The sequence below is a fragment of the Nomascus leucogenys genome, chromosome 2 (genome assembly GCF_006542625.1).
Source record: "Nomascus leucogenys isolate Asia chromosome 2, Asia_NLE_v1, whole genome shotgun sequence".
Lineage (NCBI taxonomy): Eukaryota > Metazoa > Chordata > Mammalia > Primates > Hylobatidae > Nomascus > Nomascus leucogenys.
The window spans coordinates 98,910,867-100,064,299 of NC_044382.1; the positions used below are offsets into that span (position 1 = coordinate 98,910,867).

General features: G+C 37.9%; 6 protein-coding genes, 3 long non-coding RNA genes, 1 other non-coding gene and 2 pseudogenes across 16 annotated transcripts; 5 read left to right on the forward strand and 7 right to left on the reverse strand.

Moving 5' to 3' along the window:
* Positions 1-48,732: 48,732 nt before the first annotated feature.
* On the reverse strand, positions 48,733-68,148 carry LOC115836318. The gene is made up of 2 exons (XR_004031273.1): positions 68,029-68,148; positions 48,733-49,313 (listed from the first exon to the last, which is right to left on the reverse strand). It is a non-coding gene; the product is annotated as an uncharacterized LOC115836318 (long non-coding RNA).
* A 20,912-nt stretch (positions 68,149-89,060) lies between these two features.
* On the reverse strand, positions 89,061-104,776 carry CETN3 (centrin 3). The gene is made up of 5 exons (XM_003261592.4): positions 104,635-104,776; positions 102,704-102,836; positions 100,690-100,804; positions 94,710-94,901; positions 89,061-89,462 (listed from the first exon to the last, which is right to left on the reverse strand). The coding sequence occupies exons 1-5, from the start codon at positions 104,649-104,651 to the stop codon at positions 89,419-89,421; spliced, it is 501 nt and encodes a 166-aa protein (XP_003261640.1). The 5' UTR covers positions 104,652-104,776; the 3' UTR covers positions 89,061-89,418.
* Positions 104,777-156,844: 52,068 nt separating this feature from the next.
* On the reverse strand, positions 156,845-180,583 carry MBLAC2 (metallo-beta-lactamase domain containing 2). The gene is made up of 2 exons (XM_003261595.4): positions 179,650-180,583; positions 156,845-160,197 (listed from the first exon to the last, which is right to left on the reverse strand). The coding sequence occupies exons 1-2, from the start codon at positions 180,101-180,103 to the stop codon at positions 159,812-159,814; spliced, it is 840 nt and encodes a 279-aa protein (XP_003261643.1). The 5' UTR covers positions 180,104-180,583; the 3' UTR covers positions 156,845-159,811.
* Positions 180,584-191,292: 10,709 nt separating this feature from the next.
* On the forward strand, positions 191,293-238,145 carry POLR3G (RNA polymerase III subunit G). 2 transcript variants are annotated; one of them, XR_004031277.1, is made up of 8 exons: positions 191,293-192,059; positions 194,387-194,516; positions 202,051-202,107; positions 203,978-204,028; positions 208,215-208,297; positions 212,831-212,977; positions 218,865-219,025; positions 238,133-238,145. XR_004031277.1 is itself a non-coding variant. In XM_030816777.1 (7 exons), the coding sequence occupies exons 1-7, from the start codon at positions 191,943-191,945 to the stop codon at positions 218,949-218,951; spliced, it is 669 nt and encodes a 222-aa protein (XP_030672637.1). In that variant the 5' UTR covers positions 191,293-191,942; the 3' UTR covers positions 218,952-221,389. The 2 variants fall into 2 exon arrangements, 1 of the variants encoding a protein (XP_030672637.1); XM_030816777.1 differs by lacking the exon at positions 238,133-238,145 and having other exon boundaries at positions 208,218-208,297; positions 218,865-221,389.
* Positions 222,457-237,121, reverse strand: LYSMD3 (LysM domain containing 3). Of its 4 annotated transcripts, none has more exons than XM_003261603.3 (3): positions 236,974-237,121; positions 232,557-232,822; positions 222,457-226,295 (listed from the first exon to the last, which is right to left on the reverse strand). In XM_003261603.3, the coding sequence occupies exons 2-3, from the start codon at positions 232,809-232,811 to the stop codon at positions 225,630-225,632; spliced, it is 921 nt and encodes a 306-aa protein (XP_003261651.1). In that variant the 5' UTR covers positions 232,812-232,822; positions 236,974-237,121; the 3' UTR covers positions 222,457-225,629. The 4 variants fall into 4 exon arrangements, with proteins under 4 accessions (XP_003261651.1, XP_003261652.1, XP_030672610.1 ...); XM_003261604.3 differs by having other exon boundaries at positions 222,457-226,236; positions 236,974-237,098; XM_030816750.1 differs by lacking the exon at positions 236,974-237,121 and having other exon boundaries at positions 232,557-232,899.
* A 28,100-nt stretch (positions 238,146-266,245) lies between the features above and the next one.
* On the forward strand, positions 266,246-868,604 carry ADGRV1 (adhesion G protein-coupled receptor V1). The gene is made up of 90 exons (XM_003261601.2): positions 266,246-266,355; positions 320,767-320,951; positions 323,695-323,844; positions 324,975-325,070; positions 328,467-328,571; positions 330,995-331,108; positions 333,064-333,629; positions 334,406-334,676; positions 335,051-335,380; positions 340,927-341,103; positions 343,531-343,754; positions 348,408-348,534; positions 348,629-348,814; positions 349,581-349,761; positions 350,483-350,646; positions 351,749-351,872; positions 353,249-353,512; positions 357,345-357,471; positions 358,081-358,298; positions 358,930-359,673; positions 363,640-364,013; positions 372,942-373,118; positions 374,450-374,630; positions 375,721-375,923; positions 376,576-376,705; positions 380,047-380,127; positions 381,826-381,965; positions 384,080-384,689; positions 386,269-386,484; positions 388,197-388,412; positions 389,125-389,369; positions 390,925-391,106; positions 392,224-393,035; positions 395,278-395,487; positions 402,064-402,194; positions 402,788-402,887; positions 403,796-403,975; positions 406,326-406,489; positions 414,920-415,013; positions 417,081-417,159; positions 417,283-417,421; positions 418,390-418,531; positions 422,839-423,101; positions 426,426-426,601; positions 427,312-427,436; positions 431,154-431,311; positions 431,408-431,554; positions 431,867-431,974; positions 434,987-435,251; positions 435,960-436,082; positions 451,400-451,619; positions 451,942-452,146; positions 456,921-457,067; positions 459,938-460,193; positions 461,342-461,544; positions 462,813-462,989; positions 463,361-463,543; positions 465,790-465,969; positions 469,720-469,884; positions 480,604-480,721; positions 482,860-482,983; positions 484,309-484,447; positions 484,828-485,010; positions 485,265-485,497; positions 487,768-487,916; positions 489,461-489,662; positions 490,175-490,394; positions 494,397-494,636; positions 496,025-496,174; positions 497,190-497,663; positions 508,838-508,981; positions 511,358-511,532; positions 513,682-513,817; positions 516,304-517,409; positions 527,853-527,970; positions 528,843-529,014; positions 534,380-534,622; positions 545,913-546,320; positions 552,276-552,460; positions 557,225-557,474; positions 558,005-558,144; positions 559,688-559,848; positions 567,868-567,968; positions 666,344-666,460; positions 686,239-686,417; positions 773,777-773,934; positions 805,841-805,962; positions 853,476-853,667; positions 856,649-856,826; positions 868,162-868,604. The coding sequence occupies exons 1-90, from the start codon at positions 266,334-266,336 to the stop codon at positions 868,278-868,280; spliced, it is 18,918 nt and encodes a 6,305-aa protein (XP_003261649.2). The 5' UTR covers positions 266,246-266,333; the 3' UTR covers positions 868,281-868,604.
* On the reverse strand, positions 730,602-731,109 carry LOC115837001 (annotated as a pseudogene).
* A 95,247-nt stretch (positions 868,605-963,851) lies between the features above and the next one.
* LOC115832073 lies at positions 963,852-963,992 on the forward strand. Its single transcript, XR_004027541.1, has one exon. It is a non-coding gene; the product is annotated as a U4 spliceosomal RNA (small nuclear RNA).
* A 30,345-nt stretch (positions 963,993-994,337) lies between these two features.
* LOC100590841 lies at positions 994,338-1,005,949 on the reverse strand. The gene is made up of 5 exons (XR_121423.4): positions 1,005,627-1,005,949; positions 1,005,192-1,005,329; positions 1,004,632-1,004,783; positions 995,212-995,310; positions 994,338-994,513 (listed from the first exon to the last, which is right to left on the reverse strand). It is a non-coding gene; the product is annotated as an uncharacterized LOC100590841 (long non-coding RNA).
* A 39,098-nt stretch (positions 1,005,950-1,045,047) lies between these two features.
* LOC115837201 lies at positions 1,045,048-1,046,183 on the forward strand (annotated as a pseudogene).
* A 13,723-nt stretch (positions 1,046,184-1,059,906) lies between these two features.
* Positions 1,059,907-1,074,517, reverse strand: ARRDC3 (arrestin domain containing 3). Of its 3 annotated transcripts, none has more exons than XR_004031281.1 (8): positions 1,073,977-1,074,517; positions 1,069,906-1,069,987; positions 1,067,838-1,067,985; positions 1,066,724-1,066,826; positions 1,066,134-1,066,390; positions 1,065,312-1,065,474; positions 1,064,882-1,065,074; positions 1,059,907-1,062,650 (listed from the first exon to the last, which is right to left on the reverse strand). XR_004031281.1 is itself a non-coding variant. In XM_003261606.3 (8 exons), exons 1-8 carry the CDS (start codon positions 1,074,254-1,074,256, stop codon positions 1,062,594-1,062,596), a joined length of 1,245 nt encoding a protein of 414 aa, XP_003261654.1. In that variant the 5' UTR covers positions 1,074,257-1,074,517; the 3' UTR covers positions 1,059,907-1,062,593. The 3 variants fall into 3 exon arrangements, 2 of the variants coding, with proteins under 2 accessions (XP_003261654.1, XP_030672664.1); XM_003261606.3 differs by having other exon boundaries at positions 1,064,882-1,065,036; XM_030816804.1 differs by lacking the exon at positions 1,067,838-1,067,985 and having other exon boundaries at positions 1,064,882-1,065,036; positions 1,073,977-1,074,481.
* On the forward strand, positions 1,071,471-1,112,047 carry LOC105739473. Its single transcript, XR_001115397.2, has 3 exons — positions 1,071,471-1,072,094; positions 1,110,039-1,110,101; positions 1,110,185-1,112,047. It is a non-coding gene; the product is annotated as an uncharacterized LOC105739473 (long non-coding RNA).
* The last annotated feature ends 41,386 nt before the right edge of the window (positions 1,112,048-1,153,433 follow it).

Genomic DNA, 1,153,433 nt, shown 5'->3' on the forward strand with positions numbered 1-1,153,433 from the left:
CTGTTCCGGATCTAGCTACCTTCCCAACCTTCCCTCTCTTGTCATTTTTAGAATGTAAACATTCTGAATGTAGGGAGGAACTGGGTTCTGTGGTATGTTCTGAACAGTTTCCAGCACTTTGAGCACTTAGAACATTTTTAAGGAATAACAACATTTTGCATTGGACTGAAGGGAATAGAACTTCCCCTTCATTTGCTAAAATGAGAATATCTTTTATTCACCAAAAGCTGTTCTTTGGCTGACCAATTTAGCAAAAGAATAAAGAACTCCTTTTCTCATGCTTAGAAGCGACCTGTTCTTAAACAATGAAATGGTAATTCAAGGAGACATGTAGCAGCAGAGAGCCAGTTTGTAAAAGTACTTTTCTGGACAAGAAAGATAGTTTCAAAATGTAGAAACTCAATTGGACCCAGCTCGACTTTGCTTTGGGAGGCCCACAGTGCCTAATGCAGACACAGAAAAAAAAGAAAAAAAAAAAGGTGTCAGATTAGGGCAGGCATTTAGAAAAAGAACAAAAAACTTTTTGATTCCACATGCCTAAGTTTAAAAAGGGGAAAAGGGAATGGTGTCTATCTTTTAGACTCTTAAAGAAGTAATAGTAGCCTGATTTTTTAAAAGAAAATCAAAGCTTTTAAAATTCTAAATTTTTTTTTAAATTTTGATTTTTTTAAAAAAATCAAAGCTTTTAAAATCCTAAAAATTCCTATGGAATTTTTTCTCTAGATATCATCATTCAAGTGTGGAACAAATGTAAAAATAAAGTGACTTATTGTGCGCTGAATTAATGAAAAACTGGAAACAATACAAATTTCATCAACAGAAGACCAGTTGTCATAAGCACATCAAAACATGAAATATTATGTAGCTATAAAAAAGGATGAAGAGTTTCTCTACATAATCATGAAAATATTTGAGTAGCATATTGTTAAGTTTTAAAAAAATACAAGAGTATATATAATGACAGTTTTACAGTAAAGAAAAATATCTATATAGCAAATATATGCATGAAAAAAGTCTGTAAGGGCATATTTTAAAATCTCATGGTGGCTACCTTGTGGGATTGGGAACTGAACAGGTACAAGATAAGAACTGAAGGACTGATTTTTATGGTGTAGTTTTTCATAGTTTCATTTTGAATCATGTGACTATTAAAAAATGTTTTTAATTCAGTCCTTTTTAAGCCTTTCTCAAAATTTAAGATGAATTAAACAGGCCAAGTTTCATCTTTTAGATGATATTTTTTAATGCCTACTGCCATTTATTGCAAAAGGAAAGCAATCCTGCCTGCATTTATGGACTCAAATAAAAAAATAGATTAGGTAAAAAGGAGGTAAGTGTATAATACACTATTTTTCCCTAGACAGCTGAAAACCTGAATATATAAATATTTGAAATGGTGTGTTGCTAATGTAAAATGAGAGATGTAACCTCAGGGGTAGAACTGAATTCACAAGGGAATGACTACAATTTAGAGGAAGAAAAATACATACAGTCAGACTAATGCTAAAACCCCAGTTGTGTCCACAGAGACTGTAAACAAGAGGTCTGGGTGAGTGACAAACATCATAAGATCTTCAACAATGAATGATAGTTTGTATGCTCCACTCCATTTATGTCAATAATAGTTATATTTATGGAATGTGTAGATAGCCTCACCCAAAGGCCCTATTATCATAGAGAATAAAAGTGTGGCATAAAGGGCAACTCTGCCCATTGCCCCTGGTTAAAATAAATTGTTGAGAATACAATCCAGTCCAAGAATGAATGCCTAAAGGCCTCTGTTTAAAGTTTTAACCTAATCCCTAAAACCTTTTGTTGTATCTTTATTTTTCTATCATTTCTCAATTGTTTTGAAAATAAGCACCTATAGTAGTTAGGGATATAAAAGCTATATTAGGTTCTCTGTCAAGACAATATAGATCCTTCTTTCTCAATGATAACACAAAACAACCCAAAATAAAAAAATTCAAGTACTATTGTTGCCTTCACTTTATCCCTCTTGCTAAAAAAGAATAAATTAAATAAAATGGCCACTGCTTTTTAATGTTGACTAAATGAAAAATAAGCCAATATTACACACAGAAAACAATGAACATAAATGATAAGCTCCCATTATTATATTTGCTATTTAATTTGTAGATGTTAATTATAAAAGTAAATCAATGTAATGTAGACATATTGTCTTATAGTGATAAATAATTCCACAGTGTGATTCACATAAAAATCCTTCATTTGAAAATGAAGTCACTTTTTCAAATTAGGGAAAATACACTTGGGAAGATTGGAGTCTCTCCAAATAACTGGCAGAAGCATAAACATGACTTAATAATCTGAGTGTCATTTCAACTAAGTGTTTGTGAGGTATCAGATGCATGAAAAACTCTGGTGAAAAACAAGCCAGAAGCATGCTGCAACAAATTATTATTATAATATGATTCATTTCTGTACATGATTTTTAGTATTAAGTCAGTGATCCTTCCTAAAATCCAGACTACAGGGTATCATAGATATTATTTCATTTGTCTAACACATTTAGTTTCATAACCAGATGGCTATCAGTAGTTGCAACTTTAAAACATTATGAAAGAGACTGTTTAACAATTTGAGTGTGCCAAACAGTGACTTCCTCTGCAAAAAAAAAAAAAAAATCAAATGCAAAAGTAAAAGTGCAATCACTCATCTTGATTATTTTGCCTGTCACTAAATATCTGAAAGTAGATATAGAAACTTAAGAAATAGAGGGCTCTAGGAGGCTTTTAGTAATAAAGAGAATTTCTCCTACAACACTTGACAGATGATCATTCAATCTGGATTATCGCTGAGTGCCCTTAGTCAGTGATAAGGAGTTACAGTAATAGTCATTTCTTGTTGAATGGATCTAATTGTTATCAGAATTTTTCCTTGTTTCAACAGTTAGCAGCCCCCATGCTGTCTACCAAATATTCCGAAGCCAAAAAAAGAAAAGTCTATTTTTCCCCCAACATGGTAGGTTTTCAAATATTCAAACACTCCTTCCACATACCCAGGTTTTTGGTTTCAAACCAAACATTTTTCAATTGTTTTCTTATAACATACTTTCCAGACGCTATACCTTCCCAGTTTCTCTTTGACACTCTCATATGATAATGTCCCTATTAGAGTGTATAAGCGTGGCTAACACCATGCTTCAACTAACACAGCCTAAAATTGCACACCTTAGCAGTTACAACACATTTTTTCAGATCTCAGAGTGGATTTAGGATTAACCATAATGCTAAGGTCTTTTCAGTATTACATTTTTTTGACATTTTATATTACTTTAATAATCATAGGACTTTACGTTACTATCTGAAAATTTTAACTAATTGTTTTTAGTACCTCTTTCCAAAGAGTTTTAATTTTCAATCAGAATTGAGGCATACTCATTATACCTAAAGTTAATATTATTGTTAATTTTTATAACCTTGGAGCCTATTTCCAAAACAATAAAAAAGAGTGTTTGAGTAACTAGAGTTAGAAAATTTCATTAGAGAAAGTCTCAAAAACTAACATTGGTGCATTAATCAACCAATTTTCTTTGCATTTTGTTGTACAGTCATATGCATTTCCAGTTATTTGTGTTATCACCAATTTCACATTTTATTACCCGTTCAAAAAGTACATGAAGAGGGTTGTCAAGTAACCAAGCCACTCTACACCATGGAATAATGCTGACCCACCAATTTAGCAATTCATAAAGAAATGGAAATGACATTAGTTAGTAAGGACTTTTTGCTGGTGAATACATGCTGCCACCCAGAGATTACATTCCATATTTCAGTGCACTTTGTCCCAGTTTATTTCTTCACCCAAGGAAAAGGAAAACAATTAATTCTCTATAGGTATGACCTTGGAATTTGGATTTTAACTGTTATGATGTGTAAAATTTTTAAAAGCTTAAACATTAATGAAATTTCTAAGAATAGTCAAAGCAAGAAACAGAAATCTAGTATGGTTACTCAGTCCCAGTGGAATCTGGGTGTCTTCTTAGTGACATGAGGTTTATCTCTGAGGTAGTAAACCATAAGATATTCTGAAGACGACAAGCTTCTTTTAAACACGTACCTTATTAATGTTATCCAAAGTTGCATGTGTATTTGTTTTTAAATGCTTTCTCTTTCTGTCAATATTTGCTAACTTTCTGGCAAATACGAATAGGCTAGTAGCAAAGTATTCTTCCTTAGTTATGATACTATGTATGGTGAACAAATAAATGAACAAATGAATAAGTAAAAGATGAGAGAAGGGAAGGAGAGGGAGGGAGGAGGGAGAAAATTGTCTATTGAATAAATTGGTCTTGTACTTTCTCTGTTGGACATAAATGCTTTTCTTACTGGCTTCCAGTAGGAAAGGAAATTAACTAAAGGGAAGAGCACAAAGGTATTAGGAAAGAGGTCATCAATGATGTGAGACATCACTACCCAAGTTTTTACACAAGTTCTGGGATAGACTTGACTAACTTTTTCCAAGTAGATCTTTAATTTTCAAATGAGAGAGATAAACTCTTTGAAGTCTAGCCCGTGGACTAACACAGAAACATAACAAGCCAGTTAAGAGACACTGGTCGGCCGGGCATGGTGGCTCACGCCTGTAATCCCCGCATTTTGGGAGGTCAAGGCAGGAGAATCACTTGAGTCCAAGAGTTCAAGACCAGCCTGGGCAACATGGTGAAACTCTGTCCCTACAAAAAATACCAAAATTAGCCAGCTGTGGTGGCACACACCTGTTATCCCAGCTACTTGGGAGGCTGAGGTGGGAGGATCACTTCAGCCCAGGAGGCAGAGGTCACAGTGAGCTGAGACCATGCCACTGAACTCTAGCCTGGGCAATAGACCAAGACCCCGCCTCAAAAGAAGAGACAGTGGCCGGTGGCCTACTTGTAACATTTTAGAAAGCTCAATTTAAATTATAAAAAATTATTTAAAGTATTCAATTGTTTTAAAAATAGTATCTTAATAAAAAATGATTCTAACATAAAAGACTTAAAATATAGATAACATTTTAAAAAAACAAAAAAAATTGAGATTAATCAATTTCTAAATAAAAACAAATTGAGCTAATATAGCCATATAATAAATCAATGATGGTGTAAGTAGACTATGTAGAGATTAACTGGTCTATAATGCTTACCATGACATTGTGGAGGTGAATATAACAAAGCAAGTCTTTTTGTCATTAACGTTTCTTCAAATTCAGGTTATAGGATAATCCAAAAGGCTTTTTAAATATTCTCAATTTTTCAGAAGTAGTTTATTTTGTAAGATTTCTCATCACGTTTATTCCTTTTTTTAATCTTTGCCCTGAACATTAAGAAAGTCATTTGATTGTTTTTAATTTGCAGTGTTCTGCCAGCGGCAAATGTGAATGACAATATTACTTGCTTTTCCTTCCTCCTATTAAAGATTGCAAGCATTAAAAAATTTGATTCCTATTTTTGTTTTGAGTCACTTTTGCCAAAGTTGGGAAGATGTTGACTGTGTAATGGGGAAGAGTTTTCTTCATCTTGGCTTAACTCTACCCCTGTTATTGCACCATGACATTTTCTTGGTCCTGAGATGGCTAGGAGGAGAAAAGGTATATGGGTACTTTGAGCTACACGGACTCTTAAGTTCTTTGGATATTTGTAACAGGAAAATCTGTAAATTTGTCATTGCAAAACTGTAAGCAACTTTATGCCTTTCGAGATGTGAAAATCACACACCACTTCTTCCTTTGTCTTTGGAAAAATAGCAAAATGAGTCATTTTGTTATAAAAATATTAAGTAGTAATGTTTGAGAACCTATGGCTTCAAAGAGCTAAAATGCTCGCTGAAATCATGTAGAAGGCTGAGTTCAACCTCTGCAGACTTTCTCCTTTTGAGAAATATCCTTTTCCAGCTTTGCATTTTCATGGTAACATACTTGCTGACTGTTGCTTTCCTTACAGATGAGGATGTGTGATAAGTCTAATTATTATTGCTCATGTAATACTAGGAACTAAGACTTAGAACTACAGAAAAGATATCTGATATTATACTGGTTTCAAGGATATAAAAGCAAACTGGAGTCAGACTCTCCGGGAATGGAGGCTTACATCTATATTTTTAGAAAGCTCCACGCGTGCTTCTGAAGCAGAGCCAGGTTTGAAAAGCCTTTTACTACAGCGTATTGTAGGAAACTCCCTCATGGTATAATTTAAGATTCAATAAACCAGACTTTGAAAATAATCTGATGTTGGGCTATTATGTTCTGATGTGATTATTTGGGGCAAGGACACACCAGGAATGTTCTAAGACTGGAGTTTCCCTAGAAAGAAGTGGAAGTGGGAAGCCACAGGGACGAGAGAGGCAGGTTGAGACAGCACATATGACTGGAATGGTGAAAATTTCTCTGCACACACTGGGCCTTGTCCTTCAAGCAAAGCACCTTGGAGCATCAAGACATACTGAAAGGAGCTTCTGGCTGTGGGAAAAGCTAAACTACATTTATGGCAGCAGGCCAGGGGCCATTATTCTTTGTGCACAAGAATGATGAGTGCTAAGGGAAAGTGGATAGGGCACTGACAGCTTCACCCACACTTGGGAAGTAGGTTAAATGTGCACAAAGCTATCAGGTTATCCTTCTATTTCTCGTGTGTGTGTGTGTGTGTGTGTGTGTGTGTGTGTGTGTGTTAGAGTTCATTAAATTTAATTCTGAACTGCAGTGCAAAGAACATTCCATTTAAGATACTACAAGATGCACCTGTTCAAAGTTTAATTTTCCCTCAGCAAAAACAAATGAAGCAGGAAGGGTATATCTGGCACCTCTTGGCATTCAACACTTTCTCCATTAGCAGCTCAAGATGAAACCTAAATGTTTGCATGCTCTAGGCCCTAGTGGAGGCAAAGATGTTGAAACAACAATGGCTACTGCTGTTTTCAGATTCACCTGGACAATGGAGATGCCTTTGCAGGTTGCCTTACATTCAATGATAAGGCTACGCTTCAGAAGTGAACAAGTATAGCATCATAATATCTATATGCAGGCACTGAAAACTACACATTGCAAAATAACTTGTACAGGAGTCATGAAACTTAATTTGTGTGCCATATAATGACAAATCTCATGACTGAATATGCTGACACAGTGAACTTTCTCTCACAGCTACAAAAAGATTCTAATGATTTGTACAGATTTATCTATAAGATTCGAATTGTTGGGTAAGAATGAAAACTTGCCTGTTATTTTATTACATATTGCATATTTCCTCCATAAAATTGTACCATTTTACACTCCCACAGCAGTGTAAAACATTCTTGTAGACTTATCAACATTATGTATTATCAAATTTGGGGTTTTTACAAACCTGATAGATGAAAAATGACACCTTGGTGTGATTTTAACTTGCCTTTCCCTTGCTGTGAGTGTGGTTGAGCATCTTCTCATGTGTATTTGAGATCACATGTATTTCTGTTTCTGGGTTGTGTCTGTCATGCCCTTTGCTTATTTTTTGGGAGGAAACCACTTGACTTCTCAATTTTCACAATTTGTACGCACCTTCTATTAAGGTTCTCCAGAGCAACCAAATCCCCGTTATATATGTGTGTGTGTATATACATAATGTATGGAATATCTATATCATATATAGGGAATATCTATATCTTTACTTATCTATCTATCCTACATATATAAATTCCCTATATATGTAAATTCCTATATATATAAATTCTGCATATATATGTAGGCTGGATAGATAGATGATAGACAGATAGATAGATAGATAGATAGATAGATAGATAGATAGATAGATGATAGATAGATAGATAATTTATACATGTAGAATATATAGATAGATAAAGATATAGATATAATAAAATTATTATGAGAATTGGCTCATGAGATTATGGAGGCCAAGAAGGCCCACAATCTGCTGTATGCAAGCTAGATAACAAGGAGAAGGCCAGTGATGTAATTCAATTCAAGTCTAAAGGCCTGAGAACTGGGGAAGCTGTGGAAGTCCCAGTGGAAGGCTGAAGGCCTGAGAACTGGGATAGTCGCTTGTATAAGTCCTGGAATCTGAAGTCTAGAAAACCAGGAGCTTTGATATTCCAGGGCAGAAGATGGATATCCCTGCCCAAGAGGAGAGCACACACCCTCCTTCTGCCTTTTTGTTCTATTCAGGCCCTCAGTGGATTGGATGATGTCCATCCACACTGGTGAGGGCAGATCTTCTGTGATCAGTCTACGAATTCAAATGCTAATCTCTTTTGGTAACATCATAACAGACACACCCAGAAATAATGTTTTATCAGCTATCTGGGCATCCCTTAGCCCAGTCAAGTTGACACATAAAATTAACAATCACAGGCCAGATACAATGGTTTGCACCTCTAATCTCAGCAACTTTGGAGGCTAAGGAAAGAGGATCGCTTGAGCCCAGGAGTTGAAGGCTGCAGTGAGTGATGATTATGCCGCTTCACTCCTGCCTGGGCAACAGAGCAAGATTCTGTCTCTGAAAAAACAAACAGGCCGGGCTCAGTGGCTCACGCCTGTAATCCCAGCACTTTGGGAGGCCGAGGCAGGCAGATCACGAGGTCAGGAGATCGTTAGACCATACTGGCTAACACGTGAAACCCCGTCTCTATTAAAAATACAAAAAATTAGCCAGGGGTAGTGGCAGGCACCTGTAGTCCCAGCTACTCGGGAGGCTGAGGCAGGAGAATGGTGTGAACCTGGGAGGCAAAGCTTGCAGTGAGCCACTGCACTCCAGCCTGGGTGACAGAGTGAGACTCCATCTCAAAAAAAAAAAAAAAAAACAACCAAAAAACTTCATTATTATACTGCCCCTAAATTGGTTTATAAATTTCATGCAATTTGAATAAAAATGCCAACAGGGTTTTTTTTTTATTTTTTTTCTGAAACAAGACAAAAAGTGCTGGGGTTTTGGACACTTCTTGCTTGTTTATTTTTCTTTAGTAAAAAGAAACAACTTGAATTTAGTTTAAATATACAGAAAAGCTCATAAGCTTTTCCTATTTCTTAAGTTTCACCTAGGTACTGTATTTAATCTTTTATTTCTATTGTGAAATGGGTCTTGTCTTCAATTATATCTTCCAACTTATTGATTTGTGTCTATTAGGTATTTATTTCTGTATGTTAATTTCAAATCCTGTGAACTTTCTGAGCTTTGTAATAGTTTTTAATAGATTCTCTTGGGATTTTTTAGTTATTTATTCATAGGTTGCCTTTTCACTTTCTATTTTTATAATTTTAATATTTTTCTCTTATCTAATTGTGCTATCTAACATTGCCAGTATAATTTTAAATAGTAATGCTGAAAATGAGTGTTACTATCTTATTCCTGACTTGATTGAGAATTCCTTCAGTGCTTATTTATTTTATAGTATGCTGTTTTGGAGATAATGAGACACAAATATGCACATATCTATGTACATGCATAAGTATTTGTATATATGCTATATATATGTTTCGACACACACACATATATAATCTATCAGTTTTCATTTATAATTTTAATAAATCAAAACTGGAGATTGAATTATGTCAAATGTCTTTTCAGCATCCATAGACATAATTATATAATTTTATTCTTAAATCTATTAATTTACTCACATAAAACAATTCTTCCTTTGCTGGAATAAACCCCCATTTGGTTATGATGTGTTATTTTTTTAATGTACTGTAGAATATGGTTTGCTTATATTTTATTTAATTGCATAAATACTTAGAAGTGAGATCAATCTGTAGTTTTTGTCTCATGGAGCTTTAATAGCTCTGGCATTAGGCCAGGAACGGTGGCTCAGCCTGTAATCCTAGCATTGGGAGGCCGAAGCTGGCGGATCACCTGAGATCAGGAGTTCGAGACAAGCCTGGCCAACATGGCGAAATCCCATGTCTACTAAATAAGTACAAAAATTAGCCAGGCATAGTGGCAGGTGTCTGTAATCCCAGCTACTCAGAAGGCTGAGGCAGGAGAATCACTTGAACCCAAGAGGCGGAGGTTGCAGTGAGCCGAGATCGCGCGGCTGCATTCCAGCCTGGGCAACAAGAGTGAAACTCGTCTCAAAACAAACAACAACAAAATTTGTTTTGGTATCAGTGTTATACTCACTTCATAAAATAAATCTGGACCTTGTCCTGTGTTTTCTTTGACTGGAACAGCTTAAAAAGCACTGAGAATACCTGCCTATTAATGATTTTATAGAAATATTATTTAGAAAACATCCGGCCATGGTGATATTTTAAAGGATGGCACTTTGATCCATTTTTCTATTTATTCTAACCTCTCCTTCCCTTCCTACACCTCATGTTCTCCATTATCCAATTTTAATCAATAATTATTTTCACAATGTTTATTTTTGGAATCTTACATATGCTTACACTTATGCTACTTGATTTGTTACCTATTTTACTTCCACTTATTACTTATGAGACAACTATTAAGTTCAGTCTACTTTTTTCTTTTTTTTTTTTTAGATGGAGTTGCTATGTTGCTCAGGCTGGAGTGCAATGGCAATGGTGCGATCTCAGCTCACTGATTGCAACCTCCGCCTCCTGGGTTCAAGCAATTCTCCTGCCTCAGCCTCCCGAGTAGTTTGGATTACAGACGCCCACCACCACCTCTGGCTAATTTTTGTATTTTTAGTAGAGACAGGGTTTCACCATGTGGTCAGGCTGGTCTTGATCTCCTGACCTCCTGTGATCCACCCACCTCATCCTCCCAGAGTGCTGGGATTACAGGCGTGAGCCACCGCGCCCAGTCAAGTTCATTCTACTTTCTACCATCTCTTCTTCTCCTTTCATTTTTTTTCTCAGGTCCTCAGTTTTTACACTGTCAAGGCATATAAACATTATACACAATTACTTCACTTTTATCCTTTTATACATTTATTACTGATAATATATTTAAGTCTATCTATTGCTTATTATTGGTTCTTTTGCCATTTCTTTCCTTAATCGTGTTTTGGTTGGAAAAAGTGCAACTTCAAGATCTTCCATGTTGTACATAGATTATCCAAAACCTGTTCACATAAAAGAATGTCTGGCTGGGTATCTAACGCTTGGCTCAGACTTCTCTTCTTGAGTACAGGGCTCTACAATGTTCCGTAGGCATTAAATACTGCTTTCAAAAAGTATGATGCAGCTTAGTTTTTGTTCCTCATAACTTGGAGTTCTTGTGGAATTATCCAGAGAATTTTTTTTATTCTTTAAAGTCCAATACTTTTATTTGTTTGTATCTTAATATTTATTCTGGATTGGTTTTCTTAGGTATATGATATGCCTTTTCAAGAGATTCAAGTCTAATGTGATTTTAGGGACGTTCCTTTGAATTATAATTTAAAATATTTGTTCTGTTACTTTATTTTGTTTTTCTTCCTCAAGAACTTAAATTATATGTTTCTGGATCTCCTTTGTTTGTCCATTTTTCTGTCTAGTCTTTTATTTTTTTATTTTTTACTTTTTTCCCATTTTCTTTCTCATGTCATTGTTGTGTTTTTATATCTGGTGTCACTTGTGCTTTTTGTAATTTAATCTGCATTTCTGAAACAATTTTATCTTTTCGTTTCATTTCTTTCCTGAATTCTGTCAATTCTCAGTTTCACGTTCCTACTCTCTGGCCATCTCTTCTTTGAGTTCCTTTATTTCTATTCCATGATTTTTATAACTGTGCATATATATATATATATATATAGCTTTTCTTTATAATATAAAAATGTTTGTGATTTTCTTCTAATCTTAGCAGTGTTTTTCTGGGGAGTTTTCTCCTGTTGCTGAGCTCTGATTTTTCTTGTGTTTTTACAACATCTTCATTTGAATTCAGCATTTTTACTTTTTCGTTCATGGCTGAATGAGTTTTTCCTGGCTCACCTATTATCAAAAGAACCTGGTAAATGGGAGAAAAGAGGTAAGTGTTGTGTTTTAGTTCACTTGTGCTGCTATTATAGAATACTTGAAACTTGGAAATTTATAAAGAATAGAAATTTGTTTCTCACAGTTTTGACACTTGCAAGTCCACAATCAAGGTGCTAAAAGGTTTAGTTGTCTGGAGAGGGCTACTTCCTGCTTCCAGAATAGTGCCTCAATGCTGCATCCTCCAAAGAGAAGGAAGGATGTGTTTTCACGTGGCAGAAAACAGAAGGTTAAAAGGGGGCAAACTCTCTCCATCAAGCCCTTTTAAAAGGGCACCTAATCCCATTCATGAGGATGAAATCCTCATGATTCAATCACCTCGCAAAGGCCACACTTCCCAATACTGTTGCATTGGGGATTAAGTTTCACACAAATTTTCAAGAGGACAAAAATATTCAAACCATAACAGGTTGCTTTCTCAGTTTCTTAGCTCAAGAAATCTGCCTTAGATAGCTGAGCTGTTTTTACTCAAACATTTCTGACACCATATGTGTGGGGAATTTTTCTCACACCAAACAATTCTCTCACTCTCTGGACACCAACTAGATGTCCTATAATTCAATTCAATTGTGACACTACCACGAGTTAGCACAGACCACGCAGGTGAAGGGCTCAGTCCCATAAGACTACCCCCACTTCAGATGCCAGTCACAAGTTCTGGGTTGCCACCTGTACATATGACCAAATGACTATAAATTCAGGGTATCCATGACCCTATCCATGACCCCTCCCTCAGGTTCAATAACTTGCTAGAATGGCTCACAGAACTCAGAAAAACACTTTACAAGTTTATTATAAAGGATAAGGCTCAGAAACAGCCAATTGAAAGGGATGCATAGGACAAGGTATGCATGGGTTGGGGAGTCCATAGAGTTTCCTTGCCCTCTCTGGATTAGCCATTATCCCAGCACTTCAGCGTGTTCGCTAACCCAGAAGCTCTCCAAACCCTGTCACTGGGGAAGGGGGTGGTTATGGTGATTTCATTATGTAGCCATAGTGATCAAATCATTGGCCATTGATACTTAGCTCAACCTCCATCTTCTCTCTCCTCCCCAGAGGTCAGGAGTTGAGGCTGAAAGTTGTGACCCTCTAATCATGCCTTGGTCTTTCTGGTTACTACCCTCCATAATGATATCTAGGGGTCCCCAGCCACCAATCATCTCATTAGCAAACAAAGACACTCTTATCACTTTTGGGATTACAGAGGTTTTAGGAGCTAGGTGCTAGGAACTAGGACAAAGACGAAATATATGTCTCCTACTGTATTGCTCTGTAACCAGTATTTTCTTTAATATCATCTCTCAATACCACCCTATTCTCTACACTGTCTATAATCGTTCACATTGCTTCTCTGAGCACTAATGCTCTCCCCTCCTTGCTCTTGGTTCTACCCACGGCAGTTCTCACAGAGGGCCCCTTCCTTTGGTGGGGTGAAAATTTGCTGGCATTGTTTGTGTTCTGCCTCTGCTAGAAAATCTCACTCCCAGGTCTTTCCTACAACACCTGCCATCATCCATCATCCAACACTGTTTGTCAACCCCTTGCTTTCTTCTTGTTTCAAATGTTCTTCCCCTAACTTATATTTTATTCAGTTTGTGGATTTTTCTTGGTCTTCTAGTTTTTTTGAAGGCTGTGGAAAGTTGTATTGTTGTTGCTGTTGTCTCTATTGTAATCCAGAATTCCTCTAGTTCTAATTTCAAGTTATTATTTCTATTTTCTTATCTTGTATTATCCAGGAGACTTCGGAATAGTTTCATAAAACTAAGAGCTAGATCTCTGGTAGATAGTAGAAAACTAAGGGAAGCATCTATGCCCATGCATGGGATCAAATAGAAGGTATGGAAGAACCCTTAGCAGGCTGAGGGAGGTCAGCCATCTGAGACCAGAGAAAGCATTATGAGTGGAAGGAGACTAGACTCAGAAAGTTTATCTGCAGTGTGGAAACCGACAGCTGAAAACAATACAAGATGTGTTATTTATAAAACTAGTAGGCACAATCAGGCACTCACATGAATTCTGGTGGAAGAGAATAGTAACAGCAACGACAGCTAACACAGAGCACCTCTATGTGCCAGGCACTGGTGTAAGTGCTTTACGTACATCCATTCATTTGTCTGTCACAACAACACTATATGATAGTTACAGTTCTTATCCCTATTTTACAGATAAGGAAACTGAGGCATAGAGCATGTGAGTAATTTGCTAAAGGTGAATAGCAAGTGAACAACAGAGCTGGAATTCAAATCCAAACAATCTGCTTCAGATTCCATGCTCTTAACTAGTAAGTTATTTGTATTCACCAAAATTTTTGAAAGAGGTAAGTCATCTTTAGAAAAGCTGACTTTTAAGGTGTTCTCAGTATAAGACTCTATGTTCTTTAGTCTCTTTGAATGCATGCTCAAAGCCACCATAATTTGAGCAACAGTGTTAATCTGACCTCATGTGTGCCATAAGCCAATAGGTCAGGGAAATTCTGCTTTGCACATATATATTAAGAATAAGTACTGCTTTGGTACTTTAGAAATCAGTGGGTGAAAAATTCTAATCTGGAATATAGTCATTTAAGTAAGAAAATATATGGTTTACTTCAAGATGGAAGCGATTTCATGTGATCCACATTTTAAATAGAAAACCTAATATTTTAATTTTAAAATCAAATTAATATAAAAAATAAAGTGTCTACAAACTAAAAGTCATACCTGTCCTGCTTATAAAAATGGCAACTTTTATTTGTGTTCTACGTGAGGTATAAAATCTTGCTTCCTTGAAAATGGCCGCATATTGAAAAATGAGATTTTTTTTTTTTTTGAGACGGAGTCTCACTCTGTTGCCCAGGCTGGAGTGCAGTGGTGCGATCTCAGCTCACTGCAACCTCCACCTCCCAGGATCAAGCGATTCTTCTGCTTCAGCCTCCCAAGTAGCTGGGACTACAGGCGTGCACCACCACACCCGGCTAATTTTTATAATTTTAGTAGAGATGGGGTTTCACCATATTGGCCAGGATGGTCTCAAACTCCTGACCTTGTGATCCACCCACCTCGGCCTCCCAAAGTGCTGGGATTACAGGTGTGAGCCACCGCGCCCGGCCAAAAAAATGAGAATTTTTAAAACAACCACAGTATGTAACAACTACCATTGAATAATCAGTGTCACAATCACTGGAGATACAGACATTGCACAGAGAACTTATGTTCCTTTTTCTTAACTTTTTAAAAACTTTTATTTTAGGTTCAGGGATACAAGCGTAGGTTTGTTATATAGGTAAATTGCATGTCATGGGGGTTTGCTGTATAGATTATTTCATTACCCAGATAATAAGCATAGTACCTGATAGGTAGTTTTTTTATCCTTTGCCTCCTTCCACCCTCTGCCCTCAAAGGAGCCCAGTGTTTGTTGTTCCCTTCTTTGTGTCCTCGTGTACTCAATGTTTAGCTCCTACCTATATGTGAGAATATGCAGTATTTGGTTTTCTGTTCCTGCATTAGTTTACTTAGGAAAATGGCCTCCAGCTCCATCCATGTTGCTATAAAGGACATGAACTTATTATTTTTTATGGCTGCATAGTATTCCATGGTGTGTTTGTACTACATTTTCCTTATTCAATCTACCATTGACAGGTATTTAGGTTGATTCTATGTCTTTGCTATTGTGAATAGCACTGCAATGAACATACATATGCATAAGTCCTTACAGTAGAATTTTATATATCACTGGAGATACAGACATTGCACAGAGAACTTATGTTCCTTTTTCTTAACTTTTTAAAAACTTTTATTTTAGGTTCAGGGATACAAGCGTAGGTTTGTTATATAGGTAAATTGCGTGTCATGGGGGTTTGCTGTATAGATTATTTCATTACCCAGATAATAAGCATAGTACCTGATAGGTAGTTTTTTATCCTTTGCCTCCTTCCACCCTCTGCCCTCAAAGGAGCCCAGTGTTTGTTGTTCCCTTCTTTGTGTCCTCGTGTACTCAATGTTTAGCTCCTACCTATATGTGAGAATATGCAGTATTTGGTTTTCTGTTCCTGCATTAGTTTACTTAGGAAAATGGCCTCCAGCTCCATCCATGTTGCTATAAAGGACATGAACTTATTATTTTTTATGGCTGCATAGTATTCCATGGTGTGTTTGTACTACATTTTCCTTATTCAGTCTACCATTGACAGGTATTTAGGTTGATTCTATGTCTTTGCTATTGTGAATAGCACTGCAATGAACATACATATGCATAAGTCCTTACAGTAGAATTTTATATATCACTGGAGATACAGACATTGCACAGAGAACTTATGTTCCTTTTTCTTAACTTTTTAAAAACTTTTATTTTAGGTTCAGGGATACAAGCGTAGGTTTGTTATATAGGTAAATTGCGTGTCATGGGGGTTTGCTGTATAGATTATTTCATTACCCAGATAATAAGCATAGTACCTGATAGGTAGTTTTTTTATCCTTTGCCTCCTTCCACCCTCTGCCCTCAAAGGAGCATATAACAAATATATATATATATATTTGTTATATACCCAATAATGAGATTGCTGGGTTGAATGGTACGTCCATTTTAAATTCTTTGAAGAATCACAACACTGCTTTCCACAATGGCTGAACTAGTTTACACCCCCACCAGCAGTGCATAAATATTTCCTTTTCTACCCAACCTCACTAGCATCTATTACTTTGACATTTTAGTAACAGCCATTCTGACTGGTATGAGATGGTGTCTCATTGTGGTTTTGATTTGCATTTCTCTAATGATCAGTGGTGTTGAGCTTTTTTCCATATGTCTTCTTTTGAGAAGTGTCTGTTCATGTTCTTTGCCCAGTTTTTAATGGGGTTGTTTGTATTTCGCTTGTTAATTTGTTTAAGTTCCTTATAGAGTCTAGATATTAGACCTTTGTCAGATGCATTGTTTGCAATAATTTTCTCCAATTCTGTAGGTTGTCTGTTTACTTTGTTGATAGTTTCTATTGCTGTGCAGAAGCTCTTTAGTTTAATTAGGTCATACTTGTCAATTTTTGTTTTTGTTCCTATTACTTTTGGCATCTTAATCATGAAATATTCGCCAGGGCCTCTGTCCAGAATGGCATTCCCTAAGTTATCTTCCAGGGCTTTTACAGTTTTAGGTTTTACATTTAAGTCTTTAATCCATCTTGAGTTTATTTTTGTATGTGATGTGAGGAAGGGTCCTGCTTCAATCTTCTAAATATAGCTAGCCAGTTATCTCATTGACATTTATTGAATGGTAAGTCTTTTGCCTTTGGCTTGTTTTTGTTGACTTTAAGATCAGATGGTTGTAGATGTGCAGCTATATTCACTCTGTTCTATTCCATTGATCTATATGTCTGTTTTTGCAGTACCATGCTGCTTTGGTTACTGTAGCCTTGTCGTATAGTTTGAAGTCAGGTAATGTGATACTTCCAGCTTTGTTTCTTGCTTTGTCTTGTTTTTGTTTGTGTTGTTGTTGTTGTTTTTGCTTAGGCTTGCCTTGTCTGTTAGAGCTCTTGTTTTTCATTCCATAAGAATTTTAAAATAATTTGTTTAATTCTGCAAAAAATACCATTGGTAGTTTTGTAGGAATAGCATTCAATCTGTAAATTTCTTTGGGCAGTATAGCCATTTTAACACTATTGATTCTTCCTATCCCTGCTCATGGAATGTTGTTCCATTTGTTTGTGTTATCTCTGATTTCTTTGAGCAGTGTTTTGTAATTCTTATTGTAGAGAACTTTCACTTCCCTGGTTAGCTGTGTGCCTAGGTTTTTATTCTTTTTCTGGCTATTGTGAATGGGATTGCATTCTTAATTTGGATCTCAGCTTGGGCATTGTTGGTGTATAGACATGCTAGTGATTTTCATACATTGATTTTGTATCCTTTAACTTTGTTGAAGTTGTTTATCAGATCTGGGAGCTTTTGGGCAGAGACTACAGGATTTTCTAGGTATGGAACCATATTGTCTGCAAATGGAAATAGTTTCACATCTTCACTTCCTATTTGAATGATTTTTATTTCTTTCACTAGCCTGATTGATCTGGCTAGGACTTCTAGTACTGTGTTTAATCAAAGTGGTGAGAGTGGGCATCATTGTCTTATCCTGGTTTTCAAGGGGAATGCTTCCAGCTTTTGCCCACTCAGTATGATGTTGGCTATGGGTTTCTCACGGACAACTCATTATTTTGAGGTATGTTCGTTCAGTGCTTAGTTTGTTAAGGGTTTTTAACATGAAGGGATGTTGAATTTTATCAAAGTATTTTTTGCATTTATTGAGATGATCATGTGGTTTCTGATTTCAGTTCTGTTTATGTGGAGAATCACATTTTTTGATTTGCATATGTTGAACCAACCTTGCATCCCAGGGATCACGCCTACTTGATTGTAGTGAATTAGCTTTTTGATGTGCTGCTGGATTTGGTTTGCTAGTATTTTGTTGATAATTTTTGCATCTATGTTCATCGAGGATATTTTTACATCTATGCTCATTAAGGATATTGGTTTGAAGTTTTCTTTCTTTGTTGTGTCTCTGCCAGATTTTGGTATCAGAATGATCCTGGCCTCATAGAGTGAGTTAGGGGGGAGTCTCTCCTTCTCAATTTTTTGGAATAGTTTCAGCAGGAATTGTACCAGCTGTTCTTTGTACATCTGGCAGAATTCAGCTGTGAATCCATCTGGTCCTTGGCTTTTTTTGATTGGTAGGCTATTTATTACTGATTCAATTTCAGACCTCATTATTAGTCTGTTCAAGGATTTGATTTTTTTTTTCTACTCAATATTGAGAGGTCATATGTTTCCAGAAATTTATTCACTTTTTCTAGATTTTCTAGCTTGTGTGCATAGAGGTATTCATAGTAGTCTCTGAGGGTTTTTTGTATTTCTGTGTGATCTCTGGTAATGTCCTTTTTGTCATTTCTGATTGTGTTTATTTGGATCTTCTTTTTTCAAAATTAGTCTAACTAGTGGTCTATTTCATTTATTCTTTCAAAGAATCTACTCCTGGATTTGATGATCTTTTGCATGGTTTTTGGTTTCTCAGTTCCCTTCAGTTCAGCTTTGATTGTGATTACTTCTTGTCTTCTGCTAGCCTTGGAGTTGGTTTGCTCTTGTTTCTTTAGTTCTTCTACAAGTAATATTACGTTGTTAATTTGAGATATGTCTGACTTTTTGATGTGGGCATTTGGCACTATAAACTTCCCTCTTAACAGTGCTTTAGCTGTATCCCAGAGTTTCTTGTATGTTGTATCTTTGTTCTCATTAGTTTTGAAGAATTTCTTGATTTCTGCCTAATTTCATTGATAACTCAAAGTAAACTCATTGTTTACTCATGTAAGAGCAGGTTGTTTAATTTTCATGTAATTGTATAGTTTTGAGTGATTTAATTAATATTGATTTCTATTTGTATTGCCCTGTGGTCAGGGAGTATGGTTGATATGATTTCAGTTTTGTTGTTTTTTTTAATTTGCTGAGGATTGTTTTGTGTCCAATTTTGCAGTTGATTTTAGAATATGTGCCATATGGTGATGAGAAGAATGTATATTCTGTTGTTTGGGGAATGGAAAGTAATGTAGATGTCTATTAGTACAAGTGTTGAGTTCAGGTCTTGAATATCTTCTGCCTCAATTTTCTGCCTCGATCTGTCTAATACTGTAAGTGGCATGTTTAAGTCTCCCACTATGATGTGGAAATTTAAGTCTCTTCATAGGTCCTAAGAATTTGCTTTATAAATCTGGGTGTTCCTATGTAGGGTGCATATATATTTAGGATATTTCGTTTTTTTGTTGAATTACACCTTTTACCATTATGGAATGCCCTTCTTGTCTTTTTTTAATCTTTGTTGATTTAAAGTCTGTTTTATTTGAAATTAGAATAGCAACCCCTGCTTTTTTCTGTTTCCCCTTTGCTTTCTAGTTTTTTTCCTCCATCCCTTTACTTTGGGCTTTTAAGGGTCATTGTATGTGAGATGGGTCTTGTAGAGACAGCATACCATTGGATCTTGCTTTTTATCCGGCTTGCCACTCTGTGCCTTTTAATGGGAGCATTTAGCCCAATTGCATTCAAAGTAGATATTGATATGTGTGGATTTGATCCTGTCATTGTGTTGTTAGCTAGTTATCACGCAGACTTGTTTATGTGGTTGCTTTACAGTATCAATGGTCTGTTTACTTAAGGTGTTGTTTTTTTGTTTGTTTTTTTTAGGGGCTGGTAACAGTCTTTCCTTTCCATATTTACCACTCCTTTCAGGACTTCTTGTAAGCAAGGTATGATGTAATGAATTCCCTCAGCATTTGTTTGTCTGAAAAGGACCTTATATTTCCTTCACTTATGACTCTTAGTTTGGCTGCACATGAAATTCTTGGTTGAATATTCCTTTTGTTAGGAATGCTGAATATAGGCCCCCATTATCTTCTGGCTTGTTGGGTTTCTGCTGAAAGATCTGCCGTTAGCCTGATGGGGTTCCCTTTGTATGGGGTTCCCTTTGTAGGTTACCTGTTCCTTCTATCTAGCTGACTTTAACAATTTTTTCTTTCATTTGACTTTGGGGAATCTGATAATTATGTGTCTTGGGGATGGCATTTTGTGTAGTATCTTGCAGGGGTTCTCTGCATTTCCTGAATTTGAATGTTGGCCTCTCTAGTGAGGCTGGGAAAGTTTTCATGATAATATCCTGGAATATGTTTTCCAGGTGGCTTGCTCTCTACCCACCTCTTCCAGGGATAACAATGATTTGTAGATTTGGTCTCCTTTCAAAATTGCATAATTCTCAGAGGTTTTGTTCATTCTTTTTTATTCTTTTTTCTTTCTTTTTCTCTGGCTGAGTTAGTTCAGAGAACCAGTCTCCAAGCTCCAAGATTCTTTCCTTACCTTGGTCTATTCTGCTGTTAATAGTTGCAATTCCATTATAAAATTCTTGTAGTATCCTTGTCAACTCTGTCAGATCAATTTGGTCCTTTCTTATAATGGCCATTTCATCTATCAGCTCCTGATTCATTTTATTGTAATCCTTGGATTCCTTGAATTGGGTTTCAACTTTCTCGTGAATCTCAATAATCTTCGTTCCTATCCATATTCTGAATTCTGTTTCTGTCATTTCTGCCATTTCAGCCTGGTTAAGAACCCTTGCTGAGGAACTAGTACAGTCATTTGGAGGAAAGAAAACACTCTGTCTTTTTGAGTTGCCACAGTTCTTGTGCTGGTTCTTTCTCATCTGTGTAAGCTGATGTTCATTCACTGTAGTATAATTTGAGTACAGTCAGCTGACTTCTTTTCTGGATGTTTTCAGAGGGCTGAGGCTTTGTGCAAGATCTTTATGTGTAGCTGAGTTCTTGTCCTTGGTGTCACAGGGGATGTATATTAGCAAAGTATTTTTGGTGTTGACGTTTGGGCCGTGATCCAGCAGATGGTGCTTAAGCATAATGGCCAGTACATAGACTCTTGCTCAGCCACGTGACTCCTCTGTATTTCTTCTCAGTTGCAACCATGCTCCCTCTTAGTGCTCTGAAAGTGTGGGCTCCTCTCCCACTGGAGTGCTGGCTGTGGATCTCAGGTTGGCACTCCCGGGCTGCATACCACAGCTGTGGTGCAAACTCAGGCTTTATGTCCCCTCCCCATCTTGGAGCAGCAAGGGATATGACCTTGACAGTCACTGTGACTGAGGGCCTTTCACTTGTCTCTTGAGATTCACCCCAGAGAAATGCAGAGCTCCTGTCAGTCAGTGCATTTGGCCCAGGGTGGGGCAGCTATGTTGTGGGCCCCAGTCAGGTGGCCCTGCCTGGCAAGGAGCAAGGATGGCAAGGGGCTTATCAGGGAGACACACTGGCCTCTTATCCTTAGGGTGGCCGTGGCTTGCCGAAAGTGTGGCTAAAGTACTAGGGTCTTTGCCCCTTTCCCAGTCCAAGGGTAGTACCACTGCAGTGGCAATGGCAGAGGGGCTTTCAGTTGCTTCTGGGAGCTCCACCTCAGAGAAACACAGAGCTGCTGCTACTGAGGATGTTCAGCCAGAGGATAGGTTTGCTGCCCTGCTGGCTCAAGCTGTGGGTCCCTCTTGGTGAAGAGTGGGAAGGTAAGGACTCACAGAGAGGAGAGACAGGGCTCCTCTATGTATGGTAACTGTGCTGTGCTGGCAATGAGAGTAAAGCCCTCAAGCTCTTTGTTTCTTCTCCAATCCTTAGGCAACAGGGGCAGAACCACTGCCATGGCAGTGGAAGAGGAGTTCTTGGTTGCCTCGAAGAGCCCCTCCCCAGGGAAACACAGAACTACTAACAGTGGGAATGCTCAGCCAGAGTTGGGATGGCTACCCGGCAGTCCTAAGCTGGGGGTCCTGTTCGGTGAAGAGTCAGGGATGGAGGCTTACAGGGAAGAGACACTGGGCTCCTCTCCATGTAATGGATGTGGTGTGCTGGAGTTTCCAGCATAGTGACAAGGCTCTCTGTTCTTTCCCCAGCCCCAGGGCAGTAATAAAAGTACTACTGCAGCTACAATTGCAAAGGGGTTGTGGGATGCCTCTGTGATTTCCTTCTCAGAGAAATCAGAGCAGTCATTGACTGAAGTGTTCAGCAGGGAGTAGGGTGATTGTGTTGAGGTCCCAGGTGGAGAGGGACTGCCCAGTGAAGAGTAGCAGAGGTGGGGACCCATATGGAAAACAGTCTGGCCACTTTTTCATAAAGCACCTGCACTGTGATGGGGGTTCGCATTGGTCTGCAACTGCTATGCTACCTTCCAAGCATAGAGGAGCAACGGCTGTGGGCAGCAAAAATAGCAGCCTCCCTGCTTCCTCTGGGAGCTCCATCCCAGGGAAGTGCAGAGCTTAAGAGCTCAGGCAGGGGGTGGGTGGAGTCCTTCCTCTATCGGGTCCCCTTATCCAGAGAGCAGTAGCAGAAGTGATGACCCACGTGAAAAACAGTCTGGCCACTTTTCTGAAAGGCAGCTGCACCATGCTTGGGGTCCGAGATAGTTCCTAGTCACTGAGCATCCTCCTGAGCCTGCGAGCAACTGGAGGGACGACTGCAGAGCAGTAGAAATGACAGCCTGCCTCTCCCTCTGGGAGCTCCACCCCAGGGAACTGCAGAGCTGCAGTGCCCAAGAATGAAGGCAGAGCTGCAGTGGCCTCGCTAGCATCCCAGGCCAGTAGGCCTTTCCCCGTAATTCTTCTTTTAGAGATCTTTCACCTCCTTGGTTAAATATAGTTTATTTTTTGTGTGTGGCTATTGTAAATGAGATTGCTTCTTGACTTGGTTCTCAGCTAGATTGTTATTCGTGAACAGAAACATTACTGATTTCTGTATGATAATTTGTTTTCTGGAACTTTCCTAAATTCATTTTTAAAATCTAAGAGTTGTTAGTGAAGTCTTCAGGGTTTTTGAGATATAAGATCATATAATCAGCAAATAGGGATAATTTGACTTCTTTTCCAATTTGGATGCCTTTTTTTTTCTTTTGCCTGATTGCTCTGGTAAGGACTTTCAGTACTATAAGAGTGGTAAAACTGGGCATCCTTGTCATGTTCCAGTTCTTAGATGGAATGCTTTCAACTTTTCCCCATTAAGTATGATGTTGGCCATGGGATTTTCATAGATGGCCTTTATTATGTTGAGGTAGGTTCTTTCTATGCCTAGTTTGTTGAGGAGTTTTATCATGAAAGTTGCTGAATTTTACGGAAGGTTCTTTCTACATCTAATGACATGATCATAGGATTTTTGTACTTAATTCTGTCTATGTAATAGTAATATATCACATTTATTGACTTGCATATATTGAACCATCCTTGCATCCCTGGGATAAATCCCAACTGGTCATGGTTTATTATCTTTTTGCTGTGTTGTTGGATTTGATTTGCTAGTATTATGTTGAGGATTTTTGCATCTGTGTTCATCAGGATATTGGTCTGTAGTGCTCTTTTTTTGTCGTGTCTTTGTCTGGTTTTGGTATCATAATGATACGAGCCTCATGGAATGAGTTAAGAATTCTCACCTCTTTGATGTTTGGAATAGTTTCAGGAAGATTGGTATTAGTTCTTTATATCTTTCTTCTTTGTATCCACAATTCAGCTGTGAATCCATCTGGTCATGGGCTTTTTCTTCTTGGAAGTTTCTTTTATTACTGATTTAAAACTATTACTCATTATTGTCCCACTCTGGAGTTCTATTTCTTCCTAATTCAGTCTCAAGAAATTGTGTGTTCCCAGAAATTTATTCACTTCTTCTAAGTTTTCTAGTTTGTGAAAGTATAGTTTTTCAAAACAGACTCTGATGATCTTTTGTATTTCTGTGTTATCATTTATAATGTCTCCTTTTTCATCTCTGATTATGTTTATGTTTCATCTCTGATTATGTCCTCCACAGGAAGAAGGAACACCATCAGTACTGCTAGCTTTGGCTGGGAAGAAACTTACTCTGGATTCTGGCTGTTCCCAGTTCTCACTTCTGGTACTTCTGGAGAAGCCAAGGGGCAAAAGGGAGCAAGAATAATAGTTGAGGAAGAAAAGGGAAAGAAATGAGCCCAGCCACAAGGAAAGGCTCTTCCCACAAATCCATCTCTCTTTGGAAAGTCTTAGGTTAAATCCTTGAAAGTGCCTGCATATTTATCCCATCTCTCCATTTTTTCTTCTCTGATCTTGCTCAACTGGGCTCCTTCTGTTTGTTGACAACTCAGGATTTTAAAGTTAGTACTACCACCAGGCATTCCTGCTAATGGAAGAAGTCCAAATTCTATTTGGCCACGAATACAATTACACCCACAGAAGTGTATTTTTGCTCCCAGCTTCAGTCTTCTTTTTGCCAGGTAGATAATTTATACAGAGCTAGAAAAAGATTGTTTGGGGGCAAATGACACAATACATTTGCCACAGATAGACACAGCCTCCTATGTGAAACCAAGACAATGAGCAGTTCACTTAACTTTTCAACTCCCATTTCAGCATCCTTTTTAATTTAAATGGAGTTGATATTTCTTTACCACCTACTAGCACCAGAAGGGTGTCATAAGGACACTTTTAAAATGCTTTCAGCTACTCAGATGAAAGATACTTTATGAATATTATGTGATGCTGTCACTGAATCTTCATTCTCACTAGCCTATTTATGTGTCTTTCTTTTTTATTTTCCACAAACACAATCATGCAGTATACCCATTGTCTGCATATTTGGCAAATTTGCTAGCTAGGCATTCGTGTTCTCCTTCAGGTGTTTCATCCATATTTATTGATATTCATCAAATAAGCAGGGATAGTAATGTAGCCTGTTTGCTTTTTTTTAATTTTCTGCTACTTTAGTTGAAGACAAATTAAATTGTCTCTCAGATGTTATCAGCAGCTGTCAAAAAGCATCCGTTACTCAAAGATCTATTTTGTATTCAGAAAGCACAAAATCATATAACGCAGTCACTCCAGCAGCACCCTCAGTAGCTATCTAGAGCTGTTTATTGAGGGCCAACTATGTGTCAATCATCAAATCTTTTATTGTATCTAGGGGACTTCCAGAAATGTGTAACCACCATGTGACATATATGACTTCAAAGACTCCCAGCAATAGCCCCTTCCCCTTAATGTACTTTCCAAAACAGATTCCCTCTAATAATGTGAGAGGGCACATCATTGGTGCCCGAGGCTTTGAGTAGAGGCTTTGCAAGTAACATGAGCCCTAAACTCTGCCATGTGAGGAGTGACTTAGGTTGGGGGGGGCGGTAAGAGTATGAAATAATAAAGCATAAGAAATGCATTTGATGGAGATTACACAGACTGTTACTAGGTATGTAAGACTTCTGCCTGATAGGAAATAAAGTGCAAAAAAGCAAATACTGTATTTTAAAAAATATTTCAAGTCATTCAATTTTTTTTTTTTTTTTTTGAAATGGAGTCTCGCTCTGTCGCCCAGACTGGTATGCAGTGGCACAATCTCGGCTCACCGCAAGCTCTGCCTCCCAGGTTCAAGCGATTCTCCTGCCTCAGCCTCCTGAGTAACTGGGATTATAGGCATGCGCCACCATGCCAGGGTAATTTTTATATTTTTAGTAGAGATGGGGTTTCACCATGTTGGCCAGGCTGGTCTCTAACTCCTGACCTCAAGTGATCTACCCTCCTCGGTCTCCCTGAGTGCTGGGATTACAGGTGTGAGCCACTGTGCCCAGCCAAGTCATTCAATTTCTACAAATTTACAATTACTACCTTGGGAGAGCACCTAATCCGGCAAACATCTATTCTTTAGAAATTGATCACTGTGTGTGTTTAACATGGCAGGGTTTTTGTTGTTATTGTTCAATTCTCTTTTTCTTTTTTTTTTGTTTTTCATATTTATTGTTCTTTTTTAAAAAAAAAATGAAGTAAAATATTTTACTAGAAAACAAACACACACACACATACACACACACACACGGAAACAAACCAAAAGTTTGAGTTCCTAAGCCTGGTTGTTCTACTTGAGATTCATATATCCTCTATACATTTTAATTTCCTAATCTGTGAAATGCTTGTAATATTACCAGCCCTTCCTCGTCACAGGGTTACTCCATTATATGAAATAATGTATACAAAAACACTTAGAAAAATATGTCGCTATGCAAATATTTGGTAGAAATTATTATTTTCTAGTATTTAAGCTACTAATTTTATTTCCTGTTCTGGCCATCAAAGGTTGCCCTGAAGAAACTTAGAAAAAAAAAACCTTTTGCATTTGCTTATGCAGTTGCACTCTGCCACTTCCATAGGGGAATGTGTTTATCTTTGTCCAGCCTCTGGCAAGCACATCACTCCACCCTGTGTAGCCAGAGGGAAAGAATAGTGCTGAATAAAAAATAAGGGTCAATCATCCAATTGACATTCACTTCTTCTGGTTCAGTCATCTATTTGTCATGATGAGAAGCCACAAAACTATACTTGCATATGAAGTACAAGAAGAAAATATAGACAAATAAATTAAAAAGAAAAACATGAGCAATCATCACCTATTTTTCCTTTGAGGGAATATTCCTCAGTCCATGTTTCAAGAATAAGGTATTTTTATTAAGAATGTTTTTCGTCATTGCCCCAATATGTAACCTTTTAATGACGTAACCTGCATCTCTATAAATTATATAGCATGTGTCAGAATCAAATGCTCTTAAAATATTATCAAAAGTTGCTAAATATATTTTGCACATTCCTTCCTAACTCTATGTTACATGATAATTGATACACAGCCCACAAAACATCTAAAAATACTTTTACAGTGAAATAAATGCCTGTAATTTCTTTCTACTCTATGGTAAATGTGGACCACAGAAACCAATGTAGAAATTCATAAGTATAATTCAGGAAGTAAAGGGAAGGAAAAATAAGACAGCAGTCTCCACAACTCAACGTTTACTTCATCTCTCTTAATTTAGTAATTCACACATAGTTCAAAGAATTAGAACCCATTAGAATTATGCCCTTTTTTCCCCAATGATATGAAAGGGTTTTTTGGTTTCTTTATTTTCTGAGTCAGGAGATGGCTTTCCATTTGAATTTAACAAATATGAAGAAACGGCAAACAACTTGGCTTCACACTGTTACTTACCACCCCCCTTCCAAAACCATTTTTCCTTTCTCCTTCCCAACAGAGTGATGATTTCCTTAGGTATCTATGCCTTTTCCCCACAATTCAGGGGAGGATATTCCGACCTCTTGCCCTCTCTAAGTGTTATCTCTCCATTGAGCAAACAAAACGTTGTGTAAGTCTTCAAACTGTTTTTGGGCCAGGGTAGGAAGTGACCTAAGTCATGCCAATCTGACTGAAAGGAACAATCTAATTTCATACTTGAGGTATGGGATCTCACTCTCTCCTGTTGGATGAGAATATGATCACACTTAGACATGGAAAATAAAAAAATCAAACTCATAGAAGTTGAGAGTAGAATGAATGATAGGCATCAGTGGCTGGGGGATGTGGGTGGATGGGGAAAGGGAAGATATTAATCAAAGGGTACAACGTTTTAGCTATACAGGAGGAATAAGCCTTAGCAATCTATTGCATGGAATGTAACATACTTAATAATAATGAACTATATACTTCAAAATTGCCTAAGCATTATATTTTAAATGTCCTCACCAGAAAAGTTTGATAAATATGTGAGGTGATGGATATGTTATTAGCTTAATTTAATCATTCTAGAATGTAAGCATATATCAAAACATCATCTTATACATCATAAATGTATGTAATTATTATTTGTCAATCAAAAAGAAAATACAATTTTTCCAAAAAGAAAGAAAAATATAAGAAATAAAAAGAAATCATATAATCCCAATGGCCCTAATGATAACTCAAGGGGAAGCAGGCATAGGATGAAGCTGATGCTGAATACGGCAGAGCATAGAGGCAGAAAGAACCTCGGGCTTTAAAGACTTAGCCCCAGCTATTGTATGACAAGAAGACTTCCTTACTCCTGGCAATTATGTGAAGTGACTTTCATAATTGTTTCATCAATTTAGATTGTGTTGTCATTGTTACTTGCAGCCAATACCATCCTGACTTATCAATCATGTTCCTTACAATTTTTCTTTTATTTTCTACAGTTTAATAATGAATAGGCCTGTTCAGTAGATACAAGTAAGCTCATAGATGTAGGTCTGCTTTATTGTATTGTATACAAATGATTAGTCCATCAATGTGTCCAAGTTGCTGTTACTAAGGGGACGTCAGCAATGAGAAAGCTTCATGCATCTCAGGGTATCAGTTTTAGTACTTCTTTCATGAAGAAGAAAAAACCTGGACAGTTTGAGTGTGCATGCTGTTTCATCTTCCTGGAAGAACCTTTGCACTCTTCTTCTTTACCTGATCTGGCTGACTCCTATTCACCCTTCATGGTTAAATTTCACTGTCCCTTCTCCTGAGAAGCTCTTTTTGATCTATGAAGATGACGAAACTAGATGCCCTTCCTGTGTGTTCCCACAGCACTTTCATTTTATCTCAATCCGAGCTCGTTAGCATATGGTAATTACTTTTCTGTTTGTATTCCCCACTAGCCTGTAAGTTCCCTTGGGGCTGGGATGGTTTCTATTTTGCTGTTATATCTATAGTCTTTAGCATAATACCTGTTCCTCATAAGTTCTCAATAAATATTTACAGAATGAACACAGGCGCAAAATGCTTTGAATAGAGTAAGACAGAATTGCAGCAAAAAATAGCCATTACTTTTAGAAAATTTAATAGAAAATATTTTGGAAAAACCAAAATTTCCAAAAAAAAAGACTATTTGGCATAAACTTACACACTTCAAATATTTTAATAAAGATCCTATGCAAGAAAAAGATATGCTAGAAAAGATGCTGCAAGATTTTTTAAATCCAGTAAACTATGAAAGAAAAAATAATTCATGCTTATAGCAGAGAAATTACCCTTTGTCACATTCTGAGTATTATCACCAGTTTATAATGAGAAATAACTGAAGATCGAGACCAGAACTCATTCTGTGTCCTTTATAGTTGTTCTAAAATACGCTTCAGTCATTCTCAACACTTTTGTGGTGTTCATGAATCCCCAGATTTTGGAATCCTTTAGAGTTGTTTCATATGGGACAATCCTGCTTGACGACTTTACAGTCAAGATTCTGTTACCTGGAAATGACTATTTATATTATGTATGTGATTTTAATAATTATCTTTTTACATTTCCATCACAAGTAGCATTATTCTGGATGCATACCAATATAGAAGCCAATTACTACTTAAATTGAAAGCAGAGACTACCAAAATTATTTTATTACACCATAATTTTTGGTATCAGATAATAAGTACAAAAACTCAAGCATCACTAGAACTTGGAAATCTCCTCAAAGCATGTTTCTAATATAAGACTTTATTAAAAATAGAACTTGCTTTATGCCATTAGAAAATGTCAAAATTTTAATAATATAAATTGTAACAGAAGGCTTTCACTTTGCCTAATTGGAGCAAAGAAAGTTTTGTTTTGTTTTCAAAGTAATATTTTTATTCATGAACACCAACACCCCAAAGAGGCCATAAAGGTTGTGAAGAGCAGATTTTAAGAGAATAAAGCAGAGTCATACTACATCTCCAGAGTATTTGCATTTTGTTTTTATTTGATGCCTATTTTCATGTATTTCTAGTTTTCTGGTGATAACAAGATTTTTCCAATTTTATTTCTGTTGAAAGATAATGATTTCAGTTGTATACCTCAAGATGACACCCACAGAAGTTTTTAAAGCCCAGTAAAGGTACTCCTAGAAAGGAGTCCCCATGTATAATTTATTAAAAGCAAACAAGCAACCCAACCAAGTTAATTGAATTTCTTTTGCAACTTTACATTCCTATCTATAAAGTTTTATTGGAAATCTCTTGTGATTATGACTCTGCTCCTTAGGTAAAGGGTTGAGGAAGTGACAGTTAAAGATTTTCATCTTGCATCCTAGCATCTAGGGCCTTAGCTTATGCCAATAGAAAGAAAGAGCAAGAGAGATCTAAAAAGGAGAGATGACAGAGTTAATGAACAGGGGTAGCCTAGTAAAGTCCTAAACCTCTGATCCTCTCGTAACTATCATGAAAAGTCTTGGTTCACCTTTATTGGCCATGTACCCACTGAAATCTGAGCTCCCTTAATTGTCATAATCTATTCTGTTATTGTGTGGTTGGTTGACTGACTAACTGGTTGATTTTGATTGATGGTAACGGAGTAGTTCCCTTATTTTTTATGCCATTATATGGGCTACCATGCTGCCAGTTTGTTGCTTTACCAGTATTTACTCTGAAATAGTATTTTTCTATGCCACCTTAATGCTTCCTCCCATATAGATTATATTTGCCTTGCAGTCTCTTGCTCTAGCTTTCTGTCTCTCCTTTATTCTCCATAAGTAAGTCACATTGGAAGAAAATTGCTAAGCATATTAAACATGAAATGATATACACTACAGTTATATGTAACCTATTTTAGAAGAGAGGTATGGATAGGAAAGAAATCCAAAGGCAGCCACTAGATTGTACCTACATAACAGAATAAAAAGAAGAGACTTGGGAGGCTGAGGCAGGAGAATGGCATGAATTCGGGAGGCGGAGCTTGCAGTGAGCCAAGATTGCGCCACTGCACTCCATCCTGAGCGACAGAGTGAGACTCCATCTCAGAAAAAAAAAAAAAAAAAAACTTAAGATTATCAAGTCTTATCCAGTCTTGAGACCGGATTATCAACTCTTATCTAGTCTTGAGAAAAAGACTAGATAAGTTTCCACGAATGATGGCATTTGGGGCCTAAATGTCCATGAAACTATATTTCATGGTGCACCACACAGATCAAAAAGTTCATGTAAGGGGAAAAAAATGGAAAGATTAAAAACCTGACCTCTGAAACAGAGAAAGGTAAAAGCTGGTTACAATCCAGATATTAAATGGGAGGAAAGTAGCATTAAGAAGCATGAAATGGAAGTAGATGGTAATTGGGACCAAAAGAGAAGAATTTATCTTAGAAAAGAACAATGTTGTCATCAAATGTGGAAAGAACAATAAAGGAAAAAATTAAGTGGATTGGAAGTGCAAATTATAAGAATAATTGAATGGAATTTTGAATATTTAGATACACACACATATATGAAGTGTCTGTTTAACAAACTGAACACAGAACAATGGAGAAGAAGTTCACTTCAGAGCCCCTTTACCGAGTGGAAGTGAGTCTTAGGTTCACACCTCCATGTGCTTGCTAAGACATTAATGTCAAAACCTAATATTGATATTAAATAAGTCACTAAATCTTTGCTAAATTCTGTAACATGTAACTAGAAATAATGATCTAAAGATGTGTGGGTAATGTGAATACTCATAATAGTATGCTGTGAGTACTACCATAAGCACTTTTTCCTTTTACAATATTTCAATATCCAGCAGTGTATAATTACATAATGTCAACCTGTTATGTTTGAAAATAATACCCCCCACACGGGTTGGCTTATATCACAAGATCTTTGAATATGAATATGGTTATAAGAATTCCCCTTTTGATTATACCTATGTTGAAATAGTTTGTTGCTATAGGTTGTGGTAGTAATACTTCAAATTTTATAGCCCTTTCATCCAAGGATTTGGGGAGATGTTGCTAAAAATAGGAGAGCTAAAATTCAGTAACTAGAAATCCTAATGTTGTTCTTTCTCTACTTACTGTGAAACGTTTTAAAGGTAAGGATTTGAGGGGTTTTTCATTATTTCTCAAATTCTTCTTCGCCATCACAGAGAAAAATTATGCTAATATAAATGTAGAGGCAATTACAAGATGCATACAATTGCATAATGAACCAGGTTATATATAGTTGAAGAAAAATTTATATCTAGAGCAAAGAAAAGACAGCAAAGATTGCTCTGAACTCTAATGAAAACATGTTATATTTAAAAACATGACATGAATGAGCTTTTTGAATTGCCTTCTCAGAATATAACTGGACTCATGTTTGCAAAACAGCAGGCTATGTATGGAGTACTAGGGTAACTCACATCTTAGAAGTGAATCTACAACTAATTCACAAACATAACCCACTAAGCTCATCTATGACGCACAAGGGCAGCCTATCTGCAATACAAAGGGTAGACCAAGGAGGAGGAAGCCTTTAAAACCAGCAGAGGAAGAATATTATCTAATCCGTGAAGTAGGAAAACTATTGTACAAATGTTGGTCAATATATTGATTTGTAATGAAAATTATAACTCTAGAGTAGTACAGGTCTTATTTTAAGAAAGAAAATATTTATCATATTTCATGTCAACTTCTGTGCATCTCAGTTTGGAATTGATAATATGTTTTCGTCTCTCCTCAGTTGTCAACCTAAAACATCTCATGTAATTCCATATGTTGATGGCTTTCTTTTAGTTGTGTTTTGTTTTGGTTTAATAATACGTTTGAGTGGTAGAAAACTCAGAGAACCTCAGAATTCAAAACCTCAATTTTGAATTTATGTTTCCAATTCCATTACTTAGCTCTCTAAGTAGCTCTCAAAATAGCTCTCTAAATACTCCGTAAGTATTTAGAGAGACCCAAATGTGGCCCAAGCATTGGAGTAAGGGTTGGGGCAAGAGCCGTGAGTTGGACAGGTGCAGTCCTGGCCTTCATGGACCTGACAGTGGGGAGATGAAGAGAGACTCCAAGAAAACAAGTGCTGTGAGTTTCATGAAAAGAAGTGCTGGAGCCATGAAAGCATTGCATAGGGTAGCTGGGGAAAGGGCAATGTAAAATAAACCCTGAGGGATGAGTAGGAGGTAAGGATCAGCTAGGCAAAGAGGGGAGACTGAGAGAGGGACTAGCATACTTAAGGGTCCTGAACCAAGAAATAACATGTAGATTCAAGCTGGGCCAGGAGTGCTTCTACTAAGGGAGGAGACCATCCCTCATATTGTCTTATGCCCAATTTCTGCTTCCGAAGAAAGAAGAAGTAAAAACTAAAAGCAGAAATGAAATCCACCAGCAGACAGCCTGGCACCATACCCTGGGCCTGGTATTTAAAGATCGACCCCTGACCTAATCAGTTATGTTATCTATAGATTACAGACATTGTATAGAAAAGCACTGTGAAAATCCCTGCCCTGTTCTGTTCTGTTCTAATTACTGGTGCATGCAGCCCCCAGTCACTTAGCCCCTGCTTGCTCAATCGATCACAACCCTCTCACACAGAACCCCTTAGAGTTGTGAGCCCTTAAAAGGGACAGGAATTGCTCACTCAGGGAGCTTGGTTGTTGGAGACGTGAGTCTTGCCGAAGCTCCCGGGCGAATAAAGCCCTTCCTTCTCTAACTCGGTGTCTGAGGGGTTTTGTCTGCAGCTTGTCCTGCTACACTACTACCCGGTCAGCACCGATGGCAGTAGCTGTGCCAATTGCTTGGGTTCATTGACACATCATCATAGTGCCTAGCACGCAGTTGTGACCCAATAAATATTTGTTGGATGAATGTGGCTGAAGGATAGATAACTAGAAGAGTAGAACAAAATGATTCTACAGAGGTAAGCAAGGAACCAAACATGCAAAGCCTAGTAGGCATGTTAAGATGTTGAAGTTTATCTTAAAAACAATGGGAAATTATGGAAGGTTCTATGTAGGGCATTAGCATATACAGAAAGACTGTTTTTTCTATTATTGCATTTCATCAAATCTAAGATGCCATTGATTATAAAATGTACCATTATTTTATATGTGATTAATTTAAAGCAAACACTGTTAATTAAACCAGGATACAAAATAAATTGTAAGACATATTCCAATTTTAGAAAAGTTAAAGTGGAAAATTAAAAAATGCGTGTTAAAGTTGTTAAAATGTAATGTATGTGGAAAGAAAATGAATTAAAAGTGAGAAAACATGGGTACAAAGTGACTAGTTAGGAGGGTATTGTTATGGCTGCCTCAGTTGCTCAATCTGTTGCAGAAGTTCAATACTGGACCAAAGCAGAGACAGCTGGCATGGAGAAAAATGGACAGAAATGAGAGATATTCAGCCAGAATCTGTAACTGGTGTGTATTATAGTGAAAAAGTCAGAGGTATTGGGTGGATGCTGGTGCTGTTTATTGAGTTGGAAACATTAGTGTGGAAGCTCTGAAGAGAAGTCTGACTAGAGATATAAATTTGTGATTTCTCAGCATACAGATGGTGAATGAGGTCATGAAAGCAAAAGAGATTTATTTCTCCCCTAGGGCAGCAGTTTTTTAACTGGGGCAATGACTCCAGCTGCATTGCAGAAGTCGCATTGGAGATGGCAATGATGGGAGACAATTAAACAAATCAAAAGGTTCTTGAAGTAGTACAAGAGAGGAAAATGAGTGCCTGACAAAGGCATCAGAAGCAGGAATAGAAAGAGGGTTCAGACTCCAGAGATATTATAGAGGTGAAAGTTCAGGACTTAGTGACTAAGTTGGCTGTGGAGGCTGTGGGACCAAAATAATTTACAGGTTCCTGGGTAGATCATGCTGCCATTAACCATAATAGAGGTGAAAAAAAAGAAACAGCAGCAAAAATAAAAGATTTGCAGGCAGGACAGTGAGCTCAGTTTTAGGCTCTTTAATCGCTATCACCTATGGTGCATGCAGATGAAGATGTCCACTGGGCAGGCAGAGCACTGACAGAAAAAAACAAACAAACTCTATAATATGCTACAGCAGAAGCTTGTTCATTCTATAGGCAGCAGGAGAGAAGTTCTGCCCTTATTCGCCTTGTTCAAGGAGAAGAGGTAGCATCTTATTGCCTGATAGCTCAGGCTCTACATTTAGAAGGACTCGAATTTTAGTCTTGATTCTACTGGTTACTGGCTGGAAAACTGTGGGGTAGACACTTAACATCTTTGAGCTTTGGTTTCTTTATCAGTAAATTGAGAAAAAAATATTTAGCTACTGAAGTTAATTTACAAATTAAAGAAGATATAAAAATTCCCAGAACAGTGCTGGGCATGTGAAAATGACTTGATAAAGGATAGCTATTTTTATTATCTGTTTTGGTGTGCCCATCAACTCTGGGACAACTCCTTCCAGCATTTATAATTGTATTCATTTGTTTAATTCTTTCATCAACTATTTATTGAATCCTGCTGTATGGGAGGGACTGGTGACCATTTGCTTGCACCATACCTCTCCATGTCTTATTCAATCATCTGAGTGGACTAGCTGCTATTTTAGTGTTTGATGTCTCACCCAGCAGGCTAGGCTAAAATATCAAGTCCTCACACACACCAGCAGAGGGTCTTATGAGATTTTTTCCTCACAGACCAAATGAAAGGCCATGAGGAAGACACACAAGCAAGGGAAAACAAACCCAGGCTTGAACCAAGAACATATATTTCTGCAGATCTTATGGATTTAAAAGAGAAAAGTAATTTCTACATCAGAAAGAGACAATTCCTCCAAATGATTTAAATCTCTTTTTCTGCAACCCTTAGGGAAAAATTACATCATTAATTTGTGATTCTGTTTTTCTAACATTTGTAATTTTAATCATATTTGTAGCTTCTTCCTTCGGAGATTTATTCCTGTTTGCTCCTCTTTTTTTATCATTAAAAGGCTTTGAAGCAGAGTCATTTTGAACCTAATCTTGCTTACGCTCTTATTTTTCTCTACTTGGCTTTAACACCAGTTTTTAAATTCTTACCCAGAGTTACCTGTTGGAAAGTGCCCTTATTGTAGAAGAGGTCACCATGATTTATAATACATCTATATATGTATTCTTTTGTGGTTTCTAGATTTCCCTTTGTTAACTTTCTTAGAAAATTCCTCAATATGCCTCTTTCTGCTAATTGATCACTTAATTACCTAGGATTTCACTACTCTACTTTGAAATGGCTTCTTTTTATTTAGTTAGTTTTTACCTTCTTCTGGTCTGTGTATACCAATAAGATATCAGAGAGAATGTCCTAAATGTCACTCTTCTATTTTACAAGACTCCCGACAGACAGCCACCTGTTACCTCTTCACTCATGGCTGACCATGAGCAGACATGGGGATCTTTCATCAGTTCCTTCACTAAAGAACACACACTATAAAATTAAAACAAAAACATACATTTTCTATATCTAAGGGAATAATTTTTTTATATTTAAATTCTAAGATACATGTGCAGAACGTGCAGGTTTGTTACATAGGTATTCATGTGCCATGGTGGTTCAGTGCACCCATCAACCTGTCATCTAGGTTTTAAGCCCTGCATGCATTAGGTATTTATCCTAATGCTCTCCTTCCCCTAGCCCTCCACCCCCCAACAGACCCCAGTGTGTGAATGTCCGCTCCCTGTGTCCATGTGTTCTCATTGTTCAACTCTCAATTATGAGTGAGAACATGTGGTGTTTGGTTTTCTGGAGAACAATATTTTTTAAGAATATTTTTATGTGATGTCAGCTTGGCATTTTTTATTAACTTTAAGAACTTGTAACCTAGCTGGGGATACAGAACTTCATGGAACATTCAGGGATCACCACAAAAAAAAAATGAAGTGCAAGCTTATAGGAAAACTAGATAGAGCAAACTGAATACACAAATCACTCAGTAAGGATTCAGAACAAGGGAGTGTTTCTGATCTGATAGGGTGAGAGTTTCTAGGGAGCAGAAATTTGAAAAATAAGTGAAAAATTCTGCTAGACATTTAACAAAAGAAAATTATTTTTATTCCTTTAAAACAGACAATAATGCACAGGTTTCAGAGTACCAAGAAACCTAAAAGACCAATGAAATAATTTGACTGAGGCCTAAGTTATTCTCAATCCAAACAATATTACACATCTGATGCTTCTACATTGGTTTCAGCTCTCTGATTATCTGGATACTTGTCCTATAAATGTTTAGCAGATATAAACCACCGTACCTCTTGAAAGTAGACAAGAGGTGGGGGAGGTCAAAGAAAGGTTTTGCCTGAAGTTAATGACACTTTCAAAGGGGGAACAGATGTTTCTTTAAAACTCTCATGGGGCAAAGATGTTTGGAAGTGAAGACAGCCTATCATAACTCCATTTCCTCATGTGAAACTTTCCCATAAGCAAAGACTTCTGCACTCTTTAATAGAAATATGAAAGCATATAGCCAGGCACAGTGGTGTGTGCCTGTAATCCCAGCTACTAAGAAGGCTGAAGCAAGAAGACTGTTTGAGTCCAGGAGTTCAAGATCAGCCTGGGCAACATAATGAGACTCTCATCTCAAAAAAAAAGAAGAAATATGAAAGTACAAGCCAACACAATTTTTATTTGGATATTTCTTACAGAAATTTTCCAAACATTATATGTTCCATTTGTTGAAAAATGTATAAATTATCTTTTGAAAAAGCTCTTACTATTGTCACACAAATCTAAATTGTTTCTCATAAGAAAGAGTAAATTATTAATTCATGGTGAGTATCTGGGGGAAATTTTATCATGGATCTCCAGAAATAGGGTCAAAGATATGCTGAGAGGAAGCAAAAGGGAATTCCGGAACAGCCCAAAAGAAACAGGATAAGAAACTTTCTGTAAATTTTCGAACTTTAGCAAAGAATATGTCAAACCTCAAGCAAGGAACTTTATTCTCTGTAAAGTAAAGGAGAGGTAATCTACTGGGAAACGTAATTATGACATAGAGAAAGGCCTCAACTAGGGAATAATTTCTCCAGAGTTTGGTTTTAGTAATTTCAAGTACAAGACAAAAAGCTACAATGAAAAACATATGAGTAAAATTACAATAGGTTTTCAAAAATGTATAATTCATTATACTGTGATAAGTATATAAGAATTTATACCACTAAATCAAGAAAGTAACGGCATGATGTAAAAACACCTAAATTCATAAATCACTTGGTTTTGAAAATATTGAATTTTTTCATACTTGGAAATTGCAGTTTAAAAAAAGTCATTCCAAAATGAGGGTTTTAATGCCAGACAGTCTGATTTTTAATTCTAACTCTGTCATTTACTATGTTACTTCAGCATTTTCCTTATCTGTAATACCTGCTGTGGAAATTTTTTGTGATGTACATAAAGCACCTAAAACTTCCTGTTAAGTATGGTGAATTGAACACACCTGTTCTCTGCTTCTTCCCCTAAAATTCTAGATTTTTTTAAAAAGAAAAGGAAAAAAAATTAAATGTAAATCCACAAGGACATCAAAAATGGGAGAGAATATAGAATACAAAAGATGACAATGATTTTAAAATCTGAAAAACAAATGGATAAAGGGTAATCGATATAACATATCAGAGAAAGCAGAAACCTAAGTCTACAATCTAGTTGTGCCACAGAACCTGGAAAGTCTCAAAAACTGACAACAGAAGTATTCCTGAAGAATGGGGTTAGAGTGGGACTGAAAACAAAATTTTAGACAGATCTCCCTCCTTCATCTGTGCTGAAGACTGAGGTTTACTCTCTGCAGAGAATGAACCAGGAGACCTCTGCATTCAGGAACAGAAGATACAACTGAATGTATGGGCAAGGTACCCAGTTGAACACAGGGGCACAAAGTGGAAGTCTACATTCTGAATAGCCTTTCTCCCAACTCCATCCACTACTTATCTCTCAAAACAATGGTAGCCAAACTTAAGCCTCTAAGGCATAAGATTGAAAGATTCTTCTCTTAATAAACTGAATAAACTGGCTAAAGGGAAAAGACATAGAAATTGAAATTGAAATGAGGGAAAAAAACTGTTAACAAATTAAGGGATCCATGCAGGAGGTGCTGTGTCAAAATGTCAGGAATTGCAGAAAAATAAAACAAAAAATAAAAATAAAAAATTGAGAGACACAATCATTAAAAAACTAATACAAGAAAAATTTTCAAATCCCAAAAGTCACAGGTCTCTAAACTGGAAAGATCTGTTGAATTTCTCATATAATAAGTGAGAAAGGGCCTACACCAAAATACACTACCGTGAAAAGTTAGTATGCTGTCTATAAATATAAAGAAAAAATATTAAAACTTTCCAGAGAAAGGAGAAACAAAAACATCATATATGAAGTAACAATTAAGGTCCACTTCCATTATGTATCTTTCCACCTAAACCTGCCACCTAAAACAATTATAAAAGCTGGGTGAAAACAGCTATTTTAAGGCATTGGAAATAACTAAGGCAGCCAGGACTTGGAGAGCCAGGATCACAGAGAAAAGGAAAATACATTGAAAATACATTGAGGAGAGCCTCATGTTCACCAGTGCTTTTCTCCTCACGGCATTTGCTGATTTTCACATCTTCTAACTGCCTACCAGAGGAAAAAAACCCTTTCTGAAAAAGATAAAATCATCTAGAGCTTCTATAATTTTTAACTTACAAAGTCCAGCATTAAGTCAAAAATTATCAGACATGCCAGGGTGACAAAAAATAACTAAAAACAAAAAAATAAAAAATATAATCCCACCCCCCATGGATAGATAGTCCAGATATTAGAGGTATCAATACACATTTTAAATAGCTATAATAATATATTCAAGGGAAAAAATGACAAGATGAAGAATTTTATCAGAACTGAAATCTATATTTAAAAGACATCAAATGAAAATTCCAGAACTGAAAAATAAAATAACTGAGGTTAAAAAATCAATAGGTGGGTGTAACAATAGATTAGACTAGCAAGAGAGAAAGGATAATGAATTGGAAAACAGCTCTTTAGAAACAAATAATTCAAACTGAAACATAAGCAGAATAAAAGAACATAAAAGCCAGAAAAAGCATGAGCATGAAATGGAGCATATTAGAAAGGTCCAACAGGAATTAAGTGGAAATCTCAGCATGACAGCTGTGTGGCAAGCATAAAGAGCAACCAATCTGGATTAGAGCAGGAGACAGAGGGCTCTAGAAGGGATTTCTACACTGTCAGAATTCCAGTTCTATTCAAGAATTGGGATGGATTAATGATACCTATGTAGAAAAGTAAAAAGCAAAAGAAGAGGAATTTTTTAATTTTAGAGAAAGCATACTATAACCAGAAATGAAATACAGTGTATGGTTCATTATTTATACATAATAGTTATATAGTCATAACAATGTAAATAAATATTGATTTAAATAAAAATAATTATATAATTTTTGGAAGCATGAGTAAGGGGCTAAATATCTATATGTTAAAGAGATAAGGATATAAGAGAACTAAACCATATCTTCTATAGCAGGACGTACAAGAAACAATATTTAAGACTGTCAAATGAAGAAATAGCAATATAAGCTTCTATTTAGGTGTATAAAAGCAAACATTAAAATAAGCAGCTACAAATAATTTTAAATAGTAGCCATTGGAGAAAATAAGAGAGAAATAAAACAAGAGCTAGCTTTTTATGAGTCTTGAAGCATTATTTGATTTGTTAAGCATGTGTAAGTATAAATTTTGTAAGAAAAATTTACCTTAAGAATAAAAAGTAGACTCTTGAGCCAAGATGGCCGAATAGGAACAGCTCCGGTCTCCAGCTCCCAGCCCGAGCGACACAGAAGACTGGTGATTTCTGCATTTCTGCTTGAGGTACCGGTTTCATCTCACTAGGGAGTGCCTAACAGTGGGTGCAGGACAGTCGGTGAAGTGCTCCGTGCGCGAGCCGAAGCAGGGCGAGGCACTGCCTCACTCGGGAAGCGCAAGGGGTCAGGGAGTTCCCTTTCCTAGTCAAAGAAAGGGGTAACAGACGGCACCTGGAATATCGGGTCAGTCCCACCCTCATACTGCGCTTTCCCAACGGGCCTGGAAAACGGCACACTAGGAGATTATGTCCCGCACCTGGCTCGGAGGGTCCTATGCCCACGGAGTCTCGCTGATTGCTAGCACAGCAGTCTGAGATCAAGCTGCAAGGCCGCAGCGAGGCTGGGGGAGGGGCGCCCGCCATTGCCCAGGCTTGCTTAGGTAAACAAAGCAGCCAGGAAGCTCGAACTGGGTGGAGCCCACCACAGCTCAAGGAGGCCTGCCTGACTCTGTAGGCTTCACCTCTGGGGGCAGGGCACAGACAAACAAAAAGTCAGCAGGAAATTCCAGAGACTTAAATGTCCCTGTCGGACTGACAGCTTTGAAGAGAGTAGTGGTTCTCCCAGCACGCAGCTGGAGATCTGAGAACGGACAGACTGCCTCCTAAAGTGGGTCCCTCACCCCTGAGCAGCCTAACTGGGAGGCACCCCCCCAGTAGGGACAGACTGACACCTCACTCAGCCGGGTAATCCTCTGAGACAAAACTTCCAGAGGAACTATCAGACAGCTGAATTTGTGGTCTCACGAAAATCCACTGTTCTGCAGCCACCACTGCTGACACCCAGCCAAACAGGGTCTGGAGTGGACCTCTAGTAAACTCCAACAGACCTGCAGCTGAGGGTCCTGTCTGGTAGAAGGAAAACTAACAAACAGAAAGGACATCCACACCAAAAACCCATCTGTACATCACCATCATCAAAGACCAAAAGTAGATAAAACCGCAAAGATGGGGAAAAAACAGAGCAGAAAAGCTGGAAACTCTAAAAAGCAGAGCACCTCTCCTCCTCCAAAGGAACGCAGTTCCTCACCAGCAACGGAACAAAGCTGGATGGAGGATGACTTTGACGAGCTGAGAGAAGAAGGCGTCAGACGATCAAACTACTCTGAGCTACGGGAGGAAATTCAAAATAATAGCAAAGAAGTTAAAAACTTTGAAAAAAAATTAGAAGAATGGATAACTAGAATAGCCAATGGAGAGAAGGGCTTAAAGGAGCTGATGGAGGTGAAAGCCAAGTTTCGAGAACTACGTGAAGATTGCAGAAGCCTCAGTAGCAGATGCGATCAACTGGAAGAAAGGGTATCGCTGATGGAAGATGAAATGAATGAAATGAAGCAAGAAAGGAAGTCTAGAGAAAAAAGAATAAAAAGAAATGAACAAAGCCTCCAAGAAATTTGGGACTACGTGAAACGACCAAACCTACGTCTGATTGGTGTACCTGAAAATGACGGGGAGAATGGAACCAAGTTGGAAAACACTCTGCAAGATATTATCCAGGAGAACTTCCCCAATCTAGCAAGGCAGGCCAACATTCAGATTCAGGAAACACAGAGAACACCACAAAGATAGTCCTCGAGAAGAGCAACTCCAAGACACATAATTGTCAGATTCACCAAAGTTGAAATGAAGAAAAAAATGTTAAGGGCAGCCAGAGAGAAAGGTCGGGTTACCCACAAAGGGAAGCCCATCAGACTAACAGCTGATCTCTTGGCAGAAACTCTACAAGCCAGAAGAGAGTGGGGGCCGATATTCAACATTCTTAAAGAAAAGAATTTTCAACCCAGAATTTCCTATCCAGCCAAACTAAGCTTCATAAATGAAGGAGAAATAAAATACTTTACAGACAAGCAAATGCTGAGTGATTTTGTCACCACCAGGCCTGCCCTAAAAGAGCTCCTGAAGGAAGCACTAAACATGGAAAGGAACAACCGGTACCAGCCACTGCAAAAACATGCCAAATTGTAAAGACCATTGAGGCCAGGAGGAAACTGCATCAACTAATGAGCAAAATAACCAACTAACATCATAATGACAGGATCAGATTCACACATAACAATATTAACGTTAAATGTAAATGGGCTAACTGCTCCAATTAAAAGACACAGACTGGCAAACTGGATAAGGAGTCAGGACCCATCAGTGTGCTGTATTCAGGAAACCCATCTCACGTGCAGAGACACACATAGACTCAAAATAAAGGGATGGAGGAAGATCTATCAAGCAAATGGAAAATAAAAAAAGGCAGGGGTTGCAATCCTAGTCTCTGATAAAACAGACTTTAAACCAACAAAGATCAAAAGAGACAAAGAAGGCCATTACATAATGGTAAAGGGATCAATTCAACAAGAAGAGCTAACTATCCTAAATATATATGCACCCAACACAGGAGCACCCAGATTCATAAAGCAAGTCCTGAGTGACCTACAAAGGGACTTAAACTCCCACACAATAATAATGGGAGATTTTAACACCCCACTGTCAACATTAGACAGATCATTGAGACAGAAAGCTAACAAGGATATCCAGGAATTGAACTCAGCTCTAAACAAAGTGAACCTAATAGACATCTACAGAACTCTCCACCCCAAATCAACAGAATATACATTTTTTTCAGCACCACACCACACCTATTCCAAAAGTCACCACATAGTTGGAAGTAAAGCTCTCCTCAGCAAATGTAAAAGAACAGAAATTATAACAAACTGTCTCTCAGACCACAGTGCAATCAAACTAGAACTCAGGATTAAAAAACTCACTCAAAACCGCTCAACTACATGGAAACTGAACAACCTGCTCCTGAATGACTATTGGGTACATAATGAAATGAAGGCAGAAATAAAGATGTTCTTTGAAACCAATGAGAACAAAGACACAACATACCAGAATCTCTGGGACACCTTCAAAGCAGTGTGTAGAGGGAAATTTATAGCACTAAATGCCCACAAGAGAAAGCAGGAAAGATCCAAAATTGACACCCTAACATCACCATTAAAAGAACTAGAAAAGCAAGAGCAAACACATTCAAAACCTAGCAGAAGGCTAGAAATAACTAAAATCAGAGCAGAACTGAAGGAAATAGAGACACAAAAAACCCTTCCAAAAATTAATGAATCCAGGAGCTGGTTTTTTGAGAAGATCAACAAAATTGATAGACCGCTAGCAAGACTAATAAAGAAGAAAAGAGAGAAGAATCAAATAGATGCAATAAAAAATGAAAAAGGGGATATCACCACCAATCCCACAGAAATACAATCTACCATCAGAGAATACTGCAAACACCTCTATGCAAATAAACTAGAAAATCTAGAAGAGATGGATAAATTCCTCGACAAATACACCCTCCCAAGACTAAATCAGGAAGAAGCCGAATCTCTGAATAGACCAATAACAGGTTCTGAAATTGTGGCAATAATCAATAGCTTACCAACCTAAAAGAGTCCAGGACCTGATGGATTCACAGCTGAATTCTACCAGAGGTACAAGGAGGAACTGGTACCATTCCTTCTGAAACTATTCCAATCGATAGAAAAAGAGGGAATCCTCCCTAACACATTTTATGAAGCCAGCATCATCCTCATACCAAAGCCAGGCAGAGACACAACCAAAAAAGAGAATTTTAGACCAATATCCTTGATGAACATTGATGCAAAAATCCTCAATAAAATACTGGCAAACCGAATCCAGCAGCACATCAAAAAGCTTATACACCATGATCAAGTGGGCTTCATCCCTGGGATGCAAGGCTGGTTCAACATACGCAAATCAATAAATGTAATCCAGCATATAAACAGAACCAAAGACAAAAACCACATGATTATCTCAATAGATGCAGAAAAGGCCTTTGATAAAATTCAACAACCCTTCATGCTAAAAGCTCTCAATAAATTAGGTATTGATGGGACGTATCTCAAAATAATAAGAGCTATATATGACAAACCCACAGCCAATATCATACTGAATGGGCAAAAACTGGAAGCATTCCCTCTGAAAACTGGCACAAGACAGGGATGCCCTCTCTCACCGCTCCTATTCAACATAGTGCTGGAAGTTCTGGCCAGAGCAATCAGGCAGGAGAAGGAAATAAAGGGTATTCAATTAGGAAAAGAGGAAGTCAAACTGTCCCTGTTTGCAGATGACATGATTGTATATCTAGAAAATCCCATTGTCTCAGCCCAAAATCTCCTTAAGCTGATTAGCAACTTCAGCAAAGTCTCAGGATATAAAATCAATGTACAAAAATCACAAGCATTCTTGTACACCAATCACAGACAAACAGAGAGCCAAATCATGAGTGAACTCCCATTCACAATTGCTTCAAAGAGAATAAAATACCTAGGAATCCAACTTACAAGGGATGTGAAGGACCTCTTCAAGGAGAACTACAAACCACTGCTCAATGAAATAAAAGAGGATACAAACAAATGGAAGAACATTCCATGCTCATGGGTTGGAAGAATCAATATCGTGAAAATGGCCATACTGCCCAAAGTAATTTATAGATTCAATGCCATCCCCATCAAGCTACCAATGACTTTCTTCACAGAATTGGAAAAAACTACTTTAAAGTTCATATGGAACCAAAAAAGAGCCCGCATCGCCAAGTCAATCCTAAGCCAAAAGAACAAAGCTGGCGGCATCACGCTACCTGACTTCAAACTATACTACAAGGCTACAGTAACCAAAACAGCATGGTACTGGTACCACAACAGAGATATAGATCAATGGAACAGAACAGAGCCCTCAGAAATGATGCCGCATATCTACAACTATCTGATCTTTGACAAACCTGACAAAAACAAGAAATGGGGAAAGGATTCCCTATTTAATAAATGGTGCTGGGAAAACTGGCTAGCCATATGTAGAAAGCTGAAACTGGATCCCTTCCTTACACCTTATACAAAAATTAATTCAAGATGGATTAAAGACTTAAATGTTAGACCTAAAACCATTAAAATCCTACAAGAAAACCTAGGCAATAGGGACATAGGCGTGGGCAAGGACTTCATGTCTAAAACACCAAAAGCAATGGCAACAAAAGCCAAAATTGACAAATGGGATCTAATTAAACTAAAGAGCTTCGGCACAGCAAAAGAAACTACCATCAGAGTGAACAGGCAACCTACAGAATGGGAGAAAATTTTTGCAACCTACTCATCTGACAAAGGGCTAATATCCAGAATCTACAATGAACTCAAACAAATTTACAAGATAAAAACAAACAACCCCATCAAAAGGTGGGCAAAGGACATGAACAGACACTTCTCAAAACAAGACATTTATGCAGCCAAAAAACACATGAAGAAATGCTCATCATCACTGGCCATCAGAGAAATGCAAATCAAAACCACAATGAGATACCATCTCACACCAGTTAGAATGGCCATCATTAAAGAAACAGGAAACAACAGGTGCTGGAGAGGATGTGGAGAAATAGGAACACTTTTACACTGTTGGTGGGACTGTAAACTAGTTCAACCATTGTGGAAGTCAGTGTGGTGATTCCTCAGGGATCTAGAACTAGAAATACCATTTGACCCAGCCATCCCATTACTGGGTATATACCCAAAGGACTATAAATCATGCTGCTATAAAGACACATGCACACGTATGTTTATTGTGGCACTATTCACAATAGCAAAGAGTTGGAACCAACCCAAATGTCCAACAACGATAGACTGGATTAAGAAAATGTGGCACATATACACCATGGAATACTATGCAGCCTTAAAAAATGATGAGTTCATGTCCTTTGTAGGGACATGGATGAAACTGGAAAACATCATTCTCAGTAAACTATCTCAAGGACAAAAAACCAAACACCGCATGTTCTCACTCATAGGTGGGAATTGAACAATGAGAACTCATGGACACAGGAAGGGGAACATCACATTCCAGGGACTGTTGTGGGGTGGGGGGAGGGGGGAGGGACAGCATTAGGAGATATACCTAATGCTAAATGACGAGTTAATGGGTGCAGGAAATCAAAATGGCACATGGATACATATGTAACAAACCTGCACATTGTGCACATGTACCCTAAAACCTAAAGTATAATAAAAAATATATATATATGTGAAAAAAAAAAAGAATAAAAAGTAAAGAAAGTCTCTAAGAGAATGACTGATACACAGTAGGTTTTCTACAAATGTATCTTATATAAATTATATGATTTCAAGGAATGTGGTGAAAGGTAGGTGATTGATATTTGTTGGCCCAGGATCTTTCTGAAGGAAGAAAGCATTGCCTTGTGCATTCCCTGAGTGTGTCTTCCGCCTCCATTTGCTGGAGTCTCTCTGACAATTATTCAGCAGAGCAGTGCCTCCATAGTACAGAGTGGGCAGCTGCATACATAAGGCTTGTGATGACTAATATTGAGTGTCAACTTGATTGGATTGAAGGATGCAAAGTATTGTTCCTGGGTGTGTCTGTAAGGGTGTTGCCAAAGGAGATTAACATTTGAGTCAGTGGACTGGGACAGACAGACCCACCCTCAACCTAGGGGGGCACTGTCTAATCAGCTGCCAGGGCAGTTAGAATAAAGCAGGCAGAAGAAAATGGAAGAGAAGACTTGCTGAGTCTCCCAGCCTTCATCTTTCTCCTGTGCTGAATGCTTCTTGCCTTCGAACATCAGACTCCAAGTTCTTCAGCTTTTGGACCCTTGGACTTAACACCAGTGGTTTGCCAGGGGCTATTGGGCTATTGGCCACAGACCAAAGGCTGCACTGTCGGCTTCCCTACTTTTGAGGTTTGGGATTTGGACTGATCCACCACTGGCTTCCTTGCTCCTCAACTTGCAGACAGCCTATCATAGGACTTTACCTTATGATCATGTGAATCAATTCTCTTTAATAAACTCCCTTTCATATATACATATATCCTATTAGTTCTGTCCCTCTAGAAAACCCTAACTGATACAAGACTGTTTGACAACTCTAAAATATTACTTGCCTATAAGTAATATCCCCCCGATGACCTGCCATAGGCCTTATGAGCTTCTTCCAAGCTCATACTCTGGCTACTGGTCAAATAATGAGGTCTGTTGGCTTTATTTAGCTGATAACTAAATCCTAGAGAAATCTCAATCCTTGGCTGATTATGCTGAGTGATCCAGGATTATGGGGGCAGGCAAGAAACCCTCCGTAGCAAAAAGCTGAAATCATTTATCAAAAAAAAAAAAAAAATCCTAGCTGAGCACAGTGGCTCACACCTATAATCCCAACATTTTGGGAGACCAAGGCAGAAGGATTACTTAAGCCCAGGGGTTTGAGACCAGCCTGGGCAGCATGGTGAAATCCCATCCCTACAAAAAATAAACAAATTAGCCAGGCATGGTAGCATGCACCTGTAGTCCCAGCTACTCAGCGGACTGTGGTGGGAGAATCACTTGAGCTCAAGAGGTCAAGGCTGCAGTGAGCCATGTTCATACCACTGCACTCCAGCTTGGGCAACAGAGTAAGACTCTGTCTCAAGAAAAAAAATCCCATAACAGTCATATTTCACCTCCAAGTAACAATTAAGTTTCCCTAGGTGATCATATATCTTAGTAATGACATTTTTAGTGTGATTATTTCTAGTTTTAAATAGCATGGCAAATCGAATATGTACCTGAAGAAACAAAGCTAGTATATAATAGTGGTTGGGTGTTTGTTCTTAGGATGGATGGATAGATGGGTGAATTTATATTAGAATGAATAATGATTCAGGTGACAAAATATAACATACTATAGCAGATAACAACTTAATCATAAATATATAGGGTCTGAAAACATGATAGTGAGGTAATATTTCATGTACTTCTTCCTCCACAATTTTGGGTTTTGTTAGGTCCAAATAGATATTACCGTTGGAAGGGATATTAGGAAATCATTCAGTTCTCTTTATTTTAACAGATGAGGAAAGAAAACTGTTACTGAACCAAACTTGGATCCACTCATCTGGCACAATAAAGCCAAATACCAACACCAAGGTTTGCAGGAAGAGAAAAAAGGACATTTATTGCAGGGCACCAAGTAAGAAGAACAGGTAGCTAACACTTAAGAACCAACTTCCCCAATGGCTTACAAGCAAGTGTTTTTAAAGACAGGGGTACATTTCAGGAAAACAAGTAACAGGCAAATTCATAAATCAATATGTGGAGGTTATACATTGACTTGTTCTGCAAAGGGAGGATATCTTGAAGCAGGGGCTAACAGGTCCGAGGTGGATTTAGAGATTCTCTGATTTGCAACTGGCTGAGGGAACAAGCCTTTGTCTAAAACCTTGGGGTCAGCAGAAAGGTATGTTAAGGCTTGGTGTTAACATATATTTGTTAAGATAAGGAAACCTATTAATCATCAAGTGATGCTATGCCAGAGTCAAGTCATGAGAGCAAGTCACAACAGACGGGGTCAGTGTGACCAGTCTAGCAAGATTGGTCGCCTGCAGGTGTGACTCTCTCCAGGCCCCTTGGGAAGAAATTTAAAACAGCCTGAGTTCAGTCTTCAGTTTCTTTTTGCCTGAGGTCTACCTGACAGTGGTCAGCATTCTCCATCAATGGGGATCCTGGTTTCTGAAAAACAAATCAAGAAAGTATGTTAATATGTTATCTTTTAGTTTCTATAGGGAACCAAACACCTTATGACCCTGACTTGCTTGGACGACTATTGTTTAAGTTATTATTATCTTCTTACTTGTCAGATTATTCATTTACTCCCCAGGGCTAGCTAGATGCCTGGAATTTCCCTTGAAGGGACTCAGAATTTTTCCTTTATTTCTATGCTTGGGTGGTTGCAGCAGGCCCCTAAGATTGGTCCCTTTTCCATCTCCAAAGCTTTAAGAAGTCAAGGTAGGGGCAAATTCTGGGAAGACAATGGTGGCAGTTGGGTAGTATTGAATTTTCCCGAAGTTCAACATACAAACAAAAGACAATTATGATAGTAAAGCAAAAACACCCACAGATCGATGTCTAAAACAAGATAGGCAAAAGAGGCATCCCATTGAGCCCCCAGATCCAGATGCAGAGAAAATGTCAACAGTTACAAGGCATGTGTGGGGTCAGCATTTGTGTGAAAAGAGGTGGAGGAGTGCCTGACAGACCTGAGGACAGCAAAACCTTCAAAGCATCAGAAAGTGTCACCAGCTAAAACAAGGCTTCTTCCTAATAAAAATAAAAATGCTGTTTTAGAGGTATATGTTGACTTAATTGACATCACAAAAGATTGATGAGATATTCTTATGCCTAATCTGAAGATTAGGCCACAGAAAATTTAAATATCATTAAGTAACCAGGTAATAACTGTCTATTAGTTGTCAGTATTTTAAAATGTGATGAGAAAATAAATAGCAACCCAAAAGACATTGCTTGTGTGTATGTAACATTATCTGTATCAATTTATCAATATTTTAACATAATCTTTCTTTTAAACAATTAGTTTCATACTTTTTCTTGGCAGTAAAGCAAATGATTCTAGAAAATCACTATATTTTAACTTTGAAATTGTTTGGAACTGTAAAACTGACCTTTCAAAATACTAATCTTTCGGCTAAGTGCTAAAGTATCCTTTTAACATCAGGAACACTTTCTGTCATCTTGGGGATATTGAAACTGCTGTTTTCCCCTCAAAATGTATGAGAAGACCCTCTAGTATACATTGATATGGTGCCCCAAGGATATCTCTATTTATAATGTGAAGTATCTCAGGAACAAATCTGTTTTCAGGCTGTAGTGCTCCAAGGCAGAACAGTGTGGTCTGTCCCAGGTGAGTTTCTTAGGTGGCCCCCTAAAATGCAAATTGAGCTGCCCTCAAGGCACTCTATAAATTTATTATAAAAATCTAAAATAAAAAAACACAAAATAACAAAAAAAGTTTGCCTTACTAAAATTAAAACTATTCCCCTCACTCAATGTAACTTTAAAATAGAGTAGAGCAACAGTTACCATAAGAAACAATGGAAAGCACTCCAGCACTCCACAAAACATCTTCTTATATACAACTGACTAAATTCAACGTTCTGATTCAAGGAGATGACATGGTTACAGTGCCTTATGTGCTTTACAATTATTACATTGCTTTGTGCTTGGACAATATGCATTAAAAATTTTTATAGTTAATTGTGTCCAAAGTTGTTTTAATAACCTTCTTATCAATTACTTTCCTGTCTCCAGACACATTGCTTGGCAATAATGCTGAGTAAATAGTTAAATAAAAACCTTAAACTACCTTTTAAATTCTAGTTATTTAACACATCAGTTCTGATTATGACAGAGTAACAGGGAGACATCCTCCTTAAACAATGAGAAATTTTATAAAAATATTGGAAAGAATCATTTGCCCTAGCTTACTACCTGAAGATAGTTTCCCGTCCTCAGCAAAAGGAACATAATTCACAAAGCATTAGGAAGGGTCTTCAAGGGCTTGCTGCTTAGTAGTGAGGCCAAATTAGCCCTAGACTAAACCCTGCTCTGGATCTACCTAGCAACGTTTTAAAGCAAGCTTTGAAAGAATCTAACTGATTCCTAAGAACTTAACTGCATTCCAGGACAATATTCAACAGTATTTAAAGGAATACCAAGACTTCCGGCACCCAAAACCAAAAACACAACGTCCAGTATCCAATTATTAATTAGCAGACACAAGAAGCTGCATGCACAACAGAGATGATGGAATTAGTGACCATGAATGTAAAGAGGGGACAAATGGAAGAAATTTTTTTAAATGAAACTTTTTTGACATGAAAAATTTAGTAGCTGAGATTTAAAATATGCCTGATATGTCTTAGCAGCAGATTGAGAACCGCAGAGGAAAAAAAGAAAAATCAATGAATTTGAAGAAACAATAAAAACTATCCAAAGCAAGCACAGAGGCAAAAATAGAGACAGAAAAAAAGTATCAGTGACCTCTGGGACACTGTCAAGTTGTCTAATACATGAAGGAAAACTGAGAGAAGGGAGGAGAGAAAAAATGTTTGAAGAATTGATGGCTAAAAATTTTCCAAATTCAATAAATTCTTGTTACTTTTTAACTTTATAGTATCTCGGAGGACAGTCCACTTTCCAATGATTGAGGAGCCTAAGACTTGGTTTGGGCAGGGAAAAAACCAAAAATTCAAAGCTGTTACTGAGAAATTCCATGTGACATCCTAACTATTTTACTAAAAAAAGAGAAAGAAAAAGAAAAGAAATAACAGCCCTAAGAAGTGAATTAAGGCTGAAATGTCATGTGGTATTTTAACCTTAATTCTGAATTTCCTTGTTCTAATCAATCCAAATCAGGCCCTAATGATATTTAAATGTAGCTACTTACAAATCCCATAATAGGCAAACAAAAGGGAGGTTAAAATAATTCTATTATTTCACAATGATGAAACAGACTGAATATTTCAATTATTCTACTTATTATAGTACACATAGAACAATGTTCTGTAATCTGCTTCGATATATATAGGCTCTTTAACCACACCACAGTGGGACTAATACAGTCACTTTGGTTGAGCTGCACTCGCTGATTCAATGTTGAAATAAAGTACTTCACAGATTAGCTTAGTCTGCAGCACTTAAAGGTCAGGATTTATTGTAATGTAAATCACAAAGCAATTTTATCTTGACAGAGATTACATACTGTTACAATATTTCTCGCTGAATCTAGTGATGCGTTTGCTTTTTCTTTGCAACTGCTGTGCAAATTGGACCGTAGCCCAGAAAAGAAAAAGAGATGGCAGGCTGCTTTGGCTTTTTAGAAACAACTTAATTCTCTTCATTTTTCAAAGTTCCATAAGAAAAAATAACTCTGAAAATACACATAAAATCATACATAAATACTTGTAAACCTTTATAAACTCTGAGCTCCAGTGCACACGGATATCTGTAAATGACCATCCCTCAAATATTTTGATGTGTTTTAGGAAAGGATATAATTGCTAATGACTCACTTCTGATCATTCATACCAAGTAGCTTGATACATTATTTAAATTACCTCCCCTTTTAAGCAAACAAAAACAATAAGAAGTGCTCATGTTTTTATTGACAGATACCACAAACAAAAATAAAATTGAGTGTAAACAAAGCAAGGTGATGATTAGAATGTCCACTGCTGTCATTGTCTCTATAACCAAATATGGAGAGGTGGAATAGCAAAACCTTCCCGATTTTTCTGTTTCTTCAGAGATTGCACTTAAAGTAGAAGGGATTAGGGTCAGAAATTGAGAAGAACTTTTTGATTACCACAGAATTAAATGAACTACTCAAAGAGTTTGAGAAGTCTTTATTTCTGAAATTCTCAAGACAAGGCCAGCTCGTTCTCTGTTCTGGTCATGTCTCTCAAAGAATCATGCATGCATAAAATGTCCCCACAAAGAATCAACTGGCATATGTACACAATTCTGCCCATTTTTGTCAATTCTTCATATATAGTTTACATTAATAATATACAAAAATGATGGTGAGTCCCAGGACCTACCAGGATATGTATCCGAGGCTAATCTCAAACTGCAATTATTTCATTTCTATTTCTCTAATTTGGTCCAACCCTGGCAAAGTACTTTTCCTTGAATGAAAGTCATAGGTTATTGTGTGGTTTATTCAAATATTAAGTACCATGTTCTTTCATTCTGGCTGTGTCTTATAAAGCAGGGCTTCCCACATAACAGTCATTCCAGGTCAACCTTTACACAGCTATAATCCATTTATAGTGTGATTTGCTCAATGTTTTTTTTTTGGTTTTTTGTTTTGTTTTGTTTTTGCTTTTAAAGAGACAAGGTTACCCAGAAAGGAGTGTATTGGCAGAATTATAGCTGACTGCAGCCTCTGATTCCTGGGTTCAGGTAGTCCTCCTGCCTTAGCCTCCCAAGTAAGTGGGACTATAGGTGTGCACCACCACACCTGGGTTTTGTTGTTGTTTTGCTTTTTTGTTTTTATTTATTTTTTTTTTTTTGGGAAGGCAGGGCCTTGCTGTGTTGCCTAGGCTAGTCTCAAACTCCTGGGCTAAAGCGATCATCCCGCCTCGGCCTCCAGGATTACAGGGGTGAGTCACTGTGCCTGGCCTGCTTAATTGTTTGCTTTAAATCAATTCAAAATTTTACCTAGGTGAATTTATTTTAAAACAAAAATTTTCGCTTTCAAAATTATAGACTTGACATGATAGATTAAAAAAATTAATGTTTGCTGTCTACCACTTTAAGTGGTTTCATGTACCACCAGTTGTCCACATTATCACATTTTGGGAAATGCAAGCTATATACCGTTTTGAAAATAGGAAGTATGTATTACAGATTCCAGTGGTATGTGGAAAATAAATGATATTCATAGAATGCAAGCTTCTTAATAAATTGCATTTACTCTTACAATACAAACATCCCTATCCACAATACCATGTACAATTAGGCACATGCACTTCCCATCCAAAGGTTTCCTGTATATGTCGGATGCGCATACATCCTGGTTTACCTAGGAATTGGTATTTATGGGAGGTTTGATGACAGTGTTCCTACAGCTATTACAGGACACAGCTAGGACTCACATTCAGGTCTCTGCTCCACATCAAGTGATCTTTTCTAGGGAATTGGGAGAAGTAAGGGTATTGGAAGGAAAAAGATGGGTTTGGGAGGGAGAATTATTCTGAGAATGAGCCCATTCCCTTTCACTATGTAGATCTGGAGAGATTAAGGCAGGCAACGGCGTGTTTGCAATGTTCCACATTCCCATTTTATAAGAACCCCTTTTCCATTAAAACTATGTTATAAATACTGATTAGATTGCTGGGATTACAATCAACAGACCTTGTGTTTTAAATGGACTCTTTCATTCTGTCCTAAAAATCTAACCAGACTCTTAATTACTAATTAAGTTTTGTAACTCAGTTTTCACTATTGATGCTGAAAAGAAAAGAATGAGGTGGAGGAATACGAGGCACCCCCATTTGGCCTTGGAGACATGAAGAGAAGGGGAGGACACATAACAAAATAGTCAGCCTGCCTTTTCTGCACTACCCTCCTTTCCTTTTGCGCCACTGTGAGTGTTATGCCAAGCACGTCTATCCTCCCAGCTCTCATGGGGGAGGGCCAAAAGCTTTACATTACACCACTGGTTTACACCCTGAGAAACGTCTCGTGAGCTGCAAAATACACTTTGAAGCAACTTTCTAAAAGGCACATCTATATTTACCAATGTGTTCCACATGATTAAACTGTGAAATTTGTCTCCAGTTTGGCAATACCTTAGAGAGATGTTGTGAGGTTTCGAAAGAAAATGCCTGTGAAGTGCTGTAAGTTCCATAGGAGGAAAGCACTCTACATCAAAGGTGCTGTTACACTCCTTGATGCTATATTGGTGCAACAGCAAGTAAAATAGCGTAAGCCATGATGTCACAATGTTGTCATGCAACATCATCCACAGTGAGAGCAAGAAAAACCTGTTTTTAAAATGCCTCTTTCCCCCCTCCTCTTCAGCTTGTTAAAGCATATGGTATCCAAAACTAGTTCACAGTGAACTTCATTTCTGCCACTGCTGTAAATGAAGTTTCTTCTCAGGCAGATGTCAGTGCTAAAAGTTTGGTGCTCATAAATACCAAATTTACATAAAATCTATATAGCTTTTTTCAAAAGTCTTTCTTGGTTGATGTAGGCTGATTGGCTGGGATACACAGTTCACTTACTTATTCCTGTAACCATAATACATTTCTAGATTCACTACTTGGAAAAACAATGATTTCGACTGAACCACAGAAATGACATTCCTCTAGGCCTCTCTGGTTGTAAATGCCATGTCTCAGATTGAAAGAAAGAGACAAATTTAGAAAGTTAACTGAGATATTCTTGGACTTAATTTAGGCCTATGGTTTCAAACTATAGGTTATCATTTATGCAAAATGCATCGTTTGTTGGTGGAATAAGGAATGAATCTTATAGGTATTTTACTCCCTGCAAACACCATCAAACTAATCTGTTGATAAAGCAGATCTGAGTCACTGTGCTTGCCACAGTAACAGAGGCCACCACCTTGACAAGAACCTTTATGGTATCTCAGAAGAGGAAAGAGCAAAGATAGGGTATTTATGAGATTTGGGGCATCTGGTTTAAGGTGGGTCTCTTGCTATGGGATGTGGTGGCTTGATTATGATGGGTTAAGTTTGTGATGTTTTAGTATTAGTAGACATAGAGAGAGGAGGGTTTTGAAAAAAGGGTTTTAATGCAGCCCTTGATTAGTAAACAGCTGTTTAATGCTGCTTTAATTTTAGTAGTTTAATATATGTTTAAATAGACTTCAAGGAACTTTTTGAAATGAATGATAAAGTTATCAGCAACTTTATCTCCCTGGGCAAAACTTTTCTGAAATAATAAAATCAAGCTTATAAAGATAGTGAAATAATAATACCACATTAATGAAGCAACATAATAGTAAAGTCAAGTTAATGTAAATTTTAAGCTGTGTAAGTATAGACAGCTTTGGATCTCAACACATATACTACCAGTGTTCTTCAAATTCAACTGAAAAATCTCAGCTACCGAAAGCAGCTCCTTTTCGCTGAAAAAGATTCATTTTCGGCCACTGAAGCAGACAGTCTACCTCTAAGATATCCCGCCTTCTTTTTTTATTGTGATTGCTGACTACCTTTCTTAAGATCACTGTGAATTATTGGCCTAAGCATCATTCCACTTTTCTACTTGATTTAGCATATTTCTGTGTATACAATGTAGTTTAATGCTTTGAGGACAAACCTTGAGTTCCTTGGAAACACTGAATTGTCAGTCTCACAATAACAATTTTAATCATAGCACTACTCAGCTTAAAACCTTTTAGTAAGCCTTTTTGACTTCTGAATGAAGTTTAAGTTTCTATATATGCTTCTTGGGTCATATTTCCTTCTGCTTCTCTCTCACTTCACCACATCTATGAGTGCATACATGAATGTTATACACCAATTACACTAAACTCTTACTAAACTCTTGACAGTTCCAGAATGTATTTGTCTCTCTCTTCCTTCACTTGAGGGTCTTGTACATGCAGAGTTGTGTGTATCTGGAAAGCTCACCAATTACTCCTTTCTTCTTTTTTCCACTGGTTAATTCCATTAAAAATCCTCTCAGAAAAAAAAAAAATTGCTTCCCCCAGGACGCCCCTTGCAAATAGGAGGAAACACTTCCCTTTTGTGCTTCCTTAATACTTTGTACTTATTTCCATCAGCCCACTCCCTCTCAAATAATAAGGTACTTTTTACATTGTGTTATAATTCTCCAGTTATTTGCTTCCTTATTCTATCTGTTAGTAAGCTTCTTGAAGGCAAGCATATTGTATGGGAAATAGCCCTCAAATATATATTTTGAATAGTCAGTGAGTAAATTAATAGATAAAACCTTAAGATTGTGATAAAAAATAATAAAACTTGACAGAATCTCAAAGAAATTATCTGACGGATCCTAAAAAGTAAAGAATTCTCAAAGTATTTGCCTAACAACAATAAAATTTAGAAGAATTAAACTTAAAATCTGCACAAATAATATTAGTAACATTTTAAAAGTGTGAGAATGCATTCTGCTGGTGAAGCTGTGGGGAGGTAGGCACTTTCAGACACTACTGGTACAACCCTTTTGGAGAAATATTTGACAATACCTAACAAAACTAGATATGCACTTACCTACATGCACTTACCTTTTAACCCAACAATTCAACTTTTAGGAAGTTACCCTGAAGATACACTTGCCACAAAAGAGAAACATATATGCAAAAGATTATTCATTGCAAAATTATTTATGATTTCAAAATACTGAAGGCACAGTAACCAAATCAGCGTGGTACTGGTAAAGAAACAGACACATAGACTGATGGAACAGATTCGAGAACCTAGAATTAAAGCCACACACCTACAACCATCTGATCTTCAACAAAGTCAACAATAACAAGCAATGGGGAAAGGATTCCCTATTCAATAAAATAATGATGGGATAACTGGCTAGCCATATGCAAAAGATTGAAACTGGAACCCTTCCTTTTACCATATACAAAAATCAACTCAAGATGGATTCAAGACTTAAATGTAAGACCTAAAACTATAAAAACTCTAGAAGAAAACCTAGAAAATACCATTCTGGTCATTGGCTGTGGCAAATAATTTATGACTAAGCCCCAAAACCAATTGCAACAAAACCAAAAATTGACAAAAGGGTCCTAATTAAACTAAAGAGTTTCTGCACAGCAAAAGAAGCTAGCAACAGAGTAAACAGACAACGTAAAGAATGGGAAAAAATATTTGCAAACTGTACATCCAACAAACGTCCAATATCCAAAATCTATAAGGAATTTAAACAATTCAACAAGCAAAGAACAAACAACCCCATTAAAAAATGGGCAAAGGACCAGAACAGATACATCTCAAAGAAGACATACTGAGACCCCAAAAGCAAACGCAACAAAAACAAAAATAAATAAATGGAACCTAATTAAACAGAAAAGCTTCTTCACAGCAAAAAAATCAGCAGAGTGAGCAGCCAACCCACAGAATGGAAGGAAATATTTGCAAACTATGTATTCAAAAATGGACTCATATCCAGGACCTGCAAGGAACTCAAACACATCAGCAAGAAAAAAAAATCCCATCAAAAAGTAGGAAAATGACATGAATATACGTTTCTCAAAATAAGATATACAAGTGGCCAAGAAGCATGAAAAGATGCTCAACATCACCATCAGGGAAACACAAATTAAAACCACAATGAGATACTACCTTATTCCTTCAAGAGTAGCCATAATTAAAAAGTCAAAAAACAATAGATGTTGGCATGGATGTGGTGAAAAGGAAACATTTTTACACTGCTGGTGGGAATGTAAACCAGTACAACCTCTATGGAAAACAGTATGGAGATTTCTTAAAGAACTAAAAGTAGATTTATCATTTGATCCAACAATCTCACTACTGGGTATCTACTCAAAGGAAAAGAAGTCATTATATGAAAAAGACACATGCATATGTATGTTTATAGCAGCACAATTCACAATTGCAAATATATAGAACCAGACTAAGTGCCCATCGACCAATGATAGATAAAGAAAATGTGGTGGGCATATATATATGGAGTATGACTCAGCCACAAAAAGGAGCAAAATAATGTCTTTTGCAGAAACTTGGATGGAGCGGGAGGCCATTCTAAGTGAACTAACTCAAGAATTGAAAACCAAAAACCATATGTTCTCACTTACAAGTGGGAGCTAAGCTATGAGAATGCAAAGACATACAGAGTGATATAATGGACTTTGAAGACTCAGGGAGGAGTGAGTGGGAAGGGTGAGGGATAAAGACTACATATGGGGTACAGTGTATACTGCTCAGGTGATGGGTGAACTGGAATCTCAGAATTCACCACTATAGAATTTATCCATGTAACCAAAAACCATCTGTACTCCAAAAACTAATTATTAAAATTCTTTTAAAAGACATAAATGTGGCCAACAAATATATGAAAAAATGCTCAACATCACAATTCATTAGAGAAATGCAAATCAAAACCACAATGAGATACCATCTCACGCCAGTCAGAATGGTTATTACTAAAAAGTCAGCCAGGTGCAGTGGCTCATGTCTGTAATTCCAGCACTTTTGGAGACAGAGGCAGGTGGGTCGCTTGAGCAAAGGAGCTAGAGAACAACCTGTGCAACGTGGGAAGACTCTGACTCTACAGAAAAATACAAAAATTAGCTCGGCATGGTGGGTCAGGCCTGTAGTTCCAGCTACTCAGGAGACTGAGATGAGAGGATCATTTGAGCCTATGAGGTGAAGGCTGCAGTGGGTCATGATCACACCACTGCTCTCCAGCCTGGACAAAAGAGTGAGATCCTGTCTAAAAAATAAAAGAAAAAAAAGTAAAAAAACAAAAACAAAGCAAAATAAAAAAAAGTGTTGGCAAGGTTCTGGAGAAAAGGGAACACATACACTGCTGTTGGGAATGTAAATTAATTCAGCTACTGTGAAAAGCAGTTTGGAGATTTCTCAAAGAACTTAAAACAGAACTACCATTCAACCAAGCATTCCCACTACTGGGTATATACCCACAGAAAAATAAATCATTGTACCAAAAAGACACATACACTTTCATGTTCATCACAGCTGTATTCATAATAGCAAAGACATGGAATCAACCTAGATGCTCATCAGCAGTGTACTGGATAAAGAAAACATGGTACATATATACCATGAAATACTATGCAGCCTTAAAAAAGAACAAAATCATGTCCTTTGCAGCAACATGGATGCAGCTGACAGCCATTATTCTAAGTGAACATGTCCTTCTTCTCATGGTGGCAGGAGGGAGAAGAATGAGAGTTGAACAAAGAGTCCTTATAAAACCGTCAGATCTCATGAGAACTTACTCACTATCACAAGAATAGCATGGGGTAAACTGCCCCCATGATTCAATTACAACCCACTGGGTCTCTCCCATGACAGGTTAGGACTATGGAAACTACAATTCAAGATGAGATTTGGGTGGGGACACAGCCAAACCATATCAGTAGGATTCAGAATTAGATCCTGGACTAGAAAAAGAATATTAATGGGATAATCTGAGAGATTTTAATAAGGCCTGTAAATTAATTACTAGTATTTTGTTAATGTTAATTTTCTGATTTTGATTATTATACTATGATTATGTAAGATTTCAGGAGTTTAGGAAGTGAGTATGAGTGAAAGTGATTTGTGTGTACTCCTCAAACTTTTTATTAAAATTTAAAATTTAAATATGTACAAACCAGTTTGATATCCTAGTAAAAAAAATGTATTTTAATGAGACTACTCAATATATCTGGAATATTCTATAAACCTTAGCCTTTCATGATTTGTTTTTCAATTGCTAAGGCAAAATTTCTAAATCCCAAGGAAAATAGTTTTCCTTTCTATGGTTTTCTAATATAATACCAACAATAATTACACTCTACATTTTGTAGTGCTTTAAAATTTCTAAATAATAATTACTTGTATATGAGATTATTGTGTTGCTTCCATAGATAATGTTTGGACTACCTAAGATATTGTATATGATATTTTATGTTAACCAAAATATCTTCTACACATTAAGTGCTTAATTAATTACTATTATTAATATTAATATCCTCTTCACCTTTTGTTCTAAATCACAACTTTATAAGGTTTGTAGTACACCTATTATTTTATCCTTGGAGATTAGAAAAAAGAGTCAGGTAGGTGATAACAGGGGATCCAGGTTTGAAGCCAGATATTCTGATTTAGACTGGATGTCTGATCTCCCCATGACATCTGCAAGGCAGTGACCAAGCCTTATATTTCACTCCTATAAATCTTCCTCAGAGTCTAACATATAGCCAAGGCTCAACCAAGACTGCCTTTTGAAGAGACACAATTTAAATGTGGATTAACTTCTTAGAAAGAAAAACATATTAAACCAAGAATAGAACAGAGTTTCCCTGATTTCAATGGTTACACACCCCTTATATGTGTGACCAGCATCAGAGTAATTTAAAAGAAAAATGTTGTTATAAAATATTATTACTAGGTTATAAAGGAGTGGGATATATTAATCAATTAACCAAGAAGGTTTATTTTCTCTAAGTAGTAGCTTGTGACATAGGGTGGGAATAGCAAGTTTGAGTGAGAAAGCATAGCAAGGGTGTATGAATCAAAATGTCTTGGAGATAATTTTCAGATCATTTTCTTTTTTTTTTTTTTTGAGAAGGAATCTCACTCTGTCGCCCAGGCTGGAGTGCAGTGGCGCAATCTCAGCTCACTGCAAGAGCCGCCTCCCGGGTTCACAGCATTCTCCCGCCTTAGCCTCCCAAGTAGCTGGGACCACAGGTGCCCGCCACCATGCCCGGCAAATTTTTTTGTTTGTTCGTTTGTTTTTTTTTTGTATTTTTAGTAGAGACGGTGTTTCACTATTCACAGGATGGTCTCGATCTCCTGACCTTGTGATCTGCCTGCCTCGGCCTCCCAAAGTGCTGGGATTACAGGCTGAGTCACCGTGCCTGGCCAATTTTCAGATCATTTTCAAATGCATTCTCCTAGGACCTGCCACAATCTGTAAGGGGCTGGACTCTACCTTGTAAGGATGTCTACTTTAAAAAATCTCCAGTTTATTCTATGAGATTATTTTCTTTCATTTGTTTTTGTATTCCCTTTTCTTTCACTGTTTCTTTTATTTAATTTAAAATAATTATACAAAATCTGCGTCTATTTTAACATGTCAAACAAGAAAGTACCTTTTTTTAAGTTGATAATCCCCTTTCTCTCTCATCCTCCTACAAATCCCAACCCCTTGCTTGAATTAATGTTAATATTTTAGACTTCCCTCATATTTCTTTGATCTTATATAGGTAATGTTGATATATAGTTCGTACAAGCACACATATACAAATCTCACAAAACCTAAGTGAAGAAAACAAGATGAGAAATATGTAAAATAAAATAAATTACTAGTGGCAAGTTAGAACACAAAAAATTAACAGGCATATTCAAATTAAGTGACTAAAAAATTAATTAATTTAACTTTTACTTGACTTTTGATTTTACTTTGCCTGGGTAAGCATATTCAGCTTCCTCACCCTTTTCTGAAGGGTGTTTAGTATCAACACATACACATTATTTTATATCATGTGCTCTAATACCATAAGTGGAAAAAAAGGAATTATTTCATCTGCTTCATTATTTAAGTCCTTTTTCTCTTTACCTAGTATGACCATTACAAATAAAGATTAAATACTGCATACTTCAATGTTATTCTCAGGAATAATTTCCAACATTAAGAAGGAAGGTACAGTTTTCTGTTTTATGACCTTGTAATAGAGATTGGTAAATAACTAGAGACAGCATTCCTTTGCCCTCCACGGGTTGCCCTGGAAACAGGAGGGAGGAATATGTAATTCTGGGCTCCAGTATCAGCTTCAGATGAATTCCTTTATTTCACACAAAGGTTGACCATTCTTTAGAGAGTCGCATTAGCAGATATTCCTGCTAATGGTGGTGTGACAATTACTCAGGTGCTACCTGGAGCAGCTCTTCTAAAGTTGCTTTGCATATTATTTAAATCTCCTGTTTTTATTTAACTTTCCATTTGTTTATCATCTCCCCAGCCAGTGAATCAAAGTTATCTGAGGAAAAAGATCATATCTTATAACTCTCTTCTTTGCACCTTTGGAAGCCTGTGCCACAGCTCTTGCTTACAGAAGGAGATATGGTTTGACTAAGAAGTACTCTTTACCTTGCAAATTTAATACATGTTCCCTTACAAAGGAAGATAAATCAATATTACATGCTACAAATAGAAAGGACAACCAATTAATCAGTAAAACACCTCTTTGATTCAAACTGCCTATTAAAAAAATGTAAACGCAAATGGGAATTTGAAAATGAGAAATACCTTTAGTCAAATTAATCTACACAAACTGAAATTAGTTGAAAATGTTATAAGAAAAAAAGTAAACAGGACTGTAAGCATTTATTTGTTTCATCCTTACAATTACCGTATAATATAGGCATTATTATCCCCATTTAAGAGATGAGAAAATGGTGAGGTTCAGAGAACTTACTAAATTGGCTGAGACATTTAGCTAATAAGTGGCAGAAATGGAATTCACATTCGGGTTGATCTCAAAGCTAGTGATCTTTCTACTATACCACAAAAAGAAACACCCTTAATAAAATCTGAAAATAATAAAATCAAAATATTTGAATGAAGTTTTAATTATATTAGAACTAAAACCCACATGAAGGCACACTTGCATAAAAAAAAACCATAGATAGGCAAAACCAACACGAATTGCACTGTACTAAAATTAAGGATGCCTGAGTTCTAGACTATATTGTTCACTCTATACTGTTTCACTCTTAGCATAATGCCTGGCTCATAAAAAAACAGTCATTAAATATTCATTCTCACTCACTGTATGACTAAAATGTACAAATAGAATCTTTAAAATAGAATCAATCAACCAAACATATTACAATAAAGCTTTAATTAATCAAAACAATTAGAAGATTATTTGTTTTAATATAATTTTTGGTTAACTAGTCATGAATGAGTAAGTCCTTTTTGTAGATTCAAGGTTGCCACTGGAAATCTTTCAAACTCTGTTTTACTATATAGAGCAAACTTTATTGTATAGAGAAATCAATTAATGCACTTGCTACAAGACAAACTCTTAGACTCCACTTCAAGAAATTTCACTCAAATCTAGTATGTATGCCTAGGGTGGAACTCTGGAGCGATTCCAATTCAGGAGAGCCAAAGATGAAGACAAAGCTTTGAGAAGCATTAAGTAAAGAACTTACTATACTGTATTCCAACTATCTGAAGCATATACATTCTACTGTGTCAGCCTCCTTCTCTTAGAATGAATATTCCATCTCATTCAGAGATGGGTCATATCAGCCATATGTTGTTCAGTGACATGGTCACATGAGCCACTATTAATTGGATCAGGTAATTGTGCCCAAGCTTCTCTTTTCAGGAAATCAGATTCTCCTTTCAGGAAAGTGTTTTTAGAATTAAGTAATTCTAGTTTCTCTCTTATAGTGGTAAAAACTGAGAACATGAATGCAAATGCTTATAGATGTGACTATGGGATACTGTGGATGTTCTCTTCAACTTTTTCAGTAAAGTAGGACGAAAAGTCTTTAGCTGAGAAAAAAATGGAAAGTATTAGAAGTATGATATGAGAAGTGTGAAATAATCATTCATTTGTTCTCCCACTTCCTGGACTAAGGATATATAGCATGGTTACTAGGCAGCATTAGGGTTGCACTTGAGGTTTGTGATCATGAGTTAAAATGAAACCCATTAGTAAGACTGTGTGTTTTTTACTAACCACATTCAGCTTCATGCGTGCAGGCATGGAACAAGTGGAAGGCTGGATTTAACTAGGAATGTGGCTTTGGCTTAGCAAGGACAATGAATCAAGAAAGCCAAAATGGTATCAAGGGTATGTGCAAGGGAGAATTATAATTGATTTAAGCTAAGTAAGGAAGGGAGAGAGGATATGAAGATGTTGAGAAGTGAAATGGTGAAAGATCAATGGATTAAAGTTCCTAATGGGGTTAAAGAATTATAATTATTGGAGTCCAGGTACCAGAGGGAGAAAGATGGAAATATAGCATGTGGTGATCAGAGAGTGGGATGCATGAAATTGAAATTATGAGGCAGTTATAGTAATTAGTCAGGATCTAAGTTACGACTATAGGAATCAATGATTAAGGTAAGTTGGAAGGCAAAATCACTGAAGGAGACAAATTCAAAGAACTGAAATATCAAAATGTTGGAAAAGTATGTGATTGACATTACCAAGAATTAAGATCAGAAATAGCATTGATGAACGGGGAAAGGTGATGTGAATTATATGTAATAAAGAACTTGGCTGGATTTTGTCCCGTTTCTAGAAGGTAGTCCTTTAAATTTCCCAAGTGATGAGTGTCTTTGTTATTCACGATGGGCTCTGATAGTTTATGCTAATGAGGTGACTTTGGTGGGCTTCTAGATAGTTTGTGCCAGTGAAATGACTCAGGATACAGCTGGCTACTCCAGAAAGATGAACCATGTGATTAGAGGGTTGGGGATTTGAGCCACGTGATATCACCTTGATGAGGGAGAGGATGAGCCCTGGAGACTGAGTTCAATGTTGGCCAGTGATTCAATCAGTCATGCCTACATAATATAACCTCAATAAACACTCTGAACAATGAAGCTTTGGCAAGCTTCCCTGGATGATAACAGTCTGTGTATTGCTACACATCAATAGCAGGAGGGTGCCAGGAGGGTGATGTATTCTGACTCCATGAGGAGAAGACACCAGAAGATTTATGTCTGGGAGCCTCTTAGACCTATACATTGCTTCTTTTGGCTAATTCTGATTTGTATCCTTTTGCTACAATAAAACTATAAACATAAGGAAAAAAACAAAACTGAGGCCATATAAATTCTGGAACTTTGTAATAACTATTAATATATTGTACTAATCCATTTTCACACTGCTAATAAAGACATACCCGAGACTGGGCAATTTACAAAAGAAAGAGGTTTACTGGACTTATAGTTCCATGTGGCTGGAGAGGCCTCACAATCTTGGAAGAAGGTAAAAGGCACATCTTACATGGCATCAGGGGAGAGAGAGGGCTTGTGCAGGGAAACTCCCATTTTTAAACCCATCAGAGCTTGTGAGACTCATTCACTCTCATAAGAGCACAGGAAAGACCAACCCCCATAATTTAATTACCTCCTATTGGGTTCCTCCCATGACACATGGGAATTGTGGAAGTTACAATTCAGGATGAGATTTGGGTGAGGACACAGCCAAACCATATTATTTTGTCCCTGGCCCCTCCTAAATCTCATGTTCTCACATTTCAAAACCAACCATGCCTTCCCAACAGTCCCCCAGAGTCTTAACTCATTTTAGCATTAACTCGAAAGTCCACAGTTCAATGTCTCATCTGAGACACGCAATTCCCTTCTGTCTATCAGCCTGTAAAATCAAAAGCAAGTTAGTTACTTCCTAGATACAATGTGGGTACAGGCATTGGGTAAATATAACTATTTTTAATGGGAGACATTAGCCAAAATAAAGGGGCTACAGGCTTCATGCAAGTCCAAAATTCAGTGAGGCAGTTAAATCTTAAAGCTCCAAAATAATCTCCTTTGACTCCATGTTTCACATTCAGGTCACACTGATGCAAGAAGTCAGTTCCCATGGCCTTAGGCACCTCCACCCCTGTGGCTTTGTATATTATAGCCTGTCCTGGTTGCTTTCATGGGCTGACATTGAGTGTCTGCAGCTTTTCCAGGTGCACAGTGCAAGCTGTCGGTGGATCTACCATTCTGGGGTCTGGAGGACATGGCCTTCTTCTCACAGCTCCACCAGTTGATGCTCCAGTAGGGACTCTGTGGGACCTCCAACCCCACATATCCCTTCAGCACTGCCTGAGCAGAGGTTATCCATGAGTGCCCTGCCCCTGCAGCAAACTTCTGCCTGTACATCCAAGTGTTTCCATAAATCCTCTGAAATCTAGGCAAGTTTCCCAAACCTCAATTCTTGTCTTCTGGCAACCCACAGGACCAACACCACATGCAAGCCACCAAGGCTTGGAGCTTGCAACCCCTGAAGCAATGGCCTGAGCTGTACCTTTGCCCCTTGTAGTCGTGGCTGGAGCAACTGGGATGCAGGGACCAAGTCTCTAGACTCTACACAGCAGAGGGGCCCTGGGTCCAGCCCATGAAACCATTTTTTCCTCCTAAACCTCCAGTCCTATGATGAAAGGGGCTGCTGCAAAGGTCTGTAACATGGCCTGGAGACATTTTCCCATTGTCTTGGGGATTAACATTTGGCTCCTCGTTACTTATGCAAATTTCTGCAGCCAGTTTGAATTTCTCTACAGAAAATGGGATTTTCTTTTGTATCACATTGTTGGGCTGCAAATTTTCCAAACTTTTATGCTTTCCTTCCCTTATAAAATGGAATGCCTTTAACAGCACGCAAGTCACCTCTTGAATGCTTTGCTGCTTAGAAATTTCTTCCACCAGATACCCTAAAACATTTATCTCAACTTCAAAGTTCCACATATGTCTATGGCAGGGGCAAAATGCCACCAGTCTCTTTGCTAAAACATAACAAGAGTCACCTTTGCTCCAGTTCTCAATAAGTTCCTCATTTTCATCTGAGACCACCTCAGCCTGGACTTTATTGTTCATATTGCTATCAGCATTTTGGGCAAAGCCATTCAACAAGTCTATAGGAAGTTCCAAACTTTCCCACATTTTCCTGTCTTCTTCTGAACCCCCCAAACTGTTCCAATCTCTGCCTGTTACCCAGTTCCAAAGTCACTTCCACATTTTCAGGTATTTTTTTAGCAACACACAATTCGTGTTACCAATTTAATGTATTAGTCCATTTTCATGCTGCCGATAAAGACATACCTGAGACTGGGCAATTTACAAAAGAAAGAGGTTTGATGGATTTACAGTTCCATGTGGCTGGAGGGGCCTCACAATCATGGGAGAAGGTGAAAGGCATATCTTACATGGCAGCAGAGAAGAGAGAGAGCTTGTGCAGGGAAACCCCCATTTTTAAAACCATCAGAGCTTATGAGATTCACTCACTCTCATGAAGAGCACAGGAAAGACCCACCCCATAATTCAATCACCTCCCACTAGGTTTCTCCCAAGACACATGGGAATTGTGGGAGTTACAATTCAAGATGAGATTTGGGAGGGGACACAGTCAAATCATATTATACATGGGAAAAAAATCAATCTGCAGAGAAAAAAAGTAAATCAGACATACCAAGGAAAGTGTGTCCAGTCTTAGAAAGTTGCTTCATAATTGTCCTTTTTATAAGAGCATGACATTCCTTAGTGATAGATGCTTTACAAACTAATAAAGAATAGTCTTTGCAGTTTGTGACAATTTACCTGAAATACAATAGGATAGTAGGTAAAACATGAGTCACAGAATCATACTTGGAAACTTCTAATTTAACATAAATGAATTAATTAGTTCAATAAAAATAAGTAAAGAAGTAATACACTAAGCATTCTCCATTCTCCAAGGTCAATGTTTCAAAGATCCTCAATGACCCTGTTTGTAGATGGCTTTTGTGACTGTGGCACCAAAGCATTCAGACTGTTCTCCACATCTCTATTGGTAGCTCTGAGTATAGAAGTTGCTGAAACAACTTCTATTGTCTTGTGAACTGCATATGACAATAAGGCCCACAGAGAATGCTAATGTTAAAACTTAGACACTTGCTGCTGTAGAAGGAGTGGATATTGAAAGTATAAACCATTTGATGTCTGAGATTTTAAAGATTAGCATCTCTTCCTAACTCACCACTGTATGATAACCATTTACATTAAAAAATAAATCAAACTATTCACCTGAAAGACCAACTATTCAGTGAACGATTTGTGAATGCAAGTCTGCAGTTATGATATCTAAAAATCATAATTTTTGCTTTTTTAACTTTTTGCTTTTTAATTTTTTGCTTTTTTTGATCCAACAAAATTAGACTACAATGTGATGATAAACAACCTCTAAAACATAGCACTTTAACACAACCAATTTAATTATCTCCATGCTAAATATTAAAGGTGAATCACAGGAGATTTCAATCCTAAGTCACTAAGAAATTAAGGCTATGAAAGCTCCATTTTAACACATAGATTCATGATGATCACAGCAAGGGAACTTAATAGACTACACACAGACTCTTCACACTCACTCCCACCTTTGGTTGACACACAGCACTTCTGCTCACATTTTATTAGCCAAAACATGTGACATAGTCCACCTAACTTCAGAGGAGGTGGGAGTTAAACCCTTCCGCATTCCTGGAAGAAGAATGGCATACTTGTGAATACATAATGACATGTTTTGCATTTGCGCACCTGACAATCACATTTCTCAGTGAGAAGTAGGAAAATGCTCCTACTTTCTCTCTCTCTAGTCTTTCTCACCTAAGACTCAATTCTAGCCCAAACATATCCTGCACCTAAAACACTCTGAGCTAGATTCTTATGATATGGAAGAATCCAGTAAAGTATTCTGGCATAGGAACTCGCAACCTGTCAGAAATCAGGGGAAGACAATTTGTGTAGGCAAGGGAAATAGTGAGCCCTTGCTTTTCACAAATATCTTCTACTGCCAAAGTCTACCCATTTTACATTTTTAGACTAAAAGCACCATAAAAACATTTTTAATTTAAAAAAGCATTGTGTTCTCAGAAATTTCAGAAAAGGCAGAAAAGCAACAAGACAAAAATATTTCAGATTTCACTACCTAGAGATATCCATTTCTTATTACAGAGAGTTTCCAAATACAGTTGACCCTTGAACGGTGCAGGGGGTTTGGAGTACCTATCTCCCATGCAGTTGGAAAATTCATGTATAACTTTTGACTCCCTGTATTAGGCCCTTCTTGCATTGCTATAAAGAAATAGTTGAGACTAGGTAATTTATAAAGAAAAGAAGTTTAATTGGCTCACAGATCTGCAGGCTTTGCCAGAAGCATGATGCTGGCATCTGATCAGCTTCTGGTGAAGTCTCAGGGAGCCTTCAATTCATGGCAGAAGGTGAAGCTGGAGCAGGTATTTCACATGATAAAAGCAGGAGCAAGGGGCGGGGAGAGGTCACTTTTAAATGCCCAGATCTAGCAAGAACTCACTATCACGAAGACAGCACCAAGCCATGAGAGATCGATCCTCCCCCATGATCTAAACACCTCCCACTAGGTGCCACCTCCAGCAGTGGGGAATTAAAATTCAACATGAGATTTTTGCAGGGAAAAATATCCAAACTATATCACTCCCCAAAATCTTAACTACTGATAGCCTAATGTTGACTGGAAGCCTTCCCAATAACTTACACTCAATTGACACATGTTTTATACGTTATATGTATCATATACTGTATTCTTATGATAAAGTAAGCTAGATAAAGGAAAAAGTTATAAAGAAAATCATAAGGAAGAGAAAAATATTTACTATTCATTAAATGGAAGTGGATTGTCATCTTCACATAGAGTTCACTGAGGAGGAGGAGGAGAAAGAGAAAGGTTGGTCTTACAGTCTCAGGGGTGGTAGAGGCAGAAGAGGTGGAGAAGGTGGAAGAAGAAGCAGGATAGGCAGGCACATTTGGTATAAATGTATAGAAACACATTATAATTTCTGTCTGATGTTTTTGCTTTTTCATTTCTCTAAAAATGTTTTTATATAGTACCAATCCTTCTTCCACCATTTGCTTTAGTTTCAATGTCTATATCATTGAAGAATTCATGTCACTAAAGAAGTTAAAAGCAGTCTTGAATCATTAGTGCCCTTCTGCCAAAACAAGTATCAATTTGTTTTCTGGCACTGCTTCTTCCACGTCTTCTGTCTCATCATCCGGCACTGGTTTGGAAGCATTTATCTTCATCAAATCATCTCCTGTTAATTACTCTGATGTGGTGTCTATTAGCTCTTGAGTTTCTCTGAGATCCCTATCTTAAAACCCTTCATTCTTCACCTATTTTGCCATATCCACGATCTCTTTCATGATTTCCTTGATGGACTCTGTCATAAGTCTTGTGAAGTCATGCACAACATCTGCACACATTTTTCTCCAGCAGGAACTCATTGTTTCAGGCTTGATGGTTTTCACAGCTTTTTCTATAGCAACAATGGCATCTTCTGTGGTGTAATCCTTCCAGACTTTCATAATGTCCTCTTTATCAGTGTTCTTTCCCAAAGCCTTGAAAATGGTTTCCACAGAATATTGCATATAATGAGGCTTACAGGTCCTTACGGCCCCCAATTTAGAGCCTGAATTAGAGACATTGTGTTTGGAGGAAAGTAGACCACTTTAGCACAGTTGATGTTGAACTCATGGGGTTCTGGGTGGCCAGGGGCATTGTCCAATATCAAAAGAACTTTAAAAGGCAGTCCCTTACTGTCAATGTACTTCATGACTTTAGGAGCAAAGCATTGATAGAATCAGTCCTAAAAATGGAGTTCTTGTTGTTCAGGACTTCTTGTTCTACAACCAAAAGACTTGCAGCTGTTTCTTAACTTTCTCTTCAAGGCTTGGAAGTTAGCAGCATTATAACTAAGGGCAGTCCTCATCTTAAACCCAACTGCATTTACACAAGAGTAGAGTTAGTCTATCTCTTCCTGCCTTACATTTCGGTACTTGTTTCTCTTCCTTACTAATAGAGGTTGTTTATGTATTTTTCCCCTAAAATAAGGCACTTTTATCTGTATTAAAAACTTATTCAGGCAGATAAACTTTCTCCTCAATGATTTTCTTAATGCACCTGGGAATTTGTATGCTGCCTCTTGGTCAGCAGAAGCTACGTCTCCTCTCATCTTGACATTTTTTAAGCCAAACCTCTTTCTAAATTATCAAACCATCCATTGCTGGCTTTAAATTCTGCAGTTATAGATTCTTCACTTGCCTTTTGCTTTCTGTTGTCATATAATGACCTTGCTTTCTCTCAAATCATATTAGAGTCTATAGATGTGCCTTTCTTATAGCAATCCTGTAACCGTATAAAAGTTGCATTTTCAATACTATATAAAAAGGTATTTCACAATAAGTGAAAGGTTTTCGAATTTGCTAGCCTAGCTGTAATAACAGCTTCATGAATTTCCTTTTCTTTTATGATAGTGGTGCTTATGCTGGACTCATTTATCTTGAGATGGTACACAACTGCAGCTGCAGACCTCTGTCTATGGTACATTTTAAGCAATTCAGCTTTCTCTTGTAATATCATGACTTTTCTTGGCTTCTTGGGAGCACTTGCAGCATCACTAGTGGTATTTCATATGGGTCCTGTGATGTTATCCAAGGTTTACAATATTGCAGAAAACATGATGGAAAATACACAAGGATCACAAGAGATCACTTTTTACTTCAATAAGCAACTTACTGGAGAGAGGTACTGCTCACGTGGAGATTATTGGTGTCACATAGCATTTTAAGCAGACACTTGCAACACTTCAGCTCACCACAACACCAAAGGATGGGGGTTAAAATATTATTAATAGTAGTACAGTATTATTACAGTTCATGTATGCAGTTATGATTTAATATTGCATCTTTATGTTTGTTTACATTTCTTTCAACTGTGAATGGCACCACATACACTCTGTGTGCATAAGTTCTGATACATTTTAACTTTCTGTAATAGACTTGTGTGTATTGTCGCAAATCTCCAAAACATTTTCCAGTATATTTACTTTAAAATTCTTCATATAAGTGGACCTACAAAGTTCAAATCTACATTTTTCAAAAGTAAACTGTGCATGGAAAAATGTCTAGACATTTGATACATGCCATTCTATTGTGCATTTAAGATTACAGTTTTTCTGGCAGAGCATGGTGGCTCATGCCTGTAATACCTGCACTTTGGGAGGCCAAGGCGAGGGGATCACCAGAGGTCTGGAGTTTGAGACCAACCTGGCCAATATGATAAAACCCCGTCTCTACTAAAACTACAAAAAATTAGCCGGGTGTGGTGGTGGGCAACCGTAATCCCAGCTACTCAGGAGGCCTGAGGCAGGAGAATCACTTGAACCCAGGAGGTGGAGGTTGCAGTGAACTGAGATCACACGACTGCACTCCAGCCTGGGCAAGAGGAGCAAAACTCCATCTCAAGAAAAAAAAAAAAAGAGATATAGTTCTTCTTCATTATGCAAAAAAACCATAATGATACAATGGGAATTTGTGTATATCAATCTTTCATGTATTTCTAAGATTAAATTAATAAAAAATAATAAGTAAAAAAGTATGGATTTTTTTCTTTTTTTGAGACAGTCTTCCTGTGTTGCCCAGGCTGGAGTGCAGTGGCATGATCTTGGCTCACTGCGACCTCTGCCTCCCAGTTTCAAGTGATTCTCATGTCTCAGCCTCCCAAATAGCTGGGATTACAAGCATATGCCACCACTCCCAACTAATTTTTTTTTTTTCTTGTAGCAATGAGCTTTTGCTATGTTGGCCAGACTGGTCTCAAACTCCTGGCCTCAAGTGATCAGCCCACCTCAGCCTCCCAAAGTGCTGGATTACAGGTGTAAGCTACCACGCCCAGCCAAGTATGGACATTTTTAAAGTTCTTAATGGATATTGCTCACTTGCAAAATCTATGAGTTTAGGAACTTTATCTTATTTGCCTCTGGGTCAGTAAAACCAGCAAAGTGATGAACATATCGTAGACACTCACTGAGAATGTATTAAATTAATGAATTAATACATCGCCCAACGACTTTCCAAAATAAATAGCACTTTCAAATACAATCATTCCCACAGGAAGTTAAGTCTATCGCGTGTCGCCATCTTGGTCTGATTCATTATTTAGCTAATTTATTTCTTCCTAATACTCACTAAAGGAATTGCTATATTTAATAGGAAACATTTGCTGGGAGGTAGCTGATGGGAGGACACAAACTTTCTTTTCCCCGCAATTCCCCAAAAGCTTTTCTTGGGACTTTAAGATTCAACAATTTATTTGATAATCTTGCAGTAAGAAAAAGAAATACATTGAATAGGCTAGAAATAATTGTAGTTTCCTAAAGCCTGGGTAGGGAATAGATGCTTATAGATAAGCATCTATAAGCATCTATTATCTTTTATTTTAAGTAGTATAAGTAACTGTGTGTGTGCCCATGCATAGGGGTGTGTGCATGCCTGCTAGTGGCTACAATAACATCAACTACATTTTGTTGCAGATTAAATACTGCTCATATTCCTCAAATTAATCCACAACCGAAGTGCATATGTAGCTTCCCATTTCTACACAGGACCATAATCCCAGAACAACCTTTGACAAATCCTTCAGGTTTCCTGGCTCACTTTTCTCTAATAATATGACAAAGTATACATGTAGTAGTTTGATATAGAGCTTCTGTATCTCAGTTCCTAAATTAAGGCCTTTCACAGAGCTTTTAATAATACAGCCCCACGCTCCTGGAATTATAGGCAAAGTTAAAAATCGTTCCTCCTTTGCCTTTCAACAAATTTCAGTTCTCTCCTCTATGTGCATGTAAATTCTATTAATGCTAATGGAGGTGATGTGCATGCATACAGAGTGGAGTATATTTCTAAATCACACTTTATCTTTAGCTACATAACTCTGGCACCTGTTCAAATGATACATGTGCCTCAAATACACACTGTATGTCTGTTGTTTCCTGTCTGGGTATTAAAATTTATTCATGTATTTTTAGTAGCTATTACAACACTTTGACCAACAAATTTTGTTATTATTGTTATACACGTGTTGAGTTTTAACTGGGTGCTAGATGCGACCATAAACATTCCTTATTTATTATAATGCAATTAGAATGTGAATTTGATTCCTGACCGGGTTATATTTATTTTTTAAAATGGAAATTTTCTGTTGTTTTCCACCTGGTTAAACATATGTAGTAAAAAGAAAACATAATGCTAACAAAATAAATATAAGTAACCTGGTAGCTTGTTTCCGTACTGAATCATGGTTATCTTTACATAATTAAAAAAACATTTTAATGTATGCATTTTTAAAAACCCAGTTGAATGAGGTCATATTTGGTTTATTTATACTAAAAAATATTTTATTAACTGTATTAATTTTCAGAGAAAAAGTGGTTAGCTAAACAATTTTACATTATTTTTACATATTTGATGTTCTCTGGACACATGTAAATCTAGCATTAGCCACTTCTCAAGAGGGCCTCCTGCACCTCCACCTTCACATTCTTTCTTTCCTTTCCCACCTTCCCACAATGTTCCCCCAAAAGTTGAAAAAGGTAGATAATACTGACATATGTACACTATAGCAAGGCCAGAAGTTGTATACTTTGAGATGAAAAAAATGGTGATATTTTTTCTAACTGATCTCTTATTCTGGAGCCCCATACCAATAGATACAGAAACTTGCCAATTAAATGCATTCAGTCTCTTTGCACTTAAAACTGTAAATATTCAGTCAATGCAAAGTTCAAAGTCCCTCCCAGGACTATTTTCACTTTCCTTTCCCCTTTCCCATTCCTGAGAGAGTGGGGCAGGGTGTAAGCTTTGAATCCTCAGGCAGTGGCAGTAGAGTCGCTCCCATGTGGTGCAGCAGATTTTGTGAATTCGTTTGAATGTAACCCAGAGAGCCCCTGGCCTCTGCCACAGCCTCCAGGCATAAAATCCATCTTCTGCAGAAACTTTGAATTATACAGAACCTGAACCCTAGGCCAGACCCATTCACCTATCCCCATCCTTCAGCCATCTTATCCCTTACACAGTGGCATGATTGGATGTAGTTTCATTCCAATTTCTGGACTTCTCTGAAAGACTTGCAACTGCCCAGGCTATGTCTCAAGAAGCTAGGACTAAGGATCCCATCACTAGAAATTCAGTTGTTTCTATCCCCCTCAATCCCTCCCTACAATGCTCCTCCCCAGGCTTAAACCTTAAGTAGGGAGCCAGGCAGCACACTCATCTCTGACCCCTCCACTTCTCTCTCTTCTCCCAGTAAAATAAGTTTCTACTTTCCCTTCCTATCTCACCAGAACTGTCTCTAAAAACTTCTATTTATTCTTCCCTATTCCATGGCATTTGCCCTTCTCCTCCACATTCTCTACTGACATAGTCCTGACTTTGTTCAAGTATGGATCAGAGGTGTGTTTAGGGGAGCCTGAGCCCCTCCTCAATTTCAGAGAGAAAAATATAATTTGGATTAAGCCAAGCATGGCAATTTAAATTCTCTGGCTAGTTGGTTTAGGAATGGGATGTGATATAATTATGGCCACTGAGATAGGAGGAGAAACGTGCTGGGGGCTTCTAGCAAAGTGTTCCTTTTGTTCCAGGAAGGGGTCCTGATTCAGACACCAAGAGAGGGTTCTTGGATCTCGAGCAAGAAGGAAATTTGAGGCAAGTCCATTGAGTAAAGCTAACGCAAATTTATTAAGAAAGTAAAGGAATAAAAGAATGGCTACTCCATAGGCAGAGCAGCCCCGAGGGCTGCTGGTTGCCCCAATTTTTTTTTTTTTTTTTGTGAGACAGAGTCTCGCCCTATAGCCCAGGCTGAAGTGCCGTGGAGTGATCTTAGCTCTTCCTGTGCCTCAGCCTCCTGAGTAGCTGGGATTACAGGCACACACCACCATGCCTAGCTAACTTTTGTATTTTTGGTAGAGACAGGGTTTCACCATGTTGGCCAGGCTGGTCTTGAACTCCTGACCTCAGGTGATTCTCCTGCCTCGGTCTCCCAAACTTCTGTGGTTACAGGATTGCCCATTTTTATTATTATTTTTGATTATATGCTAAACAAGTTGTGTATTATTCATGCCTCCCCTTTTTAGACCATATAAGGTAACTTCTTGATGTTGCCATGGCATTTGTAAACTCTCAAGGGGCTGGTGGGAGTGTAGCAGTGAGGACAACCAGAGGTCACTTTCATTGCCATCTTGGTTTTGGCTGCCTTCTTTACTGCAACCTGTTTTATCAGCAAGATCTTTATGACCTGAATCTTGTGCCGACCTCCTATCTCATCCCATGACTTAGAATGTCTAACCTACTGGGAATGCAGCCCAGCAGTCCCTGTTCTAGATGGATTCACTCTGGTTCAAATGCATCTGACACTTTCTTAAAGAGAGACATGAAGACAAATGACCTCTTCTCCCACGCGGCCTTTGGATATTGTTTATGAGGACCATGGCCTGCAACTGCTGCAGTCATCTTGCAGCTATGAGGAGAGTAGCCAGCACCCTAAGGATGGCAGCCGAGACTTCAGAAAAACATCTGGTCCTTAATAATGTCATTGAGTCACTGAGCTAGACATCCTACCTAGAACCACCCACCTCAAGGTTTCTTTTCACGTGAGATAATATTTACTTAAGGGTAAACACTTCTAGTTGGCTTTCTGTGGCTTGCAGCCAAAAGTACACTAACTTCCCTGAGGTAAAAATGTTGAAAGGGCCACAGGGAGATAAAACGGAGGTCAGATAAAGGAAAATATATTGAAATATAATATAAAAATACTACTTCCATAGCAAATGTAAAATATTTCTTGTCAAATGATGTGAGAGAGGTATGGAATTACATCACAGTTTTTTTCAGAGGTGGCTTGGCTACAAGAGTTACTGGTGAATCCAGCTTCCTGTCCATGAACAACGAGTCCCAAGGAGCTACCAGGATATTAATAAGCTAGACTAAATGTAGCCTGCATTTATAGAAAGTGCCTAATGTGCCATTAGTCCCTATTGATGGCATCCTCTATAGAGCCCCCAAATGTCCACGGTGCTTGAGAGTCTCACCTGAAACCTCACTATCCAGATGAAAGAGACAAGAAATAATTCTCATTTATCAGACACTACCTTTTTGGTTTGTTTGTGTTTTTATGAACATTATAAATATACATAGTTTAGGCCAGGCACAGTAGCTCATGCCTGTAATCCCAGCACTTTGGGAGGCAGATGCGTGCGGATCACTTGAGCCCAAGAGTTTAAAACCAGCCTGGGCAACAAAGTAAGACCCTGTTTCTACAAATAATCGAAAAATTAGCAGGGCATAGTGGGGCGCACCTGTGGTCCCAGCTACTCAGGAGGCTGAGGCGGGAGAATCATTTGAGCCCAGGAATTCAAGGTTGCAGTGAGCTGTCTTTGTGCTACTGCATTTTGGCCTGAGTGACAGAATGAGACTCTGTCTCAAAATAAATAAGTAAACAAACAAACATAGTTTAAGGAGTCAACAAGTTTGATTAACTTTTATTTAAACAACAACAACAACAATCTCTTTCCCCGCCCTTATATTCTGTTGCCCAGAAGCAACTTGTGTTTCAGTTTTTAAAATTTAATCTTTTGGTATTCATTTCCAAATCTTTCCAGAATTTAATAATCTTTCCAGAATTCAAGAGCTGCCATAACAAAATAACGTAGACTGGGTGGCTTAAACAATAGAAGTTTATTTTCTCACAGTTCTGGAAGCTGGAAGTCCAAGATCAACATGTTCGCAGGTTTGGTTTCTCCTGCAGCCTCTCCCATTGGCTTGGAGATGGTTCCCTCACTGTGTCCTCATATGGTCTTTTCTTTGTGGTCAGGCATCTGTGGTGCCTCCCTCTGTACTCATTGCAATTCAGGACTAATCTCCTTTTCTTACAAGGATAACAGTCAGATTGGATTAAGGCCCATCTTAACAGACCAGCCTTTGAATATGGGCTGTTTCTGGAGAAAGGATGTAACCTCAGGCAAGGTAGCACCTTTTAGTCACTCAGCTGTGATTCCTCCACTACAGTCTTTAACTTTTATTTTAAAAGTTTTCTTCATGGCCAGGCACGGTTGCTCATGCCTCTAATCCTAATACTTTGGAAGGCCAAGGCAGGGGGATCATTTCAGCCCAGGAGTTTGAGACCAGCCTGGCCAACATGGTGAAACCTCGTCTCTATTAAAAATACAAATATTAGCCAGCCATGGTGGTGCATGCCTGTAATCCCAGCTACTGGGGAGGCTGAGGCACAAGAATTGCTTGAACCCAGGAGGTGGAGGTTGCAGTGAGCTAAGATCACTCCACTGCACTCCAGCCTGGGCAGCAAAGCAAGACTCCATCTCAAAAAGAAAAATTTAAAATAAAGCTTTCCTCACTTACTTGGTGAGTTTTAACTTTTTGTGAAGTACTGAAAAGTTATCTGAAAGCTCTGAGTGCAACCTGGAGCCTGTCAACTGTGATCTATACTATAGGGGTTCTGGCTGGTCATTTCATTGGTTCTTCAGTTGTCTTTTCTCTGGACTGCTCAGATTTCCCAAAGAAGCATCTTTTTCCTAGACTGTATTGTGGACACTCTGAGAGCTAAGTGGAGAAAGAAAGATTAGAGAGAGGGGTCTGAATATTCAATATGCAAAAGTTCAATTAATCCCTTTTTTCAGCAAGTGTTGCTCCCCCGACCTCCCCAATACCCCACCCTACCACCACTACTCTTCTTGATACATGTCAATCCAGAGAGGTTTTGTTTTATATGCTTTGGAGACTAACCCCATCAAATTGGGTAAAGGAAGTTGCCCACCTGTACAATTGGGGATTTATTTAATGGCCTCTAAAGGAAACTTTCAACCAATCTTCCTATTTTTAGCCCCATTTTCAATCTCATTTTCAGAGGTACCTGGAAATGCCAATTCCTGAACCTTCTGGATATTCTGCAGTGTAAAAGTTCTCAGCTTTTCCCACGTCAGCAACAAAGAATCTGGCTTTCTAAGTTTGCTGAGTCAATATTATTCATTCATCTGCCTTCTAGCTTCCAAAATTTTTGCTATTTCTTTCTCCTCCCTTCTTTTCGTCCTTGTGGGTATGTACCTTTTTAAAAATATCCCTTTACTGTCATCTTAGGGAGTAAAAGTATATGTGTCTACTTAAACTCGACTTACACATTTTCTTTTTCCCTCTCTCTCATTCTCTCTCACACACACTTTTTAAAATATAGGTAGAATATTCTATCAAAAGAAAATAAGTGTCTTTCCCACCCCTGTCTGTCAGCCACCAGTTGCCTCTTTGCCTCCAATCCCAAGCAGGTAATCACTTTTATTAGTTCTCTATGTGTTCTTCATGAGTTTCTTTATGTATATAAAATGAAATATAAATATATACTCTTATTCCTCCCTTTTTACACAAATAGATTACTATAAGACTGTTCTGCATTTTGCCATTTTCATCTAATATTGCTCGAAGCTCTTTGCATATCAGTATAGACCTCTTGCTCATTCTTTTTAACAGCTGTATAGTATTCCAATTATTCAGCCTCCCATCAAGGGACATTTGATTTGTTTCCAATTTTTGCTATAAAATCCTGTAATGAATAGTCTTAAACATAAACAATTTTGCATGTGTACAAGTATATCCATAGGCTAAATTCCAAGAGATCTGTTAGATCATGTGGTGTAGGTATTCGTAATGTTACCAATTGCCCTCTGTGGGAGTTGTACAAATTTGTAATGCCAGCAGTGGAAGCATTCTGGTTTATTTCCCCTCCTCCTTGCATTTAACAGAGTATATTACAAAAATAATTGAACAAGTAAAAGTGGTACCTCAGTGTACTTTAATTTTGCATTTCATTAATATGAGTGATTTCATATGTCTAATATAAATTTTTATTTCATTACGATTGAACTTTATTCAGTTCTTCATAATGTAGAGTTAATAATTTTATTTGGAGAAAAAAAGTAGTGTGTGTGTTTATGTATGTGTGTATGTGTGTGTACATGTAACCAAAAGTTCAAAGGCATCATTACAACCTTGCTTGGCCAAATGTATAATTGCAGTATATATATTTAAAAATCTCTTGCTACATCTAAAGTATTGTATTATGTATGTTGGTGTTTATTCAGGACAAGGAAAATTATCCAAATAAGTTATCTAGAACAAGGAATTTATCATGCAGAAGAACATGTCTGGGATAGAAGGCCCATTAACACTCAAATTATGAGTTCACTAGTCTGGTCTAGGTTGAGGAAGTATGTCAAGAACAATAGCTTGCTCATATCTGAGATGTGTTAAAATTAACTCTGTGTTTAATAATATTGGGCTTAGAATCATATGGTAGAAAACATTACATTAACCGAGTAATGTAATCATTGTCAGCGTCAATTTTATGATCTGAAAAATGGACATGGTAATATCTGTCCCACAGTGTTGGTAAACTTTCTTCACCACTGACACCCATTAATATAAATCACTTCTAATCAATGAACTCAGAAAGGAGGTAGTCATATGAGTCAGATAAAAACATCTAGAATTTAGAAAATTATACAGCTCTCAGAAAGAGAATACTTGAACCATAAAAAATAAGGAGTATTAAGATATATATGACTATAAATAAGTAAAATAGCAATTGATGCTAAGAAAGCATGCATAATCTCAAAGCACAAAATAGAACGTCTCACAACTAGAAGTGAGGCAAAAGGATAGATTTACTAACTTGGTGATTATAGAACTTACCTTTTTTGTAATTATAAATAGTATAGCATGAAAATGTTTCATAAAAACTGTAAGCCTTTAAATCCCAGACAAAAGCCAGTGGACTAGGGAATAAGACATACTGAATTAGCAAAATTTAGAAAGATATGTTTTCATGAAAAAGAGTTTTCTCTGCTTTCTGTAGGTAATCTTGTAGATATATTAAACAGAAATTCTTCTCAAATAAAGACTGAATTTATATTTTCACTTAATAGTTTATTCTGCTATTAAAAAGCTTAACTAACAAATCAAGGAAACCTCATATTTTTATATTTTAATTACTAGATATAATGTAAAAATAAAATTATACCATGAGAAATACCATTATGTGGAATATAAAAAGCACTTTTTTTCAAACAGGTGTATACACTTAAAAAAATAAAACTATAATATCATGTAACTGTTGTGTAAAACAAATGTTCTTCCTCAGATTCATTTTTTTTGTTGCAGCAATAGGTCCCCCTGGTGGAGATTGAAAATATATTTTGTCCTATTTTTCTCTTTCCAAGTCACTATCTTAATTTGAGTAATTAAGTGCCATTCTTCCTTGAAGAAATGAATAAAGAAGGAGTTTAGAAGGCCTGTGGATTGACTGTCATCCCTTCTGCAGGTGAATTTGTACCTAGTAACATTCATAATTGCAGGAATCAAACCCTTCTGCCCAAAAAGAACATTCCCCAAAACACAAAGTCTTAGTTGATAGAGACTAACAAAATTAAATATGCAAAGTAATGAAGCTTTTAAAAATCACATTCATAGATTATAAGAATCTAGTTAATGATTCCTCTTATTGGTCTATATATATATTCATGTATACAAGGCAAATGGCTCCTTAGCTGGGAAAGAACAATCGTTGTTCATTGAAGACTCACAAGACAATTACCATATGGAAATACCAAGAGATACACCCTTCGTTGTTGGGTTACATGAGATGATACCTTAACAAGTGATATATAATGGAAGGAAAAAGTGTGTCAACTTCTATGCATGAATAAAACAGGAGTTCTTGAAGTGAAACCAGAACCACGTGTTCCCATTCGGTTCCACCAGTGGATGCCTACTCAGAAGCATAATCAACTTGGAACAATATGGAACCCAAATTTCATTCCATACTCTCTTGAAAATGAAAGTTCCAGCAGTGTCAGCCTGGGGCAAAAACTGAAATTTAGATTATACTATCTTTTTGTAACTCTTTCCCACACTGTAGAGGTCCCGGAGATCCCAGAACATCCAAGATCCGATTATAGAGCTGCAAATCACTTGAACCTATAGGTCAATAACCACTCCATAAGTCCTTTCTCTGGCCTCAGTGTCCCCACTGTCGCTCACCACAGGGATGTGACTCCCATACGTTTCCCCTACATTAGCCCTAAATCTCTGGCTTCCCTGAGGCTTAAGAACAACTAAGCAGTTATTGATATGGATGGTGTATTCCTCAACACTGAATTCATCAGAATCCTGAGCAATGTTCTTAGATGGTCAAACACTACAGCAATCTTAATCTCTTTAATTTCATGTTTCTTGATTTTTTTTCAGTAAGTAAGTAGTATATGGAGTATGTCATTGAACCAATAAAGAGTATGTGAACTAATTTACACTTCAGAAAACCGCTACATCCATACTGTAAGCTGTATTCTAAATCAAGCTCTCCTTTACCTGTAGGCCCTCATGCACCTTTTATTTCATCCTGGGTTCCTAGAACAAATTTCTTGATTATATAGGAGCAATTTGACTGGTCTGTAGACTAACAATATTAAAGTATAGCAGATGTCTAGCGTTTTCCCTGCCCTATAGTGCTGGGACGGGCTCCTTTGGGTTCTCATCCCTACTTTAACCAAACATGCTTCTCGTTAACTCAGCACTTCTCTAATCTCGTGGGAGACAAGGGGGAGAAGGTGAGAGCAAAAGTGGTAAATGGCAGCAATTACTTGATTGGGAGATGAGCCTTGTCCAGGTCTCTGCTATGTTTAATATGGTTAATCTCAACACTCCTCCATCTGACCCCAAATAACTGAAGTTGGCTGCGTTTGTCTCTTCTTATTTTTATATAGTTTGTGTTCTATTATTTCTAATTTAATAATCTTACTGAATTTGTGTTGGAGAAGTGTGCTACAATCCTTTTTTGGAAAAAAAAAAGATGTTATATAAAGTATAAATAAAATAGAAACTAAGAACTCTTTTAAAAAGATTTGCCTTTTCTAACTTTTTCACAAGAATTAACACTTTAGACCCTAATAGCTGCTAGCAATCAAGTTTAGCTTTTTGAAAATAATTTTTAAAAACCTTTGACTTTAATATAACTTAGGTAGAAATATAAACCATGATTTTTGAGCTGATTTCAACCGAATGTTAATAGCGTATATTTTATCCATGCTCCCTAAGAATATATTTCCTCCAAATGGACTGAACACTGCCTTGCTCACCTGTTTATGAATACGCCAAAGAAACTAATCTGAGTTTAGAATTTACCCCCAAGCAGTATCCTAGCTACCTAGGTTTGGGTACAACCAACAGCTCCTTAGAGGCCCTCAAGACCCCAGAACTTCCAGGATCAGATTGTAGAACTATAGGCACTTGGGCCCATAGGCCAATAATTCAAACTACCGAAGAAGCATAACTATAACAACTAATTTTAACATAACTTTGCAATTCACAAAACATTTTCACAAACATAATGTCATTTAGTTTTTCCCCAAACAACATGAAATAAAGTAGACTGTTAATTTTCTAGTTTTTAAAAATCTTTCCCAGTTTTGTTTTTTTTTTCTTGTATCTTTGCTACAGTAGTGAAATCAACCAATTAGATATAAACAAAGTTTTCTTTCACAAGGAAAATTCTTAGAATCCAAATCTTGCTTCTCCCTCTTTGAAGGAGTTATTTTGTTTTTATTGCCAGTGTTGAAAAACATCCCACTATCCCTTGGACTTAGATTAGCAACAATTATCTCCCAGCAAGACTGGTATAGAAAGTCTCCTGGAAAGCTCAGTTTTGGCTAGCTACTCAGATTTAATGGAACATTTTAGATCTTAATAGAAAAAGGAAAATGTAATCTTGCTTAAAGCATGGTTATATCTACCTGTTTGGTAGGAACCTTAAATGTATAAACTTTCAAAACAATCAAAATGTATATATTTTTTTAAAATAATAAGCCAACCCCAAACCTTTAACCTGCTGTTAAATTTAAGGAGGTCCTAAATGGTGGGAAATATAATTTGAAAATATTTTTGTCACTTAACATTTAGTTTATGTATATTGAGTGGTCTTTAAAAAGCTATGTATCAGAAATAGGCTTTCATCAATAAGTCTCTAGAATTTATGCTCTACAACAGTACATGTTTCCGTGCTGTCAAACGTACATGGACTTTTGGAAGACCCTGGGGATAGGCAGTCTAAGTAACACCATACAGTGAAAATGATTGCCCTTTTCAGAGAGCACAGTGGTGTGTTAGGCAAATGTTACAAGCATATTAAAATCAGAAATGTTGGACTCCAGGGATTCTATTAAGTATCTCTTATTTATTTTATTATAGAATAAAGAAAACCTATTTTAAAATATCCTTAATTAAGTATAAAATGGAGGTAACCCTGCTGATGTTTGATTCTATAAAATGTCAGTAATATTCCTAAAATCATCATATAATGAAAATATATTTTACATAGTCTCAGACTAGCACAAGACATATGGGTTTCCAAAGTTCTCATGAAAGAGATAATTTGGATTTCTGTAGACAATTAGATAAAATTATTAGTAAAAATACCTAGTATTTAGAGTTTACCTCACAAAGGTAACTTTTAATATACAATCATAAAGCTCAGATAAACCAGAACCTGGTTTTATTTTAGATTTTATTTGGCAATTTTTCATAGCATCTAGGATGAAGTTTTCAATGAATGGTTTAACTACATTATATTCTGAATTCAGAATCAGGAAAGGTAAACAAATTACCTATTCCAACTGAAAATCTATTCCAAGATCTCCAAGATGCAACTAAGCTCTCATCCAGTTGGCTGCCATATTTCATTCTGAGATTTCCTGCTTACAACCCAAATTCTGCACAATTCTAATATTAAAGTGACCTTACTGACCACCCCTCCCCTCCAACCAATGCACCTCAACTGAGACCTACAAGAACTTTGCTTTAAGACTACCAGCTTGAGGTCCATAAACCTTGCTCCCTCCTCCTCTTTGGCTTAACGCCTAAGACCACCCACACAACCTTCTATCAACCACACTTCTAAATCTAAAGTTCCTTTCATTTTAAACAGTCCCCAAAATAAAATCTTCTCCACAAAAATTAAGTGGAAAAATGTTTCCCTAAATTCTACCCTCAAAATGAAAACCTTTTACAAGTCTTCACTACTCAATAATGTGTACTTTCTCAATAAGTATTTGCTTAACACTATTTTTAATGTATTTCTTTTCCAAACTGATCTACTCTTTCAATGTGTTCTCCATGACTATATAGTTATCTAAGATTATAAGCTTCCAGAGGTCTGACACAAAACACTAACTTACATGGAATAGCACATAATATATTGCCATGCTAACTTAAACGTTTCATGAATGTTTTTCAGCTGAGCTTCTGAAGCTCAAATTCTCTTTCATGTTTTGTGGTTTTAAAGGTCCGACGTATTACATCTTGAGGGAGTACATAAAAGTCATTGTTAAGAAGATAGCATCAGTTATGAGTGGGCTCTAGAGCAAAACAGCTTGAGATCATATTCCAATTCAGTTACAACCTGTTACCTTCAACATGTTATTTAAACCCTCCACATGTTTGTAAAAGACAATCCTACAGTATCTACCCCAAAAGGTTATTAAGATTAAAGTATGTAACTGCTCTAAAATAACAGTGGTTACCATTCCCAGAGATCAATCTTATGATTTGCCTAGGACAGTTCTGATTTACATCTGTTATCCTAGTGTAAATAATAGCTCCCCCCCTACCCTCTAGCTCCTTCCTTCTCAAAAGTAACCTGGTTCAGATAATAAAATACATAATCAGCTGTGCTAGTTATTGAACTACTTTTTTTCCCCACAACTCCAAACCACTATTCTACACTCAAACTGTGTAATACTAGGGCTGGGACTGTGAAAACTACATTTCTTCTTTGCCACCTGAATTTTTGTTAGGCTCCACTAATAGCAGGACTAGAAGATAAAGACATAAAGGCAAGAGAGGGAAATAATCTTGCTGTTTCCTGTTTGCTTGTTATTCCTGCCAGCATTCCCAGAGCAACAGCTCTTCATTCCAGTAGCGACACTTGGTTTGTCTCCAGCTTTTTCTCAGTATTCCCCATACCAGCCTCATCATTCCCTATCTATACTACCACCATTTACCAGTGGCCCCTCCCCAAATGTCTGAGTCCCTGCTCTGCTGAAGCTCTCCCCAAAGTGTCTAGTAACCACAACCTCTAGCTCGGTCCCCCAGGCCTAGGGGTGGTAGCTGCCACCTGAAGTTATGTGTCCTTTCTGCTTTTGTTTTGGTTCTCCATTGTAACCTATTCCTTATATTACACTGTTAAAATTGTAATATGTTACATATTGTGGTTTTTTAAATTATTTTTTCTTTTTCACATTGGTCATCATAACATTGTAAACGATCTTTAAAAAACACATCACTATTAAATCCCTAAGAGATTTTACTTCCAGTGACTAGCATCAAACCTCACCAGGAAACCAGAGTAACAATGCACTAAGCAAGTTTAGTAGGTAACATAACTTTCTCATATCATGAAATGCCACTGCATAGTAAGTAGGATTATAAGGATAAATATGATGAATATCTTACCTCCCTCTTTTTACAAAAAAAATCACTCTTTCCTTCATATAGCCACCTCCACTAACCAGTATTTTTTCCTTTCCACTCTACAGTTACTGATTATGAATACTAGAAGAAACAACAATAATTCATATCCTATTGTAAGGCAAGTCTTCCACAAACATGAAGAGCCCAGATGAGCACTCTTCTCTAACCCACAGTAAGAGAAGAAACAAAGGTGTTAGTATCCCAGGAAGAAACTATGCATATTAAGAAAAAAGACGGCCAGGCAGGGTGGCTCACACCTGTAATCCCAGCACTTTGGGAGGCCGAGGCGGGCAGATCACCTGAGGTCAAGAGTTCAAGACCAGCCTGGCCCACATGGTGAAACCCCACCTCTACTAAAAATACAAAAATTAGCTGGGCATGGTGGCAGGCGCCTGTAATCCCAGCTACCCGGGAGGCTGAGGCAGGAGAATCGCTTGAACCCAGGAGGCAGAGGTTGCAATAAGCCGAGATCATGCCACGGCACTCCAACCTGGGTGACAGGACAAGACTCTGACCCCAAAGAAAGAAAAAAGACAATATATCTGTAAAGTGGCAAAAAAAATAGCTTCACTGTTCCAGTAAAGTCATAGAAGACTCACAAAACTAGATTTACTTTTACTGTTTTATTTTTCACTTTCCTGGAAATCAATATATTTCATGATCAAGACAGAGGCAACTCATCAGTAAGTGTGATAAAAATTTTTTAATTTCAAGGTCTGTTGCCCTGAATATTATGACTGTGACCATTGAATGTGTATTCAAAATTAAGTTTTACTCTAGTTAATTTGCTGATATAGTTTGTATATCTGTCCCCACCCAAATATCATGTTGTAATCCCCAGTACTGGAGGTGAGGTCTGGTGGGAGGTGATTAGATGTTCTCACAATAGTGAGTTCTCATGAGATCTGGTGGTATAAAAGTACTTGGCATTTCTCTCACTTGCTCACTCTGGTTTTCACCATGTGATGTGACTGCTCCTCCTTTGCCTTCTACCATGACTGTAAGCTTCCTGAGGCCTCCCCAGAAGCAGATGCTAGCACCATTCTTCCTGTAAAGCCTGCAGAACCGTAAGCCAATTAAACTTCTTTTCTTTATAAAATATGCAGTCTTGGGTATTTCTTCATAGCAATACAAGAATGACCTAATATATACTTGCTTCCTAGATAACTGTTTGAAATGTCACTACTGCTATAGTATTCCCTGCTGATTTTGTGTTAAATTTCTAGTGGACAACCCTTAATGTAATACTCTTAAAAGGCTCACAACATTTAAAGTGCCTCATATGACACTATATTTTAAACTTAAAAATATAAAACAAGAATTCTAAAGAAAGATTGCTGAAATAGACAACTCAATTCCGTTCCTGGGAGAGCCCATAACACCAAGTACTAGATTGTGAGTGAAGGATCCATATAGGTACTATTTTTTTCTATGATCCATCTCCATAACCACTTGTTTCCCCCTAACATACACTTCTACAAGGCAGAAGAGCCCATCAATACTTGGAAACTCTGTCTCTACTATTTCCTGGTGAATCACAGACTGTTCCTTCATATAGGTAAAACATAGACTTAAATTATTTCTGTGGCTTACAGTTTTCTATTTTCATCACTGTTACATGTAATTGAGTGATAATTATCTTAACAAATCAAAATCCCAAAATTTAAATCTCTCAGTCAAGAAGTTAGAAAATTCAAATTGTATTCATTCAATTTGTTTAAGAAGGAAATATTCAGAAGAAAATTAACTTTCATACTTACATTGATACCAAAAGAGTTAAGAAACATAATACGCAAGGATAAATGGGTCTATCTGTACAATACTTATTCCCTCTAAACTCAAAGACAGGACTCTTAAAAAAGGAATTAGGCTTATATTGAGTCAGCTTGTATTAAAACATAGAATGTCAAAATTGATGAAATGTTAGGTAATGGAAAAATGTGCCACTCTATTGCTATTTGTATTTCAATTTTTGTTTCAGAAACTAGTAAAATTATAAAGGGAAGATTTAAGAAATCCACTCTTGAGGGTTAACAGATACTAGGAATAAAAACAAATTTACCAAACTTTAAAATTCTAATAAAATAAGTATTTTATTAACGAAAGTCTGGAAAACGTGTGCACCAAAATAAAAGCGATTATTAATGTTAAATTAAAAAACCTTCAAAGAACACATATCACATATTCAATTTTTAAAAACTTTATATAAAAGCTCTATTATAAATACAAAGCTAAACTATCTGAGTACTAACAACACAGTTCATACAAAGAAACTTAACAGTAGTAAAATACAAATACACAAGATGCTTATTTTTGGTCCTTTAGGATAAAAGAACTAAGCTGGTTTTTTTCACATGGCTCCAGGCACAAAAATAGAATATAAGATGGTAACTGCAACATTCTTAGTGTTTATCCTTGTAATTCTTTAAATGTCACCAGTCATAATAGCAATGAACTCCTCTTGGTTTACTGTGGTAAGAAAGAAAATGAAATAGTCAGAAATATAAACATTTTATTTTTTCAGAGTCCACGACTACCATTTTACACTAAGTATTTAAATAATTTTACATTATGCAAAATTATTACATTAACACATGGCTTTTTGCTTTTACTTCTTTGTTACAAAGTGGAACATGTTTATTAAATGTAACTTCTTGAAGGCAAAAATACATATAATGTGATAAACATTATAAATTAGTATTCTATAATATTAACTGGGGAAAAGATAATGTTACCAAAAAAGTCAATCACAGTCATATTTGTACATACTTGCTAAAACATTTTAAATGCTTGACATTTCAAAGTTCTTTAAACAACCCTCTTTATCATCTTTATTCTACTAGTTCATTTAGCAAATCCTCCCTTTACAAGTAAGCTTGAACATATCATGCATGTAAATTAGATTTCTAAAGAATGAAAATATAATAAAATTATAAAAAGAAGTTAAATTATTATTTTTTGAACTTTTATATACTTAAAAGCCTATATTAAAGAATAATTAAAACCAGGTCACCATACCTCAAAAGTATCAATAAAAATGGCAATTTGAAAAGATTACAGATGTAATCTTAATCACCAAGGTAATCCAGTAACTATATAGATGTAAATACAGAAAATAATCATGGCTAAGGACTAATTTTTAGTTTGCCAAAATTATAAATATAGTAAGAATCTCCAATTTATAAAACATAATGTTTAAGACAGCAATCTAGAAATAATAAATCAGATAATCTTATAGAATATAATTTTGAAAACCCAATATATGCGCACATATCAATTAAGAAAAATGTTCAGAAGATACTTCCGGTAAGTATTTAGCATTTAGCCCTAGGACTTAATACATACCTAAACAATGCACAAGTTATGAATAACTTTGATAATGCCAAAAGAAAACTATACTGAGACTTAAGACCTGGTCTCTAGTCATAGCTCTGCACAGAACAGCTCTGCATCTCATTTCCTTCATCTGAAAACACTGAACTATGAGATGTTTTAGATTGTTTAACTCTTATTTACCATAGAAGGTATTATATGAAAATACTCCATTGAATCAAACATTTTTAAGTGGCTAGTGAATGCCAACACCACAATAAGTGTTGTGTAATATATCAAAACAGACACAAGGCTTCCTATTCTGGAATACATTAAAACTGAAATGAGAAAGATATTATATGATATAAAATTATTGTTAACTTTCTTAAGTGTAACATTGGTATCATAGCTTTATGAAAGACATATCCTTTTTCTTAGTAGATGGATATGCTAAAATATTAAAGGATCAAGTTTTTTATTATTATTATTAAAATTTAATTAATTAATTAATTAATTTAGAGACCGGGTTATGAGACTGGCTTATTTTTGTATTTTTGGTAGAGATTAGGTTTCACCATGTTGCCAAGGCTGGTCTTGAACTCCTGGGCTCAAGCAATCCACCTGCCTCAGCCTCCCAAAGTGCTGGGATTACAGGCATGGGCCATGGTGCCTGGCCTAAAGGACTGAGTTCTTGATATATGAAATTTATTTTCAAATGATTGAGGAAAAAATATACACACCACAGGTAAAGCAAATGCAGTAAAATACTAATTACTGAATCTAGGCAGAAGTTACAATGGTGTTCATTGTACTAGTCTGACAATTTTTCTCTATGTTTGAGAATATTCATAATGAATAGTTAGAAAAAATTAACCAATTAAAAAATGTTGAGGAGATAAAACATGGTCATAGGGAATGAAAAGAATATATACTGCACTGGTTCTAGAAACCACATAGAAAACCGGTTTTGATAACTATGTTAGTCAGTTTTTATACTTGAAACAGAACAAATGTTTTATAACACAAAATACTATTTATTATTAAAATAAAGACCAAATCAGTGTTGAAAAAAAATCCTTCACAATGGTAAAAATTATTACTAATAAGAAAAATTTAGGTAAAGGTAAATCATTACTTGGGCTCTAAAACAAAAATACAGAATTTGGAAAGGAAGTGGAAAGAGAGCTGGGGTGGGAGAATACCATCAGAAATACAGTCAAAGAAAGAATAGTGTATGCCTCACAGAAATAAGCTACGAGTTAGGAAAAATGCATCCTCCAGAAGCTGACAGGGAACTATGAGTCCATGCAATCAGTATTTAACATCTACAAAATACTATGACAGACACGGTAAGAACGTAATACAAAATCTATAATACTCCAAACTACTTTCAAGAATCTTACAAATTGATGTAGTGATCTTTAACATTTGCAGTTAAAAAGCCATGTCTGAATATCTTAGGAAAGCTATGATCCCTCTCTCTTTCCAATAAATACAGCTCAAATATATAAAATTATTAATCAGTTTAGCCACTGTGCATCTGCACTGAAGAACTCCCGATTTAGACTGAGGGATCTAGACCAAATAGGAAGCAAGAGTATGTTCTTAAGAACTGTATTAAGAGAAAAAACATAAAACAGACTTAGAATGATTTGATTACAAATCATTTTAACAGTGTAATACAGCCATGATTAAAATATTCAAAATCCAAAAAGTACTTGTTACTTAAAGATCCAGAACTTTTTCTTGATCTGTAAAATTTCAATACTCAAACTGCAAATTTTGAGTTTCATATAGAAGTTTGAAAACCACAAAATGCTTAATTTTTATATTGTTTATATATAAAAACTTTAAACTATAATAGCATTTCAAAAGTATTTAAAATACAGTAAGCCTTCTGTAACCACAGGTTCCTCACATCTGCAGATTCAACCAACTGCAGATGAAAAATATTTGGGAAAATAATACAATAAAAAATAATACAAATAAAGTATAACAACAATTTACATAGCATTTACATTGTATTAGGTATTATAAGTAATCTAGAGATGATTTAAGGTATACAGGAGGATATGTGAAAATTATATGAAAATACATGCCATTTTATACAAGGGACTTGAGCACCATAGATTTTGGCATCCTTAAGCAACTTGGAACCAATCCCCTGTGCTTATCAAGGGACAACTGAATTCCATGATTCATACCTAAAAACACACTACTTAAACCCAAGAAAGTAAAAACTAGAAAGTGGCTCAGGAAATTAAACTAGCTACTTTACTTTAATTGTCTTGTAGGCAATTAAAAGACAATCTTCTGTACCTCTGTACATTTGATTTTATAACCTTCTCTATTAACAGTATCTTATATCAAGTTCCTATATCTAATAAATCTACCACAATGCCTAGCTTAAAATAAGCTTTGGTAAAACATTTATTGAATCAAGAAAATATGACACTTTGTTTCCTTTTATATTGCCTTCTTTAACAAAATTTTTCATACATCAACCATTTCATAGAGCAAATCTTATTACAAGTTGCTAACAATAAGAATTTTAGAGAACTAAGTAGACTAAGTACCTTAGAGACCATCTGGCTTTGAAGGGGAAAAGCAAATCTTAGAACTGGAAGTTCCAACTGAGTATGTTGCTAATACACTGCTTCCTATAATAGCATGTAATTTTTAAAACTCCATAAACATAGAAGTCTAGTTAATATTTTACTTGATAGCCCAAGAGGCAATACAATATTGTTTAAAAGCACATTCTTTGCCATTATGGAGATTTGATTTTGAGTTCTGGCTCTACCATGTACAGTATTAGCTTTGTGATAACCTGGGGCAGATTATTAATCTCTCAAAGCTTTAGCTTCCTCATCTCTATAGATACATCTATTATACACATGTATAGGTATAATATTATATCTACTTTACAAGTTATTATGGAAATTAAGTGACATAATTCATGCTAATATCCAATATAGTAACTGCTAAATAAATGTTAACAACCATCATCATTATTTAAAAGATTATCTATTCTGGCTTTTCAAAACATTCCTTTCATTTTTTCCAAAAGATGTGCTGTGTTTTATTTTACATATGCTGTTGAGGGGGCAGGGGGAAGTGACTCTTTCTGTATCATTACCACAGCTTTATGTCTATCTTGTAGTACATCTTATTTACCTTTAACTTCACATTCGCCATGTTTATTATTCTATATATCCAATATTTTTAAAATTTCATTGCTCTTAGATACTGAAAAGCATGAAAAAGTCACAAAGAGAGAAGAACACTAAAGTCCACAAAAAAGACAGCAAGGTCTAATCTTTAGCAGTTTAACATACAAATAAAGTAGTTTTTATCTCAACAAAACTTAGTTTCCAGCCAAAAGTTTCCATATTAAGTGTATGAAAGTATCAAAACAATTTGTTTCTCTAAATGCTATAGGCCTTCAATGGAAGTCTCATGATTCATACAGAGAGCATTATGGGAAGCTTTTGGGAAAAAGATGGTGTTTAATATTTACCTGAGAGAATGAACCACATTTTAGCAGCAGAAATTAACAACTAGAGCATTCTAAGATTAAGAAACAGCATGATGAAACAAATAGCATAAAAATGTGTTTTCAGGATAGAATATGTTGACAAAATGTGTACATACAGGAGGTGAGGGTTAAAGAAGAAAAGTGAAAGGATACACTGGGAAGTAAAATTAGTTACGCAAGGTGGAACAGATCATAGAAGGCTTTGAACTTTACTCTGTAGGCACTGAAGAATTGTTTCAAGTATCTAAACATGTAAATGGCATTATCAAATGTATATTTTAGGAAAAGAATGAGACCAAGAGACTGAAGAAGAGATTAGAGACTTTTATATGCCTAAAGGGCAATTAGGAAACTACAAGAGACTGCAAAGTGAAAGCAGGAACCACATCTGCCTTTTTCACTGTGTAGCACCAGTCAACACACAGGACACTGCACCCAGGAGGCAGCCAAGTTAAGAATAAATGTGGCCATTATAACATTCCTAACTAGAAATTAGGGCCTGAACTAGGACAGCCACAATGGACAAAGATAAAAACAGATTCAAAACATTTGAAGGGGAAAATCAATAGAACTTAGAACTTAGCATGTAGGTTGAGGGAGAAGCCATTAAAGACTGAAATTCTATTGAAAGGCTGAAGTTTTGGTGGTTTCACCTTCAGAAAAAAGCAAAGGACCTTCTTGAGGTATAATTGGTTTTAGAGATCTGCTTCATTCTAAATTGAATATGTGAATTATTTAGACAGAAGGCCCATTACAAGAAGCGGTTAAGTTTACAAAAAAGTCCTGCAAGTCATTTGGTTTTAGAAAAATGTATTCCATGTGTAGCATCAGGAAAACTTGGAAAATATGTTTCACTTAAAACTTACTTTCTCCATCACCATCTTTGTCAAATTCTTCTATCATAGCTCGAAGTTCTTCATCACTCATGTTTTCACCCAATTCTCTAGCAACACGTCGCAAATTCCTCAAGCTTATTTTACCTGAATCATCATCATCAAATAGTTTAAATGCCTTGAGTATTTCTTCATGGGGATCTCTTTCCAATATCCAGTCTGTCACTACAGTTTAAAAACATACATATTTTAATAAACCTGCATAATCACAAAGGCATTCATTTGTGAAATCAACTAAATATTAGATGAGAATTAAAGCTGGGACTGTCAACTTTTAGTTTGACAATAAAATGTCAAATGAGATCCCCAAACCCCGAGATAAACCTGAAATTAGAAAAATCAAATCCATATTTTAAATGTTAACCTTTTTTATTATGAGCAACTTGTCTTATTATAAAAGTAAGCAAAACGATATCACAAAGAGGCAAAATAAAAAGGACTACATTTATACCATATTTATTTAAGATCGACTAATATCAAGAATTGTACTAGGCTCCACTGACATCAAGCACACAATGAGTGTGTCATCTACTTGTGGAGAGACATACCAACAAAATAATTGGAGCTAACTAAATAAAAGCTGCTTGCTGACTAAACGTCATACTAACACTGATTCTTCCTCAAATTTAATCCAACTTCAAAACAAGAAAAACTGCGAAAGACAAAAAGTACTGCCATCGCAGACACAGGCACAATCTCAGACAGCAGATGAAAATTCCACTAATACCTTCGTGATTAGAAGAAACTCTTGGTTTTCCAAAATTTAAAAAGTAGTAAATAGGATCAAATCTGACTATAGCAGGAAAGCCCACCCAAAAAAAACCTCTAGAAAGAAGGTCTCCTTAAAGCTTACCCATTTTGTTTGGATAAATCACTCTCAGACAACTAACTAAAAATAAATATAGTTTCAAACCTCAATGGTAATTGTGTATTTTAATACACTAAATATAATCATATGTGGTAACACAGTAATAAGCTTAAGTATTTTCAATTTTACCAGTCTTTAATCAACAGCCACAATAAAAATTAAAATAAAAATCTATGGCATAAAAATTGTTGTTACTAAATAAAATTCTAACAATATCTAAATAAATATCTCTGAAGTAATTATATACAGTATCCGCCACTACAAGAAAAGGTATTTATGGCCTTTACTATGCTATTAAAAATAACTCGGTCCTGTTGAAGGTTACAGAATCATTAAAAAAAAAAAAAAAAAGCAACTGCTTATAGATGGAAAATACTGGAATGTTTAAGGACCCCAGAATGAAAAAAATACAATCGACGTCTCCAACAAGTTGTTGTTTTGCTGCTGCTTCACCCGTATTTGGTTCAATAATCACCTATTCAAATGACTATTGTATCATCTACACATATTTCCAATAGTTTCCTTTTATCCATTAATTTTATCCAAAAAGGCTTCCAAGTAACTAATTGAAGTATATTACTGTAAGTATGCAAATCATCAAAGCTCATAAATATTCAGTCAAAAAGGAGCTGGCATATCTACAGCCATAACACCAAAATAAAATACCACACTTAACTCTATGGCACATACTCAACTTATTTTGAATTTAGTCCCAACAAAAAAGCAGGACAAGGAAAAAAAGTGTTAAGAAATTTTCTTCACCAATTAAATAATTTACATGACAGGTGAACCAAAAAAGCAGCTTGCTGAAAGTATTAATGTACTTAAAGAAGCAACAGGGTGATTGGGGAACAGATGGGGCTCCAAGATGTATAAATTCTTATCCCACTGGTACTTTAATTGTGTTAGTTATTTCAGAGCTATGTGTCTATATATTCTTTTATCAATATTCTTCCTTAAAATGCAGCTTTTCTTGGGAATTATAAATGCTCATCATTTTGGACAGCAAAAACATTACCTAATATATAACTTTATAATGACTCTCCTCCATGCCTTCAGGTTCTATTCTTGTTCCACAAAGTAGAATTTAATTATAAGAAATATATTTTCAATGAAAATATTAGTAAACTGATATAGAGGCAGTTAAGTTGGGTTTCATTTATTTCACAAAACTCCAAATTTCTGTCCATGTAACTGTATTTTCAAATGATTTAATTACACATACTATCAGAAATGTACTCCATCAAAATACTTTCTTAGACCTTTAATGTGTAAAAATCACTTAAGAATACGGCAAATCCAAAAACATCACATCAAAAGTAAATTAAAAATTATTATAGGTAATGCTAGAAATATAGCTTTAACTGTATTTCTCAATGTCTTTTGGAAATTTCTATCCAAACATACCAGTTTGACATGTTGGACTCCAAACTCATTCCACTACACCATGGTAACTGCAGCTGCCTCCCCTACCCCCACCAAAAGATAACAGCAACATTTACAGCTAGATTCCATATTTGAAAAGCATAAATCATTCTCAGTCCCACAAACTTAATCAGGTGCTATAGTATTGAGAATACTGCTTTTTTTCTGATTTATTTATTGTTTTGAAACAAGGTCTCGCTCTGTTGCCCAGGCTGGAGTGCAATGGCGTGATCCCAGCTTACTGCAGCCTCAACTCCTGGGCTCAAGTAATCTTCCCACCTCAACCTCCAAAGCAGCTGGGACTACAGGCATGTGCCATCACGTCTGGCTAATTTTTTTTTAATTTTTTGTAGAGACAGGATCTCACTTTGTTGCCCCAGCTGGTCTCAAATTCCTGTGAGCGAGCAATCCTCCCGCCTTGACCTCCCAAAGTGCTGGGATTACAGGCATGAGCCACCAAGCCCAGCCTCATTTTTATTCTTAAATGTATTTTCTTTTCACCCTCGCCATCCTCAGCAAAAAAAATAGTATTTTCTGTCCGCAGTCTCTCTTCCTTCCAACTCATCATCAATAATACTCTCAACAGTTTTCCTTCTCAAACATATCATATCCCCTTCCTTTAAAAATTGTGAATGATCACTGCTGACTAGAATTCAAAATCTTTATGTTTTGCAAGACTTTACCAATCTGGCCCAATCCTACATTTCCAGTCATTTCCCTATCGTCTAGCCCAGAACACTACCTAGTTTCCCAAACATGCTATACTTCTAGTACCATTCTTTGTTGTTGCTGCTTTCTAAGCCTAGAATGCTTTTTCTCTACTCTTCCTGGCAATCTTGGAATGAAATCCTACTCACATTTCCAAAGGCCTAAATTTAAAATCTCCTCTGCAAAGTCTTCAATTCCTCTAGATCAGGGATTAACAAATCTTTCCTGTAAAAGGCCAATAGTAAATATTTTATGCTTTGTAGAGGGCCATAAAGTCTCTAACTACTCACTCTGCCATAGTAGCACACAAGCTGCATAAAAGAAGGGGTGTGGTGGTGTACAAGCAGCAGCTGAATTTGGTCCAAAGGCTATAGTTGCTGACTTCTGTCCTAGACAAAATTACAATTTACCACATAGTACTATAGCCTGTTGTCACCTATATTTACATTGTAAATTCCTTGAAAGAAGAACCTCTTAGTAACTTTTAATTAAGTCTTCTTCCCGACCCCAGTACAGTACCTAATACCAAAAAATTCAGTGTTAAATAAGCAAAATGAAGACAATAATACAGTATTATAATCTCAATCAACAATAATAAGTAGTACATGTCAAAAATAGTGTACAAATGTTTGACTTATGTTGGTCTTAAAGACAGTAATTCCTAAAACATCTATGTTACTCACTAGCCTCAGGCTGTCTTGACTCTAAACTTACGTTAAATATATTTTAAAGCTTTTTTCCAGTACTAGGAAGAGTCTATAATAGTTAACTGCCAAACTTCATCCAGATATATCTGTGGAACAGTGTCCTTGGGTAGTTCATAAAACTAGGACTCAAATGTTATGATTTAGAATCACTTGTCCCAAAGTATAAAACATATTAATCTGTGGTCAGTGATTAGTTAAAAATAATCAACAAAAGGGGAATACATAGTTCTTGACTGATTCCCAAACAGTAATATATTTTTATTTGCCACCTGGTACTCTCCATAGGTAGCCTTAAGATAGCTAAGATACATGTTGACCCTGTCAAAAGGTTAATCTTTGAGTGTCAAAGCTGAAGTTTAGCCACATCTATTTATTCTAGAAGGAACCCAGTATTTCTGCTCTGTTAATAACATAGAACAGATGGGGTATCAGGAAAAAGTGGAGGTGGCATGGGATTCTGGTCCCAACTGCCAATAAAAATCACAATTTTTAAATTGTGTTCATTTAAGATGAAATAACGTATTTTGTAAAATTATTAGTGATGATATAGTGCTTACAATAGCCTTTATGAAAAAAGTCAATAAAAAATATACACAAAGTCATTTTATGTCCCAGTGATGCATATATGATTATTTCGAGCCCCTGAAACAAAGACAATTTTTTAAAGCAATAATAATAGCAAATGCTTAGTAGCACTTACAACATGCCAGGCCCTTTTCTAGGTACTTTACATATCATTAACTTAATCCTTGGAAGAATCTCATGAGAGAGTACAATGATCCCCACTTTATAGTTGAAAATGAGGCACAGGGTATTAAAAAGACCAAGCTCCAGAGCTGTAAAGTGGCAAAACCAAGGTATGAACCAACGGAATCTGGTTCCAAGTGCTAAACCACTATACTGTACTAAACATACCTGGATTATAGCTCCTTCCTAATAGTATCTTTTCCACTATACACTAACACCTTGTTTCTACAAATAAGCAATCTAAGGTAAAACTAGGAATACTACGATCATAAACTTCAGGAGAGTGTCCATTCTGGGAGAACAAAAGTGGCTCTCTCCCTTTCCTCAAATAATTAATTCTACAAATTAGAGGAAAAAAGGAAAATGTCCCCAACGGACAAGTTGCCTCTCTAAACAGTCATATATTAGTTCATAAGTTGAGGATCTTCTGTGCTGTGTTTTTTTTTCTCTTAGGTTTATCATTTATTTTCCATCTCAACTGCTTTTGACTTGAGCTTTTGGATTTAAAAAACTGACTAATGACATGAATCTAAATTTTCTCTGCGTCTACTAATTGCCATTTCTTTTTGCTTCCCCTATTGCTTCTTGATGAATATTTAAAATAAGGGGTTTGTGTTTACAACAGAATTTGTTTCCAAATTTTTAAAATACTTACATGATGTGCTTATATTGTGACCCATTGGTTTAGAGAAAAAAAAACAGAAATAAACCTGAATATTTACATATTTTGTAGATAATATTCTAGACAATACATTTAAGTTATAATAGCAACGTCCTTGCCTTCCAGACTCTTCTATTTTGAAAAAGCCTGGTCTATATATGCTATAAATAATTCACTAAAATCAACTATACAAAAATTTAGCCATATTAATCCTATGACACATTATCTTCAGTTGGTGGTACAAGGATGTTTTCTCCTGCTTCCAGTATGCCCACTGCCTCCTTTACTACTACCCTCTAAACAGATGACTTTATCCACTGAGATCAAGGTCATCCAGAGGATGTAGCCTCTCATAAATTTTGTCAGCCTGAAGTCATGCATTTCATCTACAGCCAAAGATACCAACTACTACCAGTTCCCTCTTCTCCCACTTAGCCAACAAAAATCACATACCAGAAAGGTCTTGGGAAACATTTTCCAAACAGCAGGATATCAAATTTTCTGTTTTATTAAGCAAAAATAATTTTTTGATCACCCTTCAAGTTTTATCACATAATATAAATACAAGTAACTTGGAAAAGCATCTTTCTATAAAAAGCTACACAATAGTTCCCTGGTTAGAATCTTCACAACAAAACAAAAAACAAAACTATAAATCTCAGAGCAAAGCCATATTTTTTCTTTGGAAAAAAAAAAAAAAAACTGAGTAAGAGTCACATTATACACCAGTGTTCTATAAGAAAATTCCATAACCTAGAGAATTTAAAATTTAAAAAGTGATATTAATCAGACAATTTCCTAACAGCTGCTGATTACAAAGACTATTAAAATACACACCAACTTCATTAAAATCTTCAAAGGTGATTTTCCCTGTGGCTTCTCTGTCATAATCTTTAAGAATCTTCAGTACATCAGCTTTTTTTACATCAAACCCCAAGGCTCTCATTGCCACCTTTTGGATTAAAAAGGAAAAGCAAATTATAAAGCACTCTTTACAAAAGAATTTCTAATTATTAAGTTTTTACATCCTAAGAGATGACAACACTTTAATAAAATATAATTTTTTTGCATGTTTTACCTCTGTAAAATAGCAGTGATAGTGTAATTGTTCTTCACTACTGAAATTAAGTATGTATGTTTTTTCATTTATAAATTGCATTTTTTATATGACAAAGTAACCAACAAGTGTTTACAGATTTTACTATATAAAATGCACTAACTTATTGCACAGATAATTTGATTGTTATTTGTTCTGAAGGGATTAACAATCAAAATGAGAAAAAGGTACGGCATAAATATTAAACAGTTATATGATAGAAGAGATAAAACATTAAAATAAGAATTATCATCAGTCTCTCCATGATTAGTTATCAGGTAAATGATAGGGCTAAGGACCCTGAGTTTAGAGAAAAAAGAGATTTTGTTACTAGTAATAAGGAAGGAGACATATTACTAACTAGAGAAGTCTTATTTGGAAAGATTCAAACTGTTCCTTGAAGGATAGATGAAGAGGAGCAGTAGGGCATTTGGGAAGGATGACTGGTATTAAAAAAAACACTGAAACAAACAATAGGTTCGAGGGACAATGAACAGAGCGGTTTACCTCACCTGAACTTTTCTAATTCAGGTGAGGTAAACTGCTCACCTGAATTAGGAGGTGAATTCCACCTGAATTAGAAGAGTTCAGGAGGAAGAAAGCAGTTAGCAAATGAAAAAAGTAGTTGGTGGCAAAAGTGTAGAGAACATTCAGTAGAAAGCAAAGGAATCTGAACTTTAAGTAGTATACAATGAGGAGTTATGGTTTATGAGCAATGAACAATTTATGAGCAATGGTGAAAGAATTTTTAAACTATCTAAATTCAGTGGTAGTGTACAAGGTGAACTAGTAATCATTTAGGAAGCTCCAGGTATGAAATAAGGTCCCAAACCAAGAGAGTCAATGGTTACAAATGGAACAGACATTGTAAAGGAAGAATTGATCAAATCTGGGTAACCAAAAAAAAAAAAAAAAAAACAGTGGCAAAAGAGAGCTAAAGAGGACTGCAAGATTGAGAAAGCTAGACTTACAGGCCTATTAACTGCTTTTATACATTCTATCCTGTCACTGCATAGTTCCTATCCCTACTTGGAATCCTAATGCTTAAAAATCCCTTACAAAATTACAAAAATTAAAACTACCAAATAAACACTTACATTCACCTATCCATTAAAGCTATTAAAAATCTCAAAATACTATCTTTCCCACTGTGCTGAAAGTAAGTCCCATTCTACCCTAAACCCAAATCTCTCCTTATACCCTGACAAATAATAATTTACACAACTCTCCCTACACTTTGACACTCTAGGTCTTAAAGTTGACATTTTTACCTATTAGCATGTGTCAACATCAAACAGCACTGAAGTTGTTTGCACCAGAGAAAGTGGATTGAGACTATGTTACTAACAAATCCAAATTATAAGATTAAAAGACAACATTCCCACAGTCTGAAAACAGTATGGGTCACCAAGAAACAAAAACAAAAACAAAAACAAAAAAACAGTGAAAAGAATATGGTAAGAATAAATTCCAGTTTGAAATCCTTTAATTATGTCAGCGAAAAATAAGCACCTTCCCTAGGAATGTATTTTTACATTTAAAATACTATTCGTTTTCTCATGTGAAAAAGATTTTCTAAAAACTATGTTAGTTCTGTTCAGTTTTATTATAGCACCTAACTATGAATGCTTAAAATGCCTTCATAGTTCCAAAACCAGTTTAGTTAAAATAATTATTTAGAAATGTAATGTAAAGCAACTGTTAAAATGCAAATCATTTTAACACAGAAACAAATATTTTAAAGTATACCATTACCTTTAATTCATGATAATCTATTGCTTCATCTTTGTCTGTATCAAATAGTTCAAAAGCATCTTTAATTTCTTGTTTCTGTTCCTCAGACAGTTCTCTTCTTTTTTTCCTCTTTTTGTCCACTACAAGCTCACTTCTATGAAATGGAAAGAAAAAGCCCTTAGTCCACTTTAATTCTCTTTACTAACAGAAATTAGCCAATAATTATTTTCTAAATTTCAAAAAAGAAAGCACTTTGGAGAAAGATAGGGAAACTTTCCCTTTACGAGTCAATGCCCTGTTTATTCCATAGTCTAAATTGCTATAAATCTGAAATTCGCAAAACTAAAGAGTGTTACAGATTATTAAAAGAAATGAGGACCAAACTTTTCCTTTTCCCAGCTTTTTATTTATTCCCATTAATGTTACTGTGGAAGAAACAAGAACTGTGAATAAGCAACACTTACTTTTATGTCTGAAACTCCAACCAACTCCAACCAAAAAAAACAAAAACACGTTATCCTACAAGAACGTTAAATAAAAATCTCCAAATGAAACCAAAATTCATAACTGACAATCACTATATATCGGTTTACTTTTGATAGTTCTGATAATTATGTTCATAAAATTACAAAAAAAACAAGTGAATTAACTTATACAGTATTTTAGCACTGTTGGTTCAAAATGTTTTTAGATTACACGTTTTTAACAGTTTGGCAATTTATGTGTCATTTCCTCCACTGATATTAAATAATCGAAAATATTAATGAGTCTAAACATATGACAAATATTAGATGCCAATATACAATGTTTGTGCTTCATTCTATATAAAAATGTGATGAGTCTTGTCTCACTTAACATGTAAACCGGAGGTTAAACTTCTCATAAACTCTGGAAACGCTTAAAGAAAAAAAGCAAAAATTATTTTAAAGCCAGAAATGTTTTCCTTAAGAGCTGCCCATCTAAATGTGCTCCAAATTTTCAAATGGAGCCGCAATACTGGAATAAGTTTTGAAACACAATCCGATAACACATTAACATGTCAAAACCAGTTGACTGTATTTAAAACACCTATCTAGTTGCATTTGAAAGTCGTTTTGGTCTCTGAAAGCTACAAAAAAAAGCTAGGAAGTGACCAGTAGGTGCAGTATGGCAAAGCTGAGGAAGATCTTCCTTTCATGAGACCTGACTTGACACAAACTTGGGTATTCCTGGGGTCAGTCTTTTCCTTCCTGAGACTCTCAGAGGCCAAGTCCAGAACCGACCCACCCCTGACCCCATCCAAGGGTACCATGATTATCCCTTAGCAGAACATGGAATATTTTTGGAGTGTCTTAAGTGTATGGATAGTTTTACGGTACAACGTCTACACAGGGGGAGAGGGCAACACAGGGTTAGAGGTTAGAACTGAAAGGTAAACAAATGCAAGAAATTTAGGAAATCCAAGAGACAGACTGCCAATTAAAGTCACTAAAATGGGTCTCCAATTACACCGTAAAGCAGGGCCCTGGGAGAAGAGGAAAGAGTTTTTTCGTTATTTCCAAAATTTATAGGTGGGTGATTGCATTAGCAGCGGAGCAGCCGAGGTGGGGCCCTGGATAGGCACACGAATTGACTGAAGGATGTCCGCAGCCTGATCTCTCAGAGAAACAAGATAGAAGCCTCGCGATATTTCATTCCCTCCTCGCTCGCAACTAAGCCCATCCTTTTGGCAGTCCAAAGCCCTACGCGCTGACAGAAATAACCTCCTTAGCAGAAATGCACTGGTCTCGTTCCCTGCAGGGCATCAGAGCCCAAAGGGTGAATGATCCGGGCAGGCTGCCCTAGGCTCCTTTCCCGCGTCCCAAACTGCATCCCCTACCTCGCCTCGGCCCCAAACGTCCTCCCTTCCACACACACCCTCCCTGGGTCCCGCTCCGGGGTGTGGAGAGCACTGCCGCCTCCTTATTACCGACCTCAGAGCTAAACTCATTATCTCTTCGCACAGAGACGTTCCTCTCAAGAACGATTTTAACCCCCTACCCAAGGCAGCAAGACTCCCACAGCCGTTCAACAGACACGAACGACCTCAGCGGCCTCAGGGACCTCCCACAACATAGACACTTTTGAGCTGGATTGGTTGAAATGTCGCTATGGTTCTGCCTATTAGGGCGGAAGCTTTACCAATTCTATTTTCATTGGGTAGGTTTTACGTCAATCAAGGAAAAAAAATTTTTTTTCTGTGTCCCCCGTCCCTACGCCCCTCCCCCAATCTAGGGCCGCTCTCGCCCTTCTGATTGGCCCGATGCTTTTTTCCCCGAATCCTTTGCGGGTCCGGCCTCCTATCCCTGTATGGCTGTTGGCTGGTGGGTGCTCTGTTTCTCTCTGGTAAAGCCGTGCGGTCTGTGGGCCGCCATTCGGAAACTGGATGGACAGCTTCGGCGGTGGGAAGGGAAGGGACACGCTGCAGGCCACCCTCCGGCTAGAAGGAGGGAGTACCTGAGGAACAAGGTCTGCGAAACTTGCCTCTGCTCTGTTCTAAAACTTTGAATGGCCTCAGTACCTGGGGAATGTGTTTAAAATGCAGACTTAAATGTCTCTTTCTCCATTCAAATTTCAGTAGATATGAATCTGCGTTTTTACTCCTCACAAGCCTTCCAAGTGATTCTGAGGCAGGTGCTCTGACTATACTTGGATTATCACAGGGTTAGTTAGATTATCAGGCTATTTATGGTTTAGCTGTATCTAAACCGCCTTTCCCTCTTTTTCCTCCTTAGAACTGTTTGAAACGGATTTGTTCGCTTCTGTCTCTTATTTTACAGTGCTGTAAGCTGTTAATACACGAGACTGTCTTCACTACCAAACCAAGTCTCCTAAAGCTCACTTGAATGTCTACTTACTCGTCTCTCTTGCTAAGTTCAATTTCTTGAAGGCCATGATTATATCTATTTAACGCTTTTCCTTGTACCTAATAAAATGTCTGGTGCATAGGTGCTCGGTAAATTGAGTGGAATCTTTTGAAAATCCACAGAATACTGAGCTAAACAGCAAATCTCATAAACGTGAATAAAATAGCCTGAGGATGGGAGTTGAAGGCGGAGAATATATAAACATTATATGTTTAAGGGATGTGTATAAAATTTTAGAGAAGGGAGAGAACACAAGATAGCCTTCTTAAAGGAGGTGGCATAAACGTTAGACCTAGAAGGATGGGCTAAATTTGCACAAGGAAAGATAGTATGATAGAACAAGCTAAAAATTAGCTAAGGGATAGCACCCGTAAAAAACAAAAGTGAAACTTCTATTTTGTTCGTATTTTAAATTTTAAAGTACCTTAATTTATAAAGGTAATTTATAACCTTTGAGTCTAAAAGGAAAGAGAAATTGTAATTACTAGAACATAATGATATTGAAAAAAACTATATGTTAAAATTTTAAGATACAGACCAAGCTATGGGAGAACATTATTTTAAATAAGAAAGAATAAAAATAGGCCAAGCATTTATTTGAAGATGTTAGAAACGAAGAACAAATTGTATAATTGAAATTAGGAAGAGGAAATTAGTAAAGATAAAGTTTGAAAACAATGTTTTAAAAGGAAATTGGTCAAATTGATGAAGTACTCATAATCTAGTATAAAGCTGTTTTTTGGCAATACCAGTGAAATTCAAAGACTTACAGGAAGTGTAACAAGAAAAGGAATAGTGCCACTAGTATGGTTGGTAATTTAATAAAAGAGAGGTTTAAAAATTATTAAGATATTTTATACAATTTTATACCGCCAATAAATATTAATAGAAAATGAAATAGTCACTTTTCAAGGAAAACATAACTCAAAAAAGGTGGAAAACTGAATTAAGTCAATAACCACAGACAGGACTGGAAAAAAGATGCCAAAGTTCTGTACTCGCAAATAAAAAGCCTCCAGCCCACTCAGATTTATGGTTAAAAATCATAAGCGCTAAATCTTGTGCTTTAAACTCGTCATAGAAAATGATGGAGAGCTTCTTAGCTTAATTTTTGAAGCTGCCATAATCTTTCACATCCTAAAAGAACATTTAAAGTCACTCGATGTAAGCTCAGTGATGATGAAGGCTATGCATGTTTCTCACCATTGTATCCCCAGTGCCTGACTCATGTTTGATGTTCATTTGTGAACTTGAGTGCAAAATTCCTAGATGTTAGCAAAATCAGTTTAATACTGTCTTAAAGGAATATTTCTCTATAACTAAATTGAGTTTTTTTTGTTAAGTGCAAAGATAATTCAAAATATAAATCTGTGTTAAATAATTATAGTGTTAGGTTAAGGAAATCATCTCAGTGTCAAAAAGGCACTGAATAATAGGCAACACCTTTTCTACTAAGATATAAAGTGGGTTTAGAAAATAATTTTTTAAATATGATCGGCAGAATACTTAAACACCAGTGTTTCTCAAACCTCATTCCTGAAACACTAGGATTTTGTGAGTTGCTTTTGGTCTCAGAGTGAGTTTTATAAGCAAATAATTTGGGCAAACAGATTTTAAAAGGTTTTCAATAGGGTATCCTTTTAAGAGAGTGACAGGGAATTTACACGCATCACTTTTATTATATTTAATTAGTGAGAACTAGTGACAACCACTTCTTGCTTCATGGGAGATTGAGACAAGAAATCTCTAGATGGAAAACTGCTCTGCTGAAACTTGGAGTCTAATCATCTATTACTGAAGATAAGACAGGTGATTACACTAATTGTATTTTAAACCTAAATTTGATGCAGTCAGAATTCTCATATTTTTCGTGAATTGAACAAAAGTATTCCAAAGACCAGCTCAACAACAATTGCATAAAAATAATTTACTAAACTGTGAAAAAGAATAATAACACAAAAATTGCTGTATGGGACACTAAAATGTATTTGGTACAATGGTAATCAGACCAGAAATTCCAGAGACAGCCAAATGTAAATAAAAATGTCTGCTTTGAAAAGGTGGTGACATGAATATTTGTTTAGTATGCCTCCTAAAGGCTTAATAAATCAAGAGTTCCTCTATAACCCAGCTGGAATACAGTGGCATAGCTCACTGTAACCTCAAACTCCTGGGCTCAAAGGATCCTCCTGCCTCAGCCTCCTGAAAAGTTAGGACTACAGAAGCATGCCACCATGCTCAGCTAATTTTTTAAAAATTTTACACTGTGTTGCTGTGTTGCCCAGGCTGGTCTAGAACTCCTGGTCTCAAGTGACCCTCCAGCCTCAGGCTCCCAGAGTGTTGAGATTACAGGAATTAGCTCCCATGCCTAGCCAAAAAATTAATTTCTAAAGCTGAAGTGACCTGGAGAGGGACCATCAGCAGACTAGGTATTTCAAAAATTATTGGAAAGATCAAAAGAAATATGGAAACTTGTTGACAAATGAAACAGATCACTGAAGTGGCATCCTATAATTTTCCGGAGGTGACTAATGTTTCACAGAGAGTTGATCTGCCTAGCAAAGTCCCAGAGAGACTCCAGGAATAGAGTTCCCTTGTACAGTAGAAGGTGGAAATGAGAAGGGGGCTAAAAACAAAATGTCAATTTAAAACCTCTTTAGGAAACCACTGTACTTCAGTTCCTCCAGATTCCTCTCCACAGTGTTTTGTCTCTTTACATCTATCTAGAACTCCACTCTTTTTTTTTTTTTCCTTTTTTTAGAGACGGGGGTTCTTTCTGTTGCCCCGGCTGGAGTGCAATGACATGGCCATAGATCATAGCTCACTGCAACCTCACTCAACTTCCTGGGCTCAAGCAACCTCCCACCTTGCGCCTTGGCCTCCTGAAGTGCTGGGATTACAAACGTGAGCTACAGCACGTGGCCTGAGTCTTTAAAATGAATGAAGAATGAAAAACCATCAAAGGTAGGAAAATCAACAGCATGCAAGATAAAACTAAAAACTATTTCAGGAAGACTGAGTCAGCTAAGGAACCAAAATAAAATAATAAGAAATTAATAAGCTTCCTAAGAAGTACTCAAGAAAATATTAGAGAACAGAATACTCTGAAAAAGGAGCATTGGAGAATAAGAAAAGACTGTTGAAAATAAACATATGAATGTAAAAATTAAAATGGCAAGATGATTTAATGAAAAAATATCACAGAACCTGCAGTATTCAAACAAAAACATGGAGAATTTTGAAAAAAAATATGGAGGACTAATTCATTATTTGACTAATAAGAATTTCTGAAAGAGAGAACAAGAGGAGGAGGAGGAGAAAAATATCAGACACTGAAAAGATATTTCAAGGAACTGAAGATAAATACAGGTCTCCAAATTGATAGAACACATTTAGTACTGAGCAAAATAATAGTAAAAAAACCACACCTAGACACACAAAGAAGACATTTCAGAGCATCAAAAATAAAAAGGCCTGAAAGCTTCCACACACAAGAATCTGACCTTTTATAAAGGAATAAAAATTGAGCTAGTATCAAATTTCTCATCAGAAACTTTAGATACCAAAAGATAATACCTTCAAAATTGTAAGTGAAAATTATTTTGAACTTAGAATTCTATTTCCTGTCAGAACAAAAATCAAGTGTGAGTACATAATAAAGATTTCAGAAAGTTCAATTATCATATACCCTTTCTGAAATATGTACTCCAGAAAAGTAAGAATGAAATCCAAAAATAAGATAGATGTAAAATACAAGAGTGTGGCAGATAGAATGACCCATCAAAGATGTCCATGTCCTAATTCTTGAAATTTGTTAATGTTACATTGCATGGAAAAAGGAACTTTGTAAGTGTAATTAAGGTTATTAACCTTAAAATAGGGAGTTTATCCTGGATTATCCAGTGGGCTCAGTCTAATCATGTGAGTCCTAAAAATTGGAGAACTTCTTCCACTTAGAGGCAGAAAACATGAAGCAGGAGAGGTTAGAGAGATTTAAAGTATAAGAACTCTGGCTGAGCATGGTAACTCATGCCTGTAATCCCATCACCTGGAGAGGCTGAGGCAGGTGGATCACCTGAGGTTAGGAGTTTGAAACCAGCCTGGCCAACACGAAACCCTGTCTCTACTAAAAATCCAAAACTTAGCCAGGCATGGTGGCACATGCCTGTAGTCCCACCTACTCAGGAGGCTGAGGCAGGAGAATTGCTTGAACCTGGGAGACGGAGGTTGCAGTGAGCCAAGATCACGCCATTGCACTCCAGCATGGGCAACAGAGTGAGACTCTGGCTCCAATAAATAAGTAGGTAAATAAATAAACAAAGTATAAGAACTCAATCCACAATTATAGGCTTTGAAATGAAATGAGATCATGAGTCAAAAGAATGAAGGCTGCTTCTAAAAGTTGAGATGACCCCCAGCCAACAGCCAGCAAGAAATTGAGGACCTCAATTCTACAAAAGTATGGGACTGAATTCTGTCAACAACCTGAATAAGCTGGAAGTAGATTCACCCCCCCAAAGCCTCCTGAAGGAAGCTCAGCCCTGTTGACACCTTGGTAGACCCTAAGCGGAAGACTAAGTTGAGCCACACTGTACCTAGACTTCTGACTTACAGAACTGCAACATAATGAGTGGGTGTTGATTTTAGCCACTAAATGTGTAGTAATTTGTTATGATAGCAATAAAAAATGTATACACCTCATAAGAGGTGAAAGAGAAAAGAGGGAGATACAAGAGGCTTAGAAAGCAACTGGTCTAAAATAAATTGATAGACAACTAGGGGAATGTTTTCAAGAAAAAATTGAATGAGTTCCAAGCAGTAGATAGAAATGGATAAAGAGAACATGAACATACTCAGTGACATGATGAAGAAAGTATTTATTATTTAAAGGAAAAAAAGGTAATTAGAAAGTCTTTGAAAAAAAACTAAAATTTAATTGGAAAATTATGGCTTAAAAATGATGTAAACTAAAATAATCCATTATCAAGCTGCAGTGAATGTTATGAAGTACCACCTAGCATTCTCTTTTCAGAACCAAGGAAATTATATCCCCAGTTTCCATGAGTTTTGACTGCTAAAAACTCACAATTTAGTTCCCCCCAGGAAATTGCCCTCCACCAAAGGTATGTGCCTTGCAAAAGATTACACAGCTTCCCTGGGGACAGAACACATCCAAAGACTGGTTAATGTGGAGGAAAAAAGGTTGGGCTCCTTGCCTCTATTCAAGGGAACTCTGAAGGTCTTCTCCAACTTCACAGTTCCCCATCTAGTTGGTTGAGGCTTCTGTTGTGACTGCACCATGGTTTAACTTCTCCCTATGCCCAATTCTGCTTCAGTCAGCTCCTTGTTTCTGAGAGGCTGGAAATCTCTATCTCCTAATCTGTTTCCTAGAGAACTCACCTTAAGACACACTGTAAGAACAAGACAAATATATTAGATCACCACAAATACAGTTAGACAGCTTAGCCTTAGAAACACAAATTTTAAAAGTGAAGTAAAAAACGTATGTTTAAAGAAAATGAACTTATTAGAAAAGAAAGATGAAATATTTGAAAGACCACAGATGTTTAAAGCAGCTTTATCATGGCCCAAACCGGGAAGCAACCAAGATGTCTTCAGTGGATTACAGGATAAACTGTGGTATATCCAGGCAATAGACTATTATTCACCTCTAGAAAGAAAAAAAAATGAGCCGGGCATGGTGGCTCACACCTGTAATCTCAGCGTTTTGGAAAGCCTAGGCAAGAGGATCACTTGAGGCCCGGAGTTCTAGACCAGCCTGAGCAACATAGCGAAACCCATCCCACCGCCCCCCTCCATATCTACCAAAGAAATAAAATTGTTTTGGCTTTTTTTGAGATGGAGTCTCACTCTGTCACCCATGTTGGAGTGCAATAGTGAGATCTTGGCTCACTGCAACCTCTGCCTCCCAGGCTCAAATGACTCTGGTGCCTCAGCCTCTCATGTAGCTGAGAGTACAGACATATGCCACCATACCCGGCTAGTTTTTGTATTTTTAGGAGAGATGGGGTTTCACCACGTTGCCCAGGCTGGTCTGGAACTCCTGACCTCAAGTGATCCGCCCGTCTCTGCCTGTCAAAGTCCTGGGATTACAGGTATGAGCCACCATACCCAGCCCCCAAAAATGTTTTAAATAGTTAGGCACGATGGCACACACCTGTGGTCCTAGCTGCTTGAGAAGCTAAGGCAGGAGTATTGCTTGAGCCCAGGAGGTCAGGGTTACAGTGAAGTACTGTGCCACTGCACTCTAGCCTGGGTGACAGAGTGAGACTGTCTCAAAAAAATAAAAAGAACTTGGTAAAAAGAAAAAACCTATCAAGCCATGAAAAGACATGAAGGAAACTTACATGCCTATTACTAAGTAAAAGAAGGCAAATCTGAAAGGCTACATGCTGTATGATTCCAACGATGTGACATTTTGGAAAAGGCAAAAACTACGGAGGCAGCAAAAAGATCAGTGGCTGTCAGGGATCAGGTAGAGGAGGCATGAACAGGCAGAGCACAGACGATGTTTAGGGCAGTGAACACTATTCTATATGATCCTATAATAATGGACAGATTTAATGATATATTTGTTAATACCCATGGAGTGTACAACACCAAAAGTGAATCTTAATGTGAGCTCTTTACTTCAGATGATAATAATGCATCAATGTGTTACCAGCAGGTCTTTGTTCTTAGAGTTCCCAAGATGGTGGTGGGCCACTCCCAAGATAGTGGCAAGCCTTTTGCTCTCTGACCTAAAGTTCTTGGCCTCACAGATTCCAAGGAATGGAACCTTGGATCGTGCAGTGAGTGTAATAGCTCTATTAGAAGCTGTGGGTCATGGAAGAGAACTGTGGAACCCAGCGACTAGTGTTCAGCTCGATTAGGAGGAACCCAGGCACTTAGCCGCACAGGAACAATGGTGAGCCTTTAGCCCGATCGGGAGTGGCAATGGGCACCTCACTGGATCAGAAGCACAGTGGACACCCTGCTGGATCTGGAGGGTGGAAGTCAGCAGCAGTGTCTGCAATGACAGTGATCAGCAGTGGTGGACGGCGAGCGAAAGCTCAGCTCAAGCCAGAAAAAACATAGACCAGAAGAGTGTGCAGTTGCAAGATTTAATAGAGCGAAAACAGCTCCCATACAACAGGAGGGCACCCAAAGGGGGTTGCCACTGCCGGCTGGAACGCCTGGGTTTTTATCCTGATCATTGTCCCTCCCCCTGTGCTCTCAGGTGACAGACGATCGACTATTCTTTACCTCCTGCTTTTAGCCTAATTGGTATTTTAGTGAGCTGAGTTACCAGCCCTGTGTTTAAAGGTGGATGTGGTTACCTTCCCCAGCTAGGCTTAGGAATTCTTAGTCAGCCTAGGAAATCCAGCTAGTCCTGTCTCTCAGTACCCCCTCCCAACAGGAAAACCCAGGTGCTGTTGGGGAGGTAGGCCGACCACCGCTGTAACTGCTTCCTGCTGAATTGGGGCATAGTAATGATCATGCAGTTGAGATTTCTTCAGAAGGGTTGCCTAGGGTTGCCTTTGATGTCATCAACATTGGAGTATGGGCTAGCAGGCCGGTCCAGGGGTCCATGGTAGATCTTAGTCATGGACTGTATCTGGAGCTCCATTTGAAGAACCATTTGTAGTTTTACAGCTTCGATTCTAGAAGAGACAAACTTAACAAGGAGGTTAAAGATGTAGGGATTGAAATGTATGTCTTGAAGTGCAGGGGGAGGCACATCTAACAGTTAATAGGGTTTTGGGCCAAGGCTTCATGGATCCCAGTGAGGGTGGTATTAAATAGGCTTACCAGGCAAGTATGGGTACAGAGGATCTTCGAAGGCAAACAAGAATTGAGAGTCAGGATGTACAGGGATGCAGAAAAAGGCATCCCTTAAGGTCCAGGACTGTAAATCACTCTGCTTCCTCTGTTATTTGGGAAAGCAGAGTATAAGGGTTAGGTACAGCTGGGTGTAGAGGGACAACAGCCTCACTGGTAATCCTGAGATCTTATACTAACTAACCTCCACTGTCCGTTGGGTTTCTGTACTCCTAAAATTGGAGTATTGCAGGGGCTATTGCATGGTTTTACTAGGCCTTGTGCTTTTAGGTTCTTAATCTTTTGGAGTCCTTGTTGGGACTCAGGTCTAAGGGGGTACTGCCTTTGGTAGGGAAAGGAGGTGGAATACTTTAGTTTAACTTGAACAGGACAGGCATTCTTCACTCGTCTATATTGTCCTTCTGTTGCCTAGACTTCTTAATTCCTTCCTCAAGTGGGGGACAACAAACGTGTATTCCTTCTCTTATATTCAGGTGTGTAATGGCCCCTGCTTTTGCTAGGATGTCTCTCCCTAACAAAGGAGTGTGGCTTTCAGGCATAATTAGGAAGGCATGTGAAAAGAGTAAAGTTCCCCAGTCACAACTTAGTGGCTGCGAGAAGTATCTAATGATTGCCTGTCCTAGGACCCCTTGGATAGTGACAGATCTGGAGGACAGTTGTCCAGGACAGGAGAGTAAGACTGAGAGGGCTGCGCCAGTGTCCAGGAGACAGTTAACCTCCTGGCCCTCAGTGGTAAAGCATACCCGGGGCTCTGTGAGGGTGATGACATGGGCTGGCGCTTGCCCAAGCACCCTCAGTCCTGCTGCTGGATCATCTGGTTAGTGGCTTCTGACTCAGAGGGCCTTCAACCCCTCGGGTAGTGGGCCTTCCAGTGATTCCTTCAACATAAGGGGCATGGACACGGGGATGGCTTATTTCTATTCGGACAATCTTTTTTAAAGTGTCCTTGTAGACTGCACTGGAAGCAAGACCTATTAGGCATTCGATTTGCCCAGCCTTTCCCTTTTCCAGAGCCTCCAAGGTCTGCTTGCCTGAGGGCCATAACTAAAGCGTGGCCTTTTTTTTATCCCGTTTGTCCCATTCTGCTGGCTCCTCCTGATCTCTATTATAAAAAACCGAGGTTGCCAACTTCAATAGGGTTTCTAAGTTTGCTTCATGCCTAAGGCAAACTTTTGAAGTTTTTTCTAATGTCTGCAGCTGACTGAGTGATAAACTTATCCTTTAAGATTAGTTGGCCTTCAATAGAGTCAGGTGCCAAAGAGGTATGCTTCCTCAATGCCTCCCTTAGTCTCTCCAGAAAGGCAGTAGGATTTTCTTCCTATCCCTGTGTTATAGTGGACATCATTGAATAATTTATAGGCTTCTTCCTAGTTTTCCTTAGTCCTTCTAGCATGCAAGTTAGCAAATGTCTGCCACACCAATCTCCATGTTCTGATTCTGTGTCCCAGTGAGTGTCTACACTGGAAACTGCCTGCTGGCCTGTGGGGAATTGTTCTCTTTCCTCTGTTGTCATCCTATCATTGACCTGACTGAGATACCAGAGATCCCAAATTCTCGGGCTGCAGTTATGGCGGCACTTATCTCATTTGGGTTTAGTTTCTGATCTAGCAGTAATGTAATAGCTCTCCATGTCAGATCAAACGATTGTCCTAACCCTTGTAAAACATCAATATAGCCATCAGGGTTACCTGAGAATTTACCTAGGTCTATTTTAATTTGCTTCAAGTCTGAGAGGGAAAAAGCTACATGCACTCTGAGTGGGCCGAATTCCACAGAATACATCTTAGGGGAGTTTTTGCCTTGGGGGGAACGTTTCCCATCTGAAAAAAGAATGTAAGGATGCCAGCACCCCTAGTCATTTTCCAATGAGCATTAGTCCTAGGGCGTCCTCTATGGTCCTAATGCTTATTCCTTTCCAGGGTGCGTCACCACCCATGGACCTCTGCTTATCAGATTAGTTACGCTCACTGATATAGCAGTCCTGCACCTGTTTTCCCACCTTTCTTGACCACAAAGAAAGGGGTCCGGGCTGCTGGATTCTAGTGGTCCTTTACCAGCGTGCCCAACATTGCCTTTGAGCTCAGGGGTGAGTTCTAGAGCTGGGCTGGGTTCCTGAGTATTTTATAACGACCCAGTTGCCCCATCAAGATGCATTCCCATAAACAACAGTTCTTATGCAAATTCGTTTCAGAGAGGGTGTAGGTAACATTTTGAGTCAGGATTGAGATAGAGTTTTTTTTTTTTGAAGGTGATAACCGTTTTTTCCAAAGTGAACTTCCTTTATGTCTGTAGACACAATCTTGTGTCTAAGGCCACAAGATTAGAAGTTAGGATAATACAGGTTACACTGTTAACTTTTAGCAAACTTTACTTTTGTTGAAAACCTTGTAAGTTTGGGATTTCAATTGTCCTTTGCTATTAATAAAACCTTGCTTAGTCTAAATTAACTTAGAATTGGTATAGATGGGTTTTTTGATTCTGCAAGTACTTTAAGGCTTAGCTGAGTGCAAACAGCTTGCACGTTTGAACAGACCAATTATTAGGCAATTTTCCTAACTCTGCTTTGACAAGAGTTACCCTGTCAATTACTGAATACCCATTGTGTTTTTTCCCTCAATCACCCAGGAAGAACCATCTATTGTCCTGTCCTGAAGGGTGTTCCTTCTTGGTCTGGTTGGACCTGTGTATGCTAATTAAGATTTAAATCCCCTGTTAGGAAATCTGCTGGGTTAAGGGAATTTTCAGTGGTTAATGTTAAATCATATTTTTCTAACAGAATAGCCCTATACTTTAAGTACTTTAAGATTTTTTAGCTAGTAAGCTACCTTTTTGCCTTTTTTTTTTTTTTTTTTTGACTTAGGATACTTCTGAACTGGTGAGGTGTGCTCACAATGAGGTTTCCTCTAAAAGTTATTTTTCTACTTTCTTCTGCTAGCAAAGCAGTTGCCGCTACAGATTGGATGCATTTGGGCCATCCACAGGTTACTGGGTTAAGGATTTTTGATAGGAAGGCTACGGGTTGTGAGTAGCCTCAGTGCTTTCAGGCTGTGCCCTTGTTTGCACTAACAAGAAGGTGGTATTGAAGTGTTATAGGGTCACGGAGAAGACCTTCGATTATCAATTATAGGTTTTAAATTTACCTTGGCTTTTAAAGGAACAGGATGCACTTTTTTCTTTACTACTTCTATCTCTCTCTTTCTCTCTCTCTCTCTCTGCCTTCTCTCTCTCTCTTTCCCCTCTTTTCTCTCTCTCTCTCTCTGCCTTCTCTCTTGGTAGATAGATTTTGGGAACACAGTGGAAAGATGTTCACTTGTTGCCCCCATTTGCCACTGTAGGAATATGCGTGCCTCCCTGGCCAGGCGCAGTGGCTGACGCCTATAATCCCAGCACTTTGGGAGGCCGAGGCGGGTGGATCACAAAATCAGGAGATTGAGATCATCCTGGCTGACACAGTGAAACCCCGTCTCTACTAAAAAAAATACAAAAAATTAGCTGGATGTGGTGGCAGTTGCCTGTAGTCCCAGCTACTCAGGAGGATGAGGCAGGAGAATGGCATGAACCCAGGAGGCGGAGCTTGTAGTGAGCCAAGATCACTCCACTGCACTGGGTGACAGAGCGAGACTCCATCTCAAAAAAAAAAAAAAGAATTAAAAAAAGGAATATGCACCTCCCTTTAATTTACCCAATTTGCTTTCATCCTGTTTATTATGTTGTTGTAGACCCAGTTCCAGTTGTTAAAGTACTGGGTCATCAGTTCTAAGGCCCTGGCCAAAGAGCCAAGGCTTGGAGATTGTATTGCAGTGGGGGTAAGCTGGGTAGAAACTGGGGGCAGAGAGCATCTTACACAATGGGAGAGCAATCCACTTAGCCATTTACAAACTTGGGGCCTTGGCAAGGGTGGTGGGAAATGGGTCCCACATAACTGCCCATATCAAGAGCTGTATACCTAAATTGGGAGGGACACTAGGGGCAAGACTCCCTGGGTTCATAGCCTAGGTGCCTAAGGACGCAGCATAGAGCTTCCTTAGATCCCTTTGGAGATACAACTTGCTCTAATACTTGGGAGAGGAAGTGAAAGTCTGAAGCATTAGTACCTAGGAGGCAGGGATCGGAGGAAGTAGATTCAGAGGTAAGGAGAATTTTGGGGCTACACTTTCAAGAAAGTGGTGGTTGGGACCCAGGAGGTATGGGTCAGAAGGAGAAGTAGGGGCACACACATGGGCAACTGTGGAGTAGAGACTTCTGGCTGCACCATGATCTCGACTGGCCAATGCTGGGAGTTCGGGACGACAGCTTTCTGCCTCCAGTTGGCTCTCAGCTTCCCCAGGAAAACTGTGAAAGCGGAAGCTGGTTCCAGGCAGACCAATGCTGCCAACCCAGAAGGGTTGGGGGTAGTTAGAAACCCTTCTCCCAGAAAGCCTCACACTTGAGTCTTAAGTGCGGTGGCCACGCTAATTGTTTTTAACCAGCCAATGCATGCCTGGTATTTTCCTCCAATTCTAAGGAAGGATAGGACAGAATAGCAAGTGAAAGTGATCCAATATTACCACTTTGGAGAATCCCTGTGTGGACCACCAAATGTTACCAGTGGGTCTTTGTTCTTAGAACCCCCAAGATGGTGGCGGGCCGCTCCTAAGATGGCAGTAAGCCTTTTGCTCTGTGACCTGGGGTTCTTGGCCTCACGGATTCCAAGGAATGGAACCTTGGGCCATGCAGTGAGTGTTACAGCTCTATTAGAAGCCGTGAGTCACAGAAGAGAACCATGGAACCCAGTGACTAGTGTTCGGCTCAGTTAGGATGAACCCGGGCACTTAGCCCTACAGGAACAATGGCTAGTCTTTAGCCCAATCGGGAGTGGCAATAGGTGCCTCGCTGGATCAGAAGCTCAGTGGACACCGTGCCAGATCCGGAGGGGTGGAAATCAGTGGCGGATCTGTAATGATGGCGATCAGCAGTGGTGGACGATGAGCAAAAGCAAAGCTCAAGCCAGAACAAACACGGACCAGAAGAGTGTGCAGTTGCAAGATTTAATAGAGTGAAAACAGAGCTCCCATACAACGGGAGGGCACCCAAAGGGGGTTGCCACTGCTGGCTTGAACACCTGGGTTTTTATCCTGATCATTATCCCTCCCCCTGTGCTCTCAGGTGATAGATGATTGATTATTTTTTTACCTCCTGCTTTTAGCCTAATTGGCATTTTAGTGAGCTGAGTTACAAGCCCTGTGTTTAAAGGTAGGTGCAGTCACTTCCCCAGCTAGGCTTAGGAATTCTTAGTCAGCCTAGGAAATCCAGCTAGTCCTGTCTCTCAAATGTAGGTTCATCAGTTGTCATAAGTATACCTCTCTCATGCAAGATGTTAATAGTAGGGGAGAGGTTGCACAAGTATAGAGGCAGAGGATACATGTGAGCTCTGAAATTTCTGCTCAATTTTGCTGTGAACCTAAAACTGCTCTAAAAAATAGTCTATTTTCTTAAAAAGATGAGACTGTTGGAGTACTTAAAATGGATTACCTCTGGGAAATGGGAAATGAGACAGTGATTACCTATTCCAACTGAGACCAATTGCCCAATTGCTTTTTAGATCTGTAAAACAACAGTTGGATTCCTTGGTTAAACTCACCATTTCTCATATTTCACATCTTCATCCTGTTATTATGTTTCACTCTTACTTTGCTGGAGTGTATCTTCAGGAACTCAGAAATGGTATATGACAGGCAAATTTTCTAAATTCTTTATTTTGTCCCCACAACTGCTTTCACAGTTGAAATAGAAAATGGAAAAGAATGGGACGGGTGACTTTTACCCTTATGAAATATATTTATAAACCACCTCCATGAAGTACTTTGATAAAAATGCAGAATAGAAGGAAAAATTCATCTAGACAAAATGTATTCTACAGTCCATTGGGAAAATAAAGTTAGATCCACATTTCAGATTTTGTATCAAAATACAGTCAAGACAAGTTGAAAGTTTAACTATAAAAAAAGTTAAAAGAACATATACTTAGTTTAATAATCTTAGAATTCAGAAAGACTTCCTCAGCATAATTACCAACATTAGAACCCATAAAATAATGATAGATCTGAGTACACAAATGTACTTTTTTTTTTTTTGAGACAGAATCTTGCCTTGTCACCCAGGCTGGAGTCCAGCGGTGCAATTTCAGTTCACTGCAACCTCTGCCTCCCGGGTCCAAGCGATTCTCCTGCCTCAGCCTTCCAAGTAGCTGGGAGTACAAGCCCGTGCCACCAATCCTGGCTAATTTTTGTATTTTTAGTAGAGATGGGGTTTCACCGTGTTGGTCAGGCTGGTCTCGAACTCCGGCCTCAGGTGATCCACCTGCCTTGGCCTCCCAAAGTTCTGGGACTATAGGCATGAGCCACCATACCTGGCCCAAGTGCACATTTTTTTATAAATAAAATATTTTTTTATAAATAAAATACACACCAAGCTATTTAACCAGTGGTTAACTCTGAGAGAACAATGGCAGCTGGAGAAAGGGATCAGGAAAGATCTTCAGTGGAAAGCACCAAAACAACAAAACAGAAAATAATAAATTGGGCTTCACCAACAAACCAGAAAATAAATAAATTGGGCCTCACCAAAGCTAAAAACTTTTGGGCGTCAGAAGATGCTATGAAGACAGTGAAAAAGAAATTCACGTGGGAGAATGGGAGAAAATATTTGCAAATTATATATCTGAAAAAGGACTGATATTCAGAATGTATAAAAACTCCTATAACTGAACAACAGAAAAACAAATTCAAAAATAGGCAAAGGACTCAAATAGACATTTTTCCAAGAAGACATAGGAATGAATAATATGAACATAAGATATTCAACATCACTAATCACTAGGGAAATGTAAATAAAAATCATGATGAGATACCACTTCATATCCAATATCTGAAAATAGTAGATATTGGCAAGGATGTGAAGAAATTGGAATCCTATGCATTGCAGGTGGGAATGTAAAATGGTAGAGGTGCTGTGGAAAACAGTATGGCAGCTCCTCAAAAAATACGTGTGATTCATGTGATTCAACAATTCCACTTCTGGGTACATACCCAAAAGAAATGAAAATAGAGACTAGAACAGATAGCTGTTTACCCGTATTTGTAGCAGCATTATTCACAATAGCCAAAAGATAGAAACAACCCAAATGTCCATTGGATAAATCAAATACAGTCTGTAAATATAGTGGAATATTATTCAGCCTTAAAAAGTAATGAAATCCTAATACATACTACAACATGTGTGAACTCTGAAAACATCGTTAAATGAAATAAGCCAGATACAAAAGGACAAATATGATTCTGCTTAATTGAGGTACCCAGAATAGGGAAATTCATAGAGATAGAAAGTAGAATGGTGATTTTCAGGGATTGGAAGAAGGGGAGAATGGAGAGTTATTGTTTAATGGGCATAGAGTCTCAGTTTGAGATTATGAAAATATAGGAGACAGAGGGACCATTTAAAAAAGATTTTTTTTAAGGTGCACTGTGAGGAAACAATCAGATGAATCCAGAAAGTAAAACATTCCTTAGGAACTGGCCATTCTCTTCAATAAGCCAGTGCAAGAAAAAAGGCAGCAAATTAGATTGAAAGGATATTACAACCAGATAAAATGTCTTGTCCCAGATTAGATACTGCTCTGGACAAAGCTGCTGTAAAAGGCATCCTGGAGACAATTGAGGAAATTTGAATATGAATTAGGAATTTGGGGATATAAAGAAAATATTATTAATTTTTTTAAGGCATTATAAGAATACTTTGCCCATGTATGAAAAATGTTCTCTTTTTTTTAGAAACACAAACTGTGTTTGGAGGTGAAATGTTCAAAATCTCTATAATTTACTTTAAAATAATCTACAAAAATACTTTAAAATTGGGATACAATGATAAATAATGTTATGTCATCTAATTCCTAATTCATATTCAAATTTCCTCAATTGTCTCCATCATACCTTTTACAGTAGTTTTTGTCCAAACCAATATCTAATCTGGGACAAGACATTTTATCTAGCTGTAATATCCTTTAAGTCTCTTTTTGAGTTGGTGCAAAAGTAATTGTGGTTTTTGCCATTATAAAGAAACTAAGGAGAATTAGATAGGAGGTGACCAGGGATTGAGTACTATAGATTTGCAATCTCTGAGAAAGTGACATTTGAGCTGAGATATTAAGTGATTGCCAGCTATGTCAGTTCAGGTCCTCCAAGGTCTAGATGACAAGACAGGATTAGTTTTAAAATAGATCAGAAAACACCTGTGAAGGATAAAAGTGAGGCAAGCAAGAGAAGGCAGGAGAGTCTTCAAACCACAATGCAGTTCTGGCACCTGGGAAAGGAGAGCAGGAAAGAAAGAGGATTGGATAGGAAGAGTTGCAGAGTGCAGCACAGTTGTGAGAAAATCTCAGGCCAATGGGAGCCCCAAAGTAGCAACTGCCTATCAGAGGAGTCCTGCCTTGGGCAAGAATGGCCCAGCTCTGGTGTCCCCACTGACCATCCCACTGATACTGCGCAGTTGTTGGCTGGATGCAGTTAGCCTCAGTATGAATGCTGATGTGGATCACAAGTCTCGGCCACTAGAGGGTGCTAAGTCTGCTCCTCACAGCAGGTTCTCTTGAAGGGAAATCTGAGTGGCACACCTTCATAGCTGTCCTTCCAGCCTTGCAAAGATCTGGAGGGAGAGTCTATCAAGAGGAGGAAATGGCAAAGGCAAAGTCCCTAAAATATAGGAAAATTGTTGGTATATTTGAGGAAAAGAGAAAACAGTAAGTTTGCAGCATAATGAGAGTGGCAAACTGGCACAAGAAGTCAGATTGATAAGCAGAGACCTCATCATATGGAGCCGAAAAGACTATGATGAGGGGGTAAATTTTATTCCAAGTGTAATGGAAATCCATCAACCAGTTATTTTAAGCAGTGACTTATTATGATCTGATCTAGGTTTTAGATTCAAACTTCCTAAAACATTAATCTGTATTTATAGCATCCATTTCTTCATATTTCATTTTCTCCCAACCCACAGCAAGTTTGATTTTCATCCTCACCTCTCTATTGAAAATGCTTTTACTAGGTTACCAAAAGCTTGTTAATTGCTAAGTTCAATTGCTTCTTTCTAATTCCCATCCTAGTTGTCTCCTGGGTCACATCTACACATTAGCCACTCACTCCTTAAAATTTCTCTCATGGCTGCTTTTCACTACTCCTTTCTAATTTTCTTCTATGGCTTTTTGAAATCCATTCCCTAAATTTTTTTATTCACAATTATATCTTTAATACTTTCATGTTATCCCAAGGCACCCTCACCTGCCAAATTTCACCTGCATGCTGATGACTCCAAAATTTCTAACTTTTTTTTTTTTTTTTTTTACCTCTAGCCCTCTATTCGCACTCTTCAAACCTAGATTTTCATATGTGAGTCATTCATTTCCACCTCAGGGCATAATATACCAAAACAAAAATCATTACCTTCCTTAAAAATGCTTCTTATGGCCTGGTGCGGTGGCGCACATCTATAATCACAGAATTTTGGGAGGCTAAGGTGGGTGGATTGCTTGAACTCAGGAGTTTGAGACCAGCCTGGGCAACAGGGCAAACAAAACCTTGGCTCTACAAAAAAATACAAAAATAAACCGGGCATGGTGGCACAGGCCTGTAGTCCCAGCTACTCGGGAGGCTGAGGTGGGTGAATCACTTGAGCCTGGGAGGTGGAGCTTGCAATGAGCTATGATCATGCCACTGCCCTCCAGCCTAGATGACAGAGTGAGAATTTGTATCAAAAAGAAAGAAAATTCTTCTTATATGTTCCCTTTCTTGGATAATGACATCACCAGTCACGCAGTTCACATAACTTCTTGGAATAACATTTACCTCCTCACTTATGGTCAAAGTATAATTTTCAAAATTTAAAGATATGACTGTCATATAATTATAGAATGAATAGGTCTCAAATGTCTGTCTCTTTAATGAGAAAACAAGCATGATGGTAAAGCTGGCTTATAGAAAAATTAGGGAAACTGAGTATACATAGCAAGTCACAAAAGATATGTTTAAAGTTATAAGCTGAAATAAGTTTGCTAAATTACAATACCATATAAGTTAATGTTCTGTAGGTCAAAATAAACTATAGCCTTTGGAGTTATGTTCTCTGCTAGATAAAAATGATTTGCATCTCTATAGGACAAAAATCTACAAGTTAACTTTTTACACAGTATTAGTTCTAATAAATGGCATATAAATCAAACAAAGGTATATCTCCTGGAGAATAAAATAATCATTGGGTAGATCTATTAAGCAATGCTCCAGTATGACACGCAGTCATTCTTTGGCCTTATTTCCAAGTTCTGGATGTTTTTTTCTCATACTTTCTGTTCATCTTAAATCGCCATTATGTGGTGATGGAGCTATATTTTAAAGACAAATCTGCCTGACTTCAATGCCTATGTCTTTCCCCACAAAGAATGTGAGTTGCTGGCTAATTCAAATCCATGCATAAGATGAGATGTAAGGACTGAGAAGAGGCCTCTGCTTTTCAAAATCGTAGGACACAGTGATTAAAAGAGTATGGCATTAGACAAAGAAAAATACATCAATAGGTAGACCTGCTTATACAGTCCATATGATCTACTACAAAGGCACCAATACAATTCAGTGGGAAAAAAGAAGACCTTTACAATAAATGGTGCTGCAGCAACCAGATATAACACACACAAAAAGACATGAACCTTGATTCCTGCCTTGTACCATACACAGAAATTTACTTGAGATTAATCATATACCTATATGTAAAAGAAAAAGCTATAAAGATTCTGAAAGAAAGTATAGGGGAATATCTTTATGACTTTGGGACAGGCAAAATTTCTTAAACAGAACTTAAATAGCCCCAATCATGAAATTAAAACTTGAAAAATTAGACATTACCAAAACTAAACATTTCTGCTCATCAAAGACACCAGTAGAAAAAATGAAAAGGCAAGTCACAGACTGGGAGGAAAAATTTGCAATACACATACCTGACACAGCATTGCAAATCAATTATAAAAAGACTAAACATCCAATAAGAATAATGGATAAAAGATTTCAACGGCACTTCACAAATGTGGCTATCTCAATAAACACATGAAAAAGTATTTAACATAATTAGTTAAATACAAGTTAAAACCACAATAAATGATGTCATGCAGGCACCAAAAGGCTAAAATCAAATTTAAAAAATTTTAGGTCAGGAGCAGGTTGCTCATGCCTGTAATTCCAGCACTTCAGGAGGCCAAGGCAGGTGGATCATTTGAGGTCAAGAGTTCAAAACCAGCCTGGGCAACATGGTGAAACCCCAACTCTACTAAAAATAAAATTTGCCAGGCGTGGTGGTGGGTGCCTGTAATCCCATCTACTCGGGAGGCTGAGGCAGGAGAATTGCTTGAACCGGGGAGGCAAAGGTTGCAGTGAGTTGAGATATCGCCACTGCACTCCAGCCTGGGTGACAGAGCGAGACTCCGTCTCAAAAAAAAAAAAAAATTTAAAGACTAACGATATCAAATGGTGGCAAGAATGTGGATCAGCTCTCAAAATTGCTAGTATGAGTACAAAATGATACAACCACTTTGTAAAATTGTCTGTCTTTCTGTACTAATGTTAAACATTCACTTACCTTATGACACAGCAATTTCAGTTGTAGGTATTTACCCAAGAGAAGTGCATGTCCCCGCAAAAACTTTCACAAGACTGATCATTGCAGCTTTATTCACAATAACCCCAAACCGAAACAATTCAAATGTCCACTAACAGGCAAAAGAACAAACAAGTTGTGATATATTCCTACAATAGAATAGTATCAGTGATAAAGGAAAAAAATAAAAAAAGAATACTTCTAGTGTAGTCTACAACAAGGTTGCCCCTCATGCATATTGTTTTGAGTGAAGTAAGTCAGATATAAAAGATATATAAAAGACTACACACAATGAATATGCAGTATAGGATTCCATTTATACAAAGTTCAACAACAAGCAAAAGTAAACAATGTTTATAGAAATCAGAGTAGGGGTTACCTCTGGACAGGCAGGGATGGAGGTAGTAGTGATAATATGTTCTGAAAAGAAACAGTGGAGTTTTATGGGGTGTTGGAAATGTTTTGTGTCTTGATCTGCATGGTGGTTACCTGGGTGTATACATGTAAAAATAATCTAACTGTTCATTTAAGATGAGTGCACTTCAGCAAAGGAAAATGTCAACAGAGTGAACAGACAACCTACAGAATGGGAGAAAAATTTTGCAACTATGCATTTGACAAAAGTCTAATATCAAGCATCTATAAGGAACTTAAATTTACAAGAAAAACCCCATTGAAAGTGGGGAAAGGACATAAACAGACACTTTTCAAAAGATGACATACATGCAGCCAACAAGCATATGGAAAAAAAGCTCAACATCACTAATCATTAGAGAAATGCAAATCAAAACAACAATGAGACACCATATCTCACCAGTCAGAATGGCTACTATTAAAAAGTCAAAAACCAGCAGATGCTGGTGAGGTTGCAGAGAAAAAGGAACGCTTATACACTGTTAGTAGGAGTGTAAATTAGTTCAACCATTGTGGAAAGCAGTGTGGCAATTCCTCAAAGACCTAAAAACAAATAATATATGACCCAGCAATCCCAAGGCATATAAATCGTAATATTATGAAGACACATGCACACATATGTCCACTGCAGCACTATTCACAATACCAAAGACATAGAATCAACCCAAATGCCCATCAATGGTAGACCAGATAAAGAAAATGTGGTACACATACCCCATGAAATACTATACTATATACCCCATGAAATACTATATACCTCATGAAATACTATGCAGCTAAGAAAGAATGAGATCATGTCCTTTGCAGGGACATGAATGGAGCTGGAGGCCATTATCCTTTGCGAACTGACAGGAACTGAAAACCAAATACCACATGTACTCACTTATAAGTAGGAGCTACATGATGAAACACATGGACACATAGAGGGGAACAACACTGAGGCCTGTCAGAGGGTGGAGGTTAGAGGGGGGAGACGATTGGAAAAAATGGCTAATGGTACTAGGCTTAATACCTGGGTGATGAAATAAGCTATACAACAAACTTCCATTACATAAGTTTACCTGTATAATAAACCTGCACATATACCCCTTAACTTAAATGTTAGATAAAAATAAATAAATAAGGTTTAGCACACTTTATGCATTTTACTAGATATGTTATCCATCAGAAAGTCTTAGTTTTTCATGGGGCCTTGCATTGCAAGTTTTGTAGAACCAGGGAAAATAGTCTAGATTATAAAGGATCAATGAATAATGATGTAATGAAAATTAACTTCAGTTTCAAGAAATTTGACTTGAAGAGAAGGAGAAAATTAAGGAAGTAATAAAAGACATCAACAAGTCAAATAAAAATGTTTTTAAGATTCCTTTAGAATTGGGAATGACTATGAGGGAGAAGAAGCCAGTGGAGAAGTATAAGTTGAAGATGGGAGCAGAGAGAAGAGAAAGTTAATATCTTTGAGTCAGAAATGGAAGAGTTACCTAAAAAATGAGAAGGAAGCTATCTACCTCATCAACTAGAGCAAAGGAAGAGAGTAGGTGAAGAAACATAGAGACTATGCATCTGACAAAGGTCTAATATCCAGCATCTATAAGGAACTTAAATTTGCAAGAAAAAGACAACCCCATTAAAAAGTGGGCAAAGGACATGAGCAGAAGCTTTTCAAAAAAAGACACCGTTCAAAAGAAGACATAATTTAGGGACTTTTACTGTACCTGGCCTCAACCTTCTTACTAAAATTGGAAGTAAGAACATCTACTAAAATTCAGGAGGCATAAGGAAAAGAGGACTGGAGGTAGAGAGCTTGGTGAAGTCAGGTAGCTATGTCATTATCTGTGAAATCCCAGGCAAGTTACTTTGCTTTTTGAGTTTCCTGACTCATATGATGGAAATTACATTCAACTCACAGAGTTGCTATGAAGATATAATGAGCTAATGTCTACAAAGTGTCCATATAAGGCAAACAGTGAATATTAGTTCCCCTTTTAAAGGAGCAGAAATGATGAAAATTACCCTTCCTGAACAGTTTGGTGAAAACAACGAATAACCTGGAGTCAGCCTAAAAAAAGACCCAACAGAGAAGGATACAGAATCTAGTGCAAAGCACTTCCCTAACATTTGTGAGGGACAGTGCAAATGAAGGCCAAAATACCTTATGTTTAAATACTTAAAACTTATAAATCAAGCTAGCAAAGTATTCAATAAAAGATGGTCTGTCCTCCTCCTTTCATAAATATAGCTTAGAAATGACTTGAAGTCCAGTTTTGAAGTTAGAATCTCCAGATTCCTTGGGGTTTCACACTGAGTCTTGGTGATGTGAGAAGAGCCAGAACAACTCTGCCTTCTTCTGCCTCTGTCCCACACTGAAAGGGGTCTCCAGTGTATGTGTGAGGGTACTCCAGCCTGCGAATCCCAGCTCTGTTCTCACCATTGGCACCCTTGGATCATTCTTGGGCTTAGGGTTATACACTCCTATGGCATGGTCTTTGCCTTTCAAAAGCCCTAGCAGCAAGCTCAGAGCCATTTGGGCAGAAAATTCTGAGGGTCCGAGTACTTGGAGCTTTCTCTGGAAGGGAGCACTGTGGGCTTTGCGTGGGCATATCTCATTAGGTCCTGGAGGCGCCTCACCTCATAGTGGAGGGTTGCAGCTGAAGAAGGGCCAGAGTGGTTCCAAAGCATGGGCCCCTGAGCAGGGGCTTCTCATGCCCAGAGCGAAGGGCTATGTAGCTAGTCATGTTTAAGTCTAAGATTACTCATACTTCACGTCCCAACAGTAAATGCAGGGAAACTCCAGTACTACTGACTAGAAAGAGCAAAAGACTCAAGACCAGAATATGCTAAAAACTAGAATGAATATGAAGTACAACCTATAAATCTTTATTAAGAAGCTCTTTTCTACTTAAAAAGTAAGCAATGTAGCCTTCTGAGTTATTTTGACGAATTGAAAACTTCCCTATAAAGCATTGTGTAAAACTGAAAATGGTATCTTAATCTCAGATATACTCTGCAAATCAGGATACTTTATAGCTAGCAGTGACCCGAAAATGCTTTGTGAGCCTTGGCTGGAGATAAAGAAATTTTCTACCTCCTATTCTTTGTCTGCCTTTACATTTCTTAAAATCAAGCAAGTTGTATTTATATATGCATATTTGTAGATTCATAGGATGTCTGTGAACTCAAATGGTGTTCTTATTACAACAATCAGAAACAAAGAATTTTGCATTTTTTGACAAATTCCCATTAGTAAAGAGGCACTAAACATGCTAGTGAATACAACATAGAGGAGAATATTAATCAGGTTATTTTTAGCTGCCACCTACATACACCATCAAGGCAACATCAAGAGCAGGAGGGAAATAATGATTCTTTTAGTTTAATAAACCATGATGTTTCTGAAAATTTCCTCTTTCCTTTCCAAATCAGGGCATCTAATTATATAAATTATTACTGTGGCAACAGATTAAATACAAGGAGAAAGAGAAAGAGTTGGGGGAAGAATGAAGGAAGGAAGGGAGGGTGAAGGAGAGAAAGAGAAAGTGGGAGGGAGGGAAAACTAGGCTATGAAACAAACAAGAAATAATCATTAAAAGAAGAAAAAAAGTATTTTTACTAAGAGTAGAATGTGGGAACTGGTAACCAGAAGAAAATGGAAACACTGAAAAAATGTATTTAGGGTTCAAACCAGTCAATATCAGAATAAAGTAAAGGTAAACTTTGTGAATGTTGATAAAAGATGCCACAAATCACAGTAGTAGCTTGCAAAAGATAGGATGAGGAAATACATACATATATTTTGAAAGTACGTAATAAACCCTGCAGGTAAGATTCAATAGAATATAAGATACTGTGTAAATAAGAAGATACAAAGATTACATATTTTTTATAATATATACATTATATATTGTTACACATAATATGTGTTTATATTACAACTGTTTGAAAAGACAGCTCACATAAAAAGATCTACAAATCCTTTTTGAACAACATCTCTAAAAATAAGATGAAACAAACTACTATGAGATAAAAATGTTTACCCAATGAATTTGCAAAGACCTAGGTTTGGTAATACAAGTTTACTATGGAAAGTGTAGCAGGACAAAACTTTCTTAAATATTGTAGATGGTTAAATCATTTGGGGCAACTTTTTTAGAAAGCCTTGGAAACAGTATGTATCAAAATGTAAAATGCACATACTCTTTGAACTAGCATTTATACTTCTCAGAAATTATCCTTTAGATATACCTGTACTTGTACAGAGAGTATGTAAAAAGCTATTCATGTAGATTATAAGAGGAAAAGATTGGAAAAAGACTTTAATGTTCATTAATATAAGGCAGGTTAAATATATTCATTTACATTCATATTGTACAATTATTATGCACCTGGTAAAAGGAATAAGGTAAATCTGTAGGCACTAATATGCAATATGTTTGAAATATATCATTAAGTCAAATTAAAAAAGTGAAGTGTATATAACATACTATCATTTGAGTTAGAAAACAGTAATAAAAAGGGGTTGGGGCCACTTCATATTGTCCATGCTTTTCAGCCAAAGATCCCCAGAAGTACTTACAGTTAAACAAGTTGGGTTTAATATTTTGTGCCGTAAGGGAGAAAGCAGGGAATTTGTGTGACATTTCAGCGAAAATGTGTAAAAAGAACTTAATGAGGATTTGGCTTTGGTTTGGGTTTATGGAAGTAAGGGCAATTTCGTGATTGAATATCTTAAATTTTATCTACAGGGAGGAAAGACTATAGGAGGACAAAGCTATAATTGGGTAAAGTTCAAATCTCCCCACTTGGCCTTCACTGGTATGAGTGAGGTTGGGGCCATAGTTTTGGTGCTTGGCAGCAGTAAGTTTGTTATTCTTCTACAAAGTTTTCTGTCTTGCTAGACTGCCTTTATCCTGGTCCTTTGACTCGAGGGAGCAGACTTTTGCTGGGACATTTTTTTGTCTGTGCCCATTGGCATTTCCAGGTTGCCAGCTTTGCAGTTACCATCTGTGACATGTAAAGGGAAAACAAAGAGTAAGGAACTCACTGTCATGTCATTCTTCAGATCCTGAAGTTCTCACCTCTTTTGCCTTCTCTTTACTAATCAGAATCTTCATATGTTTGTTTTATATGTTATGCCCAGGGTTTTTTGTTGTACCGGGAAAAGTATATCTATTGCATCTTCCTGGAAATGGAAGTCCTCCTGAATATACTTTTGTTTGGTTTGAATTTTTTGTCATAAGCATGAATGCCATAGATTATTACATGCTTTTCTAGGACTGATAATTGTTCAATCTTAATGAAGAGAATAATGGGATAAAGTTGGGTAAGTAAAGCTGCTTAGTTCAGGTGATCAGGAAAGGCCCCTCTACAATACTTGAGCTGAGATCAGAATCTAGGCTTGTGAAGAACTGAAGAGCAGAGGAAGGGTAAAAGCAAAAGTCCTGAAGTAAGAACAAGCAAAGCATAATCCAGGACAGAGTGCTAGTGTCAGTGAAATGCTGGAGCTAACTTGTGTCAGCTCAGAAGAGCCAATTGTTAAAACTTCAGGAATTTTGTGAAAAGGTACACAATTATTATTAAAAATTAAATTCTATAAACTTATAATTAAATATTTGAAACTCAAAAGCAATAAATAATCAAAAATTTACCGTTTTTGAATTATTTTACATTTTCCTATTATCTATGTTTTTGAAATTATTTATACCTAATACACACACACATTGTGGAAATACTATATAATACTATAATACCACACTGCTCTGCATCTTCAGTGACCTTATATTGATGTATTTAAGTTAGTGAGAGTATTTACACCTCAGATACTGGCAAATGCTACAAATCAGGGCTTAATTTGTGGTTTTTCCAACTGTCTAGATTTAAGAACATGATGAAGAAAATGTTAATAATACAGATTAAACTTAAAAGTATGTCAAGTTAGTAACCATTACATTATGCATAGCATGAATAAATAAGGAAATAGCCTTCCAGTATTTAAAAACTATCATTTGATTCAGCCAAGAAGTCACTCAGATCATCGATAAAGGCGTTAAGTTTCAACATATGTCTTCATTGTTTTACTTTTATCTTACTTATGGAGGAAGGAGAAAGAGGGGAGCAGGAAAGAATAAAGCAAAAATTTATAGACATTATCACTGCTTGCCTTATTTATTGTATCTGTGTCAGATGGCCACCTGTAACTGTAAGGGAGTCTGTGAAACATGCATTTTAAACATTGCTGCCTCTAAATAATGATTCTGTTAATAAGGAAGGAGAAGAAAGTAGTTGGCTAGAAAAGTAGACAAGGCAGATGGGACAAGAATGGAAGCACAGAAACCAGTAGAGGCTATTGTAGTGGCCCAGAATACAGAAGATGTAGGCCTATACTAAGGTGGGGGTCATGGGAAGGGAGAAGACTGGACAGATTCGAAGTAGTATTTGGAGACTGAATGAATAAAACAAGATTGGAGGAGGCTGGGGAAGGAAGAATGAATAACTTTCTTAGGTTTGGGGTTAGAGCAACTAGGTGGATGGTGGTGCCATTTACAGAGATGAGAAAGACTGGAAGGAAAGTATGGGTGCAGAAATGAGGAATGAATTTGAACTTAGAGACAGCAACTTTCAGATGCCTTTTAAAAATCTATATGGGGCTGGACACCGTGGCTCACGCCTGTAATCCTAGCACTTTGGGAGGCCAAGGTGGGTGAATCACCTGAGGTCAGGAGTTTGAGAGCACCTGGCCAATATGGCAAAACCCCATCTCTCCTAAAAATACAAAAATTAGCAGGCATGGTGGCGGGTGCCTATAATCCCAGCTACTCAGGAGGCTGAAGCAGGAGAATCACTTGAACCCTGGGGGAGGAGGCTGCACTGAGCCGAGATAGCGCCACTTCACTCCAGCCTGGGCGAAAGTGTGAAACTCCGTCTCAAAAATAAGTAAATAAATATGTGGAACTGTTAAGTAGGAAGTTATTTATAAGAACCTAGATCTTCAGAGAAAAGTGAAATCTAGGAATACATCTGAATCATCAACATTTAAATGATATTTAAAGTAATGTAACTAGATAAAATCAACTAGAAAAAGTGTGTGTGTGATATATATGTGTATATATGTGTGTATATATATATATATATATATAGTGTATATATGTGTGTATATATATATATATATATATATAGTTCAAAACCAAAGCTAGCATATTGTAAGAGGTATGACCAATGTAGTGGAAAGAAAACCAGGAGAAAAAAAGAAAATAGATATATGATGTATATACACACACACATACAGAGAGAGAAAGAGAGAGAGAGAGAGAGTTCAAGACCAAAGCTAGCATTTTGTTAAGTGGTATGATCAATGTAGTAGAAAAAAAAAAAAAAAAAAAAAACAGGAGAAAACCAGTCATGCTGAAAACCATATAGGAGAAACTGGTCAACTCAGCTGGGCTTGGCAAAATTGGTAACCTCAACAAAAGCACATTTTGTGAAATGTTGGTATTGGCAGCCAGAATGAATTAATTAAAAATAGTCACAGCATTTCTATTATCAACCAAGACTTATGCAAAATGTATTCTAAAATTTTTTTTCTAATTATGAGAACTCTAAGGTGGAAACCATTTTAAACTCACAAGTTTACTCTGGCAATTGGAGACCGAATTCCTTCCTTTAAACTGACTCTATTATGAGTCTATCCCTTGCTGATTGCCCCTTTCCCCATTTATTATTTGTAGCAAAGGTTGCATACTTATGGCCTGATGGCCAGATTGTGCCCACATATTTTGTTCAAGCTGTATAGTATTGGCTTATGCAGAATTTTTAAATTTTTAAATCTTGGAAAGAAAAGAACCCTCATCTTTGTAGGACACATATTACCAGTCGATCTCTCCTGCTTGCCCTCTACTTCCCCATCATCATTAATAATCTTTCCACAGCATAATTTTCTTTCTCACACATTCCTTAAAAAGCTGTGTAACTATTGAAGTATTTACAAGTGAGATGATGTGATGTCTTTAACAGGCTTCAAAATAATCCAGTGTCAGGGGGAATTGGTTAGTGAGGGTGTAGATGAAACCAAATCAGCCATGCATTGAAAATTGTCGAGGGGCCAGGCATGGTGGCTCACGCCTGTAATCCCAGCACTTTGGGAGGCCGAGGCGGGTGGATCACCTGAGGTCAGGAGTTCAAGAACAGCCTGACTGACATGGTGAAACCCCGTCTCTACTAAAAATACAAAAATTAGCTGGGTGTGGTGGCAGACATTTGTAGTCCCACCTACTGCGGAAGCCGAAGCAGGAGAATTGCTTGAACCCTGGAGGTGGAGGTTGCAGTGAGCCAAGATCAAGCCATTGCACTCCAGCCTGGGCAACAAGAGTGAAACTCTGTCTCAAAAAGAAAAGAAAATTGTTGAGGATGGGTCAGTATGCAAGGGTTGATTATACTATTCTCTTTACATTGTATGTGATTGAAAATTTCCAGCATAAAACCATTTTTTAAATGGGGGAGGGGAAGAACTTGAGTAGTCTTTACTATCAAGAAATTTATACTCAACTTGAGAAGGCACATTACTCAAGAAGTTAAAACTTGGAGGCTGAGGGGAGAAGAGTGTGCGCTGGCAGAAGGAGAGATGGCACAAAGGTGTTTAAAGGTATGCCATGTTGATACAGAAAGCCAGATCGCAGTATGGTTGCAGCAGAGCAGGAACAAACATTCGTGGAGTACTTTGTGTTAACTTCTATGTACTGTGTTTTACAGGATTTTTCTCATTTACTGTTTACATACATCCTATGAGGTTGATATCATAGGCAAGAAAGCTCTGATACTCAAACAAATTAAATTATCTGCCTTGAGTCACAAAGCTCGTGTAGGATACCTTTTGGGAAAGCAATCTCACTGGAAAAGCCAGACTGCAATTTGCTGAGGAAAACTTTTGGACCAGAGACCAGGGGTCACCTACAAGCTAAATAAAATGTATGGAAAGTATGCTTAAAATATTTCATTTTGTTGCTAACATTTAAAGATCAGGAACAAAGACTTTAGATTTCCAACTTTTCTTCAAGAACTGAGAATCTATCCACATGGGTGCTGTACCCCCTCACAGCCAAGGCACTGCTGCCCCCTTTAGGTGGGACTTATGCTCTCCTTTCTGTGGGAGTTCCTCCACTCATTATTGCAAATGTACTGCTTCACTTTATGCATTATGGCCTACATAGGTATTTGAATTCATTTATATACTAATTATATTCATCCTGGAGTGTTATGACATGCTGGCATGGGTCTGATCAGTGAGAGAGAAAGGAGTACAGTCTTAGAAACTCAATGTGATTTGACCACCACATGTTGAGAACTACACTCCAAACCACTTCTCTGTCAATTAATCGTGTACTCTGTGCCTACTATAATGTCTCTTGCAGAGTTTTCTTATGCTATAAATGCTAAGTGCCATATAAGTGGTGTGATAATAAATGCTTAGGGTTTCAGAGAGGGCACAATTATTTCTGCAATCATTAAGACAAAAAATTATAAAAGTTGAATTGAAATTTTATAAAAGACAAACCATTACATATGGAAGGAAAATCAAAGGAAAAAGCATAAACTTTGGAAGGTGCAAATATGTGCAGAGTGTGGAAAGTGGACCACTGTACTTGAAGCTGAGGTTCCTTCATCCAGGCAACTGTAACTCAGGACTTGATAGAACCACAGAAATGTTTAAACTAGAAAAGAACTTACAGACCATCCATGCTTGAAATTATTCTTTCAGATGACAACCAAGATCTTTTCTTACAATTTTTTATAAAGGCGGGGTCTTTCTATGTTGCCCAGGCTAGTCTTGAACCCCTGGCCTTAAGAGATCCTCCTGCCTCGGCCTCTCTAAGTGTTCATATTATAGGCATAAACCACTCTGCCCAGGCACGATCTTTAGAAGTTAGGTGATTTGCTAAATGTCACATCGCTAGTTCATGAAGGAATTGAGATTAGATCTTCCGCTTTCCATTGTTCTCCTCTGTACTTCCCTTCAACATGAATTATTTACATTATAGACAAGGAAAGAAAAGTCTGAGCTGCTGCTGGGTTCTGGACACATTATTTTTCTTGACCTCAAGTAGCAGTTGCCCTTTTCCTTTCGTTATTCAATTTCACTTCAAATTCTTAACCAGGAGCTGAACCAAGAAAGTGCTGCAGGCAAATCTGACAAGTAGAAAAAAGAATTAAGAATGGTTGATGCATCATACCACTTTTTTCCATTATGTGACTACATTTGACCTTCAAAAATGACCTGGCCAGCTTCTAAATTCTATATTACTACCAGGCTCAGAAAAGGGGAGGAAACTACACAGTGAATTTTTAACCAACTAAAGTGGGCATGAGGAAAGGGAAGATGTGCTGGCAGGCAAGTCTCAGGCTCAGCATTTATAATAAGAAGAATTGAAATCTGAAAAGAGTAGTCAGTTTCAGTGCTGCCTAAAAGGCACTGAAACAGGCTTCCTCTGGCTTTCACTCCACAGCTAGTGATGCCTAGTTTTCATCTTGGAATTCAGAACTGGCCATATAGCCTAGTGTTAAGATCACAGCCTTTGGATTTGAATCCAGGTTTTAGCATTTATCAGCTAATGATAGGGATAATTGATTTAACCTCTCCAAGCATAAGTTTACACACATATAAAATGGTGACAGGAATAGTTCTTACCATCCTCATTGGGTTGTAATGAGGATCGAGTACCTTAATTTAGGTTTCCCCCAAAGCACAATCTGAGATGAAAATTTCAGTGCAAGTAGTTTATTTGGGAGGTGAGAATCTGATGATGTGAGACAAGGAGAAAAGCCAATAATGGCTGAGTTAACAAGCACATACCCACTGTGTGAAGAAGAGGCCAAATCCTACCAGGGATTCTTCATCACAGGGCTAGGAAGCTGGGAAGGGTGGTTATCCTTAACTTCCCTTTCCTCGCTCATTGAGAATTTCTCCTGGCCAAGTGTCCCAGACACTTCCGGCCTCCCCTGAACACAGGTCAGGTATAGTCCAGAACACAGAGAAAGCCCTCTCACAGAAAATCCTTGGCTGGAAGTAGAAAGCTTTGTTTTTACAGGAACTGTCCACTAAGGCTGCAGGTGACTCCTAGATGGGGCCAAGGGGATATGGATAGGGCATTGACAGCACCTTCTACATAATGTATTTATCATAGTAATGCCTGGAACATAGTAAGCACTCAACAAATGATACAGCTACTTAAAGTACAAAGTGCTTGGCACAAAGATGGCAAAGGGAATGTCTTCCCAATTAAAAAGAGGAAACACTATCACTACGGAGATGAGTAGAATCTGCACTGTACTTTACCCTCAACTTCCACACCCAGACGTAAGATTTAGTGCCTGATGTATGGTACATTTTCTCATCATTCACTGCCATTGCCTGATTCCCACCTTTTTTCATCTAGAAAGCTCCTAGTTTTCATTAAGGAATTCAAATTGGTATCATCTTCTACAAAAAACTATCCCTGATATTTCCCCTTCCCTCTTGATCTGGATAGGTGATCAAATGGCCATCTTTGTATATCTTTTTTTTTTTTTTGAGACAGTGTCTCACTGTGTCACTCGGGCTAGAGTTTAGTGACACCATCATGGCTCACTGCAACCTCTACCTCCTAGGCTCAAGTGATCCCTCTGCCTCAGCTACCAGAATAGCAGGGACTACAGGCATGCAACACCACACTCAGCTAATTTTTGTATTTTTTTGTAGAGATGGAGTTTCATCATGTTGACCACGCTGATCTCGAACTCCTGGGCTCAAGTGATCCTCCCATCTCTGCCTTGCAAAGTGCTGGGATTACAGGTGTGAGCCACCATGCCCAGCCTGTATATCTCAAAACCTACCACTTGTATTATCAGTATTGGCTTACTTTGTGTCTTACTAATTAGACTATCATTCTTCATAATTAGATACCAAGAGTCTGCATTCATAAAAAGTATGCAAAGTGATTTTTATCCACACTGAAGTCTAAAAACAGTTTTTTACGATAAGTGCTTCCTAAAGGGAAAGACCTTTTCTCCTTGTAATTCCAGTACCTAACATAGCTGCTAGCATGTACCTGATGCTCAATAAATAACACTTGAATTAATAAATGAAATTGCTTGTCTGGAATATTTCCACTCTTTCACAGAGATTTTATCAGGTTGCCACATGTGGTAATAAGAATTATTAAAGAATGCTTCCCTGCACAGATGGTATTGTAATTTGGGCATCTCATTGTTGATCTGCCAGTCTTCCAGCTAAGTGGTTATTAAATAAGACCTGTTGTTCTACTTTTTCACCTTGATTGCCGTAAAATCTTTTTTAAGTATTTAATCTTATTGGTTTTGGTAATGAAGTCTAGAAGAGTGGTTCTTAAACTCAGACACATCAGAATGACCTGGAGAGCTTGCTAAAAATAGAGATGTTTGAACCCCAATCCCAAAGATTCAAATTCATTATTTGAGTGGGAAGGAGCGACGCTCTGTATTTTTAATGAGATTTTGAAGAAGAAAGTATCCCCTATAATAAACAGAACTACAGATTGTATAATTTAGAGAAAAGGATGGCATTTTTACAAACAGATACGCCCTTATGACTTATTTCCTCTAGACAAATACCATGACCTGTTTCAAGAGAGGTTATCAGCACACTTTACAAATAGTTCTTGAAGTTTGGCAGTGTTACAGTATTTTGCCTTGATTGGCTTGCCTGGTAACTTAATGTACCTAAAGAAAAATCCACTGTCTTTTCTTTTTCTTTCCTCTTGTGAATATAAAGGTAGATTGCATATTTAACCAAGAAATTGGGAGTGTGGTCATCCAACTTTGACTTGTGTGAGCTCACATGTTGCATGTTGCCTTCTTACTACATGACAAAATCAAATCTTACTCCAGACCTCGAGTCTGTTCTTACTTTCCACAACAGGCTCTGTAGTTACCTGAACCCTGACAACAATGGAGGGGGCTGCAGGGTGAGGACAAGTATACACCTTCCTCGCTCTACCATGAACTATCCAGGGTGTCATGGCAGTCTCTGGCCCAGACTGTTTTCAGAATAAAGGGTTTTATTATTTTACACAGGAATCATAAAGTGAGCCTCTTTGTTCCTCTGTTTAGTTCATCTCCCCTTTAAACTTGTATATCTACTCTAGAAGACTACTAGAAAATCTAGATTACTCTAGAAAAGACTTGGCATCTTGTTTGTCTTATGCTGGATATATTCCACCATGGTACTCTCTAGACCAAGGATGAGAATTAAGCTCTATTCTGTTTAATTCAATTTAAGGTATTATAGTCTCTAAAGTGAAAAAAATTGCTTTAAAAGTGGTATCAGAATACTCAGGAATTGAAAAAAAAATAGTTTCCTTTTGACAATACTTGAGCTAATGGTGATCTGAAATGTCCAAGGAGAACCTGGGAAAATCTTTTTCGTGGTCAGATGGAGTCCAAACATCTATGGGAGCTCTTGTCTCTCATGCCGTTATTAGAAATAAAATCGTTCTATAGAATAGAGAGATTCCGTTTTACTTAGGACTACAAAAACTTATACCCATGCAGAAAGTAAATGATACTTATGAATTTTCTGAGTTTACCTGTAAATAAAATGTTTCTGGACTTCCAGATGTAATTTTTATAAGTATAAATGTCAAAGGTTTTTGGATTGGATAGTGTTATAGAAATACATTTTAAATTTTATAATAAAAGTCAAGGATAAATTAATATTTAATAAAATATACTTTTATAGCCAATTTTGCTATAATAGTGTATTTAACAAAAGCAAGGGACTGTATGTAGTTTTACACTATAGAAAACATTGCTATATAACTGTATATGACATATGCCTATTTATTTTATAAAGTTCCTTTTAAAATTTTGTTAGAACTATTAATTTCACCATTAATTTAATTTTATTATTTGGCTTTGGCTGTCTAATATCTGGCAATTTCTTCAGTGTAACATCATCTTTCATTAATATTTTCTTCAATTATGAGGTTTTTGTGTGTTTTGATTCAAATCCTACTTAATAGAGAATATAACTTGAAAAGAAAGAGATAAGTGGCCAAGTCTGAATCCTTAATTTGAAAAAGTGTATTAAGAATTGCTTTCTACAAACAAATGTTTTTATATTCAGGGCCACACGAAAATATTCATGTGAAACTTCATGGGAAAAACTTGCTTTACTGAATTTCTTGAATTAAACCACTAGATGGCAATAGCTTTGTTTCTTTGTGAATGAACTAGACAAATGGCTCTTAAAGAAAACATTTGTTTTGTTAAAAGCGCTTAGCTACCAAATTGCAATTCCTCAATTCTTAAAAAAGAAAAGGAGAATGGCGTGAACCTGGGACGCGGAGGTTGCAGTGAGCCAAGATCGCAGCCACTGCACTCCAGCCTGGGTGACGGAGCAAGACGCCGTCTCAAAAAAAAAAAAAAAAAAGAAAGTCACTGGGTCACTGAGGTGGAAAAAAGAATGGCTTCACTTTGGAGCCCGCAAACTTCCAAGATTTTAGGCCTGTAAAGATACTTCATACAGGAAAACACAGGTGAACCAGGGCTCATGAATCTGTCTTCATTTCTTTCCACTAATTTTTTTCCTTTCTCATCTAATTTCACCTTCTCTAAAACTTATTTTTGCTCTTTGTGGATGAAAAAACACAGCCAAGGGTAGAAGGAAGGTTTTCAGAGCAGATAACACTTCTGATGGATTTCCTCTACCACAGAAGATTTTACACACTGCATGGAAAAACTATAGTCACTGTACCCAAAATGCATTTTCTACCTCAGAATTACTACCAAGTTTTTATGGTTCCCATACCATGTGATATATTATATCCAGCTAGATTTACTCATTTTACTTATCTGCTTTCATCTGCAAAGCATTTGAGTTTGCAAACTTTGACCTTTTTACAGTTCGCAAGATGTACTTTGTTCTCTTATTTCCAAATCTAGTCTCTGGAGAAAGTGGGACACATTTCTGGATTTGAGAATATTGAGTGGCACCACGTGCCATTTAGAATAGTGAGCCAAGTCAGAGATAATTTATTCAACCTCCCAAACAGGCAACTATGTGTCTTCCCTTGCCCTCACAAAAATCTGCCTAAGGAAGTTCTCTAGAAGTCCTCTTCCATTTAAAGTCAGTTGAAGGGGAAAGTTCTGAGAAGTAAGAGTGTAATTGGAGAAGTGGCAAGAATTGAGCAGCAGTAACGGGCAGGCAAACGGTAAGAATATATAGGCTATAGATAGAATTTAGCTATGAGCCAATTGGGAACCACCACAAATGGAGGGTCCTTTGGGAGTTGGGAATTCTCATGACTTAGGAAAAACTTGAGTATTAAAGAGTATCAATTATCAATTTTATCATTTGTTTACTGACACTCAAAAAAATTGAGTATCAGTTTCATCATTTGTTATTCTCATCCTCCACTCCAATGCTGTCAGTGCTGAGCTCACTTAAGGGAACCAATAAATATTTGCTAATTGGGTTCTCATTCTTATAGTAGGTCAAGGATTAATATAACAACTTTAATTTTCTGTCAACTGTTTTATAACTCAGACATTGTACATGTGTGTGTATGTGTGTGTGTGTCTTAATTTCTTAAAATCAGTGGAGAAGTAAAGGTGTGATTGAATTATTAATGGTAAAATTCCAGAATGGAACTGGGAATATGTTATCACCACAGTCTGCTTTACTCCTTTACTCCCTAAGAATTTCACAAAACTTTGGATAATAGAAAGTATATTTCAACTGGTCACAGTTTCTGTAAAGATGTTTACTAAAGTCTTTCCCACTGTCACTGTCTATTAGGCCACTTGGAGAACCCTGACCTAAACTGAACCAATCAGATTCTTTTTCTTGAGATGCTGAACATGGTTATTGAGCCAACGAGTCAGACAATGCTAAGTACTTGAACTGAAAGTTCAGAGCAAGACCTGACAAAGGACAGCAAATCAAAGCCAAGTACAAGATAATTTGTGGGGGCAAAGAGATGCCCAGAAGTACAGAGAGAATCAGGGCCATGCCACTCGGAGAGAGATGAAAGGAAGTATTGGGGTTTTAACACTTTTTTTTCATTTTCCGGGTGGACCAACTACATTTTATTTCTTCAGATGCTTTTGAAGTGACCAGTTTTGTCCTCTTGATAAACTTGTCCTTTATTGGTGCTGATTTGTGTATATTTGCTACTTACAATCATACAATGGATAATCCCTGTCTACTAGCTGCAGCACGGCCAGATGCAGGAAACTCTTCTTTGGCAGAATGGAGAGACCTCATTTTTGTGACCTGAGTACATGCTGTGGTCTCTATGGTGATTTTTACAGCTGCTTCTCAGTGCTTTTCACCATCATGATGCTGAAGGTTAAATTAAAATGTTGCTAAAAAAAAAAGATGAAGTGGAACCTTAGGGTCAAGTTGAGTCTTCCTTGGCATTTCTGATGTAATTCTCTCCACATCATATATTTTCATTAAAAATATCAAAGTTGTGGTGGCTCCTAGGCCTACATTTAAAGGTTACAGGCTGGGCACGGTGGCTCAGGCCTGCAATCCCAGCACTTTGGGAGGCCGAGACAGGCGGATCACCTGAGGTCAGAAGTTTGAGACCAGCCTGGCCAACATGTTGAAACCCTATCTCTACTAAAAATACAAAAATTAGCTGGGCATGGTGGCAGGTGCCTGTAATCCCAGCTACTCGGGAGGCTGAGGCAGGAGAATTGCTTGAACCCGGGAGGTGGAGGTTGCAGTGAGCTGAGATCATGTCATTGCACTCTAACCTAGGCAGCAAGACCAAAACTTTGTCTCAAAAAAAAAAAAAAAGTTGTAAGCTTTGCATTTTTAGCTATAAGAAATAGTATCATTTTAATATTTAAAAACTATCTCATTTTATTGTCTATTTAATGGTCAGATTTTTTTAAAGCTTCAAATAAGATAACTAGCTCAATGGAAACAATTTACCTCAATATAAATGTGTTTTTCTTTGATTCTTTTGATTCAGTTACCTTTTTTTCTTTTCACCATTTTGTATTTATTATAAATAAATAAGAATTTAAATTAATTATAGAAGATGCATATATAAGTATAAAATATAGTTTTTATTTTTAAAAAATCATCTTTTTTCCCATAATCTTCTACTGGCAAGTAGCTTTATAATCATATCTAATTATATCAACTACATGAACAATTATGTTACAGATCATTAAATTTCATTATATTTTGCTATGAACTTAGAGTACAACAATAAGAACAAATAGACTCCTCAACTTCTCTACCTCTAATAACAAGTTTCCTTTCACATTAGTTTTTATCATCAGTAAATAAATATATAAATGTTAAAGTATACTGAGCTGAGGAATATCTGTTAAAACTGGTATTTGAGGGAAATTATTCAAATTGTAGTGTTCAGGATTAGAGAGATAGAGAGGATTCAGAGAGAGAGAGAGAAAGGATATGAAGCATAGTAGGAGGCTTCTATAGTAATCCATGTGTGAGATGATAGAATCCTGAAATAGACTGAAGGTAGAGTGATGCAAAGTAACAGACAAGCTTGACAGACGTCGGAAAGATGATGACATTTTTAATAGGAAAGAGACAGGATAACTGAGCATTCGGCTCTGGATACCTATGAGAAAAGTGGGGAAATCAAGAAAGCTATACTATAGACTGAATGTCTGAGTCCCCTCCAAAATTCTTATGTTGAAATCTAACCTCCAGTGTGATGGTATTTGAAGATGAGGCCTTTGCATAGTGATTAGGTAATGAGGGTGGAGCCCTCATGGGTGGGATTAGTGATTTTCTACAAGGGACACCAGAGAGCTCTTTTTCTCTCTTCATCATGTGAGGTTACAGTGAGAAGATGGCAGTCTATAAACTAGGAAATAAGCTTTCATCAGACACCAAATCTGTTGGCACCTTGACTGAATTTTCCTACCACATGATTTCATTGTTGGTTCGCCCTCCTCTCCCCTCCTCTCCCCTCCCCTTCCTTCTTCTTTCTTCAAATGCTCTTGAAATGACCAGGTTTTTTTTTTCTTTCTCACTCTGTTGCCCAGGCTGGAGTGCAGTGGTGCCATCTTGGCTCACTGCAACCTCCGCCTCCTGGCTCAAGCGATCCTCCCATGTCAGCCTCCCAAGTAGTTGGGAGTACAGGCTTGCACCACCACACCTGGCTAATTTATTTTTTTTTTTTGTAGAGACGAGTTTTCACCATGTTGCCCAGGCTAGTCTCAAACTCCTGAGCTCAGGTGATCTGCCGGTTTCAGCCTCCCAAAATGCTGGGATTACAGGTGTGACCCACCATGCCCAGCCTCATTGCTGATTTCTACCAAACATTTAAAGAAGAATTAATACCAGTCCTTCTCAAATTCTTCCAAAAAGTTGAAAAGGAAGAAACTGGAAGAGGAGGGACCAAAATTTTCAGCCAGAGCAATTAGGCAAGAAAAAGAAGGCATCCAAATAGGAAAGGAAAAAGTAAAATTGTCTCTCTTTGCAGATGACACAATCTTATATATAGAAAACTCAAAAGACTCCACTGAAAAACTGAACTAATAAACAAATTCCGTAAAGTTGCAGGATACAAAATCAACGTACAAAAATTAGTTGCATTGCTATACACTAACAATGAACTATCAAAAAAAAGACATTAAGAAAACAATCCCATGTACAATAGCATTAAAAATAAAATACTTAGGATTAAATTTAACCAAGGAGATGAAAAATCTGTAAATTGAAAACTATAAAATATTAATGAAAGAAATTGAAGAAGACATCAATAAATAAAAAGATATTCAGCCTTCATAGACTGGAAAAATCAACATTGTAAAAATGTCCATACTACCCAAAGTAATATACAGATTCAGTGCAATCTCTATAAAAATTCCAATGGTACTTTTCACAGAAATAGAAAAAATAATCCCAAAATTCATATGGAACCACAAAAAAACCCTGAGTTGCTAAAGCAATCCTGAGCAAGAACACAACTTCCTGATTTCAGATTATATTAGAAAGCTCTAGCAAACAAAACAGTATCACACTGGCATTAAAACAGATTCACAGACCACTGGCACAAAATAAACCCATGCATATATGGTAACTAATATTTGAACAGGCTTCAAAAATACATTATGGGAAAAAAGGTAATCTCTTCAGCAAATGGTCTTGAGAAAACTGGGTATCTACATGCAGAAAATTAAATTAGATTCTAATTTTTTTTTCTTTTTTGAGATGGAGTCTCGCTCTGTCACCCAGGCTGGAGTGCAGTGGCGTGATCTTGGCTCACTGCAACCTCCACCTCACAGGTCCAAGCAATTCTACTGTCTCTGGCTCCCAAGAAGCTGGGATTACAGGCACCCACCACCATATACGGCTAATTTTTTGCATTTGTAGTAGAGATCGGGTTTCACCATATTGGTCAGGCTGGTAGAGACGGGGGTTTCACTGTGTTAGCCAGGATGGTCTCCATCTCCTGAGCTCGTGATCCGCCCACCTCAGCCTCCCAAAGTTGTGGGATTACAGGCGTGAGCCACTGCGCCTGGCCACTATCTTTTTTATATGCTCAATTTTCTATGCATTTATCACTATTTCATCATCCAAATATTCTCCAGGTATGTAAATCTCTTTTTAATATGGTTAAATAAATATATTAAGTAGTATTCTAATAGTTTCATCATCTTGAAGAAGTTTCTCCTAGAGCCATTTGATCTGCTCCAGTACAACTGGGTTGGTTTCTAGATTCCTGTGGTTTGAGAAGCTCTTTCAACATTATATTGGCAATGCCTTTGTCTTGCTTTTGTGTTGAAACCATGTGCCTTAAATCATATTTCTTCACATTTTAAAGTTTACTCTGTTGTTTCAGTAGAAGGCATTCCAGTATATAAAAAAGTTTTTGTTCTACCCTCACATTTGACTAATGGTTTGGCTGGATATATAATTCAAAGTTGAAAAGCATTTGCCTCAAAACTTTTTTTTTTTTTTTTTTGAGAGGGAGTCTCACTCTGTTGCCCAGGCTGGAGTGCAGTGGTGCAATCTCGGCTCACTGCAAGCTCCACCTCCCGGGTTCATACAATTCTCCTGCCTCAGCCTCCCGAGTAGCTGGGACTACAGGCGCCTGCCACCATGCCTGGCTAATTTTTTGTATTTTTTTTTTAGTAGAGACCGGGTTTCACCGTGTTAGCCAGGATGGTCTAGATCTCCTGACCTCACGATCCACCCATCTTGGCCTCCCAGAGTGCTGGGATTACAGGCGTGAGCCATCACACCTGGCCTCAAATTTTTAATAAATAATTCCTCCATTGTCTTCTAGCATCCAGGGTAACTTTTGAGGACTCTAAAGTCATTCTAATTCTTTATCTTTTAAATAAAGTCTAACTCTACCCCCATTCCTGCCCCCCCCCCCAAAAAACTGGAAGCTTATTGAGTCTTTTGTCTGTATCTAGTATTCTTAAATTTCATGGCTTGTATCTTGGTGTGTATCCATCTTCATTTTGTAGGCAGTCCTTTCAGTCTAGAAATTCATATTTTGTACTCTCATAAATGCTTCTGAATCATTTCATTGATAATGTTTTCCCCTTTGTTTTCTCTTTTCTTGCTTTTTAGGAAACTTACTATTTGAATTTTGGGCCTCCTGGACTGATACTCTGATTTATTTATCATCTCCATCCTGTTTTCCATTCCTTGGTTTACTTTCTAGAAAGTTTTTTCAACCATATTGTCCAAAATATCTATAAAGTTTCTACTATCATCTTTTTTTAAGAGTTATTTTTTCTTCTTGTTGCTTATTTTTACACCATTCTGTTCTTTTATGGATGCCAAGTTTTGTCTTACCTTTGAGGAGATTAATAATATATTTATTAAAGTATTCCTTTCTTTAAAAATTTAAATCTATACAAAAGTAGAATAGTATAATGAGCCCACATGGATCTATCATTCAGCTTCAACAATTATCAACTCACAATTTTGTTTTTTCTATACTCCCAATGCTTTCCCAACTCCCCTCCCACTTTGAATAGTTCTGAAGTAAAATCACAGACCAGACATTACATTATTGTTTTTGGTATGGTTGTCTAAAAAATGCATACTGTATATTTTTATATAACCACAATATCTTTATCTTGTCTTAAAAATTAACAAGAATTCCTTTTAATCTTCACTAAAATAATACTCTATTAAAACATCAAATACTAATAACAATGGCAAAAATCAAAAACCAGCAATTCTTTGCCTTATTCCTGCCTACCCATAAATCTTACTTTCCAGAGGAAACTAGTTTAGAGTCCTTAAGACATTTCTTCACATTTTAAGATATTTACTTATCTTGCAATTTATGGTTTATGTTTTTAAAGGTTATGTGTTGATATCCTGTTGTAATAGATGGAAATTTAGCACTAATGTGACAACGCTGCCTACTATCTTCCCCAGAGTTACATAAAAATTTCTGGCTATATCAGTGTTTGATATACGCTTTTTTGCTATTTACATTTTTCAAAACTTATTATTATTGAAAATTTCAATTATATGTAAGAGAATGTAATGTAGTAAATCCCATGTGTCTATCATCCAGTTTAATATTTACAACTGCATAGCTAGTTTTTTTCATCTTTGTTACATCTTTTTTTTTTTTTTTTTTTCCTGAAACAAGGACTCACTCTGGAGTGAGTGCTGGATTGCAGTGGCACAATCACAGCTCACTGCAGCCTCGACCTCTAGCCTACTAAGTAGCTAGGACCACAGGTATGTGTCATTATGCCCAGCTAATTTTTTTTTTTTCTGTAGAAATGAGGTCTTGCTATGTTGCCCAGGCTGGTGTTGAACTCCTGGGCTCAAATTATCCTCCAGCCTTGGCCTCCCAAATTGCTGGGATTACAGGCATGAGCCACGGAGCCAGCCTGTTATACCCATATTTTGTAGCAAATCTCAGAAAGATATCCTTCCATTTGTAAACAATTTAATATGTATCTCCAAAATGACTTTTTTTCAAAACTGTAATGGTTTAACCATGACTAAAAAAAACACACAAAAAAATACATTTGTAATAGTCTCTAATGATCAAGTCAGCATTTGCATTTCTCCACGTTTTATTTTTTCTTTTTCCTCTGCCTCCTCCTCTTCTTCTTTTGTTGTTACACTGGTTTGTTTGAATCAGGATCTAAATACTATCCAAACCTGCAAATTTTGCATTCCATTAAATGTTTTTTAAGCCTTTAAAACTACATAGGTTCCTTTTTCCTCTGTCCTTTTTGTCCTCTAGTTTATTTGTTGAAGAAACCATTATGTTTATCTTATAGTTTTCCACATTATGAACTTTGCTGATTACATTTTGATGATGCCATTTAACATGTTACCCTATGCTTTATGTTTTCTATAAACTGGCATTTAAGTGTCTAGACAATCTAGGTATTAACCTTTTGTGGCATAAGCTGAAAATAATCTTTTCCAGTTTGTTACTTATATTTTTGCTTTGTTTATGGTCTTTTTGTCATGCAAAATTAAAAAATATATTTTTAATGTATGCAAGTGTATCAATTTCTTATTTTATTGCTAGTATTTGGAATAAGATCAGAAAAATTTTTCATATCCACAAGTTATACAGGAATTTCTTTCTGTTTTTTTCTGAAACATATATGGTTTTATTATTTTACATTTAAATCTCTTGAGAAGAATGACTCTGATTTTATCTTTTTCCATTTCACTGCTATCCCAAGAGCACATACTGAAAAATTTATGTTTTTCTTTGCTAATTTAAAGTACTACCTTTATTGTACACTAATCGATATAATAATTGTATCTATTTATAAATTTTTACATTTTGTTTGATCAGTTCTGTTCATGCGACAATACCATAATGTTTTAATTTTACAGAATTTGTAATATGATAAGACAGGACCCCTTATATTTATTCTTCCTTAGCATGGTTTTTCTGGCTATTTTGTTTGTTTGGTGTTTGTTTGTTTTTTTGAGACAGAGTTTCGCTCTAGTTGCCCAGGCTGGAGTGCAATGGCGCAATCTCAGCTCACCGCAACCTCCGCCTCACGGGTTCAAGTGATGCTCCTGTCACAGCCTCCTGAGTAGCTGGGACTACAGGCGCACGCCGCCACGCCCAGCTAATTTTTGTATTTTTAGTAGGGACAGGGTTTCGTCATGTTGCTCAGGCTGGTCTCGAACTCCCGACCTCAGGTGCTCCACCTGCCTTGGCCTCCAAAAGTGCTGGGATTACAAGTGTGAGCCACCATGCCCGGCCTGTTTTTGTTTTGTTTTATCGAGACAGAGTCTCACTCTGTCGTCCAGGCTGGAGTGCAGTGGCGCCATTTTGGCTCACTGCAAACCTCCGCCTCCTGGTGTCAAGTGATTCTTTTGTCTTAGCCTCTCAAGTAGTTGGCATTACAGGCGCATGCCCCCACGCCCCGCTAATTTTTGTATTTTTGGTAGAGACTGGGTTTCATCATGTTGGCCAGGCTGGTCTCGAACTCCTGATCTCAAGTGATCCACTGGCCTTGGCCTCCCAAAGTGCTGGGATTACAGGCGTGAGCCACTGCACCCGGCCATTTTTCTGGCTATTTTTGCTTGTTTGTTTTTCCTAATGATCTTTATCATTAACTTGTTAAGTTCTAGAAAAAAAAAAGGAATTTATGGTATCATATTAAATTTATAAAGTGACTTGAAAGATTGATATCTTTATAATACAGAATCATCCTTGTCTAAAACTATGAAGAGGACAAAATTTTGCTCTACTTACAAGCTAACTAGTAAGCCTACCATAGTTTATGGATGCTAGTAGAAAACATGAAATGTCTGGGTCGGAGACAAAGGATTTCATTACAGCAGTTAGTAGCTAGGGTATTAGAATGTTCTTGCACTGGTTTCCTGAATTCCAGTTGCCACAAGGTGATGTGAAGAGGGCAAGGTGACACTGGCACATGTAGGGAGTTGCTAAAAAGGAAAATCTATATATATAAGCTTAGGAAACCCAGTGTTTTTATACTGGATATTAAGAAAGTACACCCTTTGCTCTTGAGGGAGACACCATCTCTATTTTTGAAAACTATTTACTATACAGCCATCTTTGAAAATATGAATTTTTTTCCATTCTTATTTTAGAGACAGGGTCTCACTATGTTGCCCGGACTAGCCTTGAATTCCTGGGCTAAAGGGATCCTCCTCCCCTCTACCACCTAAGTAGCTGGGACTTCAAGTGCTTTACCACCATGCCTAGCTAAAAAAGTGATTAAAACATTTTTTTTAGGCTGGGCACAGTGGTTTATGCCTATAATCCCAGCACTTTGGGAGGCCAAGGCAGGCAGGGGTTTGGGAGGCCAAGCCTGAGCTCAGGGGTTTGAGACCACCCTGGGCAACATGGTGAAATCCCGTCTCTACTAAAATACAAAAAATTAGCCGAGTGTGGTGGCATGTACCTGTAGTCCCAGCTACTTGGGAGGCTGAGGCACGAGAATTGCTTGAGCCCCGGAGGTGGAGGTTGCAGTGAGCCAAGATCACACCACTGTACTCCAGCTTGGGAGAAAGAGTGAGACTCCATCTAAAAAAAAATTTTTTTTTGAGATAGGGTCTCATTCTGTCACCCAAGTTGGAGTGCAGTGGTGTAATCACAGCTCACTGAAGCCTCAACCTCCCCCACCCTAGATGATTCTCCCACCTCAGCCTCCCAAGTAGCTGGCACTGCAGGCATGTGCCACCACACCCAGCTAATTTTTTTGTAGAGATGGGGTTTCGCCATGTGCCCCAGGTTGGTCTCAAACTTCTGAGCTCAAGCAATCCACCCACCTTGGCCTCCCAAAGTGCTAGGATTACAGGCGTGAGCCACAATGCCCAGCCATAAAAAAACTGATTTTTGATTAGGGTATAAAGACAATAATGAGAAAGAACACTTTCAAACAAATGGAGATTGGACAACTGGATATCCTCTTGCAAAAGAAGGAAGTCAAACCCCCTACCTCATATCATATACAAAAACTAACCCAAAATGGATCAAAAAACTAAATGTAATGGCTGGAACCATAAAACTTGCAAAAGAAAACATAGGCATGAATCTTCATGACTTTGGATTAGACAACACTTTTAGCTATGTTATCAAAAGCACAAGTAGCCCCCCAAAATCTAGATAAATTTGACTTTATCCAAATTAAAAACTTCTTTTTTTTTTTTTTTTTTGAGACGGAGTCTCGTTCTATCGCCCAGGCTGGAGTGCAGTGGCGCAATCTCGGCTCACTGCAAGCTCCGCCTCCCGGGTTCACGCCATTCTCCCGCCTCAGCCTCTCCGAGTAGCTGGGACTACAGGCGTCCGCCACCACGCCCGGCTAATTTTTTTTTTTTTGTATTTTTAGTAGAGACGGGGTTTCACCGTGGTCTCGATCTCCTGACCTCGTGATCTGCCCGCCTCGGCCTCCCAAAGTGCTGGGATTACAAGCATGAGCCACCGTGCCCGGCCCAAATTAAAAACTTCTGTGTTTCAAAGGACACTACCAAGAAAGTGAAAAGATAATCTGTACAATGAGAGAAAATATTTTAAATCCATATATTTGTAAAGGTCTAATATGCAGAATATGCAAGAATCTCTTAAATGCAACCAAAGACAATCCTCTAAAAATTAAAATGGGCAAAAGATTTGACTAGTTGTTCCTTCAAAGGGAATATACAAATGGCCAATGAGCATATAAAAATGTTGGACATTTTTAGCCAATAGGAAAAGGCAAATCAAAACTACAATCAAAATCTCATGCTCAGTAAGATGGTGTCTGAATATATTTTTGTTGTTGTAACATAGTACCTAAGACTAGGTGATTTATAATGCACAGAAAGTTATTCACTAACAGTTCTGGAGGCTAAGAGTCCAAGGTCAAGGGGCTAGCATTTGACAAGGGTCTTCTTGCTGCATCACCTCATGGTGGAAGGTGGAAGGGCAAGACAGAGCAGAGAGGGGTGAACCCTCCCTTTTATATAGGCACCAATCCTCCCCATAAGAGTTAAGCTCTCATTGCCTAATCACTTCCTAAAGGTCCCACCTGTTTTGTTTGTTTGTTTGTTTGAGACTTCTTATTCTCCTGTTGCCCAAGTTGGAGTGCAATGGCACCATCCGGTTCAAGCAATTCTCTTGCCTCAGCCTCCCAAGTAGCTGGGACTACAGGGGCACGCCACAACGCCCAGCTAATTTTTGTATTTTTAGTAGAGACAGGGTTTCACCATGTTGCCCAGGCTGGTCTCAAACTCCTGATCTCAAGTGATCTGCCTACCTCAGCCTCCCTAAGTGCTGGGATTACAGGTGCGAGACACCTCGCCTGGACAAGTCCTACCTCTTAATACTGTTACCATGGCAATTAAATTTCAACATGAGTTTTAGAGTGGACAAAGATTCAAATGATAGCAGATAGTATAATAAAAAAGATGCAAAATAATGAGTGCTGGTGAGGATATGGAGAAATTGTAACCATCATACATTGCTGGTGGGGAATATAAAATGGGACAGCCACTTTGCAAGAGTTCGGCAATTCTTCAAAAAATGAAGTTAGAACTACCATATGACTCAACAGCTCCACTTCCAGGTATAGAACTAAGAGAACTGAAAATATATCAGTACAAAAAAATTATTCTTGAATGTTCATAACAACATTATTCATAAGAGTCAAAAAGTAGAAACAACTGAAATGTCCATTAATTGATGAATGGATATTCAAAATGTGGTATATTACACAAGGAAATATTCATCAACAAAAAGAACTACTGATACATGCTGCAACATGGATGAATCTTGAAAACATTATGCTAAGTAAAAGAATCTAAACTCAAAAGACCATATGTTATATAATTCCATTTATCTGGAATTCCCAGCATAGGCAAATCCCTAGAGACAAAAAGCAGGCGTGGTTTCCAGGAACTGAGCATAAAGGAGAATTGGTAGCGATTACTAATAGGTACAGGGTTTCTTTGGGGGCAATAAAAATGTTCTGGAATTAGGTAATGGTGTTGGTTGCACACATCTGTGAATATACTTAAAACCACTAAATTGTACACTTTAATGGACGAATTTAATGGTGTGAGAATTATGCTTTTATAATTTTTAAAAATTTAACATATGGAACAAAAGTAGTCAGTGCCTATGTTTGCAAGATGCACAGGCATGTGAGAGACCCCACAGAGAATTCTCAATATTCCTATCCAAATATTAATACATAGTATTTGCTGTTTTTCTTAACATAGTTTTCTGTAAATAATGTTGAACATTTTTTATTTGTGCCTAGGTAGTTGAAAAATTATTATAAGTATATACTGTATTATATATTATAAATAATATTTTTGGGCCAGGCACGATGGCTCACACCTGTAACCCCAGCATTTTGGGAGGCCGAGGCAGGCAGATCGCGAGGTCAAGAGATCGAGACCATCCTGGCCATCATGGTGAAACCCTGTCTCTACTAAAAATACAAAAATTAGCCAGCCCTGGTGGCACACGCCTGTAGTCCCACCTACTCAGGAGGCTGAGAATCACTTAAACCCGGGAGGCGGAGGTTGCAGTGAGCCGAGATGGCACCACTGCACTCCAGCCTGGCGACAGAGCGAGATTCCATCTCAAAAACAAAAAATACAAACATAAATAAATAATATTTCTGAACTCATTGTATGTATAAATGAACTCTCAATTTTTAATGTTAATTTGATATCCTGTTACTTTGTTCTCATAATGCTTTTAGTATTTGTTTTCCACTTATTTACATTTTTTTTCCATAGGATATTTGCTTTTGGCATAGATACTTAAACTTATCAGGAGAAGACTTTAGAGTTGCTGTGGTAGGAGTGGGCAAGAAAGGGAGTCTCAACTGTGAGCTGCCTTACAGGGTTATCTCACTGGGCCCTTTCCTTGGGGACTCCAGATTCAATATCATGAAGTTCTTTCCCTTGAGTCAAATTTCTGCAAAAAGACTCTTTCAACCTTCTGCTGGGAGGGTGTGATCCTACCTACATGCATTCTTTGAACTATGTCAGAAGAGTCTGGGAATGGTGGGTCTTTGCTTTTGTATACAGACTTTTTTTTTGTTTTTTTAGATAGAATTTTGCTCTGTCGCCTAGGCTGGAATACAGTGGCATGATCTCAGCTCACTGCAATCTCCATCTCCCAGGTTCAAGGGATTCTCATGCCTCAGCCACTCCAGTAGCTGGGATTACAGGCGCCCGCCACCACACCTGGCTAATTTTTGTATTTTTGGTAGAGACAGGGTTTCATCACATTGGCCAAGCTGGTCTCAAACTCCTGACCTCTGGTGATCCACCCACCTCAGCCTCCCAAAGTGCTGGGACTACAGGTGTGAACCATCATGCCTGGCTTTTTGTTGTATATTAACCTTTGCCAAATTTCTCTTTTTTCAATATAGGGCCCGAGTCTTAATATTAAGTTTAGTCTCCTCAAAATAAGAATCCACTGTTTTACCCTTCTAACTAAAAATCCTCTAGCCTGGAGCAGATCTCAGTTTTGTGGGCTCTGAAGCGTATGGAATTTGAGGGCTTTGAGAGAATGAATACAAAAATAACTTACTTTTGCAAATTAAAAAAAAAAAAAAGACTTACCAGGCATAGTGGCTCACGTCTATAATCCCAGCAATTTGGGAGGCCAAGGCAGACAGATGGCTTTAGCTCAGGATTTCAAGACCAGCCTGGGCAATATAGTGAAACCCCATCTCTACTAAAAATACAACAACTAGCTGGGTGTGGTGGTGCATGCCTGTAGTCCCAGCTACTTGGGAGGCTGCAGTGGGAGTATCACCTAAGTCCCGGAGGCTAAGGCTGCAGTGAGCTGTGATCGATCCACTGCACTACAGCCTGGGTGACAGACAGATTGAGACCGTTTAAAAAAAAAAAGACCATTTTAGCACTTATCTCAGGCTCCCCCTGGGTTCTTGGAAGGGGCTCATCCAAGTGCAGTGGCCTGAAACTATAGCACACTTTACTTCATGGCAAATCTATATTCAGGGACTAATCAATAGTCCCTGAAGTTGGGGAAGAAAATTGCTTAATGGTGTAAAGGAGGAATTTGGTGGTCTAAATCACAAAGTTTGTTTGTTTTTGTTTGTTTGTTTGTTTGTTTGAGACGGAGTCTTTCTCTGTCCCCAAGGCTGGAGTACAGTGGCGTGATCTCGGCGCACCGCAACCTCCACCTCCTGGGTTCACGCCATTCTCCTGCCTCAGCCTCCCGAGTAGCTGAGACTACAGGCACCCGCCAACACGCCCGGCTAATTTTTTGTATTTTTAGTAGAGAGGGGGTTTCACCATGTTAGCCAGGATGGTCTCGATCTCGTGACCTCGTGATCCACCCGCCTCGGCCTCCCAAAGTGCTGGGATTACAGGCTTGAGCCACCGCGCCCAGCCACAAACAAAATTTGAATCAAGACCTTTAACTTCCCTCTCAGAGTCACCTAGTAATATCAATTTCTAAGCTTTTTATGGGGTTTTGTGCTATAATAAGATCAATTCTTGGCTTTCCTCATCCCTGGCCTAGTTTTCAGCTTTCTTGGGTTTGTCAAGTCAGTTTTCATTCATCCATCTGCTTTTTGGTGTCCAGAAATGTTGTTGCTGTTGTCTCCTTTGCCATTCTTGTTGTTCTTGTGAGTTTATGCCATTTAAAAAAAATCTCTTTCCTGTCATTTTATTAAGAGTTTTAGAAAAGAGCAGAGGGCAGTGTGTATATTCAAACTGCCCTTCTTAAGGCAAAGTCTGATGGTGCCAAATTGTACTTCAAAATTGCCCCCCAAATGGTGCAGCACTTTATACTTCTGGCAGCACAGCATGAAACAGCCACTTCCTCTTACCAGTACTCCGTATTTTAAAATTTACCAATCTGGTTAAACTATCTCATTATTTTAATTTGCATTTCCCTGATTACTAGTGAGGTTCAGTGTTACATGTTTATTGGCCCTTTGTTTTTCCTCTTCTATGAGTAACCTATTCATACAATTTACCTCCCACCCTTTTTTTTTTTCGAGACGGAATCTCACTCTATTGCTCAGGCTGGAAGTACAGTGGCGTGATCTCGGTTCACTGCAACCTCTGCCTCCCGGGTTCAAGCGGTTCTCCTGCCTCAGCCTCCTAAGAAGCTGGAACTACTGGCATGCACCACCAGACCTGGCTAACTTTTGTATTTTTAGTAGAAATGGGGTTTCACCATGTTGGTCAGGCTGGTCTTGAACTCCTGACCTCATGATCCGCCTGCCTCGGCCTCCCAAAGTGCTGGGATTATAGGCATGAGCCACCGTGCCCGGCCCAATTTACCCATTTTTTATAGTATGTAGTGAAGGGGATCAGAAAATGCTACCCCAAAATATGCCATTTTGGTATACTGAATTTTTGAACTGAAGGTAACAGAGAAAATGCAGATGGCCCCTTACTACCCAAAAGCAGGGCATAACATTTCCCATGAGAGAGGTACCCTTCTCCACCATACCATAAACAGAACATTCTTCTCACTGGAGATGAAGAGTTATGCCAAAATAAATCTGCATAAACAAACCTCCTAAAGTAATCCTTATCTTCCATTGGTTTCTCCCATATGTTTTCTGTTCACTTTCCCACAATTTACCACCCTTAGCCAAAACTCCCCTTTCCTTTGTCTTGTCACACCTCCGCAATTTGTCATTTTTTGTTAAAATGGTATATTAAGTGGTCAGGCCTATCTGCTTCTATGGGTCTTCATGAAGGCCTGTGTGTATACATAAAAATATTAACATTAAATAAAATTTGTATGCATATGCTTTTCTCCTGTTAATCTGTTCTTTTGTCAGTTTAATTCACAGCCCCAGCTATAGAACTTAAGAGGGTAGAAGAAATGTCTTTCCTCCGTTACAGTAGTTATCTTTTTCTTACTGATTTGTAGGCACTTTATATTTGCTAAATTGTTTTGTTATACAAATTGTGATTTTTTAATCTCTTTTTAACTTTACTTCATCTAAATTCTAAGACATTTAAAATTTTGATGTAATTTTGCTTTTTGTGTCTATATAAGGCAGATCTTCCCCATTCCAAGGTGTTAAATATGATTTTCTTTTAATACATGTGTGGTTCTGATTTTCACATTTAGGTCTTTAACCCATTTGGAATTTACTTTTATAATGGCAGGGGCCATTTTTCCCACATCAACAATTGTAACATTTATTGAATAGTCTTATCTTTTACCCATTGATTTGAATTGTCATATTTCTTAATTACAAAAGGCTTATATGAGTATTTTTCTGTTTCTGGGTTCTCTACTCTTTCTCACAAATTTTGTATCTTATTGACCATGAGCTTCTCAAAACTGCACTTTATACAGGAAATATCCTTGCAAGAAATTAAATAGAAACTTGCTAGTGTTATAAAAATGTCAATTATAGATTGAAATAAAATGACTACTTTAATATTTATTACACAAATGCTTAGTTACACTTATCTGAAAATTATAATAGGACAATTGGTGCATGTCACATTTATATTACTATCCATATACGAACAAATACATTTAGTCAACTATATCAGGATAACACACAAGGTTTTTGTTTGTTTTAGGCTTCTCAGTTGAAAGAAAACATCAAGTAAGGAAAATGAATTTCCAATGATTAAGTATTAACAATATAAATAATAAAAATTACTTCTAAATGTCTTACATTTTGACAACTTTGAATTACACTTACACACTAATATTTCCAAAAATCATAAGTTACAAGGGTCACTGTCAGGGTGAAAATATATTTTGAGAAGCTTTTTAAAGATATGTTATTGTTATGCTTTAACATCATTTGATTTATTCTTGGCACACATGGCATCTTGGAAAGTAAAAATACATCTTGCCAATTTTCTGCTATTGTGCAGATACAAGAGAAAGAGAAGTGTGGGGCAGACAGACCTGTGTTCAGTTACCAGCTTTGTCCAAAATTGTGTTGAGGCTGGTCAATTATCTTTTGGTGCTGGGAGTAAGATTAAATTAAATAATGCATATTTTAAATGTACAGCATGGGCACTCAATAAATGATATACTTTACCCAATTTATTCACATTGAAGTAATAGCAAAATATCACAGTTCTATGTTGTGGTACAATTTAAAAAACTGAAAAAATTGGGAAATTAAAAAATAATAATGTGTTTTGAAAAATTGCACTTTTTATAAATAAATCCTTCAGCAGGTTTAAATATTTCCTAATAAAACTTAGTGCCTACTATACCCTGATTTTTTAAAAAAAGGCCTAAAATATGATAAAAATGGTCAGTGGTTAAGGACTTTTGGTTTTCCTTTGTGCTACTGATATAAAAATAATGGCTTTATTTAAGGCTTAGTAAGTGATTATTTGTAGTTGCCCTGAACCAAATCATTATTCTCAATGTTGCACTCAGTTGAAAGAGACCTACTGCCTTGAATGACCATCATAGAGAAATGCCCATGATATTCTATTAATATAATTGAACCAATCATACCCTCCTTTTTGACTGAAGTAAAGGTTCATTTGGTGGCATGTGGCAGTTCAGCTTGTCTCCCATTAAGAATGTCTCATATACACAATCACAAATCAATTTTTCTCATGCTAAATATGTGGTGTTTGGAATATACTGGGTTCCTGAAAATTAAATTTATATTTTCACAAGGAATAGACTATTCTAGACTAGCAATGCTTATATCCCTATTCTTGGATTGTTTTGTTTCCAACTCTGACCATCTAACAAGTTCATCCTTCCAAATTTGACTCAAAAACCCCTCCTCCAGTAAACTTTGCCTCACCAAAGTTCACACCCCTCCATTTATGTCCCTTACATGCATGTATAATGTACATTAACTTGCATACACTATTATTTATATTTTGTGTGCTTTCAACTTTTAGTTATAATGTTGTCTTTGACTTTTTTTAGCCTCCACAGTGTTTAGCGCTGTGCTACACATGTATATATGTGACTGTGTGTGTTTACATGTGGGGTTGTGTTTGTATATGTATATGTTTATGTGTGTGTGAGTTGAATGAATAAAAAACTAAAGAACCTGGGCATCTGTAGGGTAGAAAAGTTTCGTAATTTTTCAGAAACCAAAATTGCTGGATCTTCCTAACATTAAAAAATCTGATTTCCAAAGCGATTTCAGTTTGGTTTTAGATATGTCAATAATAAAAAGGCAGTCGGAAAAAACTGTTTAAAACCCTGTATGAAATATTCTAAAAGGCCTTTTAACAAATTATTATTAACAGCACCAAACTAAAACTTTTTACTAAATAGTGGTATAATCTTTTATATGACTTTACGAACATAGACTTCTCTATTCAAGACAAAGAATACTGAACAGGAATAGGTGTTGTGAATCAGGATACAAAAGGCAATTCACTCTAAGTCAATAGCTAATGCACATTTTGCAATTAATTTAAAAATCCCTCTGTAGTACATATGCATGTTAAGTAAAAGAATAGCTGCAGATCTTCATAGTTGTTTTAATACTGTAAAACATAACACAATACTGAAGTCGCTATTTAACAGGAAAAATTTTGTTTATAATAGCTGTTAATATTAAAATAGGATATAATAATAAAAAATTATTCTCAATGTGTATATTTTCAAATTTGCCTGACAGTGTCCTTTTAAGAAATCTGACAATTTGTAGTTAGATAACAGACATTTGCATTTCACTTTCATAATTGAAAATATTACTTACACAATAACAATATATAGTAGCTTTTTACTGAAGCACTCTGAAATTTATATTTAAAGCTTTGCAATAAAGAAAAATTCACTGTACTTTTCATAAGTTATATTACATAACATGTCATGTATGCTATAATTATACAAAGAATAAATACATGAAATGAAGCATAAAAAAATCAGGACCATAACAATGGAATGTTTTAGTTGTCATTCTCAATGTTACTTTATATGTCTGCATTAAGTTCTAATGTATTTTAAACCCAAGAACCTTTATCTTTAAATAATACACTAAAAATATCAAGTTTAAAGTATAAACATAATACTCTACATGCCTTTTTTCCTAGGTCATCAAGGAAATAAAACAAGACAAACAGAGGCAAGGGCAGTTCTTTCTCTTGCCATAAAATCTCTCTTTGCTTCCCCATAAACCTTTATGTCACTTCTAGAGCATATATTACAAGATGACAGCTTTGGCAAAGTATAAGCTTATTTAAGTGGCTTCTTTCTTGGAAGAAAGAAAACAATTTAAACTAACAATTTTCTTTTTGGCTTATTCATTCTCAATCTTTCTCTGATATGTAATAGTGGTATAAAAGCACTTCATGAAATGCTCACTATTAATCAGTTAAATAGCAAAGAATGAATTAATGTATATAATTAATCAAAATATATTATCGGTATAGATACTAGGGTGAGGTCCTAGAATTTGTTACACGTAGAGCTAAACTTGCAAGAGATCGCATGGCAAAAGTAGAAACTTTGTGACATATCCCGGCTTTTGAAATATAGTTAGAAGCCAGTCGAAAAAGCCTTTCAGCACCAAAGGTATTGAAGTGCCCAGGAAGCACCTTCTCTACCAGACCTCTGTCCACTAATTCTATTAAACGTTCACAGGTTCCAACATAGTCACTTATCCTGCTGTATGGGAGCCAGTCAATCAGTGATCCATCATACACGACGTCTCCACTGAAGAGAATTTTTCGGTCTTTGTCATGTAAGCAAATACTGCCCCTGGAGTGACCTGGCATGTGCATAACAGTGAGCTGTCTGTCACCAAGGTTGATCACATCCCCTACAAATGGAAACAGAGTTTACAGATAAACATGTTGTATACTTGACTTAGCATTTAAAGCATAGAAGAGCATTATATGCTTCCAAAGAAATTGGGAAGGATAACACTTTATTTCATAAATACTGTATTTCTTAATGATGATTTAAAAATAAGCTGCCTATAGTTCATTCCTATTGTTTGCTAGACCACTGTTTGTCAAAGCAAGTAATGTGGAACACTACTTCTACAGGCTATCATGATACATAAATGAAAAGGAGGCAGTTCTGTGGTCAAATAATTTGAGGAACTCTCACTTTAAAGAAAATTAAGCAGCTTTCTTTTCAGAAAGACTTCTTTGACCTTTTATTATATGAATGTATACTGTGGACATACACAAAGTAGATGTAGTTGTACAATTTCTCAAACTTATTTGATCATGAAACTTCTACTTTTCAGAACATCTATGGTACCAGTATCCTGTTGACACAATTAATGAATGTTGCTCTAGGGAATTTTATTGTATTTTGCCTCTTGTTGTATCACCCTGTCAGAATTAGGGCTTGAGAAATTGATATAAATGATGATGCTCTAATATGTGAGTAATGATCTCCTTAATCTCTGACCCAGGAACCTCAAGTCTTCTGTCAGAATACATTAAACTCTGGCAGGCTACCTTGCAAATAGGGTAAAATTTCAGACTTCAGTTACCGACAGCAGAGAGGAAATGGAGCTACATGAGTGGAAAATTGCTCTGTTTCACTGGAATTAAATTAGTATAAACTTGAAGTAAATCATGGTAAATTAAAAGACTCATAATGTAATCTCTAGTGCAAGCACATACACAGGAAAACATTTAAAAATATATAGCTAAAAAATCAATAAAGGAATCAAAATGGTGTAATAATCAGGATTTGGTAAACATAAAAAGGCAGAGATCATCAAACTGGATTAAAAATCAAGATATATGCAGCCTACAAGAAAGAAACTATAAGGCCAAAGACACAAATAGGTTGAAAAGCTTAACCATATTAAATATTACTGTTAAGAGAACTAGGGCAGCTAATATTAATATATTATTAATATAAGACAAAATTGATTTTTACATGAAGAATATTACTAAAAAGAAGTAATTTTATGAGAATGTACATTAAATCAATACATTGATAACAATTATAAATGTACATGCACCTAAAACATCACCAAAAACACATGAAGCAAAAACAAACAGAAATAAACAATAAACAATTCAACAATTATACTTGGAGAGTTCAATATTCTTCGCTGTGTAATTCATAAAATAAGTAAATAGAAAATCAATAAGGATATTGAAGACCTGAATAACTCTATCAACCAACTGGACCTGACAAAAATAAAACACTTTACTCCAAAATAGCAAAGAACACATTCTTTTCAACTGTAGTTGAAATATTCAACAGGCTATAAAGCTAGGCCATAAAGCAAGAATCGATAAATGTAAAAGGAATAAAATCATACAAAGTATGTTCTCTGACTACAACATAATTAAATTAGAAATAACAAAATGAACAGAAAATTGATTATATGTAGTCTTTTTGTTTGTTTTTTCTGAGACAGAGTTTTGCTCTCTCGCCCCGGCTGGAGTGCAGTGGCGCAATCTTGGCTTGCTGCAACCTCTGCCTTCCAGGTTCAAACAATTCTTGTGCCTCAGCCAGCTGAGTAGCTGGAATTACACCCGCCTGGCTAATTTTTATATTTTTAGTAGAGACGGGGTTTCACCATGTTGGCCAGGATGGTTGCCATGTTGCCAAGGCTGGCCTCAAGCGATCCTCCCTCCCTGGCTTCTCAAAGTGCGGGATTACAGGCATGAGCTACTGTGCCCAACCTTATTATGTGTTTTTAATAGACAAAAAATAACAAATTAGGAAGAACAAAAATAAATATGGGCAATATTCAAATATATGTAAAGCAAACAGCAAACTTCTACAATGTTTATGGATCAAAGAAGAAATCAAAGGGAAATATAAATAAATAAAATATTTTGAATGAATTAAAACAAAATCAAAACATATCAAAATGTATAGAATACAGCTGAAGCAGTACTTAGAAGAAAATTTATTGCTTTAAATGCTTATTTTATAAAGGATTAAATGTTTAAAATCAATAATCAAATTACTATCCTAAGAAGTTAGGAAAAGAAGAACAAATCAAACACAAAGTAAGTGTTAATAGAAATAATAAAGGGCAGAGCAAAAATAAATGAATACAAATACCAACAGAAAAAAACAGATGAAACCAAGAGTTGTTTATTTGAAAACTACAACAAAATTGATACACCTTTAGCTAGACAAATCAAGAAAAAATTAGAGAAGATACAACTTGCTAAAATAGGAATGAAAGAAGGAATACCACTACAGACCCTGAAGAAATTAAAAGGAGAATAAAGGAATATTATGAACAATTTTAAGCCAACAAATTTGATAACTTATTTGAAATGAACATATTCTTAAAAGGAGACAAATTATCAAAAGTGATCCAAGAAGAAATGAAGTCTCAATAAATGTATATCAAGCAAAGAAATTGATTAACAACTTAAAGTCTCCCCACAGAGAAAAGTCTGGGCTCAAAGAAGGCTTCATTGATCCATTCTGTCAATCATTTTAAAACGGGACAATTTCAACCCTATATATAATTTCAAGCCATATAGAGACTTTCAGAATATAGATAAGAAATCTAACTCAGTTATTACCCTCATAAAAGCCAGACAAAGACAATATATTAAAATAACAACCACATCAGGCCTGGTGCAGTGGCTCACTCTTGTAATCCCAGCACTTTGGCAACATGTGGGGCAATTGCTTGAGGCCAGGAGTTCGAGACCAGCCTCAGCAAAATAGTGAGACCTCCGTTTCTATAAAAATTAAAAATAAATAATAATAAAAAAAGTCAGGCAGGGTGTTTTGTGCCTGTAGTCCCAGTTACTCAGGAAGCTGAGGTGGAAGGATTGCTTGAGCCCAGAAATTTGAGGCTGCAGAGATCTATGATGGCGCCATTGCACTCCTGCCTGAACAACAAAGGGAGACTCTTTCAAACAAAACAAAAAAAAAGCCTACACACAAATATACCTAATGAATGCAATCTTAAAATTATTGACAAAATATTGGCAAATCAAATCCAGCAACTTATAAATAGGAAAACGACCAAGTGGAGTTTATCCCAGAAATATTGTTTGGTTTAACTTTAAATTAATGTAATATACTGTATTAATAAAGGAGAAGGCCATATGATTATCTCAATAGATACATTAAAAGCATATGACAAAATCCAATTCTCATTCATGATAAAAACTTCCAGCAAACTAGGAATAGTTGGGGAAGGTCCTGAACTTGATAAAAGTCACTTATGAACATCTATAGGTAATACCTCTTTGAATAGAAAGTCTCCTAAGATAACAAGGCAAGGATGTCTGCTCTTACCATTTCTATTAAACATTATACTGAAGATCCTAGACAGTGTAATAAGCCAAGAAAAAGAGAGTGAGGTCACACAGATTAGAAAAGAAAATCTGTCTTTATTTAGACATAATCTTACATACAGAAAATCCTAAGTAGGAAAAAGCTAGAGAACTAAAAAACAAGTTTAGCAATGTCACAGGATACAAGATCAACATACAAAGATAAACTATATATCTATATGCTTCAAATAACTATCAAAAATGAATTTTAAAACATTTGACTCAAAATAGCATCAAAAAGAATAAAATACTTGGGAAAAAATTTGACGAAAGATGTTTTGTAATATATGAACACTATATAATGAAAACTACAAAAACACTGGTCAAAAGAAATAAAAGAAGACCTAAATAAAAGGAGAGATAGGCTATGCTTACTGACTGTCTCAATATCACTAAGGCTCAATATTGCTATGATAGTAATGTAACCCAATTTTTCCAATAGCTACACTGCCTAATAAAACTTTCTGCAATGATTGAAATGTTAGTTCTCAATACTGTTCAATATGGTGTGGCTACTGGTGCTTGAAATAAAGCTATACAATTAAGTAATTAAAATTTTAATTCTAACCAATCTTAATTATTTTTTTAAAGAGATGGAATCTCTGTCACTCAGGCTGAAGTGCAGTGGCCTGCTTATAGCTCACTGTAACCCCTGAACTCCTGGGCTCAAGGGATCCTTCCAAGTAGCTGGGACTACAGGTATATGACACCAGCCCTGCTAACTTAAAAACTTTTTTTAGAGACAGGATCTTGCTTTGTTGCCTAGGCCTTAAATGATCCTCCAGCCTCAACCTCCTAAGTAGTTGGGATTACAGGTGAGCCACCATATCTGGTAATCTTAATTTAAATTTGATAGCCATACATGGCTAGTGGCTACTGCAATTGTCAGTAAAAATTCAACATAATCTCAATCAAAATCTTGACCTTTTTTCGAAGAAACTGAAAATCTGACTCTAAATTTCACGTGGAAATGCAAATGACCTAGAATAGCCAATACAGTTATGAAAAAGAGGAACACAGTAAGAAGATGTATACTATTTCAAGAGTTAAAATAAAACATCGCTTCTCAGTCTTTTGGCTAAGATCAAGTATACAATAAAGCTACAGTAATCAAGATATTGTGTTATTGACTAAATAGACATCATCGATATAAGAGAACAGAGAGTCTGAAAGTAGACACAATATTGTCAATAGATATTTGACAGAGGTCAAACAAGACAATTCAATGATAAAATGACAGTCTTTTTGACAAATTGGACTGGGATACTTTGTATATCCATTTGCAGACAAATAAGAATCAAGAATCTCTCAATCCTTACTTCACAATATTCACAGAAATTAACTGAAAATAAATCATAAACCTAAATATGGGAGCTTCTAGAGAAAGATTAGGGGAACATTTTTGTGACCTTAGGCTAGACATAGCGCTCTTAAATATGACACAACAATCATAAAACATGAGACAAAAATTGTTAACTGGACTTCAAGTTATAAACTTTCTTGCTTAAAAAGACACCTTAAGAAAATGAAAAGGCAGGCCACACACTGGGAGAAGGTATTTGCAAAATGTATATCTGATAAAATCTTGTATTCAGAATATATAGACAGCTTGCATAACTCAATAATAAAAAAGCTGAATTTTTAAAAAAGAGAAAAGATTTTAATATACTATTTAATAAAGCGGATATCTGATTAGCAAATAAGTACCAAAAAGATGCTCAACATCATTAGTTTTTAGTGAATGCAAATTAAATCACAATCAAGTACCACTACACACCCACTAGAATGGCTAAATTGAAAAGGATTGACAAAACCAAGTGTTGAAAAAGATGTGAGCTGGGCGCACTGGCTCATGCCTGTAATCCCAGTAGTTTGGAAGGCTGAAGCGGGCGGATCACTTGAGGTCAGGAGTTCGAGATCACCCTGGCCAAGATGGTGAGACCCCACCTCTACCAAAAACACAAAATTCGCAGGGGGTGGTGGTGCATGCCTGTAATTCCAGCTATTCAGGAGGCTGAGGCAGGAGAATTGCTTGAACTTGGGAGGCAGAGGTTGCAGTGAGATTGCACCACTGCACTTCAGCCTGGGCAACAGAGTGAGACTCCATCTCAAAAAATAAAAAATAAAAAAATGTAGTTGTTGGGTAGAATGTTCTGTAAATATCTATTAAGTCCATTTGTTCTAGGGTATAGTTTAAGTCCATTGTTTCTTTGTTGACTTTCCATCTTGATGACCTGTCTAGTGCTGTCAGTGGAGTATTAAAGGCCCCCAGTATTATTGTGTTACCATCTATCTCATTTCTTATGTCTAGTAGAAATTGTTTTATACATTTGGGAGCTCCAGTGTTAGGTGCATATATATTTAGAATTGTGATATTTTCCTGTTGGACTAGTCCTTTTATCATTATATAATGTTCCTGTTTGTCTTCTTTAACTGCTGTTGCTTTACAGTTTGTTTTGTGTGATATAAGCCTGTTTACCTTTGGTGTCCATATGCATGGAAAATCTTTCTCTACCCTTTTACCTTAAGTTCATGTGAGTCTTTATGTGTTAGGTGAGTTTCCTGAAGACAGCAGAAACTTGGTTGGTGAATTCTTATCCATTCTGCCATTCTGTATCTTTTAAGTGAGCATTTAGGCTATTTACATTCAATGTTAGTATTGAGATGTGACGTACTATTCTATTCATCACACTATTTGTTGCCTGAATACCTTGTTTTTTTGGGGGGTTTTTGTTTGTTTGTTTTTTACATTGTTATTGTTATATGTTATATAGGTACTGTGAGGTTTATGCTTTAAGGAAGATTCTATTTTGTTGTATTTCAAAGTTTTGTTTCATGATTTAGAGCTCCTTTTATCAGTTCTTGCAGTGCTGGCTCGGTAGCAGTGAATTCTCTCAGCATTTGTTTGTCTAGAAAAGACTGTATCTTTCTTTCATTTATGAAGTGTAGTTTCACTGGATACAAAATTATTGGCTAACACTTGTTTTGCTTAAGAAGGCTAAAAATAGGACCCCAATCCCTTCTAGCTTGTAGAGTTTCTGCTGTTTGATAGGTTTTCCTTTATAGGTTACATGATGCTTTTTTCTCACAGCTCTTAAGATTCTTTCCTTTCATCTTGACTTTAGATAACATAATGACTACGTGCCTAGGTGATGATCTTTTTGTGATTAATTTCTCAGTTGTTCTTTGAGCTTCTTGTATGTGGATGTCTAGATCTCTGGCAAGGCTGGTAAGTTTTCCTCGATTATTCCTTCAAATAAGTTTTCCAAACTTTTAGATTTCTCTTCTTCCTTGGGAACACCAATTGTTCTTAGACTTGAACATTTAACATAGCCCCGGACTTCTTGGAGGCCTTATTCATTTTTTTTTAATTCCTTTTTCTTTGTCTTTGATGGATTGGGTTAATTCAAAAGCCGCGTCTTTGAGCTCTGAGGTTCTTTCTTCTGCTTGTTTGATTCTATTGCTGAGACTTTCCAGTGCATTTTGAATTTCTCTAAATGTGTCCTTGATTTCCAGATGTTGTGACTGTTTTTTATTTATGCTATCTATTTCACTGAAGAATATACCTTTCATATCTTGTATCATGTTTTTGATTTCTTACATTCTATTCATCAGCACATGGAACATTCTCCAAGATAGACCATATGATAGGCCACAAAACAAGACTCAGTAAATTTAAGAAAATTGAAATTATATCAAGTATTCTCTCAGACCACAGTGGAATAAAATTGGAAATCAACTCCAAAAGAAACCCTCAAAACCATGCAAGTACATAGAAATTAAATAACCTGCTCTTGAATGATCATTGGATCAACAATGAAATCAAGATGGAAATTTAAAAATTCTTTGAACTGAACACTAATAGTGACACACAACCTATCAAAACCTCTGGGATACAGCAAGAGCAGTGCTAAGAGGAAAGTTCATAGCATTAAATGCCTACATCAAAAAGTCTAAAAGAGCACAAATAGGCAATCTAAGGTCACACCTCATGGAACTGGAGAATATAAGAACAATCCAAACACAAACCCAGGAGAAAAAAAGAAATAACTAAGATCAGAGCAGAACTAAATGAAATTGAAATTAAAAAAATACAAAAGATAAATGAAACAGAAAGCTGGTTCTTTGAAAAGAGAAATAAAATTGACAGACCATTAGTGAGATTCACCAAGAAAATAAGAATATCCAAATAAGCTCGATTAGAAATGAAACAGGAGATATTACAACTGATACCACAGAGACACAAAAAATTATTCAAGGTTAATATGAACACTTTTACATGTATAAACTAGAAAACCTAGAGGAGATGGATAAATTCCTGGAAATATACAACCCTCCTAGATTAAACCAGGAAGATACGGAATCTCTGAACAGACCAGTAACAAGCAGCAAGATTGAAATGGTAATTTAAAAAAAAACTGCCAACAAAAAAAGTCCAGTACCAAATAGATTCACAGTTGAATTCTATTAGACATTCAAAGAAGAACTGGTACCAATCCTGTTCCAAAAGAAAGAGAAAAAGGGAATCCTCCCTAAATCATTCTACAAAGCCACCATCACCCTAATGCCAAAACCAGGGAAGGACATAACAAAAAAAGAAAACTACAGACCAACATCCCTGATGAACATGGATGCAAAAATCCTCAACAAAATACTAGCAAACTGAATCCCAACAGCATATCAAAAAGATAAACCACCATGATCAAGTGGGCTTCATACCAGGGATGCAGGGATGGTTTAGATATGCAAGTCAGTAAATGTGATACATCACCTAAATAGGACTAAAAACAAAAATCACATGATGATCTCAATAGATGCAGAAAAAAGTATTTGACAAAATCCAGCATCCCTTTATGATTAAAACCCTCAGCAAAATCGGCATAGAAGGGACATACCTTAAGGTAATAAAAGCTACCTATGACAAACCCACAGTCAACATTATACTGAACGGGGAAAAGTTGAAAGCATTTCCCTGGAGAACTGGAACAAGACAAGGATCTCCACTTTCCCACTTCTATTCAACATAGTACTGGAAGTCCTAGCCAGAAGCATCAGACAAGAGAAAGAAATAAAGGGCATCAAATCGGTAAAGAGGAAGTCAAACTGTAACTGTTTGCTGATGATATGATCACACACCTAGGAAGCTCTAAAGTCTCATTCAAAAAGCTCATAGAACTGGTAAATGAATTCAGCAGTTTCAGGATACAAAATTAATGTATACAAATCAGTAGCTCTGCTATACACCAACAGTGACCAAGCTGAGAATCAAATCAAGAACTCAACCTCTTTCACAATAGTTGTAAAAAACAAAAAGACAATACTTAGGAGTATACCTAACCAAAGACATGAAAGACCTCTACAAGGAAAACTACACAACACTGCTGAAAGAAATCATAGATGACACAAACAAATGTAAACACATTCTATGCTCATGGATGGGTAGAATTAATGTTGTGAAAATGACCATACTGCCAAAAGCAATCTACAAATTCAATGTAATTCCACCAAAATACCACCATCAGAGAGCTAGAAAAAACAATCCTAAAATTCATATAAAACCAAAAAAGAGCCTGCCTAGCCAAAGCAAGACTAAGCAAAAGGAACAAATCTGGAGACATCACATTACCTGACTTCAAATTATACTATAAGGCCATAGTCACCAAAACAGCATGGTACCGGTATAAAAATAGGCACATAGACTAACGGAACAGAATAGAGAACCCAAAAATAAAGCCAAATACTTACAGCCAACTGACCTTTGACAAAGCAAACAAAAACATAAAGTGAGAAAAGGGCACCCTATTCAACAAATTGTGCTGGGATAATTGGTAAGCCACATGTAGAAGAATAAAACTGGATCCTCATCTCTCATCCTATGCAAAAATCATCTCAAGATGGATCAAAGACTTAAATCTAAGACCTGAAACCATAAAGATTCTAGATGACAACATCGGAAAAACTCTTCTAGACATTGTCTCCCATCTTCCATTTGGCTTCTTTTGGATATTCATCCATATTGTTGCATCTATTAATAATTCATTCCTTTCTATTTCTGATAAATGTTCCATTGTATGAATATAGCATTTTATTTATCTCTTCACCTGTTAAAGGAAATTTAAATCTTTCCAGTTTGGAACTGCTATGAGTAATACTGCCATGAACATTTGCATACAAGTCTTTGTGTGGATGCATGTTTTCATTTCCCTTAGTAGACACCTAGGAACAGAATTCCTGGGTCATATGGTAAATGTATGTTAATTTTCTAAGAAAGTGCCAAACTGGTTATATATATATATATATATATATATATATGTCGATTGTATTTATAGAAAATTTTCAGAAAATCAAAACTATAGCGACACAAAACAGATCAGTGAGGCCAGGGGTGGCAGCAGGTGACTGAAAAAAAAAAGCAGGAAGAAACTTTCAGGGGTAACAGAAGTATTCTTGAACTAAATTGTGGTTATAGTTGCATGCACGAAAACATTTCCTAAAATTCATCAAACCACTTAAAATGGGTATATTCATGGTGTGTAAATATACCTTAATAAAGCTGTTAAAAAAGATGTAATAAGTGGAAACAATCCAAATGTACATCAGTGGATAAATGGGTATTAAAATATGGTACATATTCATAAAATGAAATATTATTTGGTAATAAAAATAAATGAAGTACTGATTCACACTTCAACATGGATAAACCTTGAAATCATAATGCTAAGTGAAGGCAGTTGTGAAGGTCCACACATTGTAATTTTTCCATTTAAATGAAATGTCCAGAATAGATAAATCTGGGGTGAGGATAGGGGGCTGGGGATGTTGAGGGGGATGATGGCTAAAAGATATGGGGGCTATTTGTTTCGGAGGCAAGAAAAATATTCTCAAATTGACCGTAATGGATGTACAACCGAATATATCAAAAGCCACTGAATTATAATGTTAAATGGGTGAATTTTATGGTATATGAATTGTATCTAATTCATAAAAAGCTATTAAAAGGGATAGAATATAACTGAATGCAAAAAAATCAATAATTTTAAAGATAAGCATAATGCTTCAAATACATTTTCTGAATATGCTGGTACTTCTGGCTTTTGCTTTATAAGCCCAGGGATTCATATTATTTCTTTTCTGAATTTAGGAGTAAATAAATTCCTTGTTATTTGAGTATCATTAGTACTTAAAAAAATAAGATGATTTAAAACTGGGACTAAATTTTTTGCGGGGGGGTAGAAAGGACTAAAATTTTATAGTACATAGTGGGAAATGGAAAACAGTTTAGAATTTCACTTTAAAAAATTACTAAATTTAATCTCATCAGTAGAGTCTTTTTGGTAGTTTGCTAACCTACCTTGGCCACAGTTCCCAGTGAGATTAAATGTAAAAATATTATGCCCTATAGAGTGTTATTTTCTTCTCATACAGAAGGTCTTTTGGGCAAAAGTCAACAGCCTTAACAATTTTCCTAAAGGCCTCTCTTAATACTTTGAATTCCCACTTATTTGCTTTTGAAGTGCCATTTGTGTCATTATCTGTATCATTTCTCCCTTCTTCCGTTGTGAACTGATCTGTCTCTACAATTCTACTGTTCAAAGCATGATCTGAGGACCAGTAGCAGCAGTAGCAGCTTTCCAGGTGTTTTTCATGCATGCAATAGTTTGAAAAACAAATCTAATCCAGACTTCTAGAATTTGCCTGTGATAATGGTATACTGGGTAGCTAGTCAGGCATTAGCAGGGCAGGAGAGGGCTCTCCGCAACCCCACACAGACATCAGGAATGTCAGGTGATGGTCAGGTGCTTGCTGAAACTATCTCTCTAAAATAAGAATCGGCTGCAGCTCATGCCAGGGTAAAGCAGTCTCCCAACAGACAGAAACACCTGAAACTGGTGATCAGCAGCTTCCCAGTAAGATTTTAGGAGGTGGGTGAGTGGGCTCAAGCATATGCATTAAGAGGCAAAATGGTGGCGTTTAACTGGTATGTGACCTTCCAGGGACATTCAACTGGTAAGCGAAGAACACCTCAAGTGAATATGCATAAAACTCCAGTAAACACATTGCGCACGCTCACCTCCCAAGCACTGGCAGGCCGCTGCGCATGCAGAAAGCTGACCCCAAGGGAAGAATTAGGGGAGAAGGGATGCAAGACCCCAGAAGTATGAGAACATATAAAACCCCAAAGCAAAAGGTCAGACTGCGCACTCGATCTCTCAAGTGCCCGCCTGGCCTTCTTTCAAGTGTACTTTACTTCCTTTCATTACTGCTCTAAAGCTTTTTAATAAACCTTTGCTCCTGCTCTAAAACTTGCCTCGGTCTCTCCTTCTGCCTTCTGCCCCTCAGTCGAATTCTTTCTTCTGAGGAGGCAAGAAGTGAGATTGCTGCAGACCCGTATGGATTCACTGCTGTTAACAATAAGAATCACCTGTAACACATGTTAAACACACAAGTTTCTAGACCCACTCCAAAGTTTCTTAATTAATCTTTTGGGGAAGAGTCTGAAATCTGTATGCTCAACAACCAACCAAGGTGATTTTGGGAAAGCAACTTTGGGAAGCAGGGAACTATACTAGTAGTTTTCAAACTTTAGTGTGCATCAGAATTCCCTGTAGTGCTTGTTAAAACACAGACTGCTGGGCCCCACCCCCAATTACTGCACTGATGGATCTGCACTGATAGACTAGTGCCCAAGAATCTACATTTCTAACAAGTTCCCAGGCAATACTAAGGCTGTTAGTGCAGGACCATGCTTTGAGAACTACTGCTCAGGCAGCACTGCCTCTTCAGTTACGACAACATGTGAAGCAGGATGAAGTAAAATACTGCATAGCCATAATTGCACTATATGATGCTATGCAATGTAATTCTATAAAATAATATCATCTCTCTCAAATTATGGTATGCAGAACCTCTGCATCAGAATTACCTGGGGACTGTTAAAAATAAGGATTCCTTTGCCACACACAAGTCCTACAGCATCCAAACTTAGGTGTTAAAGCCCAGAACTTGCTATTTTTAACAAGCTCCTGCATACCAAACATCTAGAACCACTGTCATTATGCCTAAATGACGTTTCTTTTTTTTTTTTTTTTTTGAGACGGAGTCTCACTCTGTCTCCCAGGCTTGCAGTGCAGTGGCGCAATCTCCGCTCACTTCAAGCTCTGCCTCCCGGGTTCACGCCATTCTCCTGCCTCAGCCTCCCGAGTAGCTGGGACTACAGGCACCTGCCACCACGCCCGGCTAATTTATTGTATTTTTAGTTGAGACGGGGTTTCACCGTGTTAGCCAGGATGGTCTCGATCTCCTGACCTCGTGATCCGCCCACCTCGGCCTCCCAAAGTGCTGGGATTACAGGCGTGTGCCACTGCGCCCGGCTGCCTAAATGACTTCTCTAATGGATGATGCCAAGCACTGTATAACCATAGGGCTAAATTCTCTGAAAGAATTTTTGTCCTGATGGTACTCCCAGCACACAAAAACAAGAAGCCAGCTGCATCTGTCCTGGGTAGCTGACATCTATGTCAGGGCAGAGACTCGTTTGCTGCTTCATCTGCCCATTTTGTCTTATCTGAATCCCAGTAGTGACATTAAGATGGTTTCGGACACTCCCAGAGTTCTTCACATTCCAGTCATAAGGGACCAGAATTCCTTTATAGGATAATTAGTCCAGATTTAAGGTGCCTCTAGTAATTACAAACCACTGCCACTTCCTGTATGATTGGCAGGTAAGGCAAAGAAATTATTGCTAAGTTGATTTACTAATAGAGCTACTGGAGACCAACTGTTTAATAAACATAGAGAAAGGTTAAATGTAAGAGAAAATTGAACCTAAAAGGAAGCCACAGAGAATTACCAATTCAGGGACAGAATCTTATTGATCTTTGGTTATATCAAGGTGATACTAAAATATTTAGCAATAGATAAAATGTAAGTACCCACCCATCAAAATGGATACCAACTGTAAGCAACTAATAAGGCCGTGGTTGCTGAATATCATTAGTTCTGCCATTATCCTGTGGCTTTAAACATGCTTTCAATATGCTGATAATGCTCACATATAGTTTCATGAGCACCTCTCTTACAAGAACCAGAAATGCCTATGAAGTGTATCATAAACACACAAGCACACACATACACAAAATCCAACTTCATCCTGATTTAATTGTCCAGATTCCAGTCATTCTAGACTTCTCTTACGCTCTTTTCCAACTTGGCATCCTCTATCTTTTAAAATTTCAGTTTATACACAAAAATACATATGTGCATATTTCAAATAAAATATTTCAGAGAGGCTTAAAATGTAAGAAAAAATTTCTTTGCCCCATTTTTGCTCTATCTCCAATCTTGCTTCCATGATGCAACCACTTTTAACAATCTCAGCTATTTCTTCTGGTAGTTACCTTTACCAGATATAGTTATCTCTAAATAACGGTTATATTCCATTTCCATATTTACCAATTGGGTATACTCTGGTATCATGCATGTATTATCTCTTGGTTTTAACATTTTATGTTAGCCATTGACTTCCACTGTGAAATAGGATTTTTAGTTCTCTTTACTCCCCACTCTCCACATACCATCACATCCCCCTGAAAAAGAATTATGATTCAACTGCTCCAATCTGGACCCTCTAAGCCTGGGGTACTATCATTATTAGAGTGTCATCTGTTGCATCTTCCTGATGCTTTCTGTTGAATTAGATTTCCTGTTTACTATATTACTTCTTTCTTGGTTCACTTCCTTATTTTGAAGGGGCATATCCTAGTAGCTTTCTAAGTAACAGTATGTGGGAAATAATTTGAGAACTTAATAGTGGGATATCAAATTCTAGATTGGAAATCATTTTCATTTTCATTCAAATTGGAAGGCAAGATTTCTTCCTTGTTAGCTCCAAAACCATTCTATTCTGAGTACACAACTCTTTTGTTTACATTTCTTAAAGCTTGTAAAATCTTCTTTGATCTCAGTGTTCTGAAATTTTACAGTAACATGCTTTAGTTTGGATGTGTTTTCATCTATTGTCCTGTGAATTCTGTGGGCCCTTTCAATCTGGAAAATTTATATCCTTTAATTGCGTGATTTATTACTGGATTACCTCTACCTCTACTATTTCTTTTTCTTTTCTTTTTTTTTTTTTTTGAGACAGAGTCTAGCTCTGTTGCCCAGGCTGGAGTGCAATGGCATGACCTTGGCTCACTGCAAACTCTGCCTCCCGGGTTCAAGCGATTCTCCTGTCTCAGCCTCCCAAGTAGCTGGGATTACAGGCATGCACCACCACACCCAGCTAATTTTTGTATTTTTAGTAGAGACGGGGTTTCACTATGTTGGCCAGGCTAGTCTTGAACTCCTGACCTCAGGTGATCCGCCCTCCTCAGCCTTTCAAATTGTTAGGATTACAGACATGAGCCACTGTGCCCAGCCACCCTGCTATTTCTTTCCTTTCACCTTCTCTGTCCTATCTCTGCATCCATTATTCTAAGGCTGGATTTTCCAAACTGGTCCTCCTACTTATTTTAGTCTTTTTCTCTCCTAGTTTCCATTTTCCCTTACTGCTCTTTAGTAAGTTTTTCAACTTTATCTTCCAGACCTACTGCAATGTAATTTCTGATGTTTTAAATTCCAAGAGCTCTTTTTTTTTTTGGTGAATATTGTTCTGCTATTTATTTTTAAAGCATCCTTATTGACTCTTGGATATCTTGAATGCAATAGCTTGTCTTATCCCCCTGATGATATTGATAGTTCCCCACTCTCAAATTGCTTTATGCTGTTTGTTTTAATAGTTGATCTCATGTTAGAGAATTTTCTCAGATGTTTTTATAATGCTTGGTTGCCTATTTAAGAGTTGGGGGGCATGAGTAAAAAATGGCTATTGTCAAAAAGACAGAAAATAACAGACGCTGACAAGGATGTGGAGAAAGGGGAATGCTTGTACCGTTAGTGGGGATGTAAATTAGTACAGCAACTATGGAAAACAGTATGGAGGTTCCTCAACAAACTGAAAATAGAACTACCATATGACCCAGCAATCCCACTGCTGGGTATATACATCCAAAAGAAAGGAAATCAGAATACTAAAGAGATAACTGCATTCCCATGTTTATTGCAGCAATATTCACAACAGCCAAGATGTGGAATCACCCTAAGTGTCCATCAACAGATGAATGGATAAAGACAATGTGGGACAATATACACAGTGTAATTATTCACTCATAAAGAATAATGAAATCCTGTCATTTGCAGCAACATGGATGGAACGGGAGGGCATTATGTTAAGTGAAATAAGCCAGGCACAAAATAACAAATATCTCATGTTTATACTCATACATGGGAGGTAGTACTAGTATGGTGGTTACCAGAGGCTGGAAAGGGTGGGTGGGGGAAGGGAATGAAGAGATTGGTTAACAGGTACAAAAATACAGTTAGATAAAAGAAATAAGTTCCAGTGTTTGATAGACTAGAGTTAACAAGGATTTATTGTATGTTTCAAAATAGCTAGAAGATTTGGAATGTTTCTAACACAAAGAAATGATAAATGTTTGAGGTAATGGATATTCTAAATAACCTGATTTGATCATTACATTGTATGCATTTATCAAAATATCACACGTACCCCATAAGTAATTACAACTATTAGGTATCAGTTAAAAAAAAGAAGAGGGGACAAGAAGGCTGCTTGCAGCACATGCATGGGGCCTGGTGACCAAGGCTTCACAGCAGAGAAAGAGGCCACCGTTTCTTAGGTATTCCTCTACATTGGTATCTTAGCCTTTCCTCTAGGAGGCAGATTCCCTAGATAACATTTTTCTAATTTCCTACCTGGATGGGGAAAGGCCTGGCTCTCATCCTTCTAGAAAACTAGTAGGACACACACACACACACACACACACACACACACACACACACACACACACTTTCTCCTGTTTTCCATACTGAGCCCTTAAGCTCAATAGTAATTTGGCATCCTTCAATCAAGAAACTCCTTTGTTTTACTATCCCCAGAGAATAAACTAATTGGATGGGAGAGGGAGGGGCATTCACTAGAGTTTTAAGAGCTTTTAAAAGGTTTTCAAGAAATTCTACTTACTCTTCCCTTTGCCACCAAGGTTCTGCCTATTGCTAATTCCTGTTTTTTTAAGGCTTCGGCGGTGCAAACTGAATTGGCTCTTAATTTCCCTTTGCTGGCATAGTATAAAACTGTTAACTTAGTCACCACATCTACTTTCTAGCAACTGAAACAGTTCCCCCGCCAATGGGGATTTAAATTTAAATCACGGTTTTTTCACAGTACATTAATGGTGCTTCGGAAGAGAGCCAAATTAGATGTGTCTGTTCAATCCACCACCTTCCTACAACCTGTTTTAGCCTCTGCAAATGACTTAAGTCTGCCTGAAGCCACTCCTCTGAGATAATATTTTGGTGACACTGGGCATATGGCTGAAACAGGCATGTAATAGGGATCACAATGCCAGAACTTTGTATCACTTGACTATAGTGAAAAATGGGCAAAATGATGTATGCCCACTCAAGAGGTATGTACTATGTCAATTTAAGGTCTACTGATACCTTAGAGGAAGATAATCATTTCACTATTAGTAGGGCAAGTTGCTTTTTCATCCAGAGTAATGCACTGGATGATATAGCTATTCTCTCCTTGTCTCTCATTTACAAGTTAGCTTTTGGGTTAGAGATACAGTGCACAGATTTATGGTTCTCCATGACAAGTGATCATCAATTCATTAAAGGAAATGTAATGATTTCAGCTCCTTGCATTCTACCAAAGCAATGAAGACTTTATGCTGTTCATGTGTGTAACTGTACACAAATTTTTAAAACAAATATTTTATGTATCCTCCCAGGCATCTGGATTATGCTAACAGCAAGTCAGCAGGCCACATCATTCAGAAGATACGGGAAATTAATATTCTTGAGAAGAGAGGAAATTAGACACTACTTGAGAGGGTGGGGCATCCAGCTCCTAATGAAAAACTTTTGATGACACGGATAACACAGTACTATCACCTTCAAAGTGTTTGGTAAACATTAAGCTTTCTTTTCACCCTTTTAAAGGCTTAAAGCACCACACAAGTAGTTTGCAGGCCTCTTTCAGCTCCAAAAATGTTGAGATTCTACCATCAACTGGAAACCTGGGTTCTAGTCCCAGCTCTTTCCGCGATGGGCTATGTGACCTCACACATGATACTCAGGCCTGCATGGGTTCTTTCTTCATCTATAAAACAACCCCTATCATTCTTTCACCTTTGATTTCCCATTGCTGACATAGAATCAAAAGTAAATTTCAAAAGTAATTTATTCTTTTCAACAATTTAAGTATATTTTAATACTAATGTAAACATTTTTGGTCCGGGTGTCAGAATTTAGTCTGAATACCTACCAACTGCATGGAAATCTTACCTCTAAAAGTACCCATTTTTATCAAGAAATACAGTAATTAGGTGTAACTTTAATGTAAATTAAAATTTAGGTGTGACTTTAATGTAAATTAAAATTTAATGTACATGTACTTTCATCTCATATTGTCAGATAATGTAAGACTCCTATCTAAATCAGTTTTTTAAAAAAATTCACATTTAAAACTTTAATGAAGACTTTTGTTGGGTGGGGGTGAGGTACAGAATCTTGCAAATTTTTTTTAGCACCGATAAGCTGTACAATATTGCAATTTTTAAAATATCTCAAATGAGGAAGATGTCATCTGTGAGATAAACTGATTTTTGTAAAATATTTCATTATTTGCCATATTGTTTGGTCATAAAGTGAGCTTCATTATACTGCAGCAACTGAATTTTTCTACCATATAGAGGCACGTTTTAATAAACCAAATTGGTAATTAAAATGGTCTCACGCTAAAGGAAAGAAGAGGCCTTTCATATTCTACTCAAAATTGTCATCATATATTTATGAGGCAGGATTTATGTATGTTCTGCATGCCTTGATCTATTGTGCCTAGATTCATATCCTAGCTTTTATCATCATCTGGCTCAGGCAAGCCATTTAACTGGGGGGTCAGTGGCCTCACTTTAAATGTGTTGTCAAGATAAAATGAAATCAAAAGTATTTTAAAAAGAAAATAAAAAACTAATATACCAAATATTGCTGATGTGGCGAATTAGCTCAATTATTTAAGTCCCTGCGTAGGGAGAATGGGCTGAGGCCCTAATCTATTTATTTTCATTCCATGAATTTCTCTCTGAATTCCATACTTGTCTTTCACAGAGCCAAAGAGGACCATGGCTACCTATGCATTAGTCCACATAATTTACCTCTACCGAAAATTACTTCCTTATTGATCTTTCTCAGGCTTTGCTTTCAACCGGACCAAATATCTGTTATAAAGTAAGACTCAGACATATTCTACGTTTATGATTACTATTAAGCTTTTGCAATCGTGAGACAACATCAAGAACAGAAACCAATCTGAAAGGTTTCCAATCGCATTAGCGGATTGGAATCACTGGTATGATGACTCTCTAAGGCTACAGGTGGGAACTGCCCATACCCGATGGTGACCAAGCTGATGAAGTCTGCAATTCTCAAAAGCACAGATCATGACATGCACTCTCCGTGAGGCGTCATTCCTTAAAAGTCTGCTCACTACGAAAGCTCCTGGAAATGTCGGGCAGGTGCTTAGGGAGAGAATGAGAAATCCCTAGTCAGTCACAAGTCTCTGTAGTGTTACTACTACAGCCGACGCAGGAAACTGGCTAGGGAGGGGGTGGTGTCGGCTCTCAAAGGAGTACTCAGAATCTCTACACGGTGCCAGAGCTGGTCTCTGGCAGGGAAGGATGTGATGGCCTTGGCTCTGGTCAAGTGGGTTTTTACTCAGGGAAGGGTGAAACAGAAGTGGTTCTGCGAGGTACCAAAATAATCCCCTTTATGGCCACGCAAGTCTGCAACATGCCGCACTCGGACAGTCTCTTCCCAATACCCTCCCTTAACGAGAGCGCGCGCCCGCGGGGGCCCATTACCATCCTGCAGGATGAGGGTGGGCTGCACCGCCTGTACCCGGAACTGTCTGGCCCTCCAGCCGGGGCTGGGCGCCCGCACCACCTCGCTATCGGAGAGCCAGGTCACGGTCTCAAAGTTGTCCCCGCGAGCCAGCGCCTCGGCCTCGGCGTGGTGCACGGCCACCCGGTCGAACTGGTAGAGGCCGCCGGAGTGGTCGAAGTGCACGTGGGTGGCCACGGCAAGCAGCGGCCGGCGCGCCGCGTCCTCTTTGGCCCCTCGGTCCTGCAAGAGGCCGGAGGAGTACAGGTACTCCGGAAGGCTGCGCAGCCCCAGGCCTGTATCGATCACCACGTCCTGCTCGGAGCCGCGCACCAGCCAGATGTTGGCACGGTTGCCCGACTCGTAGAAACGTTCTTGAATCCAGAAGATACCATCGCCTAGAGACTTGTGGGCGTACCACTCGAGCGCCGACATGCTGGGCAGGGGTGCAGCCAGGCGGGGTGAGTGTGGGCGTACGAATCTCTCACAGGCTGTCCAGACACCGGGCGCTGCGGCTGTGTGAAACGGTCTGCCTGCAGCCAGGGAGGAGGCGCAGAGCGAGGCGGGGGCGGGGGATGCGGGGGTCGGAATAGGAGGAGGAAGGACGCAGACCGACGCTGCCTGTAGCGTGCGCTCCCGCACCCTTCCGCCAGGTCGGCAGCAAGCAAAGGCTGCGCCACCAACACGGGGGCGCAGGAGCTACCGCAGCCTCGGCAGCCGCACTACGAGAGAGCTTTAACGCAGGGGCCACTGCAGCAGAATGGAGACTCAGGTGGCGACCCTTTCGCCACCCCGGGAGTGTGACAGCAGAGGCCGGGAGTGAGGTTGGGAAGCGCTAGGACCGCCCATCCACTGGCTCTCCAGGGCGCGCACTCCCAGTTAGCGCGGAAAGTGTGGGGCCTAGCGGGTTGTGCGGCGACTACGGCGCCTGCCAAGGGCAAAAAAACCTCTTTGCCGAGGGGGTGGGGCCTGCCTAGGGAGTGGGCGGGGCTAGTTGGTAGGGCTCACGCCGCGGTCCTGGGGCCGCGTGGAGGGCGGTGCCGCGCTTCTCCCGAGGTGGAACGGGCGGCAGTCAAGCGCCGGCGTTCTCTGCCATCACCCATTCCTTGCCGGCCGGCACTTCGGCTGCAGAGTTTTGGCCACGCTTCGAGACTTAGGGAGCAGGTAACCGAGGAAGCAATCGAAGATTTGGGAGGGGTGGTGAGGGTGGAGGGGAGTTTAAGGGGCACGTGGAAAAGGTGAGGGGAAGTCAGGGGTAGAGAGTCATTAAAGCGCCTCTGGGTTGAGGGGCGTTTGGAGATAGCTTGGTACCTCCCCTCCTTGTCCTGCTCCCTTCAGAATTTTTTAAGTCGAATTTCCAGATCTTACCTAGTCTCCACTCCTAGGACTGTTTGCAGTGAGTTAGAAGGGTATTTATGCTCTTACTGATAGTAGGTTATTTTCAAAATCCAGTGACTATGATTTTTTAGGCACTAGTCATTGCCGCAGATTGCACAGCTGAGGACCGACTGACTATTCAGTATCTGTTTTCGTAACTGTTGGCACTTTATATCGTAGGGAAGGGAGTTGTTAATATGGTTTGTCTTTTCTTATAAAAAATAAAATTCTACATCCCCTTTCTATTTATTTATTTATTTATTTTGGTTTGTCTGCCCTTGGAAGAGAGTAAATTGAGTTGGTAGAAAGGCTCAAATAAAGAAAAGGAGCACCTGGTGAGGACGGGAAAAGTGAATAATGACTGGGTGTGGCCCCGCCAGCCACGTAAATCATCCGCTCTGTTAACATCAGGTCACTGTCTCCACTCCCCACTTCCCAGCTATTGAAGCATCTATTTAGGTTTTTTGTTTGTTTGTTTGTTTTTTGAGACAGAGTCTCTGTTGCCCAGGCTGGAGTGCAGTGGCACGGTCTCGTCTCACTGCATCCTCCGCCTCCTAGGTTCAAGCGATTCTCCTGCCTCAGCCTCCGGAGGAGCTGAGGTTACAGGCGCCCGCCACTGCACCTGGCTAATTTTGTATTTTTAGTAGAAACGGGGTTTCACCATGTTGGCCAGGCTGGTCTTGAACTCCTGACCTCAAGTGATCCACCTGCCTCGGCCTCCCAAAGTGCTGGGATCACAGGCGTGAGCCACTACACCCGGCCGGAAGCATCTATTTAGGCTTCCGAAATTCCCTTGAGAACTAACTAACCTCCTAACTTAGCCAGGAAAAATGATAAAGAGACTCATTATCATTACAGCATTACAAAAGAATTATGAAAACCTTTACTGTGACAACTACTAATAAGCCTTCATGGAAGGAGAGGCATACGCTCCTTTCCTACCCTCCTAAAGTCTTTGGTGGGCATGCAGCTTTTCTAAATACTTTGCTAATCTTCATAGAGATTATTCGGTTACTCAGCTGGGGGCTATCCTTATGCACAAGTCGCTGAGCTAGGTAATTCATGAACAGAGTTGTGTAAAAAGGTCATAATCTGGATTCTCAGGAGTTTGAGGGAAGATAATGTCTGTGCACAATTACTTGCAAGATAAAGCGTTACAGGGTACGTACCACAGAGGAAGTAAAAACCAGATTCAGTAAGAATACAGATGGAAGGGATTCGTGAGGAGTGGCTTTTGAGCTGGCCTTAAAAGACTACTTTTAGGGCATTCTCAGCAGAGTAATATAGGGCCCTCTGTAGTCTGGGTACTTTTTCTCTAGGCAGAAGCAAGCCACTAGTGGTGAAATGGAGTGATATCTCTACCAGGCCATGAGCTCAACAATAATTTACCCATAATCACTGGCCTTTTGCCAGGCTTTGGTTAGTAATGGGGACATAAAAAGGAGAATAAGTTTCCAAGGAGACCTTCACACTCCCAGGTTCCTCTGCCTGCATCCCACATCTCACTGGATATCCTTTTTTAATTCTCTGCATGGCTCTTTGCCTTACTTTTGTCAGGCTTATGCTCAGATATCACCGAATAAGAGAGGACTTCTTCAGCCACCCTTTCCACAATAGCATCCATGTTTCCTGTCTTTATTTGTCTTCCTACCACCTCCTGATATTTCCTATAAAATATATTTTGTCAGTTTCTTACCCTCGACTGTGAGCTTCATGAGAGGAGAAATTTTGTTTTGCTCACTACTGTATTCCCAATTCATAGAAGACGGCCTGATGATGAGGGTGCTTAATAAATACTTGATTGGATTGAAGAGCCTCTCTGGGAGACAGATAAGAGCTGACAGTTACAACATGATTGTAAAAAGGCCTTAAAAGCAGAGTAGTACTTGGGAAACACAGAGAAGGGAGAGGCCTACCTCCATGTAGGGTGGAAGAAATTATCATGGAGAAAGTGTCATTTGCATGGCATCTGAAAAGAACCTGGGGCTTAGGTGGATGTGGCAGGAAGGGCACTCCAGGCATTCAATGGTTGACTTGGCCACAGCGTGGGGTGCATGTGGTGAGAGGCAGAAAGACTCCAAAGCTCTGTTAAGGAGAGTCACGTGTCAAGATTTGTATTCCAGAAAGATACCCTAGACTGCAGAGTGGATTGAAAGGGAGAGTCCGGCCACAGGAAGTTTATTTGTTCTGTTTTAGAGGTCCAGGTGAGACATTAGAGGGTCTGAAATGAAGCAGAGGTGGAAGAAATGGAACATGGGAGAGAGAACAGAGCTGGTAAACCTCTATTAGATGAAGGGTTGGAAGTAGACAGGTCAGTTATCAGATACAATCAGCTATCCTGATTTAGGGGTCATTCATCAGGAATAGTACTGTGACTTGACTTTCACTGCCTCCTGTAGCTTCTATGTCTGCTTCTATCTGTTTGTGCATTTATTCATGGAGCTGACGTTGTTACTGGTGGAGGGTGTCCAGGTTCTTGGCGTCTTGAACAAAGAATTGGACAAAACACACAAAACAAAGAAAGAATGAAGCAACAAAAGCAGATACTTATTGAAAATGAAAGTACACTCCAGTGAGGGAGTGGGTGGAGCATATGGGCTCAAGGGTCCCCTTACAGAATTTGTGGGGGTTTAAATACCCTCTAGGGGTTTCCATTTAGTTACTTGGTGTACACCCTATGTAAATGAAGAGGATGAAGTAAAGTTACAAAGTCATTTACTTGGCATATGCCCTATGGAGAGGATATTTCCTGTCATAGCCGAAGTGTGAATCGGCCTTTTGTTCCCTGCCTCCAGACCCTATTTTCCTGCCTCAGTGTGGACAAGGAACTGTGTAAGACGTGGAGGACAAGACATTTCAGTTACATCATAACTCATAAAATGTTAGAACTAGGAGGAATTTCAGAGATTAGCTCAACATCTGCTAGGAGGTTGTTTTTGTAGTTGATTAAAATTGACTTTTTTATTTCAGCTCTTGGATGCTTAAACTACACCCATTTTCAAACCTCTCAGAACAATTCTGAATAGGAATTTTCAGGAGACATCCTGAAATGGAAGGGGCAATGCTACTCATTTTACATTTTTAATTGAGTCTGTTTTGCAGTTATTCACTTCATTGAATAAAGACCTCCCAGGGATTAAAAAAGTCTTCTAACCAGCCTAGACTTATGCTTCCTGAAGTGTAATGCAAATGAAAGAACAGTGGAAAGGTTTTCTGAGGCCTTAAAGCAGTCCTGCTTTTGTTAGGAATTAGCTTTACATCTTTAGGTAATCAAGTAACCATTTAGGGTGTCACTTTCTTCTTCTGTAAAATGGGAGGTTTAATCTGCAGTGGTTCTTTTTTTTTTTTTTTTTTTTTTTTTTTTTTTTTTTTTTTTTTTTTTTTGAGAGGGAGCCTCGCTCTGTCGCCCAGGCTGGAGTGCAGCGGCGCAAGCAACGTCCACCTCCCGGGTTCAAGTGATTCTCCTGCCTCAGCCTTCCGAGTAGCTGGGACCACAGGCGCGTGCCACCATGTCCAGCTAAGCCTGTAGTCCCAGGACTTTGGGAGGCCAAGGAGGGCAGATCACGAGATCAAGAGATCAAGACCATCTTGGCCAACATGGTGAAACCCCGTCTCTACTAAAAATGCAGTGGTTCTTAATTTGGGTTGCACACTGTAATCTCCTGGGATGCTTTAAAAAGTCCTGATGCTTAAATGGTACCTCCAGAGCTTCTGATTTTATTGTTCTGGGGTGAATCCTGGGTTTTCTTTTCTTTAAAACCTCTCCCAGTGATTCCAATGTGCAGCCAGGTCCCACTCAAAGAAAGGGGGAAAAAGCCTTAATAATGGACTAACTGAATTGTCCTTCTGTGGGTAGATTTGCTCATCAAATCACAGTGCACAAATAGGGTAAGCTTGACATTAATTGTGGAGCTGTTGCTATATAGGAAGCACTATGCTAGACAGTAGGGAGGATAAAATCTCTACTTAACACAGACAGAACCAACAAACAGCCAGGCGCGGTGGCTCATGCCTGTAATCCCAGCACTTTGGGAGGCTGAGGCAGGCACATCACCTAAGGTCAGGAGTTCAAGACCAGCCTTGCCAACATGGTGAAACCCCATCTTCACTAAAAATACAAAAATTAGCCGGGCTTGGTGGCAGGCACCAGTAATCCCAACTACTCTGGAGGCTGAGGCAGGAGAATTGCTTGAACCTGGGAGGCGGAGGTTGCAGTGAGCCGAGGTCGCACCAATGCACTCCAGCCTGGGCGACAAGACTCCATCTCGGTAAAAAACAAACAAACAACAAACGAAAAACATAGGTGAAACTCCTCCCCTTTGGAAAAGATCAATTTCCCAAAAGTGGTATTCTGTCTATTTCTTTGGAAATTGACAAGTTTGGCAACATATATCACCTGAAATTTTTTTTTAAATCTATGTGTTTTAACAGGAGGATCTTTCCAAGAGCAATGTGGGATGAAGTGACTGTTGTGGTTGCTGAGGGACTTAAACTGGCTTTTTTGGTGAAAAGGGATGTAGCAAGTCAGGGAGGCAGAGGGAGTAAGTTGCAGTGGAAAGACTGGTATTCAAGACATGACTATAGACTAGTGAGTCAGGAGAATAGGGTGCAACCATCTTAAAAGGGCTCTGAGTAAATAGGGAGTTTGGATTTAATTCAGTTAGCCAAGAGGGAAGATGAGGAGAGTAGCAGAATCAAAATTGTGCTTTAGGATGAGTAATGTGGATCCATAAATTAAACAGGAAGAACAATGGATACCACAAAGTTTGCAGTTAATCAGAAGTGTGGTGAAAAAGGACTGAGCTGGGTTATGGTAGAGAAATTGCAAAGAAAGTGACATTTAGAAGTAAGATGATTGATCAGTGCTCTCTAGCTCCTAGCACAGTGCCTGGAAGGCTCAATACTGGTTGAATGGATGACTCAGTGAAATTGGGCCATATGAAGTAGAGAAAGATTTGGAGCATGAGGAAATATAGAAAGCACTAAAACTCCTTTATTCTAGAGTTTGGTGTATTGAAAAAGGAATGAGGCAGTGGTTAACTCAACCACAGTCTCACTCGTAGGCTGTTTCTTTCATGATATGTTTACCAGGATCCAGGGACTCTCTCTGAGCTCTGCAGGAGAAGAAAACGAATTTATCAGCTCCTCTGTGTACAGGGGAATGGATTCATGAAAACTAACTTAAAGAGATGGGTTTGTAGGCTGGAATGCCACATAATTATTAAATGTATCAAAAGCTAGGAAGTTTTTCTGGCAAGGGTGGTACATTCGCTAATGATAGCAATTCATACACCCAAAGATTGCTTGATAAAAATGGAAATTTAGAGTCAATAGAGTTTGTTATTTTTCAAGAGCTATTCCATGAAGCAGTGCTAGCTGGTATCCTCTTTTTTTAGGGTGAGTTTTCCAAACTTTTCCAGGGCCCACCTCCAAAGATTCTGGTCTAGTAGGTTTGAGGGCTTAAAGAAAGCCTAGGACTCTGTGTTTAGCAGGTCCTCCAGTTAATTCTCATGATGAGGAAAGTCTGGTAAACTTTACCTGGAATTGTTTTTAATCTTTAAGTAGTGGCAAATCCTGGACTGGAGTGCAGCCCAGTGGTTTTGAGTAGGCCTAGTGGGCTCTTGCAATTGTTTCTTAGAGTGAAAGGTGTGACCCCTTCTGTTCAGCAGTTTTGATACTTGGGAGATAAGCTTTCTCTAGGCTCAGCATATGTCTTAGTGACTCAGCAATTGAAACAAGTCCATTTGGATATTTTCCTGCTTTTTTAATGTAGAGAGATGTAATAAGCTTGGCTATTAAAATAAATATAGTTCCTGTATGAACTTTATTTCAAGGTAACTAAAGAATACATAAGAGAAATTTATCCCTGGTGGAATTCCAATTAATGGAACAGAAAGAATGATAAAATTTGTATACCACCATTTTGCAACTGATAATGGAAAAATTGATCTAGATTGTGATCAGTCAGTGACTGCTAAAATCATTAGGTGAAAACTGATGGACACTTTATACTTAATGAAATAGACCAACACCTGAACCCATGACCAGCTGATCAATACCATGAGGGATTTGTTCATCTTGATGTAATACAGAAGGAAAGAGAGAACATCCCTTTTCAGTATTCTTGAGAAAAAAAAAAAATCAAACCCAAATCTAAGCCTCTAGTTTACCTGTTTATTGGAAATACACCCAGGGAATAGAGGAATATGTTAAATCACATCTCAGGTATAAATCAGTCAAATCCAGAGTATGGGAAATTGTATAGCTTTGCTACTTTCAAAGTATGGTTTACAAACCAGTTGATGTCTCCTGAGACCTTGATAAAAATGCAGATTCCCAGTTTCTGTCTGCAGCCAATTGATTCAAAATCTGCATTTTAACAAGATTCCTAGGTAATTCTCTTGTACCTAAAGTTTAAGAAGCATTGTATAGGGCACTGACCTAGTTTCTTAGACAAATAGAAAAAAAAAAAAAATGGGAAAACCATTGCAGTTTAAAAGAAAGTTAGGCCGGGTGCGGTGGCTCACGCTTGTAATCCCAGCACTTTGGGAGGCCGAGGCGGGCAGATCACGAGGTCAGGAGATCGAGACCACGGTGAAACCCCGTCTCTACTAAAAATACAAAAAAAATTAGCCGGGCGTGGTGGCGGGCTCCTGTAGTCCCAGCTACTCGGAGAGGCTGAGGCAGGAGAATGGCATGAACCCGGGAGGCGGAGCTTGCAGTGAGCCAAGATTGCGCCACTGCACTCCAGCCTGGGTGACAGAGCGAGACTCCATCTCAAAAAAAAAAAAAAAAAAAAGAAAGTTAAATGTCATGTATTTTTTATGTCTTGATTTGAACAAATTAACTGTAAAAACATTTATGTGATAACTGAGAAATATGAATGTTCTATATAAGATGATGGTATAGAGTTATTGTTAAAATTGTAGATGCAATGTTATTGTGATTTTTTTTAAAAGCCCTTAACTCTCAGAGAAGATACATACTGAAGAGTTTAAAATAATCTGAAGCAGTGGAAGTAGAAAAGTATAGTTAAAGTACAATAGTCATATACTGATAATTTTGAAGCTGAGTAGTGGGTATATGGGGATTTAATATACTGACTTTTGTGTATGTAAGTATAGTAAATGTAAGTATTAGTAAACAAGAAAAGGCATAGAGTTGTAGTTTAAAATGACAACATTAAAGATGAAAAATCAACTTTTAGTATTCAAGCAGTTATGAGGGAAAACTCAAATATGGAGGCCTGCAAGGATAAATTTACGAAATGAGTAATGTAAAACTATGAAACCCAAAGGGAGGGATTGAAACCAACTTTGCAAAAGTCATAACTGAGAAAATTATGACAGTGGAAGGTATCAGACCTAATTGATCCCATCTTGCTTCTAACCTCTGAACTATCCTTGTTCATTTTTGGGCGTGAAACCACCTTTGCAAAATTATGACTGAGACAGTGAAAGAGATCTAACCTAACTATGACTCCATCTTGCTTCTAACCTTTAAGCTGCCCTTGTTCATTCCTGGGCATAGACTGAACTAACTTTGGGAGGAACTTAGTTTATGATTTAAAACAAAGACATAACAGACTTTCCCAAAACAAACCTCCTCCTCGCCTGGGGACTAGACTGCCATTGTCGGACTAAGAATTATTCACAAGATTAGAAATTATAGTTAAGGAGTCATGCAGCTGGAGGCTACAAGATTCTGACCCTCTCTAAACCGCTCCAAAGATCAGTGCTTGAGATATTTTGCAGACCCTGCACGTGATGGATCAGGGGGCACTAGCCAGATCAATTAACTGACTCTTCTATCTTGTGGCCCCCACCCAGGAACTGACTCAGCAGAAGAGAACAGCTTTGACTTCCTATGATTTCATCCCCGAGCCAACCAATCTGCACTTCCAATTCACTAGCCCCCTACCCACCAAATTAACCTTAAAATCTCTGATCTCTGGCTGGGCGCAGTGGCTCACAACTATAATCCCAGGACTTTGGGAGGCCAAGGAGGGTGAATCACCTGAAGTCGGGAGTTCAAGACCAGCCTGACCAACATGGAGAAACCCCGTCTCTACTAAAAATACAAAATTAGGCATGGTGGCACACGCTTGTAATCTCAACTACTCGGGAGGCTGAGGCAGGAGAATTGCTTGAACCCGGGAGGCGGAGGTTGCAGTGAGCGGAGACCATGCCATTGCACTCCAGCCTAGGCAACAAAAGCAAAACTCCGTCTCAAAAAAAAAAAAAAAAATCTCTGATTTCCAAGTTTTCAGGGAAACTGATTTAAGGAATAATAAAACTCCGGTGTCCTGCACAGCCAGCTCTGTGTGAATTACTCTTTCTATATTGCAGTTCCCCTGTCTTGATAAATCAGCTCTGTCCAGACAGCAGGCAGGGTGAACCCCTTGGACAGTTACAAAATCGTATCTGAAAATGTTCTCAGTATCATAGCCATTATGTCAAATCAAATGCCATGCATTCTGCTTGAGTAATTCACAGAAAACAGGAAACGATGTTTCATTACAGAAAGATGTTGAATATATGGTTTGCTTCCGGGGCCTTAAATATAGAAGGACATTAAAATTGGCCATCATTGGCAGAGTGTCATTGGCCGGGCACGGTGGCTCATGCCTATAATCCTAGCACTTTGGAAGGCCGAGGCGGGCAGATCACTTGAGGTCAGGAGTTTGAGACCAACCTGGCCAACATGGTGAAACCCCATCTCTACTAAAAAAATAAGCCGGGCATGGTGATGCATGCCTATAATCCCAGCTACTTAGGAGGCTGAGACAGGAGAATCGCTTAAGGGAGGGAGGGAGGTTGTAGTGAAAAAAATAAATAAATAAAATATTTAAAAAATTAAATTGGCTGTCTAAAAGTGCAATGCCTTGTTACTGCTATTCCTTGCAAATGAATTAAAACTTTTATTTGCCACATCCTGTGTTACTTAGATTTACAGCAGTTACAGTTATCTCAACTTTAAGGCAAATATTTTTCAGTTGCTAAGGCTAATTTGTATAATTTTAAACCTCAAAGATGAGATCTATGAAGTCCTTGATTCTACATGTGTATTTTAACTTAACTACTCCTTAGTAGCTAAGACTTCCACCAACACAGTTCTACCAATACTCTTAACATTTGCTGTGTATTAGAACCACCTGGGAAGCTTCTAAAACTGACTCTTGCCCAATCCTCACCCCAAGAGATCTGGATTGATTGGTTCAGTTCAGTGATTCACAGAACTTAGTATACATAAGAATTATCTGGAAGGCTTCTTAAAACACCAATGCTGGGCCCACCCACAGTTTTTTTTCTTTAGTTCTGTGGTGGAACTCACAGTTTGCATTTCTACCAAGTTCTGAGTGATGCTGCTGCAGACAGCACTCTTTGAGAACCATTGCTCCATATGTATCCATGTGCCATGTTGATTTCCTGCACCCATTAACTCGTCATTTAGCATTAGGTGTATCTCCTAATGCTGTCCCTCCCCCTCCCCCCACCCCACAACAGTCCCCGGAGTGTGATGTTAACAAACCTGCACATTGTGCACATGTACCCTAAAACCCTAAAGTATAATAAAAAAAAAAAAAAAAAAAAAAAAAAATGAATATAAAAAAAAAAAAAAAAAAAAAGAGAACCATTGCTCTAGTTTCTTAAGCTACCCAAGTCATTCTAATGGCAGCCAGGGTTGAGAACTGAGAGCCGCTTGCTTTGTAATGTTGGCCCTGTGATAAAGTGAGCTGGGAGTTTTCAGCCTTTTGGTCCAAAGTACTGCGTATATTCAAATTGTAGACAGTAAAATTGATATAAAGAGGTAGCACCTTGTTGGTTTTAGGTAATGTTGCTTCACCATTAATGTGGCAGACTAAGAAGGGTAACATTAATGACCAGGCAAGAAACCCTGGTGAAGAGTAGAGCAGCTGTGTGAAGTACGGTGGCTTGCATAATTTTGCAAGGAGGGCAAGTGAGTAGATTCAGAAATGAGACTGAGCTGATGGGGCCAAAACCAATGCCACTCCTCTGACTTCCTCCAAGTGGTCTAGAGGACATATCATTTCTCTCTTGGGTTCACAGGGTTAAATGAGGCTCAGTATTATCAGCAGGGAAAGAGATGTAAAGAATGTGCATTATAGTCATCACTACAGTTGAATGCAGACTTCTATTGAAAGAACTCTAGCGTAGGGATCCCTGTTTATACATTGCCAGCTCAGTTCTCCTAGTATAATCAGAGGATTCAAAAGTTCAATACAACTTGCATATGTGATATCACTCCTGTCTCCAAAATTGAAGAGTATGGGTTTATCATAACTTTAATGATTTTAGCTGTTTTCCTCTGAATTTTTTTTTCTTGGACAGGCCTCTTTTGAGTCTCATTGATCCCATTCCCATTTCTAGAAGGAAGACATTAGACTAGATCTCAGGGATTCTTCCAAACACTCACATGCTAAGATAAATCATTTAAAGTCTTAAAGTATGTATGACTAATGATAGTTTTTATGTTGACATGAAAAAGAAAGATTTCTTCTCCTCGTCAGCCTGGTCTTGTCTTGTGTCCACTTTTTATGTACATTATATCTGAGATCCTACTGCCAAACCACAGAAGGGTGGGTGAATTGCGTGGACTGGATGTGGGGCAGTAGTGGGTGAGGGAGTTGAAGCTATCACTATCTTACCTGCCAAAGGTGTGTGAGTGTGAGAAATTCAGCAGTCAGTTGTCACATGTTTATTTCTCTACATGTTTTGCTTTCCAAAAGTATTTTAAATCAACTATGCTACTTAAGGGGTGCAGTTTTATATTTTGCTTTAAAGTGTTGATTTCTTTTTTATATGTGATCCAGTAAATCTTAATCATTAATAGTGCCTTTCAGAATTTGCCCACTCATCTGGTATAACTGGTTCTGATGGCTGGGAATAAAGGAAGAGGACGTGCTGCTTATACCTTTAATATTGAGGCTGTTGGATTTAGCAAAGGTGAAAAGTTACCTGATGTAGTGTTGAAACCACCCCCACTATTTCCTGTAAGTATATGAACAGTTGAGTTCTCATAGTGTGTTTTTTCATTTTTCAGAGAATATTAAAATTCTATATGGGACTTGATATATGATTATAGTATCTTCAAGTATAAGAAAGTAGAGTGTCTTTCACTTACCTTTAAATATTTTCATGATCTGCTTTCTTAAAATATAGAAAACAAAACTGTATACATCTTTCCATGGATATATTTAGTACTATGTGAACCAGTAAAGAATTAGTTTTCAATTCTTACAACTTGTATTGGTGTTATTGATGAATTCGAATATGAAAATAATAGTTTTAAAAGTCATTAGGTTTTATAGTGGTTCTCAGTTCGCACCCTATCACACCTTCACTTAATGATTTTCTTATCTTGTATCTATAGAATTTAAATTTGCTCCTTAGTATACCACTTGACTTTTTCCCCCACTGAACTTTTTTTGCTTATTTTAGGGTTGTTTTAAAATTTAGTGAGTATGCTGCAAGCTTAATTTCCATAATATATAATGTTTTCGCTTTATGTTTAGTTTAGAATGTATCCAGGGATCTAGATGTCTCACACAAGGAGTCTCTGCTTTTTACTCTTGGTATTTTACCTTTTTGATATTCATTGCAGCATAAAAACAAAGACAAATGTCTCAGGTATTGGCATAATGTCACTTTACAGTGATTTTCAAAGCAAGCTCTTTTCCATGTGTGGGGAGATTACTTCTAAACACTGGGGATGTTAGTACATAGTATTTCTTTATACTTCGAATAAAATTAAAATTCCTTACTACTGGGTAAAAGGCTCTGCCCGATCTCTCCATTCTGATGTCTCTCTGACCCTTTTTCTACCACTGTCCTTCTCATTCCTCAGCTACGCAGGCCTCCTTGTGTCCTCAGGCCTTTGGTCCTGCTGGTTCCCTGCTGGAACCATCTTTGCATAGATGGCTCCCTGATTTTATCCCAATCTCTACTCAAATGTGACCTCCCCAAGAGGCCAAGGGTGCTCACCCTGTGTAGATTCCACCTCCACCCTCCATGCACTGTCAATCATTTTTCATTTACCCATCTTCATTTATATGTCATTTGTCACTATGTGAAATTGCATGTCACCTCATTTGTTTACTAATTTGTTGTGTGTTTTTCTCCTAGAATGTAAGTTCTCTGTGGGCAGGGACTTTGACTTGTTTATCATGGTATCATCTATAGTCTAGCCATGTTGAGTACTCAATAAGTAGTTGCAGCATGAATGTATACATTCCTAATCAAATTTTGAAAATGTACCTTATCTTTATCCTCTGAAACCAGAAATGTCTTTACTAGAGATCCACTTGTTAATGAATATATTTGTGTAAATATATACACACATAGAAACACATATTTTTGTATATCTATGTGTGTGTGTATAATTTTTAAAACTTGAAATGCAACTTCAAACTCCATCTTGCCATTTATTCATTATACGGGCTTACAAATTGTTCACTTCTCAATTTCTTCACTGTGAAAGGAGAAATATTGGTAGTCCTTTCAATGAGATAATGGATGTTGGATATTGAGTATATCATAGTCATAGTAACCACTTACTAAATGATAGCTGCTGCTTTTTTTTTAATTTATTTTTTTCCAATAACACCACCACTAGTTGAGGTTAATAAGAACCTAAAGCAGCTGCTCTCATTTGGGTACCTTAGTTTTTCTTTATATTTGTCTTTTTTTTGGTAATTTTTTTTTTTTTTTTTTTTTTTTTTTTTTTTTTGTGAGACGAACTCTCGCTCTGTCACCCAGGCTGGAGTACAGTGGTGCGATCTTGGCTCACTGCAAGCTCCGCCTCCCAGGTTCATGCCATTCCCCTTCCTCAGCCTCCCGAGTAGCTGGGAATACAGGTGCCCACCACCACGCCCAGCTAATTTTTTGTATTTTTAGTGGAGACAGGGTTTCACTGTGTTAGCCAGGATGGTCTCGATCTCCTGACCTCGTGATCCACCTGCCTCAGCCTCCCAAAGTGCTGGGATTACAGGCATGAGCCACCACGCATGGCCTGGTACCTTAATTTTTAAAGTAGATAATCACATAGGTCAACAGAGTGTATGGCAAAATGATTATTGGTGTAGTTTTCAGGGCCAAAAGGAAAATTATGCATCTTTATTACCTCTAATATAAGAGCAAAGTAGGAAATGGGTTAACAGGTTAAATAGACTACAGAAGTTCATCTTTTAAGTTGATTGTAAAACTTAGTGCCTGTAAAACATAGTATTTCAATAAAACTGCTGTTTTCTATAATACAGATAAAAGGGATATTAAAATACATAATTAATTTGAAAAAACCTTTCTCTCTTAATTTAAACAGGATACAGATTATAAACCAGTGCCACTGAAAACAGGAGAAGGTGAAGAATATATGCTGGCTTTGAAACAGGAGTTGAGAGAAACAATGAAAAGAATGCCTTATTTTATTGAAACACCTGAAGAAAGACAAGGTACTGTACTGGAGTCTTTGATTATGTGGCTTAATGTATACAGATGAAACAGTGTTTAAGCACAAGATATATAATCATTTAATGTTGATTGATTCAATTCAATCAAAAATTACCAACTACTTTGAAAAAGCATATTTATGTTGCTTTAACAGAAAAAAATACTTTAAACTTTTTGATATTTTATTTTTAGAAATATCTTTCATAATAATTTTATATGTTCAGTGAAAATTATGAAAAACAGGAAAATTTTAAAAAGTAAAAATTACCCATGCTTATGTCTAGAGAACCACTGTTAATATTTTAGTATATATTCCAGATTTTTTCTTATGCATGTATATTCTCTTTGCAAAATTAGATTCACATTACTTTGTATCTTCCTTCTTTCACTCAGTAGCATATTAGCATTTTCACATATCCTTATTATTCTTGGAAAACATGACTTTTAATGACTGGTAGTCTACTCTGTGGATTTAATATTATTAACTATAACTAATTTCCTGCTTTTGAAAGATTATTTCCAGTTTTTTGCTTGTATATATAATGCCATGATTATTATCATTATACATAAACCTTTGTCTCTGATTATTTAATATTTAGGTTAAAAAATTTTTAAGACTTAATTTTGTTTGGTTTATCATTTAGGTATTTGATACGATGTAAAATATGTATTCACTGGTGCTGCTTAGGGAAGAAAGGAAACATTATAGTTGGAGAGGGCTCAACAGCCTCAGACTAGAAGTGGGAAGTGGTTTTATAGGAAAGGAAACCATTCCTGAGTAGCTATTTAGCACAGCAGTACTATATTGATTTTTTGCTTTCTGCCCTTGATTGTTGAGATTAGAGAGACTGATATCATCTTTGAGTTCTCAAAACAACATCAATAAAATATGAGAATTTCATAGTGTCATCTCATTCCATTAGTATTAAAAATACATTCCATTTTTCCTCTCTCTCTAGAATAGTTTGAATTGGCTGAGTCAAAAAAGGAAGCCTTATGTAATGATCTTAGCATGTGCTTATAATTATAGGAAGCATTTTAGACAAATTCATTTAATTCTCAAAACATAGCTGCTTTAAGTTATGTAATGGTTTGATAAGAGATATTTTATCTCAAAAATACTTAATTTTTTTTTTTTTTTGAAATGGAATGGAGTCTCACTCTTGTCACCCAGGCTGGAGTATAGTGGTGCAATCTTGGCTCACTGCAACCTCCGCTTCCTGGGTTCAAGTGATTCTCACATCTCAGCCTCCTGAGTAGCTGGAATTACAGACGCACAGCACCATGCCCAGCTAATTTTTGTATTTTTAGTAGAGATGTTTCACCATGTTGGCTAGGCTGGTCTTGAACTCCTGACCTCAAGTGGTCTGCCCACCTCAGCCACCCGAAGTGCTGGGATTACAGACAGACGTGAGCCACAATGCCTGGCCAAATACTGAAATTTTTAACTTTCATGATTGTGTTGCATGCTTTCATCTGTTTGAGTTCTAAAATAAAACTTTTCATTTTAAAGATTTTAAAAAGTAAGACCAAATGAACTAATCAGTATTCATTCTTATTAAAAAAAATAGTAATGCAGGGTATACTTCAGCGCTTTTAAAATTGATCTCTTCTCTATGGCACAGATGCACTTAGGTGAATGTGGTTGTTATTAAAGCACATGTCTAATTTAAAAGTACATCAAATCAGACTGGGCACGGTGGCTTACTCTTGTAATCCTAGCACATTGGGAGGCTGAGACAGGCATATCACCTGAGGTCAGGAGTTCGAAATCAGCCTGGCCAACATGGGGAAACCCTGTCTCTATTAAAAATACAAAAATTAGCCAGGCATGGTGGCGCGTTCCTGTAATCCCAGCTACTCAGGAAGCTGAAGCAGGAGAACTGCTTGAACCCGAGAGGTGGAGGTTGCAGTGAGCTGAGATTATGTCACTGCACTGCAGCCTGGGCGACAGAGTGAGACTCTGTCTCAAAAAAAAGAAAGTATATCAAATAATTAAAGCATTTATGTGAGTGTTTTAGTCAGGGATATTAAAAACATAATTTTGTCGTTGGTCTATGGGAGTGGTTGGCTAGTACTTGGATTAAAGGGCACTTTATCTTTGATAACTATGCAATAAAGTATTTAAAAAATAAGGGTTTTTTTATTTGCTTTTATTTCTTTCAGGGGAAAACTCTAGTATAGAAATTTCCTAATTGATACAAGTACATTCTCCCTGAGATCTTCATGTTTACTTCTGTCTTTTTTTTTTTTTATTGTTTTATATTTTATTTTAGAGGTGAGGTCTCGCTCTGTAACCCAGGCTGGAGTGCAGTGGCACGATCATAGCTCACTGCAGCTTCCAAACTCCTGGGCTCAAGTGATCCTCCCACCTCAGCCTCTTGAGTAGCTGGGACTACAGGCACATACCACCATGCCCGGCTAATTTTTTATTTTTACTTTTTTTGTAGAGACGTGAGTCTTGCTTTTTTGCTCACACTGGTCTCAAATTCCTGGCTTCAAGTGATCCTCCCATCTCGGCCTTCCAAAGTGCTGGAATTACAGGCATGAGCCACCGCACCCAGCTTACCTCTGTTTCCTGATATAGTGTGTTTAAAAAACACACTCGTGTTAAAAATAAAGGTTTTTCTATAAAATATATACATTTATATGTGCCTATATAGGTTTATATGTGTATATATGTGCATACATAAATTTATGTAATATCCATGCTATGAGTGAAAAAGAATTGGCCAGACTGAAGAGAACGACCCTACTGTCAGAGAGAATCATATTCCGGATAGAGATGTTACATGACTGTACCTTCGCCAGGTGCATCACTTACCACCTGTGTGCTTTAGGAAAGAGAGACTTAAGGGCTACTGTAAGGAACTAAATCACTAGACACTAGGACAGACAAATAGGGTGGGAGATCTCAAGACTTCCTGATAGTCAAGTGGCTGGTGGCTCAGGGCATTGAGATCAGTCCTCAAGAACTGATGGCATGGAATGAACATATTTCATGTTGCGATGTCTTCAAAGTTTGTTTTTAATGTTTTCAGGTAGGATTATAGAAACAATTAGTATTTTCTTTGCATTGAAATTTGTTATTTACTTAATAAAGGAAAAACACCAATGAATATTATCTTAGTGAATTTTAGCTCTAAGAGACCGTCTAGTCTAGTGGTTCCCAGCTTAGGTTTCTGAACCACAGGGTCCTCTGAAGTAGAAACATGATTCTGGCAGTGGTGATAGTGTCATAAGTCATTTTCAGAACCTCAAAGCTTAATGGAAATTATACATTTACTTAAATACGTCCACAGGTCTGTTACTGAATAAATGGAATTTGGCTTACTAATTCTTGCTATACCATCAGTGTCCATGAGACCCAATATAAATTTTTGACTTTTTTTTTTTTTTGGAGCAGTTCTTATTGTTTGTATGATTGATATTCATAACTTTTATTCTTGCATAGAGGTTTTCTAAAGAAGAAACAGACATTTACTTAAAAAGGAAAACTCGTTTTATCTTAGAATACCATATCAGCCTATTGGACCCTTTTATATATCTAAAATAATTATGGAATCTGAGTGATCTTATTTTTTCTCTATCTTGAAATACCTTGCTACTTCATCATCATAGATATTATCTCATCACTATTCATCAGACATTCCCCACTATGCTGAAAAAAAGAATAAATATAAAAAATGGGAGAATGATGAAATGGACTGTGCAATTCAAATAAATTATCACTATTATGTCATCATATAGTTTTCCTGTGGCGTTGTCCAAAGCATTACCTCTGTTTTTTAAGAAGATATAAAGTCTTCAGAGACCCTTATATTTTTAGTTGCTCTGTTTTAATTTTCATTTAATACGATTGAAAATTTCAAAAATTTTTAATTTTTTGCTCATAATGTCTAAAATTGACAGAAAAACATGTTCCACAATTCTTAGACAAATCAGAAGACAAATGCAAAGAGATAGATAGCTCTCTGGATGCTCATGATGATGATGAAATTGATTGTATAAGCAAAATCTCAGACTGTGAGTCTTCAGATGACAGTGTCTTCAATTAATTTTCTCAAATTCAAGAGTCAATGAGTAAACACTGTATCTCCAAGAATTAAAAGGGAATTATGGTGGCCTTCTACAGTCAATCTTTGAAAAAGAACTCATCATGTAATACTTTGTAACAAAAACCTGGAGCATCCTGTTTGCTAAAATGAGACGATCATTTTTGTTTTGTTTTATGACATTTGTGCACCAAGATTAATTTGATGTGTTTTGTAACTGACAAATGCTGAACATAAAGGCAAAGACAATAATGATCGAAAGGAAATTGATTATATAGACATGAAATTGTTTTCTGGATTGTGTTAACTGGTGATTATAAATTTAATAATGAAAATATTTTGCAAGTATAGAGCAAAGAAGATGGCTGGGCCATCCTCTCTTCAATAGAAGTATGAGACATCAGCTGGGCACGGTGGCTCACCCCTGTAATCCCAGCACTTTGGGAGTCTGAGGCGGGTGGATCACGAGGTCAGGAGATCGAGACCATCCTGGCTAACATGGTGAAACCCCGTCTCTACTAAAAATACAAAAACTTAGCTGGGCGTGGTGGAGGGCCCCTGTAGTCCCAGCTACTCGGGAGGCTAAGGCAGGAGAATGGAGTCAACCTGGGAGTGAGCGGAGATTGTGCCACTGCACTCCAGCCTGGGCAATAGAGCGAGACTCCATCTCAAAAAAAAAAAAAAAAAAAGAAGAAGTATGAGACATCAAAATTTTTTAAAGTATTGCATTTTGGATATGTAAGTACAAGAAGAAGAATTGGAAGTAGTGATAAGCTAGATTCTACTAGAAATGCATTTATAATCTGAAATTATTTAGATGATACACATATGAGAAAAAGAACCAGAGGAAATTATAAGTTAGAACCTATTAAAGATGTCTTTGGAATCTGGGATCAGGACGTATAGAAGGCATGTATTCTAGGTTTGTTTGTGGCAGCTGATGCACAGAAAACTGCATTCAAATGACTGCCCATTTTGGTTAAATTTACCTTCAAAATCAGTAAAACATGTAATATAAATTTGGATTTGCTATACTTAATTGCTTAGTAAAATCTCCAGGAGCTTTATTTATTTATTTTATTTGAGACAGGATCTTGTTCTGTCACCCAGGCTGGAATGCAGTGGCGTAATCTCAGCTCATTGCAGCCTCCACCTCCCAGGCTCACGTGATCCTCCCACCGTAGCCTCCCAAGTAGCTGGAACCACTGGCATGAGCTACCATGCCTGGCTAATTTTTGTATTTTTTGTAGAGATGGGATTTCACCACGTTGCTCAGGCTGGTCTCAAACTCCTGGCCTCAAGGGATCCAGCTGCCTTGGCCTCCCAAAGTGCTGGGATTACATCCCGAGCCACTGTGTTGGGCCTAGTTTTATTGAGTTTTAAGTAACAGCTTTACTGAGACATAATCCACTATGTAAAATTTACTTTTTAAAGTGTACAATTCAGTGACTTTTCATATAGCCACAGAGTTGTGCAACCAACACCACTATTTAATGTTTTTGTTTTGTTTCGTTTTGTTTTGTTTGTTTTGTTTTGTTTCTTTGAGACAGAGTCTTGCTCTGTTACCCAGGCTGGAATGCAGTAGCATGATCTCGGTTCACTGCAACCTCCACCTCCTGGATTCAAGTGATTCTCTTGCCTCAGCCTCCCGAGTAGCTGGGATTACAGGCACGTACTACCACACGTGGCTAATTTTTGTGTGTTTTTAGTATAGATGGGGTTTCACCATGTTGGCCCGGCTGGTCTTGAACTCCTGACCTATTAGTAATCTACCCACCCCAGCCTCTCAAAGTGCTGGGATTACAGGTGTGTGCCACTGTGCCCAGCCACTGTCTAATTTTTTAGATGCTTTTCATCATCCAGAAAAGAAATTCTGTACCCTTTAGTAGTCATTCCCTACTCTCCCTCCTTCCAACCCATGGCACCAGAAATCTGCTTTCTGTCTCTAGAGATTCCATGTCATATAAATGGAATGATGTAATATGTGTCTTTGGCTTCTTTCACTTGCCATAATGTTTTCAATGGCTTAGTACATATGAGTGCTTCATTCCTTTTTATGGCTGAATAATATTCCACTGTATGGATATATGCCACATTTTGTTTATCCACTCATTACTTGACGGGCATTTGGGTCAGTTCACTTTTGGGATTACATGAGTTATCTTGTCATGAACATTCATGTACATGTTTTGTGTGAAGATATGTTTTCATTTATATTGGGTATATACATAGGATCATATGGTAACTCTATATTTCACATTTTGAGGAACTGCCAAACAGTTTTCTAAAGTGGCTGCACCATTTTACATTCCCATCAATAATGTATGAGAGTTCCAATTTTTCCATATCCTTGCCAACATTTCTTACTGTTTTTTGATTCTAGCCATCCTAGTGGTTGTAACACAGTATCTCATTGTGGTTTTGATTTGAATTTCCATAATGATTAGTGATGTTGGACATCTTTTCATGCTTTTTGTCCATTTTTGTATCTTCTTTAGAGAAATGTCTATTCAAATCCTTTACCCCTTTTTAATTGGGTTCTAATAATTGGTTTTCAATATCTATTCTTTTATCTGTTATCTTTTTTATTCTCTGTATTTCATTATTTGAAATTAACTTAAAAATATTTTAAAATATAAAAAATGGTCTACTGTACCCAGAGGAAAAAGGGTAAAAACTGTTTTTTTCTGGTATACTGAGGGTTAAAATTATTTAAAATATGGAAACTGTTTTGGAGAAAATTCTTAAAAAGAAGTCATTGTGTTACAAATTCTAGGAATCTCTCATTTGTGCTGACTTCGTTTTATAGATGAAAAACTTGGCAAGATTAGTTAAAACATTTTACCTGAAGTCAAACAGCTAAAATACCTAGAAAAACCGGATCTCTTGGTCTCTGATCTACTGCTTATTTTAGTTATCTTTCTCTAATACGTGGTTGTATTATTTGGAAGCATATCCTTGACATAGAAGAAAAATCAGTACATATTTCATCCTTGATTTTTATCCATTCATCTTTAGTATTACCTTCCCTTTTTCATGCCTAACTCCTGAACTAGTTTTTATGATGAACATGGCTTCAAGCTTTTGTGTGACAGTGTTGCTTTCCAACTTGTGCTGCTGGAAAAGAGTTTGTGCCCTCCTTAAGGGTGTTTCTTGTGATAAGGTGGACTAGTCTGAATCAAGAGCCGCAGTTGTGGCTTTACTGGTTTTGGCAAGCTCAGAGGGTTCCTGCAGAGTTTTCAGCAGTTGGCATGTAGGGCTTGCAGCTTGCTCATTTATGCCTCAGATCAGTAACCCCTCACCAAGTCCAACCTTGCCTACCCCTGCCCTTTTTCCCATTCTCTTATGTACAAAGGTAGGAAACTCCCTGTATGTGAAATTAAAAATGTTGTCTGTTGTTTTCAATAATCTTAAAGGAATGGCTTAAGTTCAGGGTTACTGTTGATTTTCCTAATGAGTTCTTTATTCTTTTTTCCCCTAGATATTGAAAGGTATAGTAAAAGATACATGAAGGTATACAAGGAAGAGTGGATACCAGGTAACTACAAAACACACAATATGAAAACAGTTTTTAAAGGCTGTCTCTCTCACCTCATTTTTTTTTTTTAGGATAAGTTTTCTATTTTTACCATAGGAAAACTGAGTCTTGTTCTTTTATTGTGATTAATTGGCAATATAAATCTGTTAGAAACTAAGGTGAAAAGATTTTTATGCTAAAACAAGGAAGAGTTGAAGTGCTTTTGTGGAAGTTCTTAAAAAATATATATATGTATATTTTATTTTATTTATTTTTTTGAGACGGAGTCTCGCTCCACCTCCAGAGTTCATGCCATTCTCCTGCCTCAGTCTCCCGAGTAGCTGGGACTACAGGTGCCCACCACCATGCCCAGCTAATTTTTTGTATTTTTAGTAGAGACAGAGTTTCACCGTGTTTGCCAGGATGGTCTTGATCTCCTTACCTCGTGATCTGCCCGCCTCGGCCTCCCAAAGTGCTGGGATTACAGGCGTGAGCCAACCCCCCCAACCCCCGCCCTTAAAATATTTTTTTTATAAAAATAGGACAGACCAAACAAACCCTTTGAATTTTCCAATTTAATTAGCCACAATCACAATTTTAATTTGTAGTACCAGAAAGCACAAGTACTCTGCTCCTGAGCAGTTTTAGAGCATTTGAAGAGAAAGCAAAAATCTCGTTTTAAAGATATTTTAAGCCAAGCTCATGGATCTTCCTTTCTTTTAAGCAGACATAGACTAGTTTTAGTTGTTAGGTTTCTTCAGAAGAACTATATCTAAAAAGAAGCTTTACCTTGGATATGGACAAGTTAGAAGGGGCCATAAAGGAGATCTCATCCCACTCATTCATTTTGCAAATAAAAACAGTTGTCATAGAAATAAAGTGACCTGTCAGGCCATGTAGCCAATACTGTTAGAACCCAGGTCTTCTCATTTTAATTCACATTCTTTTTATGTCTCTGTCCTTGGTCTTTTATGGAAACTCCCCTTATATAAAAACATAGATGGCATTAACAGCATTATCACTTTCACAGATTATATACTATGTTTTCAGTGTTGGTAAGGTTGGGGCACCCTGGAAACAACTTAGATCTCTCATTTCTTCCATTTCATTAGTATTCATCTCTCAAATGATTCTCTACATATACTGTCATGATCTAAAATGAATAGTTTATAAAAACTAAAATATATTCAAAGCAAAATTTATTTTTCAGGTAAAATGACTTGAGATTTAAATGCTTTGTAAAAATGCTCCAAAATTTCTTTAAAAGCAGGCAATATTTTTAAATCAACTTTTATGTTGCTTCCATTTTCTGTTTAACTCTATGCTTAAAAATTAAAAGAAAGTGACACATTAGAGGAATTATTTAGCTAATACAAGTAAAATTATTTATTGGAGGAAATTTATTTTTGACAGCTATTTATATTTTTAATTTTAAAGTTTTCAGATATTACAATTGTTTATTTCATTTTGCATGTGTTAGGATTGTGGTAACACACTTTTGAAAAAAAAATTTTGTTGCATAAGAAATATATCAACTACAGAAAGCTTATGAAATATAAAGTAGTCAAATAAATAAATATAAATAATATTTAAGAAAACCTGTCATAATTCCAACACCCACAAATAATTACCATGAGATTTCCTTCCCCAAAAATTTTATAGCACTATTTCAGAGCTATTGTAATAAACTTTTCTTTATAGGAGAAAATATATCATTGTCTGTAATATTTGGATTTGGTTTTTATATGTTTCAAGCTAAATTTGTAAAGTCAGATACTAAGGCACTTTATTGTCACTTTCTGGACAACTGTTGTGTCCTTCAGATAATTATGTTCAATGCCACTAATTCCTAGAGGAAACTGCAATTTTTTTTTTTTAATTTTATGTACAGATTGGAGAAGACTTCCAAGAGAGATGATGCCAAGAAATAAATGTAAAAAAGGTACATTGACTAATATAATAGTAATTCAGGTAGGAAAAGGTTATTTCTTACATTCTGTTAATATGGACTTGTCAACCCAAAGTGATACTCACTGTTCTTAATGCTTTTCTTATTTTGAGCCAGACAAGGGGGCTCATGCCTGTAATCTCAACATTTTGGGAGGCTGAGGTGGGAGGATCACTTGAGCCCAGGAGTTTGAGACCAGCCTGGGCAACATAGTGAGAACTTGTCTCTACAAAAAGTTAAAACAAGTATTAGCCAAGTGTGGTGGTGTGCACCTGTAGTCCCAGCTACTTGGGAGTCTAAGGTGGGAGGATCACTTGAGCTGAAGAGGCAGAGGCTGCAGTTAGCCTAAACTGCACCACTGCACTTAAGCCTGGAAGACAGAGCAAGACCCTGACACCCTGTCTAAGACCCTGACTCTCTCTCTCCCTCTCTCTGTCCCCCCATGTATGTGTGTGTGTATATATATATGCATTATAACTATTTTGCTAAAGCATGTTTTTTGTTGTTTGTCTTTTGGGTGTTTTTTTTCTCAATTGTTGCCTTTTCTTTGTGTATGTCTTATTTTTTAATTTTTAAATTTTTTATCTTTTTTTAAATTTCAGTGTTTATTTTAGATACAGGGGTACATGTGCAGGTTTGTTACGTTAGTATATTGCACTCAGGTAGTGAGTGTACTACCTAATAGGTAGTTTGTTAACCCACTCCACCCTGTCCTCCCCTCTCGACTTTAGTAGTTCACTGTGTCTGTTGTTCCCATGTTTATGTCCATGTGTGCTCAGTATTTAGCGCCCACTTATAAGTGAGAACATGCAGTATTTGGTTTTCTGTTCCTGCATTTATTCACTTAGGATTTTCCTTTAGTTATGGAATTGTGGAGATGCTAAGAAAGACTTTTCAATTATTGTAGACCTTTTCATTTGCATAACTGCAGATTTTTTATTATACTGGCTACATTATAAATTATTAACTAAAACATTTTAAAATCGGGAAACCAATAAAATAGAGCTTTATGTTGTATAGAAGAATGCCAAAGTGAATGTTTACAGTTTGTTTTTCTTTAGTAATTTCATTCAGTAAATAGTTATCTATTATTGCCAGACATTGTGCTGACAGGAATAAAACTGAGCAAAGTGGTAATAATCCTTGTCCTCACGAAGCCTGTAGTCAAATGGGGTAAAATCACTAAAGAAAAACACACTGTCCTCATTGGGAAGGGTTCTTTGAGGACATGGAATTGGAGTTGAGATTGAAGGATGAGTAGGAGTTTACTGAGACATAGTTGTGGGAGAGGAAGTAAGGAAATACCAGGTTTGTGAGAGAAAATCAGAAGTTCAGTTCAAAGGTGTTACTTATGCTTCCTTTGAAATATGCAAATATAAATGTTAAATATATTGTTGGAGACAGGGGAATGAACCTCAAAATGGAGATAGTAGTCATTATCAGAGATATGATCATTGAGACCAAGAGAAAGGGTGAGATGGTCTAGGGCAGAATTAGATAATTAGAATAAAGGAGAGCCTAACCCTGAGCTTACAGGAATGCCAACATTTAATGGGCTGGTAGAGGAGATTGAATGGCAAAGAAGGGAACTGGAAAGAGAGAGGGAGGAGGAGAACCAGGAGAGCAGAGTTACACCAGGTAGTCTGGTATTTCGGAAGGTGGTCAACAATGTTAAAAGATGTTAGACATTGCTGCTAAGAGGTCAAATAGGATGAAGACTGGAAAATGTTCACTCATTTTTGATATGTTGGTTATTGGTGAACTCAGTGAGAGCTTTTTGAAAGATTCGCAGAGGTAGAATCCAGATTGGAATGGCTTAACCGGTAAATGGAGCTTAGGAAATGGAGACAGCTAGCACAGATGAGTCTTAGAATTTTGCTATGAAGAATGAAGAGTGAAAAAGGAAGGTAGCCAGAGAGGTTAAGAACAGTGGGGTTGTCAACTAAGAGAAGAGAAGAGAAGGAATTCCCATTCCCCTTTTTAAACACCTTGATTGAGATATAATTGACATACAATACAATGCAATATTTGAAGTACATGCACAATTTACATTTTTTGCACATGTGTATTTACGGCAGAGTATATTTTATTTTAAAGATACAGTATATAATCATATTTAGCTTGCATAAAGAATATTTTGAAATATGACAATTTATCTTCTGTCTTTTATACCGTTGGTTTTTATTGGGCAAATATATTATTTTCATAATAAAATACATGTGCATGAATGATACTGGTCATGTCCTAGAGGATCACACATCTGTAGTTGACTTTAAAGCTGAGAAGAATGTGTTCATTTTGGAAGAGTTAATGTTTTCAAATATGTCATCCCTGGGATTTTATACCCACATTAATCAATAAAAGCTCCCAATGTATCAGGATTTCCATTTGTTAATAAATGAAGAAACAATGAAACTTTGCTTCTCATTTTGCTCTAGTATTTTTTATTACACATTGTGTAATTTTTTTGTCTTGTTTCTGATAAGCTTGTACTCCCCTTTTTGGATGTCCTCCATTGATTTACATCCAAGTAAACAGTAACAGTAGAGTCAAAGGCTGAAAACAGTTGTTTCTTGAAGAACCAGCTACTGCCATGTGTTAAAAGAAACTATTCAAATATATGCAGATACTTGGCCAAAGATGGGAAAAAAAATAAGTTTACTTACCTGGCCATATTCTCTAGTATCCCTTTAACATAGGTTTATGTTATGAAATTAAATAATTTGATAAAAAGTTCTTAGAAAAATACTTCATGATGTAAGTAGAATACATTCTTAGCTAATGTTTTTTGGCATTAATATTATAATATTTATAGAGATCTTGTTCATATGTGATGCCATATTTTATGTGTTACAGTTCATATTAAACAGTCTTTGCCCTCAAGGGGGTTAGAGAAAGTTACCCATCATTAAATCTAACTATTACTTTTGTTTGAGAAACCTCACTAATACATATGTTTGGGAGCTCTGAGCTCAGTAATTCCCCTAGGGGCAATTCAGTATAACACAGTAAGTTGTAATTCCATCAGTTATGGGTCATCTGCCACAATCTAAAAATTTTCTTTTGTAGGTTAAATGTTAATCTTTAACAGAATTACATCTTTCTGAGCCACATTTTCCTCTTACAAAGTAATTTCTAAGTGTTTAGGTTTATTTTGGAAAAGAGCTGTAATACTCTCTGACCACAATGGGACAATTTTGTAGCTTATCATATTGCTTTGGTACTGACTGGCAGAATTTATATGTGAAATACTTCTCTAGACCCTGCACTTTCAGAATAGCCTCAAAACGCAATATTTTTGATAGGAGTAAAAAAAATTATGTAGCCCAAAGCCATTACAACATTTTATTTCACTTACATGCTTTTTGAGTTTTCAGATTCATATGATGAGTGTATTCAGTTTAATTATTTTAATCTTTATTCCAAAGATACTTCTGTGTTGCACTGTCATCTCTTTCACCATTGGTAAATGAAGTACATACACAATTTACATTTTTTGCACATATATATTTAAGGCAGAAGTATTTTTATTTTATTTTAAAGATACAGTATATAATCATATTTAGCTTGAATGCAGAATTTTGAGATATGGCAGTTTATCTTCTGTCTTTTATACCATTGGTTTTTATTGGTCAAATATGTTATTTTGGTAATAAAATACATGTGCATGAACGATACAGGTCATGTCCTAGATGATCACAAATCTGTAGTTGACTTTAAAGCTGAAAGGAATATTTATCCTGCACTTCCTTTTTATTTTACACACCTGGTAAGATTCCTCTGGTTAAAATGAAGTACACTTACCTGTGAAGGAGAAGCCAGTGCAGGTGGATTTGTGGGAGCCTTTCACTATACTTTTGGTACTTCTCTATCTGAGGCAACATTTTAGCAGTTTTGGCCCTAATGATATTAATTGCCAATACCAGTGTTCAGAACTAGTAAAAAATATAGTTAACTTCAGTCTTAAAAAAAAATCCTAAGTGATTATCATTTATTTCTCATCATTGGAAAATTGGTGAGGTATGATTTGTTTATTCTTTGAGAAAATTAATTTACTCTGAAAACTATGTGACTGCCTAGGATGCAGTAGCACAATGCTGGACAGCATACACAAAGACAAGGAAATATAATACACAGTTGCAGTTGCAGAAAAATGTGTTAACTGGTAGTTTTACTTCAGCAGGCCCAAAACCCAAAAAGGCAAAAGACGCAGGCAAAGGCACATCACTCACTCGTACTGCAGATGTGTTGAAAAAAATTGAGGTAAGGTTTTCTTCTTATTATACAAGTGAACTGAAAAAATGTAAAAGATCCTACCTTGTTTTGCTCTGTTTCAACCTTTCAGCATTCTCTTACTTTTTAATAATGTAAATTTGGCAGAAGCGAGCCCAGCGTATAAGGTAACTGGGAAGGTTTGAACTTTGCAGGCTGAGAGATATGGAGGGACTGTCCTGTCTTTCGTTACCACTCACCTGGCCACTTACCTCACCTTCTGTCACCTCTTTCTTTTTCACTGTATCCCCCTTTCTGCTTATATTTGAATCATGCAGGCGGAGAGAAACATGAACAAGTTTTAAAAAGAGTTACATACGTAATTCTTTTAAAAACTTCTCATTTTTCCTCCTATTGGTTAATATGTACAGTTTTAATGCTTTTTTTTTTGGTCTTATGTTAAGTATTGAAGACTCTATTGAAGGAAAAATGTATTTTATAGAACTTATTTTTATAGCTTTATCTAAATATTTCAAAAATTAAAAAAGTAAGATTCAGAAGGTTAAAGCACTGAAAATTTAAAAAATTTAAATATTTCAAAAATAAAAAATGTAAGATTCAGAAGGTTAAAACACTGAAAATTTTCCCTCCTATTCCTGTCCCTAGTCATCCAGTTCCCTTCCTATAGACAACCAATGTTACTAGTTTCTTATATGTCTTTTTCCAGAAGTATTTCATACATAGCAAATACGAGTTTTTTTTTTTCTTTTTAAAGACAGAGGTAACATATTACATTCTGCATTTTCATTTTATCACTTAACAAAATACCTTGGATGTGGTTCCATATCAATCTGTAGAGTTACCTCATCCTTTTTTTTTTTGTGGGGCGGGGGGCTGCACTATAAAAATGAACTGTAATTTATTTAATTAATGTCCTACATAATTGGACATACGGACATTATGTTTCATCTAGTGTTTTGCTGTTATTAACAATGCTGCAATGAATTCATGTTAAGTATGTCATTTCACATGTGTAGGGTAGATTTCTAGAAGTATTTGTTTGGTCAGTACTTACGTGCATTGTATGAAATGGATAGCTATTGTTAAATTGCTCTTTATGGAGGTTATACCAATTTACTACCATTATCAGTGCATGCATTGTCTTGCCTTGATGATGACGACAGTAACAGCTAACACATTATTGAAACTTATTCTGTGCCTTCTTCCTTGATGAGCTCTTTACATATGTTATGTCCATAAGAGTTAATAACAACAAGAAGAGGCGGGTATTATTCCTTCTTTACAGATGTGGAAGTCAAGGCTTTAAAATTTTTACTTCCCTGGCCAAGTTGGCACAGCTACTTGGTAGTGGAAACTCATATTTTTATTTTATTATTTGACCAGTACTTGAGTTAGAGACAACATGTCTGAAAAATAAAGCCAGAGTACTGATGAAGGAGCAGTGATAACAGTCAGGTTTAACTATGGTGGAATGATGGGAATGCAGTTCCAGCCAGTTTGTATTGATTGAACTCAGGTTCCGGCTATTCTAAAAGCTTCCTGGAGAAAACTTGCTAAGATGACATGTGCTGTAAGGAAGATTGATCTGGACCTCTGGGTGTGGTTTCTCCTGGTAACAAATTGTATTTCCATTCTGTCTACATTTAAACACCTTTTTCAGGACACACTCTGGAAAAACTGGAAATTTAAATCTAGAAATACCAATGAGTTTAGTAGAGCAAAAGTTGTTCCCAGATCACTCTCTTATTGCTGATTTTTTCAGCAAAAGCAGTTCCAAGTTTTTTTATAATAGAACATTCGTGGATGGAGAGGGAGTGACATACATTCAAATCTCATGATTAATGTGTGAATAATTAGTGGTAAACTAATATCTGAGGTTTCTTATTTCTGCATAACAGGAGGCTCTGTATGGTGGCTGTAAGGCTGTATAATATTTAAATCAGAAGAACTGCTCTCTGTCCATAATTGAACGGTTTTCAGTGTCTTTATATTATTCATTTTATTCTTAAATCTGTAAAGTAGTAAGGTTAGATGGTTAAATCTCAACAGGAGAGAAAATGGAGACTAGTAAGTAGAAGAGCTGAAACTAGTAGCTTAAATGCAAAAGGAATGAAGCAATGAGACTATGTGGCTTTGAGATCAGTTTTTATTAAAAAGTTGCATAAATCTGCTATTTTTAACCTATTTTATGAGTCTGATTTAGATCTATGTGGTGGAAATAAAGATGAGGATTTTTTTTGAAGATATTTCAGGTAGCAATAATAGAAATATAGACTTCCTAGTTCTTATGTGGCACTGAATGAATACTGTATTTAAAAACTACTTTTGGCCAGGCGCCGTGGCTCACGCCTGTAATCCCAGCACTTTGGGAGGCCAAGGCAGGTGGATCACGAGGTCAGGAGATCGAGACCATCCAGGCTAACACGGTGAAACCCCATCTCTACTAAAAATTCAAACAAAATTAGCCAGGCGTGGTAGCGGGCACCTGTAGTCCCAGCTACTCAGGAGGCTGAGGCAGGAGAATGATGTGAACCCGGGAGGTGGAGCTTGCAGTGAGCTGAGATCGTGCCACTGTCCTCGATCCTGGGTGACAGAGCAAGACTCCATCTCAAAAAAAAAAAAAAACTACTTTTACATAATTGGTTTAAATAACTGTGTTCTTAATTATAAAATAATAGCATGTTTTTTTAGATATAGTGTGTACCCTGCACAGAGCTAAATAAATATGGCACTACATAAATATGGCACTACAATTTCCTATTAACTACACAAACTTATTGGTTGCAGGTCTTTTTACTGTGATCTGATTAAAATATTTAAAAAATTATAATATTAACAGCATCATATATGTGTGTGTATATCTTATTATAGATGCTACAAAATATCCGTAAGCACGCTTTTCTTTACTTGCACTTTTCCAAAGGGATTGCCAGTTGGAAAAATTGCACACATTATATTGTAGTAATAACTCATATAAGACAACACATGAGTCACTATCAAGATAAATCATCTTATGTCTATTACCTTGGTCTTATTGGTTCTGCCTGAGTGGGTTAAGCAGACAAGAAAGGTGGAGTTTGAATTTTGATTAGAAATTGAGCCTATCTAATGTAGTCTCTCTATTGTCTTTGATTTCCTTAAATTCAAATTTGAATTTGATTAGAAGGATTTTTAAAGATAAGCATTTAAGAACCAGTAAAGGAATAGCTAAGTTGTAGTTACTCCAGATATAAAATCTGTTTTCTCTCTATATGTAATCTACAAAGCAAATACCTTATAATAGAGATGGAGTGTTTGCAGATTCATGAATTAGTATTCCAATTTCTGTTTAAGAATAATCACATTTTAGCTGAGATGACTTATGCCTTAATTATGAGTATTAATATGTGAAATTATTGTCTCCTGGAAAACTTGTGAAATTCTATCATGTGCAAATTGAGCATAGTACAATTTATTGAACAGATAGTGACAGTAATGAAAATAGGTCACTTTTTATTAAATGAAAAAAATGTTGGTAGTCATAATAGAAATACAAAGATGTAATTTTAAAGTTAATTTTGTGTACTATTCCCTGATGGTTCCACTTGTGGATAAGTGGGACTCTCATGGAGTCAAAGCTTTCCTAACTCTGCATCTCTCTTTTGTCTTCTCTTTTAGAATTTCTAATAATTGCTAGTATTGACTGTGATTTGAGTTTTAATTTCTGTCTTCTCAATCTGCCAGATATATTAAGAAACAAGAATTCCTGGCAACAGGAAGTAAATAATGAGAGAGAAAAAAGATAAAGACACAGATAAAATGCAACTAGGATAATCTAACCCAGGATGACTTGCTGTTATAATAATAGTATTAAATGGTCTCATGTATAAAGTGATACATACACATTTTGAGAGAATACTATTACCTTATTTTTTCTCCTTTTATGTTAGAAGGAAAACGAAATAACATTCTAAAAGTTCTCCATAAACTAAGTCACCTCAAATATTTTAGAAGGAGGTAGGATAGACCACCAGGTACTGTGGCTCACGCCTGTAATCCCAGCACTTTGGGAGACTAAGGTGGGCAGATCTCTTGAGACCAGGAGTTCGAGACCAGCATGGCCAACATGGAGAAACCCTGTCTCTAATAAAAAATTAGCTGGGCGTGGTGGTGTGCACCTGTAGTCCCAGCTACTCAGGAAGCTGAGGCAGGAGAATCACTTGAACCCAGGAGGAGGAGGTTGCTGTGAGCCGAGATCATGCCACTGCACTCCAGCCTGGGTGACAGAATGAGACTTTCTCTCAAAAAAAAGAGAAGGTAGGAGAGAAATTATAAAAAGAAAGCATTGTGCATTAGAGCTGAAACCCAATTATTAGTAACAAAATCAAAGAAAATGCTGGTTTAACGGTGAGACAGTAAATTCCTTCTTTCTTGAGTTGACTCATAGTTTCCTAGGTGGTGGCCAGGAGGTGGTGGTAAGATGGGAGTAGAATAAGGTGATAGATAACTGTTCCCTTAAGGCTAAGCAGGGAAGTCAGCAGTCTAGTGGTTTCCATACAAATTAATGAAACTCACTTATACCAGGAATTGGAAAAAAGAGGTGATGGTGAAAAATCAGATGAGGAAAATGAAGAGAAAGAAGGAAGCAAAGAGAAAAGTAAAGAAGGTGATGATGACGATGACGATGATGCTGCAGAACAGGAGGAATATGATGAAGAAGAGCAAGAAGAGGTAATGATTCATTTGGGGATGCTAGCAAAATTAATAAGGTTTATCTAATAAGGAATCAGATATATAGTATGTATTAAAATCAATAAACAGAAACCAAGATGATGGGAACCGGAAGCGTATTGTTATCAATGGCATCGATTCCTTGCTGTCGAGAGAACTATTATAGCATTGAAATTATAATGATGTCAAATTGAATATAGGAGATAAAAATGATTGGCAACTTTGTAAGTATAAATCTGCAAGTTAAGGAGATTGATCAGATTAGTGCAGTTAAGATTTAACAACATAAAAATTTAAGTCAGCAATTCAGGTAACGGAGGGCTTAACCACATAGGTCTAGAGGAGAATCCCTGCAGTGTGTTTCAAATTCCAAAATGCATGTGGACACTGTCAGAGAAGATTGATCATTTAACCTCAGGTATCTGGCTGAGTCAGGACTCTGTGTTTTCGATTTGGGATGTCTAACTTTTAGAATGAAATGTACATAGTACATTTCAGAATTAGCTGGAGTCAATCAGGTGTTTTTAGCAGGGTAACTTTGCAGACCACAGCCTCTTCGGGACTTTGTAGACACCTGAGACAGTAGCCCTAGGAGGAGAGTTTCTTCTCCATTCTGGTGACCTTTGTCTTCATTCCATTTCAGCCTCTTATACCACATTCCTAAATTTTGCTTCTCCGGAAACTATTCCAACTATGAAATCTATACTATATTTATTTTGCATTAAATTTGGTATTCTTTTGAAATTTATATTGATATAAACAGAGAAGTTTGGATACATTTTTAATCTGTTTCTAAGTGGCTAGCCAGCTGCTAACCTCATTTCTTAAATAATTTGCTTTCCTCATTGATTTTGAAATTCTTCCTGTGTCAGCTATTAGATTCCCATTTCTACTTCTGTTCTCTGTTCCATTGATCTATTTTGAACCAACACTAAGCTGTTCCAAGTAGTAGAAGCTTTGGATCATTTGTTAATGTTCGTAGGGTATGTCTTCCTTGCTACTCTTTTTTTTTTTTTTTTTTCAGTTTTCCTGAATATTCTGTCTATTCTTTCAGATAAATTTTAAGTCTAAACATTTAAAAATTAAATATGTCACATTTGTGGTAGATCACATTTGTCTCCAGCCTTCTTTTCAGATCATTCATGTTTTTATTTCCATTGCTCTCTGACATGATTGAGACTGTCAGTACTTCTGATCATCTCTTTCCCCTTTATTTGTTCTCTGTTTTAATTTTCTAGAAACTTAGACCCTTGCTCACCCTTCATCTTCTTTTTTGCCATTATTCTTGTCTCTTGTCCTCCTAGCGCACACTCTAGACCAAAGCCAACTTTGATCATTTCCATTCTCTACTTCTTTCCCTTTCAAATCTGACCTATTGAGCATTTCTTGGGAATCACAGAAATTGATGCCCCTCAAAAAACACGAGCCCCATTTTGCTGGCTAACATGTTTTCTGTTTCTAAGTCAGTTCTCTACAGCAATTGTTTTAGATCAACTTCTTTCTTCTTATTTCCCTTTGTTTACTACCTTTTCTTTCACTCTCATCAGGTGATAGTACCTCCATGCAGGAAATGAAGTCATCAAGAGGAAACTCTATTAATTTCATGTCCTCTGCATTCAAACTCAGTGTCTTCCTTCCTCCTCCTCTTTTTTTCTTTGATCAAGGGAGGAAATCCTCTTTATCCCTTTATTTGGGGCTAACAGTCCTATCCTTTTTTGGAACCATAGTCCTCCGGTCATTTCCCTTTCCATATTTTTAACCTCTTTTTCTGCCTGTCTCTTCCATTCATGAATTAAAACATGTTCATTTCCCATTGTAAAATATGTTGTCCACATTCTCCCTCATGCCATCTCTTGAAAAGCTTCTTTAGCTGTCATCACCCCTCCCCCTCCCCCACCATTAGCTCTTTTCAATCTTAGTTTCACCTCTATCCTATTCAAATTACTGCTTTTGACAAATAGAAGTAGCTTAAAGAAAGAAATTATTGCTACCACGCTCACCATAGACAAATTTTAGCCTTTATGTCACTTAACTTTTCTGCAGCATTTAACACTTCCGACAGCTCTATTATTAAAATATTATTTCCTGGCCAAGCGCAGTGGCTTACTCTGTAATCCCAGCACTTTGGGAGGCCAAGGTGGGTGGATCACAAGGTCAGGAGTTCGAGACCAGCCTGGCCAACATGATGAAACCCTGTCTCTACTAGAAATAGAAAAATTAGCCAGTCGTGGTGGCAGGTGCCTGTAATCCCAACTACTTGGGAGGCTGAGGCAGGAGAATCACTTGAACCCGGAAGGCAGAGGTTGCAGTGAGCCAAGATCGTGCCACTGCACTCCAGCCTGGGCAACAGATATATATTTATATTTATATATACATATATATTTTATATATATAAATAAAAATGTTTATTTATATATTTATATTTATATTATATATATATATATATAGATATATAAACATTTTTATTTGTATATATTTATAATTTCCTTTATTTAAATTCAACAATTTACAGCACTTATTGCCAAGTCATAGACAAACATGGTTGCTTCCCTTAATTTTCGTTACATAATGCTTCTCGTTTTTCTCCTATTTCTGGTACATTTTTGGGGTCTCTTGAGTTCTTTCTAGTCTTTAAATGTCAGTATTCTTCAGGGTTCTTCCCTCGGGCTTCTTTTTCTTGCCATAATCTCTCTGATTGCATCCCTCCCCATAGTTACCCTGTATAAATGTGTAACTCTTCAGTTCTTTTTCATTCAACCTATAGTAAGTGTACACTAAGTATATCCTTGGAATTGTACTAGGCAATGGGAATATGAAGATAAGATACAGTTCTTCTCTCAGGGAAATTACTAGAGAGACAAAAAAGGTAACAGTTAATATATAGTGAATAATGCTGTGATATGGTAGTACCAGATGCTATAGCAGCACATAAGAGATGCTATGGGCACACCAAAGTCTATTTTAGGTATATCAAAGATGATATTTTAAAGAAGACAATTTAGGTGATCTGAAGAGCTAATCAGATCAAGATAGGAACATGGAATGGAGCGGACACTTGCAGGGAGAAAAAAGAGCATGGAGAGAGGCTTGCAGGTGATGAGAGTGTAGCATCTTAATTTAACTGACCAGATAAATCGGTATGGCTGGACTAGAGGGTGTTAAGTGCGCTTATGTTGAGAGATGAAGCTGGAGAGATGAGCGGGTGATTAAGGACTCTGAATGTCAAGCTGAGAAATTTGACTTTATCCTGAGTACGTGGGGAGCATTGAGGGGTTTTAAACAGTGGAATGGTATAATCATGTTTATATTTTAGAAAGCTCAGTTGCTTTGAATGGAAGAGCCAAGTTTGGGTTATATTTGAAAGCTTGTTGCTGTAAACCAGTGGTTTTCAATACTCTTGAGGGATATTTGGTAGTGTCTGGAGATATATTTGATTGTCACACTGCCATGGCGGTAGTAGGGTGGTGGTGCTATAGGTTCTAGTTTGTATGGTCAGAACTCTAGACAAGACTGGCATTTGCAATGCTCTGTTGACAATGTCTGCTTGCATAAATGTGTGTTCTGCATGTATGGCTGAGTGAGGGATGGAAAGGAGATCTTCATTAATACCTTTCTACATTTAAAATTATTATTCTCTGCTCTTTTTTAGCAATTATTAATTAAAATTTGTGGTAAATGTATCCAACGTATTGAGGATTTGATGCGCATTTTCTTTTGAAGAATGAAATGAGGCAAATTATCTATGTAACACCTATTAGTAAAATCAAGAAAATAAAGACTTTTCTTCTTCAATCTTTTGAATGTTATAATTGAAGAAAAACACAAGGGCTCAAATGAGAGCCTAGAACCATTTAAGCCACCAGTAGTTTCACTACTGAAACTACTTTATAGGTTTCACTACTTCATACCTGTATCAAGATTACTAACATCGGGGCTGGGCGTGGTGGCTCACGCCTGTAATCCCAGCACTTTGGGAGGCCGAGCCTGGCGGATCACGAGGTCAGGAGATCAAGACCATCCTGGCTAACACGGTGAAACCCCGTCTCTACTAAAAATACAAAAAATTAGCCGGGCGTGGTGGCAGACGCCTGTAGTCCCAGCTACTCGCGAGGCTGAGGCAGGAGAATGGCGTGAACCGGGGAGGCAGAGCTTGCAGTGAGCCAAGATTGCACCACTGCACTCCAACCTCGGTGACAGAGTGAGACTGCATCTCAAAGAAAAAAAAAAAAGATTACTAACGTCACACAATTACCAAATTTGAATCACTTAAACAGAACTTGGAGGAGGTACTCATGTCTAAAACACAAGTGACATATGCTTGATTTGGAATACTAGAGTATCCCTTCCTTATTCATCTCCACTTTATGTACAAATCGGCTTACTTTTATTTCTACACAAGTGTTCTTGCCAAAGATCTCCTTTACAATGAGACCTCATTTGAACTCTCAACCATGCCACCCTCTCCTGGTACACAGGCCCCAAGCTTCACTCAGGTGTCTAAATATTGCCAAATTTTTTTGGCACCAGAAAAGCCAGGCCAACTTTCCAGAGATGGGAATGGTCTTAGCTGAACGCAGAAACTTACAGTATCTAGGGAAGAAAGTATCTAGGGAAGAAAAAGTAATGAGATAACTGTCTAAAGAATGCCTGTACAGTGAATAATGCATGTTACCTTTCTTGCATTATGTGAATATATTAAAAATCCCACTATCCAGATTTAAAAAAAAAAACCTTTGGAAAAAAATTAGTAAAATTTGAGAATAGTCTGTATTTCTTACTATAGATAGTAGAGATGTGGACGTTAATTTCTTATTATAGCAGATCTCAATCATGTGCAAAAATGTAGTGACTAGTAAAAGAAACACCCATGGTCTTATCACTCAGCTTTAACAATGGTCAATTCATAGCTAATCTTTCAACCACTCATTCATCTACCCAATCCCTCCCTGTCCATCCATCCCATTCCCCGTGCCCCATGTGCCTTGGATTCCAAAGAAAATCCTAGGCATCGTATCATTTCATCCACAAATATTTCAGTATGGATTCAAAAATAAGTGCTCTTTAACAACATCACTGTATCATTATAACATCCCATACAATGAAATATAATTCCTTAATTTCATCAACTATCTGGCCAGTATTGAATTTTCTTGGTTGTGTCAAAAAGTTTTTTTGTTTGTTTCAAACAGAATCCAAATACAATCCATACATTGCAACTGATTAATAACTCTTAGATTTAATTTATATCCAAAGCGGATTTTTGATTGCAAGATACTGGAGGCCCGGAAAAATAAATAAGAAAGTAAGATTTTGAATTTTTGATAGAAAGCACAGATATTTTCTGAGTTATTTGCGTGGATGATTCAGTCACAAGAAAAAAGAAACTAAGAAGCCCTAGATAGAATATAATATAGGCAGCTTTTGGATTTGGTTTGGTATCATGAGGCCTTTTTTTTTTTTTAATATGAAGTAAAAGTCTCTCTGGCTTATGCTCAGTTATGTTTTATGACTAAAACTCTCAGTACTGATGTAGTCTAATGGATGTTAATGTAAACTGGCTTTTTTTCTTGAGTGTCTGTGCATTTTTTGGGTAAGTGTTTAGTGGTTTAGCTAACTAAACTATGTGTCATCCCAGTAAGCTGTAATGTGTTAGTAGCTATATTATCCTATTGAGATGGTATGGGCAACCCTTCATGTTCTCTTAGCTAGTTGGTGCCTGACAAGAGTGGAAGGTGGTGGTCTTAAGGAAGAAAGCGGCACAGGTAAACACAAGTGAAAACTGTTGTGTTTTTGAAGCAGATAAAAAAGCAGAGACTTTTAAGCCTGGAATATTTTCTTACTACTCATTCATTTTAACGTTTACAAAGGAATATATCATTTCACTTAGGAAAATGACTACATTAATTCATACTTTGAAGATGGAGATGATTTTGGCGCAGACAGTGATGACAACATGGATGAAGCAACCTATTAGGCATGAAATTTTTCAAAAAATATTTTTATGATGCAGCTTCTGAACATTTGGACAGACTTGATTTGTATTTTCTGGTAAGGAATAAGTATTTATTTTTGTTTCTGTTTTTTGTTTGTTTGTTTTGGACAAATATTTGTTACCAAAATATTCAAAACCACTTTGAGTTTACATACCAGTTACCTTACAGATTATTCCCTGACACTCTGACATTCCTTCTAAACACCTCTGCCATCTCTCTTATGTACTCTCATGGGTTTTTTTTTTTTGTATGATTTGAAAATGAATGTGCCTAAAGAATTTTCGCTCTCTTAATCTATGTATACATACTTGAACAAATCATTCTTGCTTAACTGCTGATCTTTGTGTAAAACTATTGCTAGTCATAATGGATTTCTATAACCTGAAAGTTGATATAATACAGCACATGGAGCACTTTAAAAACAAAGAAACTTGAAAATAATTTTATTTTTTACCTTTACATGGTGTGTTCTAGACTACTGCATTATGACTACATAAACCTACCTGAGCTCTTACAAGTACAGAACTGTGAGACAGAGGTTTTGTGATGGAAAACATACACATAGGGAAAAATACCAACCTGAGCAATATAAATTTCACAGCTCACATCTTAGCCAGTACAAAGAAACTTTCACATGGGGTGAATATTATAAATACTTGAATTTGAGACTAACTTAATACTGTGTGATATATGAATTAATCATCCCACTGTAATAACTGACATCTTCAAATAGTTGGGCGTATGAAAAATTTGACTAAGACATTTTATTTTATACTTTATGTGAATGTGAAATAAGTTCTGGTCATATAAATATGTAGAATGCATGTGTGTGAACTCTATGAAGTGTGGTGGCCTTTTATGTTTCAGAGTACTCAAGCTGTACAATTGATTTATATAAAAATGCAAAATGAACTCAGGTCATTTTGAAATTAAGATTAATTTTTTTGTTGTTTAACTTTAAAGCTAGCTCCCCTAACTTTATATATTTTTTGGGAAAAAATACCTAAAAACCTCAGCCTACAAAGACTCTCACAAATGCCAAAGATTTTCAAGGAAATTCATATATATTTCAAAAATGATTTATAAATGTTATCTACCAAAAGAAATAATTTTATTTTTCCCCTTTGGGAAGATATTATCCTCTAATGTGAGAATCAGATCCCTAGATTCTATTTCTACCTGTACTATTAAACTCAACCTTGAACCTGAGCTTGGTTGTTTCTGTGCCTTAGTTTCTCCACTAATAAACAATTTCCTATGAAAATTGTTTAAACAACAACCAAAATTTGCCATATGTACTCATTGTCTTGCCTTAAAGATCACTTAATTTACATTTGGCTCTCACCCTCTAAAAATTTGTAATTTGGAGAATAACTGAAAGCACAATTTTAAGAAACATGTTTTCCTCACAAAATATAATCTGATTTTCCTTTCTTGTATTCATGCAGAAAATTGGAGAAAATGTGTATTGTCTTGTGCCATTTTGCAATATGAATTTCTCAGGAAAAAGATCACTTTCAATGGCAATACTTTCTTAAATAATTCAAGATGGGTGTGAGGACCTATCTTAATAGTTTAGTGCTGTGTTAACCATTTGTGAATTACTTCTTGTTTAAAGGAAGTTGTCAAAAAATTTTAAGATTCTAAATGGAATACATGAATAAAGTAAGCCTTAGAATAGAAACCTCACAAAAAGTCATTTGCAGTTGATAATTAACATAGGTGTTTTATTCCCTCAACTCCCTAGTACCAGAGCCAAATACCATTTAGTTTTCAGAAATCTTATCAATATTGTTGTTTACCTACTTATTATAAATCTGCAGATAGCCACTTGAACCAGGCAGATACACTGAAGATAAAGGTTCTTTCTTTTTTTAGCTTTGAATTTGTCATAACCATTTTAGTCTTGCAGATAGCAGGGCAGCCCCTTGGGGCAAGGATTTACTCTGGGAGGTACCGTTAAGAGCCTTCTTTCCCCCTTTGAAAGATCCTTTTACAATGTTAAAGTATACTAGTTGTGAGAACAAGCAGGATTTGCAGGTTGCTTTACCAGCATGAATCTCATTTTTCTGGCTTAAAATCTGAGACTGTAAAATTATTCCATAGGAAAGTGAATGTTATTTTGCAGAATTAGCCTCTTACATAAAAGTATTTGTTGAAGTGTCTTTAAAATTGCTATCATGAGCAAAACTGTTTTGTTGCTGTAATGCTTATTTTTCTGTATTTATTTACACATTAAATTCTTACAAAACAAAATGTGTTCCTTTGCCTTATAGTAAGATGTTTTATTTTGAACTTATTTAAATGTTTATTTGGTAGAGAAAACTAATTTAATACAGATCTTACCTAGTAACTGTCTATTAAGCAGGGATGCTTGTTCCAAATATTCTTGAAAAAACAATCACCACAAACAACAAAACTCTGGTTAATGATTATTCAAAAAAGTTGTGAGATGGGCATGCTGGTCTGTGCCTATAGTCCCAGCTACTCGGGAGGCTGAGGTGGGAGGATTGTTTGAGCTCAGGAGGTCAAGACTTCAGTGGGCCAAGAGGAGGCTGAGGTGGGAGGATTGTTTGAGCTCAGGAGGTCGAGGCTTCAGTGAGCCAAGATGGCAACACACACATACATACATACACACACACACACACACACACACACACACACACACACAGTTATAACAAACTTGAGATTTGGCAGACAATATAATTTAGTGTGATCATTCATGCTTGGGCTGACTTAATAGTGGATACCAGAGAATGTTAAGACATTCAGAAGATTCTTGTTAAACTTTTCACTTCACTACCTTCAAATGTACAGTGTTGACGGTTCTGCCTTTACATGGTTAAAATCTCAAGCCCATGTGGTGGCATGTGCCTGTAGTCCCAGCTACTCGGGAGGCTCACATGGGAGTTCGAGGCTGCAGTGAACCATCATGCCATTGCACTCCAGCCTGGGCAACAGAGCAAGAGCCTGTCTCCAAAAAATTTTTTAAAAAACCTCTGTAGTAAACATTTCCATTTTATTTAACACAATTTTAAGATCAAGATGCATTTGAAAATGGAAAAACAGGGTTTATACACATTCCTCCATTAAATAAATAAAAGCTCCAAAGAACTTTCTCAATTTTTCTGCTAATAATCTTTTAAACAGTATTCTTGAGGTTGTTTTATAATGAATTAAAATTAAGTATAAATAGAGCAGGTTATAATCTATAGATAATGAATCATCTACAACTTCATAGCAATTCCTGGACCATGCCTTATCAGATCTTACCCTGAGGAAAATCCCCCAAAGAACGTTCATCTAAAATGTTTTATCTATGTCTTACAAATAATCCAGGGTATTCTTCCTCACTGTAGCAAATAAGAAATCTGAATTGTTAAACCTTTGGCAATTTGCTCTATCTTACACAATATCTCTATATTAGATAGTTTGAAAGTAGAGAAGAAAAACTTTGCTTTATTCAATTAAATTCACTGGCTTCCATTTTAGATTGAATAATAGAAACTTTATTACATGTTGCAGATCTTTCAAAATATGAAAAATAAGGGGCAAAAAATTTTAAAAACTGGTTTACAGATGTACATGCTAACATAATGTTCTACAGTTACATTTGTATAAAATACATTATACAAAAGATTTATAGATTTTGCATACATAAAAATTAAAGCATTCAGATATTTCTATGATCTAACAGTGCAATATGCACATACGTGGAAGAAAATACTGATTACCTGAGCAACATTTTTGTAATGCAAATTAAAAATGAATCCCATCAGTGCACCATTTAAATACAGACTTTAAAAAACCTCCACCTTTACCCTGTATCACTGACTAGATCCTTGCTTCATGATACTTCTAAAACTAAGCATATCCTTCATATTTCCAACTAGGTAATTTTAGAAGTAGATACTTTAAAAAAGAACTAATTACTACGTAGTGGTTCATTTAAATAACTCTTCAGGACACTGAACCAAGCAGGTAGAGTCCAGAAAAAGAAAAGCTGTAAATAACAAGTCCTTTGGAGAAGAAAATTTAACGTGAGTCTTCTAATTTTTAATGTGGCCAGCAGTGTGTAACCATTTTTAACATATCTTTTGAAAATAGGAACCCCATAACTTCCTAGGAGTGGTGGGATAGCAAAGAAATTTTATTTTAATCCAGACTTCATAAAATTATCAGCTTTTTCTTTACTTGCTAACTCCAAAATTTTGAGTGAACCAAATGCAATGATTCTGCTGTTACTTTTACATTGCATACAAGTGCATGCGTGCATGCATGCAGACACACACACAGACACACATGTAAAGCAGCAAATTCAAATAAGGGTGTCAACACAAAATCCACAATGTTAATAACTGTGCTTGTTCATTAGTTATACAAGGTAATTTGCATTTGATATAAACTTATATTAGTACTTTTTAGAAACTAAAATTATTCCAAATGTATTAAATGCTTAGAAAATTCATTTCTTTCCTAAACAGATTAGAACCGTAATTCAATATGTAACCTTTATATAGAATTATATGTAACTCAAATTGTATTCAATTAATTCAAATATATAATTTAAATATAGAAAAAAGAAAACTACCTGATGTGTTATAAGGATGTATATTTCCTTCAAAAAAGGATACTCTGCAAGACAAATGATTTTTAATCAACAAATACACCGCACACCTTATTCCTTTAAAAATAAGTTACATATTTTGGAAATCGAACCCATAACAATTTCAAAGTACAACTAGCAAAAAACGTAAGGAACCACTGACTGTGATTTCATCAATCTGATGTAAACAAAGTTCTTCAAAGGACACCTGGCCTGTTTACCCTAAAATAATCTGCATTTTCTTCCTTAAAACCTCATTTTTCAGCAGGCTTAATGAATACAATGTAAACTGACCAGTTAACACTGAGCATAAATTATATCACACTCTTCAAGAATGTCCAAGGCACATTAAAACTATATTTTAAACGTTTAATTTACTAAGAGAATCAATTTGCAACTTCCCTATTAAACACTTTTTGGTAATTGTCTAAGGTCCTCTAATATTTGCAAGGGCTTTAATGTTTGACTTCTTTGTCCTGTCTTTTCCTGATGGTCTTCTCCTGAAAGTACATAAAACTGCATTTGCCATAAATATTTACTTATTCTGAGTGAAATTTGAAATATATAAAATGACTTATCAAAAGCCTGAAACATCAACAATTAGGAAATAATGCCCAGAAAATGAGGTGGTATTATATATCTTAAGTATATATTCTATACAAAACAGGCAATCCAGACTCCACCAAATCTCATTTCTATTGAAGAATCATTCTGGTTACATTTTTAAAACACATACTTTTAAAGATTAAATGATGGAATCAGTATGCAAATGCTTCTTACTTAGCCAGACTGTAGCCGACTCAACAGATCTTAAAAAGAGGCACTATCACCCCATTTCAAGCAATGTATACACCTTTGGCCTTTGTTTCCCAATTTGATGCTATATATATAGTTCAGGAAAAAAGTCTAAATTGGGTATTTTCTCTTTGAAAAACAGGTTAAGGGATTACTAAATAATTTGTCTGTTACTGCTAATATAAAAGACCTCTACTCCTTTTTGCTTAATGAACCATTTTCTTCAACAGACCTCAGAGGCAGTTTTGACCCAATTATTTGTGCTTGATGGTGAAAATGGAGACAAATTTATATAGCCTATGTAACGAATCTGATTGGACCATCTGAAATAATGCTTAATTTTAATTCTGAAACTGGGATTTACTTACATAAAGCAGTAAGGCATTAAACATAATTAAGGCATGTTACTATATGTAACAGCAATGATTTATCAGAGTATGTAAGGAATTCTTTCCTAAATAATGGTAATATGCACATGTTTAACATATTTTTCATCATCAAAACTACGAAAGTGCTTTCAAATATCAGAGGCAAATATAATCATTTCAAAAACAGATGCACAGAGGTGAGGTTAAAGGGTCTGTCCTAAAGAAAGCACTCGACAAAAATTACTGTCAGGTCTTCACCTATTCCAGTGTTCTACTGACTTCCCAACCATAATACATTATTTTGGGGTCTTGAAAATATTTTAATCTATTTATTGGCTTCTGTTGTAGGAATTATAAATCACTTTCCCCTTTCTCTTTGTACGTATGCTTTCATAGCACATGTGCTAAATGTATTTTTTAAAAGTTTCGAAGGGGTGTGTTACGTATGCTACCATGAATAATTTTAGAATCAAACTTTCTTGCAACTGAATATTTTGGGGGTTCATAGTAGTAAATTTTTTTCAGCTGCAGACATCTGATGCTATCATTCTGCATCATAAATTTAACATTAAACTTTTTAAAAATTACTTAAATAAAATTTAAACATACATCTTAAGAAAAATGATACATCTTCCAAGTTAAGCACTTCCTAAACACACATTTAAATTAATTTCTGCTTGAAACATTCACACACCAGATTTATGGATCAACTGCTCTCAACATCAACAACTAGTTGCTCGAAAAATTTTCAAAGTGTGAAACCCTTTTGTTAAAAACAAAAGCATCCTCAATCTCTCTAAATTCTGCCTTTGAAGCTATTATTGGATATAACTGATTCACCACATTCCAGATGCACATGTGACCACTAACATTTGATTATGAGCTAATTGCTATGTTTCATGTTGAGCAGCAGGTGACTGAGAATCTTGACTATACAGTTTATGATCATCTTGTTGGCTGAAATGTATTCCTTTAGTTGGCACAATTCCATTTTCCATTTCTCTCTGCTGTGATGGTGGTGTGATTTTTGAATGTAAATGTGAAGAGTCCACTGTTGAATGATGACTAACATCCACCTTAGCTAAAATTTCATAATACAACAAATAAAACACTGGTGTTATTATACCTACTATCAACATTATCACTACAGCTGTCCACCATCCTATTCCCCAGTCTGCTCCATAATAGGGATCTTTACGTTGAGTGTTTTTGTTATCAGGTTCAAAACGTATTTGTTGTGCTGTTAAGGCCGATACTACCTCATTGAGGTTCTCTCTCTTATTGTCTGTACACTTTACTATTTGTTCTATGTCTCGGTCTACTTCTTTTAAAAAGCTACCAGCTGAGTCACTGTAAGCAAGGGAATCATTAGCTGGCAAAATTTCCTGTTGTTCGGAAGAGTATTGAACAGATGAGTGACGTGAAGTCTGTCTTCCTTTTGGAGGACAAAGTGTTTCGGTCAAGGAACTGAACTTTTTTACTGGAATTTTGATAGACCTAAGGGCAAAAAAGTCTTGATCACTGATGAGATTGTTAACTCTCTTGATATCTGCTACCTGTAAAAAAAAAAAAAAAAAAAAAAAAAAAGAAAGCAACATACAACTGAATTCCAAATCAGAATAAAAGTAGCAATAGTCATTCATCCTAGTTACTTTTGGAGGAAAAAAAAAAGTTGAACTTAATTATTAGTAGTATTAAGTTGCACCCAGAGAAATTTTAATTTTATTTGTAGATGAGAATTCTACACCACTTTAGATCTACCAATCTCAGGAAATCACCAACTACTTTTTACTATCACCCATATAATGTTAGTAACAATAATTAATGCTATTGAAGTAGATTCTAGAATCCTTTGCTGTTTCCCTTTGTGCATCATGCATAAATACCACAGTCTTTCTGCTTGTAAACAATTTGTGAAGGACGGATTATGGGTAGTTACGTTCTTTATTCCAATTTGGAAACTGGAATATAGACAAATGCTACCCAACTAAAACTACCATATTTTATCAAAACTAAGATGCCATAACTCTAAGATGCAGCATTATTTTATGTATATCTAGGGGAAAAAATAAAACTTCACCAAAAATTGAAGATGCCACCATTCCAAAAAATGATGCTAAAATGTGCGGAAAAGTATATATTCCTTAAAATTTAAAAAATTAGTAATTTATCCCCCTTACTTCTGAAGCCATTTCCCTCCCAAACTTCTCAGTGTAAATGTATTATTCAACTACTTTCAAGATTAATCACTTTTATAAGCTTTTTCTCTATATATTATATATTCCTCAACCTGTTTGTATTATCCCATCCACTGTGAGATAACCTGTCTGTATATCCTATTCCACTGTGTTGGGGGAAGAGGGGAGTGTCTGGCAGATTACCAATTGGTATGCCAGGCTCTCCCACCATCTATTAGTCCCATTCATTTCCATCAATACTTTAAAACCTAATCATGTATCACCTGATTGATGTCAGAGAGATACAGTGGATCTAGTATGAAGCTTAGATTTCTGGTTTGGTCAACTTGATGGATGATGGCATTCACTGAGAAATGGAACACTGTGGAGGGTAAGAAGAGGATGAATGCAGATTTTAGACATGCTAACTTGGAGCTGCTTGAGATACACAAGTGGAAGATGTTCAGGACAGAGTTGTAGATATATGTCTGAAACTAAAGAATGATCTTGGCTAGAGACACAGATTTGTGGACTATCAGCAAAAATATAATTGAAGTCGGCCAGGCGTGGTGGCTCATGGCTGTAATCCTAGCACTTTGGGAGGCCGAGGCAGGTAGATCACCTGAGGTCAGGAGTTCGAGACCAGCCTGGCCAACATGGTGAAACCCCATCTCTACTAAAAATACAAAAATTAGCCAGGCATGGTGGTGCATGCCTGTAGTCCCAGCTACTCGGGAGGCTATGGCAGCAGAATTACTGGAACGCAGGAGGTGGTGGTTGCAGTGAGCAGAGATTGTGCCACTGCACTCCAGCCTGGGCAACAGAGCGAGACTCCATCTCGAAAAAAAAAAAAAAAAAAAGTAATTGAAGCCAAAGAGGTCAAAGAGTAGATAGATTCACTAGAAAAAGCCTGAGAGAAAAAAGCAACAAGAAGATCCCTGAAGAACTCCAACATTTAATGGGTATGCTGAGTAACAGAAATCCACAAGGGAAATTAAGAATAGCCAGGAAGGGAATATACGATAGTGGTTAAAAGCATGGATAACTGGGTTTGAAGCATGGCTTTGACACTTTCTAGCCGTATGACCTGGGGCAAGTTGTTTAACCTCTTTGCCATTAAGGTTCCACACCTGCAATATGGCAGTAATAATACTACCTACATTATAGGGTTGAGGTGAACATTAATGATTTAAATGTTGTAGGACACTCAGAACAGTGATATACAATATGTCATATAAAAGTTAGCTATTATTAAATGTGAACAGTAGGAAAACCAGAAACCTGAAAAGTCAAGGTGGTCAAGCAGAGAGGGGCTTTAGGAGGGAGTAGTGAACAGAATCAACTGTAGATTCGTGATCAAGTACAATGAAGACTAAAAGAGGTCAAGCTGGAAAAATTATCTTGCAGTGTATGTGTGGGGGGATTAGAAGGAATGGGTTGAACAATAACTAAAAGATGAAACAGTAAAGATAAAGGGTGTTGGCCAGGCGCGGTGGCTCACGCTTGTAATCCCAGCACTTTGGGAGGCCGAGGTGGGCGGATCACGAGGTCAGGAGATCGAGACCACGGTGAAACCCCATCTCTACTAAAAATACAAAAAAAAATTAGCCGGGCGTGGTGGCGGGCGCCTGTAGTCCCAGCTACTCGGAGGCTGAGACAGGAGAATGGTGTGAACCCGGGAGGCGGAGCTTGCAGTGAGCCGAGATTGCGCCACTGCACTCCAGCCTGGGCGACAGAGCGAGACTCCGTCTCAAAAAAATAAATAAAAATAAATAAAAAAAAAAGATAAAGGGTGCTTTATCATCTTACTACCTTCACACTGTTTTGTCTTATAGCAAATGAAGATTCACTGAAAAATCCCAAAGTCTAACCCCATTCTCTTTAAATGCTCTTTTGCTTGGTATTGTGTACTCTTACCAACAACTACTTAATACTCTTTTTGAATTAGGGTTCCAAAGTTTAGTATCTACCTAAGTTATCTCCCTGAATATCCCTATAATGATTTCTATGCTATGCCAGATTCCTTAGTTGCATTCAAGATTCCAGCCTTGGACTTTTTATTCTTCTCATCACAGTTGTATAACTGACAGATTTTTAATAATTCTTAAGATTATTTCTAAGTGGAATATACTACTACTTACTGTATTTTTTAAATGATAAATCCTTTTATAATGATAAATCTTTTTATAATTTTTTTGTTGCTTATGCGCTCATCAAAAAGGAGCCCTGCTTATCTTAACTAATTCCGTTCATCACCTTTCCCACTATAGTGGCTGATACGTCCCCACCCAAATCTCATGTCATCTTGTAATCTCCAGTGTTGGAGGTGGGGCCTGGGGGAGGTGATTGGATCATGGAGGTAGATTTCCCCCTTGATACTGTCCTGAGTTCTTGTGAGATCTGATTGTTTAAAAGTGTGTGGAACCTCCTCCCTCACTCGCTCTTCCTCCTGCTTGAGCCATGTGAAAATGCCTGCTCTGGCTTTGCCTTCCGCCGTGAGTAAAAGCTCTCTGAGGCCTCCCCAGAAGCAGATGCTGCCTGCTTTATGTACAACCTGCAGAACCATGAGCCAATTACACCTCTTTTCTTATAAACTACGCAGTCTCAGGTATTTCTTTATAGCAATGTGAACACAGACTAATACAGTGGCCAATGCCATCTCTCCATTTAAGTACTTTTCATCATTCTCATTTCACATAAGCATTCAGCTGATATATCCTGTGATTTCCCCCAATACATTAACACTTCTCTATCCTTATCACAAATATTTTAGTCTAAGTCCTGATCATCTTTATTATTCCAGTAATCTCTTTATTGGATCCCCTTCAATTCATCAGCAGGCCCCTCTGCTATTCTGTATCACTCCCGTTAAAACCCTACAATAATTGTATTCTCTTACTATACGGATCAAACTTTTCCACTCTGTATCACTCCTGTTAAAACCTTACAATATGTGTTCTCTTACTGTATGGATCAAACTTTTCCACAGTGTCTCAAAGCATTTCATCCCAAATAGTTTGTGCCACTCATTTCTGAAATACTTATGAAAATTCCCTTTGTTGTTTACCACATTTCCTCCTTGAAACCTTCTTCACATCACTGTTGAATGCCTGAAACATCTTTGCACCTCATTGGAAATATGACCTATTTTTAATTATTCAGATGGTATGTTAAATTTCCCTAAGAGAATTTTCTAGGTTCATTAAAAGAAAGCTAATATCTTATAAAACTACTGAATCACAAACTCTCCTCTCGGATCTGTACCTTGATGTTTTTAGCCTTGTCTCTCATTTTTTTTTTTTTTTTTTTTTTTTTTTTTTTTGAGACGGAGTCTCGCTCTGTCGCCCAGGCTGGAGTGCAGTGGCGCAATCTCGGCTCACTGCAAGCTCTGCCTCCCAGGTTCACGCCATTCTCCTGCCTCAGCCTCTCCGAGTAGCTGGGACTACAGGCGCCCGCCACCACACCCGGCTAATTTTTTGTATTTTTAGTAGAGACGGGGTTTCACCGTGGTCTCGATCTCCTGACCTTGTGATCCGCCCGCCTCGGCCTCCCAAAGTGCTGGGATTACAAGCGTGAGCCACCGCGCCCAGCCTTTGTCTCTCATTTTGAAGTCTATTCCACCATCTACCTTCTATGACATATTCTGTAATTTATTTATCAATGGTCTTATTTATCTACAAAACATTTACTCACGTGTTTATTTGTATTTAGAAATAAACTTAGATATTTTCTGATTTAATAATGGCAAGAATTGATGTTGTCATACATGAGCAAGGTAGGAGGAAAAAACTACCCAGCTCTTATACCACATCAAAAAATTAATTTTAATAAAATATTTTATTAAATTTTAAAATCAAAATTTGAAATATGTTTTGATGAATTGTGAATTGTAATAAGAAATGGGAATTATTGCAATAGTTGCAAATGTAGAAGAAAACAACCTCATGACCATAATTTTTTTAGAATATAAATATATATAAATACATTTATATAATATAAGCTTATAGACGTGTGTTCTTATTGCAGAGAAGTATTACAGGTAGCCAATAAAAGGTTTTTCAAGTATAAAAATACTTTACATCATGAAAAATTTGGGGGTAAGATGAAAATATTAATGAGAAAAAAGAATGATAAAATCTCATGCTATTAAAAAAAGAGCTCTCATATACACACTTTCCACTTTTTTAAAAATACAAATTTCAGGTAGCAAATCCTGGTGGAACTTAGAATTCTGTGGATGCATTTAAAGAGCACTCTAATTTTTAAATGTTTTATTTTTAAATGTTAATACAACATTCTGAAAATTATACCCTTTGTAACTATGTTAACTCATGTAACTCATGAGTTACTCGAGTTACATGTAACTATGTTAACTCATGAGGAAGAATTTAGGAAATTCACTTCAAAATGTGCAAGGAGGTACATAATACATGTATTTCAAAATTCTATTGGGAGTATGAGAACGAAAAGTTTGAAAACAAATGTTCTAACCAGTTTCCATATCAATGTGGATATAAAAATATCCTGCTAAGGCCTCAAGATGGACATAATGACACAGACAGAAAATGGGTCCAAATAGAGTATAGTATCTATTAAAATTAAAAATACACCTTTCCTCTTATCTGGCAATCCCACTTTTGGGATCTATCCCACAGAAATAAAGTCACCGCCATTTAAAGATACAGTTGTGATGATATTCGCCACACAAGGTAAAACACCAAGAAAATCCTGAGTATCAATTAATAGGGCAATGGCTTAAAAATACTGGAACATTAATACTACAGACATTATACAACCATTTAAAGTAATCAGTTAGATCTATAAGGCTTTGAGGGATGGTCATGAGAGTGTCCATGATACACTAAAGAATGAAAAGTGCAAGTTGCAGAGGAAAATGCATAATCAAAGATTGCTAACTCCCCAAATACGTATATATAAATAAATACTTATGAGCACAAAAAAAGGCATAGCATTCCTATATGCCAAAGTGTTAACACTGGTTATCTCAAGAAATTTGGGGCAGGGAATTTCCTTACACATTTCCGCATTTTCTTACCATTTGAATAAGAAGATAACATAGTTGAGTGTTTTTCAAGACTGAAATTCGTGGATTTGGAAATATACAGAAATTCAAGTATTGTTAAAATTTTAAAAAGTAAACATCTACAAATGTGACACAGATTTCTTCTTTTCCTTTTTTTTTTTTTTTTTGGAGATGGAGTCTCGCTCCATCCCCCAGGCTGGAGTGCAGTGGCGCGATCTCAGCTCCTGCAAGTTCCACCTCCTGGGTTCACGCCATTCTCCTGTCTCAGCCTCCCGAGTAGCTGGGACTACAGGCACCCGCCAACATGCCTGGCTAATTATTTTGTATTTTTAGTAGAGACGGGGTTTCACAGTGTTAGCCAGGATGGTCTCCATCTCCTGACCTTGTGATCCACCCGCCTCGGCCTCCCAAAGTGCTGGGATTACAGGCGTGAGCCACCACGCCCAGCCCATGTGACACAGATTTCTATGCAAAAAAGAATTAAGAGCAAAAAATGGAGAAAAGAATAAACAAGGTAAAAAAGGACATGGAATTTATTTCAGTGTGGGTAAACAAATAATTTATTCTGGATTGCATTATGTAATATTAAAACTTACCGTACAACAGTACTGAAGGGCTATTGCATTTAATGTATCTCCTTCTTGTATATCTTTTGTTAATACTATAATGTCGTCAAGTCTATCTCTTGATGTACTTCTTCGGACTTTCTCTTTTCCTCTGGATCGAAGCTCATACACTTCAGCATCCTCCTCCAGCATATCACTGTCTGAACAATTTGCAAATGCATATACTTGACCACTTGACTGAACTCCTGGAAGAGGAAAACTACGATTCTGATGCCTCCCTGCCATAATGTTAAAATCTAGAGGAAAAAAAAAAGCAGAGAAAATTTTGGAATGTAGCTGATCCAACTGACTGATTTGCATGCATCGTACATTCAGGACACGATCTTTTTGTTTTAATGGTTTTAGTTATTTAAACATTTAGGTTTAAGTTCGTTTTTTTGTTTTGTTTTGTTTTTTTTGAGATGGAGTCTCACTCTGTCACCCAGGCTGGAGTGCAGTAGTGGGATCTCAGCTCACTGCAACCTTTGCCTCCCAGGTTTAAGTGATTCTCCTGTTTCAGTCTCCTGAGTAGCTGGGATTACAGGCGCCCACCACCACACCCAGCTAATGTTTGTATTTTTAGTAGAGACAGGGTTTCACTGTGTTGGCCAGGCTGGTCTCGAACTCTTGACCTCAGGTGATCCGCCCACCTCAGCCTCCCAAAGTGCTAGGATTACAGGTGTGAGCCACCACACCTGGCCTAGGTTCAGGTTTTACAACTGTTAAAGCACAACAAACATATTTGTCAGTGGAGATAAAGGTATGGGGAGAAGAGGTAATCTCTATTAGATCATATATCACTAAACACGTGGAGTAATTACACATTAACAAAGGCAAATTGCTATAATTTTTTTGGTAAAAATATAACAAAATTAAATACTATAAAATATTACATTAAATATAAAATCATAAATTCCCCTTATTCTGAGTATGTGAAGAAAATCAGAGAAATAATTGTGTTATGTCTTAAAAACTTGTGACTAATTTATAGCTCTGGTGGAATCAAAGCATGTTTTATATACACATAATACTTTTATGAATTCAAAACTTTGCAGCTTGTTCTGCATTTTAAGTTCATTCAGGATTGGAGTATCTTTCGTATTACTTCCTCCTGGACTTTGGTATTTATATTTAGTGCAGATATGCCTGCTATATAGGGTATGATTTTGCTTCCCCGGAAGCAGGAATTTTTCTTCCCTGGAAGCTTTTAAGCCAACTTAGAGTCCTCATTAAATTCAATTTATGGTCCATAAAGACTGTGAACAGATTTTAGGTCACTGTGTTCATTTATACTTTAGAAAAAGCATTGTAAGACTGACTGGGAGCTGACCTAAGTTAAAAACATGCATCAGTGAATACTTTTTGTTTACTTGCATACTCACTCTCAACTCACCATCATCAAGTTGATCTACTCGCATTAATTAGGAACACAAGAACCTAAAAAACTAATTCCACATTCACAGTTTTGGCTTCGTGTTAATTATTCACATAAGAACGGGCAGACTGCTTTCCGTTCTTGTTGGGAAAGATGGAGGGAAGCAGTAAGAAGCATTCTGGAGATAAAATACTTTGCACTTAAGGTGGTTCAGACATGAAAAGCGGGAGTAAATTAAGCATCACACCAAGATTTCTGATTTGCATAACAAATTGTGGTGCCATTCTCTGAGACATGGAAGAGGAGCTGGGGGAGTAGGTGCATGGCTATGATTATGAATTCCTCTAAGATAGTAAAAAGGAATGGCAAATAGACAAATGGGCTATATAGTCAAATTCAGAGGAAAGGTCTAGGTTAGAAATGAAATGTCATGACTAATCTGCACATAGATGAAAATGAATCTGTGTGTACATATATTACCTAGAGAGTATAGAAAAAGAAAAGAGGGCCCAAGACTGAGTCTTGAAGAAGTCCAACATTCAGTATCTTGGTGAAAGGAAATCAGCCTGAAAATATGGATAAGGAGTGTCCAGAAGAGGGAAAAACCATGGAAGTGTTATGCCATGGAAGCCAAAGCAAAATAACATCTCAAAGACTCACTATTTTTTGAATACTATGGATGAGTACCAAGTGAAACAGAAAAAACAAACAAACAAACAAACAAAAAAACAGAAAAGACCAACTCCAAAAATCTGAGTATATAAAACGGATGACAATAAATTACAAAGGTTGAGGATCCCTAACCCAAAAATCCAAATCTTAAATACTCTGAAATTTGAAATATTTTGAGTGCTGACATGAAGCCACAAATGGAAAATCCACACCTGACACCTGACATTTCAGATTTCAGATTAGGAATGCTAAACCTGTACAGGTATTCTGGTGATGTGCTTAGGTACCCTGAACACATTATTTTTTCACTGTATTTATGGTATGTCTCTTTTTTTTTTTTTTACTGTTAAGCGCTTATGTGTGAATAAGTGTAAGAAAATGATTGCTTATTAGTAGCATATAAATTCAGAGTTAGGAATGACGGTGATGCCAAACAACCACAAATTTTCCATAAGGGTGGCTGAGATAGTGACACTTTTGCCTGCTGATGGTTCCAGGTACAAGAACTTTTGTGCACAAATTATATAAAATTACCTTCTGGCTATGTGTATAAGTTGAATATGAAACACAAATTTCATGTTCAGACGGGTCCCATCCCCAATGTATCTTATTATGTATATGCAAACATTCCAAAATCCAAAGAAATCTGAAACACTTCCGGTCTCAAGCATTTCAGGTAAGGACTACCCAACCTGTACTTTCTAGGCGTATACTTATCATAAAATGCTTTAAAACTATTTAATATAGTTGAATCCCACCCTTGAAAACCACTTTCTGACCTTGCTCTAATGGCAATATTATAATGCTTTAAAAGCTCAAGAGTTCCTATTCAGATAACACAGACAACTAATAGCTATATGTTAAGTAGATTATTTCAACTGTTCTCTGAAGTGCTACATTATTACCAACAACTAGGATTCCAAACTTGACAGCTATGAAACTAAAGAAAACTATCACATTTTATATCTCAAAAGCAGTTTTGAAGTCATGACCACATCTTTTCCTCCAAGGATAATAGTTTTATTTACACTCATTTAACCAAGTCTTTTTTTAATCTTGTGTCTTTAATCTAGGAAATGTCTTTGAATCCTGTAGATTCCAGGCAAATTTTATACATATGTATATTTTTCGGGGAATAATTTTTATTGCTTCATATTCTCAAAAGGCATCCATGATCAAAAAAGTTAAGATTTAATATACAGCAATTTACACGTGGCTATACCGACCTACTTATGCTGTCCCGTTAGACACTTTCACCCTAATAATTTGTTCTTAGAACTTCAAAATTGGCTGAGTAGTACAGTTAACTGAAAATCACTAAGCAATGCCCCAGCCATTTTAGATATTTGTTTCTATCAATCTCTCTCCACGATATATTTCTAAATATAATTTAAAGTTCAGAACTTCACCTGTCTCACTCTCTCTCCACTCCCCTTTATAATGAAATGCAGGCAGCTGACTATCGTGTTACCAAACTGGGTATTCTGAATGATCAAGAACTGGCTGTGTCTCCAACCGAAGTGAATAGACTGACCCAGGCAATCACGCCAGTCTACTACTCAGAGATTGGAAAGTACATAGTATTTAAGTCATCTGGCTCAATTCTATTCACCTCTCTTAATTCTCTTAGTGCAGGAAAAAGGCACGAATTCCCTTTCAGAAACCTGGAACAAGCCTGCGTGCTACATAGATTACGAGGGGCCACAAAACAGTGTTAAAGCATTCATCAGCTCAGTCTGTAACTGAAAATGGTTTCCCAAACACCTTCGTACCGTAGAACGGCTGCTGCTGGGTGTTTCGCCTTGACCTTCTTTAACTAAGCAAGGAGCAGTAAGAGGGTCACAGGGCACAAGTTAAAGCTGCAAAGGGACAGAATCAAAGGCACCTTATCCGCTGCCAGGGCCAATTTTGTTTTTTAAAACTTAATTACCTCCCCTCTGTATTCCACACGTCAAGTTTTTCTTTCCCTGCTATCGTCAGCGAGGATTACGTCTCAGATTCTTCTGTCACAGCATGACATTTGAACGATGTGACACAATGCCGTCAGCTAATATTTCACGCCAACATAAAGTTGTGGGAGAAATGCTGTGTTTGGGTGGGAAATTAGCTGCCCCGGTAATCCAGCAGGTAGGCGTCCTTCCTCTGAGCCTCAGTGTCCCCGACAGTGTGACAAGAGGGCCTGGCAGGGCTGGTCTGGAAGTTCTTCCCTGTCTCGGGGGTGTCCGCCACACGGTCCGAGCCCGGCCTGCAGCCCCCACCACACCTGTGGCCGAGGGCTCAGCACCTCCCGTGAGGACGCTGCTGGGGCTCAACCCCGCCCTCCTGGACCGGGCCACCCTCACCTCCTGCCACCATCTTTACCTGTCCCCGTTAGCAGGGAGCACTCTGCGAGGAGATGGCCAAAAGCTCCGCCGCCGCCGCTGTCCCGGGTAAGTTCATGGCCGAGCCTCTGCTTTGGGATGACCCAGTCCGCCTCTGCCGCCAACGTCTCCGCCTTCCGGGCCGTACGCCGCCGCCACGTCCGCAAACCTGAGGTGCGTCATCGCGTCAAGTGGGCGGAGGTGGGAAGGGGCAGGGGAGGACGCGGAGGGCAGCCCAGAACGGGGGAGTCCAACCACCGGTCCACGCCCGGTACGCAGGCGCAGGGATTCCGCCGAGTCCCGGGGGCGGGTCCAATCCCCAGCCCCGCCCTTGACTCCTCTCCTTCCCGCCGTCTCACTCCCCGCGGAAAGGATGTGGTGGCCAAGTTAGCGGACCGAACCCGCGACCCCCAGGGACCTACTGGCTGCGTCTTTGTCCAGCGTCCACACTGCGCTGGCAGAGACTGTCGGGGGCACCCTGAGGACGAGGCGTGGCTCAGGATGTGTCGGGGAGCTGTCTTGCATTTTTTTCTTGCTGTGCATCTCGAATTTTCTTTAGGGTGGGGAAGGACACCTCAAAAGCACTGTTGACATCACGGTTTCAGAAAATTGCACCATGCTTGTTACGCTTTTCATGCTGAAGACTCCAGACTGCTTCAGAAGAGGCAAAATTCTGGAGAGAAACCCTTGGGGGACCCAGGACGAGGGTTGGAGGGGGTTGCACCCTTTGTGTTTTTAGGTGAGGAAAGTGAGCCACCTAGAGTCAGGCACCAGGAAATGTTTTCCCTGGCTCGAGGAGTCAAGGGAGTCAACAAATTGTAATCTAACTTATTTTGGTTGGAAAATTAACTGAGTCATTGGTAGTCACCATTGGACTCTATGAAATATTAGCTTGTTAAATAACAAACTCATGACTTCATACATGATTTTTATCACAAATGTATTAAATGAGTATGATAATGTGTTTGAATTTATGTATTACGTTGGCAAAAAACCCGCAATTACTTTTGCACCAACCTAATAAATGAATGTAAAGGATTTTAATGAATCTGATGTCTCTCAGTGTTGACATTAGAGACGTTGCACTCAGACGACCATGCTAACTGTTAGGACAATATCCATTTTAGGCACAAATAGCTGGGGTGCAGGGTGCAGAGCAGTGCTTTTCAGAATGTCTGAATATTTATACATTACAAAGCCTTTGAAGCTTGGTTTTAAATTGTTTTTCAAAGGGCATGTTTTTGGTTTTCTGGTAAGTGCCTCTGCAAAGGTTAGGAGTTTTGCATTGCAATAGTTTTCTTTTATTAGCAGGGATAGGCACTGTGCTCCCCAGCGCCACAAAAAGAACTGCAGAAGAAGACGACTTTTTAAAAAAGTTTCTCTGAGTTGTTCTGTGTGTTGTTGCCCTCATGACACCCCTGTCTGTAACCATTTATCACTGAGACATTTTCTCATCAGCAGACAAAGGATATATTCCCTACTTGATATGTAGGACTTCGGCTGCTTAGCCCTCATGAATGTTAATGGGAATACAACTTTCTTTCTGTCTATAGGTTACTTTTCTTATTTTAATGTCAATAGACAGCGGAATTAATGTGAGAGCCAAAGTGATAGATTTCAAGCACTTCTATAGGACCGATACCTGTATCCTTCATATAAATAACTTTCTCAAAGATATCTGCATGCTCTTGAATAGTTATTTGTATTTAACAAGGATGCAAATATTAAACTTTTTATAAAATGCAAGGATAGGATTATATTTTATTATTAGATTATACAAAAGAAGCGGTTAGAGTGAATTTTGGCCAAGTTCCAAAAAGTCGGCCAGTAGGAACAAGCATTTTGTCTTTGAGAGAAAGGATGTCCCCAGTGCTCAGCAGAGCCAAAAGGATTTTTAGTGTTTCAAGATCTCATCTGACACAGTTTCTGTTAAAACGCTATAGATGAAAGAATATGTCATTTCTAGGAATATGTGTTTTAGTCACTAACGTTTAGTTTTTGTGAGTTGCCCTAGAGTAGAAGTTGCACTGAAGTGAGAGTGTAAATTGATGCAACCTGTTAGGCAATATCTATCAAAATTAGAAATGCGATTGACTGAACTATTACATTGCTAAGTAATTACCTTAGATTTACTTACAGATACATATGTGCAAGATTTAACAGATATGTTCAGGAATGTTTGCACAGTAATAGCCAAAATCTGAAAACATTTTAAATGTTTATCAGTAGTTGACTGATACTTCTGTTACATTAAAACAATATAATGTTATACTTGGGTTCAAAAGAGTGAAGTTATTCTGGCATTTGCTGATTTATTCATTCATTTACCTAAGAAGTTTTTGTTGAAGAAAAAACAGTGCTTAAAAAGACAAATTCCCCTTACTTAGGGAGCTTGAATGACTGAAGCATATAGAAAGATCTTTAAAATGTATTTTAGTCTATTTTAGGAAGAAAAAAATAGGAGGTGTGATATTATTTCTATGGAATAAAATTTTAAATAAGCATCCCTCATCCTACCCCCTGTACCCCACCGACACACATATACACATACACATACACATTCACACACATATATATGCAGAGAGATGCACTTAATTTTTCTATCTGGAAAGTCACTCAAGGAATTTTAACAGTGGCTGAAAAGGACTAGACATGGCAGGGGAGTAGGCAGGAAATTTTGCCTTTTCCTCTTAGAACTTTCTATATAGACTGAATTTTTATTACTACATGCTTTTATTATTATATTAAGAATTAACATATTTTATTTTTAAGTAACTGGACTTGTTTATGCTGGAGCTAACCTATAGTTAACCATCCATCTCTTAGTCACTCCTGAGTCTGTTTGTACTTTGTATTCAAGTGGCAAATGTCTGGGGAAAAGAACCAGAACAATTCTCTTACAAATCAAAAAATGAAAGGGTAACAAAACATTAAATTCTTTTTACATGCGATATATAACCAAATCTGTAGTATGATCTTAAGGACAGGGTAGTAAAAGGAAAGTTAATCAAGTTTCAACCATATAAATTGATTATTCTACAAAATAACAGATTAGATTGTAAACTGAAAAATACTCCAAAGAAAAATAAGTACTTTTCAAAATAACGAATCAAAGAAATGAGCTTCTGTATGTTTCTTACTAACAGATTGCTCATTGATCAGTATATATCATTGCCAAACACACTATTCTGCATGGAAAGGAAGGAAGCCTCCATGACCCTTGCTATATACCCCATCAAGTAAGTCAAGGAGAAGAAGTCAGATGGAGCCAAATGGGATAGGACTCTGTCGGCCATTGCAAGGACTTGGGCTTTCATCCCGAGCAAGATGGGAAACCATTGGAGGGTTCTGAGCAGAGAAGGTCATCATCTACCTTTTAAAAGGATCCCATAGGAAAGTGAGGGCAGCAGCAAGGAGATCAGTTAGGAGGAAATTGTGGTAATTCAGGCAAGAGGGAAGATGTCTCAAATTAGGGAAAAACATCAAATGTCATATTGATGTGGATTAAAAATACTTGATTTAAGAATATTTTTCAAAGCCCCCGAATCTATGAGGATGCTCAATTTTAGCTTTAAAGATATTTTTCACTAGTTCCTTCTTGCGTACTTTGATTAGTGACTCTGTACTAGGGCCTCTTTTCCACATTAATTATAAATAAGCCAGATTTACTACTGTAGCAGTTGTTGGATCTAAGTAAAGTTTCCATTCTGCCCTGTCACCATGTTTTCTTTTATTTACAGTTAAGATTGAGCTGAATTTTTTCCCCTTCTTCCAAGCCTTAATCCTCTCTGGCTTCTAAATCCCTTCAGAATTATTTGAAGCAAAGAATGCCTGCTGATTTCAAAGAACATTTTACACTTGGACTTACTTGATAGGGTATATAGCAAGGGTCGTGGAGGCTTCCTTCCTTTCCATGCAGAATAATGTGTTTGGGAATGATATATACTGATCAATGAGCAATCTGTTAGTAAGAAACATACAGAAGCTCATTTCTTTGATTCGTTATTTTGAAAAGTACTTATTTTTCTTTGGAATATTTTTCAGTTTACAATCTAATCTGTTATTTTGTAGAATAATCAATTTATATGAGTTGAAACTTGATTAACTTTCCTTTTACTACCCTGTCCCTAAGATCATACTACAGATTTGGTTATATATCGCATAACAATGTTTTATAAAGATTTCTAATTCGATTGTTTCAATCATTTCATTGAAAGATAAATATTACTACACCAATCTTCTAAGGAAAATTTCTTGTGTGTTATTCCTGGCTTTGTATAAGATAATGTTTATAGGCATTGTATTTAATGCTGATGCAACAGAAGGCATTATATTTAAAAAGAATGGCCTTACTGTATACAAATATTAGGATTGCTTGTAAGGCAAAGCCATAAAAGCATTTCATAATCTATTCTAGCAAAACAGATATGCTAGCCCTTTGACTTTATTTGGTTTTAGCAACTGAACAGGATAGAGTTTTGAAATGAATGTGGCGAAAATAGGCAAAAGGATTTATAGTAAATTTTTTCCTCCTGCTCTGTGTTACCTCCCATGAGCCTTGTTCACCTTTTTCTCAATATCTGCCATTACTCATTAAAATTCTGCTTTCATAAAAACTACAAGTAGAGACTGCTGTTGCTGATTGTATGTGTGTAATGAGAGCATTCAAATGCATTGCTAAAGGACTGGAAAACACCAAAAAGGATTATGATAAGAATGGTAACAACAACCACTTTCAACATGTATAAAGTTAAGGCAGTCTGTGCAAAACTGACATTTTGATAACTATACAAGCTGTTCTCAAAGTATGATCTCAGAACCCCTGCCAATCCCCAAGACTCCTTAGTAGGGCCCTCGAGTATTTTCACAATAATTCTTAGAAGTTATTTGCCTTGTTCACTGGGTTATCACTTGCACTCAAGTTATTCCTGCACAGCCACAGGAGATGAGCCCACAGGGAGCCAAATGGGATAGGACTTTGTTAGCCATTGCAGGGACTTGAGCTTTCACTGTGAGCAAGACAGCAAACAACTGGAGGGTTCTGAGCAGAGCCGGTGATCATGTACCTTTTAAAAGGATTTCATAGGAAGGTTAGGGCAGCAGCAGATCAGTTAAGAGGCAATTGCAGGCAGGGCGCAGTGGCTCACGCCTGTAATCACAGCACTTTGGGATGCCGAGGCGGGCGGATCACGAGGTCAGGAGATTTAGACCATCCTGGCTAACACGGTGAAACTCCGTCTCTACTAAAAAAAAAATGCAAAAAACAAAATTAGTTGGGCGTGGTGGCGGGTGCCTGTAGTCCCAGCTACTCAGGAGGCTGAGGCAAGAGAATGGCGTGAACCCCGGAGGCCGAGCTTGCAGTGAGCCAAGATCGTGCTACTGCACTCCAGCCTGGGCGACAGAGCGAGACTCTGTCTCAAAAAAAAAAAAAAAAAAAGGCAATTGCAGTAACTCAGGCAAAAGGGAGGTTGACTTAAATACCACTTTAAAAATGTTCCTTGATTAAGCAATAAATATATATTTATTGTATTAAATCTCAGTCCTGGAGGCAGGATGCAGTGGCTCACACCTGTAATCTCAGCACTTTGGGAAGCTGGGGTGGGTGGATCACCTGAGGTCAGGAGCTCGAGACCAGCCTGGCTAACCTGGCAAAACCCTGTCTTTTCTAAAAATACAAAAATTAGCTGGGCTTGGTGACATACGCCTGTGGTCCCAGCTACTTGGGTGGCTGAGGCAGAAGAATCACTCGAACCCAGGAGGCGGAATTTGCAGTGAGCCAAGATCATGTCACTCCACTTCAGCCTCAGCGACAGAGTGAGAGTCTCTCTCAAAATAAATAAATCTCAGTCCTTGAATATATGGCTTTTATTATTCTTTCTGATGAAATGGGAAATGCACATGAAGTTCCGCTGTATGTCAAAGTAATACGGTTGTCTAAGAAAAAAAATCTGGTGGCCTTGTTTGAGTTGGGAGCTGAGCAAACAGTTTTTATCAAAGGACACTATTTTTAATAGAAAGAATGACTGACAGAAAAACTATGGTTGGCTGGCACAGTGGCTCATGCCTGTAATTTCAGCACTTTAGGAGGCTGAGGTGAGAGGATCAATTGAGCCCAGGAATTTGAGACCAGCCTGAGCAACACAGGAGACTCTCATCTCTACAAAAATAAAAAATTTAAAAAATTAGCTGGTCGTGGTGGCGCATGCCTGTGGTCCCAGCTACTCGGTAGGCTAAGGCAGGAGGATTGCTTGAAGCTGGGAAGTTGATGCTGCAGTGAGCTGTGATCATGCCACTGGATCCCGGCCTGGGTGCCAGACCCTGTCTCAAAAACAACAACAAACCAAATATGATCAATAAGACTTGGATATTTGATGGACATTTTCTTGAAAATGAGCAAAGTAAGCCAGTTACTTCCAGAAAAAAAAAAAAGACAGTAGTTGCTACCATTGATAAAACTCAAGTTCTCAAGCAGAAATTAGAATTTTAGAAAACGTTTATTGCCTCTATGACGGTTGGCAGCTTCCGAAAACTAAAAGGATTTTGTGACAAGATTAGCGGTGATATTAATAATGTAATTTTTCAAATATCGTATATATTGAAATTTGTCAAGACTTGGAACATCTGCATGACTCAAGGAACAATATTTTCCAAATAAGTAATGTAAGATGCTAAAAAATCATGTGCAGATAAAAGATCCATTTAAAGTGTAAGGCCAAAGATTTTAATGTGACTGATTTGAAGAAAAAAAAACTTGCTGCTATGGTTTTATAAACCAAAAATTGACAGAGGCAAATCTAATTGAATAGAGGTTTATTTTGCCAAAATTGAGGATGTGCCTAGGAAAAAGAAACACAAGTTACGGTAAGATCTGTCACTTGTGCTTTTTCCAAAGAGGGTTTTGGAAACATCAATATTTAAAGTGAAAGTAACAAGCAGAAGGGAAAGCAAAAAAAGGAGGATGGATAGGCAGCAAGGGAAGTGGTTGCATTGTTGTAACCACTCTGATTAACACTCGGTGAATCTATGTTTTACATACAAAAAGAAGGTGGTAGATGAAAAGTCAATTATGTATTCTTCTTCTGCTCTGTAAGTTTACATTTTACACAAGATAAAGTAAGCATGTGAAATGACAGCTCTCTGTTTGGACAAAAAAGGAAGGCAAGTTTTATGTCACTCAGTTCCCAAGCTTAACTTTGCCTTGGTCATAGTGAGTTTGGGTCCTGAAATTCATTTTTTCCTTCACAACTTCAAATGCTACATTGCAATTTACCTTTAAGAAGCTATCACTGAGTCTTGGTATAGTATCGAAGAAAAATATTCACAATTTTCTGAAAAACTATTAAAATACTTTTCCCTATTCTAACTATGTATCTGTATGAGGCCAGATTTTTTTCATCTACTTCAGCCAGAACCACATATAGCAACAGACTGAATTCAGAGCAAATACAAGAATTTACTGGTCATTATAGCTAATAAATGACTTCAGTAAAGTTGCAAGATATAAGATACACACACCCACACAAAATCACTAGTATTTCTGTACACTAACAATGAACAATCTGAAAAAGAATCTAAGATTGTAATAGCATCAAAAAATACTTAAGAGTACACTCTTATCAAGAGATGTAAGATTTGTACACTGAAAACTACAAAATAATGCTGTGGGAAAATAAAGAATGTCTAAAGAAATGGAAAAATCTGATGTGTTGATGGATTGGAAGAATTAATATCAGTAAGATGACCATGCTTCCTACAAATATCTACAAATTCAATGTAATTCCTATCAAAATCCTACTGGCCATTTTTGTAGAATTGAAAAACTGATCCTAAAACTCATATCAAATGGCAAAGATCCTGAATAGTCAAAATACTCTTGAAAAAGAAGTACAAATTTGGAGGATACACAATTTTAAATTTCAAAACCTACTACAAAACTACAATAATCAACAGTGTGATTCTGGCATAAGGATGTTCCATGGTGGCAGGTCTATGCAAGACTACCCTTAAAAGTCTGAGGAAGCTGAAAGGCCAAAGAAAGAAAAAAAGGTATCCAGTTTTTCAGAAATAAACATTTATTAAGGATTTATGAAGAGAATCATGTCTGTGTCTCAGGTGGTGGTGAGACAAGGTGGTGGATACCAGCACCTTTACTCCTCAGGGATAATATACCATAGGGAAGGAATGTATAGGACAACTACAGAGAAAGGCAAGAATACCATAGTAATCTCTTGAAGCACAGGATTTATGGTCAAGGTTGTTTTGACCTAAGGACAGGATTTATGGTAAGTACATGCTGTTACACAGGAGCAGTAGATAAGATGAAAATACTAGAGGCATTCCTGGAACTGGGGTCAATCAGAAGTCAACATGGCAGATTAGCATCCAAGATGAAGTTGCTTTAGCCTTTACAGATATACATATAGATTAATATTGTAGAACTGAAAGTTCAAAAATAAAACCATGCATCTATGGTCAACTGCTCTTTGACAAAGATGCCAAGACCATTCTATAGAGAAAGAATAATCTCTTCAACAAATGATGATGGGACGCCTGGATATCCACACACAAAAGAACCATGTTGGACCCCTACCTCATAACATATACAAAAATTAACTCAACCTGGAAAAAGACCTAAAAATTAGAGCTAAAACTATAAAATTTTTAGAGGAAGACATAGACACAAACAGTCATAATCTTCGATTTGGCAATAGCTTTTTAAGTATGACACAAAAGAATAAACAACAAAAAGAAAAATAGATGAATTGGACTCCATCAATACTAAAAACTTTTGGGCATCAAAAACACTACCAAGAGAGTGAAAAGACACCCTATGAAATGGGAGAAAATATTTGTAAATATGTATCTTGTCTGGTATTCAGAAATATAAAGAACTCTTACAACTCAACAACAAGACAAATGACTCAATTAAAAAATGGGCCAGGCTAGGTGCGGTGGCTCACGCCTGTAATCCCAGCATTTGGGAGGCCAAGGAGGGTCGATCATGAGGTCAGGAGATCAAGATCATCCTGGCTAACACAGTGAAACCCCGTCTCTACTGAACATACAAAAAAATTAGCCAGGCATGGTGGCACACGCCTGTAGTCCCAGCTACTCAGGAGGCTGAGGCAGGAGAATTGCTTGAACCCAGGAGGCGGAGGTTGCAGTGAGCCAAGACCACACTACTGCAATCCAGCCTGGGTGACAGAGCAAGACTTGGTCTCAAAAACAAAAAAACAACAAAAAAAAGAAAAATGGGCCTAGAATTGAACAGGTATTTTTACAAAGAAGATATACAAATGACCAAAAAGCATTTGAAAAGATGCTTATTGTTTAGTCATTAGGAAAATGCAAATCAAATGAGAAGCCACTTTGTATTCACTAGGCTGGCCACAAATGGAAAATGAATATTTGTAAGAATGTAGAGATTGGAACTCTCATATATTATTGGTGGGAATATAAAATGGTGCAGTTGCTGTGGAAAACAGTTTGGCAATTCTTCAAAAAGTGAAAAATAAAATTACCACATAGCAATTCTACTCCTAGGTATATGCTCAAGAGAATTGAAAACAGGTGTTCAAACAAAAACTTGTACATAAAGTTCATTACAGCACTGTTCATAATAGCCAAAAGGTAGAAACAAATCAAATGTTCATCAACAGATGAATGGGTAACAAAATGTGGTAAACACATACAATTTGAATATTATTCAGCCATAAAACAGAATGAAGTACTGCTATATGATACAACATGGATGAACCTTGAAAATATTATGCTAAGTGAAAGAAGTGAGACATAAAAGGTCACACACATTGCATGATTCCATTTATACTGTAAAATCTAGAATAGGCAGATCCATAGAGACAGAAAGCAGATTAGTTGTTGCCAGGGTATAAGGAGGGGGGAATAGGAAGTGACTGCTTAATGGTTACAGGTTTTCCTATTGAGATGCTACAAATGTTCTGGAACTAGATAGTGATCTTAGTTGCACAATATTGTGAATGTACTAAATGCCACCAGATTTTACACTTTAAAATGATACATTTTATGTTATGTGTATTTTACCAAAATTTTTTTAAAAAGAATCCAGCTATCTTCTATTAAGTCAGACATTAAAGAGATTTTTAAATGATAAATAATGCCACTGATCTCACTAAATATTTTTGTTTTCGAAAATATATTTTTCATAAAATATGTTATTTCAATTAACATGAAATCAGTTTATTTTTAATTGAATTAATGAATAGATACATAGAAGTTGTGACTAAAAAGTTTGAGACCCACTAAATTGTTGTTTAAGGTGTAGCCTCAAAGGTATCTAAGCCAAGTTACTGCATGGGTTTTAATGTTCAAAAGATTTTCTAATATAAGTCAATTGTGAATCAAAATGTTACAGATTAAAGCACAACTAGAAAAGATATTCTCTGATCATATTAGCTACCAAAGTGTAAGCTAGAAGGTTAGAAACTGTATTTGTTGGAGGCATGCTCTGAAGAAAAGAGTGGGGAAGTTGAGGAAGGGCAAAGTTGGAGATGGAAAGCAGCAGAGTAGGTTCCATCTCTACAGCTGGAATGAAGGTGGCCAGGATGATATGGTTTGGCTTTGTGTCCCCACCCGAATCTCACCTTGAATTGTAATCCCCAGGTAATGAGGAAGGGACCTGGTGTGAGGTGATTGGATCATGCAGGCAGTTTCCCCCGTCTTTTCTCATGATAGTGAGTGAGTTCTCACGAGATCTGATGGTTTTATAAGGGGCTCTTCTCCCTTTGCTCTGTCTTCTTCTCTCATCTGCTGCCATGTAAAATGTGCCTGCTTCCCCTTCCGCCATGATTGTAAGTTTTCTGAGGCTTCTCCAGCCATGTGGAACTGTGAGTCAAGTAAGCTTTTTTTCTTTATAAATTACTCAGTCTCCAATATGTCTTTATAGCAGTGTGAAAGTATACCAATAGACAGGGACAGAATAGTTACAGGGACCCATCAGGATGAAGGAAAAAAAGTTATAGGAGCACAGGCTGTGTCAGCCACTGAAGTCATGGAATTGGGGTGGACACTGGGAATGGCAAGTGGTGGGTAAAGAGGGTGTTGCCCTAGGAAATTCATGATTCATTGCATTAATTCAATTTGACGTTCACGTAATAGGTTTAAATGTATTCTTTCTCTGTTTTCTAGCTGTCTGTGCTAATAACACAGAGCTTACGCTTACTGATTATTGTGTCAGGTATTGTTCTAAGATTTATTATGTGGATGGCACTATTCTTTTTATTTTTAATACAATTTTTGAGGAAATATTTGAGAATAAGCTGCAGATATCATGACACTTCACCCTTAAATACTACAGCATATGTCTCCTAAGAACAAGGACATTCTTCTACATAATCACAACACAATTGTAACTGAAAAAACATAAAATTGATACGATATTATTCTCTTATATTCAGTTCATATTTAAATATCCAAGATTACCCTGATTGTGTCCTTTATCTGGTTTTCCTTTTTTTTTTTTTGAGACAGAGTCTCACTGTGTCACCCAGGCTGGAGTGCAGTGGTGCCATCTCCGCTCACTGCAAGCTCCGCGTCCAGGGTTCACGCCATTCTCCTGCCTCAGCCTCCTGAGTAGCTGGGACCACAGGCGCCCGCCACCACGCCTGGCTAATTTTTTGTATTTTTAGTAGAGACGGGGTTTCACAGTGTTAGCCAGGATGGTCTCAATCTCCTGACCTCGTGATCTGCCCAGCTTGGCCTCCCAAAGTGCTAGGATTATAGGCGTGAGCCACCACGCCCAGCCCTTTATCTGGTTTTCTTTTTGTGTTTATTTGTTTTGTAAACCAGAGGTATCTGATAGAAGTCTCAATCAATTTAGAAGTTTATTTTGCCAAGGTTAAGGACATGCCCATGACACAGCCTCAGGAGGTCCTGAGAACATGTGCCCAGGATGGTTGGGTTACAGTTTGATTTTATACATTTTAGAGGGACAGAAGTTACAAGCAGACATCAATCAACACATGTAAGCTGTACATTGGTTTGGTCTGGAAAGATGGGACAACTTGAAGTGGGGCAGGGGCTTCCAGGTCATAGGTGGATTCAAAGATTTTCTGATTGGCAATTTGTTGAGTTATTGTCTAAAGACCTAGAATCAATAAAAAGAAATATCTGGGTTACAATAAGGGGACATGGAGATCACGGTTTTTGTTATTCAAATGAGGCCTCCAGGTAGCAGGCTTAAGAGGGAATAGATGGTAAATGTTTTTTACCAGACCTTCAAAGATGCCAGACTCAGTAAATCTCTCTTACATCAGGAAAGTACCTGGAAAGGGAATGGGATTCTCTACAGAATGTAAATTTACCCCACAAGTGACAGCTTTTCAAGGCCATTTAAAAGTATGTCAAAGAAATATATTTGGGGGTAAAATACTTTGATTTCTTTCAGGGCCTGGGATCTGTCATTTTGCAATGTATCTTATTGCTGCAAAGAGTGAGTTTGATCAGTCTGAAGATCTCTGTTTTAATGTTAATGCTGGTCAGAAGTGTCTGAATTCCAAAGGGAGGAGGGTATAATGAGGCATGTCCAATCCTCCCTTCCCATAATGACCTGAACTAGTTTTTTAGGTTTACTTTGGAATGCCCTTCACCAAGGGAAGGGGTGGTCCATTCCATCAGTTGAGGGGGCTTAGATTTTTATTTTTGGCTTATAGTTAATTTTAAAATGAGGTCCATGATTTAATCGAGGATTACGCAGTGCATTTAGTTGTCATGCTCCTTTAGTTTCTTTTAATCCAGAAGTGTTTTCCAGCTTCTCTTCCCCCATCTCAATTTTTTGGTCTGACATGATGATGATATTTTAAAAAAATCTAAGCTGTAGTTGTTTTGTAGACTACACCTCAATTTAGATTTGTTTCATTGTTTCCTCATGATTAAATTCAGATCAAATGGTTTTTCGGGAGAACCCTACATTGGTGATGTTGGATACTTCTCAGTGCATCATATCACAAGGCACATAATGTCAGTTTGCCTCATGATTGGAGACTGAGCACTGTTCTATGTACTTTATACATTTAATTTTTAAAACAAATTTATGTCGTAGCTATTGCTTTTATTTATTATAGATTTCAGTACTTTATACATAAGGACACTGAGAAATTAAGTATCTTATCTGAGGTCCCAGAACAGTGTTCTGAACTCAGATAGTTGTTCCAGATTCTGCAAGATTAGCTAATAATTACAATGTGAAGAAAGAGACAACTGATTCTGTGATTCTTAGCTCATCACCTACCTCCAGGGTATATAAGTGGAGGCCAGAATATTGATCTTTAAGCCTTTAGTAAGAATCCTCTTAGAGAGAGTTGTCATTGTGCTGTGCAATCCACCTTTGCCACCCCTAGGTAAAAATGGTAGACAATCAGAGGATCACTTGGAGAACTTGATGTGGAGTTTGAGGGACAGGGTGACTGTTACTTGACTCATCTTGAGAAAGTCCAACAGTGAGTTTGACCCTGCCCTACAGGCAGAATAATTGTAGGAGATAGGTGTGGTGTTCTGAGGGCCAGCTGTGGGTAGGACAAATGTGTCTAAATTTCTTAAGGCACCTCATTCACAAGACCCATCAGAAGGAATGAACGAACCCCTGTGGAAAGCATCAGTGATGGACTGCCGGCAGTTAGAGACTGGGGGGTTAATTGTAAATGGCTTGCCCAGGAAGACCTAGCCCATGTTGGGGTCCCCACAGATGAGAGCTCCAAAGAACTCATTAAGAAAGTACATTTTTTTACATCCCTTATGCCTTTCCCTGCTTTCCAACCCTGGAAGAGCCATAAAAGAACATAGCAAAAGGGGTTAAGTAGTACAGTTCGGAGGAATTGAAAAAAAGGATAAACATGCTCTCTTTTCCCACTGTAGCCTTTATAACCTAGGTCAGGCAACAGTCTAACTCTAAAAACTTACTGAGAGGTTCAGCTTTGCTTTGTGCTATCTGAGAAATAAGGCTACTTGTTAATTGAAAATGAATGTGACACATGGGATCTACTCAAGGTTTCATCTTGGAACAGAAAGGAACGAATAACAATGCAAGGTGAGAAAGTGGTCAGAAGGAACATAATTTAGTTAATACAATAAATTGGCTACTGAAATATTGAACCGCTTTCTAGCATTTCTACATTGGGTTAGTCTTATACTGAACTCCGGGAAAGAACTGTTCTCTTGGTAACTGCCAGACTGTCTCTGACCTTTGACTCTAATTTAGGAAGAGTTATTAAAGTTCTTCTCTTGAGAAATTGTCCAGAGTTTTGTGCTGTGTTGCTTTTATGTGAACTGCAAATAGAACACTTCCAATTGTTGGGTGTAGTAGATTATCACTGGGAACGTGAATTTTTTTCAGTAATGCCACCGAAATTCTGCCCCTATAGTGGGAGCCAACTGCAGTTGTCCTGAGCATAGCTAAACATTTGTTTGCATATTGATTCTGCTCTAGCTGCTAAGCTCTGGAGTATGGATGACGCCTGTCTGCTCTCCATCTCCCATCCCTAGTGCTATATTTTTAAACTCACTTGTACAGGCAGCACCCAGTGGCCAAGTTCTTTTTCTTTTTCAACTCAGTCCCATTCTGTTCCTCTTCTTCACCCTTTCTTCTTCTTTCCTTTCAACGCTGTTCCTAAAATAAGCCAACTTCTAATCTTTGAACTTTACCTTCATTTCCAGCACTAGATTTTCTCTCTAAACACCTATAGGTGTTTCTGATCAGAGCTGGGATGATCATCCACAGATAGGCTTTGCTCTTGCCCTCTAGTTCCATTAGTATAAAGCTTCAATCAACCCCACTCCCACAGCTCCTAGTCCTCCCTCTCAGATCTTCCAATCCCCTCAATAAGCCAAAAATGCCTACTTCTGGGCCCCTCAAGGTACCAAAGGGAGAAAGGCTGTCACTTTGCTTACGTCAGCATTTTGTAGAAGGTTATAAAAGCAGAGTTGATCCACTTCTTCAAATGGGGAAGAGCATCCTCCTTTTACCATCATCACAAATAGAGAAACGTTTCTCTTAAAGTGCCCCATGACAGCTGAGAATAGACTCAGACTGAGTAATGAGGCATTTTTGTATATGCAACTTAGAAAAAATTCTTAAAGGTAGAAAAAAGAAACATTAATTGATTCATGTGTTTATGGAATTCCATATAAGGTGGCTAAAAAAGCTAAATAACTTAAATAAATAAAATAAAATTAAGTAAATGTATTTTGTTCCATTGAGTGATGATGACAAAGAACAAAACAGGCTACTGTTTTAAAATAGGAAGAAAATTATATATTAGGTTGAACCACGTGAAATTGCTCTTATTCAATAATTTTGGTAATATTGACCATTTTAACATAAGAAAATATCAATTTCATGTGGTCCAGCCTAATATTGATGTTTTAAAGACATTTCTGATAGTATTTCTTTGCTGTAAATACTTTTCTACTTAAATGATATATGTTAGTCAATTTTTCTTTTGTATTATTTTTAATTACTTCATACTGCCAGTAGAGAGCGTTGGCTGCGTGGTGATATCAATTAAAATTTAAGAATAAAAAAAAGGCATATATGCATCTGGTTATGATTTGCCTTTCTTGCTCTCCAGTTGCATAATTCAACTTGATGCTGCATAATTCTCTTTCCTTTTATTCGATTCCATGTGGTGGCAGAACTACTACCAAAAGATGAATACTTTCAGTACCTTTCATATCAAAGCTGCAGCTTTCACATTCTGTCCTATTGATACTGCATTTTGGCAGTGGATAAAGGGACACAGTTAAAGTCTCTGCTCATAATTGGTTTTATCTGGGAAAGATTTTCTTTGAACTAGTGGCCACTCGTGCTTTTATAATTATCAGAAATTAACTAGCTCAGCATTTCTTGTAAGAAATATTCACAATTCACTTCCTTGCTTTTGGAAGAAAAGAAAAGAAAGAAAAGGAAAGAACTAAGGAGTATTAGAGAACTCCATTTTGTTTGGGAATATTCCATGTGAGATTGCTCTAATGCAATGCTAAAACTGTGTTTTTCTTCATGGTACTCTTTGAAACACAATCTTAACCTTTTTTCAGAACCCTACAAAAAAAAAAAGAAAACTTAAAAAGAATTTTTATTTTCTGAAAAGTGAGACAATTTCAGTGTAAGTTTTCTGATATGACCTGACATTTACAAGTCACAAAGTATTAAAGCTTTGTAGAGTATGTATATGCATTTCAATATGATTTGAAAGGTAGAGCACCCCTAACTTCAAGTCTAAAACTGTTGGCAGAGATGTCTGTGTCAAGTGGAGCACGCACCCACACATAAGATGTAAACTTTGCAAGGCCTTGCACAATCCCCAGACACACTATAACCCTCTTTTCCTACTGGGCTTGATTTTCCCACCCATGAGGGAATAGACAGTGGCAGCTTTGTTTGCTGTGTCTTTGTTTGCTTGCAGCCACTGGTAAAATAAACATTACTTCAGACTGAAGAAGTCCTTGGTTGAGCTTGGGGGCTCTGGGAGAACTTTTCCTATATCCCAACATGGATGACTTCATCAGGTTATCTGGTGTAGACTCGCCCCACTCAGGATAACTGGATTGCAGCATCCTGTGCATATCCATGTAGGACTGGATGTTTAGTGAGAGACTCCCCACCCACGGGAAGGGATCTGAAAGAGGACTATTGAAGAGAAACTTGCCTTCTTTCACTTTAGCCTGACTCTATCTGTCAATGAAGCTTCAAAGGCACTTCAGGGTCTTGTCAGGCAGCATTATAGTCTTAAAAATTTCTCATAATTTCATCTTTGGACAGTACTGATGAGCTCTGCACTGGACATAACCCACCGATAGCTGAAAATGTACACAGTGAATGCCTGAATTGAGAAATCAGTCTCATTTTGTGACCCAATCTACTAGAAACTTATGTGATTATAAAAAAGTATTTGAAGGAATCTCAGTATTTTGCAATAGAAAGGGTCGGTTTTATAATTTTAAATTTGTTGAATGGTGAAGGCATTAATGCATGGAAGTGATTATTAATAAATAGAAAGATTTAGTAGATAACATGCTTCTTGTTACTTCTGTTTCAAGATACGTTATATACAGAAGTGGAATTTAATATGTTTTATATAAAAGATTTAAAGATTTTGTATCAAAAGATTTATACTCTCCCCTCATCTCCATCCCCCCTCTCACATACCTCCCAGGAAATTAACTGAACTCGTCGTTGGATAGTTTACTATGGCCCACAGAATATTTCTGGAAAATGTTAAATTCTTTTTTACTGTAGTCTCTGGAGTGTAAATGCAAGCTTATTATAAGATAATTATGCAAGGAGTGGAAATCTTATATTCTATCCTTATAAGTAAAGTGTAGACAGAAATAATAATCTTGGCTCAACTGGAACTCAAAGTTAGGAATGAAGGATTTGTTTGCTTTGTCTCCTCCCAAACCTCAAGTAATAAATCTCAAAACCTTCAATATTGATTCAACAAAATGAATGGCTGAGTCATTTCAGAAGGACTCTGACAAGTGGACAAACGCTGCCATGGCGACATTTTGATATGCAGCGTGCTTACTGAGCCTGGCTGGCTTCCTCCCCCTGCCATTAAAGCAAAACGACAAACCACGGGAAGTGCCACACACAGCGTGCCTAAACCAGAGGCAACTGGGGGTGGCTCTTCTCAAAAAGTTAAAAACTTGATATATATTTATGTTTGATTTATGGAGGAATACCTTTTAAAATATGAGAAAAACTGCTCTGAGACATGCTTCTTGCTAAGAAATAGAAACTATTACTGATTTTAAAAAGTCTCAGACAGCATTCTCTGTAAATGTTTTGTAAACATAGTTTTGAGGATAAAATATTTTTAGCTTGGAAAGATGGATTTAAAATATTTCCCATAGGACATAAATTCTACTCAATTCATCTTTTACTAAATAATGTAATAAAGTATTACATATGGCTAGTAAAAAAATAAAATACAATATGTGTCATCACATACTATTACTGCTGCATATAGTTAGGTTTGTAAGGAAATAAATATCAGAAAGTAATATGTATACTTGGATATTACTTTATCTTAATATTCATTTGATGGAGCTACTTAGGAATTACATATGTGTTATTTTCTTTATTAGTATAAATTTATCAAGATATATTAAAAGCAGGTGCAATTCACATCAATGAAACGATGTTATTTTAAAACTTTTAGTGGGAAATTGCTGTTACATATGTGATTATGAATTTGTTAACTTTATGTATAATTAACACTGTAGTTTTTTCAATACTGAATTGGTTAACTGAGAAGAAAAACTGTCTCAATTGCATCTAAAATACAACTAGAGTAGGCAATAACTGTTTTGTTTTATTTTGCTGTTTTTCTGTTTGTCAGTTATTAAAATCTCACTATGTAGCAGACTTCATTATCTCATTCAATCCACACACAAGCCTGAGCAGTGAGTCCTAGGAGACTCTCTCTTTTGCAGATAAGGAAACTAAAATGTGAAAGGTTAATAAATATCTAAGTTCACTCCACCTGTCTACACTATATGATCTCTTGACATCAATCTGGACCTAATCATATTAAATGTCTTTATTTTTGCTATTCTATGGCTTTAGAAATAGAAATCATACTAGTGACTGATATCACAAAGTCTCAGACATCATGTTCTATAAGTAGACTTCTTGAAAAAACCATTTTTAACTTAGGAAGGTAAAGATTTAAAATATTTGCAGTAAAACATGAAGATCATACTTAATTTATCATTTGTATTTTACTTATTAATTTTAGAACATTTCACGAGAGTATAAAAATTTAGAAAAGAGAGAGATAAACAAGTACAAAGAAAAGCGAAGTATTAATTTCACATGAAGAAGCAAAGAGAAAAGGCTTTTTTGTTGGGTTCGTTTGTTATCACGTTTGTGGTTTAAAATTCTAAAATGCCACCTCAACTTCTGTTGTCTGTGAGGATCTGGGTTGACTGCTGGCTTATCAAACATCTCAGTCTTAAAGAGAAACTACTTTTTGTGTACTTCATCTATATAGGGAAGAAATCATTTACAGAGAAGTTTGTGTCACATCACATTAAAGATTTCAAAATAGTCACAATAAATTACGATAAATTTGTCACCACTAGATAACCCACACATAGTCTAGATAAGATCCAAAGGCCTTGGCAAGACAGGAAAATGTGGAGACCAGACTCCTGGACACACTTCAGATTCTTCCCCCTGGGTCACTCCGTGAAGCTTTCTGAGAAGCAGCTTTCAGTGGGCCTACCTTGTCCAAATAGAACCAACCAAGGCTTGAGATGCTGCTCACATCTTAACTACTTTCTGGGAAAGTGTGGCATCATGTCTCGCTGGAGCTATTTTTGAGCTCTTGAACTCTTTCTGCTGTTCTGCTTTATACCTTCCAGAAGGACTTACTCCTCTCAATTTTCCAAAATCTTCCCCAGCTTTTCTTTTCTTTCTTTTTTTTTGGTGGTGGTTGAGGGGTGGGGAGGAGATGGGATCTTGCTCTGTTGCCCAGGCTGGAGGGCAATGGTGCTGTCATGACTCACTTCAACCTTTGCCTCCTGAGCTCAAGTGATCCTCCTATCTCAGCCACCCAAGCAGCTGGCACTACAGGCCAGCACCACCACACTCTGCTAATTTTTTTTTTTTTTTTGAGATGGAGTCTCGCTCTGTTGCCCACGCTGGAGTGCAGTGGTGCAATCTCGGCTCACTGCAAGCTCCACCTCCCGGGTTCACGCCATTCTCCTGCCTCAGCCTCCCGAGTAGCTGGGACTACAGGCGCCCGCCACTATGCCCAGCTAATTTTTTGTATTTTTAGTAGAGATGGGGTTTCACTGTGTTAGCCAGAATGGTCTCAATCTCCTGACCTCATGATCTGCCTGCCTAGGCCTCCCAAAGTGCTGGGATTACAGGCGTGAGCCACCGCGCCCAGCCGCTAATTTAATTTTTTTTAGAAATAAGGTCTCACTGTATTGCCCAGGCTGGTCTCAAACTACGGGGCTCAAGTGATCCTCCTGCCTCAGCTTTGCAGTGTGTTGGGATTACAGGCATGAGCTACCATGCCCGGACTTTCACCAGCTTTTCAATCTCTTCATAAAGTACATGTTTTCTTATGCAGTCCTCATTGGAGAGACAACTCCAGGAGCACCAGTCACATAGATTTCCATGTAAATGGTAATTACGTGAACAAGAGTTGCACAACTCCTGCACCCATGAAGGGACTGACATGGACAGGCATGGCCCTAAGCCATAAGGATGTCAAACCCCAAGGAAACTCAGTCCCTTTCCATTAGCTGCCAAACTGGAATTCATATGACTTTGATGTTAGACCCACAGTAAGGCTTTAATACCTCTTTAAAACAGCACTTCCAAAGTGTATTTTGAATGTTAATTGGAATAAGATTGAAAAAAAGGTTTATATCTTGCTATTTGATAAATAAATTTATGAAATAGCAAGTTAAACAAATTTAAACTGATTTTATGACAGTACTCATCTTTTAATATTTTATGAAATTATTATTTTAATGATTTTCTAAGAATGTTTCCCACATTTGTGGTTTGAGGCTTTTGCCCTTTGCAAAACTGGGGAACAGAAATTTATAGTAACCTTTTTTTTTTGAAGTGGAGTCTCGCTCTGTTGCCCAGGACGGAGTGCAGTGGCAAAATCTCAACTCACTGCAACCTGTGCCTCCAAGGTTCCAGCAATTCTCCTGCCTCAGCCTCCCGAATAGCTGGGACTACAGGGGTGTGCTACCACGCCTGCCTAATTTTTGTCTTTTTAATAGAGACAACGTTTTGCCATGTTGGCCAAACTGTTCTCGAACTCTTGACTTCAGGTGATCTGCCTGCCTCCGCCTCCCAAAGTGCTGGGATTACAGGCATGAGCCACGGCATCCCACCCCATAGTAACATTTTTAGAAATAGTGAAACAACTGGTTTACTGAGGAATTTTAATTCAGTGGGGTTCAAACATTAATCAGCATTGTGATTTCCAGTATCTTCTGTAGGTGTCCTACGTCAAATCATTCTTTCTCACTGGGTAGCAGATCCCTTGGGCAGATTTCATAACTGCAATGTAATTTAAAGCACCAATCTCAAGCCATATTTAAAGCTTTCTCCTCCAAGAGACCAATTTGAAGAGAGAGAGAGAGAAAGAGAGAGACTGTGTATGGTGATTCTGGTTTTAGGAAGCTCCTTTTCTACCTGTTCCTTTTCAAAGCCTAACTCTTCTGGATACTGAGGGAAAATAGGAAAAGGACAAACATCCTTTTATTTAACCTGCTTATATAAACAGTGCCTTTCTTTAGGGTTGTGGTTGCTTCTCTTGATAACAGACTAGCTCCTGTCTGTGTGACCAGCACACTAAATTTCCCACAAGCACACAGGTAAGTTCAGTTGGCTTCTGCGAGCCTAACCCATAATATGGTTGCTTGAAGTGTGTTCTTCCTTAACTACCTCCTTCAGCTATTGCCCAGAAGTACACAGTCTCTTATTCCTGGGATCTTCCCACTGCATAGGCTGTTCTCTTGTCAGGTGTTGGCAAGATTTTGCTCATGAGCAGCTTACATAGTATCACAATTCATGGGAGATCTATACATCTTTGTACAAAGGTATGAGTGAGGCTTCTCCCTTGCCATCCTTCTCTGGGTCCTACCATCCTTCTTTCTTAAATTCTCTTGCCTCTTAGTGGTAGGCTTAGGGCAGACATCCAATGAGAGAATGAGTTGCTGTTTCTCACTCTCTAATACAGTCTCCAATCTCTACCACAAATTTTCCGGACAAGAGAGAAAAGCCAGAACCTCCCCACTAGGCTAACTACTTAGGACTGCCTCTTTCCTTTTTCCCTTCTCCTTGGGGTGACAATGGAGGTGAGAAGTGACAGCGTGCTGGCAGCCCTCACAGCCCTTGCTCACTCTGGGCACCTCCTCGGCCTTGGCGCCCACTCTGGCCACGCTTGAGGAGCCCTTCAGCCCACCACTGCACCGTGGGAGCCCCTTTCTGGGCTGGCCAAGGCCAGAGCCGGCTCCCTCAGCTTACAGGGAGGTTTGGAGGGAGAAGCGTGGGTGGGTACCGAGGCTGCTCGAAGCGCTTGCGGACCAGTGCAAGTTCCGGGTGGGCGTGGGCTCCGTGGGCCCGCACTCGGAGCAGCTGGCCGGCCCGCAAGCCCTGGGCAGTGAGGGGCTTAGCACCTGGGCCATCGGCGCTGCGCTCGATTTCTCACCAGGCCTTAGCTGCCTCCCCGGGAGGCAGAGCTCGGGACCTGCAACCTGCCATGCCTCAGTCTACCCCCACCGCCGTGGGCTCCTGTGCAGCCTGAGCCTCCCAGAGGAGCGCCGCCTCCTGCTCCACGGTGCCTGGTCCCATTGACCGCCCAAGGGCTGAGGAGTGCGAGTGCACGGCGTGGGACTGGCGGGCAGCTCCACCTGTGGCCCTGGTGGGAGATCCACGGGGTGAGGCCAGCTGGGCTCCTGAGTCTAGTGGGGACTTGGAGAACCTTTGTGTCTAGCTAAGGGATTGTGAGTGCACCAATCAGCACTCTGTGTCTAACTCAAGCTTTGTGAACACAGCAATCAGCACCCTGTGTCTAGCTCCAGGTTTGTGGATGCACCAGTCGGCACTCTGTATCTAGCTAATCTGGCGGGGACTTGGAGAATCTTTATGTCTAGCTAAGGGATTGTGAATACACCAGTCAGCACTCTATATGTAGCTCAAGGTTTGTAAACACACCAATCAGCACCTATGTCTAGCTTGGGGCAGGGGGTGGGGAGGGTGGGGGTGGGGGGGTGGGGGGTGGGTGAGGGGGGTTGTGGATGCACCAGTTGGCACTCTGTATCCAGCTAATCTGGTGGGGACTTGTCTAGCTAACAGATTGTGAATGCACCAATCGGCACTCTGTATCTAGCTCAGGGTTTGTAAATACACCAATGGACACTCTGTATCTAGCTAATCTAGTGGGGAGGTAGAGAACTTTTGTGTCTAGCTCAGGGATTGTAAATGCACCAATCAGCACCCTGTCAACATGGACCAATCAGCTCTCTGTAAAATGGACCAATCAGCAGGATGTGGGTGGGGCCAGATAAGAGAATAAAAGCAGGCTGTGAAGCCAGGAGTGGCAACCCGTGTGGGTCCCCTTCCACACGGTGGAAGCTCTGTTCTTTTGCTCTTTGCAATAAATCTTGTTGCTGCTCGCTCTTTGGGTCCACACTGCCTTTATGAGCTGTAACACTCACTGCGAAGTTCTGAAGTTTCACTCCCGAAGCCAGTGAGACCACGAACCCACCAGGAGGAACGGAACAACTCCAGACGCGCCACCTTAAGAGCTGTAATACTCACTGCCAAGGCCTGCAGCTTCACTCCTGAGCCAGCGAGACCACCAACCCACCAGAAGGAAGAAACTCTGAACACATCCAAACATCAGAGGGAACAAACTCCGGACACGCCACCTTCAAGAACTGCCCCGTCTCTACTAAAAATACAAAAAAAAAAATTAGCCGGGCGTTGTGGCGGGCGCCTGTAGTCCCAGCTACTCGGAGAGGCTGAGGCAGGAGAATGGCGTGAACCCGGGAGGCGGAGCTTGCAGTGAGCCGAGATTGCGCCACTGCACTCCAGCCTGGGCGAAGGAGCGAGACTCCCTCTCAAAAAAAAAAAAAAAAAAAGAACCGTAACACTCACCACGAGGGTCCGCGGCTTCATTCTTGAAGTCAGTGAGACCAAGAACCCACCAATTCCGGACACAGAGGCAGGTAATTGTCCTATATTCAATCCTTTCACCTCTAAGAAAGCTCTGGAAGCAGATTCTGTTCCCAATGGTTGGCAGATTTCTTTAGAAGTCATGTACTTGTTTCTTTGGTCCCAGCTTGTACCTAATCAGTTCCAGGGGAGCAGAAGATGGCTCATTTAATGCATTGGTTTATAATATCATACAATGTTCATAGCAGTTGGACACGAAGTATCAGTGGGTGCAGATGCTGAGCATACTTGTTGGAATTTTTTTAGAGGTTGAGAATGAGAAATTTGGCAAGAGTCAGAATTTTAGATCACATCAAGCAAGAAGTTAACCAGAATCTGGACGTATAGCAGGTTTGAGAGTCAGAATCTTGACGTATAGCAGGTTATTGATCAGAAACTAGGCAGAGAAAGAAGAAACAGAAGATTACAAAAATGAGGACCTAGAACAGAACAGTGCAGATTTTTTTTTTTTTTTTTTTTTTTGCAAAGAATCAGAGATAGAATATATTTAACATGTAACACACAGAGGAACCTTGTGGGACAAGCCAGCAAATTCTGCTACAGAAAGCTTCTTGTGGCCTGGGACCATGTCCTTATTCACCTTTACATCTCTGAGGCATTATGCAATATTGGCACTTAGTAAATGTTTGTCGAATGAGTTAGTCAATTTAGGACAGACACCAGTATCAAAAAAGGATTTGATAATTAAGTAATTTTTGCTTCTGCATAGAGTAGGCATTGGTACACTATGACCCTTATGCCCTTTCTGACTACCACTTTTGTAGATGTTTTATTAGCACACAGCCAGGCTCATATGTTTACCTATTGTTTTTGGATCCATTCACACTACAATGAATGACAAGGCTGAGTAGTTGCCACAGAGACTATGTGGCCTATGAAACTGAACTGAAATACTTATTATCTGGCTCTTTATATTAAAGGTTTCCTGATGGCTAAGCATAGAGGTTTAAAACTGTTTTTACTTGTTTCCTGCTGGCTCAGTTATAGCATGGCTAACCCAGGTCCTACAGGTAGAGGTGACTGGGAGCACCTGGCTGTTCTGTCAGAAGGATAACAGTAAGTCCGGGAGCTGAAACAGAGTGGGTGTGAGAGTTCTCTCTGAGCCAAGAGGGAAGTCATCTTGATTCAAACAAGTAATCTCTTCCCTCCTTTCTTTGAACCATCTTTCCTTGTCTATCTCTGATAGAACTGTTCACGTTGTACTTTGAATTTGTGTCTTCTTTCTTCTACTTGAAGTGGACTAGATGAAGGCAGATATCATATTTTGCTCATGTTCATATTCTGAGTGTCTAATGATGCTTCTGAATAAATAGGTACTCATTTAAAATATGCATTGCAGCTAGCTGGATTATGATACTATTGGAAGAAGAGGAAAAGCAAGGTCTGGCAGCTTAGAGGCAGTAGGTTATTAAGTATTATTAAGCAAGAGATCAATTAAATGACAATCAGTTTGGAGCAGAGTGTCTGAGTAAGTGGCAGTACCAACACATAGCTCTGTGTGAAAGACTGTTTAGGAACTTCCTCAGACTTTCGGAGTTTTTTTATTTCCAAAAGGCCCAAGAATATTCATCTTTTTCTGACACTGGAGCAGATTCTCAGGCTGAAAGTAGTCTTAGTTGTTAAATGGATTCTCTGATCCCTTTGGGACAGGAAATTCTTTCCTTTGACTCACAAATTCTGAATCAGGTTCTGACAGTGGGGCCTGCTTCTTGCTTATTTGCCCAGTCATATTACTCATTCAAAGAATGTTAAGAGCCTATTTATGTGCCTGACTCTTTGAGATAACTTGGATTTAAGTTCTGTTTGTTTTTTCATTATTGCTATAGTTTGGACATTTGACCCCTCCAAACCTCATGTTGAAGTCCAATCCCCAGTGTTGGAGGTGGGGCCTAATGGGAGGTATTTGGATCCACCAGGAGGTGGATCCTTCATGAATAGCTTGGTGCTGTCCATGAGTGAATTCTTGCTCTATTAGTTGCCGAGATAACTGGTTGTTAAAAAGAACCTGGTACTTCCCGGTTCTCTCTCTGGCTTCCTCTCTTGTTATATGAGTTCTGCACTTGCCAACTCTGCTTTACCTTCCACCATGAGTGGAAGCACCTGAAGCCCTCACCAGAAGCAGATTCTGGTACGATGCTTCTTGTACAGCCTGCAGAACTGTGAGCCAAATAAACCTCTTTTCTTTATTAATTATCCAGCCTCAGGTATTCCTTTAAAGCAATGCAAAAATGGATGAAGACAATTATAGAGCTCTAAAATGATAAACACTAAAATCTATGGAGAATGTTACTATATATTAGTGTGCAAATACAGTGGGGGTGGGGGACTGTTGAGGTGACTGGGTGCCTTATTTTATCTTTAGATTCTAGGTGGGTCTGAACTTAAGAGTGGGGAGAGAAAGAGGAGTTCAAGTCCGTGGCTCCTGACAATCCCTACTTTTTCTTTTCCTATCTGGGACCTAGGGCCCAAACAGAAAAAGCCTTTGAGAGGCAGATTTGGGTACTCTCAAAGTATTACCCTACTTTTACTTTTGGGGGGTAAGAGGGAGTAGATATTGCCTAAGCTCGATTTTGCTGCTTTGGTGAAATTCCTTTACGCATGCCTAAACTTAGATATGTGAAACCTAGGATATGAAAAATACCATTTTCAAGGGAATAAAAAGATCTTTTCAGAAGATTTATAAGGTTTACTTAGTATGCAAGACTAATTAAATTGGAATAGGAAGGAAAATTGTATGACATCAGTACTTATTGGGTTTAAGAAAACCAGTTTCTCTTTACTGTGTGAAATTTGGAGCTATTGGGTTGATTTTGATGAAGATTACTGTAGGAGAAAAGCTTACATTCTACCAATGTTGCTTTTAGGCAGAATTGGGAATTGGGCTTTGTCTTTAGAACCTTCAGCGTTCCTTTCAACACCCTTATCTCTCAGTGGCACCTGACACCTCCCACCTCCAGGTGCCTAGTAATGCTTTTCCTTTCTTTCTTTTTTTCTTTCTTTCTTTTTAAATCAAAGCCTTTGAAGAACAAAGGATCTCTAAGTTGTAATGATGGATGAGGTTTAAAGTATCTCTGATTCAGGCATATTTGTATTTTACATGGGATCAAGTCATATGTTTTGTAAGGTTGGATTGTGAAATATAAAGAAATGAAAAATGAGCTCTGGGAAACTTTTTAATATGACAGGCTTTCAGGTCCTTCCCTTCCTTCCTTCCTTCCTTCCTTCCTTCCTTCCTTCCTTCCTTCCTTCCCTTTCCTTCTTTCCATCCCTCCCTCCTTCCTTACCTTTTCCCTCCCTCCCTTCCTTCTTTCCTTCCTTCCTTCATGTACTGAGTTTCTACTATATCCCAGAGACTATTCTAGCTACTGAGTATAGAGCAGCAAATGAGGGAGATACGCAAGCTACCCCCATAGAGCTTTCATTTTTATGTGGAGACAAAAACACCTAAATATCTTAATAAGTAAATGGGATATTTATTAGGGATAAATTATAGAAATTAAATAGAAGAGGGTAGTGGCTGAGAGTGGTGGTGAAAGTTATCAGGGCAGGTGCTTCCAAGGAAGAGATAGTTGAGCTACCCCTCAAATGAGGTCTATGATAGAAAGAGCCAGCCATATGAAGCTTTGCAGAAGCAGTGTGCCTGGCAGAGGAAAAAGCTTGTGCAAAGCCTTGGAGGCAGGAATGATTTTGCTGTGTTTGAGACAAAGAAAGAAGCGTCAGTGTGATAGGAATACAGTGAAATGGAGGGAAAGTGGTACTAGATGGGTGAGGGTGTAAATTTTCATTTACTCATCACAGTGCCTAGGGTAATGCCATACACAAAGTAAATATGCAAGCTGAGTAAGTCCAGTTGTGGGGAATGTGTTTAATCATGGGACTTGGTGAAACAAAAATTAAGATGGAATATTTGGTTCGTAGACCTTGACTTTGCCAGGGTCTTAATCAATATTTAGCCACAAATAAAGCCTTTACAAATGCTAATAAAACAACACTGTGGGTTGAATATACATTTTAGTAAGACGTTTTAAATAATGAGGAAGAAAACATTTTTCTGTTACTGTTTTCTGTTTTACATGTGACTACATGGATAATTGATTCACAGTTTTCACTTTAAGTTGCTTTGAAGTTACCGTTCATATATGGCAGGATTTAGTAAGCCTGTCTGTCTGTGTCTACTCTGTTAATATGCTCGTGGATTTAAAGCTTCCAGAACCAGGTCCGACCTTTGTTGTTGAGCCTCACAGGAAAGCTGTTCAATCTCCTGGATCACCTAGGTTGCTATTCTCCCCACCATTTGCAGCGCCTTGATATGTCATTTGCATTCCCACACGGTTTCTGTATAAGAATCATTTAGTCTGAACAAACTTGCCGTTTGATACCCAGCTGTTTGTTGAGTATTGCAGCTTTCAGAGGAGGTGCCTCAGCAACAGCTCATAATAACGCTAAATTAGTGCCCCTGGACGGCAGTATGTAACACAAAGTATCTAGTTATTCCTATTCCAATTAGGAAGGGTACTTGTGTGAGCTGCATTTAAAATGAGGAGGCTGAGAACTCATTTTTTTTTTTTTTATAAAAAGCGGTGAGTTGCTGTGGGAGTGCTAATCTTTCTCTTTGCTCCGTTTGAAACTTCCGTGATTCTAATAATGCTGCATTTGCTTTAAAAATCTCTGGTGCAGGCGCGGATGTGCACATTGCTGATGGTATGGTCTGACACTGGGCCTTTACTTTCGTGTACTGGGAAAGATAAGCAACATTTGCCGAGGGTTTACCACGTGCCAGGTGTACTGTAAAGAGTTGCACTTCACACACAGTCTCATTCATCTACTCCTAACAGCCTTATGAGTTAGTAATTAATAATCCTATTTTATAAATGAGGAGACAGACAATTTATCCCAGATGTTGACCTCAATCCCTGCCTTGTAAGTTCAGTTAAGGGTAGATCCTTCCTTTCTAATATTTCATCAATTTATGATCAAATTCTTATGGGGTAAACTTAGGGAGTGCTTCGGTCAACATGAAAAGAAACATTCTGTTAGGAACGGAAAAAGACCCAGTAAATGGGTTTTCTTCCCTGAAAGAAAACTAGGAATTGCTTACAGTGGAGTACCCAGGGCGGTGTGCACCGCTGTCCATGGTGAGTTCCTTGTGCCCAAGGGGGCGACTAGAAAGTTTAGCCAAAGGAGACGATTAGAAAGCGCTGACCGCGCACTTAGACTGGGACGCGCAGGCAGAGGCAAGACTCGCGCGCTCCTAAGCCCAGGCAGGTCAGCTTAGGCGCCTCGCTGCTGGAAGAGTCCATTAGGGATGGCCAAGGCAGGGTGTTCCCGACGCCGGAGCGCGGACCTGGCTGCCCGCTGCGCAGAGCAGTGTGCGCTGCCGGGGGCGGCCACCCCCGCTCCGCTGGTCAGGTGAGCGCTGCCCCGGGAGCCATGGGTCCTATTGGAGCAGAGGGAGGAGGCAAGGGAGGGGGAGAAAGGGGAGGAGGATGGAGCCCTCCTCCTGATCGGGTAGTGGGACTAAGAATCAGCAGCCTGGGCAAGGAGTACGGACGGGAGTCAGAGGCAGAGCGAGGGTGTGTGGAGGGCCGGCGGTGACCGCCGGGAGCGCGCGGATGTCGGTGTTCCTGGGGCCAGGTAGGCTATGGCTGAGGGGTGGTGCTGCGAGCATCGCTGTGCCCCAGGGGAGCGCCTCAGCATCAGCACCTGTTGCTGCAGGTGGGCGGCGAGGGCGGCGCGGAGGGCGGGCCACAGCCGGGCGCAGGGAGGCTGGGCGCGCACCCGGCGCCGCGGCCTCGGGTAATGGGGCATAGCTGCCCGCGTCGGTTCTGTCCAAGGCTGCGGCTTTGCAGGGAGCGTTAGGTTCCTGCACCCCCTACCGCCCCTTCCAAAGATGTCTGATCTCAAAGAAGGTGAGAAGTGAATGAGCAGAGTGAAGAGTTTCCTTTCTTCTTTTTCTGCCTGTTTGAAACCGGAACCCTAGCTTTGATTTTAAAAAAGTCTAGCTGAAAAATAACCGACCAAGAACAGCGCGCCATAGGTAATAACTGATAATGGGAAGGGTGAGATAAACTGAAGGAGACTTGTTTGTGTTCCAAAATAACCACTGCGTCGAAGAATTTCAGTGAAATATATTGATTTTAGGGAGCTCGGGATTAACGTGGAGCTGTATAATAATATGTATATGTATATATATTTAAAAACTTATAAATTTTTAATTTTAAAAACTATCTCAAAATTGATTTTTTCTTAAAACCAAGAAATTATAGCAGTGTTCATCAGGGGAAAATTGATTTTAAGGTGTGTTAACTTATCCAATGTAACTTGTTTTAAACCAACTTTTCCCACTTCATAAAATCCACAGCCTTTAAAATGTGTGTAATGTATTTATTAGTATGCCGCACACTCTTTTAGAAACTGATATCAAATTTTAAAGATGCATAATTACTGAGAATTAGGATGAAAGTCAAAAATATACCTTAACTAATACAGCATGATTAGAAATTCTTACTGAAGTTATGATTACTTTAAATTACTGAAGTGTTTTTTCTCCCTTTGTGTGTCATTTATCAAAATAATTAGATCAAACAACAACAACAACAACAAAAAAACCCCAAAAGATCATAAGGAAGAGAAAAAATGATATCTTAGACGGGATACAAATGAGCACCAATAATTTATTCTGGGTTAATTTCATAGAGTAAGTGGCAAACTATTCCGCCTATATAATTTGAGAAAAATGTAGCTTACAGGGAGATGTCAAATATACTCTGAACTGTGTTAAAATATATTAAATATATGTGATTAGGTATAATTTTCTGGCTCTGCCATTAACACACAATGACTTTGGACTTTCACTCATCCTTCCGGGCATTAGTTTCTTCATTTATAAAATAAAGTGATTGGACTAGGTGATTGCAAAGGTTTATTTCAGCTAAAAATATTATATCTCTCAAATTATTACTTTTAGAAGAAGTAACCAAGATACACACACTTTAAAAATGTACAACTGAAGTACGACTGAATCCTATCTCCATTTTCTCATTTCCATGATGAATAAATATAGCAGTCACTCCTTAATGAATGCCTGCTATGTAGTGAATTCTTAGAAACCCTTTACATAGGTTATCTTATTTAACACAATACCACCATAAACTGAATGGTAGTATATCCCAAATTATAGATAATGATACTGAAGAATGAAAAGTTTAAGCTCCTTGCCCAGAGTTCCAGTTTATAAGAGCTGGGTCAAATATTTTTTCCAAATGCTCTTAGGACCTATACTATACTGAATGTGATGATTGAAAGCTAAAATTGCCTATAAACTGAAGTAATCTGGGACTACTGTAAGAGTCCATAATGGGGCAAAGGTAAATTATGTAACACTGAGTCTTGATTCCATTAAATATATAAGTGCTGTATCAGTCTCCATTTATTGTATCTTAATAAGTTACATATTTATGCTGTATATTTATTAATTGAATGCCAGTTGTATTCTCAGAAAGTGATAATGTGAGATATATTTGTAACACAAATGGTTTTAGGGTAATAAATATAACTGCTAGAAAAAATGTGAGAGGGTAGAAGCTAGTATTAAGCAAATGCTAGTATTAAGTATGTCAGATCTCTTTCTACTTGAAGGTACTCATGCTTGAGACAAAAATGCTTACACCCAAGGGGAAAGGGTGTTCAGAGCAGAATTAGCTGTGACTAAACTCTTTTGTTCATATCCCATGATGAATCATAATAGTATGTCACATTTATTGAATATACATTGTATGCCGGGAATTCTCTTAAGCCCTTTATTAGTGTAATTTTATATTGGAACATGAATTAAATTGTATTATCCTGATTTGCACATGAAGAAACTGAGACAGAGAGATCTATGCCCTGGGAGGACCCACAAAAAAAATACTTTTTATCTTAGATTAAATGTGTGATCGTTCATTGTTCTGAAATTCTTAGGCTGTGAACATAACATGAAATCTTGAAGCACTGGAAAGAGACTTGGAGCCAAACTAAACCAACCTCTTTATTTTATATTTGAGGTAACAGACCTAGAACAGTTAAGAGACGCACTTAAGGCCACATATTTTCGTCACCTATACATTCTCGTAAACTATTAGGTAAGAAGTATCCTAATGGGTAAACTTGGTCGTTAATTGTTTGATTTATTGTCACTCAAACAAATGCCACCTCATGCCATTTCTTATATTGCTGCCCTACTTTTATTTAAAATTTCAAGGTTGCCCCAATTAGGATGCAAAATCCTTGAAAACAGTGACTGTATTATATATTTCTCTTATATAGTATCTATAGGGTTTAGCATAATGGTTAATATATTGAATAAGTTGCTTTGTTGCCTATTTGCCTTTGAGAAGTCATTGTTTTATACACCAGGTCTAAAATCTATACAGTGGAAGCACAATGCCATCACCATTTTCACTTCATGTAGAGGGCAGCTAGACAATTTACGATGCTTACAAAGTGTAATGAGCTTCTTAGATAATTGTTTAATTTGGTTATAAAATGCAGTGTGTTACCATGGAGAGATTTGGATGTGTATTTCCCTGATTTTGGGGGGACAAATCACATAGCTAAGTATCACACACAGTTCAATTTACCTCCCCACCACTCTGTTCTTTTGATTTGGAAATCACTTTTTTTCTGAATGCAAAGTCATGCAGGAAATTCAGACAGTAAAGAAATAATGAAAAAATCACCAGAACCTCCCCAGTCTAAAGGTTTTGGTGAACATCCAGCCGGAGAGGTCTTTCTTCTCTTAACTGCTGTCGAATCAGGGTGAGAGCTGAATTATTTATTGAAACCATTTACGGTAAATTTCTATTTAGTCTTAGTATTCCATTACTCCTGGGCAGTTCAGACTTTATGTAAATAAAGATATTTGTTGAGCTATGAAGATAAATATACTACTAATAAACTAGAGTCTACTCCATGTAGAATGGAGTGGTACAGAAAGTTGATTTCCTCACGTTGTATGCCTGATTTTTTCCTTTCACAAGGTAGGTTTGGGAGCACAGGGAGCATCTTTGGCATGCATGGAGGGTTCTCCAATATGCCATGATCTTAGGCCACACATGAAGCCACAGCACCCCAGCTCTGTTGCCCTGAGTGAGGTGTGGCAGAGGAGGAGAAGGGTGGAGCTGAGACACAAGCGGCTGTGGTAATACAAAGGCTATGTTTTCCGATTCTACTGTGACACACTATACACTTAAAAATGTACCAGACCAAGTCCCTCCCCCAGCTGCTGGGCAGGTGGTCATGGGGCCCTTTTCTGGTGCAGTCAGGCGTAAGTCTGGCTTTACCTCAAAGCGAGGGCAAGATGCTGATAGGGCATTTCTCATTCATTTATTCAGGATTCTGAAAACCTAGAATGGACCCTCTTTTATATTAAAGGGAAACATTGGCTGCTGGAATCATTGTCCATAAATGAGTCTTGAAGTAATACTCACAAAATTATGAAGCATAAAGAAAAGTTGCGGCATCTCTTTGAGAGAGACGAAAGCTCTTTCTGTATGCATTCGGATGTAATTACATTGAAAATATTTGTTTTGAAGATTATGTTTTCTGGTTATTTTAATTTCATAAATCTATTTGTTATTCAAAACTTCTTTCCCTAGGCATATTTTCTTGGTTTATACTATACATTTGAGCATAGAGATTTTTCATGCTTCACTTTATTAGGGGCTTAACGTGGCCTTAATCCAACCATCTGTTGGCATCTTGGCACATCAGCACGTCTGAGGTGCTGGTAGGGGCCAAATAAATTTCCCACATTTTAAAGGTTAGGGAAAGAGCTACCTTTATGAATAGATTTCAAATGATTCTCAGCAAGACAATGGTATAGAAGTGGAGTAAAAATGCATTTCATTCTCAGAAGCACAAGGTCCCCTGTCTGTCTTCAGTTTTGCTGAAAGGCAATTAGCATTTCAACTAGCCAATTTGGTTACATGCAACGAAGTACTTGGGTTTATAATTTGCTGCTCTGTCTGAGGCTGAGTGCTAGGTCTTATGTAATCCTTTCCAAGTAGCCTTCTCTCCAGCATAGTTATTGTTGCTGGTCTTAAATAACTAATCAACAGAGAGTTTTCCTTGCCTTCAACTGTAGGGTGCCATAGGGCAAGGAAAATGAAATACCAAGCAAATAAGGGGATGACTGTAATTATAAATAGTCATTATTGAAATGTGGCACAGGTTGAAAGACATAGAATAGCTTCAAATAAAATGCAACTCCAAAAAGTCATTGTGTGCACCGTTAATGGTTTCTCATGCAGTATGCACAATAACCATAGGGCATACATACTGGGATTAATTCAGTTAACATGACTCAAAATTAACAAAGAAGGTGCAATTCCTTTATGCCAGAAAGAATTTTGTCAGGAGTAAGTTTAAAAGAGAAAAGATTCTTAAGTGTTACAACAAATGAATAAGTGCTCTGAGGCATATTGTGGAAATAAAGGTTTTGTACTGTGTGCTAATTGAAAATAAGATTTTTGTCAGCTTCTATAGTCGTGAATTTTGACAATTAGGTAGTATTAGTATACTTCATGTATACGCTCATATTCCTCTGAAGGAGCCACTGTATGGTATGGTAATCCTTTTGTTAGGATAAGTAGGATGATATTGTCCTGTAATCCATGTCATGGACCAGCAGTTCGGTGTAGCTCATCTTTAATGCAACACTGTTTTTGCATAGCTGTACTTGTGTAATTATTTGGAAGTAAAATAATACATTTTTCATTCTTCAAGTAATGTTTAACTGAAAGAAGGCATAATAGAAAGAAGTGTTTTAGATATAAGTCTTACAAGTGATCAGTATAATTTTGAGAACATATGTGAAAGAATTTTCATCTATATTTCCAATCTGCAATTATAAAGCTTTTGTTACAGTTATAGTTAGAATCATTAGTTTTATTTAAGAAAATTCAACAGTGTTGATGAGCAGGAATGAAACGAAGAGAGCTTATTGCTTCTCTGGCAGACTAGTAAGCTGAGGTTGGAGAGTGTTCTGGAAAAAGTGGGACTTGATTGGGACTTTGAAAAATGGTGGAGGAGAGGGAGTGGAAAAAGGTAGAGAGGACTGGGACTAGCTTAGATTAAAGGTGCAGAAGCATGAATAATACAAGTGTCTTGTCCCAGACACATACTAGATTAACCTGACTGGAAATGTTAAAGAGAAAGAGATAGCTGGAAGTGCAGAGAAGGTTTGATTGTTTTTTAAATTGACAGATAATTCACATATGAAAAAAAATCACCTTTCAAAGTATACATTTCCGTGGCATTTAATATATTTAAAAAGTTGTGGCTGGGCATGGTGGCTCACTTCTGTAATCCCAACACTTTGAAAGGCCAAGGTGGGCAGGTCGCCTGAGGTCAGGAGTTTGAGACCAGCCTGGCCAACATGGTGAAACCCTGTCTATACTAAAAATACAAAAAAATTAGCTGGGCGTGGTGGCAGGCGCCTGTAGTGCCAACTACTTGGGAGGCTGAGTCAAGAGAATCGTTTGAACGCGGGAGACAGAGGTTGCAGTGAGCTGAGATTGCGCCACTGCACTCCAGCCTGGGCAACAAGAGCAAAACTCCATCTCAAAAAAAAAGTTGTGCAACCATCACCACTGTCTATTCCAGAACATTTTCATCACCTCCAAAAGAAGCTCTGTACCCATTAGATTTTGCTCTCTATCCCACCTTTCTCCACCACCTTCCAATTCCTGGAAACCAGTAATCTATTTTCTGTCTCTATAGATGTGCCTATTCTGGGCATTTTGTATAAATGGAATCATACAATATGTGGCCTTTTGTGTCTATTTTCACTTAGCATGATGTTTTAAAGATTCATCCATGTTGTACCATGTAGCAATACTTCAATCCTTTTATAAATGCCAAATAATATTCCAGAGTATGGATATGCCACCTTTCATTTACGCATTTATAAACAGATGGGTGTTTGCACTGGTTTTACTTTTTGACTATTATAAATAATGCTGCTTTAAGCATTTGTATACAAGTTTTTTTGTGCTGACATAAGTTTTTTGTTCTCGTGGTTGCACATTTAGGATTGGAATTGCTAGGTCATATTGTCACCTTGTGCTTCATTTTTTGAAGAATTTCCAACTGTTTTCTAAAGTGTGTTTACCATTTTATATGCCCACCAGCAATGTATGAGAGTTTCAATTTCTCTCTGTCTTTTTTATGTTAAACATCCTATTAGGTGTGAAATGGTATCTCATTCGGGTTTTGATTTGTATTTTCTTGATGACTAATGATGTTGAGAACCTTTTCATATGCTTGTTGGTCATTTGTGTATCTTCTTTGGAGAAATTTCTATTCAGGTTTTTTGTCCATTTTTAAAATAGGATTTTTTTTTGTTTTTGTTTTTTATTGAGTTACGAGTTCTTCGCATGCTCTAGATACTAATCCCTTATCAGATATATCATTTGCAATTTTTTTTTCATTGTGTGGGTTGTCTTTTTACTTTCTTGATGGTGTCCTGTGAAGCAAAATGTCTTTAATTTTGTTGAATTAATTTATTTAACTTTTCTTTAGTTGCTTATACTTTTGGTGTCACAGCTAAACAACTGTTGCCTGATACAAGGTCACAAAGATTTATACCCATGTTTTCATCTAAGAGTTTTATAGTTTAAGCTTTTACATTTAGGTTTTTATTCCATTTTGTGTTAATTTTTAATATGATATAAGCTTCCTTCATTTGCACATAGATATCCAATTATCCAGGTTCCATTTGCTGAATAAATCATTCTTTCTTCATTGAATTGGCTTGGCTCCACTGTCAAAAATTAATTGACTAAAAGTGTATGGTTTTATTTCCGTACTCAACTCTATTTCATTGATCTAGTTGTCTTTCTGCCAGTACCTCACAGTCTTGATTATTTTACATATTTTGTTAAATTTCTTCCTAAGCATTTTATTTTTATTAATTATGTTGTAAATGCAATTATTTTCTTAGTTTTATTTTTGAATTCTTCATTACTAATGTAGAGAAATAGCAATTGATTCTTGTATATTGATTTTGTATCCTGTAATCTTGCTGAACTCTTCTATTTTTTTATGTGTGGAGTTTTTAGGATTTCTATATCCAATATCATGTCATCTGTAGATAGAGATAGTTTAATTTGTCTTTTCCAAGGATACATTTTATTATTTTTTTCTTGCCTAATTGTCCTGCCTAGAACTTCCAGTAAAGTGCTGAATAGAAATGATAAGAGCTGAGATCCTTGTCTTGTCCTGTGATCTTAGAGAGAAAACTTTTGGTCTTTCAGCATTAAGTATGATGTGGATACCCATTATAGATACCCTTTGTCAGATTGGAGAATTATCCCTTTATTCCTAATTAGTATAATAAAAAGATGTTGATTTTTTCAAGTGCTTTTTTTGTGTCTTTTGAGATGATCATGTGATTCCCTCTGCTTTTTTTCTATTAATTTGGTACATTGCATTAATTGGTTCTTGATGGTGAACCAATGTAGCATTCCTGGATAGATCTAATTTGGTTATATAGTGTATAATTTGTTTTACATGTTACTGGATTTGGTTTGCTAGTATTTTATTAAGAGTTTTTGTGTCAATATTTATAAGGGATATTTGTCTTAGTTTTTTTCTTAGTTCCTTTTTTCTATAATGTCTTTGTCTGGTTTTAGTGTCTGGGTAATATTGGCCTCATAAAATGGTTTGGGAAGTCTTGTTCTTTATATATATATATTTAAGTTTGTGAAGGGTTGATGTTAATTATTCCTTAAACATTTGATAGAATTCACCAGTGAAACCATCTGGTCCTGGACTTTTCTTCATGGTAAGTTTTGCAATTACTAATTCAATCTATTTAATTGTTGTGGGCATATTCAGATTTTTAATTTCTTTTTAAGTCAATTTTGGATGTTTGTATCTTCCTAGGGATTTGTTTACTTCTAGGTTATCTAGTTTGTTGGCATATAATTGTTCATGGTCATGCTTTATATACTCAGTTTTATTTCTGTAAAGTTGGTAGCAATGACCCCTTTTGAATTTCTCATTTTAGTAATTCAAATCTTCTTCCCTTTTTTCTTAGTCTAGCCAGAGTTTTGTCAGTTTTGTTACCTTCTTTTTTTTTTTTTTTGACAGAATCTTGCTCTGTTACCCAGGCGGGAGTGCAGTGGTGCGATCTTGTCTCACTACAACCTCTGCCTCCTGGGTTCAAGCGATTCTCCTGCCTCAGCCTCTTGAGTAGCTGGGATTACAGGCACCTGCCACCATGCCCAGCTAATTTTTGTAATTTTAGTAGAGACAGAGTTTCACCATGTTGGCCAGCTGGTCTCAAACTCCTGACCTCAAGTAATCCACCCACCTCAGCCTCCCAAAGTATTGGTATTACAGGCGTGAGCCACCATGCCCAGTCCCTTTTATTATCTTTTCAAAGAACCAACTTTTACTTTTGTTGATTTTCTCTGTTGTATTTCTATTCTATATTTTATTTATTCCCACTCAAATATTTTTTCTTTGTTTCCTTCTGCTTCATTTGGGTTTAGTTTGTCTGTTTTTTTTCTACTTTCTTAAGGTGGCAGTTTAGGTTCTTTATTTGAGATCTTTCCTTTTTTTAAATATATGCATTTATGCCTGTAAATTCTCTTCCAAGCATTGCTTTAGGCGCATCCCATAAGTTTTGGTATGTTCTGATTTTATTTTCATTAATCTCAAATTGTTTTCTAATTTACATTGTGCTTTCTTTTTTGATCCTTTGGTCATTTAGGAGTGTGCTGTTTAATTTCAACATGTTTGTACATTTTGCACTTTTTTCTATTATTAATTTCTAATCTCATTCTCTTATGGTTGGAGAATATACTTTGTATGATTAAAGTTCTTTAAATTTATTGAGACTTGGTTTAGGACCTTACATATTATCTGTTCTGGAGACTGCTTCATGTGTACTTGATAAGATATGTATTCTGCTGTTGTGGGGTGAAGTGTTCTATAGATGTGTATTAGGTCTGGTTAGTTTACAGTATTTTTTTTTTTTTTTTTTTTGAGACGGAGTCTTGCTCTGTTGCCCAGGCTGGAGTGCAGTGGCGCAATCTCGGCTCGCTGCAAGCTCTGCCTCCCGGGATCACGCCATTCTCCTGCCTCAGCCTCTCCGAGTAGCTGGGACTACAGGCGCCCGCCACCACGCCCGGCTAATTTTTTTTGTATTTTTAGTAGAGACGGGGTTTCACCGTGGTCTCGATCTCCTGACCTCGTGATCCACCCGCCTTGGCCTCCCAAAGTGCTGGGATTACAAGCGTGAGCCACCGTGCCCGGCCAGTTTACAGTATTTTTTAACTCTTCTCTTTTCTTGTTAATCTTTTATTTAGTCGTTATATTCAGTATTGAACGTGGGGTACTAAAGTCACTAACTATAATTGTTAAATTGTCTGTTTTTCCCCTCAATTTTGTCAGTTTTTAATTCATGTGTTTTGGGATTGGCTTTTTATGTGCCTGTAGGTTTACAATTGTTACATCTTTCTGATAAGTTGAGCCCTTTATCATTATAAAATATCCTTCTTTGTCTGTAGCAACATTTTCTGTCCTAATGTCTATTTTTTCCAATATTTGTGTCTTAGTCCATTTTCTGAATACCAGAGATTGGGTAACTTATAAACGATAGAAGTTTATTTGACTCACAGTTTTGGAGGCTGGAAAGTCCAAGAACTTGGCTCTGGTATCTGGCAAGGGCATTTGTGCTATGTTATTCCAGGATGGAAAGTTAGAGGGCAAACAAGCATGTGAGACAGAGAGGGGAAATTAGACCAAACTTATCCTTTTATCAGGAGGCCACACCTGTGATGACTAACCCACCCCCCTAATAGCAGTATTGTTCCATTCATGAGGGCAAAGCCTTCATAATGTAATCACCTCTTAAAGGTCCTACCTCTCAACACCTGTTAGTTACAACGGCAATTAAATTTCAATATGAGTTTTGGAGAGGTCATTCAAACCATAGTAATGAATATAGTCCTTCAGCTTTCTTTTGGCTTCTGTTTGCATGATATATATATATATATATATATATATATATATATATATATATATATTCATTCTTAGTTTCAACCTAATTGTGGCTTTGAGTTTAAAGTGCATCACTTATAAAGAGCATATAGCTGGGTCATTTTTTCCAATTCATTCTAATGACTTCTGCCTTTTAATTGGAATATTTAATCCAGTAAAATTTAATGTAATTACTGATAAGGTAGGATTGATGTCTACCATTTTGCTATTTGTGCTTTGCGTTTGTGTCCCTTTTCATCCCCTGTTCCTTTTTTACTGCCTTCTTTTATTTTACATAGATATTTTCTAGTGTATCATTTTAATTTTGTGGTTGTTTCTTTTATTATATTCTTTTTATTAATTTTATTATTGGTTACCCTGGGGATTACATTTAATATCCTAACCTATAATAATCTAGCTCAGATTAATAACAACTTAATTTCAATAGCATGCAATAATTTTGCTCCTATATAGTTTCATTTCTGCCCCTGCTTTGTGCTGTTATTGTGGTACAAATTACATTTTTATACAGTATATACTCTTCAGCACAGATCTATTATTATTGCTTTATGTAGTTGTCTTTTCAATCAGAGAGGCTAAAAGTAGTTATAATAAAAGTACATTTATGCCATCTTTTATATTTATCTGTCATGTGACCTTTTCTGGCGCTTTACATTTTTTTTTTTTTGTGGATTCAAGTTACTCTCTAGTGTTCTTTCATTTCACCCTGAAAGACTCCTTTTAGTATTTCTGGAAACGAAAGTTGCTAACCACATAGTCTCTCACTTTTTGTTTATCCAGGAAAGTCTTAATTTCTTCTTAATTTTGGAATGACAATTTTGTTGTATATAGTGTTCTTGGTTTATTGTCTTTCAGCACTTTGAATACATCACTGCCTTCTAGCCTCCTAGGCTAGAGGAGAAATCAGATATTAATCAGGATATCACTTTTATGTGATAATTTTCTTCTTCCTTCCTCTTTCATGATTCTCTCTTTGTCTTTTGCTTTGGCAGTTTTGTATATGTCTACATGTGGATCTCTTTGTGTTTATTTTACTTAGAGTTTACTGAGCTTCTTAGATATGTAGATTAATGTTTTTAAATCAAATTTTGGAAGCCTTCAGCCATTATTTCTTCAGCCATATTTCTTTAACTACTTTCTGTTGTTAGTCTTTTTCTTCTGGGACTTCCACTAGGCCTATGTTGGCATATTTGGTGGAGTCCTATAGGGCTCTGAGGCTCTGTTCATCTTTCTTTCTTATTTTGTCTTTTTGTTCCTCAGCCTGGGTAATTTCAGTTATCTTCGTGTTCACTGATTCACTCTTCTGGCTGCTTAAATCAGCTGTTGAGCCCCTCTATGAATTTCTCAATGTAGTTATTTTACTGCTCAACTCCAGATTTCTGTTTTTTTTTTAACTAGCTTTTTGATATAATTCATTTGATGAGAAATCATTTTTGTACTTTTTATTGTTTATACAGACATGATTTCCCTTAGTTCTTTTTTTTTTTTTTGAGATGGAGTCTCGCTCTGTCGCCCAGGCTGGAGTGCAGTGGTGCAATCTCGGCTCACTGCAAGCTCCGCCTCCCAGGTTCACGCCATTCTCCTGCCTCAGCCTCTCCGAGTAGCTGGAACTACAGGCACCCGCCACTACGCCCAGCTAATTTTTTTGTATTTTTAATAGAGACGGGGTTTCACCGTGGTCTCGATCTCCTGACCTCGTGATCCGCCCGCCTCGGCCTCCCAAAGTGCTAGGATTACAAGTGTGAGCCACCGCGCCCGGCCTAGTTCTTTGAATATATTTAAAACAGTTGATACAAAGTCTTTGTCTAGTAAGTTTAACATCTGGTATGTTCTCCAGGCACAGTATTTATCAATTACTTTTTTCCTGTGTATTGCTCATATTTTCTTATTTCTTTCCGTGCTTGGTATTTTTCTTTTTTAAGAAACTTTGGCTTTGAAGTTCAGATTCTCCCTCTTCCTAGGGTTTGTTGTGTCACTGCTTTTATTGTTGTTTGTTTAGTGAATTTTCTGAAGTCTTTTTAAAGTATGTACTCTTTGTTATGTGTGGCCATTGCAGTCTCTGCTTGGTTAGCTTAGTGGTCAGCTAATGAACGGACAGAGATTTTCTTAAATCCTGGGAAACGGTAAGTCTCCCAGTTTTTGCTTGGGAGCTCCATGTGCATGTTGAAGAATACCTTTAGCATTCAGCCAGAAAATTTTCAACTCTGCCTAACCTTCACTTCCTCTTTGCACACAGCCTCAAAGCCAGCCACAGGTGAGAATGTAGGGCTTTTACAGGTTTTTCATGAACATGTGCACAGCCTTATATTTGTGTGTCATCTTCTAGGTTCTAGGAATATGTCAGAAAATTTTAAATTTGCAATAAACATCTCATTGCCCAGTCTTTCCTTTTAAGCTTTTAGTTAGCTTATTGTTTTTCCCAGCTGTTATCTATTACCCCTGGCAGCTATTATGTTACTTAATTGTCTATAAACATTTTTGACAAGTGCCTCTAAGGAAAAGCCTTTCAAATACTGGGCAAACTTTGAGTCAGGTCAAATAAAGATACTGTGGTGAGCGAAGTCTTCAAGAAACCACTAGATAGATCAAACAATGACAACTCTGTGAATTGGGCTTTGATGGCTTTCCTATCCCATTCTTTTCCCTTCAGTGGCTGCCAGGATGCTGGTTTTAACTGTGATTGCAGGCTGTTAGTTTTTAAGGTGACTTTGAAGGCTGGGAGAGTTGTGTGGAAATAGGTCAAGTTTAAGTGTAATAAAGTTCACTGATTTCCTGGAGATACAGCTGTGTTTCTTTAGTAAATGCTCCTTGGAATCCAGCAAACCCTTGGTTAATTTCCAAAGTTCTGCAAGCATTGATTCTGACAATTTTTGCTAGTGTTCTCATTATTTTTATGGAGCAGAGGATTTTAGGAGGTCCTTACCCTGATATTTGCACTGGTTTGGATTTTCAGAACAAGCATTAGGGCTTCCTCCTACCTCTTGTTAGACATTATGGAATCACTGTCAGTTTTTGAACTACAGACTGATAAAAATAGTCTTTTGAAGACTATTCTCTTGGTAATGTAGAGAAGGCTGATTGGAATGGGTAGAAGAGAGCAAATTCATAAAGGCAATAACAATGGATGTATGTTAATAAGCTCTTGTTTTGGGTAGCAGCAAAACAATGTTAAATGAAGGATAAAGGAGGCATTTAAAGAGGGTATCAGAAGTACCTGGTGACCTTTTGCATGACTTCTGTATTTAAGCAGGTTTGATGTCAATGAAATAAAGTAAAATAAAATAAAATAAAAAAGTTCTTCTGAACAATATGTCATCCATCCAGTCATCCATTCATTCACCAAATACATGTGAATGAACTGGTACAAAAGCAGAAACAAAGACCAATGGAACAAAATAGAAGACAGAATAGAAATAAAACTGCATACCTACAACCATCTGATCTTTGACAAGGCCAATATAAACAAGCAATGGGGAAAAGACTGTCTATTCAATAAATGCTGTTGGTATAAACGTGCACACATGCTCACACGCACACATGCACACACATACTTGAATTAACAATATCTAACAAATTATGCTTTGATGGATGTAGAGAAAAAAGAGTGAATAATTTTCAAAGGAAAAAAGTTGAGACCATAGGATATGTGTTTTGGGACTAGCCTTGGAAAAGGGAAGGATCTCCTGTACTGTGAGAGAGGAGAAAATAAAGTAATTGGGGGAAATTGGAATTAGAATGGACTGGATAGGAGGAAGGATACGTCAGAGAATGTATTCATGCCCTTCCTCACCTACCAGGAAGGGTGGATAAAACAGACAGGTGGCATTTAAAAGGAATTTGTTCCCATTCTTCTATATATTTTGTTAAACTCAGGATCAAGTTATGGGGCAAATGCATCACAGATGGCTTGAAGGTTTCCCTTAGATCTCTCCGTGTGTGGATCTACTAATTAAGTAAGGAATTTAAGGCCACCAGATTGTGAGGAAACACAATAAAGTAATGCTTTCCAATTCACAGTTTTTCCCCTCAGCACTGGGATGTAGGTTTTCCTAAGAAAGGAAGTATGGTATTGGCCGGCATAATGATTGAGCTCTCCAGGATATTGCTAAAATCAGAAATGTGATTGAATATTCCCTGATTCCCACTGAATCCATTCCCTGATGGCTTCTGTCTTTTTGGTGGAGACTTATCTAAATTACAGTCATGCATTGCTTAATGATGAGGATATCTTCTGAGAAATGTGTTGTTAGGTGATTTTGTCATCATGCAAACATCATAGAGTGTACTTACACAAACCTAGATGGTATAACCAACCACACAGCTAGGCTATATGTATATCCTATGGCTCCTAGGCTAAAAACCTGTACAGCATGCTACTGTATTGAATACTGTAGGTAATTATAACACCAAGGTAAGAATTTGTGTATCTACACATACCTAAACCTAGAAAAGGTGTAGTAAAAATACAATATTATAACCTTATGGACTACCATCATATACCTGGTCCATCACTGACTGAAACATCATTATGCAGTCTATGACTGTATGTTGGACAAACTGCCAAAATGAGAAATAAATTATTGTTTTCTTCTGAGACAAATTATTGAAGTTTTAAAATGTTGTTTTTTTTTAATGAGGGAAATTTAATAAATCACTTGATTGAGAACTGGGCATTAAGTAAAAATTAAGTCCCATTTACCAAAGCATAATTTGTCAGATATTGTTAATTCATGTGTGTGTGCACGTGTGCATGTGAGCATGTGTGCATGTTTATACCAACACCGTTTATTGAATAGAGAGTCTTTTCCCCATTGCTTGTTTTTGTTGGCCTTGTCAAAGATCAAATGGTTGTAGGTATGCAGCTTTATTTCTATTCTGTTTTCTATTTTGTTCCATTGGTCTTTGTTTCTGCTTTTGTACCAGTAACGAGCTGTTTTGGTTACTGTGGCTTTGTAATATAGTTTGACATCTGGTAGTGTGATGCCTCCAGCATTGCTCTTTATGCTTGGGATTGCTTTGGCTATTCAGGCTTTTTTTTTGTTTCCATGTTAATTTCAGAATAGGTTTTTTTTTTTTTAATTCTGTGAAGAATGATATTGGTAGTTTGATAGGAATAGCATTGAATCCGTAAATTGCTTTGGTCAGTATGGACATTTTTATGGTATTGTTTCTTTCAATCCATGAGCATGGAATATTTTTTCATTTGTGTCATCTGATTTCTTTCAGTAATGTTTTGTAGTTCCCCTTATAGAGATCTTTTTTTTTTTTTTTTTGAGACAGAATCTCGCTCTTTTGCCCAGGCCGGAGTGCAGTGGCGCTATCTCAGCTCACTGCAAGCTCCCCTCCCAGGTTCACGCCATTTTCCTGCCTCAGCCTCCCGAGTAGCTGGGACTACAGGCGCCCACCACCACACCCGGCTAATTTTTTGTATTTTTTTTAGTAGAGACGGGGTTTCACCATGTTAGCCAGGATGGTCTCTATCTCCTGACCTTGTGATCCGCCCGCCTCGGCCTCCCAAAGTGCTGGGGTTACAGGTGTGAGCCACCGTGCCCGGCCTCCTTATAGAGATCTTTCACATCCTTGGTTAGCTGTATTCTTAGGTATTTCATTTTCTTTGTGGCTATTATAGGTGGGATTCTGTTCTTGATTTAACTTGCAGCCCGAAGTTTGTGTATAGAAATGCTGCTGATTTTTGTACATTGATTTTATATCCTGAAAGTTTACTAGAATTGTTTATCAGTTCTAGGAGCCTTTTCATGGAGTCTTTAGGATTTTCTAGGTATAGAATCATATCAGGTTGATGCCAGCTTCATAGAGTGAGTTAGGGAGAAGCCCATTCTCCTAGATTTTTGGGAATAGTTTCAGCAGGATTGGTATCAGTTCCTTGTACGTCTGGTAGAGTTCAGCTGTGAATCCATCTGGTCCAGGGTATGTTTTGGTTGGTAGGTTCCTTATCACTAATTTAATTTCAGAAGTTAATATTGGTCTGTTCAGGGTTTCAAGCGCTTCCTGATTCGATCTTGGGAGATTTTGTGCTTGCAGGTATGTATCCTTTTCCTCTAGGTTTTCTAATTTGAGTGCATAGAGTTGTTCATAGTAGGCTCTGAGGATTTTTTATATTTCTCTGGGATCAGTTGTAATATAACATGTCGTTTCAGATTGTGCTCATTTGGATCTTCTCTTTCTGTTTCTTTGTTAATCTAGCCAGGGGTTTATCAATTTTATTTACTTTTTTTCAAAGATCCAGTTTTTGGTTTCATTAATCTTTTGTATGAATTTTGCATCTCGATTTTGTTAAGTTCTTTAATTTTAGTTATCTCTTTTCTATGGGTAGCTTTGGGATTGGTTTGTTCTTTTTCCTAGTTTTTTTAGGTGCAAAGTTATATTGTTGATTTGAGACCTTTCTAACTTTTTCTTTACTTTTAAAAAAGACATTTTGTTTTATTTTATTTTGTTTGATTTTATTTTATTTTAATTTTATTTTATCTTATTTTATTTTATTTTGTGTTATGTTATTTTATTCTTTGAGAGAGAGTCTCACTCTGTCACCCAGTCTGGAGTGCAGTGGCATGATCGCAGCTCACTGCAACCTTTGCCTCCCGGGTTCAAGCAATTCTCGTGACTCAGCCTCCTGAGTAGCTGGGATTACAGGTGTGTGCACCACACTCAGCGAATTTTTGTATTTTTAGTAAAGATAGGGTTTCACTATGTTGGCCAGGCTGGTAAAAAGGGACATTTTAATACAAAGGAAGTAGTCAAAGAATTCTGATCTCAGATTGCAGGATGGCCCTTTTCAAACAGAGGCAGCTCACCATTTACCTTGCCTTCATTTTCCAGGGGTTTCTCCTCCCATGAATGGACAGTGAAAGCTTCATCCTAGACCAATCCCGTCTCCACGATGGCTTTGGGGACCTGCCTTGCACCAGGGTTTTGTCTACGGGCCTAGCAACTTTGACCATGAAAGGCAGACTCCCTCTAACTGGAGGCTGACAAGTGGAAACTGTTCGGATTATTCCCACAGGCCTTACATAGGGGCGGGTCATCTTGGTGAATTCTCAGGCATGATCCAAATCTGCCTCCTAGGCACAGAACACCATTCTCCAGGGTCCCAGTGCTGCCTGGACTCCAGGAAGCCAGTCTCTGCTGCTCCTGGTGTGCCCCTAGGGGTGGCCGAGGTTAGTAAGGCCTCCCCTCACTGGAGCAGAAGACAAAGTGATTCATCTTGATCCCTGTGAAATGGTTGCACAACCCCAAGAGCCTGAGACTCATCAAAGAATGTCCCTCTTTATTTTCTGTTCATTACATTGTCATGCATGATTCAGACAAGACATCCCAGCACTGCTTCCAGTCCTCTGCTTAAGGGTGGGATTCTATTATTATTATTATTATTATTATACTTTAAGTTCTAGGGTACATGTGCACAATGTGCAGGTTTGTTGCATAGGTATACATGTGCCATGTTGGTTTGCTACACCCATCAACCCATCATTTACATTAGGTGTTTCTCCTAATGCTATCCCTCCTCCAGCCCCCCACCCCACAACAAGCCCTGGTGTGTGATGTTCCCTGCCGTCTGTCCAGGTGTTCTCATTTTTCAGTTCCCACCTATAAGTGAAAACATGTGGTGTTTGGTTTTCTGTCCTTGTGATAGTTTGCTGAGAATGATGGTTTCCAGCTTCATCCACGTCCCTGCAAAGGACATGAACTCATCCTTTTTTATGGCTGCATACTATTCCATGGTGTATATATGCCACATTTTCTTAATCCAAGAAACATTTGGGTTGGTTCCAAGTTTTTGCTATTGTGAATAGTGCCACAATAAAAATACGTGTGCATGTGTCTTTATAGTAGCATGATTTATAATCCTTTGGGTATATACCCAGTAATGGGATCACTGGGTCAAATGGTATTTCTAGTTCTAGATGCTTGAGAAATCGCCACACTATCTTCCACAATGGTTGAATTAATTTACACTCCCATCGACCAACAGTCTGAAAGCATTCCTATTTCTCCACATCCTCTCCAGCATCTGTTGTTTCCTGACTTTTTAATGATTGCCATTCTGACTGGCATGAGATGGTATCTCATTGTGGTTTTGATTTGCATTTCTCTGATGACCAGTGATGATGAGCATTTTTTATGTGTCTGTTGGCTGCATCACTGTCTTCTTTTGAAAAGTGTCTATTCATATCCTTTTGCCCACTTTTTGATGGGGTTGTTTGTTTTTTTCTTGTGAATTTGTTTAAGTTCTTTGTAGATTCTGGATATTAGCCATTTGTCAGATGGATAGATTGCAAAAATTTTCTCTCATTCTGTAGGTTGCCTATTCATGCTGATGGTAGTTTCTTTTGCTGTACAGAAGCTCTTTAGTTTAATTAGATCCCATTTGTCAATTTTGGCTTCTATTGCCATTGCTTTTGGTGTTTTAGTCATGAAGCCCTTGCCCATGCCTATGTCCTGAATGGTATTGCCTAAGTTTTCTTCTAGGGTTTTTATGGTTTTAGGTCTAACATTTAAGTCTTTAATCCATCTTGAGTAATTTTTATATAAGGTGCAAGGAAGGGATCCATTTTTCAGCTTTCTAAATATGGCTAGCCAGTTTTCCCAGCACCATTTATTAGATAAAGAATCCTTTCCCCATTTCTTGTTTTTGTCAAGTTTGTCAAAGATCAGATGGTTGTAGATGTGTGGTGTTATTTCTGAGGCCTCTGTTCTGTTCCATTGATCTATATATCTGTTTTGGTACCAGTACCATGCTGTTTTGGTTATTGTAGCCTTGTAGTATAGTTTGAAGTCAGGTAGCATGTTGCCTCCAGCTTTGTTGCTTTTGCTTAGGATTGTCTTGGCAATGTGGGCTTTTTTGGTTCCATATGAACTTCAAAGTAGTTTTTTCCAATTCTGTGAAGGAAGTCAGTGGTAGCTTGATGGGGATAGCATTGAATCTATAAATTACTTCGGGCAGTATGGCCATTTTCATGTTATTGATTCTTCCTATCCATGAGCATGGAATGTTCTTCCATTAGTTTGTGTCCTCTTTTATTTTGTTGAGCAGTCGTTTGTAGTTCTCCTTGAAGAGATCCTTCATATCCTTTGTAAGTTGGATTCCTAGGTATTTTATTCTCTTTGTAGTAATTGTGAATGGGAATTCACTCATGATTTGGCTGTCTATTATTGGTGTATAGGAATGCTTGTGATTTTTGCACATTGATTTTGTATCCTGAGACTTTGCTGAAGTTGCTTATAAGTTTAAGGAAATTTTGGGCTGAGATGATGGGGTTTTCTAAATATACAATCATGTCATCTGCAAAGAGAGACAATTTGACTTCCTCTTTTCCTAATTGAATACCTTTTATTTCTTTATCTTGCCTGATTGCCCTGGCCAGAACTTCCAACACTGTTGAATAGGAGTGGTGAGAGGGGCATCCTTGTCTTGTGCTGGTTTTCAAAGGGAATGCTTCCAGTTTTTGCCCATTCAGTATGATATTGGCTGTGGGTTTGTCATAAATAGCTCTTATTATTTTGAGATACATTCCATCAATACCTAGTTTATTGAGAGTTTTTAGCATGAAGTGCTGTTGAATTTTGTTGAAGGCCTTTTCTGCATCTGTTGAGATAATCATGTGGTTTTTGTCTTGGTTCTGTTTATGTGATGGATTACGTTTATTGATTTGTGTATATTGAACCAGCCTTGCATCCCAGGGAAGAAGCCGACTTGATCGTGGTGGATAAAATTTTTCATGTGCTGCTGGATTCCGTTTGCCAGTATTTTATTGAGGATTTTTGCATCGATGTTCATCAGGGATATTGGTCTAAAATTTTCTTTTTTTGTTGTGTCTCTGCCAGGCTTTGGTATCAGGATGATGCTGGCCTCATTAAATGAGTTAGGGAGAATTCCCTCTTTTTCTGTTGATTGGAATAGTTGCAGAAGGAATGGTACCAGTTCCTCTTTGTACTTCTGGTAGAATTTGGCTGTGAATCCATCTGGTCCTGGACTTCTTTTGGTTGGTAGGCTATTAATTATTGCCTCAGTTTCAGAGCCTGTTATTGGCCTATTCAGAGATTCAACTTCTTCCTGGTGTAGTCTTGGGAGAGTGTATGTGTCCAGGAATTTATCCATTTCTTCTAGATTTTCTAGTTTATTTGCGTAGAGGTTTTTATAGTATTCTCTGATGGTAGTTTGCATTTCTGTGGGCTTGGTAGTGATATCCCCTTTATCATTTTTTATTGTGTCTATTTGATTCTTCTCTCTTTTCTTCTTTATTGGTCTTGCTAGTGGTCTACCTATTCTGTTGATCTTTTCAAAAAACCAGCTCCTGGATTCATTTTTTTGAAGGGTGTTTTGTGTCTCTGTCTCCTTCAGTTCGGCTCTGATCTTAGTTATTTCTTGCCTTCTGCTAGCTTTTGAATGTGTTTGCTCTTGCTTCCCTAGTACTTTTGTGATGTTACGGTGTCGATTTTAGATCTTTCTTGCTTTCTCTTGTGGGCATTTAGTGCTATAAATTTCCCTCTACACACTGCTTTACATATGTCCCAGAGATTCTGGTACGTTGTGTCTTTGTTCTCATTGGTTTAAAAGAACATCTTTATTTCTGCCTTCATTTCGTTATTTACCCAGTAGTCATTCAGGAGCAGGTTGTTCAGTTTCCTTGTAGTTGTGTGGTTTTGAGTGAGTTTCTTAATCCTGAGTTCTAATTTGATTGCACTGTGGTCTGAGAGACAGTTTGTTGTGATTTCTGTTCTTTTACATTTGCTGAGGAGTGCTTTGTTTCCAATTATGTGGTCAATTTTAGAATAAGTGTGATGTGGTGCCGAGAAGAATGTATATTCTGTTGATTTGGGGTGGAGAGTTCTGTAGATGTCTATTAGGTCCACTTGGTGCAGAGCTGAGTGCATGTCCTGGATATCCTTGTTAATCTTCTGTCTGGTTGATCTGTCTAATGTTGACAGTGGAGTGTTAAAGTCTTCCGTTACTATTGTGTGGGAGTCTAAGTCTCTTTGTAGGTCTCTAAGGACTTGCTTTATGAATCCGGGTGCTCCTGTATTGGGTGCAGATATATTTAGTATAGTTAGCTCTTCTTGTTGAATTGATCCCATTACCGTTATGTAATGGCCTTCTTTGTCTCTTTTGATCTTTCTTTGTTGGTTTAAAGTCTGTTTTATCAGAGACTAGGATTGCAACCCCTGCTTTTTTTTTTTTTTGCTTTCCATTTGCTTGGTAGATCTTCCTCCATCCCTTTATTTTGAGCCTATGTGCATCTTTGCACGTGAGATGGGTCTCCTGAAAAGAGCACACCGATGAGTATTGACTCTATTCAATTTACTAGTCTGTGTCTTTTAATTGGGGCATTTAACCCATTTACATTTGAGGTTAATATTGTTATGTGTGAATTTGATCCTGTCATTATGATGTTAGCTAGTTATTTTGCCCATTAATTGATGCAGTTTCTTCACAGCATTGATGGCCTTTACAATTTGGCATGTTTTTGCAGTGGCTGGTGCCTATTGTTCCTTTCCGTATTTAGTGGTTCCTTCAGGAGCTCTTGTAAGGCAGGCCTGGTGGTGACAAAATCTCTCAGCATTTGCTTGTCTGTAAAGGATTTTATTTCTCCTTCACATATGAAGCTTAGTTTGGCTGGATATGAGATTCTGGGTTGAAAATTCATTTCTTTAAGAATGTTGAATATTGGCTCCCACTCTCTTCTGGCTTGTAGGGTTTCTGCCGAGAGATCTGCTATTAGTCTGATGGACTTCCCTTTGTGGATAACCCAACCTTTCTCTCTGGCTGCCCTTAACATTTTTTCCTTCATTTCATCCTTGGTGAATCTGACAGTTATGTGTCTTGGGGTTGCTCTTCTGGAGGAGTATCTTTGTGGTGTTCTCTGTGTTTCCTGTTGGGGAAGTTCTCCTGGATAATATCCTGAAGAGTGTTTTCCAACTTGGTTCCATTCTCCTTGTCACTTTCAGGCACACCAGTCAAACATAAATTTGGTCTTTTCACATAGTCCCTTATTTTTTGGAGGCTTTGTTTGTTTTATTTTACTCTTTTTTCTCTAACTTTGTCTTCTTGCTTTATTTCATTAATTTGATCTTCAATCACTGATATCCTTTCTTCCTGTTGATCGAATTGGCTATTGAAGCTTGTGCATGCGTCACGAAGTTCTTGTGCCATGTTTTTCAGCTCCATCAGGTCATTTAGGGTCTCCTCTACACTGTTTATTCTAGTTAGCCATTCGTCTAACCTTTTTTCAAGGTTTTTTAGCTTCCTTGCGGTGGGTTAGAACATGCTCCTTTAGCTCAGAGAAGTTTGTTATTACTGAGCTTCTGAAGCCTACTTCTGTCACCTCGTCAAAGTCATTCTCCATCCAGCTTTGTTCCGTTGCTGGTGAGGAGCTGTGATCCTTTGGAGGAGAAGAGGTGCTCTGGTTTTTAGAATTTTCAGCTTTTCTGCTCTGGTTTCTCCCCATCTTTGTGGTTTTATCTACCTTTGGTCTTTGATGTTGGTGACCTACAGATGGGGTTTTGGTGTGGATGTCCTTTTTGTTGATGTAGATGCTATTCCTTTCTGTTTGTGAGTTTTCCTTCTAACAGTCAGGTCCCTCATTTGCAGGTCAGTTGGAGTTTGCAGGAGGTCCACTCCAGACCCTGTTTGCCTGGGCATCACCAATGAAACATTGCTGTCTGAGCCTTCCTCTGGAAGCTTCGTCCCAGAGGGGCACCTGCCTGTATGAGGTGTCTGTCGGCCCCTACTGGGAGGTGTCTCCCAGTTAGGCCACACGGGGCTCTGGCACCCACTTAAGGAGGTAGTTTGTCCATTCTCAGAGCTCAAATGCTGTGCTGGGTGAACCACTGCTCTCTTCAGAGCTGTCAGACAGGGCTCTAATTTCTTGATAAAGGTGTTTTAAGGCTATTAACTTTCTTCTTAACACTGCTTTGGCTGTATCCCAGAGATTTTGGTAAGTTGTGTCTCTACTCTCATTAGTTTCAAATAATTTTTACATTTCTACTTTAATTTCAATGTTCACCCAGGAGTTATTTAGGAGTAAGTTGTTTAATTTCCATGTATTGTGTAATTTGGAGCGATTTTGTTGGTATTGCTTTTCATTTTTATTGCACTGTGGTCTAAGAGTGTACTTGGTATATGATTTCAGTTGTTTTTTATTTATTGAGGCTTGCTTTATGACCAAGCATGTGTTTTTTGTTGTTGTTTTGTTTTTTTTGGAATGTGTTCTGTGTGCAGATAAGAAGAATGTATATTCTGTGGTTGTTGGGTGGAGTGTTCTGTAGATGTATATTAGGTCTAATTGCTCGAGTGTTAAGCTTAATTCCAGTTTCTTTGTTAATTTTTTGCCTCATTGATCTAACACTGTCAGTGGAATGTTGAAATCTCCCACTATTTTTGTATGGTTGTCTAAAGTCTTTTCTTAGGCCAAGAAGAGATTGTTTTATAAATCTGGGTGCTCCAGAGTTGGGTGTGTATATATTTAGGATAGCCAAAGCTTCTTGTCAGATTGTACCCTTTGTCATTATGTAATGCCTTTCATTGTCCTTCTTAACTTCCGTTGGTTTAAAGTCTGTTTTATTTGATAGCAGAATAGTGACTCCTGGTCTTTTTAATTTTCTGTTATCGATAAATCTTACTCCACTCTTTTACTTTGAGAATTTTTTTTTAGAGATGGGATCTCACTCTGTCACCCAGGCTGGAGTATAGTGGTATCATCATCGCTCACTGCAGCCTTGAGCTCCTGGATTCAAGAGATTCTCCTGCCTCATTCTCCCAAGTAGCTGGGACTATCGATGTGCACCACCATGCCCAGCTAATTAAAAAAACATTATTTTAAGATATAGGATCTTTCTGTGTTGCCCAGGCTTGTCTCAAACTTGTCTTCAAGTGATCCTCCTGCTTCAGCTTCCCAAGTGGCTGAGATCACAGGCTCAACCCTCCATGCCTGGCTTAGTTTAAAATGAATTCACTTTGTATCTTAAATTTTCTAATATAAATAAATGTACAATCATAAATACATCTGTAATAGATATTTTCATTGGGTAGTGTTACATTGAAAACATCACTATAATAAATATATTTCTAAAACTTATCCATGATTTTTAATTTTTCTACCAAAAGTATAAATAATTGGAGACAATCTTTGAGTGTTATTGTAAAGCAATTTGATCATTGTGTGGCAGTTTTATATAGTATTTAAGTAGTAAAGTCAGGAAACTTTGGAAATTGTTCATGCTTTCAGGTGACTAGAATGCCCTAGCTTTTATAAGTCAGTAGCATACCTAGTAGTTGAGACCTTAGTATAATATATGATTAATAGACTTTCCTGAAGCTTTTTAGCTTCCAAGAGACTTTACTTCATCTCATTTTTTATTTCTCAGTAATATTCATCAGTGATATATATTAGGAATTGGTCATTAATTCATTCATTTTTTACTGAAGCACTCTAACATGAGTTTGAAAAAAACATTGAGCTGGCGATTTCTGCTTTCACATTTTATTACAGCCTCAAAACTTGTTTTATAACGATTTTTAGTGATATTTTAACATCCTTATGATTTCATGGCGCCATACATTTGGAAATTCCATTCCTACTCTTCTAGCTACCAAAAACCTTTCCCTCCCTCCCCTGGCACACTTCTTTCAGCACAGGAGATGAATGTAACCATAGAATTAGGGCCCCATACTTGCATTTTTTCATTACTTTTGTTCTATTGAGGTATCATGATAGCCACAAAAAACATCTAGGCTTACAACTAATTACCTTGCAAATGGTAAATCACTGTGGGTTTGAAATTGTATATAGTATGACCATTCTTATTACATAGTTAATCACTAGGTGTAAGGGCTTTTCTATTCATTAATGTTGGAAATAACAGACTGTGCTGCCCATAAGAGACTGAGTTTGATTATAGAGAGAAGAGAGTAAAATGTGCTCTTTTCATTTGATGGTATTTTTAATACGATAGGTGCTATAGATATAGTGACTTTGAAAATGATCTTTCCTATGTGACTATTAGTAAGATTTCTTTTTTTTTTTGAGACGGAGTCTCGCTCTGTCACCCAGGCTGGAGTGCAGTGGCACGATCTCGGCTCACTGCAAGCTCCGCCTCCTGGGTTTGCGCCATTCTCCTGCCTCAGCCTCCCAAGTAGCTGCGACTACAGGCGCCCACCACCACGCCCGGCTAATTTTTTGTATTTTTAGTAGAGACGGGGTTTCACCATGTCAGCCAGGATCGTCTCGATCTCCTGACCTCATGATCCGCCCACCTCGGCCTCCCAAAGTGCCCAAGCGTGAGCCACTGCGCCCGGCCGACTATTAGTAAGATTTATTTGTTAATAGGAAATGTAGAATTTTGTTAAGAGTGTAAGATCTGGACTTTGATGGCTTGGGTTTATATCCTGGCCATTTCCAAAGTATATTTTGGCAAATATATTTAATCCCTCTGTAAGTCAGGTTCCTCATTTCACAATGGGCATAATAATAGTACCTATATTATACAGTATTTTAGCTGGTTATCAGGAGGATTAACTGAGTTTCATGTAAAGCAGTTAAAACGGCATGTAGCACTTGGTAAAGTTAGCTGCTATTAGCTAATACTGTGACACATACAATTCAAATTATTAATGATTTGGGTGCCTAAATGAAACTTTTTTTTCCTTAGCTCCTTTTTCTTCTTCTAGAATCCCGAAAAATGTTTAAATTTACCTCGAAGCTGCTAGAGCTCAAGCTTCAGCCCCTAAGCATTTTGTTTTTAATTTTTACTTTTCTGCTTGAAGCAGAGTCCCAAATTATATGTATGTGCTTTAGACGTAACCAACTTCTCTAAAAATTAATGACTTAAAATAACCACTTATTTTGCTCATGAATCTGTAATTTGGGTAGAGCTTGGTGGGGACCGCTTGTCTCTGCTATATACAGGGTTCCTGGGGCAGCCCACCTGGGCCTGGAGTATCCTTTTCCAAGATGTCTCACTCAAGTTGGCTGGCAAATTGATGCTGGCCCTTAGTTCTCCATGTGAGCCACTCTGTGGGGTGACTTTAGCTTCCTCACAGCATCATGACTAGGTGTCCTGAGCAGTCATTGAGCAAGCGGTGCAAGAGACCAGAAGTGGATGCTTCCAGTTTTTAAAGACTTGGGTCTGAAAGCCAGCCTGTCTTTGCTAGAAGTAAATACAGTATTAAGTTCTACTATATTTTATTGTTCAAGTGGCCATAGAACCTACATTTAAGAAGAGGGGATAAACACCCACCTTTTAATGGAGAAGTGTCAAAAAATTTTGGTTCCATATTATAAAACCACCACACTGCATTTGCTATTAATTAAAATAATAACAAGCAAGGTAGCTATTGTGGACTACTTTGTTGAAGTGTACCCATTTGACAGAGGATGTGGTTTCTGGATTACTTTAAAAAAGGAAAAAGCTACTTTGAACTCCTGATGATGATATATTCATACTTTTTTTTACACTGGAATTTCAACTGAAGCACCAACAAATATATCAGATGTCAAAATGAGTTGTGAGAAATTATCCAAACACAAAATTTCAAAGAATATAACAAAACCAATTATATAACTTTTGAATTCTCTCACTTACATTGAGTATATAAAAAATTCAAGGGTAAAATCTGAGAGAGAATTTTCTGAGGAGAATTTATATTGGGAGAACTGTGGGGGTGCTGTGAGCATCCCCTGTCCCTCTGCCTCTCATGTGTATCTGTGCATCATCCTAAGTGTGGTGAGAAGGGCTTCAACAAAACCCCTTGGAGAATATGATTTTTTGCTTCAAGACAACGACAAAAGTCCTGATCAATTTCTGAGGGAGCTAAGGAGGCCTGGGGTTGTAGGACGGAGGGCGGAGTCTGGATAAACTGTATCACCTCCCACAGCAGGGCAAATGGGAGTGAGCCCCAGGGCTGGCTGTGAAACCTGTGGTAAAGATGTTAGCCTGAGGTCATTTTAAAGGGACCCTGCCCAGAGGGCAGCCTGTCAGGGGAAGGGGAGCCCAGGAGTACATTGCTGTGGGCATATTGTCAGAAGCTGAAGTTGAAGGAGATCTAGGTTAGTCAGCTGCAAGAGAAGCAATCCCTGCATATTAGGATTGAAGTTGATGGGCCCTGCAGTGAGACCTCTGCAGAGACTTAAAATTCCACTAGAATGATTCAGCCAAGGACATAGAGAATGAAGCCATCTTATGGCAGTCCAGTCAAGTAAGAACCTTTCTAACCTCTTCTCAGTTCTGACCTTATTCAACCCTCACCTTGCTCTGTCCTTAGTGGGGATGGGAAACCAACTGGCCAGCCAAGGGAGGAAGAAAACTATCGAGAGGTAAAAAGAAAAGATGGACAATAACTCTTTCTCCAGCTGTAAGCCACCAGCTTGCAGCAGTCCCTAGTTGGGGCAGAAGAGTTAATGTTAAATTTAAGTTAGAGCTTTGATTATTATGTGGAGTGTGCCATTAAATATTTTTATTATAAAAGCTTTCCAACATGCACAAAAGTAGAATAGTAAAATGAGCCCATTTTTACCCCCGACTCAGAATTAGCAATTATCAAGATTTTGCCATACTTGTTTCTTGTATGTCTACATAATATAGAGTGCAGCTATAAAATGTATGGATATTTTCCTACATAACTACAGTGCTTTTATCCTACCTAACAAAACTAACAATAATTCCATAGTATTGTTCAGTAATAAGTCCACCTTCAAATTTCCTTGATTGTCTTGAAAATGTCTTTTTATAGTTAATTTCTTCTAATTAGAATATAATTAAGTTGTAGATAGTCTATCTGACAGTAGTCTTCTTGGCATCTCCTACCCACCAACCAATAGTGATTTGTAGAAGAAATGTGGCAATTTGTCCCATAGAGTGTCCAAGTTCTGAATTTGTTCTCTTTTTTGGATTACTTCACGTATTTCTTTAGTCCCCATTTTTCCTGTAAACTGGAAGTTAGCTCTAAAGCCCCAGTTAGATTTAGGTTCTGCTTTTTGGGCAAGAATGCTACATTGGTATGGTGCTGTGAATTTCATATTACATCACATCAGGAGGCACACCGTGTCTGGCTCTATCACTTTAGTGACATTGGGATTCAGCAGTGGGTTCAGGTGGTGACAGCTCAATCCTTTCATTGTTAAGTTTCCCATTATATTTTTATCTAATTGTTTCATCCACGCATGCTGGCTTCCTTGATTAATTATTTTACTAGGAGTTACAAATAGGTGCTTTTCTAACTCTGTCATTCTTACCTCATTAGCTGGAATTTTTCTGTAAGGAAAAACTTTTTCCTTAACAACTTGGCTATTTGGTTACCTGGAAAAGGAGTTTACCTAGGATAGACAGGATAAATGTTTAATTCTTTCCCTTTAAATGTTAATTTCAGAGTAAGTAGTTTGTGCCCTAGTTACCTTCAGTGGTGGCCATTGAACTGACTTTCTTTCCATCTTTCTTTTCATCCCTATGGACATATGGATTTATATATTCCACATGTTTCAAACAATCACATTCATTGTCCCTTTAGATACTCACAAATTTTAATCTTTAGCCAATGGGAACACTTTCATGTTTCTCTTGTGACGTGACCTCATTACTCTTACATAGTTTCCTTGCTCAAGATGTTCAGGTTTATTTTGCATATTTCTTTCCCCAGATACCAGTCATTCCTCTAAAAAGTGCTGCTTCCTTGTAGTGGGGAATGATGGTTAGAGGCAAAAGTCTGGGCCCTTATGATCCTTATTGTTATTGAGTTGTCATTACTTGGAAGTCTTTTTAGTGGACAGAGCCAGGAAATATGTATTTTTTACAAAGAAAAAAAGTCATGATGTGATACTGATATTTCCAGTTTAAGTTTAACCTTACAGAAACTTTACATGATTTCCTTGATTTTATTGTCGTTTCTCTTTTTTCTCTCTCTCTTTTTTTTTTTTTTTAATGGAGTCTTGCCCTGTCATCCAGGCTGGAGTGCAGTGGTGCAATCTTCGCTCACTGCAACCTTTGCCTCCCAGGTTCAAGCTATTCCTCCTGCCTCAGCTTCCTGAGAAGCTGGCACTACAGACGCGTGCCACCATGCCTAGCTAATTTTTTGTATTTTTAGTAGAGATGAGGTTTCACCATGTTGGCCAGGCTGGACTTAAAACTCCTGACCTCAAGTGATCTTCCTGCCTCAGCCTTCCAAAGTGCTGGGATTACAGGCATGAGCCACTGTGCCCAGCGTGTTTTCTTTTAAGTAATTATTATTTGCTCTATCCTACAAAATGTATAGTTTCAAAATATATATCTACAGTATATAAAATATTGTTTCAAAATGTGTATTCTACAGCATAAAAATTTAATTTCACATAATTATACTGATATTACCACTGAGAATATTTAATGAAATATAAGCTTTCTTTACAGCTGTATTTGTCCTTAGAATTTATTCTACTAGGTATAGACAGTGAAAATACTGTATTCTATAGCCACTAGAAAAATTTATGTCTGTGCTATTATCACTACTTTATATTCAGTTGCTTTACTTCAGTTATTTGCCAGTATATATGCATTTACTTATAAAAGAAACGTTGGTGACTTAAAACCTAGTAGAAATGATTATCTATAGAGGGAGGAAAAGAATGGGTAAATGGAAGTGAGCATTCTTTGAATATACTTTCTTATATAGGTTTAACTTTGGATTCATATAAATGTGTTGTATATTTAGAAAATAAAAATGAGATTAAAAAATCTTCACCTGGAGATGCCAAATAGTCTGATGGAGATAATGAGTTTGGGATTTAGGGGAGAAGTTAGGCTGGAGATGTAAATTTGGGAGACAGTGTTTTAAGTTACAGGTGAGTGAATGAGACCAGAGTGAGTCTGAATGTGGATGAAGCAGTCTGAGCCTGAGAAGTGATACGTCCCATCACGTAGAGGTCAGAAAGAAGGCAAGGGTTCAGCAAAGGAGGCAGAGGGGCTTCTAGTGAGGTGAGAAGGAAAACCAGAGGAGTGTGATGTCAGGAAGCCACATGAAAACGTGACTCAAGAAGGAAGAACTGACCATGTGCCCTTCCAGTCACTTTTTGTATTGCTATCCTTTCATATGTTCTAAACCACAAATGAATATCTAAAGAGTCATAAGAGGTAGCTGAAGTTAGGGAAGCGGGGGATATTTAGAGTGGGAGGGGACAACTCTGATAATGGGAAAGTGAGTCCAAGTGAGAAGTTGAAGTAAACCAATTCATTGAAAACTTTAACTTGGAGCCTAACTACCTCCTTATAACCTCAGAATTCTCAACTGATTTTGCAACTGAGATGGAAATCAGGAATTAAAAGAGCATCAAGCTAAAATTTTAAGTCAGAATAATAAGAAGCTAAAAAACATTGGCTTTCAAGAAACACAAAGAGAAAAATAAAGATATCTTCCATTTTTTTAAAGCTAATTGATTAGCCTAAATTTTATGACTGAAGGAAAAGACAATTATCATGATAGAAAGTGAGGGCGGAGTGGTTGGTATAACTTCAAAATGTTCTGCATGCTGGACACATTGATCAAAGGCAAAATAATAAAAGAAGGAAGTCTGAGGAGTCATTACATTATTACAAAAAGACTCTCCGTATTTCAATTTATGACACCAGAGTTCCTAAGGCGAAGTCAAGAGATGAAAGATACCATAGTTGATGCACTCAATGAATTCTGTTAATGGCTTCCTTTTCACTTGTGAATTTTCTTCAAAGGTAAGTTTTAGGTACAAAGGATTTCACAGAAGGATGTGAAATACATGTATGTGGAGGCAAACTGACTTCTCTCCTCAAGCAATGTATTATGGCTGAGAAAGAAAGTGGGGAATGGAAGAAAAGTAGGGAATGGTAAAAATACAATAGATGATCTGTTATTTGTTTCAGTGTCTATATGCTTGTGTTGATTAAGTGATATTTTTGCCTTTTTTATTTTATAAAAACATTTGACGTGTATGAAACATGTTAAGAAGTTCCCTGTTTGCTTATGGGTGGAGAACACATTCATCTAATTCTAACTATAAGGTCGTAATTAAGCCCTGGGTGTTTATACCCACAATTCAAGTGCTAGATTGTGGGTGTTAAATGATCTTAGTTTTAAGGTTTCAGTTCAGAGTTCTAATTTCTGGAATTTTGCTTTTCAAAAACAGCATCAGAAATGACCAAAAGTAAAATATGTTAAATGTAGAGACTATGGAAAACATAGAAAAGCACAAAGAAACACCAAAATTACTGAAAAACTCTGTACCTAAAGGTTGACCACTGTTCTTCCAGTGCTTTTCTATGGATATACTCACTTATATACATAAATATATTTATACATTTCTTCTATTTTAATGTAAAATATTCCATTTTAGATTAACATGCTGCATCATAAAACTCATTTAAAATATACCTTGATATTTTATGATATGACTTCCCTTATTATTTTAAATAATTATAAGAATTAAAATGTCACATTTTGTTGTATTTCATTTGAGGAATTAATGTGTATTCAAACAGCAGGATCAGAAACAGAGATGTTTTGTTATCTATTGCTATGTAAGAAGCCATGTCCAAACTTAGTGGCTTAAATTAATTTATGATGATTTCTCACAGGTCTAGGGTTTGAAGGACTTAGCTGGGCTCTTCTTCCTTGGGGTGCATCATAGAGTTGCAGCCCGATAATGGCTGAGGCTGATGTCATCTAACTGCTTAATCATTCATGTATCTGATGTCTGAGTTGTGATGTCATATCTGGACATGAGATGTGTGGATGGCTGGAGGCTAACTAGATATGTCTCTTTCCATATAGCCACAGTCTTAGGTAGTCAGATCCCTTATACTGTGGTGCCTTCGTCTGGGGCAGGCATTCCAAGAGGACTGGGCAGAAACTTCAAAACAACTTAATGACGTAGCTTCAGAAGACCAAGAATGTCACATTTCTACTGCATTCTTTTGGTTAAGCAAGTCACCAAAGCCCAGATTCAAGGGGAGAGGACTTAGACTCCATTCTCGAAGTGAGGAGTACTAAAGAATTTGCAGCTACCTGTAATCTATTAAAAGTGGCCCCATCCAATTTGAAAGTATAATAATGCACTGTTATTTTAATGTTCTGTAACAACAGACGTATCAGTCATGTCATATATTCATTTAGTTACTATTACTGGAAAAATGGCACTTGTGTGTTTTTTTAAATAAAAATGCTGTAATAGTATTTTTGTATTGTATTTATCCTACTTGTGACCCTTGATCACTTCCCCATGTCTGTAGTTTTCATAATTTTTTTAATTTTTAATTTTTGTGGTTACATAGTAGATGTATAATTTATGGGTTACATGAGATTTTTTGATTCAGACTTGTAATGCATAATAATCACATCAGGGTAAATGGGGTATCATCACCTCAAGCATTTATCCTTTGTCATAAAATATTTTTAATGAGGCTGAGCATGATGGCTCATGCCTGTAATCCCAGCATTTTGGGAGGCCAAGGTGGGTGGATCACTTGAAGCCAGGAGTTTGAGACTAGCCTGAGCAACATGGCGAAATCTCGTCCTTAATAAAAATACAAAAAATTAGCCAGGCCTGGTTACAAGCCATACTTGTAATCCCAGCTACTTGGGAGGCTGAGGCATGAGAATTGCTTGAATCCGGGAGGCGGAGGTTGCAGTGAGCTGAGATCACACCACTGCACTCCAGCCTGGGCAACACAGCAAGACTCTGTCTCAAAAAATATACATATATTCATATTTTTCTGATATATCACTTTGGAAATTATGTAAATATTATCTACTGGCTAGATAAAATAGTTACTATAATAATGACAAAATAATTGTTTACTTTAAATTGTAGGGGGTTAAGCAAACCAGTATACAGTATAAGCAGCTAAAATAACTAGAGATTTGCTAAAGGAAAGGCATAATTGCTAATGGCTCAATGCTTAACTGACCACTAGGGAATTGTAAATGATTGAAAAAGTCAACTAATCTGGAACACTTAAAGTGAATTACTGTGTTAGTAGCTAAAAATACTTTGAACCTGAAGTCCCACTTGTTGAAACATTCTTTTAGTAGCTATCGTTTTGTTCATGTAAATTGGGTGAATTAATAAGAATTAATAAGAATAACACAAGTTATTGAATGGTTAACATAACTTAGGCATTGTGCTAAGTATATTACATACATTACTTCAGTGAATCCTCACAACTGCTTTTGAGGTGGATGATTTAATTTCACATTTTCAGATGAGAAAACAGGTTTAGAGACACAACTGAGATTTAGAGATGCTAAGCCACTTGCCAAACTAACACAGATAATAAAGAGTGATTCAGGATGTAACTTAGGTGATGTGAACTCAAAACAAATGTTTGGACTATGGAAAACAGTGTGGAGATACCTTAAAAGTAGATCTGCCATTTGATCCAGCAGTCCCACTCCTGGGTATCAATCCAGAGGAAAAGAAGTTATTATACGAAAAAGATACTTGCACATGCGTGTTTATAGCGGCACAATTCGCAATTGCAAAAATATGGAACTAACCCAAATGCCCATCAATCAACGAGTGGGTAAAGAAAATGTGGTATATATGTTCCATGGAGGACTACTCAGCCATAAAAAGGAATGACATAATGGCATTTGCAGCAACCTGGATGGAATTGGAGACCGTTATACTAAGAGAAGTAACTCAGGAATGGAAAACCAAACATTGTATGTTCTCATTCATAAGTGGGAGCTAAGCTATGAGCACGAAAAGGCGTAAGAATGATATAATGGATTTTGGGGACTCAGGGGAAAGGGTGGTAGGAGAGCGAGGGATAAAAGATTACACGTTGGTTTTAATTAGATCCCATTTGTCTATTTTGGTTTTTGTTGCTATTTGTTGCTTTTGGTGTTTTAGTCATGAAGTCTTTGCCCATGCCTGTGTCCTGAATAGTATTGTCTAGGTTTTCTTCTAGGAAAGAGCTTCTGCACAGGAAAAGAAACTACCATCAGCATGAATAGGCAACCTACAGAATGAGAGAACATTTTTGCAATCTACCCATCTGACAAATGGCTAATATCCAGAATCTACAAAGAATTTAAACAAATTCACAGGAAAAAACCCCATCAAAAAGTGGTCAAAAGGATATGAACAGACACTTTTCAAAAGAAGACACTGATGCAGCCAACAGACACATGAAAAAATGCTCATCATCACTGGTCATCAGAGAAATGCAAATCAAAACCACAATGAGATACCATCTCACGCCAGTTAGAATGGCGATCATTAAAAAGTCAGGAAACAACAGATGCTGCAGAGGATGTGGAGAAATAGGAACGGTTTTACAAGTTTGGTGGGAGTGTAAATTAGTTCAACCATTGTGGAAGACCATGTGGTGATTCCTCAAGGATCTAGAACTAGAAATACCATTTGACCCAGCAATCCTATTACTTGGTATGTACCCAAAGGATTAGAAAAGATCATGCTACTATAAAGACACATGCACACGTATGTTTATTGCGGCACTATTCATAATAGCAAAAACTTGGAACCAACCCAAATGTCCATCAATGATAGACTGGATTAAGAAATTGTGGCTGGGCGCAGTGGCTCACGCTTGTAATCCCAGCACTTTGGGAGGCCGAGGTGGGCGGATCACGAGGTCAGGAGATTGAGACCACGGTGAAACCCCGTCTCTACTAAAAATACAAAAAAATTAGCCGGGCATGGTGGCAGGTGCCTGTAGTCCCAGCTACTCGGAGAGGCTGAGGCAGGAGAATGGCGCAAACCCGGGAGGTGGAGCTTGCAGTGAGCCGAGATTGCGCCACTGCACTCCAGCCTGGGCGACAGAGTGAGACTCCATCTCAAAAAAAAAAAAAAAAAGAAAAGAAATTGTGGCACATATATGCCACGGAATACTATGCAGCCATAAAAAAGGATGAGTTCATGTCCTTTGCAGGGACATGGATGAAACTGGAAACCATCATTCTCAGCAAACTATCACAAGGACAGAAAACCAAACACTGCATGTTCTCACTCATAGGTGGGAACAATGAGAACACATGGACACAGGGCGGGGAACATCACACACCAGGGCCTGTCGTGGGGTGGGGGCTGGAGAAGGGATAGCACTGGGAGAAATACCTAATGTAAACGATGAGTTGATGGGTGCAGCAGACCAACATGGCACATGTATACCTATGTAACAAACCTGCGCATTATGCACATGTACCCTAGAACTTAAAGTATAATAATAATTTTTAAAAAAGAGTACACATTGGGTACAGTGTACACTGCTTGGGTGAGGGGTGTATCAAAATCTTAGAAATCCCACCAAAGAACTTACTCGTGTAACCAAATACCACCTGTTCTCCCGAAACCCGTTGAAATAAAAAAAAATGTAGTATTCAAAGAAAAAAATATTTTATTATTAACTATGATCTTGGTAGGAGTTTTTTTTGGTATAATCTTTTTATCAAATTAGCAAATTCTCTTGTATTCCAAGCATGCTAAGAATTTTGTGTTTTTTACATAACTTTATTGATATGTAATTAAAATAAACTTCATATGTTTAAATTGTACAATTTGATCCACTACTACAGATGTATACATCTGCGAAAACATTACTACAATAAAAATAATGAACATTTTTATAATCCACCACTCAAACAAACACAAGTGTTTGTGAGTCTGTGTAATATGATTTCTTCTTGAAATAAAAAAGTATAGATTGGTAATTTGGAATATGATTAGGTTTAGGGTAGAAGAGGATGCAAAGGTAAATAAAATATGACACACTTTGATATGGTGTGGCTGTGTCCCCACCCAAATCTCATCTTGAATTGTAGATCTCATAATCCCCACATGTCATGGGAAGGACCAGGTGGGAGGTAATTGAATCATGGGAGCAGTTACCTCCATGCTGTTCTCATGATAGTGAGTGAGTTCTTGTGAGTTCTGATAGTTTTATAAGGGGCTCTTCCCCCTTTGCTCAGCACTTCTCTCTCCTGGGACGTGTTTGGTTCTTCTTCTGCCATAATTGTAAGTTTCCTGAGGCCTCCCCAGCCATTCAGAACTGTGTTGTCAATTAAACATCTTTCCTTTATAAATTACTCAGTCTCTGGCAGTTCTTTATAGCAGTGTAAGAACAGACTAAACACACTTCTTAAAACAAAAACAAAGAGTAATGGGTGGTCTATGTAGTTATAAGACAAAGAATAATATTACAGGTGATTTGTAAGAGAGATATGATCAACTCGTCTTCACTATGCGGACACAGGACAGAGGCAGAGGGTAGTTGGGAGGTGTTAACACTTAGTTTTGGTTTGATACATGTTTGAGGGACTGGTAGGACATTTGTTTGGAGATATGTAGAAGTCAGTTGAAAGTGTGAGCAAGATTGGGGATTTATTTCTTTAACAAGAATTATTGCCACTATAATCAAAATAGTTTGCCAGAAACTTCGGGGTAGCTCAGTGGAAATGTCTTGATAGCTGACAATATGAGTGTTGTTCTGCAGGATGTAAATATCAATGGGGAAAGTTGTTCTGTGGCCATTATAGATTTTGGAAATATTGAATAAAAGTTGCATTCTTTTAGGCCTACTTAGAGTTTGTTATAGACTTTAGTAAGTATTTTGAATATTTAAGGTTATGTAGTATCTGCACAAATGTATTTCCTAAATGTATTTCTAACAGAATTCTTTCATCTGATCAAAATGTGGGCATAGCATTGCATAGACCACACTGGGGAATATTGGTTGGAACTTAAATGAAAGGATAAGAGTTGTACTGGGAGACTTTTACAGGGAACAGGCAAAGCTGAGATTGCTCAGAGGACGGGGTTAAATCTGATATTGAAGGGAAGGAGGGAGTTGAAGTGGAAGCTTGAAGAGGAAACCAGGCTGAGAATGGGAAGTCATTTGTAGGTAAGAAGAGTGCATTCGTGGGATGAGGAGCAAAGGAGAGAGAGAAGGAGGGAGAGAGAAGAGAAGAAAGGAAGAAGACAAGAGGAAGATAAATTAATAGAGGTAAAATCTTAAACATGAAAGAATGAGGTCAGAAGCATAGATGGTGGATTGTTCTTAGAGAAGAGTATGCGTGTTCCATTTTTGGAGACAATCTATAGAGATAGAGATGGATAATTTTCAGGGAAGGGAAATAAAATCTTTTAAATGTTTGAACTATTACAAAAGTTTAAGGGTGGACAGTAAATATTGATGGGGAATCTGATGCAATAATGAAAGCAAGTAAGAATAAACATTCTTATTTTAAATGTATGAAGATATACTATTCATTTTTCAGTAACTATTCACACGGTAGTGTGGAGGGCATAGTTGGGAGGCAAGAATAGATTTTAAAAGGATTTACTTTTTCTTAGGAAAAAACTCACTCAAGATGGAATCCTATTTAAATGCCTTGATTTTTGTCATGTTTACTGCGGTATACCCATGCCTTCAATTATGCCTGGCAGATAGTAGAGACTCAGTGAGTACTTTTTGAATGCCATTGAAAGATGAATGAATGTTAGACACAGCCACAGCACATCAATAGTGCCCACATGCCACACATGGCTTTCCTTTAAGCGCTTTCAAACTTGTGTCCATGAACAAAAAGACTAAGCTCTTGAAAAGACTTGGCAGTAAGCCCTGTAGCCAGAGAGAGCTGCTTAGGGACCCTGTGGGCTAAAGATAGCACTAAAGAAGTGGCATAGGCAGTGGAGCGTTTCTCCTCTGAAGAATTGTGCTGACCCGTGCCAGGAGTTGGGGTTAGTGAGGCACAAGGGACACAGCCTGAAGTAGCAGGCTTGGACAGGTGGAGGAAGACTTTCTTAAGACAGGGCATCAGGTACCGGAGCTCAGTGGCAGCTGAAGTACTGTAGCCTGGGAGACACCAGACCTCCTTTAGGAATGCATTAGCCACTGGAATTCTTAGAGCATACAAGTAGGGGAGCTCCAAGAGGTAAAAATGGATTTCCTGCCAGCGTGGTGCATGGCGTCTTGAGTAGGATTTAATTTAATTTGGAAAATAATGGAGTGCTAACACATTTGCACCATGGGTGCTGTGGACTAGTTCATACTTGTTACATGCTAGGGATACCAAGGAATTAATAATCTTTGTTACATCACAGTTATAAGACAATTTTAATCAAATCTATCAATCTAACCCTATTATCCCTCCAATCCCAGCAGAGTACTGAAACACAGTTTGGGCTGCATTTAAAACAAAAAACCCCACCAGATCCTTTAAGAGCGAGAAAAGAAGAGAAACATTTAATTTTGGAATATGTGTAGGTAGTAGCGCATGGCCATAAAAACCCCCCAAAGAGTAGAGGCTTAAGGTAAGAAAAGAAATGAGATGGTTAGAGTAAATGCATTGAGAAAAACACAAGTGTACTTACAAAGTATGTTCATGAAAGCCAGAAAAAGTAAAGCCAATATAGTATTAGGCATTCACTTCTCTACAAAGATGAATTTAAATCAAAACTAATGAATACCTTATTTAAAATTTTAAATAAAAAGTTTTACAAAATGTTTTATACAGCTCTGACCCATCTAAATGATCAGTCATTGATAAACTCTTAGGCATTCCCTAAACTGGAAAATTTTCATCCCTTGACATGGAATTTTTAAATGTTCTGATAGATGTTATTAACATTTTTATCACTAGATACATCAGTCTGAAATGAGTTTACCCTGGAGTTAGTGTCACTTCTAGAGGGTACTTAACAATCTTCAATGGATTTAGCAAAGAGTATTTTCACATTTAGTTTTTACCTGATTGATAAATGCTTTTGTAATCTTATCAAGCATTATAGAAAGTCATTAAAAATTGATCTTAGGCTTTATCATCTTTTTTTTATTTATAAACTTCTGTGTAACTGAGAAGCCAGAGAAGCCCAATCTCAGAGATTTTTCCTTAGAGATATAAACATAACGACAAAACATCGTAGCATACCGAGATGACATGAAATCTCACAAGTTCAATGTGTATGAGACAGATGGAGAAATAATGCTGTAAAGTCATTGGCTTCAAACTTCCTGGGATGGAAATGTTTGTAATCCAGGCTTAGGTTTTACAAGTTTCAAATTGGTGGAGGATTGTAGAAGTTGGGGGAATAATAGAGCATGTTCAGGTACTTTGGTTGCAAATTAAGGCTCTTATTTTAATATAATTTTGTACAGTCCTCGAGGCCCTGTGGAAAATTGTTAATTGAAGGGATTGAATGTCTAAAAAATATTAAATATCTTGTTTTAGTTTGGTAAATGGCTCCTGGTAGTGACAGTAGATAATATGACATGCAAATACCTTGCAAATGGGAAAGAGGTAGTACTTAGCTGGACCATAAGTGATCTTCCAGAGCTCTGCCTAATTCATTTGAGCATCACATATATATTTTTTATTATTATACTTTAAGTTCTAGGGTGCATGTGCACAACATGTAGGTTTGTTACATAGGTAAACATATGCCATGTTGGTTTGCTGCACCCATTAACTCGTCATTTACATTAGGTATTTCTCCTAATGCTATCCCTACCCCTTCCCCCCACCTCACAACAGGCCTTGGGGTGTGATATTCCCCATCCTGTGTCCAGTTGTTCTCATTGTTCACTTCCTACCTATGAGTGAGAACATGCAGTGTTTGGTTTTCTGTCATTGTGATAGTTTGCTGAGAATGATGGTTTCTAGCTTCATCCATGTCCCTGCAAAGGACATGAACTCATCATTTTTTATGGCTGCATACTATTCCATGGTGTATATATGCCACATTTTCTTAATCCAGTCTATCATTGATGGACCTATGGGTTGGTTCCAAGTTTTTGCTATTGTGAATAGTGCCGCAATAAACATACATGTGCGTGTGTCTTTATAGTGGCACGATTTATAATCCTTTGGGTATATACCCAGTAGTGGGATGGCTGGGTCAAATGGTATTTCTAGTTCTAGATCCTTGAGGAATTGCCACATATTTAGCCAGAATAATGAAATGTTTATTTTTCTTCATATCATTGGTAAATTCACACAATTCCATTTTGTGTCAAAAGTAATAAATGAAAGTGAGAACCAGAAAACAGCACATTGTGAACAAAATTAAAGACCTACTTCTTTTTAAAAACAAAAATTAAAAAAAAAAAGATGCATTAAAAAAACAGACAAAGTATCCTTTCACTTAGAAGCAAGGGAAAACCCGGCCAAGCGCGGTGGCTCACGTCTATAATTCTAGCACTTTGGGAGGCCGAGGAGGGTGGATCACCCAAGGTCGGGAGTTCAAGACCAGCCTGACCAACATGGAGTAATTTAGTCTCTACTAAAAAATACAAAAATTAGCCGGGCGTGGTGGCGCATGCCTGTAATCCCAGCTACTCAGGAATCTGAGGCAGGAGAATCACTTGAACCTGGCGGTAGAGGTTGCAGTGAGCCAAGATCATGGCGTTGCACTCCAGCCTGGGCAACAAGAGTGAAGCTTCATCTCAAAAAAAAAAAGCAAGGGAAAACCAGTTCTTCTAAATAAGCCTTGTGTTAAACAGGAACTCATATCTGTGGCAATAGGCTTTTTAGAATTTCATAATATAACAGACTTTTTAGAATATCATTACACTAGGAACTCCACTTACCAAACCTGAGATGCAGCCAAAACTATAAATGAAGCAAAACCATATCTTTTAAATAATAAAAAGTAACTTGGTTTTCAATTTATGAATCTTAAAAAAATACCATATTAAACCAATCAGGATAGAGAATTGATAAAGATTAAAAATGAAATTGATGAATTAGAAAACAGAAAAACATTGGACTTAATCCCAGATCAAAATAACCAAATAAAGTCAGTAGTCTTATAACTTCATTTTACAGAAGAGGAAGTAGACTCAGATGTTAACAATAGACTCAAACAATAACAGCCTGCTCATAGTTGCCCTGCTCGTAAGTATCAGTACTAAGGGCATAGATGCTAGGCCCTGCTGCATTTTTTTCAGTGTGAAGATTGGAATTATCCAACTGGCCAATTAGTCTAAATTCTGGGTAACAGTTTATAGCTTTAATGGCTAGAAAGTGGTTTGCACGTGATACTGCTAGAGACTATAATTGCTTGAGGAAGCCAAGGAAATATAGTAAAAACCAGCAGTCAGTTGGGGATTGCTGGAGGCTTGGACAATAAGAGTGTACAAGCATCACTACAGCCTGGAACAGAATGATCAAGAGCCTTATTAACAGAAGAAATAATGAACGTAGACACATGATTTCAGATAATATTTGAAGAGGAAAATCTGAAATTGTCAATTAGCCTTTTGGCAACACATCTCCATAAATGTATGCTGTAATGATCCTGTATTCCATTAATTCTTTTAGACTCCCATGTGTGTATCCTATTCATCTTCCAATTAGATTCCATTCCCAAGTTCTGCAGATTTACAATACAGCATCCTGACAATGTTTTGATGCCTGGTACAGTTTTTAATAAGTGGGTAGATAGATGGAAGGAAGTAAGTTTGTTTGATTTAACGGAAAACAGTAAGACATTTTCAAAAGGGGAGAGGGGTGCTATACATAATGACTTCCTTCCAAAGTAGTTGGTATGGAAAAGAGGGAAAGAGTAACTTTGCAGTGGAGCACCCTGACAAATACTACCTCAGCCAGGTAACCAAGCTTGACACCAATAGTGATAAGTCATGTTGATAGTATGTACCTTTTGTATAAGTGATGAGAAAGTCTTTTTGCCTTTTTGATCTTCCCCAAAACCCATAACCCCCAGTCTAATCATGAGAAAGTTATCAGACAAATCCCAACGGAGGGATATGCTACAGAATACCTGACCACATTCCTCAAAAGCGCCAACATCATCAAAAATAAGAAAACTCTGAGGAAATGTCACAGCCAAAAGGAAACTAAGGAAACATGGCAACCCAGTGTAATGTGGTGTCCTGGATGTGATCCTGGAACAGAAAAAGAACATTAGCTAAAAACGAAGAAAACTGGAATAAAGTGTTGACTTTAATTAGTCAAATTGTATTATGCTTTGTATTTCTGTTGTGTTATAGAAATGATTAATAGACATTAAAAAAATCAAGATATAAAGTCATAGTGGTGGCTCAGCAGAAGCTGGGTGGTTAAAAGATTTGTGGTGTTTAAGCCTGAAGAAAGACTGGGCACATGCAAAGTGGTGTGGCAGTGGTTTCCATTTCAAAACACTGTCAGGGCCTCTTGATCTAACTTTTGGTTTCTATCATTTCTTTTTCCTTTTTTTTGTTTTTTAAACCTGGAGGAACCACAAATTATTACAGATGAAATACAAACTTTTTTTTCTAACCATGAAAAGTACTGTTCTCCTTCTCTGAGATCATACATGTAGCTGGGAGGGGAGGCATCTGCAAAGTTCCCAGACCTCTACCTTTGCTTCCCATGCCAGTTGCAGTGTGCAGAGGTGGCAGATACTGTGGTTCAAATTTTAGGGGTCATCCAGAACATCAGAAGCCCCAACATTTTGTTCTTTCACATACAGTGTTGTAATTCATTTATCTTCTGACCTTGAAGTCCATGATGAGTTTTCATTGTTCTTTTAAACTTTCCTAAGTTCTCAATGTTTCCGTCTACTTCAAACATTCCTTCACTCTAATGTTGCTACTGTGGAGGATAGGCAGGAGCTTGTGGATGTATGGGTGGTGCTCATATAAGACAGTCCAGGATGCCCAATGCTGTTTCCTTTGGTCTCTTGACAATGTGGAGACTGAAGGTCTAGAGCCTAGAAACTGGCACTTCATGGTGCACAGAGATGGATTCCCTCCTCTGGGCCTCATGACTGCCTCAGTGCTGTAGCTGTTCATTTTGCTTCCCTTTAACAATTGAGGAAACTCAAGGCCATGTGAAGGGAAGTGACTTGTCTAAACTTCCACAGCTGGGAAGATGGCAGAGACTAGATTGGAGCCCAAAGCTGAGTGGAATCAATGCTTGCCTCCTGCTTTGGAGGTGACTCGGGGTCCAACACCCCAGGAGGCACTTGCAGTGTCAAGCTAAAGGCTTTATGGCATCTGTGGTAGGATGCCCATGGAGGCACTGCCAGGAATTCTTCCCATTGTCCTATAAAATCAAAGTCCTGGGTCACTGCGTGGAGGCATTCCACAAGGTGGTGAGCGTGCATGTGTGTGTAGGCACATACACACACATGCACGCTCACCACCTTGTGAACTGGTTTTCCACCTCTGAATGACATGGAGATAAGAAATTTCTTACTTTCCTCTTTGACCCTAGTCTGAGGAGACATTAGGAGGGTATAGGAGAGCAAATTCTCTGTCTGACTGGCAGCTACTGCTTAGCTCCAGGCAAGGGATGCCGTGGAGAAATGTGGACCCAGATTTGCCAATTCTGGTAATTTTTCAAAATAATCTAGAAATCCATTTTTTAAATGTGAAATTTACAAATTTTAAATCTTGGCAAAAATGATCTTTTAGTATTGTTTTGTAAACACAGTTTGGACTAAAAAACACATATCTCTAGGCATCTGGGTTTATAACATTAAATTCCCTCTTTTCTTTCTTACTGGCAGTGAGTGCAAATAATTCATTTAGAAAGCATAAAAGCACCTAGATTCTTCAATAAAAGCAGACTGTCTTCAACGAAGAGAAAGAAACTCACAGAAAGTATCTAAAGAAACAATTTTTAAAAATTAGATAATACTACTAAATTTCAGGAGAAAAAAATATTTTTGTTTGACTAGAGCTAATTAAAGCTGTTTTCAGTGAGATCTTAATTTCAAGAAAACTGCTTTTCATGACTTTTTAAGATCTATGTAGGATTACAAAATTATGTTTGTTTGAGAAGAGTTACAGGGGGCAAAAATCTATCCTTAGATCCTGAAGACTTCTTCATAATTTGAGAAATTGTTGCTGTTGATTATTTTTGTAGATGGAGGGGTGCCATCTAATGGTGGTTTAAGAAATCTTAGTTAAACATGTGATCCTTATTTTTTAAAGGACCTAAAAGACAAGAGGTATCTTACTATTTGACAGAGATACTGTCACATACTCAGATTTATAACCTATATGAGCAAACTTTGACTTATTTTATTGCTTCTAAATTGGCCTCAAAGGATTTAGATTAGTGAGATTTTCATTTTGTGCTTTGCAAATGTGGGAGAGAGAAAGCACAATTGAAACCCATAATCTTCTAGACCTCCACAGAGCTCTGGAATTAAAGCTTCTCTACACTGTTCTTCCTGTTTCCATGGTGGGCATATGTAGTCCAAATATAAACAGCTCGAGTGGCTTTTGTGATCTGTTTCTTGATGACTCATGCAAACGGGAGTACATGAGCTCATGGAAAATGTCAAGGTTAAATATTCTAGAAAGAAGATAGAAATCAGAAGTTCAGTTACATGAGTTAAAAGACTTTATGTAACCCCAGCACTCTGGGAGGTCGAGGCGGGCAGATCATGAGGTCAAGAGATCGAGACCATCCTGGCCAACATGGTGAATCCTCTCTACTAAAAATAGAAAAATTAGCTGGGCGTGGTGGCATGTGCCTGTAGTCCCAGCTACTCAGGAGGCTGAGGCAGGAAAATTGCTTGAACCTGGGAGGCGGAGGTTGCAGTGAGCCAAGATCGCGCCACTGCACTCCACCCTGGTGATAGAGAGAGACTATGTCTCAAAAATAAATAAATAAATAAATAAATAAATAAATAAATAACAACTTTATGTATTAGAGCAAATATTTACTTGCCGTGTTTCTGTTATGTAAAATGTTACTTTTCCTGGAAGTATTTATCTGTACTGCATTACTGTTCATGGAAATGGCCATTGTAGAATCAGTCTTATGTATGTACCATGGCAATTTGGGATATCATGGTTACTTTTCTGGAAATAATTATTGTGTTTAGGTAAATTTTTTGAAAGTTTACAAGCGTAACTCTCACACAAATATAAAATGAACGTGTCAAGATTTTATTCAACCCATTAGTGAGGAAACTAATAAAGTGTTAATACTGGTGCAAAAAGCATTTTTGGAACAAAGTATTTACAAGAAAATTAATAAAGAAATGTTAAGGTAAGGTTTCTGGGTGAGATGTAAAACTGGTTAACATCCTACCAGGAAATAAAGCTGTAACCTATGGATTATATGTTTCACTGTACAAAAATTACTTGCACTTTTCAGCCAAGTAAAAGGATGATGAAAAAATAAAGAAAAGAAAAGAACTTGCACTTTTATAGGACAAATTTTTCCAAATTTACGTGTGGATTCACTAAGTCTGAGATCTTTTATCAATGGTAAACAATTGTTGATTTAACTAAGTGTGTTTTATTCAGTGGGTCTGTGCCTTGTATGATCATTAACAGCATAGTCCACACACTACTTTTTGGCTTGTATTCAAGTTTGGGATACCTTTTAAAAAAAAAAATCAGACGTGAGCCTCATGTCTGTGTCTATGCCATTGTCAGAGTAAAATAACTGTGTTTGAATCTGACAAAACTAAATAAGACAAGGGAGGATGAAGAGAGCCTCTTGCTTTCTTTTTCTATGCCATGCTTTTCCTACCTTCTCATTACTCTGAGAAGGTGGGTTAATCTATTTCTTTACTTGTTTTTTCATTAAATAAGCATGTCTTGAGGGTCATTGTATACCAGTGACTGTACTAGGTGGTGGACAGGTAAAGCTGTTCAAGATGGGCAAGGTCATTGTCCTGCAGGTGTTTTTATTCTAAGGAGAGAAACACAATAAATGCAAATTGCGACAACTGCAAAGAAGGAAACAAAAGGGCATTGTTTAAAAGAGGAATATTAGGCTTCCAGGTAGACATTCGTGTTGGGAATTTATTTATTGTCTAGGCTACACACCATAATTATTATAGAACTCATCAATAAAATGGCAGTTTCCATTGACTTTCACTACACCTATCCATTCATTCTCCAGGGAAGAGTAGACACAATTACGGTAACTTGCACTTTCCTAGACCACATGTTGTCAAACGTACATCAATCAAAAGTGGTTGCCCTCTACACCTGGGGGGCAGCAGACATGCTGGTATCCCCCTTTATATCATCCTAGATTTCCTTTGATGCTTTGGTGTGTTTGACTCTTGATTGCTGATCCTATATTTTCTTCTTTCTTAGTTTACTTGGTTTATTCCCTTGTTTAGATGGAGAACGCCCTACAGTAACATCTTGAGAAAGGGTATCTAGAGACAAAAGTTTTAGGTCTTGTATATTAGGAATTATCATGATTATCCTTCCACTTAACTAATAGTTTCATTGGGTATAGAATTTTAACTATTAACTTCAGATAGTTACCTTTAATATAGTGCTTTACAGAAAAGGGTTTTCAAACAATTAGATAAACCTGCAAGGACAAAAGGAAGGCGAGAGGAAACAATTGCAACTCAGTTTTGGAGCCAGAAGGCAGATGGATGGGTAGTGATTCTCTTAGCAGACCCAAGAAAGCTTAGCAGTAAGGTAGGAGGCTGAGAAATAGCCAAATTTATACAGAATAGCCACTAAAGGCACAGGAAATAATAGTATCAGGTACCTTTACAACTTTGGTGGTGAGTGAGCAACTAGATGAGGAGAAAACTGCTCCAGGAGATCCATAAAATCATCATCCCTTCCATCCTGTGCTGCTGCTGACCCCCCACTTACCCCTTCAAATCTGGTGTTTATTCTCCAGGAAAGGTAAAACAGGATCTCTTGAATGATGATGTGAGCCGTGTTTGTGGGTTAGGATTCCTAAATAAAACAGGGGATTAAGTGACCATATGATGACCGAATTCAGAGACTCCAGTTTTTTACCCCCTTCTACTGGGTCACAGATGTCTTGGTAATTATATCTGTACCCTTTAGATGGGAGAATGGAAGATTCTTCTTTGGGGAAACTGATCAGTGTAAGAGTAAAGTTTTTTTCTGTAGATACTAAAATTGGAACTTTCTAATACGTGGTTCACTCGTTCACCTAAAGTTGACAAGCCACATCCTTCTACACGTGCTCAGAACTTTCAAGTATTATTTTGGTCTCTTATCCTTGATCATATGAAGATATGAAGATCCATATATTCAGAGCATCCAGTCATCAGTTTAGTCTCATAATTTTAAGTATATACAGATGATGAAGAATTACCAGATATAGAAGGTAGATTCCAGGATAAATAACAAATTATTTTTGTTAATTTAGAAGTAATAAAGAATACAAAGAGGGAAGATTTTTTTAAATCAGCATTTTCTAAGATATTTTACAAAATCATTGGATTAAGAAAAATAACAGGATACTGTTAAATTCTTAGAAATTGAAAAAGATAGCAGAAATTTAAAAATAGTAGGGTAATTGAAATTTAATGGTGAATTAAATTCTTGGAAAGCAGAGCAAAAATCAAAGAATTGGTAAATAAGATATAAGGAATAAGTTATAAGGAAATGAGAAAACTATCCTCAGAATATCAGTGTGAAATAATAGGAGTTCTAGGAGAGAGATCAGTGAAAATGGAGTGGGGGCAGAAATCACTGTGAAATAATAAAGGAAACTTTGTCCGTCTGAAGGATATGAGTGGCACATTGAAGGGAATTTACGGAGTGTTCAGCCAAATGGACGAGAATAAACTAATTCCAAGATATATCATTGTGAAGTTCCAGAACGTTTTGCAATGAGAAGAACCTTCCAAAGGGAGGACAACACAAACAATCAGAATGGGTCACAAACACTTCAGAATCAAAACAATTTTAGATTTTTTAGTAGCAACGCTAGTAGTTTGAAAACAATGGACTGAGGCTTTCAAAATTCTGAAAGAAAATTATTTTTACCTACAATTCTATACTCAGTTAAACCTTTAGTTAACTGGAAGGATAATATTGTGATAATTCCTAACATACAAGACCTAAAACATTTATCTTTACATATGCTTTCTCAGGATGTGACTGGAGGGTGTTCTCCATCAAAACAAGGAAATAAACCAAATAAACTAAGGAAGAAGAAAACATGGGATTAACAAACAGAGGATGAAACACAGGAAAGGATTCAAAGAGATTCCAGGATGATAGAAACAAGGCTCCCAGGATGACTGTTGCCCATCATGTGTAGAGGGCAACCACTTTTGATTGATGTAGGTTTGACAATATGTGGTCTAGGAAAGTGCAAGTTACCATAATTGTGTCAACTATTCCCCAAGAGTGAATTGATGGGTGTAGTGAAAGTCAATGGAAACTGGCATTTTATTGATGAGATATGCAATGATGATGGTATGTATCTGAGACAATAAACATATTCCCAATACAAATGTCTACATGGAAGCCTGGTGTTCCTTTGTTAACTGACATCTTGGAAAGGTGTGCTGATTTCTATAGTCTGCCTTCTGTAGGAATACTTATGTGTCTGTATATATATATATACACATATAAACAATCTCTTGAGAGATATAAATGAAGTTGATAACTGGGATTGACTGTGGGTAGGAGCAGCATATGGCTGGTGGAGGGTACTGTGAGGGAGGCTTATTTTTTACTGTTTATCTTTTTGTTCCTTTTAAATATTATGCCACGTGCACATATAAGTTATTTAAAGATGACTAAAATAAAATATATTTCTTATAATTAAAAATAAATAAAAATAAATAAAGACAACTACAGTCTGAGTAAGAGACTATTCGTTTTATTTATTACTTTAAAAATGTTTAGCAGTTACTCTATTTGTAACATTAGAGTACTTTGCTTTTGAAAGTTGTAAATTTAAATTCTGTTTTGGTTTGGGAGAGGGCAAAGATCATTTTTTTTTGGTGGTACTTGCCAAATACAAATAAGACAGATTAAGAATTCTTAGAAGCTGAATAATTGATGATAGGAATGATGAAGCTTCTCTTGTTCCACAGGAGTAATTCTATAGTTTTAGAATGCCCCTTAGTAGATGTAATAGAATTCAAGTAATTCTAAACTTGAAAACCTTGTTCCTTTAGGATCATATTTTCAGTATTAATTACCTGGTGGTCACACGGTGGGAAGATGCTTGCTATGGCATTGACAAGGCAAAAGATGAAGCTAATAAGGTCAATGCGTTCATTCAATTCTGCACTAGTAATGTTTGTCTTTTCAGGCCCTTGTCCCATCACTCATAGATACTGTACTGTTGTTTATTCTGAAATATAAAGAGATAGAGTTAACTTTCAAATTGAGGGAAGGTTTTTTTTAATCGAAGTTGATTAATGCAAAATTAATTGAATTATGATTTTCTTTCATTGTCTTCTATTGGGTCCTAATTCTCATTTATTTATTTTACTCTCTTCCTTATTCTACTCCGTTTCTACATAGTTATTGAGACATAGAAAAAAAGACTCTCTGACTCTTTCCTTTTCATCAGAATATGCTATGCCTATTACATTTCCTAAGGTGCCCATCATTTATTTGAGACAAGATGGGAAGAAGGTACTGTCCTAGATAAACAGGATTTAGAATTTATTGCTTATAATGACACGCTGATGAATTTTATAATATTTGGTGCTCTTACGGGCTAAGTAATCCAGGTAAAAAATAAAGTAGGGAAAATAGGAGTAGGTTTTTAAACAGGAACAGTGAAGCATCCTGGGAAACAGCAATAGGAATAAATTAATGTCAGACTAATGTAAAGAAGCAAGATATTGGGGTTCCTTGGTGACAATCAGAAGGGGCTTAGCTTTTTCAGGACACTGAGTCAATATGGTACACTCTTGTCCTGCTGTGTTCTATTCTGAAGACATCCTTAGTTTGTCTAAGTGTCTTATTAGTCATTACCAGTTTTGAGGTGGAGGGGAAAATATTAGACTGTGAGTACAGATGGCGGTAATAATTGCATGGGAACAGAAGATAGCTAGCGTGGTGTCCTTTCATGAATCCTTAGAGAAGAATAATACTGTTGAATGTTAGAGCGGGACAGAGGGGACTTTCCACTTTGTTTATCCTAATATGAGTTTGCAGTATCACAAACTGGAGATTGGCGGATAAATATTGATGTTGAAAGTGACGGAAAACCCAACCCAAGCCAGCTAGAGCACAAAATGTAATTCATTGTCTCAGTAACTGAAAACTCTAGGATAAAGCTGGATTCAAGAGATGAAGCTTGATTATCAAAATGTGGCTCCTTTCACCCCCTTGGCTCTGTGGCTGTGTTTGTTTCATTTCCAGACTGTGGGAGAACTTGCCCCAATTATCACAATCCCAAATACAGTGGTAGAGGGAATTTCCATTCTTATGCTTAAGTGAAAGTCTCCTAATTGTGTGTTTGGTCTTCTTGGCTTTGATTGACCTGATCTGAATGGCCAACCCTATGACTCTGTTTAAGCCAAGGAACATATTTTAAGTATCTTTGTGTCCTCGATGATTGATGAGCACAGGGTGTTGCATGATGTACAGGTACACAATATACAAATGTTATGTTAAACTGTAAGCTGCTTTTCTGAAAAAAACCATTTTACATTTTAAGAGCTGGTCTAATATAGTCCAGATTTTAATTCTGAAATTTTTTTGGAGCAAAATTAGGTGACTTGTTGGTGAGACTGAATATGATTACTAGAATTCAAGAATTTGAGACTTTCTGCCTGTGTGCTGTCAGGACTCTATCAGAACCTCACAGTAAAATTCAGGAATTAAGAAGCAAGAAATTAAATTACGTATCATCTTAGCATGCTAAGAGATCTATTAAGAGATAAGGAATATGTTGGAAGAAAGAGTTTTAATTTCTTTTGAATCATACAAAACAAAAGTGAGAGGTGGGAGGAGAACATGGATGATAGCTGGAAATGAGAGGATTTGAATATTTGAATATCATCCCATTAGAGAAGAGGAATGATGTCAGTGATGCTAAAATTATTCTTTCACAATTGCAACAGAATACAAATTATGCACATCATGATCTTAAAACATATGTTTGAAATTCATTTTATAGAGAAGTTTAAAAATAAGTGGTCTGATGGGGCATGAAAAAATTTTGTTAAATCTAGTAAGAGAAAAAAATGACCTAAAATAGACTTAAGACTTATGTGCTGCGTCAATTACTAATGCCTTGTCTTCTGAGTTTAATTTAAAAAAAGGGAATTCCAAAGACTAGATTTTTAGTGTGATAGAGGAAAGTGTACCTAGCTACTCTAAAAAATAAACTATTCAGCATTTGTGTAATTATGCCTGTCTTCTAATGGGAACTTCATTTTCAAAGCTTTTTTTAATCTTTAAATTCTATTGAATGCCAACTTTGCCCGAACAACTTTTCATACAGTGTGAAAAGATGAAAGCAAAGGAGACGCAATTATCAATGATGTCACAGAATTTGAGGCATTTCCAATCATGCCTGTGTGCTCATTTTGCATAATCTCAAAACTCACTGATGTGGACCAATTTAAAATGAATTTACTGACTTAAACACAGGATCTTGGAGCTCTAATTGCCTGGGAAACTGTAAGAATGCAGCATTCGAGCTCATTGGTCCTGACATAAAAAGATGCTGTTAAATATTTAAAGTAGTCAAGAGAGCTGTAGTGTCATTTAAATAAATGTAATGTTTATTAGAATAATAAAGTGAAACTTTCAGGAGATTCATAATTATGCAGTCTTATGGGAGTTTTGGTTATTGTGCATGAGCTTGAAATATCTGAATGCTTGGAAACGTAGCATAAATGATCTATCATATTATTCAAGGTGGTGATGTGTGATTTGTTGAAATAAAATGTAAATGGCAGTATAGTGTTGTTATTGGGTAGAGAGTTTAGAGTTAGCCTCCAAAGCCTACACAGCCACTTAACTGAATAATATTGCATATGTTGACTAACCCATCTCTGCTTTAGTTTTCTCAGCTATAAAATGGACTAATGCTATGCTCACCTTCTTCATAGAGATATTGTAAGGATTAAATGTGTTGATGTATATAAAGTACCTTAAAACAGTGCTATATAAGCATTTGCTGTTATGATCACCCTGTAAAAGTCATTACAGTTTTTCTTCAGAATGCACAAAATCTTAAAATGCAATATCAGAATATGAAAAAACATATGAGGAAGTTCGCACATATAGCATTGAAAAGTTCAGTAGTTAACTCGTAACTACAAATGTGGCCTTTTGTATCTTCACTCCAAGACACACTTCTAACACGATTCCTCACACTCTAGGACAGTAATTCTCGAAGTGAATTATACCAAGGATCAGTTGCATCAGAATTAATAGGGCTACTTGTTAAATGCATATTCCTGGCCTCACTCTAGACTTACTGGATGAGAATTTTTGAGAGTGAGAATTAGCATTTTAACAAATGCCTGAGGTGATCCTTATGCAGGACAGATTTTGAGAACTGTTCTTACTTGTTGATGATTCCCTCTACTCATGCTGTAATGTCACTTTCACTCTGTCTCACATTGCACTTCAGATGTCTTATTTCTCTCAGTTCATGGTTCTACCACATCTCCTGTTCAAGGACTTCAGATTTTTCTTTCAAAATCACAGTAGACTATAGTTGATCTTTTTCTTTCACATCCAAAGCCTAGGTTACTACCTTCTCCCTCTTCCATTTTGTGCTCTCTTCATTGTACCTTGTTCATTTCCTTCCCACTATTTGTCCTAAGTGGGGTGTGAAGTCATTTTGGCTTTAGAATTCCATAAAAGACCTTCAGTTGGCTTTGATTTAGCTCAGAACTGCTCGCCCTTTCCTGTCTCACACATGCTTTGCTTTTGCCCTTCCGTTTCTCTCATCTTTTTCGTTTCCTTGCTTTCCATGAACATTCCTAGGTTAGAAGACAGGGAAGAGTTTGCAGCTGGTCAAGGAAAACTCTTCTTCAGATTTCATTGGTCTTCTGGCAGGTTTGCCTGGAGAGAAGGGACAGTTACAAAAGAAGACCCAATCCTTCAGCATGTCTGTCCCTGTTAGCTTATATCCCTTTCCTGGACTCCATTTGAACTCGGCATCCCTGTCTGGATTTTGCAGTCAGAAATGTGTGAGACATCATTGAGCAGTCTCAGACTGCGTTGTCTGTGTATACTTAACGGAGAACGTTGCATTTAAATCCTAAAATATATCAGGAACTCATGTATTTGGTGTGTCTAAGTATAAAGCCATGTGTAGCCAAGTGGAAACACCACATACAAGAAAATTGTATTACTTCTTGGCCAAGGTAAAGATTAATAGGAAGCATTTTGGCTCATAGAGTATGTAATGCAGCTCTCCTTTAAAACACGTGAACTTTTTATGTTCGTGTGACTGATCACATAGATCTATTGGAATCTTAATGATCCCTGAGGGAAATTGTTCATGTTTTTAGAGGTACATCTACATTACAAAACAGCAGCACTTTCAGGAGACCACTGCACTGTTGTGCTTTTGAAAGCACTTGAATCCCAGAGTGCTGAAAGTAGGAACAATATTGATGACTCATAAACACGTATTGTAGTAAAAAAAAGAAAGTAGATGTCATGGAAAAAAAGGAAATATACACTTTGGCAAATTTGCTTATTTTAAAGCAACATGGACATTTTCTTAGATGTGGTCTTAGTATTTTAGCTAGTAAAATGAAAGAAATTTAAGTCCTGGAAATTTATCCTTTCTTTGAAAGGATTAGAATTTCTTTGCAATAACTAAGAATTTAAAAAATTCTCAAAGAAGACAAGTTTAAGGAAAAAGTAGACACTAACCAAGAAATCAACTTATTGCTAAAAATTTGGCTTCAACTGTTTCAGTTTTGGCTGGTATTTCATAGTTTTGTTTGTGTAAGTATGGGCTTTAATTAAATTTCCATGTTGCTGCTTAGGTTTTTCTTAAAGTGTGGATGTCAATAAATTTTTTACATGAACTAAATTTAATAAGTAAGTTTAACTTACAACTATTATCTTGGTATAGAAGCTAAAAAGCAAAAAGTGTTTCTGAATAGTAGAAAGAGAACCATAAGAATAGAATCGTGTTTTTTTAACTTCTGTCATCACATATTTGAGTTTGATGGCTTAATAGTTGATGTATTTATGTCTTAGTTGTTTGCTAACTGTTCATACTGTGTTTATATCTATAGACAATACAATCTAATGAAAATAGATTAGATATATTTTGTGAATAATACTTTTTTCTTTTTCTTTTAGGGATGCCCTCTGCATCTTTATTAATAAATCTTCTTTCAGCTTTACTCATCCTATTTGTGTTTGGAGAAACAGAAATAAGATTTACTGGACAAACTGAATTTGTTGTTAATGAAACAAGTACAACAGTTATTCGTCTTATCATTGAAAGGATAGGAGAGCCAGCAAATGTTACTGCAATTGTATCGGTAAGAAATTATTATAGCTCTATTTTTACTGAAATGCATATGACATTTCTTAGTTTTAATGGCAAGGATTTTTTTTTCTGTTTGAGATTTTGAGCAGTTTCATTATGATAAGTGATAGATGATTTGCAGATAACGCTATTCCATTTTTATCTCTTACAGGTTTATAGAGTGCTCCAACATAACCATGTACATTTAACAGTACTATTTTTAAAGATATAGACTCATCATTTTATAGTGCTCATATATTTATTTTAGAACAAGAACTTTTCATTTTGGGTAATTTGGATTGTAGCTATGTCTGCTCAGATATACTATCTATTGTAAGGTGGTGTAGAGAAAACGTATGGAATATTTAAAAGTAGAAAAACGACAATAGTAAAAAAAAAAACTTTAGTTATGTCCAAGAGCTCTTTTAGTGGGAAAAATTAAGTATATTAATTTAAGTAAATGTTGGGTAGAATTTGTTAAACTATTGATCTATCTTGCACACAGTTTAGTTACTGGGTGGATTGTGTGTGCATGAGTACGTGTCTATTTTCAACCAGAAAGTTATGTCATGTGACCACTAAGAGTATTGCTGTATTTGAGTCTCAAAGTACTTAGACTTTTTGTTTGCAAAAATAAAATCTTAAGAAATAGGCTTAATTATCACATTATGAAATATTATAAAAAGAGATGAAGAAAAACGACCTATGAACAAATCCAATGCTATAATTTTAGTTATTTGTGACATATATCTATATATAGAAGTTATTTTTAGAGTACACATTATATTAGATAATCTTTTTCATAAAATTTTGATTGAATCCTAACAATTTTTCAGGTTCCTTTATCATTTTCACAACTTTTCTTGATGGTGTTGTAATTACTTCCTGATCATTCTTCCTTTCATTGTGGTTGCTTCTAATTTTTACTGTTACGAATGTTATTCTGGTGAAACTGTTTACATATATTTTGATTTTTACCTATTTTGAATTGTTAAGTGATTTTCATAGGCTGAATTACTGTGCTTTTCTGTTTGTTTCGGTGGCTCTTGATAATTGTTTCTTAACGCTTGTGTCATTTTCTATAGTAAGGTATATTTTCCAACACCCTTCACAACTTACTTGGATTTCTCAAGTATTTAAAACTTAATTTATTGTTATGTATGAGAACTAGAAATCACTAAAATTTCCCTATACATGATTTTTATTGGTACTAAATCAAATATTTTTTCTAGTAGCTTAATTACTCATTTTTAGCTCTTTCGTGAAAGAGATCTCATTTTGATCTGCACAAGCTCATGCAGAATCTTACTAATAATACTGAGAATCTTACTAGTAATGCTGATTTCACAGAATAAGATCCTGAAAAGTTAAGGAAAAGTTTATGATGACTAAAACATTTGAAATGCTAAAATAATTAGATCTTTATTGGAGATGTGGGAGAATATAAGTACAACTTTAGGTTGAGTTTGGGAAAGAGCAGTTTCTTTGAAGCTGATAGGGAAATAATTGATTTTCCTGACACATTTTTTGGCAGACCACATACATCTCTTTCTTTTCCTTCTCTCTTTTTTGTTGATATATAATAGTTTTACATATTTTGGGGGTATATGTGATATTTTAATATTTGTATACAATGTGTAATGATCAAATTAGGGGAATTGGGACATCCCTTACTTCAAACATTAATCTTTTCTTTGTGTTGGAAGCATTATAATTCCTGTCTTCTAGCTATTTTGATATATGCAATAAATTAATGTTAACTATAATTTTCCTACTGTACTATTGAATACTAGAACCCATTCCTTCTGTTTTTGTACTCCTTAACCAGCTTCTCTTCATTAACCTCTTCCCTTCTCAGCCTCTGGTAACCACCATTCTACTCTCTACCTCCATCAGGTCCACATTTTTTAGCTGGGTAAGAACATGTGGATGAGAACATGAGATATCTCTTTCAGCACCTGGCTTATTTCACTTAACATAATGACCTCCTGTTACATCCATGTTTCTGCAGTTAAAAGGATTTCATTCTTTTTGATGGCTGAATAATATTCTGTTGTGTAGCTGTGCATATATGCAACATTTTTTCAGAATTTTAGCTATAATTTGTCTTGTTAGGTTTGCTGTTGTCTACTCCAGATCAATCAAGAGCAGAGAAAAAAATTACATCATTGCTTTCCTATATAATTCTTTTTCTGTGTAATATTTGTTTTCGTTTCACAGCATGAACTAATGATTTTGTTTAGAATCATTTCTTTTTTCTTTTTCTTTCTTTTTTTTTTTTTTTGTGGCAGAGTCTTGCACTGTCGTCCAGGCTGGAGTGCAGTGGTGCGATCTTGGCTCACCGCAACCTCCACCTCCCCAGTTCGAGCGATTCTTCTGCCTCAGCCTCCCGAGTAGCTGGGACTACAGACACACACCACCATGCCCAGCTAATTTTTGTATTTTTATTAGAGACAAGGTTTCACCATATTGGCCAGGCTGGTTTCGAACTCCTGACCTCGTGATCCGCCTGCCCCGGCCTCCCAAAGTGCTGGGATTACAGTAGTGAGCCACTGTGCCTGGCCTGGAATCATTTGTTGATTTCTGAAGATAAGTTTTTTCAGTTGTTAAATATTTATGATTTTTGTTTTTGTACACCCTATCTATAAACATGTCACTTGATTTATGCTTTTTCTCTTGATTACTGTAATTAACATCAGTTTTACTTGTCCTAATACTGTGTTAAATAAGAATGATCTATATTTTGCTTTTGATAGCTGTATGGAGAGGACGCTGGTGACTTTTTTGACACATATGCTGCAGCTTTTATACCTGCTGGAGAAACAAACAGAACTGTGTACATAGCAGTATGTGATGATGACTTACCAGAGCCTGATGAAACTTTTATTTTTCACCTAACATTACAGGTAAGTCCATGTTTCGTCCTTATAAAAATTATAAGGAGGACTTATAAAACTTATAAAAATCTTTTAGTGCTTAACAATCTATCTATCTAGAGATGAGCCAATTCAGATAACTGGTGGTGGTATTCATAGAATCCAGAACTGACAACCTCTTCAGTGCTTCCACAATCTGGTTGTTCCTTGATCTTGTTCAGAAACTCTGCAGCTAGTTTTTGGATCCATTCAGCTTACTCGGGAATTGCCATGACAGTTACTCCAGAAAACTCTGCCTTCCCTTTGGCCCTTTTTTCTTTTATTCCTCCCCTGCTACCAAATGTGCAAAGAATGACTGTGACTTCTGAGTTCAAAGGACAAGGATACAAAAAGCGGGCATGGAAGTGGGAGGTCCCTGTGACTTAAATTCAGAGCACTGCTGGGGAAAAAACCTGAATAGCCTTAGGTTTAATTGAACTTTATGGCTTGGTTTATTAGGTTGAGGCAATGACTCGCTAACACCATTCTGGTTGTTTTTTCTAAAGAGCATTAAGAATTTTTTTTTGAATAATTGTGTCACTACCATTAAAATGTTTGTGAAAATGACACTTGAAGCAGTTACGTTTTGCTCTTTTAAATCATTCTTTAAAAAATACACTTTTTGCTGCTGTTGAATATCAGTACAAATGTTACAGAAAACTCTTCATTTTATAAACATAGTTTTAATGTTTTATCTTCAGTTTGGTTCTGTGATTCATAGAATAACTAATTCTAAAGTTCCAGTACCTTCAATAGCATAGGAAAAATTACATTGAATAGAATTTTGTACTGTGTACTTAATTCTGTTATATTAGTGATAACATAGTAATTATAACTAATTTATAATATAGTATTACTAGCCAGTGATTATTTATAATTATACTATCATATATTATTAAGAGTCAGTGACTACTGGTTTTCAAAACTTTTTTGAAAATTTTTCATTTGGAACTTCTTAACCATATTGATGTAATTGGAATGTTTACTTAATCTGTGCATTAAGATTACATATGTATTTTTATTATATTCTGAATAACTACTTGACAAATTCTACAAAAGTAAATATTTAACTTATTATTTTATTTTTAATTCATTATTTTATTTTTGGGATTTTATTTTAGAAACCTTCAGCAAATGTGAAGCTCGGATGGCCAAGGACTGTTACTTTGACAATATTATCAAATGACAACGCATTTGGAATTATTTCATTTAATATGGTATGGACATAATTTGATGATACTTGTGGTTGCTAGATAATAGTTTATTAAATTTTAAAAATTAGTATTCATTATGTTAGCTAGTATCATGCTGTGTTTTGATATTTAAATAGAATTTGCTGTAACTTTGTCCCTGTTTCACATTCTGTAGACCATTCATTTGTTCTACCTAAGATGTTTGTGAATTGAGGAAGCTTGTATGATCGTGGTCATCTTTTGTCCTAATCTCTTTCTGCTGATTGTTCCACCTGACTCCTTTGTTACCTCTTCTGTCTTTAACTCAGATATACCACCCATTGCTTTTTCCTGATTTCTCCAAATGTCACCTAAAGAAAGTTGTTTGTTTGTCAGACTCTTCTGAAAGTTTGGAGTTAATGGGAGATGAGAAAGCATATTGAAAGAATACTTTTTTAAAAATTATTATTATTATACTTTAAGTTTTAGGGTACATGTGCACAATGTGCAGGTTTGTTACATATGTATACATGTGCCATGTTGGTGTGCTGCACCCATTAACTCGTCATTTAGCATTAGGTATACCTCCTAATGCTATCCCTCCCCCCTCCCCCCACCCCACAACAGACCCTGGTGTGTGATGTTCCCCTTCCTGTGTCCATGTGTTCTCACTGTTCAATTCCCACCTATGAGTGAGAACATGCGTGTTTGGTTTTTTGTCCTTGTGATAGTTTGCTGAGAGTGATGGTTTCCAGCTTCATTCGTGTCCATACAAAGGACATGAGCTCATCATTTTTTATGGCTGCATAGTATTCCATGGTGTATATGTGCCACATTTTCTTAATCCAGTCTATCACTGTGGGACATTTGGGTTGGTTCCAAGGCTTTGCTATTGTGAATAGTGCCACAATAAACATACATGTGCATGTGTCTTTACAGCAGCATGATTTATAATCCTTTGGGTATATACCCAGTAATGGGATGGCTGGGTCAAATGGTATTTCTAGTTCTAGATCCCTGAGGAATCGCCACACTGACTTCCACAATGGTTGAACTAGTTTACAGTCCCACCAACAGTGTAAAAGTGTTCCTATTTCTCCACATCTTCTCCAGCACCTGTTGTTTCCTGACTTGTTAATGATGGCCATTCTAACTGGTGTGAGATGGTATCTCATTGTGGTTTTGATTTGCATTTCTCTGATGGCCAGTGATGATGAGCATTTTTTCATGTGTTTTTTGGCTGCATAAATGTCTTCTTTTGAGAAGTGTCTGTTCATATCCTTCGCCCACTTTTTGATGGGGTTGTTTGTTTTTTTCTTGTAAATTTGTTGGAGTTCGTTGTAGATTCTGGATATTAGCCCTTTGTCAGATGAGTAGGTTGCAAAAATTTTCTCCCATTCTGTAGGGTGCCTGTTCACTCTGATGGTAGTTTCTTTTGCTGTGCAGAAGCTCTTTAGTTTAATTAGATCCCATTTGTCAATTTTGGCTTTTGTTGCCATTGCTTTTGGTGTTTTAGACATGAAGTCCTTGCCCGTGCCTATGTCCTGAATAGTATTGCCTAGGTTTTCTTCTAGGGTTTTTATGGTTTTAAGTCTAACATGTAAGTCTTTAATCCATCTTGAATTAATTTTTGTATAAGGTGTAAGGAAGGGATCCAGTTTCAGCTTTCTACATATGGCTAGCCAGTTACTTTAAAAAAACTTACTATGAACTTAAATTGAATAGCAGGTATTACATCTCTTCAAAATTCTGTAGTCATCCCAACTCTTAGGTTTTCCCATTAATTAATATTTTCTGAAGATTGAAACTTCATTTCATTTCACTCACCTTTGCTCAATGGTGTATTTTCTGTTCCTTAACTGAATTCCTGTGGCTCTGGCCAATCCTATGATCAGAGAGTTTTATCTTTAGAAACAAATACACAAAATAGGGCCCTTCTTGAGATAAATTGTTTCCAGCTCTTAAAACCAAGTTTATCTCCAATACAACTGAATCTGGTCACTAAATTTTAGACTCCAGTAACATTCCTGACTTGGTGTCTCTTTGAATCACATTACTAATTATAATTAATAAAACACATTGCAATACTTCCCAGCTTTTCATTTATTTTTAGATTGCTACTACAATTGGTTGTATTGTATGTCATTTTCTTGGTACCTTAACTTATCTTTGAAAGAAGTGGGCTATAGGTAAATATGATCTTCATAGTGCAGTATCTTTGTTAAAACGGGTATTTGGCCAACCTCAGTTTAGTAGAAATTCGGTAACCTCTATTATACTGTCATTTACAGACATTAAGTTAATTAATCAACCATCTCTTTTATTTGAATGATAAAGAATTGTTAATGATGAAGCAGGCTCCCTTAATTGCTTAATTTCTCTCCATATGGCTTTCCTGCTACACTTACTCCCTGTGTATCACCTCTGACCTCATACTGATTTCTTTAAAGGTTTCTGTTGTCGTTGTTGTTATTGACATTATACGTCTTAGCCTCTGGGAATGAATCCTAGTTTCTGGCATGGGTCCCAGGTCCCTGACTGGTGGGGGTCTCAGTGCTGCCAGGCAGCCTCTGACATCCTTAAAATTAAACTAAATAACCATTGAGCTCACGGTGGTGCTCAATAGGCTGGCTTTGGTTTCCAGCCCTGAGGATGATTATGTTGGTAGTGAAGATGACATTGATGATGATGACAATAATAGCAACATTTACTGAGCCCTCAGTATATGTCAGGTACTAGGATAAACAATTGATGTGAACTATCGTGTTGAAACCTCATCACAACCCTTCAAGACGGACATTCCTCACCCCAGTTAGGATGGGGCTACTGAGTTTTGCTGTCACCCTGAGAGCTGGCAACTGCTTCTGTAGCCTGTGTGTACTTGGCTATGTCCGTGTTCCTCCTCTCCTACCCTGAGTTTCCACCAGCCGAACCAGCATATTTCTTCTGAAGTCCTTGCTTTCACCTCCTGCAGAGATCCTGTCCTGAAAGTTATTAGCAGTGTCTGCTTTTCACTGACAAACTGGCTGATGTGGAGAGAGTGGTTGTGGACAAGGCCAAGTGGTGGTCCCAGTGACCTGCTGCCTTGGTATGGAGGCTTAATTCATGTTTGTGACTGGGCCCCTGTGAGCATTTGAGTTTGTCACCTTTCATCTAAAAACCCTTTAAATTCCTCAGCAGAACAGCTAGCTGATGGTAGAACCAGGACAAGAAACCACATCTTTTGCCTGACTAGTTTTTATGTTCCCTTTACACTATTCTTTTTAACTTTTTCAGCATTTTAAAGCTATAGTTCATTGATGCTAGGAAATATCACATTCTTATCATACAGTGTGGATTGATTTGTCTGTGGAAATTGAGCGTTTCTGAGGTAATAGTTTTTACCACCTCATACCTCTGATTGCTCAGCTCCTGATCATCTGTGCTTGCTCTCCTCAATAGCTTCCCTCAATCACAGTGAGTGAGCCCAAGGGCAGAAATGAGTCTGTGCCTCTTACTCTCATCAGGGAAAAGGGAACCTATGGAATGGTCATGGTGACTTTTGAGGTAAGTTTACTCTGAAGTCATTTTTATTTTATTTATTTTTATTTATTTATTTATTTTTTTGAGACAGAGTCTTGCTCTGTTGCCCAAGCTGGAGTGCAGTGGTGCGATCTCAGCTCAGTGCAACCTCTGCCTCCCAGGTTCCAGTGATTCTCCTGCCTCAGAGTCCCGAGTAGCTGGGATTACAAGCACATGCCACCATGCTTGGCTAATTTTTGTATTTTTAGTAGAGACAGATTGTCACCATGTTGGCCAGGCTGGTCTTGAACTCCTGGCCTCAGGTGATCCGCCCGCCTTGGCCTCCCAAAGTGCTGGGGTTACAGGCGTGAGCCACCGCACCAGGCCCTGAAATCACTTTAAATGAGAACACTGGAGTTCATACCAGATGGTTGCAATTTTGAAAATCAAAGTTCCTTGTATAATAAACATGACACAATACAATTAAAATAAAGATGAATACTTTTCTGATCTGATACATTTCATGATTAATATAAAAATGTTTTCCTTGCTGCTTGTGTATACAATGCTTACATGAAATACAAGTAACATTTTAGATATGTGGGAAAAATAAATCATAGGATAGAATAATGTTAATTCTATAAAATTCATAGAACTTCTATGATAAATGTTTTCAACAGTAGGAAATTTTAAAATACCCATGGATTACTTAGGTTTACATAAAATTATTTAATATGTTGTCTTTCTCTATTTTGTTTTATTTTATTTTTTTTTGAGACAGGATCTTACTCTGATGCCCAGGCTGGAGTACATTGGCACAATCATGGCTCACTGCAGCCTCAGCCTCCTGGGCTCATGCAGTCCTCCTGCATCAGCCTTCTGAATAGCTGGGAGTACAGGTGCATCACCACGCCAGTTTTAATGTTTTTTGTAGAGATGAAGTCGCATTATGTTGCCCAGGCTGGTTTTGAACTCCTGAGCACAAATGATCCTCCCTCTTCAGCCTCCCAAAGAGCTGGGATTATAGTCATTAGCCACCATGCCTTCCCCCTGCCCCCCATTTTTTTTCAATACACCAGATGGATGGTGTTTGTAGCCATTGCACTCCACCATGGGAATCCATAAATGTTACAGGATGTGGCATGAATATGATAAGCTGTAGGTGAGGTGTATTTTTCAGGGGCTAGCTCTAATCATTTTATTTGATTGCTTACTGACCATGTGCCAATCATTGTGTCACCACATTGCTGTTCTATGAGATACACATTTAAATCTTCAACTAACTTTTGTGTTTTTTAGGATCCATAACATGATCATATACTATTTTCAAACATTAAGAGTGTTAGCAATTTCAGATACCAGTTTCTTTCCTAATTATTAATTGTAATATCAATAAAATAGAAACCTGTAATTATTTAACACAATTCTATGGAAGCACAGAAGAGTTCTGTTCATGCTTGTGGGTGTCCACACCATATGGTAGTTATGTTAACTACACAGAACATAGAACAGCAGAAGACAATAATGCATGAAAAACATAGTAAACGCTAACTAAATATGCAGTAGTCTTGCAAGTTCTACACTGGAAGTGTTACACAATTTTTCAGGTACTTAGGAATATGCATTTAGACAATAAATTTTTGAAAATTTTTCTGATAAATATTGGAAAAATTAGAAAATAATTGGCTGTAGAAAGGATAAATCATCCAGATTAGAGTGTTTTCAACTTATCTATGGATGTCTAAAGTTATTTTATCAGGTTTGTAGCCTGTTTTTTGTTTAAATAATTATAAGTAACACTTTTGGAGTGCTTAATATTGCCATATACTGTTGTAAGTGCTTTATATTGATTATTACTGCATACATATAGCACCCCTCCCTGGCACTTGATCTCTCTCATGCTATTCTTAATTTTTTCTCTATGATACTTAGTATCATCTAACGCATACCCATTCATTTATTTATCATTTATTCCCTTCCTTTAAATGTCAGGTCTATATGGAGGGGAATTTGCTGTGTTCACTGCTAAATCTTTAGTACCTAAAAAAGATGCGGCATGGAGTACTCAACAAATGCTTTTTTAAATGAATGATTTTATTTATTCTTCACATCTTCACATCCAGCTTGTGAAGTGGAAAATACTGGTATTACTTGAGGGAATTTACTAATCTTGAATACCCTTTCTTCCAAGAAGAAATATTTATAGAGTTTTTTTTCCCCTCAGGTTTAACATAATGGTTGAGAAAAAACAGCTCGTAGAAACCACGTAGTTTAATGCAATTATAGTCATTATCTATAATTACGTTATAGGACCTATTAATTTGAAGGGCAGAATGATGTATGGGTTAGTGTAATTCTTGCAGAACATCTTTAAACTTCAGATTTTTGTCAGCTGAAATCACAATGATGCTTTCTCAATCTTGTGAAGTATTTTGCATTTATTGATGGCATTTTGTGTTTCTTTGCAGGTAGAGGGTGGCCCAAATCCCCCTGATGAAGATTTGAGTCCAGTTAAAGGAAATATCACCTTTCTCCCTGGCAGAGCAACAGTAATTTATAACTTGACAGTACTCGATGATGAGGTTGGCTAATGTTACATACCCAAATGGGACAAGGATTCTGTGTTGCAGGACACAGTCCTGTATAAACTTAGTGTATTGTGGCCAGTCATACCTCAGCTATAAATAGCTGACTGTTTTGGAATACATCTTATTATTATTTATCTTACTTAATTCACATTAAATTGCACATCTAAAAGCTGATGAATCTGAATATAACTGGCAACCATACATCATACAAATATTTAAGCATTTTGTATACCTTGGTAGTCAATTTTTGTTAGTGCTTTCAATTTTGAGCGAGAACAGTACTAACCTAGAATAAATATTTTACCATAAAAGCAAAGAAAAAATCTACTGCAGTTGGTATTCTTTTGTTTGGATTTTTTTTTTTTTTTTTTTTTTTTTTTTGAGACGGAGTCTCGCTTTTTCACCCAGACTGGAGTGCAGTGGCTCAATCTCAGCTCACTGCAAGCTCCGCCTGCCGGGTTCACGCCATTCTCCTGCCTCAGCCTCTCCGAGTAGCTGGGACTACAGGTGCCCGCCACCACGCCCGGCTAATTTTTTTGTATTTTTAGTAGAGATGGGGTTTCACCGTGGTCTCGATCTCCTGACCTCGTGATCCGCCTGCCTCGGCCTCCCAAAGTGCTGGGATTACAGGCGTGAGCCACCGCGCCTAGCTTGTTTGGATATTTTCAATATTCACATTTATGGGAAGCTTTTTATTATTTTTATATTTCACATTGAAACTAGCAAGGATAGCAATACATGATACAGCTAGCTTAATTGCTAAGAAAAGTATGAATCAACAATAATGTGCAAGGATGTCCCCCACATGAGCTAAACAAGAGAAAACATGGCTTTTTATAAAAGAAACTAAGTTTTGCCAGAAAAGAAAACAAAAAGAGAACAGCTGGGAATTTGTAACCCTCCCTCTACCCTCCTAGAAAAATTCTGAAACTAAATCACAAGAAAACTCAAGAGAAGGGAAAAAATGTATTAGAGTATTAGAAGACATTATTAGAAAAGAATTTTTCTCTTGAAAAAAATGAAATATTTGGAAACATTGATATCTCCAGTTCCTCTGGTTCTGGAAGCAAGCAAAAAAAGCTTTTTGTTTTAAGATCTCAGAGCATTGAACGGGCTATAATTTGGGGAGATGATTAATTATACTTTTTGATTGTAAATTTGAAAGATCAATCGAATCATAACATTTTATTTTTAAGATAAATAGCTTTGCTATTTATATTGCTGGTGATGGAGGTAAAAGCATGCATTTTTTTCACTTTTATTTCTAAAATAGAGTTTATGGTGAATGAAAAGCTCACACAGCACAGTGGAGATTAACCCCAAGATTTCTCTGCAGCAGCATAAATAAAAAGGAGAAAGAAAAAAATGAAAAGCAAAAATTGCACTTTAACAGTGTCAACATTTTTCCTAGTAGTGACTCTTACAGATTTTTCTCCAGGGAGGCATGATATCTTGAAAAGCATATATTGGTGTCACATGTTTAACTCCTGAATTAACAACGATTTGGAGAAAAGCAAGAATAATTCACAAGGGAAACTAACAATTTTTATGTAATGTTTAACGTACTTTCCAGATTCTTAGGTATTATTAGACTTTCAGTACTACTTCTAAGCATATCAAACTGATAAAACTGATAGAAATATATGATAGTTTTTTACCGTTTAATCTTTGGAGTTATCTAAGGACCAATTAAGGTTGAAAGACATTATACCTGGACTTCATTACTTGTGCTATTGCTTCCTTACGTTTTATTTTCCTGTCTAAAATACATTATTTACCTGTGGAAAATATTTTATTAATTGGAGACTAAACAAGCCTATTTGCTCCCTCAGTTAAAGAATTTTTATTTCTATGTAATTGTATTGAAACATGATGACTTGTTACACTTTAGTTTCTTTGCAGGTGTTTTGGCTGTTGATGTTTTGCCTCTGTTTGTATTCCTTTAACAGGTACCAGAAAATGATGAAATATTTTTAATTCAACTGAAAAGTGTAGAAGGAGGAGCTGAGATTAACACCTCTAAGAATTCCATTGAGATCATCATTAAGAAAAATGATAGTCCTGTGAGATTCCTTCAGAGTATTTATTTGGTTCCTGAGGAAGACCACATACTCATAATTCCAGTAGTTCGTGGAAAGGATAACCATGGAAATCTGATTGGATCTGATGAATATGAGGTTTCAATCAGTTATGCTGTCACAACTGGGAATTCCACAGCACATGCCCAGCAAAATCTGGACTTCATTGATCTTCAGCCAAACACAACTGTTGCTTTTCCACCTTTTATTCATGAATCTCACTTGAAATTTCAAATAGTTGATGACACCATACCAGAGATTGCTGAATCGTTCTACGTTATGTTGCTAAAAGATACCTTACAGGGAGATGCTGTGCTAATAAGCCCTTCTGTTGTACAAGTCACCATTAAGCCAAATGATAAACCTTACGGAGTCCTTTCATTCAGCAGTGTTTTGTTTGAAAGGACAGTTATAATTGATGAAGATAGAATATCAAGGTATGATTTATTTTAAATATATTGCTACCATTATTTTATTATATTATTCCAGATTTAAGTTTTGTGGTGTTGGACACAACAATGAACTGTTAGAATATGTGTCATTTTTTCCCACAAAGTTTCATGACAAACTCAAAAAAGACACACACACACACACACACACACAAAAGAATATGTGTCATTTTTTCTACCATGGCTACACTGTTTTCTTTTTTATTTGGAGTGTGATTTAATTATGCAAATGATTCATAGTATAGTAGTTCCCTAGGACACATTCACAGATCTACACCTTCATATTAAAAATACTTTTTTCCACCAGGCATGGTGACTCACACCTGTAATCCCAGCACTTTGGCGGGCTTAGGGGGAGGATTGTCTGAGGCCAGGTGTTCGAGACCAGCCTGGACAACAAAGTGAGACCCCCGTCCACAAAATAAAATAAAATAAAATAAAATAAAATAAAATAAAATAAAATAAAAAGATTAGCTGAGTGTGGTGGTGTCCACCTAAAGTCCCAGATACTTGGGAGGCTGATGCAGGAGGATTGCCTGAGTCCGTGAAGTTGAAGTTGTAGTGAGCTCTGATCACGCCACTGCACTTCGGCTTGGGCAATGGAGTGTGACCCAGTCTCAAACAAAAATAACAAATCAGTTTTTTTTTGTTATATAAATTCTGTTTTTATCAGTGTCTAATGGACAACTTGACATTGGGAAAGCTTATCTAAGGGAAATAAAGTGTACTATGTGACAATATGTATTTATTTTAAAACATTTAAGATTTGAAGAAATCACAGTGGTTAGAAATGGAGGAACCCATGGGAATGTCTCTGTGAATTGGGTGTTGACACGGAACAGCAGTGATCCCTCACCAGTAACAGCAGATATCAGACCAAGCTCTGGAGTTCTCCATTTTGCACAAGGGCAGATGTTGGCAACAATTCCTCTTACTGTGGTTGATGATGATCTTCCAGAAGAGGCAGAAGCTTATCTACTTCAAATTCTGCCTCATACAATACGAGGAGGTGCAGAAGTGAGCGAGCCAGCGGAGGTATAACCCTTGTTATGCTTTATGCCTGTTAATATTTCTGTGCTGTAGAAGAACCAAAGAATTTGATCATACACATCAACTTTATGTTTCGTTTGAAGGGACAGGAAAAACACTGGCTTTGGAAATGATAGTTTTCTTACTCAGTATTCCTTCTGAAAATATTTTACCCTCTAAAAAATTCCACGAACTGTGACTTAGGAACATTTCCAAATCTGTTTTTGGTTCATTTTTTGCTCTATTATGTACAAGAAGTCATCATTTTTAGACATAAAATAGTAATAAATATTAAAATTAGAATAACATGGAAAATACAGAGTTTGATAATCTCAGATGTGAGAATTCTGTACTTTAATATTTTATTCCTTTATCTGCAGCTTTTGTTCTACATTCAGGATAGTGATGATGTCTATGGCCTGATAACATTTTTTCCTATGGAAAACCAGAAGATTGAAAGCAGCCCAGGTGAACGATACTTATCCTTGAGTTTTACAAGACTAGGAGGGACTGAAGGAGATGTGAGGCTGCTGTATTCTGTACTTTACATTCCTGCTGGAGCTGTGGATCCCTTGCAAGCAAAAGAAGGCATCTTAAATATATCGAGGAGAAATGACCTCATTTTTCCAGAGCAAAAAACTCAAGTCACTACAAAATTACCAATAAGAAATGATGCATTCCTTCAAAATGGAGCTCACTTTCTAGTACAGGTACTTTTATGATTAAAATAATCGTAATTTTGGTTAACCTTCAAGTGTACTAATGTGTGTGAAAGAATTAACTAAACATTATTTTGACCTTGTTATTTCACTGTCATTTATATTTTGTTACTAAAAGTTATTTAGGTAGTCGGAAGAGAGATTATGCCTGCTCCTAAGGTATATAAGTATAAATAAGACAAGAATTTTTACCAAAGTTAATATTTTAATTAGGTGACATTAAAAGTACACCAGACGTGAAATGCCAGTCATGTAAGTCAGACTGTCATGGATAACATAGTAGAGTAACTTACAAACTATTACAGGGGAGGGCGAGAGAAAGAGAGGCTAACCATGCTTTGAACTGATTTGGGAAAATATGACATAGGAATAGGATTTGTAGGATAAGTATGTTTTCATAATGAATGTTGCAAGGAAAATATTTCAGAAACACAGCAATATGAGAATTTTTTTTTCTTTTTTTTTTGAGACAGGGTCTCACTCTGTCACCCAGGCTGGAGTGCAGTGGCTCAATCTCAGTTCACTGCATCCTCCACGTCCCAGGTTCAAGTGATTCTCCTGCATCAGCCTCCTGAGTAGCTGGGAGCCTGCCACCATGCCTGGCTAATTTTTGTATTTTTAGTAGAGCAGGGGTTTTGCCATTTTGGCCAGGCTGGTCTTAAACTCCTGACCTCAGATGATCCATGCGCCTGGGCCTCCTAAAGTGCTGTGATTACAGCTGTAAGCCACCACGCCTGGCCCAAGAAAAATTTTATAAATACTTTTAAATAATATACTCAAAAATCAATTTCTTTGTCTAGGTAGACTCTCTGGACCTTCAGCTGTTTAGTAAAGTCCCCATAACGTATCCTTCCATTTTATACATTTCATTTCTTCTGTTAACCAAAATATTATTTTTATGGCCAAAGTGTAAAATATCTGCACTCATTTATGATACTGTTGTTTTCCATGTGTTGATTGCTTGATACTTAAAATTCAAAATCAATAAAGGGTGCTTATTAAATTATGTAAGTCAATTAAATACAGAATCAGGTAGTGTGGATGGACTGACAAGGAAAGAGCGAAAATCTTAGGTTGCCATACATTTTGCCAACTGAAGTATATAGCAAATGAAATATTCTATTTCACTAATTTCTTTGAATCATGCTACATTTAAATATGTTTCATATTTTGCCTTGATTTTGTTTTATAATGTATTTATTATTCCTTTCTCTGGAGTTTCTGATTGTCCCTTTTCTATATGTTATCTTCACTACATTATTGAGATCTTGCTGCTGTCTTCCTGTGCGTGTTGAAGGTTGAGTTTAGCTAAACTAACTGCTTTCTATGCTTGTTTCACATCTGTTGTCTGGGATTTTTTTACTGAACTGAATTTTTTTGATCTGTTGCCTTTCTCTTTTGGGATTATGCTATAGTTTTGTTGTAGTATATCTACCCTCAAACACATGTGCTGAAAGTATATATGTAAGGTAAACTTTTTGAGTCTTTGAGCACCTGAAATGTGAAATTTTATACTCATATTGATAGTTTGGCTTGGTAGAAATTTCTAGATTAAAATAATTCCTTCTTCAGAACTTGAAAGGTATTGTTGTTAAGCTTCCAGAGTTGCAGATGAGAAATTTGAAGGGAAGGAAATGATTTATCTTTTAGATAACTCAATCTTTGTCTCTGAAAGCTTTTTACAACTGTTCCTTGGTGTTCTGAATTTTGTAAGACTGTGTCAGCACTTGGTAGGGTGACCGTTTTCATTCTGAAGACTCCCACCTTTTTTTAAGCTGAGCCTCCAGGCATACTTGTGCTGTTAGTGTATTTTTCGAGAACTCTTGTCCAAGGGGCTTAGTGGGTGATCTGTTACGGGGATGTAGGATTTGTCAGTATGTAGGCGACACCTTTTTGTAATATACCTACACAGAGGGAGGCATTTGCTGTCTTGCCCAGAGCCCTACTCTAATGGCAGTAGATCCTGATCTTCATCTTTATTATTATTAATTTGTGTTTTCTTGCATCTCCTCCAAGTGGGAAAATTTTCATGTGTTGCGTGCTTCTGCCTGTGAGGATAACTCACTCTCTGGAGGACCCTTGGATTTTTCTTGGAGTGGAAAGATAGGGAACATGGCTCTATTCACAATTGTGTCTGGTTTGTCCTGTGGCTTGTGGATGCCAGGGAGTCTGGATCTGTGAAGTGAAATACTGCAAATGGCCATGCACATGACTTGGGTGCTTGTGAGCATTAATTTAAAACAACTAGAATGCTGCCACCAGAACACATTTAGAGCTATATTTAGAAATTAAAAACAAAAACAAAACCTCTGACTTTATACAAAAACATGACATAATTTGTTTGCTTTTAAAAATTGATTTTATTAATATGGAAATGCATATTGATTTTACCAGTTCACACTTAGAGTAGCATTTCTCAAGTTTCAAGACTGTGTGGGATACAATTTGTTGAGTTTCAGAATTTAATGGAATTTTTTTTGACATTAGCACTTGTTTGTCTTCTCTGCTGTCAGTGTCCTCAGGTTTCAGGGTTTCAGAACATTCTCATAAGTATATGTTTAAGGGCTTTTTTTGGGATTTTTTGGTCTTACTCCAAAAAATCTGTTTGTCTCCAGTCTTGCATAATCTACAACTCATGCAAGAACCAGATTATTAAAACAAGTGGAATGAGGCAGAGATTTTACACAGTTGCTTTTGCTTTCATGGAAGCCTGGGCATTCTGGCTTATGTGAAGTAGTCGCAGTGATGTGACAGAAGTTTGAGAATTGACGATGCAGAAATGTTGTTTTGGAGTTACAGAGAATGTTTTTGTTATCATTTTAGCTTTCTAATTTCTTTTCTCATAATGCCTCAAAACTAATTTTTACTGTGGGTAAAGACAGTAAAAACTATGCTAATACATAAAAAAATCTGTACCAATATCAGTATCCTCTATGTTAAACTTTTAATCTTTTGAAAAGGTCCAATATTTCTATCCAAGTAGCTGCAGAGAATTCTTGTATAAATACATCCTTATTAGGAACTTTGTACAAGTCAGATATTATCCTAACTACTCTGCTTCAGCATTCTATATAAACATGACAGAATTAATTTTTGATGACACTTGAAAACTAAGAAAAAAGTTGAAGAAGGATGTAATTAATATCTGATTTTTGGTGATCCTGGGTTAGAAAGTTGCACCACTAATTTCAGACTCAATTCTTTATGTATCTATTTAGTTAAAAAACAAAGGTCTTACAGTGCAGTTAATTTAACACTTGCTTAGGGTGAACAAGGCATTATTAGTCACTGACACAAGTCATTGAGGTTCAAAACAGCTGTAGGTTCTGGAAGGCTGGTTGGAATAAGAGGGTTGTGTAGTTTGCGTAGTACAAAATGGATGAGCAACTCAAGAATAGGAAGCCTCAGCCTCTGCATGCAAAGTTGAATGAAACTAAAGAAAGGAGAATTCTTTAGTCGCTCCTCATTCTTTAGTAACCCTCTCAGCTAAATACATTAGTCTGAGATGCAGCTTTTGGCAAGCATGGGGTTACTAATGTGCTGTCCCAGTGGCAAACTATCTGAAAGTAAAGAACGATTCTTTATGAATGAATAGAGCAGTTTGATTTAGCAGATGGAACCCAGACAAAAAAAGGCTTATAGGCTAGGAAATAAGCCCTGTACAATTAACATTTTCTTTTCCATCAGTTCATTTCATAACTGTCTACATTTTCTTTCTATTTGTCAAAAATACTATATCTAGTATTAATTCTATAACTTTTTTGATAAGTGTAAGGAAATATGACTTACATATTTCTTTCTTTTTAGAAAGTTTTGAGTAAAAATATATTGTTTTTTTCTTGATGCTTAACACAGTATTATCAGTTTAGCTCTTTTTGAATATACAGCAATGACAATGTTCATTCACGAACATGTGCTTGGTCATACATGACCAGTGTATTTTAGAAATATCTTTGCCTTATAACAATGCACACTATATTTATATACCATTCAAATATACGTATTTTATTTAACTTTGTGCTATTTTGTAAGATAAATAAATATATATGTGTATATATATATATATTCCTTTTCTCTAGAAAGAATGACAGTTACGTGACTTTAATTATTTATCTTTACATTTTATCTACATTGTAAAGTAAATGCAGTATACTAAAGATCACGTTTTATTTTATGTGGCTTCAGCTATATGCCAATACTTGACAAAATTGATCAATCTAATTTTTTTCTTTTTTCAAATGAATATTTACCAAAACCAAAATTATTCATGTCTTTCTCCTGTATATGATTTTTTAAAGCAAAATGTGTGACATTTAAAAAAGACATTTACTTTTACTCATTAAAATGTACTATCCATCGCAAAGTAGGAGAGAAATCAGTACCAGTCCTGTCCACGTGTGGAAAATCAATTTAAATCACAGGTCTACTGGTGGTTAATTAGTGTCATCATTTCAATATTATAAAGCCTAACAGAGGGCTTTAAAGAGTGGGAGAGACATGTTTTATTAAGTTAAAAGTTGCATTTTATTTTAATATTTAAAATTCCTATGGTTTTTGCAGTCCTGTAATGATTACCTATTCCTGCACTCCTGAAGTGAGCACTGTGTGCAGTGAGAAGTTAGGTTTTGAAAAGTTAGAATATTTAAGACGTTGAATGTTTGTGATTTATCAGAATTCTTATAGAGCTCAGATTGTGTAGAAGGGAGGAATTAACAAATATTTATTGTGAAGCTGCTGCAATTTCAAGTCTATGTCAAGCCTACATCATGTATTGGGAAAATGCTGAAAAGGACACAGACCCACAAGAGCTCTACAGACCTGTTGGGAAGTAAAAATCTGGAATGCATCAAATGATGATAAACCAGCAATTTGTAAAATGTGTAACTACAGAGACACTGTATTTATACATTGCAGTTCTTTAAATGTAAAGATGCGTGAAGTTATAAATGGAGTTCTGAGTGGTCTTCTGATACTGGATTTTGTCTGGAGGAGAAGGGAAATGGGGGATGATTGGAGGTGTGGGTCAGTGGAAGACAGGAAGGAGATGTGGATGACTCTCTGATATTTGGCTTTAAGGTCAAGGTAGTTGGATGTAGGTGGCAAGGAGGAAAAGCAGGTGGTGGCACTGGTGATGATACTAGTGAAGGGGCATGCAACAGGGACGGTGGTTTCTGTTTTGGATATTGTATATGTAAGGTGTTTGTGTGACATTTATATGATGTCTGGTGGCAGTTGGTTATAATGATTTGGAATTAGAGGGAGAGATGCAGAGATTATTAAGGAGCGGGCATAAAATTATAAGATAAAGGGTTTAGGCAGACCCCTGGGGAATAATAACAATTGAGGGGCAGAAAGAGCTCCAGAGGCCAGGGAAGGAGATTGAAAAGGGATGGTGAATGAGGGAGGAGGAGAATAACATTGCCAAGTTATTGGTGACATCTACCTATGCTTGCTTTGTTGCCCCATGCTGTTAAGCTTTTTTAAAAAATTTATATCCTATCAATTCTTACTACTTTTTGTGTATTTGTTTATTATAGTTGGAAACTGTGGAGTTGTTGAACATAATTCCTCCAATCCCACCCATAAGCCCTAGATTTGGGGAAATCTGCAATATTTCTTTACTGGTTACTCCAGCCATTGCAAATGGAGAAATTGGCTTTCTTAGCAATCTTCCAATTATTTTGCATGAACCAGAAGATTTTGCTGCTGAAGTGGTAAGTAGGCTCTTTCTTACTGATGGGGGCTAATGAGTATGAAGTAATGTACAGACACTGTTTTTAAAATAGGATTAGCATATAGGGTTAACAGATCTTAAAAAGCTTCACCATGTACAAGAAGCCTTCAGTATGTCACATGAAATAGGTAACTGATGAGTATGTGATTTTTCCATCATTGTTTACAGTATTAGATAGAATGAAATTGTAATTAATTGCTCACAGTGAGTGTAGGATATTTGATGTGACAGCTTTCAGATAGTTCTATGACATTAGATACTACAGTGGTGCCAAACATAAACTTTTTTTTTTTTTTGAGAGAGGATTATTTTACTCTGTCGCCCAGGCTGGAGTGCAGTGGTGTGACCTCAGCTCAGTGCAACCTCTGCCCCGGGCTCAATAGATCCTCCCACCTCAGCCTCATGAGTAGCTGGGGCTACAGGTGTGTGCCACCACTCCTGGCTATTTTTTCTTTGTATTTTTAGTAAAGATGGGGTTTTGTCATGTTGCCCAGTTTGGTCCCCAACTCCTGAGCTCAAGTAGTCCACCTCCCTCGGCCTCCCAAAGTGATGGGATTACAGGCATGAGGCATTGTGCCTGGCCTATAAACCTTTTTTTTTTTTTTTTCCTTAATGGCCAAGACATGGTACCACAGGTGTGCTTGACCTACTTCATTTCTGAGCATTCCATATGCTTGGGTTGGAGTGAGGTGGCCAGCTTGGGCCTTATGCTTGATGATGGAGATGATAGTGGTAAAGTTGTGGAATGTTAAATCTTAAGAATTTTTTACTTTCTATATACAATATATGTAAATTTTTGCATATAGACATACAAAAAATTCACATGCACAGTACCCCATCCCTACCCTTGCCCCCACCCCCACATGCCCTGGTTGAATTTTTCTCTTAGGGATGGCTCTTCCTTCAGCCTTACCATTTCCTGAGTCATAGTTTGTCCCTGAGACCTTCTCCAAGTCCCCCACACTTAAATTTGATTTAAACCGAGTTGAGGTTTAGATCAGAAAGAAGGAGAGTTGTTTTTGTTATCAAAGCCTTACGTTAAAATATGGTGACCTCAATTTTCATTGTATATTAGCTTCTATAAATGGACAGAGAAGTTTCATTTTTCAAGATGGTTTTGATTTTTCATATTTTTCTGAATACACTCTTTTCTTCTAAAAACGGAAAAGCATTTCGTTTGCTCTTAAAGAGTGGATTGCTTTTGTCTTAGATAGCTGTAAATTTACCATTTCATATTTTTCCCTTAAGAAAAATTAGCTTTTAGGAAGTTTTGGGCTCCTTAGACCTGCATTCTTCCCTCCTTGGGAAACAGCAGAAAAACTAGGAGTTTTCCTTTGTTTGTTCCAGATACAGCCTGGATGATGCCCACTCCCTCAAGGTGATTCAGGGCCCCAGCCCTCTGTTATAAGAATCTTTGCTCACTAGTCTCAGGTTATGACCATTGTTAGCTGAAGTAGCAGAATGATTAATGGAGAAAATGTCTTGTTTTTTTTCCAAGATGAGATTAAAGGGCAAAGAAAAAATAAAACAGGATACTCCTCTTTTAGGAGCATAAAAAGGGTAGCGTAATCTAGCATTAAATATTCCTTTATATTCTTCCTTTGAAAAAACTTCATCATGATATGCAGTGATCCTTTTATTATATATTTTTTAAAGTATACTGCCCTTGAGTGAAACCTCCAAATATAATTTGTTTCAGAATTATTATAATAGCTTCCATTTATTTAGCTTATACTGTAGAGAGGCACTGTCCTAGATACTTTACTTAAACAGTTCCTCATCCTCACCACAAACTTGCCAAATAGGAAATCATTAGCTTTATTTCACATGAGAAAACTAGGATCAGAGAGGTTAAGTAACTTGCTTAAGGTAACCCAGAGTCATGATAAAAATATCTGATTTTATTTCTATGGTATTTATCATATTGGTTAGACTTTTTTTTTTAATTTTACCCCCATCACTTAGGATGTATTTTATATGACATAATTTTCCAGTTTTAATCACTAGAGTTTATTTTTCAGTTTATATTGTGATAGTAAGTTCATTTTCAGAGAACCTCTAATGGAAATTTATTATTTAGCAAGATTGCTGTATGTTTTTCACAATTCTTTGGGCTTTAAAATATTTGTCTTTTATTAAGACAAACCCAGATTAGACACATTTTTGGATGAGGGTAGTTTTGTATGTCAATTTGATTAGCAAAAATTAATAAAAATACATCTGAAGTTATTTCCATGGTTAAAGGATTGTTTGGTTGTGTTTTAATGCATTTAATAGTTCATTTCTCTATACAGAATACATATGTTCACACAGTAATATATGTACAAACTAATAACAATACCAAAGCTTATATAATTTCTGAACACATGTTTTAGAAGAAATTGTTCTGTTCTTTTCTTTTTATAAGGTATACATTCCCTTACATCGGGATGGAACTGATGGCCAGGCTACTGTCTACTGGAGTTTGAAGCCCTCTGGCTTTAATTCAAAAGCAGTGACCCCGGATGATATAGGTCCCTTTAATGGCTCTGTTTTGTTTTTATCTGGGCAAAGTGACACAACAATCAACATTACTATCAAAGGTGATGACATACCGGAAATGAATGAAACTGTAACACTTTCTCTAGACAGGTAATAACCCATTTAGGTAATGTTTAGTATCATTTATGTTTGAGTTCTCTTCAATAACTTTGATTTTTTTTTACTCTTTTTTTCTATATAAAGTAAAAAAAAAGAATCAAGTAAATAGTGTTATACTGGCCTTCAGACTTTTCTGTTATTTGTTGATGGCTTCTGATTAGACTGTGAGTGTAATTACATCTTTCAGTGAATTTTTACCGTGCTTTTCATCGTGAAGAAGCACTACAGAGAGAATTTATGGAGGGTATCAGATAAATATGAAACATAGCTAATATGTTGTTATATTAAAAAAAAATAGGCACCAGCAAATCTAAAATGTTAGGTTAAGCAAACAGTTCTGCTGGCTTTATGTTCAACAGAAGAGAGGACTAGAGCTTGTGAGTAAAAAGAAGACATTAATCTTCATGTAATAAAATTCTCTTTTTTACAGGGAACTTAAACATTAATTGTGTGATTATTTTCTAAAGAATCAAAAACTGCACAAAATTAGGAGATACCTTTTCAGTAATAAATAAGAATCGACTTAGTGTTTCTCAGTGGGTAATTTAGATTAAGAAAATTTCACAATCTCTCAGAAGAGTTTTTTTTTCAGTAGTTCAGCAAATCCTTTCTAAATATATAAAATACTGTGTTTAATGATTTAATAATTCTAAAAAATCAGAATCAGTCTTATCCCTAACACAAGTCTCTTTAAATGAAAGTTGATTCATATTAGAGAAGGTTACTGTGACTTGAGGGCTTTGTGCAATTCATATTTAGAAACAGTGAAATTCAGAGATAAATTCAAGGGACATTTTGTGTTACATTATTCAGGACTAAAGTAGTAAAAGTTATTTTATATAGTCCCTGGATCTCTCTGTAACAGTGTCTTATAGATTTTTCTTTGTAAGTGTTTTGTCTAAACACATTTTAAAAAATCTGATGAGTAACTGATTTTTATTTTTATGTGAAAGAATGTAGGCAACAAATTATTGAATGTCCACTGTTCCTTTTGCTTTCTTTCAAAACCACATTGTCTTTACTTCCTTTCTTACATAAAGAGTAAAACAAAACAACCAAAATATCAAGCAAACAAAAAAACCAAAAAGCAAAAACCAATTTACAACACACACACACACACGTGCGTGCGCGCACACACACACACGGAGTCTAGATGACTTATGGTTTTAATATATGTTTCAGACTCAATCTTAAGAAAAGGTATTTCATACAATGAAAAAATCAGTAAAATGTAATGAAATGTAAATTGGAAATTATTTTTTTCATTTTTGTTTTTTTCCTTAAGTAAGGTGTAAGCATTCAGTGGACAATCTTGAAAACACCTAAAGAAACAGAAACAGTGATGATAAACCAATGCTGTGGGAATCCATAGAAACTTTGTTAGCTTAGCTGACAGTTTCTACTCTCAACTAAATGTTTGAAGAGTGATTTAGACTATCCATCTGCAAATTGATAGTGACTATTCTTTATATTCTTTCAAACTATTCATTTTTAAATCTTATGTAAACATTTGAAATTAAGTATAATTTTTAAGGGTTTATTTTGTTCTTCTCTTTCCATCTCCTATGGGTAAAAATAGTACATAAGGAAGTACAAATCATGAGGTAGAAAATTTCAGAAATTATTGGTTCTTTTCAAATAGAGGAAATTAGTTCAAATATATATTAAAATATTTTAATTTGATTAGTAATTGGTGCATACTTGTATTATCTCATTTGTGTGTGAACAAGAATGAGCAAATTACATTTGAGTGTTCAGAGACATTTAGTTAAATAAAATCTAGATATCATATTATCAAAAACTCCCTCTTAATTTTGCAAATTTTTAACAAAACTTGAGTGAAAGAATAAATGAATGATAGCAAGCATGATTACAATAAATCACAGCACAATATTGCAATAAAAATAGTTAACAGTTTATTGTGATAACAGTTTATAATTTCCTCTCAATGTCAAATCCAAGTTCAAATTCTCTATATTTCAACTCAATATAGACAAAAGTTGCTGTGGTACTAAAAAACTTGTGGTGCTTTCAAATACCATGCTGGTTAAAAACATTCTATTTAGTTTTCCTCAAATCACAAACAATGTCATTGTGCCAGTTTATTTCAGAAAAATTTTGGTGTATGTGGTGTATAACCCTATATTTATAAATGGTGCATTTGACTTTAAAAATGAAGCTCTAGGGCTCTACATTTGACATGTGCTTTCAAGGCTGTTTGAAATTGAAATACACTGCGGATTTGGAAAAGTGTTTTGGTTTCCTGATACAAAGTTGTATTTAAGTAATATTTGGCAGATTTAAAAGGTACAATGATATGGCTTCTTCAGTATATTCCTGTGCAAATGATATAGGTATAGATTTCTCTAGTTACACAGTTTTGTTTTTTCTAACTCAAAGAACAACTGGCTTTAGATCTGAGACTAGAGGTTTTTATTTTTTTTAAAATCTAATTAAAGCTACTAAGTAATTATAAGCAGGGCTGAATGAAATTTGTTCAGCTGCTGTGGTTTGTGAGCCTGTACAGTGCTTGGCAGGCACAAGCGCCTTGGAGGAGGCCTGGAAAGGAATGTCTTGAATGGGTCTTGACAAGCTTGCTGGCCATGGGGTCATCTTCCATAAGTGGGAAATGCCGAACCTCTTGCTAGCATTTGTCAATGGCAAAGAATCCAGGGTGCAGAGTTCCCATAAAACGAACATTACTAGCTCTTGGGAAAAAAGGAAGCCTTTCTTTTGCTTTATTTTTCCCCTGCCATTCTAAGTTTCTCGCAGTATTAGTGAGATTTTAGCAAATGGTGCCCTGCCTCCTTTTTCCCCTTCCCACGCTTCTTTCTGTGTTGACAGGGTAGAAACTGAAAGGTTTGTCGTGTATTTTGGGTAAGTATACAAAATAATACCTTGTTTTTGGTGATTCAGTATTTTGTTTTGCAAGTGATTATTTTTAGACAAGGCTGCTGTTCTGCATGATTACAGGTCTTGGGAAATTTTGCTTGTCCACCTGGCCGTGCATGCTTTGTGTGCAGTTTCATTTTCTAATGATAAGGGGAGCTTACACAAAGTTGTTTTTATTTATTTTTGGTCCTGAGAGTTTTGCACTGTGAATGCATTTAAAATATTTTGAAATTTGAGAATTAGTGTAATGACATTTAGAAGAACTTAAAATTTTTAACTTTCCTCGTAGGTCCACATAACCTCAAGAACAATTACTGTGCTGTACTTCTGAAATTTTTAACCAACATCTTTTATGAATCTTGTAGCTTGTTTAACAGAGAATTAGCAATCAATTTTCTGAACAGTTCCATTGGTTTTCTGAGTGCATCTAAGCAATTTCTTGCTTATATCTAAGAGCCGTATACAGAACTTTTCAGAATTTGCATTTCACATAAGGGTAGCATATTTTAAGAAAGTTTAAAAATAAATTTGTTTAATGTTCAGAGTGAATTTTTATATTTTGCATTCTGATCCAGTTTTTTCTTTCCTAGCTTATGTGGATATAAGAAATTTTAATTAATGAGGATATTGATATAAATGATGGACAAATTTGCTATGAAAATTATAAGACTGTTTTAACAATATAAAATAACTCTCCTATTATTTAGACTCTTCTGTGGCGACTAGCATGCTAGGTATTATCAGACTTCTAAAAACTAGGGAAGGATGTCAATTCAGATTCTCTGTTAAATAGGAAGTGAGCTTTTTTCCTACATGTTTCTACATATGAATTGTGGTTTCATTGTGATTTGAAGTCTGAGCATGAGTGTATTTTTGGTTCAATAGGACGTGACATTTGGCAAGGTTTAGAGCAGCTTGCGGGATTGATAATCCTTAAGAGCCTGCTGGCTTTTAAACTCTCAGATCATTGCAGTCCAAGTCCCTTTGATCGTTCTAATTATGCTCTGAACGTTAAAACCAGAAATTTAAAAAACATATTGTTTTACTATGTTTTTTTGGAGATACATAGGAACTGGTATAACATGTCACGCATCTCAGATCTATTCTATTCTTTTTTTTCTTATATTCCCTACATTTTCTTTTATACTAAAAGAAAAAGAAGCGCAGGTTTAAAATTAAGGAGAATAGAAGGCATTTGAAACCACAACATATTCCTAAAATGTAATCACAATTGTGTTTATTTTTTATCAGCGTGGCTTGCTTTAGTCCATTTAGGTATCCAGCTATTATGTGCTCTATTCAGTTAGCATAATCTTATGTAATGAGTTTTAAAAATAAATTCAAGTGTATGTAAAATTGACAATTTTGTTTTAAGCTATCTGCTAACTACATGTTACAAATTAAATTTTTCTAAAACTGGAATCAAATCTGCAAATTTTGATGCTTTATATAAATAAAATATATTGATGACATTTGGTTACAGTATTCTTGGTGTACATGTGTAGTGTTTGGTTTTTGTCAAATAAAAAAAGATGCAATGAATTCAGAAATAGAAGTTCTTTCATAACTGTTATGAGTAAAACTGTTTTGATCTTAAATGATTTCAACACACGTGAATTCACTTAAGGTCTAATTCCTCATAGCCTTCCTTTTCATTGTCTGGAAGAGCTGTAAATATTGCCTTAAAAGCCTGCAAAATTCAGAAGTAAAACTGGAAGTAGCGGGTGCCATTTTCCCCTCTGACTTCTCTAGGGTTAACGTGGAAAACCAAGTGCTGAAATCTGGATATACTAGCTGTGACCTAATTATTTTGGAAAATGATGACCCTGGGGGAGTTTTTGAATTTTCTCCTGCTTCCAGAGGACCCTATGTTATAAAAGTAAGTATGAAAAAAAACTTCCATTTATTCTGTGCTCACAACTTTAGAAGAATGATCTCAAAGGGTTTCAACTTTTGTGGATTTGTTTTTAAAGGAAGGAGAATCTGTAGAGCTCCACATCATCCGATCGAGGGGGTCCCTTGTTAAGCAGTTTCTACACTACCGAGTAGAGCCAAGAGACAGCAATGAATTCTATGGAAACACAGGAGTACTAGAATTTAAACCTGGAGAAAGGGAGATACTGATCACCTTGCTAGCAAGATTGGATGGGATACCAGAGGTATGGGATTTTATATTTTCTTTGTGTTTCTTTGTAAGATTGATAGTATTTGGTATATTATGAATATAAATATTTTGAATATTGGCAAAGAGACAGGAAAGAGGTGGGCAAGAAAAGATTGAGAAGTGCATAGATTTGGAAAATTTTTAACAAAAGGTTAAAAAATGAGGACTCATTCATATTAGAATGGTATATTTTTGCCCCACATAACGGAATAACAAACAATCTCAGACTTTCAGTGTGTGATCAGTTTTCATCTCCTTTTAGCTTTATTCATGTTAGGGCTTCCTTTAGGTAATATGTATTGACTGAACTTTTAATGATGTGGTTTTAAACTGAAGAAATTTTGCTACAGAATTACTTTGTTCAAAAAAAGAAATTTGAGTTTTATATTAATGGAACCAGGTATAGTTCTATTATGCTGACTCACCAATACATGTGTAACTCTTTAATTTTATTTTATTCACTTTTGTAAGTTTAAATGACTAGGTCATCAGAGATAACATCCACTTTTCTTACCATTTTAGAGTAGTATCATTGTTTCTCTTTTTCTCTTTTTGGACAATGTATATGTATTTCTGGTGTCTCTCTTAATTGATAGGAGAATGTTAATTTTTAAAGAAATAATACCACCTCTTTTGTCCTTTCAGTGAGTTATATGCTTCTGAAACTTTGAGTATATTAATATTCTTGAACATTTATGTTTTTTAATTTGTTGTGAAAATGTCAACTTTATAATTTCCATACTTTGACACATTCATTTTAGTTGGATGAACACTACTGGGTGGTCCTCAGCAGCCACGGAGAACGGGAAAGCAAGTTGGGAAGTGCCACCATTGTCAATATAACGATTCTGAAAAATGATGATCCTCATGGCATTATAGAGTTTGTTTCTGATGGTCTAATTGTGATGATAAATGAAAGCAAAGGAGATGCTATCTATAGTGGTAATTTATTCTGTGTCTTATATTGTATTTCTGTTTACTGAAGAAGAAATATAATTTTTTTAGTTATTTCTTTAGTAACTAGTTATTTCTAGTTGCTCACCCTGCCTTAGAAATTACACGTAGTGCAGAAGTTTTTTTAGAATCATATTTAGGACCATGATTTTTATTTCTTACATAGTATTGTGATGATACTGATGACTTCAGTTATATTTTGATACCATTTAAACATATGCAGTGCAACTCAAACACTCAAGAATGAGTCCATCCAAATAGCGAGAACCTTAAAACTAAGAACTACTGCTACGGAACTATTGAGGTGACAGGAAATGATAAATAGTTTATTTTTAGAGCAGTGTCTGTCTGGGTAAGGAAATCACACTTGAGCATGCAGCTTCCTGTAACTGCTTTTAGCAGATATCCTTACAGGACTTTATGATAGGTGTGCCTAATTCATCATCATTCTGTGTCCCATGCTGACTGACTTCTAAAATCCCAAACTAGAAAAGATTGAGTCCATTTATTTTATTAATTATATACCTACAGAGGGAGGAGCAGGCTAATATATTTTTATATGTACCTTAAAAGCTGTGCTAAGCAAATAGTTGGCAGTTATTAAAAAGAGGTGTTGTTTTTATTTTTGTTTATTTAACCAATTTCTTTAGTCATCATTTTAAAAGTTTTGTTTGTTTTCATATATATTATGTATGTTTCCATTTCACAGCTGTTTATGATGTAGTAAGAAATCGAGGCAACTTTGGTGATGTTAGTGTATCATGGGTGGTTAGTCCAGACTTTACACAAGATGTATTTCCTGTACAAGGGACTGTTGTCTTTGGAGATCAGGAATTTTCAAAAAATATCACTATTTACTCCCTTCCAGATGAGGTAAATATTGCATATAACTTTCTGTCTTACTTGTTGTCGTTGATCAATAATTATTTTTTATTAAATAATTAAACGTCTGGTAATATATTTTGTGATAAAGGTTTGTGATAAAGAACTCAGGTGTGATAGTGTCTGACTGTAAACCAAAAGAGCAGTGTTATGTTTTGGTTCCCCTGAAGACATGTTGAACTCTAGAACTGAGAGTGGTCAGTGACACTGCTCATGTATCCAGTATCAGGGATTCCTAGTTGGAGAGGTGAAGCCCTCGGCTTGTATTTAGTCCCTTTGAAGGCAAGGTCATCTGTCAAGTGTCCTGTGGTGCAGTCTCAGCACCAGGACATGGGGTCGCATGAGTCATGGACCAAACGTGGCATTTCTTCTTACAGATAGTAAAGAGAAAGATCTTAGTAACAACAGGAAGTGAACCTTTCCTAGGAGAGTGACACTTAGAACAGCTATGGAGGCCATTCCCCTTTCCCTCAGACCCATTCCTCAAGAGACAAAATTTGAACACCTTTCTGTTTTAGGGGGAGGGGAGCACCAGTTCACAGGGATGCTGTGAAAAAGAAATTGTCCACCTGGGGATCCATTTAGGCTAAGAAATGTGGGGAATCAAATCTTGTTAGGACATGGAGTGAGGCCTTTATGACCCATGCAGGTGAAACTTCAGTAAGATTTGTAAGAGGCCTTTGTGAGCTGGCTGAGCTTTAGTTACTATGACAAACTCTGCTCTAAATGTTCAAAAAGTTATTTTTATGATTCATCTTAAAAAATCAACATGTTTCCCATTTTCCTGCAGAAATAATATGACCTCTGTGTTATATCTGTTTTTAGCTTATATAGGGCAAAATATCTATATTTCCATTAAATTTCATAGTTAGTCTAAATGAAGTGGCTGTTTGTATGAATGCACATGAAACTAATTTTTTGGGGGATCTGAGTCTTACCTGAATATGTTAGGGGAAGTTCTGCCTCCGAAAAGGAAATGAATAATAGTAGTGTTAATGGTGCTTTTTAAAAAAAAAACTGAGTAATTTAAGAATATATAATGTAATTTATATGTATAAGTCACCTGACTTAAAACATGTAACATTTTCCAAAGATTCCAGAAGAAATGGAAGAATTTACCGTTATCCTACTGAATGCCACTGGAGGAGCTAAAGTGGGAAATAGAACAACTGCGACTCTGAGGGTTAGAAGAAATGATGATCCCATTTATTTTGCAGGTGGTATTGCTATCTTATTTGAATGAGTTTACGTATTTCTTAAACAGTATATATAAATGTATATATGCACATGCATATATACATTTATATACATATATATTTAGCAATTTTTTTCATTGAACATTTTCAATAAAGCACAATTGATGCTTGTTTAAAGATTTTGTAATTCATTCGAGGATTGTTATTTAATTGTTTGAAGTTTTAACTAATACTTCAAAAATTTTTTGAAGCAAAAAGAAAATAAGTACTTTTTTGTTATCTTCCCCGTTTCAAATTTCTGGGTATTTTTTCTTTCTTTTGTGCAGAAAAGAACACTTCTCCACGTGATTTCTTCAAATACACAGTCTAGCTGGTTCAGGGCTAGATTATGTATTAGAAGGACTTGAGTATTGTGCCTAATGGATGGCCATATACTATAATAACTAATTTTAAGGGAAATATTAATTAAAATTTCTTCATTTTGCCACTTTAATGCTTTCTTTAGAACTGTCTTTGGCCACCTGAGGCATCTTTCGGTTTTGTTTATGAAATGGTTGATGTGTGACTCTTTCTTGAAGCCTTGTTGTCAGCTATATGTGGGTTAATTTACCTAATGCAGAAATTGCAGGAATCTTGTAAGCCTTTGGCATTTTATTGATTTGTATTCTTTCTTCTTTTTTTTTTTTTTTTTAATTTGAGATGGAGTATTGCCCTGTCACCAGGCTGGAGTGCAGCAGCGTGATCTCGGCTCACTGCACCCTCTGCCTTCTGGGTTCAAGTGATTCTCCTGCCTCAGCCTCCTGAGTAGCTGGGACTGCAGGTGCACACCACCACGCCCAGCTAATTTTTGTATTTTTAGTAGAGACGGGTTTTCACCATGTTGGCCAGGATGGTCTTGATCTCTTGACCTCGTGATCTGCCCGCCTTGGCCTCCCAAAGTCTGGGATTACAGGCGTGAGCCACTGCGCCCAGCCTGATTTGTATTCTTAACCTTCAGTTAATGTGTACTTAATGAATTAGCCTTATGTTCAACCTTCTGGTAACTGCTGTGACAAATATAAAACATAAGATCTCTGGGCCTGTTCTCAAGGAAGTTACATCCTCAATTTGGAAATGAGGTTTATGAAATAGTAGGCAGAGGATTTGAAATAGCATGCAATTTGCTGACAAATTCGATGTTGAAGATAATGGATTTTGTAGGATTAAGGCAAGAGGACGGCCATTGACTTGAAATAATCAGAGGGTAATCATGTCAGAGTTGGGAGCAGAGCTAATTATTTTGGCAAAGACACAGCAGAAGGCTTCTGTCTTGGACGGCAGGGAGAAGCACAATGTGATCTGAAAATATGTGATGGAATCAGAAAAGCTCATGTGTTCTTTCTTTGTGGATATTTCAGAACCTCGTGTAGTGAGGGTTCAGGAAGGTGAGACTGCCAACTTTACAGTTCTCAGAAATGGATCTGTTGATGTGACTTGCATGGTCCAGTATGCTACCAAGGATGGGAAGGCTACTGCAAGAGAGAGAGATTTCATTCCTGTTGAAAAAGAAACCCTGATTTTTGAGGTTGGAAGTAGAGAGCAGAGCATATCCATATTTGTTAATGAAGATGGTGTCCCAGAAACAGATGAGCCCTTTTATATAATCCTCTTTAATTCAACAGGTAAGTAAGTTATACTTTTTTTTTATGGCAGATCTGCCTCAGTGCTTTAATAAGATGAAATTAAGCACTATAGTCCAATAATGAGGACAAGTAGGGCCTAACTACATTTGTACTGTTCAAGAGTAAAATTATTTCATTGCTTTCTTGAGAAATGGGGTGAAGAATATATGTGTTGAACCTTTATGTACTTGGTATACTTTATGACATCCTTTCTAACCTTTTTCTTTACAATATGGAACAAATAGAAAATTCTGATGTGTAAGTAAGTGAATTCTTACAGCTAAAAGTAACAGGACTTGGGAATACGGCTTCCCTAGGTATTGCTTAGTCACCCAGCGACTTAAGTGATAGGTATCCTGTAGCATTTTCCTTGGAGCAGGGTGCTGGCACACTTGGTTGGGAAGCTTAATTCTGTAGGCAGCTAACCTCAACTGTTTGGTAATTCTCTGGAGCCATGGCCAAAATGAATGACAATCTGTAAGGGAAAAAGTTGTGTTCGTCCTTCTTCTCCATACTATAAATGAAACAGGATGTTTTAACCCCACTCTTTGGGATTTGAGAATGTTTTGGCTCTACCTTCTGTAAATTGGAAAGGCCTATGGCTTCTCTTGATATTTATTTTATTCTTTTAACAGTACAAGGAGTTTTTTTTTTTTCCTTGAACCTTTTGAGAGTAAGCTAAAGACATGATGTCCTGTCACCCTAAATACATTAGTGTGTTTTCTCCCATAGAGATGCCCTCATGAGCTCTAACGTTTGCATCGGGTCGCCATGATGCCCTGCCACCCCCAGTGGAATGCCAACATTGTGTTCCACCTTGTGCCTTTTGGACTGAAAGACTGAGGAAGAGAAAGAGATCTCTTAATTATTGTTTTAGCTGTGTCTTTCATTCTCCCTATCTCTTTGACTTTCTTCATTGCTGTCTCTCTTTCTATTCCCCTTCCTCTTTTTCTCCTTTTGTCTTTCTCTGCCTCTCATTTTTCACATAGCTTAACAAAGAAATTAAAACTAAAAACTATTATCCTGTGAGGAAAATTTGAATTTGTAGAATAAACCCACAAGGGCAATTTCACAATTGCAAAAAACATCATCAGATCTTACATAGACTAAAAACATTTGGTGAATCCATTCATTGTTCTAAAATTTAAATGAAAGGAGTTGCTACAGATAAAAATAATTTTAGTGAAGTAAAAGTGGAAAACAAAGTTTTACTTTGAAATACAGAAAAGCGATGAAGGAATGATAGTATTATTATTATTATTATTACTTTTTATGGAGTCTCACTTTATCACCAGGCTGGAGTGCAGTGGTGGAATCTTGGCTCACTGCAACCTCCGCCTCCCAGGTTCAAGTGATTCTCCTGCCTCAGCCTCCCGAGTAGCTGGGACTACAGGTGCACACCACCATGCCCAGCTAATTTTTTTATTTTTAGTAGAGACGGGTTTTCACCATGTTAGCCAGGGTGGTCTTGATCTCTTGACCTTGTGATCCACCGGCCTCAGCTTCCCAAAGTGCTGGGATTACAGGCGTGAAAAATATTATCTTAATAGAATTTATTTACTCTAGAAATAAGTTCTTGATGACATTTATTAACTTAGTGTGATTCTGGTAAACATTTTTGTCTCAAAAATATCACTGTGGTTAAACTGTCATTAGGAAAAAAACGCCAATATGGTTAAATAGTGAATGAATCAAAACATCCTGAACCTTTTGTAAGGAGTAGGGGAATTGACTTTTTTTTTTCTTTTTTGAGATGAAGGCCGCTCTGTTGCCCAGGCTGGAGTGCAGTGGTGTGATCTTAGCTCACTGCAACCTCTGCCTCCTAGGTTCAAGCGATTCTCCTGCCTCAGCCTCTTGAGTAGCTGGGACTACAGGCTGGCACCACCACACCCAGCTAATGTTTGTATTTTTAGTAGAGACGGGGTTTCGTTGTGTTGGCCAGGCTGGTCTAGAACTCCTGACCTCAAGCAATTCGCCCGCCTGGGCCCCCCAGGGTGCTGGGATTACAGGCGTGAGCCACCGTGCCTGGCCAGAAATTGACGCTTGAAAAAGAGGTTTAGTTAGTTTATTTTGTGAAATATGTCATTGGGAAAATATATTTATTAACATTTGATTTTGAGAGAAAGAGAGAGAGGGAGAACTCAAGGTGTGATTGGATTACTGGCCTGAGGTATGTGTGCTGCCTCATACTGCTGCTGCAATTGTCTTTAATATTTTTCCAGAAATGATGACATTTGAGAATCCAATTACTTTAGTTAAGAAGGCTCAGATGACAAAAATCTCTAGAGCTTGTGATTTTTTAATACATCCTTTCTTAGCTCTTTCCTCCTTTTCAGTGTCAAAACATCAAGGACTTGTGGGACGCATGATGGGACGCTGTAGAGGCAGCATCTCTGTCATGACCTAGTGCTGGCAGTGGCTGTTTATCCTGATACTAATCATTTAGAGCATATGCTCTGATATTGGATCAAAGGATATGGCCATCCTTCAAGCCCTTGTTAAATATTGCTAGTTCATCTTGCAGAGAAACAAAATGAATTTTCAGCACCACTGGGACATGTTTCAGTACAAATGCACATGATAATAGAACCCTGCCAAAATTAGGTTTTATTATTTTTATTTATTTTTGTTAGATTTTATTATATGCTCTTTATTGTCAGCATTTTCTACACAATGATTTGCTATTTTTATGTCTTTTTTCCATTGAATTATCAAGTGAATTTGAGTACAGTTGTATATTTGTATAATTTTTATTGATGACCTGGTTTGCTATATATAATTTGTTTCTATAATTTTAGCTGTAGGTGTTGTATACATCTATTTTTGAAAGTGTTAGTTGCATCAGTTCAGCAATAAATAAAGTCTGTGCACCAGTTACTGAGCATCTATTTTTCTAAGGCATGTAATTGAATAAGAATCATTTGTCCAAGAAGCTTATAGTAAAATTATGTGTATGTCTGCATGTGTATGTGCGTGTGTGTGTCCCAATATAATATGATCATTGTTATGATAGATTGACAAAGAGCAAGTGCCATGGTAGCACACTGGAGAGGCACTTAGCTTAACCTGGGGATTCAAGGAAGAATTCCTGGAAGAGTTGTTGCTTGAGCTGGGTTCTCAGGAATAATAAGTTAGGTGAGTGAAGATGGGAAGGACTTTTGCTCCCCTGTGCAACAGCTGGAGTAAAGATGAAGAGATAGGCACCTCAGGGAAGTGATGAGAAGAGACCTAATGTGTAGGCAGTAACAGTGCCAATATACTGTGCAAAGAACTGGAGTAGAAAGGAATCAAGCCCAAACCATGGAGATTGCTTTGTTCTATGTACAACCAGATCAAACTTTGCTGCCTGAAGGCAGAGATATAAAGGGAAATGCTCAAGCCAGTGATTCCAGTGAACACAGACAGTAGTATTTTTATGTTATCGGGTAATCCTTTATTATTTTTATGAAATAAAAGAATCCACCTAAGAAATTTGAAAATAGAAGAAATTATGTTTTTAATTTCTAATTAAGCTATTGAAGGTATATTCCTTTTGTGAAGAAAAGTGTTTTTCAATAAAATAGTTCATTTGTAACTAAAAAAATGGGAACTATTTCATCTTGAAATTATGTAGGCATCTCTCTCTCTGTCTTTGTATGTTTGTACATATGTGTGTATACATAAACATCTTTGGAAATATGGAGCAGTATTTTGCATTTATTGTATGACCTTCAGTGAGGAAATTCTTGCTGAAATTTTCAACTTAATTGTAAACTTTCTTAATTTAAAAATATAAATTTCACAGCAAGTTAGCTACTTCTTTGTTATTTTGTCTTTTCCACTTTTAATTTAGGTGATACAGTAGTATATCAATATGGAGTAGCTACAGTAATAATTGAAGCTAATGATGACCCAAACGGCATTTTTTCTCTGGAGCCCATAGACAAAGCAGTGGAAGAAGGAAAGACTAATGCATTTTGGTAAGCATATGTAGATAAGGCAAGTTTAAAATTGGATGAAATAAAACCATTAAGTGTGTGAAATTCTGAAATATTCCTTCAAAATTTAAAAATTGGTTAAGAATTGAGTAATTTCAAAGTTGGCAGTCTGAATGAGTAGTAAACTTTGTTTATGCTGTTGCCACTTATCTTCAAAAAAAAAAACTTTTAGCTAATAAGCAGAAATTATTCTCCCCACCCTCCTCATTCAAACTTCAATCCTTTGTGAGACTGAGAAACTTGAATTATTCAAGATCTTCAGGAACTCTTCTCTCAGATGATATGTGACTACCCCCACCCTGTATTTTGCTTTTGGAAAACTTTTTCCAGCTGTCATTTAGTATTTTTTGATGGAGCTTAGAATTTATCTTTCAGTTTGGATTTTGAAGACAAGACTTCTATGACTGTTTCTCTTTATTAAAGTTCTACCTCATTCTTCTCTTCCCATGAAATTCTTCATAGTTTGCCTCGTAGAACCAGCTGGTTTGTTTCTTTAAAGATGATAGTAAAAATATGTTTCCTTAATAACACAGGAAGCTCTCATTAGAGTAAGATTCACTACTTATAAATTTTCTTTAATTTATTTTGTAGGATTTTGAGGCACCGAGGATACTTTGGTAGTGTTTCTGTATCTTGGCAGCTCTTTCAGAATGATTCTGCTTTGCAGCCTGGGCAGGAGTTCTATGAAACTTCAGGAACTGTTAACTTCATGGATGGAGAAGAAGCAAAACCAATCATTCTCCATGCTTTTCCAGATAAAATTCCTGAATTCAATGAATTTTATTTTCTAAAACTCGTAAACATTTCAGGTACTGTGTTTTTCCATGTCTTATTTATACTAAATTTTATATTTTATACTTAGATAATTAGAGCCATATACAAAATACAATTGGTGAAGTATTTGTGTCGCGACTATCTGATTTTAAATGTTAAAATACCCTTCTTGATTCAAGTGTTATTCTTAACATTCACTTTTTTGATATCTTAGTTTGGTTCAGTTTTAGGGATGGAGGCCTACATCCATCCTCAAACTTGCAAATAGACTTTCTCCACACCAAGTACAGTGTCTCCAACAAGACATTAGTGGAAGGTAGGAGGTGAGGATTCATGGTAGCTTAAAGCTTGGTCTTTGTGTCATAATTTAAGCAATCAATTTTCACATCACTTTTGGTTTTAAAAAGCACAGAATTAAACCTTTCTAATTCATATACTCTTTTTAGGCTTGACTGATTATCTATCAATAAAATTATGCTAAACCAATATTATTTCATATCCTGCCCCTAAAATGTGGTGAAAGCCACATGGTGACACTACTGTTCATTGATAATGAGTAAATTATTTAACCAGAAGTTTGTCTGCTAAACAAATTCTTTTTTCTTCACATTATACTAGAAAGTACCTGAAATTCTAGTTTCTCACTCATAAATTTTCTTGTTACAGGTGGATCCCCAGGTCCTGGGGGCCAGCTAGCAGAAACCAACCTCCAGGTGACAGTAATGATTCCATTCAATGATGATCCCTTTGGAGTTTTCATCTTGGATCCAGAGTGTTTAGAGAGAGAAGTGGCAGAGGATGTCCTGTCTGAAGATGATATGTCTTATATTACCAACTTTACCATTTTGAGGCAGCAGGGTGTATTTGGTGATGTACGACTGGGCTGGGAAATACTGTCCAGTGAGTTCCCTGCTGGTTTACCACCAATGATAGATTTTTTACTGGTTGGAATTTTCCCCACCACTGTGCATTTACAACAGCACATGCGGCGTCACCATAGTGGAACGGATGCTTTGTACTTCACCGGACTAGAGGGTGCATTTGGGACTGTTAATCCAAAATACCATCCCTCCAGGAATAATACAGTTGCCAACTTTACATTCTCAGCTTGGGTAATGCCCAATGCCAATACGAGTGGATTCATTATAGCGAAGGATGACGGTAATGGAAGCATCTACTACGGGGTAAAAATACAAACAAACGAATCCCATGTGACACTTTCCCTTCATTATAAAACCTTGGGTTCCAATGCTACATACATTGCCAAGACAACAGTCATGAAATATTTAGAAGAAAGTGTTTGGCTTCATCTACTAATTATCCTGGAGGATGGTATAATCGAATTCTACCTGGATGGAAATGCAATGCCCAGGGGAATCAAGAGTCTGAAAGGAGAAGCCATTACTGACGGTGAGGGTCATCATCACAACTAGGACACTGAAATTTGCAGTTTCTAAAATTTTTCATTAAAATTTAGATTTTTAAAAAAATGCTAACATGTATTTGAAAACTCTACTTATGCATTGGTTTAATTTCTTTAATCAAAACTATGTGCCTACCAAGATAATGAGAAATTCTATCCTGAGTGTTACAGAAATGAATCAGAGAGCTTTGCCCTTGAAGAACCTGGAATAGACACTAGCAGAGAGATGTGTGATATATCACGATGATACCTTGTAGGAAGACAGAAAAAAAATATGAAAGAGGAATGTTTGTCCTTCTGTGGGTAGTAGGAGAGATGGGGAGTGATATTCCTGCAGAGGAATGAACAAAGGAATAGAAATGTGAAACAGCATGTTGTACCTGGGGAACTGCTGCTAGTTCAGTACTGCTGGAGGTAGAGGGTGGTGGGCGTGAGGTTGAAAAGAAAGCAGGAGAGAAGAATCACAGTGAAAAGTGATTATAGGGTTTATACTATCAGCAGGTAACTTGGTGAATTATATGGAGTGCCTTGAAGAGATATTATTTGTTGTCTTTCAAATAGATCATATGCTGATTCCTCAAGAAGCACATTCGTGTGTGTGTGTGCGCACAAATACTGGTTATATGCATTATAGCCACCATTCCCTCTTAGCCCCTCCATCTTATGATTTTATTCTTTTTTATATTTAGTGAAAGATAGAGTAGAGCTTATATGGCTATAGCTTAATAGAGTATTTTCCTCTGAACCTCTTACATTAGTTATTTGGTTGTATTTTTTTTTCCCAGAGGGGGAAAAAAAGATAGGCAAAGGAAAATGCACGTATCTACCAATTTCAATCCCATGGATTTTGCTTACAAGCACTTTGTGGTATTATCCACAAAGTGTGAATACCTACAAGTATCTGTTAGCCTTGATTCTTTTGGTGATGGTAGTGGTGGTGGAATGAGAATGGAAACGACTGGGGGAAGTGGGAGCTGGTGTTTTTTCCTCTGGCTTACTGCAAAGGAACATGTTATTTTTGTAATTTGTAACTTGGAAAGATAATTTTTAAACTACATATAAAGTTATTGAACTGTAGTGCCCTTTATATTATAAAAATATAAAAGTATGCATATTGTAAGTGTACAGATAAGTGAAATTTTTAAAACTTAAATTCATCAGTTTCAGCACTCATGTGATCAGCCCCCAGACCAAGAAACAGAGCATTCCAGAAGCCCCCTTTGACTCTTCTCCAGTTGCTAACTCACCACCCTGCCTACTGACTGTTGGCATTTTTAAGAGCTTAAGATTCACTTTTCCTATTTTTAAATTTATATGAATAGAACTGAACAATATGTACACTTGAGTGTCCAGCTTCTTTTGCTCAGTATTGTTTGTGAAGTTCATCCATATTTTTGCTTGTTGTAGATATTTCATGCTCATTACCATGTAGAATTATCTTATGTAACTGTAACACAATTTATTTATTAGTGCTACTTTTAATTTCTGTTTTGGTTGTTTTCAGTTCTGCCTATTACATATAGTACTTCTATGGATACTCTTATACATGTTTTTTGATGAACATATGCCTGCCATATGCATTTCTGTAGAGCACATTCCTGGGGATGGAATTGCTGAATGACAGTGTGTGCAAATATTCGGTTTTAGTAGATAATGCCTATCCGTTTTCCAAAACAGTTGGACCTAATTATACTCTCACCTCTAGTGTATGAGAGTTCCACTTCATTAATGCTTAGCTTCTTCCATCTTTACTTTTGGTTTGTAGTGGTATCTCACAGTATCATAAAAGGTGTATTTTAAAAAAAATTATGCTGTGTTCAATATAGAAAAATTGTAAAGTGCACATATACAACAAAAATAGAAATCATTTACAATAAAAATCATTTACAATCATTACAAGAATCACTTACAGTCATTCAGAGATAGCCACTATAAACATTAAGCATACTGTTAACATGTTCGTGTACACACACTGTATACATATTCCACAATTTTTCTTCTTTATTGTCAAAATGATACATGTATATTGCATGAAATTTGAAAAGTATAGAATAGTATTAAGATGCAGAGTGAAAGTTACCATATTCCCTCCATAAACCACTGTAACTTATTGGCATTTTTATAACTTTTATTTTGAATGATTTAGCATTGTAACAAGTAGTTAACACTACAAGTAGAGAAATAATGATCACGTTTGTTCCAGAGAATTAGTCATAGAAGCAAAGTGCTTATAATACTCAAATTTGTATAGTGTTTTACATTTATAAGGCATTTTCCATACATTACCTAATTTGTACTTCATAATAATTCAATATATTAAATAGAGGTCAGAATCAGTAAATAAATTCATTAGCATCACACAGGCAAGTAATAGAGGAACCAAGACATGAAAATAAACCGTTAACTCCTAGGTCAGTATTCCTTTTAATATATCATAGAGACAAAACTAAAGGAGATGTGATCATTTCTATATCCTTGACTCCAGATAGTATCCTAACAGTGAGAACCATGACGTGGTTTTGTGAGAATCAGGGGAACTTATATCATTACAGTTGCCAGATAATTCAATAGGAGAGACAACATCATAGGACTTCCCATTGAATCTGGAGCTCCAGTGAAAAGGTGTTTCTGGTTTGCTGGGCAGGAAGGTGGTCTCTGTATTCGGTATGGGAGCAGTCATGACAGTAACATGCCAGATACGTGTGACTACCCTGAAAGACATCTGGGTGGAGATTTGTGAAACAGCCTCCGTTGAGGTTATTGACAAGAAATATTGCTTGTACTTTTTTTTCCACAATCTCTGCCAATATCTCATCTTGCCTAAAGATCTTACATAAATATCTTAGTTGAGTTATTAGAGTACGAGCAAATAAAGAAAGGAGAACTAGTGAAAGCATGAAAAGAGTTGTTATTGAGATATAGTGACACAGTTGGGCTGCATGTTATTATTATTTTAAAAAGTCCCCAAGACTTACGTATAATGTTTCTGAGAAGAAATATTTCTATTTCTACATCTATTGTATTGTTGTTTGGATAGAGAAATGTATTTGGCCTGTAGAAATACTTTTTATGAATTCTCACAACTTTAACTCAATGAGTGTCTAACATATCAAGCCTTGAAGTTCTTAAATAATAGTATAGTACTGAAGTTTAAAAATTGTGATGAGGCTAGGTGCAGTGGCCCATGCCTGTAATTGCACCTCAAATGATCCTCCCATCTAAGCACTTTGGGAGGATCGCTTGAGGCCAGGAGTTTGAGACCAGCCTGGGCAACATAGCAAGACCCTGTCTCTACAAAAAAAAAAAAAAAAAAAAAAAAGCCAGGCATGGCAGTGGACTCCTGTAGTGATGTCCTTGCTATTTGTTAGTCTGAGGTGGTTGGATTGCTTGAACCCAGGAGTTTGAGGTCGCAGTGAGCTATTAACATGCCATTGCACTCTAGCCTGGGTAAAAGAGCAAGATCTTGTCTCTAAAGTAAATAAATAAATAAATAAATAACTTAATTAATTAAAAATTATGATGAAATTGAATAAGTCCATTTTTAAATGTGCAAGAGTAAATTTTAAAATATCATAGAATAAATTTCTATCCAAATACATACATGCACATACATACATGTATATGTGTGTATGTATGTGTGTGTATGTGTATGTTCAGATACTTTTTTTTCTAGAAATGTTGACTGATAGAAGTTACTTTCAAGGATGTCATCTAATTTGAAGATAGTTACCAATTCTTTTAGTACAAAATATCATAAATCCTAGTGATTATGGATTCCTTTTTTAAAATCATAATAGAAGATAATATCCAATTCATTGTATACCAGTTATGCAAAAGTTTTATTTATCCAAAAATATCTTTCAGTAAAATTGTCTTACTTTCTGAATCACACTTATAATTTAGGACAAGACACTTGAAGGTATTGTAGCATTTAAACTTGTCTCTAATTTCAGGTCCTGGGATACTGAGAATTGGAGCAGGGATAAATGGCAATGACAGATTTACAGGTCTGATGCAGGATGTGAGGTCCTATGAGCGGAAACTGACGCTTGAAGAAATTTATGAACTTCATGCCATGCCCGCAAAAAGTGATTTACACCCCATTTCTGGATATCTGGAGTTCAGACAGGGAGAAACTAACAAATCATTCATTATTTCTGCAAGAAATGACAATGACGAGGAAGGAGAAGAATTATTCATTCTTAAACTAGTTTCTGTATATGGAGGAGCTCGTATTTCAGAAGAAAATACTACTGCAAGATTAACAGTACAAAAAAGTGACAATGCAAATGGCTTGTTTGGTTTCACAGGAGCTTGTATACCAGAGGTAAGTAGTGAGTTTGGAGAATTTTGGAGTTAAAAAATTCATTGTAGGTGGATTTGTTTGGGACTCGGCTTTCTTTCATTCGATAAGATTGTTTGAGCATCTACTCCAAGTCCAGAAGTATGCTAGGGCCAGTGATTGCAAATATAAATTACAAAATTCTTACTCTTATGAGTTCACCCTTTGGATCAACTTAATGAGCTGATAGAAGTAATAATAAGTTAGCAAATGAAATTTTAGCAATTCGCCTGAAAGTTAATGCTCTTCAAAGAACGTGTGTCTATACTCTACCTATTTATTTTTGGCTATTGTTTTGGATGTCATTAAAGTGAATGAAATAATATATATTGAAGGCTTGTATGAATAATTGTATTTGCAACTTTATTAAAATATGATTTTTTGAGGTTTTATTTTTGTACATGTGAAACATACTTGAGTAGTTAGTTATAACTTTCTTCCATGTTGGGTGTAAATACCTTTCTTATCAACCTTCTTGGCCAGCTTAATTCATTAGGCTGTATTACTGTCCTTATCAGTTCTTTCCATGTTTTCAAAGATTTGTAATCATCTTGGTTTCCTGTTCAGTAATGTGAGAACTCATGAAACTACTTCCCAGGTGTTCTGTGTGACAGCAACAGCTTGGTGACCATGAAAGGATGCCAAGGAACAAGAGTCTTTCCTTTTTGCGAGTTGATTCTAGTTGGTTTAGGAGGATGTATAAATAAATTGAAATGATTTTTAAAAAATGGATGAGTAGAGTTTGAAAAAATATCTAGGTTATAGGCTCATTCTAGCTTAAACTGGGATGCCTGCCTCTGTGGAGTGTCTTTCTTGCCACTTTAGCCCTTTGGTTTGCTGACAGTCATAAGAGATCTTCAAATAGTATGGTCCTTTTTTTACATCAGAAATAGCATATTCTAGACTAGCAATAACAAATGTCATACAAATCTACAACTTGAAAAAGAAAGATGTTTACATATAGTGGATAATACCTTTAAATAGGTATTCAGCTATCAAAGAACTTTTACATATTACATTTTATGCACCTTTCTGATAATCCATAATATAGGTGCATTAACCAGTGTGATAGTGATATTAACCAGTGTGATTATCTTGTATAATATGTGTCAACATTTTGAAGATCTGTATAACTCAGTAACTAGTATTTTTCAAGTAATCAATGCATGTTTTTGCAAATCATGCCTGGGTAAAAGACTGTTCTGAAGTACAAGGTAGACCAGTGGATTTTAAAGTACTAGAGTATGTTTCCAGGTTGCAACTAAATGCTAAGAAACTGCCACTTGTCAAATTTTGGATTTTGGTATAATATCAAGGAAAAATACCCATAATTATCTGAAAAGACTAGTAAAATCCTCTTCCTTTTTCTGTTACACACATCTATATATAAGGCTGGATTTTCTTTATACACTTTAACCAAAAAGGTAGAAACAGGCTCACGCCTGTAATCCCAGCACTTCGGGATGCTGAGGCAGGCGGATCTCGAGGTGAGGAAATCGAGACCATCCTGGCTAACATGGTGAAACCCCATCTCTACTAAAAATACAACAAATTAGCCGGGTGTGGTGGTGGGCACCTGTAGTCCCAGCTACTCGTGAAGCTGAGGCAGGAGAATGGTGTAAACCCGGGAGGCGGAGCTTGCAGTGAGCCGAGATGGTGCCACTGCACTCCAGCGTGGGCAACACAGCGAGACTCTATCTCAGAGGAAAAAAAAAAAGAAAAAGATAGAAACAGACAAATTGATTGCAAGAGGAGCTAGGAGAATCCAGCTGTCTTCTATTAAGCCAGACATTAAGGAGACTTTAAAAAATATAAAACAATGCCCGCTTATCACTAATTTATTTTTGAGAACTGTAGTTATTTCTCATAAGATACGTTGTTTATGTTAGCATGTAATGGGTTTATTATTGCTGTCTTAAAATGAGTTATCAATCAATATTTAAATTTTTAATTTTTCATTTGTAATATGGAAAATATCAGCAGATTTTAATGATATCAACAAAACACTCTCTGGGGTTCTCAATAGTTTTGATGTGTACAGGGGTCCTGAAACTAAAACATTTGAGAACTGCAAGTTTAGTCTGTGCTTGTAATTATCTTCCGAGTTTAAATTTTATGATCACTTGCTTCATTTTTAGAAATAAAGACTACAGCCACTTCCATAGATTCTTCTCCAATATGTTGTTGCAATGACATTGACAATTTAACTTTAAAAAAATTCCCTCAAAATTTCTGAAATGCAAGAGACCCTATAAAGACTCTGGGCTGGGCACGGTGGCTCACGCCTATAATTCCAGCACTTTGGGAGGCTGAGGTGGGAGGATCTCTTGAGCCTAGGGGTTTGAGAACGGCCTAGGCAATATATTGAGACCCCCGTGTCTATTTTAAATTGAAATAAAAATTAAAAAAATTTAAAATAGACCTTCTGAGTTATGTTATGCTTTTACCTTTTTCATAGATTAATATGACATAAAGTAATATTAAGGTTAAAATGATAGCATAATAACATCTTAAACAGATAATGAAAATATGTAGACTCTGACATAGCCTGCTATTTGGCACATTGAAAGAGAAGGTAATTATTCTGTGATTTGTTTTCTATCAACCAGGTACACTATGTCCTGGCAAAGAGCAGGTGCTTAATAAACTATAATTGAAAGAATGAATAAAACCTGTGAAGCAGTTTAGGGTCCTGGTGAGGCATGCCAGATAGTGCTTTGGATTCCAAGTGGGGTCTGTATTGAACAGAAGATGGATTTTGTTAGATCTATAGCCTAGTAACCACATTCTCATGTTTCTTCCCCTTATTTTGTTATTCTGTGTACTTCCTATGTTATTTTCTCTCTACCATATTTTAGCACTGTTTTTAAGTGTCCTGCCAAATTATGTACCACATAATTATAAATTAATGAAGTTGCTTTCATAGTGATTCATAGAACTTGCTAGTCTTATTATTTTATTTTTTATAACTAATACTTGCATTATATTTTATATTTATAAACTATGGCTTAAGAATCAATTAAAGACAATTTGGGAAGATCTTCTTGAAAATAAGAATATCATTTCAACTTGGACTATATTTGTTTTCAAGTGCCTACCATATGCTATGTGAATAGATTCCTTTGGATATAAGTGATATTGGTATAATCCGATATCACTAATCATCACCCATGCATGAAACAAAATTAAAAATTAATTGGATTTGTAGTTTTAATTTTCTACTGCAATAGAGAAGGCCAATTCATGGTTCAGAATACTGCATTATTTTTTCTAAGAAAATAGGTTTCAAAAACTCGTCTTACTATTTCTGTTTATTATTACTGTTCTGATGATCTGAATACTTGGCAAATTCCTGACTTAAAAGAGGAGACGGTAGTGAGTATTATTGTTTCTAGTGAGAAACTGTTTGGGGATGGTTTGATGATTATTATGGATGTTAGGCCCCTTCATATACTGGCCTAAATGTCTGTTTGTATCGTAATTCTAAACTCAATTAGATGAATATTTTAATATTAGAAAAAAGGTTTAGATATTTATTTTCTATGTCTTATGCATTTCTGTATTAATAATTACATACCAGAGTCCAGTATTTCTGAAAGTGTTGCCCTTGGATGACCTTGTCAGAAATATCTAATGCTTATTACTGGACGTTATTCCTCACTCAGGACCCCATTCCTGGATCACAATCTCTGGCTGGTGGAGAGGGGAAGTTTAAGCTGAATTAGAAAACTTTTTAAATGAAAGTTTTCATATATAGAGTATACACAAAAACAGAGAAGATAAAGGAATGAGTCACAGTGTACTAGCTTCAATAATTATGAGCCTTTTGGCAATATTGTTTAATCATTTTTGGTTAAAGTACTTTTTTTTTTTTTTTTTTGAGACGGAGTCACGCTCTGTCGCCCACCCAGGCTGGAGTGCAGTGACACGATCATGGCTCACTGCAAGCTCCACCTCCCAGGTTCATGCCATTCTCCTGCCTCAGCCTCCCGAGTAGCTGGGACTACAGGCACCCACCACCACTCCCGGCTAATTTTTTGTATTTTTAGTAGAGACGAGGTTTCACTGTGTTAGCCAGGATGGTCTCGATCTCCTGACCTCATGATCCGCCTGCCTCAGCCTCCCAAAATGCTGAGATTACAGGCGTAAGCCACCGTGCCTAGCCGGTTAAAGTACTTTTTAAAGCAAACCTCAGGCATTATGTTATTTCTCTGTAAATTCAGAAGTATTAAAGGTGGATTTGCACTGAGAATCCTGGTAGTTTTTTTAATGGACTCTTGACATTCTAAAGCTCCTTTATAACTTAAAAAGTTTACTTTATTGAACAAAATATTCATTAAATTTTCTATAAAATGTTGATATATAGCATATAACTGTACATTCTTTTTTTTTCTGAAATTGAGGCTTCTACTTTATTTTTTTTTGTTTAGTATTTTATTTCTATCTCTTTTTTTTTATTATACTTTAGGTTTTAGGGTACATGTGCACAATGTGCAGGTTTGTTACATATGTATCCATGTGCCATGTTGATTTCCTGCACCCATTAACTCATCATTTAGCATTAGGTATATCTCCTAATGCTGTCCCTCCCCCCTCCCCCAACCCCACAATAGTCCCCGGAGTGTGATGTTCCCCTTCCTGTGTCCATGTGTTCTCATTGTTCAGTTCCCACCTATGAGTGAGAACATGCGGTGTTTGGTTTTTTGTCCTTGCGATAGTTTGCTGAGAATGATGTTTTCCAGTTTCATCCATGTCCCTACAAAAGACATGAACTCATCATTTTTTATGGCTGCATAGTATTCCATGGTGTATATGTGCCACATTTTCTTAATCCAGTCTATCGTTGTTGGACATTTGGGTTGGTTCCAACTTTTTGCTATTGTGAATAATGCCGCAATAAACATACGTGTGCATGTGTCTTTATAGCAGCATGATTTATAGTCCTTTGGGTATATACCCAGTAATGGGATGGCTGGGTCAAATGGTATTTCTAGTTCTAGATCCCTGAGGAATCGCCACACTGACTTCCACAATGGTTGAACTAGTTTACAGTCCCACCAACAGTGTAAAAGTGTTCCTATTTCTCCACATCCTCTCCAGCACCTGTTGTTTCCTGATTTTTTAATGATGGCCATTCTTTTATTAGATATGAATAGTGATTTTTTTAAACTGAAAATATTCGGGAAGCTATAGGTTTTGATGAAGGTCTTAGTAAATAAAAATATAGTTAGGTAACTTTTCCCTGTGACTTTTGCAAACAAAATCCTCATCTTAGTCCTAAATGCTATGTGGTAATGCTTACTGACTTGATAAAAATTTAAGTTTGTGAAAGAAACCATCATACACTTCTTAGTATCTCTTTGGATCTATTTAACTCATGCCTCTTGCTGAAAAGGGAAAATATTTTCTATTCGCATATTAAGATTAATGGTTTATTAATTTAACTCATGAGATGTTATGATCCCCATTTTCAGAAGACACTGCGAATGCTTGGTAAGTGGTAGAATGAGGAAGCTCAGGACTGCTTGGCCTTAAAGCCATACTCTTTCCACCACACATTTGCTCATGTATCATTCTGCTAGCATGAAAATCCTGATGTAGATCCCTAAGTGGAAATTAAATCTGATGTTGTATTGACACCTGGGTCTCAAGCTGCATCCTCCTCTTCTGTCCAACGTCTTAAGGTTGGAGTGCCCCACCTTCAGGACAGTCAGTTCTGCCATGACATGATGGATGGATTCTTAAAAATCATCACACTATGCCAGGTGCATAATGAGAAACACAGAATTTACGGAAAAGATGGGGTTAGGAAAACACTGCTCAAGAACTTGGTCGTTGACACGTAAAAAAAATAAGAGACCTGATAAAAATGTTGTACATATTAAATATTTAATACTTATAAACCACAATACATATGGCATATTATCTTTAAAAAACTTTAAGTTTGCTTGTAGAAGTGGGCATCAGAAGGATTGCAGCTTGTGTGTTATTGTGAAATGATAGAATGAGCATTATCTAAAATTGGAGGAAAATTATAACACTAGATGTGGTTAAGTGTGCGTAGTAACACAGGTGTTGAACTGAGTAGCTGTTAGTTGTTTGAGGTATGTGGCTTGTTTCACATGGGTACAATTTTCTGTGTTCACCAAGTTTCTTGTGGATGAAATAGCACTTATAAGCAAATGCAAGTTGCGGTTGTATTCAAATTGTTCCCCAATATATTATCAATTGCATTGGAACAATTTCATGATTTCAAAATAAGGGTTATAGCAGAATTAAATGTACTTGGTCCTCTTCTCCTCTCCATCTACACTCCCCCTGTTGTCGCAACTGGTTTTCAAATACCATTTGTATAATTATATATTTATCCACCAATTTTATATGGCTTTAAATATCATTTACATATTGATAACTTCCAAATTTATGATGTCAATCTCATCTTTTCTCTAAAATTCCAGACTCATTTCTTTAGTTACAACTTGATGCATTTCTAGGATATTTATTTCGTAGACACTTCAAACTAGACATATTTTAAGCCCTTTGATTCTTACCCAAAACCTGTGACTGACTGATACAGGAGGAAAGTCAAGCCTGCTTCACAGATGCCTGGGCTTCATATGTTGCTACTTGCTGTAAGTGGGCTGATGCCTCTCTAGTGCCCTAATCAGAGGTGTTTCTGAAGGTCAGAGGGCAGAGCTGTAAACTGTCCACTTAGCCATTTATCTTTTGTGGATGGAGCAATGGCCTGAAGTATGAAGCTACTACATTCAACCCTGAGCAGTGCTCATGGTGTAGTTGATTGGTCAGGGGCTTGGAAGAATCAGGACTAGAGACAAAGATGTTTGGAGAGGAGTCATGTGAATAGATTGCCAGGGGTCAACACGAGTATGAGGGGGTGTTTCCCAAAAGGTTCTCAACAACCGTGAAATCAGAGTGAGGCTCCGTTGCATATCGGCCAGACTCTCCTTTGTCACCACAGTGCCATTAACAGCATGATGGCATGGATGGAGGTTATGCATAGGTTTGACAGCTTGAGCTCCCTCTTACCAAGACTGATGTTGATGTTGCAGCTGGTGGTTGCTGAATGTCCAAACAGCAAGCAGCAGAGACGAAAGCTAAGTACTTCTCAATAAACCATTTACTGGTACATTGATCCCAACCAGACTTTATCACTCCAAAGGAAACAGCAATTCATTCTTATTGGAATTAATACTTTGGCTAATGTATTTACTTTAGCCTCCTAATACATCCTAATACAAGCACCATCATCTGAAGGCATAAAGAATGCCAGCTTTAACCACATGGAGACCTGCATCACACGGCCTCAAAGGGACTAATATGAAGGTGTAGCAATGGGTACGTAGCGATAGGATTGATTCACTGGCCTCACCATATACCACGTCACCTGAAGTAGCTGGCCTCATACAATTGAATGGCATGTTGAAGACACGCACGGTGCTGGCTTAAGGACAGCTTCTTAGAAGGTTGAAGTATTGTCCTCCAGGATGCAGTATGTGCATTCAATGGCTGGTATCTGTTTATGTGTCCCCAGTAACTAGAATACAGAGGCTCAGGAAGCAGGAGGTAGAAGTGAGAGTGACCCCTGTCTCTGCTACTTTTAGTGACCTACTGCCTGAATTTGTTTCCCACTTTAGACTCCACTGGATTAGAAGTTCTGGTTCTGGCAGTGGGGCTGGGGGAAGATGGTGCCTGCTAGGAGACAACTGAGGGCACCACTGACCTATCACCTGGTTGTTTTGGGCCTCTCATGCCCATGGACCAGCAGGCAAATAAAAGAGTTAGAATGTTGCCCCAGGTGTACTTGATCCTCTTTACCATGAGAACACCCAGGTTGCTGCTGCTCAGTGAAACTCAGAGGATTTGCCGGAACATCTCTTGGTGACTCCACACTCACTGATAACTTTCAACTATTGTCGGTTTGTAGACAAATCCCAAATCTGTCCTCTCCAAAATGTCAGCACCAAAATGACTTTATCTTATGCTGATCAGAGATGCTTATGGTTCATATGAAAAATCCAGAATGGCATTCTATATATTAAAACTTGTATTTTTATCTGTATTCATTTTTGGTTCTTTTTTCTCCAAACTATATATTTGCTAACATAAAAATAAAATTGAATTGAGAGACTGAGGATTTGACAGTAGGAAGGCCTTACTCTAAATGATATTCCAACTGCTTCCACCATAGAGTTTTTAAGTATTATCTTAAAGTGTTTAGATAAAAAATTTTCCACTTGAAAAAAATATCTCTAGGTTTATATGATAAAAACACCAACAAATATATTAAGCATGGCATAAGATACCCTCTTTGATCTGACTTGTTCCCACACTAGGCATCTCTCAAGGCTCTCCCCATTTGGCACTTCATGCCCCCCCCGCCAAAATGATACCACCAAATATACTATATTGCTTCTTATGTCTGTGCCTAGAAAGTTCTCTCTGATGTTATGTTCCACCCTCTACCCCTAACTCCCACCCCATTCGATCTGTCTGTGTTGAGCCCATTATAAAATTGCAAGTTTGTCTTTCTCTTTGGAATTATACTTATCCAGAGAAGGGACTATGCATTAATAACTATTTTGCAACCATAGCATATGGCACAGTGGTTGAAACACAGGAGGTATCAATGAATGAATTACTTGTGCAGTTAAGACATTATAATTCTTTTTGCTTTATTTATCTCTATAAAGGAATGGGAGAAAATGAATGATTGTAAATATTTCTTAGCAGTCAAAGTTTATCTGGGGGAATGCAGAGGCCTCGTTAGTCCCTTTTAGAGAGGTAGAAAGTTGTAGAATTAAGTTTATGGTAAAAGGATTTCATGAAAGCATTGTAATTTTGTCACTGATTTGAATTGCTATGCACCTATTAATAATTTACATTCAATTTCAGATTGCAGAGGAGGGATCAACCATTTCTTGTGTGGTTGAGAGAACCAGAGGAGCTCTGGATTATGTGCATGTTTTTTACACCATTTCACAGATTGAAACTGATGGCATTAATTACCTTGTTGATGACTTTGCTAATGCCAGTGGAACTATTACATTCCTTCCTTGGCAGAGATCAGAGGTAAACCCTACCTTTTTTGTTCCTTTGAAAGCCTCCTGGAAAGCTTTTCCTGAAGTGTTCGTTCTGTAATTTCTTTGCAGCTTTTGTTTGAAGTGTCGCTTCCCATTATTATTTACAACTGTAACTGATACATTAGAATTTGCTTCAAACATGTCTGCTGTAAAACCTTTACCAGGTAGAGTTAGTTTCTTCATCACTTTATTTTGTACAGAACTTTATCATGACATTTTCGCATTGGATTTTAAGTGATTTCCTATGGATCTGTCTCCTATGATAGATCGGGACTGGGGCCATGTCTAACCTCAGCATACTGCGTATGTCAAAACATGTTTGTTTAACTAATAAGAAAGGAGAAATTGTTTTTTCACTTTAAATTTTGAACTAAATTTTGTAGAGCATAGCTCAGTTGTTCCTATTCCTTTTATAACTTTTTTTGGATTAATTGCTTGTGCTGGACTCCTAAGGCCCATTATGAATCTACTTTCTAAAATACTGTTCCTGAGCATGTCAGGCTCTCCTTAGGCAGACACTAGCCACAGGTACATTGCCCTTGCTTCTTATCCTATCACATCTCATCATAGAACATGCAGTTTCTTAATTGGGAAGTCTCTACCTGATGTTGGTAATACCACGGTCTTTGGTACAAAAAATATGTGATATTATATTGATAAGTCAACATATCATATATGATGTAATACTGATGCATGTATAGGCTACTGTCAGAAAATGCTGCTGCTCAGCACCTGCCTTCATCTGTTGGGACTGGTATAACAACATACCTTAGACTGGGTAACTTATAAACAACAGAAAGTTATTGCTCACAGTTTTGGAGGCTGGGAAGTCTGAGAGCAGAGTGCCTGTAGATTGTGTGTCTGGTGAGGGCTTACTGTGCTTCAAAGATATGGTGCCTTCTCAATATGCCCTCCTCACGGTGGAAGGGGCAAACAAGCTCCCTCAACACCAATTCCATTCATGAGGGCTCTATCCTCAAGCCCTCATTACCTCCCGAAAACCCCATCTTTTAATACCACCACTCTGGGGATTAGATTTTAACATAGGAATTTGGGGGACAGGAGGACAAGACATTCAGACTATAGCAGCATCCATTATTTTTAAGGAATTAATCTATTCAGACTTCTCTTTCTCTTTATATGTCTGTATACACACATATGCACACACACATACAATGTTTTAATGTTTTAATGTATGCAGAAATAAGTCTTAAGTGGTAACTTCATTTAAATATAATTTAGTTGCCTTTTGAATTTTCTTCTGGTAAGTAATTTCTAAATGCCTCATTGCTTAGTGCCTCTGGATATTTATATTTATAGGTTCTGAATATATATGTTCTTGATGATGATATTCCTGAACTTAATGAATATTTCCGTGTGACATTGGTTTCTGCAATTCCTGGAGATGGGAAGCTAGGCTCAACTCCTACCAGTGGTGCAAGCATAGATCCTGAAAAGGAAACGACTGATATCACCATCAAAGCTAGTGATCATCCATATGGTAACCTGCTCCTTTTGCAAGAAAAATCCTCTCTTCTCTGGGTGTACTTAGTTTTGTTAAGAAATGGCACATGGATACATATGTAACAAACCTGCACATTGTGCACATGTACCCTAAAACCTAAAGTATAATAATAATAAAAAAAAGAACTTCTTAAGGCACTTTTTGCAAATGATGGAAGTAGAATGCCTTCAGACCTCCTAATTTCTAAACTCTTTAACTTGTATGCTACTGTTCTGAGAGACATTGTTTATGAGAGAAAATATAAAGATCAGTTTCCAAACTTCAATAATATATTTTGAAAAGTTTTCGCAGGATTATTTAAAATGGAACAAAGTATTTCTGTTCATAGTTATCAAATTTCTTTAATTTAATAATTATCCTATGGTGATTTGTTAACACCTAAGTAATTGAAATACTTTGTAATTTACATTTTATTAAGCTTCAAGAAGTGAAGCTGTCACTCTATATTAATTTCTTTTTGTCTTATGCTTAATAATGACAATTTTCTCTATTGGGGAACTATCACAGATGTCTGTCCTAGTAAATTAAGAATGTTTTCTGTATTGAAAAATATTTCTTCTATGGGAATGAATCAAGAACATCTGTTAAAAGGGTTGGGTAGAAATCTTGAGAGGCTCTTCACCTTTAGTTTTCATAGTTAGGTTTTGTTTGTTTGTTGATTTGTTTGTTTTTAAGTGTTGCAACTCCTTTAAAGTGCCATTTAACCTGTTCTACTATATGTTCTAGAATGATTTCTGGAGATTCTAAAAAAAATGAGTAAAAGTTAGAAAATATATATTTTAAAATTTTATCAGTATTCCTGCTATTGATGCTGCTGTGGGAAGAAAAGCTTTCTTTGAGTAAAGACATGGAAAATTAACAATTTAACTTTCATTATTCTGAAAGCTTATGAACATATTCTGTGTCAAAATCATGTTAGTTAAATCTTTGCTAAAATATTTTCTAAATAAAGGCCCTCAGAATTTTGGCCTGGTGATCAAAATAATTGTGTAAGATCACTTTAATTGAATAAGAAATTCTTGCACAGTTCGTTGGGAGAATGCCCTGGCCCCTTTGTCTCCACTAGGCTTGCTGCAGTTCTCCACAGGGCTGCCTCCTCAGCCTGAGGACGCAATGACCCTGCCTGCAAGCAGCGTTCCACATATCACTGTGGAGGAGGAAGATGGAGAGATCAGGTTATTGGTCATCCGTGCACAGGGACTTCTGGGAAGGGTGACTGCGGAATTTAGAACAGTGTCCTTGACAGCATTCAGTCCTGAGGATTACCAGGTAATTCACTCAGTCCTTTTGAAGTTGTATTTGCACTTGTAAAACAGACATAATCCTTCTCTGGAAGGGATATACACTGTACCTGGAACATAGTGACCACGCCTGTAATCCTAGTGCTTTGGGAGGCCAAGGTGAGAGGATTGCTTGAGGCCAAGATTGTTGACCAGTGTGGACAACGTAGCAAGTCACTTTCTCTACAATAAAAGAAAAAAAATTAGCTGGGTGTGGTGGTGCACACCTGTCATCCCAGCTACTCTGGAGGCTGAGGTAGGAGGATTGCTTGAGCCTACGAGTTCAAGGCTATAGTGAGCTATGATCCCACCACTGCACTCCAGAGGTGGTGACATTGTGAGACTCTGTCTCTAAAATAAAAAAAGAAAAAAAGAAAAATAAAAAAAGAAAAGAAAAGAAAGAAAGAAAAAAGAAATAATCTACTTTATCTAATTAACTGGAGAATATTTACTTAGAATTTACATTGAACACTATTCATACACACTGAAGTGTTTTCAATTTTGTATTTTCCTTGTCTTCTTAGTATTTATAATAATTTGAGATATAACATTCTGATTTTACAAATTCGTATACAGAATGATTGTAATCTATTCGTATACAGAATGATTGTAACCTAATGGATCAATCTTTTATATTTCAGAATGTTGCTGGCACATTAGAATTTCAACCAGGAGAAAGATATAAATACATTTCCATAAACATCACTGATAATTCTATTCCTGAACTGGAAAAATCTTTTAAAGTTGAGTTGTTAAACTTGGAAGGAGGAGGTAAGGCTGGTGATTCAAAAATATTAAATATTTGCTTGTCTACTCATGCTGATGAAAGTAGATTCCTTTAGGAAAGTATGTTCCTTTGAATTAATCTTACTTAAATAAATGAATAAATTATTCGTTTTTGAAGAGAGAAGCCTGAAAGTTAATAATTGCTTAAGATATATGATAATATATACCATAATATATGTGGTAATATAATCTATATCAATCATTTTAGATTGATAGTCCCTTTCTTGGTAAAAAGAAAATTTTCCTCTTTACATAAACTTTTAGAATTAGTTTTATAAATTAATATTCAACTCATAGTTTCACACTGATACGCTTTTGCTATGAGGTTTGGTTAATTCTGAATAATATCTCTGTTTATTATATGGACAGCCTGTTTTTGCTATTTTTCCCACTTATTGTTACCCACTGATATTTTTCTAGAAGAGATGTGCTTTTAAAATGAAAAGTATAAGTGTACTAAGTCACCAAATTACAGTTTTCATTCATGGTAGGTTCCCCTAAGGTCACCTCTCTTGTTTCTGTTTTTTGCTGTGGCTCTGCTAGATCTATCTGCAGATATAACGCTGTAAAATCTGGTCCTTTTGGATGATCTATAATGAGCTGATTATTAATAAAAGAAGTCAACAATACCTTAACTTCAATTCTGCTATTCAGAAAGCTCTGATTATCAAGGGTTATTGGAGTCAAACTTATTTCATGACAAAACTCATCTGTGCTAAGTGAGGCTATTGATAATATGTATCCCAGTTAGATGGAATACTTTGCAAAAGTGTTAATGTGTTTATCAGGTGCTACTGGGAGTGTTATGAAATACATACGATATGCATTGTTAATTACCTTTATAAGTATAAGAAATTGAGAGATGATATGGTGTTTAGCAGGACAGTCCCTTTCATTACAAAACCTGGTATCATTACCTCATTATTATTATTTATTATTTTGATGAAGAAAGCAATAGTACATAAGCCATCCAAAGGAAAAATTGGTAGGACTGAGATATGAAAATTGTCTTTATGTATAAAGTAGGTATTTTGGGTAAATATGCAAAAATTTTTCTTTCCTGTGTTCCCAAATCTCGAGTGAGAGCAAGGAGACCAAGCCAGTGTTTGGGAGCAGGGAAATGGTTAAACAGTGCTGAGCTTGGTTGAATGCATAAAACAGTAGAAATGTGCTGTCTAGTAGGTGGCATATAAAAATACCAGCTTTTCTTGTCTTCCAGAGACAAGTCCTTGCATCTCGAAATCACTATTTGCATTACTAAAAAGGTTACTATAAAATATTGGAAAAGTTGCCCTTTGTATCACTTAAAGCTAAAAATCCTTATGTAATAGAAAGAGAAAATGTTAGTGACCATTAGCTAATACTGATTAATAATTGTACATGAAATGTTATTGAGATGATAATACTTGTGATCGTGTGACCACTTATAGTGATACTTGTTATATTATTGAGAAACTTCTCCCCATATCTCTAGAATATGCATTGTTATATATTAATTGGACTTGAATACTCACTAGAAAACCAACCTTGCAGTTTCATAGGAAGCAATAGTGGCCGAGAATCTGATTTATCCCTCAGTGAGTTGGGATTGGAGGAAAAGGAATTTATACAATGACCTCTACTCCTGGACTCATATGTAGGGACTGTCTAACGTGTCAAGTAGCTTATAGAGCTTAATTCTTTGGAGAGCCAAGGACTTATTTCATTCTTTTTGACTATAAAACTGATGAAACTGATGATTCTACATAAGGTAGCCACAACCTGAATAGATGTCTTACGCTAGCCAAAGTATATATGGTGTTGAACTTCTTTTTTGTGACTTCTGGATAATGTGGGAGCAAAGCCATGTACCAGATATTTGCTGCAAATCCATTTTGCCTTTTGGATCTGTATGATGATTTCAGGTTCTAGGTGCCATACATTCTCATGTCTGGTATATCCCCGTCCTATTGACAGGCAAAAACACAGGGCAAAAAGAGAAGAGAGGGCAGATCTTACACTAGCATGTCAATCAAGGATATTGGTAGAAGCATATATATATATGGATGTGGCTTTGCTATTTTTACTCTCCTTTTTTTCTATTGCTATCATCACTGCCCTTCCTATCTTCTTTGTTTGCAAACATTTGGTAAAATAATGGTTGGGGTACAAGATGTATTAGAGGGGAAGGTATAATCACTTTCTCTTTATTATTGCCAAAGTACTTTATATTTTATATTTTGATGATATTATTTGTTTTCCATTATTTTATTTGATCTTTACAACTCTTAGTACATTTCGTGCCGCCATAACAGAATACCACAGACTGGGCAGTTTATAAGCAATAGAAGTTTACGTGGCTCATGGTTCTCGAGGCTGGAAAGTCCAAGATTGGGGGGGCTGCATCTTTTAGGGCATTCTAGATACATCATAACATAGTGGAAGGCTCCACATGGTCAGAGAATGCATATGAGAGGGCAAGAGAGGGCTGAACTTGCTTTTACAAGAAACCCATTCTTGCAATAGTGAACCCACTCCCAGGATAACAACATTAATTTATTCATGAGGGCAGAGGTGTCATGACCTGATCACCCCTTAAAGGTCCCAATTCTCAACACAGTTGCATTTGCGATTAAATTTCCAACATGTGAACTTTGGGGAACACATTCAAACCATAGCCAACAACATTTCTATAACAAAAGACAGCACCTTTCATAGGTGAGGAAACTGAGATACCAAGAAGTTTAGTGACTTGCTGAAATTTTTACAGCTGGCATCTTTCACAACCAGGAAAGCAGAATTTTTAGGTGGCTTGTCTAGGACTCTTTCCACAATGCCAGTGGCTAGAGGGTGATCAAGTTTGAGAATGGTAAATAAATGTGGTGGGGATTTGAATGTGTGGATGGAAGGAAAGGTTAGATGCATTTCTCAATATTGAACTGGTTGTTGTGAATGGTAAGGTGATTATCACAGGCATATTAGGCCTAAGTGTATGATTATATAATCAGATAAATACATTTTAAATATCTAAGATATTAGAAAATAATTTATGTTGCTGTAAAAAAGTGAAAATTTAAAAATAATACTAGATTGGCGAAATGGGAAGTAATAATTACAATCTATATTGAGTATTTCATGAAACTGTGAATGAAATTTTGATAATTTGATAGCTTGACTGGTGCTATAATTTTACTATTTAAAATGATCCATTTCTTATGGAAGAATGCATGTTATTGGGTGAATATTACTGCATTTTCCTCTTTGCTTGATATGTTTTAAGATCTCTCAATTTTCTCATTATGTCAATGTGTGTTGTGTGGGTTGTGTCTCTGTGTCTCCTTGTGAAGTAGCTGAACTATTTAGGGTTGATGGAAGTGGTAGTGGTGATGGGGACATGGAATTCTTCCTTCCAACTATTCACAAACGTGGTAAGCAGTTTTTCTAAGGTCCTTTACTATTATACGTTTTTATTTTAACTTCTCATTTTAGAGACAATACTAACCACTTATTAACACCTATTATGTGTAGGTCCTTTACATATTTTATCTCATTAACTGTCACAGAAACTTTATGAAGGATGATTTCCTTCATGTTGTAGTCACCCAGCTAGAAAGGGATCAAGTCAGAATCACATCCCTGTCTGCTTCCAAAACCCAGACTCTCCTTCCTATATGAACCTAATGTAGTTTCCTGATTCTAATTGTGATAGAAATTTCACTTGAATGTCATTTATAAAAATGATTGTTTGGAAACGTTTTACATAGCTTCGAATACCTAAAAAGAGGTCAATAGAAAATTTATATTTTCATTTTAAATACATCACACTTACTCTCCGTACCAAAAGAACTATGAATCCTTATATGTAAAATGTAATCAGAACAAATGGGGAGTAATCCCAGCACTTTGGGAGGCTGAGGCGGGCTGATCACCTCAGCTCAGGAGTTCGAGACCAGCCTGACCAACATAGTAAAACCCCATTTCTACTAAAGATACAAAAATTAGCCAGGCGTGGTGGCATGTGCCTGTAATACTAGCTATTCGGGAGGCTGAGGCAAGAGCCCAGGAGGCTCTTGAACCCAGGAGGCGGAGGTCGAGTGAGCCAAGATTGCGTCACTGCACTCCAGACTGTGTGACTGAGCAAGACTCTGTCTCAAAGAAAAAAAAAAAAAAGAAAGAAACAAATGGGAAAAATAAATAAGGAAGAAAATAAATGGAAGGATAGTTGGCAATTAATGAAGGTGATATTGAAAAGAGGATGCCTTTTGAAGTAGATTTATATACAAACATGATTCAGCTTTTTACCTCAAATATTTTTTCATATATGAAAAGCATACTTAGAATATTTTTTTCTTGAAGAAGAGCGTTTTCTAATCCTCAAATCCTTCTTTTTTCACAATGTCAGATTTTATATTTTAGTGTTAGAACTCATGATTTCACCGCCTTCATTCCTAACTTCCATCAATGCCTAATGCAACCTCTGTAGTTAATTACTCTATTAATTTTAGAATTGTTCATTTTCTAGTCTGCAGACATTAATGCAACATAAAATTTGAACATACTTTTTAGGAAAAACTTAAATGCTGCTTTAGATCATGGCATCTTTTTAGCTAAAGAATGGGACTATTTAGGATCAGGAGAGATAGATTTATAGTATCATCACATGATGAAAAAATAGGCCTAGAATTCATGCACATTGGAAACCAAGAATCTGTTCAGCCAGAATGACTAAAATCATAGGGAAACTACTTATTATTTCATGAAGGTAAGAGTCATTTTGGCTCAAGTTCTTTTGAGGTCAGAAAGGTCGTGGGAGACCTTCCTCATATACTCTGTGTGGAAGAATGTTCTCTTTCATAGAGAAGAAAAAGAAAAACAAGTTTTCCTTATTCATCTCCAAGTGCTTACGCAGCACTTGTACATCACGTTGGTGCCAAAGTAGAGAAAGGTCATAAAAGCATGAATATGTTTGGCACCCATTTGTGTCTGCCTTCCTTTCTAAAACAAATTAGAATGTACTCAATGAATGGAAGGACTCTTTTCAAAAAGTTGTTCCTTGGCTTTTCCTTTGGTCTGTAAATTACTGATTAACATTTTTTTTTTCTATTTGTTGGAACTTGTTCGTGCAGCCAGTCTAGGAGTGGCTTCCCAAATTCTAGTGACAATTGCAGCCTCTGACCACTCTCATGGCGTATTTGAGTTTAGCCCTGAGTCACTCTTTGTCAGTGGAACTGAACCAGAAGATGGGTATAGCACTGTTATATTAAATGTGAGTACCTTTTCTTCCTTCATTCCTAGACACTTTCTGTTGTTTTAAAAACTGTACTGTGCTATGAAAGTGTGTTTTATGCTTTCCTTTTTTGGTGTAGGCTGAGGGGAATGAGCCTATTGGCACAGACAATACAAATTGGTGATCGAACAGTCATTTGGCATTTATTTTTGTCTTTAGTATTGCACATGGAGTCATTGTTTAATTCTGAGGATCCTTGACCCTTTAAGGAATATAATGGAGCTGCACTACAAGTATTTATCTTACATAGATTTTTGCGTTTGTTCAGATAGGCTGTGGTAACAAACATCTCTAAAATATCAGTGGCTGGTACAACAAAGAATTGCCTTCCTCCTTTCCTTCTTCCCTCCCTTCCTTCCTTCCTTTCTTTTTTCGAGATGGAGTTGCGCTCTTTTTGCCCAGTGGAGTGCAATGGCGTGATCTCAGCTCACCACAACCTCCGCCTCCTGGGTTCAAGCGATTCTCCTGCCTCAGCCTCCCAAGTAGCTGGGTTACAGGCATGCACCACCACCTCTGGCTAATTTTGTGTTTTTAGTAGAGACAGGGTTTCTCCATGTTGGTCAGGCTGGTCTCAAACTCCCAACCTCAGGTGATCCACCTGCCCAGGCCTCTCAAAGTGCTGGAAAAGATTTGTTTTTCATTCATAGTATGTATATGTCCAACTTAAGTTAGCAAGGGGCTCTGATTTTTAGTCACTTTAGGCACCAAGGCTATATCTCAGCAGGTGCTTTTATCTTCTTGGTGGAGGGAAATGTGGATGTGAAGAACGGCATACCAGCTCTTTTAGCTTCTTTCTGGAAGTGATTTACATCATTTCTACTTAACTTCCTTGGTCAAAGCAGGTCTCCCAGCTGTGCCTAATGTCAGTGGGTGAAGTGCAATCCTATCCTGTCTCTCTGCCATAAGGAAAGAAAATCTAAAACATGGGTGAACTAGCAATAATAATAACTCTATATGATGTGTGTGTGTGTTTGTGTGCCTACTCTGCTTTGTTCCAGTAGAAATTAAGAAGGATTCATTGTTCAGTGACTCACAGGAGCTAGCTACTTGCTCAGCTTCCATACGAATAATGAAGAAATATCACTCAAACATATCCTTCTGTACTATTATGGCAGATTTTCAATAAACTGTTGTGCGATAAATTCAACAACCTTAGAAAGGATAACTAATGACTCAGGAAAGATAAAAAAAAGCATTAAGGGAAAGGATCAACTTTTATAAAATTACTGTCTCTAAATTTTATTTTGATGTAACCATCATATTTCAAGAATAAATAAAAATTACTCTTAGTTGGGATTTACTTGGAGAAATTTTTAAGCTTTTCATTCTTAACATATTATTGACAAAAGCATATCTTCCTTCTTAAATGTGTTTTCTTATACTTTGGGTCAAATATGTTTTTTGATGAGTTTGTTTACATAATATATTGAAGATAAAAGTAAATGTGATTTGTTTTAAAATGAGTTTTACAGCTCACTTTTCAGAAAAACACCATTTATACATTGCTTGCAATGAAATATATACCATTTTTGTAGTGATTGTGAAAACTTTTCTGAGTGTACCTGAATGTAATACATTGTTAATCACATTTGATTTATTGGGATAAAATAAAAGATACACAAAAGACAGTTATAATTTAAATAGGAGCCACGTTTTTTTCATCAATTTATAGTTTCATGCAACGATCACCTTTGAAATTTTTATTATTTCAATTGTTTTTTATTTATTTTTTTTAAGAGATAGAGTCTTGCTGTGTTGCCCAGGCTGGAGTGCAGTGGCACCATCATAGCTGACTGCAGCCTCGAAGTCCTGGGCTCCAGGGACCCTTCTGTCTCAGTCTCCTGAATAACTGGGACTACAGGCATGTGCCACTGCACTCGGTATAGTCACCTTTTAAATATCCTCTATTTGTAAGACTCTCTGTGGGCCTTCAAAGATGGATAGTATATGACCCCTGCCTGCAGCAGTCTTGTAGTCTGGAGAAGAACTTATATAAGATAAAATTGTGCTGCTATCATTAATGTATTTATAAGCCTCTAAGTAACTGGCTTTAATCTCTCTTTTAATAGATCTTAATATTAAATATTTTGTAGGTTATAAGACATCATGGAACTCTGTCTCCAGTGACTTTGCATTGGAACATAGACTCTGATCCTGATGGTGATCTCGCCTTCACCTCTGGCAACATCACATTTGAGATTGGGCAGACGAGCGCCAATATCACTGTGGAGATATTGCCTGATGAAGACCCAGAACTGGATAAGGCATTCTCTGTGTCAATCCTCAGTATTTCCAGTGGTTCTTTGGGAGCTCATACTAATGCCACATTAACAGTTTTGGCTAGTGATGATCCATATGGGGTATTCATTTTTTCTGAGAAAAACAGACCTGTTAAAGTTGAGGAAGCAACCCAGAACATCACATTATCAATAATAAGGTTGAAAGGCCTCATGGGAAAAGTCCTTGTCTCATATGCAACACTAGATGATATGGAAAAACCACCTTATTTTCCACCTAATTTAGCGAGAGCAACTCAAGGAAGAGACTATATACCAGCTTCTGGATTTGCTCTTTTTGGAGCTAATCAGAGTGAGGCAACAATAGCTATTTCAATTTTGGATGATGATGAGCCAGAAAGGTCCGAATCCGTCTTTATCGAACTACTCAACTCTACTTTAATAGCGAAAGTACAGAGTCGTTCAAGTAAGTATCCCTTAGTGTGTTATTATTATTATTAGCTATCAGAATCCTGAAACAATCAGTTTTAAATTTTATTTAATATAGAATTCTATAAAAAATAGTAAACTCTAACTTTGAAAGTGTCCTCTTACAACAGTTTACCTGTAAGGTAACTGGAAGCCAGACACATTTTTTTCTTAGAAATTATGTTTTAAAAGTCAGTAGAAAGTAAGATGAGAACTTTAAAATTATCTAGCACACACTATTATAACAGGGTTGACGTAGTCTTGAGGCTGACTCTGATTTCTGGATGAGTGGATTCGTCCACTGGGGTTGCTGTAACAAACTGCCATAAACTGGGTGGCTTAGAAACAACAGAACTTTTTCCTTATAGTTCTGGAGGCTGGGAAGTGCCGTGATTAAGATGCCAGCAGATTCAGTGTCTGGTGAGGGTCTGCTTCCTGGGTCTTGTGGAGGGTTGAGGGGTCTCTGTCTCTCTCAGGCCTCTTTTACATGGGCACTAACCCCATTTACAAGGGTCTCACCTCCTTAACCTAATCACCTTCAAAGGCTCCACCTCTTAATACTATCACCACAGAGATTAGAATTTAAATGTATGAATTTTGAGGCGGGAGGACACAAACCTTCAGACCATAGTAACAAAGTAGTTCAGTGACAGCATTAATTAAGAATGGGCAGTGCAAAACAGGTTTGTCAGGGAAGAAGGTGAAGCGGTTAAAGAGGCAGTAATTTAGAGTATGATGATTTGCAGCTGGTCTTTGAGGTCAAGGAACAAAATTAGTTTCCTACTCAATCTTGTAACTGAAGTGCTGTTTTGTTTTAATGGCACAGTGAACTAATTAGAAGAGGATCATTCTGTAGATTTCATCATTATCTGTTGTAATATTATGTAAAGTGATGATTAATTATACTCTAATGATTTTTTCCTTTTTGATAACTTTTCAACACATATTAGCATATTTCTGTAGGTAACTGTTCTTTTGTTATAAATTCTATAATAAAAATTTCTCTAGAATGTAAGCTACAATAGAGCAGGGACATTCTGTTTAGTTTATTTTTGAATCCTGAATGTCTAGATTAATGCTGGTGCATATTAAACAATACGTATTCTTAAATATAAATAGTAGGGCCGGGCGCGGTGGCTCACACCTGTACTCCTAGCTAGCACTTTGGGAGGCCGAGACAGGCAGATTGCCTGAGCTCAGGAGTTCAAGACCAGCCTGGGCAACATGGTGAAACCCCGTCTCTACTAAAATACAAAATAAATTAGCCGGGCATGGCAGCATGTGCCTGTAGTCCCAGCTACTTGGGAGGCTGAGGCAGGAGAATAACTTGAACTCAGGAAGCGGAGGTTGTGGTGAGCGAAGATGGTGCCACTGCACTCCAGCACTGCAGCCTGGGTGATAGAGTGAGACTCCATCTCTATAAATAAATAAATGAATAAAATAAATGGTAGAGGGAAAACCCCAAATGAGAATCCTATTTGGCTGATGGAATCTTGCTGAGGTTTCTTGATGACTCTTGGCCAGTTCTTAGAATTTTGATAGCTTTCTCTGTTCTATTTGGATCTTCTGTCTTTCAGTTCCAAATTCTCCACGTCTTGGGCCTAAGGTAGAAACTGTTGCACAACTAATTATCATTGCCAATGATGATGCATTTGGAACTCTTCAGCTCTCAGCACCAATTGTCCGAGTGGCAGAAAATCATGTTGGACCCATTATCAATGTGACTAGAACAGGAGGAGCATTTGCAGATGTCTCTGTGAAGTTTAAAGCTGTGCCAATAACTGCAATAGCTGGTAAGAAAAGACAACTAAAAAGCAGTACATACAGAGGTACATACACACAGAGGGACATGTATCCTTGATTAACAAAGCCTCTCGAAGTTGCAATTAGGATAATCAACTAGAAAGCTAGAAATACTCTTGTATCCTTTTCAAGGGACAAATCTAGAGTTTTTTTTTTTTTTTTTTTTTTTTTGAGATGGAGTCTCGCTTGATTTTACAATTTTGTTTTGTTTTGTTTTGAGATGGAGTCTTGCTCTGTCGCCCAGGCTGGAGTGCAGTGGTGTGATCTTGGCTCACTGCAACATTCGCCTCCCGGGTTCAAGCGATTCTCCTGCCTCAGCCTCCTGGGTAGCTGGGACTACAGGTGTGCGCCACCATGCCTAGCTAATTTTTGTGTTTTTAGTAGAGATGGGGTTTTACCATGTTGGCCAGTATGGTTTTGATCTCTTGACCTCATGATCTGCCTACCTCGGCCTCCCAAAGTGCTGGTAGTTTTTATATATTTATGACACTGAACTTGTAGACTTTGCAAAAAGTTTTGGCCAAATTATCTATGAATTTAAAAGCTATGATGACCAAAATATGCACAAATCAATGAAAAGTAAACTGAGGAAAACACTGGTTTTCTCTGAGTGTACTCATTTTTGAAAGGAATTCACTTGTAAATGACGACTGAGGAATGCAGGGAAAATGGGCAGCTACATGCTTTCAGTGCTTGGCAACAGCTTTGTCTCTGGATCCCTTTATCTTACTTGCTTATTTATTTGTGAAGAGCAAGGAATTGGCAATAGTTAGTATTAACTATTTTATGTATAAGAAAATGACTTCTTTGCCAGATGTGTATATAAGAAGACTGCCTACTTTGATAGTGCCGTCCCAGCATCCAGAGGGAGATTTGTCTGAGAACTATTCAATTAGAACCTTTCTAGTTTGCTTTCAGAGGAACAGGAATGTGAATGGATGGGATACTGTGCTTGATTTAAGAAAATAAATCATCTGGACATAATACTTGCTTGAAAAGACAATAAACCAGGCCCATCTAATACCTAATGGGTGTAGGCTGGGGTAGCTCTTAGGAATACCTGGCTGCCTGTAGAAGGCCTCACACACTGACAGATGGTGGGGATTGGTCAGTGTTCTAAGAAATTAGTCCTCAGTCTTCACACGAAGGGCCCCTCCTTTCCCCACCCACCTTTTTTTAATTTTAATTTTAATTTTTTTCTCCTGCCATCCTGGGCAGTACTCAGTAGCAGCTTTCAATCTATGCAAGAAAGTCTTTTCATATCCAGCTGTATCATTGATGATGCTAGCGTTCCCATATCTGTGCAATGGTATAATTTATCTCTCCAGTGACGTTACAATTCTAGTTCTGTTCTTTCTTCTAAAAGTACATATTTTTTTCTTGTAGTTAAGGGGGGCTATCTTGTAATGAATTATTCTCTATTTATATAAATAGACCAAATATGTATACATCTTTCTGAAAGTGAAGGAATGAACTTGAACACCCCTAGGAAGTCTTTTTCATTATTTTGTGACATTATCAAACCCATTTTGCTACTGAGAGGCATAAAGGTCTTCTTGCTTAGAATGAATGTAGTCAGTATCCTCAAAAAGGTATTTCCAAGTAGATCCATAAAGTTTGATACCTGATAGTTTTTCCCTAGTATATGGAATGTTCTGATCATATTTTAGAAGTCTTAGCATTTTACTTTTGGTCTTTTCAGGTGAAGATTATAGTATAGCTTCATCAGATGTGGTCTTGCTAGAAGGGGAAACCAGTAAAGCCGTGCCAATATATATCATTAATGATATCTATCCTGAACTGGAAGAATCTTTTCTTGTGCAACTGCTGAATGAAACAACAGGAGGAGCCGGACTAGGGGCTTTAACAGAGGCAGTCATTATTATTGAGGCCTCTGATGACCCCTATGGATTATTTGGTATGAAGACTAATTTGTGTCTCTCTTTGACTTGTCTGTATGTATAGATCATAGATAATGATCTTTTCTTTACTTTTAGAGACTCAGAATTGATCTGATCATGTTTTCTTTCTTAACCTGCTGTTACTGACATATAGGACATCTGTACACAGTCATTGGCAGTGGTTAGTGATTGTTTAAAAAGGAAATCAGTCTATTAGCATATATGGAGAAGTCACAAACTATTGGCTTTAGGGTGTGACCTATGTGTGTTTTGTAAGTCTTAGGCATTTATTTAGAAAAATAATTTAATTTATAGAAATTTACACAAAAATTTGGATTTCTGGGCTTTCTTGATAAATAGGAAATATGGCAATATCAAGTTCCTTTTCCTGCATAACATCAGTCATGGGAACCAAATAGCAACTGCCCCTCTGGAGCAGGCTTGCACTGTGCAATCAGCTTCTGTGCTCACTGGACCTGTCACTCATGTCTGGTATAGACTTGAGCCCTATGGGCTTTGTGGTTTCTACTTCTATCACAGTGAAAAATAATTTGGAAATTTTGGCAGGGCAGACCAATTTGTATCACAGCGTGTTACTCTGGTTTTTGTGGGTTATAGCTACTTAGATTGCTTAGGGGAAAGAGAATCCACTATAGGATGGTGCTTGGTTAACTGTTATCTCTGTTTCACTTTGTATTTGAAGTGAACTCTGCTCTGTCTACCCTTCAGGTTTTCAGATTACTAAACTTATTGTAGAGGAACCTGAGTTTAACTCAGTGAAGGTAAACCTGCCAGTAATTCGAAATTCTGGGACACTCGGCAATGTTACTGTTCAGTGGGTTGCCACCATTAATGGACAGCTTGCTACTGGCGACCTGCGAGTTGTCTCAGGTAATGTGACCTTTGCCCCTGGGGAAACCATTCAAACCTTGTTGTTAGAGGTCCTGGCTGACGACGTTCCGGAGATTGAAGAGGTGAGAGGACTGGCTAGTATAGAATGACACTGTAAATCATACCTTATCTATAGTGACTAGAACAGATGGCTGTTGTGACATTTTGGAGAGGATGTCAAATAAATTATTCTTGCAAGAATGTTCAAACTATGCTAGTGTGAAAGTGATCCTTACAGTTGACAAAAGCAGGAATATTCTAGAAATAGATTGTATACATATGCCAGTTTACTACTATAAGACTTTTTTGTACAATTACATTGCATTGTTCAACATTTTGGTTAAAAGGTTAAATAACATATGTATATGTATACCTATATATGTCATAATTTATAATACATTTGTTCTGTATAAACTCTTTTTTCTTTTTTTTTTTTTGAGATGGAATTTTGCACTTGTCGCCCAGGCTGGAGGGCAGTGGCACGATCTCGGCTCACTGCAACCTATGCTTCCCGGGTTTAAGGGATTCTCCTGCCTCAGCTTTCCGAGTAGCTGGGATTACAGGCACACACTACCATGCCTGGCTAATTTTTGTATTTTTTAGTAGAGACGGAGTTTCGCCGTGTTGGCTAGGCTGGTCTCGAACTCCTGACCTCAGGTGATCCACCTGCCTCAGCCTCCCAAAGTGCTGGGATTACAAGCATAAGCCAATGTGCCTGGCTTGTTCTGTATAAACTCTTAACTTATATTTATACTCCCTTTTGGCTTGGGTGTGAGCCAGTCAATCTTAAGTATTATTGTGGTTTTTCATTCATTCATTCATCCATCCACTTATTCTTCAACCATTTTTGAGAATTTACTATATGAAAAATACCATGCGAGATACATCTTCCTGATATTTCCTTTTCCTGATGAAGTAGCAAGGTAGCAAATATAAGTACAGTATCAGTGGAAAAGTTAATCACTAACATACATTGGCTGAAGATAATTTTACTGTATGAAATTCAAGTATTATTAACATTTAGATCTCATTACTTTTGATAGCATTTATTCTTTAATAGTATAAAATTTTATAGAAGTTCATAAAATTTATTTTGAATGCTAATTGTGCCATTTTTCACTTCTAAAATATTCGATATTCATTAGCACATAAAAAATATTTCTGTTTTTTTCTCTCTAAATTTAGGTGGCATTACAGTATGTTTTTGTTTTAAATTTTGTCGAATAATTTTATTTAAGATAATGGGGGAAATAAAGCATAGTATATTAACTCTCCATTAAAATGTATATTTCAGATTTTTTTAAAAGGTATAGGACGTAAAAGTCCTATTATTGAAATGGTAAACATAAACAGGGGTATTAAAATTGAGTCACATGATTATATAACAATATTAAGGAGTTTAAACAGCCTGTATGTCTTATATATAACTAGGTTCTATTATTAAATGTTGATGGTGGGTTATTCTGTTACATGCTGGGTTTGTAAGTGTAATTGGTGGAGTTTCTTTTAGTCCATTTATATTTCATTCCATTTTGTTCCTGTACTTGTATGCATATGTTTGATTTTTTTCCCTTGAATCATTTTTATTCTAATTTCAGAACTGTGATGCTGTTAAGGAAGTTTTCACTGTATTTTTAGGTTATCCAAGTGCAACTAACTGATGCCTCTGGTGGAGGTACTGTTGGGTTAGATCGAATTGCAAATATTATTATTCCTGCCAATGATAATCCTTATGGTACAGTAGCCTTTGCTCAGACGGTTTATCGTGTTCAAGAGCCTCTGGAAAGAAGTTCCTGTGCTAATATAACTGTCAGGCGAAGGTATATGAGATAGCTACTTGCATCTGTGGGAGTGATGAGAGTTGTGGGGTGGTGGGGAAGGATCCCTTGCACAGTTAAATCATTTAGGTTTTGTGGTTTTTTCTATGCCATAAATTATTTTATAGGTTATTTTAATTTGTTAATTGAATTATGCTTATTAGTATAAAGGGCCTTTCATTTATCATACCTATTGTTAGTGAAATGGGTAATAAATTTTACGTCACTGGGCTCTCTAACCACAGAAATGCATTGCTCTAATCTGTAATTTGTTACAATTAGTACTTAAATATAACTGGCTTTTAAATTAAAGAACATTTGTATGATGTATGAAGGAGTTGATTTCCAGGTCTGTTTTTTCTTGCTGTTTTTTTCTTTTTTTGTGAGGCAGCATTGGGCTCACTGAGCTCCTTCAGAAATAGAAAACAGGATCTTGGGAACTTGTGACAAGTACAGTCATCCCTCTGGTATCCACAGGGGATTGATTGCAGGGTCCTTGGATATAACAAAATCCTTGGATGCTCCTCTTTAATATAAAGTGGTGTAAAATATAAAATTTGCATATAACCTATGCACAGCCATCCGTATACTTTAAATCATCTCTAGATTACTTATAATACCTAATACAATGTAAATGCTATGTAAATAGTTGCTATACTGGACTGGTTTTTAAAGTTTGTATTTAAAAAAAATTTTTTTTCTGAATATTTTTGATCTGCGGTCTTGAATCCACAGATGTAGAACCTGTGGATAGGGAGGGCTGACTGTTACTACATTTCCTCAAAATGTAGTCAAGTTTGTTATCATTGTTACTTTGTTTCAGTTAAGTATAGCAATAAAAATTAACTTAGTAATTTTGTTTTGAAACCCTGAATTTGCATACCTTGGAAAATATTTTCATAGCTTGGTTAAAAATAAATATTGTTTGATTGAAAATTAGCAAGGTTTCCTCACAGGAGAAGACAAAATGTTGGGAGACAAGTGTAATTAAGAAACAGGATTGTGTTTGTACTACGACTTTAAACTTTTTAAAAAAAATTAAAAACCACAATCAGCATTCCTTTTCTGTATGTGTAATTGAGCGCTTAACCTATCTTTTAATTGTCACTCCACATTTTAGCGGAGGGCACTTTGGTCGGCTGTTGTTGTTCTACAGTACTTCCGACATTGATGTAGTGGCTCTGGCAATGGAGGAAGGTCAAGATTTACTGTCCTACTATGAATCACCAATTCAAGGGGTGCCTGACCCACTTTGGAGAACTTGGGTGAATGTCTCTGCCGTGGGGGAGCCCCAATATACCTGTGCCACTTTGTGCCTTAAGGAACAAGCTTGCTCAGCGTTTTCATTTTTCAGTGCTTCTGAGGGTCCCCAGTGTTTCTGGATGACATCATGGATCAGCCCAGCTGTCAACAATTCAGACTTCTGGACCTACAGGAAAAACATGACCAGGGTAGCATCTCTTTTTAGTGGTCAGGCTGTGGCTGGGAGTGACTATGAGCCTGTGACAAGGCAATGGGCCATAATGCAGGAAGGTGATGAATTTGCAAATCTCACAGTGTCTGTTCTTCCTGATGATTTCCCGGAGATGGATGAGAGTTTTCTAATTTCTCTCCTTGAAGTTCACCTCATGAACATTTCAGCCAGTTTGAAAAATCAGCCAACCATAGGACAGCCAAATACTTCTACAGTTGTCATAGCACTAAATGGTGATGCCTTTGGAGTGTTTGTGATCTACAGTATTAGTCCCAATACTTCCGAAGATGGCTTATTTGTTGAAGTTCAGGAGCAGCCCCAAACCTTGGTGGAGCTGATGATACACAGGACAGGGGGCAGCTTAGGTCAAGTGGCAGTCGAATGGCATGTTGTTGGTGGAACAGCTACTGAAGGTTTAGATTTTATAGGTGCTGGAGAGATTCTGACCTTTGCTGAAGGTGAGCAATGGTTCTAAATGAATTTCAGTTGCCCCTGGTAAAGTCATCATAGTCCATTTTTATGATAAAATTTATAAGAATTCTTACTGTGTACATTCTTGCTAATATATAAAAATGTAGTTTGGCTTTAGAAAAAATAGAAGGTAATTGGCTTGTTAATGTTTGACATGACATACATAGACTGACATGACTGTACATACATATCTTTTTAGTTTAAAAAATAGATTTTCCGGGAATGTGTGAATTTCATCCCTTTATGTTTGATAGTAGTGTCTTTAACAAAGCACAAAGGAAACTATAAGGCAAGTTCTAATTTTGTAAGGGAAATTTTCATAATGAACCATGTACCTACAACCATACATGTTGGTAAGAAGCAGTGGTAGCTAGGAAAATGAGTATTAATTGATAAACATTTTCATATGCACTAGACAAATCAGGAAATATCATCAGAGAAAATTATTTGTAAGTAAAAGTAGCATAAACTTTGGTGACTGCATTTATATTACATTAATCCTAGTGATCAATTTATAGTACTGTTCCTACACTTGCGATCACTTGTAAATTTTCATAAACAATATACTGATATTTTACATGATCAGCTAATTAGAATTAGGATCAGATTGGTTCTTTTTCAGGACTGGTTGACTCCTGTGCTATTTAAAATTGGGAAAGTTAGTATGTTTAAAATAGTTTTCTTTGGGTGTGGGAAATGTATCTTTACAGAGATTATTGATTACATCCTCATTTGGGCAATTATATATTCCACAAAATTTTTTAAAACATAGTGCTTTTCTGGTTGAAAAAGTAATGTATACTCTAAAAACCTCAGAATATACAACAAAATGCAGGAAAGAAACTTTATTCATAATTCTATATTTTAGAACAATCCATTATATTTGTTGTTTAACTTTTTAAGGCATATACTTTTTTTTGGAAACTAATTAGAGGTCATGGTACATATGTAATATGCTTTTTGAAACATATAATACTCATCATGTTTTAGAGTAAATTTTAAAAATTGTATAAAATATTTTAATTATGGTTATTTTCTAGTCAGTGATTTGAGGATTTAGTGGGATATGATATGCTTGAGGGAAGATGGGAACAGGTTAGTAATTGGTAACTTTTCTATTTCAAAAGGAATAATGAAAATGTAACAAGGAGGGAGTGGAAATGAAAATATAAAGTTAGATTTTTCCAGTGGTTTTGTTAACTACAAAGAAAGTTATATATAAAGAAATAGCATTATATAAATTACTATTACCATGAATTATAACCTTAGCATCACACAAAATGGACTCTGTTTTATAGCTCTTGCTATAGATTCTTAGATAATGCAGACTCTCTTAAAGCAATCTTGACACTGTTGTATTGATGCAAATGCAGCAGGGTCACAAAAGAGAGAACATGCATTTAATCTCCTTTCTCCTTTTCCCTGCCTTTTCTTTTCCCACTCTTTCATTCTCTCTCCAGAAAGTGGGGAGAACATAGAATAGGGGACACCTTAGGCTGAACGGCAGAAAGTATTGGATTCAGGGACATTCTGTGGTGCCCTATCTACTAGATCAAATTGCAAAGTAGATTGCTTGGACTTTTGTTGCTGTCACTTGTCCCTTTGAGTTCCTCTTTTGTTTTCTTCCTTCATTGCACTACTTCCTGGAGACTGGTACTTGATGCTGTCATCTCATCTCATCAGTTACTCAAAGATGCATCTCATTTAGACTGGTTCTTTTGCTCAGAATTTGACATCCCTTTTTAGTTCCTCGTTTTGACCACCATTCCCTAAGTGTCCCTGGTTTTTCAGGAAGGTATTGTGTTGATATCTGATTAAAATTATCACAGTAATGCCAGAATGAGAATGAGACTCCACTTTCCTAAAGGGAGTTGTTTCTAAACAGGATACCTTTGAAGCTCTTTTCCTAGCTAGGTCACTGTTCTTGGCTAACAACCAGAAAGTAAAGCCATGATTCTTTGAAACAATTCTACCTTTTAACTTTCCCATAATTCAAAACGTCCTTCTCCACAATCTGTCTTCATTAATGAAATTTTACAGTGTTTGATATGTGAAAAGATATATATATATATAATTAAAATTTGCTTATGTTGCCCATGATATGGAACTGTTGTAATTCACTCATATTTTTACTTAACTTTTAAAAATAGAAATTATTTTGGGCCTTTCTGAGTTCTCTGTGTTGGTGATTTTGTTACTTTGGTTTTTATTCCATTGATGTTTTTATAGGTGAAACCAAAAAGACAGTTATTTTAACCATCTTGGATGACTCTGAACCAGAGGATGATGAAAGTATCATAGTTAGTTTGGTGTACACTGAAGGTGGAAGTAGAATTTTGCCAAGCTCCGACACTGTTAGAGTGAACATTTTGGCCAATGACAATGTGGCAGGAATTGTTAGCTTTCAGACAGCTTCCAGATCTGTTATAGGTCATGAAGGTGGGTTCCTTTTTTTGTTAAGCATATTCATTTTCTTTTCTATGGATGTCATTTTTTGTCTAGTTCTTTAAAACTTCTGATATTTTTTCCCTTTCATTATTTTGTTGAACTGTGTGTGTGTTAATCTGCATAGAACTTCTTTGGGAGAAGGCTTTATAATGAACTGTTTAGCCAGATTTAGGAGCCTTGCAAACCAATACCATGTTCTAGCTTGCCATTCTCTACTGGTATGATTTTAAGGAAGTTAAACCTGAAATGCTTAGTTTTACCATTTGTTAAATGATTCAAAATATTACTTAATAGGTTTATTTGTGAGGATTAAGTGAGCTAATAAAGGTAAAGTGCTTAGCATAGTTCCTGGCAAGTATAGTGTATGCCCAAGGGTAGCTGTTGTTATCAAACAGTGAAACATTGGCAACCGGTTAAAAACAAGTAATAGTTTGTAATCAGTGAATATTTTAGCCTGGATTTTATATTGTGTTTGTATATTTTATGAACAAATTGCCAAACCTTATAAAATGTCTTTTTTTTCCTTAAAAAACAGTAATTTTCTTGAATTCTTAGTTAATATTTTACATCATATGTAGGGTTTTGCATAAAGGGGCTAATTTTTGTGTGTTTAAAACAGAACAGTGTTTTTTGTCTTCGAGTAAGCCTGTTTTGGGCTAAATAGGTATTGATAGCCTGTGTTTCATTACATAGTTTATCTGGAATTAAAAAAATAATTTTACCTTGAATAGTTAATAAATGAAAAGGATATAGATTATGTACTTGGACATCTATTTAATAGATGAGAAAACAAATTGAGACATAGAGAGATTAAAAGACTTGATAGTGTCAGATGGTTAGTGGCTGTGCCAGAAACAGAATGTATTTTACTGTATTACCTTTTCCCTTACTGTACTTCCAACTTGCAAGTTTATTTATCCATGCAAATATTCGAGCCATTTTCAGTACTCTACTTTTATTAATGGTTTGGAATTGCATGTTGTCATAGCAGTAATGAGTAAAAGTGACTAATTCCATAAATCTAACCTAAAGACAGATCATCAACTATCAAAAAGTTATTTGTAACATAATACAGAGTTACTGCAGGAATAGTTAATAATAATGACAACAGTAACACTTATGGAGTGTTTTCTGTGTGGCAGAAACTGCACCTTCATTATTTCACTTAAGTTTAACAGCAGTCCTATGAAATAGGTATAATCGTATACACCAGATTTTCATACAAGGAAACTGAATTTGAGAGAGACTAAATAGCAACAATTATTCAGTGGTCGTGCTTATGCCCAGCTGTGTCAAATCCAAAGCCCATGCTATATAGGGCACCTGGTGAGGAGAGACTTTGTTTTGCTTGAACTCGCGTCTGCTGCAGAACCTGGCAATGCAGGGACTTTTGGTAAATATTTGAAGTTATTTCAGTTGGAAGCGTAATGAATTTGAGTAGCAGTGCCTGTGTGAGGGAAGGAAATTAGTGAGAGAACCTGACTCTGTCTCAGGTTAAAGGTGGACATTGGTTAAAGATGATAGCTGAAATCTGGAAAATGAATAGGATGATTTTTGTGGACAGAGGAAAAAAAGCAAATTATCGGAATGGAACCATGCAGAACATCAGACTAAGGTGCTGGGAAAGAAAAATTACCCGAGAGGAGAGAGAAGCCTTTGCTGGAGAGGCAGGGAGAAACCAGGGAGAGAGTGTGTTTTCAATCAAGTTACTAACTAACATGGTCAAAAAGGGGAGTTAGATCTCGAATGGGCCAAATAAAACAGTAGCAATGTTAGATGAATTTTAAAGGAGGATTGGGGATAGGAAGCAAATATCTAAGGATGACAAACGTAGAGGTCTTCAGGGGGTCCTCCTCAGTGTGGCTTTCAGGAGGCCACCTGTTCAGTGTTTGCTTCTGGTCTGTGACAAGAGGACTGGAAACTCTTACAACAATTTCACTTTGCTGTGATCTCCAAAAGCAGTATCTATGGGCTGGTATTTTGTATGTTTTTTTTTCGTTTGTGTTAGTTTTTTGCTATTTAACTTATCTAGTCATTTATTTTATTCTGTTTTGTAAGAGGGTCAGCCTCTGATGGATTAAGGCAAACAAAACAAAACAAAACACAAAGCCCTGTCCTTCACAGCAGGAAGTTTTGAGAAGCACTGCTTATTGGCTGTGACAGCAAGGAGAGGAGAAACATTGGATAAAACAGATGACAGGGGAGCATTTGGGATTTGTTTTGTTTTGTTGAAGAAATATGGGGAAGAAAAAGAGAATCAAAGTGTTAGTGGTATGGAAGGTACAAACAAGAGCTGAGATCAGGAAAGGATAGATGAGATTTAAGGAGGGACTTACAGCTAGACTAGGCATGCGCTTTTCAGCAGTATGATGAAATTTCTTTTCTAAGGAATACAAAACAATTTGGATGTCTAGGATCAATTTAATTAATTTTAACTGTAGGGCCACTAATGTTGTGAAAGTGCATCCTATGAGCCTGGATGGTGGTGCTAGTGATGAGTTGGAGGGCTCTGAAGACACTGAGGCCCTCCTGCTGGGTACCACAACGTCTTGGAGAAACTGCAGACATGAACACCTGCAGTCTCTTTGGCCCAGATGAACTTCACCTGAAAACAATATTGTGGCCTCGTCAGTTTCCAACAGCTAATTATCTGCAGGAGAGGCAGAGAGGAAAGATTAGTAATTAAAATAAATGGTTCAAAGGTGTTATTGGTTAAAAATCTGCTTTAGCATATCAATCTAAAACACCAAATTGCATTTATTGCTGGCATGAGTGCTCCCTAGATTTTTTACATTTTCTACATAAAGGTTGGAGTCAATTTCTATTTTTTGCTTACTTTTTTCTCTTCATTCCTAAGCCTTTTCCTAGATTATAAATTATTTTTTCAAAAACATATTAAGCCACAATAGTTCAGTATTTTGTGTATGCTTTATATTACCATGAAAATTGCACAGAGAAATGTGTATCATGATGAGTTTATGAAAGTGAATTAATGAAAACATCATGGTGATTCTTCAGAGATAACCACTAAACAAATGGGGTAAAAAATAATTGTGCCGTGTGAGCTTTTAACAGTGTTAACATTGCTTTTGGCCTAGTGTTGGAGTTTCATTTATGTGATTAGATTTACAATGTGGACTATGCTGAACTTCTGGCTCTAGAATGCATTTTTGATTCATGGGAGGAGTTGCCTTAGTCTCTAACAATGCATTGAATTCTGTAGAATCCTGTTTCTACATTTTGTCCTAATGCAGTTGGAGAGCTGCCCAGTGGTAAATATTACTTTCTTTCAAATGTAATGGACAGAATTTAGAAACATGGGACAATGGATTTTACTATGGTTGCACACTGGGTATAAATGTGCTCTTTATAAATCTGTGCTAGGTATTTCTCTCAGTCACCCAACTGAGCAGCATCATAATCATTATGTCATGTTCGATGGATTTTAAATTTTTTCTTCTCTTAGGGACAGCGTGAAGCTTTTTTACACAAAGATTTGAACAAGAAATGTGATTCTTTAAAGAAATATATAGAACCGCTCTACTGGAAACACTCAACTTTTTCTTAACTGTTCTTATTGACAGTCTGTGCTTCACATTATTCATATTCCTATAATTGTTTTATCCCATTTTCTTTTTTAGTATAGAGGGCAATTTGGATACTATACATATGTCATGTATACACGAATCTATTAAAATATATTTTCTGTATTTTGGTTTTCCATTAGTTTTATGTACATTGTAGTTGGTGTTTATCTTTGTAAAAAGAATTCTGGTCTTGAAAATAAGTGTCTAAAACACTTAGGTTTATTAAAATGCATTCTTCATTCATATTCTTTATCTGCATTAGGTTAGTCCTAGATACCATATAACAGATCTGCTTTAGAGTTGAAATATGTCACTAACTTTTGGTAAACTCTGGATTTCGTATCAAGATGATCGTCCGGTTATGTAGTCAGACACTTTGTTAGGTAAAGGTTCTTCTGCCTTTCATCTTGGGAAAAAACTAGAAGGCTATTGAGTATCTAGTAAAGTCTTTGTCATCTAAAAATAACATACTCTCAAGACTTTTCTTCTGTCTTTTCCCTTAAATTTGGAAGGCTAAGCACTTATTTTTAAGTTTTTCATTTTCCTGTGACTGTTTGACTTTTCATCCTGGCAGAAGGTATCTTTCTGATATGTCCAGTCATTTTTTCTAGGAGGCATTTTAAATGGACCTGGCTCTTGGGAGTCTGCAATAAAGAGACAGAATACATACCTCCCTTTTGATTATTGCTTAGAAAAAATTTCACACTATTCTTGCTGTTGACATGATACATTTTCACTAGGCTTACAAGATTATGCGTTTAAGAAATACTTCATTTATCTTTTATTTATGTGCTTCTCTATGTGCATGTGTGTGCGCATGTGTTTGTGTATATGTGTGTTTGTGTGTATCATACTTCAAATTATATTTTTGCAGTATTTTCTTGCAAGTTACTTTCATAGTAACTTTTTAAATTTTCAGAGGGGATATTGATGAAGTAGTATTAGACTTTGAGTGTTTTTACATGTATTAAGTTTGTCTGAACATTTTACTTTCTTTTCTCCTAAGCATTTTATTTTTACTTTTACCTAAAAATGATGTATTTATTCCCAAATCTCTATGTCTAAACTTGCAACCGCAATTTTATTATTGTGATTATAGATTACCCTTCAACATGGAAATTTTTTGACCTGCATTTTGTTTTCTTGCCATTTGTTTTCTCTTTGCACTTTAGTACTTCATTAAACTTCCATAATTTTCTTTCTGAACCATTAACAAATTTTGTGATTTGAAAAGTTTGAAAACCACGACTCTTTTTGAAAGAGTCACCAGACAACACTCTAGGTGAAATAGCTTAATAACTTCAAGGATTTTTCTATGCTTTTTAGTAATAAATTTTTGTTTTTCAATATTCCAAACTTGCTCTATAAGAAATTCTATATATTGTACAATAGAGAGACACCAGAGTTTCATAGTAGTGTCTATATTTTGTTCACAAGTTTTACAAATACAAAATTTTTAAATGGTATGCTAGCAACGGCTGACTATACGTAGTCTTTCATTTTCATCCCAATCTTTGGACAATCCGATCTAGAAATTCCTGTGCTTTTAAAAGATAAATCTAAGACATAGTCTACTAATGTAATGGTAACTAAATTTCTTTTGTATTGACACACTTAAAATGTGTTTTAAGAAGTGAGCTTGCAGTGAGTGGAGATCGCAACACTGCACTCCAACCTGGGTGACAGAGCGAGACTCCGTCTCAAAAAAAAAAAAAAAAAAAAAGAAGTCTTTCTAATGCTTTTGTTTATATTATCCACTCTCCTTAAAATGTTCATTTTGTTAAAATTGTGTTTAAATTTAGTATGAAAAATTATTTTGTGTTTTTAAATTGAAATTAAGATAGTCTCTAAATTAATTAATTCATGGTATTTTAAGAAATCTTCCTATAAGAAATATTTGTTGTCTTCAGAAATAAAAAATGTGGCAGTTTAAAAAATACTGGAAAACAGTGTTTAAATTTTATTGCTTTATTTCTACTTTTTAAAAAATGTTTGAAGGTATTACTTATATACACAAAAGTTACTTGGACAGCTAACTGAACTAAAACTAACTAAAAGTGACATTTTTAGTGAATGTTTGTGGTTTTTAACTATATGTCTATGCTATACAATTTGATTAAGGATGTTGTCTTCTAAATCTTTTTAAACATCATTCTATCTTTGCATAATAATAATTTTTTAGTGATACAGTTCATTGGTATTTCTTAGCTGTGTTCATCATCATATAAAGCTAGTGAATTGAGCATATTTTCAACAAGTCATATGGCTATTAGCATGCTCCCTAACAGCTTACTTTATGCTTTTAGCAATTTGAAAGACATGTTATGATTTTCTTCACTTTTGTAAAGTATTATATGGAGATAAAAGCCAGGAATAGAAGAGATCTAAAATGTCTCCATCATCCAGGAAGGATAACTGTAACTTTGGCAAAGTTACAGATGTTGATGTACAGATTTGACACCTTTCCTTTGTATTTCTTTTTATAAAACAAAATCATTGATGGTATATGTAAGTTACAACTAAAGAAATGTGATTTTCAGGTATTTGCAAGCATTTTTATGCATGCATTGTGTAAAATCACATTGCATATCAGTGTAAGGATTTGTGCCCTTTTGAAAAGTGAAGGAAGAATTTACTTGTGTTACTATCATGAGGACTTTATTATTTTCTTTACAGAACACTTATGTTCTGATGCATGTTTTGGAGTGTATAAAAGTTTGTGTTTCCCATTTTAGCATGTGCTTTTGTAACTTTTACATATTGAATTTCCTGAAGTTCTACTACATTGAAGTATTCAGAAGTGGGATAATAAACAATAAGCATGTATAAAGCTTCTAGAAAATTCAAAACAAAACAGCTTTGTAGTGTTCTTGGGAAAGGTGCTGTAATAGTTGCATGCTTGGGATTTGGGTTTTGTTGAGTTCAAATGTGAAGTTTATTTTCCATTAAGCATTTATCAATTTACACATTTTACTTGCAGGAGAAATTTTACAATTCCATGTGATAAGAACTTTCCCTGGTCGAGGAAATGTTACTGTTAACTGGAAAATTATTGGGCAAAATCTAGAACTCAATTTTGCTAACTTTAGTGGACAACTCTTCTTTCCTGAGGTAATACTGCAAAGAAAAGTTGATCACAAATACCTAGAAAGAATGGTGTATTTTGAGGAAAATGGGATAGAAAAGCAGCACTATTGTTGTTATTATCTTTCTCTCTTCGCCAGACCTACTTCGTATGAATTCTTTGATGATGTATTTAATTGTTTTTATCTTCCTTCCCGTTGCCTCAATATTAAGCCAAGCCAATATTACCCTCTGCCTTGAGTAGTACATTGGACTTTTAATGACTAGTGTCCCTGCAGCACTTGTATTCTTTTCTCTGCTCTAGTTTTTTCTATTCACCATTGTTGTAGAAACCTCCCCAACTTTGTGCTTTGAGATTTCCAATAGTGCTACATTGCTCAGTGAATAAGATTTACGTTCATTAGCTCAGCATTCAAGGTCTTCCACAATTAGCCCCTGTCTGCTTGGAGATTAGGTTCCCATGAGTCAGTGGTTTTTATTTATTTATTTTTAAGCCACAGAACTTTTGTTTCAATGAAAATATGTTTGCCTGCACAATTTATAAGGTGAATAAAAATAAAGCAGGAGATAGTTCATATTCAATAACGACAGATGGATTGATTTCTTTCTGTATGACATAGGGGTCATTGAATACAACATTGTTTGTGCATTTGTTGGATGACAACATTCCTGAGGAGAAAGAAGTATACCAAGTCATTCTGTATGATGTCAGGACACAAGGTAATTCAGAATTTAATTTTAATTTTTTTTGGTATATTCTTTTTGTAAAAGAAAGTTGTTGTTATCTCTGTATTTAACAATTAGATGCATACCAATTTTTAAAATGTTACTTTATTATGTGTCCCCTAGAAATGTTAGATCTAAAAAACATTAGCACCATATGGGAATACTTATCTTTATAGACTAGGGGAAAAAGCCCTGAAACGTTTTGCTAAATGGTTACTTACAGAATAAAATTCATTTCCGAAGGTAGAATTTTTTTGAAATTAATTTGAGACTTACAAGCCAATTTGAATTTTGGACCAATTATATGGATAAATCAAATTTAGTCTTTTCTTTTTGCGACAGGGTCTCACTCTGTCGCCAGGCTGGAGTGCAGTGGCGTGATCTCAGTTCACTGCAGCCTCCGCCTCCCAGGTTCAAGCGATTCTCCTGCCTCAGTCTTCCGAGTAGCTGGGACTACAGGAGTGCATCACCACGCCCAGCTAATTTTTGTATTTTAGTAGAGACGAGGTTTCACCATGTTGGCCGGGATGATCTCAATCTCTTGATCTTGTGATCTGTCTGCCTCGCCCTCCCAAAGTGCTGGGATTACAGGCGTGAGCCAACACACCTGGCCCAAATTGAGTCATTTTTAAGCAAATTATCTGGGTACTTTCCTCAGTTTCTATTCAATTTCTATAATTCTGATAACCAGTATAACCCCAATAATGACAGTAATACGTGAAGTGAAGAAATTCATGATCTTCCACCTGAAAGAAAAATGGAATGTGGCTTTTGTTAACCTGAAGATTTGTTAGAGAATAGAACACTTTTGATTACCTTAATGTTTCAGAGAGTGAGGTTATGTTTCCAGCGATTAAAAGCTAATGCCAAATCACTGTTAGATTCCTCCCTGACATTTTTAGGAGTTCCACCAGCTGGAATCGCCCTGCTTGATCCTCAAGGATATGCAGCTGTCCTCACAGTAGAAGCCAGTGATGAACCACATGGAGTTTTAAATTTTGCTCTTTCATCAAGATTTGTGTTACTACAAGAGGCTAACATAACTATTCAGCTTTTCATCAACAGAGAATTTGGATCTCTAGGTTTGTGTTACTCTAGAATGAATGGGGTTTCCAGGCAAGTGCTTACTAATATTCTACTTGTGTGGATGAAAGCCATTGCTAAAATCAGGGACAGGAGAAAATTAATATTTCTTCATTCAGGACAGAACTTTATAACTTCTTTATTTTTGAAAAGATTAAAGGAATTATCTATTTTCACAGAAATGCTATGTAATTAACATAACATTTCAGCAGCATACAATAATTTAGGCTGTCTGTGGGTCTCCTAATCTACGCTGGGCTTGGCCATGGGTGGCTCTATTCCATATGTCTGTCATTCTTCTCCGGGAACCAATGGTAGCACGAAAAACCGAGTGAAAATGTGTCCGGAATTAGTGGGTTCTTGGTCTCCCTGACTTCAAGAATGAAGCCGCAGACCCTTGCGGTGAGTGTTACAGTTCTTAAAGGCGGCGGGTCCGGAGTTTGTTCCTTCTGATGTTCAGATGTGTTCGGAGTTTCTTCCTTCTGGTGGGTTCGTGGTCTCGCTGGCTCAGGAGTGAAGCTGCAGATCTTCACAGTGAGTGTTACAGCTCTTAAGGAGGCGCGTCTGGAGTTGTTCGTTCCTCCCGGTGGGCTTGTGGTCTCGCTGGCTTCAGGAGTGAAGCTGCAGACCTTCGCAGTGAGTGTTACAGTTCATAAAGGCAGTGTGGACTCAAAGAGTGAGCAGTAGCAAGATTTATTGCAAAGAGCGAAAGAACAAAGCTGCCACAGTGTGGAAGGGGACCCGAGCGGGTTGCCATTGCTGGCTCGGGCAGCCTGCTTTTATTCTCTTATCTGGCCCACGTCCTGCTGATTGGTAGAGCCGAGTGGTCTGTTTTGACAGGGCGCTGATGTGCGTTTACCATCCCTGAGCTAGATATAAAAGTTCTCCGGGGCGGTGGCTCACGCTGTCCGCCTCTGGGGCGAGGGGGGCTCACGGTCAGGATCGGACCGGTGACCCGTCTCTAAAAACAAAATTAGCCGGCTGGCGGCGCTGTAGTCATATGAAGCTAGCAGAATGCTACCGGTAGCTCATGGCGAGATCGCCACGACTCCAGCTGTAAGAGCAGACCTCAAAAAAAAAAAAAGTCTCCACGTCCGCATCAGATCAGTTAGATACAGAGTATCGACACAAAGGTTCTCCAAGGCCCCACCAGAGCAGCTAGATACAGAGTGTCGACTGGTGCACTCACAAACCCTGAGCTAGATACAGAGTGTCGACTGGTATATTTACAATCCTTGAGCTAGACATAAAGGTTCTCCATGGCCCCACCAGATCAGCTAGATGGAGTGTTGATTGGTGCACTCACAAACCCTGAGCTAGACACAGGGTGCTGATTGGTGTATTTACAATCCCTGAGCTAGACATAAAGGTTCTCCACATCTCCACCAGACTCAGGAGCCCAGCTGGCTTCACCCAGTGGATCCCACACAGGGGCTACAGGTGGGGCTGCCTGCCCGTCCCGTGCTGTGTGCTCGCACTCAGCCCTTGGATGGTCGATGGGACTGGGGGCCGTGGAGCAGGGGGTAGCTCTCGTCCGGGAGGCTCGGGCCACCCAGGAGCCCATGGAGGGTGTGGGAGGCTCAGGCATGGCGGGCTGCAGGTCCTGAGCCCTGCCCCGCGGGAAGGCAGCTAAGGTCCGGTGAGAAATCGAGCACAGTGCCCGTGGGTCGGCACTGCTGGGGGACCCAGTACACCCTCCGCAGCCGCTGGCCTGGGTGCTAAGCCCCTCATTGTCCAGGGCCAGCAGGGCCGGCGGGCTGCTCCGAGTGGGGGGGGGCCCGCCAAGCCCACGCCCACCCGGAACTCCAGCCGGCCCGCAAGCCCCGCGCACAGCCCCGGTTCCCGCTCGCGCCTTTCCCTCCACACCTCCCTGCAAGCTGAGGGAGGCGGCTCCCGCCTAGGCCAGCCCAGAAAGGAGCTCCCACAGTGCAGCGGCGGGCTGAAGGGCTCCTCAAGTGCCACCAAAGTGGGAGCCCAGGCAGAGGAGGTGCTGAGAGCGAGCGAGGGCTGTGAGGACTGCCAGCATGCTGTCACCTCTCAAAAATGTGTAAGGCCCTCTGAGGTCTAGGGTTAGAACCAGCACATCATCATTTTTATCTTGTTCTATTGGCCAAAACAAGTCACATATCCAAATTTAAAGTCTAGAGGCGGGGAAATATGCTTTTCCCACAATGAGACACCCATGATCCATCACATGGTAAAGATTATGGATATAGGAAGGGGTGAGGAATTGGGACCAATAATACTAGTTACTGAAGGTGCTTTTAGGAAAGGCAAAAAAACTCACAATGGGATATTATTGTAAACATTTAGATAATTATAAAACATTTTTGCAACCTATTCAATTAGGAGCTATCAATGTCACATATACCACGGTTCCTGGAATCCTGAGTCTGAAGAACCAAACAGTAGGAAACCTAGCAGAGCCAGAAGTTGATTTTGTCCCTGTCATTGGCTTTCTGATTTTAGAAGAAGGGAAAACAGCGGCAGCCATCAACATTACCATTCTTGAGGTAAAACTCTTATATATTTTTCCTTATTATTGTATTGAACCTGAAGTAACTACATAGAAGGTAGAAATTGATGGAAGAGTCTATAACATATAAGAAGTAACATTTAGTAAGACACTTCTAGTGACTTTGCATTTTAAGACATCAAGTTTCATGAAAACTAAGTTTACCTGAGTTTTTTCTATTAGTAAAAAAAAAAAAAAATTACTCTGAATTTAATATCAGGTTTGGACACTCTACAATTATAATACCGGAAACTTGGTGAATTCTTTTCTGCTTGTTCTCCCTGCTGGTACCTTTGAATCATCTTATTTCTTTTCTTGATTTTGTTGTTGTTTGTTTTTTTAATCTGTTCTTGTTTAGATAGACAGGCCTGCTGTTACGTGTTTTATTATAGACATGTCTGTGATAAAGAATTTTCTTAGGGCAGTCCCCTTTGAGATGCCATACACCTAAGAGGTTTCAAGGAGTATTTTGATTACTCCAAAGGATTCTTTGGACCAGAAGATCCATGTATGTCAGAATCTATGTTGGTAGTAGGACCGGTTAAATTAGAGATAGGGAGAAACTCACTAGAGGCAGATGGCACAAAATACGATTATGGTTACCTTAAGCTTAACATAATCATTAGTGATTGAAATTACATTTTAAAGAATTTTTCATATTGTGGAATCTCATGTTGTTTTGGGACTCAGTTACCTAAATACATTTCCAAGAGGTTTATAAAAATGGTACTCATGGAGGCAGTAGGAGATGGTGTGTAGGACAGGGGAAGGGAAAGAGGGAGAAAGCATGAATATTGCAGTTGAAAAAATATTTTTCAATTACTATGTATTTTGGGAGTTCTATTTTAAAATGTATTTTATTATCTTGGAGGCTTGTACTTTTACAAAATTATAAGTGGTGTAAACCATCTACCAACTGAAGTCAGTAACTTATTTTGTTGATTACCGTGGCACTGTGACCTAATATAACAGTATAAAAATTCCAAAGCTGTAAAATTAAAGGTAATATTATGTCAGTATATGGGATATAACACGAGATTTGATAAAGCTTTCAAGTAAGTTATCTTTCAAATGTATACTCTATTAATAAAAATATAAATAAACGGATTGATTATTCCTTAGATATGTTAGTTTTTAAAGCAGAGAATACACAGTCACCCTTATTTTCTCTGAGGAGTCTAGATTTTTTTGAACATGGGGTTTTTGGTTCCACCTTTATTTCATCTTAGATCTTTGCAACCTTTTCTGCTCGCTAAGTAGCACTAGATTAAGAGACTGCAGGCCTATGCATGTAGGAGCAAGCTGCCCTGGGGAGTGGTAGGGAGGAGGTATTGTATGGGGGGTGGGGGACAGTAAGAGTAGGCACAGCAGTCCTTCTATGTCACTGACCTTGTAACTCATGTTGGCCCATATATTACATAAGACAATCTAGAGACCATGATTTTCACTTATATTTTCACATGGAAACATGACTCCATTAAATAAAGTGAGGAGAAAAGCATATGTTAGTGAGTGTGTACTGACATTATATATGCATAAATGTACACACACATTGTGTTTCTTTGTAAATATTGATGGCTGGCTGATCACTCTTGACATGGATTTTGCTAATCCTTATGTTTTTGGTACCTGCCTTATTTTCATTGCTATTATGTGGACTGGTGATTAATAGTAATAGCTATTAATTTTAAAGCATTTTCTCTAGGCCACTCTACACGTATGATTTGTAATCATTATTACAATCTCCCGCCCAAAGGAGCTATTATTGCCTCATTATAGAGATAGTAGAATTGGAGTCCTAAAAGTTAAGTAACTTACTTAAAATTATAGAATTTGGTACTAGGCCTCCTTGAACTGCAGAGTCTTTCTTTTTTCATGGTATTCTATTCCTCCTTCTACACACTGGATATTAAGGTGATTTAAAATGTTTTGTTCATATTATGTTTAAAATAATTAGGCTTATATATTTATATAATCGGTTTACATGTTATATAAATCTAGATTAAAAATGTTAAAATATTTAAGTGGTTTCATGTGGGTCAACCTAATTACTTCCTGTACAACCAAGTATCAGTTTAATACTTTTATGTTTATTTTTTCTAATTTACATCTGTCTACTTTATGGTTGCATTTTTTTTATATTCTTTTTTTTTTAGTGTTTTTTTTTATTATACTTTAGGTTTTAGGGTACATGTGCACAATGTGCAGGTTTGTTACATATGTATCCATGTGCCATGTTGATTTCCTGCACCCATTAACTCGTCATTTAGCATTAGGTATATCTCCGAATGCTGTCCCTCCCCCCTCCCCCAACCCCACAACAGTCCCCGGAGTGTGATGTTCCCCTTCCTGTATCCATGAGTTCTCATTGTTCAATTCCCACCTATGAGTGAGAACATGCGGTGTTTGGTTTTTTGTCCTTGAGATAGTTTACTGAGAATGATGTTTTCCAGTTTCATCCATGTCCCTACAAAGGACATGAACTCATCATTTTTTAAGGCTGCATAGTATTCCATGGTGTATATGTGCCACATTTTCTTAATCCAGTCTATCGTTGTTGGACATTTGGGTTGGTTCCAACTCTTTGCTATTGTAAATAGTGCCGCAATAAACATACGTGTGCATGTGTCTTTATAGCAGCATGATTTATAGTCCTTTGGGTATATACCCAGTAATGGGATGGCTGGGTCAAATGGTATTTCTAGTTCTAGATCCCTGAGGAATCACCACACTGACTTCCACAATGGTTGAACTAGTTTACAGTCCCACCAACAGTGTAAAAGTGTTCCTATTTCTCCACATCCTCTCCAGCACCTGTTGTTTCCTGATTTTTTAATGATGGCCATTCTAACTGGTGTGAGATGGTATCTCACTGTGGTTTTGATTTGCATTTCTCTGATGGCCAGTGATGATGAGCATTTCTTCATGTGTTTTTTGGCTGCATAAATGTCTTCTTTTGAGAAGTGTCTGTTCATGTCCTTTGCCCACTTTTTGATGGGGTTGTTTGTTTTTTTCTTGTAAATTTGTTTGAGTTCATTGTAGATTCTGGATATTAGCCCTTTGTCAGATGAGTAGGTTGCAAAAATTTTCTCCCATTCTGTAGGTTGCCTGTTCACTCTGATGGTAGTTTCTGTTGCTGTGCAGAAGCTCTTTAGTTTAATTAGATCCCATTTGTCAATTTTGGCTTTTGTTGCCATTGCTTTTGGTGTTTTAGACATGAAGTCCTTGCCCCGCCTATGTCCTGAATGGTATTGCCTAGGTTTTCTTGTAGGATTTTAATGGTTTTAGGTCTAACATTTAAGTCTTTAATCCATCTTGAATTAATTTTTGTATAAGGTGTAAGGAAGGGATCCAGTTTCAGCTCTCCACATATGGCTAGCCAGTTTTCCCAGCACCATTTATTAAATAGGGAATCCTTTCCCTATTGCTTGTTTTTGTCAGGTTTGTCAAAGATCAGATAGTTGTAGATATGCGGCATCATTTCTGAGGGCTCTGTTCTGTTCCATTGATCTATGTCTCTATTGTGGTACCAGTACCATGCTGTTTTGGTTACTGTAGCCTTGTAGTATAGTTTGAAGTCAGGTAGCGTGATGCCTCCAGCTTTGTTCTTTTGGCTTAGGATTGACTTGGTGATGCGGGCTCTTTTTTGGTTCCATATGAACTTTAAAGTAGTTTTTTCCAATTCTGTGAAGAAAGTCATTGGTAGCTTGATGGGGATGACATTGAATCTATAAATTACCTTGGGCAGTATGGCCATTTTCACGATATTGATTCTTCCAACCCATGAGCATGGAATGTTCTTCCATTTGTTTGTATCCTCTTTTATTTCATTGAGCAGTGGTTTGTAGTTCTCCTTGAAGAGGTCCTTCACATCCCTTGTAAGTTGGATTCCTAGGTATTTTATTCTCTTTGAAGCAATTGTGAATGGGAGTTCACTCATGATTTGGCTCTCTGTTTGTCTGTGATTGGTGTACAAGAATGCTTGTGATTTTTGTACATTGATTTTGTATCCTGAGACTTTGCTGAAGTTGCTAATCAGCTTAAGGAGATTTTGGGCTGAGACAATGGGGTTTTCTAGATATACAATCATGTCATCTGCAAACAGGGACAATTTGACTTCCTCTTTTCCTAATTGAATACCCTTTATTTCCTTCTCCTGCCTGATTGCTCTGGCCAGAACTTCCAGCACTATGTTGAATAGGAGTGGTGAGAGAGGGCATCCCTGTCTTGTGCCAGTTTTCAGAGGGAATGCTTCCAGTTTTTGCCCATTCAGTATGATATTGGCTGTGGGTTTGTCATAGATAGCTCTTATTATTTTGAGATATGTCCCATCAATACCTAATTTATTGAGAGTTTTTAGCATGAAGGGTTGTTGAATTTTGTCAAAGGCCTTATCTGCATCTATTGAGATAATCATGTGGTTTTTGTCTTTGGTTCTGTTTATATGCTGGATTACATTTATTGATTTGCGTATGTTGAACCAGCCTTGCATCCCAGGGATGAAGCCCACTTGATTATGGTGGATAAGCTTTTTGATGTGCTGCTGGATTCGTTTTGCTAGTATTTTATTGAGGATTTTTGCATCAATGTTCATGAAGGATATTGGTCTGAAATTCTCTTTTTTGGTTATGTCTCTGCCAGGCTTTGGTATCAGGACGATGCTGGCTTCATAAAATGTGTTAGGGAGGATTCCCTCTTTTTCTATCAATTGGAATAGTTTCAGAAGGAATGGTACCAGTTCCTCCTTGTACCTCTGGTAGAATTCGGCTGTGAATCCATCAGGTCCTGGACTCTTTTTGGTTGGTAAGCTATTGATTATTGCCACAATTTCAGAACCCGTTATTGGTCTATTCAGAGATTCAACTTCTTCCTGGTTTAGTCTTGGGAGGGTGTATTTGTCGAGGAATTTATCCATTTCTTCTAGATTTTCTAGTTTATTTGCATAGAGGTGTTTGTAGTATTCTCTGATGGTAGATTGTATTTCTGTGGGATTGGTGGTGATATCCCCTTTTTCATTTTTTATTGCATCTATTTAATTCTTCTCTCTTTTCTTCTTCATTAGTCTTGCTAGCGGTCTATCAATTTTGTTGATGTTTTCAAAAAACCAGCTCCTGGATTCATTAATTTTTTGAAGGGTTTTTTGTGTCTCTATTTCCTTCAGTTCTGCTCTGATTTTAGTTATTTCTAGCCTTCTGCTAGCTTTTGAATGTGTTTGCTCTTGCTTTTCTAGTTCTTTTAATTGTGATGTTAGGGTGTCAATTTTGGATCTTTCCTGCTTTCTCTTGTGGGCATTTAGTGCTATCAATTTCCCTCTACACACTGCTTTGAACATGTCCCAGAGATTCTGGCATGTTGTGTCTTTGTTCTCGTTGGTTGCAAAGAACATCTTTATTTCTGCCTTCATTTCATTGTGTACCCAATAGTCATTCAGGAGCAGGTTGTTCAGTTTCCATGTAGTTGAGCGGTTTTGAGTGAGTTTCTTAATCCTGAGTTCTAGTTTGATTGCACTGTGGTCTGAGAGACAGTTTGTTATAATTTCTGTTCTTTTACATTTGCTGAGGAGAGCTTTACTTCCAACTATGTGGTCAATTTTGGAATAGGTGTGGTGTGGTGCTGAAAAAAATGTATATTCTGTTGATTTGGGGTGGAGAGTTCTGTAGATGTCTATTAGGTCCACTTTGTGTAGAGCTGAGTTCAATTCCTGGATATCCTTGTTAACTTTCTGTCTCATTGATCTGTCTAATGTTGACAGTGGGGTGTTAAAATCTCCCATTATTATTGTGTGGGAGTTTAAGTCCCTTTGTAGGTCACTTGGGACTTGCTTTATGAATCTGGGTGCTCCTGTGTTGGGTGCATATATATTTAGGATAGTTAGCTCTTCTTGTTGAATTGATCCCTTTACCATTATGTAATGGCCTTCTTTGTCTCTTTTGATCTTTGTTGGTTTAAAGTCTATTTTATCAGAGACTAGGATTGCAACCCCTGCCTTTTTTTGTTTTCCATTTGCTTGATAGATCTTCATCCATCCCTTTATTTTGAGTCTATGTGTGTCTCTGCACGTGAGATGGGTTTCCTGAATACAGCACACTGATGGGTCCTGACTCCTTATCCAGTTTGCCAGTCTGTGTCTTTTAATTGGAGCAGTTAGCCCATTTACATTTAACGTTAATATTGTTATGTGTGAATCTGATCCTGTCAATATGATGTTAGTTGGTTATTTTGCTCGTTAGTTGATGCAGTTTCTTCCTAGCCTCGATGGTCTTTACAATTTGGCATGTTTTTGCAGTGGCTGGTACCGGTTGTTCCTTTCCATGTTTAGTGCTTCCTTCAGGAGCTCTTTTAGGGCAGGCCTGGTGGTGACAAAATCACTCAGCGTTTGCTTGTCTGTAAAGTATTTTATTTCTCCTTCACTTATGAAGCTTAGTTTGGCTGGATAGGAAATTCTGGGTTGAAAATTCTTTTCTTTAAGAATGTTGAATATCGGCCCCCACTCTCTTCTGGCTTGTAGAGTTTCTGCCGAGACATCAGCTGTTAGTCTGATGGGCTTCCCTTTGTGGGTAACTTGACCTTTCTCTCTGGCTGCCCTTAACATTTTTTCCTTCACTTCAACTTTGGTGAATGTGACAATTATGTGTCTTGGAGTTGCTCTTCTCGAGGAGTATCTTTGTGGCGTTCTCTGTATTTCCTGAATCTGAATGTTGGCCTGCCTTGCTAGATTGGGGAAGTTCTCCTGGATAATATCTTGCAGAGTGTTTTCCAACTTGGTTCCATTCTCCCTGTCATTTTCAGGTACACCAATCAGACGTAGGTTTGGTCTTTTCACATAGTCCCAAATTTCTTGGAGGCTTTGTTCATTTCTTTTTATTCTTTTTTCTCTAAACTTCCCTTCTCGCTTCATTTCATTCATTTCATCTTCCATCAGCGATACCCTTTCTTCCAGTTGATCGCATCTGCTACTGAGGCTTCTGCAATCTTCGCGTAGTTCTCGAAACTTGGCTTTCAGCTCCATCAGCTCCTTTAAGCCCTTCTCTCCATTGGTTATTCTAGTTATCCATTCTTCTAATTTTTTTTCAAAGTTTTTAACTTCTTTGCTATTGTTTTGAATTTCCTCCCGTAGCTCAGAGTAGTTTGATCGTCTGAAGCCTTCTCTCAACTCGTCAAAGTCATCCTCCATCCAGCTTTGTTCCGTTGCTGGTGAGGAACTGCATTCCTTTGGAGGAGGAGAGGTGCTCTGCTTTTTAGAGTTTCCTGTTTTTCTGTTCTGTTTTTTCCCCATCTTTGTGGTTTTATCTACTTTTGGTCTTTGATGATGGTGATGTACAGATGGGTTTTTGGTGTGGATGTCCTTTCTGTTTGTTAGTTTTCCTTCTACCAGACAGGACCCTCAGCTGCAGGTCTGTTGGAGTTTACTAGAGGTCCACTCCAGACCCTGTTTGGCTGGGTGTCAGCAGCGGTGGCTTCAGAACAGCGGATTTTCGTGAGACCACAAATTCAGCTGTCTGATAGTTTCTCTGGAAGTTTTGTCTCAGAGGAGTACCCGGCCGAGTGAGGTGTCAGTCTGTCCCTACTGGGGGGTTGCCTCCCAGTTAGGCTGCTCAGGGGTGAGGGACCCACTTTAGGAGGCAGTCTGTCCGTTCTCAGATCTCCAGCTACGTGCTGGGAGAACCACTACTCTCTTCAAAGCTGTCAGTCAGACAGGGACATTTAAGTCTGTGGAGGTCCCTGCTGAATTTTTGTTTGTCTGTGCCCTGCCCCCAGAGGTGGAGCCTACAGAGTCAGGCAGGCCTCCTTGAGCTGTGGTGGGCTCCACCCATTTCGAGCTTCCTGGCTGCTTTGTTTACCTAAGCAAGCCTGGGCAATGGCGGGCGCCCCTCCCCCAGCCTCGCTGCGGCCTTGCAGCTTGATCTCAGACTGCTGTGCTAGCAATCAGCGAGACTCCGTGGGCATAGAACCCTCCGAGCCAGGTGCGGGACAGAATCTCCTGGTGTGCCATTTTCCAGGCCCGTTGGAAAAGCGCAGTATTAGGGTGGGACTGACCGGATATTCCAGGTGCCATCTGTTACCCCTTTCTTTGACTAGGAAAGGGAACTTCCTGACCCCTTGCGCTTCCCGAGTGAGGCAATGCCTCGCCCTGCTTCGGCTCATGCACAGTGCGCTTCACCGACTGTCCTGCACCCACTGTTTGGCACTCCCTAGTGAGATGAAACCGGTACCTCAAGCAGAAATGCAGAAATCACCAGTCTTCTGTGTTGCTCAGTCTGGGAGCTGGAGACCGGAGCTGTTCCTATTCAGCCATCTTGGCTCCACCTATGGTTGCATTTTTGTATCTTCTGTATACTAATTATACAGTTTAATTTAAAAACAGTTTCTGAGGGTTAATTACTTTGAGAGTATAACTAAAGGAATGTAATGAGTGTAATTTTTTCAGGATGATATACCAGAGCTGGAAGAATATTTCCTGGTGAATTTAACTTACGTTGAACTTACCATGGCTGCTTCGACTTCATTTCCTCCCAGACTAGGTATGAGGAGTTTCTTGTTTGTTTCTTTTTACTCACTTCAGATGAAATGAAGAAACTTCGTTTTTGAATCAGAAGTGATCATTGTGCTGTTTTGTTAATCTTGGCTATGTGTTAAAATATGATGGGCTTTTATATTTATTTTTGATACTCTCATATATTGCAATTTTTACAATGAACAATGTAAAGACATTAAAAATTATTGCGTGATGTTCTTTAAGTTTTACAACTATTTTATAAACAAATTTGTAATCCTCAAAATAGCTCTTTGGAAGGTATTTTCCTTTCATTTTCTTTTAAAATTAGCTGTTTTCAGTAGATCTCCAAACTCTCAGATGTTTTTATTTTCTTTCAGGTTAAGCAGTGCTGATGTTTGCTTCTTTGTTGCTTTGTTGTGTTCTCTGCTTCTTTTTTGACCTTTTATCTTTTTCTTTTCATGCTTTTAGAAAAGACTCAGTTAATTCATTACAGACTGAAAGGTAAAACCTGAACCTTGGTACAAACTTATCTAGATTCCTTTGAAAAGATGTATTCCTATGTTTAAACACAAACTCCTCTTTCAGTGTGGACATTTACTACTGGGAAATTTTGTCTGAAGCCTGTAGGTGTGATGGCCCAGTAGAGGGTGGTGCTGAGTTGATTAGAAGGGGTGCTGGACAGGGGAAAGTTAATTTGGATTAAAGGAAGAGAAGCATGGCCAGGAGCAGTGGCCTGGGCAACAGGCATTCCTCATTCATTTCTGAAGCTCACTGTGATAACTTTGAAAATATTGAAAGGAAATAATCAGTTTCTAACCTATTGTTTGAATAGTTTGAGTTCTTTTACTAAAGAAATAGATGATTCCAATGAGTAGGCTGTTTACATCAAGTATTATTATGAGATGTTATTCACACTAAGACAACTAACAAAACAATTCATATTTCTTTCATCCTCTTACTGAGATAATTTGAATAGTTAACTTCTCTTGAGTGGTTTCTAATGCTCCTATTTCAAGTGCTTTGTACCTTAGTAATGTCATTACTTACATCTTCTCATTTTACAGACGAGGTAGCTTAGGCTAAGAGAAGCTGTGTAATATGCCCCAAATCACACAGCTAGAGAGTGATAGAGCTGACTTCAATGGTGTGGTCTGATTTTAGAATCTCTGCTTTTTAGCCTCTTGTCTGATGGACGCAAACCCTGATTTTATATGCTTTCCTGGACAGTGTTGTTCTTTTCACTCTGCAGAGAATTACACTCTCCCTACCCTTTCCCCATCCAGGCAGCTACCATAAGTGTCCTAGACTAAGGTAGCACCTCTGAAATTTAAAAGGTAAAGAACAAAGTATTAAAAACAAAAATCAAAACCAAACCAAAAAACCAATCGGGAGCAGGATTAGTTAATATTTTAAGACTAGTCCAGGAGCAGGGTTAGTAATATTTTAAGACTGAAACTGAAAAGCCAACCAGAAGCAGAGTTAGTTAATGTTTTAAGGTATTGGTAACATACTAAGTTTGGTGGATAGAATAAAAATAAAAAGGGAAGATAAGTTTACTTTGATATTAATCTCTCTTGACTTCACCAGACTTTTTCCCCATCTTTCCCATGTGTCTGTACTTCTGTTTGTATCCATGTCTCTCTGTGTCTCTTTTGCACACCTCTCTTTTCTCTGTACCTTTCCTTGCACTTCTCTTTTCATTTATTTTTCATTTTTTTCCTCTTTCTACTCCTTCCAACTGTCCCCATTTTCCTTTCCTCCTAAAATAGTGATATTATAGAATAGAGATGCCAAATATGTTTTAACTAATTAAAATAATAGAAACAAAATAGTAATCTCAGTTGTTTATTATTTTATACTGTTCTCAGTTGATTAAATTTCTATAAATCAGTGGCTCTTGTTAGCCAGAAGTATCCTTATTCAGATGTGATAAGCATTGTCTCTTTATTTTCTTAAACATCTTTTGAGTAATGTTGATAATACCTGTATATTATGAATTATATAATTTCAAAGCTACTGTCTGTAAGTCCTATATCAAAAATATTTTTAATCATTTATATGTATTTTAAGATATGCTTCTATGTTTTTTTAGATTCAGAAGGTTTGACTGCACAAGTTATTATCGATGCCAATGATGGGGCCCGAGGTGTAATTGAATGGCAACAAAGCAGGTAAGGCCAAGGCTGCATGAGAGCCCTCTTCTGGGTTTCATATTATTTACTATCTACCAAATAAAATTTTAGAAGGGAAAAATTAATGTTTTTTTGGTCTTTGTTTTTTTTGCTATATTATAGGTTTGAAGTAAATGAAACCCATGGAAGTTTAACATTGGTAGCCCAGAGGAGCAGAGAACCTCTTGGCCATGTTTCCTTATTTGTGTATGCTCAGAATTTGGAAGCACAAGTGGGGCTGGATTATATCTTCACCCCAATGGTGGGTTTCAAAATCTATCACAGATGACTTTTACAAATTATTTTATAATCATTATTCCTTGAGAATTACAGTGATTTAGTTCCCATATAAATAAATTATTCTTAAAAACCATTGTATATTTCACAGTAAATTAGGACAGAAGATTTCCACATGGTAAAATAGTTCCTTTAACTATTTTAGTAAATATAAATTGAATTTTCATTACTATTCTAAATATTATTCTGTATGTATTAACTATTTCATTACAGTATTTGATACTAGAGAATACAAGCTGCAGTATTAAAGAATTTATATCATTAGATAATCTTCCCGGAATGTTTCTTACACTTCTCGAAAATTTTAACTCTTTCATTTCTTTGTTTTTGCTCACTGAAACACGTTTAGTGTTTTAAAATACTTTTACTTGGTCTCTTCATGCCTTTTATTTCTTAGCCAAATGTTTACTTTCTTCTCTTCCCCTATAATTTTTTTGGAGACAGAGTCTCGCTCTGTCACTCAGGTTGGAGTGCAGTGGTGCAATCTCGGCTCACTGCAACCTCCATCTCCTAGGTTCAAGCAATTCTCCTGCCTCAGCCTCCCGAGTAGCTGGGATTACAGTTGGCCACCACCATGCCTGGCTAATTTTTTTTTGTATTTTTAGTGTATTTTATATTTTTAGTGTATTTCACCATGTTGGCCAGGCTGGTCTCAAACTCCTGGCCTCAAGTGATCAGCCTGCCTCGGCCTCACATAGTGCTGGGATTACAGGCGTGAGCCACTGCGCCCAGCCCCCCCATAATTTTTACTTTTTAAACTTAATGTTGCCAATTTAAATAAAAAGATATAAACCAAAATATAAGGAAACAAAATTCAATGTAAAATAGCTTATTCTTTACATTCACAACTGTATTGTATTTCTTTCCAAACATTCTATAGAAACTCACAGTGTATATAAATATAATACGTTCTGCTTTTACCTTTTTGACCAGATTCTTCATTTTGCTGATGGAGAAAGGTATAAAAATGTCAATATCATGATTCTTGATGATGACATTCCAGAAGGAGATGAAAAATTTCAGCTGATTTTAACAAATCCTTCTCCTGGACTAGAGCTAGGGAAAAATACAACAGGTAATTAATAATTTCTTATAAACAGCTTCCTCTCCTTCATGCTGGGTTCCTTAATATGGGGGAAGATGTAAAGGAATTAGAAAGTCTTGGTGGTTTTCTGTGCTTACAATGAGAATGATTTTAAGTTAGAGCATTTCAGAATTCCTGTGTCTGTGTAACAGTGCCTCTCGCTTGTGTATGTTGGTGTATATATGCATGTATGTAAAAGACAAAGTAGTTGATACTACAGATAATATTATTTCCTCAGTTATTGTAGGATTATTTAATTTGTAGATGTCTTTCCTTTGGAATTTGAATTTTGTTCTGGTTTCCTACTTAGCAATAGAAGGAATTACAAAGTTAGTTCCTTTAGTGTCATCTACTCTCTAGTATTTTCGCATAGTGTTGAGGTATACTGATACTTCAGACAGATTATGGGAGCCATAATTCTTTGGTTGGAACAGTTTGATATTGTTGCTAAGAGTCATCCTACTCCATTGCTTGATAGGCATTTTGCTGACTGTTTAGAGAAGGTAAGAAAGAGACAAAGGAGAAAACTCGGGAACATACAGAACTTGAGGGTTGGAAGGGCTCTTAAAAAGTCACTTCCGTTCCTTCTGATGATAGACAAGCCAAATGAATTTCAAGGATTGAATGCTGACTGACCCTTCAAACTCCTGTTTTAGTCAGTGGCTGAGCTGGGTTTTTTTTAAAAAAATTTTAGTTTGATGAATATTTGCATTCCTAAATTATTGGCCTTTATGGAGAAATTTGATTTGTAGTTGAAAATATACAAGAATTCTGAGTAACCCAAGGATTGATTTTTACTTTTCTTGCTGTTTTGATAAAATACATTGATATTTCTAAGTCCCCAGAAGCCTTTTTTTTTTTTTTTTTGAGGCTGTGGCTGTTGTTTCAAGTTCAAAGAGTATATGTAGTATATGTTTGAGATCAAATCATTTTCTTGTAGAACATAGTGGGTTGGTAAAGGGTTGTATGAATGGATACCATGTGTTGGTTGAGAATAGTCTATGTACAAATAACAGAAAACCCAATGCAAATGGATTTAAACACATACAATTTCTTGGTTTATTTAACCTGAGGGTACAGCAACATATGGCTTTAGATGAGGCAGGAGCAGGACTTAATGCTGCCAGAGATCCTGAGGTTTTCTGTCTCTTTTCTTTGACTTTCGGAATATTGGCTTCATTGCAAGGCTAACGTTATTCATTGTCATAAGATGGTGATCAGGACCATTCTTCTGCATTTCGTATAACAGGAAAGAGAGAGTATTCAAATTCATGCATTCCTATAAGGTCCTCATAAAAATCTGATTGAAATTACATAGGTTACATGCCCACCTCCATAAGTAGGAGAAAGGAATATATTATTGGACTCTCTCAAGGTTACTTTATATTTGTAATTTTCTATTTTTAAAGATTAAAAAATTCCTCAGAGCAATAACAGAGCTTTGACAGTGAGTCATTTCTTAAACCATGCCCCATTGATTGACCTTGAGACTATTTCCAAACCCTTATAAAGTTTCAGTAAATATCCTTTTACATAAATCTCTGTATACGTGGATAATTAAGATTATCTGTTGAGTACAGTGCGTGTTGAGTGAAAGGACTCATCCACTGCCTTCTGTGTTAGTTACATTTCAATGTGTACATATACAATAGTTTCTCCATATCCTTACCAGCAATTTCTTTAGTCTTTAAATTTTTATATGCCATTTCTAATGACTGAAAAATATGTGGTTGTATTATACATTATCGTGCATTTTTTTCTTTCATTTTCCTGTTTGTTAGTGAGCTTGACACTGGTTTTTGTTTTTTTTTTTTTTACTTTGTGATCCTGTTTTTTGTATCCCTTGTGTACTTTCCTGTGGTTTTTGCTTTACTGGTTTGTAGGAATAGTTATATATTTTGAATTCAACCCTTCGCCTCTTAAATATATTGCAGATATTTCTCCCAGTCTGTCATTTATCTTTTATTATAATGTCTGTTATTATAAATTTTTTTTAAATTTAAAATATCAAATATTTTCTGATACGCTTTTAAATCCTGCTTACTTAGGTCTTTTCACCCAAATGCTATAAAATATTTTACTATATTTTTCTACTATTTTCATTGTTTTGATTTATAGTTACATTATTGCACATATAAGGAATTTATTCATTGGTGGTGTGTGAGGCAAGGATACAACTTCATTTTTCTTCTAAAATGTAGAAAATAATACCCTAATATCGTACAGAGAAACATCCATTAGCCATTAATTTTCAACATGAAATATCTACCCTTCTTTTTTTCCTTTTATCTATCCATCTACCTATCATTTTCCTGGACTCTGTTTTGTTCTATTTGCCTATTTATGTGTTAATAGCATACTGTTTTATTTATCATAGCCTTGAAGTACATTTTGATAGTTTTTCAGGCCAAATATTTTTCTTTTTTTTTTCTCTAAATTATCTCACCTATTCCTTAAAAAGTCTCTTTCATATGAACATTAGATTCAAGCTGAGATCTATAAAACAAACAATTTTGACTGGAGTTGAATTAAAATTATGGATTAATTTGGATGGATTTGACATCACTATAATATTGAGTTTTCCGATTTAGAAATATAAAATGCCTCTCCAGTAATTTAGATCTTTTATACCATTGCCTGCCCTTGTGTTCACTCAAAACCAAACTATAAGACAAGGATTTGGACAAGGATTTAGTTTATTTGAGAGGTGATCTCTGGAGGCCTGATGAGAAATGAGGAGGTGAGAGAGAGGAAAGCTGATAGATGATGTCCTAATGAGCAGTACTGCTGTGGGCAACTGACACTCAGTCCTGCTGGTGTTCCTCTTAGACACTGGATTGAATGAAGCTTAGGACTGTCCCATGACAAGGAAAGAAATCTGGGCTGTTCATTCACCAGCTCCTATTTCTGATCATTTGAGAGTTGCTCTTGGGTGTTAAATTTGCAACAGTTCTGACCTTACTCCTGCATGGGCTGATGCTGTCTTCAGGTAGAAAGAGACCACTGGGCAAATAGGAACTGCTGCAGGTGACTTTAGAGTGGGTGAAAGGGAGGTGCTGACAGTGTCTGCCACAGTTATACATTAAAATTTTGTGATTTTCTTCATATAGGTTTTATAGTTTTTACATTAGGCTAATTTCTTTTTTTTTTTTTGAGACAGAGTCTTGCTGTGTCACCCGGGCACCCAGGCTGGAGTGCAGTGGTGCGATCTTGGCTCACTGCAAGCTCCGCCTCCCGGGTTCACGCCATTCTCCTGCCTCAGCCTCTCCGAGTAGCTGGGACTACAGGCGCCCGCCACCACGCCCGGCTAATTTTTTGTATTTTTTTAGTAGAGACGGGGTTTCACCGTGGTCTCGATCTCCTGACCTCGTGATCCACCCGCCTCGGCCTCCCAAAGTGCTGGGATTACAAGCGTGAGCCACCGCGCCCGGCCTACATTAGGCTAATTTCTAAGTATTGTTGCTATTGTGAATAAGGTCTACTTTTCTTTTTTTTTTTTAAATAGCTGATCTTTAGAGATATTATAATAGTCTTTAAGAATGTATGATCTGAAGCAGACTTCTTGACTTTGTGCACCAGATCTGCCACTTCCCAGCTTGTAAACTTCTTCAAATTACCTGAATGTGCTTCAATCATAGGTTCTGTAAAATGAGACTAATAATATAATCAATATCATAGGGTTATTGTGAGAATTAAAAGAGTTAATGTAGGTTAAGCAATTAGTAAGTTCTTAATAGTATTAGTTGTAATTATTATTAATATAAGTGACAGTAAAAAATAGAACACTCTTGATTTGTGAAGGTTACTTAGCTTGCTTTGTGTTCTTACTGTAGTTCTAATATTTTCTCTTACATTTTCTTCGTAGACAATCATGTCATCTAGAAAATAGTGACAGTTCTGACTCTTTCCACTACTTTTACAGGTGTTATCTGGCTGATAGCCTTGGGACACTGTTAAATAGTAGCAATTATGACAGACATTATCATTTTGTTTCTGTTTCTAGTGGGAATGCTGCTAATGTTTCAATATTTGATATTTGTTGTTGACTTCTGAGAGATATTGCTTCATCAGGTTAAGGAAGCTGCCTTTTATCCCAAGATTACTGAGTATTTTTCTGTCATGAGTGAATATGTTATTTTATTAAATGCTTTAAAAAATTCTGTCATTTTTAAGATCATCTTAAGACAATCACCTTAGGTAAAGAGTTGGCCTAGTTTTCAATTAGACATCCACACTTTTTTCAGCATTTATAACCTCTTCTATTTTCATTTGTTGCTTTAATATTTTTATTTTGGCAGCCTTAATTATTGTCCTTGCTAATGATGATGGCCCTGGAGTTCTATCATTTAACAACAGTGAGCACTTTTTCCTAAGAGAGCCAACAGCTCTCTACGTCCAGGAGAGTGTTGCAGTATTGTACATTGTTCGGGAACCTGCACAAGGATTGTTTGGAACAGTGACAGTTCAGTTCATTGTGACAGAAGTGAATTCCTCAAATGAATCTAAAGATCTGACTCCTTCCAAAGGCTATATTGTTTTAGAAGAAGGTGTTCGATTCAAGGTACAGTAAGAAGCTTTAATGAGAATGGAAGTTTATCTTTAATATTTACAAAATAAATTTCTCTTAGATGTACACTCAAGTCCTAGAATGAAAAAAACAATACTTCCAGCTTAGGTGTTAGGTAAAGACATGATTCATTTACTATGTGACAAGTGCTATAGTTCTATTTACTCTGTATAAAGTGCAACTGGAAAAATTTACTATTAATAGGGTGAAAGAATATGCAAATAATAAAGAAAATATATCTATGGCTATTTTAAATTTTCAGCACATTTAAATTGCATATGTCACTTTATATTGTATATAAACCATATAAAAGAAAACCTAAGCCAATTTTTGTAAACATTAAGTCCCAGCCAATCATTTCCCTTTTGCCACATTTTTGTTGAACAAAATGTAACTGTTTACTTCAGACTGCTTGTTTGACAACAAGAATAGTTTATTGGAGAAAAAAATGCTGGATTTGGGATAAATATGATCTATACTCACAGTTTACCTTCCCAAATCTCTTTTTCTGTATATTAACAATTTTCTGTTCCTGCTACTAAACTTTATTTTTTAAAACAGTTTAAGTTTAAAATGCAGCACACCAACGTGGCACATGTACACATATGTAACAAATCTGCATGTTGTGCACATGTACCCTAGAACTTAAAGTATAATAATAAAAAAAAACAAGCAATTTGCAAGATTATGTTGCAAATGTGATTCTTTTTTTTTTTTTGAGGCAGAGTCTCACCCTGTCATCCAGGCTGGAGTTCAGTGGCGCAGTCTAGGTTTACTGCAAACTCCACCTCCCAGGTTCAAGTGATTCTGGAGTGCAGTGGCGTGATCTCAGCTCACTGCAAGCTCTGCCTCCCAGGTTCACGCCATTCTCCTGCCTTGGCCTCCCGAGTGGCTACAGGCGCCCACCACTACAGGTGCCTGCCACCATGTCTGGCTAATTTTTTGTATTTTTAGTAGAGACGGGGTTTCACCATGTTAGCCAGGATGGTCTCGATCTCCTGACTTCGTGATCTGCCCGCCTCAGCCTCCCGAGGTGCTGGGATTACAGGCGTGAGCCACTGCGCCCAGCTATGCCCAGCTAATTTTTTGTATTTTTAGTAAAAATGGGGTTTCACCATATTGGCCAGTCTGGTCCCAAACTCCTGGTGCCAAGTGACCCACCCGCCTCAACCTCTCAAAGTGTTGGGATTAAAGGCATGAACCACTGCGCCGGGCCTGTGATTATTTTGACTCATTTTTTATTGTGGAAAAATATGTGTAATATAAGATTTACCATTTTCACCATTTTTAGTGAACATTTCACTGGCATTAATTATATTCACAGCAGTGTACAACCATCACCACCATCTATTTCCAAATTTTTTCATCATTCCAAGGACAAACTCTGTGCCCATTAAGTAGTAACTCCCTATTCCTCCTCCCCCTAGTAATCTCCAATCTACTTTCTGTCTGTATGAATTTGCCTATTCTAGATATTTCGCATATGTGTAATTATACAGTATTTACCCTTTTGTGTCTGACTTGCTTCACTCAGCAAAATGTTTTCAAGGTTCATCTGTGTTGTTAAAGGTATCAGAACTTCATTCCCTTTTTACAGCTAGATTATATTTTATTGTATGTATATACTGTAATTTTTAAATCCAGCCATCTGTTGTGTTGTTTCCACCTTTTGACTCTTGTGAATAAAGCTACTATTATTGTGAAAATAAAATAAAATAAAATAGCTGATTATGTTAGCTTTAGGCATTTTTCAAGCCAGCTATATAAAATGTAATAAATCTAAAATAATAGATTTAAAGCTATTTTGTCTAAAACATCCATCTAATAATTATTTTCCTAAATGATCATTTTATGTAACTTCAGCACATTTGCAAATGCATATTCATATTCATGGTTTTTTTTTCACATTTTGGGAATTTAAAACCTTAAGGTTTGTGCAAGATCACTTACATTTAAATCTTGAAATATATATATATAAATTCAAATTTGAAATATTTTATTAATTTTCTATTGCTTTATTCATGTTTTTTCATCTTTTAAAATTTTTCTTAAATTTATTTTTTGTTTTTTTTTAACTGTGACTTTTTTCATAAAAGACTCCTTTTTCACAGTATGGCTATATACTTTTCTTTTTATTAGGCAAATTAAAAGTTAGAGCAAATTGGATTAAATAAATTTTTTAACCGACATAACTGCTTTTATTCCAAAAAGTTTTTATTTTGAGGTATAAATAGTAAAATACACAAATCTTAAGTATATGGCTTAGTGACTGTAAAGATATATATATACACACATGTAACTACCACTCAGATTAAAATACTTAACATTAAGGCCGGGCGTAGTGGCACACGCCTGTAATCTTCAGTGGGGGTAGGCGGGCGGATCACTTGAGGTCAGGAGTTCGAGACCAGCCTGGCCAACATAGTGAAACCCTATCTCTACTAAAAATACAAAAACTAGCTGGGTGTAGTGGTGTGTACCTATAATGGTACTCAGGAGGCTGAGGCAGGAGAATAACTTGAACTTGGGTGGTGGAGGTTGCAGTGAACAGAGTGCCACTGCATTCCAGCCTGGGTGACAGCACAAGACTCTGTCTCATAAATAAATAAATAAATAAATAAACAAATAAATAAATGTATTTAACATTATCATCAGCCAGAAGATTCCCCCTGTCTCTTCCCCTTTCCAGAGGAAACTACTTTCTGATTTCTATCACTGAAGACTGATTTTGCTGGTTCTTGAGCTTCATATAAATAGAATCATACAGTGTGTACTCTTTTGTGTCTGGCTTCTTTCACTCAATATAATGTTTAGGTCTGTGTGGTTGCATGCATCAGTAGTTGGACATTTTTTTTAATCACTGAGTAGCATTTTATAAAATAGACCACTATTGGTTTGTCTGTTCTCCCACTGATGAACATTCGGGATGTTTCTAATTTGTGTCTGCTATGACTACAACTGTTTTTTTAACAGTGAACCCTAGATTAGAATGAGATTAATCAAGTTATGTAGCCAGAGCAGGGCAAAAAGTTCACAAAAATGAAGACATAGATGTAATTTTTTAATCAATGTTATTTTAAAATGCACTAAATATTTTTTGGATACTTCAGTGCAATATATCACAAAGTTGAAAATCCTAAAAGTAGTAACCTGAAACAGGTGTAACCATCACATTATAGGAATCGTATTAAATCAAAGTGAGATGATATTTTTCAAAACATGCTATTTTGTTGTCAGAAATGTTTAGTAGATTTCGCTATATGTGTGTTACAAAAAATACTGTATTCTAGTAACCTTATCTTTTGATTTTGTTTTCAGGCCCTACAAATATCTGCCGTATTAGACACGGAACCAGAAATGGATGAGTATTTTGTTTGCACCTTGTTTAATCCAACTGGAGGTGCTAGACTAGGGGCGCATGTTCAAACCCTGATAACAGTTTTGCAAAACCAGGCCCCTTTGGGGCTATTCAGTATCTCTGCAGTTGAAAATAGGTATAGTTTATTCATAAGGAAATTATCACTTCTGAAGCTATAAGTAGGGAATATTTTTTGACATAAGAAAATGCAGAGGGAAATTGATGTCTGATTATTTTAAAAGGGATTTTTAAAATGAACTCTAGAAAAGATAGGTCTAGAGAGACCAGTTACTCTCCTAGCTGGGAGTATCAAAAACCTAAACTCACCCTGTTTTTAGAATGGTGTTATTAGAATTCTTATTTTCTCAGAGTTCACACTTGCAGGTAAAGGTCTGTACTATTTTGTGTTTTAAAAATAATAAAAAGCAAGAAATAATATAAAGCAGACTTAACTGCTCAAACCAAGTGAATGACTCTTCAAACATATATTAACATGATTGTGGTTTTAAAATTTCTCCTAGAGGCTGACAAATATTTATTTTTTATATCATAAAAATATTTTAATATATCTAGTTTCATTAATATGTTAATTTCCTGACTCATTTTTTCCTATAAAGTGTTTTTGATACATGTATGAAGAAACATAAGAATGACAATTTTATTTCTTTTTCAGAATATATAGTGTGAAGTTACTGAAGTAACTGATTTTCAGTATTTTCTTACCATCTCATCTTGGATTGTGTAAATTTAAAAGTGTATTAAGTATATGCTAGCAATATGATATATATTTTAAATATGTAGAATGTATACTTTTTCTGCTTCCCACAATCCATGTATTTCTTTCAGAGCCACCTCCATAGACATCGAAGAAGCCAATAGGACCGTGTATTTAAATGTATCTCGAACTAATGGCATTGATTTGGCTGTGAGTGTGCAGTGGGAGACAGTATCTGAAACAGCCTTTGGCATGAGTATGTTTCATTTCTTATGAGAACAAAATTCTGTAATGAAGAAATATTGCATGTATAAGATTTATATTTTTTCCTTTGAATTGTATGTTATTGATCATTTGAAAATGGAAAACAGATAATCTAATTCTTTAATTGCATCTATAAATATGTGTTGAGGCTGGGCACGGTGGCTCACGCCTGTAATCCCAGGACTTTGGAAGGCCGAGGCGGGCAGATCACAAGGTCAGGAGATAGAGACCATCCTGGCTAACACGGTGAAGCCCCATCTTTACTAAAAATACAAAAAATTAGCCGAGCGTACTGGTGGGCACCTGTAGTCCCAGCTACTTGGGAGGCTAAGACAGGAGAATGGCGTGAACCTGGGAGGCAGAGCTTGCAGTAAGCTGAGATCGTGCCACTGCACTCCAGCCTGGGCAACAGAGCAAGACTCGCTCTAAAAAATAAAATAAAATAATAAAATAAAATATAAAAAAATAAAAGTATTGAGTGCCTATGCCAGGCATGGCACTGAACTCGTGGATCTTAGAATTTAGGGGGTGGGGGTGACAGAAATGAATCAAGTAAGTAAAAATCAATGTATACTTTAAACTTTAATAAGTGCTTCAAAGGAGAAGTTCTAAGTGTTGAAAGAATATAGGGGAATGCTTTCAAGGGGTATTGATCTTTGAACTAAAACTGAATGATGAGTAGAGATTGATTATGCAAAAGACTGGGTTGGAAGAACATGGAGGTGAGAGTGAGAAGCTGTGAAAGCAGAAAACTGAGGCATAAAAAGCACACATAAGCGAAGAACTTGAGTGGATAGTAGGTACAGTAATAAGGAGGAATATTGAGCTTGGATAGCTGGACAAGACCATATCATTCAAGAACTTAAGGAATATTTTATAGTTGCCAGTCTTTACAATAGTGTTAATGGAAAGCCTTCAAGTGGTTTAGGAATGGAGGAGAGTTACCATATGTAATGTGGTATGGTATAATCATATTTGGATTTTGAAGATATTATTCACAGTGCCATTAAATAATGGGCTGACATAGACACAGAAAAGAAGTGAAGATACAGGGAGGCAAGATGATGGTAGCTTAGACTAGGTGTTGAATATGAGGGTGAGGGAGAGGGATGTACCAAAGATGACTCAGGCTTCTAGCTTGTGCAGTTGGATGGGAGAAGGGGTTCATACTATTCACTAAGATGGAATTCCAAAAAAAGGATAGATGTATTTTAGTAAGGGGAGTAAAATAAATGTGGTTTAACACATTTTGAATTTGAGTTACTTTTGAGAATAAATTTCTCTAGACTCAAAAGAAGGTCTCTGCTGGGCCAGGCATGGTGGCTCATGCCTGTAATCCCAGCACTTTGGGAGGCCGAGATGGGCAGATCATCTGGGTTCGGGAGTTCAAGACCAGCCTGACCCAAACGGAGAAACCCCATCTCTACTAAAAATACAAAAACAATTAGCCAGGCTTGGTGGTGCACACCTATAATCCCAGCTACTTGGGAAGGCTGAGGCAGGAGAATTGCTTGAACCTGGGAGATGGAGGATGCCGTGAGCCAAGATCACGCCATGCACTCCAGCCTGGGCAACAAGTGCAAAAACTCTGTCTCAAAAAAAAAAAAAAATCTCTGCTGGAGAGATAAACATGGGAACTTTAGCCATATATATATATATATATATGTAGTATTTGAAGTCATGGAAATTGATGTAATAATCTGGAAAGAAAGGCTGAAGATGGAGAAGGGAAGAGGACACTATAGACTGAACTATAAGAAGGTTCAAGTTGAATGGCTGAAGATATGGGATGATGACCTAGCAAAGGAGACTTAGAGGATCTGGTAAGAAACTCAGGAGAAAACAGGATGGCAGATACCAGCAGAAGAGTGCTTTAAAATGGAGGAAAAAGTAAACGGTGTCAACCCCTGGTGAGAAGTCCAGTAAAATGAGAACCTGAAAAATAACTATTATAGTTGGCAACATAGAAGGCATTAGTGACCATAGAAGGGGCTGTTTGTATACAAAGATGGGGACTGAATACCATTTTGAATAGAGGTGAAAGAAGAGAGACCTCAAATATATGCAACCATTTCAAGAAGTTTGGCAGGGAAGATAGGACCTGGAGAAGGTAGTAGCGGTGTGGTGTAGGATTCAGAAGGTTTTTTGCATATTTAGTTTGGAGAGACCCAAGCATGTGTAGGTTGGATGGAAAAGGTAGAGAAATGTTAAATATTCAGAAGAAAAAGGAGATAATTAATAGTGGTATGGTTGTCTAGAAGACAAGTTGAGATGGGATCCAAAAAAGAAAGATTCTAGTTTCTAATTTAGATTTCTCCATTACTGCTTGGACTTTGCATGTGTTTTTTGGAAGTACTCATGAGAGCACATGTTGGAGATTCTTAATCGTTAGCAGTCATTGCTTATTCTTCATTTGTGGTCGTCTTGAATTATTGTAGAGAAGGATTTGTCCATATGTCAGGACCATTTGGGACTCTAAATGAAAAATCTGCAGTATGTCTTTAAAAGGGAGCAACATAAAAATTTAAAATGCTGGATTTTTAGGAAAGGAAATTGCTATTGGATATTACATGTAAGGCATTGACAAATTCTCTTGAATTGGTAATCTAAAAAGATCAATCATTTATAGGGAGCCCAGGTTTCAACCTTGATAGTTGTTCTTACTGCATCATGTTCACACCATTAACCAAAATTTAAAAAGAACTTAATGTTTTGGAGGGAAGCAGCCATGTTAAGAGATTATGCATTTTTTTTTAAATTTTTGCTCTTCATTAGTTAGGGGATTTTTATTTTTGTCCTTTTTTTTTTTTTGTAGTACAGAATTTTAAAACATGTACCAGTCGTAGCAGTTTGATAAAACCTTGACAGCCATTTGAAATATGTGAGTCTGCTTGACATTCTTAAAATATATAAAACGTAAAGTGAAAAATAAGATGGGCATAATTTCAAATTAATAGGGTACATTTTTTAAACCAAATGCTTATCATGTTTCTATAAAGGGTATTTATTATTGTAAAATTTCTCAGTTATATTTTCATCAGCTTTACGGAAGTTGATAAAAATCATGTTCTGCATATTTCCCTTTAAAATATACATTTAGTATTTATTTAGTTAGTTTTTGAGCCAGGGTCTGGCCATGTCACCCAAGCTGGAGTACAGTGGCACTATCTCGGCTCACTACAACCTCCGCCTCCTGGGTTCAAGCAATTCTCGTGCCTCAGCCATCCGAGTAGCTGGTATTACAGGGGCGTGCCACCACACCCAACTGATCTTTGTATTTTTAGTAGAGAATGGTTTTACCATGTTGGCCAGGCTGGTCTCAAACTCCTGACCTCAAGTGATCCACCTACCTTGGCCTCCCAAAATTCTGGGATTACAGGCGTGAGCCACCATGGCCAGCCACATTTAGTATTTATTTCTAAATACACCTTGGAAAAGTATGTGTAGGTATAAAGCAGAGCATTTACAAATTTTCTTGTTTTTTAAATAATAATTTTTAAAAAATTATTATTTGCAGTACGAATTCATTATTTGTAGTTATTTTAAAGTTTTCTCACTTGTGGCTTTTCACTCTCATACACACACACGTCATGAAAGGATTTTCATTTGTAGTCACAAACGCACTTGTCTCATTATTTAAACAATAAATTAGAATAGATAAGTTTTTGAAGGAATAATAAACTAGTAAACCATGATTTGTGTTTTTCAGGGGGAATGGATGTTGTGTTTTCCGTATTTCAAAGTTTTTTGGATGAATCAGCTTCTGGCTGGTGTTTCTTTACTTTGGAAAATTTAATATATGGTATAATGTTAAGAAAATCATCTGTTACTGTTTACCGATGGCAGGGGATTTTTATTCCAGTTGAGGTAAACATCAGTATTTTTTTATAGTACAAAAATAAAATGTATAGATAAAGTTTAGATGTATCATGAATTACTGTATTCTTATTCCTCATTTTCTAGGATTTAAATATAGAAAATCCTAAAACTTGTGAGGCCTTTAATATTGGTTTTTCTCCTTACTTTGTGATTACTCATGAAGAAAGAAATGAAGAAAAGCCTTCTCTTAACAGTGTGTTTACATTCACATCTGGATTTAAATTATTCCTGGTAAAAAAATTTTCACTTTTAAATAGATTACTTTCTTTAAAAGAAATTAAGATTTGTAAGATTGTTCAAATTGGAAGATAATGTATGTTTTATGTTAATGTGAAAAAGGACTTTTTGTGAGTTGATATACATTTTGGCAAAGTATCTTAGTCCGGGGATATTTTTGTCTTTTTAAAATGACAGTTATGCATAGCTTGGTATTAAATTTTTTTAAGTCTTGCACTTCAGATAGTAACTCATGCTATTAGTGTGTTCACTGGCTTTCTTAGTTCAAGTCTTCTTCAAGTTTTCATTCCCACTCTGTCCTTGCAGGTACAAACTATCATTATTCTGGAAAGTTCTCAAGTAAGATATTTCACTTCAGACAGCCAAGATTATTTAATCATTGCAAGTCAGAGAGATGATTCCGAATTAACTCAGGTTTGATTCTTTTAAAATGAAGTGGGTTTTTTTTGCTTTTCTTTTTAACATTATAATTGAAATTTACCAAAGGTGTGGTCTGCTGGTTTAGTATAAAAGAAAACCATAATTTGATTGTGGTAAAGTAGAATGTAAAGACTGGTTAGTTAAAAGTTAATTTTTAAACACCAGAGTCATAAAATATTATATTATCTTCAAGAGCCAAGGATAATGTAATAATAGATATGAACATTTAATTAGAATTTAATTGAATCACAAAACATTGTGGAGAATAATCACACAGCCAGACAGAGAGTATCACTGAAAATTCATGATTAGCATTGCCACACGGGCATTCAGTATCACCTCAGAAACCCCACATTTCTTTAGTAAACTAGATCTTGTAATTCTAGTAATGCTTATTTGATAACTTTTGTCACTCCATAAACTTCCATACATGCTTCACATTTCCATTTTCAGCTAATTCCCTTGTTGAAATGAAAGCTACCAAAAGGGATATTATTCATTTTCCCAACACCAAATTCAAAAACCCACTTGAAATCCAATCTTATTCCTTATTCCTGCTACAACAGAGAAAGTGTCCCTTCTAAAAATCCAGGCCTCTCACATAGGTGCCCATCTTGTCCTCATAACGTTTAGCTATTCCCTCCATCTCTGGCGTTTATTTCTCCCTATTTGGTTACTTCAATCAGAATAAATGTTCTAGCTTCACCCAGCTTAAAAAGAAATTCCTCCCCTGATCTCATTCCCTTCTAGTTTTCGTTTCATTTCCTTTCCCCCCTCTATATTAAGACATCCTGACAGAATTATCTACTTGTTTTGTCTTTACTTCCCCGTGCTCACCGATGACAACTGCATTGCCAGATCCAGTGGGTGTTTTTCTGCGTAATCATTATGCATTCCACCAGCATGTGACAGTCACCTCATCCTCAAATATAAATCTTATCTTGCTTTCTAAGACACTACACAAATTTTCCTTTTCCCTTTTTCTCTCTCTCTGTGTATGTGTGTGTGTGTGTATGTGATCCTTCTCAGTCCCCATTGCCAGTTCCTCTTCCCTTTCGTAAACTTAGATGTCTTGGAGTTTTCCAGAAAGATTGACTTATAGTTCAAATTTCTTTTTCCTTTTCTTCATTCACTTGGATACTTTTATCAATCCTATGGTTTTAAATATCAGCAATAGGCTAGTGTATTTTAGATTATATCTGTAGCCTTTCCTCTGTATTCCAGGCCTACATACCTAACTGCCTATTGACATGTTCACTTAAATATATTTTTGGTACATAATATTTAACATATCCCAAACTGAACCTTTGGTTCTCACTATGAAACTTGTTACTTCAGTGCTAGCTTTCATCTCAGGAAATAGCAGCCCCACGAACTCAGTTGCTTAGGACAGAATCCTGGGATATTTCTTCCTTGATTACTCCTTTTTTTAGGCGGGAGATGGGGTCTGGCTCTGTGGCCCAGGCTCGAGTGCAGTGCCGTTATCACAGGTCACTATAGCCTTGACCTCCTGGGCTCTGGTGATCCTCCTACCTTAGCCTCCTGGGTGGCTGGGTCAACAGGCGTGTGTCACCACACCTGGCTGATTTTTTGTATTTTGTAGAGTTGGGATTTCACCATGTTTCTCAAGCTGGTCTTGAACTTACTCCTTTTTATTCTTTCACATCGAGTTTATCATTAAGTATTTTTGATTACATGTGTCAGTAAGTGAAGACATTTCATCTCTACTCCTCCCTACTCCAAGTCCCCATTATTTCTCTTCCACACCATTATAGTGTCCTCCTAGCTGTTCTCTGAACTTCCTTGACCTCCTCAGATCCATTCTCCATTGAGTAACTGGAGGCATTTTTTGAAAATATTAATTGACTAATGTTATTTCTGATTTTAAAACCACTTAATGATTTACAATTATACTTAGAATAAATTTGAAATTATTTAATATGGGCTTAACATAGGATAACTATATTTCCTCATTTGCCTTGGAAAGTACTGGATTATGCCTGTTGTTCTGGTATTGTTATTAATATTGCCCCTTTCACTCTTTGAAGGATCCCTGTTTAGGTGATAAATTATATGGTCACCCTAATGGAAGTTACTCCATGATGATCTTACCTCTCCAGCCTTAACTCTCATCATTCTCCCAGCACTATCAGATTCCGTCCAGTCTTTATTCAGATAATGACAAACTTTTTCTGTCTTAAGAACTTTGTCATGTTGTTCCTTCTAACTTGATTTCCCAAATACCTTCGTAATTCTCTATCAGACCATCCTAATTGTCATCTTCAGTACTTGACTCATTTTATACTCATACATTGACTTAATTATTGATATGTTTCTTGTTTACCTTTTCCTAATAGTTAATAAGATCCATAAAGGGAAAGGCCGCTGTATCCATAGTTCCTAGCATAATGTCTGTGGCTCAAAAGTTCGTAATTGTTGACTGAATAAGTGTAATTTTCTGTGACACTGACCAGCTTGCCTTCAGGTGGGGTCTGAATTTTAATTTTGCATTTATGAACACTTACCCTGAAACCTTGTGTGCATTGACTGCCACCATGGGGACAAAAAGGATTTAGGTGTTTCTCTGTATTCTATTGCTTGAGGAATTGATAATAATATTGCAGCATTAGAATGTTTCTTATTCAGTTCTAAATTTTCATATATAGTTTATTTCCTGGTTTTAGCTTTCCCTTTCCCTGCTGTCACCAACCCTTACCCAGATGTACATTTGATACTGATTTCTTTTCAAATAACTTCGCTTTCATTCACTCTGTGTGTGTGTGTGTGTATGTGTACTTATGTGCATAGACATATATGTGCACACTCACAGATTAGATAAGGGAGAGAGCAGCGAGGGAGCATCAGTTTTAGTATTTTCTTATTTACAAAAGTATCTTTTTAACCAAATAAAAGGATCCAAGAGAGTAAACATATGGTATTGATTACATTCTCGCAAGTGCTAAATTCCTAGTCATAAAGGGTTTTGTATTTCAACATTTCCTTCAGGTCTTCAGGTGGAATGGAGGAAGCTTCGTGTTGCATCAAAAACTCCCTGTCCGAGGTGTGCTGATGGTGGCCTTGTTCAACAAGGGAGGCTCTGTGTTCTTAGCCATTTCCCAGGCTAATGCCAGGCTAAACTCCCTTTTATTCAGATGGTCTGGCAGTGGGTTTATTAACTTTCAAGAGGTGCCTGTCAGTGGGACAACAGAAGTTGAGGCTTTGTCTTCAGCCAATGATATTTACTTAATGTTTGCCAAAAATGTCTTTCTAGGTGAGAAGATAAAGTATTTGTAGTATATATATAGTTATTGAAATCATCTAGCATTCATATGGTATATTTTATATGAAAATGCTCTTGCAATAATTTTTTACTAATCCATAGAATATTTCTTGATAGATAAGTATTAATTGTCAGCTATAAATGGATTTTTGAGAAATATTTAAGCATTATACCCCTAATCTTGTGTTCTGACTACTACCTGAAAGTTATATGAAAACAAAATTGGAAGTAGGTAGGTAAAGTTGAAAGATACATGAATATTTTATACCCAGGATACAAACAAGTAACTTTTTATATGTATTTACTTGATGTGCCATGAATAATTTATAGTATTAATAAATGATGTTCAGAACTTTTTATAAGACTCTTTCAGAATATTCTTGGAAGGAAAATTTGCTTTTTGCTGCTGAGTAGGACTTTCATGGGTAAAATTGCAACATTCCTAAAAAAATAAAAAAAAAATTGTCCTTGTTCTTTCTTTAACATTATATCATGGTTAATGACTAATAATGTATTCACGTCATGCAGTAAATGCAAAAAGACTTTTGAAGTACTTCCTATTAACTTGTATTTTTATTAGACTAAATGGATTCTGAGGAAATTTGTTTCTTGATATTTTTATTGTAGTTTTATTATGTAATTTTGTCATTTTTTCTGTAACTTTTGCATTAAGATTTGACTTTTATTTCATTATTGTAGGAGATCAGAATTCAATTGATATTTTCATCTGGGAGATGGGACAGTCTTCCTTCAGGTATTTTCAGTCCCTAGATTTTGCTGCTGTTAACAGAATCCACTCCTTCACACCAGCCTCAGGAATAGGTAAGGACTTTTCAACTGCTCACCAATTCTAAAGGTAGTATGGAAAGCCAGAATGATTTTAATCTCATTGATTTAGATTTAGTGTCACATTGCCAGACACTGGGTATTTTTTTTTGGAGACAGGGACTCGCTCTGTCGCCCAGGCTGGAGTGCAGTGGGGCAATCTCCGCTCACTGCAAGCTCCGCCTCCCAGGTTCTGCCATTCTCCTGCCTCAGCCTCCCAAGTAGCTGAGACTACAGGCATCCGCCACCACGTCTGGCTAAGTTTTTTGTATTTTTAGTAGAGACGGGGTTTCACCGTGTTAGCCAGGATGGTTTTGATCTCCTGACTTGTGATCTGCCCACCTCGGCCTCCCAAAGTTCTGGGATTATAGGCATGAGCCACTGTCCCCAGCCGACTCTGGATATTTTAATAGGAATGTAACATCAAGATCTTTACAGTACTCCTTCCAGAAATCCTAGAATTTTTTGAAATTCTTTTGAATTGCAGTTTTCCTTTTGCAGATTAATACTTTCAGAATGGACATTGGCTTGAGAATAATCAGAATAACTAAAATATAGAGGAAAATATTAGTGAAGAATAAAAATAATATATTTCTTTTGTCTAGAGAAACATGAAGAGTGACATTAAATATATATTTTTAAAATATGAAAGTATGTATATGGCAATAGCAAGTATTTGCATTTAAGAATTTTTTTTAAGTTGGAGAATGACTATGAGAATTCTTCCATCTTCATTAATTCTCCCAGCCTCCTCCACAGTCTGAAACCCTTTCTTGGTCTTCTGTACTTTAATCTACACGTCAGAAACATAAGCAATATTTTTAATCACTGTGGTTTCAGAAACAAAGTCGATTGGAGAGAACCCAAGGTATTATTGCTGTCTGCAGGTTGTAGGATTATTTTAGGGTTGGCAAGGAATCCCTTGGGTGGGCCAGTGATGATAAGGAGATGAAGCTGAGGCCAGCTGGCATGGTGAGCTTATCAAGCTGGCTCATGGGGTGGGTGTTCATAGCGTAGGGAGGAGACACAGACAGTGGGTCATCATGTCTCCTGTCGAGGTCTCTAGAGAATTTGTGAGCCAAGCCTGAGTGGCTCCACAGGTGACTCTGGGTGAATCACAGTCCTGCTTTTAAATTGAGATATGGCAATTCTGTATGAATTAAATGGCACACAGTTATTAATTTGATATTATATGTAAGTCAATGCTACAATGCTATGAAGAATTCCTCTACTTAAAAGCCTTAATGTATGGTTGGAGAAGCAAGAAAAAATATTAAGATACTAATTCAAGGTATAGGACTGTATTAGTCCATTCTCACACTGCTTTAGAAAACTATCTGAAACTGGGTATTTTATGAAGGAAAAAGATTTAATTGACTCACAGTTCCACAGGCTGTATAGAAAGCATGCTTTGGGAGGCCTCAGGAAGCTTACAATCAAGGGTGAAGGGGAAGCAAGCACCTTCTTTACATGGTGGAGGGAAAAAGAGAGAGTGAAGGGGGAAGTGCTTCACACTTTTAAACAACTAGATCTTGGGAGAACTCCCCTACTATCACAAGAACAGCAAGCGGGAAATCCGCCTCTGTGATCCAGTCACCTCCCACCAGGTCCCTCCCCCAACACTGAAAATTATAATTTGACATGAGATTTGGGTTGGGACACAGAGCCAAACCATTTCAATGACCAATACCATTTGCTCTGTGAGGGGTAGAATTGGAGTGATTAAGAGAGACAAGAGAGAGCTTGAGCTATGTCTGCGTGGATTGGCAGGACACACTTTGGGCAGAGGGAAAGGTATGAGCAAAGGAAAAAGGCAGAAGTGTTTATAGCATTGAGGGCACCATTGGTAGATGAAAGTGCCAGGGACAGAGGATTTGACCAGAATGTTGTGGTGCTGAGATTGGAGATACAACACTGGAATCTAGAGAAGACGGCCTGGAATGGCAGGCACATGGTGTGCCTGTGCCTGAAATCATCCAGCAGTTTTCACACATTTTGGTCTTAGAATCTATTCATATTTATTGTGTAAGAGATTAAAACTGAGAAATTTTAAAGTCATTTATTTTAAAATGACAGCAATATACTCATTATGTGTAAATATAACGTTATTTTTTAAAAACACTTTCTAAAACGAACACTTTTATGAGAAGAGTGGCATTGGTTTTATTTTAATTTTTGAATATCTCTTTAATGTCTGTTTTAATACATGGTATATAGATTCTACTTTTTATGTATTTAATTGATTTTTTAAAGAGACAGCATTTTGCTCATTTGTCAGGCTATAATGTAGTGATGCAATCATAGCTTACTGCAGCTTTGAACACATGAGTTCAAGCCATACTCCTGCCTCAGCCTCCTGAATAGCTTGGACTACAGGCATGCTCCATCATGCCCACATAATTAAAAATTTTTTTTTTGTAAAAGTGGAGTTTCTTTGTGTTGCCCAGGCTGGTCTTGAGCTCCAGGCTTCAAGAGATCCTCCCGCCTCAAAGTGCTGGGATTACAGTCATGAGACACTGTGCCCAACTGATTCTCTTAATTAATTAACTTTTTTCCATCTTTATTAAGGCTTGATTGACAAATAAACATTGTATATATTTAAGATATACAATGTGATATTTTGATATACATATAATGATATGTATTTCCTCAGTTGAGCTAATTAACCCATCCATTACCTCACATATTTACCTTTTTTTGATGAAAACACTTAAAATCTAGTCTCTTAGCAATTTCAAGTATACAATACATTATTGTTAACTAGAGTTATTATGCTGTGGATTAGGTCCACAGAAATTACCCATCTTATAACTGAAAGTTGGTACTCTTTAATCAAAATCCCCCATTTCTCTCACACCCTGGCCCCTGGCAAGCACAATTCTACAATTTGCTTTTCTGAGTTTGACTTTTTCAGATTCCACATATAAGTGAGATCAGGCAGTACTTGTCTGAGTCTGGGTTCTCATGTCTGCATCTGAATTCAGTCTACTGCAGTATTATCAGTCATTTAGCCTCTGCTAAGTTCTATACACTCATGAAAGAATGAGAGTGAAGTAGAAAAACAGCATTATTATGAAAACAACATTATTTTCATATTATTATGCAAACAGTTTTGACCTCTGAAACCCTCTAAAAGGGTTTCAATGTCTCTTAGATCCCTGGATCACACTCAGCAGGAGTGAGATAGAGAAATCCTTGAAGGCTTTTCAATGGCAAATGATGATCAAAGGGATGTGTTACAACTCCTCATAGCTTTGGTGTATAGAATATGCTGGATGAAGTAACTTGCAACTGCCTGGGCAAGAGTTGAAGAGGGCCTTTAGCTGGGGTGAGAAATTAGGAGTAAAGATTCTTGTGAGAAAGAGAAATTAGAAATGAAAATCCTTGTGGGAAAGAGAAGTTAGAAATGAAGATTCAACAGCACTTGATGTCTGTTCAAATGTGAGGAGCAAAAGTTATTATACCTTGGCAATTGGGAGGAGAATGGTTTTAAATTAGGAAAAGGCGCAGAAAATGTCCGTAGTGGGAAATGTGATGAACTTGTTTATAGGTGTCTTTAGTTTGAGATAATGTAGAAGCATGTGTAGGTGGTTAGTAGAGATGTGGAACTAGAATCAGGAAGAAATTGGAGTTAAAGGTTTGGATTTTGGAGACATCCATGCGTGGGGATAGTTGAACTCACAAATGTTAAAATGTACAAAGTAAATTATATTGATTGGGAAGACTAGAAGATTTAGCACAAATACAGGAGTCAGTATTTGGAATTTTTCCCTTAGGTGCCCGACTACTGCTTTCTTTATCAGGCATTTAACATTTAGGCAGTGTTACCTTAAGTCACCTCAACTACTGACCAGGAATCACAGGTTATTTATGTCTAACTTTTAAATTAGTACTATTTTTAATTTACAAGTTGTAATTATATTACACATATTGAGTGTAGTATGATGTTTTGATAAATGTATACAACGTGGAATATTAAATCAAGCTATTAACATATCCATCACTTAACATTTTTGTGATGATACAGTCGAAATGTACTCTTAGTTATTTTGAAATATACTATACATTATTACTGATTATAGTCACCCTGGTGTGCAGATCTGAAAAATTCCTTCTGTCTAGCCAAAATTTTGTACCTTTTGACCACCAACTTCCCATTCTCTTGCTTTTCCCCGCCCTGGTGACTATTGTTGTACTCCTTGCTATGAATTCAACTTTTAAAAGATTCCACAACTAGTGAGATCATGCAGTATTTGTCTTTCTGTGCCTAGCTTATTTACTTGGCATAATGTCTTCCGGATCCATCCATGTTGTCCCAAATGACAGAATTTTATTCTTTTTTTGAAGTGGAATAGTATTCCATCACATATATATACCACATTTTCTTTATCCATTCATCTGTTGATAGATATATAGGTTGAGTTCACATTTTGGGTATCGTGAATAGTGCTGTAATGAACATGAGAGTGCAGATATCCCTTTGACATACTGATTTCAATTTCTTTTGACATATTCCTAGACAGAAGTGGGTATTGCTGGATCATTCTGTTCATTGTTGGGGGAACCTCCATACCATTTTCCACGACATCTTACTAGTTTACATTTCTACCAACAGTGCATCTGCAAGGATTTCCTTTTCTCCTCTTCTTCAACACTTATTTTTTTATAAGATGTATTTTAATAGGTGTGAGGTGATAGCTTATTTTGGTTTTAATTTTTATTTTCCTAATGATTAGTGATCAACATTTTTTTCATGAACCTGTTGGCCATATATAAGATAGCTTTTAAGAAGTGTCTTTTCAGGTCCTTAGCCTATTTTTTTTTTTTTTTTTTTTTTTTTTTTTGAGACAGAGTCTTGCTCTGTCGCCCAGGCTAGAGTGCAGTGGTGCAATCTCGGCTCACTGCAACCTCTGCCTCCCGGGTTCAAGTGATTCTTCTGCCTCAGCCTCCCGAGTAGCTGGGATTACAGGCATCTGCCACCATGCCCAGCTAATTTCACCATCTTGGCCAGGCTGGTCTCAAACTCCTGACCTCATGATCCACCTGCCTCAGCCTCCCAAAGTGCTGGGATTACAGATGTGAGCCCCTGGGCCCAGCCTAGCCTATTTTTTAATTGGGTTGTTTCCTTGCTATTGAGTTATTTGAGTTTCTTATATAGTTTGGATATTGACCATTTATCAGATAGCTGTATGGTTTTAAAATGTTTTTTCCCATTCTTTGGGTTGTCCCTTCATTTTGTGAATTGTTTCCTTTGCTGTGCAGAAGCTTTTTAGTTTGATGCAATCCCATTTGTCAGTTTTTGCTTTTGTCACCTGAACTTCTGGAATCAATAAAAAAATCCTTGCCCAGATTAATGTCATGGAGACATTCCCCCTGTTTTCATTGAGTAGTTTATAACTTAAGGTCTTTAATTTATTTTGAGTTGATTTATGTATTTGGTGGGAAATATGGGTCTAATTTCATTCTTCCACATGTGGATATCCAGTTTTCTCAACACTATTTATTGGATAGACTCTCTTTCTTCATTGTGTGTTCTTGACACCTTTGTCAAAAATCAATTGGTTGTAAATGTGTGAGTTAATATCTGGGCTTTTTATCCTATCCCATTTGATCAGTCACTCTGTTTTTATGCCAGTACCAAGATGTTTTGATCATAATTGCTTTATATTTTGAAGTCAGGTAGTGTGGTGCATCCAGCCTTGTTCTTTTTGCTTGAGATTGTTTTGGCTATTCAGAGTGTTTTGTGGTTTCATATGAATTTAAATTTTTTTTATTTCTGTAAAAATAGAAAAATGATACCGGAATTTTGATAAGGACTGCATTGAATCTGTAGATCACTTTGGGTAGCATGGAACATTTTAACAATATTCATTCCTTCAGTTCATGAATGTGGGATATCTTTTTATTTATTTGTGTTTTTTTCTATTTCTTTCATCGGTGTTGTACAGTTTTCAGTATACGAGTCTTTCATCGTCTTAGTTAAATTTACTCCAAAGTATTTTTTTTATTGCTGTTGTAAATAGGCTTGTTTTCTTAACTTTTTTGGATAGCTAGTTATTAGTGTATAGAAATGCTACAGAGTTTTGTATGTTGATTTTGTATCCTGCGACTTTACTGACTTCAGTTATCAGTTCTAAGAGTTTGTTTTAATGCAAACTTTAGGGTTTTCAATATATAAAACATGTTGTCAGCAAACAGAGACAATTTAATTTTTTCCATTCCTATTTAGGTATGTCTTATTTCTTTCTCTTGCTTAATTGCTTTGGCTGGAACTTTCAGAACTATGTTGAAAGGAAGTGACAATAGTGAGCATCTTTGTCTTGGCCAGGATCTTGGAGAAAACCTTTTTCAACTTTTCACCATTGAGTATAATGTTGGTTACTTGTTTGTTATATGTGACTTTTATTGTGTTGAAGTACATTTCCTCTATACCTATTATTTTGAGAGCTTTTATCATGAAAGGATGTTGTTTTTTTTTTTTTCAAATACTTATTTTGCATTGATTTAGATGATTATTTGGTTTGTATTCTTTATTTTCTTAGTGTGGTGAATCACATTTATTGATCTGCATATATTGAACCATCCATAAATTCCAAGAATAAATCCCACTTGATCATGGTGAATGATCCTTTTATTGCATTGTTGAATTCAATTTGCTATTGTCTTACTAGGGATTTTTGCATCTTTGTTCATCAGAGATATTGGCCTGCAATTTCTCTTTTTCTTATAGTGTCTTTGGCCTTTATATTAGGATAATGCTGGCCTTGTAAAATGAATTTGGAACTATCCTCTGTTCTTCAATTTTTTGGAGTAATTTAAGAAGGATTGGTATTTGCTCTTTAAATGTTTGGTAGAATTCAGCCATGAAGGCATCAGGTTCTGGGACTTTCTTTGATATGAGTCTTTTTATGACTGTTTTAATTTCCTTACTCATTATTGATCTGCTTAAGTTTTCTATCTCTTCATGATTCAGTCTTAGTAGGTGCTATGTGTCTAGACATTCATTTTTTCAAGGTTATCCAGTTTTTGGCACATAACTGTGGTAGTTTCTCTTGATCCTTTGTATTTCTGTGGTATCTGTTGTAATGTCTCCACTTTTATTTCTGATTTTGTTTGAATCTGCACTTTTTTTCTTAGTTGATGTAGCTAAGGGTTTGTCAACTTTTTCTTTTAAAAAAACAATTCTTAGTTTTATTTATTTTTTTCTACTGTTTTTCTGGTCTTTTATTTATTTTTGCTCTTTGTTATTTGCTTCCTTCTGTTAACTTTGGGCTTAGTTTGTTCTTTTTCTATTTCCTTTAGTTGTAATATTAGACCGTTTATTTGATATTTTATTTCTTTTTCAATACAGGTGTTTCTTGCTGTAAATTTTCCTTTTCAGACTGTTTTTGCTGCATACCATACATTTTAGTATATTATTTTTATTATTGTCATAAGGTATCTTTTTATTTCTTCTGCAAGTCACTTGTTGTTTAGAGTATATTTAATTTCTACATATTTGTGAATTTCCCAAGATTTCTTCTGTTATTGATTTGTAGCTTAATGCCCTTATGATCAGAAAACATACTTGCTATGCTTTCAGTGCTCTTAAATTTGTTAAGACTTGTTTTGTGGCCTAACATACAGTCTATCCTGAAGAATGTTCTGTTTGCTTGAGAAGAAAGTATATTCTATTGCTGTTGGATAGAAGATTTTGTTTATGTCTGTTAGGTCTATTTTGGTCTACAGTGTAATTTAAGTCCAGTGTTTTCTTATTGATGTGCTGTCTAGATAGTTTATTGTTGAAAGTGGGATACTGGGGTCCCCTACTATTATTGTATTGCAGTCTATATCTCCCTTCAGATCATTTAATAATTACTTTATTATTTAGGTGCTCCAATGTTGGGTGTATGTATATTTATAATTGCTATGTCTTCTTGATGAATTTACCCTTTTGTTATTATATAATGGTCTTCTTTGTCCCTTTTTATAGTTTTTTACTTAAAGTCTATTTTACCTGATATAAGTATAGCTACCCTTCTGTTTTGACTTACATTTGCAAGGAATGCCTTTTTCCATTCCTTCATTTTCACTTTATGTGTGTCATTTTTGGTAAACAGTCTCTTGTAGGCAGCATATGATTGGATCTTTTTTTTTTTTAAATACATTCAGCCATTCTGTGTCTTTTGATGAATTTAATCAGTTTCATTCAGGATAATTATTAATAGGAACAGACTTGCTACTGCCCTTTCATTATTTGTTTTCTGTTTGTTTTGTAGATCTTTTGTTTCTTTCTTCTTCTCTTGCTGTTTTCCTTTGTGGCTTGATGGTTTCCTATGGTGGTCTGCTTTGAATCCTTTCTTTTTATAGTTTTTGCTTCCACTGTAGTTTTCTGCTTTGTGGTTACAATGAGGTTTACATAAAACATCTTGTACTCAAAAGCAGCTATTTTAAGTTGATAAAAAATTAACTTCATAGCAAACAAAAACTATATTTTTATGTTCTCTCCCCTAAAACTTTTATGATTTTGATCTCAGAATTTTTTTTGTAATTTGTATTTCTTAACAATGTATTATAGCTACAGTTATTTTTAATAGTTTTGTCTCAGAGTAGAGATAAATTTGCTTTATATAATCACCTTACATTATTAGAATATCCTGAACATGACTATATTACTTATACCATTCAGTTTTTTTAAATTTTCTCATGTTTTATGTTATTAGTTATCAGACTTTCATTTAAGCTTAAATAACTCTCTTTAGCAATTCTATAGAGCAGGCTGAGTGGTAACAAACTCTCTTAGCCTTTGTCTGGGAAAAATTTAATTCTCTCTTGTTTCTGAAGGACTGCTTTCCTGAGTAAAGTATTCTTGGTGGAAGTTTTTTTTTCCCCTCCTTCATAACTTTGAGTTTATTATTCTACTCTTTCATGGTCTGTGGGGTTTCTGCTGAGAAATTTGCTAATTAGCCATATTGAGACTCCTTTGAATGTGACTATATTCTCTATCTCTTGCTGCTTTCAGTATTCTTTCTTTGTATTTGATTTTTGTTTGGGTAAACTCTTCATTGAGTTGAATTTGGTTGGAGAACTTTGAGCTTCCAATTTCTAGATAGTGTTGTCTTTCCCCAGATTTGGGTATTTTTCAGCCATTATTTTTAAAAATAATGATTCTCAGTATTTTTTCTTTCTCTTCTTTGGGAACTCCTGTTATGTACAGCTTAGTTCTCTTGATTGTGTCACGCAATTCCTATAGGCCTTCTCTATTCTTTTTCATTCTTTTTTATTTTTGCTTCTTTGACTGGATAACTTCAAGTATCCTATCTTTTAAGTCACTAATTTTCTTTCTTCTGCTTGATCAAGTCTGCTGTTGAAATTTTCTACTGAATTTTTAAAATGTCATTGTATTCCTTATCTCTAGCAGTTCTGTTTTTTTTTTGTTTGTTTTTATTTCTTTGTCAAATTTCTTATTTTGTTAATGAATTGTTTTCCAAATTGCATTTACTTTTTCATCTGTATTTTCTTATAGTTCCCTGAACTTCAAGAGAATTATTCTGAATTTTTGTCATTCATTTTACAGATCTCCATTTCTTCAAGATCCATTATTAGAACTTTATTAGTTTCTTTTGGTCATATTTCCCTGATTTTTAAAAAATCCTTATGTTGGCATCTGCACATGTGAGGAAACAGCCACCATTTTCAGGCTTTTCTAGCATTCTGTGGTGGTGATAGAACTTCACTGTTTAGTCTAGCTTGGGATTCTGGTTGGGTTAGTTGGTAGTGACCCCAGACAAGTAGACTTTGTTACCATGTTTTGTATTTGGGCTGGGCTGTTACCTGTGACCTGGGATCAAATGGAAGTGCTGGCTGTGCTCTGAGATCCAGTGAGATCTCTGGTTGGGGTCTTCAGTAAGTCAGAGCTGTTGCCTGGGCTTAGTAACTGCCTCTGATCAGACAGTGTTGTAGATTGTCTTCTCTGGCTGGCTAGTACTTTGGTTTGGGATCTATATCTGTGCAGGGCCACCTACTTGGCTGGGAGGCTGGGTGAGGTGTCTAGGTTGCTACTTAACTACTCAGGATAGGCAGGACCACAGGCTATGCTGCATAGATATGCATGGACATGGGCTTGCCTCCCATACTAGGGTATCCTTAAGCAGAGCACTGAGGTTTGGTTCAGTAGCTGTTTAGCTGCTGGAGTTGAGCAGAGTCAGATGCTTCCCTCAGAAGACATTCACATACATGCACATGACCCCTGGCCTGGCAAGGGCTTAAGGAGAGCCCCAGGATTTGGTTGGATTGATGCTCACTAGCTGAGTCTGGGGAGGACTAGATTCAGATAATTGCTGACTGCCTTTAACCTCTAGCTTGGAGCGAAGTTAAGGAAAGTACTGGGGCTTGGCTAAGTCACAGCTCTGCAACTGGGTCTGAGTAGGGTCAGATGATCTCTTTGGATAGTCAGTGGGTCTGGGAAGGATCAGAGGGTCCCTTTGTGGATAATGCTGACCTGCCCTTGCTTCTTGGCCTGGAAGTGGCTGTGAAGGAGACCACCAGGGCTTGGCTAGGTCACAGCTCTGTAGCTGCATCTAGGTGGGGTCAGATGCTCCCTCTGTGAATGATCACAAATGCACCCCTGCCTTCTGGCCTGAGAAAGGACTAAAGAGTATACTAGAGCTTGGTTGCAACTCAATCACTAGGCTTGGGTGGAGCTAGATGTTCACTCAGCAGATAATTATCAACATGCCGCTATCTCCTGGCCTGGGGAAGTTTTAAGGAGAGCACGAAGGTTGGGTGTGGAAGCTGGCCAGGGATTTTGGCCTGGGAGGCCTGTCAGCTGTGCTTCATGCAGAGCAACGCTGTTGGGTATCCTTTCTGGTGGTATGCCTCTACTGGCCACAAGGCAGAGCCACCACCAAGATCTGCTAGTCCATCACTGTGAGCCCTACCCCTGTTGGTTGTTTCTAAGTGACCTCAGGTGGTCTAGCTCTGTTGATAGCTAGTGTTTCCAGTGGGGCAAGACAAGGGAGTGTTACCTGAGAATGGGCCCAGAATGTTGGGGAAGCTGAATGTCTGCCTCCAACTCAAATCTTTCTTCCCTCTGTAAAAACCCACAGTTCCTGGGGAATCTCTTGTGTGCCAGATTGTGCTGGCTTGGGGGAGGGGCAACATAGTCAAAGAGAAACTGTTCCTCTTACACTTCAAGTGTAGCTGTTCTTTGTCTGTGGTCCAAGGGGTTGTTTCAGCCTCACTCCCATGTTCTGGGATATTCATCAAGGCATTCTTGTCTCTGAATAGTTGCAAACTGGATTTCTGTAGAAAACGGTAGAGCCAGAGAATTCCTATTCCACCATCTTGCTGATGTCATTCTATTTACCTTTCACTTTTTATAGATTGTTTCTCACATTGTACTTTGTTTCCATGTTTTCTACTCCTTCCTCCTCAACCCTGTGGAATGCCCATACCACATTCTCCCAGTCCCCAGCCACCTGCCACCTGGACTATTACATCACTTCCTGGCCTCCACACTATCTTTACTTTGCCATCAGAGTCCTCTGCCTGTCTCTGTTCTGCTCATTCTTTCTTTAAATAACTTCTCTTTACATTGTCAACACTTTGACTAGTCATAAATCTGTTATCCTAAGATATACAACTTGAGTGACTTATCATTCATTCAACAAGTGATTTGTTGAGTAAATTATGTATCTTTCATCATATATTTGTTTAGTTTTTGTCTACTTGTCCTTTACTTTTTTGCCTTTATTATATTTGCTTTTCTTATTCCTCAAGTATTCAAGAGGACTAACTATGTCTCCTTGAGTCACTTATTATTATTCAAAATAGTTGCCTAAGGAATGTTTTTAAGGATGATGAGTGCTGCCTGAAGGGCCATTAATTAAAGTTATAGAATTCTCTTTAAAGATTTAAAAAATATATAATAGGCATACTTTCTAAAAGAATTTGCAAAAAATTCTGCCAGAGGCTTGTTAAAGGACCCATTGTGAGGTCTCTTTATTTCTTTTGTTTCTGTGACTTGAGGCTGTAGAAGTATGAAAAAATTGTAGGTAATTATTTAGAATGGCTTATTATAGATCTTCTGAAAGCTGAAATTATGCATTAAATAATGTTCAAGGGCTTTCTTATTTTGAATGTGTCAAATATTTTATTAAAAGTATTAGACTGGAGCTATAACTATGAGGATCACATATTTATTCTGGTTAATGACTTGACAGATTATTGGGTGGTGACTGAATTCTTTAAATGGAAGAAGAAGAATGAATATGACAAAGACTACAAGGACATATAAACTTATCTTCCCTTTCACCCTTTTCTCCTTTAGTAGTTAATAGATATTTTTAAGTGCAATTATGTGCCAAGCACATTGGTAGACCCTGGGGAAACAAGGGTAAGCAAAACTACATATAAACCCTGCCCTGAAGAAGTTTTACATGTAGCAGGGAAGAGAGATACTATGTATAATCATACATATACGTTTCTGGTTATAAATGGATAGCTGTTATGAAAAAATAGAATACTTTCATACTACAAAATGAGAGGACTTGCCCTGGTCTAAGAGATGCCCAGAAAACTTACTTAAGGAAGAATCATTTAATTGATAATTATGTGTTGAGTAGGAGTTGAAGAGGCAGAGTTGATGATGGATCAGGCTCTAGGCAAAGAGAGGTCAGGTGGTGGTGGTGAGCATGTGCTTTTAGGGAACTAGAAAGGGACCAATGTGGCCCAAATGCAGACAGTAAGGAAACAGTGATACTGGGTTTAACTGAAGATGTAATCAGATAGGTACTTAAAGGATTATGGTCTTTATCCTAAGAGTATTGGGATGCCTTTCTTGAGGAGGTGATGGGGAGGTGGAGATAGAGAGATGGACAGAGAGAAAGAGAGCATGTGTGTGTGTGCGCATGGGTTGTGCATGCATGTGTGGCTGCCATGAAGGAAAAACTTAGAAGAGAAGATGTCTGAGAAAGAGCTGGAGGCACATTCTTTAGAGATGTTGAATGATGAAGCTTGGAAAGTGGTAGGTGATGCAGGTTAGAGAAGTTACTTGTAGTCTCACAAGTAAAACCACAGCTGTTGGTGATAGATTAGATACGGAGGGAGACAAGAAATAGGATGTCAAAGATGAGCCCTAATTTCTGCAACTGGTGGGTGAATGGTAGTACTGTAACTATTGTGGTGGTGATTACTTGGGAGAGGACCAGGCTTTCAGAGGTAGAGAAAATGATTGGTTGGAATATGTTAAGTTTGCCATTCACATGCAGAGTAAGCACTACTGATTATAGAATTTAGAGGAGGGTCTTGGTTTGCTGATATACATTGGAAGTCCATAAGTATAGAAGGTCATTTTACTACAGGCAGAGATTATCTTGGTTGAGACTAATGAATCAGCTCATTTTAAACTTCAGAGATGTTGAGATGCCCCTGAATTAATTATTTTACTCAGTGTCTCCAGTTTTATAAAACCTTATGAAAAATATATGACCATTTAAAATGCAAGTTTATTGGTAACCTTTCTTTTGACTGCCTTAACTTTTTATGCAATGTTTGCTAAAGTGTGATAGTACTTAAGTCCATTACTATAAATAAGCATGATCAGTAATTCTTGATATATAAGAGTAAGGATATGGGGCTTCCCATTGTAACCTATGGGCTAAAATTGTAGAAGAGGCTCATAGTTTCTTATTTTTGGTGCTATTTTAATATCTAACCAATCTCATTTGATATCTTTTTTTTTTTTTTATGAGATGGAGTCTTGATGTGTTGCCCAGGCTGGAGTGCAGTGCGTGATCTCGGCTCACTGCAAGCTTCGCCCCCTGGGGTCACACCATTCTCCTGCCTCAGCCTCCCAAGTAGCTGGGGCTACAGGTGCCCGCCACCATGCCCAGCTAATTTTTTGTATTTTTTAGTAGAGACAGGGTTTCACCATGTTAGCCAGGATGGTCTCGATCTCCTGACCTCGTGATCCTCCCCCCTTGGCCTCCCAAAGTGCTGGGATTACAGGCGTGAGCCACCTTGCCCGGCCTCATTTGATATCTTTATGTTCCAATGTGTTTATCTAAGTACTGGAATTTGTGCATGTATTTCTATGATTTCTCATTTTTTCTCCCAGTTTTATTTAAGTCTGGAAATTATTTAGTATTGTATATAACATAGTAAGCCCCCTTCCTTCTTAACTTGTGTAGATATAAATATGTCCTTTGGCTATTTTTTACTTGTTTTTTAGAAGCAACCCTATTAACTGATATATATATATATATATATATATATATATATATATATATATATGGACAAGATCTCACTCTGTTGCCTAGGGTAGAGTGCAGTAGCATGATCATGGTTCATTGCAACCTTGACCTCCTGGGCTGAAACGATCCTGCCACCTCAGCCTCCCAAGCAGCTTGGACCACAGGTGCTTGCCACCATGCCTGGCTAATTTTTGTTTTTTGTAGAGACAGGCTCCCACTATGTTGCCGGGTCTCGAACTCCTGGGCTCAAGTAATCTTCCTGCTTTGGCCTCCCAAAGTGCTAGGATTACAGGTGTGAGCCACTGCACCCAGCCTTGCTTTGAACTATCAAAAGTATGGTTTCCTGATAACATTTCAAAAACATTTGAAGAATATACTTTAAGAGTCATAAATTTGTTCATATCCTTTGGCCTAATTAATTAACTTGAAGAATTTATCAAGTGAAGATAATTAACATGAAGAATTCCGTCTCTACTTAATATTTAATAATTAAATATACAATAACAAATATCAAATGTAGGGAAATTATTAAATATATTTTGATCAACCATATATATTATCTATGCACTGTAATTATAGACTTGTAATCTATGTAGAAACATAGAAAACTGTAATAGTATAGACATGGTGTAATATTGTTAATTAAGAGTTTTTTGTATTTATACTGTTTATAACTGTGTCAATTATGAATTCATATGAATGGTAACTAGAAAGGAAAATGAAACATTTCATGATGGGATTATGAGTATGTTTCACTTTTTAAAATATCCTACTATGCTATCTAATAAATATTAAGATGAATATAAAAGAGTTTAAAATTAGTTTTGGTTTTAGCAGTCAGTAATTTCTTTTCTATTAAATGGGTATGGATACCTCATCAAGCTGGCTTGATCATTCTAAAGCACTTAAAAAATTATTATTTACATCCAGTTATTTCAGAAATTGAAGTATATTTTGTTACCTCAGAAATAACAATGGAACTTTGAGATTTTGGAAGATTTTTCTTTGGAACCGATGCAGGGAGTGTGGGAGGTGACAGTTTACATCTCACTCAAGTTGTTTTTTCTTTCCTTGCTGCAGCCCACATACTTCTTATTGGCCAAGATATGTCTGCTGTTTACTGCTGGAATTCGGAGCTTAATCAATTCTCTTTTGTTCTGGAAGTACCTTCTGCTTATGATGTGGCTTCTGTCACAGTAAAGTCCCTTAATTCAAGCAAGAATTTAATAGCTCTAGTGGGAGCTCATTCACATATATATGAGCTAGCTTACATTTCCAGCCATTCTGATTTTATTCCTAGGTAGGTTCAACATTTTATGCTAAGTATCTTTATGCTCACTGTAATTTTGTATGACAGCTCATTGCCAAGTCTTTATTTAGTGACTGAAAAATATATAAAATATAAGAGCTATTTATCAGCCTGAAATTTGGTTATTATCCATATTTCTAATATCTATTCTACCAAGTTAATCAGTATTACATGAATATTTTGGATTAAAATTTTAGTTATGAAATGTGATTCTTCCAAACCTTTAATATCAATTAATGTAATGAGTAGTCTACTATGTGTATATCTTAAATTTGTTGTAGTTGACTTATTCTGTATATGCTTCTTATGGTAGTTCAGGTGAACTGATATTTGAACCTGGTGACAGAGAAGCTACAATAGCAGTAAATATCCTTGATGATACAGTTCCAGAAAAAGAAGAATCCTTCAAAGTTCAACTTAAAAATCCCAAAGGAGGAGCAGAGATTGGCATTAATGATTCTGTAACAATAACCATTCTGTCTAATGATGATGCCTATGGAATTGTTGCATTTGCTCAGGTAATGATACTGATGACCCCCACACTTGCACTGCAAAGTGTTTTATTTATTGTATTTGTGTATTAGCTATTATTAGCACTCAACAAGTCATAGCTTGAGTATCATCAGCCTCTCTCCCTTCCCTTTCCCCTGCCTCCCTTTTATGTGCATTCTAAGATGAATTCTACTGACATTTTGCAATTTATAGTCTTACACACTGGACTCTGAGTCAACTTGTCCTAATCGTTTTGTTATTTTCAGATTCCTTTTATAGGATTGACTTTGAAATGTTACAAGTTGATCTTGGTCTGAAAGTTTGGCTCTGCTGTTAGCTCTGTTACCAGAGAGAAAGGATGAAATAGATGCTAAATACAATATATACTGTGTGATATACATATCACATACAAATATATTACTCTCCTGTTATGCTTTGTTACTTCTGTGGAGAGGGGAAGAGAATGAGAGGTGGGGTAGGGGGAGGGTGGAGGAGAGAGAGAGGGTTGTAATTATATGTATGTTGGACATGTAGATGTCTTTTCCTGAGGAAAGAGAACCATGCAAATCCTAAGTCACTCCCGTGCCCAGACTTCATATTTCTTTATCAGCAAGCAAAAGGACATCTATTAGTTGCATCATTTAGTCCTTTTGGCAAAGTGAATCTTACTTCTTAATTCGAGTTATAGCTGCAGCTATCATGTATCTTTCTCTGAAATGTTTTTCATATGAGGAAAACCTAACCCAAATTTGCCTACACACCAAGAGCATGTCCTCAGAGAAGGTGAGCTTCGGGGTTAGTTGGATGACTCTACCATGTCATTTTGGCTTATATTGTTTCCATCTCTCTACTTTGCCATCACAAAATTGACTTTCATTTGGTTGTTTGAAAGCTGATGTTATTGTTAAGGTTACTATGCTCCTGTTCACGTTCATTTGGGGCAGAGAGAGATATTTTATGAGATTCTCAAAGTAAAGAAGATATTTCCCAAAAGACTCTAGAAAATGGCTTATGTCTCATTGTCCAGAACTGGGTAACAAGCCCACTCACTCATTCGTTCATTAATTCATGCAGCAGTTATTTAACAAATGCTTGTTATGTACCAGATACTGTTTCAGATGCTAGAGTCATGTTAGAAAATAAAACGGTAAAATTCTTTATTTTCATGGTCCTTAAATTCTAGAGAGGGCAAGGGGAGAAAGACAGTAAACACAGACATAAGAAAATATGTACTATATCTGATGTTGATGAGTGTACTATGAAGAAACGTTAGGCAAGGAAGGCAGATGGAGAATGCAAGGGAGGGGAGTGGAGGTTGTATGTGGGGAAATCTAAAATAAGATGATCAGTAAGGGCTGTTTGGAGGAAATGACAGAAGGACAAAGACCAGTGGGGGATGAGGGTGTGAGCTATGTAATATCTGGGGTAGGAACATTTAAAGCAGAAGGACCCATCAGCAAGAGCAAAGGCCCTGCAGTGCAGCCCTGCCCATCTGGAGCAACAAGGAGGCCACTGTGGCTGATGTCTGCATGTGATAGGGGATGAGGTTCAACAGGTGCAGGGCCAGGGCTCTGTGTCAGGGATCCCCATGACTACCCACAGTTTCAATGAGTCACTAAGAGGGCTCACAGGACCTAGCATTTAGTCATACCCATGGCTATGATTTATTACAGCAAAGAATACAAAATAAAATCATTGAAGGGAAAAAGCTCATGGGGTGTAAAGTCCAGAGGAAGCCAGGGCAAGCTTCTAAGATTCCCCCTCCTACCTCCATCCATTGACATAGGACACACTTAATTCCCCAGCATTGAGTTGTCACAACATGTATAAAATGTTGCCAACCTGGGAAGCATACTAGGGACTCAGTGCCCAGGATTTTTACTGGGGTCTGATCATGCAGGCACCCTCTGCCTGGCACATACCAAAATTCTAGACTCTCAGAAAGAAATGAATGTTCAGCATAAACCACAACTATTACGCAGTTTAGGCACTGGGAGCCGCTTAATAATTCCAGAATGATGGGAACTCTCCTGAAATCCAAGATCCCAGACACCAGCAGAAAGCAGACCTGTGAACAAGCCTTTAAGGATAGCAGTCAGGTCTGCTGTGTGAACACTTTCCTGCATAAGCCCATTAGCATTGTAATGAATTTGGGCCCTGAGGGAATTAGAGAGCTTTTGAAGGGGAGGAGTAGAAAAGTGAATGATCTGACTCATATTTTAGAAGGAACAACTTTGACCATTGTATAGAGAATAGATTGTAAGTAAGCAAGGACAGAAATAGACCAGTTAGGAATTATTACAGTAATAAATGATGGAGCTATGGGAAGCATGAATTTGCTGCTCATTGAGATATGGATGACTATAGGAAGAGCAGGTTTAGGGGATAAGATGAGGAGTTTTGGATGTGCTTAAAGTCTTGTGTCTATTGCATGCAAGAGTCAGAAGTTTGCACTGCTACTCAATCTGGTCCATTCCTGGAGCTAAGCATAGATCAGCTTCCTCTGAGGCATCTCTGCCCAGTAGGGATATAATGTGTGCCTCATATGTAAATTTAAGTTTCCTAGCAGCCTACATTTTTTAAAAAGTAGAAAGAAGCAGGTCACTTGATTTTAATATATTTCATTTAACCCAATGTATCTGAAATATTTTTTCAACATACAATCAACATAAAATTATTGAGGAAATAGTTTACATTTTTCATATCTTGTCTTCAAATTTTAGTGCGCATTTTACACTTATAGACTAGCTACACTAACTACATTTCAATTGGTCAATAGCCACATATGGCCAGTGGCTACTGTGAAGGAGAAGGCAACCCTAAGACATGAACTGGATCGTGAGTGGGGAGAGTTAGAAAGAAACAAGAGGACCCCTATTCTTATTAGGTACTCACTTGTTTCTTCACTTTCTTCAGATCTCTGCAAAATGACACCTTACCAGAAAGATCTTCATTGATGGAAAATTGCAGTTCCCCACCATCATTCTCTTTTTATCCTTATAAAAAGTTTCTTCTTTGTGACACTTATAATTGCCTAGTTTGTCTATCATCAAGGTTTTTTTTTTTTTTTTTTTTTTTTTTTTTTTTAACTAGAATTGAAGAGTATGAGAGCTGGGATACTGCTGTGTTCACAGCTTTATCCCTGCACCCAGAAAAGTGTCTGGCACACATTAGGGGCTTAGGATGAACCTGTCATTCTGTGGGAGAGGCAGAACACTTACAAGGCCTTCTCAAGGCCTTATACAAGTCTGTAGGGCAGAGCTGGGCTTCCTGGGGTGAGAACCGACATGTTCTGCTGTGTAGTTTCATCTTCTCGCCCTGCAGCCTTGCAGCAGATGGAGAGCACATGCTGTTCATCAACTGTTTGAGCATGGTAGATTTCCCTTTATGAAGCTTGTTCCAGAATTGTTCTGGAGACATAAAATTACTGTTATTCAATAATTGCCAATAGATACTGAATTCTTTCAATCTGTTCAGTAGAATTCTTCATTACAGGTCTTTTATGTCTGGACAATCTCATTTCAAAATGAGATATAGTAGATAATGAGAATTTCTTGAATATGTTCTGGCTGCATGAAGTGCTCATTTTATTAACCCTCATTAATGGAGGGCATGGAGCCAGAGAGAGCTGGCTTTTTAAAAGGCATTGACTTTTGTGAATAAATTATGTGCATATTTTAAAATCAAGGCATTTTATTTAGGAATGTTGGATTGCCTGAAGCAAGATTTTATTACTGTGTAACATCTGTAACAATGTGTTAAAATGCTGTGTAAAATATTGCCAAAGAATAGGATCGCTACTGAAATTAGCATTCTAAGTAAAAGCTCTCATAAGTTTTAAGAAATTAATGGGGGAATCTCTTTTCAGGTTATATAGTGACCTGAACGGAAAGACTTTCAAAAATCTTTACACTCCATATTCTTGCTTTACTGCATATGGAAAATCCAGGGGTATTGTAAGAAGAGATTCTTTGAAGCATTCATTTTGAGGAACAGTTCATGAAATGGCTGACAAGAGACGTGTATGTTTGGTGAAGAATGTTGTAGTCACACAGAAATAGATAATTAGTTTGGGACAAAAGAAAGAGGCTAGGAAGCATAGATGAGAACAAGAAAGAAAGTAAGGAATTCTATCATAAGGGAAAGGGATATTTCAGGCGGGAAAAAACAGTTGTAAAGGCCATGAGCTAAGGATGAAACACCATCAGTGGAGGCAGGAGAGCCCACAGAAACATTTCAGAGGATATGAATTTAAGAATAAGAGACATTTGCCAGTGATCAAGGAGAAAGCTGTAATTCTCATGACATTGTTATGCATGGATGGGATGTTGGAAACCATATAGGTCAAACTCTTCTTTTACAAATAGGAAACAAAGACCTAGTGGGATTGCCAGAAGTTACGCAGGGAAAAAAGGCTTCCCTGCTCTCATGACTCTGTATCCTTTCTCTTCTACAAACTTTTTACATGCTATGAATACTTTTATAAAAGTACATGCTTTGTGAGTATTAATGTAATATATGTTCACTGAACAAAATTTGAAAAATATAGAAACAGAAACATAAAATAATCCTATAATAATTAACATTTTTGTTTACTTTCACTTAGTCTTTTACTTATTCAAACGTGTGTTTTAAATCATGGTCATTCTATGAGACTGTTTTTTAATTGTCATTTTCACTTACTATGTCATGTTGCTTAGGACCGCAAAGTTTGCAAATCCATAATAACATGAGACAAAAAAAGAAGTCTGATTAGTTAATTTCAGGTAACCCCTTGTGACTTTCTGTGTATTTTTTCAGAATTCATTATATAAGCAAGTGGAAGAAATGGAGCAAGATAGCCTAGTAACCTTGAACGTTGAACGCTTAAAAGGAACATATGGCCGTATAACCATAGCATGGGAAGCTGATGGAAGTATTAGTGATATATTTCCTACCTCAGGAGTGGTATGTAATTTACAAAGTTATAGGAGACACTTTTAAATTATGGTTACTAGTGATGTATGGGACCAAATCCTGCCTTATGGATGAAGTGTTTGAGTTTGACCATGTCAACACTGGATTCCTACTAATCATTGTAGACAGGGATACAATTTAAGGTTAGTTTTCTAGTTGTAGGTATTGTTCTTTTTTAAAAAAATATAAAGCCAAAATTGTCCTTTAAAAAGTCATTCTTTTTGAGTTTCAGTACATTCGTTGGCTACATTGTGGGTGCATTACATTGTTAGAAAGATAAAATCAACTAAATAGGATCAAAATGTGGTTTCCAGGTTTAGGCACAATGGAAGTAGTAAGTAGGGAACAAGTCTGTGTAAAACAGTCGGACTTATGAAAAAGTAGATCTGAGTTGTGGAGTGATATAGGTTGGGTTTCCTGTAAATAGACTCTGAGATTGAGAGTTATGGACAGAAGGATTTTAGGGAGATACATCTATGAGGATGTGAGGAAGGTGAGGATGTGCAGAGGGAGAAGTTGATCCACAGGCAATTGCAACTGAGGTTGATTGCAACTGAGTTCAGGAGATGAGCTGGTACTTAGGAGTTGTTCCCAGTTTAGAGCTGAGCCATTGATATCCCCATTTTAGCAGTCCTTGACTTTAGGCCACCCTCAGGGTTGGGTATAACCTTGAGTGACAATTTGCTGTAGCAAAGGGTGATTCCCAATGAGGAGCACAGAACCTGTTGTTCCTAGCAGCTGAGGGATGGGTACATCAGCCCCAAGAAGGGGTCTGGGCAGACTACGAGATTATCCATTACTGGAGAATAGTATAAAGTTGGAGCTGAGGTTCAAGAATGGAAACAGAATGAGCCAAATAAGTACATGATTAACAACAAGAGGGATCAGAGAGCCTTTTGTTCCTAGCTGGAAGATGGGTCGTCTTCTTGGCTTGCCTTTGGTTTCATAGATTAGTCCGTGTATATTGCCCAAATGCTTCTCTGAAGAGTTCTTCAGAGAAGAACTGTCTCAAAAAAAGGACAGGTATATATCATGGTTCATCATTTCTAGGTTTCTGTATTATTTCAAAGGTGATTGGAGCTGCTGTATACTAAGAATGTTATAGCAAATTCTATTGCATCTAATATTTACTTTAGGTAAGCTACCAAAACTGTAAGTTGTGTCTGTCAGGTTCTATATGTTCTGATTTATATTTCTCCAATTATCATTTATTATATAAACATGATTACAATTGTTTCTAATTTAAATATATAATGGTACCTTAAACATAGACTATATTTTGGAAGAGCGAATTATTTCATTCAGGGAGCTAGTACATCTTTTTTCTGTAAAGGGCCAGATAGTAAATATTTTAGGCTTTGTGAGCCATTTGGTCTCTTTCACTACTACTTTGCCTTTGTAGTAGAATTGTGCTAGGCAATATAAGCAATATTAGCAGACAATATAGGCAGCGATAGACAATGTGCAATTGAATGAGCTTGGTTGTGTTCCAGTAAAACTTGATTTATGACAAATGGGTTTGGCCATTGGACAGTAGTTTTCTGACCTCTGATTTTATTAATAAAGCTCTTGAATTTATTTTTTTAACTTTTATTTTAAGTTCAGGGGTACCTGTGCGAGCTTGTTACATAGGTAAACTGGTGTCATGGGGTTTTGTTGTACAGATCATTTCGTCATCCAGGTATTAAGCCTAGTACCCATTAGTTATTTTTCCTGATCCTCTCCCTTCTTCCACCTTCCACCCTCAAATAAGCCCCAGTGTGTGTTGTTTCCCTCTATGTGTCCATGTGTTCTCATCATTTAGCTCCCACTTATAAGTGAGAACATGTGGTATTTGGTTTTCTGTTCCTGTGTTAGTTTGCTAAGGATAATGGCCTCCAGCTCCATCCATGTCCCTGCAAAAGACATGATCTCATTTTTCTTTTATGGCTGCATACCTAAAGAAAGAAAGACCATTCAATACAGCAATCCCATTACTGGGTATATACCCAAAGGTATATAAATCATTCTATGATAAATGTACATGCATATGTATGTTCATTGCAACACTCTTCGCAATAGCAAAGACATAGAATCAACCTAAATGTCCATCAACGATAGACTGAATAGAGCTTTTGAATTTATATTCTCCATTGCCTTTTCCAGGTGGAAAAATGAATGTCAGCAAAGGTAGATATATCAGCCTATAATGCTAGTTTGAATAATTATAAATAGTTTGTAGCTGCATTGCTGGAGAGTGGTGTGTGAGGTGGGAATCAGTAAAAAATGACATTCAAGAAGTCCTATCAGCAAGGTCTTCAGATGCTTTTTAGCAAATTTGGATTTGACTCTTCAGACAGGAGAGACACAGAAGGAGAAGAGAGATGCTATGATTTGCATCTCTCCCTATCTTTCTCTCTCCACCTATGTTTTAGTTGATTCATTGCTTAGTGATATATCTGTTCAGTTAGTCAAAGGAAATAATCCGGGCAAAAGTTTTGTAGAGAAAAATCTTTAAGCTAGTATGCCACCTTATTTTGTTTTTATGGATCTTTGTATATGGTATCTAGAACTTAGATTCCCAGAGAGACTATATACTTTATCTTAGAATGGAATTCAGGCTCCAGGATTTGACAATTTGGCTGCATGTTTGTTTTTTTTTTATTAGCTTAAAGTTTATAAACGGTTTGCTTTTTCCTTTTTCCTAACAATCTTCTGTTAATATGAGAGGCATCTGATTTGTAGAATCATATTATTATGTTGCTTAAATATCTCTTGCTATTTAAGTTATGGTTTAATAAAAGAAAATCAATTTTTTAAATATTCTTACTACATAGTGACAATTACGAAATAAATAACATCTTCTTTCTTTAAAATTCTAGATTTCATTTACTGAAGGCCAGGTACTGTCAACAATCACTCTGACCATTCTTGCTGATAATATACCAGAGTTATCAGAGGTTGTGATTGTAACCCTCACCCGTATCACTACAGAAGGGGTTGAGGACTCATACAAAGGTGCTACTATTGATCAGGACAGAAGCAAGTCTGTTATAACAACTTTGCCCAATGACTCACCTTTTGGGTTGGTGGGCTGGCATGCTGCGTCTGTCTTCATTAGAGTAGCAGAGCCTAAAGGTAAATATTGTTAAATGTTTTTGAAGTTTTAATGAGAAGCTTCATTGGATAATTTAATTCTAATATTTATAAGGAATGTAAATTTCTCTTTTTATATGACTTTTTCAGGTTGACAGGTCATACTCAATCCTTTTTGTTTATTGTTGTTAAATCTGGTAATCATGTGAAAACACCTAGCAGTAATGTTATAGGAAAGGTGTCTTTTAAAAGATACATTATAATAGAAATATTAATATTTTAGTTGTGAGTACAGTAGAGGTGACTGTTTATTTTACTTTTTCTTTTTCATCATTCATCTGTTCTCTTTCTTCACTCAGCTATATTTTCTATAGATTTTGAGTAGTTACAGAGAACAATGAGCAACACAATGAAATGTACATGGCACTAAAGGTATTAATTGTGTAATCCAAGATAGTAATTAGAATAATTTTATCGTGTGAAGTGTACAGTGGTCAGTTTCTCTTTTGAATACTAAAATCATCACCCAAATAATTATTCATATTAGCTGCTGGTGAAGGTTCTAAGATTTTCACATAATAACATGGACATCCAGCTTTCAAGTACCTTTCATTTGAATAGTCAATGGGAAAAATACAACATGTGGTTATGTTCCTGGGTCTTTAATATGGCAAATTAAGTTTTTAAAGTCTAAACAATGAAATAAAAGTTAGGTGCTGTGAAATACTTTGAGCCTCATGATAGGCACATCACTGTAAGAACAAAATCACTCTTAATGATTAGTCATTAAATGACTTTGTATATATAATTTTTCATTTTTTGAAGAATCTTTTGAGTGTTTATAATTATCATCTCTGTTCAACCTGCATATCTGTACTTCCCTAAGACTTTGTAGCAATTTCTGTTAAAGTGTATGACATGTGCAACATAGGAGGGTGCTTTAGAGAATCAGAGGTGGGGGATTAGGACTGGGATATAATGCTAGGAGTGGATGGTGATTCTCTGCCCAACTTTGGGGACCAGGAAGACCAAGCCCAGAATGATCCTTGGGAGTATACATTGTCTTTGTTTTACTTATTTTTCCTTAACTGTCTCCAAGGGATAGAGTAGAGTGTTCCACTCTAGGTCCTTGAAACAGCATTGACAGCAAATAGAAAAGCCTATTTACTCATGGCATGTTTCTCTCACAGAAAACACCACCACTCTTCAGTTACAAATAGCTCGAGATAAAGGACTACTTGGGGATATTGCCATTCACTTGAGAACTCAACCCAATTTCTTACTGCATGTCGATAATCAAGCTACTGAGAATGAAGATTATGTATTGCAAGAAACAATAATAATAATGAAAGAAAACATAAAAGAAGCTCATGCCAAAGTTTCCATTTTGCCGGTAAGTCAAGGCTGCAATGAATGTGATCTAAAATAAAGGAAAATGCTCTTAAGTAAAATTGTGATGCTCTTGTAGGTAAAAATCTTTTTTTTTTAATAAAAGGATGCTTTTAAACATAAAAATATAAGTATTCTACTGTTCCCACCTACCTGAATATTTAATAATGAATGAATATTTTATAACTGGCTGGCAAAAATGATGTCTATTACTTGTATTTATTCTTGAACTGCAATACTGTTTGAATGAATTTTGAAGCACTGAATTTAGATTAATTATATCTGATTGGATCCACTGTAATTTTGTTTTGCCAGTTTTTAAACTAATGACAACAAATGAAATGCCCAAATCGATCTGGTTGTTTTTATTATTCATTTAATAGGACAGTATTTTCCTTTCATGATATGATTACTTGAATCAAGATTAGTCTTCAGATGGTTTAGATCTGGTTTTAGCTATCTGTGTTTATCCATGTATGTATGGAGAGAGAGAGAAAAACAGAGAAAGAGAGGGGGAGAATATGTGACTATATCAGTAATGATGCACAAGAAATTTTAATAGTGGATTAGTGTTAATATTATAAAATAATAACAAAATGTTGTGTTTTATATTATATAAATAGTATTAATCTTATATATTATGTACCATAGAATATATTATGTTATTAAATAAATATGATATTATATAATGTTAGTGTTACTAATAGTGATATTAGCGGTTTTAGGTAATAATATCTCCTGAAGAGTATAATTTGGGAAAGATATAAGGGATGGGATAGAAATGAGGGTTTTTTCCCCCCTTTTTAGAGTATTTTTTATCTCTGGAAATTTTTCATTATGCAAAAACAGTAAGAGATTTTTAAAAATTAAATATAGGCTTATATCTAGGTTTTCAAGTCTAGAGCTTTTGCTTTAAATATGTATGTAGCATTTACCAGTGTTTCCTAAATTTTCTTTTGTGATATTAAATATGTAAAACATACAATAGAATATGGTCAAAATTTCAGGATAGATTTTTAACAATTATTTTATTTGCTAATGAGTGTGAAGATTCCATTGAAACATCACCAGTGAGTTAGAATATTCTGTAGATTCTGAAGTAGTCAATGGGAATGTATTAAAATATAACAAGAATCTTTTTTATGTTTGACAGAGCTGCCCATTCCTGTGAACAAAGTCAATTATTTCCTTACTGAAAAATGTCAAGTATTCAATGCAGGTTAAATGTCTTAAAAAAAAAGTGAAACACCATCTTTTTCCCCCATCCCCCAGGATGACCTTCCTGAATTGGAGGAAGGATTTATTGTCACTATCACTGAGGTGAACCTGGTGAACTCTGACTTCTCTGCAGGACAGCCAAGTGTGCGGAGGCCTGGAATGGAAATAGCTGAGATAATGATAGAAGAAAATGACGATCCCAGAGGAATTTTTATGTTTCATGTTACTAGAGTGAGATGAACTTTCATTTGTTTACAGTCATACAGAAGCCTCTCCCTGCTGATTTGGCCAGTGTTTTATAATATGTTTCCTGCAAAACATTTAGCTTTGCCTGTATTTATTTTTAAATAGATAAATAACCAAATTTGTCCTATAAACTAATTCTTAGGTCTCTTTGGGCTAGACCAAAGGATTCAACAAGTTTACTTTCATTAAATTAAACATGAGTTCAGAAGACCTTTTATGCATACTTATATCTGACTATTAATTTCTACTTTAAAGGGTGAAGTATAGAAAGTTAAGTAGAAACAATAACTTTAGAAAGATGACTTATGAGAGTTACCATTTTATCTTGCCTTTCAACTTATATTCTTTACTTAAAGGGCACTGGGGAAGTTATTACTGCCTATGAGGTGCCTCCACCCTTGAACGTCCTTCAAGTTCCTGTAGTACGGCTGGCTGGAAGCTTTGGGGCAGTAAATGTTTATTGGAAAGCATCACCAGACAGTGCTGGCCTGGAAGACTTTAAACCATCTAATGGGATTCTTGAATTTGCAGATAAACAGGTATGCCAGTCATTAACATATTAGCCTTTTTGAGTTGTGCTTCAGACATTTTGTAGGCATCCACCAAATGAATGTACAGTAGTGATTGCTAAATGCATTGTACTCTAAATGTTTCTATGTTAAATCAAACAAATATTATTAATTGAAATACAATTTATTAATGGGCATAGGAAGAGACTTATAAAGATACAACAATCTTACCCTTTTCTGAACCCCCTGTCCCAGTTTCATTTAAAATAAATGGAAGTTACAAAACAGGATAATAATTGACTTAGAAGTACCTAACAATGTATAGAAAACTGTCTGATGAACTAGACTCTTCCTGTGGACTTTAGTTTCTTTTATTTTGTTTCTTAATGCCAGTAAATATAGATATTTATTTAGAATTTGCACTAAAAGTGTGGACAGTTTTTACTTAATATCTAAAATGCCCTTTATAATTAAAAAAATTGACTAAAATAAGAGAAAATGAACAAAATAGTTAAAACTTGAAAAATTGAAAAACAATATTCTAGATTTAGGCTAACCAGTCTTAAATATTATAAAACATTCCCCAAGAATTACAAATTTTGTAAACTTGGCATTTTGTAATATGTAAGAATAAGATGTTTTCATAGAATTTTTTTTATCAGTAAGTGGAAAAGGCATATGAACAACCATGAAAATGTTAGTAAGTTTAACTAGCACCTCTATCTACAGGTAGCCTTATTTTGGCTAGACAAATTACCAGAGTATGCTTCAACTTATTAGTTGCTCATGGGGGGCAGTAGTAAATGCTGTTAAAAGGTAAGCATGCAGATATAGATTTTCCTACACAGAAAAACCTATTATTGTTAATATTTTTGAAATCCTGAGCTTTTAAAACAGATTTAGAACTTGAAACATTTCCTAGTAAAAAGAGTGGAATGCAATCCCAGCACTTTGGGAGGCCGAGGCAGGTGGATCACGAGGTCAGGAGATGGAGACCATCCTGGCTAACACAGTGAAACCCCGTCTCTACTAAAAATACAAAAAAATTAGCCAGGCATGGTGGCGGGCACCTGTAGTCCCAGCTATTCCGGTGGCTGAGGCAGAAGAATGGCACGAACCTGGGAGGCAGAGCTTGCAGTGAGCCGAGATCGCACCACTGCACTCCAGCCTGAGCGACAAAGCGAGACTCTGTCTCAAAAAAAAAAAAAAAAAAAAAAAAAAAAAGCGGAATGCAAGTCAATGAGATTCTTATGTGAAAAGCAGAAACAAATACATTGATTATTCATTGAAGCAGCCTTCCAACTTTAATGACATTATCAGCACTTTATCTGTGCATGAGGTTCAAGTTCCATCATTAACTAGCATCCTTAGGATCATGCTTATTCTTAAAATTCACATCCTCTAGGGAAGGGACTCTGTATTCTACAGCACAGATTTGAGGTGCAGGCAATTTAATTAGCTTCTATTTGAGCATTTGATTTTATTCATGTTTCTACCTGTCTGAGTGTGATATCCAGGTTTTTCACTATTCTCTGTTGTTAAATTAAAGATTTTAGGTAGATTTAACTTCATCTTCTGATAAATGTCTGTGTCAGAAACATTGGAATATTTTTATGATCAATGGTGAAACTGCAAGCTGGATCAAGTTTTATTTATAAGTTTATAAAAGCTTTTAATATAGACTCAAAAAATTGAACTAAATCCTGATTATAAACATCCAGGAATAGCAAATTTGGGTTTTCTTTCTGCCTTTCTTTTTGACTACGTTGCAAGAACAATATTTGAAACCAATGGGATTTATTTTAATTGTAGAAGACAGTGGTAATTTTTATGTAAGTTTCATATCATGTAATATTAATACCAAGCATACTGCATTTTATGTTTGTGCAATGGTGTTAGAACCTGCATGACATTAAAAAAATTTTAAGAATAAGGATTTATTGTTTTTAATCTGTAAATAATACTCTTATCACATCAATAATGTTTTATCTTGAAAATAATAGACTAAATTTCTGACCTTGAAATACCATAAATATACACAACTTTAAAATGCCATAAATATACATGCCATAAATATACACAACTTTAAAAGTATTACAAATATAATGAGCAAAAAGAACTACTTTTTAGTACCATGTTTCTGAGATTTTTGGTTTCAACTAAAAAATTAAAATATATGTAAGCAAAAACTGTGATTACATTATTTCTTTCCTCATTTCCTATCTTCCTCCTCCTTTTCCTCCCTCTCTTTCTCCCTTCCTTCCTTTCTTTCATAGGTTACTGCAATGATAGAAATCACCGTAATTGATGATGCTGAATTTGAATTGACGGAGATGTTCAATATTTCCTTGATCACTGTTGCTGGAGGTGGCAGACTTGGTGATGATGTTGTGGTAACTGTTGTTATTCCACAAAATGATTCTCCGTTTGGAGTATTTGGATTTGAAGAAAAGACTGTAAGTTAAATATATCAGGGGAACGCCTTGTTTCAGGCTAGAGTTTCATGTAATTTTGAGTAGAAAGTGTCTTACATTTTTGTTTCGAAAGTCTTGGCCAGACGTGGTGGCTCATGCCAGTAATCCCCGCACTTTGGGAGGTCGCGGTGGGCGGATCACGAGGTCAGGAGATTGACACCATCCTGGCCAACATGGTTGAAACCCCGTCTCTACTAAAAATACAAAAATTAACTGGGTGTGGTGGCACATGCCTGTAATCCCAGATACTTGGGAGTCTGAGGCAGGAGACTCGCTTGAACCCAGGAGGCAGAGGTTGCAGTGAGCTGAGATCACGCCGTTACACTCCAGCCTGGAGACATAGAAAGACTACATCTCAAAAAAAAAAAAAAAAAAAAAAAAGGCCAGGCACGGTGGCTCATGCCTGTAATCCCAGCACTTTGGGAGGCCGAGGGAGGCAGATCACAAGGTCATGAGTTTGAGACCAGCTTGGCCAATATGGTGAAACCCCGTCTTACTAAAAAAATACAAAAATTAGCCAGGGGTGGTGGCACATGCCTGCAGTCCCAGCTGCTTGGGAGCCTGAGGCAGGAGAATCACTTGAATTCGGGAGGCGGAGGTTGCAGTGAGCCGAAATCACGCCACTGCGCCTCAGCCTGGGCGACAGAGTGAGACTTCGTCTTAAAAAAAAAAGAAAGAAAGTCTTTATTACCCTTCATGTATGAGTCTCTTCTCAAGGATCTTTTGAGTGGGCTATTGAATTAAGGGCCAATCCTCCAGCCTGTGCACACAGTTTGATAGTAATGTGAGCTCTTAATATCAGGAAATTACGAAGGGGAACAGATTCCTGTTTATTGGGTGTAGTAGACCAAGATGTACTTTTCATCCATACCACCTATTCTCTGCCTGCTTTACTGCCAGACCACCAATCTGGTCACAGGCAGGATTCTGTCATGGGTCTGCATGTTACATCCCACAATGGGTTTAACTGGTGAGGGATTTATATTACCCACTGTTATGCTAGTCTGTTGTGAGTTACATAGAACAAAACACCACAGTCACCCCCCACCCAGCTCATGTATTTCTCTAGATTTCTTCTCTCTTACTTCTCGTTGGCTGTTTACTTCCAAGACTTGAAAGAAGGAACCCAATTATTATTGATTCAGCCACAAAGAGAGAGAGAGAGGAAAAAAAGCTAATTAATCATGAAAACTAAGTATTTGTACAGCCAGATTTGGTACCTAGTACTAAATTATCACTACATTTTAAGTGTAAAACACTATAAATTCCATCATAATTATTATTACGTGATAACTATGACATAATATTATGACCTTACCTTTCAAAAGAAATTCCAAGGTATGAATTAGCCATAAAAATATTTAGATAATCCCCATATACTTAGCAACTTTTCTGACCCCATATTCCCTTCATTTAATCACTTACAGGTAGTCAGTAATTCACATAGATCACTTTTAATTAATAAACCAATCGCTGAAATACCCATTGTCTACTGTCCTGTGGATGGAAGGCTAGACTGACAGCTTGCCTACAAGGGCTGGACTTCCTGATGCTCCAAAATTGAAATGTAACAAATAACTGCCTAATGATTTGGCTATTGAATTTCAACTTCATAAGAAAATGGGACCTGTAAGAGGGACAGAACAAACTTTTGCTGTAGCCCAATGAGCTCTTCCTTGGAAAAAAAAATGGGCAGCTGTGTTTGTAAGGAGTGTTGGATTGGCAAAGGAGTAACTGTGAATATCTCCCAAGCAGCAGAAAATTACATATGAATATGTAATTTATTTTTTATAAAATGTCTCTTAGCTTATAAGTTTAGATTACAAGTTCAGGGTTTTAGTATTCAAATCTTCAATTGATGAAACTTCACAATAACGTTTTTCATCAAACTTTTGGACTTGGGCACTGGACAATGTGTTTATAATCTACTTTTACTGTTAGAGAAAATGAAGACCTAGACTAGTATTCATAAATAATTTTTGTTCATTTTATTGTAACTGCCGTCATAAACTCTAGTGTTTTAAACCTAGTGTTAAGCACACTTGTTCTGGGAAATAATATCGTTACAGCTACAGATTTTCAATTTGTCTTAGAGTCTAAAGGGAAGATTTAGGTTACCCAATTCCTACTGTATTGTTGAATATGTAAAGCACCGTGCTTGGGCTTTAATTCATTAGATGTCGGTGTCTATTTTGATTGTTGGTGATAATAGTAGCTGCGTGATGCTCAGCCCTTTGTGACTGCATTCCTTGCTTATATCCTATCTTTCCTATCACAAAAGTTTCTTGGTAACATGAAGTTTATCTTTTAACCTTAATAAGATATACAATATTGTGCACACAATAAACATTCTATTAGCATTATTTGGTGGCACAGATTAGATTCACAGCTGAGGTACCTTGAGAAAAGACTGTTAGTATAAATCCATCAAAATTAACAAGCTGTTCACAAGGGCAATGTGGTAAGTATACCAAAGCCCTGGGAATAGCAGAGAAAATCTACTTGTGATGGAAAGTAGATTTCTACTTGTGAAATAGAAAGTAGAAATCTACTTGTGAAACCTAAACTAAAATGTTACATCTATGCAATCAAAGACTTATATAATGGATTTCTCTATTTTTTTCTTACTAAATATCTCTGGTCCCTGAGGAGTGGTATGAACAGTTGGGAGTCAAAATACCCTAATTAGATTCCAGGCTCCTCATCTCCAAATATATGTATATATCTGGCCCTCAGATTCTATGAGTTTCTGTGAGGCTTGAATAAGATAAGGTATAGTAAGAACTGACACACAATAGAAGCTCATTTCAGTTTGTTCTAAATCTGTGCTCTTGGCATCAATGCAAATCTCATGAAGAAAACAAAACAAGATTGTATTGCATGTTAAGCTTCTATCCGTCTTGAAAGTGGAAAGCATTGTCTTATGTTTTCTATTTATATAGCAGATAGATGATATACGTTCAATGAGAACTTTGCTTCACAGAGTCAACATATGTGCTTCACTTAAATTAGGTCTGTTAGTAAGGACTTGTATAAAAAATAAATAGTTCTGGTAAATGAATGTATTGAATCTTCTCTCTTTATCTCAGATTAATAAAACCACTTTTAAATTTTGACTCACTAAAGTAGGTACACCACAGATAATTCAGAGGACAGTTTAGGTCTGTATTATGTGAGGAGCCTGATTGTAGTAACAAAGATCCCCCCAAGTCTCAGTTTCTTCATATAGTAAATGTGCATTTCTTCTTCATGAAGGAATCCTGCACCAGAGTGCCCAGTTGGCTGATGCTTATGGACACCTCTTATTCAACCGGCAGCTCTCAGGCCCTAGACTCTGTGCATCTTGGGGTTCTGTCCTCTTCTAGGTCCTGGGCATCCTCTCCATTCACCTGCCAAGTGGAAAAGTAGAGGATGTGGGGTCTTGTGTGGGAGTTTATGGCAAGAGTATTAGCAGCATAAATAATTTCTGCCTCTATTCTCTGGGTCAGAATTCAGTCACATGCTCTACCTAATTGCAAGAGAAGACAGGAAATGCCAACTAGTTGAGCATCTAGGAATAGAAAGTGGGATTTGGTAAAACAAAATTTTTCTGCCACATGATAAAAACATGTAACATTCTAAATTTTAAAACTGCAGTCATTGTAAACAGAAATAAGATTCTACTTGTTTATCCTGCTCTTTTTGTTTGTTTTTTTTTTTCTTGTTTGGCCTTACTGAATTTTCTTCTTTCAGGTAATGATTGATGAATCCCTTTCATCCGATGACCCTGATTCATATGTGACATTGACAGTTGTCCGGTCCCCAGGAGGAAAAGGGACCGTCCGACTTGAGTGGACCATAGATGAGAAGGCTAAACATAACCTTAGTCCTTTGAATGGGACCCTTCATTTTGATGAGGTATAGTCAGCATTAGCACTCCTGTAATTTTTCCTTAATTTGTCTTTGATTTTCTTTTTCCTTTTTATTGTAAATTCAGGGAGCACATGTGCAGGTTTGTTACATGGGTATATTGCATAATGCTGGGGTTTGGGCTTCTATTGAGCCCATAACCCAAATAGTGAATATAGTACCCAATAGGTAGTTTTTCAACCCACACCCCTCTCCCACCCTCCCACCTCAAGTAGTCCCCAGTGTCTGTTGTTTCCATCTTTATGTCCATGTGTATCCATTGTCTAGCTCCTACTTATAAGTGAGAACACATGGTATTTGATTTTCTGTTTCTGCATTAATTCACTTAGGATAATGGCCCCTAACTGCATCTATGTTGCTTCAAAGGACATGATTTAATTATTTTATATGACTGTGTAGTATTCCATGGTGTATATCTACCACATTTTCTTTATCCAGTTCACTGTTGATGGACACTAAAGTTGATTCCATACCCTTGCTATTGGGAATAGGTTGACTGATGTCTGATGTTGAGTGGAAGCACCTACCCTAGTGTGGGCTGAAGGCAGGGAAGGATGGTGAGAAGTGATCATGTTGGAATGTATTGGGGTCTCTTGGGGAGTGGTAAGGGGGTGCACCAGCTTTTAGTCCTGAGCCAGCAGGAATGAAGTTTGCTTCCCTCTTGTGCCCCTGTTGCAGGACTCATGACTTTCAATTCATAAAGACTTTGTCCTTTGGCTCCGCAGTGCAGCTGCAGGACACAGATATGCCCCTCTGGGAGCTGCTACCAAAATGGGCTCAGGGCAGGGCCTCTTCCCCAACTCCAGGGCAAGCAACTTCACAAATTGTCTGTCCTCCATTGCTGGGACACTGCTGCTCTGTGTAAGGAGGGGGAGTTGGGCACTGTTCTTCCTGTAAGCCCAAGTGGCATAGGCTCACTTTCAGCAAGGATTGAGCCACTGAAAAAAGCACACAAAAAAATGCTTTGTGTGTATGCACTAAATCCCAGTGGGAAGAACCACAACTGTGTCTGCAACAGTCTACAGTGGGAGATAACCCCCTCTCTATGACTGTCCCTAGGCATTGGTGCTGCCCCCTTCAGTGACTGGCCCTATGCCTGCATTTCCTTTGTCCCAAGGGGACTCTGATGGGTTGTGCTCCCCCTCCCTTATGGGCAGCCTACACTGTGGGTTAGATCTCCAGAAGTCCTTTAGCTCCCTGGGACCCACCTGTCCTCCGTGCTTCCCAACGTCAGAGCCAGTTGTGGGGTATATTTGCAGGAGATCTGGTGGTGCAGTGACTCTAGAGCAGAGAAGTCTCAGGCAGGGCAGTGGCACTATGGGTACACAACCAGTATGGCACCCTCCATCTCAGTTTGGGTCTGAGGGAAACAGGCACGCCTGCACAAGCTAGCAACCTGGTTCTCTGTCCCTTGGAACTTCCTGAATCGCCACTTATAGCATTGTCTTGGGTCACTAGCACAGAGGGGCTCCTCAGAAGCTTGGCAGCTAGGACGTTGTCAGAGGAGTGAGGGGAGTAGAGAAGCACTCCCACCTACTTTCCATGGGGCTCCAAGCTCCTTGGGGGTCAATCTCTGTGGACTCAAGCTGCTTCACTTTTCTACACCCCCACTTCTTCCCACTGGCCCTCTGACAGATCCTGGCTCTCTTCCCCCAGTTTTCTGTTCATAACTTGGCCTTCCACCAGTAACTTTGATCATCTTCCTGAGGAGAACTGGCACCTGATGTTCCTGGAGAGCCATCTGCTTGAGGCACTGGGTGCTGTGCTGTCGCTGCTGAGGGGAATGGTGACTGTGGTCACCCTGTGTGGCCACACCTCGAGAGCTGTCTTTGATTTTCTTCTGTGTAGTATTACTTGTAAATTCATGTGATAATATTTACTATGTCTGGGATTTTTTTGGAAATCCATATGCATGATGGGGGGAAAAAATCACACACGACACACACACAGAAACTCTAGCTATCTGAAATCAAATTCTTGTTTTTGAAGTTTTTATTGATACATAATTGATATACATATTTTCAGAGTACATGTGATAATTTGATACATTCATATAATCAAATCAGAGTAATTGAGCTATCCATCACCTTATTTTTTCTTTATGCTAGGAACAGCCTAATTATTCTGCAGTTGTTTTGAAATGTACAATAGATTATTGTTACCTATGTCAAATTCTTTTTTTGTTTGTTTGTTTTGTTTGGTTTTTTTTTTTGGGGGGGAGACAAAGGGTCTTGTTCTGTCACCCAGGCAGTAATGCAGTGATGCGATCATAGCTCATTGAAGCTTTGACCTCCTGGCTCCAGCAGCATTTCCACCTTAGCCTCGTGAGTAACTGGGACTACAGGCCTGTGCCACCATGCCTGGCTATTTTTTTAAAATTTTTTAAAAATTTATTTTATTTTATTTTAATTAATTTATTTTTTGAGACAGAGTCTCGCTCTGTCACCCAGGCTGGAGTGCAGTGGCACGATCTCGCTCACTGCAAGCTCCACCTCCCAGGTTTACGTCATTCTCCTGCCTCAGCCTCCTGAGTAGCTGGGACTACAGGCACATACTGCCACGCCTGGCTAATTTTTGTATTTTTAGTAGAGACAGGATTTCACTGTGTTAGCCAGGATGGTCTCGATCTCCTGACCTCATGATCCGCCTGCCTTGGCCTCCCAGAGTGCTGGGATTACAGGTGTGAGCCACTGTGCCTGATCTATAGTCAAATTTTTAAATTCAGATTCTGCCCCCGTTTTACCATCAAAACTACCCCTCTCTCACATTTTTCCTCTCCTGATTGAAGGCAAAGCCAATCAACCACGCTGGATGTCTGGGTGTCATCCCCAGCTGCACCCTTTCTGTAATCGTTACATGTATTTGCTTACCAAGTCTAGTCAGTTTTCCCTTTAAGTGTGCTTTCTGACTATTCTGACTGTGCAGAACTTCTATACTGACTCAAAATACTGATTGTGTAACATAATAAGACAATGTCAAACTTACAAAAGCTTGTAGTTTTTAACATCCATGTACACTTCGAAAAAAAATTAAGGAAGTATTTTAGCCAATCAAAAAACTGAAACACAATAAGTAGTTTAAGAATAGCAAGCATATTACAGTCCATCTGTATGTGTCTCAGCCTCCCACAGTGATAAGAAGTGAAGGTGCAAGGTCCTATCTACTTTGAAGGAGGAACACAATCTTTTGGCCCATGGAGTTGGTTTCTGTAACTTGTAAGAATGACTCCCCTATTCAAAGTTTGGTCGGACATTTACAGATCTGTTTGTCTTCATCAGCATGAGCCTGAGAACCTTGGCTGGAGTATCAACCAACCCACTGTAGGATGTGATTTTTCTGGTTGCCTGTGTGCACTCAGTTTCTTCCTCCTCTTTCCCTTCTTTGGCTAGTTTTAATAATCAAAAGAAGGTGGGGAAGCAGCATATGGGGCCCAGTTAAGCTGAGCACAGAGTTTTTTTTAATGAATAATTCCAACCTAACCACAGGACAGTGGTATTTACCAATCAAACTCCTAAGTCTTTTTCTGGAAGGGAGGATGGGGAGGTAGAAGAGACAATCTGATTATAAAATATACGTGGAAATACAAAATGCCAAGAGTAGCCAGCAACTCACAAAGAAGAATATGGAGGGTGGCCTTACTTAGCCAATGTGTCAGATAATACACAGTTAAAGTAAATAAGGCAGTGTGATATTTGCTCTGGGATGAACAAACAGGCCAAAGAGAAGAAAATAGTCCAGATTTGTCGTTCTTTTTATAGTTTTTGCTTTTAAAATCATGTTTGATTCTAAACAGCTTTCTTAATTTAATGCCTAAACAGCTTTCTTAAATTAGTAAAGATGAAACCAGAATGCAATTAGTTAAAAAACAAAAATATCAATAAAACCTGATTCATAAATTTAAAAAACTTAGAAAATAAGAATTGACAAGAAGGAAATAATTATTAATAGAGAGAAAATATTGAAAATTGTAAGAGACTGTATAAATGTAGACAAATAAATTTTAAAACCTATGTGAAATTAGCTCTAGCAGATATACAGCAGATATAGAAAGTCTAAATCTATGCACTTTTGAGAATGAATAGAGAATAAACATTAAAAACATTAAAAGCTCTGTAGGTGGTTTTCCAGAGGAATTCCACCAAATATGTTTCCATGGTCCATGTCTTACTTTTTTTTTTTTTTTCAGTCTAGTGACTTCTTCAGAGCTTTCAACATGAGATAGCACAGAAACAAATACCTTTTTTCCCTTCAGTATTGCAATATGTGATTAAGGAAGTCATCAGTGATGCCCTCTGGCAGTCTATTTGCCATGCACATGTTCTGCCATCATTCTTGAGGTGTGATTACCCTGATGGTATTAAATCTCAAGCAAGATGTTGCAGGAATACCATCCATTTACTTCTCAGCTTCTGACACGTGATGTCTCATGAAACATCTAGGTTGTGTGCCCTAGCCATAATCTGAAAACCTCTCACCTGAGGAGCATTTAGAAATTAGAAATTAGTTTCAAATGTCTATAAATATTTTCCTCAGTAATAAGAAGCAATAATTTCGCAGTTACCAGATTCTTACTGCTAGATACACTTCCCAGGTGATTAAAAAGGTTTTCTTGTTTTGAGCATAAAATCTACACTAAAATGGCAAATAGTCTGATCTTTTCTTCCAGCGAATAATAAGTTCATCCATTTTTAGAGTACTGCATTAGGAGGGATGATGTTGTTTCTAGATTCCACTCTCTCCATCTACTTGTTTCGTCATCAGCCTGGTACATTTCATGTACAACTGTGTAACGGCTCCATTGTTTTCGTATGTCTAGTTCTGAATATATACAAAGATCTATGTCTCCCACAGGTTCTAATTTGGTTTTGAGGATGTCTTTCATCATCTTTCAGTTCTATTCATGGCTAGTGGTATCCACGCCATCAATAATGCCCAGGTGGAAATCGTTCTCATAGCAACTTAGTATTCACATTGGCAATAAGGAAAACCTAGTCTACAGAAGCTGTTATACCTATGGTACATCCCAGGTTGTACCAATGCTTACTGTATAATAGTTTTCTGGACTTTCTCAAAATGTAACAGTGACTGTGGAGTCACCATTGCCCATCTTACAGGGAAATTCTCACAATAATTCTGTTCAGTCCTACCTTGGTAACAGGGCAAAGTCATTCTTTCCTATTTCTACTTTATGCAGGACAACTAAGCTCCATACTCTGTTTATAGAAACATACAACTCTCCAGAACTGATGAATGGTCTATAGGTGATAAGTCAGGGGGATATTGCACTTCACCTTCCTTGGGGAGAAAATTATGAGGTGGAGATTCGTTTCCAGAGACTTTTTAGGAAGTGCTCTTGAGGTCAACACCTGTGTAAGTGAAAGAAGCAGGATTGGACAGGGATGAAGGCAAACCATGAGGCAGTTGAAACTGACGCTACAGTATACTACAATTTGTTTTGAAATGGGACTGACCCTTCAGAGCTGTCTGAGTTAGAATGATGGTGAGTTTTATAATCTTGTGTTGAGCAGTCATTGTGTATGGACCATGCCAGGAAGAACATTTGACCATGTGAGAAGGGGTTGTCTTCAGATGAGGCAATTTGCAAAGGACCCTGACAGATGAGAGTTGTCTGCTGGAAACACTTCCAGCAGACAGGGTAATGAGTTCTTTCCAGAAGGGGAATCTTAGTGAACATCAGAGCATCCACCACTGAGATGCAGGGTAGGGCCACGTTCAAGAGAAGTTTGTTCTGAAAAGCTCTCCCTCTCTTTCCCTCGGTCTTTTATGATTTACCTTATTTTTTCACTGCCCACTTTGACTCTTTGCCTTCTACCCATTCCTGCTTCCTTCCTGCCCTATCCACTGTTGTTGGTCCCAAGAGTACTCCCTATTATGTGTTTCCTCTCTTGTCTTTCTCTTAGCAGAGTAACTTCTAGAAACTTTGTTAAGTATCACTGTAGGCTGGTAAAAATAAAATGGTCCTGGGAAGATAAGAGGAAAGAAATATACAGAGAACAACTATGCCAATACTTTGAGGGAGAATCATGATGCATATCATTTTTATCTCTACCTTTTCCTCTGCATTCTAAAACAACTCGAATGTGTCCTATGCATCACTGATTAAATTTTCTGCAGTTTGAATTCTGCATTTTATTGTTTCTCATAAACATTATAGTTTTGCAATTGCATTTTTTCTTTGAGATTTTTATTATTAAATAGTATTATTTTAATCTCCACTCAAGCTTTTGTTTCTTTATAGTTGCTTATTGTTATTTTTACAATGTATGGATTTTAAAAATTTTATAAGGGCTTCTAGGAAAATATGTGCTCCCTGCCTGAGACCTTATTAGATGTACTTATGAAAAATCTGTAATTCTGGGATGCAGTGCATCACTCCCATTCCTTTTACTCTCTACATATTATGAATTGGAAACTCAGAATTGACGTAAAGACGAAAGAGCTGATAACAATGGAAACACTAAAGCTCTGAGGTAGGTGGCAGCCAGTTATTCTTGGTTAGTGTAGTCTCTGTGGCCTGGATTCAAAGAAGTCAGGAAATGGGTCTTACCCCCAGTATTAGTTTGTTCTCACACTGCTAATAAAGATATGCTCAAGACTGGGTAATTTGTAAAGGAAAGGAGGTTTAATGGACTCACAGTTCCACATGGCTGGAGAGGCCTCACAATTATGGCAGAAGATGAAGGAGGAGCAAAGTCATGTCTTATATGGCCGCAGGCAAGAGAGCGTGTGTAGGAGAACTGCCCTTTATAAAACCATCAAATCTTGTGAGACTTACTCATTATCATGAGAACACCACTGGAAAAAACCCACCCCCATGATTCAATACCTCCCGCCAGGTCCCTCCCATGACATGTGGGGATTATGGGAGCTACAATTCAAGATGAGATTTGGGTGGGGACACAGCCAAACCTTAACACCCCCTTTGTGGTACTTCCTGTTATTTAGGTTCATGGCATGGAATGTGTATCCTCTAGTCTACTCCAAACTGATTCCTTCATTAGTGAAATTGTACCTATATTTTGGAAACATTTTAATCTTTAGTTTCTTTCTTTCTCTTAGTCTTGGCCCTTTATGGTGTCTACATGTGCATTTGAAGAAGGCACAACTCATGCAACCAGTCTCTGCCAGTTTAACCCAGAAATCTCTTTCCTCCATCATTGTTTTAATTTGCTGTAAAAATACATGTGCTCATGGAAAACAAACAAACAAACAAACAAACAAAAAACCTCGGTCAGTACAGAAGGATGTAGAAAAATAAGTATAATTCCCCTGACTCCCTCTGAATCTTGTATTCCTACTTCCCAGAGGTAACCACTATTGACAGTTTTTTATATACCCTTTGAAAAATTTTTATGCGTATCCAAACATATGTGTCTTATTCTTACACAAATGGAATTTTACACTGCAATCTGTTCAGTAACTTGCTCTTTTTACTTTATAATCTATCTTAAACACTTATTTTTCATACTAGCTAAAATCCATTGCACTAAAAAAATTGGTTACATATTTTTCATTGCATAGATTCCCCTTAGAATTTGATACTATTGACATTTCTTCATGAGCACTGTTTTACTGTGGTGTTTATAGGTTCTCTTACATTTTTTATATCTTTCTGGGATTCACATTTCTTGTTTAGTATTTAGTTCTGTCTAGTTCTCCTTTCCCAAATGTTTATATACTTTTGCAGACTTCTATCACCTATATTTGTATTATTTTCCTCTCCTCTACTATCTTTGCAATCTTGGTTCTCTTGAGATATGGGAAGTAGCCACTGAAAAGTAAAAAGGATATAGATTTTATAGCCAGCTAGACCTTACTCCAAGTCTTCACTCTACTATTTAATGCCATGTGACTTTAGGAAAATTAATTTCTCTCACATTTGGGTTCTTAGTTGCAAAATGACGATAATAAGGCTTAATCTAAACAAAGGCTCTGAGTATTGCATGAAATAATGTTTGTGAAGAAACTAACCAATTTACAGACATTTAGAAAGTGTTTTATACAACAATTGTAATTTAGAAACATTTTAATGAAATAGGTTGCTACCTCAACTTAATATCTGCATCATAGGATAAAAATTAAAGGCTTTAAATTTTTAAAACTCAACACCTTTTCTACATCATGGGATAAAAAATTAAAGGTTTTAAATTTTTTAAAAACAGGAAAAATTTATATTTCTATTTTCCTGAGATAGCCTATATGTAGTACCATTTCTCAAACTGTTGTCTGCACTGCTATTCAGCGGAATAGAAATAATTGTTCTGAATTTTAAAGAAAAAAAGGGATTCCAGTTTCACATGGACTTGGGAAAACCTTGATTGAGCTAAGTAGGCTCTTTGTATGCAGGATTATTTTTAGATACTTTAATATACTGAAGTCCATTTTGAATCTCTAATAGAAATATTCTGAATTTATTCCTCTATGAGACTTCCCCATCACCTTTTTATCCCAGGACATTTATTACTATCTTTTATAACCATTGGCTGGGATTTTCCACCTGTAATCACCCTTTTCCCCCTCTTACTGGTTGTAGATTTCTTTGAGAAATGAAGAGCATATCATATGAAGAGCTGCCTATGTATACAGTAGATAAGGTGGAGGGCAATATAAACATATAAAATATAGTTGATTCTCATGATTCACAGTAGCCAATCCTTATCATTCACAATCCCCTACTTGCGAATTTCCCTACTCACTAAGGTGTGTTTGCAACCTCCAAAGTCGATACTTCTGGTGTTTTCATGGTCATTCAGGGACATACAGAAAGTGTTGGAGAATTTGTTTCACCTGATTTGTGCATTTCCAGCTTAGGTTGAAGAAGCCAACACCTTGACTTTTTGTTTCAGCCCTCATGTTATAAACAAATGTTCTTTTTCCAGTCCATTTATTATCACTTTTTAAAATTTTTGTGCTTTCTGTTGGTGAGTTTACTCTTTAAATTTGCCCCCAAGTGTAGTGCTGAAATATGGTGTTCCTAAGCACAAGAAGGCTGTGATGTACCCTAAGGAGAAAATATGTATGTTAGATAAACTTTATTCAGGTGTGAGTCATAGTGCTTATTAAACATGAGAAATGTATTTTAATGATTCTAAGTTTTTGCCAATATGTACATGTCTGCAAATTACCACAAAAGTGCTCAATATTGATTTTGGGGTTACAAAGTTGGGTGAGTAGACAAATGTGCAAATAAGGAATCCAAGAATAGAGGAACCAACTGTATATAAAATCAGTATCACCTTGAAGAAATTACTGTACATGTAAAGAAGTATGTAAAGATGTTCATGGCAATATTATTTGTAATAGTAAATAGCCATTGTCAGATAAATCTTTCAAATAGTATAAAGGCAAACAATGGAATCCCCACGGCAATGAAAATAATATGTTGAGTCTGAGAGCGGTGACTCATGCCTGTAATCCCAGCATTTTGGGAGGCCAGAGCCTGGCGGATCATTTGAGGTCAGGAGTTTGAGACCAGCCTGGCCAAAATGGCAAACCCCCGTCTCTACTAAAAACACAGAAATAAGCCGAGCATGGTAATGCACACCTGTAATCCCAGCTATTCGGGAGACTGAGGCAGGAGAATAGTTTGAACCTGGGAGGTAGAGGTTGCGGTGAGCTGAGATTGTACCACTGCACTCCAGCCTGGGTGACAGAGTGAGACCCTGTCTCAAAAAAAAAAAAAAATACATTGAATCTACATAAGAAAACATGGGTAACCTCAACAGTGTGCATTGAAGGAAAAATTAAGGAGACACAATGCATTTTAGAATGAATAATAGGATGGGAAGAGTTTTGAAAAGGGAGATCGAAATGGGCTAATAAATAGGTCAAAAAGAATAAATTATAATAAAAGACCATTTGTTGTCCAGTAGAAACAATGCTGTTGACAGGAGTAGGACTAATTCAAACTATGCACCTGAGATCCAAGAAAAAAATAAGAAAAAATAAAATCATTAACATTCTTATGAGTTACCAGTAAGGAGAACAATGTACTATGAGAAAGAAGTATAAAATACCTAGGAATAGATTCAACAAGAAATAAGTGGAACTGATATGAGTAAAGATAAAAAAATCTTAAAGGTGAAGGTAAAAGAAAACTGAAACATGCATGTAAAATACCAAGTTCCTGGATAGAAAAACTACATTTTCTTATGAGTTAGGTCCTTTACTGCTACCTTTAGATATTTTCGTTAACTAGAAGATGCCATTACTAATTTAACATCAGCAAAATATACCATGAGTTGGATATCCAGTGCTGATGAACAATGGCTGGTATCTCAGGGCTGTGGTTGCCCCTACAACTGTGATCTAATGTCATTCACACTTTCTTTTCTCCTTTGAATGGAGCTGTTTCTTATAAATATAAAGTCTATGACCTTTGTCTGCTTACATCATTGTGTGATCATCTGGCTTTCTTTAAAGATTGGATTTTCAACGGTTAACATTTTTCAGTAAATTTAGGGGTTGTATTCTTTTCCCATTTTCCCCATAAAGAACCTAAGTGGAATTTGTATTCAGAACTGATTTTTGTGGAGTAATTCTTTCTAGCTGCAACTCATAATTCTAGTGACAAAAAAGACACCCTTAAAAATGATTATGGACGTAAACATTATTCTGCTAATGACAACATTCAAACTTTGGCTTTGTTCAATCTGGAAAATGCACTCTTTCTGTCATTGGATGTAGACTGAGTCCCAGAAGACCATTGTGTTGCACACACTTCAAGACACAGTGTTGGAGGAGGACAGGCGTTTCACCATTCAGCTGATATCAATTGATGATGTAGAAATATCTCCAGTACAAGGTAAGAGAAATTCACATTTTTGGAAATTAAAAAGTAAATTCTCAGAAAAAATGTAATAAAAATAACCCATAGTTACAAAAATGGACAGTGTTAGGTTTTATAATTCCTAAAACATAAAGATACCATTTTCCACATGTATTAAAGGTTAAGAATTTTTTAAATTAAAATTATAATACCTAATCTTGGTAAGGTCATAGGTCAAAGATTTCATACTGCTTAGCTGTGTAATTTTTTTTAATGAAGATGTTTATTGTAGCAGTGTTTATAAAATATAAAATAAAATATGTCAGCTTCCTAAATGGTCCAGTAGTTAAATGTGTCAGAATACTATGCAGCCATTCAACGTGACATAACAGGAAAAACTCTTAATTACATTAAAAATTAAGAACACATAATTACATGGATAATTGTCACGTTAAGAAAACAGGTTTTGCGACAGCATGCTAAATGTAATCTGTTTTGTCATGTGCATGTCTTACCTGAGTTTGGAATTATTTATTTGAAATGTTAATAGTGGTTTTTGATTACCTATATTTTATAAACATATTTACAATTATCACACATTACCTTTGTAATAAAACATTATTTTTAAATGTGTCATATTATGTTTAGCATTATAGCCTATGTACGTCTGTTTTCATCTGAAAGTAGTTACTCAAATATTTTGACACTTCAGAAACAGGCATTTTAATTCTCATTTGCCTCCAGTTGATATGATGATTTGTTTTTTTGGATCCATAGAGAAAAGAGTAATGATTCTAAAATGGTTTTATTGTGCTATAAATAATAATAACCAACCATAAAAAACTGGTTCAGAAACTTTTAGCATGAAAATTTGGTGATTAATACATTTCTTTTTTGCCATCAAGAACTCCATCCTATGTGGCTAAAAGCAGATTTCATGTCCAAGGAAATTTTTAGAATTGTAGAGTATCTATCACTGTATATACTTAGGGTAGTTATACTTTCTGCATTTTCGTTTAGGATATTTTCCAGCAAGGGAATCACATCACTGCATCATATTCTTTTATAAGTCTTTAGTTAGCTTTAGTTAACTCTTTCATAAGTCTTTAGTTATCTACATCATGTTTAAATGACAGATGTCACGTAGTCTAATTAAACATAGAAGAATACATGATTGGATCAGGATAAATCATTTACCATATTAAAAAAATTTTTTTGAGGCAGGGTCTTGCTCTGTTACCCAGGCTGGAGTGCAGTGGTGTGATCACAGATTCCTGCAGCCTTGAATTCCCAGGCTCAAACAAACCTCCCACCTCAGCCTCCTGAGTAGCTAGTACTACAGGCATGTGACACTGTGCCCAGTTAATTTATTTTTATGTTTGCAGGGATGGAGTCTCTCTATGTTTCCCAGGCTGGTCTTGAACTCCTGGGCTCCTGGGATCCTCCCACCTCAGCTTCCCAAAGTGTTGGGATTACAGGTGTGATCCACTGCACCTAATTCTTAATATCTTTCTGTCTGACTGTGGTACTTGCTGTGACAAGCCACTCTTGATTCCATTAATCTATTGCCAAAGAAAGTGAGAGTATAGTGATCCAGCTCTTTGTGTCATGAACCCCTAATATGTGTTTCTGGAAACAATTTTCTTTAAGTTTCTGCTAAGTTATATGGATACTCAAATACTTGATATAGTTTTCTGTTTCCATCTTAATAGAAATATTTGACACAGGTTTATAAATGCTTACAGTCAAATGATAGAGTCAGAAAATTAAAAATGAAAAAGTGCCCCCAAGAAGTCTTGCTTTTGCCACATAGCCGGTTGACATAGCTATGTAGTCAATTGCAGTGAGCTGCAAAATGGTTACTGTAGAAGCAAATTAATGCCAATGATAGAGGAGCCCTTGCTTTTCATGAGAGTGATAGGGAAATTACTGCCAATTTTTTTTCTGCCCCTTTCATTAAAATGTAATCTTGGGCAAGCGATTTGCCTCCATGTCTTCAAGACCTCAATGTACTTCAGTGTCATAGGTAAAATGAGGATATTAATACCTTACTGATATGAGAGTCATGAGAATGAACTAGATTCCTGTGTGTAAAGTGCTTAGAAAGTTTCCAGGCATATACTAAGGACTTATGTGCATCTGCTACAAAGCGGTCTGTATCATCTTGAATTTAGGTAGTGCATCAATAATTATTCGGGGTGATAAGCGATCATCAGGAGAAGTTGGGATAGCTTCATCATCTAGGCACATCCTCATTGGGGAACCCTCAGCAAAATATAATGGTACCGCTATTATCAGGTAAGGACTTCATGATTTTTCTTTGCCTATGTGGGGGTTATGAAGTTTTATTTAAATAATTAGTCTTAAATTTATCATTCTCAATACATACATAGTCTCCAAGCATTAACATCTTGTATACTGTTAACATCCTGTAGAGAGGAGAACAAATTTTGGGCAGAAATTGAAATAATATCCTGACCTATCTTGATGTTAGATCATGAGAAGGTTTCTGACTCTTGAGTGATTTGCACAAATTACACCAAGGAAAGCACATGGAGTTGAGATCAGAAAATCTATGCTTTCACCTCTGTTCTGTTACTAAACATGTGATATAAGGGAGTTACTTCATCTCTGCAAGCTTGTGTGTCTTAGCTACAAAATCATTCCTTAGAACATCATCAGGGCCAAACATTTTGCTTTCAAGTGTTCTAAAATCAGAGTCTGTATTAGTCTGTTCTCACACTGCTATAAAGAACTGCTTGAGACTGAATAATTTATGAAGAAAAGAGGTTTAATTGGTTCAAGGTTCTGCAGGCTGTACAGGAAGCATGGCTGGGGAGGCCTCAGGAAACTTACAGTCATGGCAGAAGGCGAAAGGAGAGCCGGCATGTCCTACTTGGCTGGAGCAGGAGGAAGGGGTGGAGGGGTGCTACGTACTTGTCAACAACCAGATCTCGTGAGAACTCTATCAGGAAAACAGCAAGGGGGAAGTCCGTCCCCATGATTCAGTCACTTCCCACCAGGCCCCACCTCCAACACTTAAGGTCACACTTCAACATGAGATTTATGTGGGGACACAGAGCCAAACCATATCAGGGCCTATCATATAACTAAATTAGTATGATCATAGGCAAGTTTGTTTCTCGTAAAGTTTCTTATGGGGGATGGGAAGCAACTGTCAATGGCATAGCTGGGTTTGACTTTATACTTTATCCTCATGGTAGTTATCCAGAAGTAAGACTATCCCTTCCCATCAGCATACCCTTATATGAAGGGTCTTCCAGTCTTTAGAGAACTTAGACTTTTCACATTTTGTACCTTGAATGTTAAGTGAAAAGCCTATAAATATTAATACTTCTTTTTATTTCTTTAAACCTTCTGCTTTTAGTAATCAGTTTTTGCCTATATTCCTGTCAAGATAGATTTACGCTAGCTTAATACTTTGGGTGTTACTATCTTGGAACTTTAAGACTTTCTTTGGTTTATAGTTGGTAGATGAGGTTATTTAAAAGAAAACTTACTGAAGTGGATGAAAATTGATTACTGTTAAAAGACAGAGAAAATGTTTAAGAAAAGTACCTTCAATTGAAATGTATTGGATATACATTTGTTTATTGTTGTAGCCTTGTTCGTGGCCCAGGGATTTTGGGGGAGGTCACAGTGTTCTGGAGGATATCCCCTCCTTCTGTGGGGGAATTTGCTGAAACATCAGGAAAACTGACAATGCGAGATGAACAGTCTGCAGTCATTGTAGTAATACAGGTATCAATATTAGCTGGTTTCTGTTATGCCCTTTACTCTGTGTGCTGGTGAGTGCGCATGTGTGAGCATATGTGTATATGTGGGTGTGTTTGTGTGTGTGTGGTTAGAAGTGGGGGATGGGGAGGAGGTAAATATTACAGCATTTGTGGTTGTTGGCGTGCATGTATGTGTGTGTGGTGTGTGTGTACGGTTGACAGTGGAGATTGGGGAGAAGGTTAATATAACAGCATTTGTTATTGTGGAGGTGCCTGTGTGTGGGGCTAAGAGTGGGAATGAGGAGGAGATTAATATTACAAAATCTGTTGTTATTATTTAGAGGTTAGGAGTTTTTCTTGAAATTCCACAGATTCTACTGTGGATGACTCTTTGTCTTTCTCTAGGCTTTGAATGATGACATTCCTGAGGAAAAAAGCTTCTATGAGTTTCAGCTCACTGCAGTCAGTGAGGGAGGAGTTCTGAGTGAATCCAGCAGCACTGCCAACATCACGATGGTGGCCAGCGACTCTCCCTACGGCCAATTTGCCTTTTCACATGAGCAACTTCGAGTGTCAGAAGCACAGAGGGTATAGTATGAAATGCTTAAGATTTTAATATCATTTTTATTTTTAGGTATTAAAATGTTTTCTTGTTTCTATTCCAAAGTTTTCACAAACTGATTAATTTGCTCCAAACATCATTATTTTAGCATATAATGTATATAATTTTATAACCTTATATGTAATTTTAACACAATCCTGGTAAATAGAACCTTTAGTTACAGACAGTATTGTCTGGTGATTAAACATCCAAATCAAATAAGAAAATGCATTTTGCATAGGTTAACATCACAATCATCCGTTCCGGTGGAGATTTTGGCCGCGTGAGACTCTGGTACGAGACGATGAGCGGGACAGCGGAAGCGGGCTTGGATTTTGTTCCTGCAGCAGGGGAGCTCCTCTTTGAATCTGGGGAGATGCGAAAAAGTCTGCATGTTGAAATCCTTGATGATGACCATCCTGAAGGCCCGGAGGAATTTTCTCTAACAATTACAAACGTGGAACTCCAGGGAAGGTAAAGGAGAAAGGAAATTAGGAAAAAGAAAGCAAAGAGCAGAGAAAGAGAAAGTTCTATTGTGTAGAGATTAATACTGAGCTCTAAAGCAGTTCTTTCCCTACTGTTTCTCAGATTTGTGTGACATTAGAACAGGACATAGAAGGGAAATTATGACAATGACTGGGTTTTTTAAAAATTTTCTTAAATATAACTTCCCTCTGAAAATTGAAAGTATGTGTTTCTATTGGGTGGACTCGCTCTGGGTAGCCAGGAAGTTGAATATGATGTGGGCTTCTAATTGATGAAGAAACAGCCTAACAGCTCTCTAAATCACAGGTCAGCTGGTGTGGCTAAATTTGCTTCTTTTGATTTCCATACTTGTGAAAGGGCTGGAGGGAGGGATTTCTTTCATTGGTGCATCTGAAGTCTGTATTGTCTTCTCTGTGGGTGAATGACATAGATGCTTGCCCCATAGTTTTAAAGTGGGGAAAAATTTGAGTGAAAGCTAGTTGGCCATTAATGTGCACCATGTTTTCAAGAAAGATCATGAATTAACTAACCATAATGAGTCTCTTTTATTCCCTGATTTAGTGGGGCAGATTTGATGAGGTGGAAAAACATTTTTAGCATGTTTAAGTACTCACAGGTTGAGAGAGACCTATCAGCACCTCTGCCCAGATAGCAGATAGGTGGGCCCTTCAACTAGAATAATGCCTGCATTTAGAAGAATCATAAAGAAATTTTTCTTATGCATGAAAATATTTTTGCATTTGTAATGTGAATATCATGCTTTAAAAACTTTTTTAAACTAAAATATGTCACTCAGTGACTTAAGTGTATATCATCCCATCTGGGAAAAAAAAATGTATTGTGGGCTCACATACCCTTCAAATCTTAGATTTCCCAAAAATGATTCTGTGCCTGGCAATGAGAGTGAATTTGTACTCCTAGTAAATATAGTAAAAAGTTTGAGCTGATCACTGACTACTTTAATTAAATAAATGCAATTTGGTAAAAGTAGCTCATTTAGTGTGAGATCATATTTGTGTTATTGACCAGCTAGAGCTTAAGGATTTTGTCTTCTTTGCTACTATTTTTTTAAAAAGCAGTTTCTATGTAAGTTTAGTTCTGGGGAAACAAGTTTTCCTTCCAGAAAAATTTCTAGGTTTTCTTTGATCTCAAAAGGTAAGTAGTACAATTAGCTAATCTACAGCCCATTTCAGACTACTGGTAACAGTTACTCTTATCATTTAATATTCCAAACCTCAATTTTCTAATTTTGCCTTTTATATAATTCACCAACTCTCAGTCTTTCAACACTTGGTAGCGTATAAATACCAGAATAGAATTTGGGAATTGAAGGAAGGACTAAAATGGTTTATCGGCATTTTTTAGCCGATAAGTTGAAGCTTATCGGAAGTTGAAGCTTTGTTTGATGGGAATAATATTAATCTAAAAAATGACTTCTTTTGCAGAAGTATCATTACAGAAGTAAACTACCATCTATATTAAGGATAGAGGAATTGCTTATTGGTTTCTGTAGAAATTGAAATACTTTTCTTTCTTTTTCTTTCTTTCCCCTTTTCTTTCTTTCCAAAGTCTTGCTGTGTCACCCGGGACAGAGTGCAGTGGCACAATCATAGCTCACTGCAACTTTGAATGCCTGGACTAAAGGGATCCTCCCACCTCAGACTTCTAAATAGCTATGACTGCAGGCATGTGCCATCATGTCTGGCTAATTTTTTAAAATTAGTTTTTAGCAGAGACAAGGTCTCACTATGTTGCTCAAGTTGGTATTGAGAGAGATTTTTTTTGAATCTTGATGATTTAGTTTGAAATTTAATTAGTGTCATGACACTCATTATTTCTTTAAATAAATCATCTTAACCTAACACTGTAAATCTCAAGGCCGCCTGCTTACTTACCTATCTCTGAGTGCACTAGGTCTATTACTGCATATGTATTCAGCTGTGATTCCCAAAGGTTCATTTTACGACAGCATCTTTCTGATTTCCTCACAGTTTATTATCTTCCCATTGCCCAAGTTTAGTAACATTATATTAGTTTTGGCTTTGTACAGGCACCAATCATTGGGAGCAACACAGAAATTTGTTTCAAAACATCATTTCAGGAAAAAGAATATTTTAATGTTGAGGATCTTTAAAAGTATTGCAATACTTTATAGAACTAAGTTGTAGGAGCTAAGAGGACCTTTTAATTCATGCTATGCAATTATGTATTTTTGTTGTTGTTGTTTTATTTTATTTTCATTTGTATGACTTTGGAAGAGGGTATGATTTTACCATTCAAGAAAATGGACTTCAGATAGATCAACCTCCCGAAATAGGAAACATCTCCATTGTTCGAATCATAATAATGAAAAATGATAACGCAGAAGGCATCATTGAATTTGATCCGAAGTATACTGCCTTCGAAGGTAGGTTCAGTTAGCTAGCTTATAAGTAAGTTTACTACCACTTTCCAAATTACATTAGTTTGAATTTCCATGTGTAAATTGTTTTAGTTTGGTGTGGGTGTGTTTGTGTTTACACATATACACTTTTATATTTATTTACTTATTTGAAATACGTTTTCAGTTACCTTTGGGTAGTCTTGAACCTTGCTGTGAATGGCAATGTTAGGAACAAGGCTATCTAGAAAAACTATGTTTAACATTAGGATTATTAAAATGTTTCTGTTTCAAACATTTTAATGAAAGCCTTTGTAATTTGTGCATATTTAATTTCCTATGTGACTAGAAATCAGTGAATATTCACTTCCTAATGAATAATCATCTTTGAAATGAATATTTTACTGGCCTAGAGATGCAGGGAGTATCTGGATCCTTGATCTTGCTTTCTCGAAACAGTCCCCAGTAGCAGCTTGCCTAGTGTTGCCAATTCTTTCCTCTTGTAGAAGCAGAATACAGAATATATGGTTATATTCCTTCCCAGGTAGGAAGAGATGGCTGCCTTTCTAGGAAATGATTTTATTCAAAGGCAGAATATGAATATGACTTTAAAAATAAATATCTTACTGCTGCATTTAACCTGATTGGCTTCATTGCCTCTGTCAAAATTCTTTGGTTATCTAGCCATTTTTAAAGTTCGTAAAAAATTGCTTTAGGAGTTGGTTTATAATGACTTTATGGGTAAGTTATGGAATACATCACTATTTTGTGAACTTCAATCTATACCTGGTAAAAATACTACATTTTTGCATCAAGAAATAAATGAGACTTAGAATTTTTTTAGTTCATTGTTTTCTGTTAGATTCATTATCTTTGGGGAATTTAGGTCAGTGCATATTTATATTTATAATGTACATTGAGTATTATTTAGCCATAGCTAACGTAAACCCTATTAAATTATATTTTAATATGCAGAATTTAGCATAGCTTAAGAAATATATTTTTGAAAATAATGTTTAAGTTGAAATCAAACATTGAAGACACATTTTCACATTCACAAGTAGATTTCATAGGAACTGAAAATGTAATCAAATTGTACTTATATCTGGACTTTAAAAAAATTCATATGATATACATATCGTAAACCTCATTTATTTATATTACCATATTTATATTTCAATTGAATGTGTGGAAGCAATCCAGAGTGGTTTCCTATGAGCACAAACAACTTAAATGTTTTTTTGTGTCCATCTAACATTGTCTTAGAAAGCAAGGATCATTTGTTTGTATGTAGTACACAGAGGGAGAATGCCAATGCTACTGATTAAATACATTATTTAAATGCTAATTGTACTGTCCTCTGTAACTTTCAACATCTGATAAACTATGTTCCTCCTAAAAAATAAGTCATGAGGTTTTCACTTATCCCCTTTTAAAATGATAAAAGAACTATGAAAACATAGAGTGCTTACTTTGTGCCAGTATGTTTAATTGCCAGGTTTGATTTGGCTGAATCTTGTAAGTTAGTTGCTCTGTCTGGCTTACCAGTTAATTCCAAGTTCCCATTACAGTGGAGGAAGATATTGGGCTGATCATGATTCCAGTGGTGAGGCTACATGGAACTTATGGCTATGTGACAGCTGATTTCATCTCTCAGAGCTCCTCTGCCAGTCCTGGAGGTGTTGATTACATTTTGCATGGCAGTACAGTCACCTTTCAGCATGGGCAAAACTTAAGTTTTATAAATATCTCCATCATTGATGACAATGAAAGGTTGGTATATAGAAAATATTGTGGGCACATATAATACATAAGTATTGTGTTCAAACTCTTACATATGTTTTGCACTGACAATAGAACTTTAGATAATACGTGTCCATTGGGAAACAACAGGTGAAATACTTTTGGGGTACTAGGGATAGGGAAAGAGGGGCTAGGAGATGACGTGGTTGCATATGTCACTTCATTTCAAATAAAGGAAATAATATTTTCTGTTTCTCTAGACTTAAATAATCTAATCAGAATGTGGAAACATCCTTTAATTCACTTTGTTTATGCATTAAGCAATTAAAAAGAGGGCAGAAAAGTCCCTACAATTGCCCTAGGTCATATAATATTGATGTTAATCATTCATTCTTTTAGCTAAGCACCCACTTCTTACCACTTGATGTGTGACTACTGTGCCTTGAATATGTATGACCAATTTGGAAAATGACTGGTTATTGGGATTTTACAAGCACTTTAATATGTTTAGACTCACAGAATTGCTCCTTCTTGCCATGCAGTGAATTTGAGGAGCCCATTGAAATTCTACTCACTGGAGCTACTGGAGGAGCGGTCCTTGGGCGCCACCTAGTGAGCAGAATCATAATAGCTAAGAGTGACTCTCCCTTTGGAGTCATAAGGTTTCTCAATCAAAGCAAAATTTCTATTCCTAATCCCAATTCCACAATGATTTTATCACTGGTGCTGGAGCGGACTGGAGGACTCTTGGGAGAGATTCAGGTAGATTTATTTTCCCCATAACTTTAAATATAATTTTTGATAGACTGAGTATGGTGGTGTGTTTTCTCATTCCCCAAGTATATTTCTTTATTCATGATCAATCAATATTTATTAATTACCTTGTATGTGTACAGCAGCTTTTGAGCCAGATTAAGTACATAAAAATGTATAAGGCATACATCTGTCCTCAGAGAACCTTGAGGGCTTGTTAGAAATGAAGTGAATGATTCTGATAAAATTCATTAACTCAACAAGTATTTGTTGAGTGCTTCCTGTGTGTCACACCCTGTTCTAGGTACTGAGAATATACTGAGGAACTAGATAGACCTCATCTCCGTTCTTATAGCGTTTTCATTTTATTAAGCAGAGTTGAGCAATAAACAACTAAAAATAAATTGATCTGATAACAGTAAGGGCTCTGCTTGTAAAATTGGGAGACACAATTGCGAGTGCTGTTGGTGAGGATGTGATATTTCAGCTGAAAGATGCATTATGAGAAAGAGGTTAGAAGGGTGAGCATTTGGGCAGAAGGAATAATAGCTTCTGCAGAGGCATAAGCTGGCATGTTTCAGGCGTGGAGGGGTTCACGTGGTCGGGGCCTGGAGGTAAGGGGATAACAGCACAGGATAGACCAGAGGGCCCAATAGATGTTCAATCACACAGAACCTCCTAAGCCAGGTCAAAGATATCCATTGCTCAATGAAATAAAAGAGGACACAAACAAATGGAAGAACATTCCATGCTCATGGATAGGAAGAATCAATATAGTGAAAATGGCCATACTGCCTAAGGTAATTTATAGATTAAATGCCATCCCCATCAAGCTACCAATGACTTTCTTCAAGGAATTGGAAAAAACTACTTTAAACTTCATATGGAACCAAAAAAGAGCCCACATTGCCAAGACAATCCTAAGCAGAAAGAACAAAGCTGGAGGCATCATGCTACCTGACTTCAAACTATACTACAAGGCTACAGTAACCAAAACAGCATGGTACTGGTACCAAAACAGATATATAGATCAATGGAACAGAACAGAGTCCTCAGAAATAACACCAGACTTCTACAACAAACCTGACAAAAAGAAGAAATGGGGAAAGGATTCCCTATTTAATAAATGGTGTTGGGAAAACTGGCTAGCCATATGTAGAAAGCTGAAACTGGATCCCTTCCTTACACCTTATACAAAACTTAATTCAAGATAGATTAAAGACTTAAATGTTAGACCTAAAACCATAAAAACCCTAGGAGAAAACTTAGGCAATACCATTCAGGATGTAGGCGTGGGAAAGGAGGACTTTATGTCTAAAACACCAAAAGCAATGGCAACAAAAGCCAAAATTGACAAATGGGATCTAATAAAGAGCTTCTGCAAGGCAAAAGAGACTACCATCAGAGTGAACAGGCAACCTACAGAATGGGAGAAAATTTTTACAATGTACCCATCTGACAAAGGGCTAATATCCAGAATCTACAAAGAACTCAAACAAATTTACAAGAGAAAAACAACCCCATCAAAAAGTGGGCAAAGGATATGAACAGACATTTCTCAAAAGAAGACATTTGTGCAGCCAACAGACACCTGAAAAAATGCCATCATCATTGGTCATCAGAGAAATGCAAATCAAAACCGCAATGAGATACCATCTCACTCCAGTTAGAATGGCGATCATTAAAAAGTCAGGAAACAACAGATGCTGGAGAGGATATAGAGAAATAGGAACGCTTTTACACTGTTGGTAGGAGTGTAAATAAGTTCAACCATTGTGGAAGACAGTGTGGTGATTCCTCAAGGATCTAGAACTAGAAATACCATTTGACCCAGCCATCCCATTACTGGGGATATACCCAAAGGATTATAAATCATGCTACTATAAAGACACACGCACACGTATTTTTATTGCGGCACTGTTCACAATAGCAAAAACTTGGAACCAAACCAAATGTCCATCAATGATAGACTGGATTAAGTAAATGTGGCACCTATACACCATGGAATACTCTGCAGCCGTAAAAAGGATGAGTTCATGTCCTTTGCAGGGACATGGATGAAGCTGGAAACCATTATTCTCAGCAAATTAACACAAGGATGGAAAACCAAGCACTGCATTTTCTCGCTTATAGGTGGGAATTGAACAATGAGAACACTTGGACACAGGGCAGGGAACATCACACACTGGGGCCTGTTGGGGAGTGGGGGGCTAGGGGAGAGATAACATTAGGAGAAATACCTAATATAAATGACAAGTTAATGGGTGCAGCAAACCAACATGGCATATGTATGCCTATGTATCAAACCTTTACGTCGTGCACATGTACCCTTGAACTTAAAGTATAATAATAAAAAAAAAGATTTCATTCTAAGTGCAAATAGGATGGCATTAGAAAATCGTAAGCCAGAGAACAGTGTCACCAAATTGTCTTTTAAAGCAGCTCATTTAAGTCTACTGCAAGGAAAATGGATTCAAGAAGCTGGTGGGGCAGCATAGGAGCGGGAAGGATGGCTAGGAGGCTATTTATTTCCCTCTACTGTCCAAGTCAAAGCTGACGGTGGCTCAGACAAGGTGGTGGAAATAAAGATGGAGAGAAGTGTGTATACATTGATATTTGGAAGAAAAATTCATTGGGCTGGACGTAGAGGCTGAGGGAAAGACAAGAATCAAGGATAACTCCTTGAATTTAAGTTTGAGCAGGTGGATAATTTGTAGGGTTGTTTACTAAGATGCAGAAGCTCAAGGAGAAATTAAGAGTTCTGTTTTGGGCATGTTCTTCTGAGATACTACTGACATACCAGGGGAGGGTGGTCACGTAGGCAGGGCAGCATGCGAGTGTGTGTTGTGGGGTGGTCAGGGCTGCAGATGCAGGTCTGGAAGGTGTTGACACATGGGGAGGTGTTTGAACATGTGGGGCCTAAGGGGTATATCTGGAAACAGGAAGGATATGGTGCTGAGTCCTGAGCTTCCACCATTTAGAGATCAGAGGAAGGAGAGCCAGCAGAGAAGCTTGAGAAGTAAGGGAGGAGGAAAACAAGGAAAGCAGGTGGCACATAATTATCACGTAAGCCAAGACGACAGGACATGGTGTTTCAAGAAGGAAATAGTCAGCTGGAGGGCTGCTGATGAAAGATCAAGAAGCAAAAACAAGTGCCCAACGTTCTTTCTTTGTAGATTGTGTGAGAGGCATACCATTTCAAATCATAGAAATGTAGAAAACTTTGTTTCTTAAAACAATGTATGAAGGTTTCCGTGTGTTTTACACTAGGAATAAGTAGATTTAGCATTTTTCATGGTCTACAGCAGAGTTTTTCCATGGTTTTGTTGTCTTGTTTATATAGGTTTTGATTGGCACAGCCTGTGCACACAGCAGGACAGTATTGTACTTATGTATTTTTAAAATGTTTATATTTCTCTAATATGTATTTTAATATAGATTTTTATGTGTTTTTATCCTATGTGATGAAAAATTATTCATGAATACTATAGGTATGTAGTTTATATTTGCAAATACCTTTTTTTCTTTTTTCTTTTTTTTTTTTTTTTTGAGATGGAGTTTCGCTCTTTGTTGCCTAGGCTGGAGTGCAGTGGCGTGATCTTGGCTCACTGCAACCTCCGCCTCCCAGGTTCAAGCAATTCTCCTGTTTCAGCCCCGAGTAGCTGGGATTACAGGCGCCTGCCACCACGCCCGGCCAATTTTTGTAATTTTAGTAGAGATGGGGTTTCACCATGTTGGCCAGGTTGGTCTCAAACTCCTGATCTCAGGTGATCTGCCTGCCTCGGCCTCCCAAAGTGTTGGGATTACAGGCGTGAGCCACCACACCCAGCTGCAAATATCATTATTTTTAACAACAAAAAACAAGTTTATGAAACAGGAATTTGATGGAATTATCCTAGAATAATTTTCCTATATGTGTATATGTTTTCTTAATACTAGATACCCTGAAATAATTCTTTGCTTGAAATTGATCTCTATTAAATAAATACCAAAACCAAAAACATCCTGCAGGTGAACTGGGAGACAGTAGGACCCAACTCCCAAGAAGCCTTACTGCCACAGAATAGAGACATTGCAGACCCAGTGAGCGGGTTCTTCTATTTTGGAGAAGGAGAAGGTGGAGTGAGAACCATAATTCTGACAATCTATCCTCATGAAGAAATTGAAGTTGAAGAGACATTCATTATTAAACTTCATCTTGTGAAAGGAGAAGCTAAATTAGACTCCAGAGCTAAAGATGTTACATTAACCGTATGTATGACTTTATTTTTCTCACAAAATGTGGATTTAATGGATTTATCAGAAAATATATTTACATTTGTTGAAACTCTATAAGCTTGTGATAAATTGGAAATTATAAAACCAAATAAAATCATAATAATTCTGAAGGGTCAAACTTTTTGGTTTTCATGTCAGCTCATTGCATAGCCTGATTATTGGTAATATTTTTTAAAAAAACATTTTAATATATGATACTTATTTTACAAGCTTGGAGAAAATTTGGTGTTTTTGGAATATTTGGCAGTTTTAGAGCAGAGATATTTATTATAGCATACCAAACATTGGATATCTTTGTCTTCAGAGAATGTAAAAATTATTAACTAGTTATATTCCAGATAGTTTGAAGGAAAAAAATGGTACTTGTTTAGTTAAGGCAAAAAGTGCTGGGACCAAGACTACTGAAAATAATGCAGAGGGATGACCCATTTTTTTACAGTTTGTAAAATACTCTTACTTGAGATCTATATCAGTCAGAGTTTTCCAGAGGAAAAAAACCAATAGGACAGACATGCACACACACACACACACACACACACACACACACACACACACACACACACAGCAGGGTGGAGGGAGAGAGAGAGATTTGAAGGAACAGACTCACATGATTGTGAGGGCCGGCAAGTCCAAAATCCATGAAATAGGCTGGCAGGAAGGAAACTCAGGAAAGAGTTGAAGTTGCAGTTTTGTGGAGCAGAGCAGTTCAGTAAGCTAAAAACTCAAGCAGGATTCCTAAGTTACAGTCTTGAGGCAGAATTCCTTTTCCTCCAGGAAACCTCAGTTTTTGCTCTTAAGGCCTTCAGTTGTTTAGATGAGGCCCATTCACATTCTTGTGGGTGATCTGCCTTACGTACAGTCAGCTGATTGTAAGTATTCATCATATCTCCAAAATACCTTCACAGTGACATCTAGACGAGTGTTTGACCAAACAACTGGGCACCATAGTCTTGGCAAGCTGATACACAAAATTAGTCCTCACAGGGCCTGTTTGCTTCACTCCATGTATATCATAGCTAGTAGGAAGAATTTAGCTAAAATTAACTGATTAAATGTAGTAAATATGAGATGAATAAAGCAAAATTCAGGCATCAAATTACTATTCTCTTGGGATTCTACAAATGGGAGTTTTCTGAATTCTTATTCCCATCATCTTTGGGGAATAAGAACCTACTTGTTTTAGGTAACAGTCAATGTGATAAAGAAGTTTTCAAAAATTAGGTAGCTAGGTAGAGTATATTTAAGTGTCATTTTTATGTTTCTTTCATTTCCTCAGCTTCTCTGTTAATATGTTGGATACTATAATTTCATCCCTATTGTTTTATATATTATTTCCTCTGCTCTCTGTTTATGTTTTTTAGATACAAAAGTTTGGTGACCCAAACGGAGTTGTTCAGTTTGCTCCTGAGACTTTGTCTAAGAAGACTTATTCAGAGCCTCTGGCTCTGGAAGGGCCCCTGCTCATTACCTTCTTTGTCAGAAGAGTCAAGGGCACCTTTGGAGAGATTATGGTATTATTTTTCATTTGATTTTTCAAAGTACCACTCTGCCTAACAAACGTGGTTAAGAGGTACAGAGAAACTGCATGTTCTAGTTAATTAAAGTTTTTGATAAACTAAAGTTACGTGAGTTTTCAGAGAGACAGAGGCTTTATTTAAACATCTGTGGGCTCTCATCAGCATCAACCTCTAGCTATCTCTCTAAATTAAAATTGGTTACAGTTAGTTCAGAAAGATTTTCCTCACACTTAATCATAAAGAACCAAATGATTTTACATTTTATTGTTTGCTATAACGTGAAGCCTTTTCTACTTAAGCCTCTCAATGATTTGTGTAAATTCTCCAGGGCCTTATTTCTCATTAGAATTTTTCTATTTAGCAACTGTTTTTTAAGAGGTTGTCTTTGCATGTATATTTATATAGAATGTTTGGGGATGCCCTTGTAAGTTTTCATGATATTTGATTAACAGATCAAGGTAATTTGTTTGCAGGAAAAACATATTATGTGAAATTTCTCTGTACACTGACCTCTCTTTCTGTATTGGATATTAACTGGTACTTCTTCAGTTGAAACTTCATAGTTTTGAGGCCAGCAATTCTTGGAAAATAATGATTGATTTTTGATATCTCATAGATAGTCCTTTTTTATTAAAAACAAACAAAAATTCTGATTTGAATTATCAAATTATCTACTTTTTACCTTGAACTATTGTGTGTGGTTTACTACTAAAGTTATTTGTGGAATGGAATTTTTAAGGTAGCTTGCTTCTCTGTGTCCCTTCAAATTGTGCTATTATTTTAGAAGCAGATAAAATAATGAGATTTTGTAATCTTGTCCTGCAAATAGCATTCAACAGCCTGAAAGAGTCAATATACTTTCCAAGCTAACATATATTTAGAGAGTTTGGCTTTGAATATAGTGATGCACAATTATATATTTTTTGTATATTATAGAGAAAAACATAAGGGAATTTGGTACAATATACTGAATTATGTAACTTTGTTGAGTTTTTTTCTTTTATTTTAGGTTTACTGGGAATTAAGTAGTGAGTTTGACATTACTGAAGACTTTCTTTCCGCCAATGGATTTTTCACCATTGCTGATGGAGAGAGTGAAGCTAGCTTTGATGTTCATTTGCTACCAGATGAGGTACCTGAGATAGAGGAAGATTATGTGATCAAGCTTGTATCTGTAGAGGGAGGAGCCGAACTGGATCCAGAGAAAAGTATTACATGGTTCTCTGTTTATGCAAATGATGACCCACATGGAGTATTTGCCCTGTATTCAGATCGCCAGTCAATATTTATTGGGCAGAACCTTATTAGATCCATCCAAATTAACATAACGCGACTTGCTGGAACATTCGGAGATGTGGCTGTTGGACTTCGAATATCATCGGATCATAAAGAACAGCCGATTGTTACCGAAAATGCAGAGAGGCAGCTGGTGGTCAAAGATGGTGCCACATATAAAGTGGACATGGTGCCAATAAAGAATCAGGTTTGTGGCATTTCTTCAGTTTCCTGATTATTCCAATAAAACCCTTTCAGGAGTGCCCATGCTTACCTCATGATCAGTTTGAAATCTTATTCAGGTATTTAAATGGAACCACAAAAAAAAAAATGCCCTTGAAAATGTTTAGTAACTACTGGATAATATATTTGCAGATTATAATAAGTATATTACTATTTGGATGGAGATAATAGATTTTTGTGTAGAGAGTAACAGACACTTATTTAATACTTACAAAGTTCTAGGAAGTGTTTCCAGTGGTGTGCATATACACCTGCACTCCCATGCACATGTGTACACAAACGCACACACACACACACACACTCTGATACTTGTCAAAGGGGAGAAATTTGTAGGCTTCTTTGTGCTTCTAGCAAAGAGTAGTGCAATGAAATAGATTACATGAAGAGGATTTGTGCATACAGAGACTGGTACCTGCTTCTCTCTTTGAAAAGTTGAAATGTAGGAAATTGGCTATGATATTCTCTAATGGTAATGAGGAGAAATCATAGCAGGCTGCTCTGCCAAGATCTGGGGTGAGTGATCAGAATGCATGGATTTCCTGTGGCTCAAGCAGACAGCCCAGCAGTCTTTCTCAGTCTGAATCACAGAAAGTGATTGAGTGACTGTTTTTTTAATTCCTCCCAAGGGTGGTACATGTCATATCATCCTCTGTGCATGCACTATGGCATTCATTGCCACTGGATGCATTATGGCACTGGGATTAATTATCTCATGGGTAAGAAAGGCTGTCTAAGAAGTAGACAGATTGGAGTCATCTTGGGAAAAACTTGCAGGGTGAATTGTGTAGCTAGGAGAGAATGAAAAAGGAGAATATATTCTCTCTGTCGAGGAATGGTGAAGAGGGGAATTCTGAAGCCTTTGGGAACACCCAAATCAACTCCGTGAAGGCTCGATTATTTGGGTGCTGCTTTCATGGAGGTGTGGTGTTCAGCCAGTGTCAGCTTAGTTTCATATAAACTTGTGATCCATAGAAAATAGGCTATAATTTCCGGATAAGCAACAAGCCTATTACACTAATCCATACTTACAGTGCTACCTTTTGATGTGTCGTGTACCTGAGCCTTTTGTTGTTGCTTAATAAAGAAAACAAATGGGGTCTTCTTAGTGAGACATGGGTTTCATAGTTATTCCTACATTCCTGTACAATATGTCCTCAGTTAATGTCCACAGGTTCTTGGAAACTGCAGCTTTAAGTGAAATGATGTACAATGTAACCGATTTTACCATAAGCTAATTGATACAAACAATAGTTAAGTTTCTACAGCATATTTCTGGTCACAAAACCAGCACCAGACTTATAATAAAGACCACCTACTTTGAAATTAAACATTGAAATAAATGTGAGCTATACCTGCATTTGAGAAAGAGTAATAAAAACAAAATAATTATTCACCCTATTATTCCAGTTCAAGGTTGTAGGTTGCCAGAGCCTTCCATGGTAGCTCAGGGCTCAAGGCAGGGATCAACCCTGGACAGGACTCCATCCCATCGCAGGGCACAGTCACACTCACACCCACACTCACTCAGACTGGAATCATTGACACATGCTGATTCAGCCTCACGTGCACATCTTTGGAATGTGGGGGAAATTGGAACACTTGGAGAGACCCACGCAGACATGGGGAGAATGCGCAGACTCCACACGGACAGTGGCCCTGGCTGGCAATTGATTTTTTTCTCATCAACATTATATGAAACAGCATTGAGTGAAACTGTGATTTGAAGACCTGTTGTGGTTCCTTGGGAAACTGACTCAATGTCATGACCTTGCTTTATCAATTTCTAGCCTCCATTTCCTGTATCCAACAGCTCTCAAGGCTAAACAGTACAAAAATGGAAAAAGAGAAGTGGATTAAGTTAACCAGAGTATTATTGTATCAAGTCTCACTTACAAATTAGGAAAAGTTTAAAAAATACAGTATGCCTAAATTGTGTAACTCGAAACATTTTCCTATATATTCATAGCAGTACATTCTGAATATATTCAATTTATAAGCTGCTAAAGAATGCCAGGGGGCAATCCTTTAACTTTTCTAGGAATAGCTGGTAGCATTTTATAGTAAGTTTTCATTTGACAATAAGGCAGGCCAAAGAGAAGATTAGATATTGTATTGTTTTACTAAGCAAAGTGTATAGTACAAAATTGCTCTCAGGCATAAGAAAACCAAAATATGTGATATATATTACATGGACTAACACCCTTGATCTGCCTAGTTGTTAGATTGTTTTTCACAGTACCTGGAACATTTTGAACCATGTGGTAGTCCACTTTTCATTTCATTTGAAAGCTTAGCATTGCAGTTCATAAAAATACTTAACTTTCCTAATATGATAAATGAAGTATCATTTATGAATTTAATATTGTCTTTGAACCCATTTTAATTATTTTTATGATTTCTATTCTCATAAAGAGTAACAAAAGTTTACTAGTTTATGCATGCATAAAAACCCTCTTTTTTGCTCACTTTAATGTCTCTTTTTAACCTATTTCAAGCTGCACAGCTTCCTTCTCTCTGGCACATTCCAGGATTGTGGTGTAAGACTGCACATAGATTTTTAGGTGTTGGTGAGTTAGTCTTCCAAGGAACTGTTTGGGGAAAGGTGTGACATGCACTTAAACCAAAGACAAGATTTTTTTCAATAGTTCCTTTCTTCCTTCTCACCCTATATATAACCCATTGCTCTTTGAAGATTAGGATATTAGTTACAAGAGTTTACATCCTGTCCTCCCTCTTCTACCCTCTTGGATAAAAGTTGAGACTTTGGACAGGTAAGCCACAGAGAAGAACCCCAAGGGCCATGATGTATCTAACCCCCTGTGCTGTGGCTTCTAACCTTCAAGTGTGTCTTTGAACAGGGTAGGTTTCCATTAGGCTCCAAGAACAAGAGTCTTGATGTAGATTTAACACCAGAACCTTGGAGTGTCAACTGTTAGCACCTAGTAAGTTGTTAACACCTGGTTAACAACTGGCTTTTTTTATGAGGCACAGACTGACAATGAGAATCATTGACCTGCTAAACAAACAAGTCTAGGCTTGAAATACTTTTTCAGAATGCAAGAGGAATTTTATATTTGTGGCTGGGTCATTTATTGAGCACTTATTATGTGCCAATCATTGTGAGAAGCTCAGCAGATACAAAGATGACTGAGAAACAATTCCTGGTGCCATGTTGCTCCCTGTCTAGTGTATGAACAGCCAGTATAAAAGCATGTGGATAAACAGTGTTGGCATGTGCACAGGATGTTATGGTACCATAAATCGTTTCTGTTTGTGCCCAATGCCATCAAGAACAATAGGCAGGAATTGCTGGCAAGATGGCCGAATAGGACAGCTCCGGTCTGCAGTTCCCAGCGAGATTGACGCAGAAGGCAGGTGATTTCTGCATTTCCAACTTAGGTACCCGGTTCATCTCACTGGGACTGGTTGGACAGTGGGTGCAACCCATGGAGGGCAAGCCGAAGCAGGGTAGGGCATCGCCTCACCTGGGAAGCACAAGGGGTTGGGGAATTTTCGCCCCTACCCAAGGGAAGCCATGAGGGACTGAGCCTGAGGAACCGTGCATTCCGGCCCAGATACTGTGCTTTCCCCGTAGTCGTCACAACCTACACACCAGCTGACTCTCTCTGGTGCCTACACCACCAGGGCCCCAGGTTTCAAGCACAAAACTGGGCAGCTGTCTGGGCAGACACCAATCTAGCTGCAGGAGTTTTTTTTTTTTTTTTTTTTTTTTTTTTCCCCATACCTCAGTGGTGCCTGGAATGCCAGCAAGACAGAACCATTCACTCCCCTGGAGAGGGGGCTGAAGCCAGGGAGCCAAGTGGTCTTGCTCAGCAGGTCCCACCCCCAAGGAGCCCAGCAAACTAAGATCTACTGGCTTGAAATTCTCACTGCCAGCACAGCAGCAGTCTGAGATTGACCTGGGATGCCCCAGTTTGGTTGGGGGAGGAGCGTCCACCATGGCTGAGGCTTGAATAGGTGGTTTTACCCTCACAGTGTAAACAAAGCCAACGGAAAGTTCGAACTGGGCTGAGCCCACCACAGCGCAGCAAGGCTGCTGTGGTCAGACTGCCAGATTTCTCCTCTCTGGGCAGGGCATCTCTGAAAAAAAGGCAGCAGCCCCAGTCAGGGACTTATAGAGAAAACCCCCATCTCCCTGGTACAGAGCACCTGGGGGAAGGGGCGGCTGAGGGAGCAGCTTCAGCAGACTTAAACGTCCCTGCCTGACGGCTCTGAAGAGAGCAGTGGATCTCCCAGCACAGCGTTCGAGCTCTACTAAGGGTCAGACTGCCTCCTCAAGTGGGTCCCTGACCCACGTGTATCCTGACTGGGAGACACCTCCCAGTACAGGCTGACAGACAACTCATACAGGAGAGCTCTGGCTGGCATCTGGCAGGTGCCCCACTGGGTCGAAGCTTCCAGAGGAAAGAACAGGCAGCAATCTTTGCTGTTCTGCAGCCTCTGCTGGTGATACCCAGGCAAACAGGGTCTGAATTGGACCTCCAGCAAACTCCAGCAGACCTGCAGCAGAGGGACCTGACTGTTAGAAGGAAAACTAACAGAAAGGAGCAGCACATCCACTCAGAGACCTCATCCAAAGGTCACCAACATCAAAGACCAAAGGTAGATAAATCCGCAAAGAGGGGGAGAAACCAGAGCAAAAATGCTGAAAATTCCAAAAACCAGAACACTGCTTCTCCTCCAAAGGATCACAACTCCTCACTAGCAAGGGAACAAAACTTGACGGAAAATGAGTTTGACGATTGACAGAAGTAGGCTTCAGAAGGTGGATAATAATAAACTCCTCTGAGCTAAAGGAGCATGTTCTAACCCAATGCAAGGAAGTTAAGAACCTTGAAAAAAGATTAGATGAATTGCTAACTAGAATAACCAGTTTAGAGAAGAACATAAATGACCTGATGGAGCTGAAAACACATCACAAGAACTTCGTGAAGTGTACATAAGTATCGATAGCCGAATCAATCAAGCAGAAGAAATGATATCATAGATTGAAGATCAACTTAATGAAATAAAGCAAGGAGACAAGATTAGAGAAAAAAAATAAAAAGGAATGAACAAAGCCTCCAAGAAATATGGGACTATGTGAAAAGACCAAATCTACGTTTGATTGGTGTACCTGAAAGTGACAGGGAGAATGGAACCAAGTTGGAAAGCACTCTTCAGGATATTATCCAGGAGAGCTTCCCCAACCTAGCAAGACTGGCCAACATTCAAATTCAGGAAATACAGAGAACACCAAAAAGATACCCCTTGAGAAGAGCAACCACAAGACACGTAATTGTCAGATTTACCAAGGTTGAAATAAGGAAAAAATGTTGAGGGCAGCCAGAGAGAAAGGTTGGGTTACCCACAAAGGGAAGCCCATCAGACAAACAGCAGATCTCTTGGCACAAACCCTACAAGCCAGAAGAGAGTAGGGGCCAATATTCAACATTCTTAAAGAAAAGAATTTTCAATCCAGAATTTCATATCCAGCCAAACTAAGCTTCATAAGTGAAGGAGAAATAAAATCCTTTACAGACAAGCAAATGCTGAGAGAGTTTGTCACCACCAGGCTTGCCTTATAAGAGCTCCTGAAGGAAGCACTAAACATGGAAAGTAAAACCGATACCAGCCACTGCAAAAACATACCAAATTATAAAGACCATCGACACTATGAAGAAACTGCATCAACTAATGGGCAAAATAAGCAGCTAGCATCATAATGACATGATCAACTTCACACATAACAATATTAACATTAAATGTAAATGGGCTAAATGTCCCAATTCAAAGACATAGCCTGCCAAATTGGATAAAGACTCAAGACTCATCTTAAGGAGACCCATCTCACGTGTAGAGACACACATAGGCTCAAAATAAAGGGATGGAGGAATATTTACCAAGCAAATGAAAAGCAAAAACAAACAAACAAAAAACAGGAGTTGCAATCCTAATCTCTGATGAAACAGACTTTAAACCAACAAAGATCAGAAGAGACAAAGAAGGCCAGTACATAATGGTAAAGGGATCAATGCATCAAGAAGAGCTAACTGTCTTAAACATATATGCACCCAATCCAGGAGCACCCAGATTCATAAAGCAAGTTCTTAGAGACCTACAAAGAGACTTAGACTCCCACACAATAATAATGAGAGACTTTAACACCCCACTGACAATATTAGACAGATTAATGAGACAGAAAATTAACAAGGATATTCAGGACTTGAACTCAGCTCTGGACCAAGTGGACCTAAGACACATCTACAGATATCTCCACCCCAAATCAACAGAATATATATTCTTCTCAGCACCTCGTCACACTTATTCTAAAATTGACCACATAATTGGAAGTAAAACATGCCTCAGCAAATGTGAAAGAATGGAAATAATAACAGTCTTTCAGAGTACAGTGCAATCAAATTAGAACTCAGGATTGGGAAACTCACTCAAAACTGGGTAAATAACAAAATGAAGGCAGAAATAAAGATGTTCTTTGAAACCAATGAGAGCAAAGACACAGTGTACTAGAATCTCTGGGACACAGCTAACACAGTGTTTAGAGGGAAATTTATAGCATTAAATGCCCACAAGAGAAAGCAGGAAAGATCTAAAATCGACACCCTAACATCAAAATTAAAAGAACTGGAGTAGCAAGAGCAAATTCAAAAGCTAGCAGAAGACAAGAAATAGCTAAGATCAGAGCAGAACTGAAGGAGATAGAGACATGAAAAATGCTTCAAAAAATCAATGAACCAATGATTTTTTGAAAATATCAATAAAATAGATAGACTGCTAGCCAGACTAATAAAGAAGAAAAGAGAGAAGAAACAAATGGACACAATAAAAAATGATATAGGGGATATCACCACTGATCCCACAGAAATACAAACTACCATCAGAGAATACTATAAACACCTCTACGCAAATAAACTAGAAAATCTAGAAGAAATGGATAAATTCCTGGACACATACACCGTCCTAAGTCTAAACCAGGAAGAAATCGAATCCCTGAATAGACCAAATAACAAGTTCTGGAATTGAGGTAGTAATTAATAGCCTACCAACCAAAAAAAGTCCAGGACAGGACGGATTCACCACCGAATTCTACCAGAGGTACAAAGAGGAGCTGGTACCCTTTATTCTGAAACGATTCCAAACAAAAGAAAAAGAGGGAATCCTCCCTGACTCATTTTATGAGGTCAGCATAATTCTGATACCAAAACCTGACAGAGACACAACAAAAAAAGAAAATTTCAGGCCAATATCCTTGATGAACATCGATGCGAAAATTGTCAATAAAATACTGGCAAACCAAATCCAGCAGCACATCAAAAAGCTTATCTACCATGATCAAGTCGGCTTCATACCTGGGATGCAAGGCTGGTTCAACATATGCAAATCATTAAAAGTAATCCATCACAGAAACAGAAGCAATGACAAAAACCACATGATTGTCTCAATAGATGCAGAAAAGGCCTTTGACAAAATTAAGCAGCGCTTCAGGCTAAAAACTCTCAATAAACTAGGTATTGATGGAATGTATCTCAAAATAATAAGAGCTATTTATGACAAACCCAAAACCAATATCATACTGAATGGGCAATAACTAGAAGCATTCCCTTTGAAAACTGGCACAAGACAAGGATGCCCTCTCACCACTCCTATTTGACATAGTATTGGAAGTTCTGGCCAGGGCAGTCAGACAAGAGAAAGGAATAAAGGATATTCAAACAGGAAAAGAGGAAGTCAAATTATCTCTTTTTGCAGATGACATGATTGTAGAAAACTCCATCATCTCAGCCCCAGATCTCCTTAAGCTGATAAGCAACTTCAGCAAAGTCTCAGGATACAAAATCAATGTGCAAAAATCACAAGCATTCTTATACACCAATAACAAACAGCCAAATCACGAGTGAACTCCCATTCACAATTGCTACTAAGAGAATAAAATACCTAGGAATCCAATTTACAAGGGATGTGAAGGACCTTTTCAAGGACAACCACAAACCACTGTTCAAGGGAATAAGAGAGGACACAAACAAATGGAAAAACATTCCATGCTCATGGATAGGAAGAATTAATATCGTTAAAATGGCCATACTGCCCAAAGTAATTTATAGATTCAGTGCTATCCCCATCAAGCCACCATTGACTTTCTTCATAGAATTGGAAAAAACTACTTTAAACTTCATATGGAACCAAAAAAGAGCCCGCATTGCCAAGACAATCCTAAGCAGAAAGAACAAAGCTGGAGGCATCACGCTACCTGACTTCAAACTACACTACAAGGCTACAGTAATCAAAACAGCATAGTAGTGGTACCAAAACAGATATATAGACCAATGGAACAGAACAGAGACCTCAGAAATAACACCACACATCTACAACCATCTGATCTTTGACAAACCTGACAAAAACAAGCAATGGGGAAAGGATTCCCTATTTAATCAATGCTGTTGGGAAAACTGGCTAGCCATATGCAGAAAACTGAAACTGGACCCCTTCCTTATACCTTATACAAAAATTAACTCAAGATGGATTAAAGACTTAAAAGTAAGACCCAAAACCATAAAAATCCTAGAAGAAAACCTAGGCAATACCATTCAGGACATAGGCATGGGCAAAGACTTCATGTCTAAAACACCAAAAGCAATAGCAACAGAAGCCAAAATTGACAAATGAGATCTAATTAAACTAAAGAGTTTCTGCGCAGCAAAAGAAACTATCATCAGAGTGAACAGGCAACCTACAGAATGGGAGAAAATTTTCGCAATCTATCCATCTGACAAAGGGCTAATATCCAGAATCTACAAAGAACTTAAACAAATTTACAAGAAAAAAAACAAGCACATCAAAAAATGGGCAAAGGATATGAACAGACACTTCTCAAAAGGACACATTTATGCAGCCAACAAACATATGAAACAATGCTCATTATCACTGGTCTTTAGAGAAATGCAAATCAAAACCACCATGAGATACCATCTCACACCAGTTAGAATGGCGATCATTAAAAAGTCAGAAAACAACAGATGCTGGAGAGGATGTGGAGAAATAGGAATGCTTTTACACTGTTGGTGGGAGTGTACATTAGTTCAACCATTGTGGAAGACAGTGTGACGATTCCTCAAGGATCTAGGACTAGAAATACCATTTGACCCAGCAATCCCATTATTGGGCATATACCCAAAGGATTATAAATCATTCTGCTATAAATACACATGCACACATATGTTTATTGTGGAACTATTCACAATAGAAAAGACTTGGCACCCACCCAAATGTCCATCAGTGATAGACTAGATAAAGAAAATGTGACACATACACCATGGAATACTATACAGCCATAAAAATGGATGAGTTCATGTCCTTTGCAGGGACATGGATGAAGCTGGAAACCATCATTCTCAGCAAACTAACACAAGAACAGAAAACCAGGCACCACATGTTCTCACTCATAAGTGGGAGTTGAACAATGAGAACACATGGACACAGACAGGGGAACATCACACACTGGGGCCTGTCAGGGGGTGGGCACTAGGGGAGGGGTAGCATTAGGAGAAATACCTAATATAGGTGACGGGTTGATGGGTGCAGCAAACCACCATGGCACGTGTATACCTATGTAACAAAACTGCGTATTCTGCACATGTGCCCCAGAACTTAAAATATGATAATAAAAAAAATAAAGAACGATAGACAATATAGAAAATGGTATTGGTGATGCAGTCTTGGAGCTAGGTGGGAAGGCACAAGTGACCTGGTGCTTTAAGCTGACACCTGGCTCTTCACTCTTAGGAAAATAAAGATAAAGAAAAATCATTAGCTGCCCAGCCAGTGACCTTCATGGGGGAGGGGTACACTCTTATAGGAGAGGTGGGATGTACACGATTAAAATTTTTCTGTGATTTATTTGTTTTTTTTAGCACTTGATCCAAGATTCATGTTCAGTGAATGTCATTTTGAATGAATAAAACACCTGTTACCCTCATGTTGCCCAATATTTGAAACCACCACAGTATATATTTTGCAAATTTGAGGATGTGTTGTCTAAATTCATTATATTTAAAAGAAGAGACTTTACAGAAATGGTTGCTTTTTCCATTCAATCAAAATATGCAAAGTTTTTGGGAGTATTCCAGGTTGTGAGATAACTTGGGGGTTATCACCAAGACCAACGTTTCTATGGGAAAATGTGCTGTAAGTTTCAAAAATAACTTTTTGCATAACATCAATACATAAATTCCAGATTCCCCCTATTTTGTTGGATTCTAAAATTTTGAAAATATGTAACACACAGCATTAATTTTTATTTATCCAACATGTTCAAATAATCAGTACACTGAAATTATTCATTTTGAGTAAATATGATAATTATTAGTATTCAATGAGGAGGAGGAAATTATTCAGTGAGGAGGAGGAAATTATTCAATGAGGAGGAGGAAAGTGAGTTTTGCCAAGGTTATAGGAGCTGACACTTTCGCCAGAGTGCCCCTTCTGTTTTCTTGACACTTGATTCCATCATGAACACTGCCTGTGTGGCTGCTGTCATTGGTGAAGCCATTTGGGCACATGTGAAAAATTTGAAAATTTGTATTTTTTTTTGTTTTGTTTTTTCTTTTTTGGGGGAGGGGGAGACGGAGCCTTGCACTGTTGCCAGGCTGGAGTGCAGTGGCACAATCTCAGCTCACTGCAACCTTTGCTTCCTGGGTTCAAATGATTCTCCTGCCTCAGCCTCCCAAGTAGCTGGGACCACAGGCTTGCACCACCAAGCCCATCTAATTTTTATTTTTATTTTTAATTTTTTTTTAGTAGAGACGGTTTCACCATGTTGGCCACGCTGGTCTTGAACTCCTGGTCTCAAGTGATCCACCTGCCTGGGCCTCCCAAAGTGCTGTGATTACAGGTGTGAGCCACTGTGCCCAGCCAATTTGTAGTTTTTTATACTCTACATCTTCCACTCCTTATCTCACACCCTACATACTGGTGGTTTGTTTTGTGATGGGGGAAAGTGCACGTATTGATAAAACTGTTTGCTACTAAAGCAACCTCAGGCAGTATGCTAATGGCTCAAGTCAAAGAACAGCATCTTTCTCTGAAAATTATTTCTAAATCACTGACACTGTTTGTTTATAGGTCTTCCTATCACTGGGCTCTAATTTCACTTTGCAACTGGTGACTGTGATGCTTGTCGGTGGACGTTTCTATGGAATGCCAACAATTCTTCAGGAAGCAAAATCTGCTGTCCTTCCAGTCTCTGAAAAAGCTGCCAATTCTCAGGTAATTGGCCCTGGGTGTGGTTCTCTCAGCAGAACACTAGAGGGCAGCTTTTACAGGAAGGAAGGAGACTCTTAGAGCTAGAATTTCTCATGAGTAACAATTTTCTTAAATATAAATAACTCTGTGAATATCAAAGTAGATGTAACAGATATATTATATAAAATAGTCTATTTTCAACATGTAGTAGGAAAAAAGAGATATGTCCATATCTCTTCTTGATATTATGTATCTAATATTGAGGTATTTTATGTTAAATAATTAAAATTATAATGAAGCACTAATATTCCACACTTTTTCACATACTAACATTGTGAATGTTTATCTTTAATATTCAGACTTTGGTTTACAGGGGAGAGATTGTGCTGATGTAGATAAATGCTGATGGTCAGATCCTGTGATATGGTTGAAACTAAGTATTTGCATCTTCTGTCTGAGGTCGTTGTAGGAAAGATTATTTCCCAATCATTTCATAAATGCACATGAGAACAAAGAACAACTTGAGGGCTTTCCTTTCCTTTCAGGCGGATTCTGTCAATATAAGAAAAAGACAAGGCTGTTATCTGTGGCTATGGTAACGTGTGTATGTTTGAAGTCATTGTGTGATATAATTCTATCCTACTCCTTCAGGTGGGAGCTGAAGTGACTCGGGCAAGCCTGGCTCAAGATGCTGAGGTGGAATCTGTACAGATGAATGGGCAGGAATATGGGCAGATATAGTCTCTGGCCACTAAGGGATGCTTTTCAGCTACTCCCTCCTGAGCATCTTCTCCAAGGAGAATGAATGTGCTTTTTCTCTTAAAATGGAATACACTGGCAATTAAAATAACTGAGAGTAAAAGGTTTTTTTTTTTCTTTACCTCCTCTTCTTTGTGAATGAGGAAATAGAATTTATTAATACTTTGAATTTTGTTGTCTTCTTTTTGTTCATGGGTTGTTATTAAAAAAAAGATTCAGCAAAACCATTCATTTAGAGTAAAACATTTCCTACTCCTTATCCATGCATATTGTCACAATACTGTATCACCCCAAAGGGCAAGGTTACATCATGGTACACTCATGTCTTTGGCTTATCATCTATACTCATATCAATGTTTGGTGTGTGTGTGTGTGTGATGTGGCTAGGGCATTTCAAAATAGCCCTCTAGTCATGTAGCAAGAATGATCTCACTCAATTGCAATTCTGCAATTGCTAAGCAGAAGCCTCACTGGGCTGGGCATGGTGGCTCATGCTTTTAATCTCAGCAATTTGGGAGGCCCAGGTGGGTGAATCCCCTGAGGTCAGGAGTTTGAGACTAGCCTGGCCAACAAGATAAAACCTCGTCTCTACTAAAAATACAAAATTAGCTGCATGTGGTGGCATATGCCTGTAGTCCCAGCTATTGGGGAGGCTGAGGCATGAGAATCACTTGAACCTGGGAGGCAGAGGTTGGAGCAAGCCGAGATCATGCCACTGCACTCCAGCCTGGGTGACAGAGCAACATTCTGTCTCAAAAAAAAAAAAAAAAAAAGAAGAAAAAGAGAAGCCTCACTGTAACAGAGAATCTAGGCTGGGGTCAAATTAAAGTAGTTATTGTTTCTTTTCCTCTGTGGCTCCAGAAGTTATCCTATGGAACCCTCTCATGTTTTTCTATTATTCTTCATTTCAATTTAAGAAGGGGAGAATGAGTTTTAATATATAACTCTTGATTAAATGGTATCCCAAATTTATAGCTATTGAGACCAAAAGAGGTAAACTGAATTGTTCAAATCAAAATGTGAAGCCAGGAATCTGCTTTTATTCTTACTCATTGCTCAGAACTTATTTCATCTATAAATCACATACCCTGGGAACGTTGCGCATAAAACAAAATCTACTTGATGCTTGTGATAAAGATGGGTATTAAAAAAAAACTTTGAAGTTTTTTGGTCTTCAAAAAAAGATATAAAATTACGTCAGAGCTGAAAAGAACCCTAATAGAAGGTCTAGTTCGTGGTGCTTACTTTATAAATGAAAAAATATACTATTATATCTTAGAAGTCAAATTTTAGTTCTACAAATGAGGTTCTGGAAAGACCCATGAGCAAGTCATATTAAATGCCATTTAACATATTTTGCTTTCATTTAACCATAATTACGCTTATCTTTTTTTGGATGTTGTTCATTCAAAAGATAACATTTTGATTAAAAAAGAGTAAAGCTATCAACTATAACCTAAATAATAAAGTAAAATAAAATTTAAAATCTGAGATGTTATTTCTTAAGCACTTCTCTTTAATTCAATATGAGACAAGGATATATATTGTATAAACCAAGGGAAAGTTTACATTTAACCCATTCCTCAGAAAACAGGAAGGTTTAGAGAGAAATAAAATACTCTAAGCATGATTTTCCCTCAGGTCGGATTTGAATCTACTGCTTTTCAACTCACGAACATCACTGCCGGCACAAGCCACGTTATGATTTCTAGGAGAGGCACATATGGCGCTCTCTCAGTTGCCTGGACCACTGGATATGCTCCTGGGTTAGAAATTCCTGAGTTCATTGTTGTTGGCAACATGACCCCAACACTGGGTGAGTTGTAGTTTTTCTAAGATGAGTCCTGTAGAATATTGGAAGGATATCATTGGCCACTAATTGTCTTGGGTTATCCTTATTCTGGACACTAAACATAGTTTTCGAATACAATGCGCCCATATTTAAGTGATCAGACTAGTACAGGCTGCTTGGTGAGAAAAGGAAAGAAGCTTTTTTCAGTCAAATTAACAACTTCATGCCTTACCTGAAAAGAGTGGGGTCACTAAGCAAACTACTCTGTCCATACAATAGGAGTTTGTTGAAAGTAGTTCTAAGAATCTAATTTGGCAAATACAGTAATAAGAAAAATAAAAATACATACAGCTCTTGTATGCATTTCCATGTTCACCTGACTATTTCTGGCAGTAGGGCAGCTGTTACTTTAGATACTTTATATTTTAAAGTATACCATTAGCTCTTTGAGAGTTAGTGAGATGCGAATGTTAGATGGTTTGACCTCTACCGTGTTATAGCAAGCTCATTGCAAATTTAGATAATGAGAGTTTATAAAGAACCCTCCAGTGGGCTCTGAATCTGAGGATCTCCCTCCTTGATTCACAGAGTCTTGTTGGTCACCAGGCAAACGCCATTTAAGCTCAGTAAGAAACCTAATGAATCCTGCGGAGGACTGAGATCCTCAGTCTCTCAGAGAGGAGGGAATGATTTTCATTTTCCCAAGATCTTGGCATCACTGAGAGATAAGAAGGAATGAAAGCTAAGGTCCTATAGAAGATGGGGGGTGAGGGCTAGGCCAGTGAAAATGACAACATTTTCATGCCAGCTTCCATCCTAACAGGAATCCCAGGAAACAGAAAGAGAGAAATTAGCTGCATGATTGAGAGACACCATAGTGTGATAACTGCCTTGGATACTGGGGTTTCTTTAGCCACTGCATAGGTGCCCCGATGTGATGTCTCAGGCATTGGCTCCTCTTGTTTTCATTTTGGCATGTCCCCTAAGTTAAAGATATTTAATTATTTTTTCCTGTTTATTTTCTAGCCCTTTTTTTCCTGCAGAAACTCTTATCTTTTACTTCCTTACCCCTCTGTCGCTTTGGGTGATATGCATATCACCCAAAAGCTTCATATAATCTAGGGTGTTTGTAAAAATTTTTTATGTTAGTAACCACTTGCTACAGATGAAAAGATTTATGTGTAGAAATATTGCTTATTATGAGTGTATATGCAGCTTTGTGCTTACATATCACATTAATCTTCAAACGCTTTTGTGAGTTTATGTTAACTTGATTCAACTAAAGTAACAGGAGTTCCCAAATAATAGATCTGTATCTTCAAACAGGTTCATTTAGTTTTTTGAGCCTTTGTAATAGATTTTCAAACACAATGAAAAGTACAGTGAACACCCATAAACTCACCGACTAGATTTATTTATTTATTTTATTTTTAATTTTTTTTTTGAGACAGAGTCTGGCTCTGTCACCCATGCTGGAATGCAGTGGTGCCATCTCAGCTCACTGCAACCTCCACCTCCCGGGCTCAAGGTATTCTCCTGCCTCAGCCTCCTGAGTAGCTGGGATTATAGGCTCGTGCCACCATGCCTGGCTAATTTTTGTATTTTTTGTACAGATGGGGTTTCACCATGTTGGCCAGGCTGGTCTCAAACTCCTGACTTCAAGATCTGCCCTCCTCGGCCTCCCAAAGTGTTGGGATTACAGGCGTGAGCCACTGCACCTGGCCTTGACTGGATTTAATAGTTGTTACAGTCTGCCATATTTGTGACATTTTTTCTGAAGCATTTTAAAGTAAAATACATAGATTATGATATTTCACCCCAATCTACTTCAATATGTATCCTAAAAATATGCTGGGGCCAGAATTTAAATCAAAGCCTGACACTAAGTCTATATTAAAGCTTGCCTAACACCAGTCTCTTTTCATTACTGGATTTTGTCATTGAGCCGGGAAAGAAAAAGATGTAAAGGAGAAAAGTAAACAGGGACCAAAAGCAAGATTTGTGTGGTCTCCTGTAAGTTTACCTCTCCCCGACCCCTTTTTAAAAATGTTTTACCTTTTGTGAACTATAATAGAATTTTGGAAAAGAAAATACATTACTACAGTTTTAAAAGTAAAATCCCAATTTAAAATAAGAAATAATACCCTACTTTGCTTTTCATGTTTTCTTTCAGGGAGCCTTTCATTTTCCCATGGTGAACAAAGGAAAGGAGTTTTCCTGTGGACGTTTCCCAGCCCTGGTCGGCCAGAGGCCTTTGTTCTTCACCTATCAGGAGTGCAGAGCAGCGCTCCTGGCGGAGCTCAACTCCGGTAAGACCAACCTCATTCTCACCCAAGAAATTCTCTGAGGAATAATCTGGAATTCATCCATCAAAACAGAAAAAGGCACAAGGATTATTCTCCTTGAAGCAAACACAAACATAGTTTTACTGTAGAGCATCACATGGCGTGCATGCCGGAGAGGGAGGCGGCTCTCAGGAGCCCCACAACCCACTGCTTGCCCTAAAGAGAGTTCCTCATGCCCCACCTTGAGAATGGGGGCTGGGGTACCATCTCCACTAAAAGGCATGATGGCAGTTCTCCTCTTGTTAAAGGGAGCTATCTTCTGAGAAGCTGAAAATACCTGATTGCCCCAAGTGATTAAGAGTGAGAATAAGATTAAGTAAGAATAAGACATCACAGTAGGGTGATAATATTACTTGTTTGGACCAGTGGCCCTTTGACTTTAATTTAATTTTATTGAATTTTACTATGTATCTATAATGACTCTTTCTGCAAATACAGTATATTTACAGATAAATACGTACCTGCCAAAAGCAATTTACTTTCCTTATTTCTGGGATAGACTCAACCAGAGCAGCAGAGGGCAGACCTGCTATTCAGACTTAGGGATTTAGTCCTGGCTCTGCCACTTACTCACTGTGTAACTTTGAGACAGTTACTTGATCTTTCTGTTCTTCAGTTTACTTGGAAAATAAAGAAAATTTGGGGGTATGAAAACTAGAGTGTATTCAAGTATGTTTGTGTACATGTTTATGTGTGGGGGATCTCCATTGGGGAAATAAAATATGACTTTAGATTATACATATGCCATTTTTAAAATGTTCATCCAGAGAACATATTTTAGGGTTACAAATTCAAATGCTTTAACAGCAACAATAGTTATTAACAGTATTATAGTGCTTGTCCAGGCGTGGTGGCTCACACCTGTAATCCCAGCACTTTGGGAGGCCACAGCAGGCAGATCACCTGAGGTTAGGAATTCAAGACAAGACTGGCCAACATGGCAAAACCCCGTCTCTACTTAGAATACAAAACATCAGCCAGGTGTGATGGCGCGTGCCTGTAGTCCCAGCTACTTGGGAGGCTGAGGCAGGAGAATCGCTTGAGCCCAGGAGGCAGAGGTTGCAATGAACTGAGATCGCGCCACAGCGCTCCAGCCTGGGCAACAGAGTGAGTGAGACTCCGTCTCAAAAACAACAACAAGAAGTAGTATTATAGGGCTTACCCTAGGCCAGGCATAAATCTTTTTTTTTTTTTGAGACGGAGACTCGCTCTTTCGTCCAGGCCGGACTGCAGTGAGGCTATCTAGGCTCACTGCAAGCTCCGCCTCCCGGGTTCACACCATTCTCCTGCCTCAGCCTCCCGAGTAGCTGGGACGACAGGCACCTGCCACTACACCCTACTAATTTTTTGTGTTTTTAGTAGAGCTGGGGTTTCACTGTGTTAGCCAGGATGGTCTTGATCTCCTGACCTCGTGATCTGCCCACTTCGGCCTCCCAAAGTGCTGGGATTACAAGCGTGAGCCACCGTGGCCAGGCATAAATCTTACAGTGCTTACTCTAGGCCAGGCATAAATCTCACACACACACACAGACACACACACACACACTGTCTCTCTCTCTTTACTCTCCCCAGCAACCTTACAAAGTAGATTATATTATTTGTCTCATTTTATAGATGACGAAAGTCATAGATAGATTATGCGATAAACCCAGAAGCACACAGTTAATACATGTTGGGGCTATGATTTCAGCCCAGGCTGAATGGCCTCTGTGTGAGGTATTAACCACTGTTTTATGTACTGAGTGCTAGCTGCTTGACAAGAGAGAGTGATGGGACCTGAAGAATCCTCCCTAAAGGCATTTAAATTTATATTAAAACCAAAAACTTGTTAGCAAAAGAAAATATACCTGTAGACAGAATTAGGCCGAGAGGCCAGCAGTTGTAACCCCTGATAATAGCTATTAACTCACAACAAAAATCTATAGGAAAAAAACTAAGGATAAATTATTCTATCATGGGTGTCTATCCTAATTCATACATAAAGTTTTAGCCACATTTGCATGAGAGGTTAGTTCCATTACTGGCAGCTGAAGAAAGCAAGGATTTTGCTGCTAGTGCCAGTAACTATTTCTATTTGGTAGATAAGAAAGCTGGCAGAGGTCCAGAATATTGTAGTAATATTGTTCCCCTTGTACTGATCCTAAGGGAGAGCCTGATTTTCAGATCCCTCAGACAGCTGCTCTGGGATGATGGAGAAATAGACCAGAGACCTATAAGCTTTTCATTTAGCTCAGACTTGTTAGTTCCTGTCCCTGCTTTTGCAGCTCCTGTTCTTACATTTCTTGTGCCCTTATTTATCAATAAATAGGGTTTGATGGAATTTGAAATGGCACGTCATTGTTAAGTTGCTGCCCTCATGAGCAGCATTTTTAATATGTGAATGATGAATCTCTGCAGTCATATTCCTATTTTTTAAAATCAATTTCTTCATGATTTAATTTTTTTCCCAGATCAGGTTTCATCGTTGCTGAAATTGAACCAATGGGCATCTTCCAATTTTCCACTAGTTCAAGAAATATCATAGTGTCAGAAGATACACAGATGATCAGATTACATGTACAAAGACTATTTGGGTTCCATAGCGATCTTATTAAAGTTTCTTATCAGACCACTGCAGGAAGTGCCAAGCCACTGGAAGATTTTGAGCCTGTTCAGAATGGGGAACTGTTTTTTCAAAAATTCCAAACTGAGGTTGATTTTGAAATAACCGTTATTAATGATCAGCTTTCTGAGATAGAAGAATTTTTTTACATTAACCTTACTTCAGTAGAAATTAGGGGATTACAAAAATTTGATGTTAATTGGAGCCCACGCCTGAATCTAGATTTCAGTGTTGCAGTGATTACAATATTGGATAATGATGACCTGGCAGGAATGGATATTTCCTTCCCGATGACAACTGTGGCTATAGCAGTTGACACAACTCTCATTCCTGTAGAAACTGAATCCACCACATACCTCAGCACAAGCAAGACGACTACCATTCTGCAGCCAACCAACGTGGTTGCCATTGTTACTGAGGCAACTGATGTATCTGCCATTCCTGAGAAACTTGTCACCCTTCATGGCACACCTGCTGTATCTGAAAAGCCTGATGTGGCCACTGTAACTGCCAATGTTTCCATTCATGGAACATTCAGCCTTGGGCCATCCATTGTTTATGTTGAAGAGGGGATGAAGAATGGCACATTCAACACTGCAGAGGTTCTTATCCGAAGAACTGGTGGGTTTACTGGCAATGTCAGCATAACAGTTAAAACTTTTGGTGAAAGACATGCTCAGATGGAACCAAATGCATTGCCCTTTCATGGTATCTATGGGATTTCCAACCTAACATGGGCAGTTGAAGAAGAAGACTTTGAAGAACAAACTCTTACCCTTGTATTCCTAGATGGAGAAAGAGAACGTAAAGTATCAGTTCAAATTTTGGATGATGATGAGCCTGAGGGGCAGGAATTCTTCTACGTGTTTCTCACAAACCCTCAAGGGGGAGCACAGATTGTGGAGGGGAAGGATGACACTGGATTTGCAGCTTTTGCCATGGTTATTATTACAGGTATATCTTTGAAATGATGGAGATAAAAATGTACTTTTGTGGTACATAATTTGTATTAAGATGAATGTAGCTTAAATTTAATGAAAGAAGATGAAGTACTGAAGTTATTCACAGGAATGCATTAAAGTGTTGTTTTTCTGTAGCATGGATCCACGACATGAACTCATGATGTGCTGTTCTGAGGGCCCTATAATTTAATGTACTATAAATGTCACTGAGATCAGAGTCAGTAATACAATCTATAAATCTATACTCTCACAATATAAAGAACGTTTAATCATCCAAACACATGATTGCCTATCCTGTTTTGAAACTTCATTCTAAATTTACCAGCTACTTTCAGTAATCCATCCTAAAGTCAAAGATCTCATTGGCAGGAAATTCTTTTTTTTTTCTGTTACCAAAAAGATTTAAACTGTTGCTTTTTGTTTTGCTTTTGACCCAATGTAGTTGATATAGCCATCATACTGTTGTGTATATATGTTACAATAGCTTAAAATTTCAATTTTTTTTTTGTTTCTCATGTATCTTGTCAATCTTTTCATGACAGTTTGCAGTTTACCTCTGAAATCATACTGTATTTTTTTTTGAGATGCAGTCTTGCTGTGTTGCCCAGGCTGGAGTGCAATGGCATGATCGTGGCTCACTGCAACCTCTGCCCCCTGGGTTCAAGCAATTCTCTGACTCAGCGTCCCGAGTAGCTGGGATTACAGGCACCTGCCACCATGCCCGGCTAATTTTTTTTGTATTTTTAGTAGAGACAGGGTTTCATCATGTTGGCCAGCTGGTCTTGAACTCCTGACCTTGTGATCCACCCACCTCAGCCTCCCAAAGTGCTGGGATTACAGGCGTGAGCCACTACACCCGGCCTGAAATCATACTGTATTTCTTTAAATGAAATACATCAGCATGTCAATACCTTATAGGAATTAGAGTAGTGACAGGCTATCTCATGATTCTTTTCTTTTTTCATTTTTATGTTTTATTGTAAAGTGACAACTTATACATATTTAGAGGGTATAGGGAATGATGTTATGATTTATAAATACAGTGTAGAATAATTTAATCAAGCTAGTTAACATGTATATTACCTCAAGTACTTAACATTTTTTAGAGTGAGAGTATTTCAAATTTACTATCTTAGAAACTTGGAAATGTACAGTACTCTATATTAACTATATTCACCATTCTCTGCAATAGACCTCAGAACACACTTTTGAGATTCGATGCTTCCTGGAGTTCGTATTTTATTTTAGCCACTCAGTTTTAATTCAGTCATAATTTTGCAATCTTTTAACTTCCTTTCATATGCTTAGCATTATCTCATGTATGTTAACCTACAAATTTACATCGATTAGTATGATTTATTTTGGTTTCTACAGTTTATGAAGTGTATTATAAATTCTTATTCTATTCTACAAGTTATTTACTGATTTTGATTCAAATTGGCTTAATGCCATCTATATATTTCTATTAAAATTAATTTGGTAGCTGGGCGTGGTGGCTCACGCCTGTAATCCTAACACTTTGGGAGGCCGAGGTGGGCGGATCACTAGGTCAGGAGATCAAGACCATCCTGACTAACACGGTGAAACCCCATCTCTACTGAAAAAATACAAAAAATTAGCTGGGCGTGGTGGCGGGCACCTGTAGTCCTAGCTACTCGGGAGGCTGAGGCAGGAGAATGGTGGGAACGTGGGAGGCAGAGCTTGCAGTGAGCCAAGATCACGCCACTGCACTCCAGCCTGGGTGACAGAGTGAGACTCCGTCTAAAAAAAAAAAAAGAAAAAAATTAATTTGGTAGTCAGCATCCTCCTTCTCATTCTATGACACAGATATTTTATTACAGTTATTTGAATGTGACCAGGGCTGATAGTAAAAAAACTTAACAATTAGTTTGGCACCGGCCAGGCCCATTAAAATGGCTTCTGGAGGTTCTTTGCTGTTCTAAGCCATACTCCATTAATTACTGGATCACGGGGAGGTCTTGTAGTCCTGGTTAGGGAAGTGGCAGAGAGCTCTTTGAAGGCTCAGGACAGAAGTTAGGTACCAACTGGAATGGAAGTGCTTCCCTATTCTATCAGACAATATAGCCTACCAATGCCTATCCCTTCATCAGCTCTGAGCTTAGCTTTAACTCAACAGGCAAATGGTAACTCAGCTGAGCTCTGTGAGATTCTGTAATGTTTACCTTCCCTACATGAGGCACACTCATCACACACCTGTGGCAAATGACTGATACCCTACCATAGCTACCGCTAACATCATATGATGTAATTGGCCTGACTACACCACCAGGCACATTCACATGGTCATAATACCTTAAGTTCCTTTACCTGCAAATGTTGCCCTCATCTTTTCCCTACCTGACATTTTTTTCTTTTTTTTTTTTTTTCATCTTCTTAACATAGTCTTTTTTTTTATTGTTATTATTATACTTTAGGTTTTAGGGTACATGTGCACAATGTGCAGGTTTGTTACATATGTATCCATGTGCCATGTTGATTTCCTGCACCCATTAACTCGTCATTTAGCATTAGGTATATCTCCTAATGCTGTCCCTCCCCCCTCCCCCAACCCCACAACAGTCCCCGGAGTGTGATGTTCCCCTTCCTGTGTCCATGAGTTCTCATTGTTCAATTCCCACCTATGAGTGAGAACATGTGGTGTTTGGTTTTTTGTCCTTGCGATAGTTTACTGAGAATGATGTTTACCAGTTTCATCCATGTCCCTACAAAGGACATGAAATCATCATTTTTTATGGCTGCATAGTATTCCATGGTATATATGTGCCACATTTTCTTAATCCAGTCTATCGTTGTTGGACATTTGGGTTGGTTCCAACTCTTTGCTATTGTGAATAGTGCCACAATAAACATACGTGTGCATTTGTCTTTATAGCAGCATGATTTATAATCCTTTGGGTATATACCCAGTAATGGGATGGCTGGGTCAAATGGTATTTCTAGTTCTAGATCCCTGAGGAATCACCACACTGACTTCCACAATGGTTGAACTAGTTTACAGTCCCACCAACAGTGTAAAAGTGTTCCTATTTCTCCACATCCTCTCCAGCACTTGTTGTTTCCTGACTTTTTAATGATGGCCATTCTAACTGGTGTGAGATGGTATCTCACTGTGGTTTTGATTTGTATTTCTCTGATGGCCAGTGATGATGAGCATTTCTTCATGTGTTTTTTGGCTGCATAAATGTCTTCTTTTGAGAAGTGTCTGTTCATGTCCTTTGCCCACTTTTTGATGGGGTTGTTTTTTTCTTGTAAATTTGTTTGAGTTCATTGTAGATTCTGGATATCAGCCCTTTGTCAGATGAGTAGGCTGCAAAAATTTTCTCCCATTCTGTAGGTTGCCTGTTCACTCTGATGGTAGTTTCTGTTGCTGTGCAGAAGCTCTTTAGTTTAATTAGATCCCATTTGTCAATTTTGGCTTTTGTTGCCATTGCTTTTGGTGTTTTAGACATGAAGTCCTTGCCCATGCCTATGTCCTGAATGGTATTGCCTAGGTTTTCTTGTAGTATTTTAATGGTTTTAGGTCTAACATGTAAGTCTTTAATCCATCTTGAATTAATTTTTGTATAAGGTGTAAGGAAGGGATCCAGTTTCAGCTCTCCACATATGGCTAGCCAGTTTTCCCAGCACCATTTATTAAATAGGGAATCCTTTCCCCGTTGCTTGTTTTTGTCAGGTTTGTCAAAGATCAGATAGTTGTATATATGCGGCATCATTTCTGAGGGCTCTGTTCTGTTCCATTGATCTATGTCTCTGTTGTGGTACCAGTACCATGCTGTTTTGGTTACTGTAGCCTTGTAGTATAGTTTGAAGTCAGGTAGCGTGATGCCTCCAGCTTTGTTCTTTTGGCTTAGGATTGACTTGGCGATGCAGGCTCTTTTTTGGTTCCATATGAACTTTAAAGTAGTTTTTTCCAATTCTGTGAAGAAAGTCATTGGTAGCTTGATGGGGATGGCATTGAATCTATAAATTACCTTGGGCAGTATGGCCATTTTCACAATATTGATTCTTCCAACCCATGAGCATGGAATGTTCTTCCATTTGTTTGTATCCTCTTTTATTTCATTGAGCAGTGGTTTTTAGTTCTCCTTGAAGAGGTCCTTCACATCCCTTGTAAGTTGGATTCCTAGGTATTTTATTCTCTTTGAAGCAATTGTGAATGGGAGTTCACTCATGATTTGGCTCTCTGTTTGTCTGTGATTGGTGTACAAGAATGCTTGTGATTTTTGTACATTGATTTTGTATCCTGAGACTTTGCTGAAGTTGCTAATCAGCTTAAGGAGATTTTGGGCTGAGACAATGGGGTTTTCTAGATATACAATCATGTCATCTGCAAAAAGAGACAATTTGACTTCCTCGTTTCCTAATTGAATACCCTTTATTTCCTTCTCCTGCCTGATTGCTCTGACCAGAGCTTCCAGCACTATGTTGAATAGGAGTGGTGAGAGAGGGCATCCCTGTCTTGTGCCAGTTTTCAGAGGGAATGCTTCCAGTTTTTGCCCATTCAGTATGATATTGGCTGTGGGTTTGTCATAGATAGCTCTTATTATTTTGAGATACGTTCCATCAATACCTAATTTATTGAGAGTTTTTAGCATGAAGGTTGTTGAATTTTGTCAAAGGCCTTTTCTGCATCTATTGAGATAATCATGTGGTTTTTGTCTTTGGTTCTGTTTATATGCTGGATTACATTTATTGATTTGCGTATGTTGAACCAGCCTTGCATCCCAGGGATGAAGCCCACTTGATTATGGTGGATAAGCTTTTTGATGTGCTGCTGGATTCGTTTTGCCAGTATTTTATTGAGGATTTTTGCATCAATGTTCATGAAGGATATTGGTCTGAAATTCTCTTTTTTGGTTATGTCTCTGCCAGGCTTTGGTATCAGGACGATGCTGGCTTCATAAAATGTGTTAGGGAGGATTCCCTCTTTTTCTATCAATTGGAATAGTTTCAGAAGGAATGGTACCAGTTCCTCCTTGTACCTCTGGTAGAATTCAGCTGTGAATCCATCAGGTCCTGGACTCTTTTTGGTTGGTAAGCTATTGATTATTGCCACAATTTCAGAACCTGTTATTGATCTATTCAGAGATTCAACTTCTTCCTGGTTTAGTCTTGGGAGGGTGTATTTCTCAAGGAATTTATCCATTTCTTCTAGATTTTCTAGTTTATTTGCATAGAGGTGTTTGTAGTATTCTCTGATGGTAGATTGTATTTCTGTGGGATCGGTGGTGATATCCCCTTTTTCATTTTTTATTGCATCTATTTGATTCTTCTCTCTTTTCTTCTTTATTAGTCTTGCTAGCGGTCTATCAATTTTGTTGATCTTTTCAAAAAACCAGCTCCTGGATTCATTAATTTTTTGAAGGGTTTTTTGTGTCTCTATTTCCTTCAGTTTTGCCCTGATTTTAGTTATTTCTAGCCTTCTGCTAGCTTTTGAATGTGTTTATTTTTGCTTTTCTAGTTCTTTTAATTGTGATGTTAGGGTGTCAATTTTGGATCTTTCCTGCTTTCTCTTGTGGGCATTTAGTGCTATAAATTTCCCTCTACACACTGCTTTGAACGTGTCCCAGAGATTCTGGTATGTTGTGTCTTTGTTCTCGTTGGTTTCAAAGAACATCTTTATTTCTGCCTTCATTTCATTATGTACCCAGTAGTCATTCAGGAGCAGGTTGTTCAGTTTCCATGTAGTTGAGCGATTTTGAGTGAGTTTCTTAATCCTGAGTTCTAGTTCGATTGCACTGTGGTCTGAGAGACAGTTTGTTATAATTTCTGTTCTTTTACATTTGCTGAGGAGAGCTTTACTTCCAACTATGTGGTCAATTTTGGAATAGGTGTGGTGTGGTGCTGAAAAAAATGTATATTCTGTTGATTTGGGGTGGAGAGTTCTGTAGATGTCTATTAGGTCCACTTCGTGCAGAGCTGAGTTCAATTCCTGGATATCCTTGTTAACTTTCCGTCTCGTTGATCTGTCTAATGTTGACAGTGGGGTGTTAAAATCTCCCATTATTATTGTGTGGGAGTTTAAGTCCCTTTGTAGGTCACTCAGGACTTTCTTTATGAATCTGGGTGCTCCTGTGTTGGGTGTATATATATTTAGGATAGTTAGCTCTTCTTGTTGAATTGATCCCTTTACCATTATGTAATGGCCATCTTTGTCCCTTTTGATCTTTGTTGGTTTAAAGTCTATTTTATCAGAGACTAGGATTGCAACCCCTGCCTTTTTTTGTTTTCCATTTGCTTGATAGATCTTCCTCCATCCCTTTATTTTGAGTCTATGTGTGTCTCTGCACGTGAGATGGGTTTCCTGAATACAGCACACTGATGGGTCCTGACTCCTCATCTAGTTTTCCAGTCTGTGTCTTTTAATTGGAGCAGTTAGCCCATTTACATTTAACGTTAATATTGTTATGTGTGAATCTGATCCTGTCATTATGATGTTAGTTGTTTATTTTGCTCATTAGTTGATGCAGTTTCATCCTAGCCTCGATGGTCTTTACAATTTGGCATGTTTTTGCAGTGGCTGGTACTGGTTGTTCCTTTCCATATTTAGTGCTTCCTTCAGGAGCTCTTTTAGGGCAGGCCTGGTGGTGACAAAATCACTCAGTGTTTGCTTGTCTGTAAAGGATTTTATTTCTCCTTCACTTATGAAGCTTAGTTTGGCTGGATATGAAATTCTAGGTTAAAATTCTTTTCTTAAGAATGTTGAATATCGGCCCCCACTCTCTTCTGGCTTGTAGAGTTTCTGCCGAGAGATCAGCTGTTAGTCTGATGGGCTTCCCTTTGTGGGTAACCCGACCTTTCTCTCTGGCTGCCCTTAACATTTTTTCCTTCATTTCAACTTTGGTGAATGTGACAATTATGTGTCTTGGAGTTGCTCTTCTCGAGGAGTATCTTTGTGGCGTTCTCTGTATTTCCTGAATCTGAATGTTGGCCTGCCTTGCTAGATTGGGGAAGTTCTCCTGGATAATATCTTGCAGAGTGTTTTCCAACTTGGTTCCATTCTCCCCGTCATTTTCAGGTACACCAATCAGACGTAGGTTTGGTCTTTTCACATAGTCCCAAATTTCTTGGAGGCTTTGTTCATTTCTTTTTATTCTTTTTTCTCTAAACTTCCCTTCTCGCTTCATTTCATTCATTTCATCTTCCATCAGCGATACCCTTTCTTCCAGTTGATCGCATCTGCTACTGAGGCTTCTGCAATCTTCGCATAGTTCTCGAAACTTGGCTTTCAGCTCCATCAGCTCCTTTAAGCCCTTCTCTCCATTGGTTATTCTAGTTATCCATTCTTCTAATTTTTTTTCACGGTTTTTAACTTCTTTGCTATTGTTTTGAATTTCCTCCCGTAGCTCAGAGTAGTTTGATCATCTGAAGCCTTCTTCTCTCAACTCGTCAAAGTCATCCTCCATCCAGCTTTGTTCCGTTGCTGGCGAGGAACTGCATTCCTTTGGAGGAGGAGAGGTGCTCTGCTTTTTAGAGTTTCCAGTTTTTCTGCTCTGTTTTTTCCCCATCTTTGTGGTTTTATCTACTTTTGGTCTTTGATGATGGTGAGGTACAGATGGGTTTTTGGTGTGGATGTCCTTTCTGTTTGTTAGTTTTCCTTCTACCAGACAGGACCCTCAGCTGCAGGTCTGTTGGAGTTTACTAGAGGTCCACTCCAGACCCTGTTTGGCTGGGTGTCAGCAGCGGTGGCTGCAGAACAGTGGATTTTTGTGAGACCACAAATTCAGCTGTCTGATAGTTCCTCTGGAAGTTTTGTCTCAGAGGAGTACCCGGCCGAGTGAGGTGTCAGTCTGTCCCTACTGGGGGGGTGCCTCCCAGTTAGGCTGCTCAGGGGTGAGGGACCCACTTTAGGTGGCAGTCTGTGGGTTCTCAGATCTCCAGCTGCGTGCTAGGAGAACCACTACTCTCTTCAAAGCTGTCAGTCAGACAGGGACATTTAAGTCTGTGGAGGTTCCTGCTGAATTTTTGTTTGTCTGTGCCCTGCCCCCAGAGGTGAAGCCTACAGAGTCAGGCAGGCCTCCTTGAGCTGTGGTGGGCTCCACCCAGTTCGAGCTTCCTGGCTGCTTTGTTTACCTAAGCAAGCCTGGGCAATGGCGGGCGCCCCTCCCCCAGCCTCGCTGCCGCCTTGCAGCTTGATCTCAGAGTGCTGTCCTAGCAATCAGTGAGACTCCGTGGGCATAGGACCCTCTGAGCCAGGTGCGGGACACAATCTCCTAGTGTGCCATTTTCCAGGCCCGTTGGAAAAGCGCAGTATTAGGGTGGGACTGACCCGATATTCCAGGTGCCATCTGTTACCCCTTTCTTTGACTAGGAAAGGGAACTTCCTGACCCCTTGCGCTTCCCGAGTGAGGCAATGCCTCGCCCTGCTTCGGCTCGCGCACGGCGCACTTCACCGACTGTCCTGCACCCACTGTTTGGCACTGCCTAGTGAGATGAAACTGGTACCTCAAACAGAAATGCAGAAATCACCCGTCTTCTCTGTCGCTCAGGCTGGGAGCTGTAGACCGGAGCTGTTCCTATTCGGCCATCTTGGCTCCACCCAACCTGACATTTTTTTCTTAATAATATTTCTCACTTAACTGGATAATTAATTTTGCTGCATCCACCTACCTTTATAATCTTTTCATGTTTAGCTTTTAGAACAAACTTTCTGAGTAAGTCAGGGAAAAAATAGTTTATTTAGTTTTGATTTTGATCATTGGCACATTACAAGTCTGGAATTATTTTACTAGAAATTTGAAATCAAATTTGTTATTGTAAATGTGACAAGGGAAGTGTTATTTTCATTAGAATCATGCTAGTTGCTATTGCCGTGGAAAAGGAAATGAGGGTTCTGCTTTGATAGTCTTGTAATCTACTTGAAGAGCCCAAATCCTCACTTGAGGTGACAAGAAAACAATTGCTGCCAAAGATAAAAAGTCAATGTCAGATTCTGATACCAGGCTACGAAGTGATTGTAGTGATTAATTGGTGAGGATGAGGATTGGCAGTCTGAAACAAAACACACATGAGACCCTAGGACAAATGTAGCCCATCACTTGCATGTCCCTAATAAAGGGGCTCCACATTTACTTTAAGACCAGGGAAATGGTCTGGGGGCTGATGACTACTAGTTCTTCCCTATCAGGACAGTTCAGTGGTTTTCTGTTTCCTTAACCCAACCTACTCCCTAATTTCAGAAGTTCTGTCTCCTTAGAATGCCAGGAATCAGGTTTCAGGGTGATGGGTACACATGATAATATGGTTTGGCTCTGTGTCCCCACTCAGTTCTCATCTCCAATTGTAATCCCTCAAATCCCCATGTGTCAAGGGTGGGATCTGGTGGGAGATGATTGGATCATGGGGGCAGTTTCCCCCATGCTGTTCTTGTGATAGTGAGTGAGTTCTCAGGAGATGTGATGGTTTAAAAATAGCACTTCCTTTGCTGTCTTGTCTCCTGCCACCATATATGACGTGCTTTGCTTCCCCTTCCACCGTGATTGTAAGTTTGCTGAGGCCTCCCCAGACATGCAAAACTGTGAATCAATTAAACCTCTTTTGTTTATAAATTACCTAGTCTCAGGTAGCATCTTTATAGCAGCATAAAAATGAACTAATACACATGGTTTTTGAGGCTGATTGCTTTAGGATCATTACTTCTAGGATCAATGCAAAACTGGGCCATGGAGAATAGAAAGCAGTCAGAACTATGCACTGGTATTTCTCTAGTCTGAGAAGCTGGCTTAGTTGCTGCCTAGGATTTGAAATGATGATTTCTGTATAGTATGAACCCTAGTTTTGTTCCAGTTTAAACATTTCTTTTTTAGTATAATGGTACCTGTAATCTCAAGTGTTGCTTAGGAAAGTTTCTGATACCCAGAGATGCTCAGGAGTTCCTTAATATTTCCGTTTTGTTCTGGGGCAAATAGCTTCATGGATAGCATAGATGGTCTTTTAGTCAAACCTCTTATGTGAAGGTAAATCTGTTGAACAGAGTTCATTTATTTGACAAGTATTTATTCAACACTTGCCATATGCTCAGTTCTGTTCTTGGAGCTGGGGATACAGTAGTGAATAAAAGTTGTTGCTCTAGAAGGGCTTACATTCTTTGGGGGATATATAGCCTTAAAACAGATATCTAAAATTTCAAGTACTGTCAAATGTAAAGTAGGATCTTAATAGGAAAATGAATATGTGTGTGTCGGGGAAAGAGTGGGATTTGATGTTTTATTTCTTTTCTTGTATTCCCAAACAGCCACCTTGATGTTATCACAGTTTAGTTTATTTTTAATAAAGATCTTTTAACAACTCTAGCTCCCCTCACCACCTGTGAATTTCTCACTTTTAAACCATCTGAGCTGGCAAGATTAGTGGAGCATGGGAGGTCTTTTAAATAATTCTTGAATATATTATAGCCCTCCATTCTTTTTTTCAGGGAGTGATCTTCACAATGGCATCATAGGATTCAGTGAGGAGTCCCAGAGTGGACTAGAACTCAGGGAAGGAGCTGATATGAGAAGATTGCACCTTATTGTCACAAGACAGCCAAACAGGTATGTGTATATATAGTATACGGAAGACATAACATTCTGTGTGTCTGTACAAATCTAATTTCAATTCATACAATGGTAGAGGCAGGGTAAGATAGAAGGAAGTAGTGTGGAATTTGGCATGTCTTCAGACGCTCTATTTCTTAATGTGATCATGATATTTCATTTATGATCATAACTTAGGGTTACCTTGAGTATTTTATACTTCATGAAGTACCATACAAATATCAGATAGGTAGGCCATCGCTTCATCATATTGCCTATTATCTGCTCACTCTACATACATACCATTTTCCTGTGAGGAAAACTTGGAGTACCAAAACTTTGTTTGCAACTTAAAACTGTATAGTAGCATCTTTGGATGCTCATCACATACATGTGCTTTGTATGCACACATGCCCATGTGTATATATTACATGTTCCATTTTGGGCCTAAATAATCTGTGAGAATGTAGGTCTCCCTTTGCCCTGTTTTACAATAACAACCATTATGAGTGGAAGTGTCGTTTCTTTAGAAAAATTCTTTTTAAAAGAGAAATGAGGAACATTTACTTGCTTTTAGGAACTCCCTATAATTCTCATTTTCACATTTTTTGGACATAATAGAAAAATATTATTTGTTTTTACATTCCTTACACAGAGTATCAGGATACTTATTCATTATTGAATGGAGTGTAGTCAAAGAAAACCACATAAGCCCTGAGGCTTAATTCTCTTATCTGTAGTGAGGAAAACTGGTCATTTTCAGCATCATCAGTGGTAAAGTAAGTGCTATACTTTGGATGAAGAGGTACCATTTGGCACAGTGATAATAAACTCTATTACATGGGGATGACACCCTCTGTTAAGGCATTGGGTGGGTTTCTTGCTCACAGGGCCTTTGAAGATGTCAAGGTCTTTTGGCGAGTCACACTTAACAAAACAGTCATCATGCTCCAAAAGGATGGGGTAAACCTGATGGAGGAACTTCAGTCTGTGTCAGGGACCACAACCTGTACAACGGGTCAAACAAAATGCTTTATCAGCATTGAACTCAAACCAGAGAAGGTAAGAAATGAAGAGACACACTAGTGTCAACTTCTAATTATATTTCTTTAGAATTAATCATTTTAAAACCACTATTGAAACTTACACATTGTTGATATGGAGATTCTTTGTGTTTTTCTTAGCCATAATGTCTAAATCTCTTTGCCGACAACAGACTTTAGACAGACTTGATTACATTATGGAATTTTGTAAATAAACTTGTCATTTTTCTATTTTATTGTTTCTTGCCATTCTAAAATAACAACCATGTAGGTTTAACTTCTTCTTTTATTTGTATTCTTGGTACAATTCTTTCCTTTTCTAGAAATAAATGTCTTATTCACAATTCTTTTTATTAACCCCTTCCTACTTACATACAAAGAAAAAGGTGTTTATCATTGCTTAATAAATGAACACATGCTTAATAAAAGATATGTCTTGATATGCTAACTCTTCTACACATTAAAATTAATAAAATATTAAGTATATACTGTTAGAATCACATTTATCTTGCATGCTATCTTCTTATATAATGATAACATTTCTTCTTTCAGTATCACTATAAATGCAAATTCAAATAATTTTTATTACTTAGTAAGTGATTTTCTTTTTGGTATTCAAATAGTCATGGCATGTCCACTGATAGTCTTATTAAGCTGGTCTTTTGTCTTTTCAATATTACTTTTAAAATATCTGGAAGCATACTTGCTTTATAGCAATAACAAGTATTCTAGAGCTGCCTTGATTTTTTCCCTAATGTAAGAAAGCCAATTAACTAGTGTCAAAGGACTTGATTTCTTTGATCAGAAAGGATTTTAGAGATCTACATGTATGTACTAGAGCTATATAGGAAAGTTGATGCAGGCAAATGTGTTGCTGTTGTGGCCACCTTGGTGGTGGTAGCACTAGAAAATATATTTTCCTTAAGGCCTTGAATCCCCACTCTTTTTTTCGTAGTTTAACATATCACATCATTGTTTTTTTTGCTTTTCTTGAGTTGAGTTATCATCAGCTACTAAAACTTTCTGTAACACTGACAATGAGGAACTGAAATTTCAACATTTAAGTACTCAATACTTGATCAAATATCAAGACATTTGCTCATATAGTATGTCCTCGCTTCAGGTCCTCAGTAGGCTCTTGGAAACTGCAACCTTATGTGAAACAATGTGCTGTACAATGAAACCAATTTTACCATAGACTAATTGATATAAACAACAGTTGAGTTCCTAATACACACAGTATGTCCTTTCATTTAAAGTTACTGTTTCCAAGAAACTGTCATGGTTAAGTGAAGACTTACTGTATTCTACTTGAAAACATTTAAACCCCTCTTCATGCATTTCTTCCAAATATTTTTATGCTTCCATCAACCCTCTCAACCCCATATTTCTTTTTTTTTCTTTTTTGAGATGGAGTCTTGCTGTGTTGCCCAGGCTGCAGTGCAGTGCTGCAATCTCAGCTCACTGCAACCTCCACCTCCTGAGTTCAAGTGATTCTCATGCCTCAGCCTCCTGAGTAGCCGGGATTATAGGTGCACACCACCATGCCCGGCTAATTTTTGTATTTTTAGTAGAGAAGGGGTTTCACCCTGTTGGCCTGGCTAATCTCGAACTTCTAGCCTCAAGCAGTCCACCCACCTTGACCTCCCAAAATGCTGGGATTATAGGCATGAGTCACTGTGCTCAGCCTCCATATTTCTTAACTATAGCTTTCTCTTAATCAAAATACCACTTTCTCCATGATGCCTCCCATGAAACCTCTAGTTGGAATTGATTCTCTAAATTTATGAAACATTATCTGTACTTTTCTTATGGAAGTTATCTGTTATATGCAGTGTTACAACTTATGCATAGTTTATATAGACTGTAAGACTGTTAGCTGTTCAGAAATTAGAATACGGTTTTACATTCTCCATAAATATGTTTTGCTTGCATGAATTACTAAAAATTATATTCTGCATTTTATCTCAAATAAGATTTTTGGTGAATTAGAATACTGATACGATCTCATTAGACTTTAAACATCTGTCTCGTACAGTAGATGTTAACCTTGTAATTCTAAGAAGAGAGAGGAGAAGAGCCATCAGGAGTGGGCTTGGGCAAGCTGAATAAAGAGAAATAGGAAAGTTAAATATAGATGGGGTTAGGGAAGACTGCTTCCTCTGAGCTTGCCCTCCTTGTGGAAGAATATATAACTAAGGGTAAGAGAATGTTGTATGCAATGCATGGGATGCTAACTGTATATATTCGTTTTCCTAACTAGAGAAATGCTACTGAGCCCATCATCAAATAGTTTCAGTTAGGTAAGAGAAAAAAATTAATCACACCTCTTCTTTCTCTTTCACATATGATATTCAAATCATAGAGTTTTCTTCTACATTCTGAGAAGCAGCTAATCTTCAAGACATTTTTTCCCTCATTATCTTTTCACCTGTTAAAAGGCAAGGTACAAGCAAGGTTAATATACATTCTAGTTTCATTAAGAGGGAATTTAAAAAGAGAGAAGATGAAAGATGATTATTTTCTCATGAAAATGAAAAAGTGTTTTTCAAAAAGTACTATGAACTTTTGATACACATTTTAACATTTTACATTTTATGAGTAGAAGGGAACTTATTACTCATCCAGTTCAAATTGTTTTTATGTCAGATAAACTGAAACCTAATGATACACACAACACATGTTCTGTGACAATATTCTTCTGTAGTGGGCTTTGAGAAATTATTTGGAGGTCCTAGTAGAGCCACCCAATTATTGCTAGACTTTTGACCTAAGCACCATCTTCTTCATTTTTTGTCAAAGGAAAGACGTCAGTTACCCTGAACTTATTCTTGGACTCACTGGAGTCAGTATAAGAGTTAGGGTTAATGGAAGTATAAGAGTTAGGGATAATGGAAGACTTTGGTTCAAATATTAACTCTTCTACCAATTAGCTGGGTGACATTGGACAGGTTGCTTAGCCTTCCTGAGCCCCCCGGTTTAACAGGATTAATAATAGGGCTGTGAGGCAGGTGAAGAAAATAATGAAGGAGAAGTTCTTAGCACAGCTCTTGGCAGAGTTGGCCCTTCATAAGAGATGGTGAGTATTGCAATTATTCAGAATGGATGGAGATGGAGCCTGACGGAATGCAATGACTTGAGTAATAACTACATCAACACAAGTGGTAGAAGAGTTACAGATATTGCAGACACAACAAATGCATCCACAGAATTACACCACTCATTAATGGCAGTGTCCCTCACCTCAATCCAGTCTATTGGCACTCAAAGTTTTTTGACTCTGTCCTATCTCAGATTATCATATCTACAGTTTTTCAATACTTTCACTTTTGAATTATGAAGAATTTAAGTAACTTTCCCAATTCAATTACTGGGCCAAGATTAGAACTCATCTCTTGCATTTCAGTCCATTTCCCCTTTTCCTGATTATTTATCTTATGATTCTATATTAGTGAAATGTATAAGGTAATAATTAACTTAGGAAGCATGCTCTTAACCACAAAATCTGTTTAAATCCAGTGTTTAAATATTTGTTGCAAATATTTTCAAAAATATTTAAGTAAGGTATCGTTTCATTGTTACTTTGGTTTTTCTATTGCTGAACAGTTCTGGTCCCTGGAAAAATCATCTTATACTAGTTAGGGAAAAAGATTATCCTGGGATGCTTCTGACCTAACCAGGAAAAGAACCTGCTGGAATTACACATGGAATGGGCTCTTATGAGGTCTCTGTCATGTTTAGGAGTCTAGGGAGGTTCACGTATGATCCGCGAGTCTTGATTTCTCATTAGACTTCAGAAATATTGTTTCAATAGAGTATTTCTAAGACTGGAAGACTCTTTATGTTACTAGTCTAATGCTATGTAGGCACCCATCTATACACTGTTCAATTTCATATGATTCTTAACTCAGATTATAACATATTATTTTGTTTGTAGGTGGCTATAAGTATGTTCTAATCATCATCACAATGAAAAAGGAATATTTTACTAGAAAATAAAAGTCTCTGTTGGAATGTAATATGCCAGAATCCTTAGTTAAAAGAAACTACTTTGAATTCAAGCTCACTTGGCCATAGTAGGTCTTGAATATAGTTACTATACTTTGATAGTGCTTTAGTTTATTGTATTTGCCAAATGTAGTTTCTCAAAAGTGGACATAGTACAATTATTTCCACATTTCAATATCAAATGACAGTTGATCAGCAACAGTAAAGAATGATATGTGCCATAGAAAAAACTAAATATTTCTTCAGAAAACAAAAGGAGATTAAGTTGATTTATGCTATGACTAAGATATAACTTACTTATAAACACTTGGATAATTCTGAAGGGTTGGTTGTATCATTTCATGATGTAATAATTATCATTAAAATGGTCCCAAAACATAGTGGTCGTTGCTGGCAGGTAAAAATGATACATTATATCAAATTAGACAATGTCACTGCAGTTGTAAAGGCATCAGCTTAGCTCCTTTGAGTTATGCCAGATAGGTAACAATATTGCTAAGATTTGTGGATAATTTTGTTAAGAGTGAATCATTAGTAAAAACAGGTGATTGCCAATATGTTATAAAATTGAATTCAGGCTTTAGAAAATAAATTATTTGAGACTGTCGAGAAGGAACCAAGGTGAAACATGAACAAACTGTAACCAGCAGACTACATTTAGACTGTGTACTGAATTTTGGAAAATTTTGAAAAATACATAAAATTTCAGAATTGACTATTATAAATATTTGATTATATTTATTTAAAACACTTTAAAAATAAAAGAAATAAAAATAGAACCTTGCAAAATTGAAGATCCATTTTTTTCCCTCTCCTCAGTAGTATTCTCCAACTCCACTCCCTGCCCTGTCCCCACCCAAACCCTCCACCCAAGGCAACTGCCGTCAGGGTGTGATAGTTAAAAAAGAAAACTTTACTTAAATATGTATCTATTAATAAAATATAGTAAGCTTTGTGTAGTTTTAACTTTACTTTTATGGTATCGTGCTATACATATCATACAGCTTGATATTTTCACTTACTGTCATATTTTGAGATGCATCTGTGTTAAAAAACATTGAATTAGTTTATTCCTTTTAACTACTTTATAGTGTTTTGTGGTATGAATACATTTAATTTATTTTTTTCCTGATCACAGTGTACATAGGTTGTTTCCTCTCCCAGAGAAAGTAAATGTATTTTTAAAGAAAGACCAAAAATAAATGCCATGATAATCTAAGAATTTAATTCCATAATTATACAGAATATATCTCTAGATTTATATATTTATTTCTCTAAAAATGTATATGAATTATACAATGTTTAAATATCAGAACTATCTACAGATAGAAATATATTAGTAATAGTTCTTTTTTTTCCCTTTTTCTCATTGTCAGATACCACAGGTTGAAGTGTATTTTTTTGTGGAACTATATGAAGCTACTGCTGGAGCAGCAATAAACAACAGCGCCAGATTTGCACAAATTAAAATCTTAGAAAGTGACGAATCTCAAAGCCTTGTGTATTTTTCTGTGGGTTCTCGGCTGGCAGTGGCTCACAAGAAGGCCACTTTAATCAGTCTGCAGGTGGCCAGAGATTCTGGGACAGGACTAATGATGTCTGTTAACTTTAGTACCCAGGTAAGCATGGAATATATATTCATACACGTTACGGTTTTCTTCTTTAACTACAGCAAGAGTAATGACATAGGGAATAATTGATACATTATTTTCTGAGGATAACATCGTAATTCACTTTTTATTCATTACATTAAGCTTTATCCTTGAAACAGCTCAGCTTTTCACTCATCAATAACAGATCATGTTTTAAAACGACAGACTTTTCTTTTTTCTCTCTTTTGACAAGATTGATTATACAGTGCAAACTATCTTACATAAATCTGTTTTATAAAATCTCTGGGGAGTTAAAATTTCTTCAGAATGTAACTGTTGAAGGCCAGAAGCAGAAAGTGAGGATCTTGTTATGTTTTGTTTCCAAACGGTTGAAAATTTTCTTTTTCAGCACTTCCAACACTAGCTGATCTTTACACTTCTTCAAATCCATGTGTTCACAAAGCCTCACTGCCACTTTTTTTCACATACATCCTCTTAGGTGACATCAGATAAAAGACAGGGAGGCTATCTGGGGACTCAGAAGATCAATGCTGCATAACACTAAGTCACCAGACCGTGGGCTTGGCCCCAACAATACCATATACCTTTCAGCCTTATTTTTTGCTTTTGTTTTAGCAGTGAAACTCTAATATAGTAAAGCAAAAGTGTGTCTCTACTCTGCTTGAAGCATGATTGTTAGGATCATAGCTGACCCACCTTAGTCCTCTCTTTGTTCCCCTTACTTTATATAACTTCAGGAAACCCACTATTTGAAAACTACCATTCTGTACAGCTCTTCTATTTCCAATGTTTCAAGATTCCAAACCAGATGACTCCTTGGGCCTTAAGATTTCACAGTTTCATTAAAAGTTCTCTTTAGTACCTGCTTGGTTGTGTCATCATTGGGTGGCTCAAACAAACAGGACATTCCGTGCATAAAACAGAACATATGTGTGGCCAGTATGTTGTAGCAGTTACATGAGTCAAGATGAGAGAATAGGCCTCAAGCTGTGGATATTAAGCTGTTCTGGAAGTTTGCCAGGCAGTAAAACTTATCTTTATGACAGAGTCCACAGCTCAGCAAACAAAAAGAAAACTCCCTATTATATGAGACCCTAGAAATAAAGTCTATTCTAAATAGCGCAAAGAGAATTATGTTGATTTACAGTAGGAAGACTTGAGTATTTTTTACTGGAGTATTTAAGATAGAAGATAAATTATAGAAGTCTGTTTCATTCTTCCTCTTCTCCCATAAAATGTATATCGTTATAACTTACTACTTTTGAGAATGGAAGAAGGGGGACTGGAGATGAAAAACCAGATGATAAAAAAGATTTGAGGCACATCTTAAGCGAGTTTATGTGCTCAGTCCGATGAAAGGGGAATTGAAGTTGCCAAAAGAAGAATCTGAAGGCCAGCAACTCTATCATATTTATTTATATCTTTTCTAGATTCTTCATAAGTGATTCTTTGCAAAATGCATGCTATCACTAGTGTATAACTCATAAAGGGCACTTATTTATGGAACAATATATTTTTAGGAATTTCCAGTTTTCCCTACTGTAATGGTTAATTTTATATGTCAACTTGACTGGACCACAGAGTACCCATGTATCTGGTCAAACATTATTCTGAGTGTTTCTGTGAGGGTTATTTTTTGGAATGAGATTGGCATGTAAATCAGTAGACTGAGTAAAGCAGATTGCCTTCATAATGTGGGTGAGCCTCATTCAATCAGTCAAAGTCCTGAATAGAACAAAAAGCCTGGCCCTCCCTTAAGCAAGATAGAATTTTTCCTGTCTGATAGGCTTTGAATTGGAATAGTGGCTTTTTCCCGTCTCTTGACTCAAAATGGAACATTGGCTTTTCCTGGGTCTCAAGCCTGCTGGCCTTCGCACTGGAACTACACCATTGGTTCTCCCAGTTCTCAGGCCATAAGGCTTGAACTGGAACTAAACCATTGACCTCCTTTGGTCTCCAGCCTGTGAAATCATCCTGCAGATCTTGAGACTTCTCAGCCTGCATAACTGCATGATCTAATTTCTTATAATATATATATATATATCTCTCTCTATATATATATACACACACACACACATATGTATATATACATATATATATACATATATACACACACACACAAACATAAATACTCACACACACACCCTATTCTGATCCTGACCAATAAACATACTACCCTGCGATTGTAGGCTTAGTAGAGAATGTTTGTGTCAGTGCATTAATACCAGTTTTTTTATTTCTTGATTTTTGTAGGTACATAGTAGGTGTATATATTAATGGGATACATGAGATATTTTGATACAGGCATACAATGCATAATCACATCAGGATAAATGGGGTATCCACCACCTCAAGCATTTATTCTTTCTTTTTGTTACAGACAATTCAATTACACTTTTTTAGTTATTTTTAAATGTACAATAAATTATTGTTGACTATAGTCGTGCTGTTGTGCTATCAAATACTAGATTTTATTCATTCTATCTGACTATTTTTTGTACTCATTAACCATTCTAACTTCCCTCAACCCCCTCTGCCCCACCGCCGCCACCTTCTCAGCCTTTGGTAACCATCATTCTACTCCCTATCTTCATGAGTTCAATTGTTTCAATTTGTAGTTCCCACAAATAAGTGAGAACATTTAATGTTTGTGTTTCTCTGCGTGGCCTATTTCACTTAAGATAATAACCTCCAGTTCTATCCATGTTGTTGCAAATTACAGGATCTCCTTCTTTTTAATTGCTTAATAGTACTGCATTGTGTATATGTAGCACATTTTCAATATCCATTCATCTGTTGATGGACACTTTGGTTGGTTCCTAATCTTGACTGTGGTGAATAGTGTTGCAACAAACATGAGAGTGCAGGTATCTCTTTGATACACTTTCTTTTCTTTTGGGTATATCCCTAGGATTTCCTTTCTTTTGGTTATATACCTAGGAGTGGAATTACTGGATTATATGGTAGCTCTATTTTTAGTGTTTTGAGGAATCTCCAAACTTCTCCATAGTGGTTGTACTAATTTACATTCCTACCAACAGTGTATGAGGGTTCCATTTTCTCCACCTTCTCACTAGCATTCATTATTGCCTTTCTTTTGCATAAAAGCCATTTAACTGGGGTGAGATTATATCTCATTGTAGTTTTGATTTGCATTTCTCTCATGATCAGTGATGTTGAGCACCTTTTCTTATCCCTACTTGCCCTTTGTATGTCTTCTTTTGAGAAATGTCTATTCACATCTTTTGCCCATTTTTAAATTGGATTATTACATTTTTACTTATAGAGTTCTTTGAGCTCCTTATATATTCTAGTTATTAATCCCTTGTCACAGATGGGTAGTTTGCAGATATCTTCTCCTATTCTATGGGTTGTCTCTTCACTTTGTTGATTGTTTCTTTGGTTGTGCAGAAACTTTTTAATTTGATGTGATTCCCTTTGTCCATTTTTGCTTTGGTTGTGGGATAAAAAAAATCTGCCACTCCAATGTCCTAGAGAGTTTCCTTCAACGTTTTCTTGTAGAAGTTTCCTAGCTTGAGATCTTAATAAGTCTTTAATCCATTTTTATTTTGATATGATTTTCTGTATATGGTGAGAGATAGGGATCTAATTTCATTCCTCTGCATATGGATACCCACATTTCCTGGAACCATTTATTGAAGAGACTGCCCTTTTTCCAATGTACATTCTTGTCACCTTTGTGGAAAATGAGTTCACTGTAGAAGTACGGATTTGTTTCTGGGTTCTATTCCATTCTGTTCCATTGGTCTGTATGTCTGCTTTTATGCCAGTACCATGCTGTTTTGGTTACTGTCACTCTCTAGTATGATTTGAAATCAGGTAATGTGATTCTTCCAGTTTTGTTCTTCTTGCTCAGTATAGCTTTGGCTATTCTGAGTCTTTTGTAGTTCCATTTAATATTATTTTTCCTGTTTCTGTGAAGAATGTCATTGGCATTTTGATAAGGATTGTGTCGAATCTGTAGATTGCTTTGGGTAGTATGAACATGTTAACAATACTGATTCTTCCAATCCATGAACATTAAATATCTGCATTTTTGTGCCTTCTTCAATTTCTTGCATTCAATGTTTTTCACAGATTTGTTTTGGTTTTTGAGATAGGGGTCTTGATCTTTTGCCCAGGCTGGGGTGCTGTGGTGTGATCATGGTTTACTACAGCCTCGACCTCCTAGGCTCAAGCAATGCTCCCACCTCAGCCTCTCAAGTAGCCGTGACTACAAGTACACACCACCACACCTGGCTAATTTTTGTAGTTTTTGTAGAAATGGGATTTTACCATGATACTCAGGCTGGTCTCAAACTCCTGGGCTCAAGCAATCCACCAACTTCAGCTACCCAAAGTGCTGGGATTATAGGCATGAGCCACCATGCCTAGCTAGTTTTATAGTTTTCATTGCAGAGATCTTTCACTTGTTTGGCTAAGTTAATTCTCAGGTATTTTATTTTACTTGTGGCTATTGTAAATGGGATTTTAAAAAATATTTTCCATATGGTTCACTGTTGGCATATAGAAATGCTACTGATTTTTGTATGTTGATTTTAAATACTGCAACTTTACTAAATTTGTTTATCAATTGTAATTTTTTTTGTTGAAGTCTAGTTTTTTCAAAATACAAAATCATATCATCTGCAAACCAGGATAATTTGTCTTTTTCCTTTCCAATTTGGATGGACTTTATATCATTCTCTTGTCTGATTGCCATTAAAATAATTGTCATTATTTTAAAATGACATTACAGATTGCATAAACATACAAGTGAACTAACAAACAAGCAAAGAGAAAACTAATAAAAATTTGACACCTAAATTTTGTACCCCACTTTTTAACTTTTTGTTGTTTCTATTTATATCTTATTATACTATGTCTAGAAAAGTTGTTGTAGTTATTATTTTCTATCCGTTCATTGTTTAGTCTTTCTACTCAAGAAATGAGTAGGTTACACACCAAAATTACAGTGTTGTAGTATTCTGTAATTTTCTGTGTCCTTGCTATTAACCATGAGTTTTGTACATTCAGATGATTTATTATTGCTTATTAACATCTTTTTCTTTTAGGTTGAAGAACTTCCGTTAGCATTTCTTGTAGGATAGGACTGGTATTGATAAAATCTCTCAGCTTTGTTTGTCTGGGAAAGTCTTTCTCCTTCATGTTTGAAGGATATTTTCGCTTGATATACTACTCTGGGATAAAAGTTTCTTCCACACTTACTAAACATGTCATGCTACACTCTCCTGGCCTGTAAGGTTTCCACTGAAAAGTTTGCTACCAGATGTATTAGGGCTCCACTCTATGTTATTTGTTTCATTTTACTTGCTGCTTTTAGGATTCTTTTTTTTTAAATCCTTGACCTTTGGGAGTTTGATTATGAAATGCCTTGAAGTAGCCTTCCTTGGATTAAATCTGCTTGGTATTCTGTAACCTTCTTGTACTTGAATACTGATATCTTTCTGTACGTTTGGGAAGTTCTCTATTATTAACCCTTTGAATAAACTTTCTCCTTCTATCTCTCTCTTTACATCCCCTTTAAGGCCAATACCTCTTGGAGTTGGTCTTTGAATGATATTTATAGATCTTCTATGCATGTTTCATTCTTTTTTATTCTTTTTTCTTTTGTTTCCTCTGCCTATTTTCTTCTTTCTTTCTTTCTTTCTTTCTTTCTTTCTCTCTCTCTCTCTCTCTCTCTTTCTTTCCTCCAATCCATGAACGTGAAATACCTGCATTTTGTGTCTTCTTCAATTGTTTTGCGATGTCATGTTTTCCTGTATGGTCTTGATGCTTGTGGATATTTGTCAATATCTGGGCATTGAAGACTTAGATATTTATGGTAGTCTTCACAATCTGGGCTTATTTTTACCCATCCTTCTTGGGAAGTTTTTCCAGATGTTTGAAGAGGCTTGGTGCTGTGATCTAAATTTTTGGTTATTGCAGCCATATCTGCATTAGGGGGCACCCCAAGCCCAGTAATGCTGTTGCTCTTGCAGATTACTAGAAGTACTGCATTGGTGGTCTTGGATAAGATCTGGGAAAATTCCCTGGATTACCAGGAAGAGACTATTGTTCTCTTCCCTTACTTTCTCCTAAACAAAAGGAGCGTCTCTGTCTGTGCTGAACTTCCTGGAGCTGCCAGAGGGTTGATTCAAGGACTCTTGTGGTCATTGCCACTGGGATTGTGCTAGATCAGATCTGAAACTAGCACAGCACTAGGGGTCTCACCCAAGGCCCATGGTGACCACTGCATAACATATATCATAGTCTAACTAATAAAAATTAAAGGCAAGAAAAATATTGAAAGAACTGAGAAAGAAAGGTACCTTATCTTTAGGGCAAAAGCAATCGGAATGACAGGAGATTTCTCATGGAAAACCATGGGTCCCAGGTGGAAATGGCACACTATTTTTCAAGTGCTGAAAGAAAAGACCCTCCAGCCCTAAATTCTATATCCAGTGAACATATCTTTCACAAGTGAAGGGGAAATTAAGATATTCCCAGATGAAGGAAAAACTAAGAATTTGTTGCACACAGACCTACCCTGAAAGAATGGCTAAAGAAAGATCTTTAAACAGAAAAGGAATGATAAAAAGGAAAGAACTTTGGAACATCAGGAAGGAAGAAAGAACATAATAAACAAAAGTAGATTTCACCAGAAAGGATGTACAGATGAAGAATAAGCATATAAAATGATGTTCAACACCATTAGCTATTAGCAAAATGAAACCACAATGGGATATCACTAGATGCCTACCAGAATGGCTAAAATAATATCCATGACAATACCAAATGCTGGTGAGAATTCACAGAGACTGGATCACTTATTCATTGCTGATGGGATGCAAAATGGTAAGCCACTCTGGAAAACAGTTTAGAAGTTTCTTCAAGAATTAAACATGAACTACCTTATGACTCAGGAGTTGCAGTCCTGGGCATTTATTCCTGATAAATGAAAACTTATGTTTACACAAAAACTTGCACATGAACATTTATAGTAGCTTATTAATAATAGCCCCAAAGTAGAAACAATTCAGGTGTCCTTCAATGGGTGAATGGTTAAACTGTGGTATATCCATGCATGGAACACTACTCACTAATAATAAGAAACAAACTATTGATACACATAACAACCTGATCTCCATATAATCATGCTAAGTAAAAAAAGCTGATACCAAAAGATTATATACTCTATGATTCCATTTCTATACTATTGTTGAAATTACAAAATTATAGGAATGGGAAAGAAATTGGTGGTTGCCAGAGATTAAGGAGGGAATGGGCTGGGGTGACGCGAGTGTAGCTATAGAAGTTAACATGCAGAATTCTTGTGGGGATGAAAATGTTCTGTGTCTTGACTGTATCAATGACAAAATCCTGATTGTAATGTTATACTACAGTTATGCAAGATGTTACTAATGAAGGAGTTTGGGTAAAGGGTGTAGGAAATCTCCTTTATTATTTCTTATAACTGCATGTAAATCTACAATTATGTCAGAATAAAAGTTTAAACAATTGGAAATGACAGTTTCACCTCTCTGGTATTATTTTATTTTCCTGTTGCTGAATTGCCCTTGTGTTGTTCTCTAAGTGCTAGGCATATTACTAGAAGACAGAGACATACAATTCTCTTTTCTGGTAGCTGGCATGGATGAGAAAATAATTATGGATCAAGTTGTTATTCTGTTATGATATTATTTTCATTTTACTTTAAATAGATTAATGCAATTAAAACAGTCATTGTAACATAGATACCCTTTGGTAGGCCAGCATTTCCATGTACGTAAGTACTGTAGCCTTAGCATCTGTTCTCTTATATCTAAGTTTGTGATATAAAGTTAAGAAGGAATTTCTGGTCCTTCCTATTTGAGACAATGAAGACATCTATTATTCTAGTTATCTTTCATTTAAATAGACCTATAGCTAAAAACGCATTTGAAACTCATTCCAAATACTTTCTTTTAGATATGTGTGCTAGCTGAAAGCACACAAGTTCAAGAAAGACCATGTGTTTTCCTTCTTATTTTCACATTGCCTATTCCATTCAAAGACTATTTCTATATTGATTTTCTTTCTTTCTTTTTTTTTTTTTTTGAGTTGGAGTCTCGCCCTGTTGCCCAGGCTTGAGTGCAATGGTGCAATCTTGGCTCACTGCAACCTCTGCCTCCTGGGTTCAAGCTATACTCCCGGCTCAGCCTCCCGAGTAGCTGGGATTACAGGCACCCACCATCATGACCGGCTAATTTTTGTATTTTTGTAGAGGTGACATTTCACCATGTTGGCCAGGCTGGTCTTGAACTCCTGACCTCAAGTGATCCACCTTCCTCGGCCTCCCCATTGTCACTTTTAAATTGCATAGTGCTTCTTTGTGTTTATCATATGTATTTTATAAACACAAGAACATTTTGACTGTTTCATTTCCTTTAAATATTTGAACTATGAAATAAATCCTGCCAAAAAACAGCAGGCCAAATGTGTACATACAGTTTATGGTAATCAAATCACCACCACCTTGTTTCAGAAATTCAACTTCATCAGAATTTTATTATAAAACTTTCCATTATGAACCCCTCTGATGCCATCTTGCTTTTTCCTTGGCTATCCCCACCTTGCAGATAATTTCTATCTTGAATTTTATGTTAAATTATTCATATGCTTTTTAAGTAGTTTTATTCTTATATATTATTTGGGTTTACCTGTTTTGGAAATTGTGCAAATGAAATTAATCCAATTGTATTGTTCTATGGTCCTTGTTTTGTTCAATCATATGTTTTTGAACTATCCATGCTGATGTGTGTAGTTGAAATCCTTTCATTTTAACTGTTATATAGTATTCCAGGGAATATTTTAATGTATCCATTCTAAAGCCATTAGATTTTTGAGTTATTTCCTTCAGTAAGGCTTTTTATTTTATCGTTACACAGCAGATGCTCTTAAAAAGCATTCATTGATTTTTTTTTCATTTTTCGACACAATCAATCACTTCCTCCTTCCTGGAGAATGCTCTTCTTTGGGCTTTTGTAATACCACACCTTCCTGCTCTTAATGCTCACCTCACTTGGAGCTCCTTCCTGTTGCCTATGTTGGTTCTTCCTAGCCAGTAAATGTTGGGATCCACCAAGAATCAATCTCCAGGCTAGACTATATAGAACTGTTTGTTAAATATCATCTGTACACTGAGGACTTCCACATTTTTATCACTAACCTCATCACCTCTCCTGATCCAGACCCATGTATCTGATTGCTCTTACTTGATGTCATCACTTGAATGTCTAAGAGGCATCTCAGACTTACTATGTGTAGCAGATAACTCTTGATTTGTCCCTTAACGATATTTTCCCCAGTTTTTCACCATTCATTATCCATTTACCCATTCATCTAGGCAAGCAGCTAGGAGTTACCTTCACTTCTCCTCTTCCTTCCACCCAATATCAAATTCATCAGAAAGTTCTATTGACTCTAAGCTGGGCGTGGTGGTGCAAGCCTGTAGTCCCAGCTACTTAGGAGAATCTCTTAAGCCCAAGAGTTGGATACCAGCCTTGTTGATATAGCAAGACCCTCATCTCGAAAAAAAACCCAAAATAAAACAAACAAAAAAGTCCTGTTGACTCTACATTCAAATATATTTCTAGTCTGAGTACTTCTACTCATGTGTATTTCTAGTCTGAGTATTTCTATTCATGTGACCCTATTTATTCTACCACTGTTTCTTGCATGAACGAATGCAAAAACCTCCATGCTCATCCCCTACTATATCCTAATATACACAGTAGCCAGAACACTCATGAATAATGTTAAATAAAATGCGTCACTCTCTTGCTTGAATCCTCTAGGGTCTTCCTGCCACATTTTCAATAATGAACCTACATGCCTACATGATCTGACTCCTATCCACCTCTCTGTTTTTTGTTTTTGTTTTTGTTTTTGTTTTTGTTTTGTTTTGAGATGGAGTCTCACTCTATTGCCCAGGCTGGAGTGCAGTGGCATAATCTCAGCTCACTGCAATGTCTGCCTCCTGGATTCAAGCGATTCTCCTGCTGCAGTCTCCCCAGTAGTTGGAATTACAGGCGCTTGCCACCATGCCCAGCTAATTTTTTGTATTTTTAGTAGAGTTGGGGTTTCACCGTGTTAGCCAGGATGGTCTTCATCTCCTAACCTTGTGATCCGCCCACCTCAGCCTCCCAAAGTGCTGGGTTTACAGGTGTGAGTCACCACACCCAGCCTCCACCTCTCTTATATCAGCATCCAGCACTGTCCTTCTCCTAGTCACATTGGCCTTAGGTTCTTCCTTGAACAGACTAAGATGGTTCCCATCTCCAGTGCCTTTGTAATTATTCTTTCTGCCTAGAATATTTCCCGAGATCCTTATGTAGCCTATTCATTTATTTCCCTGCAGTCTCTGTTCAAATATCACAAGAGCTTCTATGTCCAGTTTTATAAAAAATGGTAACCTTACCATCACCCTGCATTCCCTTACCTACTTTTATTTTTCTTCATAGAACTTGTCTTCAGGTAAAAATCTATCATTAATTCCACAACCCTTGTACAACCTGTATCCTCTGCTAGAATAGTAGGTTCTATGAGTGCAGGTATTCTGCTGTTCAAATCTACATCCATTGTATGTCACTTGGCTTGTACTAGGAGTTTAATAGTTCTTGGCTCAGTAGTAAATAAATGCACATTCCTTTGATTCTTCCTTGACTAAAGTGTTCATGCTTCACGTTCCAAAACACTTTTTCCAAGAAAATTTTTCAATAACCATAATTTGAAGAAGAGCAGAGGTATATATGTCCAGGACCCTACTCCTTAGGATATTTCCATATTTGAGTGTAAACATGAAACCAATTTCTTCTACTTCCTCTTTCCTCCCCTCTGCCTTCTCTCTACTCTCCCCAGCCTGCCCCCCCAAATTTCTATGTGACAGTGAAAATATAAATATTCCTCCTTTTCCTGCATACTTATATTTTACCACATGTGTTATTTGAAGCACGATTTTCAGTCACAGTTGGAGAAATGGAGGCAAGAGTGACATTTCTGGTCTAATTTGCTTCCTTGGTCCATTTGAAGGCATCTCTTTCCTAATCTCATCACTGTATATTATGTATTTATCTCTCTAATTTATCTTAGAAGATTATGAAAAGTATAAAACCCCATATTTAGGTAGTACTGTCATCATCATTGCCCTTCAGTTTGTTTAAGAGAAATTGAATTTGTTTAAGAAACAAGAATTTGTTTAGGACAAGATCAGAGGTGTCATAGATTCACTTAAATGGTGTTGTTTAATTTCTAGGAGTTGAGGAGTGCTGAAACAATTGGTCGTACCATCATATCTCCAGCTATTTCTGGGAAGGATTTTGTGATAACTGAAGGCACATTGGTCTTTGAACCTGGCCAGAGAAGCACTGTATTGGATGTCATCCTAACGCCAGAGACAGGATCTTTAAATTCATTTCCTAAACGCTTCCAGATTGTCCTTTTTGACCCAAAAGGTGGTGCCCGAATTGATAAAGTGTATGGGACTGCCAACATCACTCTTGTCTCAGATGCAGATTCACAGGCCATTTGGGGGCTTGCAGATCAGCTACATCAGCCTGTGAATGATGATATTCTCAACAGAGTGCTCCATACCATCAGCATGAAAGTGGCCACAGAAAACACAGATGAACAACTCAGTGCTATGATGCATTTAATAGAAAAGGTAAGTTCTTGTGAATATTAGTAATTTGTTTAGTGAAATTTTGTAAATTTAAAAACCCAAGTAAAACCAAAATCCCATTCTCTTTTAACATTGGTTATTATGAAATTATGATAAAGTTAGATTTCTGAACATAGGAATAGAATGCATCATATCTGACACTGTCCTCTTGCTTGGATATGACTGATGCCTCTTTGGAAATCTCAGTCTTAGGCTTGGAGAATGACCTAGTGCAGTAGTAAAGACAGCCTAGTGCATGAAAAGAAGGTTCCAGAGGTTGGAAGCTATAGGCAGTTGGCAGCTCTCCAGAAACTGGCCAATTAACTTTGTAGTTTGAGCCTCAGTTTTTTTAGTCCATTAAGAAAAAGGACTTGAACTAGATTATCTACATAGTCCTTCCAGTTTAAATGCCATGGAATAGAAATTATCACCCTCTGCTTGTTCTTTAGTCCTCACGGGCGCTGAAAACTTTCACAGAAAAGAAAAATTAAGAAATGACTAGATAATTTCAGACATTCCATTTGGTATATACTTGTACAAAACAGATTTTATTTTAAACCTATTTACTTACACCTCTGCAAATGATGGAATTAAATGGAGATCTGAGAGCCTAAGAATATAAATTTTGAAAGATATCTATAAAGTTATTACTTAAAAAAAGCCTCCTTTGGAGGTTTACTTTGGGCTTTCTTATCAAGATATTTCTTATCAATTTATTTATATACAAGAACTGAATGTTTTGAGTACATACACATGAATGTATAATTACTACATCTCTTGCATAGTGACCTTTAAATACTTTAGATGTTTACAATGGGGTTTTAGATAGTCGTGCATACTTTCCATCCAGTGGTAACTCTTAAAATACAATGCTTGAAGAATAGAAAAGAAAATTATAAAGTACAGAGGTAAAAAGAGCAGGCCATGGCAAACATCTTATAAAGCAAAGGGAAGCGATTGCTATTCCATGCAGAGAAAATTCTGCAGTAAAAACTCACTCCACAAAATATTATTACTTGAATTTTCTAATGGCCCAATGGCATAGGACAATGCCAAGTTGTTTTTGGCCAGCGAAAGAGAAAGAATATCCAGTAATTACATTTTAGGGAAGAAAACAGGACCTCACTTCATATGATTTAGGAAAAATATATGGAAATTCTGCTACTTTTTGTTCTCAGTAAGTTATGTGTGTTAACCAAGTTATTATTGGTTAAGAATCAACACTTATTTCAGTAGAGTTGTCAGATAGTACATCTTGATTGTTAGTTTCATGAATAATACAATGGAATTATAAAAGTAGCTCCTATGGGAAAATGTAATCAACTTTTTTTGAGTAACCATTAGCAAACAGTACAATTTTCTCATATATGAAGATACTTAAATAAATAACCTGGGAATAGTTGGAGGAATAAAATATATTTTAAATGTTATAAAAATATTGTAATATTGTAAAATATTGCCTATAATCCCAGCACTTTGGGAGGCGGAGGCAGGTGGATCACTTGAGGTCAGGAGTTCAAGACCACCCTGGCCAACATGTGAAACCCTGTCTCTACTAAAAATACAAAAATTAGCCGGGCATGGTGGCACATGCCTGTAGTCCCAGCTATTCGGGAGGCTGAGGCAGGAGAATCACTTGAACCCGGGAGGTGGAGGTTGCAGTGAGCCGAGATGGTGCCACTGCTCTCCAGCCTGGGCAACACAACAAGACTCCATCTCAAAAAAAAAATTGTAAAATCAAGTAGAAAACATCATTTGAATTCTTAAAAGACAATGACTAGTATTTTATTTCAGCTGAAGCCTTGTTTGCTCTGGTTATTTTCAAATCAAGTTATTGTCACTACTTTTTTAAAAATAGTATGATACAGTATATTGTACTCTCAAATTCCTTTTTTATATGTACATCAATACTGAAATCTGTTGATTTAACTGACTTATTTAATAATTATAGAAATATATATTACATATGTACATACAGAAAATATATAAAGCAAACAAAAATTCTACTAACATAGACTTCAATAAATGGAAATTCATACCTTGTTCTGCAATAAGAAGATTCAATATATGGACACAACAGTTTTCTGTAAATTAACCTATTAATGCATTGTAATTCCTATCAATATATCATTAGGTTGTTTTGGGGTTATTTTTACATTGATAAAATGATACTAAAGTTTACCTGAAAGTGTAAACATGTGAAAATGGGCAGAACTTTCCTGAAAAAGAAGAAAAAGGAGAGGGACCTTGTCCTAGCAGATATGAAAACATATTTGAAATATGATGTTACTGTGATTAAAGGGGCACTGGTGCAGACATAAACATTCACATCAATGGAATAGAACAAAAAGTTCAAAAACTGAAGCATAGATGAAAATTTTTTATGTGATAAAGGTGCTATTTAAAAATCAATGGGTCAAAAATATTATTCAGCAAATAGTGTTGAGATAGCTGATGTAACCATTTGAAAGCAAAATAGAGCTGAACCTTATCCTAAATTCTACCCCAAATAAATTCTAGACAGATCAAATATTTCAGTGTAAAACTGAAACCATGAAAGTAGCAGAAAACGTGGATCAGTCATTTCATCGTTTTAGTTTAGAATGGGGAAGATCTTTCTAAAGCCTCAGACAAAACCCAGAAGCCGCAAAGGAAATGACTGATAACTTGACCACATACAGTTTAAATAAAATTTCTCTTAGCATACACCAAAGCAAAGTGAAAACACAACTGATGAGTGTGGGGAACATTTTTGCAAATACACATGTGATGAGAATGTTTATTTCAGCATTACTTATAACAATAAAACTGGGAAAAACGATAGCCATTATGAGGGGCCTGACTAAATGAATGCATAAAATGTATTTAAAAACGCAAGAAATACATATTTTATATTTTAAACATAGCAATAATAATGAGAATAATAAAACAAGCACTGAAAATGTAGATTATCACATAAAGATAAGTTTCAAAACTTACCAAATAAAAATAAGGAATGCTCAGTTAAGTTTGAATTTCAGATAAACAACAAATACATTTTTTAGTATAAGTATATTGCAGATACTTATTTGGGACATATTTATACCAAAAAGTTATTGTTGCCTGTCTAAAATTCAAATAAGGTCATTTGTACTTTACCTGGCAAACCATTCATATATGCCATATGAAATTATATACACTCTTAAATAACCTCAAATTAAAAAGGACAGAATAGAACTTCCAAGTACTGGAAGGTACTTCATTCTATAAGATCTTATATTTTAAGTGAAATTGTTTTATATTTTCAAATTTTATTTTCCCCCGCATTCTAAGTTCTTTGAAACAAAATCAATTATATACAATGTATTTCTTTTAAAAGATCTCAATAAATCTTAGGTAATATTATTATACATGCTAGAAGTGGCAGAAGTATTATACTAAAAAAGAGCATCAGCTTTAAATGCCTCACTATAAAGACTTTCTGTATGAAATCCAGCTGTGGGTTCAGGCAGATTTTTGCTATGACAGAATATTCTATCCCCTGATTTTCCCGGGCATAGTGAAATAAAAAATATTTTAAAAGCTCTTAGTCGTCTTAATAGCAAGAACAGTCTAAAACCCCCCTGAATCTGATATGCTAACTTTGAATTTCGTCAGGTTTTGATTTTGTGGTTATCAAAGCTTGGCAAAGCCCATCAGGAGGTGTTGACTCTAATTTTTTGTTCTGAAACACTTGAAAGAGGAATAATTAGTTCTGTAGAAGTCTGATAGACTATCCCCTACCTCCAAAGGCCTCTGTCTTTGTCTTATATCCTGACAACTTTTTAAGTTTTTCCATGGTTGATTCAGGTCTTCTACTTGTTCATAAGGCAATTTCAGTAATGTTGGGAGTTCTTTTGTTGTTTGTGTAAACTGGCCTTGTGGAGCCAGCCTATTTCTTTTCATCATATACTTTTTAATAATAGATACCTTATATTTCAAGAATTAGTTTTTACACTTGATTTATTTTGTAATCATACTAACAAAGATTTTGAATTAACTCTATTTTACTGGCTGGTTTTGCATTTCATGCTCGAGGTAATTTTGACTGACTTGTCTGTGAACTGAATCAGTTCAGGTGGTTGCTTTTGGACAAGCAAGTGGGGAATGTTGCCAGGCAGTGTAGGGCGGCTGTCAGGAGCACCTCTTAGGCTTCATGGTCACCAATTGTGTGCGAACACAATTGTGTGCAAACAAAAAGGACAAGTTAGTCATCCTCCTTCTGCCTTAGTTTCCCTAACTGGAGGCAAAACAAAGACAATAGGACCTTCCTCACAGGTTGTTGTGAAGATTAGTTGCTAGAAAGTGCTGAAAACTACAAAGTCCCTGTACTAACTGAGTGTTATAGAAATGGCCTTTTTGTTTCAGTTTTGTGTGCTTTACTAAAAGAAACTTTCTATTTTTTTTCGAATATGAATGAAAGTGTGGGTAGCCATAGAATCCCTGGATCACAGCCTTTAATTCTTACAATTCTGAACATATTGCTTTGCTGACTTCTGACGTTTCATTTTTAGAAAAGTTGGAAGTTAAACTAAATTTTTGTTTTTCTGTTGGTAATATTTTTCCTATCTGGTTTCTGGTATGATTTTTTTTTTACTCTTGAAATAATATTTTTTAAAATCACCCAGATATATCTGGTGTTGTCTCTTTTTCTAATTTTCCCTAGTATAAAAGCAATCTCTACATTTTTAGACAAGAATATTTCTTCAGCATATTAAGGAGCTGTGTTATTTTTTGCCTCTGCCTGCTCTTTCATATATACAATTGTATCTTAGGGATTTGTCAAGATTTGTCCTACTAGCCTGTTATCTTTTCTCTGAGTTCTGGGAGATTTTCTTGAGCTTGTTTCCATTTATCATATTCAGTTTGCTTGTTTCAGTGTCCAGTGGTTGTGCTCCGTCTCCATTTGTAATTTTTGCATTGCTAAATTTTTATTCTGTGTCTTTTATATTTCCCTGTGGGTTATTCTCCACTCTGCCTTACTATCTGGGAGATGACTAGTCTTATAAATGCCAATCTTGGGCTCTGCCGTGAGCTTGGAACTGTACTAGATTACAAAGTCATAAAAAAAAATGAGGAACATGATCCACTTTCACAATGAGCTTGAAACAGATAAATTATTTCAAGGTTGTCATAAGTTCACTGACAAAGTTACATGCAAATTACAAAGAGAGTGATAATGTAGGTTGGTAGATGGGGCGTAGTGTAAGAATCATAGAAAAAGTGATGACTTTTAGAGTTTGAGGAAGTAATAGGCACTTATCAGAAGGTAATGGAGTAAGTGGCTTCACACCGATGCTCAAACAATAAAGATGTGGTCCCCCGTCATTCTGGATTTTTCCTCCTTTTTTCCCCTGTCTCTCAAAAAAACAAATAACCCACTTTTTTTTTTTAGTAGGAAGGGTCATACTTATTGAAAAAGGCAAAAGTGACAGGAGCTCTTGACTAATCTTGAAAAGGATTTTCTCATTTGGTGCTTTAAATATTTAGTGATTGTGGTAGCTTCTGTTTACTGAAAAAAAAAATTTGCCACTATTATAAACAAATATTCTTGAGATATTTATTTCCTTGTTTGTTGGTCAGAAGAATAAGAATCCCTGGGGTAGATGTAAAAGTGAGACTAATTTTAACTCATGATGTTAATTATTGTAGTTAAAATTAAATAATCTGTGCAGGCATTTAGGACTTTATCTAATGATTAAGTAGAAAATATTTTGGTGGTTATGCCTTTTCTTTATAGATGATTATTTATGCCTTTTCAACTGCAAATATATATATTTGAAATATAATTTTGATACCAATTTCTCTTAAATTTTCATAGGTTTATCCTTAATAATGTTAATAACTATTAATAAGGAACACACACACACACATATATAGCATATAATTTAAGAAATTTCTTTTTATAGATATATTTTTATACTTAGATTCTTTTTCCAGATAACTACTGAAGGAAAAAATCAAGCTTTCAGTGTTGCCAGCCGAACTCTTTTCTATGAGATTCTTTGTTCTCTTATTAACCCAAAGCGCAAGGACACTAGGGGATTCAGTCACTTTACTGAAGTGACTGAGAATTTTGCCTTTTCTCTGCTGACTAATGTTACTTGCGGCTCTCCTGGTGAAAAGTAAGTATCTTTTAATATATTAGCAGTACCTTTTATGCATTTTTTTTCACTGTTGACAAAGCAATATGTAATGCAAAATGACATTTAGATGATGTAACGAAGAACGATACAGTCAATGCATTGTACCTCTTGGGCAGTTGAAGTTAATTATTTGAAGGAAACATAGCAGGTACATCAAAAAAATAAATGTATACTGTCAACAATATATTCCACTTATTTTGAAGTGTTTTTTGAAAGTAACAAAAGCTTTACTGTTTAACTTTTAGTTATTTAATGAGTGAAAGATACATTCTGAATAGAAAAAAAAAAGAGAGATTACAGCCTTTAGGAGTGTTTTGATGTGCTATTAATTGTGCTTTCCCCAATCACAAACAATTGTGATTGTTTTGTCCATTTGGAGACAACTCCCAGACTGTTGTTGAACTTCAGGCTAGTTGTCGGAAAGCTAGCAAGAAGAAAATGAAAAAATAAAATGTGGCTCATGTTCATTATTAACTACATAATTAATTTTATAACTATATGTTAACATACCTGTATACTATAGGTACTATACTAATTACCTCTATATTAACTATATATATATTTTTAGACGGAGTTTCGCTCTTGTCACCCAGGCTGGAGCGCAATGGCGGGGTCTTGGCTCACTTCAACCTCCGCCTCCTAGGCTTGGGTGATTCTCTCACCTCAGCCTCTCTAATAGCTGGGACCCAGAGGCGTGCACCATCACACCTGACTAATTTTTGTATTTTTTGTAGAGATAGAATTTCACCATGTTGCTCAGGCTGGTCTTGAACTCCTGGGCTCAAGCAATCCACCTGTTTTGGCTTCCCAAAATGCTGGGATTACAAGCATGAGCCACTGTGCCCAGCCCAATGTTAGTTACTAGGTCACAAGACATACGGAGTTCAAAGAGATAGTCAATCCAGATAGAAAAAAGTTCTAAGAGAGAACAAGGGATAAAATAATAATAATACAAATGATATTAATTATACCTCTGCTATAGTCCTGACATTGATTTAAATTGAACAATATCGATTGCCTTTGTTAATAGGTAAAAACAGTATAATGAAATTTCCATGTGGTTCAACCTAATCCTTGCTAAAAGTTGTGCTATTATTTTGTCCTTACAGAGATCATTTTAAGTAGCTATTCAGGATTTGAGTGAGGGCTTTTAGTACCCCTATTTACAGATGTAGACACTAAGGCTAGAAATCTTACACAGCTTGCCAAGAGTCACACAATTAGTTCATGGAGAGGCCTGGACTCAACCCCAGACTTACTTGAGTCTACAGCCCCTGCTGGACACCTGTGGTCAGAATAGATTGTAACCACCTACTTCATAGCAAAATCTGCCCCCTCCAGCCCCATGGCTCTGAAGTGCCCTAGACATTATCCCAGATCAGTGCTAGGGTGTGACTTGAGGTAAAGGTACAGAATCAACATATCCCTATACTCTACTCTTCCTTTAATTTTGATGAGTGAGTCCTGGAAATTGAGATTTTCTTAATGTGCAAAATCAGAAAAGCCTCATGTGGGGCTTTTGAAAGGATTCTCCAATCCTCACCGCTGCTCCTAAATGTCCATATGAGTCCAATGATTAATAGTTCAGCTCCTTAGTGCCTCTTATAAATGTCTCTAATGCTGTATTCAGAAACCTCTGAAATGGATCATTTATTTGCTTCAAGTAAGTTTGCACTCACTGAGGCCACAGTATGCATTTGTGTGTGTGTGTAGTCAAGAATACCTGTTATTGTTTTCCCCTGTTGAACTATGTTCAACTATTTTGTTCAATGAAATCAAGCAGTTCATAGCTTTGCAATCCCCACAATCTCATTCATCTTTTCCATTTTCCCCATATCTCTATAAGATCACCAGCATGTTAAAATCACCAGGTTGTCTTAGATGTGAACCATCTACCTTGCTGTGCATATTGAGTCCCATATCTGTGCCTTCAAAGGCCCAGTGAGAACTCAAGAGCTTATAAGATGCACAAAAAGAGTGGCCTTTTCTGTTTTGTTGACTGCTGTATTCCTCGGGCCTAGAATAGTGTCTGGTATGTGGTAGATTTTCAATAGTTACAATAAAATGAGGGAGTAGAATGAGTAAATGAATCAACATGTTTTCTGCCATATACTTCCACTAAATAGACTTACCTTTCCTTTTGAGTTGTCTAGGAAGAGGAAACAGCATGTACAATGGCAGTCAGGCAAGAATTAGCATGGTATGTTTGGGGAGCTCATCAGTTTTTTAAAGATTGAACATGGAGTGAGCTAGGTAGGGTGTGTGTGTGTGAGAGAGAGAGAGAGGGAGAGAGAAAGAGAGAGAGAGAATGAATCTGACTTTGGATTTTAGAGACATTATATCGAGAAGAGTGTTAAAGTTTAGAGAATAGGGCAAATAAAGAAATAGGAAAACCACATAGGGGATTACTGTTCAGGTAAAAGAAAATGAGGACTGAAATTAAGGCAGGGACATGGAAGAGTGTTACCTTGAAAATAATTAGGTGGTAGAATTAATATGAAGATGACAAATTGAACACAGAAAATAAGAGAGAGGTCAAGACTAGTTTGTTTACTCAGGAAGCCCTAAAGATGCCGAACATTCTGATATGCATTATTTATACATTGTCTTGAGCAATATCAAGGGTGTCTGCTGAGAGTTAAGCATTTGGGGAGTGAGCAAGGATATTGAGGAGAATGACGGAATCTAGAACAATCACTTGGAAGCCAAGTAAAAATAATGCCAAGTGGCACTGAGGGTCCAACTGAGGTTGGTCACTGTGAATTTGCAGTGATGCCAATCTACATGTCAATGTGGGAGTTTTCCCCCTCATATCAACTTAGGTATAAAGCAGACTGTGGGATCGATCAAGGTGAGTGCATTTGAGGGACATAGGTGTCATAGGATAAGGTGTCAGGGAAATTATGGTTATCAGCAAATAGGAGGTGTCAGGAATTTGTTATGCTTGCATCAAGGTTAGGAAGAGTCACTGCATGCAGTGATGTTCTTAGTTTGCCAAGATAACAGAGTCCCTGACTGGACTGTCCCTAACTGGACTGACTCTCAGTAGATGACAAAGAGTGGGAGGGAAAAGGGATGTGGAGTCACATGTATGAGGTTCACTGGTCTCTTCCACATTGTATCTGGTCAGGGTGTCTGCAGCGACACCTTTTAGGCTGAGAGTCACCACTGAAGATATGGTAACTTCAGATTAAAAGATGAGATTTTGACAAGTTATGGTGGAGGTGGAGGTATGTAAGGTCCATACAAATTGAGGTGTTTCAATAGGAGACATGGACAAAGGACCTAGAGCCCCAGGTGAATAAATGGATTCAATTCAGATATTTGAAGGCACCAATTCAAATAGGGTAGCTGAGGTTACAGAGATTTTTTTAGAGGATGTATCACTACAGGAAAAAGTTGACCCTTACTCTTTCTTTTCCTGACTCAGTTTAAAATTCTGTGCTCCATTTCCTACGTCTAGGGTCTTGACAAGATATCATGTAAATCTGTGATGTAGTTATACATGCTCTACATCTATTGTGACATATATAACTTTTAACATTTAATGCATAAATCTTACCCCAATATTCTAATATTCTCTCAACTTTTCCAGGCAGGTTTAAGATCTGATTTATCTATGTGTCTCCTGATTGTTTGCAAACGTGATGGGTCAGCCAACAGGATGCATCTGATTCTCTGGGGGACTGGTTACAAATATAAATTCCTAGAACCCCTAATCCCCTCCCTCAGTAGGGATTCTGATTTAGTAAATCTGCGATGTAATCTAGAAATCTGTACTTTAAAACAAACTTCCAAGTAATTTCAATGCACACTGAGGTTTAGAAGCAATTTCACTGAGCCCAGGCTCTTATTATGCCTAGTAGATCTTCAAAACAGATTTGTTAAGTGAAAAAAGATCACTGTTCAGTGCTGTTTCTCTTGTCAGTCAAATAAGATTATATTAGCCAGGCTCTGGTGGATTAGAAAGGCATGAGGTAAACTCTTTTTTTTTTTTTTTTTTTTTTTTTGAGACGGAGTCTCGCTCTCTCACCCAGGCTGGAGTGCAGTGGCGCGATCTCGGCTCACTGCAAGCTCCGCCTCCCAGGTTCACGCCATTCTCCTACCTCAGCCTCTCCGAGTAGCTGGGACTACAGGCGCCCACCACCACGCCTGGCTAATTTTTTGTATTTTTAGTAGAGACGGGGTTTCACCGTGGTCTCGATCTCCTGACCTCGTGATCCGCCTGCCTCGGCCTCCCAAAGTGCTGGGATTACAAGCGTGAGCCACCGCGCCCGGCCTGGCGTGAGGTAAACTCTTGTTGAAAACATGGGCCTAGATATATAAAGTTTATGATGTTCTTAAATAAAGCGAAGGGCTTTAGCTCAGTGGGGGGACATGCTTTTCTCAACCTATTCGAGCAATGCTGATGTGACTAACATAGAAAAGCACACTTTTAAAGACACAGATTTCATCTTTATAGCCACAGATTTCATCTTGATATCCATAAAACAGTTTTCAAAAACCTATGTTTTAGGTCACTAGGAGGATCAAGCAAGAGGATGCAGAAAATTCTGTGCAAAAAATCATGACAATTATCCACAAAAGAACTGAAGGCACATTCTATCTACTGCTTCTGGGTTTGTTGTGTGATTGTTATACATAAAGAATAGAATCCAAGTGTAATGCACTTTAACAAATGTAAGTGGATATATGTATTCAAATACATGCCATTTTTACGGACCCTTTGCTTTTCTGTTGTAGAAGCAAAACCATCCTTGATAGTTGCCCATATTTGTCAATATTGGCTCTTCACTGGTATCCTCAGCAAATCAATGGACACAAATTTGAAGGAAAGGAAGGAGATTACATTCGAATTCCAGAGAGGCTACTGGATGTCCAGGATGCAGAAATAATGGCTGGGAAAAGTATATGTAAATTAATCCAGTTTACAGAGTATAGCAGCCAACAGTGGTTTATAAGTGGAAACAATCTTCCTACCCTGAAAAATAAGGTAATCTTTCATTTAAAACACTTATGTGGTTGGAATCTGATTTATTTCTTTAGCAGGCACACTTGGAATGCATTTGTTTGATCACAGTTTTGATAAGTGCTACACATGGTGAACTAATATGAAATGTGTTCCATCTTTATGAACTATTTGTAGAAAGTTTAGTTTCTAAATGAGTTGGAAATATTTCCTTCATGTTTTGAGTAAAATACATATTACATGTGTGGGGAAAGTAAAAAATATATAGCTTTAACTAATATACTATTACGTACTTAACTTTTAATGAAGTCATCCAGTTAGAGTCAAAGTGAGTGTTGTCAGCTGAAGACTGCTGAATGGCTAAGGCGGGGTAGAAAGGGCACAATGGAAAACCAATCGGATGTCCTGCATGCATAAGTAAGCTAATACTAACAGTGAGAGAAAACAAGTGACTGTAGCTACTAGAAAAATGAAGTCAAGTTCAGGGTAAGAGACTCAGTCATTACACCAATTGTAAAACATCATTATATGTTCTATTGTTTTTAACATTCTAGGTATTATCTTTGAGTGTGAAAGGTCAGAGTTCACAACTCCTGACTAATGACAATGAGGTTCTCTACAGGATTTATGCTGCTGAGCCTAGAATTATTCCTCAGACATCTCTGTGTCTCCTTTGGAATCACGCTGCTGCAAGGTACTTATTAATAAGTTAAAAAAATCAGAATTTGGTCCTTCCCCATTTTGGTACCAGTGAGCTTAATGTTTTGTACTGAGCATAGATGGTGGCCCCAGATGACATTAGACTGGAAAATAACCTCCACAATAAATAAGAGGAAGCAGCATAGGAAATGGTCTAGTATTGTTCTGATGGCAAATGCAGCCCAGCATTTCAATATGTGGGTAGCACATTATTTACTTCTTCATTTTTACTACTTTCATGGGATGTAGCATGAGTTTTGCTCAGTTCTGATAACCTTGAAGTTACTAATAAATTTATTGGGCAAGAAAGAAATTCCTTCTTTTACCCTTTCCATCTGGGCTTGTGGTTCTGGAAGCTGATGCCTTGTGTTTAAGAGGAATCAGCAGGAATTTATAATTCTAGTCCACATGGCTTGGAGTACATTTTGAGATTAAATCCATGGACACAAATGGGAAGGAAAGAATCATTCTTTCTTTGAATCTCCTCGGCCTCAAGCCTCAAGTTTCTGAGCACTTACAGTCACTAGGAGCTCAGTCAATGCTGCAGGATCAGGCAGTGCTGGCCTATAAGGGTCTAGGGTTCCTGTCAGCCACTTGATTTTGTTTATTACTGAATTTCAGCCACGCAAACCAAAATTCTAAATAGGTTTAATATAATAGCTTAGTTTGGTAACCAACTTTCCTCAAAAACACTGAAATTTCTGCTTTCTTTCTCTTAAAAAAATTCCACTTGAAATTTCTTCCTAGGTTTAAAACAGATCTTAAACCTAATAAATAGATACTCTAAAATCTTCAATATATAATTAATAATGAATGTTTCAAGCTGCATCTGGAGTGTAGGTAAGGAAGTTTTAGGTCCTTAAAAAGGTAAAGAAATTAAGACGCATTTTAAGGGAAGAGGCTCAAGCGATAGTCTGAGGAAGGCTCAGAAGGCTTGGCATCAGATGCAATGTTTGCTAAAATCATGACATGGTTTTTCTGCTAAATTAGCCAGAATTCATAAAGGAAACACTTTTAAAAACCTTAGAAAACATACACATAAGTCACTTCAAAGTAGAAAAAAATTGAGGAAGAAATCTTAGATAACAATACAAGTAATTTATGTGGTTGAAAATAAAAGGACTTGTGGAAAAAAAAAAAAAAAAAACAAAGAAGAGTCAACACATATCACAGCCATGTTGTTCTTGTGGGAGTTTTGAATGCTAGAGAAGAGTGCCTTCTATTGAACATGTCGGGTAGATTTGCTAGATTAGGTAGGAATTTGTACTGCCCTGTTGAGAGGACAAGGTCCTTTGGTACCAGTAATGCCTTCAAAGCTTTGGTTGGTATTTAGGCTGCTCCTTAAGACATCCTGTGGAATCTATTATGTCATGTCCTGGGCAAGATATTCCCTTCACTGTTTCTTCTTGAAAATGTGGTCTACTTAAGTCTTGAGTAAAGAACACTTAAGTTCAGTAAGCTATTTTTTCTTTAAAAACCATCTCAACACCTTAAGTATTGATGAAAGAGGAAAAATGACTATTGTGTTTTTGCCCTAGCTGGTTGTCTGACAGTCAATTTTGCAAAGTGGTTGAGGAAACTGCAGACTATGTGGAATGTGCCTGTTCACACATGTCTGTGTATGCTGTCTATGCTCAGACTGACAACTTGTCTTCATACAATGAAGCCTTCTTCACTTCTGGATTTATATGTATCTCAGGTCAGTGACAGTATTTTTGAATCAATGGTTATAAATATTTATGAAAATGAAAGTCTGTTTTCCCATAATCCTTTTATATATGCAAGAGGCAGACATACCATAATTCATCAGCACTAGGAGAAAACAAACTTTTCATTGTCTTATTCATTAATTAATTCAACAAATATTTATGGAGGGCCATCTCTATACTGAGGATACAGTAAAGAATGAGACACAGTTTCACCCCATAAAGAATATGTAATACAGTGTAGGATAGAAGCTAGATAATAGGTAAGGAAAGGCTATAGTTTATAGTACCATGGTTTAGAGGGCAGGTTCTGCAGTTACAATGTGAGGGCTATGTAAGAGATTAAGTAATACATACAAAGAACTTTCCAAAAAATACATGCAAAGAATTTTGTATTTTTATTGTTTTTAAAGCTACCTCATGGTTAGATTTTGTATTCTACAACTTAAGAATTGTGAATATGCCAAACACTGTGTTAAAAAATAAATCATCTTTCACATTCCACATCTAGGCCTCATTTTTGGCAGTAAGAAGAAATTAAATTGTATCAATGTCTGTCAAACTATTTACCTACAACTTAACAATAGAAGTATTATTATTTGCTGTATTAATTATATGGTTGGGCATCTGAGAATTCCTTAAACTATAATTCTATGCCCCACCCTCACCCATTCTGTGCCCTGATTCTCCTCTTTCAGCCCCACAACTTTTTCTATGAACAAGGTGCTATACAGTGAATTAAATTAAGAGCTGGGCATAGGGTAATGGTTAAAAAATGCAAACTTTGGAGCCAGACTGCTTGGGTTCAAATTCTAATTACGCTGTTAGCTAGTTGTGGGACCTGGATCAAATTACTTAGTTTCTCTATACTTTATTTTTCCCACCCATGATATTTGATTATGAATTGTGTCTGTGTAACAGGGTGATAAATATATGAAGTCAGACATTTCTAACATTCTGCTTTAGTGATATTTTGTCTGTAAATGTGATTATTACTGAATGCATATCTCTTGTATTTGGTATGTAAACAGTCTAATAGTTATTATCTTTTAGGAAGTTTTTCTGGAGATAGAATCAAGTAATTAATTACTATTCTTTGTTCTGGTTGCCAGTCTTTCCAATATAACTTTATTTTATATAGTTATAAATTTTCTTTAATGTATTTTAATTCTGAACTTAACTTCAATTTAATAGCAAGATAATAACTTCTTATTCTTAATATCTTTCATAAAGGATGACATTTCTTATTTAATAGAATCTTCTAGGTCCGTATAGTTCCAAAATCAGATGGAGACATCCTATTTTACTTTTATGCTAATATATTTAAAGAGCAAAGAAATTTTATGGAATGATGAAATAAAATCAAAAGATACAATGTTGAAATACAATCTAGATGTCATTTTACATGTTTCCATACAGACATAGGTTTATGTGCTGCTATGACCCACAAAATCCCTTGCTTGTTCCCAAAGACTGAATATCAAAAAAAAAAAGGAGTTTTAAAAACTAAAGAGAGAATGTTATCCTGATTTTATAGAAAACTAGTAGGACTGACTATAATGAGTTTCCTGGAGAATCATTAATATATACCTGTATATCTTTTCTGCAACTTCTTCTAGAAAAGGCTACATGGATTTGCTCATATATTTGAGAATCAACACCTAAATGTTAGTATCTGCTTTTATCACTTTTAACTTGGAGTCGTATTTGAAATTATTTTATTCTCTCTGTCCATGTCATATTGTTATGTAATTGCATGTTCTGTCGATAAGGAGACACAAAGTCTTGTCTTTGTACCTCAGTTTCAGCTCATCCCTCAGGGCTGGATGAATTCCCATCCCTCTGATGGATCTCCAGGAACCAGAAAAGAGAATTTTATATATCTTATATTCATATTCTTTATATATCTTATATACATATTCTATAATTTAGGTCAGGACACATCGAATATCACTCTGAACTTGATAGAACTTGGCTAGTACATTTCCTGAAATACAGCAATATACAATTAGACAGGAATTTAACCTTTTTTTAAAAAAACAGAGTAGATCACAATGTATCGGTACCAATTCTAGTTTGCAGTTCTGTTTACTATACTAGAGCAGAACTACCCAAATGATCAAAGTGTGTGAAATAGTTGTAGAGGCCAAAAAGCTTACCACTTCTCAGCTTAGAAAGATGAAAGAAAAGGGCATATACCTGTGACTTAAAATTGTAAACTAGTTTGCCAACTATCAGAAAATTAAACTAAGATCATTCCTTGAGGTTAAAATGAAAGGACAAATCATCCATTGCTGTGTGCATTAGAGTGCAGCATTATGGAACTCAACACAAAGATGGCTTGGGAGAAATATAACAAAATAATTACATAATAAAGCCATAATTTTGTAGTGTAATTATTAAGAAACTTCAGCATGGTTTGAGATACACATTGCTATTTTGAGGATGTCAAGGAAGCCTACTCTGCCTTCCCATAACTCTTTTGATATTGTGCTATCAAAGATAAGACTATTGGTTATGCTACTGCATTGAGTTTGACTCTGAATACAAGTCTTATAGTCTTGTAATCTTTTTTTTTTGGAGATGGAGCACCACCACACTTGGCAAATTTTTGTATTTTTTATAGAGATAGGGTTTTGCCATGCTGCCCAGGCTGGTCTCAAACTCCTGGACTCAAGCGATCTTTCCACCTCACCCTCTCAAAGTGCTGGGATTGCAAGTGTGAACCACCATGCCTGGCCAATATAGACATATTATTTGGGATGAATTTGGCTACAAGTAACAGAGGACAACTCAAAGATATCTTAAACAAATAGATTTAGTTCCCAGATTAATTAATTCAGTGCCTTAATGGTGTTGTCAGGAGCCCAGGCTCTTCTCTTTTTATCCTCAAGGATTTTTTTCCCTCAGCTTTGTTTGTACGTTGTCTTAAGCTGGCTGTAGCAACTCTAAGCATCACACTAGCAATGTCCAGGCTTGCCAGGGGAAAAGCTCTTATTTGGGTCCAGTTTTAAAAGCAGTGAGAACTTTCCTAAAAGCCACCCAAAATGTTTTCCCTTGTGTCTTTTTGATCAGAATTATATTCTGTGTCCTTTCATAACTAGTCTGTGTCTTGGAGAAGATCCAGATAGAAATACAGAGAGACAAGCACTGAAAGAGCAGCAAGGATTTATCTTTCTGAACATTGCCCAGCAGTCCCTGACATATACTAGTTCATTGGTTGTTTTGTAGTGATGGTGGGAGTGAGGCAAGCGGGTGCAGGAGTTCCTACTATATTGCTCAGGCTGGTCTCTAAAACTTCTGGCCTCAAGCGATCCTCCTGCCTGAATCTCCCAAAGTGCTTGAATTACAGCTGTGAGTCACCACACCAACCTGATATACAGTAGTTTTAATAGATATTTGTTAAGTAAATAAATACACAGTATTGATCTGATGATATCCTCCAATAATGAGATGTATTTTTGCTGTGTCAAGTTCATACTTTCAAGTGCCATACCATATTTTTCTAGCCATTTTTAATAAAAATTATTTTATTTATTTATTTTGAGATGGTGTGTCTCTCTGTTGCCCAGGGTGGAGTGCAGTGGTGTGATCTTGGCTCATTGCAACTTCCGCCTTCTGGGCTCAAGCGAGTCTCCTGCCTCAGCCTCCTGGGTAGCTGGGATTACAGGCACCGTGCCTGGATAATTTAAAAAATTATTTTAAAATATGGCATATTCTTTCTTGCCTTCACTTAGGATAGTTTAACACAACACTCTCCAATAGAGTTTTCCAGGATGATGGGGATATTTTACAGTCTAGTATGGTAGCCACTAGTCACCAGTGGTGCCTGAGCCCTTGAAATATGGCTTATACAAGTGCAAAGCTGAATTTTTAAGTCTATTTCATTTTATTAATGAAAATTTAAATTTAAGGCTGGGTGCTGTGGCTCACGCCTTTAATCTCAGCACTTTGGGAGGCCAGGAGTTCAAGACCAGCCTGGGCAACGTAGTGAGACCCTGTCTCTACATAAAGTGAAAAAAAAAAAAATTAGCCAAGAATGATGGCACATGCTGTAGTCCCAGCTACTCAGGTGGCTGAGACAGGAGGATTGCTTGAGTTCAGGAGTTCAAGGCTGCAGTGAGCTATGACCATGCCACTGCACTGCAGCCTGGGAGATTGAGCAAGACCCTGTCTCTTAAAAAAAATAATAATAATGAAAATTTAAACTTTAATACCCACATGTGACTAGTGGCTATTGTATTGAATAGTGTTAAGTTCAACCACCCTGTTTATCTGGAGTCTTGTCTCCTGGCAACCTCACCGCTCTAGAATAACTCCTTTCCCCTAATACACAGAACTTTTATACTGTAAAATGCTTCGTACTGACTTTTGTTCATACTAGAAATCTTTTTTTTTTTTTTTTTTTGAGACGGAGTTTCGCTCTTGTTGCCCAGGCTGGAGTGCAATGGCATAATCTCAGTTCATTGTAACCTCCGCCTCCAGGGTTCAAGCACTTCTCCTGCCTCAGCCTCCCGAGTAGCTGGGATTACAGGTGCTGGCCACCATGCCTGGCTAATTTTTGTATTTTTAGTGGAGACGGGGTTTTGTGCCTTTAGCTTATTAGTAGCAGTAACCAAAAGGCATTATGCTGAGGAGAGAGTTGCAGAAACATGGGAATCAATAGTGATAAGCAACAAAAAGTAGAAAAAGTGACAAGCACAGCAGTTAGGTTGGTGCAAAAGTAATTGCAGTTTTTGAAATTAAAATTAATTAAAATTAGTTGCCAAAACCATCATTATTTTTGCACCAACCTAATACATTAGGTGGGATAATAAAAAAAAGCCTAAGCTAAAAAGCTAATAGTAGATTTAATAATGAAATAATGATAATTTGGTTTTATTTGGATTTATTTGTAGAGAAGGCAGACAGATAAACAGATAGTTTATAAATATTTTAAGGAAAATTTCATGAGAAAATGTACTAATACTTGTCTTGTGAAGGAGTAAACTTATTTGGAAAGTATCTCTCATTCTTAAGTGATGCCAAGTAATAAAGATGTTTACAAACATATGTAATGTACATATGTAATTTATGTACGAACATTTCATATGTTTATATGCATACAAACTTTCAAATATTGTATAGATAGATAAGAGAATTTGTAGTCAAGTGTGATAATAAAAGACTTTAGCTGTTCTTTACTAATTAGATGTTCTTTTAGAACCGAATCTGTAATCTACATAGTGGTGGGAAAAAAAAGAAAAGGCAAATTACTCAATTAGCTGCTTGTTTTGTCTACATCGTTGCCAAGAAATCTATTTTTTTTAAAAACTGTTCAGAGTATACCTTTAAGTAATACCTGGAATTGTGATACTTTATTTTTTAAAATTTTTATTTATTTATCTTTTTTTTGTTTTGGAGACGGAGTCTCGCCCATGCTGGATTGCAGTGGTGCAATCTTGGCTCACTGCAACCTCTGCCTCCAGGATTCAAGTGATTCTCCTGCCTCAGCCTCCCAGGTAGCTGGGACTACAGGTGCGTGCCACCACGCCCGGCTAATTTTTTGTATTTTTAGTAGAGACAGGGTTTCACTGTGTTAGCCAGGATGGATGTGATCTCCTGACCTTGTGATCTGTCCACCTTGGCCTCCCAAAGTGCTGGGATTACAGGCGTGAGCCACCACGCCCGACTATACTTTATTTTTTAAAAAATCATTCTATTTAGAGTTATAACACTTTATGCTTTGTAATTTGCATATTTATATTAAGGAATTTAAACCAAAAAGTTTCTGCAATTAAAAAAATGATTTCTAAGTTTAAATAGATGTTAAATATAGCTATTTAATTTCAGATGAAAAAATAAAAGATAAGTATTTAGTGTATAGTGTCTTAGAAACCTGATAATTGAAATAATTATTTCTTTAAATTTTAGGTATTCAATACCCTCACCCAAGCCAGATGAGTTTCCCTAGACTAGGACCCAGCCTGTTTGAGGTTTTTAGCAATATTCTCCCCTAGGTAAAAAATGCATCTAGATAATTATGATGCATTATAGTTATAGGCTGGTAGAATCTCACCTATCTTCCTGCCACTGGCTTTGAATCCTGAACTGCCACCAGGTGTCATGCTAGCATTTTAATTGAAGCCTAATATACTTAATTAAATATTTCTGAGCTGGTCAAATTTAGTATACTAAATGTATATCATGAAACAGGAGTATAATAGAGCATTACTAAGTTAAAGGAAAAAGCTATAAATAAGCTCTTCTTGTGCGCTAGAGAAAACAGTTGACTTGTGTATTTCTCCTTGCTCAGCACTAATTCCTTGCCTCACATTGTTATCATCTACCACAGTCAACTTATGGCAGAGCACATATTTGTGACCATATGCCTTAAAATGAAAAAGAAAACCTTGCAAAGCCTGCTTTAAAGTCAGTATATTACACACACACACACACACACATACACAGACACACGCATGCACACATACGTGCACAGGCATGCATATTCACACACTCAACTTAAGACTTGAATTTAAGCTGGCTTTTATCATCCTAGGGAATTCAAAGTATACATTACTTGAGTTCTGAGCATCGGCTCCAATAGTATATAGACTACCTAGGTCAAGATGCACAATATCTGGCATGATTCTGCAGTTTCTGAAGATAACACTCTGTACTTGTGTGGGTGGATTTTGAAGCCAGCCCCAGGACCTACACACTTGTTCCAGAACACCCCATGGAAGCCTTCCCAAAAAACGGATTGCTCCAGATTTCTTGGCCAAATTTCTAGGCCGAAAGCCTTGACTAATGCAAAGCTTCCCTTGTTGTGGAGAGCCTTGTCTACCTTGTTAAAATATAAAAATATAACTCAAATGGTTTATCAAAAAGAAGTTATGAGAAAATGAGTCACAAGACCCCATGTGGACCCTTTGCAGACGCCCAGTCCACTTATGCCAACATGCAGTGTATTCTGAAAGTTTGTTCCACAGCTTCAAAAGAAAACAAAATGTTAAATGAGTGCAGTGCCTCCTGTTTATTAAGGAGGCACTGATATAACTAAATGAGGTTATGCATGCAAAGCACATGGCAAAGCAGTATACATATATCAATTGCTGTTGTGTTTCAGTAAGCCTTAGACGAAATAACCCTACTGAGAATAAGAGTGGGGTAAAAGCTTAAGTGAAAAAGCAAATAGGTTATCATATGCAGCACATTTAAGTCTTAAAAGGCAGAAAATATTTTTAAAATATGTGTATACTCTGCCTTTAAAAATCTAACATTAAAAGAAGTTTATATGAATTGCAAGATAAGATATTTGTTGGATTAGTGCTAAGGTTCTAACTATCCCCTTGAAGTAGTGTAAACAGGTGAATTCAAACAAACTCAAAGATAATAAGAATAATTTTCTTCGTACAACTTAGAAATTTAAAAGTTTAAGTTAAAAGTCATTGTGGAGAAAATAGCACATTTTCTTCCTGGTTTGGGAATCCAGTAGTGCAAAGTTGCCTTTAAAATTCATAACTAACACTGTTGTAACTACATAACTATTTCTAATAGATAAAAAAAGGGGTAATTACCAATCCTGAGTTTTGGTAGGACCATTCAAAATTTTATGACTGAAAAATCCTATTCACATCCCTGAATATTTCTATTTCCCCAAGCCACCTGTTCTTAGAAAGTTAGACTGCAATTTGATTCTTTCTTAAACAATAAAACTTGACTTCTGTAAATATAGAAAACCAAGGGCCTAATAAAGTTATTAATCTGCCTAATTTGTAATTTCTTTTTAGTGGAGAAGTGAACATGTAGATATTTATAGTTATCCATTGGGCTTAACTTATAAGTGTGAAAATCTCACTTGTCATGGAAAATGGAGTAGATTACAATTGCCATGCCATCTTTTCCAGAGGTACTGGGCAGGGGCAGGTGGCAGACCTGACATGTCTAGCTGCCCCCAGAGATTCTTCCTATGATGCTGTTAGAATTTTCATGGATTATTAAACCATATGTGGACTTTTTTGTTCCTACAGGTCTTTGCTTGGCTGTTCTTTCCCATGTCTTCTGTGCCAGGTACTCCATGTTTGCAGCTAAACTTCTGACTCACATGATGGCAGCCAGCTTAGGTACACAGGTAGGAGAGCGCTGGTATTTATGATTTATCGTGAGATGTTTGTGTTTCTTCTTCTTTGGTTCTTGAACTGAGTGTAAAAGTAAAGTTTGATCTCAGCTTAGTTGAAATAAACTTGTTTAGTTTTGCAGTGGAAGAGAATGGGCACAGGAGAGTCATATAACGAGAATCAGGCCTAAAATGCTTCTTTCTACAGAGAAGCACCTTAATATCATCGCTTACAAAAAAAAATAGCTTCTTATCACAAAGCATCTTATTGTCAGCTAATATATGCTGAATGTATTTGTAATTCATATATACATTAAAATTAACATATTTTATTAATCTGTTTGAAATATGCTGTCTTATAAATTCTTTATGTTTAGGGCATTAAGATGATATAAACTTTTAAAGCATCTGGACACTATGTATTGTTTCTTATAATATAATAGTTTGATAGAACATTTTCTTTTGAAAAATCAGTTTTCTATGGTAGAAGAAACTGTGAAAAACAATGACTTATTAGCACACAATGTAAAGTATTTAGTTTAAAGCACCGTGTAAAGCACAGAAACTAGAATAAAAGATGAAATTAGATGCTTTTTCTATCCATATGGTGTTTATAGTCTAGAAAAGTAGATGTACATATAAATAACTATAATTCAGTGTGATGTGTGAACATAGACCATTTGCAAACTACTGTGTGAAAATAGATGAAGGCTTAATTCATTTTTTTCATTTTTCTCTGAAGGTCAAGAAAGTCTTCATAGAGGAGATGATATTGAGCTGGGACTCAAATGAGTGAAAATTCAGTTTGTTGTTAAGGACTAAAAAGGGCCTAGACATTTATATACACAAAGGAAAAAAAAGCATTACCACTTCTACTTTAAGGCTGAAATTATAGATCCAGGCAGAAAGAATATTCTGTATAATGCTCTTATTGAGATAATTTTTAATATTGTTTTATAAAATTAAAAAATCCCACTTTTCTGGATGGGGAGACACTTCTGCAATACAGACAGTACTCTATTGATTGGGTGCTGGTCATATGTGTGTATTCAATTCGTGTGTATTTATTGTGCTGTGGACATGATTTGCATAGTTTTTTAGAATGCTAAAGTGCATTTATTGAACTCTGGATAGAACTTGAAAAAAATAGCATTTGTGGAGGAGCTGAAATATAAAATGGAAAATTATCTTAAACATTGGGATTCTGTCACCCTTTTTTGTTCTAGGAGTGAAAATGACCTGTAAATTCCATAACTCTATTTTTCAGGGAATAATTAAGTGCTGGATTCTAAGCAGAGGTCTCTGATTGGGTTTTTAAAGGCTCTATGAGCTATGAGAAGTAGCAGTGGTTACCAAAGGGGCTTGCTTTGAATTTCACAAGGCTATTTATATTGCCTTTGTAACCTGCCTTATCTGTCTGATCTCGCCTTTGCTTCTTGAATCTAAGATCTTAGAAAACCCGCCTTCCATAATTAGAGTTTACTTGGCTTTATTCACCACCCACTCTGGTGATTTTTTGGCAGCAGAATTTGTACAAGACTTAATTATAGCACTATAGAATTACAGACAACTCTTCAGTGTCCTAGCAGACAAATTTGCTCTTGTCTAGGGATGTGAAAGACAAAACCAGGATTTCTATGTTGGAGCATTGACTTTTGATTCATATTGTACTTAACATTGATTTTGGACAAAACGGTTAGTCTTATCCATGTTTTTCAGTATATTTTTAGAATAAATGAAACAATGTGGCATGAAAAATCATGTAATGTATGACTTGTGACATGAAATAACTAAAAAAGTATTTTCATAGCTCATTTTTGGCAGGAAGAATTGGTATGTTATTGATAGAAAATAGTTTATTTCAAAATGCTTTATCTACTTAGATTTAACAATACCCTCTGAGTTAAGAAGAATAGTTATCTCCCTTAAAACCTTTTAGTTAAGGCTTTAAAAAATTCCTAGACCCCCCAAAACAAGAAGCTGACTACAGTAAGTTGGGCCCCCACCCTATCTAAATTTTAAAGTCATGTTTATAGCTCCAGTTATAGAATCTTGCCAACAGGAGTTATTACAGTTCTAGCCTTGGATCTTTCATTTGGGATCCGCTGTCAATGTTATATTGTCATTTTTGGAGGTTAAATTAACTGTAGAGAAGTCTTAAAAAAATACAGGCTTGGCCTGTGGTTCTTTAGCTAAGAGGGAAAATTCTATAGCTGACCTAGAGTGTTTGAGTTGTGAATACTTTGCAGACAAATCTGCCAAGACCATTCATTTTTCAAATCTTTATTAATGAACTAGGACTAAGTAGAATGGCTTTTGTGGAGAAGGAAAGAATGGAAATGTGATAGTCCTGGACTTCCTTTTGGAGCAGTGTGGTATAATGGGTCCGTGAATCAGAAAGTCAGGAAAATATGCTCGTCCAGCTCTACTTTCTACTTCTAGAAATATGTAGACTATTACAACTATAATTTATTGTGTATGTGTACATATATATATATATTCATGATTGGAGGCATATAGATACAAATCCAAAGATTATTCCTGCTTTAAAAATCAAGATTCTGCTTTTATCTGGAATTTGTCATTATAGCACCCTTTTGAATCATTGACTATAAAATACCAGTAGGTGGCAGTAGAAGATTTATTTTTCTCCCTTAAATTTTCAGTCTCTCTTCAGCCATGATGGCGTTCAGTAAAAAACTTGAGAGATGCTTTCATAGTACTTCTTTAACTGCCCAAGAGGGTATTTGCAGCATAGCAAATACACATTTGTGGTTTCCTACCTTTCTCTTTTTATTCTCTTTATTCAGAATTTAATTAAATGCAAATGTACCATAAGAAAGATTGTACTCCACTGGCTTTGAATATATCTTTCTACTGCTTATATATGTTTAAATTCAGGGACATAAAATTATTTTCATCATTATATTTATGAGCATTAAGTGTGTTATTGATACAGAAAAATGTTTTTATTATGTCACAGAAGCTTTGAGATAAAGGTCTCTATTTTCAGTTTATCAAAAAATATACATATTTCTTCAATACTAAGTTATTTTTTCTCACTTATATAAATGAAAATGATTAAATGGCAAGAAATTGTGGGGCTCTTCAAGTATGATGTGAAAAAACAGCAAACAAATTTTCATGGTATTGGGTGATATTTCTGAGAAAAACATCTAATTATATCTTTGGGATTTTTATCTTTGAATCACATTGCCAACCCATGTGTGCCCTGATAAGGCTGGTAAACAACTAGTGACAAAGGGCAAGTTTGCAGTTCAGGGTTCTCAGTTCTAGAGGTTCTGTCAGGAAAAGCAATCCTCCAAATCTAAAAAAAGAACAGAAGTTTCCTCATAGAAAACATGATGATAAGATAGAACTGTATTTACTCTGATTAATAATACTTAACAAGGGAAAATATTTGTTTTTCTTCTCTATGGTTTGTTATTTGTACAGCATAAACACATTTTCTGAAACTAAATAGCAAATTCATCTAGAAATGTGTATAAGTCCGTACATTTACCAGCAAGACTATAGCTTAGGGGCCTATTCTCTGGAATTTAAAAAAGTTGGACTGTTACTGTCTTTCGTCCACTTTCTCATTCTGCAACATTTTGGGATGTCATTTTGCAATGTCCTGTTTCCCAGGGAGGATCCTACTCAGACAGCCTTGAGAAAAGATTCTGCTTTAATCTGGAATTATGTCATTCTCGCTTTGAGTATCTAGCATCTTTGGGAATCTTTGTGCATGACTAAAGGCAGAAGTCCAGTGTGACTTCCCAAATGCTGGCTCCTTCTGGATACTATGAATCCTGGTTTCTGTTCCAGCAGCTTGTGCTGTTTTGTTGAGATTGCCAACTCAAGAAAGTCATTGTGTGAGTAAGGCTTGAAGACACATATGTAACAAGCATATTTTAATCAACCGAAGCAGAGTAAGATAGAGATGGTAAAATGTTCATTAGTCAGAACAGAATTTTCCTTAGTTGGAAGTTTTTGTTAATCACTTACTAACCAGAATATCCTTTGTTATTTCTGCTTTTTTGCTGAATAAAAAAGTATGTAAGCGCTTAAGTACAAGGATCAAAATTAAATCTTGCTTTGAAGATTAGGAAATTGAGAAGCAGAGGGTCATTTTTCAGTAGATTTATGATTATATGTTAGTGGGGATATAAATGGATTAAGAAAGTAGCAAGGAAAGTGTTTCCTAAACTTCAATGCAGGCATCTTGTTAAAATTCAGATAGTGCATCAGTGAGTCTATGGTGGGTTTCCAGATCCTACTTGTTAAGGTATTAGATTAGCTATATTATGACCCCAAAACATCTCTGGTTGTTGTTGTTGCTGCTACTGTTGCTGTTATTATTATTATTAAATCCATATAATCAAGCTATTTTTCTTAGTGTGAAATTTTATTTAAGAAATCCCATTAATTAATTTTTTTAGTTTCATTTCAAATATTATTGCCTTTAAAACGACTGCACACTTGTATCTTTCCCTCATTAATGAAAGGCTGCTGCTGTGTCCTTCTGATTTTTTTTATTTCTTTTTTCTAAGAAAGGGAACGGTCCTTAGGCAAGTGGACTAAGAGATAATTTAGAGTATGAACAAGGCCTTTATTCTAGTCATTCTCATAGCATTTGACAATTTGTAAAACTTCTCAGTGTTGTTTTGGACATAAAATAAACTACTAGAAAGAAGATATAACTAGTTCCCCTACCCGAAGTTCATTCTTTTCTACCAAGAGCTTATAGGTGCCCTCCCCCCACTACAATGGTATTGAGTATGTAAGCCTTTTTTTTTTTTTTTTTTGTACAATTAACTGTATTTAACTGTGTCTTTATGTAGAGATTGGGGTATTAAACTGTATCTTTTCTTCATGTAGAGATTAGTTTGGTGAATATGAATAAAGACATTCTGCACACAGATATGAATATACATTTAAGTTGAATTTATTAAACTATTTGATTCAATTTAGGTATGCTCAATAGTATGGTGAAAATATTATTACATTCATGACTGAGTGACCATTCAACATTCAATAGTGAAATTAACCAAAAAATTGAGCAAACCCTCATCTCAGGTCAAGACCACTATTCATCCAGCAGTTTGACCACTTCCATCTCATCTATCATATGCACAATATTGAGATTGTGCAATGAGAAATACCAAGCAAGATGCACACACACACACGAAGTGTGTAAATAATACCCTAAAACACTAACCTCATAGTAAGAACCAAGTATATACAGAGAAAAAAAATCTCTTCCTCTGTAGTACTACATAGGCTGAGAATAAGGGATCCCAGTTTGCAAAGTCTCTGTGGAGGAAATGGAATCTGACCTGGTTGTTGAAGAATGTATAAGATTTGAAGACTTGGAATGTGACACATTCTAGGCAAGGAAAAGAACAAGAACAAAGACATCAAAGTTATAGTGATCCTGGCTGCTTTCACCTGAGTAAGGCTTGCAGATCCCACAGAGAAATAGTTAAGTTTTGACTGCAGGTGAGGCAGCTTCCCATTGTCTGAGAACCATGAGGAGTTACAGAGTCACCAATGGAGTTAGTCCAAAAAGTCACAGTATGAAAGGAGTGTTTTTAAGGATTAATCTGGCAATGAAGGATTAAAGGAAAAATGGACTAAAGAAGGTAAGAGGCTCTAATTAGGGAGAGTAGAGAGGTTGGGTGGACTGCTTTTACCAATATCCGATTAGGATGGGTTCTGAGCTTAGACAGTGGTAATGGCAATGAGAATTCAAAGGAAGGAATAAGGACTAATAAAAATATCTTATTTCGCTTTATTAAATTTCTGCACTTTCTTGTTGTCTGTCTTTAAATCAATAAAAAAGCCACATTGCAAATTTTATTTACTAAACATTAATGTAATATTTATTACATATTACAGGAGGTAGGGATTATGAGGTAGGTATTAATATTATTCTTATTTTACAGATTAGGAAATTGTGACATAAAGAGTTTAATTACTTGTCGTAGGTCACTTAGTAGTAAGTAACAGAACTAGTATTTGAACACAGCAACCAGCCTCCAGTCTTTTTTGAAACTGCTATACTAAGTTCCTTCATAAATGAGGAATTAATGAAATTTACTCTGTCACCAAATGAGAGAGAAGATTTTTAAGGTGACTGTGAAACTAGTGGTTTCATTTGACTTAAATAGGAAAGTGGAAAGGTTTAATAATTGGAGAGTGATATGTGCAATTTTGAGCATGAGGGGTTTAAGGCTTCCATAGCATGGAGATTTAGATGTTACCTACATAAATGTAGAGCCTCTTGACACTTTAAAATAGGTTCTCTGAGACAGGTTGGGTAGAAACCTGTGTATATAGAATACGTATAGCTAATGTCATTAAGGGCTGGGCTTTGTGGCACTGAATTTAGTGATTTACACATATTGCATTATTTACTCTAACAACAACCAGATGAGGTGGGTACTGTTATCATCCCTAAAGAGACTAAGAGATATTCAGTTACCTACCCTAACCTACATAAGTAGAACATTGAAGGAGGAAGAATTTGAAGCCAGATGTTGTCAGGCTCCAAAACTCACGTATTTAGAGACCACGCTATGTGGAATGAGAAGGATCACTACAAGAGATTGGAAAATGTTAAAGTTTTTGAAGCCAAAGAAGGAAAAAGGTTTCAAATGGAAGGATTTGAGCATCATGAGGAGATTAGTCCTCAAATTTGGCAAGAACAAGGTCCCTGGAAACTTGGAGAGAGATGATGAAAATTAGAAATGGATAGGAAGAAAATGGATGCGGCTATCAGACCACACCTGTGAAGTTTGTCAATGAAAGAAGAAGGCAATCAAAGCACAGGAAGTGGGGAACAATTCTGGTGGCTCTGATCATAGGTTTGCTGCAGGGAATCTGGCCCCTGGGGCTGCCACCCAAGGGGCAGGTCTCCCCCATCTCCTCCACTGGTATTTTCTTTCCTTTAAAGAGAACTTCCTGTTGAAGTTTGTTGAAAGGGTAATAGGAATTAGTAAGTTTCTTTTTGATCCATGTGTTTATATGTTGTGATTAATTTGAATTTTTTAGTTCTAGGCAAGTGACTCCCTGCCAGTGCACCTAACCTAATCACCTTATATCTAGGAGAAAGTTAGAGCTCTAGTTTGAGCTTTCTTTTTCCATTTCTTGAATCCAAATTTCTGTGATGGCCTTATATTTTTGGTATTGTTACTATTGAACTTTATGTAAACTTGCAATCAATCATGAAACTAATTTATAGTTAGCAATTATCAAATAATTATAGAAGTCATTCTACAACCAAAAATATTACTATTATGCTATTCACAAGTGTGTGCTTTGGAGGATTACAATGATTTTGGTACTCAAAATAGAGTGAAATTTGCATATTAAGGTATTGAATTCCCCAAAAAAAGTTATTTTATTTTTGCTTTCTTTTTATTGAAGGCTACATTTTCCTTTATGTATCAAATTTGTCTTTCTTAAAGTCTCTTAATAATAAAATTGAATTCCTTTTCCTCAACAAGCTTTGAAAATTCAGCTCAAATAGACTGTTCTCACTAAATTGAAAATAAGTGGACACTGAAGATACAAAAATAGTATCATGGTCACAATACTGGGAAATTCAGACTTTCCCAAGTGCTGAAGTAGCAAAGCAACAGAAAGAGTGAGTAATATTCTGAATGAGGCTACAGTGACATTATCATGTTTGCAACATGGCTTTTGTTACTAGGAAAATTTGTGAGGCAAATCCAGACTTTACCAAAAAATACCAGTTTGGAACCTTTTATTACAGCTTCAGTAACATAAACTATCCTTGACCTTTAAAAGCCTTACTTCCTTAATGTCCCTGACTAGGCAAAAGCAACATATGAAAAAAGTTGTTTTTATGAATATTTAATGAGAGCTCTAAAGAACTGTAACAAATATGGAGCTTAGGGGGAAGTGTCTCAGTTTTGGAATTAGAGAGACTGATGGGGTAACATCTGTCAACTACAGTGGAAAAAATCACTAGTTAAATAATAAGAATGCCTGATTTGCAGCATTGTTGAGAAGATACATAGTGGATCATGTTCAAATGCCCAAGACACAAGATCCGGGGAAGGAGATTTCAGAAGAGGAGGGCAAGGAGGATTCCTGCCACCTCGCAACATGCAGAGGCCCTTCAGGTTCTGCCCTGAGTTGAACGCTGAATCCTGAGCCCTGAGCCTGCTTTTCTGTGCTTCAGGTTTTCTTAAATCAGCTGCAAGGGAGGGGAGAATTTGGGGCCCCATCCTTTTTCAGTAATTGGCTCTGTCAAGCCTGTAACTGTGCCTCTCATTGTACTATAGATAGTGTAGACCATGAAATTTGTTTCCATTGGTCTGCATTATCTGTAGTAGACATCATCAGTAATGTTGTTTATGGTTTTTAAGTAAGAGTTTTTTTCCCTAATCTGAGTATTTTCTAAGTGTTTGTGTCCTCATTGCTTGTGTTGAATTGTTATAACCTTAAAAATTGGATATATATAATATGCGTGCCTATCTAGAAAATTATATATATGGGGTGAGCTTGTGTGTGTGTGTGTGTGTATACATTTGAAATCTGAAATAGACCTATATATTTTTTTTTTATTATACTTTAGGGTTTTAGGGTACATGTGCACAATATGCAGGTTTGTTACATATGTATCCATGTGCCATGTTGATTTCCTGCACCCATTAACTCGTCATTTAGCATTAGGTGTATCTCCTAATGCTGTCCCTCCCCCCTCCCCCCACCCCACAACAGTCCCCGGAGTGTGATGTTCCCCTTCCTGTGTCCATGAGTTCTCATTGTTCAATTCCCACCTATGAGAGAGAACATGCGGTGTTTGGTTTTTTGTCCTTGCGATAGTTTACTGAGAATGATGTTTTCCAGTTTCATCCATGTCCCTACAAAGGACACGAACTCATCATTTTTTATGGCTGCATAGTATTCCATGGTGTATATGTGCCACATTTTCTTAATCCAGTCTATCGTTGTTGGACATTTGGGTTGGTTCCAACTCTTTGCTATTGTGAATATGCCGCAATAAACATACGTGTGCATGTGTCTTTATAGCAGCATGATTTATAGTCCTTTGGGTATATACCCAGTAATGGGATGGCTGGGTCAAATGGTATTTCTAGTTCGAGATCCCTGAGGAATCGCCACACTGACTTCCACAATGGTTGAACTAGTTTACAGTCCCACCAACAGTGTAAAAGTGTTCCTATTTCTCCACATCCTCTCCAGCACCTGTTGTTTCCTGATTTTTTAATGATGGCCATTCTAACTGGTGTGAGATGGTATCTCACTGTGGTTTTGATTTGCATTTCTCTGATGGCCAGTGATGATGAGCATTTCTTCATGTGTTTTCTGGCTGCATAAATGTCTTCTTTTGAGAAGTGTCTGTTCATGTCCTCTGCCCACTTTTTGATGGGGTTGTTTGTTTTTTTCTTGTAAATTTGTTTGAGTTCATTATAGATTCTGGATATTAGCCCTTTGTCAGATGAGTAGGTTGCAAAAATTTTCTCCCATTCTGTAGGTTGCCTGTTCATTCTGATGATAGTTTCTTTTGCTGTGCAGAAGCTCTTTAGTTTAATGAGATCCCATTTGTCGATTTTGTCTTTTGTTGCCATTGCTTTTGGTGTTTTAGGCATGAAGTCCTTGCCCACGCCTATGTCCTGAATGGTATTGCCTAGGTTTTCTTGTAGGATTTTAATGGTTTTAGGTGAAATAGACCTATATTTTAAAATACAGAGACACTTGGCTCCATAGCTAAAGGGCTAGAACACTGGTCTTGTGAAAATACAGAGACACTTATTTAATGAAACAATACTGCTAAGGACTATGATAAGCACTTGATAAGTTAATTCCAGCACTCTATGGCATAGTCAGTATATGTATTATTGCCTCTGCACTGTGTGTAAGAAATCTGAGACACTAAACAATTCTGTGACTTGCCCCAGGTCTCAGATCAAATAAGTCTATCTCCAAAAGGTGTTTCCATAACCCCTTCTCCACCCCTTTACAGAGGAGCCCTCAGAGACCCCGGTAGCACTTTTTCCCTCCACTTCTGTGGAGCCTAATAGCATGGTCTTCTTGCAGACAGTTTTAACATTTACTCTATTACTATACTAAACATGCTAGTAGACTTCTCTTTAGTTTCCTTTGTAACTCTGTGAAATCTTGCTTCCTTCTGTGAAACTTTTTAATGAGTGGTCCTTACAAAATTGGTTTTTAGATTTACATTGACCTCAACCCCAGGAAGTTGTGTCTCCTGAGCTTTATCTGCTTGCTGTACCAACAGAGTGCCTTTTATGTAGTTGCCTACCTGCCTAGCTGAGCTTTAAGCTCCCAAGGGAAGAAACTGTTCTTTTTTATATATCACATCCAATGCCAAAAGGTAAAAGACCAAAATAATATCAGTCATAAAGACAGAGCAGCCTTTCCTATAGGCTGGTTGTGTGCAGTCTAGAACTGCCTTTCTGGCAGAGCCCTATTTGGATACCAGCTTCCGGGAACATACACTCTGTGTTCTGCCAGGAGTGGGGAGGAGCTTGGTTTCAGGCACTATGTTTTGATTGTAAGGGCGAATGTTATTGCCAAACTGAAACACATCTCAAATATCAACAACCGAGTGGGTTTTGTGGTCACGTTTCATCTGTAGATGATGGCATGTGCAAGTGATTTTATGGGGTTTGATGTGGAAACTATGAGAAATTCCACAACTCCAGAGTGCACCTGTAAGCCCCAACCCCCCATTTATTCTTGCTCTTCTGCAAGACAGAGATCAAGGTTGAATGAAAATCTTTGAGTACAAATTCTCAATTTTTGCATTTTTTAAAACTTTTAAAGTATAGATTTCTTTTAAAAAATGCTCAGAGAAAAAATTTAAAAAGCCAGGCATGGTGGTGCACACCTGTAGTCCCAGCTACTCTAGAGGTTGAGGAAGGAGAATTGCTTGAGCCTAGGAGTTGGAAGCTGCAGTGAGCCTGATCGCACCACTGCACTCCAGCCTGGGCAATAAAGACCTTGTCTCTTAAAAAAAAGGGGGAAAAAAAAAAACCTTAGTTAACCATATTTGGGAATTAAATGCTTTTCTACTCTCTGTTTTTTGGGTTTATCCCATTTGTGATCCCTTCTCTCAATTGTCACCATTATCTTGCTCACCTAAGCCACCTTTCTTTTATGGACTCCAAACTCTTCCCCATGGTTTTAACCTGACCCCTTTCTCCATAATCTGTTCACCTCTCAGCAGCAGGAGTGGTCCTTTTAAAGATCAAGTGGACTCTAATCATTTTCCCTAAAACTCTTTGGTGTCTTCCTATTGCACTTAACAGAGGGACTCTGACTTCCATCTCCCTCAGGATCAGTCTCTGCCCATTCTCTGATCTCATCTTTTACCACCTCCCCATTCACCCAGCACAGCCACAGTGGGCACAGTTCTTTAAATATGCCCAGCTTCTTCTTGTCCTACATCTTGTGTTCTAGTTAATACCTAAGCCTGGAAAGTTCTGCTCCAGTGTTTTGCTCATCCGTATTTCCATTTATACAGCATTGACTCACTCAACTCTTACGTTACCACCTCAGAGTGGCCTCCCCAAGAAGACCCACCCCTACAGTGTCTCATCACTGCTATGTTTATTCATATCATATATCAATATCTAAATTTTCTTATTCATGTATTGTATTCTGTCACCTTTTCCTCTTTCTACTTCTAGAATGTCAACTCCATTAGATCAGGAATTGCCTGTCTTGTTCATTGCTGTTTCTAGCACTCATCAAAAGCTTTTTGGCTCATACTAGATTTTCAATTTAAAAAAACTGGTCAAGGCTGGGTGCGGTGGCTTATGCCTGTAATCCCAGCACTTTGGGAGGCCGAGACGGGCGGATCACGAGGTCAGGAGATCGAGACCATCCTGGCTAACACAGTGAAACCCTGTCTCTGCTAAAAATACAAAAAATTAGCCAGGCATGGTGGCATGCACCTGTAGCATCAGCTACTTGGGAGGCTGAGGCAGGCGAATGGCATGAACCCGGATGGCGGAACTTGCAGTGAGTGGAGATCGCGCCACTGCACTCCATCCCGGGCAACAGCAAGACTGTCTCAAAAAAAAAAAAAAAAAAAAAACTGGTTAAATAAGAAAAACAGTGAAGTTAAAAGAAATCTTAGGCTTTCTTATAAAGAGCATTCTTGGCAATCTGAAACTAACCTATCACAATTTTCTCATGAAAATAAGCCCTTCCTATATTCTCAATTCCTTAAAGCAAAACAAAACCAGAACTGGGTATGGGGCACATGCCTGTTATCCCAGCTACTGGGAAGGCTGAGGCTAGAGGATCCCTTGAGTCCAGGAGTTTGAGCCTGCAGTGAGCTGTGATTGTGAGCTATGATTGCACCACTGCACTCTAGCCTGGGAAACAGAGCAAGACCCTGAATTTAAAGCCAGAATTTTAAAGAAGAAATTATTCATATTCTTAAATGTAATCTGTAGTGATCTACATCTTCTATAAACAAATTGTATTATCATTCTTTGTTTATAATTTAAATGTGTTCAATGCAGAATTAATTTTCCCAGAAAAAAAATGCTTATAAAGAGAAGTCAAGATCTCAAGCCAGCCACCAAAGTTTATTTGACTCTTAATCTGTCTGACTGTTCTGGATCCTAATTGAATTTGTAACTTCTCTTCATGTTAAAACGCATTCTGATTTCTAATTGGGAACTTCAAGAAAACCCATACTGCTCCCACAGCCTCTGTTATATGGCTTTTCTTCCTTCGAAAGTCCATAGAAGCAGACTACAAGGAAACCAGGTGGTGGTGGGTCAGGAAAGGTGAGATGGAGGGGAAGAGGGAGACTTCTGGAAACTAGCTTCCTGGGTCAGGTAGGTGCTTCTGCAAGTAAGTTGGATAGCAAATGGTAAGGTTTCTGAAACTTGTGGTCACAGAGCATGCAATGAGAATTGGCTCTTAAAGCAGCTTTAGTAACTTATTAAGAAGCAAGGTTGGAGATGAGAAAACAATTATTGGAATACAGAAAAAGTTTTCCTAAGTAATGTCTGTGTTCCAAAGGAATGAAATTTTGTGTTAAAATTTAGATACTCCAAGATAGATAATAACTAATTGTAAACCTAATTTTAATAGTGTTAACTAGTAAATGTCTATAGTGCCAAAATAATTAAAATGGGCCATTAAAATATGGCTATAAATATCAAGGTTATTATATTGTTAGTATGTCGAAATTGAGAAATGAAATACCCCAACATACTGCAAGATGTCTAGACATAATGAGCAATCCTGTCATGTTTAGGTCATGTTTATAATTGTGATTAATCTACTCTTAGTTTCTGAGTTTATTGCATCTGATACCACACTCCAAAAGCCTTTTAACCTATGAGTAGTTGAAAGCAGTCATTACAATTCCTGGTATTTTGTAAACAAATGGATTAATAAGATATAACAATCACAAATCCTAATCCTCTTCTCAGAAATATTTAAAAAAATTAAAATCTTTGCATTTAAGGAGCATGGTTTTGTACCTGGGAAATCTTTAAATTAAATTGTTGGTTTAACTTTTGGAACACTTTTAAAGTGTTCAATTAAATATTTATTTTAGAAGGGCAATATAAGCATTTACAATTATATAAAAATATCCATGTAGGCACTGCTAACACAGTTTCTTCACTTCACAGGGGTACAAAGGCTGCAGGCATCTAAGAGATTAACCCCAGGAAGCCAGAGTAGCTGAATTGCCAGTGTTTTAACTCAGTTTTTGGTTATCATTATTGTTAACTCACTAGATACTCGTGAGACTCCATTAAAAAATGCCCTTGTATTATACAAACAATCCACACTTCAGCAACCTTTCACTCCAAGATTAGGAATTGCTCTTTGACAACCTTTGTCAGGGTTAATTATTGAAGACTTGTGTGTGAATATAGGAAAGTCAGATGAGGTCAAGCAAGTCTGTCTACCACCTCCTGTTTGAGTCTTAAAGTAGCAGAAAAATATATTTATTCTCCAGGTAATGAAAAGAAGACCTTTTCTGAAAATTTTGTTGAAGCACAATTTAAATTTATCTCATGTTTGCAGTTAATCATTCATTGTTCCCATTCTCCAACTATTTAGTGTCATATGTACTATGACACAGTAATGTCATATTATGTAATATGTAGTAATTACATAGTAAAAGACATAAGTTAGACCCTCAAGTAATTTACCGTCTACCAAGAGGGTAATGAAGAAGTAAAGAGATGAATACAATAGAATGGTGTAAGCATATGATAGCAGTCTGTGCAGCATATAGTGGGAACCAAAAAAGAGTTATTAATTCTATCCAGGTTGAGGAGTGGAGACAGGAAAATCTTATAGAGATAAAAATGCTTAGCTGTCTTGAAAGATGAGATGTCTTCACCAGGAAGAATCTACATATAATTAAAAGACAGACATTAGTGAAGGCAGAGGAATGGGCAGTATCTGGCAGGATTAGTGACGCAAAAAGGATTGCTCTACCTTGGATTATGTTCTGTTTAGTTTGCAAGGAATCTGGGTTGGTTCAACTGGTTAAGAGCTGATGGTGAGGAAAGGAGAGCTACTCCTGGGAAGACCTGTTGGAAAAGAATAGTCGCCAGACCGGAGCAGAACTGATGTATGGAGAAGCAACAGAAAATGATAATTTTTTTGGATAAGAATTTGGGTTCCACAGGTACATTTTAGTGTTTCACAAGCATTTTTTTTGAAATGTATTAACTTGCCTAATCTGAAAAGGCTGAAGTATCTAGTTCTGTACTACTGCTTTTGGAGAAATGGAAAGTTTCTGTCTGTCTGTTAGGCATCAGTAGGGTTTCAGTGTGTTTTTTTGTTTTTTTTTTCATTTAATGTCTCTCACAAATTTCATATTTTAAAGAATAGTTCCTCATAACATCCCCCAGTGAACCCTTTGTGATTAGTTTAAGTGAAGAGATAGGAAAAAATAATCAGGTATAAGGTATATTTTTTCAATGTTTTTTCTTTTTTTAATGTTATTTCAAACACAATTTACTGCTATCACATATTAAAGACTCACAAGACATAAATCAATATAACTTTACCTTTTGAAATATTTAAATTTATGTAAAAATATTAACACTACCTCTTATATGCCCTTTCGTGAAATTCAGAAAAAAAAAATGAAACTATTAAAACTGCAGCTGCATGACTATGGAAAATAAATCATGTGTATAGTTTCTGTGATATTACCCTTTGTGAATTTGCTATTGAATTCATATTCTTGAGGTAAAGATAGAGTTCAGACCTTAGAAAAATACAGTGAAAATGCCACAGGAAAATATTTGTGGTGTTGTTTAAAATTCAGCGTGTGTAACTCTTTTCTAGGTTATTAATAGGCTTGGGAAAAACAATATAAGCAATTTCTCCTAAATAGAAGCAAGTTTGAGAGAATAGACTTCCGTCAGAATTGGCTACTGTTAGGGAGAAGGGAAGCTGAATTCAAACAGTTTTGTGAGAAACTGGAAAAGAGGAAGCAATTGAGCTTCACAATCGGTCACTGATATTTGATTTACTTTCTTTGGAGTTTACAAGTGGCTGCCAAGTTATGTCTAACGCACACTGCCTAATCCTTGGAGGCCTCTCTTCCAGCTGATGTCTGCGTCAGTGGTGGCCATGAGAGAGGAAGCAACTTGAAGAAAATATTGTTTACCACTTAAATTTAACATGGAATTCGAAGGCTAACGTAAGTGGTTTAGAACACCACTGGAATGCTGTTTTGTATGTTTATGACTCCCGAAACAGTCACCCAGCATCTAGTCCTAAATATTAATTAAGATCTCATTCCGAAGAACACCTTCGTATCACTTCTTTGAAGGTAATTATGAAAAGTCAAAGACATACTTCTAAAAAATACCTCTATGTTCACAGTCATTTATGAGATTAAACAGATAACCAGCTGACTAACAAACTCCAACGTAGTCATGATGGTGTCCTTAAGCAGATTATAATCTCAGGAGTGCTGGGGAGATTTATACAGATATGAAAGGAGGGCAAGTCAAGGAAGTATGAAGTCAGCTACATGGTGTAGTATAGCTGTCACACATTATTTGTTGTTGCACATTTACACTTTCCCCACTTACAGGTTACAATTTGCTTGAAGATTAAAAGCTCGAACCATATTTGGTTGTTAATTCTCCTTCTGTGGACAGACTGGAACAAATGGCAAGAGAAACGATTGCCCAGCTACATGTGAGTCATTCTTTCCTGGGATAAGGCTACTTCAGCTTTAAGTGGAGAGTGGCTTGGGGAAGCTGTTGTGGAAGTAAGGTCACAGGGTCTGAGACACGTTTGAAGCAAGGCTTTTGTTCCAGTTCTTCCAGTCTGCATGCAAAAGGAAGGAAGGAGAACATCCACTAGCAAAAGCTGAATGAGGACTTCAACCTCACCTCCATGGTTCCCCACACAGGAGCAGAGCCCAGCCAAGGTTCACATCTAACACCATCTTTCCAGAAATTGTTTTGAGACACATAGGAGAGAAAGGCCCTTATATTCACAAAGAAACCCAGCAATCATATTCATTTGAAAAGCAATCCATATGCACATTTTGGAAACAAAAGAAGTATCAGTACACAGGGTGAAATAAACTTGAAAGGAGATTTGAAAAGAAAAGAACAAGCAGTATTCATTCAAAAAAAACAGAAGGTAGGATGTTGTGGAAGTAAAACAGTTATTTTATTTGTTTAGGTTTAAATTTTTTTAACTTTAAAATTTGTGATATAATTTTGATTATGGGAATCATAGATTCCTGTTATCAAAGGAAGAATGACCTTTTCCCACTTCCTTTTGAGTTTCTCAAAATTTCAATTTTCTCCTTAATTATACTGTTTTGATTCGTTTGATTTTATGCTTTTTTTTCTCCAAATGGTAAGGGACATGTTTAATTTAAAATTTTAATTTAAATTATTTTGGCCAGGCACAATGGCTTGTGCCTATAATCCCAACACTTTGGGAGGTCAAGGCAGGCAAATCGCTTGAGGTCAGGAATTTGTGACCAGCCTGGCCAACATGGTGAAACCCCTGTGACTACTGAAAATACAAAATTAGCTGGGTATGGTGCTGCATGCCTGTAATCCCAGCTACTTGGGAGGCTGAGGCAGCAGGATCAATCGCTTGAACCTAGGAGGCAGAGGTTGCTGTGAGCCAAGATTGTGTCACTGCACTCCAGTCTGGGCGACAGAGCGAAACTCTGTCTCAAAATAATAATAATAATAATAATAATAATTAATAATTAAATTATTTTAAGAAGCAATTTTTAGATTTCTATTTTTTTCATTTTATTTACTTAATTCCAGAGAGGTAATGGTATTGTTAATAATATTCTTCTTGAGCTCCTGTTATATTCCAGAGACTTCAGGTATGCTACTTTATTTTATTCTCACAATAGTGCTATCAGTAGACATTGCCATCCTCATTTTATACTAAGTAAACTTAAATCTGCTCAAGATCCCATAACTATGAAGCAGGGCTAAGATTTGAACCTATGTGTGTCTGATTCTCTTTTAACCACTAAATTACAAACACAGATGTATAAAAAATGTGTATATAACTATGTATATCATACATACATGAATGTATGTCATGTACAGTATCTGCTATTTCCTTTTCCTGAAAATTGCTAAAGGCTTTAATCAGATAGATGGAATTTGAGCAATCAGAGGTGGAGGTTGCCTGTCAGTGGGGAGAAAGCATTTTGAGCAAAGAAAACATCAGTGACACACCTTGGGTTTAAGAAAGTACAGGACATGTTTTAAAATACACCAAAGTAGGACATGACTGACATGTACTGTATCTTTGAATGAGAATGTTGTGGGGAAGCTTGAAAAGCAGATTCAGATCAGCCTATGAGAGGTCATGAAAGCTTAGTTTAGTAGTTGGGGCTTTACTTTCCAGGTTTTAGATGATTTTTATCAAGAAACGATAAAAGATTTCTCCTGGAGCCACCTCGCAGCTCAGCTTCTCTGAACATTGTGGAATTATTATACTAACTTGCACAAACTCGTAACAATAGCAGCAACCATTCCAATATGTCAGCTTTCTGGAGAATATTGTCCATATGTCAGGATATGTAAATAATTTCAAATTTCTCATCCTTAGTAGTCTCCCATCCATATAAATAAGCTTACAGTGAATAGTGGCCAGATTTTAGCAGTGAGCTTTCCTATGTAGTCTATTCCTAATCAAAGACTGCATTACAGGATTCATGGTTCTGTCTGGTGTACTTAGTATTGTAACATTCTCTGCTTTCACTCTTTGAGGAAGCTTAACCTCTGTCTGATCAATGATGTATTCTTCATACCTGGATAATGTTTCGGAGTACATTTTAATAAAACCAGATCATGAGGGTAAACACCAATGTGAGAAGCTTCATTGTGCATCTCATCTTTAGTTGATAATTGATGGAATATTTTCTATTTCATTGATCCTACCTCAGTACATGGCCAAGAAACTGCTGGACTCCACCTGTGCAATTTTTGAAAAGAAATTAAATGATGTGTTCCAGGAAGGGTTTGCATTTGCTCATTATTTCTGGCTTAATCAAAGGAGAAGAATGAAAAACAGCTAACTCCAGAGCACCTGTAACCAGTGTTGCCGGAAATTATGACCCTGTTAGTTTGACATTGTGTGGTGAAGGGGTCTAATTATTGGACTGTTAATAATATTATTTAAGCCCTCATTAAATGTGCTACCATTTAATAGGATTTTCTCATCACAAATCTTCATTAAAGTCTTAGAAAGTTTTTTTTTAATCTTGTATTTTTCCATAAATTCATCCCATTGAATAACTCAAGGGAGGTGAACTTTGGCCAGTGGGTCACAGCAAAGGATAAAGATTGGGTGATGTGTATCAGGGATGGTTGGAATTGGTAATAATTTCCAGCTGTCTCAGCAGTATTAATGAAAGTATTAGAAAATAAATATAGAAAGATGATTAGAGATTCAAAAGAAGAGACATCAAGTATGCAATGTGGGACTTTTTAAAAAAAATACAAGGTCTTGCTCTGTTGGTCAGGCTGGAGTGCAGTGGTATGATCATAGATTATTGCAGCCTCAAATTCCTGGGCAGCCAAGCGATCCTCCTGCCTCAGCTTCCTGAGTAGTTGGGACTATAGGCTCAACTTTTTTCTTTTTTTGTAGGGATAGGTCTTGCTTTGTTGCTCAAGCTGGTCTCCACCTCCTGGCTTCAAGCGAACTGCTGGCTTCAGCCTCCCAAAGTATTGGGGATTACAGGTGTGAGCCACTACACTCAGCCTGCTTTTTAACTTTTGAAAACAAACCAACATTTATACCAAGGACTCAGCCAAAAGAAAAACTTCTAAATTTCATATATGGTAGAAAATTGCAGATTTCCTCACAGATGTAAAGAGATTACCTTTTATATTAATATACTCACCTTCAAACAGAAAGTTATCTATAGATTTTAAGATTGAAGTTGATATTTTGCTGTAGTATAATTATTTTAAAAGACAGACTTTTTGCCTTTCTGAAAGTAGTTTTCACAAACCTTTTCAGTACTTTTTTTTGTATCTTTCTCATTAATTTTGAAAGAGAAGAAAGGATATATTGAATATTCTTTTGAGAAAGGAAATACTGAATATCGTCTTAAGACCCATGTCTTTTACCTTTTTAATTCCTATTCCCTGATGTGGAGAGAAACTTGCTCACAGTCTTCTGTACTGATGGAGCTGTAAATCTAGTGTACATCCAGATCATTTCAAAGCCTATTTTTTCTCACTACACGTATGCCTATATATTTCTTCATTACAGCCTTTTAAGTACTTTTTTATGTGATAATTCCCACTTTAAAATTCTGAGAAAGCTATTGTTCTGGATGGGGAAACTCCCTTTGTGCCCTGCAGGGCCTTTGGGTACACTCACCCCCTTCCTGCTTAACCAGAATAAAGTGCTGAGTTTGCATTTCAAATCTAGAAAATAAATACCTTTTCTTTTTCTAAAGGAACTAGGATATATGGATTAAGGTAAAGGAAGATGAGAAATAACATCCAAAAATACACATATTTTTAAAAAATAGTCAACTAATAAGTTCATGTTTTATAAAAATATAAGTAATAAATTATTTTTAACATGAATGTAATTGTGATTTCAAAATTTCAAAATTATAGCAATGTCCTTAAAATAGTGTTGAATTTAAAACCTTCACTTTACAAAATGTCTGTGACCATATTATCTATTATGCTGTTAATAACTAGAGATTTTTAAGTAAAGATAGCTTTTTTGGGTAGTAATATTTTCATCAAAATTGCAGTGCATTAAGAAAAAAAATTCAGTCTCTACCTTGAAAGTTTAGGCTTTGAACATAATCTTAGTGAGTATATCTATAAAACTGTTAGCCTCAATTATCTCTGAATTGATTTTGTTTGTTCAAAGACACAACTGTGAAGAATCATTATTCTTTCTACTGTGTTTTCAGATGAACCCTGACAGATCTTTCATGACAGATAATACTAAAAATTACATGTTCATCTGTGGGAACCAGAAGGAAGGTCATATCTTGCTTCTACCTCCTAGAATAGCTGCATGGTATTTCAGGCCATCGAAGAGGATTTTTGTGCTGGAGAGGCAGCAAATATATATTGATCCTTAAATAACTATCTAATTTCTTCTTTCTTCCTATTACTTTAGTAGGTATAAAATCCAGTATGAGGTATGCCGAAAATGGTGGTCTTTAGACTCCTGGTTAGTAGTTTGAACATTTTCATTTTAAATAATGATTCTCTTGCAAACTGGTCATTCCTGTGATACATATTTCCCTTTCACAGCTTCTGAATATAACTTGGAGTGATACTGGTACAATGCTGCCTTTCTTTCCCACCTTCCAAATGTATTTGCGTATGTGCAGATTATTCCTCCTTCTAACTGCTACTTCTCTGTTTTTTGCTTCTTCGGCCTTTCACTTTCTCACACCCCCATTTCCTAACTCCCCAAGGCCATCATTCTCACCCTGCATTTTGTAGCTAGCAGATATGTCCATGTGCATATCATCCTTCCACTCACGGGACTGTGGCATGGAGAAGTGAGTTGCAGTAACTAGACCTCTGCATTCCTGAGTGGAATGTTACAGGGCCTCTGCAGGAGTTGATGGGAGTGGGCCCTAGTGAGCTGGAAGGTTGTAATTGGACAGTCGAGTCCTCTCCTCCTCCTTGCGTGTAGCCCTTAGTTTGTGCATCATCCATAGCATTCCTTATTCCTCATTACTTCCCTCCTCGTCTCCCTTTATTGCCCTGTGTGTCAAGTTAGGAATCACACGCATAGAATTAAATTACTATCATGCGCATTAACATTACTGGCATTAACCAAGTGGTTTTTATAAAGGATTTATGGCCTTAGACTAGGATTTTTCAACTCAGGCACTATGGTCATTTGGGACCAGATAATTTGTTGTGGGGCACTGTCCTGTGTATTGTAGGATGTTTAGCAGCATCCCTGCCCTCTACCCTTCAAATGCCAGTAGGATACTTCCCCTAAAACATTTTGCAAAAACTAAAAATGTCTCTAGACATTACGAAATGTCCCCTGGAAGCCAAAATCACCTCCAAGTGAGAACCACTACTCTAGACAACCAATCTATTCTTTTCATCATTTTTTTCTGCACATTTTATGAAATGTATCTTGTTGTTTTTAAATTACAGAACAGTTATCTCCCTTGACTTTAGGATGTTGGTTTTAACACAACGGGTCATTAAATTGCTTCTGACTTGTTTCATATTATGGTCTCTTCAAGAGCTGCTACATTTTTACATTATTGTTTTTGTGTGAGATATTGAAAAGACAATGTTAGTGGTATATATCAGGTGCCTATGACAATTAATTGCCTGATCACTCTAACTATTCTTTGGAGACTATCTTGGTGATGACTCTGCCCTCTTCCTTATGTGCCTTGTGACTCGAACCAAACTACTAGTTTCAACTTTTTGTAAAAACTAGACCCCACATTGTCATTATGTTTTGTTTCTCCAGCCCAAAGCATAGCACAATAATTGGCTTGATTTAAGGTGACCAGTTATCTCCACCTGCTTAGGACTGTCCTGGGTTTAGCACTGAAAGTTCTACATCTCAGTAAATCCTTCAGTCCCAAGCAATCCAGGAGAGTTGAATACCCTAATTGATAATTTCCTTTTATTTCTTTAGCAATCGAAGTAATGAATCTTGCTCTCATTCCTGTACAATGGCCTGGGGAGTTTAGTGCAGGTGCACTGAGGTCTTGTGGGTTGAGTTTGGCCCACAATCGTGGTGTGTTTGTTCTTACAGTATGCTTCCCATGGAACTTGCAGCCCCATGTTGTTTTATATCTAGCTCCTCTACACATGTATGTTAATAGTTTTGTACCTGATAACCTTTACTTTGCAACCCTGCATTTAAGGACCATTTCCAGTTTTTTTGGTGAAGAAAATCTTTAGCTCTGTGTAGATTTTTCACAAGACAGACTCATAGATGTACTTGTTGTTCAAGATGTTTTTCTGCCACCACATAACAAGAAATCAGCTTTCTGAAGCAATTAATAATCTCTTGGCAGCCTTTCTAAAGGTTTTCTTGTTCCCAGGTGATTAACTCAAAGACTTCTTAAAGTCTCAGGACTTTACAGATGAAACAGATAGAAATCTGTTGGGTGATGACTAAGGATTGTTAAATTATCTTCTCCATACTTACATCTTCTCCATAATGATATGGAAATACTCCAACTTTAGCTTAACTCCTTCAAATTAAAGTTTGTCTCTACAAAAACTCCTGTTAAAGTGAAAATCTTTGGGAAATAACAAACCTATCAGCATATAGTAAGTTTATGGATCAAATGGTTATTACACAACCCTAGGTGAAATGTGATAAGCTTTGAGAGGAGATGGAAGGAAGCATTCTGAAGCTTAATTTGTCTGGCACAAGGTGAGGGCTGAAAGGTGACAGTTCTAAGCAGTTAAAATACTATGGAGATAAGGAGTGCCAGGAGAGGGGTTGGAAACCGGATATTGGTTAGAGAAAGAGATAGAAATGAATCTGCCTCATAATTTGACTGGCCCTTTTATTCTTAGCCTATTGTTTTAAGGAGTTGCTTAATACTCAGGCCGTGAGGCTACTGCGTGTAACGGGAGGGAGGGAGGGAGGGAGGGAGGGAGGGAGGGAGGGAGGGAGGGTGGGTGGTGGTGTTACTCATTACCCACTCCCAGTATATGGAAGTGGCTTGATCAAGATCTCATTAACTCTAAAATATCGAATACTAATCCCATGATGTCCTCTCCTGATTTTAGTGTAGCAGGATTAATAGTTGTACTTAGAAGGCACCAACGATCCTGTTGCTGACATAATCCATATTTTTTTCTTATGGTGACAATGCACAAATTTATTGAGCAGCATCAAGAGCTTGCACCAACCTATTGTTCTGGAGGCTGGCTGTTGGCACTATTTTATAGGAAATTGCTCAAAGGAACTCTGATCATATTCTTACTAGTATTTCCTAATAGTTAGGAACCTTTATTTTCCCTTTGAAGATGGTTCAAAAAATTATATAGATCACTCACTCCTGGTTGGTCTTTGGCTTCAGCTTCTCAGACTCTTCCTCTCCTGGCCAACTACCAACTGCTAGAGGTTGTCAGCTCACTAGTGGGCTCACTTATTTTCTGTCTCTATAGCAGTATTTAACAAAGTACTGGGATGAGACATGCCTGGAGAGTTTAATAAAAATGCAGATTCAAAGCCTCCACCCCAAACATACTGAATCAGAATCTCCTCAGGAATTGTATACTAAAATTATAGAAATATTACTCCATACTCTCTCCATAAATGATCTCATCATTAGCCATAGCGTTAAGCTTTAACCATTTTTGTATACTTCGTGACTCACAAACTTTTATCTCCACCATAAACCACTCTTTTAAGCTCTGGTCTTACATACTCTGTTGCTCCTTGATAGCTCTTCTTGGATGTCTCACAGGTATCTCAAACTTAACATGTCCAGATGACAAGTTTAACATCCCCTTGAAAACCATTCTTCCCAGTTTCCCATATCTTAATAATTGGGGCCATCATTCACAGAGTTTCTCAAGCATTATTCTTTCCTTCATGTATGTGTATTCAGCCTACCAGCAAGACTTTCGTCTACCAGCAAGTTCTTTTAATTCTACCTTTAAATGATGCCATGAGTTCATCTCCTTTTTTCCGAATCCATCTACTACTTTTTGCCAAATGTACCACGTCTTATGTGACAACTGAAATAGTCTTTTAACTGATCTGCCTGCTTCACCTCTTCTCTCTACCAGTTTGCTCTCTAGTTAGGAGCCAGTGTCATCTTTTAAAGATGCCATGCATGTCCTCTATTGATACGCTTTTACAGCTTTCCACTGCTCTTCAAGATCAATTCCACATCATAATATGGCTGTTAAGACTGCATCACCAGCTCCAGTCCATATCACCAGTCTACCACCCACACCACACGGACCTCGCCTTCGTTCCCTGAAGCTGTCGTGCCTTGGAACCTTTGTGGGTGCCATGGTCTCTGCCTGGCATGCTCTTTTCCCTGATCCTTGGCTGTTTGTATCAGAGGTTCCTTCTCTCACTTCAAGGATCAGGTTAAATGTCACCTTTTATGGAGGTTTTCATCACTCTATTTCACTCTATTTAATCCTCCCATCTCTCCAACAGACTGTATTCTCTTAGTTCATTTTCCTGTTCTCTATAGTATTCAGCATATTGTGGTTCTTGACTTATTCATCTCTGTTTTCTCATGGATGATACACTCCATGAAGGCAGAGACCATGGCTGTTTTCATCACTGCCGTGCACTCATTTTCTGCCACAGTGCCTGATGAATGATAAGCACTGAATGCATATTTGTTATTAATTATTAAAGTTTTATTTGTTTGTCTTTAATACAAGGCCAAGAATGTCTTCAGTGTAGGGCCAAGAAGTGTTTATATGGGAAACACTTTGGGTGAGATTTTATAATAAAAAATAACAAATTTGATAGCGAAAGTGTAAACCTAAAAACTAGAACCTAACATGGAGTTGTAATAGTTCAACTCTACCTTGTCCCTCCTCTCTCATGCTGTTATGCAGATTATATGTCAATCTTTGATAACATTTACTAGCCAGTGCTTCCTTTAGCTGTATAATTCACAATAGCATTTCTGTACCACACTTTTTTTAAATCAGGATTCTAGACACAGTAACTAATTTTTTTTTCTTTTATGTGGAAAAAGAACACAGGGTTGATCTCAGATACACAGATAAAGTAAGCATTTCCCTATAGAGTCTAACTCAAGGGAGATTATAAAAGCAAATAATATGAAAAATATTCTTTAATTCCTGTTTTTGTTGTGTGTCCCAAATTTCACTATTTTGAATATTGTCCTGTTCTGTTAAAATCATATATGCATGAAAATGTCATTACAGTATCAAACTACAATGTGTATGAGATCTGTCATATCACATTTATGTTGACTAGTGGAACAGAGTAGCATTAAATAATTTTTTCCCTCTAGAAGGAAGAGTGAGCTAAAGTGAAAACTGACTACCATATAACTCTGTGATAGCATAGTTTCATTTTTAAGCAGAAATGTTTATGTAGATTTCTGTCTCATTACTGCACTGTGAGCTCTTAAAGAGAAAAAAGTTTTTTTTGTTTTTGCATTTGTATCATTGGGACATAAAATCATAGGTGTTCATAAAATTGTATTAAAAATTGGTAACTAAAATATAAAATAGCAGTATCTTCTGGCTGGCAAAAGTGTTTAAAAACAAAATAATACATTCTTGGCAAAAGTTGGAATGATACATTCAAACATGTAAATGTGCTTGTGGACTTTGCAGGAAAAAATGACTAATGGGCCTTTGTACTTTACAAATGGATAATGTATTTGATGTTGGATATCATATATCATTTGGTGTTTTTATCATTGTACTGCAGATTTGCTTAGTCAACTTTATATTAGTTGCCTTTGTTTTCTCCTTTCTTATCTAGCCATTTTCACCTTCTATGCTTGGCTTATTCTGGTTAAGTGGTACAAATATTGAGTAACAACTGTTGATGTTGGCATACTTTTCACAATCCCTCTGTGGCCTTTCTCCTCATTACCTTATCTGACACTCCTTTCACTGTATTTTTACTATTCCTGCAAAACATACTCTAGTGAAATATAGGAGCCATAGTGTAATCCTCTGTCTACTATTTTTCTCATAGTAGAAACTGTGGCTACATCTGGGATATCATTAGCAAGCTGAATGCTGACTATCAAATCTTGGATTGTGGCCTTCTATGAGTCATTTGTCTGTTGAATAAGGTGTGTACAATGTTGGAAAGAAATCATAGCAAGGTCTACACTGGAGTGCCAACAAGTTTTTCAAAAAGAGTTACCACACCCAAACAAGCATTTTTTTCAAGAGCTAACATTAAGAGTAATTAACATTTAATGTACCCCCACTTGTTTGTCCATTAAGTATTCTTGAAAACTAACATTTTAGCCATGTGTGTCAGTGCTCACTTTAACCCCTTGATCTTTCAAATGTTTGTCTTTATTAGGTTTGCCTTCTCTGAAAAGAGAACTTTTTAAATATCATTGCTTTTCATAAAAAGTGAACCTACTCTGTGGAGGTTGATGGTTTAGATGAATTAATATCAGCATTGTGGTCTCTTAACATGCCTCTCCTCATTATAGAGAAGACTTATTCAGGGAATGAGGAAGAGCTCAGGGCTCTTCCTTGTACAGACCATTGTTTTCACTACTAGAATATCCCCTTAAGTATATATTCTTAAACAGGGTATTAATACATTTTTGTTGATAGTCTGTTACAGTAAGAGGGAAACTTCTGATGAACCTATCATCTACAACAATATAAAAACTATGCAATTTTATTTTTTCATCATTTTTCACCTTTTTTGGTCAGATAAAAATAGCCAGATTTTAAAATTATTATATAATTTTCCATGAAATTTTTTTGTGCACAATTTGTTATTAATACTCTTCCATGTACTTGAGAATACCATATTTAATGTATATCAAGTTAAATGATGTTATAATACCATTTGTTAATGTTTCATATGAGGATAATTGTCCTAAGTCAAACAGATGAGCCCTATCAAAAGTGTGTACTGACACACAGGCTTTTGTGGAGTACAAAAGTGTGTATTCCACAAAAGCCTGTGGAGAAAGAGAGGGCTGATGGAGACTGAGTTTCTTTCTTGCACATAAACAGTTATTCTCTTACTTGAGAGACTTTGCACACTTGTTCTGTACAACTACAAAACCTTGCCCATTCCAGCTGCTCACTCCTAAACCCAGTCTGGTTGATCAGTCTTGCAGCTCATTATATTGATACACTATTTTAGGTGTGATCAATCCTTAACCCCAAGGAGGGAAAAAAGGAATCCCTTTCTTTGTTCGATTCCATATTTTTTAATATAGCCTAAGATTGCTTTAGCTATTTTAGCTGTTGAAAATAAATCATACAGGTGACTTTAGTTATTACACAGTGCAAATCTTTTTGCAACTCACCTTTTCATACCATGTTAGGTTTCTGAAATGTACACTAGCTGTGTGTAGGTCTGTTTTATGCATTTGAAAGGCTGTACTATTCTACCCTGTATGAAGGTCCTATTGTGTGTTCATTCCTTCCTGTCTGGATGAACTCTGAATGGTTTCCACCCTTTTGCTCTTATACGTGGTGTTTCAGTGAGCCATACAGCACAGCGGTTAACAACATTGACTCCAGAGCTGGATTGCTTGGGTTTGTAGTTACACCACTGCTAGTTACAGGACCTTGACAAGTCATAAAACCCAGTGCTCAGTTCACCCACCTGTTAAATGAAGCATATTTCCTATGAGGTAGGCATATTATGAAGATAGCAGAGTAAAAACACATGAAAGACTTAAACAGTACCTATCACGTAAGAAACACTATACAAGTGTTCCATTTATTAACATGACCCTTTTATACGCCTCTTTACATAAAAACGTGACACATTTTCATGTGTAAATGCCTAGAAGGGTAATTTCTGGGCCACAGCATAAGGATATATCCAGTTTTGCCCCCAAATTATTAAATTGTTCTCTAAAGACATTGTAACAACTTATATTTCTACCAGTGCCATGTAAATTACTGTTTATCCTCATCTTCTCCAACACTTCGTGTCATCAGACTTTTTACTGTTTTTTACTCTGTTGATTTTAATTAGCATTCCCTGATAAAGAGTAAAGCTGAAAATCTTTTTAAATTGGCCTTTCTTGGAGTTTTCAATTAATATACTTTGTACAAAACAAAATGTATGATAGTGGATATGAGCATATGAAATTAAAAGGAAATTCACTTTTTACCTCTAGGAAAAAGGAGCAGGAATGGAATGGGAGAGCGGGTTTATATGCATCTGTAACTTTTTTTTTTCTTTAAACAAAAAAGTTTGAAAAAATATGGAAAATTTTTATTGTTTTAATTTGGATGATGAGTTGCTGTTTATATTTTATGTATTTTTTTCTTTTCATAATATTTTTAGTTTTTCATAGTTTTTTGAAAATACATAAATTAGGTTTATTACCAAGCCAGCATTTAGACTTCCTTTTGATTAGACATACTTTTGTATTTCTCACTTTTTGTGTGTGTGTTGGAGTTAGCAATAGATGTGTGTATGGGGGTAATGATGTTATAGGGGTGTTAGACAACACAAACTGAAAGGTAATATCGAAATAGCTTTTTATAAAATATCATCTTCCTATAGATGACTGATAAGTGATAGCTATATTCTAAATATAATTAAGAAAATTAGTATGTGCAGGGAAGCAAATTACTTATGGTAAAACTTTAATTATAAAAGTATAAATGGGAAGATGAAAATAATATCTAACATGGAAAGTATATTTGGAGCATAATAGGAGCAAAAAGAAATTTTTTCAGGTACTGATAATCATCTCATCAATTATGGTGTGATGATAAAACAATAAAATATCCTATAGAATATCATATTTAAAATGTTTTACTATGAAATTAATTAGATTAATAAAATTTTACTTGGCTATAGCATAAAAGTACCTTTCTTTTCACTTTTAGAAGAATTTTTGTTTTAGATAATATCATTAAAATAGGTTAAATGTTATTGACAATGAAGGGAAGCAAATATCATAAACCCACCTGCTATCATTGCTTATCCAAGTAAATATGTAATATTTAATTTGGGGAAGCAGTAATATATTTGTAATTATTAACGTAGTTAATATGGAAACTTTGATTCTAACATGGACAAATTATATATGGTATAACCTCATCTAGGTAATTTTTCTTTAGTCTCTATTGAAAAGTTATGAATTCAGAGTAGGAAATGCACCTTGTTTTATTCTTTATAATGGAAAGACTAAAGGATGGATTCTTTTGAAAAAATTGACTAGAACTCTTGATTCTAGTTTCAAGGGGAAGTGTCATAGAGTCTTTCATGGAACTAAAAAATCATTAGTGTAGATTTATCCACTTCTTTTGCTTTGAAGTGCTCACCTCTCTCAATGTTGTAAAATTTCATGTGAATGTGAGGTCACCTTTCCATCATATTTCTTAACATGTTTCATATAATAAACTTTTATTATCTTGAGAAATTTTCAAATTTGTTCTGTTCTAGTACTTTCTGATTCAAATTGTCCAACACACTGTTATAATAATTTATGAAACTGTTTCATTGATATAAAGATAGAATAATATGTGATAAAAGTATGGTTTTCTTAATTTCCCAAATCCCAAAGAACAAAGTCTTATGTCATTCAGGCCTGGCAATTTGAAAATCATAACCATTTGAAAATCAGGTCAGTTGTGGATCCATTAATCAAATACATTTTAAAAAACTTTAGTGAAGTAAATTGTAAAAACAAAGATACTCATTAAAAGTGTACAATTTGATAAATTTTGACATATATATATACACATACCATTAAAAATCATCAGCACAATCAAGGTAATGAGCATACCCCAAAAGTTCTCTTACCCCTTTTAATCCTTCACCCCCACTCTTCTATCTCCAGTTAGCCAGTGATCTGTTTTCTGTTACAAAATATGAGTTTGTATATTCTTGAATTATATATTTTTGTTAATGAAGCATATTCATTATACTGCAAAAGCGAATTCCAACCCAGTTTGTAATAGAGTGATATACTAATTCTAAATGATTTTTCTATATTCATTCATGTCCTTGAGAAGTGTCCAAAACAAAATATGGCTTATTTCTATCCATAATCTTTAATCAAAGCTTACCCAATTGACTTTGGCTCTGGCCAAGATGGAGTAACAGGGGTAGATGAGTTGCAAGCGGATTTGTCTATTAGTTATCTATTGCTGTATAACAAATTATACCAAAACTTGGCAGCTTAAACAACAATCATTTATTATGTCACAAAATTTCTGAGAGTTGGGTATCTAGGAGTGGCTTTGCTAGGTAGTTTTGGCCTCTGCTGTTTCATGAGGTTGCTGTCACTATCAGCGAGGGATGAAGTTAAATGCTTGACTGAGGGTAGTCTGTTTCCAAGATGACTGACTAGTGTGATGATTGGCTAAAGGCTCCAGTTCCTTGCTTTAGGAAGGCTTCAGATTCTCACCTTTTGGGCTTTTTATAAGACTGTTAATGATAGTATCAGCTTCCCCCAAACTGAATACTATGAGAGAGAGAATGAGCATGACCAAGGTAAAAGCCACATTTTATTTGACAATCTACTCTTAGAAGTCACATGCCTTCTCTTCTCCCATATTTTAGTGGTCACACACAACTACCCTAGTCTACTGTGGGAGGAGACTACGCAAGAGTATATCAGGAGGTGGGGATCACCGGGGCCATTGTGAAGGCGGGCTGCCATGATATGTTTGGCTATCTAAAGTCAAACTATTTGACAAGTTTTAAGACTCTTGTGTAATCAGCCCATAAAATCTATTTTAGCAGTATCCATTTGCTTATAATTTATGAGCTCACTACACAATAGTTTTACAGTTTTATTGAATAATAATTTTTAAAGCACATACGTATTTAATAATTTTGGAACAAAAGAGAACCATCTTTATAGGTTAAACCTTCAATGTGTCGTAAAAGAATCTGAATCTTATTTACTCATAAGGATTACTCATAAGGACTAATAATAAACATTAAAGATTAGCTAATTCAATATTTATTTTTCCCATGCTCTGCAGTGACAAAAAGTTGTTCATTTTGGAGATTATTAATATGTTGTTCACACTGTTCAATATATTTCCAATATTTTAGGTGTAAATATATTTTAAAAATTAATGTTGCTTTAAAAACTGGTATTGGGAAACATAAAGAGGATATCATTAAATCTCACATTCAGCATACTTTCAGAAGATCATCTAAAGCTAAATTATAGCTTGTGGCTAAACCCTAATAGAGACTCAAAATATTAATGGATGTTCTCACATATTAATGGTAAGAGAGTATGTGACTCAAAATAAGCCCCCAAATGCAAACAATAAAAACTAAATTGAACACAGCATCAAAAAATCTGTCAGTAAAATCATTGTGCCCCACCCTATGGCACATGCTGTTCCCAAGGCAGAGCAGCAAGCTCCAAAGCTTAAGTTTTGGCAAAGGTTTTCATCATTCTCAAACCTTTTTCCAGCTCCAAGATCTGTGTTCATTTTCATTGTTATTTTTATGCCCATATCCCACTGCCTTATTCTCTGCTGTTACTTATCACTTTATGACATTAGGATTACCTGCAGAATTGGATGTAATTTTAACTGCACTCAAAACCAGAGCAGCATATAAAATGAGTAAATAGCTTGCCTTTGCTTGGTGAGTTGTGGGGATGGCCGGCTGTGGGGTGGGAAGGACTGTATATGTCTGCTAGCTGACAAAACTGAGCAGATTAATAAACTTGACTATTCTGCTCCCATGACAACACTTTATTTAGCTGATATTTCAGTACCTTGTTAAAAGCACAGCAGTCACCAGCTCTGCAAGGCAGCACAGTGACTTCCCAGACTCCAGTGAGTTCCCTGAGTTTGACAGACACAGATTCACTCAAGCACGAACACAAGAAATCACAGAGTGCAAGACACTGGGTATCTATTTCTAAGAATGAATATAGAACCTGGTTCATTTTTCACCTTCAACTTCTTCAAGGTAATTTTTGATTAAATGAGGAATGTCCATATTAAGAAGCAATGTCTTATTTCCTAAGTCTGGTCCTTAAGTCAAAGTGCTCTAATTAGATCAATTTTAGTCATTCATTACATTAATCAGTATTTATTAAGTTTTTCTTTTCTTTCTTTCTTTTTTTTTTTTTTTTTTTTGACAGGGTCTTGCTCTGTCACCTAGGCCAGAGTGCAGTGGCATGATCACGGCTCATTGCAGCCTTGGCCTTCTGAGCTCAAGCAGTCCTCCCACCTCAGCCTCCTGAGCAGCTGTGACCACAAGTGTGCACCACCATGTCTGGCTAATTTTTTTTTATTTTTTATTTTTGTAGAGATGAGGTCTTGCTGTAATGCCCAGGTTGGTCTTCTGGGCTCAAGCGATCCTCATGCCTTACTAAGTTTCTAATATGGGCCAGGTAACCATGTTCACAGTGGTAAACAAAAAAGGACACAGTCTCTGCTCTCTGAAAGTAAATACCTTGGCATTTGAGACAGAATGAAGGGGTACGTAAACACGCTTTAGCTAGTGGTAAGTGTAACAGTGAAAATCAGAGAGTAATTGAAGGGATGTGGGGTCAGAAAAGGCATCACTATGGGGCTGATATGTGAATTGAGAAGAAAGGAAAATATCTAAGACAATAACAATCTTGGCAGAGAAAACAACAGGTGCAAAGGCCCAGAGGCCAGAAAAAGCTTGGCATGCTTGAGCAGCAAAGCAGACATTGTAGCTGGAATTTAGGGAACAAGATGGCGAGTCTTAGAAAATGGTGTCAGGAGGTGGGTAGAGTCTTCACATAGCACATCTGTAAAACTTCACCTTTCTTTTCTCTTTTTCTCAGTTAAGTAAATACATAGAATATCTGTCTCCTTTACAGCAAATTTCAAGATAGGACACTAACTGAGGAGAATGCCATTATTTTGGCCACTTAAGAGTTGAAATAGCTTCTAATTTGCTGATAATAGTTTTAACTTGCTGTCCTCCAGTTTGGGAGATACAGTGTAACAGGGAGCATACAGCCAAAATCTGAGACATCTGTAAGCAAGCAGTCAGGAGTAGCTTGACTATACATCCAAAAGTATAGTCTTCATAACTTTGCTTTAATTGTGAACTGCTTCTGTTAATTTTTTATGAACAGTTGACCTGAAAGTTGTTTATTTATAAATTTGTGTTATTTATTAGAATAAGATGTGCTCTATTCTGTTTAGGAGTGCCAACGGGGGTGCAGATAAGTGCTTGAATTCCATTGTGTCATTGTTATTTTTTAACTATGATAAATTAGCTTAAATGCAATAGATCTGAAGTTTCTTCCTCAGAAATTTCAGTCTAAGGAAATTTATCTCTTTATGTTTATTGGTCTTACAAATTTATTCTGAAATAATCAGATTTTAAAATAAATAAATCTGATATTACAGTGACCTGTTTTTTTTTGTTTTTTCTTTTGTTTTTTGTTTTTTGTTTTTGAGGCAGAGTCTTGCTGTATCTCTGGGGCTGGAGTGCAGTGGCGTGATTGCAGCTTACTGCGGCCTCAACCTCCCGGCTCAAGAGACTCCTCCCACCTCAGCCTCCCAAATAGGTGGGACTACAGGCATTTTCCACCATGCCCAGCTAATTTATTTTTGTATTATTTGTAGAGATAGGGTTTTGCCATGTTGCCCAGGCTGGTCTCGAAATCCTGGGCTCAAGGGATTGACCCCACTCAGCCTCTCAAAGTGCTAGAACTATAGGTGTGAGCCACTGCACCTGGCTGATTTGTTATGTATTATGTAAGGATTGAAGTTATTTCTTGAGAAATAAGTAGATAACAATTTGCACTGTAATAGGTAATGTATCAGGCAAGTTGACACCCATTCATCTGGTTTGGCCCCTGACAGCTATGCTTTATTATATGGTTTAAATATATTTTCATTAGAAGTGAAACTACCGTAAGAAAATAAATATCTCATATAAATGAAAAAGTAAATACTGTGATCTCTCATGAAAAAGACTATAAAAATGTAGCCTTATCATGAACTCCTTGTACCTGCACCAGCACAAGACAGCATTAATTAGGCAAGAAGGGGCCTATCAGGCTGGATGACATTCCCCTTATGGCAGGTTCTTGTTGGTGGGCTGACCCACAGAGTGTAGACCATGAAGTCCCTCAAAGCAATGACCTGTATGGACAGGTTAGGAAATTTGAATCCTTGCTTTAGGGAGTGAAGTGATTCTTTCACATGTATTTGCTTCTGAAATAGCTATTTCTTATTGACTCCTTATTGTTTGTTGTTTGCACACATTTTAAAGAAGAAAATGTCTCACCTTAGAGAAACAGAATTGAATACAAAACATCACTGAGCTAGCACAAAGTTTAGCACATTGAATATATACTTACATACAAATATAAATATTATGTAAAGTTTTAATTTTATAGATTAATTTAGTTCAAATAAAAACAAACTGTTGACAGAAAGGCAGGATAATGATTCATAGTTAATATTTAAATGATTCAACATTGAATTCAAGAGGTCTAGATTTTATACCCTTACCTGCTGCTTGTTAATTTTGTCCTTGTTTCACCAGCTATAAAATTTGAATAATATAGTGTTAATTATTTAGAAGAGTAAAGTGTGGATGTAGATATATGTGTGTAATATACATATATTATAGAATTAAATTTATTATATAAGGGGTCCTTGAAGTACTGCAAGGATTAGCACAGTGCTTAGCAAAATATCAGCACTCAACAAATACGAATATCATTAATAATCATATTTTCTCCTTTTTGTGCCCCCAAAGAGTAGTTGGACATTTTGCATTCTACTATTGTAATATCATTCAGGACTAAATCAACTCTAAAATAAGGTTTTATATCTATTTGTAAACCTAGATCTTCCTTTTTGAGGGCTATTGTTTTGCCTAGGAGGCCTTCTTTGGCTTGGGTTAGCTATAATTAAGAGGGCAAGAAAATGTTTCCCTTCTGCTGTGCCTTTAGAGTATGTGTGGGTGGGAACAACGTGCTCATGTAGCCTAACAGCATAGGAGAGGGAATTGCAGATTCGGTGAACTTGCCAGACCCCGTAACAGTAGCAGATGGATGAGGTTTAGAGGGTGTTGTGCACTGTCACCAGACCCTGCTGACTTTAGCCTGACTTTTCCAGATTTCAGAGTCTTTGCCTTTATCCAGTTCCCTCCAGGCCCAGGAGGATCTTAAAAGTAAGATAGAGGTTTTCTAATGAACAAGATTGCTTGATGTGTCCCGTAAGAAGCACTCTTCTTTTGGGTAGGCATGTGTAGTATTACTTTGGAAAGTGTTTGTTTCATTCCCATGGCACATTTATATGTATTAATCCCTGAAGGCACTATAAAGTGTAATATGAATTGCAAGTTCATTTTCTTCTGTCATGTTTGACTATTTGGTGCTGACGATCTTTTGCAAACAAAGAGAAAATAATAGATAACACTTTCTGTTCAGAACCAAAACATGAGTCTCCAATGACCTTAATTTTTATGCTTGGGCCAAAAAGTAGAGGATCCTGGCAATTTCAATCACCATTGTTTAGTCTTCAGTGCTCATACCATTTCCTTAGGTGGTTATCATATTTTAGTTTAGCACCTACATTTTAAATAGGTAGTAGAGATTCATTTTTAATGCTTGATAAGCAGCCAAGTTTCAGGCTTAATTCACTTAGTCAGTCGTGAGTCATTGCTCTATCCTCATTTTCATAGCAAGTATCATCATTGGGACTTATACCGCAATGTTTTCCTTCTGAATGAACAGTTTCACAGCTTAATATAGGTTAGTATTTTCAACTTGCTTGATTTTCAAGCGTGCTTGAATAAGTTTACATGCTAAAAACTAGCTGGGTATGGGGACTCACACCTGTAATCCCAGCAATTTGGGAGGCCAAGGAGGGAGGATCACTTGATGCCGGGAGTTCGAGACCAAGCCTATGAAACATAGTGAGACCCTGTCTCTACAAAAGATTTAAAAAATTAGCCAGGTGTGGTGGTGCACACCTGTAATCCCATCTATTCAGGAGGCTGAAGCCGGAGGATCTCATGTGCCCAGGGGCTCGAGGCTGCAGTGAGCCATGATCACACCACTACACTCCAGCCTGGGCGATAGAGTGAGACCCTGTCTCTAATAAAATAAAATAAAATAAAATAAAATAAAATAAATGCTAGAAACTGGTTGAAAGTAACTGAACAGGAGGAACTGAGGATGTGCCACTCATTCTTGGAAATCAGTTCTGGTTAAAGATTAAAACAGACTCTGCTGCTGTCTTTCTTATGTAAATATAAAGTCCAAGGGCCACACATGACATATAAAAAATATCACTTAGCTTCTGTAAAACTTTTTAAAAATTCTTTCTTTAAATGTTTTCATGATTATACATTGTTTGCAAAGTAAATGAAACAGGTTAACTTCCTGGATGCTTACTTTTAGCAGAAATGTATCAGATAGCAAACTTGCTGACAGATGAATCACAGCTTTGCCCACCTGTAATGAGGGTACACTGCTGGATCCGAGGTCAGTCCCAGACTTTCAGGATGGTATTTCTGGCCTCCAGTCCACTTAGGGAACTGATCATTCTGCATACCTCTCCGGGGTTATGTTCTCCACCTCATCTGGCCCTTGATAGGTAAACATCCCCTACCTGGCCAAAAGTAACAAAGCTGAAAAAACTTGGCCAAATCTGGAAACTTGTTAGTCTGCCTCTTCCTGTACCAAAACTGCATTCCAGATTGTTTGCCAGGGTCTGACTTCAGGCCACTGTTCTTTGCTGGCCTTTACCTCAATACCTGTCTTATAAATCACTTTATGCTTTTCTCCCTCTGCCTCATCCCACCCTTGTTCTTTGTATCCTATCTCTAGTTTTTATCCTTCAGACACTTTTTATTTTTCTCCCTTGTTTGAATATATTTTTAGGTTTTCTCTAGGCCTTGCTTACCAACCTGTCATACCTTCCAGACTCTCATGCTCCATTCCTTCCACTCTTTCCACCTCAATCTGTTCTACCTCACCTGAAGACTCTGATAACAAGAACAAGGTCTTCCACCTGAGCCTGATGGGGTTTTGGCCAGCTGATATTCTTCCATCACCTAATGGCCTTAACTGCCTTGTGTCCTACGCACCTGAGATGACACCCCTTGCATCCAGTTGTTTGAGAGAAAGAATTCTTATTATAGATTTGTCTTAACTGATCCGTCAGGTTTCCTTTCTCTGACTCATTTAATCTTCGTTACTTTTTCTCGGCGAATTTCATGTTGGATATACAAACTAACAAAGCAGAACATACTTATTTCGTTTACAATTTTAGTAAAGTTTTATTATGACACCCCATTTTAGGTGTCACTCCCATTATCTTGTTTAATCTGTTAACATGCAATAAAGACAATAATAAATAGAAGGAAATAAATTTAATGAGCAGAAGGTAATATTTGAGAATTTTCTGTCCATTCTCCATTTAGATAGAGATTTAATAGTTCTCTTGAAGGCATTGTTTGTATGCCCAAACTTCTGCTTATAGACCATTGCCATTCTTTAAAAAAAAAAAAAATCTAGATCTGTGCTTCTGGTGTGTAACCATGAATATAGGTTTGTATATCAAAACAAATAAATATGTACTTGTATGAGCAAAATCACCCTTGAAAATCCTTTACAGTTTGCTTGATACCTCAGAGTTTGTTTTGTTTTGCTTTTTTATATGCTTAGATTTTTAAAATGTAAATAAATTGCCACAATTTAAAAATCAGAAAGTTTCAACTACAGATTTCAAGTGCCAAAAAAATTTTGAGATCGCTCAACAATGCTACCTGCATTTCTTTGCCACAGCTATATGCTTGTGCTAAGGAGCAGCTGCCTCTTGACATGGGAATGTGCTTGCTGCTTTGACACAATTCATCACTCACTTACATTAGGTTGCCTGGGCTTTATAGGCATGTGAGTTTGTGCTTCTTGTCTTAAGGGAGAAGCATAGTTGGAATCAAAGAGGTAAAGGCATAGACTTCCACCCAGCAATGCTTTTCTTTTAAAATAAAATATGCCCCCTACCCCAAAACACAAAGAATAAAATAACAGTCTTTCATAGTACCACCACCTAGAATAAATCATTATTAATATTTTGGCATATTTGTTTTCAGATTTTTTTTTCCCCTGACTAATCCCATTTTTGTCCTGTAGAATTTTATTTCTATATGCAGGGGTGAATTTCTTCTCAAGAAGTCTCCCTCATTCTTAAAAATTTACTACCTTTTTCCTCAAGAGATATAATAATCTTGGTTTTGTAAAGTCCAGTAGTTTTGTGCCTAAGGCATTAGACTTTCCTCAAATCAGAGACTCTCATGGTTCCTAGTCAGGCCATTAGGCCCAAGTCAAAAACATGGTTATCAGTTAATTTCATAGTGATTTAAATAGGTTAAAGACACAGCTCTAAATTCTTTAGTAGGTTAGTTTGTAAGTATTCATAAATGTGGAGCATTTCAAGCCAGATTCATCTTAGTCCTGACCTTACTTCGTTAGAGAGTTGTCAGGCCAACTTCAAGCCAATGGAAGTGAGATGTGAGTATAATCAAGTAAGCATCCAGACCAAAGTTGAGAAATTCAGCTGCCCTTCATGTGTGGTATCATATCCACAGTCCCAAGTCACCTCTATTGCCCCTAAACCTTTGTACCCAAGAGCCCTCCCATTAGGAATGAATGTGAATCCATTTGACTTTTGCTCCAGCTACTTACATAATTATCAACCTCTGATTTGTAATTGCTGTGCATGTTAGCAATTCTGTCTCAGGTGTTTAAGATGCAAATAATTTTTTAAAAATTAGTACTTGGCCTCCTTTGCTTGCTCCCAAAGGAGAATTTAATACATAGTATGACTGTGACATATGTATATATTAAAGTATAAAATATTTTTTCAGTAAGATGAAATATGGAACTCAACAGTTGGGTATATAGTTGGTGTTCAACTGACGTCAGCTTCTTCCTTTTTAAAAATACGTACTGTTCTAGCAATATCATGGATTAAATGGGATTCTAATAGCTTCAGTTTGTGTTTTATTCTAAGTGTTCTAAGTGTGATAAGTCATTATAAAGTTTTCGTTCCTGGGTAGAGGGTAGACTGTGGTGTGAATAGTGGCCTCTGGGGATAGTGGAAGCAGAGAGGACAGTTCAGAGGCCTTTGCAGAAGTCCAGGTGAAAGATAGTGCTGATTTGAACTAGGAGATAGTAGTGGGGAGAAGAGGTTTCAAGGTTGCCCTGTATTTTGAAGGTAAAGCTAACAGGACTTACTGCTAGATTGGATGTTATGTGTAAGGAAAAGAAAGGAGTCAAGGAAGACCCCTGGGTTGAATCATTCAGGCTTTATTGATTTCTTTCCCTCAAGACACCAATTATCCACGTTATTTCTACCTCTAAGAAATCACCTTTGAACCATTTTCCGTTATTCAGTGGCTTCTCATTCCTCCTTTTCTGTCACCACCTACCTGTGGAAGGTTACAGATTATACCTGTTTTGTGAACTTTCTAACAGATTTTGAAATCCCTGTTCTTTCATCAAACTCTGCCGATTGAGGAACCAAAGACCAGACTATTTCCACATAGTTTATTCAGTTGGAAGAAAGGGTTTCCATTAGCTATTCCGTTCTCGACCAAGTTACATATGTTGCCTGCTTGCTGCGGTGCACTTACCTTTTATTTGGACAATACCTGTTTCCATTTATATATTTGCTCTGCAAGTCTTAATTCCATGTTTCAAAATATGTGCATTGATATAAGTGCCCATCTTTGATTGTTAGCACCTAGAGGGCAATTGTTGCCTTACTCATGCAATTAGGTTCTAAATAAATCATTTTTAAGTGATGATAACATTTTGATTCCAATGTAGTGGCTGTATTTGATAAGAACTTTAATCACATTTTCACCAGTAATTAGGCTCTTTTCGGCTCACATTTAAAGGGATGGAATGGTATCTTTAGAACATCTGGATTTTTCAGAAGCCAGCCTCTGCTTTTAGTTTGCAAGTGTTGGCCTCTTTACCATGCTGAGTTCACAAGTTCTCCACTTATGACAGCATCATGCCTTTGCCATTCTGCCACATGCATCACATAATGCTTGTTACTGGAAAGCCACTTTTGTGTTTGAAACTATTTGGAAAGGGATGGAAAAATCCCTTATTTTAAGAAAAATTGACATCTTATGGTAGTAATCTAAAATTTTCATTGAGTTGGCTTCAATAATATGTTTTTATGAACCATGTGTAGCAAAAGGAATTAATTTCCTTTGAGTATCACCACACGGACTTTTAGGAACCAAGAATGATTTATTTACTTTGTGTCTAAGATTGACCAACTTAAGAATGGAAAAATCCTATTAGATCATAAGAGACTGTTCCCTTCCCCACTGCAGGATTATGTGCTACAGTGTATTTCCTAATCTTTGTTCTTTTTAATAACATTCTTCCGGTATTCATTTGAAAGTCATTACTCCAAAATATTTCCATGAAATTATAATATCATGCATGGTTTAAGATGGAGATAAATTTCTGATGTTTGTTTTATAATATCCACCAAAGTTTATTTTTTAAAAAAATTGAGCAATATTTATCTCTTTAAAATGGGACAATTATACTAGTCTCCTACAAGTTTAAATAATAGCAATATTTTCTTTTACTTTACTAACTTTATTATTTTTGGATTAGTGATATTTTGCTTGGAACATACTATGGACTGCAGATTATTTCTCAGATATGCTTTAGAAAGAAATTAGAATGGGCCTCAAGCCAGCAGGCAAGCAGATCAGGGTTTGTTTTCTTTTAAAATTTTTTTTCTTTTTAATTTTTGGGGGTACCTAGTAGGTGTATGTATTTATACAGTACATGAGATGTTTTCATACAGGCATGCAATGTATAATAATCACATCATGGAAAATGGGGTATTCATCCCCTCAAGCGTTTATCCTTCATGTTACAAACAATCCAATTATATTCTTTTAGTTATTTTAAAGTATACAATTAAATTATTATTGACTATAGTCACCCTGTTGTGCTGTCAAATACTAGGTCTTATTCATTCTATTTTTTTTTACCCACTAACCATCCTTTCCTTTCCGTCCAACCCCCAACTATCCTTCTCAGCCTCTGGTAACCATCTTTCTACTCTCTATGTCCATGAATTCAATTGTTTTGATTTTTAGATCCCACAAATCGGGAGAACATGTGATCTTTGTCTTTCTGTGCCTGGTTTATTTCACTTAACATAGTGATCTCCAGTTCTACTTTGTTGTAAATGATAGGATCTCATTCTTTTTATAGCTGAATAGTACTCCATTGTGTATGTGTACCACATTTTATTTATCCATTCATCTGTTGATGTACACTTAGGTTACTTCCAAATCTTGGCTATTGTGAGCAGTGCTGCAACAACCATGGGAGTGCAGATATCTCTTCAGTATCCTGATTTCCTTTCTTTTGGGTATATACCCAGCAGCGGGATTGCTGGATCATTTGGTAGCTCTATTTTTAGTTTTTTGAGGAACCTCCAAACTGTTCTTTGTAGTGGTTGTACTAATTTACATTCCCAGCAACAATGTCTGAGGGTTTCCTTTTCTCCACATCCTCACCAGCATTTGTTATTGCTTGTCTTTTGGATATAAGCCAGTTTAACTGGGGTGAGCTGATATCTCACTGTAGTTTTGATTTGCATTTCTCTGGTGATCAGTGATATTGAGCACCTTTTCATATACCGTTCGTTTGTCTTCTTCGAGATATGTCTATTCAAATTTTTTGCCAATATTTTAATAGGATTATTAGATTTTTTTCTAGAGAGTTGTGTGAGCTCCTTATATATTCTGGTTATTAATCCCTTGTCAGATGGGTAATTTTCTTCCATTCTGTAGGATCTCTCTTCACTTTGTTGATTGTTTCCTTTGCTGTGCAGAAGCTTTTTAATTTGATATGATCCTGTTTGTCCATTTTTGCTTTGGTTGAATATGCTTGTAGTGTATTACTCTAGAAATTTTTGCCTAGACCAATGTCCTGGAGAGTTTCCCCAATGTTATCTTGTCGGAGCTTCATAGTTTGAGGTCTTAGGTTTAAGTCTTTAATCCATTTTGATTTGATTTTTTTATATGGTTGGAGATAGGAATCTAGTTTCACTCTTCGGCATATGGATATCCAGTTTTCCCAGCACCATTTATTAAAGAGACTGCATTTTTTCTCACTGTATATTCTTGGCCCCTTTGTTGAAAACAAGTTCACTGTAGGTGTGTGGATTTGTTTCTGGGGTCTCTATTCTGTTCCATTGGTCTGTGTGTCTCAGTTTACGCTGTACCATACTGTTTTGATTACTACAACTGCGTAGTATAATTTCAAATCAGGTAATGAGTTTTGTTCTTTTTGCTTAAGACAGCTTTGACTAAACTAGGTCTTTTCTGGCTCCATATAAATTTTAGGAATTTTTCTATTTCTGTGAAGAATGTCATTGGTATTTTCGTAGGAATTGCATTCAGTTTTTAGATTGCTTTGGGTAGTATGGACATTTTAGCAATGTTGATTCTTCCAATCCATGAACATGGAATATCTCTCATTTTTGGTACCCCCTTCCATTTTTTCATCAGTATTTTATAGTTTTTATTATAAAGTTCTTTCACTTCTTTGGTTAAAATAATTCCTAAGTATTTAATTTTATTTGTGGCTAATGTAAATGGGATTACTTTTGTATTTATTTTTCAAACTTGTAACTGTTGGCATAAACAAATGCTACTGATTTTTGTATGATGATTTTGTACCCTTCAACTTTACTGAATTTGTTTATCAGTTCTAAGATTTTATTGTAGAGTCTCTAGGTTTTTCCAAATATAAGATCACATAATCTGCAAACAAGGATAATTTGACTTCTTTTTTTCCAGTTTGGATGCCCTTTATATCTTTCCCTTGTCTGATTGCCCTAGCTGGGACTTTGAGTACTATGTTGAATAACGGTAGTGAAAGTAGGCATTTTTATTGTGTTCCAGATCTCAGAGGAAAGGCTTTTGGTTTTTCCCCATTCAATATGATGCTAGCTGTGGGTCTGCTATATATGGCTTTATTGCATTGAGATGTTTTAATTCTACATCCAGTTTTTTGAGAGTTTTTATTATGAAGGAATGTTGATTTTTATCAAGTGATTTTTCAGCTTTGATTAAAATGATCAATTGGTTTTAGTCCTCCATTCTTCTCTTGATATGATATATCACATTGATTGATTTACCTATACTGAACCATTCTTGCATCCCCAAGATAAATCCCACTTGATCATGATGAATAATGTTTTTAATGTATTGTTGCATTCAGTTTGCTAGTATCTTATTGAGGGTTTTTTCATTAATATTTGTTGAAGATATTGGCCTGTATATATATTTTTTGACAAGTTTTTGTCTGGTTTTGGCATCAGGGTAATATTGGCCTGGTAGAATGAGTTTGGAAGTATTCCCTCTTCCTCTGTTTTTTTCAGAACAATTTGCGTAGGATTGGTATTAGTTCTTCTTTAAATGGTTGGTAGAATGCAGTGAAGCCATCAGGTCCTGAGCTGTTTTTTACTGGGAGAGATTTTGTTACAGCTTTGATCTCATTACTTGTTATTAGTCAGTTCAGGGTTTGAACTTCTTCTTGGTTCAATCTTGGTAGGTTGTATGTGTCTAGGAATTTGTCCATTTCTTCTAGATTTTCCAATTTATTGGCATATAGTTTCTCATAGTAACCTCTAAAGATCCTTTGAATTTCGGTGGTGTCAGTTATCAGTTGTAATGTCTCCATTTTCAACTCTGATTTTATATATTTGGATCTTCTTTCTTTTTTCTTAGTTAGTCTGGCTGAAGGTCTGTCAATTATATTTAACTTTTCAAAGTACCAACTCCTTGTTTCACTGATATTTTGTATTATTTTCTTTATTTCAATTGTATTTATTGCTGCTGTCTTTATTATTTCTTCTACTAATTTTGGATTTGGTTTGCTCTGCTTTTCTAGTTTTTTAAGGTGCATCATTAGGTTGTTTATTTGAATTTTTTTGCTTTCCATTGTTTTAATGTAGGAAAAGGCAGAATTGCTAGACTCATGATCTGGACATGAATAACTTGAGTAATAATATACATAATTAATACTCTGAAGCAGTTTGGAGATGCACATCTAAACCTGCTAAGCCTCTCTGTAGGTGGCTTCTGTTTACGGTCCATGATTTCCAGAGGATAGTACACCAGCACTTAATTGCCCATCTTTTCCAAGTTAAGATACATATATGAAATATAACTCGGGAATAGTTTAAATTAATCCACATATTTGTTATTATGGGCATTATGAATACATTACACGGTGGCACTATTGACATTTCTCTTTTTAACCTCATGGTGTACATATTTTATATTCCCAAATATAGTTTGGAAATCAAATGACTTATAAAAAACAAAATAGTTAACTTTGGAAACAAAAGAATAAGCCCTAATGTTATGTATCACTTTGGTTGGATTCACATATTGTCCTGAAGCAGTCTATAATTAAATAATCACTTAAATTAATAAATACTATTTTTTGTCCAGCAAACCAGATAAAAATCTGCTAACTTGCTACTTAAAAATTGGCAGTGGCTCTTCAGCGCCTCGAAAACGAAGTCTAAACTTCCTAACATAGTGTATGCTTTAGTACCAGGCCACATTTTAGTCCTACCTTCCCTCCTTCCCTTTCTCACACCTTCTTCCTGCCCCACCCCCCATATGTTAGTTTGTCTCATATCTTTTTCCTTGTGGATTCCGCAATCCAAATTTTGCCCTTCTGCCAACTGTGATTTCTCCCATCTTTACCTGGTGAATTGCTATTCATCCTTCATACCCAACCTCAGATGGCTGGGCATTTGAAGACTTTCTGGATTTGATTAGGTGGACCTGAAATATTTTATATTCTCTAGGGTTTTCTAAGGCAGAGATGAAACTTTCTTCATCTCTGTATTCCTTTCTTCATCTAGTACCTACCACAGTATCTGCTAGGTGTTCGATGGTAGGCATATTGTAGGAGCTTATGGAATTTGCCAAATTATTTTTTGTTTTTGAAATAGAGTCTTACTGTGTCACCCAGGCTGGAGTGCAGTGGTGCAGTCTCGGCTCACTCCAACCTCCATCTCCTGGGTTCAAGTAATTATCCTGCCTCAGCCTCCTGAGTAGCTGGGACTACAGAGGTGCACTGCCATGCCAGGTTAAGTTTTCTATTTTTAGTAGAGACGGGCTTTTACCATGTCTCTCTGGCTGGTCTCGAACTCCTGACCTCAGGTGATCCGCCCACCTCCACCTCCCAAAGTTCTGAGATTAAAGGCGGGAGCCACCACGCCAGGCCGGAATTTGCCAGTAAATTAATGTTACAGTAATCCATACATGGATAGATTATGCTTTTTTATATTATTTAATTTAATTTTAATTTTTAATTTTTGTGGGTACATAGTAGGTATATATATTTATGGGTTACATGAACTATTTGACATAGGCATGCAATGCATAATAATCACATCAGGGTAAATGGGGTATCAATCACCTCAAGCATTTATCCTTTGTATTTCAGACAATTCAATTGTACTCTTAGTTATTTTAAAATGTATATTTTTTTATGATAGTCACCCTGTTATGCTAGCAAATACTAGTACATACACATTCTTTCTATTTTTATACCCATAGATTATAATGTTTTAATGACTACTTGCCAATATTTCCTATTCTGATTCTTCATATTTCACATATGTGAAGAAATCTGTGCCTATTCTATTTTGATACAGACTTTTTGCTTGCCTTTACTTTGAATTCAGTAGTAGAATTTTATTATAATAACCTAAGATAAATTACCTAATCTTATGTAATTATATACTAAATATTGTGTATATGACCTTCCGTGCATTTGTCTTGAGTGAAGAGTGATATATTATTAAAGGGACTCTTGGAAACATTTAAGAAGCATTGCCTATTAAAAAACAAAGTGTAACATGAATTCATAGCTCTCCAGGTGTTTGGAATCTCTTTGGAGGAAACTCATACATGAAACAAACAAACAAAAATGTAAACACAGTTGAGTTAAAATGCTCAGAGGAATAATCACTATAGGAATTCAGAGAATGGTGTGTTGAGATTGTTAAAGAGTAAGGGAGGAAGCAGGATTTTAGAGTGATTTTAAGGATGAGTAGGAGAGGAGTATATTGCAGGAGGTTGGGAGCATTAGAGCAGAGGCACAACCTCTGAAGAGAGTAAGAAGTCTTTCCTTTCCTTGATCCCTTCTCACGCCATCTTTTCTCTGGACACTGTTCTTTGCCTACTGCCTTGTTGCTCAGGGTCACACTAGCCTAGTTCTGGGAAAGCATCCAGTAGGAAACGTGTAAGAAACTTCCTGGCCATAGCAGAAAATTGCTGTAGTATCAAATTGCTTTGTTGCTTGGGCCTCACATCTGTTTCCTTGCCCTTTCACCAACCCCTGTGCTACTAAAGTGGATCTCCTGATTCCTGAGTCCTTGATCTTTTGACCATTCCAAAATTTTGCTATTATGCCTTGGTGCTCTCTGCCTGTTTGATTTCTCTTCTACCTTTCGTGTCTGCCCTCCTGTGACCTGTATGTTGTAACGTTTGCCTGGCTGAAGTCTGAAGACTCAGACTCTTGGCTGGTTAGTATAGCTGGCTTACTGTCCAGCTAGTGCTGACCTACTCCATAGGTGATATTCCCAACCAGACAAATTGGAGTCCTGGTCTCTTGCCCAGCTTCTTGTTCTGTCATAACAACCAACTGGCTTGGTATGAAGGGCTCATTTGTGGGAATACTAAAAACTTTGTGAGAATAAAGAGAGAGAGAGAGAGACAGAGAGAGATAAGATTTTGCAAGAAAGGTTGAAGTTTATATTTCATTCTCTAGGCCAGTGACCTTCAAACTCAAGGTTTGCACCTCAAAAGTAGGCAAGATGATACATGGGGTATGGACAGAAATTATTATAATGACTGGTTCAGTGTGTTTCTATCTTTAAAAAGTTTTTTCTAAGAAATACAGTTATTTAAAATACAGAAGAAACAAAAAACCAAACATTTAAAATATAAAATAAAAATACAAATGTTTAAATTGTGAATTGACCCAAGTCACCCCATATGTCAGTTGGCCACATGTCAACTTTGGTAACACGCCTCTGGAGGGAAAAGTATGAACTCCGCGTCCTGGAGGCGCTGACAGCAGGACCTTACTCATTTATTCACTTTCAGCTTGTTTGAGGTATTGCTGTTTATGCGTGCCTAGATTTGCAGATTGTGTTTTTAGCCTTAAGCAAAATAACATTTGTAAAGTGGTCAAGTGCCTTTAAAAGATTCCTGCCAAGAACCTGCAGATTGAAGCTACTACTTGTGACGCAGTCACACAGAGGAGCTGATACTTGTGCTCCTAATACTAGCTTTAGCCACACTTAGAGCAAAAATCAGTGGTATTTTAATCAGATATAACCGAACTTCTACCACCAAAAGTTGATAATTTCCAAGAAGACTATTAGAAAAGTGAATGTATCAAAATACCTTTGACAAAGAACCTCACCCTGTGTATATTCCACTTCGAGATAATGCACATTGTGAATATAGTATTATGATTAGCCAGTCATTTAAAAATCGTGTTTATTTCATTTTTATACTCAACCTTTAAAATGCCCACTTTTAATGGACACTTTTAGTGTCCATGTTTAGTTATGTGTGTGTATATATATATATATACACACACACACACACACACACCCACACACACCTGTATGTATTTAATTTTGAGAATAAACATATATATTATACATAAATATTTATATTTTGGGCACATGATCAAAAAGTTTTCAGGGGACTATTCTGTGGTCATCCGATTGGAAATTTTTAGAGAATACAGGTACTCCCAGTGAGGGGTGGTTTCTTTAATAACAAGAAACTAAAAACTGACTGAAAATCTAATCTTTTATGAAAATTACTTCTTAGATGCTTTCAGAAATGTTGCTTCTTACCAGCGTGATACATAAAACTTAATGTTGTTTGACAGTGGTGATGACAAGTTTTTTAAATCAGTTTTCCTATCTATTCCTGTTACAGTTTTGGTTGTTTATTTGAACCTTGAAACACCAGAGCAAAAGGAGGATGATGTTAACCTAGTGTGATATGGTTCTTGTATTAGCTAAGTAGTAGCTATGTCTTATTTAATATTAAAAAACAGAGAGTAATTCATGCGTTTTCTGTCCATTCTACAAATAAACCTGGTAACAGAGTTTTTTCAGAGAACCATAACACCTTAAACACATTCGATGGGTTTACCAAAGAAAGTAATTATGGCTGTAAAGTCTGTGAGACTCTATTTTTAAGTGAAGTTCTTCAGGAAAAGGGGGTACAGCATAATGAGAATTCTATTTTTAACTTAGGTCACTTTTTTCATGGACTGACAATGCTGTGACTTTTTCAGACAGACAATGAGCCATCTAGCTTTTTAACTCTTTCATATTCTGTAACCATTAGGAAGCACCAGTGTGTCTTCTAATGCAAACGCACTCATCCAGACCTCATGAGGTATATTCATGATCATTTACTTTGTTTATTCAAAGGTCGTTAAAAGATGTGGTTTAGATTTGTTTTCTTAATATTCCTGTGGAAACTAAAAGGCTAATCTACAATGTTGTTTTACATACAGGTTTACCTAAAAGGAAAATAAAGTTTATTTTAGCTTTTGGCAGTTTTTATTAATATAAAACATATAAAGTGAGTCACAAAAAAGTTGACCTTGAAACTTCTCATTTTTTATATTAGTGGTTTTAATACTATTGCATTTGAAATTTTAAACTTTTAATAAAATTGGGTTAAAATGTATCCCTCCTTTTCTTTATATATTTATTCTGCCTCTGTTATCTTTCTGCATCTTTAGAAGATTATAAGCTTTTGGAATCAGAAACAATGTCATAGACTTTTCTCTTTTTTTTGTCTTCCCAGGAAGTTGATTAAAGTAGAAACTGTCGTGGTCCCACAGTTTCCTCCAGTAGCTCAGGTTGAGGGCAGATTATACATAGGACATAAGGAAACAGCTGCTAAGTCTCCTGTTGAGCAGCAGCATAAAAGCAGTGTGTCAGGTCTGCAGTACTGGGTTCAAATCTTGGCTCTGCTAATTCTAAGCTTTATGGAGTGGGCAGTTGACTCAATGAGTCAATCTCATGGAGTTGTTATGAAGCATGTAAGTTTCCTAACAAGGTGCTTGGTAAGTGGAAAGTACTTCATGAATAGGAGCTGTTTTTATTATCATTATGATTATGTGGAAGAGAGAACCTTGTTAGCAGGGGTATTTAAGGAGAAAGTAACTTCTCAAAAAGACCAGTGGTGAAAGCAGAAAGGCTATTGCAGTGCGGACGCCAGTGCCCCTTCTAATGAAGCAAGCAAGAGGGAAAGGGAAAGGAGAAGCAGCTGGATAGAAGCACGTGTGTCAGCTTAAATGACAGTACCAAACATTTCTCCTGACCTTCTGCCAGCATCATCTTTCTTAAAAAATAATTTCAACTTTTATTTTAGATTCAGTGGTTGCATATGCAGATTTGTTAGTTACAGGGTATATTGCATGATGCTGAGGTTTGGGATACAAATGATCTTGTCACCCAGGTAGTAAGCATAGCACCGAGTAGTTAGTTTTTCAACACTTTCTCCCCTCCCTCCTTCCACATTCTAGTAGTCCCCAGTGTCTATTGTTGCCATCTTTATGTCCATGAGTACCTAATGTTTAGCACCCCCTTACAATATGGTGTAAGTGATATTGGTTCTCCATACCATGGAGAACATGGGTTATTTGGTTTTCTGTTCCTGTGTTAATTTGCTTAGGATAATAGCCTCCAGCAGCATCCGTGTTCCTGGAAAAGACATGATTTTGTTCTTTTTTATGGCTGCAAAGTATTCCATGGTGTAGAAGTACCACATTTTCTCTATCCAACTGACTGTTGACGGGCACGTAGGTTGATTCCATGTCTTTGCTGTTGTAAATAGTCCAGCATCATCTTTTGCTCAAAGTTAATTAAGTCCACTTCTCAAGCCTATATTCTCCACATTTATTTCTCTGTAGTAGAAATTTGGGACTTCGATGTTGGGGTTCGAAACATGTTTTTATTTTCCTTCATGAAATACTGCATGAGAAACAAGACTAGGCAAACATTGTAAGTTGTAAGTAGTAAGTTTCTCATTATTAAAATGTTCAATGTATAAATCATGTGCCACACTTAGCCAGGGGTTCATGTTTTCCACTGGGTAATTTGGGGCCCCAGCAAAACTGAGCATTATAGACTGTGGAAATATAGCCAGTGTCTTCTCAGTGATTAGATGTTACTGAGGGCAGGATGGAATCAGTGCACTGCATTTATCCCATTACAACTTTGGAATGAAAGTGTCACCTCTTCCCATAGCAGCAATTACACTAGCAATTAGAGAATCAACACTTTTATGAATTTCACATCTGGCCCAAAGTACAAGCCTGAATTTCTAGACTTTTTACTATAATTATCCTGTTATATCAATATTTATCATTTTCTTGTGAGAAGCCTCTTATTTTTATAATTTGGTAGAAATTATCTAACCAATTAGTTCTAATAGAAGTTTAACATTAAAAGTTGGTAGCATAAAAATAGTTTTACATTTAATGATTCATATACACATCACATTATAAAATGTCTTTTGCAGTAAAGTTAAATAATAAAATGTTTTAAATGTCTGAGTTTTATTTTTTTTCTTGGTTGCAGGAAATTTACATTTGATGGGGAAACTAAATATCTTCCATTTAAAGTCATGGGCCTAGTTTATCATAACTCATGCCTCTCTTCCCGTTTTAGAGTGGTTTTCTAAATATAATCACAAAGTATGAAGTTTCTTCCATAAAACCTTATTCTGAAATGAGTTCCATGTGAGTGTTTACAGGGAAAATCAAGCCAACCAAGCACTTTCAAGTGCTTGCTTGAAACCAAGCACTTTCAAGATTCATGTGTTTGCTTTATTTAAAAATATCTATAATTAATTGCTCATAGATAAATGATACTTTTGTCCTGCCTCAACATCATAAATCTTTGCAGGTGAGTATTGTGCTATAATGTTTTTTCACCATGATATGAATTTTAAAGACTTAATAAGCCCCCCTTAGCATGGTTACTTTAACAGGGAAAATTGAATCCTTGGTTTAACATATGAAGTAGTGAGTGGGGCTATAGTAATGGATCCAGAATTAGCTGAATAATACAGTTTGAATATCCCTTATCCAAAATGCTTGGGACCAGAAATATTTTGAATGTGGGGTTTTCGCACATTTTGGAATACTTGCATTGTACTTATCAGCTGAACATCCCTAATCCAGGAGCCCAGAATGCTCCAATGAACATGTCCTTTGAGCATCATGTAGGTGCTCAAAAAGTTTCAGATTATTGAGCAGTTCAGATTTCAGATTTTCAGATTAGGGATACTCAACCTGTAACACTAACCTTAATTGAAGCTTTACCTTATTCCAGACGCTGTGCTAAACCTTTCATGGAGACTTGCCTCATTTAAACCTCACAACAAATCTTTGAATGAGATACTCTTCTTGTCCCTATTTTTAAAATGATAAAACTGAGTTTAAATAAAACTGTGAATGTATTTAACTCTTCTAAGGTCACACAACTATTAAGTGGAGATAAACCTTAAGGCTAGATGAAGAGTTTTAATTTTATGTTGAGTAAAACATACCTATACAGCAAATGTACTATTAATATGTAAGTCAAAGTTTTGTAAATGTGATTATTTTATCTAATAACCTTTAATTAATAAAAGAGATGATTTCCCCATTTCTGATTGATTTTTACTTGCCAGCAGCTGCTAGATCCTTTCCATTAAGTTTATAGGTCAAGTTGTTAATAATCTTTAAACAGCAGTTTAAACCTACCAGCTAAATTTATTTATTAACAACAACAAAAACAAAAACAACCTGTTTTTCAACGTTCCTTTTCTAATAAGCAGTTGTCATAGGACCACAATGGAATATATGTTAATTGCCTTCAAGATCTCTTAAAAGACAAATTCTCTAAGTAACCACTGGAGCATTTATGAACAAAGATATTTTATTGTCCCTGCCTACATGCTCACCTAAAAACTGGATGAGTTGTGATGTAACTTTTTCTTCTGAGAAATTTAACAGTTGCAGAAAATTCAAAGAATATAACAAATATCTCCATAATAAAATATTACTACTGTTATATTTTCCTTCAATTATTTTGTTAAGAAATATTGCAAACATAAACTTTTAAAAAATGTTCAGTATTATTAATTTGTGGGAATTATTTATTACCTAGAAAATGCTGACTTATCCAGACAGCGTTCTAAAAGTAATCATAGAAAAGGTATTCCAATGTACTTGAGGATAATATATTCTTAATTATCATTTGTATAGGGCATTATTTATCATTTTAAAACAGCAAGTAAAAAATTTAAAATAATCAGTAATCTGGTTTAAAGGACTCTGATGCTAAAATAATTATTTTGAGATTTGTTGTGTAGAATGACTATGGATTTCGACTTAAGAATTCAGTGGCTGTTTAATCCCCCTGACTTTATTGCTTATTAATCTCTGTGTCCTTTGGTCAGGAATTTGGGGAAGAGCCACATGAACTGAGCATGACTAGGTCCACAAGCTTGTTTATTTGTTTTTCCATTGTGACTGAAGGCTAAACTCTTTTAGAAAGGCAAAAGGATTCTGCAAAAATTAACGTTGATTGTGAGATTGGTGGAAAGAGGGTGGGAACAAAGTAAAAAATACACATCAGGTTCTAAAATTAGCCACTGTGATCAATGCATACTGCCAAGGGGGTGCTGCTGGCTGACCTATGATGGGGAGACCCTCCCCCAGCCCCTGGGGGTGCTCCAAGGAGGAGGAGTCAAGCCTCCAGATCATACTAAGTTGGCACGCTTCATCATTAAAAAAAGTACTAAGATTAATTACTTCAAAGGGGTAGATTGGTTGATTTTAACTGTAAAAATGCACATATTTAACAGTTTAGCATTTCATGATTTATGTGTATAAACACTGAGACTCTAATGGTAAGGCCTTTGGCCATACCTAACATAATTTATTTGTTCATACTTTCAAGCCCTTGAAAGTTTTTGATCCCCTTATATTTAAGGTGGCAGATTTTGGTTTAGAAGGTTATAGGCAGAGAATGTTGGCCTTTCTGTAACATTTCTAAGAGGTTTTCTTTGAGTGTGAACTAGCATCAGGGTTTAGGGAATTGGAGAGATAGGAAGGAGGGGATATTTGAATGCAAGATGTCATTGGCCTCTCACTGAATATTCAGTGTAGGGGCAACCTAGCCTTAATTATGTTTTTATGGCTTTTTTTTTTCCAGAATCCCATCCCAGTGAGTTGTTTAGAAGCAGGATTATATTTAATAAGGCAATGGCAATTTTTTAAAACATGGATTTAATATAATAATTTTTCATTTCATTTTAAATGACAATTTAATAACTGTGACTTAACATTTAAATATATGAAGATATTTTTTAATTGGTAACATCATTACAATGTTTTGTAAATCTAAAAGAAATTTAAATTTTCAACAAATTCACCCTAATACTGGGGGACAATTCTAGATCAATTGATTAGGCCTCTTTTTTGATGAGGCCTAGGCATTGAATTTTTAGGAGCTCTGCTGGTGATTTCATGTGCACCCCAGGTAAAGAAGCAATGGTTTATATAGTTTCAACCACAGCGTACATATTATTCTATATTCAATTTATATATTGTATTTCACTTAATTTTATAGGGAATATTTTCCTTGTTTCTTCAGAGTTCACAAATTTTTAATTAGAATGTATATTTGTGTATCTCACTTTATTAAATTATTCATATAATATTGGATATTTCATTGTAAATTAGTGGAAAACAATGGTGCAGTATCATTTGATTTCTCTGTTGAATCATTTCCAGACCAAATCAAAAAGAATGAACAAACCTTGCTATTTGTAGTTGCCACGTTGCTTTCATAAGGGATGTAGCAATCACAATACTATCAGTAATGAGTGCTTGTTTCACCACAACTTTCCTGGAATTGGGAATTATCGATTACTAAACTCATTTTAAATCTTCATTGTTTTCAGGACTCCAAAAATGAAAAGAAGGGGAAAATGTCACAAATAGCTATGTTTATAAATGGAGCCATTGGTAGTTCCCTGGAAGTAGAGAGATGTATACAGTGATGTGCCTACAACTAGATCCAAGTAGGTTATTCTAATTTAAGTGACTTTTTAAGTCATTACCAATAAAAATTTTAAAGATATAAATTACCTACAACAATCAAGAATGGATAAAAATTAACTACTACAGCTTATGCCAACCATGTGCTAGCAGTGGGAATACTCAAAATAAGCAAACAAAACTTCAGTGAATCAAAACAAAATCAACAGGTGTAACCTGCTTCACATTCTTCAAGTTTATATCAAGCTCTGAAGCTGCCAAACTCCTGAGGAAGTCAGTTTCCTCTATAGTTGAGAGATAAGCTCTATTATTGAGAGAACCAACTTCTTTCCTTAAAAGAATAAGCCAGCTAGAGTCTCGTTTTGTATTGTTTATTATCCCTTGACTACAGAAAGCGTGCTACCAAGCAGAAAGCAGGCTTTGTCACAAATACCAAGAAATCCAGATGCTGAGAGAATCTCTCTGAGTTATTTTTATTGTTCTCTTTCTCATCCTCCTCTCCCTCTTCCTCTGTCATTTGTACCATAATCATCATCATCATCATCACCATCACCACTATCATTTTTTTTAAAAGAAGCATTTGTAAAGTGCTCATTATGCTGGGTACTTTATCTGTCTTATTTTATTTAGTCTTTATTGATAGTAGCTCTTAGGGAGATATATTTCAGTATTTCATTTTTCAAATGAGGATTAGCTGCAAAAGGATGAATAATTCAAGGTTACACAACCAGCAAGAGCAGAAACTGGAATTTGACTGAGGCATATTAGATCCTATGGTCTGAGTAGACTTGCTAAGGCTGTTTGGCTCTCACAGTTCAGATCAGTTCAGAGTGCTGGATCAGTCCAATCTGGTGGCTGTGGCAGGTGCTAAATCTTGTAGGAAGTAGTCCCAATGTTTGGGACCAGCTCTGGTTTTAGTGACCCCACAGAAAGCCTAATTTGACTTTCAGGAAGCCTGCAATGGTTTTATACAGACCACATCTACTAGACTAAGTGAAAGCCCAGATCCGGAGAGAAATGATCTAAACATCTATTTCCCAGTGGCCACATCTGTTTTATTAAGAGTCACATTATTAGGTTTCAATGTTCAGGCTGTTTTCAGCGATTTTATCTCTTGCATCTTCTACATCCATGAGTCACCAAGTTCGGCGTGAAAAGTAGATAGCAAAGATTAGTGGAACAATTATAGAATTTGAATGTACATATATCTGAGCTTGAATTCCAGCCCCATTAGTTAGTATTTTTATAACTTTGGATACTAAGTTTCTTAATGTCTGTGTGCCTCAGCTTTCTTGCCTTTACATTGTAAATAATAATAAGTTTCCAGGGTTGTTATGGAGATTAAATGAGAAATCTATATATAAACATGTTATGCAATGTCTTGCATATGGTAAGCTTTCTTCCTCCCATGTATATTTACTCCACAATGATTATTTAAACCATTATTTTATATTTCCACTTCTTATGTTACTACAACCAAGGCCTCCCTCTCTTTACCTCTTAGTGGAAGAAATTTACACCAGCCATAGGGGTCTTTCTCAATTCCTCCTTTAATTGTGTCTGTCCTTGGTTTAGGAATTCACAGTGTGCATAACCTAGAGACCTAATCTATCTGGCCGTAGAACATAACCCTGCCCTACCCTGCCTGATGCATCTCATACATTTTGAGTTATATTTCTCTAAAACCTTTGTTTTAATTTACCTACTAAAGATCGTCCTCTGGTTTTCTGGCAATACATAAAACATTTCAAATTACATGCATCCTCAGATAACAAATCCAAACTTCTTTTTCTAGTTTTTAATATTTTCCAGCTGCTATTAGCTTCCTTCCTGTCACCCAGATCAAGAACCACAGAATCGTAAAGGAGCATAGAACTCGTGTAATTATTTCCTTTTAGACCAAATCTGCTGTTCCTATCTCATATATACTTCTCATCAGCATCTACATATTCCCAAACAATGGATGAAAGAGAAAGCCTTGCCCGATCATAAAAGCAATGTTTTCTAATAACTAGAGAGATGGTATTTAGATAGGATTGGAGACTTCAAAATGATGTTGATAAGAGAAAATAATATTGGGAGGTGTAGTTGATACATGTAAAATTCTGTTATTACACCTTCTAATTCGTTCACTTTATTTTTCTGGGTCTTATAGTGATTATGACTATAAATGAGATAAAAAATAACAACTGGACTTTGAGAAATCAAAGTTATTCCTCAAAGTGATCTCTTTTCTTGCTAAAATGTACTATAATTATTAAATGTATTTGTGATTCAGGTAAGTTTTAGTTTGAGCTTTGAGTGTAGTTTCATTAATGGAAATACAGATAACTGCTTGAGAACTCATTAAATGTATGTACTGCTAGAATAGAAAGGAAAAATATTTTGGGCTGGGCGTGGTGGCTCACACCTGTAATCCCAGCACTTTGGGAGGCTGAGGTGGGCGGATCACCTGAGGTCAGGAGTTCGAGACCAGCCTGACCAATATGGAGAAACCCAGTCTCTGCTAAAAATACAAAATTAGCTGGGCATGGTGGCACATGCCTGTAATCCCAGCTACTCGGGAGGCTGAGGCAGGAGAATTGCTTGGACCCAGGAGGTGGAGGTTGCAGTGAGCCAAGATCGTGCCATTGCATTCCAACCTGGGCAACAAGAGTGAAACTCCATCTCAAAAAAAAAAAAAAAAAAAAAAGAAGAAAAATATTTTGGAAGAGTAATATTTACACAACTGTCTTAGCCTGTTCAGGCTGCTATAACAAATTACCATGGGCTGTGTGGCTTATAAACAACAAACATTTATTTCTTGCACTCTGGAGACTGGGAAGCTCTAAATCAAAGTGCCAACAGGTTCAGTGTCTGGTGAGGGCCCACTTCCTGGTTTATAAACGTTTTTTCACTGTGTCCTTATGTGGCTGAAAGGGCCAGCGAGCTGTCTTGGGCCATTTTTATAAGGGCAGTAATCCTATTCATGCAAGAGGAGCCCTCATGACCTATGACTTCCCAAAGGCTCCACCTCCTAATGCCATCGCCTTACGGTTAGAGTTTCAACATATGAATTCGGGGAGACACAAATATTAGAACATAACAAATACTCTTTTGAAAATGGTTTACTGGCTTCCTAAATTAAAAAAAAATTTCTCTTCAGAGTCTTTTTACTTTTCATTATTTTACATTCAGGTGCCCACTAGAATTTATGTACATTTAACAGATTTAAGAGTTATTTCTAATATACTAGTGAGAAATGATTAATATTTTATAGCTGATTCCTATAATAAAATAACCCAATCAAAAATACTTTATTAGATGAATTAGAGCAGTTATCATCTCATTAGTATCTTCTTCTCTAATTACTACAGAATATAAAATTTATTTATTTCTCCTCATTATAAGGCAATTTCCTAGAGTGAATAGCTCAACAAAAATATGTAATGTTTAGAATGTAAATGTGGAATTTTACACATTCCATTTTTAAAAAATCTAACTCAGTTCCCCTGTGCTTACTAAAATTCTTCTTGTAAATGTCATTAATTAACTACTGGCTGTCAAATTCAATTGTCATTTTCTATTTCTCATCTTCCTTTGTTATTGTTAACCACATCCTACTTCGTAAAACTCTTTCTTTTCTGCATTTTAGTTTTAAATTTTATTATCAAATCATGTGAACTATTTAAAAAAGTGAGAACTTCTGTACCTGCTTCCATTTTAATAAATAAAACACTATCAACAAATTTCAAGTTCCCTATGTGTTCCTCCCAGATTGTATGTTCCTTCATGCCCGGATGGAAGTGTAACCATTATCCAAGCTTGCATGTTTACAATCACATGCATTTTAAATATTCTTTTGCTACGTAGTATGTACCTTTACGTAATGTGTCATGTCATATTTTGGCATATTTTAACTTTTATTTAAATAATTTCACACTGTGTGAATGGGTGTGTTTTTTAGCACCTATTTTTTGTTTTTTGTTTCATCATTTAACATTGTTTTTATGACAATCTTCCTTATTTATTTATTTATTGCTTTTGGTTTCTGGGGGTCTTGTAATTGACTGCCTTCTCTTCTAGCTGCACAACCTCTCCCTATGTATTCCCTGCCGCATGTGGCTTCTATAAACCTTTCATATTTTTCTCAGATCCAGGACTGTTTGTCTAAAAACCTACTGAATATCTCCAACAGGATATCCCGCAAGTAACATAAACTTCATCCTTCAAAATGTGAGTTTATTATCATCTCCCCAGACCTGCAATTTCTTTTGCTTTTTCTTTAACTCAAATAATGGCACACTATCAACCCTGCGATCTGTGCTGTTAAATTTAGTCATTGTGAAATCCCTGGTGTTCTTTACCCTTCATGGCTACTTAAATCACTAAATCCTCTAGAGGCTAAAAGTAAAAACTAAGCTGCTGGAACAAGCTATATTAATGTAGTAATGCATATATATAATAAGTAAGACCAAACCCAATTAAGTTGTGTCTTGCTTTGTTTTTTTTCTTCTACAAGAGTCTGAGGTGTCTGAGCCCCAGGTCAATGCAGCACTACAACATGTCTTCCATCTTCAACATATGACTTCCGAGGACATCCTTCCAGCCTGACTCATAAGCAGGGCCTAAGTTGTTCAATCACTTCTATTCACACTCTACTGGTTGCAAGGGGTCTAAGAAAAACAGTCCCTAAGTGGGTAGCCACCCCTTGCCCTAACTCTATCAGTATAGGAGGATAGACTTTGGTGGACAGTCCCGTATCTGTGCCACACATAGGTTCATAAATGTCTTCCAGGGCCTTTCCTTCTTTACCTCATTTCACTGCCACACTGTATGATGTCAACATCGCTTGCTTAAACTATTTCAAGTAGTCTTTTGACGGATTATATTTTCTTCTTCCAATCCATCTCCCATGCTAATGTCAGTTATCTTTCTAAAATATTGGTGTTTTGTTGTTGCCCTTCAGGAAAATTTTAAAAAGTCCAATATCTCTCTGTGGCCTCTGAAATATTTATGGGATAAACTATATGACGTGTGACAGGTATATAGGACAGTTAATATGTGGCCTTAGGTTATTTCTCTGGCTTTTCACTCATTCCCAATATTCTATACTTTGAACACATTTGCCAGCTCACTGTCACTTACTATGTCGTGTATTTTCATAGCTTTATGTCTTTATTTTTGGAGTCTCCTGTGTCTGGAAAGCTATTTTTCCCTTCTTCCTCTACAGTGGTCACCTCCTATCAGTAGCTTTCCTAGATAACCTTCCAACTAACCAAAGCAGAGCTCATTGCTGCTTTCCCGGTGTTATCATCTATATAAACCTTGCTACTCAGAATGTGGTCTGCAGACCAGCGGCACTGGCCTCACTTGGAAGTTTGTTAGAAATGCAGAATGCTGGACCCAACCTGTCCTACTGAATTAGCATCTGCATTTGTAACTAGTTCCCATGTGATCTGATACGGCTGGTCCTCAGCCTTTAGAAATAGCATTCATCGTATTAATGACAGTTGGTTCTTGATGCATGGTCTCCTGTAGGCCTTAAGTTTCTCATGCAGGAACTGTATCTTGTTCAATGTGGAGCCCTCAAAACCTTCCACAGAGTATCTGCTACATAGTGGCTCCTGCTAAATTTATCCTGAGGGACTTGATTTGTATTTTGTCTTATCTAATGGTCCTATAAGAAGTTATGCTTAGAATTTGGGTGTTTTCAGCACTAAACCCACCAAATTATTTATTTCTATGAGAAATAGAAGTATTTTTGCACCTTCTAAACCATATCCTTTGAAACTTGTGAGCATTACATGAATGTGCATGCATCACATAATTTGGATAGAATTTATTGCAGTTTATGATTATAATTTTTCATTATGCCTCTAAAGAAACCATTAGCTAAAAGGATATTTTCATAAACAAATATTATAATAAGGGCTAGCCTAATGTATGTAAAGGATAATATATGTTTTTAAAGTTAGAAATTGCCTCTGATTTTTAATATGTGCTATAAAATCCACACAATTTAGAAATTTTCTTTGAAATCAATTTAAAAGAAATTGTTTTTTAAAAAGTATGTGTTTAAATATATAAAATTTAAATATATGCTAAAATATAAATCTGAAATTTAAATATTTACTAGGATATATACATAAAACAGCTTGCTGCATTGACCTAGGGCTCAGACACCTCAGACTCTTGTAGAAGAAAAAAATCAAGCAAAACAATACTGTCAGTGCTGCAAGCTGCAATATGGAACAGTCCCAATCTTGCCTTAGGTTATTTGTTGTAAGTGCTGACAACATCTCAGGTTAAAAGTTGTTGTCAGTGCTATTCTTTTTATGTTGCTATTAATGATTAGGCACGTTTTCTTTAAATAGCTTTTGATCATATTAGTACAGTATGGATTATACTGCATTGACTACCTTTAAGTTGTTGACTAATATATAGATATGTTTCCTTTTTTCTGTACAATGTTAAGGAAAGTAAATGACTGTATCCTACAGAAACATTAAGAAATCATTTTTAAGAAAAGTTTCCATTTCTGCTTATATTTTAGTTTAGTTTTTTATCCATATTCTGTTTTATAGCAAATTAATTTTAAAAGGCCAGTCTATATTTAAAATAGGCATTAATTTTAGCCATGGGTATTGGCTTTCCATTTTAACAGCCTGACCAGTAAACATCTTCTTTTTGTTATTTCTTTTTAAAAAATATATGATTTGTCTAGCAAATCTTTGTTAAAAAAATACATTTCTTAACTACTATTTTAAGGACAGATTATGCTGTGGTTTTGCTGCAACAGCGTCCTGAGTGATAGAGTCAGATGTTCTACTTTCTTATTAGAAACATCGATGCCAATATTTACTTTCAGTCCTGGTCTAACAAAATGAATATGTTGCCAGAGGCATATCATGAGTGCTTCTGGCAAACTCCAAATAAGAAACAAACAGAAATAGTGAATGAGAATGCCAACTTAAAAAAAATACATTTTTTTATTATAGACTTAATAGGCCAAGAACATTCCTACATACTCTAAAGTTCATAATGACCAAATGGTAATAGTTTTATTGCCTGGGTGGTTTTGTACATGGACTTTTATAACTCGGTATTCAATGTATGAATTCTTGTCAATGAAACAGTATCATTTTGTGTCTGAGTATTTATGTGGCTTTTTTAACCAAAGAAAAAAGGACCAAATATTAGTGTTAGCCAAAATTTTAATTTTTAAATACTAGAGAGTTATTTCTAAGTTTACACGAGTCTAAATTTCCAGGCAGAAACTAAAATCCTCCTTTGCTTACCTGATAATTTTTACTGCCCTAATCAACTTGGTCTTGCACTACTGTAAGTAACTTAAATGAGGAAATATTGTGGTTTCATGTTTGGTAACAATAATTTTACCTAGGTTTTAATGAAATATCTCTCATAATATGAGACCCTGCATAATATAGAATATCCAATTCATTAAACATTTGCAGAGGGTCCCCTGTGGGCCATCTGGGATGACTACTGCCTAACTTTGAAGGAGAAACCTAACCAGAATATTTTAGTATGTTGCATCAGTGATAAGAAAACTTCTGAACTTGCACCATGAGAACTCAGAGAAGGGGCCACTTTGTTCATCCCAAGATGACTCGGAATAGATGACACCAAAGTTGAAGGATTTGTAGATTTTTTTATAGGTGAAGAGAGAGAGGAGGGAGAAGGAGGTACTTGCTGGAAGTGTGTCCTGGCAAAGCAAGCAGCACTGGTAAAAGCAGGCAGATCCGACAGAATGTCATGTGTGGATGGAGAAAGAGAATGAAACAGCAGTTTAAGATGACTGGTGGGTAATGCAAATTTGAGAAGTCATGGGGGATGAGGCTGGACTGGTAAACAAAAGCTAAGTCATCAAGGGCCAGATATCAAAGAAGTTTATACAGTGAAGATTTAGGACAAAGGGGTGATATGGAAGGGATGAGTTTTCCAAAAAGTTAGTCACTTATCCAAGAATGGATCCAGCTCACTTAATGGAGCTAGCTCACTTATGGAGCTAGATACATTCAAATAGTTTCTATAAATCAAGTTCCTTGTCTTAGTTCAGTTCTCCTAGTGATGCCCAAATTGATAAATTTCACTAGGTAAAATGTTTGCTTTTCTTGAAGTTATATAATTCTACCTGGAAGTCAGCATATTTTTAAAAATCACAAATTGTAAGAAAAAAATCATTTTGCTTGTGTGCCAAATTTTATATGTGATTATGTTGAAGTATGGAAAACAGCATGATTTAACAAACATTTTATTAAAATTGACAACACAATTTCTTAAAATAAATATTTTAATAATTGTTAATTCCTACTTGTTAGTCTATAATTAGGCATGTTTCTTAATTGATGAAAAGACATGAAATCACTCTCTCTGGACAGGCATATACTTGAAAATCCTTTACTGTATATTGGCTTAGAGAAAAATTGATGTCAATTTGCTGTTTAAATAAATTTAAGCCCCTAAAATCTGAAAACTTAATTGAATATTTAGTGGACATAAAATGAATGGTCCATAAGAGCAGAGGCACAAAGTTGAAACAGCAAAGATAAGCATGAGGGACTCTAGCTTTAGATTTTTACTTTACTCACTTTGTTTTATTTTCCTTCTCCGCATAAATTGTTATAAATTTTCCACTTGTTAGAAGGGATTTCTCAAGCATTGCAGGGCAGCTTAGTTTATTTTCTTCGTGGGTAAATCTGTATGTAATCATTTTAGCAGGTGAGAGAATTCAAGGAAGTGGTAACTTGCTAGGAAATGAGTTTTCAGGGCTGTGAATGTTTTTTCATTAGTGGTATGATTTTCCAAATATCCCATTTCATTTTCGTGTAAAAGGTACTTTTCCATCCCATCACGTCTACATTGAGTTAGTCTGCCCACTAGGAGGCACTCTTTCCAAGCTCTATTTCCCAGGGTGTCCCGCTGACTTTCCCCAATAAAAACCTGTGGGCATTTACTCATCTTTTGTGTTTTTGTTACTAAGCTAAGTTTTGTACCTTGCTTCTGTTTGCTAGTAGAAATGGCCTTTTTTGTTGTTGTTTAAAACAAACCAACAAAAACGACTTCCAAATGTTTTGGTTGGTACTTGTTTTTCAAGGTACTAGTTTGTGGAGAGATGCTTATTAGAAAAACACAATGTGTTTGATATCAAGTGTTCACTAAAAGTTCTACTATTACCTTTAAAATAGTAATTTTCTCCCTGATATTTATTTTCAAATGTAAAAACATACAGATCTCTAAGTATAGCTCAGTTGTGAACAACTGAAAACATTAAGTCACCATAGAATGCATTGCTGCAAAAGACAAACAGTGATTTGTGTCAGAAAAAGCTTTCAGATTAAAAAAAATCAGAGAATATAGGCTTGTCGTGAGCTGTGTGTGTGTGTATGTATACATACACATAGTATACACACATACATATATGTATACATGTAAAAACACACAGATGGCAACAAGACTGTATAAAAAGGACACTTGCTCAGTGGCATGTGAAAGTCAGTCTCATCACACATTGTGCTGGTCACATATTGATATGCAAGCCCCATGTATATAATTATACATATAAAATTAGAGTTATTAGTGATCTCGGAATAATCACTCTCTGAAGACTTTTAATGAACTTCAAATTGAAATTGGTTGGTTTACTTAAAAAGCATGATTTTTCAAATTTGTTAATGTCAGAGCTTGAGACCTGATCCCATCAATTCATTCACTTATTGAGTGTCTGCTCTGTGTCGGGCCTTGTTCTATATTTTGTTTACGGCAGTGAACATACAGACAAAATTTACTCATGGTATTTATGTTTGGTGATAGTGGTGGCAAGGCAGGGGTGCATACCAGAGTAGGATTAATTGCAATGACAAAGGGTAATGTTGTAAAAGGATTAAGAGTGTTAGAAGCAGAACTATTTTATATAGGGATGCCAAGGAAAATGTATCTGAGAAGATACTATTTGAGCAGAGATCAGAGGGAAATGAGGAAGAAAGCTATGCATGTAGCTGGGGGATAACATTCCAGATAAAAGGGGAAAGCAAATATAGTCCCGAGGTTTATTTTAAGGGCAGTAAGTGAGTCTGGTTCTGGAATGTGAGGGGGAGTGGTGGGAGATGAAGTTAGTGAGATGTGCCAGGACCTAGTAGGATTTTTCTCCAAATGAGATAGAAAGTCACTGGCAGGGTTTGTGCAGAAGAGTGGGTTGATGAGACTAACTTTTTAGAGAATCTCTCTAACTTTTGAGTTGATTTGGTATTCAAAAGCCTTCACTATTAGGCCTCTACTTGGTTCTCCCGGGAAGTTCTCTGCCCTCCAACTCTTCTCTTTTTGTTTAGGTTCCTTCTGCCTGGAATGCCCATTTTCTTGTAGAGGGTGTGAATCTCAGTCCACACACAGAGATATGTGAGGAATATAACTACTTGTTCGCAGCTGAATTGAGCCCTATTCTGCTGGGTGGTATGAAGAATCTGTCAATTCTGGTCTCCTTTGGCCTATTCTGTGGCTGCACGTAGGCCTTTGGGGACTCTTGTAACACTGAGTCATCTAGGGAGGTAGGCAAGGGGCCTGTCTCAGGCACAACTGCCTAGACACAGATTGTAGCCTTTCTACTCCAGAAACTATTTCAGAAAAGTAGCCATGGCTTCTTACTGATCTCAGATCCCTAAACCTCTGCAGGGGTTTTGTCTATTCTTCTTGCTGGAAGTTGGCATAGTCTCACCTCATTTCTTCACTCTCTTTGCTTCCTCTTCATCTCTCCCCTTCTGACCCTACAGGTCTCTAGATCTGTTCTGGCCTAGCATGGGAAGTTTTGCCCTTGCTCAGTATTCTTCCAGGCCTTTGATCTCTTCCTTATCTTCATTCTGCTTATAATTGATGTCTTCCCTGGGCACTGAATGCTGCTCAATCTTGCTGTTGCTTGAGGGGGTGGAGACTACAACAGATGAAAAGGAAAACCAGAGGGAAAAAAACCTTGGTTATTTCAGAACATTATTCTGCCACTTACCCTTCTAAGTCTAATAAAATCCTGCCTGTCTTTTCAGGCCCATCTTGTTTATCAGCTCCTCTTAGCAACCTGCCCACAGCTACTGATCTCTCTCATGGTAGGAGATAAGCACTTCCTCTCGTGCACTCCCTGGGCATTTTGTCTGTGTCCTCCATCCTGACCCTTGTCCATGGGTATCATGTCACCTTTTGAATTGTTGTTCCAGACTTTCAATTGTTGGGTCCTTGAGATCACAGGGGCCACTGCTTCTTCAGGGGTGTTTTGTTTTTGTCTCAGCTAGGGCTGCCATAACAAAATACAACAGACTGTGTAACTTAAACAACAGAAATTTATTGCTTGCAGTTCTGGAAGCTGGCAAGTAAGAGCAGGGCACTTACAAGGTAGATTTTATTCTGAGGCCTCTTCTCTTGGCCTCTAGTTCACTGTGTGCTCACATGACCTCTTCTCTCTGTGTACTTGGAGAAGGAAAGAGAGCAAATTCTCTAGTGTGTCTTACAAGGACACTAATCCCATGATGAGGGCCCCACCTTCATAACTTCATCCAACTTCATCTAACCCTAATTACCTCCTAGAAGCCCCACCTCCAGTTACCATCACAATGGGGGTCAAAGTTTCACATATGAATTTTGGAATGACACAAATGTTGAATCCATAACAGTTTTGTTTTGTTTTCTTTTGTTTTCATCTCTGGCATTTATGATGGCGCCAGTTACAATGGAGAACAATAAATGCTTAATCAGTGAAAGTATTAAGCATATTCACCTAGACAAGAAATCCTTCCTATTCCTGTCAATAAGATTCAAGGCTCTCCAATGAGAAATTAGATTGTTCAGCTCTAATGTTTGTCAAAACAGAAGTTAATACTTTCACATACTTCATAGTTTTGCTTTTAAGCCTTTTTGCTGTCACAAGAAATATAGAAAATTATATTTGTTAACAATGAGGCTGCTAATGGCCAGGGGTGAGTAGTTCTAGAGCTTTGTATCTCTCTGCTACATTCAATCCCAGCTTCCGCACCTCCTAGACCCTGACTGGTATCAGCTGGCAGAGGGGAATAGTTGTAACCTATCTGATCATGTTTTGCTTTCTAATATAGAGAATAGAGATTGATTATGCTTTTAAAAATTATGGAAAATCATAGTTATTCAACAGAAAAAAATCTGTAAAAAATGTGGCATGTGACTTTCTAATACTGCTTTTGCTGTCGTTGCTGTTTAGTTTTTAAGTCTATGGGCCCCACAAAATTTATGCCCTTACACCTATACACATAACTCTGGTATGTGTTCAGCACAATTAGGAAGGACAGATGTGTGTCCAAATGTCATATGACTCGAGGCAGTGTTTCTCAGAATGTGGTTTGAAGGCCACCTTGATTGCGGTAACCTGAATTGCTTGTTACAAATGAAGTTTTTCCAGCCCAGGCAGTGACACACACCTGTTGTCCCAGCTACCCAGGAGGCTAAGGCAGGAGGATTGCTCGAGCCTGGGAGTTGAAGGCTATAGTGTGTTGTGATGGTGCTTGTGAATAATCACTGCGCTGCAGCCTGAGCAACACAGTGACAACCCCATCTCTAAACAAAACAACAAAAAAATGCTTTTCAAGAGTTTTAGAATAAGACTTTTCCATGATGAGGCCTGAAAATCTGCATTTGTAATAAACTACCAGGATGCTTTTTATGTACCCTAGACTTTATGAATCATTGCTCTATGTGGTGCAGAAAGACAATAGCCATGTTCTGCAGTATTCTTCCAATCTTCTTGATTTCTTCTGGACCAAGATATTTTGGATTATGGATCCAGTTTAGTTATTACTGGATCATTCTGTTTTTTTATTTTCTGTATATTTCTAACATTAATTATGGTGTTCTCCTCTCTCTCACACACACACATACATGCACACACACACTCACATTCTAGCTGTATCTAAAAATACATCTATATATCTATTACTTTCAAATTTGTAAATATATTTTTGCATCTCTTTAGGATTTTTAAAAACTGACATCAATTGATTCTATAAAAATCTTCTGCTTTTTAAAATGTGTGCCTTTTTTTCTTAAGCTTTGTTCAAGTTTTATCTATTTTATTGATATTTTCAAAAACCAAGCTTATGGTTTTGTTGACTATCTCTACTTTTATTCTAATTAATATTTTATCTTCTTATTATTTATTTTCTTCTACCTAATATGTTTATATTTTTATCTTAATTTGGCTTTTAAATTAAATTATCTTATTTTAGTTCTGTTTCGTAAATACAGTTAAGTCTAAATTTACCTTTAAGTATCACCGTAGCTGCTTTCCAACAAATTTTAGCATATAGTACTTTTCACTGTCATTTAGTCCTAAACAGTTAGTAATTTCTATTTCAATTCCTTGAATTAATTTAGAACTGCATTTAAATTTTTTAAACATAGGTTTTTTTGCTACTTTTTAATTATTGATTTCTAATTTAATAATATTGGATAAAAAATGTAATATGTCTAAAATGTCTTTATTTTGCCTGCAATCTTGCATAATATAATAGGTTGACAGGGTATAAAATTCTAGGTTAATACTTATACTTCCTTAACACCTTGAAAATATCATTTCATTCTTTCTTACCATCTGTTGTAACTAGTAAGAAGTGTATTGTCAGTCTATTATTCTAATGTAGGTAATTTGTATTTTCCCCTTCTACTAGACTTTAAGATTCTCCAGTTTCATTACAATATATATTGGTCTAGGTTTAACCTTATATGTTCGATCCTTATTTTTTCTACTTAGTACTTTCTACTTTCAACCTAATGACTTATGTATTTCTTTAATTCTGGAAAATTCTCAGCAGTACTTTTCATATACTTTTACTATTTCCTTCATTCTCTTTTTCTGGAAGATTTGTTGGAGGTCTTTTCTGTAGCATGAATATTACATTATAATTTTAAGCCTTATCTTTCTGCACTACATTCTGGGTAGGTTCCTTAGTTTTTGTTACCCCTTCATTAATTCACCCTTTGATCCCAGTTTAAAGTTATCCCATTTATTGTATCTTTTAATTGCAGTAACTGCATTTTTTTTTTTTTTTTGAGATGGAGTCTAGCTCTGTTGCCCAGGCTGGAGTGCAGTGGCACGATCTCGGCTCACTGCAAGCTCCTCCTCCCAGGTTCACGCCATTCTCCTGCCTCAGTCTCCCAAGTAGCTGGGACTACAGGCGCCCACCACCATGCCCAGCTAATTTTTTGCATTTTTAGTAGATTTGGGGTTTCACCGTGTTAGCCAGGATAGTCTCAATCTTCTGACTCCATGATCCACCCGCCTCGGCCTCCCAAAGTGCTGGGATTACAGGCGTGAGCCACAGCGCCCGGCCAGTAACTGTATTTTTTTCAGTTTTAAGCTTTGTGTTTTTCATCTTTACCTATTCTTACTTCGCTTCTGACTGTGTATATTTTATGAATTCATTCTTTTTATTGATGGTTTTGTCTTTATTAATTTCTGGCCATTGTTAGCATATTCTTTTAATACCTTTGTCAGATTGTTTCATGAAGTTAATTTTATCTAAAGTGCGTTTATGTTCAAATTGTTGATTTTATTAATTGCCTTTTATTTGTACCTGCCCAGTGTCTTGATTTTTGTTCCATTTCTGGTTCACAAAAAAATGTTTGCTTGTATTTGTCCTTGGCGTCATTTTTACTCCCCAACCTTATTTTTTTTAATCCATCATTGGTATGTATTTAGAGTGGACTTTCCTGCATGAACTCATTGTGCATCTTGAACTGAGAGTCCCAAACAGCCTGGTTGAGTAAGAGGGGAAAATAAAAAAACAATTTTATTGGAGTTGTCTGTCATTCAATAGTTTTTAATGTCAATTAGGACAAAAGCAGCCTTTTCTTTCCTTACATCCGTGTTGGTACTCATGGCTCTGAAAAGTTTGCTTTGAATTAACTTGAAGCTATTCTTATTTAGATTGGCTTAATCTTAGAACTGTTTGACTGTTACTTATAATTTACTTCCTAATGCAATATAACCATAAACATTGAAAAGTATGGTTTTTTGGAGGGAAAAGATAACAGTGAGACTGGCAATGTTTGAGTGCCAAAAGATATTACTCAAAGACTTCCCCAGTGAATACTTCTATGAAAGCTTTCTGTGATCTAGTCTGGATATGATGGCGCTCCCTCAGCCAGAACCTCTGCTTAATTCCCCTCTCCCTTTCACTCAACACATATTTTATTGAGCACCTATTATATGCCAGGCACTGCTCTATGCACTGGATATATGACAGCAGACAGATCATATAAAATCTCTACCCTCTTGGAACCTACATTCCAGCTTATTGTTAATAATAGCTTTGCTCGGAGAGGGTTTTTATTAATCACTGAAACACTGAAGAAAGTGTAATTCTAGGATTGTTTATTTTACAGAGTATTGATAGGAAAAGTAAAATGATGATTCTAGGATCTGCTTTTGTTATCTTTCAACCCAGGAAGTATATCCAGGGGAAGCCACTTTTATTCTTATTACATTTCTAGAAAACTGCCACAAGAAATCCTAACCACATACATATATACTTGTGTTTCTCTATTTTCTATAGTAAATCTATGCTGGTGGAAGACTATCAGTTATTCTAATGTTATTGTTATGGATTTAAGATAAAATAAGCACAGGAGAAGATTGATAATCTGTTTTATTTGTCTATCAATCAAAGGTGCCAGTTTTAGAAAACATGTTCACTTCTTCCAGCTTTGAAAACAAAGTTAAACTAAAGCAATGAAAGGGAAGCACATTGTCAGTTTAAACCTCAAAGTTACATTTTAAAACATAATCAAAGAAGGGGCCCATATTTAATTAGATACAAGATACAGATTAGAGTTTCATTAATTAGGTAGCTGTGTGAGGAATCACTCTTAAAAGCAGTTCGAGGGTATTAGTTTTCACTGACTTACACATTTTGTTCTGATCTGCTGCTGTGATTAATGAATTTTTGAGCAATGATGATTAGGTTAATTTGAGTTCATTATTCAAATACCAGGGCCTAACAGATGGAACACTAAACTGAAGGTCAGGAAATGTGATTCCACTCTAGGCTCATGGCTGACTTTCCAAGCAATTTGAATTTCTTCTGCTTTGTGAAGATATTTGTGGATTAATGTTACTGTGAATAAAATGCTCTAAATGACAAAGATATAAAGTACTATGAAAGCAAATGTGGAAAAAATGATAATTTAGGATAAAGAGTCTCTCTTGTTCATCTGGGAATAATATTTAGAATTCATAAACAACCTTTAAGGGGAAATTTAGATGCTATACAGGTGGCAGAATTGCTTTTTTTTACTTGACTTTAAAATAATAATACCTGATAACTTGAATAGTGATTTCCAGGTTTTTAAATACTTTCTCGTCCTACTCTTATGTAAACCTTAGAAAAGCCCTGTAAGTTAGACCATTATTCTCTGTGGCCTCATGTGGAAAACAGACAATAATCTATTTTCCCGGAGAGATTAAGAGATTAGACATATATATGTTGTCCTTCAAACCTGATGCCATCTTAGAGCTCTCTATATAAGAAGATCCTGTCATTCTTACCTAGCCTCATATCTTCACATAGTTCAGAAATAACGTGCTTTCTCAAGCATATAACTTGGTCTTCTTATTTTCCTTAGGCCTTCAAAATGCATTGTCGACTTGTTTTCTTCTTAAGAACTGTTCCTGTACACAGCTCCTAGCATTTATTGCAGACTAGCAGAGCAGTAAAAGAACTGCAATTATTTCAAGGAAAGAATGGAAATAGGCTAAGAATCTACCTCCCCTCACTGACTGTCTTTTGAGGACTTGGATATAAATCTGATTCTGTCTTATCCAAAATATGAGTTGCTTTGATTTTGTGAAATACAAGAGCACAGTCAGTGTTCAAACTATTCCACAAAGAGAAAATATATTATCTCTGTTACTGTCTAGTGTTCACTAAGAATCCAAGCTAAGTCAAAAGGCCAGGTATAGTTGGCATTTACTGTGAATTTATGAATCATCTATGATTTTGATGCTGCTGCTTTTTATTCCAGACTTGGCCATTGCCAGCAATGGGACTTTATACCGGTGGGTTGGCTGAGTTTCAGTACAATGCTCTGTTTAATTATAAACATATATGCACTGAGTACAAATAGGGTGGTATTTTGTACACATTGTCATGTCTACAGTCACAGTAAATTTGCTTCTAAAACAAAATTCCTAAAATAGAGAGGGAAACATGTATCAAGAGCTTGGAAGCAGGCTTTTGGATATAGCCAGCAAAGGTTTTGGTCACAGGACTCATCTTAGGCTCTGAAGTGAGGGTAGGGCCCGTTAGATTTGTTAAGAGCATATTAGCACATAAAAGAGTTCTAATTCCTGGACTGAAAGAGTCAGTGACCCTGTCACATTACCCTCATCTTTTCTCTGTTCTTCCCAACGCACGCACGCGCGCGCGCGCGCACACACACACACACACACACACAGTCACATAATGCAGGTCTAGAAATACAGACATCAGAAGCCAAAACTCCACTCACGACAGGTGTCATTTTGTTCTTCAGCACTAGAAGGCAAACTGCAGTTAATATGGTGTGGCTAAATAATGTTACCTTTGATTTCATCAAAATATAATGTTTCTATCCTTTACACTGCTTTTTTCCCTTTGAATTTTGGTAATAACATATGCTTACTCTGAAAACAAAAACTGCTTTGAAATAGTTTTTCATCTCACAGGTACTGTGACAGAAGAGGCATGAGTATTCAGTGTTCAAAATAATTGTAAAACTAGTGTACTGCTTAAAATGATGCCACTGTATCAGTAACATTTTCCAGTTTTCCCTTTGTTGGATGACTCAAGACTGTTTTGTTTACTCCTCCTTCTGTCTAGTGAAAAAAAAAAAAAACAGAAAAAGTTAGGATATTCGAATGAACTTTCTTTGGATTGTTTTCAAATGATTTATTTCTTTAGAAACTCATAAGCAGCAAACAGAACAATTATACAGAATGACTTACAACTAGCCAAGGGATAAATGCTATTGAACTATCAGAACTAGGAAAATAGATGAAATGCAAATATATCTGATAATAAATAAAAATGCAGTTAAATTTACCTTAGATTAATATTTTTTTTTTCAGGTAACCAGGTAAATAATAAATTATTGAGTGAAATACTGTGATTTTTTCAGTTTGTGGATTAATTTCACAAACTGCATGGAAGCAAAAAGCCTTGCTCTGTTATAACTCAAACAAAAGCCCACAGAAGGAGAGAAAGGATGCTGCAAAGGCTGGAGCCAGCCAGTTTGAACCGGCACTAGTTAGTAATGACAGAGAGAAAAGAGGTGGGACCAGCGCAGGAAGGAGGAGCACTCACACTCAGAAGGGAATTACATTCAGCCACTGCCTCATTTCTCAGATTCACTGTAAAGGCCATTTAGAGGATGGAATTTAACTGCGTGGTTATAGGCCTAATGTTTTCACAAACTTCTTATTCTTCTGTGAAGGAGACACAGAAGTAGCTGTTTGTGCTACAGCAGTGCTTTTTGCATTTCCCCTCCTGAGATTTGCTTTTTTCCCCCTCCCATTTAGAATTGAATGTAGATACTGGTAAAATAGCATCCTTAGTTTTGGACATTTTGTGAGAAAAAAGTGAAAACAAAACCAGCTTCTAGAGAATTTCTAAGATCATGGCAAGGAAAGATACTTAAAAAAAAAAAAAAGTCTAAGCAGATAACACCATCCAAAGCAAATAAAACTCCTTAAAAACAATATTGGTTACAATATTGTAGAATGTGCATAAAGAAACTCCATTTGCTCTAAATAAATAGAGACAGGATATCTTTTATAACGCCTGGTGAAAATTAAAGTTACAAAAGACTTTCTTAAGTAAAGGCAATCAAATTGGTTAACATTGTATAATCAGTCTTGTGAACATTTAAAATACAAATAGCCATTTTTTAAAATGAGAATGACTTTTAAGAATGAGTTAAATTGAGTGGGCAAGAAGGTGATTATAGGGCTTCTGGTATCTTTCAAGCTCATCATTCTCAAATCAGTTCTGTCTCATTAATTTCAGGGTTTACTACTACTAGGCAGCAATCCAAAACTATTTAAAACCTGCTAGATGGTTTTCACTCTAGGAGTCACTGCCAACCCCATCCCCCAACCAAAAATACAGGGACTGGAGACAAAACTGGGAGAAATGTTTAACACAAACACTCTGCCATGCAGACATCCTTAGGAATTTGAAGATTCAGCAACTTTAGGGTAGATTCTCACCAGTTGAGTTCAGGTGCATATGAAATAAAACCCACAGCTAAGTTAGGAGTTTATGTTGATGTTTCATTTAGTAGATGGTATCCAGAATTAACTCATAATATTGTAATGACTTTGGAAGTCAAAATGTGATGATACAATTGATTTTAAATTTTCCGTGGTAATTGTAGTCATGAAAAACCTGAATAATAATCTTATTTTAGACATTGGTTTCAGTTTTTCTTCTCACAAAGCCTTATATTAGAGCAATTTGCAAGAAAACCATGTTCTTTGTTCCTCCTCACTCTTTGGTAGATACCCATGGGGTAAGGAATTGTCCAGAAATAAGAGGTTGTACAAGAAGCCTATCTTATCTAAACCAAAAGTGAATAATTTGCATTGTTAACTAGCCACTTTTTCTTAGTTGTTGACTCATTGACACCATACATTGGCCAAATATTTTATGAAAGCTAATCTGTACTGTAGCTTCGGAGTGCTAAGATGATAGCAAGTGAGTTTATGATGATCCCATAATCTTTGAAGAAACTTATGTACTGGACAATAAACTAACAATGCCAGGTAGTAATCAATTAAGAAAACTCTTAAGAGGCACACACAATAAAGAGTTAATTCTGGAAAAATAGTGGACTAGGTGTATTTGGAAAAGGCTATAACTCGAGTTATTCCCTGGAAGAGGGGTCCCATTGGCTGAAAGGAGAGAGGAGAGGGAATAGTATGAAATAGTTATGGAAGATTGGAGAGTTTCTCAGGGTTAATAGTGGGTTCTGAGTTTGACACTAGTGAGAAGCTTAAGTTTACAGATACAGTGGGGTCAGGTTAAATATTGTAAAGTTAATCTTTTTATAGATCAGGGCTTAAAAACCCAAATGCCTTCTGGGGCCAGAGAAGCTACTTCAGCAAGGCTCTAGGGACTGGCAGAAGGGGTGGTAACAGGTGCATATGTGCCCTAAGAGGAAGCCATTACTTACCTCCACCTAATCATTCCTTATGGCAAGGACTTCTTATTTTTCAAGAGAAATTGATTATCTGAACTATTGTGTGAAATACCTGGATTTTTAAAACACTAAGCAAATCAAACAAAACCCATCTTGAGGCAGATTTTAAACTACACCCATAACTATGTAGGAAAAGGGAGTCTTGGAGCTTTTTAGTCAGGCCAGAGATAATGAGGAATACTTTAGGAAGGTTATCACAATGGTTACCTATTGGTGATTTTGAATGGAAAAGACCTGTGGACCCAAGCCATTGACTCCAGGAAGACTTTTCTGCCCCTTCTGCAATTAAGAGGAAGACATTTAAATAAGTAATCAGCAAGATTTGATGACTGATTAAACTGGCTGTCACATGTGTTCTTTAGGGTGCTTTGGCTAGGGGGACAGATTGTAGTTCTTTAAAGCTGGCCTTCCCCTGTCTCTCATAAAAGTAATTTTTGTCCACAATATCTGCACCACCTGCCTCCAGCTGGTGGTGGTGCCTCTACAACTTCACTTGTAATTGCTCAGAAAATTGAACAGTAAAGGGTGGGTGGGTGGATTGGTTAGTTCTTAAGGTTCTTCTGAGATATGGGATGTAGGAAGAAAAACTTTAACCACCCATCTTACAATCAGAAGACTTGGAACCAAGTCCCAATTTTGCTACTTCCTGGCCTTATGACCTTGGACAAATCACACACCTTCTTGAACCTGGCACATTCTTCCTCACCTTGGGGCTGTGGCAGATGCTGTGTTCCCTGACCTGCATAATCTATCTCTTCATCTTTACCTGACTGTCACCTTCTTGTCCTTAAGATCAGAGCTAAAATGTCACTTCCTCAGAGAGGCCTTCCATGACCTTCCCTTCTAAAGTGGAGCTTCTATCAGTTTCCTTGGGCTAATGTAACAAGTTACCATAAACTGGGTGGTTACATGTCCAAATTCAAGATGTTTCCAGCAGCATCCTCCATCTAAAAGGTAGGGAAGAATCCTTCCTGGCCTTCTTCTAGCTGCTGGTGGTTCCCGGCAATCCTTAGTGTGCCTTGGCTTGCAGCTGCAACATTCCTACCCCTTCCTTTGTGGTCACGTGGCCTTCTTCCCTGTGTGTGTCTGGGTCTCTTCATGTGGCCTTCTTATAAGAACATCAGTCATTGGATTTAGAACCCACCTCAATTCTGCAAGACCTCATTTTATCTAATGACGCCTGTAAAGATTCTATTTCCATATAAAATCAACTTCTAAGGTTCCAGGTATACATGAATTGAGGTGTGGGGGGGGCACTATTCAACCCAGTACCAACCCCCTTTTAAAATTATCTTTATTGTATTTACTGTATTTGTAGTTATATATTAATTTGTTGGTTTATCTTTCTAACGGGAATTCTATGAAGGCAAGCTTTAAGTCCGTTTTATTCATTTCTATATACTCAATGCCTGGATAATTTTTGATATCTAAAAGCTAATCAAAAAGTATTCATTTAGTACATTAAGTAATCTTTTTTCCCTCTGGGCTAATTTTCTTCATTGATGATAATGGGGTTGGAATTGCTAGTCTTTAAGGTATTTTGCAGTTCCAATAGTATGTGACTCTGTTTTTTACAGATGCTCAGTGACCCCACGTTGCTCTGTGAATCAGTGCAGCAGGCATTTACATGTATACATTTTTTTAATTATGATGATTGTATTGTACCTTCCATTTAGGTCCTCCTTGAAGAAAAAGAGGAAAAAAGAAACACATGACATTAGAATACCAATTGGTTTGCCTGGTTTTGAAGACAGAGTTATAAAAGAGATAACCAAGGTTATATATTCTGATTAAGTATAGTAAACACTCATTCTGTGTTATGTAGTAAATTACTGGAGATTCTAAAAACTGGACCCCAAATCTAAATGTGTGTCAAGCAGTTTTCACTTTTATGTTCAGACTGGCTGATACCCAAAAGACCTTTTTACCTCAAATATTTTTTCTCCCATAGGAGTAGAATAGAACTCATTTTAATTTAAGAAGATGTAGGATGATTATTTCTCATGGAAGTTAATTTATTAGTTCGAATTATTTAATTGACAAACTGTTGGAAATATGTCATCAATTTTGACACTTTTCACAGTACAGTGTTGCTGAAACATCCTCTTTGGGACCTTTAAATGCTGTCAAGAAAAAAAATCCATTTAATTTTATTGCTGAGAAAATGGGAAGTCCTTTTGATTAAACATGCTTTTATTTGTATTTAATTCAGGAATATTTACTTTTTAAAATTAAATTCCAAAATTTCTAAGCACTTAAAAGATGACTCTGTGGTTAAATCGAAAATAATTGACTATATTAATATAAAACAAAAAGCTTGTCCGTAAACATATTTTATCTTACTAGAAATATCACGAAGACAATCATGGTTATATTGTTGATTACAGATGCCCTCTGTTCAATTCAACATATGTTTATAAGTCCAGGCCCTCTTTAAATGCTGAGGTCAAAAAAGCAAAACCACAGGGCACTTCATGGCTAATGAACTGAATTTCTTCCTATTCCAAAAACAGATTTTTTTTGGTTCTTCTCTGTTCTCTTTAATATTCTAAACTGGTTACTTCAATAACGAGAGAGGAAGACTGAGCCCCCCAAAAGTAGGAGGAGGCAGGACCACTTATTTCCCACCTTCCCAGTCAAGTAGGCTGTGGTTCAAGCAGGGCTTCAGAGGGTAGCAGGGCTCCTGGGCCTCTAAGGGATGCTCAGTCACATGGACTTGACCAACACTGAGGGCATTGGTGAGAGACTTCCATGGGAGGGCATTGGCCAATCCAGGGCTTGCTTTCAACACAGCAGATCGTAGCCTTGGGGCCAAAAGACTAAAATCAAACTCCACTGAGGGAGGGTACTAGATGAGAAAGGGAGCAGTGGATGATACCTAATGCCTTCATCCCGCAGATATTTATTGAACACCTACTCTGATGCAGAGCTTGTGCTGGGTGCTGAAGTTATCATAAAGAAGTATAATAGTTTCAGCCAGACATAGTGGCTCACTCCTGTAATCCCAGCACTCTGCAAGGCTGAGGCAGATGGACCACTTGAGCCCAGGAGATTGAGAAGAGCATGGCGAAACCCTGTCTCTACAAAAAATACAAAAATTTGGTGGGACATGGTGGTGTGTGCCTGTAGTCCCAGCTACACTGGAGGCTGAGATGGGAGGAGCACTTGACCCCAGAAGGTGGAGGTTGCAGTGAGACAAGATCTTGCCACTGCACTGTATCTAGCCTGAGTGACAGAGTGAGACCCTTTCTCAGAAAAAAGAAGGAAGGGAGGGAGGGAGGGACAATTAGCAGACTGTTACAATAAGAAGTAATACAAGGAGTATGATCAAGGATTGTCTTCCGAAGGAAATGCCATTTGAACTGAGACAAATAAGATGGACAAGCACCACCTAGAAGGAGAATATCCCAGGCAAAGGGAAGAGCACATGCAAAGAATCTAAAACAAGAAAGGGCTTGGTTTGTTCAAGAAAATGAAGAGACTGCAGTGCCGCAGCTGAGTGAGTAATGGGCACAGTGGTATAGATGATGAGATGACAGAGTAGATAGGGCAAGATCATATAGGGCATTGCAAGATCATGGTAAGGCTTTTTAATTACATTGTAAGAATCACTCCATTAGTGGAGATGGACAGGTAGAACTTTGGCAAAAGATAATATAATGAATCGAGATTTGAACATAATCATTTTGCAGTATCTGTGTGGCTATACTTATTGATTGGATTTTTTTTTTTATTTAATTTTAAGTTTCAGGATACATGTGCAGGACATGTAGGTTTGTTACATAGGTAAACGTGTGCTATGGTGGTTTGCTACACTTATCAACCCATCATCTAGGTATTAAGCCCTACATGCATTCGCTATTTATCCTGATGCTGTCCCTCCCCCCACTCCCCACACACAACAGGCCCCAGTGTGTGTTGTTCACCTCCCTGTGTCCATGTGTTCTCATTGTTCAGTTCCCATTTATAAGTGAGAACATGCGGTGTTTGGTTTTCTGTCCCTGTGTTAGTTTGCTGAGGATAATGGCTTCTAGCTACATCCATGTCCCTGAAAAGGACATGATCTCATTCGTTTTTATGGCTGCATAGTATTCCATGGTATTTATGTACCACATTTTCTTTATCCAGTCTATCATTGATGGACATTTGGGTTGACTCCATGTCTTTGCAATTGTGAATAGTGCTGCAGTGAACATATGTGTGCATGTGTCTTTATAATAGAATGATTTATATTCCTATGGATATATACCCAAAAATGGGATTGCTGGTTCAGATGGTATTTCTGGTTCTAGGTCTTTGAGGAATCACCACACTGTCTTCCACAACGGTTGAACTAATTTACATTCCCACTAACAGTGCAAAAGTGTTCCTATTTCTCCAAAGCCTTGCCAGCATTGGTTGTTTCTTGACTTCTTAATAATTGCCATTCTGACTGGCATGAGACGGTATCTCATTGTGATTTTGATTTGCATTTCTCTAACAATCAGTGATATCGAGCTTTTTCTTCATATGTTTGTTGGCCACGTAAATGTCTTCTTTTGAGAAGTGTCTGTTCGTGTCCTTTGCTCACTTTTTAATGGGGTTGTTTTTTTCTCATAAATTTGTTCAAATTCCTTGTAGATTCTGGGTATTACGTCTTTGTCAGATGGATAGATTGCAAAAATTTTCTTCCATTCTGTAGGGTTTAGTTTAATTAGATCCCATTTTTCAATTTTTGCTTTTGTTCTGATTTTTTTATGTTTTCATCATGAAATCTTTGATGAGTCAATTATTTTAAATGTTGATGTAATTCTCAGGAAGAAGTTGAAACTAAAATACAGGTGTAGACGGCATTAGAGTATTGATGGATGAAAGTGGGGATATAAAAGACATATGAAAGAAGGCCCAGAACACCAATATTTAAGGGAGGTAGGAGGAAGAGAAAGCAGGTCCTGAAATAGGGTGAGGAAAGTCAGTACAGGCACTGTACCTAAAAGTCTTATCAAACAAAGGTATCTTTATCCTCCAGGCACAGAGAATAATTTTTCAGAGTGAAATGAGAATCCACATGTCCTATCTTCCTATATCATCAATCATTGATGTTCTTTTATGGCATGATGACATTAATATGTAGTTTAAATAAACATGATATTGAGCAACAAGTATTATAAAACGCAGATGAGTTTTAAAAGATTCAACGTGACACACACACTCACACGTAAACACAAAAGAAGTCTTTGGCAAAGATGTAGCCCTAGACTTCCCAGGAGAACTCAAACATTCATATCCTTTCCTTACAGAGGTGCTTGAGCAGAAATGTTTGAGATATACTAAATGAATTATGACTTATTCTACACAGCTACTCCACAAGGCAGATATAATTAACTTGATTTTAAAGCTATCATTAATGAAGTTCAGAAAGTTAAGTAACTTCCCTGACATTATTCTGTTAGTTACTAGGTGATATTAGAATTTGAATCCAGGGCGCGGTGGCTCACGCTTGTAATCCCAGTACTTTGGGAGGCCGAGGCGGGCGGATCACGAGGTCAGGAGATCGAGACCACGGTGAAACCCTGTCTCTACTAAAAATACAAAAAAATTAGCCGGGCGTGGTGGCGGGCGCCTGTAGTCCCAGCTACTTGGAGAGGCTGAGCCAGGAGAATGGCGTGAACCTGGGAGGCAGAGCTTGCAGTGAGCCGAGATTGCGCCACTGCACTCCAGCCTGGGCGGCAGAGCGAGACTCCGTCTAAAAAAAAAAAAAAAAAAAAAGAATTTGAATCCAGGACTCTGGTTCCAAAGTCTGAAATTTTTATGTTTTATAAGGAGGTGAGCTAGGAGCAAGCAAATATAAAGAAAGAGGACATGGTCAATAATATAAAATACCAAGCAGTGTGAGTAGGATGAGGACTAAAAGGTTATCTTGGCCTTAGGTGACCATGGAACCTAAGTTAAAGAACATTGAAGTATGTTGTATACCACAATGCCATACAACTGTTCACCAACTAGAATGGCTAAAATTAAGAAGAACAAACAGTGGATAACATAAGTGTCACCAGTAGGAATATCTGCTAAACGGATAAACACATAGTATCCTATGACCCTTCAACTTTATTCCTGGGTAAATACCCAAGAGAAATGTCCCATAGAAAACAAGTAGGGATGGTCCTTGACTTAAAATGGGGTTACATCCCGATAAACCTGTAAGTTTAAAATGCATTAAATATACCTTACCTATCAAACATCATAGCCTAACCTAGCCTACCTTAAACAAGCTCTGACACTTACATTAGCCTACAGTTGCACAAAATCATCTAACACAAAGTCTATTTTATAATAAAGTGTTTAACATCTCAAATAATTGATTAAGTATTGTACTGAAAGTGGAAAACAGAATGGTTGTATGAGTACTCCAAGTACAGTTTCTACTGACTATGTATCACTTTTTCACCATCATGAAGTCAGAAAATTGTAAGTCAAACATCGTAAGTCAGGGGCCACCTGTGTATAAAATATTTATTGCAGCTTTATTAACACTAGCCTGAAATAGTAAACAATTCAAGTGTCCATCAGAAGTAGAATGGGTACATTTTCATGTATTCATTCAATGGAATACTATACGACAATAAAATGTGAAATATTGCTACATGCAACAGTATGGGTTAATCTCACAGATACTTGCTAAGAGAAACTGGGCACGAAATAGCACATACTACATGGTTCCATTTATATGAAGTTCATGAATAGGCAAAATTAATGATGATGATGCAAGTATACATGAATACTTTAGGTTTCAGGGTAATGAGAGAGCCTTGCAAGGTGTTAGAAAAGTTCTATACCGTGATGTTGTTTGTGGTTACATGGGTCTATACTTTATATGGGTCTATGTGTAAACTTTAACTATAATTTAAGGTGAGTGCACCCTACTATGTGTATGTTAAACTTCCATCTAAAAAATTTTTAAGGTGACGATAAAGGGAAATCCCAGGTAGCAGTTGTTTTAACAACCTTTCTGTTATGACCTTATAAAACTATTCGATCTTGCAAATCATGGAGTACATGTATTCCTCTTAATGACTATAAAATTAAAAATGAATGGGAAATTAGTAGGAAACATTATAAATATAGATGTTAGAGGTAATAAATGGAAGAGCATGTTCCGGAATAAGTTACTGAAAGGACAGGCGGTGGGAAAAATAGAAAGAGGACATCACCTTCCCACTACAGGGAAATTCTCTAGGGGCTTTTTGCATAACAGGGTGCCCTTGCACATAATGGTTAGATTTGGTTAGAGTTCGATGTAAGTATTCTTAAAAAAAAAAGTATATCATTCAAAAGTATGCTTTTGAATGATAAGCCAGAAAGAAGCAAAAAAAATAAAATTATAGAATGTTAGAGCTGTAAGACAAGGTATATTACATTTCATCCAGCCCAACCCTCTTACTTTAAAATGGACTGTGTTGCATTGACTCTTTGGAAGTGACTCAGTACAGTACAGAGTGCTCTGATGTGGTGTTTCTTTGACAAGGAAGGATGCCTTTACTGAAGTTTCGTTAATCATTTCCAGAATAATGCATTGTTAATCATGAACTTTGTATAATGGCTGGTCCATGATCCCTATCAGCATCTTAACAATTGAATATTTCTGAATGTCAGAGAACCGGAGATACATTCATTAAAATGTGGTACCCATTTCAATGAAAAATGTAGTAATGAATACATTTTAAAGTACCATTCATCTCCTGGATGAAAAGGAATGTCTTATTCCCACTTTAAGATATATTAGTATCTCTCTCTTAGTGTATGTATATTGCTATATGTCAATGCAATTACACTGTTCACTGTGGAGAGGAAGTATTCCAGGTGAGAAATAATAGTGGAAAGGGGTAAGGATGGACATATTTAAGAACTATTTTATTTATTTATTTTTGAGATGGAGTCTCGCTCTGTCATCCATGCTGGAGTGCAGTGGGGTGATCTCGGCTCACTGCAACCTCTGCCTCCCCAGTTCAAGAGATTCTTGTGCCTCAGCCTCCCGAGAAGCTGGGATTACAGTTACCTGTCACCATGCCCAGCTAATTTTTATATTTGGAGTAGAGACAGGATTTTGCCCTGTTGGTCAGGCTGGTCTCGAACTCATGACCTCAGGTGATCCACCCGCCTTGACCTCCCAAAGTGCTGGGATTACAGGTGTGAGCCACTGCCAGGCTTTAAGAACTATTTTAAAAATATAACTGATAGAATTTGAGAACCAATTATACAGGATAAAGAAAAAAAGGGAGTCAAAATCTTGAGTAACTTAAACCATTGAGTGATACACAGATGCTGGAGTAAGGGGAGTACTTTAGTTGAAGAGGAACAAAATTTCAACTTGGCACCTTGTAGTGAGAGCTTAGGCTTGAGTATGTATCTCTGATCAACTTGCATAATAGTAAATGAATTATAAATAATGTTTTTCTGTTACCTGTATCTCTCTTCCTATGGATGATATGGCTAATTAAAAAAAGATGAATATTTCATATTATTGGTCTCAACAAAGATAAACCTCACTCTTCTTTTATATCCTCATTCCCACTTTGCAGAACAAGCAATTGTGTTATAAAATGTGTGGTGAAAACATAAAAACAATAGGCAAAAGGGAAGCTGGTATGTAACTCATGCCTTGATAATGGCATTTGCTCATTTTTGCATCTAGATGGTCCACTCTTTCCAAGTAGGAAACATTTCATTGCTCTGTAATGTCATCCATATAGCCCACCTCAGTGCTAGGTAGTTTCTGCCTGCTAGGGAAGAACTAGTTTAATTGGATTGTAGAGAGGCAATAAGAATGCCTGTTTTCCAAAACTGAATTGGGGACAAGTCAGCATTCTGGATTATTTTTTAAGTAATACATGTTTTGAAGTTACATGTGGTCATTTATTGAGGAAAGAGTGAATTACATTTCTGTAATTATTGTGGATTCTTGAAAATAGACAATAGGATTTTAATCATTTCCCGACATTTTTAAGTTTTAAACCTAATACCATCTGACCATGACTTAAATAGAGCATAGTAACTAAAATTTTATTTTATTTTTGTCACTGTTTACTCCTAAAAACTAGCATTTTACTTATGTTAATGCAATTTCTGTTTTATTAGGTGCCAGGGCTATCAGTAATTGACATGTACTATAGTTTATAATGTATTTGTTAAAGTAAATAACTTTTAATGGGGCTACCAATAAGTGAATGTCTCTAATTCAAACTTAAATTTTAAATCATAGATTTGTAAATATTTCTAAATAAGTTGGAATATTTCATATAACAAATGTTTATTCAACAACTATATATTAAATTATCAGATCTTAGCCAATATGCTCAGTATTAGAGATACGTCAATAAATAAGATCCCTGCCCTCAAAGTGCTTAAAATCTGAACTTAGAATTCATGAAATCCAGGTTATAAAGAGTTGATGCTATTTTTAAAATATAAATTGTACTGTATATAAAGCTATATTAATTTTTCCAGACATAGCTAAATTGCCATAATACTCTCATGCAAATCAATGGGAATACTGATAAAGCTCAGTTATTTGTAATTATTGAAGTAAGAATTTTCTGTAAAGACTGAAGACTGGAATTTCTACACAGATGTAAAATTAATAAAAATTGTATATGGTGTCCAAAGCTTCATTATACTATTTATATTTGCCCATAGTCTGCATTGTACTTTTTAAATTCTTTCTCTCTTTTCAGTACTGGTTGTCACCACTGCCAAGATAGTGCCTCCACTGCTAATCTCTATGACCTGCTGCTACCACCTCTACCTCCCTCTGTTTTCTCTCTGACTTTCTTTTGATTTCTGCCACTTCTCCAGAGAAAATTCACCGTCATTCAAAACAACTGATTGTGGGTGTTCTTAGGCAGTTGGCATGCTCTTTTCTTTCTGATCAGCCAATTGTGGAATATCATTAGTTATCTTTGTGCCCTTTTCATCTTTATTCCTACTTGCTGTTGAAGAGTACTACCTTTGTGTTAAAATTCATTTATGATGGAGGGAGGGGGTCATGATAAACACTGGAGTCTGTGGAAGGATGGGCTGTCTTGACGTCTGGAGCATTCTGGATACCTGAAGTTGCTGAAAGGCTCATCTATAGATAACCAGGACATGTAATATGATTAAAGTACAGTTGAGCTTCCAGAAGTCCTTGTCTTACTCCAAATATTATTTTATGACTTAGGAGAACCAAATTTTCTGTTTGGGACCTGAACTCAGGTGAGCTGTCTGTATAGACAGTAATAAGTGGAAAGTATTCAAATCTCCCCTAAAATTTCCTCCGTTTAGATTTGGAAGTGAACTTTTATGTAGATCTTGACTTGTCTCTCTTGATTTGCCTTGTTTTCTTCTATACAGTACTCCTTTATTTTATTTCCTATTTGCTACTGGGTTGTCTGTATCAGGACATTTTTTTTTTCAGTTTTAATATCTTTTTTTATTATTATAATTTAGGTTTTAGGGTACATGTGCACAATGTGCAGGTTTGTTACATATGTATCCATGTGCCATGTTGATTTCCTGTAGCCATTAACTTGCCATTTAGCATTAGGTCTATCTCCTAATGCTGTCCCTCCCCCCTCCCCCCACCCCACAACAGTCCCCGGAGTGTGATGTTCCCCTTCCTGTGTCCATGAGTTCTCATTGTTCAATTCTCACCTATGAGTGAGAACATGCGGTGTTTGGTTTTTTGTCCTTGCGATAGTTTACTGAGAATGATGTTTTCCAGTTTAGGACATGTTTTTTTAAGATAACCACTTGAATTTTCTGTTGATAATTGTTTTCTCACCTATTTTGTCAGTGAGAGAATATAAATTTTAGTGTTCACATAAATGGAAAACCAGTTTAGTAATTATTCATTGAAAAGACCACAGCTTTACTCACCAGTGAGGTTCATTGGTTAGCTAGGACCGAGTGTATGGGAACACTGGTATTAACAGAAGTATTTTTGAAAGCCATGTGAAAAAATCTCAATTGTGTCTCTATTAATTCAAAGAACTCGTGATAGCCCTTGTTTGAGTTTCAGAAGTTTTCGTAAAGCAGCATAACGGCAGCAGAGAATAGCAAAAAGAGAACTGAGCTGAGGTCGGGTAAGCCCAATGCAAGTTTTGTCATTGGTTAGCTGTGAGACCTTTGTTACCTTTGCTATCACACAGGGACAATAACATTATCAGACTATTATGCCGGGCGCGGTGGCTCACGCTTATAATCCCAGCACTTTGGGAGGCCGAGGCGGGTGGATCGCGAGGTCAGGAGATGGAGACCATCCTGGCTAACATGGTGAAACCCCGTCTCTACTAAAAATACAAAAATTAGCCAGGCGTGGTCGCGGGCTCCTGTAGTCCCAGCTACTCGGAGAGGCTGAGGCAGGAGAATGGCGTGAACCTGGGAGGCGGAGCTTGCAGTGAGCCGAGATCGCGCCACTGCACTCCAGCCTGGGCGACAGAGCGAGACTCCATCTCAAAAAAAAAAAAAAAAAAGACTATTATGAGGATTAAAATGTTAAAATGAAATAACCTATCTGTAGAAATCACAGAAAGCCTACCACACTGTAAGAATCCAATAAATGTTGATTACTTCCCTCATTTAGTTAAGTCAAAATATTACTTCAGTGTTCCCACAGTGTTCAGTGTTTTAGGACAGTTCTGGAATTTATATGCTTATTTCTCCAATTCTGGTAATACTGGATTTTCTTGAAGGATCTAGTTAATTTTTATCAGTTTGGGAGTTTTCAAAGTTTAAAACATACAAAAATTTAGGTATTTAATTTAATTTGAAGTAAAAGTTTGAATTGAAAATAATTATAAAACTAATGTGTGCCATTTCTTTGTAATAATTGTTATAATTTTCTTGCATAATTCTTAAAGGGGAAATGGTGCAAAGAATAGCATAAGAGAAGAGTATGGTAATGGTTGTAGGAAATTTATTTCAGTTTCATTCCTTAAAAATCTAGATAAAAGATAAGAACTGTTTTCTTTAAAAACCTGTAGGCATGTGTTTTATTTTTAAATGTTAATCAAATTTCTGCTATACTCCTTTATTTTAACTATGCCAACGGACTGATCAAATAATTACCAATAGTAATTAAAAAGTACTTTCTATATTTAAACAAATATTAAGGTAACTAAGTGGTCACTCAGCTAATGGGGCTTTTTAATGGTAACAAAATATAATAGATATCCACATGTTATGTAAAACCTTGTGTAAAATATCGGGCTGCTTTTCCCAGCCTTGCTTTTTCTTTTTTTTAACCTCCTATTTATAAAGATTAAAAAGCCTGTGGGTGAGAGTGGGGGATGAAATTTAGTATCCCTTAAAGCACTTTACTAATGCTTTGATTTGTATATATGTGCTCACTAAATGTTGGATCTGTATGGGTTAGCATATTTTCTATTATACTTTAGAAAATACTAATTCACTTTTTTAAATAGTTGAATGAGATATGAAAAGGCAGAACTGGTGAGTTAGTAGCTGCTGCTTTTTAGGCATGCCATACTATCAAACCAAGATAGAACATTTTTTTTTTTTTTTTTTTTTTTTTTTTTTTAGACGGAGTCTCGCTCAGTCGCCCAGGCTGGAGTGCAGTGGCGCAATCTCGGCTCACTGCAAGCTCCGCCTCCCAGGTTCACGCCATTCTCCTGCCTCACCCTCTCCGAGTAGCTGGGACTACAGGCACCCACCACCACGCCTGGCTAATTTTTTGTATTTTTAGTAGAGACGGGGTTTCACCATGGTCTCCATCTCCTGACCTCGTGATCCGCCCGCCTCGGCCTCCTAAAGTGCTGGGATTACAAGCGTGAGCCACCGCGCCCGGCCAAGATAGAACACTTTAAGTAAAAACATTTGAACAAAATCCTAAAGATATATAAAGGAAGTCACTTTATGAAAAATATAACTGCCTTTCAACATATTTACCTTTTCTTGTACTTGCCCAAATTATGACTATGATGCATTATCTATAAACAAAGTCTAAAAAGTATAAACATTTGATATATTTGTGCATATGTTGCATTTTCTTTTATTATTTCTATTCCTAGTATAATTCAATTTAGGCCAAAATGTTGAGTTTAGTCATGATTTTATATTTCCATAGGTTAACTTGAGACATGTAAACAAGTAAATTAATGTGCTATATAATCCTCTACCTACTAGGATATTTACTTAATAGTGGTTTTGTGGTTTAGGAAGCAGAGTAATTAATTAGAGTGAATTAATGGCACACACTGGTTGCTCTGTTTCTAATTTGCTTTGGACTGAATCTTTATGTTCCTCAAACATTGTTTCTGCTGTTTAGCAGTTGCCTAACAGAGTGATGGTATTTGGAGATGGGGCCTTTATTTGGGAGGTAATTAGGCAATGACAGTGAAGCCCTCATGACCGAGATTTGTGCACTTAGAAGAAAAGACCAGAGAGAGCTCGCTTTTTCTCTCTCTGTTCTCTGCCATGTAAGGACATAATGAGACAATGACTGTCTGCAAACCAGGAAGCGGGTCCTCACCAGACGCCAGATCTTCTGGCACTTTGATCTTGGACTTTCCATCCTCTAGAACCATGATAAATAAATGTTGTTTAAGCTACCCAGTCACTATAATAATATTTGTCATAACAGCCCGAACTGACTCAGACACATTTCCTCCTCATTGATGAGCAAATAAACCAAAATCATAATATTTTTCTTGCTTTCTATCTGAAAATAATGCATTTCCCAATTTTGTATTCCAAAGGCCTGTATATTGTCTATACTTCTTGCCTGCTGCCCCAAAGCAGAGAGTCCTGTATATGTTTGTTTATTCAAACATCCCAGGCCTTCTCAAAATAACCCCCAACCTGAAATAGAGTGTGATTTAAAATAACAGAACCTTGGCTCTGGAATCAGGCATGTGGCAAGCACACAGAATATATTTGTTCATGGAATGAATGAATGATTAGATAAAGGAATGAAAAGAAGAACTGATTTGTAAAATGCTCTCATATTGAAATACTTTCCCCCTCTTTTTTTATCTTTTTATAGGTCATGCAACACTTTTGTACTTGGGAAAGTGTTCTCACTAAAGCAATTACACAATAAAAGTAGGATTTGATGTTGGCTTCTCTGTCAACTTTACGTTGGATAAAATATTTGGGAATTCTGCTCTGTAGTTAAAAATATACATGTACGTAGCAGGGAAATGATAACTCTCAATAATTAAGGACAAGCAATCATATCCTCGATGTAAAATGGGAGGAATAACAATTTTTTTTAATTTATAAGAAACAGTGTCACTCCACTTAGAGAAAACATATTAATTTCTTTTATGTTGTCAGGCAGAGAAAGTATGAACTTTGGAGTTTGCACAGTAAAGTTAGGCAATGGCCTGTGAGTTAATAAACACTATTGTTATATTTATATAGAATTTTATTAGTCTTGCTCAGTTTCTCTTCAATTCCATCTAACAAGGTTTCCTTTCCAGCTTATATGTATGTTTATCTAAGTCCAAGGAATTCCATGAGAAAGTTGAATCAAAATATTTTCAATTGATAACTTATGAAGCAAAACCAGCAATTTCTCACTATATATTTCAAATAAATTTACTGTACAATTTTGAAGTGACTGTTGAGTCTGAATTGTATTCAGACCACGTATCAGTTGTATTCAGATTCTGGCCATGTATCCACTACCAAAATAAAATGAAAAAATGAACATGGTTTTGTCACAAGTTAATTGTTCAACAACAATAATAACAACAACAAAATTATCTAAAATTTGAATTTTCTGAGTAATGACTCAGTACCATCAGTAAAGTAGTAGAATATAAACCTTAGTGTGCTATCTATGTAAAGAATTTAATTATGTTCACTCCAGATATAGAGACTTTTTTGTTTCCACAGAAGTCATAAACTGTCATTACAGAACTAAGAAATGTGACTTTGAAAATCCAAGTCTACATGTAAAATTTAGTTCAACCTTTGTAATATTCAAATGATCTTGATGTTTCAGCTTGATATTTTAGCCAGCCTTTGCACTCTTTGTTCTTCCTTCAAATGAAAGGACTTTATATACTTCTAGAGAATCTCCTATACAAACAGGAAGTATGAGTGTGTGGCTTTAGTGATTTTTGGAGTACATGCTAGCATCAGTGATTTTAAGTGGTTATTTTAAGTATTAAAAGTGGTTAGAAGCACAGGCTTTGGAGTCAAAAGACTTGGCTCAAGTCCTGAATCTGTTGTATCTTAGGCATAACTGTGTGACATCAGTGGAAAGAGCTGTAATGTTAAGATGCTATCAATAACAGCAAATGTTAAGATTTAGCATTGACAGAATATTCCTGACAATTAAATATTCTCTTAAGGGGCAGAGTAGAAACACTAGTGAAAAAGATGCTAGCCCAGAAAAAAAAAAGTAAACATGCTATGTGAACACAAGGTAATGAAGAAAAGATACAGAAAATGCAAGAAACTAAGTATGGCATTATTCCAAGTGGCGCATGATCCAGGCAATCTCTACTAAGCATTATTAAGCAGGAAAAAGTCTTTCCTTAGGTCTGTGCCCTTGGCAAATGTATTTACTTTTATTAAGCCTCAGTTTCCTTCTCTATGAAATAAAAAAGCAGTGATCTCTAAATTGCATAGATTATTTAAATATGATGAAATAATATCTCTAGGGCCTTTAGCACAGTACCTGGCACATGAAAACCATTCATTAAATGGTAACTATTATTATTGTTGCTGTATTTCTTATAAAAATAAATTAGTACTTCTTTGGCTGTGTACCAGATGAAAAAGACTAGTCTTGGTGTTAATGACTCATAAAGATCTGTTTCTCAGAAGATGGCTTTTTAAAGAAAAGAGAAAAAATAAAAGCATATTAAAATACCTCTATAAAAATTCTGTAGTGAGGGCTAATTTTGCTTCCTTTTTTAAATTTAAACTTCTATATATATAGTTACATATAGTATATATATAACATATATGTATATATTTTAACTATATATGTAATATTTTACATATATATGTGTATATAAATATATGTGTATATATATTACTATATGAAGTTTTTCCTAGTATCAATCTATTTTAAAGATAATTAACTATTGAAGAAAAAATAATAGCAAAGTAGTGTGAGGTTTGCAACATATATAAAAGTAAAATATATGCCAGGAAATCAGGAGAGAAAATAGTAAAGTATATTATTGTGAGGTTTTCATGCTATATATGAAGTAGTATACTACTAACCAGTCTTTCATAAACATAGATGCAAATATTCTTAATACAATGTTAGCAAATCAAAATGATAATATATCACAACAGAATGATAGCTATCCCAATAATGCAAGGATGACTTAAAATTCAAAAATTAATCAATGTAATTAATAACAAACTAAAATAAAAATATTTTTTATTTGGGGGGCTGAAGCAGGTGGATCGCCTGAGCTCAGGATTGCAAGACCAGCCTAGGCAAGATGGCAAAGCCCTGACTCTACAAAAAAAGAAAAAATACAAAAATTAGCCAGGCCAGTGGTGCACACCTGTAGTTCCTAGCTACTTCTGAGGCTGAGGTGGGAGGATTGCTTGAGTCCAGGAGGTTGAGGCTGCAGTGAGCCAAAAATTGTGCCACTGCACTCTGTCCTGGGTGACAGAGCCAGACCTTGTCTCAGAAGAAAAAAAAAAAAGAAGAAAGAAAAAGGGAAATAGAAAAAGAAAAGAAAAGAAAGAAATATTTTGGATAATTTCAATCGGGCAATATAATTAACAAATTTAATATCAATTCTCAATAAAACTCCCAGCAAACAACAAAGTAAGAATAGAAGGAATGTTCTTAACCTGATAAAGGTATCTATGAGACTATGTAACTAACATCATACTTCTATTAGTTTGCTAGGGCTGCCATAACAAAGTAACACAGACTGGATGGCTTTAACAACACTAATTTTCTCACAGTTTGGAGGCTAGAGTCCGAGTTGAAGGTATCTTCAGGGTTGACTTCATTCTGAGGCCTCTCTCCTTGGCTTTTAGGTGGCCATCATCTCCCTTTGTCTTCGGTCTTTCTTCTATGCATGTACGTGTCTGTGTCCAAAATTTTCACCTCTTGTAAAGATACCAATCATAATGGATTAGGACCCATTCTAAAGACCTCATCTTAACTTAATTACCTCTTTAAAAACCTTATCTTCAAATACAGTTACATACTGAAGTACTGGGGTTTGGGACTTCAACATGTGAATTTGGAGAGGCAACAATTTAGCCCGTAACAATACTTAATGCTGAGAAACTGAATGCTTTCCCCCTAAAATTAGAAACAAAACAAGGATGTTCATTTTTGCCACCTCTATTTAATAGTGTGTGTGCATGTGTGTGTGCATATATTTTTCCCAGCAAGTACAATAGGCAAGATAAGACAATTAGAGCGTTCTAATTAGCAAATAAGTAAAACCCTATTTATATAGAGATGACATGATCCTATATTTAAAATACAATGTTATCTACAAAACAGCTCCTCAAACTAATGTGATTCTGTAACTTTACAGGGTACAAGATCAATATATAAAAATAAATTGTATTTCTATGTGTCAGGAAGGAATGATCAGAAACTAAAATTTAATAAAAATATCAATTACAATAATATCAAACATATAAAAGAATTGGGGTAAATCTTTTTTTTTTTAATGTGTGAAGGAGGTATATGTGGACAACTACAAAACACTGCTGAGAGAAACTAGAGAAGACCTAAATAAATGGAGAAAGACACTGTATTCATGAGATGCAAGAGTGAATATTGTTAATATGTCAGTTCTCCCCAGATTGAAATTCAGCTTTCTTTTGTAGAAATTGACTACCTCATCATGAAAGTCATATGGAAATGCAAATGACTAAGAATAACCAAAACAACTTTGGAAAAGAATAAATTAGAACCTAACACTACCCTTTTCAAGAAATATAGCTACAGTAATCTAGATGATGTAGCACTGGTGTAAACATAGACAAATAGATCAAGGGAACAGATTAGAGTCCAGAAATAGACTCCAACATAGATAGGCAAGTATCCAAAGGCAATTTACTGGAGGAAAGATGACAGTCTTTCAACAAATGGTGCTGAAAAAATATTGGTACATTATTTTGGAAAAAAAATCTCAAAATAATTATGCTGAGTGAAATAAACTAGACACAAAAGAGCACATATGCCTATATTTATATAAAATTTAATAAATGCAAACTAATGTATTAGAAACAGATCAGTGGCCGGGTGCGGTGGCTCACGCATGTAATCCCAGCACTTTGGGAGGCTGAGGTGGGCAGATCACGAGATCAGGAGATCGAGACCATCCTGGCTAACACGGTGAAACCCTTTTAGTCTCTACTAAAAATACAAAAAATTAGCTGGGCATGGTGGCAGGCGCCTGTCGTCCCAGTTACTGGGGGGGCTGAGGCAGGAGAATGGCGTGAACCCAGGAGGCGGAGCTTGCAGTGAGCGGAGATCGTGCCACTGCACTCCAGCTTGGGTGACAGAGCGAGACTCATCGCAAAAAAAAAAAAAAACAAACAGATCAGTGTATGCCTAGGGTTGTAGGGGTGGTGGTGGTACAGGGAGGTACTACAAAGGGCACGAGAAAACTTCTGGGGCTGATGCATGTGTTCATTATTTTCATTGTGATGGTGGCTTCACAGGTGCAAAAACCTATTACGTCAAATACTCTAAATATGCGCCTTTTATTGTCTGTGAATCATATGTCAATAAAGCTGTTTTTTAAACAAACACCTACTATGTTCAAACTCATGATAGAATCCATACAGGATGCTTGCCATGTTCTGTTTTTTACAAAAATGTACTTTAAAATAATTATAAGAATGGATAGGTCAAATTGTTCTTAAGAAGTCGACGGTTTTCAAAGACATTAAAATCAATTTTATTTAAAACTTGAGATTTGTAAGAAAAATTCTTATAATATCTTATTTTAAAAATTCAGAGGAGGAAAAGTTTGTTTATGGTTGAAAGGAATAACCAGGTATTAAAAAGTAGGAAAGTCTAGGAATCTGCCATGATCAGAGTAAGCAGGTAGAATTTCCAGTTATTCATGACAGAGTTCTACCACGTTTTGAAAGGTAAACATGAGTTCAACCTGGGAAGATGAGAAAAAGAAATTCTAGATAAAAGGAAGAAGAAGAACAAAGGCAAGAGTCAAGACATGAAGAAATATGTTTAGGGAATAGCAGTAAATGGATTTGGATAGAATGTTTGGTGTACAAAGAGTCTTATGGAAGATAAACTTAGGAAGAGAAAGTGGGGCAGATGGGACTTGGGTTTTCTCTCTGAAAATTTCTTTGAATCCCCACAAGCAGCGCTAATACTCTCATTCTCCTAATACTCTGCATTCTCCTAATATTTTACTCCATACCCTGCTACAATACTTGTCACATTTTTTTGTATCATGTGTCTAGCTTCACCCTTAGGCACCCTTCTATTAAAAAGAACTACATTTGGCTCATTATAAATGCTCAATAACAAAATGCTCCCACTTTAAAGAATAGGATAGTCTGGGAATCTGCCATGATCAGAGTAAGCAGGTAGAATTTGAGCTGGTCCTTTAAAAACTGACTAGTTTTGGCCACGCGCAGCGGTTCACGCCTGTAATCCCAGCACTTTGGGAGGCCGAAGCGGGCGGATCATGAGGTCAGGAGATCGAGACCATCCTGGCTAACACGATGAAAACCCGTCTCTACTGAAAATACAAAAAATGGTGGCACGCCCTGTAGTTCCAGCTACTCCGGAGGCTGAGGCAGGAGATTCACCTGAACCTGGGAGGCGGAGGTTGCATTGAGCCAAGATCGTGCCACGGCACTCCAGCCTGGGTGACAGAGGGAGACTCCGTCTCAAAAAAAAAAAAAAAAAAAAAAAAAAAAGGGGGTCATTTCAAGAATAATTTTATAGGAAAAGGAGTGAGAGCATCCGTAGTAAACTGAGGGAGGAGGGTGTATATATTAAGGAGCACTGAGAATTGAGGTTTATAGGAAAACTAATATTTATCATTAGTTGTTATTTAGCCCAAGCAAGCAGGGACACGTGCTGTATATTTAAGTTTTCTAAAAAGTATTAACTCTTCATTTCCTTCGTTGGCTGGCACAGTAGAGCTCTAAGCAATCAGAATAAGCAGAGAATTTTATAAGTCATTTTAAAAAGAATATCTCAAATACTTTTTGGGGGAACTATATTTATTTTTCTTTTCTCTTAAGTTGTGTATATGTTATATCAAAATGGAATTGAGAATAGTATTATATTTGCTATTGGCATTATATTTGATTGTCATTATGAGCCTGTGGTGGGCCATGGAGTAAAACGAATTGAGAAACAGTGACCTAGAATGTTAGCACTTCGAGAGGGGACTGTGCTTGATTTAGCTTTGTAGGCAGTGGCATGGTGTTCAAGAAAGAATGCTGGTCCTGCAAATCAGGATACCAGAATTTGAATCCCAATTTAAATTTAAAACTTGTTTAAGGACCTTTAAACATGTTAATTATCCTATAGTTCTTCCTTCGATATTTACTAAATTGGGATACAAACAATAATGGCTTCACATCATTAATATGTGAGTTATACACAAAAGAACGAGGGAAAACATGTAGCGCCATGCTGGTATACAGCAGTTTTCTGTAATCATGTACTTCATCTTGCCCACCACAATACTTTGTAGATAGTGGGTACTTAAGCACTCATTCATACTGAATAAATCAATGTATGAACAACTGAGAACCTTTGAAAAATTCCTTTTTTCTGTTCATGTTCAACTTAATGCTTTCAGAGAACTGACTGTGAAAATAACCTTTTTTTGTGGTAATCTCTATGTGTTTGAATAAAAGAACAATGGTGAAACTCCATCTGTTTTTAGATTATGTAGCCTTAAAAATGAGAGAGCTAAATATGCTGGGAGATTTTATTTATTTTGCTTTACTTGGTCTCATTTTATTTCTATCTTAAGTTAATGACATTTTGGGTAGGCCTGGTCACATGTAATACCTAGTTCTCCAAGTATTTTTTGTGCATCCCTTTTATAGCAGTGTGCAATGTGACAGCTCAGTCTCCTCTTGCTGACTAATCTCCTGTACAGACAGAAGCAATTCCCATAATTCAGATAATAACCTGGAACAACTTTCATGGTTTACAAAAGTAGATTTGTAACTGATCTTCTTATAATTTAGAAAAGGAGATTAGAGTGTAGTAAAATATCAAATCATATCTTAAGAATAGAATTTTGGATGTTAAAACTATTCTGAAAGTAAATACAGTTTTAAACAAGAACCTGTAGTTGCTTCAAAGAAAACATATTGAAAAAGAAAAGAATTATTTAAGTTAGCATATACTTATAAATAGTTTCATAGAATGCTTAAAGCTAAACATATTCAATTATAATTTGTATTACGCTATTCTATTACCTAACAACCTATTTAAGTTGATTAGAACAAAACTAAGTAAACTTCAACACAATCCGTATAATAGAATCTGAATTAGAAAGGCTTGAGTTTATTGTATGTAAATTTATGAAGACTTTATGGAAACAGATGCACCTTTGTAAAAAGACAGAACATGAAATGTTAAAATGATTGCTTTTTTATCCTTTATTATTATTATTTTTTTTTGCTAAACCATACCATACTCTTAAGTCATAGTTCCAGTGCTTAGTGCATAGAAGGTGTTCAAGGAATAATTGTGGAATTTAGGAAGGTTTAATTTCTGACCTATAATAAAGGTCAGAATAAATGGTAAAGTTAGACAAAAAAGTCAAGGAAAATCTAAGCATAATCTCTAATAATTCAAAAGCTATGTTGTGGTGCATTCTAGAAAGGTGAATTTGTAGACTGTTTTTTTTTTTTAAGGGAACTCATTTGTATCAGATTGTCAGGAAATAATGTTACATAAATTTCTATTTTCTGCTTTAAATGCTGGCATGTGTTCATTTTAATAGTGTGTATTACAAATGCACCAAATCCAGGGCTAAGTAAGCAGAAAGTTGAATCAAGGTACTTCTCATTTTAAAAATTGTTCTGGAGTCTTGGAGTAGAAAGGGACTTTGGAGTTGATTTTTTCCAACTTCCTTCTATTATTGATGAGAGAAGTAGAAGGGGAAAATGACTCGTTCACTGTCTGTAGCTTGAAAAAAAAGATTTTTTTAAATTCTATACTTGATCAGGCACAGGAAGGCACTTAATGAATAATTTCCAAGAAGAAAGTGTCACTTCAGCATAAGAGATACGTATTGTAGATTTATTAATTTAGTCAATATCAATTATAGTAATAAATTATTGGTAATTATTAATAATTATTAATTTTAAATTAGCATGTTGGGTCTTATGTAATTGACTGAGGAATCAGGTTAAGGTGCATCTTTCATTGTGAAATTCAGATGTTGGGAACATGCAAAACCTCACTGCAGATCCTAATGAATTTACCACAGGGATGCTTCCCTACCAATACACTTGAGTAGAAATTTTCAAGGGGAGTTGAGGGACATGTCCTTGGTAACAAGAGGATTGGGGAGGGGTATATTTCACTTGAAATTTGAACAGCATTTTGTCCCGTGGTCTTATTTATTTTTGGGCACATTGTTTATTTTTTTAAATAAATTCAAATAGGATTAAAAGCATTCCTGTTTTCTTTTTAAAAGTTAAGAGGTTTTAAGGCAAAAGTCAACCAGTTTTCTCCTCTGTCCTTTTGGAATAAATCATTCATTCTTTTAATAAACACTTATTGATCACCTCTATATTCCAGGCACAGTGGTACCCTCTGAAAATATAGTCAAAAAGTTGATTCCTGTCTATAAGGGGGAGCCAGAGTTTATTCATTGAGAATTTATAGCAGAATATTATTGCTCCAAGTTTCCCCCTGCCATCTACACTCATCATTGCAATATTTGACACAGTAGTCATTTATTGGAGAAAATACAAAAAGATAGAAATCACAGAGTCTTTCACTTCACTTGCTCATTACTCAGCAAGTATTTATTGAGTACCTACCATGTGCTAGTCACTGAGCTAGGTGCTTGGGTTCCATTAGTGAGTAAAACAGTCAATGATCCTGTCTTTGCAGGGATTATATTCTAGGAGGTGAGACTAATAGCCAAAAAAAAAATGCAAATTACAAAGCATGTTAGAAGGTGATGTGTGCTGGTTAAAAAAAGAGAGAGAGAGAGTGAGAGAGAAGTAGAGTTAGGGGAATTATGTGTGTGAGAAGGAAATTTAGTGTGTCAAGAGAGGCCTCATTGTGACTTTTGAACAAAGGCTTGAAGGCACTTGAAATAAAAATCCAAAGATTAGGATAATCATAGAATTTGAATTTTTAAACTCATTTTAAGTCTATTGTGTTATCTATGTTACTTCCTGGCAAGAGGCTGCAGGTGATGGTAAAGTCAAGGATTTTATTTTTCTTTCTTTTCTCTCCCATTAGCTTTGATTTTCACAAGGAGTGGTATTTCCACTACTTTCTACTTTGCTAAAATAAATGTATTTCATGGGATTTTTGTTCATCAATAATAAGAACAAGGTTTACTTTGAGAATTTTCTCTTGAGAGCCTAGAGCAACATGTAGCATAATTTCATATCATGCATTGTTTCTTAGAAATATAAAAATCCATATATTGCCATTTTTAGAATGACTCTTAGTCATATCAGTTTGGGCAAGAAGTCAACTTACTTTCACATGGAATCACTGAGTCATAGATTTAGATAAGAAAGCAGTTTACTTTCTTAATATTCTTCATTGATTTTAGCATATTTTAAAAATAGAAGTATCTGTTTCTTACAGATTCTGTTTCTGGCGTCTGCATACGTAAGTCCCCAACTCGCTGAGGAGAGCTGTTCAGCTGTGGCTGCTGTCACACATTACCTGTATCTTTGCCAGTTTAGCTGGATGCTCATTCAGGTTGGTACCTTATTCCCTCTCCCCGCCCCTTTAATCTTTTAATGAATCTGGGTGGAGTGGTCTTAAAGTCTGATACTCTGTACTGAAGTAGAAGTAATTCCATATATCCATCACTGCATTCTCAGGATATAAATGACAAATAAAAACACCCTATAAGCTGTACAACAGTAGAGAGCATTGTGAGTTTGAAGAAATGATGGAAATCTAGTAGGATTGGAAACAAGGGAGTGGTTAGAGATGAAGTCTGCAATGTGGGCCCTTTAAAGCACAGTTGGAAATTTGAACATTTTTCTAGGAAAAGTAATAGAATGATTTTAAACAAAGGAGTGACATGATAAGATTTAGATTTTAGAAAGATCTCCCTGTTTGTAGTGAATATGAGACAGGAAAGAGTGGATAGACAAGCCAATTAAGTAGATTTAGCTGTATTCATGGGGAAATAATGGTAGCGTGAACTAGGGAGGTGGCAGTAGAAGCAAAGGGAAGTGGACTGCTTTGGAGATTTTTTTAAACTAGAACTATAAGATGTGAAGACTGGTTGTGGGGAATGCAGAAGTTGGAACCCAGGATGCTTCCCAAATTTCTGGCCTGGGTATCTGGTGGATAGTGGTAACTGAAATTACGATCACTGAACAATGGGGAAGAGCTGGTGAGTTTCTTTTGGGACATGCTGAATGTGAAGTGCCTGTGAGACCTCCAGTGGGAACTTGGAGGAGAGGGGGATACATTTAGAAATGCACTGGGAATCCCAGTGCTTTGGGAGGCCAAGGCAGACAGATCACCTGAGGTCAGGAGTTCAAGACCAGCCTGTCCAACATGGTGAAACCCCATCTCTACTAAAAATATAAAAAATTAGCTGGGTGTGGTGGTGGGTGCCTGTAATCCCAGCTACTAGGGAGGCTGAGGCAGGAGAATCACTTGAACCCAGGAGGCGGAGGTTGCAGTAAGCCGAGATGGCACCATTGCACTCCAGCCTGGGCAACAAAAGCGAAACTCCTCCAAAAAAAAAAAGAAATAGAAAGAAAGGAAGAAATGCACTGGAAAGCTATTGGCTTAGAGTTGGAAAATGGAGCCATTGGTTTGGAAGAGATTAATTGGCGAGAAGGTACAGAGTGAGACCAGCAGAGTCCTAGCATACTCACCTGAGGAGCTAGTAAATGTTGGGGGACAAATTTCAATTCTCCTTTTCTCACTAAAATCCCAAATTCTCTCCATATTCTATGCTGATTTGGTCGATAAAGAGGCTAAGAGAGGAGGACAGTGCGTAGTATTAACATCACTATTAAGTGGCTCAACTAAAATGTTTCTTTGATAATGCATTCTGTGTAATGGTACTGTTAAGGTTTTCATGCGATACAGTTTCATATGCATTTCTGAGTATGCATGTAAACTATTTTAATGAAACAGATGCATTCAGGCCCTTGCATATTCTTTCTTCTTGTTGAAGAAGAAGGTTGTAGGACTTGATGATGTAGCAACAGTGAAGTAATGGTAAAATGAGAAAGAAAGTGAGGTGGTGATATTATGAGAGAATACCACATACCACACAGGCTCAAGGAAGGGTTGTTTTCCCCAGTATGATATTATAGTAGTGGGGGCTGAAGAAGAGAACTGAACTATTTAGCTAATAGAACTAGTTGAAACAAGTGGCGTCCTGGATCTGGGTTTGAATTCTGGCTCTGCCACTATCTGTGTAAGCTTAATCAAGCTATTGACTCTCTCCAAGATTTGCTTCTAAATCTGCATATAGGGATAATAATTCCTAACTCATAGAATTATTATTAATATTTTATAGCTCTTTGAGCAATTTTAATCATGGAAAATTTATGGTGTTTTCAAGCCACCCTCTCAAAAAAATTTGCAAATAAAAGTGAATTTAAACCACATAACATAAAACTTACATATCTGCTGAAATTAGAATAACATTTGCAAGATTTTCTGATTGCAAAATTCTTTAAGAGTTTATCTGAGTTAAACTTTTTTAAATGTGCCCTATTTGTGTTGTTATCTGTCTGCCTGGATTGAGGTCCCCAGTGCTGTGCTAAAGGTCTTTGTCCATGCCCCTGACCTATTCAGAATTTTTGATTCATTACTTGGATGAAAACACAGGAAATTGCTTATCAGATATGTACATGGTACAGAACTGAAAGGACAGCTGCAACAGAGAGCTGCCTGCATTAAGATTACAGGTAGAGCCAATGAAGAGAAACTGTACTGTGATAAATTAAAAACTAGAGTGAAAGAGACATCATCTGATGTAAGTTAATGTAAATTACTCAAAATTATAATTTAACATAAACTCAGCAGCAATTAAATATGGGACCAGAATGCTTAACAATAACAACTACTGTAACTACAAAAACAACACACACCTAGGTTGTGTTGATAGCAGTATGGAAGCAGACATGGTTACATTGTAATTTACAAAATTCAGACTATTTTGGGACACAGCAACAACTCTCATGGGTCATGTTTCAGCAGGAACATTAATTATCCAATGAGAACTTGGAAAACAACCCTCTAAGAAACTTTGAGGCAGCTGGACATAACTAACCTGGAAAGAATTTAGGTAGATGTGATGGCTGTCTACAAATACCGGAAGGGCTACTGCAGGAAAGGGTGGACTGTGTAGCTCCATTTGGCAGAACTCAGAGCAAATGGGTCAAAAATTAGGGAAGGAAATTTTTGATTCAGGTTAAGAGTTTTCATAGCAATAAAATGTCAAAGTTGAAGAGGCTTTTCTAAAAGTAGAGTGAATTCAATCACTGAAATATATCAAGAGGGAAATGACCAAATTTCAAACATGTTTTAGATGGATTTTATGCTTTCAGGGGCATTAGACAAAATCATATATAAGATTTCATCCAAGTTAATGAAGATTGGTAAATTCTACATCTCTTCTTCGAGTTAGGTAAATATGACTGTGGCTGATTCACATTTAGTAGACCAATTAGATTCTGGATGGCTAATGGCTTAGGAAAGCTATTTAAAGTACCGGTGAAGTTTAATGTATTTCAGATGGTACACCACATATTTTTCATGGTTTGTGGTGTGACCACAAGGGAAAAAGTCAGTAAGTTCTGAATTCTAGTTAGGTTACTTTTAATGAATTATTTTATGATCAGAGGTTGCACTTCACCAACCTACATTTTCCCGTTTATAAAATAGTGACTGCTGAAATCTGTTTTTTTTTTCTAAAATCCGTTTTAAAAATGTTCTGTAGAAGGTTAGACTATTACTAGTTCAATCCTATTAGTCAAATTAGATTGAATAAAATTGAGAGAAGTTTTTACTTTAATGATTCTACTTCACTTTTTTAGTAATATAGGAGCGAATATGATACTACATATGTCTGTGCATAGCTTATAATGACAATAATCATTAATTTGTAATTACTGAGTTAAGCATGTCAGAATTGTTAATGTTTATTTTTATCTGCATTATATCTTCAGTCTTAGAATAAATACATTGAAATGACTTTATCTTGAAAATTATTTTACTTTTATATCCTATGCTTTTAGTGTCATATAATAAAGTTAGATTATATTTTAGAGTAGCTTATGGAAAATTTTATTGGTAAACAAGTTACATAACCTCTCTGAGCCTTGATTTTCTTATTTGAAAACTCAAGTTGTAATAACAGTACCTCTCTTTATAGACTGTGAAAAGATAAAATGAATTAATGTACAGAACGAGCTTGAAATGGTGTCTGGGACAGAATGCATACTCTGTACATATTTACCCATATTATTTGTTAAGATAATATGTTGTGGCTAAAATTTCATATATTTGAAAACATCTTGAATACTCTGCTTTTCCAATATAAATTATACCTTCTTTTTAACCAAAGAAAATCATCTTCATGTAGTAGAAAGAGGTCTGACTTTGAGTGAGGCGGACACTAACTAGCTGCAAAGCCTTAACAAGCTGGAGAACCTTTAACTCCTTATTAAAGCAGATGCATGGCTCATAACAGGCTCCATAAATAGCAGCCTTGCCTCTGTTTCTTCAGGCTTCCCTTTTCTTTGACAGAGAAGTCACACAGTGCAAGGCGAGGATGGATTAACAAATTATTTTGCTTATTTTTTAAAAGGAAACAATACATAAATTCCTTTGTTGGCCACAGATATTGAATTATCCGTCTGTTTGCTCTTCATGTAAGATCACTCCTTGAAACTATTGAAATCATTTCTCCCTTAAGAAGGCAGGGTTGGGGCGGTTCCAAGATGGCCAAATAGGAACAGCTGCAGTCTACAGCTCCCAGCATGAGTGACACAGAAGACGGGTGATTTCTGCATTTCCAACTGAGGTACTGGATGCATCTCACTGGGGCTCATCGGACAGTGGGGGCAGGACAGTGAGTGCAGCCCACCAAACATGAGCTGAAGCAGGGCGAGGCATCACCTCACCAGGGAAGTGCAAGGGATCAGGGAATTTCCTTTCCTAGCCAGGGGAAGGGGTGACAGACAGCACCTGGAAAATTGGGTCACTCTCACCATAATACTGCGCTTTTCCAATGGTCTTAGCAAACGGCACACCAGGAGATTATATCCTGCGCCTGGCTCGGAGGGTCCCACGCCCACGGACCCTCACTCATTGCTAGCAAAGCAGTCTGAGATCCAACTGCAAGGTGGCAGCGAGGCTGGGGGAGGGGCGCCCACCATTGCTAAGGCTTGGGTAGGTAAACAAAGCAGCAGGGAAGCTCGTACTGGGTGGAGCCCACCACAGCTCAAGGAGGCCTGCCTGCCTCTGTAGACTCCACCTCTGGGGGTAGGGCATAGCTGAATAAAAGGCAGCAGAAACCTCTGCAGACTTAAATGTCCCTGTCTGACAGCTTTGAAGAGAGTAGTGGTTCTCCCAGCACGGAGTTTGAGATCTAACCCCCAAGTAGCCTAACTGGGAGGCATCCCCCAGTAGGGGCAGACTGACACCTCACATGGCAGGGTACCCCTGAGATGAAGCTTCCAGAGGAACGATCAGGCAGCAACATTTGCTGTTCAGCAATATTCGCTGTACTGCAGCCTCCGCTGCTGATACCCAGGCAAACATGGTCTGGAGTGGACCTCCAGCAAACTCCAACAGACCTGCAGCTGAGGGTCCTGACTGTTAGAAGGAAAACTAACAAACAGAAAGGACATCCACATCAAAACCCCATCTGTACGTCACCATCATCAAAGACCAAAAGTAGATAAAACCACAAAGATGGGGAAAAAACACAGCAGAAAAGCTGAAAATTCTAAAAATCCGAGCACCTCTCCCCCTCCAAAGGAACACAGCTCCTCGCCAGCAACAGAACAGAGCTAGATGGAGAATGACTTTGACAAGTTCAGAGAAGAAGGCTTGAGATGATCAAACTTCTCCGAGCTAAAGGAGGAAGTTCGAACCCATCGCAAAGAAGCTAAAAACCTTGAAAAAAGATTAGGCAAATGGAAAACTACAATAACCAGTGTAGAGAAGTCCTTAAATGACCTGATGGAGCTGAAAACCATGGCACGAGAACTACATGATGAATGCACAAGCCTCAGTAGCAGATTCGATCAACTGGAAGAAAGGGTATCAGTGATGGAAGATGAAATGAATGAAATGAAGCAAGAAGAGAACTTTAGAGAAAAAAGAGTGAAAAGAAACAAACAAAGCCTCCAAGAAATATGGGACTATGTGAAAAGACCAAATCTACGTCTGATTGGTTTACCTGAAAGTGATGGGGAGAATGGAACCAAATTGGAAAACACTCTGCAGGATATTATCCAGGAGAACTTCCCCAATCTAGCAAGGCAGGCCAACATTCAAATTCAGGAAATACAGAGAATGCCACAAAGATACTCCTCGAGAAAAGCAACTCCAAAACACATAATTGTCAGATTCACCAAAGTTGAAATGAAGGAAAAAATGTTAAGGGCAGCCAGAGAGAAACGTTGGGTTACCCACAAAGGGAAGCCCATCAGACTAACAGCTGATCTCTTGGCAGAAACTCTACAAGCCAGAAGAGAACGGGGGCCAATATTCAACATTCTTAAAGAAAAGAATTTCAACCCAGAATTTCATATCCAGCCCAACTAAGCTTCATAAGTGAAGGAGAAATACAATCCTTTACAGACAAGCAAATGCTGAGAGATTTTGTCACCACCAGGCCTGCCCTACAAGAGGTCCTGAAGGAAGCACTAAACATGGAAAGGAACAACCAGTACCAGCCACTGCAAAAACATGCCAAATTGTAAAGACCGTCGATGCTAGGAAGAAACTGCATCAGCTAACAAGCAAAATAACCAGCTAATATCATAATGACAGGATCAAATTCACACATAACAATATTAACCTTTAATGTAAATGGGCTAAATCCTCAATTAAAAGACACAGACTGGCAAATTGGATAAAGGGTCAAGACCCATCAGTGTGCTGTATTCAGGAGACCCATCTCATGGGCAGAGACACACATAGGCTAAAAATAAAGGGATGGAGGAAAATCTACCAAGCAAATGGAAAACAAAGAAAGGCAGGGGTTGCAATCCTTGTCTCTGATAAAACAGACTTTAAACCAACAAAGATCAAAAGAGACAAAGAAGGCCATTACATAATGGTAAACGGATCAATTCAACAAGAAGAGCTAACTATACTAAATATATCTGCACCCAATACAGGAGCACCCGGATTCATAAATTAAGTCCTTAGAGACCTACAAAGAGACTTAGACTCCTACACAATAATAATGGGAGACTTTAACACTCCACTGTCAACATTAGACAGATCAGTGAGACAGAAAGTAACAAGGATATCCAGGAATTGAACTCAGCTCTGCACCAAGCAGACCTAATAGACATCTACAGAACTCTCCACCCCAAATCAACAGAATATACATTCTTCTCAGCACCACGTTGCACTTATTCCAAAATTGACCACATAGTTGGAAGTAAAGCACTCCTCAGAAAATGTAAAAGAACAGAAATTATAACAAACTGTCTCTCAGACCACAGTGCAATCAAACTAGAACTCAGGATTAAGAAACTCACTCAAAAGCGCTCAACTACATGGAAACTGAACAGCCTGCTCCTGAATGACTACTGGGTACATAACGAAGTGAAGGCAGAAATAAAGATGTTCTTTGAAACCAACAAGAACAAAGACACACATACCAGAATCTCTGGGACACATTTAAAGCAGTGTGTAGAGGGAAATTTATAGCACTAAATGCCCACAAGAGAAAGCAGGAAAGATCTAAAATGGACACACTAACATCACAATTAAAGAACTAGAGAAGGAAGAGCAAACACATTCAAAAGCTAGCAGAAGGCAAGAAATAATTAAGATTAGAGCAGAACTGAAGGAGACAGAGACACAAAAATCCCTTCGAAAAATCAATGAATCCAAGAGCTGGTTTTTTGAAAAGATCAACAAAATTGATAGACTGCTAGCAAAACTAATAAAGAAGAAAAGAGAGAAGACTCAAATAGACACAGTAAAAATTAATAAGGGGGATATCACCACCAATCCCACAGAAATACAAACTACCATCAGAGAATACTATAAACACCTCTATGCAAATAAACTAGAAAATCTGGAAGAAATAGAAAAATTCCTTGACACATACACCCTCCCAAGACTAAACCAGGAAGAAGTTGAATCCCTGAATAGACCAATAACAGGCTCTGAAATTGAGGCAATAATTAATAGCCTACCAACCAAAAAAAGTCCAGGAGCAGACGGATTCACAGCTGAATTCTACCAGAGGTACAAGGAGGAGCTGAGACCATTCGTTCTGCAACTATTCCAATCATCAGAAAAAGAGGGAATCTGCCCTAACTCATTTTATGAGGCCAGCATCATCCTGATACCAAAGCCTGGCAGAGACACAACACAAAAAGAGAATTTTAGACCAATATCCCTTATGAACATTGATGCAAAAATCCTCAATAAAATACTGACAAACCGAATCCAGCAGCACATCAAAAAGCTTATCCACCATGATCAAGTGGGCTTCATCCCTGGGATGAAAGACTGGTTCAACATATGCAAATCAATAAACATAATCCAGCATATAAACAGAACCAAAGACAAAAACCACATGATTATCTCAATAGATGCAGAAAAGCCTTTGACAAAATTCAACAGCCCTTCATGCTAAAAACTCTCAATAAATTAGGTATTGATGGGATGTATCTCAAAATAATAAGAGCTATTTATGACAAATCCACAGCCAATATCATACTGAATGGACAAAATCTGGAGGCATTCCCTTTGAAAACTGGCACAAGACAGGGATGCCCTCTCTCACCACTCCTATTCAACATAGTGTTGGAAGTTCTGGCCAGGGCAATCAGGCAGGAGAAAGAAATAAAGGGTATTCAGTTAGGAAAAGAGGAAGTCCAATTGTCTCTGTTTGCAGATGACATGATTGTATATTTAGAAAATCCCATCATCTCAGCCCAAAATCTCCTTAAGCTGATAAGCAACTTCAGCAAAGTCTCAGGATACAAAATCAATGTGCAAAAATCACAAGCATTCTTATACACCAATAACAGACAAACTGAGAGCCAAATCATGAGTGAACTCCCCTTCACAATTGCTTCGAAGAGAATAAAATACCTAGGAATCCAACTTACAAGGGATGTGAAGGACCTCTTCAAGGAGAACTACAAACCACTGCTCAATGAAATAAAAGAGGACACAAACAAATGGAAGAACATGCCATGCTCATGGATAGGAAGAATCAATATCATGAAAATGGCCATACTGCCCAAGGTAATTTATAGATTCAGTGCCATCCCCATCAAGCTACCAATGACTTTCTTCACAGAATTGGAAAAAACTACTTTAAAGTTCATATGGAACCAAAAAACAGCCCGCATTGCCAAGACAATCTTAAGCCAAAAGAACAAAGCTGGAGGCATCATGCTACCTGACTTCAAACTATACTACAAGGCTACAGTAACCAAAACAGCATGGTACTGGTAAGAAAACAGAGATATAGACCAATGAAACAGAACAGAGCCCTCAGAAATAATAACACACATCTACAACCATCTAATCTTTGGCAAACCTGACAAAAACAAGCAATGGGGAAAGGATTCCCTATTTAATAAATGGTGCTGGGAAAACTGGCTAGCCATATGTAGAAAGCTAAAACTGGATCCCTTCCTTACACCTTATTCAAAAATTAACTCAAGATGGATTAAAGACTTAAAGGTTAGACCTAAAACCATAAAAACCCTAGAAGAAAACCTAGGTAATACCATTCAGGACATAAGCATGGGCAAAGACTTCATGTCTAAAACACCAAAAGCAATGGCAACCAAAGCCAGAATTGACAAATGGGATCTAATTAAACTAAAGAGCTTCTGCACAGCAAAAGAAACTACCATCAGAGTGAACAGGAAACCTACAGAATGGGAGAAAATTTTGCAATCTACTCATCTGACAAAGGGCTAATATCCAGAATCTACAATGAACTCAAACAAATTTACAAGAAAAAAACAAACAACCCCATCACAAAGTGGGCAAAGGATATGAACAGACACTTCTCAAAAGAAGACGTTTATGCAGCCAAAAAACACATGAAAAAATGCTCATCATCACTGGCCATCAGAGAAATGCAAATCAAAACCACAATGAGATACCATCTCACACCAGTTAGAATGGCCATCATTAAGAAGTCAGGAAACAACAGGTGCTGGAGAGGATGTGGAGAAATAGGAACACTTTTACACTGTTGGTTGGACTGTAAACTAGTTCAACCATTGTGGAGGACAGTGTGGCGATTCCTCAAGGATCTAGAACTAGAAATACCATTTGACCCAGCCATCCCATTACTGGGTATATACCCAAAGGATTATAAATCATGCAGCTATAAAGACACATGCACACGTATGTTTATTGTGGCACTATTCACAATAGCAGAGACTTGGAACCAACCCGAATGTACATTAATGATAGACTGGATTAAGAAAATGTGGCACATATACACCATGGAATACTGTGCAGCCATAAAAATTGATGAGTTCATGTCCTTTGTAGGGACGTGGATGAAGCTGGAAACCATCATTCTCAGCAAACTATCGCAAGGACAAAAAACCAAACACCGCATGTTCTCACTCATAGGTGGGAATTGAACAGTGAGAACACTTGGACACAGGAGGGGGAACATCACACACCGGGGCCTGTCCTGGGGTCAGGGGAGGGGGTAGGGAAAGCATTAGGAGATATACCTAATGTAAATGACGAGTTAATGGGTGCAGCACACCAACATGGCACATGTATACATATGTAACAAACCTGCACGTTGTGCATATGTACCCTAGAACTTAAAGTATAATAAAAAAAGACAAACAAAAATAAGGCAGGGTTATATGTACGTTAAGAAAAATTGACAGCGAGAATTTAAAATCTTGCAGTATCTTTACTCTGTTTTGCTAGTTCTGTTTTTCCTTCTTCTGACTTGGTTTCATTTTAGAGATAGCATATATTAATGGTACAGAACATAATCGAATACTAAATAAAAAGTACATCTTTTTCTCACTATTTCTTGCATTCTTCATTCTCTGCTCTACCCTCAATACCAATTCCTGAAAGTAAACACTACTGTTTTCCTGTGTATCTCTCCATAAATATTCCATGCATAGACAAATATTTATATTTAAATAAGCACACATGTGTTCTTGTATGTGTGTGTATATATATATACGATGTCCATATATTTATATATAGTGTGTATATGTGTTATGTGTATCTGTATGTGTGTGTGTATGTATATATATATATATATAGACATCTTTAAGTTTACCATGCATGGGTATACGTTTTTCCTATGCTATAATATGGTTATTACATAAGTTATTTTTCTGGCCTCCAGTTGATGAAATTACATTATATTTTGGGTATTGTGTTACTTTTTGCTATAGTAAACAATGTGTCCTTGAACACCCTTGCACTCTGAATATTTGTTTATTTGAGCCATATCCATAGAATAAATTCCTAGGAATTATGCCTTTGCTATTCATGTCTACATGAAACATGTTCTCAGTTGGATTTCCAAATCATGAGGTAAATAAATTGCAATTAAATTATTTGAGATATTCATATATGATATAGGTAAGCAGACAAACAATTTTTGCCTGTATATTCATTTGGCCCAATTTTATGATCACTTCCCGTCACCAAGTTAAATGATTGTATAGCAGTCTGCATCAGTTATGAAAAATATACAAACCTTGCATTGTTCTTGCAGTCTGCTCATCTCATGCCTAGAGTCACAGCTTAATTTGAAATATAATCTTTTCTTTTGAAACTACAGCTTAATTGTAGAGCACATTTTTAAAATGGTAGAATAAGGTTAGAAATCATTTTACAGTTGTACTTGAGCATTCACATCTTGTGCGTTATTTTCTCAATATAACCAGGCTATGAACAAGCAAATGTACATGTTATTTATTCCTTGGTAGAAAGGCTACTTAGTGCCAGAGCATAGCAAAACAGGAAGGGAAATGCTAAAATTAGCCTTGTTTCTCTTTCATCATTGATTTAATTTTGGGGGACATCAAAGGTATTAAGGACAACAAACTGGGAATTATCAAGATAAAAATGACATATGCAGAAAATACTGAATTCTCCAGTCCTCAAAAAGTCTTGCAATTTATTTCATGCAATAAATGTTAAGAGGGAGGAGAACTGGGGCAATGACGAGGCATAACGTTTCTTAGACTCCTATCTGAAATGAATGATTAAGAGCATATGGAATAGACAGAATTAATAGCATCTGTGATTTCTGACTAAACTTGATGCTATAGTTAGTTTAAGGATTCTGGTGACACAGTTAATAATCAACTATTAGACAACAGTCAGGATACCCAATCTTTATTTCATATACCATGAAAAGTATGGAGTTCAAATAGCCTAATTTTAACTTTAAAAGGCATTTCTCCCTTATATTTTACTCATATGCTTATATGCATTATATGAAGATTTATGAATAAGCGAATGAATGTGTGTTTATGGAACATATGAAAGCATAACTATGGCCTATGACAATCAAAACACTTAACAAGGTATGTCTTCAATTTTTCTATCTGGACATTGGGAAAAATAGTAAGGAAAAGGTTATTGTAAAAATAGATAGGTTTGTGTAGGAATGTAAGTAAATATGCCTATAGACACAGTCTTTTAGTTTACTGCTATCTATATTTGACCTAAGTTACATCTGGGTATTTCAGTTGGTTGCTTGCATTTAACACAGAATCAGTTTAAATTCCAATAGCCTGAATTTACTAATTCTGAAAAATATACTTCTCCCATCCTCCGTTTCCTCCGGTGTAAACAGAGCATAGTAAAACCTAGGGGAAAGGTCTTGATTAAATGATATATAGCTTTATGTTTGGTCTACATTTATTAACCAATTAATAAATATTTGTTTTGACTGGGCACGGTGGCTCATGCCTGTAATCCCAGCACTTTGGGAGGCCGAGGTGGACAGATCAGGAGGTCAGGAGATCGAGACCATCCTGGCTAACACAGTGAAACCCCATCTCTACTAAAATACAAAAAATTAGCTGGGCATGGTGGCGGGCGCCTGTAGTCCCAGCTACTAGGGAGGCTGAGGCAGGAGAATGGCGTGAATCCGGGAGGCAGAGCTTACAGTGAGCCGAGATGGCGCCACTGCACTCCAGCCTGGGTGACAGAGCAAGACTCCGTCTCAAAATAAATAGATAGATAGATAAATAAATAAATAAATACATACATACATACATACGTACATACATACATATTTGTTTCATTCTTCCCCTCTTAAACTATTACCTTCAACGTTTTTCACTTTTCACCAGTTAACTTTTGTCCTTCATTGGGAGTTCAGCCAAATCAATTAAAATTATGGAGTCTTCTAAAATTCTTTCTGGAGGGGATGGTTAACGGGTGCAAAAATATAGTTAGGATGAATAAGATCTAGTATTTGATAGCACAACAGGGTGATTGTGCTCAACAAAAATTTATTGTATATTTTAAAATAATGAAAACAGTGGAATTAGAATGTTCCTAATGCAAAGAAATAATAACTGCTTGAGGTGATGGATACCCCAATTATGCTGATTTGATTATTACAGATTGTATGCCTGTATCAAAACATCACACTTACCCCATAAATATATACCTATTATGTACCCATTTTGATTAAAAATTTAATCACATTTAAATAAAATTATTTTTAACAAAGTGGCATATATATATGTATATAAACAAACTCAGAACTAAACCATATAAATTGTAAAATTCTTGTTAAAGTCAATAAAATGTTTTAAATGCTCAAAACAAATTGTGTACATCTTCATTTATTTCATATTTCTCAATTAAAATTATATACAAAGCATTTCAATAGGTACTACAAGGTAAAGAAAAATTAATCCACAGTTCACAATTGTTTTAGGTATTATGTTCTGATAAGCCTTTGTAAGTTTTCCTTAAGACTTAGGAAAAAAATGAAGATACAGAACAGGTTATCTTTTTACTTCTAGAAATAAAGCATATCTCCACTATATAAAGTGAATGGGGAAAAACAATGAGGACAAGAAGTTCTCATGTAAATAATAATATTGTCAGTATTTGTGTCAATTTCTTTTTTTTTTTTTCTTTTTGAGATGGGGTCTTGTTCTGTCACCCCAGCTGGAGTGCAGTGGCGCAATCTCGGCTCACTGCAGCCTCCACCTCCCAGGCTCAAGCAGTCCTCCGCCTTATCCTCCTGAGTAGCTGGGACTACAGGCATGTAATCATCATGCCTGGCTAATTGTTTGTATTTTTTGTAGAGATGGGGTTTCCCTGTGTTGCCCAGGCTGATCTCGATCTCCTGGGATCAAGCAATCTGCCCACCTTGGCCTCCCAAAGTACTGGGATTGCAGGTGTGAGCTACCGTGCCCAGCCTATTTGTGTCAATTTATATGGAAATAAATCTTAAATATAATCAGCCTTTACAAGGCAGTTTGGAGTATGTTGCACTCCCAGTTCTATAGGTAACCAGAAGATGAAAAAGCTATGCTGTTCTTTCATTGCCTCAGTTTCCTCATAAGAGGGCATGATAAGATGACCTGTAAGATCTGTGTTGCTGCTAAAAAAACATAGTCTGCATACATCCATGCCTTTAGTGTTTTCACTTAAAGAATTGTAATTTCTGCAATAATCAATCACAAAGTGTTAGGAAATTATTAATAACTAAAAATTTAACCTCTCCTTTTACCACAGAAGGAAATTAAAACCCAGAGAAGCCAAGTGAAATTGGCCAAAAAGCAGTTTATCCATACAGAACTATGTCAAAGACCCAAATCAAGTTACTAATAATCATGTCCTTTTGAATTTTGTAGATTTTTAAAAATATATAACATCTATATAACTTATTATTCACCTGGACCTTTACTTTTGGATGAGTGCTTTGCAAATCTTCCTTTTCTGTATTTGTATAGATTGTGTTTGTAATAGGAAATTTTCAAAAATAGCATTACATAGTTTTCTTTACATTTATTAAAATGGGCTTTTAATTAAGTACTCCCAAGTACAGTTGCCTAGGTGATCATGATATGCTGGTAATTGTGAGAAGTGTGAGAATTCAAGAGTACATCATCTTTCCTGATAAGCAACAATGAAAATAAGAAGATGGTAGTTCTAATATAATAATGTTTAGAGTTATTAAAGATGAGACTATTTAGTAACATCACTGATTTTTAAGCTAAAAAATTTTTCATTTAATTGTCTCTTTCCAACTGACAAATTTTGTGGTTTATAATGCTGAAAATATTTTGGGATTTTTTTGGACTTGTCTTCAGAGACTATATCATATCTGTTTAAATGACCTTAATGCTAGGAAACTTTGTATTCTGAGTGTGTATGAAATGTAGAAACAGTCAAGTAGGATGAATGTAGTTGGTTAACTTTGGGCATAATAACATTTTGGCTAAGAATGACATGACTACATCGTGAGGATGGGTGGTCTTAAGATAGTTTATAAGATCCTTCTAACAACATTTTAAAAGCTTAGAAACAGAAGTGTAAATAGAGACCTACATATTGAATATTTTAGTACAATCTTTAGCAGAAAACGTATAAGATAAACAGTGAACAGTGAGCTATGTTTAGTTAGCATGAAGCATATTTAGGTGAGCGACACCCTTTGACTTGCGTTCTGTTAGATCCACACTGGATAAACGCATAGTCAATCAGGCACACAGATCACATTTGCTATATATCTGTTAACATAAAATTATTGTGCAAACATAATGATCTGTTAATACTTTTAAGTTAGATTATGAAGGAAGAACAGTGATTTCAGGGAAAGGAATACAACAGGTCCTCAAGTAATATAATTTCATTCAACATCGTTTTATTGTAACATTGATGAGAAAATAAATAAATTGCTAGCCTTGGCTACTCTCTGTGAGATGTGAACCCTGAAAAATTGAGACAGGTCTCAGTTAATTTAGAAAGTTTATTTTGGCAAGGTTTAGGACACACGCCCATGATACAGCCTCAGGAGGTCCTGATAACATGTACCCAAGGTGGTCAGAGCACAGTTTGGTTTTATACATTTTAGGGAGACATGAGGCATCAATCAACATATGAAAAGTGAACATTGGTTTAGTCTGGAAAGGCAGGACAACCCGAAGCAGAAGTGGGAAGACTCCAAGTGGGGAGGGGGCTTCCAGGTCGTAGGTAGATAAGATACATTTTTTGAGGCATTATTTTGAGTTTCTGATTAGCTTCTTCAAACGAAGCAATCAGATACGCATTTATCTCAGTGAGCAGAGGGGTAACTTTGAATAGAATGGGAGGCCTGTTGGACCTAAGCAGTCCCAGCTTGACTTTTCCCTTTAGCATAGTGATTTGGGGGCCCCAAGATTTATTTTCATTTCACAGTGGAGTTTGCATGTTCTCCCCATGTTTGCATGGGCTTTCTTTAGTACTTGGGTTCCCTCCCACATCCTAAAGCTGTGCATGTTGGCTTAATTGGTATGTCTAGATGTTCCTGCTCTGCATGTGCATGGGTGTGTATGTGTGAGTGTACCCTGCGATGGGATGACATCCTGTCCAGGGCTGGTTCCTGCCTTGTGCCCTGAGCTGCCAGAATGGGCTCTGGTCGTCCTTGACCCTGAACTGGAATAAGCAGGTTATAAAATGAATGAATAAATGCATGCAAATTATTGTAGAATAAAAATTTATAAAGTATATGAAGAAAGTAAATCATATAAATGCAAGACAATAAACAATGCTGTACAGAAGTGCACAGGGAGCCTGCCATGTTTGTGATTGTTTTTGACATGCATAGTGGTAGAAGGTGCTCCTGACAATTTTCACTGTGCAAACATTGATTCCTTGATTTAACCCGCCATCATGACAACCAGTGGCACTCATTGATTCACCAAAACCTGGATAAATAATTACTTACTCAAGAGGCTGAGGTGTCAGGATTTCTTGAGCCCAGGACTTCAAGGCTGCAGTGAGCTATGATCATGCCACTGCACTCCAGCCTGGGTGACAGAGCAAGACCTTGTCTCTAAAAAAAAAAATTTTGTAAAAATAATCATCTCACTTGTTTTTATCAATCTTTCTTAAAGGTATGTATAGGTCACACTTAATTCAGTGTTTAATATGAGAAGTATTTAGGTCTTTATTTAGAAGCTTGGTCATTGTTTTGTGACCAGAAACATGCCATAGGAACTTAACTCTTTTCTGTATCAATTAATGTGTGATAACATTGGTTTCGTGATACTTTGTTTTGCTTAAATTTGCAGTTTCCAAGAACCTATTGACGATATTAAGTGGGGACATATTGTATAGTCAAATGCTCCACCATCTTCTTTTGGTTTAAAAAAAATGGCAATAACTAGAGATTTTAACACCACTGCTTTGGGAAAGCAATACATTAATACATCTCATTCAAGTTTTGGGTGGAAGAAGAAAGAAAAACTAAGTTAACTAAGCTGAGCTAATGTAAACAAACATTGAAATTGTAAAGGCATTTTGGATAACTCATTGAACCTAAGAACTGTACCTACAGTTGGACCTCACAGGGACTGTGAGCATTCCTCTCTAGTAACACACCTCTGCTTCACTGCCCTCATGGCTACCCCCTTTCTATGTCCACTTACTTCGGTCGACCAGCTTAGACGGTCATGGAACATCAAGGAATTCAGTGCAGATGATTGGCTCAGCCTGGGCCAGGCTTCTCCCCTGATCAAATCAGCTGTGGCCAGGGGAGCAATGTCAGGGAGTACACAGAGCACACTGAGCGCACTCTGCATGTGGCGGGAGGAGGGTTGGAGAGGCAGGGTTTGGAAAAGGGGTGCTCATGAGCTAGGCCTGTGTCCAAAAATGTGCCTACCACACTACATTAAAATAAAATTCAAGTAAAACTTGAAATGAGTTAGTCAACACAAATCTTACGTTTGGCCTATGTAATGTTTCTAGAATAATTAAATGTTGTTCCATTACATTCTAGTATTTCTAGTCCATAGCTTTAAAAATGATATATTATGGGAAATATTTCTCTTAGAGTATATTTCAGTGATCATATTCTTTTAAGAAGAAATTTAAGTTATTTTTTTATTTATAATTGGCAAAAGCTTATGACATTTGAAGCTTGTTTTACTTAACCAAGTATTCAGTAATTCAGCCACTCTGGGCCTTGAGCTCTTTGGGACAGAAGCACTGCATGTGTAAATCTAACAATTACATTTGTCTCAGTCTTATCTGAGCCTGTGGTCAAGGCCAGACAGCTGCTGAAAGGTTGAGTAATTCTAACTGATGGAACTAATGTCCTTCTGCGTAAAAGCAGACATTTTGAAAATGTCTCAATCTTTATCATGATGAATCAACTTAGAGTCATTTACCAATCTGTACCCTCCTCCTTGACTCTTCCACCTACTGCACCACCGAGTTACGATGTTACATGGATGCACACAAGCATCTAATATAAATAATTAGTACTTTTGTTTAGAAGACGGATTAATCAATGATTCTTGCTTTGTATGAATTTTCATTCTTTAATAGGCAATATTGATTACCCCAGCAACAACACTTTACACAACCCCACTTATTTGAGCCCACATCCCTATACTAATTATAGAAAGAAAAAAAATGTTGGATCTAGTAATTTTTAAAAATGAATTAAAACAAAGTTACATAAGCAACAATTCAAAACATGCTTCATAATTACAGATATAAGCAGATGTACATAGAGATATGGAGTGCTGGCAGGAAATAAAATTCAGAGACACAAATCTCTAAGTAACCAAACATTTTTATCCTTCCCTGGTTTAGCCTAATACTAATCCCTCAAGGCTAATTTGGTACAGATACAATCTTACTCAGAAGCCTCAGCAAATAAAACATCTGAAAGCCTTCCCACAAACATTAGGAATGCGTCTTTTTCAGATAGAAAAGTGTTTATCTTTTGTTTTTCACACTGTCTGACCTCCTAATAAGAGATTTAAGAAGAGGCAGTCACATTTTCCAGCATTGACTATGTATGTGCTCAGCACTTGACATGTAATATCTCACTTAATCTTTATAATAACCTTGTCATACACATGAAACTGAGGCTCTCAAAATGTTGTCACCTGCCCTAGATTATCCGCTTAAAGTATAACATTAATGAGTATGAATGAATTATATAGAGATAAAATAATATAGGCATAATATATAATTCATTCATACTCATACTCTTTCTACCATACAAAATTGAGAAGGAGGATTTATCCAGGCAATAGGTATTACTGTTTGAAATATGTATGGCATGACATTCAATATTGTTACTGTACTAAATGATAATTAAATATAAGCATTCCTCATGGAAAGAAGACACTAGAAGACTTAGATCCAAGTTAGGTGTGGGATTTGGAGCCAACATAACATTTATAGGCCTCAGTTTTCTTACTCTATTTAATGTGTCCCCTCATCCCCCTTCACTCTACACACTTGTCCCATTTATACGTTTTATCTCAATAAGAAATAACAGATATAAGATGTGATGTAAATATAATATAAAAGAAATATTGCCCTTAATTATTTATGTCTCACTTATTTGGAAACTAAGGTTCAAGAAAGTAAATACCACCCCATCTCTTTCACTGCTGTATCCCCGGCGCCTACACTGGTCTGTGAAATTTAGTAAGCAATAAATATTTGTCATGTGAATGAACAAAAGGGAGAGAGTATACACTGGGAAACATGGACCACAAAACGAACCCCACTATAGCACTTTCTCTCTGTGCAATAAGCGATCATTTTCTGTTTATTTGTCTGCACCTTCCACTGGACACTGAGATCAAGGTTGTCTTCAACGTTATTTCCCCACTAGAACAGTATCTGGCCCTGCCATATGATAGGCCCTCAATAAATAAAAATTGTCAAAAAATTTGAAAATATAGGGCTCTTTCTTTCATTATCACCTGGAAGTTAATGTAGGAAGTAGGTTTGTATATCAGTGTATGTTTCTTCAAAGATACATTTATAAAACAATCATAGAAGATTGTAACTGAGAGTAAATCAGAGCAAATTAAGGCAAATAAAAATACAGAAAATCAACAAAATATCTCCCTGTGTTTCCAGACTTTTGAGGTATCCTGAATTTCTTGGATAAGAATGAAATTCTTATGAAAGAATGAATGTATGAACTAACTTAAAAAAAATCAAAACTAATTATTAAGTAGATCCTGGCCCTTTGTTGGTCAGTAACTTATTGCCTAAGCCAGGTGAGTTTGTGTTCTGTGCCATTAAAGAAGAGCCTGTTCATTTTATGTTGTTTCCTTCCTTAGTCTGTGAATTTCTGGTACGTGCTGGTGATGAATGATGAGCATACAGAGAGGCGATATCTGCTGTTTTTCCTTCTGAGTTGGGGACTACCAGCTTTTGTGGTGATTCTCCTCATAGTTATTTTGAAAGGAATCTATCATCAGAGCATGTCACAGATCTATGGACTCATTCATGGTGACCTGTAAGTACATCCAGGCAACACATTGCCCTAGCTTTCATGTACCTAAGCAGATTTTGTTGCCATAAGAACTGTGATTGAATAAGTACCAGGAAGATCTTTGCTTTTCTGCCACAATGTCTGAAGCTCTGCTTACTCTAATTACTCTTTTAAATAGGAAACTATGGCCTCTCAAGTTTCTTTGGTAGATACAGTTTTCTCAAGTGAGTTGGTGTATCAAACAGTTCATGGTAATTTGTACCTTAGCATTTAGTTTATTAGATTAAAGCGAACTAATATTTAGCAAAATCAGGGCACTATGAAATTTTTGATAAAGAATTTGTGAAAACAGTTGGAGTGTGGCACATTCTCTAAGCAGTGTGTTTTTGGTGAGGGGGGGGATGGCAGTCATCATCACCCATAAGATCCCTGAATACCGAATGACTGCATCACAGTGAATGGAGAGTGTCTGCAGAAGTGCATAGGAACAAGACAAGGTCAACTTGGTCTTAGATATTCTTGTTAAAATACCTGTTTAATCTTGAAATCTTAACACTTTTTTATGTATATATGCATATATACATATGTGACTTAATCCTAAATCTGGTATCTTGTAGCTTTGAGGACCACTGAGCCCCTCTTAATAGCTCCACATGTAGGGGGTGGAAAAATACTTTGCAATAATAAAGCTCAACCAACTCTCTTGGTATAAGGAAGAGAAAAAGTAAAATTCTAAATAAGAAAAAATAGCCTATTCACAGTCTTATGAAGACAGTATTACTTATCTCACTAATTTTATGAAGATAAAATTAGTTAATAGACATGAAAAAATTGAAAGTTAAAGTACTATATCAGCAGTCATTTTAATGGAATTATTGCTTCTGATCAATTATATACTTAATAAATACTTGTTATTGATGTATACAAATGTATTTCACACATAGGCAATCACAGACACATACCCCATACCACATTCAGATAAAGGAGGCTAGCTATGTAAAACACACACCCAAACACACAAACGTACACAAACATGCAAACACAATACACACACTAATACACTATACATTTTTGTAATTCTGTCTTTTTATTGAAATTCAAAAGACTCCCTAATACTGATTATTTTATAATATTATAATGTATTTTATGTATATACAAGTCTATATTCCTGTAATCTTCTAAAAAGGAACGATGGCATCTTTCAGAATTATATTATGATTTTTTACATTTTACTATCCCTTGCGTTAATTTAAATCTTGGACCGCCAGAATTAATTTCAGAAAATTCTACATCATTCTTTGTGACATGCAAAGTAACCATGAAGCAAGCCGTGGTGGCTAGCAGACCATTCTTTTCATGAGCTCCCTGGCAAGACAGGACTTATTTAATTTTAGCATACATGTATACCCATCCAGCCTTGCTAAATGGACCCAATGAATGTAATATTAATTAGAAAAAACTATATTGATCCTTCTAAAAGGATTTTTAAAGGGAGAAATAAACTATGATCAAAGAATGTCCAAATGAACTTACTCAAAGTATTTGCCTTCTTAAGCTTTTGGCAAATGTTCTCTATGACCAACTAAATTATAATAAGTGAAATGTAAAATATAGTTACTTCTACCTGGTTTTAATCTTAAAGAATTGTTAGACCAGAGGCCGGGCGTGGTAGCTCATGCCTGTAATCCCAGCACTTTGGGAGGCCAAGACAGGCTGATCACAAGGTCAGGAGATCCAGACCATTCTGGCCAACGTGGTGAAACCCCGTCTCTACTAAAAATACAAAAATTAGCCGGGCGTGGTGGCGCATACCTGTAGTCCCAGCTACCTAGGAGGCTGCGGCAGGAGAATCACTTGAACCCAGGAGACAGAGGTTGCAGTGAGCCAAGATCACACCACTGCACTCCAGCCTGGGTTACAAAACAAGAGTCCGACTCAAAAAAAAAAAAAATTATTACATCAGCGTGTCTAACCTTTGCATTACAGGTTACTTTTCTCCTTAATTCACAAAGAATATTCCTAAGTCATTCCCATATGAATTTAATTCTAGCTTGTAAAAATTCTATATCTTTAATATTTCTTCCATTTTAATATAAGGTTATAAACTGATACATTATTTATACTAAAATATTGTATACTTATATCATTATTTTAAAGCATGCCATTTCTCTAGAGGTCATGATAGATTTATGGTTGTATGAACTAATGGCTCATCTGTTGGACAGTGGTTATTTTATAGTATTTTGCTTGTCTTCTAGGCTCTTCCCTAGAAGAATTTTAAAATTCTTAGCTCATTATGGAAGAGCTAAGAATTTTTAAAAATGCCTCAAGGGGAAAATCTCCAAGTGTCTTGTTCACTTCTTTCTGGAACATGTTTTCTCAAGTTCTCTTTCCTGCCAGCCCTAAAGTCTAATTTTTGTCTCCTTAGCTCTTTGAGATTGCCATATAATTCGCTGGCTTTCCTGACTCTCAGCATCTTTCCTCGTCCTGGATTTTCACTCTCCCTTTCTTCTCGAAGTATTAATAGGCAGATACCCTGGAGGGAAAAGTGGTATGCTGAATATAGCGCTGATTTCAATGAGCTTCTCTTCTTTACAAGCTTGGCCTCTCAATCTTGGCTGCCTCAACAGCTTTACAGTGCCTTCAAACAAATGGTTTTGTTTGGTTGATTTTGCTTTAATTTTATTTTTTCTGATTAGATGGAATTATAAATCATGTACAAGCTATTTCATTAAACATAGTTCAGTATTTTAAGATGGATTTTGTAGATAGTGTGCATGTCTACATTTTAAATAGTAATACCCTGGTTAAGTGTTACTGATTAAATATAGCCAAAGTCCAAAATTTTACCAAATTTATATAATCTAGGGTTAAATTTCTTATGGCAAGCAGTGAAAATACTTTAAATACTGGTGTTTCCTAAGTGCTGACTTTGGTCTACTTTTCCCCCTCTACATTGTTATCTATTCCTACGGCTTGCCATTTTCTATATGATAACCCCCGAAGTTGTGTCTCTAGCCTATAAAACACTTTTCTGAGCTCCATACCCATATTATATATTCAAATGTCTTATAAACATCTTTACCAGAGTGACACACAGTTATTTCATATTTAGTATGTTTAAAATTGATATCCTAAAATGCTTTGACCCACATTCTCTATGAAATGTCCACTATCCACCCACATACATGGGCTGTGAAACCAAGTTACTTTCTACTTCTTTCACCTTACACTCAATATTCTATAATCATGAATTATTTTCTAGTCTAACTCCTAAATGTATGTTTTCCTAATCCAGTTTCTCATTTCAACCATCATCTTATTTCATCACTATCTCTTCAGTTCAGCCTCTGTCTTCCTTGGTATGTTGGGTTGCCTCCTAACTTGTGCCCCTATCTATAATTTCTTCATTTTATAATCTATCCATTAAATTCTGAAATATGCAAATGATTGTATTACTGTAATGCTTAAAAACCAATAGTTGCCTTTCGTTACCTTCAAGGTCATAGCTTGATAGGTCATCCATGGTTTGACATTAAACTGCTGAACCAGCTTTTTAAAAATCATTCTTCCCACTCTCCTCCCTTGTTTTCCTTTGTAACTGAATTGCTTGATGTTTCCCATGATCTCTTATTTTTTTTTTTTTTTAGACGGAGTTTCACTCTTGTTGCCCAGGCTGGAGTGCAGTGGTGCGATCTCAGCTCACCACGACCTCCGCCTCTTGGGTTCAAGTGATTCTCCTGCCTCGGCCTCCTGAGTAGCTGGGATTACAGGCATATGCCACCACACCCGGCCAATTTTTTGCATTTTTAGTAGGGACGGGGTTTCTCTATATTGGTCAGGCTGGTCTTGAACTCCCGACCTCTGGTGATCCGCCCACCTCAGTCTCCCAAAGTGCTGGGATTACAGGCGTGAACCACCATGCCCAGCCATGATCTCTTATTTGTATACCTTTGAATATATCTTTTATATCTCAAATGCCTTTCTTTCATTTGTCTACCTACAAAGTCCCTATTTTTCCTCGAAGCATCAACTTAAATATCAACTTAGTAAAGTGTCTGTTTTCAGATTAAAACGCTACCTCTTATATATAGCCTTGGTAGACTCATAACCTTTCATAAATCCTAAGATTATACTAATTATACTATATTGAAAATATTTGTTTATGCCAGCCATGTAACTTGAAATTCAGCCTGGAGAACAGTGATTACTTACAGACTCTATGGAAAGGGTTGGTATGTTTATCCCTTAGTGGAAATATCTAAACTAGAAAAAGGAAGGCCTTAACAATCCAATGTAAATTTACACAAATGAGAGTTTAGAATAAACTTTCATGTTTCCTCTACATAATAACGTACACATGCACAGTTCAGATTTCATACAACACTATGATTAGTAAAGATATCTAATATATTTAGAGGTCACCAAATGATGTGTCTCAATATTTTAAACACCACATGAGGCATGTCAAATCTTGTAAGAAAGAAATTTTCTTATATGTACATAAGAGATCAAATTCTAATTTACCAGGACAAATGTATTTTTCAACCTAGATTTAAATTGCACAACCTGATTTGGAGAAAAGCCAAAAGTACCTGTAAAATTTAAAATGTACTTTTTTCTGTAAAGTAGAAAACCCAATAAAGACTTAATATTGCTGCTTTGTCACTGAACTAGATGATGCTATGGATCTATGAGGAATCATACTCTACTGAAAGTTAATAGGAGGAGGCACCTGCACTTTCAAAGTTTTCTAAAGCAGCGTTCCCCAACCTTTTTGGCACCAGGGACCAGTTTTGTGGAGGACAATTTTTTCATGGATGGGGCCTGGGGGTGGGAAGTGGTTTCGGGATGAAACTGTTCCACCTCAGATCATCAGGCATTAGTTAGATTCTCATAAAGAGCACTCAACCAGGATCCCTCACATGCACAGTTCACAAAAGGGTTCACACTCCTATGATAATCTAATGCCTCCACTGATCTGACAGGAGGCAGACCTTAGGCAGTGATGCTGGCTCTCCTGCCGCTCACCTCCTGCTGTGCGGACCTGTTCCTAATAGGCCATGGGCAGGTACCAGTCCACGGCCCTGGGTTTGGAGACCCCTGAAGGATATATTCATCGCTTTTGAAATTAGTGCTAGAAATGCTTCCAACTTCCTTTCTATCTTATAATTGAACAGTGCTTAAACTAAAACAAAGGCAAAAGTAAATGAAATCTGCCCCTGAGTGATTGCTGTTGGTTACCAGAAGTAACTCTATTGAGAGTACCTGGAAGTAGTCTCTGTTGAGTAGTTTTATATTGGATGTATTTGGAAGTAAAATCACCTAGTTTTCTTGGGACAGATTCTTAGCTACTTTAGGTAAACAAAACAAGCTAAAGGAGACCTTATCATGCAAAGTGTAGGGAAGGGAAAAGAGAATATAAGAAGAGTCAAGACCCAGGGTGGAAGTAAAGGGAATGTGGTCCTGAGGAATGTTCATACATAGAGAATATGCCTTTTATCTGGAACCCCAGTTATGTGAATATTGATAGAGTGTTTGGAATAAGTGTCAAAGACATGCCATACAGAGGTGAGAGGACAATGAAGACATTACTTTGATCTCAATATTCTAACTTCTAAGCAACCCCAACACATTAATAAATGTCAATAACAGTAAAAATGACACAATAAAGATGATAGGTTGTTTTGTACTTCCAAAATGCCTGCTTTGTTTCATCCTTGCTAATTCATATGAATTCAAACTTAAGAAAAATCAACAAATAACTTATTGAATAATGACCATATACAAAGGCTTAAGTGAATTCTCTTATGTCTAAGCTTAGAATTTGATTGTAATGAAAAAATTGCATAACTTCATAACTTAATTTTAAAATTGATTACAGTTTTTTAGTTTTTTTGTTGTTTGTCTTTAATTTGTAGAGACAAGGTCTTGCTGTGTTGCCCGGGCTAGTCTCAAACTCCTGGGCTCATGCAATTTTTCCACCTCCCAAAGTGCTAGGATTACAGGCATGAGCCATCATGCCCAGCCTAGTTTTTTAGTATTTCAGCATTATGTTTTACTTTAGATACACGAAACAAATCTTTATTGTAACCTACTCTGATTATCCTGCTTCTGAACTGAATTACCAGTTTTGCTAAATCCTCTGAAAACAATCTAATTTTGTAAGCTATATTAGAAGAAATTTTATTAATATAGAGGACAAATCTCTATTCTAAATTAGAACTGAGTAGAAGCAATTGTACTGTATGGGAAATATGATATCCTATGAGAGTCTTTATTTTCATTAAATTACTTTAAAAGAGAATCATGAAAAAAATGTTTGTTAGACAGCACATTTACTTATTGTCTGAGGAGTGAAAAAAGTCGCCATACCTCTTTGAAAAGGAATGTTTTCAGGATCTCTTCATGCATTTGCTCAGGTAGGGATATATTACTACCTATGAGTGCACATGCATGCACATACAGAAACACAAGTACATCCACATAAAAATAGCAACCTTAAACTAGCATTTTCTATCTATTCAGACCCTACAATTAAAAAATCTTGAAAGTACACTTCCCCACGAAGTCTTCTTGGAATAATGGACTCTAAGGGTTAGAAAATGTCCAACTTTAATAAAGTTTCCCACACATCCTTAAAAACATGATTCAAATTCTTGTTCAAAGGCTTGTTAGCTCCTTCAAATTTTTATTCTAAACATGCTCAGTATATCTGACTTTTTATGGTGATTAATTATACAATTTGTTCTGCTAATACCTTGTTCCCTTAGTTTGATTTTTACAGTATTATCACTCTAAACCACAACCTTAGCTTTTCTGATTACTGCTTTGTCTCTCTGAGAAAAATCCAACTAATGTTTTGAGTTATATCTCTCTTGGCTTCCCTTAGTTCCTGGATCCTCTTTGCACACAAGGTGGAACCTAGGTGTAAAAAAAACTTTATCAACCTTTTAATCCAATCTCCATGTAGTTCTTGAGTAACCTTCACAGCATTGCTGACAAACATTCTTTCACTTTATGCTTGAACTCTTCCGTGGGAAAGAACACACTTTCTCCCAAGACTTCTTTGTGTAGAATAGGAAACTATCTCTTTTAGATTCTGGTTTAATTTCTAATTGCTGGGTTCATTGCAAACAAGCAAAATAATGTGATATTTTCCACACGATACTCCTTTAAATATTTCTCCCAGTTCTTTTTTCCAAGCTAAACATTTCTGATTGGTTTATATAGTTTTTCATGCAACATCTCTTCACTATTTTGATAGATCTGTTCTAAACTTGTTTTATGTCAATTCTTCTTTTTACCTTTTATTTTAACAATTTTAAACTTATAGAAAAATTACAAAAATTATACAGAGTTTACATATACCTTTTATCCAGTGTGCATACATACTTACATAATTATAGCACAATGATCATAACTAGGAAATTAACAATGATAAAACCCTTTAAACTGCAGACCTTGTTCAAATTTCACCAGTTTTCCCCCAATGTCTTTTTTCTACTCTGAAATCCAATGCACTATGTCCCATTATCTTTAGTGCTTGTGTGTCCTTGGTCTTCAATCTGACAATTTCTCTGTCTTTCCTTGGTTTTCACTTTTTTTTTTTTTTTTTTTTTGAGGGAGGCTGTCCTGTCGCCCAGGCTGGAGTGCAGTGGCGTGATCTTTGTTCACTGCAACCTCCGCCTCCCGGGTTCAAGTGATTCTCCTGCCTCAGCCTCCCAAGTAGCTGGGACTATAGGTATGCACCACCATTCACAGCTAATTTTTGTGTTCTTAGTAGAGACGAGGTTTCACCATATTGGCCAGGCTGGTTTCAAACTCCTGACCTTGTGATCCACCCGCCTCAGCCTCCCAAAGTGCTGTCATTACAGGCATGAGCCACCATGCCTGGCCGGTTTTCACTTTTGAAGAGTACTGGTCAATTATTTTATAGAATAACTGCAAACTTGTCTAATTTTTTTTTAAGATTAGATGGAATTTACACATTTTTGGCTAGAATGACAGAGTGTTAAAGTACAAGTTTTTTCATATGAACATATGTTTTCAATTCTCTTGAGTATATGTCTAGGAGTAGAATTTGTTGGGTCATATGATTTAACTTGCTGGTTTCAAGTATCTCGTTGTCTTTGGCTTTCAACAGTTTATATATCTAGGTGGGTCTCTCAGAGTGGAGTCTGTTAAACTTCTTGGATGTGTGGATTAATGTTTTTAATCAGTTTGGGGAGTTTTCAGCCATTGTTTTATCAAATATCCTTTCTCCTCCTCTCCTCTTTTATTATGCATATATTGGTACATTTGATGCTGTTCCACAAAAATCTAAGGCTATGTTAATTTTTTTTGTTCTATTTTTTTTTCTGTTCCTCAGACGTGGTAACCACAATTGACCTGTCTTCACATTTACCAATTTTTTTCTTCTTCTTCCTGGTTAAATCTGTTGTTCAGCATCATTAGTGAAATCTTCATTTTGGGTATTGTAGTTTTCTTTTTTTTTTTTTTTTTTTTTTTTTTTTTTGGAGACAGAGTTTTGCTCTTGTCGTCCAGGCTGGACTGGAGAGCAATGACATGGTCTTGGCTCACTACAACCTCTGCCTCCCAGGTTTGAGCGATTCTCCTGCCTCCGCCTCCCAAGTAGCTGAGATTACAGGCACCCACCACCACACCCAGCTAATTTTTATATTTTTAGTAGAGATGGGTTTTCACCATGTTGGCCAGGCTGGTCTCGAACTCCTGACCTCAGGTGATCTGCCCACCTCTGCCTCCCAAAGTGCTGGGATTACAGGCATGAGCTGCCATGCCCAGCCTAGTTATTGTACTTTTCAATTCAAGAATTTCTATGTGGTTCTTTTTTATGATTTCTATCTCTTTATTGATATTTTCTATTTGATGTCATTCTCATATGCTCATTTAGTTATATAGACATAGTTTCTTTTATGTTTTGAACATAATTAAAATAGCTAATTCAAAGTATTCAGTAAATCTAACATCTGGGTTGCCTGAGGAATAGTTTCTATTCATTATTTTCTTATGTATACATCATACCTTCTTGGTTTTTTGCATATTTTGTAAATTTTTGTTGAAAATTGGACATTCTATGGAAAATTTAGAAATCATAAATTTTTCTCTCAGGGTTTGTTGTTTCTGTTCACAGTAGTAGTTACTGTTTATTGATTTTTCTGAATTTACAGATTTAATTTCATATATCTATATTGTTTGTCACACGTGGCCACTGACATCTGTTTCATTAATTTAGTGGTCAACTAATGATTGAACAGAGATTTCCTTAAATGCCTGTAATGAAGAAATCTCCTAGTCTTTGCCAGAAGGCTCTATGTGCATGTTGGGGCATGACTTTAACACTCTACCAGGAAGTTAGTAACTGCCTTAGCCTTCACATTATATATACCCTCAAAATCAACCAGTGGTGAGAGAGCCTAGGGCCTTCTCAGGTCTTTCCTGAATGTGAGCAAAGCCTCAAGCATGCACATGGCTTTTTAAATTCCCAGGAATGTATTGGAGCTTTCCAAAGCTTATGTGTATATCTCATGCTCCAGCTTTTCTTTTAAGCTTTTGAGGTTTTTTGCTCCATCGTTGTTATCCACTGGCTCAGACAGCCATGATGTTAAATCACTTGCTTTTAGTTGTTTTTAACAAACAACTCCCTGTCTCCTTACCCTATACCCAAGGAATAGATTTTTTGCATTGGCTGAACTCTGAGATACAAGAAATACAGAAAGCCTTGCAAGTTGGGATCTTCTTTGGGACTGAAGCTTTGAAAGAGCTCCAGCTTCATTTTGCTCCCCAAACTCCTCCCCAATGGATGCCAGAGTGTACCTAGAATGCGGTCTATTTTTCAAGGCTATATGAGTCTAGAGAGTCTCCCCAGCCATGCCTTCTGTACAGCCTGTGGAACTGTGAGTTAACTAAACCTGATTTCTTCATAAATTACCCAGCCTCAGGTAGTTTTTTATAGGAGTGTGAGAATGGACTAATATAGAAAATTGGTACCTGGAGTGGGGCATTGTTATGAAGATACCTGAAAAGGTGGAAGCAACTTTGAAATTGGGTAGCAGGCAAAGGTTGGAACAGTTTGGAGGGCTCAGAAGACATGAAGATGAGGGAAAGTTTGTAACTTTCTAGAGACTTGTTAAATTATTGTGACCAAAGTGCTGATAGTGATATAGACAATGAAGTCCAGGCTGAGGTGGCCTCAGATGGAGATGAGGAACTTACTGAGAACTGGAGTAAAGGTCACTCTTGCTAAGCTTTAGCAAAGGGACTGGTGGCATTGTATCCCCGCTCTAGGGATCTCTGGAACTTTGAAATTGAGAGAGATGATTTAGGGTACCTTGTAGAAGAAATTTTTAAGCAGCAAAATGTTCAAGATGTGATCTGGCTGCTTCTAAAAGCCTATGCTCATTTGCATAAAGAAATGACCTGAAATATTTAAAAGGGAAGCAAAGCATAAAAGTTTGGAAAATTTGCAGCCTGGCTATGAGGTAGAAAAGAAAAACCCATTTTCAGGGGAGAAAATCAAGCCAACTGCAGAAAATTGCATAAGTAAAGAGGAGCTAAGTCTTAATAGCTAAGACAATGGGGAAAATGCCTCCTAGGCATTTCAGAAACCTTCACAGCAGCCTATCCCATTTTGCAAGCCCAGAGGCCTAGGAGGGAAAAATGGTTCTGTGGGCCAGGCTCAGAGCCCCACTGCTCTGTGCAACCTCAGGACATGATACCCTGCATCCCAGCCCTTCCAGCTCCAGCTGTGGCGAAAAGGGCCACAGATATGTCTCAGACCACTGCTCCAGAGGGTGTAAGCCATAAGAATCCTTGGCAACTTCCATGTGGTATTAAGCCTGCGGGTGCACAGAGTACAAGAGTTGAAGCCTGGGAGACTCCAACTAGATTTCAGAGGATGTATGGAAATGCCTGGATGTCCAGACAGAAGTCTACTGCAGGGGTGGGACCATCATGGAGAACCTTTACTAGGGCAGTACAGAGGGGAAATGTGGGGTTGGAGTCCCGACACAGAGTCCCCATTGGGACACTGCCTAGTGGAGCTGTGAGGAGAGGGCCACTGTTCTTTATTTACTGGGAAGTAAATAAAAAGTTTACTTTTTATCAGTATGTAATACCCTATATCGGTATGTAATACTCATTTTCTGTGTCAGTATGTAATACCCATTACATTATAATTTATAATGTTCTATTGTGTTAATTTAATCAACCTTTTTGACAGACTTCTGAACTATTTCTAGTTTTTCTTTATATCATTGTTGTGATGAATATCCGTATATAGGTATCTTTGTACACTTGTTAATATTTTTATAGGGAAAATTCCAAGCAGTGGAATGACTCAATGATATATGTATAATTTTTTACTTTAAAAGATATTGTCAAACTGTTTTCTTAAAAAGATGCACCTGTTTATACTAAAGCAACAAATAATGGCAGTGCCTATTTCCCCACATTCTTGCCAACTCTGGGCATCATAAGTTTTTAATGTTTGCCAGTGTGATTTGCACACACCTAAATATACACATATATAGTACCTTAAACTTGTATTTCTTTAATTGTTAGTTATGTTTTAATAGCTTCATTTATCATGTACCAGACACTATACTAAGTGCATACTCTCATTTATTCTTATACAACCCTGGGAGTTTGAATATCTTTGCATAGATTTATACAGCATTTACTTCATTTTTGAATTACTTGTTCATCTCCCTACATTAATTTTTCTGATTGCTTGCTCATATTTTTCAATGATTTGGAGAGTACTTTGTTCTTGCTCTTTTCTTGTTTCTTTCTTTTGGAGATGAGGTAGGCTATATTATAGCTATTAGCTTTAGTCTCTCTTGAATTTTTATTTCTCTATTAACACATCTTTCTCCTATCTATTTTTAAGGAAATTTACATCTTAATATGAGATGAGTTTTTGTATGATACCAAATTGTTTCAGATAATTATTTTAAATATTTTGTGTGCTAATTCAATTTTCCATCTACGATAATAGTACAGTTAACATGCTGAGAACATTTAAAGTTATGTTTAACTTTAACTCAGGGTTAAAATGGTGAAAATATATGTTGCCATAAGAACCTGTCTATATTCATCCTAATTTATTAACTAGAGGCAGAGTCAGAAAGATTAATGATTACTTTTTAATACAAAGTGCTAAGAATTTAGGCATTTGAAATATCAAGCGGAATAGAGCATTAGGAAATAGGTAATTGTAAAACTGCGGGTGGCAGAGTTGTAATGATAGAGATATTCATGAGGTCACATTTCATCTCTTTTAAAAATTCTCTTTACAAATTTTAGTGATAAAATGGAAAATTGGGCACCTTTTATTGTCAGAAGCTCTATAATACAAAATTTTTTTCAATATTTCAAAGATTTCCAGTTGGAAAACTGAAAAAGCTCATACAACCACAGATGGTCAAGTGTGTATTATTCAGGAAAGAAAACAGTTCTTTATAGAGGAAGTTCTGTTGTAGATGTCTGTAATCAAAAAGGGAATACCTGCAAACGTAAACATCTTGTCAAACAGGATACTTCATACAATTTAAGAAAAACCATTCCTGGCTCAAAAGGTTTTTCTGACAATTGATTTGAGGTTCGTATTATTTACTTTGTAGCTTCTCAGAAGCAAGGATCTGCCTACTCTTTCTTTTTCTTATAAAATTAATCAATATTTGTTTCAGAAATTATGGAAAGCAAAAAAATACAATAAAAATAAAAATCAGAGGTATCCTCATCATTCAGATATAAACACTTGATGTGTTTCTGTTTATGTCTAGATTTATACATTTTTGTTTTGTAATGGAAAATTGAGATCTCTCAATTTTATCTTCTGCTTATTAAACTCAATGTTATATTATTAGAATTTCCCATGCCATTGAGTATACCTCAGCATTTTTTAATGGATTCACAATGTCTATCTCATGATAGATTTATCAAACATGTTTACCTTTCCTCAGCATCGAATGTTAAAATTCTCTCCATCCCCATTTTTAATATTTAAAAATCTGCAGTGAATGTGCTATGTTGTATTTCTACTTCACAGATTCCTTGAAATGAAATTACTAGATTAAGGATATAAGATTTTTAGAAATATTAGAATTACCAAACTGTCTTCCAGAAAGGTTGAAAATTTACAATCTTAACATTTTTTGAAAGTACCAGTCTCCCAACACAAGAGCTAGTCTTAATTGTTTTATTAGCAGTATGATTTTGGTAGTAAATATTGTATATTAGGTTGATGCAAAAGTAATTGTGGTTTTTGCCATTACTTTTGGTGACTCTCCAGAGAAACAGAGCTTACAGGATCTGTGTGTGTATGTGTGTTTGTAGACATTTATTATAAGGAATGGCTCACACTGTCATGGAGGCCAGCTCAAGATCTGTAGGGTGAGTTGGCAAGCTGGAAAACCAGGAGGGCTGATGTTTCAGTTTGAGTACAAGGGCAGGAAAAAAAAATGATGTCCCAGTTTGAAGGCTATTGGGCAGGAAGAATTCTCTGTTACTCGGGGAAGGATCAGCCTTTTTTCCTCAGGCCTTCAACTAATTGGATAAGGCCCACCCACAGTAGGGAGAGCAATCTGCTTCACTCAGTCCACCAATTTTAATGTTAATCTCATCTAAAACCATTCTTACAAAAAACACCCAGAATAATGTTTAACCAAATATCTGTCAAGTTAGGTTCTCCTTTGTGTTTCCATTTTTCTTTTGTTTTTGAGACAGGGTCTCATGTTGCCCAGGCTGGAGTGCAGTGGTGCAGTAATGGCTCACTACAGCCTCAACTTCCTGGACTCAAGTGATCCTCCTGCCTCAGCTTCCCTAGTAGCTGGGACTACAGGCATGTACCACCATACCTGACTAATATTTTTATCTTTTGTAGAGACCAGGTCTCACTATGTTGCCCAGGCTGGTCTTGTACTGCTGACCTGGAGAAATCCTCCCACCATGACCTCCCAAAGTGCTGAGATTATAGGCATGAGACACTGCACCTGGCCGTTTTTCATTTTTTAAGAAGTCTGCAGTGGAAGTATTATGTCATATTTCAAGTTGACACATGAAATTAACCATCACATGTCATAATATGTTATTGTTTTTGTTGCTATTTTTTTAATGAGACCAGGGAATTTAGGCATACTCTTATTTATTCATTGGCCATTTTGTACTTATCTTATAAATTGTTTGTATTTTTTGTCCATTTTCTTGTTTTGTTATTGATTTGTGAGAACTTTGTACCTATTAAGGATATTACTTTGTAGTATTCGATGAAAATATTTGCCATACTTTGTGATTTATGTTTTTAAATTGCAGTAAAGTCTATCCAACTTTTTGTATATTTTTTATTGTATGTTTCAGAACATTTTTCTTCAATTACATCTTTCAATACCATTTTATTCCATTTCATTTTGGAGGGTTCTTTTTTTCCTGAATATCAATTAACTTACTTGGTCTTCTTTCTATCTCACACATTTGCATTATATTTTCTCTAATTCTTTTCTCTGTGTGTCTTTTTCTCTCAATGGTTGCTAATTCAATTGCAAGCTGTGTTTCTTATGACACTAAATATTGTAACATTATTTTTGCTTGATGTTATTCACATCAGAACTCAGAAAATATGATATTATTTTTTTCTAGTGTTTTGTGTTAAAGAGATTAGCCTGATACTATTTTTCCATTTAGGTAAATTTTTTCTTCACCTTCATAAATGCTTATAGATCTTTATATTTTTATTTCTATAATGTAAAACTTTGAGCTGAGTATATATAATTGTAGCTATTTTTTCTTAAACTTGTCTGGTCTTGGGTGGGCTCCTAAGTCCACAGACGTGGTGTGTTCTGCTCAACGAAATTTTTTAATCTTACACTGTCTATTTGCTATTTTTCAATCAGAGATGTCAAAGTATTGTGAGTACTTTGTCTTTCATGTTCATAATAATCGTGATTTTTAAAAACAGTTTTCAGCTCTTTGACTTTACCCATGCATCTGTCACAGCTTCTCCAGCTTGTCTGCTATGAAAGTGATTTTGGATTCTGCAGTGTCATTTTGCTTATTATTGCTTCCAATGCAGATGTCAGGTGTTATTTCATTTTCCACCATTTCTTTTCCTCTTTTGTTAAATCCCTCAGACAACCTTTATCTGGGCCTTATTTTGCTTCTTTTCCTTTGGGTTTGTCTTCTTGGATCCTATTTAGACTTCCAAGCCATTTTCTAAATTTTTTCTGGCCCCTTTAGTAATTTTCAAAATTATTTTTTTTTCTGAATTTGAGGGCTTTCACTTTTTCTTCTCGTGTACCCTTGTTGATATTTTTTGTAAATTTATTTACTCATTCTAGAATGAGATCCCCATGGGGCCTCATGTTGTCCAATACATGAAGTTATGACTTTAGTTCTGTTCACTTTCTTCTTAGAATCTCCATTTTCAAATATAGAGCCTAATTTTAAATGTATGTACATTATAATAGCCCAATTAACAGTGATTAGTAAGTATTCATTTACTACAGATCTATAAGATGGATGTGGTATTTACCTACTGTTACCTACGTAGCCTAGTTATCTGATACTTTAAAAACCAATGAAATATATGGAAAATGTCAGCCCCCCAGTAGACTGTACTCCTGGGATTTTTCTTGTCTCTGTACCTGTGTAATAGCTCTTTCCTTACCTCACAGGGTACCACACTCTAACACAGTCCCCTTTACTTCAGCTACTCCTGTGGAATTGGTGAGCTGCAGCCTCTAAACAATGTGTAAAGGTAATTAGGACTGGTTGAAGGGATGGACTGTTAGCAGAAGAAAAGGTGGTACTCAGTCTCAAAAAGAAATTATTTGAGCTGCCCAGCTTTTTAGTGGATAGAAATCCTGCGCCTTTTAATTGAGTGAATACCAGGTAAACCATTAGGTAACTTGTTTCTTCTTGGGAAATTAAGGTGTAATGAGGTACAAGGGCAGAATAATTACAGGTAGCACAGCTAGAATTAAACCACGTGTATCTGACTTATCCACAGATCCATAGCTGCTCTCACACATACGCTAGAAATCCTATTCTGCTTAAAACACAGTCACTGGTGATATTTCATGTGACTATCTGACAGTTTCTCTGAAGGTAGAGGAAGCAGTGAGGCAAACTACTTGACATAATTCTGTTCAGTTCTAGAAACAGAAATGACGAGATCCCAGGAGAAAACAGTTCTCGCCTTGTGGAGCCCTTGATAAACAGGGAGGGAAATCCTGAACGTAATTAAATGTGTGTACGCACTAAAATTTAGGAAGATCCATTTTTAAACACTCAGACAAAAATTGGATATTTCGTGAACAGAGGTGCTGAAAGGAAAGAGTGCCAGAGGAATAAAAGTTTCAAAAGTTAAGTTCAAATGGAATTGTTGGGAATAATTTTAAAGAAAAATATTTACGGTCATCAAAATCAGTATGGGTACATGTATTCTTCCCAGTGGACTCAGATGTAAGAAGGACAGGTATAATGAAAGAAAGTAGGAAAGTATCATTAATGGGAAAAGAATAGCCAATGTAAGAAAAAGGGAAGCTTAAATCTAAAATGAAGTGAGGCTTGCTAAAAAATGATGAAATGGTAACTGTAGGAAAAGAGAGGCCATTTAAAGTTTACGTTCAGATTAAACATGCACTCAACAGTGGAGAAAATGTCAACTATGAGGAGATGTTACAGTATTAGAAAAAGGAAAGATGCTTAAGTCCTATTTTGCTTTAATCTTCTCTGTCAAATAGAATCTTTAGGGATGGGGAAGGCTACCTGTAAAAGACTTCAACTATCAGATAAGTGAACTGATGAAAAAGCATCTAGGTGTTCTAAGTAACATCATATTTTCTTCCTGCATGAATGATAATATTCAAATATGACAGAACCTGATGAACTGACTTTGAGGAATGTAGCATGCAGGTAATGGAAAACAAATGAAAAATAAGCAAATATTTTTATAAATCTAATTTATAAATCTCAGCCATCTTATGAATCCTCAAAATCTAATTTATCAGTTTTATAAATTAGATTCTGAATCCTCCTGGTCCTAAAAAAAATTTCCTAAAATATCTTATTCATCTGATTTTTGGGTAACACTTAAGAAAAGAAAGTGGTGATAAACTAGAAGATTATGTATACTATTAGACCAATTTCCTTTGCAAGGGGTATACCAACATAGGAGAATGCTATAGACATTGTAATCTTTGACTTTGACTCTCATGACTTTCTTAAGGATGAAATGGTGAAATATAGACTGGATATAGTTGAGTTGTTTTGTGATTGCTTTAATAAATGTATCTAAGTATTGATTTAATCGTTCATTGTGAATTCTAAAGCTAAAGAGAAATGCTGGAAAACACTGGGGCTTCAGGAGGAGAATGGCCATGATGGTTAGGAGGATGTCATATGCCATCATGTAGAGGGTCACAGATAGAAGCGAGGGGGAGGGCTCAAGTGTGAGAAGTCCTAGGGGAGACAGCGTGGCTTTCTTCAAATGAATAACTGACATAGCCAAAAAGGAGGCCTGGAGAATCGACTGGGAGAGGCAAGCATTCAATGGAAGTTAACTGAATGAACTCTGAAGTTCTTCCCTCAATGTTTTATAATTTGGTTCTCTTTTATAAACCTAAAGTACAGACGTATTTTTTAAATTGATGTTAAATACACCACATTCAACCCTACACTAAATTTAAGTGGATATTTTGTATATTTTCTCAGAATTCATCTTAAACTTTATAGCTTCTTTATGCTGGTTTCAGAGTAAATGCTCAAAAAACTATTTGGTTGGCTGATTTAAGTTTCTTGTTGCTAAAATATCACCTAAGATATGGCTTGTAAACCAAAATTACCTTCTCTTAACAGAAAAAGACAATGTAAGATACTTATGTAAAGAAATTTAACAGAATTTTGAAATTATGTCTTAAAATTTTATCATAACTTTTTAAGGCAACAAATCCAATTTGTTTGCTATTGCTATATATATATATATACACATATATATATACACATATATATATACATATATATACACATATATATATACATATATATACACATATATATACACATATATATACATATATATACACACATATATATATACATATATATATACACATATATATATATACGTATATATATATATATATTTTTTTTTTTTTGAAGTGCAGTGGCGCGATCTTGGCTCACTGCAACCTTGCCTCCTGGGTTCAAGCAATTCTTCTGCCTCAGCCTCCTGAGTAGCTGGGACTACAGGCACACGCCACCATGCCCGGCTAATTTCTTTTTTGTATTTTAGTAGAGACAGGTTTTCACTGTGTTGCCCAGGCTGGTCTATTGCTATTTATGTTGTGAAAAATCTGCTTATGCTGCACTGTCCTACTTTATTATCCACAGTCTTGTTCCTCTAGGTGCTCAAGCTAGATCATTCAGAGTCATCTTTGGCAGCACTCTCTCACCCATTTCTGTATCCTGTTAGTCACAGGGTTATTGATCCTTTCGATAACACTTAAAACCTGTTCTCTCCTGTCCATTCTTATTCCACAGGCCTAATTCAAGTCCTCATGATCTTGAGCAAAGTCTACTGCAATAGCCTCAAAACCAGTTATATCATTTACCCCCTTTCCAATCCTTTCCCTATACCATCACTAAAGTTCATTCCAAAACACAGATCTGGTTAAAACCCTTCAGGAATTCTTAAATCCCTGGGGGAAGAAAAATCCAAACTCTTCTACACAGTATGCAATGTCCTTAATTCATTGGACCCAACCTATATTTTCACAGCCTTTCATAGCCACTCATGCCTGCTAAGCCCTGAGTCTATGTTTTTCAAACTAGAATACTTGTAGAGTGGCCAGAGTCACAGAGCCACAGTATAGACATTGCCCATGTTCCTGGAAGTTTAATTTTATTTAAATATCTAGGATTTTATAAAGTAGCTCAGCTGGTAAATAAGTTAAAATGTCATTTTTATACTACACAAGTTATACCCTGTGATGTCTGAAGGGGAATACAGGTACAGAGCCTTACAGGGGCAGATGCAGGTTTCAAGGAGACTGACATGTCTGTGATTTGGAGAGCCAACCATAAGAAACATGTACAAAATTGCAAATCCAAAATTAGATACAAAAATGAATATTTGTTTGTAAAGAGAAAAAAGTCACAACATATTTTGTACTTAAAATTTTGACAGGCTGGGCGCAGTGGCTCATGCCTATAATCCCAGCACTTTGGGAGGCTGAGGCGGGTGGATCACGAGGTCAGGAGATCGAGACCATCCTGGTTAACACAGTGAAACCCTGTCTCTACTAAAAAAAATACAAAAATTAGCCGGGCTTGGTGGCGGGTGCCTGTAGTCCCAGCTACTTGGGAAGTTGAGGCAGGAGAATGGCATGAACCCAGGAGGCAGAGCTTGCAGTGAGCCAAGATAGAGCCACTGCACTCCAGCCTGGGCAACAGAGCAAGACTCCATCTCAAAAAAAAAAAAATTTTTTTGACAAACACTACAAACATACAAAATCCAGAAATAACATAACTTTATTATAGTTGTCAGACATACCTCTCTAATTTTTTTCACAAAATTTTTGTGTACTTTTTGATCACCTCTTTGCATGGTATCAATTAGTAAGATGTTCTATGGAGAAACCTGAATGATAGATAAGTACTTCCTCTAACACGGTCAATTGAAATCTGTTCCTATACTCATAGATGTTCTCACTGTTTGTAGTATTGCCACAGATTTTTCACAACAAAGACAGAATTCTCATAAATTCTACTTTATGTGATTTTTTAAATTAAAAATAAGTATATTAAGGATTTATAAATTAATATACTAGATATCTTTCTGATAAAAAGAGAAATGGGGTATGATAATTGGAAGCATTTTTCATAGATCAGCGTCTGGCTATGTACATTTTAAACTTTGTTTTTCCTCTATGTTCTTCTGTATCTGGACCCAGTTGGACATTTTCATATCATTGTATAACCTCTGACCCTGCCTGTCCTTGTCACTGATGCCACAGGAGGTGGTACAGTGAGTGATGGGCAATAATGACTTCATGGTAAGTGGAAGTGCCTGCAAGCCACATGAATATTTCCCACACACTCCAGCAAAATTAAATCCCATCTGAACTTCCCCTTAACCACATCCCAAATTACCAGTCATTCCAATATACCCAATGCAAAAGCGGTTAAACCAGAAGGAAAGTTGGGATTGAAAAGACAGTGGCCTTAACTAATCGTAATTAAAATATCTTAGTTTTACAAACTTAACAAAAACTCTTGACCAGTTGAACATATTGCTGGGGCCACTTCTGGCCCTGGAAGGGGCCATGCAAGTGAGTGGCCCTGACACTTAAGGTTCATTAGCTTCATGGTACATCTACCTCTGGTTCATTACAAGAAAGACCACACCTTACTGGGCTCCTGATAATTAATACAAAATGTTTTTTAACATATACTCATAGTGTAGCCTTCAGTGCTTAGACTCATCCCATTCTTTTCCTCCTTTGATCTCCCTACCTACTTCCTTTTCTCTCCCCTGGGTCCTACTCCATCCTGCTACTGCCTCTTGTGGTCACGGACAAAGATGCCCATTTCTGTCTCCATTCTGAAAGGTTACTGGTGAATCCTTATATCCTCAGAACAGAGCATATATAAGAAATACAAATGTTTTTCTTGATAATATTGATTTTTCTCTCATAGCTTTAAATATTAGTATTTTGATGTACTGAAAGACTTCCCCCTACCTTGTAGAGAGGTTGAGATGGAAAAGAGAACAGAGCCATATCACAAGTGAAAATACATAAGAAAGATAATTGAAAACTCCAATGCACTTTTAGGGTGAAACAGAAGAAATGAAAGAAACTCCATCTTAGCAGTGGGCCTTTTAAAGCTCCAACTTCAGATCACCAGAATTACCCATTCGTTCTTTGCCACTTTTCTAAGTGGAAAAATCTGAGAAACACTGCTGTGTACATATTCAATTATACTACTAATAGCATTATTTCCTATTTCTCCCTTTGCTTTTTTTAGAATAGCATTTCCCATCTCTGCCAAATGATTTTTTTACTCAACTTTCAAGGCCTAGTTCAAAGGTTATTATTCTATGTTGTTCTATGACACGTCCTCAGGACACTTCAAGCAAAATTAATTGTGTCTCTTTCTTCTTTTCTAATGCCTTTAACCCCTATTTTATCATTTAGAAGATATCTTACAGTAATATTTATCTCTCATAAATAAACATTAGGTCATAATATTTATAAAGGCGATGTCTCATTCTTTTTTGTAATCCAGGAACCTATCCTGACAGTGTTGTGCTGGTAAATGTTCGACAGCTGACTTCCGTGGTCAGGAGACAACTGACTTGGAGCATCAGTTAATTTCTGTGTTTTAAATGCTCCCAACATGGTAGCTTCCAAACTACCAATGGAGAATCACTGACCACAGAATTGGAAATAGATGCATATGGCACACTATTCTGGGGCATTTCTACCAGACAGATATGGTAGATGCATGAATAACAATAAAATGTAGCAAAATAATTAAGAAGTCATGAGTTTTGAGTATTTATTACCTTTGCTTCTAATCTAGTTAACTTAATTGTAAGTCTATATAATTTTATTATTATTTTTTATTTATTTCAGACAGAGTCTCGCTCTGTCACCCAGGCTGGAGTGCAGTGGCGTGATGTCAACTCACTGCAACCTCTGCCTCCCAGGTTCAAGTAATTCTTGTGCCTCAGCCTCCTAAGTAGCTGAGATTACAGGCATGTACCACCACGCCCGGCTAATTTTTGTGTTTTTAGTAGAGAGGGGGTACCATGTTGTTGAGGTGGGTCACAAACTTCTGACCTCAAGATATCCTTCCGTCTCGGTCACTGAAAGTGCTGGGATTACAAGTGTTAGCCACCATGTCTGGCCTGTATAATTTTACATAATGGCTGTGTTTAATAACTGGTTCACCAAATTCTTGAAAATTTAACTGTCGGTTCTCATAGAGCTAGTACAAACCAGCCCCAGAACAATATTTTGCATGGCTCCTTGAAAGTGAATATTGACAAATCACAACAGACATTTTCAGAGGATTCTAGAAAAAATTCATATTTGTAGTGCAGGAGGAACACTAATTCTGACCCTTAAATTGATACTGATGTTATCCTCAGATAATCTGTTGCATTTATATGCAGCTTGCTATCTCTTCAATTCATAAAAATTCTCAAAATGTGTTGTTCATAGAAGTAAATCACAGAGTAACACAAAAACTGTTGATCATTCCCTAAGTTCTTTCAAGCTTGACATTTTCCTTTGTATAGATATGAGGTCAAAGGGAGCAACTATAACTTTCCACTCACAGAATCTGGGCAAAATGATCTTTCATCAAGGCAGATGATAAAGAGAATAGATGTGGCATCAAGAATTGTTGGGATTTCCTCGGATAAAAACTCTTATAAACTCATTATTGCAATTCTGCCACAAGTCACAGATTGCATTTACTGGTCCTGTTGGAGACAACTGAAACAACACAAGGCAAATAATACAGCTCTAGTGTGTTCCAAGAATAACAGAATGACTTACTGTTATCCATCCCATGAGATGAAGTTAGGTATTTCTGAGAGATTTCAGAATAAATTTTATTTTTTATTCTAAATGTTCATAGCTGTAATCTTTGCTCTGTCATATAGTAAATATCTGTCTATAACAGACATTTAGAACCGGATAATGAAAAATAATTGGAAATTTTCTTTTCTAAAAGCTATAACTTTTGAATATGATTTTAATAAAAGAATTTCATGTAAGTTTTTTTCTATTTTGCAGTAGCTAAAGAGAAATTAATTAGTCATGTCATGAACCAAAGTTATATGTGTTTATAAAATAGTACTAATCCACCACACTAAATTGACTGGATTTCAAAACATTCTATCACAGCCCTTCAGGTATTTAGAGTCAAGGAGAAAGAGAGACTAAAAGCATCAGAAAATTAAGGACATACAATTAAATATGTTTCAATAAATTAAGGATAGTTATATAAATTATAAGTACAAATTTCATGTGTTTCTTAAAACATCAGAAGTTGCTTTAATTTTTGAGTTCCATTAAGGCATTACAGAGCAAAAAAAAAAAAAAAAATGTTGACTTGATCAGGGTTACCCTGGTAATTACTCTTATCATCTTAGCATTTCATTCGTAAGAATTGGCCTATGGTAGATTCCAAACATAATAGTCTTTAAACATGAGTTACTAAAAACTGGCCGGGTTAGGAAGTCTATGTTAATAGGGGAACAAAATGAATGGGGATGCATAAAAGCTAACTGCAACATGACACACAGGCTTCCTTAGAAATAAATAATGAGCTAATTCACCATTTCTGAGAAGCAGTAGTTTCATACGCAGTTCCTGGGGTGGATCAAAAGAACCACCTAAATATGAGCACACATCTATCCATCTTCTAAAAGAAAAGGAAATGCTCAACTATACACAAAGGCTATGTTAAAACACCAGGCTTGTTCTCAGAAATCAGATGATCTTGGAGGGACTTTTCACTGACTTTTGTTTGGCCTGTGCAGGCATATTTACGATTGTAAGAGAAGCTTAGCTATTCTCTGAGTCCTAAAATATTTGAAATAGAGATATTGAGTTCTCATTTATTTAGATGAATTTTTAGTGGACCAAAAATGAAATGAAAAGTTTTAGGCCAAAGATATTTTCATATATTAAACCCACCAGGAAATGAGTACTTTAAATGATAGTCACCCCATAATACAAAGAAATTTTGTCTGATTTATCTGAAATGCTAAATCATGTACTACTTACAGTGGAAACCTTCTGTAAATTTTCTATAAGTTAATCAAATTTGCATCCTAAGGATCACTTTTCATTCATTTAAACTGTATTGATCTTAATCTCTGAAAATGTTCTGAAATTTTTGAAATTTATTTAATAATTATTAGACAAAGTAATGTTCTTAGTGCTGTGTGCTGTATTGTAATAATTGATTTACCTTTCTTTCCCAGTAGAATATAAATTCCCTGAAAATAGAATTTCAATATCATTTGACTTTGGATTTTCAGCATAGTGCACTTAAAATCACTATTTGATGAGTGAATGATTTCTTAGAGAAAGATATTGAATTCAATTTATGTTATAATTGTTAATATGCATGAAAAAATATGGAACAATATACATCAATCTACTAGCAGTAGTTTTCTCTAGGAAATGGGATGGGGAAGGGTATCAGGAGTATTTTACTTTCTGCTTTAGATTTGTATGATTGTCTTCATCACAACCTCGCTTTACTACTTTCATAATAAAAATGATGAGGACATAAAAGTAGCACCTTAAAGTTAGCAGATGAAAAACTTGGCAACTATCCAACTTTTTGTTAATGTTTATGGTAGAGTCCTCACTAAATTGTATTACCAGTTATTTTATTTTCTGAGGAAGAAAAATTGGATTTGAATACTTCTACAGTTAAGAACATGTCATTTCTAGTTCTTTTCTGATGTTTTGGATTTGTCTTCTCTTCACAGTTCTATGTCTGTTTCTCTTTCTTCCAGAGTTATCAGTTTCCTTATTTAGTCATCATCACCCTAATAAGTGGCAAATAAGCACTACTGCCTCGATTCTAGGAATTTCACTCCACATTTTACCTCATCTATTTAGAACATTATGATGTTCAGAATACTTTTGTAGACACTCTATATGTATTAACATGTTAACACATTGTGTACATATCCAACATCTCTCATCTATAAAACTAGAAAATGGTGAATTTAAATTTATGTGTTCTTCCTCTAACTAGTATCATCATTATCAAGTTATATGTTTAGGACATTGCCTGTATTTTCCATTCACAAAGGCTTTTCCCATTTAGATTTGATAAGGCCAGGGGTGGGAAAGCAATGCTAACAGAAATGGTTTCGTAGTTAATAAAGCCACTTTATTAGCTTGGAATTGCATTTCATGGATAGTAGTAGCAATTAACCAATTTATCCATTTACACCAAAACACTTTTCTCCCTGGGAAATGAGCTACAATCTCCTTCAATACTGAAAATTCCCCCAGATATCTGAGCACTTCATTCCCCACCCCTCTCTTCACGGCTAATAAAATTACCCTTTCTTTTTTATTAAACCATTATAATGTATCTCACATTTAACCTTTCCTTTTCATTCCCACTATTACTGCTTAAATCCAGGACCTGAAATACAAATGACTTCAATAGCTTGCTAACCGTGTTCAGTTTTTCTTTACACTGGGGCTAGGTTGTTCTAACTTCCTCTATTGCCATTCACCTGGTAGCTGGTTTCCTACTTACTCCTAAACAAAATTTGATTTCCCTTAAACCAGTGTTCAAGGTCCCTGGATACCTTTCAGCTTGGTCTATAACTATTAGACATTCCATTTGTTCCAGTCTGGTTGGAATACTTGTTATTATTCCCCATTGAACAACTTATGCTTTCCTTTCTCTGCCCATTTTCTTATACCATTTATATTAATAAGTTGCCTTCAGTTCTCCTTTATCATCTATTAAAATCATATTCTTTAGACCTTTAAATTATTTAGGGTTCCATGACCTTCTAGAAGCCTTGCTTTATTTCCATTATAGCTGGGTTCTCTCCCCTATGAATAGCTTTCTATTTATTTGAACCATCTTACGACACTTACCACATATTTTCTTGTATCATCATTTATGTAGCTCTCCTCCCATTACTTTCTTTATTTCCTATGTGTCAAGTAATGTGCTCAATGCTGAGGGAAAAGTGGAAAACAAAAAGTAGTTTGCTCCCTCTTGAGACGGGGTCCATGGTAATGTATATTCATAAACGTTTAAAATACATAATTATATATATGTTTTTAATTCCTTTTTAAACTTTTAGGTTCAGGGGTACATGTGAATGTTTGTTATACAAGTAAATTTGTGTCATGAGGGGTTGTTTTACATATTATTTCAGGTATTAAGCCTATTACTGGATGGTTATTTTTTTCTGTTCCTCTCCCTCCTCCCACCTCCACCTTCAAGTAGACACCAATGTCTTGTAATTCCCTTCTTTGTGTTCATGAGTTCTCATCATTTAGCTCCAATTTATAAGTGAGAATATGCAGTATTTGGTTTTCTCTTCTTGCGTTAGTTTGCTAAGGATGATAGCTTCCAGCTCCATCCTTGTTCCCACAAAAAAAACCCATGATCTTGTTCTTTTTTATGTCTGTATAGTATTCCATGGTGTATATGTATCACATTTTCTTTATCCAATCTGTCATTGATGGCATTTAGGTTGATTCCATGTCTTTGCCATCGTGCACAGTGCTGCAATGAACATTCACATGCATGTGTCTTTATGATAGAATGATTTCTATTCCTATGGATATCATACCCAGTAATGGGATTGCTGGGTTGAATGATAGATATGCTTTTAGCTCTTTGAGGAATCACCATACTGCTTTCCACAATGGTTGGACTAATTTACATTAGCACCAACAGTGTATAATTGTTCCCTTTTCTTAGCAACCCTGACAGCATCTGTTATTTTTTGCCTTTTTAATAATACCCGTTCTGACTGGTGTAAGATGGTATCTCATTGTGGTTTTGATTTGCATATCTCTAATGATCAGTGATATTGAGCTTTTTTTCATATGCCCGTTGGCCGCATGTATGTCTTCTTTTGAAAAGTGTATGTTCATGTCCTTTGCCCACTTTTTTAGTGGGGTTGTTTGTTTTCCTCTTGTAAATTTAAGTTCCTCATAGATACTGAGTATTAGACCTTTGTCAGATGCATAATTTGAATTTTCTTCTCCCATTCTACAGGTTTTCTGTTTTCTCTGTTGATAGTTTCTTTTGCTGTGCAGAAGCTCTTAAGTTTAATTAGATCCCATTTGTCAATTTTTGCTTTTGTTGAGATTGCTGTTGTTGTCTTTGTCATGTAATCTTTGCTCATTTCTATGTCTAGGGTCGTATTGCCTAGGTGATTTTCCAGGGATTTTATAGTTCCGGGTTTTACATTAAGTTTTTAATTCATCTTGAATTGATTTTTGTGTATGGTGTAAGGAAGCAGTCCAGCTTCAATCTTCTGCATATGGCTAGACATTTGTCCCAGCACCATTTATTGAATAGGGAGTCTTTTCCCAATGGTATGTTTTGGTCAGCTTAGTTAAAGATCATATGATCCTAGGTATGTGGCCTTATTTCTGGGCTCTGTATTTTGTTCCATTGGTCTATGTGTCTGTTTTTATACCAGTACCATGCTGTTTTGCTTACTGTAGCCTGTAGGCAATCCCATTCACAATTGCCACACACACACACACATACACACACACACACACACACACACACACACACCCCTAGACATACAGCTAACCAGGGAGGTGAAAGAACTCCTGGGGCTGAAGCCTACTTGATCATGGTGGATTGGCTTTTTGATGTGCCATTGAATATGGTTTGTAAGTATTTTGTTGAGGATTTTTGCATCGATGTTTATCAAGGATACTGTGCTGAAGTTTTTCTTTTGTTGTTTCGCTGCCAGGTTTTGGTATCAGGATGATGCTGGCCTCATAGAATGGGTTGGAGAGGAGTCCTTCCTCCTCAATTTTTTTGAATAGCTTCAATAGAAATGGTACCAGCTCTTCTTTGTACATCTGGTAGAATTTGGCTATTTGGCTGTAAATCTATCAGGTCCTGAGCTTTTTTTTTTTTTTTTTTTGGTTGGAAGGCTATTTATTACTGACTCAATTTTGGAGCTTTTTATTGGTCTGTTCAGGGAATTTATTTCTTCCTGGTTCCGTCTTGGGAAAGTCTATGTGTCCAGGAATTTATCCATCTCTTCTAGTTTTTCCAGTTTGTATGCAAAGGTGTGTTTGTAGTAGTTTCTGATGGTAATTTTTATTTCTGTGAGGGCCAGTGGTAACATCCCCTTTGTCATTTCTAATTGTGTTTATTTGGATCTTTTCTCTTCTTTATTAATCTAGCTAGTGGCCTATATATCTTACTAATTTTTTCAAAAAACCAACTCCATCTTTCAAATGGTTTTTTGTGTCTTGATATCCTTCAGTTCAGCTGGGATTTTGGTTATTTCTTGTCTTCTGCTAGCTTTGGGGTTCATTTGTTCTTGCTTCTCTAATATTTGAGTTGTGATGTTTGACTATTAATTTGAGATCTATCTAACTTTTTGATGTGGGCATTTAGTGCTATGAATTTCCCTCTTAACACTACCTTACCTGTGTCTCAGAGTTTCTGGCATTTTGTATCTTTGTTCTCGTTAGTTTCAAAGAACTTCTTGATTTCTCTGTTAATTTCATTTTGTACCCAAAAATCATTTAGGAGCATATTGTTTAATTTCCGTGTAATTGTATGGTTTTGAGCAATTGTCTTAGTCTTGACTTCTGTTTTTACTGTACTGTGGTTTGAGAGTGTGTTTGGTATGATTGTGGTTCTTTTGCATTTGCTGAGGATTGTTTTATGTCCAATTGTGTGGTAGATTTTAAAGTATGTGCCATGTGGCGATGAGAAGAATGTGTATTTTGCTGTTTTTGGGTGGAGAGTTCTGTAGAGGCCTAGAAAATCCATTTGGTCCAACTTTGAGTTCAGGTCCTGAATATCTTTGTTAATTTTCTGCCTCAATGGTCTATCTAATACTGTCAGTGGAATGTTGAAGTCTCCCACTATTGTTGTGCGGGAGTCTATGTCTCTTTGTAGGTTTCTAAGAACTTGTCTTATGAACCTGGGTGCTCCTGTGTTGGGTGCACATATATTTAGGATAGTTAGGTCCTTTAGGTGAATTAAACCCTTTACCAATATTTAATGCCCTTATTTGTGTTTTTTAGTCTTTGTTGGTTTAAAGTCTGTTTTGTCTGAAATTAGAATCGCAACTTCTGCTTTTTTCTGTTTTCCATCTTCTTGGTAGATTTTCCTCCATCCCTCTGTTTTGAGCCAATGGGTGTCATTATGTGTGAGATGGGTCTCTTGAAGACAGCGTACAATTGAGGCTTGCTTTTTTATCTGGCTTGCCACTCTGTGCCTTTTAAATGGGGCATTTAGCTTGTTTACATTCAAGGTTAGTATTGATGTTTGGATTTGGTCCTGTCATTGTGGTGTTAGCTGGTTATTATGTTGGCTTGTTTGTGAAGTTGTTTTATAGTGTCACTGATCTGTGTATTTAAATGTGTTTTGTATTAGCTGGTAACAGTCTTTCCTTTCTCTCTTTAGTGCTCCTTTCAAGATCTCTTGTAAGGCAGCTCTGATGGTAATGAACTCCCTCAACATTTGCTTACTTGAAAAAGATCTTATTTCTCCTTTATGTAAGAAGCTTAATTTGGCTGGATATGAAATTTTAGTTGAAGATTTTTATATTTTTTAAATTATTAATCAGCCTTTAATTGGCTGATTTGGACCATGCCATGCCTTAACAATGACAAACAATATCTTGTGTTTTTTAAGGATTTATTCATTATCTGGTTTCACGTATTGTGTGGTAGGAAGTTCTTTGGAAATTACCAGACCCTGGAGGGTCCTTGTTCTTACACACTCTAGCCCCCATCCTAGTTCTCAGTCCCTGCAAGCTTCACACACATGTGAACAAATGCAGAGAAAAATTACTTGTGACCCAGGTCATTTACTTGGTCTCTTTTTCTGTCTTAATTTCCTTAAGCTGATTACTGATTACAAAGAAAACCTCTGGACTTTGGAGGGAGGGGAAATGCTGGCCAATATTTCATGAAAACCATTCACTGTCCTCTGGATCATTAGTAGAAGAAACAGACATGCAATCCTATAAGCCTGCCAAAGGTCAGATTAATGAATTTTAGGTATCCTGTGGCAAATGGTGAAAATCAGAGATTACGTTCACCTGCTCCAGCTTGAGGCTATAGACTAAGTTAAAATGGAATAAAAGATAATGCGACCAAAGAAAAGAAAGTCATTTAGTTCTTTTTTTGTTGTTCATTAATTCAATAAATATTTATTAAGCACCTTCTGTGTGCCAATTGCTCTAGTAGACACCAGAGATACAGTAATAAAAGTAGTCCCTGATATTAATCCTTGGTGTTAGTAAAAAGTGAAAGTACAGGGATGAAAAGGGAAGCTAATGAGGGAACAGAGAAACAGAGAAGAGAACTTTAACATTAATCTAGACTGTAATATGATTGGAAGACCTAGAGATATTCAGGATATATGCTGAAGAGTTCCAATGGGAGAACTGTTTATGAAACCATTGTCCCATTGCACTCAGTAGTACCAAGCAGTCCACAAGAATTGATACACATTTCAAACATGACTTACTACAAGCATGGCTTTCAAAATAGATATATGTGACTCATGAAGAGCCTTGTTCAATCTACTATTGCTAAACTTTCCATTTTGACATATTTTTCATTAAGAGGTGCCGTTCTCTCTTGCAATACTGATTGACCAGCTGCCAAACCACATGAACTACATTTGGACCACAACTGGCAGAATGTATTCTAATGTGAAAGATAATACAGCAAGTACTTCTTTGTAATTCCATGTTCAAAATGAAAGTATAAAATAGCACCAAAAGAAAAATGATAAATTTTCCATTTAAAATGTACCAGTGGATCCGTGGGGGTCTATGAAATGTCTTTTGCTTTGCTATCTGAAGGAGAGCTGAAGTTGTTTATATTGTGCTGCCACTTCAGCAGTGAGTCAGGAACACTTTATCCTCCCGTGGCATGAATACAGGGGGTGATTGCAGACAAAACAACCAGTCAGAGCAATTATTACATGTTCTTTGGAACTCTGTGCCGTGCCTCTTGGTAAATAGGATTTTATGATAAAAGCATCAAGATACAGACATGTCACCAGTGATGTGAATTGTTGTTAAGTAGATTTATAAGGTACAAATGTATGTATGCCCTTGGATGTGAATTTACCCCCAGGACGATGTTTTCCAGTGTGTGGTTTCCAGGTGACTTGTATCACTAGAAAATTCCAATTTCTAGTCTCCTACAGAGATTCTTATTTCTCAGGTCTAGTGTGGGCCCTGGGTGTCAGCACTTTGAACAAGTCCTCAGAGGATTCTAATGCAGATTGAGATTTCAAAGCTGTGGACCTAGAAGAAAAAGAATCACTCCCAATCAGTCAACATACCTAAATTGTTAACAGAAAACTATAATTTTATATATTCAGCAGTATAAAGTCTATATGATATTCTGAAAGAATGTAAAACAAACATATTATATTGAGAGTATTCATAATCTACCCTAATATGTTTTTAACAAGCACATGCTGGATCTTCTATATTCACTTAGAAAAAGAAAACGATATACAGAGACCTAATAAAGAACCTGGTTCTGAAAGGGAAAGAAATACCTTTTCTGAAAGTCTCTGAATGTCTTTTCTCTTCTGACCTTGTCTGTTATGAAAGATGAATGTCCTACAGGCAATCCTAGGTGGTCTTCCTAGACTGCAATTCTCCCTGCCCTTAAATATGTGGAGTTAACTGAAGCTCCAGACAGCTCAGCTCCAGATGAATTTCTCAAACAGTTCCTTCTGCTGTCCCAGGACCTGGCCAGAGATTCCACGGTAGATGCCTTTGGTAAACTGGATATGGGAGATTTACATAGCAGCATAGTTGGAGAGAGGTTTTGGCAGAGCCCCTTCAAGAGAGGTGTTGAAAGAAAAGCTGAGATTTATGTTACACAATATCTTGACCTCAAGTAGTGTTTGCTTTGGGTTCTTAGGTGTGAAAGGCAACTTTTGCCTTTCTAAAAAGAAGAAACTTGTATGTCTTGCATACCATGTTTGCTCTAAGTCAGCTAAAGGGGAAAATGCAGTTGGACATTCATACAAATAAATTAAGAAATTAATCTTAAATCCTTTTGTTAAATAGTCACATTTGGATTCCTTTATGAAGCTGTCTTCTAAAGCAGAGTTGTACTGATTCAATAAATAAATATCCCTATATTTGATGAAGCAAACTTAGGATTCATGCTAATACAAATGACAGAAATCCAATGTAAACTGCCATGGCTTAAGCCTTAAAGCTTAAGTAAGTTGTCGGTGAATGACTGGCTTCAATCATTGCTGAATTCAGAGGTTCAAGATGTCACAGCATTCTGACTTTCACCATCTAGGTGTTGAGCTGGTGTTATAGAAATCGGTCATTTCATCACTGTAAGATGCCTCCCTCAGGGTGGCAACATAATGGCTGGTGGCTTCAGGTTCTCATCCTTTCAGCCTACCAGTCCAGAAGAAAGATAGTTTCTCTTTTCAGCAGTTCCAACAGAAGTTCTAAATAGGAGTCCTGTTGGCTGCATGGATTCAATATCCACCCCTGAACTTATCATTGTGGATAGGAGAGCAGATAACATTGATTGTCCAGGTCATCTGCCCATGGCTAGAGCAAGAGCAGGGAAGAATGAGGTCAGTTATGATTAAATCACACGGATTTCAAAGGAAATTCTAAAGTGCTGTTACCAGAAGAACAGGAAATAAATGTCATACTGGCAACTAGCATCTATGTCTGTTACACAGGTACACCATAATTAGTAAGTAGTAAGGAAAGCAGCAGTGGGCTTTTTGTGCATTCACCTTTGTGATTGTTATCTACTTTAATCTGGTATGGGTGATCATTTTAGCCAGAACACCTTTAACCGTTTTTCTTACCTTAAGACTTATACTATTTGATAAGTCTGTTATACTTTAGTGCAAAGTGAAACCAACATTAAGACAGCTCTTCTTGCCCTTGGCTAACAGCAACAGATGTAATAGCTTTGAACATTGCTGTACCATTAATTTACTTGGTTATTTCTCTTCTGTGGGAAAAAATTGGATATGATGCCACTTCATCACTCTTTTTTCATAAAAGTATGATGATTTGGAAACTGTTTTGTAATTATTTTTTAATCCTTAAATTGCTGGGATTTCAGTGATAGATGTCATTCAAACAAATTGGTTGTTAGTGAAAATACTGCTATCTGAGCAAATGACCCTTAAAAAATGATTATTTTCTATTTCTCCACATCGTTAGCTCTTCAGATTCACTATGATTATTTAAATATATGTAGAGTGAAATCTAATTATTCTGGTGCAGAACATTTTTCATTCATTTGTTTAACTATTTCCTACTCTCTGTCTCTCTTCCACCCCCAGGTCTCATGCTTTCTCCCTGTATAATTATTTGACAGCTAGAATGTTAAAATTTTCACCCAATAATTGGGCCTGTCTAAGCCTTAGTGATCAAAGTATGTCACGTTTAAGAAAGTTTTAGAAGAAATATAGTGCTTCTAACTTTAATTTTTAAGGCTTATAGTTACAGCATATTGGCTATGATTTCTTCCCCATGGATGGCAAATGATGCTCCTATCCGTATAAAGTTAACTGGTTTACATTATTTCTGAGTAAGTCCCAGCAATTGTTCTTGTCAGGCTACCACTGGTGTATGCTTTTGCAAGCTGGCCTTGATCCTAAAGAGTAGGGCTAGGAATCCAACATTGTCCAGTTCCATTTCTCAACCCTCTAAACTATGTAACTTTCTTAGTGCTGACATACTCACTGGCCCGTATTATTTAATCAGCTGATCACAGAAAAAAGAATTTGCCAGATAGCTTCCATTTACGTATGACTTTTCATTTTAGAAAGTACTTTCACGTACATTATCTCACTCGAATCTCATAACAGATGAGGTCTTTTTATCTTAAATTTGCAGGTCAAGAGTAGAACTTAGGGACCTTAATGACTTGCACCAGGTTACATAAGTAAGAAACGACAGAGTCAGGTCTTTGACTCTGGACTGTCTGTGTTCTTTCAATCACGCCATTGCCTGGAATCCATTCCAGCATTTGCAGACTGTGAGACAGAGCTAAGCATGTGTGAAAGACCCACTGCTATTGTTCACATCCATCAAGATGGCTTTAAGGCTGAAGAATGTGCAGGCATCTCAGTTGGAAGGCATGGGAGCTTGCTAGAAATTGAGACACTAGGAAGACACTGGAAGAGGAATGAACCAGCAGAAGACATTTTAAAGGATATTAAGCCTACTGAACACCACTGCTTTGACATCTAAATCTTTGAAATATTATTTAAGGGGTACTGACTTTGAGTACAAGTTAGTTCTTGTGCTACCTGTACACAATTCAAATAAAAGAAGTATTTTCGTTGAATGTCATTTCATTTGAAATATGTTTAAGTTTGAATACTTTCAAGCTTATTCATTCCCAGTTTGCTAATATGTAAATGAGAGTTTACTTTTTCTCTTAAGCCCTTTTTATATATTTTCAAATTTCAGTAGGAATTTAAAGCAAATCTTCCCATATCAGAAACAGACACAAATCAATGCTTTGGATCCTAAGAGCAGTTATTTAAAGTCAGTTAACTTATTGTTGGAACTTTGAATTGCTAAAGGAAAATATTTTATCTAACCTCATTTTTGTCTTATTTCTAGAATGTCAATAACAACTGTCACAAATGATATTTTTGAAGAGCTATAATGTAAAATGGCATTAGGTTGTCAGTTTCATTTACCAGCAAGTAAGATATGACTTGAATTCTAAACGAGATCTAGCCTACTGTCTTTCCCTTGTTGGTATTATTTTTCTCCCAATTTCCTCACGATGTTGTATTTACAAAGTTAAGTACAGAAAATCCAATTTGAGAGGCTGGAAGCAGATCAAATGGTTTAATGAGCTCAGCTTTATTTATATTAGGTGGGGAAATCAAAGCTGAGACTAATAATTTCTGTGCCCATAAAAGAATAAGAGACCTAATTAAGCCCACACAGTGAACCAGGTTAGAGACTGCTTATCTTCCACATTTCCTGTGTGAAATAGTCCTGTCCCATCTCATCAGCTTTCATGTGAATTTTTACCAAGGAAGTGCAAATAGAGGTATCTGGCTGTCCTGAAAGGATAGCAGCATGTAGATACAGTGTGATTGCACCCCTAAATTATTGTATCTGGTGTGGCACAGACACACAGTGATCCTTGTCCTGGCTTTTGAGAAAATACCTAGGCAGATATGAATTTTATTTCAAAAGAAGAGTAGTGCCTAGATAGAAGATATCATAATGTCTGCATCTGGAACAGCTGTAACATTTGGAATTCAGATCTAGCTGCTTCGTGTGAGCAAAGATATCATACATCCAAGAAACAGCCAATGACCGTCAACTTGTAACTGATTGCCTACCTGTAAGAATGGGTCCGCACCATATTAGCATAGTCTTCAGTCAAGAAAAGCAGCAATTGAGAGTATCAATATAGTGACACAGATTCTAAAATCATACAAACAAATGATAGAGCATGAAACTTGAAAACTTTTTGAAATTGAAAAAACACAGTGGAATACCTGATATAGTTACTAATCACAGTCCTCCAAACAGTTTCATTTTGAACTAGTTAAAATAGCACAATCATTATCTTTCTTCTAGCTTTATCTGCCTTATTCAATTGTAGCGGATTCTATCCAGTGTATTTATCAAGGTAATCTAGGATCTATGATGACAGATCTTCATGAGTAGAATTTATAACTGAGTAAACCTAGTATTTGTGCTAAATCCAGACTTAGGCTTAGGTACATCCAACTGCTCATAGTGTCAGTGGAGCCCAAGTGGTGAAACCACTAAATTTATCATCAGGGAGAGTTTAGTATGAGCTCCAAAAATTCTCTACGGCTTTTTGCTGCCATAAAAATAGGCAGGAAAAAATATTTCAGTAAAAGATTTGATTCAGAGGCTCAGTAGGTTACCTACTCCCTGTGCTTTAAGGTTTATGGAAAGAAAAGGGTCTAGGCAATTTTCTAAGTTCTAGATACATTTGTAGTCTTATTTGTGTAACTCCTGTAATCAAGGCTAAACGCAGACAACTAAGAGTTTGGTTTGGCCTGTATTTACTTGAAATGGCTAACACCCATTTACAGGCTCATAAATCTTTCAAGTGTTTCCACTGCGTGAGTTTATGGAACCCCACCCCCACTCATGAACAACTAAAATTGGGTCACAGATAAGCTTGATTACTTGTGGGGAAACAATTTGGGGGAGATGAATATGTAATTTAGTTTCCCTTAATGTGAGGGATGAATTTGTTCCAACAGGTTTACAGTTTACAGTTTTAGCCTGCAGCTTTCTGTGTTGTTATTTTAAAATGTCATATTTAAAGGAGACACAAGATCTACAAATAAGTAAATTTAGATGTGAAGTCCTAGGACCTTGGGGTAGGACATTTGGGATCCTATGGATCTTTCGATAACTATGAAGCCCACAATTGTCTCAGGACTTATTTTTGTGTGTGAGTTAAAATAGAAATGATTGATTTTTCCCCATTGAAGATCTCACAGATAAAAACTAATTATCTAAATGGAAAATTGATGCTTAAACAGAAACCTTTCTTTATAAACAAATGTATATTAAATTTTTACAGTTAATAAAGCTAGTGCTTATATATTAAAAACACTCTTGTGATTCAAAACACCATAATGTATAGCTAAAGAATGAGTTTTATACAAGCGCTATGTACTTTGAGTAAGAAGATTAATCTGCAGCTATTCACAAGCTGAGTTAGGGGTAAGATATCAGAGCCCAGGTGAAAAGCAAGGAGGTCCTTGTGATAGTGTAAGGAAGTGAGGAAGGTAGGAAGGTAAGGTAATAAAGTGGGAATGGAAAGGAAAGCAAATACCTGATACCGGAGATAAAGTTATTGCTGTATATTCAAATGAAAAGGTATATATGTGCTCTCTTTTTCTTTTGTTTGGTTTTTGAGTTAGGGTTTCTTTTCCTGAATTGTTTAGTTGCCAGAATACTGGGTGAAAGATATTTGGAAACGCTCTCTGGTATCAGGTTTGGAAATACACCGTATCCCATCCATGGTTTCTATTCTAGAATGGCAAAAAGATCCTGTGCCACCCAAGCTCCAGGGCTGGCTTGGTGGGCAGGGAACTCAGGGTCCTAGCAGTGCTTTCTCCTGAAGCCATGAGCAAGGCTGTTGGAGTTACATTTCTTTTTTTGAATATTTGAGTGGCTATACTGACAAGCGATAGATGAAAAACAGGGAGTATCACTAAAATGCTTCTAAAATATTATTTTTATTTTTAGGACCTAAATGTAATAACTAATATATAGTAACTTGTCACCTACATGTAACTGAACCTCAGTTCTCTCAAGTTCATCTTTTCGTGTTTTTCATCTTAAATAACCACTATGTCTCAAACTTGAGTACACAGTAGAATCACTTGGAAAACTTTTTAAAAGTAGTACTAATTCATAGGCCCAATCCCAAACCAATTTCTGCACCTAGGGCCTTGGGGCCAAGCATGGGTAAGTTCTGAAATCTCCCCAGCTGATTCTAACGTGCAGCAGGATTGAGTTCCTCCTCTCTAAACACTCACACCTGTAACATCTGTTTATCTCAGTTGATTCTTGGTGATCTTAGCCATTTCTCCCATTGTATGGCCACCCTGTCTAGTGTTGGATGACTTTGAGGCAGAGGAGAATGACAATGAAATGGAAGGTTTGGGCATTTTCGGCCTAAGGGAAGAAAGGAAGCATGTTAATAATATCCTGTTTTAGAAACAGAAGCAGCATCTGTATGCCTGAATCATTTTAGTAGGTTAATAAACCCTAAAGTATTGCTCTATTAACTACTCTCTTTACTCTGCCAACATTTAGTATTTGAAAACATTAAACCCTTGTTTACGTCCTCTGTAAGTCAGCATTGATTTGTTTCTCTTCTGGGATTCAGTTAAAAGCAGTGCTCAGTTGTACACACATTTTACAAAACAGAACTACACAAAATGTTTTTAAAATATAAAGTAAAATTCCTAATCCCTCAAAAATGCCCCTGATTATAGGCATACTTCATAATGAAGGATCCAGGGTTCCATCAAAATTTTTTTTGTTGTTAAAAAAAAGTTACTTTGTTCTCTCAGAATATAAACTATAGCATGAGCGTTCTCCATAGGGTTTAGAATGCGACTTATTGCTTTAATGGGTTAAAGTTAAATATTTCTTTTCAGTAGAAGGCATGCCCTTTAAATTTCTTGCTAGGCTTAGTGACACATGAGACAATTTACATCCACTAAGATTTTGGTAACTTGATGCAACAGCCTTGGCAACAAAATTCTACCAAATGAAAAGCATCAAATTGTGCAGAATGGTGTTCATAGCCAGTGGGTTTCCCCATCGACTTCCCTGGGAATTATGCCAAGGTAAAAGGCTTTAGAGTTTCCATTGGTTATAAACTGCAGCTTTTTGAGCTCTCTTTAGACTAGGAAAGTTGATTACCTATAGCAAGCTTCTCTGACCAACACTGGCAACCTTGAGACCACTCCCAATCCATCATCACAAAAGACCTGCCACATATTAATTACAGTATAACTCCTCTTCTGCATAATTCTCCTTCTGTCTAACATTTCCCTGCTTTTCTGTTCTGTTTTCCATTCACTCTTTCTCTTATTCACAGTTTCCCACCTCCTCCCCCATGCAGAATATAACTTGCATAAAAATCACACAAGTAGTCAAGGGGCAAAGTCAGGAGCTAGCATATTACAGAAGCAATAATATTGCCTAAGGGCAAAAGGAAGATTTTTTTTTTAGGCCATGTCTTATCTAAGCCAGATAGTTGAGCATTTTAATACAAATTATCAAAATAGATGCATAACTACTACCCAAAAAGCACATGGGATTTAGTATAAAAATCAATGATCTTTGTGGACATAGAGGTGAAATAACAGATATAATTACTTTTTAATACAAAAGATCATTTTTTCTGTTTGTGAGACATAAAGGAAGGGCATGCTGTCAGATAAAACAATTTGTTTCAGCTGATCTCCCAAGAGACTGCCACAGGCAAAAGACATAGCCGGTAGAGTACCCATCTCCCCACCCTTCTGCTGCACATTCAGAATGGCAGCCTGGGAACCAGGGGCATCACCAATCAGCAACAGTGAAAAGGGCTGCAAAACCCACACATTTTCAATTCCATTGCATTTATTCTAGTTACCTTCACTGATTACTGAAACAGGGAGGTGAAACAAAGCTGTTTTACTGTTGTTTCACTGTGATCAATCCAGAAACTGTGAATATACTGTTAAGAATAAGCTTGGCAGGTGAGCTTCAACACATGAAAGCATCTCAGTTCTCAACAAGGCAAGAGTGACAGACTTGAAGAGTTAGGCACAGTTTATTGCTGAGATAATAACCAAGAAAATGCCATCTAATAATAATGACAGTAATACTCAAGTGCTTACTACTCAGTGCTACAGTGAAATTGATACTACTCTTATCATCACCATCCCCATTTTAAAAATGAGAAAACTGAGGTACAAAAAAATTACATACAATTAATACAAAGTCCCACAGCTAGCAATACACAGCTTAGCTGGTATTGAACCTGCTCCAAGGTCAGTGCTTTGAACCATTAGGCCATGGTTCTGTTAAGCTTTATGAAACTTCTGTGCCTTACAAACAAGATTAAATATTTGCAAATGCTCCAAAGCTGAATAACATGATGCCAAGAAAGGAAATATGAAATATTTCATTTGAGCAAGGCATAAAACAATGCCTTTCAAAAAAATAAGCCAAAGATCATTTCACTGCTTTATTGCTTTGTAAATATTAATTAAGCCTCCATTCTAAAATCCTGTGATTTAGTTATGAAATAATATTTTTCTTCTATCTCAGTACAATTCCCTTTCCTTACATTCCAACACAGTCCTGAAAAGTGAACAATTTCAAGATTAAACCTCTATTCTTGATATTGAGGAACATCAGGAATTAAGTACACACTATTAAGTAGACATGACTTTGGATTGGTACCTCCTTGGATTTCAGTTATGGAGGGAAAGTGGAAGCTCTTAGGGAGGCTTCATGACACTTTGAACATGAGCATTCCTGAACTCATAGGCGACAGAGCCATTTGTGCTGTGAGTGGATTTTAGAGGAGTGCCAAAAAGACCTGGCAGGTAACAAAAGTTGGTAACACTGAGGGCCTCAGTTAAAATGTGTAAGAAATAAGTAAGAATTAATGTCTTCATAAAGATAAGCTAACCTCAGCTTTTATACTGCAATGAGAATAGGATCCGAGACCCACAGAACCAGAAACTAGTCCTCACTGTCTAACTAGGTTGGTGCAGTGGCTCACACTTGTAATCCCAGCACTTTGGGAAACCGAGGCAGGTGGATCACTTGAGGCCAGGAGTTCGAGACCAACCGGGCTAACATGGAAAAACTCCCATCTCTACTAAAAATACAAAAATTAGCCAGGTGTGGTGGTGCATGCCTGTAGTCCCAGCTACTCGGGAGGCTGAGGCAGGAGAATTGCTTGAACCCAGGAGGCAGAGGTTGCAGTGAACCAAGATTGCGCCACTGCACTCTAGCCTGAGCAACAGAGCAAAACACAGTCTCAAAACACTCAAACACACACACACACACACACACACACACACACACACTCACTAACTAGAGGAGAGGAGCAATCTCTCTCTCAGTTTTTCATCTTCTAATCTATAAAACAAATAATGGACTAAACAATGGTTGCTAACCTCTTTGATAATCTAACAGATGGAGTCCCTGGGCCCCTCATCCCCCAGGTTAAAAACTTGTAGATTAAATCCCTCAAACTCTTTACAATGCCTACAGTGGTGATTTCTGTTAATTTGCAATACTGAGAAGGTGAGATACAGTGAGTGTATTTCCTTGGTTGGCAAGATGGCAAGGCCAGCCCAGAACATTGAAAGATATGGAAACAGCATAAGAAGGAAAGTGAAAAAGGCTACTGGGCTAGTTAGGACAGGCACTCTGGAAGGAGAGCAGTCACTGAGGAGATGGCTCTGCTCTGTGCTGAAGGCAAACTGGAATGAACTGACAATTTTGCTTTCAGGCGAGGGGGTGGTGAAGAGTTCAGTTTTGTTATCCTGATTTAGTGTACTATGCTTTATACATTGGTCCACACTATCTAATCAGGATCTCATTAAGGGAAAGCTTAGCATTGTCTGAGTTCTCTTTCCCATAGCAGAGCTAAAAGTAAACAGCGGCCAAAGATAAACAAGGAGCATTGCTTTTTCCTGTGTTGTACAATAGTAAGTCTAATTTATTGACAATAATTGTTGGTAGTATAAATACTGAATCTGAGATGAACTTTGCAAACAGCCTGCTGGTTTCTAAGCTTTACCAAGCCAGCAGACTTTCTTCTGTTGCTAAGGGAATTTTTTTTCCAAATCAGGATTTCTTAAATAGCAGGCTTTGTATGCTGGAAGACACAAGTGACCCACTCACTACTCAGGTCCAGCTTTTTTTTCTTTCTTTTTATTTTTTAATTCTTTAAATCAATGAATGGCTGAACTTCAACTTTTCTCTGCTGTTGTTTCTTATAAAAGAAGTAGATAAGACAGATTTATGAGTAAAGAATAGAGTTTCTGCTTCTGAATCCTCCTTTGGGGTCATCTGAGTCATGGTTTAGGAAAGAATTCCTACCAAAATCCCTGAAACAATGGACCAATTCCACTATTCTCTCTTCTCCCTCATATCCAGCTATCCCCATAAACCCAGAGAGAGGACCTGACCCCTCAGGAGCAAAGGTGCCCTGGATTATAGTCCTGGTTTGTGAAAGAAAATTGCATTTACCAAGATCTGCCTCACAGTTCTGTCTTGACTGATTGCTTATTTACTCCTGGGTATATTTACAAAAGACTTTAGGCCGACTTTGGTATCCTTAAAGTTGGTCTTGATATCTTTTCATTTTGCTCTTTTTTGTCCAGCCCAATCCACACCCTGCCCTAAGCATATTTTCTCAGTAATGATGCCCATTTACACATGACCAGACTTATGTAACTTATTAGATCTATCCTAGTCATGCTGCAATATCTTGCCCTCCTCCAGTTTAAGACAGCTCTACCATCAAGGACCAGCTTCTTTAAACACTATCTGTTCCAGGCGGATTTATCATGACACCCAACATGTCTGAGCCAAAATCCAAGTGAAAACACTAGACTTTATTTATTTATTTATTTATTTTTAATAGAATCTTGCTTTGTTCTGTTGCCAAGGCTTGAGCGCAGTAGTGCAATCATGTCTCAGTGCAGCCTTGAACTCCTGAGGTCAGGAAGTCCTCTTGCCTCAGCCTCTTGCATAGCTAGGACTACAGGTGCACATCACCATTTGGCTAAGTTTTTTTTTTATTTTACATGGAGACAGATTTTGCTATGTTGACCAGGCTAGTCTTGAACTCCTAAGTTAAGTGGTCCTTCCACCTGGGCTTCCCAAAGTGGTAGAATTACAGGCATGAGTCGCCACACCTGGCCAAAAGCATTAGAACTTTTTTCTTTAGGGTTTTTACAAAGAAATGTATCAAATGTACAATTCCACTCCACATTCTACTCCTTCATATTATGAAAGTTGGTGTATATTTTTTCCATCTATCTTTTTATATTCTTCATGAACTACATAAAAAATTAATTGACGGAGCGAGACTCCGTCTCAAAAAAAAAATTTTATGCAAATGTACCTATCCTTCAGCAATTTGCCTGTTTAATCAATATAATGTTTTAGATGTGATTCCAAATGATATGCATACCTTTAGTTGACTCACTTAAACTATTTTATGTCAAGGTATGAATATGATACAATTTATTTCTCTAATTTATTAGTTATTAATAGATAGAAATGTAGATTTTCCTGAATTTTTCATTGTTATAAACAGTAGTTCAATGAACACATTTCCATATACATATGTGCAGAGTTTCTCTGGAACATGTAACTAGAAATGAAATTGCTTGACCTCATGTAGATATATCTTAAATATTAGTAGACATTGACAAATTACTCTGAAAAATGGTTGCAACAATTTAAACATAACCAGCCATGTTGAAACATATCCCCACAGCTTCACCAACACATGGTGTCTTGCTCTTTCAAATAGTTGTCCAACAATTTTTTCTAATAGGTTGTTTATTTTTTCCTATTGATTTGTAGAAATTTTATTTATTTCATGAATATAATCATTTGTCAATTAAAAACATTGCAAATATCTGCTTCTAGTTTTCCTTGTCTTTTAAATTCTGCATATCAAATGAAGTATTCAAGTTTGATACAGTCATATTAACCAATATTTTCCTTAACTCTTGATTTTAAAAAAATCACCTACAGTATTTCAATGTCATACTCTCTTATAGTGTTTTCTAAACTATTTAAAGTTTTATTTTTTACACTTAGATATTTTATTCATCTGGAATGCATTTTGTGAATGGTGTCAAGGAGGGATCTACCTTTTAAAAATAATAACCAATTGTCTCAAGAGCATTTATTAAGTAATATCTTTCCCCACTTGTCATATACTAAAATTACTATTCACATGTGAGTAAGCTCTCTCTTCTGTTTCATTTGCTTATCCCTGCACCAACACCATACTCTTTTAATTGTTGTATGATATTTCTCCTTTAATCTGCTGATGATGAGATTATATTGATAGATATTCAAATATTAAAGTCTTTGAAATGCTTAGATAAACCCTTTATTTTATTTAGTCCACTGTTGGATTCAAATTATTATACTTAATTCAGGTTTTTGCATGTATGTTCTAAGTAAAGCAGGTTTATAATGATTCTTTCTCATATGTCTTTGGTATTTTGGTATCAAAATTATGATAACATAAAAAATGAAGTGGTGAGAAATGGTACAATTTTTTTAAGATGGGGTTCTTTGTGCATAAAGATTTGTTTAACTTTTGCTCGTAAAACTTTATTGATTTTAGAGGTGTAGGGTGAATTTTGACTCTAATTTCTTCAGTAATTTTTGGTCTAGCCATGTTTTCTATTTTTATTGAGTCACTTTTGAGAGTTCTTTTTATTTTTATGTTTCATCTTGTATAAAATTTAAATTTTATGATCACGTGTGGACCTTTTTACACTTAACACAATGGAAATGTTCATATTTATTTTTTCCCCAAAGGAAAAATTTCTGAATCATCACTGTGTTGCACAGTAGAATAGGAATTCAGGTACTTAGTCAAGTTAAGAATGCAAATAACAGACAAGATTAACTTCCAAAGTCTGAAGTCATCAACATGATTTTGTAGTACTCTGTCTCAGACTTTACCTAAAAATTCATTATTATTCAGATAAAGATACCCCTTAATCACATGTTTTTGAAAAGCCTCTGCCCCACCACAATTTCCTGAGATCTGTGAAGAAACTGCAGTCTTGTGATCAGAGTCCATATAGTACTGGCAGTTTTGTAATCAAAGGAAAAAACGTCGACTGATTTTATATGTCAATCAGTTGTAGTCTGCTGATCTGATTAGAAACCTTGACAAATGCCTGGTGGCGATTGCAAATAACTGCCAATCATATAGGGATGATACAGTAGCTCAGTGTTTTGGGATCAGCTCTTGTACACGAGTAAAAGAACAAAAACATCTGTAAGTAAGGTATTAGAAAAATAATTGTCCACAACCAAAAAGGCAAGAAGAGTAATCGAGATTTCCAGGAGTGTGCCCATGTGGTTCCTTCAAGGGGCTCCTCAGGGTGCTGTTGAACGTGTTCCAAGGCCAGCCTGTTGTAAGTCTCATTGATTTCAAACATAGTAAAATGCTGCTGCACTTGCTAATAGATACAATCCCACTCCAATCTATCTCATCCGCTGACGGAAGTTCATCATTCTCCATGCTCTGTGCAATGGTCCCGAAAACCTTCCTGTTTCCATGGCCAGCATCAAAGAGTCACTCAACTCTGAATAATCTGGTGGCTTTGGCATTTCAGAGAAAGCCACCATAAAGTAAATCCCCTGGTTCACCAGGCTCGGAGAAAGGTGAGTGCCACCAGTCTGGAGCACCAGCTACTAGTGATTAAGAACCTTGTGACTGTGGCAGGTCACGCCCCACTCCTGAGAGTTCTTTTTAGAAAATAGTTTATAATCTAAGTATTCAAATATGTTAGCATAAGATGAGTCATATTATTTTCTGATACCTGAGGTTATGTCTCATTGTTTTTGTGCCTTCCTTCTTCTCATGATCAATAATGCCAAAGATTGTTAGTATCTTTTCAAAGAATTAGCTCTTTAAACAATTATATTTCGTTTATGTGATCAATAAATTTTATTAACTGCTATATACCAGACTGTTCTAACTAATTGGGTTTCTTTTTAAAAAGTAAAGAATAAACTAATGCTAGATCCCTGCACTTGCGGATTTTATGAGGCAGAGATAAGTTGTTCAAAAAAGAAAAAATAATTAATTATGTGATATATTAACAAGATAATAAATGCTATGAAAAAATAAAGCAGAATGAGGAGAATCAGAAGTGCCACATGTTGGGAGCAGCATGCGGGCTGCAATTTTAAAGAAGGTGGGCAGAAATATTATTGAGAAGATGAGATTTGAGCAAAGATTTAAGGGAGGCAGGAAAGTTAGCCATGTGAGCATCCCTGAAGTAATATTCCTGGTGGAGGGAACAGCCAGTGCAAAGGCCCTAAGGCAGGAGCATGCTGGGGATGTCTGGGGATTGCAAAGAGGCCAGTGTGGCTCCAATAGAGTGAATGAGAGGGAGAAGAGAGAAGTCAGAATAGGTAAGGGTAATGACTCTGAGTTTAAGGAGGCTGTGGGAGGAATGACATAATCTGATTTATAGTTTTAAATATAAACGGAAACAGAGTAGAAAAGTTACGATGCTATTGTGATGTAAAGGCAAAAAATGATAGGCACTTGGATTAAGGTGGTAACAACTGACATGTAGTGGTGAATTTAGGGTCGTCTATCTCTGCCGCCTTCATTTGTCTTTATTTCACCAATATTGGCTTGTATCATTAGTATTGTCTTCCTACTTTCTATAGTTGAGTCATTAACCACCTTGTCTTACCTGTTTTGTTCTGCTAATTATAATTATATATATATATATTTTACTAAGTCTCTTAATTATATAATTTATTCTTTCTTTGCCTTACTAAGTTTTTGTTTTTCTCAACTTAATCTGTCAGTTTCTGAAAGAAACAAAATCTCCCATTATGGTTTTGGATTTGTAAATGTTACTTTATATTAGGGTTTGAATTATATATTTTGAGGCTGTTTTCTCTTAGATGCATATAGATCCACATTGTTATATCTTCCAGGGGAAATCATTTTTTGAACCTTTTTAAATCTCTATGAATGTTTTAAAGCCTTACTTTGTATATGATTTCCTATTAGTATTACTACCCCAGCTTTCTGTTCTGCTGTGGCATTTCCTGGCCATTTACTTTAGACTTCAAGGGTCATTCATTATTTTAGGTAAATCTTATATAGCACAGATCTGGATTTGTTTATATCAAATCTAGAGCCCTGTTAGTTAGTGGGTTTTAAACATTTACAGTTATTTTGATTGCTAATAAACTTTGAGTTATTTCTACTAACTTACTTTGTGTTTTCTATGAACTGAGCTTTTTTGTTAACTTCCTTTTTTACTTTCCTTCCATTGATGTGATTAAACACTCCACTATTTGTTTACTAATTTGTATGGTTTTTATTTTATTTATTTTTTTTTATTATACTTTAGGGTTTTAGGGTACATGTGCACAATGTGCAGGTTTGTTACATATGTATCCATGTGCCATGTTGATTTCCTGCACCCATTAACTCGTCATTTAGCATTAGGTATATCTCCTAATGCTGTCCCTCCCCCCTCCCCCCACCCCACAACAGTCCCCGGAGTGTGATGTTCCCCTTCCTGTGTCCATGAGTTCTCATTGTTCAATTCCCACCTATGAGAGAGAACATGCGGTGTTTGGTTTTTTGTCCTTGTGATAGTTTACTGAGAATGATGTTTTCCAGTTTCATCCATGTCCCTACAAAGGACACGAACTCATCATTTTTTATGGCTGCATAGTATTCCATGGTGTATATGTGCCACATTTTCTTAATCCAGTCTATCGTTGTTGGACATTTGGGTTGGTTCCAACTCTTTGCTATTGTGAATAGTGCCGCAATAAACATACGTGTGCATGTGTCTTTATAGCAGCATGATTTATAGTCCTTTGGGTATATACCCAGTAATGGGATGGCTGGGTCAAATGGTATTTCTAGTTCGAGATCCCTGAGGAATCGCCACACTGACTTCCACAATGGTTGAACTAGTTTACAGTCCCACCAACAGTGTAAAAGTGTTCCTATTTCTCCACATCCTCTCCAGCACCTGTTGTTTCCTGATTTTTTAATGATGGCCATTCTAACTGGTGTGAGATGGTATCTCACTGTGGTTTTGATTTGCATTTCTCTGATGGCCAGTGATGATGAGCATTTCTTCATGTGTTTTCTGGCTGCATAAATGTCTTCTTTTGAGAAGTGTCTGTTCATGTCCTCTGCCCACTTTTTGATGGGGTTGTTTGTTTTTTTCTTGTAAATTTGTTTGAGTTCATTGTAGATTCTGGATATTAGCCCTTTGTCAGATGAGTAGGTTGCAAAAATTTTCTCCCATTCTGTAGGTTGCCTGTTCATTCTGATGATAGTTTCTTTTGCTGTGCAGAAGCTCTTTAGTTTAATGAGATCCCATTTGTCGATTTTGTCTTTTGTTGCCATTGCTTTTGGTGTTTTAGACATGAAGTCCTTGCCCACGCCTATGTCCTGAATGGTATTGCCTAGGTTTTCTTGTAGGATTTTAATGGTTTTAGGTCTAACATATAAGTCTTTAATCCATCTTGAATTAATTTTTGTATAAGGTGTAAGGAAGGGATCCAGTTGCAGCTTTCTACATATGGCTAGCCAGTTTTCCCAGCACCATTTATTAAATAGGGAATCCTTTCCCCATTTCTTGTTTTTGTCAGGTTTGTCAAAGATCAGATAGTTGTAGCTATGTGGCATCATTTCTGAGGGCTCTGTTCTGTTCCATTGATCTATGTCTCTGTTGTGGTACCAGTACCATGCTGTTTTGGTTACTGTAGCCTTGTAGTATAGTTTAAAGTCAGGTAGCGTGATGCCTCCAGCTTTGTTCTTTTGGCTTAGGATTGACTTGGCGATGCGGGCTCTTTTTTGGTTCCATATGAACTTTAAAGTAGTTTTTTCCAATTCTGTGAAGAAAGTCATTGGTAGCTTGATGGGGATGGCATTGAATCTATAAATTACCTTGGGCAGTATGGCCATTTTCATGATATTGATTCTTCCAACCCATGAGCATGGAATGTTCTTCCATTTGTTTGTATCCTCTTTTATTTCATTGAGCAGTGGTTTGTAGTTCTCCTTGAAGAGGTCCTTCACATCCCTTGTAAGTTGGATTCCTAGGTTTTTAAAATACATATACTTAAAAATGCTTAAAGTTAATAATGTGTTTAACTTGTTCTTGAATGATACAAGGACCTTTATTTCCTTTTGTGGTTTATAATTTTTTTATTATAAGCATGGCTAGAGTTTTCTATAGGAATTCCTTGTGCCCTTTGATGGGGTCCTACATGATTTAAAGATTCCAGACCAGTTTTATCTTACTTTCTCAGCTTCATGTTCCTGATCAATGTGAATAGTGTGAATTTGGATGTCACATCTACATGGGACAAGATTTGGAGTTCAAGTTTCTGACTGGTAACTATTTGCCAGTCTCCCAGGGCAGTGAGCAAAGATTTTTCTGATTCCTTGTTCATGATTTTGGCAGCCATTCATGGCTCCCAGGTCTCTGCATGTAATTCAGTCCTGGCAATGTGCAAACAGGGCCCTGACACCTCCTCACAGGCATTAAGCCCTGCCCTTCCCAGTTCTGATTGCTCTGTGAGCCACAGGACTTCAGTCCTATTACCCAGTGTGACATTTTGTTGTGGCTTTATTTTTGGCACATGAGGATTTATGATTCCAAATTTTGAGTTACACTATAAATTCCAAATTGTATTTTTCTTATTTATTTTTTAAGCAATTTATTTGTTTGGAGTGGGGATGGGAGATTCTTACACATCAGTACTGTCAACCATATTGACTTGAAGTTCATCTTTCACATTTTTACATTTAACAGATATTCAAATCTTAGTGATTTTTTATATTCTGAATACTGCATTATCCAGAGACATTGTTCATTTAACATTTCTTTTTCTCTTATTTAAAGTCACCAAATATTTTGATTTCTTTATGTAAGAGGAATGAAGCATGCAGAAATTCCTAACCAACTACAGTTTTGTGATAACCTGATTTTTTCTATAGATACTAAATTTTAAAAAATTTGAAGTTTGTATTTAATGTGATTGCTTTCTGTCCTCCAAATCTTCCAAAATATACCTGGAAGACCAAATCTAGTATAGGCGGGGAGGTTACCTAAGCATTTTGCTGAGGCTTGTGAAAACCAGCTATGGTTAGTCTAAGTACAAACACATTACATTTAATTTTAAGAAGGTTTGGTTTACAAACTTTAAGCAGGTTAAAGTCTACATAACACAGAACTCATGGAAAAATCTGCCTCACTGGTTAGACTGAACAAAGTTTCCTTAAAATTTGAAGAGAGATTCAAGAAGGGTAATGTGTCATGGTAGATTATTAACATTAATAATTCTGTTTTATTTTAGAAAAGGATGTGTTTTTAGAGGTTTATTAAGTACCACCTCCTCCTAAAGTCATCCTTCCATGTAAACGTTTTGAGAGCTTGGCCTAATTCCTTATCACAAGAAAGTCAGGGCGTACAGTGTCCTCACCAGTATCTCCATGGAAACTTGTGCTTTGAATTTCTGCTTTCCCTGTATTATCTCTCTCCACTCTTGATTCTAGCTTCTTTCGGGTGTTTTCTTCTCTCTGTCTCTTATCCACACAGACATGAAGCACAGACTCCTTTTGTTTTTTTGTATCCTGCCAAATTCTAAAAGTACAAGTCAGAGTGACAAGCAGACAAAACAGCATAATGGGTGTTTTGATGGACATCCTTTTTATCCCCCGTTATGTTGCCAAGGCTGGAGTGCAGTAGCATGATCATAGCGCACTGCAGCCTCAAACTCCCAGGTGCAAGCGGTCCTCCCGCTTCGGCCTTCCCTGTAGGTAGGACTACAGGTATGCTAATTTTGTTATTTTTTTGTAGAGACAGGGTCTCACTATTTTGACCAGGCTATTCTCCAACTCCTGGCCTCAAGCAATCCTCCCACCTTAGCCTCCCAAAGTACTAGGATTTCAGATGTGAGCCACTGCATCCAGACTAACATCTTTATTTTTAAAGCTTCCTCTGTCATTTGTAACACAGGGACTTTTGCAATGGCTCTGTTTCTCTTTCCAGCCCTATCCTTCTTCCACCATCCAGCCTGCCACCATATGTTGTATGCCATCCACCCATTTTATATACTTAATTCTCATTGCCTCCGTCTTGAGCTGTCTCTGGAAAGAAATAAAATTTTCCTCACTTTCTGCTGAAAAGCAAATCCATCTTCCCTTGGTGTCACTTTGTCTTTGTCTTGAGGCCCATGCACTTACTTCCCAATGGATTATTAAGGAGTTTTGCTGAACAAATTATTTCCCCAAGAAGAATTCTGTTTATAAGATTTTAAAATAATATTTTCCTCTTCCCCAATATATTTTTTAGAATGATTTTACAACTCTTTGTTTAACCCCAATTTTCTGAAATGCTTTGATATTACTAACTTAGGTTTTATTAGATAATGAAAATTTTAAGAATGTAATTCTTGTGAATGGTAAACTATTAGTTTATATTTATAGTATTTACTAGGCTAATTTAGTTAGAGCAAAAGGAATCTAAAAATATCTTGAATTGAGAAGCCAGTGTAGCTTGGGTGTGAATGATATAGATGAAATCATGTATCTGCCTGCCTAGTTTCAAATCTTCTTCCATCACTTACTAGCTGGTGTGACCTTAGACAAGTTATTTAACCTCTCTGTTCTTTGGTTTCCTCATCTATAACATCAAATAATAATAATAACAATAATAATCTCTACCTCATATGGATGTTGTAAGTAATAAATGAGTGTGTGTATATATATATATCTTACAACAATGCCGAGCACCTAGTAGGCACTATATACATGTGTCAGCTAAGATTTACTTACTTACACACAGAATCCCAAGAACAGAAATATGAGATAAAGGAAGCTGACAGATGAGGGTTTTAGATTAAGTATTGTAGATATGTGATGTTAAAAATATACTTAATGAAGAAATCATTATGTTTAAATGTATTCTAATATACACTAAATGAATTCACAATATACTTCACATAAGGAGGTAAGGCATGTATCCTTAAACAGCTCTTGGTATTTTTTTCTGGCTCCTTAGAAAATCTGATAAAAGTAACAACTCATTTCAAGAGCTATGTTAAAGCTGGGTATAGTGGCTCACACCTGTAATCGCAACACTTTGGAAGGTTGAGGCAGGAGGATTGCTTGAAGCCAGAAGTTCTAGACCAACCTGGGCAACAAAGCAAGAGCCTGGTGGGCAGATCACTCGGTCAGGAGATCGAGACCATCCTGGCTAACACGGTGAAACCCCGTCTCTACTAAAAATACAAAAAAAATTAGCCAGGCGTGGTGGCGGGCACCTGTAGTCCCAGCCACTCAGGAGGTTGAGGCAGGAGAATGGCGTGAACCCCGGAGGCAGAGCTTGCAGTGAGCCGAGATCGCGCCACTGCACTCTAGCCTGGGTGACAGAGCAAAACTCCATCTAAAAAAATAAAACTTGGCCAGGCCTGCAGGTGAGCGCCTGTAGTCCTAGTTGCTAGAGAGGCTGAGGCAAGATCACTTGAGCCCAGGAGTTGGAGTCTGAAGTGACCTATGACTGTTCAACTGCACTCAAACATGGACGACAGAGCAAGACCCTGTCTCAAAAAATATATATATTATTAATTGTTTTTAAAAGGAACTGTGTTAAAATAGTGATTACCCAGGGGATTCACAATGCCCGTGAAGCACATTCTTATACCTCAGATTAAGAATCCCTGGCTTAAGAGTTTCTGGCAGGAAATTAAATGCAAGAAAATAAAAATAAAATATTTTTAAATGTTAAAGATTATACAACTTATATGACCTTTTTGTTGCCAGGGACTCTGATGGATCTGAAATGCTACGCTACTTGCTAGCTAATAAGTTAGCCTGCCACAGTTTCATGGATACTGACAGATATGAACATTCATGGCATAGCAAGCAGCACTGCTCCATGTTCGTACAGTTCTCCTTGCCCCAAAGACCCAGGCAGGCAACACAAAAGAGCCCAGGTGGATGCTGTGCATGCAGTGGATTTGCATCACAGCTGAGGATATCCAAGTTTAGGAAAGCCCAATCTTTTATAACAGGTACAAGCAAACATGCCTTATCTTTGCAGTAGAAGGACACATCTTTTTTGTACTAGACAGTAAGCAAATCTGCTCTCTGCTGTAGAGGAAAGCAACTGTGTCTGTCCTCCAAAGTGGATCATATATTCTTAAAAAAAAATAGTCCAGAACGAAAGCTGTCAGTGCCTTTGCTTGCAAGCCATGCAGAAACAAAGAAAAAGAGTTGTCTTCCAATGTTTGTCCCATCAAGTCAGGAAGGGAAAATATTAACATATATTAGTTGGGAGAGGGGGGATAAAGTTAGTTATGTGGATGGAAAGATAACTAATAATCTCTTCACTGTAATCAGGAATAAGAAAAGAACAAGATGTATGCAATGTTTGCCTTCAGGGAGCTAACAGTCTGGTGATAGTGACAGGCTTTAAACAGATAAGCCAGAAAAAGATTATTTGCAATTTAGATAAGTTTCACCAGAAGAAGTGAAGATTTATGAAATATATTTGAGGGACTTGATCTAGTTTATGATATCAAAGAAAGTGTCCCTGAGGAAGTAACATTTGAAAACAAGGCCTAACAGACAAAGTTGAGCATCTCTAATCTTAAAACCCAAACACTACAAAATCCAAAGCTTTTTGACCACCAACATGACATCACAAGTGGAAAATTCCACACTTGACCTCATGTGATAGGCCACAGTCAAAATGCAGTCAAACTTTGTTTCATGCACAAAATTATTAAAATTATTGTCCAAAAATTATTGTATGTGTATAAGGTATACATGAAACATAAATGAATTTTGTGTTTAGACTTAGGTCCCATCCCTATGATATCTCATTATATGTATGCAGATATTCCAAAATCCGAAAAAAATCCAAGATCTAAAACATTTTGGGTCCCAAGCGTTTCAGATACTTCACCTGTGGTAGGAATTGTCAGGTGAAGAGTAGGGAAAACAATATTCTGGGTAGAAGGAAGAACCTATTGAATGAAGGAACCCTGTATTATTAGAGAAACTACAAGAAAGCCAGGATTACTAGAGCAGTGTAAGATAAGCAGGAGCCAGATTGGGTTTTGGACTTGATTCTGATGGCAATGCAAAGGCAGTGAAGGGTTAAGAAAGAGAATCACCTCATTATATTAGCATTTAAAAATGCCCCTCCATTGTTGTATGAGGGATTTGTTGTAGGGGAAAGGGTGAATGCAGACCTTAGAGTTAAGAGCTTGTTGCTACAAGCCCAGCAAGAGGTGATAGTGCTCTGGCTACAGACAGTGGCAGTGTAGATGAAGAGAAATGAATGGATTCAAAAAATATGTTTATAAAGTGTAGTTGTCAGACCTGGGTGATTGATTTCATCTAGAGGGAGAAAAATAAAGTCGTGGATGATTCTCAGATTTCTGGCATGGGCAACTGTGCAGGCAGAGTGCCTAGAAAGAATTAACTAGCCTCTTGGGGATTTATCTCATAAATTCACTTCTATTTCAGTGACAGCAAGCATCTTAAATATATACACACAGGGAACCTGATTCTCTCCAGAGCCCTAAGAACTAACTTTGGTACAGATAAAAGATGAGCTGTAGGGAATTGAGATGTCACACTCACCTCAATATACAGGTAGTTTTTACTTGAATTCATTGAAGAAAGAATACCATTGTGCTATCAGTTGGTTAAAAATTGCACCTCAAATTTTCCTACCAGTATGATCCCTTTTAAGCTGTATAATTTACACTGGGGTGTGATGCCATCATTACTGCTCCCCATGTTGATTCTAATGAGGAGTATGTCCTTTTCTCATTCTGAGAAAAGTGTGCTCTTACTACCCACAGATATTCTGAATATATAGTTGATATTCAACCATATCAAATATTGAACCTGGTGCTTCCAATATGTAAGTTATTCCTTAGGATTAAGAAACTACTAAAAGCATTTCCTTGGAGTATTTAAAATGCAGCTGACAAAAATCCAACTCAAGCTAGCATAAGAAAATGTGTAGCTCATATAAGTAAAAACTTTCAGAGCAGGGTAGGACTCAGGCAGCCATAGATACCCAAGATGTTATCACGCTGCTGTCTTGCTCCATGACTTCCTTTCTGGAGTCCTTTGTTACCTTCGTTATTGGTTAGGCTTTCTTCATGAAGTACAAAAGGAAGTCACTGGTAGCTCCAGGCCTACACGGTCCATCTGATTTCCCAGTGGAAAAGTGTCTTGCTTCCTGACCATCAAAACGGGGAAGACTGTTTGAGTCATGTATTCACCTCTGAACCAAAGCTCTGATGGTCCAAGTTGGGTCACCTGCCTGCCTTGGTCAGTCTAACTGGAATCATACTTGGTTCTGGCTCTAATCTGTTCTCCAAAAGAAAAGGGGATTTTATCCCAGAACATGGGGAAGTAAAGATGGATGGGCATGCAAACAAACAAATAATAAATGTCCACTTCAGATAAGTAAATTGGGAAAGAGCTGAAACATCACAGAATGATTTCAGTACAGGCCAGTGTAGAATTGCAGATGTGGAAGGTTAAAACAAGGTACATTGATATAAGATGAAGAAAAGATAATTATGCAGTAATATACATTAAAAGATGGAAAGACTGTATGTAGTATGTTGCCTGTGAATCAGCAGGTGTCAAGTTTTGAAAACAAAGATGTACAAGGATGAATAAAAAGTGTGTCTAGAATATGGGAATGGTGGTTTAATTTGGCTATTTTACTACTCTTAAATTAGATCTTTGTATCTGAGGTGGAACTCCTCAGCTAAAGAAAAATGAAAACAATTGGAAAGAGCCAGAAGAGACCTATGAAGATGAGTAACGGGTAGAAAATAAAATTTAAAAATCAATATATATATACATAGTGTTTTGTCCATGCAAAATAAAGCCCTTTGAGGAGGATAAAATATATAAAATTATTGTAATAGCAAAAGAGAAATATAATGCTTTTACATATATGGTTTCAATTCAGAAAAAAATGCAGCTATTTTTCTCTTTGCATCCATACTCAAAATAAAACAGAATAAAAGAAGTTCAAGCAGGTTCACGAAATATTTATATTAGAGATAAATATTTTTAACTTGGAGTTAATAACTTAGAATGAATTTCAAGCCTTCTCTGGGATCTTTTAAAATAGAGTTCCTTCTCATATGTTTGGACCGTGGGTCACTGTACTGCTCAAAGGTAGAGTGACCAGTTAGATGACTATATGCTTCATAAGGTCAGGAATACTGTGTTGGGTAAATTCACATCTGATAGGCTGGAGCATAATGGTCTCTAAAATATTTGCTAAGTATGTGTTGATGTTAATTTGCATTTCACTTAATTGTTAATTATCTATGTTTGGAATCTGCTTTATGGATCTGCCTAACAAATATTACATTTATATTGGTGGTGTCATCATACATACATGGCATCATACATAGACTGCCAACTTTCTAGCTGCTGTGTTTTCAGTGAATAGAAGCTAGATGTGCTAAGTAAAAGATGATGACAACAAGATACTGATATAATTTCCAGTTATCTGCAATTTTGGATCATCTGATCCATTATCCATCTATTATCAACTAAGCATTCATTTCAAGAGTAATTATGGAAGATGAGGTTTGTTAATATTGTAAGTTATACTGAATACAAAGGACAATGGTCATAACACCTTTATGAATAGACTCAATATTGTATCCAGGTCATTATTGGAAATGAGCAATAGAATTTAGGTTCAGTAAAGAAACTTAAGGACCATCTTCTACCCAATCTTCTCTTCTTCTCTAGTTATCTCATCATTTAAGTAATGATGTGATTGAAACCTAACTATGTTAAGAGACTTGCCCAATTACACTGTTGGTGGGAATGTAAATTAGTTCAACCATTGTGGAAGACAGTGTGGCACTTCCTCAAGGATCTAGAACTAGAAATACCATTTGACCAAGCAATCCCATTATTGGGTATATACCCAAAGGATTATAAATCATTCTGCTATAAAGACACATGCACACATATGTTTATTGCAGCACTATTCACAATAGCAAAAACTTGGAACCAACTCAAATGTCCATCAATGATAGACTGGATAAAGAAAATGTGGCACATATACACCATGGAATACTATGCAGCCATAAAAAAGGATGAGTTCATATCCTTTGCAGGGACATGGATGAAGCTGGAAACCATTCTCAGCAAACTAACACAGGAACAGAAAACCAAACACCATAGGTTCTCACTCATAAGTGGGAGTTGAACAATGAGAACACATGGACACAGGGAGGGGAACATCACACACTGGGGCCCATCAAGGGGTGGGAAGCTAAGGGAGGGATAGCATTAGGAGAAATACCTAATGTAGATGACGGGTTGATGGGTGCAGCAAACCACCATGGCACGTGTATACCTATGTAACAAAACTGCAGGTTCTGCACATGTACCCCAGAATCTAAAGTATAATTAAAAAAAAAAAGAGAGAGAGACTTGCGCAATTTGAAATAACCTCTTTATGGCAGAAACTGAACTGAAACCTACTTGAAAGAATTTCAATTTCCTGAAGCTAGATGAGAGTTCTCCAGGGCCTAGCTTAACATCAGTATTAATTTCAATTGGTCAATATAATCTCTACCTTCATATCATCTTGAGACTCAATTGGTTGGCCATTTTCATGATGCTTTAAGAACAAACAACACAGACATTAAACACATGCATATTATGTTAGTTTTTCCTTATGTATATTTAAGGAAAGTATTATATTTGAGGAGAAATTAGGGGATATAGCTAAAATTAGTCCTACACTAGGAAGTATTTTTGAGGGTGAAGAAATGTGGAAGTTATTTAACTGTTTTGCAGATGTTTTAAACTTGAGGCTCTTAGTTTTATTGATTTACTGTGATCTAATTACTCTAATCCATTCACCACTGACCGAGGAAGACATAGTCATTCAGTTCAGAGATCTCCCCAAGCCCTGCCTGAACTTCTCTGAAATCAGTAGTTAATACATGATGAAAAGATTGTGGTTTGCTACAGAAAATTATCTTTATCTTAAATAATAAAAATAATCAAGGAGTCATAATGGTGGGAGTCACCAGCAATGGTAATGAATTATAATAAATATCACAGTACAGTTGATATATTAAAAACAACAGCTTTCTTACAGCCACCAAGTAAACTGTTTTATATCATTTACAACTAGGGCAGAGTTGTCTCTTGGACATAAGGAGACATGCCTACCTTGGATGTTCAAACAAATGTTATATTGCCTAAGCGGGATATGTTCAGGGTTTTAGCCAATCACATTGCAGACAGCTATCTTTAAATATTAAAGGTTATTTCAAATTGCGCAAGTCTCTCTCTCTCTCTTTTTTTTATTATACTTTAAGTTCTGGGATACATGTGCCCAACCTGCAGGTTTGTTACATAGGTATACACGTGCCATGGTGGTTTGCTGCACCCCATCAAATTAACCATCAGGATAATTTAATCTGAATTGAATTTCAGTATTAGAAAATAGAGCAGCCTTTTAAAAATAATGCCCTCCACATTAGCAAACAATCTCTGTCCTGTTTCCTTTATGCAGTTATAAAATTATGGATGTCAGGGTTTTAACAAACTTGTGCTTGTAGACCCATAAATGGGAGGCACCCTAGAAAGCAGCCTCCATGACAGTTTCACATGTGATTCAGAGTGCTCAAAGGGTTTACTGTTTGGCTTCAACTCTTTATTGAGATCCTTAAAACTTGGTTTTTGGGTGTTTTTTTTTTCCTTCACAAGAGAACAAACAAGCTATAGTTCGAGCCAGTAGTAACCCCAAGCATTTTTATTAATGTTTGCTCAGCAACAGTCTGAGCTTTGTATGGTTGCTTTATCCCCAGTTCACTGTGTATCAGCAATTTCCTGTTCACCATCTGGGAAAGTCAGATGTAACTCAGGAGAAGAGGCACCAACGTTCCATCTCTACATCATTATTTCATATGTAATCAAAGGAGTAAATCTACAGTGTGTTCTTGGCTGTAATACAGTGGAGTTGTCCATTGTCTGAATACAAATCCATTTGTGTTCATCTTCTTCTAAAGGAATCTCTTTTCCAAATATAATTCTATTAAATACTGTATCGATACTTAATGCTTAAGGTTTGTCAGGTTCAAGCTGATAAATCCTACTTTTAAAAAACCTAATATTCTTATATCTTGATGGTGATACTCTTTGGGGCTCTAGAGGTTCTTGCTACCACTTTTGTAAGGAGACATTGCTCAGTGCCCAGCCCCAGCAGCCTTTTTGTTCAGAGAAGCAGTGTGCACAGTGGTTAGAGCACAGACTCGGGAGCCAGACCAGTGCTTGGGTTCAAACTCTGGTTCTGCCTCCTCCTAGAATTTAACCTTGAGAAGTTAAATAACTTCTCTGTGCCTCAGTTCCTCCATTTATAAAATGGGGATGATAATTCTGGTAATTACCTCTTAGGATTATTGTGAGGATTAAATAAGTTATTCTAAGTGATTACTGAAAAGAGTGCTTAGCACTTAGTGGGCAATACTTAAAGTTTAGATATTTGTATAGCTGCTCTTATCTCAAGGCTTTGTATTTGCTGTCTCTTCTATCTAGAATGTTCTTTCAAACTCTACATGGTATGCCCTCTCCAAATGTCACTCCCCAAATAGGCCTTTCCTGGTCATCTTTTTCTCTGTTTCTATTTGCTACTTTATTTTTTTAAAGTCTTGATCACCATCCAATATTACATTTTGTATTTATTTTATATTTTGAACTCCCTGTTTCTTCAAAAAGAAAGTAATCTTAGTGAGGTCTTTTGTATAAGACTGTATACCTAGAGTCTAGAACAGTGTCTGGAATGTACATAGTAGATGCTCAACAAATATTTGGAGAATGAATGAAGAAATTATTATAGAAAGATATTTATATTAGAATGCATTTCTGTAGATGCATGAATCTCTCTATCAGAACTCTCCAGAGCACAAAATAATCACAATTACTACAAGATAAATTAGATCTTAGTTTAGGCTGTGCTTGCAATGAATTGAACACTAAGCTCATATGAAACACTTAAGAGTGTCTGCAGTGATTCACAACATAAGCCTGATATTTTAGTTTGACTTCTCAAAGTCAGTTATATTTTCAGTATAAATGAAGTAAAACATACACTTGAAACTGAAAAAAATAGTACAAGTTTAAAGATTTAAGACAGTTCTCCACACACAAAAATCATAATACTTTCTATCACTGGTCAAGAAAGAGTCACTTTTTTAAGTAGTAATCACTTGTGTGCAGTTTTTTCAGTATTGCTATTAAAAGAACTTTCTCATTTTCAATTTTGAGTCATTCAACTATGAATTGTTAGAGCTGTTGCTTTGCTTTCCTACATACCACAGGGTAAAATAGCCAAAGGTTGTTTAAGCGGGTTAAGTAAAAATGGAGAATGTCAGTAAAATGGAAGACCTCCTAACCCACACCAGTATTGCGCTTGCTTTGATACTGTTATTTCAATAATGTCAAACAAAAATGAATTGACTTTGCCTTTTGAAATTTTATTTAGGTACACACTGTCAGTACTTTAAAGATAAAAGAATAAATGTTTCTTCTTTCTTGAACCCTTATTATGTACCAGTATGCTTAGCATTGAGTTGGATACAAAAATGCATAAAGTTCTGTTCTTGAAAAGTTTATAGTCTGTTTAGAGCAACAAGACAAAAAACCTATAAGAAATCAGTACATATCAGTAAATCATTAGTTTCCAAAGAAGTTCAGATGTAGGAAGATTATTGTGGGTGGTTGAGAACACAAGAAGAGAGTGATGCTTTGCCAAGCATTAAAGGATGAAAAGCATTTTATTAGGTAATTTGGAAGGAGAAGAGAACATTCCATGCATGAAACACAGCCTGAGCAAAGATAAAAATGAGTAAATTATACCAGACATTCAAAAAGGAGAATTGGTACCATTACTGTTGACACTATTCCACAAGATAGATAAAGAGGGAATCCTCCCTAAATCATTCTGTGAAGCCAGTGTCACCCTGATACCAAGACCAGGAAAGGACATAACCAAAAAAGAAAACTACAGACCAATATCCCTGATGAACATACATGCAAAAATCCTCAACAAAATACTGGCTAATGGAATCCAACAACATATCAAAAATATAATCCACCATGATCAAGTAGGTTTCATACCAGGGATGCAGGGATGGTTTAACATATGCAAGTCAATAAATGTGATATGCCACATAAGCAGAATTAAAAACAAAAATCACATGATCCCCTCAACAGATACAGAAAAAGCATTTGACAAAATCCAGCATTCCTTTATGATTAAAACTCTCAGCAAAATTGGCATACAAGGGACATACCTTAAGGTAATAAAAGCCATCTATGACAAACCCACAGCCAACATAACACTCAATGGGGAAAAGCTGAGAACTGGAACAAGACAAGGACACCCACTCTCACCGCTTTTCTTCAACATAGTACTGGAAGTCCTAGCCAGAGCAATCAGACAAGAGAAAGAAATAAGGGCATCCAAATCAGTAAAGAGGAAGTCAAACTGTTGCTGTTTGCTGATTATATGATTGTTTACCTAGAAAACCCTAAAGACTCCTCCAGAAAGTTTCTAGAACCGATAAAAGAATTCAGCAAAGTTTCTGGATACAAAATTAATGTACACAAATCAGTAGCTCTTCTATTCACCAACAGCGACCAAGCTGAGAACCAAGTCAAGAACTCAACACCTCTTATAATAGCTGTAAAAAAATAAAATAAAATACTTAGGAATACACCAAGGAGGTGAAAGACCTCTACAAGGAAAACTACAAAACACTGCTGAAAGAAATCATAGACAACACAAACAAATGGAAACACATCCCATGCTCATGGATGGGTAGAATAAATATTGTGAAAATGACCATACTGCCAAAAGCAATCTATAAATTCACCACAATTCCCAACAAAATATCATCATCATTCTTCACAGAACTAGAATAAACAATCCTAAAATTCATATGGAATCAAAAAAGAGCCTGCAGAGCCAAAGCAAGACTAAGCAAAAAGAACAAATCTGGAGGCATCACATTACCTGATTTCAAACTATGATGTAAGGCCATAGTCACCAAAACAGCATGGTACTGGTATAAAAATAGGCACATAGACCAATGGAACAGAATAGAGAACCTAGAAATAAAGTCAAATACAGCCAACTGATCTGTGACAAAGCAAGCAAAAGCATAAAGTGAGGAAAGATACCCTATTCAACAAATGGTGCTGGGATAATTGGCAAGTCACATGTAGGAGGATGAAACAGGATTCTCATCTCTCACCTTATACAAAAATAAGCTCAAGATGGATTAAGGACTTAAATGTAAGACTTGAAACTATAAAAATTCTAGAAGATAACTAACGTTGGAAAACCCCTTCTACACATTGGCTCAGGCAAGGATTTATTGACCAAGAAACAAAAGCAAATGCAGTAAGAACAAAGACGAACAGCTGGGACTTTAATTAAACTAAAGAGCTTTTGCATGGCAGAAGGAACAATCAGCGGAGTAAACAGACATCCCACGGAGTGGGAGAAAATCTTCACAATCTATACATCTCACCAAGGACTAATATCCAAAATCTACAACAAACTCAAACAAATTAGCAAGAAAAGACAAACAATCCCATCCAAAAGTGGGCTAAGGACATGAATAGACAATTCTCAAAAGAAGATATACAAGTGGCCAACAAACATATGAAAAAATGCTCAGCATCACTAATGATCCAGGAAATGCAAACCAAAACCACAATGCAATACCACCTTACTCCTAGAAGAATGGCCATGATCAAAAAGTCAAAAAATAATAGATACTGGCGTGGATGCAGTGAACAGGAACACTTCTAAACTACTGGTGGGAATGTAAACTAGGACAACCACTATGAAAAACAATGTGGTGACTATTGTAGAATAAAATAGTACTGATCTGGGAGTTCAAAGATCTGAATTTGAGCTCTAGTTGCCACGCCTAGTAACCGTGGACAAATTTCTTAGTCAAACAGTTCCCTTATTATAAAAAAGATAATATCCTTTATTTTTCCATAATTTTCCTCTTTACATGTATGTATTAGTCAGAGTTCTCTAGAGGGAAGGACAGAACTATGAGGATAGATGTATATATAAAGAGAAGGTTTTTAAGGAGTATTAACTCACATGTTCACAAGATGAGGTCCCACAATAGGCTGTATGCAAGCCGAGGAGCAAGGAAGCCAGTCCAAGTCCCAAAGCTGAAGAACTTGGAGTCTGATGTTCGAGGATAGGAAGCATCCAGCATGGGAGAAAGATGTAGTCTCAGAGGCTAAGCCAGTCTAGTCTTTCCATGTTCTTCTGCCTGCTTTTTTTCTGGCTATGCTGGCAGCTGATTAGACTGTGCCTACCCAGATGAAGTTTAGGGTCTGCCTTTCCCAGTCCACTGACTCAAATGTTGATCTCCTTTGGCAACACCCTCACAGACACACCCAAGGACAATACTTTGATCCTTCAAACAAGTTGACACTCAGTATTAACCATCACAGTGTGAGTAATGTGTTAGGATTCATGAGGTCTAATCATAAAGTGATACTATTTTGCCACTGGTTGTTTCTTTATAATTTATTCAATGAAAGAAAGAAGTCTTCTGCCACCGAATAAAACCTTAGAAAACTTCTTGAAACTTCTAATAATTATTTGGAAATAGAAAGCCTCGTGATTATTGTAAATCACAAAGATAGTCTTGACTCAATTATTTAAAAATCCAGTCCCATGGGATTGTCAAAGTTGCTAACTTTATTTAGTTAAAACTACTATCCTTCCAACAGCAAGGACTTACTAAGTCATAAAGTTTATGGATAGGGAAGAGCGTGTGGTTAGCCTCTTTTTCTCTGCCTCTTTACACTTCTGCTAATTAATCTTTATTTCTGTCTCTTCTGGGTTGGAACGTGGGAAGGAAGAATATGGAAGAGAGGCAGGAAAATACTGGCACATTTATCTAATTGGTACTGTCATAAGTTGGCCGCCATCCTCTGGACAGTTGCTTATGATTTGCACAATCTCTAGCAACTCAGTACCTTCTGCCTGTCTCTGCTGAGGCCTAATGCTCCTTCCAGAAGGTTCTATCAGACAAGAACTAGGATCATATTATTCTAGCTCTCTCTTGTGCAATGCACCAGATAAATCTGTGCAACACATTGGCCCAATAAACTTTTGAAGTGCAAGTTTACACAACCTAACCACCTCTTTTTCTAGCCTGCTGCTAGGGTAGCAAGCCAGCCTATCTCTCACACTGGAGATTTTCTAAAGAGGGTCAAAAACAGAACTCTTCATCCCTTCCCCTCAGCTCCAGGGGACACACAGTTTTACTTCTACATAGCACAATTGTAGGTATCTTGTTCTCTCTTTTTCCTATACAAGTGCATGCCAAAAAAAATAAATAAATAAAACTAATCCTTTTCTTTTCTAAACTTCCTTTCTCTCTTTCTGACTGTTTAATGCCTTTGACATGTAAAGATATCTAGCCTGTTCTCAGCCACGCAGTTTCACAAGTTGCTCTGATGCTTTCTGTCTTCCAGCTTACTTCGATATCTGATGCCTTAGGTTCTTGATCAAAACTTCCAGTTTAACAAGATCTATCAATTTTTGTAAAGTGACTTAAATAAATGAAAGTCACAAAAAAGATACAGCTTTTTTGCATCTTCAGTAGTTAGGCAACACTAACAGAAGTTTATTTTACTCTAGTTACTTTGCCTACAAATTCCATTAAGTGTAGATGGGTGATGGTGACCGGATTATAACCAACTTATCTAAAAACCCGGGCCTATTGGTGTAACTTTCATATTGCAGCCTATATTTATCATGCATTCTGCTTTTCCTTAAAAAAAAAAAAAAACCAAGACCACTGAACTGAACCAACTGATAATTATCCACGTTAACAAAATGTATCTTAAAAAGTGATATGGTTTAAAGATATAAGAATAATTTCTAGGTAAACTAGTAAACCTTTCTCCTTTACGCTAGAGTTTATGTGACACAGCACTGGTTTATTCTCATAAAGCTTGTGTTTGTTTATGGATTTGTCACTGGTTTATCCCCATAAATTCACATGTTTGTTTATGGATTTGTCAGGCCAACTCTCTGTTTAAATGCATTGTCTGATGATCCAGGATGTCTCCTTCATCCTTTTGAAATAGTTAAGTCTAGGCTCAGTGGACCTTACAGTTAGGATAACAGCAGATTATTTCAGCATTTTAAAAAAAGTCTTAAAACTTCCCATATGGTGATCTACTTGGAACAAGTTAGCCCATTTGGAATAAATAATTAAATACTTAACTAAATACACGAATTTTACACTAAATGGCCATACCTGGACACTTGTTGCCCTTTATATTAGTTCAAAATCAAGACAAATATTATCACTCAATGTAATTCTGGATAGCTTGTGTTTAGGCAAACACTGGGATTTAAGGGATTACTATAACCAAATGAAATGAATTTTCATAAGAAAAATGTCAATCTCAGACAAATATAAAGCTCAGATAACCAGTATATCTTGATTATTTTTGAAGGGGGAGTGCTTTAGATGAAAAAAACAAACTGGTTGTAAGCAAGAATGACAATACAGTGCTGTGGGTTCCACAGGGCTAACTTTAGGGCTTGAGCATGCTTAGATTTTGGTATCTGCAGGAGGCCCTGGAATCAATGCACCACAAATACTGAGGGACAACTGTATGTGAAGTTTGGAAACACCTCATAAAAATTTACAGACTTATCAGTTATCTAATGCAACTGTTCCTCTGACATGAGTCATGTGCGGGCCTGCCAGGGCGAATTCCAGATGTCCTGCTCCAGATCCTGCTGGTAAAGAATTAGAAAAATAATTAACTATACCAATCTGGGTACTTATGCTGACAGTGAGGGTCTACATTTTTTGGAAATAAAGCATTAGGACTCTTTTCCAGTTGGGTAAGGTATTCCTTGGGTGGTATCTTGACATTTGAGGACTAGCATTAATTTGCTTGAAACAACAGCATGTTAATAAGAACACTGCAATATTAATTCAGTATATCTTTTCCTGTTGTTCTGAAAGAGACATCAGCGGTCTAGCTCCCTGATTTGGTAGTAGGAAATTTCAAATCTCAGTTTGGCTTCTAAATAGTGTACTTTGTGCCTCTGACCCTTTCATATAAAATTAACAATTCTCAGCACTTCACAATGACCTTATCCTATTTTATTTTTCTATCATGGATTGTTGATACCATTATCAATATCAGGTATAGTATGTATTTATTTATTTGGATGCATTTTCATATTTTCTGTATTTCAGGTGTCTGTGTTGGATTCTGGCTTGGGTTTAAAAGAAAGTTTTTTGTTTTTTAAAAAAGTATTTCTAGTAACTTAGCTCTGAACAAGGTTAGACTAAAAAGAATTTGGGAGGCTGAGGTAGGAGGATTGCTTGAACCCAGGAGTTCAAGACCACCCTTAGCAACGTAGAAAGCCTGTCTCTACAAAATAAATTAAAAATTAGCCAGGCATGGTGGTGTGTGCCTATGGTCCCAGGTACTCAGGAGCTGAGGTGGGAGGATTGCTTGAGCCCAGAAGGTTGAGGCTGCAGTGAGACACAGTTGTACTGCTGCACTCCAGCCTGGGTGATGGAGTGAGACCCTATCTTGAAAAATAAAATTAAATATTTAAAAGGATCCAGACAAAGTGATATCCACTAGAATGTAAGCTCCAGGAGGGCAAGGACTTTTTGCAGCTGTGGTTGTTCACTGCTCTAACCCTGGAGCCTCGAACATTCTCTGACCTATAGCCAATGCTCAATAGTCAGGAAAGAATGGAGATTATAATTAATGCTTGTCTTATGGATTTCTTGTGAAGATTAAACTAAAGATTGCATATAAACTTAGCACAACATGAGATACAGAATCCCAAAACCCTAAAAGGCTCCTTATGGCACCCAGACTTTTAAATGCATGAATTTCATCCCATAAACTGAAGATACTGATTATATGCATGTTTTAAATATATTCAACTTCTAAATATTATACAGGAAGTCCCTGATTCACAATAATTCAACTAAACAGTTTTCCAACTTTAGAATGATACAAAAGCAATATATACTCAGTAGAAACTGTACTTTGAGTACCCAATCATTCTTTCACTTTCAGTATAGTATTTGATAAATTACATGAGATATAAAACACTTTATTATTAAATACGCTTGTGTATTTAATACCTCCCAAGTAGCTTTGTTCAACTGTAGGGTAACGTAAGTTTTCTGAGCATGTTTAAGGTAGGCTAGGCTAAGCTATAATGTTCAGTAGGTTAGGGGTATTAAATGCATTTTGACTTAGGATTTTTTTTTTTGAGGCGGAATCTCACTCTGTCCCCCAGGCTGGAGTGCAGTGGCACGATCTCGGCTCACTGCAAGCACCGCCTGCTGGGTTCATGCCATTCTCCTGCCTCAGCCTCCCAAGTAGCTGGAACTACAGGCGCCTGCCACCATGCCTGGCCAATTTTTTTGTATTTTTAGTAGAGACGGGGTTTCACCGCGTTAGCCAGGATGGTCTTGATCGACTTATATTTTTGACTTAAAATGGGGTTACATCCCAATGAGCATCTATATTTGGCAGCCTTGTTTATGTAAGTGGACTTTTTTACAATAATGAGAACCTCACTCTGATATCATTAACAATTCACCTTATGTTTGCTATATAAAAACTTCTTTCATATAAAAGGTGGAAGAATATCCTGTTTAGGATATTCATTTTAGCTAATCATAGACTAAAGACCACTTGTGACTTCATTTGATCTGCATTTTGGCACTATTTATTTAATAATTATTACAGCCAAAACTAGAGAACAAACTTATTGGTTTTTCTTTTTTAAAATTAATCTCCTTTTCTTTTTCTTTTCAATAGTTAATCTAGAGGCAGTGCTCCACTTTGAACTTTAAGCAAATATAAGCCTTAACATTAGTGTCTCTGCAGTGAGTTTTTATAAGGATTGAAGAAAGGGAGTTACAAGAAATAAGACATCAAATCTTAGCTTGTGTGATAGCTTGATACCTTCCATGTTTTCTTGAACACTTCTCCAAAAAAAAAAAAAAAAAGGTGTATTTTAGAATCTAACTTTCCAAAATTGCTTTGTAGTAGCATTTACTGAATGGATTGTAGTGTTTTGTTAATAGCACTGTTTTGTTGATAGCACTGAAAAAAAGGAAAACCTCTGCATTTTTTTTTTTTTTTTGGACAGAGTTTTGCTCTGTCGCCCAGGCTGGAGTGCAGAGGCACAGTGATCTCAGCTCACTGCAACCTCCACCTCCCGGGCTCAAATGATTATCATGCCTCAGCCTCCCAAGTAGCTGGGATTACAGGCCCCCACCACCATGCTTGGCTAATTTTTGGATTTTTAGTAGAGACAGGTCTCACCACCTTGGTCAGGCTGGTCTCGAATTCCTGACCTCAGGTGATCCACCCGCCTTGGCCTCCCAAAGTGCTGGGATTACAAGTGTGAGCCACCGCACCCAGCCTAGACCTAGCATTTTAAGTATCTTGAGGCTTGTTAAAGATGTCTGTGTCACAGTCCAGTTGTAGTTTAAGAGAAACTTTTCTATATCAATAAAGGGCAAATTTAGATTAAAAAAGACAGGGAATAAAGAGTATCAAAGGCTTCTCCTCCCCCCAGAAACATGCTTCTTTAGTATTCTTCAGTTTGCTGATTTACTCAATATTAATGCTTTCTTCAGTTGTTAAGTTTTGATTCATTATAGGCTAATAAAGGAAAGTGGAATTTTTCAGGGCGTGGTGAATTATTTTACCTCTACTACACTTCCTAAGGCCCCTCCACTCAGCTTTGATCTTATGGTTCATTCCTTGTCATTTTCATTGGGTTGAAGGGACCTCCAAAGGGAACATTGGTTTAATCACTGCTTCCTTCCTGATATAGCTCTGGTTGCTAAACTGTCTGGGGTTCTTTTGAAATCCTTGTATTACTGCTCTCTTGGGCTTTCCTCTGCAATCAGCCTTCACACAGTCTTTATTGGAGGGGTTACAAAATTATATGTGTCACTCAGTCTCTCTAGGCCCTTTTTCTAAAATTAGTAAAATGCACAGTCCTTGTATCTTTGGACCCTCAAGCCTTTATTTTAATTCTATGTGTTTATTAATTCTGGTCCCTCCCCCTCAAAATCAGAGCACATATACAAATCCTTAACCTTGAAAGTTTTATGGCCCCAGAGAAACAAAGATTAATCATAATTGTTATCTTCCTGAAAATCTCAAGCCTTGCTTCCCTTTTTAAGTGCACAGATGATTCCTGAACCAACAGGAAACAAAGCTGAGAAATTTTTGAGCATTTCTTTTCTTTGCCATTGTCCAGAAAGAGAATATAATTCTCCCAAGACTATCCAATTCATTTTCATATTGTTAAACTAACAAATGTCCTTCTTGATTCTAATCTCATCTCATTCTTGGCAAATAAGATTTCACTGTCTTAACTTCCCTGCACATAATAATTCACTCCTTTCCTTGCACTCCAGACACACTCCAGGTGGTTTTGCTATCACATTTAAAACACTGTCTAAGTTACTGCATAGTGTGAGCCTCTTCTCCCTACCAAACTCTGATCTCCAGCTCAGGAAGCATGTCTTACTCATCACCGCATGTCCAGAGCATAGCAAATAGCATGCACATAGTTATTGCTTAATAAATGCACATAAAATGAATGAATAATGAATAGCAGTCATGTAGAAGTCAGTAGTGGGTTTTCCATTAATATAAGATCAAGAATTTTGTCCATTATATGGCACAATAGCCCTGCTGCTTTCATACTGGAAAAAGTTGTGCTTCATTTTAGCTACTCTGTGTGTGTTTGTATGTGTGTGTGTGTGTATGTGTGTGTGTGTGTGTGTGTGTGACAGAGAGAGAGAGAGAGAGAGAGAGAGAGACAAAGACTCTGAAACAGCTGCTAAAGAGAGCAAACTGGGATGAATGTATAACCCATTATTAGCGGATAGCATTTTGATACCCCACTCCTAGTTCAGTCTTAGTTTCTTTCTTTTTTGCCTCATTTCTCTCATTTTTAATTTTTTTATGTAGAGCAACTTTGTAAGCAATTTAAAACCTTTTTTAGGCACATCAGTTAATCTTTTGTATTTTGTAGAAATAATAAAGAAGCATAAAAAAGATCTAGTCCCTCTTTGCTGAAGAGGAAAGTATGGGGAAAAAAATCATCAGGATGCAATTTACTGCTGCCTGGATATTGAAGTAACATGTTAGGAGCCTGTCTTAGTCCATTTGGGATACTATAACACAATACCATAGACTAGGTAGCATGTAAATAATAGACACTTATTTCTCTTGGTTCTGGAGGCTGGGAAGTTCAATATCAAGGCACTGGCAGAAGGACCCCATGTTGGTTTATAGACAGCCGTCTTTTTGCTATAACCTCCCATGGCAGAAAGGCGAGGGTCTGTCTGGGGCTTCTTTTATAAGAGTACTAATCCCATTCATGAGGGCTCTGCTCTCATGACCTAATCACGCCCCCAAAGCCCTTCCTCCTAATACCATCACGTTGGGGGTTAGTATTTCAACATGTAAATTTTGGGAAGATACAAACATTCCCACCACTGCAGAACCTTTAGTAGAACTGCCTCATCTTCAAAGTCATAGTAGAGGAGGCCACTGAGATTGTGTGTGCTTCCCCACCCGTCAAAACAGCAACCATAAAGAACACATCCCTGAGTAGGTAAGTAATCTACATCCCAACATGAAGGCTTAATTACCATCTCCCCTTTCTGTGATTTTAAACCCAGGATTTATTTTATTGTTTTATTAATTTTGAGTTACCTTGACAGAACCAAATAAAGATTTAAACACATATTATAAAAAGGTTGTAAGTTTTTCTTGCTTTCAAATGACTGAGCACCGACCCAGAGTCTTCACATTTAACTCACTGCTATGAGTGCTTTAAAGGAAATGTTTGCTCTTCTGAGAAATGGTATTAGACACTGGATTAGAGGTGATGGCAACTTGGTGGATTAAGACCTCTGATAAGCTTGCTGTTGCAAAAAAAAAAAAAAAAGAATATTAACCAAACATTTGAGTAGCATGTAAAATGAAATATGAATACAGTTAAGTGTCATATATGATTTCTATACATGAGTAGACATTACAGTGTTACAGCAAAGAAATTAATCCAATTTGCACACTAAAGTTAATGATAATAATGGCTGTCCTTTACCGAGTCCTTACCACATGCTAGGTATATGCTAAGCACTTTGATTACCTCATTTATCCCTCACAACAAATTTATGGGGGAAAAAAGTAAATTTTATTTATATTTTACAAATAGGGCTAATGAGGCTCAGAGAGGTAATTTCTTTCACCCATAGCCACAAAGCTATTAAAAAGCAGTTCCAGTGCTCAAAGCCAGGGCTATCTGATTCAGAGTTCACATCGGTAAGCACTTCACTTTCTCACTGTTTTGTGAAATTATCATGTTCTTCTTTTCTTCAATTCAGAATGACCCAGACAGTGGTGAGTTTTGGTGTATTTCCACACATAATCCAACCCAGTGAGATTAGTCTGTGTTCTGGGTGACAACAGGCAACAGAATCTTTAAGCAAGTCTTTAATTTAGAGGTTGGTGCAAAAGTATGAATTTTAAATCATTTTATAACTAGGCCCAAACACATCTTTATTAATCAAAATAGAATCCATTACAATCAACACATTTTTGCCAACGAGAAATAAGTTTGTTTCCTCCTGTAGTGTAAAAATCTGTGCTTCGGGATATGATGAACTGTTGGAAAGCATTTTCTGCATCCTGCTGGTTGTGGAAGCATTTTCCCTGCAAAAAGTTGTCGAGATGCTTGAAGAAGTGGTAGTCGGTTGGGAAGAGGTTAGGTGAATATGGCAGATGAGGCAAAATTTCGGAGCCCAATTCATTCAACTTTTGAAGCATTGGTTGTGTGACCTGCGGTTGGGTGTTGTCGTGGAGAAGAATTGGGCCCTTTCTGTTGCCCAATGCCAGTTGTAGCATTGCAGTTTTCAGTGCATCTCATCAATTTGCTGAGCATACTTCTCAGAGGTAATGGTTTCGCCAGGATTCAGAAAGCTGTAGTGGATCAGACCAGCAGCAAACCACCAAACAGTGACCATGACCTTTTTTTTGGTGGAAGTTTGGCTTTGGGAAGTGCTTTGGAGCTCAGTCCAACCACTGAGCTGGTCATCACCAATTGTCCTATAAAATCCACTTTTCATCGCACATCACAATCCGATTGAGAAATAGTTCATTGTTGTTGCATAGAATGTGAGAAGATGACACTTCAAAACGACAATTTTTTTTGAATTTTCTTTCAGTCAGCTCATGAGGCACCCACTTATCCAGCTTTTTCACCTTTCCAATTTGCTTCAAATGCCCAATGACAGTAGAATGGTCGTCACTGGGTTCTTTGGCAACTTCTTGTGTTGTCGTAAGAGGATCAGCTTTGATGATTGCTCTCAATTGGTCATTGTCAACTTCCGATGGCCACCCACTAGGCTTCTTATCTTCAAGGCTCTCGTCTCCTTTGCAAAACTTCTTGAACCACTGCTGCTCTGTACATATGTTAGCCACTCCTGGGCCAAAATGCATTATTGATGTTGCAAGTTGTCTCCACTGCTTTACGAGACGTTTTGAACTAGGATAAGAAAATCACTCGAATTTGCTTTTTGTCTAACATAATCTTCATAGTCTAAAATAAACATAAAACAAACAGCAAGTAATAAGTCATTGGCAAAAAAACATAAATTGAGAAATGCCCACTAAAATGATGTATAATATAACCACATTTATTTAAGAATGTATTCCATTATCAAGTGGCAAATTCCAACAATGGAAATTCCTTTTGTACCAACCTAATATTTTCTCTTTGACTCCTCTCCACACACCTAGGTAATAGGCCACTACATGAGTAAGGAAGAGCAGCCCTGACCTTTAGGAAAATTGTATTGTTTAAAAGTACATGATACCTTCCCCAATGGGATGCATATCACACTTTTGAATTTTCAGTGTGTTTTTAAATTATTTCCATTTTGTAGCATATGCAACATTTATTTGAAGAAAGAAAAAAAATAAAGAAAAGAACAAGTAAACTATTGTACCATCGTAAAGGGAAGTGTTTGAAGATATTAGCTGGCCCAGCTCCACAATTAAGAAGTTTGGCTACAGTTTAAAACTTAAGAATATCAGTCAAAAATATTTACTGTCCATTAGATCATCATTTTTTTATGAGAAGAAATTTACAAAGTTCATAAGAAGACAGCCTTACATTGTTTAAAGCCAGTTTTAGACTATTTGGACTTTTCTTATACAAGCATGAGTAGGCTCAGAAATTCAAATTACTCTGATGTTCCTATTTTATTTCACTGCCCTGAAATCCTGTTGTTGAAACTACAAGGCTTAAAAATAACAGGAACATCCTGTTGACAAAAATAAATTCCTTATGATAAAATATTTTTCAACTGAAGCCAATTTTTTTTGGATGGGGAAAGGGCCTTGGTGGGAGAGGGGATTGTGAGTGACAGAATGTTGGTTTGGGTTCATTGCTCTTTCCTCCTAGCTTTGCTCTGTCTCCCTCTAACAGAATTAGTTGTATTATTTTACATGAATTTTTGTATTATGCAAAAATGTTGATGTGTGGTGTCTTTGAAAACTGTTTTATGGAAGGAATACGTGTGTCTGTGCTGCCCAGGTATTACTAGTGAGTATTATACTTAGGAATGAGCATGTTTAGTGTGATGTTCACTAAACACTTGATTTATTCAATAGTCCCCTAACGCCTGGGAATGCATATGCAAAGAATAAAATGTTTGAGACATTTGCTTAACAAGGGATTTTAGATTATTAGGAGAATATGGTCCCTGAAAACATTTTAGGTTATTTTTCCATGGAGTCTGACTTATGCTGAGGAGCCTCCTTATAGCACTGACCAGGAGTTTAAACAGTCAGGTGCTGGGCAAACCTCAGAAGTCCTTGCACTTGGTTTCTTCACCCATCATGCTGGAGGGAGGGTGGCATGACCTCTACTATCCCTTCTAGTGCTAAGATTCTATGAAGGAACTTATTTCTTAAAGAAGGAAGTGTTGTTATCTTTCTAATGGGCAGCTCAGAATGACAGGGATATTAATAGTGGCCTGCATTCCAACAGTCAACACTGAGATCTTCCAGCAGTCACCCCATCCAGAATGCAGGCTTTGAAAGGCTAGAAACCCTCCCTCTTCCATAAAATCATTAGGTAATTGACCTTATTTTTGGCACCTTTTGCCCTCTTTTTGGAAGCTTTGTGGGAGTGGGACAGGAGTATGGAAGATAAGAAACCCTGAGTTTAAATCCCTAGAAAAGCCCCTGAACCAACTGTCAATTTACTGCTGCTAACACCACTGGCCAGACTGGTTTGTCAGTCATTGGTGGTGTGATGGTGTCATGTTGGGCTTCCTTGAGTGTTACATGCCTCTTTTTGAATGACCCATAATTACCTTGACTTTCCAAATTGGACCAAGTTTCAACACTGATTTTGCAGAAACACACATGAGTCATGAGGAAAAGCAGCAAAGGGAAAGTTTTCCTCCTTCCCCTCATGCGGATGTGCTGTGGACACGGGCAGACAATCATAATTGCATGACTGAGTCACCTAAAACACCTGATGATCGGTAAAAAACTCAAGAGAGAAAGAGTTGGTTTCACCTCTCTCTTCCACAAAGTCTACCCTGACTACCCCAACTGAGAGACTGTTTTCTTTCACTGAACTCATACTGCACAGCACTTTTCTCTGACACATGAAGAAATGTGATGAATGTTCACACTTTCCTGTCTACTATTTGGTATCTTCTCTTTTTTAATGCAAATTAAATCGTGTATACTGTATACATAAGAGGATTTGGGCTTAGCAATAGATGACAGTGATCATGGTTATCTTTTATTGAGTACCTACGGCATGCCAGCCTCTGATCCAAGACCTTTACATGTATTCACTCATTTGGTTCTCACTGCACTCTTGTAAGGTAGATGCCATTGTTTTCCCCATTTTATTTTTTGGAAAACTGAGGTGTGGAGAAGCTACATACTGAGTATGTGGAGAAGCTACATAGTTGCAAAGTCAATAAGAGGTGTACCTGGGATCCCTCAAATATCTGGCCTCACAACCTTCATTATTACAAGTATTTTTTTTGCAAGCAGAATTATTCTAACCCATCAGTAAAAGGCTTCTCCTCACTCTGTCTTTCCCCCTACATTATACCCTCAACAGCAAGATCATTTTCTTTTGAGAAGCTTCTTTACAAAAGTCATAAAGGAGCTCTCTTGACATCTGTCTATCTAGCTCATTAGACGTGTCTAGTTTAGGGCAGTTCAAATTGGGACTTTTAAAATGTTGCCTCTACATACGTATGATCTAATTCTTACCACTTCAAAGCTTCAGGGAAAGTGAAATGTGTCATTTCCCCCTCAATATTGGGAATTCCCCATAAAGTGGATAAAATTTTAGCCTGTATTTCCTTTACTTTTAGTTTTACTTTCCTCTTCTGAAATTAATTCATGACCTCTATCTCAAGTTTTCTCCAGATTTTTGGCCCATATTTCTTTTTTAACATTTATCAAATATTCCTTGCATATTGGCCTTTTACATTTCTTAAGTTTCCAGTTTTAACTGTAACGTTGCAGGACACATAAAAATGATAAATAAATACTAATTAATAGTAACATCATAGACTAGCAACAATCCAATATGAGCATGTTTAGGGTTTAGATATCTTAGTACATTTTTATGTACTAACCCATTACACAGCAAACACCAACGTCCTTACATATTTATTCAATTAAAAAATTAGGATACCAGGATTGAAATGGGCTCTGCGACAGAGCTGAGTATTGGATTTGAGACATAACTAATCTGCAAGATTAAGTTATTAAGATAATAACTTTAAAATGATGGACATATAACCTCATCTACTCACACTGTCACTGTTTTCTTGTTGTTTGTTTGTTGCTGGGGGGCAGGGCAGCAGTTTTGGTTCTTTTGCTTGTTTGTTTGTTTGGTTTTTTGAGACACTCTGTTGCCCAGGCTGGAGTGCAGTGGCATGATCATGGCTCCAGCCATCCTCCCACCTCAGCCTCCCAAGTAGCTGGAACTACAGGCACACTCCACCATGCCTGGCAATTTTATATATATATATATATTTTTTTTTAATAGAGACAAGGTTTCACCATGTTGCCAAGGCTAGTTTCAAACTCCTAGCCTCAAGAAATCCCCCAACCTCAGCCTCCCAAAGTGCTGAGGTTACAAGCATGAGCCACCACACCTGGCCACTGTTTTCTTAATAATTGAAAGTTACCTTACTATTTCCAGAATTTTATGATTAAAATTTTAATAGTGCAAAGAAATGTATAGTGTATTTTAAACAGAGTATGACTAACTTTAACCGATGATTTCTTAATGATTTTAAGTTATTTAGGATCACCAGTTATTGCAATGTGCTGCAAATGATAATGTGACTAAAGATGGCAAATATGGGTGTGACTGAATGTTCACCCCTGCAGGGAATGCTCTAGAAGTTTTTTCTTGGAGCATTTGTAACTATCACATAAAGCCACATATGGGGCTAATTTCCAGGTCAATGTAATGTGGCTACTGTTCTCTGAAATGTGGTGAATAATTAAAAGTTGAATTATCCTTCTACAAAATGATTTTTGCCCTTTTGAGGAATCAAACCATTGCTGTGAGGATTTTTTTGCCAGTCAGACATCTACAACATCAATAGTGGCCAAGAGTGACACTCCTTGGGCATAGACCCATCCAGAATGCAGGCTCTGAAAGGCTAGAAACTCTCCCTTTTCTAGAAAATCATTAGGTAACCAGCCTTTTCTTTCCAGGCACCTTTTGCCCTCTTTTTGGAGGACACCTTGAATACTCTAGGACAATGACATTTTCCAGTACCAAACAATTTTGTTTTATGAGAGAACATAGAGCATTCATACCTACAAAAAATAACAAGTCAGCCTGACCTTATTCTGATGAAATGCTGATGGGGCTTGATTCACTGGAACCTACCTGGAATGAAGTTGGCAAGCAGTGTCCAATGGATTTATTTCAGCAGTTTTATCAAGTTGCTTAGGGAATAGGCTGCCCAGACTTGAGTTTCTTGGAAAAAGACTGTTTTTCATCAACTATCTTTAACCTACTAATACTTGGAGTCCATGATTCACCTTTGGAATTATATGTAAATATATTTAACTCGTTAATGAGCCAGGGATGTGGGCAGCTCTTCCTTATTCACCAAGAGCTAATTATTTACAATATAAGGTGGTATTTTAATGTAGCCAGTATATCTGACTACTTCAAAATCTTAGTTTAATATCAAATGAAATCAAATATCTGCTCCTTTCGAATTAGATGAAATAATATTGCCGTAATATGTCCATTTTTCTTTCCTCAATCTTTTCAAGCAATATAGGCATATGAGTACATTTTAAGTACTTAAAAATGAGCCCAATTCTTGTTCCTTGGTCCTTTGGCATTGTTTGAGGTATTTGTCAATATGTAGAGTTAGTTAGCAATTCTCACCGTGGTGAGGAGTGTGCTCTAAAACAGGTAGACATGATAGTGATCCTGTGCATCTTCAAGAGCAATGTTGTTTAAAGAACAGTTGTGTGTTCACTCCCTTTTTCTCTCTATCACTTGCTCACTAGCTATGTTTTAACTATGGTCATTGTAGTTGCATGTAAATCCACAAAAGTTATTTCAAGTTGAAGGGGGTGGGGGTATAACAATATACCACAGGCATTCCCGTGGATATTCAAAAGCGGCACAGTTGGACCTCAGGAGACCTAGAACTAGCATGCCAGAACTAGCGAGCCACATTGTTCTTCTTTTAGGGACCACAGAGTCTCTCACTTATGTGTTGTTACTTGCATCTGAACCCTCTTCTTCTCTCCCCTTCTCTCTTGCTTCCTCTTCCCGTTTCTCTATTCATTTCTTCTGAAGATTTATTTATTTGCTCCAATATGGCCATTTGCCCTAACATCAGCTCTAGTGCCCACCAATAATGTGCAACTCTCCCTGTCAAATTCTCAAGAGCAAAAGACAGATTGGCTCAGCTCAGCTTTTAGAGCAGAGTCACCAAATTATAAGTCAAGGGCAAGCAAGAATGGTTGTCTCTGAGGCAGGTGTTCATCTCAGAACTAGTCATCTGTGGCTGTGGGAGTGGTAATGGAGGATGTAGCACAGGGATCCCCCTTTCCAGGAACTTTGAGCAGCGCAGGTCACTGTGGAATATGTCTGTTGCACTCAGACAGAAACTTTATTCCTTCAACAGCTGTTTAGATGCAGCAGAACTGAATATTAACGTCCTAGCACACCCACTGCACCCCAGTACTTTCCTTCCCATCTCGTTCTGCCAGTCTGCAGATCTGCGGTATCCTCTGTCACTTTAATGCTAGCTCTCCTTTTCTGCAACATTCAGATTGCTTCTGAACATTGCATCTGAAGAGCCCAGGCTTCTAAATATCACAGATCTCTGCTTTTCTGTCCCTTTTGCTTTCAGCTGTTTTTCTTTCTCGCTGGTTCTTCAGGCTGTTGTGACCACCATGTGCTGTGAAATCTCTGTCTGATTCTTTTTGGAGTTCCATAGCCCCTTGGCTCCCTACCAAAGAGATGTAAAGATTAACTAGTTAATTAGGTTAAGCTACTTTATGTCTAAAGAGCGTGCTAGAAGAGTGTTTCTCAAACTTTTTTTTTTTTTTTTTTTGAGACAGAGTTTCACTCTGTTACCCAGGCTGGAGTGCAGTGGCACGATCTTGGCTCACTGCAACCTCCACCTCCTGGGCCCAAGCGATCCTCCCTCTTCACCCTCCAAGAAACTGGGAACACAGGCATGGTGCCACCACACCCGGCTAATATTTGTATTTTTTGTAGAGATGGGGTTTCTCCATGTTGCTCAGGTTGGTCTTGAACTCCTGAGCTCAAGCGATCTGCCCACCTTGGCCTCTCAAAGTGCTGAGATTACAGGCATGAGCCACTGTACCAGCTGTTTTTCTCAAACTTTAAACCCTTTTCCTGTTTGCTCCAAGAATGCCCAGCAGCGGCGCTTGTGGCTACAGCGTTTACCCCAAGATAACTTTGCCACGAAATACCTCGCTTTTATTATTTTCATATCTGTCTAATATATGGATTTTGGAAACAAAAGACATAATTCTATTTATAGCATTCTATTTTTAGTAGTGGTATTTCCATTTACAATATATAGTAATTCTCCATCATTTAAATTGTCAAATCCTAGAAAATGTAGCATTCCTACGCATGATGTTAACATCATTTTGGAAAAGTTGTTGGCGGAAGATTCATTTGATGAATCAGATTTTTCCAAAATAGAAGATTCTGATGATTCAGACGATTCTGATGTTAGTTCTGTTTAGAAATAACTCCAAGAACAGTTTTTGTGTTTTCTTTTCACATTGAAAATCAGTCAAATTTGCTTCAGCCTCAAAGAACATGTTTATGTAAAATTAAATGAGGCTGGCAGTGAGGTGCACTTTTTTTTCTAAACAGGATTAATAAGCATAGGAAACACCTGGAGAACTTGTGAAACTGCAGATGAGATTCAGGAGCTCCATGGGGGAACTGGTGGTGATGGTGGTGGTGGTGATGCTGATGGAAGAACAACACAACTTCCAGTGGAAGACTAGATTCAGAAGTGCTGTGCATTTATTGTAAATATATTCTCCCTGATAGGAGGGACCATGCCTTAGGCATCTTTATATGCCCTTCCATGCCCAGCACTGTAGGTGGTATGTGATTGATATTTAAATGTTGATTGGATTATGATTGAGCTGAGGACACTTGAAATACAGGATTTTCTATGCCATATTTTTAAGTGAGAGGTTTTCAAAAACTGCTAAGAACCAGTTAAATCAATAAGCATTTCTTAAGGATCTGATTGTGCAAAGCTCTGGGAGAAATATAAAGAAAATGTTACAGTACCTGTCCTCAAAAGAACAGTGGCATATTTACCACTAACTTGAATATGTCTATACTGGAATTGTGGAAATAATTGTCAAATTGTAGAGGTACAGTGAAGGCCAGTGAACCTGTTTATGGTCCTAGCAATTTGATGTTGTATAATTTAGGTGTTATTTTCACCATGTATACATAACAATAATGGGTTCTAGTTATGTTTCAGTGGGATAATGCATGTGAGGATTGGGTTTCATACCCTGCACACAGTAAATGATTGCTAGCAGTAGTAGTAGTGGTAGTAGTAATACTTAATTAGTCTTAATTATCCAGTTTAGGAAAAACTGTTCCCCTCTCCCTCTCTAAGTCCATTTGCTTTCTTAATGTTCCATTTCACTTTGTAGAGATTATCTGTAGTTTAATCTTAATGTTGTTCAAAGTATAAACTTAAACAAAAATGCATTTTAGAATTTAGTTGATTCCCCTGGATATGAAAACTGCCGTATGCTCTACAACAGAAAGACAGAAAGAGGAATATATTTTCCTGCCTTACAACTGTTTAAACCCAAGCTGTATTTCTCCTTTTCTCTGATGTTTTCATAAATTTATTCCTTTAAAAAAATTACTGTGCTTAAAGTGTTTCTCTAAGTCTTTCCAGCCATTTTGGATTGACCAGGAAATACATACATATACACACAATGCATGCATGCATAAATTCACAGGTGAATAAAAATGTATGTTAAATAAGAGCATTATCTTTGGAAAGAACGTAAATTGAGTATACAAGGAAAGGAATATTGAAATCATAAATAGTGTCTTAGACTTTATAAAGGATAAGTATCTATGGAATTAATAACATCTGTATTCTTCAACTAATAAAACCAATAAGCAGATATACTGTACTCTTTATACAAATTAGAAACCAGTTTGTGATAAATGTTGAACAATTCTTGATTGCTAGACCATCCCACATACTACCCAGATAAAGTAGGTCATCACTATGAATTTCCATGTAGAGAAGAAAAAGTTAGTTGAAGTGACAAATGTATCTTTTAATGTAGAGGCTATCATTGAAGAAATACTCAGGAGACCTCTGAGGGACGCTGGCACATGAGCCTGTGAATCATGACGATTATCCTTGTCTTAGAAGCACTCACAAAGAAGACCTTGGAAACATTTATTGTCCTTTCACTACCTGGGTCCTTTTCATTACCTATGTAACCCAGATATAACCTGGCTGTCCAGCTGCCTGGATTTCTTCAGATTTTCCAGTTTGCCAGGGTCAACTTGTTCTTTAAAATATAATGTAAATGGACTCAAATCACAATCTCATGCACAGGGAGTTGCCAGCATCCATTCCAGTATTTTCAGTGGTTGTAAGCGGAGTTCATGTCTCTCCTAGACCCCTCTGCCTCTGAGTTCCTTCTTACGAATATTTCAGACAGGAATAAAGAAGTTGAAATACTGCATGCCACCCACATAAAATGTTTTTAAATCAAGTTGGGTAACGCAAGTGAAAACATTTCAGTAAGCATAAAGCATTACCGAGGAGAGGTAATAATCTTACTAAATTAGAAAGTGAGTTAAAGCATTGTGAATGCTCCGAGGGTAGACTCAGAAGAGGAAAAACTGAAGGTAATGAAACAGCATCTACTTGTTTCATCTGGCTAAATATAGAGAAAAGGATGAAGTCCTGACAAGACTTTGAAGTGAATTAGAATTGTCTGTAGGTTCTATAAGAAAATCTATCCATGAAAGTTTAAAAAGGAACAGTAAAAGTTAGGTGGTGGTAAGACCCCAAAAGACTATTCAACACCCAAAGAGAGAGAGATTCCTGAAGTTCTTTGAAGCTGGTTGAGCTGTAATTACAGAGAACACATTCTCCTCACCTTTTTAAGGAAGCAAATCTACATGGCCTTTGTCTCATTTTCTCTTCTCATATCTGCCAGATGCGTTCTTGAAGCAATAGCTGCACGTTAATCAGCTACTTCCACAGCCCTGGTGCGGGCATTGCCTTCTGTCTGCTTATTTCTTATGTTACATTCAGTTTTTCCAAGAATTCATTCCCAGCCTTATTTCAAAAGCTATTCTAACATGATATTCACAGTTTACTAACACCCCTCATCACTTTATGTGCTCTAATCCTCAAACTAACTACCTGAATATACTGTACCTCTAATTTGGGTGGACTGGAGGAAATTCTGGTTGGCGAGGCTACTTTTTTTTTTTTCTCTCAAAGGTAGAATATAGTTCATTTATCTTGAACATTTTTAAGTATTTGGGAGAAATTTTATTATACACCAGTAGAAATTTTATTCAGACAGTATTGCTCAGAAAATGAGAATAATACCTATCAGCTTTAAAAGAAGAGTTAAAAGATAATTTAAAACAAGAAGGTGTTAAGTATATGAGACATAATTTGGGGATGTGGAATCATAGTTGGTCCCAGCTCCTCTCCATGGACAATCAGGGAGTGGGAGCCCATTTGTTATCTGCACCATGGGTTACCCTGGTATCCCTGCCTCCTTTGCAAATGTTAAGTGTTTCACAACAGTGTCTGACTCCCTGATCCCTAAGAGGTAGTACACAAGGCAGGCAGTTTTTGTTTGAAGGAGACTGGGATGGAGTCCTGGCTGGACAGCAGTGAGCAAGGGGATGGGCCCTGCAGTTCTGCAATGCTGTAGGTAGAGAAGAAGGCAAGAGGAGCTGCCAACGAGAACAGGCATGCTGTAGGAGCAAGCCCTCCTCCTTAACATTCTCGCCCGACATTGACCAAGTGGAGGATGAACATGGAGTAGGTACTCTCAGGGGCCTAGTACTTCTGAGAAGTCATGACTTGTGGAGCTCTGAAAAAAGGAGAAAAGGGGATGGCTTCAGGATTGGGTCGTTTTCCTGCCCCTTTTCTGAAAGGATGAGCCATCAATGTCAAGTCATCCTATAAGCAGAGAGAATTGCAAAGGAGATTTTTTTTTTTTTTTGGAGACGGAGTCTCACTCTTGTTGCCCAGGCTGGAGTACAATGGCGCGATCTCAGCTCACCACAACCTCCGCCTTCTGGGTTCATGTGATTCTCCTGCCTCAGCCTTCTGAGTAGCTGGGATTACAAGCATGCGCCACCACACCCAGCTAATTTTGTGCTTTTAGTAGAGAAGGGGTTTCTCCATGTTGGTCAGGCTGGTCTTGAACTCCCAACCTCAGGTGATCTGCCCACCTCGGCCTCCCAAAGTGCTGGGATTACAGGCATGAGCCACCGCGCCTGGCCACAAAGGAGATTTTTAAGATCATTAGTGCGTAGAGAGTTGCCTTCTCTTCCTGAGTGGAGCAGTGGCTATGTCTGGTTACTTCCAACCTCCCAAAGGTTCACGTTGCTTGTTTGATTTTTTTAGTCAAAATGATGTGTCATCAGCTGGTGGTCACCTTTCAAAGTCTGCTCTTATAGCACTCTGTACAAAATCTTTATATTCCTAGAGTAACTCAATAATTGAGTCAGTAATTTTCCCTATTTTGCTGTCCCAAATTGAATTGTGATGACATTTTTCAAGACACAAATAAGGCAGTGAAACCTACGTGTGATTCTTCATCAGTATCTGAATTTGTAAAAGCATCTTTAGGCTACTTGCTGTCAATGGAATTCATAATTCACATGAAAAAAATAAGTGACCATTTGAAGCCAATATACATAAGAATGAGTAATGAACATGACCACTATTTTTAGTGCAGGAGTATGTTCAATATTAAGACCATTAATGTTTGCCCATTTTATTTAATCATGTGCCCTTCATGTGGAAGAATCAGGTCTTATTGCATACAGATGAGTGTTCAGGTAATGGTTCAGGCTTCATGCCATCAAAATTAAATTCTAAAAGCCAAGAAATTTATCATTTTTATATCCCTTTGCAGATACAGAATATGTGTAGAAATATCTCTTGAAATATGCCTTGTTTACATGAGAAATACAATAAGCAGATTATGTTAATTAGAAATAGTATCCGAGTGGCTGGGTGCAGTGGCTCATGCCTATAACCCCAGCACTTTGGGAGGCCAGGGCAGGTGGATCACAATGTCAGGAGATCAAGACCATCCTGGCTAACATGGTGAAACCCTGTCTCTACTTTAAAAAAAACAAAGAACAAAAAAATCAGCTGGGCATGGTGGTGGGCATCTTTAGTCCCAGCTACTTGGGAGGCTGAGACAGGAGAATGGTATGAACCCAGGAGGCGGAACTTGCAGTGAGCCGAGATCGCACCACTGCACTCGAGCCTGGGTGACAGAGCAAGACTTCATCTTAAAAAAAAAAAAAAAAAAAAGAACTAGTATCTGAGTTAGGCCTTTAATAATATATTTCTTTTTAATATAAAATTGAGGCACTCACACACAAAAAAAAAATACCTAGGAATACCTCTGGCCAAGGACAAGAAACATCTCTACAAGGAGAACTGACAAAACACTGCTGAAAGAAATAATACATGACACAAACAAATGGAAAAGCATTCCAGCTTGTGGATTAGAAAAATCAATATTGTTCAAATGGCCATACTACCCAAAGCAATCTACAGATTCAGTGGTATTCCTATCAAACTACCAACATCATTTTTCATAGAATTAGAAAAAAAGCTATTCTAAAATTCATATGAAACAAAAAAAAAAATAGCCTGAATAGCCAAAGAAATCCTAAGCAAAAAGAACAAAGCCAGAGACATCACATTACCTGGCTTTAAAATATACTAAAAGGCTATAGTAACCAAAACAGCATGGTACTGATACAAAAACAGACACATAGACCAATAGAATAAGTTAGGAAACAGAAAAATAAGGCTACACACCTACAAACATCTGATCTTCTGCAAAGCTGACAAGAACAAATGACAGGGAAAGGACTCTCTATTCAATAAATGGTGCTGGGATAACTGGCTAGCCATATGGAAAAGATTGAAATTGGACCCCTTCCTTAAACCACATACAAAAATTAACTCAGGATGGATTAAAGACTTAACTGTATAACCTAAAACTATAAAACTCCCCAAAGAAAACCTAGGAAATACCATCCTGGACATAGGCCCTGGAACAATGTCCATGGAGATTTCATGACTATGACCCCAAAAGCAATTGCAACATAAACAAAAATTGACAAGTATCAATAGAGTAAACAGACAACTTTCAAAATGGGAGAAAATATTCACAAGCCGTACATCTGACAAAGGTCTAATATACAGAATGTATGAGGAACATACACAATTGAACAAGCAAAAAACAAATAACTCCACCAAAATGTAGACAAAAAACATGAACAGATACTTCTCAAAAGAAGAATTCCAAGCAGCCAACAAACATGATAAAATGCTCTACATCATCAATCATCAGGGAAATGCAAATCAAAACCACAGTGAAACACCATTTCACACCTGTCAGAATGGTCATTATTAAAAAGCCAAAAAACAACAGATATTGGCAAGGTGGTGGAGAAATGTGAATGCGTGTACACTACTGGTGTGAACATAAATTACTTCAGACCCTATCAAAAGCAGTTTGGAGATTTCTCAACGAACTTAGAACATAACTATTTGTCCCAGCAATCCCATTACTGGATATGTATCCAAATGAAAATAAATCGTTCTATCAAAAAAGACACATGTACTTGTATGTTCATCACAGCACTATTCACAATAGCAAAGACATGAAATCAACCCAGGTGCCCAACAGTGCTGGGTTGGATAAAGAAAATGTACATATAAACCATAGAATACAATGTAGCCACACAAAAAAATGAAATCATGTCCTTTGCAACAGCATGGATGGAGGCCATTATTCTAGGCAAATTAACACAGGAACAAAAAACCAAATACCACATGTTTTCACTTATAAGTGGAAGCTAAGCATTGGGTACTCTTGGATGTAAAGATGGCAACAACAGTCACTGGAAACTGATAGATGGGAAAGGGATGGAGGGGGGCAAGGATTACAAAACTAACTTGGATATTTCGTTCACTATCTGGGTGATGTGGTCATTCATATCCCAAACCTTAGCATCATGCAATATACTCATGTAACAAACTTGCACATGGACTCCCAGAATCTAAAATAAAGGTTGAAGTTATTAAAAAAAAATTAAAGCACTATTTTCCCAAATCAGAAGAATGAGTGTTTCCCTGGTTACTTATATTTTGGATTCCTTCTAAACAGGCTATGTGTGTTTCCCCCTGAGTTGTCTTCAAAGTCTAGTATTTATGGCTGTATCATAATCTAGGTTTGTAGATATTATATTTTGGAAAAATAGAGAAAGTGGGGAAAATAAAAGAGACACTTCTTACTATTAAGGTTTCTTGTAATTAAAAGTATAGTCTTGTAACTTGGAGGTATATCCCTTATAAGAATACTTCAGAAGCAGTTTTAGATATTGAGAACCTGTTTAACATTCCTCCATTTTGAGATTTTCATGCAAGATTTTATGTAAAGTGCAAGTGGATGTTATGTTCCATAAGTAAAAATTTCTAGTTATATCTCTAAAACCATTTTGCTGATAATTTCACTATTACCAAAATAAATAAATAATCTAAGTTTGCCTTGGACCCCACTGTCCTATCTAAACTCTGGTAATAATAAATATAATTGTGCAGTATAGCATCTAAATGGAAAAATTATCTTCATTTTCAAGAGAGAATAGATGGCTCTTGGGGAAATGTATAGTTTAGGAATAAGAAAACTGTCAGTCATTCAAAAAACAAGATTGTGGAGATGACAAGAGTGGAGCCCTGGGAATCCTCAGATTTGCCTTTAAACAATACCTTCTCTCTTGTGGTTCCCAAAGGATGCTGGAGCTGGAAAAGCAAGGCAAACTCACGCTTTGTTATTAGCTCCCTAATTGTGATATGATCCCTCATCCTTTATTTCCTCTGTTAGGAAGAAAACTCCTCCCAGGAAGAAAACTCCAAATGGAGAGAGAGGGAAGGAAGGAAATAGCAAAAAGGGAAAGAAGGGAGACGGGGTGGAGGGGAGAGAGCAGGTGGCTTGGCCTCCTCCTATGCAGGAGCAACAATGGTCTCTGTGACCTTTTACCCTGAGGGGCCAGAGAGGTCAAGAGAGGTCCCTGCAGACATGATCAGTTATTGATAGGACACAGTGACTTTGTCATCAGCCCCATAGCCATAAATCCTGAAGGAATTCTTCTTCTTTTGAGGTTAAATAGAGGAAGGAAATAGAAAGGAACCTGGTACTCTCCCTGGAATCCACCAACTAATTTGAAACATAAGCTGGGCATGACTAGATCAGTGATTCCCAAAGTGTGTTCCAGGGCACATTAGTCCTATAGCATGACCATATGTCTGTGTATCTGTGTGTGCATGTGTGTGTGAAAAAGGAGAAGGGTTTAATTTTCTTTGAAGTCTAGAAATGATGGGTTAAACAACATTTACTAAATGCTTTATGTGAATTATTTCGGTTAATCTTGACAACTAACTTTTGTTGCAGATACTATTATAATCTTTATTTTATTTATTTATTTTTATTTTATTAATTTTTTTTGAGATGGAGTCTCACTCTGTCACGCGGGCTGGAGTGCAGTGGCATGATCTTGGATCATTGCAAACTCCGCCTCCCAGGTTCAAGCAATTCTCCCTCCTCAGCCTCCCAAGTAGCTGGGGCTACAGGCACCTGCCACCACACTCAGCTAATTTTTTTGTATTTTTAGTAGAGATGGGGTTTCACCATGTTGGCCAGGCTAGTCTCAAACTCCTGATCTCAGGGGATCTGCCTGCCTCGGCCTCCCAAAGTGCTGGGATTACAGGCATGAGCCACTGCACCCCACCTACAATCCTTATTTTAAAGATGAGAGACAGTTCAGAGAAGTTAAAAAATATATCTAAAGAGACTTTTTTTTTTAAGATGTGGTGCTGGATTTAATAGCCTGATTTCAGAGCCCAGATCTCTTGACTCCATGACTTTCTGTGGCCATTTTAAAATGAACAGATATGTACCCTTAACTTCTGTGAGATGTATGTAGTGTGCATCTCTCAAATTTATTTGGCCATAACCTTTTTTGAAGTTTTCTGAACTTGACACGAGGCGAATGTTCCAGGGAACCTACTGTGTGAAGCAGTGGGCTAGATTTAATCGGATGTTGTACTCAAACAAAACTTCAGTTTGGCAAACCAAAAATGTGATGTTGCCAGCATCCAGATACAAAGAGCTAGTATAAAGTAGTGATGTGATACATTCTGCATTTAGAAATATTTGCACTGAAAGTGTCTGAGTTACCTCTTCTCATTTCTCTTCCAGGTGTTTTATTCCAAACGTCTATGCTGCTTTGTTCACTGCAGCTCTTGTTCCTTTGATGTGCCTCGTGGTGGTGTTCGTGGTGTTCATCCATGCCTACCAGGTGAAGCCACAGTGGAAAGCATATGATGATGTCTTCAGAGGAAGGACAAATGCTGCAGGTTTGAAAGGAACTATATTTGTACTTTGGAGATGGAAACGCTTTAATGGTGGGAAAATGTCACTGAATTTTTTTTATCAAAAAGAGGGAAGTTCGGCTCAGCTTTCAGCTCTGAAGCCACAAGTTAAGCTATAGCTCTCCAGTTTCTCCTGCTTCTTGGTACCTCTGATGTCTCTCTTTCTTCAGGGCTCTGTAGGTTTTATTGCTCATTCCAATTTTGTCCTTAAGATATTGATATCCAAGTAAATGAGTCACAGCCTTGGGAGCCACTTCCCAAGCTTTCATTAAGTGAATCAATAATAACTTGTGTTCTACCTGTGAAATCTGTTCATTTCTCTCTGATTCTGAGACTTCTGCACAGTCTAACAAACCTCCACAGTGCTCATGAGTGTGCATGCAGAGCTCTGGTTGTGCTGACAGATGTTTAAAAACATGTAATCAGACAGCTACATGAGTGGCTACACATGTCTGGTTACTTAAGAGTGCAAGTCTTTCTAGTTCAAATTGGCTTTCACTACAGCTCATTTTTTCCCTTTGAATCATACCTAACAGAGGTTTTTATGATCTGATTCTTTTTATTATTGTTTTTAGATTAGAGTCTCTCAAGAATTTTCTTAACTAGAAGCAATAGCCACACACCTACATACAGAAAACTCTCTGTAAAATGTTATGTGAGTGACTGGGATATTAGGGAGTAGCTTAAGAGCTGGGAGTAGAGGATCCCTTTTGGGCCAATGAGGAACAGAAGTCTTCTTTTTTCTAAAGTTTTACAAGTCTAAAATCAAATGAATGACAGTCTTAGAGGAATTCTTCACGTTTTAAGTGCTTGTCAAAGTTTAAGCAAGTAGCATATATGAGGTCTCTAGAATAGTGTCTAATACATTATTAGGGGCTCAATAGCTACAGGGTGTCACTCTCATGTAATGCAGTTCTAGTTCCTGAACTTGATCAGTTAATATGTGAAAGGATTTTCCTTGTAGTATAAAGAAAAGACACTCGTTTGTATTACTTTGTGGGATAGTTTGTAGGATAGCAGTATCTAGCCATCTCTTTTCTAATACTTTCTCATTTAGCATGCAATCATTGTGTTGGCAGAATTTTCTTTTTTTTCTGAGACAGGGTCTCACTCTGTCACCCAGCCTGGAATGCAGTGGCACGATCTTGGCTCACAGCAGCCTCTGCCTGTAAGATTCAAGCAATTCTCCTTCCTCAGCCACGTGAGTAGCTGGGACTACATGCATGTGCCACCATGCCTGGCCAACTTTTGTATTTTCAGTAGAGACGGGGTTTCACCACATTGCCCAGGCTGGTCTTGAACTCCTGAGCTCAGGTGATCCACCTGCTTTAGCCTCCCAAAGTGCTAGGATTACAGGCGTGAGCCACCACACCCAGCCGAGGAATATTGTTTAAGGTTATGATTAATCTTAACTCCTTTAATAAAAACTATTCAATGTATAAATTCTACTTTTTCATGGGACACAGAATTTATCTAGAAGCTACACTAGTTTTTTCAGTTTTAATACTCTTTATTTTTTAAATTACTTTTTAAAAAATGTAACTTCTTTCTTTTTACATTTATTTTAGGTTGAGAGGTACATGTGCATGTTTATTATGTAGATAAATCTCATGTCACCTCATGGGGGTTTGGTGTACAGATTATTTCACCACCCAGGTAATAAGCATAGTATCCAATAGGTAGTTTTTCAGTCCTCACCCTCCTCTTTCCCTCTAACCTCAGGTAGGCCCCAGTGTCTCCTATTCCTGTCTTTGTGTCTGTATGTACTCAATATTTACTCCCAATTATAAGTGAGAACATGTGGTATTTGGTTTTCTGTTCCTTTGTTAGTTCACTTAGGATAACAGCCTCCAGCTCCATCTGTGTTGCTGCAAAGGAGATGATCTCGGTTTTTTATGACTGCATAGTATTCCATGGTGTATATGTACCACATTTTCTTTATCCAGTCTACCACTGATGGGTATTTAGGTTGATTTCATGTCGTTGCTATTGTGAATAGTGCTGTGATTAACATATGTGTGCATGTGTCTTCATGGTAGAACAATTTCTGTTCCTTTGGGTACATACCCAATAATGGGGTTCCTGAGTCAAGTAGTAATTCTGCTTTGAGTTCTTTGAGAAATAGCCAAACTGCATTTCACAATGGCTGAACTAATTTACATTCCTACCAGCAGTGTATAAGCATTCCCTTTTTCTCTACAGCCTTGCCAGCATCTGCTATTTTTTAACTTTTTAATGATAGCCATTCTGACTGGTGTGAAGTGGTATCTCATTGTGGTTTTGATTTGCATTTCTCTAATGATTAGCAATGTTGGGCATTTTCATATGCTTGTTGGCTTCTTCACGGCACATATGTCTTCTTTTGAAGTGTCTGTTCATGTATTTTCCCCACTTTTTAATGGGCTTGTTTGGTTTTTGCCTGTTAATTTGTTTAGGTTCCTCATAGATTCTGGATATTAGACCATTGTGAGATGCATAGTTTGCAAAAATTTTCTCCCATTCTGTAGGTTGCCTATTTACTCTGTTGATAATTTATTTTGCTGTGCAGGAGCTCTTTAGTTTAATTAGGTCCCATTTCAGAAGCTATGCTTTTAATCAACTTGGGATTCATCTTATTAAAATGTACATTCTTTTGGGGGGAGAATGGTGGTTTGTTTTTTCCTCTAAGTGACAAGATTTGTTGTTTTATATATAATGTAAAAGTGCCAATGTTTGCATGTTTTCAAGAATGCTAACATAGGGGCTTAACATAGTGAGTTAATTCTTTGAATGCCTAAATCTCCCCCGCACCTCTTGAATATGCTTCATTACTGATATAGTAGAAAAAACAGGACCCTGATTATCAGACAAAGATAGCCCTCAAGCATTGAATATAAGGCAAAAGTTCTAGCACAGTTGTATCTTAATGAGGGAACCCTCTCTTGCAATAAAATGTGAATAGAAGCATTACCCTATTGTTGTGTTACAAATAAAAAAAGTATAATATTTCTAATTCCCCTATTCCCATGGCAATTCATTCTAATAGTCATTATACTTGGACTTGTGCAGCAGTTTTCTGATTAGTATCTCTGGTTCTACTCTTTTTCTTCTCCATTTCATTATCTCAGGTGTCTACATTTTAAAAATATGAAGTGGATTTCCTCATTCTCCAGCATTTCAGTCAAGGTTTCTCTCATTGCCCCCCAAAAAAGTCCAGTCTCTTTAGCTTACAAGAGTTTCCACAGTCCGACCCAGGACCATCTTTCCATTCCCAAGTTAGTTACTATTATCCTGCATTCTGACATGCCAATCTATTTACTTTTTCCTAAATTTGCCTGATGTTGCCATCTTTGCTCATGTAAAGAAATCTTTACTTTGAGCTCCTCCTTATTAGTTGGTAAAACCCATGTGCTCAATAAGTGATATGGGAAAATGTAGATGAGTGAGAGACAGATGCAAGGAGCTTATCACCCTCCCATATTCTTTATTAGCTCTACAAAGCTTTCCAAAATAACTTCAGAATCTAAACAACAGTGATGTGCTTGACAATCACAAGTTAATTCTCCTGGACATCACTTTCCTTCTTTACAGAAATTCTAGAAACTTTCAATATTCTCCCTCTTTTGTGAAGCCTTAGGAATTGCCTCTTTACAGAATCACACCAAATAAGAATTACTCATTCCCTTCTCTATGCCTTTAAAGTACTTGTCCCTTTAGTCATTGTAGCACTTACCTTAGAATGGAGTGGTCACTTGTTTTGGTGTGTGTGGTTGGTGGATTTCCTTAATAAATTATTAATTCCTTGAGGGCAGGAACCATTTAATATTCATCTGTGTATCCCTGGGGCCTTGCAGAGTGCTCATTGGATAGCAGGAGCATAATTAATATTTATTAATTAAATGAATAAATTAATAATCATCAATGTACCACGAAATTATATAATTATAAAAATGGATACCCAAGCTAAAGATAGCATTAAGAAGAAGAGAAACTGTAATATTATCAAAGTAGAAATTAAATGATTTAATTCTCTGATCTGTTTGTAAATATTCCTCAAAAGTTATTATTATTAGGACTATTTTTATAAGAAATATTTTTTAAAGTTTTACCTCTATAATTCCCAAAACGACATGTTCAGCTTTGCCCTCAACCTGATCTTTTGTGTTTTATTTTCAACATACTATAGTATGTGCTATATTCAACTCATCTCTACTTGAATATGATCCACTTAACTCAAATTCAAAATTTCTTTTTTTTACTTTTCCAGATAATTCTTTTTTTTAAATTATACTTTAAGTTCTAGGATACATGTGCACAACGTGCAGGTTTGTTACATAGGTATATATGTGCCATGTTGGTTTGCTGCACCCATCAACTCTTCATTTACATTAGGTATTTCTTCTGTTTACCACGGAGCACTTGACACTCTGAATCTTTTTGCTAAAATTCTCTTGTGCTGACCTATAAAATATCCAGTGAAGTTGGTACTGTAAATTCACGTTTTGCCCTCTGCCTTACTGTATATACAGAATAGCCAAAGAATAACATATAACAAAAGAATGTTAAAAATGCCATGAGCATCTCTATAGAACAGAAATCAAGCAGAAACACCAAATGTACTGGTAGACTAGGCCAAAACCATAGACGTGATATCTTCTGGGGTCCAGAAGCAGGTAGATGCAGGACGTTTTGTTAGGCTCAAAATCTTCCATGATTTCTGTAGAACTGAGCTCCAAGCTAATCACTCTTGGTGGATTAAATGTGCCTGACAACAGAAGCAACTTTGCATCACATTTGTTCACTGGTTATAATGAATACAAGTAACTATCACTTACACCGTGTATTTTGAGTGACCTTTTTTTCCCAACATCCCTTAATTTCAAATAGAGTTCAGATAAACTCAGTGAAACCCAAAGGAGCAGGGAGAACAAAGAATAAGTGCTTCATAAATGGAATACACTCGATGCTATAGATGCCCACCGTCAACCCCTTCCCTCCCTGAGCATGGCCTGGGATAGGACAACTTGGCTTTTTGTGGCCCATTGACTGCCATGAACCAAATTGTTGAAGGTCAGTGGCTCCTAATGAGAATCACTTGCCTCCTCCTCCCTTCAGTGAGTGGATGTGCAGTGAGAATGAGTTATGATAAAGGTATGTCCCTGAACTAAATTTCAATATCTCAAACAGCATTTTAAACAAAGCCTGTAATTTTCGGGCTTGGTTTTGATCTCTGGCAGCGATAAGCTTGTCTCTTTAGGCTCATTAGAATTTACTGACTCCTTTCTGATTCATGATCCAGTTCTTATATGAGGAATGATTCATGGATCAGGAGAGGAAAATTCATTTCAATCAAGAAAGGAAGTAGATGATTGCAGATCCCCTTCTTCTAAAAATCCCACACATAGGTTTCAATATGGTATATGAAAATGGAAATGTGGCTCGATCCAGCTAGTCATGTAATGTGAACCTGAGGTATTTAGAATCTCCTGGTACTGTAATGGCCACATCTCTTACATGGGAGCATTATTTGAGGATGAATGCTTCCATTTCTTCAACCTTAGAGTGAACAACAATAGTAATATAAATCAATATTTTATTATTATTATAAAAATTATTGAAAACTTTTTTAGTGAATATTGTAAATGCTCATCCCATACATCCTAAAGTTGAGTGCCTTTTTTACTCTTGTCATTTTTAAAATTTCAAATAGAGTAAAGGAAATGAAATCCAAAGGAAAAAGAGGGAGAGGAAAGAGCTCCTGGTAAATAAAATAAACTGTGTTTCAGTCTCCAAAGATGGCTGCCATCAGTTACTTTTCTCTTTTTATGTGAGTGCTACTCCTCACATCAAAGGATGGAGACTACTTCTCATCCTTTTACATCTGGGCTGTCTTTGGACTTGCTTGAACCAATGTAATGTGATGGAAGTGATGCTTTTTCATAATGGGCCTAGACTTTAAGATGAATGGCAGTTTTAGATTCCTTCCTCTTGGAAGCCAGCCACCATCTAAGTTCAGTTACCCAGAGATCACCACGGTGGTAGAAACCCCAAGCTGGCCATGTGGAGCAGACATGTGCAAAGGCAGGCTCAGCCAGCCTCCAGTTGTGTCAGGCAAACCAGCTCCGATTCCAGACACGGACTTGTGAGTGAAGAAGGCTTCTTGTAGGTTCCATCCCCAGTGGGCACCACACAGAGTTGAAAACCTGCCTAGCCCAGATTGCAGAATTGGGAGAAACAGTACGTTATTTTAAGTCACTAAGTTTGGTGCTAGCTTATTATGAAGCAGTCAGTAGCTGAAACATTCTGGCGTTTCAATATCCTCATTATTCTCACATCAAACTTGTAAGTATGTCATTGTCCTTTTAAATGTTACTGCTTGCAGAAACCTTCAGGATTTATAAATAAAAATGAAAAAACATGATATGATTTTTCTTCCTAAAGCAGAATTGAGGCTTCTGCTAAAGTAAAGTAAAAGTGATCTTACCCAGTAACAGTACGTACTTGAATAGGATCCAGAATGACCAACATTACAGGTTTCACATGTCCTTGGCAGTTAGATGCCTGTTTGCAGTCTGCTCCAAGCTCCATTTCTGAAAATAACATTTTAAGAAAACAATGCCTTGGGGCCTAAGGAAAACCCCAGCTTCTCACTCGACCGTGAACAGACACTCCCACTCAAGCTTGAAAAAATCTTTGTGAAGCACAGTTCACTCTTCCCACATTTTGCCAATAGTGGTGGGGGAAATCCCGCATATTAAAAACACATATATATGGATGCCCATTCTCTGCTTAGGTTTTTGATCTCAGTCCTCAAAGATTCATATCAGAAATCTCTCTGCCTGGAAGATGATGTGTAGTCATTCAGTCTTTGTTTTCTTCATTATTGTTTTTGAAAACACTTAGGATTTGATATTGCTCATGAAAAACTCCTAGAACAATAACATCAGGAGTTTCCTAAGGCTTTACACATCAACAAGAAAAGTAAAAAGGAAAATCACATTTTTGAGAGAAGGCTTAAATTTCTGTTGAAACACCCGATTTACTGATTTACACATGTAGCCAAAAAGGAAAAGGGGCTGACCACTTGTGGCAGACCTGGCCCTTTCTAGAACTCAGCTTTCCTGGATTTCTTACTTTAGTGAACTGCCTTTTACCAGCTTCAATTGGAGATGGATGAGGACAAAGGTAATCCCCAACTCAGGCTATTTCAGTACTAAACTATTATGTTTAATTGACATCTTTTTTCTAGGTGGACAGAGGGCATAGAGCATGGATATGGGACTGGGGTGAGAGAAAGAGTAAAGGGCTGGCACTGCATGTTAAGTGCAGGTGTGCATCTCCCTTTGCGCCTTGGTGGTCCACATCATGGTTATTGTCATCATCATCAATGCCACCCATTAAGATTCACCATGCATCATGCACTGTCCTAAGAATTTCACATATGTTATCTCAATTTAATATATATATATGTACATAATATCTGTACATATTTATGGGGTACATGTGACATTTTGTAATATACATAGAATGTGTAATGATCATGTCAGGGTATTTGGGATGTCCATCACCTTGAATATTTATCATTTCAATGTGCTGGGATCATTTCGAGTTATCTCTTCTAGCTATTTTGAAATATACAATACATGTTGTTAACTGTAGTCAATTAGTTTGCTATCAAACATTTTATCTCAACTTTTACATGAAGCCTATGAAGCAGGTATGATTTCCTCTAGTCAGACAAGAAAAGCAAGGAAATGAGAGGCTTAGAAACGTTTTCACATTTAGAAAGCTGTTAAATTGTAGGATTAGAATCACAGGTTGATTCAGAAGCTCTCCAGAGCTGCCATTGTTGTTAACATCAATACTTCCGCTCTTACCATTTTGTTTTCAAAACTCTTCTTGGTAATAGTGACATGTAAGCATTAAATATTAAACTTAGAGAACTCTAATTTCATAAAAGTAGTATTAGACTTTACACCCAGCTCCGCCCCACCCTGCAAAAAAAAAAAAACTTGAAGCGATCAGGGTTGGAAAATTACTCCTTTATCTTCTACTTAATCTTCTGATTTCCAAGAAAGATTGCCCCTCTTTATGGTACCAAAACATCCCTAGTTTTCCTCACTATTCTCATATGTAATGCAAGTATAATAATACTATTTAATTTTGTACAGTTGTGTGAAAGATAAAATGATAATTCATATAAATATTTAGTATAGTTCCTGAGACATACTAAGCACTCAATATGTGTTAGCATTTTTATTAGTATAAGAACCCTTTCAATATGTAATTGGTGCAGAATGCAGTCAGATATGTAACTCCTTTCTTCTCTATACTTCATCAATATCTCTCAAATGTTCCCTTCCCTTTCTTCATGATTTTGCCTGGTATATTAGCTCAGGCTGCCATACAAAATAGACTGGGTGTCCTAAACAACAGATATTTATTTGTCACCATTCCAGAGACTGCAAGTCCAAGATCAAGGTGTCAGCTGATTCAGGTCCTGGCGAGGCTTGCGTGGACATTTTGCTGTCTCCTCTCATGGATGAGCGAGAGCCCTCTCATGTCTCTTCTTATAAGGATACTAATTCCATCATGGGGGCTCCACCTTCATGAGATTATTACCTCCTGAAGGCCCCATCTCCAAATACCATTGCATTGGGAGTTAGGGCTTCAACATGCAAATTTGGGGGATGGAGGAAACAATTCAGTCCGTAGCACCTTGGTGATGTCTCCCATCATCTCATCCTTAGACTATTACAGCTGTCTTGAGACCAATATTGCTCAATTCTTGTCTATCCCCATTCCACACTGAAGCATTCTAAAAAGCAAAATTGACCATGTCATAAAATCATCTAATGACAATCATTAGACTATAGAATAAAAGGAAAAAATCAGGAGCTGGGCATGGTGACTCACGCCTGTAATCCCAGCACTCTGAGAGGCCGAGGCAGGTGGGTCATCTGAGGTCAGGAGTTCGAGACCAGCCTGGCCAATATAGTGTGAAACACTGTCTCTACTAAAAATGCAAAAATTAGCTGGGCATGGTGGCAGACGCCTGTAATCCCAGCTACTTGGGAGGCTGAGGCAGGAGAATGTCTTGAACCCAGGAGGCGGAGGTTGCAGTGAGCCGAGATCATGCCATTGTACTCCAGCCTGAGCAACAAGAGTGAAACTCCATCTCAAAAATAAATAATAAAAATTTAAAAAATAAAAGAAATATTCACTACTTCTCCACATAGTCTTTAATGTCCTAACCATACTTAACTAGTGCTGCCACCTAAAAGTGATATGACTTCTGATAAAACTCGACTTAAATAACACAACTAAGTTCACTCTTGCTTGCTGAGTTCATCACTTACGGTGATGAGAGAGGAGATGGAATAGAATTGAAACTAATTTCCATCTTGATACCCATGATAAATAGGCTTCAGTAAGGTGTTAGAGGAAGATACGCTAATGTGATACACACTTAAAGCCAATATCTGAGAGTATCAAAGTGATGTTTTTGTTTAGGTGCATTGCACACGCTTTCACCCTTAATGTGGCTGGCATCTCTTGTTGACGTGTGCATATCACTGCCATGCCATACCATGTTTGACCCAGAGAATTAATGAAACATTCCCATTGTTTATCAGTTTTGTACTCAGGCTAAGTAAGTTTCCTATCTATTTCCTTGCCATTGTTCTCCAAATTAATAATAAATTTTAATTTTCCTAGCACATCCTATTTTTTTTCTGAGACAGAGTCTTACTGTATTGCCCAGGATGGAATGCCATGGCACAATCATAGCTCCCTGCAGCTTTAATCTCCTAGGCTCAAGAGATACTCCCACCATGGACTCCCGAGTATCCAGGACTATAAACACATGCTACCATGACCAGCTAATTTTTTAAATTTTTTTTACTTAAGAGCACTTTTTAAAAAATGGATGACCGAAGTCTTCCATTCAACTCTTGGCTAATGAAAATACAGTTACTGATTTTTTAAAATGTATCTCTCCAAGATTTGTATTCAGAAAGAGTATATATAAAACTTGACTAGAGAGTAGAAAAAATTTTTGAGGCTGTTTTATCTTGGAATAAGTATGGCATTGAAAGCACTGTGTTTCTCTCTCGACCTCGTCTATGAGCCACCTCAGTTGGTATCAACATGGTGATACTGTAACACACTATGGCTCTCTCCCAAGTTCTTACGTGTATTTCCATTCTTGGTTTGCAACTTTTTCCATGTATTATTTGTTGTTATTTTCATTATTTAAAGTTACCTCTAATTTATGATTCAGTGCCTACATAGTTCTTTAAGGAAATATATAGTCTACAATCCTTTGTATGATCATACTTTAATTACATTAATCAACTGGTACATTATTAAAGAGGAGATCTGGAAATAAAGGAAAATGGGTTTACTAGTACTAGAGAAACAGGAAGTAGGGAAAGGTAATTTGGGGAATTAGCAATTGAATCATAAATTTCTTTAAAAATGAATGGTTAGCCATCATTCTCAGCAAACTAATCGCAAGGACAGAAAACCAAACACCTCATGTTCTCACTCACAGATGGGAATTGAACAATGAGAACACTTGGACACAGGGAGGGGAACATCACACACGGGGGCCTGTTGTGGGGTGGGGGGAGGGGGGAGGGATAGCATTAGGAGATATACCTAATGTAAATGACGAGTTAATGGGTGCAGCACACCAACATGGCACATGTATACATACGTAACAAACCTGAACGTTGTGCACATGTACCCTAGAACTTAAAGTATAATAATAAAAAGAAAAAAAGTAATGGTTAGCACAATACCCATGGTCTAATGCTATACTCAACAGTTTACATATTATAAAACTCAAGTGAATAGAAGAAAGTGACATTTTCACAATATGTTGTTTTGGTTTTTTTTTTTTTTTTTTTTTTTTTTTTTTTTCAGAGAAAAGTATACCATATTAAAGGTGAAGTGTGAATATCACTGGGCCAGAGGCAGTAACAAACTTTGATCCTCACAAAAGTACTCTCAGTTGCTTTATCATAACTGAAATAGCCTGCCTCATTAAGTATCACTTTCCTTGCAGTCAGTTGCTAAAGATCACTCCTCTAACTAATAAGATGTCAGAAGTGTTTTTGTTCTTCAAATATTTTGTACTTCAAGGCCACTATGTCCCTGCTTAATAATTTCTTTTGCTGGGTACAGTGACATGCACATATAGTCCCAGCTACTCAGATGGCTGAGGTGAGATGATCACTGGAGCCCAGGAGTTCAAGACTGTAGTGCACTGTGAGTGTGCTTGTGAATAGCCATTGCATTCTGGCTTGGGCAACATGAGAGAAATAAATATTGTTTAACAAAATAATTTTTCCTATTTTTGGATCTGTTTTTTTTTTGCTTATACCATCATTTTCCTATTCATGTTACTGTGGTTACCATTTCTTATGATCTTCTCCCTTCCTAGGCCACCATTTTTCTCTCCACATCTCTCTGAAGACACCATCTTTCTGTCCCCTTCTCCCGGTTTCTTACTCCTACTTGTTCTTCATCCTCATTGTAACCTCACTTCCTTCCACCCTTAGTTGTTCTCAAAAAATACAATCTGGAACCTGAGATTGGAGCTGTTAAGGATATTTTCACCAGCTCCCCTGATTTCCTCACTAGCTTGGCTTCCTCCTTAAGAAATTTTGCCAATCACCCAACCTACAGAATAGGAGAAAAATTTTGCAACCCGCCCTTCTGTCAAAGGGCTAATATCCAGCATCTGCAAAGAATTTAAACAAATTTACAAGAAAAAAACAAACAACCCCATCAAAAAGTGGGCAAAGGATATGAACAGACATTTCTTGAAAGAAGACATTTATGTAGCCAACAGGCACATGAAAAAATGCTCATCATCACTGGTCATTAGAGAAATGCAAATCAAAACCACAATGAGATACCATCTCACGCCAGTTAGAATGGCAATCATTAAAAAGTTAGGAAACAACAGGTGCTGGAGAGGATGTGGAGAAATAGGAACACTTTTACACTGCTGGTGGGAGTGTAAATTAGTTCAACCATTGTGGAAGACAGTGTGGCCATTCCTCAAGGATCTAGAACTAGAAATACCATTTGACCCAGCGATCCCATTACTGGGTATATACCCAAAGGATTATAAATCATGCTACTATGAAGACACATGCACACGTATGTTTATTGCGGCACTATTCACAATAGCAAAGACTTGGAACCAACCCAAATGTCCATCAGTGATAGACTGGATAAAGAAAATGTGGCACATATACACCATGGAATACTATGCAGCCATAAAAAAGGATGAGTTCATGTCCTTTGCAGGGACATGGATGAAGCTGGAAAACCATCATTCTCAGCAAACTATCACAAGGACAGAAAAGCAAACACCACATGTTCTCACTCATAGGTGGGAATTGAACAATGAGAACACTTGGACACAGGGTGGGGAACATGACACACCGGGGCCTGTCATGAAGTGGAGGGCTGGGGGAGGGATAGCATTAGAAGAAATACCTAATGTAAATGACAAGTTGATGGGTGCAGCAAACCAACATGGCACATGTTTACCTATGTAACCTGCACGTTGTGCACATGTACCCTAGAACTTAAAGTACATTAAAATATATATATATATACACACACACATATATATAGAAAAAAAAGAAATACTGCCAATCACCAACCCACTCTATGCCACACAGTTCTCTGTTATCAGCCAATTAGTGCTACTCTGTAATGGATACTCATTTATTATAAGTACTCTTAATTAAGCCATCTCTGCTTCTGAGGCATCCTTTGGATTATTTTTAATTGCTAAGTCTTAAGCGATCTTTGAAACAGATTCTACTGCCCTGAAGTCTGTGTTTTATACATTCTATCCTCACTGTCTAGTCAAGACATTAAAACAACATGGTGTTATCTCACACAACTTTCCTTATGTTCTCTGATCATTTCTCTTTGCCGTCTCTCTTCTTTGCCATTTTTCGTTTCATCTTAGATGAGAAAGTAAGTAGCTCATTCTCACCAAAGCCAGCTCTCCCATTGTGCCTTTCATCTATTTTTCCTACTCTTGGAACTTGTTTCATTGAATTTTCCACAACTGCCTCACATCTTAAATATTTCTCTCTCCTGTAGGTCTTTCTTGTCCATCTAGAAATATGTATCACTTTACACTGCCTAGAAGAGCTTACTCGTAATGCTGCTACTTTATCAAATTACTGCCCTGCCTCTCCTCTTTCTTTTACCAACAACTACTCTTGAAGAGTAGTTCATACAAGTTGCCTGTTCTCATCACCTTCTGTTCACTGTTAAGCCTTCAGAGTACCTTGCTTATTCTCTTTCATTCATCACTCATAACGTTGGACACCAAATCCACTGACCACTCTTCTCATCTGCGTATCCTTCAATTCTTCTGTAGAAATCAGTACTGATAACCAGCCTTCCTTGAAAAGTCCATCTCTCTTGGTTTTCACGACAGCCTATTCTTTTTACAAGTATTTTCCTGCTAACTCCCAGGTCATAGCCCTTTCTTCTTATGCCTGAAAACTCTGAAGTATATGTATTTTCCAGGAATTGCCTTTGCATTTTTTATATCATAGTGATAATTTTCAAATCTATCAACTTGGGCCTAACTTGTCTCTCCACATATAAGCTCACATTTTCAAATGTCTTTTGGATACATTCGCTTGGGTTTCTCTCTGATCGCTTGTCCTCAAGATGTACAGACATTGTCATCAACTTTTGCTCCTCTGCCTTATCCTAATTGCTCTGATCTCAGTGTTATTCTTTCACTCCTTTCTTTTCTTCTTCCTCTTGATACTTTTTCTGGTTTTCCTCACCTAAAAGCTAGGGTAATTTCTTTCACTTCATAGTCATACTCTCAGATGAGTGGCTGTCAAAACTAACTGATCATCAAAATTGCTTATGCTTTCAGAAATTATGGTTTGATGAGTCTCACTATAGACTTACTAAATTAGAATCTCTGGTGATGAAGACCCACAATCTGTATATTTTTAAGCTCTCTTACTCTTTTCTGATTTGAGGGTACTACTAGAGATTCTATCTCTACATTTCTGTGCCTACCCCTTCATTACATTGCAGGGGCCACTCCTATGCCATTCCCCTACCTCAGGCCTTCATTACTGAGACCACAGCAATCCTTCCCTAACTGGTGTCCCTGCCTCTAACATTCTCTCCACCAATCTATTTTCTTTCCTATGAGTTTAAGCTATGTGAATATGCCACACCTCTTCTCCAACATTTAAAATGGCACTCCATTTTTCAGTAAAGTAATTATGTGTTGTTTAACCTGGCCCTCAATATTCCTTCATGACCTAGTGCTACAAACGTCTCGTTACTCACCTTCATGGGGACCTTTAACACCAGCCAAAAGGAACAACTTACCCTAATTTATGTATTTGCTTTTTGCCTCTCTTTATGCTGCTCTCACTGCCTTTGCCTCAATATTTGCACGTTCAAATATGGCCCATCTTCATGGCCCAGCCAAAATTCCTTCTTCCCCCAAAGTTCCCTGATAATCATCAATAGGAAGAACCTCTTGTTTTCCCTGAATTTTTATGTAACTTTTATAAATTTCTCTTATAGTACTTATCTCCTACCTTTCCTTATAGGGTATATATAAATATATATATATAATATGCACAACTATATAATCTTTTTTTTGTTGTTTTTTTGTTTTTTGAGACGGAGTCTCACTCTGTCGCCCAGGCTGGAGTACAGTGCACTCGACTTGATCTTAGCTCACTGCAACCTCCGCCTCCCGAGTTCAAGTGATTCTCCTGCCTCAGCCTCCCAAGTAGCTGGGACTGCAGGCATGCACCACCATGCCCGGCTAATTTTTTTTGTTTTTTTTTTTATGGTAGAGATGGTGTTTCACCATGTTGACAAGGCTGGTCTTGCACTCCTGACCTGAGGTGATCCACCTGCCTCGGCCTCCCGAAGTGAATGTATATAATCATTGAGAGCAGATCCAGATATAATTCAACTTTTTATCTATCACATTTTATCTAATACATTTTGGTGCTAAAGAAATATATTTCTTGAATAACAAACAGCAGCCAAAGTTTATCTAGAACTGTTCAAAGTGTTCCACTTTTCAACCACTAAATCCTCACAATCCACAAAACCTTATTTGGGAGGCACTAATAGTATATTCAATTTACAGATGAGGAAATTGAGCCTCAGAGCAGTTAAGTAATTAATACAAGGTCACACAGCTAGTGAAGGCCCTCAAGTAGCCTGGTTCCAGAGTCCACGCTTGTAATCATTCTGCCCTTTTTTGTGAATAAATTCCACCCAGTCATATTTTTTAACCTCAGTGCATTTTTTAACGTTTAATTGGCTGAGGGCTCATATTCAAAAGAGATCTTTTTCTTTTAATTGAATTTGACAGAAGCAAGCTTTAAATTTTATCATAAACAGCCTTCAAGAAAGCAAATAATGTGATTTACAATTAGGATTCATCAACTTCAAGGAAGAAGTAGAAATTTGCTTATAGGAAAGATTTAAACGTGTTGCATAGTTACATAAAGCTCTGTTGTACAATTTTATAAAGACTGTAAATCAGAATACTTATAAATTAATAAGTAATTGAAATGAACATTATTTGATTCTTATACCCATTTAATTATACAATCTCTAAGACATGTGATTTCCTTCTCCCCATCTTTTTCCCCCAATGCCAGAGTATTTGTAAATAAATATTTAATCTATGGTATATTAAAGCTGCTTTGCTACCATGAAAAAAAAACGGTTTTTTACAAACATCTTTCACAAACTTTGTAACTGGACAAACTCCACCAGGTAAAAAAATAAGTGGATGGAAACAAAACAAGAATGTAGCAGGATCTGCCTAGCTTATTAAACATGAAATTGAACAGTGGAAATAGCTCCATTTTGGAAGCTTAGGAAGCATAGTTAGCAAAAAACTGTATGGCTGCTCATTCATTAGTCTTAAACTATTAATGTCAAACTCATAGTACCCAGAGTTAAATAAGATTCTAATGCTCCTACTCTTAAAAAGAAAAATGGAAGCATGAGCCTGGGGCAAAAAGAAGCTATAATATCTACCATACATTTGCTAATAATATCAGACACACCTGTGAACCAGTTTAACCATTAACAATTTAAACTCTACATTTAAAAAAGAGAAAAAAAACCTAGAATTAAAATATCACAAAAATTAAGGTCTACATGTAATATTGACAAGCAAATCCAGAAATAAAATTTGGTAGTCTATCATTGGGCACAAATCACTTTGATCAAATTACTTTGATCACTAATATACAAGTATTAGACAGCCTCTTTCTCCCTAGAGTATATGCATAGCATTCAATCCGGGAATTGCCTTTTTTTTCTGAACACCATTGTTTCCCTTTTTTTTCTCTGTAAGGGCTTGGTCCAATGTTGCTAGTAAGAATGAGCAATAAGATATTAGTTCACTCCTTTATGCATTAAAATCCCTGCCACACCTGTGGGTATTGTGCCATTGTTTAAATGGGTGATAATAATAAGCCTTTATATAACACAGATATCAAAGAGTTTTGTGGTCAGTCATTGTTGTACATACCTAAAAACAGCTCTGTGTGAGTTTTGTATCCATTTGCTTAATTAAAAATATAATTATTTAACAACAGAGAGTAAGTAATACACATACAGCTGTTGGGAAATACCATTATTTCTAAGACAAGACAATACTTTGATAATCTTATAGCTGCTGGGAAAAGAGATGCAGTTAATCACATTGATAGAGAGTCAAAGGATTTAACTCAAGTAGACCTTTCAGAATAGTGATATGGCAAGGGAAGTAAAAGAAAATCAAATCAAATTTTAAATTTGTATTACAGTTTTGTCTGTGATGGTTAGAGAACCAAATTAAAGAAACAAAGGCAGCTTTGAGGTATGTTGGCATTTATCCAGATTGAGGGTCTACCAGAAAATAGTTCTGGGAACTGACATTTATGATAACTATTAAAATATTTTCTTGCACAGTTAGGGTTATCTTTAGGGTTAATTTTCCTAAGACATCATGCCATATTTGACTCAAGATTTCAGCATTGAATTTGAGCCTATTAACTCTTAATGAGTGCTAACTGATGTTTTATCAAACTATCTATAAAAGATAACTCACTATTCATGGCCAAATACATAGTCATCTAATGTCCAAAAATTATGAGACCATCTAGCCGGATTCAAAATACAGACATAGGCAGGTTTAAAGATGAATTGTACATTTTCATTGTATTACAAAGTTAAGTGTGTTGGAAAATTGCTGTTAGCTGCCTGAGCATGCCTGTAGCTGAGTTTTGAGCTCCTTAATGGCTGAGTAACTGGTAATGTAGTTAGAAAACTAGGTTAAGCCAGTCTTTAGTCATTAGTTGGCTGACTTCATATTTGTTTTAGAACTCTAATCTTCTAAGAACTTGTTTTCATAATTCCACCTTATGAAACATTTATGAAATGTGTAGAAAATTACTACGATAGCTGTAAACCCAAATGATAATTCTCTTTCCCATGGTTTCAATAAATTTTTTATTCACTAGGAGAAAACAGAGCACTTAACCTTTTCCTTAAGAATCACAGATCTATTTGATCCTCCCTCAGCAAAATATTATCTGGCACTTTTGAAGTACATGGTTCAAATAGAATTACTCTAATAATAGTTCTTGCGAGGTCTGTGTGGGTATGTCTCATCTAACTTGGTTATTCTCCTTAGATTCAAAATTATAGCCTGCAAATTGAAAATTATATATAGCTTTTGCAAGGCAAGACCATAATTCTAGGCTTGTACCATTTTTTTTCAACCCCAATAAATCACATTCAAAGTAGACCTGACACTGGACTGTCTTTTAGCATCCAGGAGAGCCCTAAGTCAGCTGTTGACAAAGTACTGCATTTTAAGTTCCCAGAAAACCTTGAGACTCCACTGAGAATTTGCTCACATTCTCCTCTTTAACCCCGGAAAATATACTCTAGGCCAATACTGATTCACTTCTCTGCCTGCAGATCCAGTATGTCACCTGCACAGATCTTTCCAAATCATGCTTATATCCTTCACATATCAGTAAGGGTCAGGGTAAATCCATATCAGAAGGTAGTCGGTGGAAGCCTCCACTATGGTTATGTTTACTGTTCCTACCTTTACCTCTAAAGTACAAGCTACTTAAATTACCTTCTAAAGCAAAAGTTTAAAAATTGTGGGTCACACAGTACATTGATGAGTCCCACATGGGAGAGAGTAGAGTGGATAAGATAGGATAGGAATGGGATGGGATGGGAGAGAGTAGAGTGGATAGGATAGGATAGGACAGGACAGGACAGGACAGGACAGGACAGGACAGGACAGGACAGATCAAAGTGTGTCATACATTAACTTGGGTTTCGTAAAAGTTTTCTTTCAAGATTGTGTAGTTCTCATGTCAAATGCATTTCTCACTGTGGTTTGTGGTCAGAGTTTGAAAGTCAGTATTATACAGTAAATTCGACTCCTCAATGGCCCTGGAATTGACATATGTCTATGGAAATCCTAGATAAGGTGGATTGTTTCTGGGAAGCATTCAATGCTTCCATCACACTTTTTCTCCCTCCCTCTCTTCTTCCCTCCCATTAAGAAACAATCCCATTGAAGTGTCTCTATGGGAATGTTACTCATAGGCAGCTTTGTTTACAAGCCACAAACTCAAATTTTTTATCAAGCCCCTGCAGCCCGAAAGCAATTCTCTCCTTGCTGTGACATCCACATTTCTCTCTGCACCTTCCCTACTCTTTAAATAAAGAGTGAAGGAGATAGTGGGGATATGAATTCTTGTCAATTTTACTTTTAACTGTAGCATGTCTTCTTAGCCAGTCCCATAAGGCCTTTTTTTAATTCATTAAACTAGAATCAGAAATTGTCTTTCTGAATTCATTAAACTAGTGCTTGAGAATTATCTCAATGCTTTTGTGAGCTCACATTCTTGGAGAGTATTAAACAATAAAAAAATGTAAATTGTGTTAGGATTCTCCATAGAAACAGAACCAACAAGAGATCACCTGCAGATTGGAAACTGAAGATGCTGGTGGTGTATTTCAAAAGCCTGAGAGGCAGAGGTGAATGGTGTAGATTTCAGATTTTGTTTGAAGGCCTGAAAACCGGGAATGCTAAGGAAAGAAGAATGAATGTTCCAGCCCAAGCAGTCAAGCAGAAGAAAGGTGAAGCTAACCTTCCTCCACCTTTTTGGTTCTATTGAGGCCCTCAAGGTGTTGGGTGATGCCCACTTACATCAGGGAGGGCCATCTGCTTACCCAGTCTGCGAATTCAAGTGCAAATCTCTTTTGGAAACACTCTCACAGACACACTCAGAAATAATGTCTAATCAGATATCTGGGCTTCCTTTAGCCCAGTCAAGTTGACCCATAAAATTAACCATCACGTAAATCATATAGTAAGTTAGATGTCAATAAGTGCTATGAAGAAACTAAGTCAGAAAAGAGAGAGTGGGAGGGAAAATAGAAGATGCTGAGAGGTCTTTTTTTTTTTTTTTTTTTTAAATAGAGTCTTGCTCTGTCACCCAGGCTGGAGTGCAAATGGCACAATCTCAGCTCACTGCAACCTCTGCCTCCCAGGTTCAAGCGATTTCCTGCCTCAGCCTCCCGAATAGCTGGGATTACAGGTGCCTGCAACCATGCCCAGCTAATTTTTGTATTTTTTAGTAGAGATGGGATTTCACCATGTTGGCCAAGCTGGTCTTGAACTCCTGACCTCAGGTGATCCACCCACCTCAGCCTCCTAAAGTGCTGGGATCACAGGGTGAGCCACCACGCCCAGCCCAAGAGGTCCATTTTAAGTTGGTTAGTCAGGAAGTTTTTGGTGACAGTTTGAATGTGATAGAACTTCAGTTCTGCATGCTGAAAACAATCCTCCTCAAAGTCTAGGCTCGCACCTGATTACATCAGGATAAACAGAAGGATTCTATAGCCAAACAAGTATAGGAGATTCTGGTATATATGTAAAAAACTTAAACATGTTTCTTTACTAGGTGATATTTTAGAACTTCAAATCTACAGAGAAAGAAATAGAATGAGACAAGATGAGAAGCAGCAAGGTAATGGGAATGGAGGGAAACTTAGGGGTGGAGTAAGAAAAATAAAGTTGGAAAACTATAGAAGATGAGAGATGAAGTCAATTAAATAGGGCCATTGTTGCTTTTTGAAAAATACTACCCATATCAGAACAATACAAGCAACCATTGCAGGGTATCTATAGCCGTGTGCTCTTTTCCTAACATGACTAAACTGATGGTGGTGAGAATGAGGATGATAGTAGCTGGTGCTTATTGAACATGTGCCTTATGCCCAGCCTTGTGCTGAGTGCTTTGTGTGCATGGTTTCCCTCGCTGGAGTGCAGATCCACACAGGTAGAGGCTGCCTCTGCCTTGGCTCATCTCTTTACTTCCAGCACTTAGCACAGTAGGTGTTCAATAGGAACATGGAATTTGTCTTATCAGCATTAACTAATACTTACCAAATTGATGCATGAATTATTAAAATTTCTACAATTATCCTTTATTTTTTATCAGGAATTACAGCACAGAGAAGTTAAGGAGTTTGGCTGAGGCCCACCCAACAGGCTCAAAAGTGATAGAATTGGAAGCCAGATGCAGATCTATCTATCCCTCGAGTTCATCCTCATTCAGAATATTGCCACAGAGCATTTATTTTCCTCCATGGATCATATCTTAAAGGACTAGTGTACCTTAGACCCACTGCTGCAAAGCAAATTAACTTTTCCCTGAAATGCATTCTCTTCATTCTTATACTTTCAAAGTCCAGGGCTTCTCTAAAAAGAAATTCAAGCTTTCAGATGAAAAGAGCAGCAGTAAAAAGCAGGGTCATATCAACAAGTCGCATCAACAATTCCTTTACTGAACAAACATTAAGTGACTTACTTTTGCCAGACCACGTGCTAGGCACTAGGAATATAAAGATAAATAAGGTAGACTGAGTTAGTGCACTTAATAACCTCTAATGAAAGAGATAGACACGTAACAAGTAATGACAAAGAGCTACAGGCATGAAGAAATACAGTGTGCTCAGGGTGCCTGGAAGACTAGAGAGCATTCACTGGGAAGTAGGCAGGGACTGGTGGTGAGGTTTATCTTTTATGATATGGGAGGCAGTTAAAGGATTTTTAGCCTTTAAATGGCATGATCATATATGAAAATACATATAAACATGAACTTTTATATATACATACGTGTGTATCATGTGTATACATACATAACTTTTTTTTTTCCTTGAAATTTTTTTTTTTTATTATACTTTAGGTTTTAGGGTACATGTGCACAATGTGCAGGTTTGTTACATATGTATCCATGTGCCACGTTGATTTCCTGCACCCATTAACTCGTCATTTAGCATTAGGTATATCTCCTAATGCTGTCCCTCCCCCCTCCCCCAACCCCACAACAGTCCCCAGAGTGTGATGTTCCCCTTCCTGTGTCCATGAGTTCTCATTGTTCAATTCCCACCTATGAGTGAGAACATGCGGTGTTTGGTTTTTTGTCCTTGCAATAGTTTACTGAGAATGATGTTTTCCGGTTTCATCCATGTCCCTACAAAGGATATGAACTCATCCTTTTTTATGGCTGCATAGTATTCCATGGTGTATATGTGCCACATTTTCTTAATCCAGTCTATCGTTGTTGGACATTTGGGTTGGTTCCAACTCTTTGCTATTGTGAATAGTGCCGCAATAAACATATGTGTGCATGTGTCTTTATAGCAGCATGATTTATAGTCCTTTGGGTATATACCCAGTAATGGGATGGCTGGGTCAAATGGTATTTCTAGTTCGAGATCCCTGAGGAATCGCCACACTGACTTCCACAATGGTTGAACTAGTTTACAGTCCCACCAACAGTGTAAAAGTGTTCCTATTTCTCCACATCCTCTCCAGCACCTGTTGTTTCCTGATTTTTTAATGATGGCCATTCTAACTGGTGTGAGATGGTATCTCACTGTGGTTTTGATTTGCATTTCTCTGATGGCCAGTGATGATGAGCATTTCTTCATGTGTTTTTTGGCTGCATAAATGTCTTCTTTTGAGAAGTGTCTGTTCATGTCCTTTGCCCACTTTTTGATGGAGTTGTTTGTTTTTTTCTTGTAAATATGTTTGAGTTCATTGTAGATTCTGGATATTAGCCCTTTGTCAGATGAGTAGGTTGCAAAAATTTTCTCCCATTCTGTAGGTTGCCTGTTCACTCTGATGGTAGTTTCTTTTGCTGTGCAGAAGCTCTTTAGTTTAATTAGATCCCATTTGTCAATTTTGGCTTTTGTTGCCATTGCTTTTGGTGTTTTAGACATGAAGTCCTTGCCCACACCTATGTACTGAATGGTATTGCCTAGGTTTTCTTGTAGGATTTTAATGGTTTTAGGTCTAACATTTAAGTCTTTAATCCATCTTGAATTAATTTTTGTATAAGGTGTAAGGAAGGGATCCAGTTTCAGCTTTCTACATATGGCTAGCCAGTTTTCCCAGCACCATTTATTAAATAGGGAATCCTTTCCCCATTTCTTGTTTTTGTCAGGTTTGTCAAAGATCAGATAGTTGTAGATATGCGGCATCATTTCTGAGGGCTCTGTTCTGTTCCATTGATCTATGTCTCTGTTGTGGTACCAGTACCATGCTGTTTTGGTTACTGTAGCCTTGTAGTATAGTTTGAAGTCAGGTAGCGTGATGCCTCCAGCTTTGTTCTTTTGGCTTAGGATTGACTTGGCGATGCGGGCTCTTTTTTGGTTCCATATGAACTTTAAAGTAGTTTTTTCCAATTCTGTGAAGAAAGTCATTGGTAGCTTGATGGGGATGGCATTGAATCTATAAATTACCTTGGGCAGTATGGCCATTTTCACAATATTGATTCTTCCTACCCATGAGCATGGAATGTTCTTCCATTTGTTTGTATCCTCTTTTATTTCATTGAGCAGTGGTTTGTAGTTCTCCTTGAAGAGGTCCTTTACATCCCTTGTAAGTTGGATTCCTAGGTATTTTATTATCTTTGAAGCAATTGTGAATGGGAGTTCACTCATGATTTGGCTCTCTGTTTGTCTGTGATTGGTGTACAAGAATGCTTGTGATTTTTGTACATTGATTTTGTATCCTGAGACTTTGCTGAAGTTGCTAATCAGCTTAAGGAGATTTTGGATAACTTTTTTTTTTTGAGACAGAGTCTCACTCTGTCACCCAGGCTGGAGTGCAATGGTGCAATCTCTGCTCACTGCAACCTCAGCCTCCCGGGTTCAAGCAATTCTCCTGCCTCAGCCTCCCGAGTAGCTGGGATTACAGGCGTGCCCCACCACACCCAGCTAGTTTTTGTATTTTTAGTAGAGATGGGGTTTCACCATGTTGGCCAGAATGGTCTCAAGCTCCTGGCCTCCAGTGATCTGCTGGCCTCCGCCTTCCAAAGTGCTGGGATTATAGGCATGAGCCACTGCACCCAGCCATAATTTTTTAAAAGATGTTTCTCTGGGCCGGGCACAGTGGCTCACGCATGTAAACCCAGCACTTTGGGAGGCTGAGGTGGGCGGATCACCTGAGGTCAGGAGTTTGAGACCAGCCTGACCAACATGATAAAACCCCATCTCTACTAAAAACACAAAAATTAGCTGGGCGTGGTGGTGGGCACCTGTAATCCCAGCTACTCGGGAGACTGAGGCAGGAGAATTGCTTGAACCCGGGAGGCAGATGTTGCAGTGAGCAAAGATCATGTCACTGCACTCCAGCCTAGGCAACAGAGTGAGAGTCCATCTATGTAAAAAAAAAAAAAAAAAAAGAAAAAAGAAAAAAAAGGGATGTTTCTCTGGCCATAATAGGAGTAGAGCAGTAGGAGGGATGAATTGGAACAGACAGCTCTACCTACAAAGCTGTCAAAATAGGCTCACTAAAAGATATGAAGTCCTCAGGAAAGACAATGTTCTAGGAAGGATTGTAGAGGACAAATTTCAGAGCAACTTAGAAGATAAAATAGACAAAATATGTTGACTAATTTGATGCAGCATATGAAGGAAAATGGGGCATCAGGGTAAATCGGTGCGAATGGTGATACCAGCACTCAGGAGGAGGAAAAAGTGTGATGAGAAGAGGGATACTAAATTCAGCTGTGGAGGAACTCTGAAGTGGTTTGGGGATCTCCAGGCCTGGAGCTTAAGAGAAGTGAAGATGCAGATTCAGAAAGAGTTGGCCCTAATGTGCTTGGAGGAAGGTAACATGGAGATTATGAATTTAGGAAGGATATCTTAATAAAATGAAGAACCTGGCACATAATAAGTGTTGATACAGTCTAGCCTGCTGCAACAAATATTTGCAACCGTATCTGGAGACAGAGGCCAAAGGACTTAGAGTGAGTTTCTTATTATCTGAATGGGTTTTCAAGAGCTCTTTTGGAAGTGAGTTGGAGAACTGCTGAAAAGAAAAGGAAATTCTAAAATTAGATCCGAGTATAGAACTAATGACCAAGGGTTAGGAATGCCAGCTACCCAAATGAGGTGGAGGGTGTTTCTTTGAACAATTTGCAAACCCAGTATTTTTTTTTTTTGCACCGGGTCTCACTCTGTCACCCAGGCTGGAGTGCAGTGGCACAGTCAGCTCACTGAAACCTCCACCTCCCAGGCTCAAGAGAGCCTCCTACCTCAGCCTCCTGAGTAGCTGAGACTACAGGCATGCGCTTCCACACTTGGCTAATTTTTGCAGTTTTTGTAAAGACAGGGTTTTGCCATGTTGCCTAGGCTGACCCCAATCTTTAACTTTGTTGTTCACTCTCCCATGCACAGTATCCTCATGATGATTTGGCAGTTCTGTGAAATATGTGCCTTATTGTCTTCCTGTATGACCCTCAGTTTATTTGCTGGGAACAGTGGTGGCTGACTGCTGCGGAACTGGTGTTAATCCTTGTCAGGAAACCTCAAGGACACCAATATTTTCTCACCAAGAAAATATTCAGATCACGGAAACATCCTTGTCTCTAAGTATCTGTGAATTTCAGAATAAAGACCTATATTTTAGAAATAAAGCTCTTTGATACCCTTTTGTTTCCATTTATCTTTCTAATTTAAAAATAATGTGTGCCTACTGTTGGAAATAGATCCATTAATTTTTTTTATGTAATTTTTTTTTTTTTTGAAATAGAGTTTCACTCTTGTTGCCCAGCCTGGAATGCAATGGTGCGATCTTGGCTCATTGCAACCTCTGCCTCCCAGGTTCGTGTGATGCTCCTGCTTCAGCCTCCCGAGTAGCCACCATGCCTGGCTGATTTTTGTATTTTTAATAGAGATAGGGTTTCACCACATTGACCAGGCTCATCTGAAACTCCTGACCTCAGGTGATCCCCCCGCCTCGGCCTCCCAAAGTGCTGGAATTACAGGCGTGAGCCACTGTACTTGGCCGATATCTTAAATCCACATTTTTTCACAGTTGTGTTCCATGTTTTACATTGATGGGTTTGTTTTAGTAGCACATTCCAAATTGTTAGAATCAGAAGGTCAGTGAGGTAAAATTAAAACAAGTACTTTGGAAGATTGTAAACATAGAATAAATTCCAGCTTCATGTAAATGGAATGTGATTTCCATAATGAAGCCATTATTGTTGCCACTAGTGCATAGCAATAAAGCCAAGGCTGCAATTACAAAGAAAACAGACAGTACAACACCATACTTTCTTTAAAAATGGCAGTTAAATTCATGGAAATAATATTTTTCACTAAAAATAAAGAGATGTGATGTAATCTTAATGGAATCTACTAACTCCCATGAGTAGACTTTCTTAATGATAGTAGCAGTAATTGACATATCTACTTGCTGGTTTGTTGTTTGTTGTTGTTGTTTCTTTCGTTTTCTTTGCCTTTCCAGAAGTAATTTCTTTCACTAAAACCTTTTCAAACTATTTTGGTTTTCACATTCGTGACTCCTTGTTAATTTAAGTATGTAAATTAAGTATTGTGATGATTTGATTTTTTTTTTCTCGCTGCAGTGGAACTTCATCTTGACACAGCCTGAGTTACATGGCATAGTCTTTTTTCTTTTCTCTTAATTGTAGTAAAATATACGTAACAAAATTTAGCATCTTAAACCATTTTAAGTGTACACTTCAGTGCCACATAAGTACACTGACAATGTTTTGCAACTGTCATCACTATCCATGTTTCCAGAACTTTTTCATCACTCCAAACAGCAACTCTATATCCATTAAACAATAACTCACTATTCTGCACTCCTCCCAGCCCCTGGTAACTTCTGTTCTACTTTCTGCCTCTGAATTTGCCTATTCTAGGCACCTCATGTAAATGGAATTGTTATTTGTCCTTTCACATCTGGCTTGTTTCACATAACATTTTCAAGGGTCATCCATGGTGTAGCATATATTGTAATTTTTTTTTTTTTTTTTTTTTTTTTTTTTTTTTGAGACGGAGTCTTGCTGTGTCACCCAGGCTGGAGTGCAGTGGCGCAATCTCGGCTCACTGCAAGCTCCGCCTCCCGGGTTCACGCCATTCTCCTGCCTCAGCCTCTCTGAGTAGCTGGGACTACAGGCGCCCGCCACCACGCCCGGCTAATTTTTTTGTATTTTTTAGTAGAGACGGGGTTTCACCGTGGTCTCGATCTCCTGACCTCGTGATCCGCCCGCCTCGGCCTCCCAAAGTGCTGGGATTACAAGCGTGAGCCACTATGCCCGGCCTGTAATTTTATTCCTTTTTAAGCTTCAGTATTTCAGTCTGTTTAGGCTATTACAGAATACCCTAGACCAGGTAGCTTACAAACAGCAAAAATGTATTTTTTACAGTTCTGGAGGCAGAGAAATCCAAGATCAAGGTGCCAGCAGATTCAGTGTCTGGCAAGGGCCCAGATTTCTGGTCCATAGATGATGACTTCTTGTTGTGTCCTCACATGGTGGAAGGGGTAGGACAGCACCCTGGGGCCTCTTTTATAGGTACACTAATCCCATTCATGAGGGCTCTACTCTCACAACCTAATCACCTCCAAGCAGTCCAACCTTCTAATTTTATCATTGGTGATTAGGTTTCAATATATAAAGTTTGGGGGACACAAACATTCAGAACATGGCACTGAGTAATATCACATTATATGCAAATAGTATATTTTATTTATCTGTTCATCTGTTGATGGACATTTGGGTTGTTTCCACCTTTTGGCTATTGTGATACTGCCATGAATATTGGTGTGCAAATATCCATTTGAGTACCTGTGCCTTCACTTTTTTTGAATATTTACCTACAAGTGGAATTGTTGGATTGTATGGTAACTCTGTGTTTAACATCTTGAGGTTCTACCAAACTGTTTTCCACAGCAGTTGTGCCATTTTACATCTCTATCAGTCATGCACAAGGGTTCCAATTGCTGAATATCCTCACCAACACTTACTATTTCTTGGTTTTTTGATAATAATCATCCTAGTGGGTATGAAGTGGTATCACTGTGGTTTTGATCTTCGTTTCCCTAATGACTAGTGATCCTGAGCATCTTTTCATGTTATTATTGGCCATTTGTATATCTTCTCAAAAGAAATGTCCTTTGTCCATGTTTCAAATGGATTGAATGGGTATTTTGTTGTTAAGTTGTTGGAGTTCTTTACTCTATATAGCACAGTCTTATATAGATACTCATTTCTTGGGTGCAACACTGTGTTTTTAGGGCCTCCTTTTATTGAGAACATTGAAATGATTCTGTTTTATCTTCACTAATTCACTCCTAAACACAAATTGTTTCCAATATTGCCAATTACAAATGCTTTCTTTGGTAAATATTGAATTATAGACAGCGGAGAAGTTACTAATAGTTCATCAAATGTGAAATGACAGCTTAGGAAATATAAAACCAAAGTGATTTTCAGTTGAATGGAGCACTGTTTTTCAGTTTGCCAAATGGAATTTATAGTCACTGTTTAACAACAACATGCCCCCCAACCAACTTTCATCACCATCACCCCCTCCCAATACCTCTTTCCTTTTGACTTAGGCCCTAAAGAGGGTTAAAGGTGCCTCCTCAGAGGTAGATTAACCATAAAGCTAATGTAGCTTAAGTTTCAGGTCCTTTCACCAGCCTTGGCCCCTTCCAAGATCCTGCACCTAATTACGGTTTTGTAATTTTTGTTTTTTAAAGAAGCCTTCCTAATATAAGCTTCAGGCCCACAAAATCCGGATGTGCCTCTGGATATGTTTCTTCTATCTGAAATCATCATCCTAATCATTGTTGTACTTCTGGAAGGCAAGCCTGGGATCTATTAAGTATGCTGAGTTATTTATGACTAGCTTTTTCCTTACAGAGTTTCTAGTCTGGGGTGCCAAACTACTATATTTTTCTGCAGAATTCCAGGAAAATATAAGCCATGGACATTCTCATGAGCCCCAGTATGCTCCCTTAGCTTCTCCACTAAGCTCTGTCGGCACACACCACTTGCTTTGCTCTAAGCACTTAGATGAACATGCAGGCCAAACTTTGAAAATTGGTTCCTAGTTGTTCATACAAAATGTGCATGTCCCTTTGTACTCTGCCCAGAGCCATAAATAGAATTTTGTTCTTACACCATGGAAGAAAAGAATGCAGTTGCCAGACTTGATACCTAATCTTTGAAAATTTTGTGAGCACAGCTTAGGGCTTTTCTAAATATTAGGGTATCTTGTCAGAAGTAAAAATGAGCCTTCTGGCCCTTTTTCAAATTATATTATTTCATTACATAAAAATGAATTTTTCTAAAAATTAAATAAATCTTAATACATATTTTCTTGTCCTGCTGCAAAGCATTAGTGACAAAGAAATTATTCATCTATGTAAATCTTCTTGTATTAGTCTTACTTTCCCTGTACAGTTATAATAATAATTTAGACAATTTGTATATATTGTGATGAAGGGCATATATCAGCATGGTCCCTTCTAAAGCCTTATTTCTCTCAAAAAAAAAAAAGTGTTCAGGTTCCCTCTTTCTCCTCACTACTTCCCTTCTCCCTCTTTGCCTTCTCTCCTTGTTCTTTCTTTTTCCTCCCTTTCCCGAACAATTCCATCTACAGCCACCAGTTAGTACAGAGCAAGGTGTGCATCTGCAGGAAGGGGCCCAAGCCTGGGTGTCACAAGCCAATCGCTGTGAGGAAGGAATCCATGTGAGGGGTGCAGTGCTGCCCAGCAGGAATTGTGGGATGCTAAGTGAGTTTGGGAGGCCACCTGAGCAAGGGAATGGATAACAGCAATAGGAAGTTGGTTACATGCAAGGTAGTGGATCGAATCAGTAGATATATTAAGAATAATAAGCAATAGCGGGGTGCGGTGGCTCACGCCTGTAATCCCAGCATTTTGAGAGGCTGAGGTGGGCAGATCGCCTGAGTCTAGGAGTTCAAGAATAATGAGAAGTAGATCTCTTAACAACACAGAAGAGTTACAAATATGGAAAGGGAGAAAACTGGAATTAACCCCGTGATGTTGGGTTGGAATTAGAAGCATTGAAATGAACTAATGAATTTCATTATATAGAGATAGAGTAAAACAGATCTAAATGTGTTTGTGTGTGCATATGCATATGTATCCTCTATCTACTGAGAGAGCTTAGGAGCAGCAACAGCAGTGACCATACCTAGCCCCAGATCACAGTTTCTAAATACCATTCTCCCCTAAAAGAAACCAGGACTGGGGCAGAGAACATTTGAAACATCTTGGGCCAAAAAGCAAACAACTGCTAGTGGAATGATGATGATATAACCAAAGGCACAGAAACCATCTTGAAAGGGCTCCTGCTAGGGACAACTTGGCATCGAGATAAACAATGATAGTGGCCAGGTACCATGGCTTATACCTGTAATCCCAGCACTCTGGGAGGCCAAGGCACGCGGATTGCTTGAGCCCAGAAGTTCAAGACCAGCCAGGGCAACATGGCGAAACCCCATCTATACAAAAAGTACAAAAATTAGGTGGGCGTGGTGGCATGGGCCTATAGTTTCAGCTACTTGGGAGGCTGAGAGGTGGGAGGATGGCTTGAGCCCAGGAGGTCAAGCCTGCAATGAGCTGTGACAACGCCACCGCACTCCAGTCTGGGCAGTGGAGAAAGACTTTGTATGACCCTACGTGAAAGAAAAGGAGAGGAAAAAGAAAAGAGAAAGAAAACAAAAAAGGAAAGAGGAAGCAGGGAGGGAGGAAGGAAGGACAGAAGGAAGGAAGGGAAGGAAAAAGAAAGAATAATGGATAATATGCTAAATAAGCAGGAATCTATTAGTCTATATTAGAAAATAAATAAGTGGATAAATCAAACATTTGATAAGGAAAAAGATATTTACGTAGTTTCAAAGAAATGCCACATATAAAACTTCTTAATTACAAAGGGGAAAATGCTAACTTTACAGTGAAGAATTTGTGCAGCCATCATCTTAGTCAAGTGACCAAAATGAACATCTTCAGTAATGGGACAAATTGAGTTCTTGTGCCACCTTATAGAATGCTGTAAGATGAACTCAGCATCCCTTCTGTGATTTCTAACAGCTTATAATCTAAATCTAATCATGAGAAAAATAAAATAAACTCAAATTTAAGGACACTCTGCAAGAAAAACTGGCTAGCAATCATCAAAAGTGTCAGGGTTACAAAAGTCAAGGACACACAGAAGACCCATTTGGGATTAAGAATCTACAGAGACATGTCAACTATACAAGACTGGATCTCTGGATCTCTCTGCTAAAAAGGAAATTACTGGTGTAATAAAATGGAATCTGAGAATGATAGTACTATATCAATGTTAATTTCCTGATTTGTTGGCATCATGTTTATGTAGGAAAATGTCTTTGTAGAAAATACAGATTATTCAGAGGGTAATGGGGGATCAGATTGACAATTTTCAGTTGATTCAGGAAAAAAAAAAAAAACTTTCTCATTGTACTCTACTTGCACCTCTTCTGTATGTTTGAGATTTTTCCAAATAAAATTAAATTTGAAAATTGCTAAAGTTGTAAGCAACTGTTTAAATTTCCATAGTGCGCGAGGATTTTAGGTGTTCATTGATGGTAGTGGGTAAAGAAGGGCTTTGAGGTCTGTCATGAAAGTTGTCAGTGGTGCGGTCTACCCTGATGTCTTTCAACAGCTTGAAAATGTGTTTATTTGTGGCTGCAAAGATCTGATTCACTTTCTAAATCTTATATAACTTGTCATTTAAATATTAAAATCACCTATATATAGTTATTATTCTAAAACTCAGATAGCAAAGAAAATTCAAAACAGACAAGTGGAAAGGGTGATAAAGTCCCTTGGCCCTGAGAAAATCTATTCTGAAAACGTTTGAAACAAACTGCATTAGAACATGTGTAGAATAAGCTTAGTTGATCATTATGAATCAGTCACTTCATCTTTGCTCTTAAACTTACCAATAAATTTTGATGTCTTCTCAGTCAGAAAAAGGATGTGAGTACAGGTTTTTCCAACACACACACTCGCACACGCGTGCACACACACACACACACACAATGTTATATAATTTCTGTTCTTAAGTGCCTGGTTGGAATATGCTAATTTCGGGAGCACACTACTGCCTGCCATTTTCTGGTGGAACACTCTTTTAAGGAGATTTCTACAAATCCATTGTTGCTTTGTGGTACTTTCTGAACAGTCCAGCAGGTGGTAGTCTAGGAGAGGAACAGTTCTCATCCTCCCCCATCCATCCCTGGGCCTACCAGCAGCCTCATTTGCAAAACAGAATGTGAACTCAGCAATGTGCCTTCTCTCCTCTGGCATAAAATGGGATTTGCAAGGTTGTTCTCTCAAAATGGGCACTTAGAATACCACAGAAAGAAGCCAAAAATAACTTTGTGTATACATGTGACTGTGCAGTATTCTGAAGCTCAAAAATTCTTTTTTTTTTTTTTTTATTTCTAGAAATTCCACTGATTTTGTATCTCTTTGCTCTGATTTCTGTGACATGGCTTTGGGGAGGACTACACATGGCCTACAGACATTTCTGGATGTTGGTTCTCTTTGTCATTTTCAACAGTCTGCAGGTAAGCCTTACAATTTGGTTAACAACATACATTTATCTTAATGAACACAAGGCATAGAATGTCAATATTAAAGAGTCAAGCATCCACACACAGGTGAATTTGTGTACACAATAACATCATATAGAGTTGTAAAATAAAATGATAGGAGCCTAAATCATTAACATTTGAAATATGACTGGGATTCTAACTTGCTCATTATACAGTTAGGGAAGACAAAATATTCTCCTTCATTTTGACAACATTGAAGTAACTACACAAACATATTTCTTTTTCAGTAGGATTGATGTTTATCAACTTTGCAGATGGCAGCCATGTAAGATCAATGCACATATTTGGCTTGTGGCTGAGTCTAGAAATTAGATCAACTGAGGAGTGAAATAGTGATGTTCAAGCAGTCCCCTCTTAAGTGTGATGCTTAGTGAAATGAGAGTGTTTGGTTCACTGAAACATGACTGACATCCCCTAAGTCCAGCAGTGCCCAGCTTAAATTAGTTTTATAAGCATGCTTGGATAACTAGAAATTATATAACTGCAGCAAAAATGAAAGCTGAGATTTTTTAGTACTTTTGTTAAATGGAAAAATGTTGCACCCTGATATTAACAAATGGAACAAATGAACACATTTTCCTTGTTTTCCAAAGTGAAAAGATCTGTCCTAGACTAAAAGAATTTCTTAAATTTATTAAATTATCTCTAAACAGTCCTTCTTTTGGCTACCATCTTGCAAGGATCATGTGTGGCAAACACACAGACATATCCACACTTTCAGAATTGTAGCATACAATTGAAGTGTGACTCCAGTCATTTTTTAGGTTTGCACCTGAGCAGACAAACTCTTTAGTTAGATCATAGCTTACATGATGGTGCCTAATCAAGGATATTATCAACTTAGGAAGGGGAAAATACAAAATAACTAAAAGTTTAGAACCAAGTTGGTACAAGTTTCTATATGGACAACTGTCTACGGTTATAGTTACAGGTGAGCACTTACTATTGCCAGGCGGTAAAGAAGACAGCCCAGCCTCTCTGGGATCTGATGATTCAAAGAGTAAACAATTAGCTCTAAGAATCCAGTATGGCAGGTGCCATGTAAACAGAGCATTTTGAGAGTGAGTAGGGGCCTGTTGACCATCAGGGCAGAGGCTCAGTCTTGGTCACCTTTGGATCCCTAGGGCCTAGTGGAACTAAGAACAAGGTCCAAACCGACAGCCTGCAGGTGTGTTTTGCTTGGCAGACACACAATGTTATACAAAAGATTGTTTTAGATTTTCAAATATTTGCTGCAAACTTAAAATTGAGAATTTTCACATTAAAAACCTGAATTGCTGGCTTTTTTTTGAAGGCAGTATTTGCATGGCAGCAATTTCCAAGCCCTGAGCAGACCTGATATACTTCATTCATTTTACTTGCCCCTGAGATTATGACACATTTAATGCTTATTAAATAATAAATGAGTGTATGGTTAGAGATGGGAATTTCAGGCCGAGAAAACTGTTAGCCAAGGCTGCAAGAAGGGAAAATGACTAATCTCGCCTAGATTAAGCAACGTGTTGAGAAGTAAAAAGAAAGGTCTTGCAATTAGAAAAGAAGTTGTGGGAGTAGATTGGTTTAAACGCCAGCTTTCCATGCTCGGGATGCTGACCTTCAGTCTTTAAGCAAGGGGAAGCCATCGAAGTTGTGTTTTTTTCTTTGTTTTGTTCTAATTTTTTTAATTTTGTCAATTAATTTTTTTTTCAATTTCAATGGGATGACATGTTTGTACTGGAAGGATAACTGGAAATGTTTAGGAGAGGATATTGAAAAAAAGAGCAGCTCTAAGTAGGTAGGTTATTGTCATATTTCAGACTGTAGATGTTCTGGCAGTGTGCCTGGGAATAAAAAGTAGGTGACAGGTTTGACAGTTGTTACAGAGATAAACACTGTTCATTTTATTGTTTAATTGACACGTAATAATTGTATATTTATGGGTACATAGTGACGTATTGATACGTATAACATGTAGTGATCAGATTAAAAGAATTAGCATTATCTATCATCTCAAACATTCATCATTACTTTGTGTTGGGAATATTCAATATCCTCCTTCTAGCACTTTGAAACTGTAAAATATTGTTAACTATAGTCATCCTGTAGTGCTATAGAACACAAGAACTTATTTCTTCTATCTAGCTGTAATTTTATATCTTTTAACAAATCCCTCCCTATCCCCTCTTTCCCCCTACCCTTCTCAGCTTCTAGTACCCTCTGTTCTACTTTTTACTCCTATGAGATCAACATTTTTTAGCTTCCTCACATGAGTGAGAACATGCAATGTCTAACTTTCTGTTCTTGGGTTATTTCACTTACCATAATGTCCTCCAGTTCCATCTATGTTGCCATAAATGATATTGGGTTGATGCAAAAGTAATTGTGATTTTTGTCATTAAAAGTAATGGCAAAAACTGCAGTTACATTTGCACCAACCTTTTATTTTATTTTATTTTTTTTTTTTTTTGGTGAGACTCTGTCTCCCAGGCTGGAATGCAGTGGCGTGAACTCAGCTCACTGCAACCTCCACCTCAGGCTCAAGCAATCCTCCCACCTCAGCCTCCCAAGTAGCTGGGACTACATGCCTGGCTAATTTTGTTTGTTTGTTTGCTTGTTTTGTAGAGACAGGGTTTCTCCATGTTTCCCAGGCTGCTCTTGAACTCCTGGACTCAAGCAATCCACTCACCTTGGCCTCCCAAAGTGCTGCGATTATAGGCGTGAGCCAGCGCAGCCGGCCATCATTCTTTTTTATGGCTGAAGAGTATTCCATTGTGTGTATTTACCATTTTCCTTATCCATTCATTGGTTGTTGGACACCTACGTTGATTCCACATCTTGGCTATTGCAAATAGTGTGGCAACAAACGTGGGTGTGCAGATGTCTCTTCAATACACTGATTTTCTTTCCTTGGGATAAATGCTCAGTAGTAGGATGGCTGGATCATATGTATTTCTATTGGCAATTTTTTTTAGGAACCTCCATACTGTTCTCCATAGTGGTTGTACCAGTTTATATTTCCACCAGCAGTGTAGAAGAGTTCTGTTTTCTCCACATCATCACTAGCATTTATTTTTTGTCTTTTTGATGATAGTCATCCTAACTGGGGTGAAATGATAATTCACTGTGGTTTTGTTTTGCATTTCCCTGATATTAGTGATGCTGAGCATTTGTTCATATATTTGTTGGCCATTTGTATAACTGTTCAGATCATTTGCCTGTTTTATTCAGATTGCTTTTGCTGTTGAAATGTTTAAGTTCCTTGTATGTTCTGCATATTAATTATCTGTCAGATGAATAGTTTACAGATATTTTCTCTCATCTTCTAGGTTGTGTTTTTTACTTTGTTAATTGTTTCCTGCTATGCAGAGGCTTTTTAGTTTGACATAATCCCATTTGTTTATAAAATAAGCATTTTATAAATGCTTCAGAACATTGGTCTAGGGAAAGATTTTATAAATAAGAATCTTTAGATTCTTATAATTTTATAAATAGATTCTTATATTTATAAACCTTTTGTTTATATTTAACAGTGTAAAACCTTTTATTTATATTTAATATCCTTTTATATTTATAAACAAGAATATATTTATAAAATTATAAAGTGAAGCATTTCACCTTGTTTTCTTCCAGTAATTTTGTAGTTTTGGGTCTTACATTTAGGTCTTTGATCCATTTTGAGTTGGTTTTTGTATAGGGTGAGAGTTGGGGGTCTAGATTTTTTCTTTTGCATGTGGACATTCAGGTTTCCTAGCGACCTTTATTGAAGAGACTTTCCTTTCCCCAATTAATGTTCTAGCTGCCTTCTGTCAAAAATCAGTTGGCTGTAGATAATGTGGATTAATTTTGTGCTTTTCTATTCTGTGCCATTGGTCCACGTGTCTTTGTTTATGCCAATACCATGCTGTTTTGGTTACTATAGCTTTGTAGTATATTTTGAATTCTGATAGTACAATGCCTTCAGCTTTGTTCTTTTGCTTAGGATTGCTTTAGTTATTTGAGGTCTTTTGTGATTCCACACAAATTGTAAGATTTTATTTTATATTTCTATTTCTGAGAAGAATGTCTTTGGTATTTTGATAGGAATTGCATCAACTCTGTAGATTGCTTTGGCTAGTATGGTTGTTTTAACAATATTAATTCTTCTGACCCATGAGGAGCATGAGATAAATATTAATGAAATTTGGTTAACCAATTAAATATAGGAAGGTAAAGTGTGAGAGAGGAACATCACTTAGAAATTCCTGGTTTGAATGAATGGCTGGGCACTGACATCTTTAGTCCAAATGGAGATCACATAAAGAGCAACGTCTAGGGAATAAGCAGTGAAGTTGGTGAGATTTAGGAGACATTGCTAAATACTGTATACCAATGTTTTAGCAACTGGGTACAGAGATAGGGCTAATGAAAGAAATTGTTAACGAGTGATCAGAGAGCTAGGAAGAGAACCTGGATAGGGTTTGCAGTTGTGGGTAGAAAAGAAAGCTCAAGAGGATGCAATGCCTAACTCTGGCTAGTGTAGCAGAGAAGTTAAATAGGATGAGAACTGAGGAGCAATGCGGTCTACAGCTGTGGTTCCCAAACCGTTATGTGCAGCAGAATTCCATGGGGAGCTTGTTAAAACACAGATGATAGGCCCCACACCCAGACTTTCTGATACAGTAGGTCTGGGTGGAATCTGATCATTTGCATTTCTAATAAGTTTCCAGGTGGTACTGATTTGGCTGGTCTGGGAACTACAGTTTGAGAAAAAGAAGTGAAATAGAGACTGCAAAGAGAGAAAGAAATAGCTTAGGAAGGGAGATTGGTTGGTTCAAAGGAGATTTTTTGGTTTTGTTTTCTTGTGACGAGAACCAACAAAGGAGAAATTGACATCTGGAGGAAAGATTTGTTGTCATGGCAAGATCATGGACGAGGCAGGAAGAACAGAAGAGATAGAGGGCTTCTCTGAGGGAGGAGTAGGAATGTTTTGTTTTGTTTTTGTTTTTGTTTTTCTCTAAGGCTGGGGAAAGAAAAAATGATTGGTGAACGTGAAAAACTACTCTGGAGCTGAAAGTGTGGAATGTTGGCATTTGCATGTAATGCCCTCTCTTTTAAAGGCAAGAGGCAAGGTCATTTGTTGAGAGGAATGGGTTCAAAGCATGAGATAAAAATTTTAAAAAGGTAAGGAGCAGTTTCTAGACAGAACAGAAATAACTTAAACTATGTTGAAAGATCATCAAGAAATGGATTGCTTAGAGAGAAATCAGTAGGATTCAATGGAGATTAGACAACTTAAATCTGTAATTGAGCTAGTCAGAAGTAATTAAATAAATGTAAGCCTTAGGATTATAATGGTAGCCTGGGTAACCTATCAAACCACATACACAGGAAAAGTTTATTGAGCTCTTATGGAGGTTTGTAAAGAAAGGAGGACTGTGGAACATAATAGTATATTCACTGGTACATATAAGAAAAAATTTTGGTCTCTTTCTTTGAAGAACTTATTAGAAGCTAAGAATAAGTAAAAACTAAAAATATTTTAAACTCATGTTTAATGAGCTTCATTCAATCCAGGTGACATTACTGAAGCAGCAATGATTATTTGTACTACTATTGGTTGTTACCTGGTGCACTGGCACATTCCTGGTACCAGATGCTCAGTGAATCTGTCCTAAAAGTAATGCCTATTAAGAAACACTTGGAAAATGTCCTTTCTCTGGAGTTTATTTTGGTTCATTTAACTTATAAATCGCTTGAGGTATTCAATTCAGGCATTTCCATGGAATATGGCTACATAGTATTAATAGTAAAATTTTTTAAGTATGTTCCATAAACACTTGTTTGTTTTTTTACCCCTCGAATGGCTTTCGTATTTCTCTACTGACTTTTGTCAACACCTGTGACCATAAAAGCATATTATGTATTTTATACTTGCTTACTACATTTTGCTCAGAGGAGATTACTGACTTACTTTTTATCTAGATTATTATGATGTCATAGGTGCTCTAAAACTGATTGAAAGGGGGTATTTTTATAGTATTCTGATCTTTTTAAGTTTTTTAAAAGTATTTGTCAACACACATTCTAGAATCTGAGATCTCAGGATCTCTAGCCACCTCTGTCCTCTTTCTCTACAGTCTTTTATTTTCCTTTGAGAGAGGATCTTGCTGTTTCTCCCAAGCTGGAGGGCAATGACGTGATCATAGCTCATTGCAGCCTTGACCTCCTGGGCTCAAGCAATCCTCCTGCCTCATCCCCACAAGTAGCTGAACTACAGGCACACACCACCATGCCTGGCTATTTTTTTATTTTTATTTTTTTGTGGAGACAAGGTTTCACTATGTTGCCCGGACTGGTCTTGAACTCCTGGCCTCAAGTGATCCTCCCACCTCAGCCTCCCAAAGTGCTGGGATTGTAGGCATGAGCCACTATGTCTAGCCTAATTTTTTGATATTTAGTGTCTGATGCACTTTAAGTAAGAAAATCTTGATTACTTAAAATATTATCTAAAATATTTACCTAAAATTTATCACTTCCTAAAATTTCAAAGGTGAACTACCAAACTTACAATACATTTGCACATTTAGGAAAATGTATGTGAAGTATTTTGCAAAGCATTATGGATACAAATGCAAATGAAAGGTTTAAAAATCATCATTCTAAACGTTTACTGTTAATTTTTATTGTTGAATACTCTTCTTTAAACTATAAGGACTTCTTCTCACCCAAGAACTGAACTTTTACTCAAATTCTTATTGGTCTATCCTTATTATTTACATTTTCTTGATAGTTTAAAAAATTAAACTGTTGGATATCAAGAGTGAGCAGAACATAGAGAATAAAGGTGAAAATGCCCTTTCAGTTTTTTCAATCGGAATTGTTTCCTAATTCCAGTAGCTACTATATAACATGTGAGCATGATCATGATAATTGTGTTTTTGCCACCTCCCCACGATGTGAGGTTAACAAATCCTGATTTTTCATTGTGCTTTATTTTATGTCAAAAGAGGGACTCTGACTTCAAGAGAGAAGAAAAGTACTTTTATACTTACATGCCTACTGAGCCCAGATTCCAAAGGCCTTGGGGTTCTATGTTTCCTTAATGCTGAATGGGCTTTCCAAGTGCATTGATCATGGTGGCTGCCATGGTGCAAGACTCACCTCCTGCCAGCTTTCCAGCCCCAGCAGGAAAGAGCTTATTCCAGATAAGAAAATCCTGTGGAAGACCAGATGGTACCATCCTGGGTCACATCCCATGCAGGAACCAATCACAGGGTAACAGATATTCTGGCCAGGCCTGGGTCATGAACAGAGTCCAATAATGGAAAGAGTCAAGTTGGTTTCATAAAAAACCACATGGAATGGAATTCCTGCCAGAAGAAAGGATTATCTGACCAACAGAAGGGGGCAACAGTGCTAGGCAGGCCAAAGTAACAGGCATCCACTATACTTACTTTCTAAATTTGCTCGTTCATTGATATAAGTTTGGACAAGGCCAACGACAGCTTCTGCCACGAAACTAGGAAACTTTATCAATGTGATATCAGTTTATTAGAATAGTACTTGTGATCTATCGTATAACCAAATGTCTCTACATTGTCCACAAGAAATTCATGAGAAACTATGTTTAATTTTTTTATTTTCCCGTTCCATTAATCCAATAACCTCTATTTTAAAAAAAACTGAGTTGAGTTTGTCATTTCTAAGGGGATTCATGCTAATACTTATAGGTCATAAGTTTCTTAAACTATTCAGGCCAAGGTATATCCAAATTTGTATCATCATTTATTGGTAATAATCACCTGGTTTATACACAGCTGGTAGGCCCTGGCAGAACCCTGTCAGTTAAAATATTGAAAATAGCTACTGTCCAAACCTTGCAGGTGTTCCAGGCTTCCATCCAGTGAGGTTAGAAGCATCTCTAGGCTTCCTGACAAGGATCCTCCAGGATGCTAGTGCAGCGCTAGACCTGCAGCCATTCTGATTGGGCAGTGCTTATGCCACACTCATTATTAAATAGTTTGCATATCACTCCTAGCTCTAATTATGTGCTGAAATATTCTATTTTTAACCTGAACGAGTCAGATTCAGGCTGAAATACAGCATTTATTTCAGGTTTTCTTCTAGGAGGTCTCTCACACTTACTATGTTAGAATTTCACTGACAATTTTCTCACATCTAGAGAGAATCCCATGTAAGATAATGAGAGTAGCCAGCAGTAATAGACATGAGCTGCTTGGAGATGCTAGAAAATACGTTTGTGGAGAAGGTCCATATGCACAGAAGCTTTCCAAAATCTGAAACACATTCTTCTTGGAATGCATAAGCTGGCAAGTGAGCAGAGCTTTGCACAGTGTTGGGATATGACACTTCTCAGTATGTCAGTGATGAGACTGCATTCTCCAGAGTACTGTTTGACTGTTTCTGTGACTGACTTGTACATGTTCGTTTGTACAAGCATCTGGTCTCGAGATGTTCCCTGGCACATTTTGAATCATTCCCTATTTCAGAGAGGGGAGTTACAACATGGAATTTGTAGCTAAAAATATATAGTCCATATTCAGACTTAAAGAGCCAGTTGGTTAAAATCATTTTCATTCCTAGCCCCATGTCTTAAGCTGCTAAATGGCTGGGAAATAAGTGATTGAAAGATAGAAACAGTTTCTTCCACCTGTTTTTTAAAAATTGTTCTTTGGTGGTCACTAGAGTGTCTTAAACACATGAAACATTTTTCTTATTTAAAAAAGCAAATAGTTCTCTCTCTCTCTCGCTCTCTCACTCTCCACCCCACCCTGCCTTTTACCCTTTCTTTTCTTGCTTTCTATGTGTCTCTCGTTGCTATATGTTGAATTTCAGTTTTAAAATTAAAGCCATCTTTTATGAAGAGATTTTCCCAAATGAAAATAGTTTTTGAGGTATCATAAATGGAACATATTTCTTTGCTCATAGAAAATATAGATTCCATCCCAAATGGAATATTGGATCAAATTAATAATCCCCCTTCAGTTCCCACTTAGTATCCAGAAGAGTTCAGTGCAGGTGTCTGCTTAGATACAGTACATATTTAGTCTTGGCTGCTTCCTTTTGAGGATAAACAGCTCTTGGGAAATACACATTGTTAAATAATCAGTTACAGAGTACTAATTGTTTCAAGGCACTCCCTTTGCAATTGCTTTCCAACAGCCAACAGTAATAAGAAATGTCACTTTGTTTCCATTGGAGACTAGCACATGAACTATTCATGAAGAGCGGAAAAGCAGTCTTCCCAGAAAACCCTGGAATAAACATGTAGAAGCCAAGGGAGGCTGGGACTCTATCATTGATTTGTCCCAGAGCCATGTCAAATTCAGTGAAAAAAAAAAATCACTACATTTGTTTTGTAGGGTGAGAATTCAGAGAGACTAATGAATGCCTCATGTGCCCTTCAAAACATCCCCAAAAGTTTCTATAACTTCACAAATAAATATATAGAAGCTGAGACAAGGAGGTGTACTTAAATTTTCTTAATCAGGTTGTGCCTCTCTGCCCCGTGTTCAGTAGCATCTGGGCTGGTGAAACACCTCTGTGTTTTTGAGCAACAAGCTAACTCCATTTCACAATGAGTGACAGTGTCTGACATTGCCTGCTCATTAGCCTGTTGATTGGCCAGGCATAGTTCTTTAGATAGACTGCAGGATTTTCACTTTTGTTTCATCTGGGTTCTCTAAATAAAAGTGTCAAGGTCTGATCTGCCAGTAAACATCTTCCACAAATACAGTTTTAGTAATGCGGGGCTTGAACAGACTATACCTTTTCATACCTGGCTCCCTCCTTCCAAACAGGTGCCTCCATTTCTTCTGCTCTAATTCGTGCTATCTTTTAATCTTTTAGGTTTTTTTCCTGTGATTTTTCCATTTTCTGAGCATTCTATGATCACATTTATTGCATCTTAAACAATGTGTTAATAACATGCTTTTCCTGGGCTCTGTGAGCCTTTACTTTGCCTGCAGAAAGATCTAGCACACTCCAGTACTTGAAAGAGCAAACCTACAAGATTTAAACTAAACAAGATACATACGTCCTCTTTAAAAGAGTTTGAGAGAACAAAGCAAATGACATTTGGGACTCGTTTTTACCTGGTCATTCAGATTCTTTGTCTTCGTGTTAACTGATAATTTTTTCCAGAATCTAAAATTTTATTCTTCTCTCTCATATTACTCAAATGTTGGGGTGGGGAGAATACATTTTTTAAAAAATACCTTTATATGAATATTTTACACCAACATTTTGAAATGTTCAGCCATCAGATTTAGTAGAAGGTGCGTGCAGTTAAGTGTCAAGCAACCTCTATTTTACCAAGCAACGTGAGTTATCCGCTTTTCAGAGGTGCTGATTTTGCCTCTAAATTTTGTCCTAAGGATTGTGTAAAAATATGTGTATAAATAAAACCTGTAAACTATGCAATATTTTACAAATGCAAATCATTATAGATGAATAAATGAGCCAAAAGAAGTGTTTATCTCAGGATATATGTAAAGAAAACTGAGAGGCCAAAGAGCTGAGACTGTAAACCTAGTCTTTGACTCTTCTCCTATGGCATAGGCTCTCCCCATGAATGGTCGCATTCACCCACAGGTATTTCCTTCGTGCAGATCCCGTAGCTCCTCTGTAACTACCATCACATTCCTTGGTTTGCAGTGTAGATCTGTTGTATGTCATTCACCTGCTTTCAGATATGTACCAAATGCCTTTAGGCTCAAGCAGGTAACTTATATGGCTGAAATGTGCTCATTGTGAGACTATAGGGATCAGTGGGGACTGCAAAAGAACTGGAGAACTCACACTCCTCCTAAAAGCACTCAAATGCAAATGAAAAAAGCAAACACTGTGCAGGCCAAGCAAAAGCTATTGCAGGCTAACTTTCCATGGATGGCAGTCAGTGTGCAATCTCAGGATAAGTTCAAATTTTTCCCTCTGAAGAGAATTTAATTTCTTTTGGAAGGCAAATTGAATATAGGCAGACCATCTTGATCCAGTAGAAAGTGGGTTTCCACAGCTCAAAGATTACCTTCCCATTGAGGCCTTCCTTTACCTCCTCTAAGAGAGTCAGTTGTTCCATAATTATAGTCCCTCAGTTTATTGCGTATATATTCCTAATAAATCCTAGCATATTGTATCATTAAAAAAAGAAACAGGCTGGGCGCCGTGGCTCATGCCTATAATCCCAGCACTTTGGGAGACCAAGGTGGGTGGATCCCCTGAGGTCAGGAATTCGAGACCAACCTGGCCAACATGGTGAAATCGCATCTCTACTAAAAATATAAAAATTAGCTGGGCATGCTGGCACATGCCTTTAGTCCCAGCTACTTAGGGGGCTGAGGCAGGAGAATTGCTTGAACCCAGGAGGCAGAGGTTGCAGTGAGCCCGAGATCACATCACTTTACTTCAGCCTGGGCAACAGAGCGAGACTGCATCTCAAAAAAAAAAAAAAAAAAAAAAATGCCGGGCGCAGTGGCTCACGCCTGTAATCCCAGCACTTTGGGAAGCCAAGGCAGGCAGATCATGTGGTCAGGAGTTTGAGACCAGCCTGGCTGACATAGTGAAACCCCATCTCTACTAAAAATACAAAAAAATTAGCTGGGCGTGCTGGCAGGAGCTTGTAATCCCAGCTACTTGGGAGGCTGAGGCAGGAGAATCACTTGAACCTGGGAGGCAGAGGTTGCAGTGAGCTGAGATTGCACCACCGCACTCCAGCCTGGGCAACAGTGACAGACTTCGTCTCAAAAACACACAACCACACAGAAAGATGGCTGGGTGCAGTGGCTGAAGCCTATAATCCCAGCACTTTGGGAAGCTGAGGTCAGGAGTTCGAGACCAGCTTGGCCAACGTGGTGAAACCCCCATCTCTATACAAAAATTAGCTGGGTGTGGTGGCACACGCCTGTAATTGCAGCTACTCGGAAGGCTGAGGCAGGAGAATTGCTTGAACCCGGGAAGCGGAGGTTGCAGTGAGCCAAGATCACACCACTGCACTCCAGCCTCGGCCACAGAGCAACTCCATCGAAAGAAAGGGAAGGAGGGAGGGAGGGAGGAAGGGAAGGAAATGGGTTTCAGGCCATGTGAAGGTTAACCAATCTATTTATAGTTTTCTCTCTCTTGAGACAAAGTGGAAATTTGTTGAGGGGACCCAGGACTCCAGTGAAAGCCTATTGTGTTTTGTAGAAACCTCCCCTCCTTTTCTCTGAACACCATTATTTCATTCCCCAATATTATGAGACTCTTGAATTCATTACTGAGCTTCTTAGCTTCTGAGCAGCTGCTTTCTGCTTAGTCCCCATAGCCTTTCTTCTCATGCACAGGCAGCTTCAGAAGTGGAACATGCCGTCATTTCCTTTTTCTTTGGAATCGAGGCCCCTCAAGTCTTGGCTGCCTTGGAGGACTTGAACTCTGTTGTTTGTCTCCCCAACCCTGTCAGATTCCTGCAAGTCCCAGGCTGCAATTTTCTGTTCAGCCTCTAGGCATCTCACTGTAAACTAGAAAGTCCCTCAGAAGAAAAAAACAACGCTGAATATAGGGCTCCCCAATAAATGGGTTTTGCTTCTCTCCAGGATCTTGGCCCCTCAACTACTGGCCCCTCAACTCTGATGCCTTTCAACCCCTGTTTTGTTATTGTTCTTGTTCTTGTATTATTGGTTTTGTTCATGCTCCTATTTTTGTTATTGTGTAAGTGTGTGTGAAAACGTTTTTCTCCAGTTTACATAGTTGTACTCAATGAGGTTAATCTGATATGCGCTACTCCATCAGAGCCAGCAACAAAAATCTCAATACATTTATTTCAACAAATTATATCTAATAATTTTTAACATATACTGATTGCCTACTAATAAATGAAGATATTTAGAGGTGCTGAAATTCATCAGATATTTAGTGGATACCTTTTAAGGCATATACTCCTGGGCCGGCAGCCTAAGAATATCACGATGAGGAAGGCTGTACATGCAACATCTCATGGTCAGCTGATGAACTGTACTTTTTCTCATATATCAGCAAAACTAAAACAGTAACTATGGAGGTTGAGTAAGATCTTAGAATCTGTAATCCATCAATTGAATATTGAGATTCAGAAATGATATTTCAGCTACAGAATGACCACGCCTATTTCACAAAACTGACATAAAACAATAGGAAAAAACAGACTGGCTGGGTGCAGTGGCTCATGCCCATAATCCCAGCACTTTGGGAGGCCAAGGTGGGCAGATTACTTGAGGTCAGGAGCTCGAGGCCAGTCTGGCTAACATGGTGAAACCCCATGGCTACTAAAAATACAAAAATTAGCTGGGCATGGTGGTGGGCGCCTGTAATCCCAGCTACTTGGGAGGCTGAGGCAGAAGGATCACTTGAACATGGGAGGCGGAGATGGCAGTGAGCCGAGATCATGCCAGCCTGGGTGATAGAGTGAGCCTCCATCTAAAAAAAAAAAAAACAAAACAACAAAATAAACAGACTAATAACACAAAGGGCAACTACAACTAAAAGTACATGTGCCAAATGGATAGCACTCCAGGGAATAGATCTGCCTTCTCAGAATATGGATAGAAAAATGTCAACTACAGTTCTACTGAAAAAAATATAAAGAGCATGAATTCAAATATAAACTTAACTTTCTTTTTAAACTCTTTAGATAGATAGGTCTGGGAAGTTTTATTTTCAGTCCTGCAGAATAAACCAATTCCATGTCACTGTTTTCCTCTGCAAATATTTTAAATAATGTTCTCTTTACTTTGAGAAATGGCATGAAATAGCAAATTGAAAATACCTTGAAATACAAATCCTGTCTTACTAATTTTTAGTTTTGTGACTGTAGGCAAATTATGTAATTTCTCTGAAATGAGGATAGCACTACTTACTTTACAAGGCACCTATGGAAATCAACCAAAGAATGTGAAATTTCTAGCACTTAACTGGTGTGTATTAGCATTAACTGCCTTTCTCTTGTCCCTAATATGATACCATACATGCATATGCATTTCATGTAAGATTACTTCACATAGTTTATCATTGAAATCAGTTAGCAGTGTTTTCTCTAATTCCCTTCAGTTAGTCTGATTATTCCGTCTGTTCAGAAGCCTGATGTCACAGGCTGCATTTACTAAGCTACCAACTCAGTGATCTTATTTGGAAATAAGACCTCAATGTATGGGTGCTATATAAATGTGAGGTAGACATAAAATCTGCCTGTTACATTTTGTCCTTCGTTCCATAATTAATGTTTTGGGACATGTTGGGCCAGTACCATACTGTCAGTCTTGGAAACTCTCAGTTATAAAGTGGTGATACAGTCAGGCATTGCAAAAAGGGGGCCACTACCCTAGGTGGATAATATTTAATTTGGCATGTGATACTTGGAAGAAAATTGGTAAAATCAGGATTGGCTCATTACCTTCATAAAGAATTTTCAGGAAGTTTTGTTTGCATGTTGATTGCTAGAATAGGGAGTACGCAGAGGAGTACTATGCAGCGTCACCTATCAGGAATACAATTATTAGCTAAGACTAAATAATAGTAGGTAAAAAGTAGATGAAGTGAAATGTTAAGATGGTCATTTAAAAAGGTTTGCAAGAAAAATCTAATATGTAAGCATTTGAGGAAAACAGAAGAATTTGAATTCATCAGAGTATTCCTCATAGCACAATTGATTATCAAATTTTATAGTAAAATTTTTATTTGGAAAATTTGTAATATCAAAAATATAAAGTAAATTATACATAGTTTATTGTTTGAACCAGTATCGTAACACTGGAAATCTTATATTTATTTATTCATTCATTCAGAAACATTAATCTATCCAGACTATGTTCATGTATGTATTTGTAGACTGGTTATTCTATGCCCTCAATATATATTATAATAAAAATCAGAACAAGAACAATAATATTGATTAAGTGTTTATTATGTGGAATTGTACTTATTTCATTAAATCTTTGCAACAACCTGAATGGTAGGGACTTTTATTCCTGCCATTTTACACGTGGAGAAACAAAGGCTTAGAGACTTTTAGGCAAGGTCACATACCCAATAACATATGAGCAGGGATTCTATAATCAGTTTCTTTATCATGCACTGCAACGCTGAAAGAAGAGTACATTTTGTATTATATTGGAAACCTCAGTTTTGCTTTTTACTAAAACCATTTACTCAAATACTACACTGAAAACATTTGAATAACTGTACAATAAATAGCAACTCAAGAGACACAAATGATCACTTCATAGTTAAATGCTAAACTGATGATACTGACAATAATTCCCTATCACTTACTCTGGGTATCATTGGGAAAGTTACTCAGTTTCTGTAAGCCTCAGGTTCCCTCTTCAAAAAGTGAGAATAATAGTAAAACCCACCTTAGGACTAGGACTGTTGAGAGGACTGAGTAGTATAAATAATACATGTGAAGCATGTATTCCTGCGTGTGCAAAGCAGGAACAGTGCTCAGAAAATATTAGCTACTCTTATTGTCAGGGTGGTGGTTGCTATCTAGTGTTATTTGTAATTATTCTTAGCAATAATAATAATTTGATAAGTTCACAGGAATATCTAGAAAAGTCAGAGATGGCTTTTATAGCCTAGTCCTTAGCCAGGCTATAAATGTTACCAAATTTTGGATGAGTCTAGAGGCAAAGGAAGTCTCTTCAGGTTCTTCAGATAGAAGTCAGGAATGGGAAAATTTACAAGGTGGGGAGAGCATAGTTATCCTTGTCTGGCTGGAATGAAGCTTATGTAGGAGAATAAGGGGAAATACTGTTGAAAAGGCCTTGGGGGAGGGGGATGGTCACATGAGCAAAGTCTTTGTGCCACACTATTATGGGATCTATTTAACCAGTTTAAAGTAATTGGAAAAAAAAAAACTTCTAAAAAATTATTTTTTGTAAATACTGTAACCACTGCAATTATTGAATTCTGGCCTTTTGCATTCTATCTATAAAGACAAGTCCAAAGACAGCCACCAGGGAGTTTATTCCGCTGGAGGACAGAACCATTATCACGGATGCTTTTGCTTCTTCCACTGATACTGACTCTGAGAATGAGCTCAGAGCAGCATGAAAGGAATTTACCATAAATAAATAATACATAAATGCATAAAACACGAACTGTAATCCAGAGTGTGATCTTCTTGAGATCAGGGGCCATGATTTAAAAATCTCCCATGCCTCTCATAGTTGTAACACCTCTTACAGTGCTAAGAACCTACTGAATTGAATTCCTGGAGCACTTTTTTTTTTTTAAGACACTGCACAAATGAGCACTGAAGTGAAAGAACCTTATCTGATCCTTAAGGCATAGAGAATGGCACCAGTCAGGGGCCCTCTGAACTTGGCACTGCTTGTGTCTCTGTGAACTCGCAGGGGATTCTCTTTTTTCTTTTCCTGTCTCCATCTCTGCTTCATCAACTAGAACTTCTTATCATTTTCTTCTCCTTTCAACATCTGTTTTCTGTTGCATCCCATTGTTTTCATTTTTCATCTATCTTGATCATTCTCATACATTCACAGCTCTGTTAGTAATCCCACAGATAACTATGTATGACTTGTTCTCTGAGAGAGCAAGCCTTTAGCATACAAGGACTCATCTCTGCTTTAAAAAGGCAAACAAAGTTTTTAAATCCACCTAATAGTGTTCAGCAGGGAATTTTTTTTTATTTTTAGAAGACATGGTGAATTTTCCAATTCAGTAAGAACAAAAAGAAATAATAAAACAGCCAGGTTTGTGCCATTTCAGAATTCCAGTGCACATTCCTAGTGGCAGTTAATACTGGCAGGTGCTGTGAAGAATCATACATAGGCAACTGGATTCCTGAAGTCAGCCAAGAGTTGATTGCTTATGTTTTTAGAGCTGTGTGAAGAAGAAAAATGTAGGCACACCACTGCTGTGCAGTCCACGGGAGTCTTACAGCTGCAGGCCCTGAAAGCACTTTGAAAATGGTCCCTAATTGTCTTTTGCCTCTGTGTTACCAACTTATCGCCTACCCCCGTGGTGGCTTTCATGCTGTGTGTCACCAAAAGCTAGCCTCTGCTATTTTCTAAGGAAGGAACTGGCAACTGTTCCAAAGATGAAATCCAAATGTAATCTCCATAGTTGCAGGTAGAAGCAAAGAAAATGTTTTAGGACTTTTCTTATCTTGACTTCAGGCATCATACCTCATATTTATCAACTTTGTAGCCAACTTTAGGGCAAACATTAAGAAATAAAAAACTACACACATCCACTTCTCCTTTGCCCCTCAAAAGTCTCTTCATTGGCATGACTTTGTATCTTTATATTGGCAAATACTTGGCTCAATTATAGAAGTTATAGATCTTCCTCACTAGCACAAGTCTTTTCCAGCCCAAACAGCTATTGGATTTGCAGACAAAAGGACAGCAGAGGCTGCAACCCTTTGGCTTTGCTTGGTCTTTCGGGCCCTTTTGGCAAAGGAAAATGGTTCTTACTAGTGAGTACCTATCCAGCCTTAGGCAGCTCACAGGCAAGTAGAAAAAGTGTAGAAAAGGTGAGACTAGTAAGAACGAAATCTTGCTAGAGAGCTACTGACAAGAACATAGCACTTACACCAGGTGATCACTTGGATACTCAGGGTGATTACACCAGACGCTGCAAACTCCTGTGTCTACAAAGGCTGGAAGCAGACTCGCCTGGAGCCTGTGGTCAAGTGGGAGTGTGCCTTGTAAAGGGGGATGAAGGGGGATAAAGGGGCAGCAGCTATGTGGTTTCGGTTAAACATTTGCTGGACAGGAAGCAGATCCAGTGTCAGCCAGATCTTCTGATTTTTCTAGAGAAGCCGGAAACCAGATTTTTAATGTGAAACCTCCTAATTTGTGAATGGTGGCGAGTATTTAAGACAACTTTTATACACTGTGCGGGCCAGTCCAAACCTGTCAGCAGGCAGTATTCAAGCTGCCAGTTTGTGGCCTCTGGCTTACCTAATAGGCATTCCCTCATAGTCCATGTGGATCAGGAAAAAGAAATTTTTTCAGCTTTGTCTATCTTTTACAAATTTTCTACACTAAACATTTTTTTCTAATCAGAGTTGGTTTCAGAGCTGTTGGACCCCTTTTCTGAACATAGTTTGGAACAAACCCCAGCTCCCAGGGTGGCCTCAGGATGAGCCATCCCCTCGAGTGACCTCAAGTCTATAGCTGATCTGAGAAGAGAGGAGGGAGAGTCTGGACATTCGGGGCCTGTCCTAGACTAGTACAAAACACTGGGCTCCACCTGGCTCAGTACTACAGATGCAGGGGAGGCAAAAAGTCACTCATTCTAAGTCAGGCCTGAACTTCTTTAGCTGTGCTTGGCAATGTGGAGTATAGCTGTACAGAAGGGAATGAGATGCTGTGGGAGACAGAAAAGATACGAAAGTATAGAATGGGGCCAGGCACTATGGCTCACACCTGTAATCCCAGCACTTTGGGAGGCCAAGGTGGGCCGGTCACTTGAGGTCAGGAGTTCGAGACCAGCCTGGCCAACATAGTAAAACCCCATTTCTACTAAAAATACAAAACTTAGCCTGGCGTGGTAGCAGACACCTGTAATCCCAGCTACTAAGGAGACTGAGGTAAGAGAATCGCTTCAACCCTGGAAGAGGAGGCTGCAGTGAGCCAAGATCATTCCATTGCACTCTAGCCTGGGCAACAGAATAAGACTCTGGCTCAAAAAAGAAAATTAAAAAGGAAAGTACAGAGTAGAATGGGGAGTATAGGGGAACACTATTTCTAGTCCTCAACTGTAAGTAAGAAGAATAAATCAAAAGTAGAGGTGCTAAATCATGAGACCATGGGAGATGCTCAGTGCTCCTTTCTAACTTGTTCCATGAATGCACCCGTCCTTATACCAGACTATTGGAAATCTTCACCACAACCAGAAGCCGTGCCAGGGGTGCAGTGGCTAGGATGGAGACAACAGGCTATTTTTGTTCCAAGTGAAACAATAGGCCAAGTGAACAGGTAAATACATGGGGCAACTCAAAAGGGATGTCAGCCCCGGAGCTGATGGGTGTGTTTCTTCTTTATGGTGTCAGAGTTGGGCCAGAAGTCTGAGTAACCAAGTCAGGACCTGCAGTTTGGGCAAGATTCAAGCTGCGGTTCAGAACCACAGCATTGGAGACAAAAGCAAGTCCTGCATGTCCAGTGTCATCTGGGCCTTGTGGTTTTTTCCTTTCTTCCTTTTTATAATGGATTTTTTTTTTCCCAGAGAGGAGAAGATGACATCAGCCAAATATGAGATACAGGCTCAACTAATTAAATATTTTTTGGTTTATTTACTTGTGATTTTAAAAGAATATGAAGCATGCTTGGGAGACATTTGTGTCTGGAAAGAGTTGAGCAACTCTAAAGCCATAGCATGCAGCAATTGGTGAAAAATTGCTAAATTATGTTTCTTTTTTTTCCGCGAAATGTCAAATGTTGTTCTTTTGCTTCTATAAAGGTCAGTATGGTTTAAAGAGGAGAAAAAAAAACAAACTTGGACCATTAACTTGTTATTGAACTTCAAAAGTGTTGTATTTACCAGTAAAAATAAATCTAAAAATGTTTTGGTGGCTCTGAAACAAGAAAGACTAGATCGTAATCAAATTAGTGGATTTCTGGTACTTTCCTCTTCTTTCTGGGTCTTTCCGTGAAAAACAACAAGGAGAAAACTAATTCAACAGCAAAAGTTGTTTATAAATACTCTATATGTTGCTTATTTGTGGAATATGAGTTACCGCACTAGACGAGTGGGGTGTCATAATTTTTCCCTCATGCTTTTCTGCCCTTTGATGTTCTTGAACAAGAATATAGCTGTGGAAATATTATTCTTTTAACGAATACATTTCACAGTGGCATTTCCCAAATGGTAACAAGGGACTTACTCCTTCAGCAGAAAAGTCATCTCCTTTTTATAACATGATGTACTTGTATACACACAAACACACATAAAGAAAAAGAGAAAGTCCTATTTGTTCAAGTTTATTTTCTAATAGCCATTGTTATTTATTAGCACTCTCTGCTCTAGTCATAGCACATTACTACTTCATACCTCTTTTTGGGAAAATTATTTTGGGGGAAAAAATAAAAAAGCATTACTTAACAGTGTGAGACCGTAAGTTTTTATTGGATTGTATCTTACAATCTTATTTCAAAGGCAGAGGGTAGGCTGGCAAAATGTAGGCCAGGAAATGATTATTGTTGTCACTGACAGAACACATACTAGTGACATTTTCAAAATAGAATATGCAAAAGTTTATCTTTAGTAGCTCTGCACCCAACTGCCAATGTTTTTCTCCTTCTCTTGCCCCCTCCCCACTACTCTCTAGCTTGTGTTCTTTTCCTGAGCTTGTCTTACTCTCAGTTAATCCCTGCTAAAGATTTCACAGTGCTAGTGTCAGATATGCTTCCTGCCAGGATGCTGGCATTTTAAGAGGGACTCCTAGACTTCATGCCTGTTTCTCCTACTCCTGGAGCAAAAGTGAACATACAAAAATCAATTTCCCCTGGTCATCCTTTTTCCATGGCATTAGGAAGCACAGCCTCTCCACCATGCTCCTGGATTCAAATCCTGGCTCTGCTACTTGCTGGTCCTATGATCATGGGCCAGTTACTTAACATGCTTGTGTCTCAGTTTCCTTATCTGTAAAGTGAAAAAGATGGTTATCTCACAGGGTTGTTGGGAGACTGAATGAGATAATATATGTAAAACATGTAAAAGAGTGGCTATACATAATAAATACCCAATAACTGTTCATGATTATGTTATTGCTATTATTCTGTCTTAGTCCATTCAGGTTGCTCTAGCAAATATAAGGGTAATTTATAAACAACAGAAACTTATAGCTCATAGTTCTGGAGGCTGGGATGTCCAAAATCAAAGTGCCAGCAGATTTGGTATCTAGTGAGGGCCTGTTTCTCGTAGATGGTGCCTTCTCTGTGTCCTTACATGGCAGAAGAGCAAAGGGAAAAGGGGGCTAACAAGCTCCCTCAGGCCATTTTATATCAGCACTAATCCCATTGATGAGGGTAGAGCCCTCATGACCTAATCACCTCCTAAGGCCCCACCTTTTAATACCACCACAATGGGGATTAGGTTTCAACATGAATTTTGGAGGCAGTTGCCAAACCATGGCAATTCCCAACATTACCATCCTTGTTTTATAAATCTCGTTTTCTGAATTGACTTATAATTACTTCTCCATTCCCTGAGCTAAGTATTTATTGTATTAGAGCCAGAAGATGCTTCGTTTAAATTAATTAATTTATTTATCTATTCTGTTGCAGGAACTGTTGTATGTGCTTTGGCTAAATCACAAAACAGACAAAATATCTGTCTGTTAGCAAAATGTACAAAAATGCCTGCCCTTGAGAAACATATATCCTAGCAGGGAGTGGAGGGTGGGTGAGGTAGAGACAATAGATAGATAATTCAAATAAACATGACTAAATTATGTAGCATGTTAGAAGATGATAAATTCCAAGTCCAGGAGAGCGGAGGGCAGGCCAGTGGGATACATTTTAAATAGGTGGCCAAGGGGAAGGCCTTGAAACCTTTGAGAAGGCCATTAATGAGCAGGGGTAGAAGGAAGCCAGGGAGAGTCTCAGTGTCCATCTTCAGTTGCTTTTACTTCCTTTCATGATTCACAGTTATTTTTAAACTTTTTTACTGAGTAGAATTTTTTTGTATGTATTATTTGTGAGTACCATTATTAATTACAGTGAGTTCTATAACATTACTAGTACCACAAAGATAATATCTTTGAGACTAAACCTTTCGGTCTATTTTTTGGCCTTTATCCTAAAATTTTCTATTGTGTTTATTATCTGGTATATTTGAATTTCTCTCTCCAAAATCACCACAAAATAAAATTTTTAAATATTTGTCTTGTTTTTCTCTCACCATTAAGTGGGGTTAATATTAGGTTCATTAGGTAAGGTTTCATTTTAAATTGTGGCCATCTGGTATTACTACATCAGAAGTAAGTTAAAATTTGCTTGCCTAGCATCACTTACCAATGTAGTTGTACTGTGAGCAAAAATAGAACAAAAATACTTTATCTGGAGATTGAAAATTCCCAGTGTTAACTTTAGCATCACTGCAAAATCTCGTAACCCTCTAGTGAAGACCCCTGAAGTTGACATAATGAAGGATAGAAAAAAATGACAGATGGGACAAAAACAAACTTCCTGGTAAAATGTGGAAGTATTCCTCAAAAAAGGCTGTTCATAATAAACTTGGGTATTTTAGTTACAGGGTCAGAAAGAAAAATTTTAGATTGATTTATTTAGTTCAGAGAAATTACATGAAAATAGAAAACTAAAATTTTCCATAATGCTGTCTTTTATTTGAGCTTGTATGATTTTTTCTAATTAATTTCTAAAGACATTTTAACTACTGAATACTAAAATGAACTATCACTTCAAAAGTGAGATTTAAAAGTCTCTAGAACTATGCTGTTTGTATTTATAAGACAGAGGAGAAGGGATAAGAGAGAGAGCCAAAGACAGTCCCTTGGAGACTTGGGGTTTCAGCAGCTGTGCCACAGGGCAGTGCAGACCTCCAAGTGACCAGGTTTTCAGTCCAGGATCTTCAAGACTATCTGCAATAAAGCCAGCAGAGTGGACAGAGGGGAAGTCACACACTGCTTTTCTTTCTTCTTCCTATTGCATGTATTGTCAACACTCAGGACTTGCCTCCCCTGAATGGGTGAGAGTGGAGAAGCACGGAGGTTGACATCCCCTAAACTTGTACAAGAGTCTTTTAAACTCTGCTGCTGACATGATATACAAACAGTGGTCTCTAAAAGTGCATTTCATTCACTTTGGGTAGGTCATACATTATAATATAATTTCCCCAAAAAGTAGCTATTACTATTACTTCCTTGAAAGGGCCAGGAATATACTTGGAAGATACAGTGAGAGCTACAGTCTGGAGCATCACAGCACAGAGCTGTTGCCTGATCCCTGAAAGTACATTGACAATCCCTAAGGTCCATAGAGAATCCAGGCAACACTAGTCTTGGGCAAATCACAGCATGGAGTTAGACTTGGAATCAGACAGGCCTAAGTTTGAATTCCAGGTGGAGTGCCATCCCTAAATCCCAGTAAATGAAATAACACATAATATGCTTAGCCCAGTGCTTGCCACGTAGTAAACACTCAGTAAAGGGTAGCTTGATTTTTTTTTTCAAAGGAATAAAGAAGAGAAGAGTTGCATGGCCTTAAATAATTCTCCAAACTTATTTTGAGTGAATGCATTTTGTGCTAGAGCTTTTCATTGGTAACCGGATCAACAGAGCTTAGAAAGCACTGTTTTAAGGCATATCAGATGAAATGAACACATGCAATGATTATGTTCATATTTGATACAGAGGGATTTTATTTCATTGTCATCTTCCTTCCAGCATGCTATATCCATTTGTAATTCTGTTTTCCTTTTTAAAATGTTTTCAAACCCTACCTTTCTTTGGAATCCAGCTTTAAATGGACTACTTCCTTGAAGCTTTCCATGCCCACTCTAGTTTATAGTAACATCTTCTGATGCAACTCCCACCTCATTGCATTCCATATTTTCACTCATTTGGCACCTCATCATACATTGCCTGGGGCAGTTCCCTAACCAGTTCCCTGAAGACCCACTCTCTTGGTTCTTTTGTACTGCCTGTAAAGCTTAATTACAGAGCTGGCACAGAGTTCCCAGTAAATTCTTGTTGAATTAAATCTCTTATTTGAAATTTCCAGTGCCTCCACTCCCCTTCCACAAATCCTCTCAATGTAGGGAAATCTCTTTAGATGACTAACCAGTGTTAACACCTCAACCCAAACTGACATTTTCAAATTATTTAGATGCTTCATAATTTTCCAGTGTGTTCTAACAAAACAATGTTTACATGAAAAGAACATAATTATCCAACATTTTTCCTAAGACTATGGTAAAAGCCAGCAGCATTGTCCCACTTCGAGGAGCTAAAATAGCTAAAGGTTACATGCTTTGTCTCAAATAATAGACTTAGTGAAGGGGGTAGAAGTAGAAATGAGGTCAGCCCCCCAGAGCAGTCTGGTGGCCTTGAGCAACCAGGAAGGTAAAGCCGGTACCTCAGTTAAATCACCAAGTTTACTGGAAGTGCATATTTTTCATGTGCCAAATTCAGTAAGTCATGGAGCAAATGTTTATTTTGCTATGCTTTGAAAAGTTGCTTTGCTTCTTGTAAGTTTTCTCAGTGGAAGGGTTCCAAGTTATGACTTAATCTATGTTTGCAGCATTGCACTGGAAACAGGATTCGTCTGTGAAATGGCTCTGTCATTTGTGGACCACTTCTGTAGGGAGATTGTGGGTTTAGAAAGGACGGAAGCAACAGCAGATATGCCTGGTGTTTGAATGGATGTGCCTCTCTTGGAGGCAGCAAGCAGCATACCCATATTATAAAGTTTTTGATTTTCTAACATCTGAAGACAGGCATCCAGCCGTGTGGAACAGCCAGGTGTCTGTTCTATAGACTACAGTTCCTTGTTTCCAGAATTACGGTAACCAAATAATACACAGGTCACCTGATTACACTTCCCAACAACCTGAACAAAGAGCACCTTTGCACTTGCTGGTAGGTGCTGTATCAGACTCTTTGTAATCTGCCTTAGGTCAGAGAAGAACAAGCCATTACCAGTATGGGAGTCCATCTCCAGTCAGGGCTAGTTGCTATTATCCCTTGAATACTCTGCAGGCATCCCACAAGACATTTGAGACTTCATATTTGTTAAATAATAGAAATCTGGCTGGCCTAGTGGCTCATGCCTGTAATCCTAACACTTTGGGAGGCTGACGTGGGCAGATCGCTTGAGGCCAGGAGTTTGAGACCAGCCTGGGCAACATAGTGACATGTTGTCTCTACAAAAAAAAAAAATTTAAAAATTAACTAGGCATGGTAGTGTGCCTGTAGTCCCAGCTACTCCAGAGACTGAGGCAGGAAGATCGCTTGAGCCCAGTAATTCAAGGCTACAGTTAGCTCTGATCCTGCCACTGCACTCCTGTCTTGGTAAAGGAGCTAAACCCTGTCTCACAAAAAAAAAAAAAAAAAAAAAAAATCTTACTAGAGATTTGGGTTATTACAAAAGGGATCACTTAAAGACTTTATGTCTTAGAGACATATTTCTTCAGCTGGATAAACAGTCCATATAATCACACAGTAGACAAAGCAAAAGGGAGATCTTAGTGACAGCTTAAATCCAGGATAAGAAATTAGGAAGCTGCCTTTATAGAGACACCAGTACTTTCCCTGAACCGTTTTAATTCTCCTCTGTTTTCATAATACAAATTTGGGATGTTTTCAAATTCAACAGATCAACAGTGCTGTTGATTCATAACCTAAACAAGCTTGTTAACCCTTTCCAAAATAAAGTCCCTCTGCTTCTTGAACTCACTAGAGGTATGCTAGTTTTACAAGTCTTCAGGGTTTATTATGTTCCCTGGAAGTATGTCTCTTTGTGTTAAATCTAATCGCTCTGGTTAGTATTTTAATTTTAAACAGTCAACAGCCTTGTCCTCAAAAGCAAACGAAAGAAAGCAAGCCTTTGGACATATTGTCTGATCTGCTTGCAATCTTTCTCCCAATGCCCTCCCCTCCCTCTCTCTGCTTCTTGCCTAGCTTTCTGCTTGTCTTTTTAAACTCTCCAAAGGCAAATCTTTCAAGGGAGCTTCTCTCTTGGGCCCCAACTACCCCTAGATTTATTGTCTCTGAACTCCTGCAATATAATATTTTCCCCTTATCACAGCATTTATGTATAGACAGTCCCTGACTTAGAATGACTTAAGATTTTTCAACTTTATGATGGGTTTATCAGAGTAGCAAATGCATTTGGATTTACAATATTTTCAACTAAAAATGGGTTTATTGAGATGTAGCCCCATCGTAAGTCTAGAAACATCTGTAATGTAATTATTTTTGTCTTTCCCTCACTGAACTAGCCACTTGAAGACAGGTGCTATGTGTTTAACCTCTGTGTTCCAACCCTAACAATGCTTGTTCTCAGTAAATGTTTAATGATTGAATGGATCCCTGGATGAATAAATACTTGGATGAATGCTAAGAAGAATGAAAGGCTTATTGTACCTTTCCAACATGTTGACTTATGTTGGCACATCCTAAATTCAAATGACTTCTCTACCACCGCCATCCCCATACACACCCTGGAAAAAGTAGTAATAGCATGGGTGGCGGGGGAAGGGGGTCAGGTAATTCTGCTGTCCTTGCAGCAAGCTAATAATGGCCACATTAATTCCAGAATGGTCTATCCTGTGTTCCCAATACTTAGCACTTGAATCGTCATCATTGTTCACTCTCAGGCACATCAGGCAGGACAGGATTCACTGGGAAATAAATGCTCTTTTTAAGTTCCTGGAGGATTATTATAGAATACAGTAAGGCAAAGATTCTTTAATGTTGGAAAATTGAAACAGTACCTCTGTAATTAAAGCCAAAAGCCGTAGTGTAAATGAGGAAAAATGGTAATCAGCTTAAGCTAGGAAAAACCTTGGTTCAAAATACTTAATTTTCTCTGTACTAAGAAATCAATGCCTACTTGGGGGTGTTTTAAGATCAAAATGATTTAGAATGTTTTCCTGTGGCATTTATGAGTTAGAACAGAGAGTTAGAACTATCTCTGAAATTCATTTCCTTTCTTTCTAAACAAATGTGGTTAACATTTACTAGAGGTGTTCATTCTTCTCTAACACATATGATTTTGATGTATGTTGCAAGAACAGCAAAAATCATTATTAAACATCTACTTTTAAATTTTCTCCCCACTGTGATTATCTGTCATGCAGGCCATGAGCAGGCTAAATTAGAAAGCATTTTGGAAACGGCAGAGTTCTCCCCTGCCTATGAGTTCTATAATTACTTGCCCTTATTGTATTCACCACTAGTTTAATGATGGGTAGGGTATGGTATTGTTTGTTGGTTTTCTCTCAAGTATATTTTAAAGTCTGCCTTTATTTTGGGCGACATCATAGATCAAAGTTTGATCCTTAGTTTTACAGGCTCAAAAACAGCTTCATTTCAACAATACTGCAGAAAAGCTGACCACTATTCAAGTATTCATGATGTATTAATTTACAGTGGGATTTATGCTTGGCTGAAGAAATGGATTAGTTGTCTATAGAAAGTAAAATTCAAAGGTTGAAGCTTCTTTGTGATATGCTTCAAGAGGAGACAGAATATAAGTTCTGCAACTATGTTGTTCTTTTCAACTATTAAAAAAAATCAAATTTTAATGCTAGAAATACTTTCTTTGACATGATCCAGTCTACAGCACACCTTGATTGTGCAGAAGAGGAAATTGGAACCCTGAGTTTTTAGCACTATTTAGTGTCAGAGCTGAGACTGGAATTCAGCTGAGACTAGAGTCCAAGAGTACCCAGATCTCTATTCAAGAAATACCCTTCTTATGTAGTCATAATTGTAATAAGAAAAGAAAAAAATTTTTAAGAAATACTCTTCGTAGACACTGGCCTATTCAAGAGATCTGTGTACTTCTCATAACCCTTGCTGCCTCCCTGATTTTGGAGTGGGATTGGTGGTCAGAAGTTGGAACTACAGATAATCCAAATTTTTTATTGACTATAAAACAAAATATGAAAAAAATGCTCTGTAAAATTAGAGAAAAATTAAATAGAAAAAAGGGATATTTCCATTAAGCTAAAGTCATCTGATAACACCCCTTTCTCTCCACTTTGGGAGATAAACTGGTATATTTCTAAATTAAAAAAAGAAAAAATGAGGCCAGGCACGGTGGCTCATGCCTGTAATCCCAGCACTTTGGGAAGCTGAGGTGGGTGGATCACTTGAGGTCAGGAGTTCGAGACTAGCCTGGCCAACTTGGTGAAACCCTGTCTCTACTAAAAATATAAAAATTAGCCGGATGTGGTGGTGGGCAGCTCTACTTGGGAGGCTGAGGCAGGAGAATTGCTTGAGCCCAGAAGGCAGAGGTTGCAGTGAGCCGAAATTGTGCCATTGCACTCCAACCTGGGCAACAAGAGTGAAACTCCATCTCAAAAAAAAAAAAAAAAAAAAAAGTCTTAATGTCTTGAATAGGAGACATCAAAACATAAAGTATCTGGGTTACTGGTTACTGAAGGAATCTGTGAATGACAGACTCTTTTCATTTTTTAAATTTTAGGTTCAGTGGGTACATGTGCAGGTTTGTTGCATGGATTTATTGCATGATGCTGGGGTTTGGGCTTCTAATTATCCTGTCCCTCAAGTAGTGAACATAGTGCCCTATAAGTAGTTTTTCATCCTTATATGAAAGTTACCCCTTCATCCTTCCCCCTTTTGGGATCACCAGTGTTTATCCTCATTCTTGTGTCCATGTGTAGTCAAAGTTAGTTCCACTTATAAGTGAGGACATGCGGTATTTGATTCTGTTTCTCTATTAATTTGGTTAAGATAGTGGCCCCAGCTGCACCTGTGTTGCCACAAAGGATGTGATTTCCATTTTTTATGGCTGCATAGTATTCCGTGGTATATATGTACCACATTTTTCTTATCCAATCCACCATTGATGGGAACCTGTGTTGATTCCATGTCTTTGCCGTTGTGAATAGTGCTGTGATAATAATCTGAATGCAGATGTCTTTTTGGTAGAGCAATTTATTTTCCTTTGGGCTTATACCCAGTAACGGGATGGCTGGATAGAATAGTAATTCTATTTTTGGCTATTTGAGAAATCTCCAAAGTGCTTTCCACAGGGACTGAACTAATTTGCATTCTCGCCAATGTATATAAAAATTCCCTTTTCTCTACAACCTTACCAACAGCTGTTATTTTCTGACATTTTAAAACTGGTATGAGATGATATCTCATTATGGTTTTTATTTGTGTCTCTGATGAGTAATGATGTTAAGCATTGTTTCATATGTTTGTTGACTGCTTGTGTGTCTTCTTTTGAAGTGTCTGTCTGGGTTTTTTGTTTGTTTTGTTTTTCTTTTTGTTGTTGTTGTTGTTGTTTTGAGATGGAGTCTCACTCTGCTGCCCAGGCTGGAGTGCAGTGGCATGATCTCGGCTCACTGTAACCTCTGCCTTCTGGGTTCAAGCGATTCTCCTTCCACAGCCTTGCCAGTAGCTGGGATTACAGGCATAAGCCACCATGCCTGGCCTTTGTCCAATTTTTAATGGGGTTGTTTGTTTTTCTGTTGATTTGTTTAAGTTACTTATAGATTCTGGACAATAGTCCTTTGTGAGACGGATAGTTTGCAAATATTTTCTCCCATTCTGTAGGTTGTCTGTTTCCTCTGTTGATAAATTCTTTTGCTATATATATATAGCCCTTTAGTTTAATTAGGTCCCAATTGTCAATTTTTGTTTTTGTTACATTTGCTTTTGAGGACTTAGTCATAAATTCCTTGAGTAGCCCAGTGTCTAAGAAGGGTATTTCCTAAGTTTTCTTCTAGGATTTTTGTAGTTTGGGAGTCTTACATGTAAATCTTTAATCCACTTTGAGTTAACTTTTGTATATGGTGAGAGTTAGGAGTCTAGTTTCATTCTCCTGGATATGGCTATCCAATTTTCCTAGCACCATTTACTGAATAGGTGTGCTTCCCCATTGTTTATTTTTGTCAACTTTGTCAAAGGTCAGTTGATTGTAGGTGAGCAACTTTATTTTGGGGGTCTCTGTTCTATTCTATTGGCATGACAGATTCTTGACTCTCACTGGTTACCTAAATGATCATTTGTCATTGGTTTACTGGATTTTTTTCTGTATAGAACAAATTGTTGAATTTATTTTAACTATTTATATTAAAAATCAAAAATCAATGTGGCTTTGATCAGAAGGTCCTTGGAATTTTTTATAAATTTGATTTTTATTGTTATCCTCATCATTAATACATTTACAAATCACATTTTAGGTATTTCTGAAAAGATTTCAACAAGTATCTTCTCTCATCATTTATTCATTCAAAGGTATTCATTACATAGATGACCGCATTAGGTTCTGAGGGTACAATGGAGAACCAAACAGGAATGGTCCCAAACAGAATGCATAAAATCACAGAGGTTGCATTCTACTGTGGGAGGAAGATTTGAATAAAATAATCACACAAATATTGTTATAAACTGTGAAAAGTTCTACAAGAGAACAGTATGGGGTGTTGTGAATACATAATCAGAAGAAAGCCATCTAACTGGGGGAATTCCTGAGGAAGTGAAATCAGATGGCTGATGAGGTGGCACCAGGCCCAGGAGGGACTATCCATTCAAGAATAGTGTTCCAGCCAAAGGGAGCAGCATGTGAGGGAGAGAGGGCAGTACCTGCATGATAAATATTCATGGAATTACTGAGTTAATGAACATGCAAAGGCACTGAGGTGGAGACTTGAAATCAGATGAGTGGAGCTAGATGTGGACAGTGAAGGAGGGATAATGATGACCTTGAAAAAGTGGGCAGAATTCAGGTCATGCAGAGGCCTATAAGACAAGCTAAGATTTAGGTCTTTATCTTGAAAGTAGTGGTAATCATTAAAGTGTTATAGGTAGTGACGTTGCCTCTTCTATTATGGAGAATTATTGTAGGAGAGGAGGGGAAGAGACTAGGGAGTGAGCTGATAGTGAGATTTTTGTCGAGTGAAGGTGTGATATCATGGTGTTTTCTTTTTCTTAACTTTTATTTTAGGTTTAGGGGTACGTGTGCAGGTTTGTTATGTAGGTAGCAAAGACTTAAATGATTATTGTGTTTTCAACTAGCATATTAGCAATGTACTTGAAGAGAAGTTGGAGGTTCAAGAGGTAATTATGAGGTGATATTGACTAGACTTGGTGATAAATTGGACTTGGGGCTAGGAGGAGGAGAGAGAAGGGGTCACCCTAGGTGTCCTGGGCCATCCTGGTGACTCAGTATCTATAGATGATTCATCTGGCACTCTCCTGTTCCAGTAATGCCACCTCTAGTACTCACATCTCTGGTCCCACCCTGGACTTTGCCACTATCCTAAGCTACTCCACTGCTGAAATAGAAGGGAACTACAAATATCCTTGTGCTTCCAGCCACCTCACATCCAGGTTTCTGAGCTTGCTAAGGAGAACCATGTACTTGAAGAAGTTACTGACCCTCTCTGAAGGTTCCTAGGATGAAGGATGGTAATTCTTACCTTATTAGACTGTTGGAAGATGTGGATGACAATGTTACAAAGACTCTGATATAGTGTGTGGCACATATACAAATGCAATGAGATAGGAATCACCTTTCCTCTTTCGTGTGCTGGTTCTTACATCTTAAACTTTTGTGAATCCCACTAATTTTGATTTGCTACTGCCATAAGTATGTTTTTAATTCAACACTTAATTTGTCAGGATTTTATACAGAAGTTACCCCATCACACAGTGTATTAAAGAAATGTATCTATCATTAATTAGGCAATAATTGTGCTTTTAGTACCAAAAGGGTACCCTTTTCCAAAAGTGTAGCTATGCTTTAAAAAAAAAAAAAAAAGGTAAATCCTCAGTATGCCACTGACTTCAGTTCCATAAACTAATAATTTAATAAAATGAAAATGACCCAACTACTACTATATCAAGCCTATTAATTTCACACATGTGTAAAATCTGTAAGGAAGAGGAAATAGCATGTAAACTGGAAACATAAGTGTCTTGATTCTTCAAGGGAAGAAAAGTAGGCAAGCACAGAGAACTCTGTTTTTTCTGGGTCATATATTTTAAAGGAATAGCCTGTTGTTTCCTTTTTTTTTTTTTTTTTTTAAAGACAGAGTCACATTCTGTCACCTCGGCTGGAGTGCAGTGGCCTGACCATGGCTCACTGAAGCCTCAACCTCCCAGGCTCAAGCAATCATCCAACCTCAGCCTCCCAGGTACCTGGGATTACACCATTACGCCTGGCTAACTTTTTGTATTTTTTCTAAGACAGGGTTTCACCATGTTGCCCAGGCTGGCCTCACTACAAGGCTGAAGTGATCCTCACCCTGCCGGCCTGGGCCTCCCAAAGTGCTCAGATTATAGACATGAGCCACTGTGCCCAACTGCCTACTGCTTCTTTGTGCCCAGACTTTGCTATTATTGACAAATCATATAAAGGATCAAAATCATCCTTTTGCCATGGGGAGGAATATATAGATTGACTATTTTTCACTAATGATCTGTAAATAAATATTAATGAATTATTTTTATTAATTGTACAAACATTTCCTCATACAAACCTAGAATGTTTCCTTATGTTAAGATTACTTTTTCAGAGAATATGAAGATTTTATTTCTTTGTCTTATAAATCCCAAAGTTTTATTTGTTCTAAAAATTACAATCCATATTAGACGAATTTTATAAAAATGTGTTCTCTTATAAGAGTGGTGAAATTTAAAGTCAAGGTATAAATAACTCTCTGCATGAAAGACTTGCAAAACTACGAAAAGATAACCAAAATTGGAAATTTGGGATTTAATTTTTTAATTTTAGAAAATTTCCTTTTTCTTGGGAGGCCAAGGTGGGCAGATCACTTGGGGTCAGGAGTTTGAGACTAGCCTGGCCAACATGGTGAAACCCCGTCTCTACTAGAAAAACAAAAATTAGCTGGGCATTTGAAACACACATGTAATTCCAGCTACTTGGGAGGCTGAGGCAGGAGAATCGCTTGAACCGGAGGGAGAGGTTGCGGTGAACCAAGATCATGCCACTGCACTCCAGCCTGGGAAACAGAGTGAGACTCCATCTTAAAAAAAAAAAAGAAAGAAAAAAAAGGAAAATTTTATTTTTCTACATAGACATTTCCTTGTGTACTAAAATTAAAATTATTTTAACCCAATAAAATAGTAAAATTTGGCATGCTTTTACATACATTGCCAGGGGCTTTAAACATGCACACACATACATACATACACACACACAGAGTTCAGTTTTGTTGCCTTTCCTATAACATGCCTTTCATCCCTTCCAACTATAGGTGTTTTTAGGCCCAGCCTATAAAATCTGTGATTACATACCTTCATACCCTCACTTTCTTGGGATCTGGGTCATAGGAGCAGCTTGCAAAGAAAGCATCCCAATTTAAATATTTCAAAATTTCTGGAAAGATGTATTATGGCATAGATGATACAATTCGACCCATTTCTTAGTTAAGAGTGAGCTTTTAATTCATAGAAGCTGTTCCTGTAGGGAATCTGGCTTTTCCTGCCCTTGTTTTTCCAGGCCCCAGGCAATACAGGCTTTTCTGGAGTTCATATATTCACTCATCTACCCAACAACTATTTGTGAAAAACTTGCTATTTGCTGGGCTACGACATTTCAGAAATCCAGTTTTCTTGCTTGAAGAAGTTGATGGACGATGATGTGACATTAGGGTAGAGCATAATAAGGGCTGTGAACAGGGCGTGTGCAGGGTATAGTATTGGGTTTCCTAACCCAGTATGGGGTGGTGGGGAGGCCAGAGAAGCATCTCCACACCATGGAGTAAGTTGATACTTAATTGATAAGTAGGATTAGCAGGTGGTCAGGGAAGAGCAGCAGAGGGAACCACAAGTCCACGGGGCAAACCTGAGAAGAAGCACAGCACATCTTGAGGAATTGAAAGTATGGCTGGTTCGGTATGCTTGGAGTGGGGAATCTGAGGCAGCGGGTGGCCTTGTTTAGTATGCCTGTAGTGGAGAATCTGAGGCAGGGAGTGGTGGCAGATGAAGACCAAACCACAGAGGCTTTATTAGCCAAATTACAAAATTCTATTCTCTATTCTGAAGATATTAGGGAACCATTGAAACATTAACACCTCCCCCATTGCCCCCTACCATTTTCTGAAATGACTCAATAAAGAATAAACCTTATTGGTGAATCAAAAGAGGTGCCAATGCCTTAAGGAAGGTGGTCAAGAATTGTATTTAGACCTACACTTAAGGCAGAACAGCACCTTGGTTCACATTCTCTACCAGTTCTGGGAAAGAAGTGGTTCTTAGCCGTGTAAAATATTCAACCACGAAGATCCTGCTTGGCCTTGTAATGTTATGTTATTTCTCAGAAGACAGGCTTGTGGCAGGCCACCTCAACTGGTAGGAATGTGCTGTACAAAGAAATCAATCAACCAGGTTAAGGATGAGATCAACTTTGTGCAAATTCTTTTAGTAGTAAAAACAACAATATCACCTTTCTTTGTAAATTTGATCTACAGCTTACAAATATATATGGTACATTTTATTTGAGACTCGTAAAAATCCATGGAAGTAATTGGTATTGAAATTCCTATTTCCCAGATTTAAAAAACTGAGGTTCATATAAATAAAATACAGTTACACATAATGACAATTAGCAAGCAGCAGAGCTGAGATTCATTCCAAGATATCAGACTTTAAACCACCCTGTTCTTTACAAGAGACTGGCTATTTTCAATGAAGAAAATTAAGCTTGGGACTGGACTAAAATCCTTATTTGGATTTTTTTTTTGTCAAATTACCGATTACAAGAATTGATCACTCCATTTCCTTTAGAAGTAGAAATAATAAGTCATTTTGCTGATTTTCTTTATTATAGGCTAAGAAAAAGAAATGCTCTGTTTAAAAATGTGTTTTTTAAAAAAAGATTGATTTGAGATCATGGCAATTAAAAGTGGTACTACCAGAAACTGAGCTATGAAAAATTGGCTATAGAATAAACATGTATATGAAATTCTTGTTTTCCCTTTTCTTTTATCCTTTTTTCTTTTCTTTTTTTTTTTTCACTGTGACCCTGAACTCCTGAGCTCAAGCAATCCTCCTGCCTCAGCCTCCCAAAATACTGAGAATACAGGCTTGAGCCACTGTACCCAGCCCTTTGTTTTCCATTTGACTTTAATCACAAGATGGGTGACACAGGACCTCACCTAAAACTTACTTGCTCTTGATAAAGCTGAAAATTTTCTGTTGGGAAAGTAATTCGGGAGTGTGGACCCACATCATGGCAGGCATTCTAGGCCACAGGACTTAACTGTATTCATATGCCTCATATTTTAACGGAGTTAGGCTTCATATGCCTCATATTTTAACTGAGGGTAGCTCTTTGAAGCAGGTACCATATATTTTACATCCTTTTATGTGTTCACAGAGTTTCCAATATAGTAGACACTCAAAAACTTTTAAAGAATAGTATACAACATTATTTTGTTGAGGAAAGATTAAAATATTTGGAAGGACTTCCCTAAATTTAGGCAAAGCCTTCACTTGGACCCATCTTCCACTTTACTGTTTTCCTGTTCAAGCAGTGGTCTGAGATTCAGGGATCAGAGGAACTCCTGGCAGAATTCCAATCATTAGACTACATGAGTGGCCATGAAACACTTCGGAGGCAAGACCAAGCCTGTTCTGTTCACTGCCTGCATGGAGCCTACAGTGCATTACCAGGTGGACACTTAGCTATTAGTATTTACTCAGTGAATGAACCAAAGATGGTTAAGAGAGAACTTAAACTGCAGACCATCCTCATGTAAGAGGGCTGGTTAGAATCTGGATTTATATAAGAGTAAAGTTGCTAGTCCTGCTGTATCAAATAGGATGGCTTCTACAATGCTGGTCCCTTGGCAAGCAATTACTAGTTTGCCATATAATTCACTGTCATTGCCTGTTGAGTGAAATGGGATGATGTTAATAAAAATGCTGAGACAACAGGCTAACCCAAGAATCCCATGCAAACCAGGACTGTCACAAGCAAACCAGGATCTGACGTTACCCTAGTGATTGCCCAACCATAAATCCAACTTTAGCTCTTATTCCAAAAAAGTGCTTACATGTGAAAGCATCTCGTTACATAATTAATGGGTTGGAGAAAAAAAAAAACCTTCTGTAGAAATTGTAATTTTATAAAAGTTTATATCCTAGCTGGAGTGGTTATTTCTGAGTGCTAAAATTTGATATCAATTTTGGGGGGCTTCTCTGTATTTTCTTTCTTTCTTGTTTCTCCTCTGCAATAAATATGAACTTGGTTTCCTTTTAAATTTTTATTTTTTAAATTAAAACATCTATTGAGTCTTAGCGTTTTGCTAACAAATCAATGATTCTATAGCACATCCTTAGAGAACTCCTAGGTCCATTGTTTCACTGATAAGAAAATAGCAACAAAAAGATATTAAATGATTTGTCTCTACTAAACCGTCATCAGAAAAGAGTATTCGAAAATAATAACATAATCTTTTGACAGTATATACGCTGGAATTATTACAATATTTATTTCTGTTTAGATGCTATATTATCTCAAATCCATAAATGCAAAAATTCCAAGAAGTATGATACCTCAAGCAATATTTGTCTGCTAGTGAGACTTCCCAGAATTTGTCATTTTACCAATTTTATTGGTAAACTTTTTTTTTTTTTTAATGGAGACTCACTCTGTTGCCTGGGCTGAAATGCAGTGGCATCATCTCGGCTCACTGCAATCTCCACCTCCTGGGTTCAAGCAATTCTTGTGCCTCAGCTTCCCGAGTAACTGGGATTACAGGTGTGTGCCACCACGCCCAGCTAATTTTGTGTTTTTAGTAAAGACAGGGTTTTACCATGTTGGCCAGGCTGGTCACGAACTCCTGACCTCAAGTGATCCACCCCCCTCAGCCTCCCAAAGTGCTGGGATTACAGGCGTGAGCCACCTCGCCCACCGTATTGGTAAACTTCTTATCTCTTCAGGGCATAGTTTACACCTTGTGTCTTTTGGTACCGCAAAGCATAGCGTGAAAAGTTGCACATTTCTGTAAGAGTCTGCATGGACTATATCATTGTCTTAGAATGGATTCACATGAGAATGTTTCTAAAACAAGGCCATTTAGGTCACCTTTGATACTAAGTTCCATTATAATGAAGTCAATAATTTATTTAAAGTTTTTGAGATTTTTTTTCCTGTTATAAGCAACATAAAAGATTTAGAAGCCCAGTATATATGTATCTTTGGCAGACTGACTCCCTTCAGCTGCTTGTGGGACAAGAATAAGTCAGGAATACAAAAATCGGGTATCTCTAGAAGGGAATTGGTGTGAGATAAGGCATCTCATTTGCAGGAAAGCACACCACACTAGTCTTGCATTGCAGAGAACGTGAAGTTTGCAGTGTGCATTCAGTATTGCTCTTCAAATGGAACACCTGATTCAGTTTGTAGTTTAAAGGAATTTAATTGTGTGCTATATAGTCTTTTGCTCCGAATAAGGAAAATAATGATTGAAGTGGATGGGTTAGAAGGAGTAACATGTAGTTATCATGTAGTTATCAAACTGGCTGATTTAATGGACTGAGTCAGATTATTCCCCTAACCTGACACCTTTTTTTGACACCAGTACATGTTACGTAGTTCAGCCTGTTCTCACCACTCTCTCTATTGTAATTGTGGTTTTTTTCCAGAGACATCAGTTACTTCTGAAATGAACAAATGCCTCTTTCTCTTTCTCCTTGATGTCTGTTTTGACAATGTGGACCACCTCATTCTCCAGGAACAAAATCTTCCCTTGGCTTCCCTGATACAGTTGTGGCTGTCCTTAATCTGACTTGCCTGACCAGTCAGTTGTTCCTTGTTTACTTCACTGGTTCTTCTTCCTGTTCATGTCCTCCAGCTGTGTTTAATCCTGAGCACTCAGCTTTTTTTCTCTATAAAGTGTCTTCTTTAAAAAGTCATACACCCATGTGGCTTCAGCTTTCACCACTACACAGCTATTTTCTACACTCACCTTCTAACCTTGCCTTCTCTTCATCTTCAGTGGGGTACTTAAAATGTCTCACATAATTCACCTCAAACATGTATGAAATTTAATTTAGCTTCTACAGCAAAGTGATCCCTTCTCCTCCCTTATTTTTATTGGAACTGGGTCATCCAATTTTCCCCTTTCATCATCATCAATACTGTTCTTTGGTCACCTATCACTGGCCAATTAAATTTATCCATACAATGAGAAGGATATCTGAATGCTAAACTCTTAAGGCCTTGTTTTCAAAAAGTTAATTAAAGGACACTGACCAAAACTATGTTTAAGACTACTTATAACAAGATTTAAATAAATAATCTTATTTATTACAGCACAGTTTGGTATTTTTATAATTTTTTTAAAAATTCCTATTGAAAGACAATACCAACTCAATTCTTTTCTCCAGTTTTTATTAAAACTTTTAAAAAAATTATCCTTGGATGCCAAACCTTTTCTATATTATTAAGTCCCACCTCAATACTGTTTGACCACTTCCAGTCTTCTCTACCCCTCAATCCAACCACCCAGATTTGTACTTCGGAAAGTTTTTAAATCTAGGAACTGTCCAAGCAGGGTTAGTGGGATGAGGAAGTTTGGATTCTTGTAGTCTGTTAAAAACTTGATTTTCAGTTCCTTCTATCTTGTCAGAAATAGTCTGGCTCCTGGTAAGTCCTATCATGACTGATTAGCGTTCCATGCTTTGAAACTTGACAGAATTGTGAAGAACATTAAGAGTCTCAGAGACAAAGCACTGTAAAATAGGCTCAAAAGGAAAGGCTGAAGAACAGGGATCATATTATCTGGAAATGAGATTACTGAAGCATGTCCTAATACTTACCTTTTGACTTATGGGTATTTACCACTAAGAGACTCTAACCTAATGTCTCTTATGTCCATAAGTGACACACAGAGAAATATGTTCTTAAATTGCAGATAGAAACCTTGGTGTATAAAAAGAAGAATACCTTGATGTATACTGGATATTTATAATTTAAAAACTGCAAAATTGTTGTTCCTAGGAATTGCAAAATTTAGAATAGACATCTGTCCAAACCTTAAAAGTGAAGGCCTGCTGCCTAGATATTTAATGATAGACATGTCTGAATCCAGCAGACTTCTTTTATTAGCTCTACTAGTTTTGAATAATGTCCCCTAAATTATTAAGGAATTATAGAAGAATTTGACAAACCCATGGTGAATACTAATTACTTAAACCATGCAAATATTTTAAAAAGCATTTGAGCAATAATTGCTTACATAGATTTCCAAGAATTTCAGTTGTACTAACCTATAGCTGTCAAGATGAACTCACTTGTTTCCTTTTTCCATCTATTTAATACACAGATTGTGGATTCTTATTATAAATAAGACCATCAACAAAAGCAATTTTAAATGAAAAAAACTAAGAGTAGTTTTTAAAGATGAAGCAATTAGAGATTAAATGCCTACTCTTCACATACCAGAAAAATACACAAATGCAGAAATACTGTACATATTTGTTTTTTCAATTCTGTCACTGGCACAATAGCCATTATCTTTGCTGCTAAGTCATTGGTGATGCAAAACAGCAGTAGGTCAGCAGCCCAAGAGCTGTTTGAAGCCAGAAACAAGAGATCACAAAGACTTCCCAGGGGTGTCTGCCAAGGGGACAGCAGAAGCAACAAGCCCTCTAAGGAGATGTGGCCACAGGAAGGAGCATGGCAGTATGCAAACCCGGTTTCAGCAGAAAAGCCAGAGACAGCCAGGATGTCACCCGAGGGCTCAGCACAAAGTGACCATACCGCCAGGAAGACACCAACCCAGAAGAGCATTGACCCAGCCAGGAAGGGATGCTTCATTCTCCCACGAAGCCATGGCACGTTACGTGTTGCAACAGAAAGACTAAGCTGAAACAAAAGTTGTATTGAACAACTACTGAAATACCTAGCTATAGTGGTGATAGAATTAGAGGACTAAAACCAACACATCCCTCAGACCCATGACTATCTCTACCCCTTCCTACTCTGTCCCTCTGATGAAATTAAAAACCATAATTCCTTATTTAACAAATATTTCCTAAGCTCCTCTTGCATGCCAGGGATGATACTATAAACAAAAATAAATAAATAAAACAGTGAACTGGACATGGTCTCTTACTTTCTAGGAGGTTACAGCTTAAAGGAAGGTCTTCCTTTTTTAATCCCAAATTTGTAATTTTTGAGATGAAGAGAGCATAATTTGAATGGAGATTTCATTCCTCTGAGTCCGTTTTTCCACCTTGTCTCAGGGATGCACATTGATTTGGAGAGCTCATCTGAAACCTGGAGCTGTCCCTCAACTAGGAGTTGTTGAACCTTGGAGAACTTGTAAAAAGGTCTCAAAAGAGGGTAAAGCCCAGCTTAATCACTTTCCTGTTTTAACCACTTCTTCCCACCCCACCCCACTTCCTGGTTAAATTTGTGCAATGGTAATAGTGATTATTTCCTATCTCATATTGAACTGATAAAAATTTTTGAGATAATTATCCAGAATCTCCTGTACTTATTTTATTCCTTGATGTCATCAAGAACATTTATTAACTCCTTTGGACTATTACGATTTCATCTGTGTCTCACTGAATGTTTGCTAATAAGTTCAAATTCTTGAATCAAAAGAGATACAGAATTGGTCATAGTGTTACGGGATCCTTGGGGTTTCGCTTTGCCAGCTGGAAACCTCTGTAGCCAGTGATGCCTTTGCCCGAGTTTTGCTCAGGCCCACTGGGCCTGCTCAGCCTGGCAGACTGCGCTTGGCTCATGCTACTGGCCTGGATCCCATGCCTGCCAAGGGCGAGTGGAGTGGCAAGGGGTGTGTGAATGAGCAAGTATGGGGTCCGGCCACTGCACACGGTGGTGGAGCTGGCAGCTCCAGATACCGCCACAGGCACTGACTGTCTGTAAGACTGTGGCTGGTCTAGGCATCCCGCAAGTTGCTTCCATGGCTGGCACCAGGGAACACGGTCATGCCCAGAAGCTTGGAAATGCCAAGAACTGCAGAGTCCCAAAGAGGGTGTCACTGCCTTGGCTTGGGGCACTCCTAGGTCTGGGCTCCCCAAGGAGCCACAGCTCTTCTCTCCTTGTTGCCTGCAATATGGCAAGGAAGGGGTGTGTTTCAGCCCTGTTTGTGTTACAGCTCTTTCAGCCCTGCCATTAGGCAGGTTCCAAGTTCTTGTCTCATGCCCAGGTAGAAGGAGGTATGCAGACAAGTGGAAGATGAGAAAGGTGAAGAGGAGTTTTACTGAGTGATAGAGCTCAGAGGAGACTTGCAGTGCTCCTCTCCGCAGCTGGTCATCCGTACGTCTGCTCAGCTCTCAGCAGAGAGGAGACACCAGAGGAGGTAGCTTGTCTCCACAGGCAGGTCGTCCCATCAAGTGCTCAAGTCTAGCTGAATCTGGAGGTTTTATGGGCTTCAGAGGGAGGAAGTGCATGCTGATTTGTTCATGGGTGGCCATGGGTGGGCCTAGAAAAAGCACCATAAGTTCCCACTCCAGTTTTCAGGACTGACAGCCTGGCCCCCAGGCTTCAGGCCTTCCCCAGCTTGAAGGTGGGGCCTCGACAGAGACCTTCCCCCTCTACTCCTGAGCCTGTCTGCCTCCTGCCACTGTTCATGATGCCCAGGCCTTTCGTACCGAGGGGTGCCTCCAGGCCAATGCTGAGCTGCCCTCAGCCCCCCTCAGCCTCCCTCCCATGTTCATTGGCATTCTAAGTCTGGAAGGGGGCAAGGCAGCAGAGGGCTAGTGTGTCAGTGCTGCCCTGAGTGTGTGCATACCTGACTGGGTTGCAACAGTGCCCGGGCTTGGCCTCAACTTTGCTCTGAGATTGGAGCAGGCACTGGGAGTGTGGAGAGGCCAGGCAGTGGAAGCAGGCATTTCTGAGCCTGCAGGGGCAGCGGGGGGCTTCCTGGGCCCTTGAGAGTGCAGAGATGCCCAGGTCTGCAGCTGCAGCGTGGGTGGCTGCAGTGGCACCCAGAAGGGCAGGGCTCCTGCCTGCTGCCAGCCCCCCACCAGCTCCATGGAGTTCAAAGCCCAGCCATACCTCCCCTTCTGCAGCCAGCATCTCCACAGCAGCCACTCCAGATGGGCCATCACTACCATCAATAGTGGATATGGTCAATCCAGATATTACTGAAGACATTTTCTTGTTTGTTTTTAGAGGCAGGTTCTGGCTCTGTTACCCAGGCTGCAGTGCAATGATGCAAACATGGCTCACTGCAGCCTCAACCTCTTGGGCTCAAGCAATCCTCCTGCTTAGCATCCTGCGTAGCTGGCATGGCAGGTGTGTGCTACCATGCCTGGCTAATTTCTTCTTTATTTTTTGTAGAGATGGGGTCTCTAGGTTGCCCAGGCTAGTCTCAAACTCCTGGTCTCAAGTGATCTTCCCACCTTGGTCTCCCAAGCCACTGGGATTACAGGCATGAGCCACCACGCCCAATCTAACTAAAGACTTTTGAAAGCCTTTTTTATGATTATAGTAGGAGAGCCAACAAAATAATCAAAATGGTAATGCTTAGAAAGAATTCCCTTCCCTGTAAGCTTTCACTAGGTAAAGAATAGGAAGAACAGATGGATTATATAGGTCCTGCTTCTAAAACAGTTAAGCTGTTATATTGTAAGATATTGTTGTATTTGTGAGTAACTTGAGATTAGGAGCCAAATATTTTATCCTTACATCTCAGTGCTTTGCAATGCACATAGTGGGTGATCAGCAATATTGGATTAAATAATTGAGAATCCAGATTCTCTCTTATAATTCTTTCACAGACTGGCATACAAAAGGGAGCCTGAGATTTAACATGCAGTGTTTGGAACGGGGACTTGTTTTTATCCTGAGGTCAGAAACCTCCACAGCTGAGTCCTTTGGATAATGAAAGTCCATTTTCTGTATTTGCCCAGCTTGGGCTGGACACAGGCAAATGTCATACAATCTGCATTTAAACATTCTTTTCTTTCCATTTTAAGCATTTGTGTTTCCTGCAGCACATCTAAAAGATTCACAATATTTACTATATATTTCTATGCTTTTAAGAAAAAAAAAACATGCAGCTTTCACATGCAAGTTATTTTCAGCAGGCAGTTCCTTTCCTGAAGCACAAAAGGCTAGATTTAAAAACAAACAAGAGGGAGAATACACTGTTTTAACAAATGGGTCCTCAGAGATGGATTTTAAAGCATGCATTTTGTTTCCCGATCTAGCTTTTACCCTATCACTTCACAACACTGAGAGAAATCCTGAAATAAATCAGTAACGTTTGCACAATTTTTAAGGCTGACAGTTTTATTTTTTTCCTGTTTTGTCTATTGCTGTAGCCAATGTAATTAGGTCATACCCATGTGAAAAGTTTGTTATAGAAGAAAAATTTTGGATGTGTGTGAGTATTTTCAGGAAGATTTGTTTCTGCTAATGTTCATGATGTCCTTTGCACATGAAACTAATTCACTTATTATCATACACAATTTAGAATATTATTATTGTTTCCAAAAAAACAAACAACTCTAATTCAAAGGGAAATACATGTTTGTTTACTTTTATATCATGGTTAGAGCAGTCACACTTAAAAGTATTTTTAGCAGATAAACCACTGATTTTAAAACATTTTTTTTAACAATACAGATTAGATGCCAACCCAAGAAGGGATCATTTGAGTAGAAAGGAAGAAAGGACTAAATTATAATAGTATTCCAGAAATGGCAGCAGAAATCAAACACTAGCCTACATACCTAGAGCATTGCCCTCTAATTTCACTTTTATAAAAGTTGTTTGTAATTCTTAGGTCCTGGGTATTTTCTAATAGACTTTTTATGATTATACCAACAGATGTAAGTTTCAGGCCCACAAGAAAATTATTGCTTCTACGCTCCCAGAAATGTTAGGAACCATGGGAGAATGCCGTTTTTTGCAAAATGAAGATACTTATTCATGTTTTCTGAAAAATCTTGATGTTAACTCCTTTTCTTCTTTAATGAGCTGAATGCCTTGCTTTTATTTTTATGTATTTAATAATTTTAGTAACTATTTAATTGAGATTCTTACTTCCGAAACATCAGGATGAATAGATACAAGAGGCACAATTTAACATATTTTATTGGCTGAGCATAAAGGTCACAATTACCAAGCTTTATAGACACACCATTAGAAGTATACAGTAGATCCTTTGTAGAGACCATGAATGAGAGCCAGTGTAGGCGATGTCAGGAACAGCAATACAAATTTTGAGTTGCTGTCTGTGACGAAAGCAGAGCAATTGTCAAGAGTTTGACTGGGTCGCAAAAGAATTTAAAGGGCCAGCAGTTCTTTAAGAATGCACACTTTAGCTTTATCCTTATGTAACATTTACTGTGAGGCAAGGCATGCCAAGTATTAAGCAATCTACTGAATTCCTCTGAGTCCCTACCCAGTGATTCTATTTTCAAATGAGATAAGTAGGTGAGATATACAAATGAAATCAGAGGCTTGATTAATGCTGCCCATCCAGAAATATACAATGTGAATGGATCACTATTAGTACCCCAGTTTCAGCATTTTCCTGAGAAAAAAATGGAAATAAGTGAAATAGATGGGAAAATATGGTACTTTTTTGGAAGTTAAGAAGTTTGCTTTCTAAAACAAAATGTACATAGCTAATCAGATATACTTCTGCAATTCTGTTTTCATGTATGAATAGAGCTAGATTTCAGCATCACTTAAGTTTTTACCAAGAAAAGAATTTGAAGCTGGGCATGATGGCTTGCACCTGTAATCCCAGCCCTATGGGAGGCCAAGGTGGGCATATCTCTTGAGCTCAGGAATTCAAGACCAGCCTGGGCAACATGGCAAAACCCCATCTGTACAAAAAATAAAAATAAAAAACTAGCCAAGCATGGTGAAACACGCCTGTGGTACCAGCTGCTGGGCAGGCTAAGGTGCGAGTATCGCTTGAGCCCAGGAGGCAGGTTGCACCACTGCTGTGATTGCACCACTGCACTCCAACTGAACTCCAGTCTGGGTGACACAGCAAGACCTTGTCTCAAAAAAAAAAAAAAAGATTTGTTAGTGAGAGGTCAGTTTTCCTAAATTATATTGACTAAATTTTTTGTGACATTCAAAATTTGCCATGGTCTCTTGCTAGACTCCTAACATGTTCTGTAAATTCTCAGCTTTTAGTAGAATTTGAAGAATGCTTGTGGAAAATCAGCAATGCTTTCAACCATTGGTATGGTTTGGTTCTATGTCCCCATCCAAATCTCACCTTGGATTGTAATAATCCCCATGTGTCAAGGGCAGGACCAGATGGAAGCGGTTGGATCATGGGGGCAGTTTATCCCATGCTGTTCTCATGATAATGAGTGTGTCTCATTAGATCTGATGGTTTCATAAGCATCTAGCATCTCTCCTGTTTGCACGCATTCTCCCTCCTGCCTCCCTGTGAAGAGGTGCCTTCTGCCATAATTGTAAGTTTTCTGAGGCCTCTCCAGCTGTGTGGAACTGGGTCAATTAAACCTCTTTTCTTTATAAATTACCCAGTCTCGGGTATTTCTTTATAGCAGTGTGAGAACAGACTAATACAGTAAATTGGTACCTCAGAGAGTGGATTTGGATAAAGCTATCCAAAAATATGGAAGCGCCCTTGGAACTGGGTAACAGGCAGAGGTTGGAACAGTTTGGAGGGCTCAGAAGAAGACAGGAAAATGTGGAAAAGTGTGGAACTTCCTAGAGATTTGTTGAATAGCTTTGACCAAAATGCGGATAGTGATGTGGACAATGAAATCCAGGCAGAGGTGGTCTCAGATAGAGACAAGGAAGTTGTTGGGAACTGGAGTAAAGGTGACCCTTGCTACGCTTTAACAAAAAGACTGATGTCATTTTACCCCCTCCCTAGAAATCTGTGGAACTTTTGAACTTGAGAGAGATAATTTCGGTTACCTGGCAGAAGAAATTTCTAAGCAGCAAAGCATTCAACAGGTGACAAAGCATAAACGTTTGGAAAATTTGCAGCCTGACGATGCAGTAGAAAAGAAAAACCCATTTTCTTGGGAGAAATTTGAGCTGGCTGCATAAATTTGCATAAGTAATGAGGAGCCAAATGTTAATCGCCAAGACAATGGGGAAAATATCTCCAGGGCATGCTAGAGACCTTCACCGCAGCCCCTCCCGTCACACGCCCGGAGGCCTATGAGAGAAAAATGGTATCCTAGCCCTGGTCCAGGGCCCCGCTGCGGTGTGCCATGTGTCCAGTCATGACTATAAGGGGCCAAGGTACTGCTCAGGCCATTGCACCAGAGGGTGCAAGCCCCCACCCAGCCTTGGCAGCTTCCACATGGTGCTGGTCCTGTGGGTACGCAGAAGACAAGAACTGAGTTTGGGAACCTTTGCCTAGATTTCAGAGGGTGTATGGAAATGCCTGGACACCCAGGCAGAAGTTTGCTGCAGGGGCGGAGCTCTCATAAAGAACCTCTGGTAGGGCAATGCAGAAGGGACATTGGGGTTGGAGCCCCCGCACAGAATCCCCACTGGGGCACTGCCTCAGTGAGAAGAGGCCCACCATCTTCTAGACCCCAGAATGGTTTATCCACAAACAGCATGCACTGTGCGCCTGGAAAAGCCACAGACACTCAAAGCCAGCCTGTGAAAGCAGCTGGGAGGGGGTCTGTAATGTACAAAGCCACAGGGGTGGAGCTGTCCAAGGCCGTGGGAACCCACCTCTTGCATCAGCGTGAACCTGGATGTAAGATATAGAGTCAAAGATCATTTTTTAACTTTAAGGATTAATGACTGTCCTATCGGATTTTGGACTTGCATGGAGTCTGTAGCCCCTTTGTTTTGACCAATTACATTTGGAATGGGTGTATTTACCCAATATCTGTATCCCCATCATATCTAGGAAGCAACTAACTTGCTTTTGATTTTACAGGCTCAGAAGTGGAAGGGACTTGCCTTGTCCCAGATGAGACTTTGGAGTTGGACTTTTGGGTTAATGCTGGAATGAGTTAAGACTTTGGGGGACTGTTGGAAGGACGTGATTGTGTTTTGAAATGTGAGGACATGAGATTTGGGAGTGCCTGGGGCGGAATGATATGGTTTGGCTCTGTGTTCTCCACATCTCACCTGGAATTATAATAATCCCCATGTGTCAAGGGCAGGACCAGGTGGAAATAATTGGATCATGGAGGCAGTTTCCTCCATGCTGTTCTCATGATAATTAGTGAGTCTCATGAGATCTGATGGTTTTATAAGCGTCTGGCATTTCCCCTCCTTGCACTCATTTTTTCTCCTGCCACCCTGTGAAGAGGTGCCTTCCACCATGATTATAAGTTTCTTGAGGCCTCCCCAGCCATGCGGAACTGTGAGTCAATTAAATCTCTTTGCTTTATAAATTACCCAGTCTTGGCTGGGCACGGTGGTTCACACCTGTAATCCCAGCACTTTGTGAGGCTGAGGTGGGTGGATCACTTGAGGTCAGGAGTTCGAGATCAGCCTGGCCAACATGATGAAACCCCCGTCTCTACTAAAAATATAAGAATTAGCCAGGTGTGGTGGCACACGCCCATAGTCCCAGCTACTCGGGAGACAGGCAGGGGAATTGCTTGAATCTGAGAGGCAGAGGTGCAGTGAGCCAAGATCATGCCACTGCACTCCAGCCTGGGTGACAGAATAAAACTCCAGCTCAAAAAAAAAAAAAAAAAAAAAAAAAAGAAAGAAAGAAAGAAAAACGAATTACCCAGCTTTGGGTATTTCTTCATAGCAGCATGAGAACGGACCAATACAACCACGTTTATTCTTCAGCTATGGTAGCAGGACTGCCTTTGACATGCTAATGTTCTTTTCTCTTTTTTTTTTTTGCAGGGACTTTATGTTTTCGTGGTTTATTTCATTTTACACAACCAAATGTGTTGTCCTATGAAGGCCAGTTACACTGTGGAAATGAATGGGCATCCTGGACCCAGCACAGCCTTTTTCACACCCGGGAGTGGAATGCCTCCTGCTGGAGGGGAAATCAGCAAGTCCACCCAGAATCTCATCAGTGCTATGGAGGAGGTGTCTGCCCTTGCCCTTTCATTCTCTGTCTCTCTCTGTCTCTCTGTCTCTGTCTCTCTCTCTCTGTGTGTCTCTCTCTCTGTGTCTGTCTGTCTCATTGACAGGCTCTCCACCTCATAAAGAGTACAAGATGAATCACACTAGGGTGACTTTTAAATCTTACATACTGACAACTTCTGACCTATGGTACTTGGTTTCTTACTATAGCGTCACACCCATTATCTAATTCTTTTTCTTCCTCACCCTGTGAGCTAGACTGACCAGCAGTTTGTATTGAAAAATCAGATGGAATATAATTTGACATTTCTTTCTTCAGAATCTTTCTAATTTGACATGTCAGTGACTGGGTCTGCCAAGGAAATGGTTCTTAAGATGCTATTTTTCCTAAAAATACTTTCATAGCTCTCTTCCTCCACCCATTCCAACTCACTACTTCAATCCCAACAAACAGAGAAAAGAAATTAAGCCAAACCTCTTTTCAATTTACACACCAGAAAATATTTTAGAAAAAAAGCTCAGAAGAGTGCTTCTGCAGCACTATTGGAAAATCTAGCCAGGATTTCCTCTGTACAAATCTGCCTCCCATTGCTCTCTGCATTCTGTCCACATCATTTTTATTTCCTATGCGTGAATCCCATTGCCACCAGCTTGTCAGGAATGCTGCCCCTAGCAGTGGGGCCACTGCTCACATTTTAAAACATTCCTCAATTCCTTTGGCCAGGAGGAGATAGTAACAAAGGCCTCTAAAAATTTCTGCAGTGTCCAAGATGTGCTTGGTTACCATTTTTTTATGAGCTCATATTGCCCTCTTTATATTAAGGAGCCAAGGAAAACAGTATTTGTGTTTACTTCCTGAAAAATGGCAGGAAATCAAGGTACATCTGTCTGAAAAGGAAACAGTTTATATTAATAGATGGATGGAGAGATAGGTAGATAGATAGATCAATAGACTGATAACTTACCTGTCCAGAGATAACTTTTGCCCTTCATAGCAATATGGAAAGGAATTTTATTTATGTTAGGTTAAAATTAAGGTAAATATTCACAATTCAAGTACTGTATATATTTTTAGTTTAAATGAGAAATTTTAATATACAGAATTATTAACTGTAACAGAAACAGAATAGAAAGGTGGTTGTCAGGTGCTGGGGGTGAAAGAAATGGAGGATTTTGATCAAAGGGTACAAAATTTGAGTTATAAAATGAATAAGTTCAAGTACAATCTTTAAAAATCAAGCTGTATCTTTAGTATCCTTAAATTTTTGGAAATCTAGTACGATTTCTCTATCCCCAAAGTTCTTAAAATAGACTTATTTCATCACAGCAGGTCCAATGGAAACAGGGATTTTTTAGGATCAAGAATTCAGAAATGAATCTTAAAATTTTTTTTGAATGGTTGCTCAGTCCCGCATTTGTTTACATCTGAACTGTCCAATACAATAACCATTAGCTGCATGTGGCTATTTAAATTTAAACTAAAATTAGGCAACATGAAAGAGTCACTTTATCATTCACCCCCGCCACATTTTAAATGCTCAACAGCCACATGTGTTTGGTAGCTGCCATATTGGAGAACACAGATGCAACACATTTGTATCACTGCCGAAAGTTTTATTGGACACTGCTGGTCTAGATGTTCAACTTCCTAGTGAAATTTTTTAAGGTTCATCTTTTCCTCTCATTTCTAAAGTTCTCAGATCGCCGTTCTCAGAAACGAAGTGTCTTTGCTGTCTCTCAGAACACCTGTGTTGATAGACAGTGGCTGTAACCTGTCTCTCAGAACACCCTATGTTGGTAGGCAGTAGCTGTAACAGTCCAATTCTTGGGCCAGAGCCACCACTTGGGTGCTCACTTGGGTGTTGTGCAACAGCAGAGCCTGAAGTGTGCTCTGCATTCCTCAGAGGCGTAGAATTGGCCTTGATTCAGCTGTCAGTGAGGTGCTGTCAGAGACATTCTAAAAAGCCATGCAGAGAAAGGAAAGTGTAGGAAAGAAGGATTAAGGGGTTGTTTACCAGTAACCTAGAGGGATATAAATACATTTAATCATTCCAGGATAGAGCTATCTTTTTAGTCATTCAATCAAAAACAAGGAGGAATGCTATGAAAGTATTTTTCTCAACTTAGTATGTCCTTATAGATACCTACTATATTTAAAATCCTGTGTGGCATTTTAGATAAAGGATTAGGAGGATTCATCTCCATTTCTTATATTTTTTAACAGAGTTTTCTTTGCACACATCTTACCAAAAAAATGTATTTATTGGGTTAAAAATTAGTATTTGTTCCCCACACATGACAACATAGAAATCTACAAGTAATTCAAATAGAGACATGGTTTAGAATCACAGATTAAATTGTCTCAGGGAGAGACATAATTTTCTAAAGAATAAAGAAAAAATTAAAGTTGTTTTGTTTTGTTTTGTTTTTGTTTTTGTTTTTTTAGTAGAGACAGGGTGTCTCTCTGTCACCCAGGCTGGAGCACAGTGGCATGATCATAGCCCACTGCAGCCTCAAACTTCTGAGCTCAAGTGAGTCTCCCACCTCAGCCTCCTGAGTAGCTGGGAATACAGGTGCACACACCATACCCAGCTAATTTTTTACATTTTAAAAATTTTCGTAGAGATGGGGGTCTCACAGTCTTGTCCAGGCGGGTCTCTAACTCCTGGGCTCAAGCAATCCTCCCACCAAAATTTAAGGCCAGGCATGGTGGTTAACACCCATAATCATAGCACTTTGAGAGGTTGAGGCAGGATCTCTTGAGCCCAGGAGTTTGAGACCAGCCTGAGCAATGTAGTGAGACTCCATCTCTACAAAAAATAAATTTATAAATAAGTAAAGGTCTAGTTTCAAAACAATGCCACTGCCGTTTAACAAGGTCTTTGTACGGAGAGGCAAGAGATCAATTGTTCATTTGGGTTTCATAGTGAATGTGTATGCATTCATATTATGGTTTCTTTTTCCCCCTATCCCAATCCAAAAAGGTGCCACCTGACTGGGAGAGAGCATCCTTCCAACAGGCCAGTCAGGCCAGCCCTGATTTAAAGCCAAGTCCACAAAATGGAGCCACGTTCCCGTCCTCTGGAGGATATGGCCAGGGGTCACTGATAGCTGATGAGGAGTCCCAGGAGTTTGATGATTTAATATTTGCATTAAAAACTGGTATGTATGAACCCATGAACCACATTAGAAGTAGGCACTCTTGCTATGTTACAATTTATATTTTCTTCCCATGAAGTTGCAAAGTACTATCAGTCACCCTTAGCACATCCTGATTCTCATGACCTATTCCTAATCCCAGGAAAACTCTAGGATATTTTGTTCTTGGCACCAAATATAAGACAACCTAAAAATAATTTACAACTTGTTTCAAAAAAGACATACTCTAACTAAATGTAAATATCCCTGTCCTGGAATCTTGCTAGAACACCAAGATACTATTAAGTTTGCTATAGACAGTCGATAGGGATCTCACTGAGGGAGTTTTGCCTCTGGCCTGCCAAAGAGACCTTCTTATGGAGTGCCTTTGAAGCAGAAACTTTCCAAGGCAACATAATGAGCATGGTATAGTTCTATAATTTCCAAGTGCTATCACATACAATAATTCTTCGACCCTCCTATTTACTCAGTCCCACTCAACTTTGACCCCAGTGGATAGTTCTTACAGAGTGACAGGAAAACAGTCCAAAAGGTCCCAACTCATCAGCATATGATGCTAGAAACATGCTAAGGCAATAAAAGACCATGAAACCGCCTGATTAAATGTCACACGCTCCTGGGTGAAACAGTTAGTGGATATCATTCTTTCCAGTGTGTCTAAATGATATCTGCATTCATAATATAAATATAGTGGATATTTTATTGGTCAGAAATTCTATTTTGAGCATTAAAAGAAAACCGTAAACTAACTTGAGTTGTTTTCAAATCAAATATGCAGTTTAAAAATTTTTTCCTCAGAAAAATGTTGAACTGACACTTATAAAAATTCCAGTGAATTTTAATTTCTAGATAACCACATAAGCAAGAAAATATGTCCATGCCCAGTTGAAGTTATTGAAATATTTATTCAGAAGTGCATTTTACTCTCTTATAGTTTTATTGTTTGGCTATAAAATATATTGCTTTGCTAAAACATTTTTCTTTATTATTTTGAAGTTAAAATTTTACATTATATCTTGAAAAATACTCCAAAATTCCTAAGAATAACAGCATATTTTCATGTATCATATTTTACAACCTTCCCAAGGTTACACAGTTAAGTGGCGGCGCAAAGCACATGCAGGCCGCCTGGCCTTGAGACCGTGCTCTCAGCCACTGTGGCACAACCGCCTCTCGAGTGCTTTGTTAAGAATGGCAAATCCTATCTGTATTAGTCCATTCTCAACTGCTGTGAAGAAATACCGGAAACTGGGTAATTCATAAAGGAAAGAGGTTTAATTGACTCACAGTACCACATGGCTGGGGAGGCTTCAGGAAATGTACAATCGTGGTGGAAGGCAAAGGAGAAGCAGGCACCTTCTTCACAGGGTGGCAGGACAGAGTGAGGGCAAGCAGGGGAAATGCCAGACATTTGTAAAACCGTCAGATCTCGTGAGACTCACTCACTATCACAAGAATAGCATAGGGTAAATTGCCCCCATGATCCAATTGACTCTACCTGGTCCTGCCCTCCACACGTGGAGAATATGGGGCTAGAATTACAATTATAATTGAATTGTACAATTACAATTGAATCTTACAATTCAAGATGAGATTTTGGGTGGGGACACAGCCAAATCATATCACTATGGAAAGGAATAAGAACTCAACCCTATACTCAGGTTAGTGCTTAGGATAACCTTTGCTAGATATTGTTGAATCCTGAGTGAGGGGATGAATTTAAACAATGAAGCTTAGAGTTTGCTAGGAAAAATAGACATTCACATAAACATGACATAAGAAAGAATAAAGTAATGGAGAGCGTTAAAAATGACAGAGGAGATGAAAAGGTAACAAAAAATTCTCTATTAATTCTTGAAGGATGTATAGATTTTAAACAAGTAAAGAATGGAGGAAAGGGCATTAGGGACTGAGGGAATAGAATTAGCAGGAGCCCAGAGGCTTAATGGTGTGTGAACCAGTGCTGCAGTGTGGCAGAGGCAGAGAGTGAGAGAAGCCGGGCAGCAGAAGGCAGGCCTGACGGGTAGCTTGCCGGCACCATCAATAATCTACTAGGGTTCCCCAGCTGGGTTTCAGCAAACACCCTCCCTTAGCTATTCATAGTCATTCCTCAATGGGAGGATCCCTGACCCAGTATATTTGGGAAATTGCAGAGATTCACAATTCACATTAGCGTTTTAGCAGCTCTAAAATGTTCTAGACCAAGGAAACCCATTTTGCTTAATTTAACCTGGTCTTTCCAGAACACTAGCAATACATTCATTTTGGGGGAGCAGAACACTCACTGATACTTTGCATAATATTAAAATGCTATTCGGATGCCATGGTAAGGAGTGAGATTTTTATAGAGCATAGTGAGCCATGTAGGTTTTGGAGGAAAGGAATGGCATGTTCCTATTGGTTTTGAGGCAAAATAACTCTTATGAAAGTATGAAGAAATAAATTTAGAAGCAACATCAGAAAGGCTGGGAGGTTATTACAGTGTTCCAAAAGAATGAGGTTAAGGCCTCAAATCTGGAGAGTGGAAATAAAAATGAGAAGATGAGCTTCCCAACAAGAGGAATGCTGAGGAAAGACTGAGGGACAATCTTCCAAAGCTCATGCTTCTCACCACAATGACTGACTAAAAGAAAAATATATCGAGCATTTGTTTGTTTGTTTGCAGGAGGAAACTGATGAGTTCAGATGTAGGCCTGGTGGCTCCTAAATATTCAGGTTTGGATCTTAGGTGAGGGAATGATTTGAAATGCATCAGCACAGAGACGATATTTGAAGCTATGGAGATGAAAAAAGGTTGATCTGGGAGACTGGAAGGAGAGAGAAGAAAGGAAAAGAGATGAGGAAGTCAGGGGAGAAGAAGGAAGGGAAACAAGAATATTATAGATAATACCAACATTTAAAGAGTGAATTAGAAGACAGTCTCACAAAGAAACTGTAGCAAGTTCAGAAAGAAAACCAAAGAGGAAGGAGTTTCAGGAAGGAAGAAATGATTGGCTGCATAAAACTTTCCTTAAAGTTAGGGCTGAAAAGGGGCTTTCAGACTACAAGTAATTCTCAGGGCAAATTATGCCCTCACTGCTACAGTGTCATCAGTTGTTGAAGTTATGACACCGGAAACATAAAGTGAATTCTTGGAACATAATTAAATTAGATCTATATTACATGACATCTTATATTTATATAACAACGATGAAGTGCATTTGGTTCTAGAATGTAAGGAATGTCTTCCTTACTTATAGATTTGGTTTAGCATTCCTTTAGAGTTCCCTGAAGTCACTAGGAAATAAATACTTTAAAAGACCAAAATAACAATCTCTAACACTTGGTTCCCTATATTTTTAGAAAAAGTACTGTTGTAATCAAGTATCAGCCACTGGACACTTGCCCTCCTAGAATATGGTCAAATAAAGGATCAATTGACATGCCATTTCGTCTACAGCAGTTATAACTGACCTATAAGGCCAGATTCAGCCCAACAAAGTGCTTTGTTTGATCCATATAACATCTTAACATTTTTTGAGCCAATATTAAAAATTTAGAGCTATTTTCTAAAAATGTAAACTTTCTAGAAAAATCTAGCAACAGAGTCTTTGAAGTCGAGCTCAGCTCTGCTTGCTTGGAACTGAGTAATAGCAGCCCCTTTGGACATGAGCTCTTCCGTTGTCTAGTGCCTACTAGGCCCATGTCACTGGTTTATGCAAACCTCCTTGGCCACTAGGACATTTGAGTTTGCAAACCTTGATCTCTCTCAGGTCCACCTTCACTATGGCCCACTCCAAGTCAAGTACTAAAACAGTGGGTCTTCCATGTCTCTTTCATTTGAACCCCTAAACAACTTGTCAAAGCTATGTAGCCTTTTGCATATGTTTAAAAAGTTTTTCATAATCAGTTTAAATAGTATCAAATAATGTAATTTCCACTATATCATAAATTTTGGAGTTTGAAAATAAAACTTTTACATTATTGTTTTAAACTAACCCAAAGGCTCTTTGCTAACTACCTTAGCAATGCAATACATATTTATTTTTTAAATATGTAAACAGGCTTTTTTTTGATGTCATATATTTTATTATCTTTTCTTTGTTATTATTATACTTTAAGTTTTAGGGTACATGTGCACAATGTGCAGGTTTGTTACATATGTATACATGTGCCGTGTTGGTGTGCTGCACCCATTAACTCGTCATTTAGCATTAGGTATATCTCCTAATGCTATCCCTCCCCCCTCCCCCGACCCCACAACAGTCCCCAGAGTGTGATGTTCCCCTTCCTGCGTCCATGTGTTCTCATTGTTCAGTTCCCACCTATGAGTGAGAACATGCGGTGTTTGGTTTTTTGTCCTTGCGATAGTTTGCTGAGAATGATGTTTTCCAGTTTCATCCATGTCCCTACAAAGGACATGAACTCATCATTTTTTATGGCTGCATAGTATTCCATGGTGTATATGTGCCACATTTTCTCAATCCAGTCTATCGTAGTTGGACATTTGGGCTGGCTCCAAGTCTTTGCTATTGTGAATAGTGCTGCAATAAACATACGTGTGCATGTGTCTTTATAGCAGCATGATTTATAGTCCTTTGGGTATATCCCCAGTAATGGGATGGCTGGGTCAAATGGTATTTCTAGTTCTAGATCCCTGAGGAATCACCACACTGACTTCCACAATGGTTGAACTAGTTTACAGTCCCACCAACAGTGTAAAAGAGTTCCTATTTCTCCACATCCTCTCCAGCACCTGTTGTTTCCTGACTTTTTAATGACCGCCATTCTAACTGGTGTGAGATGGTATCTCATTGTGGTTTTGATTTGCATTTCTCTGATGGCCAGTGATGATAAGCATTTTTTCATGTGTTTTTTGGCTGCATAAATGTCTTCTTTTGAGAAGTGTCTGTTCATGTCCTTCACCCATTTTTTGATGGGGTTGTTTGTTTTTTTCTTGTAAATTTGTTTGAGTTCATTGTAGATTCTGGATATTAGCCCTTTGTCAGATGAGTAGGTTGTGAAAATTTTCTCCCATTTTGTAGGTTGCTGTGAACAGGCTTTTTTTTATAATTGGAAATTTGACATCACTTTCTTTTCTCCTTGAACTTATATTTCCATTCTACTTTCTCCATAGAATTTTATCCTACTATAATATATTTTATACTTAAAATTCATTTTACTCATATTTCTTTTCAACAGAACATGTTTTTAAATTAGAACTTAATTTTTTTCTGTGGCCATAAGACTCTAAGGTGTTCAACATTTCTTTTATACTGTTACCGTTACAATTATTCCTAGTGTACAGTTCAACAAATCAACATGAGTAACAAAAATATCTGTTTTGATAAATGATTGTCAAAAATGAAAAAGACTCATCAGAATAATAGATATGGAAATTCAAGATCTGGGAATGTATTCCCTTAAAGCTGTCCTTCCCATACTACCTTGTACTCCTTGAAAAGGCATCATGTACCACAAGTTAAAGGAATCCTAGCCTGAAGACTTCTACTTCAGGTGCTTTACATCCTGCAGAGGCACTGACCTGGAGCAATGTGCAACATTAGATTATGAGGAGGGACAGCCAGCTCCCACATTGACCACTGACTTTAGCCAAACCGTTAACCACCTCTTCTCACCTATAATAACTCGGCTAGCAAACTCCTATTTTCCCTTCTACTTCAAAAATCCTACATTGCAAAGATTTCCTTATTCTCAAATAACAGTTTCTACCATGTATCTGATAATTTTCTACTTGAGATTATGTGACAGTGAGTCACCAATTTCTGCCCATGTCCTGGGCTTTCTGGCAGGCCTCCAATCTCTCCTTAGATCTGCAGCCAACCTTAGAGAACACTGGAAATTTAAGGCAAAAATGGGCCTTTGGCATTCAACAGCCATTCTTTTTAACCTCCTCCTTTCTTAGCTATAACATCATTCATAATAAAGTTTTCTATAAACAGGTGGAAGATAAAAGCTTTTTCTGTGGTTTTTACATCTTAATAGAAAACTCTTAAAAACCAAAACCTACAAGGTGGAGAAAAGTTCATTTTTAATTGTGGGACTTCAGGGACTGTGGTAGCATCAGATGAAAGATCAAATTTGAAAATCCTTCTCAAATTGTACCACCTGTTAATCAGGTTTGTTCTATGTACTTCCCTTCCCCTAATGTCCTGCACTAAAATATGTGTCAGAGAGTATGTAATAATCAAGACAGAAGTTAATAAGTCTCAAATGAGCAAGTAGGTCACAAGAATAGGAAGCATGGTCCATCCAATGCAAATTCCACATAGAAGCAGGAAGGGTGGCCAGATGAACAAGTAGAAATAAGAATCTGGCCTAGTCCTGGGCCAGAGTTCATGTTCTGAAAAACCAGGATTCATCTCAGTATCCCTGGAAATGTAGCAGTGCTGAGTATCTCAGTTGATGCTCCATATTGGATGGATACATGGATGGATGGATGAATGGATGGGATTCAGGAAGAGTGACTAGGCCTTTCAATAGCCGCTGATAACGATTTCCTGTGCCCTTTTAATCTCCCTTAGAATTCATCATCTTTCAGTTAGGAATAATGTTCAGATATTCAAGCACATACTAAAATGCTTGTATTAATTCAGTAGGTAGAATGCCTTTACTGAGTGCAATAGAGAGAATTTAATGTCAAAATGCCATTGCTCTAAGGGGCAAGCAGGAGACCTAACACTCTTTAGTTAAGACATTCTCTGTTAAATTATGTTAAGATTAACCATGAAAAAGACTATATCTCTAAGACAGAAAGCTTAAGTAGTCAGTTTCCAGATTAAAAAACATCATCACTTCTTTACAAGCATTTACAAATGCTTGTCAGCAGGCTCCAAATTCATGTTTAACAGCTACAAATGAATTCTGATGTGAGCAAGACAGTGTTTTTGAAGCCACTGTGTTAGTGCATACTTTGTTGCATACTTCAAACTTATATTAAAGGCAAGTATATTAAAATTGTTTGATCTAAAATAGAAGCCCTGGCCCATAAACTAGTCATGGGCTTCTTTTTCAATCTAATTTTAACCATACTACATTTTTAAAAATTTAGAAAAAGAAAACACTATTGACATTTAAAATTTTTAAGTTAAAATATTCGACTTTCTATGAGAAATCCACATTTCACTCTCAAAAAAGATGACATAATGTCCTTCAATTATTTGTTCTTGAAGTACATCGGCACTTCCCACAGGCAAATGAGACACTGAGTTCTAGACTAGTGGTATCCTGATAATTATTAGTTTTGTTTTGTTTTTTAAATAGAGCTGTCTAATGTATCATCAGTGTCCCCAACCAGGACTTTAGGAGAATGGGAACAGTCACCCTGGGACAGCCTCCATTTTAGGGAAGAGGAGAAAGTTCAGAGCAAACCAGAACAGAGACTCAGGGTGAGGGTAGGATGGAAAGGAATGTCTCCATTTACATTCTTAACAAGGTGTGCCTTGAGTACTGGCATTTCTGTGTTGATCCCAAGTTGACACGATTCCTGAAAATGTCAAGCTTGGAACATATTGGGCTTAGAAAAGAGTCTTTCTTCAGCGAAGGCTTCTCCCAGAATGACTAACCTGATTCCCCACCATCCCCAGCCCCCTAGCTTCCTGGTGGGTGTTATCCCAGGCCAATGACATCAATGTCATGGTAAACATTTCCCTATCGGAAACCTAGAAATGATTTATTTTTCAGTTAGAAGAAAATAGATGACAAGTCCTTGAACACAAATGAAAACATTCAGAATCAAGGCCCAAAATACTCAAACTTCTCCAAGAACTCATCAATAAATTTCTGTTTGCAAGATATCACATCAAACCACAATGACTTACTTAACTTCAAGAACTTCTGCAGCCCAGTGTAGTAAACAAAGTTAGGTGAGAATCAAAATGGAAAGGTGGAATTTTGAAAGATTTTGAATTTTTTCCTCAGAAAAAGATGGAAGGGGTATGGTCTTTGGATCACTGTCAGATTGACGTGGGCCACTCAACTAGCACCTCTCATCCTCACTCAGTCCCTGCATCTGTAAAACAGGACTGATAATCACCCTATCCTAACCAACCAAGTATATTAAAATGTTAAGAAAAGGTGAAGCTCATGATGAATGTAAATTATTACTTTTAGTTCCTTTATAACTGCCTGTTCTATTGACCAAAGGAAAGTGTCCCTGTTATCACAGTCCCTGGATTTTTCTTAAACTTTTGGTTTGAAATTTAAGCATGGAAACACCTTTCAGAAAATCAGGATACTTACTGCAAAATACCCACCTATACCATTTAATGAATTGCAAAGGGATGGGAGACCTGGTTTGTGCTCCCAGGTCTCGGCATGTTATACTTGTGTGTAATATATGCCTTTTCTGAGTCTCAGTGAGGGATGAGTATTTGGATATTTGTGCATTTCTTTGAACTTGGAAGAAATTGCAAAGGAGGATGATGAGGTGGGTCAGTAGATGTGGTGACTCAAGACGAGTCTAGAACTTGCTTACATATCTTGAGTTGCTAAACAAGCTCAGCATGCTTTCAGTAAGGCAGAGCTTGTCTTTCTAGTGTGCCTTGTCCCAGTTGTCATCACATGCTTTATGATGGTATTCCTAGTGGGATCTAGAGTAGGCAGACACTGAAATCACTAGGAGTTGGTACTAGTTAAGTCATTCGGCTTCAGTCTTCCCTGAGGCTAATCATGGGGTCCTCTCTATTCCTCTCTAGTACTTCCATATTTAGCTCTTCCTTGTTACAGGCCCCAGGGCCTTAGTCGCCTCCTTATAGAATGGCCACTATCTTACCAGTTCACTGAGATTCTTCCAAATAACACGGTTCTCCTGTTCCCGGCAGAGAAGCATGGGCCATTTGTCCTTCGAAGGCCTGGAAGTAGACACAAATGTTACCTTCGGGGGCCAAGCATTATTTACAGTAGTCCATAAATGAATGAAGAGGGCTGGGTGAAAACAGAGACAAACTGAAGGACTGCCTGGTCCATGGGTTTTTTGTTGTTGTTTTTTGTTTTGTTTTGTAATGTGGAAATGCAGGCCCAGTGTTGTCTGATCTTCTGGTTGTTGTTTTTGTTTGTTTTTTGTTTTTTGGTTTTTTTCAAGAGAAACCAGAAATCTGATTTTTTTGATGTGAAATGTATTAATTGGTAAATTTTAGTAACTTAGTAAATTTTTAAAAATACATTGTCATTGGCAATATTCTGGTTCTTGAATAAAAGAATGTATGAGTGTTTGTTAAGCATTTTGCTTTATGGCTTATGTATACATTGTAGATAGGAGTATTATTAAATTTATCATTGAAACCCAGGCAGTGTGAGAGAATAAAGGGGACGTGATTAATGATTTTGTCAGGGATGAGAACTTTTCACATTTTATGTTCTCCAGCTCCCTATTTTGAGGAGATGGAAAAATAAATATCTGTAAAAAGGTATAGAGATGGGCCCTGATGGACAGGCAGGAAGACACTCAGGCTGGAATTAACATGGTGCATTCAGGGCATCAGGAGACCTGATCAGTTTCAGAGAAAGTGCTCCAAAAGGCAATGGTTGGGATACATCCATCTGATAGGCTAGAGACAGATTAAGGACTGATATGAAAGCCGAAGCAGAGGGTTCCCAACTCAGTGTAACTGGCAATAGGAACTGAAACTTGTTCTTGAGAAGGAGAGGGCAGTGGAATACAGAACAGACCAGAGGAACAGAACAGGAGATGAGATGGAGCAGGCAGGTTCACGACTTAGGATGCAGAGCACAGTTTAATACTATATTCAGCACACATTTACTGAACACCTGCAGTGTACTGAGCACTGTCCTATGAGCTAGGAGACAGAAAGATAGGAAGGACATAATCCAGTGGGGGCGTCAGAAATTTTAAAAGAGAATCATCATGTTTCAAGGGATAGCAGAGTTGATATTGCTAGGAAGAGTGGAGGCAGCCAGATGAAGGAGGTGGGAAGTGAGAAGAGCACATCAGGCAGAGGTGCCAGCATAAGAACGTGGTGTGAAAAGGCAGTGACCTGCTGCTCCGTGTCCTGAGCTTGGAAACCCTAGTGAGACATTAGGAGAGAGTGCAGGCAAGGGGATCCTGCAGGCCTTGAGACAGGGCAGAAGACAAGGCCTCCAGAAATGAGGCAGCAGGAGGAAATGTATGAGAAAGCAGAATAGGTCTAGAAAGAGCTAGCAGATCAGAGGATGAGATGGGCAAGTACCATGTCACAGAAGCAAAGAGAGGAAGTGGAGTTTCAACAGCGGCCTTTAACAGAGAGAGTGCAAAGGTCAGAGACCCAGAAGAAGGAGGGCTTGGCTAGAAGGTCACTAGCAGGCTCTGGCTTCCATCTCCAAATAGGCTAAGATTAAGCTAATTCACCATTTTCCCACAACTGTCAACTCTGCAGAATTGCCTTTTCTACCTCTCAGACAGAGAGGGAAATCCCAGCTGCCTGAGCAACCGGTTTTTCACTTTCCTCCTTGTTTGCAGAGTCTAGTGGGGCTGGCCCTGGTAACCTCTGGTGATTCATCCAGCACGCCCTATGACCGCATCCCCATTGTGTGTGTGTGGAGAGGATGAGAGTTTATGTGTTCCTCTGAACTTTATTACAAAAGAAAGGAACATTGTTCTCTAGAAATATGAAAGAAAAAGAAAAGAACAAGGTGTTACTCTAGCATAGTTTTTTCTCAATTATCTGAGTTGTAAAAAAAAAAAAAAGTAGTGAATAGTGGAGCTTCCTCAAAACAGATTCCGAGCACTGTCAGTAGTTAACAGTAACTACTGTGGTGGAATTCCTGTGTGGATCTATTTTGGCACTGTGTTATGTAATTATTTTTATCTTAGGATCAGATCTGAATCATTCAGAGCCAATGTCTTCAGGGCACTGATGTGACTCCAGGTGTTCTCACATGCCTGTCTTTCTTCTCAGATCACTGCCCAACACTGAATCTCAAGTGATGGACCTCAGTGCATATGAATTCGGGGCCTATATGTTTTGTAACAGCAAATCCTACCACACTGGTGAAAAAGTCTAATAACCTGACTGATATTCTATTTTGATGAGCCCTCAATTGAGAGATTATATTCTGGTAGTAGGTTACACCTGTCCACCATGTGAAGAACAAACAATAAAGATTGAGAACCCAAATGTGTGTCTTTAGAAATTAATCTGTACATTTTAAAAAACTGCCAAAGGAAATGTGAAAAATGGTTTCATAATTGTTAGGTATTAATAATATCTATTCTAAATGTATAGCTTATTTTTTACTAATATAATAGAAATAAACAGGCTTGGACCTAATGTCAATTGATTCTTAAGAATTCACTGCACTAATAGTTTGGATTTTTGTGTTCATTCTATTTCTGTGGCAGGTGCTGGTCTCAGTGTCAGTGATAATGAATCTGGTCAAGGCAGCCAGGAGGGGGGCACCTTGACTGACTCCCAGATCGTGGAGCTCAGGAGGATACCCATCGCCGACACTCACCTCTAGCACCTCACTAACCGTTCGACTGAGCACACTTTCTTATTTGTGTCAGCTTTTGTGCTAAAACTCTCTAAGTACATCCACCTGTGTAATAAGAACCGGTGAATTGTACTGGATGATTAACACAAACGTGATTCTTGTATTTGGAGTATAAATTACTGATTGTATGTGACCTGAAAATTCACTGCTCTAAGAAAGATGGAGTCAGTTTGTATCAGTTAATAGGATGTTCATATTCCAAGAATATTGGTTGTTTTTTTTAATCACCCTATATGGCTAACATTGTTTAATGAAAGTAATAATCAATAAAGCAATAGAATCTATTTGGTATCATCCAGCTTCATTATTGATAAACAAACATTGTGCATGGGCAAAAAAAGCTAACTCTATATGTAGATGATGACAAGCACCCTGTGCCATCTTGCATGAATCCAGGTGATCCAGATTCAAGACTTCACTGCAACTAGAAGACTTTAATTCTGAAAACTGTAAAATGGTCTGTCTGTTGATGATCCTACACCTAAATGTTGATTGGAGTACTGAAGTTGGCCTAGTCTTTCAACAGTATGTATTTCTGCTCATTATAAAATTAGGGATCTGAACACTTCTCAGAATGAATGTTCTGTCCCCAGTTAAAAATAACTCCATCAAGCACTTTTTTCACGCAGTTAGAAGAGGATCTTTCAAACAATACAGAGTTTGTTTTAGAGAAACATTTCTCAGTTTGGATTTTTCAGTCTTTCTTTGTCTTGGAATGAGACATCAGAAAGTCTATCCCAGAGCAAATGCTGTTGTGTTCGTGATGATTTCATTGACTATAGTTCCAGAAGAATCATCAGGAACAGAACAAGTTTGTCCTGAGGAAGGCATTTTGACTTTTTATTTTGGAATTCTTAAGTATGTTTGAGAAAATCAGTATCATCTCAAGAAAGGTTAAAAAGATTAGCTAAGAGAAAATTTTGTTCTGTCAATAATTTTCCTTAGAGCCATAATTAAAAGATCCAAGTGCTTTATCATCACTATTAAGGGTGGCTTTATTTGTTGTAAAGCCTGAGGTGGCATTATTTATCTTGATAAAGTATAAAATGTCTCCTTTTCCTGTGAGTCCTCCCCTTCCCCTACCCCCTTCGTCTTATATTGAGTTTTGATAAGTAGACTGTCACTGTAAGTAGAAACGGGTCAGGAGCAGTGGCTCATGCCTGTAATTCCAGCACTTTGGGAGGCCAAGGCAGGAGGATCCCTTGAGTCCAGGAGTTCAAAACTAGCCTGGGTGACATGGCAAAACTCTGTCTCTACAAAAAAATACATTAGACATCTAATTATCTAACAAAGGCAATTGTTGATAGCTCTTTTCTTTTCTACATGTTGCCAAAATTTGAGAAAACCTGACCAAAAAAAAAAGGTTGCTGGGTTTCTATTGCTATTCAAATTGCCATCATGATAAAAAAATCTAAAGGGCTACCTGCCACTATTCAGCTTGATTCTTTTAAATATTGGAAGGAAAACCCATGGTTTTACAAGCCACAGTGCTAAAAACAAATAAGATTCATATGCCAATAGCAGCAATAGTTTGCCATTCTGTTTCCTCCAAATGTGCATTGAAGTGGGACACCTGCCATATAGTACTATGTAGGGAGAAGCAAATAAAATCAAATTCTGAAAAATGAAAACCGAAAGGCTAGGACTCTAACACTTCACCTGTGATCTTTCTCTTTCAGTAGGCTTGATCCTCTTTTTCTCCATGACATTTCCTTAACACCTTTACTGAAATATCATTCACATTCCACAAAACCTATTTAAAGTATATACTTCAATGGTATTTGGTATATTACACTATTGGAGTTTTTTAAAATTGTAGTAAAATATGTATAAAATGTATTATTTTAACCATTTTAAGGGTATAATTCAGTGGTTTAATTACATTCATGATGTTTTGCAACCATCACCTTTATCTATTTCCAGAATGTTTTCATCACTCCAAACAGAAACTCTGTATACCCCCTTGTCCATCATATTTTCTTTCCTCTGTAAGAGATACCTAACATTTCCTTGGCAATGTCTTCACTTTTCTGCATTTTTGTGATTACTTTTTTGCATTTGTCTTTGTTTTACGTTTTTAGTATTTTAGAACGTTAAAATAAAAAGGATTTTTCATAATTTGGATACAAGTACAGAGAGGTATGCACATGGGTTACAGGATGGTGATAGAACTGGTGGAATTTCAAGACAGGAAATACCAATTGAATGAAAATCTTAGTAAACAAAACACAGAAAGCATTTCATTCTGGAACTTGAGTTTTGCGTTGATTTTCAATCTCTTGAGGTACTTTAAGATTTCATCAATATTTTCCATGCCTCCCAAATCTGATCATGGAAGTTTAAACATAATGGAGGTATGAAAAAAAATGCCATTTGGGAACTGAACTCCCCAACAATTTCACCTTGTGTTTTCCAGCACTTAAGATCTAAGACCTCTGGGTAGATTTGTTTGAGGTTAAGTGTCAATCAGTTAAGTAAGTGGTGTTGACCTCAAAGTGTCTGGATGCCAGAGTGGATCTCCCTTGGACACCCTGACTTTGGCAGAAACAAAGAAAGCACCAAGGCCATGCCTACGTTTCATATGGCCTTCTAATCGTTAATGTCATAGACCCAGTCCTTCCAGTGCTTCTCTAGCAGGATCCAAGTCAAAGGACGACATATTCAATGAGCAGTGTTTAAAGAATGGACCAAACGACTAAGGCTAGGAAACTCTTTCATCATCTTGCATCTCTTCTACTCTTTTTTTTTTTTTTTTTTTTTTTTTGAGATGGAGTCTCACTCTGCCTCCCAGGCTAGGGTGCAGTAGCGCAATCTTGGCTCACTGCAACCTCTGCCTCCCAGGTTTATGTGATTCTCCTGCCTCAGCCTCCCTAGTAGCTCGGATTACAAGCGCACGCCACCATGCCCAGCCAAGTTTTTGTATTTTCAGTAGGGACAGGGTTTCACCATGTTGTCCAGGCTGGTCTCAAACTCCTGACCTCAGATGATCTGCCCGCCTCAGCCTCCCAAACTGCTGGGATTACAGGCGTGAGCCACCATGCCCATGCCCAGCCACTTCTAGTCTTTTTGACTCACTAGTGAAATAAAATACAACTCAGCTGAGTGATATTGATAAAACGTAGTTGATACATTCTGATTTTATTCTTAATTATTCTCACCTACCCAAACTTTTATTCCATAAAAATGTCAACACTGTAGTAGAAAAGCAAACTCACCTTTATAAACATTTAGAAACACCCAGATGCTTTATTAAACTATAGTGCATACTAGCTGGCACACGTATGAATACATGCACAATATTCTTAAGGAAAACACATTATTTTCATGGTAATCTATAACTATTCCACCTTGACAAGTTACGCAACTACTTTAATTAGGAATTGACTACACTGGAGATAAAAGTGTTTAACAAAGAATTTATTCAAAACAACCCGGATACTTACCGATGCTTCAGTATCATTGATTTATGGTTAACAAACATCTTTTATAAAGTAAATTACATGGTTTCAAGAAGAAATGCAAGTGGCGAATAACCATGCTTCCTATCATTTGTGACAATGGGATACTGTTATCAAGTACTATTGTTACGGTCCTTGGGTGTACTATGGATGTTTCAGTTCAGTTCCCAGCCTGGCCCCTGCAGTGGACTCAGCAACTGGATCTAACTATGAGAACCAAGGTTGGAGCCAAAGTTTCTAAAACTGACATAGCTCTAGAAATTTATGAGCACTTTCAGTACATGAAATAGTATTTTAGGACCGTGGAAAAACATAAGTAATCACTGCTTTCTAATAGATACAGTAATTCAAATTTTAGTAAGATCAAACTTTACTTTTTGCCTGTGATAAACCTTTGTGAGTTTGTAAACAAATCACAAATTTGATGTTTTTTAAATTTAGGATTGTACTCTTTTTTTTTTTGTTGAGACGGAGTCTCGCTCTGCCGCCCATTCACACGTTCTGTAATTTCAAATAACTGTTCCAAACCTGATAATGAAATTTTTTTTTCATTGAATGAAGATTGACTTCCAAGTCACTTTATTTAAATACCAAAAGCAAAGAGAAAAACCAGTCCTCTCCTGCCACTTTCTCTGGGCTCCCAGGCCCTGCATGCTTCCTAGTTAATCATACACAATCCAAACATTCTCCACATACAGTGCACAGCCTCACAGCACTCCCCAACTCAGCAAGCTCAGGGTCTAAGGCCTCTCCTATTTCTCCACATGGTATTCTGAAATACATATAGTGTACTTCAGCATTTTTTAAAAGTCTTGGTATATACATATGAACTTGATATTTGATATCTGATTTTTCCTATTTCGTATTTTTAATAAACTTAATTTATTGTGCCTCATTTACACTTGCATAAACTAGAAGGTGGTATATCCTTTTAATTGTAGTTGTCAAAAATATGTCACTTTACTTTCATGCAAATCAGGGTACATTTAGAGGCATCCTGCTCAGTTCTAAAATTAGGTCAGTTCACCCACACAATGTTTCCTATCTCATGAGGCCCTCCATGCCCAATGCCATCTGTTTTCTCCTGCTCCCTCCCCCGTCTACTAATACACTCTCCCTGAGTAATATTTTTCTGCTTCTGTATTCCTTTTTTATTCTCTTTCTGTGACAATGTCAAAGACAATAGCAGAACCAAAGAGATACTGTATTAATCAAGATAATTGATACTAGCTACCATAATAAAACCTAGTTTTCCGTGACTTATCATAATATCAAGTTATTTCTTGCTTATGCAAAGTCCAATATCCCTCTTTTCAAAGCGATGACTTGGAATCCCTTCTCCTTTCATTCTATGGTGTCACCATCCTTTAGGCCCTCAGAATCCTTCATTTCTATCAAGGCGGATGGAGAAAGAATGAGAGAATGGAAGCTTTTGTGGAATATGTGGTCATCGTCACTAGAAGTGCATTGGCCAGCACTCAGTCACAGGGTTCTGTCTAGATGCTGGACAGGCTAGGAAATGTGTGTCGGGAAAGAGCAGATGTAGGTAAATACCAACTATCTTGGCCACATACAGAGCCTCTCTCAATTCTTTCCACAATCACATCATCTCAGGTGGACCACCCTAATCCAGCGTGTGTCTTTATGCATGAACTTCCCTTACCACTCCAGCCACCCTGCTTCCCTCTTCGCCTTATATCGCTGGCATTATCTTCTTTTTTTTTTTAAGAGACAGGGTCTCACTCTGCTGGACAGGCTGGAGTGCAGTGGCACAATCATGGCTCACTGCAGCCTTGACCTCTCAGGCACAAGCAATCAATCCTCCTGCCTCAGCCTCCCAAGTAGCTGGGACTACAGGCATGCACCACATGCCCGGCTAACTTTTTAGAATTTTTTTATAGAGACAAGGTCTCACTAAGTTGCAGACTAGTCTCAAACTCCTGAGCTCATGCGATCCTCCCACTGCAGCTTCTCAAAGTGCTGAGATGACAGGTGTGAGCCACCGTACCTGGCTCTGGCATTATCATTTCAGCCTACCCAAAGCTACTCTTCCCACGAACCAAGTGTATTACTCCCTGCTCACTCACCACTCTATCTTGAGTTCCAAAAAAGATCAAATGTTTCCAAAGTTAAATACTTGCCTTAGATTGTGTTAATTTCTTCAGTCTTTGCAAGGAATAAAAACAGGGTGAAATAAGCTGATAGAATCACCACTGGCTACCATAATAAAGCATCCATACCAAGTGCAAGGCAGGACTCGGTGGCTCGTGCCTGTAATCTTAGCACTTTGGGAGGCCCAGGTGGGTGGATCGCTTGGGCTCAGGAGTTTGAGACCAGCCTGGGCAACACGGTGAAATCCCATCTCTACTAAAAATACAAAAATTAACTGGGCATGGAGGCCCACACCTGTCCCAACTATCATGAGGCTGAGGTGGGAGGATAGCTTGAGCCTGGGAGGCAGAGGTTGCGGTGAGCTGAGATCATGCCACTGCACTCCAACCTGGTTGACAGAGTACGACCCCTTCTCAAAAAAAAAAAAAAAAAAGAATTCACACCAAGTGCAAGAAACAGTACAAATGACACAATAAAGAAAATCCCAGAGGAGATAGAAGCAGAATAAGAACTTAAATTTTTCATAAAAGACTAATACAATAATTTTGAATACTCTGATACACGTATAAAATTCTTCAAAATTTCCTGAGATGAAAAGGTAAATCCTCTGCACCAGGACAGATAGCCTGAGTTGCTAGTTTCATAACTAGAATTATGAAAGAGGAGTTCTCAAAGGAACAAGCTGCATTTGGAAAGATTTTGCAATTTTCAGACCTGAGATCAGTGACCCAAAAGATGATTAAAATATTCTGAAAAACAATCTCTTACAATAGACGTCACTAAGCCCGATATGATCCTTCCCCAGAAACAAAAGGAAAAACTGATCATGAAAAGATCTTACCACTTCCTGTGGAATTCAGAATCATCTGAAACACTGCTGGAGAAGAAAATAGAGGGAAATATTGCTGGATTTCTTAGTCTTTGCTTGTACCCATTCAATTAATCTTATAGTTTTTCAAACTTATTTTTAGGTTTATCTTATTAACTCTTTTATCTATATTTCATGTGGGTGCATGACAGTCCCTTTTATTTAAATTACCCTACCATTACTATTGAAACTTTTTAAATCAATATTATTCTAAAACTTTATTTATATCAGGTCAGACTTTTTTTCTGGCTGGATAGGGTAATAGTAGTTGTAATAATTAAAAGTGAAGAAATAACTTAGATCAGAATAAAAAAATTTTCCCTGGCTTTTTTACTTACAGGAAATTGTGGATTATTCTTTTCCAGAAGGTAAAAAAAAAATCTCGTGTGAGTAATAAGACAAATTTTCACACAAATAACCAATAACATGAGCTAGACAGATGTTGTTTATAAATTCTTTTACTTGTGCCATTTCTTTGGGAAGTTAGGAAAGAGAAAATCACTTAAAGTACAAAATAATAGATGCTTTGCCATTGGGACCCTATTATAATATGCAATAGACAAAGTTCAAGTGGTTTTTAATATTAATAGTCTAAACTGTAAAATTATGAATGGTACTGTAATTGGGTTATTTTGGTTGCAGAAAGATCTACTTGTAACCAGCTGCAGTGATAAAGGGCAATTAACAAAATAAAGTTACAGGGATATTTCATGGAAGCTATAGAACTCTCTCCCCTCTCTGTCTCTCCCCTTTGTGTCTCTCAACTAGATCTCTATGCTTCCCGGTTAATATGGAAGAAAATGACTGACAACATGTACCAATGTATCCTCCACTTAAGAAAGTACCTCAGGCTAGCATTGTGGCTCATGCCTGCAATCCCAGCACTTTGAGAGGGCCAGGTGGGCAGATCACTTGAGTCCAGGAGTTCAAGACCAGTTTAGGCAACATAGTGAAACCTTATTTCTACTAAAAATACAAAAATTAGCCAGGTGTGGTGGCACTCTCCTGTAATCCCAGCTACTGGGGAGGCTGAGGCACAAGGTTGCTTGAATCTGGGAGGGGGAGGTTGCAGTGAGCTGAGATTACACCACTGCACTCCAGCCTGGGTGACAGAGCGAGACCCTGAAAAGGAAGGAAGGAAAGAAGGAAGGAAAGAGGAAGGAAGGAAGGAAGGAAGGAAGGAAGGGAGGAAAGAAGGGAGGAACAGAGGGAGGGAGGGAGGGAGGGAGGGACAACTAAGTTCCAATTCTTTTTCTTTTTCTTTGAGACAGGGACTCTGTCACCCAGGCTGAAGTGCAGTGGTATAATCTCAGCTCACTGCAGCCTCAACCTCCTGGGCTCATATGATACTCCCACCTTAGCCTCCTGAGTAGCTGGGACTACAGATGTGTACCACTACACCCGACTAATTTTTTTTTTTAATGTAGAGGTGGGGTTTTGCTATGTTGCCCAGGCTGTTCTCTATCTCCTGGACTCAAGCCATCTGCTCACCTTGGCCTCCCAAAGTGCTGGGATTACAGGCGTGAGCCACCGTACCTGGCCGAAATCCTAACTCTAAATTCCTGCAAATGGATCTCAGATTGTTCCAGTTTAAATCCAAATTTCAATCTCTAATCACCTTTGACAGTGCTAAGTCATTTTGTACAAATGGTGGTCAGAGGCCCACTGCTGGTACAGTTCAAAGAAAACACAACATACAGCAATAAAAAAAATGCTAAGAACAGACCGGGTGCGGTGGCTCACACCTGTAATCCCAGCACTTTGGGTGGCCAAAGTGAGAGGATCACTTGAGGTCAGGAGTTTGAGACCAGCCTGGCCAACATGGCGAAGCCCCGTTTCTACTAGTGATACGAAAATCAACCAGGCATGGTGGCACATGCCTGTAATCCCAGCTACTCAGGAGGCTGAGTCACGGGGATTGATTGAACCCAGGAGGCGGAGGTTGGGGGCAGTGAGCCAAGACTGTGCCACTGCACTCCAGCCTGGGTGACAGAGTGAAACTACATCTCAAAAACTAAAAAATGCCAAGAACAATGTTAACATTAAAGCCAAGAAAACTTAACTTGCACAATGATTAATTAGCTACTTCAACTGCAATTTTTTATTGATCTGACTGATTGTCTGTTTTGGTAGCATGCTGAATGCAATCTCAGTGAGATAATTATAGATCCAGATTAATGGATCTTAATTTTTATATAGATATATGTATAATATGATGTAATGGAACTACATCATTGGCTTCAACAGACATCTCATAACTATGAGAGATTCCCAAAGACATATCTTGAGACTTGTATAGTCTTCTCACTGTGTTTACCCAAATCTTATCAATTCAAACTTTTATAACTTTGATTTCTTCCTTTAAATTATTACTTGTTGTCAAGTCCACAGTGCTCCAGGACCTGCAATTCATAAAGACCATCATGTGGATGTCATCCCCTGGAGTTCTGCTCCACAGCAGCCCTGTTCATCTGATAGAACTTTTAAATTCTTTGTAGTTTGTTATTTTTTTTGTGCCTATAACCTACTTTTCCAACTACACGGTAAATTTGTGGAGGCCAGGGATCATGCATTCCTGTATTAGTTACCTACTGCTGCATAACAAATTCCACCAAGATGTAGCAGCCTCAAACAACAAACATTTATTATTCACATAATTTCTGAAGGTCAGGAATCTGGGAATGGCTTAGCTGGATCAAACTGTCAGCCTAGGTTGCAACCTTGTGAGAAATCATCTGATGGCTTGACCATGCCTACAGGATCCACTTCCAAGATGGCTCACTCAGATTGCTGTTGGCTGAAGGTCTCAGTTCATCCCAATGTGGGATTCTCCACAGGGCTACCTGAACATCCTCACAGTATGTCAGCTCTTTTCCCCAGAGTCACTGATCATACACACACACACACACACACACACACACACACACACACACACAACACAGAGAGAGAGAGAGAGAGACAGAAAGAGAGAGAGAGACAGAAAGAGAGAGAGAGAGAGAAAGTGAGCAATAATCACAGCACCTTTTTGTGACTTAGTCTCCGAAGGTACACACCACAACTTCCACTTTATTCTATTGATTAGAAGCAAGTCATTAAATCCAGCCCTCACTCAAGGGGCAGGAAATTAGACTCTACCTCTTAAAGGGAGGAATATAAAAAAAGTTTGTGCATGCAGTTTTAGAAGTACCGCACTTTTTTGATGGCATCTTCAGAGTCTACATTTGAGCCGGTACTAAATTTTTGTTTTTATTGTGATTGATCACATTGTACAATACTGAGAAAATTCACCCAAGTGAAGTATAGGAGCATATCAAGCTCATATCTCAGAATGTTTGCTTTTATTTCCAGCTTTCTAGAAAAAGGTTTAACTTGCATGTTTATCAATTAATTAACACATCTATCCTTTCCTGTTATAACCATTATTTGGGGGGCCTTATTATATGTTAGACACTGTTATATAGTAAAGGGACACAAATAAAGCTTTGTGTCTCTGCTCTTACTGTACTTTAGAATCACCCTGGATAAATTTAAAAAGTAATTTTGCCTGACCCCAGCCCAGAAGATTAAATCAGAATATTTTGGAGAGTAGGGCTTGGTACTGGTATTTTGTACAGTTCTCCAGATGGTTCTAATATATAGCAAGGGACAAGCTCTACTGAACTAGATAATTTTGGATGTCTTTTCCATAACTTGTTCTCTTCCCTTACAGTCTTCTGACGTTACAGCAGTTCCCTATGCAAGGCCAAGGAGGTCCAGGTGACAGTCCAGGGAGGGAAAAAAATGTGTGTTTCTTGATCCTTCGGCACATGGTGCATGTGTTTGGGTATATGAAAATTATATTTCCTATTGCTCATTCTTTTCCTAGATTGACAGAGGATGCCCTGGATGCCACTTGTGTCTCAGAACTAAGATTGTAACTAAATGGGGCACAGAATTTCTCTCAGCTTGGGTAGGAACAGGCATTCAAGAGACCAGAGAGGCCTCCTCAGAGATTCGCCAAAAGGGAGGACCTGGGATACAAACTTTCTTGCAGTTTGCTCGCTGAGCTTAAGGCTAGATGGTTGCCTGTTTCATACAAACATTGCACCCCGGGGTAAAGCTTCCTCCTTCAGCTTCCTCCTTCCTTAATTCTCTATTTGTAGAGCTTTACAAAGTGGTTTCTCTCTGACTGGCTACTGACTCCTCTCGCCTCTGGGTGGAGCTGAGTTCAGTGAAAAACAGGGTAACTTGAAAACACCACACCTATAATTGAAGAGTATTTCTTAAGGTCTTTTATGATCTGTCTTTTCTAGTTATTGCCTCTCACACTATCCAAAATCAAACCAGCTGAGTCCACAATCCAGGTAACAGCTGTTCAGGCTTGGCATCAAACAACGCTTGGGACTCAGGGCATGACACTTCAGTGAGATTAGTCGTAACCTAAGAGGCATCTCTGGCTACTTTCAAATTATTTCCATTGCAAAAGATACTGAATTATTTGTTGAATCATGTCATTTTCTTGGAAAAACCTCCCCCTCCGGGGTTCAAGGGATTCTCCTGCCTCAGCCTCCTGAGAAGCTGGGATTACAGGCAGGTGCCAAAACACCCAGCTAATTTTTTTGTATTTCAGTAGAGACAAGGTTTCACCATGTTGGCCAGGCTGGTCTCGAACTCCCGTTCTCAAGTGATCATCTGCCTGCCTCAGCCTCCCAAAGTGCTGGGATTGTTGGCGTGAGCCACCACACCTGGCTCCACTAACTTTCCTAAAAGCTATTTACTATAAAAAAAAATCAATATTATCTCTGTGTTACAGAAGAGGAAACTGAAACCAAGAAAAAAATAAGACCATTACCCAAAAGTAATTTCCACTTCAGTCTTTTCCTCTTGTTTCTTTTCTAGCTTTCTTTCTATTTTACCTTCATTTTTTTTTCTTGATTATTCTTTCCCTTTCATTTGCCTCTTTGAGTTTCAGGAATAAGAAATTCTTTCTTAGAAGCATAAATGTTGAACTCAAGAAAAGACAAGTAAAATCTGAGTGAACTTGAAGCTGCTGTTCAAAGAGGGGGAAAAAAAATCCAGAACAAGGATTTATTCCTGACCCAAACTACTGTCTTCATAAGTTGGCTGGCTCACCTGACTGTCAAAACAAGTTTGGGAAGGAGGAAGAAATGAACACATTAGCTTTGCAACAACACTTGCCCCACCGCCCACCGACTTACTTGAAGAGGAAGTTGGTAAACTTCACCTTTGGGATTCCAAAAGGCCTAGCTGCAATTCAGCCCTAAACATTGTACTATCCTGTGGCCAAGCGCCCCAAGGAATCTGAAGGATTCAGACTGGTGAAGTGATAACCATAATAATGCCTTCCATTTGTATAACCCCTTTACAAAGAATGTTTTCATGTGTCATCTCATATACTCACGTCACTCATTAAAGTATATGGAAGGTCTACCATGAAAGTGATGATAGTGTTCCCCTAAATGAGCTCAAGACCATAATTTTTTTTGAAAAATCGTACCTTTCTTGTCTATTCTGATAGTTTTCTAATGCAGTTTCATGGGGAAAAAAATCAGAGATGACCTGATGGTACAAACTAAAGCTATCTCTGGAGACACCTGTCTGAAGAGTCATAGGTAGTTTCTTCTTAATATTTGCAAGTTGGCAATATTCCACTGAAGTCTTGGACTCTGTTGGCTGCCTGTAAGACCTGTCCCTGGAACACCCCAGAAGTCTCTACTGCTTTTCTAAAGAGCTCATGAATGGGAAAGAGCTTAAAGTTATAAGGACTTGGAAATATTTTTTATAGAAAATTGGGGAAGTGAATCGGGAGAATTAACCTAAGGGTTTAATTAATCTTCACAGTTGGTTTGTGACCTATGATTATATTAGTCTCTTTAGGGTTTGTCAAGAGAACTTGCATGAGATTAACATCCTCCTCTTAATCCCTACTTTTAATAGAGTTTTGTTTAGCCTCATGTTCTCAGCTGCCCTGTGCCCCTGCCAGAAATCCTAGCCCTTCCCAGAGGTCAGTTAGAGGTGGTTTATCAGACGGAAAGAATGAAATGGTAATCCCTATCAAACACTAAAATTTCTAAATCCAGGCAGAATTTTTATCATTATATGTAAAAAAAAGTTGGGAAGTCCTCACACTTCCTAGAAGCAACACTCATTTAGAAGGTTGTTTGGTTTGTTTCCAAACGAACAGGTAGTTTCAGTTAAAGCTCTACTTTTACAAATCAGACAATTTTAATTAGTCAACATATAAAACATCCTTCATCTAATTTTACGTACATAGGATGAACATTATTGTGAAGAGCAAAACGAGGCATTAAAAACAATCACAACAGGACCACACATGCAAACATGGACTATCCAGGGTAAAACAGGACGTGTGGCCAACCCGCATATACATCAATATTTGAAACAGTTCTTCTCTAGTCCTCATATTTTTTATTATATTGGAATGTGGCAAGGATATTGTTCACTTTCTTTTTTATACTGAGAAGTAAATTTATTCAAGTTTCTTGAAAAATAATCTTTCATTCTAAGTCTCCACTAATCTGTTTCGAAGCTCATCAAGTATTTTCTTTTTTTTTTTTTGAGACGGAGTCTCGCTCTTTCACCCAGGCTGGAGTGCAGTGGCGCAATCTCGGCTCACTGCAAGCTCCGCCTCCCGGGTTCACACCATTCTCCTGCCTCAGCCTCTCCGAGCAGCTGGGACTACAGGCGCCCGCCACCACGCCCGGCTAATTTTTTTTTTTTTTGTATTTTTTTTTAGTAGAGATGGGGTTTCACCGTGGTCTCGATCTCCTGACCTCGTGATCCGCCCGTGAAGGGAAAGTGGAAGGTAAAAATTTATCTTTATCCTTTCCTTTCCAACTTCAGGTTAGCAGAAGAAAATATTTGTTGAATTGTAATATGTGTGTAAATTTGGTTTGGGCATACTCATTTGTTATTAATCCTTTAAATAAATGTGTTATGCTTTTCTCTTGTTAACTTGACTTTTGTTACAGGGTGTTGGGTTATCGACCTTGGAATGGGTGAGAAAGAAGGACCTTGTTGTCCCTAATTTCATAGACAGATGATGGATGCGTTTTATGGGTCTAATTCAAACACACACAGGACAAATTAGTTTGAACACTCCAGATTTTAAGAGGGCTCATTTTGCTCCATTTTTAAATTTAATTATATTTAACATGATGTTATATATTTATTTTTTTCCTGCTATACATATATTTGTAAGATGTCTGAAATTCTTTGGAAGTAGAAGAAGTACAAAAAAAATGACCACATAGAAGGTTGTGATGGGGGGAAGGAACCAGGGGGTTTAGAACTGGGAAATTCAGAGGTTTAAGCAATGGTCCCCTGGGGGCGAAGATGACACCACATTCGCAAGAAATGGAGAGGATGTCTAGCATGTGATCCTCCAGTCTGAATTATAAGGTCTTCCTGATTTATCTATTTTCCCCCAGTATTTGGGTGCAAATATTAGCTTCCCTTTCTGCTCTAGTGTACATGGTTGCTTAAGGTAAGGGCACTAAGGAATTGCTGGAATACCTGTTCTTCAATAAAGTCATCAGTCGTTTATGAACATTCTGCTTTAACTTGTTGGCATTGGAAAGTCATTCTGGATTTTTGAGTGGTTAATGACATGATACAATATGCCTTAGTAAGATTAACTCATCAGTGAGTAAAATAATAACAGCTAACATTTTATATCATGCCTGCTCTTACTGGATACTATTTTATATCTACTCCATCACTGAATCTTCAAAAGAACCATATGTGAAATAGATACTTTTATTATCTCCATTTTCCAGAGAAAGAAATGGGAGCTATTTCTGTTGAAATAACTTGCCAAGTTCATATTACTATAAAGAGGTAGAGCTAACAGTGAAACCCATGCAGTAAAGTTCTAAAGCTTGTCTAATTATCTGCTACACGGTCAGGACTAGATTGACTAGAAGGAGATACTGAAAGCAGGAAAACTATGTAACAGATTATTGCATAGTTCAGACATAAGAGGATGAAGCAAGGGGAAAGAAAAGGCAAGGGTGGTGCTACAAAGGAAGAGACAGTAGGATCATGAAATTCTTTGAAGTTGTCAGGTTGTAAAGAGAACAAAGACATATTTAGCTTGATTAATAGGAGTAATGTGGCTGGTAAGAAAACACTGAAAAAAGTGAGACTGTTGCCAGGCACAGTGGCTCATGCCTGTAATCCCAGCACTTTGGGAGGCTGAGACGGGTGGATCACCTGAGGTAAGGAGTTCAAGACCAGCCTGGCCAACAAGGTGAAACCCTGTCTCTACTAAAAAAAAAAACCTACAAAAATTAGCCTGGTGTGGTGGTGCATGCCTGTAGTCCCAGCTACTCGGAGGCTGAGGCAGGAGAACTGCTTGAACCCTAGAGGTGGAGGTTGCAGTGAGTCGAGATCGCACCACTGCACCCCAACCTGGATGACAGAGCAAGATTCAATCTCGAAAAAAAAAAAAAAGTGAGACTGTTGAGTGAGGGAATAACTTCTTTCTGGGTATTTGGAATTTTAGAAAAATCTAGAATGAACAAAGAAAGTTGGTGTATTAATCTTGTTTACAAAGCAAAATGAAACACCCAAATAAATATTAGCTGTTTCTCCATTATGTTCCACTTCACTGAGAGGAAATCAGATTGGTGGAATGTATAGGATGTCTCCTCACAAGAATCATTAAAAAAAAAAAAGTATAATTTTGTTTCAGAAATGAACAGAACAGACTCCTGAAAACTTAATTTGTTCAAGGTCACACACCTTGTGAATAGCCAAATCTTTTCTGTTTCCTTGATAATCAATAATTATACATCAGAATATTCATCATTAATGATGATTTTCAATCCCTTAGGCAAGGAGAGCTCAGAGTGTGAAGAAATGTGGAGAGAAGGAGTGAATAAACAAATGAATAGATCTATGAATGGATAATATGTAAGTTTAAGAATAAAAAAAATCTCCACCTGAAATTCTCTTTTCCTACTTTTCCATTAAACCATGTAGGTTATTTGGTTCAAAGCATTACTCAAAACTTATCCTTTATTTAAAAAAAAAAAAAAACAACTTTCTAAATGGAAAATCACTGGTCTCTAGTTCCTTTGGATTTAGGTGTTTTGGGTTTTGTTTTGTTTTTTTTAAACAACAGAAATTTATTTCTCACAGTTCTTCTGGAGTCTGGGAAGTCCAAGATCAAGACATCAGTTGGTTTGAGGGCTGCTCTCTGCTTCCAAGATGGCACCTTGTTGCTGCATCCTCTAGAGGGGAAGGACACTATGTCTTCACATGGTATTAGGAATAGAAGTGTGAACTCACCCCCTCAAGCCTTTTTAAAGGTTTGAGGCACTAATTCTTATAAGTGCCTAAGACACTAATCTCATCCATGAAGGTGGATCCTTCATGGCCTAATCATCTCCTAAATGCCCTATCTCTTAATATTGTTGCATTGGGGATTAAGTTTCAGCATAGAATTTGAAGTGGACACAAACATTTAAACCATAGAACTACCCAAAGCAATCTACAGATTCAATGTGATCTTTATCAAATTCCAGTGGCGTTTTTGCACAAAATGGAAAAGCTTATTTTCAAATTCATAGGAATTGCAATGGACCCTGAATAGCCAAAAAATAATTCTTGAAAAAGAATAAAGTTTTTTTTTTTTTTAAAGCGACCCTTAAAACACATTGATGTGATCTCAAGATATTTCTACTAAACACCTATATAGGGGTTGGGAATAATCTCTTTCAGGAACTACAGCTATCCCAGAGAAGTGGGCAGCAACTTTAGACCTTCAGTTTATTTGGAAATCTCTGTTAGGCCATGTTTTATGATTCATTGGGCAAACATATCTTATACACTGCATGAGTCTTTGTATTTGTGTGAATATTGACTTATCCTTTAGCTTTTAAGGCACTAGTTGCAGGAACAGAGATTTCTTTCTGCTAAATGAATCTTGACAGGTGAACTTTACATTGTTTGAAGGCATTTTAATTCCTTCGAGATATACATTAATTTACCTAGTTTATTGACTGGAAGTTATAATTGAATTGCAAAATGAGAGCAACATGTTTTTTTCCTTGACAGATTCATTTCCATCGGAGTACATCGTCTTCAACAACAGGTGACCAACCCACTAGGTAAGTGTGAGGATTAATAGGGCTTGGTCATGTTTACATAATTTTCAAATTTTTCATTAGAAAAGTGCTATGGTGGCCCTAAAAAGTTGGTCTTCATCTACCTATGCTCAGGCTAAGAATCTGCTTTCATAAACCTAACTTTTTTCCAAAGATAGTGAGGAGTAGTAACCAGCTGTTTTCCAAATCAAGTTAACATGTCCTTAAGACCAGTTTAAATTATAGCTGAGGTTACTAGAACAGAGGTCTTCAAATTTTAGCATGACTCAGAATCACCTGGAGACCTGGACTCCATCCCTAGAGTTTCTGATTCAGTAGGTCTGGATGGAGCCTGAGAACGGGCATTCTAACACATTTCCAGGTGGAAGGGTTTCCCCTGGCCAGGGCATCACACTTCATGAACCACCGCCTAGGAAGGCGCTCTCTTAGCAGTGGGACTGCAAGAGCAATAGTATCAAAGAGAAATTGTAGAAACTTCTCTAGACAGATTAAGATGCGGTCATTTAAAATTAGATCTGGTTTTCTTGTTTTCTTATTGTTTATTTGTTTGGAAGGAAGTTGTGAACGAAAAAACAGAGATTGCTCCTAATACTCTTGTCTTGATCTAGAGTTACTTGATTAAATTTCTGTCGGTGTCTGCGTCTGAATCCAGTACTTCTACTCTCACATCCTCTCCCTCAACCAAAACCAAAAGTAAAACAAAACAAAGCAAATATCTAAACAAAATGCTGTGGTCTCTTACCAGCACTTAAAAAGTTAACAACAGCACCAAATAGAATTGCTCAAGGCAGTGGAGGTTAAACCAGCATTTGGAAATGCTGTGAGAACACAGATAGTTTAAACTGTGGAAGAGGCCTGAGGAAATAACAGAGGAAAACTTTCCGTCCAAGGTTCCAGTTGCCAAGGAGTTTGTGTAGGTTGCTGGAGACCTCACCCCTCCGTGGCTCCTCTGTGACTCACTGTGTCCCTGGGAAGCCTTGGACTCAGCAACCAGCGAAAACTCAGAAACTCTGCCTTTGATCTCACCAGGATGAAATGCCCCAGAGAGCTTTGGTTTCTAAAACATGGATGTTTCTGATCATACAGACAGTAGCAGAGCCTAGGCTCCGATTCCTAGAATTCAGCCTGATTATGACCCAGGTGGAAAGGTTGAGATTAGAGAAAACCAAGTAATGGATCCCCCTGGAGGTGCGGGAGAGAGGGAGGAAGGACTCACACACCCTTAGACCCGGCTCAGATGTCGGGTGGCTTGACACTTCAAGGTAACTCCTGCTATGTTCCTGAAACACAGTTCCGTGTGAATCCCCTTTTTGAGAGTTGAATCACCTCCTATAGGTAGAAAATGACACACAGATGAAATGGCTTTTGGTTCTGGATACATTTTATCCTTAGCCATTTCACATTTTGCCCTTGCAGGTCAGAATCCAATTCTAACCAGAAGCAAATATGTCCATTTTCCTTTCCCCCACAAAGAAGAATCCTTCATGCTGCAGTGCTTAATCAAACTTTTACCTAGTTCAGATCAGCGCTTCTCACACTTTAATGTATGTACATATAAATAACCTGGGGATCTTGCTAAGAAGCATTGGCTAATTCTGTAGGTCTACACTGGGGCCTGAAATTCTACCTTTCTAACAAACTCCCAGGTGATACAGAGACTTCTGCTCTGAGGACCAGGCTTTGAGTATCAAGGGGATGAGTTTTCAACTTTGGCTGCCCATTAAGATCACTTTGAGAGGCTGATTGCTGGTTGCTGGTTTTTAAGACTAACATTCAGGTATCCAGAGACTGGTCTGGAGTGGGGCTTCATATTCCTTAAGAACTTCCTCAGTTATTTATGATTATGCAACCAGGATTGAGAAAACAAATCCAAATGAATGTTTTTCAAACTGTGAGTAGCAATCATTAGTGGATCAGAATCAGAAATAACATTTAAAATACTATTCAAATGAAACAGAATGGAGCAGAACACAGCAGAGCACATTAGAATAGTGTAAGTATTGTTTTGTGAAAATTTTTAGCTATGTACCTATGTGACTATAAAGCTCTCAATGTATATTACTAAGAATTAGAGTCAAAAAACTTTGAAAGTCTGTTGCAACTACTTAACTCTGTCATTATAGTACAAAATTAGGCATAGACAACATGTAAATGAATGGACATGGCTGTGTGAAATTTGTATTTCATATAGTTTTTACATGTCACAAAATATTTTGTATTGATTGCTTTTCAACAGTTTAAAAATGTAAAACCATTCTTAGCTCATGGGCTCTACAGCAAAAGAGCAAATTGGCCAGCTTGGCGCTTGGGGCTTGTATAGGTGGTTGGCCTCTTACCTAGATTGAGATATATTCTTTGTTTGGACCCTAAACTTGATTTGATCAGCTCAGTTATAACAAATTGCCTCAGGCTTGGTCCCAAATTAGTCTCCTATTCTGATTCTACTGCATCCTTTGTATTATGATTAAAAACACCTGTATTTAGAGGCCAGGCCTTTTGTGGTTGTTAGTAATAACAATAATTGTTGCTGTTAAGACAGTATGATACTTTGGGCTTTAAAAATCCATGTCAAAATCCTGTATTAAATATGCAAAGTAGTTTTGGCTAAGAATAACTGAGTAACTGGATAAAATATGTGTCTTCCCACCGCTTTATGTAGCAGCATTTCACTTTGGTAATAAAATCTCAACACTTCCATTAATAAATTGGCAGTTTATCCTAAAGAATAGATGTTTTAAAAGGTGTGCTTTGCAAATGAACAATTGATGACATATAATGATCAAATGCAAGTAAGTTCCTTACAGGAAAATATGATTCTTTTTTATTATTGAACAGAAAACTAAACAATTTCAATGAAAGCCATGGTTAAAACATGCTTCCCTTTTCTTAGTTACTGGGCATATTATACATCTTGTAGTAACTTGTTGGAGCATTCTATTTTAAGCTTTTCAAGGGACCAGAGTTAAAAGCCTGCTGGGTAACTTTTTGGGGTGGCAGAGAGTGTCCCACTCATTTTTGGCTACAATTGTAAGTATTTATTGCGTTTCCACTGAGTACTTGGTAGTTGGCTCACCCCTTGAAGATAACGGCAGTTAAAAATGCAAACTTCCCCTGTAATCCCAGCACTTTGAGAGGCTGAGGCAGGAGGATTGCTTGAGGACAGGAGCTCGAGACCAGCCTGGGCAAAATATTGAGACCACCCCCACCAACCCGCCATCTCTGCAAGAAACAAAGCTAACAACAACAACAACAACAAAAATGAGCCAGGTGTGGTGGTGTGTGCCTGTACTCCTGTAGTCCCAGCTACTTCGTAGGCGGAGGCAGGAGGATCACTTGAGCCCAGGAGTCGGAGGTTACACTGAGCTATGATGGCACCACTGCACTTCAATCGGAGACAAAGCAAGACCCTGTCTCGAAAACAAACAAACAAACAAAAATTTAAAAAAACCCATGGTTTGTGAGCACACGGAGCTTACAAGATTGTAAGCAGATGATGGCAGAGGCCACCCTTAGAAAGTTACAGATAAATCCGTAATTACCAACTGTAATAAAACCAAATGTAAATGCTGTGAAGAGTGTGTTAGACGCGACTCAGTTTTTAACTAGGTGTTTCATGGGAAGCATCTTTGAGGAGTAACATTTAGCTTTTATACAGCTTTTTGTAAAAAATATAATTTTTATATAGGGTAGGTACATGAACAGATTTCCATTTTAATCTCTGAGAAGGTCAAAATTCATGTTTGGTCATCTTCAAGTACCAACAGAGTATGGGCATGTGGTAGAACTCAATAAGCTTTCACTATTGTTGTTAAATACTCAGAATTACTTTGGCTACTGTTTCAAAAACAGATAAGGAGGGATGTGCAAAAACTGAAAGTGGAAAGACCTGTTGACAGATGTTGCAAGAAACGGTGGTATTTTGGACAAGAGTGCCATTGGTAGGGATGGGGCAAAGAAGAGAGTCATGATGTATTTTAGAGATAGAATTAACAGCATTTTGTTATTATAGGGAGGTGAGGAAGGGGGAAATTAGAAGTCATTCCCAGACTGTGTGAAGAAAAACATGAAAAAAGACTCAGGTTTCTTGAGATGGATTAACCAGTTTTGAAAACCTTGCATTTGAGATGTTTATGAAGTAATCAGTTAGGGACAACCAAGTAGACAGTGGAATATACAGGCCTGGAAATCAGAGAGAGGACTAGGATAGAAGTACAAATGTGGGAGTCGTTGGGCTGTGCATAGTATTTTCTTTATTTTTTGTAATGAGTGCTAATTCAGTACCTACTCTATATCAGGCACTGTTCTAGCTATTAGGAATATATAGAGAAAGAAAAAACAACAAAGTTTCACATGAAGTCTTTTGAAGATGGAGTAGTCACGTTAACCAGAACATACAGTTAGAGACAATTGGGAAAAAAGGAGCATTTTAAGAAGTTGACAGGCTGGGCATGGTGGCTCACATCTGTAATCCCAGTGCTTTGGGAGGCCAAGGCAGGAGGATCACTTGAGGCCAGGAGTTTAAGACCAGCATGGGTAACATGGTGAGACTCCATCTCCACCAAAAAGAAAAAAAAAATTAGCCAACCATGGGGGTGCAGCACCTGTAGTCCCAGCTACTCAGGAGGCTGAGAACAGAGGATTACGTGAGCCCAGGAGGTCGAGGTTGCAGTGAGCCATGTTCATGCCACTACACTCCAGCCCGAGCAACAGGGCTAGACCTTGCCCCAATCAATCAATCAATATCTGAAGAAGTGTGCTCCAGATAAAGGGGACAGCAACTGCAAAGGCCCTCAAGGTGAAGTGCATTTGATGTGCCTAAGGAATTCCTAGAGACTGGTATGTTAGCAGTGAAGTAAGCAAAGGAGAAACTAGAAGAAGGAAGGGTCTGAATCATGCAGACCCTTGTAGTCCATGGTATATTTTTCTAGATGTGATGGCAGTTACTGGAGGATTTGAACAAGGAAGTGATGTAATCTGGCTTATGTGTCTTTAAAATTCCATCTCCACTGAGAGTAGATGGTACGGGTCTAGTGAGGAGCAGAGAGATCCACTAAGAAGTTCCTCGAGTGCTCCTATTCATATATTATGTTAGGGCTATGCACTGAGTTATGCTCCCAACATTCATATGTTGAAGACCTCACTCCCCTCATCTAATGATATTTGCACATGGGCCCTTTGGAAGATAGTTAGGTTTCAATGAGGTATTCAGGGTAAGGCCTCATGATGAGATTAGTGCCCTTAGAAACAGAGGCATCAGAGAGCTCTCTCTCTCTCTCCCCCCCCATCCCTCTTGTGAGGACACAGCAAGAGGACAGCCATCTGCAAGACAAGTAGAACATCCTCACCAGAACTTGACTATGTTGGCACCCTGATCTGAGACTTCCAGCCTCCAAAACTGAGAGAAAATAAATTTCTATTGTTTATGCCACTCAGTCTGTGATAGTTGGTGATGGCAGCCTAAACGGACTAATACAATTAGAAAGAAAAAAAAAAATCTCTGGAGGGTGGTAGAGACCAGAAATACCCACTTACTGTGTTAGCTCGTCTAGCATTATGCAGAGTTCCAATTCCCAATGTGAGTTGGCTTGGCTTGAAAAAAAATTACTATGAATTTGAATAAGATTCAGTTCCTGAACAGTACAGACAAAAGAACAGCTCTAAGCTCTGGCAGCTTGCTTTCCTCCTGTCAGTTTCTCTGTCTTATTCATTTATGGTCTCTGAAAAAGGCCGAGGCAAAAATGTAAAGAGGGCAGTTCCACAGGTTGTAGGATTAGTCAATTCTCCAAGGAGACTCAAACTCCATCTGCTGCTATTTATTAGATCACTCTGCACCATAAAAACCTATTGATGAGTGTTAGCCAATGATATGCCATTACAGCAATAGAGATAATGCAATAGCCATGTCATAAAATGGTTACCCCTCATCACAGTTATGTTTCAATTGTTCCTCAATGCACTGAGCACATTAAAGGGCTGTATTCCACCCGCCAAACAATTCTGGTGCAGGAGCTCCGTGGAGGCACCTGCTGTGAGTGAAAGGTAATATTGTGACTATTATTACTGCTTGGAGAGCGATTGCACAGACACGTGCCAACTGCCTGTGCCAGTGCTGGACTACGTAACAGAGTGGATCTAAATTAAACTGAAAATGAAATCGGTTAACTTTAAATTGTTTAAGTTTCCCAACCAAGCAAAATTGCAAGTAGGGTGACTTACCCTGTTTAATTTTGTGACTATACTTTTGGGGACCAGCTGGAATGCGACTGCATTGAGGTATATACTGTCCACTTTTTCTTCTGAGAAGTGAAAAAGCCTGGAAAAAAATATTCCATTTGTTTTCTGGATGCTTGTACCCATCCAGTCTTATTTCTCAATCCAGATCACTGAAGAAAGGCATCTTCCCCCCACCATATTAAGTGAATTACACTGATTTCAAATAACTTTCCCAGAGCTGAGTCAAACCTGCAGCCCAGACTCATTGGCCAACTGATCCTAGCTCTGGGATAGCTCAGAAGCCAACAAGTAGCCCCCAGATCTCAGATTCTACCCCAACTTTGTAGTCCTGGCACAATGTCTACAAAACCTGAAGGAGTCCTAAAATCCAGAGCCCCAGAACCCCAAATGGGATTGCTACAGTCCTGAATCTGTGATTCTATCCTCATGCCACTCTATTTCTATTCTCTCCAATACCATCTGCTCAGGGAACCCACTGAGAGGGAATGTGCCCTTTCCTAATGCTGCTCGGTTCTAAAGGAGCTACAGTGAGAAAGTTGCTGAGGTTTTCCCAAATACTAGTTTAAAAAAAAAAAAAAAAGACGAGGTTTGGATTAGAGGACAGAATGTCAGAATGTTCAACAAATATCCATGTGCCCTCCACATTCCCCAGCCTCCCTGAGGGTGAGATCTGGGCCATGTGACTAGTTCTGCAAATAGGATAAGAACAGAAGGAGCAGAGTCACTTCCAGCTCTGGCCTCTCAAGACGCCCCAACCTCCAAACCTTCCCCTGCCTTCCCACTTGGAGACAACTGGCCCAACTGTATAACTACAAAATGGTGGAAACTGTCAGATCTGTATCAGACCAGAATGTGAGGAAGAAATTTAGATATCTTTGTTGTATGAAACCACTGAGGCTTCAGGAGTCTGTGTTTTGTTACTGCCAGCACTGATAATCCTGAATATAGACTGTCTTCTGGCTGCCTCACTGAATTCGTATTCAGGTACTGTACCTTGTGGTTTGGCTAATCTGATCCATAATTTTGAAGTCCTGGAAGCAACTATCTTTACTATGTCCAAGAAGTAGTATTCTCAAAGTTTGTATTAATGGGAGAGAAAACTCCATTAAATGCTTAGTTAAATGCGTTATGCATTACTGACTATATGTCCAAAGCAGTGAGCTGAAAATTGGGGTAAACACCAGAAAAGTACAAATCATATTCAAGGAAGTGACCTGAGAGGCAAGGAGCATTTCCAGATAAAGCAGTTAAATAACAATGGTTCTCATAAAGAAATGCAGAATATGGGAAGAGCAGTGTGGGTTGGATGTACCTAAAGATTCTTCAGGTGTACAGGGTCTTGGAGGTCAGGTGTGATGGGCTGAATTGTGCTCTCCTCCCCCAGATTCGTCTGTTGAAGCCCTAACCTTTGGCATCTCAGACTGTAACTGAATTTGGAGATAGGGAATTTAAAGGGGTAGTTAGTTAAAATGAGGTCATTAGGGTGAGCTCTAATTGATATGACTAGCGTCCTAATAAGAAGAGGAAATTAGGACATAAACACACACAAGGGAAGATCATACAAAAACACAGGGAGAAGATGTCCATCAACAAGCCAAAGAGGCTGGGCCTGGTGGCTCACGCCTGTAATCCCAGCACTTTGGGAGGCTGAGGTGGGTGGACCGCTTGAGCCCAAGAGTTCAAGACCGGACTGGGCAACTGGCAAAACCCAATCTCTACCAAAACCACAAAACAAAATTGGCTGGCCATGGTGGCTTGCGCCTGTTGTCCCAGCTACTCAGAAGGCTGAGGAGGGAGGATTGCTTGAGGACAAGAGGCAAAGATTGCGGTAAGCAGAGATCACATCACTGCACTCCAGCATGGGCAACAGAGTAAGACCCTGTTTTAAAAAAAAAAAAAAAGAAAGAAAAAGAAACCTACCCTGCTGATACCTCAATCTCAAACTTTTAGTCTTCAGAACTGTGAGAAAATAAATTCCTGTTGTTTACGACCCCCAGCCTGTGATACTGTGCTGTGTGGTAGCACTCACAAACTCATGCAGGCACAAGTTTCTCCAGAGAAAGAATGAGACGGTAGTCTATGCAGTATTATTTCACTGAACTAAAGCACAGTGGGGAGAATAAACATCATAAATTTGGAAGAAAGTAGGGATAATATCTTCCCTGAAGATATTGAGAATTATAATTGGATGGATAACTTGGAGTAATATTTGCGAGGGTCTTTATTCCCTGATAGAGAAATTTTGATATTATTCTACAAGTGATTTGAAGACTGCAGTACATAATAGTTTAAAAATATTACTTCAAAATCTCCAGGGTGGGGTCCAAACATTAGTATTTTTAACAAGCTTCCAGGTGATTCTGACAGACCATCAGTAAATTTGAGAGCCATGAGTATAAGCAGTTGGGAATTCCTAAAAGGATTGCATAGGCATTTTGCTGTATGGGTGATATATAAAGAGGTAGGGGGCATGCAGATATTCCACAGCGGAGCACTCCTTTATCTCTGATCTAGTCCTACCCAGAGTAATGGAAGCCTACAACTAATGGGACTCAAAATATTAAATCCAGTGCCTCCTGGCATGTAAAAGTTCACCTCCACTTAGTTAACATTCATTCTTATTTCAAACAGCAAGCTTGTTTTTTTTTTTCTAAATTGTTTTATTGTTTTTAAATGTATATACAAAAAGTACCCCAAAATAAATAAATAATACTTTAATTATCACTATCTTGTCATAAGCATTTTGTTGAACATTCCTTCTGTGATCTATCTGTGCATCTACTTGTATTGTATAAGCATACAGTCACATAAGTGTTACGATGCTAATTGTGCTCTCTTAATCTATAACTTCTCCACTCAAAAGTAGATTGCAAAAATACCTCCAAATCTTTATTTTTATATCTGCATCAAAATATTCCATTGTTTAGATGTTTTCTAATTATTTAGCCAGACCTCAACTAATAAACACATAAATCACTCTGCATTTTTGACCCTTAAAAACAACACTGACTGGGGGTCACAGGGGAGAAGAGTGATACCTAACATGTACAGGGTTTCTTTTTGAGGTGGTGAAATGTTCTAAAACTAACTATGATGATGGTTGCACATATCTGTGAATATACTACAAACCACCGAATTATATATTTGATATGGGTAAACTGTATGACATGTGAACTATATCTCGATAAAGCTGTTTTTAAAAAAGACATCCCTTGCCCTCTCTCACCACTCCTATTCAACATAGTATTGGAAGTTCTGGACAGAGCAATCAGGCAAGAGAAAGAAATAAAGTGTATTCAAATAAAAAGAAAGGAAGTCAAATTATCTTTATTTGCAAATGACATGATCCTACATATAGAAAACCCCATTGTGTCATCCCAAATGCTTCTTAAGCTGATAAGCAACTTCAGCCAAGCCCCAGGATTCAAAATCAATGTGCAAAAAACCGCTAGCACTCCTATACACCAACAGGCAAGCAGAGAGCCAAATCATGAATTAACTGCTGTTCACAATTGCTACAAAAAGAATAAAATACCTAGGAATACAGCTAACAGGAGAAGTGAAGGACCTCTTCAAGGAGAACTATAAACCACTCCTCAAAGAAATCAGAGAGGACACCAACAAATGGAAAAACATCCCATACTTATGGACAGGAAGAATCAATATCATGAAAATGGCCATACTGCCCAAAGTAATTTATAGATTCAATGCTATTCCCATTAAACTACCATTGACATTCTTCACAGAACTGGAAAAAGCTACTTTAAAATTCATATGGAATGGAAAAAGAGCCCAAATATCCAAGACAATCCGAAGCAAAAAGAACAAAGCTGAAAGCATCATGCTACCTGACTTCAAACTACACTACAAGGCTACAGTAATCAAAACAGCATGGTATTGGTACAAGAACAGACACATAGACCAATGGAACAGAATAGAGAACTCAGAAATAAGACCACATACCTACAACCATCTGATCTTCAACAAACCTGACAAAAACAAGCAATGGGGAAAGGATTCCCTGTTTAATAAATGGTGCTGGCAGAACTGGCTGCCATATGTAGAAAACTGAAACTGGACCCCTTCCTTACACCTTATACAAAAATTTACTCAAAGTGAATTAAAGTCTTAAATGTAAAACCCAAAACTATAAAAACCCTAGAAGAAAATCTAGGCAATACTATTCAGGACATAGGCATGGGCAAAGGTTTCATTATGAAGATGCCAAAAGCAATTGCAACGAAAGCCAAAGTTGAGAAATGGTATCTAATTAAATTAAAGAGCTCCTGCAAAGCAAAAGAAACTGTCATGAGAGTGAACAGACAACCTACAGAATGTGAGAAAATTTTTGCAATCTACCCATCTGACAAAGTTCTAATATCCAGAGTCTACAGGAAACTTAAACAAATTTACAAAAACAAAATACAAACAACCCCATTAAAAAGTGGGCAAAGGACATAAATGGACACCTCTCAAAAGAAGACATACATGTGGCCAACAAACTTAGGAAAAAAGCTGAACATCACTGATCATTAGAGAAATGCAAATCAAAACCACAATGGGATACCGTCTCACACCAGTCAGAATGGCTATTACTAAAAAGTCAAAAAACTGGCTGTGCGCAGTGGCTCACGACTGTAATCCCAGCATTTTGGGAAGCCAAGATGGGCACATCACCTGAGGTTAAGAGTTCGAGACCAGCCTGGCCAACATAGTGAAACCCTGTCTCTACTAATAATACAAAAATTAGCTGGGTGTGGTGGCCCATGCCTGTAATCCCAGCTATTCAGGAGGCTGAGGCAGGAGAATCACTTGAACCCAGGAGTGGAGGGTGCAGTGATCTAAGATGGCGCCATTGCACTCCAGCATGCAATGGGCAACAAGAGTGAAACTCCATCTCAAAAAAAAAATGTCAAGAAACAACAGATGGCTGGCAAGGTTACAGAGAAAACACTTTTACACTGTTGGTGAGAGTGTAAATTTAACCACTGTGGAAGACAGTGTGGTGATTCCTCAAAGTTCTAGTGGCAGAAATACCATTTAACCCAGCAATCCCATTGAATTGCTAATGGATGCTGGGCTTAATACCGAGGTGATGGGATGATCTGTGCAGCAAACTACCATGGCACACATTTACCTATGTAACAAACCTCCACATTCTGCACATGTATCCCTGAATTTAAAAGGTGAAGATCAAAAAGAAAAAAGACATCCTCACAACTACATCTATTCACCCTCTGCAGTTATTATCCTAATGGCAAATTTTGAAATATGTACCCATTAAGATGATTAATAATTAATTATTAATGGATTAATGATTAATAATTAATTATTAATGGATTAATAATTAATACTCCAGGCAATTTCATTTTACAGATGAATACCTGCTTTTAAAAAAATACACCTGAGGCCAGGCACAGTGGCTTATGATTATAATCCCAACATGGGAGGCCAAGGTGGGAGAATCACTTGAGCCCAGGAGTTCAATACCAGCCTGGGCAACATAGGGAAAGCCTATCTCTACAAAACAATTTTAAAAAATTAGCCAGGTGTGGTGATGTGCACCTGCTTTGGAGGCCAAGGTAGTAGGATGGCTTAAGCCCAGAAGTTTGAGACTAGCCTGGGCAACATAATGGGACCCTTTCTCTACAAAAACTAAAAAAATTAGCCAGGCATGGTGGTGCACTTGTGATTCTGCTACTCAGGAGGCTGAGGTGGGAGGATCACCTGAACTTGGGATGTCAAGGCTACAGTGAGCTATGATCATGCCACTGCACTCCAGCCTGGGTGACAGAGTAAGACCCTGCTCTGGAAAAAAAAATAATACACCCGAAATACACTAATAGGAGAATATGTATTTCCCCTCACAATTACCAACACTAGGTTTTGATGACCTTTTTTTCATTTTGAAAATCTAAGTTGTAAAAGAAAATGTTTTGTTATTTGAAAAATTTGATTCGGGCCGGGCGCGGTGGCTCACGCTTGTAATCCCAGCACTGTGGGAGGCCGAGGCGGGCGGATCACGAGGTCAGGAGATCGAGACCACGGTGAAACCCCGTCTCTACTAAAAATACACAAAAAAAATTGGCCGGGCGCGGTGGCGGGCGCCTGTAGTCCCAGCTACTCGGAGAGGCTGAGGCAGGAGAATGGCGTGAACCCGGGAGGCGGAGCTTGCAGTGAGCAGAGATCGCGCCACTGCACTCCAGCCTGGGGACAGAGCGAGACTCCGTCTCAAAAAAAAAAAAAAAATTTGATTCGTATCTTTCCTTGTATTGGTTATCTATATTTCTTCTTTGTGAATTACCTACTTACTTATTTATTTATTTATTTATTTATTTATTTATTTTTTCAGACGGAGTCTCGCTCTGTCACCCAGGCTAGAGTGCAGTGGCGCGATCTCTGCTCTCTGCTCACTGCAAGCTCCGCCTCCTGGGTTCACGCCATTCTCCTACCTCAGCCTCTCCGAGTAGCTGGGACTACAGGCGCCCGCCTTATTTATTTACTTTGCCTATTTTCTGTAAAAAATTTAAAATTGCTTTCTAAGATTCCTTTGAATTGTAGAGAAATTGTCCCATGTCTTTGAACCAATAAGGATGTGATATTTTTTAGGAATCTCTCTGTAAAACTAGTACAGTTGACCCTTGAACAACATAGATTTGTAATGCATGGATCCACTTATACAGGGATTTTCTTCAGTCTCTGCCACCCCTGAAACAGCAAGACTAAGCTCTCCTATTCCTCCTCCTCCTCAACCTACCCAATGTGAAGACAACAAGGATGAAGACCTTTATGATGCTCCACTTCCACTTAACGAACAGTAAGTATATTTTCTTTTTCTTATGATTATCTTAATAACATTTTCTTTTCTCTAGTTTACTTTATTGTAATAATACAGAATATAATACATACATGTACAAAATGTGTGTTAATCAATTGTTCATGTTATTGGTAAGGCTTCTGTTCAACAATAGGCTATTAGTAAAGTTTGTGGTTTGTGGGGAGTCAAAAGTTATACATTGGTTTTTTTGACTGTATAGGTGGTCAGTGGCCCTAATCCCCATCTTATTCAAGGGTCAGCTGCAGTTGCAAAAAGTAGCAATGTTTCATCAAATCTAAAAACTTTCATGATTTTTAAAATGCACTCATATTTTTATAGTACAAAAAGAAAAAACTGCTAAGATATAAAAATTACTAAAAATTAAGCTCAAAGTAAGTAGAACTAAGGAAATAAGGAGTAAAAATCAATAAAATAAAAAATAAATTTTAAAAATCAACAAACTCAAAAGTTAGTTCCTTGAAAAAAAAATGTGTAAACTTGATTAACTCCCAATAAAACTGATCAAAAAAAGAAAACAGGAGAGGAAGAAGGGGGAAATTAAACTACTAATATCAGGAACAAGACAGAATATCACTACAGAGCTATAAAAATTAAAATGATAATGGGAAGTCATCATGAATAATTTTATGCCAATAAGTTAAAGAATCTATATGAAGTTAACAAATTCTTTGAAAAACACAGTGTATCAAAACTGACTCAAGGAGAAATAGAAAATTTGAATAACTTTACCTCTGTTGAAGGAATTGCATTTGTAATGAAATATTCCTAAAATCAAAATATCATGCTCATATGGCTGTTCTGGTGAATCACATTAAATATCTAAAGAAGAAATAATACCAATTTTGAATAACCGCTTTCAGAAAATAGAGGGAGAGCTTAAGCATAAAAGAAAGCAAATATGATGGACTGGACCTCATCAAAATTAAATATCTCTGTCTGCTCATTAAGAGATATCATTAAATAGATGAAAAGACAAGTCACAGATTTGGAGAAAAATCTGCTATATGATGGCACAGGACTTGTATTTAGAATATTTAAAGAACTACAAATCAATAATAAAAAGACAATAACCCAATTTCAAGTGAGCAAATGATTTCAGTACTTCACACACAAAAAAACATAACTACTAAGTTCAATATAGATAATACTCAATTCAGCAAAGGTAAAAAGCAACAGGAACTCTTCAACATTGTTGGTGAGAGAGTGAATGGCACAATCACTTTGGAAAACTCTTTGGCATTTTCTTATACAATTAAATATATACCTAATTCATTACCCAGCAATTTCACTCCTAGGCAGTTACTCAAGATAAATGAAAACATGCATCCATAGAAATACTTGTAAAAGAATACGCGTGGCGGCCAGGAGCAGTGGCTCATGACTGTAATCCCAGAATTTTGGGGGGCTGAGGCAGGTGGATCTCCTGAAGTCAGGAATGCAAGACCAGCCTGGCCAACATGGTGAAATCCTCTCTCTACAAAAAATACAAAAAATTAGCCAGGTGTGGTGGTGGGCAAGTAGTCCCAGCTACTCAGGAGGCTGAGGCAGGAGAATGGCATGAACCCAGGAGGTGGAGCTTGCGGTGAGCCAAGATTGCACCACTGCACTCCAGCCTGGGTGACAGAGCTAGACTCTGTCTTAAAAAAAAAAAAAAAAAAAAAAAAAAAAGAATATGCGTGGCAACTTCATTAATAATAGCTAAAAAGTACGAACAGCCTAACAGGCTATTAACAGTAGAGTAGATAAATAAATCATGGTATAACCATACAGTGGAATAGTATCCAGCAATAAAAAGAATAAACTAGTGATGCACACAAGATGGAAGAATCTCAAAAATATATTGAATGAAATAATCCAGACACAAAAGTAAACATTGCGTAATTCCATTTAAGTCATGTACAAAACTAGACAAACTAACCTATGCTGATAGAAAGCCTAACCATGGTGGCTTCTGTGTAGGCGGCCCATGTGTGAGTGCCAGGCAGGAGAAACTTTCTATGGTGATGAAAATATTTTGTCTCTAATATCTGTTTCTGTACCTTGATTAAGGTGTGAGTTACATGAAAATACTCATTTATCAAAGTTCATTGAACTATTGTATGTAAATTATGCCTTAATTTTAAAAATATGATACTCCAATGATTTCAAAGCATCTTGATTTTAGGGACATTAAAGTGTTTCAAACGTACAAAATGTACAAATCTTTGAAATATAGGATACATTGTAACTTTTAAAGTAAAAGTATATTCACAGTAGGCAAAAGATGGAAGCAACTCAAGTGTTCATGGACAGGTGAATGAATAAACAAAATGTGGTCTATACATATCATGGAATAGTATTCAACCTTAAAAAGTATGGAAATTCTGACTTATGCAACAACATGGATGAACTTTGAAGATGCACCAAGTGAAATAAGTCAATCACAAAAGGACAATTACTATGATTTGGCTTATATGAGATATCTAGAATAGTGAAATTCATAGAAACAGAAGACAATAACGGTGGTTGTCAGGGGCCAGAGGGAGGGGAAAATGGGGAGTTACTGTTTAATGGTTATGGAGTTTCAGTTGGGAAAAATGAAAAAGTTCTGGAGATGAAGGATGGTGATGGTTGTACAAAGATGTGAATGTACGTGGACTTAATGTCACAGAACTGTACATTTACAAGGATTGAAATGGTTTTACATTATATACATTTTACCACAGTTTAGAAAAAGAAAAATTAAAACTAGTGCAGACAATAAGTATTTCGTATTTCAAATTCGGGTCCAAGTGAGTAATCAAAAGCATAGCGCCCAACAAAACAAAGGCAAACAAAAACAGTAAATAGCTAAGTGATTCGAAAGAAGCTATTTCTGTTTGGATCAATTTATGCTGGGCACAAACACTTCAAAGCTGATCAACAGGGCTCACTGTCTTCCCATTTGGCTTTCAGGCCTCAGAGTGGCTTACAGTTCTTCTAAAAATCAAGAGCCTATCCTCCCACCAAACAGCCTTACTTCATAATGCAACTTCTCAAAGATAAAAATATACCAACAGCACATTATTTTAACTCACAAAGAGCATAACGTTAACAATAAATCAGAAGAAACACAAACTGTATAAGAGACCGCTTTCAAAAAGACAAGTAGACCGGTTCAGGAAGATAAATACAACTATAACATGCCATGTGGATTGGAAAAGGTGAATTACACTAATTATTGCTCCAGTACAAGTCCAGCATTTTCCTCGGAAACTTGAGCGAGATTTTGGAATACATAAAAGTCTGTTTTAAAAAAAAAAAGTAAAGTACATCAAAAGTGTAGAAAAGTGTAGAAAAGCCCTGTATCAGAAATATGTGTCAGTATGAGCTCATTTTTAATTCAAGAATAGATTGTCCCAAACATAGAAAACTAAAGAGATGTCCTATAGACTGTTCTAATTTCATGTTATAATAATCATTAGAATCTTTGTTTAACCGAGGAGTGAATGTAAACTTTTCTAACAGAGCAAATAAAATTGATTGCAAGGTGTTTATTAAGGCTCTATAATACGTATCAAATTGCTTAAGACACAGATGTTGCCTTGCCCTCTGAGAAAATAAAAACATAGACTACAGGCAGTGAAAGAATAAATAGAAATTAAGTAGGTAATAAAGAGGTGAGATTGGGCATATACATTGTTTAAAGATCAAAATTTAAGTGAACTCTGTGGCAGCCAGTGAGCTATAGTTGGGTTTATACTGTGATAAAATAAATAAAAGCAGGCTGAAAGTTAAATGATCACTTATATAAAAAATATGTATATAGGCCAGGCATGGTAGCTCATGCTTGTAATCCCAGTACTTTGGGAGGCCAAGGTGGCCGGATCACTCCTGAGGTCAGGAGTTCGAGACCAGCCCGGCCAACATGATGAAACCCCTTCTCCACCAAAAATACAAAATTAGCCAGGGCTGGTGGCATGTGCCTGTAATCCCAGCTACTCAGGAGGCTGAGGCAGGAGTATCACTTGAACCTGGGAGGCAGAGGTTGCAGTGAGCCGATATCACACCATTGCACTTCAGCCTGGGCAACAGGAGTGAAACTCCATCTCTGAAAACAAACAAACAAACAAACAAACAAACAAATTGTATAAAATCATAAAAAGCCAATCCACAAAGATGCTTAATTTCTTTGGATCGATGGGTCATTTTTTTATGTTTATGTTTTAAATACTTGGTGCAGTCAATATTTCATCCTGAAGGACAGAGCTTCTTTGCCCACATCACACTTTTCTTATAAGGCTCAAATCTCAGCAGTCCCCACTGAGAATTTCAAAAGAAGTTTTCTTGAAACTCACTTAACTTTGCTGGTTGATTTTTGTTGTTTACCTAGTGAAGTACAGTCATGTATGGCTTTATGACAGGGATACATTCAGAGAAATGCTTCATTAGGTGATTTCATCATGGTGTGAACATCATAGAGTGTCCTTAGACCTAGATGATATAGCCTATTACACACCGAAGCTGTATGGTGTAATATATTCTGTTGCTCCCAGGCTAGAAACCTGTACATCATGTTACTGTGTTGAATACTGTAGGCCAGGGGTCCCCAATTCCTGGGTTGTGGACCGGTAGAGTTTGTGGTCTGTTAGGAACCAGGCCACACAGCAGGAGGTGAGAGAGGGACCAGGAAGCATTACCGCCTGAGTTCTGCCTCCTGTCAGATCAGCTGCCGCATTAGATTCTCATAGCAGTGCGAATGCAGTTGTGAATTATGCATATGAGGGATCTAGGTTGTGAGCTCCTTAGGAGAATCTAAAGCCTGATGATCTGAGATAGAACAGTTCCATCCCGAAACCGTCCTCCCCATCCCAGCCCTCCCCCATCGCCCTCATCAGTGGAAAAATTGTCTTCCACAAAAGGGTCCCTGGTGCCAAAAAGGCTGGGGACCACTGCTATAGGCAATTGTAACACAATGGTATTTGCGTATCTAAACATATGTAAACATAGAAAATGTATAATGAAACATGGAATAAAAGATTTTTTTTTTAAAAAAAAAGGAACACCTATATAGGGCACTCACCATGAATGGAGCTTGCAGGTCTGGAAGTTGCTCTTGGGTGAGTCATTGAGTGAGTGGTGAGTGAATGTGAAGGCCTAGGACATTACCGTACACTATTGCAGATTATAACCACTGTACACTTATACTACATTAAATTTATTTTAAAATTTTTTCTTTAATAATAAATTAGCTTACTGTAACTTCATAAACTTTTTAATTTTTTAAACTTTTTGACTCTTTTGTAATAACATTTAGCTTAAAATAAGAACATTTAGCTTAAATTTTTAAAAATGTCTTTAAATTAAAAAAATTTTTTTAATTTAAAAATTTAAAATTTTTAATCTAAATTTAAATTTAATTTAAACTTTTAAATTAAATTAAAAAAATTTTTTTCTTTATATCCTTATCTGTAGCTACTTTCTGGTAATTTCTTTTTTTTTTGTACTTTTAAAACTTTTTTGTGAAAAACGAAGACACAAACACACACATTGGTCTAGATGTACACAGAGTCAGGAATACCAATATCACTGTCCTCTACCTCCACATCTTGTCCAATGAAGACATTGGAATGTCTTCAGAGGCAGTAACACACATGGAGCTGTCATGTCCTATGATAACAATGTTTTCTTCTGGAATGCAGGCACACTTCAGAGATACTACAGTGCCAATATCAAAATAAAGTAAGTCACACACTTTTTTTGGTTTCCCAGTGCATATGAAATTTATCTTCACACTATACTGTAGCCTATTAAGTGTGCAATAGCATTATTTCTAAAAAAAAAAAGTACGTACCTTAATTTAAAAATACATTGTTGCTAAAAATGCTAATGATCATCTGAGTCAGAGAATTATAATCTTTTTGCTGAAAGGTCTTGCCTCAATGTTGATTGCCGCTCACTGGTCAGGGTGGTGTTTGCTGAAGGTTGAGTTGGCTGTGGCAGTTTCCTAAAATAAGACAATAGGGTTTGCTATGTCAATTGACTCTTCCTTTCACAAAAGAGTTCTCTGTAGCATGTAATGCTGTTTGACAGCATTTTACCCACAGTAGGACTTCTTTCAAAACTTAACTCAATCCTCTCAAAGCTATTGCTTTATCAACTAAATTTACATAATATCCTTCATTGTGATTTCAACAATGTTCACAGTCAGGAGTAGATTCCATTTCAAGAAACCCACTTTCTTTGCTCATCAACAAGAAGTAACTCCTCAGGTGTTCAAGTTTTATCATGAGATTGCAGCAATTCAGTGACATCTTCAGGTATTCTAGTTCTCATCCTGTTTTCATCACATATGCAACTATTTCCTCCACTGAAGTCTTGAACTCCTCGAAGTCATCTATGAGGGTTAGAATCAACTTCTTCCAAACTCCTGTTAATGTTGATATTTTGACCTCTTCTCATGAATCACAAATGTTCTTAATAGCATTGACTTCTCTTTAGCCATGAAAGCCCTAGATGGCACCTTCTTCCAATAGAAAGCTATTTCATCTAAATTGAAAATGTATTGTTGAGTGTAGCCACCTTTATCAATTATCTTAGCTAGATCTTCTGGATAACTTGCTACAGCTTCTCCATCAGCACTTGCTTCACCTTGTGCTTTTATGTTCTGGGGATGGCTACTTTCCTTAAACTTCATGAATCAACTTCTGCTAGCTTCACACTTTTCTTTTGCAGCTTCTTCACCTCTCTCAGCTTTGTAAATTGAAGAGAGTTAGGTCTTGGCTCTCAATTAGGCTTTGGTTTAAGGGAATATTGTGGCTGGTCTGATCTTTTATCCAGACCACTAAAGCTTTCTTTATATCGGTAACAGGGCTGTTTCATTTTCTTATCGTTCATGTTCACTGGAGTAGCACTTTTAATTTCCTGCAAGGAATTTTCCTTTTTTTTTTTTTTTTTTTGAGATGGAGTCTTGATCAGTCACCCAGGCTGTAGTGCTGTGGCACAATCTCGGCTCACTGCAAGCTCCACCTCCTGGGTTCACGCCATTCTCCTGCCTCAGCCTCCCAAGTAGCTGGGACTACAGGCGCCTGCCACCACGCCCAGCTAATTTTCTTGTATTTTTAGTAGAGACAGGGTTTCACCATGTTAGCCAGGATGGTCTTGATCTCCTGACCTCATGATCCACCCGCCTTGGCCTCCCAAAGTGCTGGGATTACAGGTGTGAGCCACCACGCCCGGCAGAATTTTCCTTTGTATTCACAGTTTGTTTGGCTTAGGCCACCCAACTTTCAGACCATCTCAGCTTCTGACATGCCTTCCTTACTAAGCTTAATCATCTATAGCTTTGATTTAGAGTAAGAGATAATGAGAGGCTTCCCTTCACTTGAACATTTGGAAGCCGTTGTAGGGTTACTAATTGGCCTAATTTTAATATTATTGTGTCTCAGGGAATAGGGAGACCTGAGGAGAGGGAGAGAGATAGGGGAACAGCCAGTGAGTGGAGCAGTCAGATCAGAGTACATACAACATTTATCAATTGTTTGCTGTCTTCTGTGGATGCAGTTTGTGGCACCCAGAACAATTATGACACTAACATCAAAAATAAAGAATATTATAATAATAATGAAAAAGTTTGAAATATTGCAAGAATTACCAAAATGTAACAGAGACATAAAGTGAACACATGCTATTGAAAAAATGGCACCAATAGACTTGCTCAATGCAGGGTTGACACAAATCTTCAATTCGGAAAAAATGCATTATCTTCAAAGTGCAATAAACCGAAGTGCAATAAAACAAGATGTGCAGGTACCATCTGAAGGACCTACCTGAGGCTGTTTTGTAGGTTTTTTTTTTGTAAGTAAGATTACACTCTAAAATAATGATTTAACGTACATTATAGTAAATACATCAACCGGTAGCATAATCATTCATTACCATTATCAAGTATTATGTACTATACAAAATCGTATGTGCTATACTTTTATATAACTGGCCACACAGGTTGTTTACACAAGCATCACCACAAACACAGGAGTAATGAATGCAGTGTGCTATGACATTATGACAGCTATAATGGCATGGCACTAGGAGAGAGTAATGTTTCAGCTCCCTTGTAATCTTATGGAAGTATATGTGCTCCATTGTTGACCAAGATGTCATGATGCAGTGCATGACTATGTATTATCTGTAGAAAAGAGATTATCTGGGGTCAATTAAGGCTACTATACCATTACGTTTTTTAGAACTGTAGAAATCTAAATTAATATTTCTACAGGACTTTTTCACAGATATTTTCTCATAATAACCCAATTCTTTTAAAGAAAATAAGAAGTGGCTTGTTTTCATCACCACTAATCTACAAAACAAAGAAAGAAATAAAAATACAGTTGGTTTATACTTCAGATACATATCTTTGGTGATTTTCATAGAATCGAAAAAAATATGTGGCCTCAAAAACAATCATTTTAACGTTAATTTTCCCAAATTAAGCTCACTTAATAATTTTTGAAATTGTGTTTATTTTCAGTTGAGTGGGGTATATTCAGTAAATCAATTTGCCATGCATTTGTTGCATTTACATCTCTCTTGCTGGTATTTCTCCTCTCACAGAATGGTTAGCACGGAAGAGACTTCCTCCATGGGACCCTGGCTTAGAAATGGGTGCATTTCAGAGCCAAAGTAGTATAAGCTGCCAAAATGATTCTGAGCAATGCAAAAAGAGTCCTCATGTGTCCCTCATAGCTCATTAAAGAGTTTGCCCCACCATTATCCCCAGGCTTTTCCATCTTCAATGTCTTACCCTTAATTGCACCCATTTCTAATCTTGATGGACATATTCAAATGTTTCTTCTTCTCGTGAGACTCTTTCCTCCATCCCTCATTTTTTGCAATCTCTAGCCATTTTGGAAAATTTCTTGAAAGAAGACATTTCCATATCTGTGCCTTCTGCTCCTTTACCATAATCTGGCCTCCACTCCCTCTCTTCTACTAGACTTTTCCAAAAGGTCTCCAAAGACCTCTATAGGAGCAAGTATAGAAGCCTCTTCTGGGCCAGGTGCACCTGTAATCTCAACACTCTGGGAGGCCGAGGAGGATGGATCACCTGAGGTCAGGAGTTCGAGGCCAGCCTGGCCAACATGGTGAAACCGTGTCTCTACTAAAAATAAAAAAATTAGCTGGGTATGGTGGCGCACACCTGTAATCCTAGCTACTTGGGAGGCTGAGGCAGGAGAATCACTTGAATCCGGGAGGCAGAGGTTGTGGTGAGCTGATATCACACCACTGCACTCCAGCCTGGGTGACAGAGTGAGACTCCATCGCAAAAAAAAAAAAAAAAAAAAAAATGGTCCATGGCAGTGTTTCAAGTGCCTGCTGTGACTGTGCTGTTCTAGACGCCAAGCTTTGCTTTGGTGTTGTTTTCCTCCTACTTTTGTCTCTCCTTTTATTTGATTGGGTGCCGAAATGTAAGAGGCCTCTAAGCTTCCTTACTTAGTGCTCCTTTTACCCCGGCTGATCTCTCTTGCTTTCATTCAGACCTCTACTGAGACTGCTATACACTGATAGCACTCCACAATTTATCCTCCCCTTTTTTGGCCTGTAAGAGTCTGAGCATTTTGTTTTTTCCAAATGAAAGCTCAACATTTCCACTCACATGTGCCTCAGTCACCTCAGAATCAGCATTCCAAAAACCAAACTTTTCTTTCTTTTTATTGTAGAGACAGGGTCTTGCTCTGTCTTCACCCAGGCTAGAGTGCAGTGGCAGGATCATAGCTCATGGCAGCCTTTAAACTCCTGGGCTCAAGCAATCCTCCTGCCCAGCCTCCAGAGCAGCTGGGACCATAGGCATACACCACCATGCTCAGCTAGCAACCTTTTCTTTCTTCTGCAAATTTTTCTTCTTCCTATGTCTTGGGCCCTTCTTGGGTGAGTAGCATCATAATCTCCCTACTCACACAAAATAAAGAACTGAAGTAAGCTCTGACGTTTGTTCCCACCTAAGCCCCCTCTTTAAATTGCTTAGTCTGTTTGTGAATTCATCCCGTCTTCTCTCTTTCCTCTGACTCTGCCCTTGCTCAGACTATCATCATCAATGTTCTGGACAATACTGGTAGCTCCGAACATGCCCCCTCACTTCCAATCTTTCCTAATAGAGCACATCCTGATCCATACACAATGAGACTTTTATCTCTTAGCAATGATAAGATAGAATTCTTTGGAAAACACCACAAAACACTTTTGGTAGAAAAAACCAAACACTGCTATGTTAAGAGACTACATAAACCCTAATCTGTATTCTGCATGATTTTTCACCGGAGGAATATTTCTGAAGTAAAAATATGTTCCATTACTCCTCTGCTAAAAACTCCAGAATAGCACTTTGCTGTCTTCAGAATCAAGATAAGAAGAGAAAGGGTCTGATTTTCCACTCCTACATTACCCCATCTATGCTAATTTGTGTTTAATTTCCAGAGATATCTATGCTCTGTAATAACTCTGGGCTTGGGACGTTCAGTTTTTTCTGCCCAGAATGCCCACTGCCCGTCCTGTCAGCTGTCTGTTCATTCTTCATTATCCAGTTTCTCTTTACCTCTCAAGACTCAGTATCTCACCCTTCTCCTCAATGCTGACTCACTCAAACTAAGTCCGCGTTGAACTCCCTCCTAAACTTCTTTTAATCTTTTGAAATTGCTCTTTCTTGCTTGGGGAGCCTTTGTACACACACTTCTCTCTGTCTCGAACACTCCTCCCTGCTTAGCTTGCCTGACACTTACCTAATCTTTAAAATTCACTTCAAATGTCATTTCCTCTGTCTCTGACTCCTCAAGCTGTCCTCTGTACTGGGACCAGAGTATGCTCAATCACTTTCAAAGCACTGTACTGTATGGTGGTTTTTTAAAATCTATTTTCCTATTTGATTTTGAGTGTGGCATGTTAATTAGGGCAAGGCTACTTATTGCAGGAGACAAACTCCTACATCTGAGTAGCTTAATATAATGGAGGTTTCTTTCTTTCCCATAGAAAGTCCAAACAGATGTTCCTAATTGTCAGGTGGCTCTACTCCAAGCATGAGTCAGGGTCCTAAATTCCATCCTGTGGCTCAGCCAGTTTCAATACATGTTCCTTTTGAAAAAGAAGTTTTACGGGCCAAGCCTGCTGGTGCCTCACATGACCACTGCCCATAAGTCACATGGCCACACCCAATTATAAGAGGGACTGGAAAAAGTAGTTAAGCTGTCCACCTAGGAAGAAGAGGAAATGCTATGATGTACAGACATCTAGTCTCTGCTGGAGCTAGGCTCTGCTTTTTCTCTCTGTATCGCCAGTACCTGTCATGGACCTGACCCATATTTGTTGAACAAATGAGTGAATGAAAAGCAATATATTTTTTTAACTCAGCACTTCCAGTAGTTTTTGTCGTTGTTGTTGTGTGTGGTTTTTTTTTTTTTTTTTTTTTTTTGAGACAGAGTCTTGCTCTGTCATCCAGGCTGGAGTGCAGTGGTGCGATCTCGGCTTACTGCAAGTTCCGCCTCCCGGGTTCACGCCATTCTCCTGCCTCAGCCTCCCCAGTAGCTGGGACTACAAGCGCCCGCCACCATGCCTGGCTGATTTTTTGTGTCTTTAGTAGAGACAGGGTTTCACCGTGTTAGCCAGGATGATCTCGATCTCCTGACCTCATGATCCACCCTCCTTGGCCTCCCAAAGTGCTGGGATTACAGGTGTGAGCCACCGTGCCCGGCTCCAGTAGATTTTAAAGAGCAGTTAGACTTCCCAAATCCACTTAAAAAAAAAAGTCTTCTCTTTTTTCTATACCCAATGAAATAAAAATGTTTTTAAAGGAAGAAATATAAAACAAGTTGTAATTGGTGGCATGTACTACCATAGCAGAAGTCCTTACTCAAGTGACTGACATGGAAAAATCACCTTGATGTGGTTTGGCTCTGTGTCCCCCTCAAATTTCATTTCGAATTGTAATCCCCACATGTTGGAGGAGGGGCCTGGTGGGGGATGATTGGATCATGGAGGTGGATTTCTCCCTTGCTATTCTCATGATAATGAGTGAGTTCTCATGAGATCTGATGGTTTAAAAGTGTGGCACTTCCCTTTGCTCTCTCTCCTCCTGCCACCATGTAAGATATGCCTTGCTTCCCCTTCACCTTCTGCCATGATTGTAAGTTTCCTGAGGCCTCCCCAGCCATGCAGAACTGTGAGTCAATTAAACCTCTTTTGTTTATAAATTATGCAGTCTGAGGTAGTATCTTTATAGTAGTGTAAGAACATATTAAAACACACCCCTCTGGAAATTTAATAATGATGGTAGTTGTATTTGTTTCCCAGGGCTACTGTAACAAAGTCCCACAAAGTAGGTGGCTTAAGTAGGAGAAATGCATTGTCCCACAGTTCCAGAAGCTGGAAGTCCAAGATCAAGGTGTCAGCAGGATTGGTTCCTTCAGAGAGCTGTGAGGGAGAATCTGTCCCATGCCTCTCCCCTAGCTTCTGATGGTTTTCTGGCAATCTTTGGTGTTCTTTGGCTTCTGCAATATCACCCCAATCTCTGCCTTCATGTTCATATGGCATTCCCCCTATGGGCATATCTGTATCCAAATTTCCCCCTTTATAAGGACACCAGTCATATTGGATCTGGGCCCACTCTACTCCAGTAGGTCTTCATCTTAGCCAACTACATCTGCAACAACCCTATTTCCAAATAAGGTCACATTCTGAGATGCTAGGGATTAGGACTCCAGCATGTGAATTTTTGAGGGACAGAACTCCACCTACAGTGGGGGGGTTTATGAAGCTCAGATGTGTTAGTCTCCCTGTTTGTCCTTACTTTGAGATAAAGCTTAAAGAGAATCTTGTCATCCAAATTAGACTCTTTTCTGCCAAAGGGCAGCATTCTGACTGAAGAGGAAGGATGGGATGGAAGGCAGCCATGGCATCCAAGGCACGGGCCCCACGTGAAACAACAGTAATACTAAGAATTTACTTTCGTAACTGATAGCTCTTAGAAGAACAGGCATATCTGTAACCCCAGTTACAGTACTTTGCTTTGACTGAAAAGTCAATTTCAACTGTTCATTAGGAGCACATTCCTTTTCCCTGAAGTTCCATCAAATTCAAATATAGACATGTGGGACATGAGGGATCTTCTTGCTTTAACAAACACATATACAAAGTGATTTCTAGCAATTAAAATGACAGCTTCAATAACCATCTGATCTCTCACATCATCTGCCCCTTGAATCATAAATATCATAGTCATGAGAGAGCCTTCAAAAACATTAATTGGAGCAAATGATGTATTTTCTCATTTTCTTTAGAGTTTTCCTCAAAAACTTCATAGAAGCATCAAATTGATGAGCTTGAAACAATTGTGGGAATTGTTCAGTCTAGGGATTTTGAGGGGTGCTCAGGAAAGCCCTGAGAGTTCATTCAAGTCCAGAAGGGTAGAGGCAGGTAGGGTGGGGGGGTAGAGTAGTGGGGCAATGGGGAGGAGATTGGGAGGAAAGAGATTCTGGCCAGTTGGCCCACCTGAAGCCCAACCTGATCAGGGCACTCTCCTTTCATCTAATATACATATTGTAGCTTTGTTTGAAGAAAGTATTTCACATTTTACAAAAGTAAGAAAATTTAGGCCCAGAGAAATTGTGATTTATTGAAATTCCTGTAGCTAGCCAAGTGAGCAGCAGAGCTGAATGAGAATCAAAGTTTTCTTCTGTCCATCCATACATACTAAGCTACATCTCTCCCAACTTCATACAAACGCAAGAAGGAAAACTCACACAGGTTCATTTAAGGCAAATATGCCGTCTGCCTTGATCTGGTGATTTATGACAACTCAATCCATGTCTTCATAAAAATAAACCAAGCCGGCTAGGTGCGGTGGCTCATGCCTGTAATCCTAGCATTTTGGGAGGCCCAGGTGGGCAGACCTGCCTGGCCAACATGATGAAACCCCATCTCTACTAAAAATACAAAAATTAGCCAGGTGTGGTGGCAGGCACCTGTAAACCCAGCCACTCGGAGGCTCAGGCAGGAGAATCGCTTGAACTGGGGGGACGGAGGGGGCAGTGAGCAGAGATCATGCCATTGCCCTCCAGCCTGGGATCCTGGGTGATAGAGCAAGACTTCGCTCAAATAATAATAATAATAATAACCCAAGCCTAAATTGGGGCATTTTTAGCTTAGCCCTTTCAACATAAAATATTTTTATGATATAAAGATATAACTTTTATGTAATGACTATTATATTTCAAGTTAATCACAGATCTAGACCTTTATTCTTCACCTGCAATTCTTTTCTTTCAGCTCAATGAAGAGCATCTAATTTTTAAAGGCCCAGTTAGGGCCAGGTGTGGAGGCTTACATCTGTAATCCCAGCACTTTGGGAGGTTAAAATGGGTGGATCACTTGAGGCCAGGAGTTTGAGACCAGCCTGGCCAACATGGCAAAACTCTGTCTCTACTAAAAATACAAAAATTAGCCAGGCGTGGTGGTGCGCCCCTGTAATTCCAGCTACTTGGGAGGCTGAGGCACGAGAATGATTTGAACCCAGGAAGTGGTAATGGGATGAGCAAAGATCATGCCACTGCACTCCAGCCTGGGTGACAGAGTGAGACTCTGTCTCTCAGAAAAAAGGCCCAATTAGCACAACTGAAACTGATCCAACCAGAGAAGTGTTCCATCAGGTAAAACATTACATAAGGTTAAGTTCACTGGGCATTTGTTAAATGGACTATTTTAAATAAATATACTCTCTGTGTTACATTTTAATATGAGCAATCTCTTTCTTACATGTGCCCAAGTGGTCCTGGAAATTCCCTCCTCTTCCCTCCACATGGCAGCCACTCATTCTTATTTAGGGTAGAGATGAATAACACTTAGAGAGGAGCAGGGATGGCAAAAGGAAAGGAGGGGCCAGGAGCAGTGGCTCATGCCTGTAATCCTAGGACTTTGGGAGGCCGAGATGGGAGGATCACTTGAGGCCAGGAGTTCGAGATCAGCCTAGTCAACATAGCAAGACCTCATCTCTATTTTTTAAAAAATTGACTAATTAATAATAATAATAATTTAAAAATAATGAAAGGAAAGGAGGCTCTCTTCCTCTTTGCAAAGAAGAAGAGGAAGGAGTTAAACACAGAAAAGGAAAAGGATCAAGGATTTGAAGAGATGAAAAATCATTTTTTCATTCCCCTAACAATCTTGGTTGAGGAAATCTAGCTGGAAGGAAAGGTGGAAGAGGGAAGAGAGAATGGAGAAGGATTGGAGGGAGGAAGCAGTCACAAGAATAAGACACAGCTCATTATAGCTGTGGTTCTCCTTAACTCCTGGTTGTCCTCTCACCCAAGAAGTCATTTAAATTAGCTTGAACGAGACAGAAGAGTTTATTGGACAGACACAAAAATATCTTATAGAAAGCACACTCAGACCACAGGAGGGACTGGTATCTACAACAGCAAATTGAGAAGCTGTAGGGAAAATTCTTTCCCTCTGGCTTTCTCTATTCCTCCTTTCCTCCTCTATTCCTTCTCCCTCTCCCTCCCCATCTCCAACCCATGGTTCCTCATCTCTTCTCCCTGTGTGTTTTTCCTTCTTCCTCTACATGTGCTGTTCTCTGCCGGTCCATTCATGAGATAGGCCTGGCTTCCTGTAGCTCCAGGGAATCTCTTCATTTAAAACAACCAGTAGTTAACTGGTATTCCTGTCCCAGGTCCAAACTCTCAAGTTGAAATATTTAGTTGGCCTAGCCTAGGTCAGGTGTCCACCATGGTTCCATGAGATCTGCTCAGTTAGTTCCATCTAACTGCCAAGGCATCTACTTTTGTTGGGGAGTTGGGAGAGATACCAAGTAGCAGAGAGGGGAATTACAGACTAAACAAGCAGCTTCATATAGTTCTACAACCCTTTGCAACCTTGTCCCAGGCTCTTGAGTGGTGTCCTTAGTCTCCAGCCCTTATCCTAAGAGTTTTCAACCTCTTACGATACTGTTTCTCATGGTGTTGTCCAGGTCACTTGCATCAAAGTGTGTTTATTAAAAATGTGGATACCTAAGCCCGTTACTCCAGACCTATTCCAGATGCCTTGTGTGTTAAATACACTTTGCGGACTGGTTTGAAAATCTCAGTGCTAAGAAGACTGTATTGGAAAACTTACTCTGAGTTTTAAATAAACTTTTGAAATAATTATAGATATAATTATATTAATAGATATTTATTAATTATAATAATAATCCTATAAATAATTATGTATTATATAATTATTATAGATAATATATATTATTTTATGAATAACTATTATAGATGATATTTATTATAGATAATTATTATTACAGATATTTATTATAGATAATAAATGTAAAACACTAGTTATAAAAAGTATATAGCACTCTCTAGATTAAAAGGATATTTATTTTTGAATTTCAGAAAGTAGAGAGAAGTTGCTATTATGCCAAAAGTAATATGCAGAATTTTCTTCTTTATTTACATGCCATACCATTTACTTTGTGCACCCACAATTCCTATAAGTCTGTAAGGAGCCCAAGAAATCTGCATTAGTGTTTATCGCATTTCTGCCTTTTTCACAGCCATCTTGATGATTCCATATTCTGAGTGTATTTTCTCTTCATTTCTAGCTCTATCTAGATAATCCTAACATCTTTATCTCAATACAACTATGTACTAGGTCTCAGCATCAAATGCCACTGCCACTCTCCTATGAAAATCATCTACAACAAAACTTAGGCTAGTCCTCCTTATCTACAGATTGATCATCAGTACACACTCGTTTTCTCTGACTAGATTCTCTCCTTCACTATTTCTCCGAGCTTGTGCTTCTCAAATTTGGATACATACATTCCCAGGGAGGCATAATTTTAGATCAGGAGCCATAAGACCGTGTTTCTCACTGGAGAATTTATTTAACTGGGGATTTGGATGATTAAATAACTTAACTGGAAAGCAACTATATGAGTTATTTTTGTCTTAAATAAGACCTGGATATGTTAAATAGAAAGATACAAATTTCACGTTAAATTTTAAGAAAACAGGTGGGCCTTCAAAAAATACGTGCTATGTCCTCCAAGTTCCCAATCTTGGGCGCCTTATTTACTTGATAATATGTTATCAGTTTAGCTGATCTTCTTGAAACACACACATTCAACAACTATGCAAGTACTAGTTTAAACAATAAGAAAAGCTTACAGAAAAATGTCAGTCAGGCCCAGTATATCATCTCCCCTTTCTATCTCATTCTAACTGAATCCCAAGGGTCGCTGGTTTTCAAGGGGCTGGGTCAGAGCCAAAAGAAAGCAATTTCATTTTCAAGTAAGTGTAGCATTCAGTGGATCTTGAGCAAAGTAAATATCCTCGGAGCTGGTTTCATAATAGGTTCCTCCTATGAAGACTGGCTCTAACCAGTTCTTGGGAAACGTGCTTACAGACAAGAATTGCCCAACTGATTTCAGTAGACAAGAAAGTACACAGGGCAGCAGAGGTCAAGCCAATGACTGTACAACCTCTACACATCTTTATGGATAAATTAATCCCCAAAACAATGGCACGTACTTACTTAGTATTGAGACTTAGATAACACAGTCTAAAGAGCTCAAGGCATTCTTCATAAAAACTTAAAAGTAAACAATGATGTTCATTCTTTTCTGGCTGACAGGGTGAAAATTACCTCCATGGGGCTTGGCCATACAGATAGCTTGAGTAGACAGCTGCCCACACAGTGTAATTTGAGGGGAGCCACAAGGTTCTGTGTGTTGGAAAATATATTCCCCTTTGATTTCTCAGAGCATAGCCTTCCCCAGATTCCTGGCTTCCATTCTCACCATTAGTCACCAGAGTTAGATACTAAGTAGAAGCAGTATATCCATAAAGTCGTTGTGGAAATGTACACTTAAATGACCTGAGAGGGGCACTGGGTTTTTTCCCATTTATACAATAAACCACATTCACACATTAACATGGATTAGTTTACCTGGGTTAACTGTCAATCTGGAAAGCAAATGCTAGGATTCTGAAGGCATGTGACATAAAAGAGTAAGTTTTTGATGACAATTAAGGCATGGGTTTCATGGGAATCAGAAGACCCGGTTGGGCCCAGCAGAGGGCACTCTAGGAAACCAGCACAAGAAGATTAGACACAACATAGTAGAGACAGACTTACTAAATTTAGCTTTTATTCCTTTGTAATTTTTGCTAAGCCAGCCCTGATGACCACGAAGCAAACAGGACCACTTTAAAGTTAACTGGTCATGAGCAGAGTGCCCAGGAGGCAGCAAATTGCTTCTGAATTCTGAAAGTGCCAAAACAATCGTCATCATCATCACCACTACTAAAAGCCACATACATTTCTCAGTGGCTTCTGGTAGAATCAATCGCTTTCATCCCTCTGGTGGGTAATATAAAGGAGCTGGCAGAAAACACAGAGAAAGAGAATTAGAAAGGCCAGAGGAAACGCACGACTGATAAGCAGAGGCTGGGGATGGTAGTAAAAAGACAGCTAAGGTTGAACACAGTGGTTCACGCCTATAATCCCAGCACTTTGAGAGGCCGAGGCAGGAGGATCGCTTGAGCTTGGGAGTTCAAGACCAGCCTGGAGCCAGGTGCGGTGGCTCACGCCTGTAATCCCAGCACTTTGGAAGGCCAAGGTGGGTGGATCACCTGAGGTCAGGAGTTTGAGAGCAGCCTGGACAACGTGGTGAAACCCCGTCTCTACTAAAAATACAAAAATTAGCCGGGCATGGTGGTGCGTGGCTGTAACCCCAGCTACTTGGGATGCTGAGGCAGGAGAATCGCTTGAACCCAGGAGGCAGAGGTTGTAGTGAGCAGAGATTATGCCACTGCACTCCAGCCTAGGTGACACAGTGAGACTCTTTCTCCAAAAAACAAGAAAGAAAGAAAGAAGAAAGAAAGAAAGAAAGAAAGAAAGAAGAAGAAGAAGAAGAAGAAGAAGAAGAAGAAGAAGAAGAAGAAGAAGAAAGAAAGAAAGAAAGAAAGAAAGAAAGAAAGAAAGAAAGAAAGAAAGAAAGACAGAAAGAAAGACAGAAAGAAAAAAGACCAGCCTGGACAACATAGCAACACTCCATCTCTACAAAAAATACAAAAATTAGCCAAGTGTGGTGGTGCACACCTGTAGTCTCAGCTACTAGGAAGGCTGAAGTGGGAGGATTGTTTGAGCCCAGGAGGTCGAGGCTACAGTGAGCCGAAATTACACCACTGCACTTCAGCCAGGGTGACAGAGCGAGACTCTGTCAAAAAAAAAAAAAAAAAAAAAGACAGCTAAGATAACATCCTCACTGATTGCCACGTAAAGTAGATTGCTGGAATGGCTACCAAATTCCTTTACTATCTGACACTGGTTTGTTCACATACCTGTAAAGTATTTATAGAAATTCACAGATAGATCAGATAGAGCCAGATCAGTTAACTCTTACAGAGCCAGAGGACACTTTCTCCACACAGCAAATTAAATTGTTCCTGAGGAAAAGCATGGAGTTCACTTTAGGTACACAAAGATAATCCCAACATAGACTTGACAGTGTGCTTGCTGTAAAAATGAGTTTTGAAAAATTCTCAAAAAAATTAATAATCAGTGATCATGTAGAGCAAAACACAGGTATCCAACACATTAGGTTAATGCAAAAGGAATTGCGGGTTTTGCCGTTTTAAAAGTAATACAGCAAAGCCAGGCGCGGTGGCTCATGCCTGTAATCCCAGCACTTTGGGAGGCCAAGGCAGGTGGATCGCTTGAGGTCAGGAGTTTGAGACCAGCCTGGCCAACATGGTGAAACCCTGTCTCTACTAAAAATACAAAAATTAGCTGGGCATGCTGGCGGGTGCCTGTAATCCCAGCTACTCGGGAGGCTGAGGCAGGAGAATCACGTGAACGCAGGAGGCGGAGGTTGCAATGAGCTGAGATTGCACCACTGCACTCCAGCCTGGGTGACAGAGAGAGACTCCATCTCAAGAAAAAAAAAAAAAAAAGCCAGTGGCACCCATAATCCCAGCTATTCAGGAGGCTGAAGTGGGAGGATCGCTTGAGTCTAGGAGTTTGAGGCCAGCCTGGGGAACAAGGTGAGACCCCCATCTCCAAAGTAACAACAATAATAATAAAAATAATAATTTGTCTTTAACAATGATCCTATCTTCTGACCTAAACCGATATAAAAGTGCTAATCTTTGATGAGAAAAGAGGATATAGGGAAGGTCAAGGCCTAGAATTGTCCCTGTCACTGTATTTATTATACCTTTTGTTGTTTGTCTTCCTCCACTGTACTGTATACATTTTCTGTGTGCAGAGACAAAGTGCTTGGGTTTGGTAAATGCTCGGTAAACATTGATTGAATGAATAAACACAATACATTACTTAGGGCTGAGGTAGAACTTGAGTGATAGCACAACTGGAGGTGATAGGAGGAAATCTAGTCAGGCTGATGGAACTTGGTGCACTGCTTACGGGCAACGGGTATCAGTGATATCCAAAAAGAAGTTCTCGACCAAGCCATTGGTCAAATGGCAGAAGCCCAAATATGGGAAATCCAGAAGTGGCAGCACACAAAGGTACATGTACATGGAGAGATAGGATTAGGGAAATCTGTCAGCCAATAGCCAAATCCCACCGTTGGATTGGTGTCAGAGGAGATTACAGTCATTGAGAAGACATCCACATCAACAGGGCAGAGGCCAGGTTCTAGAATATAAAGTTAACAAGATAGAAATACAGATGTTTTTAGAAGTGGGAGCTTCCAAAACCAGGTTAAACGGAAGTAGTGGTTCGGTTTCATTAAGAAGGAAAGCAATAGTAGCAGTCTGGCAACAGATGTTATTGATCCATTTTACAGATCAGAAAGCTGAGGCTCAGTGAGAATATGTAAACTTCTTGAAGGCCACACAGCTAATTTAAATTCGTGATTCTGGTTTAAAAATAAAGCCTACCTATGCCCGGTGTGGTGGCTCACACCTGTAATCTCAACACTTTGGGAGACTGAGGTGGGTGGATCACTTGAGATCAGGAGTTCAAGACCAGCCTGGCCAACATGGTGAAACCCCATCTCTATTAAAAATACAAAAATTAGCCAGGTGTGGTGGCACACACCTGTAATCCCAGATACTCAGGAGGCTGAGGCAGGAGAACCACTTGAACCCAGGAGGCAGAGTTTGCAGTGAGCTGAGATCATGCCACTGCACTCCAGCCTGGGCAATAGAGTGAGACTCTGTCTCAAAAAAAGATGTACAAAATAAAATAAAATAAAGCCTAGCTAAATCCAAATCCAATTATTCCTCTTTTTCTTACTTCAGCCTGTAACTCTTAAAAATTTAGTTACTGGAACTGGTAAGTCAGACTAGCTTTGTAACTCGATTTTGAATCTTTCAGACATCTTGCAGCACTGGACTAGAACTCCTCAAATTGGCCCTTAATGGTTGCAGAGCTGGGGATGGAGCTGAAACTATAGCAATGGTTCTCAACCTTGCCTGCACATTGGAGTTATCTGCAGTGTTTAAAAAATACAGATGCCTAGGTTCCACCACCAGAGATGATAATTTAATTGATTTGAGGTATGGCTCGTGCATCAGGACTTTTTTTTTTTTTTTTTAATTGAGAGGGAATCTCGCTTGGTCTCAAGGCTGGAGTGCAGTGGTGCAATATTGGTTTACTGCAACCTCCGCCTCCCGGGTTCAAGAGATTATCCTGCCTCAGCCTCCCGAGTAGCTGAGACTACAGGCATGCGCCACCACGCCCAGCTAATTCTTGTATTTTTAGTAAAGAAGCGGTTTCACGATGTTGGCCAGGATGGTCTCAATCTCTTGACATCGTGATCTGCCCACTTCTACCTTTCAAAGTGCTGGGATTTACAGGCATGCGCTACTGTGCCTGGCCACATCAGGATTTCTTAGGGTCCCCCTAGATGATTCTAATGTGCATCCAAGCTGGGAACTACTGGCTTAGAAGCAGAAGTCAAGAGGCCTCAGCTCTTTGCAGAGGAAAGCTATGATCGCTTGTATATTTCAATGGGATAGGAAAAATACTAGAAGACTCATGGGCTTGTATTTCTTTTTCTCGAACAAATGGACCATAACCGACTCTTTGTTTTTCCAGTTTAACCTTAGAAAATATGCCCAAAGTCAACAGGTATACAATTAACCTTACAAGTCAAATGGTTCCATGTTCTTAGATTCTAAGTGCTAGTTGTGTGTGACCCAAGGCAAGGTTTTAGAACTGAATCTCCCAAATTGCTCATTACTATTCTATGCTTGGCTAAAACTCTTACATCACCCCACAATGGAATGTGACCCAAGTCAAGAAGAAAACAAAAACATTTGTGTTGTTTTCATGATTAGTAATGGGAATGAGGAGGGATTGAGGTATTTCAAAACAACTTGTACTTTTCCCAAACTATTTAAGATCTGATTCATGTAATACTTACTAATCTTGATGCCTACAAATGATACAGTACATGTATAATTTCTGGATGTGTAAATTCTAGACATTTAATTTGCTTGGACAAAATCCTAATCATGGAGCTTGTTTATTATTTAAGGTACACACTTAATACAGCAAATACAACAAGTTTCCTATCGCCAGCTTCCATGATCAGAATTCTTGTGCACAGCTCCCTAATAGGAAACAATTAATTATACAATAAACACATATTTGTTTAGGGTCACTATACATCTTTGTGTGCCTGGAATTGTCCTGGTTTACACCTGTCATTCCAGAATAATTATTAATAGCACCTTCTCTCACTCTCAAAAGTGTTTCACTTTTGGTGATAAATTTTCTGGGTACTCTTACACATAGCTCACCCAATCTGCCCTTCCTCTGCAACCACTATAGTGATACATCATGTTTGGAATGTGGTCTATTTCTATTTTGAACACTCCTATAGCTATTCAAGAAAATAAGGCCATTGAAACATTAATCAGCTGATCAACGTCTTCTTTACATTTTTAAAGAAACATAGAACTGCTTGAACAAATAGGAAACAAATAATAAACTGATAGATGTAATCCTAAATATATCAGTAATTACATTTATTCCAGCATAAATGAACTGTAAGTAATTGTATTGTCAATTGATTAACAACATGATGATAAAACACAATTTCTTCAGGCACAAGGTGATAGGGTGTGTTTCTTGTGGCTGCAGAGTTGTCTTTCTCCTTGAACGTGCTCCATCTGGCAATGTCACAAATATCACACAGTTCTCTGAATAATTAGACTACCTAGACAAAGTTTTGAAGCATTATTATCTAGCACTGATCAACCAAAAGTACATACTTGTCCAGCATGGAAACTCCTTGACTCAATCAGCACATCTCACCTGGATGAAATCCAAAAACTGAACAGGTTGTAGGTTTTGCTACCTCTGGCACATAGCCAAAACTTGTGTTATGATTTATTTCAAACCATGGACAATATATGCAGATAGTGGTTCAAGACTAGTGTGACCCAAATAAGGTTTTGAAAGAGAAGGGGGGCACCATAATAATTACACCAGCCCTAAATGGATAATTTGAGACTGTCTTGGGTAAACCAGACTACAGTCACTCTAGTCAAGACAAAAAAGAAAAAAGAAAAAGAAAGCAGGACATTGCATTTTATTTACTTCCAAATCCAAGGATTGTTCTTCTAACCAAATCAGGCTGCATTTAGAGAGATGGGTCACAGTTAACAAAATGATTTCTGTATTTCATGGTGTACTCCCATTTCCTTGTTTTATTTATCTTCCAAGTATGTTCTTTTGTAGAAGTATATTTTATGGCAACATCAATGAGCAAGAAAATGTCTTAGGGAAAAGCGTCCAAGATAATAAAGGTTCTGGAGAAAAAGAGTCATTTGAGAAATGGGGTACATGATTTGTATGAAATCTGACTTCAAACACTGTAAGGAGTGTCATTTTTAAGTAGGAATGGGCACGTGCTGAACTCCACGGAGCAGAGCATAAACAGATAGACGTTTTTAAAATCCAAGGAAGCAAATTTTAATTCCACATAAGGAAGAACTTTAAAACTTATTGGCAACAGAATAAGTTGCTGAATAGGATAGAAAATATATCAATATGGGAAGTATACAAGTAGAAGCTCAGTAGCCATCAGTAGTGTTACAGAGGAATTTGTTTGTTTGTTTTTGAGACAGGGTCTCACTCTGTCACCCAGGATGGAGTGCAGTGGCACGATCACAGCTCACTGCAGCCTCAGCCTCCCAGGCCCAACCAATCCTCCAATCTCAGCCTTGCAGGTAGCTGGGATGACAGGCGTGCACCACCATGCCTGGCTAATTTTTAAATCTTTTGTAGAGATGTGTCGGGGTAGGGGGAGGGGGTTGGTCTCCCTATGTTCCCCAGGCTGGGCTCGAACCCCTGGGCTCAAGCAATGCTCCTGCCTCAACCACCCAAAGTGCTGAGATTACAGGTGTGAACCACTGCGCCCGGCTTCAGAGGAGTTTTGATGCACCAGGTGGCGCTGGTAATTTAAGGTTCTCTAGTGAAATTGGTCTTTTCACCTGGCCAGCATCTTATTCCTTCTTCTGGTAACAGCATTCCATTGTTCTTTGTTGAACCACCTCTCCCCCATTTCTACAAGGTATGGTAGAGCTAAAATCATCCTCAGCTTCCAGAAATGGGCATCTGTTCCTTATATAGACATTCAGTGACTTTTATCTCCTTGGCCAAGAAAGGGCACATGGTCCACGCTCGGAAAATTTGAAGCAGTCCTAAGACTTTTAAGGAAACTGTTGGGAAAAAGAAATCTTTTCCTTTACAGGTTGCTGAAAGGGTAAGAGGTAGGCCCAGAACTTCTGGCAACTATCTTGCTAGCAAGTGGGGGAAGGCTTGCCTGAGAATGACACCAATACAGAGGAAAGTATAGCCAAGCAGTGGAGAGAGGGAGACTGAGTCCTGGCTCTTTTTTTAGCCCATACATCTAATAATGTCTGAAGCCAGATTAACCTCTGGATTTTTAAGTTCTGTGTGTCAAGACATTCCCTTTCATTTTTAAGCCAGTTTGAATTCAGTTTTTAAAAATTATTTGAAACGGAAAGAATCCTGAATAATACAGGTCCCTTCCAACAAAGTAAAACTTGATTATATTAACATGTACTCTATATATCTAGCTTGGCAGATCTCTAGTTATTTCTAGTAGATTTCTAGCATTTCTAGTAATGCTTTGATGGTAGTTAGATGCAGTTACTTGCTATAAGTGATTGGAAATAATAAAACATCATTGTTTTAAAAGTGAGTATTTCACACTGATATAGACAGTCTTTCCCATTTCATTTGAATTAATGAGATGTTGCTGCACAATATGTACTTGGTTTATCTTATGCTGGTGATCCTCAACCTGGGGCTCCTGGAAGTGGTAATGTTAATTAATGCATTTTACTTAATATTAAAATATTTTAAAGTACGAGGTCTATGGCTGACTTTTAAAAATAAATATTTTTAAAGGGATTGTTTAAAAAGAATTTTTAAAAAGGAATTCATAACAGTGGTAAAATATTGGGAAATGCCTCAACAAATGCTGTGATAGTTGATGTCATGGTTTCTAGCAACTCTAGCTGGAGTTAAGCAGGAAAGGAATTTATTAAAAGGATAGTGAATAATTTGTAGACACATTGGCAGGGCTGGAGAGCCCAATTTCAGGATAAAATATGAAAGTTTCACACTAAGTTTAGCTTTATTGTTTATAAGGAAGTAATATTAATAGGAGTCTTTGCCATAGTCACAAGAAAAAAGACCCCTGTTCTTGATTTCTTCCATCACTAACCCTTAAAGTCCAGTTCTGAACCTAACTAAGTCTCATGACAATAAACTGTCTTCAAAAGAGGCTGTTAAATGTCTGGCATTCTTAGCCTTGTTAGCGATAGACTCTTTTTGCCCCACATCAAGATTCATGAGTAGGAATTCTCAAATAGAGTATAGAATGGGACTTTGTTGCCATACAGCCAAAATGAATCACGAATGTCCACTATAAGCCAAACTTTTGGCAGCTCAACACCAACTTACAAGCTTCTACCCATGCTTAAAGTTCCAGGAAAAAAAAAAATGTTCCTACTTAAAGTAACTATTCTTCCTCTTATAAAAGGAACTAGTTGAAGTTTCATCCAGATCAAAATTCAGGCTTTCTGGAAGATGTCCAGTTCTTCTGGAATTGTGCCACGGTATTGTCTCAATATTCTGTAAACTATGGACTAATTTTCAAAAGCCACTATTAATAAAGAAATAATAGAACAGAGATACAATGTAGGAAAAACAGTTAAGATTTATACACATATACATGAAAGAAAATATGGGTAGGTGTTACAGTCTTATTTCTATAATTCGTCTTGGTGCTATATTTGCACTGATGACTCAGCTCCTCTGTTAACAATTTCAAGTTTGTTTTCCCCTCGACCAAGGATTTACCTGTACCTTGATCCTGAGAAAGCTGCCCCTTGATCATTCTTCCCATATTGGGTTGCTGTAGATTTCCTTTAACTTTTGATGCTGGACATGGCAGTATTAAGAAGCACCCCAGAGGATTGCTGGATTTCTACCAACACCCTTCTTGATCCTATTGTGTAATAGCAACACTGTTTCCCCATTATAGCTAGAATCATCATTTCTGTCATATCGTAATCTTCTTTTTGACTTTTCATCCTGTGGTTTTAGAATTGGAAATGAAAAAGTGGCAAACTCAGCTTTCAATGCAATTAAGCCAGTGTGTACTTGATACCGTGGAAGCAACCCTCCTTTGGCTACTAAGACCCCCTAAACCAGCAGAGCCCAAGGGGACTGGAGTGTGATGCAAGCTTTTGTGATTCAGCCACTATGTGATTTCATGAGAGGTATCATTCCAGTTCTGCCCCTTAATTACCAAATTCATCCTTTCGGGCCATGGAAGCATCAGTACCATAAAATTGTCACAGCTTCAGACCACATACCGTATTTCATATGCTAGCATCACAACTGCACAACATGTTAACTTCTGGCTGGCATCATAGTTGAATATTTGGTATCCCATCTCACAGTTTTATAAGGCAGACTGCTACCATGTATCATGAGATACATGATAAAGTCAGTAATCCCATCAACATTAATCCATTTTCTTATTTTTAACTTTCTCAATTAGAAGTTATACTGTATGGTACTTCTTGATGGAGAATACATTTAATAAGTCTATAAATGGTAAGGCTGACAGAAACATATGGGGAAGAAAAAGCAAATACAGTAGTCCCCCCTTATCCATTGTTTTGCTTTCCAGTTTCAGTTATCTGTAGTCAATAGTGGTCCAAAAATATTAAGTGGAAATTCTAAAAGTAGACAACTAATCAGTTTTAATTTACAAACCATTCTGAGTAGCATGATGAAATGTTGCACCATCCTGCTCTGTCCTGCCCTGGACATGAATCTGGACATGAATCATCCCTTTGTCTGATATATTCACACTATACATGCTACCTGCTTGATACTGTATAGGAAAAAAACATAGTGTATGTAGTAGTCCTTTCTCATGCTGCTATAAGGACATATATTTTATAAAGAAAAGAGGTTTAATTGACTCACAGTTCCACAGGGCTGGGGAGGCCTCAGGAAATTTACAATCATGTCAGAAGGGAAAGCAAACATGTCCTTCTTCAGATGGCAGCAGGAAGGAGAAGAATGAATGCCTAGCAAAGGGGGAAACCCCTTATAAAACCATCAGATCTTGTGAGAACGAATTCACTGTCATGGGAACAAGATGGGGGAACCACCCCCGTGATTTAACTATCTCCACCTGGTCCCTCCTACAACACATAGGGATTATGGGAACTACATTCAAGGTGAGATTTGAGTTTGAGGACACAGCCAAACCATATTATTCTGCCCCTTGCCCCTCTGAAATCTCATGTCTTCATGATTCAAAACACAATCATGCCCTTCCAACAGTCCCTCAAAGTCTTAACTCATTCCAGCATTAGCCCAAAAGTCCAAGTCCCAAGTCTCATTTGAGACAAGTCCCTTCCACCTATGAGCCTGTAAATTCAAAAGTAAGCTATTTACTTCCTAGATACAACGAGGGTACAGGCATTGGGTAAATACACCCATTCCAAATGGGAGAAATTGGCCAAAACAAAGGGGCTACAGGCCCCATCCAAGTCCAAAATCCAATAGGGCAATCATTAAACCTTAAAGTTCCAAAATGATCTCCTTTGACTCCATGTCTCACATCCAGGTCACACTGATGCAAGAAGTAGGCTCCCATGGCCTTGTGCAGCTCTGCCCCTGTGGCTCTGGAGGGTACAGCCCCCCTCCCAGCTGCTTTCATGGGCTGGCATTGAGTGCCTGCAGCTTTTCCAGGTGCACTCTGCAAGCTGTCCTGTTGGTGGATCTACCATTCTGGGGTCTGGAGGACAGTGGCCCTCTTCTCACAGCTCCACTAGGCAGTGCCCCAGTGGGGACACTGTGTGAGGACTCCATCCCCACAATTCCCCTTTCACACTGCCCTAGCAGAGGTTCTCTATGAGGGCCCTGCCCCTGCAGCAAACTTCTGCCTGGACATCCAGGTGTCTCCATACATCCTCTGAAATCTAAGTGGAGGTTCCCAAACCTCAGTTCTTGACTTCTGTGCACCTGCACGCTCAACACCATGTGGAAGCTGCCAAGTCTTGGGGCTTGCACCCTCTGAAGCCATGACCTGAGCTGTTCCCTGGCCTCTTTTAGCCATGACTGGAGTGGCTAGGGCACAGGGCACCAAGTCCCTAGTCTGTACACAGCAGGGGGGCACTGGGCCAGGCCCACAGAGCCATTTTTCCTCCTAAGCCTGCAGGCCTATGATAGGGGGGGCTGCAGTGAAGTTCTCTGACATGCCCTGGAGTCACTTTCCCAGTGTGTTGGCCATTAACATTCAGCTCCTAATTACTTATGCAAATTTCTGCCATGGGCTTGAATTTCTCCCCAGAAAATAAGTTTTTCTTTTCTGTTGCATTGTCAGGCTGCAAATTTTCCAAACTTTTATGCTCTGCTTCCTCTTGAATGCTTTGCCACTTAGAAATTTCTTCTGCCAGATATCCTAAATCATCTCTCTCAAGTTCACAGTTCCACAGATCTCTAGGGCAGGGGCAAAATGCCTCAGTCTCTTTGCATAGCAAGAGTAACTTTACTCCAGTTCCCAACAAGTTCCCCATCTCCATCTGAGACCACCTCATCCTGGACTTCATTGTCCATATCACTATCAGCATTTTAGTCAAAGACATTCAACAAGTCTCTAGGAATTTCCAGACTTTCCTACATCCTCCAGTCTTCTTCTGAGCCCTCCAAACTATTCCAACCTCTGCCTGTTACCCAGTTCCAAAGTTGCTTCCACATTTTCGGGTATCTTTGTAGTAGCACCCTACTCTGTAGTACAAATTTACTGTATTGGTTTGTTCTCATGCTTCTATAAGGACATACACAAGACTGGGTAATTTATAAGGAAAATTGATTGACTCACAGTTCCACAGGACTGGGGAGGCCTCCGGAAACTTACAATCATGGCAGAAAGGGAAGCAAACATTTCCTTTCTCACATGGCAACAAGAAGGAGAAGAATGAGTGCCCAGCAAAGGGGGAAGCCCTTATAAAACCATCAGATCTCATGGCTGCGCACGATGACTCATGCCTGTAATCACAACGCTTTGGGAGGCTGAGGCGGCAGGCAGATTACCTGATGTCAGGAGTTCAAGACCAGCTTGGCCAACATGGTGAAACCACATCTCTACTAAAAATGCAAGAATTAGCCAGATGTGGTGACAGGTGCCTGTAATCCCAGCTACTCAGGAGGCTGAGGCAGGAGACTCGTTTGAACCTGAGAGGCAGAGGTTGCAGTGAGCTGAGATCATGCCACCGCCCTCCAGCCTGGGCAACAGAGTGAGACTCCATCTAAAAATAGATAAATAAACAAATAAATAAAAGATAAAACCATCAGATCCAGTGAGAACTAACTCACTATCACTAGAACAGGATGGTGTTGAATCTCCATGATTCAATTATCTCCACTGGGTCCCTCCCACAACACATGGGGATTATGGAAGCTACAATTCAAGATGACATTTGGTTGGGGATACAGCCATTCCATATCAGTGTATATAGCATCCATTACTGTGCAGTTTCAGGCATCCACTGGGGTCTTGGAACTTATCCCCTATGGATAAGGGGGGACTACTGTACAAATGCTATCCCAACTTAAAATTATTTATTTATCATTTTCTTTATTTTTTATATTTTCCCGACTGGAAGATAAACTCCCTGAGGACAAGAACCTCCTCTCTTTTGTGTGCCACTCTATTATAGACACATTCCTGTGGGAAATTATGATCTTTCAGACATTATTCATCCATAATTCAAAAAACCTTTGCACATGAAACAGCAGGCAAAGGTTTTAAAAGTACAAATTGATCAGAACAATACAAACTTTCTAGGAAAATCAATAATATTTTAAGTTAGACTCTGCTTAAAATACAACACTGCAGAGTAATAGATGGCATGGCTTTGTGAAAAAGAGAAAGACCTCGCCTTACGACTTATGATGGAAACACCTACAAAATTCTTTTTAATGGGCTATAAAAATAGATGTTCAAATATAGCTGCCTTGAACAATTTCTTTATGTGTTTATAGCTTTAACCCAGGGCCTCATTCTAAGAATTTTTGCTACTGATAATGAAGCTGTATTTTTAAAAAAATGAAAATGGTATGTACCTGTGATCTTTTAGGATGACAGTCTAATTAAGATTAGCAACTAGAGAGAAAGAAAACCTAAGCTAAACGTTTCTGTACTTTAGTAAATTCTACCCTCTATGGTCCTAATAGCAATAGCATGGCCACTTTGAGCAGTGCTGCAAGGCAGTTGCTCACACACACACTACTTAGCCATGAATGGGTGGCTTGAAGCCACCAGGAAGACAGGTTTAAATTGGCAACATCATTTTCCTGATTCGACCCTGTGACTAAAGTGTCCTGCTTTGGGATTTGGGTCAGTCAATCAGCAGATATTTATCTGGTGCTTACTTTGTGCCTGGACGCTGTTAACTCAGCAGAAAAAACATAAGCAAAGACAAAAAAGTTAGAGGCAAGAGAAAAAAAGCCAAAATAACAAAAACCGAGATTACAAAACACTGAAGACAGTGTTAGTACCGCTGCAAGGAAAAAGAGATAATTTAATGTTTACAGATACAAGAAGTGAAGAATTACCTCCACCTAAATCTTTTGATTTAAATCAAATATACCTGATAAACATGTGCTAAGTGCATTGGATACATATTTTTTTTTTTTCTGTTGAGACGGAGTCTCGCTCTGTCGCCCAGGCCGGAGTGCAGTGGCGCAATCTCGGCTCACTGCAAGCTCCGCCTCCCGGGTTCACGCCATTCTCCTGCCTCAGCCTCTCCGAGTAGCTGGGACTACAGGCGCCCGCCAACACGCCCGGCTAATTTTTTGTATTTTTAGTAGAGACGGGGTTTCACTGTGGTCTTGATCTCCTGACCTCATGATCCGCCCGCCTCGGCCTCCCAAAGTGCTGGGATTACAAGCCACCGCGCCCGGCTGGATACATATTTTTAAAACACATGTTTTAGTTGTTATTCCCCAGTGAGAAGTATAGGTGCAGCATGGCCTTTTATTATAATAGACAATTATATGCATTACCCTTCCCTAAAAGTTCTCACTCCACTTAAATAGTTATTTGACAATGTTTATTAGCTCAAATATGAGGTACAGACAAGCATTATCAGACAGACCCTAGAACTGTGACTGATTCCTAAATCACTCTACTGAAAAGAAAAAGGTGGTATCCAGGCCTGAGAGTCAGTCACTGTGAGGGTCTGACATTTACATTCAGAGAGGATCTGACCTGCTATTGCAGCTACTTTCACATCCTTGACCTTCAAATCTTCTCCTCTGGCCTTGCATCCCTATTGCTGGGCCAGGAGAGACCAGATCAGACCGTGTGCACACATCTGCAGAAATGTCACAGCCTCGAATATTTTACTTTATATGTAGGTCCAGTCCTCATAGCCATGAACCCTTGACATGTAAAACCGCTATGATTTTGTACCAACAGGTATTTCAGCTAAGTTGCTGAGATGAGGTGGCAACTTACCACAATGTCTAGCCTCTTAGCAGTGGCCACAGCTCCTACCTCACAGAGGAAAATTGCAGTCAACAGCTGTATAACCAGGCCATGACTCTTTTCTCTTTTCTACCAATCTCAGAGTTTGTTCCTCTACTAAATTCTTCTTGGTTTCAAAAGCAGATTCCCTATCCTCTCTTGCAATATTTTGTTTCATAAATTGTTTTCTCAAATATTATATTTCAATCTTACCTTCCTTCTGCCTATAAAACCATTAGCCTCATCTAATCTAAAAAATACAAATAAAACACTCTAACTCAACTCTGTACCCACTTCATAGTTCTGTACCCACTTCATGGGGGTTCACAAGAACCACTCTGTTCCTCTGCCCCCTCTCTCCTCTTTCACAGCCAAACTCCACAGAAGAATGGTGTTCAATCTCCAGCTACATTTCTTGATATTCCAGTTTCTCTCCAGTCTCCACCTATTTTCCTTACATCTCAGTTTCCCACATTTCCCTGGCAAAGCTCATCCACGACTTTCCTATTGCCAAATCCCTCAAGGTCCCTTTAGTTCTCACATTAAATTATCTATGTTTTTGCTATGGACAACTTGAAACTCTCCCCCTCCTCGCTTTCAGAGACATAAACTTTTCTGACCATTTCTTGTCTTCAGTACTGGTGCCTGCTTTTTAAATGTTGGTGTTTCTTTTTTTATTACTCTAAAATTTTTCCCTGGGAAATTGTGCTGGTAACTTTTAGATCTACATGTCCTTCTCTACCTTTTAGATAACTAGTCCATATCCTTCCCCACATACCCAACCGCCTATTCTTCTCTCCATCTTGAAGTCCCAGATAAATTAAACTCAACAGATTCTAAGCAGAGTTCATCTTTCTCTCAAAACTTCCTCCTCAGTCTGTTGTCCTTATTTTCACAAATGTCATCACTACTTTTATCTCAATGGTTTCTTGCCTTCCATATTTTAATCTAGTCTATTCCCTCTGCTGATATTACACTTTTGTCCCCCTTGTCTGCCTATGAATGCTTCCTCAACTTCAAGCTTGAGAATCACCTCCTTCATGGAGCACTCCCAGCCTGGCCAGGTAAAAGTGGCCACTGCTAGCTGCCTGCTACCACCCTTAAAGAGATACCCCAAACAGTATGTGTAGCACTGAATTATGAAGGAGGAGCATGTTTTAGGGAGAAAGAAGAGCACATGGAAAAGCCCTAGAATAAGAAAGAGTTTGGGCTTTTCAGGGACCACAAGAAGCTCTGTGGCTCGGTGGAGCACTAGGCCAAAGGGACAGTGGCATGAAACCAGCTAAGATTGTTGGAAACTTGAGGGATCGTGGAAGAATGGAGAAGGGAGGTGGGGTCCCAGTCATTCAGGACCTTGCAGGCCATGGTAAAGCTTTTTCCATGCCATTCTAACTACCATGGGAAGCCAAGGACATTTCTAAAGCTAGGAGTGACAAAATCCAATGTAGATTTTAAAATGACCTCTCCAGCTGCAGTGTGAATAGATTTCAGAGAAGCAAGACTGTTAAAGAGGTGACTAGTTAGGAAGTCATTACAATAATCCAGCCAGAAAATGATAGTCACTTAGTGTGGAGTAGTAGTAGGGATGACAGAGAACGTAGTCAAAATTTTTGTCAAACTTTCTCGTACAAGCAAACAAATGAGACTATGTTGCTTGATTAAACTAATAATCAGTTTCAGGATGTTCCATGGTCATTACTGGCTGCATCCTGTGACCATCTGGAGACCAGAATGACCAGCCAAGCCCCTATGTCTTTGCACACACACAAAAACAACTTTTAAAGAATTAATTGGCATACTTCACAAAGTTTGCTGTGTTCTTTGAACTCTCTTGACCTTGGGAAAATGCTTTTCCCACAGAAAACTTTTCAGCCAATTGAGCTTGGACTCTTCTTAAAGGTCACATGGACTCATGTATTGGAAATACTATCTGTACATTTGTATTTCCTTTATTAGTTCCAGAGTCTACATTCCTCTTATAGAGCAAACAAAGGCTAAAGGAAGATCAATGAAGAAGAGAAATGAAGGACATACTGGAAATAAACTTCCTGAAGAAACTACATGGGAAACTAATGCCACTAAAACTACCAGGTAGAAATAATATCTATATGTCAGACACAGCAATAAAAAAATTGGTAATCACATACAGACAACTTTCATGAGATCTGTGTGCCTAGGAACAGAGTAATAGGTAGTGTCAGAAGATAAAATTACAACAAATTAAGTTTAAAGATTTCAAATGGCTTAGATGTGATTCTAGAATCAGGCAACACTCCATCCCATAAAATAGAGTAAGTGTTCCAATGAGCTGGAATGAGGAGGTTGGCTTTATAGACAGAAAATGAGCTGAAGAAGGCTGACATAAAGAACAAAGAGAGACTGATCATTTCAAAGTTACTTTCCTTGTAAGACAGGGACAGGGAGACAGAATAATAAAGAGATACCTGATTGGTTAACACCAGTTTACTTCAGATCACTCCTTAATGTAAGGATTAAAACAAGGGGAACTTTATTATCATGCCAATTGAAGATTGCAACAGGCCTGTTAGAAAAATTGAGCTATTTGTCCCTCTTGATTTCTTGGAAGACCAGATAATAACTCAGTTTTAGTTTGGTGAGTGTGGGTGACTCCATTTGTGGTTTTTAGTCTAATCTGCTGGGGCCTAGTGCGGGAGTTAATGGCCTCCTGTAATGTTTGGTTAACAATTTCCCTCTTTGGATGAGGTTCTCACCCAGGTGAGAGTGTGATCAAAACTAAAGGCATTGGCCAGGTGCGGTGGCTCACGCCTATAATCCCAGCACTTTGGGAGGCCAAGACAGGCAGATCACCTGATGTCAGGAGTTCGAGACCAGCCTGGCCAACATGGTGAAACTCCATCTCTACTAAAAATACAAGAAAGTAGCCAGGCATGGTGGCGCGTGCCTGTAATCTCAGCTACTTGGGAGGCTGAGGCAGGGGGAACACTTGAACCCGGGAGGCTGAGGCTGCAGTGAGCTGAGATCATGCCACTGCACTCCAGCCTGGGCAACAAGAGCGAGATTCCATCTCAAAAAAATAAAAAAAAAAAATTTTAAATCAAAACGAAAGGTATTAACACTACTCTTAGTTACCATCATTCTGGGTTTCCAGTCTCAACATGTCATTGGTAGGTTACAGTGTTCTCATGAAAATGCATTTCTTTGCACTGACGGAAAACCATTTGATATTTGACAGATAGCTGTGTGCAAAAAGTTAAAACTTTTCCAGAAAAAATAACACACCAGGCAGACTATTTGTATGACTATTAGGAAGATATTACCAAGAGTTTGGAGTACGCTCCTAAGCCAGGGTCTTGATGAATTGAACCACCTAAAATTGAATAGATCAAAGAATGAATCAGATGAGGAATCTACCCATTTTAACCAAGTAGCCTGATCATTAACTTTTTGCAACTGAGTCTCCACAATACCCTATGTATTTATCTATGTGCAACAAGAAGTGTCATCAACTGCACAGATTCCTCCCTGTTCAGTAAATAGTCGGTAGCAATTCTATCATCTGGCAACACAGGAAAATGTCAAATTAAAGCAGAGAATATTAACTCTATAAAAGAGACCACTAGTACAATGTGAGCAAACATCGTGTTAGGAATGTTGCTAATGTTACCTGTTAGGTACATTCAAAGATCTCTTAAGTCCTGTAAAGGTATAGGTTTGAGCCAGGAATGGTGGTACACTCCTAAATTCCCAGCTACTTAGGAGGCTGAGGTGGAAGGATTGCTTCCGCCCAGTTCAAGGTTGTAATGTGCCATGATTATGCTTGTGAATAGCCACTGCACTCCAGCCTGGGCAACATAGCAAAACCCCACTTCTTTTAAAAAAAATGGATTTGACATGACAGATCCAATGCTTTGTTAAGTTACTCACAAAAACTACTGACTGAAATTCTAACTACAGCATTATCCTGTCAAGTGAAAGAGATAAGCATAAATAACCAAAAATTAAGAAGGGTAAGAGTTGTCCGAGCTCAGGCATTTCAGACCAGCCTGGGCAACATGGTGAGGCCCCATCTCTACAAAATATAAAAGAAAAAAAATTATTAAAGAAAAATAAGAAGGGTGAGAGTCTTACTATGATATGGAGTCTTGTTCCTCTGGTTTTGTGAAAAGCTATCCACAGCATGAAGACAGAGACTTATCCTAGTTTGCAGTTTGAATATCTTCAGTTGTGGCGTCAGACATTCTGACAAACTATCTGTGTGGCTCAAACATCAGGCATGAGACTTGTCCCTTGGAATGTATATTGAATTGTCAAACTTTGGCTATAGGGTTTCAGGAACAGAGTAGTTCTCATTCTTTGTTGAAGAGTTGTACCCAGATATTAGAGAAAACTAGAAAGAATTTGAAATCCAGTTTACAGATAGATCATAAAAATTCAAGGACAATAAACAGGGCTACAATCAAATAAGACATGTCCTGTACTTTTCTTCTGAAACATAATTTTTCTCTCTACAGTTACCCCCATTTTTATTAAAGATAATCGTGGTAAGACCAAAATGATTGTAAAATAAGTTTAGCCTCAAACTTGGCCTGATATTTACATAAGTACAGCAAGAATAGCCACATAAGCTCACTCCTTTTAAATTTGCTTTGCTGTAAATTTTCACAAGGAAACTCAAATTGGACTTTTAAAAACCTCTTTGTGCTAGGAAATCAAACCAAGGCAGATATCAGACTTTGCCTACAGTATGTAATATCTTGAAGTTCTCTGGCCTGCCAAGAAGTGACAACTGTTTATTCACTCTCTGAAGGGTTGGGAACTCCTGAAGCCAGGCATTCTATGTACATTTTCCAATATGACATTCCAGTCAAAGCCTCAGTAGTATATTCAATATTTCAACTGTATCTTGTTAAAGGATACAGTTAAATTCTTACTGAACTTATGTAAATACTCATATTTAACATAAAAATAAGAATACTCACCAATAGTTTCTGAATTTTGGAGAGATCAAGTAGGGAAGAAAAGCAAATGTTTCCATTTTTATGTACAAAAGAATATTTTATCAAATTGCTGTAAGCTGTACATAGCTGAAAAGAAAAAGAAATTCCTTAAATTCAAAAAACAAAACATGAAAAGAACCAGCATTGACTCAAATTTTTAAAAGCCATAAAACCTTTTTAAAAGACATATGTTTTCTTCATCAGTTCATTCAGTCTAATGTAATTAATTTTTGCTCTGTTTAATCTTGGTTAGCAGCTTCACAAACCCATCAGTTTTGTTGTTATTGTTGTTTTTGTTGTTTTGAGACAGAGTCTCTCTCTGTTGCCCAGGTTGGAGTGCAGTGGTGCTATCTCGGCTTACTGCAACCTCTGCCTCCTGAGTTCAAGCAATTTTTGTGCCTCAACCCCCCAAGTAGCTGGGATTACAGTGCCACCACACCAGCCTAATTTTTGTATTTTTTCAGTAGAGATGGGGTTTTGCCATATTGTCCATCCAAGCTGGTTATGAACTCCTGACCTCAAGTGATCGGCCCACCTTAGCCTCCCAAAGTGCTGGGATTATAGGTATGAGCCACCACACCCAACCCCATCAGTTTTTTCACTTGAGTTTTAGAAATTCTTACCCAGTTTAATAATATCTCAGTTATCAGAAACCTGTACTTGTCAGAATTCGTTCCATCCTTTTCATGAACTTCCTTGAAGATACAATGCTTTAAGATTGCTAAAAGCTTTCAGAAAAGCATCAGAATAAAGCAATTAACTGCAGGCAACAAGACATAAAATGGCCATGGTTCAAAACCTGATGAGCGTCCACAGTGACCCAATTGACAAGGAAATTTGTTTTTTTCTGTGGTGTACAACACTGGAACATAATAACCAAAATTATGACTGATAACATCATAATTTTTGAAGTCTCATACAATTTTGGAGTACATATTAATAATATGTCCATACAAATATAACTCAAAGAAGGTTAAACATTTCTTACTTGACAATATTTCTTATATAATTTAACATATCAAATAAGCCTACTTCAGTTTAATACTTCTTTTATACATCATTTGAGAAGTTCTAGAACCCTGTGGAACATCTCAAAGTTAGTTCAAGGTTAAAAAGACTTAAATTGAGAATTTGATTTGGGGAAATCTGCAAAAATAAAGGTTTCAAATGCTTGATCAAAAATAGGATCACACGGCCAGGCATGGTGGCTCACTCCTGTAATCCCAGCATTTTGGGAGGCTGAGGTGGGCAGATCACTTGAGGTCAGGAGTTCCAGACCAGCCTGAGCAACATGGCGAAACCCCATCTCTACAAAAAATACAAAAATTAGCTAGGCATGGTGACACACACCTATGGTCCCAGCTATTCAGGAGACTGAGGCAGGAGAATCACTTAAGTCCTGGAGGCAGAGGTTTCAGTGAGCTGAGATGGCGCCACTCCACTCCAGCCTGGGGGACAGAGCGAGGCTGTCTCTAAATAAATACATACATAAATAAATGAAACTTTGAATAATATTTTCCAATTCTGAATCTGACAAGTCATTCTGAACTCCATTTTCAAATTCCATGGCCTTTCTATAACTAAAACCACTTCCGTGTTTCCTTTTCTTTTTTTCTTCACCTAACATAATGGTGTGCTGATAATGTTTAACAGACAGCTCTCCAGGGTAAAACAACAACAATAACAACAACAACAACAAACCCTGATTTATTGTGTTCACCCATTTCCGTGGTATAACTACTCCTGTCTACCATGCCTGATTTCGAACTATCAATATGACGTCACTAAATGTGGAGTTGGAAAGACACGCTCATGACTGGTTCTCATTAATCAATTTACAGAAGCTCCAGCACACCACTGATATAACATACCTCTTTACATCCCACTACAAGGCATACAGAATTTGGTCTGTGAAAAATTTTTATTTAACTGTTTAAGGCAGCTTTTGGGGTTGTAGTTGAGGAGATTGGACATAAGATATTTCGATCTGGAATCTAGTTAATAAACAAGACAACTGCCAAAGTACAGTTAATAGTGTTAATAATGATAATTTTCTACCTCAAATAACTAAAATTTTATTTGAATTAAAAATTCCTAATATGTAAATTCCCCAATATATATTCTAAATTGATAATAAACTAATATTTTTTCATTGAGAAGTAAAGGCCTTATGAAATTTTATTCTTGGCACTCCTGTACAGAAATACCAGATAGTTTTCTATCAGTTGGCCAGCATATGATTAATATAAAAGTTTTATAGACATAGCAATATTTAACTATAATGACTTGGGGTTTTTTTTTTTTTGTCAAATGAGAAAATTGTGTTTTTCTCGACTATAACACAAAATAAACTATTTTAAAATTTTACACAAAATCTCCAACAATAAGAGTTTTAACAATCCTGGTAAACTAGGTTTAGAAATAGCAACATTTTAAACCTCCAAAATATTATGCAATACATTAAGTCCATCTCATGCTTATAAATTACACATGAAATTATATGAACAAACAATTTTTTTGCCATTACACAGATATGCTGTGACTTTCCAATTGTAGTCCCTGTATAAGCCAGAGAGAGAGTAGACAGTGGATAGTGGCCTTCGACCACACATAACTTGTTTAGTTATACATGCACACACACGCATGCGTGCAAGCTCTTTTGGGATTTTGATTAGGGTTTTATGAAATCTAGAAATCAGTTTGGAGAAAATGATATTTTTATAGTGTTGAGTCTTCCAGTTCATGAACATGACATATCCCTCTGTTGATTTAGGCCTATAAAAACTTCTCTCAATAATATTTTATATATTTATGCATAAGGATCTTGCACATGGCCAGGTGCAGTGATTCAGGCCTGTAATCCCGCACTTTGGGAGGCCGAGGTGGATGAATCACTTGAGGTCAGGAGTTGAAGACCAGCCTGACCAACGTGGTGAAACACCGTCTCCACTAAAAATACAAATGTTAGCCAGGTATGGTGGTGTGTGCCTATAGTCCCAGCTACTCGGGAAGCTGAGACTGGAGAATCACTTGAACCCAGGAGGCAGAGGCTGCAGTAAGCTGAGATCACATCATGGCACTCCAGCCTGGACAACAGAGCAAGTCTCCATCTCAAAAATAAATAAATAAATAAAAAGACCTTGCACATCTTGATTGGCTCTGGGCATTTTAAATTTTTATGATGTTGTGAATTTTATATTTTCAAACTTGTATTTTGTAAATGCTGCTGATGTGCAAATACAACTGATGCTTGCTCTGGGTCATTTTAGATGCTTTTTGCAGATTAGGAGAGTTCTTATCCATTTCTTTTTCTTTCTTTTTTTTTGAGATGGTGTCATCTCTGTCACCCAGGTTGGAGTACAGTGGTGCGATCTCAGCTCACTGTAACCTCCACCTCCTAAGCTCAAGTGATCCTCCCACCTCAGCCTCCTAAGTAGCTGGGACCATAGGGGCATGCCACCATGCTCAGCTAATTTTTTGTATTTTTGATAGAGATGGAGTTTCACCATGTTACCCAGGCTGATCTCGAACTCTTGAGCTCAAGCAACCCACCTGCCTCAGCCTCCCAAAGTTCTGGGATTAGATAGATAGCACACCTGGTGCCTATCTATTTCTAATTTGCTAGAAGTTGAATTTAAATCATGTATGAGTATTGAAATTATTAAAAGATATTTCTGCATCTTTTGAGATGATCAAATCATTTTTCTCTTTTATTCTGCAAGTGTGATAAATTACATTTAATTTATTTTAGTTTTCAAAAGTTAAGTCAGTTTACATTTCTTTAATAAACCCCACTTGAATGTAATATATATGCTTACATGGTAGTGTTGTGTATTTTAATTCTACATGAATATTTGTCAAGAACTATGAAAGATACGAGATTTTACTCTACTTGCAAGCTAGCAAGTTAGCCTGCCATAATTTCAGGGATGCAGGCAGAAGCTACAATATTCCTGAGTCAAAGATGAAGGACATTATTGCTCATGGCACAGGAAGAAGTGTGAGCTTTGTGTTTGTGTCAATTCTCCTCACCCCCCACAAAGCCCATTGGGGTGACATGGAGTGGTCCAGGTAGATACCAGGCACATAGTGCATTTGCATCGTAACTGAGAAATCCTGAGTGACAAACTTATTCTGCTTGGAGGGAGACACACTCTACCCCAAAGCTCCTTGCTGTACAAACATTCATTAAAAATAGTCTGAAACAAAACTTTCAGTGCCCTTGCTCACAAATCATGCTGAGAGGCCTATAAAGAATTGTCTTCCAATAATATTTAAATTACACAAGATACGATCATTATTATATATATATATTTAGTCAACTTTCATTTAGATATGCCCACATACTTACCTTTCTCATTGCTTTTCTTTCTCTCTTGAATAGTAGATTTTCCATTAGGAATGATTTTCCTTCTGCCAAAAGAAGTATTTTCTTTATTGTAGGTCTGCTAGAGATCAATTATAGCAGTTTTTGCTTAAAAAACAAATGTCATTATTTCGTCTTCATTCTTGGAGGGTATTTTCCCTGTGTATAAACTAGGTTATCTTCTTTGGGTTCTTTGGAAATATCATCCCATTGTTTTCTGGCTTTCATTGTTTCTTTTGAAAAGTACTATGTCAAATTGTTTTCCTTGAAAGTAATCTGTCTTTTCTCGCTGCTTTTAAAATTTACCTTATTATTGTCATTTACATCAGTTTTACAATGATACGCCTAGGTATGAATTTCTTTTTATTTATCCTTAGGAATTATTGAATATAGGCTTATTGTTCTTTATCAACTTTGGAAGATTCTTAGCCATTATTTTCTCAAACATTGTTTCTGCCCTATTTCACTCTTCTCTACTTCTTGGATTTCACATGTATATCATATTTTCTCACTGTAATCTCATCATTTCTCTCTCTTTTTTGTCTGCCATTAATTGTGATTTATGATTTTCTGCATATTTTCTTCTGTCCTACCATTCAGATCATAAATTCTCTCTTCAGTTGTGTTTAGTCTGCTGTTAAATCCATGTATTTCATTCTTAATTTTAGTTACTGCATTTGTAAATTCTAGCTTTTCTATTTGATCCCTTTTCAATTTACCATGGTTTAATATTTTTAGCTCTCAGCTATAATTCCAAATCTTGTCTTTTATCTCTTTGAATGTAAGAAAGCATAGCTTTTAAAATCAATGTTTGAGGACCCTAATTTTTGGAGTCTTTGCAAGACTGTTTTTAGTTATTTTTCATGAAGTTCTGTCTTCTTAGGGTCTTGGTTATTTTCTATTGTGCATCAGAACTTGTGTTTTAAAAATTATATGTTGACATAATTTGAGGTCTAGCATAATGTTAACTTTGCCCAGGAAAAAGTTTGCATTTGGGACATTTGGGATCTCTAGCAATCTGGAAACACTTAAGATAATTTCAGTGATAAAAGTAATTTGGAACTGGGCTACAGTCTTTGAGAGAGCCAGTTGGCTTCTACTTCACCCTTATTCCTGGCTATAGTTCTTTGGAGTTACAACCTTATGTGCAAAGAGTTTGATAAGCTTCCACTTGGGAAGGACTTTTATACCCCAGATACCTTTTCTGGAATTTTCAAATGTCTCTAGGAGAAAAGCAGCCTCAATCATAAGGCACAAGTCTCTTGATTTTTATTTTTTCCAAATCCTGAACTAATTATGCCCTACCTCTTTAGCTTTCAGATACCTTCAAATGGATTTCCCCCCATCTTTTCTATTAAAACTCAGTAGGAGGTTTGGTCTGAATTACTAGTTTGTCACTACTGGAAATGAACATCTCTATTACTTAGTTTTTGTTGCTGTTGTTGCTATTGTTGTTTTTAATCTCCAGATACTAAATTCTGATGTATAGTTATTGTTGAAGAACATGGAGTGGAAACAAGCTGTCATGTGACAACATTACTTGTCCCCCACCTAAACCACATACACATACCACCACTATCACCACCACCACTACAACTGTAACAACAGATGTGATTACTCTTCAGGATTCTAGTTAAGGCATTCAGCAGCCGGGCCCCTACATCAGCAGTAAAAGTTGATTGAGACTGACGGGATTGGAATGGGAGGTGAAAAGGGGTGCCGAGGGAAGCAGAATAGACAGAAATTGGGTAATTTTCTGGGGCATGTGTTGGGTAAAGTGGCGGTTCCACACCTACAAACTTGTGCTGCTCTGCTAAGCTGTATCAGGAAAAAGGAAGAGAAACAAAAAACAGATGTACTTTTTCCTCTAGGAAGCTCAACTCCTGTATATGTAAAGTTGTTTCCCTGTAGTAGCTTAACTCCACCACTAGGTCTCCAAAGATGGTGATGTTCCTTGCCACTCGGCATCATTGATAAAGAGATTAACAATTAGAATTAGAATTTCCTCATTCGGTGGAAAAATCCATGCTTAGCACCATGTTATTTCAAGCTGCATGATAGCAGAATGATATTCACTGAAAAAAAAAAAAGGCCAATACAGTTGGCTTTTTAAATTCTTTCTGATGAGATATTAAACTCATATATGACCAAATTTCCAGCTTTCCGTTTTAGGGACTGTCTATCATGAGCAGCACTGAGGAGCTAAATGTGGTCGTGTCTGCACTCCAAGCCTGCTAAAAATGTTTTAGCTTCCAAACAGACAGAGTGACTGTTTCGTCAGCATGCAGCTGAGGGGTGAATGAGGACAGCCAGGCTGGGTACACTGCCACAGTTGCCTGTGCATGTTCACCTCATGTCATAGGTTTTCTTTTCCCCTAATGCACTCCGCCTTTCCCTCCTTTCTGCTTAACAAGCACTCATACATTTAAATTTAATTGTAACTTCTTTGTATATCTGTGTGTATACTTGGATGTGTTTTGTATCTCTTTTCTAGAGATAAAGTTTATTAAGGGTAGAGATTGTGTCTTCTTCTCTTATAATTAAAGTGATCTGACCACAGTAATGTGGATTATGGAGCGGGGCTACGATGCAGTTAGTTAATCCCGTCTGCTAGACTGAACCGAATAATTTCACCATGTGCATGGAGAACTCTGTTAAGCTAGAGTTATCACTGAGCCACAGACATTTATTGAGCACCTTCTGTGTGTCTAGAACTATCCTAGATTATGAAGAAAAAAACACAAAAAGACTCAGTCTTTACTTCCAATGTGATCACACCCTAATTATGAGTATAACTGTGTTTTAGGGAATAAGGCGGTGTGATGAAGACCACAACCATATAAATAAGTAAAACCAACAATAATATTTGAAAACACAGAGAAAACACAAGCAATTCTTTTTGGGGGACTCCAAAAAGACTTCTGAGAAAAGATTACATATAAACTTTTGGTGATTACAAGCCTAACTTGAGGGCAAACAGTAATAAAGAACTCCAAGCATGGAGAACAAGATATGTACAGATTAAAAGGTGAGAGAGAGGACTATATGTTTGGGGGTTGGGCTAATGGGTTTCATGAAAAAAGCATAGAAGAACAGTAGGGGTCAGAGTTTTAATGCTTAACAAAATCTGTGGATATCTCCCAGAAATGTAAGTCCAGAAAATTCATCTTATTTCTGTCCTGATAATTCTCAAAGCATCACCATACTGGTTCCCAAACTAGCTCACAGCATGTCATTAACATAAAACAGCCTTGGAGCAAGGATGCTCAAGGAATCTGGGAATCAATTCTCCTGGTTTGAATCAGATTTGACATATTATAAATTCAAATGCAATAGATGGGTTATAAACTATTTCACTGATTTCTGACTCATTTTTTTCATTTCATTTCGCAAATTTACATTTTCTAAATTCATTAGAGTCCCTAGAGCACGCCTTGGTGACAGAGATAATGCTATGTATTCACCAATTCCTTTTCCTCAGCACACAAGAAGACTATATTTCTTGACCTCCTATAAATTCATTATTTTATTTTATTTTATTATTTTATTTTATTTTATTATTTTATTTTATTTATTTTATTTTATTTTTGAGAAGGAATCTCGTTCTGTCGCCCAGGCTGGAGTGTAGTGGCACAATCTTGGCTCACTGCAACCTCTGCCTCCCAGGTTCAAGTGATTTTCGTGCCTCAGCCTCCTGAGTAGCTGGGACTACAGGCGTGCACCATCATACCCTGCTAATTTTCGTAATTTTAGTAGAGATGAGGTTTCACCATGTTGCCCAGGCTGGTCTTGGATTCCTGACCTCAAGTGATTTGCCAACCTCCATCTCCCAAAGTGCTGAGATTACAGGCATGAACCACCATGCATGGCCTCTTGGCCTCATATAAATTTAGATTGGGACAAAAATCTGGCAATAAAACATAAACAGAAGTGTTGCCTTGAAAACATCCTTCTTAGTCCTACAATTCTTCCTACAGATACTTCTGTAATGCCTTTGAAAGCCACATGTTCCAGGTACTGGCGTTCTGCAACGTAAGCACCCAAAATACAAGACCACCGCTTGGAAGAGAATCTCTGGGAAGACCTGACTATTCCATAAAGAACTGTGATGTGAACAAGAACTAAACATTGCTGTGTACACCATTGAGATAGCTTACCATATCCCCACTGCCTGGAGTGAAGGTGGGATGCAGTGGATTGAAATCTACAAATTCTAGGTGGTCTAAAACTGCAGACTTAATGGTTTAGTACAAATGATAAAAGGCCAGGCGTGGTGGCTCACATCTGTAATCCCAGCATTTTGGGAGTCCGAGGTGGGCAGATAAGGAGTTCAAGACCAGCCTGGCCAAAGTGGTAAAACCCCCGTCTCTACTAAAAATACAAAAAACAGCCAGGTGTGGTGGTGGGCACCTGTAATCCCAGCTACTTGGGAGGTTGAGGCAGGAAAATTGTTTGAACCTGGGAGACAGAGGTTACAGTGAGCTGAGATTGCCCCACTGCACTCCAGCCTAGGCAACAGAGTGGGACTCTGTCTCAAAAAAAGAAAAAAAAAAAAGATAAACATGAGGGCCTATTAACTATTGTAATTCTTATTTGAGACCCTCCTCCAACCAGAAACAATTTTGTTCTCTTTAATGAGGCAACTAAGGAAAAGGAAAATAGTAAAGAAACTTGCTTTCCTTGGTCTTAACTATGGATGAGGGTGAGAGGTCTGTCTCGGTAATATGTAACCTCAAGTGGCCCTCAACCTGAACTTAGGGTCAGAATTTATATTCTCTGTATGGCTCAAAGTGCCCAAACTAAAAATTTACATTAAAATGATTCTAGGTTGGCAGTGTTTCCAAGTGGTACTGACAGAAGAACTTGTAGATGTTTTTAATCTAGGTCTCAAAGAGCTTTCACAGATAAACTTCCAAGGAACAGGAGTACAGATTGGAAAAATCTCAAAACAACAACAAAAGCCACGGAGAGCAAGAGAAACAAAAACAAAACGAAAGCAAAATGGTAACAGAAGCAAATCTGCAAAGACATAGATTCTGAAATGATAATAAACATGTTGAATGTGTTTAAAGAGGTTATTTCTGGCCAGGCGCGGTGGCTCACACCTGTAATCCTAGCACTTTGGGAAGCCGAGGCGGGCAGATCACAAGGTCAGGAGTTCAAGACCAGCCCCAGAACATGGTGAAACCCCGTCTCTACTAAAAATACACAAAATTAGCCAGGCGTGGTGGTGCACACCTCTAGTTCCAGCTACTTAGGAGGCTGAGGCAGAAGAATCACTTGAACCCGGGAGGCAGAGGTTGCAGTGAGATGAGATTGAGCCACTGCACTCCAGCCTGGGTGACAGAGCTAGACTTCCTCTAGAAAAAAAAAAAAAAGTGGCTGATAATATTCTGGAATTGATAAAAGACACAAATCATCACATTCAGGAACATAAGGAACCCAACGCAAGGTAAACAAAACCTACACTTAAACCCATCCTAGATAATCTGCAGAACACCAAAACAAACAAAAAGGAAGATTTGTCTACAGGGACAAAAAGAATGAGAAATTTGAATAGGAATCTGAAACCAAATGGGTTCAGCATAATTCAGGAAGCTTCATACTCTACAATGACCGTAGAGGAATTAAAAAAGCAATGCAATGTATGCCTCCAAACCCACAAACAGCTCACAGTAATCGTGTCTGGTAATTTTGGAAGTGGGAATAAAGTTGGGCCTTAAGAAGGAAGGTTGAGTCAATGTTTAAGAAGCAGTTATACACCCAGAGTCTGGCAACTCCTTGTAGTCAAGGGATTGCCATTTTCTTACTCCAGCACAACACTGAAGTTTCATCACCTAGAAAGAATAGAACAGTATTTCCTGACTAGAGGGCACAGGGCACTGAGAGCAGGCTACCATACTGAAAACAGATTAAATAAAATGGGTACATACTAAAGATTGAGACACTACCATTTCTCCACCAGCCTTCTGACTGAAACATTAGCCACCAGTTTTTACCTGCAAGGCAGGAAAATGGAAGACTCTCTTCCAGGTCTCATAAAAATACTTATGGGCACTATAAGATATACTATAGTCAGGGCTTCCCCAATAAAATGTTGCAGGCAAAACATCTCATAGTAAATCTCCGGGTCAGTAAGTCCCATACATGGACATGGAACTCTAAATTATCTTTTTTTTTTTTCTTTTGAGACAGGGTTTCACTCTGTCACACAGGCTGGAGTGCAGTGGCACAATCACAGTTCACTGCAGTCTCCCCCCTTGGGGGCTAAAGTGATCCTCCCACCTCAGCCTCCCAAGTAGCTGGGACAATAGGCATGAGCCACCACACTGGCTAATTTTTGTATTTTTGGTAGAGATGGGGTTTTACCGTGTTGCCCAGGCTGGTCTTGAACTCCTGGCCTCAAGTGATCCACCCACCTCAGCCTCCCAAAGTGTTGGCATGAGCCACCATGCCCAACCCAAATGATCTCTTTAATGCCCCATTTTTAGTGAGAGCAGGCGGCCAAGGATCACTATGAAATACTGAGGAATATGTGATAGAGAAACCAAAACAAAGAAACGAGAAAAAAAAATGTTCTCAAGGAAACAGAGACCGTGCAAAGAGAAGAAAAATAATTTTTAAGTTGCTTATATCTTCAGAGAGATAATATAGAGCAGCCATAAAAGAACAGGATACTTTGTTAAAAAGACAGGAATAAAGGAGCTATTAGAAATTATAAATATGGGCAGGGCATGATGGCTCACACCTGTAATTGCAGTACTTTGGGAGGTGGAAGCGGGTAGATCACTTGAGGTCAGGAGTTCAAGACCAGCCTGGGCAACATGGTAAAACCTCATCACTACCAAAAATACAAAAATTAGCCAGCAGTGGTGTCTCATGCCTGTGGTCCCAGCTACTTGGGAGGCTGAGATGGGAGGATCACTTTTGACCCAGAAGGAGAAGGCTGCAGTGAGCCAAGATCACACTACGGCACTCCAGCCTGGGCAACAGTGCAAGACCCTGTCTGAAAAAAAAAAAAAAAGAAAGAAAGAATAAATATATAACTATGATAGAAATGAGAAGTTGGAAGGGCATGAAGATAAAGTTGAGAAAATCTCCCAGAAAGTAGAGCAAAAAGGCAAAGAGATAAGAGAGAAAAATGAAAGAAAGTTAGGACATCAGCCCATCGTGTCTACCCTGAAATAATAGTAGAGAACACAGAAAATGTTCTGGAGAAAAACCATCAAAAAAGTAATCTAATAACATTACGCAGGGCAGAAGCTCATGAATTTCCAGATTGAAAGGACTCATAGAGTGTGTTTGGCACATTGATAAAAATAAATTCATGCCAAGGTACATCGTTGTGAAATGTCAGAACCCTGGGGGCAAAAGTTTCCATAGAAGGGAAAAGTAGGTTATATACAAAGGAAAAGGAATCAAAATGGCATCAAGTGCCTGAACAGCAAAATGGGAAGCCAGAAGATAATGGAACAATGTCTTTTTTTTTTTTTTTTTTTAATAGAGACAGTTTTGTTATGTGCCAGGCTGATTTTGAGCTCCTGAGCTTAAGCAATCCTCCTGCCTCGGGCTCCCAGAGTGCTGGGATTACAGGTGTGAGCCACCACGCCTGACCGGAACAATGTCTTTAAAACTTCTGAGGTAAAATTATTTCCATCTTAGAATTCTATATTCAGTCAAACTGTCAACCATTAGAGAGGGAAACACAGAAGCCTCCTAAGACAGAAGGAATGTTCTATTTTTTAAAGTTTGCTAAAGAATACATGCACGTTCATCTTATTCCTTAAGCTATTATAGGTATGTTCTATACACTATTAAAATTGTCTATAAGCTGGGCATGGTGGCTCACGCTTGTAATCCCAGCACTTTGGGAGGCCGAGGCAGGTGGATCACTTGAGGTCAGGAGTTTGAGACCTGCCTGGCCAACATGGTGAAACCTGTCTCTACCAAAAAGACAAAAATTAGCTGAGCATGGTGGTCAGCACCTGTAATCCCAGCTACTGGTGAGGTTGAGGGAGGAGAATCGCTTGAACCTGGGAGGTGAAGGTTGTAGTGATGCAGTGAGTGGAGATTGCGCCACTGCACTCCAGCCTAGGAGACAGAGAAACAGAGTGAGATTCCTTTTCAAAAAAAAAAAAGAGGAAAAAAATGTCTATAACATAATTTAAAAGTAATTTTTAAAAAAGTTACCAAATATATCAAAAGGTTAAATGATGGGTACATGCAAGTTTCTTATGTTATTCTCTGTACTTTTAATATACATAATATATACTTTAATTTTTTTTTGAGACAGGGTCTCACTCTATCACCTAGCCTAAAGTGCAAGGAATGATCATGGCTCACTGTAACTTCAAACTCCTTGGCTCAAGTGATCCTCCCACCACAAGTAGCTGGGACTACAGGTGTGCACCACCACGCTGGCTAATTTTTTTATTTTTAGTAGAGACAGGGTTTCACCATGTTGGCTAGGCTAATCTCGAACTCCTGACCTCAAGTGATCCGCCCGCCTCAGCCTCCCAAAGTGCTGGGATCACAGGCATGAGCTACTGCCGGGCCAAAAGATGCTTTTTTAAAGTTGCTTATGTCTTCAGAGAGGTAAGATAGTACAGCCATAAAAGAATAGAAACCATAAATTTGTACCATCTTACTTTCGATTTATGTATAAATTTCTGCCCTTTGAGCACCCATACAAATTTTTTGAATTAGCCCTAAAATCATAATACTAGGCCATTATCCTCTAGGCTTTTTGTTTTGTTTTGTTTTGTTTTTGGTAAAGACAGAGTCTTGTTGTGTTGCCCAGGCTGGTCTCAAACTCCCGAGCTCAAGCAATCCTCCTGCCTCTGCCTCCCAAAGTGCCGGGATTACAGGTGTGAGCCACCATGCCCAGCCCCCTGGGCCATTTTAAACTTGAAAAATTGAATTATATAGAGTTTCTTCCACCAAAATGCATCATTTATAGAGGTCAACATCAATAAATCTTGAATGTTAAATCTGGAATACTTTGGTTATAACCCTGATTAAATCAGAAGAATGGACTAAATGAACTCTTATCCCCTTCTAGCCTGTACAATTCTAACACCTTTTTGAGTTTGAGCTATAATATAGTTACAGATACTAACGTAAAATACATAATATTCTTCCAATCTTTTTTTGTTTGCTCAGATTCCTTCCGTCATTCTCAATCCTAAAGGCTGACATAAAACTTACACCATCCTCTGGCTAGAGTGGGGCTCTGAAAAGCGAAAAGCGTAGCACATCCTCTTGGGTTAGAGATTGGTTTTCTTCCTGGAGCTATTGAGAAAAGTCTCCTTTTATCTGCTGAGGTTTCTAAACTGCTAGCATGTAAGCTTGAAGTTGCTTCTTGCCTGCTTGCTAGGAATGCCTGTCTGAGAATGAAGTGGCTCAGAAGACAGGAGAGCAGATCAAAGGAAGGAGATCATTTCTTAATGACAGTATTTGAATTGTGAGTGAAAATAGGTCGATTCTTAAACTTTCAAATTTCACAAATGAAGAAACAAGACGAAGATTAACTTAGAGGAAAGCAAAAGATTATATCGGAAACAAAAAGAGAAATTATAAAATGCTACATGTCTCAGCTGTGAACAGCTTTTATGTAGTCATAATAATATAAATTGTGAATACTGGTTTAGCCAAAATTAAAACGTAATTATACGAGGTGAATGGTAAGATGAGAAGAATAGATACATAGGAAGAAAGTAATGAGTAAAATAATGCTTATCCTAAAATGGGAAGTCAATAGATGATATGGTTTGGCTCTGTATCCCCATCCAAATCTCATTTCCAGTTGTAATCCCCACGTGTTGAGGCAGGGAGGTGATTAGATCCTGGGGGCGGTTTCCCCCATGCTGTTCCAGTGATAGTGAGTGAATTCTCACAATATCTATGGTTTTTAAGTGTTTGGAAGTTCCTCCTCACTCTTCTCTTTCCTGCCAATTTGTGAAGAAGATGCCTGTTTCCCCTTCCACCATGATTGTGTTTCCTGAGGTCTCTCCAGCCATGCGGAACTGTGAGTCAATTGAAACTTTTCTTTTGTAAATTACCCAGTCTCAGGGGAGTTCCTTCTAGCAGTGTGAAAATGGACTAACACAGTAGATGATGTCTAAAGCTGAAAACTCACGAAGCAGCTATATAAGCATATTATTTAGAAGTTAAGACATGGCAGGTCATGGTGGCTCATGCCTGTAATCCCAACACTTTAGGGGGCTAAGGCAGGAGGATCACTTGAGCCCAAGAGGTCAAAAGTAGCCTGGGCAGCATAGTGAAACCCGTCTCTACAAAAAAAAAAAAAATTTTTTTTTAATTAGCCAGGTGTGGTGGTGCATGCCTGTAGTCCCAGCTACTTAGCAGGCTGAAGCAGAAGGATTGCTTGAGCCTGGGAGGTCAAGGCTGCAGTGAACCATGATTGCACCACTGCACTCCAGCCTGGGCAACAAAGTGAGACCCTGTCTCAAAAAAGAAAAGAAAATATGACCAAAAAACTCTCTCTCAACCTCAAAAAAAAAATCCCACTGAGGCCAGACATGGTGACTTGTGCCTATAATCCCAGCACTTTGGGAGGACAGGGTGGGAGGATCATTTGAGCCCAGAAGTTCAAGACCAGCCTGGACAACATAGTGAGACCCTGTCTCTATAAAAGCAATTTTTAAAATTCCACTGAAATAATTAGAATTACTGCATGGGACCCTTGGTAGTCCCCTTTTAATGTAGAAATTCATATCCTTCAGTTCCGACAAATGTTCTCGATTTACTTATTTGATTATTTTCTTCTATCCATTTTCTCTTATCTCCTTTCATGAATTTTTTTTTCTTCTTCTTAAAAAAAAATCTCCTCAGATTCCTTTTACCATCTGAAATACCTGTTATGCAGATATTGAACTTCTTGCACTGGTCCTTTAGTCCTCTAAATCTTTTCTCTATGCAATTATCCTTCTCATTGTCTTTTCACTCTACCTTGTGAGAGATGTCCTCAATTTATACAGTTATCTTTCTCTCTCTTTTTTTTTTTTTGAGACAAAGTTTCACTCTGTTACCCAAGCTGGAGTGTAGTGGCACAATCATAGCTTACTGCAATTTTGACCTTCCAGGCTCAGGTGATCCTCTCACCTCAGCCTCCAGAGTAGCTGGGATTGCACACACATGTGCTATCATGCCCAGCTAATTTTTGTATTTTTTTGTAGAGATGGGGTTTTACCATGTTGGCCAGGCTGGTATCGAACTCCTGGCCTCAAGTGATCCACCCAACTCGGCCTCCCGAAGTGCTGGAATTACAAGCGTGAGCCACTACGCCTGGCCTTCAACTCTTCTATTGAGTATTTTTTTAATATATATTCTCAAGATTTGAATATTAAGGATGTCTTTCTTACTCTTTTTAGAGACAGATAGATAGATGATAGATAGAGAGATAGATGATGATAGATAGATAGATGATAGATGATTAGATAGATAGATAGATAGATAGATAGATAGATAGATAGATAGATAGATAGATAGATAGATGATAGATAGATCATCAAACTGTTCTCTTTTATGGATACAGCATTCTCTCTTCTCTATCAGAGATATGAAAGTATTTCCCTTTTCTCCTCCTGACTGTATCCATCCCTTCAATGTTGTCTTAATCTACTTGTTGCCCTCTCTGTCTTTCACATAAGTGGATCCTCTCAGATGTTGAATGACCTTGGATTCTCTAAGAGCAGGTGACTAGAAAGCGAATAGAGAGCTCTGAGCATCTTCTGGATGCACTACATTTAGGGGGTCCTTTGCTCTTGGTGGGTGATATGGGTGGCCCATTTCTTTGAAGGAACTCTGATATCAAGATCTTTAGGTCTTCTTGGCTCATCAGGTTCCCCAGAGGTGACTTTTCCACTCTTCAGCCTAGAGAGAGTAGAGGCTGGAAGCAAACATTCTGGGAACTAAGGATAGGAAGACAAGCTGACTGCTCTTAGAATACATGTTAAAAATTGCTTAATTCCACTGTTCTTTGCAGAATAGCCCCTAGCTTCGATGTTGCCTAGTGTCTTCCATATCCAATACCCTCTTTCCAATAAACCTGCAATATTTTGTCCTTGTTGGGCCTACACTTGATCCACTATACAGAGTAGGGGAAGAGCTCTGGGGTGAGAGGTGTCCAACTGCATCTTATAAACACTTTCAGCACAATCTCCTATTTATAGGCTTATGCCTGTAATTCCAGCACTTTGGGAGGCCAAGGTGGGTGGATCACCTGAGGACAGGAGTTCAAGACCAGCCTGGCCAATATGGCAAAACCCCGTCTCTACTAAAAATACAAAAATCAGCTGGGTGTGTGGCAGGTGCCTGTAATCTTAGCTACTCAGGAGGCTGAAGCAGGAGAATTGCTTGAATCCAGGAGGCGGAGGTTGCAGTGAGCCAAGATGGTGTCACTGCACTCCAGCCTGGGCGACAAGAGCAAAACTCTGTCTCAAAAAAAAAAAAAAAAAACAGAGTTATCTCTGCTAGGTTGTAAGTATCCGGACATCAAAAATAGGTTAATATTTATATTCATGTATTTCTTTCCATGTCTAATACAGTGAATTGTACCTTGACCTTGCACAATAAATGATTGTGCAATTGATATTTCAGCATAATTACCATGAGGCAAGACTAGATAAAAAAAAATCTAGTAGACAAGCTTTTATGTAATTTTTACCAAAAATTTGGCACAATAACAATGATTATTATTTTTTCCTTCTAATGAATACCACAAATAAGTGTTTTGTGCTGTGTAGGAAAAAAGAAAGATGATAGGGCAGAATGCCTAACAAGGTTGAATAATTAGTCACATTTTATTTTTGAGCATTTTTCCTAAAATTCAATTGCATGGTTTAAATGCTTGCTCTTTGCTGCTTTGGAAATCTGTTGATAAATGACATTGCAGTCCTTGATATGCACTTGCACAGGCATTCATGTGTTTCTTGCCAGTGCCAGGAGGCAGAACCAATATTATTTTTCCTTTCTGAGGGTGAAGGAGTTCACGAAGATCACCTGACTAGTCAAGGCCTTTTCTACACTGAGATCTTTCTAACGGGTCATTGAATCATCACCAACTGAAGAAAATAAGGACTGTCTGCACTATATGTTTTCACTATCATTCATTTGCTTCTTGGTACCTTCTAAAAGAGATGAGTGATTTTTTTCTCTCTCTTTAGGGGGGTGGGGTGGGAGTGGGGTCTCACTCTGTTGCCCAGGCTGAAGCGCAGTAGCACAGTCATGGCCCACTACAGCCTTAACCTCTCCGGCTCAAGCAATCCTCCCACCTCAGCTTCCCATGTAGCTGGGACTACAGGTGCATGCCACCAAGCCCAGCTAGTTTTTTAATTCTTTTGTGGAGACAGAGTCTTGCTATATTGCCCAGGCTGGTCTTGAACTCCTGGGTTCAAGTGATCCTCCGACTTTAGCCTTCTAAAGTGTTGGGATTATAGGTATGAGCCACGGTGCCTGATGAGTTGAGTGATTCTGACAAAATTTGGTTCTTTAAATAAAGATATCAAGAAGTATCTAAAGCTTATATTGGCCACCCTGAAATGAAACAGGAAGAACTAGATTATAAATTCTTTGAAGGCAAAAAACGCTTAATTTTCTCTCTCATATCTCATCACCCTATTACCACTGGTGGACATAAAATACATGTTCAGGCCGGGTATGGTGGCTCACGCCTGTAATCCCAGCACTTTGGGAGGCCGAGGCAGGAGAATCATGAGGTCAGGGGTTCAAGACTAGCCTGGACAACATAGTGAAGTCCAGTCTCTACTAAAATTACAAAAAATTAGCCAGGCCTGGTGGCAGGTGCTTGTAATCCCAGCTACTTGGGAGGCTGAGGCAGGAGAATCGTTTGAACCCAGGAGGCAAAGGTTGCAGTGAGCTGAGATCACGCCACTGCACTCCAGCCCGGGCTCCACCCCCTCAGCCTCCCAAAGTGCTGAGATTACAGGCATGAGCCACTGCACCTGGCCTAACTCTAGTGCAAGACTCCGTCTCAAAAAAGAAAATACATGTTCAATACCACTGTTGTTTGAATAGGTAACAGAAGTTTCCAAATGGGATTATTTTCTCCAATTTTAAATGATTTTATTGAAATTTGCTATCTGGTTAATGTTAACTAATGTTATTCCACTGAGTATAATCTTTAGTTCACATTTCTGCTGGCTAGTAGGCTTCCCAAAGCCATTTACTAACATGAACATGATACTGTAACCAGCCATAAAATCTGGAAGAGTAACTAAGAAACCTTCCTTCACTTATTAGTTTATTGATTGGTTTATTTATTCTGATGTTCCAGAATTATATGAATCTAGGCTACGCTTCTTTTGAAAGCCTGGATTTTATCTGGAAAAGGTGATCTTTTCCAGTAACATTTTATTCCACTTTCAACTTACACCATATAAAATGTGCATTTGGAATCTCTCCAACAGCAAATACAGATGTAGTTTAATCCACCCTGACTAAAGAACAGTCCAGAAACAAAAATATTCTGGGGCTCACTGATCTGTAAACACAAAATTAATGAATCATGTTCTGGTACTCATTCTGCTACTAATGTGATTTAGCCTATTACACATTTAAATATTTATACCTTTGTCTGTAAAATAGAAATAGAATTGCTTATTACCTTCTGAATAGTTTTAAGGAAAAACCAATAATATAGATTTTAATACTAAAACGTGTGTATAGATGTCATGACATCTATTTATTAAATAGTAAGTAATATATGTCACATGGCTGGGCACCATGAAGGTTAAAATCACAGCTTTAGAAAGAAATAATTCATCTTTAATTTCCAAATTTTGGTTAAAAGCTTTCTTTAAAAAGTTATGTAGTTATGTAGTCTGAAGTATTTAATAAAATATATTTATATCAAGTAAATGATAAGAGTCTTGCTAGCCATCTTAGTCTGGTAAACAATGCTCCCAGAATTATTGAAAAATCTAATTGTCATTAACCTTTGCAAATACACACAGCTGTAGTCTTTAAAAAGAGTGACAAATTACGATTATGGCCTAATTACTGAGGCTTACTCTAGACAACTGCAAAATATTTACTATGGAATATAAGAATCCATACAACCCAACTGCTTCAGTACAGATAAATTCTATGGCCACCTCACGCCTAAACTATCCCACATGGGGATAGCAAAAGATAGGTAGAAAAGAGAGAATAATATATCTGCACATTGTATCAGAACTATCTCAGGCAAGATTTGTGACTTTGTTGGTCTTTTGACAGAGTATATTCCCACCCTGAACGCAGCTGAGGCAGCAGAAAGCTGAAGGCTTAATGGCCTGAGGTGCCAGAGGAATGGTGGAAATTTGTGGAGAGTGAGAAGGGGTAGCTCTGAAATTAAGGGAACTACAGAGAGTGCAAGCTCCAAATTGGATTTTAAAAAGTTCCCCAATCCTTGGCTAACACCTAAACTACATAGATCATAACTGGAGTCTATAGGTAGGAAGGAAGAATGCTGGAAATGGTAACTGTGTGGGTAAATAGATATGTAGTATATTGTACAAACATACATTTCCTCACTTTATTTAAAAGATACATAACTGCTGAAAGCAAATATTATAGCACTTTGTTACTAATATGAAGAAGAAAGCAGGAGTGACACTACAGATCCTACAAACATTAAAATGGGAATATTTAAACACAAAATAAGGGAATTTTTTTTTTTTTTTTGAGACGGAGTCTTGCTCTGTCGCCCAGGCTGGAGTGCAGTGGCGCAATCTCGGCTCACTGCAAGCTCCGCCTCCCAGGTTCACGCCATTCTCCTGCCTCAGCCTCCCGAGTAGCTGGGACTATAGGTGACTGCTACCATGCCCAGCTAATTTTTTGTGTTTTTTAGTAGAGACGGGGTTTCACTGTGTTAGCCAGGATGGTCTCGATCCTGGTTAACACAGTGAAACCCCGTCTCTACTAAAAATATTTAAACATCCTTATGCCAATAAATTCAATGGTTAGATAAACAAATTCCTTGAGAGACCCAAATTACTAATTAATGGAAAAGAGAAAATATGAATAGTCAAATTAAATTCAAATTAAAAACTTTCACACACATATACACACACAACTCCAGGTCTAGATAGCTTTACTAGTGAACTGTATTAGACAATCAATAAAAGAGTAATACCAATTCCACAGAAACTGCATAAGAAAAACAGAAGGTGTGAACCATTTTTGACTTATTTTACAAGACCACCATTATGTCAGTACCAAAACCAGTTAAAGACATCATGAGAAAGAAAACTATAGATTAATCTCTCCTGAACATAGACAAAAGGAAAAAAATCTTTAAACTATTAGAAAATCAATCCTGCAATATATAAAGAGGATTAATATGTCATGACCATGACCATGACCATGTATTTGTAATTGCAGGATTTCAAACTCGATTTGACATTCAAAATCAGTTGATACGGCCAGACATGGTGGCTCATGTTTGTAATCCCAGCACTTTGGGAAGCCAAGGTGGGTGGATCACCTGAGGTCAGGAGTTCGAGACCAGCCTGGTCAACATGGTGAAACCCTGTCTCTATTAAAAATACAAAAATTAGCCGGGTGTGGTGGCATGCGCCTATAATCCCAGTTACTTGGGAGGCTAGGGCAGGAGAATCACTCTAACTTGGGAGGCAGACGTTGAAGTGAGCCAAGATTATGCCATTGCACTCCAGCCTGGGCAACAAAGTGAGACTCTCTCTCAAAAAAAAAAAAAAAATCAGTTGATGTAATTCACCATATTAATAGAATAAATGAGAAAAAATATATAATCATTTTAATAGATACAGAAAAGGTATTTGGCAAATTTCAACACCCTTTCATGGTAAAACCCTCAACAAATAGGATAGAAAAGAGCATCCTCAATCTGATAAAGGACACCCGTGAAAAACCTAGAGTTAACATCACACATGATATTGAAATATTGAGTATTCCCCTCCAAAGACGAAGGGATGGTCTGCATTTATCACATATATTCAACATAGTACTGGAAATCCTAGTCATTACAACAAGGCAAGAAAAAAATACAAAGCAAGATTGGAAAGGAGGAAGTAAAATCGTATTTACCCATCAACATGATTGTGCATATAGAAAAGTTTAAGGAATCCCAAATAAACTACTGAGACAAATAAGTGAATTTAGCAAAATTATAGAAAATAAGGTCAATATTAAAGAATCAATTGTATTTCTAGATACTAGCCAAGATCCCTTGGATATGAAATTAAAGAAACAATTACATTCACAACAGCACCAAAAAATATCAAATAGGGATAAATTAAACTGTTCAATGTCCTTAGTCTTGTCCTTTGTCTTCGGGAAACTGCAAGTTAAAATCACAATGACATACCTCTACAAACCCACTAAAATGACTAAAATTATATACTTAATCATACAACTCTGCCATTTTCTCCTAGATATTTGCCCAAGAGAAATGAATGCTACAGAAAGATTTACATAAAAATGTCCATAGCAGCTTTACTCAAAATAGCCCTAAAGTGGATACAATCCAAACGTTCATCAACAAGAAAATGGATAAACTAATTGTGGTGTATTCATAAAATGAAATAAAACTCAGTTGGGGAAAAACAGAAAACACAACTTACACATGCATGCAACACATCGATGAATCTCCAAAAGTTTATGCTAAGTAAGAAAGCCAGGCCAAAAAAAGTACACACTGTTTACAGAATAATCTGAAAAAGGCAAAAGCAATCTGTCATGATACAAAGCAGATCAGTTGCTTGGGACTCAGGGTGGAGGCAGAATTGACTGAAAAGAGGTATTAGGGAGGCCTGTGGGTGACGGGGAGAATGCACCGTATCTTGTAGTAGTGGTTTACTCAAGCATATACGTTCATCAAGATTGTATGCTCAGAATGGGTGCATTTTATTGTATGTAAATTATAACTCACTGTAGTTCTTTAAAGGTAGCTTCATAAGAAAAAGAACTAATCCATGGCTGACAATAGTATTTTTCATTATAGAGCTTAGAAAAGAGGGGCTCTTAGGGGTACATCATTGAAAAACTTTTTTTTCAACTGCAAACCCAATTCCACTGTGTGTTACAAATTAACATGGCTGATAAAAGCATTCTGGTTAGCCTGATAAGAAAGATAAATAAATCACACTGAAATCAAACCACTAGGATTCTTGTTAGGCTCAAGAGCTAGTAAAGAAGCCCTGTCCCTCAGGAATATAAAAAGTAGTGGTGCTGGAGATGCAACCACCACAGAAAATAAAACCCAAAGGGCTGGGGAAGAGGTGAAAAGAGGATAGTGTGAATACCAACCTGGATCCTTTGCTGGGAACTCTTGTTATCTTGTTCTGTATTTATCCAGTGCTGTATTTAGAAAAGATTAAATCAAAACTGTGAAATTAAAACATGATGAGTGACAGTTCTGAGAGACAACAGCTGTGGCACTAGATTTTCATCATGTCAGGCCTGAGATCTGTATTTCAGGTCACTTTTTTCCATTGGCACTGATCCCGAAGGACAAAAATTGTCTTTCTATTGGCTCTTTTCTAAACCACCTGTTGCCTCCATGAAGTAGAAGATTAATAGGGTTTAAATGGGAAGTGAGCCATTTCAAAGGTCTGGGTTGAATGGGGTCTTCATAGAGCACTCACCTCAGGAGTTTAGGCAAAATATTATCTGGTGTCATCAGCAATAATAATCCCATGTGTTGTATTCCCCTTCTAGGTAGAGAAAACTTTTGAATCACAATACACATTTCGAACGCAAACCCACAATTAGAGAGTTGAACAAATATCTATTGTTTTCTAAGGTATATGAAAAAATATATCTTTTGAAACAGTTATTCCTAATCATTGTCAAATAAATCCCAAGTAACTAAATAATTTAAGGCATTATGAGAATGTACCTTTCTTCCTTCTTTTTTTGAGATGAAGTCTCACTCTGTCACCCAGGCTGGAGTGCAATGGCGTGATATCAGCTCACTGCAACCTCTGCCTCCTGGGTTCAAGCAATTCTCCTGCCTCAGCCTCCTGAGTAGCTGGGATTACAGGCACCCGCCACCACGCCCAGATTTTTTTGTATTTTTAGTAGAGATGAGGTTTCACCTTGTTGGCCAGGCTGGTCTTGAACTCCTGACCTCGTGATCCACCCACGCTGGCCTTCCAAAGTGCTGGGATTACAGGCATGAGCCACCATGCCTGGCCCCTTTTTTCCTTCTTAATAAATGCATAGGCCGGGGGTGGTGGCTCATGCCTGTAATCCCAGCATTTGGGGAGGCCCAGGTGTGTGGATCACTTGAGGTCAGGAGTTGGAGACCAGCCTGGCCAACATGGTGAAACCCCATCTCTACTAAAAATACAAAAATTAGTGAGGCACGGTGGCGCACACCTATAATCCCAGCTACTCAGGGGCTGAAGCAGGATAATCACTTGAACTCGGAAGGCGGAAGTTGCAATGAGCCGAAATGGTGCCACTGCATTCCGGCCTGGGCAACAGAATGAGATTCCATCTCAAGAAAAAAAAAAATGTATAATTTCAAAAATCATGAAACTACCCTTGTCTATAAAATAAGGTCTTGATAAATGGTTAAATATCAATATTTGGATAAGCTGATTCTGGCATATCTATATGATGGAATACTATCAGCAATAAAAAGGAACAGACTACTCATGTACTCAGGAAAACTGATAAATCTCAAATTCATTACGCTAAATGAGAAAAGGCCAAATTCAAAAGCCTACATACTCTCTGATAACATTTGCATGGAATGCTGGAAGAGGCAAAATTATATATAAAAAAACAAACAGATGAGTGATTTCCAGGGGCTGCAGGGCAGGGGTGGGTTTGACTTCAGAAGGATACGAGGTTGGGGGGAGGTAGGAGGTACTTCGAGGAGTGAAGGAACTACTTGGTATTTTGATTGCGGTGGTATTTACATGACTGTATGCATTTGTCAAAGCTTACAAAACTATGCACTAAAATGCATAAAAATTACTGTACATAAATCATCTTATCTTTTTCAAAATAATATTTCAAAGAACTATTTTTTTAAAAATGTGTTTTAATTTGAAGGAGGTATTTATGGTCATCACAGGTATTGCAGATCTGGAAATCCTCATTACACTCTAAATGTGCAAAATGAGTCATCAGGCTGTTCTATTAATAGAAAGTGAACTGCATGAACCACAGTATTTTAGTAAGGATATAAGCCTTATGAAGAGTTGTAGATACCATTGTTGCAGGGAGTTTGCTTTTTTTTGTTTTGTTTTGTTTTGTTTTCACCTGTGTTTAGATGTAGTGAGTAAGAATGAGATGTATTGTATATTTGAAATTTGCTCTTTTACATTTAAGGTATTAGGACACTTGAGTGAAAGAAAACTAGGAATTTTTCACCAGTAGATTGCTACGTTTAGTTTTGGAATGCTCTATGTGTGTCTTTTAATTATCTTCATAAATTGTTAAAAGTGGATAGATTGCTTAGCTTGTGCCTATAAATCCTAGCTTTACAGCCTGAAAATGTATTTACACACCTATTTCTTCATCTTTTCCTCTGATAAAGCTCTAATACGTTTTTCAGAGAAATTGTATTGAAGAGCCATGAATTTTCCAACTGCAAGTTTCTGCTAAATGATGAGCAGAATAAATGGAATACCCATAAGTAAAAACAATACCCTAAAATTATAGAAAGCTAGGAATAGCTAAACTAAAAATAAAGAATAGGCTGCTCTGCCTGTGGAGTAGCCATTCTTTTATTCCTTTACTTTCCTTATAAACTTGCTTTCACTGAAAAAAAAAAATAGAATAAAGAAGGCTGGGTGCAGTGGCTCAAGCCTGTAATCTCAACATTTTGGGAGGCCAAGATAGGAGGATTGTTTGAGCCCAGGAGTTCAAGACCAGATTGGGCAGCACAGCAAGACCCCGTCTTTGAAAATAGAAGAAGAAGGAGAAGGAGAAGGAGAGGAGGAGGAGGAGGAGAAGAAGAAAGAAGAAGAAGAAGGAGGAGAAGAAGAAGAAGGAGGAGAAGAAGAAGAAGAAGGAGGAGGAGGATAAGGAGGAGGAGGAGAAGGAGGAGAAGGAGAAGGAGAAGGAGAAGAAGAAGAAGAAATTCAAAGGTTAGAGTGCAAAAAATAAAGAATTAAAATTCAGGCTTTCACCTGACTTCTTATCAGCAATACTGTTAAGACAATGAAGCAATGCTGTCGGTTTTTGAAGGAAAATGATTTCAATCAAGAGTTCTAGACAGCTTAAATATCAATGAAATGGGCCAGGTGCGGTGGACCATGCCTGTTAATCCCAGCACTTTGGGAGGTGGAGGCTGGTGGATCACCTAAGGTCAGGAGTTCAAGACCAGCCTGACAGACATGGAGAAATCCTGTCTCTACTAAAAGTACAAAATTAGCGGGGCGTGGTGGCACATGCCTGTAATCCCGGCTACTCGGGAGGCTGAGGCAGGAGAATCGCTTGAACCCGGGAGGCGGAGGTTGTGGTGAGCCAAGATTGCGCCATTGCACTCCAGTCTGGGCAACAAGAGCAAAACTCTGTCTCAAAATAAATAAATACAAATAAATTAATAAAATCAATTAAATGTAAAAACAAAATAATTTTAGATATGCAAGAATTAGTAAGTTTATCTTTCAGGCATTTTCTCTTTAAAGATACTTGAGAGTAGAGGGAGTAAGTCAAGGAATGAAGATATGGGATCTAGAAGACAGTTACTCCAACCTAATATTGCAATGTACAGAAGTCTCAAAGTAATAGCTGTTCAACAGGGCTAGAAAGCAATCAGTTCAAAGAGGCCAGAGGGATACCAGAGGCTGGAGGTCTCCTAGAAAGAAAAGTTTCCATAGACCAAGTAGTATGTTTGAGAATTTTGGAAGAAATTATGAGCAATAATAAAAATTTTTTTAAATTAGAAACTCTAGGAAAAATAATAGATTGCAGAAAAGGACATGCAATTATACTTGTGATATAATATATACATATATTGATTTTAATCCACAGTTCCTGGCTCCTAATTCCCATAGCTTTTGTTTTAATATTTTGTTATCATGTTGGGGCACTTAAGGCCTCAGAAGCAAGCCTCAGAAAACAGAATCTTTTTCTTTCATCTTCTCCTGCCCCTCCCCTTTCTTTTTTTTTTAAGAAAGAGTCTCACTGTATCACCCAGGCTAGAGTGCAGTGGTGCGATCTCGGCTCACTGCAACCTCCGCCTCCCAGGTTCAAGCGATCCTCCTGCCTCAGCCTCCCGAGTAGATGGCACTACAGGCATGCACCACCAAGTCCAGCTATTTTTTTTGTATTTTTAATAGAGACGGGGTTTCACCATGTTGGCCAGGCTGGTCTCAAACTCCCGGACTCAGGTGATCCACTTGCCTTGGCGTCCCAAAGTGCTGGGATTCCAGGAGTGAGCTACCACTCCCAGCCTTCTCCTGCCCTTCTTTCACCTATTCCTTTTTGTCACCAAGGAAGGACCCTAATCTTCCCCTGCCTTTCAGAAGAATTCATGCCCCATACACTGGAGGAAAAAATGCTGCACAGAAAGGCCAAGAAAAATCTAAACAGACAGGCCTTGCTGAGTTTTCCCACTCAGCCTATTATCATGAGATCATGCTTTGTGTCCAAACACATTTCTACATAGCTAGCATGTATGCTCTTGGATTAGCATCATGCCAATCCAATGTAGTCTCCACAAGAGACTCAAGAGAGCAGGATTCACAGAACTTCTGGATAGCTGAACACGTGGATGTTCTACAGGGTGGTGTGCTCAGGGTGGACATGGAAGCTCTGCTCCCATTCCCCCAAGCCTTTCCCTATGCATCTCTTCATCTGTATCCTTTGTAATATCCCTCATAATAAACCAGTAAACAACATAAATGTTTCCCCGAGTTCTCTAAGCTGCTCTAGCAAATAGCTAAACCCAGGAGGAGGTTGTGGGATCCCCAGTTTATAGCTGGCTGATCAGAAACACAGGTAGAACAAGCTGGGGCTTGTGACTGGCATCCGAAGTGGGGAAGAGGGGCAGTTTTGGGGATGTAGGCCTCAGCCTGTGGGATCTGACACTATCTCCAGGTAGATAGTATCAGAATTGAATTAGAGGACACCCATCTGGTATCCACTGCAAAAATGATTGCTTGCTTGTTGTGTGGCGAAACCCCTCCCCCACACTCAGTCAGAAGTGTTGATTGTTGTGGCACAGGAAAAACAGTTTGTCGTTTCTCCACACAATACTACATTATTTTCTCTGCCATGAAGAATATTCATATAGTCTTTTTCTTTTCTTTCTTTTTTTTTTTTCTTGAGACAGGATCTCACTTTGTCTCCCAGGGTGCAGTGCACTGGTGTGATCTCAGCTCACTGCAGCATCCACCTCCTGGGCTCAAACGATCCTCCCACCTCAGCCCCTAAAGTAGCCGGTTCTACAGGTGTGCTAATTTTTTGTAGAGCTGGGGTTTTGCCATGTTGCCCACGCTGGTCTCAAACTCCCGAGCTCAAGCAATCCACCCACCTCGGCCTCCCAAAATGCTAGGATTACAGGCATGAGCCACCAAGCCAGCCCATATAGTCTTTTTTTTTTTTTTTTTCCTTTTTAGGCAGAGTCTTGCTCTGTCACCCAGGCTGGAGTACAGTAGCGCAATCTAGGCTCACTGCAACCTCTGCCTCCCGGGTTCAAGCGATCCTCCCGCCTCAGTTTCCCAAGTAGCTGGGATTACAAGTGTGTGTCACCACGCCCGGCTAATTTTTGCATTCTTTAGTAGAGATGGGATTTCATCATGTTGGCCAGGCTGGTCTTGAACCCCTGGCCTCAATTGATCCGCCCACCTCGGCCTCCCAGAGTGCTGGGATTACAGGCCTAAGCCACTGCTCTCATCCCAGTCTTAATAATACAAATGGTAAGACTTTACTTTCATTGTCAACCTATAGACAAATCTCAAAACAGTTAATTATATAAATGTCATCAACCTCAATAAGGTGAAGGGACATACAGATGACGGAATTTAACAGGTACAAAGAGAAGAGACAGGTAAAGAGAAAGACAGGTGTGTATACCCTCTTCCAACAAAGTAGGTATTCACATTGTCATTGATTTTTTTTTTAATTGGTTGAGTCTTAAATATTTTACTTAAAGTCATAGGTGGTATAAGAGCTAAATCCTCATCTATCATATTCAGGAAACCAATGAATAATGTAGTTGCAGGCACATAATATGCACTAAAGAATGTCATTTCCCTTACTTTGGTCAAAATCCATTAACGCATTCTGTGTAAGTGTGGAGTCCTTATCATGGCACTTATGATTCACTGTAATCTCAAAATCAGTTACCATTTTGGATTTACTTTCCTTATATGCCCCCTACAGTCCAGTGAAATGAAACCATATCCACCATGCAGCCACTGATGCAAGCATGTCAAGAGAGGGAGACTTACAAGAGTAAGCAGTAAAGATTCTGAGAAGCTCATATACCTTGGTCAAATTAAATTTTATCAGGAAGCTTTGAGCAGTGGCAGTATGGTAGCCAATGCAGTTTATCCAAGGTGTGATTATTATTAATTGAATACTGTTCCCAATACTTCACTGTAATGACTTGCGATATAGTCAGCATTGGCAATTTTTTGTTTGTTTGTTTAAGAAATGGTCTCACTCTATCACAGAGGCTGGAGTGCAGTGGTACAGTCACAGCTCACCACAGCCTCAACCTCCCAGGCTCAGGTGATCCTCCCACTTCAGCCTCCCACTGCACCTCCTGGGTTCAAGTGATTCTCCCACCTCAGTCTCCCAAGTAGCTGGGACTAAAGCACCTAACACCACACCCAAATAATGTTCATATTTTTTGTGGAGATGGGGTTTACCATGTGGCCCAGGCTGGTCTTGAACTCCTGGGCTCAAGCGATCCTCCCACTTTGGCCTCCCAAAGTGCTAGGATTACAGGTGTGAGCCACTGAGCCCAGACTCCAGCATTGGCAAATTATGACCATCTCTACAGTGACTGAATAATAAATAAATAAATAAATGCTAAATTTTATCAGGAGAACTCAAAGCACACACAATTAGTGTTAGTCAATATGAAAGCTTTAAGCTAATATTATTTCTTTGCTTGCAGAAAAAAGATCACATTTAGCCTGGCATAACAATGACTCTGTTTCTATTATGCCAATTAGACCCTTGGTAAACTACCTCTAATGAGGAATTTTGGAGCACTTTTTATTAATCTTAATATTGCAATTATCACGAAAGCCATTTGGAGACAACATAAAGAAGATTATTGGGGCCGGGTGCAGTAGCTCATGCCTGTAATCCCAGCATTTGAGGAGGCCTAGATGAGAGGATCGCTTGAGCCCAGGAGTTCAAGTCCAGCCTGGGCAACACGGTAAGACCCCATCTCTACAAAAGAATAAGTAAATAGGCCAGGTGAAGTGGCTCATGCCTGTAATTCCAGCACTTTGGGGCACCTCATACAAAAATTACCCGGGTGTGGTGGCACCCACCTGAAATCCCAGCTACTCAGGTTGCTGAAGTGGGAGAATCACTTGAACCCAGGAGGCGGAGTTTGCATTGAGCCAATATTGAGCCACTGCACACCAGCCTGGGAGACAGAGCGAGACTCCATCTTAAAAAAAAAGAATAAGTAAATAAAATTAGCTGGGCATGGTGGTGTGCACCTGTGGTTCCAGCTATTTGGGAGGCTAAGGCAGGAGGATTGCTTGAGCCCAGGAGGTCAAGGCTGTGGTGAGCCATGTTTGTACCACTGCACTTCAGCCTGGGCAACAGAGCAAGACCCTGTCTCAAAAAAAAAAAAAAGTTTAAAAGATTAATGGTGTCTTCAAGTAGCATAATAATAAAGATTCTCTCATTTTCACCCACTGGCAATTTGGGTTGTTAGAAAGGAAAAATGACTCAGCTTGAAGTACAGGGCTAGCTGGATGCAGTGGTGCATGTCTGTAGTCCCAGCTACTAAGGAGGCTGAGGCAGGAGGCTAGCTTGAGTGCAGAAGTTCAAGGCTCTAATGTGCCATAATTGCACCTGTGAATAGCCACTGCACTCCAGCCTGGGCAACACAGTGAGACCCTCCATCTCTAAAATAAATAAATAAGTAAACAAAAATGTAAAAAATATATAGGACAGTAATGGTAAAATCCATTGAAACAAACTGAAAAGAGCTTCATTATATTTCAAGAGTGCATATTTTACTTATCATCAATGCAGACTACTATTTCAGGTGTCTTAGTGGGTGAGCAGTATGTGTTCTCTCCATCAGTATCTTTGTTGCTTAGGTTTCTTTGTAAGCAATAGAAATCAACTGAGGCTAGCTCTGGGCCCATTAAAAATAATTGAAAATAAATTATAATTAACTAAAAATAACAATATGCAAATTAAACATTGACACTTAAATTTTTTTAATAAAATAACATTTGGAAAGATACTGGGTAGCATTTCAAAAAAAAGAAATAGCTAAACAATGGAGACTAGGTGGGTGGATCACCTGAGCTCAGGAGTTCGAGACCAGCCGGGCCAACATGGTGAAACCCCATCTCTTCTAAAAATACAAAACTTAACCGGGCATGTTGGTGGGCACCTGTAATCTCAGCTACCTGGGAGGCTGAGGCAGGAGAATTGCTTGAACCCTGGAGGCAGAGGTTGTCACTCTACCCTGGGTGACAGAGTAAGACTGTCTCAAAAAAAAAAGAAACAAAACAAAAAACCAATGGGGACTTGTGGAGGATAGCAACTAGGGTTGCTCTGGGATTCTCAGTGGGAAAACAAACAAAATATCTGGTTGGTGTCTCTGATCACTACCACTAAAATGACTCAGCTTCAACCACCTTCTTCATTTTTGAGACTATACTCCATATTTAGATGGCTAGGACATAAATAGCCCTGTGTTTCAACCTTGGGGGAAGGGACGAGGGGAAGGCAAGCACTGTGGCTGAGAGTTCTACACAGAAATGTTGGCCAGGATGACTTGAGGCTTCTCAAAGGAAAGAGGGAGAATTAATGCTGGGCAGACAAAAAGAGATTTCTACTACAAACTGTCAAGGGCTTTTAAAAAGACATTACTACCTTGAAGCTACCCCTCTGGTCCTACTCTTATCCCTTCCTGGGATTATAAGGATTCCCTTCTCTTTCTTGCTCTGGTCCTACGATATTTTCGGTTTATCTGTCAATGTGATTATAATTTTAGCTATAATTTTTTTTGCACCTTTTTTTTTCTTGAGACAGAGTCTTGCTCTGTTACTCAGGCTGGCGTGCAGTGGCCTGATCTCAGCTCACTGCAACCTCCAGCTCCTGGGTTCAAGCAATTCCACCTGCCTTAGCCTCTCAAGTAACTGGGATTACAGGCGTGAGCCACCACGCCTGACTTTTTCCCTTTTTTTTAGAGCTTACTTTCCATGGTCAAACTAACCCTTTGTGGTAGAAGTTTGTCTTGCCTTGTACCATAGGTAGATTTAAACATGTGAGATTTTGTATGCTTGTCCAGAGGTATGCCATAGCTTTGACTATTATTATTAATAACTACTGAGTTCTTACTTTCAACTTGGCATGATGTTATAAGAGATGCTAAGTTGCCCTTGAGGCTGGGTGCAGTGGATTACACCTGTAATCCCAGCACTTTGGGAGGCTGAAACAGATGGATCACTTGAGGTCAAGAGTTCGAGATTAGCCCGGCCAACATGGTGAAACCCTGTCTCTACTAAAAATACAAAAAAAAAAAAAAAAAAATTAGCCAGGCATGGCGGCATGCACCTGTAATCCCAGCTACTTGGGAGGCTGAAGCAGGAGAATCACTTGAACTCAGGAGGCAGAGGTTGCAGTGAGCCGAGATCGTGCCACTGCACTCCAGCCTGGGCAACAGAGTGAGACTCTGTCTCAAAAATAAATAATAAATAAATAAAATTTAAAAATAAAATATGATCAGCTTATTTTAAAATAATGCTTATTTTTTAAGTTATTTTTCACATAGTGCATTTCAACTTATTGATAATAAAATCTCCACATCTCCCTATTATGGGATAAATCGTGTTCCCCCAAAGCAATTTATTGACATCCTATACCCAAGTATTTGTCCATGTGACCATATCTGAAAATAGGACCTTTGCAGATATAATCAATTTACAATGTATTCACTGGGCCCTAATCCAACATAACTCGTGTCCTTATAAGACGACGACGTAAAAGACAGGCACTCAGGGAGAATGCCATGTGACCACAGGAGCAAAGGCTGAAGTAATACAGCTACAAACCCAGGAGCTGCAAGTATCCATGGTCACCCCTGGAAGCTAGGAAAATACAAGGAAGGATTCTACCCAGAGTTTCAGAAGGAACGTGGCTCTGCCGACTTCTTCACTTTGGACTTCTGGTTTCCAGAGAACTGTGAGAGAATAAATTTCTATTGTTTTAATCACCCAGTTTGTGGTATTTTGTTATTGCAACCCTAGGAAACTAATACATGTCCCCTCCACAACCAGACTCGCTTCTTCTTCTTTCCTCCTCCACCAGCTTTAGATTGTAACTCTTACAATTACTGTAAGACAGTGGTTCCTGAATTTTAATACACACACATCACCCGGGGATCTTGCTAACATGCACATTCTGATTCGGTAGTTATGGACGGGGTCTGAGAGTCTGTTCCCAGGCGATGCTGGACCAAGGACCAGGCTTGGAGAAGCAAGGCTATAAAAAAGTCAGCCACGACCAGTGCGGGAGCTCACGGCTGCAACCCCAGCACTTTGGGAGGCTGAGGCAGGTGGATCACTTGAGGTCAAGAGTTTGAGACAAGTCTGGCGAACATGATGAAACCCTGACTCTACTAAAAATACAAAAATTAGCTGAGCGTCCCAGCTACTTGGGAGGCTGAGGCAGGAGAATCACTTGAATCCGGGAAGGGAGGCGGAGGTTGCAGTGAGCCCAGATCACGCTACTGCACTCCAGCCTGGGCGACAGAATGAGACTTCATCTCAAAAAATAAATAAATAAATACATACATACATACATACATACATACATACATAAAACTAAATTAAATTTTAAAAATTAGCCGGGCATTGGCCGGGCACAGTGGCTCATGCCTTTAATCCCAGCACTTTGGGAAGCCGAGGGCGGCAGATCACGAGGTGAGGAGTTCGAGACCAGCCTGGCCAACATAGTGAAACCCCGTCTCTACTAAAAGTACAAAACTTAGCAGGGCATGGCGCTGTAGTCCCAGCTACTCGGGAGGCTGAGGGAAGAGAATCTCTTAATCCAGGAGGCGGAGGTTGTGGTGAGCCAAGATCGCACCACTGCCCTCTAGCCTGGGCAGCTGAGCGAGACTACGTCTCAAAAAATAAAAATAAAAATAAAAATAAAAATAAATTAGCCTGGCGTGGTGGTATGCACCTGTAATCCCAGCTACGCTAGAGACTGAGACAAGAGAATCACTTGAACCTGGGAGGTGGAGGTTGCAATGAGCCGAGATCACACAACTGCACTCCAGCCTGGGCAACACAGCAAGACTCTGTCTCAAAAAAAAAAAAAAAAAAAGTCAGCAAGGCATGTTTCAGATCTAGGGTTTTTGGCTTTTTGCCACAATGCTAGCAGAGATTAAATGGAAAAACCCAGTGGAATGAAAAGAAAATAAGTATTCATGGAACTTGTGTCTTCTGCTTCTCCCCTAAAGAAGAAAGAAGAATGAAGAGAAGGAGGAGGAGAAGGGGGAGGGGGAGGGGGAGGGAAGGAAAAGAAAAGAAGTAAACAAAATATCCAAGGGGAGAACAATTACTTTTCTTTCTTTTAGAGACAGTGTCTTGCTATGTTGACCAGGCTGGTCTTGAACACCTGGGCTCAAGCAATCCTCTCTCCCGCCTTGGCCTTCCAAAGTGTTGGGATTGCAGGCATGAGCCACCACAGCCGACCTAAAAATTTCAAAATAGACTTGAAGATTATTGTCCAATCAACCACCTCTCCCCACCTACACAAAAGATTTAGAATACAAATATTTCAACCTTGTTTTCTAAATAAGTGAATTTATGAATATAATAGTGAGCTGATATTTTATGTGGTCACTTTTAATTTTTCTCCTTTTCCTTTTATCTCATCAAATTCCTTTTTAGCATAATTTTATTTTTAAAATGGTGATTTCAAAATGAAACACTGCAGACTGAGAGATGAATGAGCACCATAATGGAACAATATAGGCCAACTACCCTGGAGTTACTGATGTTACTACTTGGGAATAGTGGTGACTTTGAAAAAGTTCAAAGACTAACTTTGAAAGCATTTCAAAATGCCTATTTTTGGCTGGGTGTCGTGGCTCATGCCTGTAATTCCAGTACTTTAAGAGGCCTAGGTGGGCGGATCACTTGAGCTCAGAAATTTGAGACCAGCCTGGGGAGCATGGAAAAACCCCATCTCTACAAGAAATACAAAAATTAGCCAGGTGTGGCACGTGCCTGTAGCCCCAGCTACTTGGAGGCCGAGGTGGGAGGATCACCTGACCCTTGGGAGGCAGAGGCTGCAGCAAGCAGTGATCATGCCACTGCACTTCAGCCTGGGCAGGAGGGTAAGACCATGTCAAAAAAAAAAAAAATGCCTATTTGGGGGGCTTCACTTTCAGAGATAGTGTCTTTAAGCCTGAGGGCTGGTCAAGGAATTAAGAGTTTTTCTATACCTCTTTGGGTAATTCTGACACAAAGTCAGATTGGAGAAATATTACTCTGAAATAAAGAAAATTTACAGAAACTTGATTTTATTTTATAAACAAAGTTCTAATTAAAAAAAAAAAAAAAAAGAGCCGGCCAGGTGTAGTGGTACACCCTTGTAATCCCAGCGCCTTGGGAGGCCAAGGCAGACAGATCCCTTGAGCCCAGGAGTTCGAGACCAGCCTGGGCAACATAGTGAAACCCTGTCTCTTAAAAAAATACAAAAATTATTCAGGCACGGGGGCACACACCTGTAGCCCCAGGCTGAGGTGGAACTATCACCTGATCCTGGGGAGGGTGAGGCTGAAGTGAGCCAAGATCCCACCACTTCACTTTAGCCTGGGCGAGAGTGTGACACCATGTCTCAAAATAAGTAAATAAAAATAAAAAGGAAGAAAGAGAAAAAGAAAGAGCCGAGTGGTGGTGCACACCTGTAGTCCTAACTACCGGAGAGGCCGAGGTGGAAGGGTTCCTTGAGCCCAGGAGTTCGAGGCCAGCCTGGGCAACACAGAAAGACTCTCTCTTTAAAGAAAAAAAAAAAAAGAAAGAAATTTGTCTATATTAATATACAGTTAAAGCAAACAATATAATATATAAAACCAAATTTGGAAATATTTTTTCCTTTCATCAAAACTTAAACATCAATTTTAGAACACAGTGTTCTATATTGTAAGGAGTCCTAGAGTCTACCCAGTATAATGTCTCACATCCTCGCCCTCTTGCTAGTAGTTTTCAAACATAAATGTACCTAAGAATCACTGACAGGTAGTTGGTTAATACGATGGATTATTTCTAGGCCCCGACCTCAGACAGGTGCCTCCATGCCCCCACCCCGCCAGGACATTCCGAGTCTGTAATTTGAGGTGAGCTTCAAGAATCTGCATTTTTACCGCGGCGCTTTTGATGCAGGCAGTCCATGGTAAAGTTGGAGAAATGCTGCCCTACTGCCGCGCAGCAGATTGAACTCTGGGGAAGAATAAATGAGCACGACCGCACCTGAATACAGGTTTTAGAAGTCCATCTAAATCTGTCTCAGGAACTTTTTTTTTTTTTTTGAGACGGAGTCTCGCTCTGTCGCCCACGCTGTAGTGTAGTGGCGCGATCTCAGCTCACTGCAAGCTCCGCCTCCCAGGTTCACGCCATTCTCCTGCCTCAGCCTCCCGAGTAGCTGGGACTACAAGCGCCCACCACTACGCCCGGCTAATTTTTTGTATTTTTTAGTAAAGACGGTGTTTCACCGTGTTAGCCAGGATGGTCTCGATCTCCTGACCTCGTGATCCGCCCGCCTCGGCCTCCCAGAGTGCTGGGATTACAGGCGTGAGCCACCGCGCCCGGCCTGCCTCAGGAACTTTCAAAGGGGACTGGCAGACAGAAAATGAGCACGGTATCTAATCAGCAAGTAGGATGGCAAATAAGAACGCCTTTATGAAGGCCCCAGTTTTTACAGTAAGTCCCTCACTGCCCGCACACGACGATGCCAAGTTCCAACCTGATTTGCGTCACCACAATTGTGGGTTTGCGCCAAGGTTAGTTATCAAGCGCAGTGAGAGGATAAATTCACAAAATGAGGGACAAAAATAAGACGAGAGCTGGGTACAACGGAAGCGAAACCTGGGTGGAGGTCACCTCGAAGTCACAGTGGAAGGACGATGTCAGAGATTTGTCCCAACACGCTTTTGATGAATTTGATTAGTGGACTATTGCACTCTTAAAGGCAAAGAAAACAAAGCACGGCAGTGCCCCGCTCGGTCGAGATTCAAAAGCAGTGAAAGCTGGCTTGCTCTGTTTAAAGCGACAGGACTGCTCTGCTGTGCAGGAAAGACTAAGGAGGCAGCGGTATCTGCGAAGTCCTGCGAGCTCCCGGCGACAGGAGTAGCGCGAGCAGCTGACGGGGGAAATCCACTGGCAGCGAGTCCGATGAGTCAGCGCTGAGTCACGCTCGGCGCTACGTGCCGGCCTGGGCGGCCGCAGCCCGGGGCCCGCAGCCGCGAAGTCAGCAGAGGTCCGCCGCTTCCTGGAAGACCCTCCCTGCGCCTGAGGGAGGGGGCGGCGTCGCCTCCTCGCGCCGCCAAGGCCCCCTGCAGTCACACACTCGCCCGCACGCACGACCTCCTCGCTCCATCCTGGGGACATCCAAGATTCACCCCCGAGGGAAAGAGTCCCATGTGACAAATGGTTAGAGCTTGGGCGGATGCTTTCATCCCATGTGTTTCCTCAAAGCTGAGATTCCAGCGCTCTTGCTTTTTTCGTGTTGTTGTTAGGTTTTTAACTTTTTTCCCCCGTTTCCTGGCAGAGGATTAACACGCTGATCTTTTTATAGTTTCCAGTATTTTAAATGAAGCACAAGAAGAATGGATTAATAAAACGTGTTGAAACTTACGCATCAAATCGTCACACTGCTCTGGGGTCTGAAATGACTAGAAAGTGGCTGCAGTAGAAGCTTTGAATGTTGGGTAACTGGGAAGGATTAACTCGGTTCTGATGCCCCCTTTGTTAATGAAAAGCAAATCTTTGCTATTTGTCCAACCACCTTTATAGTAACTAAATTTGTCTAAAGACTGGAGACATATTTGGTAATAATTAGATATGGAGTCACCAAAGAACAGGGTAGCCATGCCTTTGTGTTTTCTGTGCCTTAACTAACGTTCTGTTGTCCTGATGTGCAAATGATACATTCATTGTTGGTTTTAAAAAATATTATGGCAATGTTTATATCCATGCTGAGAGTTAATAGCAGGTATTGTGTCATGAAGTGCAGCTAGTCAGTGAGATAGTCCTGATACAGGTGGGGTAATTATTATTTAGGGACAATTTGAGGCTGCTTTTCAAGACAGACTGGGTCTTTAGAAGTTGTGCCAGCTGTCACCGGTGGTTCTGCTTCATTGGGAGAATTATTTCCCTCCTTATCCCTGTGTACGTGTGAAATGATGCAAAACAATAGAGTGTTCGTGTAGTTTGACTGCTTTTCTTGCAGGGAAGGAGACTGAAGTAATTAGAGGTTGAACTGACTCACCAAGGTTACTGGAGAAGCATGACTACCCAATTTTGTAAAGGAGAGAAAAGCCCCAAACAAATACAAATAGGAAACATGAAAATACGAGAGATGATCAGAGCCCAAGAAAGCAAAATGAGAAATATGGACCAGAAATGGAATCTCATATGCTTGAACTAGTTGTAATGGGAGGTATACTTAATGTGCTAGCCTTAAAATAAAAGTCAAATTATTGCATAAAAATTTAAGATTTTAAGTAATTACATACATCATTTAATGTTTTAAAAACTGTGCCTGATTCTGGTTCATTATTCTTAGCATATCCATATGGATATTGCCTTGGCATTTCCCGAGTCAGACTTCAGTTCAAAACCCAAGTTCATCTTATAACGGTGTGAACTTGGACTTGATACTTAGCTTCTCTAAGCCTATAATGGAGATTATAATCACCATTTCACCTGTTTGCAAAGCAGGCGGGATTAAATGAGATGATGCCTATAAAAGGTTTAGCACATTTCCAGGCAAAAAATTTCTCTGTAAACGAAGCTTGTATTGTGTTATCAGTATTATTGAACTTGACTAAACTATTGATCAGGTCACAAAGAGGTAGTACAGGTACTTTGTCCAGATCATAGAACTAATAAAAGCTTTGGGAATGTACATCACAAACGTGGTGGTTCAGTGACTGATATGGTTTGGCTCTGTGTCCCCACCCAAATCTCATCTTGATTTGTAATCCCCATGTGTCAAGGGAGGGACCTGTAATCCCCATGTATTGAGGGAGGGAGGTGATTGGACCATGGAGTCAGTTTCCCCCGTGTTGTTCTCGTGATAGTGAGTTCTCATGAGATCTGATTGTTTTATAAGTGTTTGGTAGTTCCTCCTTCATTCGTCTCTTTCATTCCACTTTCTGAAGAAAGTCCTTGCTTCCCCTTCACTTTCTGCCATGATTGTAAGTATCCTGAGGCCCCCCACCCAGCCATGTGAAACTGCGTGTCAATTAAACCTCTTTTTTTCATATAAATTACTCAGTCTCAAGTATTTCTTTATAGAGTGTGAAAACAGACTAATACAGTGACCTTGGGCAAGATCCTTAGACAAGAGCCTAAAACACCTGAGCAAGTACTTAATGTTCTTTGATGATGAGTGGAGAGATGAAAGAAATAAAGGAAATCTAAATAAAAGGAATGCCCTACAATCATCAGTTGGCCAGAAAAGTGGTAGGTGATGCGAAACAACCAGGCAAGAACCCTTTTCTCCCATCCTCACAGAGCTCCTTGACAAAGCACCATAGCAGTCACTGGGCAGAGAGGATATACTATTGTACTATTGCCCTTTAAATTATAGATCAATCCCTTTGCCATACAGGAATGCATTATTTAGCTGAGACAGAAATTTGGTTCTGTCCAGATATAAGGCTGATGAGCTTAGCTGTTGATAGAAGTTAGTGACCAGTCTCCCATCAACTTCCCCAAGCAGCTCATAAGAGATAAGTCACTAAGTCGTTTTCTTTTTTTCTTTTTCTTTTTTTTGAGATGAGGTCTTGCTCTGTTGTCCAGGCTGGAGTGCAGTGACATGATCTCAGCTCACTGCAACCTCTGCCTCCTGGGTTCAAGTAATTCTCCTGCTTCAGCCTCCCAAGTAGCTAGGACAGGCACACACCACCACGCCCAGCTAATTTTTTGTATTTTTAGTAGAGGTGGGGTTTCACCATGTTGGCCAGGCTGGTCTCGAACTCCTGATCTCAAGTATCTGCCTGCCTCCACCTCCCAAAGTGCTAGGATTACAGGTGTGAGCCACCGCACCCAGTGATAAGTCACTTTCTTGAAATAGTATTTGTCTGAGTCAGCTTGGGCTGCCATAACAAAGTACCACAGACTGTGTGGCTTAAGCAGTAGAAATATACTTCTCACAGTTCTGGAGACTGGAAAGATCAGGGTGCCAGCAAGGAAGGTTTTATTCTGAAGCCTCTTCTCTTTGCTTGCAGGTGGATGCTCAAATGACCTCTTCTTTGTGCACACAAGGGTGGTGAGGAGAGAGAGAAGGGGCGGGTTTTAGGCTTCAATATATGACTTTTGATGGTGTTAAAAGACAAAATTGCAACGAATTTAAAGATCAAGCTGGCTTTTATTTGGGATTCTAGAATCAGGCAGCATTTTATTCTATAAAATAGTGAGTGCTCTACTGGGTTTAGCAAAACAGTTACTTTTTTGTTTTTTGCTTTTTTTGAGACAGGGTCTCACTCTGTTGTCCAGGCTGGAGTACAGTGGCATGATCAGCACTCACTGCAACAGTTAGTTTTTATATGAGAACAAGGAAACAAATATAGAAAAAAGCAGAATGGTTAACATCAGGTTACTTCAGGTTACTTTTCTTATAAGGTTTAAAGCAGAAGGACTTCCTTATTAGGGTGACTCAAGTTGACTGGGTCTTTTCCAAGTGATGGCTGTGAGTGAACCTCTTGTTTTCAAGAAAAACTGGTGTGTTTGGGGATTTATCTGCTTCCTTAAAGTTTTAGCTTGATTATGTGGTTTGGTCTATTGGGCCCTACTATGGGACCTCAGTCCAAAATAATGGCCTCCCACAAATTTTATTTACCAGGAGGGACATGACTCAGGACGCAGCAATTTCTTTTTATTCTTTCTCTTATTTTTTTTTTCTCTTTTCTTTTTCATTCTCTAATGTGCTTCAAAGAAAGAGATTTCAGCTGGCACGGTGGCTCATGCCTGTAATCCTAACACTTAGGAAGGCCAGGGCGGGAGAATCACCTGGGGCCAGGAGGTTGAGGCTGTAGTGAGCTGTGATAGCACCACAGCATACCAGCCTGGATGACAGAGTGAGACCCTGACTCAAAACAAGACAAAACGAAACGAAACAATACCAAAAATCCCAAAAGACAGAGAAAGATATTTGTTTCAAAATTACCCCCACCAAAAGAACGCAACTCCTTTGTAAATGAAACAACAGATTCCATAAATGATGATGGTTCCGTAAGATTATGATGCAGCTGAAAATTTTCTAGTGACATCATAGTCATTGTAAGGTTGTAGCACAATGTGTTACCTTTTCTATGTTTAGATATGTTTAGAGATGCAAACACAACTGTGTTACAATTGCCTATAGTATTCAGTACAGTAACATGCTGTATAGCTTTGTAGCCTAGGAGCAATAGGCTATGTAAACCAAAAAGTGAGACAAATCTCATCAATTTAGAGGCTTATTTTGCTCAGATTGAGGACACACCAGGAAAAAGAGACACAAGTTACACTAGAATCTGTGGACTGTGTTTTTTCCGAAGAGTCTTTAGGACTTCAGTTTTTAAAGGGGAAAGAGCAGGCAGGTGGGGAAAGAGGAACAGTCAATTATACATTCCTCTCACAAAGTAAATCTGCATTTTACAGAGTATAAACATAGAGTAGAGAAAGAAATTGTGTTAGTCCGTTTTCACGCTGCTGATAAAGACATACCTGAGACTGGGTAATTTATACAGGAAAAAGAGTTTAATGGACTTAAAGTTCCACAGTGGCTGGAGAAGCCTCACAATCGTGGCAAAAGGAAAGGAGGAGCCAGTCATGTTTTACATGGATGGCAGCAGGCATAAAAAGGAGCTTTTGCAGGAAAATTCCCTCTTCTAAAACTGTCAGATCTCATGAGACTTATTGACTATCACAAGAACAGCATGGGAAAGACCTGTCCTCATGATTCAATTACCTCTTATGGGGCCCTTCCCAGAACAGGTAGGAATTCATGATGAAATTTGGGTGGGGACACAGTCAGACCATATCAGAAGTCAAACATGCATTTGTCTCAGGGTGGGCAGAGGGATGATTTCTAATCTTGTCTTTGTCCAGTACCTGTGAAGATAAACTGTTAATTTACGTTATCACAATGTGATTCCACAGAACTCTGTTTTAGGATAAAGACTTGGGCCCACAAAGAATTTCCTTGTGAGCAATTTGTGAGGGAGGCCATGTGGGGAGCTATGTGGCCCTCTGTGCTGCAGCTGTTAAGGCTCAAAAGGAAGGCAGTTTTTGCATGACTCATTTCCCAAGCTTAACTTTTCCTTTTGGCATAGTGAGTTTAGTGTTCCAAGATTTTATTTTCCTTTCACAGCTATACTATATAGCCTAGGTGTGTTGTAGGCTATACCATCTAGGTCTGTGTAAATACTCTGTGATGTTCACACAATGACGAAATCACTATGGATTTGTTTCTCAGAATGTATCTCCATCGTTAAGCAATGCATGACTGTATTGACAGATTCAGAATTATTTCCTTTCATAAATTCATTCAGTAATCTCTGCAATTTTCAGTACTAAATCATGAGACACTTAACAGTGACTATCTTTACCTCTGTACTTTTGCACTAGTTCAAGGCACATGATGACTTCCCTTCTCCTGTCTCTGTATGCAAATCCAACTCAGCCTTAATGCACAGATAAAACTCCTATTTTCTCTTTGAAGACTGATCACTAACACCTCAAGCCAAATGGATCTCACCCTCTGCAGGACCTTGTGGCATACATTGCTGTTCATGTCTTATCCTTTTGACATTTGAACTTCCGCCATGTCAAGTGGCTATGTCAGTGGTTTACATGTCTCATAAGTGTCTATATGAATGTCTCTCCAACTAAACTGTAAGCACTCTTGAGACAAGAGACAAATTCTTACATGCATGTTATAGCATCCACAATAGGTAGCAACATTCTCTGAACATTGGCGCTCAATAAATAGCAATGCAATCTTTGGCATTTTTAGATGGATACAGAAACTTCGTGATTATGAAGTTTAATATTTCATATATTTAGTAAGTAGGAGAACAGATCACAAAGAGACCTATTCCAGACCATAGAGCTCATAAAAGCTTTGGGAATGTTCATCACAAGCATTGCTAATTCAGTGACCGTGGGCAAGATCCTTAGCTGCTCGAGCTCCATTTTTCCTTTTGAAAAGTAATAGGAGTCGGTGCAGGGAGGGGTAGGGACACACACACACACACACACACACACGGAAAAGTAAAAGGATTTACACTCTGTGATCCCAAAAGTTCTTCCCAGATTTTTTTTAAAAACACAGCTTAATGAATATTGTTATGAGCCAGATAGATACTAAACACTATGTCAACATTTTAAAATTTGATCCTTGTAAATACAGCTTTGTGAGGTGAGGTGGTATCATTCCTATTTTCACAGATAAGGTAACTGAGAAATGAGAAGTTTAACTTTCCCAAGGACACTCAACTAATAAGCAGCAGAAAAGAACTAGATTGGAATCCAGGCCCGTCCAACTGCAAAGCTTGAGATCTTATACTATTCTGCTTCATTTCTGCACTCTTCATTTTTATAGAGACTGTAACTGAGAAAAGTTAAAAATTTCGCCCAGAATTTCACATCTAGGAATTGGTAGGGGTAGGACTGGATTCCAAGATGAGCTCTCTTTCCCTTATCATATGCTTCAGGTATCTATTTTATCAATAAAAATTCAGAAGGGGATTGTTTTAGTCGATTTCAGTGAGTTAATTCGTATTGAGTATAATTCAACAGTGAATGTAGTTGATAGTGTTTGTTGAATAAATAAATGAGCTTATTTTCTAGTTTAGAAAACTTTTCTGTCTGGGCACAGTGGCTCATGCCTGCAATACCAGCACTATGGGAGGCTGAGGTGGCAGAATTGCTTAAGACCAGGAGTTGGAGGCCAGCCTGGGCAATATGGCAAAACCCCATCTCTACAAAAAATACAAAAATTAGCCAGGTGTGGTGGTGCATGCCTACAGTAGTTCCAGCTACTCAGGAAGCTGAGGAGCAAGGATGGCTTGAGCTCAGTAGGTCGAGGCTGCAGTGAGCCATAAATGTACCTGGGCAACAGAGTGAGACCCTGTCTTAAAAAAAAAAAAAAAAAGAGAAAAGGAAAAAGAAAAAAAGAAAAATTTTCTGACATACCTCTGTGCTTCACCAATTCTAAGCAAATGTGGGTGAGAAGGTTGTTAGGGATTTCAATAACGTAAATATAGGAACACACCAGGATGTGAGAGGTGGCAATCACCATAATATATGAACCAGCCTTTACAGGGATGTTATTGAGAAAAGTAGAAGAATATAAAATATATTCCCTTTTAATCAAATCCAAAAGAAATAATGACACAATTCACATCATTGCTATCTCCAAGGAAGAATAAACATAGCTCCCTATCTTGAGTTCAGATTACCATTTGAATCTTCACAGAACCCAGTTTTCCTCAGGGAAGAATCTCTGAAGGTATAGACCATGAACTACGTAAAATAATTGCCACGGCCTCCTGCCTACAGGAGTTTGTTTTCCACTTTAAGGAACAAAGTCAAGAGAGAAATTCTAGGGCACTTGAGGCAATCTTTGCCTATGTTCTTTCCTTAAATAAGCCCCAGAAATGTCCTTGCGGGGTACCTTGTGGAGCCATGCAGGCCTTGACCCATTAGGTGATGAGAGCTTACCTGAGAGCCCTCTGTGGAAAAGAAAAAATATGGAAGGCCAGGATCTGCACTGGAAGGATGATGACAGTGATGACCTAATTATTTGCCCCCAACCAAGATATTCTTAGATCTACTCTGGGATTTTCTACAGCCAGACCAGAGCATAAAGCTGGCATTCATCCCAGTAGATGAAAACTTAAGGAATTCCTCAGCAATTCCATGGACCCTGAGGAAACAAGTAATAGAAAAAAAAAAAGGCCAGACTCTTTCCCATGGCTTCAAATATCAGAGAGTTGCCTTAAAATGATTATTTACAACCTTATATGTGTTTATTCCACGAGTGTGCACAATATATGTTTTTGTTAAATGTGATGGGGAGAATGATTCACTAACATTTCTAGATAAGTTTTGAAGAATACAGGAACTTTTGGGTACTCTTAATACCATATGTACTTGCCAAGGAACATTTCTTCTTATTATATTAATAACTGTAAGAAAACATAGTATGCTTATTAATACTTGCCAAATGTTGATGTACATACAGCGTTTCTTTTCAACAAGATAATCAGATTACGTAAAAGATCTGTGTGAACCAGGGCAGGCCTAATTCAGCTGACATTTGGCCATGTGCATCCGTCCTTTTTCATCTGGCTAAGCCTACGCCTGCCTCTAAACTGCATGCCTTGTAGGAGAGAACCTCCTTTCTAATGGAAAAGGAGGATCTTTGTTTCAGGACCCAAGAATGAAAGACTCAGAGACCCAAGTGAATTAAAGACCCATCTGGAATAAAATCTAGGAGTTGCCAGCCATGGTGGAAGGCACCTGTAGTCTCATCTACTTGAGAGACTGAGGTTGGAGGATCACTTGGGCCTAGTTCTGGGCTGTAATGCCTTATGTATGCCCATCAGTGTCGATACTGGAGCTGGGGCCTACCAGGTGGCCTAAGGAGAAATGAAGCCACCCAGATTGGAAACAGCAGGTAAAAAGTCCCATGCTGATTAGAAGTGGGATCATGTCTGTGAATAACCACTGCACTCCAGCCTAAGCAACATAGGGAGACCCATCTCTGCAAAATAAAAAATAAAAATCCAGAAGTCCACTGTTAAGATGCTGCTATCCAGACTTTACATTGATGTAGGGAATGGCTGTAGTAAACAATACACAAAGCAGTTAATGGTTTTATTCATATGATGAATCATTGACATTCAGTTAACCATTATCTGAATAATGATAATCATAGTATTGCATAGTTTGCCCTTCAACCTGTATTTTTTTTGTTTTTGTCTTTGTTTGTTTTTTTTTTTTTTGTGAAGTCAAGGTCTCTCTATGTTGCCCAGGCTGGCCTTCAACTCCTGGCCTCAAGCCATCCTCCCATCTTGGCCTCTCAGGTGCTGGGATTACAGGTGTGAGCCACCATGTCTGGCCTCAACCTATAATCTTTAGCTTTATATAACACCACTTGAGGCAAACTATCACAGAATGATTATCCCCCTTATACAGATAGATGCTTTTTTTTTTTTTGGATGCTTTTTTGAGGCCACCCAGAAATCAGGAAAAGACTTTATGCCCTTATTCCAAATACAGCATAGACCACTGGAGACTATGACTGAGTTTTTTATTACCTGGGGATGAGGACTCCTGTAGGCTTTGCACCTTGTTAGTATAGAGGGTGGAACTAGGATTGCCAAACCACCATTAAGATGCTTAGGCCAGAAGCACCTTGGAGAATCAAAAGGAAGACCCAGAGATTTTGCTGTAGATACTGCTCTTGTATCAGAAAAGTTCAAATATAACAACTGCTTGGTTACTGTATAAGTGCTGTTGCATTAATAAACCCACCTCAGGACCAGACATCCTACAGGAGCTTTGGACGAAAGCCCTGCATGAAGCAGCGCTCTTCAATGGATGCTAGGTTAAGGACACAGTATGCAGTGCCTCTGAAGACGTTGGCAAAGAGGAAAGAAACGTCCTTGAGCCCACCCATCCTGGTTCCACCTAAGTAATGAGAAGTGGGGCTGGGGAACGGACTTTCCTCATTTAAAATTTAAGTTTCTATTCTGGCTTAAAAGAAATTTTACCTGAAATTTCCCCAAATCTAGAGGTGCATATCCTTCCCTAAGGGCAAATTCTTGAAAATAAAGAATTAAACATATAAACAAAAATATAAAAGGGGATACATCTTATACACTGACAATAAAGACCTGTCATGAATGTTCTCTTAGCCTCTGTGCATGTACAATATTGGTAGCTGAATGTGACATGCCATAAACACAACAGGTAATTATATCCTGCCAGTCAAAAGTTCAGCCTCGCTGTCAAAATGAGCAAACATAAAATTATAATAATAATTATTTACTATTCTATAATTATAATTATAATAATCATGACCATGATAAATAACATATATTAATGGCTTACTATGTGCCAGGTCGTTGGGTAAACTATGTATCTCATTTAATCTTTAAAACAATCCTCTGAGGCACTATTCTTATTACCAGTTTACAAAAGCAGAATCTTGGATTAAAAAATTTGCCCAAAGCCATCCAGCTATTAAGTGGATAAGCCAAGATTCAAGCTAGGTCTGTTTGCCTCCAAGGCTTTCATTTTAAAAAGACACAGATGGCTGGGCACAGTGGCTCACGCCTGTAATCCCAGCATTTTGGGAGGCCGAGGCGGGCGGATCACAAGGTCAGGAGTTCAAGACCAGCCTGACCAATGTGGTGAAACCCCATCTCTACTAAATATACAAAAATTAGCCGGGCGTGGTGGCATGCACCTGTAATCCCAGCTACTCAGGAGGCTGAGGCAGGAGAATTGTTTGAACCCGGGAGGTGAAGATTGCAGTGAGCCCAGATTGCGCCACTGCACTCCAGCCTGGGCGACAGAGCGAGACTCCGTCTCAAAAAAAAAAAAAAAAGAAGACACAGACACATTTAGTCATGCATGTAGCTGTGTGTGTCTACACAGCAGGCATGGAAAGTCCAGACATAGACTCAGGTATCCTAGCAGGTAGCTCTGTTTCTCTATCACCGACCTTAACCTAACTCTAGAGCCCAGTAGTTTCCACTGCCAGTGGAAAACTGCATTTTACTGATTGAAAATTCATTCTCTTTTGGGTAATTCTCACTTAACTCGAGATTACCTTTTCTCTGCCTTCTTCCATCCCCTTTTTGGGGGATGGGATGGCAGAGGGAAGAGGAGAGTGAGGATATGTATATCATTCTGATATCAGGTGGGAAGGGGCCCTTAGCCTTCTATCCTTCCCTATCCTTGCTGGTCCCTGTTGAAGTAGAACCAAATCCACTTGGCCCTACTGGCCTCCACTGCTCATGTCACAGTCCATACACTGCAGAGGTAGATGTAACCTCCTTAGTCTACCCCAAACTCCTTTGGGTCCCTTAGCTACTCCCAGCTACCCTGGTGCTCCTCTTAAGAACTGTGGGATCTGATGGATACCCTCCTGCCCTACGTAGGTGTTACTGGAAAGAGGTCCCCATCAAGACCTCAAGAGAGGGTTCTTGGACCTTGTGCAAGAAAGAATTGGGGGCAAGTCCATAGAGTAAAGTAAAAGGAAGTTCACTAAGAAAGTAAAGAAATAAAAGAATAGCTACTCCATAGCCAGGCATGGGCTGCTCAGCTGTTTATACTTACTGTAACTTCTTGATTATATGCTAAACAAGGGGTGGATTATTCATGAATTTTCTGGGTACCTGATAAGCAATTCCTGGAACTGAGGGCTCCTCCCGATTTTAGATCATACATGGTAAATGCCATGGCATTTGTAAACTGTGATGGTGCTGGTGGGAGTGTCTTTTAGCATGCTAATATATTATAATTAATGTATAATGGGCAGTGAGGACGACCAGAGGTCACTTTTGTTGCCATCTTGGTTTTGGTGGGATTTAGCCAGCTTCTTTACCGCATGCTGTTTTATCAACAAGGTCTTTATGACCTCCTATCTCATTCTGTGTCTTAAAATGCCTAACTTACTGGGAATGCAGCCCAGCAGCTCTCAGCCTTATTTTACCCAGCCCCTATTCAAGATGGAGTTGCTATGGTTTAAACGCCTCTGCCTCTGACATAGGGGTGAGGCTCCTCTCAGTTCCACCAGCTCAGATCTTTCCTTATCCGCTGTGTTGGACAAGGCATTTCTCTGAAAGACTTGCCATTTCCTCTGGCTCTACAATGAGAATAGAGACAAACCTCCCCATATTCTCCATCTTCTTAAAGCTTTTTGGGGTTCCTGCTGCCCATCTCTGGGATGCAAGCAGCATGTAGACACTAATCAGGTCTCTTCTAATCCCTCCCTCCTTTAAGCTGGAGAAACTTTTATCTCCCTTTTTAGTGGTGAAAAAACTAGCCATTTTAGCAACTCTCTGATAGAAACTCTGGTGTTCTGCCTGTTTCAGCTTCTTCTTAGTTTTATGCAGTTTTAAAACCCTTTCTTCTCTTCTAAGTGTTGAATTTCAAGTTGATTTTCTCTACCTTAGCTTCAGAAAAGCTATTGAGTGCTTTGATTTACTTCTTTAGCCTGTATCCTCTTTCTTTCTGGGGCCATATTTTCTGTTAATATACTGGTCCATGTGGGTAACAAAAGAAATGTAGGAAAGTAAAACCTAAGACATTATCCCAAAATAGTAATTCACAATACTTCTGTACAGAGACGTGTGTATTTATAAGTATGAACTATAATTTATTATAATTGTCTTCTATGAGAGCAATGTCTTAACCTCAACCTTCCTCATCAATATGAGTTCTAAAGTCACTTTTTACCAAAATTCAAGATACATCATCTGCTGATGAAATGGAATTAACGTGTTGGAGGATGTTATAATTTTATGACTTGCAGTTACACTTTCTTTAGCAGAAAAACAATTAAGATGTGTGAAAAGCACTTCTTTGTGTGTGTGAACAACTAATCAGACTACCATTTTTCACACACATCATAATTACCTTTTGTGCTAACAGCAGTGCAAATGTGAACCACAAAATTTTAGCCACTGGGAAGTTTCATTGCAATTTCATCGCAGTTAAATCATTGAAATCTTCAGCTGGATCATTTATTACAAATTTATTCACTAGCTGGTTAAAAATCAATTGGACATTGGACTATGCCAGGCCCTAAACCCAAGCACCTGTGTCTTGGCTGTATGACTTGTATTTGAAAACCACAAGTTTGTTGTGTCAGTGGCCAGACCCCTGCTGCATTGCCTGAATGCCACAGAAATCTCTCCTGTCATGAGGTCACACAGAACCACAGCATGGGGCAAGCAAGCCTCAGAGGGAGGGGAGGGAGGTGAATTTACATCTGGCATCTCTTCCAACTGTCATCTGCACACACATTTTGACAGGTAAAGAGAATATTGGAATCTCATTTTTGTAAAAACAAAACAAAACCAAAAAAACCCCCAAAAACTCAGACATACCTACATACATAATATTTGCACGTATTTAGAAAAAGTCCAAAAAAACACATTAAAATGTTCACAGTAGACCAGATATGGTGGCTCACGCCTATAATCCCAGCACTTTGGGAGGCAGAGGCGGGTGGATTACTTGAGCCCAGAAGTTTGAGACCAGCCTAGGCAACTTAGTAAGCCCCCGTCTCTACAAAAACTTAAAAAATTTGCTGGGCGCAGCAGCACACGCCTGTCTCAGCTACTTGGGAAGCTGAGGTGGGAGGATCACTTAGCCGAGGAGGTCAAGGCTGCAGTGAGCCATGACCATGCCACTGCACTCCAGCCTGGGCGACAGAGCAAGACCTGGCCTCTTAAAAAACAAAAAATTCAGTGTAATATTACCTCCAGAGAGTGAAGGTGAAAATGATTGGTGAGGTGAACTTTGTCTTCATTTTTACAACTCAGTTTTTTTCCCCCATAAGTATAGTCTATGGTATAATATAAAATATATATGGTCAGCTGGATGCTGTAGCTCTCACCTGTAATCCCAGCACTTTGGGAGGCCCAGGTGGGTGGATCACCTGAGGTCAGAAGTTCGAGACCAGCCTGGCCAACACGGCAAAACCCCATCTGTACTAAAAATAAAAAAATTAGCTGGGTGTGGTGGCGCATGCTTGTAATCCCAGCTGCTTGGGAGGCTGAGGCAGGAGAATCGCTTGAACCGGGGAGGTACAGGTTGCAGTGCGCCAAGATCACACCACTACACTCCAGCCTGGGTGACAAAGTGAGACACCATATCAAAAACAAACAAAAAAAGAAATATACATGGTCTTTGTCTCTGATTCCTGTCACAGAGCTCCTGAAACACTTGGAATTTCTGGAGTGACAGGAGTGCCTTTTTGTTATTTGCAATATGCAGCTTTGGTAACACTTGAGTTCATGCTAATGAGCTGAATTAGGGCGGAGCCCCTCGGGCAGTCTCAGGATGGGGGTGGTCAGCAGAAAGACCTAGTGATTAGAGGTTTGGAACCTCCAACTTCCAGGAAAGTTGGGGAGAGCCTGGAGATAAAGATCTATTAATAGAAAAAATTTTTTTCTTAAGAAATGCTCGGAGGCCAGGCGTGGTGGCTCGCGCCTGTAATCCCAGCACTTTGGGAGGCCGAAGCAGGTGGATCACGAGGTCAAGAGATCAAGACCATCATGGCTAACACGTTGAAACCCCGTCTCTACTAAAAATACAAAAAATTAGCCAGGCGTGGTGGCGGGCACCTGTAGTCCCAGCTACTCAGGAGGCTGAGGCAGGAGAATGGTGTGAACCCGAGGCAGAGTTTGCAGTGCGCTGAGATCATACCACTGCACTCCAGCCTGGGCAACAGAGTGAGACTCCATCTCAAAAAAAAAAAAAGGATGCTGTGTCACCCAGGTGTTTGCATTGGCACCTCAACCTCCTGGGCTCAAGCAATCCTCTGGCCTCAGCCCCACAAGTAGCTGGGACTACCAGCATATGCCACCACACCGGGCTACTTTTTGTATTTTTTGTAGAGAGGGGGTTTCGCCATGTTGCTCAGGCTGGTCTGGAACTCCTGAGCTCAGTAATTTGCACGTCTTGGCCTCCCAAAGTGCTGGGATTACAGGTGTGTGCCACCACGCCCGGCCAAGTTCTATAAAAATTATTGAATAACAAGATTTGGTGATCTTCTGGGTTGCTGAAGATGTGAAGGTGCTGGGATCAGTGTGCCAGAAAAGGCATGGAAGCTCCATGTCCCCCAATACCTTGCCTCCTCCATATCTTGTCCTATCCATAACTTCATCTGGCTATTCACCTATATCCTTTGTAAAATCCTTTATAATTAACCAGTAAACATAAGTAAAGTGTTTCCCTGTGTTGTCTAAATTATTGAACCCAAAGTGGGGGGTTGGGGGGACTGTGGGAACACTGATTTATAGCAGGTTGGCCAGAAGCACAGGTCATAACTTAGGACTTGTGATTGACATTTGAAATAGGGGCCAGTCTCGTGAAATGGAGACCTAAATCTGTGAGGTCTGACACTATCTCCAAGTAGACAGTGTCCTAACTGAATTAGAAGACACCCAGTTGGTATGTGCTGGAAAATTGCTTGGTGTGTGGCAAAAATCCTACATGTTCTAGTCAAATAAGTATTCTTTTTTAAATTATTTATTTTGAGATGGAGTCTCGCTCTGTTGCCCAGGCTGGAGTGCCGTGGTGTAATCTTAGCTCCCTGCAACCTCTGCCTCCTGGGTTCAAGCAATTTTCCCACCTCAGCCTCCCAAGTAGCTGAGATTACAGGCGCTCACCAACATACCTGGCTAATTTTTGTATTTTTACTAGAGATGGGTTTTCACCATGTTGGCGAGGCTGGTCTCAAACTCCTGACCTCAGGATATCCGCCTGTCTCGGCCTCCCAAAGTACTGGGATTACACGCATGAGCCACTGCACCTCGCCTGGTCACTTAAGTGTTCTGTGTGGAGTGTGAGAGTAGAGAGAAAAAAACTGCTTTTCTTTTCCATTTACATCTATCATTGTAGTTTTCTAAAAACTTATTTGTATTAAAGAGAACATCAAATGCCTGCATTATAAGGGGATAGGTTATGTCAGAAGGGGAGATCGGGAGGTGTTTGTCTCTTTCTGATGCAGTGTGGGAACCACTGCTATGAAAGTATTTGGTTATGCGAAAGAAGCAAAGGGAGAGGCTGGGCACAGTGGCTCATGCCTGTAATCCCAGCACTTGGGGAGGGCGAGGTGGGTGGATCACTTGAGGTCAGAAGGTGGAGACCAGCCTGGCCAACACGGTAAAACCCTGTCTCTACTAAAAATACAAAAATTAGCGGGGTGTGGTGGCGCGTGCCTGTAATCCCAGCTATTCCGGAGGCTGAGGCAGGAGAATCACTTGAACTGGGGAGGTGGAGATTGCACGGAGCCAAGATTGCACCATTGCACTCCAGCCTGGGTGACAGAGCAAGACTCCGTTTCAAAAACAAAAAGAAAAGAAAAGAAAAAAGAAGCAAAGGGAGAAACATGAGCTTTTTACTCTTAAGAAGTATGAAACAAAAGGGTTCATTTCCAGGTACAGTGGAGACGGGGGCCTAATTTCTGCAGGCCACAGCCTGACTTTCATCTAATATGTGCCTCCCAAAGCTGAGATAATAGACCCAGCATGTAAATCACATCTAGATTCTGTCTCAATAGTGTCTCTGCCCAGTCACCCAGAAATCCACTATACTAATGAAGTGAAGGATGTGTGGCAAGCCCAACTTTGCGGTTGGGACACAGCCCTGGCACAGCTCCTGCTGACATGTGCCACTCCTGGAATGCTGGGCCACTCCACCCTCAAGCTAACTTCTGGCTGAACTGGGGGTAACCTGGCTTCAGCAGAGGAGAGGCGTCAGTCCTGGTTTTCACACTTGAACTTTTGGTTCAAGAGCAAAAGCCAAAAAATGCAACCTATCCCAAGTAACAGCCAGGATGTTGATGCTGCCAGGCAATTCCTGGCTCACTGGACCACCACCTCCTACTTTCTGGACCAAGAGGATACACCAGAGACCAACCTCCTGTGATTCAGACCTTGGTGACAAATCATTGATCCAGCCAGCTTTCTTCCTTTGCTCAAGTTACTACCTAGTAATGAGCTGTGCACTTTGCAAAGAGTATTAATACTTTTAGACTAGCAAGATGTAGAAGAAATATTGCAGTATTTATGAAAAATGATGGCCTTGGAGACTAGAAGAACTTTAGAGGAGGTGGGATTTTATTTTTAGTACCATATCTGCTCTAATAAGTTTAACACTTCATATAATAAGATTCATCATATTGTCATCTATTGTCATCAAAATTCTATTGTGATGTTCTTTTTCTATACAGAAGTGTTAAGTGCATAGGATTAAAAATGCTGTGATAGGCTGTAACCCGAAAGGGGTATGATCCAGTCCCCAAGAGAGGGTTCTTGGATCTCACACAAAAAGAATTTGAGGCAAATCTGTAGAGTAAAGTGAAAGTCAGCTTATTAAGAATGTAAAAGGCTGGGCGCGGTGGCTCGTGCCTGTAATCCCAGCAATTTGGAACGCTGAGGCGGGTGGATTACCTGATGTCAGGAGTTCGAGATTGGCCTGGCCAACACAGTGAAACCCCATCTTTACTAAAAATAAAAAAAATTAGGTGGGCGTGGTGGTGCATGCCTGTAATCCCAGCTACTCGGGAGGCTGAGGCAGGAGAATTGCCTGAACCTGGGAGGCGGAGGTTGCAGTGAGCCAAGATTGTGCCACTCCAGCCTGGGTGACAGAGTGAGACTGCATCTCAAAAAAAAAAAAAAAAAAGTGAAGGAATAAAAGAATGGCTACTCCATAGAGCAGCCCTGAGGGCTGCTGTTTGCCCATTTTTATGGTTGTTTCTTGATGATATGCTAAACAAGGGGTGGATTATTCATGCATCCCCTTTTTACACCATATAGGGTAACTTCCTGACGTTGCCATGGCATTCATAAACTGTCATGGCTCTGGTGGGAGTGTAGCAGTGAGGATGAGCAGTGCTCACTCTCATCACCATCTTGATGTTGTTGGGATTTAGCCGGCTGCTTTACTGCAACCTGTTTTATCAGCAAGGTCCTTATGACCTGTATCTTAAGCCAACCTCCTATCTCATGCTGTGACTTAGAATGCCTAACCATCTGGGAATGCAGCCCAGTAGGTTTAGCCTCATTTTATGCAGCTGCTATTCAAGATGGAGTTGCTTTGGTTCAAACTCCTCTGACAAGACCATAGCTGTATACAAGAATAATTCATAATCTAGATCCGGTGTTGTGGTTCATACCTGTAATTGCAGCACTTAGGGAGACCAAGGCAGGAGGACTGGGCATAGTTCTAGCTACTCTAGAGGCTGAGGCAGGAGGATCACTTGAGCCCAGGAGTTCCAGGCTGCAGTGAGCTAGCCAGACTTGGGGACAGAGCATGACCTGGTCCCAGAAAAAAAAAAAAAAGGATAATTCTTAATCTATATGGAAAAGTTGACTATGACTTGAAGTAAATACATATATTTGTTGCACCCATTAATACAACGTAGTATAGTAAAGAGGAGAAAAATCTAAGAATATTGAGAGAATGCATAGTTATGGGCCTTACAATAATAAAGATTGTCTTAAAGGCTTGCTTCTGGAACTGGCAATAAAACACGTAATTTGACTTTTATTTCCATGTAATATATTTATATTACTTTGTATTTAGTTGGCTAATTTACTTATTTAAATAGTTTTTTTATTTTTATTTTATTTTATTTATTTACTTATTTTTTTTTTGAGACAGATCTTGCTCTTTTGCCCAGGCTGGAGTGTAGTGGTGCAATCTTGGCTCACTGCAAGCTCTGCCTCCCAGGTTCAGGCCATTCTCCTGCCTCAGCCTCCCAAGTAGCTGGGACTACAGGCGCCCGCCACCACGCCTGGCTAATTTTTTGTATTTTTTAGTAGAGATGGTGTTTCACCGTGTTAGCCAGGATGGTCTTGATCTCCTGACTTCATGATCTGCCTGCCTTGGCCTCCCAAAGAGCTGGGATTACAGGCGTAAGCCACCACACCCGGCCAGTTTTTTTATTTTTAATTGCCAAATAATAATTGTACAGGTATATATTTATGGAGTAAAGTGTGATGTTTACACACACACACACACACACACACGAATGATCAAGTCAGGCTAATTAGCATGTACATCACCTCAAATATTTATCATTTTCTTTGTGGTAAAAATATTTAAAATCCTCTCTTTTAGCTATTTTGAAATATACAGTACATTTTTTTTCTTTTCTCCTTTTTTTTAAAAAACAGAGACAGGGTCTTACTCTGTCACCCAGGCTGGAGTGCAGTGGCGCCATCTCAGTTCACTGTAACTTCCATCTCCCAAGTTCAAGTGATTCTCTTGACTCAGCCTCCGAAATAGGGGGGATTACAGGCATGCGCCACCACACCTGGCTAAGTTTTGTATTTTTAGTAGAGACGGGGTTTCACCATGTTGCTCAGGCTGCTCTTGAACTCCTGACCTCAAGTGATCTGCCCTCCTTGGCCTCCCAAAGTGCTGGCAATACAGGCGTGAACCACCATGCCCAGCCTATTTATTTATTTTTGGGAAAGAGTCTTGCTCTGTTGCCCAGGCTGGAGTGTAGTGCCATAATCTCGGCTCACTGAAACTCCACCTTTCTGGTTCAACTGATTCTCCTGCCTCAGCCTCCCGAGTAGCTGGGATTATAGGCACATGCCACTACGCCCAGCTAATTTTTGTATTTTTAGCAAAGACAGGGTTTTGCCATGTTGACCAGGCTGGTCTTGAACTCCTGGCCTCAAGTGATCCACCCACCGTGGCCTCCCAAAGTGCTGGGATTCAGGAGTGAGCCACCACGCATATTTTATTTAAACAATCTGCCTCAGAGCCAGTCATTTCCTCTATTTTATTGCTGCTATTCTTCTTTTTTTTTTTTTTTTTTTTTGAGAAGGAGTCTCACTCTGTTGCCCAGGCTGGAATGCAGTGGCAAAATCTTGGCTCACTTCAACTTCCGCCTCCCAGGTTCAAGCAATTCTCCTGCCTCAGCCTCCTGAATAGCTGGAACTACAGGCATGCACCACCATACCCAGCTAATTTTTGTATTTTTAGTAGAGATGGAGTTTCACCATGTTGGCCAGGCTGATCTTGAACTCCTGACTTCAGGCGATCCACCCACCTCGACCTCCCAAAATGCTGGGATTACAGGTGTGAGCCATCATGCCTGGTCTTATTGCTGCTATTCTTAATGCCATGTCAGAACTTTATTTTCTTTTCTCCTTGACTATTATTACTTAACTATGTATACTGTACCAGAAATGCTCTCAACAGAGGGTGGGAAACATACAGAATCTTGGAGACAGTGAATGGGCTAACTGGTAAGTACCAGCAGAGATTCTCATAGTTGCTTATCATAGGTGCTCAGACTGGTGAACATAAAAGAACAATAATCTTTTTTCTTATTCATAATTATATTGACCTTTTCATAACATGAGAGCATATACTTTATATCTGGGACTGTAAGATTAATAGCTTTACTTTTATATCTTTTCAATCTAATCCCCAGTTAATTTTTTTTTTTTTTTTTTGAGATGGGTTGTTGTTCTGTTACCCAGGTTGGAGTGCAGTGGTCCAATCTCAGCTCACTGCAACTTCTGCCTGCCCAGATCAAGCTATCCCCCCACCTCAGCCTCCCGAGCAGCTGGAACTACAGGTGCGTGCCACCACACCTATCTATTTTTTTTATTTTGGGAGAGATGGGGTGTATTAATCCATTTTCATACTGCTATAAAGAACTGCCAGATGGCCAGCCGTGGTGTTTCACACCTGTAATCCCAGCACTTTGGGAGGCCAAGGCGGGCAGACCACTTGAGGTCAGGAGTTTGAGACCAGCCTGGACAACATGATGAAACCCCCTCTCTACCAAAAATACAAAAATTAGCTGGGCGTGGTAGCACACACCTGTAGTCCCAGCTATTCGGAAGGCTAAGGCATGAGAATTGCCTGAACCCAGGAAGCGAAGGTTGCAGTGAGCTGAGATCATACCACTGCACTCCAGCCTGGGTGACAGAGCAAGACCTTGTCTCAAAAAAAAAAAAAAAAAAAAGAAAGAGCTGCCCAATGGATCACTTGAGGTCAGGAGTTTGAGACAAGCTTGGCCAACATAGTTAAAACCGCATCTCTACTAAAAATACAAAAATTCGCTGGGTGTGGTGGTGCGTGCCTGTAGTCCTAGCTGCTCTGTCTCAAAAAAAAAAAAAAAAAGCTTACAATCTTCATGAGCACACTGACTACAAGAATGTTGAACACTGTCAAGCAAAGAAAACTCAATTTCCCTTCATTTCTTCCAAGTTTGACTTTGAAGGAGAGAGAAAGTTTTCTTATTAGGCATTGTTTTTGCTCATGTGCTCAGATACAGCAAGCTAATAAATCTGTCAGAGAAAAATTTACATTTCTCAGGAGACTGAACATTCACACCAGCCAGCATTCCCATCAAGGAACATGAATACATAAATGTACATACACTTGAAGCTCTACAGTTGTTGTTTCCAGTGTTTTAAGCTTCAGTTCATGGGCTCGTTGACATATGAGAGTCTTCCCTTTTGAAAGTCCAAACAGATTGAAAAACAAATTGTGAAATCACAGGACGACACTAAGGAATATTGCATCACTCCTCCCTGCCTCAACACCCCACTTCCATTTTCTGCTCAAAAGATTTCCTAACATCTGAGAGCATCATCAGTGTAAGTTGGCATTTAAAAAGGGCTGAAATGGTTTTTAAAGCTTCCAAAGCATTTAACCTTAAAAATCATATATGGAACAAAATTTACCACTGAAAGTTAATCTCAAATATGTTTATGTCTTTTATTTATTTATTTTTTGACATAGGATCTTGCTCTGTTGTCCAAGATGGAGGGCAATGACACAATCACAGCTCACTGCAACTTCGATCTTCTGGGCTCAAGAGATTCTCCCTCCTCAGCCTCAAAAGTAGCTGGGACCACAAGCACACACCACTACACTCAGCTAATTTTTTATTTTTTGTAGAGACACGGTCTTGCTATGTTGTGCAGGCTGGTCTCAAACTCATGACCTCAAGCAGTCCTTCCACCTTGGCCACCCAAAGGGCTGGGATTACAGGGGTGAGCCACCATACCAAACCTGTTTGCGTCTTATCCCATTTGAAGCACAACTGAAAGGAACACTGTTTTGTCATCAAAACAATATTAAGATGGCATTACTTTTATTTTACATGTTGTTTTTACTATTTTGGTAAGTAGGAAACAAAGAAGTAAAATTCGTTCTAGTAATTGAGTTGGTTCTAGTAATTTAAAACTAACAGTAAAAGAAAATCACAATGCTTTCATTTCCAGCGGCCTTTACAGGAAGAGTGATCATAAATTCATTCTCATTGGTGGATGCATCACCAACTAGAGGCAGGCCCAACAACAGCTTCTTCTGTTCGAGAAGCCCAAAGCTGGAAAATTTCAGATAGATTAGCTGTGTTATAGTCAGTGGATGCAGCCCAAAATACAATGCTGTTCATACTGAATTTTGACATTTTACTCAACAAATAATTATTAGTGCCTGCTATATTAGCTATTGTTGTTATTACTATTGTCAACTTTGGTCATTATTATATTTCCAATACAGAGATGAGTGCTCAACACATAGAAGGCAATCAGTATGTATTTATTAAATGAATGAGTAGGTGACCTAATCAAGAGATAAGAATTACTACTTAAAGAAGAGTAATTTTGCCTTTGTTTTACTGTGTAAAAACAGAGCTTGATAAAAAGCTATATTTATTTTCTTTCAGACCCTTCTTCGCTAAAACTTTAGTTTTCTTCTGTCTCTACTGCTTAGAGTCAGTGAGCCCACACACTCAGGTTCAGGTTGATTTTCTTCCTATTTGTGGATGTCATCTATGTATCTGCCTTTTCAGGCAGTGAAATCATTCCAAAAGTTCTTGTTGACTGCAAGAGCTCGAAGGCTCTTTATTTGTGAGGGGATGAGAATACTGGCATCCATTCTGTCTTATTTAGTGACTGAAATGTGTGACACTGAGCAAGGCCTTTATCCTCCGGTCGCCTCTGTTTATCTATCTGGAAAAGGAGAAGGACAATACTCACTTGTCTGGTATGGAAGTGATTGCCAAGGACTTTGTGATCCCCACAGAGAAGGTGACATTTTAGTTGCTACATATTACAAATGTTTTCCTTTCATTAATTAGGTGTTCAGATACAGATATTGAGCAAAAAATAAAAAAGCACAGATAGTCATATAGATTTTAATAATATGTACATGCCTCCTTTATGTATTAACTTTACATTTGATTATTTATTTTTTCTTTTTTTGAGACAGAGTCTCACTCTGGAGCGCAGGCTGGAGCGCAGTGGCGTGATTTTGGCTCACTGCAACCTCTGCCTCCCAGGTTCAAGCAATTCTCATGCCTTAGCCTCCCAAGTAGCTGGGACTACAGACATGCACCACCACACCCAGCTAATTTTCTGTATTTTTAGTAGAGAGGGGGTTTTGCCATGTTGGCGAGGCTGGTCTCAAACTCCTGACCTCATGTGACCCACTCACCTCAGCCTCCCAAAGTGCTGGAATTACAGGTGTGAGCCACCGCACCCGGCCAACACTTGATTATTCTTCAATCTACAGTCACAGATTAGAGACCATTTAGTCCAGTATTTCTTAAACAGATCGTGCCTACATTCCCCTGTGTAATTTTTAAGTCTGCACATGCCCTGGCCCCACTTTATTTTCCCCTGGTTAAGAACCAGGGATCAGGACCAACCTCTGTTTTTTTAAGAAGTAGAACACTGAGGGACAGCTGGTAAGTGTAGCATCAGGACAAAAATCCCTATCTTCTGATATCTTCTGATGGGTTTTGTTCCTGTACAATATGAAATATCTAATTTATTTGTTTGTATTGATATATTTCAAGGTAACTTTTTTTTCTGGAGACGGAGTTTTGCTCTTGCTGCCCAGGATGGAGTGCAATGGCACGATCTCAGCTCACCGCAGCCTCTGCCTCCTGAGTTCAAGTGATTCTCCTGCCTCAGCCTCCTGAGTAGCTGGGATTACAGGCATGCTCTACCATGCTCGGCTAATTGTGTATTTTTAGTAGAGATAGGGTTTCACCATGTTGGTCAAGCTGGTCTCAAATTCCTGATCTCAGGTGATCTGCCCGCCTTGGCCTCCCAAAGTGCTGGGATTACAAGAATGGGCCACTTTGCCTGGCCAAGCTAACTTTCTATATACACATTGGCGGTAACCGTTGAAAACTTGTCTGCCCTGCTTTATAGTTCATGACTATTTTTTCCTCTTTTCATTTCTTCTCTAATCTATAAAGGCTTCTGAGAGTCATCTTGCTGGAAATAAATTCAACCTTTTATAAATCTTCAAAGCACATTTAACCTGTATTATATTCAGGTGTTTATCAATCAGTCTCGTTCTGCATTAAAGAATTTTTGTCTTCCTTTCCCTAGTTCTCCAAGTCATGAACTCCTGGAAACAGAAGTCAATACACACATTGTCCTTAGAATAATAACAACAAAATAAAAGCTTATGTACCAGGCAATGTGTTAGACCAGTGGTTCTCAAACTTTAACAATCATTAGAATCAGCTGGAGTGTTTGTTAAAGTACTTAGTCCAGGGTCCCATCCCCAGAGTTTCTTATTTGGTGGGTCTGGCGTGGTAACAGAAATTTGCATTTCTATCATATTACCAGGTCATGTCATTTTGAAAAACATTCTTCTGCGTGGTCTAAATTTTAATATTTGCTACTGCTCCAGTAAGTAAGTTGTATTATTCCCATTTTCTTTTCTTTTCTTTCTTTTTTTTTGAGATGGAGTCTTGCTGTCACCCAGGCTGAAGTGCAGTAGCGCAATCTCGGCTCACTGCAACCTCTGCCTCTCAGGTTCCAGCTATTCTCCTGCCTCAGCCTCCTGAGTAGCTGGAACTACAGGCACACGCTGCCATTCCCAGCTGATTTTTGTATTTTTAGTAGAGATGGGGTTTCGCCATGTTGGCTAGGCTGGTCTTGAACTTCTAACCCCAGGTGATCTGCCTGCCTCAGCCTCCCAAAGTGCTGGGATTACAAGCAGGAGCCATCGCGCCCGGCCTATTATTCCCATTTTCAAAAGAGTCACATAACTAGTAAATAGAAGAAGTAAGATTGAATCCACCTCTTGATAGTGCTTTGGTCTTCCCCTTAGCGTAACCTCCCCTTATTTCGGAGTTTCTCTTATATATCATAGGCTCTCAAGAAATGTACACGGGATAGCCGGGTGTGTTGTCAAGCCTGTAGTCCCAGCCACTCAGGAAGCTGAGGCAGGAGGATTACTTGAGCCCAGGAGTTCAAGGCTACAGAAAGCCATGATCTCCATGATCAAGCCACTGCAATCCAGCCTGGATGACACAGTGAGAGCCCTACTCTAAAAAAAGGAGAGACAGAAATGTACACAGGAGGTCACTGAATTGTTTAGGCCTGGAGATAGGCCTTTGCCTAGGTTCAATTGTGATATTGGGCAAATTACATAACCTCCCTCCCACCACATGTCTCAATTTTCTCATCTGTGAATTGGAAATTCATAGTATTTACCTATAATACACATTGTAGTTGACTCCCCAAAATTCAATCTATTCCTCTTCCACTTTATAGCAATCAGTGTAGTTCAAGGAATTGCCACAGCTCTGAGAGTAAATTCTAATTAATTCAAATCAATTCAGATAACCCTAATCCTCTGTATAAGCCTTAGTTGATTACACAATAGTATTCCTTCCCATCTCCCAATAGCTACTGTTTAGTAGCTAAGCAACTTACTAAAGTTAAGCTAACTAAAGTTATAAGGGGGAGAAGGATTTTTTTTTTCACTTTTTTCATTGTTTGTAGAGGCATTCTCTCTCCTTTGCTCAACATAAATAGGGAGGTAGGGTCTGATGGCCCAACCTACAGAGAGGAGTTGATGTGAAGAGGAATCCAACACTGGATGTCAGGACAGAGGCAGAACCTGGGGACCTGGAGACGAGGCAGAGATACAGGATTCATCAGCCAAACCTGATGGTGCCTTTTCTCTAGACGCTCAGTTACGTGAGTCAAAAAATGCCCCATTGTTTTAGTCAATTGGAGTTTGTTTTTCTTCCTGTAACTTATAGTCAAACACTCTGATAACCTATGACAAAGGATTAGTATACAATTAAATGAAGTAATGCATAAAGAGGTTGGGCATATAATAAAGACTTACCTCATGTGAGCTAAAACCACTATCAAGGCAGTTTCTAGGCCCAAGAGCACAAGTGACCTTAAACGCCACTGAAAGCTCCCTTGGAGGTGTTCTCACCAGGAGGATTAGAGAAGCCAAAACAACCAGGTGAATATCTCTGTCAATGATAGACAACTTGGCTATAACAGGAAAATATTCTAGAATTTATGGGATTATGGAACAACGAATAGAGTTAACTTTAGAAAGGAGATTTACAAAATAAGTAGCGGGTATGGATATTGTTAGTCCGTAGCTGATTAAGGCTCTGATTAAGTGAATTGCCCCAAGTCTCAGAGCAGACATGGGCCTAGTCCAAACTTAGAGCTCATATTACTTGCAGTGGATGTCTGCTCTCTTGGCTGTCCAGCAGGCCACCTTTTCCTTCAGGACACTGCTCTCCCACTGCATTACACATGTGACTTGTTTGGGGCTGCCAAAATTTATTTGTTATCTTTTTTTTCAGTAAGCTAATACAAAATTATTGTTTCTTCAATAATTACTTTGCATTTATTGTCATCATTTCACTCCCAAATGTATCAAAATTAAAGTATAAAAGGAAGGAAAAAAGGATAAGTAGAAGATCCTGATTACCTTTTAGTCATAGATAGTTTCATTATGTTATATTTTAGGGTCTGGAATACACTGACCAGTGTATTAGACAAAATTTTATGAGAATTGGTTAAAGATATAGGGAAGAAATGTATTTGGGAAAAAAAACACACACCAAACCAAAACAAAACAAAAGCCATTATTTTGAGAGTAAATTCTAGGGGAGAAGAAGCTTGCAAGCCACCCGAGTATGGCCTGGACTCTGGCGTGTGTGTGCGTGCTGGGGAGTGTCTTGATGGTGGACTCTGGCGTGTGTGTGCATGCTGGGGAGTGTCTTGATGGTGATGTTGTGTCATTGCTTCATTTCTGGCACTCAGTCACTACTCAAGAAAACCAGATTGAAAATTTGGAATCTGTGCTTCAGTGGATTGAAACTGGCCTCCAATCACTAAGGAAAAATCAAAACAAAACACACAAGAATTTAGAGAGAATATTTTTCTGCCAAAAACTAATTTTTCCTTGATGCTATTTCTTATTTGGGTCAATACTCCAATGGAAAAAATAGATAGATTGGTCAAGAGTTCAATATAATTTTCTGTGACATTTGAACTAAAGTAACATCATAAAAACTTAAACACAGGAAATTGTATCCTCTCCTGCCAATGTATGTGTGACTATTTGTCTCTCTTAAAGGAAAAAAGTAGAAGAAAATTAATTGAATGGTATTTTGTTTTACTTGAAATGTTAAACTAATGTCAAACTAATTTATTTATTCAATAAATATTTATTAAGCACCTACTACAATGCCGGTACTATATGCCAGGTATAGATGCTTGGGATATATTAATAAGCAAAAACAAAACCAGTAGCAAACTTGTACACGCAGATAAGGGTTTAAAATATTGTTGGCATGGGCCAGGTGCAATGGATCACACCTGTAATCCTAGCAATTTGGGAGGCTAAGGTGCGAGGATCACTTGAGGTCAGAAGTTTGAGACTAACCTGGGCAAGATAGTGAGACCCCCATCTCTATTTAAAGAAAAAAGAAAAAAAATTATTGTTGCCACGGTCATAAAAATGGGAACAGTAGACACGGGAATACAAGAGTGGGGAAGGGAGTGAAGTAGGGTTGGAAAAAACTATCTGTTGGGTACTATACTCACTACCTGGATGACAGATTTGATTCATGCGTACTCCAAACCTCAGCATCATGCAATATACCCAGGTAACAAACCTGCACATGTATCCCCTGATTCCAAAATAAAAGTTCAAAAAATAAAAATAAAACAAAAATCATTGGGCTTCTGAGACTTATTTGTGAACCGATTTATTTTCTTGCTATTATTGCTATCATAATTCTTGGCTAAACAGCGGTTATAATTGCCTCAATTTTGAAAATATCAGGTTTGTTTGCTTGTTTGTTTGTTTGTTTGTTTTTGAGATGGAGTTTTGCTCTGTCACCCAGGCTGGGGTGCAGTTGCACGATCTTGGCTCACTGCAACCTCCTTCTCCCAGGTTTAAGTGATTCTCTTGCCTCAGCCTCTTGAGTAGCTGGGATTACAGGTACAAGCTACCAAGCCTGGCTAATTTTTTGTATTTTTAGTAGAGACGAGGTTTCACCATGTTGGCCAGGCTGGTCTTGAACTCCTGACCTCCAGTGATCTGCCCGCCTCAGCCTCCCAAAGTGCTGTGATTACAGGTGTGAGCCACTGCTCCCGGCCTCAAAATATCAATTAGAATCTATCTTCCTGCCCTTTGTTGAGCCAAATGATATGATAGGTGAGGAAAACTGGGAAACTTAGAGGAGGTTACATAGATCTTTACAAAAACAGAGGGGCTGACTCTGGGATAATATGGAGGATACTGGGGAAGAAAAGTATTATTCAAGTGAGGAAGACTCTACATAAAAGAAGAGATTGGGATTTCTTCTTTTTCTTCTTTTTTATTTTTTATTTTTTTGAGACAGTCTCACCCAGGCTGGAGTGCAATGGCGTGATCTCGGCTTGCTGCAACCTCCGCCCTGCCAAGTTCAAGCAATCATCCTGCCTCAGCCTCCTGAGTAGCTGGGATTACAGGCACACACCACCATGCCTGCCTAATTTTTGTATTTTTAGTAGAGATGGGGTTTCACTATGTTGGCCAGGCTGGTCTCGAACTCCTAACCTCAAGTGATCCTCCCACCTCGGCCTCCAAAAGTGCTGGGATTACAGGTGTGAGACACCGCCCCTGGCCGACAATATCTTCTTGACAGAGGATTTCAACTGGAGGTCAGTTTAAGATTTTTACAATTGTCAAAAGAAGAGCAGGGTTTAAAAAGGCTGAGATACACTGAGCCATAGAATTATATCATTAAACATATGGCCATTGTCATACCTTGGAAAAATTGCTGGCTTTATCAGGTGCAACCTAAGTTATAGTAGTGGAAGTAGTAATGGTTTCAGTGTGTCGTCCAGGGTTGTTTTATGGTTTTTTTTTTTAAAGTAGTAATGGTAATAATAATGAAAGAAATAGTAATAGTAATGACTTCTACTTACAAAAAGCTTACTGTTGGCCAAGTACCATTCTAGACAGTATTTCACTTCGAAAACGTCAATTATAATCTAGTTCCTGTATCCTTATGAATTATTATTACTATTATTATTATTTTTAAGGCAGGGTCTCACTCTGTCATCCAGGCTGGAGTGTAGTGGGGCAATCAAGGCTCACTGCAGCCTCAACCTCCCAGGCTCAGGCAATCCTCTGGCCTCAGCCTCCTACATAGCTGGGATATAGGCAGGGTCTCCCTTTGTTGCCCAGGCTGGTCTCGAATTCCTGGACTCAAGCAATCCACCCACCTTGGCCTCTCAAAGAGCTGGGATTATATGCATGGGCCACCGTAGCTAGCCTAGTTTTCTGGGTTTTGTTAGTCAAATGATGATAGGTGAGAAGAACTGGGGAAACTTACAAGTTACATTGATCTTTATGAAAACAGGTGGGCCAACTCTGGGATAATTTAAGTCACAGCTCTTCTGTGGGGTGATTAGATTACTTGCACAACATTACACAGATCTTCATCTATTCTTGGATGAATCTGTTGGGCATGGACCACTAGAGGAATAATAGATGCTCTATCATTAGGGATTCTAATCTATTCTGAGGAGAACAAAGAGCCTTTTACTCTCAGAATCAATTCTCAGGACCTCTACCCAGTTCAGAAGAGGCCTCCTCTGGTTAGGAGACCACATGCTGGCAGGGTGTGGTGTTCACGCCTGCAATCCTAATGCATTAAGAGGCCGAGGCAGGAGAATTGCTCGAGCCCAGGATTTCAAGACCAGTCTGGCCAACAGAGTGAGACAATATCTACAAAAAAAAATTTAAAAATTTGCTGGGTGTGGTGGTGCACCCCAGTGCACTTACCTGCAGTCCCTACCTTGGGAGGTCAAGGCTGCCGTGAGCTGTGATTAAACCACCACTCTCCAGCCTGGGCAACAGAGCAAGACCCTGTCTCAAAAAAAAACCCAAACATATGTAAGCATATTCATCTGCAAAAAATTGTTTTAAAGTTAAAAAATAAAAATTAAAATAAACAACAACAACGAAAAGAAAACAACCAAGAGACCCCATGTGTCCTGAGGTCCTGAGGTACTGGAGAGTCTCCAGGCCCACCTAAGAGCAGAAACTTTTAGTCTATTTGAAAATCTAATTACAGAAGGAAACAAGTACCTTGGTGCTTTTGTCTTTGCTTGCAAATACAACAAAAAACTAATGGTAACTTTCTTCCTTCCTTCCTTCCTTTCTTTCTTTTCTTTCTTTCTTTCTTTCTTTCTTTCTTTCTTTCTTTCTTTCTTTCTTCTTTCTTTCTTTCTTCTTTTCTTTCTTTCTTCTCTTTCTTTCTTCTTTCTTTCATCTGTCTCTTTCTTTTTCTTTCTTTCTTTCTTTCTCTCTCTCTCTTTCTTTCTCTTTCTTTCTTTCTTCCTTTCTTTCTTTTCTTTTTTTTTTTCAAGACAGAATCTCACTCTGTTGCCCAGACTAGAGTGCAGTGGCATGATCTTAACTCACTGCAGCCTCTGCCTCTCGGGTTCCAGCGATTCTCCTGCCTCAGCCTCCCAGGTAGCTAGGATTACAGGCATGCACCACCACGCCTTGCTGACTTTTGTATTTTTAGTAGAGATGGGGTTTCACCATGTTGGCCAGGCTGGCTTACGAACTCCTGACCTCAGGTGATCAGCCCGCTTAGGCCTCCCAAAGTGCTAGGATTACAGGCGTGAGCCACCGCACTGGCCATAATTTCTTTCTCTTCCTTTCTCTGCTTCTTTCTTCTCTTCTTCCTTTCCTTCAGCCCTCCTTTCCTCCTTCCCTCCTTCTTTCTTTTCATGTATCTATTCAACAAGCAAGTTATTTAGAGCAGGAGTGTTCAATCTTTGGCTTCCTTGGACCACATGGAAGAATTGTCTTGGGCCACACATAAAATACACTAACAATAGCTGATGGACTAAAACACATACACACAAATCTTGTAATGTTTTAAGAAAGTTTACAAATTTGTGTTTGGCTGCATTCAAAGCCATCCTGGGCCACATGTGGCCCGTGGGCCTTGGGTTGGACAAGCTTGATTTAGAGGCTCCTTTATGCAAGGCCAGGTGCTGGGAGCTGAGGTTGCATGGTAAACAGAAGAAGGCCCCTGCCCCGGGAGACAGAGCATAATTCCCTTATGGTATAGAATACCTGAACCATGAGGTCAGGAGCTGTGGGGTCTTGTTCACCACTGTACCCTCTACCCCTACCTAGCACAGCACATGGCAATAAGTACATGCTCAAAAATACTTTGAGTGAGTGAATACAAGTTGAGTGCTGCTTCACTGATTAAAGGGTGCTCTCGAAGTCCCTCAGCTGGTAAATGCCACCCTGCGGACTGCCCAAGTTCCCCTCAGGAAAAACAGAACCAGTGTACATTCAGATCTTAAGAGTGGTCATCCGGAATATGTACCTTATGAAAAAGTAAGGATATTCAGGTTCAGTAATGATACACTTGGTTTGCAAATAACACACGTTCGTTTTCATGTTGCTAAAGACTCCTTGCTAGGAAACGAAACACTTGTAATTTAATATGCAATGTTCTCAAGAGTCTGAGGCCAAACCACCTCAAGCTGTGAATGCCTTGGCTCTGAAGAGCCAGTCAGGGTCAGGGCAGGGCAGCACTTGGCCTGATGCTCCTCCAGAATAAACCAAACAGCCACAGGAAGTGGTTTCTGTGATTCAGTAGGTGGCACACTTCCTTTTGAGTCAGAACTGAATCACAGCTGTGAGAGGCGAAAAAGACCTATTTCTTTATCCCATACTTTTTCCCTATTCCCAGTGGTAAATTTATCACGGACTGTCATATAATGTATCCTGTTTAGTTTAGCTTATTTAAGCAAACAAAAAAAATTTGGCAAATCAACTATGGGGAAGCAAGAAAGGAGGGGGAAAAACACGGCCGACTGAAATTAATCCAAACGTCATTATGTCGTCACAGGGCCATATTCTCAGAGTTGATTGAAAGAATTGCCACAGTGATTTTGCTGGGGTCATTCAGGCCCCTGGTTCTCTCAACTGGAGTCTGACCCATTTCCAGTGAAAGCAGTTAGATCACACTTACATAAACTGTGTTGCTTCGAATGGGCCTGCCCTCCTCTTCACTCACTGACCCTGGCTTGCTTCTTGGCATGTCTGCTGGAAGGCCATTCTCTGTCTGTCCCAGGCATGGCCCTAGTTCAGCTGCGGGTGAAATGATCCTGTTCTGAATGTACTGAATGCTGCTGGCAATGCTGTAAATTGTTGTGAGGCTTAAGGAAAAACCCCATAGATATCAACAAGTCATAAAAACAGGCGTATTTTCTCTTCCTCTCTTTCCCACTATGTGTTTTATTCTTCAATATTAACAGTTCTGGGAATGTAAATGTATTTAACTATATTTTCCTCTGATGAACTAGATTTTAGTATATAATTTGTGGCTTCCTTCCATACCAATTTGTTCATATTGATAGCATGCTTCAGAACAAAGCTTCAGAGCTCAGGCTATACATCCTGTAACACTCTTGGAAGACCAATGATCAGACTGGAACCAGAAATCTTATTGCCATGTTAATATGTCATTTTCCTTCTGTGAAATATTCCAATAATGTAAAGAATACAAGATTCAAAGTCACATAGACCCATGTACACATTCAATCTACACAAAAGTTTGTGGAGCTTGGTGACCTTCAATAAGTCTCTTAACCTCTCTGAGCCATAATTTCCTCAGTCTGAAAAATGGGATGCTAACATAAGGCCAACATTACAGTGAGAACTAAATAAAACTTTTACATTGTGTCTAGGACAGCTCCTAGCTCATATTTAGTGTTTAAAATAAGCCTCTGACCTTTCTCTTTATTTACAATACCTTTCCATTGGGAGATAAGGACAGCACTTGGACACAACTGTACAGGCACGCTAAGTCTCATCCTTCCAAAGACATCAGTCACATTCAGCTCCTTTAGCAGTTTCATCAACAGCACGTATAGCACATGTGATACCAAACAGCAAGTTGGGCTCCTTAATAAAGCAGTAAAGAAGGTCAGCCAGGATGTGGGCTTTAAAGCCAAGGCCAGCTCTTCTGGGCAGGACAGTTGTGGCTGATGTATGACAGCCAAATGTAATGAGAGTCCTCATTTGACATATTGAAGGGAGCACCTCAAGGCTGGGCAGGGAAAAGAACCATCAACAGTACTCACCACCAGAGCAGCAGTGAGTGCCCAGGTCAAACTGGACAAGGGCTGGCAGACAGGTGGAAATGCGAATACATCGTTAGATTTGAAAAGGCCTTTGGCAGGGCGCGGTGGCTCACGCCTGTAATCCCAGCACTTTGGGAGGCCGAGGCGGGTGGATCATGAGGTCAGGAGATCGAGACCATCCTGGCTAACACGGTGAAACCCCATCTCTACTAAAAATGCAAAAAATTACCTGGGCGTGGTGGCGGGCGCCTGTAGTCCCAGCTACTCGGGAGGCTGAGGCAGGAGAATGGTGTGAACCCGGGAGGTGGAGCTTGCAGTGAGCTGAGATCATGCCGCTGCACTCCAGCCTGGGCGACAGAGCGAAACTCTGTCTCAAAAAAAAGAAAAGAAAAGCCCTTTTAAAATGTCCATCCTCCCATAACCCTTTGAAGCCTCCCACGTCCCCCCAGTTCCTCCCAAATGGCATATAAAAAGGGTGATGGCTTTTAGTCAAAGGGAGTAGTACTCCCCAAACAGTTAAGGTCCAGAACATCATCTTGTATATACCTGTCTTAGAGCTATCACATTGTGTACTGGGGTTTCCTGATTACTTGACAGACTCTTCTGCTAGACAGACTCCTGAAGACAAGGAGTGGGTCTTACTCATCCTTCAGCCAAACCTTACCTGTAGCTCAGCATGTAGCCCATGGTAGATGCTCAACCAATTTTGTTAACGTGAGAGAAATACAAGAAAGCCAAGTCAGAAATACCATTGTTGCTGTTAGAAAATTTCAAAGAGGAATTTGTGGTCTCTGGTGCCAAGGTCCCATAAGAGTTCCAGCTGGGTGAGCTTCTTGTGAGGAAAGGAGCCAGAAGTCGGAACCCATAGTGTGACAATATGAGAGAAAAGAGGATGAAAGCTGTTTTTAAATTGCACCTGTCTAAGGCAATCCGAGCTTGACACATGGTGTCTGGAGGTCTGGGCATTGTCTGAGTGGAGTGTTGATTGTATGTCTCCTGGAGGCTTCTGTTTAAATAACTGCCAGAGCAGGATGACTCAGCAGCCGGAGGATGAGATGCTCTTGATCTGCCTCCCTCTTTAAGTGACAAATCACATTGCCCTGGGTGTCTGTGGCAATCTCTGATATGATACACTCCTTCCTGCCAGCCCATCAGCCAGGGTGGCAAGTCACAGTTACTAATCTGGAGACTGATCAAAATTGCTGATAGGCATGATCCCATGCTCCAAGTGTGGAGAATGATCTTTAAAATGAACTCTTGTCAATAGATTTACTTTCTTTTTTTTTTTTTTTTTTTTTTTTTGAGATGGAGTCTCCCTCTGTAGCCAGGCTGGAGTGGTGTGATCTCGGCTCACTGCAACCTCCACCTCCCGGGTTCAAGTGATGCTCCTGCCTCAGCCTCCCTAGTAGCTGGGACTACAGGTGCATGCCACCACACCCAGCTAATTTTTGCATTTTTAGTAGAGATGGGGTTTCACCATGTTGCCTAGGCTGCTCCTGAACTCCTGACCTCAGGTGATCCGCCCACCTCAGCCTCCCAAAGTGCTGGGATTACAGGCGTGAGCTACCATGCCCAGCCTAGATTTTGTTACTGAGACTGAGTCTCACTCTGTTGCCCAGGCTGGAGTGCAATGGTGTGATCTTGGCTCAATGCAACCTCTGCCTCCTGGGTTCAAGCGATTCTCTTGCTTCAGCTTCCTGAGTACCTGGGATTGTAGATGCCTGCCACCACACCTGGCTATTTGTATTTTTAGTAGAAACGGAGTTTCGCCATGTTGGCCAGGCTGGTCTCAACCTGCTGACCTCAAGTGATTCGCTCGCCTTGGCCTTCCAAATGCTGGGATTCTATGCGTGAGCCACGGCACTCAGCCTTGTTTCTGAAATTTAGAGACTGATTTTACATTTCTAGTCTGTCTCCATATCAAAGACTCCCTATTGTCTTCAGGATAAAGTCGAAATTCAATATCCTGGCCATTAGGGTCCTATAGGAACTTATCTATACCTACCTTCCTAGCATAATAGAATCTTAACTTGTTTTGCTTTTTTTTCTACTTGATATTGGCTTACTTCTGCTTGTTTGTTTTTGTCCCTGGCAGATAAATGGTGATAGGACAAATCTTTAAGAACATGGCCTAGAGGCCAGGTGTGGTGGCTCACTCCTATAATCCCAGTACTTGGGAGGCCGGGGCATGCAGATCACTTGAAGTCAGGAGTTGGAGACCAGCCTGACCTAATATGGTGAAACCCTGTCTCTACAAAAAAATCCAAAAAATCCAGGTGTGTTGGTGCACTCCTGTAATCCCAGCTACTCGGAAGGCTGAGGCAGTAGAATCGCTTGAATTTGGGAGATGGAGGTTGCAGAGAGCCCAGATCACCCCACTGCACTCTAGCCTGGGTGACGGCCTGGGTGACGGAGCGAGACTCCTTCTGAAAGGAGAAGAAGGGGAAGGGGAAGGGGAAGGGGAAAAAGGGGAAGGGGAAGAAGGGGAAAGGGAAGGGAGAAAAAAAGAAAAGAGAAAAGTGGCCTAGGAGGAAATCCTACCTAGTAGCTATTTCCTGAGAATTGCAGAAGTTACCATTATTAAAATTTAGTAGGCTGGGTATAGTGGCTCACGCCTATAATCCTAGCACTTTGGGAGGCCGAGGTGGGAGGATCTCTTGAGCTCAGGAGTTTAAGACCAGCTCAGGCAAGAGTGACACCCCTGTCCTTACAAAAATATCAAAAAATTAGCTGGACATGGTGGCATGCACCTCTGTTCCCAGCTACATGGGAGGCTGAGGCTGGAAGATGACCTAAGCCCAGGAGGTGGAGGCTGTGGTGAGCCATGATCATACCACTGCACTCCAGCCTGGGTAACAGAAAAAAAGAGACCCTGTCTCAATATAAATAAATAAATAAATATAAAATTTAGTAGCACAGTACTTTCATGTTGGTCATTAAAGAGAAGTATTCTCTGGACTTTTTTGTTTGACAAACGTTGGTCAACTTTCAAGTAGGGATTCAAGGATAGCTTACATACAAGAATCAAAAACTATACCTGTAGGAACAGAAAACTTAAATTTGTGATTTGGACTAGCTGCTCTGTGCTACGCCTGAAATGAGCTAAATAGGTTTCTAACTTTTTTGTTTCTTTGTTTGAGATGGAATCTCACTCTGTCACTCAGGCTGGAGTGCAGTGGCATGATCTCGGCTCACTGCTTCCCAGGTTCAAGTGATTCTCCTGCCTCAGCGTCACGAGTGGCTGGGATTACAGGCACACACTGCCACACCTGGCTAATTTTTTATTCTTTTTGGTAGCGATGGGGTTTCACCATGTTGGCCAGGCTGGTCTCGAACTCCTGACCTCAAGTGATCCACCCACCTAGGCCTCCCAAATTGCTGGGATTACAGGTATGAGCCACCACTCCCAGCTGGTTTCTAACATACTTTTAAGCATTATAAATGCTTTAACTTGTCTGCAAGGGCTGATTCAAATTTCAGATTATGTTTTTGCAACTCCTGGTTCAGATCAAAGGAGACAAAGGAGACAATCCACACTATCCACAACCCCACTATTCACCTCTACACCATCCTTCCTACTCACTGCAAACAGGAATTTCCTTGGCTACATAAGTATTGTCTCTGGCGAACAAGGACTTTGGGTCACACATTTTGTGTTTCCTCAGAGTTTTAGTTCAGTGGGTCCTGTCCACACTGTGGTGCTTAACACCATTGACTTGATTTGACTTTGAAAGAGGAGCTCTCCACTTACCTCCAACCTCTGCAGATTCCACTCAAGGATAATTGTGAATTGTGGTTTTTTATTTACCCCCCAGAGTTTAATTATTATTTGCAATATTAATTTCTTTTGGCAGGCAGTAGTAATTTTACAAATCTCTTTTGGAGCCCAGAGAGAAACGTTTCCACTTGAGATAAATGTTTGGGTAACAACAATGAAGAGAGAAAATATTCAGACTTTTTGTGATTCTAATTCACTTGCAAGTTTTACTTTTTCTGCTTTGAGATATTCTGTAGCTATGAGTCCTTAGGAAATCCACTTCGGTTTACTTATAATAATTTTAAGCAGTATTTTAAAATGAAACAAAGTAAAACAACACGTTTTTTCATTAGGTTATTGTAAACATTTAAAAATACATATATAAGGCTGGGCACGGTGGCTCACGCCATTGCACTCCAGTCTGGGCAATAGAGTGAGACTCTGTCCCAAAAAAAAAAAAAAAAAAAAACACAGAAAAAACACACAGAAGAAACTCTGAAATATATAATGTCACAACCAAGAAATAACAATGGTAGGTATTCTGGAGTACACACTTTACAAAGTTGTTTGTTTGTTTGCTTTTGGAGTTGGACGTGAGGGGAGGTGGGAAGGTGAAGTTGGAGGCGAGGTCTTTGTTGTTGTTTTGTTATCGTTGTTTGAAGCAGTGTCTCACTCTGTCGCCCAGGCTGGAGTGCAGGCTGTGATCTGGGCTCACTGCGGTCTCGATCTCCCTGGGCTCAAGTGATCCTCCCATTTCAGCCTCCTGAGTAGCTGAGTAGCTGGGACTACAGGTGTGTGCCACTATGCCCAGCTGAATTGTTTTGGTTTTTTTTGTTTTTATTTTGTAGAGGTGGGGTTTCACCATGTTGCCTAGGCTGGTCTCGAATTCCTGAGCTCAAGCGATCTGCCTGCCTCAGCCTCCCAAAGTGCTGGCATTACAGGAGTGTGTCACTGTGCCCGGCCATCAGAGTTTTACCTTGCATAAGGAATACTGATCATGCTAGTTTGTTACCTACTTTTCAAATTTAATAATAGATGACACACCCTTTTCTATAGCGATTTAATTGCTCTAACAATTTCTTTGGCTATAACAATTTATTCTTTTATGGCTTCATAATATATTTAACCAAACCTTATATTTCCCATTACTATATAATGCTACGAAGACAGTTTTGTAAATAAATATTTATCTGAATCTCCTATTCAGCCCTACAGGTAGACTTCCTGAATTGAATGTCATGATATTTCTGAAGCTGTTTTTTTTTTTTAATAGATGGTGGCCGGGCACTGTGTTTGCCACCTGTAATCCAGCACTTTAGGAGGCCAAGGAGGGCAGATCCCTTGAGGTCAGCAGTTTGAGACCAGCCTGGCCAACATGACAAAACCCCATCTCTACTAACAATATGGAAAAAAGAAAAAGATGGTTAACATTTATCTTTAGAAAATTTGTATCAACTTGGCGGAGCGCAGTGGCCCACTCTTGTAATCCCAGCACTTTGGGAGGCCGAGGCAGGTGGATCACATGAGGTCGGGAGTTCAAGGCCAGCCTGACCAATATAGAGAAACTCTGTCTCTAGTAAAAATACAAAAACTAGCTAGGCGTGGTGTCACATGCCTGTAATCCCAGCTGCTTGGGAGGCTGAGGCAGAAAAATCGCTTGAACTGGGGAGGCGGAGGTTGTGGTGAGCCGAGATCGTGCCATTGTACTCCAGCCTGGGCAACAAGAGTGAAATTCCGTCTCAAAAAAAAAAAAAAAAAGAAAGAAAATTTGGGTCAACAGATACTCCTATGAGTGCTATGGGTTTTTAGAATCACCGTGATGATCTCTTTCCGCTGCCGAATACTGTGTGTGTGTGTGTGTGTGTGTGTGTGTGTGTGTGAGAATTAGCAAATATTTACTGTGCACCTCCTAAGTTCTAGGCACAGGAAGGGTGAACAAGGCAAGAATTTAATTTTTAAATTTTTAATTAATTAATTACTTGTTTTTGAGACAAGTTCTGGCTCTGTCATCCAGGCTGGAGTACAACCTCTGCCTGCAAAGTTCAATCAATTCTTGGGCCTCGGTCTCCCAAGTAGCTGAAATTACAGGCGCCCGCCACCACACCCAGCTAATTTTTGTATTTTTAGTAGAAATGGAGTTTCACCATGTTGTCTAGGCTGGTCTCAAACTCCTGACCACAAGTAATCAGCACACCTTGGCCTCCCAAAGTGCTGGGATTACAGGGGTGAGCCACCGTGCCCGACCTATCTTTATTTTTTTATTTTAACGCTAATCAAGTGCACAAGTGAGAAGCGGGGAAAAGTAGAACAGAGAACTTGAATCTTATTGATGGAATTGTGCAATGAATGAATTATATAATTTCAGGCTGAGTTATATGCTATAAAGAAGAGTAAAGCAGTATGTGTATGCATTTGTGTGAAACTGGATTGGGGAGTGGGGTATCATTATTTTATTTTTTAATTTTAAAATAATGTACTATTTTTATTTTATTTTATTTTATTTCAACAGTTTTTGAGAAACAAGTGGGTTTTGGTTACATGGATAAGTTCTTTAGTGCTGATTTCTGAGATTTTGGTGCACCCATCACCTGAGTGCCGTACGCTGTACCCAATATGTAGTCTTTGTTTCTCACCTCCCTCCCACCCTTCCCCGCAAGTCCCCAAAGCTCATTATATCATCCTTATGCCTTTGCATACTCATAGCTTACCTCCCACTTATGGGTGAGAACATATGATGTTTAGTTTTCCATTCCTGAGTTACTTCACTTAGAATAATCATCTACAATTCCATCCAGGTTGCTGTATGCCATTATTTTGTTCCTTTTTATGGTTGAATAGTATTTCATGGTGTATATATATCACATTTTCTTTATCCAGTCATTGGTTTATAGGCATTTTGGTTGGTTCCATATCTTTGCAATTGTGAATTATGCTGCTATAAACACATGTGTGCAAGTGTCTTTTTTATATAATGACTTCTTTTCCTTCGGGTAGATACCTAGTAGTGGGATTGCTGGGTCAAATGGTAGTTCTACTTTTAGTTCTTTAAGGAATCTCCGTACTGCTTTCCATAGTGGTTGTACTGGTTTACATCCCCATCAGCAATGTAAAAGTGTCCCCTTTTCACCACATCCCATCCAGGTCAACTTTTTTTTTTTTTTTTCTTAATTTAGAGATAGGCTCTCACTTTGTTGGCCATGCTGGTCTCGAACTCCTGAGCTCAAGTGATCTGCTCACCTTAGCCTCCCAAAGTGCTGGGATTAGGGGCATGAGCCACCACACCTGGCCCAACATCTATTTTTTTTTAAATTTTTATTTATTTATTTTTATTTTATTTTATTTGAGACGGAGTTTTGCTCTCGTTGCCCAGTCTGGAGTGCAATGGCACCATCTCGGCTCACCACCACTTCTGCCCCCCAGGTTCAAGCGATTCTCCTGCCTCAGCCTCCCAAGTAGCTGGGATTACAAGTATGAGCCACCACGCCTGGCTAATTCTGTGTTTTCAGTAGAGATGGAATTTCTCCATGTTGGTCAGGCTAATCTCAAACCCTTGACCTCAGGTGATCCATTCTCCTTGGCCTCCCAAAGTGCTGGGATTACAGGCATAAGCCACCACACCCGGCCTCTTATTTTTTTATTTTTAAATTGTGGCTGTTTTTACAGGAATAAGGTGGTATACCATTGTGGTTTTAATTTGCATTTCTCTGTAATTAGTGAGGTTGAGCATTTTTTTTCATGTTTTTTGGCCAATTATATATCTTCTTTTTTTTTTTTTTAGACGGAGTTTTGCTCTTGTTGCCCAGGCTAGAGTGCAATGGTGTGATGTCAGCTCCCCACAACGTCCGCCTCCCGAGTTCAAGTAATTATCCTGCCTCAGCCTCCCAAGTATCTGGGACTACAGGCATGCACCAACACGCCTGGCTAATTTTGTGTTTTTAGTAGAGACAGGATTTTTCCTTGTTGGTCAGGCTGGTCTTGAACTCCTGATCTCAGTTGACCTGCCGGCCTTGGCCTCCCAAAGTGCTGGTATTACAGGCGTGAGCCACCATGCCTGGCCGGCCACTTATGTATCTTCTTTTGAGAATTGTCTATTCATGTCCTGTGCCCACTTTATTTGTTTTTTTCTTGCTGGTTAGTTTGAGTTCTCTATAGAGTCTGGATATTAGTCCTTGTTGGAATGCGTAGTTTGTGAAGATTTTCTCCCACTCTGGATTGTCTGTTTCCTCTGCTATTTCTTTTGCTGTGCAGAAGCATTTTAGTTTAAGTAGTTCTCATCTATTTATCTTTGTTTTTATTGTTGCATTTTCTTTTGGGTTCTTGGTCATGAACTCTTTGCCTAAGCCAATGTCTAGAAAAGTTTTTCTGATGTTATTTTCTAGAAATTGTATGGTTTCAGATCTTAGATTTAAGTCTTCAATCCATCTTAATTTTTGTATAAGGTGAGAAATGAGGATTCAGTTTCATTCTTCTACATGGGGCATAACAATTATCTCAGCATCACGTGTTGAATGGGATGTCCTTTCCCCGCTTTGTTTTTGTTTGCTTTGTCGAAGATAAGTTGGCTGTAAGTACTTGGCTTTATTTGTGGGTTCTCTATTCCATTCCATTGGTCTACATGCCTATTTTTAGGGTATCAGTGTTTTAGATAGATGGTCAGGGAAGCCCAGTATAAGGATGCAGTATCAGAATAGAAACTGTTTCTAAAACTAAGATCTTTTTATTTCAGAAACCTTTGAATGTGGACAAGTGTATAGAGGAAATAAAAGTTACCTAATTAACTCGTATTTAGCCCTAGCAATTTGGTTTCTTTTATCTTTTAATGTGTTCAGTTTTTGTTTTCCTATACACATATCGATATATTCTTAGAATACTACTGGGCCAGGTGCAATGGTGCAATGGCTCATACCTGTAATTCCAGCACTTTGAAAGGGAGGCTGAGGTGGATAGGTCGCTTGACCCTAGGAGTTTGAGACCAGCCTGGGCAACACAGTGAGATCCTATCTCTTTTTTTTTTTTTTTTTTTTTAAGATGGAGTCTTGCTCTGTCGCCCATGCTGGAGTGCAGTGGCTCAATCTCGGCTCACTGCAACCTCCGCCTCCCAGGTTCAAGCGATTCACCTGCCTCAGCCTCCCGGGTAGCTGAGACTACAGGCACGTGCCACCACGCCCAGCTAATTTTTGTAATTTTTAGTAGAGATGGGGTTTTGCCATGGTGGCCAGGTCTGACCTGGCCATGGTCTTGAATGCCTGACCTCAGGTGATCTGCCCATCTTGGCTCCCCAAAGTGCTGGGATTACAGGTGTGAGCCACCGTGCCCGGCCAAGACTCCATCTCTACTAAAAATACAAAAAATTAACCTGGCTTGGTGGCAGGCACCTGTGGTCCCACCTTCTTGTGAAGCTGAGGTGGCAGGATAGCTTGATCCCAGAAGGCGGGCACTTTGGTGAGCTGAGATCATGGCACTGCACTCCAGTCTGGGTGACAGAGTGAGACCCCATCTCAAAAAAAAAAAAAAAGATACTATTGAACATACTGTGCATATGCTCAGCATATGCACACCATAGTAGCCATCATCAATTTTTCTGACCAGTGGATCTAGTGAGGAGGCTCTGTGCTTGGAAACTTAAGGTTTTGTTTTATGGGCTAATATATGGGCTGAAATTTTTACAATTGCAACAGTCCTCTGTAATTTGGTTTAAAATATTCACTTTCCTCCTTCTCCTAAAGAGGCAGACTGGGATATATATGGTTTTTTGTTTTTTGTTTTTTGATATGTAGTCTTGCTCTGTCACCCAGGCTGGAGTGCAGTGGCACAATCTTAGTGCTCACTGCAACCTCCACCTCCCGGATTCAAGCAATTCTCCTGCCTCAGCCTCCCAAGTAGCTGGGACTACAGGCACATGCAACCACGCCCAGCTAATTTTTGTATTTTTGGTAGAGAAGGGCGTTTCACCATGTTGGCCAGGCTGGTCTCAAGCGCCTGACCTCAGGTGATCCGCCTACCTCTCCCTCCCAAAGTGCTGGGGTTACAGGCATGAGCCACCAGGCCAGGCCAGATTTGTTTTTTTTAATAAGTGGGTTAAAATGTATTCCCTTGGATGAAAATATGTGTAACATTTTAGATATCACTGGAGAAACCACAGAAGACCACAGGATACGGACTAGGCATTAATAGTGTTGAGATGAACACTACCAGTAGCAAAAAAAAAAAAAAAAAAAAACTTGCCAAAGCAATCTTGCAAATTCTTGGAGGATATCCTGCCACCTCTGGAAAAAAAGGGAAAAAAAAAAAAGCCGTAGTCAATTCTGTCTCTGTCAGACCTCTAAATAGCACCTTTCTGTTCCACAGATTTGCAAAACTAGGAGTCTTTTCTGACCTTTTTCTCTTGTGTAGTCCTTATCCCAATGCATCAGCAAGTCCTGCTGGCTCTACCTTCAATTTAAAGCCCAACTCCAACTACTTCCCACCACTTCTGTGGTTACCACCAGGGTGCCCAGCGCCTTTCTGTCACCTGATTACTGCAATAGCTTCTTTAAAAAAATTTTTTTTATTAATAGATTAACATTTTGTTTATTTTTTTCTTTCTTTCTTTTTTTTTTTTTTTTTTTTTTTTCCGAGACGGAGTCTCCCTCTGTCGCCCAGGCTGGAGTGCAGTGGTGCGATCTTGGCTCACTGCAAGCTCCACCTCCCGGGTTCTTGCCATTCTCCTGCCTCAGCCTCCTAAGTAGCTGGGACTACAGGTGCCCGCCACTATGCCCGGCTAATTTTTGTATTTTTAGTAGAGACGGGGGTTTCACCATATTGGCCAGGCTGGTCTTGAACTCCTGATCTTGTGATCTGCCCACCTCAGCCTCCCAAAGTGCTGGGATTACAGGCATGAGCCACTGTGCCTGGCCCATTTTGTTTAATTTTAGATTTTTTTTATAATTTATTTCTATTTTTATTGCCCTTTCCCACACATTCTTAAGATTATTGCAATGAATTTTTTTTTTTTTTTGAGACTCTGGCCGCAGCACAGCCAGATTCTAATTGGCCTGCTTTTGTACTTGCCTCCTCTCTCCACCCCTCACCCTAGGCCCCACACGTCCTTCTCCCCTCAGTAATCTTGTCCTCACAAAACATCAAGAGCAACTATATCTATGTATCTGTTAGGGTATAGACAGGAAAGGGATGCTCACACAAACTGGCTAATTTCAAGACAGTTTAATAAAGGAACAATTTACAAAGGTAAGGACAGGTTTGAGGGAAATAAAAAAGGAATAGAGCAGTATCCCAGAGTGCAGGAAGTGGTTACAGGGAATGTAGACAGAGAAATAGCCAGGCCTTGGATCGGAGCTCTTTGATTTCCTTCTGACAGTCCAACCCCTCTTCCCCTCACCCCTGGCACAAGGCAAGGGGAGGAGAATAAAGAGTGGATCTGGAGGGGCAAATAGAAGAAACTCTTTTAAAATGTAAATCAGAGATTTGTATTCCCTTTTCTGAATCCCCTAATATATGCCCATCTCAGTGTTTAGAGGGATATACCTTTTTTCTTCCCATGGTTTTCTTTTTTCTTTTGAGACGGAGTCTTGCTCTTGTTGCCCAGGCTGGAGTGCTCTTGTTGCCCAGGCTGGAGTGCAGTGGTGCAATCTCGGCTCACAGCAACCTCCGCCTCCCGGGTTCAAGCGATTCTCCTGCCTCGGCACCCCCAGTAGCTGGGACTACAGGCATGTGCCACCATGCCCGGCTAATTTTTGTATTTTTAGTAGAGACAGGGTTTCTCTCCACGTTGGTCAGTCTGGTCTCGAACTCCCGCCCTCAGGTGATCAGCCCGCCTCGGCCTCCCAAAGTGCTGGGATTACAGGCGTGAGCCACCACTCCCGGCCTGGTTTTCTTAAAGAGAGATTATTCCTAAGCACCTCCTGCTCTTTCTGTCTGCAGAAAGACTCCGCTTCTGGAAAGATGACTGACTTACTAATTGATACATGTGGAATGGAACACCAGGCCTGGCAATTGACCCTCTTGGGAAGGAGTCAGCTAGCAGAAAGCAAACATTCTGTTTTGCTCTGCTGTCAGGTAAGCCTTCCTCAGGTTCTTTCCGCCTAATATTGGAGGTTTAGGATTAGAAAGTCCCCTTAGCTAACAGGCTAAAGCAGCATCTAACAACTGGACCTTTATCAGTAATAAAGTTGATCTGCTGGTTTCCACCTTACTTTGAAAAGGAACTTCATTCACTCACTCACCAAGTGCTTTTTTGAGAGCCTGCTTTGTGCCAGATACTGTTCTGCTGCTAGGGATACATTCGAGAAGGGGAGAAAAAGAAAAACAGACAAAAATCTCTTGCTTTGTTGTACTACTTATTTAAAACCTGGGTGGAGAACAAGGACACAATTTATTGCGGGATCTCGTCTGAGACCTTCAACTTTTTTCTCATTTATTTTTGAGATGGAGTCTCGCTCTGTCGCCAGGACGGAGTGCAATGACGCGACCTCGGCTTACTGCAACATCCGCCTCCCGGGTTCAAGCGATCCTCGTGCCTCAGCTGCCAGAGAAACTGTGACAACAGGCGCCGGCCACCAAGCCTGGCTAATTTTTTGTGTTTCTGGTAGTGACGGGGTTTCACCATGTTGCCCAGGCTGGTCTCAAACTCCGGAGCTCAAGCGATCCGCCCGTCTCAGCCTTCCCAAAGTGCTGGGATTACAGGCGTGAGCCACCGCGCCTTGGCTGCCTTCAACTTTATTCAGAGCAATGTGCTCATTAAAATACAAAGTTCTGGCCGGGCGTGATGGCGCTACCCTTTGGTCCCAGCTACTCAGGAGGCTGAGCCACGAGGATCGCTTGAACCCGGGAGTTGGAAGTTTGCAGTGAGCGGAGATCCCATCACTGCACTCCAGCCTGGGCAACAGAGCCAGACCCTGTCTCAAAAATAAGTAAAGAAAGAAAGAAAGAAAAAAATAAAATAATAAATAAAATAAAATAAAATAATAAAATAAAAAGTACTTCTCATAGCCTACAAAGCTCTTCCTGGTATGATCCCTGAGCCTTCTGTCCTCATCTCCGGCCTTGCTCCCACTCCCTTTCTGGTCGTGTTGGCCTTCATGCTGTTTTTTGGTCATACCAGGCATACTCTCTCCCCTGTCCTTTGCACATTCTGTTCCCTCTGCCTGAATGGCTCTTCCTCTACATAGCCACATGATCTGGTCCCTCGCTTCTGTCAGGTATCTGTTTACCTTCACAGAGAGGATTTTCCCGTCCACCTACAGAAAATGAACCCATCTCTGTCTTTATCTATTTCCCTTCCCCAATTTCTTTTTTCTTTTCTTTCTTTTTTTTTTTTTTTTTTTTTCGAGGCAGAGTCTCGCTCTGTTTCCCAGGCTGGAACGCAGTGGTGCGATCTCAGCTCACTTCAACCTCCGCCTCCCTGGTTCAAGTGATTCTCCTGCCTCAGCCTCCCGAGTAGCTGGGACTACAGGCGCCCGCCACCGCGCCTGGCTAATTTTTTTATTTTTATTTTTATTTTATTTTTAGTAGAGATGGGGCTTCACCGTGTTAGCCAGGATGGTCTCGATCTCCTGACCTCGTGATCCGCCCACCTCAGCCTCCCAAAGTGCTGGGATTACAGGTGTGAGCCACCGCGCTTGGCCCCCAGTTTCATTTTTCTTCATATCACTTATCACCACCACATATACATACAGGTGTTCCATATTCCTCCTTGTCTAGCACAGGCGAAACACTTTATCTGCTTGCTCTGTTGACAATGACTGTGATGATGCACATATACTTGTATCATGCTTATTTGTTAGCCAGACAAAGTTCTAAATGTTTTACAATGATTACCTCATTTAATATTATATCATATCACCTCATATCAACCTTCTAAGGTAAGAACTATTATCGTCTGTACATTCTAGATAAAGAACTGAGGCACAGAGAGATTACAAAATCTGCCCAAGGTCACAGAGCTAGTAAGGGGTGGAGCAGATATTTAAACAGAGTCAGACTGTATCCTTGATGAGAATTACAAACAGGAACAGAGCAAAGACGTGGTTTTGTTCATGTTCTGCCCTCAGGGCATGGAATAGTGCCTAGCACTTAGCATAAATAAATGAATAAATGAAAGAATGTTATCTGTTTCTTAGAATTATTTTGAAGATTAAAAATAGTCATGTAAAGAGCTTAAATCAGTCCATGGCACATAGTCAGAGCTCAATACAGGTTAAGAAAAAACAGAACTTCTGGTTAACCTTGGGCTGTATCAATACCCTCTCTCTTTATGTTCTGAACAGTAATTAGATATTGTAATGGGTTCTCAACTTAAAATTTGAAGAATAGTTCTCAAGCTATGCTCAAATCTATCAAATGTATAATTGCTGGACTCTGAAATGGACTAATGTCTTCAGTGCTAAAATCAAATAATGGGGATTCTTAACTGTCAGAAAACATCAAACAAGTGAATATGATTTTCTAAATTTTAGGTGTTTCTCCCATGTATTTTTCTTAAAACATCAACTACTACATCTTATCTGCTGGGTACAAGAGTGAGTGAATAAGTAGCAAATACTAACAGGAAAAGATGGAAAGAGCCCTAGTTGGAAATCAGAAAGCAGCCATGGTTTATTTATAAATATAAGATCAAGGGAATGTGATTTATAACACCAACATTGAATATTCTTGAAAAAGAAATTAAATAAATGCATAAATATTTGTTTATCTGTCTAGGTATCTCCATTTAGATTTAGATCTATAGATACTTTTTTTGTACTAAATCAGAGTTTTTGGGATTGAAATAAATACATCCATATTTTATCATAACACAAGGAACACCTTTAATTTCAGGATATTCTGCTTCCTGAACAAGTTAAATAGCCATTGAACTAGGAAAGCAAAAACAAAAAGTAAAAACCTGGCAAACTCAGTGTTAGAGATTTCCCACTGGCTCCCTCTCCACTTAAATGAGGAAACCTACAAGAATTTTAGCAGAACTGTATTTGCAGTGTAACTTTGGTCTGAAGTTTCTTCTCCACCCAAATGGAACTCAATCAAATATCTGGATTGCCAAGAAGTATAGGTCTATAATTTTATTTTATTTTATTTTTTGAGGTGGAGTCTCGCTCTGTTGTCCAGGCTGGAGTGCAGTGACATGATCTCAGCTCACAGCTACCTCCACCTCCTGGGTTCAAGCGATTCTCCTGCCTCAGCCTCCCCAGTAGCTGGGATTACAGGCACACGCCACCACACCCGGCTAATTTTTGTATTTTTAATAGAGATGGGGGTTTCACCATGTTGGCCAGGCTGGTCTCCAACTCCTGACCCTGTGATCTGCCTGCCTCGGCCTCCCAAAGTGCTGGGATTACAGGCATGAGCCACCGCACCCGGCCTAGTTCTATAATATTATTCAAAGACTGTAAAGATAACTCACATAGATCATTAATTTTTTAGGTATAACTATCAAAAAAATTATAATTTTTGTTTTTAATTTATAACAGTTATAAAAGAAAAACCAACATACATTTTTCAGAAGTTATCAGGCGCCTAGTGTTATCTTGCTTAATTATTTTTGCACAGTGATAGTTTCAATCCAGGCACTGGATGGCAAGAAAAATTTGCACCTTGAGAGCAAAAATGTGAAAATCACATGTCATTTGAAGGGCCTAATTATACTTTTGGAAAGGGCACTGAACTGTAGCTATTTTCATTAGTGGGCACTGACTGCAAATTCCCACCTCAATAGAGCTTTGCTATTGCCCCCACACCATGCCCTTCGTGTAAATATTAGTGCAATTTCTACCGCAAGCAAAAATCATGGGGAAATTAACCAGATCTCCTTGAACAGTTTCACTGAGTTCCGCCTGGCTGTAATGAATCTCCCCTAGCAGTCAGCTGAAACATATTTATTTAAACTATTTAAACATTCACTTGGTGCAAGATAGAGGAGCAGCAGCGGCAGCGTGTTTAATGGTAATTTTCTTAGCAAAAAAGAGAGAAATACACGTATGCATTTATAATAACTCCTTCTTACTTTACAGAAAGATGATACATCCCAAATCTAAAAAAGGGAAAGATATAAAATTTTCCTCAAAAATCACTTTTCTAAAAAACCAAAAAGCAAACAAATAAACAAAACCCCCAAAACTTGGAATGTCCTCGTTCACTAGTTTTCCTTTCCTCTTCAGTGTTGGAATTTCATCTCTCTTTCCATTGTATCTCTCATGTTGGTACATCCCCTTAGATTAAAAAAAAAAAAAAGTTTCTTCCTTGGGCTATGTTATTGAAACCAGTCTAGTCTCACCTGTAAGATCTAGGCAGCCATGGGAGTAATTTCTTCCTCTAACAGAATGAGTCTCTCTAGCTCAAAGAATCAGCCTGGCTTTCACAAGCAAGCCACAAAAAAAGTTATCAGGTCTATGGATCAGTCTGAGACCTGCTCTATCTTCCTAAAACAGTTTCCACATATGATAAGAAGTGCATAATATGCTTCAGAAAAATGTATATAGAGCTGGAGCTGGAGGACTCCCTGTTTACAATGTGGATTAACGTAGAAAAAAATCGCAAGGAACCATGTATTGTGATTACGAGATACACCTGCTCCTCACAGGTGCCCAGCCTCATGAAAGACACAACTAAGCTTCTGTTGCATTTTATTTTTTTAAATATTTGCTGTTTTGTATTCTCAGTAGAATGACTATTCTGTTGCATTTTAAACACATCTGGTCACATTACACAGTAAAATAAATAATTTCCATATCTCTATTTCGGTTGTCTTGTATATTTGTGGTTCATACATCAACTAGCCCACTTTGTGGTGCTTCAACTTTGCCTAGAATGTAACACAAATGTAAACCTCAATATATCTGAAGAACTAATGCTTATATTTCATTTTTTCCTATATCTCCATTCGTTATAACCTATAATGTTTTCTATAATTATGTAAAAATAATCTTTATGTTTCTACACAGAATGTAAAAGAATGAAAGATTGCACTTCCTTTTTTTTTTCTTTTGAGATGGAGTTTCGCTCTTGTCACCCAGGCTGGAGTGCAATGGTACCATCTCAGCTCACTGCAAACTCCACCTCCCCGGTTCAAGTAATTCTCCTGCCTCAGCCTCCCAAGTAGCTGGGATTACAAGCATGCGCCACCACACCTGGCTAATTTTAGTAGAGACAAGATTTCTCCATGTTGGTCGGGCTGGTCCCGAACTCCCGACCTCAGGTGATCCTCCTGCCTCGGCCTCCCAAAGTGCTGGGATTACAGGTGCGAGCCACTGCACCTGGCCAAAAGATTGCACTTCTAAAACTAAAGTTGAAGTATTTAGTTTACCATGTAATTAAAAGCTACAAATAATTGTAGTAAGTTAGGAAATTGCACTTGTAGCATGTAATTGGTATTGACAATAAATGCAAAGGTTTATAAAATTCAATTGCTATTCTTACACTTAGACCTCATCAGCCAGTCATAAACCAACCTCTAGAAAACTTTTAATACACACTCATGTTCTGCACTTGTGCACCCTGAATCTCAGTCATAAGGTGTATTTTAAATTCTAAACTCAAGAATAGTCTCAATTTATTTATTTGTTTATTTCTTTATTTATTTTGAGACAGAGTCTTGCTTTGTCACCCAGCTGCAGTGCAGTGGCAGGATCTCAGCTCACTGCAACCTCTGCCTCCCAGGTTCAAGCAATTCTCCTGCCTCAGCTGCCTGAGTAGCTGAGATTACAGGCACCCACCACCATGCCCTGCTAATTTTTGTATTTTTAGTAGGGATAGGGTTTCACCATGTTGGCCAGGCTGGTCTCGAACTCCTGACCTCGGATGATCCGCCCACTACAGCCTACCAAAGTGCTGGGATTACAGGCCTGAGCCACTGAGGCCAGCCATCAATTTTTTAATGATGAAAATGAGGTTGGCCAGGACCACTAAGTCTATTTCACATTTATTTATTTATTTATTTATTTATTTATTTATTTATTTATCAGACAGGGTCTCACTCTGTTGCTCACTGCAGCCTCGACCTCCTGGGCTCAAACCATCCTCCCACCTCAGCCTCCTGAGTAGCTGGGACTACAGGTTCACGCTATAGCACCAGCTTATTTTTTATTTTTTTAGAGACTGAGGTCTTGCTATTCTGCCCAGGCTGGTCTTGAACTCCTGGACACAAGGCATCCTCCCACCTCAGCCCCCCAGATTATAGGCTATTTCACTTTTAGAGTTTTTAGAGTTTAAGAGGGTTGCTACTGCCTTCATTATATCTCATTGACTTTATGAATCCAGTTCATAAAAATTTTGCAGTGAAGAACACAGTTTAACATATGTTCTGGTATCCTCAAGTTTATAGGTGAAAATGAGGACCAGAAAGAAAAACAAGTGTACTGAAAAATTTATAGGTGAATGAATTCTCTATTTTCACCCCCTCACAATATACCATGAAGTCCTGCCTATTCTACATTAAAGATCTACTTCTCACTTTTCTTGTTACCATCCTCCAGACCTCGTTATCATTCTCGCTCACCTGGACTAGTGCAGAACTTCCTGACTGTCTTCTCACCTTTACTGTTGCCCCTGTTAATTTATTCTGCATGCAACAGCCAAAGAGGTATTTAAAAATTTAAACTAAATTATCTGACTGCTTTCTCACAAAGACATCTCTTTGCACTGAGAGTAAAATTCATACCCCTTGGCATGGACCACATTGCACTACATACGCTGGCTCCTCTTGTTCTTCCACACTAGTTCTTTTGTTTTGTTTTGTTTTTGTTTTCTGAGACAGGGTCACACTCTGCTGCCCGGGCTGAAGTGCAGTGGCATGATCACAGCTCACCATAACCTTGAATTCCTGAGCTCAAGCAATCCTCCTGCCTCAGCTTCCCTAGTAGCTAGGACTACAGGCACATGCCACTTCATCCAGCTAATTAAAAAAAAAAAACTTTGTTTTGTAGAGATAGGGTCTTACTATTTTGCCCAGGCTGGTCTCCAACTCCTGGCCTCAAGAGATCCTCCTGTCCCACCTCCCAAAGTGCTAAGAGTGTAGGTGTGAGCCACTGCGTCCAGCGCCTCACTGTTTCTCATTCACAAGCGATACATTGGTCTTTTTCCTGTTTCTTTGATGTGCCAAACACTTGCTTCTCCTTCTGCTGGGAACAATTGCCTCTGGTCTTTATTTTTTCATCCACACTAAATTTATTGATATTCCAATACAGATAGCATTTTCAAACAGCCAAGTTATTGTTTTTGTCATTCCCTTTTTCTCTGAGCCACTGGGGAGCTGTTGCTGGTTAATCATGCTCTGTTTTCCCTTCCTTCTTAGGCATACAGGAGACTCTACTTCTTAACCGACCATGTGGTCAGTCAAGGCCATGTGGTCAGTGCCAAACAATGAAATGTGAGCCTAAGTAAGAGATGTCACTTCTGAGCTGAGGTTGTGGCCCCTTTGGTATTTTCATGACTCATTTCCCATTATCATTCAGGTCTTGGTTCAAATGCCACTCACTCAAGGATCCCTCTCACCTCCAACCCAGTCACTGCTCACATATTTCATAGAACAAGGACCCTTTTAAAAATTGCTTGCACTGCTTTATCTCCCGTGTCTAGTACAGTGCCTCGCCCATAGCAAGTGCTCAAGAAATGTGTTAAATACACAAAGTGGAAATTAGAAACATCCATCCATTTATCATCCATCTATGCATCCGTTTACAAATTCATTCAACAACTTTTACTGAATCCCCATTATGGGTCAGGCACTGTGCTACACAATGCAAAAGTAGATAAAGTAAGATCTTAGCCCTTGAGATGCTCATAATTGCGTTTGGACAGTAAGACAAGTGAGCATATAATTATGATGCCATGTAGTATGTGGGCAATAAGAGCGAAACTCCGTCTCGAAAATAAAATTAAAATAAAATAAAATAAAGTAATAAAATAAAATAAAATGGTTCCCAGTGTAGTGGCAACGTGCTGTTTAGTGTTCCTAAGCACGAAACATGTGTGATGTGTCTTACAGATAAATCCTTGTATTAGATAAGCTTCATTCAAGCATAAATTATAGTGCTGTTGGCCATAAGTATATTAAGTAATTGTCTTTCTTTTTTCTCTTTCCTTTTCTTTGGAGACAGAGTCTTGCTCTGTTGCCCAGGTTGCAGTGCAGTGGTACAATCCAGCTCACTGCAACCTCCGTCTCCTGTGTTCAAGCGATTCTTGTGCCTGAGCCTCCCAAGAATCTGGGACTACAGGCGCGTGCCACTAAACCTGGCTAATTTCTTCTATTTTAGTAAAGACAGGGTTTCACCATCTTGTCCAGGCTGGCTTCGAACTCCTGAGCTCAGGCAATCTGCCCACCTCGGCTTCCCAAAGAGCTGGGATTGCAGGCGTGAGCTACCATGCCTGGCCAAGTAATTGTAAACCAAAAATAAAATTCTAAGGTCCCCCAAGCACCTGAACAGACCTCTCCTCTCAGCCAAGGGCATTCCAGAGTTAACCTGAAGATACAGTTCAGGCCATGATGGAAGCAGGGATTGGATATATCTCATTTTACTCCTCCAGCATCAACATCAACACAGCCCTTCAGTTTGATAAGATACATTTACAATCTATTCTCTCTGAAGCCTGCTACATGGAGGCTTCATCTGCATGATAAAACATTGGTCTCCACAACCCCTTATCTTGACCCAGACATTCCTTTCTAGTGATAATAACCCTTTCAATCAATTGCCAGTCAGAACATTTTATAATCTTCCTATGACCTGGAAGCCCCTCCTCCCTTTGAGTTTTCCCACCCTTACAGATCCAACTAATGTAAATCTTACATTTATTGATTGATGTTTTATGTGTCCCTAAAATGTATAAAAGCAAGCCATACCCCAATAACCCTGGGCACATGTCAGAACCTCCTGAGGCTGTGTGATGAATTCTTCCTTAACCTTGGCAACATAAACTTTCCAAATTGTTGAGACCTGGCTCAGATGCTTTTGGGTTCAGATCTTTAAACAGAAAAACACATAAAACAAGGTTATGTATTGATCAGTTGACAAAAACGTTGTCACCAAGAGCTGTAGGAAACTAATCCTGTATTTTCCCCAGGAGCAATGCGTCAGTATTGACTAATTCAGTGTTTGTGGAGACTTTACAGAACATAACTGCCATGAATAATGAGAATCAACTCACTGGAGACTTGCTTTAAAAACACTTGCAAGAGGCCAGGCATGATGGCTCACACCTGCAATCCTAGCACTTTGGGAGGCCAAGGCAGGTAAATCACTTGAGCTCAGGAGTTCAAAACCAATCTGGGCAACATGGTGAAACCTGGTCTCTACAAAAAATACAAAAATTAGCTGGGTGTGGTAGTGCACACCTATAGTCCCAGTTACTTGGGAGGCTGAGGTGGGAGGATCAGATGGCTTGAGTCTGGGAGGTGGAGGTTGCCTTGAGCAGCACCACTGCTCTCCAGCCTGGGTGACAGAGTGAGATCCTGTCTCAAAAAAAAAAAAAACACAGAAAAACAAAACCAACCCACTTGCGCTTTAGTTGATTTTTTTTTTTTTTTTTTTGAGATGGAGTCTCACTCTGTCACCCAGGCTGGAGTGCAGTGACATGATCTAGGCTCGCTGCAATCTCCGCCCCTTGGGTTCCAGTGATTCTCCCGCCTCAGCCTCCTGAGTAGCTGGGATTACAGATGTGCACCACCATGCCAGCTAATTTTTGTACTTTTAGTAGAGATGGGGTTTCACCATGTTGGCCAGGCTGGTCTCAAACTCCTGGCCTCATGTGATCTGCCTGCCTCAGCCTCCCAAAGTGCTGGGATTACAGGCCTGAGCCACCGCACCCAGCCTTTTTTTTTTTTTTTTTTTTTTTTTTTGAGCCAGGGTCTCACTATGTTGCCTAGGCTGTGTTCTCCAGCTCCTGGGCTCAAGCGATCCTCCCACCTCAACCTCCCAAATAGTTAGGACTACAGGCGTACACCGCCGTGGCTGGCTTCTTTAGTGGCATTCCATACAAACAAGAACATTGGGATATTCAGAGTAACTTTATTCTTATTAATACCAGAAGTACCTACCTATGTCTATATTTGACCTGTAACCCAGCAAATGCTAATATAGATCCAAGGACTAATCTAATTTATGCCACTCTAACTAGGGTTTTTCTGGTTTTGTTTAGGTCAACCTGGTATGTGGTGAAATCAAATATAAACATACTGTACAAAAGCATAGATTTATTTCCAAATATATGACTTCGAAGATATTTTGGAAAAAAGATTTTTTTTCTTTAAAGAGAGAAGCATTCTTTCTCTCAGTCAAACTCACACCCAGGACAAGACATTAAAGAAGAATTGCCTTAAAGAGAGAGAGGTTGTCACAAATGCTCTCCCCGTGAGCCTGCAGGTATATGGATAGTCCTTGCCACTGGTTACTAGTTTGTGTAAAGTTGTTGAATGCAATTATGGAGAGGAGATCTTGGGAGCAAACAGGTAAAAACATCAATAATTATTGCCTGAACATCTCTCATATGATTAACTTTGGCAGAGAACTGGGCACAAGCATGTGATAATTGGCTTTATGTGGTGGCTCATGCCTATAATCCCAGCAGTTTGAGAGGCCGAGGCAGGTGGATTGCTTGAGCTCAGGAGTTCAAGACCAGCTTGGGCAAACGTGGTGAAACTTCATCTCTACACAATTAGGTGAATTTTTTTTTCATATATATATGTGTGTGTGTATATATATATATATTTGTGTGTGTGTGTGTGTGTGTGTCTGTGTGTATGTGTATGTGTTTTCTTACCTAAGAATTAGGTGAATTTTGATTTGGGAGAAAGGTCAGGAAAAAATCTAGACCAGAGCAGTAGTTCTTAAATGTGGAAGACATTTAAGAATCATAGGCCTGGCAAGGTGGCTCACGCCTGTAATCCCAGCACTTCGGGAGGCCGAGATGGGTGGATCACGAGGTTAGGAGATCGAGACCATCCTGGCCAACATGGTGAAACCCCGTCTCTACTAAAAAAAAAAAAGTTAGCTGGGTGTGGTGGTGCGTGCCTGTAATCCCAGCTACTCAGGAGGCTGAGGCAGGAGAATCTCTTGAACCTGGGAGGCGGAGATGGCAGTGAGCTGAGATTGCGCCACTGCACTCTAGCCTGGCAACAGAGCGAGACTCTTTTTAAAAAAAAAAAAATTCATGCTAGAATCAAACTAAAATTCAAATGCCCAGTCCCACCTCCAGAGATTCTCACTCAGTAAGAATAGCTGGAGTCCCAGAAATATGCATTTTTTTACAAGTGCCCCAGAAACCCTGATGTAGATTGTCCTAGACCACACTTTGAGGTGCTGATGGGATGGGCAGCCAGCTTCCAGGAGCTGGGGCACCTGCTGATAGTCCTTCCTGCCACTCACCCTGATGCAGGTCTATGCTCTGTTCTGAGGACTTAATGCATAGATGGAGTGACTCTGGGATAAGAAAACTTGCAAGGATGTACTGAGCAATCTGGAAGTATGACAAGTCCTGAAAACAAAATTTGTCCATGTATACATTTTCCCATAACTGTTCCTGTTCTGTTGGGAGCCTAGAGCCACTATTTTCTGAAGAAAATAAAAAGATGGTATGTTGGTATTGTGTTGGAATGGGGCCTTTTACAATTAAAGTGGTGATAATCATTGTTTCTAAATTTATATTTTAATGTTAGTGATTCATTAACATTCCAAATATCTGCATGCCAAAGAATAAATTTGCCCAATAGTAATACATTTCATATGCTTTTGTGGAGAATTTTCTGACTTTAAAAGCCAGCCGCATTCATTTCTCAGGGTCACTATGACCACTTTTTCATTCATTCATTCAACAAATACGTATCGGCCCGGTGTGGTGGCTCATGCCTGTAATCCCAGAACTTTGGGAGGCCGAGGCGGGTGGATCATCTGAATAGTCAGGAGCTCAAGACCACCCTGGTCAACGTGGCGAAACCCCATCTCTACTAAAAATAAAAAAATTAGCTGGGTGTAGAGGCACACACCTGTAATCTCAGCTACTTGGGAGGCTGAGGCAGGAGAATCGCTTAAACCTGGGAGGCAGGGGTTGCAGTGAGCCAAGATGGAGCCACGGCACTCCAGCCTGGGCAACAGAGCGAGACTCGGTCTCAAAAATAAAAATAAATACATAAATAAATAAAATTAAAAAAACAACACAAATACATATGGCAGTTGAGATAACTTAGTGTTCACAAACTTGAATACTAATAGAGAAGACAGAAAATAAACATAATGAATGAGAAGTAGAATAAATTACTTGCTATAAAGTGTTAATGCTATCGGAAAATATTCAAGTAGAGAGAAAGAAGAAAGAAACGAGGTTCAGTAAAGACTGGTGCAGTACCAGTTTTTATATATATATATATATATATTTTTTTTTTTTTTTTTTTGAGACAATATTTCACTCTGTCACCCAAGCTGGAGTGCAGTGACCTGATCTTGGCTCACTGCATCCTCTGCTTCCCAGGTTCAAGTGATTCTCCTGACTCAGCCTCCTGAATAGCTGGGATTACAGGCACTTGCCACCATGCCAGCTAATTTTTGTATTTTTAGTAGAGATAGGGTTTCACCATGTTGGCCAGACTGGTCTCAAACTCCTAATCTCAAGTGATCTGCCCGCCTTGGCAGTGCTGGGATTACAGGTGTGAGCCACCTCTCTCAGCCCAAAATTTAAAACAGAGTTTTTAGGATAGGCCTGTCATTTGAATAAAGACTCGTAGAGAGTGAGGAGACTGGGTATGCAAAATTCCAAGTACAGGAAATGGCCAGTGCAAAAGCTCTAAGGCAGCAAACCTACATGGAATATTTGAAAAACCGCCAGTAGTCAGGTGTAGTTAGAATGCTGTGTGCAGGGAGGAGGTCACCACAGTGATGGTGATGAGGGAGGAAGTGTAGAGAGCAGAGGGCCTCATACACCGTTGTAACAAATTTGGCTTTCACTCTGAAAAAAATGGGGGGCCACTATTTTCAGAAGACACATAACTTGATCCGGCTTTTCATTTTATTTATTTATTTATTTATTTATTTATTTACTTACTTACTTACTTACTTACTTTTTATTTTTTTTTTTTGAGACGGAGTCTTGCTCTGTCGCCCAGGCTGGAGTGCAGTGGCGCAATCTCGGCTCACTGCAAGCTCCGCCTCGCGGGTTCACGCCATTCTCCTGCCTCAGCCTCTCCAAGTAGCTGGGACTACAGGCGCCTGCCACCATGCCCGGCTAATTTTTTGTATTTTTAGTAGAGACGGGGTTTCACCGTAGTCTCGAACTCCTGACCTCGTGATCCGCCCGCCTCAGCCTCCCAAAGTGCTGGGATTACAAGCATGAGCCACCGCGCCCGGCCGGTACTTACTTATTTTTTTAAGACAGAGTTTTGCTCTGTCACCTAGGCTGAGTACAGTGGCACGATCTTGGCTCACTGCAACCTCCGTCTCCTGGGTTCAAGTGATTCTCCTGCCTTAGCCTCCTGAGTAACTGGGAATATAGGCATGCAACACCACGCCCGGCTGATTTTTATATTTTTAGTAGAGACGGGGTTTCACCATGTTGGCCAGGCTGGTCTCGAACTCCTGACCTCAAGTGATCCTCCCGCCTTGGCCTTCCAAAGTGCTAGGATTACAGATGTGAGCCACTGCACCTGGCCCTGGCTTTTCATTTTAAGGGATATCTCTGACTACTGTGTTGAGAAACAATTGTTAAAGGGGCAAGGGTGAAAGCAGAGATAATGTCTGGAGGTCAGTGCAATAATGCAATGTCAAGGTGACAGTGACAAAGACCAGGATGGTAGTTGTGAAGATGGTGAGAAATGGTTGGAGTCTGGGTATATCTTGAAAGCAGGGCAATTTAAGTTTCCTGACAAGTTGGATATGGGATGTAAGAGAATGATAGAATTCGAGGATGCTTCTTTGGACTGAGCAAACCAAGTACAGATGTGGCATTCACTGAGATTGTCATCCTTTGTTTTACCTAACACTGTACTGTATTCAAAAGCCAACCAGTCAGTATGAACTTAATCACACTGAGGCATGAATGCACATTGCTTGGCCTCTGGAATGCATAGCTTTCATAGGCAAATTGCCTGTTTTCTAATCCTGGCTCACTGCCTGCTAGCTGTGTTACTTAACCTCTTAAATTTGAGCAAGTTACTTAACTTCTCTGAGCCTCAGATTCCTTCCCTGTGAAATGGGGATAATAACAGTACTACCTTGTGGAGCTGATAATGTTCAGGGAATTGATATATGAAAGCACTTAAAAACAGAACCTGGAATATATTTCAGCTAACAGTACGATTAAAATAGTAGATGAGAAGAGATTGTTAATTTTTTTCCCGTATTCTGTTAGAGCTGGTTTTCCCCTTTTCTTTCCAGAATGAGTCACTTGGTGACTTTTAATTAGGGAGTTGCAAACATTTCTGGGAACTTTAGATAAAAGGTAAGCATTATTTTCTTTTGTCTGTCAGATGAATGTTAAAGATAGCGAAGATCGTGCCACTGCACTCAGCCCAGGCGACAGAGCAAAACTCTGTCTCAAAAAAATAATTAAATAAATAAAATAAAATGAAAACAAAAGAAGAAAAACACTTGGGCATATGAGAGGAAATGTACACACATTCAACATTAAAAATCAAAAGCAATTATTCTCAGATTTATGCTTAATGGTGTTAATGATGTTAGAATGAATAAAGAAAGTCTATTTCAAAAAAAAAAAGAGAACTTAGATATCATGTGACTCAATCCTTTCTTTATTCATTTTACATTGTTATGTAATCTGGATACCAGTGCCTGTCACCTGTTTGGAGGCAACTAGACCTCTAATATTTAAATAACTCGTGCCCTTTATACAATACAGTGAAAACTCAGAGTCTATCCCAGTAATCCTCGAGTGGCTAACATTTTAGTCATTCTACTCCAATTTGCTGTTATTTGTTGGCATCTCAGGCTCTGCCCTCTCTGATGCCTTTTTTCCATCCTGTTCCCAACATTTATTTATTTATTTATTTATTTAGAGATAGAATCTCACTCTGTCACCCAGGCTGGAGTGTAGTGGTGCTACCTCAGCTCACTGCAATCTCTGCCTCCCAGGTTCAAACAATTCTTGTGCCTCAGCCTCCCAAGTAGCTGGAACCACAGGCATACACCACCATGCCCGGCTACTTTTTTTATTTTTAGTAGAGACAGCATGAGCCACCGCACCAGGCCTCCTGTACCCAACATTGGACACAACCTAAATTACTCCCATTTCACAAAGCACCACTAATACAAGGTCAAGGGCGTAAGTTTTACTGGAATTTGTATTAACTGTAAAGGGTTGCAGAGCTGCACAGTACTGGAAAAAAATTCAAAATCATTACTGTGACTCTACTAAAGTCTACTAATTAGTCCCTGTCATAGAGAATTTCTATATCTCCTTAACACATCACTTCCAATTATATTTTTGCCGCAGGTCTCTCCTCCCCAGCCACCTCCCATTCCCAAGCCTTCTAATTCTTATTTTATTATGCAAAGCAGGTAACAGTTTAAACTCTTCCTACCTATGCTTTTCAGTGTCTCATCTTTAATAGCAAACAGATTCATTAAGGTATATTGATAAATGTAAGTGACATTTACTCCAATCAATGTCACTGTGAATAGCAACTGCACTCCAGCCTGGGCAATGCAGCAAGACCCCATCTCTAAAAAAATAAATAAAATAAATAGTTTAAAAAGAAAAGCACAGAGATATGAGAGCTTAGAGCAGACTGGCCTTATTTAGTGATGATGGGTTAAGGAAGGTTTACTGGAATTAAGATAGATGTGAATGATAAGAAAATAAAGAAGAGGCCAGGCATGGTGGCTCATGCCTGTAATCTCAGAACTTTGGGAGGCTGAGGCGGGTGGATCACTTGAGGTCAGGAGTTCGAGAACAACCTGACCAATATGGCGAAACCCAGTCTCTACTAAAAATACAAAAATTGACCGGACATGTTGGCGGGTGCCTCTAATCCCAGCTACTCAGGAAGCTGAGGCACCAGAATTGCCTAAACCTGGGAGGTGGTGGTTGCAGTGAGCGGCAATCACGCCACTGCACTCCAGCCTGGGTGACAAGAGCCAAACTCAGTCTCAAAAACAAAAACAAAACAAACAAAGAAGATAAAGAGGAGTCAGACAAAGCTATTGAGTAACTTAAAGAAAGCCAGTATGGCTCCAGGGTACTTGGCGTGAGGCTGCAAAGAGAGGCAGGCGCGCAATCCTGCAGAGTCTCATAAGATAGGAAGCTTATCATGATCTAGGCTAGCAATGGGAAACCCCCACTCTGGCTGCTCTAGGAGAGAAGGGACCAGAGAAGGCAGAAGTAGAAACAGGGAGGCCAGTGGAGAGGCTATTGGAGAAGTCCAGGTAAGAATTTATGGCAGCACAGTTGAGGGTTCCGGCAGTGCACATGGCAGAAAGAGTTTGTGTTGAATTATTTTCTTTCCCTGTGCACTAAATTATGTCCCAAGGCCCCTGGGGCACATTGCATATTTCAAATAAAAAGAAACAAAGCTATTTCTACATCAAGGTTTCTCAGCCTTGGCACTATTGACATTTTGGATGGGATATATCTTTGCTGTGCTGTGCATTGTAGGATGTTTAGCAGCTTCCCTGATCTCTACCCTCGGGTGCCCATAGCAGCTCCCACCCCCTATATGACAACCAAAAATGTGTTCCAGACATTACAAAATGTTCCCTGGGCCTGGGAGTAGAGAGTGAGGAGGGCAGAATTGCCCCTTTTGAGAATCACCATTCTATAGGAACATAGATATTCATTTGTTCGAAATTATCTGAGACAGCTGGGTGTGGTGGCTCAGGCCTATAATCCTAGCACTTTAGGAGGCTGAGGTGAGAGGATCACTTGCCTGGGAGTTAGAAACCAGCCCGGGCACCAGGGTGAGATGCCGTCTCTACAAAATATGTTAAAAAAAAATTAGCCAGGCATGGTGGCATGTGCCTATGGTCTCAGCTAATAGGGAGGCTTAGGCAGGAAGACAGCTTCAGCCAGGACTGCCAAGTTACAATGAGCTATGAACACACCACTGAACTTCAACCTGGATGACAGAGTGAGAAACGATCTCTCTCTCTCTCTCTCCCTCTCTCTTTTTAAGACAGAGTCTCGCTCTGTCACCCAGGCTGGAGTGCAGTGGCCTGATCTCAGCTCACTACCAGCCTCCACTTCCCGGATTCAAGCAATTCTCCCGCCACGGTCTCCCAAGTAGCTGGTATTACGGGAACATGCCACCATGTCCAGCTAATATTTATTTATTTATTTATTTGAGACAGAGTCTCACTCTGTCACCCAGGCTGAAGTGCAGTGGCCTGATCTCCACTCACTACAGCCTCCACCTCCCGGGTACAAGTGATTCTCCCACCACAAGTAGCTGGGATTACAGATGCTTGCCATCATGCCTGGCTAATATTTATTTATTTATTTATTTGAGACAAGGTCTCACTCTGTCACCCAGGCTAGACTGCAGTGGCATGATCTAGGCTCACTGCAACGTCTAATTCCTGGATTCTCCTGCCTCAGCCTCCCAGGTAGCTGGGAATACAGGCATGTGCCACCATACCTGGCTAATTTTTGTATTTTTTAGTAGAAAGGGGGTTTCACCATGTTGCCCAAGCTGGTCTTGAACTCCTGACCTCAAGTGATCCACCCGCCTTGGCCTCCCAAAGTACTGAGATTACAGGTGTGAGCCACCATGTCCAGCCGAGAGAGATTTTTTTTCCTCTTAAAAAAAAATTATCAGATAAATGTTAACAATTAAAATTTCTAGAATGGCTTCTCTGAAAATAATTGAGATGAAAATTAAGACAACAGGAATGTTTTTGGAAGCATTCTATAATAAAATTAAGGTTTATATGGGTAATAAGGAAAAAAGAAGCTGAATTGAAAACGGGTTTTGTCCATTTATTTAATCTTATGTTTCATTACGTCAAACTAGGTGTTCTACAAGCCTTATGTTATTATAGGAAAAAAAATACCAAAATAAACCCCTTTTTTTGGCCTCAACCTTTATAAGAAGATATTTCTCAAGGTCTTCTTCTTTCAACTCTGGCATGATATCCCAGAATGACCGAGATGTACTCCTGATTATTTACACAATATTTCCTTAAGAGGAATCAGGCACATTGCAAAAGCAGATGCAGAGAGTAACTTAGAAGAGTTTTAGTTGATAGTTGTTTTTTCCTCTTCTTGATCATAGGGTCTGAATATTTCAGATTCACACAAAAAATAATTTAGGTTTAAGGGTATTAGAGACTCCATTTAAGACTTCATTACTTAAAACTGGCAAAAAATTGTGTTGAATAAATTACCATCTGAAAATCTCTAAATTTGACTAGCTGCTGAGATCACATTGGGAAAGAAATCTGACCCTAAATTAGTTTGTTTAAATAGTCATAACTTGTTTTAAAAAGGGGAAAATTAAATCAGTGTAAGGATTTTAGTATCTTTGGTCTTATTGGAAGCAGATCTGCTCGTATTGTTATAGAATGTAAAACTTTTTCTTGTCTCTACCCCTCTGCTTTCATCCCTAAGCCCCAGCTCTCTTCCCAACCGACAGTCAGTACAACCCATAAACTGTCAGTCTGGCAGCCATTCTCAAAGGCCTCATGGCAGGAAAAGTTCTCTTGGATTTTATCCTTTCCCTTCTATAGACATGTTCATCTGAATGATCTGTGATTTAGTTTCCAAGTCATTATTTGCAGATAAGTGGAGTTTAAAATATTTATTGTTTTCAATTTAAAGCATTGTAGTCCAAAAACATTTTTGTAGGTGTGGAGACAGAGTCTTGCTATGTTGCCCAGGCTGGAGTGCAGTGGTGCCATCATAGCTCACTGCAGCTTTGAGCTCCTGGCCTTAAGCCATCTTCCCACCTCGACACCCTAAAGTATTAGGATTACAGGTGTGAGCCACTGCACCTGTTGAGAAGGCACTGCATTCTGAATGTGTAAGTATAATCTTTGATAGGCTCCTTTTTTCGACTCTAAGCACTTCAGCGTGGGAACACAGGATTTTCTATATTGTTTCAGACTTTTCTTGTAGGACCTTTTTTTTTTTCTTTTTTTTTTTGAGATGGAATCTTGCTCTGTCGCCCAGGCTGGAAGGCCGTAGTGGGATCTCAGCTCACTGCAACTTCAGCCTCCCGGGTTCAAGCAATTCTCCCTGCCTAAGCCTCCTGAGTAGCTGGGATTACAGGTACTCACCACCATGCCCAGCTAATTTTTGTATTTTTAGTACAGATGGGGTTTTGCTATGTTGGCCAGGCTGGTCTCAAAGTCCCAACCTCAGGGGATCCACCCACCTTGGCCTCCCAAAGTGCTGGGATTACAAGCATGAGACACCGTGCCTAGTCAGCACAGATTAAATACATAAATACTGTATGTGCTAACAGGTCCACAACCTGTCTACCTCCAATAAATGACTATTTTAACTGGCCTTAAAGGTCTTGAGATGGACAACTGATCCTGGAATGTTTTCCATATCCATTACTTCATATCCTCAGGGCATTTTAGAAGGTGACTATGTTCTTTAAAAATGTGGCTATTAGTCGGGCATGGTGGCTCATGCCTGTAATCCCTACGCTTTGGGAGGCCAAGGCGGGTGGACCACTTGAGGTCAGGAGTTTGAGACCAGCCTGGCCAACATGGTGAAACCCCATCTCTACTAAAGATACAAAAAAAAAAAAAAAATTAGCCAGGCGTGGTGGCAGGCACCTGTAATTCCCCTTACTCAGGAGGCTGAGGAAGGAGAATCACTTGAACCCGGGAGGCAGAGGTTGCAAAGAACTGAGATCGCACCGCTGCACTCCAGCCTGGGTGACAGAGCGAGACTCCATTTCAAATAAATAAATAAATAATAAATAAAAATGTAGCTATTGTAGTTTAGTGGATAAAGAATAGGCAACTCCCTGAGTTTGACTTTTGGAAATTTCCTATGCTTGTTTAGGCCTTACCTTCCCATCTGTAGTGAAGATGATAACCATACTTACCCGCATCCATGAGCATGCCTTTCACTTTGTTCTCTACTGGCCTCCCTCATGGTTTTCAAATGTGTGCTACCATTTCTGGCATCACATGCAGACAGAACAACATCCAGTGCAAGAAGATAGGCTGTTTCTTTCTTTTATTTTACTTTAAGTGAGAGGGAACATTTCCCAGATGTCTCATGGTTCACTGGCCAGAACTGATTCATGTCCTCTTCCTTAAGCAGTCACTGGCAAGGGGAGAGGGTTTATTTGATTGCCCTTTTCATTCTTTTTCTCTTTTTTTTTTTTTTTTGAGACAGAGTCTCGCTCTGTCACCAGGCTGGAGTGGTGCAGTGGCACGATCTCGGCTCACTGCAACCTCTGCCTCCTGGGTTCAAGCAGTTCTGCCTCAGCCTCCCAAGTAGCTGGGACTATAGGCACATGCCACCATGCTCAGCTAATTTTTGTATTTTTAGTAGAGATGGGGGTTTTCACCATGTTGGCCAGGATGGTCTCGAGCTCTTGACCTCGTCATCCACCCGCATCAGCCTCCGTAAGTGCTGGGATTTCAGGCGGGAGCCAGTGTGCCCGGCCTTGGTTGCCTGTTTAACCAGGATTCACCCTCAAGTCACCTTTGAGGGATGGATGCCCTGAATAAAATAGAAATTCTGTCAGCATATAAGTGATAATTGTAAACTGGGCCATGCAATCATTTTGCTATACTATCTTATAGGATTATTAGAAAACTAAATGCTGTAACTCATGTGAAATAGTAATGATGATCATGGCACTTGCTGTGTGCAATACACTGTCCTTTACACATACAGCTTTACATGTACAGCAATCCTTACAAAAGCCCCATTGGCTGTGTGTGTATTATTGTTGTTGTTTTTCTTTTTTAGAGACAAGGTCTCACTATGTTGCCCAGGCTGCAGTGCAGTGGTTACTCACAGGCACAATCATAGGGCATTGAAGCTTTGAACTCTGTATCAGCCCGTTTTCATGCTGCTGATGAAGATATAACCGAGACTGAGTAATTTATACAAGAAAAAGTTTGGTTTATTTGTTCGTTCGTTTGTTTGTTTTGAGAGGGAGTCTCGCTCTGTCACCAGGCTGGAGTGCAATGGTGCGATCTTGGCTCACTGCAATCTCCACCTCCTGGGTTCAAGTGATTCTCCTGCCTCAGCCTCCCGAGTAGCTGGGATTACAGGCACGCTCCCCATACCCACCTAATTGTTTTGTATTTTTAGCAGAGATGGGGTTTCACCATGTTGGCCAGGAAGGTCTTGATCTCCTGACCTTGTGATTCGCCCACCTCGGCTTCCCAAAGTGCTGGGGTTACAGGTGTGAGCCACTGTGCCCAGCCAGGAAAAAGGGTTTAATGAACTGACAGTTCCACATGGCTGAGGAGGACTCACAATCATGGTAGAAGGCAAGAAGGAGCAAGTCACAGCTTTCGTGGATGGCAGCAGGCAAAGAGAGAGCTTTTGCATGGAAACTCCCATATTTAAAACCATCAGATCTCGTGAGACTTATTCACTATCATAAGAACAGCACAGGAAAGACCTGTCCCTATGATTCAATCACCTCCCACTGGGTTCCTCCCACAACACATGGGAATTCAAGATGAGATTTAGGTGGGAACACAGCTAAACCAGATCATTCCACCCCTGGCCCCTCCCAAATTTCTTTTCCTCATATTTCAAAACCAATCATGTCTTCCCAGTAGTCCCCCAAAGTCTTAACTCATTTCAATATTAACTCAAAAGTCCACAGTTCAAAGTCTCATCTGAGACAAGGCAAGTCTCCTCTGCCTATAAGCCTGTAAAATCAAAAGCAAGTTAGTTACTTCCTAGATATAATGGGGGTATAGGCATGGGGTAAATACAGCTGTTCCAAGTGGGAGAAATTGGCAAAAACAAAGGGGCTACAGGCCCCATGCAGTCTGAAATCTAGCAGGGTAGTCAAATCTTAAAGCTCCAAAATGATCTCCTTTGACTCCATGTCTCACATCCAGGTCACGCTGAGGCAAGAGGTAGGTTCCCATGGTCTTGGACAGCTTCACCCCTGTGACTTTGCAGGGGATAGCCTCCCTCCTGGCTGCTTTCACAGGCTGGCAATGAGTGCCTGTGGCTTTTCCAGATACACAGTGCAAGCTGTTGGTGGACCTACCATTCTGGAGTCTGGAGGATGGTGACCTTCTTCTCACAGCTCCACTAGGCAGTGCTCTAGTAGGTACTCTGTGTGTGGGCTCTGACCCTACATTTTTCTTCTGCACTACCCTAGCAGAGGTTCTCCATGAAGGCCCTGCCCCTGCAGCAAACTTCTGCCTGGGCATCCGGGCATTCCCATACTTCATCTGAAATCTAGATGGAGGTTCCCAAACCCCAATTTGTGACTTCTGTGCACTTGCAGGCTCAACACCACATGGAAGCTGCCAAGGCTTGGGGCTTGTACCCTCTGAAGCCACAGCCTGAGCTCTATGTTGGCCCCTTTCAGCCATGGCTGGAGTGGCTGGGATGCAGGGCACCAAGTCCCTAAGCTGCACACAGCACAAGGACCCTGGGCCTGGCCCACAAAACCACTTTTTCCTCCTAGGCCTTTGGGCCTATGATGGGAAGGGCTGCTGTGAAGACCTCTGACATGCCTTGGAGACATTTCCCCATTGTCTTGGGGATTAACATTCAGCTCCTTGTTACTTATGCACATTTCTGCAGCCAGCTTGAATTTCTCCTCAGAAAATGGAATTTTCTTTTCTATCACATTGTCGGACTGCAAATTTTCCAGACTTTTATGCTCTGCTTCCCTTATAAAACTAAATGCCTTTAACAGCACCCAAGTCACCTCTTGAATGCTTTGCTGCTTAGAAATTTCTTCTGCCAGATACCCTAAATCATCTCTTTCAAGTTAAAAGTTCCACAAATCTCTAGGATAGGGGCAAAATGCCACCAGTCTTTTTGCTAAAACATAACAAGAGTCACTTTTGCTCCAGTTCCCAAAAAGTTCCTCATCTCCATCTGAGACCACTTCAGCCTGGACTTTATTGTCCATATTCTATCAGCATTTTGGACAAAGCCATTCAACTAGTCTCTAAGAAGTTCCAAACTTTCCCAAGTTTTCCTGTCTTCTGAGCCCTCCAAACTGTTTCAACCTCTGCCTGTTACCCAGTTCCAAAATTGCTTCCACATTTTTGGGTATCTTTTCAGCAGCACACCACTCTAGTCGTACCAATTTACTGTATTAGTTCACTTTCACGCTGCTGATAAAGACATACCAAAGACTGGGTAATTTATACAGCAAAAAAGGTTTAATGGACTTACAGTTCCACATGGCTGGGGAGCTGTCACAATCATGGCAGAAGGCAAGGAGGAGCAAGTCACATCTTACCTGGATGGTGGCAGGCAGAGAGAGAGCTTGTGCAGGGAAATTCTCATTTTTAAAAGCATCAGATTTCATGAGACTTATTCACTATCATGAGAACAGCACAGAAAAGACCTGTTCCCATGATTCAATCAACTCCCACTGGGTTCCTCCCACTGCACATGGGAATTCAAGATGAGATTTGGGTGGGGACACAGTCAAACCATATCAAACTGCTTGGCTCAAATGATCCTCCTGCCTCAGTCCCCCCAGTAATTGGACTACAGGTGTGCACTGCCACACCTTTCTATGTTATTATCTTAGTTTTACAGATAAAAAAGCTGTGGCACAGACAGGTTAAGTAACTTGTCCAAGGTTTCAAGTTTGTAACTGGCTAAACTGTGGTTACAACCCTGACAATCTGCCTCTGGAAGCTACACACTTAACCCATGTTCTGGTCCTGGAGCAAATGTGCTTAACCATACTCCTAGTGTTATAGTTTGAATTTGTCCCCTGAAAAATTCAGGTGTTGAAACTTAATGAACAATGTCATCGTATTAAGAGGTAGGGCCTTTAAAGGGTGATTATGTCACAAGGGCTTCTCCCTCCTGAATGCAATTAGGCTCTTTTAAGGGAGGCTTCACACAGCATTTTCTTGTCTTTTGAAGTTTGCTTGTCCTTTCACCTCATACCATGTGAGGACATGGTGCTCCTCTCCTCTGGAGGATATGGCAACAATGTGCCATCTTGGAAACAGAAAGCAGCCCTCACCAGACAACTGCACCTGCCAACACCTTGATCTTGAACTTCCTGAACTTCAAAATTAAACTTTTGTTCTTCAAAAATTACCCAGTCTGTGGTGTTCTGTTATAGCAGCACAAATGAACTAAGACACCTGGCAGATAGTAAGTACTCGGCCCCTGTTAGCTGTTATTATAATCTCTGCTGGCCTACGTTTCTCAGGCAATGTTTAACAAGATATTTCTTCTTTTTCTCTCTGTCCTCTGAAGACATGGAAAGACATTCACATTAAAAAAAAAAAAAGTGGGCTGGGTTTGTGGCTCACATATGTAACTGCAGAATTTGAGAAGCTGAGGTAGGAGGACTGATTGACGCCAAAGTCAAGACCACCCTGGGCAACATAGGGAGAACTGTCTCTACAAAAAATAAAAAAAAATTAGCCAGGCATGGTGGTATATGCCTGTGGTCCGAGCTACTCAAGAGTCTGAGATGGGAGAATCGTCACAATTCACTTAGACAGAACCTGCCTTGTCACTGAGGCACTTAAGTTGATGACTTCTGTGCTACATCATCCCAGTTTTAAATTTTTTCTCACAGATCGTAATTAATCTGCTGGAGCCCAGGAGGTTGAAGCTGTAGTGAGCCATGATCACACTATTGCACTCCAGGCTTAGGGAACAGAGAGAGACCCTATCTCTAAAGAAAAAATTAAATTAAATTAAATAATTAAATGATAAAAAGTAATAGAAAGGGTTTGAATATAAATTTAATAGAAGTGTTTTGCAAACTCTATATCATAAGCTATTTTTTTTTTTTTTTTTGGAGACAGAGTCTCACTTTGCTGCCCAGGCTGGAGTGCAGTGATGCGATCTTGACTCACTGCAACCTCTGTCTCCCTGGTTTAAGTGATTCTTATGCCTCAGCCTCCTGAGTAGCTGGGATTACAGGTGCAGGCCACCACACCCAGCTAATTTTTGCATTTTTGGTAGAAACAGGATTTTGCCATGTTGTCCAGGCTTGTCTATATCATAAGCTATTAATGGGCCATAACATCTATTTAGTGAGTCATGACCAACATTTACAAAATAAAATATAACATCATAGAATGGGGTAAAACAGTGGGACTGAATAAAAAACATCAGGGTACACCCATCTAATGAAATAAGTTTCATGTTTTGAAATTTTTGTTTCAATTATATGTGTACATTTGTATATGTATTCTAGCTTGCCAAGTAAAATGCAGTGGTGGTCAAAAAAGTTTGAAAAATCTGCTCTAAAATCTTGCTGCTCAAATTGTGAACCAACAGCATCATGTCTGGGAGCTGCTTGGACAATGCTAATCTCAGGCTCCACCCAGACCGGCTTGAGTGAGAAACTGCATTTGACAAAATCCTCAGATAATTTTCCTTTGCATACTGAAGGTAGGGCTGGTCATTGCCTGTTAATTCCACGTGCCCGCACAGGGTGCTCTCCAGGTGTTGGGTGAAGAGGAGAAGTGACCATAGGTGGAAAATGATGCCCTGGTGATCCGTCTGATCCTCAGGCTCCTTTAGGATGACTTCACTAAAGGAAAATTCTGAGAACATGGCTTACTGGCTCACTGACTTCCTTTTTTCTCCTTCCTTTTCTGTCCTGAAAATGATTTTTTTTTTTCTGATCTCTCTCTCTCTTTCTCAACACACACACACACACACACACACACATTTCCAGCTTTTGAAAAAAGTTGGAAAATCCAGTAACACAAGCTGATGTTTCCAGAGGGCACCAATCAGCTGGAGCTGAGTAGCCCCTGTGTACACTGCACAGAGCCCAAATCCCCTGTTCTACCCCCTGCACACAATTCACTTAGACAGAAACTACCTCATCATCGAAGGCACTTAAGTTGGTGACCTCTGGGCTACATCATCCCAGTTTTAAACTTTTTCCTCATAGATCTTCATTAATCTGCAGTAATTAGATCCTTTTTGGATTTTCCTACTCAAAATGATTTGTTTTTTAAATTAAACTTCTCTGTAGTCCCCCCAGCTACTCAGGAGGCTGAGGCAGGAGGATTGCTCTAGCCTAGGAATTCGAGGCTGTAGTGCACTATGATCATGCCTGTGAATAGCCACTGCACTCTAACCTGGGCAACATAGAAAGACCTTATCTGTAACAAACAAAACAAAACAAAACAAAATAAACAGATGCACTTGGTCTTGCAAGTCGTCTGCTTGGCCTTCTTCCAAGTGTACTTTCCTTCCTTTCATTACTGCTCTAAAGATTTTAATAAACTTTCATTCCTGCTCTGAAACTTGCCTTGGTCTCACCTTCTGCCTTATGCCCCTTAGTCGAATTCTTTCTTCTGAGGAGGGAAGAATTGAGGTTGCTGCAGATGCATATGGATAACTACCACTGGTAACATATTTGATGCCACGTGACTCTGGCACATTTTAGCGTTGTGATCTAGTACATTTCCTTCTTGCCTAAGCCACTTTGAGTCTTGCCTTCAGTTGCTTGCAGCCAGAAACATCCTTCTTATATAAAAAGTTGTTAAGAAATCTCTATGCCTCGCCTTCTTCACCTGGAGGCATCCGATCCCCATGCGCGGATTTTCTTCTTTTTCTCTCTCTCTCTTCTGCCTACTAACCAACCCCCAGAACAATTCCTCTTGGCCTTAAGTGACTCTGCTCCCTCTGGCTGATTTCTCAGCACACTCTGACAGGTGGCTCATGGGGGTGGGAAGGACTTTAGGGTCTGCACTGAGTAGATCAGGCACTAATGGCCCTTTTGGACAGGGTTAAAGCCTAAACTGTGCAATGTCTGGGTCTTCCTCTGCTTTTTCAACTAAAATCTGCTCTTTCCCCAAAACCTGCACCACCCATTCTCTTTTCTCTGTTTGTGTTCAAAATTTATTTAAAAACACACACATATGGCCAGGCGCGGTGGCTCACACCTGTAATCCCAGCACTTTGGCAGGCCAAGGTGGGCAGATCACCTGAGGTCAGGAGTTCGAGACCAGCCTGACCAATATGTTGAAACCCTGTCACCACTAAAAATACAAAAATTAGCCGGCCATGGTGGCAGGCACCTGTAGTCCCAGCTACTCAGGAAGCTGAGACAGGAAAATTGCCTGAACCCAGGAGGTGGAGGTTGCAGTGAGCTGAGATAGTGCCACTGCCCTCCAGCCTTGGCGAGAGAGCAAGACTCTGTCTCAAACAAACAAACAAAAAAACAAAAAAAACACACATACACACCCAGACGAAAACAAACAAACAAACACCTTCTGACCCTTGAGTCAACAAGCGTTTAGCTAAAGTGTGTTATTCCAACTATAAAAAAAATATATCCCCCTGCGCCTCCTGTCATTTGTAATTGGCTTCCATTTATTACATAGTGAGCTCCCATTCTGCTTCTAAGGCCTTTTTTTTCAGTGATCTTACAATCATTTCTCAACTCCTTTTAGTGGAGTTTTGATCTTCTTACGTATACTCCCTTGCAGTGTCTCCTCAAATGTTCATCCTGTTGTTCCATTTAGTCTATCAGAGACTTTAGTTTGTTGATCTGAGAGGATAAATTAACGTACGTTCCAGTTTAATGTGCTCCAGAGTAAAGTGCCTCAGGCTATGAGATGGACTAGCAATTGGCAGAGACATAATACTTGAGAGGACGTACAAATGTCTTTACAAAGAAGGCATTTGGGGTCGAATTGGGTCAGGTGCAGATACAAAGAGTGACAAGGTCTGAGTGTTCTCCTGTGAATAATAATTATCTCGTTGTGATGGGTTTAGCCTTCCCTTCTATCAGAAGGATGTTTCTGGCTGCAAGTAATTAAAGGTCAGACTCAAAGTGGCTTAGGCAATGAAGGAAATTTATTAGCTCATAAAGCTAAAAAGTGCAAGAGGCAGTCAGGTTTCAGGTATAATCAGATCAGGGCTCCAGCTTGACTTCTATTTTGAGTCTCTCAACTCTGCTCCTGTCTGTGTCTGCTTCATTTATATCCTGGCTTTTTTCACAGTAAATAACAGCTGAGGTAACTCCACATACAACGATTTCCAGAGGAAGAGAGAACATCTGTCCTGACAACTGTTTGGCAAGAGCAAGAAAATTTCCCAGAAATCCTCCCCAAATTATTCTTGTATCCCTCTGGCGAGTATTGGGTCATTTGCCCATCCTCAAACTATTCATAGTGGCGAAGGTGATAAGATTAAGCTAACCAAGGCTCACTGTTTATTAGCTCATACATACCTCAAGGCTAAAAGTTGTGGAGTAGGGAACCCTATTACCATGAAGGAGGGGTACAAAGTTGGACAGAGACACCTATGTTAGAACTTATGCAATCAGGAAGAACCTTCATTAATTTTGATAATCCTCTCAGTTGCTATTTCACGTACAGAAACAAATACTTTTAGGGTTGCCCTTCCCTTTTCTTCACAAGGTTGATTTTTTTTTTTTTTGGATGGAGTTTTGTTCTTGTTGTGCAGGCTGGAGTGCAATGGTGCAATCTTGGCTCATCACAACTTCTGCCTCCTGGGTTCAAGTGATTCTCCTGCCTCAACCTCCCAAGTAGATGGGGTTACAGGTGTGCACCATCATGCCCAACTAACTTTTTATTTTTAGTAGAGATGGGGTTTCACCATGTTGGTCAGGCTGGTCTCGAACTCCTGACCTCAAGTGATCCACTTGCCTCAGCCTCCCAAAGTGCTGGGATGACAGGTGTGAGCCACCACGCCTGGCCAAAGATGAAATTTTAATAGTAAAAGGAGAAGAAAAGCAGCACTGGTAACATGAGCATCCCCACTTTCTTGTCTTTATCAGCTTGGGCTGTCATTACAAAACACCATAGAGTAGTTGGCTTAAGCAACATGAATTTATTTTCTTCCAGTTCTGGAGGCTGGGAAGTTCTAGATCAAGGTACAGGCTGTTTGCACAGGAGGTCTACATGCTGCTACTGTGCTGCTGCCGTGTCTCTAGTGATCTCTGAAAAGTTCCAGCAGATTTTGAGAATACTCAACACCAACATCCATGAGTGGTGTAAATTAGCCTTTGACATCACTGCCATTAAGGGTGTGGGTCAAAGATATGCTCATGTGGTGTTGAGGAAAGCAGACATCGACCTCACCAGGAGGGTGGGAGAACTCACTGAGGATGAGGTAGAACGTGTGATCACCATGATGCAGAATCCACACCAGTACAAGATCCCAGGCTGGTTCTTGAACAGATAGAAGGATGTAAAGGATGGAAAATATAGCCAGGCCCTAGCCAATGGTCTGGACAAAAAGCTCCGTGAAGACCTGGAGTGACCCAAGAAGATTTGGGCCCAAAGAGGGCTGTGCCACTTCTGGGGCCTTCATGTCCGAGGCCAGTACACCAAGACCACTGGTCACCGTGGCTGTACTGTGGGTGTATCCAAGAAGAAATAAGTCTGTAGGCCTTGTCTGTTAATAGTTTATATACCTTAAAACAAACAAACAAAACAAAAAAAAAAAGGTGCAGGCTGACTCAGTTCCCCAGTGAGGGCCCTCTTCCTGCCTTGCAGACTGCCACTTTCTTACTTTCTTGGTGTGTCCTCACATGACAAAGAAGCCAGATTTCCTTCTCTTTCTTCCTTTCTTTTTTTTTTTTTTTTTTTGAGATTGAGTCTCACTCTGTCACCCAGGCTAGAGTGCAGTGGCACGATCTCAGCTCACTGCAACCTCTGCTTCCCGGGTTCAAGCAATTCTCCTGCCCCAGCCTCCTGAGTAGCAGGGATTACAGGCATGTGCCACCACACCCGGCTAATATTTTTGTATTTTTAGTAGAGACGGGGTTTCACCATGTTGGCCAAGCTGGTCCCGAACTCTTGACGTCAGGTGATCCACCTACCTTGGCCTACCTAAAGTGCTGGGATTACAGGTGTGAGCCACTGTGCCCGGCCTCTCTTCCTCTTTTTAATAAAGCCATAGTCCTACCAGATTAGGGCCTTATCGTATGAACTCATTTAACTGTAATTATCTCCTAAAGATTCTCTCTCCAGATACAATCACATTGTGGGTTAGGGCTTCAATATATAAATTTGAGGGGGACATAATTCAGTCCATATCAGTAACCGAAGTGTTAATCATTGCCCAAGTATTTTTTGAGCATCTGTCTTGTACTCAGCTTGATCCATGCATTGTGAGAGTTGAAGGGTGAGGTGCGATGAAGTACAAAAGAAGTAACGAATATGGTTCCTGTTTTCAGGAGCTTATGGTCTTGTTGGGGAGGTAAGACCAATAGATTGTAAATAAGAACAAATGCTGTGAGGTAGAGTGAATGCTGAGGGCATTCCAGAGTGACAGGAATCAATAAGGGTTGGAAGGGGCCAGGAAACTTTTATGTATTTATTTATTGAGATAGGGTCTTGCTTTGTTACCCAGGCTGTTTTTGTTCGTTTTGTTTTGTTTTTTAACACAGTGTCTCACTCCATCACCCAGACTGGAGTGCAGTGGCATGATCTTGGCTCACTGCAACTTTTGCCTCCTGGGTTCAAGTAATTATCCTGCCTCAGCCTCCTGAGTAGCTGGGATTACAGGTGCACGCCACCATGCCCAGCTAATATTTGTATTTTCAGTAGAGGCGGGGTTTCACCATGTTGGCCAGTCTGGTCTTGAACTCCTGACCTCAAGTGACCCGCCTGCCTTGGCCTCCCACAGTACTGGGATTACGGGCATGAGCCACTGCGCCTGGCCCCAGGCTGGTTTTGAACCAGGCTCAAGTGATCCTCCTGCCTCTACCTCCCAAAGTGCTGAGATTATAGGCGTGAGTCACCAGTGGCCGGCTGATCAAAAAAACTTCATGGAGGAGTTTGACACTTATTCTGGGTTTTTAGAATGGTTGGAAGGGAGTAAGGAGTGTGTGACAGGACAGAAACCTAGACCAAGAAAGTAGCAATGGTAATGGAGGGAAAAGGACAAAATACCATCTTGTTCTTACAGAAAACAGACTTTCTAATTGAGGCAGTGGAGTGAACGGGTGAAGAGAGTGGTTCCTTTAACAGAAATCAGAAATTCCAGGAGGGCAAGTATAGGGATGTAGTTAGATATATGAGGAAGGATGAGGAGTTCATTTTAGAAATATTTGTTTTGAGAAACTGGATAATTTACCAAGTAAAATAACTGTAATGATGTTAATAATAAGGGCAAAGAGATGAGTGAAAGTAGGACTGATGATAATAGATATTTAAATCATCGCAGGGTTGATAATTTAAGCTGAGGGAATGAATGATCTTTTTGAGAAAATATGAAGAGTGATGTATGTAAGAAAAGACCTTAGAAACCATCACCATCACCAAGAAGGATCTAGCAATAGTTAATGGCATAATAGCAGGAAACTATTGAAAATATAATGGATCCAGTTCTAATTTTCTCAGTTTATACATAGCATTTAGTGCTAAGTAAAATAAATGTTTGTTGATTGACTTGATAATTGAATGAATATTAGAAGTTTAAAATTCAAAAAGCCTAATGTGCATTAGGGATTTAAAGGAAAAAATATATACATATATGTTATATATAGGTGTGTGTGTACGTATATTTTAAATTTAGAGATGGGATTTTGCCATGTTGCCCAGGCTGTGAACTGCTGGGTTGCTTTTTCATTTGTTTTTTTTTGTTTTTTTTTTTCAGGGACGTTTTGAAGTCAAACCAGTTTTTCCACTTCCGTTTAATTGTTTTGAGCATTATTTATTATTCATAACACTGAAGAAATGAAAAGCTGAAGAGGTTCTTCCATCACATGAAAGGATTAATTAGTTCAGTTTTCAGAGGCGTCATCTGACTGTCAGACAGTCCAGGTACATTCACTGGAGGCATTTCCAGTGGGCAAGGAGCCTGGGAGAGCACTGAGCTGCGACCTACTTTTCCCTTTGGAATCAGGTCCTCTCTCCTGCGTTTACACTGGCCTCTCCCACCTTTGGCAGGTCCACTCCCATTGACCTTTCTCTCTGTACCAGCAGCTGCTGCTGACAGTCCAGCCTTACTTACTTCTGTGAAAACAGTGTATAGTGGTCTGCCTTTAAATTTCCTATTCTCATCTGGACCTCCCTTAGGAGCTCAATGCTGCTCACAATTGAACCTGAAATTCCAGGTCTTCTAATCTCTTCTCTCCAACTGGCAATATTTACCACTCTGATGTCTAGTTCTTGTGGAGTCTTGTTGTGGGATGCATGAATTTTATGCTAATGGGGTGTTTCTGAAGACAAAGCCTTGGGTCAGATAAAAGGTTAATTGATATGTGTAGGGCGACAGTAAAATGCAAGGACTTTAAATTCTGACAATCGTGGATGTGGATTAGTTTTAATTTGACAGGTGTGTGACTTGAGACAGTTGCTCAATCTTTTTGTGAACATTGTTTCCCCAACTAAAAAAAATTGACAAAATACTAATCTTTGAAAGTTGTTGTAAGGATTAATAAGATAATGTGCATAAGGAGACCTTGCACAATACCTGGCATATTGTAAGAGCTTGATAGGACAATATTTATATGACAGACCAAGAAAATATGTGTGCCATTTTCAACTTCCCAAATCACTTTACATGGGTTTAGAAAGGAGATTAAGAAAGACAAACATACAAACTTTTCCCTAATTTCAGAATGTACGCTCCAAGTACTACCTGGTTAGAGCTTTTTGATTCCTATGATGTTATTTTGTAAGCTAGTGCTTCACAGTGCTAAAGAATAGTACCTTAAAGAACTTAATGCATTAATCGATTTTCTTTAAATTGGAACTTTTTTTTCTCCTTTATTGAATCAAGAAAGCTAAGTGTCAAAGAGGCATATAGATTATATTCTAAGGTAACAAAACTCTATTACGTTGTATTTCATTAGAGCTGAACCAAGGGCATTTTGGAAAGAAGTCGCACTGTGTAATAAGAGGGATTGTTAGCAGAGACTTTTTGCTACCATTTTCTCCAAGCTTTTCCATTCTGTACTTGAGTAGCATTGTCCCGAACAGAAATATCCCAGGGTCCCTTTTTCCTCTTGAAAGACTCTAATGTTAAGACTAAATTGGAGATTACCATGGAAGTAAACGACATTAAGGTGAACACAGAAATATTCAATCTCCCTTAGAAGGAATGTTTCTGCTTACCTTCTGGTCTTCCTGTTTCCCTCCCTTCATTATGTAAGCCAGAGTCAGCAGTACCTTTACCATAAATAATTAGGCAAGTCGCTTTGCAGTGGCTCCTGAGTACCAGCCAACTCTTATACCAACTACGACTCAAATGCTGTTTCTACAAATTAGTTTCCTAAGTTTTGTGTATACACACACACACACACACACACAAGTTATAATGTATAATCAAATATATTTCCAGCCAGGTGTGGTGGCTCATACCCATAATCCCAGCACTTTAGGAGGCAGAGGCAGGCAAATCACTTGAGGCCAGGAATTCGAGACCAGCCTGGCCAACATGGCGAAATCCTGTCTCTACTAAAAATACAGAAAATTGGCCGGGTGCAGTGGCTCACGCCTGTAATCCCAGCGCTGCAGGAGGCAGAGGCAGGTGGATCACCTGAGGTCAGGAGTTCAAGACCAGTCTGGCCAACATGGTGAAACCCTGTCTCCACTAAAAACACAAAAATTAGCCAGGCATGGTGGTAGGTGCCTGTAATCCCAGCTACTCGGGAGGCTGAGGCAGGAGAATCGCTTGATTCTGGGAGGCGGAGGTGGCAGTGAGCCAAGATCATGCCACTGCACTCCTCCCTGGGTGACAGAATTAGACTCCGTCTCAAAAAAAAAAAAAAAAAAAAAAAAAAAAAAAAACCCAGAAAACTAGCCCGGTGTGGTGGGCCATACCTGTAGTTCCAGCTACTTGGGAGGCTGAGGCAGGAGAATTGCATGAACATAGGAGGCTGAGGTTGCAGTGAGCTGAAATCCTGACACTGTGCTACAGTCTGGGTGACAGAGTAAAACGCTGTCTGAAAAAAAAAAAAAAACAGAAAAAAGAAAAGTCAAATACATTTCCTAATACATAATTATGTAGTAGTAAATACATAATTATTTACTAAAAATTTCCTGGAGATTTTTAAATTTATATCTTGGCTTATACATTAAAATTGCTTAACACTAGGCAAAAATACATATCTTCATGCTGGAATTAGGAATATTTTAGTTACCTTAAGTGGAATTATAACAAGATAACCAAACTAACCCCAAATTACATAGTATGTGGCATTATAAAAGAAAGATCTCTCCTGTATTTCATTTCCATTGAAAAGACGTAGAATATTTGGCTAGAAGAAATTTCAGAAGTCATGGAAAACTTTCACTTGTCTTGAGAGGAATGAAGAAACTAACATCCAGAGAGTTTACTGATGGGTGCCTTGCATTGTGATTGGCTGGCTATAGGAAGACTGGGAGTTAGAATAAAAAAAATTATTAAACAAATTATTAAAATAAATAGAGTTGGGGTCTTGCTATGTTTCCCAGGCAGGTCTCCGACTCCCGAACTCAAGCGATCCTACCACCTCAGCCTCCCGGAGTGCTGGGATTACAGGCATGAACCACCAAACCTGGCTAAGGATTATTAATTCTTAATTCAGTATACTTCCCAGAACACTGTGGTCACTGGATAATTTTGTGGCTAGCCTTGAAAGAATGTGGTGAGCTTCAACTGTTTTGAAATAAGGTAGTGGCCTACATAGTAGCACAAATTATTTCCTAGAGTAAAATGAAATTGTATAAGTTCTTGTTTTAATTTTTAATTTATTTTTATGTGTTTCTTTTTTACTTTTTTATTACTTATTTTATTAAAATTTTTTATTTTTTTGTCTTAACATTTTTAAATTTTTAAATTTTAATTTTTTATTCTATTCATTTATTTTTTATTTTTAAATTAACTAACTAATTAATTAATTACTATTTTTAAGCCAGTGCCTTATCCATTAGGTGACTGGAGTTAAATTGTGCAAGTTTTAAACTGCAATATTGTTTAAAATCTAGGGAAATTATAAATGTTACAATAATATGAAATCTTAAAGCCTGGATACAAGGCTATGGTATTTTAACTCCATTATATCAGGCAGTCTAAGTAGGAAGATATTGCTGGAAGGGTCTCAAAAGATCTTTGTTTTATAGATTAGGAAATAGGAAATGGGGCCCCCAGAGAACTTAAATCACTTGTTCAAGTTCATTGGGCCACTTAGTGGATGTGGACCAGAATTTAGACTCTTTTATTTCTTTCTTTTTTAAATTTTAGACCCAGGAGGTACATGTGCAGGTTTGTTACAGGAGTACATTTCATGTTACTGAGGTTTGGGCTTCTATTGATCTCATTACCCAAAAGAAAACATAGCACCCAATAGGTGGTTTTTCAACCCTTCCCGCACTCACCTTTTGGAGTCCCCAGTGTCTGTTATTGCTATCTTTATGTCCTTTGTACCCAGTGTTTAACTCCCACCTATAAGTGAGAACATGCAGTGTTTGCTTTTCTCTTTCTGTGTTAATTCAGTTAGGATAAAGGTCTCCAACTGCGTTCATGTTGCTACAAAGGACACGATTTAATTCTTTTTTTATGGCTGCACAGTATTCCATGGTGTAGATGTACCAGATTGTCTTTATCCAATTTGCCATTGATGGGCACCTAAGTTGATATCATGTCTTTGCTATTGTGAATAGTGCTGTAATAAACACGTGAGTGCAGGTGTCTTTTTGGTAGAGTGATTTCTTTCCCTTTGGGTATATATACAGCAATAGGATTGTTGGGTTGAATGGCAATTCTATTTTCAGTTCTTTGAGAAAACTCCAATCTGCTTTCCTTAGTGGCTGAACTAATATACATTCCCACCAACAGTGTATAAGTGTTTCCTTGGCTCTGCAACCTCGCCAGCATCTGTTATTTTTTGACTTTCTTTTTTTTTTTTTTTTTTTTTTTTTGCCTGACGTGAGATGATACCTCATTGTGGTTTTTTTTTCTTTCCACAACAAAAGCCACATTCAATCTCATTGTGGTTTTGTTTTTCATTTCTCTGATGATTAATGACACAGAACTCAGGTTAGTTATCTCCCATTTTGAGTACTCACCCACCACAGTACCAGCGTCTAGAAAAAAAATAGTTTCCTTTAATTTCTATTGATTTTACAGTTCAGGATTGAATCCGCTCTATAAAGTTAGGAATAGCTAACTATATTTACTCTAAACAAGAAGCTCTTCCTTATGGGTACTACACTGTTATCATGTTTCATTTTGGGGAGAGAAGGAGAATGTTATGGGTTGAATTATATCCTCCAAAAAGAAATATTGAAGCCCTAACCCCTAATACCTCAGAATGTGGCCTTATTTGGAAATAGAGTCATTGTAGATGTGATTAGTTGATATGAAGTCATGCTAGAGTAGGGTAGGCCCTTAATCCAATATGACTGATATTCTAAAAAGAGAAAGAGACACAGGGAAAAGAATGCCATATGGAGATAAAGAGACACACAGGGAGAAGATGGCCCTAAAACAGTGGAGGCAGACTTTGGAGTGATGCATCTACAAACCAAGAGATGCCAAGGATTGCCAGCTGTTAGTTCATCCACTTTGTGTTGCTATAAAGGAATGTTGGCTGGGAATGGAAGCTCATGACTGTAATCCCAGCACTTTGGGAGGCTGAGGTGAGAGGATTGCTTAAGGGCAGGAGTTCGAGGCCAGCCTGCATAGCATAGTGAGACCCCGTTTCTAAAAAAATAAAAAAAAATAGCTGGGTATGGTGGCACACACTTGGAGTTGCAGCTACTTGGAAGGCTGAGGCAGGAGGATCAGTTGAGCTCAGGAGATTGAGTCTGCACTGCTGCAGTGAGTGAGCTATGATTGTGCCAGTGCACTCCAGCCTGGACGACAGAGCCAGACTCTGTATTTTTAAAAAAGAAATAAGGTAAAGAAAGAAAAAAGATAAAAAAGGAATACCCAAGGCTGGGTAATTTACAAAGAAAAGAGGTTTATTTGACTCATGGTTCTGCAGGCTGTACAAAAGGCATGGAACCGGCATCTGTTTCTGATGAGGACCTCAGGAAGCTTTCAATCATAGTGGAAGGCAAATGGCAAGCATGGTGAGAGAAGGAGCAAGAAAGTGATGGGAGAGGGAGGTGCCAGACCCTTTTTATCAACCAGATCTCCCATGGACTAATAGAGTGAAAACTCACTTATTACCTTGGGGAAGGCACCAAGCCATTCTTGAGGGATCTGCCTCCATGACCCAAACACCTCCAGTCAGGCTCCGCTTCTAACACTAACACATTTCAGCACGAGATTTGCAGGGGATGAACATCCAAACTATAACATCAGCCACCACCAGAAGCTAGGAGAAACAAGCAAATATTTTTTTCGCTACAGGATTCAGAGGAATTATGGTCCTGCCAATACCTTGTTTTTGCTACCTCTAGTCTCCAGAACTGTGGGAGAATAAATTTCTATTTTTCTAAGCTTTGTGGTTATTTGTTACAGCAGCCACAGGAAACTAACCTAGGGAGCAAGTCAATGAGAGAATTTATCGGGATTTTCCCGATCAGTCTGCTGATCAGTTTGCTGAAGACTCATAAAAGCTCACCAGCCTGGGGCATTTGTCCACGGCTTCCCTTACACAGCATAGATTCCTATGGCTTTTCCTCACAAAAGGTTTTCTAGAATTGGCTTTCCAAATGGGAGGAAGAATGGTGAAAGAGAGGGAACATAACATTTTCTCCTCTGCTTTTGTATTTGGAATTGACAAACTGGAGAAGAAAGCATGTATTATTTTATTGCTGTAGGTTCTGTATATGCTTTTATAGGCTACCAGCATACTATGAGTTTGCATGATGCGTGTGCTGTTATCTTAGTTTCCTGCTATTTTCCTTTTATTCTAACCATCTTAATACTATTCTTTGGGATTCAGACCTGTCAAGTCAAGCTGTCTGGATTATAAAACTGTGCCTTGCACTAGAAGGTGAAAATGTGGAATTTCCCTAAAAAAAAAAAAAAAAGCAAATAAACCAGATCCTGACTGCTTATTCTAACAATTTGCGTTTCTCTTATTAAGTTGTAAATTAATTTGACAAAAATTACCTAATAAGTATAAATTCCTATATTCTATGAGAATCAAACAGCTTTTCCTTTGGCAAAAATTCACATTATCTAAAATAATTACTGCATAACACTTTGACTATCATTAGTTTTATCATCACTGTTAGATCTATGAGTTGGTGAACTTTGTTTTCTGAACTTTGTTTGTTGCCCAGGCTGGAGTGCAGTGGCATGATCATTGCTCACTGCAGCCTCCACCTCCTGGGGCTCAGGTGATTCTCCCACCTCAGAATCCCAGGTAGCTGGGACCACAAGTACACGCCACAGTTCCTGGCTAATTTTTGTATTTTTGGTAGAGACAGAGTTTCTGTGTGTTGCCCAGGGTGGTCTTGAACTCCTGGGCTCATGCAATCCTTCCTCTTCAGCCTCTTAAAATGTCGGGATTACAAGTGTAAGCCACTGCAGCCATGAGATGGTGAAATTAACATCATTTTATAAGGTTAAAAATTAAGAGAGTAAACTGGGCACAGTGGCTCATGCCTGTAATCCCAGCACTTTGGGAGGCCGAGGTGAGCGGATCGCCTGAGGTCAGGAGTTCGAGACCAGCCTGACCAACATGGTGAAACCCCATCTCTACTGAAAATACAAAAATTAGCCATGCGTGGTGGCTGGCACCTGTAGTCCCAGCTATATGGCAGGCTGAGGCAGAAGAATTGCTTGAACCTGGGAGGCGGAGGTTGCAGTGAGCCGAGATTGCGCCACTGCACTCCAGCCTGGGTGACAGAGCGAGACTCCGTCTAAAAAAAAAAAAAAAAAAAAAATTGAGAGAGTATATTCTAATCTCTCATTTCCTTCTATTCACTGGTAAGACTGTTTTATGTAACTAGTAAACAGACTTCTAAATTATACAAAGTTATGTTCTAACTTACTGTCTTATTAACGTCCCCAGAGACCTACCAATGCCATAAGTAGTAATTATTATTTGGACAGGAAATTGATGTGAGAACTTATCTAGGTCTTGAATTCAGAAGTAGCAAAAATCCATTTCTAGTTAGAATTAGCTATGCTGTATTAGAGATTCGTAATATAAACGTCGTAAACATTTGTTTTCTTGAATAAAGTTAGGATATATATTTTTGACATGTAAATGCTAGAAACTATTCCAAAGCAACTTTATTGCTTTTTTGCTATGTCAAGATATACTATCTTGACATCATATATTTAAGTTGGTATTGTGAAGGTGGTTCAAAAAATTTTTTTCCTTATATGTTTAACTTTATGCTGTCCAACAGTCAAATAGAGTGATATTGGTTCCATTTCCAGGTAGACATAACTTTGGATTTTCAAACCACTAGTTATCTTGGATTTGCAGTGATCCTTCCATATTCATTCATTTATTTCATTTCCTCATTATTTTTCTGTTATTTTTTGTTAAAATATTGCAGATTATATTTCTCGAAAGTCAAAATAAACTATATTAATAAAGTTTTTGTCTAGTTGGAAACATTTGTCTCCCTTCTGTATTGACTTTGATATCAAAAAATGAAAAGGTAGAATTATATCATTATTTTGTAATGGAAGTTTTGAGAAATGTTGATTGCTGACATAAAAATTCCAAAGGTAAGGCTGGGTGCGGTGGCTCATGCTTGTAATCCCAGCACTTTGGGAGGCCGAGGTGGGCAGATCACCTGAGGTCAGGAATTTGAAACCAGCCTGGCCAACATGGCGAAACCCCGTCTCTACTAAAAATACAAAAATTAGCCAGGCGTGGTGGTGTGCACTTCTAATCTTAGCTACTAGGGGGGCTGAGGCAGGAGAATCACTTGAACCCGGAGGCAGAGGTTGCAGTGAGCCGAGATTGTGTCACTGCACTCCAGCCTGGTCAACAGAGTGAGACTCTGTCTCAAAAAAAAAAAAAAAAAAAATTGAAGGTATAACTGCCTACTACTTCAGTAGTTATGAAGTTCTATCTCAAAAATGTCACCTGGGTCATGTGGGTCAGTGTTCTAGGGTAGATCGTGATAGTTGATTTTTTTAATGAGCTTCTGCGGGATGCCATTGCTGCTGGTTTGGATATCACTTGAAATAGCAAGAATGTAGTAATCTCTTTGTCCTTTCTGGAAACAGAACTCTTTCTATTGAGAAACCCATTTTATGTGGTATAAAATGTGACCCAGGTATTGGCCAATCACAATCTCTCTTAAGAAGTGATTTTGGCACCAGGTGCGGTGGCTCATGCCTGTAATCTTAACACTTTGGGAGGCCAGGAGGGAAGATTGCTTGAGGCCAGGGGTTCAGGACCAGCCTGAGCAACATGGCAAAACCCCATCTCTACCCAAAATACAAAAACTAGCTGGTGTGGTGTCGCATGCCTGTAGTCCCAGCTACTTGGGAGGCAGAGGTGGGAGGATGGTTTGAGCCTGTGAGATGGTGGAGGCTGCAATGAGCAGAAATCGCACCATTTTCCTCCAGCCTGGGTGACAGAGCCAAACCTTGACTCCAAAAAAAAAAAAAGGTGATTTAGGACTCTAGGTGGTATGTCATCCTTCAACTATAAAAGGGGTCGTCTTTCCTGGTCCATCTAACATGAAAAAGTAAGGCTAATATGAAAGAATAAGGCCAATATAAAAAACGGTAAGATGAAGCACTAAAAGAGTATGTCCTCGGGGCATTATTTGGATTCCTGGATTCAGATGTGTTTAATATATTTTATTCCTGGAATTACAAGTTAATATATTCAGTTTTTTCTTAAGCTAGTCTGAATTTCTCCCTATCCTACAACCAAAAGTCCTGATAAATATACCAAGTTCAGCCATTCAACAAATTATAACTAATGGCAATAGGACTTTGATCGAAGTGTAGTTAATGCAAAAACAGAATATAATTCATACTCTTATGTAACCTAAGGGACGTTGAACTCAACGTCTATAAGTATTCTAATACAGTCCTAGAAGCAACGTGGTGACTGTCCAATATGACTGATTTACAGCATTATCTTCTTACTTAAAATATGTGTAACAAAGCTTTGGGAGGCTGAAGGGGGAGGATCACCTGAGGCCAGGAGTTTGAGGCCAATCTGGGCAACAAAGCGAGACTCTTGTCTCTATAAAACACTAGCTGGGCATGGCGACACATGCCTGTGGTGCTAGCTAATCTGGAGGCTGAGGGAGGAGGATAGAGACCCAGTCTTGAAAAAAAAAAAAGATATATAAGCTCACACCTCCAGTGGTGAAAATGACCTTGGGTAGCTACTTTTTCACTTTGTAGATAAGAAAACCAACTTGCATTTTGTTCAATGCTCCATCTAAAGTTACTGAACCCAGAATCTAGGTCTACCCTTCTCATTCTACAAGTCCCCTCTTCCACATTGTCATTGTTATTCCTCAATTTTTTTTTTTGAGACAGTCTTACTCTGTCACCCGGGCTGGAGTACAGTGGCATGATCTTGGCTCACTGCAGCCTCTGCCTCCCGGGTTCAAGTGATTCTTGTGCCTCAGCCTTCTGAGTAGCTGGGATTACAGGCACATGCCACCACGACCAGCTAATTTTTGTATTTTTAGTAGAGATGGGGTTTTCCCATGTTGGAAAGGCTGATCTCGAACTCCTGACCTCAGGAGATTCACCCGCTTCGACCTCCAGAGATGCTGGGATTATGCGCCTGGCTTGTTATTCCTTAATGTATTAAGGCATTACTATGTTATCGCTGGCTTCTGGTTGAGTGAAAAGGATGCCAGTACTTCCTAAAATTAATTAGCTATAAATGTATACAAAATGTATATATTTGTATGTCTATGCCAGGCTCTGTGGCTCTTGCCTGTAATCCCAACACTTTGGGAAGCCAGCAGGATTGCTTGAGACCAGGAATTTGAGACCAGCCTGGGCAACATAGCGAGACACCAGCTCTACAAACATTTAAAAAAAATTAGCAGGCGTAGTGGCACATGCTTCTAGTACCAGCTACTGGGGAGGCTGAAGTGGGAGGATCTCTTGAGCCTGGGAGGTCAAGGCTGTAGTGAGCTGTGATCATATCATTGTACTCCAGACTGGGCAAAAGAGCAAGACCCTGTCTCAAAAAACAAAACAAAAAACCCAAAATGTATGTCTAGATGCCTCTTTTTAACATACCTTGCATGTGAATATATATTTGGGAAGAAATATTGGGGAATCATATAGTAAGGCCAATATACAACTTGATAACTCATGCATTAATGTATAAACACAGAAGAAAAATTCTACATGTGATTCCAAAAGTACTTCTAAGGTTATCAGACACTATAAAATTAAGATTCTTTTAAGGCAAAGAATATTGTTTTTAAAATTTAAAGAAATTTAGCAATATTCTTCAAAAATTAGAAATTAATGTAACTTTTAGGCCGGGTGTGGTGGTTTGCGACTGTAATCCTAGCACTTTGGAGGCCAAGTAGGGTGGATCACTTGAGTCCAGGAGTTTGAGACCAGCCTGGGCAACAATGCAAAATCTCATCTCCACAAAAAACACAAAAATTAGCTGGGCGTGGTGGGGCATGCCTGTAGCCTCAGCTACTTGGGGGTCTGAGGCAGGAGGATTGCTTGAACCTGGGAAGTCAAGGCTGAAGTGGGCCGAGATCCTGCCACTACACTGCAGCCTGGGTGACAAAAGTGAGACACTCTCTTAAAAAAAAAAAATGTAACTATGTTATGTTTATGTACTCTTGAAATACTGGTAATTTGAACACAACACATTGAGAAGGAATTGGTGCCTGAAAGTGAATTATTTTACCTGGCTAAGTTTGCTTCATATTTAAGATTGAAATTTAGTCTGGACATGGTGTCTCACGCCTGTAATCCCAGTGCTTTGGGAAGCCAAGTTGGGAGGATCGCTTGAGGCCAGGAGTTTGAGATCAGCTTGGGTAAAAGTGAGACCACGACTACAAAAATTTTAGAAAATTAGCTGGGTGTGGTGGTGTGCACCTGTAGTCCTAGCTACTTCGGAGGTTGAGACAGGAGGACTGCTTTAGCCTAGGAGTTGGTCAGTAATTTTCTTTAGTATAGACCTAGATACAATTCTTACCCAGAATGGCTTAAAATAGAGTTCAATTATAATAGTTTAATGTGTTTGCATGTATGGTGAGTTACTAATGTGATATTCAAATAAATCTCCAAACAATTATACAAAACAGAAAAAAAACAAAACACTTTATTTTCCACAAGGAAGAGCAATAGGAAAAATTAAATCATTTCCCACATATTGTTTTCTTAAAACAGAGCCTACAAGGACATATTCAGCACCAAATAAAAAAGGAAAAAAAGAGAAATTACAAACAGCCATAGAATATAATCTATAAAGCAAACATTTAATATTGCACTTTGTTTTGCTAACATTTTGGATTTTACTTTTCCTAATTGAAAAATCAGGAATCTATCTTGAATACTGGAATACAACTGTGAACCTCACATCTTATGTCAGGAATTGACCAATATTTTTAAAAAAGTAATGCCTCTAAAGAAATACATTTTAAAGCGGAAAATAAAACTTTATTTGATAAAGTTTTATACATTTAAAGTTTTATCACATTTTGTGATCCAGTGCCAATTATCAGAATATTGGTCATTCTTGCTTCATGTGTTGTTTGTAAGAGTCTATAATGACAAGTATTCCAATGCTATGCATATCAACAATTGTTCCCTAGTCAGTCAGACTTAAGAGAGAAAAGGGATTTTCTGACAATCCCCCCCAAACAAAAATAAAACCACCAAATGCCCTTTATGCCAAATACTCCATTAGCTTTTTTTGAGGGGGAAATTCACAAAATGATTCAACAATAAAAAAATACTTCACCCCCATTTCCTTATTATCTAGTATTAGTTTGCTACGGGAGCCCAAACCCTTTAACCGAATCACTTAAAACGCGATTCATTTTTACACTGGGCTTTCTTCACCCTGTCAGCATTTGTCAAACATGAATTGTCTTCCATGTTTTCTTAAAGGCCACTTATGGAAAAGCCTATTTGTTTTGTATGAGCTTTAAGACAGTATTTAACCAGGTCAAGCACCAAGCCAGAGCTACCATTATTTTCAGCCACTTTATTAACTGTGGGGTTAAATGGCAGGATAGATGTAACACCCATTTTACACGTATGTTGCAACATCAGAGATGCTGGTTTTCTTTAAACACATCAGAGCTGAATTCCTTCTAAAATACAACAACAACAACAACAAAATAAGTACACTTGGTACCTTGGAAAATGCCGAAATGCTATCATGAATGCTGGTATATTTGTTGTGAGCCAACAGAACATTACCTTTAATATAAACTATAACTTACTGATGTGATTGATCTTCCTATGTAATCTATACATAATCAAAGTGAGTGATTTCTCATGTTTAGCAAATTGTTCTTTAGGTAGTGAAAAACAGTATTCTCATTAGAAAAACACAAAAATCCAAAAGATTTATCGCAGCAAACCTTCTAGTATTTTAAATTTTGAAGTTACTTTTGGAATAAAGTCGAGTTTTCATGCTATATCAAGCTTGAGCAAGATAGCAAAGGTACAAATTGAGCTCTCTAATCATAACCTCAATATATGTATTCCTGCTCATTAATATACTTTGCACCAGCAAAAATGATTTCCAACATATGTGTTTTGGAGGTAATTAAGTAACTCTGTATAAAAATAAATGCACTTTTCCCTCCTTTCCCCAGTGAATGGAAAACTTCCATACTTTTAAAATGATAATAATAAAAATAATTTTTAAGAGCAACAGCCCTCAACTCTTTGCTGGTGCCTGCCATACTGCCTTTCTTCATTCCATTTTTAGCTCTGCTAGTTTCTTCTTGTATGTCATGATAAAAAGGGAATGTGGGTGTGTAACTTTTGTGTTTGTCCCGTTTCCAAATTTCCCTCTCCAAAAAGCCAACCAAATAAACAAACAAACAAACAAACGAAAAAAACAGTGCAACAAAACACAAATAGCATTCCAACAGTTTGGCAAGTGATGCGTTCACCTGAGATTAAGTGATTTTAGGCAGTCAGTAACAAAATGCTGCTTTGCTGTAATAGTAGAAAGGCAACAAATTCTTAAAAGAAACCAAGAAGGTATACAATCTTGACAGTCTCTTATTAGCTTCCTCCTCTTATCTCTTTTTTCCCCACATTATCTGTTGCGTATCTACTACAGTAGGCTGCAAAACATACAGCAAAAAGGATTGGCTTGAAGGCATTTGATGTTTGTAAATAAATCCACAATTGGATCCAAGCTGAAGAGGTGATACATGGTCAGCCTAGTAGACAATTCTGAGCATGTGCATACGCAGGTAAAGTCCAGGCTATATTAAATAAAAAAAAAAAATGTCAGTGCGTTTTTTCATGTTAAAGTTTTTTCAAAGCTTTGTTTTGTTCCTTGTTGTGCTGACCACAAACAAGTTTTAAGAGTATCAAGAGTCTGGCAAAAATAGAGAAAAAAAAAAAAAAAAAAAAAAAGAAGCTGTAGTGACATCGAACCGCACAATGTAAGCATTGAGCATGTGCAAATTTTCAAATCAAAAGAAGGAAATCATCCCTCTTTACAACGTGATGTCTTGACACGTACGACCATAGGCTAAGAAGACTGCTCTGAGTGTATGTGCCAGTTTTAAAAGAGAAAAGCTTAGATCTTCAAGCATGTTGGAGCAGCCCCAGAATGTTGCTGTAGGCTTCTAAAGCATGATCACTGGTTGTTTCATGTATTCGCCATTTTTCTGGGCAAAAGCAATTCCACTTCCTCTGAAACGTGTCTCCAAGATACTTCTCTGTCCTCAGCTGGAAGAGATACAGTTCGGAACCCACATCAACTTGATTCAACCAAGTGTTCCTTCAACGAGAGGGGCAGGATGGTCTATCATCTGCTGACTGATCAGGATTTGGATCAATCTAGAAAGAAATGAGAAAAAAAGTTTACAGAGTTATTTCATGAGGTCTAGGAAGAATGTAGCAAATGACTACAATTCTGAGTAATAGTCAAGAAATGTAATCAGAGGAAGCAAACACAGCTTGTTAGCATATTATATCCAATTATTGTCTTTTCATACCTGAAATGCTATGTGGGGAGGAAAGGGTGCTGGTACCTATAAAGTACCTGATATTTAATTACTAGATTAATAAGATTTATAAAGGCATGTCTGAATAGTCCCATATTTCACAAAAATTAACAGTAAAATTTTATCAGTGAATGAAGACTTTTACACAGTACTTTAGTAGTACTTAATTAAGACCTAAATATACAACATAAAATATCTTCATAGCAATGACCTCCTTTTGTAAAGTACCCCTTTCATCCTTCTACAAAAAAGTTAACTCATCGCTTCCTCTGACTTTGGAAAAATGAAACGTATAAACAATGCTCTTTGTTTATACAATGTGCAAACAATTTGTTTACTCACATAAACAATGTGCTTATGTGAGGTAATAACTCATGGGTGTAAAATCCCAGAGAGGGCCAAAAACGCAGCGTATCAGGAAATAAAACTGCTGAACCCAAAACACTCAAGAGGTTTCCTCCCACCTTCTTTATCTTCAGAGTGACTTTCATATGCACATATTTTTAATGAAAAGTTGCTTCTCAGAAGTACAAAGAGAATGGTCACAGAAAAGCAAATTGTTGGGTTTAATATATTTTTTACTGAAAGAGCTTTTGGACGAGACCCATCTGCTTGCATCTAAATGTGGAACAACCCAAATTGCCTCAGAAGCTTCAGGTAAAACACACTTTTGAAGGAAAAAAGCCAAATAATTTTTAGTTAAATCACACCCTGAACATATTTTAGCGTTTTAAAAGTTGTAAATTATCTTTAGTGCTTTTTAAAAGGAGGCAGAATTTTCCCACAAATTGCTTAAAAGTGAACTATACTTAGATTGTCATTCTTTTTAAAATGCCTCCTTGGACAGCCAGGAAGCCTCAAATCAAGCCAGAAATGACTGACTTAATAAGCAAGACAGAAATGTCCAAGTAAAAATGTAATGACAAAATCTGTAACAAGTGGCAGAACACTTTTAGCATCTAATAGAAATTGTATGTATTAGAAAATAAATAGAAAAAAATTATGTCTCATCAATAATTCTGAATATTCTATAATCAATGAATGAAGATCTCATATCATCACATCCAAAGGAAAACTGACCCTTCCAGTTATAGTGTTAATAAAAAAAAAGAGAAATATGATGAATAATCCCCTAATGTTTAATTTGGGAGTAATATTTCAGAGTAAAACAGCTATGTAAATTACAGTAACCAAAAGAAAAAGCTGATTCTAGTAATTTACAGAATTATTTTGGTATCAAAACCAACTCCAAAACCCCTTAAAAATGTGTACTCGTGGCTAAAGTCACTCTGAAATATCCTGAAATTACTGGACACCCCACCTACTCACTCCTTGTCTTTACATACACTGTTCTTCCTGCCTTTTGAGGACTACTCATTCTTCAAAATTCAGCTTAATAGTCACCTTTTCAAGAAGCCCCACCTGATGCCCAAGACCTAATAAGCTGCTCCTCAAATGAGCTGTGCATTTTATCACATTATTACGTAATATTTTGCTTCTTAGCTTGTTTTCCTCAGTAATCTGTGGGTTTCTCCTAAGGGCCATGTTTTATTTACATTTAAGTGCTTAGCTGCCATCAATATGGGATGAATGAAAATAGTATAACCATGTGGGAATGTTGTTTTAAGATGCTATCACAAATACATTATTTCTTATGACTGAGAATGTCAAAATATGCAATTGGAAAAGCATCATGAATAAGATAAATTCTACTATTTAATCAGTGTTTGCAAAATGCCAGTTCTTCCTATCGATGCTTGGATATGCAAAACTCTTCCTTCAAAAAATGTGTCTCAAGATACAAGTTTAAGAGAAAAAAAATTAGTAATTCAACATGAGGTTAGATCATTATCTTAATTCCCTAATAAGTGAACAGTCCTACCTCTGCGTCAAACTTAGTAAATATTGATGACCCTAATCTTAACTTTTAATCTGTTGTTTTAAATTACTTATTCTGTTATTATCATGATAATCAAGATCTAATAACATTAAGAAAAAAAAATGCCTGCAATGTTATTTCCCAAGATAGCCAGTTCATTTCATACTTAAGGAGTAGGTACTTACCTCTGAATAAAGAGGTGGAGGCAAGAACCGAAACTCCTGGATATATGCAAACAGTGGTCCTTGGAGCGCTCTCTCAAAGTCATCACAAGCACTCACTGGTGCAAGATTGTTCCGCCTTTGTTCCTCTGTTACCACTTCTGCATAGCTGGGTGGCGCTGAAGGAAAAAGATACACGCAATTCGAACAGCATGTTCTTATGCATGTCAAAATACACAGAATAGTAGGTATTAAAAAGCAATGTCAAGGTAAAATAATTATTGTTTGGTGATCAAAACTATGAAGACATATAATCAAAACTGAATATTAGGGGCACATCTATTTTCTTTAGGGAAAGATTACATTCATCTAGGGTCATAAAATATCAGAGGCAAAATAATTTTCTTGATAATCATAGTAAGAGATTAAGCTTAGATGTGTATTATCAAATTACCTTCAGGTCTTTCAGGAAGTGATAAACTGAGCCAGTTCATATTCATGCTACACTGACTGCTTACACTTGAGGTTCTGCTACCAAATGGATGTAGGGGAATGGTACCGATGACAAGTGGCAAATTAAGAAATAAATCCATAGCTCCAGGAATATCCACATATACCTAAACATTGCAAAGAAATATTAAGTTTAGAATGCCAAGTATGATTTCCTTTTCAAAAACTAATAACCAATTTTAATGTTATTTGAAACCCCCATTTATTTCATTTTATAACTTACATACATGAAAAGTTTCTCTTTCATGTATAATTCTGTATAGTACATTTACATATAAGGTATAATTGTAAGTCAAACTATATAAAGAGTTATGTATTTTATATGTCACTATATATGGAATTAAAAAAATCAAATCCTGGATATAAGACAAAACTATGTCATAACTTTAAGACTTAAAAACAAAACAAAACAAAACAAAACAAAACAAAACACCAAAGACCTCTTGGGCCAGGCACTGTGGCTCATGCCTATAATTCCAACACTTTGGGAGGCCATGGTGGATGGATCACTTGAGCCCAGGAGTTCAAGGCCAACCTGGGCAACATGGTGAAACTCCATCACTACAAAAAATACAAAAATTATCCAGGCATGGCTACAGGCACACCTGTAGTCCCAGCTACTTGGGAGCTGAGGTGGGAGGATCACTGGAGCCCAGAAAGCGGAGGCTGCAGCGGAGCTGAGACTGTGCCACTGCATTCCAGCCTGGGTGACAGGTGTTTCAAAAAAGAAAAAAGAAAGGAAAAAACCTCTTAAATGTGTACATACCATTAATGAATATTCCACACGGATTATACTACAGTCGAGGATAGAGGGAGAAACTGGTGGAATTTTCAGCAACTTGCCATTCCACGTCTCTGTCTTTCCAGATGATAAGGATTCCCCACGCAAGTTAGCCACAAGCTGTTTTACTTCCTTCATTTTCCCTTTGGCATAGAAGGCCTGTGTTTGGTAAATGGCTGCCTTTGGCACCACCATTCGGGAAGAGCAGTTCTCAATCTCAGCAAATATCTGAATTGATTCACCTAGAGAGGGAAAAATATACACATATCTACTGTTAGAAAAAAACAACAAAAGAAGTCAAGATTCTTAAAGCTAAAAGTAAGAAAGTGCAACTAACATACATGAAAAGGTATCCTAGGAACTGCAAATAACTTGAGTCATAGAAATGAACTAATCAGTAGCTATTTGAAAAAGGAAACTACATTCTACTGTGTGAAAAAAACAAATGGATAAGCACAATTTGTTATTTCACAAAAGAATACTATATTATGTTTATACTTAGTAGTCATATTATAAATTTATACACAAAAGCTAAGTGAAGAAAGTTTTTTTGTGGGAATCTACCTCTTACATACCTGGGGTATAGCCCTTCCTTTCAATTTTGGCACTTAAGGATATTGGGCCTGAGGTACAGAACCAGCAACAGAGTGTCTTTTCTTTTGTGCCTGCTTGGGGTGACTGTAAGAAAAAAATTAGAGAAAAAGGTCAGTGTATGGATTGGTACAATCAATACCAGAATATTTTAAAATATAACCCTAAATTTGTGGAAAATTAAAAATTAAAACTGGTTTTGCTTTTTTTTTTGTATCCAGACACACTTCTTATTTTTGAACTAACCGATGGCTTTGAATTATACCATTACTTTTATTTTTATATAAATTTCCATTCAATTAGAAAAAAAAGGCAAAGGGTTTACAGCCTATCCCATAAACATAGTTTTTTAGCTCACACTATTTACAAATATAGTAATTAAAAACCAACCAAACAAAAAAAACCCTTTCCACATTCCATTTAAACTGCCTTAAAAAGGCAGCACAGAAAGCAATCTGATTATAATTCCAAATGTTAACATCTTTCTCTGAGAATATAACAAAATCAATATGTAAAAAAGGAAAATGCCCATTTCTTACGTGCTTTAAAGATGTTATCATTTGTTTAAACCAAATAAAGTTTTAAGTCAAATTTGAATTATTTTCAGACAAATGCAATTAAAAATAGATTTCTTTAAAAAAGGAGTTAAGTTTTTTAATGAAACTAATGATTCCCCATTATTTGACAACTATCCCTCTATTGGAGTAACAAAGTATAGTTCAAATTTTAGATTATGATATTGTCAAGTAAGTGATATTGTATTATAATAAAAGATTACTACTGCTCTTCTTCCACTCAAATCATCCAAGGACCAGATCTGTTTTTTGTTATGGCTGTCATACTCTGAGTAAGAGATACTTCATATCATATACTGGTCGTAGTTTTATATTTACTTAAAGGTACTACAATGTCAAAAATATGACCATATTTTTCATTAATTTCAGTGTTCTTGACTGTATTTAAGAAAATGTGTATTTATGAAATTTTAGAAGAAAACCAGTATTTTTAAATTATAACAACTGCATAGTTTAGGTGATTGATTATTATTTAATATTTATATGCCAAAAACAAAGAATAAATAATTCAGTCAATTCTTACCAGTAATGAAGGAGTGTTGATATCTATATGCTCAAAGACTGTAAATTCCTTCTTTAATTTTACTGGTAGTAGCCAAGGCCTGTGCAATTCGGCTTTCACCCAATAGCGCACACTGCCATGTCGGCCTTCGAATGAGGTAGCAAGTGGTCTGTGCAGAATATAAAGGTCAATATATTAATTTTATACCTCTTTCTAACAATTACACAGCAGGTCAGAATAGAAGTGTTAATATATTGTATTGTTTATGTTCCAATGAGGTATCAAACATATAATTTAAAAAATTTCCAAAGGGATAAGTCATTGGGGAAAAAACTTCCTATTTCTAAGTAAGAATAAACAATAAATATCTTTAAAATTTTGCTTTAAAAAGCCAGAAGAATACAATCCATTTAAACTAAGAGGAGGCTACTTTTAATGATGGTGGCAAAATTATGAAAGTTTAATGGACATTTTTTGAAAAGGCCAAGAATTCAAACACAAAGTTGAGAATGGTTTAACTATTTCTACTGATAAATTCTAGACACTGGTTTAACATTCAGACCAAATTCCCTATAGTACTGCACTTCTCATTAGACAGGAATTATCATCTTTTTATAGCAACAAATTAAGGTCTAGAAAAGGCCTGGAATAGTCATTATAGTTTCAAAAATTTCACATTTCATAAGTTTACTGAAAAACTACTTTTGTATCTCTCAGTTTACTCATGTTCTAATTCTTGTTTGGCTGTTCTCTAACTTTGCAGGCTTCAAAAGAAAAAGAAATAGTCCTCTTGATCTATGTCAAGAGAATAAAAAAACAATTTTTTTTTAACTGTCGGATTTTACTTGTGGAAGATTTTATTTTAGCGAGTTCAGTATCTTTTTCATAATTTAATTAGTAAAATACTCAATGTTCACTTATTTACAAGAGTGCTAGCTTAGATTAGCATAAGAAACATTGGTGTTTTCATATTTTTCTTTTGCATTTTAGACTCCCACATTAACTTGTATAGCAGAGAAATAAAATCTTAAACTGTATGCTAATAGTTATCCAAAATTTATGTTAAATGACTTTGGTTTACAGATAGAACTTTTAACATTAAATGACGCTGAAAATACTCAGGCCCCATACTGGCCTTATTCTATCAACAGACTTCAATATTTTTCTCAGAAATTAGATGAGGGCATTATATTCCAAATAAAATTCTCAAATAATATAGTAAATAGAATTTTCTAAAAAATACCATTTATGACTTCTCTCTCTATATATAACATCTCAAGCAATAGAATTAACAAATGTAGAATTATGTACATTTTTCACCTGACAAAATCTTATGTAATCTATTTATTCTCCAGAATAATCACCACAAGTGCCATTTTGCAGGTTTTAATATTTGCTAAAAGGCATTATTTTTTTAAAAAAAGTTTGTATCATCTCTTCCAACAATCTGTCATTACTTTAAGAATATACCACTTTCCTTTTTCCTTTCTTACTAGATTCCAAGTTTTATATTAATGTATCCTTGATGTATGTTTCCTTTTAAGCCTGGATCATATCTCTTGTGTGACCTTCCCAATAGTTCTTTGTACAGAAGCTATTAAGTTCATATCAGAAGAACAACATTTCTAAAGTTAGGATATTCCTAATTCTTTTTACTTTTGAAACTTACTGCTATTGGTTAGTATTAGCAGAAAAGGTAGAACACAGAATTTTTTATAAATTGAAGCTACTAAGACTTGATAGGGTCTATCTTTTCTCATAATTATAATTGATAATAAACTAAGTATAAAGTGGTTATTATTTGACTAGCACCTTCCAATTCACTCATGTTAAAGGAAACTCTATTCCTATTTTAAAAACCTCATAAACTTTAGGTTAGAATACTGAAAATTGAGTATACTTTCTATAATTTTGCCACGCTAGATTAAAAATAGCTTCTTATGTTTAATATATTGTTTTCCTCTAGCAAGTTTCAGTAATGAAAAGGGTTTTTTTTCAACTAAAAATGTTTAAATTTAGAATACTTAATTTTAAAATAATGCTCTGGTCATGAGTACCTATAAAAATGCCTATTATTTATAATACTTACGTCTGTGGAAGCTCGAAGCTGAATGCATATTCATGCCTTCCTGAATGAATAGTGTGGAAGCCTTCTTCGGAATTATCATCATCTAAAACAAACATAAAAAGAAAACAAAGAATTTATTATTCAACATTTACATACTCCGCAGGGTGGCATAACTTTAAAGATGCTTACATAACAATTAAGACCACAAAACAATCTTTGGAGTCTGAGAGATCTGAGTTCTAATTCTAACTTCATCATTTCCTCAGGACAAAATAAAAATCCCGTCTTCAGCTGCCTTATCTGTAAAATGGGGATAATGAATACTCACACCCCACAGGCTTTTTTTTTTTTTAATGGAAAATGACCCAAACTGTAAAGCATCTGTTTATAAAATAGTATATATACTCAAAAGGCTCGGGTCTCACATCATGGTAAGATAACGCTATCCTTTGTCTCCAACCGTTTGCTTAAATTTATCACATTAAGACTATAATGTATCAAATAAAAACTGTTCATGCAACCCTCTTAAAATATGTCAGTTTAGGGGGAATAATACCAGATGTGAATAGAATAGATACTCCAAAACCACTAGAAAAGTTTGTCAAATAGATGCAGTAAAAGAAAAAAAAAAGCCACACATACTGATTTTGTCAGTTTTATAACTAAAAATAATTATTTATTGACCTAAAATGATCACAACACTCGGTCCTAGCAACGACTAAAATTTGCATAAACTATACCTTAGATAATTACAAAGAACCGCATTTAGGAGGTACCTGCTTATAAGGAAACAATATTGTCCAACATCCTTGAAAAAAATGAAGTCTAATTATTAATAGTTTCCAGTTTCTATAAAAAAGGGATGACCTGTCATTTTACAACCAATTTTTTTGGTCAAATTTTTTTTCAAGTGACATGAAAATAAATAAATATAATCGAAAATATGGGAGGGGGTTCTAGATCATTAAAGTGCCTATTTAGCGTTCTAAATAATTACAGAAATATCTTTTAGTTTTCTTGGTGTAGAAACCTTTACGATTAGCCCCCAGAGTAGAAAAAACTGGCACATTATTTAACTTTCCTTCAGCAAAGTATTGAATATACACAAAAAACGTAATGCCTCCCTGATATTAAATGAGAAAACGGGGGAAAAAGGCATGTATACGTCCATACTTTTATTTAAAAATCATGGTGATTCAATTATGTCTCCATACAATTTTCCTCGTCCCCTGTGCAAATCCCCTGAACGGATTTCAGAACCAAAAACTAGCTGATGAGCTGGGGGCCATTTAAATTCGCTCCCCTCGAAGGCGCCCAAAGTTCGCCTTCCTCTCCCTTTCTTCCCTCTTCGCTCCCTTTTTGTGCCAGCTCAGCAGTCTCATTGAGGCGAGCGGCGGCGGCCGCGCCGTGGTAAACAAGTGCCGAGCTGTCAATCAAGAACTAGACCGGAGCAGGAGAGGACCGGCCTAAACCGGCGCGAGCAGATCCCAGCCGGCCTGCCCGCGCGCCGCCGCCGCCGCCGCCGCCGCCCGCGCGCCCCGCTATACATACGGCATACGTCGCGCGGCGCTCGCGCCCGTGCCCGCGCAACCTAGCCTGCTGGCCGGGGGGCGGGGAGAGCGAGCCGCGGCGCTTCCGCTTTACACGCCTCAGCCGGCGACCGGTTCGATCTGGCTCGCGCCACTCTGACCCCTTTAGTTTCGGCGAGGGATATTGGGGCGGCGAAGGGGAGACGGGGGCCCGAAGGCTTCGGAAAACGATGGTGGAGGGGGCAGAGGATACCCGTCGAAGCCCCCCCACCCACATTTCGATATTGGAATCACTTTCCTTCTTTCCCGGGCCAGCCTTTGCTCTGTCCCCTCAGGTCAACTCAAGGTAGACAGTGTGGCGACTGGAGAGGTCGGGGAACAAGCTTTGTTTCAGTTAAGGGGAAAACAAGCGTTCACAGGAGTCCCCTGACACCTCCCACCCGGAAGATAGCTAACGGGGGTCCTGCCAACCCTTCCCATCCAACTTCCATCTGAAAAGGATTTTCTGTTGAAGTTGAGTCCAAGGCTATCCGGCACCTGTAAGGCCGGCAGGAGCGTCTGCCCTCTACTCAGTTAAAGCCTGAAGTCGTTTCCTTTGGATGGCCCTTAGGAGGCCCAAAAGAGGGGCGACAGAATGTGACGTGGCACGGGCCGGGCGCCCCCAGAAGCTCGGGAACAAACGTGAGTACGGGCTGGGTGGGGGTCGCTCTGGAGAAACCTTTACCGGCGCACGCCGGTTTCCTAGCCTCGCCCCAGCCGCGGCGCGAGCTCACTCTCCCCACCCGCCCGCGCCCAATCCAATCAGCGCCTGCCATCGCCTTAGCAACAGGCTAACAAACCTGGCTCCGCCTATCCCCGGCGCCCGGGGCGGGGTCTCAGTTACCAGGCTAGTTTGAGAGCACCCACTTTCAAGTCATTGAAACTATTCCAGACTGAGCTCGTCTACGCGTTGCAGGGTTTGGGGGGCATTTTGTTGGGGGTGCAGGGCATTTAGTTTTCTTTACCATGAAATCATGGTGCAACTAATGAAATTATATTGCCCTCACATCTCGTTGTTCTACTTTTCCCCCATTGCAAGTCTCAACCCCTTGAAGAAAAATCTGTTTCTTTCACCCATTTCATAAAAGGCTGCAATATTCAGAAAGGTACAAACACAAAGTCATCTATCTGCTTTTCAACAAATACCAAGACTGTCATTAGGCATTTGCATCTCCTATCAGTGTTAACGCTTGGAGAGATTAATTATTTCAGGATGCAAAGTACCTGTATCTAACTACGAAAATCCTGCTAAAGAACTGAGTTCACCTTAATAGTTTCAAAAATAATTCATTAATACTGTCCCTCAAAGCATCCTTTATTTCTCACTTGCCTTAGTTCAGTCATCAGCACTTCTCCAGGATGTAGGTTTTTAATATAAAAAATAAGGTAAAATATGTCTCTAATTTTTTTCTGAAAAATCGCCAACATCTGAACTAAATACTGCATTAAAAAGGAGAGGCACAAAAATTACATAACCAGTTTTAACATTATATTCTTCTTGGGCTAGGAATTAAGTCATCGCCACCACCTGACGCGTGTAACCAATCTGCTGAGAGCAGAACAAGCGCCCCTCCTCACCACCCCCCAGAACTGGTCCGAAACAGGATTGAACCGCTTCTAACAAAGGGTGGAAACTTAGAAAAACAAGCCTAGAGTCTCCTATATTTCCACAATGTAACCATTTAAACAATAGATTGGAAATCTCAGGACTCCTTCTCCCTTTGACAACCCTTTATCTCCCTCTTCTAACCAAAAATCAAATCCCGTGTGCCCTATACTTTTCAATTCCATTTGACTGGCATGGGTTTCATTGAATGCACGTTCCAAAGTTAGACATGATGCTCGGAAAAGAAAATTACTGATCCTAAATGGCTTCTAAAACTGACTCGATACCTATCATAATGACAGACAGTCATTCCTTTAAGGAATGCTGGGTGTAAATTTTTAAAGGAATGGGAAAGAATAGAGAAAAAACACGTGGGGTGTTGATACCATATGTCAAAATAAGCCACAGAAACCTTTTATGAAAGAACAGTGATCAATTCTTTAACGTCTTTTGCATTCCAGTATTAAAAATGAAACACACGCATTAAGCCTCTTTAAAATGTTATTACATTTCTTGATCGAAGTTCAGTTTTTACATCTTAGGTTGCAAGTAAAGGCAAAAATCTAAGACTGCAGCTTTTACCAATTCACTTGAAAATATATTAGTAAAACGATTGAATTGGATTCAAGCAGAATTTATAAGTAAGGTGCAAATGGACTACAAGTGCGTGTGGCACAGACCGAGCCGGGTATAGAGGTAGTTGAATAAGTGTAGTTTGCAGTCACTTTGCAGATGCCTGCATGCATTACGGCTTAACACACGATGAACGTCAAGGAGAATCCAAACCTTCCAACTTTGCTAACCTTTCTCAAACTGCTTAGTTATGCTAGGAGTAGAATCACGTTAATTCAGAAAACTGAAAAGGTACGTTTCCAAAGAAAATGAATCCAATGACTTCTGAATAACATAAAAACTTACCTCTTTCGTGCCCAATTAAGACGTCTTTATGGTTGAAATATTCTACTTCTTCAGTGTAATTCTGTGTATAGGCAGTATTGGAGCCGGCGTTTCTAGATTCAGTCCAGCGTACTTTCGCATGTCCTCTTGCATGAATTTTAAGAGATTTTACTCTGATTTCCCCAGTAACTTCTAAATTTACTCTTCCTGAGACGGTATCCCCACTAGAATACACAGGGACATTGCTGTCATTAAGACAGTCAAAGCTTATTGTCAAACTCTTCACCTTTCCCAGCACCATGTTTATAACAAAATCTATAAAAATATAATGTAAGACAAAAAAGTCAAGATCGCATATAAAATGTGATCTTCACTTAACACTGATCGATATTTTTGCCGTGCAAAATGCTTGCAGGCCGGATCAGTGATTCTCTACAAATAGTTCATTGAGATTTCTTAAAAAGTCAGGGCAGCAGAGGCTGCTGCTCCGCGCTCCCGCTCGTCTCAGTGGTCTCCTTACAAAGACGGGCGGCTAAAGGCTGCCAGCTCACTTTAAGAGCAGCTTTGTGAAAAACAACCCCAGTGCGCAGGCGCAGGCCGCGGCTGCTGTCCGCCCTCCCTGCGCGCCCCCTCCCGCGCCGCTCCGCGCCGCGCCGCGCTCGCTCCTTTGCCCGCTCGCTCCCGGGTACAGTAGGTGTAGAGCTAGGGGAAGGAGATACTGGAGCTGCCGGCCGGCTGAACATGACTTCTCTTCATTGTGGGCTCCTATTGGTAGGCAGGCTACCGTATACCCTCGACGTGCTATCTGGAGTCCGTTACCGAGCGCACTCTACTAGAAAGATAATAGCAGAGTGGGGCGCGAGGGGACAAGGGCTGGGTGGGGAGTTTACAAAGCCAAGTAAGGATAAACTGCAGTGACCAGCCCGAAGCGTGCGTTTGCCGGCACTGCAGCGTTTTGCCAACTGCCTGGATGGGAAGAGGAAAAAGTGATGTGTGAAGAGAGATGGGGGAAGGGAGAAACCGGTTGGGCAAGCGACCGATTGTTGAGCATAATCGAATTTCCAAAGAAAGCGTAATAAAACCGGACAATAAATATTGTTCATAGACAAGAGCATACTTGGCTTGGATTTTTTTTTTTTTTTTAAACCAGTACTTTGTAGGCAGGGTGGAAACGAACGCAGTCTAGGTCAAAGGAACCTTAATCCTTTGAAGAGCGAGGTAGAGAAGCAAGTACAATGTAATCAATAGGCTTTGCTGTCTCCTCAACTTCTTTCTCCTAAGTTGCTTAATTAGATAGCACCGAAAAACAACCAAGTTGTTTCCAGGATGACACGGGTGGGGGCTGGGGGGAAGCTTGACCACTTCCTCGAAGGAAGAAAAAGTCCTTTTAAGACACCACCTACGGCTAGATTTGCAGAGTAAGACATGATTACAGCTCCTGTGTCCAGAGGAATAAGAATAGAGTTCGGCCTAAAAAAGTACTACCTTATAAAAGGCATATGACATAGTGGTTTAGCTGACATATTGTTTGCAACAGAATCGGAAAATCTTTGTTAGAAATTAGTGAAGCGCATCAAATTGTTTTTAAAAAGCATGATTTGGTATACAAATAGGGATTAACTGTGTGAAGCTTTAATTTTCGGCCGATAGCCTTGGACCATTTAACGTAGTAATTCTCATGATACATATTAAATATAGGTACATTTCTCTTTTTATTGTGAATGTTTGGTAAAAAATAGCAGTGCTTTCGTCACACCACACTGGGATTCAGAGCATAAAACTCATCTAGATTACTGGCAATCAACAGAACTGCCTTACAAGAGAAATGTAGAAAGAAAAAATATGAATCTGGTGCTGTATCTCTCTCTATATATGTATGACCAAAAATACTTTGGAAGATTTTTGGCTGTCCGTGTCTAAACATTTTAGATTCTTTTGTGTAGTGTATTTGGATAGGTTGAGCCTATGAGTCACAATAAGTTAAACTTATTGGTCTTGCTGTTTTCTTTATTTCAAAAGAAACTAAGTTTTGGGGGTTGGATTTTAGTTGACAAGGCAATATCTTGGAATCAGTAGTAATATATAAAAAGTATAAATATGCAAACTAGACAGTGAGCAGGCCATTTATTTCAGAGTTTAGATCGCTATGCGTAAAATTATAAATTTGCATATTTAAGTGGGAAAAACAGTCTAATCTTTTCCCCACCTCTTGGTTGACACCTGGTGGAAATTCTAGGTAAAGTACCTGGGGCCTTGTACTAGCTTTGATTACAGATACTACTTGTGTTTTTTCTCCACCTAGTGGTAGAAGTGGTGAATTTCCTAGAATGACAGCTTTTCCTCAGCATAAGGTCAATGATATTTAATAAGCATTCAAAAACCACTGAGCAAGGAATGGATTTAAAAGTGTAGTCCACAATGAATACATAAATTCATTGCACATTTGTGTCTACATTTATGTTAAAAATTATTAAGGGTTAGTGAAAACCTGAATTCAGATTTTTTTAGTAAAATTTATTTAATTAGAATATAACTTATTTCAGAAAAAATAAGAATTAGCTATTTAAATACACCAGAATTGCATTTAATAAAAAAGAACTCTAAGAAATTTATTTGTAGTTTGGAAAATTGTTTTAAAATATTAAATGTTTCATTCCTGTCACTGTATAGTACATTATTCTTTGTGTTTGAAGCTTTCAGGATCTTTTGAATAGTTGTCTCTATTACGTATTTTGCTATTTTTAAAATTTTCTTTTTACTGTGTCTTCTTAAATACTTAACTGGCAAATTTCCAAGAAATTCTTACCAGCTGCCATTTTCATTATATTTTTATTTTTTGAGATGGAGTCTCACTCTGTCGCCCAGCCTGGAGTGCAGTGGCACAATCTTGGCTCTCTGCAGCCTCTGTCTCCCAGGTTCAGGCGATTCTCCTGCCTTAGCCTCCGGAGCAGCTGGAATTACAGGCACGCACCACCACCCCTGGCTAATTTTTGTATTTTTAGTAGAGACAGGGTTTCACCATGTTGGCCAGGCTGGTCTCGAACTCGTAGCCTCAAGAGATCCACCCGCCTTGGCCTCCCTGATTACAGACGTGAGCCACTTGCGCCTGGTCTCTCTTTATCTTTTCAGTTCTTAAAACACAAACAAAAACAAAAACGCTTGGACCAGATTTTGAATGTTTTCTCTTGTCGCTTTCGTAACTTCCCCCTTTCAGATTTTTTGTCTAAATATCTACTCCTTAGACAGCTTGAAATGCTGTACTGTAGACATTATCTTGGGCTTCTCAGCTTGCTTCACTGGGCCATTATTGTATTTTGTATTATATTTAAACTATTCGTCTTTACCATCAAGGCTCTTTCCTACTGCTCCCCAGCCTACGTCTCATATGCCATCTCCTCCTACTCATCTGCTAACTCTCTATAATCCTGTCAAGTACATCTTCTGTCCCCTTTGTTAGCTTGTCTCACTGTTGCGAGTATGCAGTTACATGTGCTTTTGGTGCCCAGAATAACATCCCACTACTATGTTATCTCCTTTGCTTTTTTCTAATCCCTCCACTAGATGCAGTTGGCACAACTGAGTAAAATTCCAGCTAGACTGAATAACTAGCTTCCCATCCCCCTTTCATTGCTTCTTCAGAGTTTAAGTAGGAATCTCTTTTTATATTAACTTTTTGGCTTTTGAGTCAAATGGCTATTTCACCTTAATATAGTCAAGTATGAACTCAATCTCAAGAACTCTATCAAAGACTGATAAATGATCATTGCTATCAAGTTGTATGATATTAAGGAGATATGTCAAGATTACTGCCAAGTTTGGAGTTTTTTGCATATTATATCAACATGCTCAATATTTTTATTTAAAAAAAAAAAAGGAAGCCATCTCAACTGGAAGTTTTGGTGTTTGGTTGAAAAAAAAAACCCTACCAGTAGTCAGAATCTATTTCATAAAGAAAAATATGAAATCTATGCTTAATCTATTTTAACTAGCAGCTGATAGGCTCGAGTGCTATGGGACTAAGGGGGATTTTTTTCCTTTGGTCTTAATTCTGTATTTCAAGATTTTGTAACTCTGACTTAACCTTTAATATCCTCACAGTGCAGCAAATTTGGCATGCAGACTGGATAGAAGATTTGCTATATTATTAGCAAAATGAGTAGTATTCGTTTTTTAGATTTGAGAGGTATTACAAACATAATGCATATTAAGTATGAAGAACATAACAAACATATGTTTGTTATGTTCTTCATACTTAATAGACTTTTAAATATGTTATGGATTTTGTGATAAAACTCACTATCAAATTTGGATTCTGATCTCCTTCATTAATAAATAGTATAATTTGTGTTACGTGAACACCATTTAATCTGTTATATTTTATTTCTTGATTAAAAGAAAATCACCCATAATTCTACTGTCCATCCATTCAGAGACACCACTGTTAACATTTTGGTGTATTTCCATCCAGATGTACAACTAAAGAAAAGCATTGCCAGTGAAGCTATGACAGTGCATATTATCATGTAGAAGATGAGTTGGTAAAGTTTATTCATCTAAGCTCAAATGGCGTCTGGTCTACAGAAAGAATTAGGAATGCTAAATTTCTGAACTATTTTATAAATTTTGACTTTTGACTATGCACAACTTTATATAATGAGGGTAAAATTTTATTTGCTATAATAAAATATTTTCTGGCTCAGTGTGGTAGCTCATGCCTATAATCCCAGAACTTGAGAGGCTAAGGTGGGAGGATTGCTTGAGTCCAGTGGTTTGAGACCAGTCTGGGCAACATAGCAAGACCCCGTCTCTACAAAAAATGCAAAAATTAGCCAGTTGTGGTGGCATGCGCCTGTAGTCCCAACTGTTCAGGAGGCTGAGGTAGAAGGATCACTTGAGCCTGGAAGGTTGAATCTGCAGTTAGCCGAGCTCATGCCATTGCACTCCAGTCTAGGTGACAGAGTGAGACCCTGTCTCAAAAAAAATTAAAAAGTTTTTTTTTCAAACATTTGATTATTTTATTTTGAGACAGCTCTGTTGTGCAGCTGGAGTGCAGTGGCACAATCTCAGCTCACTGCAACCTCCTGGATTCAAGCGGGGATTACAGGCCCACGTCACTTTTTGTATTTTTAGTAGAGGCAGGGTTTCGCCACATTGGCCAGGCTGGTCTTGAACTCCTGACCTCAAGTGATCTGCTTGCCTTGGCCTCCAAAGGTGCTGGGATTACAGGTGTGGGCCACCATTCCTGGCCAACATTTTGATAATTTTATATAGCATATGTAGCTTATATAGCATATCTATTTGGAAACATTTTATTCTCCCAGGGATGAAAGGGCTGAAGAGACCCATTAAAGTCATTAAGTCAACCCCCTGCCTTTAAGCAACCTGAGAACCCATTCTATTTTTGTTTTTATTTTCTTATTTATTTAAATTTTAACTTTCATTTTAGATTCAGAGGTACATGTGCAGGATTGTTACATGCGTATACTGCATGATGCCGTGGTTTGGGGTATGATTGATCTCATAACCCAGGTAGTGAGCACAATACCCAATGGGTAGTTTTTCAACCCTTCCTACTCCTGCTCCAGTAGTCCCTAGTGTCTGTTGTTCCTATCTTTATGTCCATATGTATCCGGTGTTTAGCTCCCACTTGTAAGTGAGAATATGCAGTATTTGGCTTTACGTTTCTGTGTTAATTCACTTAAGATAATGGATTCCAGCTGCACCCATGTTGCTGCAGAGGACATGATTTCATTCTTTTTTTATAGCTGCATAGTATTCCATGGTATATATGTACCATATTTTCTTTATCCAATCCACCATTGGTGGGCGTCTAGGTTGATTCCATATCTTTGCTATTGTGAGTACTGCTGTAATGAATATATAAGTGCATGGGTCTTTCAGTAAAACAATTTCTTTTCCTTTGGGTATATACCCAGTAATGGGATTGCCAGGTCAAATGGTAGTTCAATTTTTAGTTAATTGAGAAATCTCCAAACTGCTTTCCACAGTGGCCGAACTAATTTACATTCCCACCAACAGTATATAAGCATTCCCTTTTCTCCACAGCCTGCCAATGTCTGTTATTTTCTTATCTTTTTTTTTTTTTTTTTTTGAGACAGAGTCAGGTTCTGTCACCCAGGCTGGAGTGCAGTGGCATGATCTTGGTTCACTCTAACCTCCACCTCCTGTGTTCAAGAAATTCTCTTGCCTCAGCCTCCCGAGTAGCTGGGACTACAGGCCACCACACCTGGCTAATTTTTGTGTTTTTAGTAGAGACAGGGTTTCACCATGTTGGTCAGGCTGGTATCGAACTCCGGACCTCAGGTGATCCTCCCACCTTAGCCTCCCAAAGTGCTGAGATTACAGGTGTGAGCCACCACACCCGACCTTTTTTGTCTTTTATAATAAAATATTTTCTTGATGGATATTGAGTTTTAGTGGTAAAGTACAACAGAAAAGAACCAGTTCCCAGTTTTTAAATATCAAACTTACATATAGCTAGCTGGAATTTCATATTCAATACCTTACCTGGAGATATTGCCCTTCTAGGTATCCACATTTTCTGTGTTGATGAAGGGGATCACTATTATAGATGATTTTTTAAACCCTAAAACTTGTTATTTACTGCCACTAACTTCTCAGTACTGTTTAATGGAATATTTTTCCAACAGTTCGCCACCTAAAGTTAGTTTTATGTACTATTAATTATTATCTTTATGTTATCATAATTTAAAAATTGCAAGGGAGAATTTTTGCTTCTCGCCTATCGTTAATCAGCCCAGTTTTTATGTTACTGTCTTTCCTAGTGTTGGGGACTTTTACTTGAAGAAGTAGCTATTGCAGCACTATTCACAATAACAAAGACATGGAATCAACCCAAATGCCCATCAATGATAGACTGGATAAAGAAAATGTGGTACAAATACACCATGGAATACTATGCAGCCATAAAAAAAGAATGAGATCATGTTTTTTACAGGGACATGGAAGATGCTGGAGACCATTATCCTTAGCAAACTAACACAGAAACAGAAAACAAAATACTGCATGTTCTCACTTGTAAGTGGGAGCCAAATTATGAGAACACATGGACACATAGAGGAGAACAACACACACTGGACCTTTCAAAGGGTGGAAGAAGGGAGAGGATCAAGAAGAACAACTAATGGATACTAGGCCTAATACTTGGGTGATGAAATAGTCTGTACAACAAACCCCCGTGACATAAGTTTACCTGTGTAACAAACCTGCACTTGTACCCCTAAACTTAAATAAAAGTTTACAAAAAGACTGGACAAGGTGGCTCATGACTGTAATCCCAGCACTTTGGGAAGCTGAGGTGGGCAGATCACTTGAGGTCAGGAGTTTGAAACCAGCTTGGGCAACATGGTGAAACCCCATCTGTACTTAAAATACAAAATTAGCTGGGCATGGTGGCAGGCGCCTGTAATCCCAGTTACTCGGGAGGCTGAAGCAAGGAGAACTGCTTGAACCTGGTGGGTGGAGGAGGTTGCAGTGAGCTGAGATCGTGCCACCACATGCCACCATGGGCGACAGAGTGAGACTCCATATAAAAAAAAAAATAATAATAAGTAGGTGTGATAAAGGAACTGTTTGCCAAGGGAAAGCTGTAAGGAGGAGGGGCAATTTTAGTTTGTTTGCTGAGAACTTGCTACCCTCAGAATTCTAAGTATTTTGTTTCAGGGTCAGGAAACAGGTTAGGTGACAGCTAAACCTTAAAATCACACATTTAATCTATGACCTAGCAAATTCCCTTGATAATCAGCAATTTTTTTTTCTTTTTTCTTTTTTTTGAGACAGTCTCGCTGTGTCACTCAGGCTGGAGTGCAGTGGTGCGATCTTGGCTCACTGCAACCTCTACCTCCCAGGTCCAAGCGATTCTCCTGCCTCAGCCTCCTGAGTAGCTGAGATTACACCATGCCTGACTAGTTTTTGTATTTTAGTAGAGACGGGGTTTTGGCATGTTGGCCAAGCTGGTCTCGAACTCCTGACCTCAGGTGATTCAGCTGCCTCGGCCTCTCAAAGAGCTGGGATTACAGGCGTGAGCCACCACACCTGGCCCAGCAATTGGTTTTATATTTATTATTTTTGTAACACAAATGTCTTTTTGGTTCAAGTATAAAGTACGTTTTTAAGCCAATACATTTTAGTGGAAACATGAGGCAACTGAAATTTCTTGCTCAAAATTGATATAATATTTTGTAGTTATGTATAAATTTCAAATTATTTTGCTGAAGAGAATGCAATAGAAAGGAATTTAATGCTTTATTAGTTTGGACTTTGAAACATATATGAAGGAATTTACGAGCATAGGGATATGCATGCTATTGTAAAGATGCATATAACAAAGTATCCAAAGTGAGGAACAGAATTAAATCATGAATAATTTACAGATGAAAATAATTTATTCAGTCCTGGTCTTTAGAAAGTGGGAGTAATGTTTAGTAAAGCCAAAATATTTTTGGAAGTTCCAAAGGAAGGGCTCATTAAAATAATAAAAAACTAATACTTTTTTTTTGGTAAGGTACAGGTTAAAAACAAAATTTGAAAGCTAGAGTAGATATCATTTTATCTAATAGTTCCAATGTCCAAATCATCTTTTACGGTTAGAAATAAGGAATACTTTATTTGTACTGGTGGACCATTTGATTAGAAATAAGTCCTTTAGCTTTATTTTTATATTTATTATTTTGCTATTATTTGGGTCTGTTTTGGTAAAACTTGGAAGAAGCCTTCAGAAAAGTCAGTGTATAAGAATACTGGGCTGAGCCTTGCTCATCTTTTGGGTCTTTCTGCCAATGAATGAAGAAGAAGAGAAGAACCTTTAAGACTGAGTCCCTTCATGGTCAAGTGCCCAATGGGAGATTGTTGCAGGGCAAGATTGTAACGTAGATTCTTTTTTTGGGGACAAAGTCTCATCTCGTTCTGTCACTGTTGCCCAAGCTGGAGTGCAGTGGTGATCTCGGCTCACCACAACCTCTGCTACCCGAGTTCAAGAGATTCTTCTGCCTCAGCCTCCCGAATAGCTAGGATTACAGGCACCTGCCACTACGCCCAGCTAATTTTTTGTATTTTTAGTAGAGATGGGTTTCACCCCATGTTGACCAAGCTGGCCTTGAACTCCTGACCTCAAGTGATCCGCCTCCCTAGGCCTCCCCAAAGTACTCGGATTACAGATGTGAGCCACCATGCCCGGCCGATTGTCACATAGATTCTTGATGCTTAAGAGGATAATATGGGAAAGAACAGAAGGTGATACTGTTAATTCTATTTATAGTAGTAACCTTTCTCATTTTCACAAGCCCTAGTGATTTTGTGTTCTAAACACTTTGCTTTTTTTTTGGTCTGTCTCTGCAGTGATTCTTGATTTTACTTTGTAAATGTTTTTGTTGTCATATGTTCATTTGCACATAATTTGAGTTATTTAAAATTTGCTGGTCACCCCAAATGAAATAAAACGTTGGCCAGTAGCTAGGAGATAGTGGTGGCGAATAACTGCAAAGATGGTTTAGTGAACTGCATAAAAATCACCAAAACATCATTAAGGAAGTCCCATCAGGGGAGCAGTATGAGAGTGAAGGGCAGACAATGATATGTCTCCTGGTAGATGTGGGGACAGAGAGGGATGAGAAGACAGTCGTATTAGATAGTCCAGAGACACCTCAGGTTGTTAGGCTCACATTAAAAAGCGAACATGAGGCAGGCATGTCTGGTAATGACAGGAAGTCAAGAAAACTTTTCAGGGGATTGGGAAGCTTGGCTGATAACAGATGATGAGAGGAGTGGGGGGAGTGGCAAGGGGTGGTGGAATGAAGCAGTTTTTTTCCTTTCTAGGTGTATAGGACATGGATACATTAGCTAAGAAGTCCAAAATCCATGAGGTTATTTGTTGACTGGGATGTATGTGCATGCGAGAGAGAAAGAGATCACATCATATTGTTAACAGCCGCAATAATGGCATATTTTATGGCAGGCACTGTGCTTTTCACTCATTATACTGTTTGGTCCTTTTAAGAGTTCAATGAGGCCGGGCGCGGTGGCTCACGCTTGTAATCCCAGCACTTTGGGAGGCCGAGGCGGGCGGATCACGAGGTCAGGAGATCGAGACCACGGTGAAACCCCGTCTCTACTAAAAATACAAAAAATTAGCCGGGCGTGGTGGCGGGCGCCTGTAGTCCCAGCTACTCGGAGAGGCTGAGGCAGGAGAATGGCGTGAACCCGGGAGGTGGAGCTTGCAGTGAGCCGAGATCGCGCCACTGCACTCCAGCCTGGGTGAAAGAGCAAGACTCCGTCTCAAAAAAAAAAAAAAAAAAAAAAAAGAGTTCAATGAGGTAAATCCATTTTATAGAGAAGAAAACAGGCTTAAGGTGATTAAGTAACGTCCCCAAACTGAAACAGCTAGTAAATGGTAGTGGTAAGATTTGAACCTTTATTTTTGATCATTAGGCTGTAGTGCAAGCAAGTACTATAGCACTATTTATCAATAAGATACGGTCCTTTCTGAGAAGGCTTCTGTAACCATCCTCCCCTCCCTTAGTTTGGATATGTTTCTCTTTTGTGTTCACAGCACCTTTTAAAATCCTGTTCCTTAATAATTTTATACATAGTTTGTACATATTATCTCTTCCATAATATTCTAAGCCTCTCAAGGGCACTTTCCTTGTCTTATCTAGTGCCCAAATGTCAAACATTTTCATATCTCCAACACGTAGCATAGTGCTTGTCACATATGCACTCAATAAATGTTTATTAATATGCAATAGATTGATAGTGGAATGTTATCTTTAAGAAATTTTTCATTGTATGATTGTAGACACTGATGAGTAGTTTTTCTGGATAACCACATGAAAACCACGAGACTGATGAATTAAAAATAAGACAGGTTCAAACCATCATTTTCATAAATATATGCTGATTGCCACAGGGTCACTATTGTGAAGTAAGTATCCGATTTCAGTTAAAGTAAATAAGGATTACTAGCTTTGGCTAAAGTAAAATTTTATGGTTAAAAAGCAATATTAAAAATACATATATTGGGCCAGGTGCAGTGGCTCATGCCTGTAATCCCAGCATTTTGGGAGGCTGAGGCGGGCAGATCACCTGAAGTCAGGAGTTTGAGACCAGCCTGACCAACATGGAGAAACCCTGTCTCTACTAAAAATACAAAATTAGCTGGGCATGGTGGCACATGCCTGTAATCCCAGCTACTCAGGAGGCTGAGGCAGGAGAATCGCTTGAACCCAGGACTCAGAGGTTGTGGTGAGCCAAGATCGTGCCATTGCACTCCAGCCTGGGCAACAAGAGCGAAACTCTGTGTCAAAGAACAAACAAACAAAAAACATATATTATCTTTTAGCATTTTTCTGCTTATATTACACTTGATATATTATTTAAAACTGATGAACAAGGAATCTTTCAGCCTGCTTTTAATTGGACCTAAGGAAAAGTGCCATTGTGTACCACGGCAAAGAGCAAAATACCTGAGAGGAAGCTAACTGAAACTTGTAATATTGTTTATCTGTATTTTTAACATAGTATATAGCTTATATAGCTGACATTTAAAGTGTTCTGAATAGATTTGCATCTAGATAATAGAAATGTTTATTTCAAAGGTCTTGATTACTGAATATTTTGTTATATATGTTGAGATATATATATACATGATGTCCCTCTTAGAAATTAAAATCTCTAAAAACATTTCTGTGTAGAGGCACTTCTTTATTCATAAGTTTGGTAAATTCAGTAGTCAGGTATGCAAACCCCTGGTCACTAAAATATATATGATTTCAAAACAATCTTATATACATTTTTTAATTTTTAAAATTATTATTATTTTAATTTTTTAATTTTTATTTTTTTTCCAAGGTAGAGTCTTGCTCTGTTGCCCAGGCTGGAGTGCAGTGGTGCTTTCTTGGCTCACTGCAACCTCTGCCTTCTGGGTTTAGGTGATTCTCCTGCCTCAGCCTCCCGAATAGCTGGGATTATAGGCGTGCACCACTGTGCCTGGCTAATTTTGTATTTTTAGCAGAGACAGGGTTTTGCCATGTTGGACAGGCTGATCTCGAACTCCTGACCTCGTCATCTGTCCTCCTTGGCCTCCCAAAGTGCTGGGATTACAGGCGTGAGCCACTACGCCTGGCCTAAAATTATTTTTTAAAATAATGAAATAATTAGGTAAAATCATCAGATCTTGGTGTGTAATTGGATATGAGTATAAAGGAATGCTGTTAATTGAATGTTAGAGGGAAGAGTAATCAAGGATGACACTGGATTTCTGGCCTAGGCAACTTGCTAAATGGTGGAGTTCCTCACTGAGATGTGGAACATGGGGAAGGAGGAGGATGATGAATTTCAGTTTTATATTTGTTCACTTTTTTATTTTTAAAATTTTGAAACAATACAAAATGTACAGAAAATTTGCAGGTACAGTACAGAAGACTTTTTTTCCTGGACCATTTGAAAGTAAGTTGCCAGTATGATGCCTCACTGCCAGTAAAGACTATGCCTTCATAGCCGTAGTACAACCATGGAAATCAAGTCATTAACATTAGACATTACTACCATCTAATACTCAAATCCCAATCAAGTTTTGTCAGTTGTCCCAATACTCTCCTTTAGGGCAAAAGGATCCAGTTTAGAATCACCTGTTACATAAAGTTTTCAGGCCTTTTTAGTCTCCTTCTGTTGGGAGCAGCAATATAACTTTTCCTGGTCTTTAATGATCTTGACCCTTTTGAAGACTAGATATTTTATAGATTGTACCTCTGTGTACAGTTCAACCTGTTTTTTTTTTCTCAACCATGGTTCTGGGTGAGAATTAAGGCTTAACACCCTAAGAAATCTGTATTAGTGAGTTCTCCAGAAAAAACGGAATTAATTAATTTATTTATTAAAAAATAACACATAAATGGCTCTTGACGTTACGGAGGCTGAGAAGTCCCATGATCTGCTGTCTGCAAGCTGGAAATCCAGGAAGCTTGTGGTGTAATTTAGTATGAGGTTGGTGCAAAACTAATTAGTAAAACTAATTTAATTAAAAGTAATAGCAAAAATCGCAATTAGTTTTGCACCAATCTAATACAAATCTGAATTCAGAACAAGTCTTAAGACTCTGGAGTGCTAAGGGGAGGAATAGATCCACATACCAGCGCAAAAAATCAGAAAGCAGATTGAAACATTCTCCATCTTTTTGTTCTCTTCAGGCCCTCAGGGGATTACATAATGCCCACCTACACTGGGGAGGCCCATCTGCTTTACTCAGTCCACCAATCAAAATGCTAATCTCTTCCAGAAACACCCTCACAGACACAACCAGATAACCTTTAGCTAGATATCTGGGCATCCTGGGGCCCAGTCAAGTTGACAGATACAATTAACTACCACAGCATGTATTGGATGAAATAATTAAGTTTTAAAAACGCATTTAGAATGGCATTAATTATGTACCATTCTTGAGAGAGTTGAGCAAATAGTCACCATGTGCTAGGGTTCAGCTGAAAAAGGCTGAATGATTCGATTTTGATAGGAACACTTCAAAAGTGATGCTGTTTTCTCCTCATTGATTCCTGTCAGATAATGTACAATTTTGGTTTGTCCCATTACTAATGATCATTTGAATAAAGATGTGTCTGTCCGAATTCTCAACTACTTGGTTCCCCACCCCGACCCTAGGGAATTTGTAAGTATTTTGTATGGAAGTTTTTTGAAACTTTGCAAGTATCCTGTTTCTTATCAAACTTTCTATTTGTTTGTTTATTTATATGACCATTGATTCATATGAGCCTTAATTTATTATTATTTATCTTGATCTTCAAATTGTGCCCAATTTAGCTAGTAGAAATCCCTTCAAAGTGGCTTGTGACATGTCTCCATCATATTTCGACTACCTTCTTTTTTTCTGGCACATGAAACAAGCTCATCTTGTACTTCTCCTGTACTTCTTGTAATCTTGTACTTAACAAGCTCATCTTGCAATTCCGCTGCCTACCCCTGGAATCAGCCATTTCTCCAAGTTAGCCCTGAGTCTTTGAAGGAGCACTAGGTATACACCTTACTTTTAGAGTGTGGTGTACTTTGAGGCTGTCCCCAGTGGAGAGAGCTATCATATATATAGATGTACATATGAATGTATAGACACACAGTTGCAAATTGCATCTATATTTCTGCCTGTCTGTCTCTGTGTCTCTATCTCTATCTGTAAAACCATGAGTGTACACTGATACCATAAATTCTAATCAAACACCTCAGGGTTTGTTCTAATTTTCTCCCTTTCCATATAGGTAACCTTCTTTTTGACACTGAGAAACCAGGCTCCCATTGGCCTTGCCATATTGACTTATTTGATCAATCCCCCCTGCATGTGATCAATCTCCTGTTTCCAGTGTCATCCTCCCTTGAATGTGGATGCCCTCTTTCCCTACCTAGGCTCTCCCACCCTGTTTCAGACTTCCCCTCTAGTGGATGTATCCTCACCCTAACCAGGCTGGACCTCTCCATGCTGGACTGGCCTTTGTGTGGTGCCTTCTGAACCCTGTATCAGGTGGGCTTTGCTTACACACTGCTCCCACTCCCCCTTTTCCTGTGCTCCACTGTTGTAGGAAAAATATTGGTTATTGTCACGTGACCAGGAAAGATTAGGCTCACAGATACACAGAAGGGTGAGGAATGGAATTTGTTGGGTCCTGCCAACAGGCTCTCCACCTCACTGATTGAATCCCAGGTTACCACCCAGGAACAGGAGAGGCCAGACTCCTTGTCCTAAGGCTCCACTCCATCCTCCCAATGCACAGGCCAGTCAGAGAGTCTCTGGGACCGGCAGTCCAGTTTTTCAGCCTCAGGCTGTTTTAGGCTTGAAGGTGGGGTTTTGCCGGGGGACCCTTGGCTGCCTCCTTGTCTCTATCACCATCCTTTACATGCTGGGCATATACTACTTTAATTTAGTAGAGAATGAGAAAAGAATAAAAAAAGCAGTAGCTAAAAGGAGACTCCTTCAGGAGTTTTTGATGAAGAAGGATGGCATTCATCATATTTACCTGTAATTGCCTTGGAGCCAATCTAGAGAGTGAGGTCAAAGATACAGAAGAGACAGAAGTAATTGATAAAGCCACTTCTCTCAGAAGGAAGAAAGGGATAGGGTCTGGTGCACAATTCTGAGGATTAATCTTAAGTGCAGGAGAAGACTGCATTCCCACTTAAATTCAGAGTGGGAGAGAAGAATGGCTTGAATACAACTTGGTTTGAGAGTCTTCTGGCTGGAAGAAGAGTGAATTTCCATCCCATGGCTTTTACTTTCTTTGTGCAGACATTGCTGAAAAGGAGTGATCTAGTTGGAGATTAAGGAGATTGAAGAGAATTCTGAAAATCCTGTGGAGAATGAGAGGTGAAATGAGCAGGAAACCAGTAAGGCTTCTGATCACTATGGAAAACCTAACTGAGAATAGAAACTGAAAATGAATTGAGACACCAACCCTTATGACTGTCAGGTTTTCTCCAGCAGCCCTCAGGGCTGGGAGTGGAAAAGGCAGTTTTTTATTAGGCAAACAGTTAAGTAGAAATACCTAGGACAAGTGAGTTGAGGGTATTGACTAGAGAGAGCTTGAATTGAAGGAAATGGATGTTGAAATGTTGAACAGTTCTGTAAACTATTAGGAAAGTAAAGAGAGATGGAATCTGGAAGAAGGACAGTAGATGGGTCATGTCCTATCCCAAAGGTTTTTGTGTGGTTTGGTCTTAAACAATCAGAAACGAACTCTAACTTAAGGGTGAAGTGGAGGTTGGAAAGTGGAATTTGTTATAAATATATCAGGTAGCTCACAGATTTATAAAACTCAGTCTGAAGAAAAAATTATGCTTCAGAGATGTAGAAACTATTGCAGCTTTGGTGTCCAGGGTTTTAGAAAGTAATGGACACCTTCAGTATCACTACTGGGAAAAATTAATTCTACTGTTTGTTCATTCTTGTTACTGCTTAGGGTTCAAATACTGAGAAGAAAGGTTAAGGTTTAAATAATCTTGCTTAGATTTTGTGCCCACCCCCTTGGGCAGGAGATCGACTATTCTATCAAGACTATATGAAATTGGCTGGGTGCGGTGGCTAACGCCTGTAATCTCAGCACTTTGGGAGGCTAAGGCGGGTGGATCACTTGGGGTCAGGAGTTCGAGACCAGCTTGGCCAACATGGTGAAACCCCATCTCTACTAAAAAAAATACAAAAATTAGCTGGTCATATTGGTGCACACCTGTAATACCAGCCACTCGGAGGCTGAGGCATGAGAATCACTTGAACCTGGGAGGTGGAGGTTGCAGTGAGCTGAGATCGTGCCACCTGCATTGCAGTCTGGGTGACAGGGTGAGACTCCATCTCAAAAAACAAAAACAAAAACAAAAAACCCCAAAAAAGACTATATGAAATGGAGTTTGGGAAGTTCCTCAAAGGAAAACAGAGGTGCTGTTTACAAAAGAAGGAGAATGGAAGCAACACTGGCAAAACCAACAGATGCTCAGCATTTGTAGATTTTGTGTGTGGGTACTGAGCTTATGCAAATTAAAACATGAGTTGGTATGAAGAGGGAGACATTGAATAAAATGCTAATTCTTTTTAAGGTTTAATTTTTCTGAATTACAAAATAATACATGTACATTGTAAAAATAATTAAAACTATCCACCTTCTCTGATTTTCAATTAATATGGATTAATGACCAAAATATTGCTATATATGATAGCAAAGGGCAGAAGTAGGTAGGAAGTGACAGATTAATTTGAAATCACTGTCTGAACATTTTCTATGGTCTAGATTCCGTCGTGTACACGGTGGATATGAAATGAGAGTTCTCTTGCTCGTAAGTAAAAGTATGAAACGGTGCTTTGAAAACTAAGATCATATACACAGCCAAGCTTTATAGTACTAAAAATGTCTCCTTTTGAGAAAGATATAGATAAGTTTGTGTCTTCAACTTACATAATGCAATCAAATATGAATATAGTTTTAAACTTATTTTGAAATATGCTTCCATAAGCCCTATATTTGACTTTGATTTTGTTGTTGTTGTTTTTTTCCATTGTCTACTATTATGAAGGCTATATGTAACTTTTCCCCAAAAACACACCCCTTCCAGCCTGCTTTAGAAAGTCAACATTTTAGTATAACCAGTATTATTGAGTACATTCTACTTAGTAGATAGTAATACAATAATGTTTGTTTTTCCTCCAATCACAATTCTCAATAGCGCTTTGTAGGAGTCTCCCAAGACAATTTCTTGGTCACATTCCACAACTTTCTCATCGTTTTTAGTTATTAAAAACACAAAACAAAGCCAAACTAATTTCACTCCAGTGTAAAAATTCAATCTTAAGTCTGATTCAAATATAATCTCCTCAGCTCCCTTTATTAGTATCTGACTCCTTTGTCAGGGAGGAGGAATATTAGAGATGGTGGGGTTGCTTATTGGAGATGAGGCAGTGTCTTTCCCCTCAAGACTTTGCATGATTTTATTGTTGTTGGTGGTCTCATAACTTGGTGCAATTTTTAGGATTGTTTAGCTTCATCTTGATTCACTGTATCAATGAGGATGCCTGCAGAGAGAGGGGCTCATGTCTCCCTTTAGTTTTGCCTTTGGTGTGCATCGCAACTCCATTAAGAAGCAGCTGTTAGTTAACCCCAGGGCTTGTGCTTTCCTCCTCCTTTCGTCTTTTTTTTTTTTTTTTTTTGAGACAGAGTCTCACCCCGTCGCCCAGGCTGGAGTGCAATGGCACAGTCTCGGCTCACTGCAACCTCCACCTCCTGGGTTCAAAAGATTCTCCTGCCTCAGCCTCTGGAGTAGCTGGGATTACAGGTGCACGCCACCATGCCCAGCTAATTTTTTTTTTTTTTTTTGTATTTTTAGTAGAGATGGGATTTCATCATGTTGGCCAGGCTGGTCTTGAACTCCTGAGCTCGTGATCTGCCCACTTTGGCCTCTCAAAATGCTGGGATTATAGGTGTGAGCCTGTGCACCCGGCCTTCTCTTCCCTTGTTTATATTCCTTCAAATTGAGTCTAACTTGAAAGTCCTCCTTCTGCACCTGTTGGTAAATGAATGTTGTTTTAGTCAGTTTAGGCTGCTATAACAGAAAACCATAGACTGAGTGGCTTAAACAGCAAACGTTTATTTCTCACAGTTGTGAAGGATGGAGTTCTAAGATCAGGGTGTCTGCAGGTCCTGTGTCTGGTGGGAGTACTTTTTGTGGTTTGCAGATGGTCATCTATTTGCTGTGTCTTTAGATGTTGGACAGCAGAGAGGGCAAGCTCATGTCTCTTCTAATGAGGGTACTAATCCCATTCATGAGGACTCCACTCTCATGACTTAATTACCTCCCCAAAGTTCTGCATCCTAGTACCATCATATTGGGGATTAGGATTTCAGCATATCAATTTTTGGGGGTGGGGGGACACAAACATTCAGTCCATAAAAATAAGGAAACCTAGAATGGGTTTGACGTTTTCTCCACCTTCTTTTAAAGCGCCCCACAATATGGTCTTTTTAAAAAATTCCGCTTTTCCGGGATTTGCTTGCAAGTCTTCCATCTTCAAAATCTTTAGGAAAGAATCAGGCGCAATTCTTGATACTCAGATATGCTTCCAAATTCCAAAAGACACATCAGTTTCTCCCACAGACTCTCTCACTCGGCATAGTGAACTTTGAAGGCAGACTTGGGGTGAGTCTCTAGGTTCCCAACTCTGTAAGTATTCAACTAGGTAGTAGCTGTCAGTCTTTCCTCTGTGCAAGCACTCCCACTCTGTATTCCTTTGAAACTCCCTCTTCACTTGGCTTCTAGTGGGTTGAGGGAAAATATTTTCGTGCTCACTCACTCAGGGCTGAAATGTTGATTGGGAGTAGCAGATGTGGTTCCTTTGCATCTGAATAAGCCCTTAGAGAGGTTTCTGGCCCAGTGGTTGGAGAGGCCTTTAACAGCCTAGAATCTTTATGACTTTTTGTCATCATTTTTTCAGTCATAATAACAATTCCAAGACAACAGAAAAAAATCCCTTTTAACAGTTTATTATTTATTTTATTTTATTTTATTTTTTGAGATGGAGTTATGCTCTGTTGCCCATGCTGGAGTACAGTGGTGCAATCTCTTCTCACTGCAACTTCTGCTTCCCAGGTTCAAGTGATTCTTGTGCCTCGGCCTTCCCAGTAGCTAGGATTGCAGGCACCTGCCACCACACCAGACTAATTTTTGTATTTTTAGTAGAGCTGGGGTTTCACCATGTTGGCCAGGCTGGTCTTGAATTCCTGACCTTAAGTGATCCGCCCACCTTGGCCGCCTAAAGTGCTGGGATTACAGGCGTCAGCCACCGTGCCTGGTAGCATAAAATTAAACTAAATGATATCCATTCTTATTTGATACTGTGGTCTATAATGAAAAGCAAAAAACACAAACTCTAACCCACAGGATATGGTAAACCAGATCCTTTCAATGCTTACGATTTTTAAGTTAGGAAACTTTAAAGTAGCATTAACTTTTCAAGGTCCCCAAAAGTACTATTAATGAATAATATTAGAGTTGTTTTGTTTTACATTCTGTCAGAACGTAGTAGGTAAAACATGGGTGTCAGAGTGAGGGAGAGAGGTTAAGCCTATCATGAAATCATTGGTCAAGAACATAACTCAGTAAAATGTTTAATGATCTTTATTGGAAGGCCTTCGTATATAAGCAGGTTTGAGATTAATTTAAAAAAACCAGATCTCCTTTTAAAATTTTGATAGGCATTTTTTAATTTAAGTTAATGCTAAAATGTATTTGTTAATCTTAAGCCTCATAGTTCCCTTAAAGAGGCTTGAGTAAAGAAGTATTTTAGGTTCTGGCTTAAATATGAAAATGATTTTAAGCATACCCAATGGCTAACAAATATAACAATTATCATTCCCAGTTCAGTGCTGTCTTCAAACTTTCTCAGCTGAATTTTTTCTGAGTGACATTTTTGCTATCCATATCCTTCTTAAGAACTCAATAATGGACTAGGTTAATTAGAGATAGGTAATCTTACCTAGTGTTAATCATCCTTCTGTCAGAATAAATTAACCTTTTTAGCTCCTATTTTGTAGAATTCCCAGCCTCCACAGACAATGTTCTCGAGGCATTAGATAGCCTTATAAAATTTTAAACTCATTTGAACTTGGAAATACCCATTACTAATAGAATCATTAAACTTAATAATCATAGAGATTTACTCAGATCATTGAAGATAAGCCTAATTTAGGCACCTCGCAGACTTGCTGCTTCTTCATTGTGTGATTTGGAGAAATTCATTATCATCTGAGTCCTCATTTCTTGACTGATAGAATGGGGATAATTATATCCACCTCAAATTATGGAAATCAAATGGGACAAAGCCTATAGTAGGTTCTGAAATGGATTGCTAAAATGTTTAGGATCATTATTATTAGTATTGTTTTGAAATATCAAGTCAGAAGACTTTACTTTCTACTGTTAATGTCAACTGATCCCTAATATACTGAGATCCTTTCCCCTGGCTCTTTTGTATTATTTTAAAATTAAATTAAATTATTAAAAAATAGCGATGAAGTCTCACTATGTTGCCCATGCTGGTCTCGAACTCCTGGGCTGAAGTGATCCTCCTTGGCTTCCCAAAGTGCCAGGATTGCAGGTGTGAGCCACTGTACTTGGCCTTTTCTGTATTCTTGACAGTGAGAAAAATAAAGGTATAAGATTGTGTGAGATTGTATCCTGACCATCTCTGGTTCTCACAATTCTTTGGTACATGTGTGGCCCATGGAGCAGCCCATAGTGGAGGTTCATGACACCTCATGGCAAATAAAATGAAAAGCTAGCATGCATTGAAATAAAATTATTAACTGTAAATATAAACTTGTTTGCTTTTATAAGATGAAATGATACAGTAGATTTTATCAGAGGTAATTTGGGAAATATTAAAACATTTGGCATTAATTAGAAAGGCAGGAAAATATATCAAACTAGATTCCATTTGGGCAGGGTTTGTTTATCCTTCTCATCTTGAGTTTGAGCCAAAAATCCTTAGTTTTGACTAGTTCTTAAATGTTTCTCCAAATTTGGGCAGAGCCTTTGGCCTATTTAAAGACAGATGCAGCTTAGCTCAGCATTAGTTAAGAGGGATGGTGGTACATGCAGATCAGGACCCACCAAAATGAAAAGCAGGAGGGGGTCCTAGGGTGGATAAAACTGTGTGTGTGGATAAATGGGCACCACTCATGAGTAAATGAGTGCTTCACTGAGGTGGAACAAATCTCATTCATCAGAGTTTCTCTTTGGCAAAGATTGTATGTACTGTATTTAGAAAAAAAACTTTAATAAACTGCTTGTGGGTAGTTCTCCCTTACCCCCCAACCTATCCCCAACCAATAAGGACAAATTGCCTTTCATTTAGGAGCCTGTGTTTTGTTCATTTCCCTAAAGATTGGTAAATAGGTTTGGAGGTAGAATTTGGGACAGGGCTGTGTTGCTGGATATTTATGAGGAGAATGGAATGTGAGATTCTGGGGAATACTGAGAAAAGAAATGAGGGCCAGCTTGCTGGATCATTTATGTTGGGAGGAACGGGAAGTAGCTGCTTGGTTAAAGGAAAGAATTTGGGAAACAAAAATGTCTAATGAGAGATTTTCAAAATTAATCTTGTGAATAGATGATGGAGACCCATGTTAACAGAAGTATGAAAACGCGGGCCAGAAAGTCTCCTTACCATCCTGGGGCCTCACTGCTCTCACTTGTCTATCCACCAAGTAACCACTGATATTGTTTTCTTATGTACTTTTCTAGAATTTCTTTATGCAAATATAAGCAAGCATGCATATTGCTTTTTATTTTTCGCTGCTTTTTTGACACAGAATTTAGCACATTGTATATACGTTCTGTACCTTAAATTTTTTCACTATGCTATATATTTTGGACACCTTTCCTATGACTAAATAGAGCTTTCTAATACTTTTTCATCACCCCACTCTATTCCATTTTATCAATGTGTCATAATTTAACCTATTTATGAACGTTTTTCCTGATTATTTGCATTTACAACAATATTAAAATGGGTAACGTTATACAGATCTTATTTTTGATTAGTGCATGCATACCCACAGGGTAAATTCCCAGTAGTAGTATTGTTGATCAAGGACATATGCTATTGTAATATTGATAAATATTTCCCTCCTAAGGAGTTCTGCTGATTTATATCCTCCAAATAAATAAATGAGTGTTGCGCTGGGTGCTGGAACTCATGTCTATGATCCCAGCACTTTGGCAGGAGGATTGCTTCAGCCCAGGAGTTTGAGACCAGACTGGGCAACACAGAAAATTTTTAAATAATTTTTAAAAATTAGCCAGACATGGGGATACACACTTGGAATTCCAGTTCTTTGGAAGGCTGAGGTGGGAGGAGCCCTTAAACCCAGGAGTTTGAGGCTTCGATGAGCTATGATCACTGGAGTGCCACTGCACTCCAGCCTGGTTGACAGAGGGCTACCACATCTTAAAAAAAAAAAAAAATGGGTCATTTGCCCACAGCCTTGCCAATAGAGTGCATTGTCAAACTTTTACTTTTCCACAAATCTGATAGCTGACAAATGATATCTTAATTTTTAGTTTTTTAAGTTTAATTTTAAAAAATGTTGAAGCTACCTCAAATGTATCCAAAAGTTGCAAGTATAAAGAATATTTCTCCCATGGAACTGTTTAAGAGTAATTTGCCAACATAATATCCTTGTACACCAGAATACCCTAGGTTATATATGTTATAAACAAGTACATTCTCCTACATATTCAAACTACAGTCTTCCCTTGGTATCTGTGGGGATTGGTTCCATGATCCCCGCTCAGATGCTCAAGTCCCTTATATAAAATAGTGTCATGTTTGCATAAAACCTATGGACATCCTCCTGTATACTTTAAATCAGAGGTGTCCAATCTTTTGGCTTCCCTGGGCCACATTGGAGTAAGAATTGTCTTGGACCACACACAAAATACACTAACACTAATGATAGCTGATGAGCTAAAAAATAATTGCAAAAAAAACTCATAATATTTTAAGAAAATTTACGAATTTGTGTTGGGCTGCATTCAAGGCCATCCTGGGCTACATGTGGCCCATAGGCTGTGAGTTGGACAAGCTTGCTTTAAGCCATCTCTAGATTACTTATGATATATAATACAATGTAAATGCTGTGTAAATAGTTGTTATACTGTATTGTTTTTATATTATTTTTATTTTTTATCAAATATTTTTCAATCCACAGTTGGTTAATTCTACAGATGTGGAACTTGTAGATATGGAGGGTCAACTGTGAAACCATCAATATCAGGACATTAGCTTTGATACGTTACTGACATCAAATGGAGTTCAGACTCCATTCACAGTTTGACTGTTGTCCCTAATATGTCCTTTATAGCAAAAATATCCAGTCCAGAATCATGTGTTGTGCTTAGCTGCTGCCCTACCTCTTCAATCTCATTTAATCTGAAACAGTTCCTTCTGCTTTCCTTCATTTTTATGACCTTGGTACATTTAAAGATGATAAACCAGACATTTGTAAAATGTCCCTTAATTTGGGTTTACCTGACATTTCCTTGAACTCAATTCAGATTGCACATCTTTGCAAAAATATGACAGAAGAGATGCCTTTTTCTTCTTGCAACGTATCAGGTGGTTCATGATTTTGCTTTATCCCATTACTGATGATGTTCACTCTGATCATTTGACTAGGTGGTGAGTGCCAGGATTCTCCACTCTAACTTAGTCTTTTTTTCCTTTGTAATTAGTAAGTGTTTGTGGTAGGGTACTTTGAAGTTATGTAATACATACTTTGGCATGAAAAATTCAGTTGATAAATTGGTTCTTTTGGTTACATCACTATGTACTAATAGGTTTCTATAATAATCAATACTCATAATCCATTCCTATCATTGTTTGTCTTGATGTTCAAACTGTCCCATATTTGTTTGGTGGGAGCTCCTTCAAGCTGGCTCCTGTGCTCTTTTGACTTACCTCTATCATTCTGTCAGAACTTCCTTGCTTTCTTGTCTAAAGAGATATTCTAGGCTCATCTTATACTTGTCCTACACTGGACCTGGAATCAGCCATTTCTTCAAGGAAGCTTTTAATGGAGAATGATATTTAGAAGCCTGAATGTGGCTGGGTGTGGTGGCTTACACTTATAATCCCAGCACTTTGGGAGGCTGAGGAGAGCGGATCACCTGAGGTCAGGAGTTTGAAACCAGCCTGACAAACATGGTGAAACCCTATTTCTACAAAAATACAAAAATTAGCCGGGCATGATGGTGGGTGCCTGTAATCCCAGCTACTTGGGAGGCTGAGGTGGGAGAATCCCTTGAACCTGGGAGACGGAGGTTGCAGTGAGCCGAGATCGCACCACGGCACTCCAGCCTGGGCGACAGAGTGAGAAAAAAAAAAGAAAAAGAAAAAGAAAAAAAAGAAGCCTGAGTGCTATGTGTGTTGCTGGCTATTAGGATGTGTCTTTTCCAAGGCCCTCTTAGTAAATAGACACATACTGACATTGGTAATTACTTATCTCCATATATAAACAACTACTAGTTGATACCTATTCCTTCAACTCCTATCCAACATCACCAGATCCATTCTAATTTTCCCCCTTTCCATATTTTTAACACTCTTCTCTCACAGTGGAAGTCCTGGCTCATGTTATTCTTAATGTACTTACATATTTCATCAACATCCCTGTAGGTAACAAGTCTCACACTGTTGCCTCCTCCCACATAAATACCTTTCTCACTTTGATATTTTTTGTCAGGCACTTGGGTTTTATGCCTGGCAACTCCCTCCTCCACACTAATCTGTAGCAGAAGTTTTCTTCACTCCTCATAACCTCCAATACCTCAGGCTTCTTGGTGCACTTTTAATTTGCACTCTTTTTGTTATCTATGAGGTTAAGCAATTTTTAATGAAGAGTGCCAGTATAAATCCTTTCTCCATTTCCTATACGAAATCTTTAGTAAAATCAACATTGCCCAAAAATATTTTTGTGTGAGTGAATTATTTAATAGTTCTTGAATGAAAGCTGAGTTTTATGTTTAGCTGCACCGAGTGAATACATTATTTAAGCTATTTATTCATTTAACAAGTATTTATTGACTTCACTGTATGTTCCAGCCACTTTCTATAGGCACTGAGGATCAAGTGGTAAAAAACAGACACAAATTGCCTTCCCTCATGAAATTTATACTTTTAATGGTGCAGTTAAATAATGAGCAAGCTAACTTGTAAGCTTAGAATGTAATTTCAGGTAGTGGAGAAGCTACAAAGAGACTAAAGCACAGAGACAGTGTGAGCAGTTGCAGGTGCTGGAGTAGCAGAGAAGCGTCAGTAGACACCTGGGTGACAGAATGGAAATAAATGTTTGTGCATGCATCCCAAATATCAGCATTTGGGGAATCATGGCTATCTGGAAGGAACAAGCCAATGTGGGGGTCTGAAATCCTGAGTTAGAGATCCAAACTGGATAGGAGGCCAATCACTCAATCTAGCTTTTTAGACTTTTTGGTAATTAACTCTGGAGGTCACTTCTCAGACCCAGGCCTGTGCAGCACTGTCTTCTCAGCTTCAATTCTAACAACAGCAGAAATAAAACTTCATGAGTAACCAATAAAGCTCTGTCTTTTAAAAAAGATACCTACCTTTAATCTTTATACATCATCATTTTAAGTTAGAGAATATTAGTTCCATCTCACAGATAAAGGAGTGGAGGCTCTAGAATAATAATAACTTACCTAGCATCATATAACTAGTAAGACACTGAGCAGTGATTGATTGATTCCAAAGCCCAGCTCTTTCTACTGTTGCCCATGGTCAATCTTCAACTTTTTATTTTGGCAAAGTGCCTTCCAGCGGAAGTTCCACTATGAGGCAGAGTAGGGCCTCATGAGCTAGCATTCCCTAGACCATGGGCCTCTTGTTAAAACAAATAAATATACTCCTGTAAAGACTGAGCAGTGATTGATTCCAAAGCCCAGCTCTTTCTCTGTTGCCCATGGTCAATCTTCAACTTTTTATTTTGGCAAAGTACATTCTAGAGGAAGCGCCTCTGTAAGGCAAACTAGGGCGTCATGAGCCAGCATTCCCTAGACCATGGGCCTCTTGTTAAACTTAAATAAATATACTCCTGTAATATAGACTTTTTTCCATTTCAATCACAATAAAATATAAACTAATTTTTATTTACCTTTTTAGGCTGACACATTACCTTCTAGTGACCAGAATCCAGGGTATATTAGATGGTTAGTCATATACTTAGAGTAAACAAAAGTTATTACATCCTTGCAAGATATAAAATTGCACAATATTATTTCACAGCAAGTGCAGCTACCACCTGATCCTCTTGTAACTGTGCATTTCTGAGACATCACAGATGAATTCAATCAATGAACTCAGCAAAGCCCTGATTACAGACAGACTAGTCACTTAAATAGATGTATTTGGATTAAATATGAGAACTCAGTGACTAAACTGTAGTAGTGGTTATTTTGTCTTAATTTTTAGTTCTTCAGAGATCCCTGTTCTGAATAGTAGTTGTTATTAATACACTTAAAAGCATTCTGTAATTGAAAAGACAAATTTTCCATGTTTAGAGACTAAATAAAATTAAGTAATAATATTACACCCATCAAAAATAAAGTTTGAAAAATAGGAGAGGTAACAAAAGCAAAATATTTGAATCATTTTATGTATAATGAAAAGGAAATGCCAATATGTAAGAATGCAATTTGCTTCATTTGTGATTTGGCCTAAAGCTGGTATAGCATAATCTTAGACTATGTAGATATAGAGGGTCACTTGGGAGTGGTTTCCTAGAACACTATATTGAGAATACAGTGAAACCTAATCAGATCTCAGCAGTATAGAGTGCAGGGATTGATTAGCAATGTCTGCCTTGGGAGCAGGGCAGGAAAGAGTGATGACTTTCATCTTACTGTAACCCTGGAGTCACCACCAAGGCTCCATTTGACGCTAAAACCAGCTCAGCTGTTCTTCACTCAAGGAAGCTGCAAAACACAATGAAAATAAGCCCCTGACTGAGAGATAATGGCTATTCAAATTTACTTTGACTTATACTTAGTCTAACATCCACTAGCCTATGAGAAGAGCTTCTAGATACAGTAAGTCCTCACTTAATGTGGATAACTTCCTGGAAACTTCGACTTTAAGCAAAACAACATATAAGAAAACAAATTTAGGCTAGGCACCGTGGCCTTACGCCCATAATCCCAACACTTTGGGAGGCCGAGGTGGGCAGATCACTTGCAGTCAGGAGTTTGAGACCAACCTAGCCAACATGGCGAAACCCTGTCTGTACTAAAAATAAAAAATTAGCCCGGCATGGAGGTGCACACCTGTAATCCCAGCTACTCAGGAGGCTGAGGCAGGAGAATTGCTTGAACCTGGGAGGTGGAGGTTGCAGTGAGTTGAGATTGTGCCACTACGCTCCAGCCTGGGTGACAGAGTGAGGCTCTGTCTCAAAAAAATGACCAAAACCCCCCAATTTTACCATAGGCTAATTGATATAAACAAGAGTTAAGTTCCTACAACACATTTTTGTCACAAAAATATCACCAAACTTCTAAAGACCCAAGACACTTCTAATATTAAACACTGAAATAAATGTGAGCTATATATATATTTAAGAAAGATCAATAAAAACAAGTAAGATAATTATTTACCCAATTTTTGGTGAATCAATGAGTGATATTGATATAGTGGTGGGGAGTTAAATTAAGGAATAAAAGTTTGCAAAGTGAAAATTGTTAGGAGCAACTCCTACCACCAGGCAGTTCAAAAACAACCAATATGGCAGGCTCAATGAGTACCTTCAGATGGCATCATTTATTGTCATGCATTTGTATGATTACAGTAGACTTTAAGCATGTTTATTTTATAATCATTTGCACTCATTCATTCATTGCTTTTCCAGCCCACTTATTCTAGTTCAGGGTCACAGGTGGCCCAAGCCTATCCAGATAGCTCAGGGCTCATGGCAGAAACCAGCCCTGGCCAGGCCGCCATCCCAAGCTGGGACCATGTAGACATGCCAATTCACCTAACATGCACATCTTTGGAATGTGGAAGGAAACCAAGCTACCCGGAGAAAACTCATGCAGACATGGGGAGAACGTGCAAACTCCACATGGACAGTGGCCCTTCTGGGAATTGATTTTTTTTCCCTCTACCAACATTACAACAAAACGACGTGGACAAAACGATGTTATTTGAGGACCTGTTATATACACATCATGTCAACAGGAAAGAGCTGGAGTCTCTGAAGCTGCAGAAAAGGAAATGGCCTGGGAAATAGAAGCACTGCTAGGGTCTTCAGGAATTGGGCCTTTTGCAGGGCAGAATGAGGGTGCTGGCCTGTTACAAACCACGCAAAAGAGGATATATGAATGTGGAAAGGAATTCTGCTTAGGGAAACTGTAATAAATCATGTCAGAAATAGCAGCAGTTGGTAAAAGACAAATAGTCACTTTGGGGTATCTTTTTCAATACAGGAGAATAATAATGACTAAACACATCTCTATAAAAATATGAAAACTTGAATAGAATATTATATCAAATCTTTTCTGAATTCTGGCTCTCCTGTTTGCAAAACCTTGAACCGCAGTTCCCTATCAGTAAAATGGAGATAATAATAATAATTCTTACCTCATAGAAGGTCCCTGGTACATAGTAAGTGCTATGCAAGTGTTAGCTTTCATTATTAAAAAAAAAAATGACCTCTGTGGGTGGTCAGGGATATGTGAAACATATTTACTGATAATACAGAAATGGATCACTACACACAGCCATTCAAAAATATGAAATGATACCCAAGAAATATTGTTGCTTAAAAAAAAAAACCAAGGTGCAGAATAGTGTGTACTGTATGTTTGCATTTTTTAGAAGGATATTTAAATGCATATACGGAGTGGTACTCAAGAAACTGTTATGACCTGAGAAGGAGACTGGGAAGTCTGGGCAGTAGATAAGCCTATTTCTCATTGTGTACCATTTTGTACTGCTTGAATTTGTAAGTCATGCACATGTTTTTTTTAAGTGACAAGAACAAATTCAAAGTTAATAATATATAGAAATTATTATCCCTCAAGTTAGACATTTTTCCAATATGGTGTTTCACCTATTGAAATAGAAAATTTTCATTAGCCATTTGTAGAGGTGAGCTATTGCTAACAGCATGATCTTTAACAATTCTATGAAATCTGCATAAAGTTATCTGTAGTCAATCATCACATGTAACAACTTAAGGTATCATATTATGGTGAAATATTTGTTGGATCTCATTTTAATCCTAATGTTTAATTCAGTAATTTGGTTTATAAATGTATTCGGATTCACTGAAATATATCATAATAGTAATATTTATAATTTGAAGCATGTGACATGTTTTGGCCAATAATAAACTTAAGAGTTTTAAAAAGGTCTAAACCACCAAAAGCTTCTGGTGGCTTTAATATGAATAGTAGGACAAAACTTTCTTTTCTTTCTTTTTTTTTTTTTTTTTTTTTTGAGACACGGTCTGGCTGTCACCCAGGCTGGAGTGCAGTGGTGCGATTTTGGCTCACTGCAGCCTTGACCTCCCTGGGCTCAGGTGATCCTTCCACCTCAGCCTCCTGAGAAGCTGAGACTACAGGCACTTGCCACCACACCCAGCTAATTTTTGTATTTTTAGTGGAGATGGGGTTTTGCCATGTTGCCTAGGCTGGTCTCAAACTCCTGGGCTCAAAGCCATCCACCTATCTCAGCCTCCCAAAGTGCTGGCATTATAGGCATGAGCCACCACACCCAGCCCCAACACTTTCTTATTTATTAAAATTATATGTATTTGTTTTAGAATATTTGGAAATGATAGAAATAACAAAGCTGGCCTTCCCATAAGAATCCTACCTCGTACACTTCTGTGATTTTTTTTTTTAAAGCATTTTTCCTTTTATTTTTTATAAATTACAGAAAGCCACGGATCCAGGGGAGACTTTGGCCGTCTCAGGGAGAAAGTACAGGCTCAGCACAAGTATACTCAGTCTCCTTGGCCTCCAAAGGAGGCCAAAGTGCTATGCAAGTGTTTAGCAAAAAGTCAAGAAGGAGTTTAATGGGTTCGCTGAGTCTTCCCTGCTGTTGAGGCTGGGAGATCTTTGAGAGGCCAGATAACAGGGTGGCTTCCTTCAGTTGCTGCAAAAGGGCAATAGCTTTCTGCCTGCCCCTCTACTTGCCACCTTGACACGATCTTTGCCTTGCATCCTGCAAGACCACTGCCATACAGAGTTCTCTAGGAACCAGAAGTGAACCAACTGAGCCAAAAGAAAAATAACATCCTATTTAAATGGGGTCAGGAGCCAGAGGGGCTGACCCAGCAGAACAATCACTGAAATAGAACTTCTGGGAGAAGAAAAAGGAAATCTTGAATTCAAAAATAATAAAAGCATCCAAAGAAATAAAAGTGTTGCACAAAAGAGGCTCTCTGGAGCTAAGAAAAAATTCCAAATAAATAATTTAGTAGAGGAACTGGGGGAGGAGACGCTATGCTCACTGTTGAAATCTGAAATAGTTGTCTAGAAATCAGGACCAAGACATTTCTTGAAGTACAGAGTAAAAATATAAAAAGATGGAAATCTGGGGGAGATACTTAGGAAATATGTCCAGGAGGCCTAACATGTGAGTAATAGTTCCAGAAGAAGAAAAAAGGAAGCCAATAATAAATAGGCAAGACAGTTTCCATAAGACGAAGAAAAAGGCTGGGAGTGGTGGCTCATGCCCACTCCCAATCCCAGCACATTGGGAGGCCAAGGCAGGCATATGGCTTGAGCCTAGGAGTTCAAGACCAGCCTAGGCAATGTAGTGAGACGCTGTCTCTACAAAACATACAAAAATTAACCAGGCATCGTGGTGCACACCTGTAGTCCCAGCTATTCAGGAGGCTGAGGCAGGAGGATTGCTTGAGTCCTGGAGATGGAGGTTGCAGTGAGCTGAGATTTGGCCATTGCATTCCAGCCTGGGCGACAGAGAGAGACCTTGTTTCAAAAAAAAAAAAAAGTGCTTGCAGTTGGTAATATCTCACCAAGTTCCAGACTGGAGACATGAAGAAAAGCATACTTAGTATATAATGATAAAATTCCTATTGCCAATTATTAATAGAAAATGTTATAAGACTTCAGGCAGAAAGAACAAGTCCTAGACAGGAAAACATTTCAGATTTGGTTATCAGTTCTCTAGTACCACCCAGGCAGCCAGAAGACAGTGGAGTAGCATCTATTGACACTTATGTTACTTCTTCGGTGCCTTAGATATATTAATTATACCAATTTATTTGTTCCTCACAGTAACCCTGTGAGGTAGGTTCATTTTTTATCTACACTTGACCAGTGAGGAGACTGAGGCACAGAGATGTTATGTAAATGTCCGAGGTCTCACAGCTTGAAAATGACAGAGCCAGGACTCAATGAAACTGGCGTGGCTCCGGAGATCCCATACTACATCATCACTCAGCCTCTTAAATGGGGTATCACATTTGAGGAAGACACTTTGGAAAAAAGTCTAACAAACAACAGAAGAACCAGAAGACAGAAGAAATAAAGTGAGCAATGAACTCAAACTGTTGTGTGTGTTCTTTCCCCACTTGTCCCCTACTCTTCCTCAGCAGATTTTACCATTGTGGAAAAGTGTTCATTTCATTGACTGACACCCCAGGCGGAAAAGGAAAAGTAAAAAAATCTCAAATTGATTGTTTTAACCTCAAATGATCATAAGAATGTGGAACATTTCTTAGGGAATCAGAGTTTTGTATTAAAATTTATACTGATAAGTTGATGAAAATAAAGCATAGACCTATTTTATCCAGCTCATTTCTCATTCTTTTTGAAGATGTAAAGTTTCTTGTAATTTAACTTACAGAAAAATTCAGATAATGAATGATAAGAGTGAGATAAAGCTTTGCTCCTTTTAAGTTCCCTGCTGGCTGGAAAAGAATAGAGAGCTCGGAAACAGATGCTCACGTATTAGAAATGTGATATATGAAAGAGATGCTATAAAAATCAAGGAAAAGAGCATTATTCAATAAATGGTGCCAGGGCAATTCTTCACCCACATGGAAACAAATAAAATTAGATTCTTACCTAACATCATACTAAAAAAATATATTTTAGGTGGATAAAAGACTTTAGTGTGAAAGAACAGCTTTAAAAATTCTAGAAGAAAATTCTTTATGCCCTCAGAATAGTGATTTAGAAAAAAAAAAGACACAAGATATAAAAAACACCATAAAGCAAAAGAAAGCAATCTGCATAGTGAGTACATACATGGGTATTCCTTTAATATTACTTCGTGTGCATTAAGGGCAAGCATTAAGAAGTAAATATATGTGCCATAGATTGAGAGAGAGATTTATAGCACTTATTATTGACTTTCAAAGAAATGATATTGCAAATATATAGAGATACTTATAACATTAGAAATAAAAGGCCCGGTGTGGTGGCTCATGCCTGTAATCCCAGCACTTTGGGAGGCCGACTGGAGGATCGCTTGAGCCTAGGAGTTTGAGACCAGCCTGGTCAACACAGTGAGACTTCACCTCTATAAAAAATTAAAAAATTAGCTGGGCAGTGGCTTGCGCCTGTGGTCCCAGCTACTCGAAAGGCTTAGGTGGGAGGACCGCTTGAGCCTGGGAAATCAAGGCTGCAGTGAGCTATGATTATGCCACTGCGCTCCAGCCTGCACAACAGAGTGAGACCTTGACTCCAAAAACAAACAAACAAAAAAACTTAATCAACTCAATAGAGAAACAAGTAAAGAGATGAATAGGCAAAGATGCTTAACCTCCCTGGTAATCAGGAAAAAGGAAATTAAAATCTTTATGCAACATCATTTCATACACATCAGACTGCATGAAATCAGAAAATTTCATAAAAGGATGTGTTGGTGTGGAGGAGAAGAAAGAACTTATACTGCTGGTGAGAGGCTGTACAGGGCGATGATGTGGAATTTAGAGAAAGTCTTGCATGTGCATACAAGATTGGGACAAGACAGTGATGGCAGCATTGTTCATAATACAACTATGGAAAAATATCTAATTGTTAAACAGGGGAATGATTAAGTAAATTTTATGTGATGGAAAATATGAATGAACCATAGTTATATGTATCAACCTGTGGCTAAATCTCAACGTTATGTTGAGTGAAAAAACGAACATGGGAAAGGCTATATATAAAGTTTTAAAATGTGCCAGACAGTATTGTATATTGCTTATGGATGCTTACATATGTAGCAAAGTCACAACAGCATGTGTGATAATAATGACACATCAAATTAAGATAGTATTTATCTCTGGGATGGGAAAAAAAAATCTGATTAGTGTGTATGTGGAGGTGCCCAGATTATTTTATTTTCTGTTTTATGTTTAAAACTTATGGGAGGTACTTAGATTTTCTTTCTTTCTTTCTTTCTTTCTTTCTCTCTCTCTCTCTCTCTCTCTCTCTCTCTCTTTCTTTCTTTCTTTCTTTTTGAGAAAGAGTTTTGCTCTTGTCACCCAGGCTAGAATGCAATGGCGCAAACTTGGCTCACTGCAACCTCCACCTCCTGGGTTCAAGTGATTTTCCTGCCCCAGCCTCCTGAGTAGCTGGGATTACAGGCGCCTGCCACCATGCCCAGCTAATTTTTGTATTTTTAGTAGAGACAGAATTTTGCCATGTTAGCCAGGCTGGTCTCGAACTCCTGACCTCAGATGATCTGTCTGCCTCGGCCTCCCAAAGTGCTGGGATTACAGGCGTGAGCCACTGCTCCTGGCCTGGATATTTCTATTATTCCCTGAATGTTTTGGTGAGCTTGAAATATTTTACATTTAAAACAGAGGGGAAATTTACTATTGTTACTGTTTAAAAACATATGGCAGTAGGCATTTTCCAAAATGATGCATAACAATATAATGAATTTGATTGGATGTTGGATTTTTAGTCATCTTAAAAAAATGATGCCATCTGTTGATTTATTTGTGGTGGAGAAGAATGCCCTGTATAAAGAAATAGATTTTAAAAGTTAATTAATGCAAACGATTTTTTTCCCCAGAAAAATAAAGTATTATTTTACTACAAAGAAAAGTACTGGGATTTACTAAGGTTAAAACTACTTGCAAATAAAATATGCTCTTAGTTTAATAAATTCTTCTTCTTCTTCTTTTTTTTTTTGAGACAGAGTCTCACTCTGTCGCCCGGGTTGGAGTGCAGTGGCATGATCTCGGCTCACTGCAACCCTACCTCCTGGGTTCAAGCAATTCTCGTGCCTCAGCCTCCCGAGTAGCTGGGATTACAGGTGCCTGCCACCACGCCCGACTAATTTTCATATTTTTAGTAGAGACGGGGGTTTCACCATGTTGGCCAGGCTGGTCCCGAACTCCTGACCTCAGGTGATTTACCCACCTCAGCCTCCCAAAGTGCTGGGATTACAGGCGTGAGCCACTGTGCCTGGCCAGTTTCAATAATTCTTGATAAATACTTGCAGTCTAAGCTAAGTAATGCTTTCCTTCTTCAGAGTTGCACAGGTACAAATAACTAATAATCTCATACTTTAGTACATGGCTATTCCTAAGTATTGTTTTCATATAGCTGCATGATTGAATGGGTCACGATAAAAGTAAAAACAAAAATGAGATTAGAGTTACATAAACAAGATCAGTTTGCTGCCTTCCCCAGGGGTCAAGTCTACCAGATGAAGGTTTAAGTAATAGCCCCCAACCCGCGGAAGATGTTGAAATACTTTTCTTTCTCATTACTGGATTATATCTTTGTTTATATAGCATTTTTTCAAGATCTATGGACCATTTTGATGTGTTAGACATTTAAGAACTCTGTTTGTTATACAAACCATTAAAACCAAACCAAACCAAAACAAACTAAACCTTTCCTCCAGTGGGAAAATAGGCTTATTTTTAAGGTTTCCTTTTGGTTTTCCTTCTAAAATACCCTTCTCGCTTTTCTCTGTCTGCATCCTAATCTAGGTCCCCATAACTTTCAGAGTTACATCAGGGTCATTTTGGAAGTTCTCACTTCTGCTAGATTCCTTCTTCCAGCTCCATCCCCCAATTCTAGGCAGCTCTCTACTTAGAGATGTACAGTAGTTGTTCATTGCCAACTGGATGAAATTATTAATCTCAATTTGGACTTTCCATGTCAGGTCAGCTATTCGCAGAAACTGGCTTGTGACAAAGTTTTTACTGGTCCACAGTAACATGATAAAGTTAGGGTTGTATAAAGCTAAAATTTTTCAGAATTAAAATTTCAATATTATTTTAGCTTTTTGTGATAAAATATTCTTCATAAAATTGAGTTGATAGTTGATGGAAGAATTTTAAAAAAATCTTCCTTGGGAAAAGTGAGTTGGCAACTTTGAGGATTGATTTCTTTCCACTATCCCACCCGTCCCACTTCTTTCCAACACACACACACACACACACACACACACACACACACTCTCTCTCTCTCTCTCTCTCTCTCTCTCTCTCTCTCTCCCCCTCTCTCTCTCTCTCTGAAAATGTTTGCTGATCTGGGAAACTTAGTAAAGATTTTGTAAAATTCTTCCTTAACAACCTCATTTATTCCTATCTATCTGTCTGTTTTTTCTAATGTCCTCCAGCTACTTCAATACAAATGCTGCACTTCTGGTGACACCCAGATAAAATCTCCTTGCTTTCAGTTAGTCTTTAACTAACACCTTGTACTTCCTCACTCATCCGCTTTAGCACTTATGAGAATATTTGTCGAAATTTCTGGCATTGGTTGTCGCAAGAATTTTTGTTTTTCAAATATGTCTTTTCTCTCCAGTTAATATCTGTAAAAAGAACTTTTTACATTTTCTTTAATCTTTTACCCTACATAGACTGAAAATACAAAGAAGATTTGATAAGGACATAGGAACTCTTATAAAATGTTTTTTTATCATAGTAGCCCCAAAACATTGTTATATATGGGTATAATTATTTAATATTTATGAATTATAGCAACTCTTCATCATCTATTTCCAGGTTTCTACTTTCCAGGTCCACTGGTGTTTGGTGTACCCATGTGACTAATTTGTCCAAAGAGATGTGAGTGAAAGTGATGTGTCACTTCCAGATGGAAGCTTTTTGGGCAAGTATACATTTTCTAGCTCTTTTCTTCTGTGTTATAGAAACTAGGAATATTCCAGTTGGTGACTGACCCCTTAGTTGGGTTCCTAGAGTGAGTTTGATGTGGAGGAGCCCGAAATGACCTACAGTGAAGTTGGAGTGTGAGCAAGAAATAAACTTTTGTTTTTTAATTTTCTGAGGTTTTGGAAGTTGTAGATAATAACTGTATAACCTATCAATATTGATATAAGTTTCAATTCTTAAACAATGAAAATTTCTAATATTCTTTTTGATTATTTCTAACTTATTTTAAAATGTCAAATATCTATAATTTCAGTATATTCTATATCCTACATTTAAAAATAAAAAATAGAATGTTGAAAACGAAATCATTTCAATGAGATGACAACTCAAAATCTTATGGTATCATCCAGAAACATGTAGAACAGATTTAAAAATACACAGTACTGAGATTGGCAGATTGAAAAGAAGACACATATGAAGGGTAACTTCTTTGGAAAGAAACAGCTATGCACAGTACTTAAGAATGAAATTTCCATGTCCCATTAATACATCTGAAACAGTTTTACTTTCTGTCCCAAACTTTAATGATCCTAGAAAGCTGGTTTGAATCAGGTTTTACAGGGTTGTTTTGAATTTAAAATAACTAAAATTTGAGAGCTGGGAGAAATTTTATTTAACACTTTTTTATCATTCATGGTTTAATGTTTAATGAATAAATTCTTCACTAAGCTTATGTGGTGAGGGTCTGGTGGTGAAAAGTACTTTTTCAACTAGATATATTAGAATGACAACAGCAAAGCAAGAATCTGGTAGGGTCACATAAAGGAGTCGTGATCTGTGGGAAATTATTTTGTATGATTTTCCAAGATGGTTGTACATATAAGCATAAAAGTCAATAAACAAGTGCCTAACCTTTAGCTCTAAATTAACTTTTGAGCGCTTTGAATGCCTGGCACAAAAATATTTGGGGGTTTGGCGCCATCTGGTGGCCAAATATCAACTTTTCAGCTTCTCTTTTAAGACTAAGAAATGAATTACTCTGCACTTTCCAATAAACACTATTAATAAATAAAATTATTTAAAATGTTGATTTCAAGAACTTGAGAAGAAAAATCAAAGACAGATTTCTGTTATGTTACCTATTGTTATATGACAGAATTTCAGTCTTGAGTAGGTTCTTTTATACTTGTATTTGATTTATTTACAAAAGCATTATAGACATAAATCTGCTGTCTTTTTCTTAATACAAGAGAAGACTCTTTCTCCAAAAGAAATCAGACACGTTGAATAAAATCTAAATTTATTTTTTCACAATTCTATAAAAGATTGAGCTAGGGGTGCATGTGTGTGTGTGAATATCAGAATTTATTTTTAAAATGCAAGAGGGAGAGGGGAAGGAGCTGGTAGTGACATTGTTAATTGTCTGCTTTGCAATAGCAAAGACTTGGAACCAACCCAAATGTCCATCAATGATAGACGGGATTAAGAAAATGTGGCACATATACACCATGGAATACTATGCAGCCATAAAAAAGGATGAGTTCATGTCCTTTGTAGGGACATGGATGAAGCTGGAAACCGTCATTCTGAAAAAACTATCGCAAGGACAGAAAACCAAACACTGCATGTTCTCACTCATAGGTGGGAATTGAACAATGAGAACACTTGGACACAGAGTGGGGAACATCACACACCGGGGCCTGTTGTGGGGTAGGGGGAGGTGGGAGGGATAGCATTAGGAGATATACCTCATGTAAATGATGAGTTAATGGGTGCAGCACACCAACATGTGCTGTTGTACACATGTACACATGTATACATATGTAACAAACCTGCACGTTGTACACATGTACCCTAGAACTTAAAGTATAATAATAATAATAAAAATTGTCTGCTTTGTACACATGGCTGTTCTAGATGCTTTCAGTGGATGGCCTCAATGAATTTCCGCAACCATCTTTCCAGTGGGAAGTGTTGTCCCAGCTTTACTGCTGGACAAGTGTCTAAGAGGTTAAGGACATAAACGCTCAAGTTTTGTGAGAAAGCCATTTATTTTAACAGAATGATTGCAATTGCTCATATTAAGCTATGACAGGAAAACTGGATTAACACTTTTTTTAGTCTTTTTCTTTTCAGCTTTTCAAGATAAAAGTTTCCTGTGTCTCCTGATTAAAGTGCTTCTGTGATTGTTGCTCTGCATTAAGTTGTATACTTCCTCGTTCTTTCCTTAGAGCTTGCTTTCGCAATCCAGGAAGCAACTCGGTGGGGCACAGCATGGGGTAAACAAAATGCCGAGGGAGGGAAGAGTTCATATTGGTGGAATTTTTTAGTTACCTCTCTAGAAACTAGTGGAAACTTCTTTGCTTCTCTTCTTTTCACTGACAGTTTTAAAAAATAAGTTATTTTATTTTAGATTCGGGGGTACATGTGTCTGTTATATGTGCATATTTTGTAGTGGTGGGGATTGGGCTTCTAGTGTACCCATTATACAAATAGCGAGCATTGTACCTGATAGGTAACTTTTTCAATCCTTGCTCCCATCCTACCCTCCTTCCTTTTGGAGTCCCCAGTGTCTATTATTTCCATCTTTATGTCCATGTGTACCCATTGTTTAGCTCTCACTTATAAGTCAGAATATATGGTATTTGGTTTTCTGTTTTCTGAGATCATTCTCTTAGGATAATGGCCTCCAGCTCCATCCATGCTGCTGCAAAGGACAAGATTTCATTCTTTATGGCTGCTTTTAAGTAATTTTTTTTTCTTTTGTAGTGACTCACTTTTATCATAGTTAATTAGATTAAGTGGGTCTTTGGTTTAATTCTATTTTTAGGGTAATGTAAACCACAAGATTGCTTGTGTTCTGTGCTACTACACTTTTGCTCATTGCTGTATCTTCAGTGTCCAAGAGAAGCATTATACATATAGGTAGCAGGCACTCAATGGGTTTTAACAGAAAGACACATACACATACACACATACACACACAGAGAGAGAGAGAGAGAGAGAAAGATAGAGAAAGACAGAGAGAGAGAGAGAGAGCGCACAAGACAGTAACAGAAGGAAGCAAAGGAAAGGAGGGAGAAAGGCAGAAGGGGAGAGGAGCTGCTTGGTAAAGGTGCAGTAGGAAGTTTCACCTACAGCACTGGGTATTGTGGAAGTCAAGTGGAGGAAAGTTAACATCTACTGGAGGCTGTTGTGTGCCATTCACTGTTAAGCACTTTATAACTGTAATTTCATTAATCCTAAAACCAACCAAGTGAGCTGGTTATTATTGTTTCCCCTTTCACAGATGAGAAAATTGAGCTCACTGTTGTTAAGTGATTTACCGAAGGTCATACAGTTCACAAGTGGCACAGTCAAGATTTAAATTTTGTCTCTCTGACTTATGACTTACATTTTAAATGAGTTGTTCATTTATTCATTCAGCAAATATTCATCGAACAATGTAGCACTCTTCTCTGATAATCTCAGAACCTGCAATCCTATAGGCTAAATATTCCCCTAAAGTATTCCTATAGGCGAAGTACTCTCCCAAAGTATTTCTTCAGTCAAAACCTCTCCTCTGAACTCCAGATTCATATGCCTACATGCCTTTTTGACATTCCCACTAGGGCTTTTGTACATACCTCAAGCTAATATATACCAGTAAAATTTTAGATTATAGACCCAAACTTATCTTTTCCTCAGTCTCCATTTTCTCTGCAAATTACATGTAACCATCAATCCTTTATAATCAGAAAATTGGGAGTCAGCCTCAGCTCTAATTTTTTTAACTCTCTAATTGTATCTTCATGTTCTCAAGGCTTTACATGACCTGCACCCGCTTCTGTCTCTGACCCCATTTCCGTTCTGCCTTATATCTGTTGGTCATGCTGGCAGTTTTGAAAGCAGATCAAGTTCTTTCTCACAAAAGGATTTTGCACTTGCTATCATCTTTTTAACACTTTCTCTATCTTTCCTCTCAGGTCTCAGCTGAAATGAAACCTCCTCAGAAAAATTTGTTCCTGACAAATTATAACTCAAAAATCAAAAATTTCTAAGACCTTTGTTATTCTCTTTATCATAGCATTGTACTCATTTTCTTCTTGGTACTTAGAAATGTCTATAATTGTTTTACTTCTTTGTTTACTATTAAATGTCTGTATCCTTTATATACTGTAGGTCCTATGAGTTCATCAAATTTATCTAGTGTTTGTTTGTTTTTTGCTGTAAGCCTGTGGCTGGGCACTGGGCTTGGTACATAGAAGATATTTGAGAAATATTGGTTTAATCAACAAATAGTTTTCAGCGGAATGTCTTGAAGCCTGTGGATTCAGAATGCTTGCTCTAAGGCACATAATTATATCCATTTTACAAACAGGAAGGTTTTTGTGTCTATCTCCAGCATCTAGCAAGGAGCTTTTTGCATAGTTGGTGTTCAATGACTATTCTATAAATGAACGATGATCAGAGAGGTTAGGTTGGTCCCCTACAGTATTGAGCTTAGGTTCTTTGGTACTCTGACCCTTTTACCTGCTATAGTGTAGGCATAAAGGGAAGCTTTGAGGAGGAGACTTTATATTCTTCTGTAATCTACAGCATTTCTTCCTTTCATCCTGGAAACCAATTCCAAGTAAATTCCAATCACAATCTATACATTTTTTTTTTTTTTTAGAGACAGGGTCCCACTCTGTTTTCTAGACTAGAGTGCAGTGGCATGATTATAGCTCACTGTAGCCTCAAACTCCTGAGTGCAAGTGATCCTCCTGCCTCAGCCTCCTGAGTAGCTAGGACTACAGGTATGTGCCTTCATACCCGGCTAATTTTTTGTTTTGTTTTGTTTTTTTGTAGAGGTGGGGACTCACTGTGTTGCCCAGGCTGGGCCTTCAAGTAATCTTCCTGCCCTGACTTCTCAAAGTGTTGGGATTACTGGCATGGTCCACCCCACCTGACCCAAGTAAATTTACAATTTAAAGAAAAGTAGTCTGGGTGCAATGGCTCCCAGTAGTCTAGGAGGCTGAGACAGGAGGATTGCTTGAAGCCAGGAGTTAGGGACCAGCCTGGGCAACATAGCAAGACCCCCATCTCAAAAATAAATAAATAAATAGAATAAGGAAAAAAATGTGTTTGTTATGCAAACAGCCCAAGACAAAGAAGCCCCAGCTTCCAACCAGTTCACTGATATCCCTTTATAAAATGACATTCTGTAGTTGCCTTTTTTTTTTCACTGCTCCTTGCAGAGCAGGGCTACCCTATAGGCAGTATGCCCAGTGTAGTCTGCAGTTGCTTTTTAAGATTGCGTTACTTAAACTTCACAGTTAATTTAAGTATGCAAATTAACACAGTGCACTCGAAAAACTTTGTGATATAGTCATTCTCTTTCTTTTTTTTTTTTTTTTTTTTGAGACTGAGTCTGGCTGTATCGCCCACGCTGGAGTGCAATAACGTGATCTTGGCTCACTGCAACCTCCACCTCGCGGGTTCAAGCGATTCTTGTGCTTCAGCCTCTTGAGTAGCTGGGATTACAGGCACATACCACCATGCCCAGCTAATTTTTTGTATTTTTAGTAGAGATGGGGTTTCACCATGTTGGCCAGGCTTGCCTTGAACTCCTGACCTCAAGTGATCCACCTGCCTCCCAAAGTGTTGGGATTACAGGTGTGAGCCACCATGCCCGGCCTCATTTTTGTTTTAGTAGTCATCAGATATAAGATCACCTTAAAAGAACAAGCTAATGAGATGAACTCTATCAGCTTTTAAATAAGTCTGAGATAATTTGTACCACTTGGATTTTTGTATACATGTTCATTTCATTTAATAATTCATTAGTAACTCCTGCATATAGCAGTGAACCAACATGAAAATAAATTATTTTTTGAAACACTAGGGCTATTTTGTATTCAATTGGTTATTAAATGTTCTCATGTGATATTCTTGCAAATTGAATGTCATCTCCCTTGAGATTTTATAAGTGCTTGGTAAATATCTTCATAGTCTAAAACAGGGATTGGCAAACTGTGGCCTGAAGGCTAAATACAGCCTGTTTTTTTGCGTGGCTGCAAAGTAAGAATAGTGTTTGCATTTTTAAATGGTTGAAAAAAAAATCAAAAGAAGAATAACATTTCATAACACATGAAAATTCTATGAAATTCAAATTTGTGTCTGTAAATACAGTGTTGTTGAGACACAGCCATGCTCATTTATGTATCGTCTGTGGCTGCTTTTGTGCAACTCCACAGTTGCATAGCTGTGACAGAGACTGTAATGGCCTGCAAAGCCTAACATATTTACTCTCTTTTTCTTTATAGAAAATGTTTGCTGACCCGTGCTCTGAAATATCTCATATCAGTGACTGTCTGTATGTCCTCAGGTCCTACCCCTGTGGTGCAGTGGTTTTGCTACTGCCTTAGGGCTTTCTTCTGGGCTGAGCACCCTGCCTGTGTTCCCAGCAGGTGGGAAGGGTCCACGAATCAACACTTCTAGGGAGCAGCCCTCAAACCATGAGAGCCAATGGATAAATACCCCAGCTCCCTTGCCCCTAGGTTGGGCATTCTACACCAACTTCAAGTCTCCCACAGTGGTAACTGCTTTGATAAAACACACTTCACTGACTTCCCACTCTGCCAGTGTCTCCTGAGATCTCCCAAATTAACAACTTGCAGGGGAATCTTGGTTGCAGAGTATGCTGCTAGGGGAAATCCAAACTAAGACAAATGTGGATTATTCTTGTATATATTATTTATGGTGTCACTTTGATGTATAAGTTACTCAGGTGTGATGAAAAATTTATAACCAAACATTTGGGCCATTTTTTTTATTACTACTAATGGAAAGACAGATTTTATTAATTGATAGTTTTATTTTGTATGACATTTATTGGCCAAATTTATCCTGAAAGGTGCAGTTTGATAATTTTCTGATATTCTGAACATAAATGCCTATTCCAGGAGAGTGATTCTTGAAGTATTGAATTAATCTTTCATATTGCAAAGTCTTTCTTTCATCTTTTGTAGAATTTATATTTTCTTGTTTTATACTAATAAAATTTTCTGCTACCTCCTCAGAAAACTTCTGTTCAAATTTTATTTTGCATCAATAATAGATGGAAGCAAACCTATCTAAGAGGCAGCCAAGGTAATTTTTTTCATATGATGATTAGCAATAGGTTCAGGATGTTTAAAAATAAGTATTTCAGAATCTGTGGAAATGTTCCTATTTTTTCTTTTTATATTCCTCATTTCCCCTGCCTAGTGGTTAAAATCAGTTAAATAGCGTTAGACTACACCTCTGCCGTTTATCCTTTGTTCAAGACTGCATAGGTGTCTATACCTTGAATATAACTTTAATATTACTACTTAAGTTACATCACATGTTTTATCCATTTGCTTAGTGAACCTAATACTTGATGTCCCTTGACCATTACAAGGAGTAGAACAGATAATTTAAGAGATTTCATTGAAAAAAACCCTGAGGAATAAAATATTTGATTTATTTTGGCCACATTGATGTTTTATTGTTTAAACAAATAAATAGACTGCCTCAAATTACTATCAGATTTCTAAGTTTTTACCTTTTTTTTGGTGTATGGGGATGTAGCATATTGTTTAAAAACTTTGGAGGACAGGTTCAGTGCCTCACACTTGTAATCCCAATACTTAGGGAGTCCAAGGTAGGAGGATCACTTGAGCCCAGGAGTTCGAGACCAGCCTGAGAAACATAGTGAGACTCCTATCTCTACAAAAAATAATAATAATAAAAAACCTTAGCCAGGTGTAGTGGTGCATGCCTGTAGTCCCAGCTATTCAGGAGGCTGGGGTGAGAGGATCACTTGAGCCTGGGAGGTTGAGGCTTCAGTGAGCCTTGATTGTGCCACTGCACTCCAGCTAGAGCAACAGAATGAGATTCTGTCTCAAAAAAATGAAATAGTATAGTTGGATTGTAACACAAAGGATAAATACTTAAGGGGATGAATACCCCATTTTCCATGACGTGATTATTACTTTTTGCATACCTATTAGTCTGTTCTCACATTGCTAATGAAGACATACCCAAGCCTGGGTAATTTATAAAGGAAAGAGGTTTAATTGACTCACAGTTCCATATGGCTGGGGATGCCTCATAATCATGGCAGGAGGTGAATGAGGAGCAAAGTCATGTCTTACATGGTGGCAGGCAAGAGAGCTTGTGCAGGGGAACTCCCTTTTATAAAACCATCAGATCCCGTGAGACTTATTTACTACCATGAGAACAGTATGGGGGAAACCACCCCCATGATTCAATTATCTTCACCTGGCCCCACGCTTGACATGTCAGAATTATTACAATGTGAGGTGAGATTTGAGTGGGGATACACCGAAACCGTATGACCTATATCAAAGTATCTCATGTACCCCATACATATATACACTTTTTATGTACCCACAAAACTAAAATAATAAAAACTTTGGAGACATCTTGTAATATGAAAAACGTTGAATAACTGTATTTAAAATATTACCATTTGTGTAAAAAAGGATACACATATATTTGTATATGTATAGGATATATTTAGAATGATACACAGGAAACTAGCAGCAGTGCTTTTCTTTGAGAATAGGAACTGAGAGACTAGGGTCAGAGGTAGGAAGGAGCTATCCTTTTCACAGAGTATACTCTTTCGCAATATTTGTATTTTTCTTCTGGCTATATGAAGGAAGTTAAAAATAAGTAAAGAAAAGAAGAAAGTAAGTAAGCAAGAAGATGACTGGCATTAGAGGGACTCAGGGTTGAACACCAATTATGCTACTTACTAACTGTATGATTATAGTCACATTACTTAATCTCTCTGCTGTCACCTATAAAGTAGAGATAGTTGTATTTATTTCATATAATAGTTATCAAATAAAATAGTATACATATGTAAAAACACTTAGCATAGTGCTTGGCACATAGTAAGTCTTCAGTAAGTGGTTATGTGACCATATGAAATGATTAATAATTAAAGTAAACCTCTGCCCTGACTTCTACAGAGGGTAGGTTCTTCATTTGTTGATCTGTTCCACAAATGTTTTCCAGGATCCTGTCACTGACAGGCACAATAATTGGCCCAGGAAGTCGCACTGCTTCACTTTTGCCATACATAGTTGGTCAAAACAGTCACAAGACTCAAGGGGCGGGGAAGTAGCCTCCACCTCTCACTGAGGAGACTAGCAAAAAATTTGCATTCATCTTTAATTTACCAGAGCCTTCCTTCTGTTTGCAAATTATTTACATCTCTCCCACATGCAAAATATACTCACCTCCCTTCTAAGGTCCTTTGAAATGCCAATTTATTATAGCATCAGCTCGAAATCCAGGACCTCCTCATTTGAATCAGATCCGGATGTGGATGAGGCTTCTCATGTGTTGTTCCTTGGATACAGCTCCTAAATTCAGTTCTAGTTGTTCTGAACATGTGTACATTAAAGAGGCAGATTATCTGTCCCTCTCCCACATTGTCACTCCTCCCCATGCCCACTCCCTGCACATAGCCTGCTAGGACAGAGATAGGAGAGCCACAACAGATGTTCCCATTTGAAGCCTGGCATGGTGGCATGGATCTGTAGTTCCAGCTTCTTAGGAGGCTGATGTAGGATGATCATTTGAAGCCAGGAATTTGAGGATATAGTGTGTGCTATGATTGCACTTGTGAATAGCCACTGCCCTCCAGCCTGGGCATTGTAGTGAGCTCCCTCCTCTTAAAAAAATTTAAAAAGGAATTTCCATTTAAAAGGAGGACAACAGAAGGCTTATAGCAGTTAGTTATTATGACAGGAAGAAAAAGCCTCTTCAAAAATGTCCAGTCCTAACCCACAGAACCTGTGAATATGTTACCTTACATGGCAAAAGGGGCTTTGCAGATGTGATTCAGTTTAAGGACTTGAGATGGAAAGGGTATTCTGGTTTGTCTGTGGGCCAAATCTAATCACTCGACTCTGAAAATGCAAGAGGAAGACAGCACGGTGAGTCAGACAGAGAGGCTGCTGCTGGCTTTGAAGATGGAAAAAGGAGGCTGTGAGTTAAGGAATATCATGACATCTAGAGGCTGAAAATGACCCTCATTTTACAGTTAGCAAGAAAATGGGGAACTCAATACTATAATCTCAAGATACTGAATTCTGCCAATAATCAGAATGAGCAGGAAATGACTTCTCTCTTAGAGCCTCCAGAAAGGCAGCCCTGCCAACACCTTGATTTTAGTCTGGTAAAAAATGTATATAACTTCTAATCTAGAGAATGGTAAGATAAAGAACATATGATGTCTTACTCCACTGAGTATGTGGTAATTTGGTATGGCAGCAGTTGAACTCCAGCTGGGCACAGGTTGCCAATTCCATGATCAGATCCCAGTTCTGGCCCCTGAGTATGTTTCTGTGCTTTGGGCTCTATCCTCTGGGCTCCTTGGTTCTATCCCCTGGATCATCCTTCCTTTGGTTTACCATGCTCCATGTAGGTAGTTGCATAGATTTCTCAACTTGCTTTCTATCCTCTGTAGAACATGGGTGGCCTATGGGCTCTTCTTTTTAACTTTCTTGTCTCCTTTAGTCTAAGCCAATGGTGCTTTTGTTAGTACAATTTTCCTAAAAGCTTTATGGGTTTTCTATAAATCTTGTTGGGGTTTACTCCGTTAGATAATGCCCCACCCTCAAATCTCTTCAAGAGCAGTTCCTCTTCAGCTTGGGCTGACAGTCAAGATACTGTGAGACAAAGCCCGTACTAGACATAAAAGTCTGTTTGTCTAATGGAGAGGGTCAACAGAAAGTCTTATAGCCACATCCTTGAAATAAGTAATCTTTATCCTGAAGCTGCTTCTTATTTTGAGAGCCTTTTGTCATCTGGAGAGGCTGGGAATGAGAAAGAGTTTTATTTTCAAACCTAGCATGTGCTGGATCCTTTATCGTTCCCCTAAATTTTGCTTAAAAACAGAATAGTTCCTTTCTCAGTTCATCTTTCTGTATTCATATCTTATCATACATGGCTAAAAGAAACTAGTTAGCACTTTTAACATTTTGCCTAACAAATCTTGGCCAAATCTACCTCTTCATTAGGAATATTTTCTATTTTCCATGTTTTCATAGGTGACAGTGTTGCAAACTTGCTGCTTCTGCATAACATGTCACCTTTTTCCAACCTCCAATAACAATTTCATTTCCAGTCTTGGCCAAACTCTTTGAGGCCTGTCCAGAATTTACTAACACTCTCCTTAAGGGCTTTCCAGCTTTTGCTAATGGTCACTTTAAGGGCCTATATGTTTTTGACCCCATCTGGTCCTAAAGTCAATGCCGTATGTTTTAGGTTTTGTTGTGAAAGCACCCCCACTTCCAAGTACCAAGTTCTGGTCCAGTTAGCTACTGCTGCCTGACAAACTAACCCAAACCTCAGTGGCTTGAAACAACGACCCTTATATTATAGCTTGCATTTTGAGGATCGAAATCTTGGACAGGGCTCAGCTGGGTGATTATTCTGTTTTATATAACATTGCAGGCCGGGTGTGGTGGCTCACACCTGTAATCCCAGCACTTTGGGAGGCCGAGGTGGGCAGATCACGAGGTCGGGAGATCGAGACCATCCTGGCTAACACGGTTAAATCCCATCTTTACTAAAAATACAAAAACTTAGCCAGGCATGGTGGCGGGCGCCTGTAGTCCCAGCTACTCAGGAGGCTGAGGCAGGAGAATGGTGTGAACCCGGGTGGCAGAGCTTGCAGTGAGCCGAGATCACGCCACTGCACTCCGGCCTGGGCGACAGAGTGAGACTCTGTCTCAAACGAAACAAAACAAAACGAAAAACATTGCAGAAGTCTCTCAATGCTACTCTATAAATGGTCTGGTCTCGGAGGTCCACATTTACTTCACAACATGTCTGAGGCCTTAGCTGGGTTGGCTAGGAGGCAGTACGTAGCTGGTATAGTCTACCTAAGTGAGTGTACCTCACCTGTCCTGCGTGGAAGCCCCAGGGTAGCTGAACTTACTACATGGAGGTTCAGGGCTTGAAGAGCAAGTGTTTCCGTTATTAAGGAAGCTGCATGGCCTTTTGTGACCTACCCTCCAATGCCATGTAGCATCACTTATGCCATACACTATTGATTGAACAGTCATAGTATTCTCAGATTAAAGTGGAGGGACATCAACTCTTCCTCTCAGACAGAGCAGCAAAGAATGTATAACCATCTTTAATCTACCACAGACATACTTTTCAGTGTTTTCCAGGTATTATTACATTGCTAAGAAATCCTTGAGCCTCTTGCAGAGAACTGGATTAATTTGTGTCATGTCAGCAAACAAAACAGAGCAAATTCCTTTGGAGATTCATCCATAGATGGTTGAGGGCAGGCCTCCTGCCATGGACCTATGAATTAGCAGTTATGGAAGGGAAGGAAGGATACTTATGGAATTAGAGAACAGTTTTAAGAGCATGAACTATTAGTCACCCTGCCTAAGTCCCTATCTGGCTCTTCCATTTTCTCTGTGTGACCAGGAGCAAATGAATGACTTTTAAAATTTTTAGCTTCAGTTTACTCTTGTCTACAGATAATAATAGTAACAATAAAAATAATAAAGCCCTTATAGGATTGCCTGAACAGTTCAGTTAATATACACAAAGCAGTGTTTTTAATATTCAGCTGAGACTCACAGTAAGAAACATATTTTACAATATATATGTGTGCTAAATGAAACAAAAGTATCACAAAATAACCCTTATGCTTGCTAAGTATGACAATGATATACTCTGATATTTTCTAATATATTCTATTTTTAAAATGTATGTTGGTAAGACCCATACTACCTTGTTTTCCCAACTGACCAATAGGTCGTAATTGCAGTTTGTTAGAAATTTATATAAATGAGTTTTTCAATGTTGATTACGTGGATCCATTGCATCTTTATGTAAGGCCATTCATAAATAAGTGATGCTGGGGCTGAGTCTAAAGATTAGTAAACATGACTTTATGGCCATAGCTTTCAGTCAGCTTGGACCTCAATTTTAAAACAATTATTTCTCATTTTGTGACTTTAAAAATTCTATCAGTATTCTACTTTTACTTCTAGTATTTAAAAAGACTCAGCTAAAAAAGACTTTAAACAACTTTATTTTGGAAGAAAAACATATCTCCTTTCTGTAAATGGAAAAGCAACACTTGCCATAATTGTAAAATACCTGCTAAATATCTAATGAGACAATTATTAAATTCTCATTTGATACTCTGAGCCCAAGGCTGGCTCTCTCATTCAAAAGCAGTATTAGTAAGTCATGAAGACGTTCTGCAGGGACACTGGCACTGTCATCTCCTTGTGACTAGAAGAGAAAGAGAATTGAAGAGGGATTTCTTTCTCACTAGCCCCACATGTACCATCATGTGATGGATCCCACTTTGGGACACTCCTCATAGCATTTGGGCCTAGCCTACCTATGAGCTTCATTATTATAGTCAAATCACATGGTTCATTATTTCTGGAATGACTCCTTTTCCCAACTTGGGTACTTTGTACAGTTTTTCCCTTTGAATTCAATCATAGGAAATTAAAGTGCTTTCTTTTGCCCTGTCTAAAATGTATTTGTGTCTGCCAGCTGATTATAAACACACTGTAAAACAACTATTCTTAGCTTTGAACACACTTGGGAATTACTTGGGACCTTTAAAAGCACTGATACCTGAGTCTTTTTTTTTTTTTTTTTTGAGAAGGAGTTTTGCTCTGTCGCCCAGGCTGGAGTGCAGTGGCGCAATCTCGGCTCACTGCAAGCTCTGCCTCCCGGGTTCATTCCATTCTCCTGCCTCAGCCTCCCGAGTATCTGAGACTACAGGCGCCCACCACCATGCCTGGCTAATTTTTTTTTTTTTTTTTGTATTTTTAGTAGAGATGGGGTTTCACTGTGTTAGCCAGGATGGTCTTGATCTCCTGACCTCGTGATCCGCCTGCCTTGGCCTCCCAAAGTGCTGGGATTACAGGCTTAAGCCACTGCGCCGGGCCTGCCTGCCTGCCTGGATCTTAAACAGAAATTCTTATTAATTTGTTTGAGGTGTGATCTGGAGAGTAGGACTTTCAAAAGCTCCCCAGGTGATTTTAATATGCATCCAAGATTTGCGAATAGCTGACTTTAAGTAATATTTTACTATTGTCTATAATCAAAGAGAGTTTCAAAACATTTATCTTGTCTTGAACTCCTAAACATTTTTTTTTTCCAAAAGAAATTTTGTAAAGGACCAAATGCATGATAAAGAAGTATTTTTACGTCTCTGTATTTCAGTAAACTATAAAATTTAGAGTAAGAAATGCCTATAGAGCTTTTTAATTTTATAAAATCAAAGGATACAAATCAGAAACTTCATAGCCATCATAAGAATAGTGTGAATGGATGCTTTCAATTAGTTCTATGGAAATATTGTTTTTATTTATTTTATTTATTTTGTGATTGCCCAGGCTGGAGTGCAATTGCGTGATCTTGGCTCCTGCAACCTCCACCTCCCGGGTTGAAGCGATTCTCCTGTCTCAGCCTCCCGAGTAGCTGGGATTACAGGTGCACACCACCAGGCCTGGCTAATGTTTGTATTTTTAGTAGAGATGGAGCTTCACCATGTTGGTCAGGCTGGTCTCGAACTCCTGACTTTGTGATCCACCCACCTTGGCCTCCCAAAGTGCTGGGATTACAGGGGTGAGCCACCGTGCCCGGCTATTTTGTGGTTTTAAAATCTAGCTTCAATATTCTGCACTTTGGGAACTATTATCAGTTCTTTAGTAAACTGTAGTTTATTATAGAACATAAAATTTTATAAGAATAAAATAACAGGAAGGTACAACTTCCCCTACAGCCTGCAAATGAACACATGTGCATCTGCCTACATTGCTACATGTAGTTTTAAATGTAGGATATTCTGATTCATTACTGTGTCCCCCACCCAAAATCTCATCTTGAATTGTAATCTGCATAACCCCCAAATCCCCATGTGTCAAGGGAGAGACCAGGTAGAGGTAATCGAGTCATGGGGGCAGTTTTCCCCATGCTGTTCTTGTGATAGTGAGTGAGTTCTCACAAGATCTGATGGTTTTGTAAGTGTTTGATAGTTCCTCCTGCATTATTTCTTCTTCCTGCTGCCTTGTGAAGAAGGTGTCTTGCTTCCCCTTGGCCTTCCAGCATGATTGTAAGTTTCCTGAGGCCATCCCAGCCATGCTGAACCATGAGTCAATTAAACCTCTTTCCTTTATAATTTACACAGTCTTGGGCAGTTCTTTATAACAGTGTAAAATAGACTAATACAATTACATTCAGTCTTTCTAAGCAATGTCTTTTTAAAACTGGTTTTGGTTTATGTAAGAAGGAGTGCTTTTCTTGTTCAGCACCTGGGTATGAATTTAATTACTGAAAATAAATATGATCTAATGTTTCATTGAGCTTTATGAATAATCGGGTAATTTGGTTAGCACTGTTACCTAAAAAGGCCTGGAAGAAAGCAGAATCACAAAATCCAATGGCTCTGGTGAGGAGGAAATTAGTGGCATATTCATGTGATTTACTCTATATAGAATATGATTAAAAGTAGGTGTAGATTTGTATGTTACTCTAAATGCTTCTGTATTTTGTGACTTGGTTCAGAGAAATGTTATAAAAAGAAAATAGTTACTGATGTATGTTCTACATTTAAAATGTGATTTCAAAACTAAAGAGTGTGTAGGAATGGCTTCCTGTAATGTGCCCACTCACCAGCCAGCTTGTTTTGAAGGTGTAAGACCAGAGAACATATTGTGATGTAAACCTGTCCTTGACTCTGAAAATATGTAGGCACCACAGAGAAACAGGTTGGAATTGTATAGAACCAATGTTCTATACAATTGGTTACGTATAAAAGAAACTTAGTGAGAGGTTTTCTCAAATTGGCAAACAACCCTAAAAGTTTACTTGATGTTACAAGTAAACTAAAAGATGAAACTAAAAGAAAGTTTTAGAATCTATCAGTAATAAAAAAACAAAAGTCTGTCAACCAGACTAAAGGAAGATTGGATTACTATTCTATTTTCTTTCTAGACAATATGACCAAATTATTGCCATTTGAAAAGGTGATCAAAGAATACGTAAATAAAAAAGATGGAAAAATGTATTAAAAAGGTATGTCATATATGTCAGCTTTTAAAAATTAGCAACTCGTTATTTCTTTTTTTCACACTAAATCAACATTCACTTTTATCCCCAATTTTTTTTTTATTTATAACTTTACATTCCACACAAATGTGGACCTTCCCCTGCCATTCTCATGGAAGCAGTTCACCTTACTGCACCGACTTTTAAAAATCTCCTCCCAGATTATAACTTCTTATGCCATCTCGTTTCTTCATTTCTGTCTTTAAATCTGTGATTCTGCTGATAACCGATCATATCACAGCTAAATGTCTAGGTCTATGCTATTTGCTGCTGAGTTTTTCATTCCTAGCATATGAGCCCTTAACATGTGAATGGCTATTTATGTTCTAATTTTCTAGAGCTGCCGTATTTTAAGAGTTGTTGTAGAGAGACTAGCCCTTAACCTTCTCTTATGGTTATTAGTGATGGGAATTTGGGGGGCAGTGTTAACTGTTACATAAATGAAAAAAGCACCGTAGAGGTTTTTAGCATCTCCTGAGTTACAACTATTTTATTTTCCTGTACCTTTCTATTTGGGAACTAATTTGTTGAACTGAAATTGATTGATCCAGAACACTGAAGTGGAGATATTCATAAATAGAGATGAAGGAGGGGGAAAAGGGAATGAAAAAGGGAGATTTTGATTTGTAGATATGTAGTTGGGTGAAATAAGTATTAGCTCTGTAGCTGGTAGTGGGGATACCTGCATACTTCCTTAGGTATAGGACATTGTAATAAGGCTTCCCTGCTGACCCCACTAGTTAACTTACTTTGGGAGGTGATTTACTTTATTGGAGTGTAAAAGGTCATTCCTACTACTTGCTAATTAAGGCAGCAACCTGGCAGCATGAATTATGCCAGTTTTATGAATGATCAAATCAGTTTGGATTGTGGCTGATAAAGCTTTGGAAAACTATTGTAGCAGTTCGTCAATGGGATAAAAAAAGCAGAAACCACAAGTAAAAATCTTCCAGATATTAGGAAAAAAAGTAATGAAATTTAATTGTTCAGATTGAAGGAGAATGGAAAAGTAAATGAAAACTGTATTGATGTTTTAAAGTTTAAGCAGAAAAAGGGTTATGTTAACTCAGTGATTTAATTCTATTATCTGGCTCTAGATGATTTTTTAAATTGTGAAAGATGGGTGAATGAGAGAATACATTTATTATAAACTTGATGCTAACAATGTGACAGTGATATAAATAATAAATGCAGAATAAGTGATTTCCATAGTGGGAAATCACTGTTTTGGCACAGACAGAACTTATTTGCATATTACTGGCCCAGGGATAGAGAAACATTACTATTAAAAATGATTTTAAAATTCTTTTTTTTTTTTTACTGTATCTTAAAAAGGATAAAATCTAACTCTTTATTTATTTATTTATTTTTATTTATTTTTATTTTAATTATTATACTTTAGGTTTTAGGGTACATGTGCATAATGTGCAGGTTTGTTACATATGTATCCATGTGCCATGTTGATTTCCTGCACCCATTAACTCGTCATTTAGCATTAGGTATATGTCTCCTAATGCTGTCCCTCCCCCCTCCCCCAACCCCACAACAGTCCCCAGAGTGTGATGTTCCCCTTCCTGTGTCCATGAGTTCTCATTGTTCAATTCCCATCTATGAGTGAGAACATGCGGTGTTTGTTTTTTTGTCCTTGTGATAGTTTACTGAGAATGATGTTTTCCACTTTCATCCATGTCCCTACAAAGGACATGAACTCATCATTTTTTATGGCTGCATAGTATTCCATGGTGTATATGTGCCACATTTGCTTAATCCAGTCTATCGTTGTTGGACATTTGGGTTGGTTCCAACTCTTTGCTATTGTGAATAGTGCCGCAATAAACATACGTGTGCATGTGTCTTTATAGCAGCATGATTTATAGTCCTTTGGGTATATACCCAGTAATGGTATGGCTGGGTCAAATGGTATTTCTAGTTCTAGATCCCTGAGGAATCGCCACACTGACTTCCACAATGGTTGAACTAGTTTACAGTCCCACCAACAGTGTAAAAGTGTTCCTATTTATCCACATCCTCTCCAGCACCTGTTGTTTCCTGATTTTTTAATGATGGCCATTCTAACTGGTGTGAGATGGTATCTCACTGTGGTTTTGATTTGCATTTCTCTGATGGCCAGTGATGATGAGCATTTCTTCATGTGTTTTTTGGCTGCATAAATGTCTTCTTTTGAGAAGTGTCTGTTCATGTCCTTCACCCACTTTTTGATGGGGTTGTTTGTTCTTTTCTTGTAAATTTGAGTTCATTGTAGATTCTGGATATCAGCCCTTTGTCAGATGAGTAGGTTGCAAAAATTTTCTCCCATTCTGTAGGTTGCCTGTTCACTCTGATGGTAGTTTCTGTTGCTGTGCAGAAGCTCTTTAGTTTAATTAGATCCCATTTGTCAGTTTTGGCTTTTGTTGCCATTGCTTTTGGTGTTTTAGACATGAAGTCCTTGCCCACGCCTATGTCCTGAATGGTATTGCCTAGGTTTTCTTGTAGGATTTTAATGGTTTTAGGTCTAACATTTAAGTCTTTAATCCATCTTGAATTAATTTTTGTATAAGGTGTAAGGAAGGGATCCAGTTTCAGCTTTCTACATATGGCTAGCCAGTTTTCCCAGCACCATTTATTAAATAGGGAATCCTTTCCCCATTTCTTGTTTTTGTCAGGTTTGTCAAAGATCAGATAGTTGTAGATATGCGGCATCATTTCTGAGGGCTCTGTTCTGTTCCATTGATCTATGTCTCTGTTGTGGTACCAGTACCATGCTGTTTTGGTTACTGTAGCCTTGTAGTATAGTTTGAAGTCAGGTAGCGTGATGCCTCCAGCTTTGTTCTTTTGGCTTAGGATTGACTTGGCGATGCGGGCTCTTTTTTGGTTCCATATGAACTTTAAAGTAGTTTTTTCCAATTCTGTGAAGAAAGTCATTGAAAAAAAAAAAAGAAAAGAAAATTCAACATAACTCTGTTGTACATTGAATTTAAGGTTTTTTTTTAATGCAATACTCAATAGTTCAGCAAACTTTGTTATATGCTTGTCAATAATCTATGCTTTGTTGTCAATAAAAACCTTTGTATACCAAAAAAAAAAAATTCTTTTACCAAGCTATGATGTTAAGTCACATTAGTGATGAGGTAGCTTCTCTCTGTAGCAACCATCTGGTTTTGGGTTGTGATAGTTCAATAGGGTAAAGGTATCATTGCAAAACTCCTGTACTCAGTCACTCTCCACCTCCACGTTAGCTGTGTGCCATAGTGCACACAGGTACAAACTCCGACCTGCATTTCAAATTTTCCATATCCTGTTTTCTCTTGCCCTTAATTTTCCTTGTAGGTTCTGGTGGATGTGTTGCCAAAGTTTGTTCATACATTAGCATCTGTTCTTTGACCTTCCTCATCTGTGAAATAGTGTTGTTACATACCTACATTGGATAGGTGTAATGGAGAATTTTATTTTGCAAGGCATTTTCAAATATTTTTTTCTCATGGAGTTGAAGAGTATACTATTAACTCATTTATTAGGAGACTATCATGGGAGAAACCTGGCTGTACAAAATAATATGTGTATTACTAAGGTGTTTTTGGCTGCGGAACTGACACTGTCTGTAGTGAGTTTAGGCCAAAAAAGGGAATGAATTAGAAGTATGCTCCACAGGTTTAAAAGCAGAGGGAGAGTTGAAAATTCAAGGCCTTGGGAAGGTCAACAAACAGGGTCCTAAGGGATCTGCATGGTGATCAGTCATGGAAAATCTCTGTAGGGCACTAGCCTTCAAATGCCTCAGCTCAAGTTCCTTCTGTCCTATGTGACTCTACTCAGATTTCAGATTCTAAGAGACAGGCTGATTGCAAGCTTGGGCTGGGAGTCTTCTCCAGGGCCAATGTGCTCACCTTTTGTTTGAAAGACCCATCCTGACTTAAATAAAAACTCATGGGAAGAGCAGGGTACAGCTACCAGAATACAGTGAAGAGGGTGTAGGGCCAAATAACGGATATCCATTACAAGTCCACTGGAGCACACTGCCAGTTCTTAAACCTCAAAAGAATCCGGAAGTAGGATAAAATAATTTATCTACTTTATGATGATAGTTTTCTAGTGTTGCCGTAACAGGTATCACAGACTGGTGGCTTAAACAATTGAAATTTATTTTCTTTACAATTCTGGAGGCTAGAAGTCCAAGATCAAGGTATGAGTAGGGTTGGTTTCTTCTAAGGCCTCTCTCCTTACCTTGTAAATGGCCATGGTTCTCTGGTGTCTTCACATGTCTTTCCTCTATGTATCTGTGTCGTGATCTCTCCTTATAAGAACACCAGTCATACTGGATGAAGGCTCACCCATATGGCCTTATTTTACCTTAATTACCACTTTAAAGGCTCTATATCCAAATAGTCACATTCTGAGGTAGTGGGGGTTGGGATTTAAAAAAATAAATTTTGGGTGGGGATACAATTCAGGTCATAACAACCACCTAGTAAGTTGTTGTAGGTTCAATTACAATGTCTTTAAGTGGCTAGCCTAGTAAGTCTTTAGCCAATGATAGTTAATAAATATTGTTATATAGCTCAGGCATTTATGTTGAGGACTAGGTACCTGATACTTCACAGGGTACTCTGATCCAAAGATGGCTATGTATGGTTTGTCTTTTTAGGAAGCTTACTAATATATAACATAAACATATGTATGTATGTGTGCCGTATGTCTAGCTGTATATATTTACATTTGTAGCACTTGATAATAACATTACCTAACCTCAGAAGACAAACATCAGTTCCTGCTTTGGCAAACTGCAGCCTCTCTTTTGTTCTCAGAGAATTTGTAATCTCGTATCCATCCTTCACAATACTTACTGTTTAAGACTATTTCTACAAATGGCCCAGAGGTGACAGCAACTCAGGCCAACCAAGAGTGAAACTTAAAGTAGGAATTATTTTGTGTTTTATCTTTCATTATCTTCTTTTAAGGATGTTTTTCATAGATTCTCATATTTCTTGTTGAATTTTTTTTAGGAGAGGGAGACTTTGGTTTAAATAAGGCCACATATTTGCTTAGGGAAACCTCTGGTGTGTAAGATTTTGTTTCTTAGATTTTTGACATTCAGCAAGTTATTTTTCTGTGTATTAAAAACTTTATCTTTACCAGCCACGTGTGGTGGCTCATACCTCTAATCCTGGGGCTTTGGGAGGCTGAGCAGAAGGATCATTTGAAGTTAAGAGTGTGAGACCAGCCTGGACAATATAGTGAGACCCCTATCTCCACCAAGAAACAAAGAAACAAACTTTATCTTTATAAACACTTGCACATAATACATGAAAACATGCTCATTGTAAAAATTCAAACAATGTAGAGCAAAAAGTCACAGAAGAAACACAGAGGAGAAAGTCAACACTTCTCTTCATGTTTTCTCTCTTTAACTCCATTTGTCCCCTTCTCCTCTCTAATAACAGGCATGATTCAAGAGTGTGGTTTGTGTCTTTTCAAAAAATTATTTTCAAAATCACTGAAGCCTATACCCAGAATTTGGGAACATATTTATTTAGACAGAAATAGAATTATAATGTAATTCTCTAATGTAATTCTTAGAACATTGTTCTAAGACTTTTCTTTCCTCCCTTAAATATATTTGTAGTTTTGTTGGTTGGAATTTTAATACTAAATCCTACTGCTGACCCGCCTTTTCTCCAGGACTCTTGAATAAGAAACAACAGCCCAATAGAGGGCAAAGTACAAGTAATAATTTCTAAAACAGAATCGCTAAGCAAGTGTCCCATATCTTTAAATCAGATTTACCTTAGAAGACACCTGTATAAAAGGAAGAGGTCCCTATGAAGTGGTGATGGTCCATGAGGAAGAGGCCTGGAAATCTAAGCAGAGCTTCTAGCTCCCTGCTTCCTGTCTAAGTCCAGGTACTTACCCCACCTATAGGTGAGCATGGCAACCTGCCTCAGAGGCTAGACTTTGCTCTGTGAACTGACAGTGTAGGAATAGACAGCAACAGAATAGATGAAACCTACTCTTGCCTGTAAGAAATAGTAACTCTGGTTGGGCACAGTGGCTTATACCTTTAATCCCAGCATTTTGGGAGGCCGAGGTGGGTGGATTGCTTGAGGCCAGGAGTTCGAGACCAGCCTGGCCAACACGGCGAAACCCTGTCACTACTGAAAAAAAAAACAAAAATTAGCCGGGTGTGGTGGTGCATGCCTGTAAGCCCAGTTACTTAGGAGGCTGAGACATGAAAACTGATTGAACCTGAGAGGCAGAGATTGCAGTGAGCTTGTTGACAGAGCGAGATTTTGTCTCAAAAAAAAAAAAAAAAAGTACCTCTGCCACTAGTAAGATTTCATTAAGAATGAGGCTGATGTTAGCAATTCTTCCTCCCATAGCAGGCAGAAGAGTAGCTAGAACGTGGGTGGACACATGGCTGGGAAGCATAGGTGGTATTAAGTCCTCCCCCGGAGGCTGAGGTAGAAATACAAGGCAGAGGATAGAAATTTCTTCTCCAGCAAACATATCTTGGAGATTTTACCATTTCAATACATAGAGCTCTAAATCATTTAAAAGTGTCTTATTGTATTATAGCTTACATTTATATAGGATTTTAGAGTTTTACAGACTCTTTCATAATTTTCCCTTCATTTCACTCTCACATCAACTCTGCAATAGGTCTTGTTTTATAGATATAGGAGTAAAACCTTTCCATGGACAAGGGATTTGTCTATGAATTCAAGATCTATGGATGCTTGGTTCAGTTTTCTTTCCATAATAACATAACTGTTTTTTGTTAAATGCAGTTTATATTTAAATGAGAGAAATAGTTAGCTACTGTTAAAGTTCATAAGAACTGCTTTTCTGAAAGTCCTGATTTCAGCTGTCTAATGTAAATCTGATTCAAGTATTTATTGAAAACTACCATTGACACATTTATTTTGTATTCATTTTTAGTTTCATATTTTGGTTCCCAGTATCTGAATCTATTCCTACGCTGGAGATAATTCCCTCCTTATTGATGTTGTTGGGGGTAGCATTTGCTTGTCATCATAAAGCCAAAACAGACACTCATCTTTCCAGCCTCCCTTGTAGCTAAGATGGGTGTACATGATCTAGGCTCTGCTAATCTTTTGCACTCACCTTAGACTTCGACTTGGTAGCTACTGGCCTAAGAAGTAGGAGTGGAAAATCTCTCTGGTGGCAGGTGGTTGCCATGAAAGTATCAATATCTGGTCTCCAGGGGAAATAGGGAAATGGGGGTAATGAGCCCCAAGGGCAGCTTCTCACATTCCACGCCCTGGATGGTGGTGGCGGTGGTGCAATCCCTGGCACCCAGTGTCCAACAGCCTGGCCTTCTTTATTTCTGCTCAATTTCTAGGCCTAATTCTCCAAATATCACAGTGATTATGTGAGCTGTTTAGTAGCCTTTCATTTTAAAAATATACATACAATAAATTCACTCTATGAGATATGCAGTTCTATGAACTTTAACAATGTATAAAGTCATGTACCCACCACTGTCATGATATAGAACAGTTCTTTTATGTCTCAAATTCTCTCATGCTGAACCTTTGTAGTCAACTCTCATCCACCCCAATCTCTGATCTGTTTTCTATCCCTATATTTTTACATTTTCCAGAATCATATAATATTACCTAATAATTTCTTAATAACATGTTATTGTAATATTAACATTTTAAATAAATATTAATACATTTGTTTTCTGCTTAATAATAGCTAAGATTTACTGGATATTTTAACATTTGCTCTATTCTGTTCTTACCAAGTGCTTTACATGAATAAACTTACTTGACCCTCACTAGAGTTCTAATAGGTGGATCCTCTAATTATTCTCTTCTTATATATGAGAATGATATGGCACAGGAAGGGTTAAGGAGCCCATCCAAGCTCACAAGCTAATAAGTGGCAGTCAAGACCCAGGCAGCTTGATGCCAGATGTAGGATTTTGACCACTATCTATACCAGATTATAAATCAGCTGAATTGGTTTTTGTTGCTTGCAATTGTGAGTAATAGGATTAAATGATAGTGTTGAATGAGAAGATCAGAAAGCAAAAAGTGATAGTGTTGAATGAGAAGTTCAGTAAGCAAAAAGACTCAAAAAGTCAGCAAAAAAGGATTAGTAAGCAAAAAGACTCAAGGTCCACACTCATGGATAGTATAATTGAGGAGACAGATATTATTCAAATAATTTTATCAGTGAATATAATTACAAATGTAGGTAGGTGAAGGAAAGGATCATAATCTTTAGTGTTCATCAGAAAGGAACCTGGCCTAGACTAGGGGTTATTGAAAGCTTTTCTGAGAAAGTGATACTTTGACAGTGACGTGAATGAATGAATTAGGTCAAGAGTGTTTGTAGACCTATGGCACATGCAGTTGGAGTCTTCTGGAGGAATCCATGGGTGCCAGGACCCTGAGACAGGAGGCAAGATGCCCACTCTAATTGAAGTGTGGATGGTGAGGAGGAGCCCCATTGCTAGCTGAAGTAGATGAAGCTAGGGAGTTAAGCAGGTGACCAACTCATGCAGGTCCTTGAAAGGACACATCAAGTACTCATGAGGCTTTGCCTCTCTCTCTGGCTCTACTCACCTACACAAGGCAAGAAAATAAAACAGTGGACAGTGTGCATAGTCCTTGGTTTTGTTTTCTCATGGGCCAGGACTCATAATGGGAAGGTAATAAGTGCAGGATCTTTTGTATAGATGATTCCTGGAAGGTATTCCTAGACCACATGCCATAGCTCAAGAGGTTTCAGGGAATGTAAAGGGATCCATGTGATATGCACCAGAGCAGTATGGGGTGTGAAGTTGTTTAAGAATTTCGACACTTTGCATGTGTAAGCTGCAAGGAGTGCAATACCTTGTATTTGGTGTCCTTGAGTGATTGGTAAGTATCTCAATAAACACAACAAAATTAGTAAATAGATACCATCTTTCCTCTCTGTAGGCTTCATAGACCAAGACATCAACGAACCATGGCAATTTAAAAGTGCAGCATAATTTTACAAGTAAGGGCACCAAACACAAAAGTACAGGTTAACGTGACCAAGGTTGCACAAATAATTAATGGAAAGAATACAACTAATTCTTATATTTTCTGACCCCCAAACTACTTGATGAGTATTTTGACACACATATTTCTAAAACAGATTGACAAAATTTTTTGTTTAAATGACTTAATATTAACAACAGCCAGTGCATTGCTATTTGATAGAAACTTTAGACATCCAAGAAACACAAAATTGAATTTTTCCTAGATACTACACATGTATTTTCAGTAAACTAATTTGAAAATCATAACAGAGGCCTGCGATAAAATATTTTTAACTTTTTTTCATAATTTCACATTTGACTAATCTTTTATAACATCTAAATGTATGGGCATTAAGTTAGTGCTGAGAGGAAAACTTTCACAACTGTATGAACTCAACAGGACCATAAGGCTTTGAGAAAATAAGTTAATATTCTGAAGCACATTAATTAATACTTCTGACTACCCTGACCAGTTAAAGATCCTTGGAGACATATACCCCAATTTCAAATCCAATTAAAATGATATCCATTACTAAATTAACCCATGTACACTCAAATCTTGATATAAAATGACATAGTCTCAAGACACTGATTAATTAATCAAACATGCAAAAATATTTTAAGAAAATTATTAATCCACCTGTTTCAATGTTATATCTCAAAGGTCTTCAAGCTTCTCATATATTAGAAGTATTATGTACTACATCCATTCTTCTTCACTTCATTTAAAAGATAACACTGAAAAATATTTCACCATATGCTCGTTTAAATGCAGTGATAAATACGTTCTTTTCAAAGCATATGGTGATATTATTAGGTGTCTCTGAATATAGCAATGTTGAAACGAGACAATCTGAACTAAATGGAAATTATTTGCTGCTCTAGTGTCCATACATCATTATCATCTCTGGGTTATTATTGTTTTAATAAAGAAAATCTAACCACTTGAAGATTAGAAACATCTGTTGTCACCTACCATAGGTATGGTGGGTAGAATTCCAGGACTACTTTGCCTTTGACTGTGTAAGACTACTTGACTCATTTTCCCATACTCTGGCACTGAGAACTTTTGCTATCAATTAATCACTGTTGACATTTGTGTAATGCTCCATAGCAAGGAGTCTACTTTCATATGTGGCTTAGCCACCTTGCTTCATGCCATGCCATGGGATTGTCTTCTACTGATGGTAAGAGGCCTTGAGATTCTTATTCTCCAATAAAAGAGTTTGTTTCCAACATTTCTTCCTGTTCTGATGTACTCAATCTTTGAGGAAAAGAAAAAACTTGTAGCTTCCATGTGGAATGATGATAAAGACTGATTATTTGTTATAAGAAATATAAATCTAAAAATTAATGTATTGAAATCTGGGAAACAGAGAGGTTTGGTCATGATATTCTATACAATTTTTTTCTTCATTTATTCAACGAATTAGAATGTACACACATTTAACAGTGTATTAAGGACTTCTCACATTTTAAATAAGTTCATGAGTATATTTGAATAATAAACTTTTCATTTTATAACATCAGTGCCTTATAGTTCATTGATAGCCATAGTCTGGATTTTACTTTATTTTTCTTTAAAGTGTTTGACTGGAATGAATAATATATATTTATCTTAGGCATATGTTGTTTTCAGCCAACTTCATTGCTATCTGATATGGTAAGTTGCACTAATCTTAAGTCCTATTTTTATGTCAAAGTGAGTATTCTTGGTTTTTGTTAACAAGTACAACTGTCAGCAAACAAACGTGAATTGTATAGCAGTATATATAGAAGATAGATACTATTGAAAGTGATGACTTATGATCATTCAAAGGATTATTTGCCTTGCCTTTCTTGTGACGTTTTCTGTTGGCAAATATATTGAATAAATTAATCATTTTCTCTAGCTTTTTCCAGCACAGTTACTTTCTAATCAACTTGCTTTTGTTTTCACCTTTTTTCTAGGGGAATAGTACCTCCTGCAGTGAAATGCTATAATGATCCAAATCCTATCCCCTAGTGCAATGGTTTGCAAACTTTCCTGTGAATCATAATCACCTAGAAGCTTGTTAAAATACAGACTGCTCCCCTCATCCCCGGAGTTTTGGATTGAGTAGGTCAGGAATGGGGCTGGGTAATTTGCATATCAAATGAGTTGTCAAGTGATGATGATGTTACTGGCCTGGAAACCACATTTTTTTTTTTTTTTTTTTTTTTTTGAGATGGAGTCTCGCTCTGTCTCCCAGGCTGGAGTGCAGTGCCGCGATCTCAGCTCACTGCAAGCTCCGCCTCCCAGGCTCAAGCCATTCTCCTGCCTCAGCCTTCTGAGTAGCTGGGACTACAGGCGCCCGCCACCACACCCGGCTAATTTTTTGTGTTTTTGGTAGAGACAAGGTTTCACCGTGTTAGCCAGGGTGGTCTCAATCTCCTGACCTCGTGATCTGCCCACCTCAGCCTCCCAAAGTGCTGGGATTACAGGTGTGAGCCACCACGCCCGGACTTTTTTTTTTTTTTTTTTTTTTAAAAAAAGGACACGGTCTCACTCTGTTGCCCAGGATGGAGTGCAGTGGGTAATAACAGCATACTGCAGCCTCAACCTCCCAGGCTCAGGTGATCCTCCCATCTCAGCCTTCTGAGTAAGTGGGACTACAGGCACATACAGGCATGCACCATCACAGCTGGCTAATTTTTTTTGGATTTTTTGTAGACATGAGGTTTCACCATGTTGTCCGTGCTGGTCTTGAACTCCTGGGCTTAAGTGACTTGCTCACCTAGGCCTCCTAAATTCCTAGGATTACAGGCATAAGCCACTGCACCCAGCCTGGAAACCACATTTTATTATAAGTATGTGAAAGGAAAATAAATCTTGGGACCCCAAAATCACTAAGCCAAAGGAAAAAGTCAAGCTGGGCACTGCTTAGGGCAAACCAGCCTTCCAGTCTATTCCTACAAAAGATAAAAAAAGGTACATACCGCCCTCACAATTTGTACACGAGGAATTTCCTTGCAGAATTGCTTTGTTTGGAAGGGCTAATCAGAAACTCAAAAGACTGCAACTATTTGTCTCTTATCTACCTATGACATGGAAGCCCCTCCCTGCTTGGAGTTGTCCCACCTTTCCAGACTGAACCAATGTACATCTTGCATATATTGATTGATGTCTCATGTCTCCTTAAATTGCATAAAACCAGGCTGTGCCCCGACCACCTTGGGCACATGTTGTCAGGATCTCTTGAGGCTGTATCATGGGCACATTCTTACCCTTGGCAAAATAAACTTCCTAAATTGACTGAGACCTGTCTCAGATATTTGGGGCTCACAAGAACCACTCTTTTAGTGTAACTCTGAGTGCCTGTCCTGTGGACAATAATCAATTATCTCTGTGTCCCAGGGGAGACAGTGAATCAGTCTCCTGCTTATTGAGAAAGATCCCCCATAGCTCCCAGCGCTCAAAGTTCATTCTTTCCTTCCCGCCCGCCTCCCTGCCCCACAGGGCTTGGCCGCTTAACCACTGCAATTAAAAGTCCTCTTTATTCTCCTCATTAGGCCTGGTTGTTATCAAGAGTAACTTACTTTTTCCTTACTGTGCCCAAAGCACCCAGGCCCTTTTCTCTTTATGGGGTTTCAACTAATCATTTTAGAAAAAGGAGAAGATACACAAGATAGATATGTTTAAGAAAATTCCAAGGTTTGCAAATTCTCCCAGCAGAGATCTCTGGTTCATACTTCTGAACTCCCTTTCAGATGGTAACCGGAAGTCTCAATGGGTTTTGCTCTTGGCTTTTGACCTAGTTTTAAAGGGGTATTTCTTATTCATAGTAAGGCCATAGGAAGAAGAGTGACCCAAGGAAGGTGAGTTTCTTGGGATAATTTTCTGAGGTGTCTCTTGATAATATCATTAGTTTTCTCTACCTTTCCTAAGGATTGGGGTCTCCAAGCACAGTGGAGATGGTATTCTATGCCTAGTCCTTTTGAGACCCCTTGTGTGACAGCTGCCTTAAACAAGGGTCCATTGTCACTGTGAAGATACCTACGAAGACCAAAGTGAAGAGTTATTTCATTAACTAACACTTTTATTACCTAAGAGGCTTTTTCTGTATGGCATGGGAATGCCTCTATCCAGTTAGTGAAGATGTCTACCCATACCAGCAGGTATTGGATACTCTTTGTCTTTGGCATGTGGGTGAAGTCTATCCCCTGGATACCCTCCTATTCTTTGGGTTTGAGGAGGAAGGAGTCGCCTGTTCAGGGGATTATTTTAAAGACAGACTTCACAAGCATTAACAACTTGCGTAATTGTTTTTAGTATGTTCTCTCCTAAAAACAATCTCTAGGCACATTGATACATCTTATCCTTTCCCAAGTGACTTTCCATTGGCTAGAGGCTGGCAAGTGGAGCTTGCCAACCTCTGACTGTAGCTATCCTGAGGGCTGAAGTGTATACCCTCCAGAAGTGGCCCATTCTACTTCTGTAGTGGAGTACTGAGGTTTAATTTCTCTTATGGAGCCTTCCCAGATTAGAGGGGTTTGAAGTGTTTTGATGTCTTGAGGTTTTCTTGCTGCTGACCTAGCTACCTGATCGGCTAATCTGTTTCCTTTGGCTACCTCATCTTTTCCCTTTTGATGTCCCCTACAATGTATTTCTGTGATTTCTTGTGGAAGGAAAACTGAGGAAAGTAACCTGTTAATTTCCTGGTGATATTTTATAGGAGATCCATTGGTGGTAAGAAAATGCCTTTCTTTCCAAATGGCCGCATAAGCATGGAGAACTAGGAAAGCATACTGGGAGTCAGTGTAAATATTAGCTACCTTTCCTTTGCTTAATTCAATTCCTCTTGTAAGAGCTATTAGCTCAGCTAATTGAGCGCTTGTGCCTGGAGGAAGAGACACACTTTTAATGACATCATTTAGAGTGACTACTGCGTATCCTGCCTTGTGGATCCATGTTCTACAAGAGAGCTCCCATCTGTGAAGAGGGTCCATTCTGGATTCTCTAGGGGAGTTTCCTTGAAATCCTCCCTGGCTGCATAGGTCTGTACTATGACTTGTTCACAATTATGCTCAGGTTCCCTAGTTTCTTCAGGGAGGAAGGTGGCTGGATTTAGGCTAGAACAAGTCTTTAATTGGATGTTGGAACCCTCTAACAGTAGGGTGTGATATTTAAGGAGTCGGCTATCTGTTAGCCAAAGGCTTCCTCTAGAGTACAGTAGTCCTGGCACATTATGTAGGGTGTAAACAGTTAAATCATTCCCCAGGGTTAATTTGGAGGCTTCTGGGACCAGCAGAGCCACGAAGGCAATGGCTTGGAGGCATGCTGGCCACCCTTTAGCCACCAAATCAAGTTCCTTACTTAGATAACCCACTGGCTGTTGAGCTGGTCCTCCAGCCTGTGTTAAAACTCCCAGGGCTATTCCCTTCCTTTCTGATACATACAGATTGAAGGCCTTCCCTACAGGAAGGCTGAGAGCTGGTGCCTTGAGCAAGACTTGCTTTAGCTGGCTAAAGGCCTTTTGAGCTTCAGGTTCCCAGGTTAAAAGATGAGTTTTAGCTCCCTGAGTTTCTTTTATGAGGTTATATAACAGACGGGCTATTTCACCCTACCCAGATATCCATAGCCTACAGAATCCTGTAATACCCCAAAATCCTCTTAGTTGCTTGAGAGTTTTGGGGAGGGAGAAGTAGGAGATAGGCTTAATCCTCTCTTCCCCCAACTCCAGTGCTCTGGTCCCCTTTGACAGCTTACGTTGTCAGGATATGACAGTTATTATAAGTAACTTCCTCTAAGAACTTGGGAATAAATTTATTGTCTGAGAGTTAAATTTTAAAAATATTATAATAGATGACATTGCAGATATGTACATACTAACCTTGTAAGTGGTTCCAGGCCTACAAAATTGGACTTTAATCAAGAGGTTGCAAACTCATATGCTCCAGGCAGCTAGATAGTTACAAACACATAGAGAAATACTTCAAGGCCCGTATGCATATAGCAGCACAATTCTCAATTGTAAAAATGTGGAACCAGCCCAAATGCCCATCAATCAATGAGTGGATTAAAATAAACTGTGGTATGTATATATGATGGAATACTACTCAGCCATAAAAAGGAATGAATTAATGGCATTCACAGCAACCTGGGTGGGATTGGAGACTATTATCCTAAGTGAAGTAACTCAGTAGTGGAAAACCAAACAACATATGTTCTCACTCATAATTGGGAGCTAAGCTATGAAGATGCAAAGGCAAAAGAATGATACAATGGACTTTGGGGACTCAGAGAGAAAGGGAGGGAAGGGGATGAGGGATAAACAGTGTATACTGCTCGGGTGATGGGTGCACCAAAAGCTCACAAATCACCACTAAGGAACTGGCTCATGTCGCCAAATACTACCTGTTCCCCCAAAACCTATGAAAATAAAAAAATAAAAAAAGATAAATACTTCAAGGCCTATAAAAGGGGTAATTTTTCTTAAACACCCTTAATCAGAGTTATTATTTTGTTGAGTGTTGGTTCAAAGTCATATTGATAGTAGGAATGTACTTGCCTCAGATAAACTAGATGATATTGTCAGTGTCAGAAAATTAATACCTGGTGTTGTTGTGGGTTGAATTGTGTCCCCTCAAAAGATATGTTCAAGTCCTAACCCTTAGTACAAATGAATGTGACCTTATTTGGAACTAGGGTCTTTGCAAATCTAGTCAAGTTACAATGAGGTCATACTGGATTAGGGTGGGGCCTAATCTAGTGACGGGTATCCTTATAAGAAGGAAATTAGAACATGAAAAGACAGAAGGAGAATGCCATGTAACTATGGAAACAGAAATTGGAGTAATTCATCTACAAGCCAAGGAACCCCAAAGATTGCAACCACCAGAACCTAGGAAGAAGCACAGAAAGATTCTTCCTTAGAGCTTTCAGAAAGCATGGCACTGCCAATGCCGTAATTTCAGACTGTTAGCCTCTAGAATGGTGAAATAATAAATTTCTGTTGTTTTAAACCGTCCCAAGTTTGTGGTAGTTTGAAATGAAAGCTGTAGGAAACTAGTACACTCGGTGTTGGGGGTGGTGTGTTTGCTTTTAGATAATTTAAAAGGAAATGTGTTGCAACCATTGTTGGTAGAAAGATTGATATGCAATCTTGGCACATACTTTCTTCCTTGTGTTCACAGGATTAAAGTCCACTCCTTTTCTTTTGGGGAAGGCAGAAATTGGAGCAGAAAAATGAACACTAAAATCAATACTAAATTTAAAAAAAAACGTTAAAAATCAGACTGAAACCAGAAACATCAATGTTTAAAAGACACAAAAAAGGACAGTGGTGTGGGACTTACCTCATTCGAGGAGAGGTAGAAATTCTTCAGAAGGGAATTGGAGCTTCTGGACCAGGGAGGGACCTAAAGAAGGCCTGAGATTTGATGATTAGAAAGCATAATGGTGGTTGAGAGGAAACAAGACAGTGTTGGAGTGGGATGCCTTTCAAAAATACACTTCTTCACCCCTTCTTTTATAGTATAAGTGCACTCTTTAGTTAGAGTATATTTACTTCGTACATTTTGGATGAAATTTGAAAGTAGTTTTCATAAGTAAAAGAACTGCTTAAGCTATCACACCTCTCCCAGAGTTCATATGAGTCTGGAAGAGACAAGCATGGCTGAAATTAAGAAGGGGACTAGGCAGAATGGACATAGGTGCTCTGTCACACACTACTAGTTGGAGTGGGATCTAGACCAGCAGAGAACTTTTAAGTAGAAGGCACTTAGGCTGTTTCTCAGGCTTCTTCCCATAGAATAATGAGGAATTCAATTTCCACCCACTCCTAAGGGGCAAGAAGAATAAGTACAGCCAGCCACTAGTCCATATGGTTTTATATAATTTACTACAAAAGATACCCCTTCCTCAAGATATTTGACTTCCATCTGGTTAGATAAATGCCATAATAAATATACAAATATATGGAATTCATGTGAATGGAGATATTGTTGCCTTATATGTGGCCATTGTACATTGTACAATTCATACAATCTATATTACTGTTCATGGTGACCTTACCTGGCAAATTTGGATTGCAAGAATATCCTGAAAAGAACATGTCAATTCAAAAAAGTTGGTCACCTTACCTAGGAAACAGAAGAAAGAGAGTCCCTGGGGAAAACATTAACATTGTCCGTGCAGTCATTCTTCTGGAAGAGTTGGATTTATAGGTCTGTCTGTCCCCATATTTTGATGATCATATCATACTAACTTACCCTGGTTCTGCTTAGCATCTGAACCATGCCATAATTCCTTTACATTGGCTGCTTACTCACCTGCTAGCTATAGTTTGACCTCCATGACTTGAGCTGACTAGGCTAAGTTACCTGCTCTGTGTGTTTATTCTGTCTCATTTAAATGCCTTCATTTTGCCTTCTAGTGCCAATATTTTTGTTATTTTTTTAATATGTGTCCCCTCCAAAACTCATGTAGAAATTTAACCCTCAATGTGGCAGTATTGACAGATAGGTCTTTAAGAAGTTACTGGGTTATGAGGGCTCTGTCCTTGTGGATTAATGGATTAATGAGTTAATGGGTTCTCATGGGATTAATGAGTAATCATCTCTGTGTCCCTGGATAAATTTGTATAGCAGAGCCACTTTGCCAGCCCTGAAATGCTCACTTTTTGGATGGTTACTAGTGTGTACTAAACTTATGCTTTATTTCCCTAACAACATTTTGGAGCCTCTTCATCACAGCAACTTAACTTATACCTGACAAGTAGCAGTTCATTCTACAGATAGACTGTCTCAGTATGGTGGGTCACATGGCATTTCTTAAATCCTGAGAACTTCCTATTGACCAACCTGAACTGGGGGATAGAGTGGTAGACAAAAAGCAACAAATATACAAAAGATTTAAAAAATTTTTATATTAAAAAAACCTCTGAAGCAGATACCCCCAGTTTAAAAAGAAGAAGAAGGTAGCACCTTAGTGAAATTTTTATATGAAAGAAAGACAAAACTTTATAAAAGCTGCTATAGGAAAAAAAACCCCTAGTTTCCAATATTTACTTAATTCTCTTGGTATTTTTAAAGATTAAAAACCATTAATTATTTTTGTAGAAAACTGTTCCAGTTATCTATTGCTGTGTAACAAATTACCTCCAAACTTAGTGGCTTAAAACAAGAAGAATCATTTTATTTTTTTCTAGTCATGACTCTGGGGACAAACTGGGCTCCACTAGGTGGTTGTTACTTGGGATCTCCATGTGGTGGTGGCCAGATGGTGGCTGGGGTGAATCGTCTCCAGGCTCACCTCCCCCCATGTCTGGAGGTTGATACTGGCTTTTGGTTGACACCTCATCTGGGACAATTGGCAAGAACACTTTCTATAGTCTCAATGAGGTCTTTCCTCTTCTTCATAACATGTGACTGGTTTCAAGAAGGAGTGTCCCATGAGGCCCAGGTAGAAACTGTATTCCCTTTTACAATCTATCCTCTGAAGTGAGATCACTCCATTTCTGCTATAATCATAGGCCTGCCCAGGCTCAAGGAGGAGGCATATGGCCTGTCTGTGGGAGAAGTGTCAAGATCACAACCCATTCTGGACTGGAAGATCTTGTGGTCATGTCAGAAAGCAATATCTGTCACGGTCCCCTCTTTGGCCATAATAATTTACATCCCTCCTCTAGGCAAAATATGTTTGTCTTTTTATCTTTTGCCAAATCTCATTTCATTATGGCATTTGCTTGAGGTCTAGGAATTGCAATCAGGCCCAGGTGCAGGTGAGGCTCCTTCATTGTGGTTCCTTGGGTACATCTCCTTGAGGACCATTGCTTTCAGTTTGAAGACATGTGAATTAAAGAAACAGGCTGTCTCTCTTCTACATCCCCAACATATAATGGTAGAATAGTTCCCAAAGGGTAGGACAAGGCCACAGAGCAGCCACTGATTGCTAGCATGTTTCTATATCCTTGATGAGGGCTCAGTCCACCTGCCTGGGAGGTGTTCATCATGGCTCTTGGCTCTACCCTCTGGGCTCTAGGTGCCCTCAGAATCATCCTTTGTTTTCAATAAGAAAACCTAAGTTTGCAATTTAGTAGTCTCCTTAGTCTACTTTCTGCCTGTAGAAGGGTAGAGGTTTAAAGTCATCTTTATTAAATATTTAGTATTTATCTGTCCTTTTCAGTCCAAGCTGACAGTGATTCCTCCAGAATATTTCTTTTGAAAGCATTGTGTGTTTAAATATATCACTTTATAATCCTGAGGCACACCCTCCTATTATTCCAGATAAACCCCTTTCTCCCTCAGGCTCATACGAGACTGCAGGACACAATATCCTTGAGATTCTTAAAGCCCAATCATTTAACTGAGAAGATCTGCAAAGCACACTCTTAAGATCCTTAAAAGGCTTTTGGTCTGACTGAAAGGTTCTATGAGCCATCACTTTAAATCTTTTTAAAATCTTGAAGAGTTTTACAGTCATGCCCTACGTTTCATTTGTAGACCACGTTTTCCCGACAGTGCACGGGATTTCATCTATGCCCAGAAGCTACTTTTAATTTTGGAATCCTTTGCTGTTGTAAGAGGTTGAGAACAAGAAATAGTTTTATTTTCAAATCCAACAAGCCTTGGATCTTCTATATTTAACGATATATTCTTTAGCCCATCTTTTTCCTCCTGCCTTTTATCATAGGCAGTGAGAAGCCAGGTGGCAATTTCAATATTCTGCCTAAAATCTTCTTAACTAGATCTTCACATTCATTAAGTACATTTCCAATTTTTCACATTACTAGGGGTGACAGTGTTGCCAATTGCATTTCCTGTACTTTGCTTGAGCCCTGATTGACAGCCTCCTTCAGCCCTCTGGGCTTCCACTAACACTTTGCTGGAGGCTAAGTTTCTACTAACAATCTCTTCAATGTTCTCCCACTTTCTGCTCACTACCTGTTCCTAAAGATAATACTACATGTCTCAGGATTTTGTCATGGCAGTGGCCCACTTCCAGGTGCCAGAACCTTTCTTAAATATCTACTGTTATGAAACAAATAATTCAAAGGTATTATGACTTAAAACAACAGTCAGCTCATGATTATGTCTTATGGTTCTGGTATTGATTAGGCCCAGTTAGGCAGTTCTCATTTGAGACTGGTCTTGTGGTGGCAGTCAGATGGTGGCTGGGGCTGGGACCTTAGCTCCAGCTATTTGTGGTAACACCTGCTACTCATGGCCTCCCTGTCTCTGTGTGGCCTCTCTGCCTTCTCATGGCGTGATTATTGGGTTCCAAGAATGAGCATCGCAATGGTCCTAGGAGGAAGCCAGCCTCTGAAGTCACATACTGCTACTTTTGGCTTAGCCACAGGCCCACTTCAAGAAAAGGGAATGTAGATGCCATGTCTGGATGGAGGAAGGGTCATATTATAAATAGAAAATGTTGAATGGGAGATCTTTTTGTGGCCATATTAGAAATACAATCTGACACAATAGCTGTATCAGAATAGTTTAAACTATAGCACTGTAGGATGACTGTAGTTAACAATAATATATATTTTCAAATAGCTAGAAGAGAGAATATTGAGTGTTCCCAAAACAAAGAAATGATAAATGTGTGAGATGATGGATATGCTAATTACCACTCTCTGATCACTGTGCATTGTATGTATCAAAACATCACTATGTACCTCATGAATATGTACAATTATTAGGTATTTGTTAAAAATAAACAAAAAATAAATTTTAGATCCTATAAAGAGACTTTCACTGGTTTATTGAAGCAGGAACAACAAAAAGAGGGAACTTACTGGAATCAGATTGTTTAAATTATAGAACTGATGGAATGGCAGAAAACCAGCCTCAGAAAATGCAAACCAAAAAGCCAGAAGGTAAAGACAATGTTGGACTGGCTGGAGGATGGACGAGCAGAAAGATGTAATCTTCAGTGAGACAGAATCTATCTGGCTTCTTACCTGAAAATATGGAGGTGGTGGGAGGGTGTACATACACTGAGGAGGGCTTGATATGTGTTGGTAACCTTGTGCTTTACTGAATTTACACTTTGATTTTGCTGCTTCTTTTATTGTAATAACCACTCTATCATCTCCCACTGTTAAAATCTATTCATCTTTAAAGAGTCAGCTCAAATGCCAATATTCTCTAATGCTTTGTGGGTTTTGTCAGTTAAAATTGCTTTCTTTCTCCACTTTTCATATTACACTTTTCCCTTCTCTTATGAAACTTATTGCACAATGGTTAGTATTTAAGTATGTGTTAACCTGCCTTATCAACCCAACCAGTTGTAAGTTCCTTGAAGGCAAATTCCTTGGCTTAGTTTTATTTCGCTAGAGTATCTCAAAGCAACAGGTGCTCAGGCATATTTGTTGAATAAATACCAAGTTAGAGATTCTACAAATAGTTTAGTGATAAATTCTGAATGAATATTTCCTTTTCATTTCTTTAAAATCCAATAAAGATCATTCTTTTCCCTTCACGTGTCATTAATAAAAAGCTTTTATTTGCTTATTGAAAAATAGTTCCAGATTAATGATTGATATTACCTCAGACTATTGAATGAGATGAAACAGTAAAATCTCTCTAAATAATTAGTTTCCTGATCTGTAATTTTAACCAACTACTTAAAATGATTTTAGTTTTCATTATTGGGTAAGTGCGTCCAGTGGTTACAAATAGCTGCTGCTTTTAGATCAGATACATTTTTCTTTTGCTGAGTATGGATATGTCTATAATTTTTAGGTTGATTAAATTATTACAGTTGAGAACCTCTATTTTTACTTCTATGCTACTATTTTCATTCTCAGCCTAGACAGAAAAGTGAACATATGCAAAGTCAGATTTCAACCAAATAAAAGTGTATATACAATGGAAGCCTATAAATTTGAAAATAAAATTTATTTAAGAGTGTGGTAGCCAGCCTTCAGGATGGCTCTAATGATCCTCATCTCCAACTTTCAACTTTCAAGATGGCTGTAATGATCCTCATGTCCAACTTTCCTTGTGTAGTCCCCTTCCACACTGTACCAGATTTGGTCTGCGTGACCATGCAAGTGATGGCGTGGGTCTTCTAAGGCTAGGTCATGAAAGGCAGCACAGTGCCTCTTCTACTCTGCTCCCTTGGATCAGCCACTCTGGGAGAATCCAGCAGCCATGTCATCTGGATATTCAAGGAGCTGTCTAGAGAGTTCCACATGAAAAGTACTGAGACGTCTTGCAAAAACAGCCATAAACAGCAAACTAATAACACGAGTGAGTCATCTCGGAAGCTGATTTGCAGCCACAGTAAAATCTTAAGATGACTGTGGTCCTGGCGAAATCGCATGAGAAATCCAGAGCCATAACTGCCCAGCTAAGCCACTCCTGATTCCCAGAAACCATAAGATAATAAATTGTTATTTTTAAGTCACTAAATTTTGGGGTAATTTGTTACACAGCATAGATAACTAGTACAAAGAGATGTTTGCTAAATTTGCAAAATTCAAATACAAGGCAAATAACTATGCTGAGACTGAGGACACTGTAAAGAGTTCTTTAGATAACCATAAAGCTCACAGCACAGATATTTTCCCAGTAAGTAGTATAGTTGTCAAGAACTGAGTAGAAAATGTGTTGGACATAGATTTGGCATGGAAATTATTGTTTTTTACTGTATGATGACTTGAAGATGGGTACCATACCGTACATATGTTCAACTGTGACAGCTAAAGTTATTTCTCCATTAGAGATTTTTGCAACAGGTTCCACCTATATACACTAAGCATATAATTCTATTCACAAAAAAGCCAATATATCCATTTTTAGAAAAAAAATTTTAGTAAAAATATCATTCTTATTATTTTTTGAAAGTTTTGCTTCATAGTAAATGATGCATGGGTTTTGTGACATTGCTGAGTGCCTCTCCATATGGGGAGCTGAGCCTGCACACACGCGGTAATGCATGCATCACCACATACTCACTAATGAAGCAAGGTAAAGAAATAGAAAAGCTTTTCATTCCCTCAATATGCAGCTGGTGTGTGATGCCAGATGTAAAATCATTGATGTTCTTGCCAAGTTCTCAGGATCATGTCATGACTTATTTAAACTAAGACAATCAAGAATAGGTTGATTTTTGTAAAAAATAGTCAAATACAAGGAGAACGATGAGTAGGTGGATAGGAACATATCTTCTCTAAAATATTGACTGTGTATTAAATAGAAGATTATTTGTATCCTTCATTATTTCTTTGTATGTTATTGTGGTTTTCCTCTGAAGAGAGTAAATGGCTCTACTTTCTAATCCCTTAACTCCTCCAGAATTACTTTATAATGAAGCACATAAATTCACTAGAGTTGTAATTGAAAAAAAAAAAAAACTATGTTATTTTGAAACACATGTTACAGATGCCTATCCAAAATGGAAAGTAGATGGCATGTCTTTTTTTAATATCTCAAGCATTTCCTTTGGCAATTTGTAATTCATGATATTAGAATTGATTATAATAGAGATCAAGCTTTAATGTTTCTTCTGGTGGAGTGGGGGGGCGGTGCGGGGGCGGTTATTGCCACCATCTACAGTGTCAGGACATGAAGCATTACAAATGTTGATTCCCCCCCTCCCCATCCCCTGAAAAACATTTTTATCTGGCAATAGAAACTACAGGGGTCATTATTCATGACGGTCACCATCGGGGCAGTTGTGATTCAGAACTATTGGAAAGGCAGCTAACTTTTATTGAGCTTCTGCCATGTGCCAGGCACTTGGGTACCTTACTTGATTTTCAAAAAAAATACTTGAGCAGCACAACTTTACTTTCTTCTCACTGTAGATCCTTGGCAGACATTTAAAAAACTATGGTAAAATATACATAACACAAAATTAGCCATTTTGACTATTTTTAAGTGTACAGTTTAGTGGCATTAAGTGCACTCACATTGTTATGCAACCATCACCATTAGCCTTCTCCAGAACTCTACAGGGGCATTTAAAATAATGCAACACTTCTCAAAAGCCCTTTGTCTTTCAAGGAAAAATCATACAGGAAGGAACAATGATAAAATTTCATTATAATATTTTATGTTTATTTAACCTAATAGCAACTCAATACATATTCTGGTAGCTACCAGAAACAAGATATCATACTAGGCAGTTCAGAGGATATACAGCCTCATGAGATAAAAACCCTACTGTCAAGTATAGACTGGAATTCTGCAGTCTGACCTTGATTCTTTTAGTAAATGAATTCATTCAACAAGTCAAGAATACCTTCTCTACGCCCAGAGCTCTGCTAGGTGTTTGGTATATATGCAGTGGAGTCATAGCCCTCTTGGAGCTGCATTCACATAATTATCAGTGTAGCTTGTCTGCTCTCCCCTGCCTTGAGGGAAGAGAGTCAGAAAGGCAATCCTGAAATCTGTGCAGAAGTCATAAGAGCAAGTTTTACTTGAATATTTATTTATTAACCTCACTGTAAATAGAAATCTTACAATGACCCTAAAACGAGGCTATATTTATAATCTCTATTTTATAGGTGAGGAGTCTTAGGCACACAAGTATTAAATAAAACCTATGGTCATGTAGTGGCAGAACTGGAGTTAAGCCCAGGTCATTTGATTCTAGAAGCTCCATGTTTAATCCTACCCCACATGGCCTTTGTTATGTCAATGTGTGAGTGTGGACACAGGACCTTTATGGAACTGCTTCTAAATTAGTCATCAAAGATAAATCACTCTTTAAGGGAGGATTGATTGAGAGTGAGGAGGGGCAAAGAGGGGCTTGTAGTGTTACTATAGGAGAGCCCTCTCCATATGGAAAGAAATATCAGATTAGGGAAAAGTGTTTCCTACCATAAAGCAACACTGTTAGTCCAAATGGTCCTTTGCGAAAATCAGAAAAAGGCAAACCTTCTCTACTTCATAGTGGCAGGAAAAAAGGCAAATCTTTCTCCAGAAACTTTCTGCAGGAAAATTTTTATTAAATAATATAAAAATTTATGATAACTGCTATGTGAGTGACACATCCTATAGCTTGTGCAATGAATAACTGGCACAACCATGTGTGGCAACTATGCCCCCCAATGCCCTAAGCCTTTAACTTCCTGTCATGGGCTGAATTGTCTCCCCTACAAATTTATATGTCAAAATCCCAACCATCAGTACCTCAGAATGTAACCATGCTTTGAGATAACATTTTTAAAAGAGGTGATGAAGTTAAAATGAGGCCATTAGAGTGGGACCCTAAACCAATATGATTGGTGCCCTTTTAAGAAAAGGGAGAGACACTAGGGGAGCATGTTCACAGAAGGATGACCACCATGTGTCATGTGAAGTGACAGCAGGGACTGCCATCTGCAAGCCAAGGAGAGGCCTCCCAGGAAGTCAACCCAGCTGGCGTCTTGATCTTGGATTTCCAGCATATGGAACTGTGAGGAAATAAACTTCCATTGTTTAAGCCACCCAGTCTTTGGTATTTTGTTATGGCAGCCTTAGCAAACTAGAACACACCCCCAACAGTTTCAACTGATTGGGTTAAAGCATGGGTGTGGATATGCCACGATGGGCATTTACAAGAGAAAACACACACACACATACTCTCTGTTTATCTCTTACACACACATACAAATACATACTTACACACACGTGTGGGAGGAGAGGAAGGGAAGGTCGGGAAGAGAGAGCAAAAGAGAGAGAGGGAGAGAGAGACCACTGTCCCACAAGAGAGAACTCTCAGCATTGTAAAAGCTTGCTGCTTCTTTTTTTAAATTTATTTTAATTTAACTAATTAATTTATTTATTTTGAGACAGAGTCTCACTCTGTCACCCGGGCTGGAGCGCAGTGGTGCTATCTCAGCTCACTGCAACCTCTGCCTCCTGGGTTCAAGTGGTTCTGCTGCCTCAGTTTCCTGAGTAGGTGGGATTACAGGCCACCACACCCAGCTAATTTTTGTATTTTTAGTAGAGACAGGGTTTCACCATGTTGGCCAGGCCGGTCTCGAACCCCTGACCTCAGGTGATTCACCACCTCAGCCTCCCAAAGTGCTGGGATTACAGGTGTGAGCCACTGCACCTGGCCAAAGCTTGCTGCTTCTAATTCCACATCGTCCACTCCTCACTCAGAACCATGCCACCTCGCCTTTGTAACTTCAATTATAATTATATAATTATTTGTGTTCTTATTTGAATATTTTCCCCATTATGTGTCTTCACAAGAAGAGACCTTCCTTGTATCCTCAGTATCTACACAATGAATGTCACATACTGAGTGATCAATAAATATTTCTTGGGTGAATGAATGAAGGAAGGAATGAGTGGATCTCTGAACTTGTGACTATCTTCAATCAGATTATTATCTGATTAATACTGACATATATATTCCAGAAAAAATAAAAATATAATAATTATACAGAGTAACAATTTATATTTCCAGTTAAAATGACTGAAGTATACCCAGAAGAAAACTTTTCTTCATTAGAGTATCTTACTTTAAGGACTTTTTTTTAATTTGATGACATAAAAATCTGAGGTCTGGACTGTTTTCTATCATTAAAAGTCCCATGACTTTTCTTCACGCCCCAGATTCAATATGCCAGCCAAATTCTAGTAATTATGTGTTTCCTTCTTAGAATTCCCAAAGAGTATGAATTAGGAAGATAATTCTTTTCTTTCCTCTGTTGGCCATGATGGTCATTTACTGAAACTACCAGTGTGTAATGCAGCTGATGGGAAATATTAGCTTGGGCCACAGCCATAGTTATGTTCTTGGGCTCAACAAACCTCCACAAGTTAGTGAAACAATGATTTGATTTAGGAGAGTTTGAACTCAAGGGTACACTAACTAAATTGTTGATGGTTAAAATGATTAAGAATAAAAGAGGAGGGGAAACTTGAAATTCCTGTACAGCTCTTGTAGCTTGTCTTTTCAAACTTCCATTTACTCATGTACCAGTGCTAAGAATTTTACATGAATTATATTATTTAATTTAATTATTACCCAACCCTAAAAGGTTGGTACAATTATAGCCCCAGATTTTTAGATGAAGTGTCTTTGGCTGAATGAGCTTAAGCAACTTGCTCAACGTGACCCAGCTATCATTAGAATCCAGACATTTTCTTTTTTTGTTCTGGTTATCAAAATATTACGTTTATTATCGATAATGTATAAAATAGACAAAGTATTA

Bases quoted from the DNA above. Each gene is read 5' to 3' on its own strand.
- POLR3G (XM_030816777.1), top strand. From the start codon at position 191,943: ATGGCTGGGAATAAAGGAAGAGGACGTGCTGCTTATACCTTTAATATT. The intron at 194,517-202,050 runs GTACTGTACTGG...TTTTTCCCCTAG, and splicing joins AACACCTGAAGAAAGACAAG to ATATTGAAAGGTATAGTAAA. The intron at 204,029-208,217 runs GTACATTGACTA...TTACTTCAGCAG, and splicing joins AAGAAATAAATGTAAAAAAG to GCCCAAAACCCAAAAAGGCA.
- LYSMD3 (XM_030816750.1), bottom strand. From the start codon at position 232,886: ATGCAAATCAGTCAGTTGGATCAGCTACATTCCAAAATTTTCTCTGCT. The intron at 226,296-232,556 runs GTAAGTTTTAAT...TTTTTTTTACAG, and splicing joins CCCTTCAGTACTGTTGTACG to GTAGCAGATATCAAGAGAGT.
- CETN3 (XM_003261592.4), bottom strand. The intron at 100,805-102,703 runs GTAATGGTATAC...TTAATCCAAAAG, and splicing joins TAGATTATCATGAATTAAAG to GTGGCAATGAGAGCCTTGGG. The intron at 94,902-100,689 runs GTGTGTATTTTA...TTTAAACTGTAG, and splicing joins TGAAGATTTTAATGAAGTTG to TGACAGACTGGATATTGGAA.
- ADGRV1 (XM_003261601.2), top strand. From the start codon at position 266,334: ATGTCGGTGTTCCTGGGGCCAG. The intron at 489,663-490,174 runs GTTGGTATATAG...CTTGCCATGCAG, and splicing joins ATCATTGATGACAATGAAAG to TGAATTTGAGGAGCCCATTG. The intron at 508,982-511,357 runs GTAATTGGCCCT...ATTTTCCCTCAG, and splicing joins AAAAAGCTGCCAATTCTCAG to GTCGGATTTGAATCTACTGC.
- ARRDC3 (XM_003261606.3), bottom strand. From the start codon at position 1,074,256: ATGGTGCTGGGAAAGGTGAAGAGTTTGACAATAAGCTTTGACTGTCTT. The intron at 1,069,988-1,073,976 runs GTAAGTTTTTAT...TGTTTGTTTTAG, and splicing joins CTTAATTGGGCACGAAAGAG to ATGATGATAATTCCGAAGAA. The intron at 1,065,037-1,065,311 runs GTAATTTGATAA...TTTTTCCTTCAG, and splicing joins ACTTCCTGAAAGACCTGAAG to CGCCACCCAGCTATGCAGAA.
- MBLAC2 (XM_003261595.4), bottom strand. From the start codon at position 180,103: ATGTCGGCGCTCGAGTGGTACGCCCACAAGTCTCTAGGCGATGGTATC. The intron at 160,198-179,649 runs GTAATGGGCCCC...TTCCATTTGTAG, and splicing joins CACCCTCATCCTGCAGGATG to GGGATGTGATCAACCTTGGT.